This window comes from Phalacrocorax aristotelis, chromosome 22 (genome assembly GCF_949628215.1).
Source record: "Phalacrocorax aristotelis chromosome 22, bGulAri2.1, whole genome shotgun sequence".
NCBI lineage: Eukaryota > Metazoa > Chordata > Aves > Suliformes > Phalacrocoracidae > Phalacrocorax > Phalacrocorax aristotelis.
This window is the reverse complement of record NC_134297.1, coordinates 5170575-6242883: the sequence shown is the minus strand read 5'-3', so window position 1 is coordinate 6242883 and position 1072309 is coordinate 5170575. Positions and strand designations below refer to the sequence as shown.

General features: G+C 52.3%; 5 protein-coding genes and 2 long non-coding RNA genes across 22 annotated transcripts; 2 read left to right on the top strand and 5 right to left on the bottom strand.

The window, feature by feature from the left end:
* Positions 1-8611: 8611 nt before the first annotated feature.
* Positions 8612-21063, top strand: ADAMTS15 (ADAM metallopeptidase with thrombospondin type 1 motif 15). The gene is made up of 8 exons (XM_075116208.1): positions 8612-9718; positions 14221-14353; positions 15033-15200; positions 15665-15948; positions 16274-16451; positions 16572-16753; positions 17332-17507; positions 17937-21063. Exons 1-8 carry the CDS (start codon positions 8804-8806, stop codon positions 18715-18717), a joined length of 2817 nt encoding a protein of 938 aa, XP_074972309.1. The 5' UTR covers positions 8612-8803; the 3' UTR covers positions 18718-21063.
* Positions 21064-39230: 18167 nt separating this feature from the next.
* On the bottom strand, positions 39231-130378 carry LOC142067637 (uncharacterized). The gene is made up of 6 exons (XR_012664115.1): positions 130315-130378; positions 129666-129765; positions 65159-65344; positions 59739-59829; positions 44262-47192; positions 39231-43909 (listed from the first exon to the last, which is right to left on the bottom strand). It is a non-coding gene; the product is annotated as an uncharacterized LOC142067637 (long non-coding RNA).
* A 13877-nt stretch (positions 130379-144255) lies between these two features.
* Positions 144256-171964, bottom strand: SNX19 (sorting nexin 19). 5 transcript variants are annotated; one of them, XR_012664114.1, is made up of 12 exons: positions 169952-171964; positions 169374-169512; positions 168549-168649; positions 168264-168383; positions 167830-167960; positions 166536-166632; positions 166066-166252; positions 163665-163794; positions 156803-156941; positions 150625-150809; positions 148944-149031; positions 144256-148266 (listed from the first exon to the last, which is right to left on the bottom strand). XR_012664114.1 is itself a non-coding variant. In XM_075116486.1 (12 exons), exons 2-12 carry the CDS (start codon positions 171485-171487, stop codon positions 148131-148133), a joined length of 2850 nt encoding a protein of 949 aa, XP_074972587.1. In that variant the 5' UTR covers positions 171488-171701; positions 171888-171964; the 3' UTR covers positions 144256-148130. The 5 variants fall into 5 exon arrangements, 4 of the variants coding, with proteins under 4 accessions (XP_074972587.1, XP_074972588.1, XP_074972586.1 ...); XM_075116486.1 differs by lacking the exon at positions 156803-156941 and having other exon boundaries at positions 169952-171701; positions 171888-171964; XM_075116487.1 differs by lacking the exon at positions 156803-156941 and having other exon boundaries at positions 169952-170667; positions 171888-171951.
* Positions 171965-277893: 105929 nt separating this feature from the next.
* On the top strand, positions 277894-631716 carry LOC142067489 (protein CEPU-1). Of its 5 annotated transcripts, none has more exons than XM_075116134.1 (9): positions 277894-278486; positions 489241-489325; positions 579221-579453; positions 601518-601643; positions 622285-622419; positions 623123-623243; positions 625090-625241; positions 629172-629204; positions 630842-631716. In XM_075116134.1, the coding sequence occupies exons 1-9, from the start codon at positions 278411-278413 to the stop codon at positions 630940-630942; spliced, it is 1062 nt and encodes a 353-aa protein (XP_074972235.1). In that variant the 5' UTR covers positions 277894-278410; the 3' UTR covers positions 630943-631716. The 5 variants fall into 5 exon arrangements, with proteins under 5 accessions (XP_074972235.1, XP_074972238.1, XP_074972239.1 ...); XM_075116137.1 differs by lacking the exon at positions 277894-278486 and adding an exon at positions 429088-429168; XM_075116138.1 differs by lacking the exon at positions 277894-278486 and adding an exon at positions 488943-489023.
* A 6611-nt stretch (positions 631717-638327) lies between these two features.
* Positions 638328-944279, bottom strand: OPCML (opioid binding protein/cell adhesion molecule like). Of its 7 annotated transcripts, XM_075116141.1 has the most exons (9): positions 944178-944279; positions 943715-943905; positions 748915-748999; positions 666299-666531; positions 652590-652715; positions 652206-652340; positions 652008-652128; positions 651442-651593; positions 638328-639004 (listed from the first exon to the last, which is right to left on the bottom strand). In XM_075116141.1, the coding sequence occupies exons 2-9, from the start codon at positions 943773-943775 to the stop codon at positions 638904-638906; spliced, it is 1014 nt and encodes a 337-aa protein (XP_074972242.1). In that variant the 5' UTR covers positions 943776-943905; positions 944178-944279; the 3' UTR covers positions 638328-638903. The 7 variants fall into 7 exon arrangements, with proteins under 7 accessions (XP_074972242.1, XP_074972241.1, XP_074972245.1 ...); XM_075116140.1 differs by lacking the exon at positions 944178-944279 and having other exon boundaries at positions 943715-944017; XM_075116144.1 differs by lacking the exons at positions 943715-943905; positions 944178-944279 and adding an exon at positions 796455-796523.
* A 73289-nt stretch (positions 944280-1017568) lies between these two features.
* LOC142067456 (uncharacterized) lies at positions 1017569-1018587 on the bottom strand. The gene is made up of 3 exons (XR_012664056.1): positions 1018132-1018587; positions 1017932-1018009; positions 1017569-1017665 (listed from the first exon to the last, which is right to left on the bottom strand). It is a non-coding gene; the product is annotated as an uncharacterized LOC142067456 (long non-coding RNA).
* An 11906-nt stretch (positions 1018588-1030493) lies between these two features.
* Positions 1030494-1070365, bottom strand: IGSF9B (immunoglobulin superfamily member 9B). 2 transcript variants are annotated; one of them, XM_075116315.1, is made up of 21 exons: positions 1070266-1070365; positions 1062192-1062389; positions 1060951-1061097; positions 1059225-1059376; positions 1057963-1058080; positions 1057010-1057151; positions 1056739-1056884; positions 1054145-1054287; positions 1053133-1053273; positions 1051701-1051817; positions 1049965-1050057; positions 1049713-1049863; positions 1049265-1049388; positions 1046287-1046462; positions 1045422-1045648; positions 1045176-1045260; positions 1043618-1043779; positions 1042815-1042860; positions 1039934-1041559; positions 1031220-1031341; positions 1030494-1030814 (listed from the first exon to the last, which is right to left on the bottom strand). In XM_075116315.1, the coding sequence occupies exons 1-21, from the start codon at positions 1070327-1070329 to the stop codon at positions 1030591-1030593; spliced, it is 4404 nt and encodes a 1467-aa protein (XP_074972416.1). In that variant the 5' UTR covers positions 1070330-1070365; the 3' UTR covers positions 1030494-1030590. The 2 variants fall into 2 exon arrangements, with proteins under 2 accessions (XP_074972416.1, XP_074972415.1); XM_075116314.1 differs by having other exon boundaries at positions 1049277-1049388; positions 1070266-1070332.
* Between the last annotated feature and the right edge of the window lie 1944 nt (positions 1070366-1072309).

Here is a 1072309-nt window from a genome sequence, read left to right as displayed (position 1 = left end):
CAGGGAAAGCTCCAGCAGTGACACATACAAGGAGGTTTCCGTGCCCTGAACAAACAGCTGGGTCCACATGGGGTTTTCTCCAGCTGGAATAAGGCAACGGGGCTAAATCAGACTTGAGGAAAATACCTATGAGAATAAAACAACGCAGGCAGCTCCTTCTGTCGCTTTTGGTTTGAGTTTTTTTGGGGTGCGGGTGTGTGTGTGCTGTGCTATTCCATTTAAAACCCAGATCCCCCCCTTTCAGATCGAGTTATTCTCCCCAGCCAAATTCCCTTGCAGTGATTGAAACACTGACAGGAATATAAAAGTCTCAGGCTGTAAAACCAGGTAGTGACTGTCACACGGTCAGCAGTGGCAAACATCAGGGGATGGACAGAAACATGCTGTCCCTGGCTGGGAACCCGCTCAGCACCAGGGAACAACCAGCTGTAATGGAGAAAGGGAAATTACTCCTTATATATTACTCCTTCTTTCCTCTTAAGCCCTCCTTCCCCATTAGTTCATGAGATTCCTGGCCTCTGGAGCACCCTTTTTGTGGCACTGAGATATCCCAGGATATCCTTGACGCAGCCTGGGGGTGGTGGGTGCTATCCTGCTCCATACCCTGATTTTCTAAACCTTTTACGGGGAGTAGGACACGCTCAGGACCGGGCTTGTACTCCTTTAACCTTGTTGTGGATGCAAGCCCAAGGACCAGCTCCTCTACACTGTGGTTTGGGGTTGGTTTTTTTTGTCCCTTAGCCTAATCCTAAAAAGATCTGAAAGGGTAAAGCAGCGTTTGGCATCTTGGGATTCCTGGGAAACCAGAATCCAGCCATGGCTGAGCAATGGGGGGCAGGGTAAAAGGCTGCTCTCCCTTTACTTGAGGATGTATTTACATCTGCCTCTCTATTATTATCTCCATTTAAAAGCCACATCCTTACCTATATAGTAAACACACAGCCCTGGCTCTAAATAGCAGCATTGCCCTGGGGCCAAGGCTCTGATTACTTTGTCTTTTTAAAGTGTGGTTTTCAGGACCGTAGGAGGGGAGGAAATAATAATTAAAAAAAAAAAAAAAAAAAAAGCAGCCCCAGGCATGGTGTAGTTCGGGCTGGGCCATCTCTCCGGGGCTGCGTATCAAATGGGCTCCCTCGACACCCAGCGCCTTGGCTGCTCTCCTGCGGCAGCCGGCTCCGGCCGCAGCCCCCTCCTCTCCTGGCAGGGAGCTGAGCCTGCAGCTGGAGCAGCTGCTTCGGAGCGGCCAGGGTGGGTTTTTCCTCCCTCCGCAGCTTCGTTGTGCCGGGGAGAAAACATAGTTTGCGTTTTAAAATCAGAAGGAAAGCACAGAGGCGGGACCAGAAGCGAAAAGTGAGCCCTGACTCTGCCTCCTCCAACCCCAAACCCCGCCGAAGGTGCCTGCGCAGGTGTGAATCTCACTGGGTTTTGCAGCACAGGAGGGTGGGCAGGGAGAGGTGGTGCTCTGCACTGAACTAGGACAGGTAAGGCTGCAGGCGACACAGGGCACGTCTCTCCAACAGGATGCAATTTATTCCCGGCTTTCCGCTCTTAGAGCTGCATCTTTGATCTCGGAGGACATGCTTGCGTCTTAGCTTGAAGGCACCACTGGTTTTCATTAGCGGCTCGCTCTGCAAACAGTAGCTGGAATTTCTTGTAGCCTATACGAGCCTTGCCGGGCTCGTTACAAAGCAGCTCGAAGGCACACCGGGAGACAGCAAAACCCCACCTGGCTGCCCCGCTGCGTCTCCTCCCAGCAGAGGATGAGACACCCAAGACTTTTTGGGGTTCCTGCTTCTTAACCCCTTGCAGGACACGCTGCCACCAAACCTTGCCTTCCACTTGGGGCTGGGGCTTTCATTTCTATGGGGCTGTCTGAGCATGTGAAAGCCATTAACTCCGTAGTCACTGTGATTTAAAGACCCTTTTGATCAAACAGCTTGCAAACGTCTGCCCCGCTCCCCTCTGCATGTCCCCAGCTCTGCAAAGCCAGGGAGCGGGCAGTTCCCTCCCACATCCTTCCCGGAGGGCAAAGCCCTGCACTCCTGCCGCCTGGCACCCATCTCCTGGGGGAATTTTGGCTGCCAGGATGAAGCCCCCATTGCATTTGCTGGTCCTGCTCTGTGGCAGTGAGATCACCCCACTCCACAAGTCTCTGGGATGCTTCGCTGTGCCCTCCTTGCTCTGCAGAAGGGTTTGCATCCAAATTTACAGCACTAGGCTGGTGTTTTAAGTATTCCCCAGTTTGCTTTGCCATCAGCCCAGGGAAAACATTTGGGAGAATTATATGAGCTATTAACAAAGCAGCTCCCATCTCAAAAAATATTACCGCTAGATGTCAGTGCCGCCCCATGCTGCATGGTGGGAAAAATCCTAAATCCATCTCTGCACATTTGTTGCCACGGAGCAGATCGTGCAGCAGCAAGAGGAGAGTGAAGCGGTCCTGCAGACAGCACAAAACCCACCCTATGTCAAAAGAAGCAATGCCATTAGTTTTCCTTTTGAAGTAAGCAGGTGGGAAGAAATTTTGCCTGGAAAAGCAGCTGGGCTTTAAATCACGGCCCCGGCCTTGTGTCCTGCCAAGTTATCTTCAGTGAAACCATCTAAGCTGTAAAGGTTGGCAAATAAGATTCAGGGAGATGGTTCCTTGCCTTGGGTTTGCATGAGAAGGGGAGATTTGGGCTTGATTTGGAGCGAGTGAGAACTGGCAAGTGACTTAAGCAACAAAATATGCCACCCTGGTATAAATCTGTAATCACTGCATTGAACCCCCCCTGCATGACCACAGCCACGAGAGGGCCCCCCTGCCTTACATGTGATGATTATTTAGAGTTTGGTACCTCAAAACCCTCAGTGCACCATAAAAAGCTGGTTTTGCCTTCCCCTTAGTGCAATATTTGACCCTCCCTGGTGCAGCAGCCTGACCCTGGAGACCGTGCACCAATGGTGCAGGGGATTCGGCAGCTGTGAGAGTCATGCTGGGGAAGCTGTAATTCCTACTGGGTCCCTTAAACACAGGGAAATCAGATTTTTAGGATTTAGGAAAGGGCAGGGACAGCCAGGCTGGGTCTTGGTTTATCTGCTGCTGATGCTGCCTCCAAAAGCTCTTGGTGCCGTAGGGGCACCGTAAGCTGGGTACATCGAGAGCAAAGGGGCACGGCTGTGATTTGGTTTGATCTGTTTCGATTTGAAAGGATTCTACCTCTGATTTCTAAACCATCTTAAGGCACCTCCGTATTTATTCTCTATTTTTAATTGCATTTTGATTTGTAATGCAATCCATTGCATTCAATTAAATTTCCTACCTTGATTTGCAGAGCAAGAAAGTGTCACCAGAGGGCAACCTTGCTTCAGGGTGGTTTTGGATCTCCAGCTGCGCGCAGGTGTGGCTGTAAGGGAAGCAGCTTTATGGCTTTCCAAAATCAAGGGCTAAATCCTATTTCCAGCACCGTAGCCTCCTCCCAGGCTTTGCGCTCCCTAGAGAGCTGCTTCTCTGCTCCCTGGCTGGGGTTTGAGGCTTGCAAGGTGTCCTGAGGCCAGCACAGTAGTGAGAAGATCCTCCAAGAACCACCTAGATCTTCCCCAAGCCTCTTGCAAAGCTGTGTTCGACCTGGGGTGAAAAACCTCTAAATTTGACAGAGACCTCTGAGCCTGCCCTAGGGCTCCCTTTCCTATGAACCAGACGACAAATAGCACTAAATGAATATGACAAGCTATAATGAATATACTCTTCTCTGGAGAAAAAAAAAACACCCCACATCTGAATCCCCCCTCTTCCACCCTCACATGGTTTATAGGCTGACGAAAATGAATGAGCTTCATAGTGGTTTGCCTGAGTGACGAGTATCCTCGGCAGCTGGCTTGTGAATCTCCATCACCCCAGGTTTATTCCAGGTGTGCATAATTTTGACAACCTTTCGGGCTTACCTAGACCAGCAGCTTCACCCTTTTGCAAGCTTGGTATCTTTATGCATCTTTGGTTTATGTGCTTCTAGGACGAGTATTGCATAAAGCTAATTAATCAAGGACAGACCCTGTCTCAGGCAGGTGGGTACAGTATAGAGCTGTGTAGTCCTGGGCCATAAATCTTCAGGCTGAAGATGTGTGTATGAACGATAAAAAAACCATGGGTTTTGGGGATATGTAGGACTATCGTCTAGCTTCTCTAAATTTCCACTTACTGTTTTAATACTCCCTGGAAAAGCCTGTGTCTATCTTCCTTTAAACATGAGAGAGCCTTAAATAGCAAAGGAGGTGAAGAGAGGGGGGACTTTTGGATGCCTTCAGCGACCCCAGGATCTGCAATACGGGCTGGAAATCAGGCAGAACCAAGCTTTATGATTTTTTCAGCATAAAGCATAAGCCCTGCCAGATGCCAGAGGTGACATTATGTGTCGCTACCACGTGAGAAGGCAGCAGAGATGCTCCTGCTCCAGGAGCAAAGAGAACAAGGCACAGGGATCCTTCCCATGTCACGTGTGCATGGGGGGAGCAAGGTCATTTGATTTTCACTGTGTTGCACATAGGCATGTGCTTGAAGACATTTAAAGCACAGATCCTTTTCTCTCGCGGGGCAGGTGAAGTGCTGCTGCAATCCCCTTTGTGTAGGATAACTGCAAGGGCTGCATGGGAGACCCAAGGCAGAGCATCCTGCCCATCTCCAGTTGCTATCATCCAAGACAGAATAAATCTAATTAAATTCAACATCTTCCTGGACCATGGATGGGGCAGGTTTTAGGTTACAAAAACATCCACATACTCAGGTTTCTCTGGTGCCTCTCCTTTAGTGACCCTATCTAGACCTAGCCAGGTCTTTTTCTCCAAGCCTCTCTTTCCTGGAAAGCCGCCTAACAACTTGCTTTGACTCATCTTCGGACCCTGGAGAGGATCCTCATTCCTGTCCCTGTGGTGGGGAGTTGGGAGAGCACAGCCTGAACTTTTGGGTGAGAGCCCAGGCCTCTGATCTGCCAACCTTTCAGCAGAAGACAAGTGAACCGCTTGCAACGCCAGCTTTTCCCTGCCTACAACCTTTCCACTCTATCTTTGGCCTGGAGATCTCTGATGGACTATTTAAAACTATTTCTTTTGCAATCTGGAACATCAAGGACATACATGAGGGTTGTTTTTGGTTTGTTTTTTTTTTAGATTTTATTTTATTTCTAACTTCACACCCTTGGCACCACAATGATGATGATGGCTGATGAAAAAACAGAAAGCAAATAACTTCTTGTCACTTCCCGAAGGTGCTTGAGATGGAGCAGGAGGAAGATGGAGGAAGTAGGGTCTATACTGGAGGCCAGATCACACTGCTATCTCAAGATCAGACCTGGGTGAGATGGGTTTTACTTTAAAGTGGATTCTAGGCAAAAAATCAAAGTAGGAGCCAACTCTGCCTTGTATACCTTAATGTACCTTACTATCCATAGCTGTTTGGTGAGGTCCAATGGCATCTTCCATCTCCATTCCCTACTTACCACATGTTCTCCTTCAGGTCACCTACACCCAGCCAATTTCCGTTAAATCCAGGCAAACTACAGGGCACGAAGAGCTGCCAGATTCAGCCCCGAACACCTGGAAATACACGCAGAGTGAGACCAAGGTGTTATCTTGGGTCAGCTCCTTCCTGCAGCTATAAAGGGCTGTGCAGTGCAAGCAACTGCTGGGAGGTCCCCAAAGAAAGGACCTGCCTGCTCTCGCCTGGCCCTGGCCCTCCCGTGTCGTGGCTGATGGCTGTAATCTGCCCCTTCGTGTTGGCAGGAGACATAACAGAGATATTGCCCTCTGCCCACCCCGGTTCGAGAGGGACGTGCCGTGGAGATAGAAGTGCCCCAAGCAGACACCATAGGTCTGCTCAAGGTCTTTGTCTGGGTCCTCTCTAGTGATGGAGACTGGGAAAATCATGTCAATTCCTTGAGCTAGAGGAAAAATGAAATAAAAATATGCCTCCCTTCTTGTCTGGAGTGCTCTGAGACATGGCAGCAGCCCCTGGAGCTGCCTGTAAAGGGTGAGCCCTAAGGGCAATATATGCTCTGTACACTCAGCATCTTTCCTACTCACCGTGGGCAGAAAAACGAAGGCAGCAGATGATTTGGCTTGCAAACAAAGCTCTGTCTTTGGGTAGGTGATTCCACCCTGTTCAGAGAGAGGACGGGGGAGGCCATGAGAGGGCAGCCAGCTGACCCATCCCTTCATGTGAACCCCAAAAATGCTGGCACACCGTTAACATCAGGGGACAGGGAGAGTCCAGCTAAAATCCAGTGTCTTACAGGATGGAGCAGGTCTCAGCTTAGGCAGAACTAAAACACTTGCATTTTCTGCCTGCCTTTCCCCATCAGAAGGCAATCAGATGTCCTCCAGGCTGGAGGAAAGTCAGTTTGACTTATCCTTTGCTGCTGGAGAAGGTCTACCAGACTGAGGGGCTGGAGATCCCAGGCAGCAATGACGAGCCCTGGCTCGATGACCACTGGGCTGGGGTACCTGGAGCCAAGGGTGCACGTAGGGACCTTTCTGCTCCCTTTTCCATCTGCTCCTCACTGGTATCTCTGCAGGGCAGAGGCCCCCAGAGCTCTTTGCATCTCAGCGTATGGGCCAGTCTGTGGGGTCTTCTGCTGTGTCTTTCCCTGGTGCCAAAGACAGCCTGAGATGGCGCAAGTGCTGCTGCCCGCCTGCCGTGTGTGAAGGGAATGAGAATTTACTGTCTTTAAACATGAAGCCACAAAGAGCAAACAGGCGGCGGTGGGGACGGGAGGAAGCACAACAACCTCCCCATCCCACTCACGAACCTGGCACGGCTTCAAAAATAAGCTTCACTGCCAAAATGTCCCCAGGAGCCATGGGCTCAGCCCAGAGCTGGATGCTGCTGCTCTGAGGTGGTACCTCTGGGGCCACGTGCCACCCTGGATGCTGCCATGGTCTCTGGGATAAACCTGTCCTGTTGAATGGAGCGGTGCTGTGGGAAGAAGTTGCCTCCTGGCACCTCGAGATGCTCAAGGTTGTGCCCTTTTCCCCTTGCACCTCCAGTCCCTGTGCTGCCTGTTTTCTCTTTGTGGTCCTATCGACATCCCTGGACACATTGTACTTTGGCCAGCAGACAAAATCTCTGATTCACTGAGCCCAGCACAGACAGATGATTATTCTGGGTCACAAGTTCAGCTGCAAGGCACACGACCGAGCAAACCACAGCATGGGGAAGCGCTGGCACCGATACGAGCCAGGCTGCAGGCTGTGGGCTCTGCGTCTTAAGCAACAGCCTTGGCTTATATTTCATATATGCACAAATTCTTAAGCTGTGCTTGCAGCCTTTGTTGAGGCTTGAAATCACATCAAAATCAGCCTGTCTATGAGAAGGATTTAATTTTATCATTAAACCAACCCAGAGTGCTGGAAAGGAGTGTGGGCTGTGGGGACAGCAATGACTTGGGTGCCCGATGGTAGCTTGTGAGTGTTATAGCAACGTCCATCTTTCCTCTGGACACAAAACCAGCTTGTGGGGAAACAGAGCTGCTGCAGGGGAAGACGACCCACTGGGCACCTCCCTGTGTGTCGGCGTGCTTATTGCTGTCAATAACTGTATTCCTCAGCCACAGACGGTTACTGGGGACTCTTCATCGCCTCCTTTTAGCTGTCCTGCTCTGAAAACATCCCACCCATGATGAAATCTTTCTACCTTCCAATAGCACCAGCATCGTCCCCAGTCCCAAACACTGTTTGGTGGGCACGGGGAGATTCCTGTGTGCTCCATATAGTCTGTCCCGGGGTCTCAGAGGAGAGGACATGATGGGTGTTAACACTTACCGAGGGCTCCCTTTGGTGGCCATGGGGACACAAGGAGGCTGAGCTCTTTTTGGGAAGTGGAAATCACCCCTGCGACCCTTGGCTGGAGCCACAGAGCAGGGCTGGGATAGGGTAGCGAGGGATGAAGGATAACACCGGGATACCCCTGGTCTGGGGGCACGCAGGGGGGCATTTCACTGGGGTGGCAGGTCTGAAGGTGCCCCTTCGCTGTATGGAGGGGGACAGCCCGGCTCTCGGTGTCTGACTCACTTGGGCTGTGAAAATCGCATTAATACCTTCCTGAAGAAATCTGAGCGCCAAACGCTCAGCTGTCAAATAGCAAGTCCCCCACTTTGCTGACCTGTCCCAAATACCAGCATGTGGCAGAGGAGCTTTCATCCTCACTGCACACCCCGTCCCCAATCAGACACCCCCTCCCCCGGGGGAGGGGGGCACAGGGTTTCAGCCTTCCCCTTGAGTCAAAGGGGAAAGGGCGCAGAACCGCAGGGCGGCGGGAGGGCCCCCGGCAGACGGGAGCATCCCGGGGGGGCTGCAGGATCCCCCTCTCCGCTGCAGGAACACAAGTGAAGAGGGTCATCCCCCCCCTTCTCCATCGCGCCCCCGCTCCCTCCCCGCCCGGCCCCGCCCCGGGGAGGCGGCAGCCCCGGGCGGAGCGCGGCTCTCCCGGCCCCGCCGCCCCGCCGGCCCCGCTCCGCTCCGCCGCTCCCGCCCTCCCGTCCCGGAGTGGCTGCGGCGGGGCCAAGCCGCGCCCCGCTTTCCTCCCCCCCACCCCCCACCCCCAAATCCCCATCCCGCCGTATATAAACCCGATGCGCCCCGCAAGGCAGGTAGCGGCGGGGCAGGCGGCTCGCACGGCCGCTCCGCTCCCCTCCAGCCTCCGCCGAGTTTTGGGAAGAGGAGGAGGAGGAGGGAGGGAGGAAGGGGGGGGGCCGGGTCCTGCTTTCTTCTCCCCTCCCCCCCCCTTCCCGCCTCCCCCGAACCCCGATGCCGCCTGCCTGAGCCCCCCGGGAGGATGCTGCCGCTGCTGCCGCTGCTGCTGCTGGGCGCCCCGGGGCTGAGCCTGCCCTCGGGGGGTCCCCCGGCGGACACCCAGGTTGTCACCCCCCTCCGCCTGGACCCCGACATCAACGGGCGGCCTTACTTCAGGCGGGGTCCCGCCGAGCCCCCCCGGGGAGGGCAAGCGGTGGTTTTCCAGCTCTCGGCTTTCGGGGAGGATTTCTACCTCCATCTCACCCCCGACGCCCACTTCATCGCGCCCGCCTTCGCCACCCACTACCTGGGGGTCGCACCCGGTGCCCCCCTCCCCGGTCTCCGCCATTGCTTTTATTCGGGGGATGTCAACGCCGACCGGGAGTCTTTCGCTGCCCTCAGCCTTTGCGGGGGGCTCCGGGGGGCTTTCGGCTACCGTGGAGCCGAGTACATCATCAGCCCGTTGGCGGAGGGGGCGGCCGGCGGAGCCCACCGCCTCCAGCGCCGCAGCCCCGGCCGCCCCGTCGGGGCCGGAGCATCCCGCTGCGCCGTAGGGTCCGGGCTCACCCCTGGGGTGCTGCAGGCGCTGGACAAGTACCGGGGGCGCGTGGGGGGGAAAGGGAGTCGGGCCAAGCGCTTCGCCTCGGTTCCCCGTTACGTGGAGACCTTGGTGGTGGCTGACGAGTCGATGGTGAAGTTCCACGGGGATGACCTCCAGCACTACCTGCTCACCCTGATGGCCACGGCTGCCCGCCTCTACAAGCACCCCAGCATCCGTAACCCCATCCAGATCTCCGTGGTCAAGTTCCTCCTCATCGGGCAGGATGACAAGGGGCCCAAGGTCACCGGCAACGCCGCCCTCACCCTCCGCAACTTCTGCGCCTGGCAGAAGAAGTGGAACAAAGTCAGCGACAAGCACCCCGAGTATTGGGACACTGCCATCCTCTTCACCAAGCAGGTGGGTGCAGGGGGGATGACCCAGAGGGGCTGTCCCCAGTTTCTAGGAGCCCTGCACAGTGCTGAGGCCTCCTGCCGCCTGCACCCCACCTCTGGTGCACGCTGGAGGAGGCTGCACTTGTGGCCGATCCCCCTTTCCCAAGGGACCCTCCACCCTCAGACGCTGGGGCGGGGGGGAGCAGAGGTGTGGAGCAAGCCTGCTTGAGCCAGCCCTTGCTGTCCTCTGGGCAAGTTTTGGCCAGCAGCCCAGAGAAAGCCCTGCCAGGGGCTGAGCGAGGCCAGGGGGTGTGCAAAGGCAGGTTGTCACCACGGGCAGAAACCCGCCGCTCCATGCCCTGCCTGCTGGCAGGAGCCTCGGCAGACAGTGCCCGGCAGCTCTGGCACACAGTGGCACCACCCTGAAACGCGGGGTCCAAGCCCAGAAGAGGAGGAGTGTGGCCCTGCTTCTCCCTCCAAAGCTGGGAAAAGCTCACAGTGCCACCTGCCAAGGGAAAAAAACGTCTCCCTGCTTCCTCTGACTCACAGCCCTCCTGAGAACCTGGACCTCTCCTCCGTGAGCTGGCTGCTCCGCGTGGACCCAGTTCAGGGCTGGGAGAAAAGCACCGGAGATGCAGCCAGCGCTTGCAGCCCCCGGCGGGGAGGCCAGAGTCTCCCCCACCGCTGCCGTGAGCTGGCCGCATCTCTGCAGTGGGAGAGGGGCTTTGCCGAGCTGCCTTTTGCTCACCTTTGGCTATGTGGGGTGCGGGGTGAGCTCTCCATCCTCCCACCCTGATAAACTAGGTGAGACCGAAGCTGCTCCCAGAGCCTCCCCCAAAATGCTTCTCCTCTTCCCTGTGGTCCTGTCTGAGCGTTGACATCGGTGCAGTGCCTGGCTGTGGGGTGTTACAGCCTGCACCCCCAAATTGCTAATGGGAGGAGAGGACAAGCCCAGCTTCAAGGGGACTGTCGCGTTCTACCAACTTGTGCTGTCTCCTTCCCCCATCCCTGCCCAGATGACTTTAGATGAGGGACAGGTTGGGAACTCCCCTCAACAGCAGGGAGACCATTCCCAAAACATCTTTCCAGGTCAAGCTCTCGTGGGTAGGAAGGATATAGCGTCCAGCTCCATTCAGCCATCCCTCGCCTCGGGTCAGTGTGGGCTAACAATGGCCTGGAGCAGGAACGATGCTGTGCAGGACGTGCGAGACCTCGTCCCGCCCGTTCTCCCCGTCCCCCCAACCCTGGGCAGGGGCCGTGTCCTCCGGCCAACTGTAAATCCTGCCGGAGCACAGGCAGGGTTGAGCCCCAGCCTGCTGGAGCAGCTCCTGCCTGCACGGGGCGGCTGCAAAGAGGAGGAAGCCTGCTGACACCCCTGCGGGGACGAGCCAGCTCCATCTCTGGTGGAAACCTGGTGAGGTAACCGGAGCCACACATGGGATGGATTCGGTCCCGGCGATTCGAAAGCTGCGGATCACGGCCGGGCTGCATTTTTTTCACATTGCTAAACCATCCATTCCTGAAATCCCAAAGCAAGCTCGGTGCAAAGGCACACGACCGAGGAGACATCTGCCTTCCTTGAGTGCATCCATCTGTGGTCCCCTGACACCCCGGAGCTTATCTCCCTGCCAAAAAACTGTTACATAAGCCCCCGACTTAAATTTCATCTCAAGCCCAGTTGATAGGCAGTTTCCAGTTGTGTCAACGAGTTGCTGATAAATGGGGCTGTCCTCTCCCACTCGGCTTTGCTCCCTCCCAACGTTGGTCGTGCTGGATTGTGGATTTGCCTTTGGGGAGCTCGGCCCCACTCAGACGGTGGGTGCAGATCTGTCGGCAACGACAGCCACGGGACCTTCACCTTCTTACCTGAGCCGGTGCTTGCTGGAGGCTCCTGCAGAGCATCCAGCCTTCAACCACATTCCTGCCTCTTGGAAAGATGTCGCACACCATGGCAAAGCTTCCCACCCATCCCGAACCTTCACGTCCCACCAGCAAAGGTTTGCGGAACATCTTTGGCCTGCTGTAAAACCGAAGGGACGTCGCACCGAGGAATGTCTGGCTGTAGCCTAGCGTGCAGCAGATGCTGCGGGGAATTTGGAAACCCACGGTCTGTAGCTCAAAGCTCAGATTTTTGCAGTTGCTTTGGACACACGTGGGAAGCCTCCATGGTAGGGAGAGTGCTTATGACCCGGTCTCTGAGTAGGCAAATTAATGTAATAGCCACAAGGATCCCACCCAACTGACCTGCAGAACATCTTGAGAAGTTTGCAAGGGGACGAAGAAGAGCTGTAGAAGTGCCCGCAGATGAAGGACAGGCTGGCAGGAGAGCCCTGCTGGTGCATCAAGCAGGTTGCTTGCAGCCCCTCGGCGTGGTGCGAGGGGTACCGGCCATCCACCCTGTATTTGGGCTTGCAATGGTGATGGTGAGGGCACCAGGGATCCTGCCTGTATTTGGGCTGGCAGTGGGAGATATTGGTGATGGTGAGCACACCGTACAAAGGCAGAGCTGACCCTTTGCATGATGCTTTTCCACCTTAAATCTCTTGCACTTCTCTCTCCTCCTCTCTGTAGCTCCATCCTTGCACCACTGCTTGCATTGCCTTCCCTCCTAAGCAGGCTGGACCCCCGGCAAAGCTGGAGGAGGTGTTTTGGAGGGGTCAGGACCCCTCATTAGAGCCCAGGGATGCTGCCCAGCTTCTCAAAGCAGCCTGCCGCTAGGAGGCTGTGGCTGGTGGGGTTAGGGAAAACGCTGTTACGAGCTGCTCCTTCATGTATCCCCGCAGCCGGCAGGCGAGGTTCAGAGGAAGAAGTGGGTCAGTGTGTCAGTGCAGGTGTTGGGCAGGGAGCCAAAAGCTCGCCGCGCCAGCAAGGAAATGGCAACTCTTCAAAGAGCGGCGAGTGGGGAGCCGCCAACGGCCGCCTCTTCCCCGTGATGCTGTGTCATCCCCCCTGCACCCACCTTCACCCCCAAACCCCCAGTGCTGGGACTGCCGCAGGGAGAGCATGGGCAGGGGCGCTAGGGCAAGCTGCATCCCTGGGTTAGCTCAGCATGGTGATGGCACTGGCTCTTGGTGGCGTTTTTTGGGACAGGGGACCCTGTGCTGGGTCTTGCCAGCCCCATTTAGTCACCTTGCGATTGCCGGCAGCGGTCCTGCCACCGGGGATGTGGGATTGCAACCCGCTTGTCCCTGCCACACCAATGCAAGGTGGGATCAGGGATGCGGCAGAGTCCCAGCCAACAAGGAACACTGTTGCAGAGCAGAGAGCTGAACACGGTTATATGATGGGGTTTTCCACCAGCTGTGATAGCCGGCCCAGACCTAGACGTTTCTCTGCCTCACCTCTCCAAAGGTTGCAGTCTTGTCTGTGTCTCCAGACTTCATAGCCACAGGTCTCCTGTTAAAGCCATCTCAGCCCTGGCCGGGACTCTCTGAAGTTGTCGGGACTGTTATTTACCCATGGCTGAACCTGCCTGCGCGGGAATGCCTTCAGCTTGGAAACCTCGCTGGAAATGTTGGCAGAGCTGCTCTTACGAGACTTCGAGCAACCCAGGCGCTTTGGCTGGGCGAGCACTGAGCATGAATCATGCTTATTTATAGCATGGGAGCGCCCAGCGAGTCCCTTACGTTTTCTTTTCATGTGGAAAGCTGCTCCCTGCCCTCTGCATGGCCTCCCCTGCAGCTCCCAGCCCAGCTGGGATGGCACCGAGCGATGGGGACGATGCTCCAGCCCCCCCAAGCCACTGAGAGACCCCAGCAGGGGAAGGGGGCATCTGAGGACAAGGCTATTGCTAGGCTGCAGCAGCAGTGCCTCTTCAAACAGGGGCTTTTTACTGGCACAAGTGCCTTTGGATCCGAAGAAGGGCAGATCCACCTACGACGGGACCCTTCCCACCCTCTGTCCCAGCTGCATTTCCATGGGGTCAGGCAGTCCTTGTGGTCAGGGTGCAAGGCTGGGCTGCTTCCTCCTTCAAGCTGGGCTTGGTTGCTCCTCGAGGGATGGCTGTAAAGTGTCTTGGAGAGACAGGAGCACTTCCCTTAACCTCGGGAACCTCGGGACCTGGTCCAGGGGCTTCTTGTTCTTAGGAAGAAGTTGAGAAATGAGGTTGAGAAAGAGCTCAGCTGTGAGCCCAAAGCCAGGTGCCTTCGCATCCACCCACCTGGGCCCTGTCCTTGAGCTCATGCTAAAGGATGGAGCCAGGCTGACTCCTCTGTGCCAAAACCCGCTCCACCCTGGCCAGAGGGGCTGTTTGGGTGGGAAAGGCTGTCACTGAAGGCATGGGAGGATGCTACACACAAAAGCTATCCCCAGTGCCAGGGTTAAATGCAAACATATCATTGCAGCCTGGTCTGGGTCAGGGTGAGGTTTCCTGCCTCCATAGCCCGGTGCGGCCCTCATCCCTTTGGGCAGCCTCCGCTCAGCAGCCTGGGATCAGCTCCCCGTGGGGTACCAGAGGTGGGGTGGGGATGGGGAACCGTGATGCCTGTGCTGGCCCTGGGACTAACCGTTTGCCTCCGTGCCTCGCAGGACCTGTGCGGTGCCACCACCTGCGACACGCTGGGGATGGCGGACGTGGGCACCATGTGCGACCCCAAGCGCAGCTGCTCCGTCATCGAGGACGATGGTCTGCCCTCAGCTTTCACCACCGCCCACGAGCTGGGTAAGGCTCCCTGCTCTCCCCAACCTCTTGGGAGGAATGCCAGGAGCTGGCGAGGTTCAGAATAATCCTAGTTTCAGCCTCTGGAAGATCACACAATAACCGGTATCCTGTGATGGGGAAACCCCACCTAGGGGCATAAGACCCCTCCTCGAGCCGGGTGGGAGAGAGCTGCTGAGAAAGCCAAAGGCTTTGCTGTTGTGGTTGCTACCTCAGCTGGGTTTCCAGGATTCAGGAGACCTGAAATAACAGGCGAAGGGCACACCTACCTCCAGAGACACTTGTGGTGCTTGGCAGGAGGAGGAGGAGGGAGGGGGGGGGTGAGCACTGAACCTCCTTCTCTTTGCAACTCCTTTTATCCTGCCTTTCCACTGATGGCCATGCATGAAGCAGCTGGGACAGCGTGCTGGAAAGCGCGCTGGTTCGGGGATGCCACCGGCAGGGTGGCCTGTGTGTGCCGGTCCTGCAAGCTCCTGGTGTCTGTGTGCTGTTTGAGCCAGGGCGTATGTGAGCATCGTCCTTCCCCAGGTGTCTCCTGGGCTGTACACAGCCTTTGCAATGCTTGCAAGGGTCTGCCCTACTCCGTGCCTCAGTTTCCCCCATTGCAAGAAGCTGTGGGGGCCCTAATCTGCACGCCAAGCAGGGTTATTCATGCTGCCCCCTTATTCCCTGCCTTACCCAGGCCACGTCTTCAACATGCCCCATGACAACGTGAAGGCCTGCGAGGAGGTCTTTGGTCAGCTGAAGACCAACCACATGATGTCCCCCACCCTCATCCAGATCGACCGTGCCAACCCCTGGTCAGCCTGCAGCGCTGCCATCATCACTGACTTCCTCGACAGCGGCCACGGTGAGCCCTCTGCACCCCTCGCCCTCTTACCTGTGTCCCTGCCCCATGGGAGCAGGATCCGTCCCTGGGGCTGGTTCCTGGGAGAGGCTGATGGGCTGTAGAGCAACTCTTCTCCCTCCTCTGCAAAGAAAGTTAGAAGGAAACAGGGAGTTGGGCAGTGTTTCTGCATCAGCTGGGCTTCCTCAGTGCTGGGGTGTCCCCAGCAGCGATGCCTGGCCTGAGGCTGCCAGCACGGCTCTACCCACTGTCACCAAGAGATGCAGTCACTTGGGTGTGGGATGCAGCTGACCTTGAGGGCATCCCTGGCGTAGCACCTGGTCCCGCTGGCAGTGTGCGGCTGGGATAGTTTCGGCCAAATCACCGGCAGCCATCCCTCACCTCCCCACGGTGATGCTCTCCCTCCCCGCACTGGTCCATACAACCCCCCGAGGACCCAGTAGACCCCTCCATCCCCGCTTCCGCAGGAGATTGCTTGCTGGACCAGCCTGCCAAACCCATCCCGCTGCCCGAAGACCTGCCGGGGACGAGCTACAGCCTGAACCAGCAGTGCGAGCTGGCCTTCGGCGTGGGCTCCAAGCCCTGCCCGTACATGCAGTACTGCGCCAAGCTCTGGTGCACGGGCAAGGCGCGCGGGCAGATCGTCTGCCAGACCCGTCACTTCCCCTGGGCGGACGGCACCGGCTGCGGCGAGGGGCGCTTCTGCTTGAAGGGCGCCTGCGTTGAGAGGCATAACATCAGTAAGTACAGGGTGAGTACCTGCGCCGTGAGCCCCAAAAACATCCCGCGGGGTCACCCTGAATTTTTTTATGGGTGCTGGCTAAGCAATCCCCCCCTCCTGGTGCTGAGAACCTGGAGGTGGACACTGATGGGAAAGGAGATTTAGGTCCCTTGGGTATTGCATATTTCCCAAGGAGGGATGCTGCTGCTCCGCTCTGTCCAGCCCCGGGCAGGTTTTGGGGCAGCCAGCAGAAGTTTTGCTTGCGAAGGGATGGCTCTGAGTCTGGAGACCCCCTACTCGGGGTGTAACCGGCGGTGAAGGGGATGCAGCACCTCACCCTGCCCCATCCCCACAGGTGGACGGTGGTTGGGCGAAGTGGGCGCCCTACGGGCAGTGCTCGCGGACGTGCGGTGGTGGGGTGCAGCTGGCCAAGCGGGAATGCACCAACCCGGTGCCTGCCAACGGCGGCTCCTACTGCGAGGGCGTCCGTGTCAAGTACCGCTCCTGCAACCTGGACCCCTGCCCTGCTGCAGGTAAGGGGCTGGAGCTCAGCTTGCTCATGGATGTGTGCATTGACCTCTAACAACCCTGTAAAACCGGCGCTAGAGGTCCAGGCTGGTCCCCAATCTCATGCACATCCCATTTTTTTCCAGTGCCTGGGAAGAGCTTCCGCGAGGAGCAGTGTGAGGCTTTCAACGGCTACAGCCACAGCACCAACCGCCTCACCGCCTCTGTCTCCTGGGTCCCCAAATACTCTGGCGTCTCGCCCCGGGACAAATGCAAGCTCATCTGCCGGGCTAACGGCACTGGCTACTTCTACGTGCTGGCACCCAAGGTTGGTGAGGGACCTCCAGGGTCAGCATCTGGGCTGTAGTGTGCCTAAAAATGAATGAATTTTACTGGCCTGGTGGGCAGTGGGTGTTAGATGATGTTATGGAGGAGGGGAATCCATCAGGCTGGTATCAATCAGCATTGATGTGTCCGCCTATTTATTTCAGGGATGGAATTGGTCTGTGGGAGGGTCTTACTCTGGCTTTGCAGAGGTGCCATTGGGATACACCCATAGTCCTGAAATAGGGGGTGATAATTATGGTGATGGAGAGGCGATGTGCATGCCAGACAGGGCTGATGTGGGACCGAGTGGGGTGGTGTTAGCTGTCTCCCCAGTGCAGACTGTTCCCTTTGCATTGATGTAGCAGAAAAGGGATGTAGTCCCATCTCTCTCTTCTCCGAGTCCCTAAAAATCCCCACTGAAAAGCAGAGGATGAGCAGAGGGTGACATGGTGCATGCTAGCATCTCCTTAGGACCTGTTGGAAGGATTCGGGTAGCCCCAGGTCAGATGGCTGCAGCTGGGGGTGTTTGCGCGGTGGCACAGGGAAATGCAGCAGCTTGTTCTTCTCACCCTTATGCAGGTTGTGGATGGCACCCCTTGCTCCCCAGACTCCACCTCGGTCTGTGTCCAGGGCAAATGCATCAAAGCGGGCTGTGACGGGAAGCTGGGCTCCAAGAAGAAGTTCGACAAATGCAGTGTGTGTGGAGGAGACAACAAGAGCTGCAAGAAGGTCTCGGGCTTGTTCACCAAACCCATGTAAGTATTAGGTGACCACATGCGCTTCCACCTCTCCCAGCTCTGCTTCCTGGGGTGGATGCAGGGAGGTGGTGGAGATGGTGATGGGGGCTAAGTCCCCCCTGAGCAAATGCTCCTGGTGCCAGTGTACATCCCTGCGTGGAGACCTGGGCTGGCTCTGAACGAAAAGCAAGACACATTTAACATGTTATTGGCTTTTGCTGGTGGAGTTTTCCATACTCTTGAGCGGAGGAGCTCATATCTGGGTGACCTCAGCCTAGACAAAACTCAGCACAGGGAGGAGAGTCAAAGTCATCTTGACAAGAAGAAGGAGATAACCGTGGGGGTGGGAAGGTCTCAGAGCTGTAGATGCAGAGCTTCGGGCTGAGGCCACGTCGTAGCGGGATGTCCCCTGCCTGATGGCCTGCCCTGCCTGCTCTTTTCTTCCAGGCACGGCTACAACTTCGTGGTGGTCATCCCCGCGGGCGCCTCCAACATCGACATCAGGCAGCGGGGCTACAAAGGGCTGATCAGCGACGACAACTACTTGGCGCTGAAGAACGGGCAGGGCAAGTACCTGCTGAACGGCCACTTCATCGTCTCGGCCGTGGAGAGGGACCTGATGGTGAAGGGCAGCGTCCTGCGGTACAGTGGCACCGGTACCGCTGTCGAGAGCCTCCAAGCCTTCAAGCCCATCCAGGAACCCCTGACTTTGGAGGTGCTCTCCGTGGGGAAGATGACCCCTCCTCGGGTACGCTATTCCTTCTACCTCCCCAAGGAGAGCAAGGAGGACAAGTCCTCCTACAAGAAGGAGGGCAAGACCCCACCGGACCTCAACAACAGCGTCCTCAGCCTGTCCAACCGCTTGGACGGTGGGAGACCGACCTACAAGCGTCCCTCCTACAAGTGGGCGGCGGGTGGCTGGGAGGCTTGCTCCGTCACCTGCGGCGATGGGTTGCAGAAGCGTTCGGTGGCTTGTCGCGACTCCTACGGCCAACCGGCCGCCGAGTGCGACGCGGCACAGCGGCCGGCCGATGTCCGGTTGTGCGGGGAGCCCTGCCCGGTGTGGGAAGCTGGACCTTGGTCTCCCTGTTCCAAGAGCTGCGGTCGGGGTTTCAAGAGACGGGCGCTGAAGTGCTTGGTCCCAACCGGGCGCCTGCTGCCCCGGGAGAGTTGCAATTTTCGGAGGAAGCCGCAGGAGCTGGATTTTTGCACCTTGAGGCCGTGCTGAGCACGTCAAGGGGTGTCTGCGAGGAAGGGCATGGTGTTCCTCTGGCTGGAGGCAGCTGAGCAGCAGCCAGGGCTTGGGAGAGGGGGAGATGTCCATAGCACATAACAAATGGGGAAAAAAAAGAAAAAAAACAGGGGTAAAAAAGGAACCTGGGTGTGGGTCAGAGCACCCACACCCCACACACCTGGGAGAGAGGGATTTTACCAACCAGGTCGCTCGGAGACAGAGCGGGAATGAACATCTACCTCGAAACCACCAAATGACGCGGAAACCCACCGGAGGAGGCTGGGATGGAATGAGGGGCATCGCTGCCCGGGATGGATCTGAGGACAGGCAGGGGGATGCCCCTAAATTGCACAGTCGAAGCCTCCCCTGTCTTCCCAGGGCCAAGCCTACCTCCCCCCTCCCTGGACTCCCCCAACACTTGTGCTAAACGGGACCAAAAGGATTTACCAGTGCAACGACGGCAAATTAATACTGTCCAACCACCGGTGGGACGAGGTGTTGGGTCTGATGCCTCCAGGGCTCACCGGTGATGACTTTGCAGCCCGGGTGGTCCAGAGAGCCCCAGCAGCATCGCCAGACCAGGCTGGAAGGCGGTGGCTTCATTTTCATTTTCTCCTCATGTTTATGACCTGACCAGTGTAGATTTTATGGTGCTTAACTCTGTATTTTTTTAACCTCCTTCTTCCCCTGCCAATGGATGTAAACCTTGCGTAGCGGGGACGGCGTTATTCCCAGTGGGCTCTCTCACCTGGCTGAGGTTTTCCTATGGTGCTTTGGGATGGGGTTGTGCTGTTATCCAGTACGTAGCTGGATCCTCCTTTACACCCCGGTCCAGGGCAGGTTGTAAACCGCCCGCCTGAAGTTTTTCAGGGCTAAAAGGGATCACTATGGACCCGAGATTTGAGCTGTCTTTCCAAAAAAGCAACAAGCAACTGTACTGTAGTACCATGGCACGGTGCCATATGGGGTCAGACGCAGCCCTGCGAGTCGCCGGTACTTGACTCCGCTCTGGAAACGGTGCTCGCTGCTTAATGGGACCAGTACGCCGTGCCCTGATGTCCCACCACCCTCTACCCTCCAACCTTTGGGCCAGGTTGGGTTATTTTTCCTTTGCATTAAGCCCCCCAGAGATATCCTGAGCTGAACTCTAGCAGAGCTGGAACGACATTCCCAGCATCACTTTTGAGCTGCGGGAGTGGAAGATAAATTCAGGTCTTGGGTTTTCCTGGGGGAAAAGGGGCTCAGTGGGGTTCAGGTGTGTGGGGAAAGAAGGGGGATTGAGCCTTTTGCTGCTGCAGAGCATCTACAACCAGCTTCCCCCTCCCAGGGTTTTGTACGAGGGTTTATTCGGTACCTCTGACAGTTATGTAGCATCATGACCGTTGTGGTCAGAGGCTGTCTTACCTCACACACCTCCCCCTTCCCAACAACCCTTTAACACATCATTTAGACCTTTTGCTCAGATCCTACCATCAGGGACCATTTCACTTTTCGCTTTTCCACTGATGAAGGTGCCTCTTAATCGATGAGCTGTGACTGCGAGCAAGCCAGGGTCTCTCGCTCAAGCTATGCAGCTATTGGGATCAGCAGAAGGGGACTATAGGGATGATTCACAGGTTATGGGTAGGCAGGAGATGCTTCTCAGCAGCTAGAAGCTCGGAGCCTACCTTGCTTGCTCGGTCCCATGCAGGTATAGCGCGGAAACTCCTTGTGCCTTTTGGTCTGCTCTGAAAAGGGACAAGGCAAGAAAGATCACAAGAAAGAGGACAGCGGTAGCACAAGGGTTTCCTCGCTAGACCTTTCCAGCAGCTTAGCAAACTCCTCGTGACAATGTTTGTGGACCCATCCTCCCTGGATTTATGTAATGCCTTTTTGAACACAATAATATTTTGGGTCTCCACGCTGCTCGATGGATGGAGCCAGGAGCAGATGTTGTGGTTGCTCTGCACAGCAGGGGATGGGATTTAATGTTCTAGGAAATCCCTTCCAGGTCTCCATTCCCATGAACGTATCATCTATTTTCAGAGGATTTTCCAGCGTAGCCGAGCCCGCCGTGCTTTCTTCTGGGGACAGAGCTCCAAGGAGCTGCCCTTTCGTGTCTTGCCATCCAACAGATGGTTTCCAAGCCACCCAAAAATCGTCATCCTCATTCACAGCGGGGGAGGGGGGAAGGATGGGGCGGGAGGGATTTCTTGTGTGCGGTTCTTTTGCCAAGTGTGCAGCAAAAGGACAGAGATGCCGATCGTACTGGCTGCTTTGTGTATACCATGTATACTAAACATCGATCTCTGCTGTTTGTGCGTCAATAGCAAACCTGAAATAAAACCGTATTTAAAGTTACACCTGGTTCCCCGGGGGGAACGCGCTTGTGCCCATGTCATTTAGTTGGTGGCTGCAGAGCATTTCTTGTCTTGCTGCAATCCCGGCCTCTTTGAACCCTCAAGTCATTAACTGAGGAAAAACAAACCTTTGAAAGCCTAACAGGTTTAATCTGACTTGCTTCTGCTACAGGATTTGTTATTGTCATAAAAAAAAACCCCTAAAGCCCCAGCCTGATGGAGCCGAGTGGTGGATTATTCCATGCAAGTCCCAGGGCTCACCGGCACCGGGAAGTTAAATGCATGAGGTTGGTTTGCTTTAGCTTGAAAAGGGGATTATCTTTTGTCAGCATAACAACAATATAGGGTTAAACAGATTCATGTAAACTGGAACAAGCACTCTCACATCCTGGAACAACCGTGTCTGCACATACCATTGTCCGGGACCATCCCTTCCCGACGCGTTATTCCGGAGTCATCCGCTCCGTATGCGGACAAAGCCTCCGTCTCAGCCCCTTTTCACATCACCTTCGAATAGCCCCGGAAAAGCGAGGTTAGCTCTCCAGCCGAGCCGAGCCGGCGCAGCTGCGGGCTTGCTGGGTGCCCAGAAAACTGCGCGCGTTCCTCCTGCCGATTCCCAGCACGCCCTCCCTGAGTCAGAGCCCTCTTTCCTGGTTACACCGGGAGGTAAAGCCCTGCCTTTTAATGGGACACATCTGCTCAGGGATGCCTGATGTCACCCCCTCCAGCTCCCAACAGATTCCCTTGTATTTTATTTCCCCCCAGCAAATGCAATTTTTTCCCTTGCTATGTTGTAATCATTTGGCAAGCTTAATGTGTTTTACCAGGGGGCAAGCCGGCTTTGCTTTTCATTACCATAAAGAAACAAACACGACAGACCTGACCGAGCACCTTCCCCCTTGCCGGCTTCTACAGGGAAATAAAGGATTGATGCCTCTTCCCACAAGAAAGTTCAGTTTCAGCCCAAATATATCCCACACTGCAACGGCTCCAGCTGCACACAGCTTTATTAGGAACGGAGAGGGAGTTTTCCACCCGGTGCAACACCCCATGCCGCAGCTCTCCCCTTGAGTTCAGGAGCAGAAACCCAAGTTAAAGCCAACACCCTGCTCCTCCAGCACCAGGTGGCAGCCACACTTTTAACCAGGTGCCCTTAAAAATCATCCAGAGAGACAAAAAAAACCCACACAAGCCCTAAGTATTTACCCGGTAAGGAAGGAAGAAACCCAGCGCCGATGCCAGCAACACCCACGCAAAGGGAAGGCTGGTGTTCAGCCACGTCATGGTCTGTTTGCTCAGGATGCTTTGCTACGGGAAAGCCGGCGGTGGCTTAATGGGGCCGAGCCAAGCACCGACACCTGGCACAGGGTGGGTGGCACAGGTGATATCCCACATCGGTATCAAGCCTGAAGCTGCAGGAATAAGCTCCCGGTGAAAGAGAAATGATGCAGAGCATCATATGCTGTGTCCAAGGGGAAGGGGAAGCTTTTCCCAGCGTCACGAGATGCTGCCACCGACAAGTCTCAGGCTTCTTATTTTTCTGGCACTGAAAAATCTTGTGTTTTGCTTCCCTTCTTTGTGAATTTGTCTTCTTTGGATTCTCTGATATCTAATAAAAGGCTGAGCCAGCTGCTTTTCCCTTCAGAGGACACTGATGCGTCTTCACCTGCATCCTCCAGCTCTCCTAAATGTGAAGGAAACCCGTAGCTTCAAAACCTCATCTTTGCTGTGGTTAAAACAGGGTTAAAAGAGTCAGGAGATTGAAAGTGGCAGGCTGATGGGCATGAGACTCATTCCCTCAGGCCCAGGAGTGTGCCCAGGAGTCCCCTGCAAGCTCCCACCAAATGTTTCGACCAGCGAAGGGCAAAGCTGCAGGCTCTGTGGAGTTGCATCCTGGCAGAGACACAGGGAGTATTTCTGAAATGACCCTCTGGTAGCATTTTATTTTCTTGTTCCCTGGCTTTGGCACACGGAGAGCACTGTGGGATTTGTGTAAAAAAAAATACTTTAAAAAAAAAAATCCCTACCAAAAAAGAAAAGACCTACCAAGTCCTCTGCTAGAACAAGCACACTTAGTTCCCTCGGGTATTTTAGCCTCTCATCCGCTTTCCTTGCCCTTTTCTTGTGCACTGCTTTTGGTCACCTTTGGAGAAAAATGCTGGGTTAGACAAACCTCTGCTCCCACCCAACACACCTTTTCTTATATCTTAAGCAGTAAAAATGGCACGAAAACTGAATCTACCCCCGTGGCGTAGTAGTACGAGGCATGGCTGGTGTTCATGATGGGACATTGAGATCTCCAGCCTCTTAAGCTCTTGTGGCAACATGTATAGCAAGCGCTAAACTCTGAACGCTTTAATGTGCAAGAGGATTTGCTGAGAACAGAGGTCCTGCGGTGCTCCAGCCAAACCACCGCCTGCTTCTCTCCAAACCCATCCCTGGCTGAGCCCGAGGATTGAGGATGGCTTGGGCAGTGCGCACCAAATGCCTTTATGAAACTAAAACCTGATCCTGCATCTGGGACCGCCTGCAAATCTGCTTGTTTTCATTTGTCCTAAGCTGAAACCTGAGAAGCTTGCAAAAAAAAAGCCCCAAAAAATTAAAAAAGAGGGTCACCTGTAGTGTAATGTCAGGCAGAGAAAGCATCAAGGGTGAGGGCAGTGCTCGTGCCTCAGCTGCCTTTCTGGTCCAGGGTGGTTCCACGTGGCTGACCCTGAGGTTGGGATGCTGCCTTGCTATTATTATTGCTATTATTATTATTATTATTATTATTATTATTGGGTTTTGCCAGGAGACAAAAGCAAAACCAGACATAGATTGAACAAATGGACCTAATTGATAACACATGTCCTGCAGAAAACCTCTCCCCAGGGAGGGGAAATAAACTGCGAAGGGCCGAGCGGGGCTCCGCCGTGCCCCACGCCGCACGGGGAAAAGGGGGGCGTTCGCACGAGGTCGGGGTTGTAAAATGAACTGCTGATGTGGAGCGGGGATGAGAGACCCCGGCGCCTCTCCCCGCTTTTCTCCATCACCTCTCCCGGCGCCGACGGCTGCGATAGCTGCCGCAGGGCCGATCGCAGAGGACAGACTGTGCTGGCCACAGCCATCCCTCCCCGAATCTGGCAGGAAAAAACCTGCTCTCCGAGCAGAGGAGGCTTTTTTCCCACTCGGGCGGCTCTGAGGATGTGTCATTGATCCTAACCCCGGGTCAGGCGCTCGCAGAAAGCCCAGGCAGCTTTTCCGCAGCCAGGCGATGGAGATGAGCTCCATCCAGCACCTCGGTGCTGCAGGAGCAGCCGGGGAGGGACGCCAACCCCCCGGCGATGCCGACCCTTGCTGGCTACTTGCAGCAGACTAAACTTCCCCCATCGTCCTCCCCAGCCAGCAAACTGACACGTTCCCACAAGCATTTCTGCTGGATTGGGTTTTTTTAAAATATTTTTTTCTAATTATACGACACGGTCAGTGCCAAATTTGTCCGGCCAACTCTAATCTGGCAAGAAAACCTCACGGATTTATGGCAAGCAAACTCCCACCTCCCTATTGACTGGTGGCAGGAGCGGGGTTTTATCTTTCTGGAGGTCTCTATCACATACTTTCGCTCCTATAAATGCATATCCTTGAAGACACGATGGCAGGAGGAGAGAGACAGCGTTTGTCAGCCGAGGATCGCCTCAGCCTCTCCGAGGGAATGAGCTGAGTAAATCAGGCAGCTGTTAAAGATTATAATCCTTAACTAGGTAAAGCCCTTGGAAATTGCAGCCATGGGGTGAGCGGTGAGAGCTTTCCAGCCGACTCCTGGGGAAGGTGCTGCGTTTGGATTTAGCTTAATTAATATCAAGTTCAGCCAAGCAAACCTGGGAGGTGGATGGTCTCCCAAATGGTTATTTAATGTGCCTTGATTATTTATTTTTTAAAGCATTTCTTCCCCACCCCCCTCTTTATAAATGAATTTAGCGCTGGTGAGAGGTGTTGGATTGACAGCTCTGGAAATATAAGCCCTCAAGGAAAAATGTTTTGGAGTTGTGGAAGGAACAACACTGTATGTAATCCAGGCGTAAGGGTAATTATTTGCAGCAACAGCTGCTTTTTGCTCTAAAATCAAAAATAGAGGCCGCGGGGATTCAACAGAGCGTCTGAGACACTTTCAGGTGGCCAAAGCATCGGGCACGGCCAGAGCTGGCTAAGCAATACACTCTGTCCCTGAGCCACCGAAGCACTCAGGGACACGTTTTGGTGCTTAATTGCTATTCATGCTTAAATACTGCACATTTTTCTTAGCCCTTAAGCATGTTCTTAATTTTGAGCAGGCACTTCAGCGCCTCCCCGCCCGGTCCAGCCCGTAAGCAAAGCAACTTCACACACATGCTGGAAGTTTACACCGAGGCTGAATCAAAGCCTTTGGGGTGCACAGAGCTGAGAAAATATCCTAAATAGATCCCACTTCACAGAACAGGGTGTTTTTTTTTTCTTGCTAATATACTGCTTCGGCCTTTTCAGCAACTTTATATCGTCTGGAATATTTTCAAAAAGTGCAGTGTCCAGGCTCCGGACAGGAGGAACTCATGTTCCCGAAATCATGGCCTCTATAGGGACCACATCATCACAACCGAGACAATTAAGGCTCTCTGTGCTCTCGATGACATATGTTGTCCAGAAGCAGCCCCATGTGCTATAGAAACACAGGCATGAGAGGTAGGGGAAGGACATCTGGATGAGGGATGGAGGGAAAGGTGCGGTGAGATGATGAGTAAAGAGTAGACTGAGTCTACTTAAGCCTGGTCTGTCCGGGCATCTTAAAAAATCCCAGAGAGTCTGAGGAAAAACCCAATATCCCCATGCTGGATGTTAAGTGAAATTACGGAGACGAAAGGCCACGTCTTCATCCGCCTTTACATACCTCCAGTATTTAGGGGGAGGTGAGCTCTGGGTTTTGGGGGTCTTAGTCGGGGTCGTGCAGGATGGCGGCGGCAAAGTATGGCCTTGATCCTGGTTTTCCCAAGTTGCCCATTAACCCCCTGGCTTCAGCACTTACTTTGGAGGTGAGGATATATTAAGCAGAAAAAACAAACACGGAGGAAAACGGGCACTGAAAGACAGGGAGAACCTGGGCTGTATTTTTTTTTATCCCAAAGGCAGGAGAAAAAGGAGCGAGCGAGGAGAGAAAAGGAAACAAGGAGAAAGAAGAAAAACAAGGGAAACCTCAAGAGGGAGATGCTAATGCAAAGCAGCTGTTTTCCCACCTGAATCCTGGGGTTTTTTGGCTTCTCTGCATCCCCGGAGCGTCGCAGAGCAGCCCGAGACCCTCCGTGAGTCTGTGCCTGCTGCGCTACGCCGTGCCGGGGGGGGCAGGTAAAACACGCTGCCGAAAGGTGTCGGGGCAGGAAAGGGAAATCACTTGTATGTTGCTCGCAGTGTGTTGTTCTTTTTTTCTTTTGGGGGGAGGTGGGGGGGGGGTGTGTATAAAACCATTTGAATTGTGTGTCTTTTTGAAAAGGAAATCTTTGGCTTGTTCCCTTTTAAACTTTATTTTTCTGCTTTTGAGAACGAGAAAGGGAAGCAACAAGGGACAACATGTGTCCTCCTTCCAGCCTGTAGGACCATCTCCTCAAGAGAAAGGATCCGAGATCTTGAAGAAAACGTGAAGCACATAATTTTAAAGCATTTAAGCTACTCTTTATTTTTAAAAAAAGTCCATCTCCAGCATAAATGATTCTACAAAATTCCTTTCCTTTCCTTTCCTTTCCTTTCCTTTCCTTTCCTTTCCTTTCCTTTCCTTTCCTTTCCTTTCCTTTCCTTTCCTTTCCTTTCCTTTCCTTTCCTTTCCTTTCCTTTCCTTTCCTTTTCCTTTCCTTTCCTTTCCTTTCCTTTCCTTTCCTTTCCTTTCCTTTCCTTCCTTTCCTTTCCCTTCTTCCCTTCCCTTCCCATCCTTCCATCCTTCCCTCCCTTTCCCATCCCTTCCCTTCCCTTTCCCATCCCTTCCCTTTCCCATCCCTCCCCTTCCCTTTCCCATCCCTTCCCTTTCCCATCCCTTCCCTTCCCTTCCCTTCCCTTCCCTTCCCTTCCCTTCCCATCCCTTCCTTCTCCCTTCCCTTCCCTTCCCTTCCCTTCCCTTCCCTTCCCTTCCCTTCCCTTCCCTTCCCTTCCCTTCCCTTCCCTTCCCTTCCCTTCCCTTTCCCATCCCTTCCCTTTCCCATCCCTTCCCTTCCCTTCCCATCCCTTCCCTTCCCATCCCTTCCAATCCCATCCCTTCCCTTCCCATCCCTTCCCTTCCCATCCCTTCCCTTCCCTTCCCTTCCCATCCCTTCCCTTCCCTTCCCTTCCCATCCCTTCCCATCCCTTCCCTTCCCATCCCTTCCCATCCCTTCCCTTCCCTTCCCTTCCCTTCCCTTCCCTTCCCTTCCCTTCCCTTCCCTTCCCTTCCCTTCCCTTCCCTTCCCTTCCCTTCCCTTCCCTTCCCTTCCCTTCCCTTCCCTTCCCTTCCCTTCCCTTCCCTTCCCTTCCCTTCCCTTCCCATCCCTTCCCATCCCTTCCCTTCCCATCCCTTCCCTTCCCATCCCTTCCCTTCCCATCCCTTCCCATCCCTTCCCTTCCCATCCCTTCCCTTCCCATCCCTTCCCATCCCTTCCCTTCCCTTTCCCATCCCTTCCCTTTCGCATCCCTTCCCTTTCCCATCCATTTTTCTCTTCCTTTCCGTCCCTTTTTCTCTTCCTTCCATCCTTCCTCCCATCTCCAATGCAGATGCAATTAAAAAGGCTTTAGGGATTTTATTTCCTGACGCAGCCGACGCGTTGCTGGAAGGAGGTTTTTCCCGGCCGTGGCCGATGTTTCCTATTTGGCCCTGAAAAATAAAAGCCTGCTGTAACCAGCGCGTCGCAGGCGTGTGCGGGCGGGTCAATGTTTTTGTTTCCTTTTAATAAAGAAAAAAAAAAAAAAAGGACACAACCTCAGCTCTGTTGCAAAGCCAACGAGCTGGTGCAAAGCGACGGGCATCCAACTGTTTTCCTCCGAGCCGCCCCAGGGGACCGTGCAGGGGCTCCTCGGCCCCGCGGCGATGCTGAGCATCCCACGCAGCCAGGCGCTCGGCCCCGGCACGTGCCACGCGAGAGCTCCTTGCCTCCACGCCCAGGCCTGGAAATTATTCACCAAACCCAGCTGGGATTCGCTCCAAAAACACCATGGGGGGGGATATATTTTGCAGAGGGAGGGGTGAGCTTATGTGGGAAAAATATAACCCTGCCCTTCGCTTTGCCCTGGGTACCAGACCGCACGGCTTTTCTCTGGCTGCTGCCAGGGATTCCTCTTGCGTTTTATTTCTGCATTGTTTCTGCTGGTGGGAAGCCAAAAGCACCAGGGAACCTGTTTCTGATTCATCCTCTTTCTCCTCCCCACTGCTGGGAGCTCTCAGCCCCCTCCGCGGTGCGGAGACGCGGCTCCAGCAAGGGTTAACTCTTCCATCCGCCTTTTCACATTTTTCCTTTTTAATATTGCCTCTGAAGAAACAAACAGAGGCGAATCCCACCCTCTCCCTGGAGCCTCTTTCTTGGCTGGTTCCAGAGAACATGCAAATAATAATTATTTGTCCTATATTTTCTTTTTCGGTGCCTCATTTCAGCAGCCTCGAGGACTGAGTAAACGAAATGACAAAACAAACAAGGAAAGCCATAAACCCAAATAAATAACTGATAAAACTGGTGGGGGAAGGAGATAAAAAAAACAAACCCCGACAACATTCCCTTTGTGGTGCAAAGCGTAGGGGCTGAAAATATCGATAAACAACACGGTGGGACAGAGAGACGGGGGCTGCGGGGCTCTGCTGATGGATGCGTGCTGCGGGGTGGGAGAGATGCAAGTGCAGGCATCTAGGAAAAGGCCCTAAATCCTCCTTATTCTGGGTAGCGAGGCCAAATCTCTGGGGATAAATCCTTTACGGAGCAGTGGTGAGATGCTTCGGTGCCTATGTTTGCTTGTATTAAGGTGAAAGTCCCTTGGGGACCTTCTGGCTCCGCTCCCCACATGCTGCTCTTTCCTTTCCTCCATGCTTTCGTGCACCTTTAGTCTTCTCCAGGTGGCTTTTTCATCCTTCAGATTGGTTCGCCTACATACACACCTTCTCTCCTCCCGTGGCTGTGGGGTTTTGTGCCAAACGACCTCTGAAGCTAGAAGCAATCTTGAGCTCTTGCTCAAATCTGGGCTGCAGAGGCTCAACCCAGCCTCAAGCCGTGGCTGCCCCTGCGGGAGGGACTCCAAACCCACTGGGGCTGTGGTAGGGCTCCGGTTTGGACCGCGAGCCAAGGCCGAGGAGGGGATATGTAGGGCGTTTTGCACTGGACAAATGGGTACTTGCAAGAAATCACATTGCTTTGCTGGATCAGAGTCCAGCTGGCTGCAGGGGATACATAAAACTCCTCGCGTTACCCGTTCACTCCTTTACCCTGCTGCTCGGCCTCTTTTCCCGGGACCAACTTCAACGTCTGTGGGTGTCTCCTGAAAAAGATCGATCCCACTGTACAAAAAAAAAAATCCCCAAACAACCCACTTTATTTTTCCCAAATGGAAAAAAAAAATCAAGTTGCTGGGTACACCCCAAGATGCTCAAAATATTGTGAAAAACAATGCAAAGGACGTGGCGAAATGAGGAAACAGGAGGAGCAGCGCCGTCGGCAGGTGTGGAGATCCTCCTTTCTCCACTTTCTGTTAGATTTTCTTTGCTAAAGCAACGCTGGCAGCTGCCCATAGGCCACATCTGGTCACCCCCGTCACGAGTTTGGGCTACCTGAGCTCACGTCTGGCTGCAGCCAATATTTCCGAGGCATTTTCACATCTCACCGAAGAGCGATCCCGTATTTTTCTTTCCCGGAGCAGTGGATTTGTGCGCCTTTCCCCCTAATCTCTCATCTCCGAACTCCTTGGAGCCGATAATGAAAAACTTCCTGCTGCGTTGGGACCGCTGCTTTTCTAGATTAAGAAATGCTCCTCAAGGAAGCCGACAACCATAACAAACCCATTTGCTAAGATAACATTATTTCAGGATCGTGGCTGATTTCCTACACGCGCTGCAGCTCGGCTCCTAAGGATACTAAATGGCCCCGACCAACAAACCCTCCTAAACCCCCGGAGCACACCCTGCAAAGGTGACATCCACCCTGGCACATCCCCTAGATGATCTGAGTCGCGGGCTGGGGCCACAGAGCAGGTGTCAGGCACGTGTGAGGGGTTTCGGGGATGCTCCAGCCCCCACCGCTGCCTCCTGCGTCCCACCACCCGCTGCAACAAGGGTCTCGCCCACCGAAAAGGGCCAGCTCCGGCAGCCACATCACCTTTCCCTCCTTGCCCGCCGTGGAAGGAAACCTTTTACTTTACCCTCTTGGCACGTCCCCGCCTGCTAAACATTAACATCTGCTGAGTATAAACCGGTTAGCTGGGAGTGTTTGTACAGCCTTTGCAATCTGCGCTTCCATGTTTACTCACATTGGGCTTGTTTAAAGCCGTTTTGACAGGAAAATGAATGCGTGCGGTTTTGTTATGACTCAGGGCAATCTGACATCTCCCCCCTGCAAGCCCGACATCACCTCGTATCGGGGACACAGACCCGATCTGCAGCCTGCTGCCACGCAAGGAAGGCTTTCGGCAGCGCTTAGATCGGTGGGGTAAATAAAACAGGGAGTGGCGCGAGGAAAATGGATGGAGCGGGCAGGTGATATACGTATTTTGTTGTGAAGAGGGGAGAGGCACGTTGTTCCTGGTTGATGTCACCACTATTTATATCCGTTGGTGATGAGACCTCTCCTGTCTCGGGGTTGGGAAAGTGGACAAGAGGGGAAACGATGCTCAAAGGCGCAGCTCCTGGGGCTGGGTTGCAAAAGGCGCTCAGTATCCCTTTCCCTTTGGAAAACAAAGTCCACAGATCCTCATGGGTGACACTGTTCCCCTATAAAGGTGAAAGGGAGGGTGTGGGACAGAAACAGGAGGGAAAGAAATATTAATGGAGACCCTCTAGACAGGCAACCGCAAGCTGGGATGCTCCTGAGCTTTCAGCAACTGCTTAGAGATTAGGGAAGCTCAAAACATGTGCCTTATCCTAAACTGTGCAAATCACATCCCAACGAATCCTATAAATGCCCGGTGGAGGAAGAGAGCAGCGGTCTGATCGCACCTGATGGCAACAGGATGGTTTCCCAGCAGGAAGATTTTTGGGACAGAAGGACGGTGGGAAGAGTCACCACCACGAGCAGTTGGATGGGTTGGCCTTGGACATGCAGCGCTGCAGGGGGAAGGGAGGATCCCCAGGGAGGAGGGAAACAGGAGCCTCAAAGTAGGGAGAAATTCCTCCTTGTTTGCTGCTTTCTTCAGAAATCCAAATACCGCAAATAGCCTGAGAAGGAGGCTGCTCAGCAGATGGGATTTGTGTCCTTTTGGGAAGCTTTCTATCTCTGCTGCCGGGAATCCATCATGGGAATCTGGTCTCGGGAGGCAGCAAAGCTGCAAACCCAGGAGGCTTGGGTAGCTTGGGAAATTCGGAGTTATGCCTTGCCCTGAACCTTGGACGGGAGCCCAGCTCTGATCTCACTCCATTTAAGCCGTGCCACTAAGCCCCTTCCCCAGCCTCCGCCTCTAGACCTTGCCCTGGTAAAGCCCAGCTCTGCAAGGCCACCCTGAGTCCCAGAGGCTGGAGCCAGACAGATTAAACAGCCCCAGCCAGCCAGAGAAAACCACTTTCTGTCCCAAAGCGTGTCCTCAGCCCATTGCTTCTTCAAAGGACTCTTGCATCCAAGCCAGAGTCATATCTGGGCTCATCAAAGACTTTCCCAGTGTCCCTTCCTGGCACTGCCGGCTTCCTCCAGCCTGTTCTGGATGTCCCCTTTCCTGGGGACATCTTGCACTCCTCAGCGCAACCCCAGCCCCGCCGCTCACTGCGCAACCTGGGCCGAACGCCGGGACCTGGCAACTGGGAGGCGTTTCCCGCTGGACTGCTCCGAACGATCCTTGTGGGCAACTCATTCATCTCCTTTGTGGTCCCTTGCACAATTTGTGTCAAACCAGGGCACTGGCCTCCAGCAAAACACAGAGAAATGCTGTGGCTGCTCCGATTTCCCTAAATGTCGACATTTTGGCTAGCGGGGGCAAAAAAAAAAAAAAAAGAGGGTGAATTTTCCCCCAATTTTAGGAAAAATTGGTGAAGACTGCAGGGATTCTGCGATCAGAGCTGGGATGGGACGCTGGAGAGATGTACTTTGGTGTTAGCTTGGGCAGCGACAGCAGGAAAGCTCATGGAGGGGGCTGAGGCTGCATCAAAGGAGATCTCCACTCCTTTGATGGAGTGAAACGTTTGAAATTCCATAGATTTCGAACTATGGAATTTATAAATCTTTCTTTTTTTCCCCCTTCGCTGTCTAAACTGAAAGACAGCACCTCATCAGCACATGATCCAGGCACTGAGACGTCCAAGAAGCAGCAAAACATCCTTGTACACAGCATCTCCTGCCCAGTATCTGTCAAAGGCTTGGGGGAATCAACAACAGGGATGAGAGTTTTCCAAGCTCTGTGACATTTTGGGGACAGCTGCAACACACCGAGCTCTGGCCAGCTCCTTCTTTTGGGTTTATTTTGAAGAAAATCCCAGTTTAGCACCTGCTTTGCAGAGCTTTGCCTCCTCCCGGCTCCCGGCAAAGGAGGGAAGCAGGGGTTGTGTTGGGCATTTGTTGGGTCCCAAACCCACACCACGGGGTCCAGCCAGAGGTGCTAAAATAAGGGTGCAATTTCGGGTTGTGCTTTAAGCATCTCTGATGGAGAGGACCACGGGTTGCCCTTACAGCGGTGCCTCCACAGAGCATTGCTTTCCAACCCTGGGTGTTTAATGGCTGGTGTTTATGAGAGCTTAAAATATTTACTTGGGGAAGAAGGGGCAGGGAGAGGGGACATTGCTTGAAGATTTTATAGGCCCTGTTTTGGAAAGAGGCTTATATGAAAATGACGTGGTATTAAGGATCAAAATAAGAGTGCAACCAAACAAGAACCCAGTGCCAAGCAGGACGAAGCCTCTGCACGGCCCCAAGGATGGGGCTGGATGATGGAGGCCCCGATGGGAGCCAGCCCCTTGGAGCCCTTGCCCACGTTTCACGGCCAGGAGGGTTTATGTTTGAGCTCTCCTCAGCATTTTACAAGGCCTGATCCCTACCCCACACATTCGCTTTTACCGCCTGCTGACAGCCCCTCCTGGGAGGAGGGAGGTTTGGGGGCGATGCCGATGCCGGCGGCTCTTCAGGGAAAAGGGCTCAGATGAAACCCAACCAGGAATGCTGGCAAAGAGCGGGAGGAATTTCGGCACGGGACAGCAGCAGCCTGGACGCCAGCCGGGCTCTCGCTCCCGACTTGCATGTTAGAAATATGAAGTGCTAATTCCCTTCTCCCCGGGGGCCTGGGCCAGCATGAGCCGGCCGGGGTTATCGGCACGGGCAGGGCACCCTACAGAAAAGGCCATGCAAGGGGGTACCAGCACCGTTCAGACCGAAGGCATGGCCAGTTCAGCCCTTTTGCTTTATTTTTAAAGGGCATTTTGTTTCCAGCGAGAAAAGGGACTAAATCAATGACGTTCATCGCACTGAGAAAGGAACGCCTGTACCGCGCCACCATAAGACCCTTTTTGTGCGGCCGATCATCAGGCCTCCAACGACATTGTATTGGTGGTACGGTGCTCCCACACAGACAGTCCGTGCATTGTGCGAGGCATTTCCAAGGGCGGACCAGGGCCCGGCGACGCTGCAGAGCGTCAGCACAGCCTCTCCGCTGGCACAAGCGCCTCGGGCGATCAATGGGATATTGTCTGCTAAGAGCGCCGGGCGGCATATAGCAGCTTGGAGTGGCGGCAGAGAGGTCAAGAACATAAAGATGACCCAAGAGTCTTCCACTTGTGCTTTTTAACACTACGCATCTTGCTTCAGTTCCAGCACGCCTTGCATTTAGGAGGTGCTAAGCACCAATATTCAATAGCAAAGCCTGACAAGACCTAACGAAGGAGCTCGGCGTACAGGTGGCATCTAGCACCGGGATGGCTCTGTCTCTAGGGTGACAACGGGCAGCCAGAGCTCGCGCTGCTGCTCCATCGGGGAGGGATGAGCGTGGTGGAAGAAACAACGTGGTGCTCAAGGGCTCTGGGAGTGCTGCCAACCCCTTTGCTTCGGACCACGGCTTGTAGCCGGTTTGCAGGAAGGCACACGGCTGGGGACAACTCTGCGCTGCCGTTCAGAGCCCAAATATAGGTCTGATCCCAATTTTGCTGCTTTGCCTTTGTTTCTGTCACGAGCTGAAACCAAACCTGGGACTAAGAGAGGCGCAGAGAGGTTAGAAACCTGGAGCTGTATTCGGGTTTGCACGTGAGCGGACATAAGGAGAGGAGCAAGAGCAAGGCCCTGGCACGGGGTATGGCAGTGTGCGGGGGTGACAGCCTCCCCGGTTATTTAGGAGCCTCGTGCCAGAAGGTTTTGGGGTAATCAGTGACAGCAGCTGCATTTGTTGAATCTTCCGGTGTTCTGCAAGCCAGGAGCGTGGTAAAGTCAGCGTAAACCTCCTGTGGGTTTTAATGGGGCTGGGGCTGGAAAGCTTCCGCAATCTAAATGCCCACACACCCCGCGGACATCTGGACACGGACCTGGTCCCCTCCCCGGCTGAGATCACATACTCTGGGAGGAACAAGCCTCAGATACCCTGGTGGCAGCTGAGGAGTGGGCTCGTTCAGCAAAACCTGCCCCGGTCGCAGGGTGCGATGGCACCAGAGCATCTGTCATTGCGGGCGCGACTACGGGGAGCTGGCACGTCCCATTGCACCTGGTCGTGTGCAGGGCGATGGCACCACCAGAAGTATGGCTTGATGCTTTGCTTGGCCTCCGAAAGAAGAAAGCCGGGGTTGCTGAGGTTGGTGAGATCCCCAGATCCCCCACTGCTGGGCTCAGGGAGAGTCTGATTAAAGGATGGGTTTTTCAGTAGAAAATCACAAGAAGGAGGAGGCAATGTCGGTACGGAGCGGCTCTGCTCTCAAATTCCTGCTTCATCCACATGGTATGATTTTCCCTGCTTGAATTCCTCACGTCTATTCAGACCACATCTGACTTCTATCCCCAGCACGTCTGGATGACTGGTTAGCGAAAACAAAAGTTGGGGGGAATGGAGATAAGGTTTCTGTTGCTGGAAATCTGTTCATCCCCTCGATTCTGGGGATAAACCTGCAGCACATAAGAAATTCCCTATGAAAAATCACAGGTTTCCCCAGGACTCCCAGGAAAACTCTGCTTTCCTGCCTATCTCACGACGCACCGATGCTTTGCAGGCAAAATCTCCCTCCGTGCCCAGCACGGATGATTTTTTTGTGTGTGTGTGTGTGTGTCTCGGCCCCACCAAACGGCCGTGAAACCCCGCCATAAACAATGAGTCAGCTAATCCAAACCACACGGCAGTAAAACGCTGGAGGTCAACCCAGTGCACGGTCCCGATCTTGAAAAGCAGAATTGCATCTCGAGCAAAACCAACAATAATCAGACATCGGTGGAGAAACACCCTCCTGCTTGCGTGGCAGCAGAGCCCAGGCCCCGGGAGCGAGTGGGACAGCGGCCGGTGTCACCGAGGATGGGTGCCAGGCCTGGAGGCACCCACCTGGGGGACGGTCCCCGGGGAGGTGTTGGCTTCCCCCATCCCCTGGACTGCCTTGCTTTGCAGATGCTTCCCACTACGCGGTCTCTGGGTCAACTTCTCCCTTGCCTTGCTGCTCCATCCCTCTTCCTTTGGGGGTCATTTCCATCCCCATTTTGCTGGGCCCCCCTTTCTTTTCTTTTCCCCTTCCCCACTGTTCTCTCTTCGAAAGGCCTGGCTCGGACATGCTTGCACGGAGGAAAAAAACCAACCTCCAGCCAGCTGCCAGCTCTGCCTTTGGCCTATTGCTCTGGTTTCATGTTTGACTCTAATTCCATAATTTATACAGCGGAGAGCTCTGGGCCAAACCGAACGTCTCAGGAACCTGCCAGAAACCTCAGCTTTTCCTAAGCCCTATAAACAGTTTCCTGCCTCCATCCCTGCACCTGCTGCCCACGCCGCGCTGCCGGCCGGGGATGCTGCTCCAGCCGGGGCGGGGGGGGACGGACGGGAAGCCCCCGGGGTGTCCCAGGCCGCCCTATCTCACCGCCTTCCCCAGCTGCTTGGCAGGTATCGCTGCAAACACTTCGCTTGCATCGAAACTGGCTGCTCCCCGCACCGATGGGAAATGAGCTAATGACGCGGCTCCCCCGGGACAACGCCGTTTTTCCTGGCAGGCCGGGCACCGGCCCTGTCCAAAAAGTGCATTCCTGCTGTAGGTTGTTTGCACAATTTATTTATCACGTGGCGTTTCACGGGCTGGAGCATCCCTTGAGGGCTGAGTGCCCACATGGCCGGTACCTGCTCCCTGTGCCCGGACCCCAGAGGATTTCTGGGTCTAAAGGAGGAGGGTTTGTTCTCACCAGCCCCTTCCCACAGCACCTGAGAGCGGTGAAATGCTCACTGGGGGCTGGAGCAGTGAAGAGATGCAATGTCACTGGTGGCTCCTGCGTGACCTCGGGGCAAGCCGGGAGGAGGTGTGCAAGGAGGAGGCGAGAGGGGAGCGGGGACAGGGGCAGGCGTGCAGGTGCCCCAGGCAAAGGGACGGCCAGGGAAGCGCCAGCCTGTAAGCCAGGGAAAGAGCAGGAAGGAGAACGCTCACCTCCCGCCTCCGAGGCTCACCCTCGTTGTGTTTCATACTTTTCCATTTGCACATGAGAAAAACCAAAGCAACCGCTGCAGCGGTTTCGCGATGGAGGTGGAACATCCAAGGGAGATAAAACGAATGATAAGAATAGCTTTTATCTTTCCAGGGCACCGAGAGCTTCTTTTGAACCTGAATTGCAGTATCTTTTTTCATGTTATTTTCCCCGCTGTATGTTTTCTGAACAAACAAAACCCCGGGGATGCAAACAAGCAGCAGGACCAGGGGCCGAGGCGCTCGTGTCCGACCGCAATAAAAAGGTGCTTTCATTAATGCCGCGATGGGTTTGTAATTAACTTAGCACGCTGCAACAAAGCGTGCCTCACCTCACTCTACTCGCGGTACTTCTGGGGCAAGAAATGCTTTTTTGATCCTCTTTCTGGACAGCCTTTTGCTGGGGATGGACCACTTTGTCCCAGCGAGGATGCTGCAAATTATTGAGCACCATCTGCTGGCACCTTATTTATTCACTCACTATTTACATGTGTGTGACACCGGATCTCCTTTTCCTAATTGACCCAGCTCTGCTTTGCTGAACAGCCAAGCAACCCCTCTCCGTCTGGCCTTGCTCGTCACCGTGCATCCCTGCACTGGGGCATCGCGGAGGCTTTTTGTGGGTGTCGTACAAGGACGGTATCTAAAATATACGTAAAAGTTGGGGTAAGAAAAACTGATGGGCAGCATGTGCTGGGTAAAATGTTGCTCGGCAGAGGACTAAGGCAAAATCTCCCACCGAGGGCAGGACTTCACCCATAAACCTGATCGTATTGGTGAGATCAGAGCCTAAATTCATTAAGTTGGTGGTGTCCCTTCCCGAGCGCGAGATTAAAACCAGGAGATTTTGCAGGTCTTTATTGGCAGGATTCAGGACTCCAGTTGAAAGGGACATAAAGCCGTTTCCTCCTGTATAAATCACCTGAATATTTTAGCTCGCTCCGAGGCCTAAAACAATGATTTCAGCCTCAAGTTTGCTGCTTGGTAATTCCTCCTGGCAGCTGGCTCCATCAATCTCCAGCACAGGCACGTAACTCAAGCCTCTGACAAGTGCTGATTTACGGCTTCGGCTAGTAAATCAGCAGAAAATCATCGTAGTGCTCGCTAATATTTTTCCAAGCGGAGCCTTCTCACAAGCAAGGCAAAAGGTCCTGGGACCCAGCGCGGCAGCCCTCGCGCTCATTTTGGGAGACAAACTCCAGGCTGTTCTCACCCGTGTCCTAGGTCCGACAGGCAAGGCTCCCGCTGCCCCGGTGTCGCTGCAAAGGGGGCGTCCGAAACAAAGCCCTGCGACGTGGGGGGCAGAGATGCTGGGAAATGAATGCAAGAGTGTTTTCTGCTGCGGAGGCCGTCTGTGCATGCGTTAAGTTGGCGCTGCACCGCTCTGGGAGTGCAGAGTGGGTGGACGCAATATTATTTTAGGGATTTAAGCACGGGGTCGATGGTAGTGGCGGTCCCGAGGGCTCCCTTAAAGGCCAGGAGAGTGTCCTCCGGAGCGTGCATAAATCCGTGCGAGATCCAGCTCCTATTGCAGAGGAAGCAGAGGGTAACGATGCCCTTTAGGTGAATTAACTGAGTGTGTAACGTTATACGGGATGACGCTGGAGCAGTTTAAATGAGCCAGGGCCTGCGTTTCCCAGCATGTACGTCTCTCCTGTGCGCTGTTCTGCTGGCAGTGCGGGAACGTGAAATTTTCCTGCCTTCAAAGCCCCTCTTGCAGTCTGGGCTGCGTGATCCAAGCCAAAGTGCAGCCCTAATCCATCATCCAAAAAAATGGGATGTTTGTATATTTGTGTAAAATGACAGATTGGAGAGACCCAGAGCTGGAAACCAGATGCTTTCCCAAGAAATTAAAAGGGCTAAGGATTTAGAAATGCGGGAACACAGAAAGAGCCTGTGAAGAAAACACCATAGTGGCTACTGTCTTTAAAAATACTAATCCTTGGCTTTCCGTGGGGCCGCTGGGCTGGAAATGGCAGCATCTCCACTAGCATCACAGGCCGACTTTTATGGAGGAGACAAGGGAGATGAGATGACATGACCAAGGTCACACAGTAAGTCAGTGCCGCAGCGGAGAGCCGCAGCCAGTCATCCCTCTGGACCAGGGGATGTTCTATTTCACTTCCTGACCATTTCACCATAAACAAGTCCTTAACGAGGCCAGTTCTGCCGGCAAGTTCAAAGAAACTGCAGAATTCAACAGCCGCCACCATTTAGAGCTCACTTACTTTCAAAACTAATAGCCGTCGGTTAGGGGAGACGTCTGATGAACAAGTTTGTTTCTGTGAACAGCCTCTTCATTGCACAGTCCCACCGGTTCCTCCCCGTCGAAAGCAAAAGGAAAGGGCAGAAGGGCTGAAGCTCATCCTGAAGCCCTACCAAGCTATGAAAGCACGTGGTGATTTAGTTCCTGGCTTGGATTGCATTTTTTCTTTTTTTTTTTTTTAATTTAATAGTTTGGGTTTGGTCATAAGCAGGAAAAGCTGAGCTCATTACAGCTGAAAATCCCCCGTGAGAGCCAGAGCCGTGAGATCTGATGTCAGGCTCGGGCTGTGCAGGTGGAAAGGAAACCTCCCATGTGAGCCCAAACAGGGTTGCTGTCGTCTTCCAGCATCTCATGGGCACAAGCCAAAGTCCTTCGAACCCTCTATTGAAAGCTACCCGAGGTGGATTCAGATCCACCCAGGCACTGCTGCAGGGCCTTAACAGACCTCAGACAGCCCCTGGGAGGAGAGGTGTCTCCCCACCGCTGCCCCACCTGCATGGGGCGTGTTAGGAAAAAGCATTTCCATCACTGATTCAGCAAGGGACGCGGCTCCGGCCATCGCTGGGGACGCGTTCGCGGTGGGGTGGCGGCTGAGAGCCGGGGCAGGGTGTTAACAGTTTGACGAAGCTGCTAAAAACGTGCACGGGAGGCTGGCACACAGGCTGAGGCTATAAAAACAAAGATCGGTCCCCAGGTGCTATCCAGGAACGGGGGAAATTGCTTTTTTCAAGGTGTTTTGGAAGAGCTGGGAAGCTTCTCAGCCATCAAGATGGGACCAGCTGCCAGCTCCCGGGTCCTGCCGGTCCACGGGCGCTGGAAAACCAGTAGGATTTGTTGCGCTGGATTGTGCCGTGCATGTAAGAAGGGGTTTCTGCGCTGACGTGCCCGGCGGCGAAGCATTCCCTCTACAGCACAGGCTCTGGCTGTTGTTCCCGAAAGCCCATGCAAAGAATCCTGTTTCATTTTATGCGCTGCGATTAGCCACGTGTACGGCGGGGTTGACCACCGGTATGCGTGGCAATGCCAGAAGTAAATGAAACTCCTCCCTGGGGAAAAGGGTCAGTTGCTTTTGGCTGCAAAATTTGCGAAATTTTCATTATTTTTTTCCAAAATGCCTCCTTGGAAAATGCCTCTGCATTTTGATTCAAAGAAAAATAAGCCCATGCTTTTGATTGTGCAAGGGGAAAAAAAAAAAATCATTTGTATTTTTGAAAGCTGGATAATTTTAGCCAAAGATGGAGAACAGCATTTGAATAGGATCCATGGCCATTGGAAAGCCTTAAGAGAGTTTTGAAGAGTCTGCTGACAAGGGTGTATTAGCCTGTTGACACCTTTCAGATGCAATGAGTTGAGCTCACAGCTACAATACAAATAAGCAGTACCGAGGATGACAGGCAAGCCCTTGCAGCAATAGGTGCTGCGAAAGCTCGGATCCAGATGACCATCCCTGCACCAAACTGCTCGCGTGCTGGGATCGGGGTGCTTCTGCCTTATCCTGAGCTTGTCAACCGCCGAAATAAAGGTTGGAATAAAGCGATGGTGGGGGAAAAGAGCATAAAAGGTAAAAGGGCAGAGAGAAACACTGTTTTTTACAATTTAATTTCCTTCTTTGAATGGGAGCTGCTTTAATAATATGCACAAGGAGTGAATAATACTTTAAAATATTCCCAGAGAATGAATAATATGTAATAATATTCACAGAGCATTTATTTGACTAATATTCCCCCCCGTGCTTTTGGACCGAGATCTAACAGCCCTGGATCTTAAAGGGGAGATCGGAGTTTGACTTCCTTGGGTCTGGATCAGGCCCCGAACACCTAACGAACCCGTGCTCAAGCGAGCATCACCAAAGGGTCAACCAATATACCTCCAGTAACGGTCGGGTCGCTTTTCCCCTGCTGAGCCACAAATAAATTACCCGCCAATAAATGGAACCAGAAGTGGCTCGGCCAGATGTTCCACCGGGACCCCAGGGAGTCGTGGTGCGGAAAGGGTAAAATGGGGGGCAGGGGTGGGGAAGGGGGGAAAAAAAAGCCAATAAAAAATAAAATATTAACATCCCAAGCTCGTTTGCCGCCCGGTGCCTGCATCGCACTCCCCTCCCCGGCCGCAGCAGCTGTGCCCGTGTTACGGAGCAAGGTGCAATGCCCCAGCTGGGGGGACGTGCCAAAAGAAGGATATGGGAAAAGACTGTTTTCAAACACAGATGGATTAAAGCCTTTATTCCTTTCTAAATTACATTTTAAGGCTACTCCGGAGGTGTCGGCAGGACGTGTACAGGTTTGGTTCGGGTGAGTGTCCCCAGGGCATCCTCCTAACCCCGTCCAGAGTGACTCGGGTGGCCCTGGTGGGTCTCTGCCCTCCCCAGCCCACCCTTCCCCGTCCTCCTGTTGTTTGCAAACCACTTTTGGCAGCCATCGCAGCACCCAGTCCTTGGGCCCTGCGTCACCCCTAACTCCTCCAGGTCCGCTCCGTCCTGATTTCGGTGCTGTGGGCGTCAGCAAAGCAGCTCCCCTTCCCGGCGGTCGGACGCCCCCGGGGTTTGTCCCGTGGGTACCTGCTCAGCTCCAGCCTCCCGTGGGAGAAACACACAGGTTTAATGTCTCTGCACATCCTGCAAGGCTCTTCCGAAACACGCAACCGCCTCTTGGAGCATTTTGTGTCCTTAACGGAGCTTCTTGAGTCAAAGAGTCGCTGTGAATTAACCACGAATTAAAAAGCTTCGTTACTTTGACAGCATAAATCAGGGCTAAACGCGTGCAACGCGTACCTGGAGCCCCCTTTGCCCTGCTGGGGGTAGCACCCTGCAAGCCCAGACCCAGACGGTGACCCCTCGGTGCAAGGTGCCAGCCTGCAACTAACAAGAAACCCGTAGATGTGTCTTGCGTGGGACGCGCAGACCGAGGCGCTGAGCAGCGTGGGTGGGAAGGGGTCTCAGCGCATCCGCAGCCTGACACTGCTGGGGTGTTTCGGTGGGCGGTTTGCCTGAGAAGAGGCGATTGATGGGCTCTTTGGGTACCTCGGTCGGCGTCTACACATGGGTGGGAGAGCCGGCAGAGGGACCCTGCCCTGAGCTGCAAACCTCGGCGTGTGTCTCGGTGGGCAACGGGTCCAAACGCTCTGTAACCCACCAGAAAGTGGAGATTTACAAATAAAGCAGAAGGACCTTTTATTTTGTTTTGTTTTTCCAGCTGCAAAGAGAAAGAGAAGGGAACGTTCCCACAGAGGAAACACCGTATTTACTTTTTTTTAACCTTTTTTTTTTTTCTTTTTCTTTTTTATTGTGGTTGAGCTGAACTGTACCAAGTCACTTCAGCTCTCTCGAATGCAGGATTTTCTCACTTTCCGGTACAGTGCAGTTACCATGGAGAGGGCTGAGACGAGCCAAATGCAAAACATTGGAAACTACACCCAAACTCACCGCAGCCATATCAAACAGTTAATTAGAAAGACCGTCCATGTGTTTCCCATTCCCTGGAATGGTTTGAATCAATTGCCCTGTGATTTATCACCTGTTTTCTGTGCGAACGGTTCAGCTCTGCTCTCGTGCATGTGTTGGAAAGGGGATTTGTGCTGTACAGTGAAGGAGGGAAGGGAGATATTAAGGACTTCTAAAAAAAACCCCAACCCAATCATCAAATAACCAATTCTGCCCCTTCCCCCAGTATAAATCTCCCACTGGAATGATACGCTTTGGATCTTGATGGGATTTCTAGCCCTTGGCAAGAAGGAAAAAGGAGAGACAGCTTTTGCCTTGCTTTGATTTTGGAGAGTGGAAGATCATAGCGTGCCTGGCCATTCCCGGGGCTGTGTTATACTGTGCCCAGATGGAAATTCAGACCAGCGTGTGTCCCCGGGCCGGTTTCCTTTCCCACTGCACATGCAGTTGGGCGGCTGGGTGGGAAGTGGGGAGGGGACGGCTGCAGGGGAGGGGGAAGAAGAAGAAATCCAAACTTCCCACAAGATCTCCTCTCGACGTGCGAGGCTCTCCACCCACTAAGCGGTAACACCTCGTTGCACAGCGCATCGGTGGCAGAGGCGCTTCGGTGACACGGCTTGTGGCTGGAAAGTCATTTGGAGGTGGTCCTGCGCTGCCAGGTGAGGAGCGGAGTCCGTCCGTCTGTCCAGAGACATGGCTCTTCTCCAGCCTGCCCACGGCGAGGCGATGTCTGCGAATCCTCCTTCCCTGGGTGCCACCTCCTTTTGATGAATGCATTGGGGTGACCCCTCCGCTGCCCAGGCGTCCCATCGCCGCCACGGAAAGCGGGTGGCTGGCCAAGCGGGGTAACAGCGACAGGTTGATGGGAAAGCACCCGGAGAGATTCATTGCTGAGCCTGCTGCGTCCTCCCCGCGTGAGCTGGGGCTGCAGCCCCGCTGTACCTCTGTCCCCCATCGCAAGCCGCGGGGGGGAAAAAACCACCCCTCGGCCTCGCCTAGCGTGCAAGTGCTTCGAAGATGGGTTGGTTCCTCCCACGGGGACAGCCCTAGCATCCAAAAGCAGCAAAAGATGTCTTGGAGGAGATTCCTCTGTGTTTCAGCCCTTTCCAAAGCAAGCTGACGTGGTTTTCTCTCTGCCATCTCCTTCGTGTCCCAAGCTGCCAAGTGGCACCTCTGCGGGTGGGTTCGCGAGCCGCAATCACCCGAGATGAACGCGGCGCTATCAGAGTCAGCCATTCCCCTGCATCCGTGCTCCGGTGAAGTCTTCTGGCCGCGATGTGTAGGGCTGATTGGAAATCCTGCACGTTTATCTAACCCATCCCCCAAAGCAGCTGTTGGCCTGAAAGGTGGCTGCTCCTCTCGCGATCCACATTCCACCTTTCCTGCCAAGACCGGGGGAGAGAGAATAAAAGTTGCTTTCCTATCATTAGCAGATGATTGAAAAACCTTGCAGCTCCCCCAGCCAAGTGTGAGAGATACCAGTCCCTTTAAGAGAGACCCAGAAGGGTTTGGCTGGGGGGCTTGGGGGTGAGGGACACACCTAAGAGGGCTGGAAACGGAGGTTTGTGGAGGATCCCACAGCGGAGAAGACGACAGAGAAAATCTCTATTCAAGGGGAAACTGAGGCAGCGACAAGAAGTGGAGGAGAAGCGTGCCAAAACTGTCATTTACCCACACTCTACTCCCACAGTGAACATATAATGCACGGACTGGTTTAGCTTGAACTAAATCTACCTCTTTGTCGCTCTGATGGCAGCCAGTCTCGCTTCTGCCCTGATCCTGGCCACATAAGTGCTGGAAAATCCCTCTCTGGCTCATGGGGGTATTTGCCCCATCTCTTCCGGTCATGCAGAGGTCTGGAGAAGGTCTCCTTCTTCAAAAGAAAAGGTCACGTCTGTGCCTCAGTTTCCCCTCTCACCGCAAAGGACATAGGCGGTGGCAGGGGACGCACGGTGCTGCCTGGGGGAGGCGTGAAGCAGTAACCCCCCCGCCGTGAAATGGCTGAAAGACCTGGTGGGACAGTTGGTTCTAGCTGGCGAGTTGCTCTTTGTATTGCCTGGGACCCTGCAATCTGCGAGGAAGGAAACTGGCCTCGAGCAGCAGGAAAAAAAGAGAAATTCCCCAGGGATTTCCAAAGGTTTCCCCACCCTGGGAAAAAATGGAAATAGTGTATGTGGGTCCTGAGATTGCTGTGACCCCTGGCACTACCCTAAACCCATGAGACCCCAGCCCCGGCATGGCAGCTGTGCATCAGGGTCGAGATCCTGCAGGCAGCAGGGATGCTTTTGGTACAATCCTGCCAGATTTTGTGAATGTGCGTTGAGCTGAAGATACTTCTTGTTACCCCCCTCCCAGCTTTGCTGGAGCTGCTCCCTGGGAAGTGCTGTGCTGAGTTTCGTCTCAGCCCTGCAGCGGTGATCCTGCAAAACAGCAAAGAAACCACCGACGCCTCATTTCGGGGCTGTGGGATGCTCTCCCCAGCCTCAGGCTGTCAGCAAGAGCGAGCTCCGCTCACCGCTTCGGGCCCCTACGACGAAAATGGACCTGGTTTTTATGGCTGCGGATGGGCAGAGCTGCTCGTGGGAAGTTTCCCAGCAAAGCTGAGCAAAGAGCAGGCGGTTTTGTTGGGGAAAAGGAGGAGAGGGGCTCTGCTGAAGGCCCTGAAACCTCCCAGCAGGAGGGAAGAAAATGGCAGAGAGATTTGCAAGGCAAGAGGGAATGAGGCTTGCAAAGAGGAATGACCTCTGCAAAGTGCCCCGAGGAGAAGCGGCTTGGAAAGGAGGATCACAGCTACAGATGTGTGAGTGATGGATCCAAGATAATTCAGCTGGGACCCAGCTCAAATGGGCGGCTTTTCATCAGCGCATACGCTCCCTTCCACGACAGCTCCTCTTCAAACGCTCTGCTCCTATCTTTGTTTTCCAAATCCAGGCTCAAGTCACTGTTTGGTCGTTTTCCTTTCAAAAACGTGGCCGTGAAGTGTGTCGGCATTTAGGGTTTTTCCCAATGTGTGTGGGGGGGATGAAGCTGTGCATCAGGTTGCATTAAATTTTGTCGGTCTTACCTGTTTGGGTGAGCAGGTCTTTTAGGACTGTGACAGCGCTGCACGAAGCACAGAGAAATCAGAGCTGCCCAAACTAGAAGCCTATACACGTCCCAGGGGCTCGCAGGGCTGGCGACAGGGTGTTTGTCACCCTTGCAACCTGCCAGGAGTAAGGAATATGGAGGAGCAGAGCCAGAATTTGCTTTGCAGGCATACGTATGCCTTATACAAAGGCAAAAAAAACCCCACCCCAATCTGCTTAAAAACATTAGGAGTTAAACCTGCTTGATCTGCAGGTCCCAGCGTGCCGCTGTGGCACGTGAAGGCTCTGCACAGGTGGGAGCGATGGTAGCGGGTGTTGGTGGCCAAAACGCCTGCGCTGTGAGATCCTGGACTCGAGCCTCGTGATCTCAGGCTGCAAAATAGCTTCGCTTAAGGGTAATCGTCCAGGTAAGCGCAGGGCACGCTACATCCTTGCTCCGGGCAAATGGCAGGAGGCAAGTTTCTCTGTTCGGAGTCTAGGTTACACTGCCTGTTCATTTATCAGGGAGACGCTGTGGTTTTTGCATTTTATTATATTTAATGGGGTATTATTTTTTTCTTACTGGCTGTTTGTTTGAGAAATTTCTCCCAGGGGAGCTTCTTTTGATCGCTCGGTTGCCAGACAGAATGACATCAGACAGACGCTCAGAGGAATGATAAAAAGGCAGAGCCTTATTTCTTAATAACACACTCTGGCAATACACAGAGCGAAGTTAAACACACTGGAGAGCACCAGGCCCTGATGCTGCTTGGGGTACGGGGCAGGGGTGAGAGGAAGAAGGCTGCTCTCCCCCAGTTTCTGCACCAACACCCCCACATTAGCCAGGGATGCTGCCAGGGTGTCCTATTCTTCATCAAAGCAAAGGAGAAGGGGCAGCAGAGGGTGCTAAGTCATGTAGGTTCTAACATCTTGCCCTGTCCTAATTATCCCTTATCGTTTCACAGGGAAGCTGTGCAAGTCCCCTCTACCCTGGTTTAACTTTCCATTTAATCCTTACACCCCATTGTAGCGCTGTTACTGATTTCTCCAGCGGCCACAGGCACCGACCCCACCAAAACGGTACCGCTTTAAGAAGCTCCGAGCCCTTATTTGCAAAGAGGAAATCCCATGCCTTGAGCATCTCTCAGCCTCATCCCTTACCCCCGTCCTGGCTGACGGAGGTTTAGCCAAGGATGTCCTCCTCAGAGGAGCGCTTGGCAGCTTGCTTGCCTTGCAGGAGCTCACTCCAGTTACAGGTGGGTGGGTTTCTGCTGTGCCCTCCTCCTCGAAATCCACTTGCCCCCACTGTGAGCATTGCATCTTTCCTCCCCAACCCGTAATTATCTTGATGTTCCTCTCCCTAGCAAAGCAAAGGCTTGCTTGTGTTTCCAGATCAGTTCAGGCCGGAGTACGAGTACGTATTGAAGCATAACACGTGAGGTGTTGCTTACCTGTTCGTAATCATCTTTTTTCCCTGGAGCCAAGACGTACCTTCAAGAGGAACGGGTCTCTGCACGGCGTGGGGTGTTTTGCAGCTCCTGAGTCCAGGATTTCACAGCATTTCTACCAATTCCTACTGCTCTCTTCCTCATAGCAGCATCTAAAAGCAAAGAGTTTAAAGAGACGGTCAGATACTCCCTTTTGGAGACGGGCAGAAGACCAGAAAATAAGTGATCTAAAGTTCACGGTTGCCTCAATACCCAATTACAGACATTGCAGAAATCTGACAGTTCCCAGTCAGAGCCCCTACAAAATTTGAAACTAAACTGAAAGCCATCTAAAGCTGTAGTTACATCTGGCTTTCAGTTTCTTCTCACTGCCTTCTCTTTTCAAGTTGCTCATAAATTCTTTGGATAAAATTCCTTTTGGGCTAAAGTCTTCTACATTTGGACGTTCCTCAAAAGTACATTAAAAAAAAAATAGTAGAAAAACTGAGGAAAGGGGTCTGGTAAATCACATATTTTGCATACAAAAATCCTGTCCTCCCCCTGCTTTTCCCAAATCCTTCTGCCCCTCGCTCTGGTCAGCCAGACCACACCAGTGTGCAAACTGGAATAACACGACCAGTGAGCCGTGTGAGGCCAATGGATGTGGCGGGAGCGGGTGGAAGAGGGCTCGGATCTCCTTCCCGGCCCTTCCTCCCGGCGCTTTTGCACAGAAACAGGCCAGATTATTTTCTTTACAGCTCCTCTCCCACGGTTGTTCCCTGCTCTGCGCCACCACGGGATGCAGTGCATAGAGGCAGGGAGATATGGGCTTTGCAGGCTGAGTAAGGAGGGGACAGAGTCTATAACAATTTTGAGACAGCATCAGCTAGAAGAAACCTTACCCCGAACTCCCATAATCATATACAGTCCCCAATGTACATGTATTCCCCAACTAATACCCTGCGCCCTGACAGAGGTGGCATGTGAGAACGCTAAAACCTACGCATTCAGGGTGAATTTGTGCTCTCCCCGCTGTAAGAGGGAGGCTGAGATGGTTTCAGAACACGAGCCTTGTGCAAGATCCATCTGACAGCCTGGATATACCGGAGAGCTTCCCTTCCTCTCTGTTTCCTTGCTGTATGCTTATAACCATGCTTCATGGGGGACTGCTGAAGAGTAACCAGTAAATCAGGCTGTAAAAGAATGTTTTCCCTCTCCTCTATTTTTTTTTTTTAATGTACTGAATTATTCAGGAGCGGTAGGAAAATGCAGCGCAGCCAGCAGGAAGATCAAAGCAGGGATTGCCTGGGGTGGGAGCGCTCCCTTCACCCAGGAGCCGAGAACTTGCCCCGGGAACAGAGGGCCGGTTGTCAGCCCAACACAGGACATCATTTTCCATTCACCCTCCGTGACCATTGTCCGGACCACAGTGGCCATCCCCGGCCTCGGGCAAGACGGTGGTACCACGCTCGGGTGGGTGTCCTGCCCCGGGGAGGATGGCCCTGCAGACAAGAGATGCAGTGTGGTCGCTCCTGGGTCGGGGAGGAAGAGGATGCCTGTGTTAATTCAGACATACAGAGCGGAGTTTGTACGAGTCGTGTATTTTCTGTTTTTATTTGTGTTGGTGCTTTCCTCCACGCTCAATTCCCACTCTTCTGGTCGAGCCTGCAGAACATGGACGCAGCAGTTTAACATGTAACACACAAATACAGAATCTGAATAACTAAATCCAACAAAACCTAGTCCTTATAGATTTATCGGATCAAATTTGTCTTCCTGTTACTTCAAGGGCACCCGTAGGATTCGAGACCAGTGATATGAACCAGGATTTCTCCACCTGAGGGCAAGTTTGGGAAGAGCCTTGATGTAATTTAGACAGCTTTGCCTCACTTAGATGACTTTGCCTCGTCTGCAGATGCCTTAAAAAACCTTGAAAATTGTGGGTTTGCCTCCCAGCTTTGGAGAGAGGGCAGGAAATGCTTTACCCCCTCGAGGATGCTCTCAGAGTAGGGATCCTGTATCCACACCCAGAACTGCCCTGAAAAATTAATTAAGGTCCTTAATACAGCACTTGTCTTCCTTGCCCCCTTCCAAGCCCTTCGACTCAGAGGTGAACACAGCTTTACCGCCGCCCACGAGCACACAGAGATGGCTTGGCCCTGTGGTGTTAATAAATCTGGATCTGGGGAAAACAAAAAAACCTAAGGGGGGGAAAAATCCTCCAACCAGACCCCAGTCCCAATGCCTGGTATCGCATCCCCTGCTGTTAAAAACTGTCTGGCTCCAGCTGAGATGGACGCTGGGCTGCAGGCAACTGGCCTCATGCGAAACAGATGAACTTGAGAGGTCTTGGAAGAGCTGGCAGGGCTGGAGGCGTCCCTGGAAGAAGCACTGTGGGGTGGGGAAGGGCAGCGAGAGGGTGGGACGGCAAAGGCTTCTTCCAGGAAAGAGCCAGCTGAGATTATTCCACACAGCTCATCGTAATTTCCAATGAAAAGGGGCTTGGGAAGGCTGTGGTGAGAGACGGGCTTTCCTGGAAAGAGGGGGAGTCTGGGTGGCTGTAATCTAGACGACACGTGCACATCCCCTCTTTGCCCGTGTGAACCCCCTCTGCTTTCTCCCCCCGCTGCTTCCAAAAAGGTGGAAAGTTTCCACCCCTGCCTGCTCCAGTGCCTGTGGGCTTACGCTGCCCTCCAGCTCGACACCCCATGGGAACGGAGTCACTGGCCAAACTACCACCAGCTGGAAGAAACAGGCGCCCAGGTGCTGTGGGACAGCCCCCCGAAAGCAGACCTCGCACCCCCCACCCTGAAAGAGCCGGGCGAGCAAACACATACTCCCCAAAACCGCGGTTCCTGGGTCCGGCATTGCCCAGAAACATTGCCCAAGGGTTAGGCTATTAATAAAATGCAGCAATAATGCTTAACACGTGGACTGTGCCTTTTGCTGTCCAACTGCCTTTCCCGCATTAACCACCTAATTAACTGATAGGGGAAGGAAGTGGGGAACAGCTTTTCCAGTCGGAGCCACAACGCGAGATGAAGGACGCAGGATATATTCACCCAAATCTAAATTCGGCCCTTTTTCCTCTTGCCAAAACAAGCAAACAAACAAATATCTGAAAGCTTGGTGTAGCTTTTTATGGGACTATAAGCGATGGGGACAATGCTAATTTTATAACCCATCTGCAAGATCGCTTTGCTGGCAGCCTGCAGGGATGGGGATGGGAGCATCGGCTCCGACGGAGGACCCCTCGCTGATCCACATACACGGCTGCCCTTGCCCTGGGGACGACGCGGGTGACGGGACACAGAACAATGGCCTGGGACGGAGCTGAAAGGTTTTGATAGCCACTTACATCGGGAATCAGCAACGCTCTTTCCCCTGGTGGCATAGATTAAAGGAGGACTAAAGTTCAAGGAAAATGTGAGCCAGCATTGTACAATGCTGGCAAAAGGTCCCCTTTCGTGGAGAACGCTTTGAAAGCTTTGAGGATGTGGGCAAGAAGAAATGCGACCCCTTTTCTTTTTTAGCTTTTTTTCCCTACTGCTGTGCCACTCCGGAAAGTCCAGGTGGATCTGCTGACCCTCCTGACGGCAGCCCCGCGATTTGTTGGTGCGAAGGGACGAGGCGAGGCGATGGGTTTTCTTTCTCTGGCAGCCCTGGCTGGCACACGACCTGCCCCGGGGACACGCAGCTCAGGAGAAACCAAGGCAAGAGGCTGTTCCCCACACATCCCACGCTTGAGATGCTGGTATAGGTTTGGGTTCCTTGGGTTTAGATAGAAAAAAGGGGCTTGTTTTCAGAGCAATATAGCACTCAACCAGAAAGAGGGGTCCAGATCTCTTTGCAAATGGCCCTACATATCTACCTGCACCTCTGGGACCTAACCACCCATGGGTGCTTGGCCCTGTATCCCTGTCCTGGACTCGTTCCACCTAGCCTTCCCCCAGAGACCGTGAATATCTATTTTCTGAACCAAATCCATCTCAAACCCACCCTGCTGTTGCTAAGGGGGGGGTTTGGGTTTCAGCTGCCAGACAGATCACTGCCTACGCGTCCTGTGAGCTACTGGTGCCTTACAGACCCTCGTAGCGGGATGGAAGGCCCATGGTCCCCCTCCGTGAACCTCCCGGTTTGTGCTGGGTCACTCGATCCTGCGAAAGGGTTCGCAGCCCCGAGAGGGCAGCATGTCCTAGGTGGTTTAGGGGAGGATGGACCCGGAGCCCAGGCTAACCTCCCAGTGTCCACTGCAAGGAAACCTTGCAGAAACGAGACTTTCTCATAGGTTTTTTACAATTTCTTGCACACAGACCTCCATCCTGCCCGGCCGTCAGATCTCTGCAAGACCCCAAAACCATCCCACACCGACACACGCGCAGGCACGAGGTGCCACGGGTGAGCCCTCAGGTCTCAGCTCTTCCCCTCTCCCCGCTGCTGGAGTCTGCACAGCGCGCAAGCTGGGAGCCGCTGCCTCCGTGTGAGACGTGGAGCAGCCCCAGCCCGGCACCACGGCTGGACGGAGCCGGGGATGCTCACGCCTGGGCATTGCATGCGATCCACGCCGCAGTGCCGAAGCACCCTGCCTCGTTTCCTTGTGGCGGCCCGGACCCGAAGCACGTCCAGTGATTGCAGCAAGGCTCCCCACCCCATGGAAAAATCACCCCTGGCAGGGTAGGCAAGAAGAAAGTAATGTGCCCAGCGTAGCTAGAATTAAGAAATTCCCTTCTCTCCCCACAGAGGCACAAGCCTCTGACATGCAAGACCGCTCGCTTGCGCCTACAGTTTCGCCACGGCTGGATGAAATCTAGGAGATAGGGTAGGAAAGCAGAGGCCTGGCTTTGATGTGCAACCACCGCCTGTCTCCTCTCTGTTATTCCTCCTCCCTTGTGCCAAGCCGCTATAATAGATGCTTCCTCTCTGCCCCCACGATTCGGGGGTCCCTGGGCAGATGAATTCATCACTCAGATAACTATCCACAGGCACGAAGCGGGGAAGGCCAAGGTAAACATGCATCCATCCATCAGCAGACGCATGATGAAGCTCTCCCCCTCTTTGAAGGATTCACCCCGGGAGTTCAATCGCGAAGTGATGGCTGTAGCGAGGCGAGGTGGGAGGGAAGCCAGCGCTCACCAAGCCGGATCAGCCCTGCAAATCCCACGGAGTCACAGAGGATGCTGCCAGCATCCCTGCCAACATGATTCACTGGGGAGGAGCACGGCCCACCTCTGAGGTGGTCCCAGCCTTTATCAGCCAAGCTGATCTTCTGCAAAAGTCACCGAGGGGAAGGTGTTGGTGCTGCACGGGCTGGTAGTTTTGAAAGAAGGCAGCAAGGACAGCACAGATGCCATCAGCTCGTAGTCAGTGACCTTTCGGAACTGTAGGAAAAACAAAAATGGCATCCTTGCGGTTTAAAAAAATCCCCCAAAAGGCAAAAAAAAAGGAAAAGGAAAGCAAGACAAATTCCCATGAAGACAGCAAAGCCCTGAGCACGCCTTCACCGTGTCTTCCCATCTTGCCTTCCCACGGAGGCACGGATGGACCCTGGCTGATCTCCAAACCCCAGCTGGGCGAGCAGCAAAAACTTTCCAACGCAACAAACTGGCTGATCCGTGTGACACAGGGAGCCGCCTCCTGAGCAGAGGGGCACCGAGCAGGACGCTCCCTCCCTCCCCCAGCCCCATCGCAAAGGAGCCGGACTTTGTGGCGTGCTGGGCCAAGGGAGATAAAAGAGGTGCCATCACCATCCGGCACCGAGGGGCTTCTCTGGGGGATGCTGGGACTGAAGGGATGGGGTTTTTTTTGGCTAAGCTGGGAGGATGAGTCAGGCTCGGGGTTCACAGCCAGCCCAGAGGCAGATCGGGGTGGAAGGGGCTGGGCTGCCCGGTACCAGGCATTAGCAGAGGGAGAATGGGGCTGGTAACCACAACCCCACGCATGTGGCTCATGGCTCCCGACCGACCCTCCCGGCTGCTCTCATCAGGACTACTCTTAATCTTGATAAATCCATTTTTCCATAGGTTGTTAGCACATGACATGCCTCAAGGAGGACTCCTCTACCTCCCACCTCATACCAGTAAAGCTGCCTGGGTGCAAATCCCCCAGAGGGCTTCTCTACCTAGAGCTGTGTTGGTCCCTCTTGTGATAAGGGTGGCCTAAGCTGTGCGATACATTGGTCTTTGGAGGGTCAATCCTACAGGAACACAACTTTGAGACCTCTGTCTCTATGGGATGTGGTGGGAGCTGGTCTGGGCTCAGCAGATACATCCGCAGAGCAGCAAGGCCACGGGAGCAGTTGGCCAATGTCAACAGTGATACTGGGAGAGGAGCTCAGGCACTGGTTGGGAGAACAAGGATCAGACCATGACGGATCTGAAAATGTACCGTGTTTGCCTGGAGCTGTCAAGGCAAAGAAATTTATGTGCTGAGAGAGTGGTGGCAAAACAGAATAAGCAAAACAACAAGAGGGTGTCGCAGGTTCTCTCCAGGCTTTGGTCCACCCTTCAGTCCCACCCTTGGGTGGACTCGGGTCTTTTTGGATGGAGGACGCTGCAAGAGTAGAAATTTGGAGTGAAGTCAGGATCAAAGCCTTAAGAAGTTGTTTGCACTGGTCCTGTGTAAGAAATAGGTGCACAGTACATCATCTTCCTGTCACTGCTGTCCATTTTCCCCTTACCCTTTGCACATAACTTAGAGCTCTGCCCTGCGATTCTGTGGAGTTGGCTCCGATAATAAACCTAATTTATATCTGGTGGGAGCCCTGACTCTTCCCTCCCACCAACTCTGTGAGATACAAGTGCTCTGCCTGTAAATGCTGATATAAGGGAAACGCGTTGCTTGCAGCGATCGCTCGATGCTGTTCCCATTGGCATGTGATATATCATGATTAACAGTCTCTCCTTCGTGATATTACTGGCCCCAACTCGTGATCTTGGGAAGAATTCAAAGTCTGGTTTATCAGCAAAAAAATAAGCTAGTTAAACTTAAAACAGCAAGACTCAGCTCAGGCTAGAGGATGATTTATTAAGAATTATGGACTTTGGAGACGGCGAGAGGGAAAGGAAGCCACAAACCCCACATACAGCCTGTAAAAGTTCCAGTTTATAATCTAACGCGAGTGACTGTACAGCTCAGGCTGAGAAATCATCTGGGATTCATCACAAGGTAGAGACAAGCAGCTGCAGCGAGTTCACGGACAGGAGCGTCGCTCCCGTGGGCACGACGCAGAACCCGGCTCCTCCTTTTGAGCCGCTCCTGTGCCCTCCCTGGGTACCCCACCTGCTGCACTTCCCAGGCTCGGGGTACCGAGGGGGACATGGCGAAGCTCTGGGGTGCTTGGCCCATTTGGGCACAGCCTGGCTCTAACGGGACTTCACAGCATCCGCTGTTTCAGTTACGAGTAGCTGCAGCTCCCCATTTGGGCAGCACCCAGTTGTTCCCTGCTAAGTGGGCAGCAGTATTTCCTTTTGGCGTCTATTAATTTGTTAAAAGCAGGCATCTCCATTATGAATATGTATGTGAATATAAAGTCTCACCTAAAACCAGGCAAATGACCTGCAACAACACTTTACACTAAACCCAGGTTTTTTCACAGCAGCAAAACAAAGCGTTGGAAATAAAGTGGAAAGAAGGTATCACAAACAAGGGGTCATTTTCGCAAAGTCTTTTGATTTGGAGGAAACCGGCTTTTTCCACTACAAAGCCGTTACATCCCAAACCTTTGGCTCGCACTTACAGAAAGCACTGCAGGCATTATTAATGACCACTAAAATCTCAGGACCAAAGCATCCACGCTGACGCCTCCCTTTCTGCAGAAGGATTACATTCATTCATAAACCAGAAAAAAAACCAACCACATGCCAATGTGATACCATCGGCTGGTCTGAAAATCATTCAGGAAACAAAGTAGCGAGGCTGGATTTCTTAGCGTCAGCCGTATCATTCTCATTAAGGCCTTAAATTTTAATGCAGACCCTGGAAACAGGCAAAAACCTGAGGTTCCCTCAAGGGCAAGATCACAGCTCAGCTTTCAGAGGGGTCCCGATGAGAAGGAGACAGGTAAAATGTATTAACCAAACCAGAAACTATTATGGGAGCATTGATCAGGGGAAACCTTTCCTTCCCCGCTGAGTGCCCAAAAGGTGTTTTGCTGTAAAGGGGGTTACAGGAAAACGTGAGCAGTTGTGTGGGGATGGGAATGTGCTGTTAAAGGCAGGGCTTTAATTCCCACCAGGGCCAAAGCCTGGGAGAACAGCTGAGCACTGCTGCTGGCATTTAATATCCAACATCTGCGTCCTTACTGCTTTGCCACACAAGAACCGAAGCCGTGGGATGGAGACAGATGCGGGTGGTAGCGGGTCCCATTGAGAAACCTCCCGTGTGTTGCTCCTGGAGGAGGCAGCTGCTCTTTGCAAGGGCTTCGGGGACTTGTTTTACCATTTTTTGGCAGCCAATTGCCAATCTGGGTGGAGGTTACCTTTACCAGTGCTTCCTCCCAAAGCTGTGAAAGCAGATATTGCTCGGCTTACTGGAGACATCCTACCTCTGGGATACCTCAAACCTGAAGTCAGCAGGGATGGGAAGCACCTGCCCGTCTGGAAAAGGGGGGGGCTGTCCCCCAGGAAGCAAAATCCTTCCTACCCACCAGATCTGCTGCCTTTCGAGCTGTGAATGTTGGCAGAGACACAGTTTGCTATCTCCTTCCCAGGAGAGCGGCGACAGCCCGGACCCTTGGCTTCCTCACGTTTGATCTGGAGCTGGCACCGGGGGAACCAGACGGGGTAGGCAGATAAGAGGGTTGAGTGCTGTGCTCGGGAGCAGTCATCTCCGGCCAGGAAGGCAGAGCGTCACGGACGAGCGGGAAGGGTTCGGGGACATTAAGGGCATAGGATAAACTCTCTCCTCCTCCCTGTGCCTTAGGGAACGGTGAGGGCATCCCGTCTCTGCCTCAATTTCTCCATCTCTGAAACAGGGATGGAGGAAAACCTTTTGCTTCTGAGGTTTTATCCCCAAAACAACAACCTGTCAGGAGACGCAGATAACCCAGACGCAGCGCCCTTGGTGTGCAGGGATGGCAGAAACCCGGGGGAAGAGCCCTCTGCTCCCCGGCTTGGTCCCCTGCTTGCTGGGACCCCGTGCAATGCCCCTTTCCTGTGATGGGGACCCCGTGATGAGCTGGTGAGGGCAAGGCAAGGTTTGCTCTCTGCAGCAGAGACGGCAAAGCCTCTCTGGGAAGCTCATTCCTCTCCGGCCCCCTAACCCGCTCCCTTAGCACGAGCCTGTGTTTGTGCATTCTTGTTTTATAGAGACAGAAAAGCCAACAAATATAAACTGAGCAAGCAGGGAAGCAAAACGAGCTGCTCTCAGGCCTCGCTGCCTGTAAAGATGGAGTTGCAAAAGGCAGGGTTAGCCCTGGGCGAGGAACCGGTGCCTGCGCAGCCCCTGCAGCATGAGGGTCTGCAAACCAGGGCTACCGTGCCGAGCTCGTGACACGCCAGACCCTGCGCACAGAGCATTTCTACACCCAGGAAAAGAGTTTACGTGTCCCTGTTTGGGGCTGGTTGGGTGCTCGGGGTCAGTACTGTGCCCACCCTCCATCCCAGCCGTCATCTGCAGCAGCAGAGCTTTTGCTGGGAGGACAGCCTGAACTGCAGACACAGGCAAACCAAGCAAGAGTCAGGGCTTTGAAGTGTTGCTCGCTGCAGCAGCTGCAAAGGGAGCAGAATGACAGCAAGCCTGTGTTTCCCCTCCGTCCCTCCTGTCTCTGAATGAGCCTGGGCAGGACGTTGGAGGACACTGTTTCCTCCAGCCTTTTAATTTCTACAGCCAGGAATCAGCGGAGTCATGGGGCACCATGAACACCGTTGCTCCCTTGAAGTCGCAGCCAGGCTGGCAGAGCACAGAGGGGTCAAAGCGCCGCCCTCACTCGTTCTCTGCTGGGGTAACTCTAGTTATTTCCATCCAGCATTTATGCCATGCTGGCTGGGGGCTGCGCGTTTTGAACCCTGAGCACTAGGATGGTGTCTCCCAGACCTGCCCCCGCCCCGCCCCAAACTAGCAGGGACCGAGCTGGGAGGCTGAGGCACTTTCCCCCTTTGTGTCCCCGGCGTCTTCCCCGATTCAGCTGTCACCTGAATTTTCACCTCCAGCCCCAAACGCTTCTGAGACGGTCCGGTCCCCGCAAGCAATGGTGCGAGTCGGCCCCCGGCCGGCCGCCAGCCCGACCGACCGCTTCATTTCCAAGTTATCCCCATCGACCCCCACGGTTTATGTAACTTCACTTCATGTGAAGTGGATTTACTTCCTTCTCCCCGGAGGATGAGATAAACAGTAAGGAGGCAGCTGCCGAGCGGCACGCAGCGAAACCGAGCCCAAACCCAAGGGACCTCGCGCTGCACCCCAGGACCTTCTTTGGACATTTAGACCAGCCCTGGGTTTTATTCCAAGTCCTCGTCTACCCCAAGGAAATATGCTTGCATCACTCTGACCCAGCCAGCACTCCGGTATAGACAGGTAAATAAATGACCAAAGCTAAGTAAACCTGCTGAACAAGAGTTCAGCAAGTGCAGACCGAAAAACAGACTCCTTTTTTTGCCTCCTCCTGTTTTAAAACTGGTCAGAGGACGTTGGCAAACTCTCTCCCCACGGCCAAAGAGCTGCACAACGTTTCTCTGGGACTTTCCTAAGAGGAAGCAGAGAACAGGCTTTGCTCCCTGTCACCACGCACTTTAACTCAAGTGGTTTGCACGAGAAATCACTTACACCTAAGAGAAACATTCAAACACCAGCCTGATGGTCCTGAGCCGCAACCCCGTCTGAGGACATTAGTCCCCCACCCTTGGAAAGACCCAGATCTGAACGAAATCAGCACTGCAATGAGAAATGGAAAACCATGGCATATTGATTCCTGCTGATGCCACATGATTTTGCTCTTCTTGTTCTTATCAGGCCAGAAAACCCAAGCTGAGTCTTGATAAAATTCTAGATAAATAAAAACCAGCTCCCCTGGGTTTAAACCTTATGACTCAGTGGCTTATGGCTCCCTCCTTAGAGCTGAGCCTCTTACATCCCAAAACAGCGATTTGGGATCCCTCCTCACCCCTTCAATATTAATTTTTGCTTTTTTTTGGTGGCTATTCATCTCACATTCATAAAACACCCACCGCCGGGGCTCACACAGGATTTGCAGTTGGGGGGGGCGGGATTCGGGTCAGCTGAATCCACTCAGAAAGAAAAGAAAAAAAAAAAAGCCTGCCCCAGCCCCAAAATCTCTTCTTTCTCCTGCATTTCCAAGTAGAGGCTGGTGGGAAGCATGAGGCCTCAGCACCGCCGACCCCCGGGGCTCAACGGTGGGAGGAGAGGGCAGAGGCATCGGTCCCCGCGTCCCGCACGGAGCTGACATCAGTTCCTCTCGGTTTTATTGACGCGGTCCCAGCTCTGGCCTGATTTTTTAATTGCCTCGTAATTCCTGCAGCACTTAGAGTTTTTATAAGCCTCCTGCTTTCCCCAAGGTCAAGAACGAGTGCCCCCAGCTCCCCCGTTTTCTTAATCACCTAATGGCGAGTGAGCAGTAAAAGAGGAACGCGGATGCCATTTCCTTGCACCGACGGGGTACGCGTGCTGTGCGGGGCGCTGCGGTTTAAAGGAGGAAAAATTACTCATAATTTAAGTAGCTTTGTGGCCTTTCTTGCCCCTCCCATCTCTTGGAGCCAAGAGGTACCCAGAAAGGTGGAGGTGATGTTGGAAAATGACAGATATCTGGGATATCTGTTGGAAATGAGAGATATTCACGCCCAAGGCTCCCATTTTGGGGAGGTTTTTGAACAATTTTTGCCAGGCGCTTTGGAAATGTCTTAGAGGAGCTGGTAGCAATAAGAGGTGAGTTTAAACCTGTGCAGTTCACCAGGAGGAGTGGGCCTGGTGGACTGCCCGTGGGTGGTAGGAAGCAAGTGGGGTTTGGCTTGCTTTATGGCAATTAGGAACAGATCGAAGCTATATGAGACCCTCTTAAGAAGGGTGTAAGGCCTGGTTTGAGTCCCAGCCAGGCGGGGTTTTCTGGGGAAGGTTTCCCATTAAAACAGCCACCATGCAACAAAACGGAGCACGGCTGAGCACAGCCAGCGCTGACGGAAGACAATCCCATCTCACAGTAGTGATGTTCACATCGCACACGAAGAAGCAAAAGTCTGTGTTCTGTTATCTGGGCAAGACAGAGAGAAGGTATTTTCCCCCCCAAGCAACGAGGAGGATCCCCTGGGAGGGCCCAGAGCCACCCCCTGCTCAGGGCAGAGAAATTCCTCTGCAGCAGATACCCAGCAGGCAGCAGCCCCAGGGAACGCGTTTGTGAACGGGAGATATAATATAACATACGTTACTGGGTCACTCGGCCCTGTTTAGGTTGGCTGGGCGATGCGGAGTTAGCACACGTGCCAGGATCGCCCAGCTCGCAGCACGACCACGCTCCGCAGCGCTGGGAAAACTGGCATCCTCCCTGCAGAGCACTGCGCTGGGGGAAGCCGCAGGTTTCTCTGCCGTGAGCTATTTCAGCGACTGGTTTTGCAATGCAGCTCCTTAAAGGTGACGCGTGCCGTGCTGCACCCCCCAGCTGAGGCTTTACAGAACAGGTGCCACAGGCAGGACGGCGGCTGGTTTTCAGAGGCACATCGAGACGGGCCAAAAGCGGCAGCATTTGCAGAGATCTCTACGTCAGAGGTTATTACCTGGTGTTTGCTCAGCAGGGCGTAGATGTCTCTGCAGGACACTGTCCATCAGCAGCTCAGCGACGGGAGAGTCAGCAGCCAACACCAGAGCCTGCACAGAGACAGACGCTGATTAATTTGATATGAAGCCAACGCAGCAAACTGCTACAAATGGGTCTAACAGGCAAAGCCCGTGCTGGTTGCGGCATTTCACTCCAGCACCATGTCACCTCCTCCTGCTTTGGGCTCCTGTTCTTCCGTCGTTGGGGCAAGTGCAACCACGCCTGCAGACGCCCTCCCTGTATCAGCGGCAAGCGGTGGTCCCTGGAGACCACCAGGGTGTCTCCAGGGGTGCCCAGGGGTGCCTGCACCAGCCCAGCTCCATCACCTGGATGGCAGCTGGAGGGAGGACGAGCAACACAACGTCTCCTATAAATACCGACTAAAGAAAGGCAGGTCCTTCTGAGCTGCCAGTCTAACCAGTTAGCCAGACTGGGATAATGGCTGGCCATGTGAATCCTCTGCTGGGACACTGGAGCTGCTGGCAACAGCTGATTGTGTTTGTTCAGATGAGAACAATTTTCCCTCGCTTGTGCTTTTGACAGACCCAACCTGGAGGCCCCCGAGCCCGCCTGCCAACAACAACAAGAGGGCGGGATGGGGACCATATCTATTTCCAGTTGAGCTGTCAGCTGGCCTTGGGGGCTGTTGGGTTCACTGGGCTGCCGACCGAACCAGCAGCCTCAGCCTCGAAAGGGCAGTGTGAAATCACACAGCCTCCAGCATGCTGCTGGACCCCCACCCTAATAAACCACCTTAGAGCGGCGTCACCCCATCGCCGCGGTACCCGAGGCCACGGGGATGGACGGCGGGGGCTCAGCCAGGGACAGCATTTGCCATGGGGGAAGAGATGTCAGGGAAATTGCACATGCACAAATACACACAGGCAGGGGGTAATTTGGAGGTCTGGGCCTATTCGGAGGGGCCAAGTCCACTCTTCCCGTGAGAAAGTCAGACGGGAGCTTCCAATGAGCCCAGTTAAGTTCAGAAATACCTCTTTATCCCTAAGCAAGACCTCTGGTAACACTGGAAAGGGACACGGCTTCTCCTGACCCCTGCTTTCCCCGCGTACCAGGATGAACAGAAATAGCACGGGAGACAGGGACTGAAGCAGAGAGGTCCCAAACGGCCGCCCCCGTGCCCCGGGACAGGAGGCAGGGAGCCGCTTTCCTGCACCCGACTGTCCCCGTCCCTTTCCAGGCTTCCCGGGAGCGCGTTGTGCCGAGAGCACTGCAGGCCGCCCGCGTGCGTCATCGCGGCGCTGCACCCCGAGAGCTGCTCTTACGGACACCCCGCTACACCCTTCCCAAACCAAAGGCATGGACAGATGGGGTTGCTCGTAAAACTCAGCCCGCACGCACCCTGAGCCCCTCCAGAGCCCGAAGGACTAAGTAGAGGAGGCAGCCACATCAGACCCCGCGCTCACAGGCTATATGGTTTCGGGGTAACACCAACTTCTCGCTGTTGTCCTATAACCCTACACCCAGGCAGCCCTATTGCAGTGCGGATCAACTCAAAGGTATCTAGTGTTGCTTGATTTCACGTGCTGGGGCTGAATAATTTCATTAGCATCTTAAGTGCCAACGAAGAAAACCCATTTCTAGCTCCGAGACTCACTGAGAAGCTCAGACGTATCCAAGAGTGAACAGAGAAGGAACAGGAGGAACAAAAATGAAATTAAAAAGGAAGTCCTTCATGGTTTTTTAGCGAGTCCCTGGTGCTGGACAGGCAATTCATGATTTGTGGGTGCCTAGAGATGGAGAAGTGGAGACCATCTGAAAAGGGAGTGAATAAATAAGACTTTGTATGAGGTCTAGAGAGATAACTTGGAGGGAAAGAGAGCTAGACAGTGTTTTTCCAGCTGAATAGAGTTTTGCCAGACAGCATTTTGCAGTCATGTTTCAATTTGATGAAAACACCTCTTCAGGATTATGAAAGCATTGCCTTTCAGGAGGGTTAGTGCCTTGTGCTGTGCCCTCGTTCCTCTCTCATATTCAGTCTTATTTGTTAGGACAAAAGGAAACATTTCTTGTTGTGAATATTTCTTTTTAGCTGAAATTCCAAACTTCTAAATTTAAAGGCGAACCTGACAGTGAGAAATTTTTGACTTTCTGACAGGATGGGAATTCCTTATTTCTTTAAGACCTTCTGCTGGCGGGCAGTCCTCAGGGGAGACCGAAGGATTGTGGTGCACCAGCTCTGGGACTCTCCTGCCTCAGTTTCCCCACGCACAAAGAAAGGATGAGGCTAGGCGTTGGGAAGGGGCGAACTCATCTTTGGCACACGCATCGCATCAGGGCTGCCGATCCCCTCCGGTTCCCTTCCAGATGGCCACGGAGATCCAGCCGGAGCCTCAAGCTGCTCGCTCCTGGCTGTGCAAATACCGAGGGGAGAGGGTCAGCGGAGGGCTTCCCCTTGGCTCTTGCAGACAGGCTCTTCCTTCTCACCAGACGTCTTGGCTGACGGCTCGCTGCTTCGCTGGCGGGAGGAGCGCCAGCTTTGTCTCCTGGCACATGCCGGCGGCGGTGATGGAGGGCGAGACGCGCGGCGATCGAAGGGAAGCCGGGTCGAGCCGGCAGCTCAGCCTCCCCTAAGTGCATCTCCAGCACGCGGCCGCCCGGACCGCGCCGCTGCCTCTGCCGACAGCTTTATTGCTGCTGCGGGCTGAAAGAGGTCCGTGGGGTGACCTGGCCCTGCACCATCCCTGCTCGACAGCTGCTTGGACAGGGAGAAGAGTTTCAAAGAGATGGGGGAAAAGTCTCCCAGAAAGCAGCTATGGAAATTGGGCCACCCTCAGGGAAGCTTCTGCTTGGTCTTCCTGCAGCGCAGAGGATGGCTGGCAGGAAAACCTCCCCAGATGAGGTTTTTCTAACAGGAAAGAAGAATAAAAAAAACCCCAGAGGTTTGCCAATGCCGCCCATCAGCTGCTTTCACCCCTTCCTGCACATTGCCTCCTAGCCCTGACCCAGGTCCTCCCACAGACAGTCTCACCCTCTCCCCCACAGCACTAGCCCAACCCAGTCTTGGATGGCCCCAGCCAACTTGGGGGGCCATTAAACGCCCCCAGCCTGGAGCTACTGGCACAGCTCCGCTTCACTCCGCTCCCCCCTTCCCCCGGACCTTGTTCCTTCTGGGATTTTAGCAATGCAAAATAGATATTTCATTTTTTAGAGGTAAAGATAGCGTTTCGTGGAGGAAAAGGTCTGCATTGATGGACCTTGACTCAAGTCAAGCCAACCTTGACTGGCCTTAGTCAAAGCCTGGATTTCCCCCACCCACCCTTTTCTTTCCGCATTGCCCATAGCAACTCTTGGGCATCCTCGCTTGCTCCTGCAACCGCCTGCACCCTCCTCAGGCTCCTGGTAGCCATCACACTTTGTGCCGTGAGCACCGTGGAGCATTTCAGATGGATCTTGGAGAAGATGCCAAGCCGTGCGGGGAAACATCTCACAGAAAGGGAGAGCCAGGGCTGCAGTGGAAACAGCCGTGTTGGATGGGATCACGGGGAGACGGGAAGGGGGTGGCAGGTCTCTCCAGCCATCCAAGCATCCCACCCACACACCGACATCTGCCGCCGTGGGGAGGTCAGACACGGAAATAGCACCTGGTGATGAAAATATTTGGCCGTGCCAGCAGCCCAGGTAGCTGGTGGGTGCGACGAGCGCCGAGGCTGGGAAAGTTTATAAGGTGGGCTGCGGAAAACTGGCCGGCGGCTCTGCAGACAAAGCCTGCCTCCTTCCAAAACAAACAGCGCCTGCTCCAAGCACCAGCACGTGGGGCTGCGGGGCTCCCGGCCACCTCCGAGGCATGGCAGGGGTGCGAGGGAGACACTGCAAAGGGAGCTGGAAATAACTCCGTCCCTTAACTCTCGCTGCTCTGGCCGCTTCTGGTTTTTCAGCACCGCTGGAGAAGGGTCCAGCGGGATGTTTCACTTGCCCCCTCAGCAACAAGCCACCAGCCCAGAGCACCCACGCCCCTTCCCCCCATAGAAACGTGCATAGAACTAGTTTTAGGAAAACGCATTTAAAACTCCACGTCCGACAGCAGTCGTGCTCAAGCGCTGAGCCCAGGACCCCTCTGCAGACCCCGAGGACATCTCCCCGTCCGCCGCCTGCGGTCCCCGAGCCCTGACCCCGTCTCCCCACCCTCCCTCTGTGCGCAATTCACTCGTGGTGCCCGACGCAGCCCGGTCCTGATAAATGCCAGCACCCAGACGTGACCTAGGTGTGGAGGGTGGTGGGCGATGGCCGAGGGCCAGCCGTGCTGCTATGAGATCGCCCACTGTTTTCTGCAAAGAATAGCCCCTTGTCCTGCCCCGACGGCTCCCCCTCGGCCAAGGGGGACGGGGGTAGTGGGGCAGCATGGTGTTGGGGACAAAAAGCATTAATTTGGAGACCCAGAGACAAAAGAGCTGCCAAAGGGGGTCAGACAGGGCTGTCCCAGCCCTTGGCCTGTACCCAGCAGTACCGGAGCGATGGCTTCACGCCAGGGTGCTGGCACCCTAAAAGGCAAAGGGCTGCTGCCCCTTCCCCGTGAAGCTTTGGTTATTCAGCACCGAGGGACACGGCGCGCGAGAGGCACGCTGGGGGACAGTGCCGAGGGGGTGACGGGGGAGCGAGGGGGTTCTCACACACATCTGCCTTTCGTTGGCTCGGCACGGAGCGGTTTGTACGGGAGCGAGTCCTCCTGCTGCATGGCAGCATCTCACGCTAAGCAGGGGAGGCACCAGGCAGGCATTTGCTTCAAGCTGTGGCGAGGGTTTATTTTTCCAGCTAAGATAATTTAATTCAGTGGAAATTTTTCCCCTTCTCAACCTGCTTTCTCCTGTAACCAGCCCATCCTCGGGAATAGCTGGTCAGCTGGATGGAAACCAAGCTGGATGGCATGTCAAGTCAGAAGGCACATGAAAAGCCAGCCCAGGTTATGTCATTTATTTTCCAACTGAGCGGAGCTGGGGGGGTGCCTGTTTTCTTCTCACCACCAGAAACGTAAGGCCCCAAATGACATTGCTAATGGAATTTACTATTCCTGATGTCAGGGCAGACGCTCGGGAGGGGGTATGCGCTGCGCTATGAGCTACGCTGCGCATGCAGTAGCACATATGCATGTGTTTGGTGCGCTTCTGCAAAGCTCCCGGTCTGCAGGGAAACACTGCTTCTGCTGCCGCACTGCACGCACGCACCGGAATAAGATATAATAGGTTTATTTCAGCAGAGCTCACCCCGATACCGAAGTTGTAAGCGGTGACATAGCTTTATCCATGTTGTTTTTCTGCTCGCACAACCTGAACAGATAGCAACGGCAAAGGTGGTGCGAGATGCGTTGAGCAATGCTAAAAATAAACAGGTAGCAAGTCCCCGGCTGGAGCGAAAGCCACTCACCTGCTAGGGTCTCAGCAAACCCCTCTCCCGGTGAAGGTCCTCCTACAGCAAGTGCAAGCACCAGCCGGGGTCCTCGTGGGACGTGGAAGGGCCGGGCACCTGAGCTGAGCGCAAACGGAACAAAACTGAGCTGAACAAAATCTTACGGTTTTGTTAATATCTCCTGAGCAGCAGAAGTTAATGAGCCTGTAGGAAAAAAAAAAAACCCAGCTTGCAATTCTTTACAACAAGGCTGCCAGCTATACATTATATTTAATAGGACAGTTATTGTATGTTAAATACTGGCATGATTAAAAACATATTTATAAAGGATTAACAGCTCTGTAATGGCTACATGTCTGTTCCGAGGCTGTTAAATCTCCCAGAATATGTTTCTAATCATCTATACAATAACCATCTTAATAAATCAGAATTAGAGGCATATTCGGGTGAGCCTGGATTCCAGACTGCACCTGGTGGGGTTTTGTAGAGGGGAAGGGAGTGGGGAAAACAACCAACAGGCGTAAGAGGTTTGTAGAAAAAACCACAACTGCTGTTTGCGGAAACCCAGCGGTGCGTGAACACGGCGAGCATTTGGTGGGGACGCGCCGACTGTATCTGCAAGTGCCACCCCCCTGGATCACTGCTGACCACAGGTTCGCGGGACCAAGGGAAGGGGAGGCATCCCGCCCGCGAGCTCGACCACGCTGCCTCGCTGCTGCATTTCCCACCTGCTAAAAAACCAAGCGCTGCCAAGAGAGAAACCCTTCCGCAGCCCCCCCAGGGCAGGAGAAACCCTTTGGGCTCCCAGGACGGAAGCACCCAGGACAGACTACTGCTGCGGCTGCTCCCAAACTTTTTCTTGCACCTCTGTCCGGTGCGTTTCTCGCCCTGCATCGCAAGCTCCGGCTCCAGCCGCGCTCCTGGGGATGGATCTGGGGCAGCGGTGCCCCGCTGCTAGCAAAACGCCCAGGCGCAGCGAAGGCATTTAGCAAAAATAAACGCCGAGGCAGAGTTTGAAATGTTTATTTTCCAACTCCAGGCCATTCATCCAGTGACACCGCTCTGTTCCAGTGAGTCTCCCTCTGTTTATATCAGATGATTAATGAGACACAGATTGTCTTTAGCCCTGATGGATGTTGCAGTCACCAGGGGTAAGTATGACTTTGGGCCTGATCTCCCCCTTTCTCCTGCCACCTCCGGCGGCAGCCACCACGCCACCCTGACAGGCCTGCAGAACAGATTTTCTGCCCTTTTCATGCAATCAAACCCAAGATTTTATTACTTTCTTTTTTATGGCCTTTCCATCTACCCTCTGTAAGCAGCCCTCTTTTAGCTGGAACCGCTGGTGACACGGGAACGGGGTCTGAGCTGCAGTTAGCTCGGAGAAAGCGAAGGGACAGATCAAACAACAAGTAAAGAAGGGAGCCAGAGAGGTAAGCAGAAGGCAACTTGGGTTTAGCCTGCCCAAAGCACTCTACTGAATTAGGGGAGGGAGATCCGCCAGGACGCATACGGCGACGCTCAGGCGTGCCGCAACCACCGGCCACTATAACCAGTTGTAACAAACCAGCCTAAAACCAGCGTGGAGCCATTTCCAGAGGACACAGGGCTGTCCCTGCTCCAGAAAATGCTACTTAGACCTTCAGCATCACCCACGTACTTTTTCCTTTTCCCTTTCCTTTTTACTGGGCTACTGACCTGCTCAACCCACACCTTTCCTATGTGGCACCCATCACTGCACCGCCCATCTTCCTACAGAAGGAAGATCTCAGCTTTTCCCCCTTCAAGAAACTACTGTAAAACACTCCCAACAGTTTATTTCTAACAGGCTGACACGGCGCATGGAGAGGGACGGGTGAGCCAGGGCTGAAACCAGAGGCGCGGGGTCTAAACCAGAGGTTTGGTGGTTAATTAGCCCCGTAATTCTCATGGTGCATAGAGAGGGGGAAGCCGTAAGAAAGCTCAGAACGTAAATTAATGAGCCCAATTAATAACAATAACAGCAAAGAAATCTTTGCGATGGCTAAATGGAGCTGGATTGAAACCAGCTTGAATGTATCATCGCAACAATGCCTTTGCATCCCCCCAAAGCATGGCTCAGGGCAGGAGCGGTTGACACATTTCTCCAGCACTCAAAGCTCAAATTGAAAAGCTGCCATTAACATTAAAAGGAAAAAATAGCTTTTTAAAAACTCCATACGTTTATATTTCCCCCCCCCCCCCCCCTTCCTTCCCTTCTTTCTGATTCACCCTTCTGATATTTTGCTTGGACTCCAGTCCTAATGCATTCGTCCTTCTTAGCACATTTTTGGGCTGCTTCCACCATTGTTCTTGGAAACTTTTTTTTTTAAAGGACATATATTTAGATATACAACCTGGTCTCCCACGTTAAAAAAATCCTACCTCAGGCTGGAAAGGGAAGCGCATACAGAAACAGGGAATCGGCCGCCGGCCAAGGCGGCTGCCCAAGGTGGTGCGTGTGGCAGAAGGGATGCGCTACGGGGCCGTGCAAGCGCGTGCGAGGCGTGCATGCGTTGGGGGGGGGTGTGTGTAGTTGTGCGCACGCGTGCGTGCAAGGGGTGCGCGGTAGCAGGGCCACGAGCTGGTGGTTACCTGGCTGTGGGTGACGGGGACCTCTCGGTGGCAGCAGAGGTGGTGGCATCGCCGGTGGGATGTTTGGCTGTGTGGGGCACTCAGGGCCTCCGTGTCCAGCACGGAAACGTGCCCCAAAAGCTTCACCTGCACAAAGGGAGGGCTGGTGGCTGTCCTCATGTCCTCATAGCCCCTGTCGGGGCTGGGAGCGGGGCTTCAACAGAGCACCATGGCTTCTAATCATCCTTCTGCCCCTCGCTCCAGCCCCCAGCCCGGGTCAGGGGGATGTGAGCATTTCCTTAAATCATGCAACACACTCAAATATATTTGCAGCAAGGTTTTGGGGAATGGCTAGAGGTTGCACCGGCCGCAGTCACCCCACACCGGTCCCCGGCTGGAGGGGGCTCCGATCATCCAGTTTGCTACAGATAATCACACTTTGCCAATGGTGCGGGTGGGTTTGGACAGGCTGGTTTTAATAACCCACGAGCGCTCAGCCCGCACCCAAACATCTCATTTTGAAAAGGCAGGTTGGAGTCCAAGAAGCACTCGCAGGCTTTTCATAAACACACTTTAATAATCTTCATCAAGAATTTTAATACAGAGCGAGCTGCCTGCCAGGAAATGCATTTACACTGTCAGCTGCCGAGAGAAATAGCACTGCACCGCTGCTCAATACCAGAAACACCCTCTTTCCCCCCCTCCGAGCTTTTGCTCTCTTCCCTTTGCAGTGCTTAGGATATCGGAGGGGCTAAAAACCCTAGTGGGGAGCCAGGCAGCTCCCTGTGGCATCCCTTGAATCGGGGTGCAGCCCCCTCGCCTTGCCGCACCGCACGCCCACCGTCATCCTACTCCCATCTCTTGCTGAGCCGGGCCCTTGGCTGGCCTCATGCTTCACCTCTTTTTTTTTTTTTTTCATTTTTATTTTTGGGGGGTTTAAAGGCTGCAGCCAGCACCTTTCCTCCTCTCCTGTTAACCTGCCAAAGGTGCCACCGCGGGCTCTGCGTGGGGCGATGGCTAGAGAAAGGCTGGCATTCGGACTATGGGAATAACAGCGGAGTTTGCTAGCTATGGATACAGTTACAAAAGCTTTTATTTCACAGCAAAGATTAATGGGATCAGAAAACATTTCCTTGCTGGCTGCAGTATTAAACAATTACAGGGATTAGTCGAGGGCTTTACCATCCTCCGGCGCATCAGGTTTTGGTTTCTGCCAGAGGCAAAATACCCGATTTGATGTACTCCGAACCCAGAGGGCTGCTTATGGTGGGAATCGTATTTTACAGCCTTTTTCCCAACAGCTGAAAACACTCCGGCTGTAACCACCCTCCATATGCTGCTCCGAGACACATGCACACCCAGCTAAGCCAGCTCTCCCCACGTAGGGATGGATGTCCCCCCTCCCTGTCCCTACGCAACTGCCACCTGCATGGAAGGGCTCTGAGGCTGGAGGGGAGACCGGAGGAGGTTGGAAAAAATGCCCCAGGGTGGCTTCAGCATCAGCAACTCCTTCCACACGCTTCTTATCAAATCTTGTATTTCTGGCGGGGAGGATTTTTGAACACCAATTCCTGGCACGTCGGGCAGTTTGTCTATTTGTAAGTCTGTTCCCAAGCGACTGACAAAAAGAAAGAACAAAAAAAACCACCCAAATCCAGTGAAATAAAATGATGAGATTAGAAATACACGTACCAGATGGCCTCTCTGAACCTCATTTAGCAGAGGTGGGGAATGCCAGCTTTCCAACAGGAATGGCACCGTCACCTCCGCCGCTTTCCCTGTCCTTGTGAAGTTCTTACCTTATTTATTTGCTTGAGATCAGAGAAGCTGGGGGAAGCCGCCCGGCAGAAATACCAGCCTTTTGCCAAGCGTTTTGAAGTTTCAGCACAAATTGCCTTTTACGGGCAGGGGTGCGGGGCGAAGAGGTAGAGAGAAGGTCATTTGGTCTTGAGGAAACCCCCCAAAATGCTTCGGAGAGCTGGAGGGGCCTTTTCATCTCGCAGGCAGCTGGCTGGGGAGGGGGGGGAAGGTACCGGATGGGTCTGGGGAAGCTGCGTTGGGAAGGATGGGTGGGAGGAAAGAGCCTGCATGGTTACTGCATGCCCAGGCTCCAGCTCTGTTAGTGCCAGGGCAATATAGGCTGTAAGATATCTTAATAATAAACAGACCTTAAAACCAGTACGAACATAAAAGACGCTACCCCCAAAAACCTCTCCAGAGCAGACGGAAATCTCCCACGGACTTACTGAGTGGCAGGATGTGCCTCAGCTCATAGATACTTGTTATTCTCATTAAACGCCCTTCTTCAGCTCTTTAAGGCACCCACAAAAGTCGCTTCCACCTGCCCCAGGGCTCGCTCCTTTCCCGTGCCCGAGGGATGACACAGCTTTGGGGCAGTGTCCCTCTATCTCCATCTGCTCCCAGGCTGCTGAGAGCAAACTCAAGGCCACGGCACAGAGGCAGCAAGATCCTGCAGTAGCTCACGCTTGCAGGGAATGATAACCCCAGGCCTGGGAGGAAGAGAAATTTATAATAACCTTCATCATTGCCACAGGATTCTCTGGGCAATCGCTTGCAACCAGGAGCTTCCTTGGCTACGGGCACAGCATTTGTCCAGGCACACCCTTGAGGTGGCTTCTCCCTGCACCAGAAGCATCCTTTTAAAAAAAAAAAATCGAGCCCCGGAGCAATATATGAGCCAAAATCATGCACTGAGTGGCCATGGAGGAAATCCAGGTATCCTGGTGCCTCCCATTAAGCTTGGAGCAGCGGGCTGCACTGCCGCGGAGCCGCTGCTCCCCGGGGGCTCAGCTTTCCACCAGCCGGTAGAGTGAGATGTTGTACCTTGTTTATGTTTCTATGGTATTACCCTGCCTGCTGGCTCCCATCCGACAGCCCCCACCGGCTAAATCTCTGCGAGGTTAATTTCTAACATGAAAAACGGCCTCCCAAGAGCAAGTGCGGTTGATTTAAAATAATAAAAATGAAAATCTCAGATTTGATGACTAATCCCGGGAGACTAGCTTAAATTAGTGCTAACCAATCGGCCGCAAAAGACCAGAGGAAAATTCCTGCTGGACTTCTCTCCTCAGTCCACTCCCTGGCTTCATTTTCCATCCCCAGATCCTTCCAGCCTGCAAACATATACAGCGTTGCCTCGGCAACTCAGAGACGAGAGATATGTACATTTAAAAATGAGACAATCTCTTTCCTCGGCGATCGCCTGGAAGGTGGAAAATGTAAACCTATTCTAGTCTTAAAGCAACGTCAGCTTCCACCAGACACACTCACACCCCAGCCTGCCCCTGAACATGCCACCTCCAGCTCCCACGTGAACATAAATAACCAGCCTCTCGCAGGCATCCGTCCCGAGACGTTCCTGCTGTCTCATCCCAAGGGAGGATGCTCAGGACACGCAGAGTCGCCAAGACACACACATTGCCCAAAGGGGTTTTCTCTCTTGCACGCACAAACTGGCTTACTCCTCCATCTTCCAGGAGCCCGGGTTTATTTGTGAACCCTAGTTTAGAAGTAAGTGTGCTTTCAGTCTAGCCTGGACCAGATGGACTCTACTCCGCGGAGCTTTTACCGACACCATCCATCGGTGTCCCACCTGCGCTACGCTTGGTCTTTGAAAAGGTCCCGCATCTCAGGGCCTGCATGAAAAATAAACACGAAGTACACCAGGAGCTTAAAGCACAGTATCTATGCTGTATCCCCAGCCATCCCATTCTCGTCTTCAAATCCTGCCTCGAGTCCCTGCTGCTCTGCGCAGGGTCACCCTTTGCAGCCCACGGTCCCCTCGGAAGGGCAGCACGGCCAGCCGGGATGAGCCTGTCCCGCAGTAACGCAGGAGTGCAGGGACATGCGTATATCTCCCCTGTAGGCTGCCGCAGCCACCACCACCAGCCCCTGGAGCCCCTCTTTGGTGCAGCACCCGCTCTCTCACCGCTTATTCCCCCTTAGCCTTGCGCAGAATGGATCCCGATACTGGAATTTTCATCTGCGTTATCAGCATTTTTTCCTCTCCAACCCCATACCCTAAGGGACCTGCCCGACCTGCAAGCAATTAAAAACACTGGGTCTCGTGAACTCCCTGCGATGTCTTGGCTGCAAAAGGACACGATGAAAAGACCAATTCCCCACCCACTCCACCTCGGCACCAGTCTCCGCTTCCCTACGAGCTTTGTTGTGAACTGTGGCTCTCGGAGCGCTCCTTACTCAGACGTTTCCCAACTGGAGCCAATCGCTTCATCGGTCCCCTCAACCGGCAGGATTCCTGCCGCACGGGCCTGATTGATTAAAGCCTGAACAACTTATTGCAAATAACAGGAGGGCTGCAAACCACTGACAATAGCTGGGTGAAGAGGGCCGCTTGTGCATGCCATGGATACAACTGCCTTCCCTCCAGGCGTTTATGGCATCCTTCCCCGAGTCTACCCAACCAGGGCTGGGTCCCTGCAGCACTATTTCTTCCCTGCCCAGCCACACAGCGCTTTGACTGGTCTAATTCAGCGACAGCAGTGTTTTGGGAAAGCCTGGGCAGACACTGCCCGCTAGCTGGTGATGCCCCGGTCGCAAAATAGTTGAGGAGTTTGTACCCAGGAGACATCCTTCTGCGGGGGTAGGAGGAGGATGGGAAACACCTTTCTCCTACTGCAGGTGAGAAGTTGGATGGACTGGCCAGGGACATAAGATTCAGCGGCTGCTGTCATGATGGAGCAATAAAGATAAAACCCCCTCCGCTATCCTACTACAGCTGAGCACGAGTCAAGCTGGAGGCTCTTGGGGAGCCGTTCCTTTGGCTTGGCCGCTAAGTCCTACGCCTGCAGCGCTATGAAAAGCTTAAAATAAAGTTGTGGTTCTTTCAAAAACTGTGCAGGCTTTGCCACAGGTCTCGGCGGAGCCAAGAAATCGCCCCTTGCTTCCAGTCCCACCACCACCTTTTCCAATAAAGCTCTTCTTCTGACACTTATCCCATCAAACAAAGGATGCGCCTGTTAAAACCCACCCCGCCATGGCAGGGGCACAACCAGGTCCACTCCCCGGCTGCTCTGTCACTGCACCCCCGGATATTAAATAACCTCATCTCACGTCGAAATTGTCATTTGCAAAACTGGGACGGCAGCGTTACCTCCCGCCGCTGAGACATCGGGAAGCTTCCTTCGGGGGGTGACTTTGAAATGCAAAACTGGGCTAGCGGCACGTCATTACTCATAAAGACAAGGCGAAATACGCTTTGCCAAAGTGTGAAAAATATTTATATCCAAATACAAAGCGTCTCTCAAATTTGCAATTCCCTGCACGCTCCGGAACCTGAGTCTTATTTGTGGAAACGGCTACGAAGGTAAGCGGATTTCTTCCATGAAGATGTGCCAGTGCGGGGGTGCAGAGAAGACGAAGTGAAAAAGAAAAGGAAAGAAACAGAAAGGGTGAGATGATGTGATTTGATCTGCTTTTTAAAGCAATGACAGTTTCACTGAAAAGCCTCACAAACTGTAATGTGTAGGGTGGAGCAGGATTAAGATCATAAATAACTCCCAGAGAAGAAAAATGATGCCCTTTCACATGCTGGTAGCGTGTTATCTTTAAAGCCAAAAAAAAGATAAAATAACTGTCTTCAAATATCACCACCTCTCATCCAGAAGGATTGTTTTTAACTTGTTTTACAGGGATTACTTTTTCTACAGCTGCAGCCCGGCCACCTCTGGGCTGGAATGCAGCAGTGGCTTTGCCATGCAGGACCGTGCTGCAGGAGGGGATGGGAGATTTATCCCATCGAAACGAGGAGCTGGCCTTGCAGGGGTTATGGATAACAACTTATCTGGAAGGGTAATTAAACATAGTGTCGAAACGCTGGCTGTGAGGCCAGCCTCTAATTAGCAGAGATGAGGGTGAGGCTTGACCCAGGGGCAGAGCATCTTCTGTGTTAGAAACCAAGCCGGGGCATGACTGGAGTAGGGATGCCGGACAGGGCACATGCTGGATCCTCCGAGCCCTGCTAGTCTTTTCCCCCCCTCTGTATTTTTTGATAACTAAGCCTCCTGGGTTTCCGCCACAAGACCTGTTCCACCTCTGAACAAGCCTTTTCCCTTTAAAGATAAAGGCTTGAGATCCAAACCATCCACCCTACCCCAAAAGCGAGGCTTTCGCTGCCCCCAAAGGGGATGAATGCCAGACTCCCAGCGGAATTAGCCACCTCGCTAAAGCGGTAGCTATCTTCTCACCAGTAGCACTGATGAAGGGCAGAGGTACTGTTCAGACCTATTGATCGATGGTTGGGAATGCAGACCCAGCACGGAGTTACAATGCAGGTGGAATTTGAGGTAGTCGGGATGCATTTCCTTAAATTGGAATTTAGGCAGGAGTCCAAAACTAACACCTCCCGCCTCCCCTCTTGCAAATAGTGCTGAGGGCTCTTTAACGACCACGAGTGGTCTAGGCCCGGGTTAATGTCTTATCCATAAGTTATTCAGTATTTCCTTTTAAAGACAAAATAGTTGGAATACCTCTCTTTCTCTCTTCAAATTGCAGTTGTGGCGGCTACAAAAAAAACCCCCGAAGCCTCTGCACTATTTCCATATGCGGCACCGAAGCTGGGAAGTGGCCGTTTCATGGGACTCCCACCTCTTGAATTTTTATGGGAACTCCAGCGTTATCACGTTTACAGCGGCGCTAATACCCGCAGAGATAAAAGCAGCCTCCTTGTTAGCATCAGAGCTTGGCGGGGCTGGGAAAAGAGGCTCCCCGGGACTGCTGGTCACGTCTCTGTGTATCCCGGGTAGGTTTTCAGAGTACACGCATCTCCTGGTCCTTCCACCGAGGTGACATCAGGGTGGGGGGATGACATCCAGGGCAGCTCCCCAGGGAGCGTGAGCTGCACCCGCTGCCCCAAACCACAGCCTGAGTGCTGGCCTCGAGGCAGCTGCGGTGATTGGATTTTGCACCGAAACAGCGTCCCATATATCGTCAGTGACCTGACTATATCCTGGCCCTGAACTCCCTGAAAACTGGGAAGGACTAACTGCAGGTCTGGATGCATCCAACATCTCCAGCCTGCTCAGGAAATTATATTTTCTTCCCATGGCAAAGCTTGATTAACATTCCCCCCCCCCCTTCTTCCTTCAAGTTTTTCAGACCTTTATTGAAAAAATGAACACAGAAAAGCTTAAAAACATTTGTTTTCTGGCACCAGAGCTCCTCTTGGGATGCTAATTCCCACGTAATGGATCTCAGTGCTGGGGAGATACCGCTTTAGACACAGACAAATCGAACAGGCAGACTGAGCAATGCCCTTCGCAGCGCAGAGCAGACGGGGTTTGGCCGGGATGATTACAAAGGGAATCTTTGCTAAGGCTTGAGGATACAGCCTAAAATCGTGGCTCTTTTTGGCCCCCAAAGGGTAACATCTTTCCCAAGTGCCAAAGAGCCTTTAATCCTAACAGGATTTAGGGCTCAGTTTCTTAAGCAATTTGGAAATGCATCCCAGAAATGATTCTCACATATCAACTGCAAGGCTTTGTGCGTGACCTGGCATGGATTTAGGAAACACCACCGACCATCTCCTCCTCCTCTCTTGCAAGAATTATTTCACATGGATGCTTGCAGGTAACAGGGATTGGGTCTTTGCTTCGATGGTCCCAGTGCTACGGGGGCCCCCCTCTTTGATATGAGCTGCTAACGGCTACTGTAATGTTACAGCCGCTACCGAGGAGCTGGAAAGGCCATTGACAGGAGAAGCTTTCCATCCATCCAGAGCGCAGATATCAACTACATTTTTGGAATAGCTCAAGCAACCGGCACTCCAGAGATATGCTGTTAGGGGGGGAAACAAATGACACGGGGTTTAACGTCCTGCGCCGCACTCAAGGCTATAAAACCTATATATATCCATACATGTGCATACACATATATATACATAGACATAAAACAAAGGAGAATCCATCCTTCTGGAAAAAGTGCTCACTAAGCCCAGTTCCCCTCTAAGCACTTGGTAAAAACATCAGGCACAAGGTTTGGCAAATTATAGCAAATAAGACTTCCCACAAATTCCTGACAGTGGCTTTTTTTCCCCCCTCTACAAAAGAGACCCATTTTCTGGTCCTTCTAACCTCATTGTTGTGAAGAGGGGAAAAAAAAATAACAGGCAGAGAGAAAAATGGGTACTCTGAAATGCCAGTCTCCATGATTTGCAGGGAGAACCTCTGCCTAATCCCTGCCTGCGCTGCCAGACACAGCTGAGCGCGCAAGCGGCACACGGCGAAGGTCCTTTGGCACCGGCTTGGAGCTCAGCTTCGCTGGAACAGGACAAACGTTTAAGGCACTGCGGAAATCAACCCCTGGTAAGGTAATAGGGATGTTTTAAAGCCGGTGGTTTCTCTACGGGTGTGCTGCGAGGGGGTTTGCAGGCTGCTAGGTGCTATGAGTGCACACATTAAGCAACCATTCCTGTACCAAGGAGCACAAACGTAAACCTCAGCCTTCCTCATTCACAGATGGGGAGCTAAAACACGAGGGAGATGCTTGCATCACTCCCTGGAGGAACCCCCCGTGCTAAATGCCAGGCTTTATGTTTTTGCTGCACTCAGCATTGGCCATAAACCCTCCCAGTTACAGCTTCAGGTGCAGTTGGAGCGACTCAGAAAGTACAGCCGCATGCTGTGCTTTAAACCTCTGCTTGGGTTATTTACAAGTCACAGCATCCCTCTGACAAATGGTGGGGGGCACCAAGGGCTCAGAGGAAAAAAAACTGTCTGAAAGCACAGTATTTTCATGAATTTTCATGAAAGACGAACAAACATTCACGTTGATGCGCATTTCTTTCTCGCCTGCCCTGCACATGTTTCCAATCTGCAGCAATACATGCGGATGGCACGTGGCAGCCTGGATGGGTCTCCTCCATCTCCCCCTCCTACGTGGCATTCCCGCAGGGATTTCCCACCCCAGGCTGGGCCGGGCAATTTGGCAGCGCTAGGACATACTGGTGTCACCTCACTTGTCCCTCCCCACCTCGCCCTGGTCTTGCCACGTTTTCCCGGGGTGGGGGAAAGGCTGCCAGCGGTGCGATGCAAACCTGCCGGGGCTTGGCACGAAGCAAACACGCTCCCCCACTTCTGCGACGCCTTCTGCGTGGGGACCAGCAAGGCTTTCGTGCACGCTACTGCTTCGGCTTGTTGGAGGATTATTGCAGATAACATGGGGAAAAAAGCCTCAAGCCTGAGGGAGGGAAAGGACTCGCCCCAGGAGACGCGAGGCAGAGCTCTTTACAAAAGCCACATCCAATCCACAAAACCCCATTTCTTCCCCCAACCTCACCTTTTCTCAGGTTTTACTGCTGATCACTGTTACCGTGCTAGGACCTCGTCTTCTACAACACCCTCAAAGAGAATTTTTCCAAGGCAAAAAGAAACGAAACTACGCTCGAGTCACAGCCAAAACCTTTACCAACATGAGCCCCACCATTTCAGCCAGCAAATGCACCCAGGACGAGGGACGCCGAACAACTCTTCCAAGGCATTCACACCAAAAAAACGCACAAGGCAGCATTTTTCCCCTCCCTATTTTCACGTTTCTTGACAGGAATGGCAGCAGCTGCCGTGAAGGGAAAGGCCTGGGCTAGAGCTCTTTGATATGCTGGTAAGCTCTCCTAAATGCCCATTTGCGTTTGGATCGAGGATCTGGGTCACTTCATGCTCTGTCAAGAAATATATTTTGGTTTTGTGAAAAATGTCAGTGAAAGAAAAAACATTTCCTTTGATATTTCTCTTTAAAAGGTTTCAGGCTTCCTTTGAAAAGAATATGCCAGAACCTTGCAAGAGGGGAAATATCCAGTTTGGACATTTCCAACAGAAAACTTTTATGTGAAAACAGTATTTTTTTCCCCCCTAGGATCCCTCTCATCTTGTCTTCCCCCTCCCTCGGCTCGAACAGCAAATTGTTTCCATCCCCCGATTAACATGTACTCAGTCCAGATTAATTCCCTCATTCCTGCCAGGTGGAGCTTTAGTTTCGCTGCAGAAGCCAGTGGATCTAGAGGAAGATCCCACAGTTCACTGAAGACATTTCACTGCTCTAATCCAGCGCCGAGCATTTATTGGCGCCAAAGGTACCTGTTGCTACACCAAGTCACCTCCCTCTATTCTAGTCTAGTAAAGAGACAGATAATTATAAACCGATGATGGCACATCCTAGGATAGGCTCAGGCTCCCTGCTTCAGCGATACAACCTGCTTCTGAGCAAGGGTTACCGTGGGGCTGGCGGGGATGCTGATTTTAGATAATCTGGCAGGGAGGTGCTAATTCACAACAGTCTAAATTCAGCCAAAACGAAGCAGTTGCTCAAGTGAGGAGGTTGGGTGGGAAATACCTGGCCCAGCTCTCCCCCTTGCCTGACCCCAGTCAAGGATCTGAACACTGGGATGATTTTGCCTTGCACATTCGAGGCAGATAACTTGACCTGCAGGCTGCTCTGTGCAGGATCTCTCTCCCGCTGGCTGTTCGAGCTTTCCCACTTTGCACAAATAATGATGTATTCTTGGGGCTCTGTTGTCCTACGGAGCCCACGTTCAAGTCCCAGCTTTACTATCGTACTGCCTTCAAGAGCTTAATCTATAAAGGCGGGTCTGGAGAGGTGTAGAAGTTCCTGTGGTTCACAGATATGGTCCAGGTTTAAGCTTGCGTCGCTTTACTTCTGGCCCAGGGACTCCCCCGCCCCCTCCCTGGACGCCTCGCAGCCGCGCAGCCACGTGAGGCTCCAAATCCTGCACCCTCCGTGGCATGTACTGAGGTTTCTGCAGCCACCTTGGCTTTAGACCCCTGAGGGTTTAAAGGAAACAGGAACAGGGCAGGGAGCTCTTTCCGAAGGGCCTCTCCCATTTTCCGCCCTGCAACACGAAGCCGTGAGTCTCCTGCTTTTTTTTCTTGCTTGCACTCGTTGCCTCCTTCCCCAATGCCCTTCTCCTACCTAAAGGTCACAGTCCTGCCTTATCTTAACATTTACAATTAAAAATAGTTGCTGTTATTGCTATATAACAACGATACACTGGTGTACAATAGCTTTTATAACCATTGCTATGCCTCAGCAGAGCTCGGATAGACTTAAGGAGGGTCTGGCCCAGGCTGCTCCAGCAGCCGAGTGTAGGGACAGAGATAAAGCAGCGGGTGAGACGAGGGGACAGTGGCCATGGGCTGCTCCTTGGCCGTGTCACCCCTGCTTCCCCACGGGGGAACGAGGAGCCCTCCCCTGCAAAGGGCTTCGGGCTCCCAGATGAATGGCACTATTGAGGAGCCCGTTACTAAACATATTGCCGGCTCCAAATCACTGCACAAATGGTTTTTTTTTGAACGCTCCAGTCACCAGTAAAAGTTTCCCCTGTTTTCATCTTCCCAGCAGCTCCCAGCCACAGCAGAACGCTTTTCTGCTGCCAGCTTCTCCAGGAAAACAGGAAAGGCCAGAAAAATCACCCCAGAAAGAGGTACCGTGCTGCTCACAGCCACCCTCCGCCGGCACGGGGGTTTGCTGCCCCCATCGGCCACCCTGCGGGCACATCGCTGATGTTCGGAGACTGAAAAGGAGGAAGAAAGGCAGGCTGGACTTGTCATCTTGGGTACACCTGCATGCCGTTTCTGCCTGAAACATTTTCAGAGATCCGCAAATAGCGCAACAGACCGCGAGTTCACGCTGGTTTTGTAAATTGTTCCGAAAGGAAACAATTTTGAGAGAACAAAAATAGCCCCTTTGACTCTTTCAGATGACCTAGGGACAGGTTTGGTTTCTCTCACGCCTATGATTTTCTGATTCAAGCCGATTGCCACTTCTAAATTTTCACCTTTTAAATTTAGCTGAAAGAAGCAGAATGGAAACGGGGGAAAAAGAATTCCCTACAGACCAAAGCGAGTCTTGATTCGATAAGAAACCCTTCAGATTTTTTTTACTAGCTGAGAAAAATCAACAGAATTATTTGGACTGAGCCACAAGCACTTTCTTAATTATTAAGCTTTTAGGAACTGCCTGTAAACCACATAAACCATTATTCACACAGGTCAGGCTTTGTACGCCTGACCCGGGAAACCTCGCAGAGGGCAGAATTTAAGACTTCCTGAAAATTAAGTCAAGCCCCCGTTTTCAGAGGGGTCCTCACAGTCACCGGGCACTTGGGAAAAAGCTTTAAACTCAGCCTAAAAAGCTGCAGATGCCACGAGGGGGTTTGGTCTGGGATTCACTTGCACGAGAGCTTGATGGTTAACAAGATGACAGCATTAGCTCGAGTTTATAAGGCAGTGTTTAAGCTGTTTTCACGTAACGCTTGCACGTGTGGGAAGAGCAGATGGGCTGGGGACAGAGGTTTGGTCATCCTTGCTAGGCGTGATTTGGATGCAGGCGAGGCCATCGCTCGCCCTTCGCGTCCAAGCCCGGGGTGTGGGAACTGGCAGTGGCGGAGGTCGAGAGGGGAAATTTGGGTGGACCCCACGCTGAAAAAGGTGGACGGGCAGCCTCCGCAGGGCTGACATCACCCCCACTTACGTGGGTTGGGGATGATTTAAAGCAGGCGTGGGGCTGGGTGGGCCTGGGTGCTAATTCGGTGGGCTGCTGCCTAGAGGAAGCCCGCCCGAAATTACGCCCTGGGGGGTTTGGGGCTGAAATATCATCGCAGCAGCCTCCAAAACAGCCCCAGAGCAAGCAGCGAGCCCGGGAGGTAAATAAAGCAAGGGGGTACTTATTGCAGCCACTGATCTCAGGGTCTTCCCCAAAATAGTTGGGAAATATCCAGTGCTCCACTTACTTAAAGGTAGCGCCTGTAACCAGGAGGTATTTTTTATTTTATTTTATTTTTTAACCATTACTGCCCTCAAAGTGGGTTTGTCTGACCAGAAAAGAAGCCAAAACATATAGGTGTGAGCAAGCTGGCTTCCCCCGGAGAAATAAGAGGGCAAACACAGACCTCAAGCCTATAATTTGAGGAGAGCTTTTTTGCTCAACGTAACAGGCTTGTGGCCTCGGTGGTTAAAAGAGGAGAAGGAAAAAAAAATAACAAAGCAGAAGAAACTTGCAGTTTGGGTCAAAAGTAACTGACTTTTTGGAGAGCTTTCAGAAAAAAAGCCAAATATAAATGAAACAACTGCTTTGGGTCAACTTAATATTTTTTTTTCTGATTTAAAACAGTATTCTCTTTCACTTTGATTCATTCTTTTAATTTGGCAGCTTCTTCTTTTGGTTCAGTAGAACATTTTATTCTCTTAGTTTGGTCAATTTTTGAAATTCCCCCATATAGAAAGAAGGGTCAAAAGGGTGTATTTTGAAAAATGTTGAAGCAAAACATTTCTACATCAAAAAAATGACCCCTTTCTGGCCTAAAGGTACTTGCCAAATTAGAGTGGTATTTATGAGTAATTTCTCCACATTTTTTAGTGAATTTACTATTTGTCAAGAAAAAGTTAACCTTACTCTAATGAGAGCACATATACATTGGGTTCACATAAACATACTTGGTGAGGAAGAAAAGGTATGGGAAAGATCTTCCACTTACTTTGCATTTGTTTCAGCATCTGGCCCTGCACAAATTAGGTGTAAAATAGAGGCGCACAGATAAAACAGAGACACAGACACCCCTCCCCGCCTCCCTTCCTATGTGTTTTTCTCCAGCAAGACCCACCTAGAAACATTTTCACTCCAAAGTCTCAGCTTCTGATGACGGAAAAAATAATGGTGAAAACAACAACGGGGTCTAACTGTCAGTATTAGAAATCTAAGCATCTCCAGCTTCGAGATTTAATAAACCCCAAGTTCGCACGCTTGTCACCTCCAAATAACTCCGCGCAGCTGCGGAGGATGAGACCAGCCCGTGCTCCCTTGCACGGGAGACCTGCAGACCCACGCTCCGGGGTGTAAAAGGGACCTTTCCGCTCCATTCCCATTCCCAAGTGCAAAGCACTTCTGGGGAGGCTCTGCTAGCGTTCACGGCCCAGGAATAGCCCACACCTCTTCAAACGAGCCCAAAGCCGCAGGGGATGCACGAGGCAAAGCCTCCAGCTCCCCAGGCTAGGATTTGCCCCTGGGATTTACAGGCACCTGTCTGAACAGTCCAGAAACAGACCCCAATGTTGGGGCAATCTGACATCCAGCGAAGGTGTTAAATGTAATTACAGGCTCTGATAACGCCCCGCTGTCCTGGAGTCCCCAAGCTCTGCTTTGCTCCGTGTTTCTTCTCCCGAGCTTCCTCCCTTCAGGCTGAACTACAAAAAATCCCTGCTAAGACAGCTTGAAAAATGTCCAATAAATCATTTTTCCAAGAGAAGACTGTGCTTTCATTTCAATGGAAAAAGCTGGCAGAAAGCATCCGATGTCCTTGAAAGTGTTTGACTTCTTTTATTGGAAAATAAAAAGACCCAAACCTGAGAACTGAGAAATTCAATTTTGAACAGAGAACGATCAAGCTTTGGTCACCGATACCTCATTTCTTTTCCAACAAAAGTCAACATTTTCCTTCCCCCCCCATCACAAATGAACGTTGTTCCTGGGCAGGGAACACATGGACCTTACCGTTGCATTTGGGTGTCTAAGTAAGATTGGAGACACACAAAACTATGGTTTTCAATGGCCTGGACAAGGGTCTGAAAGCAATGCATGAGCACGGCCACGTTTAAAGACCACCGGAGCCCATTCCAAGGCCAGTTTGTCTCCACAGAGACACAATCTGCCCCAGAAGAACATTTTGGTGGTTGTGTTATTTGCAGGTGGTGAGGAGAGGGACCACCATGGCCGTGTAGGCTGACATCAACATCTACCCCCAAGAGAGGCAGCTCTTTGAAGCTTTATTGGGTTTATTCCACATCTTCTGCCTGCAGATCAGACCCAAAACAGAGCAGTTCCTCGCGAAGGAGGAAGGGCAAGACCTCTGTGCGTACAGAGATGCTGTGGGTACAAACAGACCCCGCGCTGCTCTCCAACTCCCTTGCTTTCACATTGACTAGTCCGTCATATAATATAAACACATAGCCTTTCCCCAGATCCTCCTTCCTAGCACTCTGTTGTTATGGGACGGGAGGCTATCTGCACTAAGATTGATTAAACCCCCCACATTTGCAGGGTTAATGGCATAAAAAGCTTTAGATTCAGCTCTTCTGAAAGCAAATTTCCGTCTCCCCCACGCCCTGAAGCTCTCTCAGCTCAACCAGCCCTTCAGTCTCCCCTGAATAATTCATGTCGTTTCCCAAGGTTGTTGTTTTTCTTCTTTCTGTGAAGGCAGCCTATGAATACACCTGCTTGTTCTTGATTTTGTTAATGAATAATCCTGAATTATCCATGAAATGCTAAATGGCACCATGACCTCATCAGGCATTAACCATGCATGAGACAAGCTTAGCAACGAGGCAAAACACAGCAGCCCAGGCTGGAGACCACTTCAGACAAAAATGGACTTTCTGAGTATTTAGGAAGGCAGGAAATAAAAATATATTTCCTGGCGATAAGGGCATCAGCACCAGGAGAGATAAAAGAGGCTTGGATGGGGCTGAGGCTGCGCATGTAGCGCTTGGGGATTCCACTCCCACCCTGACGAGCTTCATCAGACTTGGTTAAATCCCATTTTTCTCTTCCATTCTTTTTTTTTTTTTCCCCTTCTCCTTCCTCCTGCTTGTCCCATCTTCCCCATTTCTGGGCTGTCCGCTGCAGCAGAAGCATCTGCAGGATGAGAGTAACACTTTCAGTCGATGCTTCTTCGAGAGCATCGCGGGCAGAACAGTCTCCATGCAGGGACATTTTCCACTTCATTTAGAGTCAAGCAGCAGAAAAATTCTGATTACTGGTTTGGGTATTGAGGAAAAAAAACAATTAAACACTTACAAACCTTTCTTCTCCCTTTCCTTCCCCTGTTCCTAGTCTCAATTTCCCATGTTTTCACTGCAGGTCTCTCCCAGCTCCTTTGTGCACAGGCTCCCTGATGGGCTGAGGTTTCAATGCTCAACAGGGCGTATGGGGGGTTTCAGATCTGGCTGCAAGGAGCACCCAGCAAACAAACGCTCGGACGTGGCAAACCCTGCCATTTATTCCCAATATAGACAGGATAGAAACATCTAACCTGCTCAGGTCTTTTCTTCTCACTGAACCCCCGACCCAAAGGACAAAGAGCACAAGAGAAAGGAGGAGTGGGGTGGCAATGCCCGGCATCTTTGCATGAGCGAAGGGACAGCCGTGCTGGGGAAGGAGGGCTGAGGCAGGGACCTGCAGGTGCAGGACCATAGTATTTCACCAGTAAGGAACCCATCGGCTCCTTAGCCCACCTGGCATCCCCCCAGAGGCGTGTAAGTGTTTGCAAACGGGGAAACTGAGACACATGGTCACGGAGCAAGTCAGTACCAGAGCCAGGATCAGGATTTAGGAGGTCCTGGCACCCACAGCGGGGCTCAGCCCACCCAGCCTCCGGCAGCAGGCTTGGATTTCCTCTGCCAAAGCTCCGGGGTCTGAAAGGACCACCCCACCTCCTGTGGGGCACTAGTCTGCCCCAGCCCTCCATCCAAGGAGGTCCAACAATGTGCAACATAACCCACGGCAGCCCTGGGTGATACCAGGTGATAGACCACAGCATAGAGATGGTGCTGGGGAAACTGAGGCACTGAGGGAGACAGAGACTTGCCCAAGACCAGAAGCAAACCCTGCGGCCGGCTCGGGTGCTTCAACCGCAATAATCTGAGACTTCTTTTAATCACAAAACCATTTCTCCTCTCTGGCCCGGGAGCCTGGTGTGCTTCATTCCCATCCTGATCAAAGCCAGCATGAGCTGTAAAATAAGGATGGTTTAAACTTATCTAATCATCAGCTTTTCAGTCCCTAGACACACTGGAGCCAAAGGTTTGAGTCCCACCAGGATTCCCAACGTTGTTTTGCTTTAGGAGGTTCCCTTCCAATGAGAGCTTTAAACTCCAGCTCTGCAGCGGGGAGACGTTTCCTAAGAGGGGACAGGTAAGTAATTGCAGCCCAGACCCGAATTGTCTCTTTTTCTGTACTCTTTGGAGGTCTATGATCTCCGTCCTCTGCTCAACAGACGTCCTTACGCTCCAGGTCCAGGTTCTGCAAAGCTCTTCAGCATGTTTACAAGGGAAGAGGCTGCTCATTTCATATTCAAACAGGCCCCAATCCTGATATCCCGTGCCCTGCGTGCTGACCCAATGGCTTGCACAGTACCTCTTGATCGTGAGGAAATGGAGTGATTAATGCTAAGCAAAACACTTTTGCAAGCTGTCATGAGAAAGACATTGTGTTGAGGAAAAGGGCTTAGCGAGTAACTTACCAACCTTACTCGAGTTAACCTCACTCTACCAGTAAACCCTCGAACACAACCTGCTCTTTCCGGGCCGGGCATTAAGTCTGGTTTACAGCTGTGCTAGCAAAGCCCAAGCAAAATGCAGAAAGCTGGAGCAGCTCTTCCTGCTTTAAGCATGGCCCTAAAGACACAAGCGTGCATGTGGGTGCACAACAAGACACGCTCACAAACCAGTTAACCCCCCCCTTTGCATTATTTTGATGCTGGGCTTACGGAGATACCTAGAGACAGACTCTGGGAGTGTTTTCACGCTCCAGGACTTTGTCAAACAGCATCTGTGCTCAGAGCTGCTGACACACAAGCCAGCCCTGCCCTGGCATCCTTTGGACGAGCAGGGTGGCAGCAGCAACTCGTTGCACAGACCTAATCATGTCCAAGCACCAAAGTTCAGCAAAATGGGATGAGAAAGTGGCTGTAAACCCCCCTTTTTCTTACCTTCTGCCTCTTCACTGTAGAGAGAAAGTCTTTTATTGCGTTTGTACATCAGCCTGCCCAGGGGGCTTTGGTCTCTTTGAAGTCTCCGGCTGATACTTCAGAGCCTCACTAAACTCTCGTTGATCAAGAATACAGTCAGAAGGGGGCAAAAAACTCCCACCCATCAGGATATTTTTTCCTCCAAAATATTTATTTTGTTATCCCCTTGCTTTTCTGGATGGCTCAGAAGAGCAGGAGCGAGATCAGAGTCTAATGCCATGTCTATTTAGCCAAACTGTTCTGCTTGCTATTTAGGGCTGCCATCTCACATTTTCTGCTGGAGCCAAATATTTATCACATCTGGAGTAACTACCTTGTGAAATACAGAGGTGGGAGGTTTGTTTTGCTTGTGGAAAAGGCTTTGAAGCGAAGTGCCTGCTTTGAAAGCCGAAGTCTAAAAGCCCACCAGAGGTAAGCGGTGGCGGTGGTTACAGCAGGATCTAAAAACATCCGCATTTTAGCTGGCGCTGAGGAAGCAAACACACAGACCCAGCACGTCTTAGACTACAGCAGCAAAGCTTAGCCCAGTTTCAAGCAAGGCAACTCATGCAAATGAACTCCACCTCGCTATAACACTACTAATACCCTCAAAGTCCAGCCCAAAAGAGCAATACAAATAGCTTCAGCCAAAAATCATGTTTTCTTTTCCTTTGTTTTCAAGCCCTCCCCAAAAAGAAAGTCACAGCTGATTTTTTTTTCCATTGAACACCGAGATATTCTGCAAAAAACATCTCATATTTTCCAGCCAATTCAGAGCAACACTTGGTGCTAAAATGTACACAACCCATTTCACTGTAAAGTGGAATATTCAGGGAGCCAACTCTGCTGCAAAAAATCCTTATTGCTGGATCCTCTTCACCCCTGGCAAGGAGCTGATGAATTCGGGGAGGAATCTGGTTCATTTTGTCCAGTATAAGACAGAGACGTCAGAAGGCACAGACACAGCAACTTCACAGCCCAGTTCTCAGCTGACAGCATCATTTCACTGATTTCAAAGCGTCCTCAGAGCTAGCAGAGAAATCACAGTCAGACCTGTGCTCGTACACGCCTGCGGGCGACACGCCGGGCTGACTTAGCTCAATGCATTTCCTCCGAATTACGTTCTTAAGTACAATCTTCTGTATTTAAAACACTGGAGACGCGGTCATCCGCTTCGAGTGGAAGTGGAGAGAACTGGGAATGATGTTAATTCTCAAAAGTAAATTGGAAAAAAAGAAAAAAAAATAGCTGGAGAGTCGATGAAGGACCAAGACACAGGCCGGCCAGCCCGGATAGCAAGGGAAGCTGGAAGAGGGCAGCAAGGGCTGGCCGGGGACGCAGCTGGGACTGGGAGGATTACAAGGCTGTGGGAGAGGAGCAGAGGGAGTTCAAGGGGTCCAGGTCAGAGGGACATGTTAAGTGGATTTAAGGGAACAGAGTTGATGCAAGTCCCATGCTTTGGGCTTGGAGGGAGGTCTGATTCATACCAACGCCGAGTCATTTTTCCAGGTCAGCCTAAGGTCTTTGAGAGCAGGCTGACCAGCAATCCTGTCGTGCCTTTTACCGACGGCCCTTTGGTGCAGGGACACCGGGCACAATCCAGAAGCAGGCGAGGTCTGAGCTTACCTGCACTGGACCATCTCCAAAGTCAGCTCCATCAACGCAAACAGAGCCTTGGAGATGCAACCGCAACACTGCGCCGCCAGGGAGGCGCAACCCGCTGCATTTATGGGCTGGATATTCCCGGGAAGGACTGGAGCTGACCGTTACAGGCTTGAAAGCCAGTTTGCAAGAGCAAGCTGTGCCAGGAAGACAGCACAAAATGGAAACTAACCCATCTAAGAAAGCAAACTGCAGAGCTCAGCGGTCACCGGGCGGCCAGGAGGATGTAGGGGTGGTAAAACAGTGGTGGGATAGGCTACGGTAATAGCTTTCCAATGGCTTGGGATTTTGTTGTAGGTTGTCCTGAGATTTTTCCAGCCAAACCCCTGCGCTTAATGTACTTCGGATATTTGTGCCCAGGTGTTATTGTTATTTTACCATGGTTTTATCATCATCTAATAAAGAGTGGGATTCCTTTTTGGCATCCTTCGCTCCTGCCTGCTCGCCTGAGTCCCAAAGCGACGCGGGGTCCCTGGCTCGCTTTCCATGCTCACTACTTGCTAAATGCAAGGACGACTGAGAGGTACCCAAGGCCAGACTCACACCCCGATCCCGCAGAGACACACACAGCAATCTGCATGCGAGCCACCCCCGTGATTTTGGTAGGCAGGGGTTAAGCAGCAGCAGCAAAGCCTTTATCTGACTATTCAAGGAGTTGCGGCCCCCACAATGAATTAAAGCTGCGTGGAAAAGGCCGGCTGTGTGCAATGCCCACCCATGGAGATACGACTGCAAGGTCGGGACCTAACATCGCATTGGGACAGGCTGCAACTGCTAGAGGCAGAGGCGGGAGAGAAGGAGCCTCCCTCCTTTGGATGCTGCACGGGGAATATGGGGGAAGAGGCTCTCTTGCACTCAGTGGGCAGGATAGCAGGGCTAAAGCAGCCTCTCCCTCCTCCCAAATTATTATTGCAAGCAAGCCTTAAACAACATCGCAGCAACCTCAGCCGGTTTTCCTTCTTACCCTGCACCAACTATCCTCACCATGAAACAGGGGCTGTCTCCACTGCATCCCTCCCGCAAAGGATGCTCAAGCGCCCCTGGAATAACTCCACTCAGATGCAGGAAGATCCCAGGGCAGGGTCAGGCCTTCAGGGACTGCATCTTTTTCCCCACAACAGCTTGCAAATACTTGCTTGCAAGAAGTCTTAAAAGAAAAAAAAAAAAGCAGCTGAATTCCAGTATATTCCATTACACCATATAGTCTCAGATTAAGGTTCCCAAGCATGCCTTTAATTTAAGCTTAATAAAGCTGTTATTGTCCAGTCATTAATGACTGCTTATTAAAAACATATTTATTACATATGGTGCTGAGAGATCTCACGGAGAAAGCCCGCGGCAACGATCCCTACCTCCACCCCGTAGCATTTAATGAGAGATACATGTGTACGGGGCTGTTAATTCACAGCAAGCATGTTTCTAATAAGCACTCGTGTCTCAGCTGAGGTAGCGGGCACACATACCTGTACGTGCACCGACACAAGAGGCAAATGAAAGGCAGATTTAGAAACTGTTTTGACAGCGTTAGCGGTTGCTTTGGGACAGGATGAAGACACGTTACAGTGTGACTCCCAGGAAAAGTCAGGTTTTGCCCTGTGTTAATAATGGTTTAAAACATTTCAGTACAGGCGATGGTTGGGGCAGTATCCGGGGAGGGTCCAAACCCCACTGCGCCCACCCTGCTTCCCTAATTAAAGACTGGGACTACAGGCCTGAAAATGAACTTGATCCTAAGAGGCTGACAGACTCGGTGAGACCCAAAGATAGCATCAATATCAGGGAAAACATCCCGTGCAAACACCAGGTCTTTTGCTTTGCAGAGACCAAGGGTAAGAAATCACCTAATATTAATGCGAGGCAAGCTGGCATTGCTGAATTTTATGGATAGGATTTGCAGAAAACAAAAGCCTTCTGCAACCCAGAAATTGAATTTTCAATTCCACATCTATAAAAACACAGAGATTCCTGATTTGTGTACCACACTCCCAATTATTCAAATATCAAGATCCTTAGCCACACCGCAGATAAGAAAAGTACACGAAGACGAAGAGGGAGGTGGGGTTACAAGGAATCTGCCGGGAATGGCATCCTGCCTTGACACCCACCTCCCTGCTCTGGGTGCCCGTAACACCACGCAAACGCCATGTCCCAAACGGGACGGCTCCAGACCAGGAGAACTGCTCGGGATGGGGATTTACTGTGAATCTTACGGGTGCTCTGTGCCCAACGCACTGCAGAACGCCTCGGGATCCACCAACCAGGCTAGCCACCAGCTTACGAGGAGGACATTCATCCCTTTTGGGGACTATTTACCCCACCAAATAACGATGTTTTGGATACATGAGGCATCGACTCCCATCTGCACCACTTTGCCCACCTCCCCAGAGCCACCCAGCCCTCTTGCCCGGGTTTATTTGCTCAGCTCAATGAGCCTTGCTGTGTCTGTCAGTGGGTTTTGGTTTTGTTTTGGGTTTCTTTTTCTTTTTTGGTTTTTTTTTTTTTTTTTTTTTTTGAGGTCTGACTTTTGGAGCATTCAGAAACACTCCCCCCTGCCCCCCTTCCCCTTTCTGTTTTCCCTCGAAGCAGCTTCGCCAGAGGTTGGGGGTAGGAGGGGAAACGCTGCCAGAAAAGCTCCTAACAACCCTCTTTGGAGACAGGGTTTATACACTCAGCTGTCCCTTGTAAACTAAGCCCTCTGTGAGATTTTTTCCCAAACCTTTCAATTCCCCCTCCTTGCCCTCACCCCTCCTGCTTTGCTCACGCTGCAACTATGCAGAAAAAAATACTTTGGTACAAGAATGTCCCTTTGTGCTGCAGGAGAGAGGGGGCAAGAGGAAAAATAAAACAATGCAGGCTGCAAAAAGGCAGGGAGGGAACATCTATATTGCCTTGGCTGTCCTTTCCTGGAGGGCTCTAGAGGGCTTTTCTGGAAAAAAAAAGGTCCCAATTCCAGACCCAGGTCCCCAGACGACAGCACAGCCAAAAACCTGTTGCTCACCACCATGGCAACATCATCACCACCACCACCTCCTTTAAGCGGAAGTGACAGCACAGAGGGTTTCTGCTGGGATCGTTTTCCTGCAGTGTGTGCACTGGGGGGTTCAAGTAATGCCTCAGTATGGACAAAGTTGGGGTCTACAGAAGGAGCAGACCTTGGTGGGCACTAATGATGCTGAGAGGGGGCAGGAAAGGGGAGCCCTGGGCAGATATTGCTTTTCCCTGGAAGCAGGGATGCTTCATTGGTGTTAATTGGGTGGAATCTCACTAGTTTTAGCTGCAGAGGGGACATGGCCCGCTTGCATCCCTCGCCAAGGCTTTCTGCGTGCACGGGTAGGAAAGAATACAGCCACCATCCCCACCGGACCTGATGTGGCCCAAACCCTGTGGAAAAGGGAAACACTAAGCCCTTTCTGGCTTGAAGCACGATTAAAAAAAAAAGAAAAGCAGAATTTGCTCTGTTGTGGCCAAAGCGGATGTGTCAGCACAGCAAGTCTCCAGGGCGAAGGATTTCTGGCTCCAGCTGGGACTCATGGCGCAGAAAAGAGGGTCCTGGAAACATGTGTCCCTGCTGACCAGATGTGCGTTCTCTGGACACCCGGGAGAAGAAACTCCAGCTCATTCGAGCGAGCCGGGGAGCTGCTGACCTCTCCCTGCCTGGCCAACCCCAGGTGGGAGGAAGCGCAGGGGATGGCAGCAGGTGCCCCGCGGCAGCGAGGCCGTGCCAGCTGGCAGCACCAGGCATTACCCAGAGCATCCTTAGCACAGCCCGCATCCCCTCTCCCCACGATGAGCTCAGGAACAGCTCAGGGCCAGGCGATGCTGTCCCAGGAGCCGTCACGCCATGAGAAGGCATCGCCGCTATCAAAGCAGGTGTGAGACTCCACGCTGGGGTCCTGCTGTCCTCCTGGCCGCTCGCTGACATTGGGGTGATGGATGAGCGCCGTTACTCCAGCTACGCTGCCTCTCCAGCATGGCCTGGGCCCCGAGCCCAAGAGTTTCGCTCCCTGAGTTAATGGAAATATTATACACATGGAGCTGGCCCCTTCCCAAAGACACTCCTGCCTTGCAGAGGGAGCCACTCCTCACGGCCCTCTGCTCTGCAGATGGATGCATTGGAGGGGACGGAGTGAAGCAGCAGCCAAGAGCCATTCGACAGGCAGCGGGACATGGCGAAGAGCACTTGGTCCGTCCTCCTCAGCGCAGGCTGTGTCTGTAAGGTAGGGGCAGGGAAACAACCTGCCATCTCCTGCATCCCAGGAAGGCTCTTTCCAAAATGGTTGGGCAAGGAGGACGCCAGGGCTTACCCGTCACTTCAGGCAGGAGGTGCAAAAGCAGCGGCACTCATCTCTTCCCAGGTTGTCCTGCACTGAGGTGCCAACCAAGAGAGAGAAAAACCCCCTAACATTCCATGAGTCCAAGCTTTACGTGGTACAACGAGCCAAAACTCAAGCCAGAAGAGGTCAGAAGGAAATCTCTGCCATCAGAGCGTCCCTGACCGCTCCACCATGCCTGTGTCTGGTTTTAAACCACATGAAATGCACGGGCCTTCCGTCCCAGCTACGGAGTCCAAACCCAAGGAGGGTCTTGTTTTTATTAAGATGTTTTACATCTTTTATAACCTCTGCCAGCTGGACGGTTGCAGGTCTCAGGGCAATTATATGCATCATCTAAACATCATCTAAAAATGAAAGGACTTAATTTAATTAGGTTATTTAAATGACACGTTTGATGGAAAAAGCCAAGCAGACTTAACAGGGTATTTAATGCTCACGATAGCTTGCATGCATACAGAACATTATCTGAACGCCTTGGAAATTAACGGCAAGATTTCTGTTGATTTCAGAGGCTGCGGACCAGATGTCAGCAAAGAAATGATCAGAGAGATGATACAGGGAGCTGCCACCTGGAAAGCGTGGGCACCGCTGCCGCGCGGGAGGTTGCCAACGGGGAATTTTCACTTTGGTCAGGAGTCTGCGGTTTTTCTCCCCTACAGAAATAGTACCACTCTGAGTTTCACCAAATTGTTGTTGGTTTTTTTCCCTCCTGCTTTTTTCACCCCCCCAATTTCCTCTATGTGGAAAAGAAATTGGAAAGAGACTTTAAAATGGGAAAATTCCTTCCCTTCAGCAAAACCAAACCTAAAAGCACATCTGTTGTTGAAAAATAAGAAATCTGGTATTTTGTACCAAAACAAACAGAGGTCTAGTTCCAATTCTTTCAACTCCTACCTCCCAAATCTGAAAAGCCTAAACCAAAGTGCATATTTTAGGCTAATTTTAGAAGTGTGACAGAAAATACTTCCAATTTCATTAGCCTCTAAAAAATGCGCTCTGCAGGTGCCAAGGGCAGAAGACGCACAGGGCATCTGCCGATGGGAAGGTACGATCTCAGGCATCACACTGACAAGCACAGCGTTGCACGGACAAGCTGCATTTAACCTTTTCAGATGGTATTATATCCATCCTGCTGGAATACAGCTAGCCAAGCCAGCTTCTCTTGCTGCGTACGCAGGCGTAATCTGTGCTGAGATTTAAAAGCCAATTCCTATATGCCAGGCTCAATATTATCCCTCTGAAACACAGAGCAGCAACTGCAACAGAGAAACAAAGAGAAGACAGAATTGTTCTAAATGGCATCTTGAGAACCAGATAGGAAAGACACATCTGTAACACCTAAAAGGGAAGTTATTGGAAAATTTTCAGGTTTCATGAGCTGCGTAAAGTGTTTTAAAACATCTTTTTACTTTTTCCTAGCGGATGCTGCTTCTAACCGTTCCCAGTTTCTCATGGAGAATAAGAAACTAAGCTTTCATCTTTTTTTTTTCCTAGTCGCAACCCAAAGTTATTACCATCAATAACACAGCACCTAGAAGTCCTAGTGCTGGACCAAGACGCCTTCTGCTGCCTGGTGGGAAGGAACCGGCATCCCTCCGCGATGCCCCTCTCCTGCAGCCCCTTTGCCCAGGGCAGCGAGTTTTACATGGTGAGCAGCTCCTTTGCCTTTCCCTCAGCCCCTTCCAGCCCAGGAGGGCAGCCAAAAATGTCAGTGAGTCACCAGCAGTGGAAAGACTTGTGCCGCTAAGCGCAGCTCCTGGCCCTGGCCCTTACAAGTGACACAACCATTTCGGCACTTGGCCCTCGCTCTCTCTTTAATCTATAGCTCTATGGACGCCGTCGCTTTGCTCCAGAGGTCTCTGTAATGCCGCATACGCACACATTCCTTGGTCCCCTTCTCTCCCCACTGCAGCAGGACAAAATAGGCTGTGGGGCTGAAGGAAGAAAAACAGAGGTGCCTCTTGAAGCTGCAGGAGCTGGTCTTAAATCCCGACACTTTCTGTGACACGAAAAGCCTTGGGGGGGGAGGTGGGGGGGGATAAACCGAGCTAGGGAAAGTAGTAAAAGCCTCCCACTTGTCAGGAGGGTAGCAGGGAGCGTAGTGCCAGCCCTGGCAATTTCCTGGCCGTGGGCAGCCTACAGCTGTGGGACTGCCCTTTAAAATAGGTACGGAAGGCAGCGTGCTGGAGGCAGCCAAGAGCAAATGAAATGGGAAATCTTACACACTCATCGTCAGTAGGTAATCTGGGCAGACAGGGAGGGCTGCGGGCAGGGGAGGGAAAGGGCACAGGCACGGCAGCAGTGCTGGAGCTGCGACTCGTGGGGTGCAAACGCCCCCAGGAGGAGCTGTGGGTAGCGGGGTACCTTCGGCGCCTGATGGCTGCCGCGGGATTTGGACTGGAAGCACAGCTTAACGCTAATGGCAATGACATTACGACTCCTGGCACGCCACGTGCTCCCTGTACGACGTTTAGGCCCAGATGCTTACCCGTGCATCTTCTTATAAAAGATAATTTTCATTACCTTTCAGCACGCAGACCTGGTCTGACACGCTACCCCACCTCACACTGCCTACTTTCCTGTGGTTTATTCCCTAACTCCACTTGTGCTGGCTTTAACCTCCAGTACTGGCTCTTCCTAGTCCATCTGTGAAAGCTCAGCATAATCTGTAAGGCCTGTGCGTTTACATGCAGCAGAGGTTTAAGCAAGGAGAAAGTGTTTCCAGCAGACTCGGGAGAGTTCAACACACCATTTCAAACCCAGCAGAATCCCAGGGAAACCTGTCCGTGGCACTTCGGGAGGTCTGTGAGGAGGAAAACAGCCCTGGAAAAAAATAGGAGTCTGAGAAATTTACTGAGCTTGGCTTGGGACATGGTTGTGCATCAGAGCCGGGTGAATGAAGATCTCAGGAAAAGGTTGGTTTGGCTGAAGCCAAAACAAACTTTTTCCAAAAACGAATAAAGAAACCAAAAACCAGATCCACAAATAGCCTCAGTCCCTTCCCTGCTGTTTCCAAAACTGCACTTTTGGTGAATTAACTTTTTGGACCTCCTACAATGAAACAGCCACTGCCGAACACGGACGGAGGAACCAAGAGCACATTCAAATAAACACTCTCCTTGTGTATATTTGAATCTTTCATCATGTACTAAGTTTCTGTGTAGGGCTTTTATTTGTATTTGTAAACTTTGAGATAAAGGTACTTGGAGAGTTTACTTCTTTCTGATATCGCACATCCAATTAACCAGGGAGCACAAATCCCATACAGACCTGTTTACCTTTTCCCCCCATGTTTCTTACTTCAACATCCTCCTGCCCAAAACCACCACCACCAAAGCAAACGAAGGGAATGGAACACAACCGACCTCGTTAGCACGATGCCTGTCTGCAAAAAGCTCAAGGATTCAAACTACAAAGTCAGCCAGAAGACCCCAGAAATGATTGCAGGATTGGCAGCAGCAAGAGATTAATCATGTTTAATGATACTTTACTTCCCCCCCCTTGAATTAATTTAGGTCGTCACAAGCCATTTGATTTCAAAACGGGTGAAGAAAACTGGCAGCAAGATCCACTACAAATGGGACTGCTGGGTTCAGTGTAAGCCCACGGTCATCGAATGCTACACCCATTTCCTCACATGCTGCAGAACATGCCGGCAGCCTGGCGGGGCATGGTTTTGGGACACAAGAAATCCCAAGCAATCACCAAATAGAGATGAGAGAAGGCAAAATATAGCCATCTAGCTTTGCACTGTGAAATGCAGGCTCAGAAAAAGACAGTCTGGAGATGCACATCAGCGTCTCCAAATTTTTCAGCCCAGCTTCCCCTGAAACGCAGACATGACCAAAAGCATCCCAAGAATTGTATCCAGTTATAATTTTACCTGTCAGCAGCGAAATAGGGCACTTGCTTTTTTTTTTTTTTTTTTCCATCCTGACAAACACTTACTGCAGAGAACAAAGTCTGAAAGCCGGTGCCCAAAACGCAGGATACGTGCAGACCTATTTCAAGCGCTTCTCACCAGGGAGAAGTGATTTCCACCACTTACACCTCACCCAGGCTCCTACCAGATGGGTTTTTAGGGGAAACCGAGGGGCTGCAGGCAACGCACAGCCTCCCTGACCAAAGGGGATGCCGAAGCCCCTCCTGTGATCGACTCCTCCTCTGTTTAATAACGGAACAAGAAAAAAAGAACACAGGGAAAAATAATAACCACGTTCCTTAAAAAAAAAACTCCTCAAAGAGTTTCCTTGTGAATTATACGCACAGAAAATCATTTGTGTGGGCTCTTATTTTATCAAAACCATCCCACTTCCTATGTCAATAAAGGGCCATTACCGGTTACATGATATTTCTGGCTCGTAACTTGATGTCTTGCCCATATTTCTTTGCACTGGAATCAAAAATGTCTTGTCTGTGAAGTGCAGGTCAAGTAATCTGGGTTTTACAGTTGTTGGCAGCTCAGAGATTGGGTTTTTTTCCCTCCCCTCTTCACAATTGCTTGCTTTCTTAAACTAGTCAACATCTCTGCCCTTGGTTATCTCTTCTCTCCGGTAAAGCGGACACCCCTGGTGAAAACCCTGATATTACACACCATGCATCCAGGACAAGCCTCCCTTGATTGCGGCAGGAGCCGTGGGCATGGAAACCCACCCAGCCCTAATCACTTGCAGGTATTTTGGGTGACTGTCAGCAAGGAATACAACCAGGGATGCAGCAGGTTCCAAACACCTCGTACGAGGCTGAATCTAGGGGCTGATCCTGCTCCAAGAGACCACTTCCTTCCCCTTGAACACACAAACCAAGAGTAATTTCCCCCAAACTGGTGGCGTTACACTAGTGTACGACCAACTGAGGAGGGGAAGGGATGCCCCGCTGCATCCCTGGCCCCAGGATTAGTTTTCTGACCACTTCAAGCTTTATGATAGCTTCAGATCCTGCGATAGCGGAGCTTTGCTGGCTCGCAGCAACAAACGGGGCTTTGTCAGGTTTTATTAATTGCACTGTAACTACCTCCGCGTTGATGTTTCTCTGTCTAGTGATTTCTTGGTCTCTGGGAGCTGCTGATATTGTGTCTCTCCTCTCGGGCTATTTGATATCATGATATATCTGATTCTCCTCAGAGCCTTTCTCTGCTTGCCCTGCTGATTGCGGTCCCTCCCATTGCCTTTGTAATTCTTTACCTCTGTGCACCAGCAGCGTAGAGGCTTCCTCCGACTTTCAACCAAAGCCAAAATTGTCCTTGTCCAGCTGGGTCTGCCATTAGTTTTATTTTAGTTTCACATCCGTCTCCCTCCGGCAGACGGGGATGAGGCAGATGCTTTGCTGTGGGGCTCCAGCCAGGCTCCACACCCCCCTCCTTAGCTTAGGAAGCACCATAAGCAGGACCAGGTTATAAATTTCTCCAGATTGTTTTGAATCTGGAAGGGGGGGGGGGGGGGGGGGGGGAGCACAGAATACCTGGGATACTAGCTTTGCTGCCTCAGTTTACACTTTAAGGGAGAAATAAGGGCCCTTGTGTTTATTTCACAGCTCTCCAGAGGCTCTTCCAGTGCTACATTAAGTGAAAACAGATGAGCTGAATACACTAACCTCTTTGGGACACTGTCTCCAAACCTCTTGGAAGTCAACATCCTTGAAGGAGCATCCGATTCCCTGCAAGGTGAGGTTATTCCTAATGAATCTCTCCAGGGGAGCAAGAAAAAGGGGGTAGAATTTTTTGCACATGCAACTGAAAATCCTGGAGATGGCTTTTGGCTGGGCCGTGCTAATAAATAAGGACTAATTTTTGAGAGCATAACTCATGCTGGTGGGAGATAAGAAAGGAATGCAAGTTCCCTCCGAGACCAGCCTAGGAGAGAGTTATCCTCTGAGATCAGAGGAGAAATCATCGAGTCAACAGCAGAGGCCAGTCACCAATAATAAATCCAGCCCTGGCAGAGCAGACCCCGAATCGGCGGAGCGAGGCACCGTCCCACCCAGCAGGCAGCAGGAAAGCAGGAGGCATGCCAAACTCTTGTCCCAGAGCAAGAGTTTGGTGTTTGCAACACAAACTCCATTTAAACAGCAGGCCGTTTATCTCGGTTATGAAACAAACGCATTCCTCCAAGGTGAGGCAAGGGCTCCGTGGATGGGAAACGGTGCTAGTCCTTCCAGTAGTGGTTTCAGGGGCACTCCTGTTTGGGGAACTCTCAGGGAGTCGGGCCCAAGTGGTTTAGAGCTGGAGAGTCTCCTAAGAAGTCTTACGGTTGCAGAGAAGTGCTGGCCAAGTGAGCCTCATGGTTACCCTGCTCTCGCATGACTTCTCTGCCTGCATCTTGTTTATCTCCTTTACCAAGTGATGGGGGTTCAACCAGCATTTTGAGGAAGCGCACCACTACTTAGAGACCCTTATACTTCCCCTGAAGCACTAGTCCTTTGCTCTCTTAGTTAAGCTTTTGCATTGATTCAGATTATTGTCCACCTTGGATCCTGGAGATGTCGGGTAACCTTTATCCCACCATCTCCAGACCTGCCTACACCACGCTACTGATGTACAGTCCCCATCCCTGATCACTCAGAAACCCTGGACAATGTGAATTAACCTTCTTGCCCTTTCCTTCAGGCACTGGCTGCCTAAATCTTCCCCTCTAACTTTCACCAGAGGAAGGTTTTCCCCGCTGCTTGCCTTAGATGATACTGCAGTTCTGGCCTGCATGGCTAGTTTGTCCCACCCTATTCACTAATGACAAGGTGATTCTCAAGTACGTGGCTCAAGTATGTCCTGGCTCATATCCATGTGCCCAGTATTCATCCTGCAATGGAGAAGTTAATTTTTAGTTGGGAATCCTGACTGAAATTCTGTAATCTGAACAGCCTTGGGAAGTTCTTAGTGCCTGCCCTGACCCTTCCAAACCCAAATCTGGGTTTTAAAGGAATTTAGGTCTCCTAATCCCAGGTACACACTCAAAAACCTGCCAAATATGAAACCGCATCCAATCCATGGGTGCAACAAAAGCCATTCTGCAAGGATGTTTCCCACTGCCCGTGCTTTTCCACAGCACCCCCGTTCCCGGTGTCCAGCAATTGCATATGCATCTCTCTCTCCTCATCGGTTGCGACATTTTTTTGGCAGCCAAGCCTTCGCCGCGGTGGGAGAAGTGGGCTGACAAAACTCCTAGGGCAGCCTGGTCCCTTCCTGCTGATTCAGGACACTCGCTGGTTTCACTCTTGCTGCTCTGTGCCTCGTAATGTCACTGCAGCCAGGTGACATCATGGTCAGGGATTATGAAATACCCTTCCCTGCTGGCCAGGCGGGGCACGACAGCAAAGAAACACACATTACGTGGATAGAAATAAATGACAACTACACTGCACAGCAGCAATCCTGCTCCTGGCACCGCTATAAATCCCACCAGCTACAGCAGAGCATCCTCACTCAACTGACACGTACAGCCAGCCTCTGAGCACACCACTTTGGTACGGTATTGTAGAAAACAGCTCGTTCTTGCCTCTCACCTTTGCTATCAAGTGCAGTGTGGGCAGCAATGCAGCGGCTTGTTAATGCTGGAGGGGCCAGCGGCTTGTCTTGTTGGATGCCTCTTTCTTGCTCTGCATGTTAGATGCTTGTCTCAGCTGCTTCTAGGATCCTGCCCAACATCTGATAAGGGCTTGTTGAAACAGGACACTAAGGAATAGTCATCTGAATCCTCCCGGATTGTATTAGCTTAATGGTATCAAACTCCTGCGCAGGGTTACGTTCAAATCTTCATCTGCTCTGGGAAGCCTGGGGTCTACGCAGGCCTCCCACATGCTCCAACTGTCTCACTTGGATTAACACCTTCGGTTAACTCAGAAAAACCTTTCTGAAAAGTTTTGGCACAGGCAAAGATCTTTGCTTCCTTTGCACCGCGTCAGAGAGAGCAGGACACGCGAGGAGAGCGTTAACTGGGCATTACACCTCGTGCCCGGTGAGGCTCCCTCCCCAGCCGGATCCTCTCTGACGGGAGCGGGACCGAACGGCGGCAAAGCCAGAGAGTCAAGAAATCCCGACTTAAAATTGGATACCTGCCTACGAGGGAAGACAGCAGAAAGACAGTGCTGCTCCAGAGGGCTCACAGGTGTGCAGGGAGGAGACGACTGGGGGCTGAGTTTTCCTCCTGCTCCCCTACCGTGGCTGTACTGGGAGCGGGGGAAAGGGACACCACGGAATCCTGAAAAGGGGAGCAGAAAAACCCAGTGCTTCCCCTCGGATCAGCCTGTGATGCTGGAGCGCTCGCTGCACCTGCTCTGTATTTATAGCTCGCTCTAGTGGGAAAAAGTCAAGCAATGGGACTGTGGAGAAAGTGGGGTGGGAAAGTTTGATCTCAGCTATCTGACGCTGCATTTTTCTGCAAGCATATTAAATAAAATCTTCTCTATTAAACCAAAGCCACATTGTTGAAATCCTAAGGGGCTAATCCTGTTTCCTATCTAATCCCACATCTCCCCAGTGCATCTTCTAACAGGCTGTCAGAGATGGGCTCTAAGTAAACGGAAGAACACGAAGAAAATTCACAGCAATCCTTTAACCCACGTGTCTTAAGAAACATGAAAGGAAAGCTTCCTTGGAAGTGAGATATCTGGGGCTTTGCTGGAGCTTTTTACATACCAGAAGACATGTTGCTGTAAGACAGTTACCCAGTGTATCGTCAAATTGGCAGAGAGGGGCAATTCGGCCACAGCAGGCGCTGTGAAATCTGGTTCTGGAATAGGGACGCATTTATTAACGAAGGTCACGGCACCTATGAAGCTAACAAACTGAGTTCCAGCATCAGCTTGCCCATTTACTGGTGGCCATACCCCCTGCTCAGCACACAGTAACTGCGATCGGCTCAGTAACACACTTGCAGGAACGGCAACTTCTTTCAGTAGAGACCGATTTCAGAGCAATGGGCTCTTCTTGGGACCTCAGATGCCAGCAGGGACTCTGTGGACAGATCTTGCAAGCCATCGGTCAGCGCATCCCCACTGATCAGAAAAGTCACCTGCATCTTTTACTGTGGGCGCCGTGGCTCTCACTCTTAGAGTAAGAGGAATAACCTCATGCAAGAAAGGGAGGAATTCTTGGGACACACATCACTTAAAGCACACCTTGGGCTCGATGAACTGTCTTCCGAGTTTCAAATCCACCTTGTTAACTCCAGTGGGACCGTGCCAACACAAGTGAGGACCCAACTCGGCCCGTTACCTGGACTCCAGTGCCTCCAATGTCACTTTTTCCAAAGCCCCTTTTCCCCTTTCACCACCCTGCCGTAAAAAAAGACCTGCAAACACCCAACATAAAAAACCTGCTGGGAACACAGTGGGATTTGTAGCAGCAAACACTAGCCAAGGTGACAGAGACATCACCAAAAAGCTATGCAAAGAGCTTTATTTTTAAACCTTTGCCTTGGCTACCTATTAACTCCTTTTCTCCTGGGACGAGGCGCAGAGATTCCTCTAAGTTTGCAAAAAGCAACAGTCCCGATTCCTGCCTTTTAACCTTTACGATTTGTTTTCATCTCCAGGAGGGAGAACTGCACCCCCTGGACTCCATTTCAAGGCCCGGCTGTGTTAGTTTTGGACGGGTCCTGAGCCGTTTCATACTTTGCACTGGCACGGACTTGTTATACCAGCTGCTTAATAACAACACACCTGTATGCAAGCTGGGTCTGGGGGCTGCAAAGTAACCAAGCAGCGGTCTTAATTATTGCAGGGTGACACAGTGATGTCGGCATGACCTCATGGTTTACTTTAGCCGGATGATCTGATGCGATGAAGAGCACATGTTTTCTCAGCTGTCCGCGGCCCCTCCAGGAGACCGGACCGACCTGTGGGCTAAACCTCTGGTCTGGAGGTAGACACCTGTATGTAGGAGATGGAGCCTTCCACCCATCCTTAATGAAGTTGCATCTCTTCCCTGTTGATGTCTAATCAATTTTCCTCTTGGAAAGAATTACTGAGAGTGGTTTTGGGTTTGGTTTGGCTTTCAAAACTGATGAAAAGACCTTAATTCTCTCTTTTGGAAATCTGTGCCTTACAACGGCTGCCTACAACAGACCAGGAAGCTACAAACCCAATGGCATCCACATAAAGGCTGGGAAAACATCTCTGCGGCAAGCTGAAGGCTTGAGCAGGAAAATATGAGACACATTTACGTAATAATTATAACTCTCACTCGCACAGAACCTTTCAGCAGGGGATTAAAAAGCACTTTGCGAACATTATCAACCACAACTCTTCTATGAGGTAGGTATGATTCCTCCTTTCTCTATAGGAGAGGCCAAGGCAGAGAGAGGTGTTTTTCCAGCCCATATTTTCAGGAGGCAGCCTGCACACTCGGAGGCCTCGGTGCTCGGATGCTAAAAATGAAGCTGCAGGAGGCCTGAATCCCTGCTGGATTCAGGGCCTGCATTTCAGAGGTGACAGCTTGAGTTGTGGTGATCAAGCACCTCAAGAATCAGCTCTGAAATGTTTTGGGAAAGGCAACTGAGGGGCTCATGCACTGAAGAGTAGCGGTCAGTTCTGCAAATAAGACTATAAAAGAAACTTTTAAATTAGGACTAAAGTGCAGGAGTTGTAATTACCAAAGCTTGGGTATAAGTGCATTATTTCATCATTATTATTGTGCTACTAGAAGAAAATTAGCATTTTTTTTCAGTCATCGTGCTTTAGGGAACAGCCAGATACATTGTGGAACACAGTCTACCCCAGCTTCATGTTTTGATTAATAGATTTTTGCTCTTTCCCCAAAAGCTAACCACTGAAGTAGAAGATACCAAGCCACAATGGACACAGAAAAACCTGGACTGAACCCATTTAAAATGCTCTGGAAGATCATCTCCTTCCTCTTCCCTTGCAAACAAGACTTCGACAGGACAACATGGAAACCAGGAGCTGCCAACAGGAGGGGAAGGAGCCACGGGAGCTCTCCCAGGCCATCTCCTAGAGCCACGGCCGTCTCACGGCACCGGCGTTCTGAAAAGGTCCGATCCAGGCCCTGGAGGAGTGTTTATTTACAGACCGCTCTTGGAAACCTTGAAAGGCCATGGGAAATCTGACATTAAGGCATATTATGGCCAAGAGGAAAGGCGGCCCAGAGCTTGCTGCGAGGGTTAATTCACTAGCCCTGCTCTTAAGACAAAGATGTACAGGCCTCAATTATGCTACTCGCGTTTTAAGAGGGTTGTAAAACATATATTGCATTGGCAAGATAGTCAAAAGCACCCCTGGGACTTGTGCTCTGAAGTTCTTAAAGAGGCTTTACTTGATTTGATTTTTATTTTTTAGTTGGGTTTGGTGGGGTTTTTTTACTTATCTAATATATCTGCATTATGGCGAGGTATGCGCATAAGCTCTGGGAGGTTAAAGAGCGTCTATCTGTAAGTACTCTACCTATATAAATAGATCACTCTAGACCAGAGGGATCATTTTCAAAATACCTGAGTATCTGTCACCTATCCCCACTGTCTGCCAGCACAGCGTAAGCTCCCAAGGCCCTAAAGCTGTGCCGAAATGAAGCTGGGGGCTCCCAACTCACCAGGTGCTTTTGAAAGCTTTGCTCTCAACTATGCTGGCCTCGGAGCTTTTCCCCAATTTCAGCACAACTGCTCCTCAGGCATGCAAAGTAGCCTTAAAATGTGGCTGTATTCAGAAAAGTAACTGTATAAAAATGACACCTCATTACCACAAACATCTGCCCCGCATGTTTCTGGTGAGTCATATTCGCTCCGTTTACAGAGCAGAAACACAAACACATGTTTTTACTCCTCTGACCAACACGGTGCCAGTGCAACTCGGGAAAAGGAAAAGCCCGTGAGGGTCTCCGCTGCCTCGCGTTGTCATCACAAAACGGCCGGCTCCGCAGTCCACATGGTAACGAAACAACAGCCTCCTTCCCCACACAACACCCTTCGCAAAATGCTCTTCTTTCTCTTACAAGGAGGGAAACAGAGGCACTGGGGTCCGAAAGGGTTTTCTCAAGATCAAGAGCAGACTGATGAAAGAGCTTTTCGTAACATTGAAGTGCCAACGTCGGCAGCAACAGGGGTTGCAAAACTTCAGGTACTCTTGCTATGATCATCCCCTTCGTAAATTCGCAACCTCAAGGTATCACTGCTCTAGGCTTAATTGCGTGTTACTGCATTAGGCTAAGCGTGAATAATACGCTGATGAGTGTTGGGAGCTGCTATTAGTGCCGTCTACTGAGCGGGGAAACCGAGGCACAAAGCCATGATGAGCAGCTGCCCACTGATTTAAGACAAGTTCAGAGCTCAATATAAAGAAGTATTGAGTAACGGTAAAATTCAAAGTGAAACTTACACACAGGCGCTTCTGCTTGAGCAGATGTGACCTTTTTGATTTAGATAAAACAGAAATACGATGAGTCTCACAATCCAAACTGCCTGACAAAACCCTGCTTTCCTGCACTGCGATGTGATTGAACAGGCTCTGACACTTCCCCAACTTGGGGAATGAATGATAATTGGTATCAGAAACCAAACTGAGTTCCCCATCTGCAGCCCAGCAACTTCCAAAGGACTCTGGATAAGACATAGCAGCATAACCCAGAGCTTTTTGTAACAAAATGCTTTCTCCAGCCTTAATCTACACCATGGAGAGACCGAGGAGAGCAGGCTCAGCAGCACGCATTGCCTTCGTGGAAGCTGGGAGATCTGTAAGGGAATGGACACTCAAGTTATGATTAATCCAGGCTGTTTCTAAACCTCTGTGCAACACAAAACTGAGGGCTGGGCCCAGACCTGCAGCAATTTAGGTATTACAGGTTGGACCCCACCTTGCAGCTGTGCCTCAGCAGTTGCTTGCTGATAGCATTCACGCTGCAGGGTTGCAGTAAAGCAGATGAGATATCCCCTGCTCGAATTTAACTGAGTAATATGAGATCATCCATCACTAAAATGCATCCAAAGTGTCTGCTTCAATCCTCAGATGGTTTTATCTTACAGCGCCAGGAGCCACAGCATCCTGGAAAAAGCTTTGAAGAATAAGCTTTGTTTCAACAAAATATTTGGGACCTGCAAAACAAGGCCCATACAGCAACAAGCACATCCTCAAATGCTCTGCTAAAAACAAGCCTTAAGTCACTTTCTAGAGCACCAGCACTACAGCATTTTGTCAGAGTTTAACATATCAGGTCAGCTAGTAGTTGTCTTTTAGAGGCAACACACCCCTGGTCCCCTCCAAACACTGTGCAAAGGCTCCAGTGCAGTTCCTGCCTCCCAGTTGCAACCAGAGGCAGCATCAGCAAAAGGCAAGAGAGCTGGGACGGGGCAGTTTTTCAGGCTGAAAAGGACTGCAGCTGAAACTCAGAGGTTCTTCAGACCTGTACTTCATCACATGTTCCTCGTTTTGAGCCTTCCTAATTACGTACCCCCCTCCTCCACTTGCCATGGAGGGTGGTCACACAACCTCCGGGCTTTGATGGTATCCAGAGCCCATCCAAGATCATGCTTTGGCATCTACATACAGTCTACTCCAGCCAAAAATGGCATGCAGGGCACAAGCTCTGATTAGGAAAAGCTGTTGCACAATGAAATGCAGTTACAGGACAACTGGTGGATTCTGCCAGGAGGAGTTTGTTTGGGGTTTTTTCAAAACAAAACTAAACCAGAAAAATGTGTGATTTTTATTGTTGGTGAAAGGTGCTGGATTTGCCCTCACACAGGAAGGACAGGATTGTGAAATGAGCTGGGGAGAACAGATTTCCCTATCTGATGAAGTTTTGCTGTACCCTGAATTTCTTCACATCCACATCACAGGAGCAAGAACTCAGAATTACTTTTTTTTTTTTTTTTTAAGGATTTTACATTAGCTTTGATAAAGTTATCAGCTTCTGACTGTAAATCAGAACATCCAACTTAAGAACTGTCAAAATTGAAGTGTTCATATTTCTCCCCATAGATTTTTTCAGTAGAAAAACCACATTTCCTACAGGAATTTTCAGGGGCTGAGAAACATTTAACTAAAATCCCTCAACAAGAGGCTAGTAACCAGCATGGTAAGCAAGCCTCAGTTGGGGCTGGATCCTAATTTTACATCTGCAGGAGTACTGTTGATGAAGACCCTCACCCTTGGCTGATACTGTCTTCCCAACTCTAATGGGGTAACGGCTGTGGTATTATCCCATAAACTGCTAAATAAGCCATTGGGGTTTCAAACACCCACCACCCTACTAGTAAAAGGGCATCAGCTAACAAGTCATTTTTGGGAAACGGGAAGACGGAAGCAAACTTTTGCACTGATAGTGGTGGTAAAGGTGACGACTGAGAGGGAGGTGGGGTAAAGACAACCTCTGAACACAACTCCTTTAGCTAAAGCCTCGCTGATTTCAACCTGAGAGTCTGCAACAGCAGCTTCAGCCGACAGCTCTAACAACTCACGGTACATGCGTTTTAACTTGCTCTTCCATTACAGCGGCAAAAGAGCACGTAAGCAAATCCTGACCTACGGGAAAGAAAAAAGCCCATTCTGCTGGCTTTCAGCATGAATTCTGCAAGTCAGGGAAGCATCCCAGCTGCAGGGTCTCTGCAGTCCCTTCTCCAACACCCATCGTGTTGGTCAACCCGTGAGCAAGGATCTATGGTTTCAAAGCAAACACACAAAGCTGGGGTTGCTTTACACCAGTGGAGATTGTTCTCTCTGACATTTATCTTGGCCAGTGAAGAACTCGCACTCTTGATTAGTTTTGTTTAGGGGAGCAGCAGTGAATTCCAGGCCACAGTGCTCTGATGCGTGGATGGAAACCATCACTGCTGAGTATGCAAGCGCTGCTAGGGAGTTGTCTTCAGAAAAGTCCCTGGAGCTGCTGAACCCTTCCCAGGGCACAGCCGGTTGCACCAACGCTTTATCATTGCCCGACAAAAGCTGTGCCGCAAAGAACAGGGCTGGGAAAGAGTTTAGGCGGTGCCAGGATGCAATCGTTCCAAAGAACTCAGAAACCACAAAATAACTTCCCCAGTCATGTACAAAAACAATCATTTTGGAAGAACCTCCTGTGAGTACATATACTCATTTACACTCTGTTGTTATTATTATACATGTTATCCTCCATTGGTGATGAAATCCATATGTCTGCTTTTCCCCTTCGTTCTTTCTACATTACTATCTGAGGCTTTGATTTATTTCCTGGCTTTCTAAATTGATTATTCAGAGCCATATAGGAGGGAAAACGTGATACTAGAGACGCAGAGACAAAGTCATAAGCAAAAACAAAGGGCAAAAGAAAAAAAATGACCACAGTGCCAAGTATCACACATCTGTAGTGTCTCTCGACAGAGGTGGGGGAAAACATCGAGCTGTTCTCTGAAATGAAACAGACAGGGATTTATTGCAAAAACTACGGTAAACTAAACTTATTGGGCAAGGGTTAAGAAACTAAGGACCCAATCTTATAAACACTGAAGCACATACTTAACTTGATTTCAACATCAAAGACTACTCACGTGAGTAAAGTTATTGAGCATGTGTTTGCAGGGCATGAGGGGTTAGCGTTACAGTCATAAAAGTCTGAAAAGGCTGGGATAGAGAGCGCAAATAAGCAAGGATTAAAAATAACCAAAATAGAGAAAGCTGGCAAGGAAATCTTGGCAGCTAAAATAATAATAGTAAAAACCCCACATAAATTAAAACTGTTAACATTATATATGCAAGGGATCCTCAATCCGTTTGTTTGCCAGACTGAGCAATGAGATGGTCTTGCTGTTGGGACCTTTGTTCTTTATCATCCCTCTTGTTGCACGTCTAATATTGGAGCCTTGTATATGAGAAAACAGCTTTATTTGCTTAAATCTTCTCACCCAAATAAGACAGCCTGCAGAGCAGGATCAGCACTGACGGTTGAATCTTCCCAGCAGGACCTTCTCTTCCTCAGTGTATTGCTTCTGCCGTAACAGTGCCTGATGCCAGTACGTAAATGGAGCACGATGTCGTGTAAAGCTAAATGACTCACGTACACAGCAAAAGCCAAGCTGCCCACCAGTCCCATTGCCTTTGCATCACCGGTAGAGCTCCTGCAGCTTCCCGTCATAGATGAGGACCGTACACCAGCCCATCCCCAGCATCCTCAGCCTCAGGGTACACAATCACTGCAGTAAGAGCAGTACAGAGCAGTTCTAACCAAGCAAGACTTAAGTGTTCCTGCAGATACCACAACGCAGCCACCATGGGCCACCTTACCCTCTGAGGGGCCAGTTGTCATCTTCTAGAAAACCTCAAAGAAATAATACGTTGCAGAAAGTTTACTACGGTTCAAAAAATGCACTTTCAAATGGTGGACTCCTGCCTACTTCCAAACGGCTCTCGCCAGCAGGGAGGAAAAGGCTCACTCATGACTGCCCTTGTCCAACTTCTGCCAGCTCAGAACAGGAGTAACGCTTTGAAAGGTCAAGCTCGAGCTGGAAAAAGTTAGAGACAGCAAGAAAGCGAGGAAAAACCCACTTACCCACAACTTGCAAGTTTCCTGTGGGAAAATTAGAAATTTTTTTTTTTGTGGAAGGCTGTCAAAAAAGGGATTTTTCCCATAACTAACTTACTTTCAGGGGAAATGCTGGAGTTGCAGCCAGCTCTATTCTAAAGCTCTTAGGTTTCCAGTATTAGGCTTGGAATATAATAAAAATAAGCTTCTTTGGAAGAGCACTGGTATTTCTAACTCCTAATAGAGCTGATGTTCGGACCAGCATGAACAGCGATTAGTAGCTTTTAGAAAACTGCATGGGAGATACAGCAGCAGCACAGATTAAACATGACAGTAGGAGCTTTGGAGTACAGTTCAGCTCCCATTCCCTTCTCCAGGCTATTTCCTTCGCCATATTTCTCAGAGACAAATTATTAATTATTCTCGGAGAGATGAGAAAGCTTTTGTGGGTGTCTGTCTCTGCTGTTCGACGTCCACTTAAAGCATGATCTACCAAGTTTTGGCTGAGGAGCTTCATCACTTTGCTTCTTCAGCCACCTCCACACCACTCCCCCTGCTCAGCTGGAAGCAACCACCCCAAACTAGTCAGCAGGCAGGTGTCCAAAGCAGCAACCCAACACACAGGTCCCCTCTTAAGGGAAACGGTGGGAGCCGCTCACTGTTCTGGCTGCCGGCAGCAACCGCTCTCCTTAAATCAGCCCCCCACCTGCCTTGTTTAAACCTCCCCCGAAGTTTAAACCTCCCCTTGTTTCTTTACCCTGTTTCAGATTGGTGTAAGGTCCCACCAAGCCCACGTTGGGCTGGGAGAGCTCTGCTGCTGCCCCTTTGGAAGCAGATGTGCACAAGAGGCAGCCTCTCCTGGTTATCACACATCAGCGGGTGCTGTTCCTGGGCCCAGCTTCTCCACCTACTCATTCTTAACAAGGCAGCAAGTCCCATTTTAAGTATTTAAGGGAGTTAAGGGATGAAGTGCTCACAGCTCAGATACTAGAGGACAGTCCTTTCCATTGCTCCCACTAAAAATGAGCATCACACTAACAGAGCGGGGGTTGACTAGAGACCCCCATTTCCTGTATTTAAAACAAAGCCACATCACTGTGCTAGGAATTTAATTGAGAAACTTGTTTAGAGGTTTGTTCCCACATTTATTCACTGGAAAAAGGTAATGAAAATAAGTGGAAGAAAGCAAAGCTGGCCACAAAGAAGAAACGACCATCCCATAACACCGCGCTCCAGTAAAACCCAAGGCACGTTTGCTACAGCAGTCCATCCCAGGCAGCATCTAGGGACTAGATCAGCAGAAACTACAGGCAACAAGGAATGCGATGCATTTTTATCCCCAACTTCTTCCAGCAACCATTAACTTCCTTCCTCGACTCTTGAACTGTCTGGGTTTTCAGCGTTTGGTACCATATCCCATACTCAGAGTTGGCAAGAAGATTAAAGAAGTCTGTAGCTCTTGTCTTCACAAAGCATTGCAAAGGGATCATGTCATGGCTAATCCCTCCCCCACCACCTATCACTTATTATTACAAGAAAACTAAATCGCCTTGGAACAAGGAAAGTCCTTTTTTTTCATCTTAAGATTGTCTCCGCTTACAATCTACAGCGTAACGTTAAACCTGTCTCTCTCCAGTAACGCTAACCCCGCCGGGCATCTGATCTCACCAGCGCAGAACCATCCCACCAGAGCCGCGGAAGCGCCGGCAGACAGAAATACAGGATCCAGACTTCGGCTCCATGGGACAGGGAGACTACCTCGAGCTCTGATAAGACACAGCAGAAGGAAGAAAGAGCCTTAGGGATTTCCAAGAGCCCGTGAAGCCTTACAGCTGGATGAGAGAGCACAAACGCAAGGCTCTTAGAGCTGAAGAGATATTGCAAAAGAATACATCTCTTCCCTTGGAGATACCATCTGGGCCAATAAACAGTAACCTGAGAGGGGCCGTGGTTAGTGAACTATGCTAAAGAACACCCTTGTACTGTCACCGAGACCTAGACCCACCCTTCTCCAATCATTTTCCCAGAAGTCTAACCTTTTTCCAGGCATTGCTTTATTTTTTGCAGAAAAGTTTGCTTGCCATTGCCCTGCAGATGGTTTGTTGCAATACACTTTTGTACCCGCTCCAACGAGGGCATCCTCTCGGCTCCTTGATTAGTCACGGCCATTTGCAGACGCCCTGAATGAAACCCTGCAGGATCCCTTCGCTTCTTTAACCACGACAGGTATAAAGCAGTTGGTACTAGCCGCGTTGAAGTGAACTAACACTTACCAAGGGGAGACCCACGACTAGATTCAATGTAGGGGTAAACAGAGAGAACCTATTTGCCCCCGTTGCAATGCAGAGGCGTGAGCAGATGCCAGGGACCCCAGCTTCCAGCCCTGTGGTCTGTCCAGCCTGGGAATACCAGTAAATTTTGCCTGCTCCATGGCTTTGTGCCACATATAAAAGTGATCGTGCTTCAGGGGCTGTGCTCTCTTCCCATAGACAAGCTGCCTCTGCACATTCCCAAACAAAGCATTACACTATGTGAAAAGAAGGCACAAGCCCTGCAAAGCCCATCCCGCTGGCTAAGACAGGAAATATCTCCCATCATCTCAGCTAATCCTCCACCAATACAATGAGAAATGATGTCCAACAGCCGCCAAAAGATTATTAAGTGAAGAACAAAAATACTGCACCGCCCATTGCAACAGAGCCAAAGGCAATAAAAGGGGAAATACAAACGGCAGCCAATGGCTGGAAGGAGGAGGGGGCAAGGAGAGGCAGCAAACAGCAGGCGATGCCTTCAGCGAAGCCCCAGTGTTGGAGTACAGGTGGTTCAAGGACATAACAGCTTAACCCCGGCTCCCCAGGAGGCCGTATCATCCTTTTCGCTGCACCAATGCATCCTTTTTGCTGGAAAACAGGCTTACAGTCCTGACAACTTGACAAATACACAGGAGAGGGCAAGAGGACCAAAAGCCAATGCACTGTCACTAAAATGGAGCAGGCTTGAGCACGCTAAGGTGCTGGGTTCAAACCGGGTAGCCAGAAAGGTCTCCCTGGCTATGAAAGCCCAGGTAACACCACATTTCACAGCAACACGCCAGCTTGACGTTACCTTTTGTGTATGCTTGAAAGCTTCTCCCCTTAGGTATGGCTAAAATGAAAGGACACATAGGCCATGGCTTGAGTTTACGGTATATCCCGAGACCTGCCTCCAGCTAACACAGAGCTTCTAGCAACAGGAGGCATCACTAGCAGTGTCCTACCAGCGCATCCTATCACAGAAACACTATTTTCCCCCCATTTCTCAGCATACTTGATTAATAGATCGGGTTCAGCTGCAAAGATGCGACCAGAACGGCCACTTGCAAATGCTTTGCGAACCACTTCAGCAAGCTGACGCTGCTTACCTATTTCAGCACCAGGATATCAAGAGCTCTGGGTTACCCGGGATAATCGCACGTAGCCCCGCATTAGCATGCCAGCTACTCTTAGGAGCAGGGCGTTTGGATGCTCAGGACAACATTCTTGCAGTACCTCCTACTGCTCGTCTCCCGGTGCTCGGGAAGGTCTGAAATTAAACAAGGCATTTGGATGGACAGCACTGAGGGAAACTTGGCGTCTGCTTCAATACCAGCCTCCAAAAAGCATTTCCTAGCTTGAATAACTTGTTTTTAAAGGCAGTATTCCTTGAGATTGTTTTGTTTTGTTTTCTAACAAGTACATTTAAGGCAAATAGATTTAACTCTTGCAGAAGCAGCACAGAGAAGCCCCGTCCTTTGCTCCCTCTTGGAGAAAGTCTTCCACTTTTAGTGTTTGTACACACACAGTCCCATCATACTGCTGCCACGGGAAATCTTACTTGGGGGAGTTTATCGGGAAAAAAAATTATCCCACCACAAAGGTTTAGACTTTAGATTGATTTTTTTCTTTCCACATGACAAGGAGAATAAAACCCTCTACTTCCACCCTCAAATTCACTTTCTCAGTTAAAAGCAGTGTTTTGAAGCTTTGCGTTCTATCTCGCTAGAGAACACCCATGGTGGCAAGTCCACCCCTTCCGTTGGGATCTTCCGTTTGACCTTCTCCACACACCAAACTGTTGCTCCCACCCTAGCCAGCAAACCCTACCCACCGCCGACCGCCACGCCATCCCCACAGCCAAGGAGACTCGTTAGCCAACAGCGCCGAGTGAAGCCAGGCAATGCGGTGCTTTAGCCTCTATCACCTGCGTAGCTCTTAGTGGCAGGGAATATTTAAAAAAATGAATTTTCTCCAGCCTACAGCTCGCAGACACCCCAGATAGCCTTGCACACCTGATGTTTCATCGGCTCTTCAATATCTCTGCTGGTTTTACACTTCTCTTGCTTTAGCCAGCAATTCTTCCACTGCCACAGAGCAGGCCTCAGACTGGGACTGCGCGCTGTGCTCTGCAGCGGTCCGCAGCGACAGAGCGGCGCTGCTTGCCAATCCCCAACAGCTGAAGCCAGACTTAGTCCCCTGTATAGACAAAGGCGGGGGAAACAAACATAATTGGTTTTAATTTGTTGTTTGCTTGCATTTTTGATAACACAGAGATCTTGGCACCCTGCAGAGCACAGCCTCTCCTTGGTGAGCTTTTCCTTGCTGTCTCTCGTTTCCATGCAGGGATATTAAGTGATCCCCTCACTCCAGGGAAACATTTCTTTTGTGTGCTTTGGAGCATGCTGACTCATTTCCTGCTTCACAACGCCACCGACCATTCACTTTCCTCCAAAACATTTGGGATCACCTATAGATAAGTTTGGGCTCAGATGCAGGGCAAGATAGTGTGGAGAAGTTAAGATCAGTGGAGTCTGCATAAACCACGCACTCCTGCCCTTAGTAGAGCCTAAATCTCAGCTCCCCAGGCGATTTTCACCCGCCCAGATTTGGGGGCAACCACGCATACTGCATTCAGTTCTGCAGTCAGATGCTCGCAGAAGCGTTTGGGGAGACCCAGGGACCAAATGTCCTTGAGCATGATAATTGCCTGGCTCTCATTTTCAGCAAGGCTGAGCTCCCAACGATTCTGGTCAGAGCTGCACATTACTGAAAATTGGGCAGTTTCGTTACAGTTCAGCAAAACACAGGAAGATGCGATAAAGTCTGTGACTGGGCCCCCTCAGTGGCATCACAATTATGCTAATAACGGTAATAAAAAGAGGATGTTCCCTCCCAGAGAGGGAGGAGACAGCCAGACAAGACTGGAGCAAAGGTTTATCATTATCACTAGTTTCTGTGACTCAGAGGGGCTTAGCCAGAAGTCGCACACAGACTGCAACAGTGCTGGGAAGGAGTTCAGCATCCCAATTCCCACACCCATATCTCCCACGTGCCATGCTTCAGCAGCCCTTCTCCCTACACCCTCCCCACCAGCGAGAACATCCAGGTTTGGAGACTAAAGCTACCTTTTAGAGGGGAGAGTCCTGCTGCTACTCAAGTTATTAAAAATTCCTCCATTTTCATAAATACCTGAGACGCTTGATATCAAAGCCTGGTTATGACAACTCCCAGGTCAAACACCTTAATTTCTGCACATACGACACTGCCAGTTGTTCTATGAGACAAAGTTAAAATCCTACGGGAACACTAAAGTAATTACAACAAAACTGAAACACCCAACACCTTCCAGGAAATCTTAAAGGTGTTTCCCTTAAACATACTCAACAAATCCTTTGCAACAGAGTGACCTATTGCAGTGTTTGGGTATTATTATTCCTATTATATTGCCAAACTTTCCACATGAGTAATACTGAGTAGGTGGCACAGAGGGAATGCACATATTTGCTTCTCATCAGGCTTGAGATCTGCCACAGGCTCCGAACTGGCAGAGTGAGGTAGGCAAACCCAATTCCTGCCTCCGCCGGGCCACTGGAAATCATCCGCCCTCCAACAACGTGCTAGCCCTGATGCTTTGGGTGCTACTGGGTAGCTTCGTTGCTTGGGACTGGTCCGAGTTCAAACCCCACAGAACCGTATCCTCACCTAAGCGCTGCTGTTACTGTTCAACAGAATCATTTTCTCCTGGTGGTCTTAAAAAGAGGGTGGTTTCCAGGGGAGGTTGCTCCCTATTAAACTGTCAGAGTTGTTCCAGGCCTTGCAGCAGTGAAATCAAGTTTGCTATGTGGGGATGGCTTTTATTCAAAAGCCTGATGACTAGACAGACTCCTCATGCAGAAGCTTCAGCGGTTCAAAGCTCCCAGGGGAGTCAGTGGAGAGAGACAAGGTGCTGCCAGGCAGCACACACCGCTGTTATTCTCCATCGCTCCCTGCAGGAGGTTGTAAGTCTACGGAGAGCCTAAGATGCACATATTGCTGACTTTGACACCTAAGTGCATAGGTACACGCGGCACACAAAGACAATCCCCCCATCACCCAGCCTACGCTGGCAACTCCTACAGGTGACAGCTGACAGCATGCTAATGGGGAGTTTGAAGGCTTGCAAGAGCCCTATTCATACATCCCAGCACGATACTTGTCTTTTTTTATTTGCAATACAAAACCACACACGGTCCAGGCCTAGGTCAACGCCAAACCCTCCCAGGCAGAGCTGTTAGCTGGCCAGTCTTTCTTCCTCCGCTACTTATGCACCTGGTGATTTATGTGCAAGCCTCATCCATGACAAATTATATCCAGGGCTTGTTCCCCACCCAGAAGGGAGGGTGTTTCTCTCCACTGCGACAGTCACCCCGAATGCTAATCTCATCCTCCGGCAGGCTCGCAGCACCTCCCTGACTGGCAGCACTGACACACGTATTCCCTCTTCTATCATCCAGAACCTCAGGGATTATGAAACACTTTGGGTTTGAGTGGGGTTTTTTTCAGGCCTGGCAAAATCTCACTTAATAAAGCTTGCTGTTTTGGCAGCGAACCATTAACAACTGTTCTGTGTCTGGTTTTCTCCTGCTTGCATCTACCTTTTAGCAGCAGCCTCCAGTCTGTGTTTCCCAAGCTAGAGAAAGGTCCGTAACACAGTGCCAACGACCTTCAAGTCAAAGGTATACAAGTTTACTCTTCCCTATCCTCGTATCTGGTTACCCATTAGGAAAGACAAATTACCTGTAGAGAATAAACCCCCAGTAACAGGCATTATTCCTTGGCATTTACTTGTTTTATTCTATGTCACAGCAAGCACTTATGCAAGTAAATATCAGGCAAATTGCTACAACAATTCAAACATTCGATTTCAGAAGAGTTTCTGGAGTCATCACAAGTAACACAGGTCACAGGGGTAGAGTTTCTTTGCACTGGTACTGCCACACGTTTATCTGCAGGATGCTCACAGGGCAGATTTATGTGAATTGGGCTCTATTGACGTTGAACTTGCTCAAAATGTCTAACTCTGGATCTATTAAATGGGCTAAACCCTGGGGCAGCAGGTATTCAATTAACGTGGAATCAGAAGAGACAAGAAAAGCATGCATAGAAGCTCTGGGCATTTTGTTTCCAAACCCAAGCAGCTCACCTGTTGCACTAGAAGACTCCCAGTCTCTGCGTATGCCTGCAGAGAGAAAAACATCATTAGAGGAACCTGGAAGGCACCTCTGCTTATTATCGAGCAGTTATTGAGCTCCCGTTCTGGGCACAATTGCTTTTCACCTACAAAGATTGTCAGAAAAATATTTCCCACGTAGGATACGGTACTTCATTTCAAGAGATTCAGACCATGGCTGTGACAAAGCATAAGAAGTAGCACCAGAAGTGATCCAGCAGATGTTTCTCTGATATTTTTCCAGAGTGATGCTTGTCTTTAAGCAACCACCTATCACGCTTACAGAGCGGTCACTCTGCCCACCCGTTTGGCCAGACAGTATCAGACACCAGTTAATATCCTACTTCCTATTTCATGCAGGAATCACTGAGTTTTCCATAACTAGAGACCTAAACACCCACATCATACCGTTTTGCCCACTTGCTCCCACTCCCTGTCTGTGGCCAATGATTTTTCTACATTCCACTTCTGTAAGTCTTCCCAGCACATTGCAATAACAGCTAGGTCAAGCTCATACTCAGACATGCAATGACAGTTCCTCCAGTGGTTAGCCAAGCTCTTCATGTCCATGTGGTAGCAACTAAAGGAGGACTTCCATTCCGCAACTGTTTTGCTGTTGCTTCCCTGGCATACTGCTAAATCACTGTTCCTTTCTCCTCACCCTTTTATTTCCATGTTAGCAGAGTCTCCACGAGACTTCCCAGAGTACCCTCGGGGTTAGGCTGGTCGTCTCTTTGCCTACCCCTTTTACACGTGTGGACGCTTTCTTCTCTCGCACCAGCAAGGCACACAGATCTCACCGCAGCGCCATCCCAGCTAGCCTTTCTATACCTCCTGCCTCCACCCGATCGTCTTGCTGTGATCCGAGAGCCCGTTCTCCTGGAGCCATACGCACCCCACCACCCATCCGAGCATCTCACAGAGGTTTCCTGAGCCTGGAGGTGAACGCACCTTCTGTCTTCCCACTGTGCCATATTCTTCACTGCAGAAAAGCTTCCTTGCCCCCCTGCCCTGTGCTACCTACAGTGCCTCACCTCACAACACTGGGATTCATTCCCCACCTGGAAACAGGGACAATTTCTGGATCGTTCTCTTTGGGATAAACACCTCAAGTAACTCTAAAGGAACAACACCCCCCCCCCCCCCCCCAACAACAACAGTATTGGCTCAATGCAATAAATACAACCGCAATTAGCCAAGCAGAAAGGGTATATCCACAGCTCCAAGGTATTGTAACCATATGAGCAGCCATTCTATATTTGAGAGAAAGCCACGGGATTTATTTGTATCATGCGATGATGAAATAGCTTCTAATCCAACAGTAACTAAGAAGGATGTTCAGCCACAGCTAGTAAATGAGGTATTTTGAAGTCAGCAAGCCCAGAGAACTTGTATTCGAGATTTAAAAGGGACCTGGCCAAGGAGCGCTTTGGATCATTAATGTTGACTTTTAATAAGGCTTTGGAACACTGAGGGCTGAAAGCAAGCTTGTGTTGTGCCAGAGGTTTAACAGGATAGAAACAGGATGACCCACATAATTATCCACCTGTGACCCTGACTCCTATCCCAGGTGAAATAATGGAACAGCTGTAAAAGAACTTCATTAATAAAGCATTAAAGGAGGGTAACAGCAAATGCCAACAGCCTGGCTTTATAGGAAGCAGATTTGTCACTAAGTTGAGAAATTTTTTTGGAGTTGAATATGTTCCTTAAGTTTGCAGGCTGGATGTAAAAAGAGTACAAAGTTTATACAGTTTAAAGCCAACTGAGGCCTTACAAAAACCTCAGCCTTCCTATCCCTGTATAGAAGGACTACCAAAACAGTTACAGAAACCCTGATGCAAGCCAGGAAATTGTGGGCTAAGATGGGCAAGCGATCCTTGAGTCACCGCGTGCTGCAGAAAGGCACAACTGCATGAGCAAAGGGAAAGGAGCAGCCATCACAGGAATTTCCCTGCTCTGGAGCGCAGATCATCATCACTCCCTGCTCTGGATTTCCTTGGCTCAACGCTTCCACCACTGAGAAGCCCATTGGCTTCTAATTAGTTTTGTCTTCAGTGCAACATCGACATGACGTTCATAAAAGCTTCATTTATTTGAAACCAAATCCATGAACTGAAGCGCAAGCGTGAATACCAGAGATGCTTCCAGGTATACACCAAAAGATGTGCCTCTGACGCTCAGAAATGGCAGCGAGAGCAGAACCATATCCTACTGGTAAGGGACTAATAAATTCATTACACATCGTGAAGGCTTTGGGTCCTTGCCCAAGGGTAAGAGGAGAAATGTGGGGAGGAAAAAGTAAAGTTGCTGTTCGTGTCATCTTCCGGCATGAAGCAATGGGTGATGAACAGCCAAACTGCCTAACGCTTTTGGGTCCGAAATGACACAAAGGATGCGCTTCATCTCCAGCAACATCTCTGCCCTGCCTGAGGCTTAACAGCAGCCCTCCTCCCTCGCCCCTTACTGGGAGGTCAGCTATGGTCTGACCTTTATGAAAAGGCCTGTTTTCCAACCCATGAGCCAAAAACTCTTCAGCCACAACCCTGTCATCTTCCCCTTGATTTATGCCGGTGTGGGAGCCCCCGCCAGCTCCAGGTGGAGCAGTGGCAAGTGAGGGAGAAGAGTCATTCTTTACTCTCAAATCATTAGCACACAGCTACGCACATCAGATATCACTCCCGCTCTGCCAAACAGCTGGGCTACCCTGGGCATCTCAGGGACAGACAGAGGGTCTGTGAACAATTTCAAAATCCCCCTGATGGTCATTGCTGAGCCTACATGACTTCATCCCAGTTACCGTTATGTTTTTGAGAGTCCAGAATAACATTAAATTTCCATATCTTGTGGTTTTTGGAGGGTGTGAATAAATTCTCTTGCTGTGAGTTATTTAGGTACCGGTAAACCCAACCCCGCAGTGATGAAGCCATTGAGCAACACAGAAGGCCCGTGACGGAGATGTGGCAGGCAACAACTCACCAGCATGACACATCTTGAGGTCCCAAGTGTCAAGTCAGAACCACCAAGAAGAATTGCAGATACTTTTTACGGTCATGATAGGTCTAACTCAGAGAAGTTACCTAAACTCAGAACTTGTGAAACATGAATTTACCTTCCTTTCCTACATTTGGTTTCATACATTATACACAGGCCTGAACAGAAAATGCCAAGAGACAACAGACTTGTGCCCTTTCAGACCACCAGGAATCAAGCAAGCTCCCCAGATCCTTCAGAAAAATAGCTTGTTGGCATATCAACCAGAAAAGCTATGCCCTATGATCTCCCACCACCGCGCTGTCTCTTCTTAAAGATGTATCTCAGCAGGGGCTTTGAAACGAAGTGCCGTTTGGTCCGATGGTCGCTGGAAGTTAGGCGCAGCTCAGACGGACTTACAGCTAGTATCCCACAGCCTTATTTGCCTGATGTTGCCTGCTTGAACTACAGAGCAGCTACAAGCTACTACTACCTGTTAGGCCCTGTCAATCAGAGGACAACAAAACATCCTCCGGAGAGCCAAAAGTCAAAGCTGGTTTTGGTCTCACGTTTGATCCCACTCATCCCCGTGCTTGGGACTCCAGTTGCACATATTTTCACCAACTGATCCTTGTGAATTCTCAGGGTTGGAAGGAGTAGGGAGGGTACAATGAATGGTGTATCCCAAAGTCCGAATGCTTCCTGAAGGCCAACTCGTACCCATGGTGGTTAGGGCTGTTTCCTCCCTCACCTCTGAGCTTCCCTTCCTTCCTCCAAGGACATCTTGGTTTGGGGTTTTTTTTAGCTCCTCAGCTGAGCTAAAGCCCACAAAAACACATGAAAAGCCACCATTTTACTCAATGGATTTTTCAACTCCAGCTCAAGAGGAACAAGCCTCCTACATGAGCAAGTGCAGAAAGAACAGGAGGATAAGGAGAAACCTCATTTAAGACTATACAAGGGGAAATTGCAAAAAATTACCTAAACCTTTAGGAACATATTTATATTTTGATTTCATGTAATATTACTTCCTGGTTTCCAGCACATATTCCCTGGGCGTCCCCTATCAAATATCAGGCAGTATTAAATCACTGATCCCTGATCCCCGTAGCTCTCAGAAAAACATCTGTACTAATTTGTTGGTTTTCCTTAACATGAGGGCCAGATGAACTCCTCCAGGGCTCAGCCAAGTGAGATCGCTGACAGATGCAGAATAGAAGTGCAAAGATTTTTCCTTTATTAAAAATAAGGTTCCACACTCCAAGCCCTGAGCTTGTCGCTTGCCAGAGTGATGAAATGACACGCGGCAACCTTGATCCAACACTGTTGTGGATACAAAAACAGGGTTCTTACCTAATGCTACTCCACGAGCAAATGATTTCTGACAGCACATCCAAATTGGCATGGGCCGACAAGGTGAGGGGTCTGGCAACTGGATACAGACCTTTTTTACTAGGGGTCTCTGAAGTGTCTCAAAGGCATATAGTTATTTAAGTTCACTGACCTGTGAAGGCAACAAATTTGGCACCCTGCTCACCACTTGCAGGACCCCGACTCCATTTCTGACAAACTCTGCTGCAGCAGTTCAACACGAAGCCGCCTTCCTAACAGCGGAGGTAAGGCAGCTTCGTCCTTGCTGTTCACGACCAGGCACCTCAGTCCAAGTCACCAACGGCTGCTGCTGGAATAAACCGCAAAACCCCAGAGGGATGAGCTACCACCATCTTTGGTGGGCGATCCGTGACACCTTCCAACTCCTTTCCACGCACATCCAGCAAGTCAAACTCATGCTAAAGGTGTACCAGGGAGTTTGCAGAAGCAAGCAGGAGCTAAGAGGGGCAAGCTGCAGCTTGCTCCTATCACCTTAGCCACGATGTTTTGCACCAACAACCTCATACGCCCCAGCAAGGGGTTCACACAGGCTTTTATTGATGATCATGCAGTTGTTCACCTCAGCTACTTCAATTTTCAGCCACCACAATAAGCAGACCTAGCCATACTCCTATTATGCAGATGAAGCTGTGGTCCTCTTCTGCTTTTGCCCTGGCTTGGGGAAGGCACTGTACTCCAAAAACAGCTAATTGCAACTCAGCTGAACAGCTTTCCCTTGAATCGAGGAGTAATTTTCATGGAAAAGCTCCCTTCCAAGTTCAGAAGAGCCCCGAGAGAAGGTGCTGCAGGCACACAACAGTACGAGACCTCGGTTTTCTCCCAGTCTGGTGGGCTTTGTGATTTGGATGCCTCTTTTGCAGAAGAGCTTGTACACTTCGTACAGGATGCTGAAGGGATATCGGAGGCTGGCCTTGCATGAAATATCTTAATCTAAGTGCTTAATCTAAGTGCTAGCTGGCTGCCAGGGAAAGACTTACTTGCACGTATAACCTCACGCATGTGTTGAGCCCCAAAAGACTCACCACAGAACTTGTCAGCACCACGTATCTCTGCACAGGAATGACTCACAGCCCTTTGCCAATGCTGGTGGTTCACTGTGGGCATTCCCCCCTCAGGAAATTCTTCTTGGCCACGACCCAGTCCAAATGCAAGAAAACCCCACAAAAACAGATCCTTCCACCAGAAGCCTGAGGAGGCATCCCAGCCAGGGGCATTGGTCAGCCCATTGACAGGCTGTATCTGCTTTCAATAAACTTTTATAGCCTGTCAATTCGCTGAATCCTACGCAGTAAAACTTGTGTCATTAAAAAAGTCTTGCAGTGCCAGTGTCTCTTTTTTTCCCCTCTTTTTAATTTGAGGACAGCTGGGAGGGATTGACTCAAGGGCCAAGTTCATAAGATTTTTTTTTTTTTGCGGGGGGGGGGGGAAGAAATCACTTCAAATTACAACGGGAATTTTCAGAGCCTCCTTCTGGGGAGAGCAGCCATTTTCAAAAGTGACTTCATTTCCAGAGCTGGCTTACCTCCCAGCATTTGAACAAGCAAGGAAAGAAAAGTTCAGAAAGGAGATAGGTTTCAAGTTTGGCTTGATTGGTTTCAAGTTTAACAGTCTTAAACCGGCCTTTAAAGTTACAGGCAAATTCTAGGGTGGTTCAGCTTATGAGGCTGCCAGTCCTGAACTCCAGCTCACTGGCCAGAAGAGAAGATCCAGCACAGCACTGCTTTCAGTGGACATCTTAACGCATAAATCTGGTGCCAACAAGGAACCCAAAAGCCCTCACCTGGCAGATCCGTAGATCTAACCCTGCAAGGCTTTTGCGTGGATTTTACAAGGGGCCAAGGTCTGAAGCCCGTGGTTTGCATCCTTCCCCTGGGATGCACCGTTGTGACCATCGTTAAGGGCCATATTCAGCCAGCTTAAATCCTTTTCAAGTCTCTGCACCTAGTGAAATGGGGAGCAAGGGACATTTAAGAGCAATTCAGACTCCAGTAAAGCACCAACTGGAGACACGGGGACCAAGGAGACTGTAGGGCAGTTAACAGTCTCTTTATTCCCTACCTTTAAGATGCAGATAACATTGTTTTCTTAACGAGCATGTTAGGAAGATAAATATGCTGCCAGTGGTTAACAGGCTCCATAGCTCTCAGGATATGCAGCCCAATTCCCAGTCCCACTGATGGCTGTTTAGGGTAGTTTTCACCCCAGCTGATGGTTGTTTGCAATGCCTGCTTATCAGGCAGAGTTTTCCTTGGGAGGAGCAGGGCTTTGATAAAGCTCCGGCAAAAACCTATGAGTAAGCAAGAGGAATTTTCCCTGCTCTGCATTGTTTGGACTGTCAGTCACCCCTCGCTTTGCTAGGAGTAATACATGAGCCTACGAGCAAGCTGTAAATACCATGTCCCAGCATGTGTCTAAGGGAGGGGGATTCACACATGGAGGGTGCAAACAGCTGGAGCTATAGACAGCTGTTCTCCACCACAGCACATTGACTGATGGGGTCTCTCGCCGAGATGTCAGCTTTTGCTAGTGTTTTAGGAAAGATAAGTCGCTAATGACCGCTGTTTAAATGATTCTTGGCAGGAAGAAAAACACAGAGGTCCTTTATGAAGAGTTGCTCTTTATCTGTCAGAACAGCAGCGCCAGTTAATTCTTTTTTTTTTTTGTTTCCACGCTATGTCTTGTCTCTAGGGTGGGTTGGGGGATGCACGTGGGGAAGAACTGCTTTCCAAGTCTTCTAGACTAGATATTAATGTCTAAGACATGATGGACTGCCTGCTAGAGTCCCATGGCTGTATCTCCTAATATCACCTCCTCAATTAAGTGCTTTTGTTTCTGGTGAAAGGTAGGGGATTGACAGCAATCAGTCGGAGCAGCCACGGGAGAGGCAAGGAAAGCTGCTCTGGTCTGCCCTGACACAGAGGGACCAGCTCAGACTGACAACACTGCCTGGCGATCCATCCATCCATCCATCCATGAAGGGTCATTTATACTGACGGGTGGCCTCTGGTCAGGCTGGTTTCCCACAGGACCCCAAGCAGCAGCTCTCTGGGGAGTTCTGCTAGCAGCCTCGGTGGCCAGGAAGCACGTTAAATAACATAATCCATGCCTATTCTCCAGGTGGCGTCACAAGAAAAAGCAAATACAAGCAGCCACACCGCAGTGACAGAAAGCTTCCTCCAAACTGGCACGCCTTCAGAAGCCACTCAGTCTTGCTTTCCTCTTTTCCCTGCATGTCCCGTACCGCTTTGGCCTTCAGCCTCCACAGCGCACAAGCTTTTTGCATGGCAGCAAACCTAAGTTGCACGCTTCCTGATCCAAAATAAGTACACAGAAGTTACGTTTGCCGGATCTCATCCTAAGGAGCAGGGGAGGTTCCTGCGAGGCCAGTGGCAAAGTTGCAGCGAAGGGGCACTGGGTGACTGTGCCGGGGAGAGCAGGTTCTGGGGAATGTGGGTCTAATCCCCTCCTGTGTGACCTCAGAAAGGTCACGCTTCTCCTCCTCAGCTGCACAGAGATGGATAGCCAGACTGCCCTACCAAGTGGTGAGAATTAACTAGTGCCTGTAAAGCACGTTGAGAGACTCGGATGACAGGTACTATATAACTGCAAACTCTATTATATCATTCCACCATCCCCTTTGCCAAAAACCTGCCTTTGCGGAAAAGATCCAGACACCAAATACATTATTAAGTGAGGATGTCTGACAGTAGTTCAGCTACGTAGAGATGTTAAATAGTAATAATAATGAAACAATACTCAGCATTTGAGGATGCTGTACATCTTCAAAGCACTCCACCAAAACATTAACTGATTATACCCAAAATAAATTGCTCGCAGCTGTTAGAGATCCATGAGGTATTCAGAAGAAAAGGAGTGAACATCATTCATCCTGGATCATACGGGAGACGCATGTGCTACAGCGTAATCAAGAGCTCAAAGGAAATAACTTGCAGGGAGTTCAGCTTTTAGTGCTCTTCTGCTATACACCTCAAAGCACGGTTTATTGTTAGAAAAAGCACAGAGGCCGGAGCTACCTCCTCTCAACCGCAGAAGAAAGTTGTGATAGAGCCAAAGCCTTATTCAAAGTTCAATGTCATACCATTAAAACTCCTATTTCAACTTAATCTTAGCAGAAATAGCTGCATGCCAGACAGCTTAAGGCATCTATGATGTTTATAGCCGCAACCAGGAGAACATAGATCTGGCCCTCTTGTAGTAAACACTGCTAGCTCATCCAACAACGCCTTTGCACTCATCCGTCTTGTCTTGAAGCGCGGACCTCACTACTGCAATTCCACGTTATGCTGAAGAATTAAGGCTACCTCCCCACAGTCAGTTCACATCCGTGGCTTATAAAAGCATCACATCCCACTCCCCTGCCCACCTCTCCCACCCCCAAAGCAAGCAGCTGGGAAAAAACAACGTCAGGCGCACACCGAAGAGCTTGTTGCCGTAACCGCCTGGTAGTGCTCAGAACACCAGGGCACTCGCATCTAAATAAACCCAGGAGGAGTATTATTTCCACATACAATTATTGGCTGGCTTTCCAACACTTGAGCTAGTTCCTGGCCCGTTCCCTGCCAGAGCACAGCATCTGCCTGGGCAGATGCCTGGAAAGACACGAGCGGGGACCTGGCATCTGCAATAACCATTAAGGTATAAAAGGTTGTTTGTTCACAGAGCTGCAGACTTGCTCATTTACAGCACACGGCTGAACGCTGCCATGGCCCAGCGTTTGCCACTGACCCGCTTTGTGGTTTGCCTACATTCTCTCCCGGTCCCAAAGGGCAGAGCTCAGAAGAAAACAAGCCCTGAGAATCCCAAAAACAGCCACCAATTTAACACCACTTTACCACAGCATTAAGCTTGGCCTCTTTAGTCTACCCCTTCCAAAAGGGAGGCAGCCCGCTCAGTGCGGCACGAACACCTGATCTCTCATCATCTCACAGCAGGAGCGCAGCACATCGGGGCAGATGTGCCGCAGCACAGCAGTAGAGACAGGGTGGAGGGTGCCCCAGGCCCGGGCTGGAGTGGGCACAGAGCATCATCCTTGATAAAACCCGCGGCAACCAGCACAAATCAAAACTGAGAGGCCCAGCAGAACTTCATTTCAAGGGGTGAGGCTAGCAAAGGACAGAAGAGCAGTGTCACCATGGAAAGAGCAGGGAAGATGCGGGACTGGATAAACACACACCTGCCAACACCGCACAGGTCCAAGCCAGCAGCTTTCCAGATGCCAGTGGCTAAGAGGAAGGCAGAGCCGCCAACTTTGCGTCTGCACAGGACTGCAGCATGCTGCAAGGAGCTTGTATCAGAAATCAGGGAAGTCAAGGCTTGTAGGAAAGAGGAACAGCAGAGCAATAGTGAAGACACATTGACACAGGCTGCACCTAGAGGAAAGAAAAGCAGCCCCTCGTTTTCATGAGTATTAAAGCTCACAGCCTGCACAGTCTCACAGGAGCTTTGGTTTCAGCCTTCTCTGCCATTTGCACGCTGCATACTGGAGATCATCCTGCCACACATCATCAACATCTCCCAAGAATCCCGAGGCAACTTCGTTTAAAATCCAACCTCCAGTACCCTCCAGGAAAGCCGACATGCCCTTGGTAACAGAGACAGCAACCTATTTAAAGATGAGCTATTAAAAAGCAGTAGCCTGTGGTACTTTGCCAGACTCTTGGCTCTTGAGGAGAACACCATAACGCATTTCTCTGGTTTGCCCCCAGTTCGCAACACACTGACCCAGAAGCGGCAGTCCGGCAGTTTCTGCAGACTAGGGGGTTTTGTTTTACAAACCCTATTTTAGTGGGGTGTCACTATGTCTATTGAGTGCTTTAGGCTCTACAAGACAGGAATCATGCCCTCACACTGTGCTACAACTTAACTGGGTATATACAGATTATTTTAAGGAAACTGAACACACACCCCGCATACCACATCAGCTTGAGATATACGAGGGCACGAGCATGAAATAGGGGCTAAAAAGCTCCTCCTGCCTTGCAAATGGTAGAAAATATCCTCATAACATCACGCAGTACATCAACTCGAAATATTAGGCACGGTCTGATACCAAGGGACAGTGCTGCGCTGGCCAGAGGGATGCTGCGAGAGGCGCTGCGCATCTCGGTCAAAAGAAATATCTTTAGAGGCAGTTCTGTCATTTAGGATCTGTAGCATAAAACATAAGGCAGGCTGCCAGCAAGGTTGCATTGCTGAAGTCTAAAAGCACAGCTTCAAACAGATCTCTGTGCGGGGCATCAGAGTGGAAAGAGCCGAGACCTGCTGCAAACCAGCACCGGAGTACGTTGGGCAGAGCTACGTGCCGGCTCCCAGGGCAGGTGTGAGCCGTGCCCAGAGCCAAGCGCAGCAGCCATGGGTCGGACACAGGCTGGGCTCGAGGCGTTTCTTGTGACCGTCCCACACCAAGTGCTGCAGGAGGGTCTGTGAACCCACACGGTCAAGGGAGGGGAAATGTGGATGGGCAAAGCACACACAGCACCTGCTCGGGCTGTGCTTGGATCCAGTCAACACTGTCAGCCTCTCACTTAAAAAAACCACACCACAAATACATTTCTCCCATCCAAGACTCTCTCCTTCCCCCTCTGAGCTCATTCATGGCTCAGGCTCCGGGACAGCTGCCGGGTTGCCAAGTCCCCCCAGCTCACTGAAGCACAGAGCAACACGATCAGGATGATAGCTGGGCCAGCTGTTAGAAATCACTGCAGGACTCAAAACAACTACAGAAAAGAGCAAGCAGGGGAAAAAAATAAACCAGCAGAAAGCCCCTTACTCCTTTTCCTCTGCCTGAACATTGTGGTCTCATTGTTACCACCATCCTTAAATCGCCAAGTAAGCCCTGGCCAAAATGACAGCTCATCAAGAATATTTTAAAAATACCCTGGGTGGGGACTGGGGAGCCCAGGGAAACAGGGACCAAGGCAGTGGATTTTTTCACACCTAGGTGATGGTTTTGAATGCAGCTCAGGTCAATAGAAGTGACCTTGATCCTGACGGGGACCAGCGCCAGTGGACTCCAGTGTGAAGTCGCCCCCCTCCAGGCATCAGCAGAGCCCCACTGCAGTTCCCAGTACTGGGGGAAGGTGAGCTGCGTGCCTGCAGGACCTGCTGGTACAGGAGGGCTCCTCTACATTTCTACAGAGGCTCCACTTGTACGGAGTTGCCCAACTCAGCAACCTGCAAGCTTAACTCAAAGCCAGAAGCGCTCTCAACAAAAAAAAAAAGCCCCTTCTAATAACAGTGAGTTACTGTCTCCCGCAACAAAATCCAAACTCATTTGGAAACACAATTTTGTTTAAATTAGAGCACATTAAAGCAGGCAACAATGCCCTTGTCTATGTTTATGGGAAGCATGTTGTCTTGCACAGTGGGCTACCAAATGTCCTCAACTGACACTAAACATCAGCAAAGGGACATTGAGAGGATGGAGAAGAGCAGGATGGCTGCTCCCTGAACACGTCGGGACGAGGAACAACACAAGCTCAGCAAGGAAGATGGGATTTTGAGATGCAAACATCCACAGGACCCCCACTGACAGCAGCTGGGCTGCAGCTGTCCTGCTCTCCCCGAGACAAGAAGGCAGGGGCAGCTGATTAAAGGCATCCGTGCCCAAGCACCCAGTCCTGCCTGAAATACCCCTCACAAAGGGCAGGCAGAGGCCTGTGCCTGCATGTCGGGGCAGGATGGGGCTCGGATGCTGTAAACCCTGGTGATGGTGGCAGAGGACCGCATGGGAAGCCAAGGAAGAGCAGCAGCGCTTAGGCAGTTAAAAACATAATATTTTCCCAGCATATCACCTTACTGCTTCTCCACAGCCTTTTAGGCAGGTCTTCCCAGCCCCTCTGTTTTTGACAGGCAGGATGGGGCCTTGCAGCTGATTTCAATTTTAAGCCATCACCCAGGGATAATGTTATTGTTCCACTTTCCCTCTGCTCTCTGGCTGGCAGGGGCTGTCTCAGTGGCAGCGCTAGGCCACTCTCCCTCTACATCCCACTGCTTGCACAGGACCCAAGCCAAGACACAGAAGCCTGGCAGTTTCCCCTCAAGATTTGAGGTGCCTCTCCACCTCTGGGGTGGAAAGGGGGCCAGGCTAACGTGCTGCTCCATCTGCATGACCACTGCCAGCCCCACAGGTGACCAGCTATATCATGATCATCAGGACTCTTAAGACATGTCTCCACACCTCCTTCATGCTGTGCTAGCTCCAGAGAAATAGCAGAGCCCCACTCTGTCAGCTCTATTTAGCTTTGCTGCAGACACATCTGATGAAGCAAAGCCAGAGGTTATGCTCCCCATTACAAAGCTGGAAATAAGGTTGCAAGAAAAAAACCCCAGAGCGGACACAGTTCTAGGCTGTGCCTGTCATCAAGATGCCTCCTGAGCTGTTTCCACCATCATCTCCCTAATGCACAGCTGTGTTTCAGTGCCAAGTGTTTCTCCAGAACTGAACCCTCCCCACCTTTACTCCCCTCTTCAGGGCAGCATATTCACCCCGGTGTGTGGCCATCCAAAACACCCTGCCCCTCCTGGCTAGAAGTTAAGCAGAGTATTTCATGGGGGAGAGGAAGGGGACTGCACCCCCGTTGTTCAAGAGGCTCTTGGCTTTTCAAAAGGAGCAATCATTGCACATGCACTTCAGCAAACCCATGGGCTCCCACGTCCTCTCAGCACATTAAGAAACAGCTGACTAGTTAGTTATTAGAGACTCTGGTCCAGATGAACTCCTCCCTTCCTGTCCTCTGCCTTCCAGAAAGCTGGTCTCTCCCTTTGGAGAAGTCTCTCACCTACAGCAAAGGCTCCAGCTAGGGAGCCCAAGGCTTTGTCGTCTTTGGTGAGAACAGGAGCCACTACAACCTCTCTCCTGCGATTGCTTTTCTTCACCAAGCCTCCTGCAGATGCATCCTGACAGCTTACTACCCTCCTTTCAGCCCCAGCTCCCTGCACCGCTTCTTCCCATACCACAAGCTCACCCCCACTGCCTCCAGGTGCATGATACAAGCATGTTTCTGCCTAAACACTACTCCTGGGCAACTGGCTTCTTTCTCTTCCATTCCTTTATCCTCCGAGGCTTTGCTGCATGCACAGAAGACAGGACAGATGTACAGGCTGCTGCAGCCCAGGGTGCCCTGTGGGACAGTAATTGCAGGATGAGGTAAGGCAGAAGGAAGTGGGTGCTCTAGGCTGAAGGGAAGGACAGCTGTGGCTGTTCCCAGGATCTGGAGCAAGTCAATTGATAAATACCAGAGCTGGACCTGAAGGAAAGCTGGGCATTCACAGCCAAGAAAGCCTAACTGCTTTGGAAGAAGCCCTGGCCTTTGTTGCACAATCTCTAGGCAAGGCACTCACTGTACTTGCAGAGCAAGAGGCAAACTAGGGATAAGCATACGCACACCCCCTCACTCAGTCTTGCACGGCCCAAAATACAGCTCAGCACAGGCCTCCAGCTTCCCACCTACCAAAACACACGGCCTCCAAAAGCCAGCGCTGCAGCTTATCCTGTGCAGCTGCCCCCGGAGAACCTGGTGTAATAAGCAGCAAGATTTCAGCCTCCTTCGGTGCACAGAAAGTGAGAGGCACGCACCATCCGGCACAGCCAATGCCTGTCACTCTCGGTGCCTGATGGCCTTTGAAACCTCAGGAGAGAGTCAACAGCAAGAAAGACCTCGAGCATTCTTTCTAAAACACCATTAAATATACAACCAACTGCTAGGTCAACAAAAAACTACAAGCCCTTTAATCTGAAGCTGCACAACATTCAGCAACAGCTTCTCTAGACGCTCGCAGCTGACAACTCATTCAAAGAAAACTCCATACGGTTTCCACTATCCCATAAGTTCATCCAAATCCTACCTTATCACACAAGCTGCGACTCAGATCCAGCCAGGACTTTCTGTGCTGCACCAAGCTGCCACGTGGTAGCTCAGGATGCTCTGACTGTTACAGAAAGGACCTGGAAACAGAGAAAAAAGAAAGGGGTAAGTCTTCAGAAAAATCAGGATATAACACACTCACATCCTCTTCACTAATCTTCAAGTCTTTAATTTCCTAGGTCCCTGCAAACTTCTTACCACAAAGAAGACATCAACCATGCCAAGATAGCCGCCTCTCCCAATCCTTCTCTGAAAAACTCAGGCTCAGCTGAGCCTGATTTATATAAACTCCTTGCCCTCCCGCCCCTGTGAGGACAGGTTAATGGGAGTCATGGGGGTGACCCCCTTCTCTTATGTAGGTGGGAGGATTTACTTTGTTAGCCCTCTTCTTCTTTCTTGTTCCCAAAACAGCCACAGATGGCCCAGGGAACTGCCTTTTAGATGCACTTTAAAGCTTCTGTGGCTGACTGATACTGGAAGGCTTAGGAAGCCCTGTATTTTTCCAATTTATCTAAAAAGCTTCACAGGGCTTAGAGAAAACACAGGGCATTACTGTGCAAGAGATCTTATCTGAGTCACAGCCATGCACCTGGAAGCAGGCACCTAAACCACCTGCACAACACACATACATTAGGCTTCCCTTCCTGTATGTGCCAACGCATCCACAAAATCACGTATTCATTTCATTTCAACCAAAAAGCACTGATGTGCACTTCCAGCTGCAGCCGCGGGACATAAACACAGCCTGCGTGTATACACACACGCATATGTATGCGCGCACACACACACAATACACGTGCACACCCTTGTGTGCAAATTATCTGTCTTCCGTTTGTATTTGGCTTGGCTGCACAGCCTGCTCTCCGTGGGCTCGGCCAGTAGATATCCAGGCTAAGATAAACACCAGACAGCTGCTGGGAGCCAGAGATATTTTGGTGATTAACAGCTGTGTGGGGCTATACAACAGAGACCCCCGCGATCCCTCCAGAACAGGCTGTTTCATTTCAGATTTCTGTTTGTCAGGCGAAAGCTGGAAGCGCTCAGAGGAGATTCTCTGCAAAAGGCGCAGGTGGGAAACCTGGCGTGGAGAAGCCGTTGCCCAAAATCCCATCCTTTCCCCGGCACGCCGGCCGTGGCAGCCTGCGTTGGCTTTGCCCGGCGCCTCTTGTGCGGCACTTGCAGCCACAACTGCAAAAACATGGTTGCGTACGGCAAGGTTTCTTGAATCCATGACGAAATAGCAAAACGCTTACAGGGAAGCCTCCCCTCATGGGATTTACAGTTTAACATAACCGAATACTTCAGAAGATGGTCCTGCAAGTGTTTCACTTTGGGCCTTTTGCAAATGGGCTCTTCTCTGCTTAGTGCAGGCAGCCAGCGACAGCCTTGTAGGAAAGGAGAAGCTGGGAAAAGGAGACAGACCTGGGCTTTGGAATAAGAACGGGGCTGACACATGAAGACAACAAATATTATTACCCCTTCATACCAAGAGGGAAAGGGATGCATAGCGACTATAGCTGATAATTTCCAAAGAGCACAAGGAAATTCCCAGTCCGACTTTCCCCGTTGGAAAGGGGAGCTGCAGCCGCAGCGGGAATGCCGGGTGGAACTCCATCCCGAGCAGCAGCGGGGTCTCGGACGGCTCACACGCAACTGCGGAGCTAAAGACGTTTTGACGGAGAAAAGGGGCGAAAAGTGGGAAGTTGCTCACAATGCGACTATAAAAACAAAGCCTAGGGATTAGTTAATAATGTGTGGTCTGAGAAAACAAACACATCTCCCCGTAAAGACCTTAGTTCAAATAAACTGGTGCTCTTGTCATTAAAACCCACCATCTGCATCTGTTTTCCACTGGGTCTAGTGTGAATTTTAAAGGGCCACTGCGTGGAGGAACAGTCCCCCAACGTCGTCCTTTGGGGCACTTCAAAATCCAGATGTGGCCGAAGGACACCGTGACTGGGACTCATCCTGCATAGCATTTGTAGTGAAACTAAATGTATATAGCTGGAAGTCCTAAAGCTTTTATGCTGGAAGCCTAAGTTGGAGCTGCTGAGTTACAGCAAAGGCTTCTTGTCTTCAAAACGATGAAGCCTGCAGACCCTAAAAAGCCAGCAAAGGTGGGCGTGTGGGAAGACTGCTGGTTGTGCCCAAGGTGACGCATGCCCCCTGGAGCTCTCCTCGTCCCCCTTTCCCGCTCTGCTCCCAGCTCCCTCCCTGCAGTGCAATAGGTAAAGCCCCAGACCTGAGAAAGTGGGTCTAGTACTGAAGTCCCCTGAGCTCGGTGGGGGAGTTGAGACCTCCCTGCCTCCGCTCAGGTCGCACTTTCATGCCTGATTGCAGCTCATCAAGGCCCAAAGTCTAATAATGAAACAACCGAGGCCGAGAGCTCCCTCTGACAGCTTAACTGATGGTTGTAATTAGGGACTAGCCCACACAGCTTTTCATTAGCACAGCACAAGACTTCTTATGGCTGTTGTGGAGAGACTGTGCTTCACGCCCAGCAAAAAGGCATCAAGGCCCCCAACCTTCCTGGAAAAGGGGAGCAGAAAGGCTTGGTGCGAAGAAGGAGCTCTCTGTGCTCCTACGGACTCGTAAATGGCCATCAGCGCCCATTTTCAGTGCCGAGCGAAGTTTCATTTACATGGAGTTTGCATTCTGGATACAGCCAAGCACATTTTTATTTCACCGCGCGTGGCACATTCATCATTTTTTAAACTTCTGCGGCACCCCGATTATTCCCCAGACGTCGGTGACTGCAGGCAGTCTCTTGACTTCCCTCCAGACAATCTACATATCTCTGGAGGAGCCTGACCATCTCTTTCCTCAGCCCATGGGTCACTGCTTTTGGCTCTCATGCACTCACCGGCCTTCTCTGAGTACTGGCTCAGATCTCCCGCTGCACCTGTGGTGATGCCGGGTAGCTGGGGTGTCTACATCGCTTTCTCTGTTTTGCTTCCAGAAAAATTAGAAAATATTTTCGTACGCAGCAAAAGACTAACCATACTAAGAAATACCCTCATTTTCTAGATGAGAAGTAGAACAGAGTCCTCTGGGGTCCCTACTTTCTTCCTCCCTTCTGGCTTTCCAAGCAGAACCTGCTGCTCTCTCCTGCACTGCAAACCAGATTTTGGTTTTTGTCAGTTTGATTCTGCAGCTTCAAGTTTTCTTACTCCTGGGCAATGTCTGCTCTTCTCAGAGCTGTTTTATAGAAGGACTTGTGATTGTAAATGGCAAAGTGAAGGAAAAGGAAGTAAACTGGCTATTGTGCCAGAATCACTCCTGGCACTCCTCCCATTTCTATGTTCTCTTACACTATAAAGCTGGAATAAATCAGAAGTGAGCAGTACACCGGTAAACTGGTGAAAGGGGAGCAGGAGCAGCACTCCAGTCTCTTGCACTGGTGTAAAAAGGTGTAGTCCCATGCAGGCAACAGTTATCCTGAATTACAAGTGGTGGGGAACGAGAATAGACTTAGAGTGTTTATTAGCAGCCATAACCTTAATCAAATAACACTCAAGGATATGTAAAGAAATCTGTTCCACTGCAGCCTCCCAAGCCAAATAAAGGAGTAAATAGGACTTCTATCAAAAATCTCTTTTAAAACTCATGCACGTTGGGTTCTAAAAAATATATCCCAGTTTCCTGGGGAACAGCCAAAGCTCCAGAGGAGCCGCCCTAGATCAAACCGGTGGCCTATCGCACCAAGCTTTCAGCCTCCTGCTGTAACCAGCCCCAGCGCACTGGAGAAAGGTGACGCCCCAGGACGAACCTGGCCGCTTGGGCAACGGTGTCCATGGAGGGAAGAGGATGCTCTCCCCAAAGCATCGGCCCTTTGTGTCTCATGGGGTCTTTGCGTGACCTTTGCCCCCCCAGAGCATCTCCTGGCTCAGAGATCTCGATCTACCCATTTCACTTTGCATAGAAGGAGCCTCATTCACTCCTTCTCCTCCATCTATGGGACTGCTTTAGTCAACATTTACATATTATGTAGAATTACATGGGAAAAAAAAGAAAAAACAGCAGAGAAACAGACTCTGTGTAATAGAGGTGCACGTAAATAATCACTGGCCTAATCCCCTTTGACAACGAGAGATATCCAACCAGAAAATGTTCACGTCTGTAACTCAACCTGAAATTTAAGCACAAGGAAGTGGTGTCAAAAGGGGACTTGGGTTCCCATAAAAGCCTCTCTACTTCCAGACCCTGGGCCCCCTAGCCAAAAAACCAGAGCAAACTTCCAGACATAACATCTGAGAAGTGCAGGCCTCACAAAGGGACTTGCTAACCTCTGCCAGAGAGACAACCACCAGGAAAACAAGCAGAGTGAAGCAAGCCTTCAAGCCCAGATGAAGTACCTGCCACCGAAGAGAGGCACGCTTTCTGTCAGAGACCTAGCAGCCTGTGGTACATTATCCCACGAGGGCTGGTGAAAGCCCTCTCAGGGGAGTCATTCAAAACCAGATTGGACAAAGCCCTGGAGAAGATTCGTGGCTGGAGTCTGTTCTCCACTCTCGTGCAACTCTGAAGTTTGATGCATGTCAGAAAAATCTAGCTCGGTGTAGGAAGAGGAGCCCCTGGGCAACAAGAAGTGGATTAAATAACCTAATTGTGGTTTCAGGTCTCTTGCTTGATCGCTTCTACCTCACTAAGGACACACAACATGTGAGGTCCACCAGCATCGCGTGGGCAGGACTGAAAATCTTCCTGAAAGCAGCACGCATCAGCTGGGGAGCGGCGGGCACCTCCAAGGGAGCGGGTACTCATTTTTGTGTGAGGATGCTTGTGGTTAATTCCTCCTTTGCAGTCAATGAGGATGTTAAAGAAGAGAAGCAAGAAGAGCCAAATTCTGGGCTACTTTTACGAGCAGAGGGCCAGGTCAGGACCTGGCTTCTGTTTTTTTTCATGAAGGAAGGGAACCCCTAAGATGTCATCGTCTTTTCCAAGGCAAGCAGCTCGTCTGCTATATTCCCTGCCTTAAGTAACTGTGCCTTGCCTGCCCACACCTCAGCAGCTCCTCATGGACTGCCAGAGCACCACGCTGCCAGAAACCCAGATCATATTCTTCCAGCCACAAAGCGCCCAGGCAGGCACCTGCCAAGGGTGGGTGAGAGTCCACCCCCACCACAACGTCCCGTGGTCCATTAGAAAGAGTCCTCACGGGGCAAGAGCCTCCCCTGATATTGCTCTAGGGGAATCTGTCTCCAAATCACACACAAATCTTTCCTCCAGCCTGGTTAAGCCACCGGACTAGGGACTGGCTGGGGATTGTGACCACTGTAACTCAACAATCAGGTCTCCCTGAGAGCAGGTAACTTGTTCATCTCAGTTTCTCCCATCATCTCGAACTGCATGGTCCCCCTGTAGCGCAAGACCCCTACCACAGGCGGGGGAACCACTGGAGCTTCAGCTTGTGCTCTCTTTGACTCCATGCCCCTAACAGGTCCTGCCTGTGCTGCCTCCGGTCCGTAACGCTTTCACACTGCACCCTCTGCCTGCACAGAAAGCAGCAACACCCTGATGAAGGAGAAATATTAAGGGGAAAGCATTGGGAAAACAGGCAGCTGGCTGCAGAGAGCAAAGCTGCTCAGTTGCAGGACTTCACAGTTTTCCCTCTTGCCGTGAGTGGTGCTGGCTGCATTTCATCTTTCTTTACCCAGAGCCTCCAGACACAAGACTCCACTGGTATTAAATTCCCACTGCGTGCGACAGTATCCCTCCCCTGATACACTGGGGAGTTTCTCTTCGCTGGTTGGGAATTTTCCGATGAGATGGTTTCTCATCGGAAAATGCCGATACACTGAAATCAAAGCCCTTTGTGGGAACGTACCAGTTTCAGGGAATCTTTCATGGGAAAATATTCTTCGAACCCAGGGTGGAGCTTTCTGCCTGAGAAGCGTGAGCAAGGGCGCTCCGCATCCAGCATCCCCATCACCTGGCAAAGCCGGCGTCCCCCTGGGATGGCGACACCAACACCCCTCTCTATTTTCTTCTCCCCACCCCTAGGGCCTCTCACCGTGAGGTTTGTGTTTCTGCAGAGCACGGTCATGAGACTTATATTACTTCTTATAAATGCTGTAACCCCCAGGGACACAGACCCTCCAGCCCTGTGGGCAGGACATTATCTCAGGCTACAGGGAAGGGCAAATCTGGATGCGAAGCCACGCTCGCCGGCATGTGTCTCTTCTAGATCACTTGCCTGCCAGCTTTGCCTGAGAAAAAACAAGCAGAGCCTTGGTTTCACCCTGAAGGAGGGCTGGAAATGGGCTCAAACTTGGGAGAAGTTCCCACCCAGGAGCTGGGCCGTGTCCTGCACAGAGCTCCATCTTGCACTGCAGCGTGGTGGGATTCACCAGTGTCCCCCTGCCCACGGTGGCTTTCCCATGTCCCTCGCAGGCTCTGCGATGGCTGAGACAACAGCACCATCTTGTGCCTCAGCCTGGCCTGGGGAAAAAATTTGAGGGACAGCCCCGAAGCTCCCTCTCGCGGCTCCTGCAACGAGCAGGTCGCCCCAGCCAGGAGCAGATGTTTCTCTGCCATTCCCTTGATGCGCACGGTTGAGAGTAGGTGCGAGTGCAAACCAGACCTTGCGGCTTCCCTGCTTCCCAAACCACTGCATTTCAGAGACACCGCTTCTGAGCATGGCAGGACACGGCAGGTTCGTGCCCCGTTTGCCCCCAGACCATCCGCAGCCGCTGGGATCCATGCGAGGACATCGCGCAGGCAAAGGTTTATCTTCTGGGCAGGCAAGTCTGGATTTGATAGCTCAGGCCTGCTGCTGCAGAACATGGCGCATGATTTCAGGAGCCAACAGGTTTCACTGAATTTGTTCCCCAAAAAAAACAACTGAAGGGCTGCGGTCCTCCAAGAGATGTTCAAAGCCAAGGGAGGTGGCTCCATCCGTGACCTGCAGCTGCAGCGCTGGGGCCCGTAAGCGCCAACCTTACAGGCAGTATAACTTGCGCTGCCAACTCCTTTGGCAGTTCAGGGTTGTTTCAGGAGGATGCTCACTGCAAACATGCTGTCGTGACGTTGACTGCGGCTGCAAGGCTTTCAACGCTTGTGGTTTCAAAGCTGGCACTTTCAACCAATTCGGCACAGAGCTGGGGGGGATTTGCTCATATAAAGCTGTCCCTAGTCCTTCCCAAGTGGTTTCTTCCCCTACTGCAACCGCTTTCTAATTTCACATTGTGATGAAATCGGGCCCTTCTGAAGTTCTCCCCCAGAATGGTCGAGGGGGCTGACAGATTGCAAAACCTCTTAGAGCCGTCTTATCTGCCAGTGCTTGTGCTGCACTCCAGGCTAAATACAGCTGCTGCCAAGCAGAAAAGATGAACTTTTTCTTAAGGACAACATGATCTACAGACCAAGCATAAGGAGCTTTTTAAAGGGTATTAGTAGCTTCAGATGTAGCTTTAGCTCCATCTTTGCCACCCAAGAAAGGCAATGACAAGGCAGTAAGTCCTGTTGCCTCATGCTAATCTTATATCTGGATGTTTCAGGGTGCCTGATCCACATTCCTCTCTCTCACCTGCATAATTTTCCACTCAAGCCACAATAAAGACGTGCAGCTTTCGGCCCCGTTCCCCTCGCTCCCTCCACGCAACCCCACTGTGTCATTCCTAACCACTGTGTGGCACAACCACCCTCAGCCCTTCTGCGTCCTCTGCCTCCCATGAGCACGGGGCCCTTGCCTACGCTGCTCTCCAACTTGATGGACATCCTTCGGCGAGGCTGCCCGCCAGGATCTCACCACGCTCGACTAGCGCGAGCTTAGCATTGCGAGTTAAGCCTGTCTTCCCGCGTCCCTCGTCACGCACGCCGACCTTTCCAGGGAATATCGCGCCTGACGGCGTGCCAGCCTTGTTGTTCACTATCGATGAGATAATGTCTCTTAAATCTGGATCCCTGACACGAGGGCGTTCAACCCCCTTTTGCCTGCGGCTGCATTCCAATTTCAGGACAGAAATGATCAGGAGAAATATGAGAGGTTAGTGACATTCTTGGCTTGGAAATCGTCAGCCTGTCGTGGAAAGGAATGTGATCAAAAAGAGACATCGCTGGTGTTTATTTTCAAGCCCTTGATGTGTGATGCACTTTAATACACGCTGTTCCAATGCAGCTCTTGGGCTTCAGGTGAACCTTGCCGAAGGGGGTGGAGCAGGTTATTTTTGTTGGTGGAGCATATTGGGTCAAGAACAGCCCTTAAAAAGGATCGCAGCGCATCGTGCCTATTTATACCCTGGACGTTGTTTTCCTTGAGACAGGAGAGCCAAGGGATGGACAGGCCCAGCATCCCGCTTTTCCATGCAGGTGGCGGCAGGAACGTTGCCAAATGCCATTTTGGGTTCCCGCCTCGAGGGATAGGGGGGTTTTCAGACAGTCCATAGAGGCTGCTTTGGGATAAAGCTCTCGAAACGTGCAAGGATATGTTTGTGCTGAAGTGTGTTGAAAATGACAGCCATAAGCGAGTTTGTTAGAATTCGCTTGCATGGACAAAAGCGAAAGCTTGATGGGGTGTACAGAGCCCAGAGCAGACTTGCTTCAATAAAAGCACATGCCTTTTGAGAAGGCAATGAAGTACAGTGCTGGGAAGGCTCTTTACCAGTCAGTCACGCTGGGCAAGCTCCTGTAGCTTCGTCTTCATGGCTTTGTCACAAAAGGAGCAACAAGAAGCAATCTCCATCCTCTCAGAGTTGTTATTCACTTGTTTCAACAACCCTTTTTCTAGAGGAGCAACTTCCTCTCTCAAGGCCACGTCCCAAGTGGCACAAGAGGTAGTCTGGGTAAGACATAAAGCATGCTGTTTGTGTGCTGGTGCTTGCAGCACGTGCATGCTGGAGACCAGGGAGGAATCCAGGAATTTTTATTGGCCTAATCAGACAAAAATGTTGACGAGATCCCTACCGGCGCAGGAGCACGCTCCCATCGCACAAATTAATTCCTCCAGCGGCCCTGACTGTACGGGCAGCAGATAGCATCAGAGCATCTGTCGAGAAGAGCAGATTACGGAGCGCTAATGCTTTAAAAGGCCTCAGTTCCCCCAGCGGCAGCAAAGATGAGCAAACTAGAGAATATGTTGCGGACAGACCATCCGACAGCGTTTTTGCAGTAAACAAGTCACAAGCGCTATCAGCCGTCGGATGGAGGGCGCTAGCTGTCGGCCAGCTGCGTCGCGAGCAGGGCGCCCTGCACCCCGTGCCAGCCAGACACAGAAAGGATGAGCCGCCAACCTGACAACCTGATCTTAAGTAATACAAGCTCAGCTCACGTGGCTCGCTCTCGTCATCCTAGATTGCGATAGCTCCCGAGGCACCCAGAAACGGCAGCGGTTCTCCAGGGGACACGGCTCGCAGCTGCCCTTATGGTGCTGGGCCCGTCACCGCCTTGCAGCTATCAAGTGAGGCTATTAAATATCAAGTACTTCCCACGAAGCTGACATTTCTAATCCCCGCGCTACCTTCCCTTTTCACACACTGGTGGCTGGGGCCTTTCCCTGCTGCGAGGGGCTTCTCCCCCCCCCCCTCATTTCTCCAGCCTTATTGCTCCCTCCCACTCGCAGCTGAGAATTAAAAGACATAATAAAGAGCCCTTGAACCGGAGGGGGAGCGTCTGGGGGGGGGGGGGGGGGAAGGAAAAAAAGCAGGTCCCTTGTTTGAGCCCGGGATTCATCTGCCTCTCCCCGCGGAGATAAAGAGGCCCTTTCACCCCAGCAACCAGAAGGTTGAAGCTGGATATGTGCTTACCAGCGTGGCCGTGGCTGGGAGCTGCCAGCCTGGGGTCTGACGGCAGTGACATTTCTCCCTCAGATTAGACGGCACGGTGCAAAAACGTATTAGAGTTGCTGGGGAGACTGCCCCTTCATAAGGCTGCGCGCCTGGGAGCGAGCGGCTGTAGCTATGAAACCGGGCCACGGCGTGGCTTCAGCCCCTTTCTGCAGATTAAGGTTAATAAGAGCCTCCCCAGCCCGCCGTGCCCACCGCGCTATCCCAGCGGAGAGCAGACCGGACGGAGGTGGGAGCCCAGCGCCTCTAATATCCCCACCGGCGAGCGCGCTGTGCCCCCGCTTTTGTTCTCTGCTTCTGCCCAGTGATTTTCATTACAAATATCCTCTTATCATGCGCGCATGGGGGGGAGAGAAGGGGGAGACCGGGCCCACACAAAGAGAAAGAAAAGGCTGCTTGCTGGAAAACCAGTAATTACAGGGCTCGGGCTTTCCTTGCGGAGGATTCATACGGATTCGACATGGCAGTGTTTCACACGTACGGCCCCTCCGGGGGTGAGCTCCTGTTTTGATTTCATTATCAGCAAGCTGGGCTGCCAGGGGAACTTTTGCCCCGAAACGCGTTCCCAAAAGGGGACAGTTGCACTTCTTTTATTAGTTGCTTTGAAAGCAATTTCGCTGCTGCCCCCAGAAGCCCCCGCCTTCGCTCAAGCGTGCGATGGGAGAGCACAAATGCCATGAGTTGGTTTGTCATCTCAGCGCTGCTGCAGCCAGTAAGTATGGGAAATTCTGGAAGCGGCCACCACCTATTTAGCTAAATCTGGAGGCGTTGAATCAACTCTTCAAACACCTCCTAAGCCCACGCATGACTTGTGAAGGACGTGCTCTCAAGGTGCTTATAAAGAGATGTAAATTCTGTGTTTGTCCTTTTACAAGGGAGGTAAAACAGCCCATGTATAAATGGATCCAAGTAAAGCCTTACAGGACGGAAACTTGACCTTTCGTACTCATTTGCCGTAGGTATTGCGTGGTTTTCGTCAGTTCAGGCTCAATGGGTTAGCATAGCACCCAGAGCTTTGCAGCGCTGGGACGTCTGCGCAGCTCCGGCTCAGGTTATCAGCCCTATTGTACAGCTGGGTGAAGCGATGGCTCAGAACAACCAGGCCAAGATCACGCTGGAGGCCCAGGAGAAGAGGAGACCAACCTGCCTCCTCCCTGCTCAGAGAGCGCGTTCGCAACAGACACCTCTCCTGTTCGCTAACGCATCCTTGTGTATCGTATGCGAGCCCGGGAGGGGCCCTGTTCGGGGTAATTTTGCACCATTTTTCTGGGGAACGTATCTTGGGGCCAGTTTTTCACCTGCCCTGGTGCTTCGCCAAAAACTCTGGGACTTTTGTAGAATGCCTTGCAGCGGCCGGACTGATGCCGAGCGCCAGAAAAGGCTGTAGAAAAGATGTTTCTGCCATTAGCGCACGCACTTTTAGGCAAGGTACCCCGATCCTTTGTGTTTTTATGATGTGTACAAGACAAGGACCAGCACATCGACCCACTCTGCGATCTCAGAGGTGAGGTACAATCATTTGACGACAAATGCTAAGACATCCCCTGTCGTGGACAGAGCCCTCTAGTACCACAAGTCACTCCATTCCCAAAAGGCTCACAAACTCATCTACCCGCGCGCTTCTATGCTCCCGGATCCATTATTCCTGGGCTGAATGCAAAGCGCGGAGTTGGACTGTAGCTTAGGTTTCAGGTAACCCCAATTTGCTACTAAAAAGGAGTCCCGGGTTTGTGTGCTCCTCGTAAAGGCGGGACCGTTTGCAAAACTCAGACCCGAGCCCTGCATTTGGTTTCCAAACGCGCTGAATTTTGCTCTGGTTCTGTCTCTTAAATTCCCGTCATCTTTTCATTCTTTCCTTATTTACTTGTTAATTTCCATGGGTCTTAATTTCCTGCACCCCGAGCCCCACTGAGACCAGCCTCTGCCTACATGGGATTGCACGCTACAGCCCTTCCCTCTTCAGGGAAAGGTCAGGAACGGAGGTTTAGTGTGCTGAGAAGAAAGGCAGCAGCAGACAGACAGAGAGCACTCATAAAGATCTGGCTGTGAGCCTCTCTGAGAAAATATCAGGTTGGGGAGGCTATAATAGCTTTAATCTGCAGTACAAGGGGATTAAAAGACTCGTTCTCACAGGACAAAAAAGAAAGGAGCGGAGCGGAAGGAGCAGAACAAGGGGAGAATGAAGGCTGCAAGGGGAGGAAGGGAGAAAGTTAAAGAGCTCAACTATAAAGAGCATCGGGATTTAAAGAGCTCTGTCTCCTAGCGTAATAAATGTGAAGTGGCCTGCATGGAAAAGGGGCTTTAGCCAATGGCTTTGCTTTTGCTTTTTCACACTAAGCACACACACTTCAGCCTTCTTCAATCAAGGCGACTTGTTATGTTTGGCTTTGTTGATTTTCAGGGGCAAAGGAGTAGGAGGGGGAAACAGAAGGTTAATGAGGCTCTGCCAGATGCGACACTCGAGAGAAGCGGTGGGCATTATATTTTTTAAACAGTGGTTTATGGCCTTTGATCTTCACCCCTGCTGTCCCTCCCCCAGCACGTCCCTCAAACCCCCCTTGTCCTCGAGGGCCGTGGAAGAGCGAAGGGGCCTGGGAACAGGAAGGAAGCATGCCAAATTGCGGGACGCTTTCCTCAAGTAGTGCTTGAGCAACCTTTTCAGCCGCTCAGCGAGGCCAGGAGATGAAGAGAGCATAATTGAAAGGGTAAGGGAAGAAGAAGGCGACTTAAAATACGTTTCAAAGGGGAAAAAACATCCCAATGCATCAATTGCAGGAGATGTAAGGGCCAGCGAGCCACCAACACAGTCAAGTGAGCTGCGCTCCAAAAGGGAAACCAGGTGCTCAAAGCCAGCTTTTAGCATTGCCCACGTACGGCAGGAAGAAGGGTTTCTTAGGGCTGGCTGCTAAACTCACATCAAGGCGGGACTGCTCCGCTAGATTAGCAGGGAGGATTGGCCATATTTACATTAGGACACTGGCAATATTCTCCTCAAAGACAAGGGGACTCTTCCCTACCTGGAAGTAAGGACATACTTTAGTCTTCAAAAATCTTTGAAGCAACGGCAATACAGAAGGTAAGCCAACCACACCGGAGTCCCGAGTTTCCTCCCATTTATACACTCGCCAGCCTAAGGCACCCTGAGAAGCAAGACGTGGGTTTCGAGCAGTCCGCTGCATTAAACAGGACTGCAACATTTGCTCTGATCTTTTATGTCATCCACCTTCCCACCTCAGCAGGCTTACAGAAGTCAGGAGAGGTGCTCCAGGACAACACCAGGCACAGTCAAACGTCTAAGGCAAGTTCTCTCAACTATTTTAGCAGCTCAGCAAAGTGCTGGGGGCTGGAGAGTGCTCTGTGCACAAGTACTCAGAGAGGGGGGGGAAAAAAAAAATAATAAAAAGACTTTGTAACATAATAAGCAAGTTCCAGACAGGAATTAGAGCATAGCATATCCAGTGGAGACAGGGGGCTGGAGTGGCATTAAGGAAGGTAGGAAGAATATAATTACCTGAGCTGGACTGTGGCCAGGATAATGGTATTAATTTATCTGAAGAAAGCCAGAAGTGCCACAAGCTGGATTTTACATTTAAATCCAGAAGATGGCAAATCACAGCACCCCGATTCTATTCTTCTAGCGTTCGGCTGGACGGAAGGGTCTCCTGATACGTTTTCACCCCTAAGGCCTACCGCCTGTGGCCGCGATGAGAAAACTCACCCTCAGCTCCCTTTGGGAAGCCCGACGCCATCCCGGCACGCAGCCCTGTAGCTACCGATGCTCTGCTACAAGGCACACGTCACCGAGGCAATGCCTGCGCATCGCAGGACAGAGAAAACATTATCCCACTCCCCATAACTCGACCGCAGGCAACAAAGCCACACTCAGCCACCAATACAGTCACAAACTCTCTCGAGCGTAGCCCCTGCTTCGATCTGGTGTTAATTATCCACTGCTCTGCAGAGATAAATGCTTAATCCTCTGGTTGTTGACACTGGAAATGGACCAGCCTACCCTGGGGTGGATATTATGCAGGGGAGCTTGGCTTCAGCTAAGATCCCCACATCATGTGCTGTACAAACGTTCGCTGGCTTGTAGGTAATGGATTTCATAGGGTGTATGGGATCTTTCCGTAGCAGAGCTAATCCAGAATAACACATGACTCAAGCATTCATTGTATCAGGTTTTTCTTCCTCCTCTACTTTTTTTTCTTTGATGTAATATTTCAAATTTCATGTGGAATTTCTCATTTTCAGACATTCTCTATATCCTTATAGCTTACCAGCTCTCCTCCTCCAGGACCGATATCAAGCTGAACTTCCTAAGCAGCAGTGCCCAAGGGATGTGAAGATGAGATGGGTCTGCACAACCCCTGCTTCTCTGGGTGTCTTTCCTCCAGGAGAAAGGCCCAAGATCTCCACACTGCTTCTCTGGTTTCATGCTCCCTGGAAAGCCCAAATCAAGAAGTTCGCTTGTCAGGGAGGAAGAAACAATGCTGATGCCACCAGAGATGGGAAAACTGATCTCATTTCTGACCAAGCTGCTAAGGGCTTTGGTCTTTCCCCTGTCTGAGCAGTCCCACTAATGCCACCGTGCGCCAGGAGGGGCAGCCAGTGTCCCAGATCCATTGCCACCAGCCCTGCTACCCCTGCCAGGCATTTCGGGGCACTTGGGGAGATGCCTGCTCCCACCTGGGCTTTCTTGCCTCTCCCCTACTTGCTCTTCCCTCCCAAGGGCTGTCTTACAGGCAGTTTCTTGGCAAAGGCAAATTTTAAACTCAAACACAGAAACAAGTTTGAAACAGAGTATTATTGTACACAGAGTCAGAACGTAAGTCACAAGGTACTTGGGAGCACCCACTTGCTCCCCGTTTAACCACAAAATATGTTTTCAAGACAGCGCTCTTCTATACAGACTTGAAAGGCTGCACCCACAGATAGCCAGTACAGGGGTCTGAGCGTGGGGAGTCGGTACACGGGGGCAGCACTCCTTTATCCTGAAAACATGATCTAAAAAGAAGCTCTGGCTCGACACAAAAACTACTGTTTAGCTTACGGTGCTGCTTTGAAGCTCTGTACCACTGTGCTCCGTGTCGTACATGCACACAAGCAGCCCCTGCTTCCAGTGAGCTTGCACTCTAACTAGCCAGTGCTGGGGGAAACCGAGGCGGGGGAACGAAGTGCTTCCCTCAGTGCCAGACAGTCAGCAAGCGGTGGGCTGGGAGCAGATCACTGCGTCCAGTAGGACCTCGAGAGCTGAGCACCCGCCTGAAGCACGTGCTGCTCTGCACCTAATACGATGACAGAAGCATGCAACTTTTCCTTGAGATCAAATCTGGCTGCTCTCACCACCCTCCCTTTAGTAAGAGAGGGATGATGCCTCCTATACAAATCCCTGCAAAAAAAGGGAGGTTGCTGGGAGTATTACACACACAGGGCAAGTTAAAGGGTTTTTTGCTGGCCTTGTTTGTTTTATTAAAGAGTTTTTGGACTAAGACTGGAAATACTATCAGCCCACTTGAATGCAGAAGTTTGCCTTTGACACCATCGCGCTCATTTTAATCTGAAAATTACAGTGAGGCAAAAAACTGGCATTAGAAAAAAGCTGAACTTCTACTGGATTTTGTGTTCCTTAACAAGATACAGAGAGGAGCTTCTTGTTCCTACGCTGCTCCTGGGCAGCTTCACCCAGTGAGAATGGACTAAGACTCATGAAGGAGAGAATGGGAGTTTAAAGCCTAGCCAGTAAGTGCATGAGAAAGGGCTCTAGCAACCCTGGTTTCTGTTTTCCTCACTCTAAGAAAGTAAAGGGGGTTCTGGAGATTAAAACAAAGATTTTGCAATCCAGACGCCTGCGATCTGTTCCCGACTCTGCCACTGGCTTAAGAGCACACGCAAGTAAACCTACTTCACCCCTCTGCCCCAGCTCCTCTGGTGTACCCAGAGAGGAGATGTTGCTACTTTGCCACGCAAGTCTCCAAAGTGCAGGCTTCGAGGCCCCTCCGTGAAAGGTGCAGAGGCTGCACAGACCAAGCAGTTGTCTGGTACAACCACGAGTCATTGTCGCACCACCCCAGCGAAGCCCCGGCTCCCAGGCTACGCTCCTCAGAGCCCGCCAGCGGAAACGGCAAAGCATTCCCATCAGGCCAAACGAATATTGAGTCATTCACATAATGCCAGAGGTCAGGGTTAAAGGCAGGGATGCTAGGGCTTCCCGGCAAAGGAGTAAGCTTGTCCTTCCAACTCCACATCCAGTGTCTGTAACAGCTGTGCCAGACCTTTGCCCTCATGTGGAGCTGGCAGCGCGCAGTTTGCAGTCCACCTCTGAATGATCCTTTTCAGCAAACAGTCTCTTAATGTTATCCCTAATCAAGGACAGATTACAGTCCTGGAGCTCCAAACACATAAAATCAATGAGGAAGCAATAGCACGCAAACACACCTAGAGCATATGGGAAGCCACCAGGCACAACAGGGCTATGATACATCATCCCTGGCTGATGGCTCCTTCTCCCGCTCCCCAAGACAGCTGATGCACTAAATGGAAGTAGTAGAGAGGGGAAAAGAAGGGGAAAAAGGAACCTGGCAGTGAAGGAGAGGGTGAAGTGGCTGCTCCAGGCTGAATTTGGCTTGAGGCATATGAGAGTCCTGCTTCCCAACCTGCTGCTTCGCCACTTGGGATTATCCCATATGGGACACTCTCCGATGCTTTGCCTAATCTACTCTTAAGCTGTTTAGTGTAGATGCTCCCTTCTTTTCCAAGGAGGTGGCAAGTCTACCATCTCAAAAGTGCCATTAATGAGAAATGGCCCTGATAAACCATGCAGAACTGCTTTGCTTCGTTACGTTGGATTCTGCCTCGTCTTGGGATGTCCTTGGAGCTCCCTAAAAATATACTTGCTGGCAGCAAGCTAATCCTTCCCCGTACTTTCACACAACACCCCCACCAGAAACACAAAGCAGCACACACACCCCTTCTCCCCCCGAAACAGCACTGTTTGTCCATTATTAAGCAGCTGCCTCTGGAAAGAGCAGAATATGCTTCCAGTTGTACACATGTTGGAGCTACGTGACCTTTTATCCAAACACGCCACAGAGTCTCCAGCTCCAAGAAACAGCATGCTGTATGAAATGCACCATTTGGTACTGTAACGTGGAAACTAGCTGTGATCCTGCTGCTCCCCTCTTGCGAGGTCTCCTCTCCTAAGCGCTTCAATCTGTAGAGAACACCAGGAGCAGCATTCCCTCAATCAGCAAAGTCTAGCACTGGTCAGTTCATATTTTTTTCCAGGAAATACACCAAAACGGGTCACCAAACTGGACTGTTGGTGCATATTCTCCGTGTCCATATTCTCCATGTCCATCTGCCCTGTCACAAAACTGACAGCTGGACAACTTAAGCTTGCAAAACCACTGAAGTCTTGGATGACCCGGAAAAGCAGCTGCCAATTCGACATGCCATTCTGTGCTGGGCGGCACTGGACATCGTGAGCTGACAAGCTTTCTGGAGCCCTCTGCACACAGCTGTTGCAATAGCAGGCACAGTAAACCAAAACATGGTGACAGTGCAATCAACACCAGAGCTAAGGTGGTGCTCTCAAGCCCATCGCTGCACTCTAACCTCCTGGCTGCCCACGACATGCGTCCGGTATTTGTCCCAGGCTCAGAGGTGCTCCCTCCTCTCCCAGAGCTTACTGTGACAAGCACTTTTGTGTGGGAGCTGATTTACATGCTGTGTGTCACATATTGGTCAGCTCCTTTTCTCCTGGGCCTCCCAAGTGACAGCCTCTGGGACTGAACCGTGACTCAGCAGGCAAAATACAAGGTAATCCTGAAGTCCAGCTAAGCTGCCATTCCCCTTTAGCCTGGGGATAGTTCTCTTTTCCAGGACCACAGCCTACCCTACTTGCATCCTGCTGTTCAGGCAGCAAAAGATGCCAGAACAAGACCACATCAGAGCAGTGGCGGCAGGAGGCAGCTTATCTTTGTCCCTAAGGCAGAACAGCAGCTTTGATTTCTGCACTGCTTTCGACCTCCCAGTTATTTGGGCTGTGGGGATGGGTCCCTGACGCTGACTGCAGGGCTATCACCACATCTCCACGCTCCATTCGCTCCCTGTGTTCCTTCTGGTAAAACAGATGGTGCAGCGTAGGCACAGGGCAGGCTGCTTAGAGAGCAGGGACAGCCTTTGGCCATCCCTTCACCCATCCTGGAGAAATATCTATCAATGAGATACCCTCACATCAAGTCTCTGCACGCCAGTGTCAGGTGGAGCCTGAGGCCACAAAAGCAAATCTTGCATGCTGGCTGCCTTCAGATGTTAGAGGTGTTCAGAAACACTGGGGCAAGACAACGGGGCTTGTGGGCAGCCTGCACATCCTTCTCAGGTTGTCCAGCTCAGCAGACGTCAGGCATCTTCATTCCAGGCTCTCCATCAGGTCAGCAATGGAACAGACTCTACACGGCAGAAAAGCATCTTCAGCTCCTTACACTGGGTTTAATCCATCACCCAGCCAAAACAGAGAAGCCTGGAAGCAGCCTCATTTAGCACCGGCTGGAAAAATTCATTACAAGAAGCTCCCAGACATGTTCAGTAAATACTGAAAATCAAATCAACCCATGCCTGTGGCTGCTTCTCTCCTCCACTGCTGGCTACACCAGCCCCAGTTAATGTGCTGAAATGCCTGTCTTGTCCAGGCTGCTAGAGGCAGACGGCGCGACAGCTGCGGTCTCCAGCTCATCAGTGGAGCCCTTCAGAACCAAGAACTCCAGCAGAATATCCAAGAGGCAGAAAACCAGGTGCCTGAAATGGAGAGAAGACAAAGCTTAGGCTGGTCAGGAGCACAGTGGAGCTGGGAGATCAGCTCCAGATACGCAGAAGCCAAAGCTCACACAAGGAAGAAGTATTCTGACTGCCATCAGGGAAAGGCAAGAGATCTTGTACTCTAGAAGAAATGTTTGAAGAGATGGTTCAGGGTTTTTTGCATCCCCGAAACCAGCGGGTGTTTGAAGCTGCCGAGCAGCCGAGAAAACACAAACGCATCTCCTGGAGTGAGGTGGCACAAGCGTTTCCCTGCAGTTATATCACAAAAACATCGCTTGCCAAATGCGCGGCGATGGGTATACAGAAAAACACTATCTACATATACATGCAGCTCCCTAAGTTCTTCTAAAAACAACAAACTAAATGAGGATTTGGTCTTATTTCCTCTGACAGTCCCCTGACATCCACAAACTAGGCAGGCCCAACAACATAATTAACAAGACTGACTCAATAATCTCCAGCCAGACCGAGGTCCGAGACATGCACCTTCATAATAAGCGAGCCAGATGCCCTTTGATGGGATAAGTCTAGGAAAATTGGCCAGATACATTCTGTGCTAAGAAGCCGGCAGCGTGAATCTCACGGCGAAGCCCTGAGCTTAGCTTACAGGCCCCACTGCAAAGGCTATCAGGGTAAAAAGACTATAACCCACGTACCTGTTTATCACAGGCTGGCCCAGGGACTCCAGTACCAGTTTCCAGCTCATCCGACATTTACTGGTTCCAAGGATTTCTTGGATCACATCTGTCAACGTCAGAGACAAAGCTTTATGAACTGCACGTTTCCAGGGTCAGTCTTCTGCTGGTGGGTACTAAACCGAAGTCTGAGCCCGAGGCATCCCATGCCCAACGTTACCATGAAAGAGAACAGCCAGGGACAGGACCGAATGCCAGGAAAGCGCTGCAGCCTGGAAGGGCATATACTGGCAGCGCTTTTTCATCCCCAAAGGATATGTGCTGGTTTTGGCTGGGATGGAGTGCATTTCTTCACAGTAGCCAGCATGGGGCTGTGGTTTGGATTTGTGCTGGACAGAGCGTTGATAACCCAGGGATGTTTTGTTACTGCTGAGCAGTGCCTATGCAGAGCCAAGGCCTTTTCTGCTTCTCACCCCACCAGCGAGCGGGCTGGGGGCACAAGAAGCTGAGGGGGGGCCACAAGAAGCTGAGGGGGGGCCACAAGAAGCTGAGGGGGGGCCACAAGAAGCTGAGGGGGGGCCACAAGAAGCTGAGGGGGGGCCACAAGAAGCTGAGGGGGGGCCACAAGAAGCTGAGGGGGGGCCACAAGAAGCTGAGGGGGGGCCACAAGAAGCTGAGGGGGGGCCACAAGAAGCTGAGAGGGGGGCACAAGAAGCTGAGAGGGGGGCACAAGAAGCTGAGAGGGGGGCACAGCTGACCCCAACTGACCCAGGGGATGTCCCACACCATATGGCATCACGCTCAACATATAAAGCTGGGGGAAGGAAGGAAGGAAGGAAGGGGGGGGCATTCAGAATGATGCCGTTTGTCTTCCCAAGTCACCATTACAGGTGATGGAGCCCGGCTTTCCTGCTTCCTGCCTGCCGATGGGAAGCAGTGAATGAATTCCTTGGTTTGTTTTGCCTGCATGCACAGCTTTTGCTTCACCTGTTAAACTGTCTTTACCTCAACCCATGAGTTTTCTCACTTTTACCCTCCCAATTCTCTCCCCATCCCACCCAGGGGGAGCGAGCGGGTGGCTGCGTGGGGCTGAGTTGCCGGCTGGGTTAAACCATGACAGGATAGTAAGGGCCCCTTACTCTGCAGCGAGGAGTTAAAAGTTCAGACTGCACTCACATGGATTAGGCAACAGCTGCTTTAATGTCAAAGGTCCCCATGTCAAACTTCAAGAGAGGGAAATCCAGTGCAGCTGGGCTCATGAGTTCAGTCCAGTGGAAAAGCCACTCTTTAGAGCGAGAAGCCCAAAGGCTTTGCCTTATGACTCTTCTCAGCAACGGTACCCTTTGGCAGCAGGCAGGAGCACAGCGCAGCACTGGCTTTCCTGGGCACCACCAGCACCAAGCACAGAGTACGTGGCCAGTCTGCATCTGAGAATCACCAAGACACGCGCCCTTTCTCTCTGAGCCACGCCACTTCCTGAATGCTTATACAAACTATCTAGAACTGGGAAACTGTGGTTTTTGCTTGCAGGAAGCCATTCAAACCTCAAAGGTCATGAATGTTTCCCAGTGCCTTGGCACGAACAGGCTCCATCTCTGTGTTTAACTGCATTTCCAGAGTTGCCAATGAACTGGAGGGTTCCCCAGCCTCCCCCAATTCTCCTTTCTCAAGGGCAGCTGACACATCTCTGGGGCACACTTACTAGGCAATATCTCCATCAGGCTCTGCAGGGCCTGCTCTGCTGCTGCTTTCTTCTGTTCCTCTGTCCTGGCTGGTTTAGGCACTGCTGGTAAAACTCCTCCAGGCCAGATGGACTCCTGCAGCAACTGGAGGTACTGGACCCAACGCTGGGTGCAGGTCAGGTTAACGACCTGGACTTCCAGCCACCTGTGGGTACAGGGAAAGAGAGAAAGGTCAGGAAGAGTCAGGCTTGGTACCAACTCAGGGGCTTTCTGCCGATCAGAGGCCCTGAAGGGGAAGACCAGCTTGCTGGGTAAGTTAACATACAGTCAACATACAGTTTCCAAGTCTATATCTTAAACATTTTCACAAGTATTAATTAGCTGAGTTTCCCCTTGCACCAGGAATAGGTATATGTTCCCCATCTTATAAACAGAAGCACATATGCAAAGTCACAGGGGAAGAGCTCTTCATGGCTTTTATCGCCCTGCTGCCTGCAGAAATCAAATGAGTAACTGGTCCCTGAAGGGAGCACAGCTAAGGGATATGACTGGCCTTAACCTCCTAAGTTATGTCCATGCCCAAGCAGACACAGAGCTGGACGAACCATCAAAACTGGGGTTTTAACTCTAACACAACCCCCATGACTGACTGGGAAGGACATGAGCAACCAGTGCTCCTCTCATCAGCCCCTCTGCTACCAAGAGTGTCCAGGGTGTCTCGCCTGGAGACCAAAACACATGCTCCCAGGATGGCAAGGCACAAATATCCTGCTGCTTTGTGCTCCTCTCAGCCCCCCTGCTTCCCTCCTGTCCAGCCCTGCTGCTCCGTCCACTGGTGGCAAGTAATGAAATTATCACCGCTCCCATCCAAAACCCCACGCTGCACATCTATTAAAAGGTGAGTTAGGTAGCTGCCAGCAAAACTGCCGGTCGGCCCTCCCGCTGGGCCAAGACCCTGCCCTTTATACGGTAACAACCTGCAAATCCCGAGGCCGCGGGAATGCCGCTCCACATAAGGGCTCGGAGGCGTTTGCAGCACGGGGAGATACATCCACACCACCCAAGTGCTGGCCAGGGAAAGCTCCTAAATCAATCATGCGGACCCTCTTTCCCAGACATGAAATCACTTCCCCGTGTAATAGCAAAAGCCACAGCCGTCAGTCAAAACTTGCCACTGCCTAAAAACTTTCCCCCCCCAGGATAAGGAGAGGCCAGCGGATGGATCCCCAGTGCCACAGAGGCCAACAGGAGGGACCCCATCAATTTAGCAAGACTGGGACTCGGTGGCGCGGCACCGACGGCGATGGCCTGCTGCCGCCGTCCCCACCAGCGGGAGGCTCCGGAGGAAAGAGGGGAGCGTCGGCACGGGGTTGGGGTAAGGGGAAGGCTTTGGATTTTGCCAGTACTTCAAGAGTCCCAGAGGAGAGGAGTCCACAAGCAGGGCCAGGAGACCCGTTCCTCTTGGCAGCTGGCGTTCGTGCTTGCAATTCCGTCACCACTACGCCCCGACAGCTCATAGTACATCCAAGAGCATGGGCCCTGCCAAGGCAAACTTTATTTAACCTGCGCTCTGCCAGACTGTCTGCATTCTTCTCAGGCGAGGCATTCGGGCCAAGGGCGTCTTTCCCCACACAACTGGGACAACACAAGCACAGAGTCACGAATAGCAACACCTAAAGGTAACCAGCAGCAAAGGAACGGCAGGTAGCCATCGTCGGGGCCAGGGCTGCAACACGATGCTCCCTTCTTCAGCACGAAATGAGGTGCCTAGCTGCAGCTCTTTAATGATGACACCTAGGAAATGCCAGCTGCAGAAGCAAAGACCATTAAGAAACCTGAAAACGAGCCTTGGTGCAGCAGTAAGGCCTGTCAATGTCTCAGGGCAAGGACTTACTGGAGCATACACAATGCTCCTGGTGATCCCAGTAACAGCACTGGAAATGGGGAGACACGGCCTTTACGCTCGGCCTCGCCAGGGACCCCCAGTACTGATGTTGCTACAGGATAGTGCCAGAGATCCAAAGCACCTGCCGTAGAGGACAAAATGTCACAGCACAGTCTCGCCTGGGAAAAGGCCTTGTTTGAAATACAATTGCTTAAAAGGGTTTTTATCTCCAGCCATCAGTAGAGTTTAACACCCTGGATCATGTTAAACCCTCCAGCCATCCCCAACCAAATTAAAGTGTTGAACTGTGGCTCCTCTAGGGGCAAAAGCTTTCATTAACATGGTTTTTCATTAACATGTTTTCTTATACAACCTTCTTTCCTAATTGAGAAAACATTTGACAAGCAACAGAAGTTCAGAGGCTTGGAGACAGAGCTGCAAACAGTACAACCCTGCATCTAGGGAGGTCGGATTGAATGTTGACTTGAAATTCGTCTCAGCAAAAGTCACTCACCATTCTTTAAAAGGTTGCAGAAAGCAAAGAACAAGCTTTCTTTTTCTTCGGAATGCTCCTAAAATAGCAAAAACAATCAAGCAAATAGCGGGCAGAGTGAAAGCTGAACTTACAGAGGATGGCACACGTTTCCAGACAGCTCAAGGGCGGACTGAGAACTGACGAATGCTGGAAGCCCCCGTACAAACAACCTACCATTTCTAGCTCATTTATTTCCAGAAAGCCACCAGAACTAGGCAACAAGGCCTAGAAGCAACACCTATAAATCTGATCACATGTGCATGCATCGCGATTATGCAAGCGCTTGCAGGTCTTAGTTCCCACAGTTACAAAACACTGTTGATGGATTTTTTTTTTTTTTTTTTTACTTAGTCTGGCAGCTCTCTGCCTTCCACTTTGGGAAGCAAAGGGCAGGATCTGAGGACGGCTCCGTGTGTTTTGCTCCACCTGCGCTGATGCCTGCTACAGCTCCATGCAAGCTCCTGAGAAAAGCATACAAAAAAAAAAAAAAAAGAAGAAACTAGGCAGGAAAGGGGACACGAAAGAAGGAGAAACCAAAGCTGGGCGCAAATGGAAGGAAGACTAAAGCCACTGTGCTCTGGGTTCCCTTTTGCCAGTCTGTCAGTGTGGGAACCCATCCCAAAAGCACTGGGAAGGGCAGAACTCTCAAGACTGGCCCATCTGGCTTAGCATCCTCCCCATGAGCGTGGCTGGTGCTCTCAGATGCTCCAAAAGACAATATCAGAAAGAGAATAACCTGCCATGAAGAGTTTTCCTCCCTGCTCTCGCTTGCGCAGCCCACAGAGGGGCACGCATGAGCAACAGGTACGAAACGGCGAGGAGCAAAGTAACTCCTCAGCTCTCATGACTGTAGTTGCGACTCAGGGAGGGTCACACCAAGCTTCATTGACAAATGCTACCTGAGCAAAACCCATATTTCTATGGCAAATTGACCTTCCCATCGGGCAGGTTTGCTGCACCAGGATCGGGACTAACAGCCTGCACTTCTCACACAGAAACTGCAAATATGTGCTGGTCCAAAGTGGACCTTCGCCGGCAGATCACGGAGGATTTTTTGTACTATTAAAGAACTAAGCGTGCCACATCGAAAGCACACACACTCCTTCTCCCAGGTAGGAATAAATCCAGCAAGAAACACAAATAGACCTATCTCCTCTTTTTTTGGATGGCTGATGAGTTACTATTTCCGTTCTGCTATTTCATGAAGAAGTAGCCTTAATAAGAAAGAAAGAAAAACAAACCCATCACTGAACCATCTCCTTACACTTCAGCTGAGACCAGAAATAGATAGAAAGTGACCTCCTGGGCTCAGACGTTCAAATGCTTTGATAATGCCCAGTGCAAAGAGAGACTGCAAAGGCTACGAAGTCCTGGACGTTAGTCTGGAGGTGCATAACTTGCCCATGCCGTAAGGGTCCTCTGATTGAAATAGCTGCTGATGGAGGAATGAAATCGCTGCTAAAAAAGAGCTGATTTAATGCCGTGGCTTAAGCTGGAACTCCAAAGTCAGCTGAAGGAGCCCATTAGGACAGGAACGGCAGAAATGCCGTGGGAATGAGAAACAAGGTCTGGAGGGTACATACCTTGGCCCTCCTCTGGCACCCAGAAGCGACAAGGGCTGCTAAGATGGAGGAGCCTACGGTAAAGACAGGCTGAGAAGTCAGGAACAGGTAAAACACAGTTTTTTGTTTGTAAACCTAAGCCTGGGTTTACCTGGCTGCTGCGAGCTGGATGCACTCACTTAAGGGGACTACCCAGACGGTTCACCTGCAGAGAGAGCGAGCTCAGCTCAGCAAGTAAAGGCTGGAAGGGTTGAATTTGCTCAGTCTGGAAAATAAAGGTGGACCAGGAATGGGCAAAAATATACGGTACTCTCCAAATTTACAGACAGCTGCTAGAACGTGGTAAACCTCTCCTTCTCTCATCCATCAAGGTTAGGATAAGAACTGCTAAGTTCACTTGAGCTGAGGAATGGTTGAGTTAAATATGCTGATTATCATTAAAATCTGAAGCAACAGCAATTGTGATTCCCCCAAAATTGGGGATTTTAAGGATTTAGACACACACAGCCTGGAGACCATGTTAGGAAGAAGACAAAGACAAGAAAGCCTCTACTAGTCTGCTTTAGCTTTATAAACACAAATAGCTCTATAAATATACATGAGCTGTACATAACAGTAGCAAGTCCAGCTCAACATCTACTGCCTTCCACCCCAGAACAAGGCCTCCGTTTCCCCGAGGTCAGTTAACACGGCATGGCTAACCAGAAGCTCAAAAAAGGCCCGTGAGACCAAGGTAGTGAAAAGGATTTAAAGGAAAAAGCAACATCTGGAAACGCACAAGGCATTCGAGCATCTGACTTAGGAAATCAAGAAAGGCTGGTACTTAAATCACCAGACCATCCCTCCCTTCGCAGTACTTGTCCCCCAAATTCCTCCCCAAACTGTGCCTCAAACCACAAGAATATCCTTAACTCGAGGGCTCAGAAAGAGCAACATTTCAATGCTTTGACTATAAAACATTTCTGAGCAAAGCTTGTAAAACCAAAGAAACAGCTGCAGCAGGCGCAGTTAGAAGAATGGAAAAACACAAATGGAGAGCTTTCGCCCCCGGGCTCGGCTTTTAGCACCTGCTACTTGAGCCCACGTCCACCTTCTCCGCACAGCGCCAGCAGAAACACGTGCAGCCGACTGCTGGCACGCTTGGCTCAAACACCTTCAGAGCAAACCCACACTTGTCCAGGCCATCGGTAAACCCTTCCCAGAGGAAGGAAACAGGAAAGAAAAGGGAAAGAAAAAGCCCTCCATAAATCAAAGAATATGAAGCATCCTGAGTCCTTTTAAACTTCTGGCCAAAGACACACACGTAAAAAGTAAACTACCCTTCTCGCCTTACTGGAAGTGTTCCTCTCCTGCCGCCCTATAAAACATTTAGAGTTGTATATGCGATGAACAATACGTCCTGTACCCCTGTCTGAGCACAGGGTAATGAAGTGTTTGACCAGCAGTGGCCCCGTGGCCAAGTGCCTTCCCCTCAGAGCATCTTGCCAGCCTCACACCTCCCAAGCACAGCTCCACTGAGGGCAGCTGCACCAAAGGACGAAACAAACCAAGCCGCACGGAGTTCATGCCGGTAGCGTTTGCGTCCAACGTGTCCTGATCAGACTCACCCGTGCCAGTGTAGGGCAGTGGGGTTTTTCTACCTGCTTGAGCCAGGCAGTGAGAGGTGGAGGTGGCAGAAGCCCTGCGAGAAGCGGGTAGGCAGGACATTTTACCGTGGGGCAGAGAGAAGGAAAAACAGATCATCCCCTACTGCCTATAGGCACAAAACCACACCTTGGTGCTCGGATTTGGGGCACTGCTCTGTGCTGCTCCTTCCAAAACACACCTGCTGCAAAAAGAAACCGTGTAAACACAAAAGGCTCCAGCTCTAAAGTCTTCTCCATCCCCCCGGTGAATTAATCAAGCTGTGGTTTTTGCTTTTCTCAAGTTATATCTCCCTGCGATGCCATGGGGTTCAGAAAAGGGGGAGAAAGCTACGTGATTAAAAGCAAGCATCCCAAAACCCCCTTGATTTTTAACAAAGCATCTCAGCTTTTCGATAACATCTTCATCAAGTATTTATTGAGCCAATTAAGCTCTCAGTGGTGCCCCAGGGAGAGGCCAGGCTGTCTCAGCCAGGTCCTGCTCAGAGCAGATTGCTTCATTAGCCCACTTCAGAATCAAAATACATAAAAACACCATTAACCCTTCACAAGCCAAGGAAAACCAAAACCAACCAGGAGATGTTATTTCCTCTCAATCCTTTTCTTCTTTGCCTCTTCTATTTGAAACAGGAAGTTGTTGGAGGGGTTTTTTTGTTGGTTTTTCTTTTGGCTTTTTTTAAATCTGGGAGAAAAGTTGGCCCGTATCTAATTGCTGAAATGGAGTCAAAAGAAAAGAGAGATGCAGTTAAAATAATGTTGCAATTGTTATCAAAGCACAGAGCGCTTGCTTCATTCTAGCGGCTGTTTTTGGAAGAACGCTGCTTCTAGAAGAGGAAAAAAATTTTGTTTGGGACAGAGATTCAAAGCCGGATCCAAAATTTCCAGGTGCTTGGAGACAACTGAATCGAGGCCCATTTCCAAGTTGATTTTTATTTACTTTACATACACACACACAAAGACACACACAGCCCCGAAGATCGCTTTTGCTGACATACCACAGGCCTGCAAGTTCTACCGCTCCTTGCGGCTACAATACAAATAGCCAAATCCAGAGACGAGGAGGAAGGTGCCGTAAGGTTGGTCCCCCTATACGCAAACTCTGTTGCTGGCTTTTTGGCTGGGCTGCGGCACTTGCACCACCACGGGAGAGACAGGACCTTTGCTGCCACGTACCCGGGCCTGCCAGCACAGCCCCTCGATGTGCAGTTGCAAAGCTCCTTAACTAAACGTGCCCAAATCAACTCCCCCAAGTAACAAGCCGGAACAGCGAATGGATTTAGTTGCTCCAGCTGCACTGATGTTGCAGTTTTGGCAGCTCGCTTCTGCCAGCAAACCCAGAGGTGCTGCCCAAACCCAGCGTGGTAAGCTACCTGCCAGCTATGAAGCCAAAGGAAAGTGGGAGCAACCACGCTGGGATCAGCTTTAGCATGAACCTTCCTGGCTTCTCCTGGTGCCTGAAGAGCACAAGCCAACCCTCGGCTTTAATGTCTTTTTCAGAGATAACGCAGGGAGGGGAATGGGGAGCCTCGGCAGCGACCGCCTGCCCGCATGAGGCCACATCCCACCCTGGGATACCCCCTACGCTGGGTGACACACATACAGCCCAGCTTTGCGCCAACCCTTGGTGCAACCCAGCACCGAGACGGGGTCTGTCTCACCGCCTCGGCTGCTGGACACAGCTCCTGCAGAGCTCCAGGCGGTCAGGGCTGGGCAGAATTGCTTGCCCACAGGCAGTGCATTCCCAGCACGCCCAGGGCCGCAGGTGCTTGGCCGCCTGAGCGGGACAGGGACGTTTAAGAGGGTCAGGCAACACTACATGCCGGTGGCACTTTCAAGTCAAGAGGATCAAGGAGGCTGCCAAGGGTCTTAGTTTTTGCCAGTTCTGTTGGCACAGAGATCAAGGAAGAAAGAAGAGAAAGAAAACAGAAAATAAACCACCCAGCAAGCAATTCCCTGAAGCTATGAGCTCCTTGACTCACACCAGCAGTTGCACAAGTGCCCGTGACACCTGGCCTGACATCGACAGGCTCCGGCACAGAGCCCTGAAGCCAAGATGCCAACCCCAGGCAGCCCGGGGTTGCGCACAGGGGTAACCCCCAGTATCAGCCCACCCGAACCCACCTTGTGCAATGGTCAGGCGCCATGCGGCATCCCTGCCGAAGGAGGGATGGGGATGAGCCACAAGAGCAAGCTACAGCACCTTTTGACCATCAGAGGTGTCCGGACTGCTGAAGGGACCTCAGGCTTGGCTGGACAGACCCTTTGTTGCTCCATTAAATTGACAACCTGGGGCCTTTGTCAATCACAGGCCGTGGATATTAGTCCAAGAAGTTTTCCACATGGTGGGTCTGGAAGCTGGGCGAGCCCCCAGTGTGAGGGCTAATGAAACCAGCCATACTGCTGAACCGTTACCCCTCAACACACGCAGTGAAATAAGGATGGGGAGGACACGAAACCTGATGGCATGGAGAACTGAGAACGGACAGAGAAGGGGCCATGGCAATGCAACAGTTGCCCTGGAGACCAGAGGCCCCATTGCTGATGGTGGTTTTTCCCTCTGCAGGGAGCAACGGCCATAGCAGCCAGCTCTGAGGCTGCTTCAGGGGCCAGGGAGACGTATCCTGCTTCCCTCAGCCTTGCACCTCCGGTCAAAGGGGCACCGAATGTGCAGGACAGCGTTGGAAAGGACAAATTCTCGGGTAACCCACAGCCCTGCAGGCTCCACCTGCATGCACAGGATGCAGCACTGTTCATGTCAACCGCGTCCTCCCTGTACCCACCTCAGAGCATGGCATCGGCTTCCTTCACATGCTGTTGCCATAGCTTGCCCAGATCATTTCCAAAGGCTGCCTGCGTCGAGGTGTTTGCTTTTTAGACCGGGATCTAGCCGAACTGTTTATCCAAACCTGAACGGACTGAACCCTCTGTCAAAATCTAGGCTGCAACAAGAATTCAGATGCTCCAGACCTACTGCCAATAGGATGAACACTATTGTGCCTCTGTGGCCTTGCCCAGCTCTTGACCCCCAGCAAGGCTTGGCGAGATCTAGCACCCCAAATCAAAGACAACCCCTTGCTGCTGCAGGCTTCCCAGGACCGCTCAGCCCCATTTTAGTGTACGTGTTCAAAACCTGCCCAAGTGCCCCTTCTCTCCTCTGCTCCGACCCCAGGCCTCAGCTTCCCTCACCACAGCACCCAAGAGCCTGGCTCCCTGCAAGACCACAGCCCAAGACTCAGCTCAGGGACGTATCTGAGCTCAGGCAGACTTTCCTTTCCCATGCAAGTTCAGCAGTGGCTGAAACCTTGTGAGAACCAGCTCAAGAGAGAACACCCTACAAGGAAAACAAGCCAAAGCTAGCCAGACTCACAAGCTCTTCTAGTTCTAGTTCTCTTGGCAAGAAACCACTCTCATAAAAGCCTGACGGTCACCTGTAATCAGTCTCAAAGCATCCCTGGCTCTTCACCTACGTCTCACACAAACTGGAACGTCACCTCCCCAAATCCACCCGCTTTGCTGAGGAATGATGGGACAGGGGCCGAAGCCTGGAGGAGCACCACAGTGACCCAAAGAGAACACCAAGCCAAGCGGTGCTGAGCTCCTGAGGAAGGCAGGGATGCTTTGCATTTATTTTAACTCGTGCTTGGTGGAACACGACACCATCAAAGCTGCCTGCGTAGGTCCACACACTCCCTTATATACACACAGGCGCTTCCGAGCCCCGACATGGGCTCTGCGCCCCAGCCCCACTCAGGTTACAGGGTGCAGACAGCTGGGGCGTGCCGAGACACCTTCCCTCCGCTCGGCGGTTTGCATTGCCACAATTTTCTGTTGTGATGCATGGGAAGGAGCTAGGAAAAGCACACGGACCTGGATCCACATCTGAAATCCTCCCAGGTCCATCCCTGGGACCCTGGCAACTCTGCTGGGACTCACTCCAGAAGGGGAAGCAGATGGGGATGGGAGAACCTCAGCAGCCGCCGCCAAAGGGCACAGCGAGCTCATACCATCGGCTGTCACCGCGGCTCCGTGGCTGCCCCCGGCTTGTCGCAGTGCTGGCAGACCACTGACCTAGTGACCATCACACCACTGGGGACAGACTGAGGGCAGGGCGTGGGGTCACAGCCATGGCGCGGTTCGTGTATTTTTAACGCGGCTTTGACTCACAAGGCTCTAAAAAGCACACGGATTCTCCAAATGCTTTTTAGCTCTTCCACCAAACACCCCCAGAGCCCAGAATAGCCCCATCTACTCCCCTTAGCAAACAGGTCCCTGTTGCAGCCTCCTCAGGAAAAAGAAGGGATCTGTGTTTCCAGTCCATGGGAGGGAAGCGAGCACCAGACAGAGGAGGGATGCGGAGCCGGAGCGGGGCAGCGGGTTTGTTTACAGGCACGGACCCAGCACATGGAGAGGCTGCTGGAAGCAATCCTCGGCCCTGGGGTCGTCTTTACTCGCAGTTAGCCTCCCGGCCCCTCCACCCGCCTCTCCTTTCGGCTCCAAAAAAGGATCACTCCCTGTTACATAATGGGATGAGCGCTGCACGGATGCAGGCTTGCACACGCGACCTCCCTTTTACTTAACAATACCTTTTTCGGTCATACAGCCTTCCTCTCCCCGGCTGCCATTAAACTGACAGTCGGGGAGACTGATAGCGCCTGGCTCCAGCTATTTCAGCTACAGAGAAGAGAGGAAAGAAGAGTGTGGTGGGATGCCCTGTGCAGAGAATGGCAAACAGAGAAAGGTAGGGAGGTCCCATAATCGGCAACAGCGCAGTCACCAGCGGTCACTTGATGTCACGTGGGGGATGCTGTGGGCACTGCAAGTCCAAGGCAGAAAGTCCCCAAAGAAGAAGGGGACTGGCTCTCCAGAGAAGCTGGACCTCATTCTTGGTGTTTTTTCTGTTGATTCTTCTGCTCTGGGACGAGGCACACTCGGTGCAGAGCAGTAGTGATGCCCATGAAAGCAGCTGTGAGAAGGCTGCAGGAGCAACACGCTCCTCACCAAACAGAAGCTGGCAGAGGAGTATCCATCCAGCAGCAACCCCCTTCCTAACACGCAAAACACTGCTAGGAGACCTCCCTTCCACCACCTAACCCAGCCACTGACGGGAACAGAGGAGGACTTCATCTCATGGAGAGATGATTCCTACTCATACTTTGTGACCAGCAACAGTTAGAGGCAGGATGCGTGCCCATCTGCTGCCCCATGTTTGTCCGCCTGTCCTCAGAGGTGGGAACAACGATGCCTTGAATAGCACATGCTCCCAGAACAGCTTCTGGTATTTTCTCCACCTGTAAAGGGTACCCAGGCACAGTGCCAGCCTGAATGCCAGTGCCAGGGCTGTGCCAGGTCTGGCTGAGCAGTGATCAAGTTGCAAATACTTAAATGGAGGAGAAATGCCACCAAATTCATGCTGTGCCCCTGGATAGGCAGCAGGTCTGAGCTAGAGACTTCTCGATCTGCTCAGGACAGCAGTGGCCACGTGGGCCAGCTGCGAGTACAACATGTCTCGGCCACCCTCTGCGTGGCTCAGGGACAGGGTGTGATGGCAAGCCAGCACGGAGCTCCCCCCATTCCCAACTCTCCTCCGCTGTGGAGGTAACTACATGCCTCATCTCGAGGGTCCGTCTTGGGCTTTATCTGAACTCTGCTCTTATACCAGATCACAGCTTTCACAACAAGGCAGACACCGACGGCTCTCAGGGCGGTTCCTGCGCCTGCTGCACTATCCTGCTGAGCCCCAGCCCTCCACAAGGGCTCCCAGGATCACTAAAAGCCTGCCACCCTTGACTGGAGATAGGAGAACCTCCACCCTAACACTCCTCCGTCGCAGGAGACTGAAGCGCTGTCCCAAGCACAGCCCTCTGTGTTGGGGTGGCGACTACGGCAGCAGAAGCAGGGGAGGAAAGAGTTCCCCACAGCAATCCATGAGCAGCACCATCCTCCTGGCAATGGGCCAGTTAGCGCTGTGCAACTCCCTTCTCCTGTCACCTTCGCACCAGACGTGCGGATTCCTGACTGTCCCAGAACAGAGCCAGCATCAGGATGTGGATTTCAGCACAGGCACGTACAGCCCCAGGGCCACAGGGTTAGCTCAAAAGGTTGTATTTGCACCCTGTCCTGATCACAACACCAAGGAATCATGGGACTTCCTGACACGACCTCCAGCCGAAGGTTTGCCTGCAGCACACGTGGGTTCACCCAGATCCGTTGAAGCGGAGCAGCTACAAGCACATTCACCCTCACGCTGCTCCGCTAGCACAACTTGCGCAGCTCCTCCACCTTCCAGAGCCAGGCACGTGCTGTGTGTATGACAGCTTCTCTAGTGGAAAATACCAATGCCACGTGTTGGTGCTGCAGGCTCCCCGGGTGACTGGGACACAGCTTATTAGGATGTGATGACATGCATATTCAAGCCCTCATGCTTCTGTGCTAACACAGAAGGACTGGGTTCCAGCTCATTCCCCAAGAGACCAGAGCCCATTTGGGAGAAATGGGAACAACACCCACCTCCTCCCACCCAAGGAAACAGACTTGGGAGTGATGGCCAGCAGCCCCAGACCTCAAAGTGCTCCAGCAACCTCTGCTGAGGGCAGCTTAAATTACCAGCTCAGTTCTGATGTGCTGCCCTGCACATTCTGACACTGGCTTTGAATGCCTGAGAGAGATGAAAGGGCGCAGGAGCGGGAAAAACACTGCTCTGAAGCTCCCCCTAGCCAAAGTCCTTCCAGGAAGCCTTTCCTTTCACTCTAAAGGATCACATCCTCAGCTAGTGATAGTCACCGACCTACACAAGAAAACAGAAATGCTTTCTTTTTGTGCCTTCCCATACAGAGGCATTGGCCTCAGAAAATCTTGGCAGGTACATACCAGCTGGAAAGGAATTCTTTCCCTAATATATCTGTGGGTCTCTGCCCAAGGCACAGGCACTACTGGCCCACCGCAGGTCAGAGAGGGGTGTATCAGTGAGAGCAAAGCTCCTGGGAGGCCGCATTCCAAGCTGTTACTTGTCAAGCTGCTGTTCCCTGTGCCTGTTTATTCTCCTTTTGTAGAAAGAGCAAGCTGAGCCCCTGGACAGCGAGAGACCAGGAGGCCAGCAGAGGCCAGTCTCTCCCTGGAGAGCCATCGAGCTGTGCACTCCTGCCTTTTTAAGAGGAAAGAAGCTTCCCATTCCCAGGGCTGAATCCCTTCTTTCCCCTGTTGTTAAAGGACAGGAGGCTGCCTGCTAGAATTATTTGCTGCTCACGGGGAAAACAGCTCCCGGTGCAAATGTCCGAGACCTTTACTCTACAGCCATGTGATGTCTTCCTCACAGCACCTTGTTGTCTGACACGACTGAAAGCATTTATCTGCATTCAGGCGAGAGCTCCGTTTTAGACTGTAACTCCAAAGGCAATGCCACCTCACAGAGCTGTGCAGTAGGTCACCGAAGCCTTACCTTTGAATGAGGGTCCCGAAGAGCAGGTGGAAGACCTTCTGGATGTTCTCCGTGCACAGCCAGCTCCAGTGATCCACCAGCAGCAGACGAAGCACGTCCAGGGCCAGGTCAGCCAAAGCTGTCTCAGAGTCTGCCAGGAGGAAGAGGAAGGTCAGATGAAGAAGCCAATTTGGCATGTAAGGAAACCTCGTGGAAAGCATAATCTGAAACTCTTTTCCCCAACAGCTCTCTTCTCCCCAGCCTAGCACCTTGTGCCACGCGCAGGTGACCTGCTGCGGCACAGCCTGGGGAGGCTGCCCTCCCAGGCTCCTGCCCTGATCACTCATTTCCACTTTCATCAAAGCAGCCCCAACCTCCCTACCAAGGGGCACAGCAGACCACAACATGGCTGCTCCAAGTGCTCGCTTCCTTCTCAGTTAAGCTAGGAGATTCTCGAACCCTGTTCATGCATGGGGATAGCAGTGCGTCCAAAACAGGTGAGAAAGGAGGCAGTGACTGTGTCCAGGAGAAAGGTACATTGCTGAGGACTATTTTCCTAGTCTTCACCAACACTTTCCCCTCTTCCAAACTGCGGTTTTCCAGGCACAAGGCTCCGGTTGGTGTCTGCAGGCTGCCATCGTGTGGCAGGTCCAAGCCTCAGCAGGAAGAGGGATGAACCACATCTGGATAAACCAGATACGTCAGTTCAGGCAGAAACCTGCACACATGCCCACATATCCCTGGTGACACAGACCTGGGACAGCAAAACCTCTCTCTGATCCTCAGGAGGATGTAAAAGCCTGCAGCATAAACACATTCTACTTGCTAGAGAATTACTTTTATGCTGCTTGGCCCCAAAGCGTTATAGGGGTTATGCAGAACAAGCTTATTAATGCACCACAAACCTGCCCGAGACAACCACGCCAGGGCCAGCGCCCCAACCTGAGGCTACTGCGTCGGCTCTGCCAGCAGAGTGAGCTCCTGTACAGCAGCTTCCCCTGCTCTGCTATTTCCTGATCTTTCAAACACTGTCTGCCCTCAGAGAGCCAACGAGACTGTTCAAACACAATTTACTCCTGGAGATAAAGAGGAGAGGGATTCTGGACCCCAGCATGTCTCCCTCCCTCCTCTTCCTCTCCCTGCTGCATAGGAGCTGGACTAATTAACTCCAGGCCGTTTCACTTGGAAAAGACAGGGCGTGCGAGCACGTTTGCCACCTCTTGCTCTGGGCCATGCACAAGTCACTCCTCGCTTGCTTTGCCCTTTGAGACTTGGCTTCCCTGTGCAAAGACTGGAGCAGGTTGTTTAGCTTCACCATAACCTCACACAAAGAGCACTGTCAGCAAGCCCTGTTTATTCCTGTAGCATCCAAGTCCCCTTCCGCCGAGAGCTGCTGGCCAACCTCTTCCGAGAAGTCACCAGCGAGCAGATATGGACACTGGTTTCCTTTTCGGCCAGCTGCTCCCCAGACATTCATTCCCCTTACCCTGCCAGACCAGCCTGCCCTGTCTCGGCTCTGAAGCATCACAGACCTGCCGGCATGTGACATCATTTATGTTAAATTTCCTTAAGAGTTCAGCTAACTTGGCCTGCCTGTATCTCCCGTGCTCTGCGCAAAGCACTGGCCTCCAAGTCCCCAGCAGCCCCAAAACAACCGTGGGCATGTGTTCAAAGATTCTAGGCAAAGCTGGTAGCACAGGCTAGGTTTCAGAATACCAGACCCATCCTGTCACAAGCACGCGCTTTTAGGCAGAGCTTGCCAAACTTTAACCACTGGAGTGAAATTTTTGGAAAGTTCCTGCTGATACGGTTCAACTATTCCAAGAAAAAGACGAGAGAACATATTTTCGCTTGTGTTCAGGATAATCTTGTAACCGGCCTGAGAGGCCGTAGCACCCCTGCGCTTCAGAGGAGGGATCTATAATCAAAAAGGGAACATCACTCCTTGAACTAGGATTACTTATTTGCTATTCCCACCGAATCTATCCAAACTTAACTGAAGCTCAAAAGGTCCTCAGGTTAGCCTTGTATAGCCATATCAAGGCTAACTTGAGACTACCAAGAAACTCTAATTCGGCCAATTTTCAGTTTCTAAGAGCTTGATTTAACAATGGTGGCAGTTTAAACAGTGTGTCCTTAAGAAACTTCTTTGTGCAGTAACTGTGTTGAGTGGACTAAGGTGAAGATCTGCAGCGACACAGCTGAGCCAAGACCCAATTTGCTTCCAATAGCAATAAAGAGTAGAGAAATCACCTAACAGGACTGGAAAAGAACCTCAGTTTGCCTTCCCTTTAATTGAAGTGCAACAGGCAGGAGATCAGGTCCTCATACTGAGGATCTTGCAAGCCACGCCTGCAGATGTCGGAGCTGTGGCAGTGCCAAGGGAGATACAGTGAAGCATTGACAGAGGGGCAGAGCTCACCAGAGTCTGTGTCCGGATGTGCCCCCTGCTCCAATGCGCCCAGCCCGACCGTATACTCCCGCACCGAGCTTTCCTTAGCTTCCCTGCCTCCCTCGCCTTCAGGAGCTTTGGTGGGGACTGCCTCCAGCAGCTTCTCCTGCTTCTGGATGAAGGACTCCATAGAAGCCAGCGACAGGGTGCCAGAGACCTGTGAAAGCACAGGTGTATTAGTACCGCAGCGGTGAGCTGCATGCAGCCGGAGTGGAACAGATATACAAGATCTCCACTACCCAGACAGCCTCCCACCACTTGGTTTACACCTTGCTGTAGCCAACAGCACAGCTTGGGCTGCTTACTGCCTTTCTGCAAAGGCATGCGGAAACAAGGCTGCAGCAGCCACAACCCCCCTGCACCTGGATTATTCCAAGCCAGCACCCAAACAGGGCAATGATTAGGATCACGAAAGGATTGCAAGAGGGATCTGAACTTACAGCGCTGCCCTCCCTGATAGAGTACACGATCCTGTCATGTGCTTCACTCACACTCAGCACTGGAGCAATTTTACTGGATGAGAACCTCAGCCTGGGCCTGGAGAGGAGAGACACAGCACAGTCAGGGCTTTTTCTCCGCAAGCTGTGGGTGATGAGTTTCCCCAGCCTCAGCCAAGAACCCGACTAACTATCTTTCTCCAGTGTCACATCCAAGCTAAGAAGCCTGATTAGACCTAAAGCAGTTCAAAAAAGCATCTGCCCTCAGGATAACTGAGACGTGGCAGTAAAACGATGCAACAAAAGCATTAAAGCGCTTTTCCTCAACGACGCATGGGCCTAGCCAAGGCTTTCCAACATCCATCGCATACATACACCTTCTTCAGCAGGCACGTTACACATAAGCTTACATGCAGATGTAGGTGTTTCTGCTCAGCGAGGCGTGAGCGTTGCAGCATACACAGGAAAGCGTAAAGAAAAGCCTCTGAGATGAAACATACTCAGCAGGATTGTGAAATCCAATAATAAACACGCACACACAGAAAGGAGGATATGAAAGGGTGCTTGGAATTGTGGGACGAATTGTAAAATAGCCTGTTTATCATTAAGGAATGTCCTTTTCAGCCAAGACGCTTCAAAACTTGTACTTTTTTGGTTTGTCTTTTTGTCCAAAGCAGCTTTTTCTAGCAAAACATCACTTTTCTGGAAAAAAAAAAAGCCATACTCGTGCAGAAATCTTCTCTTTTTCTGTAAGGGAAGAATCACTGATGAGCACAATTGGGCTCCTCACTGCCAGCAACACCAAATAAACACTTGGTGTGCAACGTACGCACGATGACCTTAAGCACTACTCCTAAATAAATATGCAAGTGTTCGCTGGGCAAGATGGCGTGTTGCTGTGTGAAACACATGGGAGAGGCAGGAGTGAACCTTCAGGGAGACCACTTATAGCTGTGTTTTGCAGTGACTCACCACATGCCTAGGTCACGCGCACGTTTCAGGGTAAAAAGCGATTCTCCAGGAGCATCGACACCTTTGCTGGCAAATGCCACCCTTCCCAGCTCCCTCAGGAGGAAACCCACCTTCTGTGAAAACCTGAGCATTCTTATTCCTTTATCCCGACAGGAACTCAAACACCCTTGCTTGGTACGTGAAAGAGAAAACAATTCAGCTACAACAAAACAGCAACGTATAATCCACAGCAGGTGAAGCACCAACTCAGCCTTTCCCCACAATGGAGTCAGTTTATGTACGAAATTCATGCGTAAAGCACGGGGGAAGCTGAAGGAGCCCTTACTTGTTAGCCTTTTTCCCGTCTGTCTGAGATTTCCCATCCACTTCAGACTCGCTAAGATCCTCCGTGGGGCTCTGGGGCTCTGACCTGGGGAATGCCGTCTTCAAGGTGTCCACAATGGCATTGACAACGATCTGCAAAAGTCAGCAGCTCCGTGCAGGATTATTAAATATATTCCTACTCCTTGAATATGAATTAAGAGTTTTCAGACTAGCGCTCTCTCTGTTTTCCATTATGACCCCCAGGCTCTTTGAGACGGGCTCTGACTCTTCCTAGCTTTATGGCTTTCTGGGCAAGCTGAGACCAGCGACACAGACAGCGTTTGAGTTTTCTGGCTACTGCTACAGCAGCCAGCCGTATACGTAGACACTGAAGCCCAAGAGGCGTGTCTACATGCAGCCAAAAGCGATTCAGATACCAGTTTCCCACTTGTCTACCTTGTCTATCCTGGAGACAACAAAGGGCTTCTTGACGAACGCGATCCTGGCATCAGTGTTCAGGGCGAGGAACTCCTGCACCTCCTCACTGTTTGCAATCTCAGGGACTGCACACAATTGCTGCAAGGAAAGATGCAGCTTTAGGGGGGTTTTTGGTGTCAATTTCCCAGCTTGAACATGTGAAGCACAGGTGGAAGAGATTTGACATGCGCCACCATCTGTCAGTACAGAGCTGACCTTAGCACTGCTTTCTCGCTCACAGGGGCGCACAAGCAAGCACCTCACCTTCAAGAAAGATTCTAGCAGACTTTTTCTGGCTTCCACTTTATCGCTGTCCATGTTCCCAAATGGGAGATCAGGGAACAGTTTCTTTGGGCCTTTGATATCTACAAAGGAAACAAACCCATTAGCAAGCTTGAGAAAACTGGGACAGTTGTTTTAAAATCTTAATGCTCTCATGCTTTAGACCACCACTGCACACTTCCCAGCATCAGCCCAAGAAAATACGCCCTTCAAAGCAAGGTGGCTGAATCAGACCTTAAATCCATACAGAACTTGTGTTGTGCTGATACCGCGTCACCCGTGCCTTTAATGTTAAAGAAGCAAGAATACCGGTTTAGAACAAGGACTTTAGATCACACAAAAGCCCCAAAATTCTCAACAAAGCAGCTTTCCAGTCAAAACCCCAGATCTGTCAAAACCAAAGGATTACATGCTAAATTCAATGAAGTTTTATACATCAGTAGCATTAGAAGAAACGTTGTTTTCTTTTTTTAAAAAAGCTTACTTTCAACACATATTACTCTCCTTTCTTAGATGCAAACAAGGCGCTTGCAGACACCAGTGTTTCTATTTGTTGCCAAAATGCAAAACTACACAAGCAAGTGTTGTGAGCTGAACGGCAACAAGGATGTTTTGAAACACTGGAATTGTTGCTGAAAGAAATAAATTTCTCCTCCAGCCAGCTCTGCACAGAACACGGACATGGGCATCACAAACAGCCCAGCATCCAGAGCTGCATAGGCAGGACAGGATACCCTTAGAGCAGAGGAGCACAGACTGGGGTGAGAGGGAGAAGTATTTTCTCAGGAAGCTAATGCAGGCACTGACTTTTCAGGAACTTGCGGAGCTCCGGTTTCTCCTCCAGTCTGGTCTGGAGGTTGAGGAACTCCCGGTAACGGCGGTTCACGGTGTGGTAAGCCATTTGCTGAAGGCTGCCCGCGCTCTCACTCTCCAGGGCCGTCTCATACTGAGGAGCAAGGCAACAGTTAATAATCCTTACAGACCCCAAAACAATCTCCCTGTGCTGTGACCCCTCTTGGCCCCGCAGTTGCCAGACCCCACAGAGGTCCCATGCAGCAGTTCCTCAGACTGACCCTTCCTGAGAAACAGGGGCTGCACAGCACACAACTCCCTCAAGATGAAGGTGAAAACAGGATACAAAAGACTCAACCAGCCCCACATGATCCTTGGACAAGAGTGGGAACCCCAAGAGTGGGAACCCCTATCCCACACCAGAATGTCTACAGGGAAAACACTGTGCCAGATATTCCCCTGCTCCCAGACGAAAGTTATTGCCAAACGACACGTGGCACAAATCCCCATCTCCCAACACCAGCCTGTGCTCCCACAGCAGGGCAGGGATCTTGGAAAAGGGGTGACTGTCGGGAGAAAAGGGGTGACTTTACCTTGACGGTGTACAGGGTGTAGGGGTGGAAGCCAGTCCCGCTGTGCTCTCGGGCAGTGATGGTCCCAGTTATCCGCAGGTTCTGGATGACGACCGGCCCGTCGGGGCTGCTGAGGGGCTCAAAGCTGAAGGTGCTGATGGAAGCCGTTGGGGAGGATGAGAGCAAGGGCAGAGTCTGCCCTGGGTCTGGGGAGCTTTGTGATGGGCCCTCTGCTGCCCCCAGATCTTTCCCCAAGCTAGAGGGCCTCTGCGAAGAGGACTTTTTGAGCACAGCCAGGCTTTCCTCTTCCTTCTCAACTGCGGGGTCAATTTGGATGTCAGGGCAGGAGCTCAGTACAAAAGCAGAGGTGGGAAGGAGGCTGGCATCCAAGCTGGTGGCGATGCCCTCCTCCAGGTCACCCATACCATCCTCAGAAACAGCCGGTCCCTCCAGCACAGTGGAGGTGTCCTGGAGGGGTTCATCAAGGAACTCCCCTGCAGGTGATGGTGCCAGCAGGTCCATGTCCTGGCCTGCATCAGTTGCAGGGGACTCCAGCTCCAAACCCTCACAGGGGAAGAGGGAGCCCAGGGCTCGTGGGTGGAGGAAGGGCTCCTCTGTGTGACACAGCCTGCTTGTCCGGTCCTCTCCGTCCTCACCAGCAGCCCCCGCCTCTCGCCTGGGCACCTCTGCGGCCCTTGGGGAGGGGGACGGCCCAGCAGCGGCAGCGTCCGTCTGCACTGTGAAGGGCAAAGAATCAGGCACTGGGGGTGCAGGGGGCGGCTCCTCACCCCGTAGCTTCTTGGAGAAAGCCCCGATGAGCAGCAGGTTGATCCAGTCAGGATCAGCCACCTTCCTGATGGCTGGCAGGAGCACGTTGCAGGTGACTAGCTCCACCACCACAAAGCGTCCCGTCCGCGTCTCCAGGTGGGGTGGGGGCACCAGTGCCCGCAGCAGCTTCTCCACAGCAGCCCGGGTATAGCCCACCTCAGCTGCTGGGCTGGAAAGGGCAGGGTGCGGCTCCATCAGCCGGCTGTACTCCCGCCACAGGGTCTGGCCACCCTCCAGATCGCCCTTCAGGGCCTCACGGGCCCGCAGGTAGCTCTGCAAGTGGTGGCCGCAGAGGAGAAGGAGGCGGTGGGCCAGGGCTTGCCGGTCCACTTGCCCCATCCGCTGCCTCAGCTCGGTAGCCAAGCCCATCATGGCCTTCTCCACCTCAGCCTCAAAGGCTGGCTCACTGCTGATGGTGCGGTACCAGGAGGCAACAAAGTCCCGCACCACTTTGCGGATGGTGCTGGCGATCTCCCTCTCCAGCCGCCCCTCAGCTGCCGGGCAGTGGGGCAGGGGCTGCAGGGAGCTGACAAAACGCTCCAGCCGGAGCCGCCGGCCAGGGGGACTGAGGGCCCGGGGGCCCAGCCAGCTGCCCAGCACCGCCAGCACCCCGCACAGCAGCCCCAGTGCCCGCAGGTCGAGCAGCAGCTGCAGGGCCAGCAGCCAGCCCAGCGCGGCCACCAGCACCACCAGCGCCCGACGGAACCCTGATGGCCCCTGGGCTGGCATGGCGGGGCTGGGGGAGCCGCCCTGGGGCTCTGCTGGCTGCTGCCTTGGTGGCTGGACAGCGGGGTTTGTCGAGGCTCAACCCGCTGGGGTCCTCACTGGGCACTGGGGCTCATCAGGGCTCAACCGAATAGGCTCCTTCACCGGGCACCGGGGCTCGTCGTTCCTCAGCTCAGCAGCGTCCTTAACAGGCACCAGGGCTCAACCCGCCGGGCTCCTTCACCAGGCACCGGGGCTCGTCAGGGCCCAACCGAGCGGGTGCCTCACCGGGCACCGGAGCCCAACCGCCCTGTCCCCTCCCCGGGGTCTCCCCACAGTCCCCGGAGCTCACGCTGCTGCGGGGCACAGGGCCGCGCCCAGCCGGTACGGACACCCGGAGGTCCCCCCGCCCCGCCACACTCACCGCCCGGGGCCGACAACCACCGCCGCGGCGGGGCCTCGGGGGCACCGGCCGCCATTTCCGCCGCCGCTTCCGGTACCTCCCCCGTTGGGGAAGCGCCCCCCACCCCGCGCTTAGCGCCCCCTGGCGGGCGGGAGGGCCGGCGCCGCGAGAGCGCGCGGCAGTACCGTTAAGATTTAAAGATTCCAGAAAGTTTCCAGAAAGGTCCCCATCCCCCCCCGTGTTTTTTTTTTCCCCATGCTTTGGAAAAAAGCGTGCAGCCCCGCGGTGGCCTTGTCCTGTAGGTGTTAACAGCGACTAGAGTTTATAGCAATTCTATATATTTTATTATCATTTTCTGAAAAAAAAAAAGCATCAAAATTACTTTGCGCGTGTGAAAAAAAGAGGGAAAGTTAGCATTTCTCCACGATTTCAAATAAAAAGGTGGTGTAAACAGGCAGCTCCGGTGTATTCGAGGTGCTGAGAGCCCTGGAAAACACCTGGCCTACGTTACCTCATGGAGCACTGCCAGCAAAAAAAACCCAAAACAAAGAGACTAAAAACAAGGAAGAAAAGTGCACTGGGGTCAAATAGGGATGGGAGGATCACCCCCAGCCTGCAGACAGGAATTAATCGGGAGCAAAGTGTGGTGATGGTGCCCACCTGTGGTGGGGCTGTGGGTACCAAAGGGGCTGGGGTGGGAACCTTTTGTTGTGGGTGGGTTCCTGCTTGCAATGTGGGGCTTGGTGGTGTGCTGGGAGGAGTTGGGGCTGAAACGTGTTTGCTGTTGTGGAAAAAATACACCTGAATTTCTGCCTGTTGCAGCTGAGGAGGTGCAGAGTGCCTGGGGTCCCTGGTTTCCACATATGAGGGGCTCCCCAAAGACACCCGTGGAGCTGCTGGGGACAGCCCCCACGAGAGGAGACACGGGACGGTGGCAGGAATGAGCCCGCTCTGCAAAAAGGTCAGGATAATTTTAAAAATCCTCTTGAAGTCATGTCAGGAGGGGGGTGTGGGCAGGAGCCTTGGAAGGGTCCCCACTTTGTCATTGGGGACCTCGCTGGATGCATCCAGATTCTGGAGATTGAAGGTTGTGGGAAGGTATTGCTGCAAGGTTTGTCCCCAGTGGTGATATTTGTGTTGTGTGGTTAAATAACAGAAGGGATATTTGGGGCTGATAAACTCCCTGGATGCAACATACAAAACGTGTCGGGGTTTTTCTGTTTCTCCTTCGTGTGTGGTTGTGGCTCTTGGGCTCATGTGAAAAGCAGAAAAAAAACCCAAACCCCAAAATGAGGAGGCAGGGGATGCCTCTGTGTGTGGGAGCTGGTGTTGGGTGGGATTTGGGTGCTGTAGATGGCCAGGATGAGGAGCGTGGGGTGAAATTTCTTCTCCCGGGTGAATAATTTTGCAGTATTATTGAAATTGCCCAAAATATGCCAGTTCTGAGAATGTCTTTTAGCTGTGTGTGGGTGCTGCAGGAAGATTGGGCAGCAAGGAAAACTCGATTTAATTAAAATCCTTTAAAAAACCTATCCCTTTGGAAAAGACTCTTAAAGGGGATATTTGCAGCCTGAATCCCCTGGGAAGCAGGGGCGAGGTGCTGGTCTCGGGACTGGCTCGGTGAATCCCTGCCGTTGTTGCCCATCCAGGGGTATTTCTGGGGGCTGGAGCTGCTCGTGTGCAGGGTTGTGCTGTGCTCCTCGTCGCCTGGGTGCTCCCATCCCGGCTTTGGTGTGTTATGGCGTAAATACATACATTAGACAAGCAGCAGTACCCGGTACCGTATGTTAGATGGGTATGGATCAGTGAAGCAGGTCTGATATTTTTGCAAGTGAGCAACATGCAGGTCTTGCAAACTGTTGCTGCCTCCTAGGCATGCTCCAAAATACACGTGTGCAAGGCAGAGCTTGAGCTGTTGGCGTTAACAAAGCTGAAGAGCAGAGCCTGGCTTCTCCTGCTCCAGCGTTAGACCTCCAAGAGGTTCACAGCCTCCTCCTTCGCTGGAGCACACCACGCTTGCCGCAGGGCAGTTAAAGCCTCGTGCCTCGGTCTCCCCCTTGCCTCCATCTGCTCTGGTTCCTCTTCTCTCTTCAAGAGAGGTTTTGGGGAGAGGAGTTTCTGCAAGTTGTGGCGTGGGCTGGGCAGCCTGCCCTTACGTTAGGGTACCGGAGCTGGAGGATGCCAAGCTGTCAGAGTGATGCCAAAGCATTTTAATCATGATACCGGTGGTGACAAATGTCCCTGTTCCCCCACTGGCTTTTTTGTTGCGGGTGGGAGTGGGGTGGTCGGGTCCTCTGGCAGGTGCTAACTCTCAGTGCTATATAACTGTGTGGCGTAAAGGACCCGTGGGGAGCTGTTACTCCCGAGTTGGGCTAGGAAGCATGGCCAATTAGGAGATTAATGGGTACGAACCAGGACTCTGACAGCTTCTTATTAATGGATAAATGCAGAACAGAGCGCACGGCGCAGAGAGCCTTGCTGATCTCCACGAGGTAAGATGCTGTGTACAAACCAGCTCCCACCTGCCCTCGAGGATGAGGGTCCTCCCAAAATGGCTATATTTGGGATAAAATCACCTGCCTGATATCCTTTGCCTTTCTCAAGCACCAGGCTTCATTTGGATCACAGATTTCCCTTTTTGCAAGCATGGGGGTGGCACAGGGAGAATTTCTGGGGTCCTTAAATATATACGTCCATCTTAGTTAAATAGTGCTTTGCTTAACAGGCCGCTCTTGGGAAGGGAGGTGTCTCTGCAGAGATGCTTTTATGAAAGTTACAGCCACCTGGAAGCTTTAATGGGAGTGGATGTAACTGATGCAGGGAAAAATGAACTGGCTTGAGTGTGCTGTCTCCTAGAGCTCCTCCCAGGACAGTAAAACTCCCTCCTTCATCGTGGCTTCGATGGTGTGGCCTCCTGCTACTGAGGAGCGATAGCTGCTGCTGGCTGGGATCAGGAAAAATATCTCCAATTCTCTGTTTTGACAATGCTTTCCTGTGTGGGAAATGACTTAAGGTGCCATTCCTCTTCTTGCAGTTTGGATGCAGAAGAGGTGATGGCATGGCAAGGTGCTCTCAGAGCAAGTAGCTTCATCCCCAGGCTGATTTCCACTCCCTTTCCCTCCCCAAAAAAAAGGCAGGAACAGCTTGCTTGGATGGATGGGGAAGGGTGGTCACGTAAACCCCTTCCTTGGTCATTCCCCATAGCAAAACTGGGGCTGTTGCCTGTGTTGCTGTGCTGTTTGGAGGGCGAGTATCTTATGAGCAGCGCTTCAGTGGCCAGAGCTGCCTAAGTAACTGCGAATAAATGGACTTGTTCATGAAAGTAGGGTCTTGGAGGTCAAGTATGGAAGATTTAGACACCCAGCTCTTCTTCTGTGGACTTGGAAAAGGGGAGTGTGAAGCTGTTGGGATGACTTTTTGTGAGTCTAGCTTTGACATAAGCTGCAAAGCATCCCCAGCACAGCCCTGGAAGCCTGGTTATAAGGTCCTTTAGATGCCTACACTGAATACTGGTGTTTGGCAAGCTTCCCCTAGCTGCATCCCTCCTTGCCTAGGTATTGGAGCAGACTGGTTTCTTACATTTGACTTTGTGGGTGTTTTTTCTTCGTGTTCCCTGCTGCTTTGGGAAGCAGGGTTATTAATATGGAGACACTCTGTACAATGTCTGGAACAAAAAGACCATGGTGGGACCCTAGTTGCTATAGAAATGTAGTAATTTGGAAGGTCCTTTGCCTCCTACGTGAGCCTTGAAGTGAACAAAGCAGCGTGGTGTTGCTTTTCTGCAATGCTCCGCTGGGTTTGAGCTTGGCTTTGCGCTTGCTGTCCTATGATGTTGATTTTGAAGGGGCTCTTGGGCACTGGAAGCTATTCCTCATGCAAATATCCTGAAGCTGGGAGCCTTTCTGCTAGGGATGTTAGCGCTGATATACCTAGTTGGTTTAGCAGTGCAGGTCTGTCTGCCAGGGATTGCAAGGCAATAAAAGAGCTGTTGTCATGCTGAGATGCTCAGGAGTTGGCCAGCCCTTCCCGGTGCCAGTTCTGGACTGCGCAACCTGAAGATGTCCATAAGCATCACTCGTACCTCCTGGAGGGTCAGTGCTGGTAGATTAATTCCCTATGGGAAATGCATTGGAGCAAGAGGGGAAGAGTCTCTTTGTAGCCAGTCCCGACCCTGGAGGGATCTTGAGGTGTGACCAAGTTGTCTGGGTTTGAGATGAATCCTGCACTGGAGAGGTGGGAAGGGGCAGGATGAGCGGTCCTGACACTGTCCAGGTATATGATTCCTCCTTAGAGGATCTCTGGTGCCCCATGGTTTGACAATCGTGAATCACCATTGCATCCAAGCATGTCTGCTGGACCGTGGCTTGGACACCTTGCAGATGTGAGCCACGCAGGGGTCAGATAATACCACATTATCATATCATATATCCCTGCTTAAACCCTCCACCCTCCCGCCCTGCTGGGAGGAAACATCTTGGCTGAATCCTCCACTTTGGTTGATTAACATACTCGTAGCTCATAAATCTAAGAAACTGGATTTGGGGAAGAACTTTCCTGCCTCCAGTAAAACTTGCCTTTAAATTATTTAACAAGCTTCTTAAGCAACTCAGCCATTTTGCATGGAATTTGTCAAGGCTCCATCAGCTATATGCAGTGCAATGTGACAGCCATACTTTTATTATGTGCAGCGTATTAATCTTGGAATAGTGCTATTTGTTTTCCTCTCTTGCTTTTATGGTGCTTAAAAGCATGTATCTTCTCCTGAAAATCAATAACTAAAGCTATGAATAATAAAAAACACTGCAGTGAATGGCTCATAGAGATCCTATGGATGTAAGTTGCAGCAGTAATGACTCTGTTTGCTATCCATTAAGTATGTGAACTCAGAAGAATTATGCAGATTATAATAGCTGTATCAACATAAGTATGTTTTGCTGATAGACTTTCCTGATTGGATCCACGGGATATAAGCCTGCTAATCCCCTGTGCAGAGTACCTGATTATATTAGAGTGCTCTGCAGATAGAAAGTTATGAAACAATTAAAAAAAAAAAGAGTTGGCCGGTGCGTGGGGTTTCTCAAAAGCACTCGGGCTGCAGCTGTATTTGGGTTTTTCTTGAGGCAGACGTGCATTTTCTTGGCATCTTTGGAAGCCAAGAGCCCGGCTCCAAGCCCTGGTGAAAATGCAGGCGTGGATGCTTTATGTACAATAAGTGAAATTTGCCCCGCGCTGAGCCGTAAATGTCAGCGCAGCTTTGCGTTGCAGCCACTCAGCCTGAGGCTCGAGCAGCGAATTGGTGCTGGGAGGGGACCTCAGCCGGCGCACGTGTGGTGTAGCCTTGGTAATTGCTCATCTAAGTGGCCAACTGCCGTCACGCATGCTGCCGGCGTGTGTAGCTGCTAATTGCACGTGGATGTTAAATGCGTGCCTATGGACCTCTTTTGCTCACCTCCTCTCCCACAGCCTTCCAATTTGTTAGCTGAAGCTAATGATGGAGCTGCAGGGGGGGGGGGGGGGGGGGGGGGGGAAACCCAACCTAAAACACCCCCCTGTAATTAAAAAAAATCAGCTTGCCGTGCACTCGACACGAGGTTGAATGTCGTGCAATTTTGCATGTAAAATTTTGCATGTAAGATCTGCTTATTAATATCACCTTGCTAATATAGCGTGTCACCTCAGTAGGTGACGGTATGCTCTCAGTAGATGACTATGCTCTACAAAGTCTTCTCCACTCTTCTTTTACAATTCTTCAGCTTTCTTAAAGTTGGGGAAACTGAGGCTGTGCCACGGGGAAGCGATACATCTTGCTTGCATGGCTCATCCTTCCGAACTGTGCTGCTTCCCTGATGCTATACAGTGACCTAAATCAACCAAACCATTCCTGTGGTACACGGGATGCACAGCCATGTGTAACGTGTCGAAATCCCACATCCATGTGTCTAAATCTCCTTGGTCCTCTAACTTCTTGTGCTGCTGTGGGCTATTTGGTCGCAAGCCTCTGGCGCCTGACACCTTGGCTCCCCTCTCCCTTTTGCATCGATGTTTGGAGAGTCTCTGGCAGTTGCTGAAATGAGTGTAAAGGAGGTCGCTGTGTATTAGGACTCAGCAGAAAAAAGATCCCCCCCAGTCAGTAGAGATGCATACAAAATTTGAAACGTGATCTTTTTTTTTTTCTTGAGGAAAGATGAAAGCACATTTCCACCAGAATATCTTCCAGCATCTCTGCTCCATGCTGAGTGATTGCCTGTGAGGTAGGCGAGAGCAGCATCTCTGCGGAGCTTTGGGTATCGCAGCAGGAACTCGTTTGCTCTGTGACCTGAGTGAGTCTGGGGCAGCGTTTGCAGCAGAGCTCGCTTGGCTGTTGGGAGAAATCAGGCCTGGGATGGACGGTTTCAGTTGTCCCTCGGTGTGGGTGAGGCTGGCAGCCAGCAGAAGTAGTAACGGGAGTGACATTTTTGACCTTGCTTCTGTCTCCTGGCCGCCACTGGGCTTGAACTTTTTCCTGAAGTATGGCCAAAAAGGATGTTTAGGGCTGGCTGGTGCCTCAGGATCCACAGGACAAACATTTACAGCTTGAATCCCACCTGGGATGTGAATGCACTTAACTGTAGTCTCCAGGCTGTTGGGGGAACTATAAAGAAGGGTGCTGCATCTATATGAAAGCATCAGCCGTAGGGTTGGCCTCAACTCCCCAGTAGAGAGAAGAGCGGTGGTACGGTTTGGGTTAGCATGGGGAATTTATTATCCATGCTGGTTATTCTGTGGTTGGGGAACCCGTGCTGCTTTATGCCGCACAGACCGGGAAGCCGTCGCCTTGTGGAGCAGCAGCCTACCCTACACCGGCTAGCATCTCATTAGCAAATAAAATTGTTATTTTCGGGATAATGCTGGGAGTTAATGTGATGTGCGCATCACGAAACCCCAAACGTGCCGCATGCAGAATCGGGTGAGTTGCAGTGGTGAATGTCATGCAAAACTCGGAGGCACTAATTGAAGGTGGTTTCAACAGAATATTCAATTAATGCTCTCTGCGTCGCAGACAGTCTGGAAAAGGCGCTGTTTTCTCCCGAGGATCTCTGTTACTGTGCAACAAACAGATGAAAATGAACCGTTTTACGGCCTTCTAATTGAAAGTCGATGCACTGGTTTTATTAAAATTTTCATGGTGGGGGGAACTGGATGCCTCAAGGGCCCAGTAATGGGATGAATAAGCTCCCTCTTCTCTGCTGCTTCGCATCCAGCCTCAGGCAGAAGCGTCTGAAAATAAATGCCTGAGATATCCCTTGTGGGATCTGTGGCCTCGGCATCTCTTCTTGTGCTCACAGAGCCATTTTATCTGTGTCCACTGCACCTTTGGCGCACCCTCGAGAGGAGCGAGGATCCCTGGGAAAAAACTGCTTTTATGGAACAAAGTAGGGGACAGCTGCGTGAGGAGAGTGGAAATGATTTTTCCCATCCCTCTCTGTGGGCAGAAAGCTATGTTTCTTCTGACTTTGAGGCTTTTGCCCTTTTTCTTGGTGCCATCTTTCCAGGCACCAGGGAGCTGAAGCTTCTTAGGAGGAGGATGGAGAGGAGGAGGTTCTCTCCTCTGCCCTGTCACCTATCCAAGGCAGGCTGTGCCTTAGGGTGGGGAATTAAATAATTAAATGAACTTTTCTCCCTCTAGTCTGGCCTCCTGTCAGCCTGCAGCAAACCCTGCTTCTCTGCATTTTCCAGCCTGTGTTTGGCTGCCTGCGTATCTGCATCTCTTCCCGGCCTGCCCGTGGAGTCATGGCAGCTCTTGAAAGCGTAGCTGGGAACGATTTGTTTCCTCCCTCCATCATTTTACCAGCTCCTCTGTTGCCTGATGTATCAATTCCCTAAGGTTATTGGTGTGAATTTGCTATATATATTAAGGAAAACGCCCAGACCAGTGTGGTGGTTGCTTCTGGCGCTGTCTGGGTGCTATGAGGCAGCAGAAGGACGATGGTCTCCGTGCAACTTCCAAAAAAAACCAAAAACAATCTGTGTGTTTACTGGCTGATGCCTGGAAGCCGTTAGCTGAGGCCTTCCCTGCCGTTGCATATGGGTACTAATTTATGCTCTTGCATACAGTGATGATTTAGCTATTTTAAAGCATTATTTACGATGAGTTCCTATACCCATTTTGCCATGGTGATAGTCTTGTGATAATGGGAATTTACAGTTCTTTCCGACAAGAGACCGTAAACCAACCGGCTGGATATTTTTTTTTGTATTCCTACAGGCCTAATTTGTAACATAAAGCACTTAATAATTGTTATTAATGAACCTGCTGCGGTCGGTCTATAGACCCAGCTGGAAATCACATCTGCTATCAGATTTGCAGCAAACTCTTGCGAGTTGAGGGAGGCGCGAGCGGCCGACGTGGCCAGGAGGAGATGCTTCAGCTGGCCAAAAGAAGCGCCCGCCGGATCAAGGGGAGCCGTGCTCAGACAGCACGGTTTTGGGGAGAAACATCGAAATCTTAAAATCTGAATGGCTGCTGGGTGAGGTAGGAGCATCACAATAAAGAGGAGAAAAAAGGAACTGCAGGTTTCTTAGGGACAGGGTATTTGGGACAATTAAATGCTTGTTGATAAACGATTGCCAGGGACTTTAGTAAACATCCTCAGGGATCTTCATACCCATTCCTCACTTGAACGGAAAACAGCCAGGATACTTTACAGCCACCTAGTGATTTCTGACTGGTTCCAGTTTTGGTTATCCAACCTGGGATGGAAAGATGAAGAATGCTTCTCATTTTTCCCCACCTCTCCCACCGGGTCATGTGTGACCTTGAGAAAGGCGTTCGATCTCCAAGTGCCTCGGTTCCTGGCTGAAATAAGGTGATGTTGTAGTCCTCTGGGTTGCAGCCAAAATGGTGTAAAGATACAGGCAGCGCAAGCTTTGTTGGCAATGTCTTTTATTAAACCTTGCAAATCTGGCTCCCAGTAGTCCTTCCTGTTTATTTCGATTTTGGAATACTCACTGACTTGGGATAACGGGCTTGGATCTGGGTGGAGGCATCTCCATTACCGGCATAGAAACAACAAATTAGAATTTTTTTTTTTTTTTTGGAAGGCGTACAGCTGCTTTCAAGCAATGATGTCAGTAATTAGATGACTTCAGAGGGTTTAATCATCCAAGCATCCCCCAGCTAAGCCCTCATCTCCTGATTCACAGCCCTGTGCCTTGTCCACGGTGGTTGAAATGAGGTAATGCTTTGAAGTATCACGAGCGGATCTTTGCAAGGAGGATATTTTGCATAATTGGTTTCTGACAAGGCCTAAAATACTATTTAGAGTTACATGGCTGAGTGTTAATTTATGCCTGTACTCCTAAGCGTAACTTTGTTACATGAAAGTGTTATTTACAACGCGAGCTCAGATCTATTGTGTGTTGGTGATAGTGCCGTGATAATGGAGATATATAGCTCGTTGTGGCAAGAAGCTATAAAAGAAATGGGTAGATGTTTCTCTGCAGTTATGGACTTAATTTTTTAATGTGAGATATGGTAGTGATTGTAAGTGATGTGATCTGATAGTCGGTAGGAAGCACGATGGCAGGGAGCTTTTTCTTTTAATTTTTTTCTAATTTTTTTTTTTTTGAGAAATAACTTTATTCTGGAAGATGCTTTTTAGCTCATGCTGGGTCTGATTGCTTCTACCAGCATTTTAAGTGACTTGAAATGAAAATAGTGGGTACTGACTTGTTGCTTCTCTTTGTTTCTCTTAAATATAATTCTCACATTTAATTAAAGCCTAAATCATATAAAAATTAATTCTATATATTTATGATGACAAAATTTAGCGTAGAAGTAAAAAACCCCTGTGTTTAGCTGTAGTCATTTTGGTGCTTCTTGACTGTTTAAAGCATTTCCACTTGGTGCAAAGGGTGACTCTAGCCTCATCCAAGGCATGCATTTTGAAATACATAGCTATTTTTATGCCCTTCCACCAGCGAAATTCTGTCTTCAGCTGTGAGTTTCGGTTACGGTGGCTTTGTTTTGAATGGGAGCAAAACGCTGTGTTTCCAAACTCCTTCAAAACATTACAGGCAAGAATTTATCTTGTTTTTGCATTAGCTTATTTACGTCTTACTTGACAAAGCGCAATGGGAAACAATTGAGGGAAAAGAAGTCTGAGGTTAAAGTTGTTTCAAAACAAAGAATGAAAATACCAGATTTTGAGGAGTATCAAAGCAGGATGATTCAAAGTTGTCGGACGTTATTTTTTTCCACCTCTTCTGTGAAATGAAATTTCTGCAGTAAAAGACCTGACTCTGCGGAGTGTTTCACTTCCAACAAATCTCATTTCTCTGACAGAAAGCTGTTCCATCCCAGCTTTTTCCAGTCAGACCTGCAAGTTACCCTTTTCTGGGCCAGATTTATTCCTTTGCTCAACATGTTTCCTTGTAATCGAGACGGCCCCAAAGCTCTGGGAAAGGAATCAAAACAGCTTCGGGTACTTCAAAGGGTGGAAGTCGCTCTAGCGCGTTGTGTTAGATATCCTGCGACAGCTAATCCAGCGTGTGATGTGACCCCTTTCCAGGTGTCCCTGCCTTCCTCAACGACCTTAAAAAGAGCCCTGGTAGACTGAACTCAACTTCTGCTTAAATCACCTGCCTATGATACTTTCCCTGTGAAAATGCAGGGGACTGGGGAATATGAAAGACACACGAGACAGATGAAATGAGAAACAAGGGGAAAGCAAGCAACATGCATGGGCAGGCAAGGTGTTAGCAAGATGGAAAGAGTAAAGGCTTTACTGCAAACAGTAAAAGCCAATATGAAGCTATCACGCTGGACATAAAGCTAACAATTTACCGACTGCCCTCTGGCAGTAAATCACGGTTGAGCTCAATCTGAATATAAGGAGTGCTGCTGTGTGGACTGCCTAGGCAGCTCGGGATGGGGGAGAGAAGATGTTTGCATGAGCAAGAAGGTCCATGTGCCCTTAGAGGAGAGTGTACGGGCCAAATGGGTGCAAAACTGAGGCTCATCTCGACTGGGTCTGTAAAAGGCAAATCATTGGCTTCATGGGACAGCCTGGGGAAGGCAGTGAGACTGCTTGCTCTTGGCTTCCCCACAGGCTTTTCTGCTTATTCATAATTTCCCGGGAGCTACTTGTGGGAGTAAAACTACATCTGTGCTTTAGTTATTGAGGATTAGAGTAATGCCCCTGAGAAATGGAAGAAACCTATTGTTTAGCCTTGAAATATCATCCCAAAGTGATGCAGAGGATGCTTGTTAATATTCTCTCTGAAGGCTGTTCATGATGAGTCTTCACTTTTCACATTGCGTTTAAAAATTTCTTTAAACTGCTATCATTTAAAATCTTCTTAGCAATTATGGTTGTTTTTTAAAAAAAAAAAACCCTTAAAGAAAATCCCCAAGGTCAAAGCAGTCTCATCTTTATATGGTTTGCAATAAATTACTTCAAGTCTATTCATAGGATAGGGAAGACCTTTTTATGTAGAAAGGATCATTATAGAGTTGCCAGGTCGTTAATTACATTGGGTTCTTCCACTTGCTATGTGAGTCATTTCCATGAAGCAGCTAAGATCATGGTGAGAGATAATGCAGTAAAAATTACATTAAAATGCTTCAAATGTCCTTTCGCTCATATCTGTACATCAGTCAGAACGACAACTGATTCAAAAAGGGCACTGCCAATTTAAATCAATAAACTTTTACTGGTGTGGCTGTGGCCCGTATAGATATTTCGAGTCAAGGCAGGGGGCTGGTAACATGCTCGTTGTTGATGCTCAGAAATATTAAACTTTAATAGACTCTCCAGTCCCATTCTGGCTGCCTGTCGTGTTGGTGCAAATCCAGAGTCTCTCCGTCGCAGTCAGTGGAGGGGTGCAGGTGCGAGAGCAGAATCTGGCCCTCTGTGCCTTATTTACCACTCCAACCACCTGCTTTAGGAGATAAAGCAGCTGCTATCTTTCTAGCTTTAAATGTGACATTCAGCCAGTTAGATGCCTGGTCCCCTCATCACTTTAGATGCTTGTTGATTTTTCTTAAATGTCAGAAGAGCTTTTAAACTTCATTTGAATTCGGCTGCCAAGCTTTGGTGGCAGTGCTGTCACCTCCCGCACGGCTCTCCCACGAGGGCTGTCTGCCGTGCGCGGGAGTCCTGTTGGCACACGGTTGTCTATTAAAACGTTGAGGTGGGGGGAAATTAGCCCTCGCCTTTACCTGCAGGGAGAAATTTTTGCTGCGATTTACCTTCCCTTAACATTATCCCTTTTTGTAGGCACTGGCACATGGCTGGGGATGGGCTGTTCTCACCCCCTTTTCCTTCCATCCTGTGGTGGCCAGAGAGGGCACCAGTAGATAAGTGCAGCTCAGATTCTTTATAGTACTTGTTCTTAAAATGGTTGCCAAAATAAATATATTGCAAGGGAAACCTCAGCACATGTTGTCTACATTTTTCTCCTCGAGCTCTGTCGGACTAATTTAGTGGTGGGGAACCGCCTTTGCTCTCAAGTTGAGGCATGCTGCTTCTCCGGGTCCATCTGCTCACCTTGGAGGTGATGGCTTCAGGAGGAAGAGGAGGCTTCACCTTCCAATCTTCCTTTCCAGAAGGATCCCTCGTGATGTGTATGGGGGGGAAAGAGTCAAAGGAAAGCTCTTTGAAGCTCTCGGCTCTGTCTCTGTCCGCTCTCTCTTCAGGTTAGTCTCCTCCTGAGAACCTGCACAGGCTCTCAGGAGGAGACTATTTAATTCTGGTTGGTATAAGAAATACATACCAGCTTGCCCAGGCAGATCCAAAAAGCAATGTCGGTCCATGGAGCTGCAATGAATCCATTCTGAATTTGGCTCCCATGGGAAGGGTTGCATTAGGTGGCTTCACTTGAACCCAGGCAGGTCTCCTTCTGCCTCCACCAGCCCTGAACAAGGTGTGTTGTGGCTGGGAAGGCAATCCATCCCAAGCCATGCTCTCCCAAGGTCTCTAAGCCCCAGTGGATTGCTGAACCCTCATTAGTGGGTCTATGAACCTAGAGGAGACCTTTCCTCTGCATGGAAAGGACCATTATCATCGTGAACGTGGCTATCTAGAAGAATTGACACTTTTTACTGAGGTCTTCAAAGCATTGGGCTGATCAGTAGCCGCTCTAAATCAGCGTTTCTTTTTAGGCTTAAAGGTTTCTATCAGCTGGAGATCATATCAAAGCTGGAAAATGGTGGTTTTTCTAGGGCTGTGAAGACAGACACGTGGGCTGTGAGCCAGGGGAGGAGGAAGCAGCGCGGTGTATGGCCGCAGCGTACCGGGCACGACTCTTGTGCAGGTCGAGCAGCGTTTGCAGCAGCACCCAAGTGCCTGACCTGAGCTCTGCTCACCACTCTTGAAAGGGGCAGGGTGGCCATGGGGCAGGCACAAATGCGCTGTGTCTAATCACAAGCTCAAAGCCTCCGCTATCAAACCTTCAGCTCTTCACAGTCTAATTACAACTTGCCTGGTGCATTGGTTACGATGAGCAATGAAGATATAATCGCTGCTGTTATTTGTCCTTCCCGGCTCCAGCTGTTAAAACAATTCCTCCTTCATAGCCCAGCCAATTTCATGGCTTTAATGTGTCCCCACCACTCCCAGCCCGCTCCCAAATCCCGTGCGTGAGGAGCAATGCACCAGAATCTCCATGAAAGCAGCCTATTTCCTGCATGAAGCCCGTGAAATTGGGGAAGATAATATTTTCAGAGCTGCTGGTACCCTGATTGCATGTTTGTTTGAAATGACAGTTTATGTTGTCTCTCTCTTTCATTAGGGAGGTTCAGCGATCGCGATGTTATTAACTAACAACAGCACTCACTGCATATAAACATGATTCCGCAGAGACACTCCAAGGAGCACTTGAAGGCAGAGGGGAGGGAGATGGAGAAGGAAGAGAGATGTGATGTTTCTTGCCTCTTCTTTTTTTTTTTTTTTTTTTTCTTCCCCCCTTCCAGAGGAGGGAAGGTTTGGAAGAGATTTTTAACTAGATTAGAAGCTCAGAAGAGTTTCATTTTGTACAGAATCCCCTGATGGCGAATTAGAAGCATAGCGCCGACTCTCCAGTGTGAGATGTCTGGCAGCTCCTGTGGCCCTGGACTCTGCCAGGGCTCGAGGACTTCCAGCATGTCGGGAAGTTGCTTTTTGCATGGACTGATGTGCTAAAGATGGGTCTGAAAAAAGCCCTTATGTCTCCAAATGCTTGCTGCTGGCAGGGCGCAGGCTCTATTAGCCACTTATGCCCTGAGGGTGGGGAGATGAGGGTCCTTCTGTTCCCCCAGCAGATCCTTTCCAGTCCAAATCATCCTACAAAGGGGGATTAGCTGCACCTGGTGAGATCCAGTGCACCTCATTGCAGCTGTATGTACCTTCCAGTGTCCATAGCATCTCCTGAAGCAGGCCTTGCTTCCCCCAGATAACCCCCCCCACAGCTCCACCTCTGCACCAGGCGAATGCTGCCACTTAATGGATTATGACTCCATCCCAGGCAGTCGCTAGCCGAAGCCTCATCGCCAGCCCTGTGAAATCCCCTGTGACAGGGCTGCGTTGTGTGGCATCTGCGAGGAAAGCCGGGGCTGCAGGCTTGTCTTCTCTTGATGCAATTTAGAGATGGGAATCAGTCTGGTCTAATGAAAGTATTGCCTGGGGAGGAGGGACCTTTTAGATTTTATAGGTTAAGGACATTCTTGGATGCTGAGTTGCTGGAGTTCTCATGCACACAGGCTTCTGCATCTACAATACCCCACTCAAAGCACCAGCTAAATCTAGAAGCTGTAGCTTTCCAGGGGTGCCTCAAAAGCTCCCTGTCCCCCAAGTCTTGCTGTGCAACCTAGGGGCAATTGGCCTGTGAGAAGAGTGTCTTCCCTGGGCTCTGCTGGCACCATGGGCTCCATGATAAAAGAAATAATCACGTCTGGGGATTGAAGGCTGTTAAGATGAAACGAAGGAGTTGTGCTATGGCAATTGCCTTGGGAAATACCTGAGAGGCAGCAGAGTCGTAGGAGCTGTGTCTGTTACAACCTTTGCTGCAGTTGCTAAGAAAATAGAGGAGACTGTTATACTGTCAGGACTGGGGCTTGCTGGGGGGTTTTGCCCTTGTATCTCTTCTGTCCGTGTGATGGAGGAATGCGATGAATCGGTTTGGCGTGTGCATCAGCACCCAACCTGCATCGCGGATGTGCTGCTGATTTCCCATGCTGCTGGTGCTGCCTCTTATTAAACATAAATAGCTGTGAAATGGACTGTGGGGAGGAGGGGGGGTTATCTATCTCGAGGTATGGAGCTTGCTTTAAATGGAGCCAGCAAAGTTGCTTATAGCCAAGACTGCCCATTATAAGATCCCGTTTGCAGCAAGTTAACTCTCTGCCAAGCGATTATTGTTCAGGCTAAAAATTTCCATGCTGTAAGTCTGCCTCGGGCTATATGAAATTGTGGGAGAGGTGGTGGGTTTTGTCTGGTTTTTTTTTTTCTTTTAGAAAAAGGTAACTTCACAACGGAGCTGAAGAGATCCAGTCTCTCCATGAGATGGAGGCAGAGACTTGGAGTTCGTCAGGGGGATGTGAAGGTTGTGCAGAAGCTGAGATTCAGTGGTGGGTAAGAGCCAGGGAGAGGAGCAATGGGTCCAGTGAGAGATAACTGTCTATTTTCATTACTACTGACTCTCAAACAGGAGGCTCTACTCTGGGTCTAATAGCTGCTGTCTTGTTCATTCCCGTATGGGCTGGTTGGTTAATGTGGTTCTCCTGGCTAGATAGAGAAAATGTTCACGAGAGATTGTTAAAGGAGCTTGATTAAAGGTATAGCAATTTAGGAAATAGCAGAAGGCTTCTCATTCAGCCTTAATTTGGCCATTTGCATGGGTTTGTTCACTGTGATTGTTTTGAATGATGTAATTGGGTGTTATTTTCTCTATGGGAGCGCTTTATCTGTTGCAAGGAAGTGCTAGCTACAGCACAAACATCCCTCCCTGGGTTCTGGTTTGTCTCCGTCCTGCCTGCAGGAATAACTGTCGACAAGAAAAAGACAGGACTGGCTGGAGACATCCTTGGATGCTGGTTTCCAGCAACCTGCAGGTTAGGGACTTCCTGAGCTAGATGTGAGATTCAACTTCCTCTTCCAAAACCCTTTTATCCCTGAATTTGATCTCTTACTGACCTTGCCCGCACCTCTGCCTTTCACAGCACCCTGTTGCAAGAAGTTTGACGATCTAATTGTGCACATGCACAGACACAGCACTTGCTTTAGTTTTGCACTGAAGCCTGCAAAAATCAGTGTCTGAACTTGAGACCTGCTCATCCCCCGTGACGCTATTGGAGAGAAGCAGCAGCCTGCATCCTTCCCCCTCTCCCCCGGGAGGGATGCTGGGCTGCGGTGGTACCCGAGGCCCCCTCCCACAGGCGAGGCGGTGGGCTGGTGCTGCCGCAGTGGAGCTGGGTGGTGTGAATGCGTCCCTGCATGTGCCAGCTGATTAGAAAGCAGAAGAATGGCAAGAGAAAATGAAAATGGGAAGGAGCTTGACAGCCCATGGAGAGGTATTTCAGCTGCAACACAAAACATTTGGTGGTAATTATAGAATAACCTTCATTTAAATGCAAATAAGCCTGTAATTAAGATAAGGGCTCTGTCATTTGCCAGTATTCCTCCTTCCCTCCCTTGCCAGCCATGGGTTTTGAGATGTTCCCCATCTCACTGTGGCACTGCCTGTTTGTCCGAGGGCTCCTATGGCAAGGGATGCTGAGATAAGCAATAAAGGAAACAACTTCTGCTGTACTTTGAGCCCATCCCAGCCAAGCAGAGGAGTCTGAGATGGGACCGCTTGTCCTACTTGGACCCTGTGGCTGAAAGCCTCACTCCAAATGCTTCTCAACTCTCCAACGCTTGAAAGCTGGATTTGGGCTGTGTGTGGGTATTGCTGAGGTGCAGATCATCTCCACAGGCCATGCTGGAGTCGGCGCTGGGGTTGTGATCCTCAGCAAAGGCTGCGGGAGCAGAGTTACTCTGCCATGTCCTGCTGTGCCGGGGGAGAGCTTGGGGGAAGAGCTTGGAGCCTGATTCAAGCCAAGGCCAGGGCGATCCACAGTTCCCATTGCAAGTGAGGTGCAAGCAGCATCGTGGAGAGCTTTGCTTGTAGCTAGGACTTTCAAGAGACTGGCCTTCACTGGGAGAAAAAGATGTTACCCTTGGCCTCATCCAAGACACTAAGAACCAGGGAAAGACAAGTTGGTAGGGTGAGTGGGAGTGAATGTGTACATCACACAGAGCTGGTGGACAGGGTGTAATAATGTCAGAACACCGTTTTGGTACTCTATCCTGGAAGCATCAGTGTCCCAGCGCTGAAAAATCACAGATGATGACTTGTAGTGCTGGGCAAAAATGGTGAGGCTCCATCCTGCCATTGAGTGCTGGGAGTGCTTTCCCAGGCAGCAGCTGGGCGTGCACTGGGTCTCCTTGCTGGGGATGGAAACTGGAGCGCTGGAAACAGCCGTTGCTGGAAAGGTTAGCCAGCAACCTTTGCTTAAACTGTCTCAATCTGTATGAAATGTTATCTCTCTGCCTGACTAAAGATATGTGAGCCGAGGGAGCGGAGATGCTCCCAGATTGTATTTATCTAGCCCTTTGAAAGGGCGTTTGAGGAATTAACTCAGCAGCTTAGGAGAACTTTAATGTTTCGATAAGTGGCTGGTGCCGCGTCTCCGCCTGCCGCAGCGTGACACCTGCGATGGGACGCCTCCGAAGCAGATGTGGCCTGGTAAAGAGGAGACAAACGCCTCATCCCAGTTGTGCAAAAGCTGCCGAACTCCCCAGTAGCACTGGTGCCCCTTCCTTCCTGGGCTCTTCCCTTCCCATCCCGCTGGGAGCAGGCACTGCTCAGCGCTGGGAGCAGGCGATGCTCTGGCTGTATCGGCTTCCCCCAACCCATCTACGTTGCAGATTCCCATGAAAATGATCCCTGGTATGTTCGCTCCCTTTTTCTTATCCTGCCTTCTCCAGGGCCTCCTGCAGGTGTTGGGGGAGGAGGAAAGGCAGGCTTGACCCCATTGTGGTGGAAGTGGAGGCAACTCCAGTCTGCTTTAGGAACAGGGTCTGGGGTGCTTTCTTGGGATGATGGTGGGCTTTGGGAGCTTAGACCTTGCAGCATCAAGGTCCTGTTCAGAGGCTTCTGGGGGTGGAGACAGAAAGGCAACTAGAAGCAGTTGGAATAGGCGGTGGTGTAGATGATTTCTTCTAGACTTCTTCAGTAATGTATTTACAGGGGGAGAGGAGAAGACCTTGTCATGTCTAAGATGAAATGGTAAAGAAGCCATGTTCCTCTTAAGTACTGCCAGTGGGATTTGCGCCTGAGGCAGCTGAGCGATGGGGGGTGGGAGAGGCTGGAGAGGGTCAGAAACTTCCAGCTTGCTGGCCTGGATGATTGCTGTGCTCCCAGCAAGCTCCAACCAGTCTCCATCCGGAGAGAGAGCGTGGGGGAGTGTAAAGGTACAATTAAAGAGCAAGACAGATCAGCAGGCCCTCGGGCTGCTTAGGAAACAGTCCAAAGGAGGGGAAAAAGGAAAGAGCAATTTACTGGTGAAAGAGTTCTTGAATATACAAAGAATATGTCAATATAACTCTGCTTTTAATATTTGATACTGGCCTATGAATAATTCACAAAAATGTGCAGCCAACATGGTGACCTCTGAAGCGATGTTGTGTGCGCCAGGGGAGCAGAGAGTGCGCGGATTTGGGATAAATGCTTTATAATGGTAAAGGGGACAAAGAAGCCCCGGGGGAATCCGTGGAGGAAGAGTCCCAGTGCTATCATAAGTTGGCAGACAGTGCCCATGCGGGCACCCGTGCCTGAGCACCCACCGGCGAGGGAAGTGGGGGCTGGGTGGGTGGTGGTGACACCTCACCTTGGCCCAAGCTGCCTGGCTTGCCAGAAATTCAGCGCTTGGGGCTCTTCTAGGGCACCCAAAGTTGTGCATTGCTGTTGCATCCCCAAAGGTGTGAGAAGCTGAAGCAGCTCAGCACTTTGGTCCCCTGTAGGTGCAAAGGAAGGGACAGGACTATAGCTAGAAGCCGGACTTGTTGCTTGGCGAGGCCAAGCTCCTCAGCTGAGATGCCTGTGCTTGGGATCCTCCCAGAGACAGAAAGGACCCTCCATCAGTTTTTCTGTAAGGTGGAGCTAATGCTCCTTCCCTCTCTTTATGCTGGCAGATAGATCCGCTCACGAACGCTGGCGAGGAGCCTTTAGCATGGTGTTGGACATGGCAGGGGAACCCTGCTCCCCCGGGGAGGCGCTGCCAGCAATGCTGGGGGGGAGGTTCCCATCATTAGCTGTCTGATTGCACTCCCAGGCTGAGTGGAGGTCTCAGTGTTGGGCTCCTGATGCTTTATTGATTACTGCCAGTTGTAACACTTCATTTTCTCCATTTCCTCCAAATCCAAGGAGCTGATGGATTTATTCTTCCTCCTGTCCCCTCTGAAATCACTTTGAAGGTTTATTTGTGATTTCCTATGCATTAAGTCTCTATTGAAGTTGAAAAAAAGGGTCGTGAAAGGCCTCGACCCAGTGCTTGCCTGCAGAGGGGATGCAGGTAGGCTCTGCCCGCACTGCCGGGGGTCTGCAGCCACCTCCCCTGGGGTGGGCAGGGGGGATATTTGGCTCTGTACGGTTTGCAGCAGGAAGGCTGTGGGTTCGTGCTCCCTGTTAGTGCATGAGGGCTGCAATCCCATCCCCATGTCCCTCACCCATGCCAAACTAGCAAAGGAAGCCGCCGTCCCCCATGCTGTGCAGCACAGCAGAGGGCAGCAAGCCCCTGCTAAGCCAGCCCGTCCTGGTCCCCCCGCCTTTGCATTGCCCCTATTGCTACAATAGTTCATGTGCTACAAACAGGCCCAATTACAGTATTGATCTTCTACACGCTGGGAGCTGATGGTAGGTCCCTCCCCAGCTGGCTTGGTAAACAGAACTCTCCATCAGCAGGCACTTCATGAATGTCACAGAGCAACTTTCTCATCATCCCCCCGCGGCCGCAGCAGGCAGAGTGCTGTAAGGAAAAGGCAAACCATCCTGCAAGGAGCAGGAAGGAGTTGTGTGACTCCTTCCTCAGCCGCTGTGTGTGTTTCGTGGTCCTAAAACTGGATTTGTTTACTAGAAAAATGCACGTGGGGGCCTGCAAGCAGCAGGGGGACGATGATGTCCCATTTATGGTATGGGTTGATGACTTGCAATGGTACTTTATGGGGCTTCCCATTTTCCATGGGTTACTTAAATGCTAAGAAAAGTGAGTGGTGCCCACCAGAGAAACCCTTCTTGGAGAGGTGGGAGAGCTGGTCCTTGCTCTGGTTCAGGAGGAAATGTGCTCAGGTTTTCCTGTAATGCAGTCAGCCTGTGGCTGGGGGTGTGAAAAGGGGATGTGGCCCATGGCCCAAGTCGGGGGATCCAGCTTTTTTTTTGTCTTGCATCATGTACCCCAAAACGAAATTATTTCCTCTGTCCTAAAGGGTTTGATCACCATGAAACTCTTGTTTTGGTGAGGAGGGGGAGGAACACTGAAAGTTGGTTTGGTTTGCTCTATCCCAGTCTTTATTGCTTTCAGGACTGAGCCAAAATAATCCGTGACCTGCAAAGCCCTGGTGGCAGGGCAGGCCCTTGAGGGTGGGCAAACAGAATATCCCTCCTGGAGCGCTTGACCTTGAGTAGACATGACTAGGCAAGTGTGATATGTAGTGATGGGCCATGGGTGGATGAGACCTGCATTTTTTTTTTCCTGGCTGGTAATGCAGTGTACTGCATGGAAGGCCTTTTATATATATATATATATATATATATATGGGGCATATTAAAATGCCAAGGCCCTAACTGGAAAGCCCCTTGTGCACTTGGGAGCTGGACCACAGCTCAGGAGGGTGCTGTTCTCTCTGCAAGCCCAGGGCGAGTGACTTTTCTCATTTTACCTGCTCACCCTGTGCTGCTGATACGGGGTGGGGGTGGGGCGGAAATGAGTGCAATGTTTGCCTTGGAGCAGTTTCCTTGTACAGGTAGTCCTGTGGGAAAACTGCCTCCCTGCTCTGTCCCCTTGCAAGGGACACCGTGCTGAGCGAGTGGCGGTTTCGGAGGCAGTGGCTGAGCGCCGGTGGAGCTGATCGCATAGCACTGGCTAGGCATAGCCAACAAAAGCCACGTCCATTAAGAAATGAAGTAGAGGGTATTGTTTTCACTGACTCCAGGTAGAAATACTGTGGAAGGGCATGGGGACATCCTCCTCTCATCGGGGTGAGATGCTTGAAGAATCGAGAGGAGGATGCCCCTGGGTCCACGTGCTGCTGGAAGCAACCTCGCGTTCCTGAGCTGTTAATACCCGATAACCGAGTGTTTGCGCACAAGGCGGTAAGGACAAACGGACAGGAAAGCCCTTGGTTTTGGCTTCTGGGTGTGCTCTTACATCAGCTGAACTAAGTGGTCCCCAGGCGGGCCATGCAGTCCTGCTTGAACACGGCATCCCCATCTGGAATGGGTTGAGTTGACCTTAGCTTGACTCCTGGTATGCGTCTCATTTAAGTTATTACTAAGCAACTGTGGGAAAACTGTCACAGTAGGTGTGAGATGAAGTGGGTGACATTGTGTATTCACATCTACTTGATAATGAGGTCCCGCTCAAGCTCCTTTGGGGTAGGAGCGTGCCGGCAGTCTTAAAGCATATCGTTTCCTGCCTACCAAGGGGTGCAGAAGACTCTGCTCTGGCTTTGCAGGCTGCTTGAGTAATGACAATAAAAGCAAAGGCAAGCCAACAGGACAGCTCTCTTTTCTTTTTCTGGGGGGAAGGGATTCACCAGGAAGCAAGCAAGAAGGATTTAAGACCCCATTTGTATTCGTCCAGTGTTGCAATTTGCAGCCAAATCCTGAGAGTTGGATGCCGAGAGAGAAATCCATAGTTGCCATAACAACCAACAAACTATAATTAGTCAAAGACTTGAGGAGAGGGGTCCAAAGAACAAATGGAAAAAGGAGCCGCTCTTCGAGGGATGCTGATAGAGATCAGAAAGGCTGGTCACAAGCGTGTTACGGGAGAACTAATCTCTCCAGAAGCCGTTCAGTCTTTAGACCCCCAGTGGAGTTGTTTGAAGCTATATAAACTCTTGGATTTTCTGATTTTTTCACTTCTAGAGGACAGAAGGATTAGAAACACCCCATGCGTTGAGGCTGTCGCTTTTGAGGCGTGATTGGGTTGCACTGGCGGAGCCGTGTAGGCTGATAAAGGGGTTGCAGAGTTTTCTCTTGACCTGGAGAGGTGCAGTGTAAGATGTGAGGAAGAGCAGAGCTTGAGGAACCGGGCCGAGCTGCAGAAAGGACTCCCTTAGCTTGGCAGACAGATGAAGAGTGAAGGTTTGATGCTGCCGAGTAACCAAAACGCATGTTCTTCCACTGCGAGACAGACAAAACTCGCTGTAGCACAAGCAGCAAAGCTCCGTGTTATTTCAAGCAGTTGGTTGAATGCATGCTAGAATAGTTGAAATGGAGCGTGTGTGGGAAGAGGAGGAAGGCACAGCCCACCTTCTGCCCGCTGAACCTGCAGCCGTGCATGCAGCAAAGTGCATCCCACCCTCTTGCACAGGGCTGTTTGCCAGAGGGACGTGGCTGTAGCCCCTTTCTCTTTGCTTCCCATGGGCGCCGTAAGAGGCGGCTGGCCTGCCTGGGGAGGCTGGAGGTCCTGGGGTCATTGGTGCTCGTGTTTGGTGTTCCCTGCTCTGAGTCTCTGCTCGGTCCTCCTCGGTGTGATCAGGGCGATGGGGATCCTGTTCTCGCTGGCTCCTTCAGTGGCACGAGACTCCTGCTGAAATTGGGTTCAGTATCCTAGTTTAACTGGGGTCTGGCAGGGCTGGTGGGCTCCCTTTGCGCTGCTCTGCTCTCCTACCGCAGGTTCCTGGAGCCTAAAAACTGCACTTTTTTTTTTCTCTCCCCTAAGAACCTCTGCTCCTCTCCAGTTATGCTCATTTGGGACCTCGCTGCTGTTAAGATTGAAAATTGTTACCGAAGTTACACGAAGCAGTAGCAGAAACAGCTTTTAACAGCGGGAAACAATCCTGTGGCAATTTAGGTCAGGATTGGCAGAAAACTCCTTTCATGGACCCTGGGACAGAAATCCCCAGTTGTTTTGGTTTTTTTTTTTTCCTTTTGGTTTTATTTGCAGCCTGGCCTGGTACGAGCTGTTCCGCGATTTGGTGTCCCAGTTCCGCAAAGGGAGCGCCGGCAGTCAAACCACGTGGAGTGTGGGGAAAAGAGAATTAGTTCAATCGCGACCCCGGGCAGCGCTGCCCCAGCTCCCTGCCCTCTTACCCCTTTGCATGCTCGTTTCTGAGGAGGCTGTTCTCATGTACGCAGGGGCAAGAGCAAGGCAGGCAGCATCCACGTGGAAAAAGTCATGCTAGCATGAAAAACTACCCATGGAACCCCTCACAGACAATATAGAACAAAAAAAATATATTATAATATGTCTGGAATACAATAGAAGCAAAATCTCCTGGCAGCAAACATTCATGCACTTGACTGCCAAGAAAAAAGGACCTTACAGAAGATGAGACATGAAAGGGATCCCTGCACAAAAACTAAAAGTCGGAACACAATAGTATATATTTCAGGCATATGAAAAGGAAGTGCGACAGCAATACTAAGGAGACAAGATACTCCAACAGAACCGGGAGCCAAGGAGAGAAGAAACTCAATCAGCAGTGACACAGGAGGCTTGGAGAAGGCAGCTCTTTGAATGGATCGGAGTCCTTTAAAAAAAAAAAAAAAAAAAAAAGAGAGCAATCCTGCTTTTACTTTAATTTTTTTTTCCCTGGGAATTAATCTTTCTCCATTTTTCTTGGCTTGTACAGCAACAAGGGAGCACATGAATAATACATTGCCAAGACCACAAAGATAGCAGGTGCTGTATGCACGGGAACTCACAGCATCGATAAAAACATTACGTTGTACAAGAATTATGCTGCTGGCTTTTGGCGGCGGCAAGGGGTGTGCAGGGGAAACTGGAGGTCGTCTGCTGGGTGGGCTCCTCGGGGGAGACCGGAGTATGTAGAGGAGTGGAGCAAGATGGGGTTGGGTCCAGAGCGGCGCAGCAGCTCATGCTTGCTTCTAAGCTGGGTGGGTGCCTATCAAAAATAGGCTGCTTTCTGTCAAACAAGATTTTCAGCGACTCCTATTGCGGTCCTAAGGATTTCGCATCTGTGCGGGGCTTGCTGTGATGCCAGCAGGAGCCTTCCCAATGCAAAAGGTGCTGGCGTTGCTCATGTGGGTGCTGGGGTACTGCCGACAGTGCTGCGAGGGAGGGATGCTCGGAGAGAAATCCCCAAGCTGCTTCCTCGCTGTCATCCTGGCGACAAGGAGGGAATTCCCCGCTGGGTGTCTTGCACATCTCTCCTCTGTCAAACCCTAGCAAGACTTCCCACCTCGCCTTAGAACAATTTTATTTTTGGTGTGCGTATATTTTCAAAAGGGACTATTTTCATCCCTCTAGAGTGACTTGAGCTGGTGCTTCAAGGGGAAGAACCTATCGCTGAGCTAAAACTGCAGGAGTTGTCAGTGCCTTGACTCTCCTGGTCAAGCAAGTTGGTGCCAAAGCAGTACAAGAGCTGATTATTTTTTTTTTTTAAATTAAATATTCAGATACAGTTGAAGGGCTGAAGCCTGGAGTTTTTCTGTCCTTGAAAGGTACGAGAGCCCAGAGGCAGAGACTGGGGCTTTCCAACAGTTTGATGGCTCTATGTGAAGCAAAATTCCTTTTTAATAGGTTGTTCTCTCTACCCGAGATCAGAGAGCTTGCCTTTCCCCTCACTCATCCCCAGCAAGGCCCTGCTGACTGCACTTCAAGCACATACATTATTTTTAATGATGTCCTGTAACAAGAAGCCTCCTGCCATCATCCCGTTTAGATCTGGATCCTATAAAGCATGGCTCAGAAAATCTGAAGTGCTGAAACACCTTAGGAAGGGACAAAAACCTCTACCAGGCATTACCATGCTGTGGCAGCGCCGGTGCCACAGCCCTGATGCCACAGCCAAAGGCTGGGAGTGGGCATCGATTCAACTACCTGTGATTTCCCCAATCAAGCATAATTTTGGAGCCCAGAGGGCAGCAAGGGAGATTTTTTTGGTCTGACCCAGCATGGCTCTGTTGATGCTACTTGCCCTAAAGCAGGCGTTTGGCTGAAAACTCCCGGCCTTCAGAAACAAAATACTTGGTTCAGAGTAGCCTTTTATTATTATTTTTCATTTGTTTTGCAAGGAGTGAGTCTTCAGAAAGAGAACCCTGGTGCTTATTTTAGTTGAATTTACCCCGCAGTGCAGGAGAGGGACAGGTAAGGATGAAAGGATCCCCTTCCCAGGCCAGAAATTCTCAATAGCTAGAGCTAAATTCAGCTTCTCTCCAGCGATGGGCTGGCCGGGGCTATAATCTTACACAGCTCGCGCTGAGGATGAGTCTGCAGAAATGTGAGAGACTGGCAAAGGCAGGCACAGCTTCTAGGAGCATCCCGTCCCCGGGGACGTGCGGGGAAGGTCCCCGTCTGCCAGCTGGTAGCGGGCTCTTCCCACGCTGGAGGGGAGCCGGGAGGACGAGGGGCTCGAGGAGGATGGCACCTTGTTCATTTGCCTGGCTGTTACTTTGTTTACCTGTCCTAATGCTTTTTTATGGGGCTGCCATAAAAAACACTCATTAGACAGTGTTGATTTTCATTAATGTTGATTCACCAAAAGCTTAATCAATCTTCTGTGACCAACGACCCGGTTCCCGAGGGAGAACAAAGCTGTTGAACAAATTAGCCTTACAGATTGGAGGCAGAGCTTGCAGATGCGACAGCCTGGGTACCAAAGCGGGCGGTGTGTGGATTCATGTAACATGCCCAGGAACAATGGCACTCAGCTGCCTTTTTCCTTTTTTTTCCTTTTTTCCTTTTTTTTTTTTTTTTAACAATTTACAGTTTGACTGAAGCGTGCTGGCAAGGCAGCTCAGCCCTTCTCTTGTTTCGCCTTCCCTGTTACGAGCCCTGTCGTTTGCAGGCGCGGGGAGACGGAACAAGGAGAGTTGTTAATGGACTCAGCCGAAACGCAGCCGCTCTCCCTTTGCTACCAGGCTCCGCTGCAAAGTCCTGGCGCGGCCGCCAAGCCCCTCATCTCTTGGTGCCGTGGTGCTTTGCCCTTAATGATGAGTGCAGTGCTTTTCCACCTCCTGGGGGGCTGAGAGGGTATAACCGCATCAACTGGAGAGGGGTTGGTTTTGCAGCGATAGGTTGTTAAAAACAGCCGGCATCAAAGTGTACTCTTCATCTCTGCTAGACCAAACTGCTTGTGGCGTGCTCGCTGGGAGAGGAGCGTAGATGCTTCAAGTGTTTTCCATGCCGGGAGGGGATATCCTCATGCTGTACCCAGGGAGGGGATGAGATGCTGCTAAACACATCTAGGAGGACTGATCCGGACCCCATGCTCTGGGGCGGGGGTCTGCAGCATCCCTCCAGGCAGAAAGCGATGGCACTCAGTCACGGGGAGCTGGGGAGGATGCGCTGTCCCACTCCCCCTCTCTGACACCAAACCGGTGGGGCTCGGAGGCTCTGCAACTCGTTCCTCGTGCTCCTCGGGGGGTTGCAGACCCACCGACTCATTTCACACCAGCTGCTGCCCGGCCATCAGGTTAGTAATGACTTTCCTTCTCCCTCCCGGGCTGGATTTGAATGGCTGGTCCAGAGGTGAAAGGCCCCCGTTCCCATTACCGATCCAATTTCCTGGACTTTTACCGGGTAGATAGGAATTGCCGGAGCGGAACAGCCTGATGGGCCATCGAGCCCAGTGTCTCCTCTCTGACAGCAGCTTGTGTTTGGTGTGTAATTAAAAGCCTTTGTACTATTTGACTTGTAATTTAATATCACACTGCCACATACGTGTCTCATTCAAGAAAAAATAGGCCCTGACATGTGCAAAGATGAAGACGAGCTCCCTTTCTCACATCCTGCATCCGCGGGGCCGGCTCTGCGTCCATGCTGCGCATCACTCGCTGTGCACGGGCAGGGACTCGGCGCCCTGAGCGTGTTACGTGTGAGATTCGGCACGCTAGCGGGGATGTTTCCCTTTGGCACAGGGGAAAAATCTGGGGAGAGCGGACTTTGCAGGGAGCAGTGCTGTGGCTGGTGCTGGGGGAGTTGCTCTGTGATTTATTGGGTTCTGCTGCAAACACTGAGATTAAAGGAAGTGCCTTAAATGGTCCTTAAAAGCTGGCTTTGGTAGAAGAGATGAGCCCGTATGATTACACCCTGCCTGCCTCGGCACGGGCTCGCTTGAGCCCCTCTCGGCTGACATTGCTGCCTGACTTTGCGCTGGAGCAGATAAGGAGAGTGCACGGCCCTATCCATCAGCTCTGCTGCGAGGGCAGGACGGGGAGCGGGCGGCAGTACCGCATCAAGCCACGCTCAGAGGGTTTGCTGCCACATGCGTGCCGACTCCCTTAGCTAACAGAGGAGTTGGGTTGCTCTGCCGTGCAGCGATAGCCTCCTGGGAGACAGCAATCCCTGCGCTGTGGGTAACGCGATGCTGCTCCATATGTATGTGCTCGGTGTGGTGCTTTTCCTGTAGCTTGCCCTCGTTCTGCTGACGGGCTGGTGGCCACCCGCGCCGGAGTGGCTGTCAGTGGTGGGAACTGCACATCCAAAAATGGGTACGGGGCCAAGAAGGTGCTGCTTGGGTCAGAATGAGACAAGGTGGGTGCAGAGGACTGGATGCAGAAGCCTCTGAAAGAAAGCTTTACAGGTCTCACATCACTCTGCTGTTGATCAGAGCAGGGAGAACCTCTGAAACTCAATTTTAGTGGGACTGAGTTGACGCTGAAAACCTTGCGCTGGCCATTTTGCAAGGATAAAGCTCACCTCAGCGGGAGTTGCTCGGTGAGGGTTTGCATCGGCACCAGGGCTGGCCAAGCCTGTCTCCATAGGAAGGGGTCTACTTAAGACTGATTAATTTGCCCACCTGAGTGCTGTTCCATCTAACTGACTGAACCTACAAGAAAACAAACCCAGGCTGATCAATAGAGAAATAATTTTGCAAATTGTGGGCATAAATCATTCCCGATTGGCGTGTGCTCACGTTTGTTAATGAATAAACCAAACTGCATCAATTCTCTATATTAAAATACAATTGTTTCATCTATTATTACTTTAGACAGGTGGTGTGAGGAGGGGGACAGTGGCTGCTCACCTACAGCATGTTTCTGTGCTGAGATATCATCAGGGAAGCGCTGGTTCTGCTGTGTGCATCACACAACTGGCTGCACCGTGCCTGCGGTCCGTGTGTGTCCTGGGGAGCAACTTCTTTTGGGAAGCCCTATGCCCAGCCACCCAAGTGTTGTCAGGTATTAATTAGCCTTGTTACTGTGGTGTTTCTATCTGCAAGGAGGAGATAAAGGAGCCGGGTGCCTGCGCTGGTGTTTTGCGTCACCCATCGCTCACGCTGCAGTTGCTCAGCCCCTGGGATGGGAGCCCCGTGGGCTTTTCCAGCCCGGATATCGGGTGCTGGGTACTTCAGGTGGCTGGTCCCGCTGCTCGCTTCCCTCCAGGAGATCTCCCTTCGTGGTCTGTGTGTTTTGTTGCTGTCAGAGCTGGAACAGGCCAGCCAGGCAATTGACGCCTTGCTCTGTCCTTGGGCCTTTCCCATCATCAAACAGTGGTGATTTTCTCCCTGTAAAGTGCTTTCAGGTCTGGAAGGGCTCTGATCTGCATCTGGGCATCCAAACCACTGACCTGCTTGGAGGTGAAAAGCAATTTTCTATTCCCTCAACGATAGGAAAAGGATCAGGGCTGCTTTGTGTCCTGATTTACAGCCTTTCTGGCCAGGAGGAGAGTTGCTCTGGGTCATTTGCCTCTTGCTATATGTGATAACTGCCTTTGAGAGCTGTGCGGGCGCCCTAAGTGTCTGTTTAGGGAGCCCCATCTTTTTATTGATTTTGTTTTGAGTAGTACAAATGAACAAATAACAGTGCAACAATAAAAATGGGGGGATAAATAATCTGCTATTTGGCACACTCAGCTGAACGGGGCTGAGCGAAACGCAATGCAGATGCGTGTGCCCAGAGAAGGTCAAGTTTTTAAATCTAAACTGGAGCTAAGTAAAATATTGGCTAACTAACTGGATTCCAAAGCTCATAAAATGTTGATAGTGCTGAATGTCGGCTGGAATATATCGCCTCATCTTTTAGACAGGGAGCCGGTGCTTTCCTTGATCTTCCCTCCCTGGGGAAATTCTCCTCGGGAGCAGAAGGGAGCCTGTCAAGTGGCTTGTTTTCCTTCGTGTTGGCTGGGCAGAGCTGGAAAGGTCACTTGGGTTAAGAGCAGCAGCGAAAGCTAAGCTACAAGCAGTGCTTGCAGTCGCTGTGCTTTGATTTCTTAAGCTGAGCCGTGGGCTGAGGTGGTTGCGGATGATGCCTGGGAGAAGCGCTCTGGGCTCAGACCCTGGCTGAGCATTTCCCCGCTGGTGTTGAGCGTAAGGAGAGGGGGTTTGGGTGCAGGCAGTGGGAAGGTGTGTGCATGTCTCCTTGGGTGGTCCCTGGTGTCCTTCTGCAATGCGGGAGAGCACCCTTGGAGTTCATGTCTTAGACTTTTGTCTGGCATAGACTTACCATGAGGATGGATGTTGTTCCAGATGAGATCTTCTGCTAGGTCACCTGATGACTTAATAAATCTGAGGGTTCAGGCCAAGGAAGAAACCACTTGTGCTCCCCCTTTTCCACCCGAGCAGTGCCCACCAGCCTCTGGGGAAGGGCAGGTTGGTACCCAGGGGACCCGCCGCTCACTTGGCTGCTGAAGCAGTGTTGGATGCACAGGCTTCAAACTGCAGAGCCTGCAAAGCTTCTGGCTGAGAGGCCTGTACCAAGCTGCTCCTGCAGTACAGAAAATAATAGTGCCTACCACAAAGAGGTGTTGGGGAGACAAGTCAGTTAATGTTCGTGCAATGCTTTGAAACGGGGAGGCTTTTGAAGTCGGCATTCAGTTCTTTTGCTTTTCTTTCTTCTTTGTTCCCTTCAATGCTCTGTAAGGAGTGTGGCTCAGTGGTGTGCTGGTATCAAGGTTTGATGGCCTCCTGCTCCCTGGGAGAATTACGTTCTCCCTCGATGGCTTCACTTCAAGGCAGTGTGTTCAATTGGTATTCTCTGTATGGCATTTGCTCTTGCACATAGTGCATTTTTATTCAAATAACTGTATTGATTGTTGAAAATGTAATGGAGAAAATAAATGAAAACAAATAAACACAGAAGATTTGTACTAAACTTTTTCAAGGTCTGGTTCTGAAAGTCAAGGAACCGTCTGTGTCCTCTGTAGCAGGAGTGACTGGCGATGCAGCTGGTATCTCCTTTATTAGACTTTAGTTGCAGGATGCCTATGGCAGCAAAGGGGTATAAATATGTGAATGGTTGGGGCAGGCACCTGCTTGTAAACACCAATCGCAACTGTATGTGGTCTACCCCAGCAATGAAGATGTCCTGGCACATACACCTAGCAAATGGGGTATTGCACCAGCTCAGGTCACGGGAGAGGAGATGGACTGCTGCATCTCCGTGCCAGGGAGCTTTGGATGGTCTGCTTGGCTTGGTTTGGCCAGGCTTTTACCTTGCAATAGCCTTGAAAGGTCTAGGCTTGCGTGTTGGGTCATGGCCCATCTTCTGTCATTTATTGACTTACAGGCTGGCACAACAGCTCTGCTTTTGTATTTGGTGCCAGGAGTATCATCAATAGATTGAAGCATCATACCCATCTCATACCAGTTGAAGATGATGACTCCAGCATTGAGCAGAAGTACAGCTTTAAAAATCACTCTTTCCTCCCTAGAACAGACATTTCACTGATATTTCTTGCTCCTTTGAGAGTTTTGTGGTGGGGAGAGACTCACATTTTGTGTTAGAAATATTTCCAGGCCTTGTGGTTGATTTGAAGGCAAAAGGCATCGTCTGCAACAGTTGGAAGGACTAATTTTAAACTTTTTTTTTTTTAAAACTAGCCCATTGTTAGGGGGGTGTTTAAAGGTGAGTTGCTTCAGCAATACTATATTTTTGCACCCAAAGGGTAGGACTTCCTTCCTTCTTGTTGTGGTTTAACCCCAGCCAGCAACTAAGCCCCATCGAGCTGCTCGCTCACTCATGCTCTGGTGGGATGGGGAAGAGAATTGGAAGAGTAGAAGTGAGAAAACTCATGGGTTGAGATAGAGACAGTTTAATAGGTAAAGGAAAAGCCACGCACACAAGCAAAGCAAGCCAAGGAATTCATTCACTCCTTCCCTAGCCAAAACCAGCACATTCTCCACTCCCTAATGCCTGCATTTACATCACGTTCAGGGGTCACGCTATCCAATACATCCTTGTTACCTACCACCACCTGTTCCATCCTTTGATACAATACACGGATATCATTCCCCTAGTCTATAGACCACCCCTGTGAAATGACTGTAAAATGTCCACTCAGTTCATTCAGTCCATGACTTTGGGCTCTGCCTGCTACGGTGGTCGCTCAGGGCAGGAGAGGTGGAGTCGTGTGGAGTTTCTGGGCACTGAAGCCAGCTCAGGCCGCGTCACTGCTGCGCTTGCACTGCTTCTTGTAAGGCTTGTCCGCCAGTGGTTCAGGTGGTTTCAGCTACAGTAATTCCCATAATATGCAACTCAAATCCTGGGTTACAACAGTTTAAATGTATCTCCATTACAATCTCCACCCCTGGTCCCTTTGGACCAGACCGTTGGGTTCAACGTTGGAATGAACTCCTCCCCTTGCCCCTGCTCCAGCTTGGGCTTACCCACAGACTGCAGTCCTTTAAGGTTGTACCTGTTCCAGGTAGAGCCTTACCTATGAGCCACAGTCTCTCCAGGGCCGTTACCTGCTGCAGCATAGACTTACCCACAGCCACAGTCACTTCGAGGTGTACCTTCTCTAATGTGGACTTATCCTTGGGTCACAGCTCCCTCAGAGGTACACCTGATGTGGCACAGACATAACCACAGCCGCTTCGAGATGTACCTGCTCTGGCATGGCCTTATCCACAGCTTGCTTTGGGGTGTCCTGCTCCCACATGGACTCATCCGCAGGTCACAGTCCCTTTGACTCGAGTTCACACTGGAGTTCCAGCCTGCCCGGTGCAGCAGCACAGAAGCAGCAGCGATGCCCTGGCCATCTGCCAGCCCCGGCGCTTGGCCGTTGCTGTTATCAGAGTGTTCCCAGGCCCGGCACAGTCAGATGATCGGCAGCACAGCAAACAGCGAAAGCAAAAAGCAGCCACTAATGAGCACTAGACTCTAATATACAGTAAGGCAAGCAAACCCCATGGCATGAGCAGGAGCCAGCCCATTAATAGTGCTGTTGAGCTAACAGCTATAAATTCGATCTAGCACATTCCCATCAAATATGTTGTTATCTCGAACCCTCTGTGCCCCACGTTGGGTGCCGAAAAGGACTGTCGTGGTTTAACCCCAGCCGGCAACTCAGCCCCACAGAGCTGCTCACTCATTCCTGCCCCGGTGGGATGGGGGAAGGAATCAGAAGGGTAAAAGTGAGAAAACTTGGGGGTTGAGATAAAGACAGCTTAGTAGGTAAAGCAAAAGCCATAAGGAATTAATCACTCCTTCCCACGGGCAGGCAGGGGCTCAGCCATCTCCAGGAAAGCTGGCCTCCATCACCTGTAATGGTGACTTGGGAAGGCAAACGCCATCACTCTAAATGTCCGTCCCTTCCTTCCTTCCTTCCTTCCCCAGCTTTATATACTGAGCATGATGCCATATGGTGTGGGACATCCCCTGGGTCAGTTGGGGTCACTGTACCGACTGTGCCCCCTCCCAACCCACTCGCTGGTGGGGTGAGAAGCAGAAAAGGCCTTGGCTCTGCGTAGGCACTGCTCAGCAGTAACAAAACATCCCTGGGTTATCAACACTGTTTTTAGCACAAATCCCATCCGCAGCCCCACACTAGCTACTATAGAGAAAATTAATTCTATCCCAGCTGAGACCAGCACACCTGTTTATATTGGACTGAACATTTTTAGGTTAAAAAAAGCAACCAAAGAAACAAAAGTGTAGTATCTACCTGAAAGCACCAGCTGGGTTCAGGGATGCCCTTTCCCAGCTTTTGGTGCAGAAAGGCTGCCGGGGTGCAGCGTTGGGTCAGCACAGCCAGCGAGGAGCAAATGCTCCAAAATCACACTCCAACCCTTCCTCTAACCTGTTCCTATCCATGGGGGACCATTCTCTTCCCCCATCAGATGGTCTTCAGATGGTCTAGGTGGGCTTTTTACCAGGGTCTTGTGCATGGCTTCTGCAAGGGTTTGCATGGCAGCATGCGAATGATGGAGTGTGCTGGGGGAGCCGGCTGGTTCCAGCCTGACAAGATAATGAACTGCCAATAAAGCTTGGGAGAAAGGGAAATCCATGATAAATCCACCTCTCATGCGCTGTGGAGGAGATGGATAAACTCCCTCTCTCCTCCTGACAGTGGGATTTTTCTCTCTCGTGCCCGCTGCAAGAGGCACGGCGAGGATGCTGCTCCCGCCGCTGCCCCTCGCTGCCCTCCTCCGGCGCGGACAGACAGACGGACAGACACGCTGGGGTATGTGCATCATCACACTGTGTTGCATCGTGTTCTCCTGGAGGGCTGTGCGTGGTTAGGGACAACAGAGCCGTCCCCCGGCAGTGCCGTGTCCCTTCGTAGGGCTGTGTCTCCCTTCGGCGTTGCTAAGGGACCGTCAAACCCTTGTGCTCGATGGGGGACAAGTCATTATGAGGCTTTTGGGCTCCTGTTCCCCTCCTTTGGAGTGTGTGTGCGTGGTCCTTCCCCCTCTCCCCTCACTGCGCAGTGGCTGAAGCTGCTTCCCCAGCTGGATCCCATCAGGTCTAAATGAAATCCCTGCTCCCAAATCCAGATCCTGCTGTTCCCGTTTCTTCTACTGCTCTCTTCGTGGAGATGTGATGTAGTCTTAAATTTTCTCTGAAATCAGTGAAATGCATGTGCTGGTGAGATAAACTGGGGTCAGTTGGAACGTTTGGAGGTGGAGAGCTGGGCGATTTTGGGTGCGGGTCGCTCACTGCATGGGCTGTGCTGGCAGTGCATTAGCAGAGAAGCAGGGCAGGACATGAGGTGCATCAGAAAAGCAATTTAGCGCGTGGGCCACAGACTGGAATAACGAGGGCGGTGGCAGGTCAGCGTTGGGGTGCGTCGCTGGAGCTGAGCAGCCCCCAGAATAGTGCCATTAGGGGTGTCCTGAAAGCGTGACGGAGCCGTGCCGCCTGCCCGGGCGGGGGTCAGGCCAGCTCTCAGCTTTTCCTGGCGTCGCCCAGCGGCTCAGAAGAGGTTGGCCTTTTATTTTCATTGTACTCATTCTCCCAACTCTTTTTTCCATGTCTGATTAATAAATCATGAAGTTTGCCCAAGACTGCCTCCGTCCCCACCCAAATACAAACATTCCCCATCACTGCCACCTTGCAACTAGCAAAGCTGCTCCCTCTGACAATCAATTACCCTCCGGAGATGAAATTATTGTTTAATAGCTTTTGGAACAGGCTCCTGCTCTGACATTCTTCACAATCAATAATGCATCAGCAGGGACAAAAGAAATTACCTGCCTCCTGCTAAGTGAAAGAGTCCATTTGTATTCTGCACGGCCCCTTCACGCCCACTGAGCCGGCAGCCACGGGTGGATCGCGCCGACGGCACGGAGGGCGGCCGCCTCCCGGCTGAGCTCCAGCAAAGTTTGCTAAAACTTCATCGTCGGCGCTCTTATTAGCAGGGCTGGGTGTGAGAGCCAGGATTAGGTGATGGGGGATGCCTAGGGATGGGGTGCAGGTGAGGGTATGGTTTGGGACAGGCTTTCCGTAAGATAAGTTTTAGATTTAGGTTGTGCCTTGCTGAAAATACAGCTGGGGTGGAAAGCCTCGCTGCTGGACTGATGAGGGCATCCATGGTGTGGAGTTAATGCATCGGGGCAGGGTGAGGGGTGGGTGCTGGGAGGGCAGGGCTCTGGAGGCACTGGGAGGGCTGGAGGGAGAGAGAGGACCGTGGCGGGGGAACCGAGGAGGTGGTAGGTATCCCCGAGCAGCGGTATTAATCCTGGCCAAGGTTGCCTTGCAGGCATCCTCTCCCTGTGGGGATCGCTGCTCACCATGGTGGTAGTTTGGTCCTTAACTCCAATACAGCAGGAAGCTGCTTTGGTCTTTGCTCAAAGCTAAGAGGGCAAAGCGTCCTCCGAGGGTTAGCTCTGATCTATCTAACTCATCTCCTGAGATGTGGTATGATATCAGTGTGTCCCTGCAAAGGGATCGGCGTGATCGATGCATCTGCAATGTGAGCAGTGTGTCTCTTAATGTGTCTGCAACACGGTGTGTCTGCAGCCGGGCCTCCGGGTTATTCAAGGTCCTCGGTGGGGGGGACCGCGGGGTCCAGCGTGTGTTGCCGCAGCATTAGGGAGCCGTGCTGCATCCCAGCAATCCCAAACCAGTTGTTACAGCAAGCTGGGTGTCTGCAGAGAAAGTTTTGCTTTCTCTGCATATAAATCTTCAGATAAAAAGCAGAAATACTCAATAGACAGAGGATGGTCCTGGTGCTGCTTCCCTTAACGTGACTTTCAAGGTACCAGGTCTCCAGCAGCATCAGTCTCCCAGCGTATGCCCTGGCCTGTGCCCCCAAGGATCTCACAGTGATTAGGTAGCATTATTTCATTTTAAGTGGCTGTCCCAATTAGGGATGAAGTGGCCAGCCTCATCAGCTCAGCGCCTTGAACACCGCTTGCGTTAGAGCCACTTGATTGCTATTGTTTGTTTTCCCCCCTCAGCTGCTGCTTTACCCTAAGCATAACCGTGGGAGCCAGGATCGAGTGTGCCGGGCAGGCTGCCAAGGGTCCCGCTGCCCGCGGTGCTCTGAGCGAGGTGAGTCCCTGCTATGGGATTCTGGAGCGGGGAAAAAGCCCCCAGTTCCCCCACTGTTTCTTCTATTGCTTGAAAAAGAACATCTTTTATAGGGAGCCTGTTTCCACAAAGAGTTTGAGGATTTGGCAGCCTCTAGGGCTTCCCAGGACACAATCTGGCTCCCACTGGGAGACGGTGTATGATCAAAAGCACTTAAATTCTCAATTTCCCCTGCCAGGCACTGGTGTTGGCTCATAGTGGGGCTCTTTGCTGCTGGTTTCAGCACACGGGCACCTTTTCTTGCGTATATTGTATAAGGTATAAGCCCTGAAGAGATCCGGGATCCCTCTTGGGGCCGGCACTCTTTAATCTCTTTGTAAATGACTCGGATGCAGGACTGGAAGGAATACTAATTAAGTTTGCTGATGACACAAAATTGGGAGGAGCTGGTGACACTCCCGAGGGCAGCGAGACCCTGCAGGGGGATCTGGGCAGGCCGCAGAGCTGGGCAGTCACCAACCATACGGAGTTTAACAAGGGCAAGCACTGGGTTTTGCCCCTGGGGTGCGGCCGCCCTGGCTGTACAGACAGACGGGGGCACAAGGGGCTGGGGAGCACCTCTGCAGGGACCTGGGGGCTCTGGCCGATGGCAAGTTGAACAGGAGCCCCCAGCGTGCCCTGGCAGCCCAGAGGGCCAGCCGTGCCCTGGGGGGGCATCGAGCCCTGCATCGCAGCCAGGCGAGGGAGGGGATTGTCCCGCTCTGCCCCGCGCTGGGGCGGCCTCACCCCGAGTGCTGTGGGCAGCGTTGGGCGCCGCAGGACATGGAGGGTATAAAGCTACTGGAGAGTGTCCCGAGGGGGCCGCGGAGCTGGGGAAGGGTTTAGAGGGGAAATCGTACGAGGAGCGGCTGGAGTCCCTGGGTTTGTTCAGCTGGAGCAGAGGAGGCTGAGGGCAGCCCTCATGGCGCTCTGCAGCTCCCTCCCGAGGGGAGGAGGAGGGGCAGGGCTGGTCTCTGCTCTCTGGTGCCCAACGCCAGGGCCCGAGGGAATGGCAGGGAGATGTGCCAGGGGAGGGTGAGGCTGGGCATTAGGAGAAGGTCCTTCCCCCAGAGGGTGGTGGGGCCCTGGCACAGGCTCCCCAGGGAGGCATCACGGCACCAGCCCCGCGATATTCCAGAAGCACTTGGCCAAGGCCCTCAGAGACACGGTGTGAATTTGGGGTGTCCTGTGCAGGGACGGGAGCTGGGCTCGATGGTCCCTGTGGGTCCCTCCCAGCTCAGGGCATTCTGTGATTCTAAGAGCATCTTGTGCAACATCAGTGCTGCATGGTCCTGAGTAACACCACGCTTCTGCACGGGGAGGATTGCGCAGCAAACTGGGGTTTTTTGGGGGACCCTGAATGGGCTCCTTGCTGGAGGTGGGTTGAGCAAAGGGGTTCGCCTCCCCATTCAGCTCCAAATGCGTTGCTTCGAGGGGTATCTCGTGGTTTTGGGGCTTGCTGGCGATCAGTCGTTGCTCTGTGATTCCTGGGTGGCAGCAGGGGGATGTCGAGCGAGGAGTGAGCAAACACCAAGGCTGGAAAAGGGGACAGAAGGTAACGAGAGAGGCAAACGGCGTTCACACTGGCACCGTGTTTAGCTGTAATCTAACATGACTTTCCCCTCTGTTGGCAAAGGGGCGCACATGATGTTAACATTCATTATCATGTCATATTCGATTGACTGCCAGAACGCATTACGCTTTCTCCCGTAACGCGTTGAACGCTGACAAAACCCATTCGCTCTCTCCGCAAAGGTCTGCGCCTCTGAATCGTCGCAGCGTGCCGGGAAGGTGGAAGGCCATCGATACAAACGTAATGAGTGTCGTTCCTGGGCGGAGGGCTCCCCCCCGCCGCCACTTGCGGCGGGAGTTCCCGCTCGGTTGGGATGCAGCTGTGCGAGACGGCTCCTTTGCAAAAATAAATGCATAAAAATAATAATAAAAATAATGAAAAGATAGGGTGCTGCAGGAGAGAGAACGCTCTGGGTGTGTGCGTGCGTGAGTGTGCTACCGGACTATGATTAGCGTGGAGCAAGGCGGGAGGGTGATGCGGCAGTTTGACTCCTGAGGCTCGGGAATGGGGGATGTCGACTGCTGCCCTGCTGTGAAATCCTGCCTGCAATCCGGGAGGAGACCCTGCGTTTCGGAGCAAGCTCCACTCAGGGTTTAGCCCCTGGGTTATCACCTCTGTGCCCCAAGGGGGGAGCAGGCGCTTGCAAAGGGAAGCAAAACCCCGTTTGCTCCCTGTGCAATAGCCGCTAGGGAGCAAAACTCCTTTTCTTCCCCTGGGTCAAATTTAAACCCGGCAAAGGGGAGCACACCCCTGGAGTTTGCTGCGCAAATGTTATCACCAGGTGCCTTATGCGGATATACACATATATGCTTCCACAGCATGCGAGTACCTAGCGGCGACTCCTGCACCTTGCCTGCCTATACTTCTCCCTCCGGTTGTTCCTTCCACCCGTGGCACCTACGGGCTCGGGTTTGGTCTCCAGATGGTCCGTGCAGCAGATATGCAGAAAGCCAAAAACCTCCAGAATCCCCTCTGGTGTTCCCCCCAGTGCAGCCCGATAAAATAACCACCTTTGCCCTGTTTTCTCCCAGGCTGAGGTTTCTACAACTCTACAAACTTTGTCCAAACTCGCTATTGATTGACTCGGTGATTAAGCTGTTGAATCAGCGCTGCCATATTTGTAGTGTCTAACTGTCATTTTTCTCCCAAGATCTTAAATGGATTTTTAACTGTCAGCTATATCCTGCATATTTGCTCCTAATAATCAATATTGATTTTCTCGTAATACCATCCATCTAGATGCCATGCCTTATTTGCTGTAAGATTAGAATCTCGATGAGCTTATAAAATAAAGCACATATTTTCCTCATGCGTCTGCACATGTGCATATGCAGAAATACCATGTTAAGATAATTACCTTGCTCTGCTGGTAAAAAAATTGAGTCATGCCCTGCAGTTGCCAAAAAATTATCCATCTCTGGGCACTTTGCTCTTGCTTTAAGGTGACTTGTCATTAACATGGGGGGAGAGAGACCTTGGCCTGGGGATGCTGCTGCCCGTAGGCAGGGAGCTGGTCAGGGATGCAAGTCCTGGCTGCTGTCGTTGTGGTCTTCTTGTGTGTGTGATCCCGTCCGGGGAAGATGTTGGCTGTTAGACTGCAAGTCCAGGCTTTTAAAATAAGGATTTTCTTCTGTGAAGGGACTAGTTGGCATAATGATCGTCTCTGATATTGAAGCCTGCTGGAAGTTAGTGTTTCTAAGTGGTTTTTTGGGTATTTTTTTTTCCTGCAGCGGGCACTGGTGTGGTGTTAGAAGCCATGAAACTGGGTTTACTGGTTGTGCTTAATCCCCCGGTGCCTTGGGGCAGGCCAAGAATGAAACTCTTCTGCTAAGCAATGAATACAAGACAGTAACGCTATCCCAAATATGTGGGTACTATGTTCTGCATGGCATTACCTGCCTAAGCAATACATGACGTTCTTATGTTGGGTGGGGTTTTTGGGGTGGGTTTTTTGAGGCTTATCAGTGATTTCAGTCAGAGTATGGTAGGATTTGACTGGAGATAAGGTCCCGTTTCCCAAGCAGAAAAATATTTTCTATAAGGAGATGCAACAGAGATAATGTTAAAACAAAAGGTGATCGAACATGACTAAAAATGTGCCTAGGTAAATACAGGGTTTTACCCAAACTGGTGGAAGAAAAAAGTCGATTTTTCCCATTTTTGACAGAGGACTGCCAGATAAGATGCTTCAAATCGGCTTATTGAATTATAAAACACCGACATTTCGAAGCAGAACGCTTGGCTTTGAAGTGAAATGCTGAGATTTTTCATTCTGACATTTCCCAATTTATATTTTTGGTAACTTTCTGCACACCTGGTAAAAGTGAGATTGGGGGAAAAAGAAAATGCAAGGCATTAAAAAAAACCTCCTGAATCACTGAACGGGTAAAAATGCCGTTCTCTAGATAATTCACATTAAAACCAAGCTGTTTGGTTTCTGCTTCATCTCTCCATCACTGTTCATAATTGTGTCTCAAAGTACCTACAGGCCTAATCTTTTTTTACCAAGTGTGGCAAAGATCACGTTGACTTTTGCATCTCTGATCCATCGGAGGGACTTTAACAAACATGAAGATTTTTCTCTTCTTTTCACTCAAAACTTCCTGATTATTAAAATTAACTCCCCGGGCGGGGAGGGAAGGGGGAAATCTCTTTTGCTTTGTGATGGTTTCATATTCTCTTTTTTGGTGGTATAAAAATATTGTCTCCTTTTGGGTTTGCTGCGAGGGGGATTTCTGAGAGAAAACTTGATTAATACTCTCTATTCCACACAATTCGGTTCGGAGTTAAGCAGGATAATAAAGTTGTTGCTCTTGCCAGAAATAGCTGTTGCAGTAGAGACAGAATTGAATTGCTTTGGTTCATGTTGGATTTTTCTAGTTTCCTGACGTTCATCTGGGATGGAGGGAGCAGAGCACAAAATGGGGTCACCACAGAGCCTGGGAAGTATTTGAGGGAGGAAAACAGATTGGAGATCTCTCTGATTCCTTCAAGCAGTCCATTTGTGTGTGCTGGTTTCAAAAGCTCTTCCGGCAGAGGATGTGCAGCTGTTTCCCATAGGGCACGTTTGGACTCAGTCTTTCCCTGATGCTCGCTCCTCATCACCCCCTCTATGGGCTCTTGGCCATGGGATGGGATTTGTCTCCCCCATTTTTGCTACAGCGGTGCTTTCTGCAGCAACCCAAAGAGGGGAATGGGCATGGAGAGAAGGCTCAGGGTTGTAATATGCACCAAAATGTACCTTAAAAAAAAAAAAGAGAAGAATAGCTAAAGCTAAGGAGAGAAGGAAAATTCAACATCAAAAGAAATGAAAATGCAGTGACAGACAAAGTGAAGTTCTGCTTCTCAAGCGTCTTTTGTGGTGCGCTCTGCACATCCCACTTGGATTTTCTCTTGGTTTTGGGGGCTGGAGGAAGGGGGAGAAAGCTGCAGCTGAGCAAAGCTGTGCCAAGGATGCTTCGTATGGTAATAACCCCTCCTGAGAGTCCCTGAGCGCCGTGCACATGAAAGCCCTGCCCCTGGCACTGCTGATTATACAGCTTCTAATTGTCTCCCATGTCTGCTCACAACATAAATACTGGAGAAGAGAGAAACCTAGATGCTGTTTGCTGCGCTGGCCAAGCCAGCCAAGCTCCTAAAACAACCCCCATAGCATTTGGGAAGGAAGAGTCGGGTACGAGCGAGGCACGGGTCCTTCCCACGTGGGGGTGGGTGCGTGGGCTGAGCACAGCTCTGGGCTATCGGCGGTGATGCTGAAGATCTCCCTGGCTCGGTGCCTGCGGGGAGAGGGACGCGTGTTTGGGTTAGTTTTGGGTAAAGCTTCAGCTTAGCCACATGTGCTCAATAAAGCTTTTAGTTCAATACCTCCTTAATGCTAAGCCTCAGTGTATTAACTCAAGACTTCCCTGCAATCGGGGCATAAACATACACAAGCTCTTACCGCAAAGGAAATATTGGATATTTCCTCAATATAAGATAAAAGTGGGAGATATCTTCTCTTCTTCTGCCTATTGTCACACAGTCAAAGTGCCCATTTCTCCGACCTTTTTTGGTCCCAGGAGGACCAGCATCGTCCCGGGGGTGATGAGGAGGGGGGATATCCCTGTTGCTGCGTTGCCCTCCCTTGCTCTCAGGGTCCGTTTGCAAAAGCCTAGCCAGACGCTCAGCTCCGCATGACAAATATTTCAGGCGAGTGTTGTTCTCGCGTCCTGTGCGTTTGCAAAGGAGCAATTCATCAGAGCGATTTTTATCCTCATTAAGGCAAATTAAGCCCACAAAGCTGGCAACAGAAGGGGAGAGAGGAAAAAAAAAAAAAAAGGTAAAAAAAATTGGTGTTCATGAAATATTTATTAAAAACAGTCATTGTAATAAATATTTGAAACCTGGTTATTAATGTTAAATCATATCATTGACAAGTGCGTGTTTCACATCGTCTGTTCTGCTAATTGGGTGCAGGGGTCGGCAGACCCATCGCACCGCGGGGTCAGCCGGCGCTGGGCGCCTGGTGCCGATGGCGATGCTTTGCTTTCAGAGGGTGAGGGCGAAGCCTAAAAGGCAGTAGATGATAGAAATAAGTGGAAGGAGAGCGAGCCCAAGGGCTTGCTGCAAGTGGTGTGGCTCCTCCGCACCCGTTTCCCCCGCGCGCGCCCCGATCGTAACCCAAACGCCTCCGCCTGAGAGCTGATGATTATTTTCCAATACGGTGTGAGAACCTTGGTTCACCAACGGGGCGAGATAATTATCGCGAGGAGGCGTAAAATAAGGGCTTGTGCTATAAACCGCCCGTCTCTACGCGATGCAAAACAAGAAAATAAATCTCCAAACTGGGATAATAACACAGGCAGTAAAATCAATATTGATTATTAGAAGAGGGGGCAGGAGGCAGTAAAACTCGCTGTGGGGAAAAGGTAAGATTATTGTGGATAGCCGCTGTTGAATTGATGAACTGCGTGGGGGGACGAGGGCTTTTCCTGGGGGACGCGCCTGCGGTTTGGCTCTTTATTGGGACCTTTGTCTTGATGCGCGAGTCTGTAAAGGATGATGGGGTAGAGGAAGGGGCTGTGTTTGACCTGGGAGGCTCACAGTGGGTCTGGGATGACTCCTCCTGTACCGTGGGATGTGCCAGCCCTCAGATGGGGCTGGCAGCAGCCAGGTGAGACTTTTCAGAGGGAGCCCTGCAGAGGGGAAGCCCAAACGTTTGGCTATTTTGCATCTTTTTCCCCAAGCTGTCGATGTCTGGGAAAAAATAATTTAAAAAAACACATAAAAGTGTCAATTATTAACAGAAGCAGTCTTTGGTTCAGCTGACCTTTTGTTTGAAACATCCTTTATATTTATTAGAAAACTGAAAAGCAATAAAAGCTTGAAATGGAAGCGAAACGCTTCGTTAAATCACAAACCTGATTCCCATCTTTCTCCCCTTTCTTGCAATAGCTGCTGGAGTTCGAGGTGCCTCGTAGTTGGCGCTCATGGATGTGAATGCGCTGCCTCGAACGGGTAGGGTAGAGGCATGGACATCCTTTGCTTTTCTTGCATACCTACCCCTGCCTTACTGTAGGGCCTTTGGCAAGAAATGCCTCTCTCTGCCTCAGTTTCCCTGCCTTGGAGGTGGTTATTTAATGCATAATTATTCAGGGATTGGTGGTAATTACTTAATGCAGAGACTAGTGGGACCATAAAGCATGCCAAGCAGCCGGACAGGCACCCAGGAGCCGCAGGTGCGGAGCTCCTGGCTCCACATCAGCCTGATCCTGCTCATCCTTTGCAGATACCGGGTTGGGGAAGGAGGATCCTGCTGCCGTTTTGGCTCAGCTCAGCCTCCTCCCAGCGCAGGTGGACCCGCGGTGGCTCTGCTCCATCCAGTCCCCTTTGCAAAACACATTTTATTCATGCCAGCCCTCCAATCTGAGTGGTAGCAGTTATTTTTTTAAAAATATTTGAAGCGAGCAAATAAATAAATGGTAATTTAGTCATGGACCCAACCCAGCCTCCCATAAAAGCTGATGTAGACCAGATTTACAGCACCGTGCTGAGATGCTTTTATGTGAAACAGAGCTTCAGAGGGGAAGCCATCTATCAGGCAAGGAGCTGGAGTGAATGAGATTTAAAAGGCAGCTTCCTTTTGTTCCCTAATAGGTTGGACACTTCGGTGTGAAAGTGGGGGAGGCGGGAAGGGGAAAATCAGGAGGTGTTAGGAGTGACATTTATAACGGCAACACTGCGCACCTATTTTGATAATAGGCTTTAAACATTTAAGAAGGTGAATCCTCTTATTTCCTGTGTTTATTTTCTCCATTGCTGTAAATTTATCAGTCAGGGTCGACTCTGCTGCAAGCTGTGAGGAACCTGATGCCAAATGAAAGACCCTGGATCCTCGTTAGTGCAGGGCACCTGTAATTTCCCAGGTTGCAAATCTCCTGTGTTAATTTGAGTTTCCTTTTTTAAACTTAGCGATCACTGCCGAGTGGCCATGGGCAGCTTTCCTCCTCTCCCGCACCTCTGCTCTCCTCTGGGTACTTGGCTGGGGCTAGGAGGCGAGATCCCTTGGCTCAGTGCATCTGGCACCAGCACCTTGCAGGACTGATGCTCTCATCATCTCTATATCTGGAGGCAGGGGCTGGCCGGTGGCCACCTCCTCACCTCTTGGGTAGCCAACCTTGGGCTGAAATCCCTGTGCTGGTGAGCCGAGGCTGGGCTAGACATCCCCCCAACCTCCAAATTTACCAGTAAAGCCCCTTCTCCTGCCTTTTAGCTGGGAATCAGGGAGCTATAGTGTCATTTTCCTCAAAACTAATTTTCCCCTGGGAAAACCAGGCCGTTGCCCTGCCTCATTTTTGGGCTGAGGTTGGGGCAACACTCGTCCCCCCGTTCCTGAAGCCGCTGCTGCTCCCTTCCACACGTGCAAAGGTGATTTGCAATGTCATTTGCACTTGCTACAGGCTTTTTCCTCTGGAGGAGTACAGGCCAGTAATTCCAGTCTGCCAAAGAGAGGGGGAAAAAAAAAATCATTAGCTTTAATCTTTGTGAAGGGAAGAGCAGGTGAGGGAACAAAGAAATGGGGAAAGCAGAAAAAGAAAAGGGTGGACGAGAGGGTGTGGAAGGAAGGTTGGTGCGTGGAGAGATCAGATGGGAGAGACGGCTTTCAAGGGCATAGACTTGAGGAAGAGGACAAAGGGCTGAAGGCAGGGGCTGACGGTGTGCGGGGAGGCAGAGCACCAAGCGGGAGCCCCCCGGGACCTCTCGTTTTGGGGGATCCCAGTGCCACCCACATGGGCGCCACCTCCCCACCGGGTCCAACCCTGGCTCTTGCTGCCCTGTCTGCGCGCACAGGTCCGTCCTTTGCTGCGGCACGTCCCCTCCTGGGTGGCACAGCATCCCCCCCTCTCCTCGCCCCTGGGCAGCCCTTGGTCCATGCTTCCGCTGGCTCCTTCCCAGCGCCAACAGGATCCAAACGCAGCGGTCACGAGCATCGCTGGTGACTCAGACAGACCTGTTATAAAGCTGTCCGTAGGCTGTAATTCTCTAAAAAGCCTGGGCTCAAGCTGGGGCTATTTATCTCTCATCCCCTGGTAGAGCCAGAGGTTGGGGAGGGAAAAAAAGGAGCGGGCGTTGCGGGAAGCTGGGGTCCTACAGAAATTGGAGGCTGCGGCTGTGGCTGATGGGATTTTGTGCTTTTCCCAGCAGCGATACGCCGCGAACAGAGCATCTTGCTTTGCTGTCAGCCCTTGGGATGGTCCGAGCAGAGCTGGGTCCCTCTGGTCCCTCCCTCCACAGACCTGGTGTTCAAGCGAAAACAAAGCCTGCTTAAACATGAGCATCGTTCCCGTGTGCCCCTCCCCAGGGAAGGGACGGGAAAACCAACCTTTCTATCGGCTGTCACGTAACATCTAAGGCACGGCCGGAAGGCGCTCGGGTGCTTCTGCGATAAGCATGTTACAAGGGACTCTATTAAGGGGAAGGCGTACAAGATCAGCTGGGAAAATAAGTTGTCCCTACAATGCAATATCCAGGTGATTCAGATTGACACAAATCAGCCCCCCTGAATGAGAAAACAGTTTCTAAAAAAGACAAAAGGCTTTTTGGTTTAGATTCGAAATGACTCCGCAGCGCAGGTGGCTGGTTTCTCCATGCTGGCTAACAGGTAAGAAGAGAAAACAAGAAGGTGGTGGAAATGCAATGTTTCGGGGTGATCAGAGGCTATTCCCCGCTGCCCTTCGGTTTCCCCTTTCTCTCCACTTCGCCATAGGCCAGAAAATATTGTTTTTGCAGGAGGACTGGAAGGGTTGTCTGGTTCGGGACATCTCTGCCCTGAGACCAGGGTCTCTGACGGGGAAGCAATTCCCCATTCAGCCCAGAGGAGCGACGTCTGGAGCAAGCGCTGGCTGAACGTTTATAGGATATGATTTCAACTATTATTATAACTATCCTGTATTGCATCGTCTAATAAAGACATCAATTTAAACCTCTTACAAGTGGCAATTACCTAATAAAATGCAGTAAGGATCTTCCAACTTGGCAGTAAAATTAGCATTACTGGGTTTTAATTAATAGCCCAAGCTTGAATGGCTCTTCTATGTCCGACGCAAGAGGAATGGCTGCATGATCGTGCATGCAGACAGGACAAGATTAGGAAAAAGAAGGTGATTAGCCCCGGAAGGGATCCGTGCCCAAGAGACAGATGGGTGCTGGAGGCGTTGAGCGGCGGAGGGGACGTGTGGGGTCCAGTTTGCGGTACTGGAGCGAGCGGTGGGAGTGCTGTGCTCTCTCTGTGGGTCATTTGCTCCTGATGCCGCTTCACCGCGGATCAAGCAGCAACGCCGTTGGCATCGCAGCCCTGTCACACGAGAAATCCATGCGAGAGCCCAAAAGCTCCTTGCAACTGAGCCAGCGGCTTAGGGCTCTTTGCAAAACACTTGTTTGAAGAGCCTCAGGGCTTTACCATCACCCCTTCTCCCCCGCCAAGGCTGACATTGTGCTCTTCCACTTATTTTCCCCAGATTTGCCCACTATCGCGCAGCTCTCATCCGGGCTGGATGCCAGCAGGGTCCCTTCCCTGCCGGAGCAGAGCTCAGCCGCAGCGGCGACGCTGCCTCCGGGGAGCTGGGTGAGATCTCCCGTGCCGTCACAGCGGCACGCACAGACAATATTTGATCCAGTGTAAAACGGGCTGCTACAAAGTCAACCTGTCAAAACCCACTGAACAAATTTGAAATGGCAGGGTGACTTTATACCTCGCCGGCGCTTTGTATCGTGTAACTGCAGGATTTTTGATGTGGTACAAGAAGCCCTAGAGCTAGGCTGACTTGCGCTGTTAAACCCCGGTCCTCCCTGTCCTTTTTCCTCGCTCCCCATCCCGTTTTCCCCTGCAAATTAGTAGCTCGTGGCTAGCCGGCAAGCTGCCTGGTGGAAGCAAATGGCAGGGGGGACGCTGCGCTGATGGAAGGAAGGACCCCCAGTGCGTTTCTCAGGAGGGTGGCTCCATCAGATGGAGAAATCGCAACGCTCTGGCAAGATTGCTTTTCTGGGGTGGGAGGAGAGAGAGCGCGCAATCTGCCTGCAAATGTGCATGTTAGAGAAGGGAAAATCAAACTGCTGTGTTTAGCAAAGCCAATTTCCTTTCGGACCGGGAGGCGGCAGGGCGAGGGAATCGGTAGCTCGGATTGGTGCTTTCTGAGCTAATTGTATTGACAAAATAATGAAAGTATTTGTATGCACTTGCTCTTGTTGTATATAAATAATAGCAAATAGAAATCCACACTTTTTTTTTTTTTTTGGGGTATTGCTATTCTCAGGCAATTTGGAGCTGGGAAATGCTGGGAATTCACTGTGCTGGCGGGTCAGCAGGAGACTTCATCTCCCACCGTACTCCTGCCCTCGCTGCCCAGGGACGAGCAGGGGGCCGGAGGGATGGGGTTTAGTCCCACCTGTGCCACCGACACGCCTCGTGGCCCCGCAAAACTCCCACGCCATCTGTTGTCTCCCCCGATGCCCCTTAATTTAAAGGGTGGCTTTTGATTAAGGAGCACGAGCTGGGTGGATGCATTGGCTCTGAGGCAGAGCCCTGGCGCGGCGGCGAGCGGCTTCCCAAGCCCTCGGGATCTGTGCAAGCGCAGGGCTGGTTTCTAGCAGAGCTGAACGAAATGCCATCCCGAAACACATGGTTCCCATACCCACAGCAGCTGCGCGCCTTCCCTCTGTCAGAAAACCTGGCCGCTTCTGCTGAGTGTGTACTCCACTGTGATTGGGGTTTTTTTTTGGGGGGTGGTGTATTTTTTCTCTCTTTTTTCTTTTTTTTCAGCAAATCTGCTCCTTTAGCCCATTTCTAGTGCAGCGTGGGAATCCCTTCCCTTCGGCTTCCCCTGTTTTGTAGGGTGGTTCATAACACGCTTGTGTGGGAGCGTGATGATGGAGAGCGGTGCTGCGTGAAGAGTAATTGCTCATTGTGCTTGCTGATCCCAGATCTGGGATCGAGCTGCCAATATTCAGGCAGTTTGGAGGCGGGGATGGATCCTGCATCTATTTGTGGTCGGTTCGGGGCTGCTCATTGCTTGCAATGTGGTAACATATGGAGCTGCAGGTGTAGCTCTGTGGGGCAGAGCCTGGCATCTTCTGCTCGTTCAGGGTTGCGGAGCCCAGACCTGAGACTTCTGGGTGCTGTTGCAGGATGAGACAAGGGATCTGCTCCAGGAAAGCCTTGCAGCCGCTTGAACGAGGGGGTTACTGCGAGTGTCTCTGCTTTGCTGATAGAGGGATGGAGAAGAGGAGCCAAATGACCTGTGCTACTGCTTTCCAGACACCTTTTCAGTCTTTTTTGCAAGTCCTTGGCTCCTTCATCCTCTGCCAGTGCTATGCAGGAGGGAGCCCTGCTGCTGCGAACAGCCCTTTCAGTATTTCCAGCCACCCTCACTGCCCAGCTTATCCAGGGCAGCGCTGGCAGAGGAGGGACCGATAACTTTGGAGACAGTAAAGAGAAGCCAGGAGCCCTTCATAAAGTGTCACTGATGTGGAAATACAGGATCAAATGAGTAGCAATTCGTGTGTCACCGCATGACAGAACAAAACCCTCTACCGAGGAATTAAAGCCATAAATATCCTACAGGGCCTCTTCCTGCTAACATGTTCCTGACATCTGGAGTGGCAGCCCACTGGAACCTATCTGCTGTCAAAGAGCTGTTGCAATTAAGTCATGAATGCAGAGGGGAGAAGGGGGAAAACAATTTTTTAAATGACTTGGCAGGTGATGGAAAACCAAAATACCCTTTTCCATTAACTCGAGCAAATTTACCTTAAAAGGAACTGGGTTAGAGACTAAGTAAGTTAATTGCTGGAGTCATTCAGTCAGTTTTCGGTCTCCTTGGGGCCAGCGCGGGAGCGATGGAGGGTCTATGGTTGGGTTCCCACCTAGGTCTATGCTGCTGCAATATTTAACACTTTCTCAGGCTTCTGTGCTCCACCGTGGCTTGATGGGCACACAGCGGTGTGGAAATGCAGCCGTGGCCAGCCATGGGGAGGGAGGTGAGGGTTTTAGTGAGGGTCTGCTGGGGTTTGCTGTGCCAGGCAGGAGCTCTTGGGGTTCTGGTTGTGGGCGGTACTGCCTGCTGCTCCCATCGTGTGGCAAAGGATGGGGAGGGACTAAGGAGATCTGCTGGGTCTGTATGATGTTGGCTGGGACTAGAGAGGAAAAGGGTATCGGGGTGGTGACCTGTGGTGCAATTAGCTTGAGTCGTGCCCTTAGGAAGCTGGAGGAGCATGTCCCTGCATCCCGGGCTCTCCAGGAGCCTGGTGGGTGCAAACAGCCAAGGCCCAGGGATCCCCCTCTGGGTGAGCATTGCCCCCGGTCCTGGCTCCAGGGGTGAGCTGAGGCTTGCAGATGAGAAGGGCCACATGGGGGTCACCATGCTGTAATACCTGCCCCAAAATTGCCGTTCTCCTCAAAGTCAGCAGGGTTTTTTCTCTGCCAGCCTAAGGAGGTGCTATGCAGTCCCTTGCAGATGGTCCCAGCCTGCTGTCCCTCCTGCACTGCAGCGTTTCAGATGCCTCAACCTGGCATTGGCCACAGCATCCATACAAACCTTTACCGCCCTGCAGAGCATCACGAATGCGGTCCCGTGCAAGCGGGGCGTGCGAGGCTGCCCGGCCTGTCTGTCTGTCCTGGCCATTGGCAAACGCTGCAGCAATGGTGCCTGCAAAGCCTCATTTGAATTCTGTGTGGCTGCTCGGTGCCATCCTGCTCGGCCGCCTTTCGGTGCTCTTCGCAGAGGTGGGACTGCGCTCGATGCAATTTGCATTTCTGGAGTTTACAGGAGGTGTCACGAGGCAGATATACTGGCAAGCTGTGTCTCGCAGAGAATTTATTTTGTCGAGGTTTTGCTCCCTCCTTTCCAATCTGGCCGGCTTGATTTCGATTAAAGCATCTAGCTGCTCCGCTAGATTATAAGACACCAAACCCAAAGGCAGGCTTTGTGTTGGGCTCATTTTTTCCTCTTCCCTGCCCTGCCGTTTGGCTCATCTCCAAAGGCCCAGCCGTTCTGAGACTGCCCTGTATGTGTCTTCGCTGGAAATTTTTCTCACTGGCCATCTAAAAATCACGAAGCAGAATTGATCCCGTATGCCTCAGGTGACCAGGCTGAGCTCAGAAATAATGAATCACAGTTAATCAGAGGCCGAGAAGTTCAAAAGTGCTTCTGCCGTGACTCGTTCTCTTCATCTTATTTAAGGTACCCGTGAATGGACCCAGCTTTCAGAAGGGAAGTGCCCGGCCCTGCCTGAAGATCGGTCCTTTTCAGATACTGAAGAGGCTGTTTGAAAGTTGCTGGTCACTTTTGGCTGCAGTTTGCTAAACGTTCAATTATTCCTGGTCTTGATCAAACTGTTCTCCTTAATTTTTTGCCCCCCATAATTTGCATGAACAGGGAGAAATAGGACGTAAGCTGAATAACCTGCGGCAAGCGGTTGCAGCCGCTCTCCTGTTCCCTCCCTTTTGCTTTAAAAGCGATGATATTTTCTCCCCAGCTCTGTCTGATTCAGCACGTGCTCTCAAGGGCTGTTTTGGGAGGGTTGGGGTTTCTTGTATCTGAAATCAGCACAAGGGCTGGGGCTCCACGTGGAGAGGAGTGTCGATTTTGCTGTCCTCCGGTGGTTGGGTCCGTCTTGCAAAGGCAGGGGAGAAGCCTGTCCTTTCTCCTCGAGGGAACTCCTTCCCTGCTGCCCTGCAGGCAGCGGCAGAGGGCTGATGCACTTTGGGCATTTCCATATGCTTTAAAGACGGGAAAATTGCAGCCTTAAAGAAGTTTCTTGGTGATTTTGTAGGAGGAAAGGGACTGGAACAGCCCTGACTGAGTCCTGCCATGCACGCACATGGCACGGGAGGGCTGAGCGAGGAGCAGGGGTGGGAGAAGAGGAGCGGCGCGCTTTCTTGCGGGCTCTAACGAGCAAGGCAATTGCAGGCTCGCTGCAGCGGTTTCAAGGGTAATGCCTCCATTACACAGCATCCAAGCTGTTCCTCGCCGCGTGCACCTGACCGCGGGTCCATCTCTAAGCTCAAAACACCCACCAAAACCAGGCAAGACTTTGCCTCCTCTTCACACCGCACCTTGCAGAGCCTGTGCTGGAGCATCAGCCAGGTTGCCCGGGCTACTTGGCCACCCTCTTCTATTATTCTGGGTAAATAATGTTTAATTTCTCACTGAGAGTGAACGGCTGCTGAGTCCATGTGGTAATTTCAGGCCAGCTTGCAGTGTCGGGGAGTTTAACTCTCCAATTTGGCCTGCAGCGACGCTGGGTAAATTGCTCACAGCAACTAGTTTATTCACCCCCAAACATGGTTTTGTGCTGACCCAAGCGGTCTACTCAGCACATGTTTTCAGCCAGGAAAAAAGAAATTAAAAAAAGAGGCAAATTGTTTCCAAATGGTGCGTGTTTTCTATACAGCCAGCTACACAGACCTGGGGTTTTTTTTGGTTTTTTTTTTTTAGGGGATGGTGAAAGAAAAAAGCCATCTGAAAGCAGCGTATTGCAGTTGGTTCAACAGTTCCAGTTATGTTTTCAGCCCTAGAAACACACGTACATATTTTTAACTGACCCATTATGTTGGTGGCTTGTTCTTTTGGGTTTTATCAGGAGGCCAAACGTTCTGTATTTCTTCCCTGTGTGGGAAAACTGAGGGGAAAGCGCTAAAAGAGGAACTACCTTATTTTGCACGTGCTATCGGAGAACCCTTTAGATTGATTTTAGATTTAGACCTGCATGATGCAGGGTCCCTAGGCATCCTGATGTTTTCTTTCAGTATGAAGAACAACTGCCTTTTAAGGAGTAGCGTAACCCTTTCCTTCAGCCCCAAAGATGGAGGGCCCTCCCTGCTCCAGCTGTTTTCCAGCTGTTTTCTGGACAAGACCCCCCCCTTCACTCTCTCAAGGTCACTGCAGAAATGGCATTGAATGCTTTTCTTCCCCAGGAGCCAGCTTTGGATGGCTGTTTTGCTACGTAAAGCTGAAGGACATCTCTGTTCCCCCCCTCTAAGCCCTCCTGGCTTGTATCACTCACCCGTTAGGCTACTCGGGAGATTGGGAACTGGCAGCTCCCTAACGAGAAAGGACCTGGAAATGCAGAGCATGGGGACTGCGGTGTCTTGGCAGAGTTGTCTGGGCATGTTTATTGCACAGAGTCTGATTATTTATAGACAGCTCTGCAAGTCTTTCGCTACGTCTTACTAAGCAGACCTGATGTTTCCTCTGAGAAGGGCTGCTCAGACGAGAGCTGGAGCCGGCCACACGCCGCTGCCCAGGGCACCTCCTGCAAAATCCCACCTCTGGGCACGTGCTTTTAGTGCTGGGGTGGCACCGCTCTGCCAGGGGCAGTCGGCACGTCTGGTCACCCCCTAAAACATCTAAGGGCCACAGCAGCCGGCACTGGTGGCCTTTCCCATGCCGAGGCGTCAAAAATGCATGCCAAAGGCTGCGACCCCAGCTCCTAGACATTGCTCTCCATCCTGGGGCCACGCTTCGGCTTTAACCACTGCTCCGTGAATTTATCTATGGCAGTCTGAGCCTGGGGGGCTGCCTGAGAAGTGCTTGCATCTGCTCCCCTGAGTCTGGGTGTCTTAGAGCAAACGGGCTCCCCAGAGAGAGGTGGCTGCAGAGATGAGGCACTTTGGAATGGGTGAAACACTGCGGCAACAGTTATGATTTAAAAAGAAGAACGTTGTTGATGGTTTTGCCTTATTTAATGCTGACATCCTGAGGTCAAACTGTTCCTCTCCAAGGAAAGCACAGCAACATTAGTCAAACACAGAAACCTCTAGCTTTGTCGTTTTGCTGCATGATTTATAAGCCACAGGGGTAAAAAGAAGTTTTTCTCTGAAAATACTAGGGAATATTTTGATCCTTTAGTTTCCTTGTTGTGTTCCCTTGCTCATTTTACCTTCAGTTTTATGACATCAAAGCGCTGGAGTTCAGCTCTCCTGGTACCCGTTTGCAGGATTCGGTGTCCTACCGCAGCTGGCCGCTGGCTCTTGCCAACCGTACAGCAGTAATACATCACATAGGCACCATCCCACGTCCCTCTAGGTTTCTTTAAATGAGTACCTCCTGTTCAAAATAGACGGTAAAATACTAGTAATGTATACAACGTGTTGCGTCATCTGCCACAGGAGCAAGAAAGCCATCTTCAAGCCACTTGGCAAAGACTGGCATGAGCTTTGTCGGTGCTCAGCTGAAATCCAGGTCTCTGCATCCTGGTCCCAGCATGGGGACAGAGGATTACTTTTCCAGCCCTGAGCCCCTCCGTGTTGTTAGGGAAATGTCAGGTTTCCCTCCCCTTGCCTGTGACCACAAAAAGGGTGTTTAAGGGACTGGGCGGTTATTGCCGCTCTTGACTGGTCCTTGCATTTCGGCTCGGAGACCAAATGGCACCGTGTGAACTGCTGATCAGGTCAAAAAGTAAAACTCCCTTTTAGTAAAGATTTCAAAGTGATGGAGGGCTTTGTTTCATTTTGCATTTGCAGCTCTAATGTATTCTTCCCCCTACACTCCCACCCACTCCTCACACTCAACCCCAGACTTTCTACTCACTTGGCTATCAGTGTCACTTATGAAACATGTCTTTCCTTGAAAATCCAGCTTTTCATCAATTAAACATTTTTGACAGCTTTTCTGAAACAAATCCTCTTTAAAAAAAAAATTCAAAAAACCCCTCTTCACTTTCATACTAAGTTTTGGTGGTTTTACCTTAAAAGACTCCAGCAGCCCTACTGGGAAGGGGGCCGGGTGATGCCAGCTTGGACAGCAGGATTTTGGGGCAGCTTTGGGCTGCTCCCATGGGTGCTGTGGGGCACAGGCCCCTGCCTGTACCTTGTCACCGTTGCTGTTAATCGAGTGCCACTTAGTGCTTGTGCAAATCACTGGCAGGGCTGGGATGGAGGCGTGTGTGCTGGGGGTTTCTTTTGTGCAGGGCATTGCTGGTATGTCCTCAGGTCCCCCGCCGGCTCATTTGCAGGATGTTTTATTTCTCCTGCTCTTGCCTCTCCTTCCTTCCTCCCCTAAAAACCCACCCATCCTTCCCACATAGCCAAACCTCTCCCCATCCCCTGCTGCGAGCCTGGGTCGGCGCATCCCTGTCACTCCTCCTGTGCTGGTCTGGCTGGTTGGGGTCTGGCTTTCTCCCAGTCCAGCCCAGCTTGCTGCTGGCCGCTTTTTGCAGTGACTTCGAAGCACAGACAGATAAAATGTGACTGCATCGTTTGTAACGAGAGGCACGCTTCTGGATCCACGCTCCCACAGCGTGAACCTCGTGCAGCACGGGCTGCAGGCTGCGCAAGGTGTTCCCTGCCTTGGCTCTGATCAGGTGGTGAGCTGCTTTTTCTTGGAAGAGCAGGTAAATCTCTCGCTTAATCACCTTTATCCTCTTCTGCTGCCTGAGTTGAGTCCTTCAGTGTGACAGAAGAGTCTGTGATCTGAAATCAGTCTCTCTCTCGCGCATCCCCTCTGGTGGTTCTTCTCCTTGCTTGTATTTACAGCATCCCGCATTTGGCGAGCAGGGGCTGAGCGCCGCAACCCAAACACGCCAAGCGCCTTATAAACCGTAACTACAGCAATCGCGTCCTCTTGGTGTAAAGCAGAAAAACTAGCAATAGATTTGCAAATCTAACCTCTGCGGCCAACTTTGCCCAGACCTTGCCCTTTTGCCTCAGAATAGGTCCCATATGTTTTATCTTCTATAAATGCGGTTTAAGACAGCCTGTGCCCTTTCCATCTGCTGAAAATACTTCTCTCTTTCATACACCCTTCTCTTCCCAACTGAATCGGATTTAATTTTCTTGCCTAGTGGCACTTTGAGGCCCCTAATGAACAGAAGGTCCCATCCCTTAATGCCAGTCATACAAAATTGGTTTTGTGGGCATACAAATGCTTAAATGATGAGACTGAACTGGCAGGACATGATGGCTTTGCGATGACTTGCAGACTCCTTTAATTAAGGTGAACATGTTTAGCTGGAAAAAAGCACAGTCCATGAAAGTATGCTAAGCATGTTGATTTAATTGGCAATTACTGAATTTAAAGTAAGCATTCAAGTGTAGCCAAACCCCTTGTAAGACAAAGTCTTAGCCCAAAGTCCTCCAAGGCAAGCACCAAGAAAATGAGGCAGTGAGAGATTAAATGCCTTGCCCAAGGTTGTGTGGAAGGAGGTGCCACAGCTGGGAACTAAGCTGGTTTTTGCTGGAGCAGGCAGTCCTGTGGGTGGCTGTCCTCTGCAGCATCACTCGCGTCCGGGGAGCTTTGTCCTCTCTCCCCATCGAACCATGCTGCTCCAGCAGCGTCGTAGAGCCCGAGGAGGCTTTTTTTAACATACATTTCTCTTGTAAGTTGGCTTTAATTACTTGGTGTTATTCCCTTTCCCCTTTCGGGTGGTGTTGGGAACGGCATCGAGCAGCTGGCGTGAGGCTTGCGGTCAGGCTGAATCTGTCTGTTGTGCTACTGGCCCAAAACGGTCTCATGCCGTCTTTCCCCTCCGAATGCATCGGTGTTTCGACTCTGGGGCCGTGTCTGCGACAGCCACAAACCAGCATACCAAATCCCGGCCCCTTTAACCTTAGAGGAGCTTTGCTTTTTTCATTAGCAGCGGGTGCAGAATTATAATTATGCTCATTAGGGGTGTTTACGCTCCCCACTATTTTCGAACAACCTTCTGCATTAAACATCCCTTACAAAGCGGGCGCTGCGGGCGGGGAGAGCTGACAGTCGCTTCCATTCCCTATAACACAGTAACCTGCCTCCTCCCCGCAGCGCCGGGAGCCCGGGCGCGGATGCGATGCCGTGGCACCGAGCACGTTCGGAGGGACAACGTGTAAGGAGAGAGGCTGCACGCAGCCAAGCCGGGACAGCGAGCACCAGCCAAGGACCGACAGAGCTCAGGGGCGCTGGCCAGAAAGTGGCGTTTGTGCTTTTTATTCAAATAGGGACATTTCTGCTATAAAAATGACTTATTTGTGAGTTTTCTTGAGGTTTTCCCACAAGCTCGCTCCAAGCTGCCCTTTGGGGAGGGAACGTTTCAGTAGGAAGTTTTCAGGGAACCCCAGAGCTGTTACGCTGAACACTTTATTTGCTGCAAAGGATTATTTAAATCATGCTTTTGTAGCAGGGAAACGTGCACCTTGCAGCCAAGCATCCGAGACACCCAGTGCATCCTTGAGCTTTGCATAGGAGGAAAACTCCTGTGCATCCCTGGGCTTTGCATAGGAGGAAAACTCCCTCCTGTAACAGGTGCCCTTTACTTTGAACAGCAGCGATGGTTTCTGGGACTGCCTTAACGCTTGCTAAAGTAAATATAAAGCCTTGCCAACATGCCCAGGCACGGATCAGCCCCTGCGCGGCTGCTCCTCTGCACGCCACCGCCGACAGCACCCATTATGGTTCTGCATTTCTGACCTTCCCAGCTGAACTTCACTCGAGGAAACGCGGAGAAATCAATTAAATCCAGCACCGTTTAGATTTGTTTTCCTGCGCCTCCGAACAGCAATAAGCCGCGGCGCAGCTGGGGGAAGCTTTTTGCATTTTGAAGCGTTGCATCCTGTATCTGGACAGAGTGGGAGCTGCGGATAGTAGCAAGCCGCGAACATAGGCCAGGCTTGCGCAGGGACAGCGATGATAGAAAAGGCTTCTCCAACGTAACTACTTCTGCAGTTAGCTATTTGGGACCTAAAGGAGCAGGGGGTTCTGTGCAAAGTGCTGACCTATAGAGGCGATGGTGCCACGCGTGTGAAAACCGGCTGGAAGCCAGGCAGGCATGCAAGGAGGGGCAGGGGGCTTTGGGCAGAGGTGGAGGGGCTTCCAGCCCGGCGAGGAGGCGTGCCAGGGAACGGGGCCAGAAATACAGGGAACGGGGCCAAGGCAGGGTTATTACAATTCCTTGGGGGATTGATTTGCCAGCTACTAAAGCAAAAGAAAGCAGCACCCTGAAATGGAGACTAGCTATTTTGCAGCAATTAGCTGTCACTGCCGGCTGCTGCTTTTGGAGGGGAGCCAAGGGCAAGCCGAGGGGCAGGGGAGGTGAGTGGCTGCGTTGGTTTGGGGTGGGCTGCTTGCACCCCTCGGTGGGGGTGTCCATCGGGCCCTTGCACCGTGAGGGCTGGATGCGTGCGTCGTTTGGAGAGTTTAGAGGTTGTTGCTGTCCTCCAGAGTGCCTCGTGGCCAGGAGCTGCTGTAGGATGCTGCAAGACGTGATTTTAGGTCCTTGTGGGCCACTTATGGGGGTCCCCAGATTAATAAATCAGAGTCTGCTTGGTGAGGCTGTGGGCATCACGGTGCGGGAAGGGATGCTGGAGGGCTGTCTGCAAGGGTTCAGCCCCCTCCGAAGCCCCTACAAACAGGGCTTCCAGCAAGCAAGGAGTTAAATGGACACATGTATTGCTGTGAACACCTGTACCAACTGCCTGGTGTTAGCTATATATGTGCCACTTAAGTTTTTACACAACGACTGTGCATATGGCACATGCAGGAAGGCGTATGTGCTTTGCAAATACCTGCCGGGATGCCGGCGCTGTGCTGCGGGAGAGGGAAGCGCGGGACGAGTCCGTTGATGGGGGTGGGAGGATGATGGCAGGAGTCTCTTCTTTTTACAGAAAGTGAAAAACCAATCCTTGACCTTTAAAGGAGTTTATGAATTCCTGGCTTAGGGATCGATGGGCATTGATTTTTGTGTGTCTGCGTGGGCTCGCTGTGTACACTATCAGGTGATGAAAGCTGAGTTTTGCTGAGTCTGGAGCAGGCGGAAGCAGGTGCTGTCTCTGCCAAGTTGCCAGGAGTGAAAACATTATTTTTTCCTCTTTTCTCCCTGCCTTTTTCTCTGTGGCAGCCGTCTGTCAGGGGGTCAAGGTCACCTGGGGGTGCTGTGTTTGGTATTTCAGTGACATTACACCTCCTGCCTCCTCCACGGAGGCTCTCCACCACACTGCAGAGCATCCAGCAATTGCTGCTTCCACCCTCTGTGTCCCACAGACCTGCCTGGCGATGCTGCCGTCTATCTCGCCTCATTATTTAAAGGCTTTGCAAGAGGGGGAAGCTGCCGGCTTTTGTCCCGGGGTGCAGCACCACTGTCTGTCCTCCCAGATCATTCAGGACGGGGCCATGCCTGCTTGCTCGTGGGGGTGATTTTTGGCAGCGTGCAGGCACGGCTGCGTTGTGGTGGTGGAGGAGAGGACAGAAAGCTGATCCTGGGCACGCATCGACATTGCAGAGACGTGGTGGCAGTCGGGGTCATCACATTTGCGTTAACCCTTGGATGACGTGCCCAAGGCCAGGCTAGCGGAGGAGGTGGGAGCCCAAATTCTGGTGATGGCTGCCTGGGTAGCAGCAATCAAAGATTTCCCATTTCTGCCCCAATAAAACAGCAGTTTTCTCCATGACTGCAGACTGAAGTTAGCTTAATGAATTAAAACTCCGTGTGGCTTGACCTCGGAGGTGTGACGTTCCTCCTTGTGAATGAGGATTTAAGGGAGGAGATACGCCGGGAACCCGTTTCCCAACCTGCTCCCACGAGACGTGTGAGCAGAAGCAAGGCCCTCCGGTGCACATTTCTATATATATTTGGTGTATATTCATGTCCGCCCACCGATCTCCCGAGATGAAGCCGTGTGAGCTGACAGCTGCAGAGGAGCCGAGAGGTGCTGGGGGTGGGATGGGAACAGAAGGCTCTGAAGCCTGCTCAGCTGCTACGGGCTGGGGAGGGGAGCAAGGAAACAGAAAGGCTGACATGTTTCAACTCACAAGTGTTGAAGAAGGCATGGCACGAAATATCAGTACCCAACAGCACAGGCCTGAGTTGAGTCTCTGGCATAGCATAAGGATAATTGCTGTTTTCTGCAGCAAGCCCCAGTTCTTACTGGGACTGTGCTGGGGCTTGGCACAGACGGGTTTCAAGAGCTATTTTTCCATCCCATAAAGTGTGGGAAAATAAGGTGACGAGGCTTGCTCTTGTAATGGGGAAACTGAGGCACAGAGAGAGAAGTAACCCAGGGAGTCTGCAGCAGATCCAGGAAACAAAATCAGGCCCATCTCAAGGCGTTTTTCAGAAGATCCATCTTTTTCCCTGGCATCGCCTCCCTCGGCATAGTTTCCACATCTTTGATCTGCAGTGAAACTTGGTAGGAAGCATATTTGCCTTTGCCGTCGTAAAATCTACCTTTATTAACTGGTAGCGTAACGGGGTGCCAGAAACGTCCTGAAACATTTCAGCTTTTCTTGGTTTTAGCCATCTTTGATACCTATGGTGGATCCATAGTGAAATGCAGAGGCTCCCCAGCCTCGTCCCTGACCATTTTCCTTTACCGTGGCGTGTACGACAAGAAGATGATGCTTTCCTGTCCTCTGGTGGTTTTCTCACCGCATCTGCAGATCCTGGCTAAAGCACGCTCCACGACTCGGTCTTGGCAGTGTCGTGCCAGATCTTCTCTTGCAAAAAACCCGACTCCCCTGAACCCTAGAGCTGCCAGACCCGATGTGGTAGGAAAGGGGTGGAAGGAGCAAGTGGACTGGGAGATGGGAGGTGGGTCCTGCTGCCACCGGGGGTTTTATTCCCCGCCTCAGGACCCTGCTGGTCTGGGCAGGATCTGACGATCCGCAGGGTGGGAGCTGCGAGGGAAAACAACCCGCCTGGTCGGCGCTGATTCTGACGCCACTTTCATTTAATCCGACAATTCCTCCAGCCTCTCCTACTGTCTTTTCTAATGTATTCTTATTTGTTTGATCTCCTACAAACTTCCCCTCTCTGATCTCCTGATGAAATAATAAATCTGGGGCCCTTGAAGACACTTCGCGGCAGGAGAGTCTAAATGAAAACCCTTTTAAGCATTTAGAGTTTTTTAATGTGACAATCCCCTCCTGCAAGGGTACCGTATATACTGGATTGCTCCTGGCTGCTCCCTGTGAAATACAGGGTCATAAAACCTTGCTATTTCCAAGGCTGGATCAGTGTCCCTGTCTGTGGAAACACAAGGATGTGGAATATCCTCCTGCCACATGGCTTAACAGCTGATGAGCAATGCAGAGGATGCTGGTACTTACCTTTGGAAAGATGTGCATCTGTATCGGGGGTGAGATAGGTATGAGGCAGACTCACTGTACGCACAGCATGATGGGGAGGAAAGAGGAGTTTGAGAGAAGATATTGCTTATTTTTGTTCCTTAAACTGCTTTAAAAGATTAAAAAAAAACCCAACAGCATGGGTAGGAATGGTTGTTGTGATACCTGACTGGTGAATTAAAGGAATAGGGGTAATTACGGGCAGCTCTACTCGCTATAAATAGCGATAACAACCTTTGTACAAGCTGTGGTCTGATCTGTTTGCAATCCTCGTGACTCCAGTTATAAGGCAGGAATTAATTAAAACCAACAGCCTGGGAACCGCAGGCAAGTTGGATCCAGGTCCTGAGTTTTACTGGGAGCTCCTTAATGGCACAAAAGCTCTCGGAGTACCCACAGATGACACCAAAGTCTGCTTTTATTTGACTTGAGACATTAGAAAGTGCCCAAGTATAAACTGGTCGGCTGCTGCGAGAACGCCGAGCGCTCGGTGTCCTGCCGCAGAGCTTCCTCCTGCCTGCGGTGTGACGGAGAGCACCTCTGCCCTGGATTGAAATGGAGTTTAAATGATGCTGTTAAAGAGACGGCTCTGTGCTGCTCTGCCGAGGCTGCCGGAGCAGTGATCATTAGAGCCTGCCAAGCAGTGACCCCGGCTCGAGCGTTTTCCAGCACTCGGGCACGGATGCTCTGCAAAGCCTCTCCTGAGCCCCCTGCGCTGAGCCTGCAGCGATTTGTGAGGTCTATGCAACTTCCCTGCAAAACCTGAGCTTTTCCTTCCAGCTGTTCCTAGAGGCACAACCTGCGAATGGCTGTCTTTTGGCTTAATATTAATATTTCAGGAGCGTCGTGCTGTGCTGCCCTTGCGGTTTTCTCCTTATACCACCTCTGAGAAGCAAAGCAGCCATCCCCCTTGCTATTGCAAAGGTAAATGCTGCATTGTGTCTTGCACGGTCAGGCACTGCTGCTGAAATCAGAGGGCTCTGGAAGACGCAGTGCCATCGTGTGGCTTTTCTCCTGGCCCTTGCTTCCAAGGCAGGGGTAGAGGCTTGGCATCCCCACGCAGCTCCTCAGAGCTGGCCCCGGGATGTATTCCCCATCTCTTATTTCTTTACAGTGTGTAATGATATTTTGTCTGTTTAGTTGTTTCGGCTGCTGCTGCTCCTCATTGCATTGGATCCCTCAGTCTGCCCTGTCTGATTACATCAGTGTCCGGGAGCCCCCTAATCACGTTTGCTGGCATTTAGGTTTCGCTGAGGAGGAGGGCAGGTCTGGGGGAAGCCAGCAGCAAAAAAGCATCTAGTGCAGGGAAACGACGCAGCCCTGATGCGGGTTGTGTGTTTTTGCAGGGCAGAACCACATTTAGGGAATCTCTGGAGCATGAAGCTGCATGCCGTGGCAGCCCACGGCAGGTCCTGGGTCTGTGGTGCTCTGGTACTGTGGGATTTTGAGCTGCTGGGCACCCGGATGCTAGTGGTAGACTTTCAGAGCACATCTTAGCTCTGAAATGGTGAGTTTGCTCTGCACCGAGCTAGTGCTGTTGGGTATCAGCCCCCCCAGGTGTGCACCCAGAAGCCATACCCCAAAATGTCTTCAGCCCTACGGGCAATGCCCTGCAGAATGATCATGTGCTGTAAAGGCAGCCACAAAGCCCTCCGAGCTGTAGGGAGACGTCCTGCTGCCCTCTCTGCGGTAAAGGGAGGGGAGTAGCTCCATCAGCTTTGGTGACGTGGTCATACAGGTAGAAACACCACCAGGTGGCTTTGGGAAAACTGTCGTGTGCCAGCTCTAGACTGTGAGCCATGCAGGACTCACGGTAACCTCTGCAAGGCCCTGCAAGGAGCCGTCCTCTTGCCTGGAAGGTGGTACAGCCCAAAGGTGCATAAAAATTGCAAATCCTTCATTTCTAGCCAAGGGGATGTACCTTTCCCTCCTCCCGCCTTGGGGTGGAGACGATAATTCCCTTTCTGGTGTGCTAATGGACGTCACTAAGTGCTTTGCAAAAGCATGCATGGCTGCAGAAGCGCCAAGCGCTGTCATTATTCACGTCCCAGTGGCATCGCGAAACTTCGGTCAAGAGCAAGAGCAATACTTCGTGTCGGGTTTTGCACGCGGGCTGGCTGCAGCGCTGCATAGAGAAAAAGGGGGAGGCAACGGAGATGGAGAAAATGCCTTTCCCAAGGTCACTGAAGGAGACAACAGTCCAGGTATTTTATTTCCAGGACCGATAGCCTTTCCTTGTGCTTCTTTTTATCATCGTAGTTCTCCTTTTTTTTCCCCTTTTCCAACGTTGGCACCTGCTGTTTCGATCCCATCCGTCGCGAGTGTTCGGGCAGTCAAACACCCGGATTGGCTAAACATCCTTAAGTGATTTTAAAATGAGGGGAAGAACAGGAGCTAGGAGGAAAATAATGAAGTTGGTGGCTCTGAATCTTAAGCAGTCGCTTTGGTCGGGGCTGCGTGGTGCACACAGAGGAACTCACCCCTTTGCGAAGCCTGCCAGCCAATTGGCGGTTCCCTCAAGCCAAGCTGCTTTATAATTAAGTGATAATTGTTTTTGCTGGGGAGCACACAAGAAAGATAAACAGCTTGAAGAATCAATAAGCATCAAGGTCATAGGCTGAGTTATTTACTGAATCATCTGCAATTTATCTGTACAGAAGAAAACAGTGACTATTTCACAGAGGGTTTAGAAGTACTGGCGTGAGCATCGTTACTTCAAAGCAAAACATTGCCATTTTGGTGGCTTCGCTGGGAAAACCTTCTGGATTAACCAAGGAGGATTTTGGGGCGAACTGCCAAGGTGCTATAGAGTTATCCACGCACATGCATCCACACGTCCACTTGCTCTCTTACGTTGGTTTAACCAAATCGATGTGAAGCCCTGTCTGGACACTTACTTCTCATTATCTTAAATTTGTCCTTAATTGACGTAGGCCAGACCGTGGTGAGCTGGGTTTCAGCTGAGCTGCGAGCAGCCCCTCGCATCCGCGGATGTGAATTGCTTTGGAGCTGAACTCTTGCCCGGCGGAGGCCGGCGTGCAGGGCTGGGCAATCGATGAGCACAGCAGAGGGGCGGAGGGAGCAGGAGGACCTGCGGAGATCGACAGCGACGGGTGCTTTTCTGCTAGCGACGGCTGAAAGCGGCCTCCCCGTGCGAGGGCTGTGTGGTGGTCCCTCAGCCCTCGGCTTGGTCTGGTTGCAAATGGGTGGTTATATGCATGCTACCCTAAACGGAGAGACGGCTCCTGCAGGGTAATTAATGCATCGATGCCTGCAGGTGACAGGTTTGTTGTCTCCTCCTTTGTGGTATTTCATGCAGGCTTTGCCGGAGACCCTCCATGTGTTCTCCAATCCCTGAAATAATAACTACGGAGCGCTTTCCACTGGGGGACCTCAAGTCTTTTTAGTATCCCTCTTTTACTTATAAGCCAGTAGAGGGGACCCAACGGGGGATTTAACTTGCTCAGAGTTATCTACTGAGCCAGCAGCAGAGCGGAGACCCCAGCTCCCAGCCCAGCACATTATCCACCGGGAAGCACCATCCCCTTGCACTGTGGTCTAAAGGGGATGTTCAATTTATACAGCCTCAAGTGAAGTGCAGGAAAGACTTTTCCCTGGGTAGCGACATGCATTATCCTTATTCCCTTACATGAGATCCAAATAATAGTGAGCCGCAGGACTGCTAAAGGATTAAACAGCCCAGATATAGGACCCATATTTCCAGCACTCTGGTGCCTTGAGTACTCCGGGTGGTAGAACATCTCTATTGAAAACATTTCCCCTTTGCCGAGGTTTGGGAGGAAGGCGTTGCATGCCGCTTCGCCTACGGCAGCACCACGCTGCCGGCTGGCCCCAAAATAGATTAATGAGATCAAAATCAATCTGGCAGCTCGCTTGCTGGCGCGGGAGGGCTTTTGCCAGCGCCGTGGCTGAGAGCAGCTCTCCTGCCATGGTAATCTCTTCATGCTGGATTCCACCTCCCCGCGTCGCCCTGTATTGATTAAGTAATGTCACTGCTAGGCTTGTTCTAGATAAAGTACCTTTGTGGATGGCAAAGGGCCGGGTGGATACAGGTCCTCCTGGCTGTCGCGGTGGCAGGGAGGTTTGTGACAGGGGGTTTCTGGAAAAGCCTGAGCCCGATCTGCTCCTCTCTGATCTCTGAGCTTCGGTCTGCTGTGGGGCCTCGCTCCGTGGCTTCCCCACTCTCCTCCGCACGGGCTCCCTGCATTGCCCTCAGAGACGCTGCTCTGGCTTTTAGCATCCCTAATTTCTTACCAGCTTTCCTAGCTCTTCCCCCTGTTCTCCGTAAGAGCATCTCTCCCCCTTTTTCAGTCTCCTGCTTTGTAATACCCTGACGGTCTCCATCGTTTTGCTCCCCCTCCGACCTGCAGCGCCATTAGTCTCCCTTACGTGGCTGCCAAAGCATCCTCCTGTTTCTCCATCCTGATTTTCTGTGAGCAAAAGCACTGGAGCAGGTACTCGGAGCCTGCTGTGCTCGTTTCCCTGTGGCGTTGGAGCTGAATTTAAACGAAGGCTGGAGAAGGCCGGCTCAGTGAGCTACCGGGTCCCCAGTGCTTGGGGATGGAAGTGGCAGGAGCTGGCACATTAGCAGGGATTACACAGCCCGTGCCTGTGTCCAGTCCTCTGCATCCAGCCTGGCCAGCAGAGCAGATTTATGGCATCAATTTTTTATGTCTCTACTAGCTGCCTTGTGTAGTAGCATTTCAGACAAGGTCCATGGTCCCCTTGGACTTATTTATCCCATAGTCTGCCCGGTCTCTGTTTCGAGATGCTTCCCATGCCATGGAGTTCACGGGTTCAAGTAACCATCAGAATGATATTACGTGGCTATCTCTGATGGGAAAAAGTAGGGCCGCTTGACCCAGAGGTCCCTTCCAGTCCCCTGTACAACTCTCTTTTGTTCATCTCTTTTCTCTAACGTAGACCCGGCGAGCCACGCCACGACCCCCTTTCCTGCGCATCTGCGCTTCGTGCCACCAGATGCTTTCTAAGTACCGTGCCTGTTATCTTGGGTTCCTTTATCTAATGAATTTATCATATCAAGGAAGCAATTCACACACCTCCTTCACTCGCAGCAAAGGCTGAAGAGCATTACCCATCATGCTAGCGTCCGAAATTACAACTTGGCATAGATCAATCCCGGCTTTTGAAATCCATTTAAATGGATGTAGCGATCTCCAGCAAGTGAGACTCGAGAGAAGAGATGCTGTGTTAATCTGTAATGAAACAAGAACTAACCCTGAAGGGGAAGACAGGCCAGGGTGAATGGGGCTCTTGTTGGAATGAGCATTTCCCGCGATGTTCTCATTCTCTTTCCATTTTTGCTATATACCCTCTATTTTTCTCTATCCTTTCTTTCTATGCATCGCCTTTTTCCTTTGGAGATGCTCTATATAATGATCCCATCACTTGAGTTTTCCTGAACAGAAACAAGCTCTTTCTTTTATTTCGTTTGCTCACGACCCTAAGAAATTTTAAATGGAGATGGTGTTAGTGAAAAGCAAGCTGTAAGCGTGAAGATGACAACCTTATATTATATTTATAAAGTCTGCCTTTAGATGAGCTTGGATATACTTCCTGTACTTATGGAAAGAAACTTTTGAAATTACTCTCCCGCATTACGATTAATTTAATTTCTTAAAGTTGAAGTGTTTGAAAAGTCAAAACGTGCTTCCATTCGCTGTGTCTCTGTGTCATAAACTTCTCTGCTTTACAACACAAATTAAGTTGTTTTGAAGCTGGAGACTGAAATTTTCAGAAAATGCCTAGAGCACTTTGATTAGAGCTGGTTGAAAAAATTTTCTAATGAATCGGTTTTCAAAATGATTCACCAAAATCAAATCATTTCATGGGGCCATCATCATTTTCTCATTTAAAATTCCATCAAAATGTTTTATTTCAATGAAGCCAAATCCCTTTGGTTCAACTGATCATTCCACGTGTAGCCTATGTCGCTGTTTGTAGTAGGAAATGGTATTACAAGAGGAAAACGAAGCCTTTGAGATTGTTGTGATATTGCTGAGGTCAACTTCTTTTTTTTTTAAAAATTGTTTTGGGGAGGCAGGAAACTTGCTTTTTCTCATTAATGAAGAAAACAATGCAGGAAGGAATTTCCCAAGGACAGAAATGTGGTGGCTGCTCCAGCTGTGGGCCGGGTGCCTATTTCTGTTGAGATCTCTCCTAGCACTGGCCCCATCCACCCAATGCTTTCCCATCTCTCCCGTATCGGAGGAGCTCAGCTGTCGCCACAACTCATAAATCAAAATTTGGTCTGCAGTGTAGCCGGGTCGAGATTGCTTTGAAGATTAATTCCTTTGAAAGATTAGGGGTGAGAGCAGGATTAGGACCTTTCTCACCCCTTGAAATGGCAGCAGAGATGTGAAATGTCTCGAGGTCTGAAGGAAATGGCAGGGCTGGATGGTTGTGGACGTGGTTGTGGTTGTGTCTGGGGAGGGCTCCCCTGGCGTGGTGGGGCAGCGGGTCTCCAGCGAGCCGAGGTTATGTTGAGTGGTGGGTTGCCATAAGCCACGCGTGCATACCCAGCATCCTGGTCTCCATCTGCTCTTGAGGAACATGCTTCCGTTGGAAATTTGGGAATTACATCCTGGAGGCTGTGCTCCCCCAGATCCTGTCCCAGTATTGATCCATACGTTTCTCAGGGCAGTCGCACGTGTCCCTACAGTGCTTTCCCATGTCTCTGTTGCACTTTGGTTGAAGCCCATGAACGTGGTGCCACCGGTTTTGCACCACAGTCTCTCCGTTTGCAACAGCAATCGCTAATTCTCTTTAAATGTAGAATATTCTGGGGTATAGTGTGCATGATAGGACTCCAACCGAGGTCAAACCTTCCTGTGCTGGTTGTTGAAAAAATGAAGGAATCATCCACGCCTTGATGAGTTTCTTGTCTAGTAGGTGATCAAAGCACGGAGGAAGGTGCGGGAGGTATTGCAACCCTATAATGTATGCTGCAAAACAGTGCTGGGCTGACTCACAGAGAAGCCACCATCCGAATAAAAGACTTCCCCAGCCTCTTCAGAGCTCAGCCTCGCTGCTAAGCTCCCGCTGTGTGCAAACCCAGCTCTCGTACATCCCTCATGCCCGTGCCCTTGGCGTTTGCTAGTTTCCCCCATTTTTTTTGCATGATACAGGGGCAGCAGAGTGGAGGTGAGAGCCCCATCCCTGAGGGCCTCTCCCAGTACTGCTTCCAGTGGACCTTGACACCCCTGTGCTGCAAAATCCCACGAGCATGCTGGGCTGGCTGGCCAGGAAGCTTTTCAATTTCCCGGTGCTGGCAGTTGCAGCGCAGGGTTGGGATTTAGGGCTTGGCCCAGCCATTTCTCCTGCCTGCTTGCCAATTAATCCCCTGCCGAGTAAATACATTCCCTACGCTTTATCATCGTGCAAAGAGTCTTAAAGACAAACAGAAAAGCAAGAAGGAAACAAAACAAGCCACCCGCCAATAAATTAAATGCACCAAGGAAAACACAGAAAAGACCAAGCAAACCCCAAGCAGCCCCTTCCTCCAAGTTAATTAATTGGAGCCCTGTTTGAGGACAAGCACCCTCTTAAATCCCCCATTGCTGAATGCAATTTTCTCAGTACAATCACTCAGCGTCCCTGACGGACAGGAGCCCAATCACTTCTCGACAGAAGGCAAGTGGTGCTGCAGCGCTGGAGTGAAAATAATAGATTTTTAACACTCTACTGCAAGGCTTGTAAATACCCAACGAGAAACAATCCCCCTACCAGCCACCTCTCTGTCCCTCTGAGGAGGCCGCCACTGACGGGAGGTGTTGCTGGGCTTCAGCTGGTGTTTCCTACAACCGGGAGGCAAGGCGGTGGTTCTCCTCCCGCCGGTGTTTGCGGCGGGTGCGGGCACCCACAGATGGCTGGGCAGCGGGATGCGTTGTGCTATTTCACGCCGAGGCAAAGACCATGCTGCTGCCCCCTGCCCGTCCCTGGGGTGGGAGGGCAACCTCTTGGGGTGCGCACCATGCCGAAAGGCTGGGAAGGAGAAAAGCTGGATGGGAGTTGTGTACGTCCAAGCAAACGGCCGGAGTAAAACCCCGGGATGCATTTCGTATAGCTCCGAGCGGCTTTTAGCTGTTAAATTGCCGCCTGCGTCCTTGACTATGAACCAGCCCCGAAGATTTTGGTGGCTCTATAGGCAGTACTGGCCAGCCGGCGTGGGTCGCCCAGGTCAGCGCTATTAAAGGCCTAATTCTCAGGCACGAGGCTAAAGACTTAACTACGTTTATAATATCAGTGAGAACCCATGTCAAATCCATTGTTGCATGATGTGACCAAATCCATTACTGCTCACATGGAAATCAATTACTGCACATTAGGGAACATTTAACACTTGAGCCTTTTCCGCCGTGTTGTTTGCACGGTGTAGCTGGAGGAATCGTTATCTGCCACTCTGGAAATGGATTTTCTTTTTTTTTTTTTAAAAAATATCTGTAACAAATGTGCACAGGTACGAAACAAAACACACGCAAAAGCGCTTGGCTAATGGCGAGGGGCTGCAGCAAAGCCCGTGGAGGATGGGGGTGACGGGTGGTGCACGAGCCGCAATTACTGCTGCCAGCGCTTACCCCAAATGAGCGGGAATAAATGTTTTCCTCTGCCATGTTCACACATACTCCTCTGTCTGATGTTTCTGTCTCTCAGAGCCACCTCTCCCACACAGGCAGCAGCCATCCACGTGTTCATCGGCCCACTCTTCGGCATTTCTTTTCTCTTTTCTGTGTATTTAACCAAAAAACCCCTGACAAACAGACAACCCTGCACGTTCATGCTGGTGTTGCAGGGGATTGAGTAGGAAAACCATGTGTTGGGACATATTTTGGTGGCAGTAGGTGGGGGAGAGCCTGTGTTTGGTGGTGCTTGGGGAGCTTTGGCTTCCCCTTCCTCCTTAAAGCACTCGCGTCCTGATGTTTGCAAGGGCTGAGAAGGGATCTGAGGACAGGGATAGACAAAAGCAACGCGTAACAGCGGGGAAGGAGAATCCCCCTCCTGCGTAACGGGATCGGACAGAGCTCTCTCCCACCCTGGAGCATCCCTTCCCATGTCAGGGGTGGGGGGGTGGGGGGGCCCCTGAAGCATCTCTCCCGCTGCAGCAGCCCTGTGCACCCCGTCCTTGCACTCTCTCCCAAACGCTCAGCCCCACGTCAGCTTTTCCCTTTCTACGCCTGCTTGCGCATCCCACCTTTCCCCCGGCGCTAATGTGCTCGCTTAGCAGGCGCTCGCCACCTTTCTTCTCCCGCGCACACCCTCGCACACGCACGGAGATGAAGGAAATGGATGAAGGTTAATTTTTTTGGTCCTTCTCATAATGACTCATCCATAACAATTTCTATTGGTTATATTTCCTTGTGTGACAGAAACAATTTACTGCATTCCTGCAAAGCCTATTTTCTCTGCATGATCTGCTTGTGTGGAGGTTTGGGGAAGTAATTTACAGATTTTTGCCTCAAAATAGCTTACAAAGACAAAAGAGGCCTGTTGACACCTAGGTGCGCTCCTCGTGAGCTAGGGAAACGGGATAAAACAGCTTAAAAATAAAAACACTTTATTATAGTCACTCAAAGTCAAATTCAACATCACACACCGTGATCAAAAGTTCCTTTTGCCGGTAGGGACTTGGGGAGGCTCAGGGCTTCTCCGAGGATCGCTTTCAATTTGGGCTTGGGTTGTAGGAGGATCCTTGGTGACATAAATCAGCAGGACCTGATTTATGGGGTTTGGGATGCTCCTTATGGATCGGGCCCTATATATTCTGCTATAGGGGAATGTCAGCCACAGGGCTGCCGTGGGTCGTGAGAGCACAGCGATCCGCAGCCTCCGTCGGGTACGATTTCTGTGTGTCTCGCTGTAGGATTGGGGCCAGAAGCCTGGGAAGAAGCAGGGGGTCGTGAAACAACATATTTTGGCAGAACCCAGCTTTTTTTCCGTGTCAGGGCCCACCGGCCCTGCCGTAACCCACCTGCCTCGCCAGGCTGCTGCCTGCGCTTGCAGATCTCTCCCTGCTCCGTGACCCATAAGCTCTAAGATAATGACTATTCAGGGTAATTTGCTCTGGCAAATGCTTCTGCTAATGTGCTCGATGCTCTGGGATGGATAGCTCTGTTATTTCTTGGGTGTCCACTACTCCAGGACCTAATCCCCCCTCCCTGCTTGTTTCTGCTGCCCCACGAGCTCAACATCTCCTGTGCCTAGCAGGGCATGGGAATCACCTGTGGCTGATTCAAATGGAAGCAGTGGGGGGGAATTTCATGTTTGCTTCTCCATCTGCTCGTGCACTTGGCCTTGAATTTAGTTAGTGGGCACGGTGGCAGAAAGGTGAGCGCTGCCATCCGCTGTGAAAGCGGGCAGGGTTTTGCCTTCTCCTGCAGTCCCTCATGTAGATAACAACCCCCCAGGCTGGGAGCAAAGGCCACTGTCACGCCAGAAGCTGCACAGGGCTGGAGGCAGGTCGATGTGCCGGGTGCTGGGCGCCTCGGCCAGGCTTGGGGGGGATAAATTAGGGAGGGTGAGAGGAGGGGGACAAGTTTCTGTGCCACAGAGCTGGGATGCGCTGACATTCACGGCTGGAGTCCAAAGGATGCGGTGCATTTGGAACCTGGGAGCTGGAGCAAGAGCTTTTGGTGTGAGCCTGTGCTGGTTTAGCTCGAGATAGGGATCACAGAAAGAATCACCTGGCCTAAACTTTGCACCTTGCACCCACACTGGATCTAATCTGGGTGCTGCAACTGGTCTGTCAGTGATACCTTCCTCCTAATTGTTTGGGATTTACTGGGAACTATTAGTGGCCTTTTTGCTGTCCCTTATCTCCACGCTCTGTTTTTGGGGAAAGAAAATGCTAGTTTTGTGACTTATTTGGTGCTGGGAAACCTAAACCAGCCATTTTTCTTAACATGTGCTGCTTTAACACACGATGCTCTTAGGAGAATCGCAAGCTAGTTGCAGGTGTCAAGGTCAGGACAAGCATTGACCCTGTCTCTACGTGCCACTTAAAATGATCCACCACGCTTCAGCCTAACCTAGGGGTGCGTTTTGGAGGCAGAAGGATAAAGGGGCTGTGTGTCAGCAAGGCGGTAGGGGCTGGCACAGCCCCTCTCTGTCCCACTGCATCCCACAGGGCTCCCCATCAAATACCGTGCCTGGAGGTGGATGAAAACCAACGTTTGGCTTTTGCTTGGACCCCCCATGTTTTTGCGTAAGGTGTTGGTGTTGTGCCCCCAAAAATGGATGAAGAGAAACGGTAGAGCTGTGATGCTCGAGGGAAGCGCTTGTGCTGCTGGCACTGCTCTCCCTGTGCCCTGGAGAGCCTGAGCCAGGGACCTGTGCACGGTACCTGCCTCCTTCCAGCATCCAAGTGCCCCTTGGTGTCCCCTCGCAGCGCAGCAGCGTGATGCTGGGCTGTGGGAGGGGGTCAGGGGAGTCACCGATCCGGGCGTGGGGAAAGGCAGGCGCTTGTGTGTGGGAGCGGGTCAGCCGGTAACACCGGCGGCAGCAAACACTGGCTCTTTATCCGCCTCCTGCCCTGCAAAACATAAGCCCTCTTGTTGCTGCTCATCGCACTCGCAGCAGCGCCCGGGGAGCGGGCTCGAGTGCTGCTGCAGGCTCGGACCAAAGGCTATCGTTAACCGAGCCGTCAACGGGCCCTTTGTGCAGGGAGCAAAGGCAGAAGGCTGCGACATGAAGCCCTCTGCGTGCTTTGGGTGACCAAATACGACGTGGCTTTGTCACATCAGTCCCCACTGCGGAGCAGGGTCTGGAGGGACTTGGTTGTACCGAGTGCCTGCAGCCCTGGTTGTGTTTGGTGCTGAGCAAAACTAGGAAGAGAGAGAAGCAGCATCCTCACTCTCCATCTCTCCCCAACATCACGTTTCACCTCCTTTTGCTTCCTTGCCTGCGCGTGGTCCTGGGAGCTGCCTTGGGAAGGCTTGGGGCTGCTTTCGCAGCACCTGTGGATGTTGTTCTCCCTGCCTGAGGGCTGCAGAGCTGGGTTTGACCATCTCCAGGAACCTCCTGGAGTTGAGAAAAGGTGGTGCTTCTCCCTCTGAGAGCAATGGAGGAGAGCGCATCAAGGTTTTAACGCCTCCTTGGTGAAAGGCATGCTGAGGGACAAACGCCGGTCCCCGTGAGGGGCGAGAGGAGGGGGGAGGCGGCTGCTGCAGACAGGCAGTAGGGCAGCTTCATGCTTTGCTGTGGCTGTGCTGGTGAGCCCGATTACAGCCCCGCTCTGCTCATGCACCTCTGGCCATCGCGTGTCCTCATCGGCTCTGGCTGCTGCGTCTCTCGTCGGTGCCCCAAGAGCACCGGTGAGCGTGTGACGGTCTGTACCAGCACGTGCAAATAAGCTCCATCCCTTTGAAGGCAGGGAGCTGTTGGCAGTAGGTACCACCAAGCGAGCACAAGCGGTGGCAGCGGTTGCCGCCGGACCCGGGTTGAGGTCTGAAAGCAAGCCTGGTTTGGACTCAAGGATAACGTCCAGTGGGCTGGTTGCTGTGCTACTTTCTCATTTTCTGAGGGAAACTTATTTGAGGTGCTGCACGTTGGCCCAGCCCAATTAAATCCATTGCAGGCAATTAGGGAGCATAATTGGCTGATTGGATTTGGGAGGCATAAGGCCACAAGTCACCTTTCTGCTGGTGTGTTCTGCATCCGATGGGCCTGAGGGCGGGGCTCCTGGAGTAAATCTACTGAGCTGGGGTCCGTTCCTAAATCCAAAAGAACTGTCTGATGCAACCCTCCTCCCCTAGAAAAGTGATAAATTCTGAAAAGTCATTATCAGAGCTATTTGGACCCAACTTTCCTCGTGCAGTATCAGGGGGTGATTGATCATAATTTTGCCCATTTTGAGTTTTTAGACCATCCTTCCAGCACAGATGCAAAATTCTCACCTGAAACTTTAGCAATCAAAAACTCCGCCTTTTGAAAACATAAAGCGAGTTCCCTGGACGCTGAACACGTTTGCTGTAAATGCGGTTCAAGCACATTTCTATTCAGGGCCCTTTTAAAAAAAAATCACACATAAATCTGGAGGCTCTCTCCTTCCTCGAGCCATCCTGACCCACTGGGAATATTCGCTTTGGTCCCAAATGACACCAGACTTAGAGCAGGTATAAACTTCACCTCTGCGCTCTTGTGCTCGTTCCCTTGAAGCGTTCAGGGAAGGATTTAAGGGACGCACACACCTTTTGCAGGTTTGCTGGCAAAAGGCTGATTTTCTCCCCAATTTAGGCAGCTTTGATGATGTTCAAGGGTCTGCGTTTAATCTCCTTTTTTTTTTTTTTTATTCCTATGCCTGTTGCAACAGGGCAGAACCCTGAACTGGCGGCATGCAGAGCAGGTAGCAGGGATCTTGCATAACCGAGCCCCAAAAGAGCAGCCTCGGCCGGCGAGGCTTCTTTCTGTGCTAATTTGAAATGAGGTGAGCGATGGCAAATTGAGTTTCAAGGGCAGCAGAGACAACTTGTCAATTTAGCCTCGGCTCCTCTCTGTCGGTGCAATCCTTAGGAGCTGGATCTGAAGCTTGTTTACGGCAGTGGATATAATAGCTGCAATCCCCCAGGTAGATTAAGCAATTTCTTCATTTAGGACTCTCAAAACTCTATGACATTTTGAGGGATTTTTCTTGACCTTGTGAAGGGCAAGTGTCGCCTTTCCCCTGCCGCCCTCGTGACTTTTTCTAACGACTCCAGGTGGAAAAACAGAGCTTGTCAGGATGGGAATTGCCACGGGATTGGGTTTGTTGGGGAGGTGTGGGTCTGAGCCGTGCTGGAGCGCAGGGAAGGCTTCCCATCTCTTTTGTTGGGTTTTAGTGAGCATAGTCCCAGCTGGGGATGCTGCTCTTTGCTGAGGGGTGGGTCAGCAAGACCTGCCCTCTCTGTGTGCCTCAGTTTCCCTGTCTTAAACCACCCTTTGTTTAAAAAAAAACAAATAAAACCACTTAGAGATTTACTGGCGACATGCGTTGGGCAAAAGGAAGGAAAGATTATTTGCTCCCACTGTAGCATCCGAAATCAAACAGCTGCTTTGTGAATATAAGCGTAGCCCCAGTCTTAGCAGTGAAGCACTTAAAGCATCAGATAACGAAGCACTGCGGGAGACATTGAGGCAGCGGCAGTGTCGGGGAGAAGAGGCGTCAGCCAGCTGCGAAGGCCGTTCCTCCGATGCAATTTCAGGAAGCCCCAACCTGTCGCTTCAGTCTAAAGCCCGAGTTTGTGCTTGTTGAGCAAAAGGGCTCTCCTGACCCCCTCGGTGCTAAAGCCTGGTCCGCAGAGGGGATAAGCAGCTAAACCTGGAAGCAGCCGCTCACGTACTAATTTCTTGCAAGGTCTACGTGCTATCGAGGGCTGGAGCCTGGTTGCAATGTGAGCTGTAGATGGTGTCGTCTTAGCTCCTCCCGGGCGAGGAGGCAGCTGAGAGCTGCTGTGGGGTTTTGCGGGGGGACTTGCAGGGGGCCCAATGGAGCAGAGACCTGCAGAAATCTCAGCAGCGCTTGAGCGGGCAACACATTCGCTTCCTGCAGGGTTCAGTGGGGAATAGGCGCCTCTGGCTTGTGCCATGTGAGAGAATCCCACCAGGCAACCGATCTGCATCTTTAGGTACCTAAACGCCTTTGCAAATTTGTCTCTCGGTAGCTGCCAGATGGGATTAGAGCAATAGCACATCCAGCCCAGGACCCTGACCGCAGCTGCAGGCACCCCTGCATGCCCAGGGAAAGGGGGAAGGAGCGTTTGCCCTGGAGCAGGCAGAGGAGGTCAGGGTAAGGGGTGAATTGCCATGGGCGGTGGCATCACTGGGGAAAATGGGCAATGAGGAGTCTCTGCTTGGATGCTGAAACTCCTCGAGCAGAAAAAAAGCAAATGGAACTTTTAAAATTTTAAGGAAAAAAAGCCCAGTAGCAACCTGAAAGCTTTCAAGGCAGGGGAGCGGTTGGTGACATCCCTGCTTACCTCCCCGCTCCGCTTGCAGCTGATACGCTGTCTGATTAAGTCTCACTAGCACGAATGTTCACAGCTGCATGTAGGACATGGAAAGAGCCTAATGACTGCTCGAGCTGGCGTAATTCCTAAGTAGGTATGGCATGTGGTTGCTCTGTAAAGGATTTTGGGACTGACAGTCTGTGAAAAGTGATAGAGGAGAGAAATGCCAGAGCGGGGAATTAAACACATGCACAGATTAAATGAACTCAGTACTGACAAAGCAGGACTGCTCTGGTATTGCCTGAGCCTGGCTTGGGCTCACACGGCTGGGGGAGCAGCGGGTGTTTTGGGGCGCTTGCATGGAAAGCGGGCGAGGACGGTGTGTGGGTGGGAGGGGATGTGCAGAGTGAGCCCTGGGTCCACCCGATCCTCATCTTTTGGTGATGCTTCCTGGGGTTTCTTGCATGCTCTGGACATTTCCACGTGGGGCACGGACCCGTCGGCTGCCTGCTGCAGACGCCAAGCAGCAGCTTGCCTCCTAACAGCTTTCTGTGCCTTCTGAGCCAATATTTAGGGTAGAAAGTTGCAGGATCCATCCCCCCAGCCTTTGGCCTGGGGCTGTCTCGCCATACAAATGCTTGCTTGGGGGAACTGTGTCTTGTAAACCTGCTTCCCTGCCCATCTTAGCCTCTCCTGCTGTCCTACCAGCCCTCCCTCCTCTCCACACACGCAACCTCTCCCCAGGTTTTCATTACGATAATTAGGGAATTAAAATAATTTTCAATATTTTTAAACCAAATGATGAACTCGCGGGCTGCTTTTGCTACTGCCATATTGCTAAGTGTCTTAATAGGCCTATTTCCTATTTAAATATACTTTGTATGTCATTGCTCAGATGGTCAATGTGCAACAGCCACAATAACCATTCCTGGTTATGCAGTGAGAGTAAGTGACCAGTTTGTGGAAGCCTAATAAAAGAAATTATCAGCATTTTGGAACAGAAATAAATACCTGGCAGGGACTGTGTAGCTTAGGAGGACAGTAAGTGGATGCGGTGATATTTTAGCATCAGGACACCGATTGAAATGCAAATGAAAGCGGGGTCCTCCAGGCCCTGCCTGCCCTTGGGGGGACTGGCTGGGTCATTTGTTCCTTGTCCCCCCGTTGGCAACGCAGGTGCACGGGGAAATGAGCAGCAAACAGGACATCAGCAGGGAAAAGCTTGCGTGCTCTGAAGATGGGATCTTAAGTTCCTATTTTGGGGCAGGATGCTGCTCCGGGCTCTTGGGCTTGATCCCCAACCTTGGAAAAACCTCTCACCGGCTTCAACGTGCTCCTAAAGCTTGCTGAAAAGCAGGAGGTTGGTTTGCTCTGTGACTCCTGGGTGCTCCAAAGGGCGAGCAGGAGCCCAGCCTGGCTCTTAACCCGCATGAAAGGGGCGTGGGTAGGTTTGCTCTCAGCTGGAGCAGGCTTTCTTCCATCCCTCCCTTTAAGGCTGTCAGGGCTATGATGAAGCAAATGAAATCAGTAGTTGGGGGTGTGTGTGTGTGTGTGTGCAAAAAAAAAGCCAGACCCCAAAAGAAGTCAAAGGTATCACAATAAAGCGTAAAGTGTTAGAATAAATATTATTAGAACATCTTCGGCAGCAATAAAAAGATTAATTTGCTATTGCAGGAAAGAAAAAAAAAACAACAATGTGTTTATGCTAAAAATTGCTGCCAAGAATTGCTTTTCATCTGGTGCATTCTATTTTATTGCTTTTTTGCCTTTTCGCCCTCCCTTTCTTCCCCCATCTCTCCAAGATATCTGTACTGCTGTAGGTGATCGTGAAGGTCTGATCTATTGGTAGGATATCCCTCAAACATCTCACACGCATCTCCCCAGGGCCCTGTGACTCGGGATTTTACTTTATTTTCCTCTTTATTTCTGTTTTTTTTTGCCATTTTTTTTTTCCACCCTGAAGAAACTGATTTGCCACCGGCTGCTCTAAGAGGGTTATGCATACTAGACTGGCAACATCTGATGTATGGCCACATTTGGAGCCACAGACTACACCAGCCTTAATAACATTCTTCTTTACAAAGTGCTTACTGTTAAATATTTATGAGGCGATACAAGAGCAACCACTGCCATCGTCCACGAGCGCACGAGCATCCCTCCTCCCTGCGGTTTAATGGGCCTGTGTTTTGGAAGGCAGGTGGGCAGCCTCCTCTTTATTATTCCTTCATAGCTCTGGGCTCGCCGAGCCTCGACCTGCCCTCGCTAATCGCATTTTCAGTGGCTGACTATTGGGCATTATAGATTTACTCGGGGCAAGGGACTGTGTGCGGAGTCGGAGGGCTGTGGTTTTTAAGTCCTCTTAACTGTTCCAGCCTGGCGTGGGTCCAGGGGATGTGACTTTTGTTGATGTGCAGAGGATGGAGGCTCGTGGCGAGCACTTGGCTGTGGAGCGGGAAGAGTTGAACTGAGACGAGGTCCTGTTACGAGATGCTTTTTTAAAAATATATTCTCAATTTAAGGTCAAACTCTTCCTCTTATCTCAGCCCCCACCAACCCCTGGGAAGTCTCCAAGGCTTTTTACGCTTCCAGTTTGGCTCTTGTCCCACCCATAAGTCTTTTAGCAGCTCCGAGTGCCAGTTAGGTGCTGCCAAAGAGTGGCTGAAGGGACAGAGGTGGCTTTTTTCTGCCCGTGGGGAGGATAAAAGCACCGCTGCCGCTGGCTAATGTTGCCATTCCTTTGGTTTGGGAGGGTTTATTTTGACAGTCGCGGATCCTGGCTCTGCTCTCCGCGGTGGGAATGTATCACTGCCGGCAATTCTAGCGTTACTTACACACGGCATCATTAAAGCATGTATTGTATCCCAAGGGGAGATGGTCTAAGCTCAACATTTCCAATTGTTTTAAAGTTATCTGATTTTATCGGAGCGATAACGATCTACAAATTGCGCTAGTCATCTCCGAAAGCGGGCTTTCCTGTAACGTCCTCTTTGCGTTGGCTGCTGGGGAATTGCTTTAATAAGCATAACTAGCTCTTATTAGCATTTCCACCCGTGGGTTTGGAGCTTTGTTGATGGAGGAGGTGGCTTCACCCATCGCCTTGCAGAGAGGGAAAGGGAGGCGCAGCCGGTGAAGCCCGCTGTCCGGGACGCTGCCGGAGTACCAGGCTGCCTCGAGGCGCGTTGGCACTTCTGCCGGAGGTGCCAGCCAAGCTCCCGAAAACCCTCACGAGCGTGTGAAAATGCACAGAGCGGCTTTAACTCCTTCAAACGTTGCCTGTTTAATTTTTAACCTCGGGAAGGGGGTTTTGGTTCGGCGCCAGGCTGACTTTCCAGTTGGCGCTCCCTTATTTTTTTTATTATCTGAACACTGAAACGTGAAACTACACGTTTGTAGCCTCCAATTCAGCCTAAAGCGATAACGCCGCGCGACTGAAAGGCTCTTTACTCCGGTAACTTCGGTTTGACAATGGGGAAAGAGCTCTATACCTGGTCACGGTGGCAGAGCAGTGTTTCTGTACAGCCCAGCACTGCAAGCCAAGGCGCCTTTAATAAAGAAATGAGATTACGGCAAGGAGGCTTTTAGGGTAGACAGATCGGGGTGATTCTCTAGCTTGCTGCTTGCTACCTATTAATTCAGGCAATGGGCTGGATCATAACAATTTACGGGGAATGCTGGATGCGGGGTGTCGCTGCCACCCCCTTATCTCTCCCTCATGGCAAGCAGAAGTGGTCCCTTGGGATTGCCCGTGCTCAGACGAGACGCAAAATGCAGTCAGGGCCGTGCAGTCCCCGCTCCTGGGCTATTTAATGTGAAATTGTGCCTTTAATCTTCCCAGAGGAAGTTTTTAACCCTTATAAGGGAGCATAAGGCAACTGCTGTCAAAGGCCAACGAACAAGGGCCATGCCTTTATGTACTCTCATGATTTTTATGATTACCTGAGGACGTTTGGGGCATGGAAGACTTAGCACGTATATATTTATTTATTTCCTTGGTGTATCTGTATGGATGGTGCATACACGGCATGTGTGTGTGGCAACTCGGTGCCACGGGGTTGACTGCGCTAGAAACCTCCTTTGCCTCCCAACGCTTATATTACCGTGGCAGGGGCACAGCGAGTGACAACCGGGGGACGTCTGGGTGGGTGCAGATGGGAGAAGGGACGAAGGACCAAGGCCTGAGATTGAACAATTTGACAGGACACTGGTGCTGGAAATGTCACCTGGGTTGACAGTCGCTGCTGTAGGCTTGAAACTATCCCAACCATTAGATTGCTTGTTGCTGCCGGGTGAGCCCCCAGGACGTGTGTGTTGAGCTGTAAGTGGGACACATAATATTACTAATAATTTCACAGACAGCTCTGTTCATTTCTGAAGTGAGAGGAGACACTTGTGCTATTCCGCCTGGCTCTCTTTATGGTATAATCTGCCATTGAGATTCAAGGCACAGCTTCGCTAATTAAAATGATGAATGCCGGAGGAAGGCTTTGGGTTTGGGTCTGGATATTTTTTCTGGTTTTTTTTTTTCCCTTCTTCGGGTAGGTCTAGCTGGTATCTGCACACACAGAGACTGCTTCAGGCAGAGGATATTCGCTCGCTGGATGAGTACCCAATATAGATAGAAACGCTTCCGTACCCACACACGAATACTGGATGAAAGATACCCGAGCCCCGCTGAAAGCTCACGCACGCCTGGGTTTTGTGTCGGTGCACGCAGCCGTTGTGGCATCTTGCGCTGTGCTTTTTGGAGCCAGCTCTGTGCAACGCGAGAGCTGCCGTCCCGCAGCAGCGATCTCGCCTGCCTGTAAGGAAGGTGCTGAGCTGAGCTTTGACGGGGCCGGGTGGCTTTGTGGGTTGAGCATCCTTCCCAAGGCGAGATGCTGCTCTCCTGGGGACACCAGCCTCGGGATGTGGCGGGGTTTAGGGCCGCTGCTGAGCTGGGGTAGCTGTAGGGCTGCTGGCACGATGCGCTGGAGCTCCTGCGGAGAGGAGGACACCCCTCCGCTGCTGTCCTGCTCTCCCCTGAGTGTTTTAAAGAGCTGCCGTCCCGCTCCCTGCTGGAAGCCATGACGTTTTGGGTTTTGTAAGTGAAGCTAGAGCTATAACTTGCCTCGTCCCTGCCCCGGGGGCAGAAAACAAGGAGCATGGGAAGCAACCACTTACCTTCCCAAAGCGCTGCGGGGGGCTTTGCTTTCAGTTGCCCACCAACACTTTTCTACTTTAAATGCCCTGTGTTTTAATTATTAAAAAGACAGGCTAAATTAAGATATCTGACGGGCTCTCTTCTCCTGTAATTAAAGCCTTTTTTTTGGAGTACAGCCTTGAGTACAGTCATGGAGGCACTCGAGAGCAGTGTTTCCATGCGGTGGGAAGATTGGGAGCAGATGTGTACTCCGGCGGGTTGCGAGCGAAGGGAGGGAATGAGCAGCAGCGCATCAGGATGGTTTGTGGGGGGGATTGAAATGTCTGTGTCATGTGCTGCCACCAGAGCAGAGCTTTAAATAGGAGCACTCTGTAAGGAGCTTGCATAACCCATGTGCTAACATTAGCTGCTGCACAGGGCAGGGAGGCTACGTGGGGAAAAGGGGCTCATCTAGAGAAAGCAGGATTATTTTTCTTGGTGGGTTTCAGGTTTTGCCCCTTCTTCTTTCCCCTGTTACATCCTTGTTGCTCTCCCCATGTTTCTAAACAAGAGGATGGGTATGATGGTCAGGTTGGACATGCCCCCGAGGGTTATGCCTACAAAGGATGGCAGGAGGCTGCCACATCCCTGTGGTGCTGGAGGGCTTGCCAAGACAGCCCCGTGTGTGCACAGCCAAGGGGCTGCCCCGGGCGTTCACTGTTGTTTCTCCTCCTGACAAAGCGACTCTTGTCCAAGCGCTGGCTCTCAGCTGGAGCATCCCATAGCCCATGTCAGAGGCATCCCAGGGCTGTGCAACTCTCCCCCCCAGCCCCAAGGAATGGACAGAGCTGCCTCCGGCTCCCTGGCCAGTTTTGCCTGCCCTGGGAGAGGTTTGCATTCAGCTCCTCCCTTCTCCAGAACGGCAAGGGCTGGAAGGGTTTGCTGATTTAAGAGTAAAGCAGAAAGAAAATCATACCTGGGCTAGAGGGAAAAGATCACACTTGGGATCGCTCTATCAGTGCCTGCTTACCAGCGCGTCCTCTGAGTGTGCAAGGAACAGCCTTGGGAAAGGGGTGACATGCATTGCCCCAGGGTCCCAGCCCCTTCTCTGGGCCCAGGGAGCAGAGGGCGTGAGCATATTGCCCTGCGGAAGCTGGCTTTCCAGCTCAGGAGCTCCTCCCTTGCATCGTCTGAATTGCATCTGAGCGGGCAGCAGCCCTGCATGTGCTTTTCTGCTCAGCCCCTCTTCAATTCTGTAAAACCCTGGAAATGGTGAACTTGGATCCTCCATGTGCTGTCACCTAGGTGTCCCCTTGGGATGCAGCTGAGCAGGGGGAGGTCTCATCCCTACGCACTTGGGAACGTGCAAGCAGATAGTTTCCATCTTAGGTCTAATTTCCATCAGTCTTCTGCTGGCGATTTTTGCAGCTAGCTCTTCTGCCTGTGATCCAAACAGCAGTGCTTGTGGGGGCATGGAAAGGCATGAAAATCTTCAGGCAGATGCTCTAACTTGAACTGCTCTTTAATTCGGATGATTTAAATGGAAATTATGAGAGCTTACTGCGGGATGAGTCCAGCCGCTCCGCAGCAGTTGAGCGCTGTGCATTTTATGATTTGAGCTTTTGCAGGACTGGATTAGTTTGTTTTCATTTCTCCTCTTGCCTGCTGATCATCCAACTGTCTCAGTGCTTGGGTGAGATGCAAAGATGCTTAGAAATACCAATAATAATTAAAAATAACAGGCAGTGGAACCAAAGCTGCAGCCTGCAGTTTGGCTAGCGGCCATTGGAAGCAGCTCAGTCCTGAGGCACAGAGATAGGACCTGCGTGAAAACCTCGTGTCCTGGAGGCTCTGGGTGAGTGCGGTGGGGTTTCGATGGACAGCAGCCCCCAACCCTTTCTCTAACTCTCCCTGGAGCGTGTGTTTTAAGACGTGTAAGACACATTTCCTATCTACATGGAGTCACTCGGCTCCCACGTCCCACCCTCTGAATCCACCTGGCTTTCTGCCCACAAGATTATGTTATATAAAACACCCCTAAATGCAGTGTCTGGGAAAGTGCCTTTATGTTTTAATTTCCAAATAGGCAGGCAAAATTGAGTGCTCTGATTGGCATCTGCAATCAGAGCCCCATTCAACGGGAGCTGTGAAGGGAGCTGATTGCAGCGAGCGCTGCTCTGACCTTCTGGGGCCTCTGCTGCTGCCTCTGCTTCATTAACAGGATAAATATTTTTCCAGAAACAACATTTCTGAGCTGCCAGGAGTCATGACAGGGATGGGGACTATTCTACGGCATGGTCTGCGTCGAGGCAGCTCTCGCGCACTCTACGGCTTAAGATTTGGGGGATAAATAGGTATTTTTCGCAGGCTGGTGCTGCTGCCTGGGACATGGCTGGGGACACCTGGGCTCCGTTCCCGCAGTGCCACCGAGTGGCACAGTGTGATCCTCCCTCCTTCCACGCTTGCCTTTCCTCAGCAGCTTTCCTCCCTCCTTTTATACCAAACTCGTGAGTGATGCAGAACAAGGACCCTATTTTGGGATGTTTTGTCTAATGGAGCCTCGATATGGTCCCAGCGCCTTGGGATGATGTCCAGGCACTTATAGCGGCGATGATGGTAACGGGACGGTAAAGAGCAGCTGGAGATCTGTGTCCCGGGAGCACCTCAGGGACTTGGGCATGGCTGATAACCCCCAACCCTGTGCTGTGACGGTGCTGCAGTGCCTACGAGTTGGTACAGCATCAAATGCCACAGAGCGCCAGAGCCTGGTACTCTGATAACAGCATCTGCGGCATCAGCTGAGCCCCACCAGTGAGTTACAGCCTGGTCTCTGCTCCAGGGGCCTCTTAGCATCCTGCAGCCGGTAATAGATGTTTTTAATTCTCAGGGAATTATTGAACAAACATCAGGGAAATATGTTTTACAGTCCAGAGTTGGCTCTGAGCATCGTTAACATTGTTATTGGAGACGAGGCGGATGATTTAAGCAGGGACCTCTGACAAAGATGTACACCTGTCCATGAATAAAAGGCTGCAATTTAATACCCACGCTGTTAATTAAGAAGAGGATGAGGGTCAAGTGTAGTGCCCATTTCAAAGGTCTCCCAAGGAGGGCAGGCAAGGTCACAGCACCGATGCCTCCTTCGCTGTTCCTTGGCATGCTGAGCGGGCATCGGCTGCGAGAACGGGGGTCTCGTAAGGGCTCGCAAGTGTCGGGCACCTCATGTCTGCTGTGGTCTGATGCCACGTAATCTCAGCACAGAGCCAGGCGGTGCGGCGATGGAAATGAGCAGATGCTGCCAGCTTAAAGAGCGGGAGCGCATCCGCCTCCTATCAGAGCAGAGCAAACTGCCCTTCTGGCCAGGCGCTGACAGCCGTCAGCATCCGCGGCTCCGGCTGGAGCGGGGAAAGGCTGGCGCGTCCCTTCATCGCACGCCAGTGCCTTGGCGGCGACAGCTTCCCCCCGACCTGCCAGCCTGCCCCAGCACTGGGGTTTTGGGGTTTCATCGGTTCGTTTTGCTTTGAGCAAAAGACACCCCGTCGCCCCGCAGCGGTGAGCTGGTGAGCCCCTGCACCAGAGATGGCTCAAGGCACCTCACCAGTGCTTCTGTAAATGTATTTAGCTTTGCACAAGTGAGGGGCAAACGCAGCCAGCTGTGACTCGGGCACCCACGTCCCTTTGCAGAGATCCTAAACCCGAGCGGTTGCATCCACTTCGGAAACGCAGCGCTGCCTGCAAGCGCTCAGGCCAGCGCGTACCCTGGCCGTTAAGAAGAAACTACTCGCTTTAAGGGTGTCATTGCATGGTTGCATGTCATTGCTTCTTGCTCTGGAGCTGGTCGGGGCTTTGCTAGGCACGAGTGCAACGAGATGATTACATCTCCCACGCGATGGATCCCCGCTGGCCGTGGCTGCTGTTGCAGATGCAGCAGCACCAGAAATGTTGTGTTCGTATCAGTTGGGTGTGTTCGGTATAAATTGTCGTAACCCACGTGCCAGGGCCCTCCGCAGCAAGTGCTCCAACAGCCAAATGATGCCAGAGCAATGTCCCTGTGAGCTGAATTCAGAGAGAACGGTGAAGCAGGGAATTGCATCTTCACACTGCCGTGGGCTGAGATGGTAAAGGGAGAACTTGTGCAACAGACTCAGGGCCGTGGCTGGGGAAGAAGCTCCGTTTCGCCTCCCTGCACGTCCTCCCTTGGTCTGCCGAGGTTCCTCCTGGTGTGTTAGGGCTTTCAAAGACTCATCTGGGCTGCTTGAACGCACCTCCCTCGGTCACAGCGGGCACACACCAAGGTAGGGTATGTCCTGGTCATCCCCAGACTTTCCCGGTTAACATCTTTGTTAGTGACTGAAAAGGTTGATTAAAAAGCCAGTGCTAAAAACACGATAATCCTAGGAGGGCTTCAGAAGCTGAAATCTTGAATTTTGGCTGTCTGTGAGCTCTAGAAATGCTGGTAAACACTGATTGTGCTTCATTTGGATGCAGAGATGAGCCTATGGGAGATTCTGGAGAAGCAGAGCTTGTTTGCATGCATGTTTAAGTGCACAGGCGTAGTGGTACACATGTCGGCGTACAGTTTGGTTCACTTCACTTGCATCCTGCGTAGGCAGCCATGCAAGGAAATTACTTCTGCATCGGTTGTGTTCCTCTATTACAATAAAGCACCAGCAGCTGGTGAGCTCCTACCGCTCCTCGTCTGCCTCCCCTCGGACCAAACATCATCTATTCTCCAGCCTAACTTCTCTCTCCTCCACCCACACATCTCAGATTGGTTTTGGTCTCCTACCCTACAGCTCTCCTACTGCCCCTGGTTCCCAGGAGAGGAGGGTGATGCAAATGCACGGTGGTGAGATGCTGGGTTTTGATTAGGAGAAGGGCTCTGTCCTGCTGCCTGCAGCATCTATGTTTCCTTCTCGTGCGAATGACTCGGGTGCCCATCTTGCATGCAGCCGCGTAGCTTGGAAAGTCTCTGGCAAGCTCTTTGCAGCTGGATTTCTGGGGAAGCGGCTCCCGTGGGGCTCTGCACGAGTCTGTGATACTTTTGAGCGGCTTCAACCAAATTGCGCCCAAAGGTAGAGGGTTTGGTGTATGCAGCTTGGAGGAGAGGGGAGAAACCACCCAGTGAAAGCCGTGTGGGAGGAGAGGCAGCGTCCTGAGCTCATCCTTTACTAGAGCCTTGGAGGGTCCCCAGATGAGTGTATTGTTATGAATTCCCCGATGGTGGGGAAAAACTTTGATCAGAGCTTGCACCTCATTAGACATCAGAGAATTGAGCCGTGAGACACCGATCCATAGGCAGCCAGGCTTCATTAGTTTTACTGCTCATGGGACCGCCTGTTTAAGGAACACGTAGATGCTACAAAATTGACTTTTGTTTTTAATTATTTTTATGAGGGCTTTGCCGTCGTGTCCCCCCCCCCCTTATTTTGCCCAGAGGGCTCTAGCGAGATCTTTACAGCAGGCTTTGGGCGGCTGAAATCGGTATGTTTTGCTTCATCAAAGCAAGCCAAAAGTTTTTAGTTGAATATTAATGTGGGTATCCATCTGCCTGTGTCCAAGGGACCGTATTTTGGATGATGGGTCCCATGCGCCAGGTTCCCAGCTCGAGCTCCTGATCCCGTGCCACATGTCCCTCTTTCCCCTGATGCTGCATTGCAAGAGCTGAATCCCGACCTGTGCCGAGCTGCTGTTTCGATTCAGCCCAAAAAGCCCAAGTCAAACACCGCAGTTCAAGAACGCCAGGCAGCAGAAATGTCAAAAAGAAACATTTCGACATTTCCCAACCGAACCTTTTCAGAACTCGCTGAAAATAAATAGATGGAAAAGGCAGAGGGACTTGTCAGCGCTGTTTTGGGGGCAAGCAAACAGATCTCAGAGCAGCAGAAGTCCCCGCGGGGTGGAAATCCGCGCTGGCATTAGCTCTTAAGGCAGAACCGGCTGCAGTTCGGGGCCGGGTTTGGGGAGTTTTGCATGACGGGGTTGCATGAGCTGAGCTGCCTGGTTTCTGTGCTCAGCGCTGCCCTGCCCGTGGCTTCAGGGGAGCCTCTGCCTGAGCATCCCTTTCTGCAGAGCGAGGCTAAGGACAGCCCTGAGCGCAGAAGGCGCGTCCGTGAGCGTAATTCCTGTAAAACACCTCAGTTGAAAGATGTGGAGGAAGATAAATGGGACTCTGAAAAGCCCGATTTGCGCCATTCTCCTTCTCAGCTGTGCTCTGAGAAGAGAAGCGGCAAAACACAGAAGCCCCACGTGCTACAGATGGACCCCACAGCTGAGGGGAAGGAATTACTCACTCGCGGAGCGCGTTCCAGTCAAGATCACAGCTCAGTGAGAAAATAGAAGCAGACAAGGTAGTCCTGCTATTGCCTCCAACCTACTCGATACAGAAATGGAGAAGAAAAGCTGAGTGCAGAGCAGATGAGAGAGACATTTGCCTCCTTGTGTGCAGGCTGACAAGAACCGGGGATGGACGAATTCATCGCAGGTTCTCTGATGAGTGGAGGGGGGAATAGGAAGCCATCCAAGCTGATTAGTGAGAGGTCTCTCAAAGAGACAGGCTGGCTGGATTTAATTCCCTAGTCAGCATTCCCAGTACATTGATCTCCTCCTAAGTAGGAGGGAGGGGGAGCAGAGAAGAGGGGTGGTGGGGAGGGGGGAGAGGAGAGAAAAATAGGTTAGGAGGTGGTGAGAGAATGAAGGCAGAGGGAGAAAAATGAGGAGTGGAGGAAATGAGGAGGGAAACGGCAGGGATGCAGGGGTGGCAGGGATGCAGAACCAGCCTTGGTTATGTTCCAGCCGTGCCATCAGCCATCGCCAGAGCTGCCACGTGTGACGGAGGCGTTACTGGTGAACGATGAGGCAATCCAGCTTGGCTCTCCTCAGCTCGGTCCTCCTCGCCCATGGTGGGGATGGAGCAGCCCTCTGTCACGCTGCCAGCCGTGGCTGGGGAAGGGCAGGGGTTGCAGGAGCAGTTGGACACACTCCTGAACTGTCTGGGTGGGGAAGGAGGATGATCACTTGCTTACAGATGTCATCCAGAGCATGGAGCAAATGCAGGTAGCTTTATCATCCGATACCTTCTGCAACACTGGGGCCGGAGATGAGAGAGATTAAGTCTTTGCAAGACAGGATCCCCCACTTGCAACAAGCATGAAGCTTTAATTTCTAGCCCCAGCTGGTTGTGAGATATTGGGCATTAAAAGCACATTATTCTGATTACTGTCTTACTTCTTTTTCCACTTTTATTCCTCACTTGGATTCCAGCTTGATTTTAGTGTGTACTCCCTCAAGATCCACCAGTGCCAGAAGTCAGTGCCATATACCATTCGAAAGCTCAGCCTCCCAGCTTTCAGATGGTATAATTAAAGCATTAATCTCTTACTCCAGCAGTCTGTAAGACAGCAGCTGCTAAAAAAACACGGGAGGACTGCTAGAAAAAGGTGCTTTGCTTCCAGGATAACTGCAACGACTTTTAGGGTCAGCAAACATCCTCTCGTGCTGGGGAGGGTCCAGGGGCAAGAACAGTACTGGCCTTTGAAACTAGAGGCTGCTGTTGAGTCTCAAATCTGCTCCTCTCTAAACAGTTGCAACCTGCCATAGGGCAAAACACATTTGAATCTCTTCATGCTTTGCTGAGCTTGGATTGGGCTGGTGGCTTCTTGCATCCAAACCTGCTTCGCTGTAGTTGAAAGACCTTTGGGAAATGCCGCCTTGAGCGTGGCGTTGCTGGGAGAGACGGTGCCGTGCGAGTCAAGGATCCGTAGCGATGCTGTTGGATGCAGTGTCAAAATTTGTTGGGCTTTTTCTTGATGTGGGAACATTGATTATTTTTAATTTTTTTAATCATCTTTATGGGAGCCCCGTTCATTGTTTTTTTTTTTTTTTTTTTCTAAGATGCTGTTGCAAGTAGCTGGACTTAATCTCTGTGAGGAATACTAATCTCCGGCAATATTGAGCCCTAGGAGAGAGAGGGCTTTGATACCCCGTGTGGGAGCTCTGCAGTAAGGGACGGCTCCCGGCTGTTTGGCTGCAGCAGGACTAAAAAGGAGGTACTGGAGCGTGACTTTCTGGAGATTACTGCTCACCTGTGAGGCCGGGGATGTTTGTTGCCACTTGACAGGAAGGTGACAGTGAGTGTTTAAACACCGAGAATTGGCTTCAGAAGTTCCCCAGCCCCACAAGAGCCCCAAGGGAACCTGAATCCCTTTTCTCTCCTGTTCCTTTGGCATCCAGCTGCACGGGGCAAAAACCTGCAAGGTACAAGGGGAGGTCTGAGATCTTGACTCACCTCTGCAAAGGTCCAGTTTTGGGCTTGTGTAGATGTGGAAAGCTGAGCAACTTGTGGAGAAACGATACCCCGGAGCTTGTGGAGACGCCCTGTTCGCTTGCGGGCTGGGGTGGCACCGTGCCCCAGGTAGCAGGACCTGTGGCTGCCCACAGCAGTCCTTGGAGAGGAGAGAAGCCTGTGTTCATCTCAAAACACAAGCGATGAGCTCTGTTAGCGGGACAACAGACTCCTGCCAAGGTGCTGTGGCCTCTGAACCCAAGCAGGGTTTCTCTTCACCAGGGTGTGAGCTGCCAACGATTTTCGTAGCTTGATTAACGCTCTTCAGACCGATTTCCATTGGCTGCTGCAGAGGAGCAGGAGAAGATGGATGTTTTCCATTACTTGATGTAATGACTGTGAGGCAGCCTAATGAAACCTTTACAACCAAAGTTTACAGAGAGCCTGCAAACAGTGATCAATAGCCAAGCCGGAGCTCCAGTGCATAGATTAGTGGGGGCCATGCTGCAGGAGACCAGCGGGGAGAGACGGCAGATGGAGTCGGGAGCACTGGAGCAGGGAAAGGAGGGAAGGAGGAATGATGTCTTGGGTGTGAGACGGGATTTGTAGGGAGGGGAGGTGGGAGTCGGTGGGTTTTGCTGCTCCCACAACACATGTCTACTTTGTTCAGCTCTCCAGTGCAACGCCCCTGGCTTTTCCGTTCCCTCTGGGGAAAAATCATTGCACCTCCAGGCTCTGAATTGCCTACAGATCTCTCGTGCTACCTTCCTTTGGCTGCAGTACCCTCAAGGAAGAAGGAAGGAGCACAAAATCTGTGGGAACTGGTAAAAATTTCTCCCAGAAGAAATGAGTCTGGGTCTGCACTGAAAAAAAAAATAAAAGGAAAATAAACCTCTCAGCCACATCCAGGAGCCACTTTAAGCTCCTTGCTGTCCACGAAACCCAGGGGGACCGTGGGCAAAAGCAAGACCTGACCCAGGCTGTTCCGTGGCTTGGATGAGCCGTTGCATCAGTCTCCTCTATGTACTGGCTTAGCAAATGCTGCTGGGTGAAAAATTAGTGCAGCACAGGCAGTTCTAATTGACTCGCCTGTCGGTAGATGGAAAACAACCCTGGGAAAGCGACCTCAGTGTACACTTAGGGCCACCTCTGCATACATGGCTGCAACACGACGCTGGAAACTTGCTCTACGAACCTGGACTTCATTACACTGAGAGCAGGGAAGTGTGTTCCCAGCTGAAGAGAGGTTAGTCTGTAATTTTCAGCTGAGTGAACAGGTCGGGCAGGGTGTCAGCAAGACAGCATCTGTGTTAAGCAGGAGATGTCCTAGCTTTTGCTTGTTACAGAAGACAACTCCTTCAGGCTCCGATCTTCTCCCTCGCAGCTGGTGGCTCCCACCTGCGGGAGCCGTGGTGTTGGGAGGGAGGGACGTGGTGCCGTCAGCATCGCCAGGCGCAGGCAGTAATGGGATCCACCTGCTAGCACACAATGCTGGAGGGATAAAAAATGCTCCATTGTGCCTCTGGAATAGCTGCAATTAACAAAAACTGAACAGCCAAGGGCTGGATTCATCTCACGGAGGCTGTGGGAGACAGCTTGAAATGTACCCACGAGCACTGATCGGGGTCTCAAGCCTAATTAGCCCTCAGGAGGCACCCCGTTAGGATGCAAGACTGACGCGGTGTGAGCTCCAGGCAGGTCTTTCCCGCACAGGAGCACGGTGAGCCGCTGCGAGGAAGGGCTGAACGCCGCCCTCGAGATGCTGTCAACATGCAGCTATAGCAAAAAGGGCACGTGGGCAGTATCAGAGCCTCTGCTGTGCTGGGCAAAGCCATTGCTGTGCTACCTGCTGCTGAAATGCTGCAAAAAGCCATCCCCAGCCCTGAAGATGGGCTCGGGCTGTCTAGACTAGATCACTAAGCTGTCTTGAATGTGATTATCTGCAATTTTGCTGGCAGACTGTAAGCAGAGGGGCTCACGTCCACACCCCAGGACATGACTGCTCTGAGCTCGGGATGGAGGAGATGCCTCCAGACCACGCATGCTTTCATCCCTCTCGATTAACAGCAGCCAAGTCTGTGAGTCCAGATGTGGCACAACTGTATCCAGGCAGGTCTCTGTGCTCCTGGGAAACGGTGCTGATGTCAGGCAGGGCCCCTGGGGTTGTACCGAGGAACGCTGCGGGTTATATATATTTCATAGGGACAGAGCAGTAGATTATGGCTCTGGACCTGTGTTTTATTCATGACTCAGCCATTTCCCCATCTATAAAATGAAGATAATGATACATTCTTCCTTTAGAAAGAGCTTGTCGTCTCCAAGTGTGCTAAAAACTCTGGCAACAATGCACGTTAATTGAACATTTTCACTTTCTCGAGTTCCAAGAGAAAGTTTCCAGGGAGGATAATTCTTATTTTATCTGTATTTAATACTGTGAGGTGCACGGCAGAGTAAAGACGGTTGCATCTAGGACAGGAGGAGAAGGGAAGAGGAGAAAGGATCATTTGGGTCCACTCTGTTGTGGCATTGGGGCTCAATGTGCTGAGCAAGCACTTGTAAATCAAGCCAGCAAAAATTAAAGGCCACGGTAGCAGGTTGGATTAATCTGTTCTGACTTCCACATCTAAAAGTTAGATGTCAACGTTGGGGCTGGTCGCCTCGGGCTCCCTCCTAGTCGGTGGAGAGAAACAGGCATCTCCAGAGGCCATTTATCTCCTCCCAGACAGGCTGGCTGGATGAATTGCCCTCTGGAGGTGCTGGTCTGTCTCCATTGACAAAGGGAGCTCTGGGTATATCTTATTTATTTATATTAAAAATAGGGGGGGGGGGGGCAGATGAAGGTGAATCCTGCCTCTTGGGACTGAAAGGAGGCAGATCCGCAGCTGTACAGGGTCTTTGGGTGCTCTCAGTATTTGGTGCGAGGCTATACCTAAAGCAAGGGGATAACCAGCATTGTAGGCATTGCCCCGTCCCGTGCCTTTTGCATCCCGAGAAGTGTTTCCCCACTGATTCTCCCGACCGAGGGTGGAGTTTCTTTTGACATTACATTCAGCTTACACTTCATGGCTCGGCATAAAAGCTGGACAGACGCCCTGCAAGCGTTTGCTGCGTAGCTGCACCTCACACATACAGGCACAGGACCCTCGAACTACTAGTCGTCAGGAACATCAGCGAGCAAATAACACAGGTTCAACTAGCAAAGATTTGCATGTAGACACTAGAGCGATGGGCAACATTATAAAGCCATAAAATGGAGGAAATGGAAATACCAGGCTCCTAACTACCAAACCCCCAAGCTCTGTGAGTTTTGTCTTCCTAAAAGCTATTCCAGGGATGTCAGAAACAAACTATGTACTTCCACAGTCTCTTGTGTCCTCCTTCTGTATTTCAAATGAATAATAGAGAAAGGAATAATTTTATTTAAAGAGAATGAGTTGAACGGAATTTGCTTTAAAAAAAAAAAATGCACACAAAAAAAGCACCGCGGCACTCGTCCCGCTATTATAAAAGAAAACTTCCCTTTTTCATTTATTATTGAAGTAAATTAGGTTGATTGTCAGAAACTTGCGCGTCGGGTGAAAACGTTGCCATTGTGAGTGGTGGTGAGATGAATGCTTTTAATTTACCCCTTCGGTACGTTCAGCAGGCGGCCGTGAGCGGCTCCAGCTCTCGGCTCCCCTGCCTCCACCCGGCAAGGCGATTGCCAAGTTTCCTAGGGGATTTTCCATGGTGGGATCTTGTCTCTTCACAGGGGCATCTTGTCCCCCTGCCCTAGGGCTGGGTAGGGAAAAAGAGGACAAAGAGACATGTTGGTTTCTTCCCTCCTCCCGCTGACAGCGTGCCATAGCAGCCAAGTGCTCGGCTGGTTTTTTCGGAGCCAGAAAGCTGCCTGAAAGCTGCTCAGAACAGGCAGGAGTCAGGTGCCGCTTCCAGATTGCCTTGGCCTGCGGTTTCCTCCGTCGGAGCCGCTGCCCGTGGGGGAGCAAGGCTGCATCCCCGGGCAAAGGATGAATCGGCAGCCGGAGGGGGAGGCAGGTGGGCTGGGTTTTGGGAGGCTTGCTGGGGCTTTGCTGGGTACCACGGGTGTGTAACGGCGCTGTATCAGAGAGACAAAAGTATTCCGGTGCCGCCGGGGGCAGCCTGTGACTTCGTTGGAAGTCAAGCTGCGGATAAACACTTTTCAGCTTGGGACAAGGCACGACAGATCTGTTGGTAGCCCTCCAAAAGCACCGTTTCTGATCTTGCTTGGATCAGAGGGATGCTGCTGACTTCAGGCCCGCATCCAGCTCTTCCATGGGCAAACGCAGCCCCCTCCTAGCTTGCGATGGAGAAGGCATCACTCCTGTCTCCCTCCGCTGCTTCCAGGTGCCAGGAACAAGTCAAGAGAGTGTTCGCCTCGTGGAAATCAGAGCGGTGGGATGCCATTAAATGCGCTGCAGGAGTGCGCGGGCTGTGAGCGGAGCTTCTGGTGGGGACAGTGCAAGCACTAGTGTGCCTGAGGCAGGGAAGGGTGTTCATCAGCCAGGGTTAATGGGGCTGATAGAGAGGGAAGACGCTGCCGTTGAGATTTCAGCCCCAGCGCACGGTGAAGGAGCCATTGAATTTCACGTTATTGCTTGTTCACTGCTCGCGCTGTGCAGGCCAGCCAGGCAAGGGCTAAATCTCTGCATTTCCACTCGCTGCACACCTTGAGTGCGTGCACATCCACGTCTGGGTCAGTGGCAGTGGAGGCTGAGATAGGTGGAAAATTCCTGGGGGAAGCCCAGCTCAGGAGAAGACATGGGTTGAACCGTGCGCTTTGCTGCTAAATACTGGTGGTGCTGGGAAATCCTCCGCTGGAAGAGCAAATGAACCCAGAACAAATGAAGGGTAACATCTTGAAGCGGAAAGGGAGAGAAGGAGGGTTGCAACCAGGTCTGTGCTAGAAGTGGTTGCTGATATAAATCAGCAGTGAAGGGAAATCTTAAAAGGAGGGTGATGCTGTGTTTGTATGTGTTAGCTTAACTCGCAGGTGAGGACCACGCGCCGTTCCTGTGTGTTTGTGCTTAATTTGAGTGTTGGAAGCTCCCCTCTCCCACTACTGTGACCATGCAACGTGGCCTGGGTGCCATCCTCCACCCCGTAGTTGTGCCTTTAGGCTGTGCAGGAGCCCCGGGTGTTTTTTGGGTGGTGCACAGAGCAGTAACCACGAGGTGAGCTACATAAAGCTCCGGTGACTTCTGGTAATCACGGAGCATGAGAGCTCAGGGCAAGAGCAAATGAAGGGCATCATCTTGGAGAGGAAAAGCAGAAAGAAGGAGCCACAGCAGACCTTGGCACTCAAACTGTTTGCCGTTATAATATTGCTGGCTGGAAGCATGATTTCTCCCTCTGCCAGTAGGTCTATGTACACAAAACTTTCACCGTGGTTGCAATTACACCGCTCTAAAGTGTTTTTCTGTCATTACTTGTTCTGCCCAAGGAGCAGGACAACCTGTCCCGGTAACCTGTCCACACCGTATAGCACAGGGAGACTTGTACACAAACAGTATTTGGGTGCCTGACAAAGCCAGGGCAGCTGCTTGGGTCCATTTATTTCTTGTTTGGATTTGCAAAATCGGAGCCAGAAGCGACTTCCTGAGAATAACCTCCCCAGCCACCTTTTTTTGGTTTATTCTCACCAAAAATCGACTGCAAATGGGCAGGAGGAGAAGGCAAAGGGGGAGAAGGTTTGGTCGAACCTTTCCCACATTTCATCGTGTTTTGGCTGAGCTTGAATTTCAGGCAACGAGCGGGCAGGAGGTTGTGACAGCAGAAACATAGTGAGCAGCTTCAATGACAAACTTTGGGTTTTGATTTCAGGGTTGGCCGCGCAGGATTGTGCTTCCCAAGATCAATTGAGGATCAGCTGCAGCAGCGCAATGAATTTAGGGCCAGAAGGGACTTTTAGATCACATAAACAGGCCCCGGAAAGTCATTAGATACCTTTTTTTCTGAGCCTAGGATTTCGTGTTTGTCGAACATAAATCTTCCAAAAAGGTGTTCAGGGTTGATTTAAGGATCTCGGGAGATGCTGAATCCAGGACTGCTATTGGTAGTGGATTTTAAAGGTTAATCACCCTTGCTGCTAAACATTTGTGCTGTATTTAATTTGTCTGTCTTTAACTTTTGGTTGTTGGCTATTGCTCTGTCTTTCCCTGCTAGGGGAAATCGCCTGGCATTTTCTCCTTTGATCAAACCGGGCCTTCCCCTTCTCCCCTCCCCCAGACTAAAGAATTTCTCAATGTCCTTCAGCTCAGCTGTTTTTTATCACCCAGTTTGTCCTCATAGCCCTTCCACTTTTCCCCAACTTCCTTTTTTTAGTTATTTTTTTTAGTCTGAATATTAGAAGAAAAAAAATATCAGAAGGGCCCTGCAAAACTGAGGGGTGATTTTAAAAGCCAGCAGGATTCAGGGGATGGGAGAGGGTAAGGTCTGTGTCGTGCTCCTCCACAGCAGAAATAGTGCTGCTAAGCTCAGGGGGAGCCTGGCTACTGCTGTGCTTGGGCCAGAAACAGGGGGAAAAGCTTTGTGTTTTAAAAAAATGTAATAGATTTTAAATTGCACTTCCTTTAATGAATGAGTCACCCAATTACCACAGCCTGAACACCTGTGCCTGAGATTTGAAGTCTCCAGAGAGACTTTCACTTTTAACAATATTTATTATGATGAGTGTTATCGCATTAGATGGAAACGGCAGAGGAGGGGGGCTGCGGTCACGGGCAGCACCGGGGCAGCGGTGGGTTTTCTTCCCCGCAGATGCTCCAACGCCACAGCGGTGTCACACGTGGCATGGATTTCCAAGTGTGCATCGCCCGGTGATGTCCCCAAAGCACTTTGTCCCTTTCCACCCTGCTAAACCCTTGCCCTTACCTTGCTCTTAAAGGGAGAACAGGAGCATGCTTTGCCCAAAACTCTGCATGTTGTGGGTAGGCTGATTCCCCAGGTGGCTCAGGACCATCCAGGTGAGGAAAATTTGCCTTGAGCCGCCACCTGGAGACACCAAGGTATCTTTTTTTTTTTTTAAATAATCTTTTTTTTTTTTTTTTGGCTTAACAAGTGGGAAAAACCTCAAGGAGCAACAGCCATGCAGCTACATCTGGTTTAATGCCTGCAAAGTTGTGCAGTCACCAGGGAAAGGGGCTGAAGAAACCCGTATCTGCAGCAGAAACACAGAGAAAGCAGGGGCTTGTCTGCTCAGCCGTTGGAGCTGCTGCTCCCTCATGGCTGAAAAAGCCTGTGGAGTTTATCAATAACCACAAACCACCTGAGCCTGATGCGGCTCGTTGTGCTGTGAGCTGCAATGCCTGTGATGCTGCTGAGGGATTGGGCTTTGCCTTGCCCCTGGGACTGATTAATTGCCTCGCAGGTGGAAGGTGTTTGGGGGCCACCTCCTCCTTGGACAAAAGGCAGGCAGGCAGGCAGGCAGGAAGGTAGGTGGTTTGGGCAGACACACAGCTCTTTGAGAGGAGTGGGTGCTGTCTGGGAGGAGAAATAACTTCATTTTTGGTGTCCTGGGCTGTGCTCAGGAGCTTTGCCAGCAGGTGAGTTTGGCCTCTCCTTCCTATCTGTTGTGTGGAGACCTGGTTCTTGCAAAATGGGAGTGGGCTTTTAGGCATTAACCCCTCTCCTCGTGGCAGCTTGCTTTTTGAAGGTTCAGCCAGACCTGGTGGAGTTGGTAGCATGCACTTTGCACTGGTTATCATCCATCTGCTCTCCCCCTTCAGGTCAAGGCATAGCTCAAGAGATGCTTTTGGCCGTGCTCATGTGTGTGGACAGGCTGCTAGCCCGGGAGGTAACAGGCTCTCCGGCTTGAGCTATTGGGTGTGCGGCCAGGGGTCTAGGGTGAAGTGAGAAAGGATGGGGAAGGTGAATGTGCAAGAGGCAAATGCTCTTTGCTCCCCATGCCCTGCTAATTTTGAAGCATGTCCAAGGCTGTGCTTTCTCCTGGGGCACCCCTGCAGAGCACAGAGGCTACCCGTGTTCTCTGTCTACGTGCCACTGCAGAGAACCTTCCCTGGAGCAAATTAATGTTGCATCCTTTAAGGGAGCAGGGAAGGGGCTGTGCCGTGCTGTGCCACCCTCTCCTCACCCACCGTGAGCAGTGAGAGAAGGCAAAGACAGGTCACAGCTGGAAAAACTGGCTGTGTCTTAGATGTACAACTTCTGGGGGTGTTGGTGGGGAAGACGTGGCTTTGCAGCAGCCGGTGCAAGGAAGCCGGGTGCCGGTCAGGGTTAGAAAACCCACACCACGGAGGTGCGGGGGCCGAGACGGCTCAATTTTGACATCTCTTGCAAACCAGCGGATGATTTGAGAAAAGGATTGCATAGCATCTTGCCCGGTAATTTCACATCCCTCCCACTCCAGCTTCGACCGGGTCAGGGCCAAAAGCCCGCTGCGTGGGGACGGGCGAGCTGTGGCGGAGCACAGCCCCGGCAGTGGGCTGCAGCCGTGCCGGCTGTATGGAGACAGAGGTATAATTATCCCAGCTCCTGTCGCTCTTCGTGCTCTGCCAACACTTCTGCAGGCCAGAGGGCTGAACTGATGTATTTATGCACCTTCCCCTGCCTGTGTTTAAACAGCACCTTGGAAAATGCAGTAAAGAAGCCGCAACTCTTTTCAGTGTCCTCTAGGGGTTTTAATTTATTTTTATTGTGTTGGATGCTTGTTTCATTGTGGTTTTTTTAGTTGGTTGGGTGTTTTTTTTTCCCCCCCAGTGCTGGAAGTTGGCTTTACTGCAGAGCAGAGGTGCTGCAGAGAGGCTACTGAATTGCAGAGTGTTAATAGGTATGATAAGCCAAGTTAGCACGGAGGGATGTGGTAGAGCTGTCAATAAGCCATGGGGTTACTTTAGCTTCATGTTTAATAGAGAGTCTGTATTTTTCCTCATAGTTTTATGGGTTTGGGCCCCTGTTTTCACCGGGGCAGAGCCTGAATTCCCTGCTCTGTTAATTTGTACAGGCAGGCGCTTCTCTTGCATCCTTGTGTACAGATCCTGATGCTGGCTGAGGATGCTCCGTGCTTGAGGGCAGTGTTGCCCCCCTCCCAGAAAAAAACAACCCAGAAATTGCTGTGGAGTTTGTTTTCCAGCTCAGGATTGGACTGTGCAACGGGGAAGGCTTCTGTGCGTCTCCTTAGGCCATTTTGTTATGCTGATTAAAAAAAATGGCTAGAAACTGTTTCATTTGCTCCCCCAGTAACTAAACTAGCAAGAAACAGTTGAATTCTCTGCACCTTCTGTGAATGAGCATCCTCTTCTTGTTGCAGGCAGGGCCAGCCTGGCTTGCAGACACGTCGACTCTCCTGGCCATGCCGGACTGCTGCAGCACCTCGAGGAGGAGACACCTCCAAGGTACCCTAGACTGTTGATTATGTGTTTTTTTTTTTTTTCCCCTGATTACAAGATGATGCATGTCTGAAGGGTGTAAATCTGTTTTTTAAAGCATTGAAGGTGCTTTATGCTGCGTCTGTGATGTGTGAAGTTGCCCGCATGGTGAGTTTTTGGGAGCATGGTTTCACCTGACTGGCGTTCAGTAACCCTGCTTAATCCAGAACTGGAAGCTTTTGAAAGTGATTTTGCAAGCCTGGAGATGTTTCAAGCTTATGAGGCTTTTGACCCGTCTCATTTATGCTCGCCTCTTGCATTGCTAAGGGAGAAGCTTAGAAATGTGAATTATGTGAAATACGGTGTGAAATCTTTTGAGATATCTAAGTCGTGTGCATATACACATTGGCGCTTCCATCTCCTTAAGACTTCATCTCTCCTTCCTCAGTCGATCCATGTCTGGTTACATTATGCCACAGCAGCTGGGGGTAGAGTGGGTGGGAGCAGGTGAAGGACGTGGATTTATGCTCCCCATCTCCCCTCCCCAGCAGCATCCTTCCCCTCTTTCTGCTTTCCTTTCCTCGCTCCCCAGGACCCAAACGCAACGTCCTCATTCGCAATCCTGACTCAGACATGGGGATGGTGGGAACAACCTCCAGCAGCCTGGGGGCTGGGTATTTCTGAGGCTTATGTGTTTTTTTGATCTTTTTTCTTTCTGTCCTATTTTGTAAAGCTGAGAGCCGTGCTAGAAAACATCTATTAGGCTGAGAAATTAATACTTCTTCCTAAATATAAGTTTCCAGAATCTACCTGGTTTTCATACAAGGGTTGTATGCTTTTCCTAGTACTTTTCCTAGCAGATGTTTTGCTGTTGTAAAGCTTAGACTTGTTGGTTGTGCTCTGGACCTCTCCTTTGCTGCACAGCCATATTGTATGTCCTTTGGTCTTGCTGAAGAAAGAAGAAAGTTAAGCGGAGGCCTGGGGGTGCGGGTGGGCTGTGCATCGTCTTTCCCAGGATATTCATGAAAAAACCCAGAACTTCAAAGCTTTTGCAAGTTGCAGCTGATAAAGGGTGGCCCTCTAGGTGCTGGCTCTCCAAGTGCCATCCCACCTCGGCGTCTGTAATCCCAGCGGCTGCTCCAGTCCAGCGCCAGCATCCCGCAGCACCGCTGCAGTGCCCGCGGTGCGGCGGTGAGATCTGAGGGCAGGGGCCATCTTTCTTCCTCCCATGGCATCAAAGCTGTGTGAGAGCCCCTTCCTGAGGCTGCTGCAGTTGAAAGGGAAGGAGGAAGGAAAAGGTAAGGAAAGAGGGAATGAGCAAGGTGGTTTGAACAACCTTAATGATCCCAGGCTTTCCCAATTGTGCAGTGATGCGGTGTATTTGCCACCAGATTTCATCCCAAACACCCTAAACTGAACATAAAGCGCTGTTTAATAAACAGCAGTCGGCATTTCATTTCCCTGAATGTTCTGGAAGCAACTGCTAATTATTCCAGTGATTCCACTGTAATTACTCGGAACCCACTATTCACAGATTCCTCCATTGACTTCTATATCTGTACGCGCGCACGCTGAAATATGTATATATTTTGGTGTCCTATTGAAAATTCAATAGGATCCAATTTCAGTTGCTGTTGCCTTCCCCCCGTGCCTCCCCTCTCCAATTTGCTGATGCTACAGCTGCACGATGGAGAAGAAAGGATGCAGCGTCTAGCACGGACGTAAACAGCGACGTCCAACTGAAATGGGGAGAGAAAAATTACTTCCTTGTACTCTGCGCTCTTGACAAGAGCTGGTTCTTTCTTTTCTTTTTTATTTTTCCTCCCTTCCCTTCTTTTTCTACCACGTTCGATTTTCTGACTCTGCCGGGCAGGTTACAGAACTAATCTTGAACATGCTTTGAGCCTACTGTATAACACCACAAGCCTTTAAAGATTGGGGTGGGAGAAGGAAGAGGAGCATGCAGGGAATGCAATTAGTTTGGGGCAGCGGGATGAGTGGGAGAAGCTAAAATTGCAAATGCTGGCTATTTGGGGAAAATGAATCTCATTCCTCCCAGGGCTGGCTTACCTGGGTGTTTTGGGTAGCTGGAGAGTGGGAGACGTGAATTAGATGGGGGGGGTGGAATCCCTAGACAGTCTGCAGGGTCTCAAAAGGCACTTTTGTCACAAAAAGTGTGTTGTAACATGCACATTTATTTTACCCTGTGCCTTTGCTTGGAGTACAAAAGCTCTCATGTTCCAGGCATGCCAAGGATTGACCAGTAATCAGAGGCTGGGCTGGATTCAGAAGTGTTGCATCGGCTCTTGAAAGTAAAATAGGTGCTGGGTGTGTTTGAACGCTGCAGTAAAGGCTTCACCTCTGCTGTGCTGAGGATGGCCCTTCCAGAATTGAGAATGTTTGTCAATAAATAGTATCTGGTGGCTTTCCGTGTGTTCCCAGGTCCTGGCGAGTTTGCTCAAGGATCTCACCTGCGATGTCAAGGTGGCTGCAGGCTTCTTGATTGCCCTCAAGGCAAACTGGTGTGCTGGGTCACTGCTGAGCCCTGGCCATCTGGCTGTGACTGCTAGCTTCAGAGGGGCCGGAGCTGTGCAAGTGTTTTCACCCCCAAAATCAGTATCCTGTTGTCAGTTTTGAAAAGGTGGGTAGAAATGTAAAAATCAGAGAGCTCTGGGAGCAGGTATTTTAAAACCAGTGTGTCTTGCAACATCATCTAGGACTCAGCTGGCTGAGTCTTTGTCTTTGCTCTCCAAGTCCCGGAGAAGGTGGTAGAGAGCCTGATGAGGGGAAAAAAATGAAGAGAAACATAGGGATGTGCCAGGGCTGTGTCACCCTCAAGCCCAGAAGCATGCACAAGGTAGTAAACATCCTCTATCTCCTCGAGCCATCTGTTTGCAGAGTCTTTGCCCATGCAACAGTGCCACTTCCCTGGGTGTACTTGTTGCCTTCTTGTAATCCATAGGTAAATAGACAGCTAATCAACTGGAAAGCAGGGAGCGGCGGCAGTGAGCTGCGATAAGAGTCCAGTTGGGACGGGGACAAACAGCAGCATGTACTCTGGCGGGTGGGATGCTGGAAGATGTCCCTGCAAAATACTTGGAATAAGGGGGAATCTGATTTGTTCGGGGGGAAAGGAATAAATTAAGGGGATAGTGGCCGTTGAGCACCTCCAGGGACTCTTAGCACCTTGTCTGGTCAAACCCTGTTTTGCTCCTGGGTCGCAACGTGCTTGAAATTGGGAGAGTATTATTCTCCAGGTAATGCAGATAACGGGTCCGTGTGCTCTGAGCGAGGGCATGGTTTGCAAGCACGGCGCTGTGTGCAGGGACGCCGGTCACTGCTCCCTCCGAGTTTGCAGCTTTGAGGAGGAGTTCAAGGAATTTGGGGCTCACAGAGTGCCTCATACTTGGGCAGGCGTTTTGCCTGGCTGAGCCAGCTCCTTCTCCACTTACCCTTTCTTTGTGCTTCTTCCGCTGTGAAGATCACGTTGCCCCTCGGTGTGTAATTTGCCATCAGTTCAATTTTGATGGGAAGCAAGGTGCGCTCAGCACTGGAGCTGCTCGTTGCTGGGATTTTTTTATCTCTGAAGGGTTCCTTGCCACGTGCCGCACTGGGGCTGCTGTTTTGGAGAGGCCGGTGTGCGTCAGGCATTGCAGAGCAGAGCTAAAAGCTGGCCCAGCAAGAGGCACCTGTTTTTGGGAGGGCGTCATGGGGCATTCGGAGCTGGGGTGGTGCCCCAGCGCCCTTTAGTACATGGCATTACCGTGTTTAATGTACTCGGCGCTAATCTTTCTCTAAACAGAAGCGATCTTGCTGAGTTCAGCACTGAAGGAGCAATAACCAATGAAGGAGATGAGATTAAGAAAACTCACAAGAATTAAATGTGCTAGAAAGGGCTGGGGAAGTGCCAGGGGCACTGCAGTAAATGACCTCCCTGGGAATCGAGGACAAATAAAATCCATGCCCAGCCTCTCTCCTCCCAGGCGCCCTATGCCGATGCCTAAGCCCTCCCCTCCCTGGTGTGACCATAGATGTTGCTTTCAGGGTTATTTTTTGCACTGGAGTACAACAAATCCTCTGTGCTATGGGGCCGAGACGAGGATCCGTGTCGCTGCATTCAGAAAAACTAACCTCTCGAGCTCAAGGAGAGCTGCTTCAGTTGGCAGTAGCATTAGGTGCTTTATTCTGTCTGGAACAGCCTTGAGAGGGCAAACAAAACCTCTGTGCTGTGGCTCTTGTTTCCAGAGGCTCTCTGCAGGCAGGGCTGCCGGTGAGCGTGGCTTTTTTTCCTGCGAGCCAGAGACGGAGCCCAAAATTTGCCCAAATGTCATCAGACTGGGATGAAAATGGGGGTGCAGCAACCCAGGTGAATCAGCCGTCCCGGTCTGAGCTCTGCCGGGCTCGGTGGGGATGTAGGAAAGTCTTCTGCTCAACTTGCTGTTTGTGGGGCTTTCACGTGAAATGAGCGGAGGAGGTGGGAGTGGTAGGGTTTGGTTCCCCCCCCCCCCCCCCCCCCCCCCGCCTGAAAGTGTTGGGGGTGGGAAATGTCTTGGTGGTGGGCTGGGTGGAGGTCTTCCCACCCCCCCACCCCCCCCGTGGGTTTGCTCGCCACCAGCGTGGTACCCGCGGCCACTCGGCAGCGTGAGGATGTCCTTCACGGAGCCTGGGCACCTCAAAACGTGTCGAGAGCAGCCGCTGCCTCGAATCCCTACCCCTAGTGCCGCATAGGCTCGGAGGCTGTGAGGATGACTTTGCAGTGATATATTTACTACAATTACCATCTCTCTTCCCAGAGGAGGAAAAAATAGATGAATATGTTTTGAAGGTGTCATGGAGTGAAAGCAAGAGAGGAGCTTGAGCCTGAACTTATGAATAACTTATAGGCTTCCTCTCTTCTTGAAGTCACTCCATTTGGGCTTATCTTTCTCACCCGTAGGAGGTGTAATTAAAGGAGCAAAGCCAGGCGTCCGTGCGCACAGCGGCTGCCTGTGGGCACTCGTCTGTCTGGCTCCGTGTGTCCCATGCACGCAAGGGCACGGCAGTGCCAAAACGCCCTTGTATGCAGACGTGAGCTGGGGTACGCGTTGAGCTGTGGTTTACAAGTTCCCCCCTCGGTTCCGATCCCTCGTGAAGGGAAGGGGTATTTTGCACGTATCTCTGATATTTTTAGGATAGCTGGTGGAAGCGTTCCCTCAACTCTCCTCTTGCACTGGTGAAACCAGAAGCAGAAGTCACCTAGGAAGGGCAAACACTGCAAGAGGAAGCAGGCAAATCCTGCAACCCTTACTTAAGATTTGGGAGGTTTTTGTTCAGGTCTTGACATGGCTGGAAACTCCCTCCGTGACCTCATGCGTTGAGTTAGCCTTTCCGAGCCTTATATTTCTAGCCATAAAATGGGGAGTAATTTCCTTTTGTCTCAACACCCTTTTCTGCTTTCTCTATTTTGACTTTAAGAGCTCAAGGGAGGGATTGGTGGCTTTTTTTTTTTTTACCCGGTGTACATACAGAGTCTAACATAATGGAACCGGGATCTTATCAAAGGCTTGTGAATGCTATTGTAATGCATATAGTAATTATAGGTACGTATATGTAAGGATGATGAAAAAAAATCCAATGAAACATGGCATTTCCCTCTGGAAAAATGTTAGCGGAATAAAACCACGCCTGGGAGTATGTCAGTTCCAGCAAAAAATGTCTATTAAAAATTATGCAGTGCTGTTCAGCAAGGTCACAACGCTCCTTTTAGAGCCAGTTAGAGGTTTCCTTTCAAAGCAGCATGTCACCTTTTTTTTTCTCCCCCTGCAGACTTTTAGCTAAGGTGTTGTATTTTGGCCTTCTGTTCGGATCTGGGCGGCGGGGGGGGGGGAATCTCATCTAAAATTTTGCAGAAATTTCTGCCAAAAGGGGCCTTCCGCGGCTCGGTACACGTGGAGGCATGGTTTCCCTGTTCGACACCATATATATGTGTGATTTGCAATGAATAACTTCTTCCCCCCGTCCCCCTATCTCGGGAGTGCAGCCCCGCTATCTGTATGTTCACATCAGCCCGGCACATAGATATGTATGAGTGTAATGGATATTAGGTATTTATTGCAAGGCATTCTGTTGAACATCACCTGCTGTTCAACATGAAAAGTTGATGTTCCACAAAGCCACAAGCCAAAGGCTCCTTAAGAGCTGTTCTGGTGCATCGGGTAAATATACGTGCTCGGAACAAGTGCTGTGTGAATTAATAATGCATAGAGCAAATCTGTAAGAAGAGCAGCTACTGCATAGGGCCTTATAAACTGCTCTCTCTGCTTAGGCAAATAGACAGGGAAGTTGTGTTGGTTTTTTTTTTTAAGCGTAACGGGGAGGTAATAAACCAAACTAACCTAAATAACTGCTTCCAGCTGCTGGAGGTACGGTACCTGCCTCGGCAGCCGGAGTCAAATCTAGAAGCGTTGTGAAAGGTGATAAAAATTGCGATGTAGCAGCTTGCGTTATCACGGGTAACTTGTGTTGGTGGAGAAGTGGAGGGGATGGGATGACGTGATGGCGCTAGGAACCCTTATCCCTTACCCCAATCCGTTACCAAGCATCTCCCATCCAAAATGTATCAGCTGGAGGTCGCCGGGGCAGGGGCGGATGTGTGCGTTGCTCCGACCTGGAGGAACAACTCAAGCCCTAACATCACTGGGTGGGTAGGACCATGTATTCAATACCTCAGAGCCTGTATTTGTTTCCTGAGAAACATCCCGCTGACCGAGTGGGAGCAGGGACTCCCTATGCAGCCCGGGACTGGATCATTAGCAGTACCATTGCTGTTAGCTCTCCCCATCCTAACGCGCTGGGAGGTCGTGCGGACACTAGTAGGCTGTAGGCTGCCCTGGTGGTACCATAAACCTGGCAGTGGAGAGCTCTGGATCAGTCGGACCTCCTCGAAGTGTTCGGTTTGAACCAAGCCTTGGGGGAGGAAGAGGAAGGAGAGCTGAAACCTCCCTGCATCAGGCCGCAGCTTTATACCAGCTGGTGTTTTGGCAAGACCCCCGTGAATATTACCGGATGATGGGTTTTTTGGGGGAAACCCGAGGATGGTGAGATGCACCTCCCTGGTTAGGGACAGCGTCACCCTTTGGCTGGCCAGTGGAGGGACGTGCAGGCACCTGAGGGGGCTGTTGGGGACATCCAACCAGAGCTGCCGATCCCTCCCCAGCTGCCAACTTTTGACGTGTGGATCGTTACTGCCAGACCTGTCGATGGGACTTTGGGAGAGGGACTGGTGCCTGTGGTTTGTCGCCATCCTTCAGCAGAACGGCTGGCCCAGATCTGACTCGGAGAGTCTCTCTGGGCGGCAGTGATAGAGAGGAGAGAGAGAACCACAGCTGGTTTTTTTTTCCAAGAGTTTGCAGCCAAATCTTCTGAATTGCGAAGTGAACAGCTCAGATTTTGGAACCCTCTGAGGAGGAATAAATACAAAAAGCCAAGATATCCTTTTTTTTTTGTTTCATCATTTTTCTGCCTATAATGTTGTTTTAAGGGGCTGTGAGTCACCTCGAGCAACAAAATGAGACATCCTGTACCCCTGATGAAAATAATGAATATTTAACAATATATTATTTATTGGGGTTGTGTAAAATAGTGGCCTGGGTTCAGTACCTCTAATATTCTCCATATTGGACAAGGGCTTAATAAAATTGAGGTCTTGAGGACCTTGTGTGGGCATGTCGGTGTCATGCTCTTGCCATTGGGTTGTGGTATGGACAGATGGGGTGGGTTTAGGTATCTGGAGTTGGAGGAAGGTCTATCTTGTTTCCATTGTTGTGAAATAAGCACCAGAAACTGGCGCGTGGAGCAGAGTTTAAGTAATGGGAGCACATTTGAACCTAAGCAGGGTGCAAGCGGCCTGGGTGCTGCTCAGAGGGGTAGGTGGTCTTGGTGTGAGGCATCTGGTGAGTGTGGTTACAGCACAAAAAAGCTTTGGTCTGGAATAAAAGTAGATTCATGCTACAAATTGAAGAGTTATTACCTAAAAAATTTGCCTTTGGAGCAATTTTCTATATGGGAATTAGCATTATAGGAGGAATCGGCTTGTTCAGCCAGTGCTGGGGTGGACACCAGCCCCCTGAAAGCTGAGGCAGGTGCTGTGGGTGCTCCTCTCTGGGCTGGGTGGGGGTGGGTGGGGGGAGGTTCTCCCTCCCATCATCACGCAGGTGGTGAAACTGAGTCACGGCACCTCTGAAGTCACCCAAGGGGCGTGTGGGTGTGTGTCAGCCCGGGGTGGGGGGGTGTCACCCAAGGGGGCTGGGGGGGGGCGTCACCCCCCGTTCCCCGGCGGGGAGGGGCAGTGGCGGGCTGGGGGCGGCGGGGGAAGGGGGGGTGCGGATGCCGGTGCGGGGGGGCCCCCGCAGCCAATGAGTGCGGCGCGGGGGAGGGCTGCCTGCGCGGCCGGCGGCGTGTTGCAGCCGGGCGGCGTGTGCGGGCCGGAGCGGCGGGGACAGCAGCGCCTGTCCCTCGCACCTTGCCACCCCTTCCGACCCCCCCTTCCCCCCCCCCTTTTTTTTTTCCTTTTAATTTTTGTGGGTTTTTTCCCTCCCCCACCCTGCGGTGCATTATTATTATTTTTTCCCTTCCTTCCCTCCCCCCCCCCCCTTCCCCAACCCTTTCCTGCGCTTTGCTCCGGGAAAACGCTGGATTTTAAACCTCTCCCCGCCAGGCAGTGAGCGGGGAAGGAGGGGGAGGGAGGAAAAAAAAAAAAAAAACCCAAACCACGCAACCCGCGGTGAAACATGGCCCAGGCGAAAATGCACCACCCCGTCTCTTGGGTGATCTTCGCCGGGATGGCCGCTCTCCTCCTCTCCCAAGGTAGGGCCGGGCGGGGATGCTGCGGGGGATGCGGGTGGGGAAAGGGGGGCGGCCCCACGGCAGCACCCTCCGGGGGGGGGGGGGGGGGGAGAAGATGGGGAGCCCCCAGAGCGGGGGCAGAGCTGGGAGAGGGTCCCCAGCCCGCTGCTAAGTTGGGGGGGGGTGGGGTGAAGATGCGGGTATGGCACGGCGGTATATCCCAATTGGCGCTGCATCCCCGGGCTTTGGGGGAACTTATCCCATGGCGCAGCAACCCCCCCCCCCCGCTGATTTTATTTGGGGGGGGGGGATCCGGTGCAGAGGGACTCTGTCGTCTCAACTAAGTTCCCGCAGGAGCAATATATCCAACAGGCTGGGGGCGGGGAGGGGGGTGTTGGAGAGCCCCCCCCCCCCGTTTGCATTGCCGGACCCGCCTGCAAGGTCGTCCCAAAAACTCGGTGCAGCCCCCGGGGTCCTGCTCGCCCCCCGCCGGGCTGGGGAGTTGGGAAGTCCTTGTCCAGCCTGTCCCGGGCAAGCACGGCTTCCTCCCCCTCATCCCCAAAAGGGGATGGTGCTTTGGCGAGGGCGGGGGTTGTGGAAAAGCGGTGGGGAGAGCAGAAAGCGAGGGAAGAAAAGGTAGGGGGGGAGGAGGAGGCAGGAGCCAGCCCCATCTGGCCGGGAGCACCGAGCCTGTCAGCTCGCGTTAGGCTCCTCGCAGCCATCTGGAGGGGCTGTGGGAGCGGGGGTACCGCCGTGGGAGGGGAGGAGGGGGCCGCATCCTGCACCCCGGGGCTCCTCCTGCGCCGGAGCGCCCGCCGAGCCGGGGCTGCGGGGGGAGAAGCGCCGGGGGGCTGCATTGCACCGAGCCCGCCACCATCGCGGGTGGTACCCGGGGCTGTGGCGGCGAGGGCTGGATGGATGCACCCCCCTCCCGCAGCCCCCTTCCACCTCTGTGCTGCCCCCGGTGCCCACCCAGGGATGGGGTTTGGGTACCTGCGTGTCTAAATCAGCCTTGCCTGGGGTGTCTCCCCCTCACCCCCCCTGCCTTCAACCGAGGTGCTCTGCAGCAGGGCTCCAGTGGGGCGTGGGGCAGGGGGCTGCCCGAGCCGGGGGAGATGGCCAGCCGCCATCTCCGCTCAAACTTCTTTCTCCTGGGCAAGCTGGGCCCGCTCTTGCAGAGAGCCACCCCTGCTGTATCGACCGGCGCCGGCTGCTTAGCATGCACATCACACGCCAAGGCATTTCTCCTCTTCGCCTTCCTCCCTCCCTCTCCCTCCTCAAGCTCGCTCCTTCTCCCTGGGTTGCTGCTTCCCGCTCGCGCTGCGCGGGATGCTGGCGTCCCTGCAGCCCTGGCTCCCGAGGGGGCTTCCTGGGGGTGGGAGCCCTGGCCCCCTCTGCCAGGAGCCCAGGTGGGGCGCTGGGGGGCAAAGCTGCCCTTCCCCGCCTCGTTTCTCCTGTCCAGAATTTGTGGGTTTTTTAATTTTTGTATTTAATGCTTGCTTTTTGCTCGTGGCTTGGCTTCCCTGCAGTCTTACTCCCTGCCTCTGGTCATCTCTCATGCTTTTCCCTGCTCCCAGCAAAGCTTACAGATCAGAAAGTAGTTGTGCTTTTCCCCCCCTCCCCCTTTATTTATTTATTTTTATTCTCCTTGGCAGCAGAGTGGTGGGGAAGAACGTGCTGCCTCCCCCGAGTCCCCTCTTTGCAAGGAGTCTGATGTGGGTGCCAAAGTCCCTGAGTCACTGCTGGGGCAGGGGGAAGCAGGGAGCTGCGCTGTGCCGTGGTCCGGGGGGACCCAGGGCAGAGCCGGGGGGTCCTGGGCAAAGTATCGCACAGGGCAGCGTTCGGCAGCAAAAAGTTTGGGCCTTTTTTGGGCTGGGAGACATTGGGTGCGCAGGGTTGTTGGAGGGAAGGAGTCCCCTGGGGAGGTTTTCTTGCATAACCGTGTTTGAAAGAGTTGTTAAAAACAAAATCCAGCAAAAATCATTTTGCTTTTCAGTAAAATCTTTCTAAGAGGGTTTTGAGAAATCGGGGGTCATTCAGCCCCAGGGGTAACGTATAGGTATGCATCCATTGCCACATATCAGCAATATGGTGCTGCTGCTTCATGAACTCTAATAGTCAAAGTGTTTTCTTTAATTTCTAACTTCTCTCTCACTTGGTACACAAAAGTGGAGCTGGCTTCTGTTTGAAAATGCAAAAATTATTGTCATGCAGGAAAACTGTGTTTTGCACAAATCTACTACAAATAGCTCAAGAGATCTGTGCTGCCCTCTGCAGCAGTTTATCAATACTCCAGGTCATTTACCTATTTACAGCCAAACAAACAATAAGAAAAGTGGTTTGTGAGTATGCTTGAGAGTAAAGTGGAGCGTGAAGTGGGATAATTCCGAAGTGCTTGACCATCTGCCTTTGTGCAAACACCCATAGATCCTCCAAGTTTTGCAGATTCGCTGTTGGTTTTGGGGAAACGTACCCCCAAAAAGGGGGGGTTCTTGAGTGTCGTGTCCTTTAGGAAGGAGCCCTCTGAGCCTTGAAACGCCCTGCCTGGCTTTGTGCACGGCGCTGCCGCCGTTCCCAAGGGAGCTGCTGACTGCTGGGTGTTGGTGCTCGAGGGCAAGGTCGGGGCGCTTGCTTGGATGCTGCATCTCCATGGGAATGAGATGCAGGCACCCATCGCATCGGCACGTGGGAAGGGCAGGGCCGGCCAGAGGCTGGGGAAAGGAGCTGGGAAGAGGGAGGCTACGGAGGGCTGGGACAGCCCTGGGTGTTGGGAAACGAGTGGCTGTTTGGCAGCACAGCTCCCGTTGTGGCCGCTCTATCTCTTCTGTAGGATTTTTAAATAGCGACGACAAATATCTACAGCGTGATTAAGGACCCAGCAGCAGCGTTTTCCCTCTTTCCATGTTTCAAAGTAGAGGGGTGGTCTTGTGTGTGCCCGGTGTCCCTGGCTCGCACCCACCGGGATTTCTTGAGGAAGAGGAGGGCTTGCGCAGAAAACCCACCCCAGCACGTGGGAGTGGAAGAGAGAAGAAAACTCTTCGCTCAACCATGTGTAAAAGGATTAACCAGGCTAAAAGGTCATAGAAGATTTAGCTGGGCCTTTAGCATCAGTAAGCCAAGAATTATGGGAATTTGATTTATAAATTAGCATAAAGACCTTATTCTAATAAGCATACAAGCTGAAATAGGTATGTAAAATAATAGCATATGTCAACATCGTACGCGGAGTGTTCCTCATCCGAAAGAATTCCTCGCTCCGTCGATGTGGCTGGGTTGCAGATAACTCCCAAACCGAAGCACGGGCTCCGCTCGCGTGCGATGGAAAGGCTGGATCTGGCCCGGAGAGGCGTCTATGGGGGGAGCGGCCGGCTGCCTCCCCTCGGGAAGGGCAGGATTCGGGAGCGTGGGTCGGAGCCGCGCATCCCGGGAGGACTTTTTCTCAGCGGAGGTGGGAGGGGAGACCTTGTGCGAGAGGGTAATTGCGCTAATGAATGTGTATAAGAAAAATTACGTGTATCGACATCTCTCTGTGAATACCCGGATTTATTGTTCCCCGGGGGAAATATTAGATGTGGCTTTGTGGTGGTTAATAGTTACTGTGCAGGTCAATAAAATGTGATATTCACCCCAACAGCAGAAAATAGCTATTTAATAGGTAATAACAGTAATAATCAATACCTACATGATTAGATAACCCAGTTATATGTAGTACATAAAAGGAGGGGAATGCGCTCTGGTTCCTCAATGGCCTGATTTGGAGCATTGCTGAACATCTGTCATTCTTGTTGATTTTTAGCCGCAGCTGTAAGCAGGTATCCAGCACCTCTGGAAATCAGGCCACCGCATGGGATTAATTGAGACATTTTTAAGACCTGGGGAAAATAAACAGGAACACAGGCAGACCTTTGCCATTGGAAGGATGCTTTTGAAAGCAGGCTGCGTTGCGTGAAAACGTGGGATGGCACCTAAAATGCTGGGTTGGCGCTTGGGACCTCGGTTTGGTCGGTGGCTTTGCCGTGGACGCTCTGCGGAGCGTTGCACGTGGGGTTTTGCATGCGCTGGGGTACCGCTGCTGCCCTGGGAGCATCCCTCCGCTGCTGTGGTCGTGCAGCGGTGGGCTGGCAGGATATAGCGGGGAGTAAACTTGTGGTTGCTCTACACGCTGCGTGTATGGAGAGATCTCTATCAAAAAGGTTGTCATTTGTAATGACATGCCTTATGGCGTGCCGCGATGGGGAACGCGTGCTGGGGTTGGCTCATGCTGGAGCTAAAACAGCTTTACGAGCCCCGGTTGTGGTACGGAGGTGTGCGAGGTCCCGTGCACGCTGCCACGTGTTTCGGGACGTGTAGCTGCTTGCTGTTCTTAAAATGCAGGCGGGAAGAAGGCGGCTGCGCTTATCTACAGTGGGGATACACAAGGAGGCAGTGAAGGCTGCACGGCCGAGGAGGTATGGGACTGGTCGTTTGTCCCCACGTTTAGGATGGGACTCGTGAACTGGTCAAGAGGAGATGAATATGAGCTTGATAAAGCAGAGAAGATCAGGTGGTAGCTGTGAGCTTGGGGAAAAACCTCCCCTGGTAAAACTAAACTTCTGAAGCATCATAGGGCCCTATGTTTACAAGACTTGGTGGTGCTGGATGCTCTGGAGTCTGCAACCAGTTTTGGGACAACCTAGTGCTTAGGAGAAACTGCTGCTTCTTTACCCACGTAGACATTTTGACTGTCGTAGTAACCCTGGCTTATGCTTTTTTGGTCTTCCTCATGTGCCAACCCTGCCTTGCAATTGAGACAAGTGCATTCCATATTGCAAGTGTCTGCTTCAAGAATTACTCTTGCTGCTTTTGTGTAAAAATATCCATGTTTGTGATCCTCCCCCATTTTATTTTTTTCCCCTATGGGGAAAAATTGATCAGTTGACAGATGTAGGTCAAGTTGGCAAGCCGGGCTTGCTATTTTCTGTGATAAAACTGGGGTGGAGGTGGAGGGGGAGAGCTCACCAGCCTGCTTCCCAGGCAACCTGCAGTCGGACGGCGAAGGTGGGCTCCAGCCTTCCTCTGCAGCCTGCGAAGCACCGTGTGGGGAGTGTCTTGCTGGCCATGGGAATCCGGGGGAAAAAAAAACCTCTTTTGAATCTGTCTTTCCTTCCCAAATGTCAACAGTGGCAGGAAAGAGACAAATTTTCTTTGCTTGTTCCCCAGTCGAAGGGACGAGTTACTAGAGGAGAGCTTTAGAGAGGGTAAATATTATTTTTTTCCTTTTTTCCAGTGTTACTCATAGCAGTCCTTTGATGTGCAGTAGCAAAACTCCCACTAGACTCGGTGGGACCCAAACACAATCAGTCTCAGATGTTCATGGCAAAGGCTTGGAGCTTTGACTTGGACTTGGAGTTGAGCCCTTGTTTTCAAATAGGGGCCAAAATGAGCAAAGTGCCAGATTTTGGGATTCTGTAGTAGAAGTCCAAGCCTTGCTGCCATCTCCCATCTTCAGCCAGTGTCCTGCACCTCCACACGTGGGTCTTTCTATGCCTTTAGCAGCTTTTTTGGGGGGGAGACCAACTTGCAAAGGATGAGCTCTTTGTCACTGCATCTCCTGGGGGACCCTGATCCCACCTGGGGCACCCTAATCCTGGGGGGGCCTCCAGCCCTTTGCTGGGTGCTGGTGCACCCTCTGGGCATTGCCCACACCATGCTCCCAGTACGTTTGGACCTGTGGCTGCTAGCCCAGAGGAGTTGGCCACCTCCCTCCTCCTTCCAGAAGCACGCACCTTGCTCTGAGTTAATAATAAATCAGAGGTGCTGCCTTCACCGTGCTCTGTTATCTCCCGCCAAGAAGGATATCATGGATTTTTGATGCGTTTACAGTTAATATGTCCAATACTGAAAGCTGTTGTAAATTAATTGACCCCTTGACCCCCTTGTCCCATTGACTGTTCCCACTAAAGACAGTGTTCGGTTCTTGGCATCCTCCCCCCTCTGCTTTCCCTTCCTCCAGCTCTTCCACCTCACACATGCTTTGCTTACTAATCAGGGGGAGCCGAAAAAGGTCTTCTGAGCAGGGCTTCATGCAGCCGAGGAGCCGCGGCACCGAAATGCTTTGTAGGAGCCGTGTGGGGAAGCCAGGATCCCGGCGACCCAACGTGCATAAATTATGGGTGGTTGGAGCATTTCCTTTAAAGCACTGGGGAGGCGGTGATGGAAGCTGGCACGGCATCGTCCGCCTTCCCACGGGGACGGGGGCAGAGCGATGCAGCTGCTGCCAGGCTAAAGAGTCACAGTGCAGCACTGAGGACCTTCTGGAGGCGGGTGGACCTCCATCAGCGGGGTGCAAAGGTGCTCAGCACCTTGCATGAGGGCACCTCTATATATCTAGGGAGCTACGGCTCGTGCCAAGTGCTTACTTTTGGAGCTGTGGTGGGTCTGGCTTGCAGGGAGGATGGGAGCGGGTGCTCGGCAGGGGTTTGGGGGAAAGGAGCAGGAAAAGATGCTGGGAACCTGGAGGTCCTGGACTGGGACGTGGGTCCTGAGTTTGCATCCTTTCCTCATCCTGCAGCGATTTGGCCTCATTGCACGGTCCTTCCCTTTCCTCGCTTGGCCACGCGCTCCATAAGGATACCAGCCATCTTTCCCCTCTTGTGTCTGGTCTAGCTGGATTTGCCTTAAAACGTTTTTTTTCCCCCCCCGCTATGTAATTGTACATCACTGAGCATAGGGAAACCCTGATTTACCTTGGAAAGGAGCTTGCGCGGCTGGTTTGTGTCCTCCCGTGACTCACGATGGGAGACAGCAGCTGCTAAGAAGTAGAAAATGCCACAGGAAACTGTGTAATGTTAGAAACGCAGCAGAGCGGGGTGTTTTTATTTACTCCAAAGAGGAATAAAATAGAGCAATCGCAAATTCCCAGTGAAAGTAAATTCTGGGGAAAATAGGGATTGATCTTGAAGTATTTTTGTTCTGATTCGGAGCTTGCGGAAGCTTTATATGTACAAAGTAGTGAAGCAATTTCAAACAAAAGAGATCCGAAGGCTGTGTTCTGGCGGTATCAAAAGAGCCTGGAGTCTCGAGCCTTGTTACTTTTGCGTTTTTTTAATTGTTATTTCTTCAAAACAGATCCTCTGCTAATGTTTTGATTTTGCCAGAAACGGCATTCTTGATTTAAAGAACGGGTTTGAAAGCCAAATCTGACCCGCCGCGTTGGAGGCGTGACAAGCACTTGAAGCGGAGCAAGGTTCATTAATACTGTAATATTATCTCGCCGTTTTAAGTGGGTGTTTCCCCCCCCTCCCCCCCTTTTGTAAGAGTTATCTGGTGAAAAGCACTAACTTCCTGGGTTGGTTTGGCTGTTTTCTAGCTTTGTTCCTTTTCTGCAGGACAGATGGTATTTATAGATCCGAGGGGGCCTGCATTGGACTTTCTTTTTTTTTTTTTCTCAAAGTCAATCCCCAAAGCCCGCGCCGGGGTTTTGATAGCGGGCCAAGGCACGGGAGAGTGGCAGGGCTGGCTGGCAAGAGGTGAATTTGGATTTAGCATGAGTGACATCTCTCTTAATGACGAAGCCCTTTCTGGAACGAGGCTGGCGGGGAGCGGGATCCATTAGAGGCCGGGGTAGCGGCAAAGCCAAAGCCGCCTTGTCGTTGAAGACAACATTTAAAAATTTGTATTATTTATTGTTTACTTTTTGTGCCCGTCAACACTTCCCATTGTACATTTTGGGCTTCAAAACCTCACATCACATTAGAGCCAGCTCCAAAGCCCCCAAATAATGCATAAACTATGATTATTCCTTCTGATCCGGTTGTGTTTATGTAAATGGCTGGAAAAGCGGTTTTCAGCTTATTTCAGAAGCTTAAGGGATTCATACCAAGCCTATTATTGAAAAATCAGAAAGTGAAAAGCAACTTCTGAGACAAGGAATTAGCAACTCAATGGCAGCGTGCGTACGGCTGGCTGTACGGGATCCGGCGGCATCACAGCCCGGAATTCCCCCGGGATTGTAAAACTCAACGCGTGGCAACAGGTTGTCGGGCTTTGCAGGGAGAGGGGACTTGAAGGAGGTTTGCACTTGATCCAGAGGGGCCAGCGTGTGGGGTGGGAGGCTGGAGAGGGAGCTGGGGTGCAAAACCGCTGGTGGGGGTCAGGTTTTTTGGCTGATGGTGTGCGAGGAGCATCGCTGGCGGCAAAAGCCACCAGCCGCTTGGCTGGTCACCCTGGCTCTGTGTCCCTGGGGCGCACGGGTGCACGCCGGGAAGGGGCTGGGGGTCCCCTCTGTGTCCCCAGCGTGGCTCTTCCTGCCGTGTGCAAGCCTTTTCCCTCTGTCCCAGGAGAGATGGGAACAGATTGAAATCCTCTTTGGGGCGCTGGCCCCTTCCAGCCGGCCCTGCAGCATCTCATCCCTCTTCTCCTGCCGCTTTTTTTTCCCTGGTTCAGTCCCTTTCCCCCTTCCTTATGTTAATTTCCCACCTGAGCACCAAGTACTTTATAAATAGCAAATCTGAAATGAATTTCCTAGCAGCAATCATTATCTCCCTCGACAGCCATTAAACATTCACACAAGCAGAGCAAAATGACAAAGGGGATTGATTTTTACAGTATGTCGGGGGGAGGTAGGAGAAAGGAAATATGTTGACAGGGCTTTTCCCCCCCTTCTACTCTCCCTTCCATTCCAGATCCTCTATCTTGAGGAATTCAAAATCACCCAGTGACTCCTTTTTGAGATCAAGTTGGAAGGGGGTGGGAGAAGCAAAGTTGGAAATAAATTAAAAAGGGGGAAAAAAAAACCCAATCCCTATTCCCTGCTTCAGCCTCTACGAGCTTCTCTCTGATCTGTCGGCTGCATGCGACTGGTAAACATGAAGTTAGTTACGCGGCCCCGGCTCTTGAGATGAATATGTCAGAGTTAATGCCTCCGAAGATGGAGGGGTAGGGTGGGGGGGCCCAATCTCCGCAGCCTTCTCAGCAGAATAAATGTGTTGATGCAATAGTTGGGAGCTGGCGAGCTGCTGCCGTACGAGGCACTGTAGCTGAAAATTTAACTTTGATTTCAATTTTCATATTTGTCAGCAATAATTAGATTCAAGAAATGTTTTTGCCGCTGTTCTAAAATACTAATAAGTAGGAGCCTTTGTAGTATGGCTAATGGAGTCTTTTTTTTCCTAGTGGGCTAGAAAAATTCCATTAAAGGGAAAAGTCATACTATATTACCATGCTTCAACATGCATTGACTTTGCTGCCACAGGAATATCTGTGCTGGGAGACAGCGGTCCTCGCTTGGAGATGCGGGGACGGTGCCTGGGAATGGGGCTGGTGTCCCACGGTCGTGATCTGATGGGGCTTCCAGGGGAGGGGCTGCTGGAGGGGCTCCCCCTGCCCCACGCCTGGCTGGGGGCGGCTGGAGGCTTTCAAAGCGTTCGTGAGATGATACTGCAGCGGTAGCCTGGCTCTCGTCCAGCCTGCTCGCTTTAGCAGTTATTTTTGGTATTGGAAGTTCCCGTGGGGTTTAAAGCCTTTAGGTCAATTAGGGGTCTCCCCTCGCTGGCTCTGCCAAAGGCAGAAGGCCCCTTCTCCCCCCTCCCCGCCCTGCTGCCTGGATTTCCCTGATGGCATGCGCCAGGTTTTATCCCAGAGCAGCGCCGGAAAGGAAAGCGATATTAAATTTGCTGGCGATATGCACAGCAAATGGGGGAAGCTCTAAGTTGTGTCATTCTCAAGTTACTTCAGCCTATTAAGCAAACAAAAGCACTCGTGGAGTGAGAAATGGAAATGGCCAATGCGGCCCGATTAATCCTGGATGTACAATTCCATTAATAAGCCAGCTTTTAATAGGTGGCTCTTTCCAGGAGCTGCTGGGCCTAAGAATTGATGTATTCACTGTAATTGTATTGCAACTAATAGGATATGAAGAAAATTGTATGGAGAACCTGTTCCTTCGCCACCGTTTTCCAATCGGTTGAAATAATGCTTCCCCTGGAAGAGCCCAGTAAGGTAATGATACTTAAATCTAAATAGAAACAGGAATATTTTTAATTTTAGTGGAGGTGATTGTGGCTTCTGCTTTTCCTTCGCCACAGAGCAGGCAGAAGCTGAAACAGCAGTTTGCTGATGTGCTGGAGAAAATAGGGATCCCAACCCCAATGGAAACGCTTTGCGGCTGGATACTGGGGCTGCTGTCCCAGGCTAGGCAATGGGATGCCGCGGCAGAGAGCTACACTGGGTCTCTTGAGAGCAAAGGGGGGATGTTTCTGGGTGCTGAGGCAGGGGGCTGCCCCTCCGGCGTCTCACCCGGAGCGTTTTGTTCTCTTCATTGGCAGCGAGAGGGGCCTTCACCCTCCGCAGTCGATGCGATTCACTGGGAGAGCTCATTAATGAGCCTGAGGTTCTCACTCCATTCATCCTCTGTGTTTATTCAGAACCACGATCCCAGGGCTCTGACAGTTTGCTGATACTCTCTTTGCAATGAACTCCTGTTTTCATACCCCTGCGAAAACTCGCCTCCTGCCTTGTGGAGCAAACGTACCTTTGTGGCTGCGGCTCGGGGTCCCCGAGGTATTCAGAAAGGGATCTGGGCTTTTATCGGCGAGCGTCTCCCCCAGGGCGCTCGCACGAGCAGCGCGGCGATGCCGTTGGTACGGCGCTGCAAATCCCAGGCAGGCTGGGCGGATCAGCGCGTCCGAGGTAACGCACAGCGCTGCCCCGGGATGCAGATCTGCGTAACATCGACGCAGTTGCGGAATAATTCAATCATACAGTTAACGTTTCCTTCCTTTTAATGTGCAAGAGCTGACTGATTCAAAAATCCAGGCCCCTGATTATTGCAGCCATTGCTTTGCTAATGGGCTGGGGGATTTGGAGAAGTTTGCAGCTACTGTTCATCACCGAAGGCCGCTGGTTCGGGGTTGTTTGTTTTTTACTCCTCCTCCCTATTTGTATGCATGCTCTGACCCTTCTTTGGTAGCAGGCTGGAGAGTAAATATAAAGGGGAGGGGGGGAAAAAAAAAAAAGAGGGGAAAAAGGAAAAGCCAAGGCACAGTTCAGCTCAAATCCCTGAGGGAACAGATGTGATCGCCTTACAGAAATGGCTCCAATAAGGCCAGAAAGGAATATTGCTTTTATAGCTTTTGGGATATAAAACATTTGGAAAATGCGGTTGACTGGCAGGGCCTAATTTATCATTTACCCATTCCTCTCCCTCCCTCCATCCTCGCATCCACCCAAACACAGAAGCGTGCTCGGACGGACTTGCTTCCACTTTCTTGCTTTCTGCCTCTGTCCCGCACGTAGCGCGTGCAAAGCCGCGCTTCCTTGCACGCCGAGCTGTGTGCGCGCACACGCCGGCACGTGTTCCCCTGCGCTCCTGCCTCCTTGTCCCTCCACCTGTGTCATGGATTTATCATCATTCTGCTAAGCACTCGAAATCCTGTGGCTATTTATAATTAATGCTCAGAAACCTGCCAATCCATTTAATGACACTAGGAGGTCACGGCCTCCCTTATAGCTTCCCATTAATCATCATTAGAACAGTTCTGGGTTTTTTACATTCTTTTTAAATGTTAATTCACCTTTATAATGCTCCTTTCAGCTTTGACTGTAAAGGGAGACTCTGTAGTGACTCCAGACTGTCTTGCAAGTGTGTGCGGGTGAAAGGCGCAGTGGGACAATTGCACTTGATAAAGTCTCTTGGATGTCTCCCGCTGGAATGAATTACACTCACAGACTCTGCGAGATGGGATTTCTTCACTGCCCTCTGCTGCCTGCTCCTCGCAGTGATGCTGGCACGGCTCCCTCCCTCCTGGCTCCGTCTCTCGGGTACCACCGAGCCCCTCGTGATCACTCCCTACCCGCAGAGACCCATGCGCTGCTGGCAGCCGTGCAGCAAGCAGTTCCCGGAGGGGAATAAGCTCATCGATGCTGGTGCAGAGCTTGAAAGGGCCACATGTGCTCTGCCAGGTTGCGCTTGGGCACGTCTTTGCTGGGTAAACTTGCTTTGACATAAGGCGGGCTCATGCGTAGCTTGGTTTTATGGGGTTATGGTTGTTACATCCCCTCGGCTCCTTGGTCTGGGCGGAGCGTCAAACTCGCCCCTCGTGAGGGGTAACAAAAATCCCAGTTCCCAGAGAGCAGGGCTGCTCGCAGCCGTGGGTCCTCGTCCTCCTCTTTCCTGCCACCGCCCTGGAAGCAGGAAACCCCCAGTCCTTCCCCTGCATCCCAAAGCACCTGCTGTCATCGTCACAGCCCCACATCCTCCGGGAGCCGATGCGACGGCACAGCAGAGGGGGCTTAGCAGAGACGTCAGGCAGCAGCTTGGAGGAAGGAAAGCTCTGGGTGCAATCTGGTAGCTTTTGGCAAGCAACAGCTTTTCTTAAATAGCCCTCTCCTGGCTTGCTGTCAGAAGTAATCGTCCCCTGTCTGAAGTCAATCTGTGCTCGTCATTAATGGAACGGGTCCGAAGCGGTGCGTGCCCGATCCGGGTTCTGGGTTTGATCCTTTCGGGGGGGTCCCCGGCGTGGTTGTGCGTGGCTTCGCGGTGGAGGCTTGCTGCAGCGCGTGGGGTCCCGTGAGCTGCTTCTCTGACAGAGCTCCTGGAGAGTTTTCACAGCCCTGGGTAATAAACCTGCAAAGCATCCCACGGTGCTTGCTTCACGATTGCTCAGCAAGATGGGGCGAGGCAGCCCCGACATCCGGCCCCTTCGGTGGGAGGCAGCGCACGTAGGCTTGGGGTGGGCGAAGGTTCGTGCTGGCCCCTCTTCTCAGGTGAAACAGGATTGCTCCTTTGGGGAGTTCTGGTCTTGGTGAGAGCCGAGCCCAGCCCCGTTTCTCTGAGTAAATACGCCAGCAGCATTTGGCTTAATGAACTGTGGCTTTTAATAAATGGCTCTTATCTCGCTGAAGTGCTGCTAAATTGTCAGGATTTAAAATTAGCCTAATAGATTTGCGGGCGATGTTTTATTCACTGGTTAGTTGGAAAGAGACAGAGAGAGGGGGGGAGATGGCTCCGCCCAATTCTCCCTGAATTATACAAGAGTTATTTATTTGTTTGGGCCGAAGGGGAAATGTTCTGGATTAATGTGCGATGCCTCAGCACCTGACTTAATGAGAATTTAGAGACCTATCCCAAACTGATAGTCTCCAATTAATCACTTGGTGGCCCCTCTGCTTCGCTGTCTCCGGAATATATTTTTTCAAAGTGGTAGTTGGGTTGTGGTACCCGCTGCTGCGTGCCTCGAGAGGGGGGATGAGGATGGAGTGCTGTGGTGGCTTATGGGACCACTTCTTGCAGCTTTGCCCCGTGTCGACGTTGAAGTAGAGCCCGTCCATCTCTATACCGCATGCGTACCTGCGCACCTCGTATTCTTGCACGCAAAGTTGAGCTGGTCCTTGCTCGGCTTCTGATATGTCCAGTGAACTTGCACGAGCCACTTGGTGCCTTTACGCCTCTTGGCAGCGCAGAGCCGGTTACGACCCTGTCGGCAGTTTGGAGACGTATGGAGAGTCAAGACAGGACGGTGTTTTATAATAGAGTAATATGAGTTCTGGTCGGGATGAAAGATGCCAGGGAAATGTCAATCACTATCATTATCCTAACAAACTGCTCTACCTGCAGAGAGGATAATAATAATATTTAGCAATTATATAGCACCTAACAAGCTCAAACAGCAGCTAATTAAATCTCCCAAGACTTCCTTTGGGTGGGTGTTTTCCCAAGAGCACGGACTGGCTTCTGCCCAGAGCGTTCTGTGCGAAGTTAAATGCGATTCCCCGCCATTTCACGGGTAAGGAAAGGTAGCGATCCTGCCGAAAACCCTCAGTAAGGGCGAGCCTGGGCTCGGGAGCAGGCTTGCAGCGGGCAGTCTTGGCACTGCATTGTGCCTTTGGCTCCGTTTGCAAGAGCGCTGTGGGGCCTTAACCAAACGACCCAGATGGCCAAAGGTGGTTGGATGCCGAATGCCTTGATGAGCTCGTTGCTTGTCCTTTCTGAAGTCAGGGAGAGTTTGGGTGCTGGGCACCTGAATGAGGACCCCACCAGCATCCCTCGGAGAAGCAGAGGTGGTGGTACAGGTGGTTTGCGGTGCTGGATGGTCAGCAGTGCGTTTTCTCCCTTGTCCTTCTGGCTTTCTGGGCTGTTCCCCTGAGGTTCATCATTCCCCTGCCCAACCTGCATCCCTCTTGTCTGAGCTGCACCCTGAGAAAGCTTTCTAGAAGGTGATATTTCTCAACCAACATCCCAGGTTTGGCCTGAGCATCCAAGATCACAGCAACTGAATGTAAGACGTTCAACTTTTCCCCATTTGTGGTGTTCTCACCTTGCCCTTTCTGGAAAGCAGCAGGTGAAACGATATGGGGCTGCGCGGATCCAGCCGGGATCCTCGACCTGCGCCCAGCGGTGCTGCTGCTCCAGCCCGGTGAGTCAGCGGTCTCCCTGTGACTTTGTGAAGGTCAGCGTTTGTGTCTGAAGTGGGGCTGGTCGTAGCAATGCATGATGCACAGTGTCAGCCATAAAGGAAATATTGTATATAAAAGATAAGTTTTCTCCTTTCTTGTGGCAGAGGAACAAGGCGCCGAGTTCATTTAGCATTCATAAAGTCTTGCTTTGGAAACGCCTTTAAGTACTGCTGAGGGAGACTTGAAGGAGCGTGTTTGAGAGTCAAATGCACATCTCCTTGGGCTCTCCTTTCATCTGCTTTAAAAAACACAATCTTTTTTTTTAATCTTTTCTTCCCCCTCTGTAAAAATACTAATCTTCTCCAACAGCAGCAGACACCCAGGGTGCAGGCGCTCAGCAATTAGTTCAGTGAACAGAATAAGCGAGGAGCAGAGGGAAGGGGAGACTCAGCCAAGTACCGGGAGGCCGGCGAAATGCAGCCTGCTAATTAGGAGGCAGCACAGCACTGCACAGGGGGACGGCGCTGGGGTAATTCAGGTGCTAAGTCACGATGCGTGTCGTCTGCCCGGGTGGCAACGTGCTCGCCGGGATGCTGGGTTGACCTTCGGCAGAGAGGCGCGCCTAGCAGGGAATTTGGGTCTTGGTCTGGATCCGAAACCGAGTGGTGGAAGAGCCCAGGGAGGCTGAGGTGAGGATGAAGCGTGCGATCTGGCTAGATTTACAACCTAGCAAGCGTATTCCCAACTCCAAGCTGTCCACGAGCTTCTGTTGGGAGAAACACATGGAGCTTTTGGCCTGAGTCCTCTCTGGACTCTGAGCCAACGTGGGGAGAGGAGTGGCCATCCTCCAGAGGCAGGGCTTTCCCCGCAGAGAGTCATCGTGTTGGCTTTCATGTTGGCGTGGAAATTCAATGGGTGGTTCCTGTTATCGTGGGAGGAGCTGAGACAGAAGGATCAAGCGTGGAGAGGAAAGAAAGCAACAAGTGGTGTCGTCATCCAACCTTCTTCAGATTGTGAAGAGCCAGCTTCATGAGAAGTGTTGGAAGGGCAGAAGTTCCGCTCAGCCCCTTCTTTTGGCTGCAACTTTTCTCGTCCTTGAGACCTCTCTCCTCTGCCCTTTGCTTGAGGGAAGGGAATTTATTGCAATGAAATATGTTGTCTTGTGGCTTTTTATGAAAACAGCACATGTCGCTGCCCCTATTTCCTGGAGCCAAAGGATGTGGCTGGATTTCAAAAAGGAAAGGACTAGATGATTTCATTATTGCTAACAACTGTTCTCACCAAGATAAGGGCAGTCTAATCACATTCCCTGTGCAGAAGTACCAAGGGAACCAAAAGGGAACATTTCCATATGATTTTCTGCATTGTCTTCTGTGTTTTGGTCGTCTTTGGTACTGTAGAGTGCCAGAAGCAGGCTGTGAGGCTAAATGGGCTTGGGGGGGGGGCATCAAGGCAGCCCTACATGGGGGACTGTTATGGTTATCAGGGCCCTGGTGTCCCAGACTGGAGATGCTCTGCCAGCAGCAGCCGTCATCCAATTTGATGCATGGATTTATTTCCATTGACCGCCTGCGGTCAGGGCTTGAGCTCCACTGTCCTAAACTCCTTGAGCAGAGTCTGAGCCAAAGACGGAGGCTCAGCCCTGAGCAGGGGGGTGGTCTTTCAACCTTGTTTTTGATTTGTACATCCCCCAGAAGAAAAGTGCCACCCCTGCATAGAAAAAAAAAATAAAATCAGAGCTTGCTGCCGCTAGGTTTGCTTTTCTTAATTACGGGTTGCAGACTCCCTCTGCAGATACCCCTGAGAACCGATCCATAGCTGAAAACTACCTCCACAGCGACCACGTTCCATCTTGTAGTGCCACGAGGTGATGCTGGCCGTAGCGCAACCCAGGTAGAGCTGGTTCGGCTCATAACTGCCTGCCCAAGAGAAGGTGAGGCCTGGGGGAGAGTAAAGCCAAGGGGTGGATGGGGCACGTTTTGGCTGTGCCCTCTAACGTGCTCTTCTTCTGCCTGCGTGGAGCTGAGCTGCCACGTGTCCCTGCTGAAAAGCTTCGTGTCTCTAGGCTTTGATTTGCCTTGTAGCAAGAGAGAACATTATTGTCTTGTCCTTTAATGATCTGAGGACGGAATATTTTTCACACCAACTTATTTATCTTGGTAGCCCCGATTCTGTTCTTGTGCTGCGGGCTGGTGGATGGTGTAAAAATCAGTGCAAGTGAGGGGATGAAGTAACTCGGTCTTCCTCGTCACCCTCTCCCTGTTCGCGTGCCCTTGGTGCTTAGGAGCTCCATAAAGGCACTAATTGCTCGGTCCCGTTAGCACAGTCGGTGAGGAGCCGTCATTGGGCGAGCAAAGTGGGGTGCTCTCTCGTGGAGCAGAGGGTCACCGATTCGGGTCCCAGCAGCGACCACCCAAAGAGGAAAAGATGACTTATAATTACATTTGTAATTGAAAGTGATTAATGGTAGCAAAAGAACTTCGAGCTATTTCTTGTAATTAAATACTAATTTTAATTCCTTTGCAGTGCCGAGCACCATATTTGCTTTACTGGTGATATTTATGGCTGTGCCTTAACACAGTTTAATATCTTAAAAATACATACTGAGTGATTAACGTTTTTTGTAACTGGGTAAACAAGTAAATATCAATTAATTTGTTTACTTTGTGTCTGCAATTAGTGATGATTATTTCATATTTTTGAGGCTCTCTATTCTGGAGGATTTGTGGCTTTGAGTGGAAGCAGGGGAACCCTTGATTGCTTCCAAGCCAGGGGAGTTGTGGTCTCTGCTCCAGGCTGCCCTAGCTGCAGGGAAAAAAAAAAGCTAGGAGAAGGTGGCTGTGATCACACCTGCGCTGGTTGAGGCTCAGAGGACACCATGGCCAGGTTTTGAGCCTGCTGGCAGTGAAGCCTCTTAGGAGGGCTTGGTGCAAGAAGGGAGTTGTCTGTGCATGGCAGACGCTCGCTGGCTGTTGCTTGGTCTTGAACCGAAGTATCATGAAATCAGCTGCTTTTGCCAGGTTTTTGCTGTCTGTAAGTGACACCTTTCAAACTCAGCTGCTGCTTGCGGTGCTGCGTGCCAAGGGATGCTCAGGGCTTCCCTCCCTCCCTCTCTCTTCGGTCCAGCTGCCAACCTCATCTCCTCCCCACCGCTCCTTGGAGAAGGCGCTTCCCCTGCCGATGCATGCCGTAGCCTTGGCTGGACCTTTGGGGATATATTTGCAGAATTTAATATTTCATCCTTAAATAAATACAATGATAACATTGGTTTTGAAATTTGACGTGGCAAACAGGGCACGCCACCGCTGATTGGCGTGGTTTGGGGTTTGACCGTGGACAGGGAGCTGACGGGTGCCCTTTTGCGTGGCTGTACCTGGGTGCAAGCGTCGGGGGCCACAGAAGCGGGCAGGATTCCCACCCTGGGAAGCGTGGGGTATGGCAGAGACCTGCCAGTGCCTGGGGAGAGCCGCAGTGATCTGCTCTAACTGAAAATATCATTGAAGCTGGGTTTGGCATGGGTGATGAACAGCTGTATGGCTTTCTTTCAAGCACTATAGGATGAGTGTTATATGCCTAGATGTGCTCATGTCCTTCCTGCACCTTGATAAAGTTGTTTTCGGATGAACCAGGCTGGGAATCTGTTTTCCGAAAACTTGGTCCTGCTCACATAGCAACACACTGGGCCAGAAAGCACTTGATGGAAATCATGTCTCTTCCTCACCAGTTCCTTGATTCCTTGCTAATGCTTTTCATTCCCTCTTGCTGCTTGAGAGAGCTGATCGTCTGATTAAATTAAGACAGACACAAAAGCAGCTGGCCTGCCAAAGCCTAGGATTTTATTAAAAATAATATTGTTTACAGAGTTCTCTCCTTTTATGGCGCATATAAAACAGTGTGTTCCACCCGAGCAGCCGGCAGGCTCGCTGCAATTTACCCGGGAAGAGGGAAGAGATGGAAAGACATTAAACCTTGTCTTGATGGGGAGTAGGGAGGGCATAGAGGAAAGTGAGGTTGGGGATAAGAGATGGAGCGTAGCTGAGACAGCAAATGGGAGGGAAGGAAACGCAAGGAAAAAAAGGAAGGATGGTTCCCTTTTCCCTACCTCCCCTTGTCCCCTTGCATACCTGTGCTGAAATGAAGCATTCCAAAAGGAAGAGAGATCATGGAAAACAAGAGACAAACTAGGCCAGAGAGCTTCAGCTGGGGACCCAACCTCCACCTGAGCGAGGAGGAGAGCTGCTTGCCCTCCTTGCAATATTCAGGGGCCCTTCCTGGGCTATCTGTGCAGGTGGAAAGGCTCCTCTCCTCTGTTCTTGGGTCGTTTGAGGTCTTGCAGATGGTTTTGCGAGCCCTTGGGCAGTGGGGCAAGTCAGTGCTGGAAGATGCTGGAAGCACTGGCTCCGGTGCACCCAAGCACTCCAACCTACCAAGACCTCACCAAAGAGTCCTCGTGGTTTGTAAATAAAATTTATTTGTAATTTATTTCCACTTCAGGGGTCTGCTGGGGGCAAAGGGAAGGGAACGGCGTACAGCGGTGGGTCACGGCACGTAAAGTGAGGGGAGATGAAGAGGTTTTTCCAAGGTCACAGGAGGAGCTTGACATAGTATCTGAACTTGCACCAGGGCCCCCACCTCCAGCCCACCCTTGTGCTGGCTAAAATGGGTTTCGTGGCTTGCTTTGGGAGGCTCGGAGGAGCCTTGCTAATGCCCCGCCACAGGAGTGCCCTGTCTCTGCTTTGCTTTTCCCTCTTCCTTCTGTGTCGTCTTCTGTTTGTTTGTTTGATTTGGTTCCAAATAATTAATTGTAAAAACCCATGGCTAATGGTTTGAAAGAAGGATGGATGGGTACTTTAATTAACTTGTGAAAGGATTATACACTTACGTTTTCAGTCTCCCTGACCCCAGCCGAAGTAACAAGGCTTGAACATCCCCGCGTTTGGGGGGAGCCAAGCGCCGCCTGAACATGAAAGCGGGCTGGGGAGGGGGGATCAGCTGGAGATCCCCCGGCGAAGCCCCTCAGGCTGAACTGGGAAAACGCAACTGGGATCCTGACTGTAGTTCCTGTGCTCAGCACAGCGAGCACCTTCTCACGGCTGTTCACATGCTGGTTTTGACACCTTAAGGGGTTTGGTGCAGGTGAGGGAGGTGTCCCATGAGTTGTACAGAGACTTTAGCGATTGAATAGACTCGAGACATAATTTGGGCTAATACGCGTGAAATTTGGACTGAACATGAGCCGTCTGCCCCTTCTTTATAAGGTGGTTATCATACAAGCTTACAAGGTCTAGAGAGAAGAGTTGCCATCTTACTTTCTACCCTAAACCAGGCAAAATTCAGTCTTTGAGCTGGGTTGGAAATAAGCTCAGCCCACCATTCTTGGGGAGCTGAAACTGCCACCGCTCCCCGGTGCAGGAGGATTTCTGCAAAGCCAGGAGGCGAAGGGGTTGCTAGACAGAAGAGGGGTCTTGGCGGAGGTGGCCCCGGGTCGCTCCTTGCTAGCCTGTAGGCACGCTGAAGCTTGATGGGCGTCAAAGCCTGTATCGATTCCTCAGTCTGAATCACTGAGTAAGACCCTAAGAAGATCTTTGAAGAAAAGCACTGACCTCCCACCGTCCTCCCAGCCCTTCCACGCACCGTCCCTCCCAGCGCACCCCCAAAGCTAACTCCTCCCGATGACCTCTCTGCTTTTTAGGACAGGGCTAAGAGGCGAAAGGTCTCTCCTGCATGGACATTTTCATGAGCAAATAAAATTGAGAGCTGATTCCAGCACAATTGGTGAGGGAGCAGGACTTTTGCAGCTCCTCTGCTGCATGGTTTGGGTAGCTGGGACCAGGCTGTGTCAAATAACTTTGAGTGAGTCAAAAGCACTTTGAATATCTATGAGAGGGAGGGGGCCTCTGAGTCACCGGGCAATTTCCCATCCATCCCAGTGCAAAACACTCCAGGTGGGAGCTTCAGCATTGCTGCTTAAAACAAGGCTGATTGGGCTGTTTCTGTCATGGAAAATGCATGAGAAAAAATGAATTTCCATGCTGTATTTTGGATCAAAAGCCATTTTTACTCTAAACAAGGCCTTTTTGGCCTTCTTTCAGTAATGGTATCTGCCCCTGGAATCCTCCACACTTATCAGTCCCCCAGCAAGCTGCTCTGTTTGATTGTTAATCTGCCTTATTATGTTTTTAAATGCACTTTAATATTTTAGTTTTAGTGACTCTTTTTTTTTTTTTTTTTTTAAGGCCAAGTTCTAGCTTCTGAAGTGCGTACCTCTCTTTTACTTCAATGGCAGCCTTTCACGTTTATCCGGAGGCATAACATGGTCCTTACACTATTTGAAACTAGATGCACTGATTAGAGCATCTCTCAGCCACTGCCGCCGTTCTGCACCTCAAAGGACGGCTCAGAGAAGAGGCTGGAAGTTGGAGCTGGGAGTATTTATGCGCTCAGCATGTCATTTCTTGGGACTTCACGCCTGTTGTAGCTCTCTTCAAGTGACCTGGAAATAGATGTCTGCTTGTAGGTCATGGAATGTCTCAGTGGTGGTGTTGATGTGTTTGGTAGGAGGTCTGTGATGCGTGTGGGTCACGCCGGTGTGGATATGTGTGATTAAGCCAGAGAGGAGAGATGAACACACAGGGTCAGTTGGAGTTCTTGCTTTTGTCCTGTCTTTTGGGTTGTTTTTTTTATACTTTTTTTTAAGCAAGAATGGTGAAATACTGAGCAAGTCACTAAAAATTGTTGCACCTGATATTCTAGGTTGAGTGTGCTTCTGGCCTCAGGTATTTAATGTTTTCAGTTCTCGCTGAAGCCAGCAGCAACCTCAGATCTGCTGTGCGTGCTCGGAGGTGCTCAGCACCCATTGTAATAGGGTGCAAGCCTTGCAGAGTGCTGTCTGACAGGCAGAAATGTGTGCCTGGAGCGCTGTCTGAAGCCTGGTTAGGCTGCTGCTCTGATTGTAATTGCTCCTTGGAGAAACCTCCCTTTGCTTAACAAGAGTTAAGTATTGAGTTAAGCATTTTGTTAAGGGAACGCATTCGGTTGTTTTGCGGTGGGTTTTTTTAGTTATTATTCCTCCCACCTCAGTGTGGTCTTGGGAAAATCGTACGTGCCGTAGGGAGGAGGCACGATGGAGGGGACAGATGTTGCAGATCTGGGTTTGAGCTGATGGCGATGCTACCTGGAGGCGCAGGATCCGCGCGGGGCTTGGCAGAGGAGCAATCACAAGTTCTAGCAATGACACACTTTGCTTTTCGAAACACCTTTTCTTCTCTAAATGCTTTCTCACAGGGGGCGAAACTTTAATATGTCAGCACTTCAGACAGGGAAACTGAGCTCTGCAGAGGAAGGAGGATGCGTTTCACGGAGCTGGTTGGCTTCGGGAGGCACCAGTCCCATCCACCTTGGGCGATGGGGCTTGTCTGGGAGGTAGGGCTGTGCCCAGAGGTCTGACCTGGGGTCTGCTCGCCTTGGGGCAAACGGTGGGATCTAAGTTAGCTTGGAAACAGGTGCTGACCCACCACAATAACCTTTCAGCCTTCAGATCTTTGCAAAACAGATAAAAGTCCATCTTTACTTTGAGGCGCAGGCTTAAAATGAGGGTGATAAAAACACTGTGGTGCTCGGGGATATGGAAATATGTTGGATATCTCTATTGAATTCAAGCCAGCAGCCACCCTGCTCTTAATGACCAGCCCTTGCAGTCTCTCCAGGTAGGAGTAATATTTGTCTGAATTGGTTTAGCTTCTTCAGTTCCTATAGTTGGACAGAAAACCTGGTCTGATTGAATTGCCTCGGGAAATTTTCAGTGCTTCTGTCAGTCTGCGCCTGAGACTTAGCTGTCATTTTTGGCTGAGCGTTTTCAGTCCTGCCCTTGTCAGAACCCTTGAGTGGTGTGAGAGAGGGGACAAACGAGCAATGGGATGGTCACCCGTGATGTGCTGAGGCGGGTGGGATGCCTCCCTAGTCAAAGCCAACATTATTACATGGACAGTGGTAGCACCGTGTCCAAATACCCTGTAAAGGGGGACAAGGGCTGGGGGCGAGTAGGGAGGAGAGACTATGATAACTTTATCCAGCGAAGCGGGTTGTCCCTGGAAATAGAACATGAATAAGTAATCTAGATAAATAATGGAGCTGTCTGAACTGTAGCAATAAAGAATAAAAGTGCTGAGTGTGGCTTGCTGTGATTTGTGGGGTCACTCTGTCTGGATGGTGGAGCCCTTGGTCCCACTGGTGAGCAGGTGCTTGCAGACGGATCTCATTGATGTTGCAGAGATTGCCAGTACGGCGGTCACTGGCCAGCGGGTGGAAATGGTTTCGTGGTCCAGTCCGTTGTTACGCTGCCGCAATATGTTTGTGAAACCTGAAAGCTTGCTGCGTCTTAGTCTGCTGCTGAATGACCTCTGTAGGATTACAAAACCATAGGGGTAGGTGGGATCCCAGCTGACGTCACCCTGGAGCGGAGCTGGGCGCATGTGGGACATCCTTCATGGGCAGCTGAGCTGCTCTTTGGTGATGGAGGTACTTCCTGGAGACCCTCTGCAAGGGTTTCGTGAGCATGAATGGAAGTCATTCCAAGTACCCAACCAAAATCTTCTCTGCAGCAAATTAGGCTGTTTTCTTCTTCTGCCTCTTTGAAGGGATGTGGCAAATAATTATTCACCACTTCCTTCATGTGATATTTATGTATGGGAAGAGTGTTGTCACGTCTTACTCAATCTTTTATTTTAGTGACAAAGCAAACCCCAGCGCCTTTCATCTTTCTCTAGAGTTGTCTGCATCTCTCACCAATTTCATTGCTATTCCATGGACTCAGCCCCCCCCATCCACGACTCGGACGTGCAATCAATTGCGTCGCACCGGTTAAAGATGTGCATCTTGCACTGTGGCAAACGCAGCTTTGATTGATCTGAAAAGGAAGGGAACCTCCACCTGCGGGTTCGGCGGAGGAAGACGCCGCCGGTTAGCGCAGGTCAGCGGGTGGGTGCGAAGGGGCCAGCCGCCGCGACTTAACCTTTGGCTTTCTGAAAGCGTGACATCCACATGGGGATGAAGTACTGCAGCTGAGGCCTTGAATTAAACCAAGTAGAGCAAAACAATTCTCCTTTGTCCTTCTTAAAACGCTCATGTTATCATAAGGTTTGCCATCTTTTGTAGCCTGGTCGATTCCTTTGTAGCTTGTGGTCTGCTGTAACACCCTGGTCCTCTTCTGCACATGGTTTCCTAGCCGGTCTTCCTCGTTTTTATCCCTGCATTTGATTTTTTTTCCTCCCGAAGTGTATCGCATCGTGCTTGTCCATACAGGATTTCCTATTGCTCGTTCCGGAGGTGATTTGAGATTCTGGTCCTACCCTCGCAGCCCTCCCAGCCCCTCTCCTCCTAGCTTGGCGTCATCTGCAAATTTTAATAAGCATGCTCCTGGATCCATAATGCAAGCTGTTAAATGCAAATGTTGGAGAGAGCGGGGCTCGGGACAGGCCCCAGAGGAATCCCACTGTAGGTTGCCCTCTTAGCTTGGTCGTAAATAATAGATAAGAGCTCTTTGAGAGTGCTTTGTCAACAGGCTGTTATCCTTCCTCCCCTCTGCCCCCAGCCTCAGCGATTACACCAGACCGTGTTTCCTCAACTTTCCTCGGCAGGTGCCATGTGGGACTGGCATCAGAAGCCTTATTAAAGTCAAGGCATATCATGTCTACAGCTTTCCTCTTATCCACCAAGCCTAGTTATCCTGTCAAGGTGGAAATTAGGTTGGTTTGACATGATCTGTTCTTGACAAACTCATGTTGGTGGTGGTTGTGTGTTTTTTTTCCCTCACTTTATTAAATTCCCGGGACTTACAAGCTGTGATAGTTTCATCGTTTGTTTTAGTAGCTTCCTGGTGATTGAAGATGAGCTGATTGCCTACAGCTCCCGGCTTTTTTTTCTTAAAGATATGAAGATTTCTTGCCCTTTCTGCTGGCCTCCACAGGCTCCCAAAAAGCAGCGCTGGTGGCTCAGGGATGATTCTGCCTGATTTTTAAGCGCACTCAGGAGAGTTTCCTCAGTCTCAGCCAGCTTATTTTTTGTTAACCCTCTTCTTTCCCTCCCTGCTCTGGCGTGAATGCCCAGGTCCCTGTTACCGTGTATTTTGGAGCTCTCTGCTTACCATATACCTTCCTTTATACAGATACAATCACACAGGGCAGTGAGGTCTCTGCTGCGTGCTTTTCTCTCCTGCTTGGTAACGGACCTAACCTTCCTTTTCTTCTTCCTTTGAACACATCCAAGAGCGTTTTGGTTCTCCTCTCGCGTCCCTTGCTAATTGAAACTTGTTTGGCACGTTAGTGCTGCTGACTTTATCCCTGTATGCTATTGCAATTCTGTTATACCCATCCCTAGTTATGAGCCCTTGTTTCCATATTTTTTTTTTCCTGTGGTTCCTTCTTTATTTCGAGGTCATTGAATGGCTCCTGATTCAGCCATAGCAGCCTCTTACTATGCTTCCTATCTTCCCTTTGCATGGGGATAGCCTGCTATTGTGCATGTAATATAGTCTCTTTCAGTAACTGCCAGCTTTCCCCTTCTTTGTACCTTAGATTATTTTCCCAGGAGACTCCATCTACCAGCTTCCTGAATTTACTGAAGTCTGGCTTTTGAAGTCTGTTATCCTTATTCTGCGGCTTTCTTTCTATCGGGTTGTGAACTCTATCATTTCATCAGCACTCTCACCCAAATTACCTTCCCCCTTAGAGCCTGCAGTCCGTCTTTACTAGGCATACCCCAGTCTCAGGCTTTTCCCTGCACCTTCCCAAACACCGAGTTCCCTTGAACTTAACAGGGGCTCGATGGACCGTGTCCTGCCACGTTGTGCTTGTGCTTTAAAGTACCATGCGTCCTTCTGTCTGTCCCTCGGTCCTTGCTTTGGTAAGGGCTGGCCAGGGATGGAGCACCCATGCCCTTGGCTCTCATCCGCTCCGTGCTCTCCCTGCCTCACGCTCGCACGTGGCCGTTTTGGGTTGGGAGCTCTCCTGGTTGTGTCCTGCTCCAGCTGAGAACGTCGGGCACTTTGCAGCCACCACCTCAGCTGCTTGTCCAAACCACGTGGCGCCCGTCTGCATGTGTCCAGCACCCTGAGGGAAGGACTGGCTTACTTCTCTGCTGCTGGTTGTGCTGGCAGAGCCTGCTGCATCAATGCCCCATGCTGTGAGGCTCTGGTGGCCGTGGCAGACCCCGCAGGGCTGTGATGGAGCACCGGGCATGCTTCTTGTCACCGAGCCGGTGACTGTCATAGAGGCTGAAAAGGCAAAAATAGCTTAGACTTGACTCTGAATTTTAAGGCAGCAGACTTGGGTGAAGCGAATCCCATCCTCCATAACAAAGATATGTGGGGCCAGTTTGGCAAAGACCTTTAAATGTCAATAAAGCAATTCCGCAGAGCCCACAAATCTTGGTGGGGAGCTGACGGGGACTGCAGTGCGGGGCAAACTGTCTGACTCCGGAGTAACGGCTCTGTCTCGGAGCAGCCTCTGGCAGAGATGAGACCCGTGAAGTAGACGTGGTTGCAAGCCAAGGGGTTGTAGCAGGGTGCACCGATGGGTGCTAGAGCAGATCTGTCTGCTTGAGTGGTTTCTGCGGAGATAGTGGGAGGGATCCCCCTTTTCCATGGGCTTGGGGTAGCTTTTTTTAAAAGCAGGCAACGCCAAGCTGTGGCAGCTCAAGTACGGCTCGTACAGAGCTTGGATGCACGCATGGTTGTGGTGCAGAGTGGCCTGACGGTGTCAAAAGACACCCAGCAAACTCTGGGGTTGCAACAACACACCCAGTCTGAAGTAGCTCAGGAAAACAGTCCTATTAACTTCAAGTCTAGGGTGAGAATAAGGGCAGGATTTGCCCCTCCAGCAGTGCCCGAGAAACCTCAACTGCTTATGCTTTGCTTGTGCAAAATGCTGGCACCACCCACGGCAGACTTAAACCCTGTGGAGACCCCTGGCTGGCTCGTGTGTCAGGTTGGTGTTAAACATGGAGATTTCAGGGCTGAGCCTCCCCCCAGCTGCTCTCTGTCCGGGTGGAGCACAGGAGCCTAATGCCCGGTTAGCCACGCACGGTGGGTGCAATTTGGCACCTCCTCGGAGGTCGCAGCGGGGGCTGTGCGTGCCGCAGCGGCGTCCCAGCATGCCGACACGACACGGTGGCAGGGATGCACGCGGGCTCGTTGACAGACACCTTCCCAAAGCAGGCTGTTGTGTCCTCAGCCCGCCCTCGGGGATGTGTCACGGGCGCCCAGCCGCTGACAGCTGGATGTGCTGCTGCAGAGGAGGCACAAATGCACAGGCTTGGAGCTATGCTGCAGTAGAAAATATATCCCCTGTGCGCACAAAAGATGAGGCAGACATGCCACGGGGTGGTTTGGCCGTTCCTGGATCCTGCAAAGCCAGCCAGGACCTCTCCCCCCTGTGCACGGGGTCAGAGAGATGCAGTCCTTCTCAGTAGCCCATGAGGCTATTAAATTTAATGTGTTGATGTCCAGAAATTATCATATTTGGGAAACACTCATTAATCTCTGTCTGCCTCCCTGGCTTTTACTGTCTTCCCTTCTTATGAGCCCCCCCTATGCTGCGACTCTTGCTCCCGGTTCATGTCATCGTCTTTCCACCCAAGTTTTGTCTCCCACCCCTTTTCCCCTCCCGCTCTGCTCCCGCTGCACCTCTGCACCCGGTGAAGCTCTTTGCAAAGTCTGCGTCCCAGAGCCCATCGACTGCAAACTGAGGGGTAGGGGTAGAACTTCTGAAATACATCTGGATTTTATTGATGGTTGTTTTTATTGCTTTGTAAGGCTGCAAGAGCAGAAGGTTGATAGCTTGTTAATTCTGGCTGCGGGCAGGTGACAGGCAGAGGGCTGGCGAGCACCTCTCTGCACCTCAGCCTGATGCCCAGCATTGACCGCTGTTTTTGGCATGGGGATGCTCTTCCACACCACCGGCTGTGCGCCACTGATGGCACCTTGTCCCCAGCATATACCACAGGGAATGGTCCCTCCTTGGCGCTGCTGCTCGGCTGCTAACCCTGCAGCCCTCCGCCGTAGCTCCAACCCAGCGTGCGTGCCCTACTGCAAATACACAGCGTCTCCTCGCCTCCCCTGTATCCAGGCCCGCCCTGAATGAGCCTGGATTTATTCCTATCCCATCACATATACAGTGAATTTTCCCTGCTCCAACGGGGCAGCGTGGGGAAGGGGAGAAGGCTTACTCTTGCGTGGCTGGGGCTCCTGCCAGCTTGCAACCGCACTGGGCTCATCCCTTCCCTGGAAGTTTCCCAGCTGCTAAACACGCTGATTTGTGGAAGTTGATCAAAATAGGCTTCTTAACTTAACGAGTAAACTAATTTGTCAGGCGGGTGCTGTTCTGTTTCCCTCCGCAGTGCAGGTCCTCTCTGCCAGCGCTGCACATCTTGACACGGCGGTTACTGTACGGTTGGGAATAGCTGGGCCCCATCACCAGGGCTGTCATTTGGCACCAAGGCTCTTTCTACACAAAGACTTTTGTTTAATAAAGCATAAGACTGAACAGTTTGCTCTCACTTGTAGGTTCTGAAATATGCATTTAATTTAGGCTTAATGGGGAAATTATTGTATATAAAATGAAATGCCTGCGATGACTCTCCAGGACGGAGCTTCTGTGGGATGAGAGCCATTGGGACAAGTGAAGCTGGAAGATGTTGGGGATGAGGGATGCTGAGGGCTAGACCTGGAGTGATGAGGATGGACCTGCAGGGCAGGAGGGAAGGATGCCTGCGGTGACCGGGATGGCCGTGCCATCCCATTCCTAGGATGGGAATGGCTGCAGGAAAGGAGAGCAGAGAGCTGTCTAGAGGAATGACTTGAATCTTCCGAGCACTTTTAGGTATAGGCAAGTTTCCTTGTGTAAATGAGCCTCACCAGCATCAGTAGAGCTATTGCACGGGCACCGGCCTCCCTGGTGCGTGCGGTCTGCGGGCTGCAGAGGAGGAGGTCTGGGCCCAGCTGCATCGGAGAAGCTCTGACGGCGCTTGTCGGGCGTGCAGAGCTGCGGCAGGGAGTCAGCGCAGGGCTCTGGTGCAGAAGGTAAATGCCTATTTTCAGGAATGCATGGGAGGAATAGCAGGCAAAGAATTTGGAGATCTTTAGCCGAAGGTGGGCGTTAATAGCCAGGCGTTTTGTTCCCCACGTACCTCGACTTGGAGCACACCATAGCTGTGGAAAGGCACAAAAGATCTCAGCGGCTCCTTGTGATTCTAAGCAGGACTGGATTATTTCAGGTATTTAGGTATTTATTTTGATAATTTGGCAAATACAGCAGCATGCCTGGGGCTGCAATGGTCTGTAAGGAAAGAGCCTGGCTAGCTGAGGAATAGCTTTCGATGAAAGGGCCTAAAGATGCAAGCTCCATCCATCCCCTCCAGTTACGTGGTTGGAGCAGTGGGGACGAGTTCAAAGCCACTGCACAAATAAACTCTAATAGCTTTCCTCTTGCATTTATGTTATTAGGGGGTTCGTTTGACTGGCATTATGATGATAAATGAAAAACGCTTTGCACCATTACGTCGGGCGCTAATGCGTAGTGGGAAGAATTTCTACTCGTTTAAAAAAAAAAAAAAAGAAAAAGGCAGTGGGGAATGCAATGGGTTCGTGCAGCGGCTCTGAGCTATTTGCATGCAGCACGAACCTTGCACGCGTGCCCCGTCGCCCCTCTGCTCTTGCTGCGTTGGGGCAGGGGGAACTGTAAGGAGGGCCATTGCATGGAAGTAATCCTCTGAAGGGTCGCTATTGCTTTGTAATGAATAAATAAACATATCCACAGCGCGGGGCTCAGCGTTGCTCCTGGCTGGTAGGTTGCACTCCCTTTTGCACTGCATCCCGCCTCATCCCTGCAGGGTTTGGGATGCCGCCTCCATCCCCAGGTAAGGAAGCAGGAGCAATAGTTTTAGGGTGAGGCATGTGCTGGGCCCCCAAAAGCTCGTGTCGGAGTCTGCAGCCACCCTTGGAAGCCAGAGGAGGAGTTTGACAGTCCAAAGGCTTTCCTTCGGTTTTAAAGCCATGGAGCAAATTGAGTTCAGAGGGTCACTGTTACTCCCAGCTGCCGCGACAGAAATCCCTAATGCACCGTATGCCAGCTTTCTCCAAAGCCTCGGCTGCTTTTTTATGAGGCACTGTCACTCTATTATCTGTCTCTGAGTTGGTCTTTAGCTCTTTAACCTCATGAGAAGGGAGGGAAAAGGAACCTTGGGAAGAGGGGGTGGGGTGGGGAAGAGAGAGAAAACAGGACGCTCTCCAGAGCAGCTTTTCATTCTTGGCCACGGAGCCATAATTGGGTGCTTGGTGAGAGCCTCCCTTGAAAGGGGCAGCTTTGAAAGGGTCCCGGGGCGGGAGGGAGAAGGGGTTCGCCATGTCCTTTGGCAGGGGAGGCGGGTGCAAGGGGTTGGAGCTGATCAGAGGCACCGGCATCAAACAGGGACCCGCCGCCCTCGGTGACGGTGTGCTGCCACCCCTTTTGGTCCCCTCCCCGGTGTGGCCTTGGAGGCAGGTGGGGGAGGGATGAGGGTGGGGATGCTGGTGGCAGGTAAGGCTCGGAGGAGATGAGCCCCAGCCTGCAGCGGAGGAGGAGGAGGGCTCAACACTGGGCTGAGGGCTGTGCCACATGGTAGGTGCTGGCCAGGACGCATCACCCATGGGTGCTCGGGTGCTGCCGCTGTCGTTAGGGGTTGTGGGTCCCTAGTGCAAGCTGGCAGGAGCTGCAGCTGGGGAAGAAAGGATGGAGCAGAGAGGTGATGGTCCTGGAGCAGAGAGGTGGGTTCCTCGGTGTTCCTGCCCAACAGTTCGGGGCTGTAGCAAGAGGGGTGGTGGGATGCCATCATCGCCCCGCTGCTCTGAGCTGCCACTGCTGCTTTGCAGAGGGAAACTGAGGCAGGGAGCTTAGGTGCCAAACCCTAGTTTGCAACCATAAGCTAAACGGGAAGAAGAGGGGGAGCAGTGGAGGGGCTACGAATTCACCCGCCTTCCCACTCCTAGCAGTGTTTTGCTGCTCCTGTCCAGCTGCTTGGCAGGCCCTGTGCACTGTGGCACAAGGCAGGGCTTTTGCTCGGCGCTCTCTCCTGCATGCTAAACACGCTGCCTCCCTGCAGGATCCTGCAGCCTTCTGCACTGCTCTGCTGCAGAGGGGGTGGGGAGATGGCTTTCGTCTTCTAGCACAGCAGCAGGCGGATGGCAGGGAGGGGGAAAGCAGCCAGACAGAGCCCTCCTCCCTCAGACACACGTTCCTGTGGGTCCGTTCTCCCCCAGAATGATCCCAGCTTGCGCGCAGCGAGCGCCCGACCCGAGCTGCTCTGTGCCGGTGTGCCGCCGCTGCACGTTAACAGCAGCTGCTTTCCCTCTTGCACACTTGCTCTACAGGGATGTTCAACCCCGAGCATCATGTTGCTGCCCACCCCACAGGTTTCTGGCTGCCTTTCCGCTCCCTGGCGTGTCTGCAGGTGGCGATGTCCTGGACTGGGGTTTGCAGACGCCAGTTCTTTGCTTGACCTACAGCACCAGTTGCCAGTGCTGCAGGATAAGGTGGTGCTGGCGTTGCATCCTGACCAGGGTGCTGAGGCCACCCATGGCATCTAACCACGGGTGCGTGGGGTCTTCTCTGCACACACAAGTTGCAGTTGGTCCTGCATCACTCAGAGAGTTTCCAAGAGAAGTTTGGAAGGAAACAAAGCAGCTCCTACATTTCTCAGGGACCACATTTTTATTCATTGAGTGAGGTCCTCTATTGAGCTTGTTGGGAATCCATTGGGTTTGGTCTCATCTCTGGGAGCACAATCCCCTTTTTTTCTTCCATTCATGGTCATATCAATTTTTTTTCAAAATCCGAAAGCAGGCTCTTGGACTGGGTCTCATTCCTCCGCCGCCTCCTCCAAACCAACTCGGAGATGGCTTTCAGCCAGGGCCGGGAGCTGCTCGCTGTGAGCCAGGGACGGCTCGGTCTGTGTGTGCTCTGGGGCTGAGCTCTGGGGCTGAGCTCTGGGGCTGTGGTGGCCTCTGCTCTGCAGAGGTTCGCGTCGGCTGAACGGTGGGGGAAATGAGCTGCTGAAAGGATGCGTGGCTGGGGGAGGAAAGGGGATGAAGGCTTTTGTCTTGCAAGAAGCCTTCAGGAGAGCAAGCCTTGGCAGGCGTGGGAGAGTTGGGAAGGAGGGGAGCGATGGGGTGGTGTGTTTGGGAGGAGATAAAGGCTCTTGGCTGATTTACAGGGTGGAAAGGAATGGGCAGCTGCATGGGGGAATAGCCAGGGCAAGGTGCCTGGGAGAGGTCTGTAAGTCTGGAGGCCTGCAAGGACCCTTGAGCAGTGGGACACGCTGGTGTCCGCGCAGGATTGGATCTCTGCATCCCCAGATAAACTCCCGCACCTATTGCCTCTGGTTACCGGTAAAGGTGATGTTGCACAGGGCTCTGCAGGGCACGGGCACACAGAGAGGCTTGTGGTCTTCAAAAGCATGTCCCTGGTATTTCCATAATGCTCCATATTTTTAAGCCAGAAATTGCACTTTCTCCTCCTTTCTAATAATTCCTTCTCTTCAGAGCTGAAATGAAGCACTGAGAGAGGTAGAGGACACCAAAAATGGAATTTAAAAATAATAAAAAAGTTTTTATTCATGCCTAACAAAGAAACCACTATGGCAATGTGTCTCTTGTTTGGGGGAAAAAAAGACATTTTTGAATGGGGTGAGGGTAGAGAAGGAAAGAGAGATCACATAAAAATTTCCACCGGCTCCAGTAATGAGATTAAGGGAGCTGCCAGATGAAACCATCTGCCTAATCTTTTACCCAGAGCCACTCTGTTCCCAGCTTCCATCCAAGGATGGGACCAAAGCCACCTTCTGCCATGGACTGGCCTGACAGAAGATGCTTTGGTGCCCGTGTCCCCGCAGCCAGGGAAGGACCACTCTCCGGACCGAGCTCTTTGCTGCCAGGCGCAGCGACGAGCGCCTGAGGAGGAGGGGGAAAGAAAAAGGAGAAGGAAAAAAAAGAAGAAGAAAAAAAAAGGCACTCATAAAAAAGACAGTTTGACATTTTCTTGACTGTTTTGAAATTTTCCTAGCACAACAAGCTGTTTATCCGCCACTCCAGCTCTTATTGAATTAAAGTGTGGAGGGGGTGTTAGGAAGAAATCAATTCGTGCTCCATATGCTGCTCTGCCGAGCAACGTGGCTCTCTGCACACTATGGAATATGTAGGGAAGGGTGGGGGAAGGAGAGATAAATCCATCAGCTAACAAGATAAGTGCCTTGTTCCTCCATCTGTTACTGCTGTGTCCTTATCTGGGATTGCGGTGTGGCAGCAGCGATACATCTTGTGTCAGGTATTATATTCCAAATTCATATGAATGAATTTTCCTGCTCGCAACAGTCCACGATCCACCCGCAAGCCCTGCTGTGGGCGCAGGGTTTGCTGCGGAGCGGCTGTGTCCTGCAGGCTTGTCCTCACCCGGCTCCTCTTTTGCTGTTGTAATTTGTGACTTGAAAGGGATCAAGTAGGCACAGCACTGGCTCGGCGAGGGGATGGCACAGCTGGGAGGAGGACCTGGACGCTATCCAGCCTTGGGATGCCGACAGTGCGGACATGTGCTTTACAGACAGGAAAATCAGCCTGGGAATTAAATGCGTGTTTAGAGGTGGCAGGAGGAACAAGAACTTCTCAGGTCTTTGCTTTTCTGCTAAGCCTCTTTGGCTGGAGTATCGCAATTAGCTGCAGCAGCTCTGGGGCGTGGAGGCTGCGGTCCAGCCCGCGTTAGGGTGGGTGGCAGGGAGAGAGGCAGAGCCAAAGCGCAGTTCATATTGTCCTTAGAAAGGGGATTTTCAGAGGCATCAACTTCCCCTCCTGACGGATGAGCCAGATTTCTGCGTTGGACCAGCTAGCCAAGTTTTGGGAGCAGAAGCTGGATGAGATGAATCCCTGCCCTGCTGAGCAACCTTGGGGAGCTCATTTAGCTGTACATGCCTGAACTCCTAATGCCCAGCTGCAAACCGACTTCAAACGCATCTGGCTGCGAAAGCGCCCAATTTCTAGATGGTGCCTGTGTTTAAAATCAATTTAGCTCTGGACTGGCCTCAAGACCTGTACTGGATTCGGTGGCTCGATATGCAATGAGCCAGGCTCTTCAGAGCTGGGAGCTGCCCTCAAAGTCTAGTCTTAAGGCTAATCCAAAGCTGTCCTCGCCAGATCGCTGGCATACTCATAATTGACTGTACAAACAAAAGCTACCGAGGAATTTTATGGGTGGTCTTCAAAACTCTGGTCTCTGTGTAACCAGATCCCTGCCTGAAGTCTTGGTTGTTACAACTACCTAGTCAGCTCGGTGTCTGCAAAGCTTTCTGCAGCTTGGAGGTATAAATCAAAGTCTGGCCGGGATGCAAGGAGGCTTGTAAAATCCACAGCGTCCTTGTGGAGCGATGCAGCGGGGTGAACGGCAATATCGGCGTTTGCTGCTGTGTTGTTTCGAACGCACTCGTGTCTGCTGTCGTGCCAGCTTTTCCTGGAGAGGACACTGTAGAGATACCGAAAGTTTAGACAGGGAATAGGAATGCATCTAAGTCATCCCTAACCGGCCATACTCGACAGAGTCTCTCTTGACCTGCAACCCCTTGGGTTGCGCTGGAGGACCTGCCGCTGCCGAGCAGATGAATTAAGTCTGTACGGGCTCGCAGGCGGCTTCGCAGAGGGTTTTCCTTCTGCCTCTCGGCTCTGGAAACATGAATTTCCTGGCTGGGCTTATTGCACAGCGAGGCTAGAGGCAGGGGAGGCTGGAGGTGGGGGAAGCCAGAGCGAGGCTGGTGAAGGTAAGAGCCAAATCCGAACCATTGCTGGGACCAAGACTGTTTGGAGCTGGCTGATTCATTTTGGGCCTGCTGTTAGTCTAGGCTTGTATTTGCTAGCGGAAGGCACAGGCTGTGGCACCGTTCCCAAAGCCAAGAATTTAGAAACCTGTTTTTAGAAGTAAAGTCTAATTTGGAGTTAAAGCACAGAAATTGCTAATAGGCTTCTGGAACTAAACTGTGGCTGGGTCCTTATTTTCCGCTTCTCGTAGTGTGTGAGTCTCCTTTGAGTAACAAAGGAGTAACTTAGGGCTGGGCGAGAGACGGTAAGAGGATTCAGTCCATCACCAGAACCTTCGGAAAGAGAGATGCTGCCATTAAGTACCTGGCTCCTAAGTGTCCCTTTTGCCTGGGACTGGGGTTTAGGAAGAATTCGGCCCCCCTGAGTACATGGCAGATGTTCAAATGTGTGTAGTTTGGGGGCTGCTTGTTGGGGTGAGCCAGCAGGTGATGAAGTTGTGTTTCTGCTGCTTAGGATATCAGTCCCAGGGTGCAGAGGGATGTGGGAGTTGGAGCAGCAATAAAAGCAGGAGCTGTGTCTCTTTTTCTAGTGGCCTGTCCCTCACCTTTCGTGCCCACACGCCTCGGCTGCAGAATAAAAGGAATAAAATCGGGGGCACTTATCTTTGCTGGCGTGAGCATCAGGGTAAAGAGCAAATTTCACGTGTGGAGTAGTAAAAAGTTTCAGGGAAGGGTAGGGAGCAGGACCAGGAGCTCAGCTCGCCCTGGGTTTCATCAGAGCGCGGGAGGCACGGTTTGATCTTGAAACATCCTTTCTGAACCCGCGCTCGAGCTGAAAAGGGAGAGAGGTGCCCGCGCGAGAAGCGGGAGCGCGTCATCTCTGCCCTGCCTGCAGGAATCGGCGCTGGGACAAAACCCAGCCTCAAAAGCGAGGGCTGTGAAAACCAGGTGTGCCGAAGCCAGAAAGGATCTTTTTTTCTCATTGCCCACCTTCTTGTTCTCGAATAAAGATGCTATTTTTATTTCCCTTCTGTTTAGCCCCGATGGGCTTAACCCATCTCTGCGGAGGCACAGAAATCCCAGCTCTAATTTCAATTAAGAGCGCTCCTTTTGATTGCAGCCCAGGCTGGGGTTTGGGATCTATTCCTAATCCCTATATTAGCACTGATTCATCTCTTCCATGAGTATTATCATCAGCGGCCCTTAGGGAAGGGAGGGGAGGGATCTTTCGGGAGGATAAATACCATTTGTTTGTGTTTGTATCAGCTTCCACGCCGCATCCTGATTACATCCCGCATTTTGACACAACAATTATTATTAATTTCCCGGCGCCTGCGTTTGGATTCTCGCCGACACAAAGGGAAGATGACGGATAATGTCAGGCTCGGTAATTGGGTGGGGGAGGGATGGAGAAGAGGGGTGGGGGGGGGCAGATGGGATATTATTAGATTGCAATTCTCGTTGCGGAGCGGGGAAGGTATTTCTCAGCAGATGTTGGCACCGGCTCTTTATCCGCACGTTAACGCCGGTGGAGCAATTGTCTGGGATGCGCTCGGCTCCCTCACCCCTGCCCCTCTCTGCCCCCTTCCACGTGGAAATCCCTTCAGCTCTTTATTGCGGGAATTGGCTTTTCCGGAGGGCCCCGACGCTTGCCTTCTGCTCAGGCGCCGCTGTCTTTGCAATTAACTTTGCAAAGGTGAGCCCCGGCCGGTGAAGAAGGCAGCCACGGTGCTGCAGGAGGGCTTTTCTCTGCAAGTAAGGGTTTTGGAGAAGCCCTGGTGGGTTTGAGTCCCTTCAGTGTTGGAGCGTAAAGAGTTGGTGCCCGTTGCAGAGGAGCAGGAGCTCCTGTGACTTGCCGAGCGCCGCTGCAGGCAGAGCCAAGACGGGAACCTGCCAGTCCTGCCTTGTTTCAGAGACGTGGTCCTTGACCTAACGCATCGGATGCTTGGCTGGGGCAAAGGCGGCAGCTAATGCGCGGCAAGGTTGATGGAGAGACATCGCTGGTGAAGAAAGCAGAGCAGGACATGTGCCCTGGTGCTCCTCTGTCCTTGCTGCTGGGGATTTTTGATAACTGCCAGCTTTTTCCCTTTAACCGGTCATCATAGGAGAATTGCAGCAAGGCTGGGGCATCGACCACAGCCCAGGTGCTTTAAAATCTAGGAAAATACCCAGGAAATCCCGTGTTTAACAGCCAGCGTGCAGAGGCCCCCTTCTTCTCCCGGATCTTGCATCTCTCTTGCATCACTGGCTGCGTTGTACCTGGTGGCACGCGAAGCAGCGCGCTGGAAGGGAAGGTCTCCTGCCCTTCCCACGTCTCAGCGTCGTCTCGCCCCTCCTGCAGTGTTTGTGCTTGTGAAGTGCTGGGTGGTTCTTCCCCCGCTCTCCCCAGGAGGAAGGAGGTTCGAGTTCAAGCTGGGAAAATAATAAATAAATCAAAGGAACTAACTGTGATTCAGTGAACATCGATTTCTGAGGTTGCTTGTGAATCACGGAGAGATGCTTGCGATGGAGGAGAGGAGGAAGAGGTAGGCCTTTGAACCTTTGGGAAAGCCTTCCTCCTCTTCAGTATAAATCTGTGCAGGGTGGGTGATTTGCTGGAATATCTCCTCCTCAGCACAGATACCAAAGGTGGTGATGGATTTGCTCTGGTGGCTCATGCACAGGGATGGCAGGGGGCCCACAGCTTTGGGGGCCTTTAGCAATGAGATCCCCTGGCTCTGGCTGGAGCATGGCAGGGATCTGGGGGGTGAGAGGAAACGCTGCTGCTGCCTGACCCTTGCTGGGGTTGAAAAGTGCCTTCGCCGCCACACTTAGAGCAGCAGCACAAGGTCAAGCTGCATCTGTGCCCGAGAGGACCAAGCGCATTGACCTTGTAACTTGTAAAATCATTCAGAAGAGGTGTGGGGGTGGCTTTTGTTCTCAGCGTCTGAGCTTTGGCTGTGCCTGGCATCCACTGCACAAGCTGTCCCCCTGTGCTAGCCCCTCGCCTAGACCCTGGTGTCAGCATCTTGCGGCGATGGGGCAGGAGTAATGCTCTTTCTTTTAGATTTGTGGTTCTTTTGCTAGCCATGCCCTCCTTGGACATAGCCGAATCCTTTTCCTTGTGCTCGCTCCCTTTGCGTAGGGTCCTGCCCACCCCAAGCCCTTTCCCTTCAGCATGTCCCAGAGCTGAGCCCCGGCCCCCCTTCGTCTCTCCTACAGGGCTGGCAGCCGCAGAGGTTTTCCTTATAGGGCAGGATGACAGGATCATGGTGTACCTCCAAGTCGATCAGGATTTCTCATGCTGATGAGCTGGGCCTTCTCGGTCATCCTGCAAAACGTTTAACCCCCGAGGCACCGCTGCCAGGTTTCACGCAGAGGGGCGTCTGGTGCATCGCAGTGATGTCAAGGCAGTGCGATGCCAAGAGCTGCGTTGCTTGGAGGTTGCACCTGACCGCTGGAGGGGTTACATGCATACATCTATATGCTGAGCTGTTGTGCTTTGAGCAGTAGCTCACGCATAGGGCTCCTGATCTTGGTGGGGCCAGAGCTGGAATTGCAAGGGAAGATCCTGGTCCTGGCTCCAAGTTGGAGTCCTGCCCATGGGTAGAAGCAGAGGGTGCTTTTGAAAGCTTTTTATTGAAATAGAGCTGCTTTCCCACTGCTCTGGCCGATGCACAAAGCTGGGCCTGCCGTAGCAGCCGGCTTTGTCTCCACCAGCGATGCAGAAGGTGCTTTGCAATGAGCTGAGCAGCTGGGCTTGGCTTGTAGAAGCAGGGCAAAGCTGTGTTGGGGAAAGAGAGCCTGGTCTGCAGAGCCTGGAAAAATAATTGGGAGATTTGTTTGGGTTTTGCCCCTTCCGGTAGCTTGCGAGGGAGAGCGAGCTGGGCTGTGAGGGGCTGGAAGCCTCTCCTGGGTGTAGTTGTGAAGCATTTACTTATGGGTTGGAATGGGCATGACTTGACACTGCTAGAAGAAGTGATGGGTTTGATGCTTTGCTTTGAAATTGGGCCAAATAACAATCTCTGGAACTAGCTGTTGAAATTAAAGACCATGTATGCATCATGATATTTAGTCTTTTTGGAAGCAAGACAAGCTGGAAGGGCAAGAAAGGCTAAGTTAGGCAGGGGTGGTGCAGCGCGGTCCCACGCCAGCCTGACTGCGCGCTAGGGCCTGGGGGATGAGGAGCATCTTGGTCCCTGCTGCAGACCAGCCGTGTGATCCTGGCCAAGCCCCTGCTCCTTGTTTTCCCTCTCAAACTTTGATCTTTTCTCTTCAGCCTTTAAGCTCTTCCAGCCGTGGATTTGTATGTTCAATATCCAGCACCACTCCTGCGGTGCTGCTGGGGGTTAGCATAATGGCAATTGCAAGGCAGGGAATTATCAGAGACGTTATCAGCACAGTCAAACCCAAACTTTGCAGCTTTTCCCATTCGCCCCTGAAGCAGGATCGACTTTCTGTGTGGTGTGACCTGTAGGTGCTGGGGCCAGGCCGTCGGGTCATCTCATCTAATAGCAAATCTTTTGTCCTTAGAACAATAAATCGAATGTTTCATTCCCCCTCTTGCATCTTTTTATGTCCATTTGCACATTGAAATCTCTTCAGCTGACTCCTGCCAGTCTTTACAAAGAGCTTTTGCTGCTTCAGATGTTTCAAAGATTGAAGGGTAGCCCATCAACTGGAGAGCTTTCCTTGTAAGCAGCTCCGGCTCTGCGGAAGGCGGTGGGAGGGAGGTGAATGTATTTGGAAGAAATGGGAAAGGGAGGCAGAAAGAGAAGGGGTTTTGTACCCTGTTCTCCTGGGGGAAGCATTTTTATCTCTAAATCTGTGTAATTGATGCCCAGATACTCTGATGATGAGTGCCTTAGAAATGCATCTGCAATAATAATCTAATATCGTTTGTTAGAGCTCGGAGGAAATCTAATAATACTGATGCTTTGCCTAATAGAGCTCCTTTCATCCCAGGATAAAGTGCAAGGAGTTTGAGACAGAAAAGACCAATTTTAGGTCGTGCAGTTCATCTCCCTTCCAACGCAAAGTCTCGAGGTATTTTACAGACATTAAATAATTAAAGAGCAGTTATGGTCAGAGAGGCAACTAGGTGAAGAAAGCAGCAGCTGCTGAGCGCACAGCCCAGCTCCCCGGGTGAGCTGCCAGCGCCGGTCGCTGCGAGGAGGGGAGCCAGGAGCTCGCCGGGGTTGCACGCTCCGATGCCGCTCCCGCAGCGAGGTGTGAGCCAGGAGCACTGGGTTTTGCTGGGACCTTGTTGGTCGTGTGCTGGTCCAGACTTTGAGCCGTGCTGGGGGTGGAGGTGGTGCCCGACTCAGGCGATCCTGCCCAGCCGGGTGCCGCTGCTGCCACGCGGGTTAATGACGATGACTGTTCTGCGACATCATCCCTGCTAGATGGGGATTTATCAGTGGTCTTAGGATTGTCCTCTGGGGCAGAGGGGCAGCTTGATGCGTATAGGAGCCTTTTTGCTGACTGTCCACGTGAGCGATGGAGGATGGCGATGGCTGACGGAGCTTGCCTGAGCTGGAAGCCAAGGTGTCGCTCCTGCAGGAGCAGCTCCAAAGAGGAGCGGCAACCCGAGTTTCCAGTTCACCGGCAGCTCCTGGTGGTAATTGTAGCAGAAGAATCTCCTTCGGTTTCTGACAGTTGTAATCACTTTGTGTCAGTTGGTTATTTTTTGCAAGAAAGTGTGTAAAGGCCTGGGTTTATGTCTGCAAGTGCTGCTTTTTGGCTTTGCTCCGCGCGGGAGCGGGACCAGCCCCGGATTTGGGTCCCTCCATCGCCAATCCCCTGCTCTTCCCCGCCTTGGTTGCTCACCGCTGAGAAGCAATGCCATGGAGGGCCTCACTCCCTCTTTGTGCAATAATTCCCCTAATTGCCCGTGGCCCGGGCAGGATCTGGTCCACGGGGCTCCCCCTGCCCCTGGGGCTCAGCGGGGAGAGCAGCTCCTGCTGCAGCCAGGGGAGGCAGAGGCAGCGGGGGCTCCCGCGGGGCTGCGGCCGCTGTCAGTTTTAGCACGTTGTACCTCCACATTCCCCAGGACAAGGGCGGTAGGAGGGTGGGATTTGGGGATTTGCAGAATTAATGGCATCTGCAGTGAGGTACCTGGCTCCTGCGGCTCATGCGGAGTGGAGCTGGCAGTGAGGGGGAATCACCTGTGACCGTTCCTCGGATCTGCCCTCCTGTAAATAATCGTAAATGAAAACATCAAGCCCAAAGCTCCTAATGCCGGGCTAAAGGAGAGGGGGTAAGCGGAGGGAAATGTGTTTGTGCGGGAGGGCGAGAGATGGAGGGAGTGATGGAGGAAGGCGGTTGGTCCGTGATGGAGATGTAAACCCTGGGCAGGGAGGGCTGGAGCCGACCTCCTCCACAGGTGATGGGCTGGGGGGAGATCCCAGGAAGATGTTTATGATCGAGCGTGGGACTCTGCGGGGACGGGAAGGTGTGCGCCGCGGGGTGGCTGGGCGGTACATCCACCTCGGGATGGGGTCCCTGGGACCAGGGTCCCAGCTTCAGGCCAGCTCCCGCTCCCAGGAGTCAGCCTTGGAGAGGGGGTTTTCGTAGTTAAACACCCAGAGTTTAACCCGCAGAGAAACACACAGCGTGGAGGGATGGCTGCTCCTCTTCCCCCAGCCAAGGCTCTGCCACCTCCTCTGAAAAGTCAGTCTCCTGGTCCTTTGCCTCTCTGCTGAGAGTGCTAATTAGAGGGCCAATTAGTGTTCAAGGTCAATTTGATTTGCACACTCACTCCACTAGGAATTGGAGGGAGCCCGTCTCCTCATTTTGCACAGCAGACGCTGCGGTGACGGGGGGTCACCACCGAGCCAGGCTGAATCGGAGCGGGGGAGCGGGAGGTGAGACGGCTGCTCCCTCTCCGTCGCCACCCCGGCAGCCTGGCGATGCGCCGCGCACATCTGGGCTGCTGCTGCGCACATCTGTGCGGCACTCACGTGGCTGACGGGAAGCGGCAGGTATCGGCGTGCTGCGAGGAGCGGACCTCTGCCACCGTGCATCAGCGTTTGCTAATGGAGCGGAGCTCAGAAGCACTCAAATAGCAGGGAAAATAAAAGATTTGGGAAGCTCAGAGAGGTGATAGCGAAATGAAAGAGGAGCGGAGAAACGAAGGGTTTGGAATTGTTTAATTTATACCTGAACCCCAGAGGCTGCGGTTGTGCTGGAGAGGATAGCAGTAGGGTGAGGAGCAGGTGTCAAACAGCCTGCGCACGCAGCCCTCAGTTCCTCATGCCGAATCCTGCTCCAGCCCCATCAGCAACCCGGACAGGAGCGCTTTGTCTTGGCTGGGAGCTGTGATGGCACTTGAGGATGCAGTGTCCCCTCCAGGAGTTCCTGCGGGCAGGGATAAGCCTGGCAGCCCCTGTGCAGCACGGCTGGGTGTTGCACCATCCCAGCTGACCTGCAAATTTGGCTTTTTTGGGTATGGGACAGGTAGCAGCACTCGCTTTCCATGACTGCCCCAAGTGCAAGGGCACAGCAAAGGCACAAGAAAACACATTCTTGTGGTTCTCCCCCAGACTCGAGTTTTCTGTCTGGGTTTGGCAGTGGATAAGGTGCGTAGGCTGCCCTGCGGTACTGATGTCAGTGCACAGAAACTGGGGGTTGCCCCTCTGCACAGCCAGCATGCTGACAGTCCCCCCCACCCCTGCCATCAGGATTTCTGGGCACGAAACAAGGAGCAGACGGAGCAGGAACCTGCACGGCAGCTGTTGCCTGCACCCAGCCACGAGCACCCTGCCCACCCAGCTGCCCCATCCCCACACACACACACACACCCTCCCCAAAACCTCATGGGTGCAGAAACACCCATACGGCATGCGGGAAGGTCCGGGTATGTGCCCCATCAGATGCAGGCACGTCCGCAGTCTCCTCGGCCCGCGCCTGCCTTCCCCACAGCCAAAGCTGGCCGTGTGAAACCTGTGCTGGGGGCATCCGCTTGATACCAGCTCCAGTCCAAAGCCGATGAGAAATGCACAGACTGGCAGTGCCGGACTGCATACTAATGGTGCGAGAGCTCGCAGGGAGCAGGGAAGAGAAAGGGAAGGAGCCAGACTGCAGCTCCTGGCTACCCGCGATTGATTTATTACCAGGTTTGCTGATGAATGTGTGAGAAACGCTATTGGTGATAAAGCAGAAAGCCCATAATTAAAGTAACAGCTTTCAGTTTTTAAGCACTGCTTGTGTGTTTTCTTCTCCCTGACAAATTTTGTGTCTCTGTGCTGCTCGGCAGCATCACCCCCACCCACCATCCCGCACCGAAGCTGCCTTTCGGCTCCAGGCTGGAGGTGCTGGCAATTGGCGAGGGGCAGGTTATGGCATGATTTGGTCAGCGACTGGTTTGGAGAAGGAATATGGGATTTTGGAGACGTGGGCTTTGCCATGTCATGTACACCTGCGCTGTGCATTGGGGAAATTCCCCCCGCTGCCCTTGGCAGAGCGCTGCAGAGGGACTAGGCAGGATTTGGGGGGATACAGGGCACTGGTGCTCTTACCCCACACGGGCATCGGGATTTTACTTTAAATCACTGCTGCACGCTGGCAGAAAGTGCTCAGCGCCTTCATTATAAGTAGTTGTCTGTATTTTATGGGCTGCCATGGTTTACTCCTGCCCAGACCAGGAGTTTGCTCCTTTCTCCTGTCGGTGCATGCGTGTGTCGTGGCATGTGCAGGTCCGGCAAAGCCCAGCGGGCTCGGCGGCGTGAGCGCTCCTCATCTGCTCCAGCGCCGAGTCGCTGTGGCTGGCTCAGAGCATCGTTCCCAGCACTAACCCACTCGAGCCCCTCTCCGGGGCTGCCGCCGTGTGGGAGAAGGGGACCCGCCGCTTTGCAGGGCGTGGATCTGGTGCTCCACGGCAAAATATCTGGTGCCTGCGGGTGGTAAATTGAGCAGAGAGGCACCCCAGGCCCTGCGAGTGAGGGGCTGTGATGGATGGGCCGGCAGATAGAAGGATACGTGCGGTGAGGGATGGGGGGGTGGAAGGGGAGAGGAGGTGAGCGCTCTGCTGATGACAGATGGACAGACGGGGAGGTGTGTGTGTAGATATATTTGTGTATATATATGAAGGTAGGTAGGAAAAGGGTCTCTCTGATGAGAGATAGATTGGGAAAGATGGATGGATGGGATATTTATAGTGATGGCTAGGTAGATAGAGCTGGATATGTGTTGATGAATAGGTGGATGATGGATAGAGGGCAAGGATTTTGAGAGCTGGTGAGCTAAAGGGTATATACGGTGCTAGATAGATTAGATAGAAGGATATATGTGATGATAGGGAGATAGCATAAGCAGCAGCCTCCGAGTCCCCAGCAATGCTGCTGCTTTTAGCTACTCTGAGCTGCGGTGTAATCTCATTTTGCCCTGGTAAATTCCTTATCAAGGCAGCTTTTTTAAATGAAATCCCCTTAAAAGAAATGAAAAAAAGAATGAACAGATCACAACCGGCAGCACTCCCCGGCTCCTCCGCCGACAGCCGCTGACCGGGGCTGGCTGTTTCCATGATTACAGATTAACGGATGCTCTGCAGCAGCCCCAAGTTTTTCCCAGCATCTGTGGCGGGGTCTGCCCGGGTGCCGGCGGGGAGATGCCGTCCCTTGGCTGCCTCCTCCGTCCCCGGTTCGGGGAAGCCTTTCTGTCCTCGGGCAACCTCGCCGTGTCCCCACGGTGTCGTAGGCACATAAGGCATCGAAGCGTGTGACTCCGGCGCTGGCTCGTGGGGGATGTGGGTGTCTCTCCGGGCTCAGCTCCGGCGCTCGCATGTTTTGGCAAGCCCTGGTGCGATTCCGGGCATTCGCCAAGAGGAGGGCTGGGAGACGAATGTTGGCTCCTTTCCCTCTCCCTGCCTCCTCCTGCAAACATCTGAGGAGCCCCGGGGACAGATTGTGCACGGAGGAGACCGAACTTCCAGCCTGCAGGATTAGGGCTGCGCGCCGGTGGTTTTTCCTTATCCCTGAGCAGGCAGACAGACTCGGCAGACGTGCGAAAGTCTGTCGTTCCTCTGTGCCGATAGCAATTAAGATGTGCTAATGGGTTCAGACGAGCCCCTAAAAAATGTGGATGTTTCGCTGAGCCTTCTGGAAGCTTTCGCTCATCTGCAAACATTTCTGCTGGTGGGAGACGAAAGCTTTCCGCGGCAAGTCCTAGCACAAACACGCCTTCTGCGGTGGCATGCGGAGTGACCCTCTTCATCTCACGCGTGGTATGGAAGGTCGGGGAGCCCTTGAGATGTTTTCTCAGCATCCCCAAAGAGGTTTGACCTCAGCCTGCTTTTGAAAGCTGCGGGATGCTATTTTACCCGTCACTCTGTGCTTGGTTTTCTGCTGGGCAAGGACACGGGGGAGAGACAGGAGTACTGGACCTAGCGCAAGCTTTGCCTCTGCTTTACTGCAGTGAAGTGATTCCCATGGCAGCTGGGCACTATTTTTAAAGGGTTTGGTGGAAAATACAGCCCAGACCTGGCTGGCTTTGCTGTCTCAGGTTGCTGATGACAAGGAAGGTAATTAGGCACTCTCTGGCTCTTAGCGTCACCCAAGAGCTGGCTGGAGGGGTGGTTTCATCTGGTGATGCTCAGCACAGCAGCTGGGGAGTCCTGGCAGATAGCGCAGGACCTGGAGCCACGGGCGTTGCAGGGAAAGGCTGTAGTTGATGTTTCCTGGCTGGTGGTCACTGATGCTGGATGCAGGGTCTGTGGATCCACTGTTTTCATTGGAACTGAAAATACTTCCCGATATTTTTTTACTATTTTATGTGAGCAGTGTGGTTGTGCTCCTGGACGGGGAGCTGGCAAAGCACCTCTGCTGCAAGCGAGTCGTATCCCACCTCCCTGGTGAATACCCTGCTCAAAAAGAAAAAATAAAAAAAGCTGTTACGCTGTTGCTTGGTTTATTTTATGTGGTGGAGGGGTGCGGGAAACGCTGAGCAGAACTAAAGTGCCCACGCTGGGATTTCCTCTGCTATTCCTCCATACAAACAGCCTTGCAAACTAAACCTGCTCGGCCAGATGCATGTGGATCGGAGCGTGAAGGCTTTGCGTAGCGCCGGCTGCAACCCTCGGCCAGAGTCTTGCATTTTATTTCGGTGGAGGGGCTCAACCCTCCAGCACCCACAGCCGCGCGCTGGGGAGAGGAAGGAGAAACGACAAGTCTGTTACTGGTGGGGAGCTGGGGTGCGGTGGTGTAGCAGGGGTGTAGCATCACCTGCAGCGCCTTGCTGGGCTGTTACGTGGTTCTGGATGCTCCGTGGAGGGGTTTTGAGCTGGCACAGAGGTTTCTGCCCAAGGACTTGCTGGTAGCCAGGTAAATGAGTCACGACTTGCTGTGCCTTCACGCGTCACCAGTGGAAATAAAAGGATGCAGGGGAATGAGGTTGGCTCCAGCGGAGGGTGCATGGTGCTCCCAGGACCCCCATCCTGCACAGACTGTGCCTGGGGGTGCTAGCCCGAATCCAGCCCCTCACCCAGCAGGGTGGGTGAAGCCTCTGCCTTAATCCACACACTGTAATGATGCTCAAATAGGCAATGCCAAGAAAGTGGGATGGGGTGGGAATGTAGATCCAGAGGGCCCAGAGCCTTTCTTTGATGCTCCGTCGATTGGAAACGTCAGGGGACGCTTCAAGAGCTCGAGGGGAGGCAAATATCAGGTGGAAACAGAGACAGGATTGCTTAGGAGGGGAAACTTTCCATGCCAGTGGTCAGGTGGTGTGATGTCCTTTGTACTAAGTTTTCAGCCCCTGATGGTAAACACTTAGCTAACCTTATTATTATTTTTATACGCTTATAGTTTGCTTCAGTGATCTGAAACAAAAGCTGTGGTTTTCCGCTACGCTTAATGGGAACTATTTGAATTTCTTTGAATTTTTTTTTTTTTTCCCCTTCCGCTTTGCAAAACGCCCGTGCTCCTTACGGAGACGCGGGCTGTGCTCCAGGCATCCCTCTCCACGGAGTGCTGCCTGCCCGCCGCCTGCCCGCCGTGGCGCGTCCCCTTCCAGCCAGCTCCTCGCAGCCTTTTGATTGATTGATCGGCGTGGCAGTCTAATAAGCGATAACAGCACATATGACAAACTAAACAACCGTCTAATGAATTGATTGACATCCGAAGGATTTGACTTGATGCACAACCCCAGTCACAGATAAGGTTAATGAGGGAGAAATTAAAATGTAGCTCAATGGGTAATGAATACAGCATGTGCCTTGTTGTAACACATGCCAGATCCATCACTCTGAATCAAGCGATGGTAGCAATTTCTAAATTATTTATTGCGCCCCCTCATCCTCCTGTCTCAAGGGAAGAGGGACTCGGACCGGCTTTTGTATTTTTTTTGTATGTATATAACTGTATCCATCTATCTGTGCATTGTGAGGATCCATAGCCAAAGAAAATTGCTTTGAGTTTTGCAATTTTCATGTTGGTTTTTTTTGTAAACTCAATAGCAAAAAATACAACAATCCAGAACCTGTCATGCCATTTGAATCATAATAGCTACAAATTCACTCCCCTGAATAAATGGAGAGGCTTATTTATCAAATATATACAAGATGTCTGTCTGGTTGTTAACACACAGAGGTATGAGTAGGCAGAGGAAATCGAGAAAGTTTACATATTCACTGCTATCTCCAGGGACCTTTCCTTTCCTCCTACTTATTCCCTCTCCCCTCCCCCAGTTGCATCTCCAACTTGCTTTGACTTGCTCAGGTTTTCTTTATTTCTTTCCCCCCTTTAAATACGTCTGGCTGGCAAAACTTGGGCTGTCGGAAGTGATCAAGAGATGAAGTTGCCAAGGAAGGGGAGAGAGATCTGCGTGGAGCTTCCATCTCCCCATGCAGGCTAGCCAGGAGGAGCGCCAGGGACTGTCAGTCTGCCGGAGACGTTGCTTATCACGCGCATTTGTTTCCACTTTAGGAAAGGGGAAGCAAGATTCGCTAGAAGTGGGTCTATACTGGTTTTCAAAGGTCATCCTCAGGGCCAGATGCAGATGGAGAAAGAAGCAGCCAACGAGCATCACACGGGCTCCCTATATTATTATTTATTCCTGAGCTGGGGTATGTGGAGCCAGGACTAGGTGAGGTGTTGCACCAAAAGGCGGTGAGGAGTCGACAGGGACTGGGCAAACACTCATTTAGGTTTGTGCCTTCTTGTGAAGCTGCTGTCGGTGAGAGGGTGTTTGCCGCCCACGTCGGTGGCGTTGGACGCTGCACGCCCGGGAAATTATCCCTGACGTGCCTTGATCCGGGCGAGCTGTGAAGTCCTTGGCACCGAGCCGAGCTCTTCCCACGAGCCCGGCGAAGCCTGCCCTGTTCCGGGAGGGTAAAGCCACTTCTCCTCCTGCTTTGTGCCCCGTCAGCAGCTAATGAGTTCATTTTCGACCTCAGCATCCTTTCCCTGATCGGGAGGCAGGGACAGAAAGGACCCAGGTAGCATGACTTCATCACAGATGGAGCGAGACTGGGCAGCTAGAGGGGAGGGGGGGAGGAATTCATCTCTTTGCTTATTAAGTGCAGCTGGCTCTGAAGCCATTCAGAGGAAATGGCTGTGGATCCCCCCCCGTGCCATTCTTCAAAAATAGAGCCATTCTCCTCCAAGCACTCTTCCAGGATTCATTTGAAACCCCCCATTGTACTTCGGCGGCTATTGGGTTTGGAACGCAGGAGTTGGCGGCTATTAAGAGGTCTGCTCCTGCCACAGGTGTCCTTTGGAGACAGTGCTTCTCTATTACGGTGCAGCAGGTAGATGCCACCACCCGGCATCGGGGAGGCCGGGAGAAGCAATCTTAGCAAGGCGCCGGTGTTTCAATTAACTGGCAAGACAGCCAACATTTCAGCACCTGTACATCTCTCTCCCTAGCAGCCGGGATGTATTGTATTATAAATAACAATAAGCAGGCCCAGTCAAAGGCTGTAATTGAATCTCTTCATTTTGCTGACTCGGGCGAAAAAGCCCCTTTGAGTGAATTACAACGCACGTGTATATAATTTGGGCGATGCGTAAAGGTAACACGCTCGGTGTAATTGAAGTACGCATCCCTCCCAGTCGGTGTCACTGCCCTCGGGGCACCCAGGAGCTGCTTTGATGGTCTTACCGTGGGGCGCATCGCTCCAAAGCTTTCCCTTCCCCTGAAGGGCGGGCACCGGCGACTGAGCTTTTGAGACCTGTTGAAGAGGAAAGGCAAATTCCCTCCTCTTCTTGCGGCGTGGCACTCAGACCCCAGCTCCTTTCCCTCCTGTCCCTGGTGGCCTTGCCTCCCTTGCGATGGGAGGTGAGATGGCCCCCCGCCTGGGCCAGCGGTGGGAGCAGCAAAAGCTGCAAAGCCGCAGGATTGCTCCTTGCAAAGGGGTCAGGAGCAGCGTCCTGCAGCTGCATCTCACCTGTACAGGTGTCTCAAGGTGTCTCAAGTGCATCACCCTGGTACGGGTGTATCTGTAGTTGTCCCTTGGGTACAAATGTCCGCAGATGGTGTTCATCAACCTGCCTCACAGGCTTTTACTGGGCTTGGGGACGAGGATTGTCCCTGGTAGTGCTCATCCCCTGCGCCCGGCAGGGAGGGACCCCAGCTGGGGTGCAGGAACACCCCCCTGCCGTGCTCGCCCGATGGCAAGAGGCTGAACCCTTGCTTTGACGGCGTGGAGGCATCGCACGGAGCAGTCCGGTGAGTGGGGATTCGCAGCTCCTCCATCCTCTTCCAGCTTTTCCTTGTAGCGGTACTGCAGCCTCCTTCCCGTGTTGCACAGCAGTTCCCCAGTCCCCAAAATCCTCATTTTTGTCATCACGGAGACCCCCTGCCTGCTCGTGAGCTCCTGGGAGGTGCCCATCATGTGCACCCCAGCTGTGAGCCCAGTGTTAAGAAAGTTTTATGGATTTAGGGGAATACTAGATTCCTTTTGTGGCTGAAATCGAGTTGCGCAGATGAAGTCGCCGTACAGGAATGAGCAGTTCCGTCATCCTTCTCTTTGAGTAGTAGCCAAGGATGCCTTTTGGCTAACGGAGAGAGCCAAAAGTTGATGCCTTCCAGACTTTCAGTTCTCTTCCATCTCTTGAGCCTGGCTGCAACACTGATGCTCAGCGTGCACCCTCCTCCTCTTTCCCCTCCGGTCCAATCCAGGCATCTCCTGAAGGCCGGCACATTTTTCAGCCCAAATTTTGCGCTGACAGAATACATTATATCTGCATCGAGGCGGAATATCTAGTGAAGAGGAGCTGGTGGGGGGAGCACAGTGAAATGAGGTTTTGCTCCGCCGCAAGAGCACGGGGTTAAATTGGCAGCTGCAGCCGGTCGCTCTTGGTCCCCGCTTGCTCCCTCTGTGCTGTTTCAGGTTTTCTTGGAGGTTCATGTTGAGAACATGCTCCACCTTTTTTTCTTTTTTGTCTCTAGAATCCACTTTGTATGCCACTTGCTTATTTATTTATTTATTTATTTATTTATTTATTATCTTAAATATCCATTATTTAGAAACTGCTGGAGCCTGGAAACCAATTTCCGTGCTTATTTCAAAGAGTTTGTGGTGTTTAGGTGCTTATGTACAGGCTATTACATGAACTGACCATGGGGAAACAGAGCCTAGCAGGGCTGGGTGCCCCATGGGGAGGGGTGGCAGACCCCCAGCGGGCAGGCGTGGGGAGAAATCTGGGATAACTCTCGCTCGATGGACATCTGTACCTCGGGCTGACTGGAGGATGAAAATTAGCGTGGCTTTTAGCACAGGGTCCTGTGCCGGGGGAGGGGTGGGAGCTCAGATCCCTCCACCCCCCAAAATGGGTTTGTGGTGGGAAGCGATGCCTCTGGGCATCCTCACTCCTGGGGTGCTGGGCTCCTTCCCGGGTGGGGGTGTGGATCCAGCAAGTGTCCTTTGCTGTTCTTGGCTTTGCAGGGCTCAGCGTGTAAAGCAGCAGATCCCTGAGGATGCCTTAAGCTACTCAAGGGATTAGGCAGGGTTATGAGCAATCCCAGGACGTAGGAGCTGTCAAGGCAGCTTGCAGCCAACCTCCTCCTCTCCTCTGGCCAAGTAAAGGAGTGGAGGGGCATTTTCATCTTGGTTTTGTCATTCGTGGGTTGAGGAAGCCCCAGGTGCCGGAGGATTCCCTCTTCCCAACAAACTGTGCTGATCACATTTAGGGTCAGGGAGCTGGTGGGAGGGAAATCCAGGATTGAGGGATTGAGTTCATCCCTCTTGTAAGCCAGTCAAAGTCAGCGGAGTCACGGCAAGAGCAGGGCTGGCCTGGTGCATTCGCGGCCCGAGAGCAATCCCTAAATGCTATTGACTTAGCGTAACCCTCTGCTGAGCTGGCTGGCAGTCGTGCCGAGCTCCTGCGTGGGTGTCCGAGTCGCAAGGATCCCTCAGCACACCCCAGCGCAGGCGAGGGACCCCTGGGCCACTTGGGTGCCCTGGTTTGGAGGTGAGGGAGCACCGCAGAAGTCACCATCGCGAGGGTGTGCGGACAAAGGGAAGAGCTGTCCCAGCAGGGCGTGATCCTTTTACCCTGTGTTAAGCCGTGAGTCTTTCATCCTGAGACATCAAAAGGGCTGAAAAAGATCAGGCAGTGGCATTATCTCTGCTTTTTGCAAACAGGGAAACCGAGGTAGCAGAGCAGAGACGGGGTGAAACAGTCCCTGCCCGCCCTGGGTGCTCCAACCCCTTTCAAAACCTCCCAGGGTGCCAGCGTATACAGCCCTGGGGTTTGCAAAGTGTTTTATCTGCGGGGCACCTCTCCCAGTGCCCTTTATTAAAACCACAATGTAATTATTGAACTCCTGAGCAAATCTGGGGAGCGCTGTAGGGCATTGCAGCAATTCCTCCTCGGCGCCCATGCTGGCACTCCTCCCCGGGAGACGCCAGCTGAGTGTCCCTGACCTAAATTTGATGAGTACCTTGACATGAGCGTGTTGGGCCAGCTTGGTTTTGCGTGGCGTGTGCTGTAGCCCAAACCTGGAGGCTTTACAAGCAGCCGCACAGCAAATCCATCCATGTCGGAGCTCCTGGAGCCACAGCGGTCAGCCCCTTTTACAGGCAGCAAAACTGAGGCCTAGTAAAGGCCCTCTCCAAGCGGCTACCATCCTCATCCTCGCAAAACAAAGTTAAGGCTAAAATCTGAGCCATGCTATCGATGGGCGCCGCTGGTGGGAGGCAGGCGGCAGCGGTGTTGGAATTTTCTCCGCGTCGCTGCGAGTTAATTCATTCCAGTAAATCATCCAAAATAATTTGTGGCGAATATCAATTTTCTGTGTGAACTTCTCGCTGGCTGCACAGAAGTATCTTCTGCCGACACGGCTCCCTAATTCTGCTGATCTGAGACAACAAAGCAGCTGGGGAATAAACAGGAGGCAAGCTGGAGTCCCCAGGGCTGCCGGCACGAGGGAGGTGCCAGGGCTGAAACGCGCTCGCGGGTAAAACCCAGCGAACGCAAGCGATGATTAAAGGCTAATTTGCTGTCTGTGTAGTGTTAAGTGCCCCCTTTTCCTAACGAGCAGAAGGCACTGCCAGCCACATTCTCCTTTGCTGCCTCTCTTTTTTATTTACCTTTTCAATTATTTTAGTGCTTTTCCAGCCTTCGATAATGAGTGCATCTCCTGAGCTGGGACTGCTGAGCCCAACTCTGAGCCGGGCTGGTGGCAGAGGATACGTCTTCTGTGCTAGGAAAGACTTTTACGGGCAGCAAATGTCTCCAAAAAATGCCCAGCCTGCTCCACCTGTCTTGCGATGGATTTCAGCCCGCAAGCGCCAGTGCTGGCTGTCGCTGGGCCGACCTTTCTCCCCACCAGCTGGTAGAGCAGAGCTGTCCCGGAGCCAACGGCAAGGCTGTACGGGAGCTGTGTCACCCCGGGATGGCGGCTGCAGGGTGAGGGAAGACTACCCGTTAGCATCTGAACCACCATCTGTCCCCCCCAAAAAAAATTTTGGGGAAGAGTTTTGGGTTGGTTTGGTTGTTTTTAAGGATGGTATTTCATGGTCTGTCCTTCAGAGGTGTAACACGAGTGGCGTGGGATCCTGGGCGTGCACGCACAGGGTGATCCTGGGTGCGGGATGCTCTGATGGAGCCACCCAAGAGGCACATGTGCTGCTGCTGCACCCTAATCCCACCTTTTTGGAAGCACAGTTGTTTCTGCAGCTTCCCCGTGCCCTCCTGTCGCCTAGAGCACAGGTGTGAGCTGAGGATGGGTCCAGGGATGAGGAATCGAGGGGACACCAAGCACCCCGTAACGCCGCGTTGCTGACCTGCCACAGCGATGCATTGCTGATGATCAGCAGGGCGTCGTGGCAGCCGGTGTCGCCAGCACTGGGGCACAGAGGTTTGCCTGAGCACGGCAGCGCTTTCAGGGCTGTGATGGATTAGTCGCTGGCTACACCGTGGCTGTGTTCGCACCGGGGATTGGAAAACCCATTTTGGTGTTTTGGCTTTTGTTCCTACTGAGATGGGAGCAGGTTTGGGGAGAGTTGGGATGAAGGGAACCCCTTTTCCCACCTGTTGTCACGGAGAGGATTTGCCAGGTGGGAGCTTACCAAAAGGAGCTGTAAAGGAGAGAAAGGCGGAGTAATTTCCCCACTAGCAAGGTCTGATGCAACTTATCTCCATATTGCAAATGTTTTTAGCGTCACTTCTCAGTGGGTCTCTCGCCCTGGTTTATCTGCTGAGGGTACGAGCGCCTTCCCCTCCTCACCTGCAGGAGCCAGTGGTGTTGCGGTTTGCATCCCAGGGGGAAGGAAAATTGCTCCTTGCTGATGCTCCCTGTGGATCAGGCAGCTCGAGCACCCTCTCCCACCCCAACCAGGCGAGGCAGCTTGCATTACCGGCGTGCACTGATGACGGGCGCCCGCCAGAAGCGCAGCCCTCCGGGGAGCTCGGCCCAAAATAGATCTGGGGCACCCATTTGCAACCGGTGCTAGGATTGCGCATGGGCTCCCGGTGGGGGAAGCGGCCCTGATTAGGAGAACTATTTATAAAGAGCCTGGATGCAGGAGAGGAAGAGGTGATAATTAGCTGGTGGCGGCGGCTGTGCTGCAAGCTGGGGCTCGGGATGGGTACCTGCACAAACAGGCAGATCGGTGCTCCCGGGGCAAACGTGGCCAGGATGGGGGAAGGAATAACTCCTTTCTCCTTCGCCTCTCTCCAAGAGGCCCCGCTGATTAATGTGATTTTATTATTGCAGTTTTATTTTCATAGTTGCATTATCCACTCCTTGTTCCTGGCGGTGGGAGCACTAAGGGCGTCGAGGGCTGGTTGGAAATCGTGTCTGTTCGTGTGGCAAAGGGGATTCATCAGCAATGGTTTGGGTGATGTTTTCCACCAAGAAGAGTTTGTTTGTTTGTTTGCTTATTTGCTTTTCAGATGGCTGTGAGACAGAATGAATTTTTCATGCAGAAAATCTTCAAGTGTGTTATTGTTTGAAAAATTGGCTTTAAGTACATGTGTGTATACGTGCATATAGGAAAAAAGTGGCGCTCTTCAGTCATCTCCACTTATTTATTTATTTCTTTGATGTATTGTGCAGATTTATTTAATTGATGGCAGCACCTAGAGTGTGTTAGGCACTTCATAAGCTCTCCCAAAGGCTGGGCTTTGGGTTTGCTTCAGCGGCACGCAGCCTAAGGACAGACAGACGTGGCGGTAGAGGTCAGCCGAAGGGGAAAAGCCGTAGACGATTTATGTACGAGCTAAATCTCTTCCCACTGAGCTGCCGAGAGCCGATACCTGCAGCCTCTGGGGGGCTGGATTAGCTCCCTGTCACCTCCCCAGAGTGGATTTGGTTTTTATATATATGTGTGTTTGTGTGGGGGGGTGTATTTCTCTTTCATTTGGCTGGGATAAAAATTGCTGAGTCAAAGATTCATTTTCTTAGTGAGCCCCTTGGAAGGCAGATAAAGGGGACGATGGTGCTAGGAAGGGCTATAAATAATGCATAGAGCACAGGAGCAGCCCGAGCAGCCCTCTGCTTACGAATAAAAGATTTCTCAATAACATATTACCCTGTTTACTATCCCCAATACTGTCACTTCTTTGCTCACCTGAGGCTAACACCTATTGCTCATCGAAATAAATAAATAAACAAGCCTAATAAAGCCTCTAGTTATCACTAGTCCTGCCTGATCCTACCGTTGCAGCCCTTGTAATGCTCTGCTTGGCATAGTATCCTGGGTTTAACGCTTCTGAAAGTCACCGTGCTCAAGGTGATGTGAGGACAGGGGGGAAAATGTGCCTGGTTATCCTTCTGCCTGTCTTTCTGCCTGTCCCCCAAGGCTTTAAATGCTACCTTCCCACCCTTTCCCTTCGTCTTTGGGATAAGTCCACCTAAATACAAAATAGGCCTGCCTGTGTGCGTGGCTGTACCAAGCTGGAACGCCAAATCCAAGGCAGCTGAGGATGCGGAGGGGGTTCAGATGTAGCTGAAGTTGGGTCTTCAGCCACAAGGGTTGTGATGCACAGAAATGTATCATAGGATCTGCTCCTGCTCCATATCATTGATCAAATTGCGTTCAACCACTCGTTTCAAGGTCCAACCCTTCGTGCCCTGAGCCACTCTGATGTTGAAGATGACTTGGAAAGGCTCGCTGGTGGGGAGGGTGAAAGCCCAAGGCTTCCCGGTGGCTCAGCAGCCCGCCTGAAGCACAGTTCAGTCTTGGCTGCTCTGCACGAAGCACTCGCCTGCTCGGGGTTGTAACTGGCTCCGGCAACGCCGTGGAGCAATGAGGACTTGTGTGGGCTCAGTCCCGAGCTCTCAGTGATGCTCTGCGGAGGTTTGAGTGAGCCCCGACATAAAGGGAACGGGGGTGTTATCAAGCTGGCAAGGGCTCGTGGGGGCTTTTTCATGGAGTCCCAAGCCACGGGGGGCTTCAAAGGCCCTTTGAGCTGCCCGTTCATACAAGCCTCAGCCCTCAAAGCGAAATGCCGAACAAAACTGTTGCATTTCATCTAATTCCCATCAAGACTCGATGTTGAGCCATAAATAGGTCCCAGGCTGGTGCAGGGGATCCAGGTGAATAAATAGAGCTGCTGTCCCACCTGTCTCCTGGTGTACGGACAGGACACCGTGAGCAAAACCGAAAAGCAGCAAATGTCAAACAGATGAAAGAAAAATCTTTCTTCTCCCTTTTTTTTTTTTCTTTTTTTTGGGCCTTCTTGCAAAATACAGTCGCTTCTGAAGTTTCTCACCTTTTTTTCCTTGGTCTTTGGCCTCAGATTCATTGTCACGAGCCACCTTTGAAACCAAAAGTAAAGCTGTGCGAGGGCGGGCGGGAAGGACACATTTCATGGCCAACCTGGACAACCTTGGAGCGTTCGGAGGAGCTCTGAATCATCCCGCTTCAGGGCACTGGGCAACCTCTCATTAGGGAGGGTCAGGAAGGGAGGTTGGCTTGGGAAGGGTAGCCCATGAGTGCCATCTTCAGGATTGTCGTTACCTTTTTTTCCAAAGTTATAACGAGCAGGTTGGGTGCTGTTACTGCAGTTGGCTGCTGATTTGAGCATGCTAAAAATCCGGAGTGGCTGTTTACCCCAGTCTTCCTCCCCAGCTCTTGCTGAGGCCGTGCATGCTGTGGGTAATACCTCTTTGGTGACGTTTCTTTGGGTATCATTGCGCTGCACTGCACTTAATTGCCTGATTCAACATTTTCAAGGGTATTTGGAGGAAATGTGGATGGTTCGTTGACTGGTATTTGAAGGAAGCGGAGAATTTAATTAAAAAACATGAGGGAAAATTAGTAGTAAAGGAGACTGATTGCAAGGCTTGACAGAGGGAGGATTTCGGTACGGCAGCCCAGCCGGCGCAGGCAGGGGGACTGGGAAGTGCTGGCTCCCTGCTCCATCCCAGTCCTCTGCCCTTGGGGAAAATAATAATAACAAGGGGAAATGGGGTGGGGGGGTGGGGAAAATAGCTGGTTTTTATTGTTGCTTGTGATTTTTACATATATTTTGCAGATTGCACAGCCTGCTTTTTTGGTTTGTGTGGTTTCTTTTTTCTTTTTTTTTTTTTTTTTTCCCCTCCCTGTCTGCTCTGTTTAATGCAAACGGCACCTTCTCACTGATTGCAATCACACGCTGATTGAGAGAGGCTTGCTCTGCCTGGGCTGGGGAGGGAAGGAGGGAGCTTTAACCCTTTCTCTTGCCTCCTCTTGTCCCTTCTTGCTAGCTCGCTTCTTCCTCGCTTTCTACCCTTGCTCTGTGACTCGAACGCCCACTCCCAAAAGGCTTTCTGCTTATATATGCACAAGGCGGTCCACAGCTCTAATAGTGAATTTATTTTAATAAGCGAAGGCTTTGAAATAGATACAAACCTGCCCGCTTCAGGGCACGGGCCCAGCTCTAGCTAATGTGATTAGGAAGAAACTTTTCTTGCAGAGAAATCATTGCCTATCTGCCTGCTGCAGACCGGTGCCCCGGGAGGCAGGGAGCAGCGGTCACCGCGGGAGGCGGATGACTCTGCTCGGCGGATCATTGTCTGTTCTGTCCCGGTTCTTGTATCCTCCTCATCAGCTCAGCGTCGCGGCTCCTTCCTATGGTGCATTAAACAACACCCGGCCCATACGGCCCCCTTGCTCTTACCCGCTCCTTGCGGGCAGATTGATGGACGCCGTGGGAAGCCGCCTTGCAACTAATGCACACGCTTTGTGGCGTGCCTGTGTGGACCGGCACGGCTCTGTGCTCCCGGGGGACCGGGGCTGGATCCAAGAACCGGGGTTACGTATATAAAGAGCATTTTGGAGAGCGGTTGCTTTGGAAGTGGCTTTGCACAACCGCTGCTGGAGCCGTCCATGCTTTTTGCAAACTCCCATCCTGTGAAAACTTGTAAAGGCTCTTAAACCTCCGTAATCCTTAACGCAGCGGACACAAACGTTTTTCACGGTGGAGACGCGCAGGCTGTGGGCACGGCATGGGAGTTTGATGAGTACAATCGCTGCTTGCTTGGGTTTATGCCTGTCAGCTGTGATCTTGGATCTAGATCCCACGTGTTGCCTTGGGGCTTGCGTTGCAGCATGCCGAGATCTGGCAGGCACCCGGTGCAATGAATCTCCTCAAAAAAATAACACTCCACCAGGGAACTGGGATGCGGTGATTGCCCCCGTTTTGTTACAGAATGCCTGTGGTTTGGGTGGGGGAGCTCGAAGCTGCAAGGACACGCTGCATGGGGCTCCTGACTGCGCTTCTCAAGGGTTAATGGCTTCATGACGAGCAACGTCGCCTGGTTTTTGTGCGTCATGCTAAAATATGAGCAAAGGTGGTCCTGATCCCTTCTTGCAGGTGTCTGGGACTGCGATGCCGCTCAGCGAGGCCAGGCACGCGCATCCCGAAATTCAGCTGTGCCGGTTCCGCCCCCTTCTCTTGCTCTGCGATAAAGGCGCCGTAAGAGATAGGGAGTCGAGCGCTTCACAGGCGCAGCGATGCCTGCACCGAGGTCGGGAGCAAATATGGTCCACGGGCTGATAAGTTACCTGTGAAGGCAATGACTTCGGGGATTGGATTGCGTTGCCCAACTCGGTTATGTCTAGATAACACCATGGTTTAAGACATCGATCATTTCAAAGGAACCTGCAGAGGGATTTTAATGCCTCGCAAATTGCTTTTCCTTCTATTCAATTTACATTCACGATTGCACAGAGCATGTTTAGGAGCTTTCCAAACCACCACAAACAATGACAAATCTCCCCTGAAATGTTCTCCTGTTGCAGTAAATTTGACCTGACAAAAGAGAGGGAGAAACTTCAGCCTCCTTCTGCACCGTAAGGGCCTCTTAACCCTGCAGCAAGCTGAGGCTTGGCCTCGCCAGCTCTGTACCTGCTGCCCTCCCTAGTGAGCGCAGGGGAATGTTTTGCTGCGATGCTACAGCATCCTAGGGCTGTGTTGGGATGCGCTGCCAGGACGCATGAGACACGCATGAGAAAAGTCACTGATCCTGAAATCACATCCCTGTAGAAAGCCTTATTAATGGAGCTGCAGCCTCTCAAATTAAAGGGCTGCTGGCTTGGATCCATAGAGAGGGGCTCTTCTACAGGTAGTAGCGAGTCTTTAAGCAGGTTTTTCCAGGGATGCTGGCTGCGGCATGGGGTACGAGAGGTGCCTCTGGATTGACATGCGTTTCTCGCTGTTAGGCGGGCTCAATAGCACTGCCAGCCCCGTCGCTGCCTCTCCAGTCCTGCCCGGCCCACTGCCTGAATGGGATTCTCGCTAATTGAAATGTAATCAATACGGCGGTGATTGGTTTGCTCGCGAGAGAGGATCCCTTGCTGCTGCCGGAGGGACGGGCTGCGCTGCGATCTGGGGAAACACACAAGTCTGTGGCCTCACCTGGGCATCTTTGCCATGCTATTTTGGGATTCCCAAGCTGTCCCAGCACGGCTGGGTCTGATCCTCGTGGTTTAGGAGATAGAATGTGCTTTAAACCTTTGATCCTTATGCACCCAGTGACCTCTTTGCTCCCATACCTATAGGTTTGGTGTAGGTGTCTTTCCTGTGGCTCCCGGTGGGATCGGTGGTGGGGAGAGGGCTGGAAGAGGAGTGCAAATGCCAGGAGGAGGGAAGGACATTTTTGCCAGGGAGCCTCCGGGGCTCGCTTCACCCCGGCGTGGCTTTTTCCCATGCTGCCCCAGCCATCAAGTAGTGGCCAGGCAAACATGTCTCTCACCTGTGTTATTATAGCATTGAAGATGTTAATTTTGGCTGGCTGTCTTCCTGCCCTGCCTCTGCGTATTCGTGAGCACGTATTGTCCTCCCGCTGCCGTGGACAGCCAGGAGGAGCTGCCGTCAAGGCCCACAGCGGGTATGCTCTTACCTGCTGGTTACCGGGGGCTTTGATAGCCCGTGCAGAGATGCAATGGGTTTGCTCCACAACTCTCTTTGGGTTTTTCCAGGAGCATCTGTTGCCCCAAAGGAGGCCTGTGAGCCCCCATGGCTCCTGCTTGCTCAGGGGCACCTGGGTGACCCCACAAAGCACCCCTAAGCTTCTGCAATGAGTTTCCCAAATGGAAATCTGAAGATCGCAAAGAGGCCAGCTGAGCTCCTTGTTCGTCATGGCCAAGACACCCGAGTGAAGCATCTCGCTGCGTGAATGTCCTCTGATTTGCTATCTGACGCCTGCCAGAGCATCGCTTGCTCTGATAGAGCCGGAGATTTCAACTGGAAAATGTCAACTAGCCTTGGACGGATTAAGCCCAGGAGTTTTGGCATTGTTCCTGGCACCTTTTTATCTCGTTCCTCCATGAAGCTACGATCCCAGGAATGACCATGCTCGAGGGGAAAGAAGCAATCAAATGTGGCAAGGACTAAAGCTCCTAGAACAGAACAAAACCTATTTGCCAAGGCCCCAAGTGAGGACAGGCTTCCCCAGTCCTTTCATTTCGCTGTGCTTCTGTTTGGGGATGGTGTGCTTGGCTCTCGCTCTGATTTTCCTGTGCTTTGGGGGTCTGAGATAAAGCCTTTTGGTATTACTCATCTGTCCCGGGAGCCTGGGAAGGGTTCTGAGGCTCTGGTGGTGTTTCTGCTTTCCAGCTAGAGGTAGACGCGGTGCTGCAGGCTCTCTACGTGGGGCTTTTAAGCTGGTATCTAACATTGCTGCATGCATCTCTGTCCCAGCTCTGCACCTCATTCCTGCTTTTTATAGCCATGCAATAGCTGAGCACAAAGCTAGTCTGTCCCGTGGGCCCTCTTGCCCTAAGATGGCTCCAGAAGGCTGCAGCCCCATTACCGTTCTTGATTTAATCCTGGCTTTTGCGTTACAGTCTGAAAATCCTCGTGGCTATTAGGGCACATCACATTAGGGGTTTGGAGACGCATGTTCAAGCCTTGCTCTGGGCTCATGCTGAAGCACTCCCACGGCTGTCACAACCACGGAGGCGTGCTGGGATGCTCGGGCAGCGGGAGAGGACTTGCTGCATTGCTCGCCTCTGCGCTATCAGCCGCCGAAGCCGGTGAGCGGCAGGGCTTTGGCTGAGGAGCGAGATGGCGTAGGTTGGGGTAGCTGGGAGAGTTGCTGCTGTCAGCTGTATGTGTGCTGAGCCGTGGGGCAGAGCTGGCTGGGATGCTCTTGAAGGAGCTGCTGAACTGCCAGGAGTCACAAAGCAACATGGGAAAGGAAACATCAGCGAGCACCGGGTTGTGGTCGGATGCTGGGCTTCAATTCGCGATGGTTGGGAAGCTGCTGCGCGAGCAGCTCGGCTGCATCCCAGAGCACTGGGATGGCTGGGGTGGAGGTACAAGGGCAGGAGCCCATCTCCAGCAGTGCAATGTGTCACGCTCAATCTGACTGACCTCTGAAGCTCATCTTTCCCAGATGGTTGGGATACCCAGAGAAAATAAAGTGGTTTCATGCCGGCATCTTCCCCCAAGCGCTGTGGCTAGACTGGGAGGTAAATTTGAGGCTCCTTAGTCTGGAGGAACTTGACCCATGAGCATGGGAGCAGCAGGGCCCTCTCCTGGCTGGGCAGGCTGCTGCCTCCAGCACCTGTGTGTGAATGTGTGGTCGTCCTGTGCAGGGCCAGGGGTTGGACTTGATGATCCTTGGGGGTCCCTTCCAACTCAGGACATTCTATGACATTTTCTTCACATCTTTGATCTGCTCTTAATGCTTTTAGGGGCTCAACCCCTTTCCCTTGTGTAGCCCTAAAAGCCACAGAGGAATTCTGATTTTTTTTTTCAAGTCTCTGCTGCCTTGTCCATCTGAACCCAAGTTGACGCTATGAAAAATACCATGATTATATTTCCTTCCTCTGCCTTGCCCCTTCAGAGCCAGCCCTCTCGTTGAATTAGTGGACACACCACGGCTGATCATTTGTCTTTTATGTTTCTCGAGCACCGCTGGTATATCTGCTGGGGTGAAGCTGCAGCGTCCTCTCTGCAAAGGGCTCGAGGGGGTCCCCGAGGCGTCACCCAGCTGGTGGTGGCAGTGACACGGCGTCGCTGTGCCGGCTGGCAGGGAGAGCAAGCACTGGGCGCTCTCCATCCCTCTCTCTCTCCTCTCCTCTCCTGCCTGGAGCTTGCCAGTTTGCATTGCATAGGAGGAAATGGGAAAGTCATAAATCAATCTCGAGTGTTTCTCTTCTCTTTAGGGGAAAAATAATAACCCCAAACAAAACAAGCTTGCAGTCGGGAGAAAGGAATTCCTAATGACAAACTTACTTCAGCTAGGACACCAGGGGCTTCAGCAATATGAGATTAAACCTGCTGTGCTGAGACTCTATTACTCCATATATTACTGTGTGCTGCTGGACTGATGGTTCTCGCAGGCGGAAATATAACCCTTTGAAATGTCAAGGCACATAATAAAGAGACCTAGCAGGGGAGGCTGGATGGCTCCGGGGATTGATAAAGCCTTTACAGTGCTGGCTGTGCTGCGAGGAGGGGTGGGTGCCTGGTGGAGCTCCCACGCTTTGCTGGCCCTTTTGTTAGGTGGCTCAAAGGGAGAGGTGGCATGGGAGAAATTCTCCTGCAACAACCCTGTCTGGCCAAGTTTGCTTTGAAAATAAAGCAGGGACCTCAAAATGAAAGCTTGGATGAATAGTCGACTCCTTCTGCAGTCCTCAGCTGTAAGCGTTTGTCCCTGGGGTGGCTGTCACAGACAGTATGGGGAGGAAAGCTCTTAATACCTCCCGCATCCTCTTTGTGTTGCAAATCTCTCATGGATGGACCGTTTCCCTGGGAGCCCGACTGGGTCTCCTGAGTTTGTATAAGACCTTGCTGTAAATCTCTTGAGAAGGGTCTTGCTAATGCCTGGTGCATACAGCCATTTCAAGATGAAGGTAGGAGCGAATGGGATCATCATCGAGGACCCCTTAGCAAATCCCTAAGGATTAGGAAAAGCATTTGTTCATCGGCTGGTGGATCTGTAATGCCTATTTTTGGGAATGGGCATGAGGAGCAGGAGCTGCTGGAGGAGCCGATGCTGGTGGCTCTGTGCCTGCTGTTCCTATGAGTCCCGCTTGCCTCAGCCATGCAGCACAGAGCTCCCTGATCCCCCCAAAAATGCTGGTCGGCAGCTGTAAACCATGAACCTTCCCATCTCTCCATGGCTGCTGTGGGCTCGTTAAGGTGAGAAGAGGGGGAATAAATCTCATGGAACTCATGAACTATTTACAGCTGTGCTGAGCAAGCAGTCTGCAATTATTTATTTATTCTCCCAGCCAGGCTGCACTTGTGAGCCCAGGGAGTGGGGAAGGTTGCCAGGGCTGCCCACATCCAGCCCCACACTGTCTTCTCGGTCCTGGGGAGACACGGGGCTCCTTGTGGGCAGGCAAGTCCCCCGGAGACCCTGGAGCACGTATGTCCTGGGAGCATCTCCCGTTTTGTGTCTTGGGAAGGAAGTAAACCCCAACCTTTCCTTGTGCTGAGCGTAAGTTCAGCCCTGCTGCAGCTGGGCACCCTTGTGCCCAAGGCCACAAAAAGGAGGAAAAACATATTGCAGAAGCGGACGGCATTTTGCACGGCAAGGAGATGTGTTGGAGGAGCCTGTTGCATGTGAAACATATCTGCAGCTGGTTTGGGGTGTCAGGGAGTGTGCTGGTGTGAGCACACACAAGCAGTTCTGCTCAGGCACATGGGTAAGGGCTGGAAGACAAATTACTTTGGTTTACATGAAAGTTGCTTCCCCTCTTTGGACTCTACTTCCCTGTCTGTAAAATGGGCTTTCGGCTCAGGGGAGCGTGCGGTAAGCGAAGGTGATGAAGGCTTGTCACGTGCCCTCTGCCTAAGCTCCTACTTCCTCGTGCAGATGATGAAGACATGCAGTGTCTCTAGGGAACGGAGTAATTTTGTTAGCTTGAAACTCAAAGCCTGTCCTTGAGGCGCTGAAAGTTTAATGTTCAACCCCTGCTCTGATCCTTTCGGGAGGAATTGCCCATTGGTGCTGCTCCGTCCTCTTACTTTTATTAAATAGCCTTTTTTCCCTGCAGCATCCCCAGACAATCAATAGATATTTGAGTGATCATTACAATAATTATTCAGCTGCTTGTGTTTTGTGAAAATCAGTCTCTAAAATGGTCAGGAGGTGAGACAGGCTCCGTTAGGTCATACCCGCAGCACCCTGCGTTGCACGTGGATGTGTACGAGAGGCAGCACCAGCCCCTTTCTCCTTCCTGCCACGTCTCTGTGGTGCTGCACCAGCCGTGAATCTTCCCCCCCCCCCCCGCCCCCCCCCAGTATTTGGGCTGAAGGAGGGGAATGGTGCAAAGAAGAAGAAATGGCCGCTTTCCTCTCCCCTGGAAGCGCTGGTGCCTGCTTACGGGCACTCCTGTTGCTTCAAAGGTTTTTTTTCCGTCGTGGGGCTTATGGGCCAAGGACATTTCTCGCCTGCAGCTTTATATCTGTCAGTTTGATCAGCAAATGGGGGAGAGGGCCATAAAACTGTGGAGGCTGAGTCCTAGCCCCTTTAATCCCGCCAGGAGGGCTGGCGTTATTTCTCCGCCGGGAGTGCTAATAGGATTCTAATACGCTGGCAAATGGGATTTTTTACAACTGCCATCCTGCAGTTACTGAGACGGTGCGTCACCAGGACAGCCCTATAAATTCTCCTGGAGATGGAGGGGGCTGGTGGCCTGGGAGGGGGAACGGTGCCCACCACCACCCACGGCATCCCTCGCTGAGGATGCTTCTGTGGGGTCTGCCGGCTCCCCCATCGCCGCTTTCTGCGCCCTGGGGGCATCGCCGCAGCTTGGCTGGGCGCAGTGTTGCCGGGCAATATGTGCTGGTGGTTGGGCTGATGGCGCAGGGGTGGTTTGGCTGTTTCTAGTAGTCTTGTAGGGTTGGTATCTGGCACTGCGGGCTTCCTGTCCTTGCTCCCTCCTTGCGCACGTGTGCCAGGACTAACCATCTCTGTGACTGCTTTCAGCAAGCAAAGCAATGAGTTGGGTGCCCAGTGGCCTTGAAGGGATTAATAAGCCCTAATAAATGTGGGGAGGCGCTGGCAGGACCCATTTGTTCCTCCCCTCCATCGCCAGCCCCTGGGTGGGTCTCCTCTGTCCCCGGGGCTCTGCATCGCTGCCATCAGCCTTGGCTAGGGCGGCTGGGGAGGTCGCATCCAGCTCCGGTGCTGGGGCCCGCGGCAGTGGGACCGTTAAGTCTGTGGCATCACAGGATGGGGGTTTCTCAGCAGTGCCAGCACCGTGCGTGGTTGCTGCAGGGTGGCCGTGCACAGAGCACCCGCCCCGGACTGGGAAACCCCTGGGTATAGCAGGGCTCATCTTCAGGGCCCTATTCCCTCCCTTGCTTTCATGCATATGGAAATGATGATGAAGTTGTAGGACTCATTGTGTAGGAGGGTGATGCATTTATGGCCTTGCCATACATCCTTCAGCTAGCTCAGGGACAGCAGAATGGGCAGTACCCATGGGTGCAAACGAATCCGACTCCATTTGAGCATCACTTGGGCACCATGGGGCACGCATGGAACTGCACTTCATCCCCTCCTCAGCGGGCAGCACCCGACTCGAGTGCCAAAGCCATAAATATTGTATTACTGTATCCAATCTCAGCTCCGGATTGATTTTTCTCCAGCCCTGATTGAGGAAAGCCAGGAAGATCGGATTATTTTCCAGGGCAATCACAGGTTGATGGGTCCTTGCAGCTGCTTCCACACTTTTTGACATCAGTAAATAAGCAGCTCCCCACACTCTTCTCTGAGTAGCACCTATTTCCTCGGGATGTCCGCTGGGGTTTTGTCGTACTTAGCTGCAAATTGGTACAGGAGACTGGCCCGACCCTTCTTGTTTTACAGCAGTATAGGCATGTATGCTTTATCTTATCTATTATCACCTCTGCCCAGTAGCTAACAAGGTCCCATCTACCTCTCTTGCAAGTCCTATTAGTCATCACATTTTCACAGCTGCCCAAAAGTCCCAACCTGACGTCAGGCATCCCCGTGCTAGGTGCACAAGCAGATTGCACGGGGCAGACCTGCCCCACAGATAATAAAGCAGCTATCTTTATTCCCATTTTGCAGACAGCTGAGCCAAGGGGAAATGTATGGCCTAAGTTAATAAAAGCTTGCGGAAGAATCCCCCATGATTTATCCAAGGTTATAAAGAAAGTCTGAGCTTTGAAAAGCGATCTCAAGAGCACTGAACAGAAATTTGCCTATCTGTAAACAGCTCGCTCCAGGTTTCCAAATCACTGCTTCAGGAATGCAACCAAAGCAGCAGAGTTTCTTCCCCAGTTACAAAAAATATTTTGAATAGAAAAGTTCTGCATGTGAGTCGGCACCAGAGAACAAGATCGTGTTGTGCAATAAATAGGTGAAGGCAGGAAAATGTCACATTTTATGGAGGCATAATTTGTGACGAGAGAATATCTTCTCCTAGACTAACTGATACGTTTGGGCAAAAATAAGACAACAGCAAGCCAGCTTTTGCACAGAGTAGCAGCTGCAAGAGGAGGCAGAGAGGGAGGAGGCGGGTGTCCCTGGTAGGGACATCGCAGGTACCTCTGCAGCAAGGACATGGGAACAACACGGGGAAGGGCTCCTGAGCTGCCACCAGCTACGGCAGAGAGTTAATGCAAAATGGGTACCATCTGCTGCCCTTCAGCATTTGCTTCCCGTGCTGTTCGGTCCTGCCCGCGCACATCTGTGCGAGGAAGGGGTGTCGAGAGGGCTGCTGGGGGGGCAGCAACCCTTGTGCTTACCAGGCGGCGTTTTAGCTCAGGCTGCTCCAAATTCTGCAAATTCCAAGCTTTTCTCAGCTCAGACCAGTGGCTGCAGCTTCCCGTGCTCCTGAAGCGCTGGAGCTGGTCTCGAACCGATGCGAAGTCTCACAGGCTGTGATGGGGACGGGTGAGATGTCCTTTCCTGGACCAAGGTGCTCTGCAAAGCTGCTTCCTGGGCTGCATCTCCCCCTTCTCCCTTCTTCCCAGTGAAGCCAGTGGAGATATGTTCCTTGGACAAACGATTCCTATTCTGCCACCCTTCTTTTTAGTCTTCAGAGTGAGACTTTCTAAGAAATCATCTGGTATCGTGGCTCTTGGCTTCCTGACTCTCATCAGCTAAACACCACCCTTTCCCAAGATGCTAAATTAAAGCAAAAAGAAAATCAACACCTGAGCTACGCCGGCAGCTCGGTGTAAACAACCCGGCACCTGCTGCATTAATAGCACGGAGGAGAAGCGATGCCGGGGGCTTCAAACGCTGCCGAGCTGTCGGTTGGAGAGCTTCGGCTGCCGGGCGTTCACGCAGACTCCCCGGCTGGCCGGGTTTTGCAAAGCGGCGGTGCTCCTCACGCACCCCTCGCCGCTTCTCGCACCGTGCTGACGTGGGTGCAAGGCGATGGGATGCTCAGGTTGAATTTTGGGCCCGTGGGGGTAATCCTGGCTGAACCCGTTGCAAGGTTTAAACGATGTGTGTCTGTGTTTTGGTAGGTCCTACCCTCCGTGTGCTTTCAGGGGGTGTATCCCACTCGGTGCCCACGCAATGGGCACAAGTCACTCTGTCTTCATGTGCTTTGTTTTCTCTCTCAGTGAAGAAGAAATACCAATATGAAGGTATTATCCTCTTTTCCGTATCCAGCGTCCTTTCCTAGCAGCCATCTGCTCCTGTGTCTCTGAACATCACCCAGCGTAGCAGGGTCCCGCCTGGGGGGAGAGCTGTGGTTTCTGCCTTCGTAGAAATTAAATAGTTATATCAATACCACAGAAACTGTTCTGTTTGCTGAATTAGTCTTTCTTCTTTTGCATATGACCGAGTGGAAGGTCTCCTTATGACAGGTCTAGAGAGCGGAGTTTTCTGTCTCGTGGTGAAGATAATACCTCCCTGTTGGGAAGTCCCCACGTTCAGCTTGTGCGTGAAGAATTTCCACGTTTCTCCCTCCAACCCCCAGATTATCTCCATCCCCCTGCCCAAATCTGCCAGGGCGATGCGTCTGCATATGCTCTGCGTTTGCACGCTACAGCAGTGTGCTTGCAGCCTCATTTTCCCCCAAGGACTGTGCCTCAAGGGGCAGGCAGGGATCAGGGTTGCGGAGTCCAGCTGCTGCAGGCTCTCCCCGGGGCTTAGCTTTATTTCTCTCATCCCTCTTTTCCCTCGAGCTTTGGGGGGGAAGCGTTGTTTCCCCTCGCAGGGCCAGCGGCGTCGCAGCGATGCCATGCGGCGCAAGGACCGACGCCTGTTTCATCGCCGGTCTCTGGGGGAACTGACCACAAGAGAAGCAGGGAAGGGGTAAAGAGTGTGAGAGGCAGCAGCACGGAGAAGGGAGGTGGGTTTTTTCCCTGCCTTGCCCCCCGAGCTGGCTGTGGCCAAATCCTTTGGCTCACCGAGGAGTCGGGGGATAGAAGATCTGGGCTTTGGCAAGGAAGAAACTCATCTTCCAGTGCAGCAATGCGCAGGGGGTGGGTCCTGGAAGGGCTTTTCCACCTCCTGAAGCATCTGGCGCTGGCCGCTGCTGGCAACGTATCCCAGAGCGATGGGATTTCAGCGGAGGCATCCATTTCTGCAGCTAGGGAGCAAATAATAGCAACAAACAGCTCAGCGATGGGGGCAAGCAAGACAGAAGAAACGTGAATACTTGGCTTGGAGAGGACTGTTTCATTCCTGTCCGTGCCAAAATAGCATCCTCCTTTCTAGGACCCTCCTTTCCCATCAAGAATGAAAATTAGGTTGTAGAGATGATCTTTGGGTTTTCTTTGTTAGAGGGGTTTGTATGGCAGGAGGAGAAGCAAGGAGGAGAGTGAAAACATGGAACCGTCTATGCTCTCCTTGAACCTTAACATATTTTTTTCATTAAATAATGTTATATTAAATAATTTCTATTGGTTTTTTTCTAATAATTTTTTTAAATGCATGCTGGATAGTTGAGCTTGGAAGAGCCTGAAGCTCCGTACCCCGTACCGAGGATACGGTGGGTATGAAAGCCGCGCGTGGCCAAGCCTCGTTAGGAGCTGAAAACCATCTACTTGACAGGAAATGGAGAATAAGACAAATAGATCAATTTTCATTGCAGCAAAAGCTGAACAGTAGAGGGCCTCAAATTTCCTCTGGGGTCTAATGTTGTTTAACTTATTTCTTAATGGCCTGAAACACGGGGTGACCGGGGCTGTGGCCTTTGACTACAAGAGAAATATAAAGTTGCCCTAATAATGGAGCACTTGGAGTTACAAAAAGGAATTGGATAAATCAGATTGCGGTTTTTTGTGTGGCAACAGCCGTGCCCTCCTGGAGAGGTAAATATCGGTATTAAATAAGGGGAAGGGAAAAACAGGGCAAATTCGCTGTATATGGAGAATTTATTCCAGGGAGAGAAATACTGGGTGAGCGATGCTCTACCCATGGGATTTCACGGTGAGCCGCGCGTCCCCGGGGCTTGCAGAAGAGCAGCTCCGAACCGCGGAGCTGGCAAAAGATGGGCAAGTTTCTGGGCTCAGCAGAGATGTGAGGAAATTAAAAGGCTGAGGAGATGGGTTCTGTGTGCAATTTTACGGCGAGGAAAAGCTCTCGGTTAGTCACTGGCAGGAAATAGCGAATATCTGCCTGCTAACAAATGGTGCTGATGTCCTTAGTCACGCTGGGTGGAAGTGACCCGATGCAAAATAGTTATAGATTTCTTGTGCTGCTGGACATATGGCTAGACTGGTATGTAAGCGCTGCTTTTGCAGCTTGTGGTCCGCAGCTGTAAATGGAAAGAAATGCTGACACAAAGATGTTTCTGGAGATTCCCCACCATTTCTGAGAAAATAAAAATTTAAAAAACCCCACCAAACCTACTTTTGCAATGCAATAGTTTAAAAAAAGAACCCTAAAGTGAATTTAAATACTTAATAAGAATAAATATTTTGACTTAAAGGTGACTTTTTTCTCCCCACAACCATTTCACGAAGCCAGCAGAGGCTCAGCCGGACCCGCTGGGACATTTCTTGGTGCACAGCCCCGCCTCACCCTGCCCAAGGCTTGTCCAAACCTGATGCTCCCGTGGTTCACGTCCCATCCACTGTCCCGCGGGCTGGCGTGAGCCCTTGGCGCATCGCACGCACGCTGGCCCTTAGGGGAAGCAGCAGCATCACCAAACCTTGCAAACCACCTGTGTTGCAGACGCTGTTGCTGCCTGAAGTTCTTGCTCTGTGGATTCGCTCTGTGGAAAGGAGCTGTAGGGCACCGTGATTTATGTTCCCTGCAGCAAGCGTTTGGTCCCGCGTCCTCCTAGATTTGGGTGATTTGGGACATTTCACCTGTCATTTAAACTTCTGAAGTTGTTGCACTTGGGCAGAGCAAACTTCAATGAATGGTGAGAGGGGAAAAAAAAATTAAATCTAGTACGTTTGTGTTTTTCTTTCCCTGTCAACAGCTTGTTGAATATTCTCCCTCATCAGGAAGTGGGAATAAAGTTCACGGCGTCGGGAGCATAATCGAGCAAATGGCCTTTGCGCCATTTGCTCGATTATGCTCCCGATGCCGTGAACTTTTACCAAGTGCCTCTGTTCTGCTTGGGCATTTAATCACCCACAAAAGCCATTTATTGCCTCGTATACTCCTCTTCTATGAACATTAGCCCTTAAATACCTGGCATAATTAAAGGTGAAGCTGCAGCGCTGTGCTCCGTCTCCTGCCCATGGAAGGGTAACAGATGAGGTGGGAGTTCTGGCGGAGTTCAAGGTGAGAGCCGTAAAGCCCATTTTCTGCATGTGTCAGGGACATTATTTTAGGAATGTCTAATTCTGCTGGCGAAAATTGAGGCTGGCTCAAATAATAATTCACGCTTAATGAACTTAGAGTTATAGCCCCAGCTCTGCGATTCCCTCTGTGCCTGGCGCGGTCGATTGGCCTTGTCAGATGTTTAAAGGATGGTGAAGAAATGACAAAAAGGATTTGATGGAATTAGGCGGAATTCCCCCCCAAACCTATTTCTTTGTGTTTAGATCCCTGTCTGGGAAGAGAGAGAGAAATTCGCCGCAGATTTGGCTGTAATCCAGTCAGCTCCTTGATCGGGACTTTTCAGGGCTTTAACCTTGTGCATTCTTCTTGCAGCTCAGCTCTTCAAAAGGCTCGTGCCCTTTCTTTATGTGAGGGGGAAAAAACATAAAGTATTGATGAAGGGTTAACACCCGGCGCTGTGTGTAGGTAGCAAATTTAAATACTTGTCTGTCACATTCCTTGACACATCCTCAGCTGCCCAACAATCAGACGTTCAAAGGCTTGATCATTAATGCAGTTATCCTTGTAACACCCCTTTGATAGTAAATTAATGGGCTGTGGTATGTAGAACATCAGCCTATTGCTAGTGCTGGGTCTATACACTAGCAAGATGTATCCCAGGGAAATATTCACCCTCTGATGGGTTTGAGGAATGGAGGCAATTGACCTAAAGCCATGCCTCGATTTATTGCCAGGAGGGAGCTACGTGTGAGTCTACCCCAAACTCAAACTCTCTGTCCCAGCTGCTGGTTAAATACCGACTAGGTGACCGTCTTGCTTCATGCGCGAGGGATCGAGGCATCATCTGCTGATGGGTAGAGGTGCGTGTCTGTACGAGTTGTCCCATGACGGGTGAAACCTTGGTGCTAAGGTAGCTGAAGATCTCCCCAGCGAGGTGCTGGACCAGCTAGTGGGGTGTTTCATGTGAATTAAAGGAAATATGTTTTTTTCGGTGGTGGCGGTACATTAGCTGAACCGCTGGCTGTTTGCTCGGCGCTTGTTCCTGCCCCCCGAAAGCCCTCCCGTGGAGGTAGTGACCTGCTGAGGAGAAACGGCTGCAGCGCTGGGCTGCCGGTGCTGCTGGGGAAGGCAGGTAGACCCGCCGCAGATTGCACGTCGGGCTTGGCCAGCAGTGCGGGCAAGGGTGACCTGGGTGCATCTGGCGGCCGGGTGCCGCGGCCCCGGCGTCACCGGAGGCTCTTCCCAAGGTTGCAGCAGACCTTGGGTGAAGGAGGGGTTTGCATCGGGCTGGGGCGAGTGGGGATCATCAAGACCCCAATAGTCACACCTCTGTCATCCGCCCCTCTGCTTCCCGAGCACACCTCCCGCTGAGCCCCCCAGCGCTTCCTAGAAGGGGGGATTTTTCTCACTGTAGAAAACACTAGGCATCTGTATAAACAATTGTAATAAGCCGCTGTTGTAGTAATTGTGTTTGTAGAGCGAAGCAAAAAGGCTCAGTTTACCCCTCTGCTGTCTGGAAATGATTCCTCCAGGTTATGTGCAAAGCATTTTTTCAGTGTACTGATTTCATTCAGGGGAAAAAAAAAAAAGCTACTATTACAATGACATATTCTTCCCCAATGGTAACTTTATCCCCGCTTCTGGCTCAGTGCAGAATCATAATTCATTTTGTCACAAGGATAGCAAATAAATAATAAGAATAAATTGAGCAGATTATCTCATCTTTAAGCTATGCCCAGCATTCATCAAATCCATGCCAAGAAGCAAGACTTATCTGCAGTCGAATTGATCCTACAAGAACACCTACCTTAAGCTCCATTAGTGTACCTCGGAGCCGCTCACCCATCTCCCCGGTCCTCGGCTGCTTAAAATGACGAGTCATTAAAGTGACACACATTCCCAAAGTGTCTTTCTTATAAAAGGTCTAGTGAAAACGTATGTGTTGCTATTTCTCGCCATTGATTTTTACTGAAAGGACCAAAACGTACAAAAGCTAAATTCGACTCGGTAGAAGTTTTGCTACTCACGCTGCAGATGCGAAAACATCCATTTCTTCTCTCACTTCAATGGAGTTTTAATAACAGATGCTGCAGGGAATTTCCACAGGAGTAAGGTCTCATTACTCTTAGAGGAGATGCTACTGTACATTTACTGGTGTACTGCAAAGTGTTATTAATAATTAACGTGGAACTACGCCGAATAAACCTACTGCAGTCCTACTAATTGGTAAACAGACATGTATTTCACTTGGAGTATATGAAAAGTATTGCCACTTTCAGTGGGATGATTCACTTGTATAAATTTAAGCTTATAAATAATGGTTTAAAGGGTTGAGGCTTGCTTTTATTTATTTCACAGCGCTCGAAGAACGGTAGGTGCATCATATGAATAAAGGTGAGATTAGTTGCCCTAGAAAATATTGACTCTGAAGCCTCACCTAAACTAAAACTGGAACTGAAGGAACTAACTTTGTTAGCGAGTAACAATTATTTCACTGGAAGCCTGTGTGTTCAATTGAAATAATGATCACCGATCCTACTCTAAGCCCCCTTCCAAGTTATTGCAAAGTAGCACACGTTGAATGCAAAATCAGGTTGTTAATTTGCAGGCGTGCTCTCGAGGTGCGTGTAACGAAAGTCTTGCCGACAGCACAAGACTTGTCTCCCTGTATGGTTTAATATGAATTTAACCTGATATATTTAAGCTGGAAAACATGCAAGGGCGAATGGCTCCACTTCAGCTTGACTTGATTGGGAACACATTTAAGATTAAACTGGAACAAACCCTTTTTAAACTGAAATAGATTCGCACTCACAAGAGTGTTTGCCCCCATTTAGGTGTGTTGGTTTAATAACTGGCTTTTGCTAAAAGGCACAGGCTCCTGCTTAGCTCCACACCCCCTATTATTCCCTCCGGATGGATGCCAGGAGCATTTTCTGCCTCAGGTTTGAGTTACCCTTGTGCAAAGGGAGCACAAGCTGGACACAAAACCATTACCCGGTCGGGGGAGAAACGCGCTGGCGTGGGTTTCGTGCAGCAGGAACAACGAGCCGAGGTGAAAGCTAACGCGGCAGCGGCGCCAAAGTGGGAAATGTTAAGAGGGGTGGACTTGCAAAATACTCGGGTTTGCAGCAGGTACGGCAAAAAGTTACGCTGCGAGTCAAAAAGGCAAGCTGCCAGCATGGTGGCACGCAACATTTCAAGACTATATATAAATATCTGACCTATTTCTTATGGATAGCACAATAAGGACTCGATCAAAACCCCATTGAATTCTGCAGGAGCCTTTCCATTGACTTCAATGGCTTTTGGATTGGCCCCTATAAATGGCTCTTGAGGAGAAGATAGTGGTGCATTTGCCTGACTATTTTTATAATGTGTTTGATCACTCACTTGGTGATTTTTTAAACTTTAGCCGTTCGCAATGGGGAGCTAGTGCAAATTACAATGTTCGATGTCCAAAGAAACGTCTCTTGAAATTGAACTGAGACTCATAAAACAGATAAATGTGTTGGCATCCCATGGCCGCTGAAATGAAAGGAGAGCATTAACACTCATTAAAAGGGACAAGTCAGTGCCACGCTTCCAGTGACCCTGTCACAGGAACACGAGGGGTTTGTCATTTTATTTTTCTGTTCTTCCAGCTTTCGGACTGGCGTGGGGCTTGTGGGATCAGTGGGCCAGCTTGTCCCCTGTCCTCTTTCTGAAAAATGGGAGCCTGGGGAAGGTGCGAGAAGCTTCTCGGGTTGCGGCTGCAGAGTAACATCCCACTTGGAGAAGTTTCTTTCTGGCCCTGAAGCACAAGGGCTTGTTTTATTCTGCTGTGGAGCTATGCAAGTTCTCGTTGCTTATAGAAGTCCTCAATCCTTTTGCTTCCATTTTAAGCTCTTCTTTTTAACGATACCCGGTGACAGGGAGGTTAATTATGCCTTGCAGAAAAAGGGGTCTCATTTCCTATCTTTGCATGGTGTTGCCTGTTGAATTTCATGGAGGGGTTCTTCTCTTTCTCCTCTCTGACAACTGGGAAGTACTAAGCAGCAGGTTTGGTGGAAGGCTTTTCCATCACCAGTTACAGTGAAATCAAGGGATCTGGTAAGGTTGCTTCCCCTGGAGCTTTTGCAGGGTGTCACCAATGGGTATAATTTTCACAGGCTGGAATATTGTATTCTAGCTGTGTCTTTTTGTCTTATAGAATCATCATAGAATGGGTTGGGTTGGAAGGGACCTTAAAGCTCATCGAGTTCCAACCCCCAGCCATAGGCAGGGACACCTTCCACTAGACCAGGTTGCTCAAAGCCCCATCCAGCCTGGCCTTGAGCACTTCCAGGGATGGGGCATCCACAGCTACTCTGGGGAGCCTGTTCCAGTGTCTCACCACCCTCGTACTAAAGGATTTCTTCTTTATATCTAATCTAAATCTACCCTCTTTAGTTTTAAAGCCATTACCCTTTGGCCTATCGCTACGGGCCCTTGTAAAAAGTCCCTCTCCAGCTTCCTTGTAGGCCCCCTTCAGGTCCTGGAAGGCTGCCATAAGGTCTCCCTGGAGCCTTCTCTTCTCCAGGCTGGGATGAACAACCCCAACTCTCTCAGCCTGTCTTCATAGGAGAGATGTTCCAGCCCTCTGATGATCTTCATGGCCCTCCTCTGGATCTTCTCCGACAGGTCCGTGTTGGGGGCCCCAGAGCTGAATGCCGGTGTGGTCTCATGAGAGGGGCAGAATCCCCTCCCTCGACCTGCTGGCCACGCTGCTTTTGATGCAGCCCAGGACAGGGTTGGCTTTCTGGGCTGCAGGTGCACTTTGCTGGGTCGTATTGAGCTCCTCGTCAACCAACACCCCCAAATTGCCCTCCTCCGGGATGCTCTCAATCCGTTCTCCACCCAGCCTGTATTTGTGCTTCGGATCACCCCGACCCACCCAAGACCTTGCACTGGGCCGTGTTGAACCTCATGAGGTTCGTGTGGGCCCATATAATAAAAAACATTGGAATCAAAGTGAGAGCATTCAGCGAGGTCAGGAGGCTGTTCCTGGGAATATTCTGTGATGTGAAGGAAGTCCATAGTTTCAGAGTTTTGCCCCAGATTTCAAAGTCTTAGTATTTCTTATAAAAGGGAATTTACGTGTTTTGCCTTTTTTTCCAGGGAGTAAAGTCTAGCTTTACCCTATTGTATCATGCTCATCTAGACAGTAATATTCAATCTTTGTCAAACCTAGAAATTTTCGACTGAAGGCACAAAGCATTTGAGAAATATTATGTGCATAGATTGCTTTATATGATAATAATGGAGTTTGTTGGGTTTTTTTTTCTTTTTTAAAAGCCTTTTGTGGATGTCTTGGAAGCAGTCAGTGGATTAGGTATAGAAAACCGGCTTGAGGGTTACTCATCACGTCTCAGCCAAATTGCTGGGTTTTTCAAGGACGCCCGCTTAGTCTGTCATCCTTGCTTTTTTTCAGAGGGATACAGCATTGGCTTTTGGTCTCAGCATTTGGCAGTTGGTTTCAAGGAAGAGACGATGAGTTTCAGTTGGAATAAGGTGGCTGAGGCTCCTGCCCCACCTGCGACTGGAGGTCACCTTCTCAATGTCCCCACCCGTCCCAGGGCTTGTCATTTAAATCTTTGCTTCCCGCTTCGATCCTGCCAACGATAATCCCCCTTCAGTATGCGGAAGGGGCGAGTCTGGGACAGCCGTCTCCCCCGTGCCTGCTGTGGTGAAAACGACCAAGGAATTTATTTAATTTCTCCTCCATGTCCTTACGCTCTAATTGCTCCCCAGCAGACCAGCTTCGTTGGAAAGCTTCCTGCTGTCGACATTCAGGGGTTCAGCTGGTTTGTGGAGGTTGTGGGTCGGATGGGAAAATCCCAGGGTGCTCTCTCTGGCCTGACCTTGCTCGCCACCCAGCAGGGAGACCCTCCTGGACGTGGGAGTGGTGCCTGTCCTGACCCCCTTTCCCTTGCAAATATGCTATTTTTCCTGGGCCACGGTGTATTTTTCTGCTATTTACTGAGCCTTAAAGCCTCAATTTTCTCAGCAAATCCAACCTTTCTGTAGCTTAAGACAAACAGGGGAAACTTCTCCATCAGACCTATGTGAGTTTATGTCTGTATTTGTCTTCTAAAAATCACTGGTGGATCCAAAAAGCAGTGCCTGACCCAACAAGCAGGTCTGGCTGAACCCTGCCCCCCACCCCCCCGCCCCATTTTTAGGCTGCTTTAGGTAAAGATATTCAAATGATGCTTCTAGATCTTGTGAAAGGCCGGGATTATTTTGACCACGAGGAATTTCAGTGACTGTGCTTATGTATTTTATGCAGCGGTTGGTTGCCCGGATGCTCTTTGGAGAGAGCTTCTCCTTTCCAGGATTTGATATTGCTGCATTTTGCCACTCGATGCTGGAATGGGCTGTTAGAATGGACTGACCAGAGACTTGGGGTGTTTCTTTTTGGTTTTTAATTAAAATTAAGTAATTAAGACTAACATACTTAACTCAGTTTGGTGGGTGAATAGCGATTTGTCAAAGAGCTGATCCATGCAGCTGAACAGGGAATTAAACTGGTTTTATACTCTTTTTAAACTAGGTGGGGGAATTATGTCCTATGCTTAACTTTTAACTCTCTCTGACCTGCTGAAGTGCAGGATCTCATGTTTCTGCGTGATGCATGATGTTGGTGCCATCCTGGAGGGCGATAAAGTGCTGCTGAGCCTGGTGCTTGCGTGTCCTCAGGAAACGTCCCCGTCTGTCCCCCGGTCCCTCCTGCGCAGGGTCCCAGGGTCTGGTCTGGTGCAGATCCTCCTCCGTTAGCCACAGCAGGAATTTCTCACTCATTGAAACGCGCTATTTTTTTCGCCTGAAGGAGAACTGAAAATTAAGCAAACTGATCTGTTTAAACCTTTATAAATACGTGTTTTATATCTGCTTAATGTGAGCTGGAATTTATGAGCCGTTAAGTGATGCTAGATCGTTTTTATAAGAATAGAGAAGTCTGGTGGGAAAACTTCCTCCTGGGACATAATCTCATATTATTATTTTTTTTAAGAGAGAGAGAGATTTAATATGTTATAGTTGACGTTTTCAGTGACACTGGAATATTTCCTACGCGGGAGCTTTCACAAGTGCTTTATAAATCTTTAAGGGTTTAAGTTAGTAAAATCTTTATGGCGACGGTAAGGATTAAGCCTCCTCTGCACATGAGGAAACTGAGGCACAGACACAGAGACCGGCAGAGCCAGAGATGAGGCCCATGAGTCCTGCTCTTGGTTTATGGTAGTCCAGCCACTTAACGGCTTTCCCCTAAATGACAAGACAACGCTGTGCTTTGCATTTCCCCCCTTTTTTTTTTCTATTTGCCTTTAGTGTGGTTTTGCAGGCATTGGTGCAAGCAGAGCACATGCTGCATCTTCCTGGCAGCCCCCCGGGTCCCTGTCCTCTGCCCCACTTTCCTCCCACTAGGTTTTTCCTTTTTGTTTGTTTTCATTTTTCCCTTGCCCCCCTTTTTCCGTTCTTGCCCCCCTTTTTCCGTTCTTGCCCCCCTTTTTCCGTTCTTGCCCCCCTTTTTCCTTTTCTCTCCTTTTCCATTTTTCCCCCATTTTCCTTTTCCCGCCCCTTTCCTTCTCCCACTCTTTCCCCCCTTTTTCCTTTTTCCCCCCCTTTTTCCTTTTCCCCCCCCTTTTTCCTTTTTCCCCCCCTTTTTCCTTTTCCCCCCCTTTTCCCTTTTCCCCCCCTTTTCCCTTTTTTCCCCCATTATCCTTTTTTTCCCCCATTATCCTTTTTTTCCCCCATTATCCTTTTTTTCCCCATTATCTTTTTTCCCCGCTTTTTCCTTTTTTTCTTTTTTTCCTCCTTGCTGCTTTGCCATGTCTGAAAGAAGCCATTGATCTCTCCGCTCCCGCCTCCCGCTCCCTTTGCTGCTGGGATTCAGGGCTCAGATGCTCTCGGAGCCTCTCGGCGCTGGCGGCGCGGCACTGACCCTTCGCCTCGGAGCCCTGTGGTGGAGCACTGCTGCTGCAAGGGCAGAGACTCGCCAGTCGCAGGGCTCGGTGGGGCACAGGCCAGCCCAGGGAGCGACTCAGCTGTTGTATGTGACGTAGAGATTTTAGCCTTGGCAACTTTGGGGGTGGCACTGCTGCTTTGGGGAATGAAGAGCTTTCTGCTTCCTGCAGCTGCTGCTGAAATGAGATTTTTTTCTCTCTCTCTCTTTTATGTGAAAAACATCAGTGAAATCCCTCTGTTGCCCTTGCAGTTTGCCTCTAACATTTTGAGTGTTTCTGAAAGAGCCCCAAACATTTTTGATATGAAACTTCAATATTTTTCCTTCTTTCCTAAACCTGCATTTTGAGGAGAATACAGATTGACGGGTGGGGGATGGATGGACGGACAGGGGAGATGCCACAGTTTTCATCTCATCGGGTAGCTTCTTCTTATCAAAAGAACTAACTGGGTGCTGAGTTATTTTTCCAGCTCCAGCCCCATTTTCTCCCCTTCCCAGGAATGCCTCGGAGGTCATTAGCCGGCTGAGGCTGGGAGGTAAATCCCAGAGCAGGGGTTGCATTTTCACTGAGCAGATGCAGGTCGGAGGCTCCCTGGCACCGCCGACAAAGCGTGCACCGTACCAGCGGTGTCCCTGTCCCCGTCTCCAGCTGTATTTATCATTCAGATCCTGTTCTGGGTTCATATTTGGTCCCTGGCCTGCAGCTGGCGCAGGGCATTGAGGCTTGCATCCCAGCTTCCTCCTGCCTGCAGCTAATTAGGTTCAGCAGGGCCTCATTAGGATCTGCTCCAGACCAGGGTTTTCACCCTTTCCCCGGGGGAGGCTCGGATGGAGGAGTCGGGATGTGGCCCGTGAGGGTTGAGTGTTGCAGTTGGGAGGTCTCGCTGCCTCCTGCCCCCCATTTTAGGGGTGCTGGGGGATGGCAGCAGCCCGGCAGGATGCTCATGCCAGCACCTATCGGGGGTGGAACTGAGAATTACTAATAACCCCATGGCGGAGCCGGGCTATCTCGGACTATCGTCAACCGATTGTCGCGTTGCTTATGAATAATTAAAAAAAAAAGAAAAAGGAGGGAGGCAGAGAGAGCTGAAGAAATAATCTTTTTACATTTTAATCTGAGCAGTTTTCAAGCGGTTTGATAAGGCGGGTTGTAGAAATGTCAGCTTCTCCTTATCTCTAATTGACTTAAAGTAGAAGCAGGCTTTAATCCTTGCATGCAGAGGAGCTTCTGATGGGGAGATGAGGGCAATTGATTTCTGCCTTTTTAATTAACAGTCTGGCTGCTTTTAAAAACAATAGGGAAGAGAGAAGGGAAGGGGCAAAGCACGTGGTGACGTTTGGAGCTGGCTGCGTGGGCTGGGTGATGGGCAGGTGCTTGGTGGGATCTTGGGGAAGCTCGAGGTGCTGCCCAGTTCTCAGACGCAGGTCGGACTGGCCCCAGTTCAAAAGGGGAATTGCTTCCCGTGTCTCTGGGCAAAGGAGGTGGGGACTGGGGCTCTGGGGATTCCCACAGCGCCATTGCATGAAGCAGACGGTGAAGGTTAGGGTTATCGGTCCGGCTGTGCCATGCTTCCCTGAGCCGGGGGATTGGGCGTGCTGGCTCATCTCGGGCTGCGGGAATCGATGGAGGGTGCCAGGCTGTCCTGGGGCATGTCCTGCACCCACCGCACTGGGGCGAACCCAGAGGTGGATGGCGAGGGGGCTGTGGTCCCCGCCGTCCTCTCCTGCCTTCATGCGAAGAAACTCCCTGAGCACGAAACCCACGTCCTGGAGCTACTGCGATGAGCAGGACCCTGTTTTCGGTAGGGATGGGGCAAAATCAGCCCCTTGGATGCCTGCCCTTTGCAAGCTTTCCTCTTGCCTCCTGGCCTTGCTCTAGCTCTACTCGCCTCCAGCCCACAGTCAGACGAGCGCATGCACACACGCGTGGGACGCATTGTGGTGTCAGGATAGACAGACAGCGCTTTCCGCACGGGCAGCCGTGCTGGGTCCCTGACATCACCCAAGTGAGCTCCAGGGAGTCGTCAACCTCCTGCAAACCCCAGAGTTTGCTTGACCCCACTGGGCGGGATGTCAGCGGCACGAAGGGATGCGAGTTTTCTGCTGATGTGGCTCTTCCAGCCGATTTCTGGGTGGGCAAGCAGCACAGATGTGCCAACGATAATGGCTTTCGCAGTGGTGGGAGCTCGCTGCTGTGACTGTTATGGCTCCATTTGCTGTCCTGCTGCAATACACTTACACTTGTCCGCTTAAGTGTCAGCCACGCAGCAGAGAGGGTTGTTTATGCAGCACTTAGTAACATCTACGGGGTAATGGGCTGTGCAGAAGACCCTGGGATAATTGGTAAAATGTCTGGAAGTGGATTAGCTGTGTGTCTGGGTGGCAGATATTTGGAAATATATGCGTACGTTCAATCTTTAAATACATATTAGGCTAAACTCCTGTTTCTCCCAGGGATTGCGGAGGTGAGGTTAATGTGTGAATGAAAAGGGTTAAAATCTCCTATCTCTGGGCGAAGCTAGGAGAGGCAGTGCTGGGTACCACGAGGGGCTGCGTGCCGCTGGTGAGTCCCTGCGTGGTGGGATGATGGGGTGGGGGTGGACCAGCCTCTTCTGGGATGACCCCCCCCCCATATCACTGTGGCTAAAGAGCTGCCGAGACGGGGTGGTTGTGGCTTGAAAGAGAGCGGGGAGATGCGGGAGACAGCCACGGGAGCATCCCGGGAACAGGCAGCTCCGCGCTGCCTGCAGCTTGTTTGCACTTTGCTCAGGCTCTCGGTGGACGAGGTCAGGCCGTTATCTGTCTGCAGTGCCCCAGCTCCCCTGGGCTTTTTCCTGCCCTTTTGCATTTGTCAAGCTTCTTTTTTTTTTTTTTTTTTTATACATTATTTTCTTCCAAGCAGCCAGCTCTCTGCTGGCAGGAGATAGAGAAATAAGTAAACTTGCCTGCCCAGGGACGCGAGCCACTCCGTACCGTGCCGAGCAGGAGGTGGTCGCTTCCAGATGTGGGTTTTCAGGCCAACGCGAGCACCGCAGCTCTGCACAGACGCCGGGGGCGCACAGCCCCGTCTGCCTGTGGGCCCCAGCCCGCCAAACCCTCCCACCACTCATTATATTCCAGGCGCTTTCAATGAATTGTTTAACGAGCTTCCTGCGAGGCCGAGCAGACGAGAGAAGCGCGGAGCTTCGAGAGGAGGTGGAGAAACGGGGGAATGCTTTTGATTTGCAAAGAGCAGTCCTGAGCAGGAGGGGAGTCGGAGCTGGAGCATCCTTCCTGACGGTGTGGCATGGAAACAGGGCTTAAAACCAGAGACTGGCCCTGTCCTCACTGGGGTTTTTAGCCCAGGGCGCAGCATTGCAGGACCCACGTTGTAGCACTGTGCAAAGGCGTTGCAAACCCCAAAGGGGTTGGCAGCTAGTCCTGGCAATGTGTTTTCCCTGTGGTTTATAGGTATCAGTTTTTCCACTTTTAAAGCTACCTAATAATTCATAATTTCTTAATACCGTGTGCTGTCTCTCTCCTTCTGACAAATCCATTTGTTACGGGTTATATCTGCTGCTGAACCGTGATGAGGAGGAAAAGGAAGAACACTGTTTTCTCTCCGCTTTTCACATTCCCTTTCATATCCTAAGGGTTATCAAGTCAGCCACCAAAATGCCACAACCTACTGTGACGGGTATTTAAAGGAAAAAAAAAAAAAAAAAAGAAAAACAACCCAGCAACAAAGTAATTCAGTAGCAGAAACTCTAAAACACATCTGAAATGATGAAGCGAGGTGCAAGTCCTTCTTCCCCGTGTACAGATGTAATAGAAAAACATTATCCTTGTGTGAGCCGCTAATATGTCCTGATGGAAGGAGCCTGCAATTCAATTTATATCGTGCGGTTCCAAATAAATATGAAAATGCTGCCAAATCTGCCCAGATAAATCTTTGCCAACTCCAGCGTAGTCTGCAAGGAAAAATGAATAGGGAAACAAGCATAAGGGCAAAGGTGTAGACACCCAGGGTACAACAGCCGGACGGGTTGGAGGCTTCACTCCAAATTTCCAAAGAGATTTGCCAGACCGCAAGGTTTCCTTAGGAGTTAGTGGAGTTTAGACTCGGAATTGTATGGAAAAATGGGAATTAGACCTCTAAAACCACCTAGGTCCTTTGGGAAGTGTTGTCCTCGCGGTGCTGTAGGTAGGCACGCAGTTCCCATGCCCAAAGCCCGGCGCGGGTGCAAACAGATACAGCTCCGGCAGCTTCATCGATTTCACGTCATGATCCGGCCGGAGGGGCTTTTTCTTCAGCCAGCCTGAGATTTTTGCAGCTTTGTGGTTCAGTATAATTAACCTCTGGGAGGAATTAAAGGGGTCTTGAGGGAGAAAAGTGAGATCTGAAGTTTAAATAACAATTTAGTTTCAGTGCAATTAAAAATAAGCTGCTTTGTGATTACCGGGGTGGCTGCTTACATGGAGAGGTGGGGAGGGTGGTTTGGGGCGCATTTACCCGGTGTAAACGGGAGCTCTGAGGAGGAGATAAAGGTAGTGGTGGGCAAGGAGAGGGCAGGAGGCTGAGTAAGGACTAAATCTGATCCTTGAGCTGCAAGGAATAAATCCGGGTTGCACGAAAAAGTAGTTTCACATAGAACTCAGCGATGCAGGTGCTTGCTTCTTCCGAGGATCTCGAGAGCGTCATTGTCACCCTTTGTATGCAGATTTGGACAGATCCAGGCTCCAAGTCCTTACAATAAAAAAGCCTAAGCCAGAACTCACTCTAGAAAATCAAATATTGTGCATGTTGGGTGCCAAGACCCTCTTGAAACCGAGTGGTATCCATGGCCATTTGTGAATCCCATGCGATTCCTTTAATTGCTTTATTTTCACTCCTCTGATTGCATCTCACAATACAGAATTTGAAGGCAGGAGAAACCGAAGCTAACAGAAATAGTTTTGTGCAAATGAAACGCTCCAGTTGCCCGGCAGCGAAACGTTCGGAGAAAACTTCAAATCGCTTCGGGTCTGATTTTTGAAATGCAGCCAAACTTTTTACAAATTTGAAGAAAATTAAGGTTTTTATGCCATCTTCAGATGGGGTGAGGCTTTGCTGTTAGACACACACTAAGGAACAGCCCTGAAATAGCTTTTTGGGGGTTTTGGCCATCTCCACGCTGGCGGGAAGGAACAACAGAGATCTTGGGGAAATGATAAAGCAAGAAATATGAGTGGTCCAAGGGAATGTCATTTTAACCAGGGTTTAGCTGGCCCGTGGAAAATATTGGTAGCAGTTGAAGGGGAGAATTGAATGAAGCTTCAAACCTACAAGCTAGCGACGGGGTGGGTTTGTGGAGGTGCGGATGCTCCGCCACATCCCCCCGTGCACCCACCTGCCACCTCTCTCCCCCCCGCATCCCCGCCGGTGATGGACCGGCAATAACATGAATTAATCAAAGCCCAGTGAAGGAATAAACCTGCTCGTTTCCTTACGAAGCCGTGCTGTACTTTGTTGGCGTGAGACACTGGAGTCCCTGTTTTTGTTGGTTTCACGGGTTTCCATATTTATTACTTGTTTTGTGCTGCGGGGGGGAAGAACGTTTTGCAATTGGAAATTTCAGCGGAGGATGCGAGGGTTTGGAGATGCCTGGGCTACTCCTGGCATCTTTAGGGTGGCGGCAGCGTTTGTTGCTGGGTAATTAAATACAGTCTGTTAAGGTGATGTTTTGGGTTTGCTTTATTTATTTTTTTCTTTGTGGTTGTGTGTTTAGCTCCTTGCTTGCGCATAAAACCCTGAAGCACAAATGCAGCCTCTGCTTTGTTTTGGGGGGATGCGCGCGCAGGAATAGAGTGGTTTGGGAATGTTTAGGTTCCTTGCATTTGAAGGGTACGCAACCATGAGTGGACAAGGTGTTTTGGAGAAGAGGAGAAGCAAAAGTGAGCCTAGACTTTCTTAGCTAAACTCCCAAGGGTTCTCGTAAATATGACTACGTGCCTTTAGCCCTGCGAGCTCTGTGCAGGTCTGCGGCACACACCCTGCCGCCGCTGCTTTGGTTCCTGCGTTGACGGTGACCTTTGCATGAAATAAATATGCTGGATTTATGGGAAGCTTGAAAATTTTAGTTTTAGACCAGAAGGCAAGTAGAGAATGAGGCAGGAGAGATCTCCAGGCCAGACCCTCTCTAAAAGTATATGAAAACTGGAAATCTGATTTTTTTTTTTTCCCCAAGGGGTAATTTTGTGCATTAAATAATGCTCCACTGGGGGGAGGTGGCACCTCTGGGTAACTTTTGTGGTCCCTTTAAGCTTCTCCTCTAAAATTATCAGCAAGGACTGATACAGGCCAGAAATGACAATTATATTTTATTTTGGAAGATATTGAGACTTGCTATAATTTCCCTGCAATTTCCCTCTCTTTTTTCACTGCAAGACATAAATAAACGAAGAACAGAGAACAAACCAACCCCCCGGAACTGCTTCAGGTGGAAATTACAAAGGATTTTTTTAATGCCTTTCTCTTCTAAATTTTCTTTCTTTTTTTTTCTTAAGGAGAATTTGATCCAAAGAGTCTCCAGAGAAGTAGTTATTTTGTACAGAAACTCAGTTTGCATTTCCAAAATGCACTCAGAAGAAATGTTACCAGATTCTACCAGCTATTGCTGATTTTTATTTCCTATGGGAATGAGCATCTTATTTGTCTTTTAATTTCTCCGAGCTCACTTAGCGGTTAGTTTCGGACCCAGGCTTATTGCCGTGATCATTTCCGCAGCAGTTTGCACCCGTTTCTACACGGTATAGTCGGTGTCTGCCCTCGCAGGCAGCTTGGGCAATCGTGGTAGTCCCGTTCCTCGAACAGAGCTTTGCAGCTGAAGCTGAGACCGAGTCTTCTGGGCGCTGCAGTTGCCCAAATAATAAATATTGTTAGCAGAAATCAAAAGTACTGGGTAATTGGTCAGTGACATACTTTGCATTTGGAACCCTTGTGCCTCTGCGATAGACTTGTTCTTTTCCTTTATTGACCCTTGATTAAATTTTTGTAACAATTACAGACCAATAATAGGCAGCTATTGATTTCCATGGAGGTGAGTATCATGATTTACCGACGGGAGAGTGGAAGCTATTGACTCCGACGAGAATAATAGCTGGTATTGAGCAGAGGGGTTGCTCATCGAGGCACGCTTGTTTCCATGCCTGCTTTAATGTCTCTCCAGCCTCAGGATTGACAGATCATAGAAATATGGAGCCTTGGTGTGTCTGTCTGCCCGGTGCCGGCGATTTCCGTCTGGTGGGTTATCAAATGCGCGTTGAGACTGGAAATCTAATGTATATCTACATTAGAACCACTTTTGTGGGAATTGAACCTTTTCTTGGCAAAATCCCACTTTGGTGAGTTCCCAAATTGTCACAGAAGTTGGGACCTGCCAAAAATCCCTGCAGTGGTTCCTTTTGGTGTTTTTCAAGTCAGCTCTTGCGTTGAATTCAGCTCTTCTGTTCAGGAAGTGGTTTGTGCTTTTCTTCAAGATCTTTCACTTTCTGTTGCATTTGGGAAGAAAAAGTGCTTGTGCGCTCGCTTTTCATCTCAAAAACTCTCATAAGATCCCACTCTTGTGCTTATCACCTTTTCAAATTGAGGCAGCGCGTGTCATCCTGGCCACTTGAAATTAAAAGGTACTTTGAAATAGTGCCTTTAACGGCATCGTAAGGATAATAGGCAACTTGAAATCGGCTGCTTCATCTCTGAAATGACAAGAACCTGCTGCTTGAACCGCTGATCTGTATCTGCAGATGATGCTATCTCCTCCATCACCCGAGTGGATGTGCCAATAGGTGGCAATCTCTCCACACACACGGATGGGGCGGGTGGCACCTCTCCTCGCACATACATCATCCCCGGTTTGCCAGGCGTTGTGCAATGGGAGCAGGCGCTACTGTGGGGATTGGGTGTGCGCTGACGTGCTGGGTCTCACATGGAGGGAAAGAGGAGGGAAAAAAGGGATTTCACCCTGGTTTATGATGCTGCTTTAGGACTCCTTGTAAAGTTTGGTGGCTTTGCTGGGAGGGTGGGATGGAGGAGGAGGGCAAACCAACCTCCCTGTCCCTTTAAGAGCCTACGTTGGCGTGATGGGATCCTTGCTCTTGCGACTGCATAAATCACGGGCAGCCAGTTCAAGTCAATTCATATTTTTGCAGTTCGTTAGCAGCTCGGGAGGAAATTGCATTTATTATAATTGCCTCTAATTGCACCAGATTAGTGATTACAATTATTGATGGTGGCTGATTATTCATTAGGCTTCAAATCAATTCCCCTGCTTCATCATTACCCAAAACAGTAACTCTGATGAAGAGAGAGAGGGGTCTGGAGGAGTCCACGTCCACGCTCCTGCCGGGGAGCCCGCCTGCCTCCAGAAGTCATGTGAAATCAGCACTCGAAGCTGATTAGTGCCTTAAACACGATGGGAGAGTTCGTTAGCCAGGGCTTGGGATGCCTTTGGTGGCCGGGAGCTGAATTAAGTTAGATCTTCTCTGCACGGCTGGTGCTCCTCCTGTCTCGGGTGGCTTCCTTAGCGGGGCTGGCTCTCTTTTGCACCGTGATTGAGGTTCCTGGAAGAGTTGCAGTAAGTCATGCAGGATCTTGAAGTGATTTGAGGTCCCGATACCACCCTCCGAGGCAGGAGGGCAGTTGGAAGAAGTGAGGCGAGGGGAGCGGCTCCCCCAAAGCAGCCCCCAGTTTCCCGTGGCGGCAGCCTTGAGCACGCAGCCCCAGGTGCAGGCAGCCAGCCACCTGCGCCGCCTCCGAGAGATGCCTAATTGTCATGAAAGCTGCCTGACTCGCATAATAACCGGCGCTTCGGGTCGAACGCGTCCCCGAGCAGCCCCGCGCCAGCCTGTTTGGATATTCAGCTAAGATGCTGCGTGATGCAGAAGTCCGGGCTTTGGAAGCGCGTTGCAATCCTCGCTGTGCGGCCCGTTTCTCACCGCCCTCTCTTCAAGCGGGCGCCCAGGCTGCAGATGGGGCAGCTGCTTATCTTGGCGGGGCTGCACTGCCTCCCTACCCGGATAGGCATGGCTCTGAGAAGCCAAAGCTAGTCAGGCTGAGGCCCAGGAGCTTGTTCTAGGTTGGCAGCTGTGCCGTTGCTTTGGCTGGTATGGGCGGTGTTGGCTCTGGCTGGAGGTGCTGCTGCTCACGGGTCTGACCCATCGGACTGTGCTCTTCCTCCATCTGCAGCTGGAGGTTGCTTCAAAACCCCAAGCTGTCCCAGTGGCGATTGGTTCCTCTGTAAATCTTAATTATATATTGCGCTGACTGGTGGGTGCTAATATTGGATATGATATTGCAGAGCTTGAACAGGTTCTCAGAAGCGATGGGTGGGTCAGGAGCCCTCCATGTGCTGGGGTCAGCTGCCAACCATCCCTCCTGCTGCCCCGTAAAGCCAAGATCCTTGTTATCTTCCTGACGGGGGGACCAAGGGACGACCTCAGTCCCTGAAGCAACACCAGTCGTTGGCCTCCCTCCAGCGATGGAGCCCCTTTGCAGGAGTCAAGGGGACTGCGTGCAAAAATTACGCCCATCAGGCAGGATTAGGATCTGTAGTTGAGCAGGACATGCAGGTCCCAGGTGTCTTATTAAAGGCCAGTTATTATCTACGTTTTTCCCCCATTGACCCTAGTTCTGCTGCTGTGCTCAAACATTGCTAGGAAAAAAGAATCATTAAAAAAAAAAGGGGGGGGGGGGAGCAGGGGTGGAAAAGAGAGGTTGGTTCTGTTCATTAATCTCACCCGTTCCTGTCGTCGGGAGGAGCGAGGCCTGAAGGCTCAATTAGCCTTGGTGGCTGCAGCTCGGTGACACATGACAGCTTCCATCGCTTTCTTCCCGGAGACTTTCCCTCCCCACGTCTGTCTCCAGCTGTTGATCCCCCACAGGCGGCCCTGTCGAGGCTTTGCAGGGGGAGGCGAGGCGGGAGGCACTGGTGCGATACGGGCATTGCCTCCTGCACCCGGACGGGTGAGGATGGGGCCATGGTTGGAGGTGACGGGCAGGAGCTGGCTCTGCTGGGCGAGATGGGGTCAACGGTGCCTGTTCTCTTCAAAGGCAGGACTTGGGGCCGCTGCAAGGTCCATAGGGATTTTTTTTTTTTTCAGATCTGTTTTTTTTTTTATCTGAAAGTGGAAGGATCAGGACTTGTGGGTCCCCATCCTGCCCTTGCAATGCGAGTCCTTGATGCGGGTGGGTTGGAGCCTGGCGTCGTGCTGTCAGCGTCTGTCTGGTGTGTCTGTCACCCACCAAGGCAGGGAAGGTTTTACGTAGGTGATGGATCAGGGAGGTGGGGTGGACATCTCGCCTCTCACTGCCAGTGTCCCACTTGGAGAGATGTAAATCTGGGTCCTCTGGACCTCCTGCAGTGCTAGCGATCGTGTTTGTCCTGGGGGCGATAAGTTCAGATTGCAGTGCTAATGCAGCTAATATCTCCTGCTGGGGCTGAGGTAGAGCTTGCTATGTTTTGTGCGTGTCCTAGCAGCATTGCTAAAATACTCGAGCATGCCAGAAACGATATGAACAGGCACCAGCGCCCCACCATCTCTCCTGACACCCACTTGCAGCAGGTGGGTGAGCAGCAGGAGAGGGCTGGATGCGCACTACGAGCTCGTCGTGGCTTGTGACTGCTTCCCCAAATGCCCGCTGACTCCCACCTCCTCGGTTGTCCTCCTCACCTCTCCTGGGCTCAGCAGGACTGAGCAGCGTCTAGTCATTTCGGAAGTTTCTACCTCTTGCATTGCATCTAACGTGGCTGGCCTGTTTGTGCCTCTCTCTGGTTTTCCTCCTAATTTGCCTGAGAATATGCTCAGGAGTGATTTGTTTTGGTGATTGCTCCCAGAAAAGAGTTATTCTTTCATCCTGCTATTTCAGATAGCTATGAGCGTCTCAAGCCCTCAATTATTTTGCAGTTTACATTCAGCAGGTATCGCCACAGCAAAATTCAGACGCTCGGATTCCTCTCCCAGGGTCTGTAAGTGTCCGGCCTGTGCAGTGCCCTTACACAGCACTTTGCAATCGGCTGTAGGATTTTGGTAATGCCGTGGAGAGATCTCCTCTTCCACCGAGGTGGAAACAACTCAAAACCATGGACCTAAAGCAGTTTTCCAGGTCAGAAAGGTGTTGCTAAAGGGAAAAGACACTTCAGTATTTTCAAATCTCCTGATTTTTGGGGGCTAGACTCCTGCTGAAGGTTTGGGATCAACAATACCGTGAGCATCTTCCACAGGTTTGCACGGAATTACTTGCCATTAATACGGATTTACAGGAAGCGAGTTTTGAGCATGTCCCTGGAAACTTTAACTTGCAAAAGTAAAGAAGAAATTAGGTACCAGTAGGGAACAAAAATGGCATCATCAGAGCCTTTCTAGTAGAGCGACACAGCTTGAACTTGACTAATGAGCCCAAGAGTTTAAAAATAGATATATATAGAGAGATATATATATCACCTTTGTAACTTTGAAGTATTGGCAGTTGGATATCTTTGGTTTTTGGCTGGTCTGCAAACACACAATTTGGCGTGATGTCTGATGTTCACTATTTACTCCATGTTTTCTCCATCTTCCTGCTTATAGCCTTGTTGCTAGAAGCTCCTCTCCCTCTTGTGATACTGTCCAGTGCTCAGAAGTGGTGCCCAGTTCCTCCCAGGGGTACCTGTGACCTTGGTGATGGGAGAGGGATCGCCCCCTCCCCGTAACGCTGTGTCAGCACTCTTGAGGAAGTTGAATAAGGAGATCCACAGGCTTTTGGGGAACTGGGATTCTCATTTTGGGGTAGAAAGATCTTTACCTGCAAATAAAAGAAATTAGAAAGTGAGCTAACAAGCTGAAATTGTTATATCCGAGAAGTGTGCTGGAGAATTAGCCTGCTTATGGGCAGTGTCCGTGCCAGACGCGAACCCTAAGAGAGGAATGCAATCCCTGCCTCCTTCCCCTCTTGCCAAAATGCTCCAAGGGACTTTTCAGGCGATTTACAGCTGACTTAGGAGATCAGTCTCTCTCAGCAGATGGGAGGGAACTCATCTTGGGGTTTTGAAGCAAACACAGTTAAATCTTCTTTTCCCAGCTGGGCTGCTTGTCTTTGGAATGGCAGGAGGGCTCGTGGCTGGGAGCTCTTCCCCACTTCTGCCACGGGGCCCATGGAGTCACCTTTGCCACAGGTCTCCAAACTGTGCGTGGCTTCACTGGGGGAGACGGGTTTTGTAGGGACCACATATGGAAAGGGGGCTCCTGCAGCCCCATTGCCACATGCGTTATTGCCACTGTTTTTCGGGCAAAAACACAAAATGCAGTGACTTCTCTGGGCGTGCACAGCAGAGCCCAGAGGGGAACCTGCTCATGGGAGTCCAAGCCTGATGGGCTTACTGCTAAGCCATTGCTTCTCTGTCGTTTTTGGACCACTTTCCCTCCCATTTCCTTGATGGTTCAGAGTAAAGTTACTTGGAATTGTCATGGAAACGAGCTCTGATGCAGGGCAGGGTTGTAGCATGCAACACAGAGCCACCTGACCCTTGCCTGCCTCTGATTTCCCCCTGTTTGCCCTGATATTCTGAGTCCGAAACCGCCCCAGTGCTGCCGTCGTGCTCTCGTGATCTGGCTTTCTGAGGAAGGATGCTCAGCACAGGGTGAAAAGCGGTGGGTCGCTTGTAACTGCTGCGGGAGGGCCTGGCTTTCTGGTGGCCTTCCTGTGGGCTGAATTCACAGTAGGTGGTTCCCCCACCCCAAATTCCCTCTGTCTCAGGCACAAGAGAAATTTCTGAATAAGTGGAAGTTGTCAGAAAAAATACCCTGTGTCAGAAATGGGGAAGTATCCATATCAAATTGTATCTGAGGCAGAAATGCTCCGTTTTGACTAATGCTGCAGGGGGAAAATCGAAGTGAAACGCTTGGAGTTTATTGAAGAGATGAGAATTGTCAGTTTTGCCTTTTTTTTCTTTTATTTTTGATGCCATCACTCGGGTTTTGGGAAGCACTTCTATTTAATAGCATGAGCATTTTCTGTACATGTGTATGTATTCAGTTTGGGGTTGTGTTTTATGGTTTGGGGCAGTGAAGGGGGTCCTGAGGCTGCTTTTGTCTGGCAAAGGCAAGGTTTCCAGTGAGCTGCTTTCTGGCTATGCTGGGAGATGGTTATTGCAGGAGTGCTGGCTTTGTGCAGGGTAAAAAGGCAGGATCTGCGGATATTTATTCCCAGCTCTGCCACCGGGACAGCCAGACCCCATGGGTGTCAAGGAAGGTGCTCCGTACCTCTGTTTCCCCTTTCAACATCTCTTCTCCTTAGCATTAACACCACCTGAGCCATGCAGCACGCTCCTGGGGCACAGCCCAAGAGGGAGGGAGCAGTTTGGAGGATGGAAGGGTTCAGAAATAACTTTTGCTTGGTGCCCAAATCCCCGATACGACCGAAAGCACTTCGGAAAGGTCCCAGATGCTCATAGGGAAGCGGGCTGCTCAGCCAAGCGGGACGGAGAGGCGGATGATACAGCGATGCGGTGCTGGAGAACGACAGCCTTGTCATGCTGACTTATGATGGATGAGGAAAAAACCTATTTCTCATCGGCGGTGGGAAGATGTGAAGTGTAAAGAAGGGTGCGCCAGGAGTCTCTGGGCGATTCATCTTGTGTCGGGCATGCTCCTGGAATCGGCAGAGTTGAGAGAGAGTGTGCGCCAGCAAAGCCAAAAGGCACAAAAGGGAAAAAAAGAGGAGGGGCTGGAGAGGAAATTCATTATGTGAAGGATAATCTCACCGGGAAATATCAAAATGTCAGCAGCATCCCAGATAGGGATAGAGGAGAAAAATTAACTGGGGGCATTTGTCAGCTGTTAAACCAGGCGTGGATTTGGAGCAGAGAGGCTGGATGCCGAGGCGACGGCTGCCGGAGCGGTGCGGGACGGGAGGCCTTACGGAGCGGGGCAGAAGGGGACCCTACCCCCCCAGAGCGGGGGATGTCGCCCTCGGGGCTGGCCTCTGCCGGAGCGGGCGGCCTTGCGGGGCGGTATCTGCTCGCTGCCCTCGCTCTGCCGTGTGCCGTGCAGCTCTGAGCTTGGCTTTTTCATACAGGGAAATAAAAATTACCACTCTCCTACTCCCCCAAGAGCTACTTTTCACCCCTCGGGAATGACTGTGAGTCTCAAGATTTTTTTTTAATTGCAAAAGACGGTGCCTCTCTGCTCCTAGAGCAAGGGCCGGTGACCTCCTGGCTTGGCCACTGGTTCTGGCCCCATTAAAGCGGCGTGGAGCCCCGTTAGCCACAGCGGAGAGCTGAGGGGACGAGCGGGCTGCCAGATGTGTGCCATTATTTGTACAGCTGGAAATGGCCTGACTGCAGCCTGTGTGAGAGCCTCATTTCACCCTTGGCCCTGAGAGTACCACTTTCCAGCAAAGGAGCTGAGCTCCCATCTGGACTGCAATAGCTGTTCGAAAGAAAGTTGAGACCGAGCACCGCCAGAAGACGAAAACCTTGATTTTCTTCCTGGCCAGGATACCTGGGGGGGGTTTAGTGTTTTATCTCATCCTAAAGAGATGTTGCATGCTGTGTGGTAGGAGCGCAGCACCGAGCTGCCCTCAGCATCCCTGCGGGAGCTGGGGAAGGGTCTGCACTCAGGGATGCTCCCCATGCCTTGTTTTCCATTTGGCAAATCTAAAAGGCGGTTTTGCTTTGAGAAATCTCCTGGGTCAGGTGGCAGCAGTAAATAGCCGAGGCATTTAGAAATGATTGAGCCATTATTTCAAAGTGTCACCAAGCCTGCTGCCCCAGCAGCGCGTCTGGCAGCACTTTCTGCTCAGTATGCACATAGCACAGAGAGAAAGTTTAATAGCTGGAGTCCCAGGGCACAGTATTTGGTATAACAGTTGGGGCTTGACACCAGATAAAAATCCCCTATTAAAGAAATCAGGTTAATTTACTGTGTGAAATGAACCAACTTAAACTGCTCCCAAATAGACAATATATTGTACTTTTTCAGTGGGAGCGAAAAATTGTTGGAAGCCTCCGTAGCAGCCTGTTGGTCTCCTCCCCGTGCCGCTCCCGGGCTGTGACGGCGGCTCCCTGCCTTCATGTGCCTCTCTGCCGGGCCACGGGGTGAAGCCCTTCCTCGGCAGGGGCTGGGCGATGTGGAAACCCTACGGACGGGAGCACTCGGCGCCTCGGAGCTGCTCTCTAACGGGCTCTGCAGCACCCGGCGAGCTGCTAGGGCTGACCCGGGAGCTTTTAGAGAGGAGTCCGCGTGTGCCTGAACCCAAATCCATGCTGATGTCCAGGAAGAGGTTGCAAAACTCTATATTATTGTTCTTATTTTTTGTGGTGGTCAGGAGCATGCAAAGCTCAGGGCCCTGGGAGGAGACCCCTGCGCTGGGCCGCATGCAGACTGTGCGGGGACCCAGCATGAAGCAAGGCAGAGGTGGGGAAAGCTCTGGGTGCAAGACGTCAGCTGCTCTGCTGTAAAGTGCCTGGGTACCACGTAGGGCCCCAGTCAGCTCTGAAAAATGGGCTTGCAATGCTGATGGGGCTTGCAGCAGGCTGCCTGCTGGTGGGCAGCTCCCTGGGGGAGTGCCGGGCATAGCTCTGAGAAAGCTGGAGGAGCAGGGCTGCTTGCTGTGACCACTGAGGGACCCCTGGGATCGCAGCTCTACTGCCCTTCGAGGGGGGGGCTGCATCCTGGGGACCCGTGGTGCAAGCCCTTTGGTTTGGGACTTGCAGGAGTGGGTGGGGGATGAGGCACAGCCCGCTCTGCATCGGGGTGTCTGGCTCCGCGCCTCGTTTTCTCCATCTTCCCACCCTGCAAGGATGCTGTTTCCACCTGCGTTGACTGAAACCTCTTCTCCAGCTTGGGGCTGGAAGAGCCTGCCTGTATTTGTGTCCTTTGGCAGAGATAAGCCCCAAATGACTTCTCATATCGATCCTCACCATAAGCAACGCAGGGAACCAGAGGTGTAAGTGCCACTCTTTTTCTCCGCTGCTCTGTTAAGTGAGATTTCTCTTGCTGAATCCTGAAAGGAAAAGACAGTCTCCTCCGCAACCGGAGACCCCCTTCTCCTTCCCGCCCCAGGAAACCGTGATACAACTTGAAACCGATTAATAATACACAAAGGGATGATGTGGTTGGGCAAAGTGCGGCGGTTTCCTCGGCTAGCTTGTGTTATGCTTTTATTAAGCTGCGATCTAAAGCAAAGGAGAGGGAGTGATTTTATAGCCTGCAGCGTCTTGTTTGCAGTTTATTTTCCAAAGATGCTCGGTAGAATATCAATTGCCTGCGATGAGAAATCCCGGCAGGTGCTGCCTTGAACAGAGGAGGCTGCACAAGTCGGCGCAGTCCCTCCTGGCATTGATGTGCTGGTGCAGGCAGGACTCGAGCTGCTGCTCGGTGCCACGCTCCGACCTGGTGTAACGTGGGCTGCCACGGGATGGAGATGGACCTTGGGGCTGGGGAGAGGCCTTCGGGGTGGGCAGAGGGCTGGAAGGGCAGGGGATGCAGGCAAAGACCCCCTGCCTGTGCTGTTCCCGTGCCTGCAGACCCCTAAATCCAGAGGTTTTAGTGGAAGCACAGATGTTCAGCCCTGCATGTCCAGGTTTCAATGGCATCACTCATTAGTCCTTGTAGGGAGCGATGCAGCGGCTGGGGTTTGGACAGGGGACAAGGAAACAGCCCGTGTGTCAGATGGCAGAGAAGGGCAAAAGGAAAGGAAAACCAAAAAGGGAGTCGGAGAAGCGCGGTGACTTGCCCAAAGTCACGCCGCAGCGCGTGGGGAGGCAGCCAGGTGCCTGGCTGCTCTCTCAGCCCAGTGACCTGCCTGCTAGATTGTGCTACTCGAAGTAAAAGCATCTTTACCCTCCCTCATGGGCATGTATCGAGGACAGCTCACGGTTATTGGCGTGTTTCCTAGCCGCTGTGGGGAAAGCAGCTGAATTCCTGAATACAAGGCAGGAAAAAAAGGGGTAAAAAGAAGCTAGGCAGGGGTTTTGCTTTAAGAAAATAATAGTCTCTGGTTCTTTGCCATGCTCTGAACCCTCCACGATCCCTTTGAGCCCCCTTAAATGCCAGATGATGGAGGGTGCAGACAGACTCCTGCCATCAAGCTGAAGCTCTCCGAGAGCCACAAAGCCCAATCAGCAGGAGAGGAACAATTGAGGCGCTGGCGGTCTCGGAGCTCTTCTGCTGATGAAGAGCGGGGTCCGGACAAATTTGGAATAAGAAATCAGCCACTGAGGAGGAACACCTAGTGACCTAGCTGGGGAAAGGAGGCAAAAAGTTCTTATCTATTACTTCTATGTCTTCTCAGAGCATCTTTAATCATATCCCGCATCATCTTCATCAGAGGGAGGGTGGTAATCAAGGCAGCTGGCTGGGGATCATGCTGTTTCTATACGCTGCCAAGGCTGTTCTTTCTGGGGTAGTCATGAGAATAGCTCTGGAGCATGGGGAATGCTTTTGGGATGTGTTTGGCCTTTTTTTTTTTTTTTTTTGTAGCCACTTAGGAGTTGGCTGATATTGTGCTAAGGACAGGCATTGAGACGCTTTTGCACGGGGAGCTAACGAAAGACAAATGCAAGGTAGTCTCTTATTTATTTTTTTTTCTCCTGCCTTCTTTCTTTATAGTGGTAAAATGATAGAATTTCATGCAGTCAATTGAGGCTATTGAGTTGTTTTGCCACTAAAGTGCTGGAGCATTGACTGTATAGATTCACAGTGTCCCCTCGGAATAACATCCCTTTTAACAATGTGCCATCAAGGGAGAGCTGTGCAGGCTTTAAAAGGTTTTCCAGGGTAGTATTTCTCTCTTTCTCTCGCTCTCTCTCTCCACTCAATGCACTGAAATAAGACCTGAAGCAAGTTTCAAGTGAAGCGGGAGGCCCTGAGCCGTGGCCAGGAGGGAATCGGTTGTGGCTGTGCCCTGCTTTATGTCAAGACACCAAGTCCCAGCTTTGCTCAGGGTTGGGGCCAGCTGGAATGCTTGTCTCTTCCTTGCTGGGTCCATCAGACCAACTCGCTTGGCTCCTCCAGGACTCCTGGGGGGATAGCTGATGCTTGGTAGTTACAGTAAAAGTAAGGGATAAATGGAAAGCAAACACAAGGTTTGGAGGGAAAGGACACCAGTGAAGAAACCATGTTTTCTCTGAGTTCCTGTGATTTCCCCCTCTCTGGGAGTGCTTGCCCTCGCTTTCTTTTAGCTCTTGTCTGCAGCTCCTCTAGGAGAAACCTTGCTTGAATTGAGCAGCAAAGGGATGTGCCAGGTCCGTGATTCATGGGCTGAAATCCCACCATGGTCCTTATCTGGCTGTGGTTCAGTGGCGGCGTTGGTCTTTGTTCTCCGTAGGCAATTAAAATGAGATTTCCTCCAAAAGAGAAGAGTAGCTTTGCTGCGCATCGCTTCGTGTAGTCCTCGTGACTCTCACCGCTCTTGGACATGCGTGGAGGGCTTCAGGTGGGGCTGGCCTCGCTGCGCAGACCCCTGTGGGGTTCAGTGCCTTGGGGGATAAGTAGTCCCTCTGTGTGAGATGACCTGCAGCCCAAAAAGGGCTCAGGAGGTGCCATCCAGGGTGAGCATCAGCCTCCTGGGTACCTGCTGGGCTCCCGGCCTTATTCAGTGGGGCAGATACCCTGGGGAAGCACGGTGCCCGTGGCCCCACGCGTGTTATTGGAGCATCTCCCCGCTGCGCCGCGCCTCCTACCAGCCCATCTGTAATGCAGATCTCTCCGTGTGTCCTTGCCGCATTAGCCCTGCTGCTGATCAGGCTGTGGCTGTGATATTTATGAAACCCAGCTTTCCAAATTTCGGCTTGTTTTAACCTTCAGTCCTCGGTTTCCTGGCTCTTCGGTGTGTGCTCTTTTAATAACTGTAACCCATCTGATAATGTTGTTATAAATTAATGATCTGTTTACAACCTTAACTCTGTTTTAATGAAGACTTTTTTTTGTTGAGGAAAATAAAAGCTGCTGTAATTATACCTCGTAACTGCAGGGTTTTATAGCCGGTGAACTCATCCAACAAGCAATTTCGATTAGTTTATCCAGGCAAATATTCTGGTGTTGATTTCATATATATAAAAAACACACAGCTACTTCCGTGAGCAGCAGAAATAATTATTCCTGGATCCCTGTGCGTCTGTGTCTCGAGAGCAAACTCGTGCTAGATTTTCTGATGTCTAAGAAAAGTTGAATTCACAGTCCTGCCTTTCTCTCGGTAAGAGCATTAATAGTATCTTCCATCTGACTAGCTTCCTATTTTCTCCAAACTTGTATCTTGGAGATAAATGTGTCCTTTTATCAGATTTTATTGAAATGGGTTATAAGGTTTAGAAATCACTAGAGATGGAGAAAGGAAACAGCCGGGCAGGCACTGCCGGCGTGCAAGCCTCATTTCCTCAGGAAACCAGGCTGAAAATACTTTGGGTGCCATTAAAAAGTTGGAGCTGCTGGTGAGTGTCTTTTAAGGGTAAAGCTTCCGAGATACTTGGAAGCTGTTTTCCAAGTGCTTAGTTCAGTCTGCGTATTCCAGAGCGCTCAGCCTGGACAGTTGGACAACTTCCACAATTTCCAAGGAACGCAACAGCCAACTTCTTGAGCACCCTGGAAAATTGAACTATTTCTTTTGGTACCTACATAGAGCCAGATCCACAAGATCCTTCTGAAGATTTTGGCCATCACAGACGCTGGTACCTTCATTTCATTTTGCCAGGGGCTTCCCGTTGTCCTGAGGTTCACCAGCGAGCCTTTGCTTTCCACTAGCTGAGGTTGAATCCAATTGCCAGAACATGTATGGCAAGGCAAAAGGTGGAGAGGAAAGGCAGCGGGTTGGGATTTGGGAGACCCCAATTTTGCGTGGCCCTCAGTGCAGTGCTTTTGGCAGAGGTGCAGAGGTGACTGCAGTTGGGTGTGTTCGCTTGGGAGCATCTGTTGCTGCATGTCCAGAAATGGCTATGGGATTGGGAAAACCAGGTTAGTCTTCCATGCGGATGCTGCTATGGAAGGGTGCGCAAGGATGGCGATCCCACCATCTGAGGAGGCTTCCAGGAAGGACATGGACCTGTTGGAGCAGGTCCAGAGGAGGCTACAAAAATGATCCGAGGGCTGGAGCACCTCTGCTATGAAGAAAGGCTGAGAGAGTTGGGGTTGTTCAGCCTAGAGAAGAGAAAGCTGCGGGGAGACCTTATTGCAGCCTTCTAGTACTTAAAGGGGGACTATAGGAAAGATGGAGACAACCTCTGTAGCAAGGCCTGTTGTGACAGGACAAGGGGTGATGGTTTTAAACTAAAGGAAGGTAGACTTAGACTGGATATTAGGAAAAAATTTTTACTATGAGGGTGGTGAAATGCTGGAACAGTTCCCCAGAGAGGTTGTGGAGGCCTCATCCCTGGAAACATTCAAGGTGAGGCAGGACGGGGCTCTGAGCAACCTGATCTGGTTGAAGACGTCCCTGCTCACTGCAGCAGGGGTGGACTAGATGGCCTCTAATGGTGCCTTCCAACCCAAACCATGCTATGATTCTTTCCCCCATCCCTGAGGCACACCTTCCGCTATCTGCCTGGAAATCCTCCCCTAAGCAACCGCTCCTTTCTCCCAGCCCTGCTGTGGATGGATGCGGGGAGGCTGTGAGCTTCCCGGCTGTCCTGGGCACCTCTGCTGCTCGCCGATGCCATTGACACTGGGGATTGCACTCGCCCTGGTCTACAGCGCTCCCATCCTGCCTCAGCCCTGCTTCCCTGTTGCTTCACCCCCCGTGCCACCGTTGGCCATGGACCTTGCTTTCTCCCTGCCCTGGCTGGAGCTGCTCGTCTTCTCAGTTTTCTGCTCACATTAGATTTGTGAGTTTAAAAATAACCAGCGCTGGGCATGAAATATGAATTCTGCCTAATGAGGACATCGGGGAATCGGTGCCACTGCGCCCATAGTCGCTCCATTTCACACCTGGCATAAAATATGCAAGTTTTCTGCCTCAGCAGCGGGTTTTGCAGTCCTGGTGGTGGCGCCTACCTGGTGATTCTTTGTGCACCTCCCTCCTCGTCTGCAGGGTGTAGAAAGAGATGAGTTTGTTGGAGTTTTTGCTTGTTTTAGTTGGGTGGTTTTGGGCGGTAGGACCCTGGCTCTGCCTTGTGGGTTCTCAGTGTTACCATGATATCAGTAACAGTAGTAGGAGAATAGAATAGAATAGAATAGAATAGAATAGAATAGAATAGAATAGAATAGAATAGAATAGAATAGAATAGAATGAGAATTTTGCTTTCCTAGAGGCTGTCTGGAGAGGACCCTGGTGCGGGGATGTGCTCTCGCGGCTGGCACGCTGGCCTCAGCTCATCGACCTGCCTCCTTGCCCTGCCATCAATTCCTCCAATTCCAGCCCTCTGTTGCAACAAAAAGTTGGTCAAAAGCATTTCTCGCCCCTGAAGATCCATTACTGCCCCGTCACTGTCCTTTTTTCATGGTTGCTTTTGGCTTTTTTTGGGGGTTTTGTTGGATTTTTGTGGGGGAGTTTTGTTTGGTTGGTGGTTTTTTTTGTTTTGTGGTTTGTTGGTTGGTTTTTGTTTTTTTTTTTTCCTATTTCTGGGTCCAGTGGGGCTGTTTTCCCGCACTGATTACAAGCAGTTATCAGAGAACTATTTTGCCAAGTGTCAGCCTGCAGCCACCTGAGGCTTCAGGGCTGAGAGTTATCAGTATTTGAACAGGTATGAAATAGGATCCTGGCCACAACTGGCGCAGCATCCTTCCTTGTGTCCTTGCGATGGGCAGGAGAGATAATCTAATTAAAGATACTGAGCATGGATGGAGGAATTGGGGTTCGGATCTGAATTTGGGCAGCCCTTGGTGGCTCACTCCGTGAATTCGATTTCTCCGGGTGTGGGATAAGGTCCCCAGATGCTCAACCAGGACCATGCGTCGTGGTACCAAAGCTGCTTTTAGATCTATCATCGTGTTTTTAAATTCTTTCTCCCTTTTTCTAAGTGCAGAGCTTCAGGCAGTGTTTTCCTACCATTTTATTTTACTTTTTTTTTTTTAATTAATTCCCACACGGTGTTGGTATCTGAACCTTGGGGATGGGAGCGGGAACGTCATGGGAAATCTGTGCCTTAATTTTCTATGTCTTCATTTTATTTTTTTTTTCTTCCTATCTCCACCAAGAATCTGCATAAACCGCTCCTCCACGTATCATTTATTCATACGTATTTTAGCAAGAGAGGCTCTGCCTTGCGATGGAGATATCATTTGCAAAATAATAAGGTCCCTGTTGCTGCAAAAATAGCACCCCCACTCTTCCCCCAAGAGGTCATTCCCTCTAAATTATAAATCTTTTTAACCATTACCTGTGGGTATACATGAGCACAGCACTTAGATTAATTCCAGGTCTTCTTCCTTGTCGCCTCCTTTGCTTTTTTGGTTTTTTTTTTTAAACTTACACATAAACCATTCAGCTCTCTTGAATGTCAGATCTGTATTCCTAATTGGTTTGCATCAAAGGATCTCTTTGCCTTCAGCTGCTGAGGTCCCTGCATTGTGAAGGGACGTAAGTCATAGATATCATCAGATAATTAAGCCGGTATTAGGTGTCGGGAAGTGGTGCTTCCCTTTCTGATCCCCTCCTGTGCCATACGCGGCATCGCAAACACCCGGCAAAGCCCCAGCACACGCTTGTCCCCTCGACTGGGGAGGGAGGGGGTGGAGGCATCGGTGCTACCAAGGAGGTGAAAAAGGGCATTATTTTGCTTTATGGGGTCTTTCCTGCAGCAGGTCACCTTGCACACACAGGGGGAGAGCGGGGCACTGGTGTTTTGGTGTGCAAAAGGCTTTGTTTTGGCCATCCTAACCAGCAGGACACGGTGCAGACCCTCACAGAAGGCACCCATGGGAACCTGGGATGCAAAGCTGGCTTTACATCCCTCCTCCCAAAGGCAAGACCACAGACCCAGCCCTGAGCCCTAATTTGGATCAGCCCTGCCGGAGACAAGGGAGCCCTGCTGGCTTACGCCGGCAGTGAATCCCTCCCTATGCTTACGGCGCGTCGGGGAAGGATGCTTTTATGGGACATCTCCCTGGAGCCCACCCAATTGGCCTCCTCCCGCTCCCTAAACTTTGGACTTTGTTCCCTGCATTTGCCTCGAAAACCACCTGAGGCTAAGCCAGCTGTATCCCAGAAGCTGCTCCCGTGGCCGCTCTTATGGAGGGGAAATTATTAATAACCCAAGGTGTAATTATATATGTCTTAAGCCTCGCTCGGTCTCCGCCGACATCTTTCAAGAGGAGGGAGGAGGGGTTTCAGGGAGACACCTTGCTGTTTAATAAATAAAAGAAGAGGTTCATAAATTGTCTGGCAAGCACATTCCTCACATAGAAATGTTACGGAATAACACAGGATGAATAATAGAAAAGGTTATTGAAAAATTCATAATTTCCAAGCGCCAGTGAAGGCCAGGCTTCCATGCCGTTTATTTGCCAGTAGAAAAGTGATTAAAATATATATTATTGTCCCGTCTATAGGAAAATCTATTATTAAGTGGATACTAGTACGACATTTGAAAAATCCATTTCATTCCATTTAGTGGTGGGAGGTGGGAGCGGAAGGGGGGGGTCTTTCTCCTGCTTTCATGGAGGAAGGTTTTACAGGCGTTTTAGTCAGGCCTTTGGAAAAACAGCAAAAAAATAAAAAGGGGGAGGATTTAATTATGGCCCCTTGCCTCTCAGCAGTGCCATTTGTTCTGCATTTTCATGCCTTTTGCATTAAAAATGCAATGAAATTCCTTCACCTTTATTTATTACTTTAATTGCCGAGAAGGGGAACCGAGGACGGACGGCGGCTTTGCTCTGGGTGGGGGGGGACGGCAGATTTTCTCCGTGGGCCACTTGGGTGATGGGTGCGTTTCTGCCAAGGTTTTTGGTGCTTTTCAGAGGTTCTCATTATCTCACTGGACATCAGGTCAACCTCGGAGGCCTGCACGCAGATGGGGCTTTCCTGCCTGCAGGTTGTGCAGGTGGGGCCGGTGACATTCAGGTCATCACACTGCTCATCCCTCTTGTTTTTAGGTGCTTTGCAATAGCTTTATAAACAATGAGTCTGTGCACAGGTAGTGCTTGCAGACCTGTCCTGAGCATTGGCTTGGGAAGCTGGAGGATTTGGGGTTTTGGGGGGGATGCTGGGTTTGTTTCTTGGGCTTGATCCCTCTCCTAACCCATCCAGGCAACCCAGCTGTGCAAAGCTGGGTGGGAAATCACACCAAGAAGCTTTCTTGACAAAATGCCAGGATTTTGATCAAAATGCCACAATGGTTGGGACTGAAAATAGCTCCGAGTTATCCTCGGTCTTGTCCTCTTGAACAAGTTGGTGAGTGTCTCCCCCCCAAGCGAGCCGCACCCCTGCTGCGTGTTGAGGGCGGGCGTTTTGGGGATGGGAGCCTGGGATGCAGGGGTCTCTGGGCAGACACCCAGGGGAAACCGGTGTGTAAACTTGTGTTGCACCCACGGGATCCGGTTCCCACAGAACTCCATAGAAAAAACACCTTTCCGTAGATGAAAGATACATCATCCAGCAGATCTGTTTGGGATATTTGGGCTTTTTCTCCAAAAGCTGACCTAGGAGATGGGCCTTTGGGCAGGGAAGTTGTGCCATGCATAGCCAGAAGCCCCTACCCCCCAGGGAATACATTTTATATGCTGCCTGTTTACACTGCATTTATCTGCGGATTTAAAGGGAAGAGCCAGACCCTCTGCTCTGTTAATGTCAGTGGGGTTTCATCATTCCACATCAGCCTGGATCCATCCCCCAGAAGAGAGGTGGATGCTTTTCTTCCCCCCTTCCATGCCTTAGATCTTGAGCAGTGTCTATATTTGCCACGTTAATGACTCGGAGCCTATCTCCAGCTCCTCTTTAGTTTTATTCATAGATCCCATCTGGGACTGTCGGAAATAGAAAGGCAAAACCTGCAAAGGAGCCATGTGGCAGGAGGGGACACGAGGCAAATAGTTGCTTCTAAAAGAAAATAACGGTTGGGATTGACTTAAACTATTCATCAATCTGGAAGGATTTGCGACGTATCTTCAATTAAAATAATTTAAAAGCCAGAGCCCTCTTTTTTTTTTTTTTTTGTGGTTTTTAATGAAACGTTTTGATTTTGAGGGAATGTCCAAAATTTAGCAAGGCCTCGTGCAGCTCCAAAAAGCAGCTGACGTCGTTCATCTCTGGAGGTACCTCCATCCGTCCTTCCCTTGCGTGGCAATCCTCAGACCCTGCCTCTCAAATTAGATACCTGAAAGTACATAAAACCCAGCTCTCCCGCCTGCGTCACAGCAGCGGCGCGCCTGAAATGTAGCGGTGTTCATTGTGTAGAGCTCTTTAAATCTGCATGGAAAATCGGGTTGGGAGGACAGGAATATAAAGATCTCACTGCAAAGGAGAACTTAATGTACCCAGAAGCCCTTGATAGACTGCCTGATACCCGGCAGTCGCAGCCGGATGGGCAGCCTTTTCCTCTCCTGCCTAGAAAATATGTCTCTGAGCAGGAGAGGAGACTGTGCTCAGGAAAAATGGCAATATTTGGCAGCAGGGGGCTGCAGCTCAGTGTTCACCCTGGAATTGTGAAGGATGGAGGGGGATTAGGTGGGGAAGGAGCGCGGGTAGGCGTCCAGGCAGAGGGACGACAGCGCGCCTGTAGTGTGTGCGGGGCTCCGTGGTCAGCATGGCAAATTGCTGGCCACAACTTTTGCGATCAGCTATCTCTCCTTTTTTATTTATTTGTCTTTTCTCCCCTGCTCTTGCAATCTGGAGCTAAGCTAGCCTCTTTCTCTAGCTCTCCCTCCCCAGCCCCAGTACCCATCTTGGACGATCTAAATTAAAATCTGTTATCATTTCCCGGATAATCCCCTTTGATGCCCTGAATACAGCAGAATCTGTCCTGCTTCAACCTTGCATGTAAGTGCTGATAGCTTTTGAACAGCTAAATGGCTTTGTATATCTCATACAAATGTCTGTCTCATCCAGGAGCTGGCAAGCACGGTGCGGTCGGCTGGGGAAGCTTTATGAGTTACAAGTGGAATTACTTCGGAGAGATGCTAAGGAGGCCAAACCTTTCAGTACACGTTCCCTTGGCATCTTCTGTCTGGCAGGGACGGGGCTTGCATTGTCTTAGCCTCTCGGAGCAGCTAATTGGCATCGCGGTGCTGATGCAATTGAGGCTTTGCTGTGTGCAGCTCGCTGTGCTGGCGCAAATCTACTGCTCTTTGCTTGCCTGGGCCACAGGTTTGTCCCAAACTGAGCCCCTGAGGAGCTTTGCGTTCAGGAGAGCTCATGCACAGACTTTGTTCGTGGACTTTGTGCAGAGCCGAGGCTGAAATGAGTGTTTGTGCATCTCTGCCAGCCTCTGTTCAGCCCAGCTCCTGGTGCAGTTGATGTACCCGGCTCAGGTACCAGTGCTTGTTCTCCCAGTAGAGCTGATGCTTGTGTTCTGGAGTCGCATCCCCAGCGTGTTTGGCTCTGGTGGAACCATATGTCCCTTTCCACGCTGGCCTTTCTCATCTGGAATGGGGTTGTGGCAGCTCTCCAGACCCTCACTCCTCTGCAGGCCTTCCCTGGGGAGCTGGTTTGTGCTCGGTTGAGCTGAGAGATGTCCTTAGCATTAAACCTGCCCATCTCACCACCGCCTCTCAGGCTGCCTTCCTCACAGAGGAGGTAGGAGGAGATGGAGCCTTGCAGAGGGGAGCTTTCCCCGACGGGAGTGCATTGCAAATCGGCAGAACAGGGCAGGCGTTGGGAGGTAGCAGGCTGCCGGTGCCCCCAGCACATCCCAGGCCAGCAAGCGTGCCTGTCACCTGCTGCAAAATGTAGAGTGTAGCACAAAAACTAATTGCCTGCCTAAAATACAAGCCTCTCCATCTGGGAGAGCAGTCTGAGGAGCAGCCAAGAATCGCTGTAGCTGGTGACGTCTTCGGGCCCCTTCTGAGAACCTGGTGAGATCTACCGGCATCTGGGGAAAGCAGGGGGAGAAAAATCCGTGAGAAGCTGGAAATAGTTTAGTAATGGCCCAGTGACTTGAGCTGATGTGGCAGGGTACAGCTGCGACTGAGAAGCATCTTTACAGCTCTTAGCCCCAGGTGACGGGATATGAAAATGCAGCCCCCTGCTTGAGGAGCTGTGCTTAGCAGAAAGGCCAGAGGAGAGAAGCTGAAGGGGGAAGGAGCCAAAGGGAAAGAGAGGCAGGGTTTTATTTTTAAAAGAAAAAAAACCCGAACCCAACCATTTTGGTTGAAATCTCTTCTCTCTCCACCTTGCCACCCCCAGCCCCCTCAGCTGCCCCCCAGCACACTTGTGCTCCAGACCCTGCCCCAGCCCTGCTGCCCTTCTCTGGACACGCTCCAGCCCCTCAAGGGCCTTCTTGTCCCGAGGGGCCCGATCCTGAGCCCAGCATTCGAGGTGGGGCCTCCCCAGGGCCGAGCACAGGGGCCCCATCCCTGCCCGGCTCCTGCTGGCCACCCCAGTGCTGACACAAGCCCGGGGGCTGGTGGCCTCCTTGGCCACCCGGGCACTGCTGGCTCATGCCCAGCCGGCTGTCAGCCAGCACCCCCAGGGCCTTCTCCACCGGGCACTTCCCAGCCCCTCTGCCCCAGGCCTGGGGCGTTGCCTGGGGTTGGTGCGACCCAAGGGCAGGACCCGGCCCTTGGCCTTGTTAAACCTCACACAACTGGCCTTGGCCCATCGATCCAGCCTGTCCAGGTCCCCCTGCAGAGCCTTCCTGCCCTCGAGCACATCAACATGTAGCAAATGGGTCTGCATCTCTTGGTTAAATTATGGGAGCATCGGTGGTGGGCGCTGGGCCGGGCAGGGGGCTGCCGGGGGGTGCGAGTTTGCTGCAGTGTGGATGGGAGCGGGTAAGGGGGGGCTGTGTTTCCGCAGGTCGATAGGCTTGTGATTCGCTCGGCAGGGAGAGGACAGGAGCACACCGACGCAGCCAGCACCAGCTGCATTCATTTCTCAAAGCTGCCTGCTGCGCAGGAACTCATCTGCCAAACCGGCCGGAGAGCCTGCAAAGAGCAGCTAAGTGGACTTAACCTTCCACCTCTGCTTGTGCTTCCTCAGCAAAAAAAAGAAAAAACCAAACAAACTGATCTTGCTGAGCAGGAGCTTTATCTGAACTAAGGGCTAGGGGAAAGCAGGCAGCTGGGCTGCGGTATGCTTTTGGCTCGGACCAGGCAGCCCTGGCTCCTCCAAGCACCCAGTGTCCCCCTGGAAAGGGGGATTAATGTTTTATTGCTCCTTCTTTCTCTCCAAAGGCTCTGAAATCTCCCAGCTGTGCCAGAGGGAGCTTCCCCTGAGAGGGGAAACCCAGAAGCTGGATGCAAGAGAGGTGTCACGACTGGTGGGGTGCTTCCAAGGTTGGGGCAGGAGCTGACCTTGCCGTGTCAGACCGGAGCTATTCCCTGGGCTTGGCTGGATCACGGCACAGGTCTGCCACATGATCTGGCTCTGGATGGCACCGCTCTGCCTCCCTTCTGGGGGATGATGATTTTCCCCTTTGGGCAGATGCTCGTGGCTGGGGACAGCAGCTGGTGCGTGAGTGTCTGCGGGAAGAGCGGGGCTGGATGCAGCCCGTCCTGTAGCATCCCTCTGCAGAGGTGGGTTGGGATGGCAGAGCCACGGGCACGGTGCGCGCATTGCCCCGCTGCCGAGAGGCAGATGCGCGTGTCCTTGTGGCTGGTGACTCGGGTCCATCGGTGGCTTCTGCCAGTGATGCTGCAGGTGCCCGTGGGCAAGGTCAGTGCTTCCCAGGGCTCTGCCTCGGCTCCTCCCCACTGCAGGGCTGGGATCTTGCTGGCGAACACGGTGGTGGGTATTTTCAGGCTTAGGGATCAAAGCTGGTCACTGTTGTGATGGTTGGGGGGTGTGAGGGAGAGCAATTCCTTGCCTGGGGTGTGAGGATGCTGGGGACAGAGATTGAAGCTTGAGCCCCAAAACAGGCAGCATCCTGATGCCGCTGCGTTTCAGGGGCTGATGCCAATGGGTTGGGTCGGATACTGGTGTGCTGAGCTGCTTCCATCCTCTGCGTCCTCTGGTGTGGCCTTTCCGCTGATGGAGCAGATTTGCTCCCCGCTCTCTCCCCTGCCCCTTTCCCCATATTGAATCCAGAAGAAAAGAAAAAGCACTCACACCCCCCTTAATGAACTCAGCATTAATCGCTTGTGTCAAATCCTTGTGCTAACAAGCTAACGAAATCAAACAGGCCTCCCCAGGGAGAGCCAGGAAGTCAACACAGATCCATTAAAATGGTAATTTTGTATTTTTCACCAAGGCATTTGTCACCTCTTGCCCTTGTGCACTCGTTAGTGCCTTGGCCTTTACATTATAGGGTTTGTTTTTTTTCAAAAAAAAGCAAACCAAAACAAAAAAAACCCACCCCCAAAACCCAAACCACAAAGCCAGCCTTCTTCAGCCTTTTTCCCCTTCTTCTTCCTCATTCTGGGAGAAGCTGAGCTGTGCGCAGGGGAGTGTGTCTGCCTATAGACCATTATTTTGGCTTTAGTAATGGAAAGCGCCTGTTGCTTCAGAGCCAACCGCTTTTCTCCTGGGGGATTGGGAAACTGATCCCACCCCCTCCAAAAAAAAAAAGTAACTTATGAGCATTTTGCTTGAATCCAAGTGGTAATTTAAGGTCACCCATTTTTCGTGGGCTTGTAATAGTTTCTTGCTTGTGAGGTTTCTGCGGACCGCTGGGAAATCATAGAAATATTTGCAAATCCCAGGGGATTTTGCAAATGTTGTCTGTGGTGTGCTGAATGCAGGAGGTAGGGGCTGGCTGCTGTTTGCTGCTCCCGTTATACAAAGTTAGTTAGCCGGGAAGCGTGCTGAAGGAGCAAGCTTTTATTAGGCAGCCAGAGAAGGTGGACAAACCCAGTGTTCCTTCACCAGGGCTCAATCAGATCTGGCTTTTCAGCACAAAAGCTGCTTTTTCCAACTGCCTCAGCTGCTCTAATAAAAGATATCACTTCTCCCCTGCAAACCTCGCTGCTTCATCACGGCTGTGGTGGGAAGGCTGTTAAAATTGCCATGCATGCAGCAGAAACAAGGACTTATTGAAATGCAGCATCTCGAGAGCAGCCCAGGAGAGGAGGCGCTGCCCTGACAGGCAGGAGCCAAAGCGATGCCGCTCGGGCTTTGCATGGGTTAGGGAAGGCCAGTTTGCTGCCCAAGTGCTTCGGTTTCCCCATCAGTAAAACAAGAACAAGGAAATATCCTTCCTGGTGAGATCTGCATATGGAAAATGCCACAGGAGGGCCTGCAGATTGCTGTTGTGTCGGAGATGCTGAAAACCAATGTGGTTTTAAATCAAAATAGCCCTTGCTCGCTGTGAAATAGTCATGAGCACAAGGTAGGGCGTGGGTTTGGTACGGGGGTCTCCTTCACCTTTTCCAGTATGGGTAGCTGCTCAGTTAAGTGACGGGTTCCCTGTGACTAAAGTCGCTCAGTGCCCGGCCTCTGCTGAAGTGGGGAGGGTTTTGTGGTGAACCTGCAGCTCTCTGAGGCGGGGGCTCTCTCATCTCTCAGCTGCGAGCACAATTAAATACACCTTAACGACGTGTCAGGCGGTGTGGGGATGTGAGCACGATGGCAGCATTTCCCTGTGGAGCCTGCCATGTAAAATACAATGAATAATCATGCCTGTCCTCCTCTCCCCACACGGAAATATTCCAATAAATAAATAAAATAAATGACATTTTTCCATTTCATTAAATTTTTCCTCCTTTTTTTTTTTTTCTTCCCTTTCTATCTTTCATCAAAGCTCTCCCTCTGGTGAGCAATTTCCAGGCAGCGTGGCACGTAGTGGCTCAGAGGAGAGGATCTGCCATAGTTGATGCGTTTCTCATCTTCTTGTCGTCCCATTTTCCGGGACGAGGGGGACTGGTGGTTCTCCTCCCCGGACTGGTTTTGCTTGCCGTGATCCAGCCGCCCACCACGCTCTCCTGGAGCTGCTGCCACTTGCACCCACGAGCTTCTGCCTGGCTGATGGGGGAGGAAGCCCCGTGTGGTTAGGAGGGGCTTGATTTTACTTATTTAATGTTAAAATGGGGCCTGGGAGTGGGTTTCAGTGCGGGGATGGCTGTAAAAGTGCAGGAGCCAAGGAGGGTTATGTGTGCGTGCACCGTGGCAATGCCATGGGCATTCTGCAGGGCTGTGGAATCAGGATTAATGGCTCCAGCATCCTTCAAGCAAACTGTATCTCAGAGCGCTTTCTAGAGTTAAATGACACAAGACGGTGGGTAATATATGGTGTAAATCGCAAGAAAACAGCAGCACAAAGCTATGGCAGGGGGAATAAATTAAAGCCTTCCGTCACAAAGCCAATAACGGGGAAAGGGGGAGTGGAGAGGTGGAAACAAGGGAGAGGGATATTTATTTTCAGATGAGGTATGAAAGCAGTGGAGAATCAATGACTAGAACATATAGCATCTCATGCGTATCACCAATATATACACAACCCTTGCTGCCAGCCCCGGCCAGATGCTCGGGGGGGAGCTGAGGGTGCCCGGTTTCATCAGCCAATGTTAAAAGTGATGCAGCGTGTGCCTGGCTCATGGCACCAGGCTCCTGTGCTGAGGTTTCTCCCCTTTTGGGCTTTTTTTTGGGGGTGTTTTTTTAATTTCTTCTTTTCAGAGGTGCTGACAGCTTTTGAAATACCCCTCCTTAAAGTGTCTCAAGCTGGGTCCATCTTCCTTCCTCTTAGTTGGCCCTTCAAGGCCAGTCGTGTCTGGTCTCACCCAGCAGATGCTGTGAACCTCATGTAGAAAACTGGATTTAGCCTCACACCTTCCCCAAACCTCCCGGAGGAGGAAAGTATCATGCGTCAGGCTGGTAATGGGATACTAAAGGTGAATTTTTACAACATAACTGAGGTAGCAGCATGGTTGTAGTGAATCTGTAGAGCCTAAATCACTTGGGAAAGCAAGGCATGAGCGCCCCACCCCCTGCAATGCCAGGATGTCGGCAGTTTTAATTTATATGATTTATTCAAGGTGGTATAGTGGAGCGGGATGAGTTCCTCGTGAAGAAGCAGCATCTTTTCCAAGCCTGCTTTTATCAAGGAGGGGATGGGGGGGGGGGGGCAGCAAGGGGAGGAAGATCCCTCGCGCACCTTGTTCGACAAGTTTGCAAACCAGGGAGCAGGTTTGCAGGCGTCCTCACGTCCCTGGCTGTGCCGGGGAAATCTGTCTGCTGCTCCCCGGCTCCCCGCTCGCTCCTTCTGATAAGGTAATGAGATGCAAGTCTTTGGTGTGTTTGACAAGCTGCTGTCCTACAGCGCGAGAGCCGAGAGTGCTCAGAGGCTGGGAGAGGAGATTAATTAATGCTAAAAGACACAGTTTGATGTGGCAATGAAATTTCGATTATAATAATCTCTAATTATCTTGTAGCACAAGTGCCTCGGCTCTCCCAGGTGTCTTCCCCAGTTTGAAATTGTTATTTGTCAGCATCGGAGAGAGGAGCCGGTGCAGGGGGTGCACGTGTGGTCCCTTGGGATGAGGAGCCCGTCTTCTGCCAGGGCTGTCCCTTAGCAGGGACGTCTGTCTGCCTCCGTGGACCCCGTCAGTACGCACTGTCCCAAATCAGGCTAAAATGGGGGAGTTTGGGTCTTTAACGCGCTTTCCATAGGGTGTAATTTTCGGAGCGTAGGGAGCCAATCTGAGGTCTGTGCAGCTGTTTTGTGGCACTTCCACTTTGCCTTTCCAAAGCGTGTCATTCAAACACCTGGTGCCTCATGTTTTTTATTTTTTTTTCTGAAGGATTTTTCTCAAAATCAAGTCCGCTCCCAGGGAAAAGGTTGGTCTTGACAAAATGACCCTTTGCCCAGGAATGCCATTTCCTTCAGCAGGCTTCTAGGTGCTTTACTGCCTATCCTCCAGGCTCAGCGAGCTTTAAAGTCCTCCTCTTCCTATCCCATCAGCCTGAGCCTTTCTACCCTAATGTCTTCACCGTGAAACTGTGACCTGTCTCCTCCCAGAGGGACCGTGTGGCCTTTCGCAGAGGGCCCCGTGAGCGGGGCTGGACGGTCGTGCTCCATGCGCTGAATAGCAGATGGACGTGTTAGCATCTCTAGGAGCAGGAATAATTGGCTGCTGCACTCGGTGAGGGTTGTAAGGAGGTCTGTGCTGTTCCAAATAATATTTATCTATTTAAAATGGTCTCAGGAGAGGAAGCATCCTGTTTTTGAAGTCGCTGCCCCTGTGGTGTGCTCGCCATACAGAGTCTCAATTTACCCGGTGCTTCTTGGGGTTGCGGAGGCAGGAGGCATCCTTTAGCCACCATCCTCCTCCAGCCCTGCAAAGCCTGGCTGGGTTGCCCTCCTCCCCAGGGGCTGCAGCAGGATGGGGGAAGGCAGGGTGCGTCACCGAGCCCGGGGTGGGGAAGGGGTGCAGCGTGTTTCTGGCCATCATGACCTGTTGCACATTGTTGGTCAAAGCATCTTTGCACTTGCTAAGACGCAGAAGCATGGGGGGAAAGCGGCCAGCTGCAAGTGAAGCAGCTTTCCCGAAGCCCTCCCCACGCCTTCACCCTTATGGGTGATGGAAAGTCACCCTCCGGTCCCTCACTGCCCTCTGATGCGTCTCTGCTGTGAGGGGGCAGCTCCAAGCCTCCCAAAGCTGCAAACTTCAAGCTTGCTGCATCCCACCCTTGCACTTCTGCATCTACAGAGAGAGGGGAAGGGAAAACAACATAAACCACACACACAAAAAAAAAAAAATCCCTGCGTGCGTTGTTGTGAGTCGCAGATCTGTTTGTAAATGAGCTTGGGGGCTCGCCGGGTAAAAAAGGGGATGCTTTGTAAATCCTATTTCACTTCACCAATGAGCTGAGAAACTCTTGGATAATGGGTTATGAGTTGTAGATCTGTTTGACTGCATTGTTGCAAAATGGGAATTGTTTTGCAACATAGATTCTTAATCACTGAGGCATCTATGATTGAATGCGTCGAAAATTGGTTGAAATTGAAAGTTAACTATACTGCAGACGGCTTATTCTTGTGTATAATTGAAAATAAATTCTAATAACTCTTCTTGAAAAGGGCTGCCAGGAGGAAAATTCCAACCTTGTCCTGTCCTCAGCCCCCACCTCCAAACCCACAAACCCTCTCCCCTCCCATCTGATCCTTCTCTTCTCCATCCCGTGCAGCTGGGAAATAAAATCCAATCTCTGCATGTCACTCCCTGCATCAATAGCTGTAAAATATATAACTTGCAAATAGTTCCTGTCGTAGTGCCCGGGGATGGGAGCGGTAGAAGGAACTGGAGGAGGTGGTTGGTTGTGCAACATGTGATTGCACCGTGGGGTAAGGTGCAAGAATAAAATGTCAGCAAAGGGAGCGTCAAACCTTCTTGCAGCCTCTTGCATGGGCAGCTGCAAATTTGCAGGAGCTGAGGGCATGGCCACTCATAGCCTAAAAGCATTTCCTTTGGTGTGTGACCAAGCACGGAGGTGCCTGGCCATTCCCAAGGCATCTGCTCTGGGCGCAAATGAATTACTCCTCGGTTTGCCCATGGAGGTGATGAAGAGATCAGGGTCTTGCTGGCCAAATATTTCTGTTCTTCTCTGGAGCGTTCTGCAGCGTTCACGGGATGGTTAATGGCGGAGAGGAGGTCAGCTGCAACTCCTACATGCTCTCTTGTAATTCAAGATCCAAGGGATGTCCTATGGAATTTAAAATTAACAGAATTAAGCCTGATGCAGGGGAATTTTATATCCTTAATAAAATTTAAGCATGAATGCAATTGCCCTGAGAGACCTGCTGCCCCAGGTTATTATGGAGGCTGAGAGTTTAGCAGACCTCAGGAAGAATTGACTGCTCTGGAGAATAACGTCATCTGGCGTGGTACGGTGCGGGGGAGAAATCTCTAACAACGTGGTTCCGACAGTACTCAAGGGATAGCAACGGCTGACTCGGGTCTCAGTGCACTATACGGTCTTCTGGAACGTCTTTCTACATTGACTAGACCTCTGCTACCCCCATGCCAGGTGACTCCTCCATCCTCGTCCCACCTGTGTGCCTGCTGTCCCTGAGGACTGCAACGTAACCGTTGCCTTGCCGTTTCCCCTCCAGCCACCTCCACGGCTGGGCTCCTCGTGCTCTGGGAGTTTTGGGGTTTGAGAGAAGATGATGTACACAAAAGGTCCTGCCTCACCATTTTATGCAGATCACAGAGGTGAGAATCAAATGGTACCTTGCTTTTTGCAAGCTTGCGGCAGTCTGCTGGGGGATTAGTGTTCGTGGGACGAGAGGTCAGCGTTGCTTGACAAAGAGAAGGGACTTCTTTTTTTCTTGCAGGGCTCTGCACTGCGCTCGAGCTATTTTTATTCCTTTTTCCACCCTCGTGATGGGATGAGGCAGTCAACACGGTGCTTTCATGGCCTCGTTTCAGAGAGGGCTTTGCAGAAGTTGAAGAGATGAGTTATTATTAAGTCCTCGTCGTGCTAAAGCTGCTTTGAAGCCACACCTGGACCCGCTCGCGCTCTAAGCCTGGACCACCAAAGAAGAGAGGGCATGGCAGTACCCAGGGATGGGGAACAAAAAAAGAAAAGCTTTTTTTGTGTGTGTTGACTCTCCTTTGGTTGCTTGGGGAAAGCAGGTTGGGCTCTCTTCTGTGCTGCCCAGAAAACTTTGGGCAATGCTACCTCCTTCTGGAAGAGTACCATGACTTTTATAGGGGATAATACCTGTTTAAAGTTGGGTTAACTATGGAGTCCTTCATCATTACTTAAAGTTATCATCAAAATTTGGCATTTGACATCTTTTGGGAAAGCGCCAGCAGTGAAATAAAGCAAGCAGTAGACCGAAACTCAGCCTGAGCTTAGCGACATTTTTGCTTGTATCAGAAAAGTTGCACAAAATCAAGTAAATTGATTTTAAATCAATTTATTTAAAATGGTCCAAACTGCTAATACAGACAGAACTAGTTTAACCTTTGCTTAAATTGATTTGGTTTGCAACAGTAAATTACCGAGTGAGACTGAACTGATTTAATGGAGGGTTAAGCCTGTTTAAGTGTGTCCATTTTGGGGGTTTTCATTGGCTCGGAGAGCGAGGATGGCCCAGTCATTGGGAGCTCGTGGGGGACTCGGGAAACCTGATTTTTCTTTCTTGCTCTGCCACAGATGTTGGCAAGTGTCCCTCTCTGGGCCTCGGTTTCCTACATGTGATGGGGGATTATAAAGTTTTCCTGTTTTGTAGGAGCGTTGTTGCCTTGGGACCTTGGTGGTGAGAAGTGGACACCTGAGGGGTTGTCGGTCCTGAAAGAAATGGCTACTTCTTTACTAAATCAAGTTAAAAACAATTATAAAGTAGCTGCAAACACTTGTAATTTGAGTTGGCCAGGCTGAGCCAGGGCCATATTTTGGTTTGCAGGGTGGAAAAATGTACATTTTTCTAACACGAGCTCTAAAACCCACCCTGACTCACTGCCAGCATCCCTCCTCTGCCCATCCAACCCTGTATTTAAGGACGTGTTTGAGCATCTCCTCCAGGATGGGGGAGGGCTGCGTGCTCCGCAGTCGTGCACCTTTTGTTCTGTAATTTGTCTTTTGGTGCTCTTCAAAGAGATGGAGGGATGAGCTGGGGCTGCACCAGCTTAAGCTGGCTCCTCCAAGGCTCGCCACTACTGAGACCTGGCGGAGAGTTTAATGTTAAGGTGGTTTTCCCGTATGCCGGAGCAGCTCAGACCTTGGTCTTTGGGAGCGGAGGAGCCTCCGTCCACCTGAACAAGTGTTTTTCAGTGGATAGTAAATTCGCCATGTTGCTTGTCTGGGAGTGATGTGATTTGAATTAATCAAAATGCTCAACTGCAGGAGGAAAAAAAAAAAATAGGGTCTAGATTGATGGAAGAAATGGAGTGGTGATAACTGTGTTTTAATCCAGTAGCTGAGGGCTTAGAGCGGCCGCCTGGGAATCAATCCTCCGCTTTGCCTGGGGAATTTGGGCCCGCAGCTCGCCGGGAAGCACTGAAGGACATTGGCAGATGGGAGGTGCTGGGCTGCCCTCCTGCTTGGAGCTCTCTGCTTTGTATACCAATAGGTATTTATTAATTAGGAATCCGAGTGGCTCCCTCGTTCAGAGGTTAGGCTACTCGCTAGGGAAGCTCTGGTCCCTATTCTCATTAAGGTTTAATTATACAAAGTAAAATATCATCAAGAGGAGGGAGCGAGTCCCCCTGAATGCTATATGAGGGGTGGCTGGCCATATGTCGGCAAGCGGGAGATGGACACGTCTTGGGGTCCCTATGGATGGGGGAAGCTGAATGGCTCCATCTGGGGCAGAGGGTCTTGGGCAAAGGGGGGGGCCTTTTGACTTCTCCCCTTTGAAGAGCTGCGGTGTGAATTTGGGGTATCCAGCCTGCAGCAGCGGTGGGTGTAGGAGAGCGCTAATGCCACGGAGGTCGGTCGGCGCCCGAGCAAATCCAGGTATTGCCGTGGAATGAATGGCAGAGGATCCGAGGCTGCTGTTAACTTAAATACCCATCTGTGTGCATCCTGGAAGCCTATAAATTTCAAGGGATAATTAGTAGCTGCCATACAGAAAGCAATGGGGTGCTAACCACTTTCACTCGAGTTTTGGAGCATCTTCTGCCTAGGCAGTGGAGCCGTGGGGAGGAAGGACAGCGTTGCCCCTCCTCAGACCCACCGGAGGGTCCGACACCAGCTCAGCCACTTGCACAGGGGGCTCGTCCCTGGGTGGGGGGGATTTAGGGCATGGGAGGACTTGGGGTGTGGCGTGTACATGGATGGCTTCATTTTGAATTGGAGAAACGGTGCTTGGTCAGTGAAAGCGTCTCACCTCCCTGTCCGAGGTCACCCCAAGCTCTTGCTGCCTACAACCCTTGCCTCTGCCGCATCTCCAGGTCCTTTACCGTGGCAGGCACCTTGATCCTGGCTTTTACAGTGTGAAACTGAGGCAAGGAGCTAGACAGTTGTTTTACTACCAAGATAAAGACATCTTTCTTAATTTCTTGCTGCTCCAGGCACCGGACTGCAGCTTTTTGTTCCTGGTGTTCCTGGGTGGCTGCGGACAGGGCAGAGTCAGACGGACATCGTGGGCTCGGCCTCGCCGCGAGGAAGGGAGGCTTTAATGAGTTCATGTTTTGGAAGCGCTCTCGACTCTTCAGGTGAAAGTTGCTCTCCAGGAGAAGTGCAAAGAGCGCTGATTTGCATTCTTATTGCTGGCAATATCCATAGGGAGAGAATGTCAGAACAGCTGTTATGTCAAATTACCTTCCTCCAGTAACAGGGGATTTTATCTGTCATCTCGTGGAGGGCAGAGGCATTTGCACCCCTTGGGGGAAGCCTGGTTGTGCATATTTTTTGTATCTACTGCTTTGCGAAATGACTTAGCCTAGCCCGGCGCGGTGCAGGAGAGGCCCTGGGCGAGCAGCTGAGCGAGATGGGCAGCAGGTTGAGGGATGGAGTGGAGCAAAGGGGACGGGGCGAGGGCTGGGGGGCAGCCCAGGACGATGCCCAGGTCCTTGACCAGCCTGGGCTGTCGTAGCAGCTCAGTCTGTCCTGTGTCATGAAACGTTTATTACAGGCTTTCGATATAATTTCTTAATTAACTCAAGCGATGGCTTTATTTCTTGCAACTCATTTCCAAAGGCTTAATTTTATTTCTACACAAAATTAATATTTTATTTTTTTTCTGCTCAGAAGTAGTACCCGTGACCATGCAAGGGGGAAGAGGAGGAAGCTGAGCCAGCATGGCTCCTCGCACCAAAATGTTTTTGCTGCTGTCTGTGTTTTCCTAAGCAGCCATCAAGTTCTAGTGACCATTCGCAGGGAGGAAAAAATAAAAATAAAACCAAGCCTGGATCAAGATCATTAAAAGGCTCCATCTGGACTGAATTAAGGATGGGCGATGGCAGCAGGACTTGGCCCTGCGTGGTCTCTGTTGTGCCCATTGCAGCCAGGGGACAGCCAGCCAGACTATTTTTATATTTAGGCAAGATCTGGGGGCTCACAAGAGCCTCCAGATGTCCTTTGTGCCTCTTGGCTGTTTGGGCAGTAAAAACTTGCAGTGGCGGCGGGGTGCTGAGCACGGGTTCGGTGCATCTGGACTCTCTGTGCCTGCGTGTGCAGGGCTGGCTTTGGGGCAGGGATTGCCCTTTGGTTTCATGCTCCTGCAACGCAAGGGCTGCGATCCAGGGCAGGGCTGCTGAATAGCAAAATGAGGTGCTGATGGTCTCACCCCCCACCTTATCCTGCCGCGAGCCCCCCATGCAGCCCTGCCCTCCCCTGCTGCTAACGGGGCACACAGAGCTCAGGCTGGTTTCATGCGTGGGGACCCATCATAAAGCTCCAGCCTGGGAGCGGAGGTTCAGTCCCAACAGCGATGAGTGGTGCCTCATTTTCCCCTTCCTTGAAGTCGTGCTGATGCTTTTTCTTAGGTGCTTTGAAACATATCAGGGCCTTTAGGAGAGCAAGGTACTTCTGCTGGAGTCCACGTGAAAGGCTCCAGGCTCTTGAGCCTCTTGCTCGGACAGCAGCTTGGAGCAGCTCTAAGCCAAGTCGCATCTGATGGGGAATCTCTCCCTTCCCCTGCCGCTAATCCCATGTGCGCAGTCCAGCCCTAAGCTGCTCAGTGGCATTAGGTTTCTAAATAAGCTTCAGATGGGATGGGGCACCCCTGGGGGAGGGCCACAAATAGAGCTGGGTGTCCCCAGACGGGTGAGCCAGAGAGCCCCGAAATAGCCACAGCCCGGGTCAGATGGGTTCGATGTCCACGGCTTCCATTTCAAACACTTTGGGATTAAATCACCTCCCCTAAATCCCAGCCTGTGGCCAAGCCTGGGAGCTGGGACTGAGTCCTGCAAGGGCTGGGACATCCAGGCTCTGCTCGACATTGCCTGCGTCCCTGCTGGCGGTACCCCAGGGATGTGACTGTGCCCTGCGCCCCTGGGTCAGGTGGTGTTAAATGTTCTGTGTTATTAATTGTAGTGCCTGGATCAGACTTGCAAGCTTTGATGCATAATTCCTTTGCTGTGCTATTGTTCCCGTGCTCCGAACATAAAGAGTCTAGGGCGAGTTAAGCGCTGGAAGTGAGGCAGAGGGACACTGGGAGTTATTAAATCTCTGTAGTCTTTCACAGGCTCCATAATTCATAATCCTGAAATGCACAGGCTGATAATTGCCCTAATCACTGGAGAAACATGGCCAAAATGTACTGAAATAAGCCATAAAACTCATTACAAGATAACAAGATTCTATCTATTCTCGAAGGTCGCGTTAAAGCTCGGCAGGTCAGGGAGTTAATCACCTCCTCCAGCAGAAGCAAGGCCGATAAGCGGCGGCGTGGGGCGCGTGCCCGCAGCCTGCCTCTGCCCGGGTCTCGCCTGCCCCTCGCCCCGTGGCACCCGCCCTGGGGTGGAGAGGGACGCAGAAGGGATGGGGTGCAGGTGGTCTGGGCAAGCTGGCGTGTGGTTGCTGACGTTTGGCTCAGCAGGGAAGAAGTATTTGCCCTCGGGAGACCAGAGACAGGGCTGGGGGGGCTGAGTTTTCCCTTCTTGTCCAGAGAAGCAGCAGCCTTTCCAGAGCGGTGATGCTTCCCTCACCGTCTGCTGCAGCCCAGCGCTCCTGTAGGACACGTGTCCCATTTTCTGCTACTTTCCACGAGCAACCGAGCCTTGGTAAAACACAGTTTCAGGGAGGGATCCCTCCGCAAAATTTTTTGGCAGGGTGTGATGCCGTGCGCCCTGTTTTCCAGGGGGTGGATAGTTCAGTTGCTTTCTTCTCCTCCGTTGCTCCTGGTGCGTATCGGCTTTGCTCCAACCCAGGTCCGTGCTGCGTTATTTGTGTCCTGGCTGCTGAAATGTTGCCTGGGGGGGACCCACTTCAGCTCCTATTTGGGTAATGGTCCCCACAGGGGGATCTCTTTGAGCCAGGTGACGGACTCTGCGCTTATGCCCCTCGGAAGCAGCTGCAGGTGCTCCCTGAGCCAGGGGATGGCCGTGGGCTGGCACCACCGGCAGCCGCATCCCCGCTGGATTTGTAGTGATGGATACCAGGCGCACAGCTAATCCATAATCCTCGGTAAATGCTGCTGATGAGTCAGTGCTCATTTAACATGAAATAGCCCTCCTGTGAAATCCATCTCCTCGGATTTAGCAGAGCTGCTTGTTGACTAAATATTAATTGGTTATTAAAAGTATCGGTGAGGGGGAAGAAATTATAAGTTTCCCCAGAGCTGTGGCTCATTCTGCCTCCCCTGCGCCTGCCCTTTCGTGCCCTCTGTACACAGGGACCCTTGCTTCTTCTGTGCCTGAGCCCTCCTTGCTCAGATTTGTTATCCTCCTTTTATTTACCTCTCTTAGCCTTGAAGAAATTGCAGGGAAGGGAACCGAGGTCCCCTCGTACTGATACTAGCAACACCTCCGCGCATCCCTCCTTCTCTGACCTAATCCTCCTTCCTTTTTCCTTCTTTTTTTCATGAACTTTTAAAGAACAATTTGTTTTTCCCTCTCCCCTGCCTCAGGGGAGATAAATGCAACAAGAATAAGGGTTGGTGCATGGGATACTGGGGAGCAAGAGGGGCTGGGTGGTGGGATAGGAAAGTGTCTTCTGATGTCTTCCAGATCACACCAAATCCTGCTGTGGATGGGGCTGCTGGAGGGAGCTGTGGGTCTGATGGGAAGCTGTGAGCGTGGGGACTATGGGAGCTGTGCCTCCCCCTCCATTGTGCTATAGCTGCAGGATAGAGGCTTTCAAGCCTCGAAGGGGCTGAGGACCAAAGCATCTCCTCTCCTGATGCTTGGGCGGCGGGGGGGTGAAGTGAAGAAGACCCTGGGGTTGTTTACAGATGTTAGGAAAGAAGGTTGTTGCTTGAAGATTAGCAATAATACTCCCTAAGGGACGTAGCGTCCCTCCACGTTGCTGCTTGGGGAGGATCCATTTGTTTTGCTGTGGCTGGAATTGAGCATTTTGAGCAGAGATTTGGGAGAAATATGTGCACCCAATGCAAACTTCGGTTGCTTATCGGGAGGGTGGTCAGTGGCAACCTGGCTCTGCGCTTGGTGCCAGCCTGAGCGGACCCACCACAGCATTCGCGGTGATTTGCAGTGATTTTCTTGTGGACAAGCTGTCGGGTGGGATTTTAAACAGGAAAATCATGTCAGTTGGAAAAACACATCCCTTTTTTTCAGTAAGAAATGAATAAAAGGAATGCTTTTTGTGTGCTTGCACGGACCTGTGCCCTGCTGGGTGACAGGAGCAACAGTTTAAAGCTGTCATACATTTTTCTGTCCACTAATCCTCCCTCCTGTTCCATGAGAGATGGCGGAGAGCCCCATGGGTCCTGCAAATGAAGGTCCCCACAGGTGCAGAACGTGTTGCTTTGCCCAGTGTGAAAAATCAATAAATATGCTTGCTGCAAAAAAAACCACAATACACAGGAAAACTTGCTACAGAGCGGCGAGGAGGGAGAGCAAGAGCTCCTCTCAAAGGAATTACTTGTTTGAGAGGGAAACCCTAGAAAACCAATAATAAAGCCAAGCACTTTGCTGGGGAAGTAGAATAGCATCAGACTGGGGATGCTGTGGGCACCCTGCGGGAGGACACGTGCCTGGTGAAAAGGTTTCGCCTCTCGCTCTGGGTTTTCCAGAAGCGTTTTTCTCATGTTTCCACTCAAGCTTTGCAGCCCTGAGTGGAGCCGCTCAATGAAAAGGGGTTGGTCAATGAGAAGGGGCTGCGGTCCCTCTCTGCATTCCTGGAGCATCCCTGCAGCCGGGCTGTGGGGATGCTGGGCACCTTCCCTGGCTTCGGCGGGACTCTGTCCCCATCTAGCGATGGCTGCGCCGTGGCTGGCACTGCCGCAGCCTCAGCTAGCCCAAGAGGGCTCCGTGCTTTTTTTGCTTGATTGCTCCCACGCGATGGGAAGAAGCTAAACTTGACCCCTGCCTGCTCGGGGCTGCCTTCACCTCCCTGCCCGGCAGCACCGAGCGCTCGCCAGGCAGCACGGGGGAGGAGAGTTCATCCCACCGCAGGAACTTCTGCTGTTAACGCTAAAATTGGGAGAAACCCCATGAGTTGAAGGGGATGAGGAGCAGCCAGGCTGTCACCACTCCTGGTTTTATGGTGGTGTTTGAAAAAGCAACTGGTAATTCATTAGAGCGGGCTTTGTTTGCCCTGCTCCGGGCTGAGGCAGCAGAGCAATTAGGGCATCCTCTAAGCAGGTATCGACCACGGGTCTTTGCAGGAAAGAGGAGGAGAGGGGTTTATATCTCACGTACCCACTAAAGCGAGGTGCGGGACCAGCAGGCAGGGTTGGGGTGTCAGGCGTTTGTGCGTCTGGCGAGGGGGGGAGGAGGGAGGTGAGGACGGAGCTCCGGCAGCCGACCGTGGCCTTGCGACCGCAGGTGACGGAGCGCTCGTGCTCCAGCCTCCCGTTACGAATGGGGGGGACCACCGGACCATCTCAGTCTGGCGGTTTGCAATAAAACCCCACCGCCCATCGCAAGCACAGTGAATTAAGCCAGTCTCAAGGATTTCTTTTGTGCACGTGTTACTCTCTGTAGCAGCCATTGACTCTGCCCAGGAGCGGGCAGGTACCAGGGTCGGTGTATTTGCAAACAGCAGACAGGAGGCCGGGGTGGGCTTTTGCAGCAGGACGTACTCTCCTCCTGCCAGAGCATCCTGCGTGCCCCATCTGTCATGCTGCTGCTTCGGCATGCGCCCTGCCTGCGTGCAGGCAATCACTGTCACCGCTGTCAGCGCCGGCAGCCCGCGCCCCTGCCTGCTGAACGGCGGGGCAGGCAGGCAGCAGCAGGCTCGGAGAGGCATATGGATGGGTGCAGGCGGTTCTACATCTGTTCCTCCCATCAGCTCCCTGCAGGAGTCTGCGCTGCCACGTTAGCGCGATGCTCAGCCTGAACGAATAACCCCCACATCGTCAGCAGGTCTTAAATATACCCCCAGACTTCCCATTCAGGCAGCACACGTGGCTGCAGATGCTTTGCAAAGGGATGAGGTGGGATGAGGCCAAATTTCTCCCCCCTTCTGGTTAGAACAAGTGAGACTGTACATCGCATTTGTACACGTTTGAGGTTTTCAATACGTAGCTCGTATACCAGCAATAAGTGCGCTGTAAAAGTGGGCAGGTGGATGGATGGAGATGGTAAAACTTCTCTTTAATAATAAAAATATCTTTTTGTACTAAGCTTTCCTTAGCATTAGGGCCTGTTAGGCTGCAGGCAGCACTGTAAAAGATGAGGTAGGATCCTTTTGCTTGAATTGTTCAGGAAAGAGCTGGTAAAAGCCCCGCGTGGGTCAGTCCTGAGCTGCAGGAGGAGCGGGAAGGCTTCTCAGATTCCCCTTGTTCTTGGATTTCCCATCCCTTAAATGGGAACAATCGGTTGGGAAGCGCCGCGGCATGCAAAGGCGGAGGCCATCGAAGCGCTCAGCTTCGGTGCATTGAGACAAACTCCTCCGCGTCACCTCCCCACCACCATTTCTCCCCCTTTATTTGTTATTTTGCTTTTCCCCAGCTCTTTCCTTAGAGGGGAAGCAGCTATGTGCACACGTGCGTGTGTGCACGCGTGTGCCTGCGTGTGGCAGGGGGAGGTGGGCATCGGCGCAGCGAGGAGCGAAGAAAGCCATAATGGATAGAAAACTGGACTCAAGGAAACATTTTGAAAGTAGATAGTCCTTTAAAAGGGGGGAAAAAAGAGGAAGGGAAGTGGGAGGAAAATGTCTTTCAATTTTTGCCATTTCAAAGCTTTAGGCTGACCTGATTTCAAAGAATGCGTATGGAATACTTTCCCTTTTTCTTCTCTTTTTTTCCCCCTAATAGGTAAGTGACATTTGATTCTACTCATCCCTATGGCAAAGTTGGATTTTTGGGTTTTTTTTTTAAAGCGGGGGGGATAAGACGTGCAGGAAAGGAGCCGTACGGGCACAGCGGCCGGTGGCGCCGGGAGAGAGGGATCAGAAAGCTGCGCAGGTAGGTGGCTCCGAGCGGGGACCGCCACCGACCCGGGGAAGGGGCACAGCCCTCGGGGGACACGCAGCCACCGTGGCTGTCACAAAATCCTCCGTTGTGTCCAGTTCTGAGAAAAATCATTGGGAAGAGCTTCAGGAGGGGCCTTCCCGGCAGCCCTTGGGAAGCAGAGGGAGATGCTGGTGGGCAGGAAAAGCACGTGCCTTGGGGTCAGGAGCGTGGGCACGGGGCTCGCCCCACATTTCTGGGTGGTGCCGTGGTTTTTTGATGGGCTGGATGTGTTGATGGTCAAGTGTATGGATGTGGCGGCTCGCTGATGCTTTCGCAGCCTGCTGCTTGTTCATCCCTTTTATTAACCATGTTGGGTGTAGCAACGCTTTTGGTGCGCTGGAGTAGGGGAAAAACATGAGATACACAGAAATTACTCCAATTAGCCCATAGAAATACTATCTTAGCTCCTGGACTAAGTACTGCAATGAAACTAGGCATCTCCTTGCCTTTCTGCCCATCCCCCTCAGCCCCAAAAGCTCCTAGGGCAGGGCTGATGGGGCAAACCTCGCGCTCGCGTTACTGGGCTGCAGGCAACGTGGGAACCGCACCACGTGAATATCTGGGATGGTTTAGTGGGAGTTGGGTTTGCTGATGGTTTGCGGTAGGAATGAGGTAATTTCTTGGGGGCCTTTCCAGACTGATTTTCTGCGAGCATGCTGACTTCTGAAAATCTGGCCTTGCAAGGCAAACCTAAATTACAGCAGTAAATGCCCTGGGCACTGTCCAGGAATGGGTGGGAAAGAATTATTGTTTCCTGCCTTGCTTTGCTCTGCGGCAAGTTATCTTTATAACCAAGTATATATGAGCAGGACAGGGTATTGCTGAGCGGGTATGCGGCTGCAGGGCTTATCTGGAAGTCTAGCAAGAAAAAAAAGTAGCTGTAAACAACAGTGAAAAATCCTACCTAAGCCAACAGCAGCACGTTCTTTCTCTCCCGGCATCCCCGTGGAGCCCAGACGAGTGTGGAACAGCGTGTTGTAACCCTTGTTGTCAGCTCTTTCTTTATTTTTCATCTCTCTTTCCACTTCTCATCAACCAAGTTGACCGCCACGTCGCGATCCCTCTTGCTTGCGCTCATGCCAATGCTCCAAGCAATCGGCTGTGCGGCTGGGTTATTCCAAAGCCCGGCTCCAGCTGAGCTGCTGGTAGGGGAAAGGCAGGGAAGTCTGCATTTTTGGACTTGAAATTGAAGGCAGGGCTGAGAAAAGAGGCTGATAGAGAATAAATATGGGCTGTGGAGACCTCAGGTCTATACTGAAGTTGTTTTGCTGTCCGTGCGATCCCACCCCCGGACTGCACAGCTCCCTGGGGCTCTCCAGGATAACTGATCTTCATTAGCAGCTTGCTGTGGGGGGAATATTTTTTAAAGCATAACCTCATTTGCCAGCTGCTTATTTTCTTTACCAGAAGGAAGTCTTGAACCCTTCTCCAAGAGCGTAGCATTTTGCTGCTCTAGTGTGGGGGTGTTAGGAGGAGCAGGGATGGAGGCGTGGGGAGACCTTGGAGGAGACAAGGTGTGTGCAGTGGGGGTGAAGCATGTTCCTGCAAACAGATAATTAATTTGTATTAGAAGCACAAATTGAACCTTTATGTTTTGGGCTCGGAGGAAGAAAGGTCTGAAAAAAGTCAGTGTTTCGATCTTCCATTTTGAACTTCGGTGTTCTTTTTCCCCCCACCCAAATTTGCTGAATAAAAGGGAAAATAGAAAGTAAATGGCTTAAAACCCACTTTGCTCCAAGAAAATAATTTTCCCTTTGCTTTGATGTTTTGTTTCAGGGAGGGGGAGGGAGCTGATGTGTAGGCACGATGTTTTCTTTATCGGGCGACACTTGAGATCTCATCCCTGCGGTACCCGGCCTGCGGCGCTGGCCTGGGGGACCTGAGATAGATGTGAAACACCCCCGAGGGGAGCCAAACTGAGAGGCAAAACACAAAGTGTGTTTGAGGCAAATATTTGGACAATCTCAAGGCTTTGTTTAAACGAAGCGTCAACTGTTAATAGCTGATCCCACAGGGAAAAGCGGATCCTCCTGCCGTGCGCAGATTAGAGCGGGAGAACGTTGCCGATGGGGGGACAGCAAAGGCAAAGCGGTCCCAAGCTCTTGAGTTTCTGCTCAGATCCCACTTGGAAAAGCCACAAATCGAGCAATTTCTTCCCCAAAAACATGAGCTCGTGCATCCCCTCGCTGTGGTTTGGCGTTGGGAATATAACACGTGCCCTGCGGTGCTGGGGCAGGGACTGCGAGGGATGGGTTTGGGGCGGTGCTGGAGGGAGGATTTCTTGTATGGTTTAACAAGTGAGCTTAATGAGATCGTGGGAATATAGGGGCTGGGAGACTGGTGCAGCGCTGAGGCTCTTCCCTCGCCCCTCCAGCCCCGTTATCAGACTTCAGAGGAATTAGGAAGCAGCACTATATAGATTTTAATAATTTTTCCTTTGATCTTGCTTGTCCTTATGCCTCTCCCGTTCACACCCGTTTCTGATCTCTCTTGTAAAGTGTTTACATCCCACAATTATTGTAATTACCTGTAGGAAACCCAGGAATATGCTGCCAAAGCTGGGTAAATCAACGGGCTTTTAACCGTTCCCGTGCTGAGCTGACAGCAGATGCCTGAGCACACTCCCCGTTGCGTTGCCCTGCTGATCGTGGCTTTGCTGTATTAAATGTGTTAAATACTGCAGGTGTTAAACTCATTCCTCAGGTTTTAGCACACGTGAGGGGGGACTAAAATAGCTTTTTCTCCTTCTTTTCCCCTAATTTTTCCCCTAATTCCCCCTGCCTGTTCCTGTACCTCTACCTTATGCCCCCAAAGCAAAGGCTGAAAGCAGTTCCTCCTCGGCCGGCTGCTTGGGGCTGTATAAACATAAGAGAAAAGCCCGTGCCGTGCTTTGGAGACTGCAGCTGGTAAGAAAAGGGTCTTGATCAAGAGCCAAGGAGAAAAAAAATGGACTTGCTGCTTTTAATACCTTCCCGCTCCACACATTAGTGCCACCGAGTGTTCGCAGGTTTTTGCTGGTCGATGGGGGCAGCTCGGCTGTGGTGGGACCGCGCGGGGTCCAGGTGCTGCCTATCGATCCCATCCGTTCCCGCCAGCAACTCTTATCCTTTCTCATTTGGGATCAATTTCCCCTCTTCCTTGGCCATCCCTTGATTTATTTCTTTGCTGCTCCGGGCCAGCTCCTTGTGGCTTTTTGGGGATTCCCGGCTGGAAATGCCACCGTGAGCACGACAGTGAGTGACAGCAGCGATGCAGAAATGGCTAATCGTGAAATACGGAGCTGTAACTCCATCACACCGAGGTGGTAAATCCCCAATAGCGAAGTGTATTATAGGTGTTGGAGGAAAGGGGCTGGGCTGAGCAGGACCTGGCGGAGGTCTGCTTTGCTCCAGCTCCAGCGAAGTTAGGGGTAGCCGGTTCCCTGCCTCCCTTAAGCGCACCCAATGTGAGAAATTCAACTGCAGCCCGCTGCAGAGAGCCTTGTGCTCACAAGCCAACATTGCCCAGGCCATAAAAACGCTTTAAGGCTAAAGCCCAAGCAGATGAGCCATCCCTGTATGTGTCTGCCGCTGGAGAGACACGATGGGCTCAGCGACGCACGATGCCTTCTCCCCCCCGGGCGAGAGGGAAAGCACGGGGGAAGCACGGAGCACCGCAACAGGTCGTGTTTCCTCCCTCCCCTTTTAATCCCTGATTTCGGACTAACACCGACCCAGAAAGGGAGAGAAGAGGAATTAAATTAACGAACACAATTTCTCCCTGTCATTGAACTCTGACTAATGAGTCTATTTCTGGGTAATAAGAAGGAGCAGGAAGTGACAAGGCACTGTAATGAATTAGTGGCCCAGAACCTCGTTAGTCAGAATAATCTTTCCATGAAATATAAACGATGCAAACATTAATTATGAAGCCGCTGCGGAAATGCATTTTGTTATTTGGCATCTCAAGACATCTCTCCAAGTTATTACTGGAGTGAGGTGCTTTAGGGAGGGCCAAAATAAAAAAAATAAAGAGATATTATAGAAAGAAGAGGTGATAATATGTTGGTCTCCAAGCAGGATCACTGTTGCGAGGTGACGCATAAGCCGAGCAGCAGGGTGATTTCCAGGGGACATCACAGATTTCCAGGGGTGTCCCTCCCTGCTTGCATTAATCATCTGTCTTGCCGTGGTGCCTGCGGGTGCCTGCCAGCCCGGAGCCCCATGCCAGGCGCTGTGCAAACCCGTGGGCATGAGGGAAGGCCAACTCAAAGACACGCGCCCTAGGAGGGTTTAAAAAAATAATAGTAATAAAAAAATAGTTGGGTGTAGGATCCGGATTATTCATCTATGCTGCTCGGCAAACGGGGGTTGCAGAGTTTTGGCTGCAAGGGTTTTAGCGAGCTCGTTCTGTCCGTAGCTTGGTCATTAATGCTTTCTGAAAAGGATGGCTTAAAACTGGGGCAGGTACATCCCTGTGAGCCACAATCATGCCTCAGATTGCTCTGGAGGTAATGGCACAGCAGCAGGCTGGATTTTAAGGCGGGGCGGGGGGAAGAAGCAAGAACATCTTAAAAAAAAATTATATAGATATATGTATATGTACGTCTATGTATCTCATGAGGGAATAAGGAGAATCATTCCACCCCCACTCTCCATTCCAGCTACTGGCTGCTCCCACCTCCACTGTATTAGCGCGGCTTGTCCTAATTTCCTTCTTTGTTGTTTTTATTCCCGACGTATTCCAGCTCTGCTTGCAAATTTCAAAGAGGCAGCGCCCGGTGTTTGGTCGCGGCGGCGGCTCTGCCTTCCAGGTGCAATTACTTTGCAACACAACTTTATTTTGTGCAGTGTCTTTCACACCGAGCAGCTGGGGAAAACGCGTTGTGGGGTCTTGCAGGGTTGGGGGAAAGGCAAGGGAGGGGTGGAAGGAGATGTTCTGCGCTGTCAGTATCTGCATCACGTTTTTATTCGGCAGCCCAAGCAATGTCACCTTGTCGTCCCCCCCCGGTGCTGATGCCAGGGTGGGTGGGATGGATCTGGCGGACATGAGGTTCTTCTGGGACTCTGCTTCCCTCCGATGCTCTCCCTCTGATGTCTTAAGGTCCCTTGGAGGACCTTAAGGCTGTGTCACTTGTGACCAGATTTAGTACTGATGCCCTGGGCGGGTTTTATCCAAGAAGCAGAACAAGTCACATACTCGCACAGATGCTTTTGTAAATCCTGCTGTGCTCTTCCAAGATTATGTAAGTGTTATTTTACAAACCCTTCTCGTCGCCTCCCTGGATCAGAGATCGCTGTCTGTTAATGGGAAGTAGCAGTGGTACGTTGCCTTTGCAGAGGGTTGCGAGGATACAGGCATCTGTAATTACAAGGTGCTCAGAAAGAGCCGTAATGTGGCCAGCTACGTATTGTGGCAATGCAAAGACTTCATAATAATATCTGTGCTGCTTCTAAAAGCCTGTCTCCAAACGCATTCGTACCGCTCCAGCTGCATTGCTCTGAGATGGGTCTAGTTAACGCAGTACAAGTCTAATAGCCTCTGTGTAGCTGTGCTGCCAAGAGGGTGTTTCTGGGTCTGGGTGAGAGTCAGTCACGCCAATTTAAGATGTCTTTATGCTGCTCCCCATCGCTGGGGCCCGTGTCCAACCTACTTAACTCCTGGGGCTGGGTACAGGGTGGGGATGGAGAGGTGGAAGCCCTCGCTGGCCGTCCTGGTTAGCCTGGCCCTGCCTGAGCCAGGCGTTTGCCTGCAGCAAACCTAAAAGCAAGAGCATTAGTGCACCTGTCTTTCCCTGGAAGCATAAGCAAACGCGCTCAACTTTGGATTGCGAAAGGTTAAGAGCAGTCAGTTATTGCAGCTCTGCCTCGTCCACAGAGCCCGTGTCCGAGCCCTTAAATCTTTTCTGAATCTCAGCCTGGAATCCATTTTCTTCAAGGTATTGTAGTGCTAGGCTTCCACTGATGGCAGAGGGTGGCAGTTGCCTAAAAGCTCTGAAAAATCTTTGGTGGGGTCCTTCTCCTGCCCATAAGGATGTAAAAGGAAAGCAATGAGGGGCAGGAGGTGTGGGGATGCCGTGGCATCAGCCCCAGTGCTGAGCTGGGACCTGCTGGGTACCCATATGGGGACAGATATTTGTTCCCCTGGTAGCTGGGAGAGATGCTATCTGTGCCTGCTAACGCTTGCTTCATGTTTCTGCCCTGCCCTGGCACCTCCTTGCCCCCAGGAGGCTAAGGGAAGGGGGTGGAAAGGATCAATGAGTGATCATGGCTCATAGTAAGCCCTCAATCACAGCGTGAAATTACTTTAGGCTCCCAGTAATCATCACCATCCTCATCGGTATTGTCTCAAGGAGGGGAGAGAGACAAGAAATAACCCCGACCTTGCCTTTTTCAAATGTTGTTATTGTTTTCCATCAATTGCTAGCCGGTTGTGCCGGTACTTGAGTTAAAGGAAGAGAGAAACAAACTGGAAATAAGCTGAGAAATCGTGCTAAAACACTTCTAGCCAGAGCTAAAGAACTCTGGTGCCTGGATAATTAAGGAGCCCAGCAAGCCCCCTACACATCAGGTTATTGTGTTTCTGCCTCAGGTGCTCTTCTGCATTTTCAAAGTGCACAGGAATGGATCAAACGGGATTTACTCCTTTCTGCAAGGGCTGGCTGACAAGCCAGGATTACGCTCTGTGAAAGCATCTGATGAGGAATGAAATGAGACATTGCAAAAAGCGGTCTTTAGAAAATACAGCGAAGCAGGTGCGAGGGAAGGGAAGGGAAGCAGCAAATGGGGATGTCATCCCGGCTTCCCAGCCGGGTGGCTCCTTGGGTGGCACGGGGACGGGAACGGGAACGGTGACCCATGCTCCCACCACCCAGGGCTGGCTGGGATGTTGTATCAAGGAACATTGAGGTTTTGGTTGTGCTTGATTTTCAGAGGGGGCTTGAACCTGAATTTCCCAGAAGGGGTCCTAACCTGCTGGGTGGGCTGGTGTCTTCTCTCCTAATATTCCTGCCATCACTTTCTGCCTCTTTGAGAGCTTCTCCAAAGCCCTTTGAGTCCAATAAAGCAATCTTGTATTTTGGTGGGTTGAGGACACATACGATAGAAAAAGGGGAGCCCTTAACTCTAACAAGCCATGCTGAACCCCAGCGGGGATGCCACAGCTGGAAGGGGCGTTTCTGTAAGGAGCATCGTTATGGCCCAAAAATCCTGTCCTCTTCTAATGAAGAGCATAACCACGGCACCCTGGGGAAGCTTGCATCCCATTTCCCCTCCTGCTGCCTACCAAAGGGTAACAATTTAATGTCTGGATAGGGCTGGAGATGAGTTCCTTGCCTTGGTGGGACTCAGCCTAGGGGCGAGACCTGGAAGGGGGGCTGCAGCCCTCCCAGCTGGGCTTTCGGTGACGGTGCAGGCTCTTGAAGCACTCGTGTGCTGCCACTTGTCTTTTGCAAGCGGTTGTTGCTCTGGAAGCTTGACATCCCCATCAGGGGATTGTGTTTAACCCCCTTCTCGTCTCCTTTTTATCCCCCACCCCAGTTTCTGGCCCCCCTTCCCGGCGTGGCGATAGATGGCTGACGTGCCACGAGGCAGAGCCGAGTACATGTGCGGGGAGCACAGCCTCCGGGAGATAATTGACTTCGGAAGTGCTTTGTATGAGATCTGGGAAGAAAACAAGTGAAAATATGTTATTTTACAACCTTGATACTCCTGACCTCATTGGAAATAAATATACACATAACAGCCTGGAGAAATCAGATGCTGCATTTAATGGAGAGGCAGGGATGGGAGCGTGGGGCTGTGGTGGCCTCGCACGGCTCTGCCGGGTACTACAAGGCTCCGCTACCAAGAGAGATGCCTGGGAGGATGTGCGGGGTGCTGTGTTATCCGAAGGCAGAAGGGGAGCAAGCCCCCTTTTCCCCATCTTCCGCCCCAGCTGCAGCCTGGGGCTCTGGTGCGATGCTCTTGGTCCTGGTGCGGAGGTGGATGTGCTCCGCTGTGCTCTGTGTTAGGAGGGAGCTCGGACCTGGGTGGGCTGCAGGACCTGAAGCAAAGCCCCCTCATACTCCATGGTCCAGCTGCAGTTGCATCCCCAGAATACGAAGTTTTGGCATTGACACCCTGGTGCACCCAAATCCCCTGGCCCAGGGGGGTGTTAAGGGTTCGGGGGGGGGGGGGTGATGCTGTGCTCCCCACCAAGACCACAGCCTGCCAGGGGGACCAGGGCACCTTGGCTGCCCCTGCCTTCCCGGGGTCCCTCTCTGCCATCTGTGCCAGCGTCGTTAAAGGTGTGAATTAGTGCTTGTCGTGCGGTGCTACTTAAAGGTAATGAAGTTTACTTGGCTGAGTAAATTACCAGCTCTCTTTAAATGGCCCTTTTTTCCCTTCATTGCTATGCAGATGTATGCTAATGCGATGGTCTCCAAACACAACTTTGATGACCTTCTAATTTTTATTTATTTATTTACTTGACGAAGCAGTTTCGGCTGGCAGTGTAATTTAATTATCGTCCCCATTTCAGAGCTGGCCTGGCAGGCAGGGGAGAGGAGCCGGGGCTGCTGCGAGGCTCTGGTGAAGGAGATGGGGGGCTTCTTGGGGGGGGGGGGGTGGTGGTTTGGCAGGTCTGACCACCCAGGGGTGTGTTTGGGGAGCAACTCTGCACCGGTGGGGTTTATTGCATTCAGTGGCGCAGATCTTGGCGTCTCTGGGGTTGTGCAAAAGGAGGGTGCCAAAAAAAAGCTTAATATAGGGAAATCTTTGCATCTAGGCTGAACAGGGGCACTGCAGGGAGCATCTCCTGCAGGCAGAGACAGCCTGTGCTGCGCTGCGCTGCCTGCCGTCCCCTGGCCGAGCAGCTGCTCTGAATTCATTATCTCAGTGTGCGGAGCAGCTCCGGGGACAGGCCAGCCCCAGGGACAGGGACTGCGAATGAAGCAGTATCGCCTCCTCCTGCAAAGTGTCTGCCTTGCTGTAATGAATCGCAGCCCAGGAGGAGCACCTCCGACATCTCCGGTGATATATCTGGAATTTCTCTCCTGCAAGGGAACGTGTGGCACAGCAGTAATCAGGAGCTGTCTTGGGAAAACTGGGGCTTGGACGTGCAGGCAGCGACCGAGTGCCTGTCGATAGGTTTGAGAGGGGGCAGCTTCCCAAATCCCCCTCTCCTGCTGGACATCCCCTCCTTTTACCCCATCAGTCCTTTACTTTCACGCTGCTTTGCCACATCCCGTTCCCCAAACCCCTGCAACCTTCTCCCGGCCGCAGAGCATCCCTCCTCCTTCCCTCCATCCCCGTGCCTGCACTGTATCGGTGGCAGGCAGCATGCCGCCGGTGCCCCGGGGCGCCCAGGCACGCCAGCTCCAGCTGCTGCTGTTTAGGTATAAGTGTTTACATTTGTTTATCGCAAAGACGCCCCTGAGATTTCCCCGCTCATCCGCAAGCAGGGCCGGAGTGCTTAGCGAGGAAAGCCATGAAAGGCATTCGTCAGCAAAAACACCCCCAAGAACCAGCCCCCGCCTGCGTCCTCTGCTTGTAGGTACATGGAGTGGGGCTGGGTGCCTGGGCTGGGGCTGTGGGAGATGCTGGGACCCCCCAGCCAGGGCCGGGGGGGACCTGGCACCTGTCCGCACTTTTTAGGTGCTCTTGGAGCGGGACCAGGCACCGCCAGCCATCCTCCCTTCCCTTGGCTCTGTGGTTTGCTTGAGGTGCTCATCTTGCAACTACCACTCCCTGAGCCTGGTGTAAGGAGAATAGCAATAATAATAATATTAATAACGAGAATAATGCACTGGCTGCGGGACTGCAGCCTCTCCTGCCCATTTGTTCTGCCTGGTTAGAGGCTAATGTGAAACCCAGGGGAGGGCACTGCGGCCAAAAGGAGCCTCCCACCACCGTCCTCTGCCCTCGCAGATCCAAAGCGAGCCCAGGCAGGGAGCCGAGCAGCTCTGCGCACGCAGGTGTATATCACAGGTTGCCGACGTGTCGCTCTTGGCCAGGGAAGAGCCTCAAAGCCCGCGAGAAGTGGGGAGTGTTGCTTCTGACCCTCGCGTGGGTGCAAAGTGTGATGTCCATGGGGTACAGAGCCACGGGGCTGAGTCTGGAGGGGTCTGTCGATGTCCGTGTGGATGTACTGAAGTTCTCCAGCTCTGAAGAGGATGAGCTACCCAAGCCCCTCTTACTACATGCTGTTCAAGGCCTCCATTCTCTGCCCAGTAAATGTAAGCAGCCCCGTGCCAGGCGGGCAGAGAGCACTGGAGGGGAGGCTGCACGCTTCTCCCCAGCCTCTCATCTCCCTGTTTTGTCCTCGGCCAGGAACTGAGCAGCACAAAGCCATTTTGGTGAGTGCCTGGTCCCCCTCCAGCCCTGGGCTGGGCCAGAGCCGGGATGCTGCCAGCAGGGAGGGAGTTCAAACTTTTATTGGCGTATTCATGTCCTCCGATTGACTGATAAACTGGCTCCTCATTATGTTTTTGTGTTCTACTCGTCTTTTTAATTAGCCTAAGGGCCTGATTAGCAGCAGCAGCAATGACTCTGTGATCAGCCTTGCCTGGCATCCAACCTGCATAATGTCACACAGGCTCCACGCAGAGGAGTTACCTGCGAACGGGGCAGAGCCACTGCGGAAAGCTGCCCTCCTCCTCGCCGGACCCCTCTCCCCGAGGGTGGAGGCATGGGGATGGTCCTGGAGGTGGATGGGGAGCGGCGGTGTTGGCTTTGTGGGGTGATGCTGCACAAAAAGAGGATGCAAGTGTCGAAATGCTGCCCAGGGCTTCTGGATCCTCTGCTTTGCTCTTCTCCGAGTTCATATGGGATAGCTGTTTCATGCCTCAGTTTCCCTGCCCTTGTATCGAGTCCCTTCCCCTCCTCCTGCCCTCAGATAGGTGGAGGCTCAGGGTCCCTCAGGGCACTGAAAGGCTGCAAGCTGTCCCCGTCCTGGGGAATGGGGACCTCGACTTCTGCACCCGGCTTAGCTGGAGGAAGCCAAAGCCTCCGGCGCCATGTAGCAGCCAGGCAAGGCACTGCTCCGGCAGCCAGCTGGTGCCCCCTTGCTCTGCCTGTGCCATCAGGCAGCCAATTAGCAAGAAATTAATATTGTGATTAGCAAATATTATGATTTTCTATCTGAATCTGTAATAAGCTGATTATTCACTCGTGAGCAGCAGCCGCTGCCAGTAGATGCCGCTGCCTTTCCCCCGCGGTGCCGGTACAGGGCAGCGTCCCGGGCCAGGGGCCTCATCCTGCCCAGGATGCGGGGAAGCCACCCCGTGGCTCGCCGGACTCCAGGAGAGCGGCGGAGAGCAGGGTGCAGCCATCCGCTCCATCCCCAGCAAGGGCCGTGCCTGGAGGGAAGCAGGCAAGCTGCAGGAGCGTGCAAGGGCTGCGGCTTGTCAGCAGATGGCAATGCCCTCCTGCAGCACCGCAAAGCAGCCCGGTGGCACTTTGGGGACCCCAGGGTCTGCTGGAGACCACCTTCTCCAGGTAGCCCTGCCCTGCCCGGGCGCTGCCGGCAACTCGTGAAGCAGCTGAGCATCCCGCAGTGCTTCGCCGTAGGGAGAAACGGGCTCAGCGCGGCGGGCTGAGCTCCGATGCGTTGTTTTCTGCCTTATGTGGTTTCTGCTGCAGCTCTGGGGCTGTGCTTTCCTGCTCAACTTGGAGCATTTGCTGTGCTCCTCCCCAGAGGGGGTTGCAGGAAAGGCTCGCTGTGCTTTCCGTATCGATTTAAATGCTCTATCGTTTTTGAGTTAGCAAATGTCCGGGCTGATGTGAGGCGTGCTGGTGGATATCAAAATCTGCTTTTCCCTTGCACAGTCTGTTGGGGAGGGGTATATATTGCAGGCCTCATGGAAAGCATCATGCTTTCAGGCATGATCCTTCAAGAAGCCATCGGCAAACTTTCCTGCCGTAAGATTTCCAGCATACCGATGATGTATGAAAATAGATAATTTTCTCTGCGTTGTTCAAGCGAGTTTTCCTCCGTCCATACTGCTCTTTTTTGGTTGGGGAAACCGAGGCACTCACAGTAGTTCCTCAAAGCCAAGGAGAAGAGGGCAGCACCGTGGGCACGGGGAAAGCAGCAGCAGAAAGCAAGATTTCAGGTACTAAAACCAGTGTGTCCTCCCCGTACCTTTCCTTTGCCCATCTGGGACTGCTCAGTTCTGTTCTCTGCATCCACATGCAAAAATTACTCCTTAAAAATGGCTCAAACGTGAGCATTTATGACCATCTCCAGGGCTTCAGGTGCACAGGGATTGGGTCTGAACCGCCTCAGGGTCTGGTTTCCATCCCGGGCAGTTCTGTACATGTGAAATAATCTGTATTTTTGCTCGTCTCTCGGTGGAAGAGGATGCGGGATCGCTTTTCAGTGGAGAGCTGAGCACTAGATGGCGAAAACGAGCCGTGGAAAAGCCCGTGGTCCTCACCCTGGCATCCTCCCGGCTCTCACCCTATCTCTCTCCTGAAGACTTGGGGGGGGAAAAAAGAGATAAGTTTGGAGAACGCGATTTTTCTGAGCGTGGCTGCGGCGTGGAGCTGCAACTCTTCCCTGACCTTGAGCGTCCTCAGTCCGGGACGCGATGCCTGTGCAGGCGGTTCTGCTCTTCTCCTCGTTCCTTTGCTCTGCGATACCCCCGGATCGGTGGCTTGCAGCAAAGCCCCACTGTCCCCGCTTGCATAGGTCACAGCAGGTGGGTGCAGGCATGGCACGATGCAGGGCTCTGAGGCCGGACAGAACTCATTGCTGGAGTGGGAGCTGGGAGCAACGAGTACCTGGTTTGAGAAGGCGTGGCGGGAATTTTTCTCCAGTGGTCAGAAGATTTAGTGCTCAAACTATGCAAGAGAGATGGAAGGGTTAGAGGGGGGAAGCCAGAGGAGAAGGTCCTGCAGCAGGCTGGGCACGGAGCTGGGCACAGCCTTGTCCTGGGCTCCTGTAACGCTCCATGGGGGAAATCACTGCGCCTCTCATGGGGATCATCCCCTCCCTGACTGTCCCGGGGTGTCTACACCGTGTCTCCAGGCTGGACCTTCGGAGGTTTCCCATTTATGGGTGTGGGTCACTCCTGCCAGCACCACATCGCCTCCGCCCCATGCAGACACGCTGAGCGTCCTTGTACACACAGCAAGGCAGCATCATCTCCTCTCCTCCTTCCTCTTCCTCTCCCATCCAGCACTTGTGTCGCAGGGTTTTGGGGCTCCTGAGCCCAGGCAGGCCCGTCGCTGCCTCCAGGGCTCTCCCCTCCGTGTCGGGGAGCGGCTGGCTGCCTGTGCTGGGCAGAGCCCTTCCCGGCTCTGCACGCCGTGGGCAGAGCGGGCTCCCGCTGGTCAGCCATTTGTTTGCTTTCCTGCCATCAGGCTATGCCGAGCCGAAATTACTTCTCATCCGAGCAGCTTCGCCACACGTGTGTTTACGACCTGTGCCTAAGGCGTGTTCCCTCCCGTCGAGAGTTGGCCGGGGCTCTTGCAGCTGCTTTTCCTCCCGATGCCAAGTCTGTAAGGAGTTTGCTGCATGCTAAACCACGACAATCCATCCCAGCAGGGAGCAGAGGCAGAAGCGCTGGCTCAGGGAGGGCCTTATGGCCGTCTGTTTGTCTGTCGGCACACGTAGCCGTCCTTCTCCGCAGTCTCTTCCTAGTGCCGATAGCCCTGATGCTCCCATTTGCCCTGGGACCGTGGAAGGAAAGGGGTGAAGTCATTGCTTGCCGCGGAGCCAAGAGGCATTGGTGGCTTTTTGGATGGGAGCTCAGGGGAGCCGACATCTTCTCTAGAGCAAGACGTGGGATGGCTGCATGAGTTTTAGGGGGAAAGAAACGAGAGTGGGTGCAGTGAGGGGTCCTGCGGTACATGAAATTGGGATAGGAGAGGTGCTGTGGTGCTGCAGAGGAAATGCGGCCTCTCTTTGAAGCATTCTCTTATCCAGCGAATTTATTTTCTGCTGTAGATTTGCCACAATCTGGAATTTAGAATTGAGAATTTCAACTGTCTCTCTCCCTGTCTTTTTTTTTTTTTTAATGAAAATTTTCTTCTCTGGTGGTTTCAGTGAAAATCTGCAAAATAAGGATCTAAACCACCCTGAAAGCTCAGCAGTTTGTAAATGCATTAAACCCCCCTCCCGCAGCATAACGGGGCAGGTGACTGTGGGGTTGGCGACACTGCAGGAGCGACACGGAGCAGCCAGGCGAACAAAAGCCAACCCGATGGGGACGTGGGTTCTCGTATCCAGGCTGAGTTAGAGACACCAGCTCTGTAATCACTGGCAAAAAGGAGATTAAGAAGGGGCTTCGTTGAGGGCTTACACGTTTCTGAAGGGAATTGAGTGGATTGATGCCACAAGGCTCTTTGAGCTAGTGTCAGATTAGAGGAACAAGTGGGCATCAATTTAAGCAAGACGCTGCAAAGCAGGACACTAAAGGAATTTGGGTGAATATACATATATTTAAAATATTTTCCTATGTGCTGTGATTAGTTCATCTAAGTCATTGACTACCCAAGGCAGCAGTCGGAGTAATCACTGCAAATGACTTTAAAATGAAGCCAAGCTGGTAATTTGGGATAACAAATGTCATGTCAGGAAAGCGGTCACTTGGCTCGGTGGTGCTGGAGCTTTGCAAAGGTTGTCGGGACCCTGTGTTCACCCAGTGTGCAGGGAGGAAGGGTAGGAGATAACGGCGGGCTGTTTCGTGGCTGTGGGGAGCTGACGATGCGGAGGATGTTGGGCCATGCTAACAGTGTGCTACCCAGCTCTGCGTGGCTGCTGCCTCGGGGTTAATGCTCTCTGAGTGCTCTTTTTGGGTCGGTTTATGGGTTCTAAGGAACCTTTACTTAGAGAGGAAGCAGTAGACTGTGCAGAGAGCCAAGGAGTAGCTGAGGAAGTCAACCGAAAAAACAAGATGATTTAGCTTGCCATCGGTATGCTTCAGAGTTAACATCTGTCGGTGTGAATGCGTGATAAGACATCCAGCTTGTCTGCAGTGCTTAGGACCAAATCTCTGCTGTCTGTACGATAATTCAGAGCAAGTGCAGACCTTTCCTGAAGGGAGGGACCATTTTTGCATGTTTGTGAAGTGCACAGCAGGGCCCTGATTTCAGCTGTTATCTCTGGGGCTCACTGGAACAATAACAGTGTCTGAAAGCGTGGAATTTTGTCATGACTATTTTTACAGAGTCTTTTCTAGTTGCGTTTGAATTTCTTCTTTTTTTTTTTTTTTTTTATATTGAAGTTGTTCTGCGAATAAATTTAACGCAGACAAAAACCACAGCCAGCCCCCTGGAAAGTGTCACCTTCACAGTGACGCCGACCGTGGCACTGACAAAATCGCCTGTCGGGGTGACGCGCTGGCAGATGGCAACCTCCGCTGGGACGGAGCAAACGAGCAACTAGAAATCCTGCAAAGAAACAGCCAAAATAACCCCCAATCCACCCAGTAATGAGTGTGAGGGCTGTGTCTGCTGGGAGAAATGGGTAAGGAACCGCTGCCGTAGGAGGGTCCGGGTGTAACGGGCTGCCTTGCACCCTCCCAGCCGACATTTCCCAAGTCTCCGCTAAGCCCAACCACCTTCCAGCCAAAGACAAAGCTGGAAGTAGCCTGGGAGTGTTTTTTCTTCCTTTTCTTCCCCTTCTTTTTCTTCTTCCCGCCCCCCCAAGGCTCTTGCCTGCCTGTGACTCCAGCAGACATCTGTCTAATGAATGTGAAGGCATTTATACTGGCCAAAGTGAAATGTATGAGGCTGATCGCCTTCATCTTATTACCGCTAATGGGAGCCCGCGCAGATAAATCCTCATGGATCCTGATGGAAACTTACCTTTAAATATCTGCTGTTCAGTGTGAAATATGGTAATGCTGAGTCCAGGGGAAGGGGGAGACACGCTATTGCCTGCTGCAAACCACAGGGCTTAATTTGCTCCTGTGGGGATTTTAAGAACGTTCCTGGTAAGCTGCGGTCGCAGACGAGGAGACGGCAGCTCCAGGCTTGGTTTTTGGGAGATGAGGGTTCAACGGCTGCCTTTGTGGGTGATCAGGGCTTGGGCATCCCTTGGCTTGACCCTGCAGCCACGTGGGGCTGGTGTCCCAGGGCTGGGTCACAGGCGCTTCAGCCCCCGCTGTGCTGATCTGAGTGGGACAGCGGGGCAGGTGAAGCCACCATCTCACCCTCCCGATGTCTCTGATCCCTCCTTGACACTGGGCACAGACGGCAGCAAGACCATGCCCTCTGTGGATGGCAAAGGGGGAAGCCCTGTCCCAGGGCTGTCAGAGCTACATCCCTCTTGGTATTCCCCCCCCAATAAGCCCTGAAATCACTGCCTAATTAAATCGCAAATGGCTAATAAGCACATGCCTAGGACTAAGGTTTAATAAGGCAGTAATAGGTACTGTGTATTTTACATGTGTACCCAGCCTTAGGTGGTAAACCTCAACCCAGGTGCTCTTTAAATAATCAATAGTTATTTATTAAACATGGTGCAGCTCTCCAGCTAAATTTAAATTAAAGGCCTAGCTGAGAGATGAGCTTGGATTTAAAGTATTAAAGCGTTAGCGGTCTAGCACAGCATGCACTGGAATCCTAAAACTGCTTATCTTAACGCGCCCGCGTTCCTGCACGCCTTCCCGCACCGTGCCCAGCTGCCTGCTCAGGCAGCCCAGAGGCGTCACAGGGCTGGGACGCCCATCCCCGTGGCCTCCCGGCTCCCCAGGGGCAGCTCGGTGTCTCGGTCTCTGGGGCGCCCAGCAGCTGCCGGGGCAATAGCAGGGAATAGAGGGAAGCAAAACACTGCCATTTATTTCGAGCAAGCTCCCTGTTTGCTCTGTAAATACCATCGAAGGTTAATGTTTTTAAAAGTTTTGGGCTGGCTTCTTTCCCTCTGGCATGTGAAAACCCGAATCAGAGCTCTCCTGGTGCTGCTGCTTCACACCAGAGTCCTTGCCTCCTCAGTGCGGGGCTTGCTCGCACGACCTGGGGTGTGTAAGCCATGTGCAAAAGCCCTCTTATCTCTTTGGGCTTTGTCAAATGGGCAATGCCCAACGACCTGCAGGAGCAATGGGGCAAAATACCCCAATTAGGGCAGCAAATTGCACCCCTGGGGTGGGTAACACATACTCAGGGCATGCAACGTTGGTATAAACGCAGCTCTCAGCATCACCTTCCCGTACCTTGTCTTCACTTTCCAGCCTTTGAGACGTTCGCTTATTTTTATATTTCTTTCTGAAGGGGGATGGTCTGTCTTGCTGGCACTTGAACCAGATGCTTTCTGATACCTGGGGACTTGCAAACCTCTCCCCGTGGAGCAGCTCTCCTCTGGGTTTTGTGTTCACTGCTTAGGTGGCCGGCAGAGCTGGTTCCCAGCAAGTTGTCTGCGCCTAGAAGCAGCCCGCTGTGTGTCAGTAACTTTGCTGCAGTTGGTTCAGCATTCCTTGAGGAAAAAAAAAGAGGAGGAAAAAGGAAAAAAAAAAAGGTGCCTTAACTGCTGCTGTTTATCCCTCTTATTTTCTGTTCATTTTATGCAGCTTCAAACACAGCCGACACTCACCCGGGTCCATTAATGGAAAATAAAGGTCAGGGCTGGAGGCACCGAGCGCTGCCGTCCCTGGCTCCCGCGCGGTGTGCGGCGTGCATGCGAGGGCCGCAATCTTTTCAATTTTCTTTCTGATCTGGTGGAAGCAATCGGAAGCTGAATTGGCCCCGAGTGCCAGCAGCAGCAGCGCTCGCTCCGTGAGAGCACCCGGCGCGGCAGCTCCCAGCCGAGGGACGGCGACGGGACCGGGCCGGATGGCTCCTTGTCACCCCTCGGTCCAGGCTGGATGTTTAGCTGTGTTTTCTCCTGGGATGAACAGAGCGGGTAAATTTAAGAGCCAGTCGCAGCTCATGGCTCTGTTTCAGGGATCTGGGATGATGTTGTCCCAAAACCTCACTTGTCAGGCACTGGCACGGGCTGCCCAGAGAGGTGGGGGAGTCACCATCCCTGGGGGTATTTAAAAGACACGTAGACGTGGCACTTCAGGGCACGGTTTAGGAGACACGGTGGTGTTGGGTTGGCAGTTGGACTTGATGATCCTAGAGGTCTTTTCCAACCTTAATGATTCTATGATTGTCCCAAAGTAGTGCTATTAACCTTCTCCTTAAGGGAGATTTACTGGTGTTAAGGGCTAAACCAAGCTGAAGGTTATCTGCTGATGTGCTGGTGGTTTAAAGGTAGGTCCCTTCGCTTCCCCGAAGCATGCCAGGAGCTGCGGTCGGCTGAAATATGGCCGGTGAGCGGCGTGAGTTGCCGTACCGCACAGGTGTAGGGTCTGGGACTGAGGCTCCTGGGCTCCGTCCCCTCCATCTCGGTGGGAAGCATGGCTGACAAAGAGGCGCTCTGCTTTTGTCAGGGTGATCCATAGGGCTCGTTGCCCTGGTCGGGTGTTCTCCACGGAGTCTCAGGCAATGAGGCCCTCTCATCCTCCAGGAGATACCCATAGCGATGAGTTGTTATGCAAGGATGGGCTCTCGTCCCTTCGCACTTTGCTGGTGGTTTGGTGAACGGATCCCACCTTTTCACACAAAATTAGGGAACCCTCTATGTACCATTTGGGCTTTGCCCAGCCTGCATTGTTTCTTTTACTGCCTTATTCTTCTTTCTTTTTCCTCCTGACATTTGCTCCTAGGCGCGTTGCAGAGCAGCTGCAGAAATGGCTCTGCTCTTGCACCGGGTGGCCTCGGGGCTGCGTTCGGGGCCTGGGGCTCCAGCAGCCCCCCAGCGGCGCTCCTACGCCTTCCTCTGCCTCTCACACCTCACGTAGCTCTTTGCTTTATTGCCTTTGACGTGTAAACCGGACCAAAGAGCCAACCCCAGATAAAAAAGTCAATAGCAACAGGTTAACAGGAGCTGGATGACAGCAGGCTGTAGCAAACCTGGGTGGGCAGCAGACCCTTATAGAGCTGGGGGTTTTCCCCACCAGCCTGTCACTTACCCAAGGCAGCCAAAAAGCTGGGGTTTTTTCTTATCTTGCCTTTGTTTGTGGCTTTTTCTCCTGGTTTTAGCAATTTGTGAAGACAGCTCTTGCCTCTCTCTCATGCATAGCCACCATGTGCCGTCTCTATCAGGCAGCAGCTTGTGCCAAGCACCCTTCCCCAGCATGGCAGCACGGCTCTGACCGGCACTCCCCTGACTTCCCAGCTCTCTCAGTCACTCTGTGATGTCTCTACGTGACAAGCTCCTCCTTGCCACTGCCCTCAGGCTCTGCCTTACAGCTGTGAGAGAGGCTTGGGGGAAAGGGGAGCTGCTTTTTGAGGTCGGATACAAACTCCATCACGCTTTATTCCTTCCAAGGCATCCACCCGTCAAGGCTTCCCTGTGGTCAGGTTGCTTCTGCTTTCTTGCATCTCCCTGTCTCCTTATCTCCCAGCTGCTCCTTGCACGAGCTGTGATGACCACCCCTGCTTGGAGACCCAGCTCCAAGGAGCATCTCTGGGACCTCCCCGTGGGTGGTGAGCCCCAGGGCGGTGGGCAACGCGCTTTAGGACCAGCACATCCTCCTGTTTGTGTTTCAAAGCACTGGTGGAGTGAGACTGGGATTTTTGCCAGAGTCTTGCTAGAGGGAAAGTTTTCTCTGGCTCGGTTCACATGATGAAGGAATTTTTTTTTTCCCCCCTCTGCTTTATTCTGATACCTTTTTAACAGGATCAGCTAACTAAGCAGATAGAGTATACCAGTTCACAAGCCCCTAGAGGTGAAAAGCCACAGCAGATTAAAGTATTTTTTGTGATTTCCAGAGCAGCTGTATTTTATATACTGACCCTGTTTTGCTGATCCTATTAAGAGGTATCGTGAAACACAGCACCTCATGGCTATACGTGTTTGGCTTTCTGTAAGCAGGGTTTTTTTCAGTCGTGTTTCATTTTGGGGGATCTCGTGCCTTGCCTCAGTTCCTGACTAACCTGACCCCCAGGCATAAGGTCTCTCCTTGGGCTGGAAGGGGATTTCCATTAACCCAGGACCAAATTCCCATAAGGTCCTTTGAGAAACCTCATCCCCCACATCTTGAAGGTCACCCTCTGCTCTTCTGGAGTGGCTGATGGTCTGTTTGGAGAGAGGGAGCAGTGACAGTGCAGGGGCCAGGCTGGGAATTTCTTATTTCTATTAATCCCTGTATGGGATGCAGATGCTGTGGGCGAGGCTGGGGGACGTGTTCTCCTCCCTTTACCAACTCTCCCATTTCTGGGAGGGGGGGGGTTGTAGCTTCATTACACCCTACCAGTGGCCCCCCAGGTGCATTACTGCTCCTCCCAGCACATCTCCATTCCTCTTCTGTTTCCATTGCAGCCCTTGGTCCAGGGACTGTGCAGAGATTTTGGGAGTCAACATGACCCGGCGATGAGAGTCATGGACTTCCCTCCTCCCCACCCCCTCCTTCTTGCAGTGCTGAAAAACCCAACTACTGATCTGAATATTTAAAACCAGCCCTCCTGCGAAACCCTGGACCCAAGCACCCCTGAGCTACCTGTCAGATCCAAAGGAGCCTGTCCAGGGACCCCCTCTCATGCTAATGAATAAGGACAGTAATTAATGATCATCATTATTTGTGTTGAGGTCTATGAGCGCTGTCACCGCTGACTGCGCTGGCAATTACAAAGGCTGCTCCCGCATTACACTGGCCAGTGGGAGAGGAGGAGGAGGAGTGACCGCGATGCTCGGGGCTGGCCAACCCAAAAGTACCCCTCGGCATCACCCTGCCAGGCACAAGAGTGACTGGCAGCAGGTCCCCGTGGTGCTCCAGCCACCTCACCATCCTCCTCCTCCTCCTCCTCCTCCTCCTCCTCCTGGTATCAATCAGCCCAGCAGAGCCTGCTTCCCCAGATGGGTCTCACTTTCTGTTCCATCTCATTTGACACTTCATCAGCTGTAGACGGCAGAGACACATGTCAGCTCCTGAGATCCATCCCCTACCTGCCAAAAGGCTTGTGCTCCTTGGCAAGAAATGTGATTAGTCTGGTTCACGGCAGAGATTTCTCTCGGCGTTATCGTGGGGGAGGCAATCGCAGCCCCCATCCAGTTTTCTTCCCCTTCCCCAGCCCAGCAAAGGTTTGTCTGTTATTCTGGCCCAATGTAGAGGTCACACAGAGCTCTCCGTGCTCACTAAGCTGATTTGTGCGTGCGCATTGGGACGCTGGTGCCGTTCCTATACAAAGAGGCTGTGCCTCTGGTGCAGGATGCAGATGTGAAGGGCTGCACTCGTTATTCGCTGGGTTAAGCGCAAGCTGCTACTCGCTGTGCGAAAATACCAGCAGCATACCTAAGCTTGTGGTCGAAAGAGAGGGAAACCCCTTTTCTTCCTATGTGAAAGCACCCTGAGCATGGAGATCTCTCCTGGAAGCTTTGAAGCCCACTCGGTGCAGAGGGAGAGGCTGGGCAGCAGACGGCTGCCGGCAGATGCAGCCGTACCACGCCAGCAGCCTCGTACCTTCCCATTTCATCCTTCCAAATTCTCTAGCAGCCAGGGAGATGCTGAGCCACCCCGCAGACTCCCCCAGAGATCCTTCTGCTCATCCCTCTCCATAGCCGGTCCCCACCCACATGTCCCTGCTGCTGTCTCGGTGGCACCGCTGATGGGGAGGTCCCTCTGTATTTCTCTGCATTTCGGAGGCTTTCTGCATGCGTGTCGGTGTCCCATAAAGAGTAACAACGGGCATTATGTTTTGAGGCCGTTTGAAGAGAGAATGTAAAACCTGATAGGTGAAAATATGCTTCTCCATGTGAGTTCCTTCGGAAATTAAACACAGCCTGGCTTTCAGCGGTGCCTGCGTGGGTTTGCCGACTCCCCTTTCCATGGGGCCGGTGCTCCTGGGGGCTCGACTCTCCCCCATGGAGCTGGGGTGCAATTCCTGAACCCTATGGCAACCTGCTCAAACCAGGGGGAAGACATTGTCTCTGGAGTCGTTGGCAGGTGGAGAAGCTAAAGGAAGTGAGGATTTAAGAGCCTCGATTCCTCCCATTGCGCACTGGGGCTGTGACTTGTGATAATGCCCCTAGGCACCGACTGTAATGCACGTAATAAATTAAAACCAAAAATGTGATTACTTTGTTGCTTGGAAGACAAATGCATGTGCCTGGGGAGTAACAAAGCATGTTTGATTTGTTGTTGTTTTTACTATGTTTACTATTATTATAACTTATTCCAAATTATTCCAGCTTGAAACAGAGAGGAGGCCGTAGCTTGCAAACCTCCTTCTCGGAGTGGGTTTGGGGAAGGAGGCAAATCCTATAAAGCCGAATGATGTGGCACGGAAAGGTCTTGATTGGCTGGATGCCGGTGGGGGAATTGGGAAGGTCTTGGATAATGGAGGGAGTTGAATGGAGCTGGTACACATCAGCTGGGTTATTTACATTAGCACGGCGCTGGGGACTGGCGCGGAGAGCAAAGGCGCGATAGGGGCGAGTGGTTCGTAATCAAAATAGGTCAGGCAGAGCCATCACCCCCCTTTCTGGGATGCAGAAAGCTGAGGTGGAGCCTTGCTGGATGCCTGCTCACCCTGGGTAAGCTTCAGCTCGGAGATGAGTCCTTGACTTTGGGTCCGGCTTCCTGCTCCATCCCTCGCACCACGCAGCATCGCCCGTGGGGCAACGCTCTCCCGAGACCCTACAAGGCTCCCATGGGAACGGCTAAAGGAGGATCTGCTCTTATTTTTCTTCCCTGTAGGAGCAGAAATTTCCAATGAAAGCCCCATCTCCCATCATTCCTGACTAGGGAAAAAAAGAAATGGAGCTTCTAATACCCATCTCCACAGGAGTCTCTAATGCTAAAGAGCTTAGAGGGAGCACTCATGACTTTGAGAAGAGTAAAAGCCTCCCTTGTCCCCTAAGCGGTGTCCGGCTCAGTGAGCCAATACGCTCTGATAACATGGCAGATGGGTATTTCTAGCATTTGTTTTGATGATGAAAGTGTACATTGTGCTCAAAGATGCCCCCAGGACACATTGTTCTCTGGATAAAGTGATGAAAATTAAAACTAAGTTTCCTAGGTCAAAGGGACACTCGTTAAACCGTTCAGGCCTAAGAGGGAAAAGAAGGGGGGGAAAAAAGCCCAGCTAACAAAACCCAATCCTTTCCTTAAAGGAAAGTGCCTCTGGGGGAGCCGTGCGGGATGCGGGAGCTGTTTGTTGTTTGCCTGCGCTGGTTTTGGACGATGATCTCGGTGCATCAGGTACCGTGCACATGGTCCCCTGTTAGGGAGCAGGGCTGGGGCTGGGATGCTGGAGGGGCAGAAAACTCTGGGGTAGCTCTTGTTTTAGGGTTGCGTCCAGTGCCCTCGTGCCAGCCAGGAAAATGCAAAGCGTGGGGTTTAATCTAGGGGAGAACACGTCAGGACGCAGTTCGCTGCAGCAACAGGCAGTGGGAAGCTGGGGATGTGCCGGTCAGTAGGGCTAATGGTGGGAGAAGGACTGCAGGAATGGGACCACAGACTGTCCCACTGTAAGGCTATGTAAGGCTACTGATGCGTGCTGCTCTCTGCTTTGAAAAAAAAAACAAACAACCAACCAAAAAAGGGGCAGCTGAAGGAAAATGCAGATTTCACATAGGTTTGGGTCCAAGCAGGGACTACGCGTGCTCCTTGCGCGGCTGCTGGGCTTTTGTCGTCTGCTTTCTAACCCCCTCACTGTTCAAGAGCAAGCCCTGAACCTCTAAAGGACCGCGTTTCCCTTGGTGAAAGGGAAAACTCCACGTCGCAGAGAGGGAAATGCCAATCAGTGGGAGCGAGGAGCAGCGTGTGGCCTCTGCGAACTGCAGGAAAAGCAACACAGCTATTCAGAGCAGCTCGGGCGGCTCAGGGAAGGAGTTTAGGTTTAGTGGTTAGATGGGAAAAGTGGTCTTGGATTCTTCTATAACCACATTATTGAGACAGCAGGGGCTAATTGTTTCCCTTCTTTGTTGCCCCAGTTTCTCCAGTTATTCAAAATGGGACTGATTTTTACCTGCTGCCTAATGGAAGCGTGAGCGAAGCTCGGTTTGTTCTTGCCAAGTGCTTGGGCACCCCTGGAAAAGCGATGCCACGGAAAGGCAGAGTACTTTTTGGACTCAGTAGCAGAGTATTAGACACATCAGCTATTGTATTTTGGCTCTACACAGTTGTTACCCCATTTACGAATATGCAAACCCAGCCAGGCCACCCACCAAATAATCATGCCTCGTTATTCACAATGTTTAAGAGATCAGTTAAGAAGAACTGAGTGTTGGAAGCGACCTCTCTCCCCTCCCTCTCTCCCAGAAACAACTCCAAACCGACAGTCCCCGTGCTTATTTTTCCATGTGTCTATTTTTATGCGATATAAGCCGTGCTGTGTATCTCTGACTGCTTTTCCCCTTGTTTGTTATTTGATTTGCCCTCCAGAGATCAGCAAAGAGCGTCAAATGTCATTTTAGCTCTACCCTCCAGATCAAGGGAGAAGATTAATAGATGAGGGCTTTTATTGTGTGGGTATGTGTGCGTGCGCGTGGGGGTGTGGAGCTCTCTCTTCTTAGAAGTTTTCTGCCTGGAATCGGATTTGGGACTCTCTGCCCCAGAGTCGAGCACCACACTCCTCTCTCCCTGCAAAAACCCATCAGAGATATTAATCCACTCGGTGGCATGACGTGCCCTGGGGCCGCGGGGTTTTTTCGTCCTTTCCTCCATCCTCCACCAACCCCCATTTATTTTCTGTCATTAAACGGTCTCCTTTTGATCCGGCGATTAATTTCCAGACGAACCCAGAAAGTACAGAAGCCTGCACGGGCGCGCGCATCCACGAGCAGGAGGCGGTTTGGTGGCGCCAGCTGTAATTACGCTGCGGATCGAGCAGGCTTCTGCTACATCCCTGAACCACAGCGGGCACCAAACGCAACAGGTGTTTGTAGGATTAAGCTGGTCTACGGGAAAAAAAAATATATGAATGATGAATGCGTGTGTGTGTGTGTGTATATATACTTTTTTTTTCTCTTCCCCCACCCCCTTTCTTTGCAAAATTTTTCCTCCGGGGAGCGGCAGGGCTTTTGTTTAGGAGCAGCATACCTTTCCCCGTGAGGCATGTTTTCAGCGCACGGAGCTTGCTCCCACCCGCTGCCAGAGCAAAGCCCGTTTTCCTGACGCCCCAGCTGATAGGGAGTCCCGCTGTAATCCCAACTTTCTGTTTTGCTTTGAAGGAAGGCTCTATTCAGGGTGGTTAAGCACAAAAGCTCGAAAAGGCAGATGCTGAGGGCTTAAAAACCAGGAGCAAAGAGAACAAAAAAATAGGAAAAAGGCTGCAAGTGCATCTTTTTTTAATCCCCTTGTATTTTAAGGGCTGTGTTCACCTAATGAGAGATGCCTGGGGGCAGGGCAGCCCTTCAGACAAGCAGCGAGACATGCGTGATGGGAAGAGGTGAGAGCTGGAGTTCATTAATGCATCTCCTTAACGGCAGGTCCTGCCTCGGTTTCCCTTTTTCTGCTGTTACCTGCGGCGTGGGGGCGAGCGCCGGGGAAGGGTGTGGGGACCGTGCACGGCCTTGGGCGATGCTGGGGGCGCAAAGAGGCGTCAGGATGGGGGATGCAACCCGAATGCAGGCGTTTTTTAAAAAAAAAACACCCATCCTTTCCACTTGACTTTAAAGTGGATTTATTTGTAATTCACTCTCCATGTACGTACTATTAAGGATTTGGGCTCTCGGAGGTTTTTCTTGTTTAAGATGTATTACTTTTTTTTTTTAAAAGGGAGCACGTGAGGGGAAAAAGCAGCGAAGTTCACCTTTAAGGATTTATTATCGTTCCTCTAGAGCAGGTATTTACTGGGGGTATTTCTCTGAGGAAATGACTGTCGATTATAAAAAATAAAATAAAATAATAAAAAAACCCCACCCTCTCTCCTGAAGCCAGTAACCTTGCAGAGTGATGGATTGTCTTGCTGAAAGTGGAGTTAGGGAGAAATAGAGAAGGAGAGGAAGAAATGTAGATACCGTAGTATACTCCAGGGGGTCGGGAAAGGGATATGAATTATTAAGTAAAATTAATAATTGAAATAATTAACAGCTGCAAGAGATTTTTGTCCATCCTCCACATAATAGGGTAGCAATGTTTAGTATCAAGCTGTAGTAACCACTAGTAATTTGATGTTAATTAATTCGTTGGCTCAGCATTCCAAGCATTTATGGGTGTTTTCTTTCCTTATAAATATATTAATAAGTCTAAATAATTCTACAAAGTAATTTCGAAAATAAAAAAAAAGAAAGTCCTAGCAAATGGCAAGTCATTTATTTTTGATCAGTAATTAAAATGGCTTTTTCTCCCCATGAATGTACATCAGAGGAAAATGGCTTTGTTCTGAGGAGCTTCTAAATTTTATTCTTCTTCCTCTGATACGAATCGATAACGTTTGCTGTTTGGGGCCAGGCCGCTGCGCTGTCGGCGTCGTGATTTTTTTTTTCATTGCAGGCTTTTTTGGAGTTTATTGCTGGGTCTCCTAAAGACCAGAGGTTTTCCCTCCCCTGGCCCCACAGCTCTGACCCCCGTGGGTAATGTAGGAGGGGCTGAAGCAAAGGCTCCAAAAGACGTAGCTTAGTGATGGTGGCTTGTACTTGGGGCAGATAAATTTGGAGGTGCCGGATAGGTGGGTGATGGCTGTGGTTAGGAGGAGCTGAGCCCCGCTGGAAGCCCTGCGGGGACGTCCATCCCCCTCCCTGCGATACAGAGGCAGATAAATGGGGGCGCGACGGGGTTTATTGCAAACCCGAGCGCTCTGCAACGGGGTTGGAGGTGCAGGATGCAAATGGTTGTGGGGGTTGTGGGAGGGTGCAGCACTGCTCTGCTGACCTGCACCTCCCTCTCTTGTGGGGGTAGAACCCCAAATGTCCCTGTTTTGAACGGCGACAGTGTCAGACCCTTGTCCCCAGGCTCTGGTGTCCCTTGCTCACGTGCATCTTGCGCTATTTGGTGTGGTGGCGTTGCTCTTTGCTGATGGCTCAGGAAAGGGATGGTCTGGATGAAGTCCTCTTGGGTTGTTGAAGCTCTGCAACTTCTCAGGGAGCCCTCACCGCCGGTAAGAGCGGCGCCAGCAATGCTGAGCCCATGGCCCAGGTAATGGCAAGCACTGTGGCTGGTTATCTCCCCGGGTGAGGCTGTGCTAGGTCAGATGCAGGTTTTAAGGACCTTCCCACGGGACCAAACACTGCCGTACCTCGCTGAGCGGAGAGGAAAATTGGGGTGCATAGGGGAAGGTGGGGTACAGGGGGAGGCTGGTAACAGGAGGTGAAGGAAGACCAGTGATACAGGGAATTTTTTTGCTGGGCTGGACTCAGAAGCATCATCACCCTTCTGGGTTTGTATGGGGCTATGGACTAAAAAAGGCATTTCCTACACGACAACAGAGAAGGGGTTTTCTATGGGCTGACGGCACCAAATCCAGTCCCAGGCCATGCTGCTGGATGCAAATTCCCTTTCAAAGCTGAGGCAGTAGAGGCTGTGCCCTCTGAGCCGTGCTTTGCTTTCCACCTGGGGAAACTGAGGCCACACCAACATATGGGAGAAAAGGCTCAGGGCTCCAGACAGTGTTATTTCAGCTCTGGATTGGGGTCTGGGAGCCCGGTGGGTTGGGATGCTCAGCGTTTGGGATGCTTGGAGTGGGGCTGTGTGCTGGCTACGGGGTCTGTTAGATGAGAAATGGCATCGCTGCCCTTACCTGCAGGCGGCAGCGGCGGTGCCTCCCTTTGCCAAAGCTCAGCAGAAATAGCGGAGCAGGGAAGGGACTAATTCCCATCCTCATCAGCAGATGGGGGTGAGAGGTATTTCTGGCCCAGCTGGTGGGAGAGGAGGTTGCAGGGCGTTATGGATATCCAGGCCGGTTTTGTGCTGGGTAGCAGGGGCAATTTAGGTGCTGAGCTGGAGGGATGGAGGAGAGCGCTTCAGGAGGTGGAGCAAAAGGTGGGAAATACTACTTCTTTCCCCCCATCCTCGCTTCTCACAAGCGCTGTGGGAGCTGCGAGGCGCCTGGCAGCAGGGACCGACTGCTCCTGCCCCAGGGAGCGAAGGAGCCTTGAAAGTTTGAAGGTAAACTGATGGGGCTCAGCTATAGCAGCAGACTTCTGCGTGTTTCTCCCACTCGGGGGTTTGCCCTATATTTAATTTTTTTTCCTGACTGCTTTAGTGACTCTGTAAACGTTGCAGAGTTTTTGTGTATTTTTTTTTCCCCTTCCTGCTAGATGAAGTGGGTTTAGTTTTTATTGAATCAGTTTCCTCCGAGGATAGAGGTTGCGAGTGGATAAAACCTCTTTCAATCCCATAAAAATGCCGTCAGGGGATTCACTTAAATTTATTTAATCCTGTGCACTTTATCGTGGTCACTTCATCATGGCAGGTAAGTGGATGCTAATGGATCCCTTCTTTTCATGGCCTGCAGCCTCCTGGAATTAGATCCCCCAGCTGCAAATCTCTCGTTTGTGGTTGGCATTTTATCTTCTTTCTTTTATTTGATTAGTTGGGGGGGGGGAGAGCGAAGAGGCAGGGCGCTCATTTCAGGGTATTAAGGCCAGGAGAGCTTGTTGCTCTAATCTAGTCTGACCTTCTGGGTAGCACCAGCCAAAATTTCACCCGGAGGAGATGCTCTGCGAATGTCAGGACATGAAATCCTCCCTCCACCCTTCCCATCCGAGCCCAGTGAGCTGGGATCGCTCGGTCCAGGGTTGCATTGCCAAAGAATAAGGGAAGCTTGTGCTCTCCTTTGCCTCGGCGATGAGTCAGAGTTGATGTGAATATGCCTCTTCTGATGGCCTGATTCACTATCCTCCAACCTGACAAGCCCTTTTCATTGAAACGTTCAACTTCATTGTCACTAAACCATTTTCTTTTATAAAGTCGAAGTGTTTGGATGCTTTCAGGTGAAGGTTGTTGAATTGCCTGCTCCATTAATGCTTTTAAAACCGGGAGATTTTTCCTTTTGCTGTCACAATTCGGCTTTTTTTTTTTTTTTTTTTTTTTTTTTTTGTGACCTGCTTCGGTATTTAGTTTTGGCTGCTAAATCCGAAGCACTTGTCCTGTCTGACCTCTGAACTTCAGCCTGTGTTTGTCTGCTCGGGCCCAAGGCTGTGGGATGCTGCCCCCGTCACTGTGTGGTCCTGGCCCCCCTCGAAGCTCCAGCACCTTGGCTTAGAGAGGCAGAGCCGTGTGGGCTGTCCCTCGTGATGCTCTCGAATCCTTTCCCACAGCAAAAATATATCTGTCCAGGTTTAGCATCATGCCAGCGATGACATGTGGAGCTCGGATGGAAATTCAGACCAACTTAGGCTTCGGTGAACCAAAGAGCTTCAGGCTTTGTGCATTGGGGTATCACCGTGTTGTCCCCAAGGTCAGCAGGAGGGACTTCTGCCCTTTGCAAATCTGTCCCAGAGCACCGAAAGGCAACCTCAGGTAGTAGCTGAATGTGTTGCAAGGTCTTATCTCTAGCAAAACCTTAGCTGGGGGCTATAACGGAGAGTTTCCTGAGAGCAAATTAGCCTTTCACAGTACCAAGCATCAAAATTGGGTCCTAACTCCAGAATACTCTGCAAAGGAAAAAGCAAAGCCTGACGTGGGGAAAATTAATCTGGCAAGACGCTAGTCATCAGTAACATGGGAGGAGCGGTGTGTGCTGATCCCCGAAGGGATTTATTGCCTCTTGGAAGGGATCCCCCGCACGCCAGAGCATCCCTTGGCACGCACTCTCCTCCCCGTGCCTCCCCGGGCAGGGGAAGGCTGGTGTCAGAGTGTTAATGAAAAAACTAAATAACTCTTGAAATGCAAAGCCATCGGTTGAAAAAACAGAGGCTGATTTTGAATTATTAAGGAGCCCTATCGCTGCTTGCTGCCGAGAGAGGGGAAGGGAGGGGATATTGGTGCTTGGGAAGTCCAATTATTTCTGAACTGCAGACAGTCTTATTAACTTGGGCAGAAAATTAATTAGTCTAATTAGAAAACCTCATTGGAATTTGGTGAGGAGTTACTGGGGGAGATGATAGTGGTGGTGGGGAGTTGGGGAGTGACAACAGCCGTGCGAGGGAGAGGACAGAGGGAAACGCGAGCGACAGCGGAGCTGGTCAGATTAATGGGAGCACAGGAAGCCTGGGAAGAGGTGGGAGAGAAGCAGGAGGATTTGGGTTTTTCAGTCGTAATGGTCTAAATTTGGCTATTATTTTTTTAAACGTGAATGTTCCTATACGTGCACATTCATATATATATTATATATATACACATATGCTATATAGATATTTTATATATAGAATATAATGCAGAGGAGATTTATCGGAAGGTTTCTGTGGGTGGCTGTATTTATTTCTGATACGCCAGTCCGTCAGCACGGGGTTTTGTTAGAAAGTGCTGGGTGGGTGGTTTTTTTTTATCTTCACGGATTTATGAAGTCCTTAAAACATCTGTTCCGTCCTGATTCCGCAGTCCTTTAGCGGCTCGGGGAGAGAGAGAGATGTTCCTCGGCGGAGCTGTCTCGCTGCGTGCGGTTTGGATAGAGACACGTTTGCTGAGTGTTGATAGCAGTGATGGAGGAAGGGAGCCGGATCCCTCCTCGGAAGGGATGGGGTGAAGAAAATTCGTCCTGGTGGTCCAGGCTTGATGCCGGTGATGGGACGAGAGATGCTGCAGCATGGGAGGGGACGATCGGGATTTGGGGTTATTGGGCTTTTTGAAGGAGAGCTGTAGGAATTCAGTAAGAAATCAGCTTTTTACTCCTTTCCTCCTGTGAGCTGTTGGTTACAAAAACGAGCATGCTTTCACCGTGCACCACGTAGGCGGGAGATAAACACTTGATTCATGACCTTTTTGACTCAAGAGTATTAAAGCCAGAGATGGGCAAAGGCCCTGATCTAGGAGGCAGTCTCCCCAGGCCATCGCAAAACCCAGCAGCTAACCTTCTAGTATTGAAACAGCTCCAAAAAAAGTACGATAAAACACAGATTTGGATGAACCCGAGCGCTACGGCGTTTGGGATCTCAATCTGATCTTTAGGCCGCTGCTTTCCCAAGCTGAACCCACGCGCAGGCGTAACATCCATCCTACCGATAGCAGGGGCTATGCCTGTATTTGCAGCTCAACTGCCTGCAAGTCTACCCCTCCGCGGGACCGCACCGCGTCCCCCCAGCCACAGCCCCCGGCCGAAAGCTGCCGCCCGTAGGTGACATTGCGGGCTTTCGCGGCGGCTGAGCCAACTCTCCAGCCTCGCAGGCTGCACGGCCCCCGGGTTTTCCCCAGTGCCTTTGCTCTGATGGCTTTTCTGCCTGTTACTGAAATAACCTGTCAAGCTGAAGCTAATAATGAGCCATAAGTCAGATTCTCTCTGGTAGGTTGCCCTGGGTGTCTATCACAATCTTTAGGGGTGACCCAATTATGGTAATTGGCCAATCTTGCTACTGGTGTTTTGAAAAGAATTGTCGAACAAAGGAGGAGAACTAAAAGCTCCCTGGAAATTCGCAGAAAACCCAAATATAGCGTTTTCGGGGCCCCTTTTGGCATGAGGTGCCTTTCATATTAACGTCTTCAGTCTGCCCTGCTCCGATCCCTGTCGAGAACAGCGAAATAAAACCCCAAATGCAGCGGATCGCGCGGGTGATGCTCCATCCGAGCGGAGCATCAGTTACCCCGTCCCCGGGATAGCTAGTGACCCAGAGATACAGCTGTTTGCCCAGCTCCATGCCCAAGACTACACGTTTAGAGCAATAGTTTCACTCCCACTCGGTCATAAGACCCTGATTTTGCAAGAATATCTCAGATTATTCAAGGGCGGACCCAAGGGGGAAGGGAGGAGGAGTGATTTCTTTTCTGCCCGGCTGTGTACGACATGTACCTCCAGTTAGTCAGAGCGAGATAAAGGGAATAAAGACAATTTTAGCCCCATCCTTGCTCCTTTCCATCCCCCACCGCCCACCTTCTCTTTCCCTACACACTGGCCTTGTGTAGTGCACCGGTATTATTTCTGCATCAGAATAATAATAATAATACCGAGAGAACATACTGTTATGACTGCTGTGACCTCCTGCCCAGCATGCTCTGCTGAAACGCTGCTGGAATTGCAACTTGGCAGCGATCTTCTTAGTGAAGGATCGCTTCTGGCTAATCTATAATTTACAAAACACACTCAGATTCATTTTTATGGGGTGTTTTGATACGATGCTATTTAAAAATCGGAAAGAAACGACGCACCTTTTGAAAGGTTGCTCCCGATTCCTCTTGCTCTTTTTTTGCGGGGGGCGGGAGGGATGTTATTTTTCTTGCTGTTACCATCTGAGCAGAGAAAGGGAAGCTCTTACTACCGCAGCTTTCTGGCCTATTCCCTGTAGTGCCGGGGCCAGAGCCTTGTGTTGCACCTACACCTTCAGCACCCAACCTAGCTGTGCTCACTGCGACCTCTGTGTGCTCCTGTCGGCTTCCCCCCTCCCCTTGGCTTGTGATACATATTTAGAAGCAGGAAAACGATGCGTTTATTTCACCCTCTGCTTTTGCTCAGGAAGGCCGGGCAGGGAGGGAGAGGAGGGCCCCTGTGGCACCCCCCCAGGTGATGCTTGGACTTTCCGCTGGTACCTGCTGCAGCCTCTTAGGACTGGAGTGATGAAATGTCCTCGCTGAGCAGGGCATAGAAAGCTCCTGATATACCAAATATGAGTTTCTGCTGGCGGTAGGGTGGCTCGGCACGGAGGGGAGAGCCTTTTTGGGCGGACCAAGTCTTGCTTCTCAGGTGGCAGTGCTTCTCCCAAGTGTTTTACTGCCTGCAGGCTCCTCTACTCTTCCGTATGCTGTTTTATGGTGCCCCTTTCTGACTAATGCAAATCCCATCCGGCATATATTAGCAGGAAGGGCATCATTAGCAGGAAGAGCAGCGCTGTAAGAAACCAACCATGAATCTTCTCGGGCTCACAGGGCTCTGCGAATAGCACAGGAGGGATTAAATATGTTCGTCTTTATAGTCCAAAGGGAAGGGAAGAGGTTTCTCATCAGACCCCGGCTGCAGCGTGTCCGTGGTATGATGATGTAGCTATAATTAACCTCCTCCCCGATGGAGACTGAGCTGCTTTTCAATCACCCATGAGTTGCCCAGCACGGGAAGGCAGTGTCTTGAGCAGGAAAAGCTTCATATCTGCTGATAAATAGAGGCCATGATCTTCAGCAACCAGGTACTTGAATGCAGGGAGCGTCGGCAGACCTTGTGCTCATTTATATCAGCGCGCAGGCTGAAGTAGGTAGTGTTTTATGCCTGCCTTCATCCATGCAAATGGGGAACGCCAGCCCGCTGGCAAGGAGATCTGTGCTCTTTGAGAGATCTATGGGAAATAGCTTAACTTTTCTGACATTTCCATGCAGTCCCAAAGAGCTTTAGCTGTTATTTTATTAAAACCTCGAGGATAGAGTTGGACAAACCACTTTCTGCCACCCCTCCCCCCCAAAAAAAAAGATACTTGTTAATGCAGCTGGGTGGGGGATCTCCCATCAGGTGGGTTGCAGGGAGATGCATGATGGGGAGGCAAGGATTCACACATAGAGCAGATTGATGAGCCCTCAGTCACCTACAGTGGGATAGATGGATGCAGCAGGGGGGTTGATGCTAAAAAACAGGCTGAGGTGCCCCAAACCTCTTGAGGAAGGTGGATTGCGGAGCGAGAAGGTGGTCTGGAAGGCAAGACGGAGCGACGTGCCGGCTGGTAGGGGCTGGCAGGACGGGACGTTGGGCTCCACGTCCTTGGGGATGCCGTGATCCCAATTACCGGGTTAAGAGGCATCAAGCTCAGCGCGATGTCTGAGGAGGAGTAAACCAGGCTCTGGGGAGGAGCACGTGAGTGAGGAGTGTTAAACAGAACAAAACTGATAATGAATGCTGCTGTTATAGCACCTGTCACAACTGCTCAGGAGTTTAATACTGTGCAATTTCAGAAGAGAGAAACATCTTTCCGTGATGATTTCTTTTTTTTTTTTTTTTTATAAGAGGAAAAATATTCCTCAGTCTCAATGCTTATCTTCCATTTTAGCCTTTTTTTTTTTTTTTAACCCTTTTATAAAGGTGAGGGAACTGAGCCAGCCTATTGCACAGGCAGGTCGGGAGCGAGGGCTGGTGTGGGTTACTGCAGCGTCGCTCCATCTCCTACCCCACACGCCTCAGTAAGGAACTGTGCAATCTTATTTTAAGAAGCCCACATAGCCACAACTTGCTGCACAGTTAATATTTAGGTCAGCAGAATCTAATTCCTTTTAAAATCATAATATTATCATGGTAATTGCAAATGTTTTCATTAGGCGCTTGCACTTGGGAGCCTGGCACATGTCTGCAAAGGGTTTTTGTTTCTCGCTCGGGTGTCCTGGCTGCTAAGCAATAGCAAGAAATACTTTGTCCCCCTTTACTCTCCACCTTCAAAACCCGACTGTTCTTCCCTGGGGCAACCAGCTACGCATCATCCTCCAGACACTCCTACAGCCCCGTGCGATGACCAGGGATTGCAAAGGACCTTGGTAAATGCCACCACAGCGCTCAGTCCCAGTGCAATATGGATTATTTTCCTTTTCTTTTGCGCTCCCTGTCTTCAAACAGGCCTTGCACCAAAGGCTGAGTGAGCACCTGGGGAGCTGGGGATTTGCAGCCATACCCCGCGAGCATCCGAGCACGGGCAAGGAGAGACGGGAGAGGTGTTGCCAGGCTGTCATTTTACTGTCGCATTTCTGCCGCGCTGTAAATTCACCGGCAGAGCGAATTAGCTTTCCTTAAGTGAGTTATTGTGTCTCAAAGTCAGGGCTCTGCTTCCCGAGAATAAAACAAAACTCTCTGGAGATCCGGTCTTAATACCACCTGCCTGGAAGTCCTGATAGGGGACTTAATGCCGAAATGAATATTCATCCTTTGCGGTGGGAATTCTGATCCCGCTCCCCATCTCATGGGGGATTACAGCCCTCTCCCGGCGGGGTGGCGTGGAGAAAGCTTGCTTTGAGATGGGGAGCAGAGGAGGGGCTGTCTGTCCCCAAATATCCGTGTCCCAGGGCTGTAATGCTGCAAGCTGTAGTCCTGATTTTCAGGCCAGATGCTGACTTGAGTTGGGACAGGGCAGAAAAAGCGAGGCCACCTTCCCCCTGCGCTGGCTTCTTTCAAGTCTAAAGACCCCGGACTGGAAGATAATGCCATGCTGCTGCTCGCAGTCATCCGTCTGTCCGTCTGCAATGCCTGCATGAGCATCTCAGGCGCGTTGCACGGTCGCACCAGAAGTGACCAGCCGCAAATGCCCGTGCTGTGCAGGAATTGACCCTGCAGCTGGGACTACTAGTGAGAAAACCGCAGGAACCAGATCCCAGATCACAGAGCTCCTCGCAGCTCAGTTGTCCCTAGCCGGGGCTGAAGAAAGCTCTGCCAATCCCTGCCGCAGCCCGCAAGAGATAGCTGGACTTCGTTATGCCTTGTTTAAATAACATTTTTGTTTCTACAGTGGCTAATCTCTCCAATTCCCCTAATGTGTTGCTGCTCGGCGATATCCACCAGGGATAATTGGGACGGTGCCGGGACGCAGGGCATCTCCCACCCCCTCGCCAGCGCTGGAGGATTTTGAGTGCAATTTTGTCTCACTCATCAAACGGCAGCTTTCCTCGCCAAAATCACAACCTGTGCAAACTCTGCCCTAATCAAATCTATCAAGCCCCAATTTAGAAGCCTAGCTGCTGTCTGTTTATCAGGGAAATGGACTCGAAATTGGCCCCTTTAATGGAAACCCGGCTCTCGCACAAGTGTTTGAATTAATGGCAGTGCCTGCTGCGAGCCGGCAAGTTGGGCATTTGATTCCAGTTACAGGAAATTGCCATAATTTCTGCTCCATGCTCATCTCAAGTGACACTAAGCATCTATCTTTTTTTATTTTTCCTTATTTATGTATTTTGGGAGAGGAGGATGGCATTGTACGTGGGCGCTTTTCCCCACCTGAAGCAGCTGAGGGGTTGTCTTGTTATCATGGCAACCCTTGCTTAGCAGCAGACCTTTTGTACACTGAAAAAGGGAGAGAGAAAGGAGGTCTGGAGGAAGAAAAGGATGGTTTGGAGGAAGAAAAGGATGCAAATAAGATTGTAAAGGCTGCTTTCAGCAATGGGACCGTTGATGCGTGGCTGTTGGGTACTGCCTGCAGCTGCTGTGCTTCTCTGGTATAACCAAGCTAGGAGAACGGAGGGGTAGCCCAGGAGATGTCCATTTGCTGGGGCTGGACCTCCGAGGAGGTCCTCGGGGTGCCATCCCTACAGAGCATCCCTCTTCCTGGTTCCTCAGAGCCATCCTGCCAAGCAGCGAGGGTGCCTGCTCCTGGCAGAGCTCCTCGCCCCACAGCCGGCAGGCATCTCCTTGGGTGACCTCCTGGAGAAGCAGCGCTCGCATGCGCATCTTTGCTGAGGGAGAACGGCTTCTTAATTTAGACGCCTGAATATAAAAGTATGTAAATATCCCACCCTGTGCTTCAGATGCTGCGGGTCTGAACTGTTTGCTTTAGCTGTGCCTGAAGGTCATGCCCATCCCCCTGGATGCTCAATTGGGTTTGGTGCTCTTTTTGTTCCTCCCCTTCTCCTTTCCTCTGGCAAAGGTTACTTGGGGAGAATGAGCAGCCGGGGGCTCGGGGCTCTGTTCCCAGCTGTAAAACAGGGAAAATATTGAAACCAAGGGAGGGATGCGAAGATGAATGCGCAGATTTCGCGAAGCATTTAACACTGTCATGAGAAACACCAGAGAAAGGCTGAGGAGGAGGTGAATAATTTTGTCTTCGGAGCGGGTTTGAACAGTGTAAAATAAATAAGGCCTGGAGCCACCCGAGCAATGAGGACCCGTGCCGAAGCCTGCGCTGGGATGGGGATGTGCCAAGAGCTGTAATTCACGCCTGCCCCGATGTTCGAGCACTCGACTCATTGACCCTCGCGCTGGTCGCTCAGCGTGTCCTGGGGTTTCTCTGCAATGCAAAGCAGAGGGATGAGATGAACTCTCTGGGCACGGGATGCGTCTTTGGGTGTTCAATGACTGCGATGCCAGAAGATGGAGGGGGATCCCGCATCTCCCGGCACAGGGGGAGCACTGCTGCTGGCTTTTTCCTTTTCGCCCTTGGGTGCCTCTCTCTGTAGCAGGCTCTATCTGTAAGACCCAAACAAGAGAAGTGAGCTTCCTTCTCCACCCCTTTAGAATTATTTATCTAGCTGTTGCTTTGCCTGGGTTCAGCATGGCGTAGGATGACTTACATCTGCTCAAGTTAGGATCCTTTTATTTTTAACCAGACCTGGCCCTAAGTCATGCAGTACTCCTTGGCAGAGCCGTAAATTTTCAGAGGCAGCCTGGCAGCCAGCAAGCAGGGCGCGGACACCGGGAGGAACGAGTTTTTGGGTGTATGGAGGGGATGAAGAGCTGTTGGCATCCGCTTCCACGGAGGCAAGGGGCTGTGGGGAGGGATGTGGGCAATCGTGACGGTGGCCCAAGGCCCCAAAGCACTTGCTTGGGCTGTTTGTGTAGGAAAATTGGATGAGGTGGTTCTCTTTTCTCCCTGAAGGAATATTGTTTTAAGAAATGTTGGCAGGATGGCAGTATAGGACAGCAAATAAAATGCGGAGGAGTATAGCCTACAGGTGTGTGTTGTGAAATCTGTAAATAAGGCTTAAAAAAGAAAGAAAAAAAACATGATATGCAGCTGCAGAGTTCCCAAATTGGCTAAGGCGGTGCATACATCGGTGTTAGCTGCGTGCCAGTGCTGCCAGGTCCCAGCAGCTCAGGCCTGCCTTCCCCAGGCAGAGGTGGTGTAGGAAGGAGGGAAGAGGGACCTGCTCCTGTTTTCTCCAGGGAAAACCAGGGAAAAAACCACCACTGTGGGTTTGGTGGTGCCTTAATAGAGTTGGCACCTGTGGGGGAAGAGATGGTTTGTGGGTTTGGGGCATCTGCTTTGTTTTTCTGCTGGTGTGTAAGTACTGGTGAGCCCTTTTGGGGCACGCAGGTAACCCTTTTTCTGGAATAATGTGCCTCTCCTTTGTCCCGGGGGATCTGCCAGCAAGTCTGCACATGGGGTCGCCCTTGTGTGGGTGCGTGCATCTGTAAGGGTGTCTTCCATCACTGTTTTGTACCACTAAACCCCACGTTTAAGCAGCAATGGACGCTGGGGCCGAACGCTGCTGTGCACATGGGAGGAGAAACCCAAGGGTATCGTTAATGCCTCGGCATCCATCGCCAGCCAGCAGCCTGATTCGGGCCGTGCTCTCTAGGCCGAAGGTTGCAGCTATCTCTTTCTGCCCCCTCTTTGCCAGCCAGCACCGTCCTATGATCCCGACTGACCTTCTTAAAAGGGATCAAGTGGGTAAAATGAAGAGATGAAGAGTAGAGGGAGGAGCCGGGGAGGGGGAGGAGGAGGAATGAAATTAGGAGCAGATATTAATAACCATGTTAAATATTTATCTGACCTCCTTTCACATGATCCTTTTTAATGGTGACCCAAAAAGCTGATGCGCTAATATTCGCTCTGACTCTCCTTTCTGCCTCTCTGTCAGAGGCTTTGGGTTTGAGCAGGGGAAAAATCTTCCTTCTCACCTGCCCTGGGAGGAGATGCTGGGCTATGGGAGAGTCCCGAAGGAGCCTCAATTAAAAAGGGACACTGCTGATGAAGGGGATTGTGATGGGAGTAAATGTCCTTTGGGGAAAGACAAATAAAATTCAGAAATATGAAGCGATGGATCGAAGGGGTGGGACAAAAGTGAAAATATCTCGTGGGAATTGTAGCGGATTTGTCTGGCAGTCACCAGCACCGCTGCACATCTCCCGGCCCGTTTCTGGCACGGATCGGCTTCAAAGGTGGGACCCTGAGCCGAACCACACGAGCTCCTGAGTCTTCTGTGGGCCTGGGGCTTCTCCATCTGTCCAGGCAATGCTGCTGGGGTTTTTTTTGCACTCCAAACCCTTTTCTGCAGTGAAGAGTTCCTCCGGTCTCTTCTGTCCCACGTAAAAAGACAAAACCAATAAAGTTTATTTGGAAAGACAGCCTCTAATTAGACATTTGCTGGAGACACAGGTGCTAACCATGTAGTTCTGCTTTAGTATTGCCCATTCCCATCCGACTGAAGGATTTGTGGTTTTTGCTTAATTTTGATTTTTTTTTGCTTTGTTTAAGCAGACCTGTTCTGAATGGCTCCCGGCATTTTGAGCTATCGCTGTGGGTGACGTTGCTACCTTTACTGGGCTGAGACCTCAGGGGCCGAGAAGCATTACCAGCTCAGTGAATTACGGGCGATGTACAAGTCATTAGTGAAGGCCTGTGAATTTCTGACCAGTTTTCCTTCCCTGTTCCTGAAAACATTTTGTGTTTGAGGGCAGAAATGTGTGCCGTGGTCTGACCCGTAGCTGAAGATGAGAGTGGGAAAGTGCACAAGAGCGGCGGGGTTTCGGCGGTGGCTGCGGTTAAGTTCTCCGAGGCAGGTCTGAGCTGGGGTGCAGGGGAAGACCAGCAACAACTTAGTGTAATTTTAATGCAGGGAGCTCCTTCATGTCTTTCTGATCACATATTTGCTGCTGTTCCATTCATCCCGTCGGTTTCCTTCTCCTGAATTGCAGGAGCATCGACTGTGCATCCAAACTGGTCCGTGCTTTCCATCAAATTGCCTTTTGTTGCTGAAGTGCCTGCTGTGCTTTTTCTCTTGTTTTGGTGGCTCCGAGCCCATAAGAAGCCCTTGAGAACCCACGTGAAATATCCTCTCATATTATAATATTTACCTCTTTAAAGGAAACTGAATTCATTAGAAGCGGGACCAAATACAGTGGGATCTTGCTAATCTCACCAACATCAGCCCCCTGGGACGACACCCTTTCAGTTGGCTTGACTAGATCCTCTGATATGTGATTTGTATTTTCAATTTAAGCATCAGTGAAGTCGTAGCATTGCCTCAGTTTCCCCTTTGCAGGGAGCTGGCGGCACTTACCCAGCTCTGTAAAGTGCATCGGAGATCTAAACCTGGTGACTCCCTTGCTCCGACAGCCTGAAGGTTGGGGAAACAACAAGCGTTCTAATAGCACGGCGCTTTTTGGGGGGTTAAATTAATGGAATTAGGGACAAAAGGTGACATTGGAGCCCAGTATGAGAGCACAGTGTGGCACAGGACTGTATTTTTCCAGCAGGATGGCGCTTTCCAGGCCCTGCTACAGGAGTGTGACTTTTACAATTAATTGCATTTATTTTTTCGGGGAAAACACCCCATGTTTTTTGCGCCTCTGAGCTTGTCCTGGATGGAGAGTGCTGCTGAGAATCTTTTGCGAAGTCCCTATCACCACCGCCGCCAGCAAAACAGAAATGCGTTTAATCTTACTAAATGTAATCTTGTTGTAGAACAGGAAATTCTCCGCTGGTCAGAGAGGATATTAAGATGCCTGCTCTGAAAAGTGTTTGAAATTATCATCATTAATCTGGAAATGATTATTGCTTAGTTCAAGCTGAGTAACGTGAAAAATAAAGTTAACCTGAAGTGTATATGGTGAAAAGTAAATTGGATTTTTAAAAAGCCCTCGTTGTCCTAATGGAAGATAAGATTAATAGCACGGCTTAGGAATTTAGAAAAAGTGCGGATTTCCAAAATTTAAAAGCAACTGGCGTTTAAGATGTTCGGAAACCGCCCAGTCGGGGAGGTTTCTGTCTGGTGCTCACCCAGCGGCTGCTCTGTGAGAAATCTGATCTCTGTAAATTATACGAAGAGCACCCCAAATCACTCCTCACCCAGAAAATAACTGGTCACCCAGATAAAATGCTTCGTGGGTTTTCTTAGTGCGGGTAATACGTGTGTTCTCCAGCTCCATTAAACGTAGTGATGTTTTAACCCAGGGCGACCAGGGGAAGGCACTGTTGCAAGGTGTTGAGTGCAATTACCCTCGGGCCCTTTTGCAACCACTGGGCTCGTTGCAGTGAGGAAACATCAACGTTAACAGTCTCTTCTCTTTTGCGTCTCCGGTTCAGCACGATGCGAGGCTGAACGGGATGCGTTGCAGCTGGCAGGCAGGCTCAGGCAAGGGCGGGGGGCGGGTGCAGGTGTGTGAACTGGGCTGCAGGCGCTTGATTTCATCTAAATTAGTGTAAGAGGGGACCTGAGCCTCTCTGATGAGGAAAGCCAAGTCGTCCAGGTCTGACCTCCAATAGAGGTGTGTTAACGCAGAGTAGTTGGGAATCCCTATCTGTGGACCCGGGGATTCCTCCACAATCTCTCTCTGAAGGTTTCTGGCATTAATATAGCCTTTTCGCCATCATCTTTGACCGGGTTTGGGTTATGGATGTGTCCTCGTGTCTGAGCTGGAGCCACGCTCTTGTCCTCGCAGTGGGAGCCGCAGTTGTTGACTTGTGTTTCGGAGCTGAGCCAGCGCCTGGCAGATGGAGAAAGGCACATGATGAAAAGGAAGGCTTGGGGGTGAAGTTTTTTTCCTTCTGTTTTGAGCAGAGAGATTTGAGATAATCTCTGATATTCCCCTCTTGCTGTCAGTCCTGTCTCAAGTTTGTTGCTGTGAACTCTTCCTGGTCTATTTTTTTTTTCTTGCTTTCTCTCTGATTTGGATCTGAGAGCGATGTCTCCTCCTGACACCCACTGATCTCTGATAGCACCGCACTAATAAATCCTGAGTTTCTTTTGCCTCCTTGATCCCCACTGAGGCTCCCATCTTGCATGGGCCTGATACCCAGGCCCATGGGGCTGGCAAACTCTTGTCCCCACGCAAGCCCCAGAGCCCGTGCTTGCACTGATAGAAGGTTAACGCCGATGGGGTTTCACAACTTTTTGATTTATTGTCTTTCGGCATTCATCACTCTTTTCTTTAAATTAAAACTCCCTCCAGATGGGGTCTCTGACACAGATTTATTGATCTGCAATAAAACCTCCCTCATAACCTGTACAGCTGCCCATTCATCTTTCAGTGAAGGAGGGATCGTTTCTCTGTGGATGTCCCAAGAACGAAAGCGAGCTGCTAACTTTTTCCCTCTTCTGCCTGTCTTCTTTCCCTCACGATTTCCATGCCTCATCTCAGGTGGTTTGCAAGGCACTCGCTGGGAACGACATCATCTCTGAGCTGGCCCTCGTGCACCTTCTATCTTCAGGTGCCCAGAAGGAGACGTGGTGGCAAAAAGGCCAGCGGGAAAGGTCCCAAGTGATGGGAAAGCCGTAGGAGTCTATTTTAGATACTGCAAGTCCTAATGAGGCTTCTATCCCCGAATGTCGTGGGGGTGTGCAGAGGGAGGGCATAGTGGCAATAAGTTATGGCTTCTCTGGTGCAAAAACCAGCTATAATTAGATGCTTAAAGAAATTCTAGCAAGATAAGTTGGCTGGAAGCTGTAACGATCATCTTGTTTGTGACTTCTCGCTTTCACTTATGGGCTTTTTTTGTTTCCACAAATGGTTCAATTTCCTAACCTCAGATGGAGGAACCCATCTGATAACGTTGTCTTTGTTGGTGATGTGATTTTGCTCAAGTTTGGTTTTTTTAGCGATGCGATCGCACCTTCCAAAATGCTTTCAATCTTGGGCTGGAGTTACTAGCAAAATCAGTTGTTCTGAGAAGCGCCTTTTTCCAATGACAGAAGAACGAGCGTGTGTGCGTGATACAAAATATGATGTGGAAATATTGAGTTTCTGCAGTTTCAGGCAGATTGATGGAAAATGAATCACCAGAACAGATTCTGATGTCTAGACTTGCCCGGTTAAACTCTTCTTCCTGAGTTCCCCACCGCAGGAAGATGAAAATGAAGTGGAAGGCCAAAAGGTAGCCTGAAGCTAACCTCTCTAACTTGCATTTGTGTTGTGAAGCCTGGTCCCTGGCTTGATAGACCCGGTACCTAACGTTGTCAGGAATCACGCAGTGTCACTCGCTCTTCGGGAAGCAAATGGGATTAGGGAAGGATCAGTCGTTCCGACAATTGAGACGGGCTTTTTTTAGGCGCCTCAAAGCACAATGCTGCATGAAGCAGGATTATGGTATGCCTGACCGAAGTCACCTGATGCACTGAATGTACATAAAGATGCCTCCATGTGCACATCTGTCAGATGTTGGCTCAGCACATGAAGGATGACTTTGTGTTGACCCACGTACATCCATCCAGGTCACAGTCATTCCCAAGAATGTCTCTTCTGATGCTGTACCTAAACGCCAGAGATGGCCAAAGCTGCGCCAGCGGCTTCTTTGAAGGACGTGGGGGCAGGTGGAGCTGCGGGAGAAATGTACCTGCTGGCAGAAAGGTGAATGAATGGATGAGGTGGCCCAGAAATGGTGGAGACCCGAGAGCTGGACTGGGGGAGCGAGCAGTGTCCATGGGTAACTCGGGATGAGTGCCAGCCTGGGTGGGGGCGATGAGGGGAGGATGGGCGAGCGTTGAGTCAGAAGGGAAGGCATCATCATTTATCACCATAATCAGGAAGCCAGGCTGAGAAGGTTTTAATCACTGTGCACAGAGCTGGAATGCAGAGCAAGTTTATGGTTTACAGTGAGCGGACTGACACAGCTGATTGATGTCAAATATGTCATGATGTATATTGTAAAGCCAGGAGATTTAATGGCGTAACTCCATGGTAGTCTTGGAAGTGAGGCGCTGCAGAGCAGGGAGTGATGGATGGGCTCATTTACATGTAAAATTGCCGATGGCATTGACAGCGCTGGTATGCAGAGGGAAGATAAGAGGGAGACAGTGAGATTCAGTCTGACCCTGGTATTGAAATATTAAAATACAGCTGTAGGATCATCTGGACTTTGCAAACTGAATATATGTCTGTGTGTATTTGAGCATATATATACACTTGTGCTTATGGTTATAATTATGTGCACAGTATGCCTTTGCAAAGCAGACAGCTCCATGTAGTATTATCAACTCTTGGCTCGGGCAGAAATAGTTTGTGCTACTCCTACATCCTTGGGGAGATGAACTCCCGGCGAATCCAGTTATTGCTCAGCTTCGGAGGAGCCTTGGTGCTGATGCTTCTGGGGGTAGCATTGCAGAGCAGAGGCAGCCGGGTTCATGCTGGCAACTGGGCTCAGAGGAGCTTGCTCCAGGAAAGCAGAGGCTGGTAGCCCGGGGCTCAGCATGTCCCATGGCACGAGGCTGGGTTTCCAGCTCCACTGCACCATTAACCCAGATTTCAGCGCACTCCTGTCGTCGCCGCTACGTGTCAGGAGCAGGACTGGTGTAGAAGTTGCCCTTGTGGCTCAGGATCTCCCTTCTAATTTTGGTTCACTCAGGGGGAGGATGGGGGGAAAAAAAAGAAAAGAAACAGGAAAAATTTGGCTGCTGAGGTGATACAAACTGAACGTGGCAGAGCAGAGAGCCTAGCCTAAATAAACTGTCGAAGGAGGTTTTGTTTTCATTATGCCTGCTGCAAGCCCTTAAAATTCCTGGTTGTGCTTTGTAAAGTGATGCTCAACTTCCTTCTCCAGGATAACGTCGCTAAGGTTTGGTGAGCGGCTTGTAGGGAGCCTGGGGAAGGTCATTAGGAGAAGCAAGCCTTTTGCTTCTGGGTGCAACTGCACCGCCGCTGGAAAGCCTGGAAGGGGTGCAGGAGTCCAAGAGGTTGAAGGTCCATGTTTAGGATGGTTTTATAAGGATTTAACTCGCCTGCAAACCTCTCCAGCTAAAAACCTATCTGCTGTTCCCCAGCTCAGGCAGCATACCTTTCTCTGGTGCAAATGACTCCATTGAAGCTGATGGCTTGGGCTTGGGCTAAGTCACCCCGGTTATCTCTTGCAGAAACTTTGAGGGCTGAGAAGCAAGGGAAGAGGAAAATCTCTCTCTGCAGCAGCTTAGGCTGGCTCGGGGCAGGATCTGGGAGCAGCTTGGCGAGGGGACGGGTGGGAAAGAGGAGGTTATAAAAGGCCCTTGCTCCATAATGAGGGTTACTTACATGGCATTTACCTTCATCCACTTGGTCCCTGTCACCTTTGATCCCATCCCTCATCTCAGCCTACTTGACAGTCAGCAGAAGGGCCTAAATTGGGATGTTTTTCAGAGGCAGGTTGACTAAGCACCAGCTGAGCTGACCTTGATATAAACTCTTAAGAGGCTTTGCAGGGGATTAAGTGACTGTATTTTAATCTTGCCTTTTTTCGTGGGGATGTGTCGTGGGTCCCAGCACGCTGTCTGGGGCTGCAGGTTCGCTCTCCCTCCCTGTCCCTGGCCGCTGGTGCTCCCGGGACAGATGGACTGAGTATTTCCAGGAATTAACTTGAATTGCTCTTTCCTTAAATGAAAAGCCTAATATTAAAACCATCCTTGCAAAGGACTTTTATTTTTTTTTTAATTTATGAGCTTCTCTGTCATCTTTGGAGACAATGTATAAATTATAGAATAGCCATATATCTGAGCCAGAGTTGGAGGCAAAGGGTGCTCTGTTAGGGAGAGCGGTCGTGGGGGTGAGGGGAAAAGGATTTAGGCTTTTTTTGACTTTCTGAGCTCATTTTGTTTCTCATCCCAAATCCTTGGAAGACGGTGTGAGTCCCATTTTTCCATTAACTCTCACAGGCTCTGGAGGAGAGAGCCCTTTTCTGAGCAGAAATAGGGATTGCAATACCACATCAGCGTAGCGTCCTATCTCCAAAAGCTGCCAGTGGCAGATGCTCAGGAAAAAAGTAATAGAGAGTTACACTGGAGTAATAAATTTTATCTGGGAAGCTGTGATGGGGGCTGTGCAAACAATTATGCCAAACCAGTCCTTGCCCAGATGGGTTCCTGAGATAAAATAGAGGGTCACCAGTATTTGAAATGTCGTCGCCTGTGGGAGAAGTGAAAGGGTCATCTCTGTCCCTGTATAGCCCCAAGTGTTAAGAAATGACAGAGAATAAAGAGGTGTTGATGCTGGTTTGTTATTTTCTTGCAATTCCCCTGCGTGGCTCCTTGAATCTGTCTCCAGGGCAAGAGCATTGGTGAAATCGCTGGAAGCGCCTCATACAACATCCGTCCTGAAAAATGGAGATTTTTGTGGACTTAGGCTCTGCAGGGTGGGGTCCGTCAAGCATGGTTGCTTGCAGGAGCTCTGTAGCCATCCCCTCACTCTCTCCTGTACCTTCCTCCAGGTTTCATGTGGTACAAAATGCACCTGGGGCTGCCCTAACCCTTATGGATGCTCTGGGATTGCAGCTGTAATTTGCTCCTTTTTAGAGGGTCTGGTTGTGTCAAAGCCACTTCAGGTCTAGCTGCCCCACGTGGGAAACGTGCATTTGTAGCACCAGCTGCCTGAGGCTTGGGCCACCGGAGCACGCAGCCATGTCCCGGCGAGCCACGCGTCCCCTCCTGCAGCCTGCACCCCAGCTTGTGGCAGGCAGAGATCTTCCCAGCTGGCTCAGCTATTCTGCAGTTGGTCTCCTGGTGCCCACCAGAAAGGGTTGTGCTTCTCCACCGTGTCCTTGGCTCGTGCCACGTTAGCTGCCAGACCATCCTTTTTAAGAAAAAGAGACTGATGGGGTTTAAATTGTGTTTTGGTGCAAGACAGTAAGCCTGCCTCGATTTAGCCCGAGCGAGAGCTGGAGTTTGAAGTTTTTCAGTGAATCAAACAAGAGATCAGAGATGTTTAGGGGGGACCTGGCGCAGCCTGCTGATGGCAGTGTGTTTGGCCGGGTACCAGCCCAGCATCTCCAGTCCTGCAGAGCGGGGCAGGGAGGATGCCAGGGGGCTGGTCCCTGCCGTGGGGAGCAGCGCCCATCCTGAGAGCGTGCTCAGCCCTCGCTGGGGTTTGCTCCAGCCTCGTGATGTTGCATTTCGGCATGTTGCATTCAAGATGTCATGATTTAACCATCCTTCAGGTGCTGCTGCCCTTTGGCAGCTTCTGGCGACAGGGAAGGGTGACTTTCTCGAGTGTGCAGGGACCCCCCACCGCCTCTCCCCTAGGAAATGCCTCCTCTGGGGACCCGATCCCCCCCAGCTTCATCTCAGCTCCCCCTTCTGCCCTCCGGCACGTCCCGGTGGCAGCCAGCTGCCCCGCCATCCCTTACCCACGAAGTTGAGGCCACTATTTTTTTTGTTTATTTTAATTATCATCTTTCTCACTGGCTCAGCGCTCCCGCAAGGGAGACGGCGTCCGCGTTAATGGGATTATGCGTGCTGTTTGCTGATGTGTACATGTTTGCAACTTCCTCTCCCTTTGAATTTCACCCAGATAATTGATTTCTGTCTCTTCCTTGGCACTTGCTTTTGCGGCGCGGGGTGTTATTAGTCCCCTTTTGTTTCATTGCTGGGCGACGAAGCCTTTACAAGGCAGCCCGAGCAAAAACAATTGTTGAATCTCTTGCTTTCTTTAGGAACTAACAGGGGATTGCAGGTGGCTTGAAGCCCTCCGAGAGGCGTACTAGCATCAGCGATGGCTTGGGAGCAAAGTGGCTCCTTCCTACCGCAAGAGGTTGGGTGGATTATCCAGGTCTCCGTTGCTGGTCATCCACCTAAGTTGACTCTGGCTGTCTCTTGTCCATCTGTCTGTCCCAAGATGCTGGGAGTTGAGGGACAAAAATCCTTCCCTGTTTTGCACGTGGGGAGCTGGTGGTGGGCTAAGATTTGTGGCGCTGGCGTGGACTCCCCTTCTGCCATGGTTGGTCAGGAGGTCATCATGGAAGGTGGTTCGTTGTCCTTAAGCTGGGACACCAGGCTTTCCAGGAGAGTTTCAAAGGAGCACTTAGGCAGAACTAACAAATAAAGGGAAAATTAAAGCATTTTGTAATGTTTTAAAATAGAATCGGGTGTTTTTTTAAGGAAAAAGTTATTTTCTGGCTCAAAATGAATAATTGAAGCATAGCTGAATTTTTCATTGAGTTAATAAGTAAAAATGGTTGGAACGTAAAGATCGCGTTGACTTTGGCCCATTTTTTACTTGAGTTTAAATAATTTGAGAACTTTGGTTTCTGAATTTTTAGGGTTTCTTCCCCCCTCCTTCCCTTCACTGGAAAGGGCAAAATTTTTATAGAGCAGGAACAGTTATTTTCTGCCCAGCTTTTTTCAGACTGCAGAGATTTCCAGAAGAACATCCTGTCTAATGTCACACAAGCACTCTGAGCATGGAGACGAAATTTAAGTTGTTGAGCTAAAGAGTAGCTCAACTCCGTGGAAAATAAATACAAATGAGTCTTAACTACCTAAATTCCCCCTTGCTCCATTGTCTGGGCAGAAGTAGGATGTGCTCCCTGAAAACACAGGGAACTGGCTCCTCTCTCTGCCCTTCTGGCTCTTGGCTTTGTTTTTCTTCTATTTGCTTAATTTCTCATTTTCTCTTCCTATTGTCTTTTCTCTTTTCCCTACTTTTCGTTTATTTTCTCTTCTCTCACTGCCTATTTTCTGTTTGATTTCTGTTTTTTTCTTCCCTCCTTCACTAGCCTAGAATGTGGCTAGCATGAATGAGTGATTTCTAGAAGGAATAAAATTGTTTAAGGAGGGGGAAAAAAAGCAACAACATTTTCTGTGCATCGCTGTGTAAAATGTACAATAATAAAGCAGAACCACACTAAATGAATTATGGTAAAAAACCCAAATTACCAACATGTCAAATACTATTAGCACTCAGATTTGTAGAAAGAATGTGTGCACAGAGGGAGCTTTTCTTATTTTTTCTTTTCCTTCCCCCGCCTCCTCTGTAAAGCAAATGCCAACCACTCGTAACAGCTGGTTTTGGTGCCTTGAATGAATAACTGATAAAAAAGAAGAAAAGCAAGACACATTCCCCAGAACCATTTTTCATGATGTCAGGGTATCAAGGTAATGTGTTACTCGCAGGAACTTCAGATGTGTTCCTATATGTGAGTGAAAGTCTCATTTCCTTTGACGGGATTAATGATCGCTTGTTCCACTGGAGAAGGGAGATGGAAGACAATCAAAACCAAGAGGGCCAAGAAAGAGAAATTCTGTCAAGGAATTGATTTGCTGGCATGGAATAGCAAATCATGGAAGGACAGCTTTAATAAGAGGACTTCCTAAAGGACCGGGTGTCTTTGAGCATCCTCGAGGACTGTACTTATAGCTGGTGCAGTTCGCAATTGGTTGGGTGGCCCCGACTATCATTGGAAGAGACCGCCGTGGCTGCTCTTGTGCAATAGCCCAAACAGCTGAGCTGGAGCACCTCAGGGGGGATATTTTCCTCATCCAAAGCGTTTTTTATTTTATTAATGAAAACTGCTCATGCGATTATTATGGATATTTTTACTTGTGTGGTTGAGTTTGGAAGGATGAGTTCAGCCAAGAGATGAAAACGTTCTGAGTTCGACCAACAAAACCACATGTCCACGTTCTCAGTGTTTGCTCCTGGGTGAGTTCTCTGAAGAGCAAAAGAACGGAGCGTGACTCCGTCTCTCTTTTGTTGAAGCTGCTCCATTTTGTATGAATAAATATTTGTTGGGCCAGCAGAGATTTCATAGCCCATCAGCTAGGGCACTCAGCCGGGATGGAGGAGATGTGTGTTCAGGTCCCTGTTCCAATGTGGTTTTAATTATTTATCTGCAGCAGAATGGCTCAGGGAAGAGACTGAGAGAAAGAGTCAGAGGCCAAGTCTGTAGCCTGATAGCTGAGAGATTTACTTGCCAAGAGAGGCTGTAGTTTTTTGTTACTGCAGATAACTGCCTTTTTTAGGGTTCAAGTGGGTTTTCTGCTCTAGGTCTGAGCCGAAAGGCTGTACCGGATTTTAGAGATGGCTCCTGATAAATGGGGCTGGTTCGGGGACGATGACAGCGGGGTGTTTGTATTTCTCTACATGGGAATTTTCCAAGGTCTAGGAAAGGTGGTGGTTCTTTGACGTGTCCAGTGTTTTCCGGGGTGGGATGACTCTTTCCCTTCACGTGTTATCTGTTGGACCTCTGTGCTCCCTTGCTCCTCAGACGCCTTCTACCAGTTTCCCTCCTCAAAGAACAACTTTCACAACCCATATTAGGTCTGTCCAGGCAAACATACACCCAGCTTCCCAACCAACACTGCAGAAGAGGGCATGATTAGTGCAGGGATACTGGAACATTTCTTTGAAGAGCTTTCCTCCTAGTTTAGCTGCTAGAGCTGCCACAAAGCTCGTCTGAGGTAGCTGCCAAGTTGTGTGTGTCCTGGACCAAAGGTCTGCGAAGAGTTCACTTTATTCTAGATATAGGCATTTAGCTTAAAGTGAGTTAATTAGCAGCTGAATTAAAATGAAAGGAGAAGTTCTAGTCTAACGGACCCATGACTTGCAGAGGTTTCTTCCGTCCGTGCTTTCCCAGAAGGGCTAGGACTTTGGAGATGTCGCGTAGCTTGTGACGAAGACACACTCTGAAGCCTGCACGTGTCCAGCAGTCAGACTCTCATCCTCTGCTATTAAATGAGAAGAGAAAGTCACCCTCTCTGACCTTCCACTGGGCAGATCGTACACCGAAGGAAAGCTGAAGCTCCTTGACAGAAAGGCCGTGAAGCAAATTAAACGATACTTTGAGACTAATTCTTTACCGATTTGCAAAGGTATGCTCCCCCCACTCCAAAATATCTAGGATACTTTTAACTAATTACCCAAATCAAAACAATTGCCTCAACTAGAAAATGTTTTAGCAAACACATTAGTTAGGCATCTTCTTATTAGGCAGTGGTTAATAAGAAATAATGCATTAATTGTGCAGTTAGTAATGGTAAGTTCCAGCCTTCCCAAACCTTTGCGTGGATTCAGTACGTGAATGAAAGCAGCTTCACGGTGTAGGCTTCATCTAAATTTGGAGGGAGTTTAGGCTCAACTTCAGGTTGAAACATACCCTGGCTTAGAGTGGGGGGACTAGATCAGGTGATCTCCAGAGGGCTCTTTTGACCTAAAAGGTGCCCCTGTGGGAGACGTTCCTTGTGTCCTCGTCATGTTGCTTGGGATTTTTTCTTCACAGTCAGTGGAAGGAGGTCTCTTAGCAGCTGTGAGAAGTTGATCTTTCTTATTACCATGCTTTGGTTTCCTCTCTTTAAGTGCTGGACTGCTGAGGAGTGCCAGAATGAAAGCATTGAGATGGTCGATGGGAGCGAGAGAGGCATCCTAGCCAAGGCATGGGTACCACTTCCCAGTGATGATGTCCTTGATGGCTGAGGAGCCCCAGAGGTGATGGTGACTTTATCCAGCGACCTTTGTCTTGTTGTAGCAGCCCACCTCAATGTATGAACGCGTGCTCCTGCCAGGGTGCTTACAATGGAGGAAGCTTGAGGAAGGCCACGTGTATAGGGCTGCATTTTATATTAAACAAAAATAAATTCCCTCTAACGTGAGTTTTTCAGACAGGTTGTCCTAATATATTAACTTCTGTCTGTGTTTTGAATAGTCAATTTCACGGTGAAATGAGTTCTTAATAATATATTTACCACCTGGGAGAAATCTCCCAGCCATCTGGAAAGGAGTGGGGATTTAGTGCCTCCAAATGGAGATTGGTTTTTTATTTATTTATTTCGCCCATGTTTCCTCTCCTCCCAGAGGATGCTTTGGGTCTGAGCTGACCATTGCAGCAGGTTTTTGGGTCTTTTGCCCCATCTCTTTCTGGCGTGGAGGTGTCAAGAAGCATGTGGAGGTTCTCCGCAGCTTCCCAGGCTGGAGACCGGTGTTAAGGCAGCGTGGGGACGTGTCCCCATCACCAACCCCAGGCTAGGATGGCTTCTGTCCTGGGCACTGAGGGGCTGGTTTGGAAGAAGAGGAGTTTTGCTCGTAGGTGCTGGCAAAGCCTTACTCTTTAAATGGAGATGTCAGTGATGCATGGCCTGAATCCAGGCTGGTTTGTGTAATACATCTTTTGAACTCTAGTAAAACGGAAGCCAGATGCAAACCAAGCTATCCCTTGATTACATGGGGAAAATGGTAAATTCATCATCACTTGAAGTCTTTTAAGCAAGACTGATTGTCCCTCTAAAACCTATACGTTGCATCAGCAAGAAGTTATCGGGTTTGATAGTGTTTGCCTGAGTGCAGGGGAATAATCCTCCTGTTTGCTACAGGGCTTACAGAGTGAAATTGTGTGGTGTGGCATCTTCAGGCTGTCAGATTTGATTGTCTCTTCTGGCCTTTGACATTGTGGATTGATGGAAACTCATCATGGCCTTTTTCTTGTGTCCTTACGTAGCTTCCCTGTGTGCTAAAACCTCATCTTTTATATCGCTGGAGTATGAAATTCCCCCATGCCTCAGTATTCACGCAAGTCCCTGCAGGAGAAGAGGAATCTGGTGGCTCCAGAGCTTGAAAAGCATTAAATTTCTTTGCAAAAGTGATAGCATTTAGCATATCCTGATCCTCTGCTTTAATACTCTGCACAGGTCACTCGTGTGACACTAAATGAAGCTCTCTGCTGTGGAGTTTTGCACAACCCACGTGCGGCGCTATCAGAATTTCCCTGGATGCGTTTGCACGTGTCATTGCAGGGGGGGAAGCTCAGCAGCCCTGCTGTCCGAATGATCTCTTTGCTGTCTAAGTAATCTGCGCTGTGGAAATGCACGTCATCTGGTGAATTTTGGCTGCCAAAATCTTCTCGTTGGGAATGGTGGGAAAGCCCAGAATATAAGGCTCTAAAGTGGTGGGGGCAGCAGGGTTAGCACTCGCCCGTCTCTCCGTAGTACCTGCTCACGTAGCCTCTAATGCCGTTGCATATGCAAGCGAATGTGGTGTACGAGGCCCTTCCCGACGATGTCGTAAATCTCCTTTGCGTTTTTCCTGGGATAAATGAGTACAAGCAGGAAAACAGGTCTCAACCTGCCATTTTCTGCTGCTCGACTCACCCCTTTGCAGGCTGTAAAAGGTGGGGGGGGAAGGGTCAAAGGTCTCCTTTGACTGAGGTTGAAAGCAATAAGGTTTTGTTTATCCGTCCTATTTATCCCATCCATTTCAGCTGTACGTGGCAGGGGATGCCTCTAGCAATGCACCCCTTTGAACTCTACAGTCTCTAATTTGGTGCAGACGGCCGGCTGGTCCTGAAATATGTATGGGGCAGGAAAGAAGGGAGCCCTTTTAGGAGCTACATTTTACAACAGGTTGCACCAAACCCCTGGATTTAGCTCTCCTTGAACTTGTAGTTGGCAATAATTGAAGACCAGATTTTGCAGCTGCTGTTCTGACATGATATTGCTGCCGGGTGTTATGAAAACCACTAGAGCTAGAAACCAGCGCTATATACTCTTCTTGGAGTTTTAGCTCTCAAACATATGAAGCATCAATCTCTAGCTAGCGGCTCATGAGCTATCAGCTCCTACAATCAAGTGGAAAAGAGTATTTCAAAAGTGCTTAGTTACTGGAACAGTACAAATGCTTTCTGGACCAATAAACGCTTCCATGTATCGGTCCCGGACCATGATTAGGAAGATAAAAAGCTGGTCCCTGAGAAGGTATGCTGCCTGGCTGCTCCTATTGCAGAAACGTCAAAATAAACAGGAGGATGAGGAAGGGCGCAGGACCTCCGGGATCAGTTAGGTCGTCCTATGGGGCTGCTTCCAGGTGTGTTGGGGCACGGTGATTTTATTTTTATTCTCCCTAGTGGCAAATAAGTAATTTTTCTCTTTTGACCTTATAATGTGAAATCGTTGTTCTTGAATCTGTGAATAGGCTGATTCCATAGCCCTCATCATAAGGGTTTATTTTCAAGGCTTAGGATATCTCAGACTGCACCTGAAATTTTTGGAGACATGGAGGAGCTTTGCAGAGGGGCTTGGGGGGGGGGGGGGGCGGTGGGTCAGACATACTCTCGGGTGTAGCTAGAGAGCATAGAAAGTTTATTACTCCCTAGCTGATGTTGCCAGCACCATAGCTGGACTACCTTGATTGACCAAATGAGCGTGACCCGTGTGCTTGTGTGCAAAGACAGTGTCGGTGTGGCTTGAGCTGTAGCCCAGCTCTATCTGCCCAGCTTCTAGAAAGCCACCATGCGGTCCTACGTTGAGGAAGCATTGCTGCAAGCATTGCTTTTATGCACTTAAGCACCTCTCGTACGCTTTGTTTGTGGTATTGCCATTGAAACTACCAGTTACACCAAGCCGCTGCTGTGATTTTACCTATTATAATGAGAACTGTGGGCTTGAACCCACCAGGGTGGTGCTGTGGGGGGGGTGGGTATTGTTGCTGTCTGTTTAAACGAGAGCTGGCTACCAGGTCTGCTTTTGAACATTGTATTTTGTATGTACGGTAAAGACCACATTTTATTGCATTGCTGGCTATTTGGCGGCTGTGCTATTTTCTTGCATAACTGTGGTGTTCAAGGACAAATACACTCGTAGGCTTTTGCTTTTAAAAAAGTTTGGCAGCTGCAGCTTGGGCAAAGAGAGCCTTTGCTTGCTGGCAGGTGAGCGATGGTGTAGGGCTGGATTCGGTGGAAGGAGCAAGAGAAACTCCTCCGGGGACTCGTTTCCTACCAACGGTTTGGGATCCACTGCCTCAACCTTGCCCCTGAAACGACCCCCCAGTCGCAGGCACCGTCGGGGTTGAATTTCCACGTGTGACGTCACTGTGCATTAGCTTGATTTATCTTGAAATGATGTAAAAGGTCGGGATGTTTTAAATTGAAACCATCTCCATTCACAGTCCATTTTCCATCAGCCGTTTTACTGGTGATGTGACATGATATCAATAACAATGAGGTTTCTTGCTGCCTGCTATAGTTGTTTATGGAAAGGAGTTTCAGAAAACATATTATTATAGAGAATAATGGATGGGCTGTAGGGAGACAAGGAAATAATTGCATTGAGGGGGCTTGAAAACATCATAAAGCCAAGAATGGAGTTTGGTTGGGCTCTCATGTCACAAGGTCCCTAGGACTAAACTAATTCTCCATAAATCTGTGCAGCCCATTCAGGCTTACGGGTTTTCTTCTATTCTATTCTCTTGTCTGCTAGATTTTCCCCCCCTCAACTCTTTTCTTTGGAAGAAATACCACAGAGGAGATTGAAGCGAATAAAACCCACCCAATCCACAATTATGGTGATTAATTATCCATTTGCATTTTGTTAGCACCTCTGGATTCTCTGTCAGGGGGCTGAGAATCACCCAAGCACAGAATAGAAAAAGACGCGTCCTTTTTCCAAGAGTCCCAAGCTTTGTTTAAAAAGAAGAATAAATAAATCTTAAAAAATAAAAACAACTAACAAATTAAAAAAGAAAGAAAAGAAGCTGCTACAGAGTTGACATCCAGATCAGAAATGTTGCCGGCATCTCTGGCTGCTAAAACCACCTGCCTTTTGCTCTGGTTTGAATTTTTGCCACTGTTGGGAAGAGCCAAAGCTTTTAAAGCAGTTCATTTATAAGCAGAGCCAGTTTGAAGTAGGTTGTAAAAAATAAGCCTCTTCCTCTCAGGTGCTGGGGTGGGAGGGTGATGAGAGGGCAGGATGAAAGCCTCGGTGTGCCTCTTCCAGGGGATGGTGAGATCCAACCACGCGTGAAGTTGGAGGGAGTTGGGTCCTTCCCCGGCCGCTCCTGCCTGCCGAAGCTGCCTGCGGGGGGAACCGCCGGCTCAGCAGGTGCCCGGAGAAACGCAGGGGAGGGCAAACATCTTCCTAAAGTTGAATATTTCCCCTCCAGTCGTCTTCTCGTTGGAAATTTCAAATTGATATATCACAAAAGACCCATTGACTGCCTGTTTCACAGAGAAATTTTCCCTCTATTTTCCAGTCAATCATTCCACCCCAGCCCTGTAATTTTTATTTGCATTACATCAGCGCGGGGGGAAATTCAGAAAAATCAGGACTTTGACCAGTTCTTTCAGAGGTTGGATGAAAGGGCCTTTTCTGCCTCGGCGCGGGGGGGGGGGGGGGGGGGGGGGGGGCAGGTTGTTTGTTCAGATTTCCAGGGTCTGGGGATAAAAAAAAACAACCCAGCCTGGAAGCATGGCATTATAATTGTCATAGGATTAAATCAGTGGGAGCTGGTTACAATTCCATGGGCTTCCTGGGTTCCGGGTCAAAGTCAGGAGGGATGGGACAATTTACATTCGCCCGTCGTGCTGGTTGCGTCATGTTTCAGCCCCATTTTGTCTGGCGTTTGTGGGGTTTGGCACAATAAGGGCTCGTGCTGGTTACGCTCCGTGAGAGCTGCTGAAGCCTGTGATGGCTTTCCAGGGGGGTCTGCGCACCTACACTGCTCCGAAAGATTCCCTCCGGTGGGAATCGCTCCGCGCGGTCGTCTAACCTCATTGGTGCTCTGCGCTAATGCTGGGTGAATAATGGCTTTTTAAATTATTTTTCACAGCTTCCTTGGTGGCCAGAGCGAAGAAATAACATTGGCTTGGGGTCACCTCGGAGAAAAGTAGGGAGGTTTCTTTTTATTAATGACATAAAACCAGTGTTTCTGTCAAATCATAATGAAACAGTTTATGCAAACCTGAAAATAAACCCATACGCTTCACTTACATAGCCTTTTTTTAACCTTTATATAAATGTCAATTTTTTGGAATGACAATGACATTTCAAGTGAGAGATTGAAATGTAACACACAAGAAACATCACCGTGAGATGTTTTGACTTCTCTTCAGCTCCCTCCTCTCCCCATTCTATTTATTTTCTGTGAAAACCGTTCGCTAAACCTGACTTGAATCCACAGATAGTTTCGGTTCCTGAGAATGACATTTTCTAGCAAACACGCTATCGGTCGAAAACAACAACAACAACAAAAAAATCCTGCCGGCCTTGCTCAGCCGCTGGCGCCAGCCCCAGCCCCACGGGCTTCGGCAGGTCTTATTGCTTAGAAGCAGCTGGGCTGGGAAAATCCAGCCTGAGCGACACGAGGGTCTTTTGACCCCTCCCTGGCACGCAGACTTTTTGCTTCTCCCTTTTTGCAGCCCACAAATTTCACGTTTCTGACCAAATACTGAGCTTCGGTGGCTCTCTGCAGGGTTGGAGGAGAGCGTTTCAGGGCTTGGTCACCATCCTAGCTGATGCAACGCATTGACCGGGCTTTTCTGCAATCGAAAGCCAGATCCAAAGCCAGAAAGCGGAGTGTATTTATCGCGTCTCGGTGGCACCGAAGAAAAGCTATGCGTTAGCGTCGTTAGTGCCGGTCTCCCCGTGGATTAACGGAGATGAGGGTCAGCCAAGTGGCATCCGCAGCCTTACGCGAGATGAGTCGGTAGCAGGACCAAGATGCAGGCTCTGACTCAGGAGAGCGATGAAGTGCAAACCTTGAGTACTTCATCAGTCAGGCTATCGCTTAACTGCTGGCTTACACATCAGTCTGTGCCCACGTGCCTTCCTGAGTCACTGTCTAGGAAGGGAAAAACGCTGCTCCTCAACGTCTCCATCCCAAGTGTCCTCCTTCACCCCCTGCTTTTTTCCTGCCGTGGACCGTGTTGTGAAATAAAAGCTTTACTTTGCTTTCAGTCATTGGAAGGAGGGGATAAACCAAGTCTTTGCAGCGCTGGTTTTCTTCTGTTTCGCCCCAAGCACTGCACAGTTTTTCTGCCGACCTGGGGAACTGGCTGCTGCGGGAGGTTTGGGGGAGCAAGGATGCCCCCGTCCGCCGCTGCCGTGCGGGTTGGTAACGCAGGGCAGGGTGAAACCACGCCGCTCGCTGTGTCCGGTGCGAGCACTCAACCTTATTTACAGCAGGAGAAAATTAACGGCAGTCAGCTTTCGAAGGCAGATTATTTCATTATCATTGTAATTGGTACTTATAATTAGTTGTTACTCTGGTGTGTGATGTGCCCTGAGCGCTGTGGCTGCAAAGTGCAGGAGCAAAAAGGAAAGTTTATTTTTTTTTTTCTTTTATTAATTATGATTGCTGTTTATTTTGCTGGATATTTACGCACTTGCTATTTCAATCAAATAACCTCAGCGTGTTTTGCTTTGCAGTAGGCAGATGGTAGGGCTTTGCCTGGCGTGGCTCCGGCTCTGCCTCCTGCCCTTCGGTCAGTCATGCCTCTCTTCACCCACAAGCAAATTAGGAACACCTCTGCCTGCTTTGCTCCATGCTCAGGCCAGGCATTGTGGGAAAACTTGCTGCTGGTGTTATTGAATGGCTGCAAAGCCTTGGGTGGGGATTCGGGGATGCACCACCGCTTTCCCCCGTGGGAGCAGGTGAGGGGGGACCCCGGCACCGCCATAAGCCCAGGCATCTTGCTAGAGGACAGAAGCCTCTTGTCAAAGCCAAATCATCCTGGAAAGCCCCCAGATATTTGCAGGCTGCCTGCTCCGAGTCAGGCAAAGGGCCTTCTTTGTGGTGCGTCAGCCTTTCCACTGCTGAAACAATAAATGGCCTTATCCTCGTTAGCTGACGCAACCTAACAAAGCGCCATTGATTTTGGTAGGTGCTTCATCAGTGACGGGGATGCGAGGGATGGGGTTTATGACCCCACCGGCTTTTCCAGGCATCCGCATACTTGCGGTTGGGTTTTAATGAGCGCTTTGGGCCGCGAAGTGGGTCAGCGCTTTTATCTGCTCTGGCTTGGCCCCCTCCCACCGCTCCCTCCTGCAGCAGAGACCCGAGGAACTCGCCACATGGTGGCACGAGCTGCTGCATCCCCGGGGCTGGTCCTGGCTGCGGATGGAGGGAGGGGCGGCCGCGGCGGAGGGGGTCCTGCTGGGACGCGGGGCTGTAACCTGCTGATGCGGCTCCCCACGGATCCGTGAGCTTTGTGCAAATGGCAGTCGTGATGCGCTTTGAAGCTTGAAACCTTGAGCACTTCAAACAGGCAGAGGACAGGCAGATGATGTATGGGAAATTAACATCTAACAGGGCTAAAAATTGTTCTCAATGTCGCCCTAACTCCCCTGCCCAGCTGAGCTCTATTTACTTTCATCCCATCCAGAGCATTTAGCACAAAGAGACCCCTTACACCCTTAATTTTCTAAAACACAAAGCCTTCCATTTCACTGCATCCAGCTGAAACGTTCCCCTTTTCTCTCTCATTTTTCTGGCTCTCTTTTGAAACCCTCCTCTCCCTCGCCGCAGCCTCTCAGGGGAGGAACAGAAACCAGCAAAGTTTGGAAAGGAGAGCAGGTCGGTAACCCTTTTTTGGCCGGTTTGGTGCAGGGAGGGCGGCAAGAGGCATCCTGCGCCCCTGCTTTGTGCATCAGCCTTGGTGTGAGCAAAGACCTGCCGACACAACAGGCACGTTTAGCACCGGTCAGTGCACAGCGGAGGATTTGTAACTGGAAATCGGGATGCTTGAAATCTCATTTATGTCACAGTAGGGGGAAAGCAAGCGAGAGCTGCCTCTCTGCCACGGCATAGAGCACAGCATCCCGGCGGAGCTCTCCATAAGGTGAGGGAGGATGGTTTCAACATCAGGGCACCGGCCTGAGCCCAGGGGTAGCTGGGTTCAGCCCTGCCCTGTCCCAGGCTCTCAGCAGCACGTTGCTCGTCCACCTCTGCGGTTTACACCCTGTCTCCTCATCGGTGGCGAGGGGATGAGTTCGGGGAGGATTGCTGCACGCCGGGTGGGAACGGTGTGGGCTGGAGCGAGGCCGGCACTTCATACCCCACCCTTGCGTGGACAGGGAGTGCCTGGGATTATCAGGGCTGGGTGGAAAATAAAATACCCACCAGAAAACAAGCGATGTTTCAAAATACCGCCAAGCAGATTTTCCCAGGCTGATTTGCTGACCCTTGTTTCTGGGCTGGTTCAAAAACCACCAAAGGAAAAATACTGACAGGCTGGAGCTGGGTGTTTCGGGATGGTGTCCTGGGGGCACCCCTGTGCCGAGCCGTGACCAGGGCTGTGATAATTGTGTTGCCTCCGGTGGGGCTGAGAGCCGGCTGCCTGGGTTGGCTTCGAGAGGTGGCTGCAAAGCAGGCTGGTGCTGGGAGGCAGAGCCCGTGCCGGGGCATCAGGCCCCCATACTACGGCGTGATCCTTGCGAGAGCTGCATCCCATCGAGCACCTTCTCCGTACACACACGTAACGCTCCCGGGGTTGGCGTGCTGGGGTTGCAAAACAGGGAAGGGTGGGATCGTCTGTGCCGTGCAGGCTTCCTGGCGTCCAGCTTTGCCCCGGGGCCTTTGATTGCCGCAATTTTATTAATGTAGATCTAAGAGAGCTTGCAGAGGTGTGTGGGTGCACAGCACGCACGTGCCGTTCCCTCCTCCCGGTGCCGCAGAGCCCGGCTGCTGCTGCAAACGGGGCTTGGGCTGGGGGCGCTGACCCTTACAGGGGACCTCTTCTCCGCTAGAAGCACCCAGAGGATGGAAAAGAGTCACTGGTGCAAGGGCTGGGGGTTTTCTAAACACCTCCTGGGTATATGCGTGGGGCGATTGGAGTGCTTGGAACCTCCGCGTGCCATATGGGGTAGCACCGCAGTACGTTTGGGTCCCACGCGTGCTCTGAGAGCACCAGACCAGAGTTGCAGGGGAGTTCAGGACATGGCTTTGTAGCATGGTGCCTACCTGTGGTGCTCTTCCTCTGCACTGGAGTGAAATTTAGTGGTTTTCACCTTTTGCTGCTTCTCAGCAGGCCCTGGAGAGCCCCTGCTAGCGATGCTGGAGGTCTGATGTCCTCTTGGACGTGAGCTGGGATGTGTCACTGACCTGCCTCCCCCAGCCTCCACAGGGACAGCTTATATCTGACCCAAAAGGGGGTCTGTAAGCAGGTGCAGATGGCGGGCTCGTGTCCCTGGCCGTGGCATCCACGGCAAGGCAGCACCGAGCCCGACATCTGTCAGTCGTTGCAGATCCATATTTCCCTATGAGACAGCAGGAACCAGCGGCTCGCGAGCCGTTCCCACAAAGCTGGGATGTCTTCCATTGCCGGAGGGCCTGATCCTCAGCTGGTGTAAGCTGGCACATGTCACCGAGCAAATGGGCCAGCTGCTCGGTCGGTGGATGTTGATGCCCATCCCCGAGAAGCCAAGCCCGCTGCACCGCTCTGCAGCTGAGGGCCAGTTTGAACTGCTCTCCTCTCTCTCCCTCCTACTCTTTTCCTCACTTCTCCCTTTTAATTCTCTCCCCGTCTGTTCATCCCTCTCCCCTTCTGTTCATCCTTCTCCATTCTCAAGCCATCCTTCTTTTTCTCCGTGAAGAAAGCTAAAGGGAGGAAGGGGGAGGAAAGGAGAAAAGCGGTTCGACTCAGTAGGTTTTTCCAATAACCTTCCCTAAAGTCTCACCAGGTTATATTATGCTCTAATAGACTTTAAGCCAATCTGCCTAATGCCACTGCAAAGGTCAATTAAATTCACCCTAAAAAATTTACTCCTGGCTCATTATACATTTGGAAAATGAATTAGAAGCACAAGCTGCCCCAGAGGTTTCTGATATTTTGCTAATGAACATGTCTCCTAATGGAACAAAAAGAAAACCACCACCAGAAAAAAAAAAAACCACACCCAAACCAACAACTTTAAAGGACTGTTTTGCTGCTCTGTTGGAGAGGGTAGTGTAGAGCTGAGCATCTCCTGATCTAGAAGAGGAGGATGGGAGGGTGATGCCATGTCTCAGTGAGGTCGTTTACACCCGGCAGAGGAATTTGTTAAGTCTGACTCTCGACCAAGCATTTGGGCAAGATCTTGGACCTTGCGTCCATGCCCGGCCCTGTTTGCAGGGTGCTGTGGGTGGCTTGGCTTCACGTTCCCAACAAGGCAGCATCGACATTGACTACTCGCTCTGGGACTTCCCGGGCCGGTCGCGACCGCGCGGCACAGGCTCGGCATGCTTGCGGCCCACCCGTGGAGTAATTGCGCCGCGCCTGTAGGGACTGGCAGGCAGCACGCCAGCAGAAAAGGAGGCAAAATTAATCAAGGGAATGATTAATTGCAAATTGTGACCCAGGTTGCTGTAAGTGACAAGTTTTGAGGGAATTTCAGGCTGAAGATGCTCAACATGAAATGCCTTTAAGGAGCCCGAGAGGTTTTTTGTTTCGGGTTTTTCTTGAGAGAGTGGTTGAGAGGCCTCTTTAAATCCCTGTACCTTTGAGCTCTCAGAGTCACTTAGTGCTCATCAGATTTTCATCCTCTTCTCTAACGTGCAGATCCAGCCAGGTGCAGGACAGAAATAAATGCAAACGTGCTCGCTAGTCCTTTGAGCACCCAGCTGTGGTGACATGAGAAACTGCTACCAATAATGCCCAGGAATGTGTTGATTTTGAATCAATGTCAATATTGCCTAGGTTTGTGTTACTGGGTTTTTGATTTTGGACTGGGTTTTGGATTTTGGACCGGTTTTTGGATTTTGGACTGGGTTTTGAATTTGAAATTGGATTTCCTGTCCTGGAAATGGAGTTCTGTGGTGGGGAGATGGAGGGGGGTCAGCTGGTTCCGTTCGCAGTGCGCCTCTCCAAAAGGTTTGCTAGATGAGACTATAAACCGGGGAGAACCAACAAAGGTGCCTGGAAACGAAAAGAGGTGAATCACGGCCAATAAAAGCACAAGTGTGATTTTGTCAAAATGGTCACATTCCCATGGGAAGTTTGAATTTTGACAAAACAGCATTTCTGACCAAACATCCCACATCCCTCCCACCTGCGCAGGGGTTAAATGACCCGGGATGGTTCGCCGATCGTCTCTTAGGGCTGAACGTGTGCCTTCCACCGGTGTCAAGATGCCATTACTGATAAATACTTGGGCTGGGTTTCAACACACCAGGCTTAGTCGTTTAAATTGTAGGTGTCAGGTCTAACCTGGTCACCTGTGCTCCTCCCAGGGAGGACAGTTCATCCCCTCCTGAAGCAGCTGGCTAAAGGATGTGGGATACCTGGACCCGGTCTCCCTCCTCTTGGCTAGATGGGAAGCCTAGTCTAAATACCGTAATCCGAAACAGGTTGCAACTCCAGTCTGAGCTGCTGCCTTTTTCCAAGAAGCTGCCGGGAGTTTTCTTGCAGATATTTTTTTGGCAAGGGGAAAAGCTTCAGGGAGACTAAGAGACTGGGCATAACTCCCTTCAGTTTGTCTTTAATTACAGCTAGGGAAGAGGTGGTAATTACAACACACCCTTCCCTTGCAAAGATTCTCAGGTGAAATCAGTGCTCGGAAATATGCATACTAATCAGGAGAGCGTTTTTTGCCAGGGTTGCTGTTGTGTTGGTTGGGATTGAGCAGAGCGAGGCTGCCCAGATGGCAAACAGGATCGTGTCTGGCAGAGGCGGCTTTGCAGAGCGGCTAGGACAGGGAAAGCTGTTCTCTCCCTCTTGCTACGGGTATTAGGCGGGAGCTGGGGACAGCGGTATGGTGCTTGCAATGTCAATTATTAGCGTGTTTAGTAAATTACCTAGTAAATTGGCCCTTAAAATTTCCAACTGCGTGTCCTCTCTTGCACTCCAAGCCTGCAGCTGAGTTGTTTACACTCTTTCAGCAGGGAAGATGGATCAGCTCTGTCTCAGCTTCTGGATGTCTTGCAGAGAGGAGCCTGAGCTGATCCTGCATGCCGCCGCCGGGCTGGGAGGTGGAGGGAGGGTCGTGCCCACAAGCTCAGGGGCCCTCACCCTGCCCCAGGATAAAGCCGAAACAGCCGTGACGGGGAAGGGCGGACCCCAGGAGCCCGTGTGTCCTTGCCATACGCACGTGTCTGCAGGTTCCCAGCAGGTTCGCTGCTGCTTGCGTGTGCGAGCACATCTCCCGCGGTTCGCCTGATTGCCTTCCCTCTGTGGGCTTTTTCTTGGCAAGGGCTGTGCCTGGTGCGGCGAAGAACCGCTGGCACGGGGTGGGTGCGCTTGTCCTCCTTTTCTCACAACAGCAGGATGGGGGAGTGACTGGTAAAACAGAAAGGCAGGTATCCACGCGACGGGGAGGGAAAAGGATGCTCTGCCCATTGCCTGAGATGGGCGAGCCAGCGCTGGAGAGACTTGGCCATGGTCTGCTCCAAAAGCCAACTTGAGGAACTTACCTTCCTCAGTATCTTTACCTGTGGCTAATTAAATAGCTGAGTGTCAGTGTGAATGAGCCTTAGGGACGCTTCCCAGCAAGGATAATGCTTCTGATGGGGCTTTGTCCCTTGCTAGACCCATTTCAAAGCTCTGGGGGAGCACGATGAGGGTGATAACAGGTCTGCTCAGCAGAAAAGCTGGTCCCAGGGGCTTTTGGGCTAAAGCCACTCAGGGTCTGCCCTTGAGACTTCCTCTTTGGGGTCAGAAGGGCATTGAAATGAAGGTTTGGTGAGGACAGATCCTAGTCCAGACACCCTTCCTCCCCCTTCTCCCCTGTTCTGCTAGCTGGGATGTGCATGGTCTGTTTTCCATCACAAGGCCTATTTTTCCTTCTGTGCATTTCCAACTCTCCTTTTGCCTTTTCATGTGTACTGTAAAGGTCAGCCTATATCTTGAACATGCTTTAAATTTGCACAGAGAGCAGGGGGCAGGAGGAGAGGGGAGGGTAGTGCTGCAGCAGCTCCAGTCCTTGCAGAGGAAGGTTTGCTGCTTTTTTTTGCTGCTTCTATGAATGGATAGGATACAGGACCATGCTAAGGCCCCCAGACCCACCTGGAACCTGAGTAAACAGCCTTTTCTTAGCAGAAATCCCCCAAAGCACTGAGTGATTGCATTGTGACCCCACTGGCTGTCGCCAGTCGCTGTCCCTCCACCAGCTTCAGCTTATTGGGGCTGCATCAGCCTCGTCCTTCCTCTCTCCCCAGGGAGGATGCTCACCTCCGCCAGCCCGCTGCTGTCAGCTGAACCGCGTGCCCTCTCCTCCTCCGAGCCCCACCGCGCCGGGCAGCACGCACCCGACCCGCTCCCCCTTCCCGCTGCCCACCCGCCGCATCCTGCATCCCTTGCACTTTTCCCGGGAGCGCGGGGGGATGCCTCGGCGCAGGTTGGCAGGCGCAGCGCCGTGCCCCCTCTTGTCTCCGCGTCAGGCCCTTACCTTGCCTGTCAGCCGCTACCTCCTCTCGCCAGGACCTAATGCCGCTTCATTTCTGTTTTAATTTTGCTGCGGTTTCGCGACAGCCACAGCTAGGTCAGGAGTTACAGAAAGGTTATTAGTGAGTGATGGGTATCGACATCCTTAACAGTGCCCTGACCCCATCAGTCTCGCTCTGTTCTTCTTTTTCCTCACACTTGCCCTGTTTGGTTTTTTGTAATTGGCCTGTTTCATGCATAAAGCTTGCTTCATCAGATTTTTTTACCCGAAGCTGCAGCTGACAAAGTAGGGAGGGAAGTGCTGGTTTGCCCTGCCTGAGTATAGGCATTAAGGGTTGTTTTCATCTTCGGATTATTTTGCTATCCCAGAAACCTTGTGTGCTACTTTTTCTCCCTTTGTTTCCCTGATCTGCCAGTACAGCTTTGTAAATGCCCACCTGGATTGTCTTGCCTGCATCCGGGACTGCCGTAGCACTGGAGGCTCTCACAACCAACCAGCTCCCCTCACCCAGGGGCCAGTCTGCACGCTGGAGGCTCAGCATCAGGAATAAACTCATCCTTGCTCCCAACCCCCAGCCCGGCTCTTTGCCGGGTGGGTGCCCTCTGCAAAACGCCGCTCCGCGAGGCGGGGAGCGTGCCCAGCGACGTGCGCTGGGCTGTGAAGTCCCAGCGCGACAGTTCAGGTGCGGCCTGTGATGCGCGGGAGGAGTTCGGGAGGGCAAAGCAGCATTTCTGCACAGTAATTTAAAAAAAAAAAAAATATCCTTACTTAATAGGCGTTGATGCTATTTCCTAGTGCTTTCCCGCGGTCGAGGCACGCTGCAGAGCCCAGCTCAGTGGGGTCCCCTCCACGGTGCACTTCGTAAGCCCCAGCCACTTCAGTGCCAGGGCCACGGTGACTAGCTGCTCCCGATGGGCAGATAAATACGGGCCAGCAGCTCCCAGACCTGGCAGCCTATCATTGCTTCATCTGGAAGGATATAAACATTCACACAGGCTATTTGGAAATACGGCAAAGCTCATTTTAAGCGTGTCTTATCTCCCCATTGAGAAGCTCCTGTGGCTTAGCAAGGGTGGGTTTGCCTCCCTCCTGCAGCTTGCCTGCGTCTCTGCTCCCCCTCGCAGCGCTCCCCTTCCCTCGATCCCGTGATAAGCTGGCGTGACGTTATCAGATGCTTCAGCAGTAAAACTCTCTGCACGCAAACTTTTTTTGCTTTATTGTTGCATCCATAAAACTGGCTGGGAAAACTGCTGAAGCAGTAACCCTGCTCGGTTTTAAAGGCAGCTGCAAATCAGCCCCACTCTCTGGTGCAGTACTGAGCCGTTTTTATGAGCCCTAATTAAACAGGATCTGCCCTGTGGTCTACCTTCCACCCAGCCTATCTGAGAGATGGGATTTAACTGCTGGGGTAATGGTTCTGCATCCGTGGGCTTTGGTTTCCCTGCAAATAAACTGCAGTAGGATAGTGAACGGATTAAGGTGAATGGAAACAGCCCGTGCAAAGCTATATGCCACATGTGTTTCTGCAAGGGTCGTAGCTGAAAAATGCAGGTTGGGGACCAAGTCAAGCAATTCTAGGGTTGGAGAAGGAACATCGAATGCTCTTTTATGACTCTCAAAAATGGCAAGGCTCGCTTATTTTGGAATGAGCACCTCTAGGACATGGCAGGGCTATCGAGGCTCTTGGGTACTGCTGCCTGCAAAATATCAAGGCTGTCTATCTGCTTGTTTGCCCACGGAAAACTTCTCAGGGTTTGCTTCTCCTGACATTTCTTCGTGGTGGCAGGAGGTACAGCTTGGTCCCTCTGCATGTCCCTCCGCCCTGGGATGATGAGGGAAGGGGAAATACCAGCTACAAGAGAAGCATCGCCATCCTGCCGGGGCGGCGAGGGGAAGCGCTGGTGACTGACACTGCACAATTTATTTGAACCCTTGAGTCTTTCCAAGAAAGCAATTTCTTTGATATTTCTCTTGGCATTTGAAGGAGGGGGAAAGGTAGTATTTCCCACATATGTTCACTGTTTTCGTCCTTCCCTTCCCCGAAGCGACGCTGATTTCTCGCTCTGCAGAAGTAACCCCTAAACAGGGTGTGGAGAGGAGAAGCGGTGCCTGGGAGGGTGCAAGTGTCTGGTGCGCCTGAGGAAGGCAGCGTGGGGACCCCGTCATCGTGTTTGCCTGGGCAGGAACATCTGTAGCGGTATCCGTAAGGACACCGGGGAGTTTCATGGCACGGCAAGCTGCCTGGCAAGAGGCTCCTTCCAGGCAACTCTGTGCACCCAAAGCTGGGCTCCCACAGACGTGACATCCACAAGCAACAGTGAAATATCAGCAGCATCATGGCTGAGCTTAAATCTTTACTGAGTCTCCATTTTTCTTTCTTTAAACGCTTACAGAATAAATGGAATTTATAATCAGAAACCATAAAATCTCTGATTTATGGTTCATCTTGATGACAATATTTAATAACTCGTGTATATTTTATTACATCTTTTTAATGCCCTGTTGTGGAATTTTACTTAGGCATTTCGCCCTCTATATCAACCTGTCGCAGCACAGATGGGCTGACTTTTTTGCTTTGGGCTGACGACGGAGCCAAACGTGCTCCGGGCTGTGCCTTCCCAGGGCTGCTGTCAGTCTGTCCAAGCGGTCTCCAAAAGCGGGGCTGGAAGTCCAGCCGTGGTCCGGCTTCTTCCAAGAGCTGCTTCCCAGATTGCAGATCCAATGTGTTTCCTTGCCCAGGCAGCTCTTTTCCAACATCCCTAGCCAAGTTATGGTGCAAATGGGGAGAGAAATTCAGCTGGAGGGCCTCTCTTCCCTCCTCAAGGACTTTTTGCTTGGAAATGCGTATCTATTTAGGTTATCGCTCAAGTGCATTCTCCTCTGGAGAGCACTCCCTGCCTTTCTGGGACCATTAGTGCAAATTAGCTGATGCATCTGATCAGCCCCCAGCCTGCTGCACCCAGGGTACCAATCGTCTTCTCGGCACTTGCGCGGGGAGGGGAAGCTCAGAGCGCCGTAGCTGTGTTCTGGCTTTGTCGAAAAGCAGCAGCTCCCTCCCTCCCAGCTGGCTTTTATAGGCGGCTGCTTCCCAGCCCTGTGCTGCTGGATGCGGAGAAAGGAGAGGGGGCTGGAGGGGATGGGCGGCACCTCAGGGTGGATGTGTCTTGACAGTCTGGACGTGAGAGTGGGTTGCGTGTTGCTTTGGGCACCGGCAGCGTGTTTTGCACACACAGCCCGTGCCGGCGTGGGGACAGGTCACATCGCTCTTGATCTGCTCTGGGCTGGCTCTAGAGGGGACCACAGGCTCGGGGCCACATCGTTGAGCCTGGCAAGTGAGCTGGGAGCAACGGGTAACATCCATATTCTTCCCGCAGAGCGTGGTCCAGCGGTTTGGTTTTCTTGCTTCCCCAAGAAGGATGATGCCACAGCAGGCAGCCGGCTGCCCAAGCAAGCCGGGGTGAGGGGCTGGGGCTGGAGCTGTGAGCACACCGGGTCCAGAGCTGGCAGGCACCCCTAGGAACTTGTTCAGCACGTCTGTGAGACGCTGGCCGTGCTGACAGTTGCTGCCCATCCATGCGGCGCTCCCCCCCGCTCCCCTCGCCTTGCTGCTCTTGGCAGGAGCCAGGCCGGCAGAGCAGCCAGGTGGAGAGGAGGAAACGGGGCGAGACGGCTCGCTGGCGTGCCCGGCCGTGCACAGGCAGGGCTGCCCGCACGCAGCCCCCGCATGCTGCAGGGGCGGCCGGCAAAGCCTCCCCCAGGCTCCCCACAGCCATCTGCACTGCTGGGCAGCGGCCAAGGGTCCCGAGCTGGCTGGGGGGGTCTGCGGGGACCAGGGCGACCTGGGGACAGCAGGAGAGGCTGCAGGCATGAGCGTGATGGGAAGAGGGGAGAGGGTGGAAAGCAGCATGTCATCAGGCTCATCATATTTGGGTGCAGCAGGGTCCAGCTCTTTTTTGGGTGCGATGGGACTGGGGTTTCAGGTGCTTTTTGGGGGTTTCATGTTGGGGCTGCAGGCAAGGACAGGGGCTGTCCTCCTTGAACGCTATCCTCCTTTCTGGAGCAAACAATTTTAAGACAAGCTAACGCCGGGTGAGGGTAATTTCTTTCCAAGTCCCCAAAAAATCAATGACCTGAGAGAAGCTGGCCATTAACCAAGCGACGCCGGCGGGGCCGGACTGAATTGCACCTGCAGGCTTTCTCTCCCGATTGCAACGGCGATGGGCTCGGTAGGGCCGTGCCCATTTATTAAGTGAAGGAGCGCTTGCAGAGCGATGCCACTGCTGAGGGTGTTGTTCCCTGCCCAGGACAGGTGACCCAGTGCTGCCTCTTGAGCCAGGAGCGCTGCAACTGCTTGGCTCTTGCACAGAGAGGGCAGAAACACCGACTACCTGATTTACATGCACTTCTGTGCATCCACTGCTCTGCTGGACAAGCAGGCGCTGATGATTTCTTTTTCCACCAGAAAATTTCAGCCTCCTTCACAATGTTTTGACAGTCTTTCGGTGTGGTTTTTTGGGTGGGTTTTTTTTTTTGTTTTTTTTTTTTGTGGGGCTCAAACAGTTTTGCAGGGAACTCGGAGGGTTAGATGAAATGTTTGTGCTGGGAAATCAGCCATCTTCAAAAGGGCTCCTGTTCCCTTGCAAAACATTTGCAGAGTTTTCATCTGTGCATTTTGGCTCCTCTGATACGAGGCAGGAATCGTCCTGGGAATTGTCTTCCCATTGGTTATTCTGCTGTCTCTGCTCCTGCCTTGCCTCTGCTAGGAAATAGAAAAAGGCAGAAATGAGAATAACTCCAACCAACCACCACCAGGAAAACATTGTCTGCGCTGCGGGTCTCGTTGGGCTTGGTTGGTTCTGGTCTAAACAAGGTCATCGATCCCAAACAAAAACCTGCCTGATGTTAGTTGAATGGCTGAGGTCTCAGATTACAGGGGCTTGGAGGAATTTTTGCCATTCCTGACTGCAAAGCAATTTCCCTAAATTTCCCTTCCTGGCTGCATATAATTTTAAAAAATGTATGTATTTATTTAAGACCATGACCAAAGAGGACCAAAACCTCTGTCGCTGCCTGGGGGAGCAGGATAATTCCTGCACAGATATGGGGGGGTGGGGGGAAATCACTGGCAGAATACAACTCCTTCTGTGGTAGTCAATAGCGAAGCCGGGGAGGTGGCTTCCCCAGGCATGCACATCGTAAGGCTGTGCTGCCGGGCTCTGATGCTGAATTATAGTCTAGCAAAGCAGAAGCCTCCTGAGGAGGTGGGAAGTGATCACAGCCTATAAATACCTTCCAGCCGATGTTCAAAATGAAGAAAGGGAATTATTCATGGTCTCCAAAGGTGGTAGGACAAGAAGCAGTGGCCTGGAGCTAAGGAAGGGAAAGTTTTTCTGCCTGGCCATTAAGAGAGTGCCCTGCAGTCGAGCAAGCGGGCAGCCGGGAGAGTCCCCGGGGAGGGAGCGCAGGCGCCGGCCGGCAGCATGGGAGATGAGATGTTAATGGGGATGATGAAGGGAAGGATCTTTAGAGAATGCGAGAGGTCAACCCATTGACCCAAGCCAGTTCTCTCCTGGCCCTATAGTCTATACAGTGCCATGATGAATTCCACTTACCCTACTTTACTGCGGGCACTTTATAGCTTGACTTAATGGCTAGGAAATCTCTTCACTTGACTGCTCCCCTCAAGACAAGAAGGCTGTCTGTGATCCTCGGGTTTAAGCAACAATTCACTGTCTGCGGAGGGATGATGCCTTTCTATTAGCTTCCTTCTCAGAGCACGGACTCTTGAGGTCCTGGCTCTTCTTTGCCACCGATTTTTCCCTTTCTGGCCTCGCTCCAGCCCTCCTGCCTTGCGGATTTGCACAAAAGAGGGTGCCGTGCCCCCTTTTGATATCGGCCAGGAGAGCAGGAATCAGCCACCAAATGTGCAGAGGATGTTGCTGGCAGCAGATGCTCGCAATGCTACCAGCCCTCCTGTTTTTACTGCAGGTCTCGTAGGTCTCATCAGACTTGATGCTTTTCTTAATGTTACTGGCATCGTGCGATTGCGCAGGAATCTAGGCTTTCGTTTAGCAGCAGGTTTGAGATGCTAGGGTTGCAGAAAAAAGCACGGAAATATGACTGGAACGTGGAGGTTAATAAAACCGGCCCATCTTAATTATGGCCGTTTTTATTTTAGATGTCAAAATGAAGGTTGGGGGGGGTGTCTAACTTGGAGCGGTGGAGGTATGGAGAAGCTCCGAGGATGGGTGTTTAAGGGGTTTGTTTGGTGCTGTGCGGGCTTGGGTTGTGGTGATGGAGGGAGAATCCTGTACTGGAGGGCTGGAAAGGAGCTGGGGAGGTGCGAAGCATGGGGAGCTTCTACTCGCTCTTCCCTGGAGGGGAGCTGGCCGTGCTGGTTGCTTTTATTTAAGAAAATCAGTGATAAGCAAGGGAAGGATAGCATTTGAAGCGGTGCCGAGGCTGGATGGCTGTGTCCCCAGGCTGGGACGAGCAGCGTGTCCAGGAGCGATGCCCCAGGGCGGGGACGCGTGGGTGCTGGCAGCATCCTTCCAGCTTGCCTCAAGGCTGCGCTCCCCAAGGAGCCTCCACCTTCCCGGGGACTGAGGAGTGTATAAATGCCAAAGGAATGTGTGTCCCTTTTCAGAGGCTGTTATAGTAAATTGTTAGCAGGCGAAGGCACCGCAGAGGAACTGTCGCCATCGGCAGCTTTTTGTTAATCTGATCTGAAGGGTCCCCTTGTGAATGCATCTGGAGCGGTCCCTGCTCTCCCTGCGAATGCAAATTGCAGCGTGCAAGCTCCTGGTGCTTTTGTCGGGTTAGAGGTAGACAAGGGAGGCCGATGCATGAGAGGTTTTCGTGTCTCCACCCAGGCAGGGTGCTTCCCCGCTTTCACGTTTGCATCTTGTTGCTTTACCCCTCTTCGCTGATTCTCAGATGCACGTCAGGGCACGGCAAGTGAGGATGGGCAAAGCCACCTTTGAAACTCTGCCTGCGGATCTTCCACTGAAGCACATTCCCCCCCCCCCCCGCCGAAAGTGCCTTTATTCCAAAACTCACATGGTTTCTTGGAACAATATCCATTTTTCCAGATAAATTGATTTTCTGTTGGGAAAAACCTGAATCTAGGTGGTGGCTGGCTGCCTGTAAGGAGCTCAGCGGTTTGGCTGTCTGATGGCTAAGCCACGAGGAGTTGTCCTTGCTGGCCAGGGAGACCTGCTGGGAAGCAGGGCAGCCCCCCCAAGCCCACCTGGAAGGCAACTTGCCACGTTGTCTCCCATCTAAAGGGAGTTTGTGAAACCCAAGTGACTTCCAGGAGCTGGGAGCTAGCTGAAACGCCCTTCTTGCAGTAGCTGAAATGGGACTTCCACAGTGGGGGAAAAAAATCCGTTCCATGGAAATTTTACTTTTTGGGAATTTCTGCTGGGATGGGGAAGTTAGGGGATAATTTTTTTTCATTTTAAAAATATATATATTTGACTTTCAGTGGATTTCCATTTTCTAGTCAGCTCTGTGTGAGATGCCGTTTCTGCAGGCAGCGTACGACTTTTTTCCCCCACAGGAAACTTTGTAATATCAATTTAATTTTGACTCTCACAACTGCATCTATTCTGTGGGGAACCTGCTCTACGGCCTCGCCGAGAAAGTGTTTCCTCTTAGCTGCGAGTTCATTTTCCAGTTTAAAAACATCATTCAGTTCATTCCTAATGAAAGATATAATCAACTTTCAGGCTTCATGGCTTAGCTGAACCCTTAATGGAGATGGGGAAGTCATTGCTGCAGTAGCTCAGCCCTCATTTCCCACGGCAGGTGGGAACCTCGCAAAGGATGGGTTTTACTGGGTGAAACTGCACTCAGAGGGACTAGAGCCGGTCCACGTGGATGCAACTCCAGGAGGACGTGGTCTTGCATCCTGCAGGGATTTGCCCTCCTCTGTAATTGGGGTGATGCTGTGCTCCACAAATTCTGCATAGCTTCTGCAGAAGTAGATGATAAAGAATTTGGCCCAGCTAGACTTAAAACAAAGAAAAAGGAGGGGGGGGGGAAAAACCAAACCTAAAAAAAAACCCAGCAAAAGCACAGTTTGTGTCCCATCTGATTGTATTTTCATGCCCACACGTCTGCTCTGCATAAATGTTTTTGGAGCACTGGGGGAATAGTCTCTTGTTGCAATGACATGCTGTGCAACAGAAAGGGTTTGGTTTATTCGGAGACCTTGCTGAATTACACCACGGAGACCGTACCGCACGTCCCCTCCTGTGCCTGCATCTTCGCCTCCGCCGCCTCGTGAGGAAATGGAAATACGAATGCAAATAGCACCAGGCAAATAAGATCTGGTGGAGATACGGAGCAGAAGGAGACCTGTAAGTCACATCAGGTCTGTCTGCCCGGCTGGGACTGGGCTGCGTTGAGTAACCCGAGTTAGTTTTAAATAAGCTTGTGCAGCACCGGAGGCCCAAACGGGACCGGATGGAGCCAGGTGGAAGTTAATAAGATGAATATTTACCCTTGTGGTGGAGGAGCCCGGTGCTGGTCTGGGTGTAGGCAAACCCTGGAAATGTGCAGGCTGAGCTCGATGGGCAAAAATCCTGTTGACTTGAAAGGCGGAAAGGCATGGCAGCATCCAGAAAACTCTGGTGGTTTCTGGAAAGGTGGCTCACGGTTGGCATGTTGAGGGGCTGCTGCTCCTGAGCTGCCTGAGCCTGTCCCCTCTTTGGGGTGGCCTCGTGAGCTAGCAGATGGCTTGTCCCTCCGTCGCTGTGTCAGAGGAGAGCGGACCATTGCCACCACGCAAGGGTGCTGCTAGAAAAAATGCCCTAAGGATGACAGCGTGCTCAGACATGACACGGGGCAGGGGAAGGGGCTGCAGGGGCGAAATCATCCCTGTAGCTGGGGCTGGGGCTTGCTCTCTGTGATGGGCTCTTAGGTTTCCCTTCCACTCATTCACTGGAGAATGAAGAACCAAACTTTCAGAAATGGAGAAATAAACAAAAGCTCCAAGTCCTCCTCCCCCAAAACCAGATGAGCCAACAGAAAATTTTAATTTAAATGTTTGGGTACAAATTACCTGACAATCCAAGCAGAGAGGCATTTTGAACCAGCACTCAAGCTTTTTGTTCAGAAAATATTGAAGCATCTCGACCTGACAGTTTCAGAACTCACCCATAAAGCTTCTGAAGTGAAAAATTAATCCCAAGTAACCTCTTTTTCTGCTTCTCAAAAGCAGATTGGCTTTTGATGAATGCTTATACCTCCTCGATAGATCCCAGTCAACCAAGCCCAGCTGTTCCCCCTTGCCTGGCCTGAATCCCTGAAGCATCGGAGGGTCAGCGTGCCCGTGGGGCTGGTCTGGATGTTAGCGGTGTGTCTGGACACCTGTAGATTTCCATTCCAACCTCCTCTCCTTCTGCTGCCCGTGTCAATCCGTGTCCGTCCTTCCTTCTTGCAACATACAGGTGTCTTTTTTTCTGCTGCCTTTTATCCCTCTGAATCTACTTTATGGGATTAGGCATGAAATGGAGGGTTGTAGCACATAATAGCGGGGCTGTAATTACCTTACGAATACAGTGTAATTACACCGTGGTAAGGCTGTTGAATAACCTCATCACCACCCACGAGTCCCTGTAACTGGAATTTCTCTATGTTTCAGCTATAAAGTTACCTACATCTCCACAATTGTGGCTTTGGCTTCCTGGTCACTGTGGCTGTGTGTTTTTTGCATTCAGTGGCACCACCGATACTGCATTTACACTAATTAATTTGCAGCCCCGGCGCTAGCCTTGGCGTCGTATGAGTGTGGTGAAAATTGCAGGTGTGGAAGGCGTAGCTGCTGTGTAATCGTCCCGCGATTGCTGGGTAATTGCACGCCTTGTGCTGTTAGCGTGTAACCGCGTTAAAGTTTTTGGTGGGACCTCCTCTGGGTCTCTTGGCGTGGGTTCGGTTGGGCAGACGGAGCCGAGCCGCAGCAGATCCCTCCAGCCAGGCGCAGACCTCCTTCGATCAAATGCTGTGAAACAGCAGTTTGCCCAATCCATCCTGCTCGTGGCTTCAAGCCCATCAGCCCAGCCTGGACGTGGTTTAGTGGCACCACTCAGGAAACTTCGTGTGCGGCTCGATGAGCAACCTGAAGCTAATTGTTGACCCCCTCGTGCACCTCCGTCCCCCCACTCCGTTAAGGCAAGCCTAGCCATTTCCCTGCCTTTTGGAGCTGGTTGAGATACACAGATGACGAGCGCTGTAACATAATGGATTTTTATTATTATTAAGCTCCCAGTGACTCTTTCCCTGTCAGTGTTAATAGGGCTAATGAAATGTCCCCACCGCTCACGGGAGTTGGGAGGACAATTTGGTCCGGTTCTCTGTAGCATTTGGAAGAGGCGAAATGCTGGTTGTTGTTATTTATTACAGATCTGGTTTACTTAGTGCTGTGTTTATTGAGTCTGTCTCCCACTCGCAAATGCCGAATACAGTTCCCAGCGCTGCTCCCGGTGCCAGGGATCCTTCCTGCCGCTGCTGAGCTGCCTGTGAGTTGCCAGCTGGACTTGTTGTGGACTCCAGCTCAGGACAGTGGGCCAGGTTCCTCCCTGGTGTAACATCATTGACTTTAATTAAGCTACGCCAGGGAGAAATTTGGCCCGCTTCGTTTGCTAGCTGTGCACTGATGCCAGTCAAAAGGCACGGCGGGTGCCAGCAAGGGCTTTGACAACCCAATTTCAGCGTAGGACAAAAGTCCCTGAATCTTTGTTTGGTTTGGGGCACCAGTGTCTGCTGATGGGGAGAGAAGGGGAAATCAAACGACGTGCTCATTGCAGGGCTTCACATCTCATGGTATTCCAGGTTTTGTCTCCCTGTCCTCTTCTCTCACTACCTGAGGTATACAGGGAAAAAACGGGCAGTGTATCCTTAAATAATATGAGGACTGTCTCGAAGCTGAAGAGCTGCTGCTCTCAGGCCCTCTGGACCAGACCCAATTTGCTCATTACATCCTTGCAATTGGCGTCAGAGACGTGAGCTTAGAAGCAAAGCCTTGTTTCCTGGTGGCAAAGTTTACCCGGCGACAGGCACCAGCCTCACCACCGCATCCCCGCGCAGGGCAATTTCGGGAGAGCTCCATCTCTCCTTAACACATCCCTCGCAGGGTGCTGAGTGCTGCAGCCCCGGCATCGCCCGGCTTGGTGACAGTCGCTCCCGCAACACCACCTCGGCCACCGCCCGCCGGGCAGGCGCTGGACCCCTCCATCATCCGGGCTGCGCTTCCCCATCGCCGCCCGATCGCTGCCCGGAGGCGGCCGCTTCCCGGGGAGATAATCCAGTTCCCCCGTTCAAAGCGGAGTTAAAGTTTCTGTGCTGCCAGATCTGGGGCCGAGTTTTAAGAGCGTCTGTATTTTCTCTTGTACCGTCTGAAGCGAGGCACATCCAAGGCTCGCAGCCCTTGGCTTTCATCCGACTCACCGCAGGCATTTGTGAACTGGTCTCCTCTGAATCGGCTCTCCCATTTTAATATTTCCTGGGGTGTTTTAGAGAGTGGCTTTTGCTCTTTAAATGCAGGGGCATTTTTAGAAATATGTATATAATTAAGTCTAAATGCAACAAAGTTGTGGCTTTTAGAGCATGCCCCTCTCAGCCTGCTGAGAAGGGCAGCGTGTGATGGGATGAGATGGTGCTGTTGGGTGCAGAGGGGTATATCTGAGGCTCAGACGCAGGGAGGTTTGCATCTTCCACCACCTCCTCTGCAGAGCTCAAAGAGCTGCCACCCTGCTTGCTTCCCTGCTGGCATTGGGGCCTCCTTCCCAAAGGCTGCGAGGTCCTTCTGTACCCGTGTCTGCACATCCTGGGTTATCTGAGGGCACGGGGCGCAGAGAGCAGCAGGTTTGATGAGAGCAGGGATGCGCAGGGAAAAGCTGTGGTGCAAACAGTTGGAAGCTGATAACTTGCAGTCATGGTTTTGCCAGGAGGAAAAGAAAAAAAAAAACACAAAACAACCCAAAAAACCCTGTAAATTCACTTTGTTTTGATATTCAAATACTCCTTTCCGTGTGGTGTGTGTGCTAATGTGTACCATGGTGTTATGGCATTATCAGAACAAAATATTCAGATGATTCCTAACAGAATTTGTGTTTCACAAGCTGCTTGGAAACAGAAGCGTAGCATTTGGAGCCTGTTTCTTCTAGGGGGTAATAGCTGGCCCTGAGCTGATCTGCAGGGCTGGATTTTGGTGCGTGGGATCCAGGTGACTTCTCCCAGCAGGCAGGGACAGGGCTCCAGAAATCCCTGCGAGAAAGGGGCACAGTGCAAATGCCCGTCCCCAGCACGGAATGAGCTCCCTAAATAAATGTCAGGAGGAGCCCCCAGCCTCTCCTGCCCTTGGTCCCTCTTCCACACGTGCTGACCGCTGTGGCAAAGATGCAGCGGGACGTGCAAGGCTGTTTTGAAATGGCAGCTGTGATTCTGCTCTGCTAAAGGCAGAACAGAACCCGTGTCAGCATCCCAGCCCATCTTTCCCCTCCGCTCTCCTACCGGCACCATTGGCTCCACGCCTGGATTCCTCGGCTGAGAACTGGGTCGAGGCTCTTAGGCCTACATTCCCACCAAAGTGAGCAGCAAATCAATGCAGGCCTAATAAAAGATGATTGGAAATTGCTAATAGGAGTGTGGGAGGGCAGCCCTGCTTCCCGGAGCCAGGATGAGTATGGATTTTCTCGCACTAGGGACTGTAAACACTTCTGAATTCCCTGGGGAGTGCCGGATGCTCATCTTCTCCCTTTGTCATGTTGTTCTCCTGCATCCTTCAAAAAAGGAACCTGGTAATGGTAATTAGCTAGATTTATTAGCCTGGTGGCAGCAGGGAGGGCTCAGCCTGCTGGCAGGGGTGTGAAAGTGTGAGCTGGGGCAGGGTGTGTGGTGGGGGTAAGGAGCCTCTTGGTGAAAGCACGCAAGATCATCCCTGCTTCTGCCCTGGCCAGAGTTTGGTCCCCATCCCACAGTACATGTGGAGGGGCAGGGGGATAAATTAGGTCAGGGAGTGGGGGCACAGACTGGAAAGGCTCTCGCTGCCTTGGTGCTGGGCTTCAATTTTGGCTCCTGATAGCTGCTCGTGCAAGGCTTGTGTTATTTATGGGCTCACATCTCCCCCCTCCTCTCCCTCGGGCAGCGTCATGCCAGCAGCCACGGTCCCAGCGCCCCGCAGCCTCCCGATCACTAACAGATCACCACCGATAAACACGCTCCTCTGCTCTGTATTCGGTAGCTGAACCCCATCCTGCCCTGCATGTTGGTGGTGCTGGGGAATGATGTATGAAATCCAGGTCGGTTTGATTCATACGAGTTGTGTTCACCTTGCAGAACAGGCTGTCACAAAAAATAATAAACCTCCTTGTTTTAATGCCCGGAGAGGCTGTTGGACGGGTGGCAGGATGGGTTTAGATCCTCTTCCAAGGAAAGAGTCACTTCTGAGAAAGACTGATTGCGAGCCACGGGATGGCTGCACAAACGGTAAATAATAATTAGAGCCGTGTCTGGAGGCTGCGGTGGGGAGCAAGGTCCCGTCATGCTACGCACAGCACTGATGCTCTGAAAGGGACGATCCCTGACCCACGGTCCGTCAGGTCTAAATGGATGTTGCAAAGAGCAGGGGGTTGCCAGCGAGCGGTGAAGCGACATGTCCCTCGTCACCCAGGAGGAAAGGTGGCAGGGTCCTAGCTGCTGCGGCTTGCCAGCTAGTTCGTGCAAGGATGCTGACCAGGACGGCTGCAGTTTATCATCGCTTACGTTCAAGGGAGCTTTGCCAGGAGATGCAAAACCCTGCTGGGCAACTGCTCACCCCTTGACGTATATAGTCCGTCACTTGGTCCCTTGGAATTTTTATCATGGTGTAGCATAGCCCTTCCTTGGCTCGCACCAGCTTTCAGGAGGTGTTTTCTTTGGAGTAAACGCACCAGCCCGGGATGTCCAGTGATTAGTTTCTCTCTGTAGCCTCATATCCCTCCTCTTTGGGCAGCAGCTTGCGTCACGATGCCCATCTCTGCTTGGCATCAGACCTGCCTGGTGCCCTCAGCCTGACCCGGGCTCGGCCTCTTGCTCCTTCCCCCTTGGGACAGGATGCCCGAAGCCCCATCCTCCCCCGCGCCCTGCAGCTGCCCGTGCATGCACATGGCACCGAGGCAAAAAGTATTAATGGGGGGAAAAGTTAACCACATTTACTGAACTGCGAGAAAGGTTGGTTTTATATCCCTTTATTGGAATATAAAGACAGCTTTTATAACCTTTTAAAGGGGCATAAAAGCAGCTTGGAGACTAGAAAGCTCGCTCTCGTTGAAGGCAGGCAAAAAGAGAGGGGGAAGGGAGGAGAGCAAACATCTGCTACGTCCTGAGGTTGGAAACAACTGGGGTGGTGGTGGATGGGGCCGCTGGGACCCCAGGTCCGAGCTGGTTGTGGTGTTGCCCTCCTCGGGGAGGTTTGGAGCCCTCGCTGCCGTTAGCCGTGCCAGCTCTGTGCTTTGACTGTTCCTCCTCTCAGCGACCGCAAAGCCAGTTCTTCTGACCTCTCCTGGGAGGGGTGGGCGTCGTACTTAATGAGCTAACCTCTTTTATTTCATTTTTCTCCCCAGTCCTCTGTGAATACGTACTGCGATGGCTTCGTTCCTCCTGGAACGAGGGAGGAGGGAGTCTGTAGAGGTCTCGCTTTGAGGCTGGAGGGAAAGGTTTGCTCTGCAGACTGCTCCAGCCTCACCCATGAACACCCGACCTCTCCCGTGGGCCTGCGGGAGTCCAAGGTGGACCAGCTCACAAACTTGGTGGCCCCGGGCAATGTCGATTAATTTGGGAGGCGTTCGCAGAGCGACGGGAAGGTGCAGTTCCAGCTGGCTTGAGCACAGCTCGCAGCAGCAAGGAGCGGGAGGACCTGGGCAGCTGGCGTGTGACATCCCGAGGTCTGGGGCTGGCACGCTCAGGACCAGTGCTTGCTCTTGTCCCCCACCCCCCAGCATTCTGGGGCAAGTGCAGGGATGTGTTGCAAACCCCCTCCTCCATGGCAGGGGATTCGCTGCCTCCTTGCTCATCCCAACCAGGGGGTCCGTCTGCTGGTTGGGATGCGGTTGAAAGCAGCATCTTCAAAGCCAGGAGGAAGCTCCTTCCACCTCTTCCTGGGCTCCTGGACAGTGGTCCGAAAGTGTTTGGTGTTCTAGGCGGTTACAGCCCAGCCACCTCGTGCTAGCACGCTCCTCCCGAGACGGAGACGGGCTTTCTCCATCCGGTGAGGGAGATGTGCCTTTTTCCTTCCCTTGTTCACGCAGTGGTTGGTCTGATGCGACATTAAAAGAGGAGAGTGACCTTTACATGGGTCTCCAGCTCAGGGGAGGGCAGAGCTGAGCCCCCATCTGCAGCAAAGCACATTTTGAATATGGATAGGTTGTGAGTCTCGGTTATCCCCATGCCATCTCCCAAATAATAAGCTTCCAGAGATAATGCTGTAGGGCCGTAAAGAGGATGGGAATGGGAGCAGCTGCTTCTAATTTTGCTTCATGGGGAGGGAGGTGATGCTGAGAGCACCCCGCATTCTCTGCACATATTTTTCATCATTATAGGCAGAAATGCCAGAGTGGTGACAGATATTAATGCAGTTCACGCCGGGAGAAAATCTTCTTTCCATCAGACTCAATGTGCAGCAAGAGGGCAGTGCCATTTGCAACCCTAGGGAGGATATGTTTGAAAGGTGATGTGTTTTTTACTCAGGAAGTTTTATTCCAAGACAAAGTTCAGTTTGGAGAAAGGGCACCTGAAACCGTCCTGCTGGGGGCTGCGGGATCACTCCCCACCCACAGCCCGGACCTGAGCAAAGGTGCGTTTGCAGCAGTGCCCGGAATTAATTTGGATTTCGGTGTAACTCAAATTACCCTCTGCTGGCTCTGCAGTGGCTGCATGTCACCACAGGGATGTCATTGTCCTGGGTGTCGGTTTTTGTGACCTGGGGTCCCAGCCTGCCCCCAGCCCCGACCCGCGGTGATGCTGTGAGGTTTGCAGACTTACTCTGCAGAGGGCTGCACTTCCTCGCGCCCCTCAGCCTCCTTTTATTTGCTTATCCCACTAAATATTCATCAGTAACATTTAAGACAAAGGAAAGAGATAATTACAAGGGGAGAGTTTTTTTGCAGTATTAAAGGTTAACAGAATTCTTGGCATTTGTGCCTTGTCGATCTCCATGTAATTATGCTCATTTCCCAGAATTCAGAGGCGACTGTGCCTGTTAACGCTCAAAGATGGTACCCCGGGAATTAAATTTATGAGATCATTTCTCAAAATCTTCAGATTCAAACCAAGCATCTTGCTTAATGGCATGACTATTATTAATATTATTCTTGGATGCATAGCGCCGCGAGGGTCGGAGGACCGGTGACAAAACTCAAATTGATACAGGCAGACAGCAGCGTGCCCGGCTTTTGTTCCTGAGGAGCGCTCGAGTAATTTGGCAGCCTCGGTGCCTTGGGAAATGAGACTGAAGGTTGGCAGAAGACGGGCCCTGCAGAGGTGCAGGTGTTCAGGTTTGAGGTACATCTGAAGGAGCCCCTTCTTGGCTGTGGCTGGTCGGGAGTCGGAAAGCAAAGCTTGCATCTCACCAGCCTGTTTTTGAAGGCGTGTGATCCACGTCCAAAGCCAGCTGCGGGCAAGAGGCAAATCAATGTGTCCGGGAGAGTCTGATTTTCAAAGATAGCGAACACCTGGCAGTGGGCTGGGGTTTCACTGAGAGCCACTGAGCATGCTCGGTGGTTTCAAAAGAGGGATTTCAGGGGCTCTGCTCTGATTATCTGCTTTTGGTTGAACTTCATGGTCTTAATCAAGGTATCTATGCCCCTCCTGATACCTGCCCCACCTGCTTTGCACGGACCGAGCAGCTTTCTGGTAGGAAAGGGCTTAGCTGGTGAAAAAGAGATGAAGGAGGGGTGGATGTGGTGATGGGCCAGCGTCAGCCAGGGACATGCTTCCCCCGGGGTTTAGGGTGCGTGTGCCGATGTCCAGATGGGCTGGGGAAGGTTTGGCTTGGTATGTCTTGTTTAGGACCATCTTTGCTCCCCGGGAGAGGCCACAGCAGCTCTTAGAGCTGCTCTTCCAAAGCGTTATCCAACGCAGAGCTCATGAATGCCCCCAGACTGTGGGCAGAAGTTCGGGGGAGAGAAACTCATGTGTTTGCATTTAAGGGAGCCATGCTGGAGCTCCCAGATATCTGCGGTGGGACCCGAGGCACGGCTGGCTCTGCTCTTCAGCCTATTCAGGTTTTTTTTTTTTGCTCTTCCCATGCGCACTTATTCCTCTTAAAAGGCAGAGTGGATTGAGTTGTGGAGCACTGGGTTAATGTCATACGCTTATAAAATGCTATTAGATGGCTAATGGCATGGTTTTATCCCATGTCGTCAGCTGTGTCTGGCACCTGATTCATCCCAATCCAACTCTGCTGTGGAGGCAGAGCACGCGTATAGGATGCCTTTTGGGGCGTTAATATAGCAACATGACAACAATGCAACTAGAAACAGATTTATATAAAACCAATATTGATTTGTACCAAGAATCAATCCCTCCTCATAACTTCCACTGTGCCAGCGTGGCTCAGTATCTCCTCGACACTTTTTTTTAACTCCCTGTATAGATGTTTAATATTAAGGCTGCACGTATGGAGGTGTCACTTCATAAATACTCATGTTGTGTTGGCTGGGCTGTTGAAAAAGGTTGAAACTCTGAGAACTGGGGGAGAAAGGAGTAATCCCGAGGGAAAGGCCAGGCCTTGGGGACCGCTATGCATCCCTTCCTTCCCGAGCTCGTGTCCAAGCTGCGGCACCGCCTGGCCCATCCGTAATGTACATCAGAGCATCCTCAGGGATGCTGTCATATAGCTCTGCGTATGTAAGGGATGGCAGTGCTATGGGGTATTTTGGCAGCTAGTGATGGGGTCTTCCTCCTGGCCGTGCCACCTTCCTCTTCCTCAGGAGGCACTTCTGGGCTACCTCTTGAGGCGTTGTAGGGAGGTGAATCCTTTGCTGGCTTTGGCTTTGAACCGTGAAATCAGGGCAGGCTTTTGCAGCCTTTCACGGGGTGGCTGGTCCTGCAGCACAGCGAGCGCCAGGCGGTGCCGCTCAGCCAGGGGTGCCCTGGAAGGAGTTAACTCGTGCTTGAAAAAAATCCCCAGCCTCTGAGAACCGAGCGACAAACCCAAGCCCGGCAGTTTTTTAAAGGGCAAACAAAATGTTCCTTTTTACGGCGAGGCGCCTGGTGCAAAGTGCAGGCAGGGCAGGCAGCAGGGCGGCGGATATCGGCGTGGCTTTAGGGGAAGGCTCCCAAAAGCACACTTTATTCGAATTTAATAGGACGGTTACTGTAAGTTTGTATAAATGCCAGTTAAATATTAACGGCATCTTTAGCGGGGATTAATGGGGTCTCCTGCGTTGTTTTTAAAGACCGTGAAGAAGGTGCTGGTAGTCACTGCCTGCCTTCAGTGCAAGGGACGGAGGGCCGAGTGCCCGTGACGATGCTCTTTGCATTCAGAAAACTGGCCTAGAAACGTCCCCAGTCGGGCAATTTTTCCAGCTCGGCGCAGGAATGCCTTTGGGGCGAGAAGGGCTCGAAATGGCTCCAGCCAAGTAAGGCTCTCGATCATTGTTTCTTAATTGGGGCCACCGTTAACGAGGGGATAAATGAGTCAGCGTGGTGAGCTGAGCCAGAGCCCACGTCCTTTGTGTCTGTCGTGAATGGTTGTAGGCATTGAGGGCTCAGAGTTATTCAGGAAAAGCTCCTCCGGACTCGTGTGTCATTCACCTGACTGACGCCAAGAAAATTAAGCACTTCTTTGCAACTCTGGGCTTATTGGAGAATAATGTGGTATGTGATAGCACGAATGGGGTTATGAAATCATGTTTTCATTTTGAAGGAACGAGAATGGCTCGAGCATAAATTATGCTTCTGATCATATTTGGCAATTTCAGATTAAAAATAAATTTCCACTTTGGGGTTATAGATTGCCATCTATCAGCTTCCTGAAAAGGAAAAAAGGAATTAAAAGAAAAATCTGGCCGTACAAATTGCCTTGCTATGACCTACTTATTGAAAGTGATTTTTTTTTTTTTTCTCCCCAGGAATGGAGTCTTTCGGTGTGAGGAGATGTAGTATTGTATGTATATAAGTTTGCAGGCAGGTATATAGGCACGGGTTGTATGGGAGGATCTATCGGCCGTCCCTGCAAGCAGCTACATGCAAAACAGATGCTGGAATTCTGCTAGATATGTCTGAGAAAGCCAAAAAAAAAAAAAAAAAGCAGCAATCGTATTGTTTTACTTGATAGAGGAACCTTAACTGCAATTTTGCATCTGGTTATCAGCCTTCGGGACTGCTTGAATCTGCAGATTAGACGCTTAGGCTTGCTTTTGCGTAAAAAGCCTGAGATTGGGGCGGCGTTTGCTGGAAGGCTCCCGGGCCTCGCAGAAGGAGCCAGAAGGTCCCTCGCAGCCAGCTGTGGGAAATGCTGGCCCAGGCCAAACACTGCGGTTCTTCCCTGGGGGCATTTCTGGGGACCGATTTGCTTAAAATCTTAAAATGAAAGCCCCAGCTGGCTGGCAGGAAGGCCCACGTGAGCCAAGGACAGAAAGAAGATAACGGGAGTCGCTGTGAACTGGCATTGCCACCTTCTCGCAATTGCCACCAATCTCTTTCTAGAAAATTGAGTAAATATCTGCTGAAAATGGTTTTGCTTGGCTGACAAACTGCCGGGCTTGCGGTCGCTGCCCTCTGCTCTGCCTGCAAGACTCCCTCTCCCTGGCTATCGCCTCTCTGATTGCTCCAACAGAGATGCTCTTCTGCAAAGCAAACCCACAGGCTCTTGCTCCTTCTAACCCCTTCCCCGTCCCTGGTTTGGGCATCCTCCCTGCCAGCTGCCATCTCCCCAGGGGAAATCCTTCCCCCGCCTCCATCCGTGCCGCTGCTCCTCTTGCCACCGCAGTGCCGAGCGATGCCAGCCCTCGCTTCCCTGCCCGCGCTGCTCGTGCTACCCTGTTTGTGGTCTCTGCCAGGAGAGGGGGGCCTTTAGCCTTGCTGGAAAGAAGGAGGTTGAGGAAATAGATACGGAGATAAATATACACCTAGAGTGTGCCTGTGCTTTGCTCGTTGTGTTTGTCTCCTGCCTGTTGCTTGCAAGGGAGAAAAAAAACAAACCCGACTTTTATCTAAGTAGGAAGAAAGGGAAGAAGCTGAAAGCAAGAGGCTGTGTTTCGCACTCGGATAGGTGCTGCTTTGCAAGTGGCTTAGCCCATGTACGGCAGACTCTTCTTCTGCTGTGGTCAAAAACCAATGAAGGAAAAAAGACTCTCTCATCCCCAGAGGAAGCTACAAAGCTCTCTTTCTCTTGCTGCTGAACCTTCACAGCTGGACTCAGTTGCTGGCTCCTCTGCTGCTGGAGCAACTGAATTATTTAAAGGAATCTTGATTTCGTTTTCTCTTTGCTGTTTTCGTGCGTTGTGTTTATTGTCTATAGATATTTTTATAGTCTGAAGCAATTACAGCTGTCAGAAAAGAGACGAGCTGTGACAGGCTGATTTATATGGACATTGTATGTATGCAAGAGAGGCAGAGCTGGAGACGGGGAGATAGCCCAGGGATTCTGCTGGGCTTTAGTATGCAGGAGCCGGCGATATTGGATTTAAATTCCTTGGGATTTTCAACCAGTGCTGATGATCTCTTAACAGTGGGCCAAATTCAGCCCTCACAAGGGCTGAAGCTGCTCAGCAGCTCACGTTCTGCCCCAGCCTCGCACACTTTCAGCATAGGCAGGTGCTTTCTCTTGTGATTTAAGATGCTCCTGGCAATCTGGGCTGTGTTAAAAGGTTAACTGGCTGTGGTTATTGGAATCCCTTTGGTTTTGCTGACTCAGGAGATGGTCTCTGCCCATCCAAAGGAGCAGCCTCACAAAGAGAGCGGGCTCTTGCATGATGAGCCTGGCGATGGCTTGTAGGTCCTGCACGCAAGGGTGTCCCCCAGCAGCGAATAGGTAGCACGGCGGGGTCCCCATCCTGCCAGGGGTGCTTGGATGCTGCAGCAATGAGCAAAAGCAGTGTCTCTTTTTTGTCTTCGCTGACTTGTGCACACCCAGTGCAATGCCACAACCCTGTACGGGGAGTTCCAGGCTACCGCCCATGGTCTCGCTTTTTGCAGTTGGCTTTCAGAGACCCCTCCCATGTAATCTGTGGGCCCAAAGAGGGTCTGCTAAAGGCAGGCGTTTACCCCTCCCCTTCCAGACCGACCAGGAGAGGAGTGAACTGCGGAGATTAAACTCCTCCTGCCAAGAGCCGGGGAAAGCTGCTGTCTCCTCTGGGGAAAAGTAGGGCTCGAGGCAGCATGTCACACCAGTGCTAAATTCAAGGAGCAGAGCCTTCAGAAGAGGGAGAAGTAGAGTGACTTGCAAAGCAATCCCCTTCTCATATGACCTATCAGCACGCACAATAATAATAAAGCTTTATTTGATTGAGTGTTTCCTCTGCCCGGCACAGCTCATAATGTTTGGGAGATTAAATAGCACAGTTAGTGAATTAAGCAGTAGTTTACAGGGGATTCGGAGACTCCAGGGATTAGTAACGGGCTATGGATCCTTTCACATCTAGGTCACCAGTTGGAATCCAGCGCAGGTTGGCAGCGATTTCAGGGAAGAAGAAAAAAAATTGGTGCCGTGTAATAGCTGCAGAGCACACGGTGGGGAATGGAGGGAGGGAGGACTTTGGATAAGGTCCCGTGTCGCGGAGAAGTCACTGGGGACGGCGGGTGGAGGAGGCCTGGTTTCCCCTAATGCTGGGCTGCCGTGGCTCTGGGGGGGGGCTTCCAGGGGCGCAGCGCCCCGAAAGCTGTGGCTTGGCTGCTCGCTCAGCGTTTGCTCGGTGGCTCCAGGACTTCGTGCTCTGAGGATGGCTCCCTGGCACCTTTTACCAGCATGAAACTGTGCCTGGAAATATTAATGTGTTTAGCCGCTAGCGGAGGAAAGGAGGAATTACTAGGCATAAGCAAATGTGATATTTGTTAAATTATGAGCTGATAAAAAAGTACGCGGGGACCGTGCTCACGTCTGGGGTGGAATTTGCCACTTAAGCTCATGCTGTGCGTCTGCGAGGCTCAGAGGACCAGGAGGGCACACTCCTGCCTCTCCTCGTCACCACCTGCCTTCTTGGGGGGGGGGGGGATGGGAATTGTCCCGTGCCTCAGTTTCCCCTCCTGCGTAGTGGCTTTGCCACTGGGGAAGGGGATGGTGCAGAGGTAGAGGAGGGCAAATGTTAGAGGTAGTCCGGTGCTGGCTGCTGGGTGCAGGTAAGCATGCCGGGGAAGCGAGGGGAAAGAGGGGGGGTCCTGACATACCGTCCCCCGAGGAGCGCGGTGCAGCAGGGGTTAAAGGCTGGCGTGTGAAGTGTGCGCCGCCGTTCCGCTCCCCACTGGTGGGTGTGCGGTGGGTGTTGCGGGGTGCTCCGGTGCGTGCGGGTGTGCGGGAGCCAAAGTGCCGGTCAGTGATGGAGCCGCTGCCATGACAACCCCGGGAAGTCATCCTGCGCGCCGCCCAGGGATGCTGCCGGCCAGCCGCGCCGGCGGGGCTGGGATGCTGCTGCCGCCGCCTCGCCCGCTTCCCCGCGCCCTGTTCTCCCTCCGCTGAGGGCAGCTGGGGGCTCCGGCACCCCGCGATCCTGACATCCCCGCGTTCTGCATCCCGCCGCCCTGACATCCCTCCCACCCGACATCCCGCCATCCTGCATCCCGCCTGGACCAGCCTGCCTTCGGGACCCGGCAGCAGGGCTGGAGGAGAGGAACTGCCGGGCATCTCGGACGCCTTTGCCCGCTGTGCCTTTTTGCATCTGGACCCGTTTGCTAGCTTGCTCCGGGGGTGGTTTTTTGTTTTTTCCTGGTTTTTGGACTGCCCTCGCTCCGCGCTGCGGAGGGGAGCTGCCAACTCGGGACAAGTGTGCGGGGCGGGAGCGGGGCGCAGCCGGGCGGCTCCCCCGGTGCCTCCTCGCCCAAGTGAGCCTCGGACTGCTTCCCGGGAAGAGCCGGCTCGCCCAGCGTCCAGCACCTTTGCCACTTCTCCTCCTCCTCTTCCTCCTCCCCCCCGGCCCTCCCGTCCTCCTCCCTCACCCAAGGATACTGGGGACTCCCTCCGGATGCCGCTCGGCAGGCTCAGTGCTCGCAGGCTGCCTTGCCGGGGGCTCTCCTGATCTCCGTGGAGCTCCGCATCGCTCGCCCCGGTGGTTTTGCTCCCCCCCGTCCCCCCACACACGCACCCCCTCCCTCCTCCCCCCCCCTCCCCAGTCCCCCTTTTCGCTCCCGGTGGCCTTGTCGGGTGTGTTTTTTGCCTGTTGGAAAAGTCCCTGCTGCCCAGGATGGGGGTCGGTGGGTGCTTAGCCCTGCCCTGGAGGTGCCTAGTCGTCCTCTGTCTCAGGCTGCTCTTCCTTGTGCCCGCAGGAGTGCCCGTGCGCAGCGGAGATGCCACCTTCCCCAAAGCTATGGACAACGTGACTGTGCGGCAAGGGGAGAGCGCCACGCTCAGGTAGGAGCAGCTGGATTTCTGCCTTGGGGGGCACGGGGGGGTCCCGCTGCGTGGGGAGGGCAGCCGGTGCCTTTGGGGACGTGACTCAGTTTCCCCAAGGGGGCTGCATCATGTCGACCGGTGGTGCAGGACGGGCGCCGGGCAGCAAGCGAGAGGGAGATGTGGGTGCCAGGGGACCGGGCTTTGGCTCAGCCCCCCTAGTCACCGCTGGGAAAGTTACTGGGGGATGTAAAAAGGGGAGTGCAATTCCCTCTTGGCCCCCTGCCCTGCACCGGTGTGAGGCACGGGCACGGCTCCTGCTGTCGGTAGTCATGGCTCAGGCAATTTGGCTGCGTTTGGTGGGGGTAAACATCGCTCTGCTCCTGGGGTGCGGTGCCGGGGGTGCCTTCGTGCCTGTCAGACCAGCCTGGGGAAAGGGGGAGCTGTCGACCGCCCAGTGGTGTTTTGTGCCTCTTCCCCATGCCCAGATCTGCTGGGATGAGGGGGGTGCAGGATGGGGGCTGGCTCCGGGTGGTGGATGTTGCCCTCCTTAAAAATCCCCTTGCTGGGAAGGCAGGGGGTTGGTGCTACCTGCCAGCGTTAACTCTTTGGGGTGGGGGGAAATGTGGAGCTGGGCGTTGCACCGGGGTCCTGTCACCTGCAGCAGCAATCTGGGGGGTGCAGGGGCTGCCAAGAAAACCATAATTTTGCTCGGCATAACTTCTGGGACATCTTATGCATCCCTGTCCTCGCGGCAGATGGGTGCAGTCATCCCAGAAGAGATCCTGGTGAGGACGTTTGATAGGGACATTAAAAATAAAAAGCCAGGTTTTAATTGCAGCGCTGGGAAGCCGCGCTTGCAACTCCGGTGTGCTGGGGAGTGACTTTCCTCCGCCGGCGCGTTGCATAGGTGACTCGAACATCTGCGGGGCCAGCTGGGTGTGTGCGGTGAAAGCCGCACTCCTGCTTTACGCCAGCGAGTGGAGCAGGGCCAAGCCAGGGCAAAAAATAAAAAAACATACCTAAGGAGGAATTTCAGCCAGGTCTTTTCTCCAAGCACTGGGAAGACTTAAACTATGGCTTGGTTTGGCCCCCTGGAAACGTGAATCCCCTCCCCGTGTCTTTCCTGCAACTCAGCTGTTTGCAGCCGAGCATCTTTCCCCCCGCCTCCCCAGCCCTTGCACGTTCCCAGGAGGAAGGGAGGGAGCTGTGTTGTGGCGGTCCCTCTGGATTTGTCTTGCGTCATGGCACGACTGGGCAAAGAGGCTTGAAAATAGGTGGCCGGGGGTGGAGGATGGGGTGTCTTGCTTAAGAATTTGCCCCACTGAGCTGGGCTGAAAAGAAAAAGTAGAGCTTTTCCTCTCCTGAATTGCTGGGCTCTCCCAAGCACCAAAAATCCTACAGATCTTCCCCGGTGGGGGAGGGTGGGTATCAAACAGGGAGGGGTTTGGGTTACTGGAGGTCTGGGCAGCAAAATACACAGGAGAGTGGCAGCAGCAGGGTGGTACGGGCACGGGTGCTGTGCAAACTTACTGGAAGGAGGTAAATTGCTCCAGCTGTAGTGGGGGCCTGCAAAAGGTTTCTGGCACAGGGTTTGCAGCACAGACCATGCCGGTGGTGTGCCCCAGCACCGGCTGCTCACCCCGTGTCGTGGAGAACAAAGGGACGCTGGGGTGAGTCAGCAGGAGGGATGCTTTTCTTCTGTCCGTGAGGCCTGGTGGGAAGAGGGACAGATCCTGCCCTTGGGAGGTGGCCCTGGAGAGGGAGGGCAGCGGCCTGTCATTGCCCCAGAGCTGCCGTACGCATCCCAGTGCAGCTGGGGAGCCTGTCTGGTGGCAAGGGGTGTCCGTGTCCCTGTACAGGCAGCTGGCCCATACTAGCGTGCCCCAGGAGACGGGCACATGGGCTTTGTGGTATGCAAACTGTGGCGATGATATTCCTGCTGTGCCAGTGATATTCCTGCTGTCCCGCCCCTGGAGTGGGCATTGCTCTTGGAATTAATGGCTCGCTGCTGCTGCTGCCAGCCCAGTGCGCTGGTTTGGTAGCCAGAGAGGTGGAGGACTGTGTTTTGCACTGGCATTTTGGGGCATTTTCTTTCTGGTTTGAGGTGGGAGCGGTTAGTCCGGCAGGCAGCGGTACACTGCTGCATCCCGCAGTAGGTCCCGGTCCCTGCAGCCATGCTGCACTGTGGCAGGAGCCGAGAGGAGAGCACGTGAAAAACCACACATTTCCAGAGAAGGAAATCAAGGAAGCGTGAATCTTCCTGCCTGCTCCCCTCCTAGCCCCAGCCCGGCTCCTGGCATAGCCATCGATCTGTTGTGGAGGAGTTAACTTGTTCAGAATAGCAATGCCGCTCAGAAAGGCTTCGGCGGACCCCGCCGCTGCTCCCGGCCACCTCCTGCCCAGCACACAGGCAGCAGCCCTGCCCTCTCCCCGGCCCTGCCAGGGTGGCAGTCAGGGAAGGGTACACGGGAAGGGAAAGTATAGGGTCCCCTCTTTTCCTATGCGTTTCCATGTGGGATGAGAGGACGGTGAGTCGCAGCCAAGGATTTGGAAGGATGGAGATGTTTCTAGAGGTCTCTTCTTTTTCACTGCTGACAAAAGGGAGAGCAAGCTAAGAACTTAGCAGCAGAAGTTGCTGCTTCTCTGAAGTGCTCGGGAAGTCCTGTCCCCCCGAGGGAGAGGGCTTGGCTGTTGGAAATAGGTTATTTTATCTGGGGTGGCGGGGCGCCGAGAACCCCAAGCTGCTGTCGAGCAGCGGCGCCCTGCCAAGGAGGCTCTTTTCAGCTCCATCCCCGCCACCCCTCTGAGCAGAGCTAATTCAGCACTGGAGAAAGACGCTGGATTGACGGCCGCGAGGAGACTCCCCCATTGTAAAGGGCGCAGGCTTTGCTCCGTGCAAACCCAGCTACCGTAAATCTACTGTTAGGAGTCAGTTTAGGATCAGAGTCGCCAGAGATGCTCAGATATTTCTTTCTGTCTCGTGACGTCTGTTGGAGGGCTACAGTCACGTGTCTTGCTTTGGTAACAGCACTTTAGATCACTGTATTAAATTTAAATCTAGGGTTAGACCATGGGATAGAGCTACCGTCTGGGATAGGAGGGGCAGATTTTACTCCTGGAGGCAGCAAAACCTGCAGGAATAGGAAAAGGGTTTGTGGGCGTTGGGTCCAACAGCTTGGTGTTTTTATTGGTGCACGCTTTAGTCCCTGAGCTGGGGCTGCTCCTGCTCTTGGGGTTGTACCAAGGGCTCGCGTGTGTGACAAGCTGGGTCGGAGCTGTCTTTCTTGCTGGCTCTTGCAAGTCCACATCGTGAGGATGAGGCTGGTCTGCATCCCCTCCCACCACGTGCGGACAGCATCTGCCCTCACCAGCAGCGAGTGCTTCGTGCTGGAGAAGACCTGTGCTGAACTTTCATCCAGCATTTGAACCACATCCAGGCGTTGCTGAGACCTTTGGAGCCGTTCTCTCGGCCCCAAAACAAATGGCTTGATTATAATTTCACTTTAATTGGCATCAGTCAGCGCTTTCCACGGCGAGGCTCTGACGATCCCATCAGCATGCCCAGGCACTCGCGTGGTATCCCCCCGAATTCGCCGGTGCCCCAGGCAGATGGCGTGCAGATCTGGCTGTAGGACGAGGGCCACTTCTCTGTACGTTTCCTCTGGTTTTCTTGGCAGGGTGATGCAATTCTGTTCGTTGTTCCCCCTTTCATTCTAACACTAAAATTCAGATCTGAGTTTAATATGAGTCAAATCTTTGTTTTTAACCCTGATATTTCCTGTGGTTTTCACTTGGGCTTTGAAAAGGGCCATGCTCTTTGCCGCTAAGCTCTACCATGGTTTACCTAAGCCTGTTTTGCAAATTTATTTTGCCCCTGTTGTGCTCTTGAAATAATTTTGGAGAAATAATAATTTGGCTGCGAAACAAAACAAAATTAAGCGTGTTTGTTTGACAGATGCAAACAGAAAGTGCTTGTTTGCTAAGCAGCAAAGAATCTTTCTCAGAAATGGTTTTGCTGCAAATCTTTGCTGCCTCTTTATCCACGGGAATTTGCCTTTTCATGTTGTTATGGTGTAATATGAAAAATAGGGCCGGTCGCTGATGGATAGCAGCGTGGTGTGTTCCGGCATGCTGCGTTCCCTTGGGTCCTGGGGGATGCTGTGCGTCTCCCCGCTATTCCGTGGCAGGGCTGCTTCTGCCGGGACTTGAGCGATGGCTATTCTCAGCTGAGGTTTTTGGGCAGCTGCCTTTGTGGTTTGCCCTCGATGAGTGCAGAAAGCCTGCCACGGGGCAGGGGAACCCACTCCGGGCTCTCTGTCCCTGACAAAGTGGCGCTCGCCATCACCGTAGCCTTGGGGCTGAGCGATGCGGGGCTCGCAGGGCACTCTCGGCACCCGGCTGGGCTCCTGGTGTGAATAAAGAAAGCAAGACAGGGCAGAAGCTGTTCATGAAAGGGTCCAGCCGTGATTGCTAAGGCTTGTTTGGAAGCTGCACAGCTCTGTGTCTGTTTTGCTCGAGGCTCCCCACTCCCACCACACCCTTCACGGGTGGTAGGAGCCGCGATAACCCCAGCGAGGGGCATGGCTTCTCCAGCCCTTTCCCACATGCTGTCAACCCCACGGACGCCCTGAGTCATGCGCTGCTCATCGCAGACGTCCCATCTCCTGCCCTGCTTGCCCAACACACCCCATCCTTGCACAACTGCCAAGCTCCTTATTACCGAATTGGCACGCATCTCCCTCCCCAGGGCTCAGGCCTGTGGCAAGCTGCTCCCGTGAAATACTCACCCCGTTCTGACGGCCTCCGAGCTCAGTACCTGGTATTTTTTGTCCTGCTACAATTATTTATTTCAGAGCCTCAGCCAGCAGAGAGCGAAGCTCCTGTTTTTTTCCCTGTCCACTTCCCAAGCCCAGACCAGGGGGACATAGCCTGGAGTCCAAGGTGTAATTCCTTTGCTGTCGTTGGTTACTGAGCGCATGGGCTTGGTTGGGACCAGCCCCAGCAGTCCCGCAGGCCTGGGGTGAGGATGGAGACTCATACACTAACAACCAAGGTTTATCCTCCTGACTCCAGCACGCTCCCCTTCTCCTTCAAACCTCTCTCCTTTTTGTTCCTGAGGGTTAGGGCATAAATGCAGGGCTGTGGTGACCCCTCTTGTATTAAGGTGAAGGAAGGGGAGAGCATGTTTTTCTGTACCTGTGCCCTTACTCAGGAAATCAGTGGAAATATGAGCAGTTCTGAGGATTAGGACTTGAGTTTCTGTTCCCGTCGGTGGCACTTCACTCCTGCCCCTCTCCTCCTCCCATGACTGCTGGGTCTTCCTTTCTGGCCAGGATTTCGTTTCCATGTTCCTGGAGATCCTCCATCAGAGGGGCTGCAGAAGCCCCGAGCGGTGCCCACGTGCGATGCTCGCGGCTGTTTGTAGCTTGCGAGTCGATTGCTTTGCTTGCGATGGCATGTTTTTGAAAGAGGAGTTTATTGCTAAAGTGACATGTCAGCAAATCTTCGCCACCTCTCTCCCATCTCGGAGATGGAATCAGCTTAAAGTGGGGAAAAAAATTGTCATATGCATGGATTTTTTTTTTTCCCTGAGTGCAATTTCCATCTGAGATGAGACAAGCTCCTGATTGCTGTGCCAGAGGAGGGTTTCCCTTTATAGCTCTCCCAGTAGGGCTGCTGCCTTTAGTTCACTGGAGCTGTCTGGGCTGGGGTCTCCTAGGGGATAAGCGTGCCTTTCTGGAGTTGTCATCTCCATCATAGGGTTAAGCATCTCCGATCTACCAGCTCTGGAAGGATTTAAGTCCAACAGACTTGTATCCTGCTCCTCTGGGATGGGAAGGGCTGATGAGGAGGAAGAAAGATGAGGAAGAAGGGAGGTCAGAGCAGCCTTGCATGTGACTGCTGGTCAGTGAAGAGTTGCTGGGGTGGCTAAGCTGGGGTTATGAAATGGAGGTTCAGTTCTTAGCCCTGCTATCGGCTCCTTATGTGATGTTAGGTGCCCTCCTAGGTCCTATAAATGTGTATATTCGTGTGCGGCAATTGCAACGCTTCCTTTCTCTAGCTCCGTGAGTCATCTGCTTGCGTTGCAGTCTTTTTGCAGCAGGATGTATCCCTCTGTAAGGAAAACGCAAAGAGTGTCCTACTGGAGGGCACCACGGATGTCCACTAGCGTCCTGCCCTTGCTTGGAGTTTAAAGGGGCTACCGTGAGCATTTTCCACTTGGAGGTGCCAGGGAATTGTCATGGCAGGGGTATATGGTGTAGGGTTGTGGTACTGCAGGGCTGCTTGGTGGCTGGATGACCATTAGGTAGGAGCTGAAGCAAAATCAGGGGTTGGGGCCAGCGAAAGCAGTGCCATCCCCAACTGTGGGACTACCCATAGCCCCAAACTCTGCTGAGAAGATGCTCTCATCATGACTGTGAGCTAATCTAAGCCTCGACGCTTGTGGGTGACAGTCCAAGAGGTGACAACCGGCCTCACGTCTCGCTTCCTCATCTCTTGGCCACCCTGATGTGCCGTCCCTGTGCTGCCTCACTCCACCTTGGCCCAGTCCTTTGCAGCAACGAGCACGCCGCTTCTTGGCACTGCATATTGTGAACTGGCAGCTCCATGCGTGTGTTAGCAAGAGGTGGGCTGGGGATGTGGGTCTTCTCCAGCTTGCCTAAATCATTGTCTGTTCTGTTGGCTTCACTGGAGTTACTCCAACTTACGCTGTTGGAAAAATGCTCCTCTTTGTCTAGCAGAGTTGTTCTTTCCTCCTCCCAGACCTACCCAAACCTGCCAGTCTGTGCTCAGACACCCTTATTTTCCTTTAGGAGAAAAAGGGAAAATCAGGAAGGAACTAATCTACAACCGTATCAGTGGGAGAACGGGCTAATAGAAATTGTAATGAGACTACAGAGCCAAACAAACAAGCAAATGGGAAAATGCAATTCCACCAATGCAATAGAGAGATTTATGCCGACAAAGGGGCTGATCCAGTGCTCATTAATGTCACCACAAGTCGTTATCCTAACTGTAATGGACTGTGGATCAGGTTGGAAGATGGCGTTTTAGTCTTGCTACAATATGCAAACTGTTAACGGGTTGTGCGTGGAATAGCAATGCAGAAGAAGCCCTCTCCTACCAGAAAGAGTTTGCTCGTCGTTGCATGCGGCGCCCTTGCAAAGCAAATGGGAAATACCTTCTGCTCTCCTTAGGTTTAATTTTCGGAGGTGCAAGGCTGTGAAGGAGTCAAGTCTGAGACTCGGGCTTAGCCGTCTGGATGCTGCAGCATCTGCTGAAATGCCAAACGTGTCTTAATCATTAGTATATTAAAAAATCTTGCTTTAAATAAGGATTCTTCAGCTGGCGGTGAGTGGTGTTGGCTCTCACCACCAGCAGTCATGCTGGGAAGCAGTCATTAGCTTATACGCAAAGTGAAGAGGCAGAAGAGCAGATGGGTGGGTACGGAAAGGCTGAAGGCAAACTTGGCTTTGCAGCTGGATTCTCCCCTGGAAAAGCCAGTGTCAGTGAGATGGAGACAAGGTCTGGAGAGCTGAGCCTGGTCTGAAGGTGGGGACACCTTTGGGGAGAGTGCTGAATAGGAAAGGACACCAAGGGTCAAACAGGAGATGTGCGAGTCCAGCTCTGCATGTCAATGAGGACAGAGTAAATAAGGAATAAAACCACCTTCCAACATGAGCAGCTGGTGAAATATCACAGGTTGTTTTTTTTTTTTTTCCCAGAGATCGGAGATTTTGACCGGCTCTGCGCCTGCAACCATAAATGGCTCTGACACCTGCGTCTGTTTTATCAGACACATGCAGAGCCCCGGACACGATCCAAACATTCATTACTTTGGATTTTTGAGTCTGATTTGGGTTTTTTTTCCTTTTTTTTTTTTTTTTTTTTTTTTATCTTCCCTCCATGGTAGAATCATTATTTTCCCAGCTTCACATCCTCTGCCCGGCAAAACCACTGTGTTTTTCAGACTTACGGTTCTTACACATCTCTAATAAGAAGCATGATAGAAAGCTGTCAAGAAAACCAAATTCTCAAAGGTATGAAAGAAGAGCAGGGCAGCTCCAGGTTCAGAGCTGCTTCCGAATCTCAGGGTGGTTTGGACCTGCAGATAGGCCAAGCACTAATATCTGAGGGTATATTTGGGTTCTTACCCTTAAGTCCTCCAAATTCAGTGAATTATAGCTGTAGGGTTTATTCCAGGATAATCTTTATTATCTTACATCCCTGTTCTTCTCTTATAGTCCAGTGGAAAGCTTTTGAGGAGTTCAAAGGAAGAGTGACCTAGGTGAAAACTTGAGTATTTTGCAAGTCTCTAAAGGTTTGGTGCTTTTCTTGCAATGCAGTTCAGCGGGAGCTAGGCGAGCACCTGCTTCTCATACTTTCATTCAAAAATTTCAGGCTTGTACTATCCGTTACATAAGAAACTAATATTTTTTATTATTTCTGAAACAGGCCTTTTTACTAAACGATCTGTTTCTTTCTTGCGTACCTTGACTGGAAAATATTTACCTCAGAATTTCCTTATGGGAAAAGGGCAGGTTTGGGTTTGGTTGGAAAAATAGTATTTCTTTCTTTTAATCTGAGTTTATGAGTTCATTGAAGCATCTTGTCAAATTTTACAGGAAACGCTCTGATTAAGCTAAAGCGAGATTTTGGGTTTAAAAGCGTCTTATAGGAAATAGCGTGATTTTGATTTCACTCAGTCTCAGAAGGGAGGGATTTCTGGATGCACAGAGTCTCCCTTTAGCTGAAAAAAAAGATCTTTCCATGCTCGTCTCTGAACCGCTTTACATTTTGGAGTCAATTTTTCCGTCATACTTCATCCCTCCTATTTCATCCTTCTAGTTGGAGGAGCTGTTCTGCTTTGAATCGAACAAAGTTGATGTTGAATATATGTTTTCCGAGGCCGCATTTCAGGCTGGCCAACGCATGTCATGACCCTGTTTGCTCAGCAAACTTGCACAGTGTGAGAGTCAGGGCAAAACGCGGCAGCGCTGGGAGGGAGCGGTTTGGAGGTGCTCTGATGGTGTGTGTGTTAAGTGATGTGATTTAGTCCTCTACAAACACGAGGATCAGGAGGTATCCATTAGCCTTGACTTGTGTACTCGTGAAACTAAAGGAAGCTTCTTCCCTCTCTAGGTGCTTATACCCTGTGGCAGGGTAGGACACGGTCAGAAGGAAGGTCAAAATCCTGTCTTGGGTTGTTATTGCTTAGTCATGGAGGTGGTTGGTTGAGGGAGATGCCTTCACTGGTGCATGTCAGCTGGGTCTCCTAAATTTTTCTGGTTGTCCTTGGCTCGCGGAGGACAGCAGCTGCAATTTCCTTGCTGGTTTCAAGCCAGCAGCTTGCAGACATTGTTTAGAGAGACATGTGGCCCTTCACCTCAGATACCTCTGTGTGTCTGAAACCAGCACGCCAGACGTTTTTGGCCATTCAGAGGTCCACTTGGTGTGACCTCCATCCATTCAAGTGGCACTGCCCTAAGTTGTCTCAACAGACGGCCAAGGCCTGAAGAGAACACAGGGTGATAAATACCCTCTTGGTCCTTCTAGAAAAGACTGAAGGCTTGATGGCAGTGCATTGGGTAGGAGAAACTTCACCCACCCTGCTGGGGCCGACCCTCCAGGGCTGGTGGGTGTTGCAGCACGAGCCGCTTGCAGGGGCAGTGGGAAGGGAAGGTGCAGAGCGATGTCCTGAGCACGAGGGGTTTGCAGCCCGCGGTGGAGAGGGAGGCTGAAACCCCGCAGGGTGCAGAGAGGCACCGCGGGGCTGCCGAATTAGTGCGATGGGGAGATGTCAGCTCTTCCTCTCAGCTTCCCTTTGCAGTGCCAACTGTCAGTAATTTAACTAACGTTTTGTAAATAAATGTGGCATTCGGACAGCTGTCACTGCGCCTGTTATAAACACTCCTTTTGTCACTAAAAGCTGGCAGTACCGCTCCGTTTCCCCTGCAAATGCAGCTACCACTGCCAGTTAGCTCCTGAAGCCAGGGCTGTCAAAGAATCGCATGCCGGCCGGTGGCTGGGAGACTGTGGCTTCGCGCAGGGAGCCCAGCGAGGCATTGCCAGGGCCTGGTGCGAAGGCAGCTTTTGCAGCTCGAAAATAAATAAATGGCCTGATCATTGAGCAAGAAAACCGATTTGAATGTGGCCGTAGCGCTGGTAGGTTCCCAGTGAGGATGCCGGGCGCTCCAGCTGCAATGCCGGTGGTGGCACCGGTTCCTCTGCCATCTCGTCCCAGCGCGGTGGGAAGCACAGGTAGGATGAGATGGGGAGTCCAGCCAGACCTGGGCTTTGATGCTCCAAGGGAGCACTTTGGCACTGGCACCGCAAATGCTTTTCGCTTTGGAGCATGGGCTTCTCACGCATCAGGCTTCGGTTTTGGTAAATTCGGTCTCTCTGGGACTGGGTTGGATTTGAGTGGAGAGATCTGTCCTTTGAGCTCAGTTTTGCTCAGCGTGCTTGTCCTATTAGGAGCATATTCAAACCCTTCAGGCAGTCTGGATGCTTCTCTCCTCCTAACAAACCTAACTGGAGAGGGGATGCTGTTGTCTTTCTCCTGGCTGGGAAGCCTCAGTCCTGTGCTGCTTTTGCTCCTTTCATCTTTCAGGGACGCTTGCAGCTCCAGACAACCCTCCCTTGGCCCACAGCGCTCCTCTCCCAGCATCGGGTCGTATAACTTTCAGCAGTCAGCACCTATAGTCTTGCCGTGCTGCACTGATGTGTGATGCAGGCAGTATAGACATCAGCACATGACATCTCTCTCTCTAAGCTGCTGTAAAATTAGCCTCATCTCAAGTGGCAGAAAATGATCATATCCTCGCTTGAGGGCGATGAAGAATATTCCTGAGTCACTGCTAGCGATGAAACAGGCAGAAAATCCAGAGTGATACACAACTGCCCACTCAGTTTTAATCGCCGAGACCATTTGCTGCTGCAGAGCCTTAAGACGCAGCTTCCTCCTCCTCTCCCTCCCTTTCATCCATCACTCCCCTTAGTGATCCCAGCAGGGGCAGAGCAATTTCCCGTCCCACTGGCGAGGCTGCAGGCTATGAGCATCTCGTGCTTCTTCACCGTTCCCCTGGGAGGAGAGGAGAGGAGGTCAAAACCTCCTTTTCTTAAAGCAAGCAGAGGAAAAAGATGGAGCCTGCCCTCCTCAGTTCTCCTCTTTCAAGGCTGCGATCCTGCAGCCTGGGAAAAACTCTCCTCCAAGCTCGCCCTCATCTCTACACATTTTCCCTGCTGCCTCCAAAGTAGCGGCTGTGTCCACAAGGACATTTCCTTCCACGTTTCTCCCCCGTCAGCTTTAGTTCAAAGCTATCTCCCCGGATTTCTATGTCTTGGATAAAGCCACCCTCTTCCCTACAACTGTCAGCTCTGTGCTTGGGAAACCTCTTGCCAAATTTGCTGGTGACTAAGGCCAAAGAAACCCTTCAAACACCGACGATCAGAAGCAAAGAGCTGTAACGCTTCCCTTCCTTACATATGCTCCCAGGCAGCATGTTAGTGCTAAGGACTCCTCGAGGGGGCTTCCTGCAAGCCCTGCCCTGCCAGCGTCCCCCCCAAATTCAGATGGAAGCCCCCCATGCTCCGGGTGCAGGTTGAAGGGTTTGTAAAACTCCGGCAAGATTCACACCAGTCCTTCAGCTTGGGAATCGCTTCCTTCCTCTGGTCGTCCACGTGGCTCAATCATCGCCGACGTGGTTCAACATCATTTTGGGGGAAAACCATAACAGTCTTCCAGTTTGTGCAGGCGCTTGAATAAATGCAGGCGTTTGGATGAACGGTCTCTTTCCTCCAGTCACAGCTTGTCAGTATTTATCCCTTAACCTGATTTTTAGATGTTCTCTATCCTGCAGATTTGCTGGGATATGCTATTCACACAAAACTCTCCTGGTGTCAGACTTCTGCTAGGATAGCTTAATAGCTCCTACCAGCCTGCGAGGGGAATAAGCAGGACTGGCAACAGTACAGATGCGCAGGCAGAAATGTGTCAAAGCAGGGGTTTTGCCAGCGTCAAAAATATTGCAGGAGCTCACTCTCCCACGATGGAGATTGCTGTACCAGGGAAAGTTTTCTGCACCGGTTGGCCAAATCTGGGCAAGTTTCCGTGAATCCCGCTCTCCTCTCTGTAATCCCCAGCAGCTTTGCATGCCGTGCATTTATTTGTCAGCACAAGCAGGTGTAGAGCTGCAGGACATGGGCTGAGCATCTCGCTTTGGTGGTTATTCCAGCGTACAGCCGCTTTATTCTCACGTCAGGCAGCACGATCAGCACTCCTCCTCAGCTTAATTTCCTTTTTGCTCATCTCTTCCCCAAAAAGTGGAGTCTGGATGGCGCCTTTTGGGTTAGGTTCAGCAGGAGCCAAGTATCAAAATGAATAGATGGGTGGTAATTTGGGGGTTTTGCGTGTTATAACCAACCACCCCCGAGCACGCTTGCATTCTGCACACGCCAGCCGTCATCACACACAGAGACCGAATTTGTGTGTATGTGTGTATATTTATATACCCTGTGAACGGCTAATGAACGAAGACAGATATAGTACACAGGGAGAGTAATTCGTGCTGATACCTGTCGAGAGAGGCAGGATTCAGGGATAAAGCCAGTGGGGGCCCGCGCAGATATGGCAGCCGTGCCCGGGGAAAGCGGTACCTTGGCAAAGCAGCGGCGGGGGCTGCTTTGAGAAGAGGTGGGGGGACAAGCCCATGAGTAAATGCTCTAATCTTTTCTCTGGGTGGTGCCAACTGCTGCTTGTTTCTCCTGCTGTGAGTCTGAAACGGCCCCGCTAACCTCTGGCAAAAACAGGAGGATAACAAGGGAGGGAAGGCTGACTTTGCTGCAATTATTTATTTATTTTTTTTTCCCTGGCTTGGGAAGGAAGAAATAAAGTTGGATTTCAAGTGGGGTTGTTGCAGTAATGGAGGGAAATGAGAAATGCTCTTCAGCTGCCTTCTCCTTCCTCGTGTCCCCATAAATAACCCTTCTCGCTCAGAGACAGCTCGGCTCTTACTTAGAGGAGAGAGCTGGGTTTTGGCTGTAATTTTTTTGCCGCAGCTCAGGGGCCCCTTTCCCATCCCTGCCTGCAGTGCAGCTCGTCGGAGCCGGCTCCCCCCCAGGGCTGCTCTCCGAGAAAACGGCTCCTCTTCTGCCGTGGGCTCTGGTTTGCGGGGACCCCCTGCGGCGGGCAGGGCTGCTCTCTGGCGGCTGTTCCTCGTGGGCACGGACATCGTTGCTGGCACCTTCCCCTCTCTACCGCCGTGTTGCTGATGCCAAGGAGGTCCCAAGCAACGGTGCTACCTTGGTGTCACTCCTGGCTTCCCTAAGTCCCGGCTTCCTTCAGTCAAATGCCAACGACGAGTGAAGTGTGAGCCTTTGCGGGGATGGACAGCAGCAACCCCAGGTGCCTGCTCCTTGGGAAACAGCCAAAAACTGCTTAAAATGCCAGGATATTCCATGATCCTTCCATGTCCACCCTCTTTTAAGAAAACTATGTCCAGCCATGCGATAGCTTGGCTCCAGCAGTGAAGTGTTGTGCTGTGGGCGAGGCAGAGCTTGCAAACTGCGTCTGGGGGCCGAGGGACAAAAACTGTCGCTGGAGGGATGTTTCTTGATATCTATGGGATGCTCCTCTAAGGATTTTTGGCCGGGTTTTGCGTGCATTTTAGCCACCCTCTCTCTAGCTCACTTGCCTAGAAGTCGTTCGGAGCTTCTTTGTGAGCTCGTGGAAGTAGGTATGGGCAACCTCCCTTCCTCTCTGCGGCCCTTTCCCCCTTCACCGTTTCTGCTAACTTTGTGAATCAGCTGGCTGATTTCAGTCAGGTTTTACAGAGGGCTGGTTGTTAACATTTCTACAACTTCCATGAAGATAGGCAGGTAGAGGTTGAGAGACCTCGTTAGTCCTCTGAAATAACGACAGAATTAATTCAATTCTTGTATGAGACACACGAGAATCCACATGGGTATTGGCTGTATGCAAAACTCGAGGGAAGAGGGAGCTCCCGCCTGAGCTCGCATCATTTAAGACTAAAACGTGTAGGAAACCACGCATCCTCCATGGTATATGTATATACTCATTAAAGGCAGCAAGGGGTCCAGGTGGGGAGGGGTTGAGCGTTCCAGATTGCATGTAAGGAAAACCGTGACGATGATGGTGCTTTGATGGAGACCGCCTGCCAGTCCTGGCGTCAAGGAGAAGAGACAAAAGCTCAGGGTTTCGTTCATAATGCAGCTAATATCAAATGAGGGATGCTGCACTTTGCTTGCCTGAGTCGGAAGACTGCAACAGCTGGTCGCTGTGGCATTGCTGAAACCGGCTGGCTCACCCTTCCCTTCAGTTAAAAGAAAAATAAAGGCAAAAAAAAAAAAAGCACTACAGCAATGACAAAAAAAAAAAAAAAAAAAGCCAGTAACTCGTTTTCCAGAAGTTCCTAATGCTGCAACAGGCAAAGCACTGGAGATAAAAGAAATAAAAAAGCAGGGGAAAGAGGAGAAAATGCATTTATGAGCTCTCAAACTAACAGCATGCAACTCTCATATTATTTTTCCTCCTTAGCCTTTGAAACAGAACAACGGCCCGGAGCCTTCTCGGCAGATGGACAATGTGCGTGCCTTAACCACTTAACAGCCATTAGCCTAATTTCACGTACTGGAGCCAAATTAAATAATAAGTAAGAGGCTATGAAAAGCTGGTTTGGAGGCTGCGTTACTGCCTTTCACTTGATAACCTTCTCATAAACAGATGCTTTCTCTCTACCCTATTAACCTTGTCTGAGAGCAGGGAGGGGGGCTTTGGTGAAGCAAATAAGCCAGACCTTGGTGGGGAGGGGGGGAGGCGAGCCAGAGGGGCCAGATGTGGGGGTCCTCCGTATTTCGGAGGCTCCTCTTGTTTTTCTCCCTTGATGCCCCGGCTGTGGAGGAGTCGCTGAGCAAGAGCCCGTTCTGCGGTTGCGTCCAGGTCATTTTAACGTGCCAAATGATTCATCTTGATCAGCGAGCCCATCTGTACCTGCTGGGCGAGGCTGCGCCACCCGGAGCTGATTTTGTGGACAAATCTGTTTTACTTGGAGGAAAGGGGAGATGGTGCTGATAGACACGAAAGGGGCGGTGGCCCCGTGGCTCGATGCCTAATCCCTCCCCGTTTTTGGCTCAGGCAGGGCATGGGGGGCTGCGGTGTCCTCCATCCTGGGTGTACCACTAGCTCGCCCTTTCAGATGAAGTCATTTTGCTGCTCTTTGCCTCTTTCCCCCCTGCGTTGGAATAGGAACAATAGTACTTGGCTAAGCTTTGGGAATTTGTGAGTATTAATGAGTTTGCAAAATGCATTTGACATTCCTTTGGTGATGGGAGGGTGAGGCGTTTGCAGGTATGTGCAGGTGGTGCGTATTTTTTATGTGTTGTTTTTTTTTTCTGCTAAAGATTTGGAGGTGGCTGCCTTTTTTCAGCGCCAACCTCCCCACCACTAACTAATGCTCTGTGCTTTGCATCTCGACTTTGGGCCTTTTTAAGTTTTCAGGGGATTATAGATGACCGTGGAGCTATTTTTAGTGAAAGGTTTTATTTATTAAAAAGCCATCTTCCTTCATTAAAAAGATACATTGATGGGAAATAGATGAGCAGCTCTATTAACGGCGTGTAGCGTGCCATGCAAGCCTTATGCCGCCAAGATGATGTGCTGCATGCCCTCCGTTGATGCAAGGAATGTCTTTTTGTGGAGCCACCCCAAATTTGGTGCATGAAGCATCCCCTCGCCCCAGCTGCAGGGTCTAAGGCCCTGGGATAGATGTGAGAAGGTTTGCTCTGGGTGCAAGATTTCCAGCAGCTCCTTGGTGCCAGCAGCGATTTGACTTTCCTTCCTTGTTGGTTTTCCTCCTCCTCCTAAGTTGTCACGCAGGCTCTGCTTTCGTATGCAAAACCCGTCCTCTGACTGGCACGGAAGCTGGTAAAGCCGGGTTTCTTACAAGTTTGCTTCATTTTGGTCCAAGTAGGAGTAAATGACTTGCCGCCTGTGGCGGGGACGTTTGGAAAGGCTTTGTGCTGTGTGGATTCTCTGAGGTTCAGATGAGGATGAATCTCATTTTTATGTGGCCTTTCTGTCCGTGGGGCACTCGCAGAGTCCCTCTTCTGTACCTGGCTGCCTATCTGTACTAGACTTGCAGGTACTTAATGTCTTTGAGCCATCTGTTCCTCTGTCAAATTTAGTTTAAATTGGCCAAAGGCTTCACAAATTATTGGAGAAGATTGCTAGACAGAGGCACACAGGCAAAGAGCACGATTCCATAAGCACATTCCAGTAGGAGTCAAAGATAAAAATATATCGGGGTATGTTATTTGGAGACAAGGCAGCTGGGAAGATGGGATCCACATCCAACCTTTCCCCAGTACCAGAGATATTAGGCTTGGCTCTGGTTTTTGGTACTGTAGAAAGCTCCCCCGTGGAGATGGACTTTGCTTTGGGTAGGGTGAGCTGCCTTATTTTTTCTGTCTTGTACCGAGTGGCTTTCTGTCCAAAACGGCCCCCGTTCCCCCTCTCCTGTTCCGAGGCGCTGACCCTTACGCCGAGACGCTGCAGCTGTACTTTCAGGCAGCTGTTTGTTGAAGAACTCCTCCTACAAGTGAGGGATGTGGGTGTTTGCTTGGTGGTGGCTTGTAGCATCGCTGGCGCTGCACGGGCAAGCACGCCGCTTGGCCAGTTAGTCGTGAGCTTCTCTTGCTGGAGGGAAGGAAATGGGAGGGTTGTATGCGGGTAAGAAGGTCAAGCGAGCAGGAGTCCCAGGTCGCCGTCTCCCCCAGGCGAGCCTGAATGGGCTGAGCTTTCTGCTCGATGTGCTGGGATGTGCCTCCCGCAGACTTTCTCAAGAGCCTGTCTCTGGTTTTGATGCTCTCAGTGCAGTATTTCTTAGGCTGATGTAGCTTTGGGAGCACTGGCACTTTCTTCCGTGAGCTCTCCTCCGGGTGTTGGCTGGATGCGGTCCTCCTGAGTGCAAAATCCTGAGCGGGCGCCAGGCGGGATTGCCCATGTAAAATGGCTAGGGGGATCTTGCTGGGGACCACGGGGGAGCAAGAACCCTGCGGAGAGGCTTCGGGCTCTTGGGATGGATGGAGTAAGCAGCTCCTCCTGCGTGTGCTGCGCATTCCCACTGTGAGCACCGGCTAACCCGAAGCCCGCATGGCATCGGCAGGCGTTGGCCAGCGGAGCTCGATGTGCTCCTGTCACTCACTGCTTCACCTGCGAGTATGTTTTAAAATAAGGATGTTCCCAGACAGATAGGTCTTAGCTTTGGGCGTCCAGAAATTAGGTGTCTGATTTAAGCAGGTCTTGGGAAGAGAGGGGGGAGCAGCCCATCTCCCAGAGTCCTGTCTCTTGTCATTGGACACAGGGGGACACAGACTACCAGCGCCGTCTGAGGTGGGATGAAACGCATCTTTTAGAAGAGAGGAAAAGCAAAGAAACCTGCAAAACCCCCCTCAAAGACTGGGTTGCTCTCGATCCATTAACATTTCTGTAGGAGCCTAGTAAAGCACGAGCAATCTGGGTTACTTGCTCCTGTAACTGCAGGTGTCCGAGATGATGGATGTCTGCATCTGAGCATGTTGTCTAGTCCCCCTTTGTAGTAGTTGGAGAGCAATGGGTGATTTTAGGGTGCAATTCATCCCAGTCTAAAGCAGATGTCTAAAATAGGTCAGACAGATTGTGTCCTAGCATTGCCTTTTTCTCTCCATTTGCTATAAAATGGGGTCCAAATGGCTAGCTTGCATGTCAAGGTGATAAATCCCAACCCAAGCGTTTAGAAGAAGCCATAGGATCAAAATAGGAAATATCTAACATTGATCAGGGCGTGGTTTTAGAGCCAGGAGAGGGTGTTAAACTGCAGAAATGCACCTGATACTTCACCAAGCAGAAATTGGGGAAGAAACAGGGTTTTTTGGTGATTTTTGGGGGGGATCCTGAGTCCATTTGCATCTAATTCCTCTAAATTCTGGGCGACTTAGCTAAGCAATTCTGCATGCGGCTTGTCATTAGGTACCTCACCCAGCAACCTGCAAGTTCATTAGTATTCTTTTTAGTGCTAACGAAATGTCCGAGCTGCATCTTTTCTGCATGAGAGGCTAAAACGCCTTAGCAGTTAAGGGAAAAATCAGACTCCAGCACTATGGAGACCACCTAGAGCGGGCCCCTTCTGCCAGCGAAGCGCTGCTTGTGTCAGCGTGGCAACAAAAAAAAAAACAAATAAAGAAACCCAAAAGTGGTTGGAAGAGAATTTTATCTTTATAATTGCATCTGCAACGGGGCCTCTGCCAACGTGGCAGTTTGAGCTGAGGATCTTCCCACCCCAGCACAGCCGTCGCTGCAGAAATCCATAGGCATAAACATCTGCAGGTAAAGAGACAGTGTTGAGGGTTAGGCGAGGGCTGCTCCGCTTTCTCCTGCCCCTGTAGGAACCTATAGGGCTGCTCGGCTCTGCTTTGTGTGTCGGGTAACCGGGGTGCGAACTCCTTTTCTGGCTGGGGTGGTGGGTGCCAAAAGGTGAGGCAGCACGAGGGCCGTGGCTGTGCCCTGCCTGCCTAAGAGACTCTTATTGATTTTTATTTTCTTCAATGGAAACAGAACTGACATCCATTAACCAGCCTCCCGGCCCCTCCAGAGCAAGGGATGGAGGCAGCAAAGGCTTTATTGCTAATTTTTTCTCTTAGGCTTGTGCGTTTCTCTCCCACTGCTCTTTGCTAATGCTCAGCAGCTCCGTCTGCAGCCCGGGAGGTGTAGAGGGCTTTGAGAGGGGAGCAGAAGAAAGGTGAGGTGGAAATGAAGCTCCCCTAATCTGACTTATCCCCAGTGTGTATCTGTGTTTTTGGGAGGCCCCCTACTTATTTAACCGGCTTAGACGTCCACAGATAGCTCTGTGAAATAGCCGTGGGGAAGATGGATGGGAGAAGCTGTCTCTTCTGGCTTTATTCGGCGGCTATGATGCTTTCACTGCTGCTCTGCAAAGCTCTCCCTTAGGGATGGAGCATGGCCAGACTGTGAATAGTGGGGTACGGAGTGAGCTCTTGGGGGTGCTAGCAGGCGCTGGGAAACGGGGCGCTGCCCTGCTAAAGGCCTCCAGACAAAAGGGTTTCTTTCCTCTCTGTCCTGGTTTTGTTTGAGGGAGGGGCTGCCAGGGCTGGAGGTGAGAGATGAGGGGGCCTGAGGCTCGGGGGGGGCAGCAAGGGGCAGGATCTCACTGCAGAGGTGCCCAAGGTGCTGGTGGCTTCTCACCAGCTTTGTCTTCATCCTTCCCGTCCACCGCCTGACTGCCCACCACCCCCGGGAATTATCCCAAATTTCTGTGCAGTTCTTCAAGGAAAAAAAAAAACAACCTTTTTCCTTTCTCAGGATCTGTGGCAGGTAGAAGAGAGCAAAACCCATTTATGGTTGAAAATGGACTTTTTAAATTAAAGTTTTGCAAAATAAATAATATATATTTAACGCTGTATATCTATATATGACGTAGATTTATGAAGCTTATGTATATTTTATATATACACATTTGATGTTAGTGATTTAATGTCTTCTCAATTCTCAGCAGAATATTTTGCTCGGTGTTTTGTTTATTTACTTTTTTTCCCCCCTTACTTTTGGTGCTGTTGTTTCTCTTCACTAGCTGTCACTGTGCAGCTCTTCAATAACTGTGCTTTGTATTCAGTTGCAGAGTTTTCTTTGGGGGGTTGGTTTTTAATATACTGTTTATGAAGAAGCCTGGTTTTTGGGAACGATCTACGTTTGCAGCAGAACGTTTCTGCAGCGAAAGGGAAGGTCTCAGAAAAACAAAGGCACGTACAAACAAGAGGGGGAAAAAAAACAATTATTGGGCCTTTTTGGACAGTGAATACTGCAGAAATGCCTTTGACATTTTCCCAGACTTATTAGGCAGGTCCCGAGCTGACTCTGGTAACCACTTTCCAAATGCATCTGCCTGGACTGGACCTCAGCTGCTGATTTAATGGCAAACCTCTTGTTGCTAGCACCATTCCCTGCTGGAAAAGCAGCCTCTGTTCGGGTTTTTAATGAAGGAGTTGTTAATGCTGTGGTGGGTGTAAAGGTTCCTGCCTTTATTAGGGAAGGACAGGAGCTCCCTCATTCCCTCACCCATCCCCACGTGCTTGAAAGATGCTCGCAGTCCCCATGCACGCCGTGCATCGGCCCCACTCCCGTTCTGGATGCTGGCACAAGCTAATTAACTTGATCAAAGCATCTCTCCTGTAGATCAGGATCCTTGTCAGGATGCCGTGTCCTTGGCTTTCTGGGTGGTGGGTTTTGTTGTTCATCTCGCCCTCGCAGCTGCTTCATCAACTTGGTGGGACACGCTGTTGTAGCCAGCACAGGGCTGATGGGAGCACTGGGATCGTATGAAAAATTCAGATTCGGGAAGTGGAAGCACTGGGAGCTGTGGGCTTCACGCTTGATTGCTTTCCTGATTGGTAGTATAAAAAAAAAAATGCATTAGAGAAAGAATGTTGGATTTAAAGAGTGCCTGGATGCTGACACCATCTCTGTTTGTTTTCCTTCCTTTGGCAGAAACCTTGTAAAATTTTTATGAAGCATTAATGGATCAGAGATTTTTTTTTTTTCAAGCAAATTTTACGAGGTGAAGGTAGCCCCTCCAAGTCCAGCCTGGTTTAACACTCCTGAGAAACGTAGCTTTGGGGTAGTCCCTTGAGCCATGGGAAGGGAGGGCAGGGCTCATTCCCATCGCTGTGTGGGCAGTGGCATTGTGGTGGTTGGCCCTGGGAGGGCAGGAAACCGCTGGGAAGGGTGGGCAGGAGGTGCAGGATGTGTTGAAGAAGTGGAGGGATGCAAATGTGGATATTGAGCTCAGTGTCGTAAACTAGCCCTGAACCTGAGAACACTTGTGATTCGCCTCCTGATTCGCGGTGAAGAATGTGTCAAGGTTAGCGAGGGTCAGGAGGAGGAAGAGTGAAACGGGGCATCCCAACCATCCTCGCCTGGCTCTCCCCGAGCACGCTGGCAATGCGCTCGCAGGCAATAACTGGGTCAGAAGTGATGGATAAGAGGTTTCTTTCTTTTCTTTTTCATTTTGTTTAAATCTTCTCGGTTGAATGCTGTCATCCTCCTTTGAAGGAGGAAGTCCACTCTGGCATCGGAGTGAAAACTCAGAGGTTGTGGTTTCTCTGTCCAGCTCTGCCAGGGATTTCCAGGCAGGGCTGGTGGCAGAGAGCTTATTTTACAACAGTGCTTCAAGCAGCATCCCTTCAAGAGTTAGCTGGGTAAGGGGAGCAAACAAGCCCTGGCAGCAGCCCTGCAGAAAAGCATGGAAAACATCCAGCTCCGAGGAGCTTAATGGGAAGTTATTAGCCTGAATATCCTCCTTATTGTGGAGGCTGGGCTGCCTTATCATCCTGACAGCCCTGAGTAATTGATGTCCCTTCAGAAGAAAGCCGAGCTGAGGTTTTGTGATTGGGTTGGGAGCCTTTGCTCTACTCGACCTTTCCCTTGAGGAGCAGCTGGGCACCGTAACGCCATCGGTGCAGCTCCGGGAGCTGGGCACGGAGCAGCGGCCGGGAGCGAGGAGACGTGGGCAGGGAGGGGTAGCAGAGGATGGACAGAGGGCAACTGAGGACACCGATGGCTCGTGGGGGCATTCAGAGCTGGGGTCGCCATTTGGTCCTGCATCGAAGCCTGTGCTCAAGTCCTGTGGCAGAGGCAGGGGGGAGCGTTTTGGCATCGCTAGTGATTGCTCAGGCTGGGGGGGCAGCCCACGGGGCTTGCTTACTTTGCTAAATCAATACTCCGATGGAGCTCGCCGCCTCGGGAAATTTAGAGCCTGGCCAAGGATGAGTTGACTACGAGTTAAAGAACATCTGCGGTTACCACAGGTAATGGGATGTAAACCTGCCGCTATGAGCAACGTGGTGCCGAGAACATCTGTAGAGGGCTGGCGGGGGGCTGCTTCAGCGGATTCTTAGGAATTTTTTTCAAAGAAAGTTTCATAGGCTTCTACAGAAATGGTCAAGATTTGAGTCTGCGTTCTGGTAAGGCTTTCACGGGCATAGCGCTTACTTTGGTGGCAGGAATGAAAAATAAGTCAAATGCCTCAGATATTAACTCTTTCTGTGCTGGTCCCCGTATGGCTTCTCGTTAGACTACCCTGTCTCGTATTTTTTCCTGAACTTTCTTGAAATATGCAGTAGCAATCAAGGCAATTAACTGTAATTGCAGAGAGACTACCTTGCGAAGGCGGGACGTAGAAAGAGGCAGGTAATTACAATGAGTTATAAATGGATGGTTATTTACATCAGGAGTGATGCACAGGGATTTAGTTATCGGAAGTGTGAACTGGTGGTTGCAGCAAAGGACAGTTGTCTGGGGTCATTCCTCCAAGACCCTTGCGTGCCTAGGCACCTCTCTGGTGCTCAGCTTCTGCCTCTGTAACACGGGCAATACGTATTCACCATCTCGGGATCATTAGCAAGCTGTTAGGGTCTGTAAGAGTGCTCCGCTAACTTCAAATAAAATGCAAAAGATTATTTAATTAGGCACATATCTGAAGAGACACGGACTTTTTAAGGCAAGCTGTTAAATCTGATTTCCGACTTGAGCGATGCCTTGCCGGCATCCTGCTGGCTGTCGGCGGTAGTCTGCTGCTGCGCGGCTCAGGGTGGGCTGACGGCGAGGAGCTGCGCTCTCCTGACCGAGCAGCACCCCAAGTTGACCCGTGCTGCTGATCTGACCGGTGGCTTTCTCCTGGTTGCAGTGTCCTTGACCCCTCGTAACTGTAGAGGAGTTCCCTTCCTCATATGTGGGAAGAAAATATGCCTTTTAGGTCGTCTTTCCTCATGGGGAATTCATGGGGCAGAAAGATGTGAACTACCAATCCACTGCTACGTCTGCTCTAGGCAGGGTAATGCATGTTATAAGGGCCAGCCACGTGTGCTGTGCTTTTCTCGGGTTGACAGAAACCTCAAGTTACCCTGCTGCCACTTCTCTCTGGAGGAGCACTTTGTAGACATCATGCTCTACTCTGAAATGATTTTTTTTAAACTAGATTTGAAAACGCTGTTATGAATAAAGGAGGACGCCTTTCCCGTAGTAGCGACAGGCGTCCTGAGAGAGCAGCCATTAAGGCAAGCAGCTTGGAGGAGCGGTGTCGTTGGTCTCATTTCAGGAGACAAGGTACTTTGGTGGCAGGACATCTTGTGAGTTGTGTAGATTTCCTGGCCCTGGTCTCCCCAGAGAGGCTTAAAACTTTTAGTGCCCTCTTGCTTGTACTTAGCAACGAAGAGATTTCAATTATTTAAAGATACAGGAAGACATGAAAGCCATTAGGAAGGGACCTGGTGCCCCCCGGAGATGTTGCAGTCTTCTCCATGCTTCCCCTGGACAGCTCGCAGGGCTGTCTGCAGTCACCAGTGCTGATGCAGGGGAGAGGAGGCGTGTGGGATGAAGCAAAGACGATAACTACCTTAGCCTAAAGTTGGAGCTGGTTTTCAAGTGGCCCCAAAGTTCTGTCATGGAATTGGTTGGCTGGGTGCAATGAGGGGCAGCTTGCAGCTTGGCGTGGACCCCAAAAAAGGGAGACTAGCAAAGCCCACGCAAAGCAGGGTGATCCCAAAGGAGGAGACCAGGCAGAGGGTCGGTAGCCAGCCCTGCTGCTCCAGCTGTAGGTTATGTGCAGAGAGTCAAGACATTGGATCCCTTGCGTTCGTCGTTCCTCCACTAGACATAGGACTTGATTCCCGAGGACAATCAGTTCAGCGCCTTCAGGGATGCGATACGCAGCGAGGGTCGTCTTTTCAGCAGCTTCTTGAAGGAGGATTGAGCCTGTGCGATACGCACACGCGCACCAGAAGGAGATAGTCTCAGCTGAACGCGTTTCTCGTGCTTCATTGACACGTCATCCTAGTAAGAGCCTGAATTTATGTGACGCCTGTTCAACTGCAGAGGAATCTCAGACCTTGTGCGAAGCAAGGCATTAGATACTGTCAGGTTTGTATAGGCAAATACGGAGCTGCGATGTGCTCGGAAATGATTCATACTCTGTCTTACATGTTGAAATCCCTTTTAACAAGACAGACAGCAGGTCAGGACGACGTTAGCCTTCCCTGGTGCTTCTGCAGGTCTTGTGGAGTTTGTTTCTGTTCCTGTAGCTCCTAGCTATGATCAGAAGGGACTATAGCCTAGGCTTGGCACACCTTCCCCTCTGCTGCCTGGTGACTCGCATTGGGGAAACAAGACCTAAACCTAGCACCTTCTCGGTCACCAGGTCCTGCTGTCAAAAAAGAGCTTCGTTGCCTGTGACACAGCTCCATCTGGGACACACCATTCTGCATTTTCCTGTGATTAAGGCTAATGAGGGAGATTTCAACTACACGGCTTCTTTTTATTCTTATTTTATTTTATTTTTTTTTATATAAGGGGGGGCTGGCTTAAAGGGAGGTCTTCTAGGAAGCTGTTTCATACCCAGAGGGGAATTTCTGATCGGAGAGAGATCCCGCTGGTTTATGATGAGATTAACCTCACCTACTTCAGCACTATAAAACCTAGTCATGTAATCAGCCTCTGCAGGGATTGTAGAGGAGCAAGCAGCTCATCTTTGGAAAGGTATCTGTGATAGTTTAGAGATGCCCTCTTTGGACAGTAAAGAAAAAGTAGGCTGCTAGCTTGGGTGCTAAGGGCTCCTAGGGCTAGGCAAGGTGAAGTCCTTCCCAGCCCCTCTGTGTAGCATGGATTTAAGGGGGATCTGAGCACAAGGAAATGCTAGCTCAGACGGCTGGGGGAGTTTCGGGCAGGCTGCCTTCCAGCCGGACCGCAGGAAAGCCTGGCTGCTGCGGCAGAGCTTGCTGTATCTTGTGTCGAAGCTGTAATTAGCTCAATCACAAAGCTGGCGTCTGTGATTTAAAACTCTACATTAATACGTGTTCTCCACGGAGCACGTCAGGTTTGTTCTTCTCGTGAGCATGGCGGCAGGTCACACTGCTGCAATAAGCTCCGTTGTTTAGACAAGAGTAAACCCAAAGTTTTTGATGGCTTACCACGTTCCAGAGAGTTGTTTTTGTATTTCTGCTGGCAAAGGAGGCAGTTTTAGTGTCTTCCAGATTTTGCCATTGTTCATTTCTAAATTATTCCTTCGTGTCTTTCTGTTGGCTGTCGTAAATTGCCATGTAGTTGGCATCAGGTTGTTAAATACTGGGGCTTTCACCCCAGAAGTGGCTGTGTTTCGCTGATGGAGAAAGGAAGCCACTTGTTTATTAGCTTGTGTTGTTGGATCCGTCGTGATGGAAGGTGATGCACAAAGAGCAAATGGGTTTAATTACAATTGTAACTGTAATTAAGGTATCGTTGTCAGGATGGTACAGAGCAGGGATCTCCCCGGCTGGGCTGAGGACAGGTGAAGCGGGTACGGTGGGTGACCAGCAGGTCTTCTCCAATCGCAGAGTCTCCTCTTCACGCAGAGCGAGTGCATTTGATTTATTACAACTGTGACTGAAAATAGTACTGGAGCAGTAGGAGAATTAAGAACATGCGTGGCATGTATATGATACAGAATAACTAATCTTTCCTGACATTTACTGTCAGTCATGGGTAAGGAGAAGATAACTAACTCTGCCTCTCATGTTCTGTGGTCTACAGTCTTCAGTCATGAAGATAAATGTCAGGCATCAGCTGTCCTTTAGTACAGCTGTATTCCAGCAGGCAGCAACGCTTCAACAAATCTTATGCTGGAAGGAGAATCTTCGTGGAGCCTGGATAACATGTCCAAAATCCTGTGGACTTTGTGTGAAAAGGTTTTGGTTCCAAAAGAGAGGAACCCAAAGCGTCCCCTGCACCAGGAGCTGCCGCGGTGGCCTTGGTGGCCGCGGTGCTGTTCCCATGAGCCAGATGGAGTTTGGAGGAAGCCCTTGTGCTGCTCTGATTTCCGTGAAGTGTTTATGTCCTACATAGATCAGCCTTTGTAGTCAGTTGGACGTGGGATCTTCCTTCTTGTGGCGGCCGGGAATGCAAGTTCCACATGCTTTTTTACTGAAGGAGTATTAATGCCCTTTTAGGCCATCTGAGATCATTTCCCCATTCATACCAGAGCTCTTAAGTTATCTGGGGGAAAGAGAAAGCATGGAAAAAAAATTGACAGAAATGGCTTTTGATTTTTGAGTGTGTCATTTGAAATGAGGGGGGGCAAACACACAGTCCATGTCGTTTTACATTGAACTGCTTAATTCGGAGTTATTCTGGAAGGAGCATTAGGTGGAGGAGGTTCAGGTTCAGCCACCATGGTGGGAAAAATATTTTGGGGCTAGTCTGAAGGGATTTGTTTTTCTTCTATAGGGGGTGGAGGAAGCATCTACCCAACTGTATCCTCCATGCAAAAAGAGCCAGAGGAAGGACACTGAGGACCAGAGGGGACAGAAACAGGCATGTGGCCCCACTTAATGGCACAGGGAAGGAGCACGGCTGCTTTGCACGCCTGGGCATTTTGGAGAACTGCTTATTGACATTTACAAACACTGTTTCCCTCATAGAGGTGCCTACAAGGGCAGAGTTAGCATTACTGTTATTAATAATAAATAACAGTAGTACGGTAAAATGTGTACTTATGTATCCTGTGTCGTTCAGTGCATCTCCCCGTACTTCACAGAGGAAAAATTCTAAGCACATATGAGAAGACTAAATATGAGACAGGGAGGCAGGGACTCGTAGGGAGATGAGATGAAGATCAGGAGGTTGATCTTTTTCCTCTTCTTGTCCTTTTTCTTCTTGGCTTATCTATTATAATTATATCGTTCTCAGTTAACCGGTATCCGGGAACTATTTAGGGCTCACTGAGGGTTGGTCAATTCTGCATGCAGAATAAGTCCAGGGTGGGTGAAAAAGTGGAAGAAAAGGTCATGTAACATTCCTGTCATACCAAATCTGCTGGCGAGGGGGGAGAGAGCGGGGCTCGCATTGCGAGCTACAAATAGAGCTGTTAGCGTGCCATCAGATAGCTGCTGGACATCGATAGCGGTTTATCAATGGGATAAAGATAAATGTGAAGATAAGAGAGTCAGTTTTGCCTTCAAATCCACTTGCAGTTACCAAAAGGGTTTGTATTCATGTTGATTTCTTCATTCTGCTCCTGTGGTAAATGCCAAGTCTTGAAATCTTATTTATGGTGAAGCTAATGAAAAAATGTCCAACAGAGCCAGCGCTTCACCCAAAGGATATGAAGATCTTCTTTGCTGTCTTAATTAAGTGAGGTAACAGGGAGACTTTTGACGCCACCCGACAGTGTTTGCGTGGCTAATTCCCTCCAGCATTGAATTAAAAATTAGGCGCATTTAATAAGCGGGGTTAGGTGCCCCCGAGTTACGCTTTCAGCAAGATGCACTTAAGCTCAGTCTTTCTGCCTGTTTTTGAAAGTCTGACTCATATTTCCCAGCACTTCTCGGCAGCTGTGAGGGCATGAAACTTTCTTAGATGGGAGATAAGATTCTTGCTGTTATCACATGATTCAGGGAGCTGGCGCTTTAAGGGAAAGGGTGCTAAAAATATCCAGAATTGGTGACAAGATAGTAGCAATTTTGGCTTTTTGTACCATGAAGGGCTGGTTGCCAACTCTACAGAATGAAGTCGAGGGCTTCATTCTGCAGCATGGCTCTGAAATGTCATTACCCCCATGACAATTTGGGGGTTAAAAAAAGAAGGGGGAAATGATAAGGAGGAGAAAAGATGGAATGAAAGTGAGAGGAAATAATGAGAAGAACGGGAAAGGGTAAATATTGCAAATTATTTAAAAAAGGGGGCAAAGGAAGCAGGGCTTGAACTAGTGCTGCATGGGCTAGAGTGGTGTTGGAGGAAGGCAAAAGGAGAGAGACAGAGCGAGAAGCACAATGACTTTAATTTGTAGGCAGACACTGTTAAGAGAGAGATTGGGGGAAGAAAAACAAGGTGATTTGGGTTTTCTTATTCATTACTCACCATAAAAGGCCCAGACTGTGTTGCCAGTGGCTTTAAAATCCAGGACCCCATTAAACTGTCCTTGATAGTAACTCAGCACTTGGAAACAGAGTTAAAGAAGGAGCAAATATGTGCAGGCAGGAGGGACGGGGGATGGGGGAGCAGCTGAATTGAGGGGAGACTCAGGGCAAAGACCTCGCCTTTCTTCTGGCAACGCTTTTGGGGGATCAAACGACTCAGGCTGCGTGTTTGCCTGGAGAAGCCTGATGGGGCTGGCAGCGTCCCGGTACCCCCTTGCGAGGGAATCGCCCCGGCTGCTGCTCCCCAGCAAAGGGTGCTGCCCCCTATTCCCAGGCATTAAATCGGGATTTATGCCTGCTGCTCACAAACCAGCTGCAACTCCGGGGAGGCTGTGCTGAATGCGAGATGAGATGGGAGAGATCAGCAGATAAATGTGATGGATAAAACCAGCAGCAAAAGGTTCTTTGGATTAAGTCCCGTTATGATAAATAGCAGGCATGTAACTGTCTCGTTGGAGGTTCACACCAGGGTAAGGAGAGGCACTGGCTGTGCTGGGCGGCCGCTTTGCAGCGAGGCAAGGTCAGAGCTGGGCAGTCCCCAGGTGGGACTGGGAGAGCACTGGGGGAAAATGGCTAATTTCCCACCCTTTTGCCTCCAGCATCACCGATGCTGGCCCTGGCCCTCATACAGGTCCCCCCAGGGAGTCTCCTTCCCCATGCGCCACTTCAAGCGCCTCACTGCCAAACTGCAAGCCCTGCCCCGCGTCCAGCTCGGGGGAGAGTTGTAATTAAAAGAGCTGTTCCCTGAGACCCAACGACTTATTGATTTTTTGTGTGTGTCTGTGCGGGTGTGCGCTTCTTTCTCCTCAGGGGAAATAGAAGAAACCATTCATTTCTGAGTGAGACTAGGACGTGCCATGCCACATCCTTTGCTCCCTTTGACACGCGCGGAGTGGTGCAGCAGGGCGAGGAAATAGCTCTCTCGGGAGATGCTCACCGTGTAGCCGAGGGTGATCTCAACCCTCCAAGGATTTCCCTTCCCTGCTGGAGTTTTGGTTCAGAAAGGCAGTGGTCGAAATAGAGAGATGCCTACTCGACACCTAGGATCTCCGGGCAGGGAGCCATGGGTTTGGGGAGCCTCTGTAGCCCTAACAGAGATGTTGCTTGGTTGGGAAAGGGGGAGAAGGAGACAGGGATGTTCTCTCCCTGTTTGAGCATCCCTCCTCTAAGCCAACCTGGAAAAAATGGAGAGGCACGGGGAGCTGCCGCGGTTTGCTGCGGTTCATGAAGTGGGTAATCAGCCCTTTTTATGAAGTCCCGACTCCAACCTCTTTGAATTTCACCCCATGTTCTCCCTGTTGCAGAATAGAAACGGCTGATAAAGGTCTTATCTGGTTGCTGTGCTTGAGGGAATTGGCGCTGCTGGAGGAGCGTGGCTCTGACCAAAGCCTCACTGGGGATGCAGCGTGCTGAGCACGGCAGGGGGATGGAGGCCAGAGCAGGGGCAGAGCGCGAGGGGACAGCCGGAGAGGCGTTGCTGAAGTAGCCAGGAGGGTTAGTGCAAAGAAATGCTTTTCGGGGCAAGCTGCTTTCCCTATGGAGTTTGGGAATTGCCTCCTGTAGATGCACGCCTTTGCCTTTCCCAGAAGGTTGTGGTGAGTTTGCAGATTGCTCCTCTCTTTGCTCTAAAAGGAAGGTGACAAAATGCAAGATTAACCCGAAGAAATACGTGGTTCTGTCATTGCTTTCACTTCCTAATGGAAATACAGAGGATCCTGCGTAGTAACTAATCAGTCAGCGGAGGAGTAAGATGGTTAATGTGGCAAAAATACTCATCTCAGTGACTTGTCTGGGAGGGACTAGACAGCTTCACGCTTAGTTATCGATATGAGAAGTGGAAAGAGATACTGGCAGCTTTGCCATTTCTGCGATGAGGAGAACATCAGTGTGGGTGGATTTGGGCATTTGGATCCCTGACAAAAACGCTGTCGCAGAATAAAGAGATCCTCGGGACCTCTCCCTCCTTATAATTGTAAGGAGGACGAAAAGAAATGCTCCAGTCCACAAGGTCTCACCCTAAATCAGAAATTTCTGAAGGGGCTGAAAGGAGAGGAAGGAATCTCATTAGGCGCCGTTTGGAAGCTTAATTTCAGGCAAGCGTGCCAAAGCGCTGGTTGCCCCTCGGATAGGAAGCGTTAGCAAGCTCCGACGGCAGCTTTCCGTGTCCAGAGCCGAACACCCTCCGCGAATATCTTTAAGTATTATTTGAGGATTTGGCCTCTGGAACTGGGCAAGCTCGTAAATCCAGATATTGTTGTACTTGGCAAGAGCATCACGCTCCTTGCGGAGAGGAAGGCTTTGTCCTTTGCTAAAGCTTGAACAAACTTCCATTAAGAATTAAGCAGAGTCCTCTGCATTTCAGCAGTCCCTCGCAGCAATCTCGGATGGTTTCATTTGCGTTTGCCCTGCTTAGCTCATGGACATCTGCAGAGCATCCATTTTCCTAGAAAGCTTTGCGTCCATCTGCTCTATCGACTTTGGTAATGGAGTTAAGACCCCCTTGCTTCCTGAGCCAGGGCACAAAGATTATCCCTCTAATATAATTCAAGGAAACCCCTCAGCTCCCAGCTGGCTCAGGCAGTTGCTGGGTGATAGAATTAGCTCCAGAAACAAAAAACTGGTCAATCTGCTGGAGATATAGGGCCTGCCGTTGGAGACGAATCTGGAACAGCACTTTACACAGCTCGGCCAAAGTTTTTCTCATTTTCTCTTGATTTTGAGGCTGAATGAGCTTTTTTCACTGTGGATACTGGGGTTTTGCAGAGAGGTCTGGGGAGGTGAAGTGTCTTTTTTCCAGTTCATGGAGTCGGTCGTCCAACTGGATCGACGCAGAGGTGATCTCTGTGCCTCGCTTCAGGCATAAAACCTTCTCTGCTTTTCCATCACCTGTCTTGTGGTTTCAGGCGTTGTGGGGATGGGGCTCGGGAAAACCCCGGGTATTTGAGCGTTGAGCGGCGAGGGGGGTGCAAATGGACGGCATCCCCTTTCCAAAGCCTCTCCTGCAGCTCCAAGCAATGCTGGCTGAAAGCTTCCCATCGTGTCTTTGGCATAGAAAATTTTCCATGGAGACTTTATTTTTTCTCTTTAAGGGCAAATTTTGCTTTGTAAGAAATGGCCTCAAAAAAAAAAAAAACAACAAAAACCAAAACAAAACCAAAAAGGAAATACAAAACCATGGAGACAAAAGAAAAAGATATTGATTTTTAGTTTGGATCCTTCCAGAGAGGAGACTATGCAATCATGCAGTCCCTGTCTGTCTGCCATACCCGCTCCTTCCCTTCTGTAGTTTTTGAGCCCTTTGGCCAATTTCTACCCACTTTCACAGAAGGAAAGAGGTCTCAGAGATATTAAATTTCTTCTAAATTTCATTAAAATAGGTGGCTGGGTAGAAGGGACTGGCTATTACAGCAGCCCCATGAGACTGGGGCTCCGGCATATGCAGAGCCTTTGTTAGACATCAAACGGTACCTGAGGAGAAAGACTTTCTGTATAAGCAATTTCAGGAAAAAAACACCCTCTTTGACCGGCTCTTGCACCTTAGCAGCCGCCGGGGAACCTGGCTGTAGGGCCCTTGAAGGCCGTGTTACATTTGTTCCACTGACTGTGGATGGCTTGTTCATTCAGAAATGAACTTGTAAGTCCTCGAAATAGGTCACGAGCGGGATGGAAGAAGCGTACGGGCCTTGTTCGGTCGTCTCGGCACCAGAATAAATTTCAGCCGTGGAGATGCGGCCGATTTCTCCCCTCCCCAGCACGCTCTGCTTTCTTGCTTGACTAAAACTGCTGAGTTCCAAATCGGGAATTGGTTCCGAGCAGAGCCCCGCACGCCCGGCGGGGAGAAGGATGCGGAGGGGTGGGAGGACACAGCCGGGAAGGCCAACCAAAAGCTCTGTATTATTAAGATTTTTAGATATACAGTTTTGATAAAAGCTTGCAAGTAGCAAATTTGCTATCAAGCCTAATGTAGCATGGCAGATTTTGTCTGAGCTAGCAAAGGATCACATTTGCAGCTCCTCTGAGGCGGGGAAGTAGGCTCAATAGGCTATTTTCCACATCCTTGCTCTGTTCCTAAAAAAAGGGAGAGGGGAGAAGGAAGGGAAAATAAAGACAATTCCTCTTTTTTCACTTTACCCTGATTTTGCATGTGTTGGCTATAGATGTTAATAGCCAATAACCTGCATGCTAAATGCAGGCTTTGCCATGGGATTTGTTTTCTTGCTGGGTATGCAAAGTTGCTTAGGAACACTTACAGACGGATTGCAGCATTTTGGCAAGTGTGGCGTGTTACCGATCTGTTGGCATTTTCATTTCAACCCTTGTTTAGCGGAATTAATACCTCTGCGTCTTTCTGCACCGTGCTGAAGCTGCAAGGCTGCTGAGGCCGTGACGGAAGGCAGAAATAGTGTGTTCTGAAATATCCGTCAGAAGTTGGTTTTGTTCTTTGTTAGCGATATTAATCAGGAACTGGATAAATCAGCTTGGATTAAAAAGTATTTATTCATAAAACCAAAGTTTTTGGAGAGAGACGGTTGGCTCAGCGGTCGCACTAGTCCCACTGTCACCCAGGGGAGAAGCTGAGATAGGTATTGTCACTGGAGCCCCATGAAACTATTCCTACCGGATTACGGAGTCACCCAGTTTCAGCTCAGCGAGTTTGGGCGGGTTGTTCGCACACTGGCCATGGCTTTCCCGAACCTGTTTTGTATTCAGCCGGTCTCGCTGGCCAGTCATTTTTGGTTCGCAGTTCACTGCGAAATGCTGTAAAGCCACCGCCTGGGCACCAGCTCAGGCTGTACGCTGCTGGGTGTGTGACCCAGGCAGGGATGGGTCTCCTCACTTACCTTCTCAGAGCAATGAAACAGATATTTAGATGTGGCAGGTAGGAAGCCTGGAAGTTTTCCTGTGCAGGTATACTAGCATTTTTCTCATGCATGAAGCTACCCTTCTTATTTTGGGAGGCTGTGGCATATTTTCTTGCTCAGGAGAGCATGGGGAGATGGCTTATTTTTTGATGGGATCAGGCATGTGTTTTGTTAATGCCTTCTGCGATGTGCTACCGGTTTTATTTGCACCATTTGCTGCAATTCTGTGGCTTAGTGACCCAATGTGCTTCTGCCCTGGCTCACAGCGCCAAACCCAAGCATCCTGCGACCTCTGGCTGTGTCCCTGGATCTTGTCTTATCCTTTTTGCTCTTCGTTCCTTTCCCCCATTTCTGTTTGGCATTTTGTACCTTGTACAGTTTATTAATGCTCCTTTGTCACTGCCTGCCTGATGGGTTTTCTTTCTGCTTTCCTGCAGCATCCCTAATCTTACAGTCTTGGCTTCATTTAAGAGGCGGGGGGGGGAACAAAACCCTGCTGCTTCTGCTAAATCGAGTGGTGTTTGTGTTGGGAAATAAGTGTGAGATGCCATCAAACTCACTTATTCTGGAGATTGGCTAGGTTCACATCCCGGCTGCTTGCAAATCGCATTTTGTGGAGCCAGGGAGCTCATCGCTCGGCAGCGCGTCTCCGGTGGCCCGTGCCCTGTCCATGGCAGAAGGGCAGCTGCTTATTTTTCCCAACCTTTTAGGCAAACCGTGGGTTTTGCGCGTTCAAGGGAGATGATAAACCTCTGCGGTGCTGCCCCTCATCCCACGCCCTCCTCGGCAGCACCCCAGCACCCGCCGCGGCGGAGCTGAGCAGGGGTGACGTTCCCCTGGGCTTCCCTGCATTGTACCAACAGGTCTTGTAAATGTACAGGACCATTTAGGCTTTTAAGACATCTGAGGCCACTTTTCATCGCAGGCTAGGCTGCTGCACAGTTTTACAGGGTCATAAAAGCCCTGACAGGAGTCATAAAAGCCTCCAATTGCACTGCACAAACCCGTGGAGTATATTTTAAGGGCCCCTGAGTTTTCATTTTGCTGCTTTTATGGGAACTCATAAAAGCCTCGATGAGCACAGCCCCTGATTGGCTCCTCAGCACGGAGGTAGTTAAAATTACAGCCACCGACAAATTGTTCCAGTCTAAATAAATCAGGGCTTTGCATGTAGTATGAGAGGAGCCCCGCTCCCCCTCGCTAGCCAGGCTGCGTGCAGGCAGGGACACGCGTGCGCTCCTCGTGCATTTATCCGCCGTGCCCGTGCGGGACCGGTGCAAACTCCCCTCCATCCCCGTGACCTGCGTGCTCTGCCGTCCTTACGGGCACGTCTCGGTTGTCCTGCTGCGCGACATGATGCATCTTGCAGAGCTTTCTGCTGGGCTGTAGGTACCGCTGCCTACGCGCTCGCTTTCCTTGGGCATGGTTTTCTGCTGCATCACTCATCTTACCTTACGCACGCAGGCGCTTAGCCCGTCCGTGCTCCCACCAAAGGCACACGCAGGTACCCAGTCAGCCCCGCGCTCCGCTGCCCGGTAGCCCTTTGGCATCCCTCCCGTCCCCCGTGCCCCAGGCTGAAACCCCGGTGGTGTTACGGGGCTGTCTCTGCTTTCTCTGCACAAACAGATGCTAGACTGGCTGTCACCGAGGCGGGGACAGCCCCCGGTGCACGGCAGCGGTTGCAATGAGAGCCGCTGGGGTTTGGCAGGGTTTTTTTGGCTAAATTGTATTTCCATTGAGCAATGTCAGTTTGTCAAAAGGGAAATATTTCACAGAAATAGCTTGTTGTGGCTTTCTTTTTTTTTTTTTTTTTTTAACGTTACCTAGCTAGACGGAAATAAATAAGAGTGGTTGAAATTCAAATGTGATGTTTGGAAACTACAGAATCAGACTTCTTGGTGTGGTGCGACCTGAAAATGGGAGCGCTCGGGGTGGGTCCTGCCTGCCCTCGCTGCCTGGGGCAGGGAAATGTTTCTCGGTGCTGGGAGTCTCGTCTGCCCAGCTGCCGCGATGAAGCAGTTGTGAGCGAGGGGGACGTGGTGAAGGTCAGTGCAGCAGGAGGAGGGAGGCGAAGCACGTGTGCCTGGAGCCATGGAGTGGTTGCAGCAGCGAGGCGAGGGTCTGGATTTGCAATGGAAACTTCCTCGGCTGTTGTCCTCTTCTCTGCACCGTGCAAGGTGATGATGGTTGAGGCCGGGTCTTGGCTGCTGGGTGTGCACAGTGCTGCTCACCCCGAGCCCTTCCCTGCCTCTCATTTCTACAGGCAATGGCTTCTCAGCAGCCAGAGTTTTCAGTTGGGATGTTTCTAGCCTTCCCCATAGCTGATCCTCACCAGAAGGGCAAAAACCCAACACCAGTGCCTCCCTATTGCTACAACCACCCCTTTTCCCCTGGCCAGGTGCCCAGGGCATCGCCCACCGTGCCAGCCCCTTGCTTGGCATGGTCTCCAGGAGCCGTGGTGCCTCCCAGGGGCCATACAAGCAAAGCCAGGCCCAAGGGGCCAGGCTCAGGTCCCGTGTCCCCATGGAGAGGGACCAGCAATACCTCAGCTGTGTGACCTTCCAGCCTGGAGTCTGTTTGTCACAGCTTGGGAAAGAAAGGAAGCGATCAGAAAGGTTCTCTTTGCTCTGCAAAGATAAATGTATCTTATTTCTGTCTTGCTGTAGCTTTATATAGTAATTATATCAACTACAGCTGATCAAAGCATTTGTTAAAGAGAAAACTATCTCTCCTTTGCTTTTGTTACTGTTTGCAGCCAATTTGACAGGCTTTATATCTCCGACTACATTTTCTTTTATTTTCCACGCTTGATTTCTCTTTTTCTCTTCCTTCCCCCTTGTTGGCACCTGGCACATAGATGTATCTCCCCCCTCCCCCCCCCCTCCTTCCCCCTCTCTCCATCTGGCTTAATAAAAATGTTTTTTAAGCCATCCCAGGGACTCGGGAGCGAATAACAGCAGTGGTGCGAGTGATCAGTCTACCTGTGCCTCCTGCTCCGGCCGAGCAGGGCGGTGCAAGCGGGGCAGGACAGCGAGCGGAGCAGCTCCCCTCCCTCCTCTCCTCCCCTGGTTTCCAATTTTCCGCTGTCCTTGTTTCTTCAGGTGTTTGTAAGGGTTTAACCTGTTGCCTCCGAGCGCTTTTGGTGAGACCGGCACAAATGGGCTGCCCTTTTGCGCGAGCCACATCCCACAAATCCCATAAAGCACATCTTTGCTGCTGCTTTAATACAATTATTTTTTTAGGGTTCCTTTTTTTCCCTGTTGGCTTTCAGTCTTTCTTTAATCTCATTTAAAAACCTCTCGCTCCTCCAATGTCTGTGCTTCTTTCTTTCTGTCTCTCCGTTATTGGCTTTATGGCCAAATGCTTTAATTTATTTGCCATACAATCTCTCTTTACCACCGTTCTGGGGATACAAATTCTTTGAAAGACGTTGCAATAATATCAATGCCTGGCACATCTGTTTGTCAGCGCGCAACTTTTCCAGCTCGGCCGCTCAGGGACGGGTGGGGGAAGGTACCTTCCTCTGCTTGAGCATCTGGGGAGATGGACTGTAATCCCTGACCTAAAACTTAGCCGGGATCTGGGGCTCCTAAGACGAAATGTACCGAACAGTCCCTCCTTCCCCCAATATTAGCACCGCGGTATTTGTACCAGCCAAACCGAATTGCACCCTGATGCCGGTTAGTAATTACTTCGCTCCCTGCACAGGAAAAGGTGGGTACCAACCCCTGGGGGAAGAGTTCTGGACTCGTGTTTCTGGTCCAAACTGGGGAACTTGGGTCCAAACTGTTAGGGATGGCTGTGAATCTCTGTGTCGTGGTGGTGATTTGGCTCTAGCCCTGTTGACGAGGGCGCTGCACTGGTAGGTGCAGCTCCATCGATAGCGGTGGAAAGCCATTGCTTTGCATGAAGAATGCACCAACCACGGGGACAGCAGCTATCGTTGTACCCATTGCTCAGCTGGGAACAGAGCTGCAGAGGGGCAAAACATCACGGCTGGGCTGCACAGGGTCTGCAGCAGACTCCAAGCTGATTTATTTCTGGTGATGCCTTTTAGCAGAGAGAAACCAGCTGCCTTGGGCTAGGCTGGGGGTTAGACACCAGCTTGCCTTGGGCTAGGCTGGGTGTAGCGCTGTTAAAATCACCTCCGCGGTTCTGCCAGCCGGCAATTGCCTCCCCCGTGGTGTTTTTAGCTTTGCTTATCAACGCACTTCATAACTTCTAATGTACATTGATTGCTGTCTATTTTTCCTTTTATTTTTGCATTATGCTTGATTGCTGCTTTAGCAATAAGAATAGGGCTTTTAGCCAAAATTGTCTTTTTTGGATTGTGGAGTCCTGACTTTTTGGCTCTCTAAATAAGTTTTGTGTTACGAGCCCACATTTCTCTGTTGACATTTTTCCTTCCAGCCAATTTCTCCCATAATTTTCCTCAGCGTTGGAAATGAGTCCTTTTGAAGCACTGAGTATATGTATTACTGATCAGGGCAAGCCTTTATTATCCGTTGTGAATGTAATCAGGTCCTCATCACTAGTTTCTTGATAATCACTGAGCACCAGTTCAGTCATTAGTTTCATCTTTATCCATCATGTCTTCTTTCCACGTTATTTGCTAAATAGGTTGGACGTGATTGCGACACTCAGCATCTGAGCTTGTAACTCTTTGCTTTCTTAATGTGTTTACATTGTCAGTGTAATGCTGTCCCCGGCACTCAGGTCTGTGGTATGTTACTATGAAGGATGCTCAGCCAAGTACAGTTTGCCTGCATGGAGGAGATGAATACTCCTTTGTTAGACGATCACCATTGACGGTCTTTAGACCCTGATGTTTCAATACTGCCTGCCTGTGAGCTCTAATTTATTATCTCCCCAAATCAAGCTTCTCAGGACTGAGCTGTTTATCTTTCCCCTCATTTGCAGCACGGTGCTCGTGTAGAAATTCATCCAGGCTTGTAGGTTCACTTGATGGTCCGTGCCTGCTTGGACCAGCACTGCTCGTGTCAGTAGCAATCCTTATGTATCCAATGGGTCTAAGAGCTCTAGAAGCAGGAAGCTCAACGGATTATAGCAAAGGCTTTGACGAGCCAGTCATTCCCATCACTCGGTAATGCCAATAATATCACCTTTCTTCTTGTCAAAGGGATTTTCCAGTCCCTGCTGCCTCTTAGGAACTCCTGTGGCACAAACGGATGGAGAAGCAGCAGGTAAAGGGCTCCTTTGGGCGGTATTTGCCAAGAAGGGCTGCGTTCGCTCACCGAGCAGCCTTTGGGTTTGTGCCCTGCTTGCATTTTTTTAAGCCTTCCCCTTGCATCGGAAGCAGAACGCCGCTCCGGGGTGCTCAGATCTGTGATATTTTATTAGGAAAGTTGCTGCCCGGCGGTGAGCTGCATCATGCCCGCAGGGTTGCAAGGCAGCTGTTGGGAACCTTGGGGTCGCGGCTCACTCCTGTCACCCGGGGCAGGCAGGGACAGCCCCAGCCCTGACACATCGTGGGGTGTCGTCTGGTGGTCTGTGTGCGCCTCTCATCCCCATTAGCGGGGATACGGGGAAGCTTGTTTAGCGGGGTATCCTCAACAAATTAACACACCCTATTGATTGCTGGGGCTTAGTGTTGCCATGCTCTTAACTTCTGGTACCCCAACCAGCTTTCTTACCCCTACTCTTGGACCCCTGTCTTCAGGTACTTCATTGCGCCAATTAGAGAGACTTTCAGTGTCTTTCGAGCAGAGTTTTCAGAGCTCCTCTGAATTCTGCCAGGAGAAAGATAAGGCTACAGGCATTAAAAAAACCCAGCCTTCCAGTTGCTGCTGATCCTCGCACCGCTCTAAAATGAGCCAAGGGATGACAGGGGCCTCGGGGCAGAAGGCATGGTGACTTGCAGGATTGAGCCGAGTTCTGGCGACACCTCTGCCGCCCTCCTCCTCCCCCGGCGATGTGCTGCTGCTAACTTTCTTTACCTGACAAGCCTCCTTGCTCCCTTCTGGCCACTTCTGTCTCACGCCGTGACTCGGTCTCGGGGGCTTAGACACCTAGTATAAGGAATGTGACTACCCTCAATTGCATCAGATTGATAAAAATTAAACAAATGCAAAAAAGGCCACAGACCGGTTTTCCCCGGTGATGGGGGTTTGGAACAGACTTCCCCAGAAGCTGGTTATCTGATATCTCTTGCTGTGTCCTGCCCAGCTGGTGGTGGCTGCCCACGGGCAGAGGCAGGCCCACGCGGTGGTAATCACCCTGCTTTGGGGGGGTGGCCAGTTTTGTGTCTCCCCATTCTGCTTGGTGCATCGCATTTTGGTCTCAGGGGGAGGTAGCTGAGGGTGTCGTCGCTGTACAGGTGATGACAGCACACGAGATGAAGCACCAGCTCTGGTGCTGGCTGCTTTTCTGCACTGGGCTGCTGATGGAGACCACGAAGGGATGCGCTGTGAATTTTGGGAAATGTTGTTCCGTTGCCACTGGACCAACTCTGCGCTCAGGACAAAATTGACTTGACCGCAATGTGGAGCTGTAAGCTTGGGTTGTTGGGAGTAAGGAGGTCCTCTGAGCCCCGTCAGGGATCAGTAGAGAGCATCTCCACGAGGAGCTCGTCCCAACCTATGTCACACATTCGAGAGAATGAGCAGGACGCGTGATACGGGAGGACCTTAGATGCTGCCATTGATATAAACAATGTGCTGCTAGAAATCCCGGCTGGAAAGCCAAATCCCACCTTTTAGGAAGCATTGCTGCTGGGTGGTGCTTGCAGCATAGGTAAAAAGCCCAATTCCCTGCCTGCTAAAGCAGCAGTTAGGCGTGTTGTCAGTCAATCCAAAAGCAAGCAACAAATCTCCAGCTGGATTTTAAAATTCTTGATCGTGTCCTCCTCTCTTTTAATGCGTGTCTCATTCGGCGGTCATCTCTCCTCATTCTCGCTCGTAGTTTCAACTTTCCTTTCTCCAGAGGTGTCAGCCCCTCTGGATAATGTGCCCTGACAGCTTCTTTTACCAGAGCTTTCAGCATCGGTGTGCAGGGCTCTGTGGAAATGGAAAAAAAATCCACCTTGTAAGTGCTTTTATAGTCTGAAAACAAACTGCATCGAACAACCAGCCCTAGCACCTCCTGCCATCCCCAAAGCTGAGCAAAACCTCGAGAAGCTGAAAAAAACATACGGTGCCTGAGCTTTGGGATTTTTCTTCTCTTTTCCCTCCTTCTCTTTTCCCCCACAGTTGTGAAAAATGAAGGGTGCGGGAGATATTTTACCGAGAGAAAATTGGGTAGTCTCTTGGGGAAGTGGTGAGAAGCAGGGAGGTGCGATAGCATCTGCTTTGTCTCATTTCTCAACCACCCCAAGTCCCTCAGCCCTCCCGGGGCAGAAAAATGGGCTGGAGAGCCGGGAGACCCTCATGCTCCCTGCACGGGCACGGATCCTGTGCTGGGATGAGGCACCTGTGTTAAAAGCACACTGAGATGCCTGGTGTGCATCTCAGCTTTGCCAAATCCCCATCATTTCTACAAAGAATAAAGACACGCTTTCGAAAATCCCCAGGTTTTCTGCTGCTCTCTTTTCTTTCCCCCCCCTCCTTCTTCCTCCCGCTTTCTCTCCCCCATCTCCCTCCGCATCCAGCGCTCCTTGCTGCCATCCACCTCTTTGCTGTACGCACGCAGAGAGGGTCCTTGGTGTTGTCTGCACCCCTTTTGGTTTTTAATTTTGGTTTTAATTAAGCGTGATTGAAGGCAACATAACGATTTGTAAGGGGCAGCGTCCCGCGGTGGGATGCTGGGGCAGGGATGCAGAGCTGGGTCGTGCCCGTGCCGCCGGGGAAGGAGCTGGGTATGTTCCATTTCTTTTTATGCTTTATAATTTCATCTATTGTTTTAGGATAATATAATTTACTTTGGTTTTAATACAAGGGCTGCATAAGCTATCATCTATAATATTTTGTGGACCCTGACATAAATTTCCATTACGGCGCTTTTAAAAATTCTCTTTATTGCCCTGAACATTCCCGGCACTCTGAAAATTTGGGGCGTTTTCCCCCCTGCTTTGTGAATTCACTAGATTTATGCCTGCCAGGAGTCTTTTTGGAGGGTGGTGCTTGGAGGCAGAGAGCACCTTTTTTATCTCAGCTGTACAGTGGAGCTCATGTCCCTCGTAGGGGCTCCCTGGCCACCTCAGCGTGAGTAAGCAGAGTCCTGCTGGGACTACGCAGCCATGAAAAACACCAGGATTCAAAGCTGGAAAAGCTTTTATGAAATATGTGTGTCTGTGTCTCCTTACCCTGCCCCAAAAATCAAAATATTTCCCACAAGTACTCTTCTTTTATCAGAACAGGGCTTTCCTAGAAGGGACCTTTTTATTCTGCTCAGTGTTCGTGCAGTGTCTAGCCTCGCAAGATCCCATTCTCCATGTGTTCATAGGCATCCTTCTAATAACCATGATTAATAATGAATGACGACCATTAAATCACTTTAAATATCTATGAGCAGCGTGATGGAGACCCCTTGCTTCCCGGCAGTGGTAATGCCATCCAGGTGCGGCTAAGCACATTGCTCTCTTGTGCCATGGCCACAGAAGGGGGGACCCTGTAGAGGACTGGAGTAATTTTTCTGGTTGTTGCTTTATTTAACAGTAATGCCTGGAAATATGGGGTGTGAATCAGGAGAGAGATTCCCGCTTCGGCTCTAAGGGTCGGGGGCGCATTAGGTTATCGCGGTGCCGCCAGAGATTTTGTGAGGCAGCAGCTGCTCTGCCTTTGCAGGCTTCAGCTGGGCAAAGCTCGCTTTATGGCAGCTTTATGCCTGGAGAGCGGGTTTCCTGGGGTCAGAAATAATCCAGATTATAGGGACATGCTGTGCCTGTGTAAGGTGGCGAACCACCATCCAGGAAAGCCTCTGTGCCCATGAGCTTTGTATTTGATTAGGGGCTGTGCTGTATCAGGGCTAGAATACATCCCTTGCCATAGACCCCATCTCCCGCTCTGATGATGGACCATCTCTCTATGGCAGGATCCAAGTGATGCTTTAGCCCCGTCCGGCTGAGCCTGTATCACCTCTGTCTCTGCTCCAACAAAGTTGGGCCATGCTTTCAGGCTTTACCCCATAACTCTGCCCATACCGATGGCAACAGGAGGAAGGACAGCCGTCAGCAGAGCTGTTAGGACCGCTCAAAGGTTAGAGCAACCACGCGGGACATGTGTCCCGTTTCTTCTCCCCCGGGCTGGTGAGGCTGCCACCCCCATGAGGCGGGACGAGGTGCCTCCCAACCCTCACCAAGCTGCACCCGTCGTAAAACGAAACAAACGCTCCCTTATTGTACCCATGCCAACCCTGCGTTAGCCAAGCACAAACAAGAAAGGAACGTGTTCTTCTCGGCCGCCGGGAAGCCAGCACCGCTCACTCACGTGGCTGAAGACAGCGGCCGGGATTTTCCACTGCCCTGCACCTTGTCTTTCTCACTCCTGTCATCACGCTCGTTTGGTCTTAGCATCCCACTGAAGTTCAAAGGAGGCTTTCGAAGACGAGGCACAAATGGTGCCCAGATGCTTAACTCGCGGTGGCTTTCAGAGGTGTCTCCGTGTCAGGCGTGCCCGGGGGAACAGCAGAATGACTGCATGAGGCAGGAGATGGTAATAATAAGAAGCTGTTGTTTCTAGATGCTCAGTGGAGTAGAATGAAACGAAAAGCCTGTCCCGCTGTGATGAATTCCCCTGGTCATCATTTCTGACCACAAGCGGTAGCTGAAGTGGGGCAGAAGGAGGAACGCTGAAGCATACCTAGGTAATGGTGAGCGAAGGGCAGGAGTATAGGAGAGGAGGGGAGAAATTATTTAAGATACAATCATTAAAGCAATGGGAGGGGGGAGCAAATTTTTTGCTTTTTGCTTCACTTGCAATATTGGAAATTGGAAAAAATTCATTTTGGATCAAGCTGGAATGAAACCTTAATAACTGACGATTGAAGGAAAAGAAGGGCATTGGTGCTAGGTTGCCTGTTCCTCATTCGGTGAGAACTGAGAAGAGCTTTGCTCAAGCATTTTCATAGCGCAACAGGCCGGAAGGCCGAGAGAGCAGCCAAGTCCTTTGAGATCGTGCCTGGAGCACTCTGTTCCTAGCAATGCTCTCAGCCTGGAAAGCCAGGGGGAAGAGCACCTCCTCTTGCCTCTCCCCAGGTTTTGGGCAGCACCCTGAGGCAGAGGAGGCTCCTGGGATGTGCCTTGGCAGGGAGAGCATCGCTGGCGTCCCTGCTCCATTGGGGGTGGGCTCCCCTTCTTCGTGCTGCGTAGCCGGGCTTCTGCATCTGGCTTTTTCCTTCCTTCTCCCCTGCCACCGCGGCAGAATTCCTAGTGACAACTGTTCCTCTTTTCTGGACTGCTCTTTTAAGGGATGAAGCTGCTACAGTCTCCTGAAAAGCACGTGATGCTTCTTCCCGTGCCCTGGCAAAGGCGATACTGCAGGCTCTGGACAAGTGCTTTTATAGTCTTTTAACATTTCCAGAGCCACTCTTGGAGGGCCGTTAAGACCTTCGGCTGGTGATAATTGGATTTGTAAGACAGTGCAACATGTGATAAAGTGCTCTTGTTGGACAGGATCCCAGTTTTCTTCTATCATTCCTATTAACGTGATAAATGTCGCTGTCTCAGCTGATAGGGCCGTGTTGGATAATAAGATTGGTATCAGCTTTGATTTCTCCAGCTCAGTTCTGCATCAGGGCTTAGCAAGAGCAGGTGGAGAGAGACCCGGTAGAGGTGCCCATTGGTAGGGCAGGGGATATAAGCCTTCACTTCGTGCCATCTCCTAGCTGGCAGGGCAGAAGATGAGGAGATGGGTCCAAGGCAGTTGCCGCAAGCCTTCAAGCCGCTCAGCATGGAGCAGATAAGGAAGGTGGCCTTGGAGGAGCTGGAGCAGAGGTTTGGATGCGTCAGGCAATGAAACATCTCCTAATTAAAGCTGATGGCAAACAAATGCAGGAGTCTGAGTACAGCTGGAAAGCACAAGTCCAATTTGGAACTGAGCAGCTGTGAAATTGGGCCCATCGACCACAGCTGGGGCTGGAGGAGTAGAAGTGGGGAGTATGGCTGGATGAGGGGAGAAATCAGGGCTGGGAGGAAGTCGTTATGGCTCTAGGTATTATTATTTCTCCCGATATGTCTTGACTTCCTATAGTCTGTAGGAGGTCCTACGTATTCTGCTCCTTGGGAGTTATATAGGCGAACTGGGTCCTGGGCTATGGATGAGTAGATGGAGAGGTGGCACTTTGGTAGCCCAAAGTTCTCCATCTTCTCTGCAACGGTGGTGGTGTAGCCAAAACGGGCAACAGCTTTCCTGACACGTAGGCTGTGCTCCAAGGCATTGCGCTGAGGCAGGAAAAGGGGGACAGGGCGGGGTTTTTTTCCATGTCAAACCTCCAATTTGTCTGAGAAGTAATGGTTACTCTTGTTCTTTGTGTGAATATATGAGAGATTTCCTTTCAAATCAAATAGTCTTCTAGCTGGAGATGTTTTTTCCCTTGTCCTTCTCCTTGTGTCTCTCCCCTTCATTCCTCTGAAGATGTGTTGTGCTTTACTGTGGCTATTCCTTGGGGACGGGATGTGTGTACTGGGGAGGATGCTTAATAATGCTGCAGTAGCAATCCGTGCTGTGGTTGAGCAGTAAATAGTTATGACATTCTGCTCATGGTTTTTTGTAGAACCCATGCTTTTTCTTGCTAAACGAATGCCAAAATGAGCCTCCTTCCTCTACAAGGATGGTTTGAAGAGGCAGCTGGAAGCATCAGCCTTTGAAATTAGGTGGCAAACTGAGCCATTGTCCATTTCTGCTTAATATTTTGTGCAAAATGAGCGCAGCGGGAGGAGAGTGCAGTGAGGGTGCTGTGCCCAGCCTCCTGCCTGCCCCTTGCAGAGCCCTTAGCCCTGCTGCAAGCCACATATGGGGACAGAGAGCTGCTCAAGGTCCTTAAAACGTTTTTGGGGCTTGGCACGGAGTCAGCCAGTGGACAGAGGCGCCGTCGTTAAACACCCTCCGTGTATAAAGTCAGCTGCATGGACTTTGTTAGCATGCGAGCAGAAATCCTGGTGGAAGCACAGGGAGACTACTGCAGCGATCATCCCCAGCATTATTATCCTCAGGTACCCTGACTTAGAGACCAGCTGTTTGCTGCACTCAAAGGGAAAGAGGAGCACACACTGTTCAAACAACCAGGCAAAGTACCCTGGGCCTGCTGAGTCCCAGTTTTGTAAATGTTATTTCCAATCTTCATTGACTTCCCGGCGTGTCCTTTCCACTAGCTCTGATTGCCTGCCTCTCCCGCTTTGGGAAGCTGGGGTTTTGTCCTCATCGCTGATTGCTCTGATCTACGCAAAAAAGGGGAGGCCAGCAGGCAGCAACAAAGAAAAATCAAAATTAAGAGTAGTAATAATAATAATAATAATAATAAAAAAAAAAAAAAAGTCCCAAGCCCTAAATGATCTGCTCTGTTTGTACCGTCCACAGCTTGGAAGTGATGCACTTGAGCACTCCAACCGAAGCTGAGCGGGCTTCAGAGAGCAAAAACTGCAGCAAACTGCCCCGGTTCTGGGGTTTTGGAGGCAAAACTGTGGCTTGCGGTTTGCTTTAGTACTAGGAGAAACCTGGTGAGCCTTGTAAAAGCCATAAGAGCTGCTAGGGAGAACTGAGATGTTTGGGGTTTGACAGCATCAGCATGTCCTGACGTGCGTTGTGGCAGGAGATAAAAAGACAGCGAGGAGGAAGCTTTGCCCCTTCCTCCTTTTCTTGTTGAAGGTGCATCCCTTAGATATACATCTGCTCACGGGCGGGTTTCAGCGGTCCCACGTTAGCGGTCCTGCGCCGTCACGACAGGGCAACCAGAAGGGTTGGGAGTTGGGTTGTGCGTTGGGTTTTGCTTGGTTGTGTTTGGACCTGGCTGCGAGCGGGCAGGGCAGGGCAGGCGGCATCAGCATCAGCCCCAGGGAGTGCCTCGTGCTGCCGCCGAGCAGAACCGACCCCGGGTCTCTTATCGCCGCGGGGCCTTATCTCCACCGTGTGTGCTCCGCTCATTCCTCACTGTCAGCCGTGGCAGTTTTTGCTTGGGGAATGAGTGTCAAGTATACCCCAGAAATGTGCTCTGCAAGGACGAGAGATCCCAGAGCTGAATCAAAAAGCAGCTGCTTCCTTATTACACCTGGCCTTGTACCCAGCGAGTCCATCATCATGTTGTCGGGGACTCTGACACTTCGTGTAGCACAGAAATCCTGCCGGGTATAATCAGTGTTAGACGAGCAAAGGGATCCTGCCCTGCTTTCCCGAAGAGACGGTATCGCGGGGTAACGATTTCCAGCTGCTAGATAAAGGCCCGGCAGAGGAGAGATGCTTCGGGGCTGCGAAGCCCCTCTGCCACTCGCCGGATCTTTGCAGGTGTTGCTCCCACCCATCAGTATTTGCACCCACTTCCACTCGCCCGCTGCATCAACTCGCTGTGTTTTGCAAGGCTGCAAACGCCCAGCGTCCCTGCGGGGGTCTGCGTCTCAGGGCGTGCGTGTACCCGGCTTTGTGGCCTGGCCGCGTAAGCGCCAACCCTCTATTTCAAGTGTTCTGAGGTCTAGTGTGGTTTGTTGCAGCCCCAGAGCAAAGGAGCGCTCCTTCATGTAGCACTTTATGTGCCACAGTGCATTTTTTAAAATAATAATAATTATTATTATTATTAAACGTAGGTTTTTTAATCTTGAGAGAACGGATATTTATAATTTGCCACCTGGGGCTTGGTAATTAATATTTGTGTAGAGCTCTCAGCGATGTCTTGGATGTGAAATGTATTACATAAATAAAGACCATCTTGCAAGCAGCAGGGGAAGAGGGCAATTTTTTTTAAAATAAAAGGTTTCTGCGATGTTCGTAGGAATAGGTGAAGCTGTGAAGTGCCTTAAAGTCCCCGGCACCCAAAGGGGCCGTGGGGAAAAGCTGTCTGGGATGCTGCGTGCATAGGTCAGAGGCTCCCATCGCTCCGGGCCGGCAGACTTTTCAATCTGGAGGCTGTTCACCGCACATGAAATGAATTTGTGTTCTTACACCGGTTCCTAGCAGACCATAAAATATGATGCACTCACGGGGTCTTTGGCTGCTTGTACGGAAAGACCGGTGATTAAATGGGCCGTAGAGATTGAGCTGCGGTGGAGGTGCTGCAGCGAGGGTGCCGTCGCCACCGGGATGCCGGCGTGGCTAATGGGTGCCTTTTCCCCATCCTTCGCCCCTTCGAGCTGCGGAGGGGCCGCAACCCGCCCTGCAAATCCATAAGGGGAGATGGGGTGCTGCGGAGGAGCACCCTTCCGACACCATCCCTGCACCTTTGGGGTCGTCTGGGAGGTCAGGGCCGTGAACCCCGCTGTCCCTACCAAATTTCCACGCTTTTTAGGTCAAATCGTCCGGGTGGCACCAGGAATGAGCATGCGTGGGAAAGGCCGGCCGGCCCTTGCGAGGTCACCAGCACCAGGTAGCTTGGGGGGGCATTAGAGGTCCTGGATGCCTAGAGGTGGCTAAAATACTTTTCAGCAAAAAAATGTGCTTATTCAGAGTTTGACTTTAAAAGAAACACACCAAAAATAACGAAAAAAATGTGAGAAATAGTTGCACACCCCACCCCAATACCCTGCATGTCTTTGCACACAGGAGCTGCTCATGGAGGGGTTAAAAACTTCCATCCTGTAGATCCCATTACAGGTTTTCATGAGAATATTCACTTCCATGGAAAAGGGAGGTCTGGGTCTGCTGGAAGTATTACTGACCTAAGCTCAGGCCAGCAATTTTGGGTTGGAAAAGGGAAAAAATGATCTAGAAAAACTTGTTTCGTTCTCCAGAAAAGCATCTGGATTTTTGTTTCAATGACCCTTTTTTGCTTAAAAAAAAAAAAAAAATAATGTAGCAAACTGTTGTTATTAAGGTTAAACAAACACGCTACCTAAAAAGTGAGAACCTGACAATGAAACAAAACCTTTATTTTCTGGTTGAACAAAATATTTAATTTGACCCAAACAATTTTTCACCTGATTTTTCACTTCTGTCATAAAATCAATTTCCTGCATAGCTCTGTTCTCCCACGCTGCCGGCGTGATGGGGTTGGGGAATCCTTTTCGCCTTTCCTTTCTTTGTGTTATTTTTTTCCTCTCCCTCCCTTTTTTCTCCTTTTCTGTTGGGTTTTTTGGGGGGTTTATGTTTGCTTGTTTTGGGGGTTTGGGTTTTTTTTTTTCCCTCTTCCACCTTTTTTTTTCTTCACCCTTTTTTCTTTTATTCTCCCTTTCCTACTTTTCCTCTTTGTCTGGATTTTTCCCCCTTCTTTTCCTTTCTTCTTTTCCTGTCCTCCTCTCTTTGAACCTCTTTGAACCACACTAATTATAACGTAGCTCTTATGTAACTAATATGTGCAGGTAATATTGTGATTATATATAGAGAGCCATATGGTCCTGTGCAGTCACTTTCAGTGTTGTTAAACTGCTGAAGCGGATAAACTCCATGTCCGTGCACAAAGTAATTGCACAAAACTAATTTGTGTTTGCAAACAGAACTGAAATTAAGTATGTAAATAAGCGGAGCTGCAGACTAAATATTATAGTAGGGAAGGAGGGGGGTTGGGAGGAGAAAGTGGAAACAACTTCATAACTGCAAAGTACAATCAGTGCATGAGATGGAAATGGTAAGTGTTTATAATGTGCAGAGAGCTAATGCTGTGAACAACTGTTAGAGGGTTTCAGGCTATAAATCCTGCGTGTCTCTGCTTCCCTAGCCCTGCCTCCAGCTGCAGCACCAGCTCCGTCATTCAGGGGGGAATATATATATGTTATAATTTAATGGTTTTGCTGGGAAATAGACATAGTTTAACCCCGCGTCATTCGTTTAGAGACTCTATTTTACTTAAAAACTTTTAAAAAGGAACATTTTATAGCCTAGGGTGAGCAGCGTGAATAATGGATGCAGGCACATGCTTCTGCCACACATAAATTGGGTTTGAGCGTGCTACGTTTGGGGTCAGGCAGCAACTCTCTCCCACCCAACAGGCAGAGCCCCCCATGCCTGTGGGGCTACGAGCTGTACACCCCACCCCACCGCGACCTTGGGAAGAGGCTGCTTTTTACGCCGGGGGCTGCCGCTTGGGTATGAGCCGCTGTGTCCAGCGGTAGCCAGGTAGCGTGGGCTCCGCAAGGACGTGTCTCACGGGGATGCAGGTGGCTTTTTTGCAGTGCTGTCAGCGGGGAGATTCGTGCACGGGGCTGCGTTCGTTGCCTGCGCACCTCCCAGCAAGCGGAGTATTTGCAGCAGGCGGGCGCTTTGCACCCACCCGAAATGCATCGGCGTGCCTGAGCGGGTCCCAAGCCATCCTTTGTGCCGTGGCCCCGAAGCCAGCAGAAGCGATGCCGGCTGCTGCAGAGAAGCTCTGCTGGGTCCCTCAGCCTCCCAGCCAGCAATGGGAAGGTTCCCTCTACTGGCAAACGCCAGGCTCTGGCCCCTGAAAAGCACTCGGTAATTATACTGAGCCGCTGGAAAGCCAGAGAAAGGGTTTAATTGCAGAAGCGCTTGGGAAAATGTCACTGAGCGTACACACACGTGATATCCTGTATTTACCAGGAGAAAAGGTGCTAGCAATCCTGGCTGCTATTTATAACCCTGATAAAGACTTGTTTTGGGACTGGAGGAAGAGCTCAGCTTCTCCCTACAAGTTTTTGCCTCTTCTACAATTAGCGCCGCGTTTGGCTCCCTGAGATGGGTGCTTGCAGGTGACTGTGAAATGGGTTGAAATCTGCCGGCAGAGGCATGCTGCGCGAGTGCAGTGTCATTATTACCGCTATCATCATTAATGGTGATGTCCTTGTCGTGAAATTGGTGGATTTCAGCTCTGTTAGAAACCGGAGAGCATAAAAAAAAGCTACCAAGAAAATAAAGCGGAATCGCTGTTTACCAGATGGATAAGGGGCAGAATTGCTTGAGGGATATTATGACTCCTTGTTTTCAAGATGGTGCAAAAGCACAAGGTAAAATAGATACATTAATTGATAAATAAATAAATACTTCTCGAAAACAGATGGGTCCCCTTGAGCCCAAAGCCATCTCTCTTTGTTTCTTTTCCAAGCTCGTACTTGAGAACAGCGTACGAGTTGTGCACAACACGCACACACGCTCTCCTCTGCCGCAGTGTCTTGTCGGTGCACGGTTTGAACCGGGTGGTTTTGCCCACGGGTAATACATCTGAACCGGCTACAAGTTGCCAAATTTCTCTTTGTCGTATGGGGAAGATACCCCTGCAGCAGCCTGCCTGCCTGCCTGCTTCTGCTTGGGTTTCCTTGCCCTGCAGCGAAACTCTGCTGGTCTCTGCAAACAGGGTGCGATTCTGCAGCTTGGGGGGGAACCGCGGTGCCGTTCCCCAAAGCTCTGCTGTGTGTAATGGGCTTTCGCAGACCTTCTGCGGCGCGATCTGTTAGTGGGAACAGCCCGTTTGATGTTTCGTTTCTAGGATGTATGGCTCGCCGCTCTGGGTCATCTCTCAAGCTCCTGTCTCCCTTGCAGTGAATCAGCAGGGAGGGCTGGGACGGCGGCCAGGGCACCTGCAGGAGCTTTTCTGAGCTCTCCGGGCGGGGGCACTGGCCCTTTCCCAGCAGCGGATATGGGGGTTTCACCTAACCCTGCGCACGCTTTGGCTCGGGAAGGTTTATCTTTCAGCAGGCGTGAGGTTAGGTGGCTCTCTGGTGTGGTAGCTCTGGGAGAAACCAGAGGAGGGTCTGGTCCTGTTGAAGCTTGCCGAGCATCCTCAGGTTTCGCTGCTAAACGGGAGCTCTTGTGCAAAAGCCACAAAGGCAGAGCTCGTGCCCGACTTTTGGTGTCGCTCTGAATTGCTGCACGTCGCCCAGGCTGAAGTTTGGCTTTGGCTTGGCTGAATTCAGGGAACTCGTTGCAGGTTTGCTGCTGTAAGACGGGGATCAGACTTCTCGTCTTGACCTAAGCTGAACCCCATCCTGCAGTAGGCAAGGCTTTGGGTTCGGTAAATGGGAAGGTAAAATTTCCAGAGCTGCTGTGAGGCTGATTTCTACCCTTAGCCGTGATCATTTTGTTCTGTTGTTGTGCAAATGTTTTAAAAATAACTAGGGAGAAAAAAAAAAATGCAAGTGCAGGGGGAAAGCACTGATAAACACAGCCTGAAGTGCTGTTACAGGCAGACTTTAGAGCCTGAAATCACCTCAAATGTATTCTGAATTACCTTGAGCATATTTAGACAGATCTATTTTTCATTGCAGGACATTAATGTACTGACTTGGAGGATTTTTTTTCCTCTGCACAAACATTTCTGTCGCATGCTGTGAGGAAGGAGTAATAACCCTTCTTAGCACCAGGACAAGAAGAAAGACATTGCGAGGGAATGGCTGGGGAGATAGTTGGGGGCATGGCTGCGAGTCTGGACTCCGGGGGGTTATATTTTGCTGTGCAAACCAAGGCAAGCTGGAGCTTCGGAGCTGACCTGGGCTCTGGAGCCTTCTCCGGTGAGGCTGAGAGTCGATTTTCTTACCTGTCTTGTACAGTTTGCGAGGCTGTCATGCTCCGTGCAATATTTGTATCCCTAAAGGTTTGTGAATTCCTGCGATCTCCTTTCCGCAGGTTAGGATTCGCAGCGCAGATTGTATGTATTAATATTAATAGTGACAAATGAGCTTTTTCTCCCAGGCTCTGTGCTATTAGGGCACCCTCCTCTGCCAGGCAGGGGCTCTATGCAGATCTCAAGATGAATTAAATAGGAGCTTGAGCATCATGTCTCCCAAATCCTGGTTTTGCAGCTGAATGAGCAGGCTGAGGTTGCAGCCCCTCCAGCTCATGCTGTGTCCGGCAGTGGGAGGACATGGGAATGGAGATGCTCTGCAGGGTTGGATGGAGGAAGAGAAGGTTGCTGGGAAAAAAAACAGTGCAGCTGGTGTCCCGGGGATGGGTGGGAAGGTCTGTCTGAACAGCAGGTGAGGGGCAAGAGGAGCAGCGTGGCAGATGTTGAGGGGCTGGCCCGGGCAGGTTTTAGGAGAGGAGGAAGCAAAGGCACGCGGGCGAGACGGGCTTCTCCATCGAGCAGCTCCTCCCTGTGCAGCCTCCTGCCAGGCTGGCTCTGCCGTGCCGGGAGGAGCTTTGCAGGGAGGTGGAAAGGAGGAAGACTTCTCCCGCTTCGTTTGGTAGCTGCAGCTCCCGGGCTTTGCTGGAGCCACTCGAGGGAGGGGATGGAGCCAAAGACTTCTGTCTTCTGGCGTTTCCAGAAGTAGCCTTGAAGGAGACAAGCCTGAAGGGGTATCTCCATCCTCCTCTATGACTGGCTCGCTGCCTGCCTGGAGTAACTGTAAACCTTCCCTGTGTCTTTATGATTAATGACTGAGGCAAAGAAACACCACAGCTGCTGCTCAGCTCCCGTGGTCAGCAGCCTCCCACCCATGCTGTGTCCGACCCCGGGGAGAGCAGCCTTTCCTCAGACACGGGGCCTGGGGTTATCCTTGGACAATATCCTTGGAAACCCAGCAGCCTATCTCGAGGCAAATACCCCTCTGGATAGCTGGGAGTTAGATGTTGCCCTTTCCAGCAAGGACTTAGGTGTGAAATCAGAGCAGCTCCTGCAGATGCCCTCTGGGCAAAGGCTGTAGCTGGGGGCGAATGCCATGGGAAATGGCTTGGCGCATCCGTGCTGCCTCCAGCACCAGGCAGGTGTCCAAGCAGATGACTTTACAGCAGCGAAGGGCTGGTAACTGAATGAAACGGGGCAGAAAAAATGTGAAATCTCTCCTACTTTTTCCTCTTCCTCTGTTGCTGCTCCCCCTCCTGTTCCCGAGGTCATACTGCATTTCCCTACTCCCTCGCCTGTGGCATGGCTGTGTCCTGTAGTCCTTCATGTAAATGCTTGGTTTCTGTTTGTGGAGAGGTAAGAGGTACAGTATCGATGATAAAAGTGTGGGATTTTCCCCTCATCTAGATACTTTCCAAATTAGGAAGGAAGATGGAGACGTAGAGCAATAGGTTTTGGAGACATAGAGCAATAGGTTTTGGAGATGTAGAGCAAAAGGTTTTGGAGATGTAGAGCAAAAGGTTTTGGAGATGTAGAGCAATAGGTTTAGTCTTCTGCTAAAAAACCTCCTAAATGTAGAGTCTTCCTGCAAGTATAATTTAAAGAGCGAATGGCAAGTAGAAGATTTTCCCATCTTTTAATCAGTGGCTTTGCTCACTGGCCAAAAGTCAGGCTGCTGGTTGGTTCCAGCCCCAAACGAGATTTGTCAGCCTCGCATTGCCCTTAGCTCCAGCGCTGCCATGCATGAATGTCCGAGGGAGCTCTGTCCGACCCTCATCCCCCTGTGGAGCCACATCCACTGCAGGGCTAACGGGGTACTCTGAGCGCGATAACGGTTAGCTGAAGAGGCTGTTGGGTGGGGATCCACCTCCCTGGCTTTGGGACCCCTGATCTGAAACAGGCCTGCAAATAAGTTTGTGGATGAAGTCAAAAACGAAACAAAACAAAAAAAATAATAGATTTCTCTCTTTTTTTTTTTTTTTAAAGTCAATAAAGCCTTGGTTGTCAGAGAGGAATGTGCCCTTAATCTGGTGACCTTGGTGCAGTTATCAGTGCTGTCGGAGATCTTTATTGCTTCCATCACACTTGCCGGGGATGAAGTTTTACTTGTGTTGGTGGCGTGACTGCTCACGACGTGACTCGTCTGGGTGCCTGGGGGGGGGGGGGGAACGAGTCGCCGAGAAGGTCTTTGGGAGCAAGGCAGTGGTTTTGCAGCTATTTCAGACACTCTAGTGCTGCAGCAGCATCCTTGCTGCATCCTCCAGCCCCTTGGTCCCCCGTGCAACCCCTGGGGATGGCTCTGTGCCTCACAGACCCTCTTCTCTTCACCCACGGTGGCATGGGACAAATGAGGTCAACTGGACCAGAAGGGTTTGTGGACCAGTCCGTCCCTTGAGCATTGAGTGGTCCAGTTTGCCTGAGGCAGAAGGATGGAGAACTTGAAGTCGTAGGATAGAAGGAGAGCGATAGTTGAAGGAGTTTGTCTTGACCGTGCATTTTCCCCAGCCCCCCTGGTTTCCCATGTGGGAACTGGCCTCTAGTTGTTCCTGCCTAAAGAAGGCAACGATTTGCAAAGTAAAAGGCAAATAAAGCGGCAGTGTCAGGAAGACAAAAGGGAACATTAAAAACCCACCAGCTCCTCCAGAAGGAAGCAGTGTGGTCTAAAGAAGGACCCTTGAAAAATATAAGGCATGAGTCCGAAGGAAGGAAAAAGGGAGCATGCCAAATTCCCCTCTAATCCCCTCGACAACAGCCAGATATAATGGGTTGCCAGACTTTCCCCAGAGCTTGTTTTGCTTTGGTCCGGAGATTTTTGCAAACTCTGGCATGATGGGAATTTTAATCAGGGCTAGGGCCTTATTCATGGTGGTGTTTATAAATCTGAGTGGAGGAGAAGGTCCAGATTTTGCCCTTAAAAAAAAAAAACAACCAGACAACAAAACAAAACACACAACCAAAAAAACAACAACAACAAAAAAAAGCACACCGGAAAAAAAAAAAGTGCTGCTCCAGAGGGGAAGCTTACAAGCTGTTCCCATCCTCATTCTGTCCTGGCTGATGGAAAATCACCAGCACTTGCCTCATGTAAATGGCACTTTATCCACTGGAAATGTGAATGCTGTCACCAGGGCCCAGGTCTGTCAAGCTTATCAGCTGAGCTAGTGAGACGGAGAGATGCACCCAGTCCTGTTCACGCCAGGAGAGTGATAGATAATAACATTTTGAGGGGAGGAAAGGCAGTGAGGCTGATGGACGGGAATTAAGGTGCCCTGTGGAAGTCCATCGCTTATTCACTCCTAGTTTCATATTCAGGGGAAATGGCGTTTGCTTTCCGGTTAGTTTTCTTTCTTCCTTTCATGCTTTTTAAAAGTCAACCCAGCAGAATTAATTCTCTTCTCCCCTCGCTCCCATCTCTGCATGTGTCACTCCTCATTTGCCTGTAATAGGGTCTGGCAGATTTACATTTGGGGCTTTGGGTGCTGAGAAAAAGAGGGATATTTCCGTAGACAAAGCAAGTAGCGGCGTGGGAGCAGGGGATGCCCAAGGAGGCATCTGCAATGGGAGGCATGAATCCTCCTCCAGAGGTGCTGCTCGGGTGGAGGTGTTCGTGCTTGAAGATATGAGGGATTGTCACTCTGGCCGTACCATGCTGGAAGCCAGAAATCTGGTGATGGTGTTACTGCTGAGGGCTTTGAAGGCAACAGCACGGAGGTGGGCTGGAAAGAAGCTCTGGGGGGCTTAAGGAGGTGTTTTCCCAGCCCTAAAAAAGGGTGTATGGGAGGAAAGGGAGCCTGGAGGTGGGTCATTGCAAAAGAGGGCAGCTGGGCAATGAAGCCCAGAGAGAGAGAGGTGCGAAAGTTGCTTTTGTGGGAACTAATCGTTACCTTAGCGTTAACGCACGGATAAAACGGTTTCCAGTCTGCTGGGGAAAAGACCACCAGGAGGAAGAACGGAACCACACGGCTCTGTTCCCGTGCAGGGAGAGCTGTGGGATCTCTCCTTAACTAGCGCTGTGCCCCAGCCCTCTGAGGGATTATTAATGCAGATCAGAGCTGTTTTCCATATGTATGATCCTGAAATATCTTCTTCCAGAGTGAACCTTAAGCACGAGCGCTATAATGTAATGAGTTAAACTGCTTGTTCGCAGTTCCACTAAAAGCAAATGGACTGGGAATTTGTTTTAAAAACTGGACAGAGCTTTATCGGCCAATTAATCAGGATGTATAATGGATAAATTAAAGGGCAGAGTCAAGCGAGGCTGCCAAATAAAAACCAATAAAGTGCAATCTACAAATGGACATGACATTATGGGATGCCGCACAACAGAAGCAGAGAGGGGAAAACGGCGCACGGCCTCAGGCCTGATGTGCGTGTCAGGCTCCCCAGGTCCCCTTGGCTTCCCAGCCCAAATCTTGGAGGGCAGCCCTCCTTGTGCGGGTACTTGCCCTTCAAGGCGTGAGAAGTGTTGCTGCTTGAAGGGTATCACCAATTCCCCGTGTAGACTGGAAGCTGAACGAGCCACCGGCTGGGTGTGAGGCTGCTGGAGGTTTGGGAGCCTTTGCAGAAATCCAGGTTAATTTTGTGGGCCCAGGGGGGGAATTTTGCTGTGCCCACGGGACCAGCTTTTTGCGTTTTTTATTCCTGACAGTGCTGGAAATAGCAACACTTGGGGTCCCTGGACATTACAAAACTACTCCACTGCTTTTATGGGCAGAGCCGGTTCTTCCAAGGAGCTTAGGCAGGGGGCTAAAAGGAAGAGCTGGCAATCGTAGAAATGAGTTGGAAGAGCTAATTTCCTCCCAAGCTGTGCAAACTCTCCACAGTTGATCAGACACTCGAGCGACGCGCGGAGCTGCGTGCGGCTCCCTCGGCAGCGCAGACCCCCTCCGGCTGCGCCCGGCCCCGGGGAGGTGTTGGGAGCAGCAGCTGGTAGATTTATGATCCTCCTCCTCCCTACATGCCTCCACGGATGGGGAGTTTTTTCCCCAACAAATAAACCCAAGCAGTAAATTGACTTTGCAGGTAGGGTTGGGGGCTCGGCTGTGGGACGGGGGGTGCTTTCCTTCCAGGCTGAGCTCCCCGGCTGTGCTCACGCTGCACAGCCAAGTTGCATCTGTCCCCTAGGTTTAAAAAAAAAAAAACCTACTTTGCTTGTTAGCTGCCGTGCAGTACTTCTCAAGAGCATAAAAATCATCCTACTTCCTTGGGCTTTGCATCAAGCTAGTCATAAAATCGGGCTGCCAGCGCGGGCTGGGAGCTCTCCCCTCCAGGTGAGCGCGGCTCCGCTGTGCTTCCTGGGAAAGCGAGGCTGCATCTGCTTCTCGTGCAGCGGGTATCGTCTCACAGCACAAGCCGGGGCCACTTCCAGGTCACTTGGCACATCACAAGTGTTTGATGCATCCTCTGAAGGGACAACAAAGGTGTGAACCTGTGAGGAAGCAAAAACACAAATAACAAGAAATAGATTTTTAGTTGATTTTTTTTGTATTTTTTAAATTTTTGTTTTTAAGTGCAAGTGTAAAAAAAAACATCAAAGCGCTTCTTTTGGACCCTCACAAGCAGGGTAACAGCAGCATCAAGGCACTGCGGGCAAGGAGGGAAAAATATTTAAATGGTTTGAAGCAATATTTAGTTTACTGAGAGACAGATCTGATGGAGAGGAAAGCACTGGCCATACCTTTTCTTTGGGAGCTTTGGATGCCAGACTGATCCCGCCGTGCATCTTCTGCGGCATTGCTCCCTGCAGAGAAACTTCCATAAGGAAGTCTTCTAGTTGAGAGACGAGGCCAAATCCTGACGAACATATTGTTTGTGAGCAAACACCAACAGCTAGCTTCTCAGCTGCTGCGAACGGCAAAGCCATGTGGTGACTTCCACCGAGCTATAGCAACTCCTCGCTTGTCTTTATACGCATCAGCTATTAACACGCTGCTCCTGACGATGCCGGTGCGGGTCGAGCCGGTGCTGTATCTGTGGGGTGCCGATGGAGCCGAGGGTCAGACCGGCAAAGACTTTCCCTAGTCCCCTAAGGCTCATATCTTGTTTGGAAAATCCCCTTGGGTGCCTGTCTGCTCCTCCAGGGCCTTAAATACTTGTGCCAACCCCCCTGTCTCTGTCTTGCCCCCCAAACCACAGGGAATCTAAGCTAAGCAGGGATTTCAGAGTGCATTCGGAGGATCCAGACTTCCCACCCCAGGCACAGATAAATGCTCCTCGTTTCCCTCGTAGGGCGTCAGGGGCTGAGCGTGATCTCAGGAGAGATCTCAGGAGAGGAGGATGAGCCACAGTCTCTCTGCGCCCCAGCACCAGCCGTCCCCATCGTCCCTTTTGCTACTGCAAGCAGCGAGGTTGTGGTGTCGTGGTTTTGGGGGCAGGTGGCAGCGTGAGGGGGGAGCTGGGCTGCCTTTGGGATTGCGGCGGCGTGGCAGTAAGGGGAGCTGCTGGCATCCCCGTCTTGCAAAAGCACGTGGCGCTGGTCCTCTGCCTGCACACAGGCAGAGCGGCAGCACTTTCTGCTCTCCTTTCCTGCCACGGGCTGCAAAGAGGTTCCTAAGGGGTCCTTAAAAGCATCTCCTGCTTTTCCTGGAGGTGCTCCGAGAGCAGGGCAAGCTGTGGGCTACATCCTGATGGATGCGGAGCACCCGCACCTCCCTGAGCATCAACCCCCACCGACAGCCTCAGTGCTGAGCTTGCCTGAATAGGGGCTCTCAGGATTAGTCTCCCCGACTGGCTCCGCTTCCAGAGGCTCAGAATCAAAGAGGATTTGCCCAGCGATAGAGCAAATCTTAAACAGCACATTTGTTTACTTGCAAATCACGACCGTTTCTGTGTGCCCAGGCCAAGCTTTGCATCACGTTTGCAGGCAGCAGAGGCCAAGGGAACTTGCTCAGCAAGCATCCAACCCTGTTGGGTACAAATATCCTCCTCATTAAGCACAGGGAGAAGCAAAGTGCAGAAAAGCGTTGGGTGCTGTTGCATCTTCCACCGTTCCCGGCAGAAGATGCTCTTTGCAAGAGATGCCGTTTGCAAGAGATGCTCATTGCCCGTCTGCATCCATCTGCTGCGGAAGGAATAGCTCCTCGTCTGCTCTAGAGGAGCTTTCCTCCATGCCGTCTCTTGCTGGAGCCTCTGCTGCAGGGTGGGCGAGCCGACGGCTGCAGCGGCAGGGAGAGCAGCGTGGGAGAGGGTTGGAGCCTAGCAAATCTGGGCATGTTTTCTTCTTTTGGACAAATAGCTTATTCTCTGAAAATTCAGTTGTGGGTCGGCCAGCGCCATCTGTGAAGCCCTGCCAAATCTGGTGAAGAGTTTCAGCCAAGACAGAAAGAAAGAAAAGGAAAAATTAAAAAGCCTGGATAACGTCCATTTTCAAAACCACTTTTCAAAACAAACATTTCACGTCTTTCTTTCCAAATTACGTTTTCTGTAGACATTTGCCTGTTTAATAATATATCTTTTTAAGGGGATTGGAGAAGATGACCTCACGTACTTAAGTTATTTGACTTGTTGCTTCTGTGTGAGAAATATTTTTGCTCCCTGGTCACAAAGCTACGGGAAAAGCAGATCCAGTCTGCTCAGGGACCTGTTTGGTGCTCGCACGGTGGCTAATGCAACCTGGCTCTGTCCATGGCAGCGTCGACACGCTGCCACCGAGTCCGTGTCGGTGGGAGGGCTTAAGGACTGGCTTCTCTGGAGAAGGGAGACGGCCTCTGAGTGCAAACGGCCCGATGTCTGCTCAGGGTCTTCAGCTGAAAATTGAAATTGGGAGCTGTGGGTTGCAAAAGTGACTGGGTTTGATATTTGAAAAGGAGCTGGCTTCAGTGGAAGAGCTGAGCTTGTGTTTCCACTTGTCCCTTCAATACCGCCTCTTCCCTGGTATCTCCTCTTCCTCAACAGTCTTGGTTTCCCATCGGCGTTTCAGCAAGAGCCGTGAGCCCCAGTGCAGTGTTGCTAATCCTTTCTCACCGTTGGAGTTTAACAGGGACAAGAGGATAGCTGGGAGTGGTTGCCAACATCTGGGGCCACGTTCTCGTGACTGTAAATGGGCAGAATCAGGTAATAATTTAAGCTGGATGAGCCTTCTTGGACATGATCTGGTTGAACCCGCTGCTGATGTGGAAGTCAGGTCCATAGCGCCGGCGTTAGTTTGCCTCGTGCTTTTAAAACTGCTCTACCTGCGAACCAGAGGGCGTTCCAGTAAAATGTGCCTCCAGGCCAGTGAATACAAGGAGGCCTTGGAGCCGTCAGCCTGCTAGAGCCGTTTATTGGGCTAAATATGCCATTGATTTGTTTGGGCTGCATTCTGACTGTGTGGGCTTTGTAAGTCAATACAGCTCCAGTCCTACTCTCTACACTCGGTAATTGCTTGGTAGTGGATTATATTTAGAAAGAGCAATGCTCTGTGTGTGTGTGTACGTGAACACCAGGCGATGGGAGGGCCATCACCAGGAGGAGAGCAGGGCGAGGGCTCGATGAGGTGTGGCACAGGTTGGAGAGCAGAGGGAGAAGGGTACCGCACTTCCAAGTTGCTTGAGGAAGGTGAGGGAGAGACGTAGTTGTGTCCGCTTTGCTCCTGCCAGTCATGTCTGTGAGTCTGTGCTCTCTGGATATTACAAGATACACCAGCTGCAAATCTGCCCCACCTTGGTTGTGCCCTTGGAGGGCACCATCTATCCCTCTGATAGTCTTCGGCACTGGCAGGAGAGCAGCGGTGCCTGGTAGAGGAGACCCTGCCTGGGAACGAAGAGCTCCGGGCTCTGTCTCCACTTGCCTTCCCTTCCCTCTGTGGTGCAGTGCAGGGCGTGATGGGGTTTAGTCCCCAGCTTGGGTGTTGTCCCGCTCCCCAGTGCAAATCCACTCCCAGCATCGTGCTTAGCAGCGCTGTAGCTGATGCAATATATGACTGTACACTTACAAGTGACGATGCTCACCCCCCCAGTAAAATGTTATTGGGGACAAAGGGGTTAAACAGCAGCCTGCTGGAGCCAAGGGCATGGTCAAGTGGGGTTTGTTTTTCTTTTCCCTTTTCTCTTAAGAAAACGTCTCTGAAAGCAGGCAATTGTATATAGTCAATTTTTTCCCTATAGGAATGTGGAGTTTTCATCAGGCACCTGCGAGTCCTCCTGGCCAGCACAATGCAGAGCTCCCCAACCCTGTTCAAATAATTCTTCACGTAACTTCACTGAACAACAGGCACACAGGCAGGTTATTACTTGCATCCCCTATGTTTTTCATAGCTAATCATGAGAGTAACCTTGGTGCCCCTGATTGCAGGCGAGGTCTGCATTGATTTCACAGGGAGCCTCTCCTGCACCTTAATCCCGAGCCTGCGTGCTCCCAGCCGGCCCCCCGCAAAGCCAAGCCATCTTCCCACCAGCAAACACGCCGCACGCGTGTTTCGACACAGCGCAGCGGAGCCCTCGGTGCCAATCAAGGTGCATTCATGGGGCCGTTGCGCGGCGGTGTGGGGTCTCCTTGCTCTCTCCGGCAACGTGCAGTTAGTATATATTTAGAATAACAGATTCCTGCCTCACAGGAGGGGTGTATTCGAGGCCATTTCTGCCGCTGGCGGGAAGGAGGGGTTTCCATGGGTGCTTTTTGGGGGCAAAGGGACAGCTGAGCAGGCAGGTTATTCCTTTTGTGCTCGTCGCCCGCTGTGTTCAAGTGGATTTGCAAGTCCAGCTGCTGATCTGGGAGCTTTACCTCTGCCCTCAACATGCAGGGGCTTGTAAGAGCAGGAGGTGATCTTTGCATTTTAAATGCCTTCCCCGCTCCGTTCACGCTATGTGGAGAGCTTCGCGATGGAGCTTGGGCAGACGAGGCTCTTGTCCCGCTCAGACGCCGATTTACAGAGCTCTGCGTCTGCATTTATTTTTTTTTTTTTTAAATACTGGTACTTATTAGCTGCCTTCCATCTAGTGTCACTGTCACTTCCACGTCCGCCGCCGATTGCTGAGGAATAAATACAATTAAAAAATGAAATGAATCAGCATCTCCGTAGGATGGAGAGAAAGAAAAAGCAGAGCGTGTGCTGCCTCTCCCCCCCTTGCTGGGCCTGCTGCATCCCTTTGCCATCTGAATCTATTCCCCCAGCAGCTTTTATTCTATCTTTGCTGGTGCCGGAGCACAAATAAAGTATGTAACAAGAGTCTTTCAGGACCATTAGAAACACAGAGGGAAGTAGTCAATGTTAGCCAAAGGAAGCCAGCAAAGGATGAAACCGTCAGGGTTGAGGAAAAGCCATTTCCAGGCAGGGAGGAGGTGCTAATTAAATTAAATTTGAGATTTCTGCCACTCATTCCTGAGCAAATCTGAAAAGAAGGTAATAAAAATAATTTTTAAAAAAAACCAAATCAAACAACAAAACGAAACCAATCCCCCAAAGCAGGTGGGGAGGGGGGGATGCTGACTGCCTGGTTTGCTGCAGTTATCCGCCCGGCGCCTCTACCCCAGTGCGTGCGTTTCTGCATCTGCCGGAGCCCTTTGGAGATGCCTTCCCTTTGATGCTGTGATTGATTCCCCTGAGGGACAGGCGAGCGCTACCTGGGGAAGCAATTTATGATTATTTTTAGCTTTTCAAGCACCGAGGGGGATTCCACAGGCAGGGCTCGAGCCCTGCCTGCTTTAACCCCTTGCAGCCCACCCCGTCCCCGGTGTGGCGCATTTGGTGGGAGGATGTCAAAAATGAGGAAAACGGCATAGTTTTTATGAAGTTAGGGATTCTTATAGCTAATTCTTCTCGTGCTGAGCAGCTGTGAACCGTGAGGAATCGCAGTGTATTTGCAGGCAGCGGTGCTGCCCTGAGAGAGGGCTCAGAGGCACCGATGCAAAGCAGGTAGGGGGTGGAATGGAGGAGATATGATCTTGCAGAGGGCAGATTGTTTAGAAAAGCCAGGAGTTGAGGTTGGAAGTGGTGCTTGCGTTGATGGCAGTATCCAGAAAAAAAAAAAAAAAAGAATTTTGAGTTCAGCTCGCAAACAAAACGTTTCAAAATGTCACTGGATTTAAGATCTGGGAAAATATTCTGACTGGATTTCACTCTTTTGCCTCGACAAAATCAAAGTAGTCTTCTTGTTTGCTTTTGAGCTTTCAGATTTACAGCTGATATAAAGCAAATGTAAAGGAAAGGTTGCAGCGAAAGACTGTTTTAAACACAAGAGTTTTGAATTAAAGACCAGAACAAAAAGGCGGGTGAATTGGCGTGTTCATGGAAATACATTGGTGCTTCTCCATTTGCAAAACCAGGATTGAACAAAAATAGCGCTTTCTGCAGAGCATCTCGTCCATCCCTAATAATGAGGTGGGCAGAGAGGGAGCCAGAGCTCCTGGGTGCTTTTCCAAACTCTGGGAAAAGCTTGGGCTTGGGCCAGAGCTTTTGGATGGGCTTTTGGGGCTCTCGGCAGCCAGCGGACATGATTCCCCATCGCCTGGTGTGATGGAGGAGCGCCACGGGTGAACGGACGAGGCTGGCAGGGGAGATGCCCGGCTCCCGCCCCCCCCGCGCTGCTTTGCTGCCCCCTCCCAAAGCAACCCCACCGCTCCGTCTCGCCTCGGGATGGATTTTTCCCATCCTCCGGGGTTGGCCTTTGTCATGGCGAGCTCACTTACGGTGTGAGCAAAGGCACTCTAATTGGCGGGGAATCGGTCCTGAAATGTCACGGAAAGATTTATCTCGCAGCTCAGGCTCTCCAGGTACTAATTGTGCTATAGGCCCTTGGATAATGGCTTCTGGAAAAAATAATCCCAGGCTCTCCTGCGCTCTCTCCCCTCCCTCCCCTCCCTTCTTTTCCCCTTTTTATTCTCCAAACCCTTGGTGGATCCTGGGAGGCTTCGGGAGGGGTGAGTTCTAGCGATGTCTGCTGCCCGCCCTGAAGGGAGAGGTAATTCTTTCCACAGCAAAAAGTGGGAGCGGGTTTAGTGGGCGTGGGGAATAATAGAAGAAGTCATTGCGGATGTGACTTAGGGATGGGATGCAGCTTTTCAGTGTTGCCGGCACAGGGAAACTTCTGGATGGATTAGAAGCGTGGCTGTGTGGCTGCTGGGGGACAGCCTAGCAAGCGCCCTGCCATGGGTCACGGAGCTTTGCAGCCCTGGCAAGGGAAGAAACCACAAATTTCCTCCCCCCGAGAAAGAAAAAAGCTAATTCAGCCCCCCCCGAGTCGCAGTAGGTCGCGGGAACAAGCCACCCCTGCTGGTTTTGAGCTACCCAGTCCCACCTAGCCAGCCGCGTTTCCATAGTCCTGAGCAAGGTAGCCCTGATGGAGGTCGCTGTATGTAATCAATGATATGTTTTTGTCAAACAGGACAAGTTTTTTTTTTTCCTTCCCCAACTGAAACAACAATATTGATCTTCCTGGTCAGTTACATAAAGACCATCTGCATTAATCTGATTTAATGGGGATTTAGCTGGCACGGGAGTGAACCTGTTACTGTTCTAATCTCATTTCAGCAACACACTGCTGCTTTTTTTAATACTGTTTTCCTTTCCCCCATCTCTGCTGTCCCAGTCTATTTGGATCAGGCTTTTCCTGGCCTTTACTTGATTTTGCTGCTTTTCCATGTTTTTTTTTTTTTTCTGGGGGTGTGCTCGCTGGCGGCTCAGCCATCCCAACCACCCGCAGGGCTCCCAGCAGCCCCCAAACCCGCTGCTTTTAGGTTTGCATCCCAAAATTTGCACCATGTCCACTTATTTCTCCCTTATTTGCACATGGTCTGGTGGCATCCCTGGGTGCTCCTGCACAAAGAGGAGAAGCCTGCAACTGCTGTGGGCATGTAAGCCCTGCGGTGCCGACCTCTCCTGCCCCCAGCCCTTTCCCAGAAGCTGCTGGACCACATGTTGAGGTCTCAATATTCAGCCCCTGCTGCTGTACCCCCAGAGGCGAGGGTGGACTGGCAGAGCCAGGGCTTGCACTGGGACTGCACCACCAGATTGCCTGATTATCGGTGCTGCAGCAAAGCCGGGAGGCCTGATGGGTTTTCTCACCTCCAGATGGTGAATACTGTGAAAAGTACATGAGTGTCAGGGGAGGGAAGATCAAACACCATATTTTTGGCGCTTCTGCTGGAGGCTGGGGAGTTGCTAGGACCGAGCAGCAAGAGGCAAATTAAAACCTTGCATTAATTCCATTAACTATGATCATCATCTCACCAGGGATGAATTTAACCATTCACCATTAGTAGTATTATAGACAAAAAGTTGCATCAAAGGTGCCCATGCAACATTAACTTGACTCCATCGTGGAGGTGCGTTGTGATCCTGCCTGCGTGTGCGCCTTCCCTCTCGAGCCTTCCCCGTGTTGCTTTGACTGCGTGGTGGACCCGCAGGCCCTCCACCCCTTCTCCTGCTGCCTCCCCGGGCGGGTGAGCGAGGGAGATGTTAAAAGGCAACGTAAGGCACCAGTTTAATTTGCCAAGCGACTGGCTCTGCCGTCGCGCGGAGCCAGCTGTGCCATTAGTGCCTGCACAGCTGGACTGCTGTGCTCGTGGCAGGCAGGGCTGCTCTCCTTGATCTTGCTGTTGAACCAAGTGCAAATACATCATAAACACACAGTTCCCATTTGTAGCTCAACTTTCTGTTTCAAAGTTGGCGGCGGGTGGGAACTTCGGGGGGGGTTCGGTCTTTGCCCAGCTCAGTTTTTGTGCTAGGGGAGGCTGGTATGTTCTGTACAAGCTGATACCAGCTCTCTGCTGTCTGCTCTTAGCTCTTCCTTCAGTCCTTCTCCTCTGGAGGGGTGGGCAGGACTGCTGGTTATTTCAAAATTCATCTGTAAGGTAGAGGCAGGCTTTTCCCACCTTGCAAAGACACCGAGGAGCTGGCCCAGAGGGTGCATCCACCCCATGGCTGCAGCGGTCCCCAGGCCTGCGCTGGGAACCCCATAATGTGAGACCTCCTCCAAGCCAGGAGGCACCATGCAGCTGTGGTTTCTGACCCCTACTAGAGCTGGTCCGTGCTCAAAACATCGTACAAGACTATGCCTGGTGCTTCCCTGCTCTCCAGCACTTGCCTGATCTCCCATGGCAGGTCTTTGGGCGAAGGAGATTCCCCTGCCTAGCCAGGAGCTGGTAGATTTGCGACCATCTTCTCTTTCTTGGGTTCAGTTTTATTTTAATCCTTGGTTTCCCTATTTCCCTGGAAACATCGCAGAGGAGGGAGAGCTGGGTGACCAGGGCGGCTGTGGGAGCATTTCGTGCTGCTCCTTGGGGATGTCGGGGGTGGGGGTGGGGTGTCCACAGCACCAGTTCTGGGGCTGGGACACCTGAGCAAGAGGTTATCTGCAACTTTTAGCAATTAGGGAACCTCTGGAATGACAGCTTCAGCTGATGGGTAGAAGAGGGGAGAGAGAGATGCAAAATCAGCTGGATAAGTTCCAGTGAAGGAGAAAAAGCTCAGAAGGAGCTTCCTCCTGGTTCTAGTGCAGGGAAGCTGGGTTTCTTCTGTTGAACCAGCAGAAATTGCTGCCTTTTTTTCCCCTCTGTCCATCTACAATGTCCCCCTTGTCCATCCCCCTTGCCCACGTGCTCTCTGTGTGTCACGGGGGCTTGTTTCGGGTACCCGTTTCTCGCTGTGGCCAGCTGCAGGGGGCTGGTGGAGCAGGATTCTGGTCCATCCTATCCCAGGTTGGATGTAAATCTTCCTCGGATCCACCTGGGGTCTCTTCTGTCCCCTCTGGGGTATCTCAGAGCCATCACCACTTGCTGCACAGCCTATGCTAAGTCCAGCCTGGCTCCATCAGCTGGGTCCTCACTGCCCGGGTGGGCTTGTCATCATTGCAAGGTCAGAAGCCTTGGGGCCATGCTGGGACACGTCCGTCACTGGCCACGTCCCCTTCTTTGGCTTTGCATCCATCCTTTGTGCCCTGTATCCGCAGACATCTGCGGCTCAGGGTTTGCAGGCAAAAGCGATAACCTGGACAAGCCCAGGGCTCTGAGGTGGCACAGGCAGCAGGAGAGGAGGGCGATGGGGCTGGAAGCACAAAGATCAGCAGCTTTTTTTCCTCCGTGCCCCATGGCTTTGAGGTCAGAGGGAGCTTGTCGCTGCTGAGTGAGGCAGCTCTCTGCAGCAGGGCGCATAACTTGTCGGGGAGCACCGGCAACTTACAAGGTTGCAGCGGGTAATTTTTCCTTCTCTTTTGCATGGATTACACTTGTTCTCTGCTTGGCCTTTTCAGCAGGGAGAGCAGTTTGGATACACATTACCTACACAGCAAACTGTGCTCTAATTGGCCCAAAATTGGTCCCAAAATGTCATGGAAAGATTTATTTCCCAGTGCAGCCTCTCCAGGTACTAATTTTTCTATGGGCCGCCAGATAATGGCTCCAGTGCACAATAGCTCAGAGTCCCTAATCAGGATACAGAGCTGTAATTGGGTTGAAGGGATTTAAAATCATTAAAGCCACATTCAAGGGGGAATAAAAAAGGAACCCCCACCTTTCTTTTCTCCCCTCACCCCCCAAGACAGAGTGACTGTGTTTAATGAGCAGCTCCTGGCATATCACTTACGATATTCTAGTAATTGTGTCAGCAGCAGAGCAGCCCAAGGGGAGGTTACTGAGGATCCAGAAGTGTGAAAGTCTCAGATCCTAGCATTTTGGTGATTTTTCTGGTCTGGCACCCAGCCCTGCGTTGCAATGCGCCCGGTTCTGTCTCTCTCGGTACTGCTGGATCGGAGCGTCCTCCAGCCTTGGCAGCAGCTATCCTTGGGTAGAGCAAGGTCAAGGTTGTTACCCCCATTTTACGGATGGTTCTGGGTCCACACTGGTGTTTTGGTGTCGAGAAATTGGTGAGAACTGGTAAAAAATGGTGGTTCTGCAGTGGGTGACAGTTAACAGGTAGGAAGCTGAGCAAAGGTCTCCTACACTGAGCAGAGCAAAATTGTTTGTTTTTGCTTTGATTTGCTTTGATTTTTCCCTGCTTCGTGCTTTTACTTGTTGCATTTCTTTCCTTTCACATCAGGCCATTTCTCCCGTGTTTTGATACCTTTTGAATTCCAGACCTGGCCCTCCCAAGCCCTTGCAAACCCACCAGCTCGGTGTCACCCAGCCCTTGCAAAACGTGCGTCGTCTCTGATAGTTGGTGAAAACGGGGATGGCTGCTGGCGCCAGGCAAGCCCTGGCAGAGCCCGGCTTGACGTGTCCCGCTTTGACAGCGCGCTGCCGAGAGCTGCCTTCGCTCGCGGCCGAGATGGTGTCAGAGCATACACGCAAAAACGAGAAGTTTTGTGTGGGTCAAATGAAACATTTTGCATGACCCTGCAGGATTTTACTTTTTTTAGTGTGGCTTTTTTAATCCCTGGGATTCTTTTTTTCCTGGTGACTCAGAGCAAGGGGGCCGGCACGGCTCAGCTTTTGTCTTTTAAGCGTCACAGCCGCGGCGCCGATGAGTTAACGCAGTTATCTGGCGTACTACAACTTCAGGTATTAATTTCCCCTAAGCCGCGCGGTACACTGCTGCACCCTCGACTCCTCTGGAAGGATCATGGGGAAGGTGACGTCAAGAGACTCACCGACGGTGGGGAAAATATGATGTCCAGGTTTAATCGGCAATGATTGTTTTGTCTTCTGTACAAAAGCAGCAAATCCCCAGAAGCTGGTCAGGAGCACAGCTGTTTATGGCGAACAGAAGCTGCTGCTTATCTCCTTGTAGCAACCTGTCTCCAGGAGATCACGGCTTAATTAACTCGCGTGTTATCGAGAGTGAAATTGTACAGACATTGTTAAAAAAAAAAATTAAAAAAAAAAGAAATAAGAAGAGATAAAGTAGGAAAGCAGGAGGTGACCTGGGAGCCAAGTGGAGTGAACTCTATAGAGAGCCAAGGCACGTGGCTGCTGGAGGCGGCGGGTGAATTTGCATGTGATGGATGAGCCGTGCTGCCCGGGCAGGGGGAGCGATTCCCCGGGCCCAGGCGTGGTGGAGAGCAGCGCTGGGCTTGCCCCAAAACACCTGCGAGGGTTTCAACCGGACGGGGTTTGCAGCTGAGCTCTGCTCGTCGGTGAAGGGGCCGCAGTGCCCGGTTGGGAGTTGGAGCCTCCCGGGCAACCTGCACATCAGCACGGGGGCTCTCACACCTCGTCCAGGCTCTTTGAAGGGCAGGCAGGCTGTGCTGCTAGTGCTGCCCTCTCTCCCCCGTTGATTTGGAGAAGGGCAACACCCCTCAGCCTCAGGTTTCATAGAATAGATCAGTTATTTTCTGTCTGACCGCTGTTTGTAGACCGAGCGGCCACTTGGAATCGGTGGGAGGGGGGAGCCGAGTCCTTTCTGAAGACGCTCTGCACTGGGCAAAGCTGAGCTCGTAGAACCAAAGCTTCTTTAAAAAGCCGGGTCAGACAGCCTCATCGCTGGCTTCAGCAAGCTTTCTATCAGTCCCCGGCGTGGGGGCGGCTGGCCGTGCTTTCTCCCCGGCGGTTCGCCCCAGGACTGGCCTTGCAGCGGGCAGGGCGGGCGGGACTGGGGCTTGGCCCCGAGCCTGGCCCCAGGGCCGCCCGCCCGCAGCAGGCGGTGCCCGTGCAACGGGGGCAGCAGCACCCCCCGGGCGAGGGCTGGGCAGCGAAGCCCGCGCCTCCCCGCTGCCGCAAGGCACGGCCGCGGCCTGTGGATCTTCCCACGGATGTAATGAAAGGTATTGCTGAAGGAAATTGCCCAGTAGCGTTTCGGTGAGGGATGCGGAGTCACTTAGAGCGCGTGCAGAGGGGAATTTGACAGCCTTTCCTATTCATCGCTCAAAGTGCTCCGCAGATCAAAGCCAGAGAGACAATAATACATTTTGAACTAAGAACATTAATTTGTATCCAGAGCATTTTAATAAATAATTTTTTAAAAATCCAGTTCAGCCCTGTCATCTAAAGCCAATTCCATTTAATATCCAGCCCTTCGACTGACAGATTTTTAACACCGTAATTAGCATGTATGGCTCTTAAAAGCCTTTGCCGGTATCTCAGGCCTTCTCTGCATTACAGCATCTTCTCTCCCCTCCTCCTGGCCCCCTTTTACAATGTTGTTATTCCATTTGTAGTTGTTTATTGTGCCCGCTGAGACAGATTAAAGACAGGAAGGAGCCTGAGAGTTGTTCTTAGGGGCTCCTGTGCGGTACGGAGTAAGCACGGCGCAGCTCACGGATTCAAAACCCGGAGCCTTGCTTTTAAAACCATGTACGTGAAGAGTGGAGGTGGTTTCTGAAGAGTTTCACTGTTGCTTTGTTGGATCTTTTTTGTTTGATTTGGAGTTCTTTTTGGTGGGGTTTGTGTTGGGGTGTTTTTTTGGAAGGGGAAGGAAGAGGGAGGAGTGCAAAGGCTTTTTCCTTAATGAAAGCCGAGGTTCTTGTATAACCACATACAACTGAAAGCTGGAGTTTAAAAGGAAAATAAGAGAGGTTATGAAATACTTGGTCATATTGTAAGGTTTGGCAGCACCGAGAAGTATCCTCGTGTGCTATTGCATAGAACAAAGCTCCGCGTGCTCCATCCGAGGATGAAAGCGGGTCCAGCAGAAGGCAAACACAGCACAGTCCCCTTATTTCCTCTTCCCAGTCTTTAAGTGGGATGTAAATTGTATATACTGCAGGCGTGCTTAGATCTGAGTCTCCTTCCTCCAGCAGAAATTGCCGGTGAGCGGCAGAGACGTTTGCCAGTTCCCATTTGTGTGCGTGATCTGATACACAGAAGGAGCGTGATTTTGTTTTCCTAAGGCACCGGAGTGTGAGCGAGGGGGAACCAGACCTTGTCCAGAGAAACGGAGAAGCCAAATGCTTTCTTCTAGTGATTTTGTTCCACTTCACTGTTGGCTAAGGATTGGTCCAAAGCAAAATCCCAGCTCTGAACAAAAGCCTGAAAGCCCAACCCGCTTCCAGACTGCGGTTGCTGCTTATCTCAGCTGCGATAGGAATCAAACCTGGAAACCTGCATCTCTCCTCTGTTGCGGGACTGACCTTTGGAGTGTAATTGCCCTGTCCTGCAGAGGTGTAAGCCTCAGGGGCATTCGCCCATCTCTCAAATCTGCGAGCATTTCTCTGCTGGAAGACTAACACTTAATGCTTTGCAGCAAGCACCGTATAGCTAACAATCTTGCCAGGTGCCTGGGAGCTAGGCGGGCGTTATCCTTTGCCTTTTGCCACAGGGTGAAAATCAAAGCGAGGAGAGCCCAGTGCCTGGCTTTCAGGCAAAGCAACGCCATGCCCTGCTTTGCCATTCGAGGCTTGCTCGTGCAGACCCACGTTACGCGAGTAGCTGGTGGGGATGGCGTTGAAGGCAGCATACGTGCGCCTGCACCGATTTGGGGTGCTCACCTGCACCCTGCAGGCATGCCCTACGAAGCGCTCCCCTCCTGGCAGCAAGCACATGGTGGGTCAGGGTGATCAGGCTCCCAAAACCCGTGGTAGACACCCAGCCCCTCCAGCAGCTACAGGTGCTCACGACGTAGCTTCTCGCCGCTCCTAAGCACAGCGGAGCCAGTTTGGACTGCAAAGACCCAGTGTTCCGCTGGGCTCTGGGCTGCCCGTAGCTTACACAACGCAAATTTGCAGAAGACCGGAGCAAAGCGCTTGCTCCGACTCGTTATTCCTACCGTGGCACCTCAGCAGCAGATGCTTTGCGGGGGGACGCTGCCCCGTCGCCCAGCCGCGGTGCGGGGCCACCCGCCCCGGCGTGCCGCAGCAGCCCTGCCAGCTGACGGCTTTGACAGGATGATGGGCTTTGGCACCTTCCCTTCACCAGCTTGGAGCTGGCCCACGGCGTGCCTGCCGGGTCTGCAGGGGCTTGTAATAAAGTTTAGGGCTTGCGCCTGGCTTATTGTTGGCACTCGCCACTTCTTCTCGCTGCTCCGGCGGTATTTCTTGTCCCTGGCTCGTGGCTGGCTCGCAGCTGCAGCGTGCTAACCTTCACCCTGATGGGAGTAATTATTCTGCGAGCCCCCGAAGTTGGTGTAGAGTTCAAGCCGTGCTGCAATTTGCTTGCAGAGCGAGGCTAAAATCCTTCCCTCCTCTCTGCTTTTCACGTTACACATTGCGTTTAGTCGCTGGGTTTGGTGCCTGCTTTGCAGGAGGCAGCTGCGGTTCCTTGTAGTCTTTTGTTTTCAGTTCGCCTTTTTGGAGATAAATACTAACATCCACTGAGGAGCGACGGGCGAACTCTTCTTTGTAAAGCCTCGCTTTCCTTGCTTTCTGGAGCCCCTGCAAAATGTCAAGCGCTCTTTTCCTGCGTCCTAAGTGCAACCACTTACCCAGGTTCCTGGTATTTTGGGAGTAAATCCATTTACTAGTGAGTAGGCTGAGAAGGAGACTGGATGCCTGTTTCTCACTGTTTGCTCTGCGCCAGTCTGGAGCCCTTGGAAAACTGGACTCTCAGACCTACAAGGAGTTATCTGCAATTGCAGATTGCAAAAATGGGCGCTTTTTGATGCGGTAACCCACCAACCGGCTATGAAAGTTGAGCAGGACGAGGAAAGTTCAGGCTGTTCCGTAATGTGAACAAGGCAATGGCATTTACATTGGAGATATCCGGGACTCAGGATCTGGGATTAGTGTCAGCTCTCATGTGGCAAGCTAAATTAGGAATGCAGAGGCTGTCTCTGTTTATGATACGGGGTTGTTAGGTGCTTCAGGTACTGTCATTCTTATTTAAGGATATATTTAAGGATTAACAGTAAGAAGTCCAGCATTAGCAGGAGAGAAATGAATGTTAGTGAGCTTAGGCTTGGAGGGCTTATTTTTGATCATCATCATGTGAGCTGCTTTAGGAGAGATGAGCTCCAAGATGGGGAGGGAGATTCTTGTATTTTTGCAGGAAAAGAAAACCTTTTGCAAGTTTAAATAGAGATCAGAACTTAGCAACAATGACGGCTGCATGGGTAAAGCCGCGTAACTCCCCGAAGCTGGTGTCTTTGCCGGGCTGAGGATCTGGTTCACAGCATCCAGCCTATTTTTAGGCTCTCTTTAATTTTTTTTTCCTCTCTTGCAGAATATGCACCATCAAACAATGTCCACAGATTTCTTTGTTCTTTGAAATCATTCACTGCTTTTAATTGGCAACCTTTCTCTTTTGCCTTGATCACAGTTGACTGCAAGTAGGTTACATTTGCGATGCGTGCTGGCTTCGAGAAGTTATCTCTTGACGCTGCTCTTTTTGACTGGGTGCGGGCACAAAGATTTTCTTGCTGCAAAATATTTTCTTACATGTAAACTCCCCGTTTCACTTTCCCTGGCTTTGATATCTGCTGCCCACAAGCACTGGCACCGGTGAAAAGCTGTTGAAGATTCACAGCTCTCCTCATCTCGGGATTAGAAAGGCTCCTCTTAAAACAGAAATGGGCACAAAGTGTGTTTCTTTTGTGTGATGAGTTTAGTCGGTTCTGATGGCTGAGGAGCAGAAAGAGGGGGGGTCTCACCGTGCTTTCACCTCTGTTTTAAGGAGTAGTTTAAAATGTGCATCCCGGGCTCCTCCCTTTGATGTCTCCACAATTCTTGTCTGTTTGGACTTTATTTTTAAATTATTAATTGTAAATATGATAATTGTAAGGTCCAGCCTGTCCTTTGGGGTGAGTCTGGGGATGCTGGGGGGTGCCCTCCTACCCTCTGTGTCTGAGCCCCTTGCAGAACCCGTGCTGGCTGCTGCGGCGGGGACCGTGCAGCTCTGCTCCAGCACTCCTCGGGTGCAAGAGAAGGGGGTGGCTGGGCTGAAGGCGGGGACAGAAGCCAAAAGGGTGCAGACCTTTGTGTTAAGAGCCGGTGCTGGAGAGGACAGCCTGCCGGGTGGTTGCGCCTGCTGCTTGACCAAGCTGGACGACTGGTGAGTCTCCATTACTTATGTGCTCCCTGAAGCTGAGACAATTGCTGTTATCCCAGATAATATTGCGTGACCTACATTTTTACTTGAAAGCCTCCAGCAGATAATTACTTTGAATTTCGATTTACAAACAAACACATTCATATTCTAGTTTTTAAAATAGGGGATGAAAGCAAGCCCTTCAACAGATTAAATCCCCACCTCTCCCTGCCAGTCTCTGCTTTCGCCCTGTTCCTCTGACTTCTGGAGCAGGCAGGGGAGAAGGAGTGGATTTCCTGGGCTGGGTGAAGGAGGAGGGTTTGGATGTAATGAGGCTGTTGGGTGTTTTCCTGGAAAACTGCAGGAGTCTCAGTGCTTGGGAGATTTGGGCCATCTGGATAAATAGGGTCAAGCTCCACGTTGGCAGTGATGAGGCCAGGGCAGCTTGGCCTCGCCGGAGGAGCTGGGGAGAGGAGCAGATCGGTGCATAAAAACACCTAGCAGAAGGCATGCCCCTTCCCTTCCTTGGCTCTCCCGGCACGGTCGGCGTTGCCGCTGCTTCTCCTCCTCCTCCTCACCGTCCATCTGCCTGCCCATCCGCTTGGCGCGGATGCATCCGAAGGCGCGGGAGGCAGCGTTGGCCGTGGGTCAACGCATGGGACTTGGCATGCGCGTGCGGGAAGGGGGTCGTTAGTCATGAAAAGGGTCGGGTGTTAATTAGGAGTCATGGGGAAAAGAGGACCGTGGCTTGCTGACACGTCGGCTCTCCCGGAGAGGAGGAGAGACGAAGCTGGGCTGCATCCCGCTCTGGGCTCCGGGAGATGGATGCATGTTCCTGGTGGAGAGCTCAGACCCCGTCTGCACTGGTGGGTGCACACGATGCAGCGGGTGGCAGCTTTCCCCGTAAGGTCTGCGGTGGTTGTGGCACTGGAAACACCTCATCATCTGCCTTTCTCCACGCACCTCGGGGCTTTCTGTTGCTGGAGGTGGAAAACGCAGAAAGCTGTCATGGTCATAATGCTTATACAAAATCCCGGCACCCTCATTCAGTCATTTGTTGTCCGAGCTTTCCCCTGTATTTTGACTTGGCCTCCAGGCTCTTTTATTTCACAGCGTGAAACCGTGTGTGCAGGTCTGAAGGTGGGTTTTTTTGTAGGTGTATTTTTTTGCTTTTAAGAGAAAGAGTGAACGGTAAAACTGCCAGGGCTGCATCTCTGGGAGATGCATCCTTTGCCTGAACCAGGTGGTCCCTTCCTACCCATCCCTCTTGCTCTTGCATTCAGCAGCGTTAGCTCGGTGCGGTCGTGGGTTGGATCTTTGGAGTGTGTTTTTATAGGCAGATCTCGCAACACAAGTGGCTGCGCCTGGGACTGGATCCAAAACTGATGGGAAAAAAAAGAAAAAAAAAAAAAGCCTGCCCTTCTGCCTTATGCAACGCCCCCCAACACACCTAGCTGTACAGTACGGCTCCGCGTGGGTAATTTTCATTCCACTCCAAGCTGATGTGTGTACGCCTCGAAGCAAGACAATTGCTACCCTTTGTCATTTCCTTTATGGCAAAAAAAAAAAAAAAATATCCAGTCAAACTTCATCGGGATGAGACCAATAGAGTTCTGTGGAAATTAGTGTGAAATCCTCTAAAAAGGGTAAACAAAGAGATGTCCCCAGTGGGATCCCACGGGCGAGTTCCGCCGTGCCGTGGGAAGGTTTTCATTCTCCGGTTGCTTTGGTAGCACTTGCCCATAAGGTGTTATCCTAAGCGATGCCACTTCAGGTGCTATTTTTATTCGGGAAAATGTCAAATCCTTTCTCGGAACTTAGTTACTTGTTGTCTTGGTAATTTCTTGCAGAAACAAGATCTATAAAAATCCCCTATTTCCTTGGCACTAGGCTTTTCTCATCTATTTTGGATGTAAATATTTTTTAGAATCAGAAAAAAAATACATGGGAGCCACTTTAATAGGACACGAGCCGTGTAATTTCTCCCCCAGAATGGCTTTTGTAGGGTTTCTTGAGGCACGGATGTAAGCGGGGAAGTAGCTGTGTGCACTTATATTTATGATACTGGCCTAGTGCCCTTTGAATAGGAGCCCTTGTATGCCAAGATCATATCAGACCCTGTTCTTCCTTCATGCACTCTTTCCTAATCTGAAACCCAGCTCTCTGGGAGCTGGAAATCCCGGAGTTTGGGGATATATTCATTTTGCATTGAGGGTGGTGGCGGGGGGGGATCTACAGACATATGCTTTTTTTTTTTTTGTCTCCTTGAAATTTCTGGCAAAGTTGACGTTTTCAACAGCAAATAATCGCTTCAGGAATAAATCATTTCCAAAGTCGAGCTGTTGTGAGTTGTTTGCAAATGAAAAAAAGGGAAAAAAAAATAATCATATGGTGCCTCTGATAACACTGAGATAATCCACTCCTGCTTCTGCGCTGGGGGGAGGTTGGGGTTGCTTCGTGCAATACCTCAGCCAGCTCCAGAGAGGAGATTTCTGCTCCTGCCTGGCGGGTTCCTGCCGAGGGTGGCCGGCTCTGCCCTGTCCTAGCGGGGTTGGAAGCCCCAGGCCATCGTGGTGGCCGCTTTGGTGGTGGTGATGGAGGAGGAAGAGCAGGGCCCCGCTCTCGCCGTGATCGGTGTTGAGACCTGGGTCCCCGCAAGGCGCAAGTGGAGCAGGTGCTTTGAGGAAGACAGGGGCTGGTTTTGGGGTGCTCATGCCATCATTCAGGCTACTGGGCTCTAATGCATTTTAAATGGGATGCAAGGGAAAAGCAAGGCGGGAGCTGCATGGCCCTTCTTGGGAGGGAGGGAGATGATGAGCGGTGTCTCTCCAATCACAACAAGATCCCCAGAGTCCAAAAGGAGCAAGGCTTGGGTACAAATGCTGGAGCTGCCCTAATAAAACATTTACTGGGGTTTGGAGACCTATTCGCTCCAACACAGCACATACATATTAAATGATCAAAGTTTCCATGCCTTCGGAGGAGCCGACTGCTAATCTAATGCAACCCTTGGGCTTTGCTCACCACTAACTCTGCATGAAAGCAAACGGCAGCTCTGTTTTCCTATTTCAAAGATTTCTGAGCTAAGCTGGGTGGGTCACAGTTCAGGAAGCAATAGGATCCGGCCTCTTAAAGGCTTTGGCAAGGAGGGGCTTGGGGAGGTGGGTTGGGAGTTGAGGATGGATTGGTCTCTTGGTCTCCATCTCTCAAGTCCTGTCCACCTCTCACTGGGCTGCAGGCTATCTCAGCGCTGCTATGGTCTCTCCCCTTCATCCTTCCATCCCTTCATCCTCCTCTTACTCTTGCTCCTCCCCTCCCTAAATCACTCTGTGCTGCATCCCGTTGCCTGACCCGCAAAGGGCTCCGCTGGCTTTTCACATCCCAGCTTGAGTCGCAAAGCGCTGCCAGTGGATTAAAAACAAAGCAAAGGGGAAAAAACCATAAACCAATCCCACCCTCTTTGGATTTATAAACTAAGCACACTTGAGCTGGAAGGTGCCGAGGAGAAAACACAAAGCCCCTGGGGTGCTGTTTTTCAAAGCAATGCAACCCTTTATTTGACTGCCTAGACTTGTTTTAGCTATGCAGGGAAGTGAGCAGGTAAAAAGCCTGCTGGGGCTGCTCTTGCAGAGGTGCTGGGCTCCCTCAGGCAGCTGCTGGTGCTGAGCCGGCTCAGCACCTCTGCAAACCACCAGCTTATCCCATCGCCTGCTGCTTTTGCAGAGCAAATACTTCACCTACTGATTCTCAGTGCTCCAGTGGTTTGGGACTGATGGGTTTGGCTTTCCACTTGGTTACAACCTCTTTTCTGCTTCTCGAGCATCTCCCATGTCTTTCATGTAATTCTTTAACTAGTTTCCATTTACTGACGGTCCCTTTCTTTCAAGGTACTTGAATCTGTTTGATCATCAGCAAATTTCTCTTTCTGTTCCTCTGATAAAAAATTAAATCTGGGCACTTTTTGAAGGCTTCCTCCTCACCTCCCTTTCTCTTTCTCCTTCCATGCTCGGTGGGGAGTCAGCCGCTTTCTAGGAAAATACAATAAATAAAAATTAGAGTTCAAAGGGTGACATCTCCTCATAAAAAGACGAAGAGGGTGAGGAGAAGGAAAAGAAACCCCACCATATATTCTTACAGATGTGACATCAAACCGGAAAACTACAAAGGAGGTGTTTTTCAAAGCGTCGCACAAGGACTGAGTTGGTTCAGTGGGAAACGGGCAACCAGAGTCTCTCCCGGTGCTTTGAAAGCGTGGCCCCGAGCCACCGCAACCCTCTTGTTTTAGCTGGAGTGCGGGTGCTTCTCCACCTGCCAAACACATCCTGCAGTCAGCTGTGGGGAGCAGAGGATGCTGCGGTCCCGGCCTCGCCGCGGCGGGCTGGGTCACTCGTGAAAGGTGGGTGACGGGAATGGACTCGGGAGATGAGGGTGAGACGGTGGAAGAGGTCGGGGCTGTGGGAGCCCGCTCGGTGATGGCTGTTCACCTCTGTCCTTGCCTCACCTTGGCACCTCCATCCAGCACAGAGGCATCTCTCTCCTTGCTCGCTGCAGAGGAGCTTTTGGGAAGCAAGCGTGCTGGGAGACAGAGTAGGAAAAAGCCATGGAGAGGCTGTTAGGAAGGGATGCTGCCCAGGGCAGGACAGCAGAGCCGGGGGATGTCAGCCCCTCCCGCGTCTCAGTGATGATCCCCGTCATTCGGGGTGTGGGGATGGACAGCATGAGCCGCCAGCCCTGCCGAAAGCTGCCCACGGCTGGGGCTGCGTCGGGGCAGGGCTCAGGCACGGGGTGACCTCGGGTTTCCCACCCAGCCTGGAAGCGCGTTGGGGAAAACACCCGTGTGTTCGTCCTCGTGATGCCGCGGAGCTGCCGGAGCAGCAGTGTGGTCTGTGGGTCTGCTCTCGCAGCTGAGCAGCATCTGGGAAGTCCTGCGGGTGGCAGATGTGTTAGCAGCACGCTGATTCCTCCTCTGAATCCTGATTATCTGATTCCTCGCCGTACCCCGTGGGGCCCCACAACTTATTTCACCCCGTCCAAACCCACCGGCGCCTTGGCTCCCCTTTTGCAGCTGCAGCCTCCCAGCACAGGGAGGGTTGTGGGTCAGTACCTGGGCACAGCTGAGGCTGAGATATCATGTTGGTGGGGAGGTGGACACCTCACCCACCGCCCTGGCACCTGTCAAACAAGCTACGGTGGGGCTTGGAGTAGCCATGGTGTCCCCCAGGGGTCTCATCCAGCCCAGCGTCTGTGCATAAAGGGTCCAGCGTGTCGGCGGTAGTGCTGTAGCTTCGGGTTGACGCTTGGTCTTTCAGCTGGCTTCCTAGAGGCAAAGGCTGTCGGGCTCAAGCAGCAGCAGTTGTATCGCATTCATTGAAATAAAGGGAGTTCCCAAATGTGTGTGAAACCCCTTGGCTGGCCCAGTACAAAGGGAGCAGCATCACGGTGAGCAAGTCATGTCCAAAGCGAGCTCACCTCCAGGCTTGCGTGTGTCCAGGGTCTGCAGGGCGTCTCTGCTGCGGGGCAGAACACCCGTGGGTGCAGAGGCCAGCCCCACGCTATCCAAGCCTGGATTTCACATCAATGTTTTCAGGGGAACTCATATCAGTTAGGCAAAAAATGACCAGCGCTAAGTCTCAGAGCTCTTAGCATGCAAAGGCTTTCCCCCAGCTCTGGGCAGGTCACTGCGGGGCTGCAGAAGGCTTTAGGAGGTTGAAAAATGTTCCAGACGATAGTTTCTCCTCTATCACTTCATCAGCTTCTGCACCTTTTCTGAGTTATCCTCAGCGCAAACTCCTTCCCAAAGATTTTCTCCAACAGAACTACCTCACCAGCCTCATCCCGTCGCTTCCATTGGTGCTCCTGGAGCATCCTACTTTCTGATGTGGGACACGAGTGCCTGGGGACCCCCTGCCGCAGCCCATGGCTGTGACGTCCGAGTGCTTCCAGCAGTGGCACGGACACCTGCCCGATGCAGCTGATTTCTTTTGGGGAGGGAGAACTGCAATTAATATCTTCTCGTCTGTATTGCTTTTTGTTGGAAGCCTTTTGCTTCTGAGATGCTCATCCAAATACCTGTTGTCTAACATGTCTCTGGTGGTAGGCCAGCACTTGGTGGGAGCTTCCTTGCTTTGCAGCTGATGGAGCTCGGGCTTGCACGATGGAGCTTCATGCTGAAGTCTGGGGGCTGGTTGTCTCCCTGTGAATCGGTCCCATGCTCCTGCTCCGTCTGCCTCTGCGTCACCTTGGATTAATTACAGTACAATGCAATATACATTTATATGGTGTCTGCACAAGTGTCTCAGGGCCCTTTGCTATCTGAAAAATCTAATTAAGGTGCAGCCTCCAACATGAATGCTTATCACTGAACTGTGTTCAGCGAGACAGAGGCGGCATGCCTCCACGGCTCAACCAGGAGCTGAATCCACACTCTTGTCGCGTTATTAATTACTCAAAGCTTGGTGTCCGAGACGCCGATCGATACCGTGGGCCTGGCTTGATAGTGAGCGTGAGGGAGCAGAAGATAACCATCAGCTAGAAACCTGGCGGAGGCTGTTCTCGGCCTGGGAGGAGGAGTAGTCGCTTTGCAGAGACACGTGCAGTAGCAGCACATGTTTACCAGCAACTTTGACACTGGAAGGTTACTTACTTGATGCAGAAAGATGTTGGCGATATCGAATTTTGGCCTGGGGAAGGTCCTGCCTTGGGGACCAGGCTGGTGATGAGCACAGCATCGTTCTGCAAGGTTTGCTGCAAAACTTATTTGGCCTTTTTAGTTGGTCTCACGAGCGGCACCAGCTGTTGGGAATGTTGGGAAGGGAGGGAGGGAGCGCCACAACTGCAACGAAAGCGTAAATAACCGGGGGAAAAGGGAAAGGAAACGTGAAGTGGCCCTTTAAATATGAGCCTCCAGAGCCCGGAGCCCAACTAGTGTTCCCTCAAGTATTCAAATGAGATTGCAGCATCAGATTGGTATGCATTAGGCTGGTCTCAATGAAAATTAACATGTAATTGCTTCAAATGAAGTAAGTGAGGAGGTAATCTGTTCTTAAATTGGATTCGCAGGATTTTGTGGTACCATAATGCAGCTGTGAAATGAAATATATTTTAAGGATGATGTCCTCAAGGGGAGAGGGGAGAAAAGGGGGGGGTCTGTACTGGGAAGGGTCCTTCCCGTCCCTTCCTCTCTCATTTTCACTCTCATTAGTGCCATTTTATAAACGGGGAGAGGGTATTGGTGCCAGTGGCGTGGCTGGGGAAGGTCCCATTGCTTTTTGGCTCCATCACATTTCCTTCCTTGTCATCCCTCTTGTCCTTCCCTTTTCCCTCCCCTGGTTCTCCGCTTTCCTTGCTGCCCCAGTGACCCTCCGGCACCTTCTCTCAGGGACAGGTCCCCATCCCATCGTGACGGGAGGTCACGAGATGGGGCGCTTGAACTTTGTTCATGTGGCAGATAACCCTCTGGTTATGTGATGGGGACGATCTGGCTACGTGGTGGGTTTTGAGTGCCTGGAAGAAGCCGCATAGGTTCTTGCTAGGGGGCCGGTTTCTATGAGGAGATAGATGTCAGAGCAAGAGGCACGGGTTACCTTCTTGTCTCAGTCTCTTGTGACCTTGGATGGGGAAAGCCCTCTCCCTGCCACTCTGGGACCCCGAGGGGTGCTGCAGAGATTTGGGATTCATCCCCAAATACTTGGGATGCCCTGCTCCTCCCATGCAGTCTTGTATTGCCTGGACCAGCCCCTCTCTTGTAATTTTAGGGGTTTGCACGTCGTCCTCTTTCTGTCCATCTCTGCCCATCTGCCAGCAGAAGCAATATGCGTTTGGGTGTTGTGATGAAGTTGCAGTTAAGAGCACAAGGAAGAACTGGTGTAGGAAGGTGATATGATATCCTGCAATTCTTCTCAGACTCCAGAAATACAGATAGTGCGTAGCAGAATAAGATTGCTACAGGTAGAGCTGTTGGTCAGCCGTGGCCAGTACCAGTGCAAGCTCCCCGCCATCTCCCCACCACAGCCCTGCGTTGCAGTGTCCTGGGCTACTGGGGAGCTCCGCCAGTGCTTTGAAAACCTGATGCCGGACCTTGTGCTCTCCCTGGGTTGATTTCCCTGTGTCGTCCCCATCAGTGCCCTTCAGCCCTCTGTTTGCAGCACTTTTTGCTCCCTGCTCCTCCTGTCCTGCTGCCTCTTGACCCACAGCATCCTTTAGTGTCCAGCTCCTGCTCCCTCCTCGCTCCTCTCCGCAGTGCTGGCAGAAAGCGCTCGCCCCTCGCTGTTCCTATTTTGTGCCTCAACTTCTAAGGAAAAACCACTTTAGTGATAATTTCCCACTTGTAATAAGTTAAGTGCATCGCTTCCTTTCGAATACATTTTCAGTGCAGTTAAGCTCAGCAGTCCCTTGCCTGTGTGCTTAGTTAAACGCGCTCCTTTGCAGACCGTTGGGGTGGATGGCATCGCTTTATTCCTGGGCCATTAGTGTCAATTGCGCAAAGCAGACCCAGGATTTATTCGGGGGCACAGCTCATAATTGAGCAAGTTCAGTGCCGGGGATCGGCGCTAACTGCCGGGAGTGCAGCCTGGAGGAACTTCCCCGCTGGACTGGAGGAGGCGAGCGGGAGCTGCCAGGGGCGGTCTGAGAAGGATGGGGAGTTGGGGTGTCTAGAGTGGCTCACCCTGGGGCTTGCAGGTGGTAAAGGAGCATTTTTCTAGAGAAAAGTGTATAGCAAGGAGAGATCCCTCCCAGTTTTTGGAGGCAGAGAGAGAGGAGGCTTCTTCTCCACACCTCCTCAGATGAGGACGCTTTATTTTACGGGGTTTAATCTGCTCTGTAACACTTGAGGGGAGAGGATGAGATCATTATGGAGTTATTTTCTTCTTGTGGCGTTTCCCACGCCTCCTTTTGAAGCCTCTCAAGACGGCGTGCAGGCAGCTGCCAGAGCCTGGACCTGGTCTGGGGTGGTGCTCTCCCTGCAGAAGGGAGGACCCTTTCGTAGGCAACCCTGGAAGACCACCAGGCAAGGGGTGACTCGCGCCCAGGGCCGTTTGCCGGCTGGCATCCAGGAGCCCTTCAAACAATTACTTGGGCTGAGAGAATGTGAAAAGGGGGAAGATCAGGAGGAACAAAACATCCCTCGAGCTCAGCGCAGGATCCCGGCGCTGCAGGAGCTCCCCAGTGGGGTGACATTTCATTAGTAAACTGGCCGTGTCGCTGCGCAGCTGCCTACAGGCGGTTTGGTGCTGGCGTCGCCCCCGCTCCCTGGTACCATTAGCACTTTTGGAGGGCACCCAAGCAGATGGGCCAGGAACACGCTCCGGTGCCGCTCCGCGGGTTCTGCTGCAGGGGTGGGAGCCCAGGTTAAGGAGACGTTTCCTCGACGCATGGTCTCGGAGCGGCTGCCCTCATTGATGTTTTGTGGCACGCTCCGAGATGCTGAGATGGAAGATGCTATAGATGTGCAGAGCCCTGTTGTTAGCAGAGACAATAGGAGGATAAATAGAAAGGCTGGATGAGCTGAGCACGGGAGCAGGGGACTTGGAAAGGTGCTAGTGCACTGCTGCATTGCAGAGAGATAAAGACTTTTCCAGACGAGCCATCCCTGCCTGCTGCATCGCAACCTGCCTGCTTTGCACCAGACCTCAGGGCCGGCGCAGGGGTCTCCCGAGGCCGGCGGGGTGTTGGGTGCATGCAGAGGTGCTGGTGTGACTCGTCGCTGCTCCGTGCCCTGCCTGGTGCTCGCTCAGCAGGCTGCAAAGTGGGAGCTCCGGCTCTTTTTGCAGCCCTTCCTTCCTCCCCAGTCTGGTTTCCTCCTGTTTCCTTGGCATTTGCCAATAAGCTCGTCTAAGGCAGCATACTGGGAGTTGTTTGCAGCTCTGCAAATCCTGGGCAACGAACCAAGGCGGATCTTTTCGAGCCCTGTATATTATTATTAATGTAATTAGTGTGAATCATTTGCATGTATAAACTTTCAATTGAGGAGATCAGGTACTTTACAAACATGCGTTAACTCGCTCTCCCTGGCAAGGACGTGCCAAATATCTTTAAAGCTTTGCAGGGGGCAGAAATGAAGGGCAGGGACTTGCAAGGAACTTGCTGCAGGTTGAAGCATGAGCTGGTGGGAAAGGCAGGACCTCCCGGTCCAGAGCCCTGACTCCCTCTGCAACCAGCGAGATGAAACTCTGTCTGGGTAGGGAAGGGAAGGGGAAGCACAAAGGGTTTTTATTTTCCACTTCTGAGTGCTGCTTTTGACCAGCTCAGCGTGATTTTGAAGAGGCACTGGGGCAGCAGCTGATCTGAGGGCACCTCCTCACCCTGCAGCCTTTGGAGATGCTCCGGCTGCTGCAGGGAGGGGACTGGAGGTAGGCGCCAGCCCCAGCGGGGTCCCCCCTTTCCTGCCGGACCCTGCTGCCGAGTTAATCATTCGGTCAGCTCCTGCCTGGCGGGCAGCAGGCTCCCCGTGCAGGGAAGTGGTTTCTCAGCCCTGACAGCCATGCTGTGCTGTGAACAAGTCCTCGGGCTACGTCTTCGGTGGTGTCACATCAGGGTGAGCTCAAGGGATGCCCTCCAGCTGATCTTGCAGTTGAGGGCGAGGGTGGTTGGGGTGGTCCTGGGGCGCAGGTGAGGATGGATGTGCCAAGAATCCCGCCGCTGTGCCAATCACACAGGCATGCAGACCCCAGTGGGGATGAGCCTTGAGCCCCTGTTAGAGCCGCCTGGATGAGCAGTTGGGGCTTCCCACAGGCCACGACCAAACCTATGGACCATTTTAATCCCATAGTCCATCTGCCACCGTGAACGTCCCCTGCTTAGCCCTCCACCGAGCCTGTTACCTGCGTGGGTTTGCACGTCAAGCCTAGTCATCCAAGCTCGATGGACGGAGCTGGGTGTGCCTACCGCTGCCCCGTTTGCAGAGGGGTCAGCGGGACGGGATTATTGCTGGAGGTGCACGTGCCATTTGCCACGTGTGGCGCTGAGCACACCTGCTCTCGGTGGGCACGCAGTGCGTGCATGCAACACCCACAAATAAATGCAGTATGTCTGCGCCAGCCTTGTCTGTCGGGCTGGTGCGTGGCGTGTAGGGTAGCGTTGCACGTCGGTGCCTCTGTGAGCATACGGCGCTGCAGCCAGTGTGTGTAAGCATACGCAGTCTATATGCGCACGGAAACTGAGCAGATGCTGTAAATCCTGCTGAAGAAGGTCTGGATTGGTAGAAATTGCTAGTGCGTGACTTAACACAATACAGCGGAGTAAGGAGAGGGAAACCAGTCTGAGTTGTGGCAATGGGGGTTTTGGATTAATATTTATTAGTAAAAAGGCTTCCAGGCCACCTTTTCCATGATAACCACACCCTGGGTTGTCCGTGGTGTGTGTATCTTAGCCTACAGGACCGCGGGCAGCACGTGTCCCAAGGAGACACGGCACAATCTTTCGCTCAGAAATTGATGGCCAAACTTCTATTGCCACTGGAGCATAAACATTGCAGAAAAGTCTATGAGAGCGGTGGGACCGTGCCTGAATGGGATTGAGTTGTTCGCAGCCCGGCCTTTAATTAATCCTAATAAATAACAATAAAATGTGATAATCACAGAAATAAATCTGAAATGTGAAGCTCCTGCCTCTGGCGGCCGTCTAGTTTAGTTGATCATTTATAGCGCAGCTGATGGTGCAGAGGCTGGAAGATGCTGCCTGGGACGTGAGGTGTTGGGGACAAGGGCCTGGAGCAGCTTGTCTCCTCGCCCAGCTTCAGTGGGAGGCTTTTGCACCCAGTTCTAAACTAAACCCCAGGCTAGTTCCTGCAAACTGGTTTCTAGCTTGGTCTAGCCCATAGCAGAGACAAAACGCTGCTGGTGTGGAAGGGATTGCTTCAAAATCCAGAGGTGTCTGGGAGTTGCTGGGTTATACTGGGAAGAAAAAGACATCTAGGGATGGTTGATGGTGGGTCAGTGCTGTGGCACGACAAGTGTGAAACTCCATCAGGTGGCCTGGATTTGCAAAGGGGGTTTCTCTAGGGTGGGCATACAGTGAAAATTAGGTGGTGGTGGAAGGAAAAGCGAGGCGAGGGGGGTGTTGAGTGCAGGGGGGCGGGTCAGCTTGGTCACAGCCCCAAGATGGGCCACCAAATTTGCTGGAGTGAGCCAGGCTTAGCCCTAGCCCTGCCTCCCTGCGATGGAGCTTGTACCCTGATAATTGCAACGAAAGCGGCAATCAGGTTGGTAATTTTCGCTGTGCTCTTTTCAGTTCTAATTAACATTATTCATTTCTTGTGTGTCCTGCTGGGTTGAGACAATCTGTGCTCTCCAGCCCAGCCCTCTGGAACACCAGCGATCTGCATAAGAGGCAACAAAAAAGTGTTGTGTGCCAATTACTACACTTCAGTAATTAAAAACCTCCTTCCCCCCACTGCCGGGCCACCTCCTCTCCCGTCATTTTCTGTGTGCAAACTCGCGAAAGCAAAGAGAGAAATTCAGGAGGGCATGTCATTGCTGGCGTGTGCCATCTGTGTCTGCACCGAACATGCAAGGAGGTACCGGGGGCTGTATGCAGCACAGGCGGGATCAGTGGTCAGGGCGTTCAGCTTTGGCACCCTGTTGCTTATCTATTCTTGGTACCGGATTGTGGGGGCTGCAGTTTGGTCGTGGGCTCTTTGGTGGCAGGTCTGTGTCTGCAAAGCAGCCTGCTCCCCTCTGGCAAGGGCTGTTTTGTCCCCACTGAGGGCTTGTTGGCATTTTCAGCCCTGACCATCTTTGTGCTTGTGTAACCTAAGGTGGCAGAAACCTGATGGCGATGCTCTCCCCTGTCCAATTTCCATCTCCAGCTGCTGTCCTTGCAGCCGGGCGGGCAGTTGGCTGCCCCCTTGCACCCCTTGTGTGGGGTGTGGAGGGTGCAGGCACGAGGACTTGGGCTGTACGAGCTCAGCCCCTCAGGCTGCGGGAATGCCAGCTGGTCTGGGGGAGAGCAGCCAGTCCCAATGGACCAGCTTGCTTGCAGAGGGTGAATAGCAGAGTCAAGGACCTTCGGTTGCAGAGATGCTGACGGGTCTGGAAAGGGCAGCACCAGCCTGCGCCTGTATCCCCTTTACATCCACCCGTGCATCATTGCCCAGGGAGCATGGGACAAGGGCATGAATGAGCAGGCTGCGGCGAGTGGGGAAGATGCATGCCCGCAGCTCTCGCCTTTGGTTGGTGCACACAGCTATCTTAAAATGGCCAAACTCCGTCGCTCGTGGTCATTTTGAGGTGTCCTCAGTGGCAGCAGGGATCAAAGGGTCTGATGCGGTGTGAGGAGCTACATCTCTCTGCAAACCCTCACTACCAAGCCCCAGGATGATGCAGCAGCGGTGTGTTAGCAGCGTTTCCACTTCTCAGAGAAGAAACCCTGGGGCTTGGGACTCTGGTTTGAAAGGAGAGAGGGAGCAGTATCATCTCCTCCTTGTGCTGACGAGACAGCAGGTTTTTCATCTTCCTGAAGGAGAAGGCCTTGCCTTCCAAGCAGGAATGTAACAAGGATTAAGGATCTTGAAAGAGAAAATTACCTCATTTGTGCTTAATTATTTTTACATCTTCTTTTTGGAGGCAAGCGCTGTTTTCCGGCACCCCGGGGACCTCTCTCTCCCCTCCCTCCCTGGCACATCATGGGGCGAGAGGGAGGGTGAGAGCCTACAGCAAGGTGGAGGAAGCATCTCTGGGCTTTGCAGCTTGCCAGGAGTGGAAAGGGGGGAGGCTGCCGGCTCGGCGGTGGCTTTGCTCTCCACCTGTGCTTGGAGGCCGGCTTCCTGGCCAAAGCCAAAGGCTTTCCGCTCGGCTGCCTGCATGCGGGAGAGGAGGGCTTCCCATCCCTGCGCCGGGCTTGCAGAGAGAGGAGCTGCTGGAGGAGGGAAGGGGGAGCAGATGGAGGGGCTGGGACAGCATTGGGTGGCTGCGGCGAGCCCCAGCCGCGGGGACCCCGACCGGTGGTTGTGCGAGGAGGAGCGGGGTTGGCACGGTGGTTGGAAGGAGCTCGGGTAGGAGCGCAACCCGCCGTCCCCTAAATAGCATGCTATATCCAGAGGTCAAAGTGTGTCTTTCCCGGGAGCTGTTTCTGTGCTCTATTTTATATATATTGGCTTGCGAGCTTTAAGAGGTAGGGAAGAAAATAAAATAACAACTTTAAGCTTGCCGATCCTAGGGACAGAAAAGCATGTCTAGGTGATAAGAAGAGATTGTGACCAGGTGCTGTGAAGGGCAAAAGCACTTATTTCACTGTTGTCTCATGCGTTACCTGAGCCCCGTTGCTGTTCAAAAGCACTTAAATGCCCATATGATAGAGGGAATGCTTGGATTACACACTGTCTGGCTCCATTATTATCCAGGGATCTCCAAGCTGACGCATTTCACAAAAAAAAAAAACCAAAACCCACCACTGGCATGGAGGAGGAGAGAGGAAATATATAGTTTTAGTTCGGCCTGTGTACAGGTCCTCAGGGATAATCTCTGCAGAAGGGACCGGTCTGAGAAATTCTGGCTTCTCTTTGCCCAGTCCTTCGCCTTGATCCGGCTTTGGCAGTGAGGGTGGGCACCCTCTGCTTGTGCGGAGGGGCTGCTTGCTGCAGCTGCAGGAGCCCGTTGTGCGGCGCTGCGATGGGCAGGCCAGAGCCGAGCATCAAACATCCACCTGCGTTTTATTCAAACCCCGTAGGTCTAAGCTACCAGCATAGTTGTGGTCCAGAGTACAATATACTAAAACCATCCTCTGGGAAGAAATCTCAAGTTTTTGTTCAACTTGAGCAACTGAACTCTCAGGTTTTGCTCAAGTTGTAATGCAGCTGAGAGCAAGAGCTGAGTTCTTGGTGTTCAGCCCAGGCTGAATCTATTGCTTTTTTTATGTAGATAATAAAAGTCTGCTCACATTTAATTTATTATTATCGTAATATCATTATGGAACAGCAGTAAAATTGTTTAATTTATTGGATGTTTTTCACACCAGAGAGGGAGGATGGTGCAGTTGCTTGGGTACTTGCCTAGCAAATCAGCAGGGGACTCCAGGGCTGCGGACTCCCCATCTCACCTTGGGCACATCACCTCGTGGGGATCTGTCATCCCTAGCCTCCAAATATGTGTTGAGGCTGAAAGGATTGTTTAGGCTTCTCCTGTAATCACCGGGGCCAAACAGATACCTCCAAAAAAAGGCTAGATTAGATGAGACAGCTTGTCCCCAGGTGGGTACCGGTGTCTTTGCTGGCATCAGTAGCAGGCACGGGAAGGGAAGCAGCCCACCAGCGAGGAGACAGACGGGCAGATGCATGGAGAACGACTGTAGATGGCCACGTGAATCTCAGCGAGGACTCGAGCTCTCTTGCAGGTTGCTTTCATTATCTCTGCTTACTCGGTGACTCTGCCCAAGTGGGCTCACCCTGAGAAACAATCCCTAAAGCAGCAGGATAAGTCCCTGACGGACCACATTCCACAGATATATTCAGCCTTGCTATTAACTCCCCTGCTACCATGCTCTGGCATATACAGCCCATTAAGCCCCTTGCATTCATTGAGGTTACCCCGTGCGAGACCTCCCAGAGGCTGCCGCGCTCTTTTTCGGTGCCTCCAAAGTTAATTTGCTTCCCAGCCACCGCACAAGTAATGAAGTAGATTGCGGAGAATATAAACAGTGGATCTTAGGCTGAGTGGTTTTATGCAGGGACATTATCCTCCGTCGCTGGCATCTAGCAAAGCGCAGCTCCGTAATCCCAAACTTGCTCAGAGAGAAGCAGGGTTTTAGCTGGCTTGGGAGGCTGCAGGTTTCTGCTGCCTAGGGAAGGGCTTGGACAGCAGGCAGCCTCCAGGCCCTTTGCTCATCTGGAGACGATTCATTGACATGGAGGATTCGAACCTTGCTTGGGAATGTGGGGATGGAGGGTTACAGGGCTGGTGGAGACCTTTGGAGAGGAGCAAGACTGGCCCCTGTTATGTGGGCAGCTAAATGATCTCCTTCAGGAGCAAGGTCTTGTCTAGGTTTGCGCCGTGTTGTCTTCTGGGCGGGGGCAGGGGTTCAGCTTCCTAATGAGGCTGGAAATAGAAGATTTCTGCCTCCAAAACATTACTTGATAGGTGAAATGCTTGGCTGGCGTAAGTGAGGGAGATGCAGCGATGCAGATGATGGGTAGGGAAGGAAGAGCTGACAGAAGGGACAAATGGTAGGAAACTCAAGGTTTCTCTTTAGAGGTGTGTCAGAGCTGGCTTTCTCCTGAGATAAATTTTCCTCGCTCCTCTGTGAAGCAGCGTGAGCTGCTTTCCCAGCTCCGCTTTGCATTTCTTCGCCTGGCTGCAGGGACATGAAGGTCTGTGGAGAGAATGACAAGTGATGCGTTTGGGCAGGAGGTAGCAAGCTGCATCCCCCCCAGAAAATTGTGGTTTGGACTCAGGATGGAGGTTTTGGCTCATCTCTGGTTGTCTCCAAGCTTGCAAAGATGCAAATGGGAATGGAGGGGAAAAAGGTCCTTTGGTGGCTGGTGCCGGGTGGCTCTGACCTCTCTGCGTCTGAAATCGTTGTGAAGCTCTTAGGTCAATGTCTGGAGCCACCAGTTTAGATGGATATCGGTGCCCTGAGTGCCACAGGTAAAGTGCTGACATTGCCCTCTTTGGACACAGAAAGCACTTGGTTTCTGAAACTGCTGCTGGCAGCAAAGCTAAAAATAGTGCCAGGAGGACCAGGAGGGGCTGGGGAAGGGAGGGCAGAGTGCCCAAGAGAAGCACCGATGGGTCACCTCTCTGCCTCTCCGCAGGTGCTCCGTGGATAACCGAGTCACCCGAGTGGCCTGGCTGAACCGCAGCAGCATCCTCTATGCCGGCAATGACAAGTGGTGCTTGGACCCTCGGGTGGTGCTCTTGGCCAACACCAAAACCCAGTACAGCATCCAGATCCAAGATGTGAACGTGTATGATGAGGGCCCCTACACCTGCTCCGTGCAGACAGACAATCACCCCAAGACATCGCGTGTCCATCTCATCGTGCAAGGTAAGAGGAAGGGAATTTGTAGAGCGGTTGGGCTTGGCGCTTTGATTTCTGTTCCTCCCTTTTGCCCTGGTGTCTTCTCCTCCCATTGCTCCTACGCTGAGCATGTAAGACAACTTGGTAGAGGCTGATCGACAGGCTTGGGGAGTCCCAGTGAAGCTGGGCAGTGCGTTTATCCAACTTCCCTGGAGTAGCCATGGGGCTCTGATACAGGCAGCTCTGCCTCCCGAAGCAGTCACTGGCAAACCCGTGTTGCTGTTTGTTGTGGTGGTTGTATTTTGATGGGTTTTTTTTGTTTTGTTTTCCATGCTGGAGGCAATGCTTGAAGTAAAACTTGTGTTGGGGGAAAAAGAGAGCTGGCAGATTTGTGTACTTTGCGGGGGTGTGTGTATGCCTAGCAACAATATGTGTTTGTGTGTTGAAACTCTGTACTTCTGTGAGGAGGAGGAGGAGGAGGAGGAAGGCCGGCGTGGCGTGGTGGAGCGCTTGCGGTGGCCAAGCAAGCGCTCGCCGACGCACGAGCGCGCCCCGCCGAGGCTGCACGCTCCTCCGCGGGGTGCACGCGTGCGCTCGTCAGCCGGCGTGCAAGCACACGCGGGCTCTCGAGAGGGGACGTACAAGCGTGGCCGCCCGCGACGGTCAAGCAGGTGGACGTTCACGCAAGTCCCTGCTGTGGGACTTGGTGGGGACGTGTGCTGGGCAAGGGGAGCCTGCGTGGTGGGACGTGAGGGGCCCGCTGCGCTCTTAGGGAGGCAGCCTTGGGGAATATTAATGGAAAATTTCTAATCCCCTGCTAGCAACCTTTTTTCCTTCTTCTTCTGTGATTTGGCGAGGAGCCCTTTTAGCATGACACACCAGCTTGAGTATTGGAATCTCGTCTCGGGCTAATTTTCGAATGCTGATGGGTGTATTGATTTGGAAACAAGCTGGGTTAAAAAGGCATTGGTCTTGTACACAGAGTCGGGTTGAGCTAATCCGTCGTCGATATGCCAGGCCTGAGCGTTATTGACAGCCTAATGAATAGAAGGGGGGAAAAAAACCCAAACCCAGGGCCTTTATTTTCCCCCCTCCCTCTCTTTCCGTTTTCTCTTTCCTCTTCAAGCAATCAAGCAAGCTAAACAGAGCTGGACTTTCTCCATCTCCATTAACCGTGGAGAGAAAGCGGATGCATTGCCAGCCCAGGTCCTTGCTGTTTATCTTGCAATCTGTTAATACCTGCCTGAGTTTCTTAAGCCAAAGTCGATCACCCGCAAGTTCTGAAGTCGCTATCAGGCGCTGGGGTGTTGCAGGACAATTTCTATCAGCTCTCTTCTGATTCCTGTTTCCTGACCTAAATTTCCCATATCACCAGACATCCAGGTCCATCCCTTCTGTGTCTTGCTATATCATTAGGAAGAGATGTTTGGGTACTGAAGGAATAGGTCATATCTTAACTCTTTGCAGCAGTACAGTTAAGTCCTGGAGGATTCAGTGATGGGCTCAGTCCTATAACGTGCTGAACACCCTCACCACTGCCAGCAGAAATACCCGCTCTCGGGAGCAGAGCCCCTCATTTCAAGAGCTATTGCTTGGCTCACCCAGCCCTTTCTCGGGTGGAAGGTGGCAAGAGCATAATGTGCAGCAGCACGCTGGAGCAGGACATGAAGTGAATATCATGTCCAATTAAAGCAAAGCCTGCCTTAATGACCCTGATTAAAATTTGGCTGGGGTGCCAGGATTAACTCTCCTGCCTTGGAAAATGGGCCCAATAAATACACAAGCTGGTATAATCCTGTCCTAAACGACATTCAGCTTGTGGGAAAGCAGTGCTTACCGCTCCCTCCCAGGAGAACAGGGTGTCCGAGCACCCGATTTCAGGCACGTGCCAAGCACGTGGCTGTGGGACCTCTGACCCCTTCCTGCAGCCTGACAGGAAAGGAGAAGTGGTGAGAGGAGGTGGGAAATGGGGTCTCCCCTTTTACACAGGGTTAGTCCAGGTGCAGCCAGAAACAGGAAGATGTGCAGGTTGCTCTAAGCAGTTCCTGACTTTCCCCTTGCTGCTTCAGGAAAGGGCCTGGCGGCACAGCTCTGGAGGCAGGAGCACTCCAGCCTCTCAGGATGCAATTAAATTATGCCCCGGGCCAGGCTGCACTCTCCAAAGGGACTGGCTGTGGGGGGCAAGCAGCTCTGCGATGTCAGCAGCCTGCTGCTCCCCCAGGCAGGCGTGATGGGTGGGTATCGGCCAGGGTCCAAGCACCCTCAGGCCACGCAAGGCATCCCTCCCTCTCCCTGAGTTTAGGGGATATCGCTGGGAAATGGCCATGGATGGAGTGAGGGAGGAAGCTGGGGCATCCCTGGTGTCTGCCAAGAGCTGCTGGAGGAAGTGGTGCTGTGGGGGGAAAGAGCAAAAAACAGAAGAGGGACAGGGGTGGGAGAAGGAGCCTCCTTTAAGGTATTCGGGTGGGGGATGGTTCCCCAAGGCAGCGGGAGAGAATCAACTAGAAACCACCAGGAGCCAAGGATGTCCACGCTGCAGCAAGGGAAGTGCTGCACATTTATTTCTAGGTTGACTGTATTGGTGGCTGAGATCCCAAAATAGGTGGGTAGAAGGCACCTCAAGATCTAATTTAGCCCGTCCCCCTGCAATGAGGCAGAGACTGGCAAACACGTGTGAATGCTATTCTTGAAAATCTTTAACAAAGCAGGTTCTTCAGTCTCCCCAGACGATCTATTCTACTGCTTCGCTACCTTTATAATTAGAAAATGTATAGCTAATATCTAACTTAAACCTTCTTTGTTGGAAACGAAGTGGAGTTTTTCTCAGCCTATCCCCAGTGGATGTGGGGAACAATTGATCAGTGTCCTCTTTGTAACAACCTTTAGCTTTTGGGAAGGTTGTTATCGTGTTGCCCCTCAGCCACCTTCTTTCTGAAATGATGCAAGGCCCCTTTCTCCCACCTTTCCTTGTCGGTCAGGCTTTCAGAAACACTTGTCAGTCTTGAAATCCTGCTACAAAAGGCAAAAGGTGACTGCTGCCGATCCAGGAATAGCAGGTTGGTGCGTCTCTCCTTCCCGCTGCCGGCGAGCCCCTGCGCTCATGTGGGACAAATGAGCCCAGGAACGAGACAACAGACCCTTGGCATTGAATGCTTCAAAGTTCCGACCTGCTCTTTCGGGGACTGCTTTAAATGGGGTCAGGCTGAGCGTTGGCGATGCCAAGATGACGTGAGCCAACAGCATAGCTGCAAAGGGTACAAGGAGGTTCTTTGCACCCGGGTCTCCCCAGGAAAGAAGATCCCAGACTACAGCTGGACCTAAAATGAACAGCTCAGGGAGCGCCCGTGACATCTGCCGTGTCTGGAAGGTGGTCCCTGCCTGTCCCGCTCGCTCAGCCCTCATTTCTTCTTAGGAAGAGTTGCCATAAGACCAGACGAAGCACGGGGAAGCAGCACTGCCCATGTTTGCAGGAGTTTGCTTTGGACCCTTGGGCAGAGAGAGGCATTTCTGGGTGAAAATCCCAAAGAGGCAGAAGCCAGGGAAGCCCCGTTTGCAGTAGGCAAGCTCTGAACTTGGAGGGAGGCAGAAACCCAGAGCGAGAAAGAGAACTTGGGCCCCATTGACCTCTGAGGAGTGATGCTTTCCCTTCCTCTCCTCTCCTGTATCCCACTCTGGTTTCCCTAGCAAGTCCCGCTTCTTGCCCCCGCAGCAGCATCTCAGGCGCAGCCTCCCCCTTCTCCCTGCTCCCGTAGGACACTTCAGCTGTTTAAGCTGTTCTCCGGGTTTCTGGGTTTAAAAGAGAGCAGGGAGGGAGGAGGAAGAGGAGGATGGCGTCTGGAAAGCTCTTATTTGTATTGATAATAAGCCGTCTCCAATGCGCGTCTGCAAAACACTCCCACTCCCTTGTAAGATGCATTAAGGAAAGTTGGCCTTATCTCAGCGCGGGAAATGGACTTGGGGAAGGAGGCGCGGGGCCTGCCGGAGTTTAATCTCACTTAGGCACACAAATTTGCATGATAGAAAATGGTGGAATTTTAGTGCTTAGAAAGAAAGAAAGAAAGAAGGAAGAAAAAAAAAAAATAAAGGCAGGCAACTAGGGGATATTAGGCTTTCTCGCTTCTTTATCAGTTTCCCTGGCCCTATCTGGCTCTTTCTGTTGTCAGTGGAGCAACTAATCACCCCTCCCCTTTTGTTTGGTGTAAATGAGTTTTCCCACTCCTTCCAGGGCCTGGGTTAATCTGCAAATCCCTGCCTTTGTTTGGGAGTTAATTACCTGCTCGCTGGAGTCGGGGGGCTGCCCCGGTGGCGGGGGGCACACGTGGCGTGCCGGTGGCACCTTCGCCCCGCGCCAGGGCCGCCCCGGGAGCACCGCTGCCAAGGTGTGTGCCGGTGAGATAAAGCTGCCGGTGGGGCTGTGGCGCCCGAGCCGGCTTTGTTTCAAGAGCCGAACTCTGCCCAATTAATTTTCCTTTGATGCCATAAGCTCCTTTCGCTCGTGGGAGAATAAGGATGACTTTTGGAGGCCGCTTTGCTGCCTTGCGCCGGGGCGCACGGGGGACGCCTGCCCCGCCGAGCGGAGGGGCTGAGGTGCACGTGGCAGCGTAGGCTGGGAGGAAGGATCAGTCCCTGCAGTCATCATCACTGTTGTCCAAAGGCCTCAAGAGGGTTTGCAGGGACAACAGAGTCGATGGAAATGCGTTGCTTGCGCCTGGTTATTTTTTTTGCTGGAGATGCTCAGAGCCTTCCTGACCACCCTCTGGCCAGGAGCTTTGGCACTGCTGGCGGAGCCGGGGACTCCAGCCGGGTGCCCGTGGGGCTGAGCCTGTGCCTTGCACCACCAAAGCCACCAGTGCTGGGGGTGAGGAGGGACAGAGGGATTTGCCCAGGGCTGTCTGGTAACTCAGTGACAGTGATGGTGTGCAGATGTTGGTTTTTTATGTAGCCGTGGGCTGGAGTTACATGCTGGATAGGATGCTGCCCAACAGAAGCCACAGGAGCTGCTTCTGGCATTGTTTTTTTCTGGTGTGCCCATGCCTTTCCCCTCTGAGAGCAGCTGTTCCTTCTACAAGCAAAAGCAGGTTTAGATAATGCCTTCTAAAAGGCATGTAGAGAGCTAGGAGAGCCTCCCCAAAGTGGTGGAGGGGGGGAAACTGGCGGCATGGAATCGAAATCCTCCCTCGCTTCGCCTGTGCGGCTCCTTTGACTGATGCATTCCTTCCCTGTCACTCTTTTGTTGCTAATCACCGTCCGCCCATCAAAGCATCTTTTCCTTTTGTATCAGGGCTGTGGTTGAGGATTGAAGGTCTCCCACACGCTCTCTCATGCTGTCCTAGTTGTTGGCTTTGTATCTGCGTTTTGCTCTGCTCCCTGGGAGGATCCCCTCCTCTCTGCTGCCCCCGCATCCATTGCTGCCCCCGCATCTCTCCATCTCCCTCCCAAAGCTAGCAGCCCTCGCTTCTCAGCAGGGACCCATCGGCCCAGTGGGTGGATTTATCGTGCCCACCCGTGCTCCCTCGCGGCGTGGCCGTGGCTGGCCAGGCTCCCTCCGGCCTCCCCCAAGTCACTTGACCTCTTTGCAAATCAATTTAACATCTGTGAGGCAGAGATAATAATTGTCACCTACTTCACAGGGGGGTTGATGAGGATTAATTCATTAATGTCGACAGAGGTCTTTGAAGATGGAATGCGCTATCTGAGAGCTAAACGTTATTATTAATTAGCAATTATATCGTGGGGTGGGGGGGGGGGGGAAAGCAGAGGCTCCAGAGCCCGCACTGGAAGCACTTGCTCCGGGCTCACACGCCTGCCCTTGCTGCAGCTTTGGGCTGCCCCAGTTACGTGCCCGCGCCGCTGCTGGAGGGAGCCAGGCGTGCCGCATCCCGCCAGGGACGTGTCCCACTCGTGCTGCAGCACGTCCTCCTTCCCGGAGCGTGTGGGTGAGCCCCGCTGGTGCAGGGGGAGTAAAGGGTGGAAGGGACGGGGAGGTGAACACCGCTTGACTGTGTTTATTGCTGTCCTCGTTACGAAGAGAGCAAGTCGGTAGCGGAGAAGTAGCGGTGAAGGGAAGGCATCCTCCATGCTTGCCTGGCACCCCAGCAGTGCTGGCGGGCCAGGCACCGCCAGACCCATGGGAGGATGTGTCCTGTTCCCAAGGAGAAATAATTGGCAGGAGAATGGAGCCGAGGGGAAGGAAGAACTTGTGATTCATAGGACGCGCAGACCGTTTCCATTTCCGTCATGTTTTTCTTTTCGCGTAGATCAGGGCTGTGGGTAATTTCTCTGTTTTTCTCCCCCATTGAACTGCTAACGCTGTAATCCGGTGTGGTGTGGGGCTCCCCCAAGCAGTGCTGGCACAAACCCTTTGCGGTCCCCACCGGCTGCACCGTGCCCTGGTGCTGGGACCACACATCGATGCCCGCTGGGGCTATTTCCACCTCCGACACCCCCGTGGCTCTGCTATTTCCATCCTCCCGAGCCGCAGCTGTGTGCATTTTTGTGGCCGCAAGGCAAGCTCGGTGTAACTCTCTTCGCTACTCCCTCGGAGATGCGCAGAGCTGCGGAGGTTGCCCTCCGATCACCCCTCTTCTAGAAAACAAGAGCCTACTCCTCTTTGAGCCTTTCTGAGCGTGCGAGCTCCCGGCAGCCCCGCTGACCTGTCCTCTCTAAAGGCTTTCAGGGAGAGGTCGCCCGCCTCACCCGGAGCCATTCAGCAGCGACTCCGCTAATCCCTTCTGTGGAGCGGGTGAAACCCGGAGGCCAGCGGCACGCCTCGCCGACAGCTTTCCAAGCGGGGCTGGAGAAGGAATAGAGTTGTCTGCAGGTCTTCTGCTCGCCCACCGCACGGCTGGTCCCTCGCCTTCCCCAAGGACCCGCCAGCCGAAGGGGTGGCGCGGCAGCACCCACGCCTCCGGGGCTGCACGTCGGGCATCTCCCCGCCGCTGCGGGCGTTTCCAAAGTACCGTCGTTCGGGGTGATAAAGCCGGTGGTGGTTTAATGAGGTCACTGCAGTTTAATGTTACTGCAGTAATCTCTTTTGTTTTACTACATTAAAATATTTGTGGTGGAACGGTTGGACCACTGTAATGTGATATCGCTACCTTAATGTTATTGTTGCCACGGTAACGCTAATGGCGGCTCAATAACATTATTGCAATTTAATCTTACGACAATAAAATTAAGGGTAGAACAGTGAGACCTCAACAATGTAATGTTACTACAGTAACAGCATTGTTATCGTAATCGTGGGAGCAGAGTCAACTCGTTGTAGTGTAACATTGGTACCAGCGCTTTATTGTTACTATAGTAACACAGAGCATCTGCCGAAAGCCGCGGCAGGGGATGAATGGGAGGAGACGTCGCTGGCGTGCCGGTACTACAGCTACCCCGGCTTGTCAGCACAGGAAGGTCACGCCAGTATAAAGCCACCTTATTTGCCTAATTCTACAATTGTGGTGTTTTTGTCGGGGCCTTTCTTCTCCCTCCGTTGCCGGAGATCTTTGGAGCGGGTCTGTTGTTTTAGTGGCAGTAACTCTGCAGGGAAGGATTTAAAGCACTGCCTCCATCTAGTTCCAGATCCTTCTGCCCGGCGTTTTATAGCATGTGGCTGTTATGGAGCAATAACGTTTTATATTTATATGTCATCTTTCATCGTGAAGGATCCCAGCACAAGCTACAAATTATTGCCGTGCTGCAGGGCCAGGCAAGGCAACCCGGTGCGCGCTGCGTGCGAGAGGAGGGGGTTTCATCCAAGGGCACCGGAGCTTGCTTTGCTGCCCCGGTGAGAGCAGAGCACCGATACCTGTGCAAGGGAGAGTCTCCTTTGTTTAGAGGACTTGTCCACAGTCCCCAAACTTGTGAGGCGGGGCAGGGGGTCTTTGTGCATCCCAAGCCGCTCACCCCAGGCAGCACCCGCCATCACCTGGGTGGGCACGGGGAAAACTCTCCCCCCTTCCCAGGTGCCAGCGCAGCTTGTGTCAGGGTCAGACAGGGTTAGCGCAGGCGGTGGGGTAGGGAGACAGGGAGGACTGCTGCTGTGAAAGACATTTATTATTGCAATGCTGGTCGTCGCACGGCTCGCTCCGCGGCTCAGCATCGGGCATCGGCGGTTTTTGCGGCTGCCGACATGGGAGAGGTGGGGTCGAGTTTGGCTCAAACAAGCGGTGTCCTGCCTGGGGCTGCGGGGTTGAACGTCTGGAGCCCAGGCTTGCCCGTTCAGCCTGGTTTCATGGGGCGCACCCCAAATCTGGCACATGCTGGGAGGCAACTCGTACGCGTTGGTAAAGCGCGGCTGCTGCGGTAGCTGTTGACTTGCACGAGGCGCAGGTGACATCTCTGTGCCACACACAGGCTCGCTGCAGTTTTCTCCAGCCTCCAGGGGAGGGAGTCAGAGCTGCCGATCTGTCCCCAGCATCTCGGCCGCATCCCTGCCGCATCCCTCCTCATTCCCAGGGATGCACGCTCACCGCGCCTGCCAGCCGGGTTTGATGCCCTGGATGCTCTCTTGCACCCCTGAACCACCTATGCCACCTCCTCTCCTGCTTGGAGACTGGATTTATCCTCTGCTTTGAGCCCCTGCTCTCCCTCCTGGCTTGTCAGGAGATCTTCATCCCTTGACAGCTCTTCTCCGTGCATTTGAAACCTGAATTTGGGCGCGCTGCTGCCTGCCTGCCCGCGTTCTGCAAGCCCAGCCTCCAGCCCTAGCACAAATCTGGGCCTGTTCAGCGAGGCAGCTGCTCGGCTCCTCTTGTGCATCAGCATTTGATCTCTCTCCATGGGTATTTGGACTCTGACCACTGCAGTAATTCCTTGTTTGTCCTTTAATAAAAGACCCGTGAGCCCCCTTGACACCTGAGCTGGAATTGGTGGGACCTGGGGCCTCCTGTGTGCCAGCTCTTCGTGGCAATCTGGTACTGCATCCATCCTGCCAAACCAGCTCCTCTGGGAGTTATGTGTTTGGAAACACGAGTAGCGGCTCATCTCCCATTCAGTGTTTTTCTCCATCATTTGCTTTATTAAATATTGATTTTCTGTTGCATTATTAAACCTTAAGTCCTGAGCATAAATTCAGAGTTGATACTTTAATCTGGCTCTTCTTTTTGGCCTTTAGAGCTGATTTTTCTGGCCAGTCCCCCCAGAGGCAAATCCAGAAGCGAAAACCTGTTGCAGAGGCTCTCGGAGTCAGAGGGCAGGAGCAGAGGGCTCTGCCCAAGGGAGTTTGGTCTTTTTGGTGGAGCCTTTGCCATCGAAGGTGGCGTGCATGGGGATCCTGGCTTGCAGTCCTGCACAGACCACGGGTGAAAGGAGCTTGGGGAGGCATCAGCCAAGCTTTCCAGGGAAGTTTGTACGTTATTGGCAGGGGGAAGGATATAGCCCGCTTTTTTTTTGATAGTATGGAGAAATTGCAATCTGAGAGGGGAATATAGTCTGGAGCCACTGCATGGGCAGAGTGGCTCCACGTGCCCTGCTCTGTTTGCTCCCTAGGGTTTTTGCTGCCTTGCTCTGCCAAAATTGCCATGCTTAGGAGCAGTGCTCTCTGCCGGGGAAGGGAGCCGCAGATGGTGATATCTTGTCCTAAATGCATCCCTTAAAACGCAGCTCCTGGGCGATGCTGTACAAAGCTGTGTTTTTCTAGCGTGCAAATCCCCAGTGAAACCAGAAGCTGGCCTCGGCCAAAACTCCAGGCAAAGCCAGAGAGATGCGGGAGGTGGGACTGCCGCCAGCGCCAAGCTCCAGAAAGCCACCGGCCAGGCGGAGGCGGTGCAGGTGGCCACCGGCACGTCCCCGATAGCCAACGTGGGTCGCGTTGACCCGCACCGGCTGGACCCCGCTCGCTTCCCTTTCCCTATCAGAGAGCTGCATGCAGCCAGCCGCTGCCAAAGCCTCGCGCTGCCAGCAACCAGGTGTCTGAACATGTTTCCAGGGCCAAGATAGCTCCGCGGCCAAAAGGGAGGAGGGGAGAGCAGTGTGGCAGCGCTGGCAGGTTCAGGAGGATAAAAAAAGGATGGGGGGGGGGGGGGGAAGAAAAGGAGGGGGAGCCTTGCAAATGGGTTTTGGACACCCATCCAAACGGGGCATGCTGGGCAGCATGACACCCGCGCCTGGCAGCCAGTGCTGAGCAGTGATTTAAAACCAGGCTCCCAGCGGCAGGGAAAGAGGCAGAGGGGGAAGCAGATGTGAACACAATGCTGGAGATAAAGGAGAAGCCAAGGGAACAGCTGCCGAAGAGCCGGCCTGGCCCTTCTGCCTCTCGCAGCAGGCACCGAGTGCTAGAAAACCTCCAGCAAATATCCACGAGCTTAAGAATGGGCTGGAGGGGGTCACTGAGCCTGTGGGAGAACGGAGGGGAGGACCAGGGAGAAAACATGGTGTTTTCTGCTCTGGTTTTGCTTTGGTCTTGAAGGAGAGGTTGAAGCTTGTAAAAGGGGAGTTGAACACAAACGTTGGGAGAGTTGTGATCTCTTTTTACCCTTTTCCTGTCTGTTCTGGTGCTACAATGGGGGAGAAAGAGATTTGGAAAAGGAGAAGGGGGAGGAAAAGTGGGAAGTGGAGAACAAAAAGGCAAGGACCTTCGGACAAGACGTGGAAATATGGTCTTGAAATATTTCTGGTTTGGGTTTTCTGGGTCTGGCCTGTTGTCTGCTTGAGAAGCTGGTGGTGTGGGATAGCAGTGAGTCCCCTCTGCCCCATCCCTCAGAAACGAGGTGGCTTGCTTCATTAGTGCAGGGAGGGATCCCTGGAAGAACCCTGCAACGTAGCCCCACCGGGTGCAGGCAAGAGGACAGGGAGGTCTCGTTGCTCTAGGTGGACCCACGTACTCATTTTTCAAGCCCGGGCTGCTGGTCCCACCACGCCAGCAGTAGAGATGCCCAGAGGGTTCAGCTCTGGGCTCCTCGCTCTTGGTAGCATCTAGTGTAAGACTGGGATGAGGCAGTGGAGGCGACAGACCCCGTCCTGGCTTGCTGTCCTACGTGAGATGAGATGAACAGGTCTCAATCCACCCCCACCACTGCCAAAGCCTCCCCATCACCGAGCCCTCGCAGCAAACGGGCTCCCCACTTTATACCCAGGGCTGTCCTTGCCCGGACCCGCTTCGAGACGAGGGGTCAACAGAGATGTCTCTTCATGGTTTGCCCTCCTTGTAATCCCTCCTCCTCCCAGCCAGTCCGAGAGCTTCAGCCTTTGATCCTCCTCCTCTTTTGCAAACACTTCTCTCCACTCATGGAATTAAATCTCTCTCGCAGTGTTTTCCTTCCCTAGCTTTTCGTTTTGGCCGAGTCTGTCTGAAATATTATTTTTTTTTTTCGCTCCTTCAGCAGCAGGGCTATATAATTGATGGCCTCGCCAAGCTTTCCGAGCTGAACATTAAACCCTTCCTGCCTTGGCTCTGACCAGAGTTCATTACTTTCTGAAAAGCTTCGTTGTCTGTTTGTGCTCAGATGATTGTTGTTGTGGAGGGGAGGATGTTGTCAGCAGAGAGAGGGGAGGAGGGGCTGGATTTGGCCAGGACTGCTTTGTAATCAAATCCTGCTCTCTTTCTTTTTAGCAAATTTTCGAGTAGAAAAGGCCTCTTTTAGCAAAATTGAAATACCGGCACCCTCCCGAAGGCAGGAGTACAAAACTCAGGCCCCTAATTAACATGCAGCGAAAGGTTGTCTCGCTCCTGGGGGCTGTAGGAAAGCGCTGCTTTGCAAATTGCCTGCGAGAGCGATGCTCAGCCCCAGGCAGATGGGAGCAGGGGGCTGCTCCGATTGCCACAGGCTTAATACCTGGGGTTCTTGGCGAACCTGTCGTGGTCCTCCCTCCCAGGCTTTTGCATCCCGGGAGCTGCCCTGGGAAGGGCGGGCCCCTTGCAGTGCTGGCAGAGTCCCTCCGGCACCGTGATCTCCTTATTCTGGTGCTGGGGGTCACCGGGCGCGTAGGTTTTTGCAGGATGCTAATTGTTTTCTGCATCTTTCGGCTTTGGCTGGCAAGACGAAGCAGAAGTGCTGTCTCTGGTTTGCCCTATGCCGATGCTTCTTCTGGCTCCCCGTCTACCTCCGTGGTTTTTCAGCACTTAAAACACAGCAAGGCTGAGGTGATTACAAGGATTGGAGATGCAGTGACACTTCCCTGCCAACAAGTAATTGATTTATTAAAGACATTACAATACATTCATGGTGTAGCGTAAGAGTTTCCTTTGAACTCGCTTGAAAATCCAAAGGGATTGTGCCTGTTTGCAAGTACCGCAGGCAGAATAAATCTGAGCTCCCCCATCGCCTCCCCCCTCCGCGCCACTGCAATTTCATTTCCCTTTGACTGGTGCGAGTAAATATCACAGCTCGACAACTCCAGTCCAGTGACTGGTGTGATCCAATTTAATAGCATTTAAAAATTCAAAGTGATTGTTAGCCAAATGGAAATGTAAGATTTCATACCCAGCCTGCCTTGGGGAGGAAAGGAAGAATGAGGGAGGGTGCAGGGGATGTAGACAAATGGACTAGATAAAAAATAATGGAAAGTAACTTAATTAAAGAGGCTCGAGCCAAGTTAAGAACAGTAATGATATTGAATCGAGAATCACAGGTTTTAAAAATGAAAGGGAAAGAAAGGAAAGGAAACTGTGGATAAAGAGCCTCCAAAATGATTAAATGGGAGGAGAAGGAGGCATAGGAAGGAAGGGGTAAAAGTGGTCCTTCCATGAAAAGCAGGAGCACATGGGGAATAGATGGTGCCGTTGATGAGGCTGGGCATTAGAAAGACAAATAGGGAAATTAAAAGATGCTCTGGGGGGAAATAACTCCCTGTGGCTTTTCCTGCGTTCTCACAGGCACCAGGGTGGCCAAGAAGGCTCGAGGGCTTCCTTTAGGAGGAACGGGAAGTGTAGGAGCAGTCCTAACGGAAAAGGAGAACAGCCCCCGCGTACTCCAGGCACACCGATATCCCTGCCTTGCGGTAGCATCGCTCCCTCCTTTCCCCTTGCTTTTAACTCTGTCAAACATCGCCTATTTGGGTTGAAATTTGGTAATGAAATTTTAATTGCCCCTCTGCGTACACGGATACCCTGCTGTGCTCTCTACCGCCTGGTGACTAATTTTTAACCGCAGTGCTCTCATCTCGTGCGGCCCATTGGAAATACCTGCGGGGAAGGCATTGTCCTCGGGGAGCGTGAGCTGGGGAGGGGAACTGAGGCAGCAGAGACCAACCCTGCCTCTACCCTTGCTGACTTTGAAAGCTAAACCTTGCGGTGCTAAGACTGCTCTTTTAAGGACGTTTTAAAGTGTGGGAAGGATGGTGTGCATCATCACACGGTCTCTGGCTTGTTGATGTTTGCTCTCCTGCTTGCTTCTGGCAGTTTTGGCCAAGCCTTGGGTTGATCCCCTGGGCTTGAGGCAGTTGGCGTGTTGGGTCAGGGTGGGTGCTACCAAGGTGCCTCGTCGACCCTTGGGTGCGCAGTAGGGTGCAGGACCAGAGGTACTCCACGGGAGGAGCGAGGAAGGTTGAGGGAGCTCCTGGAGCCCAGGGAGGAGATCCTGCAAGAGCAGGGCTGTGTAAAGAAATTACTAAGGGGACGAAGGAGTGGACCAGGGCAGCTTTGGGAAGGTAGATCTGCCTCTGCCGGAGTGATGGATGGCTTCACAAGTGTTAGGTGAAGAGATGTGTCCCCATGGGGACAGGAGGGGCGGCAGCATCTGGAGGCATAAATCGCCTCACCTGCTGTTAATTTTGAACTGCTGGGCCTTGCTGACCTCCCGCTTCATAAGCAGATGAACAAAGGTTCTGGTCACAAGGAGCAGCCTCCAGACCACCTAATCAGAGAATAATAGGGCTGTGCTCCCTGCCTGACCCATTAATTTTTCACCAGAGCAAAGGTGATCACAGGAAGAAGCCCAAGCAGAAGTAAAGGCTCTGACTGGAGCATGAGGAGGCACCTGCAAGAGCTGGAGCCCGGTAGTGCAGAAAGCTTGGGAAGGACAGGAAGAAAGGGGCGGTTTGGGGACAAACGGTGATGGCAACAGCACCTGTGTTGTTAGAGATTGTTTGCATCCAGCCCTGCTCCCTGCACCAATGAGGGCAACTCTCTGCGCATCCATCTCTTGCTCCCCATTGAACCCCTCCCCTAAGCTGGATGCCGGCGTGGTGCCTAAAGGTAGTTTGCAAGGAGTGGTGCCTGGGAGGGCTGAGGATGCAGCCTGCATCCATCTGCTGTCTCTTTTTTCACGTGTTCGTCGAGAATCCCACGGGGCAAAGGCTGATTTTTTGTGTCTTGTCGGTACAGCCCCTAGTGCAGTGCGGTCTGAGGGTGTCAAAGATGTCATAGGGGAGCTTGGGAGGAGAGGAGGGATGTAAATAGACGAATAGAAGTGAAAAGGACATAGACCCAGAAGATACAAATAGGTTTCACTCCCAATTTAATCAAAACTTGGGGCTTTCACTCGGTTCCACATTAACGCCACGAATCTCGATGGTTTTTGAAGTAAAACCTTCAGGCGGCCGGCGCAGTATTTTGGGGAGCGCCGCTCATCCTCCTGCAAGGGCGGGCAAGCTGCCACGCTCTCCCTGGGCACGGGCTGCGCGGCTCCTCGAATTAGATTAGTGTCAGTGTGGAAAGTGTAATCATAAACACTTACTTTGCGCTCGAGTCGGGGGAGAGGGAGCACGAGTGCGAGAGCGCGGAGATAAGAACAAATATGCAAGAGCATAGTGTGTTTTTAATGGAAGGGAGATTTATTTCTCTCTGTGTCTTTTTAAGCCTCTAGATAGATCATAAAAAAGCCCAACCCAACCCACACACAACCTGTCTGCCTGAAATAGCCGAAATGTAATTTAAAGAGCATCATTTTAACTAATACTTCACTTCAGAGACACCTGCCCTGTATTCATTGGAGATGCAGGCTGCATTAGAGCATCTGATTTATCTTTGGAAAGGATGTTTGAGCTCCTTTGTTCCTGCTGGGTCCCTTTTGACAAGCAAAGTGGCGCAGGGCCAGTTCGGCGTGCTCTGCCCTCTGCGTGATGCTCCCTTCTTGTGGATGGAGGGCTGGGGGGGCACAGGGAGAGCCCCCCAACTGTCTGGCAGCAGGACCTGCACAGTCGGTGCGGGACATGGCCCTTTGCCCTCTGGCTGGTTTTGGGGAAAGGAGCTGAGGTCTCAGGCCGAGTTTAGCAGGGCCGCGTGCACTGATGAGGAATATTGTGTAAACTTGCTCCTCGTTGGTACAGGAGACTCCAGGTTGACTGGGAAGTTCCATTTGCAGGAACATCCACTCGGGATGCATGCCCTAAACTAGATCTGTGCATCTTGGCTTATGTGAGCCCTAGCTACACAAAGGACGTGCCTAGTAGGGCTGTCCCTACGCAGAAATCTCCCCATCTACAGTTCCTGTGACCATAGGCTCTGGGTATCTTATAATCTCTTACGCTGTTGTCTTCATAATAAGCATGCGAGGAAGAGAAATACTTGTCATTGTGTTGGTAGAGAGATGAGACCCAAAGAGGCAAAGCGTTTTGCCGTTTTGGACTCCTCTGGAGCAGGGAGTGGTGCAAGCATCAAGCCGTCCTTCTCTGAAGCTTATTGACCCGCAGCAAGGAGGCTTCTCTAACGTTTAAAAAAAAAAAAAGGAAATTCCACAAATCATTATTTTCTCCTGGAATGTGACCCGGTGGAAGAGAGAATCTGGTGTTGTCCTGCATCCCTGAGGAGATGGGAGTGCAGGGAACGGTCCCAGACAGCCTGGAGATCCGGGGCAGCTTGCTTCTGCTGGGAGACAGCTATTGAGGACGAGGGAGTGTGTGGACGAGCAGGAGGAAAGACAGGGAGAAGAGAGCTATTGTCAAATCCCTAGCTCGCCCTTTCTGATCTGAAGTTCACTTGTAATATTTTTCTCGACTCGGGTTGCTAATGCGTTTTGTTCTCCAGAGTGCGCGTGGCCCGACTTCCCGCGCAGCCTTTAATTAGTTTCTGGATGATGACATCTCCGCTGAGAATCATCTCGTCGTGTCCCTCCGATCTCAGGGGGAGATAAAGGAATCTAATAAAGACATTCAGCATTTCTAGGTGATGGGTTTGACAAGCTTTGTATTAACAAGAAGTCGCCTTCAAACTTTCTCGGGTGCCCTCGGCACGCTGGGGCTCATCCCCATGCAGGGGCGTTTCCCAGGGGGTCTGACGGAGCTTCCACCGGCGCCTGGTGGGATGAGAGGGGCAGAGCTGGGGACCCTGCATCCCCGAGCAGGGTGAGATGGAGTCGCTGTCAGTTTGATGGTCACCGTGGAGGTAGCTGTGAGAGAGGCTGTCGTGCTTTGAGGGGAGGTGTCAATAATGCTGGAAAGATGATGCAGGTGTCTTAAGGTTTTGAGATCCTTCAATTTTCTGCCTTTTATGAGGCGTTGCTTGACTTGCAGGGGGCAATCCCAGGTGGCTTGGGGTGCAAAACTGGAAACGAGATCCTTGCTCCACGTGGCGTGCATGGAGCTGAAAATGAGGTCTGTCTAGACAGGGAGCGGAACGTCGAACGGTCCTTGCTCCCTCTGCATTTCTTCATGGTTAGCAATGCAAAAACTATTCTGATGTCTTTATGGGGTTCTTTGGGTTTTTGGGTGTTGTGGGTTTCAGATGTAGATCCTTTCAGAGCCTTGAAAGCAGGGGAGCAGATCTAGCCAGGCAGCACCCTGGCCCCTTAGGGTAGCGGCAGCCTGGATCCAGGTTCGTGAGCTGGACCCATCCAGAAGTCAGGAAATGTCCTTGTTCTGGAGACCCGAGTTTCCTTTCGTGCCATGTTTATTCTGGCACATGCCTTGTTGACTGTGGTAGGAGTATCGCTGATTTATACTGTTGTAAGTGGAATCAGATTGGGCTCCCTTTTGGCACTTAGCTATAAAGTTTGTCTGCAGAAACCCTGCTGCTTATGCGGTGAATTATACCCGCGTTCACAAATACTTTACTAATGAATGATTGGAAACGTCTTGTTTTCCCCCTCCTCCTCTGACTTATTACGATGCCGTGCCATATAACCTGCTGCAGAGACGGGCGTAAAAAACTCTGTGTCCTCCAAGCTCGGGAGAGCGTTGCTGCAACAGGAGCCGTTATCTACTTGGGAAATCATTTAGACACTTCTCGGTGCCGTATGACACATCTCATTACGCCTTGCCTTAAAATGAGCAATTGCCATTAGTTATTTATTAATTGCATATTAAGGTCGTTACGTATGTCCTCTTCATTTTCAGGCTGCTTTCTTCACGTCTTTGGCCGCTGCCAGGTTTGCGCAGAGAGAGAGCTCGGCCCCTTGGCAAAGCCGAGCCGAACCCGGCACGCCAGCGGGTGGTAATTGTGCAAACCCAGGGCAGAGGCAGCCCCAGGGGGCAGGATCGGCTCCTGTAATTGTAAGGATTTTGTACGCAAGCCTACGCGGCCGAGCAGCGTAGCTGGAACGGGCTCTGAGGCTGTGTTTGTCCGTCCTCGCACACCGTGGACTTCAATACGGCTCCCGAGCTGTGTTGATATGACGGAAGGATGAAGCCCTCTCTGCTTTTCTCTTAATTATGGTTGTGTTAGAGTGGCACAAACTGATTTAAAAGTCCATTACAATGCACCTGTAATTGGAGGCGCAGGTATCTCGGTTTGCTCTCTGCCTTAACAAGCAGAAAGGGTTTGAACACAGAAGAGGGAGAAGGCATGATGGAGGTGCCTGGCACTGTGGCAGCCGGAGCACCGCACGTTTTCCCAGCCCAGCAGCTGCTGCCAGAGAAGTGGGAACCGCTCTGGGTGCAACCTGGAGGAGCTGTATGGGGGGCCCGATACTGGGGTCCCTCCTGGCACCCAGTCCCAGCTGGCCTTGGTGGACCCCTCCATGGTCAGCATGGGAGTGTGGGCTCCACTTTACTCGTAGCATCGCCGCGAGCAGGGCTGGGGCACCCAGCGCTCTCGCTCGCCGAACCCCAGAGGCAGGACCCGTGGTAGCAGCGCTCTGTAAAACACGGGGGGAAGTCTGTGGGTGACAGCGGCAAGAAGCTGTTATTAAAAGCAGGAGCAGCAGCAGCCTGATGTTCGGGAAGCTGCCAGCGCACATCACAGATCGCCTGCAGAACGCAGGTCTGAATCTCCCTCTTTTTCTTTCTTCGAGATGCTTTTGTATTTGTTCTTTGTTGTTCCCTTTGATCTGGAGCAGATGTTGCTCATGCAGAAAGATGGAGGTTTGCATGTTTTATGAGGGGAAAGCAAGGCGCTGCTAGGCTTACCGGGAGAGCCCGCTCACTCGCAGGCTGCTGCTGGGGGCTGCCGGTCCCGCGCAGCGCAGGGCGCTTTGCTGGGGCAAGCACCCGCTCTGCCCAGCTCCCCCACGAGAAGGGGTTTTCAGGTCTGGAAGGGTGACACGTGTATTTCTGCACTACTTGCTTGGCTCCCAAAACTGGGTAGAAAGGAGGTGGTGATGGCAAAAGTACGGAATTACTCCTTGAAGGCACCCACCTTGGTGAGGCTCGTCTGAGGTCCCCTTCCCTGTCTCTGGTGGAGACGTTGCTCCAGATCCACGCTCCCCTAATACTCAGGGATCCCCCTGCCTCTTGCCTGATGTGTGGCTGAAATTTGGGGTGCCTGGGAAGCCCAGTTGTGCCAAGGGCCGCGGCAGGGACACGGTGTTGGGGAGAGGAAAGCAGCTGCGTGGCCATTGCATGCAGGCAAGGCGAATGGGGAGGTAGCGGTGATAGGAGATGGCAGGGCCAAGGGGTACATACATGGGATGCGTGAGCTTTTGCACCTGCGTTGGCTCTGGGAAGGGTGTTTGGAGGCAAAAGCATAGCAGGGATATAGTCAGTGCCAGTGGCAGGAGGGTGTCTGTGCGCCAGTGAATATATCTGTGTAGGCAAGCGCATATGCTTGGATCCATAAAGACATATATCACCTGACTGAACATCCTTGAACGTGTAACACACCATATGGTTTGGTTAAATATTTAAGCAACTGCTTTCTGTCCCCGGGACTCTGTGTGCGCGAGGGGGCACCAAGTCCGGGCAAACTGGGGGCATGGCCTGGTCACCTGCGGAGGGCTGCAGCAGCTGAGAGCAGCCCAGAGACCTTTCCCATCATCATGGCAAGGATAGGGGGAGAAAAGAAGTAGTCGGATCGATAAAACACCAGCCCGTCTCTGGGGAAATCTGCGCTGTGTAACTGGAGCAGCTTGGCCAACACTGCCATGTTTAATCACTTCTGAGCAAGAGAGATGCTGAACACAAAAGGACTGCCCACAAGGAGAGGGTTCCCGCCTGGGAAGCCTGCATTTATTTAGCTTTATTTATTTATTCATTCCCATAGGGGCGCGGCTCCATCTGTGTCCCATGTTCAACATAAGAAATTTCTCCTCTGCCCCATTGCTGCAGCAATGCCAACTGACGGTGAAAGCGTTTCAGTGCAGAGGGAATGCGAGCACTGGTGACCATTAAATAATATTAAATATATACTTGTGATCATTTATTAAGTTTTCCCTCCCTAGTGTGGTAAAAGCCTAACAACATACCTGCTCAGTCTCCAGAAAGGCATTTTAAATAGTTCGTGTGGTTAATTATTCAAACGTTTAATTAGCATACAATAACTGTCGTGTTAAATCCTACCACTGCACATTTAATTTAAGGGTTAGCTAACGACTTTGCTGACGTTGTTGTCGCTCTGGTTTACTTCCCAGCCATCCCTGCCTCATCTCGTCCCAGATGGGCTGCAGTAAATTGTCTCTCCCCGAGCGTGTCCCAAGCTCACTGGGGGCACGGTGGGCTTTTTCCCCGGCGCACGAGCGGCTCGAGCTGCTTTTACACTTGTCAGAGAGAGCTGCAAAGTGTCCCATTGCCCGGCAACACGATCACCTCTCCTCCTCTGCCTGGTCTGAGCAAAATTTAAATCCCCTGCTGTATTGCTGAGGAGGAGGATGTAATGCCCGTGGTTTTGGAAATCCAAGTTTAATTTGTTTTAATTACGTTTCAGAATCTGGTCAGTGGATTTGATTACAGATTCTTGTTTCTCGCCTGGGCGGGTGCAAATCCACGTGCGCGGTACCAGAATCACAGTGCAAAGCCTGACTTGATGGTTTTTTAAGTCTCGGTGAGCTCTGCAAAACAAGCTGAATTGGGTTGATGTGGATTCAGGAGTTAAGTACATCAGAAAGCTTTCTTTGTGATTTAGCGAGCATCGCATTGAAGATGATAGATATTGCTCTAGTTTTGTCAGGACTTACATCTGGAAGCTATTGCTTCTTCCCGGGTGATGGCGGGCAATTCACTGCACCTCCGCTTGTCTCTTTCCACCTCTCTGAAACGGCAACGATAATACCTCCTTGGCCTATTTTTGCTGGCCAGACCGTAAGCTCAGTCTTTTTAAAGCGCACATGGGTTTCCTGGCTGGTAGTCCCAGCCGCGCCAGAAACACGGCGGGGCAATTGTAGCGCCGCTGTAATGAATTGCATCTCCTCAATGGACTACCTGGCTACTGGCAGAGCATCTCCCAGCTCCGTGCGGGCGGGTGGTCCCAGGAGGCATGTGCCGTCCCCTTATGCTGGGCTTAATGACACTGATGCATATTAATATTTCTTTTGGGTGGCATCTTCATGCCCTCCACTGTCCTGCCTCAGAGCCCCCACTGTTCTGGGAGCGTCTGATCCATAGTTGTCCTCCGGTGCATGATTAGCAGATTAGCTGTCGTGCCCAGAGCAGCAAAAAAATGAACTCCCAGAAGCCCTTCAAAACAGAGAATAATTCATTACCCACCTTGATTTCCACTTAAAATGTACTTTAACTACACTTCCAACTACAAACCCTAAATCACCCTCATGTTCACAAAAAATCCATCATTTTTTATTTTATTGCACGGCACTGGCATGACATAATCCCTTCCAGAGCGTCTTGGAGTGCTTTACAGATCAATAAATTACTTACCTGCACAGCAGAGGCAATGCGTGCAAGGCCATTGCAGTCATTCCAGCTCGGCGCAGCCCCGGCTCGGTGGGGAGAGGCGGGGCAGGGGTGTTCGGGAGTGGGGTCCAAACCAGGGATAGGGGTGTTGCAGTGGTCTGGGCTGCAGCTTCAAGCGGGTCGATGAATGGGGCTCGCCCAGGGAGGGTGGAAGGAGCAGGATGCTTTGCAAGTGATTTGTGACTCTCCTGCAAAGCACCGCAGTGGGGTGCCAATCCGCTGCTAGGCTCCGGAGAATGGCCTGAAAAAAAATAAACCGAGGAAGGTGATGGTCTTTATTATGTTCTGCAAGTGCAGGCTGATAACAGCAGCCGATCGTTTTTCACATACAGCCCTGCCGTAGAGCTTGTAGAAACCCCAGCCCTCCCTGGCTGCCGCATCGCGTCCTCCGCTCGTGCAGCAGCAGGGGCCGAGTGCTCCCTGCTTGCTCCTCATCCCTTCCCCTTCTCAGCCCCCCTTCTCATCACCCCCCCAACCCTCTGTGTGCCCTCTCTTTGGGTCTGGGCCCCGTGTATCTGACCTGCTCCCGAGTGTTCGTGACGGCCACGATGCAGCCGCATGGTTTTCATCCCGATCGAATTTCCCTTCCTTTGCACAGTGGTAAACCTTAGAGGCTCCTTGGAAGACTTCTTGTCTTAATGCCCAGCTCCTCTTGGTGCTTTTCTGGTTGCAAGGGTGTGACAGAGAGCCTGCACAGCTGCAGAAAGACCTGCAAGCCATGTGCATGCTTTGGGCGCTCTTGTTGCACCAGGAGCGACTGCTGCCTTTGGGGGAGTTCGAAGGGGGTGGGCGGTGTTTTCTCGGTAAGGTGCAGCTCTGCTGGGAAGGGTTTGTCATGGCTGGGAGGACAGGATGAGTACTGCAAGTGGGGTGGGGAAGAAGTACCATCTCACACACCATGGAGGTGTTGAGGAGAAGCTGTCCTGAGCCTCCCTAAAATGACTGAATCCCCTCTAGCTACACTTTCTTCCTGCTTCAACCCTGTCTTCCCTGCCTGCCCTTTCCCCTGTGTGTTCCTGTCAAGTCAGATGAGACTGATGGGCTACTGCATAGCATGTCGAGGTGGCGGGAGGAAGGCAACTCAGCCTCCTTCACCCGCATTTTGAGATTTGAGTCGGAGCAGAACCGATTGCGTTTTCATTTCCCTCTTTATGTCATTGCAGTGTCTCCGAAAATCACCGAGATCTCTTCTGACATCTCCATCAACGAGGGCGGCAATGTCAGCCTCACCTGCATAGCCACGGGCAGGCCAGACCCAACAATCACCTGGAGACACATCTCGCCCAAAGGTAAGACCCAAATGGTACCAGAAATATTCTGGGAAGGGCGCAGCTCCATTTGGAGGTGGCTGGGGAGCTCTCGTTGCCTGGTTCGCGTGGTACTTCAGTTGGAAAGAGGCGGTGACATGCACGGAAAGGACGTGATTTCAGGTAGGAGTTGGTGACTCTGGTGGAGGAACATCCATCTTGGCAGTCTGGGAGAGGAGCTTATGGTTTTGCTCGTGTGGAGGACTGGAAGTCGGTACCAGGTTGAGCTTGTCGTGCTTAGGGATTGAATGGGTTCGTCCGGCCCTATTTTGAAAAGTTTTCAGGGAATTCTCACACGTTGCTTCAAAGGAAGACTGTAAATAGTGCAAATGAGCAGGAAAACACACAGAGCATTAATTGGTGGCCTTGTTAATCGGTAAGCAAAACCTGAGCAGAACTGTGTGGGTGTGACTGCTGGGAAGCAAATTCCCATACGTGCCCATTTGGGAGCATATGATTTCAAAACCATTCCCAGCTGCTTTTTGGCATTTGCTTTGCATTTTACTGCCCTGTTATTCCCAGGTGGCTGCGAGTTTCTCACCGGTGAGCTGCGGGGTGAGATCTGGGGGCTTTGGGTGGGATGAGCCACCTGGCCAAGAGGCAGTTCCTGGCTCTGATCCTCTGATCCCATCTAAGCGCTTCGGTCTGACCTCAGTCATTTTTCCCCTGAGGTTTGACCAACGTGGGCTGCTGTCTGGGTCACCTGCCTCAAGTTCTCCACAGGGATGGCCCAGCCAGGCTGTCCAGCAGCCGAAGGAAAGAACACGGCGGCGGCAGTGATGGATGGCGCCGCGTCTGCTCTCTCTGTTCAGCTGCCTGACGATGGCTGCGGTGTCTCGGTGCAGCTCCATTGATTTTTTGCTATTTGTCTGCGCTGTAGCAAACTGCTGGGCCAGATCCATCACCCTCCATAGCCCAGACAGAGAGCGAGCTGAGTCGGCAGCATCTCAGCCCCTTCCCTTGACAGGAGCCTCTGTAAAAACCGTTCTCCCCAAGGTGCACATGTTGACTTACCCACCTCAGGTGGTCGTGCCTCTGAGAGGGTGGCCTTTGGTCAGGGTCTGTGCATGGATGAGTGGCGAAACGCAGGGCCCAGATCCATGTGCTCCTTGCCGGCCCCGAGGGCCTATCCATGGCATCGAAGTAGCTGTCACTGTATCTGTCACCATCAGGCAGCATTTATGGTTGAGGCAGTCCATGTGCTCCCACCTTGAAGCCTTTTTTTCTTTCTCCTCTCCCCCTTGTCTACCCTGACAATGTCTTTTTGTCTCGCTTGAGCTCCTCGCTGCCTGTTTTTCACACGCAACTTGTTTTCCCCGCAGCCCCGCTCTCCTTCCTGCATCCCCTCCTGCTCCCCCAGGACGCTCCTCTCCCACTCCCGTGCCCCTCGCTGTCTTCTCCCGCACGCCATCCATCCTCTCCTAACCAGGCTCCCGGCTTATGATGACTCTGTCTTTCGCAAGGGCTATTTTCAGTGTTTGCTGCCATCCAGCAGGTTTCTTTCCCCAGGGAATCTTTACCTGCGCTTGAACCAGATGTTTCCATTTTACTTAGGACTTAGCTGCTATGGAAACTGAGGATGCACCAGGAGAGGAAGAGTGAGCTAATCAGAAATTACCTGTGGCGCTGTGTAATTTGCAGCAGCAGCTCTTACCTGATTTTGGCCATGATTAGGCATTCTGCTTTCAAAACTCAAAGGGAACAAATGATCACAGAGATTTACTTGAGTCTGGCCTCCTGCTGATGGAGGGTGCTGAGTCCAGAGGTGGCCCGAGACAACTTCTACCCATCTCCATAGGCAGCTCCTCTGTTTCTCTCTCTGGGTCTGCCAAGCCACCAAGGGGGAACCTCTACTTCTCCATTTTGCATTCAGCACACATAGGAGAGACGAGGATTGGAAGCGTGGGCACTGGAATAAGAGCCAGGGCAGGTGCACAGAGGTGCCACAGCAGATGCCGAGATGGTAACCCTTTCCCTAGTAGGATAAACTCTAATTTGGAGAGCCAGGAGCAAGCGGGGACACAAAGCTAGCTGCCAGCCCCCCTCTCAGGTGTAGGTTTGCCTCGCTGCTCATCCCCGGGGAAGTCTCGAGCGAGCCGCCTCCTGTTCCTTCTCACCATCTTTCTCCGTCTCGCTTGGAGTGGTGGAGGAAAGGGACCAGGGAGAATTAGTTAAGGGAAAGCTGGTGCATAATTTAAGGGTTTACAGAGCGGATGGGTAAGCGGCTCTCACCGATGTCGCTGGGGAGAGGCTTTGATAGCGCTGTCTGTGCCAGGCACGGGCAGGCCGGTAGCTGAAGGAGCCGGTCCCCATGCTTACGCCGGCGAGTGCTCCTCTGTGCAAAGGCACTTCACGGGCTTTATTATTTTCTTGGCAGCTGTAAGCCTACTATGCAGCTCTTGGTGGGAAATGGAGCAAATAAGAGTGTTTGCTCACCGGGGGAGCGTGCGGTCGGGTCCTTCAGAGGATTTACACCAAAAGCAGCCCAGCTTCCCGGTCACTGATCTCACTCGAGACCCTCTTCCAGGCACTCCCAGCTCGCTGGACCGCTCAGCTCTTTTCTCTCCCATGCATCGCTCTGGTCCGGTGCGATACGTGTTTAGCGGCTTGGTCTGGTAAGCTCTGCTGAATTTTCGTGTCTGCAGTTGTTGCCATGTTATGGGAGCCGTTAAGCCTGTTTTTGAGGCACTGTTTGGTTTGGGGGCTGGAAGAGCTCCCTGCAGCTGGGAGCATTTTCCCTGTATAACTCAAGAGCTGAGTGACCCTGAGCAAAAGAGTTTTCCGCTAGTGAATCGCATGAGTTCTGGTCCTGTCGGTGCCTTCATCACCGCTCAGAGCCTTGTGCAGTGGCTGGCCCTACCTGCGCCCATCCTCATCCTCCTGCCATGAGCAAAAGCAGGATGCTGGCTCTGGAGAAAGGACTCGCGAACCCATTACCAGTCCAGCCAATATGTGTTACAGCCTATCTTCTGTCTCTGCCTCACCCCTCTCTGTCCTTTTTTATTTCTTCTCCCAGTAATGCTGTACTAACCCACAGGAACTCCTAATAATGCAGCTGAACAGGTTGAGGTGGAAAAAGAAGGGGAGCTGGTTTAGTAACACCTTCTCCTGCCTCGGCGGAGGGGGCTTAACGGCACTGGGGCTCTGCCCTGGGCTGGGGCTTCAAACTGCAGCTCACCAAAACCATACTGGGAAGCCAAGATCTGGCATGCGAATGGCTCCATCCCCCCTTGGCACCTCGGTACTGCCAAGACCATTAGGATGGCAGTCAAGAGAGACATCCTCAGCAGAGTGAAGGGAGGGAGGAGGGCAAAGAGGGAAAGAAGGATGTAGATAACTGTGGTCAGGATATAACATCCAGCATGAAGGCAGAGCACCTTTCCAGACGATATGTAGGTTGTGCAGGGGACTTGGACGCTGGCGGCTGAAAGGCGGCGTTGTGTGTGCCCATGCACATTCGTGTTTGCACCCATGGGTGCCGAGCATGTTTGTTTCGAAGCCTTTGGTTGTATTATGGTCCTCAGCCTTGCGGAGCCGATGCCATCTGTAAACTGCGGCGAGGCCTTCTAGGTAACAGTCTGGTTTTGGCCACTCAGGTGTTTCCATAGTTACTGGGCTCTTTATTTATTTTTTGGGGGTAACTGATGTTGTCATGGCGATTGCCATGTTGTCAGGTTGCTTTTCATCTCTCAGCAGACGCAGGCTGCACGTTCTTGGCTAGGAAAAAGCGCGGCGCCCCGAGCTGCCGGGCACAGGGCAACGCCAAAGCGCGCGGAGCGAGCGGCACCGTGTTGAGCTAACCGGGGGATATTTATCCATGCTGCAGACACGAGACTCGTCGTGCCTCCCTTAAGCCTGGGAAATGCGCTGAGGAATTGCAGTGAGGGTTCTCCCAGGAGGAATGAGGGCTCGGCAGCCTCTGTCCAGGAGAAGCAGGCATGGCTTAGTAGCAATGATAACGAGAGCTCTGTGGTTAGACAGCAAGCAGGGTTATTCTGCCGTGACAGGGCCAGGGACACGAGGAAAGGGTGTGAAAACTAGGTGTGTGCATGCAGATACCTTTGCCTGGCCAACACCGGTCTGCCATGCACGGGCGTCCTGAGCCAGAGGCTGCATCCAAGTCGTCATCCTTAACGACCCTTGATGGACTTTTCTGCCATGGTTTTGTCTAATTGCTTTTTGATTATTGCTGTAGTATGATGGATTCTGGTGTAAGGCTTAAGACAGAGGCTGCCAGGGTAGGAAAACATTACGCTTTGGCTTGATGGTGTATTTACTCTTAAGAGGTCTGATCGAGAGGTCTTTATAGTGGGAATCCCTCATTAATCTCAGGATTAGGCTCGGCACTGAAAGCTAGATCCCATGTGGAGCCAGAGTCCTGAGCTGAGTCTGAGCTGTGATTTGTGGGGTAGGTGCTGCCTGGGTGCTTCGCAACGCAGAGGCACGAGTCAGGGGAGATGCTCGGAGGGTCCCGATGTTGCCGCGGCCCAGCTATCCTCACCAATCAGTCCGTTTAACCTCTGTGGCCCTCCACGTCCTCCCTGGAAAAGGTACAACAGCAGTCCCTTGTCTCCCAGGACCGATGAGAGGATAAATACATTCAAGACGTGAGGCACTCAGACGCAGTAGTAATCACAGCTCGGATATGCACTTAAGATAGATGAGACACAGTGGCCTAATGTGGCAGAGGTCTCATGAGATCATCTGTCTATACATCAGCAGCAAACCAGCGAAGGGACTCTGGGAGAAGTCCGGTATATTTGGATATATTGATTCTCTCTGACTCTTGGGGGGGCTTAAAACAAGAGGACAAGCAACTGCAAAAAAAAAAAAAAAAAATCCAGCTTGAAGAGTTACTTGTCCCTGGGAAGGGAACACGTCCTCCCCTCTCGGAAGTTTGTCCATTAAGCACATCATCTGCTCGCCTTCATCTTTCCAGGATCCTTTCTGGACAGGAGGCAGGGGATATTTGTGGGTTGGACGTGAGATCTGGAGCCTGGCTGGGAGGCATCAAGAAAAGGGGGATCCACTTGGGTGGGAAAATCTCCGCCTGCTTCTGTGCTGCCTTGTCCCTCACAGTGATCAGCTCAGCATCCCGCAACGTTGCTCCCTTTAACCCTGCCTCAAGCCACCTAATTAACTTTAGGCCAGAAAGTTGTGCTCTCTGATGGTCCTTTTAGCAGGGAAATCTCCCTTGGAGTGAGCAGATGGTTTGTGTAAGGCTGTTTCTGTGTTCATCCCAGGTCTCGTGTTTCTGCACTGTCTCTTGTCTCCTGTTGAGGGTTCAGGTGGTTTTGGAGGAGGCCAAGCACCCGCCTCACCTCTTTTCTTGGTGTTCAGGCAGCAGGGAGATTTGTCCGCATTGCCTCGAGCAGAACACAAACAAAAAACCAACCAAAGCTTGTAGTGCCTTGCAGAAACGCTGTCTTTGAGCCCATCTTGAGGAAGAAGGACTGGGGGAGATGACGCGTGAGCCAACACAAGTGGTGTCTCGAAGGAGGGACGCGAGTCCTCCTACCGTGGCTGTATGATGGAGCGCAGAGCCAGCCCTGAGCTGCAGCGTTGGGTTGGTCACTGTGCCATATGTGACGTCCCACCTCACCTCATTGCACGCATCCCCCCGGTCTCATGGTGGCCAAGTATCTCCCGGAGGCTCATCCGACTCATTCGGTGGCCGAACACCTCGTCCTCCTTCCAGGAGGCAGTTGCAGGCCTGGGCTCCAGCTAAATTAACTGAAGCATTTCAACCGGCTCCAATCCTGTCGGCAGCTCAACCGTCCCCTTGTTTACTGTTGAAATAATTACTGCTTTGCCATAATATTAGCTCTGAGCCGTGACTCCATTACCATTATCGCCGGAATATTACCCATTTATTATCTCCCAGCAACCCTGGAAGATGAACACTAGGCTTCAGAGACCAATTGTTTTACAACAGACAGGATCTTGGTGTGCATTGTTTAATGAGGTAAACTACATTATAGCCGGCATTAATTTGGCTGCGGTGCACTCCACTAAATCATTGTTAACCTGTAAATCTGCCACCAGTTTTGATATGCGCTTAATCAGAGCACGCCGGACAGATCGGCCGGGAAAAGGGTCACCAGTGGCCTGGCTCCATTTGCATCGCGTGGGGTGCAAATAAATCGGTTGCAGCGCTCTTGGAGAAGGAAGGCACTGAGATGGACGCTAGTTTTGTGCATGGTTGTGGTGAAGGAGGAGCTGGCGGCTGGCATTGCCAGGGGTCGCTTGCAAAGCTTGGGGACGTGCGCTGCGACCAGCAACGGGATCCCGCCAGGAGCAGGGTGAATATTTAGCCCCTTGAGCGCCAGCAGCTTCCCCATCGGCTCCCATGGGAGCAGGATCTGGCCCAGCAGGAGCCAGCATCCAGCAGCATCGCATCATGGGCTCTAGGGTTTGCTTTCCTCGAGGAGTGACTTAAACGCAGTTAGCGTGCCAAGTGCTAAGCGCTTGGTTGTGGGTAGCTTCTTTTAGCATTTCCCTTCCGCTGACGTGCCCTGCTTCCTCCTGCTTTTTTCGAAGCAATGGGAGATTATGTACTTGTACATGTATATATATAAAGTAATATTTTTGATTCCCCACATGGTGGAAATGAACTCTCTGAGCTGATTTGTTTGCATATTTGGCATAGCTGCCTTTAAAATATGCATCTCGGTACGAAAATAACAAGACCCCTACCAGCTACAAATGAGATAATGTCTTTCCCTTAAGAAAAGGAGGGGAGGGGAAAAAAAACCCGCTCTCCTTCAGCACATTCCCTAAACATAGCTTTGCAATGTCACGCTTTCCCTCCTCGCCAGAGGCAGAGTGTGCTCAACCCCTTATCTCAGCCCGGGGAAGCAGGTGGGCCCGTCGTTCTCGTGCAGCAGCGGTGCTGCCGGTTGCTGCCCTACTGGGGGGCAAAAGCAGGCAGCTCTGCCTGCACCCCCATGTTTCATCCTTCTTCTCGTCCCGACGGTTGCTGGCTACCTTTTCTGCAAGGGCGAGAGCCGCCGCGGTGTTACAGATGTTCCCGAAGGGTGCTGCTGCCGTGCCTGGCGTGAGGGAGTTGGCACCCCGTACAAAGCGGTGTTAATAAGGAAATCAGAGATTTATTTTTCTGGCTCCCGAGCCGACATTTGCATGACAATCTCATCAGCCCTGCATGCGCGAAGCGGCGGCAGGACCAGTTTAGGGCAGCCGGGGAAGTTTCTATGCGCTCCCGTGGCCTGTGATAACACCCTCGCCACCCCCCGCCCGAGCATCCCACCCTCGGCTTTGTGCGGAGATGGCGGTTTTCACACCGCCGGCAGCATCATCCCATGCCGGTGGCTTTTCTCCATCCCCAGCAGTCCCTCGGCTGAGAACAGGTTATGTTAGTTATTTCTTTGGCGTGGTGGGATGAGGCAGACAAAACCCAACACGCCGCCGGCTTGCTGGATTTTCTGTCTCTTCTTCAGCGCTGAGCACGGCTCCCTCCTTCCCCAGTAAATGCGTGGCTTTGTGTCAGCGGCTCGCTCCCTGCCTGGGACTCGCCTTTCATTCAGCTGGCGTGGGGAAGAGCAAGGGACGGGAGTGTCTGAGATTTGAGAGATCTCCACACAAATTAAAACCTTTTATCAGCCCCTAATAGCTGTGCAAACTAATTATATTTGGGCCAAACTTTGCCGGAGACTCCCCCGAGGTATTATTATAAAAATCTGAGCTGTGGAAATGCGTCCCCATTCTGTCAACACCGGGTCGCTTCAGCTATAGAAAACTCAGCTCCGGCTCATTTTAGCTCCCGTGATGTGCTTTGCATAAGCTGCCGCAGTTGTTTTCGGGGAGGAGAGAGCCCGGCTGGGCTGCCTCACACATGGCCCAGGTCTGCCGAGCCAAGGGCAGGGCTGGGTGCGGGGGGAATAGCACCAAAATATTTATTTGCCCGAGCCCTGCTTAGCCCAGCTCGGTCTGCACTGCTGTCCCGCAGCCATCGGCACGGCCTCGGGGCTGCGGATGTGCGAGTGGGGTGCCTCCATCCCTGGAGGGATGGGGTGACGTGACAAGGGCCGGGAAGGACACCCGGAGAGGTGGTGGAGATGCTCAAGCCCCAGCAGGCAGGAGATGGGAATGAGCAGAGGGAGGAAGCTCAGTTCTGCCACGAGGCTGATCATGGATGGTTTTCCTGTTGCTGGGGGGATTCTGATGGCGTTGGAGCTGATTTCCCTCAAAATTTGTGCCTTTCCTTTTCCCTGGTGTCGCCCTTTGCTCCCTTCCTTCCCTTGTAACATCGGCTCCGCTCACCAGCCTTGCACGGGGCAGGGCACTGAGGCCAAAGACATCTCCCGCGTTCGCCTGCCCGCACCGTCCATCGGCGGAGGCAGCACAAGGACACGCTTCTAGCCAAACTCCTGCCCTTGCCATGGTTGCCCTGGTGGGAAGGAGGTTTTTGCCCCCTGCTGCCGTTCCCCTGCTGCCCTTGCACTCTTCCTCGGCGCAGATTGCCGGCTAATGGGGTGGAGCTAGCATGAGCGCTCTCTATTAATGGAGCAGAATATAAACAGAATAAAGCCTTCATTTCCCGGGCTGTGATTTCATTATTAATATACTTTACAGTTCACAGGTTGTTCATTTGCTTCCGTGTTTTCTCAGCTGGTGTAATCTGTGGCGCAGAGTGAGAAGAGTCATAAAATTTCCATTTCCAGTTGAATGTGCGTCCAATTCGCCGTGAAATGTTTCTCTCTGTCGTGAATATTAAGTGCCCAAGGAGTCAGTAGCCGCAGGATTAGGCAGGGCAGGTTGCCAGCCCCTCTCCGCATCCCGGGGGGTGCAGAGAGACGTGGCTGAAGAGGAGGAAAGGTGGCAAGGCGAGGTTTAGGGAGCAAGAGGAGGACTGTGTGGCAGAGGGGGAAAGGGGGAGAAGAGAGAAACTATGCAAAATTTGCTGGAGGGAAAGGGAGTAAAGTTGGAGAGTGGCAAAGAAACTGGCAGCAAGGAGGGATGTGGTGGGCAAAGGATGCTCCGACGGAGCAGACCTGCGCTCCACCTCCTCGTTTCCCTGTCCCATGGCTTTGATTCTTGGCAGGGAAGATGCTGCACCAGTGTCTTCTCCAGCTTGTAAATCAGTTGTTGGTCTCTGCGCTTGGCTAGTGCCGCGGGCTTCGGGGCTGTGCCCTTCCCTTAGCCTAAACGTGGGTAGAAAGAGAGTTTCCTTGCCTCTGGTGAGGCTGAGAAACGCTGCTGCGCTTGTACAGCTCGGGGTAACGTGGCCAGCAGGAAAAGCGGGGAGATTTGTTGTGTGTTTAGTGTATTCTTCAATGGTTTGTAGCAAATGGAGCGGTTGCTCTGGGGCAGGTGGTGCTGCCACGAGGCTGGGCAGGCAGACTGCACCAGGGCTGGTGGTGCCACGGAGAGGTGCCCACAGCTGCAGTGCCGCTGGCGGCAGGCACATCTGGCGGCACAGCTGGCACCTTGCTGCAGCTGGAGGCGGTGACGGATGTGCGCCCTGGTTAGCCCTCCCCTGCCCACCACCCTGTGTTTGCAATAGCGGTGCCTGATGTGGTGTCACTGCTGGGGGAAGAGGACAAAAAGCCAAATCCCAGTGGCGTGCCCGGGCCGTGGGGATAACTCGGGCACTTCCCGGAGCTGATGGCACTGTTTCTTTCTGACTCTTTGCTGAAATGACTTCTGCCACTGCATTCCTCGCTGCAGGGGAAGAAAATGCCTCTTCCTTTCCCATCTTCTCTCGGTCAAGTCAAGATAATAATAGTCTTTTTCTGATCCCCTGAACTTTCCCATCTGCTTGGTAAAACAATGGCAATTCTTTTTCCTTCTGGTCTCTCTCCTTCTGTCTTCCTCTCTTTTATTTTTATCCTCCTACAGTATAATTTAAAGCCAGAGCAATGCCGTAGCCCATGGGTTTTCCCCCTTCCTGTCATACGCTGCTGTTATTTAAAATGGCTTTTCCCTTGCAGAGCAATGCCTCTTGCTACGCTCCCAGCACCTGTAGCAGGGCCAATACCTTCACAGGAGGCCTGGAGAGGGGATAATGGGCTTGAGAGATGGGACCCAGCCCAGTCTCCAGTCTCCCTGTTCCCAGTCCCTCCCAGTGCCCAGAGACCAGCATCACCCATCCCTGCAATTCCTGGCACGGCCCATGGCTCCCCATCTCCACGGCATCCTCGCCAGCCCCCCGTGCTCCCCAGCCAAGCCGAGCCCATCCGTCTCGCCGCCCGTGCATTTCCCCCAGCTTCTCTCAGTAAGCTGCAATATTGCGAATGATCCTCCAGAAATGGAGACATCAGTGCCATAAAACACGAGGGACAGAGCAAGGCCACTGGGCTGGAAAATAGCGTGTCTGAAAAAATAAAGACGGACTAAAGATGATGGAGGGGAGGCAGCGAGCTTCACCCTGCCGTGATTCGGACGGCTCCGGGGGTTGAAGACAGTTTGGGGAGTCCCAGGGGAAGAGGAGGGAAAGAAAATATACTCAGTTTGCAGAAATGCATGTCTGGGCTTGCCAGGAGCTCTGTGCAGGGGTACGCGGGAGAAGGGAAAGTTTCCCACATCCCCATAACTTCTTGCCAGCACTGGGGATGGATTTAGCCGGGACTTGATGCTTATTTTTTTCACTCTAATGCCATTATACCACTCGCTTCCCATCCTAGGGATATTTTCTTAATGCGGCTGAAATACAGCTTAACTGAGGTTACAGCCATTTAACGCCTTGGATTGCAATTGCTTCTTAAGAGCTTGTCCTACGGAGAAAGCCTTTGGGTTTAAATCTGCAGCCAGAAGGACCCTGCGGTCCTGGCCGCCAGCGGCTGTTTTTCAGACAAATCCGGAGGAAAGCAGGGCTCCTCGAGTTTGGCTGGGGACGGGGATGCTTTTGCCTGCAGAGCAATGCCGGTTGCATGCAGGAGCACGTGGCTGGGAGGGGATGTGGTGGATCTCACCACCAGTATCCCCGCTGGGTATTTTTTTTGGGGTGCTTTGAGAGAGTCCTGCAAATAGCGGGCAGGACCACCTCACCTCATTTCTTGGTGTTATCTCTCCTCGCCAAGCCTTTTGCACCACAGCTTCTCCTAGAGACAGCGAGAAAGCTGCCAGAAATGGGATGGACTCCAGGAAAGCCGAGTTGCAACAGGATTTAATCGAGGAGCAGCACTCCCGTAAACAGGATGCGTGTGTTTGAGCGATTTTCTCTGGCAGCATCTGTCACCCTCCAACATCTTGGTATCATTGCAGCAAATTATTTAAACACTACCCACTGTACCCCATCTGTCAGGCAGCCCCTCCACGCGTATGGGGCCCTTACCTTGCCGCCTCTCCAAAGGAACTCACCGGCAAAGGCTGAGAGCCAAACAACAGGACAAATTAAATCAAAAGCACAGCTTCGGCACCCAGGGGGAAAATGCACATCAGCTTTGACTTATTGCATGGCGCACGCTTGCAAGAGAGAAGCAACGGCTTTTGTCACTGCAAGGGGCCGTGAAAAATGAATTAGGGCCGCTGCTGGGAGAGGGCACGCAGGAGAATCTTCCATTCTGGCGATGCTGTCCTCTCTCACCTTGCAACCGGGGAAGAAATCGCGGGGAGGAAGAAAGAGTAAGGAAAGAAAGGAGAGGGCACTTCTTGTTGGGTGGCTCGTTGGGGTCTGGCTCTATGATGTGCGGGAGGGAGCATGGGAGGAAGAGCGGCTCGGGTGCCCTGAGAGCAGCATCGGTGCTCAAGTGGGAGTACGGAGCTGCCAGGAGATGCTGTCTCATCAGTGATTCTCTGGAGAGGGCTTGGCTCCGTGGGAGCCTCGATATTTGGTTCTCATGTGCCTTTTGCATGCCTTTTGCATGCCTTCCTGCAAGGAGGCAGAAAAGCTGCGTGGGAAGCGTCTCGGTGCCGGTCGCAGCCTCTCCTGAACGCTTCCTCCGGTGCCACCATGAGGGCCACCACCTCGCCCTCTGAGCAGGTGGACCCCAGGGGCCGAGGAGGATGATGGTTGACTCCGTGCTTGTGAATAATGCATGCCTATCGTTAAGCAGCCCTCTAATGAGCTACAGCACCCATCTTTGCTACAGGTCTGACACCACTTAGGTGCTTTGCGAACTGCAACTGTTGCTAATTTGCTCTAAAAGGGTGGCCCTTGCTGCCTGGATCTTTTTTCCTGGGGCTCGGTGGCCTCTCCCAGCACCCCAGGAGGAGGCAGGGGCTGGGGAGGCCAAGGATGGTTGCTGCCAGTTTGCCGAGCCCTGAGCTGCCTCCAAGCTAGCCTGACTCTCCCATGTGCCGCAACAAAAGGGCTCATTCTTCATTCGACTCGTTTGTTCCTGAGTTAGAGCCCTGTTCAAGGGTGGTTGGTCCCCGAGTTGTGTTGTTTTGTTTCTTTAAATATTAATTTCCATAAACTACTTCTTGCAAACAAAAGGTTTAATGCTTCTCTTTTATTCCCGGTAACAAATAAGTTGTCTGAGGCGCGCAAACATCCCAGCAGCAGCGAGCCGTGCGCGTGCAGCAGCTGCCTGACGGCGACAAACTGCGTTTAAGTACAAATCGCGGTGCGCAGGGGATGGGGGAGAAGCATCCCCGAGGGATCACGGGCACCGTGGCAACGTCCTCCCAGAGATGCTTGCCCGGAGAGGGAGGGCAGCGAGCCCGGCCGGCACCGGGAAGCCCCTGTGTAGCCCGGGATTCCAATCTTTTGCATGGAGGCGTTCCTGACATATCTTTTTGAGATGGAAGATTTGGGAGCCGAAGGCCGGGAAGCACAATAGAAGATAGACTGCTTGTACCTCATTGTCTGGAGAATAGATGGGCTGCAGGCTCCTGGAGAATAGGAGCTGCCACTCAGGCGGCTTTAATAGAACGGGCGGCAGATAGATTTCAATAAAAGAAATGAGTATAAATATTGTTAGCGGAGAAGAGAGGAAAAGTGAAAAAGATCTTGTTCGACGAGTCACAGTGGGAAACTTTCAAGGACTTATAAGCTAAAAACTCTGCACAATGGTGCTATAATGGGTGGCTTGACAGACTCGGCTGCGCTGCGCAGCACCGGGGAGGCGAGCGGACCGGGCCGGCACCCCCGGCGTGCTGCGGCACGGCTTTGCAGGAGGTCCGGCCCGGGACGCAGGGTACGGTGGCAAGGTGGCCGTGCCGGGGGAGCCCACTCACATTTTGGCTCCCCGTGCCTTGCTTTGGGTGTCCGTGGTGTGGATGGCGAATATAGGCTGCCGGCTGTGCATGTAGGCTGTGCATATAGGCTGAGCGACCAGGAGCAGGAGATGTGGTGGCATCTGGAGGGTCTCTGCAAGTTGTATGTCCCAGTGATTAGTGAGACGTGTTGCATGTACCCACTTAAATATTTGAGTAGTTGTAGGACATGTGACCCCAAGCGTGGTCTTGGAGCTGACTGTACAATCACTGAACTAATGCAGCCACAAAGGTGGGCCCTGTCTCAGATCTAGCTCTGTGTAGCACAAGAAGTCAAAGAAAATGTCTTCCCTGGCAGCAGAGAGTGGAGGTTTGGCAGCAGGATGCAGAGCTGCAGCCTTCTTGATGGCTCCCGGTTGGTGGTTGCATTCAGAGGGCACCTGTGGAAATCCCTGTGTCCTGTCCCTGTGCTCGCGGGCAGCCAGAGATGGAGCTTTCAGAAACATTCACCTCTGCTCATATCAGCCCAAAATCACGCCCAGGAGGCTCCTTTATTGCGTCTCAAGGAGAAACGCGAGGCACTATTGGCTCCCCGTTGTGCCCAAAATAGTTGCGAGGAGAAGAGAAGCCGCGGTGCTGCATGGCCGTGCACGAGGAGAGGCTCCCGCAGCCCAGGGGAGGAGGGGACGCTGATACCAGTGCAGGAGAAGGACTTTATGGCAAGCATGGACGTGTCTCTCAGCTTGCACCTGCCCGCGGTGCGTTGGGAGCCCCCGGCGCAGCGGTCAGCACCGGCCACCCCTCTCCCTCGCAGCCTGAGCCACCGCACACAAGGGCACGGAGAAAAAATGGCTGTGAGTTCTGCGAAATCCAGATTAATGAAGGGTACGAGCAAGTGAAATGATGTTTCCCCTCTCTTTGGTGACACCAGGAAAAATTGGTGATGGTCGCTGCCCCTGGGGTGTGAGGGTGGGGAGGGACCCCAGGTCGCGGCAGCGATGGGGAGCTACTGCAAAGTCCTGAGTGCCGCGCAAAAGCCAGGCAGCCAGAGCACCATCCCCTGGGGCTTCACACAACATCAGGCCACGGAAACGTGCTAATTAACATGGAAAAATGTGTAAGAGGAGAGATTTCTGTCCTTGTTGTTGGGGAAACTTCAAAATAGGAGAGACTTGGCCCCGTGTAAGCACGATGCAGTCTTTGTGTGCCTGTTTCTGGGGGTACGGTCCTTCTGAAGGCTTGTGAAGAATGAAGATACGGGGTTCATCCCCCATATCTGCCGTACGCTGGTCGTGTAGGTGTGCTTCCTAAAGGCATCGCTCCTCTAAGAGGGGTCGCAGGTGGAAACGGCTGGAGCTTGTGATACAGGGATATAATATTTGCGAGAGGAGGAGAGGAGCGTGCCATGCTTGCCTGGGTCGATAGGGTAATCTTAAAAAAATCATTTTTTTAATGATTGAGCTGGATGATTTCCAGCAGGTTAATTACCCCCAATCTTTCTCTGCTGGAGCGTGGCAGCGTTAAGCTGGCACGGGGGAGTTGGAAAGAGGGGGTGCACAGAGGGAAAGCTGCCCTAACCGGTGTCATTTGCCTGATCAAAAGAAAAAAGGAAAGGGAATTTTTGAACTGCCTGAACTTCGTTCTGTATGGGTTAATTAAGCAGTCAGGAGTGGGTAATACTGATTAATAAGAGGTGAAGCAGGTGCTTCCCCCACCTTCGGCCAGGGTGTGCGCTGGAGGCAGCCTTAGCTCTTCTTTACCCACACCAGCAAGGCTGTTCTGCCTGCTTTGGGAGCCCGCATTCGGGGTGATTCCTTCCCCCACCGCCTTCCCCGCACACCGGGAGCTGAGCTGCCCATGCGATGCTACTAAATCACCCGCCCTGCACTTTTCCACCCGCTGCCACAGCAGAGGAGAGGTAAAGTGGGTCTCAGGCGCCAACAATTCGCTCTTATTACCTTTGTGTGTTTTATTTATTTACTATAAACTGTTATAGGGCGGTCATCACTACCGCGCTGGAGTGACGCTTGAAATATATGACTCCCGGCCTCAGCGCGTCACTTGGAGTCTGTGCGATGTTAATTTTTATTGCCAGAAGTAGCCATAAATTGATAGTTCACAATCGCTGTAGGGACTGTAATTAACTAGTTACTATTTCACCTCCAAAAGGAGCAATGTTTCACGCTCTTACTTTTACTTATCTGGAATCAGCTGCTGTCAACATCCGCTGAGGCCCCTATAAAGATTTATAGACCTTGGAGGTAAATATTGACTAATGGGCAGCTTGGCTTAATGTTCACCTTGAAGGACAATAAATTGTGCTATTGATTGAAGTGAGATGTCAATATCTGCATTGTTGTAAACATTTTAATAAAATTATCTCCATAAAATATTCTCCTTCTCCGGCCGATCCTGGCTAGTAGGATCGGTGCCCGGCAAACGCAGCGGCACGCCGTAGCAGGCAGGGTAATGCCCCGGGACCGGCACTGGGGCTTTGGGCACCCAGAGATCAAACCCATCACGGGATGGCTGCTGAGGTTGTGCCTTTGAGCTTTAGAGGTGGAAATCTCACAGCCCCGGATGGCTCGCCTTGATCCGAGGTGCTGGGGTTGGCATGGGCACGTGGCAGCGGGGAAGGTATGCCGTTGTTGCTGGGCGCCGCATGCCGTGCGGTGGGCGTGATGTGGCTCGGGGCAGGGAGCGCTCCGTTAGGGTTGCGGTCCTCAGGAGCAAGCACAGTGCACGGAAGCAATGCCGGTAGCCGTGCCGCTCGCCTCGCTCGGCACACCACGGGTCGCTGGCAGGACACAGCAGCACAGAGCTGCGCCGCAGTCCCAGCTCAGCAAAGATTTTTTTAGTGGCATCGCGGGCAGCGTTCAGCCTAAGCGATGTGTCCTAGAGACCTGAACATGGCTGCAGTGGCAAGCCAGGGGACAGTGGCACGTAATTAATTTGGGAACATGTGTTCGCTTTCCAGTGAGTTATTACCTTGTCAGAGGCTCAATGGAAGCAAACGGGTAGGAGGAGGCAGAAGGGGGATGAGTCGGACTGGGAAAACAAGGAGAGGTGAGGGAAGGAGAAAGGCAGGGAGGAAGGAGTAGGGATGCACGAGGCATCTGCCTGCACCTCACCGCATCCATGCTGGGCAGGACCCCAAGCGCAGCTTTGCCGTGTGTTGGGTCTGCCAGGGTGCTCCGTGCCAGACCAGGATCTCACCCCCCCGGCTCTCCCCACCGCCGTGACGGCCAAGCTCCCCGGCGCCCCGGCTTCGCAACGCACGGCACCGACCGCTGCCTTGTTGGTGGCAATCTGTCTCGTGTACCCACAGTACTTATCTCGCTTATCTGCGCCATGCAAGAGACGTCGTTTGGTTACCTGTACCTCTGTATTTTGGGCTGCTCACTGCCATCTCTGGCCGGAGGCTCCCAGATGCCACACCGAACGCTGCCGAGCTCCCCGGCTCTGCTCGTGATGTGGGTTATTCGTTATGCGTCGAGTCTCTCTTGGCTATTTTGCAGCTCTGGGCTGAGTTTTCCCCCTTGCTCCTTTGTGCTTGTGCTTCTTCTTCGCTGAGGTTTTTTTTTATGGAGATCTGCAGAGTTGCAGACCACGTCCTAAATAGTGCATGGTGGTCTGTGCACAGGCTCCCGCTCGCGGAGCAGGTGGATACAAGCTCTGGTTTTCCATCTCCCTGGCTCGCACTGGGTTAGTTCATCATCCTCGGCCGATGAGCAAGGATTACGCTTTTGCCTAGTCTGTGGCTGTTCCATTTCTGGCCTGTATTATAGTATTAGTATTAATAATAATAACGATGGGTGCTGGCTGTGCTGGTTTTCTAGCTCCTGAGGAGATGAGAGCTCTCCCATTAATTCCTGCAATCTTTCAGCTCCTAATTGTGCTCAAGCAGAGACAGCCTTTAAAAGTTCCCACCATCAATTTAGGCAGAGCAGGGCTGGTACACCTCGGGGAGCTCCTGGAGCCGCGGGCCCCTGGGCCAGCCCTGCCTCGAGCATCCCCGAGCTCCGGGTGCTTTCGGAGGCAGGAACCACAGCAGTTGGGTGCCCATTGCATTGCTCTAGCTCCAGTCTTGGGCGAGCGGTGGGAGCAATCCCAAAGGGCCTGATATGTGCAAGACTGGTTGGATAAATAACCCCATCCAAAACCTCGTCCTAAGCCCAGGGAGCTAAGTGTCACTTAAAGCAGCGTCTGTGTCCCCATGCAGCCTGGTGAGTAGATAAATGTCCCTTCTGCACCCCACCGGCCCTGAGGGGACCCCAGCAGCCGTGGTGACATGGGCACCCTGCTACTTTCTATAAAGCCAGGTCTGCACTTACAGATTGTGTTTGCCTAACCCCAGCCCTGCTCCTCCTGTCCTGTAGATTTGTTTTTCCATTCCTGGCAGTCACTCATGAATGAGATTTGTCCAACTATCAACAACACTTCCCATTATAAATAGGCAAAAATGCAGAGGCCAGGGAGCTGAGCTCTTTGGCAATTACTCTCCGTCCGTGCCTTCGCCCCTTGGCCGACACGGGTGCCGGCGCGATCTGGCAGCGCAGGCAGCAGCAAAGCGGCTTTACGGACCCGTTTTTCCTTCAAAGCCCCTTGTGCAGGAGGGGATGGGGGACGCGGCGGGTGTCCCGGTCGCCTGGTGTCACCCGTTTCGCCAGCCTTTGGGGCAGGGATCCCTCATGTCACCTTATTCCTTGAGGTGTAGTAGCTGGCACTACTGAGGCAGGATCTGGCCAGGGCCTCAAGCAGGGACAGTCTTCCATCATCGTTACCCAAGGATGAGTAGTACCAGATCGTGCTCAGGGCAAAAGCAGGTGTCAGCTCTGGTGCAGAGCATCCCGTTTCGGTCCAGGGCGCGCTCTGCGTGTCAGGGTCAATGGGCTGTAGCCGAAATGCAGTGGATGCCAACGTGAAGCATGCCAGACCCTGAAACCCTGAACTCTTCACGCTCTGCCTCTCCGTCGGCCGATTACCACGCACGTACCTCAGACTTCACTGCTACGCCGGCACAGAGGAAGCCTTCATCTCTCAATTTCCTGAGCTTTTGCAGGTGGAAAGCTGACCCTCGCAGTTACTTTAATGAAGTCTTTTGCTGGGTAATGAAATGCACTCGAGCTGCTTTGCTCCCAGATCAAACCAGGGACGCACGCTACAGCTCGGCTACGGCGAGAGCTAATTCTTGCCGTGTGCGAGCCGGCTCCGGCGCGCTCGGGGAAGAGCCTTTGGTTAGTTAGGAAGCGGAGTGTTATCTGAGCCTTTGCACAAACCGGAGTCAGATTTGCGTGCGGAGCATCTGAAGGACACCGGCTGTGTCGTTATTTTATCAGCAGGCAGCGCTGTACTACAGAGAAGCTGATTCTAGGTCAGCCATGAAAGAAATATTCCCCCCCCCCGCCTTTTTTTGCGGCCCGTAGTGCTGCAGGCCCACTGGATGTAACGCTGCAATTTGTGTGTCTCTGAAGGATATTGATTTTGGGGTAACACCTTCATATCTTGCCCTTCAGTTGTGCTAAGTACTGATGAGCTCAGCGGTTTTGACTGTGAGCTGCTCGGGTGGGAATTTGGGCGCGGGTGGATATCAGCAATTCATCACGGCGGGCTGCACGGGAAAACTCGCTTCAAGCCTTTCCGAAGCTCGCAGGGCAGTGCGGGGCCGCTTTTCCTATTGGGTCAGCCCGGGGTGGTGGGATGGATGCGTGCGTGCACACAGGGACCCCGGTTCAGCTGCCGGGCGTGCGAGCGAGCAGCGGATGTGCAAAGTCCCGGGGTCACCGTGCGGAGGCGGCTGCCACGAGGTCTGGTGCAGGGGTGAGAGCCAAGGTGTGATTTCATTACGGCTGAGCCTATTTGTGCTAGTTTGAGCTGACAATAGCGGCACCTGGGATTGCAGCAGCAGGTTCCCAGCGGGTACCCAGGGTGCTCGCCGCTGTCGAGCTGTGCGGGGGCGTTACAGAAATTGCATCGGTGCCGGCTCCGGGCCCCGCATCCAAACCCCCACGTAGCTGTGCTTTCACACCGGCCGCCTCGGTAAGCGGTGGCGTGTGACCACGCTCACTATTTATGTACCGCGGGAAGAGATGCTCTAAAAGTATCAGCCGGTGGGATGCAGGCGGGGTGTGCCCCGAGGGGAGCCTCCCGTGTGTATACTTCCCATGCATTTGTTAGGAGCAAGATGCATGCGGTTGACCGGTCAAGCGTTGCAAGCCATGGCCCGTCGGGTCGCGCTACCGCAGGCACCGCGGTAGCTGGATGGGAAGCGAGGGCGAGCGTGGGATCGCCCGGCTCCGCTGGCCGAGCTCGCTGCATCCCCCGGGGACCGGGGACCTGCGCTTGGCCTCTCTGCCATTGGCACTCACTCCCAGAAACAGCTGTCCAGAGCTAATTTATTTCCTAATGCTGCAGCAATGTTAATTTATAAATTACACTGGTAATTCGAGCTATTATTAATTTCAGATGGTGTAGGGCAAGCCTAATTAAAATATGACACCAATTGCCACACATATGTACCAAGGACTACCGTTTAAAATTTATAGGAATATTAAGTGTGACACTGGTCTCGGAGATGCTTCGCGCAGTAATTACAGCGTCTCAGCTGCGGGAGATCCGATGGGGAGATGTAAACAAAAGGAAGGGAGCAGTTGTCCCCGTTCAGGGGCTGTCGAAAACCCGCTTGTGCCGTTCGTTTGGGGGCGAGCGATGTTTTTCCGGGACGTTTAGTGGATGTGTCCTAATTGCTGAGTTTCTTTATTTACCTCTGCATTTGTTGTAACGCCGTGATCTCCATCAACGCGGAGACTATCGCGGCCCAACACCTGCGCCTCGCCAGCCGAGCGCCGCGGGTTTCCAGGAGCGCTTCAAAGCGAAGCGGGCTCTTGGAAGGAAGCGGGGGGCCATAAGACGCCAGACAAAAGGAACGGCTGCCGATCGCATCTGCCTGGCTTTGAGCGAAACCAGGAGCTGCGGTGCGGCCCGGGCGGGGGAGAGGAGGGCGAGCGCGGCCCCCACCCCCATGGATACCGCAGAAATGAGCCTGGAGCGGCACAGGGACAAAGCGATTCAGCTGAAGGGAGGTGTTGGCACCACAATTAACGGGGATAAACTGGCTGTGAATTAATTGAAACTGAAAAATTGGAGAGGGGTGTCTACGTAGAGCTGGGGGAGCCTGGGGGTAACCCAGGAGGAGGGTGTGGTGGGATGCGCCGATGCCAAAGAGAGACGATTTCAGGTTATTCCAGCAGCGTGCGGGTTTGGGGAGGACCGCTTTGCCCATCCTGCGCGTGCTGGGAACATTGTCTCCAGTACTTGCAAACACGTTTCTGGCAGGGGTTTTCTCGGGGTGGCGAGGTACAGGCACCTGGGCATGCCAGGAGCCGGGACTTGTGGGGTGGGTGTCCTCAGGCAGCGTGACACGGTCGCAGATGGTGACCGGCCGGTGGGGACAGGTTTGCCATGCCTCCCCATCGCTCACAGCCCTCTCCCTTTGCCCCTGCAGCCGTGGGCTTCATCAGCGAGGATGAGTACCTGGAGATCACGGGCATCACGCGGGAGCAGTCGGGCGAGTACGAGTGCAGCGCCTCCAACGACGTGGCAGCGCCCGTCGTCCAGCGAGTCAAAGTCACCGTCAACTGTGAGTAGCCTGGGGGCTGTCGGGGAGCGGGGTCGCAGTGGGTCACCCTGCAGCCCTATGAGGGGATGGGAATTTGGCGGTGGGAAGCGAGGCAAACCCATCCTGTGGGCCCCAGAGCTGAGACAGGCAGCGGCAGTTTTCTGAGCAGGTGGTGTTTTGCCCTTTTTTCCCCACTTCTTCTTGAGCTCCGTTTTTTTCTACCACCTCCCCCTCAGCTGTCTCCATCAACCTGGGTTTTCCGCCCATGGTGAGATGCTGTGCTGATAACCTCCGGGGAGAGGAGAGAAGTGAGCAGTAAATAGGAATTTTTTTTTTCCCTTCAGCAAAAAATGCAAGAGAGAAAGAAAGAAATAGAGCGAGGAAGAAAGCAGCACCATTTGTGCTCAAAGGCAGAGGTGAAGACCCTCCTAAACACCTCTCTGGCCACCCCTGAAGCTGCATGGGGTTGGCACAGGGTTGCACATGGTTCCTGAGAGTTGTGGGGCTCCGGTCCTTGGAGAAGCCCATGCTAGCCTGCAGTGTGGGGTCCCCCATCTGCCCAAAACCCCCTGGACAGATGTGGCAGGACTTAGGCACGGGCTCAGAGATGGTTTAGACTCCTTTCTAAATGCGGGGAAAGAAAAGGAAGCTTGAGGAGCAAGAGGAGAGGGCAGGAGGCCCGCGGCTGCCGGGCACTGAACCCAGGCTCCCATCCTCCCCGCAGACCCGCCGTACATCTCGGACGCGAAGAGCACCGGGGTGCCGGTGGGGCAGAAGGGCATCCTGCTGTGCGAAGCCTCCGCCGTCCCCTCTGCTGACTTCCAGTGGTACAAAGATGACAAGCGGTAAGAGCCCGGGCGGGGGGCAAAACCGGGAGGGCACGCACCGACCCCGTGCAAGCTGTGCCCAGTGGCGGCAGCTTCGGCGTTCGCTAGCCGGGCCCGTCTCGGCGATGGGGCCGTGGTAACCGGTGGAATCCGTGATAACCCTTGGCTCAACCTGGGTTTGGATGTGGAGGCAGCAGCAGCTCGTGCTTGTCGGGGGCTAATCCTGGCATCTCAGCAGGCGGCCGGTGTCCACGGCACCCGCCGCTCACAGCAGGAGCTGCCGCCGCTCGGTATCTATTAAAAGCAGGCCAGGGCTTTATATTTAACTCAGCGCTGTCTGCGCAGTGGAAAATAGATAAGGGGCATTTGAGGGGAGTGATTTTTACAGGAGCCTCTGTCAGACAGGTTTTGGCCTCCATCGGGGTAGGCAGCGCGGGCCGGCTTGCTGCTGCCTGTTTCTCCGGTTTACGGTCTCATGGTAAATCCCCGACTGGGTGAAGCATAATGGCCAAGAGCGATATTGGCAGTGCAAATCCAAGTACTTAGGAGCGGATGAAATCCCTGTCATCTTTTTAAATGCTTTGGCCAGAAGGCAGCATCAGCCTCTTGCTCTTGGAAAAGCAGAAGAAATGTGGTGTCGGTCGAGAAACAGGTTTTACTACACCGCAGAGATGGCCTGTGCAGAACTGGGGTGAAAGTCACCCTTTTAGGTCAACCGGCAGCTCAAGTTGTCCTGCCAAAGCAGCAGCACATGGCTATGGGTAGGGGTGAGGGGAGGAGCAGTGCAGCCGGGGGGGGTAGGGTCCCACTCCAGAGCAAACGTCTCTCTCTGACCCCAGGCAAAGCTTTTTTAACCCATTTTTGCATTGCTTCTCCCTGGGAAGCCCAGAGGGGCCACGGTGCATCCAAACACAGGACGAGCCACAAAGGAAACTAATAAGGAGGCATGTTTTGGCCAAAAAAGATGCTGCAGGAGCTACAGGGGAGGCTGGGGCCACCTGCCTAGGCTGTTTTGGGAGGAAAGGAGCAGGCAGAGTGTATAAAGCGGCGGATGTTTGCGTGGCAGATGAAAGGCTTCGCTCAGAAGTAGGTCAGATCACGAGGGCCCGGGAAGCAGCGGCAGGAGCGTGCTCAGCCCGCCCGGATCGGCAGTCGGGGCCCGTCAGGGGTGATAAGGGGTGATAATGGGGAGCCGGCACCTCCCGGGTGGAATTAGCAAGTAAAAGAGCAGCAGGAGTGAAGCGGGAGGGGGCACCGGTTCAGGGATGTCAAGGCACTTGGTTAAGGCTTCACTGTTTGTGATGGCTGAGAAGTGCTCCCCGCTACGCGGCGCAGAGCCCACCACGGTGCAGGCATTTGGGTCCACCAAAGGGGTCTGCAGGGCCGCGTCTGCTGCCTGAGCATGCTGCCAGCCCGCTCAGGGGCATGCGGGGAGCTGCCGGGGGTCAGGGAAGGGGAAGGTGAGAGAAGGCATCCCACAGAGATGGGAAGAGGGAAGCCAGGCTCTTCTGCTGCGAGGGAAGGAGCCTTTCCCAAATACCTCCCTGGGCGTGTGGGCATCCCTCCCTTTGCATGGCCCCAAAGCCATCCCCTTCAGCAGTGACTCTGCATCTGCGAGGATGCCTGTAGACATCATGGGGACGGTGTGGGCTGGCAGCTGAGGGACGAGACCCAGCAGAGCAGCGTCCGTCTCCTATATCTCTCCCAATACCTTCCCTTCTCCCTCTCCATGCCTGATCTTTCCCTTAAGCTTCACATCCCTGCTCTCAGGCAGGACCAGGGGAATAGCGGGTCATGGAAAATGGTGGGTACTTCTCCTCCCGATGCCATCCCCATGACACTTCTCCTTCTGCCTTTCTCCCAGGCTGGCTGAAGGACAGAAAGGACTGAAGGTGGAGAACAAAGCCTTCTTCTCCAGACTGACTTTCTTCAATGTCTCCGAGCAGGACTACGGCAACTACACCTGCGTAGCCTCCAACCAGCTAGGAAACACCAACGCCAGCATGATCCTCTACGGTGAGTAGCGCTGAGGGGCCACGGCTTAACAGTGAGACCACCAATGTGGGAAGGGTCTCACTTGTCTTTTGGGGGAGATGTGCATTCGCTGCTAATCCTTTCTGCCCCAGCACGTGGGTTGGGGATTGTGGTGAGCCCAGGGAACGTGCGAAAGCCTCCAAACCTAACTCCTGACTTGAGTGCCATGTCTGGCACTGCCAAGAGGCGTTTGGCACCATGTTTGGGGTCTGCCGTTGATGCAAAGTTAGGACTCGGCTGTGGGTTTCTACCTACTCGCTCTGAGGAATACCTAAGAGTCTTTGTTTCAGGGCACCCTCCTGTGTTGATTGGTGGGAGGAGAGATGGTGCTCAGGGTCATCGTGGCAAACCTGCGGGACCACGCCGCAGGCTGCCGTGCAGTGCACCCTATGCCCACCCAAGAATAAATGGCCCCCGTGGCTCTACCACCTTCCAGGTCATGTTTTCTGCTCCTGCCAAGCAAATATATTCTTACTGATGGTGGCAGAGAGCGGCGGGAAGGTGCAGAAGGCGGGGAGAGGGAGCAGTTTTGTACCCTCATCCTGGGGGCTGTTTTCTCTGTGTGCCAGAGCTGTGATGAGAGGGATGCATCCATCTGACACCGCTCGTGGCCGGGAAGGGCTGTAATTGCTTGGTGTGTTTGTTAAGCCTCTTCAGGCAGTGGCAGAGCCACAGCAGGGGGCTGCACTCCCCAGATCCCTCTCACGGCCACCGAGAGCCGGAGATGGGCAGCAGACCTCATCCCCGGCCACTGCCGTGGGAATATTTCCCTGCCAGGGTGGGCGCCCCTCACTGCTGAACCATATGGGAGAAGAGGGACGTGGGGACCTCCATCCTCTCCCAACATCACCCCAACATTGTCTTCCTCCTTGCCACCCTCCCTCTGACAGTCCCACCCCGTGGCAAGCGCTGACTGTGGGTGACGTGAAAACTGGCCCGGGGTAAGCGAACCGCGGAGCGGCGCGGAGGTTGGCAGTAATCACCGCTAAGAGAGTTTGATGGAAAGCGCTGGTTTCCTACAGCCTCAAGCTATCCTGGTATTGCAAACCCTTTCCTAGTGTGCACAAAGGGTTTAGTTAAACCCACAGAAACCATGCAGGAGACCCCTGCTTCTGTAGGAGAGACAGGGCTGGAGCGCAGCAGGGTCCCGGTGGGGCCAAACGTGGGGGCTTGGCCAGCTTGTAGGCGTGCGATGGTTGCAAGAAGTGGAAGGAAAAACCCAATAAAAGGAAGAAAGCGTTGCAGGGTAGGAGGAAGGGTGTCCCTGGAAAGCCGGTCTCCTTGCCGCTGTCCTCCTGTGTATCTTTGCAGAAGGCAATGCCCATCTCGTCTCTTCCTTCCATCATCGTGTACGTGCATGGGAAGCTTTTCTGGTTCAGCATGAGCGGGTGCGGTGACTGGTTTGGGGGGGCTCAGTAGGTGTTTTTGTGGTGTTTGTCACCCTTTTGCAGTGGCCATGCAGTGTGTTGTGTCGCTCCCCCCACACCAAAGCAGCGCACCCTTTTTTTCCTCCTGGCTAGATTTGTTCTCCCTGGAAGGGGGACAATGTGTTGGCAACCAGCTGTCATCATTCCAGGCATCTCCGGTGCTGGTGTCTTTGCAAACTCGTAAATAATCCGTCGCCATGTAATTTTTCTCTTCCACTGTTTTCTCCCTGAGCACACAAGCTCAAGCAGCGTGTGCCGGGCGACTTGCAAGGCTCTGTGCCGCAAAGCACTGTCTTTCCTTTGCCTTGTCTTTTCCTCACCTCTTGTTATTGTATGTCTGGAGGGGAGTGGAGAGGGAGACGAGCCTTCCTCGTCCCCAGGCCCCTCGGTGGGGTGGCTCAGGGCTAGGAGGCTGGGTGATTAACATTGCGGAGCACACTGGGATAGCGGGCAGTCTTGAAGTATGTGTCAGGTTGTTTAGCGTGTCGTTGCAGCACGGTTGAGACCTTGGGAAACAATGTCTGCTTCTCACTATCCTTGGGCAGGGGCTGGATGTGGTTCAGGGGAGCCCCAGGCCAGGGAAGCGGTTTCTCTGGGGAGAGCGGAGGATGCCGGGGGTGCCATTGCAGGAAGGGCTCGTCCTCACCTGCTGTCAGTATCAGCAGTTGCATCGGGTTCCCCTGAGCTGCGGCAGAGGAGTTATCCCATCTCGGATGTAGAGCTAACCTTGGATGTTAATGAGCCTAACAACCATTTGTTCCCCAAAAAAGTCCGTGCTGTAAGTGATGAACATAAGCGCCTTTACCTGCCCATCTTGGCTCTCTTCCCCACCAGGCTTCCTGGTAATCGGTATCCCCAATAACCTGGTAATCAGTATCCCAAACAACCCCATTTTTCAGGGAGACAGACACCTTTGTGTCCGTCAGAGGCAGCCCTGGCCCAGGCCTGTCCTTAGGGTGGCTGTACCAAACGCCCGGTGTAGCCTGGGTTTACGTGTACGCGCTCAGCCTCGATGCTGTAGGCTCCCTATGGGTTTATGGGGTTGAAATCTTCAGTAGCATAGGACCTCGCTCTGGCATCCGCAGATGCAGCCTGGATAAAAAGCCCCCCCAGATTAAAGACAACTCCCTGCTGACAGCTTTGAGAGCTGTCAGGTAGTTGGTTTCTAACCCATGAGCGATGTTTTGCATGACTCATGCCGTATAGCAGCGTCGGGCAGGACACAGTGAAGCACGCTGCTGAAGTCTAAGCCTATTTCATGATCCCCCTCAGCTTTGTCGGCCTGACTGTGACTCCCACCAGGGAATGAAATCGGAGTCCTTTGACCAGCTGTAATTTCCATAAAGCCACATTGATTAAATGATCCTTTCAGTCTTTATTAATTGAGTCCCCTGGAGGGGAAATGGTTCCCCACGGCCCCCCCAATCCACAGCAGACTCGAGGGGACCGTGATGCACAGGGGTCCCCCATCTCCTGGCGCAGGGGTCCCCGGCACCATCGGGAACAGCCCCCCTGTTATTAGCAGCAGCACGGGTGGCCCTGCGCGCTGCTATCGAGCGTCATCGGGCCGAGCGCCCTGGTCCCTAAGCAACCGGATCTTCGGTCCAGTGATTAATGTGCCTTTATTTATCATAATGAAAGATGAGAGGGAAGTGGCATGCGATGGCTGCGCAACCTCCTGCACGAGAAACATCTCACTCGTGCGGTTTTGGGGGGCCAATTTTGTGCGTACCCCCTTTTCCTGCGGCTGAGTGAGTGTTTTGGGGCTCCCCTCCCCAGATGGAGGTTTAATCCCTGCGGGTACCATGACATGAGCCTTTCTGGGGCTGTGTGACAGAGGCTAATGTAGCGTACATCTTTTAATCCTTTTTTTAATCTAATTTTTCAAGGAGGTCAACTCCTGCTTTATTTAACATGTAGCACTTGTTATTATAGGCCTGCTGCCTCATTCAGCGGCTCATTTGGTGCTGTCTGTGATGTGATGGAGTGCTCGGTGAAACCACATCATTTTGTGGAGTTCGGTGGGGGGGGAAAAAAGCTCTCTGCCTCTCCCTCATCGCGCGGTCCATGTCGCTTCCCAGAGGCTGGTGTCAGGCCATAAATCCATTTGGGATGTCGCAGGGTTACTGAGAGGGATGGGCCCCGAATCCATACTGGAGTAGAACAGGGGAGAGCCAAACCCCCAGAATCCCCCAAATGGGAGCCCTTGAGCTCTGCTTTTTGCTTGGGGGTGCGACTTCAGACTTTGCCAGGCCCCTGCCCCAGGTTTGGGGTCCCGCAGGTGGCTCGTCTCAGCTCATGTAGTACTCTTCCCGGACAGGGCGAGTGTGGCCCCAGAGGACCAGGGCACGATTCGGGCAGCACTTGCTACCCCATCTGCTTGTTTTTCCCGTCCCCAGGTCAAGGGCAGGCTGAGCGAAATGGCTCGAGCCTATGCTTTCCATTGCCCTTTTGCCTTAACTTTCGCTTGTTCTTTAATTTTTAGAAGAGACAACTACCGCTCTGACACCCTGGAAAGGTCAGTAATTTGGGGCCCCTGCAATGCCAGCGCTCCCCCTGCTCCATGTCCCCGTGGGCCCCTCCAGCTCCTGCCCCACATTGTCCCAGGGGGAGCCGTGGCACCCGCTGCCTCGACCTCCCGCCCCGCCACCCCACCACTCCCACTGGTATAGCAATGAAATAGGGCTTTCTTGCTGTTGTCTAGCTGCCCTCCCATGCTGCCTCCTCCCCGCCAGCCTACTGTGCCCGTCCGGTGGTGGTCTGTGCCCTCTGCATGCCTTGTCCCCTCGCCGCGCTCCCCCGCTCCCGCGCTCCCTCCCCATCGCCGCTGCGCTCTCCTGTCGCCGGGGCGAAAGCAGGGATGTCTCTGTCATCCGCTTTCCCCATTTTGATGTGTAAATGAGCCTTGTGGCAGGTCCTTCCTCCTCTGGGATGCTCCTAGTGCCTTTTTTCCGGGATGAGGTAGGGGTGGCGAGGCGTCCAGTCCTCTTCTTGGCGTTATTTGTGGCCGGCACCCTCCTATGCAATCTTACCCAGCCAGCTGGCTTGGTGTCATCTTGATTCTGGGGCTCCACAGCCAGGTGGCTTCATTTGTGATGCACTGAGTGGCCAGCCCTCGGGATGACTCGTAGATGTCGGGAGGGCTATGGAGGTAGCTGTTGCATCTCCAGATCTGCCCTTGCGCATGGCTTCCCAGACAATGCCAAGATTTGGGGCTAAGTGGGAAGCGTTGCGAGGTGTCTGTGAGTGTGTCGGAAGAGTGCTACTGGCGGGAGACCAAATGGTTAGTGGTTCTCAGTGCCCCCGTCGGGCTTTGAAGCAAGGGGATGAGTCCTGGGGTTTCAAAAGCACAGGTTGATCAGACCTTGTGAGCAGCCCCGCTCCAGGAGCGCACCAGCCTGGATGCCTTCCTGACATCTTTTCCCAGCCTAGTGTTCCCCTGGGTCAACTGTTTGGGGTGTTTTGGTGAAAGCCACTGGGTCAGACATTCTCCACATCCTATCCCATGGTGAGCTATGAGCTCCTCACCCCCTGTGATCCCCAAAGGCGTGGATGGTCTTGGATCTTCTTGACCACCTTCCTCAACCCATCTTGTTCTTCTTGAGAAGGTCCGGGCCCCTGGGCAGAGCCTGTTGTCAGTGGTGAGGCCCACACCAGCTCTGGGGAGGTGCAAAACACCGAGTCCTGAGTATAGTGCTGGTGGTGGTGTCTCTGTGGGGCGGGCAGGTGGTGATTGTGCCCCCCAAGGAAGACCATGGGGTGGTCACCCCCGTGCCTGGCCGAGTGTGGGCAGTGGTGGGCAAAAGCTATCATCTCCCCTACAAGTGTGGCTGGGAACTTGGACGGATTTTGGAGGAGGGGTTGGAGGAGGTCAGTTGGCGGCAACGAGCAGGGGATGGTCTTGGGATGGGGACTCGGGGCTGAAGCGGGACCACGGCGGGGTGTGTCCCAAAGATGGGGTTGGCTGGTGCCGTGTTGTCAAGGATGGCGTGGGTGGATTGGGGTGGCCCGGGGAGCTCTTGCACGGGGCAATGCCACCATGCGCAATAGCACCGGGGGCCCAGACGGTGTGGGTTTGTTGGGTTTGTTTGCTTGCTTGATGGGTTTTGTTGGCGTCGTGGCTAACCAAGCCGGCGTTCCTCTCCCTTGCCGCAGGCCCCGGCGCAGTGCACGACGGCAACAACGGCGCGTGGCGGCGAGGCGCCTGCGCGTGGCTGCTGGCCCTCCCGCTCGCCCAGCTCGTCCGCCAGTTTTGACCCAAGAGCCGGCCCGCGGAGCAGCGGTGGCGACGACCACGGCCAGCGAGCGCAAGCAGAAAGGAGAGGAAGAAAAAGAAGAAGTGTTCACCGTTTCCGAAAATAATCATAAGAATTGAGAGAGTATCCGGCCAGGCCACCTGGGGGAGGGGGATTGAGGAAAAACACGCAAAAAACCGCAACGGAAATTTGGAAAGGAGAGAGAGGAAAAAAAAAATAATAATCCAAGGCTTCCTGCTGAAGATGCAACGCGACTGAGTCTTATTCTTTTCCCCCTATTTTATTTTTCTTTTTGCCCCCCACCCCTTTTTCCCCCCCGGTTTCGCCGTTCTCTGCCGCGGGCCAGTGCGGAGGATGGGCGGGGCCGTCGGGGCGTGGCGCTCCCCCCACCCCCGTCCCCTTCGCCACCCCCGCCCGCCCGCCCCCTCCCACGGGGACCCCTCTGTCCGGAGTTGTTCTTTGCCGAGATTTCCCCGTCTTCTCATGGACCGTGCCGCCATTTGTGTTCCAGAATATATATATATATATCCACGTATACACATATATATATATATATATAGATCTTCAACGGTTACCACGCCACCACGAACGGAAAGGGAGGAAGGAGACCGGCGTCGAGCCACGCGTTCATCGTACCACCCGCGGACATCGTGAATGATAAGAGATTCTGAGTCATGGTTAATTTTATTAATTATATTTTCTGATACGAGCCTAGAACTCTTAGTTCCTAAAAAACAGAAATGCAAAAAAGAGGGGAGAAAAAAAAAAAAAGAATGAGAAAGAAACAAATCCAGAAAGGAGAGGGGGAGCAAGCGGAGAGAAGAGATTGGTTTGCCGAGTGCTGCGCACCCGAGGAAGCGACCAGCCAAGGAGGTTTGCGAGCTCGGCGAGTCAGCATGGAGGAGGAGGAGGAGGAGTCCCGCGCCAAACCCCCCCCCCGAAACCGGCCCAAAAAGCGGTCGTCCGAACAGTTCCTGCCGAGGGCACGGGCGCCGCTTGCCGCGCATCTAGGCGGAGGGAGACGCTGAATCTTTTTATGGGATATATATATACAGTATATATAAATATACATATATATATATAATTGTTTTTTTTTGTTAGCGTTCTAGCCACGGTTCCCAGCAGGGTCCTTCCGCTGCCATTACTGCATGCTGTATATGGAGTTAGGTGTGTATCGGTCCTCAACGAGACGAGCGTCTCGGTCCACGCGTCCCCGAATCCCCTCACCTTTCCGTCCTCGTGTCGCCGGCGTGCCGGGGACGAAGGGCCGCGGGGGGCCGGAGCCCCTCTCCGTCGCCTTTCACCGCGCGGCCCCGGCCCCTTTGCGGCGGAGTAAAGCGAACCGAGGGACAGAGGGAGCTCTATATAGCTGAGTTTTCTATTTTTTTATATATATATATGTATGTATATGTGTGTGTGTGCGCGTGCGTGTGTGTGTGTATATATATATAAAAAAAAAGGAAAAGAAGGCGAAGCGATCGGCGGGGGCGGCCGAGCCGTCGGCCGAGGCGCGGGACCAGTCGACTCGCGGTACGTTTCGGCGGGGAGTCTCCCCCGCGGTCGGTTTTCCTCCTTCGGTTTCCTTTCCTTCCCCGTGGCCGACGGCGGGCGGGGGGCGTGCGGGGGGCCCGGGCGCGGGCGGGCGGGCGGCGAGGGGGCTCTCTCTGCCTATCCATTAAAACGATTGTTCCATGTGGCCGCTCCGTCTGGTTGTGGTGCTCATTGCTGCGGGGGGCCGGGGCCGCCCTGCGCCCTCCCCCGCCCCCGCGCTGGTGGGGACAGGGAGGGACGAAGGGAGGGATGCCGGGAGAGGGATGCCGGGTGGGAGCACCGAATCATTGCCACGGGCCGGGAGAGCGTCGGAGAGACAGTGCCCAGAACTCGCCGGCGAGCCCCGCGGGATGCTGTCGCAAGGTAAGGCTTTGGTGAGTAGACGGGGAGGGCGTGGGGCGCAGCTCTGCCCTATTCCCACCACGCAGGATCCCGCTCAGGACCCCAAAAGGCTTCCGTGTAGCCCTTTGCCCCGGCGGTGCGACGTTGCGGGGGATGCTCATGGAGCGGCCGAAGCCAGTCCCGCGGGAAGGAGAGACGGAGCGATGCGAGGTGGGTGTAGGAAACCGGGTGCCCCCGTGCAAAGCTGAGTACGGGTGAAGCACGGCGGGACGGAGCCACGTGTCTGGGTGCAGGTGTAACCTGACGGCCCACACGGGGCCAGGGGTGCGTCGGGGCTTGTCTGGGCTGGTGTTTTGGGGTTTTTGGCTGATTTGCAGAAGGTTCCTCGGTGTGTTTGGTCCTCGGCCTCAACTGTAGCCGCCAGGCCACGGGCTTCCTCAAGGTGTCTGGCATGTTTTTGTAGGATTAGAAGTTGGTTGGTAGCGATGGCAGAATTGTTTTTTGGGGGATTTTGTGTTTGGTTGGGTTTTTTTCTTTCTTTTTTTCTTCGCCCTATGATGAGTTTGTGCAGCTCAAGAAATGGGCATGTAAACCGGGGAGAGAGCAAAAGGGATGGCGAGGTGTTGCTTTGTGGTGTGACGTGTGGCAGCTGAGGGATACCGCTGCCGGGAAAGGGAAGGCCGTGCCCTTACGGCTTCACGGCACATCCCAAGTGAGGGACGGGGGACAGGACGGCCGGGCGCAAGCAGCTTTCTGCATCGCAGGGTCAGGATGGCACAGGAGGAGGTGGCTGGCCAGCCCAGCCCCGTGGGGGTATGCTGAGCTGGCACTCCCGGCCCCCGTGGTTTATAGGAGAGTGTGTTGTGGCCACCTTTGTCCTTGGCAGCAGAAATCCCTCTCCCAGGGGAAAAAAATGGTGTGGGGTCTTAGGACTCCCAGGCAGGGATGGTCATGGTAGAGGAAGCTTGGCAGGAGCACCCGGATGCTCGGTGACGTGGGGAAGGGTGTGACCCGGCACCCAAGGGTGGGTATGGAGGTACTGGGGTTCACTCTCTCACCCTTTAATGTCAAATTTTGTGGTGCTCTAGGTGAGGTCGCAAAGGGTGTCAGGTGGCAGGGTTTGAGGGACAGAGAGCAAGTTAAAGAGGGAGAGGCTGGTTGATGGATGCATTTATGTATGTATTTATTGACACGTGTCCTGTTGGGAGGGCGAAGGATGGCTGTCATGGACGTAACAACTGTGGTCCTTGTTCTTAGACACAGGCTGGGTGCTGCCAAGGGCCATGGAGGAAACCCCTCCTCGACCCGGGAAGGGGCCGTGTCCGCCTCCCCCAGCGCTCGGCAATCATATAAAAGGGGGTGATGTAGGTGAGGTGTTGGGCCATGCTGTGAGCTGGGGCATTCAGGCGTCTGTAGGGGTTTCTCACTTTCATTAGTGAGAATGCTAATGCCAGGGACTGCGTGCAAGAGGTGAGCGTTCCTTCATGGCACCTGTAGTTATATTGTACCAGTCCTGGCTCCCCTGTGCATTTTATTTTGAAAGTGGCTCAAAACAGAGGGTTTCCCACAATGGGTGCCCACACTCGCCTTGCTGCAGGGAATATCGGGGAAAGCTTCTTGTCTGGGGCCCCAGCACTGATGCAAAAGGGAGCGTGGAGGTTAGGATGTAGCTCATCCCATGCTCGAGGTTGGGAGGCTTTCTGCCAGCCCAGAGAGCCGCAGGGTGCCGGGGCAGCATGGGGCAGGTGGGCAGCTCTCCCCTCCCAGACCCACCCCAGGGAGGCTGGTGGGTTTTTGGGAAGTGCTTACCTTTCTGCCAGGGTCACCTGAGGGGGACAGCAGAGACGTTCCTGATGTCTGGAGCTGCAGTAGTTTGTAGCGGTCCCAGGATGGAGCCGTTTGCTTGGCCGCCTGCTGCGCACAAGCACCCGCCGTCAGCAGGAAAGCAGTTTGCTGCAGAATTTGGGGATAAACTCTCAGGACCAGGCTTTTCATCTGTGTGTCAGGGAAGGCAGAGAGAGGCCTGCTCCCTCCGACGGGATTGCACCCCCTGATGCATCTGGCATCGTCCTGCAGCCCCTAGTCCCCCCACTCCCCCTGTGGTTGCCCCAGGTGCCCCCAGAGGCGTTCCCATCCTGCAACATACAGCTGAGGGGCATCAGCCTTGGGATCTCCTTAGGGAAATGGGCTCTTATCCTGAGCGTGACTCGGTGGCCACGCAAGCTCTGTTGGTGGCACAGCAGCGAGGGGACCAGGCACCCGGAGACGCTCAGGCAACGGCCGTCCTCTGGCTCACACCCGAGCTGGCTGGCGAGACGTGGGTCTCGGCGCTTGGCAGCAGCCGGCCCCACATTAGCGGCGCTTGTTGAATGGTTTTTGGTTTTTTTTTTTCCAGTTGATGGGGTAGAAAAGTGCGGCATCCCCAGGGGGGCACGGGGTACAGCGTAACCCCTCAGCCCGGCGGTTTTAAGGCGAGATGGTAGCTGGCCCGGGAAGATGCTGAGGATCGCGGCTGCGTCTCCTCCTGGTCTTCACCATCTTTGTCCTTTGAGGAAGACATTTTGTCCATGTCACATGCCGTGAGATCGTGATAGAAGCAAACCACCCTTAGGAGTGTGTCGCCTGCAGATGCGTCCCTTGCCACGGCGGGGGGGGGGGTAGGTTTAGTTGTCAGAGCGTTGTTACAAGACGACAGAGAAGATGCTGGGAGCAGCTTGGTCACTGGAAGGAGGCCCCCAGTCATGCCGCTTCTGCTGAATGTAGGTGAGCGATGAAAGCAAAGCCGGTCCTTACCCTGCAGGGGGTCATCAACAGGTACGTGCTCATCGGCGGCCAAGGGATGGAGGCAGGCGGGACCTGGGACCCATCGGCGGAGCCGCAAGGCTGGTTCCAGGGGAGGCGGGAGATGGGGCAAGGGACGGCCCGACCAGCAGCGGGCCCCCAGTTGGGGAGCTTGAAGTGTCGCTGTCTCAGGGAGATCAAAAGATGCTCCAGCTAAGTGTTGGGTGAGGCTACAGGAGCGCTGGAGGTCGCGGGCGCTCAGGAGCCCACCCGGCTCAGCGCAGTGCGCACCATGTCCCTCCCCGGGGCACACGGGGGTCCGCGAAGCAAAGCCCTGAAGGTACAAAGTTCGTCAAACTTTATTGATACACTGCACAATCACAACCATCTCTTATTCTTGCCGAATTAGAAAAGGTTACAACTACAATGTAACATGCACAAATCTCAGGTAGTATAGCCACCCTTGGAATACAACGATCGACGGAAACTCAAGACTGGACGTCGCGGCCGTCGGCAGGAGACACCTGGGAGCCGTGCTCCCCCTGCCCCGGGCGCCTGGCTGCCCCCCGAGCGTCCGAACGCGGAGAGCAGCGGTCGCGAAGGGGTCCGCCGCCCAGCCGAGCCGCAGCGGGGCCGGCCTCGACAGCCAACACGGTCCTCACAATGGCACGTTACACGGCACGAGAAAGTCGAGCGCCGTCCTGGCGGAGAAGGACAGGGGAGCCGACCCAGCCCAGGGAGGAGAAGAATGGAGGGGCATGGGGAGGGGGGGATGGCCCCGGCTCTGCCAGCCTCGGTGCACGTCGCGGCGTCTCACTGCTCTTGCCTCCACCCTCTGATACGCCACAGCCTCTGGCCCCGCGTGTCTGGGGCTAGTTCAGATTTTCTGCCATCAGGAGAGAGAAATGTGGCGCTGGGAGGCGGTGGGGACGGGCCACCGCGGGGAGGCGCGGACAGGGAAAGGCGCCGGGGTATCTCCCGCACCTCAGTGGTACTTTTGGAGCGGGGAAGGATGTGCCAGCTGAAGATGGTGGTGTCCCCGCTCTGCGATGGGCCGTGGGCTAGGACTGGGATTGCCACCGGCGGAGCAGCAGAGCAGCACCGCAGGGACCGCGGGACGCGGACTTGCCCGGTCAGTGCCGTGCCGTGCCAGATCCCTGCCCATCAGGTAAGCCAGCGTGTTGGGCCAGCGCCGGAGCAGCCCCCCCCCCCCCCCCCCGCCTCGGGCCAGTGGGTTTTGCCAATCATCATCAGCCATGGTACATGTTGAACATCCAGTAAGATTTTTTTTTTTGTAGCTGTTGCTTTTGTTTGTTGCAACAGCCTTGTTGCAGGGCCCTTGTTGCAGGTCCTGGGCAGCCCATGAGAGCAGGGACAAGGCGGGGGTCACGCTGCATGGGCGATGGGGCAGCAGCACGACGCAGCCTGGATGTCAGGGTTTTCTTTTTTTAATATCATCTTGCGTGCTGAGGTGCATCAGCCTGGCTTCCTCGCAGCCACAGAAAGCAGGATGGCGGGTAAGGAGGGTTCAGCAGCAGCAGAGGGTGCGTGGGAAAGTTGGCGTGTGCAGGGCCATTGCTTTTAAGCCACCTTGGTTGTGGAGGGAGAAGGCAGAGGCAAGGCACGGGGAGGCATTGGGTCAGGACAGGAGGATGCTTTGTGTGCTTGCTCAGCGGGTCGCTGTAGAGTTGTGTCCCTGCCAGAGGCGTCTGGTGCCGCATGTGACTTTTCAGGCGCAGAATGGGCGCGTCCATCCCCAGAAAGCAGCCCCAAGGCATTCCTGGTTGGCTACAAGGCTCGGGGCTTCTGCCACACACCCAGAGAAGGGGGGGCCACAGCACAGGGCACTGTGGGGTGCGTGGGCTCCTACGCATGGCAGCCAGATGGCTGCTGTCATGGGCACCAGGGAAGAGGGTGGAGGCAGAGGTTCCCAGGATGGCTGGAGGAAGCAGAGAGTCTGGATGCAGCCAGTTTGTTGCTGATGGCATGTCGCAGCAAGGCGGAGCGGCAAGCAGTGAGGGACATAGGCGCTGTCCTTATCCCTGCCGTGCCAGCGCAATGAAGCCATGGAGCCTGAGCCACCTCTGCAGGGTCAAACACATCAGCGCCTCCTCGGTCAGGGGTTTGCAGCGTGTGTTGCAGCTGTGGGGGGGGGGGGAGGTGAGGGGTGTCCACGGTTCTTCCGTCCCTCAGGGAGGCAGAGACACTCAGCGGGCTGGTATGGGGCGGCCACGCTGGGAGATGAGCCGCGGAACAGCTGCTGTGCCAACCTCGAGGCTGGGCATACATGGTCCCATCCCCTCTGGGCACCTGCAGATGGGCGGGAGCGTCGGAGCTGTAGGAAAAGGGCTTTGTCACCTGGTGTTTTGCTGTGCTGTTTAGTGCCTCCGCCCAGTGCCGGTGGTGCTGTGCTTTTGAGGCGCAGGTTGGAAAACAAGCCCAGAGGAACCTCCCCGACACGTGCTGGCAGTGCATCAGGGTGAGCCTGGTGGGGCAGGTCCTGCCATCAGCGGGGAAGCAGCGGAGCGGGCAGGGTCCGGAGCAAGGACGGGTGCTGTCCTGGTGCGCTGGGGCAGTTGGAAGGCTCTAGTCCCTGCGAGGGCCAGCGGCGGTCCCCCAAGGCTCATTTTCCTGGGAGAGCAGCCTCGCGTCCTCAGGAAGGTGAGGAGGTTTGGGAGGAGCGGGGCAGTTTATGGTGTTAGCAGGAGATGTTTGACCCTTGAAGGATAACTGGTTGCATCGGGTGACCCCCTTGGAAAAGGCTTCAGGGAGTGGGCAGGGCCCAGGAGCAGAGGCAAGGCCAGGCGGTGGGGGCCAGTGCCATCAGGGCTTTGGTGGCAACAACTGACATTCAGGACCGAGAGGGCTGAAGGCAGAGCCGGGGGCTTCAACGGTGGGGTCTTTTTGGGCATAGGTGGCTTAGCAAGATGACGAGACGGACATCCCCGGTGACGGCTCTGGGTGGCGCCCACCCCGGTGGCTCCACACCCCCCCTGCGTCGGGGACGAGGTGGCTGCGGGGAGCCCCGTCCGTGCCGGACCGCGTCCCCGGGGTGATGGTGGCGGGTGACAGTCTGGTGGCACGTGGTGGGATCTGTACAGCGTAACCAGCGGCGAGAACGATCCCGGCACGCGGGAGATGCGGCCATCCTCGGACGCTCGGCGCCGCCGCCCGTCCTCCAGCGCATCGCCCGTCCAACGGCGAGGAGTCCCCGGGCGGCGTGGCAGGCTGAGCCCGCGGCGGGGGAGAGGCGCGGCGGGGGCCTCCCGGGACCCTCCGCTCCCTTATCAAAAGTCGAGGAGGAGGCGAACGAGGAGGGCGGCCCAGAGGCAGAGGCTGGCGGCCACCCGGGATGCCGCGTTGCCACCGTCGTGCACCGCTCCGGGCCCTGTGCAGGAGAGAAGGGCAAGACAAGGGACAGCGTTAGGGCTAGCAGCAAGTGTCAGCAGCCGTTTTGTTGCATGAAGGTCAATGCCCTCCTCATCATCCCTGTGCAGCCCCATCCCGCCCCGCTGTGCTGGGCAGCCAGGTGCTGCGGTCCCCTCCCAGGCAGGCACGCTGCTTTTGCCTATTGCTTGATGAGCATGGCCAGTGTGGGGTCCAGGTGGTCTCGAGGAGGTAGGCAAGGAGCTCAAGGGACAGTTAGGGGTGATATGGTCCTTGTTTGAGGAGGACGATGCCCTGGGCAGGTGCCAGTCCAGCCCCACCACACTTGGAGGGCACAGTCCTTGGGGGATGCTGTGCAGCAGCAGGTCAGGGAGGGATCAGGCCCCACAGGTAGGAGCAGCCATGCCCCGCATCCCTGCTGGGAAATGAGGGTCCCTGAGCCAGCAGGAGCTGAGCAGGGCTCCACGTGAGGACACAGTTTTGTCCGCATTCTGGGGACAGGCACGTCCTTAGCAGGGGCACGAGGGAGATGCTGGTGAGGCAGGGAGGGGTGTGGAGGGCGGGTGAGGCGGGGATGCCAGGGAGCGTGCAGAAGGAGGCCAGAGGGAATGTGGCATCTCGCTTTTTTTTGGGTGGGACTAGCCCTTCTGCCCATGGCGTACAGGAGTCACGGGGGAGGTAGCGATGGCTGAGGAGGGCCATGAGGCTGAGTGGGTAGTTTAAGGGGTTCAGCATGCTGGGGATACATCGGGGCAAGGAGCATGCCCTGGGAGAACCCCAGTGCCTTGTGCCTTCAGGGTGTTTTTTTTTTTTTACTTCTGGGCAGCAGACTTAGTTGCCTAGATGACATGCTTGCATGCAGTTTGCCACAGGTCTGCCCATGGCACAGGACGGGGAGGGCTGGCACGGGACTGAGCCTCTCCAAGACCTGCTGGCTGCCGCTGGGGCGAGGAGGTGGCACCACCGCGGGCATCCATGTGTCAAATGGGGGTGTAGTCACCCTATGCTGTGCATCCAGCCAGGTCAGAGCCTGGGGGGGGGGAGGGTTTGGAGGTGCCGACTGGGAGAGCGGCTATCTGGAGAAGGCCCCCACGGGGCTTCCCCATCTTGGGGGCCGTGGGGCTTTGGGGTGCCAGGAAGGGCACAGCCAGCGCTATCGCAGTGGGCTGATGAGGGGCTTGTTCCTGCTAGGTGTATAGGACAGCCAGGGGAGCGGTGGCGAAGCTGAGCAGCCGGATGCCCTTACCCGGGGCAGAGCGGCGAGGACGAGCGGTGAGGGAGGCTGCCGGGATGCCCGTCGTGCAGAGGAAGCCTGCGTTTTGGCCAGCACGTCTAGGCCCGCGGACGAGACACGAGCGACAGCGACATGCCACTGGGAGAGGCTGGGTGTGCATGCAGGTGGTGGGTCGGGGCGCGGGACACAAGTGCAACTTCACAGTCAGCAAGATGCAAATGGCCACGGGAGAGCTGCTGGGGACGGAGGGGGTCGGCGACCTCGGTACTTGGCAGCTGGCAATAAAGGCATGATGCAGGAGACAGCAGCATCTGGGTGCGTGGAGCTTCAGGTACGTGGGGATGTTTTAGGGCTGTGGGGTGTGGGGGGGGATGGTCCCTGGCAGGCAGGCCAGGTGAGGAAGAGGAGGAGGAGAAAGAGGATATGGGCAGGCGGCCATCAGGTTATGCATGTGGAGGGGAGGGTTGTTGCATCTTGTTGGCTGAGGGCTTTTTTTTTGTAGGGATTTGGGTTGCTGAGCACATGAGGGTGACGGTCAGGATCAGAGCAGCCAGCCAGGCACAGCGAGGGAAGCGGGGACGGCTGCCCAGCAGTCTGCTGAGGGGCAGGCAGGGGGCCCAGAGGAGACCTATGCCTGTGGAGCGGGTAGGAGGAGACGACAAGGGCTGGAGGGTTAGGGACAGAGTGGGGCTGTGGCGCTGGGCGGGGACCGGGGCGTCTGGCAGCTCCCCAGCCATGCTGTGAGCCTAAGACGCCCAGCAAGGAAGCTTGGTAGACAGATGCTGAGAGGGAGGCAGAGAGAGCGTGGTTTTTCTGGCCAGGTAGATTAGTAGCTGGTCTAAAGAAATGAATAGCCAGCCGTAGAGGGAGACAGTGTTATGGCCTTAGAAGGCTGGGAGGGCTGGAGGGATGAGGTCCAGCAAAGAGCAACTAAGAGGCAAGAAGACACTGGGATGGCAGTTGTTCCATAGGCACTTAGGAGAAATGTCTGGATCGGTAGCCCTTGGCCTTATGGGAGATTTCAACTTCCCAGATGTCAGCTGGGACTACCCTACCGCTGTGATCAGCAGGCCTTGGAAAGTCTTGAAGTTTGTAGGCGAGAACTTCTCGTCACAAGTACTCAGGGAGCCAACTAGGGAAGACGCCCTCCTAGGCTGTCTCTTTGTACTAGATAGAGAAGGGCTCGTGGGACACATGATGGCGGGTGAGCGTCTTGTCCATGGGTGTCATGAAATGAGAGGGTTTAAAATGTTCGGCATCATGAGGAAAAAAAAATGGGCAGTGGCGTTTGCCCCCTCCATGGACTTCAGGAAAGCAAACTTTAAGCTATTCAGGGAGCTGTTGTTTAGCAGAATGTGCTTTCGAGTGGCCAAGGACTTTGTGTTGATCTAGTTAGGAGGAGGAGGCTGAGGGGCAACCTAACAGCACTCTGCTGCTTCCAGAGGAGGGGAAGCAGAGAGGGGAGGTGTTGAGCTCTTCTCCATGGGATCCAGGGACGGGATGCACGGGAATGGCTCGAGGATGCGTGGGGGAAGGTTTAGACTGAACATGAGGAAGCATTTCTTTAGTGAGAGGATGATCAAACCCCAGAACAGGCTTCCTAGAGAGGGGGGTTGATGATACCCTGTGACTGTCACTATTTAAGAGGCATTAGGCCAACGCCCTTAATAACATGCTTTAACTTGGTCAGACACGGCAGTGGTCGGGCAGTTGGACCAGCTGATCTTTGTAGGGCCCTTCCAATGGAAATAGTCTATTCTGGTGTATTCTACCTGGGGAGAGGGAGAAGCCCAGGTGTGCCAAGGCACGCAGCCGGGCTCTTGGGCACCACATTAGGCAGGTGGGAAGAGATGGGTAGGTAGGGTAGGGGATGGGTAGGTAGATGGTTGGGTGGTGGAATGGGCAGAGAGTGAGCGGGGCAGGACAGTCGGCAGAGAGAAGGCAAGGGCAGGAGCACATCCCCAAGGGAGATGGGTGGCTAGGCAGCAGGGATTTCTTCCAACGATGCTGGGTGGCCGGCAGGCCGGCTCAGAAGCTGGGTAGGTAGACAGCTGGGTGGGGTGCTGTGAGGAGGTAGCCGGAGAGGTGGCTTGCCTGACTAACGGATAGCCAGGCAGGGCTAGCATCCCTCAGGCAGCGAGGAGGAGGGACGGCTCGGTCGGTGGGGGTCCGTCCAGAGACCCAGCCATCGCGGCAGGTGGGCAGGGACATAGCCACCCATTGGGACAGGCACAGGTTGGTGGGTAGGCAGAACAAGAGGCTGGGCTGTGGCCGCAGGCGGGCAAGGAGCACACGTGTGAGGGCTGGAGGGTGTGCCGGGGAGGCAGCAGGATAGGCAGAGGGAAGCCTAGGAGGGTGGGTACCACAGGCTGAGCGAGGGACGGAGACCTCGGAGAGGTGGGAAGACCGTCAGCATGGTGCAGAGAGGCGGGTAGGATGGGACCCCTGCGGCATCACAAGGTAGATCGGCAGGCAGGTGGGTTGGTAGAGGAGCAGAGCAAGAAGCAGCAAGGCGGGCAGCCAGGGAGACGGGAGGTCAGGCAGGCACAGATCAAGCATGAGATGAGGTCTTTTGCTGTCTCCCTGCCTGCCTCTGCATCTCATTCTGTCCCCAGTTTTCCCTCTTGATCCCTGTTTGTCTCTCTTAGCATCCCAGTTGTTCCCATTCCATGTCGCCCCGTCTCTGTGCCCCCCTCTATGTCTGTCTGTCTCCCTCTGCATCCATGTCTCCTTGCGTCTGCCTGTGCCACTCACTGTCTGTCCCTCTCCTTCCATCCCTGTGCATTTCTGCCATCTTCTGTGTCCTCTTCTCTTCCCCTGCCTGTGTTTTACAGTGTCTTCCCCTGTCCTCACTTCTGTCTTCCTGTCCGTCTTTCCATCCAGCTCGACCCCTCTCCCTCCTGGGTGTCTCTCGGCCTTTACGCCTCTGTTTCCCTCCTGGCATGGTTCTCTGCCTGTCTCTGTTTGCCTTATTCCCTCCATCCCCATCTCTCTCTGTCCGTGGGGACCCCTCTTGCCCTGTCTCCCCTCATTGGCGTTGGTCTCCCTCGACAACCCTCCATCTCCCCCAGCACCCATATGTCCAGGTCAGTCTCCTGATGCCACCCCATCCCCATGTCATCCCAGGGCCTTGGCGTCCCTCTGTCCACAGCCGCCCCCCCCCATGATCCTTTCCCTCCATGTCTGCCTCAGCCTCTCCTCCTGCCTCCACCTCTCCCTCTGGGTCTTGGACTTTCTGTCCTTCAGGGTATCTCATTCAGTCTGCCTTGGTGCTGGGGTCCCTTTGTCAGTCTTGGCCCTCCACCTGCCCCCCCGCTCCGTGTCCCTGTTTGTCCCTCGTCCCCTTTCTCAGTGTCCAGGTCCATCCTCATCTGTGCCTCTGCCTCCCCCCCCATTTCTCTCAGTGCCTGCCTGCCCGTTCCTCTGTTGGTCCCCTCCTTACTTTTTTTTTGCATCTCCCTTATTTTTGCTGCCTCTCTGTAGGTGTGTCTTTGTGTCTCCCTGTCTCATAGTTTCTGCCTGTATTTGTCCCTGAGTCCCTCTTTCTCTCTTGTGGGGGGGGTCTCATGGTCCATCTCCACCTTGGTCTGCACCCCTCTCTCCATTCCCACGCCTCTGCACCACCACCCCCCGCTCTTTCTCTGGCCCCATCACTCTTTCCGTGTCTCTCCCTCCTCATGGTCTTCCTTTCCCCATATCCCTTTCTCTCCTCCCCCCCATTACCGTTGTTGTGTGTCCCTCGTTCCCCCGTCTCTGCCTCAGTCCCTTTCTGTTGCCCTCTGTGCATGCCTCCCCTCTGCCTTTGTCTCTCTCCGTCTCTGGCGATGGCTGGTTTATGCGCTCTCCGTGCGCCGCTGTCTAGGCAGCCAGCCTGCACGTGCTCACCATGTCTCTCCCTCTTTGTCCTGGTCCCTCGTTGTCCCTCCCCTCATCCCTCTCCCCACATCTCCCTCTCCCCCCCCCATTTGCCTCCACTTCGCCTCCTGCTCCCTGACTCTCTGTTCACCTCCCTATTTTTTCCCTCTGCTGGTGTGCATCACTGTCCATCTCCCCCCACCTCCCGTGTCTCTGTCCCTCTCTCTGTCACGCACGTTGCCTCCCTATCTCCCACTGCCTCCCTGTCCATCCCATCTCTTCTTATCTCTCTGCATCTCTCCCTCTGTCTCTCTCTATGGCATTTGTCCATGTGCACCCCCCCTTGCCTCCCTCCAGATCTCTGTCTCAGTGCATCTTCATCCCCCCGTCTCTCTGAGTCCTTATCTCTGTCCGTTTCTGTCCCTGTCTGCATCTGTCTGTCCCCAGGTGTCTCTGACGGTCTCGCTCTGCCAGTCCCCATCTCTATCCCTCCTTGTCTTGGCCTCCTTCTCTGTTCCACCACCACCTGCCCCTGCACCTCTGCTCTCCCTCTCTGTCATCTGCATCTCCCCTTCCTTGGTCATTCCCCCACCTAGTTCCCTGTCCTCCTGTGCCCCTGTGTTGCGTCTCCCTCCGTGTCTGTCTCTTGTTGTCTGTCTGTCCACCCCTGAGTCCCTCCTGTCGCCTCTCTGGTTTTGGCCTCCTGGTATCTCCTCCTCTTTGATGTCACCTTCTCCCCCTCTCTCTGAGTGTCTCTGGGGCTTTTGACCTGTCTCTAGCTCTGCCCAGGTGTCTCAGTGGCTCAGCGTGTTTCCCTTTGGTGCCGCCTCCCTCTTTTGGAGCCCTGTCTCTCTGATTCTGGTCACTTTGGGGTCTCCATCTGGGCCGCCCTCCATGTGTTTCCCTCTTTCTTGGCCTTTCCCTGCCCCTCGTTATTGGTATCCTATGCCTGTGTCCTGCACTCTCCTTCCCTTTATCTGTGTCCCCCTCTCTGTTCCGACCCCCAGATGAGTCTCCTTCCTTTTCTTTTAGTTCCTTTCTACTTAATTTGCTTTTATTTCCTTTATTTTGCATCCCTCCCTCGGTCTTCTACCCTCTCTGTCTGTGGATGCTGGTCTCCCCCCTTTCTGTCTCTTTCCCTGCATCCCTCTGCCCCCATGTCCCTGCTTCTCCTCCTGCCCCTCGGTGTCCCCCCATCTCCTTCCCCAGCCCTCCCCTCGGTGCTCTCCCTTGCTGTGTCCACTGCTGCATCTCTTTCTGGCGGTCGTCTCAGTCTCCCTGCATCTTCCCTGCTCGCCGTCTGTCCACGCTGTACGTCTCCCCTCTCTCGCTCTGCCTCTCGGCTGCGTCCTTCGGGGTGCGCGCCCCTTGTGCCGTGTCTCACTCCCGCGGCTGTCAATGCTGGTTTTACTGCCCACCCCACTCTCCATCCCTCCCTGTGTGCCACCCCAGACCCAGGTCTCCCCTCCAGCCTTCCCCACCCTCCCTCCCTGCTGTGTGCGCCTCTCCCTAGCTGTGCCTGTGGGTCTCCCTCTTTCCTTGCCCCTTTCTATCTGCTGTGTGAGGCCTCGACTCCTTCACCTCCTCTCCCCCTCGCCGTCTCTCTCTGTCTCCCTCTCCCCTGCCACCTGTCCTCCTTTCTCCGTCTCTTGCGCAGCTCCCTCTGCCTCACAGTCTCCCTTTCCTCTCTCTAAGCGTGCCTGCCTTGCTCTGCGTGACTCCCTGCAGCTCCCTTTCTGTCTCTCTCTGCCTCCCACCACCTCCCCATGCACATTTTTTTTCCTTTTCTCTGGCTGCATCACTCCTTATAGCTCTCTGTCTGTCCCTCTCTGCAGCCTGTCACTCTGTCGGTCGTGTCCACACGTCCAGGTCTCCATCCCCATCTCTCGGAGTCCTGTTCCATCACCCCCTTTTCTTGGCAGCTCCGACGTTTGTCTGGAGGGCTCTCTTTCATTGTAGTTGCCACGGTCTGGGTTTCTCAATCGCTCCCTGTCCTGGTCCCTCCACCCGCATCTCGTCCTCTCTCGGTCTCCATCTTGGTGCCCCCCCTCTTTTCACATCTGTGCCTCTCTCCCCCTTCACCTCTCCCTCTTTTGGCAGGTCTCTGTCTATCTCTCTGTCCCCGTATCTCTTTCTGTCTCTCTGCGCCCATGCCTCTCTGGGCCTCTCCCTGCATCTTTCTCCCCGTCTCTCTGTGGTGTGGTCACTCCATCTCCCTCTTCCTCCACCTCTGTCTGTGTCTTGCTGTCTCTCCCCCTCTCTTATCCCTCTGCCTCTCTGGGTCTTCCTCCCTCTCTGTGCCTGGCCCCCTCTGCTCATCCACCCGCCCCGTCTCTCCCTCCCTCCCGCTCCCTCTCTGGTTCTCTCTGTGCCACCCGTTCCGTCTCTCCGCCCCTGTGACTGCATCTCTCTCTGCATCGCTCCCTCTGTCACGCTCTCTGCAGGTGGCTCTGCTCCTCTGGAGCTTGCTCTAACTTCGGCACGGCTTCTGGCTGAGGGCCCCCGCTCCTTGCCCTGCAAAATGCTCTCTGTGTTCGCTCCATCCCCGGTTGCTGGTTACTGGTGGGTTGCAGCCACCCAGCTCCCTCACCAGCCCTGACAGGCACCTCTGCTGGGGGGGGGGGTGGGGGTTGCCCTCCTGACAGAGGTTGAGGACACCTCAGGGCAAAGGAGCACCCCGACACCAAGAAACAAGCCCAAGGTGGACACAGACTGCAACCACAGGATCAGAAGAAAGATCAGACCGACAACGACAAAGAGGGGACAAGAGCAGAGGAACAGAGTGCCAGGAGGAGACGTAGATGAGCAGGGTGGACAACAGTGAGAGCAGACGTGACAGAGATGACATTGCAGACAATGGAGATGGCCGACACGAGACGGGCAGAGCGAGGGAGAAGTCCATGGCTAGAGCGGGGCGTGGGAAAAAAAGGCAAGGCATGAAATGCCTGGACAAGGAAGATGCTGACAAACGCAGGCAGACACCAACCAAGACAGATGCCTTCCGACCAGACCCTGCCACAGGAACGACCGCCAAGGGGTGCCAAGACAGCAGTGCCAAGTCATTGCTGGAAACAGCGCCGCAAACCGCTCCGCCGGCAAACGACACGGACCCACCGTGGGACCCTGATGGCTGTGCAGCCCCACGCAGCTAAACACCTGCAGATGCCTGCTAGCGCACGTATGAGCACACCCGCAGATCTCAACCCGTTCAGATAGGGCGAGGCAAACACCCACGCATCACAAACTGCTGAAGACTGGCACAGCCACACCGAGAGAAGCCGCTAGGGCCTCCCCGCACCTACCACAGCACCCAGAGACGGCCGCCTGAAGCAAAACCTCCAGAGATGGACAGGCGCCAATGCACGCACACACGCCGGGACCAACCTGCACGCTCGCACAACAGGAACAGGCTGAGATGCAGCGAGACGACCGCAGGGAGACAGACAGACAACACACACAACACAAGACAGCCAGGAGACTCGCAGGGAGCACGCGAGATGCAAGCGCGGGTGCTCCGTGCCACCACGGACCCAGAGGGTACACACGCGCACCTACAGAGACACCCAGAGACCGACAAAGCAAGCAAGACCAAGAAAGAGCCCCATCACCACGCCGAAGCCATGCACAGACACACCACGGGACAGACACACTGCTGGAAAGAGGCGGTGCCTGACGTGCTGGGAGAAGTGGACGTGCGTAGCGCGAGAGGTGCTATGGCAGGGGTTGAGACCCATAACTGCTGACCCACGGCAATACACTGACAGACAAACAGAAGCAGGGATGACCGGCTACCCTGCTGAAGACGCATAGCCCTACATGGACACCATCCCAAGACACCATCTGCAACCAGGACAAGGACCAGGAGACAGAGGGAGAGAGGAAAGACAACTACTGCAGGAGGCAGAGTGAGCCATGGAAGCTGACGGGGAGAGGGGGACGCCCTGAGACTCCACGCCGTAGCCATGCTCTCCCGCACAGAGCGCAGACACATGCAGGTCGCGGCCATGCTGCACGCCAATGCCCTGACACAAGCAGTCCAAAGAACCCGTGCCGACCCCAAGACAGCCACATCAACACACCCTGGTGGAGACACGCCGATGGGCACCTACAACACCCCCATGGCCACCGATGCCACGGCATGGGCTGGGAGAGACGATGCCAAGGGCTCGCCAGCTGAGGGCTCTGCAACCTGTGCGGCCACTCGTTTCCAGGATGCGCCGAGCCCTCCCCGTGGGCCGCGTGGGATCCTGCCCTTCCCTGCACGAATCAAAGACGGGCTCCCTCACGCTGAGCAAAGACAGACAGCCCCCACAATGTAGGTCAGCCCCTGCATGCTGACACGCTACTGTGTGTTTACTGAAATAAAGGCAGTTGTTTTCCTGACATAAGTTATTTATCGTTCTCCAGCGCAGCTCCTGCAATTATACCCTCCCAGTTAGTGACAACACAGGGTCCTCGCGCGGTGCCCGTGCCCTCTCTGTCCCAACATGGGGCAACGTGAGCAGGGAATGGGGGGCTTTGTATTCAACACCCCCCACCTACAAGGCCACAGCACACACCAGACCAGGACTAAAGAAAACCCAGGCCAGACAGATTACACCGGACCAGACCACAATGGATAGACCTGCCTAGGGTCCGAGACCTTCCATGGATGATTGAGAGGGAAGCCGGCCTAACTTCCACTGGCTCCCTCTGTACCCCGGGATGAATCCTGTCTGGACCCATGGCATAACAGGCATTCCACCTGTACAACCAGTCCCTTAAGAGCTCGGGGTCCGTGACAGGAAAGGCGGCCCTCCAACAGGTCTATCGTTACTAGTAGGGTTATTACAGACACAAAAACCAAACCGTGCCCTGCCTTTTCTTTTTCTTTGTCCCTATTTGTCGGGTGACCAACGTGTACCACTCCTCTGTTTCCTTCGCCCTCCTCTTGCTTTTCCCATATTTCAACAAGCCTTTCTTGCTCATGGTCTCAATGCTGACTTCCCCTCTCAACCAGCTTTGGGCTTCTGCTGTTTCTCTTCTGTCTAAGCGAACCGCAGCTCCATAGTATCCCTGCAAACCCTGACCTCTCCACCAGAGCCGCTACCGGTTCTTTTTCCACCCCAATGCAGAGACACGTTCCCCACTCGGCCAAGCTGCCCTTCCGCTGGTCTGACGTTTCACCCGACGGGATGGCCCGCTCCTGCGCCATCAAAGGCTGCTCCTTAAAACCGAACCGGTGCTCGTGGACCCCCCCCGAGCCCTCAAACACACATTCCCGGGGCCGCTATTTGCCACCTCCTGGGGCAGCTGACACTTTGCCCTCTCAACACCCACATATTTGCATTTATTCTCAATATGCCCCCCCCAAGCTTTCTGACCCTTCCGTTTCATGACCGCCGCCATCACCGAGCTGGCCGCCTATGCTCGCATCATCTCCCGCGAGCCCTTCATGCACCTTTGACTTCCCCGGTAAGCCTTCCTCACGCAACCCTGCTTCCCAGGGAAGGGCTCGATGCCTGCCCAGGACAGTGCTGAAGGCATGCCTCCCTCGGCTTGGCTGGTGGGCACAGCGATCCTTCATCCATTCCGCTGTCTTTCTCCTCTCCACCCTCTCAATTCTCTTCCCCACCCCACTGATGAGGACACAGGAGGGAGGGAAGGCACGAGAGACCAAGCAGCGGCGTGGGGCTTTGCTGCCTGACAAGGTTACACCCCGACACCATGCAGCTATGTGCCATGGGACACCCATGCCTCCTGGCCCCCTCCTCTCCAACCCACGTACACCCCTGACACTCCAGACAGCCCCCACCAAGAGCTGACTGCTCCTCCCGGCTCTCTCACACCACGCAGAGGACCAGAGAGCTCCTCCAGACATAGATCACCTTCTCCGACCCCCTCTGCTCAGGTCGAGCCTCTCCCATGCTACGCCACCAGCCCCTTCTCCCGTCCCCACTCCATGTCACCGCAGGACAATGCCTCGACCTCCCACCACGATTCTCCCACCATTCCACCCAAGCCCTCCTCTACAGCTACCCCACACCCCCCTGCCCTCAAACATGCATGCATACCCTCCTCTTTCTTCACAAGGAGTAACACCGGGCTCTCTTGGGCACTGCCCCTACTGGGAAAAGCCACCAACCCAATGACAAGTGACAGTCCATTCTCCCGACTGCTCCATACCCCATCTAGCACACACCCCCCAAAACAGCTACAATGACCCACAACCCCCCCACACAAGCCTCCTCCCCCTTGCCAAGCCCCTGCGATGCACCCGTGCCAAAACAAGGTGCCCAAAGTGCCAGGCTTGCCAAAGCCCCGCAGCTAAAGCCAAAGCTGGGCACCACACCCCAGGTCACCAAGCACTCTCCACGGCACGACACGGCCCGTGAGACTGCACGTCTGGGAAGGCCAAGGGGCATGCCTCGGCATCACAACGCCCTCGAGAGGTGCCCACCAGTCCCCAGACAGCTGCGGGGACAGGGGTAGCCCCATCTCATCCAAGATGTGCACCTCCCCACCACCATTGCACGACACTTTGCCCCCGCTGTCCGCCCTGATGCTGCCAAAGTCCCTGCCAGCATGGATGCTCTGCTCGCTCTCCACACCTCCTCGAGCCTGCCACCCACCAGCTCCATCCTCTCCCTCGTGCTGGAGCGGAGGGCTGGCTCCTGCCGGCCACCCTTGGCCCGCGACAGACCCTTGGCTGGCCAGATTGCCACACGGACACACCACAGGAACATGCCACAGCTAAACATCACCTTCCTCAACGACAGCTGTTGAGTCCACCATTCCTCAAACCCCTTCCCGCCCTCACTGCCCGGCTCACCCAGGCACCACGGGCACCCAACACGAACTGCCCTGCCACAGCCCTCAGCGCCGCCCAGCCCGCCACTGCCAATACAACACGACAACCGCCGGTAGTCCTGCCACTACACCACCCAGGAGAAAAACCCAGCCCGTGCATGCGAAGCGTGCGCTCACCTCTCCTGGGCCCCCTCCTCGGCCCTGCGCTCCAGCGATGCTGCGGCTCGGCCAGGAGCCTCTTCCCCAGCCGTGCCTCCGCAAAGACGTACGGCTGCCTGCCTCTGCTGCGCGCCCCTAAACACCCATGAGCCCGCAAGCGCCATGCCCGCCACCCACTGCCACCCAGCTGTGCGTGTCTGCTCGGGCCGATGCAGATCTCATCATCTGATGCATCCTCTCTGCGGGACCTCACTGCTCGGGGCTCGCGCCGTTCGGCACCTCGGCAGGCTGGCAACATTAAATACAGCCAGCTCCGCTCTGTCGCTGGCCACCTTGCCGCCTCCTCCTCTTCTTCCTCCTCCTCCTCTCTATACCTTGCTGCAAAAAAACAGGGCACCTACCGTACAGGATGATGCTGGCGTTGGTGTTGCCCAGCTTGTTTGTGGCCACGCACGTGTAGTTGCCGTAGTCCTTCTCCGAGACGTTGAAGAAGGTCAGCGTTGACAGGCGGCCCTTGCTCTCGATCCGCACGCCCTCCAGCCCATTCGCTAACCTGTGGTGAAACACGTTGGTGCTCTGCGACATATCCTGGCCCCTTCCCCAGCGTCCCTTCCCTTCCCAGCAGCCAAGATCAATATACACCCATACCAGACTCCCAGTGTCCCATCGAGACGAGCCCTTTGCCCCACCATGCTGCCCAAAAGCATGCCATGCTCGCCACCCATGGGATAAGCCCCGCCTGACCCGCATGGCCCGCATTCACCCCCCGTGAGCCACTGGGAGAAACAACCCCAAGACCCCCTTGATCCCTCAGACCCACCAAAATGAGCCGATCTCAGCCTTCCTCTGCACAAGGTCCTCAGCCACCGCCAACCCCCTCTACCTCCTCACCCTCCAGCCCCAAGGCTGGTGTGATTGCCCCCCCACCACCACATCCCAGTCTCCCCCCGCTCCCACAGCCCCTTACCTGGTGTCCTCCTTGAACCACTGGAACTCTGCCACGGGCACGGCCGAAGCCTCGCACTGCAGGATGCCCTTCTGGCCCACCGAGGCGCCCGTGTTCTTGGCGTTCGAGATGTACGGCGGGTCTGCGGAGACGCCGTGCCACGTCACGCTGGGCCGTGCGCACCCGCCCCGCCACAATTCCCCCATCCCTTGCACTCACAGTTGACGGTGACTTTGACTTTCCGCACGTCCGGGACGGCCACGTCGTTGACAGCGCTGCACTCGTACTCCCCGGACTGCTCCCGCGTGATGCCCGTGATCTCCAGGTACTCGTCCTCGCTCACAAAGCCCTGCCCTGGGAGACATCCCAAATGCGTGGCACCATCACCCTTCACCCAGGAAACCTGGAACAGCCCTTACCAAGCATCCTCACCCGCATTCCAGGATGCACCAAAGGGCCAGCACCTCCACAACAGACACTAGCAAACCATGGACCGCTTTTGTGCCACCCTGGCCACCTACAACTGTCCATCCCACGTGGGCTGGGTGAGACCCTTCCTCGGACCCGTGTGGCCCATCCACCAAGCCCCAAGCGAGGTCTCACCTTTCCCGGAGAGGTGTCGCCACGTGACGGTGGGCTCCGGTCTCCCGAAGGCCAGGCACATGAGGGTCACGCTGCTGCCCTCGTTCACGGTGATGTCCGACGAGATGTTGACGATCTGGGGGGGAACTGCAAGACACAAGAATCATAGAATCATTAAGGCTGGAAAAGACCTCTAGCATCATCAAGTAGTCCAACCATCAACCCAAGGCTACCATGCCTCCATGTACCACGTCTACGTGTTTTTTTATCCCCAGGGACGGTGACTCCCCCACCTCTCTGGGCAGCCTGTTCCAATGTCTGACCACTCTTGCAGTGAAGAGATTTTTCCTAATACCCAACGTAAACCTCCCCTGACACAGCTTGAGGCCGTTTCCTCTCGTTTTATCACTACTAACTTGGGAGAAGAAGAGAAGAGAAAAGAGCAGAGGCACCATCAATACATCAGCTCACCAGGCTTCATCAGCACGGGAAGCCCCAGCACTGGACATCAGCATTCGCCCCATTGCCCTGTTCAGTCGCTGACCCTGCATCTCCAAACCGGCATCTCGGACTGGAGCCGAGTATGGCGCCGGGGTCCACTCACCAGTCCTCTGCACCGGGCGGGGGCTGGAAACGCCAGCCTCCCCCCTCCGCCGCAGCCAAGACCCCGATAACCGGCTCTCATTACAGCCCGCGACAAGGCTCATATTTTAGCATATTTATTAAAGCTGTTTAAATTACTGAGCGTCTGCTCCATTCAATACCGGCCACAGTGATTTATATTACTCTATCCCCAGATACTCCATCTAATATGTAAGTTGGCAATCTCCGCACCCATAAATATCCCCGGCCCTGGCAAAAAGCAATTAAAACCCACTCACCGACACTGCTTCCTGGTGCTCTGGGCCGCCCGATGCGTCCCCCGAAGGGGTCCGCACCTCGGGGAGTGAATGAGACCATACAAAATGACCCTCCCAAAACTAACCACTGCTCCTACAATGCAAGAAAGGATGCCCCACGCCCCCTCCCTGAGCGCACGACGTGCTGAGAGCCCCAGCTCACACGGCCTTGCATGCCCAACCCTCACACCACGGGCTCTCCCATGGCGCTGGGATGCCGGGATGATCGCCTGAAAGCCACTGTGGCCGACACCAGCACCACCTGCAAGGGGACGTGAGGGCTGCCCGGCTCTCCTCTTGCCCCCAGGGACCGTCCCTGCCCTGCTGGGGCTGCCACATCATTGTCCGAACTGACCAGGGTGGGTAAGGACAGAGGGACACCTGGTGGGGCACTGGAGGGGATGCGACAACAACCCCTGAGGAGCCCAGTCTAAGCTGCCCAGGCCCAGAGCCTCTCCAGGGTTAGAAAAACCAACACCGCAAGCAAGCCTTTTGCTCCCAGGCAGCCTCCCGGGTGCCAGGAGAGGACAGGCTTTCCCACGCCCGCTCTCCCCACCGCCTCCTTCCCCGGCACGGAAGAGGCGGCACGGCAGGACGAGCGCGGCAAAGACGCAGCGCCGTCTCCATGGCCCGATGGGCCCCGCAAGGTACTAAATTTCCCAGCAACTTGACACATTAATATAGAAGTACAGTCTGTCACAGCAGAGGGAGATTGTCTGAGTCCTTCAGGGGAAAGCGGCAATCCGAAAATGAAAAGCGTGTGCTGGAATACGTAGTTAAAGCTCGGAGAGAAGCTGGCTGGCTCCGACAGCGTGGCCTCGATGAGCTCTGCTGCGGGAAGGCTGCTGACGGCCCCTTCTCACTCAGACAAGATGACCTTATCCCCTATTACCAGCAGCCTTGCACCTCTCCCTTCCACTAAAACCACCTCCACCAGGTACCAGGAAAATCTAAATCCAACAGCAGCGCCCCCAACATGCCTTCCCACACCTGGGCATCTGCTGCCCGCTCACGAGACTCCCCAGGAGCAGGTTTGGTCCGAGATGTCACCATTAGGAGATGCTGAGACTGTGGGAGGCCTCCCCCAGCTCCGGATGGTGGCGGGGACACGGGGCAACGACCGCGGGAGATGTCTGTCTCTCCCTCGATTGCTCTTACCTACATAAGCCATGGAGTGGGATGAGAGGGACAGAACACGGTGCAGAGTGCCCGCAAAAGCACGGCCATCGCGCTATCCCTGCTGCCGCTCACCCTGCCCGCACCCCTCCCGGTGCTCCTCCGCGCTGAACCCCTGCTCGACGCTTCACACTACCTGAGGGCTATGTGAGGCGAGATTACAGGGGGAAGAAACCCCGAACACTGTGCAGACATTACCTGCCCCTCACAACTCCCGGTACAGACTGATGCTTGCAGGCGAGCACGCTGCCAGAGGAAGGTGGGCACCTCCAGGGCAGCTAATGCCAACTCCAAACACACGCTCGGAGCTCCTCTCCCTCCCTGCGATGCCTCGCTGGGGAGAGGGTGACAAAAGGGGCGCTGAGCAGAGCTGGGACTGCTCTGTTGACCCCAGGTGCCTGACTTTGCTCCGGTCCGGACCGGTGCCCCGGCTGCCGGGGGCTTCCCGCCCTCCCTGAGCCGGCACTGCAGCGTTCGGCTCTGCACCCCAGCAAAGAGCTACAACTAAATAAAAAGAGAACAACGTACGTCCAAGGAGGCGGAGGCGATCTGCATCCCCCGGCAGATATTTTATCTGCTGCGCAGGAGGCAATATTATCTCCGCACACCTTTCCTTGCACTGCACCTGCTCTGATCTTGTATTTCTTGCATCACCTTCCCCATCCCACCTCCTGCGTGCAGCCCTGCTGAGGTCAGACCGTGGGCACCTTGATAGGCCAGACTGGTCACAGATGGACAGATGGACTAGACAGCACCCCAGGTATAGATCTACGTGGTGCCAGTGCAAGGATGCTCACAGAGCCTTGCTCTGTCAAGGCTGTCCCTCAGGATGATCACCGTCTGACTGTCCTCCAGCAACACACCCCTAAGAAAGGCCACGCTCTCCCAACCTGACAAGGGGGTCACGCATGCAAGGGGCAAGCCGGAGCCTGCCGGAACATCCTCGCCCTCCCCAGCTCATGGCCAGCATCCCTTTCCCATCCCCTGAGTCCCAGACCACAAGTACAAGGTGACATGCAGAAACCACTGCTCTGGACACAGATGCAGACCTGTCTCGCACAGAAATACTTTCACTCCTGTGCAAAAAATACCACTACCAATAACCACTACAGCCCCAGTGCTCCCGTTCAGCAAACACCGAGCCACACAATTACACACGTCAACCCTAAAGCCCTTCCCTTAGCAAAGGATGCCGACGCAGCAGGCAGACATGCTGGCAGGTCTGGCAGGGGAGAACGGCACCTCCAGAACATCCCAGCATGGCCCCGAAGCCACAGGGGCCAGGGAAGCGTCGCCGTGCCATCACCCTAATCCTATCAGAAACACCCCCTCGAGGCAGCAGGGACGTGTGGCGGAGGGACGCCGTGGGGAGCGATCGTTGCCTACGAGGTTACCAGGACTCGGAGAAGGACATCTAACGACCTTGATTACATTTCTATAGATCCCACCAGCCAGGCTGCCGAGGACGGCGTCTCAAGGGCGCGTCGGCTTTGCCTTGGGGGAACTTAATCCCGTGGTGGGAGCGGGTGGGAGCTGGGCCCGCACGGGGATGTGGCCAGGACCGGGGCATCAGCCGGCAGGATGAGTCTGCGACAAACACGAACATGCAGATAAAGCCAACCTGCAGCCATGAGGCGGGTACGGCCAAGGCACGTGCATGGCTGCCCTGACAAGCGTGTCCCACCAGATCTGCCGTGTCTCAAGAGGGGACAGCTTGGGATCGCTGTCCAAATGTTCTATCGCCCTCCCGTAGAGCCCTCCCGGTCCCCAAAGCGCCAGGTCAGATAGCGCTGCTAATACTTCGTGGCCCACCAGCATGACTACAGATGCTGTTCCTAGTCGTTTATCTGTCAACGTCACCCTTTCCCTGGATTGCCTTTGTTTCTTTACATTTACCTCCCCTGCCCTACATCCTCTACACAGCAAGTATCCAGGAGTTAACGACAGCCTCTCTTACTACACCCAGAAGACAAGAAACGAACGCCGGGTGAACATACTAACCGACGGAGAATTGGCGAGAACGGGATGTCACTCGGCCGGGAAGACGGAGCGACGGTGCCTGCTCTGCCCTTCGCTGTGTTAACGCTTCCTCATGCACATAATATATTTCATGACAGCTTGCTCCTGCGAGCAGCTCCCCTTAGCCCTCACGCACGTCACTACACGCCTGATCGTACAAGAGCTAAGGAAAAAGGGTGAGACGCTCCTTGATTGCTCGAGAGCAATGACGGGGAGAGGCCCCCCCCCCCCCCCCCAAATTAAGCAGCTCTCGGCAGCCGTTGGGACAGGACGTGGATTCCCAGGAGGCTGATGGGGTTGCACCGTGGATGGATGCAGCCACTGATCCCTGTGGGGGTCCCCCCCGGCCCCCCGACTGCTCGCTGGATGGTGGGGCAAGATGCTCACCTTCTGGAGCTCTGGGGGGAAAAGCAACGCAGCGGCACACGGTCCCTGTCCCCCCTTGTTCTTAGTCCTGCCCTCCTTGTAGAAAACTACAACTACAAGTGAATTGAACACAGAATAAATCCCAAGGAAGCGAGGAGCGGCATGTCGTGCGGTCTCGCTGGAGCGGCGAGCAGCCCACGGAGGATTTCATCGACTGTGTGTAATATTAATCACAGGTAAGTTAATGTATAATGTTTGGTAGGCCAAAAAATACATTTGCACTGTAATTTCTTGTTTGTTCGGAAAGCTGGCGAGAGAAATTGAATGTGAAAGCGATGCCGCTAAATTCAATAACAATAAGCCTGTGATTTATCTCCTTCCTTTATCGCTCGAGACCCGAATCGCCTGATTCACGCTCTCCATCGGGCCCGGGCGTGTGCTGGTTTCTGCCACCGTTCCCAGGGACCCTGAGACACCATGCCTGCCCTCCATCCCCAACCGGGGGCTGCAAATAGCCCGTTGGGGTTGGCCGCGGCATCACACCGCGGTGACACTGCTGTGTCCTGGCATGCTACGTGCCATACTAAGGATGTGCCTCGCAAGCACGGCCAAGCAATCCTTAGGACTCTCCCAAGCACCACCGGCCCTGGCACCGGCTTCACCCGCGCTGCTGCTCCGTGGCCGGCAGGTCTGGGGACGAAAGAGACTGGAGAGCTCAGATCTTGCAAGTCGCTACCAGACACCCAAGCGTGAGGAGGGCTGGACGCTGCCTTGCCTGCGGAGGTGCGGGTCCTGCGCCGGCGGGGACGCCTCTTCCCTGCTAAACCATGCGGGAAGAGACAGCGCATCGGTAACGGCTGCGTGATCACTGACTACACGTGACGCTGACACACGCGACCGCGTGCAGGCTGACTCATCCCCCGGCCGCTCCTTAGTGCCGATCCCTACCGGAGGCGCTCGCCGTCGCGGCCCCGGACTATTTTTAGCTGCCAGATCATTACTGCTGCATGCCTCGGAGCGAGCGGAGAGCCTGTGCAAGTGCCACGGCTGACACAGGCGGCTAATGTCCCTCCTCCACGTCGTTAGCTCCTAATCCATTAAAAGAGACCTCTTCCCACACCTTTGATAAAGTGAGTTGATAGATGGATACCTACAGGCTCTTCAGCGCTCCTGCCCTGGAACCTCGCCACCCCTTGTCAGACACCTCCTGTTTTGAGGAGATGCAGCGTTCACGCTGCTCCTTTGCGTCTCCAGCTGTAGCACGGGCTCGTGCCCTCCGACGGGTGATGCTGTCACCGCTGGGGATGGGGTCGGATGCCTGCCGGCGCTCACGGCGCCTCCCTCCCCAGCACCGCCGGCTGCCTATAGCCCCACGCGCCTCCAGCTCTGTATGATCCTCCTCGCCACAGGCGGGATGGAGCTGTCGGAGGTGTCACCGCACAAGGACTCATTAGCGTATGGGAAGTCAGCACAAAGAAGGCAAATATGCCGAAAGCTCACATTTTGCCTGTGCTTTCCACCTTCTTCGCAGATGAGAAGCGCGGCGGGGCAGCGCCAGCGGCCTCCGCCCGGTCCCAGCATGCGTGCTGAAGGCACCACAATACAAGATCTTCCATAGAACAGCTCATTTTTGGGGCAGATGCCCTTAAAGAAGACATGCAGGCATGCACCCACGAGCCAGCTTCCAGCTGGGGAGAACCCGCTGGCAGAAATGGATGTGTTTCCCTGCCTCCAACTCTTTGGATTTAGGGCGCAAGGGCAGCTGCAGTAACCCTGTGCAAACACACCTCGACGTCCCCTCTCGCCTGCGAGGGAAGCGATGGGGCACAAGGAGGCAACAGCAGGACTTTTAACAAAGGGTTCCTCCTCGCCTGCGAAGATTATCGTCTCTGATCGACCCCATTCTGATGACAGCCCAATCCGAGAGGCTCGTCAGAGTTGATTTTATCGAGATAATGGATTAAGAACATCCGACAGCTACAGTCAACAGAATGATGTTTGTCAAATTTCCCAGCCAAGCGAGCGGCGTGCCACGCCACGGCCTCACGTGCTCTACAGGTGCTTTGTTTCGGGGGAAATCTTCCCTTTTCCTTCTCTGGGTCTCCCTTTTCACAGTCATCCCCCGGTATAACCCCCTTTATTGTGATTCTTTTACAGGAAAGGAGCATAACACACATATTTCAAACGCATCCTCTCTGCCATGGAGGCAAGATTTTCCGGCCCCGCTGATATTCCCCCAGGGATGGCATCTCTCCCCCTGCCTGCCTTTCTGCACACCATTTGAGTGCAGCTGAAGAGGGAGAAAAGAAAAAATAACCCACCCAAACTGACCTCCCTGCAGTTGCCTTTGGAGCCGTCACACAGGACCGCATAGTTCATCCTCCTGCCGCAGAACCGGACTGTGATGCCGTGAGGCCCGTTGGCATTAAAAGCAAAGGGATCGACAAGCCGGCATGGACCCTTCTGTCCCAGTGAAGGCAAAATCCGGCCGTGCCAGGGACCGACTGCTAACGAGACATCACACAAATGAGACGGGGACATTGAGCATCCCGTGCTAGGCGGCATCTCCCGACCGCTTGCCGCGCACCCTTTTTCTCCAGGTTTGCGCCTTGAGACAGGGAAAGAAATAAAACCAAAACTCAGAGTGTTATGCCTACTGTGTAACCACCTGTCAGTAAATTTATGAACAATTAGGAAGTAAGAGTGCTTCCCAGGGAGCTATTTGTGCACTAAAACGTTCTTTCTCTTCAGAAATATAATGGGGAAACAACTTCTCCAGTTCTCCCCCCTCTTCCCTATTTTTGGTTTTTGCAGTAATTAATCAGCTGCCGCTGCACTTTTGTTCCATCAGCTCCCAGTCCCCGCGGCATGTCCCGATGCCTCCGACGGCCCTGCTCCCGCTGGCTCCTTTTCGCTGATTTTAAGAAGCCTCGAGAACGGGAGCCCGAGGTTGCTCTCTGGGTGCTCCTCGTCCCATCCCTCCTCCGTAATCACATCCGGATTTCAGGTTAGCACTTCATGCCAGCCACTTTAAGGACAGTAGCTGTTCCCACCTTGGCAGTGCATGCTGTTTTCCTCCTGCCAGTCGAGCTTTTCCTCTTTCCAGACCTCCCCCCTCTCCACGCCCTCGCTCCTTCATTACTTTTTCATTTTTCCCCTTCACTGCCTCTCACTTTTTTGATGCTTGGTGCTTTTCTGTGTGCACACGTTTCCTTCTCTCTTCCTTTTGTTCTACAAGTCTCTGGGCTTTTGTTCTTGCCTTTTTGTTTTGTTTTGTTTTGTTTTTCGTTCGTGCTTCGGTTGCTTCTTTCTTCGATCATTGCTATTCCTTCCAGATGCTCTCTGGGCATGCCTCATCTTTGAATTCGCCGCCACATCGCTGCCGGTCGCTGCTGCATCTCTCCCACTGGGCTCTCTTCACTCTCTTGCCCATCCTCTGTTTCTTTGGGGAGGCAGGAAGGGCTAGGTGGGGATCTGGTTATTCCTTCTGAGCCTTCTCCCCTGCCAGGACACCAGCCTACATTGCTTTTCACGGGCGCTCCTTTCCCTCCATGGGAACACAACCCTCTATGCCAGACAAGACTCGGTGGACGTCAACGATGACCCTGGTCCGGTCACCTCCCGCTGCCACGACAGCTGCCACATTCCCAGATGGCCCTGCTTGGTGCCAGCTGCACCATCCCTGACCAGCACCACAACTTACACACCCTCAAGCATCCTGTCGTTACCCTTAACAGGCTCACGATAGAAAAACAGGGGGGCATACTAATGAAAATCCATCAAGACCCCTGGGCGAGCCTCCGGCGCAGTCCTGGATAGCAGAATAGCACGGCACCTTGACGGACGATGCCCCCCTGCTCGCACGCCCACGAGACACCGTCAGCTCCAGGGCAGAAGCAAGCTCTGCTCCTGGTCCTGCAAACACATGCCAGGGCTGAATGCTGCATCCCAACCTGCTTCTGCCGCGGAAGAAAACAAAGCATTTCCTCGCGAGCAATGACACCTGGCAGAGCATCGCCAGGCCAGGGTCTCCCCTCCTGTTTGCAGGCACCACGAACGCACTTGTTCCCCGGCTACCTGATGGGGAGTCCTGCGTGAGACCTGCGGGCATGGAGAGCAGGCGCACCGAGCAGGAGCGCTGATGCAAAGCCCTGGCGGAGGGACGCTTACAAATCGCTCAAGGTTTTGACCGCCCAACGAGGCTTTCGCTTCCCGAAGCAGTGGCTTTCAAAGGCCCCCTGCCTCAGAATGAAAAAAAACCCCCGTGCTCCTCCCCAGCATCTCCCCCCGACCCTTCCTAGCAGAGCATGTGCTAATTGATTTTCCCTCTGTGCTTGCCTGCAGTTGCTTTTTGTCCCTCTTGCACCATTCAGCTAAATAAACTGCTCTGCCTGGGTTGGGCCCCTTTCCTTCCCTGCCTGCTCACATACCCCCAGAGAAGGAAGTGTGAAACATTTCTTTAAACACCATGGACATGATGTGTTTTGGGCTCTCGCTCCTGCTGGGAAGGTGTCTTTCCAGCCAAAGTGATTTTTTTTTTTTTCCCATTTCCTCTGAACAGCCCTTTGATTTCCTTTTTATTTCCCTGCACTCCATCCCCGTCACTTCGAGCCTGACCTCTGGGAGAGTTTTGTGCTTCAATTAACTGTTCCGCTCGTCCCCGCTGGTACGATTACCCCGGTGTGGTGTGCGTAAACCCGAGCCGAGCCTCCGAGCAGAGTCATCGGCAAAACACTTGATTAGACCCAGAGGTGTGGCAAAGGGGAAGACGTGCTTGGATACAGCACCCATCCAAACACCACCGGCCCCTTTGCCACCCGACCTCACGAGCAGCTTCAATGCCAAGAGGCAAGAAACACATGCGAGGGTGTCTCCTCCACCCGCGGCCGTGCCACCCTGGCTGGAGATCTCAGCCACCGCCCGGTAATATTTGTGCACTTGTTCCAAAAATGCCAAGAAATTAGCTTGGGCAGGTACGGAGGACCCGTACTGAGCCCTCAGCCTTTCAAGGCCTTGGTGCGAGGAGCTGCATTCCTCCTGGGACACCCTCCCGGGTCACCCTCCCGCCGCTGCCGGCAGGACGGAGGGCAGCCAAACCCCAGGCACCGTACCATAACGAGTGGCCCGTACAGGACGGGCAGGTGATGGACACTTTGCTTTGGACACCACGTGTTACTTGGCAAGACAGAGGTGTGCCCCTCTGCCATTCCTGCAAGCCCTTAATTCAAGGTGTACGTCAAATCTTGCCAGTCCAGCACGCTACATGAAGCAACAGACATTTTACATCACATTTACTGTGCACCATCTCTTTTCCTTACTATCATCTTGCTTCTTAAGTAGACAAAAATAGCCCAAACCACCCGGTAAGGGAGAAGTATCCCAAGCGCAGGTGAATCTCCCAGGCAGGGAGGCGAGCCTGCTCTGGAGGTCGCAGCCTGCATCCCTGCTTCTCGCCCTTTCCCCTCTGCAGGCTGAGCTGCATCGGCTCCTGTGCACCTCATACACGCCCCTTACACCAAACTCTCCACCATCTAACTACTAAGCACTTAATATATATGCACTTTCTACCGTTAGAACCTATTATCAGGTCTTTCCTATGACCACCAAAGAAGGCTGAGCCGCTCCCCTCGCCTCACCATGCAGCCTCCTGGTAAGGTTTTAATAAGTATCGCAGTCTCCGCTCCTGCCTGGATCTCAAAGATAGCATGATAAAAGCAAGCTTAACCGCGGCCGTTGTGAAATCTGTGGTGCCGGCAGGAGCCTGGAGCACGGTCTGCGTCGGGGAAGCTCAGCGGAGCACGGGGCAGGGGAGGGTTGCCCTTTCAGATACTCCAAGAGCCAGTTGTTATCGGGAAGAAGGGAAAAATAAAGACTCAATTTGCTGAAGAGTACGCCTGCGTGAGTGCCGCTTTGAGAGGCGGCAGATGAGACAAGGGACACAGGATTGGCTCCAAGAGAGCATCCTTATGTGCATTTAGAAAACCAACTGCACGACCACAAGCTCACTACCGCAAACAAGGGCCACGGTCCTTTGAAACCCGCCCTGGCTCCTGGGGTGAGGAAAGCAGCATGATGCGGAGACGGGAAAATGGATTGCACCGACCAGAAACTAACAGTAACAGTGCCGACAGCTGGGAGAGGTTTTAATGAAAAATCTATGGCGAGTGGGATTAAGGCAGTACAGAGGAGGGTTCTCTAAATAAATCAGGAACAGAGGACATCTGAAGAATACCAAAGCCCACTATTAGGGAGCGATGGCCAGTATCGACGTTCGCTGCTGAGATCTCCAGACGGGCACGCGGATCCCAAAGCGACGCCGCGCTGCGCCTCTTCGGCACCTACGCCCTCTCCACAGCCGCTGCTACGAGGACACCAGGCTTGCTCTTTCCCAGGGCACCGACTGCGAAAGCCACGGCCTCGACCAAAACACTGACCCCGAGCGCTGCTTTTCAGACTGAAATAAACCCTGTGTACTGAAACGGCCCGCGCCAAGGAGGCACGGCCGAGCCCTGGCTACAATCTACCACGTTCCTTGCGCTGAAACCATTTTGCGGCACGATGTGGTGAGGTCTCCCGGCTCATCCCTGCAGGCTTGCACCTCCCGGGAGCCGAGGTGGGCTTTGCAGGGAGTCGTACCCAGAGGCAGGAGGGCTGACCCCAGGTCCAGCCCCACGACATCCTCTGCTCAAGCTGTTTATGGCAAGAGGAGGTTGAGGCGACTCGTTTTCTTCTTATACGAGATTAAATGCCAGTTCTCTCTACATTTGCAATGCTCCCCACGAGATGCCAGCATGCCACGAGCACCGCGCATGTCCCTGAAAGCAGCCGTCCCATTGTCACGAGGTAGCCCTGAAAAAATGCGAAAATAGAGACAAAAAAAACCCCTCTGGCTTCCTTCCATCTACGCTCTTATAAACCCTTGTTAACGGCTGTTGCAATGAACCAATCCAAGAGACATATTAATAACGACATTAAGAGACACATTTACTGTTGACTGCGACTCCCTGGCAGATTTATCACCGGGTTGCTAGGAGGGAAAGCCAGGCCCTGCAGTAGCACAATTAAAACCCAATTGAATACGGGGACAAAGAATCAATACTCTATCTGGCCAACTTTTAGTTTTGCAAAATACAAATATAAATTAATTGACCTGAACACGGTTGCTAACTGGCCATTACTGCCTGCTCGCTGGCCAGCTGGCACGGGCGAGGCGTGACGCCAGGACGTGCGTAGCCATCCCCTGTGGTGCTCCCGCTCGTGCCGTTGGGGTGGCTGCCTCCTTGGCGAAGGAGGACCCCGAATCTTGTTTTTAAGCCAATATCTAAGGCCAGGAAAGAACAGAAACAGGGTTTCATTCCTTCCCTGCAAAGCTTGTGCTCCGCTTGCAGCCAGGACCGAATGCATCCTTGGAAATCTGCTCCCTTCCTCCCAGCACAGAACAAAGGGTGTTACTCACCCTTGTAGAAAACTGGCTCTTCCCTGGCATGCAAGCATGGAGGCTAAGCTGGCGGGCATCAGCACCTGGTCCTAGCCACAGGAAAGAACGTTTTAGTCACCGGCTGCGCTGGAGGTGAAATGAGAGCAGAGCAAGGAAGGATTTGCTTTTCTGGACACCACCATCAACAGGACAGCAAGGTGGCATCTACAGCTGGATTTTCTCGGCACAACAACTTAGGCAAACTGCGTGGCTTGAGCTTAGCAGATTAACAGAGAAAGACAGAAACTTCTGAGCGTGGTCTACTTGAGCTCAGCCTGTGCAACCATATATCCCCAGCTCCTCTCAGGCTTCCTTGCAGCTGCAGAGATGCAACGCAGCTGACAACCACAATCATTGCTGCGGCGGGAGCAATTCAACACGGCTTGCTCACACCAGAGGACAACTTTTCCCAGCACATTTAGGAACACCTCGCCACCGGACCATCACTCTGGCTGCAACCTATCCCTTGCCTTCGCCCTCCCAAGCCCGGCAAGCGCCTGCATCACAGGCCCGCTCCCAAGCAGGGGTGGGTGCTGAGCTCCGCCACCCGTTTGCTTGATTTCATTAGGTGCAAAGCACTCAGATACTTCACCGGTGTTGACTGGATGGATTAGCATGATTAGAGAGCAGACAGGATAAACAGATTAAACTTCGCAGATGGACAGTTCGCACACCACTCAAAAAGGGGGAGAGGCCCTGCAAAAGAGGATGGAGGGGATGCTCCCAGCCATCCTCTGCTCCCCAATTCCCGAGGCGGGCGGTGCCCAGTGCTCCCCACAGGCTCCCGTCGAGACCTGGCAGGAAAACCACTTGGATAGGTGGCCGCAATCAAACCCTGCCTCCTCCGAATGAGAAGGATACATAAACACGTACGTATCTGCGCTGGGGGCTTCTCGGAGACATGTTGAGGCTGAGAAATTTTTCAGATTTGCTCATTGCAAAATCAATACCCATCAGCTGTTTGAAATTAAAGGAAAGATTAGGTCCTGGTTTTATACATGCTTTATTGTATTCCGAGAGCTTTCTACTCAGCTGGATAAATCTTCTTTAAGAGGATTAGGAAACTTTCATTATCTTTATCTAACCTGAACTAACACTAACTCTGAAAAATTAATCTAGAGACCGGACAAAAGCCAGTAGCCGGTGCAAAGCCACAAGGATTCGGAGGTGGCATCCACTGGAGAGCTACGGGCACCTCTGATCTGCCAGAGCCTGGATCGCCCCATCAGAGCATCCTCAGGATCGCTGCTTTGCAACCCATCAGCACCTGCTACGCCGACACGCTCGCCTACGAAGCCCTGTGCCAACAGCCCTTCGCAGCTCCACAGCGACTTCAACAAGCTCATGTGCTCTGCCCTCACTCCCAAAACCAGGGAGCCTCGTGCTGTTGGAGCCCACTCCTCCACAGCGCTTTGCTTTCGGCTCTCCCAAAGCATCTTCAGATGCGTGCCCGAGCACGACGCAGTGCTCCGCGACCAGCAGGAATGGATTAAATTCACAGCAGTGACAGGCAAGTGGGGGGAAGGAGGAGGAGGCCAGTCCCTATTTCAGTTCCCTGGTGCCCTCTGTTCCACGTGATGACCCTACAACCCAGCAAGGCTGAGATGACACAAGTCCATCTCCTCCGCGTCATGGTAGGCAGTTGTCAACACCCCAAGTAGCTCAACCCTCAGAGCAACAGATGTTGGTCTGATCCCTACATCTCCATTGCCAAAAGGGCCTCCAAACTCTCACAAACCCAAACACCTTTCCATATCAAACGGTCGGTTTGGCAACAGCACGTTAAGACCTACCTTGGACGATGAGATGGACGCGCGAAGTCTTGGGGTGATTGTCTGTCTGCACGGAGCAGGTGTAGGGGCCCTCATCGTAGACATCCACGTTTTGTATCTTGATGCTGTACTGGGTCTTGGTGTTGGAGAGGATGACCACGCGGTTGTCTATAGACCACTTGTCATTGCCGGCGTACAGGATGGTGCTGCGGTTCAACCACGCTACCCGTGTGACCCTGTCATCCACGGTACACCTGCGAAGGGAGGGACAGAGGGTCAAAAATGTGGGGGCACAACGTACGGCAAGTATCCCGGCCCTCAAAAGGGGATGGGAGCTGCGGCGCTGGCACGGAGAGGGTGTTTGCCACGCCTGGGCTACCCTGCTGCCATGTCCCGCGTTCCCCATCACCTGAGATTTCACAGAAACAGCAGTTTCGCCAGAAAAAAACCTTCCTTTTTCTTTCATACAGAGCTGGGGAGCTGCAGACAAAAATCCCATTACGCTTGACCTCCGCAAGCCACGCAGACTTTCCGCGCCCCACCGCACGCCCATCTCTGCCGTGCCCCCCCTCACCGCACATGGAGAATTTTGGATGAAGCTGTAAAATTTGCTGACAGTTTGGTTTGTCGGCGCAGCCCTCGAGCCATCCCCGGGGCGATATACACACCCGCTGCCGGGGAATAGGGGCCGTGGCACACTCATGGGGAGAGGGGGAGAAACAGCCTGAGATGGTGAAGCCAGCACGCCGGGAAGAGAAGGGAACATTTGGATAAGCAGCTGTAAATCCTACAAGTGCCTTGAAAACACAACACGGTCGTTTCCATTATTTATTTCCTGCCTGGTTCCCACCCTCCCCGCTCCAGGATGCGCCAGGGCTCGGCAGCTCCGGTCCACGGCGCTGACTTACACTTGGCAAAGAACTGGGGGGTGGGGGAGGGAATTAAAATGTTCCCAGCCAACACGGCTTTTTCATTCCGTTTGATAGATTTCTCTCGATCTATTTACTTGTGGCCTCCTCTGCCGCGGCGCCCACAGCAAAACCGCCAAACATTTGGCTAAATTAAGAGCCTGGCATTTCTCGGGAGCTTCGCCTTTCCCACCCGAGGACCGCGGTAGGGGAGCTTTCTCTCGGCGGGAAAGCAAACCTAGGTGCAAGCTTGTGCCGGCGGCGGCAGCGCTGCCGCAGCTTTGTACAGCCGAGATTTTCGGCAACAGGCACCTACAGTCAATCAAGAAACTCGTGCAAGTCCCTCTCCACGTGCCTGTAAATTCAGAGGCGGGCTGGCAGGCTGTCCCTGTCCTCGCCCCTGCCGCGGCAGCTCTCCTGCAGAGGCTTTGGAGGTGTTATATGCCTCCCTTGCTGGGACTGCAGAGCGTCACCTCGATCGAGATTATTAATCGGGCAGAGGGAAGGGGCGATACTTGGCATGTTTGAGGGTCCCCCCGGGCGCTCGGTTCGGAGGAACGAGCCATATATCCTCCCGCAAACAAGTAATTTTCCCCTTGCAGGAGCTGTACGTCTCCGCCAGCCACATCGCGTACGGACGCTGGGAAAGACAGATGGCCCTCCACGCCCGCCGCGGCACTGCCGGCACGCCGGGAGCCTGCCCAGGCATCGGACGTGCCCTGGTGCCTGCAGCAGCACCGGCTCCGCGCCGCCAGACCGCGGCGGCCTCGTGCCGGCGGACGGCATCGCCCTTGTCGGGAAGCCTTCGTTCAAATTAACTGGGGGAGAGCTACGCACAGCCGAGTTAAGTTCAGCCCTGGGGGATTCCAGTCTAGTGGACTATTACTGCTGTCTCACTTCTTTATAATGAATAATAAAGAGATACTTACACATGGCTTCTGTAAATTATTCATCGCGTGCACTGAAAAATCAGGGCAGCAATATGTAAAACAGACAACTTGCATGTCTGCGCTCATATAAATATCCACACTACAGCCCTGTAAGGTACTCTTGGGTCCCCTCATTAGGGGTGAAGCACAAGGACTAGGGTTTGAAGTGACAGGGACGAGGAGCTCGTGCCCTCACCGGGCACGTTTGACCACCGCTGCCTGGCCTCGGCTGGCGCATACCGGCTGCGCTTCCCGGAGAGATCTGGGGCTGGTCCGGGACCCCTGAGGACTGGGGTCACCTGTTCTGTGTTTACAGCTCACATTTATGGCTCAGAGCCGCACCTGCACAAGAGCACAGGGATGCCCATAACATTGGCGGACGTGCTTATGTGAGGAAAAGCAAGGACAGCATCGCCCTCCCCTGCCCGTAGCGCCTGGTGACCGGTACCACCCTCAGAGCAAATGGGCAGGAGCAACTTGGAGAACCCTTCTTCTGGCAAATTCATGCCAAGAGCAAGGAGGCAAAGGCTCCTTCTCCCCATTCCTCGAGCTCACTCTTCAGTTGATGCCACTCGACAGCTAATTTGGGGCCAAGTCCCTCCAGCTCTGCTTGATTAGCATCGTGCTCCTCTCCGCTGGAGCCCGGGCTGTCTCTTGCAGCTGCAGGCAGGGAGGGACCAGCCAAACCTCCCCCTTTCAAAGAGCCAGCCCTCCTGCACCCTAGCAATATGTCAGAGCAGCCTCCAGCAGAAAAGCCACCGTCCATCAGCTGCCACGGAGAGCACAGCATTTCCAGAGGCACTTTCTCTCCCGACCTCACCTTCCCACTGTGAGTTTTCCCACACCCGGGGTATCGGTGCTTCAGAGGCAAATACTGACCGACACCCCGACGTGAGGAGCGCCCCGGCAGCTCCTTTACCTGGCTTGGAAACAGATCTCCATTAGCTGCTAAGCTGCCTGCGCTCCCTCATCTACTGAGCCGTCTTTGCTTTACCTATTTCCAATTGACCAGGATTATGATAATGTCTCCAGTAAGCAAACAGGTAAAGAGACTTCTGCAAAGTGTTTAGATAAAGCAGACAAGCTCTGACAAAGCCGCATAATAAAACGGGCCAGGAGGTTTTTCCCTTGAAGGGATCTAATTAAGAACAAAGACAAACCCCCATTAACAGTCTCCTGAAGGCGCCGTATCCATCTCCAGAAGAAACCCTGCCTTAGGAGTCTGGAAGGGACAAAAGAAAATAAAGCACCTGTCAGACGGGAGGAAAATAAACCCATCCTGGCTCCGTGGTTCACCTGGAGAAAACCTGTCATTGAGGCAGGGGGAATATCTTGGGACCAATATTGTCAGCCCAAACGCAAGCCTAAGACACCCGCCTCGTCCCGGCTCCCCCAGGCAGCCCTTCTTGGTGCAACGTGACCCGTCCATCTGCTCCTCCATCTCCGCATCCCACTTAGACCGTCGCTGCCTTGGAGCAGAGGCTTTTCACCACCTGCAGCCCTTCAGCCACCTCCCACCATGACCGCTCTCCACCAGAGCAGCTTGCTGGGGAGCCTCGGGTGCTGAGCTTCGTCCGAGCTCCGGCCCCCCCAGCGCTCACACCGATACACGTGGCTTCTTGGGCAATGAACCTGAACGCGGCAGCGCGAGAAGATGCATGAGGGAGGGAGCTGGGGGCAGCGGCGCTGCGCTACTTCCCCTCTAATTGCCCCTATTCCTCATCCTTAAATGTTAATTTTGAAGTTTGCCGAGGAATTATTTCACTTAGCGTCAACAATACAGATAACTCCGCCGACGCACTCTTTGTGTTCAGTGCCACAAACTGACCATCTCCCTCCTCCCAGACCTATTAGGAGAGACCCCCACGTCGCTCCCGCAGCAGGCTCCTGCCCGGCCCCATCAATGACACTGGCAGTGCTTCTCCTGCGTGTGGGATGTGACATAACACCCGCCGCCTTCCTCCCGCACCTTTCCCCGTCCCCATCATGGACCCTTCCTGCGCTGCTGGCTTGGCCGAGCACGAGGGGGAAGCCTGGGGCTGCACATGCAGTGTGAGTCTGGGTCTGCCCTCAACTCCTGCCCCGTGGTGAGGGAAATGGCACGTCCAAGGTCTCAGCACACAAGTTTTCTGACACTAGTTTGGAGGGATAAATGGCTCACAAAGAGTTGGAAGACTAAAGCAAGTCTTACAAACCACTCTCCGTGAGTGCCAAGTGTCCCAAGGGATGGGATGCTTGGGACCCCAAAATGTTGATGTGCACCCCAAGAAGTCCAGGTGACCAGTTCACACCCGCAGAGCTGGGACTGCCGGTCCCTGACCAAGCCCAGAGGCTAGGAGGAGATGCTTGTCTTTGGATCAGCCCAAACCCCTCCCATTCCCATATGCAAACCAGCAATGCTCTACTTTGAAGTACTTCTACGGCCCTTCAACACCAAACTGCTTTTCTCTCCTGCAGGCAACGTGTCTCGTCAAAATGACAAATGGAGGTGCCAAGACCAGTCGCAAACTGGCTGCCTGACCCAGTTTTCGGCAGCTAAAATAGCTCACCCTGATCGGGAGCAAAGCCCCTCGACAGCAACAGGGTGGTGCTTCACCCTGGGAAGTTGCCAACCACAAGTACCTGTCACTGGGGAAGAGCAAACACCCCGGCACCCTTCCCTTTGAGAAGAAATTGTTAATCACATTTGCTGAGGACTCCTAATGGGATTTCTTTGCTTCCAGCTCTCGCCCGGCTACAGAGTTAACGGGCTCCGAACGCCTTTTATTCCGAGCGGCTGGAGCAAAGGCAGAGGAGATTTATTTGTAATCATCGGAAATAAACACACTTCCTCAGAAGTAAACACAAAAGAACAGAACCTGGCTGGGCTCCCGCTTCGTTAAAGATGCAAATTAGAAGCAGGCCATCAAAATGCGGCGGCTCCTCTAATCCTCTCCCAACAATGTAAACCATCAAATTAGCCACGGGTACAATGGCATCTGCGGCGTGTGACGGCGGGTCTCGCACAATAGCTCCCCGAGGGCAGGACTGCGCCGCCTGGGTTTCCGTCACTGTCATCCCTGGTATTTATTCTTGGTGCGGAGGGCGGGAGGCACTTTGTCTTCATTCCTGATCCCTTCTGCTGGCACCCTGTCTCCTCTCTGAGGTATCACTTCTCCCACCTCTCCCATCCATCCTGGGGCCTGGACGCGGGGTGAGCGGCCCGACAGCATCCCCACACCACTCCAGCACCCCGAGGATGGAGGGGACCCGGGATGCGCCCTTTGGCATCGCCCAGCACGACCACCTCCCACCCAGCCCTCGCCACCTGTGCGGCAAGTCGCGACCCGTCGCCGCACCCGTGTCCCCCGTGGGAAAACAAAGAGCGTGGGACACGCGGGGAGCTCGGCCAGACTCAACCGTTCCCCTTTTCCCTGAAAGCTCCCTCCCCCTGCACCATAAGCCAGTCACCCCAAATGCCTCCCGCAAAGCCGCACACCACCGGCTCTCACTCTCTGCAAGCTTCATTGCCGGGCCCACCGCTACCGTGCTGCTAGGATTCCCCAAGCGTTCCCAGTGCTGTTCAGCCAAGCTCCAGCAAACCCTTCCCCATGAACCGCCCCCTCCCCAGGGCCCTCTGAGGGCTACGGGACCCTCCTGCCCTCCCCAGGGACTCGGGGCTCATCGGGGAGGGTTTCTCCCCACTGGTTCCCCTGCGGTGGAAGTTTGCCCGCCTGCTACCGAGCACCAGAATAGAAGCTGCTCCCCGTGAAAAATCAAAGCCCAAATTGATACATTAGAGGTTGCTAAATATAAAATATCCATCTGCAAAGATAATAAGCCTGTGAGGGCAGGGGCTGTCGAGTTGCTCCATTTCAGATAGTTTAATGGTGTTTTGGTCCATGACTGCAGCTCCCAGACATTAGAATAATAACAAGATGATGAGGAGGGCGGGAGCTGCCTGCACGAGGCATCAGAAGTCAAGACTTAGCGCTCGCCGTGCAGACCCTGAGGGGGGCCGAGCCGCACAAAGCACCACCGGCTGGTTTGCACCCAGCGTCCGCAGGGCTTTGCGTGGCCGCTGCGACGACCCAGGGGATGCAAAGTTTGAGCCCAACGCCGGGCTGGTGCCAAGCTCGAGCTGACGCTGACTTGGGGAGGGGGTCTACACCCAAAAGGGCTTGCCCTTTGCCTGCGGGGTGCAGGAAACCTTGGACCCAGGTACCACCCTGGGCAGCACAGCACGGTGCTAACACCAACGCAGGCAGAGCTGCGCTGCAGATGGCTTAGAAACAGGCCCTGGTTTGCACAAGGAAGGGATGAGCAGCGAGGTGAGCGGCTGCACGGTACCCCCGCTGCTGCTAAGGGACCACATCTTCTTCCCAGAGCCGTTCACAGGATTTTCTGAACTAATGCTCCACATCGAGCAAATCCAGAGACCGCAGTCGGCTCTGTTAGAGCGAGCTCGGCTTTCCCTTTCGTTCCTACAGCCCTTCTTTCACTCCTCATTGCTTTTACTTCCAGCTTGCAGGGACTCACACCGCCCTGACAACATCATCAGCAAGGGGAAGGATGGCGTGACGGGGTCGGGTGCTCAGGCACACTCTGCTCCCAGCTCCCGCTTGATTTTCCCACCACGAGTCCCTTGTTTCTGACACGACAACACATCCCTATCCTGATGACTCAGGATCTGCTCAGAACCCCTCTGCACCCCCCCGGGAAGGTCAACACTGCCTTCAGCGAGCTCTGGATCCGGGCTCTACCTGAGCCCTTTCCTGCAGGGAGCCATCATGCCCCTGCCCTACACAAAGCTGGCTGCTCTCCCTGCCCCGTGCAAGTCACAGCCATTTCCATTCGCTCTGAAATGCAACAGAAATAACAGCAACGCTCTCTGCCCTCAGGACAGCGCCAGGTTTGCCAACAGCCCCCAGTTCCCCACGCAGCTGCGGTCCGGCCGTGTCCAGGCATCGGGATGCACCCCCAGTGCAGCAGGGAAGGTCAGAAGGCATCTGCCTAAGCCCCGATGGCCAACAGCCGTTATTAGCTTAAGAGAAATCTTCATAAGGAAATATGAGGAGGCAGCAAAAGGAATAAAGCAGGAGGCCTTTGAATAGAGCAAATCAATGGGGATGTTTATAGAGCAGGTGGTACTTAAATGTTACCATCAGAGTCAGTCGATGCTGGCGGCCACACCTGATCTCCCGAACAGATGAAAATGAAGGCACCGAGCAGGGGCAGCCAGTCCAGGGAGACCGCGGGCACGGGAAGAAGTGCAGCCCAAAACAGTACCTGACACAGCCGGGCACCAATTTCCAACTTGCTGGTGGCCACTGGGCCATCCTGCGGTCTGAAGAAGGCTGGGACATTTTTCCAGCTCCTGCCCAAAGAGACGACCAACACCCACCAGCATTTACCATCAAGGCATCGCTACTCATCCTCGGAAACATCGGCAGAAAGCTGACTTCTCACCAGGAAAGCCAAATTCCCCTCTACCCTACACTGGGGCTGTGCCCTATGTCCCAGCAGGGAAGAAAAGACCCACGAGAGACCCCCACCAACACCACCGCCAGATGTGAGGGTGCTGATTAAGGGACACGATCTGGCAAACACCCCTGCTTGCGGCACGCCGGCATCAGCAGAGCCCTGTGCCTCAATCAACGCCCGTGTATGAATTCAATCACTGCTAATCTAACACAATGCAGCACCTGCGCCCCGGCTGATTTCTAATGTTCTTCAATCAAAAGGAGGAGAAGAAACACGGAGTTTATTGCCGGCGGTGCTAGCAGACCCGAACAGTCGAGAACCTGGAGTCTTCTACACCTGCGGTGGGGTTCTGGGGTTGGGTTTTTCCCTTGCTATTGCTTTTTTCTTTTTTTTTAATCCACCTTCCCAGGCAGGGAGAGACAGGAATAACTGTTCTGCTGACACAGTTAGCCACGTAGTTAAGTACCGGTAATTAACGCGTGGCAATACAAGGCTCTGACCGCTATGATTCAGCCATCCTGATGGGACTGGCAACTGTCTCCGTCTTGGCCAGGCAAGGGGGCTGCTTTCAACCTGGGAGAGAGCAGCCACAGCTCCGGTAGCATCCCGCAGTCGCAAAAGAAGAATGAATGTTGGCAGCCTGATTAAAACACGGGCCAAGGCGCCTCTGTGACAGAAGCACCTTCTACACAACCAGAGCAAACCGATTGTACGCCTGGCTTGCAAGGAGGGAAAGTTGGTCTGAAGCAGCCCCAGCGCCGGACAGGGGGGTAACACAGCAAGGGGGGTGGCAGAGGGGCGTTGGGTGACAACCCTGAAACGGGTCCCTGGGGGAAACGACGGCACGTAGGGCACTTTGCATGGCAGCCCGGCCAGGTCTCCATTGCACATGGACCTCTCGGTCGGTCGGTCTGACCGCAGCACCCTCCCCGAGAGGAGTCAGGGGAGAAACAAACCTCTTCTCCCAACCCCCTGTTAATTACGACCAAAAATAAATTTGTCATGAGACGCCCGCTTCTATCTCTGCGGCTCTTAAGGGTAATGGAGAGGTTTCAGTCTTTGGAGGATAAGTCTCAGGCTCTTGGCTGCTTGCCCGGGAGGATTATTTTACATCAGGTTGAGTTCTGTAGTAATTATCTTCAAAACAGCTGGACTGCTGGATAAACTCGCTGTATCTTAATGCACAATACAAGAGCAAATACGGAGAATTAAACTGCAATTTCAGACGGGCCTGACAGATAGGTGGGAAAAAAAACCACTCGCCGGTGCTTCAGAGGCTGAGGCTCAGGGCTCCTCGCACGTCACGGGTGGGGAGGCATTTTCTCATATGAAATCAATTCAAACTTCCCCGGAGACAGAGCAGAGGGGGAAAGGAGATTCCAGATGAAGATGTTTCACCCGCAGGCTCTCAGTGGAGGAAAAATAAGCACCATTTTCCTGACCCTCACAGCTGAAAAATGAAGCTGTGTTTGATTCTGGCTTGGTGTTTCGCACGGCCCCAAGCCTTTGATAAAAGCCCAAACTTTCTAGGCACTCAGCTCCACGCTGCGCCCTTCGCTGCGGTGCCGGCGGGCAGCCGTGCAGGGAAGGGCGAGGGGAAAATCAGCTCCCTCCACCCGCACCCCTCACGCCTGGACGTCGCTTCCAGCGCCTCGCGTATCCCATCCCAGCAGGACGGAGGGGCCGACAGACAGGCAAACCGGATAACTGGCCCAGAGACAACCACCCTCACCCCAGTCACTGGGGGGAACTAAAAAGGAAAAAATTAGCTTTCTTCAGGATGGAGCGGCCACAAGATTTAGCATGTGAAATCCCCGCAGGCAGGACTAAAAACCTCTAAAAAAAGGGAAATTCTGCCAATAGAGGGTGAAGCCATATTTCATGGCGAACGCCTTGAAGCGCTCCTGCCAAACGCGCGATCTGCAAATGACCTGGGTAAGCCATCAGCCCGAGAATATAATTGCCAATTTGCAGAAATTTCACCAGCAATTAGGCAAAATAAAATAACCCACCAGAGGAAATCCTCTGCTCGCCGCTCCTGCGCCTCCGCTGACCTCTTTGCCTTCCTCCTGCCGTTTCAGCGCTGGGATGAGGGCGGGATGCTTCATGCAGCGGGCACTAAGGAGCCAGACGACAGCCCCACGGCACCGTCAGATGAAGAAGTCATCACCAGCGCAAGGTGACAACAGCCACCCCTGTGCAGGAGTCAGCTGAAGACCCCTCCTTCTCCCACCAGAACCCCCTCTCCGAGCATCATCGAGGGCCGGGTCCGCGCAAAACCGGCCGGCGCCGGGTGCCTGAACCCTGGAACCCCGCAGGGCATCCACGCGGCCGAATGGCTTCATGCAATTAGGGGGTTTATTTGTTTGAGTTGTACGTGAATATACCAAATTACATTATCAGATCATAGTCCTGCTTCTGATTTATTCCTTCTTTGTTCTTCAAGTCTTCGTACATCTAAGCAATTAACCTCTCAAAGAGCTGGAGAACACATAATTATCCTCATTTGTCTAAACGTCACCAAGATGGCTGCCTTTCAATTAACCTTCTGGGAATGGAGGGAAGTTGGAGTGATACAGTGATCATTTCCAACTTCAGCGTAGGCTTTTTTTTTTTCCCCTTAAAGTAATTTAATTGAAATATTCAGATGATAAAATATAGCCAGATAACTGTTACTGCAGGTAACGGGATCAAGAGGGGGCTTGCAATCGAAAACGAAGTCAAATGAGGTACAGTAATATTATATCAATACGTGGCACTTCCATCTAAAAATATCAAAGCACTTTGTGCTTATTAATGAAGGGATCTTTTCGCACTCCCCTGCCGGGGCTGCGGGCTAAGACCTACATCACTCTTACATGTCACTGCTGCCGATGGGGAAACTGAGGCAGGGGACGAGCTCTGGTGCCTGGGAGGGCAGAGCTGGTCCCTGCGTGGCTGGGACTGCAACCGGCTTCTCCGAGAGACGATGCTCATGAAGCAGAGAGGAGGTGCTTCTCCTGCCCCGAGAGAAGGTGGCTCCATACCAAAGTTCGCACGGGAGATGCAGTCACGGCCAAGCTGCTTTTGCTTTTGTTTATTTTAATAATAGCCCCCGTTTTGCTAAGATAGCATCTGCCACGCCGAGCGAGAGAGGGATTAGTTTCCACCCATTGCCTTGCTAATAAGTATGCATCGCTTCCACCAGAAAGTGCCAGGTCAAACTTTGCACCCGCATTAAATAAGACACCAATGTCGTCTGGCGCACACAAATATTATTTATACACACCCCCACGCACAAATATATACAGAAAATAAACAAGCAAACTCCGAAGTTCATCGCGTCTCCTCCTTGACAAGCGTGGCTTCTCGACTGCTTGCAGCGCCACGGCTCGGCTCCCAGCGTGAAATCGAGACCTCCAAAAAGCAATTTCGGCTCCGGCAGCTCGCCGAGCCCCGCCGTCTGCCTCCCACCCCGGCGGAGCGGAGGTGGCCGCGGCAGGGCAAGCGCTCGCCCTCCCTGCGAACTCGGCGGGTTGGGAGAGGCCAAGACGGAGCTCCTCCACGACGGGAAGCCAAGGGACCGAGAGATGGGGATGCACAGCACCCGCTCCCCGCGTCCTTCCCTCCCAGCCTCACGCGCAGACTGGCATCGATACATCAGCGCCGAGCGGCCGCTCTGCTGACCCGTGCGGACGAGCAGGGAGGAAAGGACGTGGGAAAGGGAGAGGGTCCCTTTTAGGGACTCCATAAAACCATGTCTCTCCCAGAGCATTCATCTGGAGAGATGAAGTGAGGATAACACAATAGCCACTGAGTTTATTCTCGGCACAGGCTGACGGCGACATAATTAAAATGCAAGCCAGAGTCAAGGTACCTATCGATAAATCTTTGCTTTTGGCTCTTAGGCTTGACAGGAAGCCTATACCTGGCGCGAGGAGTTCAGACCGAGGGGGAGGCACGGATAAAGGCTCTGCTTTATGGACGGCCATTTTAATGTTTCGTTTGAGTAATGGGCCTTGCAAATTAGCACCCCGGCGGCCTGAAATACATATTTTTCCAAGGACATACAGGCTCCCGATCCGACAGGTGATGTGGGCAAACAGTCCCCGAGGGGAGCTGCGATCTCGGTGCTTCGCGGCTGTAGTCATATTTTATCGCAGCCGGGATGACGAAGAAGAAAGCAGAGAGCTCGGGGGGGAGATCCAAAGGCTGGGGGAGGAAATGGAGCAGAAAACGACTCTGTGCGAGACCAGCGAGGGGTTGATGAGCAGCGGCAGCGGTGGCAGGGAGCGGCCAGGCAGCCTCTGGAGGGCACGACGCTGCACCGGCACGGCACTTCTCAGCCCTTGCCCCGCCTGGGAGCCCGTTGGCCACCCGAGCAGCACCCGTGCAGACACACCAGGGCACGTCTGCTGCACGCACCTCTCCTCACACGATCAAAACTATGGATTTCTGGCTCTTGCCAGAGCTTGTCTGAGCATCTGGTGCTGGCCTGAATATTCGGAGAGGCCGGAGGCGCCTCCGACGCTGCAATTTCACTGGGGAGAAGGGGGGGTGCCTCAGTTGCGTGGAAAGCAAACCTGCAGCCAGGGGCTGCCCGATGGGGGTCCGGCTCCTCCGGCACAAATGTGGCAGGAAAGATCCCCAACATCCCTGCATTAATTCATAGAGGACTGTCAAGAGAACACTGGAGAAATATGTGAGGCTGAACACGAGGGGGAGCTCGGGCCAGAACGTGTAGAGGAGCAGGGAGCAGAAAGTGGAGCCTACCTTCTCATCCCTTCTCCCCGTCCCTCCCTTTTTGCCTTCATCTGTCTCCCTCTTCTCCTACCTTGCTCTCTTCCTTCCCCTCCACCCTCCCCACACTGCCATGCACGTAATTCACCTGGCCATCACCTTCCCGCACCAGCACGGGCCGTGCTGCATCTCCATAAAACCGTACAGAGGGAAAAGGTGCTCGAGCACCAGGAGGATACATTCGAGCTGCCCCCAAACGCACATCACTCTGCACAGCATCTTCCCCACCTTGCGCTGATGCCGCTGCACGGAGCTGCATGCCTGGCCAGGCACGGATTCATGGCAGGGCTGAGCACATGCTTGCAAATTGCTCTGAACCTCTAATGATGAGCTGGACACCTGTAATTCTCCTCCTCATTGACCCCACAGCCTCCTGCAAGAGGCACGAGGCGACATCTCCCCCCCCCAGCACACATCCCTTTGCCCTGCCCCTCCTTACCAGCAGAGCAGTTAAGACATGGAGACGAGCACAGTCTCTGCAGAGCCAAAACGCAGCAGGTTCAGGGCACAAGACCCTGCCAGGCCCCCAGGAACCCGCTGCCACCTCCCCATCCCTGAGCTGCCACCTTAGGGACGTTATCTGGATTTCACTGTAAGAGACGGGTGGGCAGCATCAAAATCAGGCTCAGAGCCCAGGGCTGGAGTTTGCGTCCTCGTTGCCAGCTCTCATGGCCATTAGCTCAGGTCCAAAGTGTCTGAACAGGGTTTGGAAGCAGGCTGAGCTGGTGGGACCTCATCAAGACCCAAGCTCTGCCAAAGTCCCCTGCACAGCATCAATGCCACATCGGGGGACCAGGAGACCGACTCCTGCTCTTGGTGGGGCACGAACTAGAGCCCTGAACGACCCCATGCCCACAGCACGACCTGCTGCATCTCCTGGATGACTTCACCGCGCCCTGCCAAGATTCAGCCATCCAGGATGCGATGCGGAGAGACAGCTATGAACCTGCCTGCAGAGGCAGGAGTTTCGGAGCGGCACATCTAGCACTCCCAAGGCGCTCTGGAGGCACGGCACAAAGCCCACATACCAGCCACCGGCCCGTGGTTTTCCAGCCGGCGAGACGCTTCGGGGCAGAGGGGAAGGAGCAGCCTTAGGGAGGCACCACACGTGCTTCTCTATCCGCACCAAGATGCTGCTGTTTTATACACCAGCATCTCCCTCCAGGCCCAAGAGGTTCGACCGCAGCTCGCTGAGGCGAGTGCAATGATTTCCACCTTTCTCTGGAAGCGCGGGGCTGAGCCTTCGGCAACCTCAGCCACCCAGGGGCATTCCATTTCATTTATAGCCACCCAAAAGCTACAAAGGGTGGCCAGAGCCACCCCAGGCAGTTAATCCACGGTCCTGTCGCCACTCGAAGGACCTGAGTAAGGGAAGCTGAGAGCTGTTCTGGGAAATTCCTGCGGCTTTTTTACCCGTAATGCTGAAAAAGGGGGATGGTGATGCCAACTATTTCTGCCACCCGCCTGCGCACGCCCATCCACACCTACGGAGCGGGGAGACGGAGGACTGGGCCAAGGCGCACAGAAATCATTTTCTCCTGGCAAAGCTGCCGACTCAAGGAGAAACATAAAACCCTCGATGAAGGGCTTGTCTAGTTTATTATAACATCGGCTTTAATTTATGCGCCTGCCTTTTATGATTGTTCTCTATCACTGTTCCTGGAGCTTATTTATAGAGGGCCATTAGCACAGAGAGCAAGCCCTGATGAGTGAGCATTTGCAGGGGACTGGGGATATAAACCAAGATGAGGAGGCGGCGAGCTCTCGCATGGGGCTGCGGCGAGTCCTCTCGCCGAAAGCCGAGGATAATCTGATCTCGGAGTGCGATACGATTTTATTTCACGTGGCTCTCTTCGGGCAGGCTGCAGCCTCCTTCACATGCACTTTGCTAAATTCCCTAGCCCCAGACAAACTCAGTGCTACACCATCGCAGCTTGAACGGGGGGGAGGTAGACCTTCAGATCTGACCACCCATAGCAAGCACAAAGAGGGTAGGGACACGGAGAAAAGCCCCTTGATGGTGCAAAAGGAGAGCTGACGCTCATCCCCGCTTGCACCCCCGCCCCAGCATCGCAGCCCTGTGCCCGTCTCATCCTTTTCCACCTAAAGCAAAACACGTTGGGGGCTGCGCAGACATCCCGTGACACGCAGGGGACGGGGGGAAAACTTCACGCCACAAAATTATTCCCATTTACGAACCTCGCTCTCCGAACTCCAGTGCAACCTGGACAGGCGATCCTATGCCGGTAATTAAAACCGCACCCACCAAAAATGACAGGTTAATTACAGGTGCGGGCAGGGTCCAGCCCACCCCCGAAACACATTGACGTGCCTCAGAAAATGCATTGGTTAAAACCACAGCTAAGCAGGTAGGTGGGTCTGTTGGCAGACAGAGGCGATGTAAAATGAATTCGTACGATCAAAGCCTTCCCATACAGTTCGCAGGTAATTTGTGACGAGAACAAAAGCTTTAAATTCATCCACTAAATTATTCACTACAAATCGTCCTCTCGGCTCCTGCGCTTGTGTCCTTCAAGCCGTTCTAGGTGGTGATTACGTCCCCTCGGCGCACGGGGAGGCCTCGGGGAAGCGGACGTGGGAAAGACGGAGCCGCCGATCCGACACCGGCGGTTTGATTTACAGGGAGAACTGGGGAGAGGAGACAGCCACCCTGAGGAAAAAAGAAACTTCAAGCTCTAACCATCCCATCAAGGGGGTTTCTGGGCTCTTTATGGGGGTGGGTTTTTTTCTTTCTTTCTTTTTCTGCAACAAGCTCCCACTGCAGGCAGAATAGATGTTGCTAAATTATTTTGGAATATGCTGACAATGCCCTGCTTGGCCAGCTGAAGCCTCATAAATCATTCCTCTTCCCCCTACCCCCTTTCCCGTTCTTGATCTCTCTTTCAAGCGGGATAACGCCAGCTCGCCGGGGAGCCCAGCGCCCTGGCACTGTGAGGCACGTGTCTGTCGGGCACCGCCGAGACACGCTGCCGGAGCCAGACCCGCTGCCGAGGGGACGAGACCGCGCGACTGGGAGAGACAAATGGCCCCAGGAAGGAGCCGCTCAGGCTGCTGATGAGGTTGCTACCTCCCAGAGACCAGTTTCTGAGCGCACCTCGGTGCAAAGCAGCCCTACGGCGGCCCGTAGCTGAGCGGTGCCAAGGAGCCGCCTCACCGGCATTGGAGCCGGGTGTCGCTCCAGTTCACCACCCCGTACCGATTTGCCAGCAGGCAGCTCAGCGCTTGTTGCTCTGCTGCCCTTCCTCCCGAGTCCCTCCGTATGGGTATAGCGCATGAATTAATGTTCATCAGGGGCTTCTGGAAGAGCCAGGCTCACATCAGGCATGGGACAACCTATTTTTTCCAGCTCTACAGTCAGCTGGAGCACAACTGGTTACCCTCCCTCTACTATCAACAGGCTTTGGCTGCAGAAACCAACTCCATACCCAACTCGGATGGGATGGGAGATGCGGTTGCATCCAGGTGCCGGATGCTCAAACAACACTCCTGATGGAGCTGCTGATGAGGACCAAGTTCCCCTCTTCTCGGGCTCCCTCCAAAGCAGGGGGAGATGCTTGTGAACGACCTGGCAGGGCAGAGCATGCCAGCAGTGGCCCAGAGCAGAGGGAGAGCAGGCTGGAGAGAGGAAAGACCTGCACGGAGGAGACACGGAGCTCAATTGGCATTTGTGCCATACCTGGATGGGCTGAGTGGCCTGGGGCTGTCAGCCTGGCTCCTTGCACCGCGACTAAAATCACACTTTTCTCTAAAAACCCCAAAGCCATATTCGAAGGCAGAGACACCAGTCAGGACTGATGGGGAGAAGAGCACTTTGGACCACGAACCACAGCGCGGCAGAGGCGCAGTCATTTTCTAATACCTGAAGTGACATTTCGCGAGTCCCTCACACTCAGCTGTGACACCAACAATGTCATAATAGGGATATGAGCGCTGCGCATCTCTGCGTTGGGCCGGTACCCATCACTCAGCTGTGATGGATAGGCGGCAGGCTTGGGAAGCCGCTGACAAGAAGGATCAGCGAGCAGCTCTATTTGTGGCTCTGGGCAAAGACTAAACCCATTCCCTCCCTGGCTCGCAACAGCTCGCAGAAGGCAGGTTGCTGTCTTCCACGGCTTGGCTGTGAGCTGGCCTGGGAGGTCTCAGCCGGGCATCTCAGACGGGGTGGCAGGATCAGGGCAGAGTCCCCTGAGGTCACTCTGGAGAGCCCCAGGCGTGAGGGAGCCCCGTCATCCATCAGTGCTAGGGGGTGATGGATGCGCACGGGGCTGCAGGACAGGGCTCGGGGTACCAGGGGCAGAGCTGGGGTCCCCCAGCAGCACACCATCACTCCTCTCCCCCTTCACGCCCACCAACACAAGCGCGATTTTGCTTGTTTTTTTTAATCAATACCCTTCTGTCCTCCCCAGGAAAACAGTAAAAAACCAAAAAGCAATAAAAGCCTCACCAGCCACCCTTGCCTCTCCAGAGTCTGAGCTTTATGACACTGTAGCTATTTATCGCTCGCTGTGTTTTGCAAATACCAGATGCGACGCTCATCCTGAACAGCCTAGTTTAAGTCCCCTTGGTTATTCCGTCGATGAAGCTGCTATTTTAGACAAGGCAGATGCGAAAGAAAAACAAAACCTAAAGGGGAAGGGGGGGGAAAAAGCCCGCCAAGCACCACAACAGTGACAAAAATCCATAGCGAGGCATTCATCTTTGGTTTTTAACCTGGAGGAAGGTGAAAAAGCAAAATAGGACTGCAAGCGCCCATGGACCATGGGTCCCAGCAGCCCTGCGGGGCTGGACAGGAGCTGCTGATGGGCAGGGAGCTGCCGGGAGCTCTGCCAATGCTGCCACCGGCACCGGGCACAGGGCTGGGGATGACCCAGCGGGCAAGGGTCGTCTGCACATCACCACCTCTCCCACGCCAGCCTCTTTGCTGGGAGAAGCGGCTGGCGACGTGCACGCACGTCCCCCTCCGGCGCTTCTCCGCCGCATGTTGGCACAGCGCATTTGGGCCGCCCAGCTGCAATTCCGATGTCTTCCATTGGGATCTCTGCCGGCATCAAACTGCCTTCGTAGCAGACCACCCGTACCAGTGGGGCCCAACATACCCAATATTTCATCCCCAGTGTCCCGGAAGGGCTAAGGAACATGCGGACGCGCTCCATAAACCCACCATTAGAGATCCCCTGATGGAGATGGATTATAATTTGCAAATGATTAAAACACAATTAACAGCAGTAGGGAGGTACTCGAAGCTCTGCAAAGGAGCCGTGCAAATGAGGAGTTACCAGGACCTTCGGTGTCCTAAGCACCTGTCAATTCTTGGTTGAAACAAGTGCATTAGCCTTGTCCAATATCCATCTAACCTTTCCACTCTCCCTTGCTCTGTTTCCCTGGCAACCATTTAAAAGTGCTGGAAAAAGGCACAGCTGCTTTCAGAAAAAAGAAAAGGAAGGGGGGGAAAAAAAAGGCAATATGGTCTTTTAAGGCGCGTGTGTGCTCATTCGCTCTTTTCCCCCCTTCTCTCGGTCTCTCCTTTAGGTGCCTGCGTTTTCTCTGCCCCGCTCGGCTCCGGTTCCAAGCGCTCGGCACGAGCTGCCGCACTTGGAGGGCAACGAGCAAGGTGGGGATGGCCGTGCCACCCTGCTTTCCCCAGGCACAGCTGCATGCACCACGAGCCACTGCAGAAAACCACTCGGGACTACAGAGGAGAGCAAACCCAGGAGCTGGCTTGAGCATAGGATGCTGCTGAAAGGGGAAATGCTGCCGCAAAACATCCCATTCCTACAGCACTTGAGCCGGGGGAGCTCAGTGTGCCCCGTGCTCCCTGCCTGGCACGTCGCGGCAGAGAGCCGTGCACGACCTGCACAGCTCTCCGGAGCCGTACAAGCACAAAACTTGGTATTTCATGGCTCTCCCTGTCACTCTTTGAGCAAAACAGCAGTTAACAAAGGTCAAAACTTGAGGCTGTCACTAAACCCTCTGCTGCCGCCTGCTAAAGAGGGTTATTTTGTCCCCCCGCTCCCGCCTGCCTGGACATCATCTCCTAGCACATCCGCACCAACGAGAGTGGCATTTGTCCTGACACCTTTGGGAGCTGAGCTCCAAAGGGTAGAAGGAAAATGGTAACAAGAGCAGCCGTCATAAGAGCCGGAGAGGGGGAGGACAGGTCCCGAAGCCTGTCACCGCCGCGCTCTCCCATCTCTGCAAGCAAATGCCAGAGCAGGGCTGGAAATGCATCCTCTTCCCCGGGGGTGACCCAGCACCTGGAGCAGCCTGCTTCGGGTGAGGAGGACGGGGTCGAAGAGGGAAAGATGAGTTTTCCGGGTGTTTCAGGAGCCATCACAAAGGATGGAGCTGGAGAAGCAGCCAGAGAAAGAGCGGCAGAGGCAGGACGGGAGCACCCATCACCCCCTGATGAACCCTTCGGTGCTTCACGGTACGCTGCCTTGGTGAGGAAGGTGAAGCGTCAAAGCTGTTCGGTCCTGGAAAGTGCCGGAGATCTCCTTAGTGGGGAAGGAACCTCATGGTGCCGCGCTTGCGGGACTGAGCACAAACCTTCCTCTTCATCGGCGAGGCCCCGGGGGAGCGCAGCCCCAGGGGACGGCTCCACAGGCAATCAAGCCTCATCAGCTCCGCTGCTCGCCAAACGGCTCCGTCTACACACCGATCTGCTGCTCCGCGTACCGGCCCGGCTACCGACAGGCACAGGAATTGCTAATAACCCCGCATCCCCTCCGCTTCGCAGCGTGTCCCTGCCCAGCACCACACGCGCGTGGGGCCACCCCGATCACCTGCAGATACGACCTCAGGCAGCACCAAAAGCAGTGGCAGGGGCTGAGGACCACCTGGGGGGCGAGGAGCAGAAATGGGTTGCAGCGGCGCGGAGAAGAGCTGGCTTGAGTTAATTAATTGTGCGGTTTGAAGCGCACCACTGCCACTTTGCTCTCGGTGTCTTAAATGGGGTGTAGGGGGAAAAAACAATCCATTAAACAACACACACCGGGGGGAAAAAAAAAAAACAAAACAAAGGAAAAAACCACCCTAATCTAATGTTCCACAAACACCGGGCACCCAAACAGCAGATCTTTGTCAGGAACCTTAGTTCCAAGAACCACTTACAGGCTTTCATCAACACATTATAATATTAATCAAGGCTCATAATGCAGAGTGATTTGCATGCCAACAAATATATTTACACTGTAAATTGTTTGTTGAGAAGCCTCAGAGAAATATGCAATTCACTGCTATTGAACTTGGGTAGCGAGGAAAAAAAAAACTAAAAGTACAAACTCCCTGTAGAGTTGGTTCCTTCTGGTTTTGGCAACACAACTCATTAGCATGCAGTCTCATTTCTGCGCGGGCTTTTGCTCGCAGCCATTTAGCTGGATCACAGCAGTCGGAGATAGAAGGGCTTATTAAGGCCCTCGTAGCTAAATCCAGGCCACTGTCTCCTCAACGGAGGAGATGCAGCCTCTGGTAAACCTGTCCAGCACTAGCCAATGAGCTAAAGTATGATGACTGTCGCCCACGGGGGGACTCTGTTCAACCCTTGGAGCAACGCTGGGCTGTTTATGCAGCCCCAGGGTTTCTACTTCCCCGGCACGACGCGGGGCTGCTGGGATGAATCAAAGCTGAGCGACCCCGGAGAAGTCCCGCTCCCACGGCGGGGAGGATGGCCACGGCACAGGGAGGCGATGGGCAGAGCTCCCAAGGCACGCAGCCCCCGGCTGAAGTCAGCTGAAAAGCCTGGGGATGGGCGGTATCACAAGGACCGTGGCAGCACGTGGGAGGTGACTGCATGCTCCTGGGTCCTCCTGCATCTCCCTGCCAACAGAGAAGGCCACTCGGAGAGGCAAGTTGGTTCAGACCCCAGGATTTGGGGGTTTGACCCACACCGACAAGCCCTCACCAGGGCACTGCGTGGAGAGGCCAAGACAGGCATCTCTTGCCAGCACAGTTTAACCACACAATCTGTATCTCCAGCTGCTGAGGGAGAGGGCAAGATGGGAGGCAACGCGACCGGGAAGCAGCAAGAGAATTCAGACACAGGGTTTTCACCCCTCTTGCATGGTTCGCACGCTCACACCGCGTTACTCATCCCAAGGGATCTTCCCCTCCTTTCTCTCCGGCTGCTTTGCCCCCTCCTGTCCCTGTTCTTCCCACCGCAGCATGCAGGACCTGCCCGATCTGCGAGCCGGGTGTAAACGAGCGTCTGCCGCGCTCCCCGTCCAGCCTCCCCCCTCGCCACCTGCCTGGGGCTCTGGGGCTGGAAAGGATGATTAGCAAAGGTGTTAGAGGAGAATTAAATGGAGTATTCTGTGGTGCCTCTCTAAGCTGCTGAAGAGCCGATTAGCAGGAGGCATTGATCTCCTGGTTCAGAGATCTTCTAAAGAGTGAGGTGGAAAAATAATGGGAGGGAGGAGGGGGAAAGCTAATTAACACTTCCAGGGTAACAAGCTCTCCATGTGGAGCTGATATTAATAGACTTGATAGAAGGTGCCCTGGTCAGCAGAGTAAGTGGTGTTTGTTCACCCAGTGGGTGTTCTTGTGCGGCGAGGGGGGAGCTGAGCGGGAAGGAGCTGGGGGACAGGACCAGCACGGAGGGAGGGGAGGTGACAGCTAGCAGCAAGGCACCCCATCTCAGGTGACCACCATCCCCACCGGGTTAGGACCAGACCTTAGCATCGCGCCGCAGGCTGTTCTTGCACAGATGCCTCTGGCCACGGCTGCTACCTTTGCTCCAGATTTGTAAGATCGAAACACACAGAGAAGCAGGAAGCTGAAGACACGTCCCCTGCTTCTCAGCTAGTTATCCTGCCCCCCAGCTAGCGGCTAGTTCGGGATGACACTAATGTTATGTTAGCTCACGCACGGAGCGCTCCTTACAAACCCGCCGTGCGGCCAGGGCTTCACCCCCGTGAAGAACAGGGAAATGATCTGGAAGCACAGGAAGGATTTCGGCGGAGCAGTGAAAATCACAGGAATAAACTTTCAGGGTCCATCAGGTAGTTTGATCTGTTTACATTTAATACTCCATTTCTCTGTGCGTGCAAAGTGCAAGCCCCTAATCCCTGCTCAGTAATTACCAACATTAGAGGAACAGAGCACAGGCTTAACCATTCACGCTAGCTAATGCATACACAACCATTTCCCCAACCCTCTCCGCACCACAACGTTAAGGACAGGCAGATGCCTTCAAGCTCTCTGCTCGTGATGATTGCCCTACAAAAACCTCAGGGAAGGAGAAAGAGGTTGGTTGGGGGGCGAAGGGCCATTTTCTTTGATAAAATCATAAAGAGCATCCTACAGAGGAAGAATCTCCGAGACATAAATGTCAGGTTTATGAACAATTGAGCTGCTCTATGCTTGCCCAAAATTGCTCTTTAAGGTCAGCGCTGTAAGTGTTCCCTTGGGTAAATGGACTGCGGGACGCGTGCCGAGCGGGGAACGGCGCTCGCCAGTCACCAAAGCGGGACCGCGACACAGCGCTGCGGTGAGGAGCCGCGGCCCGGAGGCGTGGCTGCCCACACGATCCCAAACATGCACAGGTGCCGCCTTTTGGGGAAAAGCCTTGGGAACAGAGAGAGCATCGCTGCCTCCAGCCCGCCGCTGCACAGCCCTGCGCTGGCGCTCGAGGAAAGCAACAACTCCGCTCTCAGATGTTCAGATTTATCTGTGCAGCCACAGCACTCGGGCTGCTCGTGCCAAGACACTTCACTTAGGTCTCAAAGTGCACGGGACGCACACATACCCTTCCCCCAACCGAGGGCTGGGGTCCCTCGTTGCCCTGAGAGGGCACCCTCTGTGGAAATGAGTCTTATTTCGGCAGCTGACGGACAGAAGACCGGGAGCCCACGGGGGAGCCAAGGGAGAGCCCCAGACTCTTTGGAGAAAACAATGGGCTGGGCGTGCTCCAGGGGCACATAAATCTTGAGGAAAGACCAGCCAGATTCGGCTTATCCAGCTTAACAAATGGGCTGGTTACGGGCAGAGGGGCCAGAGGCAGCGGAGGGGTGAGCCATCAATAATGCCAAGAAGCCGCTTCAGTCTGATTTGAGAATGAGAAATCCTGGCAGAAGCCATAAATCCTCCAGCGCGCCCTCGGGTGCAAGCAAGGCTCCCGCTCGACACCCAACTTCACGACAACACACGCAGGGTCACCCGGCTTGCCCTGAACCAGGCATGGTGACAGGAGGACTGAGCCCGTAGCCACAGACCCCGGGATGCCTCTGCTCCTCCTGCCTGCCCTCCAGGGAGGATATGTCATGAGGGGACCCAGAGGGTGCTGGAAAGCAGCTCAGGGCATAAATCAGAGCATGAAGGAGACGCGGAACTGATCTTGCAAAGGTTACAGCAAAGAGCCTTGATAAAAAGCAGGAAGGATGAGCGCTAATGCAAGTGGTTTTATATTCCTCCAGGTTGTTACGACAGGGCCTTGATGGGCCATATGGTCTTGTCTTGACCCTTAAATCATCTTATGCCCTTCTAACAGCAGTGATCGCTGTTGCTGGCTTCCATTCCTTGTTATTCTTGGCACTGGGAGACCGGGATTGCGAGGCAGCTCAACCCCATAATGAGATGCATCAGATGGAGACCATATGGAAGGAGCATCCAACTTTAACCTTGAGGGCTACTTGGAAAAGGACCTTCAGCCAGCAAAAGCTGCCTTCCTGCCGACAAACAGCCCTCTCTTGAATGCTCCCTGCAACATACCGGGGTCTTGGGAGCCGTCAGCCTCCGAAGAGCTCAGCACTAAGCCTCCCGTGCTTGAGATCTACAGGACGGGTTGTCCATCTGCTCTCTGCCGAGCCACCGTGTCCTCACGTGGTGGGAAAGTGGCTGAGCGGGGCCAGAAAAGCAACCGCAGGCACTCGGGGGAAGCGGGGCAGCAGACAGCCAGGCAGGTCGCAGCCAGAATAAATCAATTATCCAACGTTTCTCATCCAGAAAGGCAGGAGGGAACTTGGAGGAAGAGCCAGTTCTGATCGGGGAGCTGCAGGGGATGGCTGTCCGCTGGCATTTTGGACCTTTTTTGCTGTTCCCCTCACCTCTTGATCCCAATTTCCATTCACTAATAGCCAATCCTTTGCATTTCCATATTCCCATCTATTTAAGGGCTCTCTGCGCATCTGACAGATATTGCTGACTAATCTTGCCCGGCCAACCCGAAGGAGAGAAACTTTGCCGTTAGTGGAAAACTCATTTTCCAAATGACTCCGAGGCTTCTGCCTTTGTTTCCAACCCAATTAGGAAAGAAACCCATAAAAATGGGAAAAAAAAAAATCTTCACACCACAAGTTTCTGAGACGAGAACCTGCTCTGGGTGGATCAAAATATTTCCCATCAGTGTGGTCTTGCTTCTGGGGGTAAAAAAGCAGAAGGGATTTGTGCCACCAGCTTTAGGACCCCAATTTCACGGAGCAAAGCCCCGAAGCACCTCTAAGTCTGCACTGAAAGCCTAGGAAAATCTGTTACTTCAACCATTTGCTTAAGTGCTTTTCTCAATTGTGCCTTTGTTCTTTCCATTTTTTAATTAAGACCGAAAGGCCAAGGCTGTAAAAAGAGACATTGGGAAGAGGGAAACTTCATCTGAATGGAAATTGAGAAGCCAAATCCTCGGAAAGCATTTCAAAAGCCCACCTTAAACGATTTTCTTTGTTGTCCAGTGGGTTAAACACCTCATTGGAGCTGGGATATCTGTCTTGAAATGCCTCTGCAGATCTCCCCAAAGGCCATTCCCGATAGCACGGCTGTGCACAGGCATTTATTTTAGCAAAGAGCTTGTACCCGGGCTGAACAGGAGTGGGACGCAAGAGGAGGGCGCAAGGGAGAGCCGTACACGCTGCCGACGCCTTCGCTGCCTCTCAAAAAGCCAGGGTTTCGCTGACAAAGAAATCCTAACCAGCCTAAGTACATCTCCGCAGCCTGACCCCAGACGCTGCTTGAAATTATTCGAGAAGGATCAGGCAAATCGTTTCATATAAAACACCCTCCTGAGACACACCGAGAACAAAGATTCATTAAAAAAAAATAAAAAAGAGCAGCACTTAGGCACAGAGAGGCCGTGATGGAAATAGCAACCCGAAAGGGCTCCGGGAGGGCGAGCTTTTCTTCCCGCCGAGGATGACCGGAGGGCACAGCGCGAGCTGTGCAAGCTGCGCAGTCAGCTCTGCCGATGGCAAATGCCACCGTCTCCAGGTGGAAGGATTTATTCCCAGCCACAGACCTCTGCTGTCCAGCCAGGCTGGCTAGCATGAATCATCCGTACACCTGATCTTAATTTAACGTCCGTCTGTCCATCACGCCGAAGCAGATGCCAATGGATGCCGAGGCCCCAGGGCGGGCTCGGGCTCGCCATCCACACAGCATCCCTAGGAGAAACCCAGCAGGCTCAGAGAAGGTCCCGAAAGACAACACTTCCCAGATCCTTCTCAAAAAAAATGTAAAACTACAAACTCTTCACTTCCCTGGATGGGGTTGGAGAGCGAACAAGATGAGGGTGGTGTCAGATGACTTTGCTCCCACCCCTGGACTCACAGAATTATAACTTCCTATTGTGCCCTTTATAAATCTATCAGGCGCTGTGCCAGATCACCCAAGTTGGCTTCTCAGGGAAGGAAAAGCCTCTCCCTGTACAGCCAGCCAGCTCATAATTGTCCACTCAAGAAGATTTAAGCTTTTCTTTGAAGCGCCTAATGCTGGTCAAGACCTCAAAACATGGACACATGGGGGAGAAGCTATTTTGGCGAGAAGGGCTGATATCGCTTGCCAGGAGAAGGGCAAACTGGGGGTAGAGGACACGAGACAGAGAGAAAAGCCGCAGCTTCAGAAAAAATCCCTAATTCCTGACCCAGATTCTCCACTGCACGGTCACTTCTTGATGCTCTCCAGGCCAAAACCGGGTCGAGAACAGTTGCAAAGCTCCTCACACCCGCTCTCTGGCCCCAGGAAGCCTCCCGGGGCAGCGCAAAGAGGCTAGGGCTTTGCAGCCTTTGCTGCCTGTGTTTCCCTCCCCGCTGCCAGCATCCCCATCCCCACAAGCCCCACGCGGGATGAAGGTGCCTTCGACGAACGCGGGATGCAGTGCTGGTAACACCGAGCCACACAGGGAGCGTGCGAGCCACCCCGCTGTGTTATTAATACATGAACTTTGCCACCGCCCTCCCACGCTGCCTGCTGATTTTTATTCCATATTGCATAATTAATCTGTCAACATTCTGTGACGAGGTATAAATATTAATAATACGATCACACAGTTGGCTGTTCCTTTTAAAATTCAAACTCTGCAAAGATAAATCGTGCACTTAATCTTAGCAAGCTTTGAAGAGTGTATTAAAGAGGAAGAAAAAAAAATAATAATAATAAAAAAAAGAGGATACATTCAATTTTGCAACAGGATTGCCTCTTTTACCTGGATGTGCCCTCCCTTTATCTCTGCCTCTCCCCTTTGCGCTCTCCCTCGCAGAGGCGAGTGTGATAGTAGCACTTGCTCCGAGGTTTGGCTGCGCGGACGTTGCGGGAGCGACAGCGGGGAGAGGCGGTGGGGGAAATGCAACCGGTGTGCAAGGTCTCCCTCCCCAGCCAAAGCGAGGACCAAAGCATGGGGCTCTGCGGTGGGACACCAGCTGCTCCCAGGGCAGACGCTCCTTTGCTGGGTAAGTCCTCCCAAGAGCCCTGCACAGATTCAGCTAGGGAAAAAACCTAGAAAGGGCTTTAAAAATCCCACCAAGCAATGTCCGAAGGGTAAAGAATAGGGGGAAGAGCTTTGCAGCTGCTTTCAATGCCACCCCAAAGACCAGAGCTGGACGTTAAGGCTGCTGTGACCAGGTGAGCCTATAGGACTGGGAAGCTCGAAGCACCACCAACTTCACAAACACCTTTAAAAACACAACTTCAGATGCCCCGATGCAGCTCGACCCTTTGGAAAGTGTCAGTCTTGAAACACACGAGATGTCCAAGGCAGCACGCACAGATTTCGAGCGCTTTGCCACGCGTGCATCCTCACAGACCCTTCCCTAGACGGAAGGATGCTGAGCCTCCTGCCTGAAGGAAGCCTGTGGTGCAGTTTTGCAGCGGACTTCTCCGAGATGGCGCTCGGGATGAGCACCTACCAGTGCCTCTGTGGCTCCCAGCTCGGACTGGTAAGCTCTGTATGCAGAAAGCTCCCCATAGCCCTTGCAGCAGCAATTTTCCTGTTTGTTCTGGGCTGCAAGACCTCAGTAACTCTTGCTCCCCGCCAAGGCCTGCCACCCCACGACTTCTGCTCAGTGCTACTTTCCACAAATCATTCATCTCCAGTTGAGAGGTTGCCTGTTCCTGAGCTTTTTCTGCTCCCCAAAACAAAAAACTGCCCTCTGCCCGTAATTTACTTAACACCTTGTGAGACATGGCGGGTCCTTTCTTCTCCGTGCCCATTTTGTCCCAGCTCAGGCGCTCTGTCTAACCCCGGTTTTGTTTCTAAAAGAGGAGGACAAAGAGGAAAAATCATAGCACCCACCCGCCTCTGCGATACCAATAAGGCAAAGCGATGGCAAACTCTTCCCTCTACACTCCAGTCACTTTGTTTTACAGAGTACTGAAATGAAAGGGATACTTTAGATTAAAAGATTTGTTTAATGGTCTGATTAATTCATTCCAAACAGACAGAGACTGTTCTGAGGATCTCTGTTAGCTCTTAACCTTTCCAGCTTGGGTTTTTTTTGTGTATAAGCGAGGATGTGTTTTAATTTAATATTCAGTGCCTGCTGCGCTCTCTCTGGGTTGGATCACATGGCTTTTCTTCTTCACATGGAGAGGGGACCAAATGCTTCTTAAAATAAACGGAGAGAAGCTGGTAAACAAGGAGGGCGAAAGCGGGAGGGCTCACCTGATGGTCCGCACGCGCCACGGGCAATTACCCCATTCACCCTGGTTCAGTTCACAAAATTAATTACCACTGAACGCTGCTGGTCCATATTATTTATGAGCTAATGAGCAGGAGAAGCTGCAACTCCAAAGGCAAGCGCACCAGGCAGCCAGAGGCAAGTTTCCAGCCCCCGGGGAGGGAGAGGACCCCAACCCCCTGATCCCAACAAGATGCCTCGCAGAGCCAGGAACGGGGCTGGGACTTTGAGCGCAGAGGTTTCGGGGAGGAGAGCTCACCTGCAGGGATGGCGGGACGTGAGAAGAAGCTGTGATATTGCTCCTAGGTTTTTGGAGAGCTGGATCAAAGAGCAAGGGGTCTGGTCAGTGCCCCATGCCTGGTCTTCATGGGCTCTGTATAGCAGCTACACCTGCACGCTGCAGGACAGAAGGTCCTCAGGCCACCGTGGTGCCCGGGCGCCCTTGGATGCACACAGGGCAGCACGGCCAGGATGCTACCATTCATAAAAGCAACAGGGTCCTGCTGCCCTCAGCTGCACCAACGCCCCTGGTGCTTTCTACTCCTCCAAAGAGACCTGAGGGATGACCAAGGTCAGGAGTGGGCACACACCACGACAAGACGGATGGTTCCCAGGATCAGCACGCAGGGTAGATGGCTGTAGTGGCTGTCACTGTCATGCGGAAATTCAGGGAGGCCTATCATGTCATACCTGTCTCCTGCAGGCTTTGAGCCGTTTCCCTTTCCCTCTCTTCTCTCAAGCTACGAAGACAGATCCCTCCTCCAGCTAAAACACAAGGCCACTTTGTCAGGAGGAGAAGGCACAGTGACAAACAGGCGCATTAGCATGGCGGGCAAGCGTGAAGTGCTCGCTCCGAGCCCTGGATCAGACGAGCACAACGTCTTGCCTTCGCCGCCGCTGCCGCTCCCGCCCCCGGCCGGCCCACCACCCTGCAGCCCTGGGCTCGGGTAGGGTACCCACAGCGCAGCATCGCCCCAGGGGAAAGCAAGGTGGGCAGAGCGACGGGGGGACGATCCCCAGGCACTGCTCACGCAGCAGGCTGGGAGGAGAGAGAGAGGCATTTAATTTCTGCCTGATGTGCTATCACTTACGCAAGATCACAGCTTCTGCTCTTGCTTTCACTCTTCCCCCTCCTCTAGGACTGCGGGGAAATATCACCACTCACTTCAAGTGAGGCAGAAAGTTCAGCCGTGGCATCTGCTAAGAGTACTCCACGTCTAGTGCTCATCTCTTATGCGAGCCTCTACCGCAGGCTGCTCCGTGCCCCGCCACCTCCCCAGCCGGGGAGGCGGCACGAAGGCACCGTAACGCATTCGCGCCCCGGGGACGGCAAGCGAAGGGTAATTAGAGGCTCCGTTAAGGCAAAGGGGGCTGATTTCGGGTTGCATGGACAACCTTCGACCAGACAGGTCGGGACTGCTCAGCTTGGCAACGCCAGCCCTCTTTCAGCCCAGGCATTTGCTCAGAGCTCCCCTGAACGCGGTGTTATTTCCATGTCCAGCCTACCACGCGTGCCACAATTAATTCTGTTTAATTGGTCTATCTTTGCCTGTTTCACGGACAGTCCACCAGTCCAGATGCTACGTTATGCTCCCCATACCAATTCTGACATCCACAAATGAAACAAAAGCCAAAATAGCAGCTGCCCAGCCAGAAAACCATTTTAACTTTATTCATCTGTTTATTATTTTTCACCCCATACGCTCAAATTGGTTTTTTTTCCATTTTGCTGGTTAACAAGCTGGGGGAGGGGGAAATCATATTCTAGAGTTTTTGCTCCTATACGCCTTTTCCTCTTTTTTTAGCACAGAACAGATGTTTCACACGTCAGTGTCTCTCTTGACAAAGGCGGCCTTTTTCTGTTGGGGAAAAGACGCTCCGAAGGAAATTTTCCTCCGAGCTCTAGTCCCAGATTTCTTCAGCTTTCCTGGGGCTCTTCCTGTGCCTCCAGCTAGAGCACAAGAGAGAGCGTGTCCTCCGGGCTATCCCAGCACACCAGTCTGTCTCGAGCAGTCACCCAGCCTTGCACATTACCTTCAGGGCGGTTTCTATAAAAATGGCACAATAATGGAAATTGCCATTAACGGGAGTAAAAAACCTTCATTAACTTCAACTGTAACTGTAGTATAAGGTAAAAGGAGTCCACGATTAAAGACACAATGCAGTGTCAGACCTATAGGAGGATATAACCCCACTGAAACCCTATGGAAAAATCCGCATTTAGACTCACTGAAGGCACAAAACCCAAGTGCCAGCTAGCGACTGCAGCCGCTAGCTGGCCATCACAGCCTTGACACGGGCCAAGGAGAAAGGAGGTCCCTTCAGCTATCGCTTCGAAGAGCCATCACAGTCAAAACGGTACAAGCCCCGGCCTCGGAGCCAGGACATCTGGCTATTTTTTGGTTTGCCGTAGCTACGGCGCTTGTTTTCTCCCCGTGCCTCAATTGACTCGTATGAAAAATGAGGATGATAATAGCCAGCTAACGGTGGCAGCCTTTGAAATATTACCTCTGCTAAAACAGGTGAGCTGTCTCAGCTTACAGAAGAGACCCTGCTAGCATTGCCAGAGACTGATTTTTTTTTTTTTCTGGCCTTAACAATAAATCACCAGCTCATCTCTGCTCTGTGATAGTCAGGGAATCAGGGTAGTGGTCAACTAGCTGTGCTTTGGCAAATCCCCCCGCAAGCCTTAATTGCCGAGTAGTGCAGCATGGGAGAGGGTGGAGAGGACCGGGGCTCACTCTGCCTCTTCCTCCAGCTTCCCTAGGTGAGGAAGACGTTATGCTTGAAAAGAAAAGCAAATAAACCTCTCGCTACAGAAGACCACCAAAGGAGCACACCTCAGGCGTATGAGGGGGCTTCAAAACTGTGGGGTCTGTTCTTGCTCAAGCCAGCGGCACAGACTGATCTGGCAAGTATGAGAGTACGGCTAAGATGACGTGTTCGGCCAAGAGTCCCAAGCACAAAACTCCAGGACCATTTTCGAATGGAGCAATCCCTGCCTCGCTCCGTGCCCGAAACCCAGCGCATCAGATCCGCACCTCCTCCAGAGCTGCCCGCGATCAATGCTGGCACCAACCCCTTCCGCAGGACGAGATAATGTGCATTATTTGCTAAAATAAGTTTGACATTAATTAGCAGGAATCTCGCTGGCAAAGACTCACACTGTGCAGCAGATGTGATGCGGGCTCACAGCTCCTTCCCTCCCCGCCGGGTGGATGGGGGGAAGAGCTGGAGTCGCCGAGTTTGTGTAACGCATCCAGGAAGACTGCGTCAAGAGGGACTGTCACCACCAGTGCCAAGCCAAGACGTCCTCCCAGCAGCAGGCTGGATGCGTTTTAAGAGAGACAGGCTGGGAAAGAGGCAGATGCCACCCCTGACAGACAAGGCAAAGGCAGGGGATGGCTGGCAGCGGGGGTCTCCGCTCCCCCTGGGAAATGGTGGCCTGGGACATGGTTATTTGCCTTCGTCCCGAAAGTGGGTAGTGAGTGATCAAAGCACTCATCTGAAAGTGCTTGTTCTCTCCAGAACATCAGCTTCAGGTCCAAGCCAGGCAGCTCAATCCCTCATCCTCTGTGCTCGATAAACTCTGGTCCATAAAATTTATTGCATGCTTCTAGATGACAACTGCAGGAAAAAAAAAACCCCAATGCTGGAGTCGCATCTCGTGTAGACAGCCTTTACAGATGGCATTGCCACGGCTGATTTACATGAGACAAGAGGCAGGCCAAACCTGAACGCCGTGAAAAATCCCATACCTGGGCATGAAGAAACACCTTCCTCTCCGCGGCCCCATCTTGGTTGCACGCCTGTTTGTGACAAGGGCCCTACTCCACAGGTCAGCTGCAGAATCCTGGGGAAAGCTACAGCACATCCAGGGACTTCAGAGAACAGGAGCTTGCTTGCAGCCACCGGCACCAGGCTGTACGTTACTACATAACCCACATCCATCCATCCGTACGTGTGAATCGTACGTAACGGACACAGGGCAGCTGGAGGACAGCGATGGCAGGAAACCTCTCTCCGAGCCCAGGAACGCTGCTGCAGGACCTGCTGCTACATTTCCTATATTGGCCATGAAAGGCAGTGCAGTCCTCCTGCGTTACACACCGAGCAAAGCCAAGAGGATGGTCAGCCCCGGGGAAAGCGTATGGTCCCTCCGCGTCCAGGGAAGGGGAGGTAAGGGAGATGCTGCTGACGGTATGAGACAGAATAAAACCGAGCATCTACCAACCCTGAGAAAAGGGCAAGGGCTCGAGACGACTGGGATGTCTGCAGCGTGGGACGAGGCTCGGACAGGTCTAGAGTGCCTGGGGGAACAGGGAGCAAAACAGTGAGGGCTGCAGAAGGTCAGCACTGAAGGATGCAGGACCGATGTACTGTGAGACGCAGTCCCTTCCCTCTCATCTGCACCAAACTCACCGTGACCACAGAAGCGAGGGCTGTGCGAGCCAAGCAACGTCTCTGCCACGCTCCGTCCTCTCCTGAAAGCTTATTAACTCACAACAGGGGAGAAACACTGCAACATCAAAGTTCAAAGCAGATAAGATAAAGATAAGAGATTCACGCAGGTACCTACGTGAGGTGAGCTGACCACAAAGCGGTCTCCGGCAGGCTGCGTGGGAGTCAGGGTGGCGGTGGCCTCCCGAATCCATCCTCACCCTTTCCTTCTCCATGGCGGAGGGGCTCAGGGGCTGGGAGAGGGGGGAGGCAGAAGGAGGAGGGAGAAAATAAGGAAAAAACCCAGAACAGGCCACACGATGGTGAATGGAGTGGAGAGATTTCTGAAGGAGCCACGTTTGTCACATTAAAGTGAGTGAAAGGCAGGCGCGGGCGCTTCCCTGCCTGTCAAGTGCGTTTGTCTCCGGTCCCGGGAATTTTCATTATTCATTATTCGCCCAGCGTGGACAGCAACAGGAGCGCAAGGCTCTGTCTAATCCCCACCTGATAATGTATTTCTGATAAGCATGACGGAGCTGACGCTACCGACCGGATTCACATTTCCAGCGGATAAAGTGCCATTTACACGAGGCAGGCGCCGTGAATTCAGATCGGGGAGATAAGGAGAGGTGCAGGCCGATGGGTCCCAAGGGCACGAGGGAAGAGCAGTGACGTGGGTCTGGGGACAGAGGCGACATCCGTGCCGCTGCCTTGCCATCCACTGGCAAGGATGCACGTATGTAATTAATATTACACGTGACCCAACTGAGGACAAATCAGCGGCAAAGACACGGGAAGAGTCTTGTGTTGATCCTTGGCTCATCCAGCCTGGGTCTCCCCTTTATGGGAGTTTAGAACAGCAGAGGCCGAAAAAAACCATCCCTGAGACACAATTCAGAGCTCCAGAAGCGCATTGCGCTTGGAGAGGGATCTAATTCAGCAGCTGCCTAAGGTCCATGTCCACTAGCAATTATCATGCCTCGGATCAACCTCATTGACTCCAATACTACCACGGTACAAAGCTACAGCAATGGGCCATTAATATTTATCAGGCTTCATATGAGGAAAAATGGCTTGTATGATATGTTCTGTGTAATTTATGTCATGTATTTTAACAGTGGGTCATGGCAGAAGCCAGATAACAATAACCTTGTCAACTAGCAGGATTTATAGCCCGGTTAAGATACATATAAAGGTACCCATATTATTGCAAGCTGTAAGTATTTCAAGTGTGAAAACTCTAAAGAAAAGGTATAGGTACCAGAGGGCTAAAACCACGGCTATGAGAGCGAGCGAGCGAGAGCACGCGCATGCATTTAGGCCAGGTATACATATGGAAAAAGTTCTTGATGCAACCATCTCACGGGAGGAAAAAGGAGATGATCCATTGTTTTCAACATTTCAAACTAGACTGGATGGAGGACTAAATATTACGTATGGTAGAGAGGAGCTTACACGCTAGCAAGGGGATAGAATAAAATACAGCCCCGCTATGAAAAGCGGCAATGGGAAGATGACACCGCCTTTCCATCCTAGTCCATGAGGCAGTTCCTTATACATATTTGGAGCCGGATCTGCTGATTTTGGGTGACACAGACAAGCTTGTAATGCTTTCTGCTCCTGTCAGCCCCGCAGAGCCGAAGCAGCCAGGAAAGAGGGAGCCAGAGCTTCCTCTGACTGCCGCATGATGAACGGCGTTATTGCCATCCGGAGCACCGGCTCTGCAATCCCACGAGAGACAAGGAGCCTGCGTGGGCATGGATGAGGACAGTATTTCAGCTGGAAGAGCCCAGCTGGACTGTTAGACCCCAGCCTGAGCTAGTATAAAATCTCTTTTTTACTCATCAAGAGCCGAAACGCAAACCCGCTAAGGATCCAGGAAGATGGCGTGTGAATATCGGCCTCAGCCAGCCTGGCAGATGGGGAACACGCCTGAAGAGCCCAAGATTCAGCTGCTGACAACGTCGGTCATTACAAGAGCACACACCAGCACATCGGGTCTCAGCCTGAAGCCAAGAGATGTACACGGATTTACCCGTGCTGAGGCTCTAGCCTTTCTGCGCCTATCACCTAACGACCTTTTCGGATCTGGGATCTCCGTGCAAATACCAAGGACCAGCTCCTCCAGCAGAAGGGGAGCTAAGACTAGCCGGTCCCAGAAGACAGGAGCATCCCTGCAGTCTCGCGGAGCTCACGGCAGCTGGAGGGCAGTGGGAGAAGCACATAACATAACTCCCTCCACGCAGTGATCAAAACTTTGCAACAGCAGCTCTTTAACAGCTTCCCTCGCTAACAAGCTGCTCTTGTTTTCATGTTTTGGAATGGCTTAATCCTGTATATGATAACATCCCCAACAAGCGAGTGCATTAAACTGTGACAGCTTTTCACTGACCTAAGCAATTGCATTGTGCAAACGCCATTAGCGTCTCTCTCTTCTTCATCTAATCCCCCCATCCCCTCCCTCTGCCTTTTCCCCGGCCAGTAAGAGCTATGCTCAATACCTCTATTAAATTACCCTTAGAAATACGCTCCTCAAAGAAAATCAATGCACATGTGTTTTAACACTTGTCACAAATAGATCAACTGGGCAATCAAACATATATTATCCCACCCGAGGTTTAAATAAATAAACGGGCCACGTGTTGATGGCGTGCTCCCACGGCTACTGCACCTCCCGGGCTGCTGCCGTGCCCAGCGCTGCTCTCCGCTCCATCTAAATCTGCTCCAACAGCGATGTTGCATGTACAACGCTGCTATGAAAAAGGCACAAGGGGGAAGGGTCAAGCCCCAGTGCCCCAACGCTCACCGCCCCCGGTTTTGCGGCGATGCTAACGTACACCCTGCGAGGGTCGGGAGCGTGCAATGGCCTGGCACCGGCACAGGCAGCGCTCCCTGGTTGCGGCATCAGGCTGTTGCACAGCCTCACTTGGCTTGTTTTGCAAACCTTTCCCCCTCCCCCGTTCGCTTCCTGACGCTCTTACTTACTGCTCCGGGTGCCAGTGGGACGACTCTCCCCGGGAGCACGTCTTGGCATCTGTATATAAAGGGCCATCACTGATGGTTTGTATGGGGAACATGCACACAGGTCTAAAGTGCCTGATAAATACGTCGTGAGCCTTGAAATCTGTTCCTACTCTGAAGACGTTTGCTGTGACTATTTTTACTTCGGCATCATTTTCTCTCTTCCCCCCCCCTCCTCTTTTTTCCTTGGTCAAATCAGGACAGAGAGGGATTTCTTGCCGACTAATTAAAGCCCCACACGTTAATGAACTCCCAACACTTTACTGCCTCAGAGTGTCTGCAGCCCCACAGGAAATTAATAAGAGCTTTAATCACAAAGAGACTTGAAAGGTCAGTGCCTGCTATGGGTCTCCAAACACAGAAGGCAACAGAATCATATCATATTTTAAAAACATCCTGCTGAGAAGCCATGGGGCTGAGGACAGAGACAAAATAACAAGCAGAGAATGAGAGGTGCGGCTGCCGTCACGGGGCGAGGGACAAGCAGGACAGGGGAGGCTGTAATCACACGCTCTGCCTTTGTCTTCTATTTAATCTGCCCTACCTTTTTTATTTCTTTCTCCCCCCCCCCCCGTGCAAGGCCAGATTACACGTGATCAATCTGCTTGAGAGTAACCCTTTACCAACCTACCTGACGGCTCATCTCGTGACCTTCCTCTCCATCTCCTTGCTAAACAAGCTCTCCCCAGTTTTCCCTTCCCGCCTATTTGCGTGCATCTTTCTAAAGCTCCTTTCAAGATATTAGGAGGTACGTAGATAAATTGATATTGTAAGTAGATGCTCCAGATGGACCAATTACTGAATTAATCCATAATACCTACCTGGCTACAGCAGCTAGTTATTTACAGCAGTCACCAAAGCACATGCATAATCTTTTCATTCCTCAGCACAGTATCAAAGCGCAGCACTGCAAGCACCAGCTCTGCGATGTATTTTTAGCCCAGCCTGGGTGAAACTCCAGCGCTTGGAGATGCTCCTTGAGCTGAAGCCCAAGTAGAGGCACAAACTCGCTTGCAGCGAGTGCTTCTGGGACCAGACAGCACGGCCCCACTTAGCAAATGGACTTGGGTGACGCTTCCACATGCCTATTCCTGGTACAACCCTCAGCCCATCAAGGGTTTTACTATCCATTCCAACAAGAGCGCCTAGGGAAGCTATCTGTAGGTCCAGACCTGGTCTGGATGTAGAAAGTTGTCCACAGTGCAGAAGACTGATGTTCAACAGCACGAGTCAGGAAAGCCTCAACCTTCCCAACGTGGCCAGCCAAACGAAGCTGAAGCCCCTTGGCTGTTCACCTGAGGACCCTCAAAGGAAACATGCACGAGAAGAACGTTACTGTGGTGAGCTTTGCATCTGCACGCAGCTCCTCCTCGCCTTTCCAAACCCCTCTCAGAGGCTCCAGCAGCTCTTCCCTCTCCTCCCGCTCTCCCCAATTTTTCTGACCTCTGAACCTCCAATGATGCAACTTCCTACGTGATTGATTGTAAAATCTCCAGCTACTCTAATCACAGATCAATGGCCTGCTCCGTGGAGAGAAAAACATCCTCAGTGGTGTTTATCATCCCTGCAAACTTCTGCCGTCCTCCTCTTGCTCCTCTACCTCTTTAACCCCTTGCTGCCTGCAGTCTCCAGTTGCTCTCGCATCGGGCGCTCCTCGGGACGGGCTGAGGGAAGCAATTCCCCCAGGACACACAAACGACTACTCCCAGCACCCTCACCAGAACATTTTTCTCCATAAACCTCTGGTCCTCCCTTGACCAGAAGCCTTTTTGCCCCTTGTCTTCCCCGACCTCCACAAGCTGGTTACAATCCCAACACCAAGAAGGAATGAGGCCAGAAATGAGTTCAGGCAGAAACCAAACTTCCCTGCAAGCTGTAAGGAGGGCCAGAAGAGCAGGATATTTGGCCACCCAAAGCGAGCGTCCAGACTTAAGTGCTGAGTCCAGCTTAGCCATGGACCAAAACGAGCTCCTGCAAGGCTCATACCCAAAAGCGAGGGATCAGACTTAAGACATCAGCGGCTCCAGCCCAACCTCTAGAGCACGTTCAGAGCGCTTTACGCCCCAGAGGCCTTTCCATCTTTAGGTTTACAAGCTAAATCCCGAGCGGGAAGGAGCCCCCAGCACTACTACCAAGGCTGAAACAAAGACTTGGCAATGCATAGCCCAGGAGAAAACCCAGCGTTGCTGCAATGGCATCAGATACACACTTCACACGCCCTCCCGCTTGCAGGCACACAGCAAGCGCCTCTTCCCTCGAGTTCAAAGACTCTTCCCTTTGGGCAGGTTATAATTGAACACCGCGACGTTACCCACACCAGCCTCTCTCGGAGATGCGGCGCCGGACGAGACCCATCATCGCTCCCTTTTCTCTCCGGCAATTCCTCAGCCTCATTTTGACTCGCGGTTCCTTATCCCCTCTTGGGATTTGGCCCCATCTACAGAGATAATTGGAAACACACCCTCCATGTCTTCCTCCTGTCAGAAGCCAGCTGTCTGATGCTTTAAAGGCAATCTCTCTGTTTTCCTCCCCCCGTTCCCCATGAAAGCCTCTGCTGAGATCCTGGCGAGACGAGTCCCAAATAACTCATCCTCTGCAGGCCAGCCTCAGCTCCCCCTTTAATTCCTAGCCAGATTTCAGTGCTTTAGAAAGCGGTGCGAGAAATCACCATCAAAGCAATAATACGATTACAGTCCCTCAACAGCCATAGCTTAGGATGCAATAACTGCACCCGTCGCTCACCTCTGGCTTTGGCCTCGCCACAGTCCATCCTCCTCCATGCGACCCCCAGCCCCACACCACCTGCTGTCCCCCCAATCCCCGCTCTTGCTATCTTTCTGGTTATATTATATTACGTGCCAGCTGCACCAGGAGAGGGAAGGAGCACCCAAACACATGGGAGACGCAGACAGCAAACTTTCCCGGCGAGAGCTGGTCCACCCGCAGTGAGCATCCCTCCCTCCCTGTGACAACGGATGTCTTCCCTTTGCCGCCAGCAGCACCGACGTTGGCCTCCTGAAGAACTGGGTTATATATATATACACACACACAGAGATACATATATATATCTAAAAAGAAGAACGACCCGCTTAATGAGCTCTGATACCCTCCTTGTAAAGAGTGGGAAATTATCTGCGAGTCTAGGAATATCTTCATTAAAAATGCATTTAGCTGTGGAGCGCTCCGAAAGAGAGACCTGTAATACATGAAAGATTAGCCCCAGATTGCTGATTGGGCTCTTTCACATCGTTATGGTAATTAGGCTCGCACAGCCTGTTGTGCTGACTCCGACACTTTGCCGGGCTTGCCTTTGTCTGGGATTTAAGGTGGATTTTCCCCCTGCTCCTCACCCCTTCTCCCTCCCCACCAATTCCTCCCTCTCGGCTCCGCGGTCCCCGGCCGAGGAGCGGGCGCTACCTCGGCTTATCAACATGCAAAGTGCCACGATCTGATTTTCACCCGCACACCCCGGCTGCCTTTGCCAACCCCGGCACTGCCTCGCACGGAGGAGAAAGAAGAAATTAATGGTAATTACGAGGTGTGAGTGGGTATTATAGCTCTCGATCTGATTGCCACTGAAACCAAATAAAAATGCAACTTAATCAGCCGATTATTAAAGCAGGGAATAAACAAACAGCGATGCGCTGCCCCGCTCCCCTGCCTGCAGACTGGGGGGAGCCCGGCCAGGTCATGATGCCTCCGGCAGACAAACCTTGCTCCGTTCTGGTTGGGTTTGGGGGGTTTTTTTTGCCCCCCTCGATGTCACTTGAAAGGGGAATCCTGCTCAGCCCGCCAGCCTGCAAAGATGGAGTGGGAAAGGTGTGATTCAGGTGAGGTGTGAGAGGAAAGGAGAATGCTCAGAAGGTTTCCAGGGAGGACCTTGGCTAATGATTGCAGTTTTCAACAAGTCTCATGGCTCACCCCTCGTTGTGAAGCACTGCTTTAGCTTTCCTGAGCTGCTGAACCCCCTCCGCAGAGCACACGGCTGCAGACCTCATCTGAACCGCAGCAGAAACGCTAGGGGAAGGCATGCAGCTGCCTGTGAGCCACTTGTTTAACCTCGACGAAGGAAAAGGGCTGTTTCGTGGCACGCAACCCGCGAGGCAGTGAAGCCGGCAGCGTGCCATATCGCTGCTCGGGCGTCGCTGCATCTTACTCCCCTGAGCCAGAGCGAACAGCAAGATAGCTGTTCCCTACGGTCTTAACTCAGGATCCGCACCCCAGAAGGTCCCTCAATGCTTCCCAGCTCCTCAGACTCAACCAAGACCTTTATTAAAACAGATCCAAATCAGGACAGCAGCACCTCCTGGGTAGCAGAGGTTTCCAAAACCTCTACTTGCCACCAGCTGCTGAAGCACCTCTGGGGCAGAGAGGGATTTTAGATGCAGCGGCCAAATGCAGCCAACCTAGAAAGCAGGGAGCGCATCCAACTAAAAGCCCATCCCATCCCACAACACAAATAACGAGGCGCTGCCTTCCTCCCTCCTAAAACAGGTCCGGGCTTCTCCGCTGCCGCCATCCTGGATGATAACGCTTCTCTGATGACCCCGAGCTGGTGCCAGCCCGTATCGTCGCTCACTAATCTCAGCCACGAAGCCCTCTAGCCCCGCTGCTCACCCTCTTATCTCTCGCTCCCCTATCTGCCCACCTCAGATTTCAGCTGGCGTTTGCCTAATCCGACTCCGAGCCCAGGGGATCTCGGCAGAGCCACTGGCCTTGTATTAACCTTATGGCACTGAGGCAGGTTTGGAGACTTTCCAGATGTGATCTGAGCCTCTGACTCAGAATAATAATAGACAGGAACGATCATAAATTAATCTTCTCATCCATCTCTCCCTTCCTCATACATGTATTGATGTGTTTCTATAGCCGCTCCGCATCCTCCCTCCACTCTATTCATCCATCTATCCCCTGGCATGTCCTTTAATTACATAGCCATTAGGTTTCCTCTTTCCTGGCACCACATTTTATCCCCTCTCTGATTGTGGTGGGGAATACGCTTTAACCCTGCAACAGATCATGGAGGAAGAGTTTAGGGAAGCGTCCACGCACAGCAGGGTGCCGAGCTCCACGCTCCCCAGGGAGGTCTCAAGAAATCGCTTCTTGGAGGCAAAAAAGCTTCTGATTAAGTGGAGGGGCTGTTGTGGCAGCTGTAAGCTGGACACCTACCCTAGGGGTCCCTAGGTTGTCCATCTGCTTCAAACCAGCCCCGGGCATGGGAGAAAGCCAAGCCACGGCTACCGTGAGGACTGCAGCTTTGGGAACCCACCCTGTCCCGCCTTCATCCCCTGCCCCTTTTCTGCAAAAAAAATCTGAAATCTTTCTGCAAAGCCCCCATGTTCTCCAAGGCCTTGCAAAATAAGGCACATCGAGCAAGGAAGATGCAATGGAGATTGTTGCTTATACTAGGCAGCAGGGGCTTGCAGAGAGGGGCCGGGGCTGCCCAGAGCTGCACTATCCCTGCACGGTTTTGGGAAACCATGGTAGGTGCTGACACGGCGTCTGCCTTCAGAGCAGATAAAACTTTTTTTCAGATCTCAGCCTCCGGAGCCAGTGTTTGTGTCCAAAAAGCACAGCAGAGGCTCTCTGCGAACACCACCACTGCCACAAATAAACCCAAGCACCAGCAGGATGACAGCTGTAATGAACCAGTGCATACGTCCCACTTGGAGGTTTCGGAGAGGCTGTTCAGCTGCTGATGACTGATGACATTTGGATTTCAGCGAGACAGTTTTCACAGGAAATCTGCAGAGCAGCAGGTTTGAAGACACCCCCTCCGCTTCCCCTAGTAATTGCTTAATAAGCATCGTATCGCAGCAGCCTCGTTTGCTGCGCGCGCGCCTAGCGGTGAGGGACAACACCATGCCGGGGAGCCCGTGTTTGCAGACTCATGAAAGGACCTCGTGAAACTGCCTGTCCCAGTCTCCGCCGTCGAGCTGTACCCACCCCATCCCCACCACATATTTGCCTACGTTGCTCTTAAAAGCCCCCAGCAGCGAAACGCACCGATGTCTCTTGCTAACCTCGCCCAGCGCTTTCCAGTGCTTGCTACCGGAGAGATTGCTATTCCCAAATATCTAACCTTGATCTTCCCTACTGCAAATTAATCCGATTCCTTCCTGTTCTGTCTCGCAGTGGACATGGAGAGCAATCGATCGGTGTCGTTTCTGTAACAACTTCTGACATATTGGAAAAACTGCGATCGCATCTCCCTGCTCTGCCTTTGGGCCCTGCAGACGGCACTCGGAGGTTTGCCGGGAGCTCTGCTCGGCCCCGCACAAAATTCCCAGCCCTGCTCAGCAGGGAGAGGAGCTGGTCTGCAGATCTGCTCCACCCCTCTCCTATTTCTCTGAGAGTTAAATCAGGGGGCTGAAGTCCCCGAGGCTGAAGGACACAGGGTGGGGAAGGACGTGGGAACGAATATCCAACAGACCAGTGGTCATTTCTAGCTCGGGCAATAAAAAGACTTCAAAAAGCAGCATCCAAGCCTTGTTCCTTGGATGCATGCATAGATGTGCTCCTTCCACCCTTTCATTTCTCCCACCAAATGCCCCACGAGTGAGTGCCCCAGTCCCGGGCTGCTGCCCCCTCCCGGGAGGGTCTGTGCCCGAGCCGGCTCCTCGGGCTGCGTGCCATCCCAGTATCCGTGCCACTGCAGCGATGGGGATGTCAAAACAAGAGCGAGCGGCTCCGTCAGGAGCGCTGCTATTTATACCCCGCGGGACCGGTGAGCACCAGCAGCGAGGGAGAGCACAATGGCGAGCGGCAGGAACTTGATTACCGAGGGGTATTTTTAGAGTGTGCGGGAGGTGCACGTGAATCCTCCACCCCCTTCTCTTCCTTCCCCAAACCCTGATGGCAGCGCTGGCTAAGGACACGCCGATGCTGCCCTGTGCCTCGTGCCTGCAGCCGGCGTTAGACCCCTGCCTGACAACTCACTTGTGCTCCCAACAGCAAATGGGTAAATCGCTGCAATTACACTCAAAAAGCCACGTCCCCGTCCTTCCTCCCACCCCTCTGCGCACATGCCCACATCCTGCAAAACAAAGTAATGGGTGGCAATTGAAATGCTTACACAGTTAATGGTACCTCCCTCTCGACTGGCAGAGCTGGAGCCAACGTACCGCACCGGCGGGTGCTGCTCCTTTAGCTGGCAGCGGGAGCCACAGCTGGGTGCGTGCGTGGGAACCCAGCTAGAAACCATCTCAGCAAAGGGGAGGCATCAGCTTTTATAAACCCACAGGTGACAGGCCGGCCTTCCATCGCGGCTTAATCACAAGCAGACAGGAGCTGCTATTTGCAGGCACATTAACACAGCTGTGTCAACTTCTAGGTGAATCAGCTTTGCTTCATCAGACACATCAACAGACTCAGCACTGCCATCTCCTCTCCTGCTCAGATTTATTTTAATTGCACGCTGCAAATAGCATTTTCTCTCATTTTCCTACCCACATCCATCTGGAAATATCTCTCAGATCTTCTACTCTTGTGTTCCTGACTTTTTTAGCACTCCCCTCTCCTCTTTCCCACCTCGCCCTGTTCCAGATCCGGGCTCAGTTTTGCAGAAGGGACGAGTGAGTCAGAAACGAGAAGAGTCTGGGTCACAGCAGCCACGTTTTCGAAGACCAGAGGATCTAAAAGCCAGGCCCTTTCTGACCGAGACCTCAAAAATTGTCTCTCCAAAGGCACAAGCGTCCAAGCCTCACCCTTCCCATCGCCTGCGCTGGACCCAAAGGATGGGTGCCAGCACCCGTGGAGTTTCAGAGCCTACCTTGTTCCCCCCTAAACATATCAGCTCCACATTAAAGACGCTGGAAACCCAGTAGCTTATATCTGTATGGAAAGATGCTAGCTCAGCATCTCTGAAAACCAGGCTGTCTTCCAGGACATAAAGTGGGTACAGGCACGGAGGAGCTATGGAGGGAACAACTCCACAGCTACCCAGGTATAACCAGCCAGGTCAAAACCTTCCCAAAGGGGTTCGTGTACCTCGGCCACCCTAGGAAAGATGTCTGACAGCACTCGGCCCCCCTTGAATCCACCAGCTCTTCCAACCTCCCCTTGGACGCGCAAGAGCCATTTCAGACTTGTCCTTGGACACCTCTTACACGCGGCAAATTAATACTGGCAATCAATCATTAATCAGAGCTCTCCTCCAGCTACCAGGGAAGGGGGCTGAAGCAGGCCAGGCTCTGCTCCCATTTATGTCAGACAAATGCAAGCCCGTGGAGCGACTCCAGATCTACACGGCGCAACAGACAGCAAAAACAGGGCTCGGCACTCAATCACGCGGCACCCGAAGCCAAGCACAGCAGTCAGCAGCCCAGCATCTGGGCTATATTTGACTGGCTCCAGCAAGAACGCTATTAGCAAAGAGAAAAGGGAAGAAAAAGTGCACCAGTGGTTAGTCACCCACCCGTCCTCGCTAAGAGAATGTAATCGTTAGATACGGCTTTTCCCATTATAGTTCGTTAATGACTCGCCATTGTCCTCCCGAACATGTGAGGAGGGAAGCATGGAGGACAGAATCTCTCTGGCTGATTGCAGAGGTGTCCTGGACTCGCCACACAAAACCCTCAGTCGTAATTAAAAGCTGCTTTTTCCCATTTCGTACAAAGGCAGGTTGGCAATTAAATCCCTTCTGTCAAGAACTGCCTTTTCCCTTACATATATACACATATAGACGTAGGTAGATTTTAAATGCAATTATTTGCAAAATAAGAAACAGCCTCACTCTGCAGGCATTTAAAAAGGACTCCCATCATTCCAGAGTGTGTAAATATTCTTTTAATGTCCTTAATGCAGCCATCCAGCCTCATCCAACTGCTGCAGGGCTATTTCTTCCGTGCTTAGAGCCACGGCTGGACTGACACCCATGCCCACCCTGAATTACGGGAGCTGTAATCCACGCGCCCAACCGAGGCTACTAACCCGCTTATTTTAATTATCCGTGACACCAGCTATAGATATGTACTGTGAAACTCACGATCTTGTGATTTCTAGCAGCTCTCTTCAGGGACCACGCAACACATTACTGCCACAGACAACAGACCTGCTCATAAACTGCTCTGCCTGCATGTGCTGAGAGGAGAGCCTTGGCTTTTATGGGCGATGCCACCTCCCAACTATTTGTAGCTACTGTAAAAACCATGCGGCAGCCGCCTGGAAATGGGCAGAAGAACAATTTGGGGCAGATTTGAGAGCCAACATCTCTGATCGCTTAGAGGGCTGCAGCCTGCTGGGGAGCGCAGGAGGAATCGCCAGCAAGGCTCTGCTCCGGCCGCGGAGCAGGCGATGCGCACATCGGACGCTCAGCTCATCCCACCCTTGCGCATCTCCGGCACGTCGGCGGGGTTTTGCCCATTCGACCCTGCCACGAAGAGCTCCGGCAGCACCAACACGCTGTGTAACCCCCATGCCTTAGCGCGCCTCGGTCCCTGCAGACTCCTAGAAGCAGCCTGCCATGGCTGCCTTTAATAACTTTGCAATCAGGTTTAAATTGCCACTGCAAAAGGTTTATAAAAGTTTGTGTTGCCTGCTAATTAAATCCATACAAATGCCGGCTCGGCATTAATTTACTGTAAAAATTAGCGTGAGGCTACAGTGGGTTATTTGCAAGAAACTTGCCCACGCTGATCTACCAGCGAGGAGCAGCTGACCTTGGGAATTATCTCCCCAAACCCTCCCTGCCACAGATCAGACGCAGCTATTCTTCGAGGCACCACATGCAAATATTGTTGCTTTTCAATTATTTGGTGACTGATCCGACGGCTCGGAGACAGCGGCTAATTAAAATCTAATTGAAATAAAATAATTTCCAATTCTGCCGCCTTTCATCGCCTCTCGGAGCAAAGGTTCCTTGTCTCGCGGACTGGCTGTCCTCGGACCCGTGTGTCCCTTGGCTCTGCAAATAGCCCACGTGCCATCCTGCTCTCTGCCGGGGTGTTTGCAACGGGGCCGCTGCGGATGCGGGCCGGGATACCTCCCCACGGCGTGAAGGTGGGAAGGTGATGGGGCGACAAGGGAGGTCTCGAGGAGGGGAAATAAATATGAAGCAAAATGAGGAAGGTAAAGCGGATGGGAAGGAGAGGTATGGAGAAGGGGAGGGAGAGAAGAGAAGAGGGGACACATCCTGGGCAGAAGAGGGAAGCCAGCCCCAGCCCTGCCCATCTCCCTACGGACATCGGCGAGGCTCCTCTTCTCCCGGAGCACGCACCCAGCCTGCTCCAGCTCGGAAGCACGCGGACCAAGCAACAGCTGAGCGCGGAGGGCAAATACGCCCTTGGGTCCACTCTGGAGGCTCAGCCACACTGGTTGTGCTTGATCTGCTTCCGTGGGAAGGTATCACGGTACCAGCAGGAATTAGCACGACGGCAACGCTGGCACAGCTTAATCCTACAAGGCTGAGCCAAGGGACCCCCTCCGGCCACACAGTGGGGTGGGCAAGGAGCAAGTGGCTGCACAAACTGCCTCTGTCTCACCCTGAAAAGTGAGGGGGGAAAAGAAATCATCTGCATAATTCAAGCAGAGGTGGCAGAAATGGCTTCCCGATATAGCTGCGTCTCAGCCACCAAATATAGAACTGGACACACTGTATAAAACCCAATTACTGCTGTGAAAACCTCTCTCAGACATACACACTTGAGACTGTATTAACTCCAGCAACACAGTATATCTTGTCAGGCCAATACAGTTCTTGACACTGAAACTGGAGGGAGGGAGAGCGTCTATGGGTACATGGGGACCAGGGATAGAGAGCCACGGGAAGCAAAGGATACAAGAGAAGCAGCTGATTTTAACAAGCCAGTTTAATTTGCCTGACACATTTGCCCTAATATTTTTCTCTTTTTTTGTCCCCTCAATGACTTTACAGCTCAGCAGAAGTAATCATAATAATAAAAAGAGAAGCCAACAGGGTTATAAATAAAATGAGACACAAAGAACGAAAGAAGCGCACACGGTGTTTAGAGGCAGCTAAGCCACCACGCCGAGGTCTTTGAAGAGAAGTCCTCCTGCGCACCCTCTCGGTTGTCCTGCATTTATCCCTTTGAGGTCAGATCGGATGCTCTATCTCGAGCCGGTCGCTCAGCACCAGGCCACACGCAAGCAGAAGCACGAGAGCATCCCATGGCGATGCCCGAAAGCATGGGGATGGGGAGGCGCTGTGGCCAACCCCCCCTTTTTGGGGTGCAGAGGTGATGGAGAGGCACAGGGGGGATCAGGGGGGCTGTTGCAACCCTTTGTTCAAGTGGAAGGAAAGCTGCCAGCGTGCCTTCCCCTCCCAGTCCCTTGTGTCCCCACATTTGCTGCATCCTCCCCATCCTCGGGCAGCATGTCTGGGGCACAGCTCCCCCGGAGACGCCCGCTGCAAGTCCCTCTCCCTGGCAGTACTGCTTGCAGCTGGCTCCCACCTGAAGGGCTCAGCTAACAAAGTCAGCTGCTCCTCGAGTTTCACTTGAGCGAAGTGTTCTTCATTATTAATCCTCACACGAGGTTGCAGAGGATCACATTGATCAAATGATATCTGCATTAGCAGGAACATAGCAGAGCTGTCACTACATTACGCAGCTCTTTCTCCCTCTCAATATTCACGGTAGCTTAAGGGCTAAACAAACTTGGTTGGAGGAAGGAAGGGAGAGTGGAAACCTTTTGCCTCCACCACGCGATTAACAGCGGGCTGTCGGAAACGGCAGCGATGTTTGGCAGCTCGAGGCTGGGGAAGCCGTGTGGGGTTGGGATACCTGCGAGGCAGAAGCACCAGCTCAGAGCCAGCCCTAGCCAGGAAGATGCTGCCCAGCATCGACGACACACCCGCTCGTGCTGGACATGAGTCCAACAGCAGCAACTTGCTCCAATTCCTAAGACCAGAGACAGCTCCTAGAAAACAAATTTCCTTCTCCAAGCTCAGGCGAGACCCCGATGGTCGGGGGAAGATGCTAGGGTTGGGGATGAGGACTACGGATACCACCACTGCTGTGCTTCTGCAAGGGATGCACAGCACCGGGGGGAAAAGGTGTTGGGAGACTCAAACTGCTAAATATATAGGGAAAAAAATTCTCAGCTTTGGACTCATTCATCCCCGCACGGTCTTTTTCCCGGCACCCATCGGAGGCCCATTAACGTGCCACAACCTAGGGGCGGACGGAGGGAAGGTCCCCTCGCGCTGCCGAGGTGGCCTGGCCCTCGGGACAGAGATCTGCACGGGTTCCTCCTTGTGCAAACCGGTCCATGACCGAGTGGGGAGCAAGGGGCAGGGAGCGGGGACGGCGGCACCCGGCTGCACGCCTTGCACAAAAATGCCTATAGCAAGTTAATTAAAAAAACAAAGAAAAAACATGGGGGTGGGGGGGGCGGAACGTAAGGATTTGCACCGGGACACGATGAGGTCCAGCTCTCCACATCGGAGCATTGGCAAAATCCTCCCCATCCCCTCGTGCTCTTGGGGGAAGATGATGGTTCTTCATATTAATGGTAAGTGTCAGCGTATCAATTTCAGACTCTCCGAGAGTTGAGATGAAACACGTGCCAAGGTCAGGGCTGGAAGGCTTAAGTGTATCTATTGTCATCCGCATAATAGCATACGGATTCATTTCTATCATTTTTATCTCTCTTCTTTTTTAATAATCCTATAGCGAGGATATAATTCTCTATTAATACATTATAGAAGAAGCTTAATAGAAAAAAGCGGGGTGCTGCCTTTTTTTTTCCCTGACTTACAAGCGGCGCATACAGAAAGCCGGGGTTTGAGGTTGTCTGTTCTCTATTTTTTTAACTGAAGAAATGTTTTCGATAGTTGACTTGCTGCTTCTTTTTTCACACTACCTCAGACAAAACAGGAATATAGAGCTCTGTCTCCTGGAGAGGCTCATTAGAGGTCCCCCAAAATTGGAGGTTTACTGAGCCTTTATTTCACAGTGCAGAGTTTAACAAGGACATCTCTCTTACAAGATTGTCTCCAAAAAAAAAATCATTAAAAAAGGAGGTGACAACAAAATCCACCCCCAAAAGTGGGTTTTCAAACAATCACCTATCCCTCATCCTCCTAAGAAATCATGTCTCAAACAACATAATCCTAACAAGTTCTCCAGATGTCCTCCGAGCCTTCCAGAAAATAGAAGACAGACATATCTTGAATTTTTAATGTGAAAAACGGTCGGAAAAGTAAGAAAGCAAACAAACAGGAAAAAAACCCCAAACAAAAATGAAGCTTTTTCGTCCTCCTATATATGTAAATCTCATCTCCCATAGATTCCAGCGTCTGGTTTTTCCTACTCTTAAATCTCAGCGTAGCTACTCTAAGGGAAACTACAGCAAACAACTCTGGAGCCGGTGTTACAAGGTCTGCTTCGGGAGGGAACGAGCTTGCTTCCCCATCCATGCCATACCCACCAGCACACAAAGAAACGCTTGCGCACACAGTTCTTGGGAGGGTGAGCCTGGGCTTTGCCTGGACAAGCCAATCGCTGTCTGCGAAACCCCTGAGGTGCCACGGTCAATGCTGGCTTCCTGGTGTCAACTCAACTGGTTGACTGGAGTCAAAAAGGAGCCTCCAACCATCACCTTGCCAAAGAAGATTGGTTTAATGGCATCCTGAGATGCAAGTGTAGCAACGTGGAAAAGAAAGCAAGGGGTGCAACTGCTGGACAGCTGAAGAGCACTGACCAAGACTGGCAACGCTGTTTGCTCCTCCCAGCATGGCTAAGGAACAACCTACACACATGGCATGGTGCTGGCTGGACCTGTTGTTTCTCATTAGGAGCCCGGCTTCCCTCCAGTCACTGCCATCAAGCAGGCTGTCACCTGCCAGTCACATTGCATGCAGCCCTGAAACATCACATTGTTTTAACCGGCTGCTGGCAGCTAGAAATGCCTCCTGAAGCAGATGAGGTGGGACACAGCCATGAGGGACCAAGACAGAGATGGTAGTGTCCTTGCACTGATGCCAAGCCTGACATGGGGGAGTGCTGTCCCCCATCACCATGCCGCAAGGCACTTATATACTTGTACGGAGGCAGCAGGGACATCCACCTCCCCTCCACGAAGACCCCCTCTCCCAAGGTCTTCTCCTACGACTTATAGCTACTCCAGTGGAAAAGCCTTGCACTATATTCCCACCAACATAGCCTTTACTCCAGACCCATCTCCTCTTGTTTAAAATATGATGATAAGGGTAAACGGCTTCCAACTCACTGACATCCAAAGCCCAGAGCAAGGAGATAAACGTTAACACTTCCAGAAAGCTGTAGCAATAGAGAAATTACGGCCAGCTCCTCTGCGGCTCCAAAGACCTGGCTGAACTCATTCTGGGGCCTCTTGCTATTCCCAGCAGAGCACCACGCAAGAGCTGGATGAAGCCCAGAGGTCCACGCTCTCACTTCATTTACTAAGAAGCCAAAGATATCCAGAAACTCAGTATTTTCAGCATAGTTAAAAAAAAAAAAAAAGAAAGAAAAGCCACCCTTCTATTCATAGCACGGCTCAAGAGGATACAAGTTGTAATGCTGAGTGAAAGCATCCTTGGACGACAGCCCCTGGATCCCTGCTGTGCACAGCAGGGCTGAGGCTCAGGGAAGCCACTGCAGAGAAACAGGATTCAACCTCTGCCCAAACCACACACTGAATCCAAATGCCAAAACATCCCAGGGTTCACAAGCAGTGGTATGGTGAACACAGGCTCATCTAAAATGCTTTTAATCTTTGCTCCCAAAAGAACAGCCTCCTCCCGTGGGATTTCTATGGGAAAAGAAAGAGCTGCAGGTACGCAAGGGGGGAAAGAGAAGAGAAGGATAAAAAAAAAAACAACCCCAAAGTATTTTCCCATCCTCAGAAGTAAAAGTTTTTGGCAAAAGCCTGCCCCACCAAAACTTGCTGCCCCCGAGCTGTTGCTTCGCCGTGGCCGGGCAGGGCGGTACATGCTCACCAGCTCCCTCGGGAGGGACGTTGATCTCACTGTCGCATTAAAGCCGTACCAGCGCTCACCGTGTTGAATTAGTGCCGGTAGATTTCTCTGACTAGAACATGTTAGAAATCACAGTTGGGTTACAAGAATCAATTAGGGCCAGATGGGGGTGCGGAGAAGTTAAACAATTTGCCTTATTGTAAGATTTGGCGCTACGGCAAAGGGTTCTTTACATTTTCATTTAGATTTAAAAATCACTCAAGTGCACCCTCTGTATAATTCAATCGAGGAACGGAAGGGAAACTACCAAGCGGGTAAGAGATATATTGTTCTTCTCCAGAAGATAGAAGTGTTAAAAAAAAAAAAAACAACAGAGAGGATTAGAGCACAGATCCTCAGCAGGGGGAAATCTGCATAGGGGCACCGAATCCGATGCGGCACCATCAGTTTACAGCAGCAGCATGGGAATCCAGAGAAGGTAAGAGCATGTCCTCTCCCATCAACCCTGGCTCCGTTTGGCCATCGGTGGGAATTCAAGCCAGACATTTTGCAGGACAGGGTTTATGGGGACCGATATTGAGCCACCACCCTGTCCCCAGCCAGCACGGGAAGCCAGTCACCTTCCCATTGATGGGACAAGGACCCACGCACGCTGACTCCCAGCAGAGCCTGGAACTGGTAATGAAACCTAGCCAAGGTTAGTCAGGGGAAAAAAAATACTCGCTAATATGCAGCACACCTCCACTGCCGCAATAAAGACGAGATTGAATTGCAGAACGTGGCTGCGGGTCTTGTTTCTATACGTTTCAATGTTGTGCTCCAACAGGTCGGAATATTGTTAGCAATTCCGTCTGCAGAGGAGACATTGCTGAGCTGGGTAAAACATGTGGCAAATTTCTTTCTGCGCTCATCTTGAATCAGGTGAAGGCATTTGATGATATAGGCTCGGGGGTTATTTGCATTATGGGATTCCCAACACTCCTGAAATGGTTAGGAGCGTTATGTAAATCACCCAGAGGGAAAGCTTTCGACAAACGTCTCAGCTGATGGAACAACTTTAATCTCAAACCTGGCTACTTTTCCAATTACCTTGTACGTCTTTTGCCACCAACTGCTTCGTAAGGGAAATCCAGCCTTTACGGGGGATCCCTGAGTCGTTACGTTAGAAGAAGGAAAAGGGCAAAGATCCCCTTCAGTTCTCCATCTGCGTGCGTGGGCTGATGTGACGCGCCTTCTTCAGACAAGAGGAAAGGTTAAACAGAGCCCCTGTCGGAGAGGAAAGCTGGCAGGCTTAGAGCCAAGACCTGCAAAGGAATCTGAGAGCCAGGGACCCAAAGCCCACTGAAAGTCAAAGGACGATGAACATCTAAGCCCAGAAGACTGTTCTGAACAGTCTAAATGGAAATAAGCCCAGGCACTTTCACGCCTAGGCTTGCCCGCTCTAAGAGCACCAAATGCAGAGGGAGAAGCAGCTGGGATCCATCCCGCTTCTCTCCCCTTCCCCCTAGACATGATGTGAAGGCAATACAAGGCTGCAAGGGATCAGCAGAAGAAACAGCAGCACTGGAGGGCAGGAAAAGGAGGAAAGGGGGGAAGAGAAAGGAAGCTCCGTGCCTCAGACTGCCCCTCTTTTTCAGAACCCGGCTTGAATTTGCAACTACCCAGCATCAATCAAGACCGTTACATTTGCCTTTCCTCGCCTCATCCCTGCATCGCATGAGGCTGGGGCTGTGAAGCACGACAACTTCTCCAAGAGAAGTCCCTTTCCTGGTCATGGGTGACTCTTCCTGGGAAGCAGTGGGTCATTTAAACATGCAATCTCGGAACAAATGACGCTGTTTAAAGGAAGAGGAACAACACTAGAGACTCCTCTCCAGCTGGTTTTTAGAAGCAACTTCATTTCTGTTGCGTGTTGACCGTTGCCGAGCTGCTCCTGAGCTTGCTGCACTGGAACGTCCATGTCTCCCTTCAGATACACCTTGATTAATTTTGCTTCATTTATTATTTAAGCCTAGTATCTTCATGTAAAATATTGAAGACCTGACTCATCCGTTATTATTAAGCCCTACCATGCACCCTAGGAGGCTCTGCGATCTCCGTAGCCTTTGATCCGCTAGAAGAGAACAAACTCATCTCAATCCCTCTGCAAATATGAGGGATTGCTGAAGGGATGGTGTCAGCATCATGCTCCCTCTTACCTCGGCTGCCATACCGCCTCGCCATGGAAAACACTCTTAAAGGCTAATTCACTTTCCAACATCTACACGGCTCATTTGCTGCTCTCCCCTCTCCCCCTTCGTTTCTCCGCAGCTGGCATCGAAGTCGGTCGGCTCCCCGTAATCCCCGCTCACAGATATAAATGGAGTGAGCCGGGAGCTGCGACTACGGCCAATTAGCCACCGGCTGACGGCGGCTCCGCCGGCAAGGCCACGTGGAAATCCCGCTCGCCCATGGGGGCTGAGCCAAAAGACAACGCAGGGAAGGCAACAGAGACAGCGTCTCTCATTTGAGATGCTTTCAAAGTGGTGATGGGCCATTGTATGGGTTTTTTTCCCCTACCGGAGTCCCAGTTGGCTCCCATCATTTTCAGCCCAATCTTGCGTTTCGTTTACATTGCTGACTCATTTCAGAGGCAGAGGTACAAACAGCCTTTTTAAGCCTAGCCTTGGGAAGCTGGAGATGGGAGGAATGCAGCTTCACGCCAATCCCATTCCCAGCTTGTTTTCGGGATGCAGAGGGACCACAGTGGTCACTCCTATCTCTAAGGAAGGCATCTCCTAGCTTCCCTTCCCGGGCACTGGTGCTTGCCAGCTTAAAAGCCGGGCAATCAAACCATGCCTGGCAGTGGCTAAGCTTCGGAGGAATTTACATCTGAATTTCACAGCTTGGGTCCAACTCTGTAGCTGGCTGAATGGAAACAGAAAATGTAGTGAACGCTTCCCTCCTTTGAGTGTGGATCTACACCCCAAGATGAAAGTCCGTGGCTAAAATTCATGCCTTCTTCAAAGGCATGAGCACAACTCAAAGGCAATAAACCCAGGAAGGGGAAAAGAATGAAAATATTTCCATGGCAAAAGACAAGGCCGTGCATTCCTATGGCTCTCAGTACTTTGAAACATGATGGAGCACACAGTCAACTACAGGTCACCACAGAAGTCAAGTTCATGTCTTGAAATCAATCCCAGCTGACGGAAAGGGAAATTCGAAGCGATAACACACCACTACTTGTGGCCACACTTACGCAAAACCCCAGCCGAGCACCTTGCATTGGATGCTCAGGGTAGCGCTGAGCTCAGCTATCTACAGCCCCTTCCAAGTCAGGTACCTCGTGCAGGTTCACGTTCAAAGCTCCCACCATAGCCGACAAAGAGCAATGGCCAACCCCAGTCATAGAATGGTTTGGGTTGGAAGGGACCTTTAAATGAGCACCCTTGCTTTAGACAACTTTTTAGGGTGCAATGAATCACCCTCTTGAGAGATCCAATGACCGCCAAGACCTTCAACATCTCCCACTAGATTTTCAGTTGACAAATAAAAGCCGACCTTGTCTCCCCGTGGTTTGGGGAGGAGAGTCGCCGCCGCCGGAGCCCAGCCCCGCTGACAAGCTCACACCAAATCCGACACGGAGCAAATTACACATCTGTAAATATCAAAGGCAAGTTGTTTTGCAAGAAGTTCAGCACCCTGGGTTTGCCTTTTCTTTTTTCTCCCCCTCCCCTCTTTTTAAGCTTTGTCAATACCAACTGTGCTTTTCTTCCTGGAAACTGTATAATGATGAGAGAAACTGTTTATTTTTCTCTTTAAAGGGATGAAGTATTTTTCACCGATATTTTACATGTCTGTAAAAACGATTTACGGGATTGAGTGGACAGGTCACACGATGCCCTTTGCCTGCTCGAGGGAAGGGGGGAAAAAAGGTCACTCCAGGGTGAGATTTCAAGAGCTTCTTTGCTTCTCAAAGGCTTTTGTGTGAAATACCATTCCCCTGCCTTTTTGGCAGGGGAAAAGAGAATGGGACTTTAAGCACTTGTAAGCATGGGCTCATCTCAAGAAAAAACATGGTGCAAGACAAATATAATTGCGTTCGTTAAGGGACTAAAGCAGGCAGACAGAAGGAAGGCAGTGGATGCGGTTTGCTTTGGTGTCAGCTAATCCTCTGCGTCGGAGGCTGTGTGCAGGCACGGCAGCCCCGGCAAGGAGAGCAGGGGGCAGTAACAAACACACCCGTCGTGCCTCTAAGATGCTGCTACAACTACAAACCAATGGAGGTAATAAGACAGAAGCACTCCCAATAAAAGGCAGGTCAGATCTCACAACAAGTAACTAGCGCAGTGGTTTTTTCCACTCTGTGATAGAAAGGCAGCCAAGTTCTAGAGGGCATCCAAAGGAAGCAACAAGCATCGTGATGGGGGAAAGGATGGAAGGTATCACATGAGGGTCTACAGCTGATCCTGCGACCGAGGAGCACCTACGTGCCCCTCTCTTCCTCCACCACCTTTGCTTCACCTCCTGTCTACTCCAAAAGAAACCACCGCATCTGATCGGCCACGTAAGCCAGAGATGGCTGGAAGGAATAGATTTCCTCCCTTCTTTATCTCTCCTTTTTCTTTCTTGGATTTATGACAGAGAGCTGAAAACCCAAAGCCTCTATTCCTGGAAGAGCGGCGCTGGCTGGGAAGCCCTGCGGCTGGCAAATGCACGAGGCAATTAACCCCCGTGCCTGCAGAAAGGGAAGGAGGAGGACTGCCTGCAAACTGCACGGCGAAGGGAAGCAGAGCCCGGGTCCCCCGCATCCCCCTCCCGCTGCCGTGGGGCACAGCCAGCCGGGGGACCGGGGACATTACCTCCCCGGGAGACAACACCGGGGGCCGTAGGAGCTGCCATACGAGCTGGGGCCTGGATCCTCCAAAGTATTTAGGCAGTCAAATATCTTGCAGGTCCTGAGCCCCTTGGAGCCTTCTCATGCCTGAATCCACGGTCCCGTACCACGATGCGAACCAAAGCCCCACAGCACCTAGCAAGATCAGCCGCTAATTAAACCATTCCCTCGACAGCTTGCAAGTTAGTTATGGCTCATTATCCTCACTTAACCGACTGGAGAAACTGAGGAAGGAGAGAGATTAAAGGATTTGCTAAATCTCCGGCAGCAGTCAGTGGCAGAGGCAAACCCAGAGCTCATAAACATTATAAATCCTCCACCTCGGGGCTCCCAACCCCACACATCCCTCCACTTGCTGTTTTTACTACTCGCTATTGCTTATTTTGCATGCAAAAAGCAAAGCCTGGCGAGCACCTTGCTGGAGAGCTCACGTCTGGAGGGCAGGTATAAAAAGGAGAGGATGTTGAAAACCAAAAGACCATAAAGCCTGCCTCTCCAAACACACAGCCACAGGAGAGGTTACCCAGCCCAAGCTACTGCACTTGACCGCGATGCTGAAAACGAAGCCGGTGCCCTTTTAGTGCCCCCCACGACTGCCAGCAGGATCTTGGAGGAGCTAAAAACAGCCCAATTTTCTCCAAGTGAGCCAATAAATCAGCCGCAGGAAGGGCTGGTGAAGCGGAGGGCCCCGGGGAGAGGCTGCAAAGCTCGGCGAGGGAGAGGGAGAGGATGCTGAGAGGGAAGGAGGAGGGCTTGGGAGAGAGAAGCAGCGACAAATTTAACAGGAATAAAGGAGACAGGAGAGCGGAGGAAGGAAAGGGAGCTTTAGAAAAGAGGAAGAGATTGACAGAGTGAAACAAAGATGGAGGAGAGGCAGAGGGGAGAAAGAGGGAGACAAGAATAAAGGAGAACAGCAGAAGAAGGAGGGAACGGGGAGAGAGAGGAGGTGGTGGTGAGCTGGGGAAAATTAAAACTGCGACAGCAATTTAGCAGCAGAGTTTTATCTTCGAGTTTAATGGGGAAAGCCAACCCCCTGCTTAAGGAAGGTGGACTTCTCTCTCTCCTTCTCTCTGCAGCACGGCCACTGAGGAAGGAAATAGCAGAATCGGGCCCACCCCCTCCTACCAGCAGCATTACCATTCATTAAAGATGGGATATTGCCTGCTCTCCCCTCCCTGTTCCTCTGCTGCACTGGATTATATCCTCATTACCCCCTCAACGACAGTTTGCCAGTCATCGTGTGGTGGTTATTATTATTCTTGAAGACAAACTCCAGCAGTTCCCACTCCCTCGACAGAAAATCCCTGCCTCCCATATCCTGCCCCACCATGGGGAAGGCTCTTTTTTTCCAAGGGGGGGGGAAGACCATTTCAAGTGCAGCTCTTTTTTTTTGTTTTTAACGTCTGTTTCCTTGGGTTCTGTTCCTTATTTCACTGCAGATGGGCTTGGTTTAGAAACAAACAGGATTTGCTGTGATGCCAGTAACTTCCACCTCCCAAGGAAAAACAAAAACCCAGCAGAGCAGGTGGGAAGCCGGGACGCGGGGCTGTACGGCCCTTGTTCTGCAAGAGCAGCTCCGCGCCTCCATCCACCCCATCCCTCCACACATCATGTCCTGAGGTCTGCAAATTGGGCAGCCAGGAAAGCAAAGCAGGCAAGCGGAAAGAATGCATTAGACCTTAGGTCTGAAACTCCCTTTAACCTGCATGTTTTTATCTGGGAAGAGAAACCATGCCTCCGCATGGAGAGCACATCTGCCAAAAAACAAGGGGGTCCTGTAAAACCCAGTTTATGGACCCCAAAGCCCAAGGAGATGCCGTGAAAGGGATGGAAGGGAACGTTCATTTCCAGCTCTTCTGGGATCCCTGGTGACACCTCCGGTGCTCGCACCAAGATGTGATGCCGGGGAAGAGGAGCGCTGTGCCAGCAGGCACGGCTGCCCACGGACGCATGGCTTTGGGGCTCGCGGAGGCATGCCGACCCACAGAACCCTAGCAGACAGGTTTCTGGGGGGTTTTCAGCCCTGGATGTGGCAGTACACAGCTACGAGCTCTGCCCATGCTGAAACCAAGAGGGTATTTATGGGTGCACCGGCGCCCTCAGGATCACAGACAGCCCAACTGCAAGGGAGCTCACCTGGACAGAGATACGGAGCCAGGGAAAGACACACTAGCACCAAGAAAACCCACCCAAACGGGATCAATATCTCCCGATAAAGGCTTCCTTCCTAGAAGCCTTAAACCCCACAGCCCTCCCTAAGGCAACATCTCGCCACAGACACGAAGCAGCGATTTGAGGGCAGATGTAGCATCTTTCACCACTTGACCTCCCCAGTATCTCGGCAAAGCAAAAAGATCCCTCCGGAGATGGAAAATTGGGGGCATCCAGCTTGTCTCCATAACAGTATCGGGCAAGGCTGGTGCTGGAAGCGCCATTCCTCAGAGCTTCACCTTGCAAATAAATAGCTCTGAATTGCAGCCAGAAGCAACGGGATCTTTCAAAGACATTATCTGGAAGCAGTCAGTAGAATGCACCTAAAGTCTCATTAATCATCCCGCCGCTTACAGTATTTCTTAATGGCTTTTATGGTTTATCCTTTGAACGCCAACAAAGAGTGCGATTTCTCCTGGCTTATTCTATTAAACAGAAATCAATATCTAATACAAATGTGCCGACGGTGGGATATTTGGAAAGGCCGAGGAGGCACCTGTCGGGCCTTTTCTCCTCTCCTCTTTGATGTGGGCAGCACGAGGTGCAGGCTCTCTGAGGGGCAGGGATCTGCTAATCGTGGCTCCTCACTTTGCAAAGCCAGTCCTAATCAGGAGAGAGGCTGTGGGCTGCGGTGCCCCTGTGGGGGGGGCTCTGGGCTTGCACAGACTCTCTGAAATCACGTACGGTGACATCTCTTCACCGGTGCTCAAAGCCAAGGAGGCAAGTGCGGCAAGTGTGCGGGAGAGAGAAAATAATAAAGAGGGGCAGGAGTGGGGTAGGGCAATTTTCGTCTCTCTATAAGGACTCTTGTGGATTTGAGCAATGGTTGCAAGGCAGCTGAACCAACACTAAGCACAGGTATAAATAAGCTTCTAGGAGCTCAGAAGGCAAAGCTTGTTATTAATTTTTGGAGCTTGAGAGGCAGGCAGGTAGAGGAGGCTTCAGGTCTTCCTCTCCCTCTTGGTCCCTTGGAAATGGGACTAGACGGTGGAAAGGAGAGGGGCAAGAGGGGATTTGCTTTACTGAATTAGCTGGGAAATGAATGCAGCTTTAGGACAGGAATGATCCTTTATCAGCGATGCTTTTCAGCCCAGCTCGTGCCTAACTGGGGCCCCAACTCACCATCCCAAAGGTACCACCACAGGAGCCAGGAGAGGCCGAGCAGCCACGCAGCTGAATCAGCTTTGGGGTTTAGCCTGCATTACACAGGGCCGGCTCCTACACTTGCAGGAAACAGGACCCGAAACGGCTACAAAGAACAGCATTAACCACCTCAGAAACCAATTCCAAGATCCTAATGGAAAATGAAATTTGTATTTGTTAAAAGCCACTTAAAAGGTTTGGAGCCTTCGTTTTATACATCGCTTGGAAACATGCTGCTAAGTAATTTGCAATTTACCAGGTCTAAACAGTTAAGAAAATCCTTCCTGAAAACACCAGAGGCAAATCACATCACTCCAGAAATGAGCTCCTTCATCCAGAGTCTTCAAGGGTACCAACCGGCTCACGGCGCCAGAGGAGAGACAAGGCTCAGCCCATCCCACCACCACTTTAATACACACCCAATACCCCAGAGCACGTGGGAATAACAGAGAGGGGGGTGGGTGTAGGTCTCTTTGGAGCCACTGCCCTCTGAAGCCGACGCCCCACACCTCTACATCCTTGCACATCCCAAGCCTGACCCATCCGTGCGCCGCCGCGATCAGGAGCAAGCAGGCTCAGAGCCCAGAAGCATTGCAGAGGCACCGAAGTCCCCTCACCCCACTCGCTGCCTTCCCAAGGGTCCACCGACACCCAGCTCCAAATGCTCCCCTACTCGAATGATGCCGGCAAAACGATCCAGGGGAGATCAGAGCCGGAGAGGGCAAAAGATGGGGCAACGGCCAGCCCCGGCACCACACACTTCCATTAGCCCCCCACGTCAGTACTGGCGGCACCCTTCTGCAGCACCCGACGGTATTATTTAGCACGGCCGATTGCGCTCGCTTCCTTCTTCCCCTTCAGAAATTTTCTCTTTGGGGACGAGGAAAAAAAAAACACAACAGAAAAGGAACCGAACAGTTACGGATGCTCGAGGCACTTAGCTACACTTAGCAACCCTGAGCCTGCCAGAAACATCCTCACACAAGTGACGCTTCCAGAATTAACTCCCAGCTCTCGGCACGCTTGAAAAGAAAAAGAAAAAAGGAGAGAAGCACGCTAAGCCCCTTAAATGGCAACACTTGGTTGTGCTTCAGCACTGGTTCACACTCGGCTGCTGTTATCCGAGAGGAGACGGCAACCAAACACCGAATGCAGACCGGCTGGGGCACGGCTTCCGACCTGCCGTGCATCACCTTCGCAAGCTGCTGCCGAAAGCGTTTTGGTGTCTGGGGAGCACATCCTGGCCCAGGCTCGAGGCTGTAGCTGCTGGCCGGCCTTGCGTCTAGGTCCTGGAGCCTAACCCACGGGGAAATCACACAGCAGTACAAAGTTGCACGCAAAAAAGCATCAGGAGAAGAAACAGGGGGTGGAAGCATGCGTGGGAACATCCCTGGCTGTGGCGCGGGCGAGTAAAGCCCTCCTGGCATCAACCGCCCCGGCGCGGACCAGAATAAGGGGTGCTTGCAGGGGGCTGCGGCAGCGCAGACGGCCTCAGTGCGTGCATCCCTGGCTCAGGCTGGGCAGGGGGCTGCCCTGCGCTAGCTCCCGGGAGAGGAGCCAGGAATCGCCTGCTCATCTGCCTCCGAACAAATAAAGGGAGGCGATGAAAAGAAAATGTCATTTCTCTGGCAATGCAACAAAAGGTCATTACTTCCCCCACCCTGCCGCCCCCCCTTCCCAGGGAAGGGCATCTCCGGTTTAAATAATGAAAGCTGTCGGGATTGTTCTTGCACCTATCTGGATCTTTTTATTTATTTCTTTGGCTCCCGCTCCGCCAGCCCATACATCACCACAAGCCTATCTGCGGCATCAGAGTCCTTCCAGAGACACTCCTGCTCCCGCCACCCCAACTCCGAGGCAGATCCCGCAGCCAAAGCAAACATCTCTCCTCTGAACTGAAATGTATTTTAATAATTTAAAGCTTTACGGGTCCTTTTTGGTTGCGTGGTAAATTATTCACAAATTTCACAATGACAACGCCACCACCGCCCACCTGCGCGCACGCGGAGCAGGTGCACCTACACAAAGAGAGACGCTCTTTACAACTTCTGAGATGCTAAATCATGTCAACGAGAAGGGATGAAAGACGGAGGGAGGACGCCAGCCTCAAAAAATCACATCCTCCGCTGTTTCTCTCAAATAGATAAACGCTCCGGGAGAGTTTCACGGGGCATACGATGATAGGAGACATTTTTGTGGTACACAGGTGTGAAAAAGGGAGACAGGAGGGAGAATAAAACCTGAGAACGCTTCACTCGGGCAGCAGCAGCGAAGGCAGGTGCCTTTTTATCCCCAGCTGCACGGAGCTGAGAGGAGCAGAAGGGAATTGCCGAGCAGCTGAGGCGGCTCAGATCCCAACCAGGATCTCACCCTATAATGTGAGAAAGCCTCCAGCAGCGAGTCAGCTCTGTTCCTCCACCAGACAGGTATTACACTTGCACCAACTCATCACTTGGTTTTCAAAACTTGGGTGTGCGATGCCTGGCTTCTGCTGCCAGCCTAAGATGGGGCTGACTGTACGCAGCTAGATTCACCCGCGCCAGACAAAGATGTTTTGGGTTGGGTTGGGGTTTCTTTTCCAGGCAAACTGAAAGCAGGAGACTGTCAGAGCACCTACGACATATGTTCGTTTGCTGTCAGAAACATGGAGAAAAAGACCATCTCCTAAAGAAGTCTGATAAACTGAGGGCAAAACCAGCCCCCCCGAGCCCAGCCTTAACAAAACCGGAGCAGAGAGCGCAATCCTCAATGACATGAAAATTACAGGGATTATTATTATTATTATTATTAACTCCCAGATGAGGAGTTACAACTTTGTGGCTTATCTGGGAATCACCTATGTACGCATACGCACGCACAGTTCATATTCGTAGGAACTGCCCCCAGCTCTCGTGGCCCCCTGTTTTCATATCACACGGTGCGCCCTTAATTTCCCCGCATCAAAGACCTGCTCAAAAGCCAGCAGCACCCATTGCAATTTTGAACCCCTCAAGCTCCGAGGCTGCTCTGAACGGCGCATGCTGAAAAGGTGGTTCATAAACAAAATCGAAAGAATTCTAATCCGCTGATAAACACAGGTGGGTTTTTTGTTGCCTTTGCTTGATGCCGGTGAGGATTTATTGACAGCTTGCCAAAGGAGCTCTTACACACCTTCTCCAGCATTTAATTCCTTCTGAGCTCATGACGTTTCATCCCATGGAGCCTGGCTACAGGAGGACCTCTCCAGTGCCCTGCTAACAGCGAGCCTGGGGGCTTATTTTGCCCATCAGATCCCACTGGAGATCCTTGGGATGCCCTGGGAAGGGGAATGGCGATGACAGCTCAACACCGGGGCCCCGTGGGGCTTTGCAGACACCCCTGAGGGTAATGCTGCTGCTCAGCGTTGCCCCCCTCTCCATGCTCACAGGGCACTGCTCTCCAGCTTTGCCAGGAGGACAGCAGGGGAGAGACGATGCTCGTGGATGAGGTAACAACAACCGGGATTTATCACCCAACACACTGGGAAGAAAAGCCAGGCCGAACTCAGCTGAGCACAGAGGTTTTGCCTCCGCCTGGGCTTGCAAGGGACACGACCTTTCTGAAAACTCTGGTTATTTATTTTGATAACCCTTTTGTTGGGATAAACGCTTTGCTCTCACCACAGCCCCAAGGTCATCGGAGTTAATGAGGAGGGGAGAAAGGCCAAGCGAATGGGATTTGTCCTTTGCGACGGAATGCATTAGTGGCGGAGAGGTGAAATGAGGGGGCTGGACTCCATCTCCTCTGCTTTTTACTTGAAAAAAGCCAACAACAGCAACACACAGCTGCAAAACAAGTCTCTCTCTACGCCTTCCTTACTCTTTTTCTCTGATTCCCATTACTCTCCTGGCTGCTCTCCTTCGCTCTTCCCTAACTAACATCATCACCTCCATACTCCAACTCTTTATTCACCACCCACAACCCGATGGAAAGAGGAGAGTAGGCTCGTGCCCACACGCTGGATCCTCACGTGAAACACCCCCAAGGTAGCACCGTCCTTCCTTGCCCAAGGACCCCACACCATTTTACAGACCCTAAAATCGAGCTCACAACTGCCCTTCGAGCAGAGCAAAGGGGTGGGGGTGGGGGGGGAAGCCACCTACACCTCCCTGCTCAGATACAGCCATTTTGGTGCAGAGATCTGCAAGAAGAATATTAAGCTTGGTCTGAATGCAGCAGCCTCGCTCAAGATTTATGAAGGATGAAGGAAGGAAGATTCTGAGGCAAAGCATCATCTCAAAAATAACTGCCGAGTCCTAGCGGGTATAAAAGATCTGTCCATAAACCAGTTTGCCATCACCAGTCAATAAAAACACAAGCAGCGGGAGGAGGCAGCGATAGCCGCTGTCCCTTGCCCTGCACCTTGCGGCCGCACACACAGGCGTGGAAAGCAAGCGCGTTTTCTGCCTTGCTCTGAATAGCCACCCCCCGCCCCAAAGTCTCCAGGTGAGCACAGTTACACCCATTTCGATGCACGGAGCAGAGGTCCAGGAGCAGGCTGAGGCCCAGGACCAGGGCGTTTAGGGGAGAAGGATGGAGTCACACCCACAAAATCCAGCTCGCGTGTGGGGTCAGCGCCAAACCAGTGTGCTGGTACCTACCAGGTGTCCAGGAGGACCCTGTTTTTCCTCTGCCATCTAACGCTAACGCTTCGGCCGCCTTCTGAGACACGGAGGAGAGGAGGACCTGATGCCACTCGACCCCCTGGGACCCTCCCAGCCACAGGTGGCAGACAGGCAGAACTGCCCAAGGCATGGGAAGAGCATCTTTGATGAGGTGCACCAAGCTGAAGGCAGTTGGGAAGCAGATCAGTACGTTGCTGTGATAAAGCCTGTCTTTAAAGGAGGTTGGTGGCTTTTCTTTCTTTTCTGCTTTTTTTTGGGGTTGTTTTTTTTTTAAGCCTGCCCCATACAAAGAAAAAATACCTCGGTTGTTAAAAGATGAAGGAAACTTCTCTCTCCACCTTTCCTATCACAGGCAGCCCAGACACTCCTAGAAACTTCTACCTGCCAGCCCCGGGAAACCTTCACATTTGATTTCCCCGTACCGTACGCTCAAAGAGGGGGCATCCCTGGGAGAGCGGGGAGGCGACGCCAGTTCAGCCGCCAAGGGCTGACAGCAGCAGAGCGCGAAGCGCCAAAGCTGGAAAGGATCTGTCAGAGTTATCCAGGCTCTCATCCAGCTGGGGCAGGCCTGTTTCTTTGCTGTATTCTCCAGTGCTCTATCAAGTCAAGTTTTAAATAGCTCAGATGATGGAGTGGACTGTGTAGGCTTCAAGATCTCTCCAGCAGGAGGATTCCTTCCCCTGCAAAATCATTTATTCCCTAGTGGTACATCTCATCTCAGCTTTTGCCCCACTTCAGCCTCTCCTCACCTTCCAACCTGATGGACAAATGGACCTGTCTTCCTGGGGCACCCTTCAGCAAACACCTTTACCCATCGAAGCACGGGGACCACCCCAGGCACTACCAAGCCAGCCCGAGGCAGGAGACCCAGGGAGGCAGGAGCAGCAGCGACGTGGGGAGACGAAACCCTTCCCCCCCAAAACCCAGCCATAAAGTAAATTATTTGGGTACCTTCTCTGCTATAACCCGCCAACGAAGGGGAACACACCGAGATATTAGTCGGGTTGATTTACAGCCAGCAAGAAATGCACCTGACCAAGCACACCGGCCAGGCGCTTGCTTACCTGTTCTCTCTGGTTTTGGTTTGATTTTTCCCCCTCCCTTAACCTTCTGCCTGAAAAAAGCCTTGTCACCCCTTCTCGTTACTAATCATTCATATCAACCTCGCAGAAAGCACTCTGGGGCCACTTGACTGTTAACAGGGCACTAAATGCAAGGCGGAGGAGGCTGTATTAATATCTAATAAGAGTGATAGATGATGTGAACCGCTCAGGCACTCCAACTCAGGTACTCATGTCAGGTACTGGAGCTAATTTAAAATAATAATAATAACAACAATAATAACAACAGCAGCAGCAGCTGCCTTCATTTTCCAAGTCAATTGATTCCTCAGCAGGAATGCCATCTTGACAGATTTATTTTGATCGAATTGTCTAATTGAATACAGTTCTTGTTTCCCTTCACTTTGTGACCTTTCACGCCTGGGAAATAAATGCAATTTGGAGAATTATTCCTCAGCAGCAAACTCAGCTCCTCCAGGGCTGGGGTGGCTGCTTTGTCTCCCCAACTTGCCAACAAAACACTGTCAAAAGAGGCACCCGGTCCTGGGTGCCGTGCCAGTATTTCTTTTCCACTTCCATGATAAAAAAAAAAAAGAGGTTAAATAAAGGGAAAAAAAAATATGGGCGGTTTGCAAGAAGCACAACCAAAAGTACTTGCTGTTGGGCAGATTTTACTGTCTGCCTGTTCGGGTCCTCAGCGTTTGCTGCTCTGGGGCTTATTCCAGTTTAATGGAAGAAGTTTTCCTCCTAGTTCTGTGATGCTACTGGAATAAGATGTACCATCTCCTTCCCTTCATCCAGCAGAGGCACAGGCTTCAACCATCACCAGCCCTTCATTCAGCTTCACCTCCTCCCCAGGCCCTGCCGAGCACATCCCAGGCTCTTGCCTGGGATGCTCTGGTGTGCCAGACACGAGGCGACGCTTCCCATAAATTTCACAGGAATGAGTCTCAAAGATTAAAAATAACTAAGCCGTGTCCCTCGCAGACAAATGCGCTGTCTGCGCGCCAAGAGAGGTCCTGGTGCGAAGAGTTGCAGCTGAATCTTTTATAATAATATCAATCAATATTAAAAATGTATGCCCTGCTCAATTTTTAAAGCGTCTTAAATTAATCTTTAAACACAACTATTTTGCTTAAACCAAAGGCTTTTGGTAGCCTGAGAATGGTATTTCCATCTGTTCCCCCGGGTTTGTGCCAGGTATCTAGAAGAGGTCTAATAAGTAAGTAAATAATATACATCCAGCACAATTCCCTAGAACCACAAAAGGGGGGGGGGAAGCAAAATCTACTAAGTTCATTATTGACTTAGCAGCAAAAACGTCTTCATCTGTACAGTATTATAGGCCTTATCAACAATATTAAAATAGCTAAATCTGCTGGGTTTAGGCTGGATAACGAATACGGCTGCTACCCCTGGAGACTAGGGCAGTGCAGAAGAGAGGGATGGGGGTGAAGGGAAGCTACGGGGCCGTAGCAAAGTTGGACTGAACCCATCCGATCCTCTCCAACACATGCCCATGCCTAAAGCAACACGGCAAAATTTGGACGATACCCCCACCCACCATGGGCTGCCCCATGGCTGGCAGCACCATGAGAGCCACTCAGCCAAGCAGCGAGCTTCCCGGTGACAGTGTCTCTAATATATTCAGGGGAACGTGGCATTTCTGACGGCAAGACTTCTGCCTCACTTGCCGTTTAATGTTAAGAGGCTTGTACAGTCAGCAGCGTTTAAAGAGTAATGACTGTTTTCATGGTAAATGCTCTGTTAAATAACCCAGGATTATTGTGTTGTGTTATTGCATATATAAAATGGCATTTCAAAAAATAATAATTGTTTTAGAGCTAATTGATGTTTTTAACCAGCTCCGTGCATGGAATTTTTATTTGGTGGAGGGACAGTCTGCTGTCAGGAAGACAGCAATAAGGGCAGGGAGGCTTCGACCCGGCAAATTCACTTGCAGGGTCTGCCTGGTTTTCGTCAGGTTCACGTGCTACTTCTGGCCAAGCAACGGAGAAAGTTCAAGCCATCTGCTCTAAAATGCAAAAGGGAGGGAGCCAGGGCCAGGGCAAAACCCCACTGCAGCCGCTGGCATGCATCCCTGCACCCCACGCCATGCACCCAGCCACTCCTGCCCAGCACCAGGAGCATCCCTTGGCCACGCACGGTCAACAAGACACCGGCAGCGCTCCCACCTCCGCCCTTAGCATCTTGCTCTGCAAATTTCCTCCTCTCAACCCCCCCGGTTCTGGTCAGTTATCCAGGTGGTGGCACTTCAGAGCCACCAAAAACTCCCCGGAGATGACACGTCCCCCTCCCCTGTCCCCAAGCTTTATTTCTGCAGACAGCAAAGGAGAACCGCCCTAGTGCCAGCAGCGGAGGGCTGATGAATCACCGGTGAGCAATCCTGCCGCGGGAGTTTAACCGCGATCCTTCCAGAAGGGATTTGGACGGTTCAGCTCCTTCCCCGCACCCACCTCCCACAAAGCCACACTCCTCGCCACGTCCCCGGGGACACAGGCGCGAGGCCAGACACAGCCACCACCGCATCCACCATCATCTCTGGGAGCCTCCTGCTCGTCACACAGTTATTTTGGCATCTACCAGCATCCCAGCGCAGCGCTCCCCTGCCGAGCTCTGCACCGAGGGAGCTCAAGCACAAAAACTTAGCAACTGCAAGGCTGCAGAGAGCCCAAACTCCCTGTTTACACTCCTTGCGGTCTGTGGGCATTTCAGTCTGCAATCAAAGAGTAGAGAAGTACTCCTGGCTTTCAAACCTGGAGCCTTTGAGCTCCTCTGACAGCAGCAGCCTCGCTGACCCTTGTCTGGGGGCTTGCAGGGCACTCAAGCAGTCAGAAGCACTGGCGGAGTCCTGAAGCTTTACAGAAGCAGTGACTTTTGGGATGTGAAGTTAATCACACAGGTGAGAGTCTCAGAGTTGCCGGAAGGGAAAGCGGCGCCATCAGAGGCCGCAGTTAAAAGTCTCAACCATCTCCTAAGATCTCCGTGTCCAGACACGAGCCCGGTGCCGGCGCGCTCAGATCACAGGGCGAGAGCGGGGGGCTGTTACGCAGCTCCCAGAGGGGACCCGCTGGGTTGCTGGGTCTCGTCCCTCACAGTCAGGCAGCCGATTAACCCAAAAGGGTCCGCAGCATCTCTCCTCCACGTACCAGCACACCACAAACCTCACAACAGCTTATAACAAACCGGAGACCTGTAGTGCAGAGGCCAAAAGCCACCAGCTCCAAATCATCACAAGAAAGGAGAGGAGATGAAAGTTATCGCCGTGCCCTGGACCCTCGCAGCAGCAGGGAATGGGTAAAAGGCAAACGTTTAAGTGAAGCTTGCAACGAGGTTTGTGGATGGGCAGGGAGGGAAACTCCTCCAGCACGGGAAGGACGGCACAAAAATAATTGGAGTATGAAACCTAAGGGAAGACTGCCGGACCAGGAGAGTTCGAGACCACAAGCCTGCTGGTTTGAAGTCGCTTCTCACCTTAGAAGTCATTGCCACGCCTGTCTCTGCCAAGAGAACTGCCTCATGCCGTCACTCGGGGGGACCCCGTGGTCTTTCCCAGACCCGGCAGCTTCAGGCTGGCCAAACTCACCCATCGCTGCCCTGCAATGAGAGCTGCCACCTTCTGCTGCAGCCTTTGCCATCCCCCAGAGACAAGTTTGACCTGATACTCTAGGAGACTGCACCCCGCTTGAGGATTCACGGAGAGGTGACAAGAGCAGCCTCCTTTCTTAGCATCGCCCCGTGCACCGCACGCATCCCGTGATGCTACAGCAGCTGCACAGCCCACGAGATGCTGGCTAAATCCAGCTCTGAGCGCTCGAACAGTGTGAGCAACATCGCCGGCTGCACACACAGACTCCATAAAACAAGATACAGAGGTAACATACCGAGGTCAAAACCTTCTCACCCCCATTTTCTCCCAACCCCATCCTCTCCAAAAGCCAGAGCAATCTGCCCCCTGCTCCTCTCAAGGACAGGGCAACTCTCCAGTTCTCTCTTTTCCTCTTCAAAGGGAGCTTTTTCCAGGTCCTGAGGCTCTGTCTCAACCCTCTTCCTTCCTTGGAGGCATCTGGACCCCAGGAGGACACTGCCCTAATGGGCTACATCTCATTACTGCAACCGCAATGTCAAACCCTGTCTCTATCCCTTCAGCATCTGTCTCCACGGTATCCAAGTGCCTCAGATGACAAGAAAAGTCCCTTTGTGTGTTTTCCCAACCCTTGGCTGTACAAGTACCATTTAATCAAGCTCAGTAATGAAGCCAGGAATGAGCCCGAACAGGCTGCTCTGCCACAGGCAGGATCAGCGCAGCCTTTGAATGAGAGATGGGGGCTGATCCTGCTACCCGCAGGTGACAAAGGGGACAGGAGCAGCAACGGGGCCAGGCACCTCTGCGATGCTCCGAAAGGTCCGAGCAGCCTCAAAGCTCCAAAGAGCCCACCATGGGTGCACTTCAGCTGTAACATGTGTGGTAAATCCCAAAGCTGTCCCCTACACATTAACGCCATGGAGTATTTATTCCTCCTAGGTTCGCAGGCTCTAGTTTGACCCTCAGTAAAAGCAGTACGCTCCACCTCAGGACCCCAAGAACATATTTAGGGCATAAAGTCTGCACTTTTGAGCGTGCCCCTGCCCAGCACCGCAAGCCCAAGCGCTGCTGCCTGCTCCCGAGCTCGCTTCTGAATGCAACGCCTGCTCTCCAGGCTTGGGTTTATCCCTCTCTCCTGGACCTTCCTCGCACGGATGCTTTACCATGTGTCTTAATTAGCACCTTCCCTCCAGCCTGCCCAGTTTCTCTTGCTTACAGCATTTTTAAAATGACTCCCACATTTTGTAAACCACACCATCAGGAGATGCATCTCCCTCACGTGCCATCCCTGCCAGGGGTCCTGCCCCCCAGGCATCCCTCGGATGCTTCACGGGGAGCCGCACACCCGCCAGCACAGAGCGATGGAAGGCGTTCGGGACACACAGCTTTCCTAAAACCCCTTCTTCTGGTCAGAGCTCTCTCCATGTCTGCTGTCGTACCACCAGCTCCCACCCACAGCATTAAACCAGTCGTGGCTTTTCCTTCTCCCTTCAAACCTGCAAGACCTGGAAACGCGACTATATGAAGATCTCACCTTGCCAAGAGCTAACATGCACGTGTACAGCTGTAGGAGCACCGTTAAAAGTTTGCAACCACAATCTGAGATCATCTTAGAAAAAAAAAAAAACCACAAAGCAAATAAAAGGCACCTTGAATCCAAAAACGTAAGTAAATTCATCAAAAGACGTGACCTTCGCTCGCCACCTCATGGTCTGGGGCTCGAGCCTCCTCTTTCGAGTGGTGAACCTTCACTATTACTAGTAGGGAATTACTATTTCCCACTAACTGAGAGGAAGGAGAAACACGGTTGCGGCCAAGCCGCTGCTTGCAGCCCGTGCTGCGCTGGTGCAAATGACTGCAAATAACCTTTATTTCTCGGAAAAGCACGCTCAGGAGCCTGCTGCAGAGACCCAAGACATAAAAACCACTGTAAGCTATTCTGGGCAGGGACTACCTCTCTGCTATACGCTTGCACAGTGCCTGTCGCAGCCTCTAGGCCCTACTACAGTATAAATAATACTAATTCCTCACTCAGCAATACAATGAAACACTTGCTTGGTACTAAAAATTGTTTAAAATTCATACCTACATTGGGAAATTATTCAGTAAACTGTAATTACTTATCAAAAGCAATGATGATATTTTTAAGGAGAGGGAGTGCCCATAAATACAGAGCCATAAATAAACTGCTACTCAGTAGCACAAATTAATTTGTATTTAATTGCTAGAAATTGCTATCAATTACTAAACATTCCTTGCAGAATAGGCAAATTCTTTTAAGAACAATTTCAATTGCTAATTGGAAGTCTCCTTTTTTCTTCCCCCACCTTCTTTCTCATCCCAGCTCCTGCCAAGTGCAGGAGACATCCATCCCAGTGGGAAGGGCTCTGCACTTTGCAGGTCCTGGGCTTCTGGGGGGCACAGGAAGACCCATGAGGAACCCAAAAGCTGCTCAGGCTTCAAGATGTTTCACCACCTTTGGTAAAACCCTGAGAGTAGCAGGAAAACTGGTGGCGAGACACCTCCCCTGACAGAGCAAGGAAGGTGATTCCTTGCAAAGGACTGAAAGGAGGGAGCTTGGAGCTGGAAGTTACATATCCATGGTGCACCCAGGGAGAGAAACACCTCCCAGGGACCATCCCCCTCCCCTGTACGTGGGGCAGAACTGCTCAGCTACAGCAGAGCCGTGCCAGGCCCTTCGGGGAGCCTCCCTGCGCTGCATTGCCCCTCTCCGGAGCGCTGACCCTGCCCTCCGTCCGAGGCAGGGGAGGCTGCAGCGATGCTCTCGCGTATGCCGTGCAGCACGCCTGGCTGCCGCCTCCCCCGGCCTCCACGCCGAACAGCCCCGCTATCGCTTCTGATTCATTTTCTGGTGTTTTCTGCTTTGCTGTCGGCATAACATCCTATCAGCACAGTTAATTACATCCACGCTGAGTGTGAAGGACAGGCCGATTCTCGCAAAGAGCCGCAGGCCGTGCAATCCATCCCGCCGCTCTCGCAAAACAGCTTCCACGTTTGCTGACAAACTGCAGCAAGGCGCTTCCCAGGGCCCCGAGGGAGCTCTTCCGCGCACCGCCGGCCTTGGGGGCTGCTCTCACCCCCACATTCCCCCGATCTCCACCCAGCATCCCTGATGCAAGGTTACGCTGATGGCCGTGAACATCTCCCCAGTCCTCATTGCCCAAACAGAGACTCCCCAGAAAGTTAGCTGGCGGCACAAAATGCGGGAGGAACGTTTGCACACGGTGGCTGGGCAGACCTCTGCTTGCACAGAAAGCACCCTGCTCCCCACCAAAGCCCCATCCTCCGAGGTGGAGGCACAAGTCTATCTGTGGGTGAGAGGGGCTCGGAAGCAGGGGAGGGTGCTGGGAAGAGTTTGCTTGTGTCTACAGCTTGAGTAAAGAGGGACCCAGGGTCTCTGGGACTGTCAATCTGACATCGAGGCATCACTCCATCACCGGTCCCCCCAGGACCGGGCTGACAGTCACAGGGAGGCATGTGCCAGCCATGACAAGCAAAGCAAATGACACGCACATCTCCTGCTTACAATAACAGCCCTTCCGTGTCTAATCCATCATATTTGATGCAGATCTCTTACCCTGAAGTGTTGTCAATGAGGATTTAATTTAGTGCTAATTAGACAAATATTGCATGTTAAACACCCATTGATTATTAAGAGACAGTAAGCGCAGTTTAGCTCTGCAGTGTGCATGGACACGCTGTATTATATCTGGGATGAGGCTGGTAAATGTCGTGCTGTTTCTAATCATCAGCTGGTAATTAACGTCCAATAACTTGTATCTTGGTTTATCATTATAGATTTAGGAAGGCAGTAATAGTACTGTATGCTAATTAAATATCAATTGATTATTTAAGGCATATAAAGATTTTGCAGCTAGGTAATAGATATACACAGTTGTTAAACTTTAATAACCATCACATAGCATTCTCTTGTACTATTAAGTTAGAGTTTAATGAAAAAGAGCGTTGCTCCTCAAGATAACTTTTGGATGGGATTTTCAAAAGTGCTCGGCGACAGGCAAGCCCCTACCCACGGATCAGCGTCCTCTGACTATGGGGAACAGGAACAAGAACAAGAGACAGGAAATTTGGAGCCCCCGCTTTTTAACTGAGGCAATCCAAGTCCAAAGGTAAGTGAGATGCCCAAGGCCGTAGCGAGAGGCAGTGGCAGAGCCCAAGGTGTTCCTAAACTTCCCCTCTGACATTTTGCATCTCAGCTTCCCCCTCACTCCACGCAAACCCCCGAGAAACAGGGACAAATTACCAATTCCCTGTCAGAAAAAAAACCTTTCAGACCCAAGCCCGGCACCTGCTGGCATCCCACCAGCCTGCAGGGCAGCCTCATCCAAAAACCTGATCAGAAGAGACACGCACAAGAAGCTGAAGTCTGGAGCGATCTCCCTCTAAATAATAACCGGAAAGGAATCAATAGATGTCAAGTGGCATTGCAGAAACCCACCAAGCCCTGCCGCCCCCGCTCACTCCCCATAGCTGCCTCTCACCCCCAGGGCGTCCACGTGCTCCTCAGATGGGGTCCGACCCCGTGCCCAGCACCAGTGATCTGGGAGGGTTGGGAGGACCAGACTCCTTCCCACGTGGGAGGAAAAGAAAGATGAGAGACAGAAACCCTGCATCTGAAAGGGAAAAGATAAATGGCTTCTGAAGGGAAATAACCTGCTGGACTCAGTGGGTTTGGCAGCACCCCGCTAAGTGCAGCATCAGTCTTGAAAACCAGCTGCAAGCTCAGCAATCGCAGGACAAAGCACGGGTTTCAGACAGCGAGGACGAGCAGATGTCAGAGCTCCTTCCTGGAGGGAGCCCGTGCCCAGGACCGCGCTGTCTCAGCCACCCTCGATGGCTCCTGGCAAGGGGCGGTGGGCTGGGAGAGGGCTGGTGACAGGATTCAGCTGGGAGCCAGCATCGTGGACCCAGCCTTGGGGCATCACCAAGATGCAGCGTAATCCCTGCTCCGGGTCCAAATGAAAGCGGCCACGGTGGAAATGCACCCACACCCTCACAGCTCAGGCACAGAGCAAGGTGCGGCCAACGGGGAGAAAGCCGGCACCTTTTAGTAGAGGGAGCTGCTTCCCGCAGACAGGCTGGCCCCATCACTGATTTACCAGGCAATAAAAGCAAAATCAGGGAAAACACTCCAAGTGCACCTCTGAGAGTCTGCAGCCTCAGTTACAGAGTCTGGGCAGGCCCCAGCTGCCTCTTAAAACCTTCTCTTGTGCATAATGGGTCTGCACGTTGGCCGGGGAAGGGGTCGGTGTGCTCTGCCGAGGGCTGGCTGGCTCTGCGGCGGGTGCCAGAGCATGAAATCCTCTGCAAGAAGGGGCGGAGGAGTACGGCTGCTCAGGACCACGGTACAAAAAGGCGGCAGAAGGCAGCAGGACAAGGCCAGCCGCCATCCTGCAGCGGTCTGGCAATCCCCAATGTCTGGAAGGAAAGCCAACCCCAAACCTTACAGACCAGCAAATATGCTCCAGACCGTCTCGCATGGGGCGCCATCAGATGGAGTACATAACGAGGCATCAGCGACTGCACATTGCTACTTCAAAAGCATTCAAAGTCCTCGGTGGCATCCCAAAACGCCGGCCCAGCAGCACAACTTTGATACAGACACGCTTGCACACCAGGAATCCTGCGCAAGGAAATTTAGGACATAAAGACGGTCCCCAAGCCCTTCATGCAAATCCAGCAGGACATCATCAACCAGCTGCAGCCTGAAACTGCTGTAAGGGTAGCTCTTCCTACCAGTCAGGTAAAGAGCCCATACTGGGCTGGGTCTCGGAAGCAGGGAAGCACCTTTCAGCAGCCAGCCCGTTTCCTCACAGCCTGCGCCGGACGGTGGTTCCCACCTTAGGTTTCCCATCAGCTCGCGGGGCAGTAGCTACAGCCTTGCCTGGGTCACCACCGGAGGCACCTCCTGCTTGCCCCCTACCCACGAGACTTGTCACACTGTCATACAGGGAATATTAGATGAGCCTGACAATTTCTCCTTGACAAATCTCCAGTGGCTCTGGCACAGCTTCTTGTCCTTCCCTAGCTGATCACAGAAATTTTCCTTGATGTCTGCTCCAGAGCTTTCTCAGGATGGAAGGCAAGCAATCCCTAGAACCGTTTCTCCTCCCTTTTCCACAGCAGACACTGAATTTGCCCTTCCCCGTGGTCTGGAGCATCCCCTGCCCTCTCGGATGAGCAGCAGCATCCTGACATAGCTCCAGCCAGTTCCCTGCAGAGCCAAGTGGGAACAGCATCGGCCCAGGCAATTTATATGGGAACCCCAGCAAGAGAGTAGAGCAGACCAGAGGAGGAGCAGAGAGCGAGAGAAACCCCTCTTAAATAGTTTTACAGCGGAGTTTACCGGTGCTACGGCAGACAACAAAGAGAAACGTCAAGAGCAATGAGACAAGGCAGGGGAGGCATCGCAGCAGATAAAGGATTCTTCAGGTATGAGACAAAACCAGCTTTGGAAACCTCGCAGAAGTGAGTTTAAAGTCTCCAGAGGATATCAATTGAGAGTCTGTCACTTGGTGTCAGGATAACTTTCTGGACAGCTCTTGGAGCTTGTTAAGCTCTCGCTTGGGGTGCATTTGAGCTCTGGTGGCAGTGCTGTCTGCTAGCACGAGCAAGGAAATGGGAGATGAAAAAGACCTGCCAAGTCCATGCAGCTTCTCCGTTATCCCTCCAACGTCCCCTGCCATGACCTGCAACACGCCCAGCGGCGATGGGCTCCAGCAGCTCCCCTCGTGTTGCTCAAAGACATGCTCCCTCGGGGAGGGGATGTCTCTAAGCAGGGGCAACACCCCGAAACTGGGCTCCTCCTGCCCCGAAACAGGGGCTGTCACGTCCAGGAGTTTGTGGGCACAGGATGGGAAACGCAGGATGGGATGCAATGGCCTGTGTAATGCAGGTGGTCAAAGCAGACGGTCGTAACGCTGTCTCGGCATTGCAATCTATGGCTCTGGGAAGAAACTAGCCGCTTCCCCCACAGCAATCATTTCATCAAAAGCCCTGCAAGACTCCCGCTGTTCCCGCTAGCCCTGGATCCCTAACTTTAATTAAGTCCAAACAGCTTTCTCGCAAGAACAAGGGAGGAGAGGGTGACTCAGACAGCGATGGGACCAGCCAGTGTAATTATCATACAGTTAAGAATATTAATTAAAACCAGCCCTCCCCCCGTTTAAAAAGAAAAAAAAAAAAAGCCAAACTAATCAATTCCACTTAAAGGAATATATGGGGATAAGGACCAAGAGCAGGGAGGGTGACAGAGAGAGAGGTGGGATGCAACGTGAATGCTAACAGCTTCCCACCGTAGCTGCTGCCGCAGTAAGCCCCAGGCCTGGCTGCTTCCAACAGTTACTTCGAGTCTCCTTGGAAATGGGCTCAATCTTTTCTTCTACCTGCTGCTGCATCAGAGCAACTCCTGTAATCGCACAAAGGACTTTAAATCTCTGCTTTAACTGCCTTGATTGAATTAAATGCAACAACACGGTAAAGCAGCCTCTTCATTTAAGGCATAAGCATGGAGTCTTTCTCCTCTGCTAACGGCACTCTCCCTCTTTCTGAAATGATGAGTTGCTCATGGGTTATGCTCTTTAAGAAAGAAAAAAAAAAGTCATCTGATAAAGTGGGTTATAAAACCAGTGGTGGTAATAAACGGAGAGCAAGGAGCCTGATGCAAAGCCAGCAGAGAAGGCAGAAACCGCTGTAGGGATGCAATATCTGAACCGTGATTAATACATGGCCACGGGTGCCGGTGGAAGAGGCACAGCGCAGGGTGCCGCTCGCTGCGCTGAACCCGCGACGCAGGGGACACCGAGAGCAGCGCTGCGCCCCAGAGGGGGCCTCACCCGGGCGGCAGAGGGGAGGGTATCCATGAAGGATGATGAGCGGCTGGCTCCACGTGTCAAAGCCGAGGGAGGAGAGGTGCCTGGTAGCACGACACCCTCTCGACTGCGGTCACCATGCGGGACAGAGCGGGGGCTGCGACCGAGGAGCAGAAGGGGACGAAGCCAAGCACCGACGTGACGCGATGGCTACAGCCTTGCAGTGACTGATTATCCTCCAACAAATCTACTCTCCCCTGACCGGGAGCTGCAGGGAAAAGGCATCTCGTGTGCCTGGGGAAAGGGGAGGCTTGGGGAAAACTCAGCATGCAGACACACTGCAGAAAAGGGCTCAGAGTGGAGGAAAAAATTATGAGGGGAGATGTTCTCTGCCAGAGCATGACTCTGGTGCCCCCAACTCCTACCCACAGCCGTAACTGCCCGAAATACGCTGGGCCACGTCACTCCAAGCCAGACCTGCAAGGACCAACACAACCACAGACTCATCACGAAGGGTGAAGAGCTCAGCTCCCATCTCTCCTTTGAAAAACACCCCACGCTCACCCTCCTTTCTTGGGACTTCCTTGCCTCTCTGCAAAATAGGGATAACAGCAGCATGCTCCCGTGGCTCTTACAAGCCGCAACACAGAGCGGGATGTGTCACCAGAAGGTGCCCTGGGAGCAAAAACCATTTCTTTTTATCAGCCTCCATTATCATCACATTAATGTCACCTCCACTCACAGGATGAATGCTCAGGTGGCCCAGGAAGCTCTCCTGGCTCGTTCGTGCCCCTCCACGGGAGCAGGGCGGCCTGCCAGCAAACGCCCACAAGAATTACGGCCGGGTTCCTGGGTGCAGACGTGGCTATCGGTTCCTTTTTATGAGCCTTCATTGTTATTACCACCTATTTCTTTTTACATTTCTGCCAAAATACAAAACATTAATCTGCCTCACTCCCTGCAGGCAAAACATGGGTAATTGGATTTATATGGGTTAGAAATTTGTTAGATTTTTTTATATATATATATACATACACACAGACACACACACATGCAGAGAAAATATAAACAAATAAGAGGTGGGGGGACGCCTGGGGTGTTGCCCAGGAGTTGGATACCAGCAAGCTGGCTCAGGCCAAAGCCCGCCGCATCTCAGCTCCCCACAACTGGCACATCCCCATGGTCCGGCCGGCTGCGCTGACTGCTGGGCTCTGATTTACGAACTCATCCGCAGAGCTCAACTTCATGCCATGGGGGTTAGCAGTTGTGGCTTTTTCTTTGCTTCATCCTTTCAACCGCTCTATTTTCCCATTTACTCATTCCCTTCTTGCTCCTGCTACTTTTTCTTTTTCCCCTCCTGACTTTTCTGTCTCTTCTTCCCCTTTCTCCCTCCTGCCTTCCCATTCCTCTCCAGCTCCAGCCAGGAGGTGACACCGCACACAAGTCTTGGTACACCAAGAGAAGAAGCAGCAAGACGCTTTGTGCGACAGCTCCACGGCTTTCCCACCTGAACCCCGCCTGCACTGAAGATGGCACAAAGCACCTTATCGGAGTCAGCCCAACTTCCTGATCTGATCCTACTCCACAACAGTTGTTCTTCTCGTTATCCTCCCCCTCTGTGGAGAAGCAGGCTTTGAGATCCATTTGTATCCTGAGGAACAAGTCCATCAAGTGAGTATAGTCATGGAAACAACTCATTTTAAGCAAATCGTGGGAAATATTCATAGGAAAACAGAAATACAATATGTGAGTATTTTGCACTAAAGATCCGACCTTGAAGGGTTCTGTCTGTCAGGGAAGACAAGACCCACGCATCAAATCAAACCTGCAGTGAACAACCCATTACAGGCTAAGAATTGTTGGCAGGGCCTGTGGGGGAATTGTTTTTCTTATTTAAAGAAAAAAAAGAAGAAGAAGAAGAAGAAAAGAAGAACATCCTAACCCTCAAAGGCTGCTCACAAGGACGGAAGAAGAAGTGATAGTCACCAAATCAGATATTCCTTATGAACTGTCTGCTGGGCTGCAGTATCTAAAGATTATCACTTAAAACAATATGTCCAGCTGTTGTAAAAAGCATCCGCAGTTTAGGGCTGAGAAACACAAGGAGGAGGCAAACTGTGAGAGCAGTCAAAGGAACAGAGGAACTCTTTGGAAACTGGGAATGTGAAAGACAGTCATTGTGCCCCGGTTTCATTTTGCAGCATTAACACCTAATCCTTTCCTAGAAACAAAGACTCAAGCTCCTGGAGCAGCACGCATGATCCAGGGGAAGGACAGCTATTACCGCTTGCAATCCCGGGGAGTTTATTATGCTTGCAAAAAGATCTCGTGTACCCTACAGCGAAAGGATTACTAGCAGTTCAGTCTCATCTCCTGGAGCTGAATATCACCACTTGTAACTATTTCTGGCTAGTAGAGCTCAAAAACGTAACGTGGGGGGTTGGCTTTTTGCTAGGCAGAGGGACCTTCCCAGGGCTTGCATCCTGGCCCTTGGAGAGGTGACGGCGAGTGACTCCTCCTCCCGCTGCAGAGCCTGACCAGCTCGCTACGCTCTCAAAAACCGGCTTTTCTGAAGCAAAACCCCAGTGCCCTGGTTACGATCTCCGTGTCAGCAGGGCTTTAGCTCTCTGGTGCTCGAGTCCGGTCCTACGCTCACAGCAAAGCCTCTCTTGCCTTTATGGCACTGGCTCGGCGGGAGAGGCGTTGGTACAAGCAGCGGCCAAAGCCTCGCCAGCTGAGGGTGAACTCCCCAAAGCCAGCCCCAAATCTCCCCCTCGCCCCGTCCCGTGCAGGGGACAATCAGCCTCTCCCCATGCAACCCAACCCAGGCACCCCACGCAAACCAGCAAGCCCTACCCTGACCCGAGAGGGAGACTGAGATTCATCCCGCAGCAAGGACGCCAGGACTTGAAACTCCCTCCAGCCTCTCTTCCCCTGATGGGGACCGGTGCGGCGGGGCGGGCTGCGAGGCTGCTCCAGCCCCACCACGGCGGGAAGGGGGCACGACCAGGGAGATTGGGCACCAGCCACAGCATCTGCACCTCGGCAGCGGCGTTTGCCTTCGTGCAGCCGGCTGGGGCGGAGGGAGCCCTCCTGCAACCCCCCGACCTTTCTCCAACCACCCTTCCAACGGCTGCGATATTACAGTGAAATTAGCGGGCACTGTAATTATAACTATCAGGAGCAGATAAGACAAGTTAAATACCAGCTACCTAGGGAGAAATTATTATGCCAGCCAGGAGGATCCAAATGCCAGAATCCGTGGCTGTAATTTCACTGAGTCGCCAATTACAGCTCTGCCACGCAGCGAGCTCTACCTTGGAAACGGCAGGTATATATTTAGCTGCTTCAGAAAACTTTTTGGGTAGGAGGGGGAGGGAGGGGGCAGCGATGGAGCAAGTCCTCGCTAATCCGCTCTTCGCTAATCCCCACGCTTTTAGCATTTGCACACAAAGCGCGGCAACTCTCTTCCCACTTCTCAGCAAGGATTCAACAGCGGAGACGTGGCTGCATTAACGCTTCTCTTCTCTGCCGGTTGCACGTTGGCGGGTCAGTGTCACAACCTCCATTAACAAATAGGTAAACTGAGGGCCAGTGGTTTGACCGAGAAAGAGGCAAAAAATATATCTGATTTCCTGACTTCCCAGACCTATGCCCAGAGATTGCGGCCCTGCCATCCGCTCCTGCTGGTTGTATTTTACTGAGGCCTCATTGAGTGCTGTGAAATAGACTGTGGTAGATTATTATACCAAGGAAAAAAAAAAAAAAAAAAAAAGAGCAGCATTGTCAGAAATAATTAAAACTATAATGGCAAAAATAAATGGAAGAACGGCAGCTCGTGATGTTTTATTCTGTTTTTTTATTTTTAATTAGAATTGTTCTCATATTCGCTAATTGACAAAATACAGCCAGTCACAGAGCCTTGGATGCAAATGAGCAAAGCTACCCTGGTCTTTTCGTCTCCCTCACGGACAAGCAACGAGGGAGGCCACAGGCTCACCAGAAACCAACAGAAAGCTGGAGGGGGGTGTGACTTGAAAATCTACCTTTAAATACGGGGAGAAGGCGTCTGTGCGTTACTTAGAGAAAAACCTAGATATACGTGCCGAACACTTCTTGTACAAGCCGGCACCACCTGCGAACAGTCATTTCTTCTAACCGTTGCTGACAAACAACTGCTGTTGGCTCCATTTTACAGACAGGGAAACTGAGGCAGAAAGCAACAGAGGGGCCTCCTCGAGTCCTGGTGTCCCTGCGGCGACCGCCAAGGAGAAAACCCGGCGCACCCCGCCTCCCAGCTGCTCCCTCCAACCACTGAAACACACTCTCTTTGTCTTAAAAAAACAAAAGCCAATATTTCTTAAATACAGACAAAACTATAAAGCCTTAAAATTCTGAGCAGCTGCTGTTTTATGTCTTTATGGACTGTACTGATGCCTGTTATAAAAGGTCGGTTTGCTGGCGGCACAAGCAATATGATCGCGTTGACTATACATCCCCATTTTAACACCGCTTGAATATTTGCCACAGCAGCGGCGTTACCGGCAGTTCATCTGCTGCCTTTGCGCTCCCTCTGCGATGGTGAAGATGCTTCCACCGCTGCGGCGCAGCGGGGGTACAACACAACGCAAGGCTTCTAGCCGGGGTCAGCCCACTGGGATTGCTAACCGTGCTGGGGACCTGCCAGCGATGCCCCCACGGCAACCTAGGGGATGGATGCCCGTGCCCCGCGGCTCGCAGGGCACGCATCCAAGAAGCATCGTGCGTAGAAAGCTGAGAGTCGGTGGCACTCTTCCCAAAAGCAAAGACTTAATCCATGTTTCCGCACCAAATCCCAGCTGGGAAATTAAAAAGTGACCTTCTTCAACCTCCCTGTCCGTTACTAGTGCGCTCCTTGTTCTGTTTCGCGTCCCAAACCGGTGCGTAACACGGGCTACTGCTGCCATCTAAACACCTGCACCGCTCCATGGCAGAAGGTTCTGTATTTGAGTCAGGCAAGAGGCAGTTTTATTTCCTTCAATAGTACACAGAGAATTTGCAAACTGCCTTGAGGTCCCGGGGGACAAAAGGTGCATGACTATTACAGGAATTGTTTGTTCTTACAATAAAAAGCAGTGAATTATCAACAATCTCTGCTTAAAACAGGGGAATCACTTGCTGCTGATCTAAGATGACCTAGAAGTTGCCTGTAGATGGAGCTTGGTTTCTGCAAGGATTACGCTGAGCCTCCCTTGGAAAAAGGGCGGAGAGATGGAAATGGAAGTACCCAAAATCCAATACAGGAAAACCTCAACCAGCCTGAAAAGGCTCCGGGTTTCCTCTGCTGCTAGCATGCGGTTCTGGTCTCTCACGTCTCCTTTCTGCAAGGCAATGTGTGGTTAAAGAGCTGATCTTGGAAAGCGAAGGGCTTCCATCAGCCCTGCCGAAGCCAGGGAGACTCAAAGGCTCAGCCCAACTCATGACCAGACAGCAGCCCTGTACAAAGTAGGGTGGGAGAGGACCTGGCACCTCCAGACCCAGCAGGACTGCAGCTAGTTCTGCAAACGCAATGACCTGGAATTACAGTCTCAGATTCTCAAGGCCCAATTCTTCAGCTGTCTGTGGTTTGAGCCCCAAGAGAAGCGCCGTTCTGCAGGGAGGACAGCGGAGGACACCACATCTGCTCCTACTATGGATGCACAGATTATTTGCCAGGAGAGAAACCAATCAAGGACCCCACGCTAGACATCTACCACACGGAAAGACTGCCCGGGGCAGTTTCCCCTTCCTGGCTCTCTGTAGGGTATTGCAGCCCGCAGATAAATACCAGCCACATCCTCGAGATGCTCCACGGTCGGGCTGCGGAGTGCAATGCCTTGCCCACCTCCAGACCCCAAGGGAAGACAGAAAGGAGAAGGGAGGGGGTGAGAGCATGGAAAAGATGCACTGGAGAGCCTAGGCAAGAGAAGATGCCAAGGGGGGAAATGGGTTGAAAAGTAGTGCTTTTGGGGCAGGGGCTTCTTCTAAGCGCCAGCACCCGGAGCCCCACCGAGGGATGCAGAGTTTCTTACATGAGGGCTAAAATACACCCACCACTCCAGGGCTGGCTGCTTCACAAACATCCCCTCTCACAAACACCACAGAAAAGAGGCCAGAAGCTTAAAAAAAAAAAAAAAAGAGGAGATCCAAGTCAGCCCTCTGCTGGCAGCAGGCTCGGCGGGTGCCGGAGCTGCGGGGGCTCCCCAGGGAAGGGGCTCAGCCCCCCGCACAGCTCGCCCACAGCCATCCTGCTCTGACCTCCACGAGCGTTGCCCTGGAGAGCCCCAAAACCCCACGCTTCACTGAGGAGACAAATTCAGAAAGCGAGGAAAAGAGCACAAAGGCCAAAGCCATCTCTCTGGGGGACTGTCTTCTTTAAACTGCCTTGCTCGCTCCAGCTCAGGTTAATCATCGCTGTAGTTCAGTTCTGAAGAGCACAAGGAAACGTGCCCTCTGTCCTCCTGCTGTGCCACGGCCCCCAGTTATGTGGGGCGATGACAAGTGTATCCCACCCTGTCCCTGGCTGGGACCGAGGAATAGGGATGCTCCCGGCACAGGCAGCATCCTAAAGTCCGGCAGGCTCCGTGCCAGGAGGCAGGCAGACCAGCGACCAACGCCTCTCTCAGCAGCACCCGCCTCGAGCCGGAGCCCGTTTCCAACCACCACGTTATGCACCGAACATTTCCCCTCTACAAAGACCATGCCAGGCACAAAAATCCTGCCTGCCCCCCCCCCATGCAAGCAGAGCACCCTCTGCTCAAACCGACACAAGCTCCTCATCCCTGTGGCGGCTCAGCTGCTAACAGAAAGCATGACACGCTCGGCTTGCTTATGCCAACCCTTATGCCTGGCTTTGGGAAGAGCAGCTGCTCTCTGCTGCAGCCCTCTTACTCCAGGTCGGAGTGAGGGAGCAGCCAGCCTCGCACGGGGGCACGCACTGCTCGCTATTGCGGAGAAAGCGGCAGACTAACTCCTCCAGACTCACGTCCCACCATGCCCATGCTTCCTCAAGTCCCAGGGTTGCTTCTCCAGCTGGATTAACCAGCTCGGGTCCTCCCTGGGCTGCCTGAAGCACGCGCGGCACGACCCGAAGCCCCAGACGCGAGAGCTGACTCCCCACCGCCCTCTGAACAAGTCTGGGCTGCTATCTGCTCATCTGGCCACGCTGCTGCGACGTCTATCGAGAGCTGCTATCCTACACGGGTAATGCACCATGTACACCTGTAACTCGTTCAGGGAATGGAAAGGGATGCTCTGCTGTAGCGCGCAGCACAGAAGTGGCCCATCTGCATATAAGCTGCCTGCATTTCTCCTACAGCAAACAGCGTAAGGTAAAGCATCCATCAGAATTCATAAGACGCACCCCTGGAGTAAAAGATTGATTTGATATTAACAGATTCGTGCAGAGACTATAAAGTGATCAAGGCGAAACACTGACACCTCGGAGGCATCGCAGCCCTGGAAACCCACTGGCAATGCAGGCTGGCATCGGCGCAGGCAGTGCGGACCCCCCCCCTCCCCTCCCACACAGGCACACGCACGGAGACAACTTTGGGAGCGCCAGGCAGCGCTAACTCACTGTCTGCCACCTAAAGCCCCTTTGTCAGCTCCTCATCTGGCACCCGCAGCCCCCCGCCAGCCCCGATGGGAGGTTGCCAGCCCCGCGCTGCAGCCCGCTCCCCGCCGCACCGCACCGGCACGTCGGTCCCCCCCAAACCGCTCCACCGGGGCGTCCCCCGCCACGATGGGGACGAGCCGCTGGGACAACATGCAAAGTCTCCAGCTGGTTCCAGGACCCTCCGGCAGCCCTGCTCGGCGCACAGCATCCCCCGAGAGCCGCAGCCCGGACCCCCCCGTGCCCCCCAAGGCAGAAATCCAGCTGCTCCTACCTGAGCGTGGCGCTCTCCCCTTGCCGCACAGTCACGTTGTCCATAGCTTTGGGGAAGGTGGCATCTCCGCTGCGCACGGGCACTCCTGCGGGCACAAGGAAGAGCAGCCTGAGACAGAGGACGACTAGGCACCTCCAGGGCAGGGCTAAGCACCCACCGACCCCCATCCTGGGCAGCAGGGACTTTTCCAACAGGCAAAAAACACACCCGACAAGGCCACCGGGAGCGAAAAGGGGGACTGGGGAGGGGGGGGGAGGAGGGAGGGGGTGCGTGTGTGGGGGGACGGGGGGGAGCAAAACCACCGGGGCGAGCGATGCGGAGCTCCACGGAGATCAGGAGAGCCCCCGGCAAGGCAGCCTGCGAGCACTGAGCCTGCCGAGCGGCATCCGGAGGGAGTCCCCAGTATCCTTGGGTGAGGGAGGAGGACGGGAGGGCCGGGGGGGAGGAGGAAGAGGAGGAGAGAAGGTGCAGAGCAAGAGATGAAGGTCACAGATGTGTGTCTGCTCAAGACGCTACTTTAAGATTCAGTTGGGCACGCGCTGCGGAGATCTGGCATCAAAAGTTTATAACCCAAGGAGGAAATGTAAGTGTCTCTGGCAGGAAAGGGAGGGCAGCCATAAAAATGGGCTGGGGAGAGCAAAATGGGCTTGGAGTCGGGCTGTTTGCCGGCTGTTGCTCTTTCGTTTAAATAATAGAGGTAAAAGGAAAACGAAGACAAAAAAAAAAAAAACACCCAGAAGCTCCCCAAAATGCCGATTCTGTCGCAAGATCGAAACTTCCCCGCGGAGCTGCAGGCGATGTCCCCACCGGCCGGACGCGAGGCAGAGCCAGCGATGCTCCTCGGCTCTGCAAAGTGGTTCTCCAGAGCACTCCCCACACCCCACCCCAACCCCGCCGGGGGTTCGGGGCGGGAGGCTGCTCTCCCAGCTCCGGCTTAGCCAAAAAGCGGGGAGAACAGGGCGCGGGGAAGCGGGCGAGGCGGCGGCAGCAGCATCCCAGCCCCGCCGGCGCGGCTGGCCGGCAGCATCCCTGGGCGGCGCGCAGGATGACTTCCCGGGGTTGTCATGGCAGCGGCTCCATCACTGACCGGCACTTTGGCTCCCGCACACACCGAGCACCCCGCAACACCCCTCGGTGGGGTGCGCAACGGCGGCGCACACTTCACACGCCAGCCTTTAACCCCTGCCGCACCGCGCTCCCGGCGCGCAGAGGGACCGAGGCTCCCACTAACCAAGGAGACCCCACACACGCACCTTTAACCATTCCACCCCCGGCTGCGGAGGGGACTTTTCTCTTGCAACACACACTGTGCAGCCTCCCGCTCGCCACGCAGCCCCCGAAGAGCAGCAGGGTGCTGGCTCCCTTGCCCGCCCCAACCCCTTTTGCTGCATCTTTCTCTGCATCCACCTGTTGATGCTCTGCGTGCAGGGCTGGGACCGCTTTCTCCCCTGCGCCTGGGCAGCAGGGAGCAGAGGGGGGCTGGGAGCCTGCCTGCAAGGCAGGGCAGTGAGAACCGGCATCCTGCCGCCATGCGTTTGCCCCGCGGGATTGTGTAAGGCTGGAAGGGAGCTCCAGGGGATCGCCCTGCCCTGTCCCTGCTGTCCCCACTCCCTGACACAGAAATCACTGCAGTAGGAAGCCTGAGGGCTTCCCACCCCACCGCCTACAACAGGGCAGTGCCTGAGATCAGCAACAAATCTCCTCCTTTGGAGACACCCAGAGACCACCATTTACCTCTTCAAAGAGTAGCTGAAGGCACCAAGACCTCGGTGACCATGCAGACACATCTGTGTCTGTGCCTACAAAAGAAAACCAACCTCACGCTGCCATGTCCCCGCAGCATGTTAAACAGCTCCTCATGTCCAAGCCAACGCAGGCTGGACGTCGGCTGGGTGCCTTCCTCCAAAGGGCATCCACCTCTTCTACTGAATATATCACGGGGAACCTGCCCCGTCCAGGGGCCAGGGCTGGAGTGTAATGACCAGTGAGAGAGTTTTAGCTATTCTGGGACACCGACCTCATCCAGAGACCCAAACACAGCTGCTAAAACTGACAAAGAGGTTTTGCAAGAGTTTTTCAGTGATCCCAAGCCCAACTGGCAGCACAGCATGTCCGTCGAATATGGCAGTGGGACGCAGCGACCCGAAGCACACCGCTAGCCACGGGCTAGCACTGCAGAGATACGTGCTGGCTCCCGGTACCAGCTATGGCTGCAGGCACCAGAGGGATGCTCACTGCAGCTTGGATAAATAGGACAGCCTAAGAGCCGAGGGAAGCACTGAGAAAAGCAGTTTCCATCAGAAAGCTCTTCAGCTGCTGAAAAGTTGGCTTAACCCCGAACATGCAGGTTGGCTGCTTCAATGCCAGGCACCCTTCGGGAGGGAAGGACGGAGAGGAAGGACACCCCATCTCCTTCCCGGTCTGCTCCCGCCCTGACACAGAGGAACCATGCCTGCTGGCAGGGAGGGAGCAGCAGCAGAAAGGAGTCAGCACAAGCCCGCTGCAGCTCCCCACCAGCGAGGCAGCCCAGCCCCAGGCGCTGCTGAGCCTTGTCCAGCAGCAGGATGAGCTCCAGGTGGGAGGACGCTGCAGGGACCAGAAGCTCTGCTGGGTAGGATGATGTTTACCCCTTGGGATAAGAAGCTGTAGACATAGAGTGCGCGTAGCAGAAAGCCTGCCAGAGCTGGTGAAATTCAGGAAAGGGGAGACTTAAAGGGGGAAAAAAAGCCTGTCTGCCTCAGAAAGACCCTCTGAGGCGGCTGGAGAGATGCGGCTACATGAACAGATGTAAAAGCAGGGCAAAAATGGATAGACAGATAGCTAAACTGGCTGCTACAGACCTCTGGGCACAGGTAAGCATATACGGGGCATAGGGGAGGGGAAAGAGGGGGCTGGAAAGGGAATGTTAAACTTATTTATGTAACAGAAACCTGCCTAAATGGATACACACCCAATAGCCTGGAACAGCCATGCAGGGGACCGCAGGCAGTATGTCTCAATCACGCTCACCTTGGAGGCTACTTTGGGCATCTGACAGTGGGTGCAGGCAGCCAGAGCAGCCTCTCCTGCACCGGTCTTCTGGTCCACCCCATCGCAAGTATCTCCCAGTGCCACCACTCTGGGTTAACGTGACCTCCCGAGTGAGAGCACTGGCATCAAATGAAGGGAGCAAGCTGGGACAAGGGGGAGAAAAGGGCAAGGGAAAAAGGATTTAAAATCCAGAAGGCCACAAAATCCAGATGCAAACACAAAGCCAGCAGACACGAAAGCAGAGTCACTTTTGTACCAAGACAGTTTGCAGACCTGAGGTTGCACGGCATAGTGATGCGGGTGGCTCCAGTTCAGGTCCATGTCTAAAAATATCGCCTAGCCGAGAGGGACTCAAAGGCTGGCACAGGCCCTGGGGGCACCAGGCATATGGCAGTGGCGGATCCTGCTCCTCACAGTGATGGTAACAAGCCCTGACCTTCTCTCATCATCCCTGAGGCTCAGAAGGGAACTGAGACTGCAAGGACGAGTGCCTCCACCTCCCCGTCGATTGTCAATCTCAGCTTTTATTAGCGGTGCAGTTTGGCCTCCATCTCCTTTGGAGACTTCTCCCTGGTCGCCCTAATCAGGAGCTTGCAAATGTCAAGAGTACAGGCCTGGAGTAATTAGTGAGGGACCAGAGCCCGGGGGCCACGGAGCGGCTCGGCGGCAGTGCTGCCCTGGCACCGCGCTGGGAGCAGCCTGCAGCGCCGGGACCTACGGCCAGTCGCCCTGGATTTTATTCTCCAGCCTCACCGCTGCTCCTGGATTTTTTTTCCCCCCCCTTCTCCACACAGCTCGGGGCATGCTGAGATGCTCCCTGTGCAGCAGGGAGCGAGTTCAGCTCCCCTGAGATCAGCTGCAGCGAGGGATGGGGGGACTCCAATGACACCGGGGCCCCATGCACTTGGCCAGCAAGCATCACCTCCCCTCTCACAAGCACCCTGTGGGACACTTCCTCTTCCAAAAGAGCTCCAAAGAGTGTTTCTAACACCTTTTAAACAAGACACGGATATTCACAGCCTGTGGCCTTCCCACAAGCACCCTCCCTGCGTAGGGGAACGCCATGAGGCACGGACACAGATGCATCAGCGAGGTGTCCCTCACCCCAGGACAGCAACTTCTCCCACGGTGGGCACAACGAACCACCACATTCCTGTCAGAGGGGAAAGCACAGCCCTCAGCAGGCAAAGAAAACTAAATCTTAAGGCAAAGATAATGGGAAATAGCCTTTTCCTTTTTTTTTTTTCTTCTCCTGAGGTGAACTTCGGTGTCTCTAAGCTATTCAGCTTTGTTCACAACTAAAGGGGTTAATGCTGCACCCAGGAAAGCAAAAACCCAGCAGAGCTGTAGGGGAGAGCAGTCCTTGGAGGACCTGGGCTTGTTTAATCAAAGAGCTAATCCTTGCTCCCAGGGATTCGCCCTCCAGCACTGGTGGCAAGTTCTCCAGATCTCCTCCTGGAAACCCCAGACAGGCTTTTTTCAAAGACGCCGGCTCCTCTCCAGCCCCCAGCTTGCAGACAGCTGCTCGGCGCTTCCGAAAACAGGGCTTTTTTAAGGCATCTCTCTCCCGGGAGACGTGAAATTTCTAATCCTGAGCATCTTGGCCACACTCTCTGGCCAAGATGTATGTAACACCTCCATGGCAAATAGAGAGCGCTGTGACTTGTTGGTATCCTGCTACGTACAGATGGCGTCTGGGCTCGGGGCTATAAGATTTTTAACTAATATCTTTCTGCACTATTATCCCCTCCTCCCTTTTCTCCCACCTCCTCTTTCTCTCCCTCCTTCTCTCCATCTGTCCCTACCCCTTCTCTTCTCCACCTTTTCTCTTGCACACTTGCAGCTGCTAATTTTTAGCCAGCATATTTGGCAATCCATCCCGACACCTCTCCCTCCACACCCCACCGCCCTGCTTCTTGCTTTTCCCGTTTGCTGCCGAATATTCTCATTTCTTTACCCGAAAGCAAGAGCACGCACAGAGCGCACTGGGCACGGGCCGGGGGAGCACACGCACCCCGTGCAAAGCAGCGCAGCAGGGAGAATCACATCTCACAGTCCCGGGAAAAAGCGGAGCAGCCACTGGTGTGTGGAAGGTGGGGGACAGCAAAGCATCACCCCCTCCTTCCCAGGATGAAAGCCTTAGGAAAGCCGTTCACAGCTGCACTGACCGCTGCCCCTGTCAGCCCCGCCTCTCTCCGGCACAATTTATTTACCCCACTTAATTTTTCCAGTTGTTTTATCTTGTTTTATCTTCACACTAAATCAGGCTCTCTCTGCAAACTGAACTTTTATTTTCCGTGCTGTTACATTTAATGTATTTTATCGCATGAATTTAGCACAAAAAAAAAAAAAAAAACAACTGCTGAGGTAATTGTGAAAAAAAGCAGCCTATTCTTCAAATTGATTGCGGTGCTTGAGCTTGCCTGGGCAGAAAATGCAAACTCGAGACTCACGGCCCTCGCTAACACCTGACTGCTGGACTGGTTTAGCAGTCGTTGCCCAGGTAGCCCCTCCGACACCGTCCTCGTGCCCTAAACGCAAGCACAAATCCTCCCCGCTTCCATAAAATCCTTCCAAGAACACACAAACCCAGCCTGGGGTCATGGCAACAGCGCGGCGAGGCAGGTCATGGTTCAGGAGGACCCGAAACACCCGCTCAGCTGCACAGCGATGGCTGTGGATTTTAACAGGATTACTTTACACTTAATGCTCAGCATGCAGCTACAATCCCCGGCTGAACCGGAGACATATGGCACGCTTAAACCCCGTGTAAACCTGAAAACTGAAATTCAAAAAGGAGACAGCTCTGAAGACACCCACCTTGCAGAGTTAAAAACAGCCTCCCTCGTTACACCAAATGTTAAAGGAAAAAAAAAAACCCAACTCTGAAAACACCCTGTGCGCTGCTCGGGCAAAGCTCGAAGGGGCTGGGACACCCCGGTACAGCAGAACCACGCGGAGCCGTCACAACATCACCTGAAAGGCTTGAAAGGTGAGGATTTCATTCTCCAGCATTATTTCTGACAACGACCCAGGGGTTTTTTAAATTATTCCTTTTTCCTAAGGAAAGCAAAATGTTACGGTTTTCTTTGCTGTGCCAAGACGTTTGTTTGTTTCCATTCCTGTTGGCATTTGGTGCGTTTGGGCAAGTTTTCAACTCCCATGCGGTCTTTCCCCTAAAACCCGACTCTCGAGGGAAAGGGTGGGGGGGACGATTACAGGCATGCGACCTTTTGCTTCGTTGCCAAAACATTTCCATATCAAAACACACCAAAGTTCAGCCTGCTTCACCGAGGGCATTTTTTTAACAAAAATAGAAAAAATAAATTGCCAGCTGATTGCCAAACAGCACAACCAAACCCCCACTGCACCGCATAGTCCCTGCCGGCATCTGCCAAAGAGATGCTTCCAGGAGCCCGTTCCCAAATTTCCCACAAGCCTGGGAAGCAGAGGGAAAAATCAGACTGGGGCCAAAAGGAGGGGATTGGAGCATTAGAGAAGAGAAAGAAAGTGCAGGGTGGAGGAGTACCTTCAGCTGGCCTTCCTCAGGGTGGCTGGAGCCCTGGTCCAAGGAGGGGTGTCCGCAGTGACCCCACTCCAGGCAAGGCAGGGGGGACCGGAGGGGAGCTACAGCCTGTGCTGACCCACAGGGACAAGCGAGGAGGGCTCAAAGGCTACACACCTGCAAGCACACCCCATTAAGGCAAATTTATCTGGGGGCGGGGAGAGGACACAGGTAGTCCTTGCCTTCCCCTTAATCACAGGGTGCAGGCAGATGATTTGCAGCACATGGGAGGCTCCAGCCTCACAGCACCTGTGGGAAGGGGGAGGGAGGCAGCCCGTCGCCACCTCTGCATGGCTTTGCCCGTGCACAGGATGAGGTCAAACCCCCTTTGGATAGTGAGCAGCAATTAAAAGCCTACCTGCATCAATACCACCTCAAAGGACAAGGGTTTTCCATAGCGGGGTTGCTCAGGGGGACCTGAATATGTTACGGGTACCTGTGCATGCGTTAGGGGCGCGCTGCGGGTCGAGGGCTGCTGGGGGCAGCCACCGTGCATGGGGGCAGGGCTGTAGGGGAGGCTGCTGGGGACAGAGCCCACGCCTCCCCCCAGACCAGGGCAGGCAGGTTTGAGGTTGCAAAACTCCCCATCTTGCTCTGAACCCTGATCTGCAGGGGAGAGGGGAAAAGGTGCTCCATCCACCCGTGGCCCGAAGACATATTTAGAGGGAAAGGAGGTTACAAACAGCTGCTGTAACCAGGGCAGCAGCACTGCACGCTCCCACAGGCTCTCATCCATTCAGAGCATGGCCAAGCACGGGGCAACACGACGGCTCCGCCTCCCCCCACTGCCACCTCGAAGGACACCCCATAGCCCCACAGCAAGCGCAGGGGATGGGAGCCTATTAGGGCGTTGCCGGTGATGAGCGGGTGCTGATGGAGCCACGGCATAGCATGCTGCATGTACCCCACCTTCCCAGCCCCAGAGATTGGGGGGTGCCCCAAAACACCTACGTAGCTTTTCTGCAGAGGGAGGGGCACAGCTATTTTGCCTGGCTGCACACACCCACCGTGTCCAAGGAAGCAGGACCGTAAGTCTATCACATGTGCTCGCCTTGAAAAAGCCATGGGCCATACATGCACTTGGGTCCCCACCACGATGATCGTCTCGGGTTCACCCCAAACCCAACAAATGAGCCTGACTCAGCGCCGGGAGGCGGAGGTCTGAGTTTGGCAAAAGCCACAGCAAATATTCAAGTGCCACAAGCTGAACCTGAAGCACAGATGAAGAGGGAAGAGAGGGAGCAACCAGGAGGCGGCCATGCCCAGGATGGTGGTCTCCAACCGAGGACACTGGTCACCCTGGGGTCCAAGGGGGCAGGAGCACGGACAGGCCTGAAGGCATCTCTGAGATGGAGGAGTTAAAGATGTGCAGATGGGAATGAGCTCTGACAGCGGGGGAGCCAGGCTGGGTTTGACATGGTTTCTCCATCATTAGTACCATGCTCACGTACCATCTAATGACTTCTCACTGGGATAAGGTGTGGAGGCACAACCACGTTCCCAAATTAGTCCAGGAGCAGGAGAAACGCCAGAAAAGAGGATCATGACCACAAATGGCTCGGCATTGCTAAGCCTGGACACGTAATGTGCATTTGAGTCTCAGCAGCCATTACAGACTAGGAATGGAAAGCAGGACCTAGGATTTACTCCTGTGCCTACCAGGGTCTCACCCTGACCACGGGCAAGGCAGGGAGAATCTCGGAGCCCCTCAGCTTCCTCCTCCTGCGAAGCGGAGCAGGAACATTTCTTCCCTCTCCTGGGAACATTACAAGGCTCATTTCATAGACGCTTGCAAAGTGTTTTGCAAGCTCTTAACTGAATGAATAAAAGAACAAATAAATAGATAGCACATAGCTCTGTTTATCCTATTTCTAAATATGAAGCCATCACATAGCCTCTGGGCTTATTTACAAAATACAGAGACGTAGAAATGATCAGAGCACAGTTGTGCCACCTACGCTGGATGCTGGAAGAGGGAAACACCACGCTCTTGGCTGTCCTGGGAGGCTCAGAAATGGGGCTCCCAGTGCACATTCAGAAGGTGAAAGACAGGAAAATCATTTCTGGCCACTCTCCCCAGTATGCACGGATATTTTTCACACCTGGATGACACGAGAGCCGCCCACCTTGGGGCCGGCTGGGCCCGTGCTCGGAGGCAGGAGGACCAGTCGTGCCCCAGCACTGGGCTGAGCAGCAAACCCATCCCATGCAATGCCGGCGCGACTGGCTGCAAGCGCCGGTGTCCTGCTCAGCCCCGCTCTGACGCAGGGCAGCAGGGTTTGCCAGCCCAGACCAAACCTCAGACCTGCCTCAGGATCAGCAGAGTGGCCAAGACAGCAAGATTTAAAGGTAAAGAGAGAGGGAGGGAAGGAGAGAGAGAAAAATATGCCTGGCTAATTACGTAGAGATGAGTGGGAGCTTGAAAACCTGTATTCCCCTGCAAGCAATGGCTTGTGCCCTGCAGCACAAGCGCTGAAGCACTGCACTTCGTGCTCCACCTGCCCACCACGCACCCCTCATCCCCTCCAACCTGCTCTTCTCCTTCCAGGCAAGATGGTCCCCAACAGCCCCGTGGCTCTCACCATGGAGCAACACACCCCTCGCCCCACGTGCCATCACGCCAGGCGAGCCCAGGAGCCTACCTCTGCCTCGACACACTCATTTTTGCACCTACAGCTGCACCCACTCTCCCAAGGCAACCACGCCAACGCACACGAGTCCTAGAGCACCTCGCTGACGGGGCAGCCGGCTCTCAGGCTCCCGGCTCCTGCCTGTCGGAAGAGGCAGAGGCAGGAGGGCTGGGAGCAGAGGGGAGCCAAGCGGGGTCTCTGCAGAACTGGGGGAGGAAGACGCCCCTGTTCCCCCTCCTTGCCCCCGCACGCTCGTCACTGTGGTGCTGCTGGGCAGGTCTGGCAGCCGTGTTAAGCAGGTGAAGGTCTAAACGTTTACCCTCAGCCTGTCTGAACTATCCGAGCTTCACGGGCTGCAGGTCCCAGGAGAACTAAAAATTCTCAGCGTTTTCAGTCTTTCCTCTCTGCGGCCAGCGCGGATGATGTTTTTTCACCTTTGAAATCCTCGCTTCTGGGGCTGAAGCGAGGTTAGAAAACAGGTGAGGGAAGGATCTCGGTTTCTGCGAGCTTTGGAAGGCTTCCCTGGGAGTTTGATTTGAGCTGTGGGTAAGTGCCAGCGCAGGTCCCACGCTATCTGAACCAGCGGATCTGCTCCGTGTGTGCCTCGCTGCTGATTTCTTCCCAGTGGTACTGGGCACGAGATAAATACGCAAGTTGCAAAGCTGGGGTGGGGATGTGAACATCTCCATCTTCCTAGGTCAGTTTTAATTCATCTTTTAGGGTCAGCCTGATCTGAGCCACTCACTTCTGACTCCAACCCAATTCTCTTCAAAGCCCGTGTCTGCCTGGATTCTGGGGTTAAAATCTAGGTTTACGGCAAACAAAACTAAGCATGCTTTATGAGCAAAAGTAACCTTGGGGGAGGGTTTGACTGCAGTTTCAAAGACTGAGCGAGGTTTCTGTACACAGCACTGACTCAGTTCTGCTCACTGTCAGCAATCCCTGCTATATCCAGGTTGCTGACAACCTGACAATCTCCGGTACCGCAGTAAGGAAACAACCTGCAAGCTGAAAAGCCAGTTATCCTATTTTGCAGAGAGAATAATGAGGGTGGAAAAGACAAAGGCACCCAAATACCTTTGAGGAAATAAGAGACCTGCTCAAGGCCACCCTGGAAGCTCAGGGTCCTGCCAGGGTGCACCATTCCCCATGGACGCACGGCCTTTGGAGCATCCCAGGGTGCCACCGGGAGCTGGATCCTCCACCCACAAATAGCCCTGAGGCTCTTTCCACCACATTCGGAGCAAAGCTCTTTTTACCCCACCAATTCAACCAAGGACACATCGCTGCAAAATCACGACCGTTCCCAAAACAGCGGGCACCAGTTCCCAAACCGTCTCCCCAGGCTCGACGTGGTCGGTGCAAGACACCGTGGTCACCCTGCCCGGGGCTATTCACCCCCAGGTAAGAGCGTCAGACAGCGCGATGAGCTCCATCGCTCGCTCGCCCAGCCTGCGTCTCCTCACGTGCGTTGTTATTAAAGCCGGCATTTGTCATGTTAAGCAGCTGTTCTAACATAAAGCAAAACTGTCAAGAAAAATATGAGCATTGCAGATGGGTGGCATTTTCTTCCTAACTGCTTTATTTTTATTTATTTGTGGTTTTTTCCCCTCCCATCTCCTTCACCCTTTAAAACCACCCCTGCTATTGCGGCTGGCTCTGCAAGCCACCATCCTGATAAGCAGCCGCTTGCTCACTTCTTGTGGACCTCGCAGGCTCTCCTATTCATTGTTGTTTCTCTGTCGCTACAAATTGGCACTTCTAAAGAGATTTCCAGGCCAAGTATTAACCCCCTCTGGAGCCCAGCCACATAAACACGCACGTTATTTGTCAAACGAGAGGAAGGCAGTCAAGTTGTAGGGAAATTTAAGTGACTTGTCTGAAACGGCACCAAGGAGCGAAGGCGGAGGAGCAGAGACAGCCGTCCCTAACTGCCACAGGACCTTCTCTCTGCCTTCCAGCCCCCGACTGCGGCCGAAACCCTGAAATCCTCCATCTGCCCGATAAATCAGCAAACACAGGCTCCCTTTCAGAGCTAGAAATGGGACCCAGGAGTCCTGACATCACACGGCCATATTTAAGCACAAAAACTGGTTTCCTGCCGTTGCAAATTCCAGTCCAAACTCCTTTTAGAAAAAGGTTTATAGAGGTTTTATTTATTGTCAACTCCTGGATGATAAAATGAGGCCACTACAAGTCCTATTTATTTCCCACCCCTGCAGAAACCGGAGGGGCTGAGATGTGAAACAAATGAAGGGCTCCAGGACTGACCCTGGGCTCGTGCTGGTTTGCAGACCGCTGGGTGATTATTTTATAATAGCTGATAGCATCTGTGATTTAATGCAGCTGTTAGAAATTAGCAAGGACTCCATCGAAAGCATCCCAGTCACTCACGATAACAGGCTAATAAATCATTCCCCCAGTGCTCCATGGCATTTATGGTTCTATTTTAGAGATGCAAAGCATAGATCCGGCTGCTCTCCTGGATTTATTTTTATTTATACTTTTAATAATGCAATTAAATAAATAAATTTAGGATGTTGTGTCTCTGTTGCCAAAAACGGCACCAATGAGATCTTCCCCTGCATGACTTCCCTTCGTTATTTTCTCCCCACTAGCCAATTAAACGGAAAACAAATGGCTCCAAGGCTCCTCCAAGATATTGTTTCCTACGCATGGGGTGAAGACCTCACGCCACTGAGATCGAGGGGAGGCAGGAAGGGAGAGGGGGGAGAGAGGGAAAAGCTGGGGTGGCTTTCACTCTCCTCGCCATCCCAATTTCCTCCCATCTCACCGCAGTCCTGAGTATCTCGATGCTATATTTCTTGGAGGCAGTATGCGAACGCGCCCAGTCTTCCATCGGCCACCAAACCCAGCTTTATTATTTTCACTTGGGGCATTCCCTACACTCCTGAAAAGAGTAGAAAAGCAGCAGCTTCCCCCGTATCTACCCGTTGTGGCTGCAACCTGGGCGCTTAAACCCCCCCCCTTGAAACGGGATGCCAGATGCCAGAGGAGGAGGAGGGTCTCATGAGGCCGGCCGGCCGGGCACGTCTTCCTCCACTGAGCCACATCACAGTGTGGCACACCCTGCCCTGTCTGTGTCCCTCCAAATAAAACCAAGGGAATTACATTTGCTGCCTGGGATGACGTGCCTGGCCCAGACATCCTGCTTCGGAGAGAATGGCCAAGGGAGGTCGAGCACCACCGCGGAGAGGGAGCTAATCATGCAGAGACGGACGTGAGCTCCAAAACCTTCCTCCTCCCTTGTTTGTGCCTTGCAGCACGAGAGAAGCACCACACTTTGCAGTGTCCCAGGAGGCTCCGCGAACCTCACAAGAGATGCATCGAGGAGCAACGCACCCCCCCACTCTGTGCACCGTCACTCCGGTGAGCCCAGGAACCTGCCTCTGCCTTGACACGAGGATTTTTGCACCTACACACGTGCCCGCTCTCCTGAGGCAACCCACCAACGCACGTGAGCCTTCAAAACATCTTGCCGATGGGACAGCTCTCAGCTCCTGCCTGCAGTGCCTGCTGGAAGAGGCAGGAGGGCTGGGAGCAGCGGGGAGCCGAACGGGGTCTTTGCAGAATTGAGGAGGAAAACGCCTCCGTTCCCCACCCTTGCACGCCTTTGCACCTCTCCTGCTTTCTCCCCCGAAATGAGCTCCCCGCACCCAGCAGGTCCTGGAACACCAGGCGCCACAGATGGAGAGCTTCAGGGCCACAGCTGATTTCAAAGGGCTTCTCTGCAAGGTTTCACCAGGCTCGCTTTGCACGCCGCCGGGGAGAGGCCAGGTGCACCCCGCTCGGCCGCTTCAAAGCAAGAAAGACAAAGACCGGGGAGCAGAACTGGGGCTGGAGCTGTCCTGATTTACTCCCAGGAGAGCTTCGCACCGGGTTATGTTTGAGCTTTTGCGAACTTCCCGTTTTTTGTTTTGTTTTGTTTAAATCTCATCCTGCAATCTCTCACACGGCCGGTTTGCATTCTCGCAGGCAGCCTGACAAACACAGACGTCCCTGGCTGCCTTTCAAGGTCAGCTTCACTTGCAGACCTGACCCATCCCGAGCTGGGTGTGCAGCCCACCTGCACCCTGCATCGAGGCAGGGAGCAAGCACCCCGGTGCCTCGCCTCAACGCTACCAACCTCCCCGCTCTCCCGCATTGCAACCCGCCAAAATAAAATCAATTATTTAAAAAAAAGACTATTGCTTTTCCTTCATCTAAGAATATTTTCAATTAGTAAGGAGAAGGAACCAATTTATTTCTCAGCCATGCACTAAACTCTGGTGTTAGTGAGTTTAGAGTAAGCCAACACCCAATAAAGCCTGTACAGACTTCACTGGAGCTGAATCAGATCTCTGCTGGGTCCATTTAAAATGCTCTAAGCATTTTCATCATATCCATACTTTTAAGTAGAGTTACAGTCACAAAAATTACTCTGCATACCCGACCCCAGAGATTTCATATTTCTTCTCCTGCGGTGACAGCTCCTGACCAGATCTGCTTAATTTACAAGCTGGGAGATAGGGTTGCTTCCCCTCCACACACCTAAAACTGCCAGCCCTGCAAATTCCTCTGGAATGGAAACACTCGCCTCCCCTCGCCAGCTCTGCCGCCTCAGCGCAGAATGTACGGCCCTGGGCACGGCTCCCGAGCCACGAGCGGTGGGAGAGGGAAACCCATCTGCCTCCCGATGCCGGAGGCGAAGCGCTGGGTGCTCTCGCCGCCCGCATGCGACACAGAAGCGGGGAGGTCGCGCGGATGCCCCGCAAATAAGATGGAGATTACCCGTAAAGCACCAGTTGAAAGCCACCATGTCTAGTCGTGGAGGTTTTTTTAATTATAGAAACTGATTTTTTGCAATTACCGTTTCATATAATGGAATCTATCATTAAAGCAATGGGTTCAACTTCTCTGATCTTTTCCCATTTAAATAAAGACGGGTAGAGAAAGCTCTGGGAATTGGCACCACCCACCAGCCCGGCATCTCTAACTCAGACTGCGAATGCAATCAGGTCAGCCAGGACAGAGCTGTTACCGGCATATTCACAGCTCCCTGCGGAGTGAAAACAAACAGAGCTGCTCCCTGGTGCCCCAAGCAGGGAGATGCTGGGTGTGCTGAGAAGGGAAGGGCACAGAGCACACAGCTTGGGACCTCAGGGCACCTTGTCTTTGCTCCCCCAGGAAGGCTTTTAGGTGCACACATCTCCCACGGGTGGAGAAGGAGTTGCAAGTCCAATACCCCATCCAGAGCCTTTCCTGCCATTCCCAGTGTTGCCAGCAGCCTGCTGCCACCCTCCACCGTGCTCAGAGCAAAGCACAGTCCCCAGCCCGACACTGAACCTCTCCAGATGTCCCTCCCAGCCAACACAGACGTGCTTAGGCGACAGCAAAACCCCATCAGTGCCTTCTTAAAAGAACCAAGTCCAGCCAGGTATTCCCATGGGTACATCCAGGTCTAATCCTGCATCCTAGCTCCAAGACAAAGTCCCATTGCCTTCCGCCAAAGCCACTTGGTACCAATTATTCCCTTCCTTACCCCAAATTCTCCTTTTAGCATGCAAGAAACTGGAAAAGCCTTGATCTCAAAAGAAAACAGAGGGCTTCAGTAAGCACTTTTAGCGATACTTTAATAATAAGAATTCTAATTAAATTTTTCCATGTTTAAATACATTTGTCATGTATTTTCATTAATAACATTCTGTGCTGTCTTTAATTTGATAATCTCCTCACCCTCTGGAACCAACCTCCTCCAAATACGCCGGCATTACTGGCACGCCAGCCACACAGAGAGCTGAACAACTCTCCCAAGGCCACAGTGCACATCGGTGGCAGGGGTCCACAGTCCCCTGCTGCGATCGGTACGAGACAGAGCGGGAAATGCTACTGAGAGGGCAACCTAGAAATGGGCCTTCTTAGCAGGCCCAGGAGCCCACGTTACGCCGAGCCTCCGGCAAGTGGGGGAGTGGGAACATTTTCTTTTTTGCCGGGACAGCTACAGTCAAAGCAGGTGAAGAAGCAGGAGGAGAGCGGGCATGAGAGGCAGTTCTCGGAAAACAACCTCTTTTCAAGGCTGTTGGCACATTGAAGACAAGCCGCTCAACTTTCCAATGTCTTAAGGATCTACTGAGCCTCAGCTCTTCTTGCTAACGGGCAAGACAAAAGCGGGAAACAAGAAATGACCCAAGATATGCCTCAATCTGTTCTGACTTCTGTGATACTGTCTTTAGAGAGGGCAAAAAACCTGGCTCTGAAGACTAATTCAAGCTACTGGTTGATCGCTGCCTGGAGCTGACTGGTATTTAGTAGCTGGGCAGAGCTCTTCTGCAGTTTTGTATTTATTTTATTAATATTATTATTATTATTTTTAACCGTGGAATCATTTTATTAATATTAATAAACCCGCAGAAAGTGCTAATTTCCTCCATCATTCTCCTAATTACCTCTATTGAATTGTGAGGATCATCTGCATGAATAATGACTCCCCATGCATTTGCTTCGCTGTTCCGTCTCTGTTCAGCAAAGAAATCGGCAAGAGCTGGATCCTGCACCCGCAGATGGGAGGGGAGGATCTTTGAAACCACCACCAGATGCCTTCTGCGTTGGCAGCAGCAACCAACGGACTCTCCTCCAGCCTCCAAAGCCTGGCAGGGGTCACCAGATTCATTTTGCGTGAATGCAAGGGATGGGACAGGTCTAAGGGGAAGGCGACTGCTCTCACGCTATTTCTCAGTGCACGAAGCCCCTCTCTGCTCCTCTGGAGCTTCAACGCCCTCACAAGCGCTTTCAAACAAAGACTGCCTGTTGCACGGTGTCCAGAGCTCCCGGCCACCCCAGAGACAACGGCAGCTTTCCTACAGGTTTTGGCCGAGGCAGAATCGCACCCTGGATTTTGGTCCCAAGTGCAAGCCGCTAAGCAGCATCAGCAAGGGATACCTCCCTTCGCCACACACTGACTGGGACCAGCAGCTCCTAGGTCAGGTGGAGGAGGTTATGCCACAGCGACAGCTACTCCCAAAGCAGGGTGTGCAAAGCAGTCTTCCCAGAAAAGATCAAGAACAGACAGGTCTTTTATTTATTTCTTTTTGTTGTTGTTGCTGATGACAAGGTGTTTTTCCTTCCAAAGTCATCTATAAGGTCCTGACACCTCAGGCAGCATGGGAATGCTCTGGAAACACCCCAATCGGTGGCGTTTAGCATAAAAACCTAGGAAGACTCATCCGTGTCACCTCCATGGCTCCTTCACGGGAGTCCCTGCTGCGCTGGTTCTGCAAGGTGAGCCAGGAGGAGAAGGGACACCAGCACATCTCTACAGCGTGTGACTCCGGCACGGCCTGGCACTAACAGCTGCGCGGCACCCTCTTGCTTGCTAGGGGACTGTAAGTCTTTAAAAGATGTATGATGTTCTTGGATGGGATCCATTCCCCTGCAGCTCCCACACGCCAACAGGCTTGCACAAACGCAGAGGTGTGCCAGCACGCGGCAGCCTGACGCTGAAATCTCTGTGATGGACGCTCTGCAGGACCTAGCAACCTCTGCTCCCAGTGCCGACCGCTGCAGGACGTCTTGCTAGGGAGAAAATCTGAAGCATGAAGGAGACCTCCATAAACATCGCTGCTCTTATCATGGAAAAGCAGCTCCGACCAGCTGCTTGCTCAGGCAGAGGGAAAAGATGGGACATTTCTCACTCCGCCACCCCATTTCACTTGCGAATACTCAACTTAGGGGACACCCAGACTTGCTGCCCTTCAACCACCTCCCTAAGCGGCAAGGTGGCCACAGGCTGCCTCTCTGCCTCCTCTGGCAAGGGGATAGGACACACACCAGTGTTTTCCTTCATTGTCAGCGGCGTGGCGGGGAGAGAGAGGGAGGGTAGGTTAGCAAGGCTCTCACTTCACAGGAGAGGCTGCCTGGATCATATTTGTATTCATTTTCATGAACTCCCCATAAAAGTCACTAATAGAACACAATCTGCTAATTAAATTTCACTCAGGAAAGCATTTTCACCTTAGATTAGCAGTGTCCTTGCACATTTTTTGCTACTAATGTACTAATAACATCTTATTTATCTTATAAATGAATTCTGTTAGACTTATCATTAAATCTGAGATATTAACACGCTCAAATGAACCCAATGTGAAAGGAGGGGAATAATTCCAAGGGGATGGAAACCACGAGTCCATTTCCCTTCTTTTTTACTGCCAGGAAAGAAAGGCAGCAGGCTGACAGCTCAGGGGAGCAATGTCCTGCCTTTAACTGCTGCAGAGGTGCAAGCGAGGGCAAGGAGCCCTCAAAGGCCCCCAGGTCTCGCTGCCAGGGACGTGCTACCCAAGCAAAGGGCATGCACAGCTCCTGCAACCCCAGGTCTGCTTCGTGGGGAGGTCTATATTGAGTGGTTTCATGCCACAGAGCACAGAGGACTGAGACGCCTCTTGCCCCACCCTTGCTCATCCCATCGGGTTCGTACCTACAGACCTGCACTAGAACTCAGGGGTCCCGGTTTCCCAAGGACTTGCGCTCCCCCCCAAGAGATGCCCCATGCGGGCGTGCAAATCGGCTGGAGAGGCCAGCTGCCGCACCTGCTTCCCCGAACGGGGCCTGGATTTAAAATATTTGTCCAAGGGAGGGAGGAGGTGGGGGAGAGGCGTTCTTGATCATGAATCTTGGCAGGATGCAGCTGCTGTCTGTGCTTCCCCGCAACTGGCTAGAAGATGGATAATGGAGAGGAGGCCAGGCTGCAACATTTAAATCCAGATCCGCTTTCGCACGCTGCTGAAAATCCTCCCCACCTAGAGCTTTGTTTTCTGACTGCACATCCTCAAACCTTCCTTGCACCCCAGCTCCACAGGAGATGCATCACCATCCTCCTGAACATCACATAAGGGCCTGATGCCAGCCACCGACAACTCAGCACGCACCGAGCTGTGCCTCAAAGAAGGGAATATGTTGTTGTATCCGGCTTTTCATTCTGCTGAGGCTTTTTGTCCCAAATCAGGGTTTAGTCTTTACACAGACTGGATCAAATCCCTCCCTGGCTGAGCAAAACAAGAGCAATGACTATTTCCTCCTCGGTACCTTCGCACATAGCCCTACGGTGCTTAATAGCCAACTTCGCAGAAGAAAACAACATCCAACCACCTCTATTCTGACAGTGGCATTTTCTCCCCCTCTCTGAAGATCCAGTACTTTCCCACTTGTAATTGGATGAGGCAACATTGACATCCAGTGGCCGATTAGATTAATCGCAGCAGAGCCAGAGTATTCTCTCTGGGGACGGAGCAAGGGCTGGCAGTGCAGTCTGAGCTGCAACGGGCACAAACGCCAGCATCCCACCGCTGTCCCTCCTCTGCCACCACCACAAACCAGGGGAAACTGCATTTCAGGGCTTCGCTATTCCCAAATCCTCCTCCATGCTGGAAGACACTATAGCCCCACCAGCATAAATCAGCATCTCCAACTGGAGATGCAGTATTTTACACCAGTTGGCTCCCTTATTTTGTGTCTGGGTCTTTTGGGAAGCCCAAGTGCTTCACAGGGTGCAAGCCAGCATGCACAGGCTGCCAGTGAGCTGCCGGGCTGTATTTTACCCATAGACACAGGCCTTGAGTCTGTTATAAACCCTACAGGCACCAGCCATGGCTACTTTTCCATCGCTCCCTACCTGCTTGCATGTTTCTTGCAGGACACCCGCTGCCCCAGCAACAGCACTGCTCCCCGGCCAGGACAGCCCCTAGGTGCCTTTGCACCCTGGATTTTTCCCAGTGCTTCACCAGCACCCGGTATGACACTTCAGAGAGATGGGGACACGTTGCCTTACCAAACACGGGTCCGTTCTGCAAGGGACCAGCCTCTCCTCGGGCATTTATGCCATTGCTTACTCCCGCATGCAGCCAAAACCTCCCAGTTCAGCATCTGCCCGTCCGTTTGCAGCTCACACCTTCTGCCCATCACCCGATCCCACCAGCTCTCGGTTGCCTTTTAGCCGTGCAGCACCGTGGCACGGGGCCAGTTTTGGGTAACTTCACTTCTTTTCATGCCCAAAATGCCTTCCAGATGCAAGCTACAACTGGACACCTGTGAGGTCCAGGTGAGTTTCTGTATTCCCCGCTTACAGACAACAAAACTGAGGCACCAGGAGAGGAGGAAGACCGAGGCGGAAGGGGGACGGCTGTAAATCCATGCCGTCAGAGCCTGCATTCAGACCATTTTTGCCAACTACAGAACAATTTGCATGCCTACAGGGGCAGTTAGATGCTCTTCCCTCCCCAGACAGCTGTAAAAAACCGTGGCTTCCCCTCCTCAAATCTGCTTTAAAGGTTCTCTAGTTTCTGCGGGATTTTAATTTTATTTTAAAAAATACTAAGGCAGATTACATGCTATGCAATTAAATATTGATTGGGAATTCTCCCCCAGTATGTTTCCCCTCCATCTCTCTGCCTCCACCGGGAGATGTCAAGTTCTGTTTCCTAAGCTGTCCCCATCCAGTGATTACGTTCATTAGGACACCAGCCTTGTGGTTAAAAGTACTTTCTTTGCTGCTGTACATTTAATTAGACAACTCTTTCCTAGAAATTATTTATAGCCAAGCTTGGGAGCTATTGTTAGTCCGAATGTAAATAAGATTCAAAAGGGAAATCCCAGGGCACCCCTGTGGCTGGTGAGCCGCTCGCTTCAATCCATTAGCACTGGTCCCAGCGCCCCTGCTTAGCACAGGCTTCCAGGGGCTTTATGGCTGCAACTTGTGCTATTTAACAAAATAATAAAGCAAGCCAGGCTAGGCACGGGTTTCCAACTCAACCTTTGATGCACAGGAGCATTTTCCCTCCCATCAGTGCAGGGAGCTGGGAAACCCCCCAGCTTGCAGAAAGAAGGGGACGTGGCTGGAGGAGGGTGGCAGGCAGCCTTTGCGTGTCGGCGGGAAAAATATCAACTTTAACAAAAGCAATATACATCTTTGCAAAGCCATCTGAGAACACCTGAGCAGCGTTTCGTGTTGGTTTAACGAGGCTGGCTTTGGAAACGGGTCTAGGAAGGACACAGAGTGAGCCCGGTGGTCTCGAAGCCCTTTGCACTGAGTCCGTGACGAGCTACAGCACCGTAGCTTCCGAGGGAAAAGCACGCACGTCGGCCTGATCCTCACCGAAGCGACCAGACCAGCTCATAAACACAACCACCGCCTCCAGGTGAGATGTTCGTCCAAGCCCCAGTCCTCTTCCTGAGTCGCTTTTGCAAGCAGCATGGTTGAACGACCAAATATCTCTGTTTTCAACCCAAATTAAGCCCTGGGCTGGAGAGACGCACTCTTCCTCTGCCCCACAAGACATTTGCTGGGAGCGTTTGCTAACCACCGCATCCAACATGGAGCGACAGGGCAGTCAAGTCTGGATGCTTCCCCCTCCTGCCAGCCCCGCGCTGGCAAACCAACCGCGCCTCGTTTGACGGATGATTCACAGGGTTAATCTTGCATTTTCACACCTTTGGTTGTCCTCCTGGCATCCGAGGGAGGGGAAAAACGCACTCAAGTGGCATTATTTAGCAGAACAGCACTCAGCGGCTCAGAAATAGCTGTTCCACGCAGGGAGCAGCAGCGAGGCCATGCGCGTGAAGCGGCCGATAATGCAAGAAAAATGGTAAATCTCTAAAATCTACAAATAGTGAGGAACAACGGGCTGGAGGTGGCCGCACCGGGAGCGCCCGCCGGCACTGCGCAAGCCGGCAGCATCCGCGTGGCTCTGCTGGGACCGGGAGAAAATGCAAAATTAAACGCCAAAAGCTCGGCTGCCAGTTTTGATTTCGGCTGCCACCGTGCCCGGCTCCCCGGCGCCGCGAAGCCGCCTGCGCGAGGTGTCCCAGCCCTGACGGTGCCGGTGCCAGCAAGCCTGCCATCACCGCTGCCAAGCCCAGGCAGAAGCCATCACCGTTCTGGAGGGTAATACCATGGGGAGCTCTATTATTTTAAACATATAATTGATTCTAATTCATCACTTATCGCACGGTGACAGATTTTTATATAGTTTATTATCTCAGTCGCAGCACGGGGGCCCGGTGGGGCTGGCTCCTATTGTTCAGCATTTCCTGCTCCTGCCTCATCTCTAGCTGCTCCCGTTATCTGTCTGATTAAGTTAGGGATTCTGGTATCTCAGGGTCCCCAGGTAACTGTCAGCGCTCATATCCTCCCCTTGCAGGATTAAAGCAGCCTTGATGCACCTCTCCTCCTTGACCCGCCTGTCACACGCGGTCTCTGTGTTTAGCCGGTGATTTGGGGACCGCAGCGATAGCCATCGCTCCCCCCTGCTCCCAGGTGCTCGCCAGCAACTCCGGGGAAGGCCCCGAGGACCGGGGTACCGCAGCACCAACCCCTTTGGACCCCACAGGATGCCAACGTGAGCCCTGCCGCCTCCCTCCCTCCCCCCGCAGCAGCATCCTTCCCCTCCCAGCACCTCCGCCGTGGGATGGGACCGTGGAAAAGCGGCAAAAAAAGTGACGGTACCCAAAATCGCCCTGTTTAGCACAGGGATGTGCAAACAACCCATCGCTTTCCCACCCGAAAACAACTCAGCCCAGATCGGCAGGGGCCGGGTGCTGCCTGGAGAGCCCAACTCCTCCTCCCTAGCAGTATGGGATCGTAGCTAAAATGGGTCGATTTGGAGAATTTCCATTTCACAAGGTGCTTTCAACTTCTCCACGCTTTGTTTTTGATCAGTTTTGGAACAATAACAACAACAAAAAAAAAAATAGAAGAGAGCCCGCACACTTTTCTCCAACGAGCTCCGCGACTCCAAAAATGCCAGAAACTAGAATTTTCTTTCGACACTTTAAAGGGTCACTTTGCAATTTCAGTATTTCATTTCAGCATTTTAGATTATTCAGAATTATTTCTACAACATTTCACGATGCTAAATGCAACGCTGAGCATCACGCAGCACAGCTACAAGGATGTCATTATGTGACATAACATAATGATTGAAACGTTTTACAATTTGATCCTATTTTAAAATCATTAAGGGATGCTGCTTCTTCGTTCTGATTGAAACATCTTGGTTTTGGTTTTTTTTTTCCCTAGATCAAAGCGTGTCGTGTTCAAAATGTAAGGAAACAGTTTGACATTGTTCAAAAATGGCGTCAAAACCAGTTTTTACAACACAAACAGCAGAGACTTTCATCTCGGTGTCAAACTGCTTCATTACAACAACAAACACGAGGCACTTTTATCTGAAAACTAGGATGTTTTAGTTGACTTTAAGTAGCAGCTGCCCTTAATTATTTTAAAAACAAAAGGAAACGTTGCAAATATTAATCTGCCGCGGCGCAGGTGACGTCTCATAGAAATGTATGAATAATAAAAACAAACAGCCAAACACAGCCAAATTCAAACAAAACTTTAAAACGGCAAAATTCTTTGTGATTTTTCCGCCAAGGAGACGGGTGCAAGGGAGGTCTATGCTGCCACACCGCGCAGCGGGGACGCTGGCATGACGCCTGCGCGCTGCAAGCCCTCTGTCAGCCATCGCCAGTCCAGCAAGTAATTGCAGACCAGGTTTGGCATAAAAACCAACAGCCCTGACCCGAACAGCCAGTTTTTCCCTGGCAAACACGCCCGGCAGGCTCGCGAAGGGCTTTTTGCTGGGGGGGGAAACGAAAAGCTCGCTTCTGGCTTGGACTTGATGTCCTGGGCTGTGGCGTCCCCACGTCCCCTCGCTGCGTCGAACAGGAGGCGAGGGATGCTCTGTACAGCTCAGGGGTGGCTAACATCACCCAGATAGACCTTGACAGGCTTCTATTTGATAAGAACTACTGGCAAAGTCTCATTTAAGCCCAGCTTGGCAAGCTGCGGTTAGGACGACTCTGCTCTCTGGACTAGGCACCCTACCCCTCTCCTATTTTGAGGGCCAAAGAGCCACAAGAGGTATTTTCTCTTGCCTGGCTTTCTGTCCAGAAGGAACATCGGCTCTGTAGGTTTGGGACCATCACGTGTTTTTGCACACAGAACACAGCGCCAAGGCAGCTCAATTCATAGAATCAAGGAATGCCCTGAGCTGGAAGGGACCCGCAGGGATCATCAGGTCCAACTCCCGTCCCTGCACAGGACACCCCAAATTAACACCGTGTCTCCGAGGGCCTTGGCCAAGTGCTTCTTGAATATTGCCAGGCTGGTGCCGTGACTTGGTGACGTGGACATGAATTGGTCGACCCCTTGAAACTGTAGGAAGCAAACAAATGGCAACAAAAACAAACTTTTATATGACTTAGGCTAAACAAAATTATTTCTTCCAAACACACACGCTTGCAGGCTGCATCAGGCAGCATCGATTCAGATGGGATCAGAGAGTCCCAGAGGGGACCACTCCGAAACAGAGCGAGTTAAAAGCGCTGCCCGACCAGATTAATTCCCATTAGCAGCACCAGCTTGGGGGAACATGACTTTTTTTCCTTCCTTTGGGTGCCTGCTCGCAGCAGCGGGTCCCAGCACAGCGGTGGCAGGCGACCAGTGGCACGCTCAGGCTCGCAGCGCTGGCCCAGCACGATGCTGGCGTTCCCCCGAGCCCTGCATCCATGCCACATCCCTGGAAACCAAAACCCTCCGCTCCTGGAAGCGTAGAAGAGGCCCTTGAGGTGCTGTTCCCCACGCGGCTGAATATTTCTGAGCTGGACTGGGGCCGGGCTCCCAATTGCAAAAAGGAGAGCACTCGTTTCCCCGCCAGCTATTGCCTTTGCTGCTGACATTTTGCTCGGTGCCTGATGAGCTTCCTCCCCCACTTCCCCTAGGAATGACACCGCTGTTATCTCCGCTGCATCTAAAGCACACACAGACTCAGTTTAGGGACAGTTAATTTCCAATTCTTTCCAGATGGGTTGGAATAATATCCCCAGGTGGTAAATACATTATTAAGAAGGCAGTTTGGTGTGAAATTGGCTATTAAAATATAGATAAAGTTTAATATATTGAGCTCCTTGTCAGAAAAATCACTTTAGAGGGAGCTTATTATTTGTTTGATATTAAAAGAGTCACAGCTCCGCTCCAAGTGACAAATGGGGAGGGGGAGGAAATGCCACCAGTAATGAACAAAAGCTTTTTAACATTTAAATTTAGGTTTCCGCTCAACGCCCCATGCTGTTCTGGGCACGCACGCCCAGCAGATCTATCGGCCGCTCCTCAGGTGCCAGCGGCCGGGGGTGCCGGCATCCCGCGCCCATCCCAAACCCTGGCCGTGCCGCCGCTGGAGCAACAGGCTTCTCCTTCCCCTTTGGGGGAAGTTCAACGCAAGCCGCCTCCGCGCTCTGCTCCGCGTCGCCTTACTCTCCGGGGCATTTAGGAGCACAAATCATAAAGGAATAACTCAGAGGAAAAAGCAACTTCACAGCCTCCCCAGCGGTACGCAAACCCCACGCGGGATGCTCTGACTGCACGCTGAGGGCAAGCCTCCCCTCTCGCCCGAGCTCTGTCCCATTGCTACGGCTCAGAAAGCGAAAAAGTTTTACAGCAAGTCCAGACTAAAGCTTTGGGATCCGCTTCCCGCGCGACCGGCACGTCCGGAGCAGCAGCACCCCTGCCCGGGTGGGATCCACAAAGGATAATGGTACAGGATGGCACCGGTGCGATTCGGCGCTAACCGGAAGGCAAGAGACAAGCTGCGCCTTCCCGCTGCTCCGGGAAGGCTCGAGTTAGTTCTCCTATTACTAAGACTTCATTAGTTTTACAAACTATACTACAGAACATTTACTAGCAGGCTATGAAGAATCATAAATAATTAAAATTAAATTACACTTGTCAAGGAAATGAACGAACCGCTTCTCCGCGATGCATTATCCTCCCGCACTTACTTATTTTTAAATCGCTTGCTTATGAACTTCGCAGGTTTTTATAGATGGGGTTAGAACAATATGCTCGTTGGACAAAAAACAAAATACCACCGACCTGATTTTTACCCCACTTAGCCACAAAGCAGAAGAAAGCACAATTTACATCAATGGTGCTGCGGTGCCATGCACCCACATTTGAGATCAGCAGTGGTGTTAAAAGCACTATTAATCAGCATTATTATTATCTGGCAATTAGCAAACTTCAATAATTGGCACTTATTAGATCTTCCACTTGATGAGAATTTACTGTCAGAAGCCTTTGAGGGGAGGCACAATAACAGTGGAAAACATCTTAACTAATTAATTAAGCCTCACAACAGCCCCAGAAACCTTATGAAAATTAAAAAAAAGGAGGGGAGAAAAGGAATTTTGTTACTGTCAGAGCTCGTGTTAAGGCTCCTTACCCCTGAATTAAGAGATTGCTCTGGGCTAGCAGATGGCACCTTCGCACCAGCGCCCTGTGCAGAAACTGGGCTCCTCACCTACATCCTTCCGCCTTTGACTTGTACCTATTTATTCCTTTTTTCGTTCTCCTGCCTCCCAGCACCTCCTAAAAGTCCCTTCCACAAGTTAACACCCCTCCGGGGTGCAAGCCTCTCTCCGGGACCAAGGGAACCGGGGTCTGCATGCCCTTTTATCTCCCATTTCTGTTCGCTCTTCAGATTCTAATGGTTTTGATGTTTTATTAACAGTCCTGGTCTGTTCGAGGGAGTTGGAGACCTCCTGTCATTTGGGATTGACAGCAGAAGAGCGGGCAGGGAGGAGAAGGAACGAGCAGAGCCTCAGGTAGGGCTCTGCAAGCCCAGCTCCGCTGCTGAGCTTCCACCGATGCCTCAGTTTACCCCTTTGCCACGGAAATCACCCAGCTTTCAAGCTTCATTAATACCTGTAATGGGATTCGAAGTTTCTGGGAAGAAAGGTAGGAGAGGAGTGCATGGTATTAATTAGTTAATCAATAGTTAATTCCTTCAATATTTGAAAAACAAAACAATCCCTGAAAACCACCACAGTTCACCCGGGAAGGTTTACACGCACAGATTTACGTTCCCAGGGTTGCACATACTGGTCCTGGCACTTCATTGCACCAGAAGCTGCTTTTATTTGGGGGCTTTTTTTGCCTTTCCCCTATAACACAAGAAAACGGCCCAGCAAAGCATGCGAGCAGCTCCTTAAGTAACCCTACTCCTCATCCTAGCATTGGAGAAGATAGCAAACGTGCAGCAGGCAGCATACTGTGGATATGCAAGGGGAGGCCCAGCCACACCGCGTGCTGTCCCTTGGAGAAAGGCGGAGTACAAGCAATAGCAGGTAAATCTATTTATCTTGCACACTGCAGCGAGGATGGCAGGGAGACCCCAGGGACCATCAAAACCCCTCAAAGACAGCCACAGCCTGGCACCAGAGCTAGGACAAGCTGGTGGCAATGCCATACTGGGGTTCGCCACCTTTCTCCATCCAAAGGATGCTAGAAGAGAGGAGACCCCAGCTGGCCAGCACATCCCCTGACCACCACAAGCCTTCGGTAGCAGAAGAGCCAAGTCTCATCTGCAGTCTCCTCCACACCACGCTGATTAGCCAAGCACCAGCCCCGAGCTGCAGCTGCTCCTCCAAAGAAAACTCCCACCCCTCCGTGCCATCTCCTCCTCGTTCCTCTCCCCTGGCAGCCAGACGCAAGCAATTATCCGCCGAGCCTGGCTCCCCGGCCCTCCCGCTCTGCCCGGCGCCTCCGCCCCCGGCTCCCCGCGCCGGAGAAGTTTGCAGCGAGTGCGGCGAGTGCCTCCGCTAGTGGAGGAGGAGGATCAAGGTTGCTGATGCTCCTTTCAAAGGAGACCTGGAGAGGTTTGGAGGAGAGGCGGGGCTGCCTGCAGGTTTCCCCAGAACATCTTATTAGAGTCACTTTCACACATCAGTTGAAAGCTGGCTGACAATGTCCTTTCTTTAACAAAGCAAATATTGTATAAATTAATAGCCCTTCAGGGAAAGACAGATGCAAGCGCTTCCCATCGGAGCCCCAACGGCCAACTTTCCGCAACCTGCTCTTGCAGCCTACCAAGAGCAAACTGCTGGCAGGCTGGGGAGGTGACGCAAGGAGAAACCCTCCACCTTTGGCACGACACGCAAGCAGAGATCCCTGGAGGCCAGATGCACCCCAACACCTCCACGGAGGAGGCTGCAGAAAGCAAAGCAAGCATTGAATCCTGATTGCTCGCCACCGCCGCATTCCTGAGGCAAGCCCAAGGATCTCTCATATATTGCCATCAATATTTCAGCGCACACGTTTGTAATTTATGAAGGTAAAATGATGCTTCTGCGAAAGCCGTCACATATGCGGCTCTCCTGCTTGCAAATCTGAGGGATGCTCCCAGTTGCAGCAAGTCGCAGGTGCAGAAGGCCTGCGGAGAGGAGATAGGCTGCGGTCTTTGTTCAAAAAGGCCACGAGGCACCTCGATTTGAAAGGGATGAGAAGCACTACCAACCTGGCTGCCTCTGCCTGCCACTCATTCTGGTGGGTACGGCCCCCGGCGCGCAGCGGCGAGGATGCTGGGCTGGGACGTCCCACGGGCGAGCTGCTAAGCACAACCAGAGGTAGCTTGGTTTCTAACCTTCCAGTCCGATTTGTGTTAAGATGGAGCTTAAAATCCTCATTAAGAGGGCTCAAGCTTGGCTCTGTGGGGTTTTGGTGATGGGGTCGTTGACCATGAAGTGCCTTGGCTTTGCTGCACCAGCCCGGGAACCTGTGAACAGCCCAGCCCGCCTGTTTCCTCCTGGACCTCTAAGAAACACATCCCCTGCTGTCCCCCGCTCCTTATCAGAGAGAGAAGATGCTGGCAACCGCTTTCTTCTTTGTCCAAACCACCGCGGAAAGGCCTGAGAGCAGAAGGAGCTCCGTACAGCCCAACCAGCCACTTTTTAACTGCAACAGCCTCCCAGAGGTGCAGCCCTTGTGGGCTTCGCACCGTGCTCCTAGAAATATTCACGGAGCTGGCGCTTGTTTCTCTCCCTTCCCTTTGCTGTCTATTCCCTTTTATCATTTCTAAAAACCCTGAACTCCCTCCTCAATCCATCCCTGCAAAGCAGCTCCCTCTGTGAGTACCCTCACCAGAGCCCCGCAGTTGATTTAACCTCTGTTATCTCTGTGATTAGCCCCACCATGGAGCAGATAGTTGGCTCTTATCAGCCCATTAAAGAGCCAAAGAATGCTGTTACCAGTTTTTTATCTGCAAAACGCACACAAAGCCCTGCTGATTATTCTATTAATTTGTTAATGAACCTGTCTTGCCAGACAGACTCTCATCCCTTTACAAAGTAGGGGTAGGGAATTTTAATCTTCCTAGGGGTTCAGACCCTGGGCTCACAAGGTTTTTCAGCTCCAGAGTTCTGTAGAATCTAAAACAAAAAGTTCACCCCCATTATCAGCTGCCAAACGCATCTCCAAGTGTTCCAGAAACCGCTCCTGCGTGGTGCTGCTGCTGCTAAACATGGACAGGGAGCAGCCCTGAAAGCAAGCACCTAGGCATGCCTTGCTGCACGAATCCCCTCCACAAGTAGCACCAGGCCCACAGCTCTGCAGCCATCCGCTGCGTTACCGAGTTGAAAAATCAGTGGGTGGTTTGAGAAGTTGGTGGGTACCAGCCCCTTGAGCCCTATGGGCCAGGCTTCAAGGAGTGCCAAGCACCCAGACTAACTCCAAACCTTAAATTACCCAGTCAAGAGTGCCAGAGAGAGCCCACGCTGCCAGCACCACGGGTGTTGGATCCACCTCCGGCTGGGGATACTCCTACGGGTTCTGCTTCTAATGAAAGACAGAGCTGGCACCCAAGAGCACAAAGGGAGTGAAGTCAAAGCAGCGGCCTTGAACCTGACAAGGCAGGTCTCTCTCCCTGCCAAGGTTGGCTCTAAATCTTCCGATTGACTCAGAAGTAATGAGATATTAAAAATAATGAATTTGAGGTTGTGTTCATTGACCCTCTGAGCCGCTGAGATTTGCAAGTGCACGCTCTCTTGCTATGCGGGAGACTTACCGGGGTACCTTAATGCTTCCCAGTCTTTAATATATTTACTTTTGCAACACCCCTGTGCAGAAGCGATGTTATTATGACCACGGAGGGGTGCCGAGAGCCTAGGATGACACAGAAAGACAGCAGCAAAATGAGCAATTCAGCCCAAATCTTCTAAATCCAGGGCTGGTGCTCCAACCACCAGCCTACTCATCCTCTCCCTCCCCTAACATTCACTCAAGGCTTCTAACTGGGGAAGGGATGAAGAAAAGACCAATATAACCAGAAAAGCATGGTGGACCTCTCAGGACCGGGCTCTGCTGTGTTCCTGTCTTGCAGAATACATTTGGCTCCTTGGCCCACCTCTCTTCCCCTCATCCTGGAAAAAAAAAAAAACCCAGCTGGTTTTCAGTTATTTTTAGGCAAGGATAGCTGGATGCTTAAGTACTTCTAAAGCTGCCAATTGCACAACAAATTAAATGCATAACCCTGGAGCACTCAGAGGATGAATACATTACGGACAAAAGAAACATGTAATCACACCCACACACAGCTTTGTTTACTTTGCATTCATACATGCCTCTGTTGTCACCTCCATCCCTGACTCCTAATGATAAAAGACAAAAGGCAGAAAATTCCTGCTCAAACCCCCAAAGTCTCCATCTGATATGCACAAATGCAATTTGTCTCAAAGCCTCCCGAGGCCCCCGATGGCAGGGAGATGCATACAGAAAGAGCTGCAGGTAGGACCCAGCTCACCGAAGGGGAAGTGCTGCCGAGTCTGGAGCAGGAGCTGAGCCCAAGCATCGCTCCGTCGCATCGCAGCCCTGTCCAAAAATTTGAGACCAGGCTTCCTTGACACTCAGGCATTCACATGTCTGGAAGCAAACGACGTCCCATGGACATTCAAGAGCTGCCACTGTTCCTACAGGAACCCTTCCTATTTATCATGCCAAGCAATGCGAGGTATTTGTATTCACACTTCTGGGTTTCAGCCATACTCTCCAAATCAGCCGTCCTGAACCAAGGTTTGATCTGAAAACCAGGATTGATGCAACACGAGAGTTTCAAAGCCACGTGGCCTTCATTAGATCAACCACTAAAAGCCTCCTCATCATTCATCCTTGTCTCCTCTGAGAAGAGTAACCTCATTTATTTTTGATGCCTCACCCCAAGTTTCCCCTGATACATCCCCAATTCCAAGGCAGACTCAAAGTTTCTTTTAACCAAAGCATTTAAAACCAAAGCAACCACAGCACCTGGCAGGGCATGAACCAGCTGGCCTGCAGGTCCACTCCATCTGTTGCTGGCAACACTTTCCAGGTCAAAGCACGTTTTCATTGCACAGAGCAGAGACGACTCGTGCTGTAAGGAGGCCAGAGGATCTCTACATTAAAGATCATGAGCATGAAAGCACAGGGGCCATGGCTGAAAGGAAAGGGTGACTTGTGGGGGACAGGCAGGCCTGCGAAGAGGCAAAAATAGCCATTTTGAACCCAAGCACACACTCGCACAGATTCTCAGAACAGCCTTGGAAAATCTGCCTAGGGGGTAATACTGCGGGAAGACCAAGCTCCACACAGCCCAATGTCAGGACATTTATTCTTGAATCTCTCAGACTCTCACACCCTAAACAAGGTATTCTGAACCCTTCCCTAAGGCAAAGGCCACAGTAAGTCCCCGCTTGCCACATGCTCTTGGTTCAATTCTGGAGACTGATTTAACAGGAGACACACCAGGATCACAGAATCGTAGAATTGTTGGGGTTGGAAGGGACCTTTAAAAGTCATCTAGTCCAACCCCTGCTGGATGCTGCTGATGGTCAGCTGTAACCACCCTGAGCAAGGCAGTCCCGCGAGCATCTTACCCATTAGATCCAGCGCTGACCTCTCCGAGCCCGCCACACTGCTGGAAAAACAGGCACCCTTCGAATGACAGCTTTTTACTACCACTGAGTCCATTTATAGCACGGCTTGCCAGACATTTTGTCATTTATTTTTTTTTCCACCACTACAAGGTAACGCTCCTAGCATGAAGACAAACCCACCGGTGCATAGTTTGTCAGCTCGATGGCTTCCTACAGCACTGAGCACAACTTGGCGTCAGCTCCTGACTACGGTCCTAAGCACAACGACAGCAATAAATATCAGTAACAGCACGCGAAATGGAGCCGAGCCGGAACATGCTGGGGGGGAAAAAAGTCTGGAAAGGAGTTATTCTGCCTTCTGCAGCCTGGCAGAGGGAAGCAAACCTCCAGCCCCCAAGCCTCGCGTTATGGGGTAGCCTGCTCTTCCCCAGAGCATCCCAGCGTATCCAGGCTTCCTCACCCCAAAGGACTTCTTACATCCCAGGATCCTCCCAGTAGGCACCGTCGCCTTCTTCCCTGCCTACACCTTTCTGTCTAACCAGTGCTTGGTATTTGAGTCTAAAGGTTAATTAAGTGTGGCTGCAAGAATGAAAGGCCACAATCAATTACTGCGCCTGCGTGTCCATTTGAGTCAATTTTTAATCATGGTGATTTGGTATTTTGGAAGGCATGGGGTAAGCAGAAGGGCGAAATTCTCTTTCTTCCTCTCTTTTTGAAAGATATTTATTCGAGCTGGATAATTCCCCTGTCTCCAGGCAGACAGCATGCCTTGCCCTGGCACCCGCCACCTTCTCTCACCTTCCCTTTGTTTCTGTGCAGCGCTCCAGAAGAAGGAAGCTGGCAGAGATGGGGGAACGCAACAAAAACTGGCTTCGATACATTCCCACCGCAGCTTTCCAGACCTGCTGTCTGTCCCGAGTCCCCCGGCTTTTACCCGACCCGAGGCTGGAGGGACTGGGAATGGACCCTGCACACTCAGGTGGAGCAGCACATATGCATGTGTCCCCAGACCCTCATCCAGCATCTCTTTCAATCCCTGCCCAAAACTGGTTGGCTGTAAGATATATACCTTGGAATCCCCCAAAAGGCATGGGGCTGCCCACCCACCGCCTCACCCAGATAAAAGCCCTCCCAGCGCTCTCCAGACAGCATCCCCGGCGTACCCCCCCTCACACGTACACCGTATGCGCGCAAGCCCTCCGAACATGACCCATCCACATCCCCCCTCAGACACTCATTGCAACCACACCATCTCTCATCCCTTAACGTACACCCGCCACCCCGAAGGCAACACGCTCACCCACCCCCCAACAAGCTCCCTTTGCCTGTTGTAATAATTAACTATTTAAAATTCAACCAGTGCTAATCGCAGCGGTCCGGGCTGTGTTCTCATTACCCAGGATCAATTCCTGTTTAATATTCACCTCCAGGGGCGGATGTGGCTGGAATGAGTTGCTGATTTCTCTTTCGCTACGCCAAAGCTAATGAGTGGCTCCTGCTATTGTAGTACAGTCACTCTCCTGTAATCAGTCAAAATAACAAGCAACAGCACCTTCCAGGGATGCAGAGTCTCCTACATAAATATACATAGACAGTCAGCCACGCCAATGGACTTCACATCTCAATGAGCTATGGCCAAGGCGCAGCCCCAGCTGTGGGAGAGGGGACAAGCCCACAGCCCGGGAATCTGCTCTCATCCTTATGGGGCATCACGGCCATTTATAAGGGCTCGTCCACATCTGCAAGGTCCTCTGGATTCAGGGCGTGGACAGCTATCCCTGCATTCACGCACACACACCCAGCACAAAGATGCTGCTTGACCCTTGCCAGTTTCAGCAGATGCATTAGCCCACCGTAAGAACGATCTGCAAAGTCATTCCCGAATAGCTCCACATGTGATGTGCAGCACATGCCACGCGGTTACTCACAGCCCCGGGAGTCAATCTTCAAACCTCTCTCCATGGAAGAAGACAAAGCTCTCGCAAAATAGTAACAGGGAAAAACCACCCTGCCTACTCCCTCCGAGGCATTTGCTAACAGATCTTGCATGGGATGTGATGAATTTCCATCTCCCTCCTCTCCCACCCCAGCAAAAAATGGAGATGTTTGCTACTCCCGTGGCTTTTGTAAGCACTGGGGGAAAGCTAAAACCCACTCCTCTGGGGAAAGCAGCCTAACGCGCCGAGCTGGCGGGGCCATCATCAGATAACAGCACGAGCAGGGTAACTGGCCTCACGCGTGGGGGCGGGCACCTGAATCAGCACGCAAAAAAGTCCTCCTAGGGCTGGCCCTCATTGAAGGGATGAATTGGTGAGACAGAGAGCATGGAGGAAGAGAGCGGGTCTTCTTAGCAAGGCTTTAAACACGTCACCCGCGCATCGGCCGGCTCCTCCATGTGGAGATGCCTGTGGTGCATCGTCCAGGGACGCGTGGGGAGAAGCGAGTGTCATTTCTCATCAGCCCTCATGTGGACAGGTCACAGGACAGCAGGAAAACGGGAGCTGGCAGGAATCTTCATCAAATGACCAGACGAGCTTATTTTTGTTCCTTAGCAGCAATTAAGGGCAGAAAATTAAACTAGCATCTTCACAGCAGGCAGTTGTCACCTCAGTGGGTGGCAGCACGCTCCTCGCTCAGCTGCAGCGCGGTGGTTAATGGCAAGGATGAGGCCAGGTGACACTCGTCCCCCGCCAGCACCGTGGGGACGGGACTGACCTTGCCCTTGGGGAAACCTCCAAAGGGAGGTGGAGAAACACCCGCTAGGCTCTGCCCAGCTTTAGCGACGGCACTATTGATGGAGCAAAGGGAAATCGTCTACCTGGTGCGCGTCCATCACCTCCCAACAGCTCACGGGGGAGGAGAAAAACCACAGATGCCTCAAGGCAGTTTGCCCGCCGAAAATCAATAACTAGTATTAAAAAATGGATCCAGTTCCCATTGGAACAGACTGCTCAGGGCTCTGCCATAATTCTGCAGAACAGTCAATATTTACTGTAAGTGTCTCAAATAAAGATTGAGCTTCGATTTAGTAAGATCGTTATTGTGCGTTAATAATATGCCAATTGATTATTAAACATATTTTCTGAGGGTATGAAAAATAGGCTAGGAGATGAAAGGCCATCTGACGCAGGAACATGATGTTAACTAGGGAACCTAATTGCGCAGAGCTGCATTAGCCAAATTATCTTTCTGTCGTTAGGAAACATTTTATAAAGGCATTAAAATGCTACAGATAGAGGAACGATACATGAACGTTCAAAGGAGTCGGGCAAGAGGACAAATTGCATCCTGACGATGCATTGCCCGCGTCTGCTTCTCCCTCTGCACGCCGGCGCCTCCGGAGGACCCACCGCTTCAAGCCCGTGCTAATGGCTCTCCCTGCCTCAAAAGCTAAAGGCGAAAGGCTGGGAGCAGATCAAAAAGCAGCGAACCCTTACGGATGGCCTCAATGCCACCTGCTCCGGGCCCCTGGATCCCACGGTGCGTTTCTGCTGTCAGAGCACCCGCGAGAGCGTCGCGGGGTTCAAAGTGACGCTTGGCTGGAGTGCTGAACAAGGCTTTTTGCCGTCTGAGGATTTTCACAATGTGTCCACAAATGTCGCTTCAAGTAACACTTGTGGCTCAGCAGTCAATTCTCACTTTGAAAATACAGGGAAACGTCAATTTGTGCGTGCTTTCCTCCTAGTCTAAATCGTACTCCTCTTGCTGAAAAAACAGCATAACCGACGGATTTTTTTTCTTATCTTTTTTCAACAAGTTCTTGATGAAATGTAAATGATTTTCAACTTTGATCTTTATGCTTCCTGGCTCTTTCTGAATATATTTCTTCCTTAACAATTTGACTTGAGCTTTCTCCCGAAATAAGGCTCTGTCCTCCCATCTGCATCACGCAAATTACTGAGCAGTCCAGTGCAATAGCTCAGAACAGGCCACTCTCTTCCCTAGCAATAGAAATTATTTCCATTTGGAGTAATATATCCCCCTGCTCCTGCTCAATGGATTGCTGCTCACCAGGCATTCAAATTTTGTTCATCGTATGCCGCAGGGCAATTTTGAATGCACCAAAGCCCAGGCTGCTCAGCCACGGGATGCTGATCAGATTTGTGTGAGAAACAAGGGCTGCCCGAGCAAAAGGAGGACTGGGATCTACGGTCTCCCACCCTCCCTGAGGCCTGCGGAGGTTTAGGTGGAAGGACTTCGTTCGGAGCTACCCAACACGCGTGGTACAAACTGGCAGCACTGGGAACCTGCAGAGCTGGGCTTTGCACTTCTCTGCACGTACACAACTTTGGCTCCACACTGAGTAAACTCATTATGTTTGGGCTACTGGGCACATTTTACATACAGCTGATAAAAAAAACCACAAAGCCGCTACAGACTATTTAAAAAAAAAATTAAGAAAAGGAGGAATTAAAATGGAATTCAGACCCAAAGCACATGATGGAGCGCTGGGTTTCATGCCTGCGTGCCCCATACCATGCCTGATCACAGCACATCCCCCGCCTCGGCAGCAAGGCTGGCGCTCTCCACGTCTGGGTTTGATCCTGGCCTCTGGGCGGCGAAGGCTGGATAATTCATGTGCTCTCAGAGGCAGCAAGAGGAGAAAGGTATAAGTTGCCTACAGGCTTCCCACCCCTCCCCTCCTGAGATGCCTCTGCCTGGGGCCGGTGCAAGACTTTCTACTTTCTGCTCTAAAAATGGGCTTTTCTGTGTCTGTTGTACGGGGCATCTCGCAGGGACCCTGCCGCCGGTCCACCCCGGCTCACCAAGCCCCGCCGGAGCAGGGTGCGGTGGCACGGCTGATAAAGCCACCTCCGCAGCCCCCAGTGCTCTCCCAGCAGTTGTCTGCCTATCTATTTATCTAAATCTGTGAATCCTGGAAATCCTTGGTGCTCTGTCAGTACCTTTCATCGGAGAATTTCACAGCATTTGCCAGACATGAAGCGAACAAGCCCCCCGGCTCCCCTTGGTGGGGGGTAAGCAAGACTAAGATTAATCCCAGTTCAGGAAACTAAGGCCTGAGAGGTGAAAAGAAGGGGGCGGGGGGGGAAGCAATGCAAGAAATCACAGTGGGTCCCCAGTGCCTTTGATTTGCCTTCCTTTTGTTCAGCTATCATGCTCAGACCCTGAAACACAGCCACAAGTCCCAGCACTGCCCTGATCACCTCCCAGTTGAACAGAGACCTCAACCCTAACTCTGCTCCCCCGAGACCAGGCTCCTCGCCAGCATTTTCCCATCCAGGGAGGCTTGGGAGAGATACAGCCATGATGAGCTCTCCAGAGATGCATGAACCTGTTCGCAGAATATGACTTTTTTTGCGGTGTTTGATGGAGAGGGAAAGTTCCCCTTGGAAGAGACGGCTCTGCGGCAGCCACCGCCACTGCCGGAGGGAAGGTGACGGATAGGGTGGCAGATAGCTCTCCGTTTACCTCTCCCGCCTGCCTGCCTGCTGCTGGAATGAAGATAATCTATGAGCAGTAGCGTGCATCAGCACCGCTTTCTTCCCTGTATAAATCAGGAGGGTGAAGCCGTATTGAAGGCAGCGGTCCCCGAGCCTTCCTCCTGCCTGCCCGCAGCATTATCCATCTGGTGCTGAAGGTCGAAGAAGCCTCCGAGGACAGGATAATCACTACAGAGAAGAGGGTTGCGCTCCATCACTTGCAGGGTGGAGACAACACAAGCCATGCAAAGGGTGCAGATACCCTTCCTTCCCACCCCTGCTTCTACCCGGGCTGAGCTTGGCCGTTAGCCATCCCGGTGGGACTGGGCATCAAGAGATTCTTGGCAGTGTTACTTGCAAGGGTTGGGTGGGCTTGTCAGCTCGCCTGCTCTCTACTGTGCCCCTGTCTTGATGTGCAGCCCTTGACCAGGAAGAGCAGAAGTGGTTTCATGCATCCTTTCAAGAGAAAGGAGCCTCCAGGAGCAAGGCTACTCATCAGCAAGTACAGGCAGCTGCCCATCTGAGAAACAATTCTACTTCCCAGGCAAGAGGAGGTGAGGAATAAGGCATGAGTAGGAACACTTCCAAGGCCCTAAGGAAGAGCTTCAGCAGCATGAAGATTGCTACTGATGTCTGTCTAGGACCACTGTCTCCACACCCATGGAGGGACCCTCGGAGCTGGGCAGAGGGGATAAAACCCAACCCAAGCGGACTGAGGACATCCTGTGATGCTGGTCTCGGAGACTGATTTATCAGCCCTGTTGACACAGATGATAACCTCATCCCTCTTTCTGACACGGCCGTGATGGAAGAGGAGGTCAGAGGGTGTTTAACAGGCCCTGAGGTGCAACCGACTGCCGAGGTGGGGGAGAAGAGCCCGGCAGCCCATCGGACAGCCTCCTCCCGACTCCCCACCCCGAGGCGAGCCTGGCCCTCATCCACTGTAAAGCTCCTTCCCACGTCCCTCCTAGAAACTTGGCAACGCCTTAATTTATCTGCTGCACAACTCAATTAAAGTCAGTGCCAGAAACAAGCTGATCGAATCATCAGATCCACCCCGGATCCTTCTCTCCTCACTCCAGCACAGCCGCTGCCCAAAGCACCCGGCTCCTTCGCCAGCCCGGCGCTCAGGGTTTCCTTTGATTCATGTTTTTCCTAGACAAGAGCCACTTATTCCTTCCTTGCTTCCCTCTGCACCACTTTGCAAGCCACGGTGCAGAGCTGCTCCTGCACACCTGGCAGAGGAGTGCACGCAAAAGCAGCCCCGTCCCCCCATCTTGGAAATCAGATCTTTCTTCCAGCTGGTAAAGGAGTGCTTGTTTTAGCACAGTGGGTTTGCAGCCCCACCAGGAGAAGGCGGCCAGAGGAAATCCAGGCTTGGTACTTCTGGCATTTGTCTCTGCCAGTCAAAAGCCATAATTGGTCCCCGCTTTAGGGAAGAAAAAGAAATAACCTACCTCCAAAAACACCTCTCCAATCAATAAGCATTTGTCCTTTGCATCTGTGGCACGGTGGCTTTGGGCTCCCTGGGGCTGCTGCCAGCTTATTTTTCTTCTTTCTCTGGCCCATCGCTTAAGCTAGGTGCTGAGCTTCACCTCTGGACCCTCTCTCTCCCCCAAGCCGATCAATAACTAACCCTCTGCTAACGACCTTTCCATCCCTCCGGAGGAGCAGATCCGTCACAGAGCAGGGATGAGCCAGGAGCTTGCTCATCCCTTCTTGGACAGTGACTAATTGCTGCCATTAGATGCAGAATTACAGACAAAGAATGAAGGCAGGGAAACGACTGACCCTATGTTTAATGCAACCGATGTCCAAGTGTCCACTGCTGCTGCAATGCCAGGAGAATCTTAATGCAGCAGGGAGGAGAAAGTCCTCTCCTGGCCATCACGGGGCCAGCCAGGCTTCCCAACTGCATGCCTGAGCCGGGTGAGTTATTCCTCACTGGAGAGAAAGATGTTGCTGGTAGCAGCGAAGTTTTCCCCTCGCAAAACGACCTCTCTCACTCGGACTGAATATCTAAGACTAGTTAAAAATCTCCTGCAGAGCAACAGTGTGTGTTCCTCTCCTCCTCAGATCCATTTTGAACATCTCCAGCACAGTTCGGAGCATGAACGATACCTTCCCCCTGTAGCTGAACCGCTCGCTTAATCACCAAGAGGCACATTGCAAAGAATGAGGAGAAATGCATGAAATCACCATTCTGCATTAAAAAAAAATAAGTAAATACCCACAACAGTTTCAGCCAGCCCCCTTCCGCATCGCGGCCGCTCTCCAGGTGTCCCTGAGCCCCAACGCATCCCCAGCCTGGCCCTCACACCGGCGCTGGTGTCGGACACCCTCCCCGATGGGGCTGCTGGAGCTCGTGACACACCAAGGGCAAACGGGCAGGTGTTTTTGACTTGTAAATGGAGAAAGCTGGCTCGGAAAGTCACTGGAAGAGAATAAACAAGCAAATCCCACCAGTGTGGAAAGCAGGGGGAGCTTTTTGTTGCTGCTGTCGTCATCACTGTTGTTTTCCTCCCCGAAAACCCCAGGTCAGACTACCCCTTTTTGTAAAGCACCTCTCTGATATGGAAAATTTCAGCAGCTTCCCGTGCACAGCCGAAGCAACATATTCCCATCTCAGCTTTGCCTGCCTGTCTTTACGCATCTGATTGAGCCTGAAGATCTGCACTTCTGCCAGTTGCAGCTTTGCTTTGGACTCCAAGTCAAGTTTCTATATGCAGGTCTCTGTCGCGGGGGGGATTTTGAAGCCCTGAACTGTCAGGCACAGAGTGAAACAGTCATCACAATTATTCTGAGCTGGATCAAGCCCAGCCGAAAAGCAGCAGACACCTCTCCACCCGCTCCTCTTGGTTTTAGACCACGAGTTTACTGAAGAATCAGTGCAAATTGTATAGCTGAGCATCAGGATCCTACTTAGCTCAAAGGAGCTTGGTAACATACTGACGGCAGCGTCCCTGCCTTGCCTTTCTATATACCTTGGTCGTCGCAGGCAGCAGGAGCGGAGGTGGGCAGACGGATGCCTCACACGACCCCTCGCTCCAGCAACATCCCTCTGGGTTTGTCAGGCTCAGGCCCCCACGGGACCGTGACCCCCAAAGCAGCCACCACTGCGTCCTGACACCGGCTACACCCCGGGGCTGGCAGGCACAGGGCAGTTCGGCTCCGTGACAGAGCCAGAAGAGGAGCTACCTTTGGGATTTGCAGTCAGCACCGGATGGCTATCATGTCTTTGTTAGGATAAGAAATGACTGGTCATTGGAGTCAAAGCAATTAAGAAGAGCGATTACCATAACACGCCACATCCTTCTTCCCTGTCTGCTGTCTTGCTTAATTTCCTGACTCCACGCCTCTCCGAGGAAAGCTCGCACGGAGCTTCTCACACAGCGCTTTTAACCCCGCTGGGTTTTTTGCCCCATCTCATCAGGAGGGGCTGGCTCCGCAGCCGCCAGCCTGCACTCCCCTCCCTGCCTCCCACGCTCCTCCGGCGGCAGCACTTTAACCGCGCCACGGGATGATTTACTGAATTAAAAAGAAAAAAGAAAGTCCCTAGCATTGAATCTTTCCTCCAGGTGCGGTAAATATTCATCGGTGCATCACCTCCTCCACGGCCAGCCCCACCACCACACACGGTGGCATCACTCCTGCCTAGAGCCCTGTTCTAATAAGGCAGAAGCAAGGATGTGAAGTGCTATATTTTTGGGTTTTGGGTTTTTTTTTTTCCAAAGACATCAAGTGTCCCTTGTGGGAGAGGAATGCAGGACACATTTGCTAAATATACACACCCGTACCTTTCTCCGTAGCAGCGTCATTGGCCGCAGACAGAGACGAGAGATACAATTGCCCAGACAAATAGAGATGAGACAGACGGACATACCAAGAGCAGGAGAAAAATGTGGATTTAAAGCATAATTCATCTAGAAAGACTTCCAAGTGCCTTGTGAATAGAGCAAAACTTTGCAGAATCATGCTCTGAAGTGCACCCACTCCATGCTCACATTTATCAGCGTGCCCAGCAGAATACTAAACCTGACTAAAAAGCCAAGCTAAAATTATCTCGGGGCGAGGGAAGCAAAGCACCAGACCTCCTTGCAGTCACTCGCCATGCACCAGCAGCTAAACAGCCACGAAGAGCAGGACCTGCATCCACCACGACCCTTCACCCCGTCCGCACTGGGAGCGGGATGAGCATCGCCGTCCTGCATCCTTCGTGATGGACCATCCGGCTCAGGAGCTGTCTTCCCAGAGACAGCGCAAATCTGCCCGGCAAACCCAGCTCCTGGGGACTTCTTTCCCCTTGTTCCACCTGTAGTCACTGCTCCACAGGTAGAAACCAGCGATTTCATCTCAAAGGCCGTGTTTGGGTGTCATTTTGGCACCTGTCACAAGACAGAGTGGCATAGGTGCCATGGAAGCGTGCCCATGAATAGCCCTGGGCTCTGCCCAGGATCTCCTTCTACCAGGAGCTAATCCTGGTGGTGACGGCTCTGAAGATATACGAGCAGGTGAAGGATGCTGAAGCAAAACAGTTGCTATCTATCCCGGGAAGCCCGAGCTGCTTCTCTCCCAACCACCCTATTGCTATTCACCATCGGATCGCAAAGAGCGAGGTTTATTCTCTGCTTGATTGGCACACACTTAATTAATGTTAATGGAGCACTCACATCACGATCAAGGAGAGACTCTGAACCCCAAAGTATACTAAATCTAAAGAATTACAGCAGAATTCATGGCCTAATTACAGTGTATTGTTGAAATACCACTTAAATATAGTGATTATTAAAAGCATATTATTGATTGGGGTTTAACTGCTATGTAAATAAATCTAGTTGAGGAAAACTGAGCTACAAATTCATTACCCAGCCGTAAATCCTCAATAAATATTTTTTCACGAATCGGTTGTTGTTTATTATACAATAAATGTCTTATTAAGTCAAAATTAATTGCATATTTGGGGAAACTTCATCGAAGGCTCCCTCCCTCCGCCACCACACGGGCGCTTTGCCAGGCGTCCTTTTAATATCCCCCTTCCCGGCTACCTGTGCCCCCCGGGACCGGCGGGGAGCAGGTGCCGCGCATGCCTCGTGCCAAAGCAAACCCAACCGGCACAGCATCAGAAAAGATGCAGTCCTGCCACCGCCGCCTGGGGCTCGGCTGCCTGCGATCCTTGGCAATTAGCAAAACGCATCAGCTGCCTCCTCCTCCCCCAGCCCGAGCACCCCGGTTCTCATGGGGGGACCCCCCTCTTTTTTCCCCGCAATGTGTCAAGAGCGCTCGTGAAGTGGATGGCCCTCACAAAACAAAGCCCACTGGGTCTTTGGGAACCAGAAGACCTCCCCCAGCAGAGATGGTCAAATAAAGTAAACACTTTAAGCCAGAAACAATGAAATTTTAATGAATTTCCCATTTTTTTTCCACAACTACAAGCACTGAGGCTCCATAGCTGGGTGATTTTCATAGGTCCCAGCAGCTAAGAAAGAAAGAATATGAATTCCTCTTTGGGCATGAACTATCATGATGAATAATAAATAAAATAAAAAGCAGCAATATTTTGCATCTACTTTCATCTGTAGAGCTCAAAATGATTTACAACAAAAAGTAAGTGTTAGAGGTGTTAGGAAAGCAGAATTTCCTTCCTCTGGGAAATCTCAGTAGTTCAACATTTGTTTTCATCTTGAGATAGGGTGAGAAGTTGAAAGGTTTTTCTGGAATCATCAGTTCCACAACACTGAAATTCAGAAACGGGGGCTTTTTTCCTTTGTTTCATCAGACCGGTGCGTTGTACCAAACCGCATTTGCAATGTTTTGATGTGCCAATTTCAAACAAAATATCTTAGTTTGGATTTTCCCCAGGAAAGCAGAAAAAAAAAACCAAGTGGCACATAATAGATGCTCCTGTTTCCAGCCCCTTCCTACCATCGTAAATGCAAATCTCAGTGCAGCCCAGATTGCTTTTGGAAAATACTTTTGTCCACAAAATCCACCCAGCTCCAGGATCCCTCAAGTCCATTTTACAGACGAGGAAACCGGACGGTCACAGAGGCAGGACCAAACTCCTGCGGAGAAGGAGGTTAAAAATAATTGTTCCCATCCTCTTCAGGCCTCTCTGTCACGGAAGGCAAGAGGAAGAATTGCTGCCTGTGCTGCGTTTTGTCCTGAACAACAAAGGCAGATGGAGAATTGAGTTGGGTTTATGCACAACAACGCCAGGACAGGAAAGGCTGAATCCATCTACTGGAGAAAAACTAATGCTCTCATTAGAAAACTTAATTATTTACATCAGCCTCCAGTTATTTTCCCTGAAATACATTTCATTCCTCACTTCAGAGCAATTGCTCTTTGCAAACCTACGGCGCGCTCGGCGCACGCTCCCCGTCTCCGCAGCCTCGCAGGTGACCGGCGGCCTCGCCAGCGACTCTGTGGCATGAATTTCCTCTCTATGATCCCTCCTATCCCAGGGGAATCGATATCCCCTCGTCCCTAACGCTCGATGCCTCAAACAAACCACACGCCTCCCTTTCCGCCTCCTGGAGGTGTTCGCAAAAGGTGGGTGCGGCGCAGAAGGAAACGAGACGGCGACAGGACAGGATCATATATATTTTCCTTGACGTACTATTTATCGGAAACACATCAGTAGCTATTCCCAAGCTCCTGATGGAGAATTGATCGCTAAGTCATAAAACTAAATTGTGATGCTCGTAAGAAGAATAAACATGGGAGCCGGTGGAGGGAGACCACAGCGGGGGGCACGCACAGAGGGTGATGAGCTGCAGGACCGGCTGACTCGGTATCTGCTGACGGCCTCCAGGGATCTGGGAGTCAACGGGATCAATTGGATCAATGCTGAGCTTTCCCCAAGATCCCAGAAATCCCTAAATAACCAAGCCCTTTCTTGACACCATCAAAATGGAAAGGGCCAAGAGGTCTACCAAAGGTGCCCGTAGCATGAAGGCAGGAGGGCCCTGTCCAGGTGCACCCATCACCCTCCCCGGCAGCAGCAACACACGCAGCTGAAAACATGAAAGCCAAGGAGGAAACCGCTTTTTGCCTCCACTTTCCTGGCTGCCCGAAGGGTTGTGCACGTTTTGCCCTATCCTCCGCGAGATGCGCGGCCCAATTACACAGCAATCAATTTTGGGAGCACTGAGGAGATAATGGAGTGATAAGAAACAGCCACTGTGGATTTGTCAATAGCAAATCATGTCAAACCAACTTAATTTCCTTTTTTGACGGTGTAATTGGTCTCATGGATTGGCACGGGAGGAGCAGCAGATGCGATATACCTTGACTTCATTAAAGTGCCTGACACCATCCCGCATGACATCCTTAGGAGTGAAATTGGGAAGAAAGCTTGGGGTGGAAATGTCATCACCTGAACCAATGTAGGGAATGGCTGCTGAGCATTTCCCCATCGCCGGGGAGGGCATCTCAAATGGCTTCCCCTTTCTGTCTGCCCTGGGCCAGAGCCTATTCGTGTTATATTTCAGCAGTGATGGGGACAATAAAGCAGAAAGTGTCTGAGGTCTTGCGGAGAGGAGCCTGGACTGGGAGGAGACAGGGTCGCTCCAGCAGCGAGGCTCAAAATTCAAAATATTTGTGAAAAATTAGACAAACAGCCCCCCCCGCCCCCCCCAAAAAATCAACGAGATGAAATTCAATAAAGACAACTGCAAAGTAATACACTGAGGATGAAGAAATCAAGCGCCAGATAGACAGCGGTACTGCAGCGCAGGGCGTGCAAATAGACGGTCAATCACCAGGTAAATACAAGCTGACCATCGCAGGGCTGCAAGGAGCTGGGGGGCAAGAGAAGCAGGGAGGGCCCAGTTTGGGATGCCAGTTCCCAAGGAAGACCATAGGGCTAGCAGGAATGAGTTACCTTGGGAGAACATGGATTATTCTTTAATTTATTCTAAAAACCTCCAAGAAAAGGTATTCTTGACCCTGTATTAGTGAGATGGTGGCCAATCTCTTGATCATCAGAAAAATCCAAGAGGCGTGTTCTCTGCTGCCTTACAGCATGTCAGAAACCACGAGAAAGCTGCGTTCTCCCTTTAACAAGGTCTCTATAAATCCATCACGGCAGCTGGTTAGGAAACACCCGCATGTTTAAAAGCTGCTTTTATTGCTAAATGCCACCAAAGCATTGCTACAAGATAGCAACAGGTGGAGAAAGGGTCTGACTAAGGGTTAGACAAAGTTTGGGCTGTTATTTTCAAAGTCAGCTATGAGACAGATGTCCTGTTCTTATTAAAATTAATGGAAACTGGGCGTCCCAATCTCCCAGGTGACTTTGGCAATCTCATCCTCGCTTCCCATTTGCTGCCCAGAGCCTACACCACCACCTCCCTCCTCCCACCCCAGAGCCACTGAGAGGAACAGGGTTACGAAAAACAACATTTGCACTGGAATAAATTAATATTCTCTTTTTTTTCCCTTAAATCTCATACTCATCTCCCTCCCTCCTGTTCCCTCTGTAATTTACATCCATACAACTAATTGCACAACAGGAAACAAAGACGGGGAGGAGAGATGAGAGCTCAGATCCCGTGCAATAGGGAGCACTCCCAGGACGGATGGGGCACCCTCTCCTGCCCCAGCGGCCCTCCCATGCACAGCAGCCACCTGCAGAGCTAATAACTCTGCTAAGGGCATTCATCCTCTGCCTGCAAAGCAAATCGCACTTGCCGGTCCTGACAGCTCCAGCCCCGGGGAATCGCATCAACTGCAAGCCCAGGAAATGTGCACAGATTACAGCCAATGTTATTCAGGAGCAAGTTAGATCCCCACCATCCAGAGCAGCTAATATGCTGGTAAAAAATGGACTGGGCAGGAGGAATTTCTGACACAGCTCTTCATAACCAGGAGGAAAGTGAACTGAGAAGAGGAGCGGTAAACAAAATGATACGCTTCTGCTGCGCCACATGCCCAGAGGCACTAAAATATTCTCCACCTTGGTTAAGCTGGATGCTATGAGACTCCCGGTCCAGCTGTGCTGCCATGGATGCTCAGGGCTTCACATACAGCTGTGGGGCAATGCCAGGCATCCCGCACAGCCAGGCTGCCCCATGTCACCTAAGCTGAGTGGCTGCGTGGACTGGAGGAAATATTCAGGCAAGCCCTCTAGGACCCTCTGCCTAAAGATACCTGCCAGCTGGTACGGCCCATCTAGCCGTTAAAAGCCACGCTGCGCACCCACTGCTAAGAAAACTGTGTTAAATGCACCTAGAAGGACTGCAGACCTTCCCATCTGGGGCAGAAGAGGCAGGTCGCTTTGGGGCATGCGTCTGAAAGCACTGCCCGCCCCGTCCCTGTCGCACCAGGTCTGCTGGGGGACGCCGAGTGAGCACTCTTGCACGCCTTTCTTCTCCCCAGCCCTCCCCTTCCCACGGTGCAATATTAAGCTACCTGGAGACTGGCAAATGTAGCCCGTTGGTGATCTGCTCAAGCCCAGGCTCAGCAAAGAGGCGTGAAGCTCCCAGCAGAGCTGAGAGCAGGAGTAAACCTCTCCCATGCATTAATCATAGCTATGCTGGGTGCCGGCTTGGTTTTGAAAGCAGCAGGACAGAGAGAAGGGACTGATGGACTGAAAATCAGCTCTCCACTTCACCAGAGATTTCTTCCTTCTGCAGTTCCTCTGCATCCTCTCATCTCCTAACACATCTCTCCTGACCCAGGGTCAAGACACCCCTAGCCGATGGCAGCCCCTAAGAAACAGAAAAGCTGCCAAAAGCCGATGATTTCCTCCCCTTCCCTTCCCAACCGTCCCGAGATTGCAGCGAGAGGGAGAGAATGAATCACCCAGCGGGGACAGCAGCGCCCAGGTACGGCGAGGGGGAGGCGGCGGGGAGCGAGCCTGCGTGTCACCCGCAGAAGAAACATCCTTGTGGGACTAAATTGCATTCAATATAATAAACTATCATCTTGAAACGAGTGCTCCAATTGAGTTTTGATGTAAACACTAATATTTTCTCCACTCCGCTATTCTCTTCCAGGGAGATCTCATGTATATTTCACTATGTGTCCTACCTACTATTGCTCTCATACATCAAAGGGTTCGAGGACAAGGAGCCTGATTTTGAAAACATTATTCTTTTAAAGATTTATTCGCTCGTCTTGACCACCTCTTCTGCTGAAAGGGAGAAGCTCTCCATAAATTACTTTAGTGTCCTGTGTAAAACACGCACGTTTACGCCGTCCTCAGCTTTGTAAACTTAGCAAGAAGTGAGACCCTCTGGCCCTTCTCCTTCCTGGTTCACACTCTTCTGAGACCCTGCCCTGCCCTCTCCATGCCAGACTACTCCAGTCACCATCCCGGTGCCATCCCATCATGATCCCAAACAGCAAGAAGCTGAGGGACAGATATCCTAAGTGACTTGCCCAAGGCCATATGGGGAACATGTGGCAGAGGAGGGGTCTCCAGACACCTTGATGTCCCACCTTGCGCTTCTGCCCAGCTAAAACCAGTCCTGGGGCTCAGCCTAACACAAGCGGGGCACAAACACCTCTAAACCCCGCTCAGAGCTCTCCGCGACAGCAGTGTGCGTCGGAGTCCATACGCCTGCCCTGAAAAGTGTCAGCTCTAACCAGTCCAGACAGACATATGTCAGGAGAGATGAAGTATTCCTATCCTCGTTTTGTAGCCGGAGAGCCTGACTTGCACAGGGTCACAACGGACAGCTGCAAGAAACATTAAAAACTTTCAGAAGGAGGAATAATACACGGCTCTTTAAGGAACAGCACATGCAAAATTAACCGCCTATTCCCTCTGCCCCCTTCCGTGGCAGATGATGGGAGGCACTAGAAGGAAGCTACGTTTATTTAAAATTAAATAAAAGAAGCTACTTTTTGGCATGCAAGAGCCAATGCACCTGGGGGACTCCTTGCTTCGGGGCACTGCCAACAAAACAGGAGTAACGAAGTTAAGAAAGCAATTAAGAAACTGCTGCTGACACTCGTTGGGAGGCCGGCTCTTGAGCAAAGCCACCGCGGACGCACTTCTGAGAGCAGATCTCACCCCTGCTTCTGCCACCCCATGACCTTGGGAAACCACTTGTCTCCAAGCTGGCCCAGCCTGCAGCATCTAAGCAACCCTGCTCCTCGGAGCCTGGACGTGCCCCTTCAGCCTCAGCTTCTGACCTGAAAATGGGAGGAAACACCCGCTGCCTTGTCCACCCTGGCTCCGTGGCTTGGAGAACAGCTGGTGCAAGGGGAGGAGGATGTCCCCGGGGTGTCCAGACCCCGCAGCAATCGGGGAGCTGAGAGCTACAGTCTCAACATCCAACGGAGCAGCTCCTTCTCTTTACAGCACCCCTGGGGTCAAGTTTAACACTGCCCTGGACGCAGGATAGGCACTGCCAGCCTTTCACCGCGTACGGGATGGGGGAAAACTACAGCAGCACTATAGAGGGTGCTGGGGACCACGTAGACCTGTGGAAATGAGCGACGATGCAGCTGCTTCCCCGTCTGCCGTGGAGTTTTGTCAGCACCGTGTGGAAGAGCTGCAGCATTGCACGCTGCTCCCGGCTCCTCACCACGCAGCCCACCCGCACACATCCCCACACTCCCGGCTCTGGCGTCTTGCTGTGAAACTCCCTTTGGCCCCCGCTCAGTGAAAAGCAACGCTTGGCACCCCCACCACAGGCTCGCCAGCATGCACGGTGCCAGGATGCACAAGGTGTGCAAGGATGCACATAGTGCACGAGGATGCACGAGGCGTACAAGGGTGCACAGAGCGCACGAGGACGCACGAGGTGTACAAGGGTGCACATAGTGCACGAGGATGCACATAGTGCACAAGGGTACACAGAGCGCACGAGGATGCACATAGTGCACGAGGATGCAGAAGGTGTGCAAGGGTGCCCATAGTGCACAAGGATGCACAGAGCTCACGAGGATGCACGTGATGTACGAGGGTGCACAAGGACGCACATAGAGCACGAGGATGCACAAGGATGCACATAGTGCACGAGGATGCAGGTGTGCGAGGATACACATAGCGCACGAGGATGCACAAGGTGTAAAAGGATGCACAAGGTGCACGAGGATGCACAAGGATGCACAAGGTGTACAAGGGTGCACATGGAGCACGAGGATGCAGAAGGTGTGCAAGGGTGCACATAGTGCACAAGGATGCACAAGGTGTACGAGGGTGCACACAGTGCATGAGGATGCACATAGTGCACGAGGATGCACAAGGGTGCAGAGTGCACGAGGATGCGGAAGGTGCACGAGGATGCGGAAGGTGCACGAGGATGCACAAGGATGTACATAGTGCACAAGGGGATGCACAAGGTATATGAGGGTGCACATAGTGCACCAGGGGATGCACAAGGTATATGAGGGTGCACATAGTGCACGAGGATGCAGAAGGTGTGTGAGGATGCACAAGGTCTGCAAGGATGCACAAGGCGTACGAGGGTGCACATAGTGCACGAGGATGCACAAGGATGCACAGCTGCCTGCAAGGTGCAGGCATGAAGCCGGGGGACGTCAGAGGGGCTGCACAGGGGCCACGCAAGCAAAGCAGGGGCTGCGAATAACGCCCTGCCCTCAAGGCCACTCTCTGTCTTAAATTACCCACCACAGGCTGCACAGAGTGTTCTGCCTCTGCACCCCTTGCTCCGCAGTGACTCGAGGATATCTGGAGGCTGGAAGAAGGCTGAATCTTGACATTTTCAGTCTGGCCTTGGAGAAAATTGCAGAACACTGACTTGGAGCAAACACCGGGTATCCAGCAACCATCCCTCTGTGGGCCTGGTCCGCAGCTGCAGGGAATTTCCTAGTCCCTTTCAAAAGTCTCTCCCTCTCTCCTCAGCCCAGGTGCTTTCTCGCAGCGCAGAAACCAGAATGCGAAGTAAAAATGTTCAAAGGCTTCAAAAAACCCTCTGACTCGGGCAGGCCTGGAGGCACTCTTGCTTCCATCCCCACTCACACTCGCTCCAGGTCTCCCCCCAGAGCAGCCACCCCGGTCCCTCGTGCTGTTTTAACAGGGGTGCGCACTCCGACCCCAGACCGGAGCAAACCCACGGGAGGAAACGTACCATCCACCGCACGACCTACGCACAGTGTGTGTGCAGCTGCTCCCTCCCCAAATGATCACCCCAAGAGCCAGAAGCAGCGAGTATTGCCCCAAAAGCCAATTTTCAAGGCATCGGCACGAAGGCATGTACATATTGAGGCAAAGGATTTGGAGAACCATGAATATTCCCAAGATTTGGAGCCGTCTCTTCTGCAGCAAGGGAAAAACAAAATGAAAACACACCTCAGAGTAAGCAGAAAGCTGGGACTAGCCAAACCCAAGCCCACACCAGGCGTAAATCCACTGGGGCGTAACTGTCCATCACCATCCCTTCGGCTCAGCAAGAGGAGAGCAACACCCTGAAACGATCCCTGCTCCTCTGGCAGGGTTTTCCTAGGGAAAACTATGAAAGCTGCAAAGCCAGAAAACCAAAACCCACAAAAATCTGAAGTAATACAAATTGGTTTTTTACCTTTTGGCGCTGTTCCCCCATTGCTCCAAATGAAAGCCGAACACCAGCAAGGAGCAGTGCCTCTCCTTTCACCCCAAACAGAGCGAGGGTGGCAGGTATTTACCACTGGTTGCCTGCAGTGCAACGCGGGGATGGGTTTGCTTTTCGTTCCCTGTCAGATGGCCTCAAATCAGGATTTCCTGATCACCAGTTCACAGTTCCAGAAAGAAACCTGCGCTTACGTTTTTGCTACACCGGACACTGAGAAACAGAAGGGTATTTCTGGCTCAGCAGAGGCCCAACGGTAGCTGAAATATCAAGAACATCTGACTTGCATGATTTTCCATTGATTAAGATGACAAAGTTGGGCCAAAATCTTAGAGAGACAGATTACAGAGCGCTGATGCCATCTAATCTAAGCCTCAGTTCACTAGCTTTAGGCCTAAATCCTAGCTTAGTCTGGAAATGATCCGTGCTTCCTTGGTTATCTCTACCAACTCAGGGAATAAGCAGTCATGTAAAACCACATGCTGAAAGATGCTAAGGAATTAATGAATAATAATAATAATAAAACACCATAGGCCCTCCCAACTTCGGAGCTGTTCCTTGGGAAAAGAAAGGCGGTGGAGGGGAGATGCTGGGTCTGGTGGATGATGCTGGTGTCCCTCCCCAGGACCACCCAACCCCTGCTGCTGGCAGAGCCCCCCTCACCAAACACTACCCAGCCTTTGCCTCCAGCAAGGCACAGCTGCAAAAAATAGGCAATAAATCCAGCTGCCGGCATGGAGGGGATCGAAGCCATAAACTCCTTGGAACAAAAGTCACAGAACTCTCTTTCCCAGGACCTCCGCGAGAGCCGGGGCAGGAGAAGGCTGGCGGGATGCAAAGCATCCCACCGCCCTCCGAGCGCCGCGGGAGCGTGCGGCGGCCCACGCCGGCCAGGTAACACCGCACCGCGAGCCCCCCTGCACCGCCGCAGTGCCGGAGGGAGCTGTTTAGCTGAGGGTCTCACCCCTGTATCAACAATAAATATATCTGCAATAAATATGCAAAGTTGTAACTGATTTGCATTGACATTTGGACTGGGGGAGGGAGCTGAGGGGAGAGAGAAATAAAGTCCATTATAGCGCAGAGTAATTTAGGATATTACCACCGGCATCTGAATTACAAATCTACCTCTCATTACTGGTATGTTAACCGGGAAAGGCAGCTTCTCAACAACATGCAAGGCAGAGTTTATTAGCATGAATTTGCATAATAATTAGCTCTGCAGCAAGCAAAGGCTGTTGTGCCTTTCAAAAAGCCAACTTTCAATGTCAATATCCAGCCCCGGTTTGGCTCCCGCCCTCGGGCCCTCCGGCAGCGAAAGCCGCCACAGGCGCTCGGCATCCGGCTGCCATCTCCCTGGTGCTGCTGCCTGCATCGGGGACCCACGGGGCTCCTGCCTCGTCCCGAGAGCAGGTCTGGGGCGCTGGGAGACGCCGGAGAGCTCCTGGGACGTGTCTTAGGCAAGCTAACTTCACCGTACAGACAGTTTCTGTGCCGCCCGCGCAGCTTCTGCGTTGCACGGCGAGTTTCCTTCCCCGGTGCGTTAGCAGAGTCGGTGGCTGACGGCTCCAAAGGGCCCCCAGAGCCCCGCTCAGAGCAGCCCCACGCCATTCAGGGCTGCTCCGTGTCCCCCCTCCCCGCAACGCTAAATCTGCCGCAAACTCACCGCTCCCCCTCCTGCACCCCCTCCTGCCAACTAAGCCTTTAGACAACACGATTCGCGTAACACGACGTAGAGACAGGAATTTTTTATCAAACAATGCCACGATGAAGAAAAGAATGTGGTAATATAGGGAATTATATTTATTCTCCATCTACCCAAGCCCCCACAACTATGACGCTGGACTGTATGGATCGATACTGTCCAGCCTAGCAGTTTCCAGGTGGGGTTGTGCCAATAACAGACTCTTCACTAGCCAAAATGGAAAAATAAAGGCAAACCCATGAGGTTATTTTAGTCTTTTTGCTGAAACTACAAGTTTCATCTTCTAGGGCTCTATCTGTAAATCCATATATATTTTTTTTTGCAGGTGCATTTCAAATGCAAATATCTCAATTTGAACAAGACAAACAAAACGCACTTACTTGCTGCTTGGAAGGAGGCTCTATTTTGTTTCTCCAAATGTTTTCTTTGATTTTTTTTTTTCACAGCTTTTTCAGCAAAGAGTCTTGCCTGGGAAAACTCACCGCCTCCAACCCTGTGTGCTGCGGGCAGCTTCCCTTACCTTGAAGGCTCTAAAACTTCTGTTTCAAGAACTTTTCAGGGCACCCCAAACACATCCCTGCATTCGAGGAGATGCTTAATAGGATTTCTGCCCCGGGAGGTGGTGCAGGGAGTCACAAATCTGTTTGCAAGGCAGCTGCCGATGACAGCAAAGCCGTCTGCGCCCAGGCAGCTGGTGACAACTGGCATGTGCCTTGTGCCACAGCAAGAGCTGCTCGAGAGGAACCGGAGCCTCTCAGTGTCAAGTGTTAATTGCTACGTGCAGAGCTACCCCAGCCCGCTGCTTCCTTGCACAGGAGGGTGGGAGGCTCCTGCCTAACCCCTCGGGCTCCCAGAGACGGGGCACAGGGTTCCCAACAGAAACCCACCTGAGCTCGCACTCATGGTGCCCAGGGCTGCTTTACAAAGGATAGAGCTGCTGTTGTTGCTGTTTTAAATACAACGTGCCTCGATTTCCCCTAACAGAGTATTTATTCCCAGGCAGGGACCGAGCTGATCGTTTCCAGACAGCAGCATCTCAGTGTCAGCTGGAACTCAGCTGTTTCCAACACAGGAAAAACGAAACGCATCACCCAGCTAAGTCTCAGACCTGCCATCTCCAGGCCTTCGGCTGCAAGTCCCGCTCTTCGCAGCCTCTCCCCACCACGACGCATGCGACTCCTGGCCAGCAAGAACTACTACACGCTGGCTTTTCCTTTCAGCGTCTCACAGCACTAGAAATACTCTTTTAACCCACCACCTCCGAGTGTCGTGGTCTCCAGGAGCAGCAGCCTTCTAGAGGATAAAACTTAATCAAGGGGTGCAGTAACTCCTTGTTTTTTAGTGCTGTAAACTCTGGGTCCTACATACCCCCCAAAACCATACCTCAAAAGGAACAGCCTCTTAATTATATTACTTGCAGTTATTATTGCAGACAAGTGTTAAATAAGCTGGTATAAAGGAGTCTGAGCAACAGCAAACAAACCTCAGCACCTCTGCATGTCCTGAACCAGACCGACCCCTACTTCCCCAGGGAGTAAGGTGCCCTTTTGAACCCATCAACATCATCTCAGTTAGGCGGCTTCAGAAGTCCCTGCCCTTGAAACACGGGGGGGGGTATAGGGGGTGGGTGGGGAGGAGGAGAATGTGGTCCAGATCCTGAGAGGGCAGAATAAGGCAGCTGGGAAAGAGACTGCTAGCATTTCCCTGGGCATCCCGGGAGGTGGGAAGCGTGCAGGTGCCAGCTGTGCCGGCTCCAGACCGACGCGAGATGGTGCTGCTTCCCCAGGCACGGGGAGGGATGCCGCCGGGCCGGGATGCCGATAGGCAGGGATGCCGATAGGCAGGGATGCAGCCGGGCCGGGATGCCGATAGGCAGGGATGCTGCCGGGCCGGGATGCCGATAGGCAGGGATGCCGATAGGCAGGGATGCCGCCGGGCCGGGATGCCGATAGGCAGGGATGCCGATAGGCAGGGATGCTGCCGGGCCGGGATGCTGCCGGGCCGGGATGCCGATAGGCAGGGATGCCGATAGGCAGGGATGCCGCAAGACCACGCTCCTTGCTGCCCCTCATACTCTTGCACTGCACAAAGCAAGGGGCACATGTGGGAAAGGGAGAGGGCTGGGAAGGGGTGGCACAGCCAAAGAGCTGGCAGGGACCGGTACAAATGCAGCTCCTCGTTTCAGCTCATTTAAAGTCTGTTCATAGAAATAGAGAGAGATTGTTAAATAACTCTATTCCAAAGCACTCTCCACCTCAATTAAGAAATTTGTAGTTGAAGACGGATATCTTAAGTTCAGGGAAAAAATGTCTGCTTAAAAATTGAACAAGTGAAAAGATATCATAAACCAGCTAAACACTATTTTTTGTCCAAGTCAGACATTTGTTCCCAATTTGGACTTTTAATGAAAAGTTGGAGAAGCTTTTCCTAATTTTTGATGAAATTCTATTACAAAAGACATTTCCATGCACTTCCCATGCATGTTTTTCCTTTTGGAGCTGAGGATCCTGCAGAGCTCGTCAGCAATCTGGCGCCCGTGTGTGCCACCCCATGATAACAAACCCAGGCAGGGACATGGGGGGGGGGGGCAAAGGGGGGAATAAGCATTTAGAAGATGATTCTGCAGTGAATTTAAAAGGAGTTATCAGCTGCTGCTGGGTAAATCAGCTTGGCGAAGATAAGAACCAGAACAAATATTTATTCCAAATTTACACTGACCCAAACCTGAGCGCTTGAGGGTTGAATAATTTCGGTGAACTGTGTATTTTTGTCAAGTCATTTCCTGGGCTTCTTGCATGGGTTGAAAGAGATTTAGCTGGGAAGGATAAATCCTGGCTGCTCGTATACTGTTGTCAGAAGGATGGGATGGAAACACAGATAGAAACACTGATAGATGGCAATAAAAATGATCTTTATAGTGTTTCAGCCTGTGCTGTTTCACGATGGCAAAACCAGACCAAGATTTCTCCAAGTGATTTTGAACGCTGCTTTGTTCAAAGGGCTCATCCGGCAAAAAAAGGGTCCCAAATTTTCAGAAAGCTCTTCACGACTGCTCGTATGCAGGACCCCGCTCAGAGAAGGACCCAAATCCCCACCCCTTATCCGAAGTCTCAGCTCAGCAACTCAATATCAGGTCACCCAGGAAATCTGGCTGAGCTTTTTACCAGACGGGCTAATTTGGAGATGCTTAAAGACATTCCTCAGACCCCTCCTGGCTTGCCTGCCCTGCCTAAAGAGAGAACCAGACTTGTCGCCTGCACATCTGGCTAAGCAGGGCCCACATCTGCACCTGCAGGCTGTGCTATTCAGCCCCAGGCGTTGGCCGGCAGCAGGTGGCAACCGCCAAGGTTTGAGGCTGCGTCTGAAGGAGAGCACCTTCCCCCCATCGCCACGCCAATCATCGCTCCCCAGGACAGGCAACCGGTGCAGGCAGGGCCCTCTTCTGCCTGCAGGGATCCAGCTGCTGATGCAGTCCTTGCCATCGCAGACACCGATTTGCAAGCTGTACCTGACACAAGGCACAGAAACACCCAGCTCTCGGATCCTGCCCCGCTACCGTTGCTCTTTTCCCTTCGCAGTCCACGTGGGAGCCCCTTTTTTCAGGGGGAAAGTTTACCTGTTCTATCTACCGCTCCGTCCTCGCAGGAATAAAAGCACAGGCGCGGCACGACAGGAACAAGCAGAAGCCAAGTATATATAAACAGTGGAGAGCACGACGTAAAGGTTATTTGTGCCTGCAGGCTGCTTTGGGATCCTGCGGAATACAGAGGTCTCGGGCTGACTCACAATAGACAGAAAGTTCCTGCAACGCTAAAAGACTGCAGCTTTTTAAAGTCCCTCAGCAGTGCAGGCGTTCAAGGTGCTACCAAAAACAAGCGCAAGGAGGTAGGGCTAGCGGTGCCATGTTATTCAGCAGCTCCCATCCCTTCCTTGTGCCGGACAACAGCCCGATCGCAACCTCTACTCAAGCAAACATCCCCCCCACCCCCCACTTTGCTGAGATTTCTTGTCGCAGTAAACACGGGGCAAAAGCGGGTGAAGACACAAAAATTGGCATCGACGTGATGTTTTGCGCTTACAAATTCTTTATAAGCACTAGTTCAAAGAACATCCTAAGAGTTACGCACATTTTATGGCTAGGGAAAATGGAGCCGCGGAAGTTAGGCGACTCATTCAAAGCCGCAGAGGGCGCAGATAGGAGAGCCAGGACTAGAGCTGAGGAAGCAGCAGAGGTGTCCTCCTCCCACCCCGTGGATAACAGCAGGAAACTTGCCGGTCCTATAAGCACAAAGCAAAAATAACACAGAAACAGGCAAACCTCGCAGGAACAAAGTACAGTTGTGCGGGGTCCGGTTTGTGGGACAGGAGAACAAGGGGGAAACACGGGCTTGGGATCCGCGAGGAGCCTGTTCAACTCGGCGCCAACACCATCTCCTCCGGGTGACCTTGGGCAAGTCACCTTCATCCCTCTGCAACCGGCCGACGGACGGATGGGGAGAAACATGTCCCCTTCAATAATTTTCATCAGTCTCACCTCTCGTACAGGCAGGAACTGCCTCTTACCGCCTGCTCGTGGACAACCCAGATTAATGAGGCAACCCTGGAAGGTACCAGAATACGCTACAACAAAGAGCAAAAAAGCACCGCAATTTCTTTACGTTTTCAATCCACCTTTAGATTTCGGGGAGGAACTAACAACGTTCCCTTAATACCAGAAGGTCTTGTTAAAGGGAAGGCAACTGAGAGAGAGGCGATGAGTTACAATTGGACTCACAAAGCTGGCACAAAGCAGCAGCGGGAGCGTGCGTTTGCATGTATATAAATACATCTCTCTGTGTGTGTATACACGCACACGGACTTTGGATGAGCGGGGAGGGGGTGGGGCACATAAACTTGGGGAGAGATAAAAATCAAATAAAACCCCACAAAAATTAACAAGGGGAGAAAGCCTTTTACTCAAACAAAGAAAGTAATTTTGCAGCCACCGATTTCCCCACCCACCTCTCTTTTTTTAATTTTATTTTTTTTTTAAAGTCACCATTGTGCGGAACCGTGTTCCTTTTCAAGATTTCAGATGTTGTTGTGTTCAAACGAATCCCATTTTGTCACAATCAATGACTCTCCCCGCTCTTTATTACCTCCAGCCCTTCGGAGCAGGCAGCGCCGCTGGCAGCCCTCCAAGCCCCAGGCAGGCAAGGCAGCAGAGCCCGCGCCCCTCCAAAACGCACCACGGAGGGAAGCTGGAGAATGTCACCTACACCTGGGTAATTTTTAATTTTCTTTCTTTTCCCTATACTGTTAAATTACCTCCAGCTTATTTGTCTGGCTAGAGGTTAATGAAACACTAATGATGTTAATGAGCCTTTCATGCTGCAAGTTTTTTCAAGAAAGAGATATAATAGCTGTTTTCCTTCCCTTTTAATCTTTTTCATCACTCGGGAGTTGCAGGGCCAAAGCAATTAGCGACTCAGGCGGCTCCGTCTCCCCTCCCGGTCACAACCCAGTGGGGCAAAGAGAAGAAACCTATCAAACCCCCTTCACGTGTCCACAGGTGAGGAGCTCGTGGGCTGATGCAACACGCTGCTTTAGCCAGAAGGCAAAATGCTATTTGGGGGAAAAACAGGGGGAATTAACAATCTGGAGCTGTCGGGAATGGTGAAGTGTCACCATTAGCAGTGTGCTGTTTGTTAGAGAAGGTGACAAGATAGGTGAACTTCGAAAGGCATGGGGAGGCTTGGGGAGGGCTCCAGCAGCCAGAGGGTTGCTGGACACCTTCCCCCACAAAACTGCTCAGCAGAGAAACCCACCCCATTTCGGTTTTCATCCTGGTGAGCTCTGATTTCAGGTGCGTGACATCCCTCTGGGCCACAGCCAGCTAAAAATCAGCCTTTTCCTCCTAGCTCATTTTGTTTAAATACAGAAAGGGGGGGGGGGGGGGGGGGGGAGGGGAGTGGCAGGGGGATGAGACACAGCAAGAGAAAAACTAAAAGATTCAGAGAAATGGCTGCTCAGGAAACCGCTCTACAACCCGCTCGTCTCCACCCTGCTGCCTCAGATACCAGGAAGGATTTCTTTATCGCTCTTTAATCCCCTCAACACAACCACACGGTAAAGAAACCCACTGTTCTCAGCCCATTTTACAGATGGCTGGTCCCGCACTGAGCAAGGAGGACACGAGCCGGGGGTCCCCCTCGGCGGGGCCGAGCCCCCCGCTGCCACCGCACTCCTCGGCGTGCCGGGAGGTGATGCTGCCTCCGCTTTTCTTGATGGATGCATCAGTGCCAAAGGGCACGCAACTAAATTACCAGCTGGCACTTACAAGGAGCGAGGGCTCTGGCTTGTGCTTCCATTAGAGGGTATCTATCTGCATTTAAAGCTGTGGCGCTCTGATAAGGAGAAGGGAGGAAGCTAGAGAGACCTCAAAAAATTGCCTGGACGAACTCCGAGATAAGACTTTTCAGACAGACAAAAAAGCCTGTCCTGATTTATAGAGCTTCGTCCGTCCTTGACAGTACCTCTGGAGCTCCTGATCTCGGCTGTAAAAAAGAAAGTTCCATCAGAAATGTATGTTCTGCCCCCAAACTATTTATCCAGACAACCTGTCAACCTACCACAGCCAGATCCTCTCTTGACATGGACAAGGCAGCAACACAATCGGCCGCCTTTTATTTTTACCCTCTCCTCTCCCCTGTTCTTACTAATCACGGATGCTTTGTCCGCTCAATAATAAAGATCCTGGCTGCCTCAGTTTCCATTTTTTTGTTATCGTGCCTTTCAGCCGGCGTGTTTATTTATGGCTGCTACAAAGCGCTTTCACAGAAAGATGCCATTAGGCTGGAACGATGGTCCCTTGACATTGAGATCAGAATCTGCACAGACGCCACGCAACAACTCATCTTTATGTTTGCCTACTTGTCTTAATTCCTTTTCTTTTATTATTATTATTGTTATTATTATTATTATTTCCACTGCAAAGGCTGCCAGGGAGGGAGAGGCAAAGGGGTACTTGCAGCACAAAGACATGAAGCAGCTCCGACCGAGGCCACAGATGGTATGGGCTGGCTTGGCTAATCCTGCCCTCTTTCAGGGCAGCTGTTGGCACGCACGCTCTTAACAAGCCCATTAAGAAAATAGGACCCCAGCCTGACAAGGGCACGGTAATGGATTTATTCCCGCTCACGAGGTGGAGACGGCTCTACTGAATACCACAGCAGGAGCTTCTGCAGCGGAGGTGGAAACCTGGGGAAAGACTGACTTTCCGGGGGGCAAGGTGCACAGCGGCGCCCGCTTGCCCCCCGTCGAGCCTGGGAAGGGCGCTGCCGGGGAGCAGTGCACTGTAGCTGCGGGTTAAGACCTCAAATCCAGCAAAACCCACACAGACGTTGTGCTCAGCCTGCACTGATGGGTTCACCGGGTCTCTCTGCTCACAAAGCCTGACTTGTCACCGAAAAAGAGTAGCCGCCACTCATTGCGATATCGTAACAGCCACACGACGGTGGCTTTAACATGCTCTCCGGAGCCCCTACGACCCCAGCAAGCCCTGCTCCTTCTCCCTTCCCCTTGAAACTCCTCGCAGACCTCACGCGCGACCACAGGACACGGCACAGCTCTCCGAAGGCATGCGAACACCCATGAGGTCTTCTCAATCTGCTTAGCAGATAAGAAGGGGGGAAAAACCCAACCCTGCTGCATAGGAGCCCGCTGGCCCCTCCTCTTCCCAGCCCTCATCCACGCTGGAAGGGGGGCCCTGGGACACAGGACACGCTCCCTTTCCAGCGCCACCCCGCAAACGACGGCATGCCCTGCCCGCCACGCTCACGCGAGATGCTGGGGCAGACAAAGGGAGGTTTTTGTATGATCTGGTATCTCTTTCAGCTGTTAGCCAAGGCGCGTCCTTCCCGGGCATCGGCTCTCTAATTAGTTCTATTGGTTTCAACAGTTCGGCGGGCTCGGTGAATGTAATATTTAACACCCTAGAGGGAAGCCTTTCACGCCGATGCCTCTTTCATCATCTCTGCCCATCTGGTGCTCACTTTAAGCTCACAGAGCACCACCTGCTTGGAAAACAATGAACTCGTGTGGTTCCCCGGCTCCTCCAGACCGGCCGGACCCCCTGGGAAAGGCATGTGGGAGCAAGGCACCCCACGGCAGCAAGCCTTGACGTGCGTGTCGTGTTCGTTCAAAAATACAATTATTATTGCGTGTTTATACCGCTGCCCATCAAGGATGCCAACTGAAAGGGAGCAACGCAATTTTTCCCTCTCTGACTTGCTCCAGAAGGGCTCATGAAATGCACACCATGACCGCAGGGACGGGGAACCAGGCGAGCAGATGCACTTGTGCTCCCTCCTTTCTCAACGGCTACAGCCTCACCATCACCATCCTTCTCAGATTAATCAGGGATGAAGGATGGATAGCTGGGTAAGGGCAGTTAGCAGAGCAAGGCATGAAAGCATCAGTGGTGCAACTCCACGAGAGCAACAGGTAGCGGGTGTCGCCCGCGTGTTACGGTGACGCCCAGGAGCAGGGTGTCGGGACACCCGCTGCAGCGAGCGATGCGATGTGGCCACGGACATCTGCACCGTTACAGCCTCCCTAACGGGTCTGAGCCGAAATGGGAATTGAGCCCATAAAAACCATTTGCTTTCTGCAGCCACAGCACCACGGCTGACGTTCGGAGACATCACTGCGTCTGGAAATGATTAGATTCCTTCCAGTGACTGACACCTGCTAATAACCTGGAAGATGGGTAGAGGATACTCACATTGTCATCTCCAGCTATCTACAACTTCATTTTCCATCATCTTTGTCACTCAAGGACAACAGCAAAGGATATTATTGCTACTGGTATTGTTATTGTTATTATTTAAGTCATACAGCCACAAATCTGCAGGTATCTGGGCTGGTCTGGGCGGACGCATTACACCGGTAGATCCTCCTTCAGATCGGAGGGAAATTTATTGCGAGGATTATGTATAATGTATTTTTCTATTAAATTAAAATAAGCTTCCCTTTACAAAGTTCAGCATGTTAACCGGCAGCTGGAAGGACGGTGATTTTAACCTCACGCTTGGCCACAGAGTCAGCCGCACGGGGAAGATAGATGGATGGATGCTCGCTCTCAGGGAGATACAATAATCTCCTCTGTTCGCAATGCTGAGCTGTATTTCTGGGCCTCCTGCCTCTCCACATAAAGCCTATTAGCCACTCATCAGTGCTAAAAAAAAAAATAATAAATAAATACGCCAGTGCACAACAGTGCCAAGGGCAGGGAAGTTAAAGGACATTATAACTCTTTAATTACATCAGTCTTGGAAAGAAGAGAGCTTTCATTCCCTCCTTCTTCCCTCCAGGGAACACTTGGTATCTACCTTGGCCAGAACCCCCTCAGGAAAGTTGTCACAACATATGTCTTTCCTGTGATTCGTGCCAGGGGTGGGTTTAGTCCTGTATTAAATATTCCCCACCCACTATTTACCGTGCTTGCATACACACACAGATACACACAAACATGCCTTTCATCTCCTGCCTTGAAAGGAGGCGGGGGGGTGGGAAAAAACCTTAGTTAAGCTTTCAAGATAAGAGAGTCACGTGCAAGTCACCGGCTTTAGCCTGCAGGGAGGATTTTCTTCTGAGAGTGCCTTAAGGAGGGTTGCAACATGTGATTGCAAAGAAATAACCCCCCCGAAGGGCTGAGCCCCGTGCCCCCGGGGACAGCCACCGAGATCGACACTGGTTAAATACGAGCAGTCACTGCACCACGCGCAGCCCACCGTGTACCGCCCTGAGATGCCGGGGATGCAGAGAGCGTCAAAGAGCGTCCCGAGAGCTCAGCCGTTTTTCAAATAAGCATGTTCTAAAATATATTTCTCCCTGACAAAAACATCCTTTGTAGAAATGAAAATGGTTGTCAAAAACCCATCGCCCACCTCCTGAAAGATCCCATTATACTTCTGTATTGAACTTCCTTTTTATCAAGAAAGTTATTGAAATAGTGATGGAAACAGCCAATAGAGCTTTCGATTAAAAATGCATCACAGCGTTTTGTGATTTAAAAGCAAACAAACACGAAAAGCAAAAGCAAACAAACACGAAAAGCAACATGCAGTGTTAATGCGCACGTGAGCGGGGTTTGATTTCTATTTGCTGTTTGTTGTCAAACATTTTCGACTATCAATTAATTATGAAAACTGGGCCAGGAAGCCGGAGCCCAATCCGCACGTCCCAGTGCCAATCGGGGGAGGCTCAAGCGAGTGCCACCACTCCCACAAGGACACACAACTCGGCTTGCGGAGCGTGGCCACCGCTGGCAACCACGGTTTCCCCGCCGAGCAGCAGGCTGCGGGACGGTTGCCGCAGGGTCTGGTTTGGCTGCCTGGAAGAGCAGTCAGCGATCGTCCTTTCACCCCTTTGAACCAACGCCACAGACCCATGAGGCTGCTGCCCTTCGACAGCTCCGTGGTCACCTTGGAGGCAAGACCATTGCTCTGTGTTGTCAGAGCCACATCACGACGCCCGAGACACCTTTTGCAGCGGTCTCTGGCGCTGAAGGACACACCACTGGAGATGGGGCAGCTCCCACTAGGGTTCTGCAAAGGGAGAGGATGGGGAGGTCCCTGGGTCAGCCCCACATCCTTCGCTTCTGCTGAATTCTCCAAAGCCCTTGCAAGCACCAACATTTGCTCCAAAATAAAGAAAGGAAAAAAAAAAAAAAAAAGAAAGAAGAAGAAACCGTCCGAGCCGAGGCGGGTGAATAAGGAGATATGACAGTCAGGAGGCAATGGCCCAAGGGACCCATTAACAAGATTCCTCCCACACAACCTCCAGGAGCCCAGACCATCAATAAAACCCGCTCTCCTCCCCAGCCAGCCTTGCGTGGCTCTGAACTTTCCGGCTACAGGCTGCAGATTGGTTTCTTCCGTCATCACCATAAAAACAGATGAATTGTCCACGGCTGAGGGACCTGTGATAAGACAGGACCCTTTAGGCAAGAAGGCACGCTTCATAAAACCAGCGCTGCCTTTCGGCAAGGGCCGGCCTTGTGCGGCCGGGGTGGGCGCCTGGTCCCATTCCCTGCAGCAAACTCTCCCCTATGCTTTTCATACCGAAAAAAGAGGGGCTGATGATCACCTGCCCTCTTGAAACCCAGCAGCTTAACGTGGCTACCTACTGACACAGCACATCCCAGGGTGACGCCTGCATCGCATGCTGCCTCCACCCCTCCCTTGCCAGGGTGAGCAAGGAGCCTCCTCACCCCAAATCTCTTGGGAGCAGCTACGGACCCTGCCCTGCTCTTTGCTGCAGGAGCCTAAAGCCATTTCACCTCTGGTTCTTCCACTTTAGCTGCATGCAGCTAGTCCTGCGTGGGCTGGGAAGGGTGCACGAGCCACCCCGGTCACGGGTAACGCATCTCCTGCCTGTGAGCTCCGGTCCCAGGAGGTGCAACAAAGCATCGCCCTGCTCGCACCCACACAGCGACGGTGGGGCACCCCTGCCAAACTGGGGCTGGTGCCAGTGACACCCCAACCGGGACATTTCTCTCTTCCCACAACTCTGGAACAAATAGGGGACCCCAGTAGCATTGCTGGAAACCACAATCCTAGGCAGGATAGCCCCGAAGAAAGTCTTTGAAAACCAGCAAGAACAGAGCAGATAGAGCCCGGGCTTTGCAACGAAAGCATTTCTTCCTGGTTTGTTTTGCTTTGCATTCTCATTGCCAGGTTCATTATCAGGGCCCTTATTCCTGCACATGCTTCCCATTTTTCTCCCTCCTATCTCGCTGCGTCCAACGCAGCAGCCTGTATTAGTTTATGTTAACAAGCTGTGGCAGCAGTAATCCTGGCCTCTCCAGCTCCACTGCCTGTTTTGCTGACCAGGCACACTGTCTCTGCTACCCGAGAGCTCCCACCTCGGCATGGTTCTTGGTCCCCTAAGCCTTCCTCCACCTCAAACCCAAGCATCCCTGCAGGAATTACACTGGAATATACCCCCGTGCCAAACGCCGTGACCGCACCGCCGCTGGTCGGTGAGGGAGCGCAAGTTGCAAAAACATGTTGTCTGCCCCTGCAGAGTGCCACACGAACGGCAAAGCTTGTTTTCCCCCCAAAATAGAGACTTTTCTTCTCTGCCAGCGTGCTGCAGAAACAAGCATCACCCCATGGCCCCTGCGTGACGGGGGCTCTCCGTGTGCCGTGCAGCACCTGCTCCCGCTGCCGGCAGGGCAGGAGGACTCGCTGCCCTCTCCTTCCCACCCCACCCCTGCAATCTGACAGCCTGCATTTGTCTTTTCAGCTTTGGCTTCCTCCTTGGCCCAGGCTGACAGCAAGCAGCGCTTGGAAAAAGAAGAGGAGGAAGGGGGTAAAAAAAAATAAAAATCAAAGGCAGGCACAAGGCAACTGCTGTGGCGGAGGGGGCGAGGAACAGAGAGAGATTTCAATCACTGCTCCGCTCCAAGGGCATGGCAGCACGACTGAACTGCCCAGTGTGTCCGGGAGGGAAAAGGAAGGTGAAAGGCAGGGGAGCTTGGCCACCGCCCCGAAAGCCGGGTGCCTGGGCTCAGCCCTCCTGCCAAGGCACCACCTCTTGCCGATGGCACAAGTTCGCTCTTCATCACATCAAAGCCCGTCTTCCCACGCAAGCTCAGCTAGCAGGGGCTGGATGCTGGACCCTCTTTACCTTCCCTCGCTTCCCAAGCATGAGCAAAATCAGACCGCCCGAGGCAATAACATAAACCTCCGTGCTACCACTCCAGCCCAGCGCCGCACAAAGCCTCGTGCCACGGCACCAAGACACCATTCGGAGCCCTGCTGTGCTAATGGCGGGTCTGGTTTTAGTGCAAGTGTTTAACGAGCGGCGCGTGTGCTGCTGATTAACAGCGTGGCTCTCCAAAGCCAAAGAAGAAAAGAAATTCAGTGTAAGATTGCAAACAATTACTCCTTTTAGATAATCACTGTTTTACAGTCCAGACGCATGCATAAATATTGCATAATGCTGGGGCTCAGCACATAATTGTCAGATATTATTCAAACCAAGTCACTACTTTATTGGCAAGAGCTGTGAGCTTGTCACATCTCAGGGTCAGCGACTGGACTGTCAGGGAAAGCTCAGGTAACGCAAGCAGCGGATCAGCCGTTCCCTGCGCTGCTCAGCCCCGACCTTTGCAAAGCGATCTCGCGTTCGCAAGCAAGAAGAGGCACGAGCCTGCGCGGAGCAGCGTTTGCGTGTGCATGCAGGGCCGGGGAAGCGAGGCAGCGCGCAGCCGGCTCTCTGGGGCAGTATTTGCGGCCGAAGCCCTCGCGGTGCAGTCGTGAGGCCGTTTGCAGGGGCACAGAGACGCACAAGAGCTGCCAGAGCCTGCTCGCCCGCAGACGGACGCCTGCGCATCACGAGGAAGATGCTCCTGGAAGAGGGCTGTGCTCAAGGTGCCTGGGGGCTGAGCTCCAGCCGCACGCCACTTTGGACAGGTCTCCTTCCCTTTCTCAGCCGGAGCTGTTTTGTTTGCAAACCATCTGCTCGGCGCCCCGCTGCGCCGGCAGCGGCGAGGGGGCCCAGATGGACGGATTCCTTGATAATTCTTTAAAACGAAGCGCCCGAGCACAACAGCACCATATGCCGAAGGGCCGGCCAGCTCGGAGAGCTGTCGCACGACCCTCCTTCCTTGGCTGTGCCGTGCAGGCAGCGTGCCACGCAGGCAACGTGCTGCCCGGACCCCGGCGTGCTCCCTCACCTGCCGGGAGCTTGCAAGCAGTTCCAGGGGCCGCTTTGTCTCTGCCGAAGGCCAAGCGGCCAGAAGGAGATTCAGGCTCCTGGGCGGCCTCCAGCTAGCACACCGTGCACACCAGGTCCCCATCTCCTTGAGCTTCCCAAGACAGAATATGGGGTAAGAAGAGGCAGGTGGAGAAGATGAAGCTGCTGCCTTTGCAGAGTTACTTTTTGGCCCCGGTGCACACCTAATCTAAATGCAGACACCTGTACAATTACTCTGCACGACAACCAGGGCTGGACTTGGCTCAGAGCATCTCACAGACAAGCTCAGTGGCACAGGAGAAAGCCAGCTGCTGATGGGCAATAAACCCCTGCCTGGAAGCGCAGCTTCCTCCCGCCACGAAAGCTCGGCTTCACCTCCAAAGGCTCACACGTCCCAGTTCACGTCTCTGGCACTCTGAGAGACTTTCACATTAGAAGGAAAAGGCAGCCTGCGATTCCTGCACCGTGACGGGAACTGGGGTTTAAGGATAAAAAAAAAAAACACCTTGCAAAACCCAGGCCACAATCAGATGAATTTTGATACAAGCTGCAGTGAAGGATGGCTCTGTGGGATTTCAGATAAATAGAGGCACAAAGGCTGGTGAGATTGGACTGACACCTTTCACACTATGCTTTCCTGCCCCTATGCCTTGAATATCAAATCCTCCCCAGCACCAGCAGCCCTGAACCCCAAGCTCCGGAGATCTGGGTGGAAGGGACTGATTCCCAGAGGGAGATAATAGGAGCTCCTCAAAGCCTCTGCTGTTTATAAAGTGGGGGTGCAGGAGCAAGGGAAACCCCTTACCGAGCAATTTGCGTTACCGAGGATCCCTGCCGTGGTCCCACACTGCGGTCCCAGCACAGGACACTGCTCTCACCCAGCTCGTGAGCAGGCAGGAGTTGCTGTAACAAATAATGGGGCTTCAGTAACCTGACGGCCCAGCTTCTGAGCTGCCAGCATCACCCCTGGACACTTATCTCAATAAAGATCTGCAGTGAGCGTCAGTAAGGAAAGAGATTACATCGGCTTCGAGAGAGAGAGTGTGAAAAAAGGAGTTGGAGCGAAGAAAAAATGCTTTAGAGCATGAACGGCCACCAGGTACCTGCATGCAGCTCGGCAGGGTCTGCAGGAACATGCTGCTTCCCCGGAGGCCCAGGGGATTGCCCGAGCTGGAGGACAGCACAGGATGAGCAAGAGATTTGGTGGGGTTCAGGGCATCCTCCGTCTGCCTTTAGCCCTCTGCCTGGCTGGCCCGAAGGGGCCAGAGATGGAGCTCGGGGTGATGGAGGAGGACCTCCCATGCCAAAGCCTCCTAAGCTCCTCAAGACATCAGACTCACATCTCATCTGGCGTGCGGTAGACGAGTGCTTTTGTTAACACAAATCACACCTGCTGCCTCCAGTAAAGCCTGAACCAGGGCCCACAGCTGAAGGAAAGTAACTGTGAATGTTGCTAACTTTATCATCTGACAAGACACACGTGAAAAGATTCTCTTTTGCTAATGAAACGCCGGAGCGGCGCTGAGCTGAGGCGGGACAAAGCGCCCGGCCAGCTGGTAATGAAGAACAATAAATAGCCCACAAAATCAGCCCCGAGTTCCTTTCAGCAGTCCTTGATCAAGCAGCGCCCAGCAGATAATGAAAACCTTGCTCTATTGTATCCATGCAAATCACACGTGCCGCTTGAAAGCACGTGCATTAATAACTTATCTGTTGGGCCAATAAGAAAAAAAAATATCACGTTATCTTGCCCCCCTCACCATTAGAGCAGCTCTGAAGTGCATTCATTCACCTCCTGCGATGCTTGCGGCTCCTGGCTCTGCTCCCAAGTACTGCATTTGCCACCATACCTGATGGCTGCTCTCCCGGACAGATGGACGCCGGACCCATCCCAGAGGCAAGCGGCGAGTGAAAGGGCACAGGACCAGGTCTGAAGCCTTTAGGGATAACTACCACGCTGCTGCCTTGGGGGAGTTCTGAGTATCAAGAAACCCAGGGTACACCCTGAAAGCAGAGGGGTCCGGCAGCCCTCCTGCCGCCTGTGTTTCTTTAAGGCCAGCTAGTGAAGGGTACCGTTATCCAGCCGGAATTGCACGGGGGAGCTCAGGTAAGCAGACTGTAATTACCCGAGCTGGCACGCCGCCGCATCCGGCAGATGTAGAAATGCACCTTGGGAGGAGGAAAAGGAGGGAGAGAAGAGCAGAAGAGGAGCGATGGCTACGCAGGGCGCTCTGCTGCTCCCTGCCCACACGCCCCGGGGGGATGCGGGGAGCACGAAGGAGCTGCTGACTGTGCGGCACTGCCCTCCTCCTCCTCCTCGCAGCTGGTGGGCAGGAGCAAAATCCCTTAGGAAATGCAGGGAGAGAGTTTCAAAAGCGCACCGAGAGCAGGTAGGAGCCGCGGTCTGGTTGCCCGGCATCCTTGGGCAGAGATGGCCAACAGCTCAGGCGCTTGGAGGAGGAAACAGGGAAATTCACGCTCATGCTAAAGCCACAGCTTTGCAGTCAGGCACATCGTGCCTGGCTTTTGGTAAGCAACCAGAAAGAAGGATTTGTATGGCTGACCTGGAGCCAAGCAGCAGTAATCTCCTCCCAGCCCAACTAACTCCCATGTCAGCCCCACTCCTCCAGAAACAGCTTATAAGAAATTTGCCCAAGCAAACGCCCGCAAGCACGCGTCCTTGATTTGTTCTGCTCTGGCCTGTCTCTCGCTGGCACCCACACCTCCAAATCCTGAAGAGATGAACCTCTCCATCCCGCCATGCCCAAGGTGAGAGACCTGCAAACCTGCGCCCGCACAGCGTCGCTTGAGCGCGGCAAGGGCGTGAGAGCAGCACTGCCTCCCGTCCTGCCCCGGCCAGCACCCCGACCTCGAGCGGCGAGGCACGACTTCTCCCTTTCTCTTTTTGCTTTGTTTGATAATTTGACTTTTCTCTGCTCTGCCTTGTAATCAGAGTGGCAATGAATTACAGCAAGGGTGGTTCCGCTCATTTCAGATGTCAGAGCCTGCAGCAATTGCGGCACCCACTTAAATTTATGTCAACGGGAAGAAGCCTTTGTATGGAAGAGAGCTCACCCTGCCAGTGCTGAGCCTGGGAGAGCCTTCGCTCATCATCTGTGGGGTCTTGCTCCTGCCTTCCCACCAGGCTTACGGGCAGCACGCTGCTGAGCAAAGCTGCCCTTCAACGGGGAACATGTTCCCCAGCTCGGTCCTGCTCCGGGAGCCCATCCAAAAAGCACAGCAGCCCTGGCCACCCTGTCCTGCCTGCCTGCAGAGGCTCTCCACACCCTGCATGCCTTAAACCAAAAAAGCAGATGATGCTTCTGCATCCAGACTCCTGAAATCTTCCAGAGCAACTTCAGCACCCACTTTCCCCACCCTCTCCTCTCACAGAGACAGCCTCAGCTCAGCATTTCAAGACACATGAACATTCGCCTCTGCAGCGATGTGCCAGGAGAGGGAAGGAAGCTGGCAGGAGAGCAGAAGTCTTCCCAACTGTGGGAAATTTTGCTCTCCAGGTGGGAGCTTTGCCCATCTGCAGCAGCAACGGGTATGGCAGGGACCAGGCATGGGAGCACAGCATCCCACAGGGGGGACTTCTGCGCCGGTGCTTTGCCACAGCTGCTGCTCCGAGCCCAAGGGCACCCAGCTGCTGGAAGCGCTCCGACGGAGCTGCCAGCAGCTCGTTATCCTGCAGCAGCAGGGCCCAGGCTGGGAAAAAGGGTTCTGAAGCAAGATGGTCCAAGAGTTTCCCAGGAGGTCGCCTCCCCCCTGGCACCCCTCCCTCTTCAAGCAGAGCGATGCTGGAGGGAACCGGGTGCAGGAAAAGGATGAAAAGCCTTATTAGCATCCCGGCCACGCAAAAGGTTTTGCAAGTGCCAATCTCTGAGTGGCAACACCCCCAATGCCAGCTCTGCCCGGGAGCCACCAGAGGCTTCGCAATGTCACACTGTGCGCTGTCACCCGGCCAGAGGCTCCTCGTACAACAGCAAAACACCCGTTTCCTCCCCGGTGAGGACAGGTCCAAGGGGACCCGCGGGGCAGCTGGACCCTTCCGCGGCACCGGAGCCTGGTTGGCCCCTGTGTTTCCCAGGGGTGGGCCCGGAGGGGTGGGTGGCTGCACACGGGTGGGAGCCCCGCAGGCAGCAGCAGGACAGGGCTCACCTGCACCCTGGCACCCTGGCACGGTGGCAGAGGTGATCCCTTGCAGGTCCCCTTGCCTCCTCCTGTACGTGGGAAGGATGCAACCATCTAACTCCAGCTGCAAGGGTGGGTGGAGGAGGATGGGGAGAAGCAGCAGAAGCCTCACGGGTCAGGCAGAGTTTTCAGCCACCCGAGTGTCACATCTGCTATCGTAGTGCCTCCCCTTTCCCTGGCCTCTCCAGAGAGCTCCCTTCCACACTGCAAACGGGAAGCTATTTCTGAGGAGCAGTGTAGGTTAGAAAAAAAAGGAGAAAAAAAGAAAAAGCCAAAACCCACAACACCAAAAACAAACATTGCAGAAGACAGAACACATCAAATATTAAAGGAATCAAACTCCTCCTGTCAGCAAGGAGGACACAGAAACTGTTCCCAGATGTGGCAGGGCTGTCACCTTCTCTTATCAACTCGGCTTCAAACAGCTTGTCAGAGGGATGTTCGCGCTTTCGGGGTCCCTAACCCCAGCGCCTCTCCCACCCTCCACTCCCTTGGAGGGCCGGATCCTTCACTGGTGTAAGTCAGCCTGGAGCTGCTGCAGGGAGAGCTCTCCTGACTGCTCACGCAGGCTCACGGCAGATTTCACAGGCAGCAGCGAGTGCTGGTCACTAAAGAGGAACGGGGGTGACAAATTCCCGGAGGGGGCAATTCCCAAAACGTTTCAGCTCACAGGGAGGGCACAGCATCCCTCAGGGGAGGGCAGAGCATCCTTCACGCCCCAGGCACCCGTTCCGGTGTGCACCGGAGGAGACCTCCTGGAGGGAGATGCTCTCACCCACAGGGTGCACCCAAGCGACTGCAACCCACGGCGGGGCAGGGACACCGAGGGACAGCGGACACAAGCCATTTTGCTCACGACCTCCACCTCCTGCACTGCCCTTCCCATTGCCGGAGGAGCGGGGATAGACCGGGTGTAACCCACGGTGAAAACACGGGCAACTGGGATTCGGAAATAGGGAAGGAAAGGCGTTTGGCTTAAAAAGCCCCTTCTTGTGGTAGTACCCCACGGGCGAAAGGTACGTGGGTATTTTGCTCACTCTAGGGGCAGGGTTGTCCTCCGAGGAGCAGGATTTAGACTCCTACTGGGGAAGCAGGAGATGCCACAGCTGGATCACGCTTGAAAAGCAGCCCCTTCCTCCATGTATCCATCCCAGGCAGCTCCCACCTCTCCAGCCCGTGCGGCTCCAGGCACAGCAGCAGGTCAGAGGCTGGATCCTGCCTGCCACCACCCCGGCACAGGCACACATGCAGAGCAAGAGAGCAGCCCCGGGCTCTCCATCCCCTCCCACGCCGTCCCTGGCACCTTGCGCCACAGCTGCAATGTCCTTGATAAGAGGCGGCACACCCCAGCCATAAAGCAGCCCTTGTTCTGCAAGCGGGGAGGAAAATGAGCTGTCTGGGACTGGTCCCAGTAGTTGGACCATTTCTCCAAGCACCTCATCTCACCTTCCCAGGGCAAATATTAAACATCCCGGTCCCAGCTGCCTGGAAACAGGCGCTGTCACGTAGGGCACTCTTCTATCTGGACGTAAAACAGCCATGCAATGCCCCGTAGGCACGCTGCCCTTGGCTCCCAGCGATGCTAACTCTGCATCTCAGGGCCATCTCCAACCACGCATAATTACATTCACAGTCCAGATTCAGCACTTCGGTATTTTGCATTGCTACCTGAGATTCGACCTCCGAACCTGGACTTTCCAAGCGCATGAACTTCATCTTTACTCGCAGTTGACGCCAGGAATATTAAAAAAAAACCAAAACAAATAAAACCAACAGCAGGCTTTGTGAGGTGGCGGCGTGCCAGGTTCATCTGTCTCCAAACTTACTCAAAGTTTTGTGAAATCCCTCCCTGCCTCTCCCTGCAGCACACAATCTGCCTCCCCGTCCTCCCAGACGCCCCCCATAGACCTCTCTGACCTTCCCCCCTCCACAACCATCGCCCCCACAGCACAAAGCTGCCCGAGGGTGCAAAACAAAGAGCTGTTGGATTGAACCATCCTCGGCAGGGCACTGTCTGTGCCTCGCCTTGCCCCACGGCCTCCGCCTGTGCCGCCACCATCCATTGCGGCAGCAAGTTGCTAATGGCCCGGCGCAGAGATGGTATTGGCTTTCCCATCAAAAAGCAGCTTTGCAGCCATTTCCCCACGTCTCTGCTGAGCGGCGGCGGGTCCCACTTAGCAGCGACGTGAGCAGATGCTGCGGGAACCACGGCCTGGGAGCTCCTTCCAGCGCTTGTTTAGGCACATTAAATATTCAATAACCCCCAGAATAAACACACACAAGATCTCACGGCCCTCTGAGGCTCCCCGGCAACACGGGTTCAAGCAGGGATCTCATCAGCTCAGGGATGCAGCGCCAGGATGGGGTGAGAGGTGCTGACAAGGACAAGGAGAACCAGCTTTTCCCTGCCCCAGTGTTGGCAATACCCCAAACCCCAAGCCATGGGCTTTGTCAAGTGTCCAACGAACAATTTGCAAAGCGTCCAACACCCCCGTGCCCAACGCAGTGCTTCAAAACAGCTCTTCTGAGGGCAACCCCAACCCCGAGCAGCTGAGCACGAGGGGGTGCCCACCGGCAGAGCCAGCCCCGGGACCTCCCTCCCACCCTCTACATCCCCTATTTTAACTTCTTCCACAGCACAGAGCGATCTCCTCTCTAATCAAAGGAGTGCCAACGTGGTAATGCTAGTAAATTGTAATTAATTTTTCCCCTAATTGATGCGTGGGAATATCCAGGACCCTCATTCTCCTGCCTTCAATTCCTTTATAAATATATGATTTGACAGGTTAATTTGAAAGTAAAAGTTCGGTTCTTTACAGCAATCCAAGCAGAAGCCCCAGAACACAGCCTGCTGTCTCGCTACGTGAGGCATAATGAAAAGGGTTGAAGTTAGGTTACAGTCGTCATCATCATCATCTTTTTAATTTCACTAATTTAATTTCAGTGTCCCCCCCCCTTCTCAGAAGATAATAAAAGCTTCATTTCACAGTCCAGGAAATTTGGCAGCGAAAGGTGATAGACAGCCAAGGGACGACGGGAAAGACATATAAGAAGGGCGCGCTTCCTTCAAAGTTAAAACACGGTGCTCAGCAGCCCGGAGAAGGGCAGAGGAGGGCACGCAGGACACGGCGGCATTAAGAAACATCTTTCCCAAGGTGACAAAGTGAAATCAGGCAACGGTAATGACGGTGCTTGGTGCCAGAGGGTGCAAAAGCACCCTGCACCGGCAGGTAAACACGCCGACAGCTCGCTTCATCGCGATCTGCTGCAGAAGCACCGGGTCACCTTCCAGGAGCTTTAATGAGCTTGTGGGTGCCGTCTTGCCGACACTAGGCTCTTTTGGGTTGAAACCCATCGAGTCTGAGACTATTTTCACTACCGGCCACAGCACCAAGGGAGTGCTCGGCCCTGCTGCCCCCCAGCGCTGCCCCTCACAGAGCCCCAGGGTCCTTGCACACAAATACAAGCTGCTCCCGAGGTCAGCAGGGAAAACATCTCAAACGCAATCACACGAAAGATCTCAAAATCTTTCTTGGCTTGCTCCTAATTAGAAAACAAGCATCAAAACCAACCCTTTTAGTAAGAATAAACGACCCGTTTTGATATATTTAACCTTTCTAATGAGAATTTGCATGGAAAGATCCCCTTCCCCGCTTCTTGCATGAGCATCAGCGCTGTTTCCCCTTTGACAGCCCGCTCCCCGCAATCTCCTCGGGGCTCCAGCCTGCAGCTTCAGGTCTGGCATCGAGCCAGTCTCCAAGCGCCGTCCCCATCCCCTGCACCCCTCAGCACCAGAGGAGAGAGGCTCCTCGCCTGGCCGTTCCCACGAGGGTTACGATAAAAGCTCAAGGAGCTGGGGGAAGAATGGACTAAAGTCGCCCCAGACATTCACCAGGGGAATTGCAAAGGATAGAGAGATAAATAAATGTGAGTCTTCGATGAGGATGACTGGCAGAGAGTCGAACTTCAATGCCAGCTGCCGGGGATATTTACTGGAAGCAGATCTGGACTAAGCTGAGCATATGGGAATACTGTTCCTCCAGAATCAACACCAGTGCTGTCTCTCGCCAAGCTGCGTTTTAGGACTTAGGGGACTTTTTGGTGGAAATCTGCAGGAAAATGTGATGGGGAACGTGAAAAATATGCTTAGATTTATGTCCCCATCCGGCCAAAACGATGTTCAAGCAGCACATTTTGCAAAATCCCTGCTCCCATTTGCTGTTTTCTAACCGTGTCTCTCCCTCCCGGTCACAAACTGCCCTTTTCATCCATGTAGCCAATTGCAGTGGCAAAACACCAACAAAATCAACCAACAACAAAAGCAGGCAAAGAGGCCTTTCTTGTCCCTTTTGGAATAATTCAGAGATTTGGTGGAGTTCCAGGAAACGAGACAAAAATATCAATTTTCAGTTCCAAGGGCAGCTGATCTGATCCCTGTCCATGCCTACACCCAAAAAAATACTTGTATTTTTTGGTGCTGATCGCCTGAATTCAGGGTGGGGGAACTGCTCAGTCCTGCTGCATCAGTGAGGAGAGGGGAAGTTTTCCGAGCCCTGGAGAGATGCAGCAGGGACCTGGTTTTCCTATCACATGCATCTTCCTCTCCCTCCTGCCATCTCTCATAAAGGGGAAAGATGTCAACTGACAATTTCTCAGCAAGAAAAAAAAAGAAAAAGAGAAGAAGAAGAGGGTCTGTATCTACTTTAGGTTATATTTTTATTGCCAGCCGTTTCTGTAACATTTGCTCTGATTACCGGATTAATCACCAGATTGCAGAGCCCATTAAATAAAATCAAGTCGGACAGTTGAGGTGTTCCAAGAGCGACGTCTCTCGGTGCATATCCCAGCCTGCTTCTCCCTTGTCCTTTCTCTCTCTGTCACTCAGCTCAAGAGAAAGACCTCTCCCCAACCAGGACAGAAAGGGAATCACAGCATTTCCCTCTCTCCTGGGGACCTGGACCATTGGGAAACACCAGCGCTGCTGTACCCCGGCCCCCGAGCATCACCCCAGCCCCTGTCCAAGCTCTCTTTCCCAACCCCGCACATCATCAATTAGGGTGACGGACAGCACAAACAGGGGAAGATACGTTTCACAAGCCTTGGCTCAGGTCTCTGTAAATGAGTGCTGTAGATCTCCCCTTCTCCTAATGCCACCTGTCAAAGCCTCCACTCTTCCCAGGAAGAGGATCCTGCATCAAAGCACAGTTAAATGGGGTGTAAATGCCTCTTTCATGCACAGAAAATGGGCTGGTTGGCAGTAATAGGGGGAACTGTAAATGCTGTCAGTGGCTACATTTTGTTTATTGATTTACACCATGTAATGGGATGACTCGATTTGAATCATATACGCAGGTGTCATGTCCCATTCATCGCCATCGGATTTAATAAGAGAAACATTGCGCCGCTGAGCTCGGCTGTGTGGTGGGGCACAGAAACTCCCGAGGGCCCACGTGGATCCTGAACCCCTCGGGTTTGTGAGCTCACCAGCAAAGCCGGAGTTAGGAGGTTGGCAGCCTGGGGCTGGAGCCAGCCATCCCATACGTATAGCCCTTGTGATGCTTGCTACGGCACGGGGGGCAGGTTTTGTGCTTGCTTTAATTCTAGGCTGTGTAATTTCTTGCTAGGCATGCACAGATTAACTCACCTGCGACCATGAAACACCTTCCAAAATCAGCCATCTCTGCTGGTACAACCCAAGCTTGCCGGCCGCACGGCCCCTCCAGCCCTCCACATTTGCACAGCCTCCCCGAAGACCCGGAGGCCCCAGCACCAAGGGAGGATGGAAAGGATGAAGCTCCCCCATGCCTGACCTCTACCTGCACCATCCAAATCCCAGGCTGAGTTTGTCCTAACACAGAAAACCCAAGGGATTTCTTGTTTCTGCATCGCCTGTCTCTCAAACGACACAGAGGAATTAAATCCCATTGCTTAATTTCTGCAGCATCTGCCAGGCTTCCCCCCCCAACCCCCAAAAATAAGGAATCCAATCAAGAACCTCTGAGCGTATCACCCCAGTGGTTACGACGCCAATTAGGAGAGAGTCAACCATTCAAATGGCCAAGCAAAACAAGGCAAATGACAAGTAATTCAAACCCTGCTGGGCACTCTCCGACCGAAGGCAGGCTGCCGCGTTGCAGCGAGCTGCGGCAGTCGCTAATTAGTAACCGCTCAGAAGCCTGCAAATAGCCTTAAAATCACACTCCGGGTAGAGCGGTGCAAGATATACAGCAACGGGGCGTTAGGTTTATCCCCGCTCCCATCGCCTAAGGGTTCTGGAGCCACCTTCATTCCCCAGATGGGGACACACAGAGGCAGGGCAAGCTGATGTGTCCCATGCAAACGTGTGGCGGGGGCAAGAACAGCACATCCCGTGTCCTCGGACTGCAGACATCCCTTCCCGCTCCCAGACCTTCAAAGCAACCCAGAGATGCCTCTGTGGAAGGAGCAGAGTCACTCCTGAGTACGGCAGTGACACGACTCGGCACCCCAACCCTGAGCCCCCTTTCCTTTCACCGCTCCCTTCCTCGCCAAGCGAGGAGAGGCAGGCCAGGACAGCATCGTCTCCGTTTTTTCAGGTCACGCTTCCCCTTGAAACACCATCACTCGGAGCAATGAAGCTGTCACTTTTTGTATTTTTAGTTTTTCAAACCTTATATTTCATTCCACCGCCAGCTGCTGAAAAGGACGAGCAAAAGGCCAGAGCAGGGAGCAAAAAATCAATACACTGCAGGAAGACAGAAGATCTGTTTCTATTCTTCATCCCTGACGCCGGGTACCCAGGGAACATCGCTGCAAACAAGGCTATGGGCTACTGCCCTCCTGCTGAAGCTGAGACCTCTTGGTTCCCCACCCCAGCCACTGCACAGGGGGACACTCACTGCCAGGGAAGAGGCTGGCTCCTTGGCAAATGCTTTTCCGACATGGAATTAAAGAAGATGAACAAGTCCTACATGGACAGCAGGCAAACAAGGCAGCCTTCAGGTAGGTAGCACCTTACTCATTTCTCTCCAAAACCCTCTCCTCACATGCTCCATGGACACTCTACATTTATCCTCAGGTTCCTCCTCTAACTCATCCCACACAAAATACGCGTTTCTATTTTGCATGCCACCCACAGCCCCTCCCTTCCCTGCTCATCAGTAATCGCACCCCAACTTTCTGCTCTCCGCTTGTCCAAAGAGCTCAATTTTCACCTAATCCCTTTATCTTCTCTTGCTCCCTTCCGCATGGGGAGTGAGGTCCCCATAAATATCTCCAAAGCCGCCTCGGCATCACGCTCCTTCAAGCTGCCCTGGCTCCTCTGCGAACGCAAGGAATGAGAAGGCGCTTGTGCTCAGCGCACTTCACGCTCTGACGACCCGCTGCCTTGTACTGCGTGCAGACGTACTGGACGCGTCCAGACAAATCATGCTCCCCTCTACAAGCACGATAAGGGAGCCAGTAGCTACAGGAGCTCTCGGGTTGAAATAGAAATGAAGGAATTGGGATCCCGGAGAGCAGAAACATCTGTCAGAAGAGAAACCAGAGCCTCCCACAAACCAGCCCAACCTGAAGGGGTTGGAAAGACCTTTCTGCAGCAGCCTGGGGGAAGCCGGTCACAGGAAGGCGCTAGCAGGGGCTTTCCTGGTGGCACTGAGGGGGCAGAGGATGAACAAGATGCAGGACTAAAGGCCCTCTCCTGTTCTAGGCATCGCTCTTTCAAGAGCTATGCAATGCATCTAAAATGCCTAGAAATTGAGCTTATACAGCACTTGAAGAGGTGAAGTCCTGAGGAACAACGTGTTGTGATGGCTAGTATTAGCCCAGCTGGTAACGCCATCCATCCGTCCGTCCATCCGTCCATCTACCCACTCACTCTTCCCATAGGGGCCCCTTCTCAGCAGTAGCCTCTGTATAAATCAGGGGGCGAGGAATAAGCATGGAGCATAAGAACTGCAGAAGCAGCAGCGCTGCAGTCATAAATCAGGATCTAATTCAATCTTGTGAGATGCCTCGTTTGATTAATTTATGTCAGCATTTTCCGTTCCATCAGCGGCTGCTGTCCCTCCCTGCGTCGCCTCTGCCTCCCGCTCTCCTCCGCAGCCCCACGCCGGACAAGCCGGCAGGCTCCAGGCGGGAGGGCTGACCAAGAAGGGATGCAGCCGGGCTCTGCTGTCTGCCCTGCCGGAGCAGGTATCCGTGGGACCAAGCCTGAGTTCACGTCCTTGGCCGAAGCCTTCAGACCATGGACACGGTGGCTGCATCCATGTGCCACCCCAGACCAGTGGATGGCAGGGCCACCAAATTCCTCGGGAGATGGACCTGTTTGATAGAAGAAACTTTTTCTAATCCCTTCACAAGATGGCAGAGACTGCCTCTCTGATCTTGGCCTTTTCCCATGTATCGCTCTCACTGGTAGCATCCAGCACCACTACACGAAGAAAATCTGTCCTTTAAAATGCGGGTTTTTTTTTTTGTTGTTTTTCACAGCTGGAAAACTGAACATCTGTTGCAACCATAAAATAAAGATGGACCTCATTGAAAACCCACATACTGCATCTGAGCCTGAGTTTCCTGAGGGAAGGAAATTACTGAACTAAATGAACGTGGAGCAGGGATTAAAAAAAATAAAACCCATGCTAGATGTCCCTGCTGAATCTCCCGATAACGAGATTCTGATCAAGAGCTGCATATATTAACTGATATCTCAAGACAAGAGGGTATAGGATTAACATCCACACTGACCCCAGCAGCCTCGGACAGCCCAGCCTCGCCTGGAAAGCGCACGTCCTGAGAGCACGTTACACATCCCGAATTCCTCTCTGCACCACTCATTTATTTAGTAAGGAGGTAAGAGACAGTGAGATTGGTACTTGGGCCATCTGTCTGAGATCTCCCTCCTCCCTTCCTGCACAAAATTAGCGAGAGCCTGCAAGAAGCAACAGCACATGTCTAATCCAGCCCTGCAGATTGCTGGAGCCATCTTTTGGGCTTGGCTTACGGAGGGGTAAACTCTGTAACGAGGGTTTAAAGAAAAAATCAGCAGGTCAGAGGTGCAGACAGCCCAGCCACCGAGGCAGGGGCACTGCATCCTTCTGAGCAAGCGGTGGATGCCGCTCTTGCTCTCGGAGAGCACTGCCCTCTGCCAAAGCCCGGGGCCAAGAGTTAACACAGGCACTCAGATAGCTTAACCCGGTACGGCTTGCTTAGCATCAAAGGGAGCTCAGATAAAGCTGCCCCTGAGATGCAATGCCTTGTTTCCCAGCAGCCAAAACTTGGCAAAGATCAGTGCCAGGCCCCGGGACTCAGGCTTAGCGCTCCCCCAAAGGCTGGCAGGGCTTTGCCGGGGCACTGAAAGATCAAGCTGCCCTGACACCGCAGCGGCAGAAAGCAGAGTGTTAAAAACACGCCTGCTGAACCCGAGGAGCTCTGGGCATCTCCGTCCAAGCACCAGAAGGCTGCAAACAGTGGGGGCTGCAGGTTGACATGCTGCCCAAGCAGCTTCTTGCTGGCACTTTGCAGCTCGTGCGATGGAGAAGGTGGCAAGATGGCTTGGTGGCCCGGGGACAGCTGTGCCTGCTGGGTCTTTGTGTTTAGGAAAAAGAAAGTGGTTTCACCCACGTGCTCCATCCCTCAACAGAGCAACGGACAGGCCCAGCTAGGGATGCTGTGTCAGGCTGCCACGCTCTGCTGTCAGCCTGAGAGCCAAACCACGCTCACGGCCCTTCACTAAAGAGGCACCGGTGTGATGGAGCTGTTCTTACATCTCTCCTCCTCCGCTCCCAGAGAGCCAATGCTGCGCGATGCCCAGCTAAACACTGGCTCTATATTCAACTACCAGCCTGAGGATAAGGCTGTCTGAGCATGTAGCTAACAAAGATGCAGCTGTACTGCCCCATCTGCTTTCCTCAGCCCTTACCCCGCTCCAGAAGATGTGGGTTATAAGGAGAGAAGCAATTCTAGGGGGAAAGCACCACCCTTCTCTTTTCACCTCCCAGCTCAAGGCAAACCGACGCCTCGGTTTTGCTGGTCTGGTCCCACGCCCTCCTGCATCAACCTCTTCGCTCTTTGCATCTGCTCCTGCCAGCTTTAGCCTTCTCCTGCCGGCACATCGCCCTGGGACTCGGCTCCCACCGGCACCCCGCGGTGAGCCGGCCCCATCGCCCTCTGCCAGGCAGCGGAGAAGGCTCCCCGCCGGCTCCTCTTCAGATGAAACTCCACTCAACCAATTTGTATTCGTAGCAGCGGCAACTTACAAGGCTTGGAGTGATTTCAGAACATCTTCACTGGCAATTTCCTCAAAGGTCGGTCTTCAAACGGCGACAAACCTGCCTTGATCTTCTCCGCTGAGCAGTGGGAGACAGGCCGAGCCTGTCCTCTTAATTGGTGTTACTCTCCCATTATTTCCAGGCTGGTAGAAATCCTGCAGACTCCCTTTCTGGCTGGTGGGCAGAATGGGATTTCCTTGGGACTTAGCAGAAAGCAGTACTCTGAGTCAGTGATATCTCAGTACATACCTCCCCAGGGAAGGAACCTGCAGCCAAAGGCTTACAGGCAGTGTCATTTCACGCCTGCCTTGAACTGCAGCAGAGATGCTCTCTGCCGCTCCGCAGCAAGCCAAGGGATGCAGCATCTTCATCAGCCTCCACTGTACAGATTGGGAATGCCACCCAATATTCAAGACGGAAGCGGGACTATCGCACCCATACGGGGTCAGGGCGTGCTCTCAGACGACGGTAATTTCTCAGAAACTCAGCTGGCTTTCATATATATTATTCAAATGTCAGCCTCAGCTAAAAGCCGTTCCAGTTGCCAAGGCGGGTAACTCCGGGCATGCTGCAGATCACAGCTGGAATGTCCCCATCGCTTCCCAGGCTTGCACACGACAACATCAGCGCCTAACAGCTACCATCAATAACTGTGAACGTGCCTCGGCGCGACCGGTCCCCGAGTGCTGGCACTGCTTCTTCCAGAGGCGAGGAAAACTGCTATAGGACCCTATCGGTAAGCTGGCTGCAGTAGCCAGGAGCCCAAAGCATGGGTCTGCTTGCCTCCCAGTCCAGCCCACTGGAAAGGAAAAGCCTCCAAGTTTGAGCAAAATCATGGGCAATCTGTTACCAAACCATCAGTGTTAAGCTAGAGTTATGTCTGCACAGGCAGCACGGACAAAATGGAAGCAGGTTTCCAAAGGTTGCACTATTTATACCGAAAGCTCAGCCAAGTTTGAGACAGACCTCTTCATTTTAAATCAACATAATATTTATGATAGATCACAAAAGATTATGGGCCAGAACCTCGGCCAGTGTAAATCAGCGCAACTCTATGCACTAGCACTTGACCTAGCTGAGGACCCAGTTCTGGCTGTCAGCTTTTAAAAGTCTCTTTTTCTTCAGCAATGGTTTATGCTACAGAGCTTTTGCTAGCCAAGTCCAGGCAAGAAAAACCCAGATACGGGGAGAGACAGAGCCCTGTGCACACGGTCAAGGCTGTAGGACAGTCTCTGTGAGGAGGAGGAGGAGTATTTGAGAGGTCCTGGCCTGGAACGGTCTGGGAACACATGAACCAGCAAAAAAAGAAGGTAAATTTTAAGAGTAGCTGGTGCAATGGATCAAGAAATTTTCCCCTTGTGAACTCTGCCATCCCCATAGAGTTCAACGACGGGGGAGTGGGAGTGCAACTCCACTTGACTCTCCGTTTCTGGTGGAGCCTGAGCACAAAAGCATTCCATTTAAAGCAGCCTTGATTTCATAACTGCGTGTCAAGTGTGCACAGATACTGCCTAGAGCCAATCGGAGAACACAGCACCTGAGATTTTTTTTTGTTCTAGAGATGCCCAGTGCAGGAGGATTCGACAGCCCTCTGCCCGTTCCCCAGCCACCCCGTCCGCCCTAAGCTGCCTCCCGCTAGATTTAGGAGGCTACCTCCAAGACAGAGTTTGCGTATCTTGGCCTCAACAATCTCTAGAGTTGTTTATGCTGTTCCTGTGTCTCCTGTTGCCTTCGTGCCCTTGAGACAGGGAATTTATGAGGTCCACCCAATCATCCTCGCGTAACCCTAAGTACTGCTAATCTTCACGTAGTGAAGAGCAATTAAGAGCAGGACGCTTCGCTTCCGCAGGCCTGTAACTGTGCGTTAGCCAACAGCTCACTACGAAAAGACAACGTGATGGGTATCAACAACATATTACTTATTAAACACCTTATACGGCTTTAAGGGTTCTGTTTACTGAAGAGTGTTAATCTTAATGAAAACAATATTTGAGGCAGACTGGCAGAATAATTCTCTAGCCTTTTATCCCAGGATCGCAGAATACAGAAAGAGTAATTGATCCTCACAGCATCTCTGTGGGTATTACACCTTTTTAAAAGGGTAAACAGAGGCATAGAGAGGTTAAGTGGTTTGTACAAAGTGCATTTGCTTCTCTGAAAGCCTTGGTAGCACAGTCCCCGAGCCCTCAGGAAACGCACGGAAGCGTGTCTCTAACAAGAGAGGTCTGTGGCTTTTTATCACACTTGTCTCCAGCAAGCCTGGTTTGAGCTCTGCGACGACGGAGGAGCAGAAATAGCGCTTCACAGAAATTAGAGATGGACGGGACCCATAAGGAAGGTCATTGTTACGTTAGAAGAGATAAAAACGCATCGGGGGTCTAAACCCTTATGCTTTATCCTTCCCAGGCAAATGAACATATTAGGCTTTGTGCACCTCTCTCTGAGGTATCTGGTACCGGGAGCCATCGGGTACACCCAACCGGACCAGTATCCTTGATGCTCAGGGGTGCCAGAGCACCTAAGGAACTCAGGTACCCCAGGGCACCAGCACCACCCCTGCTGCCTGGACCAAGGACCATGGGCGTAGGCAGTGCTGATGGGGAAGGGAGGGAGAAGGGCCGGAGCTCCCTTAGCCCAGAAAAATCATTTTGCTCTCCTTTACAGACAGCCCTTTCAGCCCTGCCAGGGCAGGAGAGGGTGTAAAAGAGGAGGCGCAACAGAGTATGGGAAACACCGCCCTGTGGCATGTTCTCCAAGTAATTTTCCAGCACTAAGACTTTACAGGCTGCCTCTAGAGTGGGAGAGATGTCAAGGTTCATAATATTTTCCTATTCTTCAAGAGAAATACTTTTTACCATCCTGGAGCCTTCATTATCGCTACTTGGGTCCACCTCATAAAATTCATAAATCTTTCCCAAAATATCCCCCAGCCAGAAAAGCATAGGTTAGTCTAAATTCTAAAGCCATGCACAGACCCTTAATGACAAGCTCCTGATAACAAAGGCTCTCAGGTGTCAATCTATCAATCCGTGGACCGCTGAAAAACACCTTAAGTAAAGGCGAGGAGACACACAGAGACAGAGCTGAATCACCAATTTCATTACGATAATCACGGTCCAGGCGCATTCGCATTTGCTTAAGATTATTTGATTTCCCCCAGCACTAAAAGGCCTTTTATTACACACCAACAGCACCACAATTACAGCCCTGGATGGGAAGGAAAGCCATCTAAATTAATACTGCTCGTGACTTCATCTCACCGTGTCAGCGGGGACCCTCGGGGAGCCCCTTCGCACCCAGCGGGCAGGTCTGACGTGCCTGCACCACGTCACTAAGATGACAAGATGACACCTACATACCTACGCCTATATCTCTATATACCAGTCTACACGCATACGTACATACATCCATGCATGTGTATATATGTACATATGTACACAGCTCTTTGGCAGTGGTTTAATTTCACCCAGGTATTCTCCTGGCCTCGGAAGGATTTATTCTTTTTGATCACACCGTAGTGCCTTAGCAGGCGCTCACACATCTGCAGAGCAAACCTGCATATTTAAAAGCCCTTTATCTGCTTTAGTGGAACTCTTGTCCCCCCAGGCCACAAGTACAACCAGGCAAAACAAGAAAAAGACCCCAAACCCGGCATTTAAAATGGGTGTATGGAGCGGAGGTCTGGCGAATCTGGATGTTTCCAATATCAATATCTCGGGAGACGGAGACTGAAACAAATTGTTCTTACCCCAGAGTAATTTCACAAGATTTTATCCACACACTTTCTACCACCGAAAATGATTTTCTGCCATGCCTGCAGGTATCACCAGAGCACTGTCTCAGCTACTGCAAGTCTTGCAACTTAAGAGGGGAACTGTGGACAGTGAAGTCACGTCCATCTGGATTTAGCAACCACAGTCTGGGAAATGCATCCTCCTGCACCCACAGAGCTGACAACCTGGCAGCATCACCTATTAGCCTGATGCCGAGCAGGCTGCCATCTAACCCGCTGCAGCTCGGGGGTCTATCGGCTAGGAGAGAGGAGGGGAAAGTAGAGACAGCAGCGTGGGGATTGATGCACAGCAGGTGCAAACGAAAGCAAGCAGCAGAGTATTTACATGTGCACAGCCTTGTTAACAGCCTTGCAGCCTGCGCCGATCTGCCCCGGCTCCTGAGGATATATACCTCCGTCAACACAGGCTCAGCCAGCCTCGCTGGGAAATGAATTCCCATCCCTTCGCTAATGCAGCAGGAAGTCTCAATAAGTGCTTTCCACGTGCTTCGGACTTGTTTATGCGCAATTCCTGTACTAGCTGTACTGGCTCAGCAAGAAACACCACAGCCCAATCCAATGGATATAGTTATTCTGCCATAAAGGCGCTGCGTCAGGGGTAGCTTGTTTGCACATGCATAGAGAAACACGCCAGGCAGCCCTGCCCGCCTGCGGGCAGCAGCGAGGGCTATCCATCATTAGGAAGTCCAGGAATGAGCCTGGACAGGCTCCAGTGGGAAAAGAGCAGGTACGCGTCGCCTAGGTTTGCAACCCCAGGGGATGCCCGAAAGACGGCGCAGTCCCAGCGAGGACCCCCTCTTTTTCTCAGCCCTCGCTGCAACGCAAAGCTCCCAGCAGCTTGCCGGTGCGATGCGGGCACCTGCAGCCCCCTCCCTGCCCGCACAGCACCCCCAGCACAAAGGCTGCCTCTGCCCCCTTCCCTCCGCGCACGCTCCCCTGTCACTCAGCCTGCCGCGGAGAGGCAGGCAGCGGCATCCCTCCCGCTGGATGTATTTTGCTGAGGAACTTGTAGGGCTTGTCTGGCTAATGAAAAGCTGCTTTGGATCCCCCTTTGGGCTTTTCAGGAAGGATTAGCAAGGTTTCTCCAAAGCAGACACGGCAAGACAGTGTGTTTCTCTAAATACATCAGGGACTTCTCCGGCGCTCGGCTTTGGCAGGGGCTAAGCGCGGCTGTCTCGCAAGTTGTCTCCTTGCTTGGGTATACAAATAGGAAGGTGCTGTCAGGCATCGATACGGTGCTGCTGGGCCTTTCCCTCTCTAGGGTGCCTGCACAAATCCAGCCCAGGCTAATAGCAAGTGAAAGCTGTTACCTGCTGACAGCTCTGCCGAGGTCTAGCCATGCACACTCAAACCAAGGTGGGCTGCGGAGAAGCTTCCCTGCAGAAGACGCTGACCCTCGCACGGCTGACACCCAGGCTGGCAGCCCCCGCAGGGAGGTCAGCAGAGCCCAGATAATCCACTGCACTCCACAGAGCCACCATCTCATCCACCTACACGTTGCCATGCTGCAGGACTCGGGAAGGGTCACCCCAGCTAACGGCTAGGGAGCAGAAACGCTGGCTTTACTTGCCATCTTCTCGACCTGCTACCCATCATCCACGGTCTTTTGCTCAAACCCTGCCACAAAATGAGGTGACTTGCCCATGGTCAAGCAGCAAAGCCCTGGCAGAGCTGGGGCCAAGGCTGACCTCCAGCTCTGTGAGCTCCTTGAGACAGCAGGTCTTCAGGGGGCCGCTGCAACGTCCTAAAACTGGTGCTGGTCCCACTGATCCTCTTGGCCCCAGACAGGCTTGCAGCTGGCTTGTATTTCCCATATGGAGACACTGGGGCAAGCGATTAGCTGTCTCAACGACCCTTACATGAAGCTGCTGTTGGCAGGGGTAATTGAATGTTGTCCCAGTAAAACAAGGGGAACAAGATGTGATATCTCAAAATAGGCTACACACAGGCCATTCATCCTTCCCTCTGGGGACCCAGCTTTGTTTGAGCAAGATTATGAACTCCCCTTCAGTAGAGCTTCATCACTTGCACATATTTCCCATTGGCCATGGGCAGGCAGGATCAATAAAGATATAATCCGAGAGACAGCTGCAAATACAAAAGTTCCTAATGAATTCCCGACCAGCCAGCCAGCCCAACCACGCATCCTGTCAGCTGGGAATTTGTGCAAAACCATCACTCCGACACACTTAAAATTTCCCTGTGGAGGGCAGGGCCAGAAGCAAGGTAGTGTTGGATGGCTCCCAGTCCATCTCGGAGTCCGGCGGTATCCCCGGAGCAATTACTCCACCAGACATCACCACCTCTGACCGAGGGAGAGGCAGGAGGCAGAGGAAAGTATATTTAAAGAAAGGACTATGGAAACGACATGGAAGGGTGGCCCTGGGGACCCGGCAGGAAAGGAAAGCTGGTGTGTGTACAATAAGGATGAGGCGGTAGCCCAGATCATTTCCTCCGGCAAAGCTAACTCACAGGCTGTACCTCTGGTACCACCCTGGCTTTCCATTTCTTCCTTTCCTTTTCCTAACTCCTCCTTCTAAATGCAATTTAGTTTCTCTAAAAGTACATATTGTCCCATCATCTAAACAGTTTTACTAGTCAGATGTAGCAAGAAAAAAATACACGCGGATTTATGCGTTCTTAAATTGTACTGGACAAACCAATATCTCTACTGTAGATAAAAGTTGCACTGAAGGGGACAGCTAGAGTTTTATTTCACAATCGCATCCTCTGTTAAGCCACAATCTTCCATAGCTGCTAATAAGTTAAAAGCCAGTCAGCCCCAATTCACTGTTATTCTGGCAAAACACATTTACTAGTGGTTTTCCAGGTTTTTGTAAAACCTTTTGGAAAACACATAACAAAACTTGCTAAGCCATCCGAGGGATCTCGGGTATTAAATCCCCCTTCAAACAAAGCACACGCCCACACTCCTGGGTAGGTCAGTAAATCCCAGTTAAACTGTCCTGACTTTGTATTAAGCCCATCGCTCCCCCAGAGTACCCAGTGTATCTACTACCACTATTTAGCTGAAAAACTCCTCCAAACGATAGAGATCTGTCATTTTCAAAAGCTAAAGCAACAAGATGCTTATCCCAGCTTCCCAGAAGTCATTTTTGCGCACATGGAGAAGCACAGACGCTTCCTTCTATGAAAAGCCCTAAACAGTCACGTCCCTCACCTACGCGCACGACAGCCAAAGAGGGGAAACTCTTCCCTGATGGGACAGTGTTGCTACTTCTGATCAAAGAAACCTGCTTAATGGGCTGCCAAATAGCAGCTTTAGTCAACAAAGGGGTCCGCTCGGTGGCAGACTGATATACAGTATATATGCATAAATATAGAGGGAGACACAGTGCAATTACAGGGGTCTGCCAGGAGCAAGAGTAAGTACAGGGGAATTTGAGCAAAACCCTGCAGATAAGGGTCCAAGGATCTTTAATTTTACTTACCGTGAGCACAAGAAAGCATCTCCCGACAGCATTAGTTCAAGGCGGGGCAGATAAAAACGCAAGCTGTCTCGCATTTTCCCATGTAACACAGAGGTTAAGTAGGATGTGTATGGCCTCCAGCCCGCCAGCAAACCCACGGGGCTGGGGCTGTGGGCAATTGACGGGGTTTGCAGCTCTTTGCTTGCCAGGCCCTTCCTAACCCGCCAGCAAAGCCTGGAGTCAAGTCTCAGAGAGTAAATACTCCGCTCAGTAGAGGTAATTTGAATGCCCGAGCTACTCGGATCATACAGCAGGCTTTGCTACCAGTCCTGCTTCCCCAAAAGTTTACAAATGATGTTACTGATGGCAATGGATCACCGGAATCAATAAGTGCTCTGCTGCAGTTTGTATTGAGCTAATAAAAACACTCAGCACAAGGCGCCGGCCCTGCTTGCAAACACTTTGCTCTAATTGACTTCAGCAGCTCCTTGGTTAAATGGTGCCAGGATTAGAAGAGCAGGAGCTCACGTTAGCAGAGGCGCTGAGGTCCTGAGGCTGGTATGCCAGCTTCAGACCAAAGGGCCAGGGAGAAGATCAATTCTAAAATAGCACAAATTATCTGCCGTTTCCTAGTACCACCCCCTCCAGGCTCCCTGCAAACTTCATTAACGTTTATTTGCCAAGGTAGGTGAAGGATTTCCCAGCTCTGGCCAGTGGGCATCACTCCTCCCTGCAGTAAGGACACAGAGCTGTTCAGAGACCTGCCACAGGCCTTTTATACGTACGTGGTGGGAAGGATTCAAGTGGCAGGACAGGACGCTTTGAAATCAAACACCTTCTCTTCTATTATAGGTGTTGCTGTGATTTTTTTGAATGGCCACAGTGTGCCTGCAGTGAGAGCTCGTGTACCTAGCAGTACTCAATTTAGCTGTATGAATAGGATTAATTACCGAGCGATTAAATGACTTGCTCAAAGTCAAAACGAATCAGTGGCAGTGCCAGAAAAATAGCCCAGCAGTCCTGGCTCCCGGTCCTTCACACCTGACATCAGATCACACCACTCCGGTCGCCTGCTTGGTTGATATTTATTGACTTAATTGCATACGACCATCAGTCTCCCTGCCCTGGGTCACAAGACTCGAGCAAAGCGAAGCACTGAGCATCCAAAGCAAAACGAGGCTCACCCGGTTGAAAAGGCTGCTTTGTCATTTGCTCCTCTCCAAAGTTAGCTGTCAAGAGCATCTGGGCATTTGGCTGGATCGCTCCCTGATATATGAGAAGCATGTTGAACATGTGCTGCCTGCAGTTGGTACAAGGTTCTTTGTCAACCCAAGCATTGCCTAAGTGCCCATAATAGGGAACAGGTTGCCCAACAGTTCCTCCTCCCTGATATTGATTATGGGGATATAATACTCCACAGAGCAGCAGCAGCTGTCTTTCACCGGCTGGATATTGCGCATAATAAAGCACTGCAAGTTCCTTCTCTCGTGCAGTTATTACTCGGTGCACCACAACAACTCCTGTAAGCAAGCTGTGTTGGCTCAGACTTGCCGCAGGCGTCTCTCACTTAAAACAAACACACAGCCGGGCTCAGTTATGAGCCGCAGGGACTCAGAGGGTGATAGCCCATCAAGTCCGGTGTCCTGGATAATCCCCAGGGATTTGGAGGAACAATCGGGAAGCTGTATAAAAGCATCTGTATGTCCAAAAAGGCAAGGGGAACGGGCAAGATCCCTCACTCATCCTCATCATACTTATGGTAACAACATATACAACCAACTCTGCGGTCACCGGCATCACAGCAATCGAATCGACTCCCCTGTCACGTGAGACCGGCACCCCATCCACTCCCCTCCGGTTTTGAAACCTGTGAAACTCTTAATGCCCACGAACACGCACGCTTCGATTTGACTTAGGCAAGCTCTTGGTTTTAGTCTTACGAACAGGGACCGCTGCACGTGCGCAGCACAGAGCAAAAAACAAGCGGAGGGTTTCAGCGTGGTTCTTCCCTGCTTTATTCCAGTACGCTCCTTCTCCTTACAAAGCACGCTACATGTATTACAGCAACAGCTGGAACGAGAGGCTTTTGTGCAAAGTTCAATATACACACACAGAGGAACAAAATCTTTTACCAAACCTGCCTGCAATCAGAGAAGAGTAGTGAGCAAAATGACGCACTGCTGGGGAAGAGAGCAGCAGACTGTAAAACGATTTGCTGAAGGTCACGCAGTCAGGGCTGCAACAGAGCAGGGATGAGTCCTGCATCCCAGGTCAATTCCTTAGCCACACCACTTTCTAGCTCCCATATACATTTTGTTTTAGAGCTTTTTGTGTTCCTTCCCGCAGGCTGCAGGGCAGGTCCTCCCAAACCTCCCTCCCCGCAGGGGATGGCTCTGCCTGCACAGCACCAGCCTGAGGCTGACACCTTCAAGCAAATGAAACCAGGAGAGTATGAACAGAAACGCTTGGGCACTTTTAACCATCTCTGCTGCTCCAATTTTTTATTGTGAAAACTATTTGTTAATAAACACGACCTGCCTCAGGAAGCCAACGAGTCAACGTGTGCTGCCACGAGCTGGCGTATCCCACGGGAAGACCCTGTGTCCCTACATCTCTAGCTACGCTGACTTAACCCTTCCTAACTGCCCTTATGCCCGTGTTTGCCCCTGGATGAAACCAGCTCTGAGCCACGGCTCATTTTTCCAGGCTGTCACTCACTGCGTTGCTCATTACAGGGAAATGAACTCCGCTCCCAAGCGTCCGGGGGACAGAGAGTAATTGGGTTCTGTGCAGCCTTTTCACTTAATTTACTCAAGTTGTATTTATTTCTCACAGAATTAGGTTTTAGCGGCTGATGGACAAGACATCAGAAAAAGACAGAGGCAAATGGATGGGATAATAAACTTGGATAGAGAAAAATGATGTCTCTCTGTCTATCCTTTTTTCTTTTCCTGTCATCACCGCTCTTGCATCCTTTTACTAAGGAACATGCAGGGCTGCCGCTAAAAAGCTCTACTTCATCACCATGTGGCTTTGTGGAAGGTAACCTTATTATCTAAGTTCATCCCAATATGGAAAAAAGGATATTCAGTGTGGGTTAAAACATGCCAGCAGAACAATCTGCTGAATTTAATGAAATCAAAACATTTGCAAGAACCTATTGATTGTGTTGACATTTTCAGTGAAGAATTATCAAAATGTTATTTTTGATAAGGTTGAAGTACTTCATTTCAACATATTATAATTATATCTGATATCCTTATGGAGAAAAATTCTGAATATAACATAAAAGTCAGAAGAAACTGCCTCAACTTGCCAAAAATGAACCGTGCTAACTAACATCAGGGCTTCAGAAGAGTTTCTCATGCTGACACTCGGGGCAAAGCAAGACCCCAAACCCGAGAAGCCCATCCCCTGCCACCTGCTTTTAAAACCTTTTCCAGAAGCACAGTCCAGCTCCAGAAAGGAGGGGAATGTCATGGGCTAATTAATCCCCATTATCTCTGCCCCCGCAGGCAGGGACCAGCTTTGACAGGCTCAACATCAGCATCCTGCATCTCCGATGGCCACAACACCCCGTTGTGCGTGATCCTGCGACGTCAAATCCCTTCTCTGAGTTCTTACGGGATCTGAAGAGCGGCCACCAGCAAACCTGGTGCCGCCACCTCCTTGGTTTGCTCGGAGAAAGGCCGCGGGATGGCACCGAGGGCAAAAAGCAGAGGAAGAGCACACACGGCTTCTCCTCACCCCGTGGCACCATAAATTATGCAGCTGTCTTCATCCATTATTCAGCATAATTTATTTTGAACATTTAGATCAGCAGTTTGTGTGAGGACAAAAAAAAATAGAAGTGGAGGGGAAAGGGGGGGGAAAAAAAGGAATTAAGTGAAGGAGAGAGGGAAGTGCTGGAATGGACGGTCTGGTCATTAATCACAGACGGGCAGCGAGATGACAGGATGAGAAGGAGCAGCTGGAAAGCCACTTAAATAATAACAGGAGCTCAAATTCTCCTGGCATTGAGGAACAGAGGGTGAATGAAAAGCCCTATGCATATGCTGTTTTAAGGCTATTAACAGCTTTAGCCCCTCTTCCTCCCAAAGCCCAGAGCCCCTTGCACACTCAACAGAGAGCAGGGCTGCAAAAGCAGGGTTGATCAGCAAACAGCTTCCCCTCGCTTGCAACGCCTCCAGCACCCACCTCCTGCAAACACCCGGGTAAATAAAGCCTGCAGATGGCCACGGGGTGCGTCCATCCAAAGGATGCTTTCCCCAAAAAATTAAGGGCAGCCCTACCGGGGTGGGGGAGGACACCCACACACGCCTGCCACCCCGAGCTCGCCAGCCAGCCCAGCTTTCTGAATTACAAATGCTTTCTAATACATAAGTTTCAATGTATATTAGCATATTACTCCACAACTAATAAATTGAAGGAAATAGCGGCTTGCCCAGCAGACATACCCCAAGCTTGAGACTGGTGAATTCAATGAATAAATTGCTTACATGAATTTTTTGCTCAAATGGAACATGGACAGCACCGCTCGAGAGCGGCTGCACCAAGGCCGCAGCATTATCAGCAGCTCCGATGTACCCTGGGGCAAGAGGGAAAATCATGATCAAGATAAGCTAGGCCAAGTTATTGCCCCGAAATACCACTTACTGCAAAGAGGAGGTGCCCTTGGTTTGCAGAAGCCTTCCTCTGCCAAGGAACTGGCAGGTTCCCTTGCAGGCACCTTCGTCTGCATCTCAAGGGGCTTCTCGGGCATTAATTCCCTGTCCTTTGGTGAGCAAGGAGTTACCATACCCTGGTGCTGCAAGATCCTCGTGCAGCAGCAAGTCATGGACTCGGGTTAGGGGTGTTTGAAAAAATCACAGGGGGTTGCAGGAGCATATACAGAGAAAATGCAAGCTATTCTCTGAAAGAAATCAATAAAAGTTTTGTTCTGTGCCTTTCAAATCTGCAGGGGACCATCGGATCCAGCTAGGAAGAGCAAGTTTTGTTTGCAGCTGAAAGAAAATTGTTTCTATTGTCAAATTATCATGCCACCTGAGGTGCTCGCTAAAAACCAGAAATACCCACAAATTCCTTTCCCATCACCACACGTGTTGGAAACACACTGAAAAAGCAGATGATTCGCACGGTAACCGCTCGCATCCCAAGTCGGCACAGCGGGACCGCGTCCCAGCCAAACACAGCGGCAGCAGGACCGCCACTAAGCTCGGTGTGAGCCCGGCCAGCTCCGGGAAAGCCACCAGTGTGTTGAGCAGAAGGCAATTTAGTCCACACACGCCCCTCCGCTCCCATTTTTCTGGGCCGTAGCCCTGGAAAGGCAACGTGCGGGATGTGGAAGGGATTGGCACGCTCCAAGAGCCTTGCCCGAGCAAGCAAACACCGAAACGGGAAGGGGGAAGCTCCAAGTTTCGATAACTCCGCAGCTGCTCTGCTGTCAGGGTTGGCACCGCCAGCATTGCCGGAGCACAAGAGCAACGACCCGAGCAGCGAGCCTGCCCGCGCTAGGGCTGTAGCTCCTCTCCTGATGGCAGCGGTTTACCTGGCTTTGCAAAAGCTGATGGAGAGGGGAGGGCAGGAGGAAGGAAGGTGGGGAGTGCGGTAGCCGGACCGCTTCATGCACCCCACCAGGGTGGGGCCATCGATGGGACCCGGGTGGACGCGTTAATATCTTGGGGCGACTCATTACAGCGCCTGCCTGGGAAGGGCCCTCGCCTTCTGGTTGAGCCATTTTTCAAGTTGTCACCGTTGCTTTTACAAAGAGTTACCAATGTCTCCTTCTCTCTGAGTAACCCCGGAGGAGAAGATGCTGATGGTGTTTCACTGGACCAGAACATTAGAGCTAGAAACCGTTTACCTTCAGGGGAGACACAGCACAGAGCCCCACTACCACTCAGGATTTAAATACTGCACTCAAAATCTCTATCATTCCTCTCACCCTGATGCTCTGTCGGGTTCATCAGTGCTCGGTTTGCAATGAGACATGCTTCATCCCCACACCTCACCTACTCTTATTCCTCCTCACTCCTTGGGAAACTCAATACAACCTAAGCTGACTTTCAAAGCTTTAATGGGACCAGATGGCTCCATAAAATATAAATGCAGTGATAAAAATACCAACATACCTCCCAGCGATGAACTTTGGATCTACCCTGGCTAGGAAAGATTCAACTGAGCTGCGTTGAACCGGCAAGCTTGCCGCCTTCCTCCTGCAGATGGGCCCATAAACTCTCTCTGTGCCTTTCATCTGCCTCAAGAGCAATGCCAGAGGTCTCTCCACTTCTTTATGGTCCTCCAGTCCCTTCTGAAGGTCTGGTCTGCTAACCAGCTAATGTGCCGTCCGGTTCCTCCTCAAAGAGGTGTTATAAAGAGCGGGAAGCTATACCAGGTTTCTCATAAATGGCACATTACCAAATGGTTTCATTTGCTGCAGTAGAAAATTTTGGGCAACACAGAATAGACTAGATCCTTTCATGTCACTTAAAGATACCAGGAAACTTTCATAGATTGAAAACTAAATTAAGACTAAAATTACCGCACAATTTCACTTGGTAATTTTTGCTGGCATGGAAATGATCGCTCCTTGCTTTGGTAGTGAACAGATAATTCCAGACTTCAAAGGCTTGTTTCAGCATTAAGTAAACTTGTTAAATTAGTGGTTTGAAAGTTGTAATAAACTACCTAGATGAACATGACATGGCAAACAGCACGGCTTTTGAAAAATAAAGTCACACCTCTCTAATCTATTAGAGCTCTTTGAGGAAGGCAACAATGCGTTCAGGAAAAGCAGGTATAATGTATTGGATCTTCAGAAATGTCTTAATTAATAATAACCAATACTCCTGAAGAAGCAGCAGGCTACAAGGACGCAAACCACCTTCCTGCAGATGCCTGCTAAAGGGATGTCATTTGAACACGGAATTTGGAGCATCAGGTACGCAAACGAGACAGCAGCTGGAGAAGAGAAGGAGCTTGTCAAAAGCCATACAAAGCAGGGGGGTGGAAGAGTAAAAAATGAATGCCAGACCTCCCGAGTCACGCTCTCCCACCCCTGCATCAGGCAGATCCCAAGCACGACACCGACACTGCAAGGAGGACACAAGACAGCACGCCCGTTGGCTGGATCCAACCCAGCCCCCTGTCCCAGAGCTCCTGCAGGGTTTGCACCGCCTGCGCTACGCCTTCACCCTTGCACCTCCAAGAAGCCGGAGCTCTCCTTACCCACCCCGGGTAAACCCACGCTGTGCATGACACCTCCTACCACGGCAAAAACACCCCCCGAGGCCGCCGGGCAGCCGCATGGGGGCAACAACAAGGGCGGCGAACGGACAGAGAGATGGGAAGGAAAGACAGGAATAACGGAAAAGATGAGGAGTTGATGGCAGATTAAATCAGCCAAGCTGGGGTGAAGTTTTAAATGGCATGGGGAAAAAAGGTGTCAAGTTTGAAGCATTTATGATACAAATGCTATTCATTTTAGTCAGGAGGAGAGGACTGTGGGAAATTCAACATTATCTAACGCAGGCAATTAAGAAAACAATGACAGCTGAAATTTAATACAGACAAGTACAAGGTAATGCCTATCAAAAGCAACATTTCCAACAACTCATACACACTGATGGATTCTAACTTAATCGTAACCGTTCAGGGAAAGAAAAAAAAAAACCTACACATCACTCTGGACAACTTAACAAAAATATCTGATCAACAGAGAGCAGTGGGCAAGAAAGCAAGACTCAGTGAGAAAGGGAGAGGGAACAATAACTGAAAACATTGTGATGCCATCATCATGGAAGAAAACAACATTCTCACCTTCCAGCATCATCTTCAGCACCGGCTAGACAGCTGTATATACAAGGGATAGGAAGAAAAGGCAAAAAAGTCTGATCCTAAACACATTTCCATACCAGATCAAAAAATTGGGGGTGTATCATTCAAGAGGAGGATTAGAAAGGAGAAAAAGAGATGGCAGAACAAAAAAAACCCAAGGCTAAGTGGTGCCTTTTATTCATCCTCCTGTAATGAAAAGTACATATTCACTGACACTGACAGCCAACAAATTTGGAAGCAATAGACAACAGCTCAGCAGAAATGCCCAAGCCGCTCCGGGAGCCCTTGCCACGAGCCACCAGCGATGCACAGAGATTATCAGGTTTTGCAGTAGCATGAGACGCGAGCACAAATATTGAAGCCCCAAGACCCGCTTGTAGGATAAAAACCTATTAGGATCCGAATGTAGGCCAAAGCAAAACCCCTGGGAGTCTTTCCCATCTGTGGTTTTGGGCAGCCTGGTGTTTATTTAACAACAGCTCCTTGTAGAGGTCCGAGGCCAATTACCAATGGCCCGGAGTTAGGAAAGAAAATGTTCCCTTCGTCGTCCCTTGGGAGGCCTTTTTCCCTTAGCTCACAAGGAAGCCAAGCATCAGAGGCGTTCCCGCAACCACTGCCGCCGGAGGCAAACCAAGTGATGCTGACGACGACGCAAGTGCTTTGCATGGCGGATTTACTTGGGAAGGGCGTAAATCGGAGCAAACGACACGGCCTTTTGCAGGGAAGCAGGCTCCTCGTGGAGTGCGGGAGAGGAACGGCCGGCGGTGGCAATAGCAAGGCTCAGCAGCATGAGGCACTATTGATTCAGCTTTGACAGACAGCAAAGGAAAAAAAAAAAGGTGCCGCTGGCCTGATCTGACCTGGGGGGAGACATGACACAGCTTAAAAGGGACTGGGTTATTCAGTGCCATTTATAGGACGGCTGCACGGGCAGATTAATAAGGTCAGCATCTCGGCTGTGGAGTCCAAAGAGCTGGCGGGAGGATGAGCAGAACCCACGGGGAGAGGGCGTTACAGGGACCCTCCCTTCCATCCCTCTAACACACCAGACCGGGGGAAAAAAACGCTTTCCTTTTCCAGTAGGGCACTTTATTAATTCCTAAAGTGTTGACAACCTCAGTCAGGAGGCAGGGAGAAGGGGAGGCAGCTCGGCGCGTGTTTACGGGGACCTGCGATCCACAGCCACGGTCTGCCACTGTTCATAACCAGGGGTGGATGTGAAGGGCAATCTGAGCACATTTGCAAACAGATTTAATAATAAGGGGCTGTCTGCCTCGATGTGTCAAGCTATCTGCAAGTGCTGCAAAAGAATATCATCAAGTGTGACATAATGCAAAGCAGGATAAGGTCATTTGCTTTGCTTTCCTCTGTTTTAAAGCATCAGAAAAAGTCTTTTCAAAATACAGCTTTCACAGAAACATGACCGGCTGCCTGAGGAACGGCTCGAGATCCAGCGTTTGATATTCAAAATTAATCCCAGGAGGACGAGGAGCAATACGTTCCCTTTCCCTTCATCCATTTCCAGGCAGGAGATATGTCTCCTGCATTAACTCAGCTCTCCCTCTCCTCCCTTATCCCCCGACCAGGTTTTCTTCACAGGCTCAGAGTTCGTCTCTCTCTCTTTTTTTTTTTCCTCCTGAACCATTGATCTAAATGAGGGGTCTGATCCCACGCTCCTCATTCAACAGGGATTTTCAGCTGAGTGATACCTTCACGAGGGAAATCTTAGATTTTTATCATCTCCGCAAAGCCAAACACCACAAGTTTGCAGCGAAAACCACTCAAGGTGAAATTAAGATAACTAGGGATTCCTGCAGCTTTCACCTTCGGGAAGAAACAGAAACAAACCCGAGAAGGGCTTGTTGTTAATGACAACTCCAAAAAGTCATTTAACTCAGATTTATTTAGGATTTAAATTGGGATCACTGCAACACAGGCAAGCAAAAACCTTGCGTGCGGGGAATGTTTCCAAACACAATGTCTTGGCTTTGCTTTTTGCACTGCGGCGACTTTCCAAGCTGCTCTTTCCCCGCAAAGCGCGCTGCTTCTCTCCTCCCAGGCACTGTCCACCATCCCCCAGTGCTGTCCCCGCAGATGCCCCATAACGTGCCTCCCTCCGACACTCTCCAGTCCTAAACCACCACTTGGGAGCCCAAAATAGAGTTGCTGAGCGTGGCTGGATGCTCTTAGCACAGCTGGATGCTCCTAGTGCATCCCAGTGCCCCACCACAGGAATACACAAGCACATGCCACAGCGAGGCCCCAGGGAAGAGCTGCATTTAGGGAGGGAAGTTAACTTTGCAAACTACAAATGCTCCTTATGAAATGAGGCGTAAGAAATGGAGCCCTGGCGACGACATCTCAAGACGTGTAAACATCTGGTAACGGTTATCGCTAGGGACACCCAGTAACTCACCCAGCGTTGACGGCAGCAGAGATGCTCAGGGAAGTGTCGAGGATGCATAGCTAAGAGGCAAGGCTGTCCACCACTTGCAGAACTGGGCATGGGAAGTCACGGCACACAAATCCGAGCTTTCTCACCACCACAGCATGGTGGCGGGGAAGTCCTGCTGAGGACACGTCGGGGTCTCTTGCAGCTGTATGTGAGGCGCGGTGCAGGAGCACAGATGCACGGCAGCATCAGAGCCATCAAGGGAAAGGGCAGACTGGGCCCAGATGAAGACTCATCAAGTTTCTCGTTGTTATCTAACCCTTTGCTAACTCCTAACGTTATCAATAACTGCTGTGCAAAGCTGAACTGAAAAGAAAGCAGAAAAAAAATACCCCCAAGCAAGTTGATATTCCAGGAGAAAAACCTTCCTCCTCCCAAGACAGCAGCACTGCCGCTGAGCTCTCAGTTGAAATCTGCCTTTGGTGACTGACTTTAAAAGCTTCCAGCTGAAGAAAGGCCTCAAGCCACCAGCACAGCCCTTGGCCCAGCAGCATCCAGAAGGATGTCTGCACCCCCTTGGTCAGGCTGCAGAACACCATCACAGCTCTTGGGTTTCAGCCCACAGGGCCAGCAAGCTCACAAGCAGCACCTGGACGGGCCGGATCCTGACCCAAAAACAGCAAAACCCTGAGGAGGCTTTGGGAAGCAAATGACATCTAGTGTGGCTCCTGCCCCCGGTCAGCGCAACCCAAGGGTTCGTAGCAGCTGGCGCCACGGCCACCAAACCAAACAGCTGAACTCGCTGAGGCAGAAGGACACAGACCCATGTCCAGGCTGAAGAATGGTTTAAGTGAGACGGGAAGGTTTGCTGTGCACATGGCCCAATGGCTCAGGGTAACTAGGAACGGACAGCCAGGGTCATTCACCGTTCAGCATCCACCGGCTCCCCCCCCAGATTCAGTGCTCGTCGTGAAGGTGAGTCACCCTGCAAGACAACACGGGGGCAAGGTGTACCCACGTGCTGTCCGTGGCCACCCGAGCTCGCTGTTCACACCCAAAGCAAAGGCCCCTGACCTCCCCTCCTTCGTCTCCTTGCACGGCACTGGAAAATAAGCGCAGTCCCTCCCGCACGCCGAATCCACCCCACGCCTGTGCTTCCCAAAGGTCCTCCAACATTACAGCTGTCCCAGCTGGTGTCTGGGCTCTGTTTAGCTCTGCCGAGGAGACCTATCCTTCTTAACAAGCATGTTAACATAACATACAAAACCCTCCAGCTCTCAAATTTCTCAGGAGCCCCAGAGGAGTACAGGAAATTCTTCTTAATTACAACGTGCGTGTTAAATAAGGACACCAGAAAGCAGCTTTTTAAAATACCTGGAAAAGGTGGTGAAGACATCACCACTGCTCCTGTTTGGGTTTAAAGGGTGGCCACCACATCTAAGGGCTGCATAAACCCCAGGGTTTCAAAGGGGCTGGTGTTACAGCAAGGCCACCAAGACTCCCATCCGAGGGGGCTTCAAACGCAGCGGGAAACTTGAAGCTGTGGCTGACGAGAGATGCGCGATGCTGCAGGAGAAGCAGCGCCCGACACGAAGTTGAATCTAAATAATTACAAGCAAGTTACTATTTCTTTAACCACAGACCGAGCCCTTGAAAAACTAGTTGCACAGCCACTGAAGCCCTTGGCTCGTTTGTCACCCGGTGGGTAATCACTCGCCGTCACAGGAGTTTAACCCTGCCGCAGGAGACGGTGGCTCTGTCACTCCCGGCAGCAACAGGGCGCCAAGCGGGATGGCCGTGCGGGGATGTGTCTGTGCAGATCCACACCTAATTCCTGCAAAAGTGGCTTTTTCTGGAAAACACGGGTGTGTGCACGTCCCTGTGTCCACATCCCTACCTTACACCTGTCCGGCTGGTGGGATGCTCACTGTGACCCGGACAGGTCCAGCCCTGCTCCTCCCCGGAGCGCTGCCACTTAGAATTTGCTAAGTCCAGTTAATGAATTCCCTCCGATGCCTATTCACAGCACATTTGTGCTCCCCCTCTGCCAGCGCTCTTGCCAGTCAGTTGGCTGTTGGGAACTTGCCTCAAATCTGGGGGATTGTGCCAAGAAAGCCCATTTCGGCTTCATGGTCACGAACGCTCACGCCAGGAGCGCAGCTTAACGTTGCATTCACCACAGAGGGAGAAATCACAGCCTGCCTGGGTCTCTGTCTGTGGCAGGAGAACAAGAATATGACACATCATCCATTTTTTATCAGGTCATTTTATGGCTACAAAAGTCTCTGCTCCCAAGCAACTACCTACAAACAAGCTACAGATCAAGTCTCACTAGCAAAAATTACCCAGCTGCAGCAACCAGCTCTGAAGAAACCACGGTCCATCCACCAGTGGAAGAAAAATAAGCAGGGAAGGTGAATTATTTGTCCAGACAACCACCCAGCCCTTCTCATGTTCTCCACCACTGATACCCATGTACAGCTAACACGCAAGCAAACAAGGGTAATTCAGATATCTGCTCTGTCGACATTAAATATGCTTGTTCCTGAGACACTTCTTTTCATCCCCAGGATGTCTCAACATCTGAGCGTGGTAATTCCCTAGTGATTAACTTCTTTATTTATTTAAAAAGAGTAGAGAGGTTTTCACAAGCGCGACTGTCACTCGGCATCTCTCACCGACAGCAAGACGGGGATGATGCACGACAAACGCTCCGCGCCAACGGTGGGTGTCTCCTCCGAAGGGAGGTATCCCCTGACTGGGGCACTGTCTGGGGGTGTCTTGCAACCACTGACTGCAGAAACAGCTCCCAGCTAAATGACACTCTGTCGGGGCTCTTCCCCTCCCTCCCAACACACACCAAAAAGATGCAAGAGTATTACAGTGTGCTGGACACAGCCCGTGTGCATGCAGGAAGGATGGGACACAAGCCGCTGGCGGTGATACGCAGCGAACCCACAGAGCATCCGCCGGAGACAACACCCCACCGACTCCCTGGGAAAGCACCCGCTGGCAGCCGGCGTGAGAGGCAGCTCAGCACAGAAGAGAAAAACCTTTAAACGCTGATAGAAATGCCACAGAGGCAACGGTAAGGCTTTGCAGCTGGTTTCCCCGCCTTCCCAGAGGGCAGCCAGGGCTTCTCCTAGAGAGAAAGAGGCGAAATGAGAAATGCTGCTGCTTAAAATGAATAAAATATGTCACTCCTGATCTTGTAGCTATTAAATCACTGGCTATACAATTACTTAATTATGTAGCAGCAAAAGTGGGGGGGAGAGGGGGGGAAGATGGTATTTTTCCTCCTGAAAACTTCAATTTGCTACCTCAAGAAAATAATTACTCGATTCAAACATTAAATAATTGAGACATTCATTAGTAGTCCTATTGTATGATTAGCACAAGGAAGGTACCATTTAAAGACTGAGAAATTGATTCACCAGGGAAAACGAAAGCCAGGCTTAATGGGCTAAATGAGAGCACGGCTTCGAGGGCTGGCCGGAGCAGCGGAGGACAGGGGCAGGTCGCCACCATGCCTGGCTGGCTGCAGCCACCAGGACTTTCCCCCACGGTGGCCCACGGGAGCACGGCTGAGGCTGGCAGTGCCTCCGACCCGAAGCATCCCCGGAGCTCCCGGCACTGGATTCAGACAGGGTGCTGCATCCCAGGGGTGGAGCAGGTGTTTGCAGCCCGATGCAAAGCCCCACCAGCTTCTGCCTCTGAGTAGGTACACACGGTCTTCTGGTCTGCACGTCAATACTCCCGTGGCGTGACCAGAGCCAGGATTTGTGTGCTGACTTGCAATGCACAAACACACAGGACCCCTTCCCGTGGGTGCTACCTCTGCGTAACACAGCCCAGGTTGCACAGGTCTCTCCAGAAAGCCCTGACCTCCCCTCAGACACATCCCTTAGCATCTTCAACCACCCCCACAGAGAAAAAAAGGCTGCTGGTTCCAGCAACCCCGACCTGAGCTACACCTCAACATGAACCTTGTGCAAACTCACTGCTGCTGCAATAAGCAGATGCCAAGTAATCTGACGCAGGAGATGGGAAGCAGGAACCCTTTATCCCTCTAGATGCACTCGAGCGATTTACAGTGTCTGCAAAAAACCACAAAACCCCTGTTGCAAACGTGCTCCTGCTCAGCATGAGGTGGGGAGAAAGCCAGGCAGGGTGGGCAGGGGACAGCAGCTCTCATAAAAGAGAGAGGGCAAGGGCAGCACCGAAGAGAAAGCAATTACAAGCAATTATTGGCAGAGCCTGCCATGTGGAAACACTCTCATTGTTTAAAATTTGACCCACTGCGAATATCTTTCTTAAAATGGTTCTTGCCTTATCCTCGCGGATCTAAATAGCATTCTCCACACTTGGCTGCTCTAAGGAAGCCAGAGCAGCTCGCAGCAGCAGCCGGTGAACGCTGGGGGTTTTTGGTTGGTCGCTATTTCCCTCCCGACCCACCTCACGGGGTCGCAAGGATAACCGGAGGCACATCACTGCCTGAAATCCAGGCAAAACACTCCTGCTCCATGCCACCCACTCCCTTAGCGGGGCCACGTTCGCACCAGGCAGCACGGCGTGCCTCCCGGCAGCACTTTCGGGGAAAAGGCCACGGTCAGGACCGGCATCCCTCGGCACTTCCCACGGAGGAGACACGTGGGAGGGGGAGAGCGCAGAGCAAGCTGAGCGGCTGCAAAAGCCCCTGACTGTATGACAGTCAGCTGCAATCCTTCAGCCCTGTTTATTCCCCTTTAACAAGCACAGAAACCGGAGAGCTTGAAGTCCTAAACAAATTATTTATCCCCAATTTAAGTCTGGAGTTGAAAACCACAAAGAGACAGCTTTGAACTGAGCGTTTTTATAACTTAGATCATGAGATTGCTACTGTTATGAGCTGACACCTTGCAAATACATTCTTTTTCTTGGAAAATGCCATTACATATACAAAACCAGGATTTCCCGGTGAGGGAGAGCCTTGTCTTCCTCTCACTTTGAGGAATTCAAAAACCCATCTTTCACCAAAGATTCGGGTTCCTCCCAAGAGCGTATAAGGCAGCTCAGAGACTCCTCAGGTGGAGCGCGAGCTCCTGTGGCTGCCTTAGCAACCCTCCCCAAAGCTGCCTCAATATCATCTCCGAGCAGTGCCACCGGCACGAGAGGGGCGAGATAGCGCAGTACGGCGCCGCGTCGAACCGAAATGGCTGAGGAACAAAAGTGGCCGTGTTAATCTCGTCTCCGTTAAAATATAATAATGGATCAAAGTTTGCCAAATAGAAAAGAACAAAATCAGCAGAGAATTACTTTAATTATTACCTTCAAGCTTTCAAGCTTGCAAAAAAAAAGAAAAAAAAAGGGTATTAAAACCAAGAGCACACACGAAAGAAAAACTATAAAGGAAGTACTTGACAGTGCCCCTTTAATTAAACTGCTCTGAAGATCATTAGCAATGGACCTTTGGAATTTAAAGCCAATTACAGTCTAAACACAAAAGTTACTTGCTCGCCAAGAAGCTTACGCAACCTCTTTCAGAAATGGGCTTGGTACGCAGGAAAGAGCTTTTCCTCTGCGAAGCACTTTCATGCAAGCTGGGCAACTCAGCAGAGAGACATGCAAAGAAAAGGAGCGAGAGGATTCCCCCCCCTTTGGGCTGCAACGTCAGGAGCAACTCCTAGCTCCAGAACAAGCTTCCCATCACAGCGTTTCCAAATGCGGCTCTCCACTGCTCACCAGCCCAGAAAGGTAGAGGAAATCATTCCCTTTGCAACTGCAACGAAAGCTGGCGAGCTCTGGCATCTCCGGGGATGCAGCTCTACCGACGGTAAGACCTGGGATAGTGCAAAACAGCGGGACATGCCCTGGCTCCCGCGCATCCCTCCAACAAGCAGAAGGATGTAGTTACGAACAGGATAACAGAGGAAAAACAGCAGCCCTGCTCCCTGGGGCCAAGGGCAGCCTGCCTGCCTGCTTTTTGCCTTTGAAGGATCCTTCCGTTTCCACAAGGCTTAGATCAGGCCCTGATTACAGTGCAGCAAGACTCTGCAGTTTCTCTTCTGGACAAAAGAATATGACTGCGATGACAGGAGACGGCGGCTGTTCGCATGGAAACAGTTCTCCCCGAGCCGTGCTGGCACAACGGGGCAAATCCTGCCGCGCTGGTGTTTCTGCTCTGCCATGGGGTTTGGAGGGAAAGAGCGAACAGACGGCACGTGGAACGATTCACCCCCAAAAGTCACAGACCACAGAAGGGCCAAAACCATCCCTGGGATAATCCGTGATGTGCACGGGGCCCGTGGCAGCTCTGAAAATGAGAGAGAGGATCCCAACCTCACGTATTAGGGGGTAGGGAGGGGAGCAGGAGGCAAAGACTTTGTTCTTTGGTGCCCAAGGCTTCCTGTCATTAAAGTAAAACAATAATTAAGGATCAACAATCACTCTTCTATTCTCTCACACCTTTCATCTTTATGGAAAAATCCTACAGACATGTTACAGACCGCGTGACTGCCTGACTTTCAAAGCAAAACGGGGAAACGTCTCCCTGTCACAGCATTTGGTGGGACAGCGACAACGAACCCAACAGAAATATTCATTGCCATATGTTCCAGGAACGATTTCCACAGACGTTCATTAGAATCATCGCCACGAAACTCTACAGGACTTTTCTGCAAGGGAAGCAGCAGTTGCTAATTAAACTGCAGACGTCACCCGGAGCGAGGATGGTGAGGCTCGATATCTCCAGTTGAAAGACCGAGAAAGGGGAGAGTGATGGAGCGTGCTGCAATACCCAGCTCTGCCCCTAGCTGTAACCCCAGCTCTTCCCTCCCTTTTGAGAAACAGGATTTCTAAGGGACAATAATGATTTCTACGAGCTCCGCACATTTACAGCTTTTGGTAAACAAACCAGAGCATGGAGAAGCTCTCTTGCACAGCTTCTGCTCATGTAAAGTTACTCAAATAAAACTCAAAGAGGGAAAAAAAAAAAAAGAAGCAAAGCATCAACCCTATAATTAGAATAAAAGTACCCAGAAGTTGGAGAAGCCAAGGCTGGCACCTTCCCTCATGATATTTAATATTAACATTTCCATTGGATTTGTTTATTACCTGAATGTCTCGAGGGGCTTGTGTATGGCAGAGTTGAGGAGCTTTGCTCCTCTCCGTCACCTGGTCTGTGCTTCGCCTCAGCTCTGGTGTCCAGCAGACGAGGCTGCTGCTGGCCAGGAGCTGCTCCGGGGAAGCGACAGGAAAGCAGAGGCAGCCAGCAGCGGGCAACCCCAGGTCTGAAGGCTTGAAAAAACTTCTCCAGACAACCTGAGTGGGAAATCAAGCCCAAAATTGGGAGGCAGCTGGACCTAGGGATGCACGAGAGCCTTTGGAGCTGGAAGAACCAACTCACGATGGAAAACAGAATTGTTATTCTGGAGTTGCGGGCTTAATACAAACTCTCAGAGCCTGAAACAGCAACTCAGAAGGGAATTAGAAGTGGGCTGATGGCTTTTCCAGGCAATTTCTTCCATCCTTAGCCAGACTCCCAGAGGGGTAGCGCAAATGAGAAACACAGCAAGAGGAGGAGGATGGAGCCAACATCACTGCTTAGACATGATGACTGAGTCTGTCATCTTGCAGCTTCCAGGCTCCCTCCAGGGTCCACCACACGCCTCTTCTACCTACTTTGAAGCACACTTTGCTCTTCTCAGTCCTAGAAAGGAGCACAACCCCCAGACGGGAGAACCGTTGGGCTTCATTTCCACATTGCTCCTGACTTGCTGCAGAATTTCGGGCTCTGCCTTGCTTTCCCCATGAATAAAAGAGCTACAGGAAACCTCAGCAAATTGTTCTGAGACCCTCAGGAGGAAAGAACGTCACAAATGCCGCTTTTAATAATTTAATCCTTGCAGTCCCGCGGTTATCCCACTCAGGGGTCTCCCCACGGAGCCAGCCGAACACGTGTGCAAGAGGACTGCAGAATACAGTCATTTTGAGAAGATGGATAGACAGGCAAAAAGACAGGTCTTGACAGCAAGCAGAACATTTCAAAGACTCTCAGCTGTTCAGTAGTCATCCATCATCCGCTGCAAACACCAGCAAGCCAGGGCTGTATAATCACAAGAAAGTTTTCAACATCTGTGTTCACCTACACAGAGCCCTAAATCGCATCTCTTGGGCTGGGGCCCCAAATCTGCCTCATTGCCACGGTAACGTCCCAGGGACATCACCTTGAATTTCGTATGCCGAGAGTGAAACGACGTTATTCTCTAATACACATACCTGTACCTATTATGCATTTCAGGTGCACTTCTCCAAGTGTTCATCGCCAGGTACCAAGGATTGCACACAAAATAAGGTAAGTGCTGGAACGAACGTGCCAAGCTTTGTTAATGGGGAAACTGAGGCAGGCTAAGAGCAAAGTGACCTGCCCAGTGTCCTGACACTGAAACCCCTGTCTTATATCCACACTCTGGCCACCTAGTCAGTAGATCACACTGCTTTTTTTTCCCCTCTGACCCCAGCCAAGAAAGTAATTTGGTTTTTTTTTTTAAACCCAGGCTGAGCAGATGCCCTTTTTGGGAGACCCCACTGGTGGCTGTGATTAAGTGCTTTTCCCTCCCGGCACTGCAGGCAGCGCAGAGCAAAGCCTTGCGATGCTGATGAGCAAACAAAAACCTGGGTTTTGTTCTCTCCCTCCACCTAACGAAGCACAGGATCACTCAAGGATGTTCGTTGGTTTTAATCAATACGGAGAGAAAATGGTCATGTCTGTTCCCTTCCAAGAGAGGAAAACGTCCCCTTTCTGCTAAGTCAAAGTAGGGAGCTGGAGAGTGAACTCCTCAAGGGAAGAACCATGTTTCCAAATTCCTAACTCCAAAATAAAGGGGAAAGTAATGAAAAATACTCTTTTTTTTTTTTTTCCCCTTTCTTTTTATCTGCAGTGCAGCAGCACTTAGCACTTACAGTCTCCTAACCTGCAATTTCCCAAGTAACACCCAAGAGAAACCACTAGTGGGGTTGTCCTAACCCCAGCCCTGATGGGACCTGTGTGCCCTGGGGTCCAGAGAGCCTCTGCTCGGGGCAGCTCATCACCCGTATGGACAAGGGGACATAAAGTGACTTTGGCAGGGGTGAGCTGGGGATCCCTTCCCTTCCTACCTTTACAAACACCATCCAAAGGCAGCTTCTTGCCTAAAGCTCTCCAAAAAGATCAAGGGTGTGGGGAAGGAAAGCTTGGGGAAGGCGGGCAGCCAGAAACGCCCTGGGGTAACCCCCAGCACGGGCATGCCCGGAGGGTGAGCATGCCTGGGGGACAAGCCCTGGGGGACAAGGCTGTGCTGGGGGAAGCAGCAGTCCCTGCACAAGGCACCCCTCCTGGGGAGGGAGTGAGGCGTGAAGCCACAGGCAAAACCACCCCAGCGGCTCCTGCCAAGCCTTGGCCTCTTTCTGCAACCAAACAAGCCCTCACCTCCCAGCAGAGCTTTCAGTGGGACGAACCGAAGCCCCCCAGGTCACCCGCAGCCCTGCCGCCCACGCTACCTGCATGCACAGAGCTGTTTCTGCACCTTCGCTGCAGCACCCATGCAAACCCTCCGGCCCCGCTCCGTGAAAAGAGAGGGATGCAACTTTGGCTTTAAGGAATGAACAGGAAGGGAACAGAAGGGCCTGGCAGGCAGGCAAGGGTTTGGGATTTGCAATCTGGATAATCCATCTGAAATTCAGAAAGCAACTAGGAGAACGGAAGGAGGAAGGGGGGAAAAAAAAAGTGATGAATAAAATAAAGAGGAGCACAAATCTGCCTGCAGCCGTTCCTAGAAGCAGTTTTACCTCCAGCACTCCAACAGATCTGGGAGCTTCCCTAGTAACTAGTAATAGGTTCCTGGGAGCCAGGGGATAGTTAGGTTATTTGGGTACTCATACCCAAACACACAGCCTACCCGCAGGCAGCGGGAGGGGGTCAGGCCAAGGATTTTAATCCTGCTTTGGTGCTCCCTTTCAGGGCAGGCGTCTGCAGAGCCATGCTCCAGGGGACTGACCAACCCCACTAACCTGTGACACCCCCCCCCACCCAGCTCCTGCACACCCCAAAAAACCCTGCGTTCAATCCCAGCCCTCCCTTACTGGCCAAGGAGGGAGAGCGCAGAGGCAGGGGAAGGGAATGGGAATGCAAGGAGACGCAGCAAGAGACCAGCTAACAGATCCCTGCGTCTCATTTAAAGAGGATGAATCTGCAGCACAGGCATGGCATGAAAATAGAGAAAAAGCACATCAGCACAAGAAATCTCTAACAGATGGGACTGCAAGCCTACAAGAAAAGACAGGGATGGAAGCTGGTAAATGCATGTACAGCAAAACCTTGGCTTTTGCTCTTCTTCCCAGCACAAGAAACTCAGAACAAATATTAGATGCACTGATTTTCTGAACACCTTTCCCAGGAGTTAGACACAGTGGAGGCTGGAGGAATTCAGAGCAATTTCCCACACGCGTGCTACTGTCAAGGCTCCAAACAGCGCACTTAAAATGGACACCCCAGCTGGAATTTACTGTCTGCAGAGACAGCACAATTACCTGTCTTTGTCTTCCTCCTCTGCTGCAGAGAGGAGGAGGAAGGAGAAGGCAAAGCAGCCAGTTCCCCAGGGTGCCCGAGTGCCTCCGAGGTGGGATCTCCTCGAGATGCTGAAGACGAAGCTGGGGCAAAGGCTGCTTTAGCTGACACCGTTCAGCTTGAAAACAGGGGCCACCCGAGCCATCGGGATACCTGAGCCCAACAGCGCTGGAAGCTTTCCATCAATCCAAAACCCATAATTTTTTAGGGGCATTATTAAATTCACAAAAGCCATGGCCTCCCTGTGTACCGTATGCACACAGATGCTCCGGCTGCGCCCCAGCTTCAGGATAAAAAGCCTAGCACTGTTGCGCAGCTCAAGAGGAGGTTGGCAGAGGGCTTTAAGACTTAGAGACATACTTAAGCACAAGTTGGTCTCTCTTCCCCCCTCCCGTTAGCACAGCGGCACGGCAGACCCCTCTGTCTGGGTGTATTCAAACTGGGGCAGAAGCTGCTAAGCTGCATTCCTCCAAAACCAGGGCTCAGAGCAGCACTTGGTACCCACCCCAGCAGGTACAACCCATCCAACACAAGCCAAAGGATGGGCTCTGCGCTCCACGGGGGGCCGCTGCCATCAGAAGAGAAGATGCCTTGAACCAGGCGACAGCAATAACTCGGCCGAGGCTTAAAAGCAAGTCTGGTGGCCGAGCCGAGGCTGGAAAGGCAGAGTTTCTCCTCCCAGCCCACCAAGCCAGCAAGGCACGACATGCTCCCTTTGTACTTTTAAAGGAGGAGGTGATAGCAGAGCGGAGACTTGAGAGGGGAAAGCTCTGCAGTGCAATACGGCTTTTAAAACGCGATAATTAAGTGAGCATCTTTTGATGATGCCTGCGAGGGGTGCTTCCCAATACACCAAGGTTAGGTAGCTATTAGAAGTGGTTTTGTTTTCCCTGCGAGATGGGCCTGTTAAGCTGTTGGCATCTCTTCTACGGAAAAGATAACTGATCTCCTCAGATCACAGTATATTCAAGTTCACAATTAATTTAGATAACTCCAGACAAGCCAGGTTATTAGAAAAAAAAAAAAATATTAAGAGAAATCTGGAGATTAAGACTTGTAAATCTGCAGGCATTAGGGAGAATTGAATTCTTTCTTATATGGATGTAAAATCAAGTCTTTTTTATATGATTCAATTATAGATTGATGGGAAGGCTCAGAAACGCGGATTAATGATCTTTTCTTAAAGGAAAAATTATATAAGAAAAAATAAAGAGAGAGTCATATAACAGAAAGAATTACTACTCCCCAAACCATGATTAAGGTTTAGTAGGTTGTGTTCAGAACAGCGTAAAAGGGAATTTGTGGATTCCCAACCACATTAAGCGGGTGTAAAAGGAGGTAAAGTAAGCAGCATGGTGCAGTAAATTATCGGCCCTGCTGCATGGCAAAGGTGGGGGAAACACACCTGCAGGTGCACGGGACCTGCAACGAGCCAGGTCAGAGGAGCCGGTGATTTCACATTGGGAAGGAAGACATGCTTTAAGGGACCCTGGAGCCCTCCGAACCATCTAGGAGAGTTTTACAGACATGGGGTGACTGCAATGATGGCGACGGAGCTGGACTCCCACAATTTATGCCAGCCAGGGAGGCGGACATCAGCTCTTCCTAGCAAAGGGAAAACTGTTCAGACAGGGTCTGAATGGTAGGGGCACAGTACAAAATAGTCCTGACATTAATACGCCACGGCATCTTGCTCAGCCCAGCCGCTTTCATACTTTATCCCAGCATAACTATTTGAAAATAGATGCAATGCTCTTCCTACCCAAAACGCCACTCCAGCCCCCGTACCCAGAGCTTTTCTTGCACTCCTGATACTTCAGTCCCCAGCCTTTAAAAAGAAAAGGATAACGCCACAGGGTTAACACAAAAATAAGCATCTTCAAAAGCCGCAAGGCGCTCAGGCACTATGGTAATAGGGGGCATCCGAGTACCTTAGATAATGTAGCTCCAAGTGAATATTTCTCTAATGCGAAGTCCAAGCCCTACTCAGCGTGAATTAGCAGCCAAGCACATTGTTAGCGAAGCTATTGTTTATCGCTTTGTCCGAAAAGAAAGCACTATCTAGGTCACTCATTACAGGGGAGAGCTGTGTATAAGAATGCAGCCTGGGTGCCATCCGTGCTATGGAAATGAAGGCAATAAATGCGAGAAGAATAGCGGCGAAGGAGGTGAGACGCGCTGGCGAGCAGCTCTGGGAGGATTGCATTGAAGGGGGAAGGCGGCGTAGCCCGAGCTCCTGCACCGCGACACTGAAATCTAATTCACACCTCTTCGCTGACTGCCTTTCGGTTCACAAGCACGGGGGGGAAAAAAAGCAGAGGGGACACCAGGGCTTGTTTTTAAAGCTTGCCTCCGAAGGTGAAAAAAAAAATCATCCTCAGCCGGGAAATGGGAATTTGCAATAAAATAAATAAATGTATAGTTAAATAAATCAGAGGCCCGTGGCCGATTCCCACGTTCGGCATGGGGCCGGGGCTCTGCGCAAAACAATTGAAGGAAAATGGATTCCAGCAGGAGAAAGAACAACTTCCCTCACTTCGGAAAGACATCTTTCTGATGAGACAAAACCTTTCCTTCACTCGGTACGGAGCAGAGTTAAAGGCCAAGGCAGTATTTAAGCTCGCAATTAATTTCCAGTCATTTCGGAAGGCTGTGATCAGTTAACATTTCGACGGCAGCGGTTTCACACAACACGTGCCTCGAGCACCAGGCGGGGACAGAGGTGCTACCAGGGCATGCAGGAACACGGAGTTACGCCCTGACCTCTGCAAAGGTGGAGGAAGAGAGCTACGAAACCCAGGTCACTGGGGCTGGGAGGAACTTCAGCAGGGTTTTCTACTGAGTTCTGGAGATTTGGAGGTTTTTTTCCCTTCCTATTTGCCATTGCTATGGGCAAATCTGTTGTCTTTAATCGCAGGGAGCTTGCTCTAGCACTTTGCTCCCCAAACGCCCATGCAGCCTACTGCTCTCCACCCCTACTTCCATTAATTGATTTATATGGATCCTCTTGTCAAAGAAGACTGAGAAATCCAAACCCTGAAGACAGTCACAAATTTTAGAAGCCAAAGATTTCGTGAAATGGTAACGGCCAGTGGGAGTCAAGAAACGTTATTGCTTCGCCTCGTGGTTTGAAAATTAAGGGTCTTGGGTTGAATCAAAGTTTCTCTCTCCTTCTAATAAGATGACAGCCCAGACCATTTGACTGACTGCTGAGACACCAACTCCTCGCTGGCTATTACTCAAGTGCTTGGAATTTAATCTCAAATGGCTGTTATTGGATTTTCGCTTGGACTAGCTGGCTGACGGGCACAATAAGAGAAGCCAGGCCCTATGCACCCATGCAGCCCCCCAGCTTCTGGAGTTTGAAAACATGCTGCTATGCAATAGTTTTGGAGGAGCTTTTGCTCCGGCACCTTCTAGGAGGGAACAAGCATGGCTCAGGAGGAAAGAAAAACGCTGGTTATAATTTGTTCAAGACAGGGCTGCTTCTCCGTGCACTGCTTCCTCCACACAGAGGTATTAATTGTAAGCAACAGCAAGGAACTGTGCAAGAAGTGATCCCTCCAGATGTGTTTAAGCTCATGGCGAGGCAAGGCAGTTCTCCAATGTACACACGTATCTCGGAAGGGTAAATGTTTCCCAGCTTCTACTGGCATCTTCATGTCATTTACACAGCGCCGTCAATCACTGCTCTCCCAAGAAGGGGAGCAGTGTAAACTCATGTTTAATGCCAGATTTACACACATTTCTATTCGCCAGTAAATGAGACCCTTACATATGTTGTGTCAATTGATTTTTATAGTCTTCGCTTTGTGCACGTTTGCACAGGGGAAGTGCAAAGGAATGCAGGCATTTAAAACTGGACCTGGCTCCTGGCCTCTATGCATCACCCCATCAAGAGGCTCATCCTGACCTTTACCTTGTGGCATTAAATTTCTCCCGGCCATGGACCTTCTCAACTTTATCAGCTGATCCCATCTCTGCTATGCAAACCTTTCTCCCTGACCCGTTCCCCGCTGCAGAGGGGGATATATCTGTGTCCTGCTCTTCACGTACAGACCGAAACCCAGAATCTGCCCTAAACTTCTCCTATGGGGTTTAAGGCCTCGCTCAGGCTCAGGCACACCTTAGGCCACGTCAGGATAACACTCGGACCTGCACCACCCCTTAGCACAGGGCTAGTTGCACTTCGCTGAGGGCAGGTGCATGCTGGCCAGCACAACCACGGTGCAGGATGCTGCCCGCCCCTGCAACGGCGCCAACGCAGCCAGCATTCAGCTGACAAATTGATTTGCCATCCTTTTAAGAAAGTCCTTCTCGTTGTGCCTTGCCAACATAAAGTAACCTTCCTCACTGAAATTATCCTTTGTAAATACCCCGCAAGGAGTTAGCAATTCCCTTCTCCAAGATGACTCATCCTCCTACACCACGGACCATCAGAAGAGCAATCACGCTGGTGTGTCAGTCGCTGCAGAGACGGTGCTCCTCTCTCCGAAACAGCCCCTGAGAGTGGTTATGGGCATAGCTCTACCTGCTCCCCGCAGCAGCATCTACGCACCATGCCCGTGGCCACGCTGCTCCTGTCCTCGCCTTTGAGCAAGCTGCCTCGTGAGGCTGCCTCTTTGCTCGGCGCAAGGCTCAAGCGGTGCCCCGAGATGCCACCCGCACGCAGCAGATGATCTGCAGGAAGCGTTTCGCTAATGCTCCTATGACCTGGGTGCTTTGCATTCATCAAAATGCACAGCAGCACCTTCCAAAGCTGGAGAAAAGGAAGATGATCCTTTCAGGGGTGGCTTTTCACGCTCCCCCCGCCGCCAAGCAGAGCCTTCTCTCTGTAATTAACGGCTCCAGCCCGCGTGTTGGCGGAGCTCCACCACCAGCGAGGCAGAGGCAACAACCTCCAAGAGCAAAGCCCTGGATTTCAGCAGAGCCAATGCTCCACACCACCCAGGCCACACCATAAAAAGCCAGACTGCGGATGCAAGAGGCAGCAGAGCCATTCAAACCGGCCACGGGCAGTTTAACAGAAACAGAGCTTCAATCCAACATTAATTTGCAGCATCCTGGGCTGAGCGCTTCAGATAAGCAGCGCCGGAGCCAGAGAGACGACAAAGAAAAGCTTGCGTCCGTGGCACATCCGTGCGTCCACACGACACCCTGCCTGTGGTCTGCTGTTCGACTGTTGACGACCTGGATAACACAATAGCAGCACGCCAAGGTATCTTCGCAGGCAGACCCCTTTTCCAAATCCCCAGGGAATTTTTTTTTTCCCCTTTCCGCAGGGCTTAAAGCCTCATCCTGCTTCAGTTATTCTGAAAGGGAATTTAGTGCCTCGCCATAAATTACACGAGCATTGGACATATGCATCATTTATGCACAAATCACTGTTCCCTAGAACAAAGCGAGTATCAGCCTCCTGACAAAACACTTTTTAGTAGGATTGGCAAATGAATAAAACCTCCCAATGAATACCGACACGCTGATGAAAAAGTCCTACTGATTTTAATAGAAAATGATCATTTTCCTATAGGGTTTTTTTTTTTGAACCATCTTGTTGAATTTAATGGAGATTTTCTATTCTGGTCCACAATTATGCAAGAGTTAAAATACCTCCAGAGACAAGGAGATTATCTATTACATTCTATAGGATTGCAGAGTAATTTCCATAGAATCCTGTTATGTTTCTAGAGAGCCTGACAAATTTAATCCCTATTGAACTTTACAGGGACTTTTCCATAAGGGGCAAATACGCGCTGACATCTGTTAGCTGCAAAATCAGTAACGCTCAGAAAATAGAGGCCTCACACACCGTTGCTGTACTCAAAATGGTCGAAAGATGTCTTGAACAAGCAGCTTAATGGGGAAAATGCATTAAATTGGTGTCACATGGCTGCATTAGTACGGCTGTGTTGCAACATTTCTTTTATACACAATGTCATTTATACAACCAACACTTTACAAATTGCATTTGCTACCAGTGTGCCCTTGATCTCCTCATCCCATGCTGGGACTTTTCTGTATCAGCATAGAAAAAGCGAGAGCAATCTAAATTGAGGGAAAAAATGCCACTTTAAAGCGTGGAGTTGGTGATGTATCTGTGCACATTCCTCTGCCCTAATGTTACTAATAAATGCATCGACTCCAAATCTCTCTCTCATTGAACTCTAGTGCAGAGCTGGAAGAAGGGCCGCACTTCTCTTTCATGTGCAGTACTAAAGAAAGAAAAGCATTCAGCTGAGCTATCTGGAGACTGAAGTCTTTTAAATTTAACCATCAGGTAGTTTTAACAAGGACAAAACAAGCAGGGACAGCCTAAGGTTTCCTACACCAACACACCAATTTGTCCTAGACTGGTTCGGGGAACAAATTAAAAGACACGAGAGCCCCCATGGGTCCTTTCTCACCTTTCCTCGTGCAAACTGGTGTCAAACACGATGTACACTTGCAATCTGCCTGCATCAGTATCACCCACTCGCCCCTTAGAGCCAGTTATGCCTCAAGAGCCCAAGACTCGCCTCAGGAGGTCCTAATTTTGGATGCATCACCTCTGCAGAGTTGCTCTGGTTCTTGCCTAGCCATTCCCACACCCCCCAAATACCTTTTTGGAAGTTGTGGGAGCTTTAAGCTCACCCTGGATAAAACAGAGCTTGAGTGCCCCTAAGCCAGGCTGAACCCCCTGCTTTGTGACGATGTACCTAAAGAAATACCAGCCCCGGCAGCGATTGCAGTAAGCCCTTGCAATAACGTCGTAGCAATAGTGACAGTGTAGTAATAGCCAAATTAACCTTCAAATTATACAGCGGACACGGACAAACATCCTAAAACAATATAAGAGGCCTCTTCGGGAGGGAGGGCACCAGCAATATGGACCTAACACCCCTGGCAAGAGTGCGGCAGCAGTGGAGCTGAGGGGACCAAGCCAAAACTGGGCACCCAGAGCCGCGGTGTTTGAGGACGCTGCAGACATACCCATGGCAACAAGAAGAACAAGCACCTCCATATGTCTCCCCAACTGCATTTCCTTTCCAAAGAAAAGGACAACGTGGTAACTGAGCACAGCAGTAAAAAATACGGCTTTAGTATTTTATCATTTGCCAAATGCTAGCAGGGTGTGGACAGTGGGTGCAGGGAAGGCTGTGGATTGGTTTTGCTTTTTTCCTTCTTCTGAGCTATCTGCAGAGGAATAAAGTCCTTGGTGATGACAGGACAACTTTTTTTTTTGTTTTGCTTGTTAATGCCCAGAGACCCCTCCAAAGTGAGTGCAGACCATGAAGGAGACGCAAGGCATTTCTGGTATGGCAAAAATCAATATATATGTCTGTCTGGGTACATCTCACGCCCATGCCTCTTCGCACACGCACTTTAATCAACCCGTGTTTCTGGAAACCAAACCCAGCTTCAACAAATACAGACTCATAAAGGTGTCTGATGTCCTTTTTAAGACCACATTACAGAGCATGCCACTACACACGAAGAGAAAGCCTCACCGACTCTTCAGTCCTAAGCATTGTAAGATCGAAAACTGGGAGAAATGAGGGAGGCTCGTATTTCTAATATCCAAAAGGAAGCAATACGATACAGCCTTTGATCCAAGCAGGCAGCTGTGGGTTTTCACACACACAGAGCTCATGGGGAGAAGAAAGAACACAGCTATGGAGAATGAAGAACAAGCCAAGCAGATACCAGACCTTGGCACTTAAAACAGAGACTCAAAGGCAAGTCTCTAAAGCAGCATTTAGGAGTAAAACAACAGGGTGGGATCTTCAAAAGGGCTCCACTTGGGTCTGAGCCAGCTCCCATCAACCCCACGGGCAAAACCCCCACTGACACCGTGGTCAGAGACAGGTCATCGAGAAGCCCTTCCGTAGATACCATCAGGTGGCACAGCCCATAAACCCAAATCTGCACACAAACACTACCTGCATCAACCTTGGCCAGCTAAAATGCTTTCAAGCTGGATGATAGGTACACCCATGGGCCAGAGAGAGGATTTGTCCAGAGATGGACTCTAGAAAAGGCTGGGAACTACATCCTTACAGTCAGGATGGACCAAGCCTTCTTGCACACCTTGTCACCAAGTGGTCACATCTCTTAAAGAAGAGGGTGGAGATAATCTATGTGGCAACCGCTTTCCAAGCAAAGCATGGAAGAAACGCTCACGTCTCTGAAAGGTGGGGAATAACTCCTGGGACATGAGCCATCCAAGGTTAATGGAAATAGATGGTTACACAAAAGGACACGCTTATTCCCTACTAACCCGCCACAAAGCCAAGCTTAGCCCACTGACCTCCTTCCAGCCTACCGATCTCCTTCCAGCCGTGCATAAAATTAGGCAGCTATTCCTAAAATTTCATGGTATAAAATAAAGGCGATAAAAATAATCACTACTATTATAACGGCCTAGCCAGGCGCTAGGTGGGTAGCCCAGTACCTAGTGCAGCTCGGGAAAGGCAGAAGCAAATGGTAAGAGGGATGGGTGCCCGCTAACTCCTGCACCGGAGTTCATGACAGCCAGACTGTTGTCCACCCTTCACTTCTCATGTCCTCACACCACAAAACATGGTCGTGGTGGCTGGCATGTCACCAGGGACAGTCATCCTCTCTCGTGAGCTGACGCGCCACCAGCAGCACGGCAGGATGGCACAACGACACAGAGAGATCCAGCTCGTCAGGGCTAGCAGCGTTTTAACGAGGGCCTCATGCTGGGTAAGATCCCGATGCCTCATGAATGGGAGTCCCACGGCACACTCCCAGCAACCCCGCATCTATTCTATAAGAAACTCCTTGCAATATTTCATTCAGCACAAAATCAAGTATGGAGGCTTTGCAGCACAGGGCAAGGGACATCTTGTCCCTAGCGCCGCACTTCAAATACCCACCGCCCAGTGCCATTTCATCCCAAGGCTTAGGAAGGTCCACACAAGACCGAAGGTGCCATCAGCAGAATCTGGCGTTATTAATAATATCGTGACACTGATGCGACAGGCTCTAGGTAGCCTAAGAAAAAGCTTTCCAAAGTGATGGCTTCCCCAGAGAGCCCGCGGAGAGGGCTGAGAGCAGGCTTGCTCCTCCGGTGACCACGGCAGCCCTCTAGCCCAACGTCGAGCTGGCTACTCCGTTATCCACTGCTGGGGCAAAACATCACCGTAAGGGAAAGTTCAGCAGGAGAAAGCTTTGCTTTGCTTTAAATTCCTCCCTCCCCCATGGCGCGCCATGGGTCTGCCCGGGGCCATGGTGGTTTGGAGGCACGGCATCACCGGGGCGGTGATTTGCAGTCTGCTCAGATGCAGCTGTAGATCACTTGAGAGAATGAACCTACAGTTTTATAAACTATTTATTAGCCCTGTCCTGTAGCGCTACATCAATATGGCCATCGGTGAAGCAAGGCAGGAGCTATAAAAATACCATCTATCCAAAATAAGCTTCATAAAATCAAACAGAGGCCAGTACCGCCTAGGATGGGATTGTGGTATGACATATAAAGGGCCTCTCAATCTTTGAGATAGACCATTAAAATCCTCAAGCCCTTTTGGTTCACAGAAGTCTAAAACAAAAGGGGAGAAATAATGACACCTTTTCTGGCGGAGCAGGAGAAGGCAGCACGGTAGTTGTGCAGTATCATTTGTTTCCACAGAAGTCAGATTACTCCTTTCTCCCAGCAAAACAACAACCAGGTCCAAATAAAAGAAAAATAAATAAATAAAATAAAAGCTTCTATTCCTCTACCTTCCTCACCCACAAGCTGCTTTTCCACAGGCAAAAAGTTTCTCCTCCCTCTGCCAGCAGTGATGTATTCTGCTTTGCACAGGAGAGGCGATGCAGAGGGTGGCGGGGGGGGGGAGAGGCACGGCTGAAGCACACCGATATCCCGGCCGGCGCGCCCCTCCAGTTCCCCGAGGCAGCGGGGCAAGGCAGAAGGCAGGTCAATACACTGTCGGAGACAATGATTAACATTTCCAGCCAGTGCTCCCTCAAACTGCCTCTAAAACACGTCTTAATAAACTGCATTGCAAATAGCCTTGTATTTCTACCTCGCTGCATCTGCCAGGGCGAGATAATACACCGACCTGAGAAAAAATGACATGCCGCCGAGCGCTATACGACACGGCGAAACCTTGCTCAGCGTGTCGCTCCCGGCCCCGGGCAGCTCACACCGCCGGCCAGCAGCAGCCGGGACGCGGGCATCTCGCCCAGGCTGTCCGGGGCTCTGTACGAAACCCAGGGTGCGCTTCGAGCAAAGAAAATACCGGCTTGCGTGGGGTTTGGGGCTAAAAGGGCTTGAGGGAGAAAACCACTCTGAACTGCTATTGACTGTGAAAATCACTGTACAATGGAAATATTTGAAAGCTACACACGTGATAGTTGCTTTTGCAGAGGCAGGCATCGTCTTTAAAAGGTCAGAAGGGGGTGAGAGCGAGTTTAAGCATCATTTTCCTACAAACACAGCGCTGAAGCTTTGCAAAACTTCACTCGGTGCCTCCCGCGGGGAACCCCCCCAGCCCAGCACAATCGCACCCACCCCACCTTTGGCGTGGACAAATCCCGAGTTTATATGATGGCGACAGGCTCCGTGACAGTTCGCAGCATTGCTGAAAGACCTGGCCGGATCAAGCACAGCGCGTCTCAGCATCACCTTTCTGGGGGGTTTTGAACCTCCGCTTTCCCGCATCGCGATGCTCAACCCCGCGCAGAAGACGGACAGCGCTGCCAATCCAAATCGCAACTCAGCTCCTCAAAGCAGTGAGCTGTAAATGCAGCTCGCGCGCCTTCACGCCTGTCCCCTGCAGTATCCGCCCTCTTCAGTAACATCAGAAGAGAGAAAACAGCTTGGGTTGGACATGGGGCGGGGAAAAAGAAATAAAAGATTTGGGTTTACCTGCAGAGGAACCTCCAGTTGGGCAAGGATATTTTACATCCCCCACTCTGGACCTTCAAGTACTTCAACATTAAGCAAATGCCACTTACCTATGAGGGGAAAAGAGAAACAAAAAGAAAAGTTAAAGTTCACCAAGTACTATAACACTATGCATTTTAAAAGCAACGGAATCTGTAATTCACTTTTAGACCAGAGGAAACAAAAAGGGAAAAACTCAAGTTTTAAATACACTTTGGTAAAGGTCAGCTTGAGTGGCACCTGGTTACAGAAGCCATCCTGCAGGTTGTTGTTTACTTATTTATTTCTCACAGTCTCATTTAGCTGCTTTTTCCACCCCGCTATCCAGGCCTGCAGAAAAGGAAGATGCAATTTCAGAGGCAAGAGCCACCTCTTCCCATTGCAGAACTGAAATCAACACAGAGGGCTGCTTCCTGTTCTTTCTTACATAGTTTTTTTTCTTAACAGCAATATGGTACATCCTAGGCCGAGGTATAGCATGCTTTCCGTCTCTGCAGTCCCAAAGAGGTGGTTCCATCAAGTTATTTCCAACACCAGCGCCCTGGTGCTCACTCCCTGCTCGACCTGCCCCACCGCCTGCGGAGAAGCACCTGCACCCACAGCCACGAGCAGGATCCGTGTTTCCCAAGCTTTATCTGCAGCAATTCCGGCCAAGACCACAGCCACGGGACAAACACAACAAGCTTTTCATCTTATGCTTTCAGAAGGACCAGCTTGACCTTCTCTAGGACAAAGAGTCATTCCACCCTTGCCAATCCCCATCAAAAATTCTGCATCATAGATACTAAGGTATTATAAATATTAGAATAGAATATAGATATATTAAAAATAGATATTAAGGTATCCCTCCTAGCTAGGTGGGAAGCCCCTCCATTTCTTTCCCAAGCACCTGGGAACATGGAAAACTGAGCGAGAGGGCGGCTGTACCCATCCGGCCGTTGCTCCATAGGCTGTTGTAGGAATTGAGGATGACATGACGGGGCATGTCTCGCTAATGCACAACTGTGTGTACTCTAAATTACTTAAAGGGTGCCTGGGGCTACAGACAGATGCTGCTAAAACATACAATTGAATAAATAAATGGAAGGTAGCAGAGAGGGGAGAGGAGGGATGCAATGGAAGAGCGACTGGCGGAGTTGTGTGCCAAGGTGTTAAAAAAACTCCCACAGAGCTGCCTAAACCTCTTCTGAGACTCCACTGCTACGTGTTTCAGATGCTGAGAAGATTGAACTAATAAAAAAGAAATGAGAGAACTGTCACTGCAGATTACTTGGTATTTATTCCAAAATCTGCTCATTATAGAAATTTGCAAGACAAATGGGTTTTTAGCAGGAAATGGCAGCTTTTCCTTAAGTGCATAACAAGGAGCAGAACTGGTCGGGAGCTGAATCTTTCTCTCCCTTTTTAGCTACTCCAGCGCCAAGTCTTACCAACCACCGGAGAAATACTTGCGAGGCTGAAAACCCCCCCTTTTTTTTTTTTTTTTTAACATTCTCCACCAGCCTCTTCATAATCCTATAAGAAACTATGATTAAGAAATATTTGAAGCAAGAAAAGCTCATTTGGCCTAGAGAGTTTCTAGGCGGCGAGATCTTCTCTTGCTCCTCAACAGCATGCAAACGGTATTGCTAACTCTCCGGATCCTTCCTTCCTCGCAGGGAAAGCCCTTCACGAAGAAGAGTATTTGTGGTCAGGTTTTAATCCCCCTGCCTTGATAAATGTTTAATTCCTGGGCCTGCCTTCGCATCCGAATATAGACTGGAGGTGGTTTGCATTCTGCCGTATCCGAGTGCTTCTAATGACATTTTGGCTTCTTTCCCAGTTAATTCCAAGTGCCCGAAACCCAAGCATCTCCCCTCTCCCCCTCCCCATCATGGATACACACACGGATATTTGACTGATAATATACAAAGCCATAATATGCGGTTTTAAAAGAAGTCTCTGCAGCAAAGACTCAAGAAGGAAGAAGAAGAAGGGGGAAAATATGCCTTGAAATATTACAGAGTAGGAGCTGTCAAGTTGAAAAAGCTTCTACAAGGTTTTCAATGCCATAACTGTGTTATTTAGCTGGGGATGAGAATTTTCAGACACACATCAACGGAAAAAAGGGGTTTCGGGAGGGAAAAAAAAAAAAGAGAGAGAGAGGCGGCCTGTCTTATTTGCAGCTCTCCTTTGTTGGAAAGCAATTACAGCCTTACTCAATTTATGACCCAGAATGCACCCTAATCTACTTGTAAATGCGTCTTATTCACCACACAGCACTTTCAGATACAGCCAGGGTAAATAAACGGGAGATTGTTCCTACCTACGTTGCGGCACAACTGTTAATTGTAACGCCCCATGAAACTTAATTATGCAAAGCAGAGTGGCGACACTGCAGCCATTAATGAGATGTTTGATTCAAGAATAATTTGTTGTTTGGAGCCTCGGACTTGTTTTGCCTGTCCATTCCCCTGTGCCGCACTAATTCAGAATTCGTGCTTATTTTAACAGGGTGGCAGTGGGGCACAAAATGGCTCGGCTGAGGGAGGAGGCGACGGGAGAGCTCCCGCTTGGGATCGCACTTTGCAAGCGTGCAGCGAGGTCCCACCGTATGGGTTTCTTGCACTGCAACAGTCCTGAGATCAGCCTGCCTTCCCCAGCAGAGCAGGGGCAAGTCAACGATGGGACATGCAGCGTTCAACCAGGTAAAACGCTGGGGATGCTACTGAGCGCTTTTAGACACAGGAGAGTCTAGGAAAAGGAGGACTTGGCTGTTTCCAGACCCCAGAAATCCTATAGCCATGACGGGATGCACGCAGGCATGGATCCCATCCGCTCTCTGCGCGTACAAACACCCATGCTTTGCTTCTGGCTCCTTTGCGATGACTGAATCTGAGCTGTCATGTTGCCTGCCTGTAAGTAGCATTCTAGAAACCACAAATTAAAGAACAGAAGAGGATGAAGAGAGAAAGAAAAAGATGATGACTTGGTACAAGAACTTGTAGCACACCCCCTGATACGGCACGAGATAGACAGAGGTACGCGCTGTTGGGTGGAGACCTTCCCTGCTGCTCTGAGACTTTCTCCCTAAACGGGGAAAGGAGATTGGTAGTCAGACCAGAGTCTATTATTTAAGCCTCTGGTTATTGATAGAAACACACTATCTTTTTAAATTTACAAGCAAGAAATTCAATTTCACCCATTTACAACAGCATGAGATGTTTGCTCATATCTGCCGTGGAGATACCACATCCTTTCTCCTCTCCGCTCTCTCCCAACCTCTGGCCGCAGAAATCATCTCCCTCCAAGACCATGTTTCAGCTTTCCACTCGTTCTTCTTTCCGGTGACACCCACTCCTTCTAACTCAGCCTGAGCACTGACCACTTCTCCAGCTGCCTCCATTAATACCTGTGATCAGGCAGCTCTGGAGACAACGGCCACCCCCAGACTGTGAATCAACAGGATTTCTTCCCCTGTATGCATGCTGGTTTTAGCAGGGATCGAGCTAATTTTCTTCACAGTAGCTAGTATGTGGCTGTGGTTTGGGTTTGTGCTGGAAACAGTGATGATAACAGAGATTTTTTAGAGATGTTCAGAGTGATGGCATTTGCCTTCCCAAGTCACCATTACACATGATGGAGCCCGTCTTCCCTGGGGATGACTGAGCCCCTGCCTGCCCGTGGGAAGCAGTGAATGAATTCCTTGTTTTGCTTTGAGTGCGTGGCTTTTGCTTCAGCTATTAAACTGTCTTTATCTCAACTCATGAGTTTTCTCATTTTTACCCTTCTGATTGTCCCTCCCATCCCCTTGTGGGGAGGCTGAGCAAGCAGCTGTGTGTGGCTTAGCTGCTGGCCGGGGTTAAGCCATGACAGCATGGCAAAAGGAGGGAGAAGGGGTACTTTATCTCTGATATATCTGCAGTTGATAGGAAAAAACATCACTGGTCTACTGTGACTGTCTAGTTTTTTTCTTAAATGCAACTCTTAAAATAGCAAGTCATGAAGAGGGTCCTAGACATATTCAAGGCCCTTGGGAACGAGCCCATCATGACTACACGTTTGCAGAGTGCGATATTGATGGCAACCAAGATAGAGAGTAACTCACAATCCGGCACACCGAATCCCGCCGACGCCTCTAATAAGATCTGGACAGATGACAAGGCACTCAACTGTGCCCCGGCAAGGTCATTACAGAGCATTAATAAAGGAGTCTTATTATGAACATATCATTCAGCAATATTGCATTTCCCACCTTCGCTGTTAAGAGACGATGAAAGCAGTAGTCCCTCACATCCCAGACCTGCAGGGTTTGGGTTTTGCTGCTGCAGCCAGCCAGGCTAAATACGGCCTGGGGAATCAAGCCGCCCCATGCAAAACTCCAGAGTCAAACCAGTCTTCCTAAGAAACACTAATCTTTCTTAAGTCCAGGTATGTGCATCAAACCAACTTCTAACAGTCTCCTTTGCCTTGCCTTGTCTGGCCCCTTTACAGCCCAAGCTAGCTTTTCCCCTGAAAACACTGCTCCCACCAAAGCAGCAGCCAGTCCTGCTCGCCTCTGCCACAGCATCCAGCAACTCTGCTCCCTCTCTTTTCATCTTACACAGAGCAGAAGGTTTGATCCTCCATCCATCACCTTTTTCCCAACGTATTTTGGAGCCTGACCAGTGAGAACCGGCTCCACTAGAAATTCACACCTGGCTCTGCTAAAACCCTGAGCGAATTCATGCCAATCCCACTGAATGTTTTTTTGGCTTCTAGAAAAATATAAACCATGCCTGGAGAAGGGCATGATATTTTTTCAAAACATTTTGGTTTGGGTTTTTTTCTTTTTTCTACTGTCTGATATTTCATTTCGGGTGTTACTTTGATTTTATAGAAAAAATCAAAACCAATCTGACCCCAATTGTTCAGAAGTGCCATGAAAAAAATATATCTGATATTCACAGAGCTCTGGTCCTGTTGCCCTAATTCTCACCTTCTCTTATTCTGTAATTTCCTTCTTTGTAACATGGTGACTAGAGCCGTGTACAGTGTCTCAGACGTGCACTCAGCAAAGGCTGAGATATTATTGTTGATTTATACGGGCTGGATCTGCTTAGGGAGCGGTGATTTACTTTGCTGTGTTTTCACAATGCTGCTATCTCTTTGGAGACAGATATCGCCCTCATCTTCCCCATATCCAAGCGCCTGGTGCTAAGCACTCGGTCACAGATTGCTAAAACACTTCCACATCTTCCCTCTTCTCTCAAGCTTTGTTTCAAGGAAGGTCATTACCACGTTTTTGCTCCCTAATGCTTTAACAGCCCAATTACGAGACACAGCAGCACTTCAGTAGGTGCTGGCCAGAGCATGCCCTTATCCCTGGAAAGCAATTCTCCCTCAGACTTAAATATGGACCCAATTTTATACCCCACTTGTCTCCACGATGGAACAGGTCAGGAATTTTTCTTCCCAGCCTTATCTCGTATTGCAACTCTGTCTTTTGTTGGTCCCCCTCTCTTGATGCTGCGAAACAAGCAGACCTTGCACGCAGAGGTCTACGGGCCTCCAAAGATATTTTTCTCCTACGTAAGCAGACAAGGCCAAGCCTCAGGCGAACCCATAGTGAGCAACCCCGCACCCAAAGTCCAGCTAAGAGACCATGCCAGGAGGGACCATGCTACTCCCTGGGTTGTTTTTGCAAGGACAGCTTGCTTGGAGAGCTCTGCCTGCAAAAGGCTCCTTGGAGACAGAAAGAGGAATGGGAACGACAGATACAGCAGAACCTGACCATAAATACCTACTAAAGGGACCGGTTATAGCTTTGCCTTCTGCAGCGTTTTTATACATACATATATCAGTAAACACTTCAATAGACTGAGTTTTCTGTCCAACACCTTTTGCTCACTATTTTGCAGGCGCAGATATATCAGGGTAACATCAGGCTTTTAAAAATGCCCAGCAAAAGTCGCTTGTTGGTCACAAGCTGGTTTCCAGCAGTTGGAGAACGACAGAGCAGGTTCCGCGTGCCACTTTGCCCCCGTGACAAAAGCCATCTCCACCCAGCTCCCATCCACCGTAACACACAAGCACTTCTCAGACTAACATTTCTGCAGCAATTCTCCAAAACAGGGGAATCGAGACACTTTCCACGCCGGAGCCATGGACCAGGTCCCCTGCGGAGCAAGTCTCCCACGCCCCGCTCGGATGCAGGATTTGGAGGATCACCGCTTTGGTTTGCATCTCCCTTTTCGTCCTCCCTCTGCCTCTGTTTCCCCTGCTGCAGGAAATCTCGAACACCAGCTCCCTAACAGAGATACTGAGAATCTTAACAACTGAGCAGCGTTTTAAGAGCCTTTGAATGAGCGATGTTATGTCGGTACAATGGTTCACGCCAAACAATAACGTGTTCTCGCTCTCGGTGCCAGCTCCCGCGATGACTGTTCTCAGCACAACTGTCAACTCGACTCCCATTGAAGGATCTTTATTATTAGCGATGAGCTGAGAAGGAGGGTGAATGCAGCTTGATTTTGCAGCTCCAGCAGTTAGGGAAAAGAATAAATCTTGTAAACCTGTAATCAATGTTGAAACCACGGAGTAAGAATAAATGTGGGATCCCACCAGGTGAAATCCTGCTTTAAAGTCCCTGTTTTCCCTTGCTGCTCCCTACGTTTCTCCTGCGAGAGGCGCACAGGATAGACACCAGCTCCGCTCCGCTCCTCTCCTCTCCCACAGCCCTTACTCTATAATTTGTACCATTTATATCCCCAAACAACTTCCTACACACTTTGTAAACTCTAATATGCTCTTAAGGAGTTTTACGCAGTTGCTCTCTGATGCTCATAAGTATAAAATCTTTCAGTGACGGTCGCAAAAGGCAAGATCAAATGACAGGTTGATTTAGTGCAGCTCTTACTAACAGCTTGCAGAAATTAGAAGTAAATAGAAGGTCAAACAGCTCACAAGCAATCTGACATTGGCAAATGTGGCTTAGTTAGGCTCCTCCAGTAATAAAGAACAACCGCGCCTTTCCTTCACCTGACTGCTCAGCAGAAGTAGAAAGGTCATTACCAGCTAAAGCTAGTCCAAGAATAACACTCTAAACCTTTATTATTTTTAACAAGACATGGTATTTTAAGTAGTGCCTGTGCAATAAACTGGCAGCATGCTACAGTGACTGGAAATGGCTCAAAATAATAAAAAAACCCCCACAACTGAAATTGGAAACACAATATGTAACCATCCATGGTTCTTAAAGCTGTGTCAGTTAAGCAAAAACTATGCCTGGGCATAAGTGAGCATGAAATTCAATATAAACATCCCTGCTCATACCAGTCACCAGTAGTAGAGAAACAGAAAAAATAGATATAAAATGCTGAAGTGAAATATACAATGAGCTTTGTATAAATAACCAATAAAGAAACAAGAAGATTTAAAAAAACAAACAAACAAACAAACAAACAAACAAGCTGTCTTCATGATATATAGAATTGGTGGGAATGAACCCATTCTGCAATTGTCTGACTTCAGATACTTTGGGGATGTTGATTACGCCTTAATTCTCTTTCATCAAAAATAGAAGTAATTAGAGACAAAATAATTCCAGTAAATGTCAACTGCCTAAGACTCAGGAAAATCAAAAGAGGCGAAGTCATACAAACGTTTTGAAGTGAATAATTAATGAATTATGTGCTCCAAACAATTTTTTTTTTAAAAGTATCCCTAATGTAAACTAACCAGATGCCCTGGATGAAGAGGGTGAGAAATTGCCTTGACAGGCCACTAATTCCCTGGCTGCAGATCCCTTCTGTGAAGTGGGGATTAGCAAAATAAATAAATAAACAAACAAATGAAAGTAAATGCAAGAGGCACAACGCGGCTCAAAAAGCCAGAGAAGGCCGTGGCGATTACTTCAAACGAGTGCAACCATAAATGTATTTCTGAAACGGTTCCTATTTGAACAACGGTTCAAATATTTCAGATGGGAAAACCATGTCCCTGGATTTTAAGACCCCCACTAGCACTGCAAAGCGCCCAGCCCTCCCAAGCTCCTCGTTTAGAGCTGCGGTTTCCATTCAGTGTTCCCAAAACAGTGACGGTGTCACTAAGCCCAGGTCAGCTCCCAAGTTCTCTGCACCTCGGTTTCCCATCTGCCTGACGGGAATAACAACACCGACCCATTTCACCGAGACGTGAGTGCAGCAGAAACACTGAGATGCGACATTACGCCCACCCACGCTCCCCCACGCCAGCTCCGTTATTCAGCAGAGACACAGACAGACCAGCAGCCAGGCCAGAGGAAACCTCCTCTCCTGCTGGATGAAGGGTGGGCAACAGCACCTGGCGAACCTCAGTTCTGCTCCCGATTCTGTTTTACAAGTGTTGGGGCATCAGCAGCCGCTGCCTTCGCTTTCCCCCACGCTGGGAAAACTCCCCAAGCCCGTGCCATCCCACCAAGAAACGTTGCTGGACACCGTATGTGGGCTCTTCTCCAAGTTCTCTCCTCTGCTGGAACCCAAAAGTCCTGCGCACAAGGTGGAAGGTGCAGGGGATCACATCCCCAAGGTGCAAAAGACTCCCACAGCAACCACGTTGCGTGCAGATGCTAAAAACCCCGAGCAAGATTACAAAAATGGCTGTGAAATGATGATGTTCCTCACCTGGAAGCTGAGTTCAAGCCCAATGTGGGCTTTGCCAGCCGCCACCTTCTCTGCTGCCCTCCTCTACCTCCATGAAGCGGGAAGGAGAGGGGCTGACCCGCAACTCACCACACTTTCCCTAAGCTGCGAGCAACTCATCATCATGCCAACCTGGTAGTTTCCCAAATGCATCCCAACCAGCCACGCCACAGGTAATCAGAGCCCACAGTCATCAGTGATTGAGGAGGGTTGGCAGCGAGCCGCAGCGCGGGCTCTGGACCTGCCCTGGGAAATTACGGGACCACGTGGGTCACACCAGCTCATCTCCAGATGAATGGCGTCGTCAAAGGTTGGACTGACAACATAGAAGAAATTTTAGCTAGAGACTGGGCCACGCAGGCCAGCTGGGTAGGAGATAAAGAAAATCAGAAGTGTCCATGCAAGGTCTAGACATTCACAAGCCATCTAGATAATTTTACACCAGTTTTTCTCTGCCTTCCTCCCGTTGCAAACCCCAAATAAGGTTAAACCAAGGGGTTCGAACGCTTGAAGACCTTCCACGACGCAGAATAAAACCAGTGAGGGTCACCCCTATGCCGACCTCCAGCTAGGGTGGAGGGAGAGGGCCACCGAAGAGCCAGAGGCAACCAGAGAAGGGCAGAAATAACTCCCTGGCTAAGTGAAGGATGCAGCCCCATGCCACTTTTGTCATCTTTCTCCATTCAGCACTGGCAGACGAGCTCCTTGGTCGCAGCAGAAGACCGGGGCCGCGGAGAGTAATTCTGAGCCGTCTCTGCCAGCAACCCATATTTGTTGCTCCCTTGAGTGGCTGCCTCAGACAGGCTTGGCTGTATTTTAGACCTGACATTACGCAGCAGGCAGCGAAAACTGGATTCTCATTAACTTTGCCAAGATGGGAGCAGCTCCTGAAACCGTTCTAGCATTCGGTGTGTGTCATTTAGCAAGACACAGGGCTGTGATGTGTCCCTCTCACTGTTTGGCTTTTCGCTTTGCCTCTGGTTTTATTTTTACGCGGTGACATTTGGAAGAGAAAGCCGTTGAATGCGGCGGTATTGGACACTCAATTCATTCCTGCTCTCTTGCTGTCACTTAGCAGAAAACATTCAGAAATTTAATATTTGATCTCGCTCCATCCTCCTCCTTCCCTTTGATCACCTCCTTTCTGCGCCTCCATCACTCTTCGGACAAAGATGCTGAATAAATAGGAGAGAGAGGCTGAGGAGGGAGCTCTGCACCGGATCCAAGACAAAGGCACAAATCTGATTTACAATTACTTGCTACCCGTGATTTTGGCAGAGATGTTGAGAGGTTTGTGCACTTCATGTTATCTCAGGCCAAACTTCCCGGAGAGGGACTCTCGGCTGGTTAACAGGGAGTTAAACAAGGCGTAATAGAGGCAAATAGTTAACAGTTATCGGATTGCCGAATACTTGGCCAGTGAGTCAGGGCTCGGCTTATAACCGTGGCGTGTAACCACCAGTGGCATCATCTACTGATGATTTATACCAATCTACTACTAATATCTGCAATATGTTTCTAACATCTGCTAACCACTTATTAACTCTATACAGACTCCTGAAGAGCTATTAATAAATGTAACTTTAATATGAAGGATGACCCCATTGCTAACATCAGAACAGGAGGAGAGATCTCATTCGGTCAACTTTTCTAGCTGGGCTTCTTCTCTCTGCCAGAAATCTCATGAGAGCATCAGGCAGGATGGGAGCAGTGCGCTCAAGGTCAGAGAGTCCCTAACCAGCCCTGTCCTTGGGACGGACCGCAAAGCGCCTGCCCCAAACTTCAAGGCAGTAATGTGCATTAGGCTGCACATTCCTCTTACCTCCTCCGTGGCCACTACACAGCTGATATTCAACTTCCAACCATAAAAAAATTAAAAGTTCATAACGAGATCAAGTGCAGTGACCTCATTCTGCATGCGGCAGCTTTACAGTAGGTATTCTTCTCTCTCTGTATGAGAGGTGAAAAGCGTGTATTTAGGGAAGGCACCACAGCGAGAGCCATGGGGAAGGACGGCACAGGAGTCAGATTTCTTTCACCCAAAGGGAGTCATCCTCCTTCCCCACACCCTGCTCACCTGCACGCCCTGCTGCCTTCTCCTTGGCTTTGCTGCTAGCACCCTGGCCGTTCGCAGATCACTGTCACAATGCCCTAACACCTTGCATCATGATGTGCTAGCAACACGCGTCACAACGCGCTAGCATTGCAGGTGGCTCCCCTTGCATGCTTGCAGAAGGACGCTCCCCCCATTATATAGACAGGGGAAACTGAGGCAGGCCGGTTCGCAGCGGCCAGGTTTCCACCGCCTTTGGTAGCTGCGCTCTGTTCCCAGCACAGCTCTCAAGGTCAGACCGTGTGCGTCAGCAGCATTCACACATCCTGCAGGGACGGAGCCAGATCGCAAGCCAACGCCCAACTCCTCCACCCTCTGCAGCTCCACCAGCTTCAGAGTCACACGCAATCTGCCAGCCAACTGATTTGGATTCAAGCAGAAGTTCGAGTCCCAAACTAACACAACTGTGCCCCAGCGTCGCATCCAGAGGGGACCCTATGCCAGCTTACCAAGAGAGGACACCCCACTTGCCCATCGTTACTCCTTCCAAAATAAATAGCTTTATTGTCACGCAGTTGTTTAATTGGCCCAAAACGAGCTACTCTTATGGAAAAACCCAGCCTGCGCCGTGGCCTGTGCCACCGTCCCGCGCTCCACGAAAAGGCTGCGGGTCTGTCGCCGTTTCAAGAGTCACTTTTTGCATCCCAGCCATTCAACAGGACTCTGCCAACCTCTACCACCTGTTCTGCTTTCCCAGCTTTGGCCTCCGCTGCTACGGCCCTCGGTAGTCAAAAAACGCCCTGGCATCGCATGGATCCTTCCAGTGAGCAACGGGGTTTACAGCCTCCGCCGCGGCACCATCAGGCACGGCTGGCTGCAATGTTAATGCATCGCCATACCGCCACGTGGAGTAATGGACATTGCAGCACAAAATTAACGGTGCATCTGCTCCTCGCTGCAGACGCCGGAGAGAGTGGGCTGTAATTTCGTCTCCGATCCCCCAAATAATGTTGTTGTCGTGCTGTAATCTTGGCAATCAATGTAACAGCTGAACAGATCGTTTCGGCTGAAATATTTGCTAAACACACTAAGACCTTGAAACCACACCTCAGCGTGTGCGTATTGTGTATGGAATTACATACTGAACTAAATAAGGACTAGAGGGGGGGAGAGATTTGCCAGCCAATTAAAACACAAAAACAAGAAGGGGAAAAAAAAAAACAAAAAAAAAAACAAAAAACCCTGCCGTGTTTATCTCCAGCACCTTTCACCAGCAACATCTTACTGCCTCTAAACCAGAAAAAACAAAGCTTTAAGCACGGTTTTGAGCATACCGCCATCCAGGGCATATCAACCAAAATGTGCATGCAAGGCTTCCAGAAGTGGAATTTAATAGTCACAGAAATCAATTGGCCAAACCAGCTGTACACATATTAACCTCCTGACGTCCCTCTGACTGAGTGCTGCCTTTACTCATCTCGCTATAAATAGGCTAAGCCACAAGATGTTTTTATTTGGGGAATTTAGCGAGAGTTGCTTCTTTATTTCTCTTTTCAACCTGCTTGAAATGCCAGCTTGGGAAAAAAAAGCAGCAGATCTAGTGAAGACAAAGCCTCAGGAGGCCAGGTTATACTCGGCCACGCTACCGACCAGCTGCATGCCCTTCTGCAAGTCATGGCATGCTAGTACTTCCCTTCTTCCCCTCCAAGAGTTGCGTTTATTTGAACTAAGCTTTCCAAAAGAAAGGCTGCGTCTGCCTATGCACGCATACAACAGCTACGCTGCAGGACCCTGACTTTGGCTGGGGTCTCTAGGCGTTAACATAACAGCGTACAAGGTTCCATCACACTGACTGGTTCAAAATCACACTGAATTTCACAACCGGTCAACACCACCATCATTGCAATGGCCAAGCATACCACTGAAATAACACAAGGTCTTTGGTGAGAAGAGAGAAATTTGGTCCTTTTTGTTCAAACTCTTGTGCTTCCAAGGTTTTGATTTCTTCGAACGCTACAAAGCTTTTGTAAAAATTAGTGCAGGCATCTGATATAGATCAAATTTGACAGGCCCACGGTAAGTTACACTTCTGATCGCAACATCCATCACAGCACTGAGCTATTTATCAACAATTGATCAAAACAAAGAGAGAGAACAAAACCTTTCATTTCAGTAATTGATACCTCAGGACTTACAAGACCAAGCCCACCACCACCATCCCCACCTCCTAAAGACTGCAGGTTGCTCAGCTGACCCCAAGACATTACCTGAAGCACCTTGCTAGATGTGGATCTTCAGGAGACCTGACACCAAAGAAAGAGTAAAACCATCTCATGGACCTGCTCAAGAAATGACCCTTCCTCCCCCCGCCCAGCCATAACCCTGCAATGCTCTCATGCAAAACCCTTGATCACCTTAATATAACAGGTAAAATGGTGAAGTTGGAAGATCAGAGATGTTGCTGATGGAAGTGGGGTCTGGGACTCTGGATAAGAGGGGTCATCCTGCTGCTCTGCCCCAGCCTCCCGGCAAGGCCTTGGGCACTCCTTGGTCTCAGCTCACCCACAGGGTCTGGATCTCCTTCAGGGGTGCTTTGGAGAAAGCACATTTGCAAGCCTGGGGAGCCAAGATATGACAGCAAAAGGGGCAAAATCCTTTCAGTGAGACCCAAGCAGCCTTTTAATCCTCCCAGCCCTGCCAGATCACAGCTGCTGAATCACAGCGCTCTTGACTTGAACTCAAAAGAGAGAGTTTGGGGTCACTGGGCACCTCCGCAGTGACCTGTCAGGCTCAATTCCTTGGCTGTAACATCCCATCCATTTCTAAACATCTCATTCAATGGGGTTTCAACCATCTGCACTGCACAGGGACTAGTATCTTGCCCAGGCTCCAGATTTGGCTTGCATAAAACTGGCAGTATCCAACGAGCGAAGCCAAGAGGACAACGGCTTGAAGCCAGGAGAGCCACACGGCACAAACACCACCTCCACCGGTGCAGTTATCCCGGCGCCCGCGAGACCATGAGCTTTCCTCCTGACGGGAGATGAGGGAACCACTTTGCACGTCTTCATCACGCTGCAGACTCTAATCCGGCAGCAAGAGCCAACCTGGCTCGCCTGGATCCCTCATGAAGATGCAAGCCTGCCAACCTGCTGAGAAGCGAGCGGCTGCCAGCACTCCCAGCCTTGGCAGCTCTCCCAAGGTGGAAAAGCAATGGGCTTTCCCTGGAGGCACGAGGCAGACAAAGGAAGAATCGCGCTTCCTACAAGACACACATGGCCCTTGCCAGGGGACACGTGTCCCCAGCAATTCCCCGTCTCAGCGCACGACTCCAGGGGAGCCAGTTCGCGACCTCGTTGCAGCCACATGGAAGCTGCATGTGCCGAACATGGAAAGAAAAAAAGCACTGTTTGCCTTTTAAAAAAAAAATTAATTTAGTAATTTTCCGCACATTTGCTAATTACTCATCAGCTTTTCTAATGAAGGTGCTGTGCTGGGCACTGGGAGAGCAGGGGAGTTTCTGCTAAAATCAAACATTGAGTAAGTGCTGTGTTTACCAAGGGATAGGCAGCTTCAAAGCTTTCCCTTCCACTTAGATTTTAAGCACTTCTACAAAAGAGCATTGATTTTGGGTTAAATTGGCTGATTTTATTCATAGCTGGTTCATATGGTGTATTCAAAAGACAAATTGTACGAGACTGCAAGCTATGGATCAGCTCTGATAATTCAGAGTCCTCTTTCCTCTTTTTTTCTTTTTTTTTTTTTTTTGTTCTAAATATTTTCCATGCTTATAATTTGCTATTATTTGGCCCCTGCCTGGACAGAAGAGGCATTTTCACAGTATGGGAGCTTCTCTTTGAAGGGAGGGTATTATATTTTAATGCCAATTACAACAGAAGAGCTCTTGAATAGGAAATAGCCTATTTGGGGAGGGGATGTGTGTTTTGTTCATACACATTATATTTATGCAGATAGTTTATTGACTCCAATTTAGTTTAAATATATAATAAACATGTGTATCAAGCACTAAACACTTGTGACAAAGATCAGCTCTAATCCCTCAGGTGCACTGCTGTAGCTGTTAAGAGAAGTGCTATACGCATTCTCTTTAAATATATAACATGCCAGGAACGTTTAAGGCTATGGGCACGTTAGGCACAAGGCAGCAAGCCCGGGAGAGCCAGCGATGCTGCGGGGGGTGCCTTTGGATGTGGAGGAGGGAGGGTCAGCTTCTGCCACCCCAGCGCAAGTCACTCTAAAGGTCCCACAATATGCTGCCAGGCTGATGTCAGCATATCCCCTGCCCTGCCAGAGCCGGCCAGCTGCAAACAGCTGGATGCAAACCGAAGCACGGGCACGACGCCTTACCCCAACCAAACCGCGGTGCGAGGCTGCCCGACCACCGGGGCTCGGTTTCCTCACACGGGAAAAGGGGGATGCTAGAAGCCACCGGTGAGAGGAATTCAAGGGGAAATTGTTCACGAAATATATCCGAGGATATAAGAGATAAGCTGCTAAATTAACGTCCGCGTCATTGCTTATAACCCCATTAACATTCGTTATGTGGCACGTTTCCTCGCAGCAGCAATGTACACCTGAAATGGCAGCATCCCTCCATCCCCATGTCATGAAAGGCTGCAAGACCCATTTTTTCTAACTAGGAGGAAAAGAAACCTAAACTGTCAAACTTTTCTCTAAAAAACCAAAGGTTTGGTGACCCCAAAACATTTCCTGCATTGAACCCACTGGATTGTTTTGAGGAAGAGGAAGAAATTAACAACTTCAAAGATGCTGAAGCACAAAAACGTGCAGAGCATTTGGTTCAAAGGCCCATCACAGAGTTTCCTTCTGTTTTATTTAAACCCTTTGGGAATATATTTAAATAGATGAAATCAAAACAAAACTGTGGGGTTTGCAGGGGGGAGGGCTGTGCTTCCCCCACCCCTTTTTTTTTTAAAAGGAATTTTGCCATCCAGCAAATGAGTAGAAAAATGCACTATTCACCGAGCTCTGCTCAATGTGCAGAATAATAATGATAATAAATAAATAAAAGGAGAAAGAGGGTATGAATCCGAACGCATAATGAGAGCCTGGTGGTGATGAACTGAGGGGGATGCAGGACAAACCACCACTGAGAACTGGTGTAGGCAACAGGCCCCGGCGCTGCGCCAGCACGCGCGCTCCCCGACGGGTGCTGAGGAATTGGGAACAGCTCCCGCAGCGGCGGGCGATCCAGATTAGCATTTCCAATGAACCTATTCATGTCACACACCCCCCGAACGCAGAGGCTTGAAAAGAGGACGAAAAGGGCACAGACTGCAGAGCTCGAGGTCAGGGATGCTGCTCCTTTAGCTGAGTTTCATACTGATCTGATATTACAGAAGGAGATAGCTTGAAAAAAAAAGGAAAAAGCATCCCAAATCTCTCAGCACCCCAAGTATAATTAGATTCTCAGCAGCCAACCACTACAACTAGCTACCTTACACAAGGGCTGCAACACTTGAGCAGGAGACAGGATTTGGACTGACCTAGGAGCATGTACACTTTCTTTTTCCCGTGAAGTCAAACTCTCGAGCATCTTCTTTTCCCCAAATCCCACAACCACTTTTCGAACCATCTCGGCACCTGCTGCCACAGTTTGCAGACAGAGAAAGCGCAGATGCCAGGCACGTCTCAAAAGCAGGCTCTTCTGTTATCATTTCAGGGCATCCGATGCCACTAATTGATACACGGTAATACTCTCATTTACTCAGCAGCAAGCTGAAGCGTTGATAATTGATGGATTGGTTTGCCTTTGATGATCTGCAAAATTAAAAGCCCCAACCCTGCAAGATACTGAGTACCCCACATGAGAGCCTGCAATCTCTCAGGTCCCCGCTGCAGTTGAGCAGAAGGAAAAGGCTCTCAGGACCAGCAGGATCGGACCTTAATTCAACAGCCCCCATGACTGTGTGTAACTGCGTCTATTAATATGGGTTTAATTGTGGGTTTATATTTTATTATTGTCAGATGAAATGAAATTAGGAGGAAGGAGTTGCTGGTCCTCCGGGGAGCATCTACGCTTCCAGCCCCAGAGGGCTTTAACTTCTGGGAGAGGGCAAATAGGCACCAACAATTTCAGCAAGACATCTCTCTCTGCTCCTTTTTGATTAAAAGGTTTGCTGCAAAAAAAAAACAAACCAACAACACACCCCACAAAGCCAAGGGGGCTGCAGGCACTGCACTGTACTCTGCCAGACTTTGCAAGGTCTTCCTCTCCTACCCCGTTTCACTATGCTTTTCTGAGAGAAGATGCTTCATTCCAGCCCAGCCTTCCCAGGACACGGCTTGGAGAACATCGAGGGAAGCGCACACAAAGCTGTCTCGCAAGCCAGTTGCCGCGTATTTTTCTCCCAGCACATTCAGCAAGCTGAACAGTTAGTTGTTGAGAAGGGGAGAATATCTGGCCACGCTAACGTTAATTAAGATAGGATTTCTCTTGCGATTTTTACAGATTTCTGACCCAGCGTTGCCCACATGTCAGCAACATCAGATTCACGAGGTCAAGGAGACGTATGCTTGAAGGATGACAGTTGTATGGCTCCTCTCAGAGTTGCACTGTCAGTCAATCCATACTTTCTCTCAATATATTATTGCTCCTTCAGAAATGACTCCCCCATTTGCAAGCGATGATTAGCACTCTAATCTTGGCATAATTACTCCTGCCTCTCAATTCACACAAAAAAAGGAAAGAGAGGGGAAGAGCGATGAGGAGTCAATATCCCACCGTCACGCCACCGCTTCAGAGCCAGCTGCCTTAGAGACAAGTCACGACGGCAGTCCTGTCCAACCCCTTGTGAACGATGTCACGAGGAACTGAAGAGGACGCTGCCATCTGCATATATCCACCTCATTACTGTCTCACCAGCTCAAGTCACCGTGGCTTACCGTGTTTTAAGGCGCAGCAAGGTCATTGCTACCAAAGTTCTCCTATTCACGTCCCAGCATTTGTTCTAGCTTATTTCTATCTAGATTCTCATATTATTGCCATTAAATTATGATAATTTAAGCATCCTGCATTCTGGGCAAAGCAGACAGAGATGGCCAGTCAGGATGCCTGCCAGAAACATGGGCTGGCTGCACCTTCTGAGTATCTCTTCATTATCTCTTTCTAATGGGGAAAGGTCTGAGCTCAGGTGAGTGCTCCCTGCTCTCTCCTATTTGATTCAATTCTACGGCTCATGAAATATGCCTCCACTTCCTTTGAAGGACAAATAAAATGAAACAGACTCTTGGAAGGAGACAAACGACGGGGGATACTGGTGAAGACATAATTCAAGAGACTTTGGGAAAGTCAGATGGTGATTTTGAAAGGTACACAAGGAATTCATCTAGGAATGGAATGAACAGGAAATAAGTCGATTAATTCACTGAAGCACCGTGTGACTGGAAGTCTGCTGCAAGGACTGCCCAGGGCAGGCTGAAGGGCACTATGGAGCAGAGGGACCCCACTTTTTCAAGGAAGGGCTGAAAGGTGGATTTGCCATGCATACAGTGGGGATGTGGAACCGGAACGGCACTGAGGTGATGGGCACAAGCCACCAGGATCCACCCCTTCTTCTCCTTTTGGTGAGCCTCCGTTTTGGGTCTGAAGGGAGATGCCTTGGGTGGTCGTAGCTGCTGGCACCACATCCACTTGCCTAACAGCAACTACAAAGGACTATGACATGTCTTCAACGCCCTCCAGGTAGCTGATGCAGGAAAAAAGGGATCTCTATGGGGTAGGAAAAAACGGCTGGAAGCTTAGCAGCATGGGTGCTGCAAGGCTGACGGGAGAAGTCAAAATAAATTTGGCAGAGAGGTAGGTGGACAGGTCAAGAGTCTTGAGGGCAGCTGCTGTGAGCAACCATCCCCCATGGAAAAGTCCTCCACGTGCATTAAGTGAAGACCATCGCTGGGGGGAGGAAAAAGCAATACCTGGGGTCAACATTGGCCAATGCTTGTCCCTAGAGACCCCCGGACTCTCCCTCAGGCCAGAAGTGAGCCACCTCCAGCAGCACAGAGCAGCAGACCTTGCCAAACATTTTAGTGGAGACCACTTTAACTACCCTTTGTTTATTCTTCAAGGTTATCCACGGCCCCAGCAGGGACCGCAGAGGACATCTATCTAAAGCACCGACTGAAGCCGGAGGTAGTTAAATACGAGAGGCCTCCCATTGTCAGCGTTGTAACTCTGTTTTGGCAGCAAGCTCCAGCAGAGCAGAAGAGGGAAGATTTGATTTTAATCACACAGATTTCAGGTTTTATTTTGCTCATTAAAATTTCTGATAAGGATTTAGTCTGACATTATGCAGTATTTTGGAAGAGGATGTGTGACGGTGGGGGGGATGGAGAGGACTGCATTTCCTCGTGATGAGAAGATCTTTCTGTCTCCCCATGACAGACACAAGGATATGAGCAGGTGGTATTTCAAAGGGAAAGGATTTGGAGGGAAGAGGGGAGCAGGAGGGAATCATCCACACCAAATCAAGGATCTAAGCCTTGGATTATGGAGGGAAAAGAGGTCTAAAGTCTGAGATTGTGTACCCCATTTCAGAGCCACCTCCTAGAAGTCACAGATCAGATATTCTCCTAATGCAGTTTTAGGCCTCATCAGAAGGAAGCGAGCATCTCACCTGGCAGAACAGAACCAGAGACTTCCAGAGCCTCCCAACCACACCACATCCCTTAAGAAATTGCTCCAGAAATGGGCTGGCACTCACAGCTGTCTCCTGGCAAGGGGAAAAATGACAGAGCATGGGAAATGAAATCACCATGATTTCGATCCCTTCTGGAGCATCCTTAGATACTTCGGTGAAGAGGAAGGGTGAGAGCTTGGACAGGGGAGGGAGCAATTCACCATTGCCCAAGAGTCCTTTGTTAGCTTGTTGATTAGAAACCAGCAAATGCAGGCAATTTGCCTCCTATTTCTTCAGCTAGCTTTACACAAATACTACTCTAACACCTACTAAGTGTTATTCATCAAGAACAAGAAGCCTGCATGAACCCAACATCACCTGAGCAAGAGAATAAATTAACAAACGGTGAGCTTCACCTGGGCTAGCTATTGCCAAGCATTCGAATTTGTACCCATAAACACAGAAGCATTTTGAAACAAGATGGATTTCTTTGTCCCTAGGGGATGTGGTGTTGTTCTTTTTAAAAGAACAACCCAGTTCTGCAGTGTGAATTGCACAGATGATGAGATGAGCTTTTAACTGCGGTTGCCTGCGTGCTCTCAGTCTGTGTACCCACCATCTAGAAGCCAGGCCAGAGATCTGGGGAAGGAACAGAAAGCTGTGAAACAGATTGAAACAAAAATCTATGAAATACCCAGTAATTCCCACCCAACCAAGAGCAGCCAGAACAACAGTTACTCAACCAAACATTTCAAGCATATCTGAAGGGCTTGTGCCAGCAAAGGATCACAAAGGTTCCTGGTGCATTTACCCCAGCACCCAGAGCAATAAAATACCGCTGCGAAAGGCTTTGGCACTGCCAGGCACCCCACGGAGGCATCATTCTGCAGCCAGTCCCCCCTTGGACCTCCCCTCAATAGCGACTGTGCCACAGTCGTGTGCAAGGCATGTGCAATTACTGTGCTCAGAAGACAAAGAAAATAATGCAAGGGAAATAATTCGTGTATTTTTAACTTCTTTTAATAGAAATCAGTAGCTGGGAGTGAGCATGCATCCTGAGTGCAGTCAGCTCTCAGGGGCCCAGAAATTCATCCTGGGTGCCAGCATGGGAACCGCTTCATTTACTGCGCTCACTAAAATGCACAGCTGCCCAGTACTGGATCTGGCCTTCCCACCGTGTGCCGTGCTGCTGGCGGCGAGTCCCCACACCCCACCTCAGCGGCTGCCGTAACACCCCGGGCAGCAGAAAGGGCCTGGTGCTCCTCATTCATCAGGGCCCCACCCATCAGGTGGCCCCTGGGGTGCTTCAAGCCCCCCCAGTAACCATTAAGGGAATCGGTTCCAAGTGAAAAATCAATGACAAGGCTTGGGCTGAGACCCAACTTGCCCCAGCAGGCATGGCACACCGTGGGGGGACACAGACACGGGGCGGGAAGCAACCTACGTCGCACGCATGGATCCTGCTCAGGACCCACATCGTGAGCAGGACCCTGGAGCCACCGCAGAGTCACCTCCACCAGCAGCGAGGGCATCTCCTCTCAGGTGTTACAACTCATTTATTAGATCTTTCCTCTCTTTTCTCCCCCACCTTCCACTGTCTTTATTATCTTTTTTTTTTTTTCCTTTTTCAACCAAAGGGAAAAGAAAGAAAAGGAAATATCTCCACCACAATAGCGTGTCAGGCTCCTATCATTTTCAAACCCTCCTCTCCCCTCCCTTTCAACTCTCCTTACTTAGTAGAGCATTTTCCTTCATTAAAATTAAGCCTCATTTCAGGCTCATCTTCTTTTCTCTCTCTCCTTTTTTCCAAATTGAATGGAACGTGATCTCCATCAACCTGGCCTCCCCTCCCTCTCCTCTCGCTTTCATAACCAAACCTTCCTCACCATGAAAAAAATTACCCTATCAGCCATCCTCCCCGTCCTCTCCTCTCGCTACTCCTCTGCAGGCAAATCAGCCCCACTGAAGGCGACTGCACGATTCTCCCCTTCCCACTCCCCCCACACCTACCACTTTCAGCTCATTCACTTTAATTGGGAGGTATTTTCTCCCACATAATGGAATGAGACCTTCTCCCCTCCTTATTTTCTCGCCACCGTTTCTACCTGCCTTAATACGCCTGCTTTCTCTCCTGGAAAATAGCAGGAGTGGATCTGGGGGGACCCCTTCCATTAACCCGTACCCTGCAAGAGTCGCTAAGAGGCTCGGCCCGCGTGAGCCTTGGCATCCCCTTGCAGGAGAAGCGACCAGACGGTGTTAACGGGGCTTGCTGCTCCCCTCCGCGTTCCCAAAAACACGTGGCACGACTGGATGGTTAACAACTACTTGCAACTGCCTTCAAAGACATCTCGGAGAGGGTGCCTGACACTGTCTGCACGTCCAGCCTGGCCAGACAGACAGACTGCCCCTCTGCTCCGCGGCGGAGGCTCAGCGGGGACTTGCCGATTTCTCCTGCCTTTGCTCTTCTTCCCTCCCTCTTCCCAACACCACTTTCTCTTCCTTGCTCAAGCTTTTCCTCTACCAAAAAACGTATTTAACATTCTCTGATGCTCAAGGCCAGCCGGCTCATTAGCTCTGCTACACCTGGATCAGGATCTGGAGACAAATTGCTGCTTCATTATAGGAGCTGAGGCTCTAATCCTTTTTTTTTTTTTTTCAGGCTGTTTAACTTGTAAGGACAACAGATGGATACAGGGCTGCATAATGCAGACTCCTTAAGATCCATCACACAGGCTTGGAAGTGCAAAAACACAAGGCTGAGGAATGTGAAACTAGAACAGATCTTACAGTGGTCACCTTAAATTAGGCACAAGAAGAAAATGCGCCGAGACTAGAACCGGACCAAAACTGCCAACTTGTTTTGCTGAAGATTAGAAGAAAACCAAACTTTTTTCCTCCACATCCCACAAAGTCATTTAAGTTTTTTGCTTCTCTCTCCTGAGTGAAAAAGAACAAGCAAAAAGTCCTGCAAAAAATTAGCTAAGAAATGAACACTATTCTACTTTATTTTAGTTACGAAGGGACGGTGTGCAAAAGTCACAGCCTGAAAAACATCAGGTTTTGCTTTCTGATTTTTCACAAAGACAACTGAAAACCCTGAACTATGCAAAAACTTCTGGCAAATATGTTCATTTTGGACACAAAAAGACTTTCTGGTGGGAGGGGAAAAAAAATTCAAGATCTGTTCTAGCTTAGACAACATCCAGCACAATCTTCCCTGCAACATCTCAGACAAGAGCTGAACTCAGCTGCAGAGATCTCATGCGGTGGCGGAGGCTCTCTGCTCCCTGTGCCCCCCAGATGTGCAGAGCAGCACATCTGCTGACCCTGCCAAGCCAGCTGCTTGCTTTCACCTGTGAAGAGCCCCAGAGACCTGGAGGTGACTGTCCAGGATCCACCTTCGATCCACCAAAAGCGCACGCAGATACCTATAGGGTGAGTACGGTACCTATAGGGAGCCCTGCCCCCCGCCCATGCCTAACGCTGGCAAAACCCGGCACCCCCAGCCTCCGCTAAGCCAGACCACAGCAGCCAGCGCAGGACACGCTGCAAACACCCTCTCCTTACAAGACTGGGGAAAGGTGGAGGCGTTTTCACTCCTCCATCAGTTTAACTTCTACCTACCAGCAGCAGAAGGTGACTGCTGACGACCTGGGAGCGCTCATTTTCCCCCACTGAATGCAATTGTTTAGATGACAAGCCTGTGAATGCTGCAATTTCTCAGGTCTTCAAGCACTTAATTCATCTCGGAGGTGATACTGAAATGGCGAGGCTGGCATTTACCCTGGTACTACCAGCTTCTCCTGAAGGAGCCTTTGCTCCAGCCAAGCCCTGGGGCTCCCCAAGCAAATCAGTGCCCGGCTGGCAAGTGCCCTGCCTCGGGGCGATGCCCTCCCCTTGCTGGAGCACATACTGGGGACGTTCGCACCCTCGGGGGACGGCTCCTGGGATACCAGCAAGCCTTGGAAACCACGCTGCTCACACAGGGACAGGCAACCGTCCTTCCCAAGGCCAGGAATGCCCCCCGGACCACCCCACCTTTGCAGAGGGAACCTTGGACGCCCTCCCCAACACGCTGCGGCTTTAGGGATTTGCCCGGACAATGGCGGGACAGCAGCTCCTACCCAGGGGCAGGCAGATGAATAGGCACAAGGCTCGCTATTTAACACACACAATAAAGCACCCCGGCTGCCAGCATGTACGTTCACTCGGCATTTGTTCACGTTTCCCGCTTTTTGGACTCTCTCCTGGTCCCTCTCACAGCTTGGAGGCAATAACTTGCCTTCTTATCTGACCCAGAAGGACAGCCAGCTGTCAGCACACAAACACGGCCTTTGTTTATCCTTAAATGAAAGCTCAGTTAATTAAAACCAGAAATCACTTTCTCTTATCTGCAGCCTCTGGCCTATGTGTGGCGGGCAGGAGGCTCCCCGGCCACGCTCACCCCCCCGGGCTGCACACAACAGCCCCGACACATGCTGTCCCGATAACCCTGCCGGCGCCTGTTGCATCCTTCCTCTGGGACGTGTTCCTGGGAGGTGGGAATTTGCAGGGCAGCCAAGAGCATCTCCGCACTCCCGGGCAGGTTAACGCTGCTCAGCGCTTTCCCATTCCCTGCAGAGCCTTCGGCTCATGTGCAATGAGTTTAATGGTCTCAGGGCTCTGGGTTTGCAACCCAGGGGTGATAAAGCAGACACCAGGAGACCACGTTGCCACAAATGCCACCTCACAGCCTGCCACAGCATTTTGCTCAGCCCCAGGCAAAGGTGTCACCCTCTTCTTGACAGCAGCCTGCCCCTCGCAGCCGCCGGAGCTGGCAGCAAACAGGCAAGAGCCCCCGTCACCGAGGCAGGGGGGCTGCTGCCCGCGTCCAGCCCCCACCGCTGCCACGGCGTGCTGGAAGCCCTCGCCGGCAGCAATCACGGTTATGCAAGGCAACAGCTTGATAGAGTGCCGGTTCTGCATGCTGAAAATTGAAAGTGATCGACTTCCACCTTGCGCATAAGGCAGAGAAAATCACATTGAACTCATTGAGAGGCTTCAACAGCAGAAAGATTGATCAACTTGATGAGAAGTGACTCTCTCTCTCTGCCGTCCTCCTTCCCCCCCGCCCTCCTCTCCTGTTGATACCAGTTTCGGCACAAACAAGGCAGCCAAGGGCCGGGAAAGGAGCCCGCTTTCTGCTAGCCGGGGAGCACGGGGGATGCGGGGCTGGGATGCTGCTGGTACCCAATCCCCTGCCTGGAATGGCCCTTCTCCCAGTCCACAGGAAGCCTCTTCCAGAGCCCACCCAGGAGTCTTGGCAAAGCCTCTCTGATGGGCAGGGCACTGGTTTGGCCAACACATAGCTCTTGCCTTAGCGGCACAAATAACTCAGCAATGCGGGCTCCAAATGGGTCACCAGGGGACAGCGGCGCATCCCACCCTGTGCATAGACGGTACCAAACCAGCCATGCCTTAAACCAGTAGGGTTATTCCCACCCCTAACACAGAGCTACCCTCATGCCATCACACAGCAGCCCTGCCAATCTCACCGCAATGATCCAGTAAAAGCAGCAGCAAAGCGTATTATCCATCCCAGGGCCAAGTCTCTGCCAGACAGGGAGGGTGCAACAGTTCAAGCTGTACTGAACTGCAAAGCACATTCAGTTACTGACACTAATGTACCTGGATATCGCACAAAAATGGAGCTAGTGGCTGCATCTCACTCTGAGGAGATGAGGAGGATGCCCAGGGTAGGGGGACCGGCATCGCCTGCCCCCACCTCCCTCTGGCCGGCTGCCCACACGCAGGCTGCTCCCTCCTTCCCCTTTCGCCTCACCTGGCACTCGTCACTTTGCCATTTACGTGTGTCACACCAAAAATATTTTTCATTAAGTGGAAATTGAATTTCGTTAATTAAAGCAAAAGAAATCAATTAACCTTATCAGCAAAGAGGAGCCATTTGAAACGGAATAAGGAAAAGGCTTCTCCCCCCTCTCACCCCGAGCCTTCCCTCGACGCTCAGAGCTGTGCACGGGCAGCACACCGCAGGCTGCAAACAGCACGATGAGGGACTGCGTGGAAGGTGGGGAACCGCTGACGACAGGAATCAGCGAGGAAAGGGATTTCAAAGCAATTAACACCCCCAAGATTTACCATCACGTTGACAAGCTCTCAGAGTAGCCATCACTCAAACGTAAGGATTCAATTAAATTTTTTTTTTTCTCCTCTCCCCCCAACTCCCCCGGTGGCTTTGCACTGAGCAGCAGAATGAATCTGGTGAGGACGGAAGATTTAAAATCAAACAGAGCAGGGTTATTTTCAAGGAGATAAAAGCATAGTTTCAGTGTCCCCCCCAACCACCAACGTTTGTTTTTTCTTCCTTTGCTGTACGCCTCATTGGCACAGCTCAGAAATGCAGCCGCTTTATAACTACCCCTGGATATTTGTATGTGCTTATTTTCTTCTACATCTTGCAGAACCTTAATCCCAGACTCAAGTCTCGTAGGGAAAGGCCTGTTAGTCTGTGATGCTTAGTCCATGCTAACTGATGGCATGGCCCCAGCAAAGGAACTGGCATTGACTCGGCCAGAAGACCCGTCCCTAGCAGAGGTGGCGGTGGCGATGTGAGACCGGGGATCCCGGGGCACCCCGGCTCGGGCACACTTTTAACCCGATCAGGCCCATTAGTCAACATATTGCATGGGTTTTATCCAGCCACGTGGGACAGGCTTTATTTCCAGCTCCAACTCGCTCCCAGAGTGAGTTGAGTCTGTGGGAGCCTGTGCTTTACAACACAACCCTCTGCAAAGGGCTAGGTGGGAATGAGGGAAGCTTATGACTTGCTTCCCATGGGCAAGCGTGCTCCAGAGGAGAGCGGATATTCAGGCTGCTGGTGGAAATCCGGTCTGAGCATGGGTTTCTCTTCCAACCCAGGCAGAAGAACTCAGCTCCTCACTGCTTCAGGTTGTCTCTTGGGGTGAATGTTTCCACCCATAGCTGTTCCGGCCAATCTTCTCTACCTCTAAAAGCCTAATCTTGAAAGAGTCCTTTAATATCTCAGTCTCTCTATGCAATAAAAACATCACAATAATAATAGCTCCTGCTGAGCACCCTTAATCTGTAGAGATCCAGGCACTTTAGAAAGGAGCAAAGCAATTATATTGAGGGGACAGAGGAGAAAAGAACAGGGACACAGGAAAATATAGGGATTTGCAGAAGGAAATCAGCAACCCAGGCAGCACACAGCCCCAGTCTCTCAAACCTCCTTCCAAAGTGGAGTTTGCAGCCTGGAAAGCAAAGGTATGGCACCCGAAAAGCAGCCAGGCTGCAGAGGTGGGTGAGTCAGAGCAGTCCCCGAAGGGGGCAGATGCTGAGAGCAGGGAAAGGGAAGCAGGTGAAATCCTCCCTGATTTCTCCTGCGGCCCTGAAGACAGTGCTCTCCTCTTTCAGGCAGGAAAAAAGAAACCAAGGTGAGCCCCCACAACTTCACAGCCCCCGGTGAGCACGGAGTCGGCCCTCGCCACCACCTCCCAGAGCCTCTGATCTTCCCCAAACCCAGCCTCCTCCAGGCACCATCCCTCGCACACACCCCAAACCGCTGCCATCCAGGGGAGGCCCCCCAGGGATACCCAGCTCAGAGAAACCTTTCAATTATTCTTCATGTCCCCCCTCCCAAAGTGCCAGCTGGCTGCAGAGACCCTCAGGTATCTGGGGAGTGGGTTAGAAAGACCAACCATTGAGGCAAGGGGCCAGAAAACCTCCGCACTGTCCCGAAATTCCTTACTGCAGGCTCTTCACCCTACTCCCTGCCCTGCTCTGAGCTGCCCCTATTGAATACCCAGCAGCCATCTCCCTCCTGTATGCAAATAACGAACTAATCACATGCAGCTGGGTAAATTAGCACTACCCCAGGGAGCACACACTCAAGGAGGTCAACCATTGAAGAGTAAGCACCCACTTTCTCCCAGATGGTGGACAAACACCCTCTTGTGCTCTCTGTCAGTCAGGGAAAGACCATACCCATTCCTGGCAGTTATCAATTTTGGCAGCAAACTCTACAACACCTCTGCCTAATGAATCAGGTGGCTCCATGCAAACCCTGAGCCCAAGGATTAAAGGAGGAGATGGAGATCTTCCCCAGGTGATTCAGTTTTTTTCCACGAACTAGGATGCTCACATCTAGCAGAGATGATGTTCCTCCTGGGACCAGGAGGACCAGCAGACCAGGAAAGCCCAAGAGTTCGCAGTGAGGCTTTCCTGTAGGCATCTCATCAGTACGAGGAATGCTGCTTTGGGTTCAGGGCCAAAACAACACGTGTTTTCAGCAGCACAGACAAAAGTAGGGAAGAAAAAGATGCAAATGTCTCCGGAACGTGCCCAGCAGCTTTTTGTGCGACCACATTAGAATACAATACAAATGTGACTAAAAAAGACTCAACAGAATAAACACTGCACTTATAATAGGCCTCAGAGAGAGAAAGAGATTTAATGGCAACATATTAAATATAAATCAACACAAAAGGTAACTGGGAAGGGAAGAGATATACCAACTCAGGGATTATAGCACAAAGCTGTAATATTTACTCACGAGATTAAGGCACTTACAGGAAATGAAATATTGTCCTTTTGTAATAATTCAATCCCTCACCTTTATCCAGGAGGATTGGACATATCAAGTTATTTTAGAGATGCAGGCATAAATTCACACCTATTATTAGTGGAGGGATATGGATCTGGCATCTGCATCTCTCACGGCTGCTCTACAAGAACTCAGTGCTTTCCAGGAGAAACTCATCCTGGAGCAACCAAACACTTCAGAGCTGCAAGCAGCCCCTGCCTACACGTCCATACTGACACCCAGCAGCACCAGAGCTGCGGTGACCAGAGATTTTGGACTGCTTGGACAAACCAGAAGATGATTGCTGAGCACTTTAGGGGGGATCTTTCCTCCCCACAGCTCCTAACCATCCAACGCGTCCTGGGGTCTACGGACCTGCTGGCCCACCAGCTGCTTTCCTGGGCAGTTGGGTCTGGAGGATGCTAAGAGCTAAGACTAAGACTGCTCCCATGTCCTTGTGGGGTAGGTGAACACCATCACCTCAATTCCCAGTGCCTCAGTTTCCACATCTACAGCCTGGGCACTTTTCCCTGCTGCATAAGAAGCTTTGGGGCTAATTAGCCGAAAAACGCTTGAGGAATGCGATATCATCACCACATATATGTTACCTCCCAGTTTACTGTGGTTTTTTTTTCAGGCAAAAATAGATTTTAACAACTCAATTTGATTTCCAGGTGCCAGGCAGAGCCGGCAGGCAATAAAAAAGGCAATCTTCTGATTTCTCAACTGCAAACCTTTTCCTAAACTAGATACCTCAGCTACTTGTACGGCCCCAATCAGCAAAGCATCTTTAGCACCTCACAATCTTTAATAGACTTGTCCTCCGCAAACCCCTTGTGAGGCAGGAAAGTGCTATTATCTCCTTTATACAGGCAGGGAACAACGGCTAGAAATAGTCTGCCCATGGCGTTGTCTCGTTGCATTGGAGACCTGCCCACAAAAATTTTAAATTAAGCAGGACACTGCCAGGCAACTAGCCTGAGCTGCCGCGGCCAGGCTGAACTGCTCCTCGCCTGGCTTTTGCAGCCTGCGGAGGACTTGGTGCTGCCAAACCTAAGCACTTCCTGATGGCTGAAAGAGCTAGTTTAAAGTTAAAAGAAAAAAAAAACACAACACAAACAAAACCCAAAACAAACAAAGAAAACAACTGCACAAACAAGAAAAATCCCCACCAAAAAAAAAAAAAGGAAAAAAAAAAAAAGAAGAAAAAAAAGAAAAAAAGGGGGAGGGGAAGAAAAAGGTTGCCTAAAGTCAGACAAGAAGCCTTTACCATCATTTAGCCAGAAACCAGGGAGGCAGGAAAGACAAACCTCCCCGCAGTGTTGTCTCCTAGATGTGCTGGAGAGCCTGGTCAGCACAGCACAGCTCACGTCTTGGAGAAACGTCCCTTTTCCTGCATTATTTCTTTTAATAGCCAGCTGCTGGTAGAGAGAAGTGCTGCTGCTGCATGCTCAGGGGAGCGAGCCCAGCCCGGGTAACGGGAGCGTTAGGAGAGCTGCTGGTATAGCAACACCGCGTGCACTAAAATCAGCCTCCAGTTAAAAGCTCCCAGGTTAATTCTGGCTAACGATCAACACGCCACCGCAACAGCCTCTTCAGATGCCATGGCCCTGGGTGTCCCCCCGGCGCGGCTAACCCAGAGCATCGCACAGCACTGAAGTGGTTAATGCCATTTCGAGTGCACGGGGAAGCTGATAGGCACAGTCCCACTCTGCTCTTTATTTAATAATAATTATCTGGATAGTAAACGCGACCCTGCTGTTTTGCTCACTTAAATTTTTCTGTTTCCCCAGCTATGGCAGTGTCACTTCTCCCGAGGCAGCCTCCCCCACTTGGCAGAGTTAAATTGCATTCTGATTCTATTAAATGGTACTAAATGTCTTCGAAATCAAAGAGCAAATATAATTTAAGTGCCATTTGGGTCTTCCCACAGGTTCTCAGCTGTTCACTCAGCAACCAACCTGTAGAAAGCTGCCTGGTGACAGGGGTATAGTTTAAAAGGAAGCACACAGCCAGTATATACAATACAATTCCCTTCCACAACACATCCTTTATGCAAACTCACAATGCACCGTGGTTACAGCTTAAAACAATACGACTGCTATAATAAGAAGAGAGGAGGAGGAGGAGGGGAGAGCTAAGACAAGCACTGCAGCCAGGGCAGGAGGGCTGGGAACAGCGGCGTGCATCGTGGCATTGGGATGGGGTGCGTGCCCGTGCCAGGGAAAGGGAGGCTGAGGAAAAGCAGAAATCCCTGCAAATCTCACCTGGATGCCGGTCTCGGCACCAAACACAGCCCAAAGATGCTGCACACACCAAAGCCCCAGGAGCCCGCAGACCAAAGTGCATAAAAACACCACCTGTCATGGCAGGACTCGGGGTGGAAAGCTTTCGGCAGGGATGGGATGCATGCGGCCCTTCTGGGGAGAGCCCAAAGGAGATCCCGGGGGGAACCCAGGGGAAGCAGCGGTTGGCAGGCAGGGAAGAAAGAGGAGAGAAATGACTTCTCTGGCAAGGAAGAAACTGTAAGCAGAAAGTTAAACTGATAGAGAAACCTTAAGGTGTCGGTAATGTCTTGCAATTTCAAGGCCTTTTTTTAAGGGCAGGGGGTCAGCAGAAGCAAAAAGCACTTAATTAAGGTTTTCAGAAACACCAATTGACTTGAGGTACTTTCCTACTCCCAGCAACTAACAACCAGGCATGCTTAAAGGCAAAGCGCAGGGCAGAGAGGGGCGGGCTCCTTTAACGGCCACTGGGTACCAACACGGGAAAGATCTCACCCAAGCTCTTGGCACGGTGAATCAACTCTGCTGGCTCCAGCCGAGCCAGAGCTCACCTGAAAATGAGCAAAGCTGCAGCCAGCGTGCCTCTGCGAAGCAAGGAGGCAGCCTGCCAGCCGACAAAGTTGCTCCTTAGCTCCCGCTGAGGAGAGAAACAGTCCCGGGTGCAGAGCTGGCAACGGCACAGAGGGCAGGGCTGAGCCCCAGCCGTCGCATCCCCCCAGCCAGAGGGGAGGGAAGAAATATGCCTGTCTCCAGTCTAGTGAACAACAAAATAACAGCCCCTCCGTGCTGGATTCTGGCAAGTGGTTTCCCTCTCTCCCCGTTTCCCCACTGCTGCCGTCTTATTGGTGGACCCTGCTGGCTCCATCAAGGCCCACCCTCTGCCTCCACCACCCCACCCGACACCCAGGGCACGATCACAAACGTAAGGGTGCTAAAAAGGTGGATGCATAACACGGAGCACGATTCGAGCATCAGCAAAGAAGGTTCGGAGTTGTCCAGACCAGCGGCAGAGGTGCAGGAGGACCCGCTCTTCAGCTCCCTCAGCTTGAAGCCACAAATAGTTCAGGCCTTTGCTCTCCCTTGAGCTGGTGGAAGTGACTAATTGTATTTTGAGAGAGAAGAAAATCATCACTCGAATCATCTGCACCAACTCCAATAATAGCTGATCTTCCTGCAATGATCTGCCACGCAGCACTAAAGCAGCCGCCTAAGCCTCATTAGGCAGCAAGTGGTGTGCAAAGACGCTGTAAGGTCAGAGTCCAAGGTTGTGCCCTGCCAGGCCACAGCTCCCTCCTCGAGCCACATAAGCATCCCCTAAAACCACCCCGAGCTGCCAGCGAACGGTGCCTATTTGCAGCTAGACAAGCGCTTACGCAGAGAAGGCATTAGACAAACATCTCGGCAGCTCAAATGCCATTCGGTGCATACGGGAGCAGGCAGATAACAGCTCTCCAAAAAATACTCCTTGCTGCTGAAGAGGTAGCTCCAATGTGCAGCTTTGGAGGCTAGAAATGAAGATTTTTGCGGTGGCTCTAAGGACATGGCATCAGCTGACAGACTCTCCCCCCATGAGCTTGCTGCTCCAGGGTTTGGGGAGAGCCACGGAGGGAGCAGCACAATTTCGGCGGGGTGCAGCCGATAGGGCTGCCTCTCCCTGCAAGCCCCAGCAAAACAACCAGCGCTCGGCCAGCATCGCCAGCACCTCGAGGACAGCAGATCCTGATCCTTGATGGTTTTTCCAAGCATTTAACCCCACACTTGGAGACACTCAGGTGCTGCTGGCCAGCTTGAGAAGCAGGCAGGGGTGTGCTAAGGAAACTACGGGGTCAGCAGGGATGGATGCACTGCTGCTCCGTCGTGGGAGAGCAGCCCCAAGTGCCAGGGATGCTGCTTTGGCCTGGGACACTGCTCTGAGTAACAGCATGGGAAACAACCCTTAGATATTAGACTACTAAAAGGCACCCAAGGTGTTTAGCAGGTGTCACCATCCTCCCCCGCTTCCCCACCACGCAGCCCAGCCGCAGGAGGAACCGCAGACCCGTTTTTAAGCCTGCGTCGCTCCCCTGTAGCAAGAGCAGCCGAGGGTTTTTAAACATGCAACACCACCTGGCCAGACCGGGCTGTGCTACAGAGCCGCTCAGATCAAAAGATCTTCAGCTCAGAAGATTAAAAGGCTCCGGGGATGGGTAATAGGATGCAGAGCTTTTCACCTCTAGGTGGCTGGCCCGATTTCTAAGTCGGGAACAGGCAAAAACCCCGATGCTGCCGCAGCGGAGGAAGCAGCCGGCTTCGCTCCAGCTCCTGGCGCTCAGCTGTTCCCTTCTGGGGGAGGAACAACAAAACTCCAGCTAGGCTGGCACCGCTTCATCACATTAACCAACCTCAGGGACTCAGGGTGGGCCGAGGCCACGGGTCCCACCCCACTGCATAGCCGCCGAGGAGAGGGTATTTGCAGAACAGGGGACATTTTGGAGGGAAAGGCTGGCCCGAAGCCCACGCCTGGGGCAAAAAGGGATGTCCTCTGCGTGGCGCAGGAGGACTTGCCTATCGAGGGATGCTCCAACCCTCTCCGTGCAGCCAGGAGGTCTCCGCACGGCACGCACGCCTCTGGGAAAGAGCGTGGCACGCTGAATTCACGCCTCGGCTCCCTCCCCGATGATCCGCGAGCCCAAAATTCTTGGCTGGGCTGGCAATCTGGCACTTTCTGCCGGTGCCGACTGCACGTTTGGGGAACGGCGTTAAAAATATCTTGCATGCCCGCACCCTCACCGTCAAGACTCCCACGGGCACGCTTTCATCTGTGCCCCCTTTGCTCTGCCTGCTGCGGGGAGGGGTGCCGCAATGCAGGCAGTCGCTGTGCCGCCTTCCCATCTGATTTGCAAGGAGAGGTGGGCAACAGATGGAAAGAGCGCTTCATCTCTTTCTCCATTTTTAACCCCGCTGCACGCGGCTGGGAAGCCGTTGTTGGGGGAAGAAGGCGGCACTTTCAAGAAACCCACCTTCAAACCATCGTTGCAGCGCTCACAGATATCTTTAACTCGCAGAACAGAGGGGAGGAGCAGCAGGACTGTATCTGCAGACTGGATCCAACAGTGCAGACGAGAGAGGACTTTTAATTCTCTCATCATCTTGCGGACGACCCGTCTGTTGTCATGAGTATGATATCATAGTTACTATTCCCTGTACCAAATGTTTCTGTCTTACTGAGGTTAAGCCATCATCTCCATTCCCTGGAGTACACCAAGGATGGGGCAATTCCTCGGGAGCTGATTAAAGCCAGCTTCAAAGTTTACAGGTAGGAGCCCAAAGAGAGCTCTCAGCTGGTCCCTCCATTCAGATTTCGCTCAAATAGGAAGAAGATTCCCTTCCAAAGCTCCACCAAGGGTAATCTCATCCAGCTTTTGCTTTCTAAACGTTAGGTGTCCAGCTGAGCAAATCCTCCACGTTTTCTCTCAACAGAAAGATGCAAAAAGCGAGCAGTGACTCTTGGGTCACCCATGCCTCTCCAGTGACTACGGAGGAACCTAGGCAGCTACCATGGACTGGACTTTTAGGGGGCTAAATCCAGGTGCCATGAAGCTAACCCTAAGTCCTTAGAGAAACCATGTTTGCAAAGGGGTCCTCCAAACAATGCCTTTATAACCGATATGATTACACCTGCCTGAATTTGCAAGCAGTGATTTACGAGGTGGGGGGGGGGGAAACAGTTTGACTGGGCTAAAGCCTGCTGAGCTGCAGCAGATGGCTTGCTGCAAGAGTGGTGAAGGAGGAGAGAGATCTCTACGCAGTTACGAAAGGTTGCCTCCTCTTCTTAGTCTGCTCCTTCCCCACCTCCTTCCCCACACTCCTCCTCTCCGAGACAGAGAGAAATATGCGGGAAATATGCCGGTGAAATCCCACACAAGGCGCTACTTGACTGACTTCTCTAAGTTACTTCACTCCCATCCAATTTATCCTAACTTTGCAAGCGAACCATGGCCCGCTGAGAGCAAACTTGGCCGGCTTGTCAGCGTTCGAATCACGTAAGACTTGCCCTGCTGCACCTCAGCAAGGGCTCACCGAGTTCTTCGAGGAGACCTCACGCAGCTCGGCAGCGCAAGGTGAAACCGAGTGGCTACAAAGCAGCATGGATCAAACCCAACAGAAATATTTGTACCAAGCCCCGTGAAGTGAAACCGCCAAGCTTCTCACGGCTTTAATTATGACTGGCAACCTTCCACCGTATTAATAAAACCCGTGTTTCTATGGCACCTTTCATCCCACAGGTCCCTGAAGTCAAAGCCCTTCGCAGATGTGGTGGGAGCGCATGCTGAGGGCGCCGGGATGCAGCCGCCCGCGGAGCACGACCCTCCGGCCTCCGAGGCGGCGAGCGATGCCAGCCGGCTCCGTCCCGCTCCTGCATTGCAGGGGCACACGGCGGGACCGGCTCCGCTATCGCCGGGCTGACACACGCCGCTTCAGGCGTGTTTTACCAGGCCCAAGGCAGAAGGTAACGGCTGAAATCGGAAGATGAGCGGCATTATTCTCCAGATCTGATCTCCTGACTTGGGTCTTTCTAGTGACTCGTTTCACGTGCGGTTTATTTTCCCATTTAAATATATACTGCTTTTCAGTTTGGTTTTTTTTAACATCCCTGAGCTTTCTCCCTTTGGAGGAGAAACCTGCCCCCCTTGCCCCGGTTTGTTCTCCACGCTGCCCTGCCTGCTAACGGGAGGCGATATATATGGAGGGCAACATCCTTGGCGTTCGAATACCCACACATCTGCCTTCTTCCCTGCTGCACTGAAGCTCTTCCCAGTTGCAACAAGCTGCGAAAGGGGACCGTGAAAAGATACAAGGAAGCCATCCCCTCAACGCACCCATCCATGCCTTTTCTCAAGGTCACCTGCAGTCATTTGACACATTTTCTCCAGTTGACTCACTGGCAGCCAAAGCTTCGTTTAAGCGACAGCGCAGCCTTTCCAGGAAGGAAACAATTTCCTTGATGGCGAAGGAACAGAATTATCCATTTGGAAAAACGACGCCTCGTCAAGCTTGACACATACAACAAAGGCAGCCGTCCTCCGAGACTGACGGAGGCACAGCAGGCGAGACGAGCGGAATCCCACAAAACATCATTTGGAGGTATAAAATATTCACCATAAATTGCAATGCCGCTCGGGACCCGGAATTCAAAGAGCGGAGAAGAAAGCGGAGCCTCGGCAATGGCGCTTAGCTCCTGAGCTCAACTTTCTCCCAAAGCCCCGAGGAGGGATGGGAGGCCGGACACAACGCTCCAGCAGTGATCATCTGCCTCCCATCCGGTGCTTTTAATCAGCATCTCCCCCAGTATTTCACCACGAATATTAATGTCTTTAGCCCCGTTTTACTAGGCAGAGAAATAAAAGATGTTCTACAGAACAGCTGCCTCTCAGGCATCTGAGCCCAAATCTCTAGCCGTTAGGCAACACTTCCAAGAGATAAAGCATTAGATGAGGAGGCAGAAGACTTCCACAAAGTCCCAAAGGAAAGAAGCAAGGAAACATCCTCTTATAGGTGGGGAAATTGCTGTGTATTGAACTCGAAGCTGCTTTAACGGGGAGATCAGACCAGTGCTTGGCACCAGGGGTGGAGCCAGCTACCTGCACCCCCCGAGCTGAAGGTCAGACCGGCTATTCCGCAGCACGGGTTGAGCGACCAACCACCCAGTTACCAGGGAGTTACGTTTCCAGTCTGTATTTGCCCAGCACCCTGCACGAGTGACGGGGAGGGACTTCATCCACCGCTCAGCACACAAACTCCTCATCTGCTTCCCGACTTCTTTTTTTCCTTTCTTTTTATTTCTTCCTTTGTCTCTTACCAGATGCCCAAATTTCCCGCAGAAGGTGAACGCTTCCCATGGAAATTTCACTTTTGACGAGAACCCAACTTTCTGTCAAAAAAACTCTTCCCCTGTAAAATTTTCCACCAACTCTAATAAGTAACACTAACACTTGGATCTGAACCGCCCCTGGCTTGGTTTTATTGTTTGCAAACCCTGCTGGAGGCTTTGCCCACCTGCAGTCATTATTTCATTGCTTTGTTCCTGGCTGTCAAACTTCATCTCTTTTTTTTAACCTTAACACCATATGTTTCCTAATGAAAAACGTCTCCATATTCACACCTGAAATTAGAGTCTTGTGTGAGTGCTCTTTCACAGAGCCCTCACGGAATTTCACTCCAAGGCTCAAGGAAAAAGAAAAGGCGAGAGAGGGGCCTTAAAGAAGAGAGAAGACCCTTTTCTTCTCATCTGCCTACGACTGTTCAGCAGAAGCTGCCCTTTGCCAGAGGTCCAGGGTTAGCTTTATGGAAAATGCAAATTTCAAAAAGGGGAGAAGAAAAGGGCTTGGGTATCGCTCACCGCAGCCGCGAGAGCCGCCTGGGCTTTTCCCCTCCGAGAGCGGGGCGAGAAAGGTCAGCAAGGCTGCCTTTTCTAAGCTGAGGAACTCTTTAGCTGTAAAAAGGTGCCCAAGAGCCTCTTCATCTCGCCTCTTTTTGGAGATGACCTTGCTGTCTGAGAAGATTCCCCTACAATATTTCATATACCGACTGCCCTTGTCTTTCTGAAAAGCAGTTATCATCACGCAGCCTTAGCAGAACCCCGTGCCCAGGTAAGCCTCTTTCAACGCGGATGATGCCCGCGCAGGCAGCTCTCCCTGGGCCTCCTTGGTGGTGGGTACCACGCGCGAGGCACCTCTGCAAAAAGCCCCTCCGAGGGACACCCAGGTACAGACAGGGCAACGCCACGGCTCGCTGCCAACGACCCCGCTCGGCAGCATGCGATGTCCTCAACGCCGCTGAGGGTTCGCGCTAAGGATGGGGATTTCCAGGAAATTCAGAAGTTTCCAAGCAAGTCCGACAAGCTTTTACAGGAGAACTTGGAAAAGCGGACAGCATATTGCTTGCAATCAGAGCTTAAAGAACATGCAGGCGCGGGCATGAGAATAAAATGGACGTTTCTCGTTTCTTTTATTTGTTGTGCAGACAGCCGAGCGGGACATGGCACCAAGCGCAGGCTGGGGAGCGGGCCTGCGGACGCCTCCGCATCCCTGCTCGGCACACGTGGCGAGGAAGGAGCCCGTCGCGGTGTCGGAAACACGCTCTCCATCAGCCTGGGCTCGGCTGCGAGTCACCTCCTCGGCCCCTGCTCCTGCCAGCGACGCTTCAGAGGCCAGGCTGATGGGGCTGTCAGCAAGGCTTTCTCTTTACTCCGAGCAACAACTTAATGAGCCAGTGCACTGCGTGTTTAATTAAACCGTGCTTTGCATACTTGTCATTCTTGAGTCTTGGGAAACCGAGCCGAGCTGGAAGAGAGACACCTGCGGGCACCCAGGGCTCCAGCGATCCCCCGCGGCACAGGGTGCACCCAGCCCTGGCACCCCAATCATTCGCAGCACCTCACCCTGGCCCCAAAAATACTTTGCAAAGGACATGGGGGGCCAGAGCCTGCCCTGTCCTATGCCAACAGCGGGGCCAGCTACTGCACCTACCCCACAACATTCCCTGCCAGGAACAGGTAATCCCAGGGCTTGACAGAAAACGCCAGCAGGGCAATCAGGATTGCATCCTCCCATTTCCTCAAAACCAGCGGGCAGTAATGAGAAAGAGAAAGAGGTGCCGAGAAGGAAGGAAAACAGCTTGACAGCAGCGCTCCTGGATGTAAAACAGAAAAGCGAGTTGCTGCAGAGGAATTTCTGGAGGTATTTAAGTCCTGGATGAGGTCCTGCAAGACACATTTCTGTTTTGACAAGGAGGATGTGCAAGGTGGGAAACTATTATGTTTTTATCACACTGATTTCAAAGCCTCAAGCGGAGGTCAGCGAGCGGCGCCCGGTGCGATTCCCGCAGCCCCCGCGGGGCGCAGGCACCCTTCACTTCCCACCGCCACGTTTCCACCAACAGCCCACGAAGGCTTCTCACAAAAACTGCTGCTACGACGTCAAGGATAGAGAAAGAACAGGTTGGAAATGCATTTTGTTTACGTGTGGGCAGCAAGTCTAGGGAAAAAATTTAAGACGTTAGGAGATGTTTTGAGCCCCCTTTCCCCTCCTCCATCCACTTAAAAGCAATCAGGCATTTTCCTTCCCAGCTTATCTTCTGACAAGAAGTCAGACTGCTTTTTTTGCCTCCCCCTCAACACCTAGAAACTTGAAAGCTGGGGGGAGACCCAAGTAAAGGAGCAGGGCACCCTCAGTTTGGGTGCAGAGCTCTCCAGCCCTGCTGAGGCTGCACCAGCCTGAGCTGCTGTCCTGTCACACTGGAAGAAAGGACGGAGCCAGAAAAAAAAAAGAAAAGAAAAAATAAAAGAAGGACTGAAAATTGGATCCATTTATTTTACTTCAACCTTCACCAATAGCTGCTGGTTATTTACCATTATCTCTCCTTGCAGTGCTGGTGTTGAGCCGGGCTACCCTCCGCAGGCTGCTAACAGCCTATGATTACCAAGTAGCGCAGCACTCGCTGCAAAACTAGGCAGCGGCCAGCCCGAGAGAGATCCTCCGTGCCAGAGACAGACAAACAGCCTCCCGCGAGGGGGAAGGGGGAGCGGAGGGGAACAAGAGAGCCATGCAATGTGCTGAGATCACGCTGGCGCACAGAGGGATGAATTCTCCCTCCCAGAGACCCCAGTCAAGCCGCCGCAGCCTGGCAAGGATAACCCGAGCACCCGCTGCTCCCACCTTGCGCCCGCTGCTATAAATTTGGAGACACCAAGCGTAAGTATCACCCCCTCGGAAGGGCTTTTGCCAAGGCGGAGCTGCTTCTCTGCTGCACACCACAGGGACGAGGACATGTAGTTCACATAAAGGGTATTGCTGCATATGTCAACTAGCTCATATGTTTTATTTGCCTTAGATAGTATTTGTTTGGCCAGGGCAGGAGAGGACACACACAGCATCTTCTGTTTTATGAGAATATATTGCCTCTTGAGAAGAGTTTTAACTAGCTTGTACCATCAGCCGTGGATGAAGGAGCACTGGAAACGACCCGCTGCACCGCATTTCACAATTAATCTACGATTTCCTAGTTAGCTTTCAACAGCAGGGCAACGCACTTCACTATTAACCCCAAGTTCCCAGAGGCAGGCACGATGTTTCCAAACCCATTCCCATGAATACACCCCTCCTGCCGAGAAGTGGAAAGAAAAGAGAGAAAGCTTGGATGGGTCCCCCTACAGAAATGTGCCCATCACTTCCACCTGTCTATGCCAAAGGCAGGCGATGCTGTTCAGCACAAATAAATTAGACTGGGAGTAACGCGTGCCCCCAAAGCTGCAAGCTCAGGCGCTGCGAAAGCAAATCCAACCGGATGAGTTAAGGGGGAGCAAAGACAAGGGGCTGCTATTCAGGTCCGCCTTGGCTTGGTCTTGATTTTCAAGCAATCCCTGGCCTCTGCCTCCAAATTAGCATAACACTCCTAAAGCCAGGCTCTTCCCCGGTGAGGAGCCAGCTGGGGATGTCCTATATCTTAAACCAGATGCAAAACGTACCTGCTGCGCCCCTTCACCGCTGCAAACCCTCGCTCGAGCCCCATTTGCTGCAGCCTCGGAGGGCACGCTGGCTGCTCCAGCAGCAACCTATCATCCTCCCGCCTGTCTTGGGCAGGTCAGTGCTCTGTCACCCTTCCTACCCATCCCACAAAGCAGAGGGCTCTGGAGGGAGCTGCGGGTGTCTTCCTAGATTTATGGCCTCTTTATTTATTTCTATTGATTTTTAAAAACTCTTTTTAAAGGGAAAAAAAAATACTCAGTGACTCCTGATCCCTGGAGGCCTGGCAGTGATTAGTACTTAATGTATCCGCTATTGCTCCGTGCACCTGGGGACACCCAAGCACCGCGCAGACATCCAAGCTGGAGCGAACCCCCCGCCCCAGCAAGCTCCGGCTTTCTGAAGGTGAGCATCCAGTGCGGGACCACACCGTGCCCATCCCCACGGATGCCAGGGCACCGCAGCCAGTGGGTCCTGCACAAGCTCCTGACTTTCCCTGTAGCTCCTGAAAGCCCCTCAGAAACCCTCTTCCTTAAGCTTAAAGCTTACCAGTTACGGCAGCCCTGCTGGGGTTCAGAGTAAGTTGTTGCAATGATTAATTACCCTCTCTTCAAAAACTGGATGCCATTTCTATTGTAAATGAGTCCAGCTTCACCTTTCAACACTGGATCCTGATACACTCTTTGCTTCTAGATTAAAGGCTTGTCTATTTTCAGCAACTTCTGCCCGCTGAGAAACATGTAGACCACAACCAAATCACCTCTTAACCTCCCTTTGACAAACTAACCAGGCAGAGACGCTTCCCTCGCACTCCAAAGCGAGACTTACATGCCTCAATTTACCCACACGTTTTGTTTTCAACTTTCTGTGGGTTTTTTTTTTCCCTCCCATCCTCCTTTGAAAAATGCTCTCCGGAGCTGCACGCAGCCTCTCTGTAAAGGTCTTGCTCATAAACGTAACACCACCTCCAAACACTCGCTATTCTTCACGTGCTCCCAGAGACACTTCTTGCCCAAAGGAGTTCCTATTTATAATGAAAGAGCGACACAGGCTGAAAGAAAATAAGGATTATTATTCCTGTTGTCTAGATGAAGGAACTGAAGCACAGAGATGAAGTGATTTGCCTAAGGTCACGCGGAGTTTGAGGAGCTGCCTGTGCCTTTCCATGCCAATAGTTATTTAGCAATAAGAGTATCAATAGATGGCAATTAAGAACACGGTTCAGCTCCTAGATCTTGCTGCTCTGATGATACTCCAGGCAGCTTTCTAGCCTTCACTGCACTGACAGCAGGATTTCACTGCATGGGTATACAGGCTCCCCGGGATGGGAGGCTGCTCATGGGGCCTCCCATTGCAGAGAAGAAAGAAAAGACCCTGGCTCAAGCACCCAGACCAAGGGCAAAGCCAGATTTCCCACCGGCCCCAGAGCCAGCTGTCCCAACAGCCCTGTCATCTGGAAACACTCAGGCTGAGGTCCAACAGCCGCCTGAATCCTCGCTCTGAAAGGGTTCGCTGCAAATCCTTGCCTGTGCCCTGTCTGACAGCACACCGAAGGCAGGGTACCTTTGCGCACCAAAAGCCTTTGAAAAGAACGTTGTGATTCTTCCTGCGCTCTTCAAAATGGAAACAGGCCTGTTTCCCTCCCTGGGTTTGCAAAGCCGGTTACGTGACTTTGGCTGGGAAGTCCTCTGCAATCCTCCCTGACCACCCTGCCTCCAACAGAGACGCCTGTGTTTTTATGTGCCATCTTCCCGGTGACTCAGGGAAGATTGAAAAGGGTTGGCTTTTTTTTTTTTTTTTTTTAATTCCTACCCAACATCTAGCTCCCCCCCGCAAAGCTTCCAGTGGCCAAACATGATGGAGCAGCGTGACAGCCAGCGGAGATGGCAGCCTCCTCCAGCTGGGTGCTGAATTAGCAGTACTACATTCAGCTCCTGGCAGGATGCTTCCGATAGCCTCGGAGATTAACGCAGCCTTCGTAAGCGATTTTTTTTCATGCTGCCAAGTACCCATGGCCAATATGGTTCTCCTCACTTCTTTTGACACAGTCCCACTTCATTCTCCTAAGGCAGCCAGAGGAGATGAAGAGAGATCCCGAGAAGCGGCATCGCTTGGCTTACTCCTCTCTGGCAAGCTGACATGAAGAGATCCCACTTACTAAACAGTTAAAAAGAAAATGGTCCAGCATATCACATCAAAATTACACTTTGATTAACTTTGGATTGTTTTTCTCTCCCCCTTTTGTCTTTTTTTTTTTCTTTTCCTATTTTCTCTCCTGGCATCAAGAACCAAATTGAGATGCAGGTGAATTCATTTTCATAAACTACCAGTTCCCATCAAATTGATCTAATCCATCTCTCTACAAAATCCCTTAAGCAGAAGATCTTGCTCCCACTCTGCCTTCCACAGCTGTGTAAGCCTCGCAGAGCTAGCAGAAATACCAAGCGTGGGTGGCACTGCAAGTTCCCAGCTCTCTCTAGATGTGAATATCACTGAGCTTACACGTCCTCGCCGTTCCATCTAAAACATATGGCTTTAATGTATCACCAGTCACTTCCCATCAAGATCAAAGTTTAAATATATCCGCGGACTAGGACAGGAACAGCAGGTGCTGCTCGTGGGTCTGGACCGAGGGACCTGGCTCAGCAGCATGAGGGGGCTGAGCTGGGATGGAGAGGAGATGCTCCACGGCTGGAGCACAGCTGCAGGAAGAAGCCAGAGATGGACAGAGGAACTGGTGGTTGGGAAGGGGGTTGAGCCAACTGCTGCCCCAGTAACAAGCACCCCTCGGTCCCCATCCCTCCACAGATATCCCCCAGAGATGCCTACGTCCGACTGGGAGCACAAGTAGCACAGCGAGCTGATGCAGGCAACAACCCACAGCTCTGCACCCGAGCTAAACACTCACAGACCACACCGTTAAGCAGGGCAGAAAGTCAGCCAGCCCTGCCTCGAATTTCACGCTGGCTTTTCCACAACCCTTAGTTTGCACCAGTCCTACCTCCACCACCAAAGGACTCAGCCTGCCAGGCAAGGTGTTTGGCAGTGAGCAGGATTAGGGCTGGGGAGGGAGGTGAGCTGAGGAGGGAGAAGGAGTCATGTCGGTTATTAAAGCATCACCCAAATTTATTTATCAGGACCACACACAAAAGTATGGGCTGCAGATTGAATGCATTTCATGGCAAGTGTTTCTCAAAGCCACTGGGAGCTGGAGGGCTCATCAGAGAATCTTAATTGGTTTCCTCTTTAAAAAAAACCCAAATGCATAAATTAAAGCAAAATAATAAGCTTAACACAGCAAGACAACACTGCAAAGCAACTTTCTGCAAATCTCCTCCCCCAGGACGGGGCCGGCAGGAGCGGGGGAAGCCACAGCAGGCAGGGAGCTCCCCCTCCCCGGGGCTGGGGCAAGCAGGGCTAAGAGGGACCCAGAGGAAGGCAGGAGCCTGACTACAAGGAGGACACACAGAGGGATATAGAACTGGGTCTGCTACAACCTCCGTGTTGCTGGCGTTGATGGCTCGCTCCTCCCAGACTGGCCTCCTTACGCTCATCTTTCATCTCCCCCTTCTCCTTTTATTATCTCCTCTGCAGCAGAGGCACACGCTTGCTCTTGGTAACTTGGTTTCTCTCCACCTTGTAGACGGCTCTGCCCTTTCATCGTGGCCTCCAGAGGCTCGAGCAAATGTCAGAGTCTTGCCCGTGGCTCCCTTGGACCAGGCAATGCCAGCAAGGCAAAAATCAAAGCAAGGCGATGATGCTCGGCCTGCAGTTCTGATGCCCATCTCAAGCCGCAGCCTGACATCTCCCAGGCTGCCGCAGGGCCCAGCCAGCCCTCGGTGGGTGATGAACCTCGGTGGGATCAACCAGATCGAAGGTGGGCGATGGACCTCTCACACTTGGCATTCAACTGACAGCCAAAACTACAACTCCAAGTCCAGTTTCCCTACTTCAAACGAAGCTTCCCCTGCTCCCCGACATACTTAAGTTTCATCCTGACAATATTACCAAGGTCTCCGGTGAATTAAATCTTCTTTATAAGAGCTCAGTGACACTATTTCCTAAGTTACATGGCAAGAATCTGATGGGTGAAATGAGAATAGGAGCCAGTCCTGGTCTCTGCCAATGTAGCGAGATTTAATAAAGAAAAGACAAACCAAAACAGACTTTGCTTCTTTCACTCTCGCTTTTTCCCTCCCAAAACTAGATTATTTATATTTTAATTAAAGTGAGCTCAATGTAACTCTAAGTGAGTTTGGCCACGGAGCGCTGTCTCCGCTCGGGCTGGAAGATAAACAAGCTGAAATACTCTCTGTGTGGCCCTTCTCCGAGAAACACAAGGATCATGCTCGCAATTCATCTTAAACCACCGCAAGATGATGCCCATTAGAGGGGAGAGAATGGGTGTTAATGAGATGAAGCGTGAGAATGGGGGGAAAATGAATAAAAGCAACAGCACGAATAGCACATGAGAGGCAAATGAAATAATTACTCTGCTCACCATTGTTACAACAACACAATAAATTTAATGTAATTCCTAAAGGCCAACCAGTTTTCTTTCTTACTTGCTGCTTCTTTCTTTCTCCCCCTTGTTTTTTTAAGTTCCTTTTTACAGTTTCAGAATTATGCTTTAATTAGCATAACATTTAAATTAGTGAATGGAATCTTAATTAGCTGAGGAAATAGACTTTTGTTGGAGTGGTTGCTAAAACAAATAAATCCTCTTCCTCTTTCAAGAGCCATTTGCTTATGGCACATTTAATAGCCTAGTGTACCATAAACAATTTGAGACAAGGATAAGTAATTAAATTAGAAAACATGCCGGCAGAAGTACCCCAGTCTGGCCTTCTCGGAGCTACAAGAGAATAATGCAAACCTTCCTTCATCAGGAGGAAGTGTCCACCCCAGGTCTGTTCATTTATTGTTTGCAGAACTCCAGGTGCCCAACGTTTCAGTTTCAATATCGGCGCCCCAGCGGTGGTTGATCCCTGACCCAACGCGCTCAAGCCTGAAGGAGGGCTCTCGCAGGATCCCAAGGAAAGGGTGGCAGAAAGTTCAACCAAAAAGAAGAATCCAGAAACTGCGCTTTGTCCTGTAGGAGTCCCTTGCTGGAGAGGAAGCCCACAGTGACGCAGGTCTGGGTGCAGTGGGGAAGGGTGGGACAGGAGCCACAGGTTGCAATGGCAAGGCAAATCCCTACCAGAAACTTTTTCAGCTGCTGCGTTTGAGGGACAACAGCTAAGACACAAGAGACCCAGGTCAGGGACCACCTTATCCACAGAATCATAGAATGATTTGGGTTGGAAGGGACCTTTAGAGGCTACCTAGTCCAACCCCGCTGCAGTGAGCAGGGACATCTTTGACTAGATCAGGTTGCTCAGAGCCCTGTCCAGCCTTACCTTGAATTTATCTAGAGATGGGGCATCTACCACCAATCTGGGAAACCTGTTTGATATCAGTTTGATCTAGCTCTGTTCCTAGCCTGGTCCCTCTCTCCTGGGTAGGAAACATCTCCCCAGGCTTTAGCCGCCTACAAGCCAGGCATCTAGCCTCAGCACTGCTGAAGAGGGACCAGCATTCATCTCACCCATCCTGAAAACTTATTTCATGACAAGAAAAATGCCCTCCCCTCCTCCTGTGCCAAGCAAGTCTCAAGGCAGGTAGCTCAGGCTACGACATCCGTATTTTGCCTTCCTCACTACAAAACGCAATACACTTTTCCTGCCCCTAAAAAGGTAGGCTCCTTTTGTTGATATTTAGATGCAAGGCTTGCGGATGAAACAGGCAAGACAGACGGCACCATGCAACACCCCCACACGAACTCCCAGCAGAAGTTCTGGGCACCCTTCGGAGGACACGCTTCAAGGTCCTCAGCAGAAGAGGCAAGGCGCACAGCGTGAGTCAGTCTGCACCGGGTGCTTCATAAGCGACATAATCCAAGGATGCGACAAAAATAATAGTCTTTAATCTCCTGCGTTCCCAGCTTTTAAAGATGAGCAGCGACATTCACAGTCAACGGAGGTGGGAAATAGCAAGACCTAGGGGAGGACATTCTCCTATGTCTTCCTCTGCCTTGCAGAGGCCTGGAAGACCATTGCACCCAAAGCATCTTGCGGCTAACAAGCAAAGCCCTGGGTAGCCCTGCACATGGGATTGCCTCTCCCCAGCATCCTTCTCCTACACCCTCTCCAACACAACCCCGGCAGCCAAAGACAGAGCGTTTCCAGCAGCAGGGCCTCTCTATCCCGCTCCGGCCAGGCAACTGCAGAGAGCAATAAAAGTTTAATGGCTCCCAGCGGGTCGATTCAGAAAGAATGAAAACGCTATAAATCCAGCATAGTGCTTATGTGGAGCTTAAAAACAAACTGCTCCAATCACACTTAGCGAAGTCGTCCAGTCTTCACAGAAGAGGGGGATGAAAAGGAAAGATTTAACCTTAGCCATGCCTTGGGCAGCATTCAGGTTGGGCAGAAAAAAAAAAATAGCATTTGGGCTCACTGGGAAGATTTTCTTGGCTTCGCCTCTACTTAGGGTGATGTAAACCCATGTACACGCATCCCTCACACAAGGGCTCACACTCAAAGGCATCACCAGGACTCACCAAGCAGGCAGAGAAATTCACTAGGGATCAGGCAAAACACACCTCCTTGCTTTCCAGGCAAATTAGCCACGCTGAGAAGCCCCTATTAAAAGATTTACTACATGAAAGTTTCCCCATGCAAACCTATGCCATTGCCACTGCCTCATTTCTCCTCTAGGTGCGTTATAATCGCCAAGGATTTTCAGTAACAGCTTCTTTCAAGGAAGATGTTCTGTTACAGGTCTAACTCATTCCCGGACGCCACTCTCTCTCCATCTTATCTCTCTTTCTTCCCTGCTTCACTACACAGCTGCGGACTATGGTGCCAGCTTCTCGGGAGGATGGGAAAAGCAAAACTCCTTGTATAATTACCATCTCCCATAGCAAAAAATGCCTTCAGAGCCATGCCTCTCCAAATGAGGCAGAGGTGCACCACAGACCTATCCATCTCGTGTCCACTTGCTCTTTTGTGCTAATAAAGCAAGGGACGCAGATGGCTTCAAATAACAATTAGCCTCTGCTCTCCGGTGGGGAAAAAAGGTCGTTCCTGAGAGAGGAGCCAAACCCCACCTTTTTCCACCCACATTCTCCTCCTCCAGCAGCAGTGGCAGTGCTGGCCTCTGGGTTCACAAGGTTTTTTTCACTCCTTATCAAGCTGCTTTGTCCTCAGCAGAGAGAGCCAACAGGTGGCAAGGGGAGGCCAACAGGAGCAGCATTTCACAAGTACACCGACACACACCTTCACCTGATGTCAGTGGCAGGGTGACTGCAGAGCCTCCAGGTCGCGTGGAAAACCCACGCCCTGGGCTACACAACCCGCTACCCATCCCGAGCCGACCGAATCTTCCGCCACGAATAAATTATCCGGGGAATTCAGACTCTTCCCCATTTGAAAACTGGTCATAACCTAATCTTTGCTTTCCCTTTCGTATGCATCCATCATCAGCACCCACAGCAGAGTGCAGCCAAGCCATCCCACACTGCCAGCTCCCATGAAATATTTGCTCTACCTGCAGTGAAGGGTTGCCGAGATAAGTCAGGTGATCTTTGCTTCTAATCTCTGAGCGTTTGTCTTAAATATGAAGAGGGTGTTTTGATACTGCTGGGCTAAGGACATCCAGCCTAAGAGCAGGCTACCCTCCAGCATCTCCCATCCACAGCTTCTCTTTGGGGACGCGAGCACCCACAAACCAATAATGCTTCGTTTTTAACAGAAAACCCTCTTTAATGTTTTTACCCACCACTCTAAAGCCCAGAAAGCTCCTGAGATACCACACATGGCCACAACATTACAACACGTGAACACCCCTGTGCCAGAGAGCAACGTTCTTGCCCCAGAGATTAATCGTTCATATAGCAGTGACTCTAATTACCAAAATTGTGTCTACATTGCAGTCACAGAAGCTGAGCAGGCTTAAAATAAGCTATGCTCTCATCCCAGATAACACTTTTCATAGATACATATACACACACCAGAAAAAAAACCCCAAAACCAAAGCAGCAACAACAAAAAAACCCAATCAAAAACCAACCAAACAACCAGAAAAAGATACTCCCTTCTGGTAAAATACCAAGTGGTAGCCAAATGACATACAGCAACCTCTAAACATTTCTCTTTAGGACAGTCCCAGGCTTCCCCTGCTTTGCTGGGCAGGGCAGGGGATGCTCAGGACACAAGACAGGATGCAGAAAGAAGCTAGGATGCTGCAGCAGAGCAAAATACGCTGGAGCTGGAGGGACAGGGTCTCTGATGGAGACCAAGGCAAAACCCTACCCAACGCCTTCATTCCTTTCACAACAAACCAACTCGGTTTTGGGTTTTTTTTTTTTAATTAGGTTTCAGCCCCCTGGAACCCAGACAACCAAAAAAGGCCCAGCTTCATCCTCTAAGCCATTACTTCAGCAATATTTATAGCTTTCCAAGAACAAACAAACCTATCACGCCAAAGCCTTCACGTTAATGGCACAGCCTCGGGATAGATGACTTTGGGGAAATCACTGCGGCAAGCGCTGAATGATGATGGATGGCGGAGGACAGGGGGGAAAAGGAAAGAAAAACCAGCAGTCTGCAGAAACAGGGGGACAATTTGCCAACTTGAGCAGAGTCACACCTCCTTGCTCCAGTGACAAATTTGCTCCATTAAGCCTATAAACCATACTTTGCCATCACCGCGCTGCAAAGTACAGGCTTGCACTCAGTAATGGGCCTCTCAAGGCAAATGTATGCCCAAAACAAACACTTTCCAAAATGCCTAATAACTTCTTTTCTTCCACCACATGTAAAAAGCACCCAGCTGCAGTCAAACCTGAACTCAGACCTCTGTGTTTCTTCTCCCTGCTGCAAACCTCCATTAAAAAAAGCCCCATCTCCCTCTGCCACGTCCCTGGGCTGCACCGACGCTTCTGGGCTTCCCAGCACACAGCGCAGCCCTTTAATGCTCAGCACTGAGTGTTTTCTTTACTACACTGCATTTATTTAATGAAAAGCAAAGGGCTAGCAGAGCTGATGGGAGTCAGGGCTCCTCTCGGACCACGGGTCTCCAGACAAGCGCCTTTTCCCCATGCACCTAATTTCCCCCTGCTGAACCCCGAGGGTGCCAACACCGCTGTGCCTCGCAGGCGAGCGGCGAGGATTAACCCGCCTTGAGATCCACTGATGGGAAGATGCTGCCGGTAGGTGAAAACGCGATTCCCTCGGACACAAACTCTGACGTCCTAATCTTAATCCTTGGCCACAACGGGAGCATTGCCTTGGGATCTCACCCCGTGTTATTAAAGCACTCCAGATGGTTTTGATGGAGAGGAGACATTCATTGCCGTACCCCAGACCCCGAGCTGACATCTCAGCGGCTGCGGGAACATCACAGAGAAAATCAGTTCCCCATCAGAGTGTTTGTGCAGCAAGGGGGAACTCGTGAACTGAAGCAGAAAATCCTCCAAGACTGCTCTAGACTAATAATTGCCCAAACACTGGGTGGTAGCAAAAAAAACCCCACCAACCCACAAAGCAATGCCTGGCTTTGAAACCCTCCCTTCTCCGAGCCACGGGACGCGGTGTCCAGCAACAAATTAAATGCCAACAGAGCCGTCTCGCTCAGCCCAGGCACCCTGCGGGCAAGCGAGATGAGCTTGCTCCAGCCCTCCAGTGCTTGCTCCTCTCCAGCCCCCCCGTGCATCCATCCGCACTGCCTCTCCCCCGTCCCTACCACCCTTTCCTTCGCCTCCCTTCCTCCAGGCTTTGAATTCCCCCCCTTTCCACGGGCTCTGCCTCCCTCTCCTCCCCTTGCAGCGGCTGCACAGAGGGACAGAGCCCGCGTATGCTTTGTGGTTATTTACAGGCACTTCTCCCTCTCTCTGCCGCTCGCTATCAGCGCGCCGGAGGGGGCAAGGCCACCCAGAGCCTGCCTCGGACTAGAAAGCCAAGCAGGTTGCTCGTGTCACCCAGGTGCCTTCGCACGGGTCAGAGGCAGGAGGGCTGGGCGAGAGAAGCAAGCCTCGCAGCCTCCGAGGAGGCATTACAGGATGCTCCCTACCCCAAGCTGAGGCGGGATGCCGGGAAGCGTCCCGCTTCCCAACGCGCAGCCCAATTCGGAATGGAAGGAAGGGCTGCCACCCCCCATCCACGCCCTGCGCAGACCTGGGAAGAGAGGTGTCACCGCGGCGGCCCTGGTGACATCGCATCACGAGCGAGCAGAGAGCCTGGCCGTGAGCAAGGGGAAAGCGGCCAGCGGAGACCAGATGAAGGGGAAAGCCAGGCACCGGCACAGGGGAGCGGGCAGGCTGCCCTCGAGGCGGGGAGCGGGTGGTCACAGCAGCCTAACCTTCAATCACCGCAAGGCAGCAGTGCTTGGCTGCGAGCAAAATAAAAGAGATCACTGCGGCCTTTTAAAGAGCAATATAATCTCGTGTTATTACCATACAGAGCGGCACACGGAGAGGCTCGGCACAGCAGGAGAGTTATGAGGAGTTTGGCTGCTCCGGAAAGCACAGGCCGGTGCTTTTTGAACCGTGCTGGCAGAGCATCCCTCCATGGTATTGCTGCCCAGCGCCCGTGCCCTCGCCCACCACCCGCCCCTCACCAGGCACGGGCAGCCCCTGCAAGCCAGCGAAGGGTTTTCCATAGATGAAGCTAATGAGGCAGATCATCTGCTGATGTTCCTTGGCAAAACACTGCAGAGCTTTCGCTGATTTACACCACCAGAGAGCCCTACCCTAGACATTAATTATCATTCTGGGTTTTGGGCATGCTTGATGACTTTGGTTTTCCCTCCTCCATGCGCTGGATGGTTTCCCCCTCCACATCAGCGAGGCTGGAGCTGGTCCATCCTGCCAGCTCCTGCCAGCACAGATGATGGCACAAACTCCACAAAGGGAGAAAAATAATAACCGGGACTGAATGACTTGGCAGAGCGGTGCCAGAGCCACATTCTGTCTCTCTCCTTCACATGGGAGATGAATAAGGACTTTTGGGGGATCGCTAGAGTGTGGAACAAATAGATGCTTTGCTAGCTAAGGAACTCTGCCTGGAGGGCTGCAGATGGAGGGGGGCGGCAAGAACATCACTTGAAAAGGCAAGTAAAAGTTAGAAGGCATTATTTGGTTAAATGAAGCTCATCTCCAGCCAAGAGCTCCTGTCTGAGCCAAGCTCTCCCAAGGTTTCCACCTGCTGTGAAACCTTCTGAGCCACTTGGTTTTTGCCATACCAAAGGCCACCAGAAATAATGCTTAACCGGTGATGCTTTCCCAACTACAATAACACAAGTCACAGCGCTTCTGGAAAATTGTTGTCCTTGTTCCCATGAGACGCCTTCCCCTTTGAGAAGACCTGGGGCTTGCAGGACTCCATGCTCAAGCGTACACCTCTCAACACTACAGCCCTCATGGGCAAGGCACCGTCCCACCATCTGGCAGTCGGGTATCCAGCACCAAGGAGGCCAAACCCTCATTTTTGGGGTCCTCTAGCTTCCAGTGCAGCCCAAATGAAGACTAATGACGACGGTCCCACCCCTCCACAGCATACAAGAGCATCTTCTCCTTGAAGGGCAATGATATGAAGATGCAGACAAGAGAGGGCAACACCACTTAAACCTCGGCTTCCTCTGCAAGTCAAGCCCACGTCTGACCCGGTGGCGAGAGGACAGCTCAGCTGATGATAAGGAAAATAGCAGACCAGGCAAATTTAGTCAGACTGGATTATGGGAGACCAGTGGTCCCCAGGTTCTCCACAGAGAAGAAGTATAGTCAGGAGTCTGCGGTGAGCTGTTCCAATGAGAGGCAATAATTGAATTTGTTTTCATTTAATTTGAAGGGCCTTTAATTAAAAGCCAAGCCTGTGTGTGCAGAGAGATAAAGCTGAGCACGTGGAGACCGGGGGTAATTTGGGTGCTGAATGCAATAATTAATTGTAAACGTGGAGGTCAGGAGACAGGCTCTATCTCCCTGCAATCAGCGCGCCATGCTGGCCAGCCGAACGGAATGGGCTCGCAAGCGCCGGAAACGCTTAAGTGATTTTTGAAGCCTTAATAGCAATTATAGAGCAGCGTAGAGGTTAATTTGCAGAGTTCATTAATCAGAGAAATAAACACGTCAGCGATCGCCACGGAGAGGGGAAGCGGAGGAGCCTGCCTCTGAGATGGAGAAGGCCAGCCCCGGCACCGATGCTAACTGGGGAACCGGTGACAGCAATTTGCATCTTCAACTCAGGGCGAACCCTGGCTTTTCACACCGAACCACTATCTGTTAAACCCTCAGCCACTCACCCTGGGGCTCCTGCTAGCCAGAGCTAAATATTCCCCAGCTCCACGAGGTGTTAACTGGATAGCAAAACCACATCGCTCTCCAGCTGGTAACTCCGGTCCTCTCAGTCCTCCTACTCCCCTGCAATCTCAGCTTCTCATGGATTATTATTGTTATTATTGAGAAGCTGAGAAGATTCTCAGCTTCTCAATAATACTGGCCACCAGCCCTGAAGTTACAACTGTCACCCTCAAACTGAGAACTCACCCCACAGCCGGTAACACAGGCATCCTGAAGCCCAACCCCCCCAGGAGCATCACCTCCCCAGAGCTTGAAACAAAGAGATAATACAGCACCTTCAATGACGAGATATGCGAGGAAACAGAGTGCCTATTAAGGTGCAACACTTAGAAATAAAGAAAATGGCTTGAATCCTATTAGGTATTAATGAAGTTAACCGACATGAGGCTTCCTGGCCATGCATCGTGAGAAAGAGTGGTGCTTCGTGGTGGAAATACCTCGGGAGCGAGGTGAGCATAGCCCCGGCCTGCAGCAGAACCGAAAGGGGCAGAGGGATATGGTTGCTGCTTCACGTGGCTTGGACCGCAAGGAGCCAAAGGGGGCTGGCATCACCCAGTGCCGAGCAGCAAGAGCGAGCGGGGACCAGGAAAGCTTCAGCAGGAGCCTGTTATAAAAGGAGAGCGCTTTCAAGATGAGGCTGGAGTCCTCCAACAGCTCTCCGCGTTCATCAGGCTCTCCTGACTCATCCTTCCCTTTCAGCCTGAGGAGAGGTGATAGAATGGGGTGAGGCTTCAGGGAGGTGCAGCGATGCTCCACGCCGCCGGCCCCGCTCCCCGGGGAGGTCTCTGGAGGAGCTGGGTGGCCCCTTCCCAGGCTGGCGGCTCCTCCTGTACCTGCTGCTGGGGGACCGGTGGGAAGGGAGCTGCAGAGGATGCGCATACATGGAAAGGCGTTTAAGGGAGCGGAGCACTAATAGCTTTTTCTCAGGCTGGTAATTGCTCCCTGGAGAAAGGCTGTACATTGCACTGGGTTTTTTCCCTCCTTCCTTCCCCACAGTCTATTTCAGGAACTGGTTTCTGATGCTTTTTTTAAAGCCATGGTTGTACAAGACCTGTGCTTTCAAGGCAATGGGCAAAAAGAGTCCAAACCCAGCACAGGCAGGTGTTGTCTCGCCAATCTTCTCTTTGGCCTAGTACAATTAACAGTAGCCAATCAGCCCAGCCATTGCCTTGGCTCTTCTGCCACTTCAGGCACTGTTATCCCTGCGACCTCCACGTGGGAAATGAGTTTTACAAACCTCAACACGCTTCAGGGATTTGTTTTTACAGCACCACCTGTGTTCTTCAAAATATTGAAGAGTACCTATGACACTAAGCAAGGAGAAGTGCCAAGCTCAGCACCTGGGACGCAATAATCCCCCCCACTGGTACAGGCGAGGAAGGGATCAGCTGAGCAGGAGAGCTGCTGAGAAGGACCTGGGGGTTGCAGTGCACCTCAGGTAGAAGATGAGGAGCCACCGCTATGAAAAAGGCAAACGAAGCACCAGCCTACGACAGCAGGAGCACGGGCAGCAAATCCAAGGAAGCCACCATTCCCCTCTGACTGGCACCAGAGAGGAATCAATAACCAGCACACACACGTGTCACTGTGGCCGCGGTCGTCTCCTGCCCTTCCTGCACGCTCTTAACAGGAGTCCTATAACATTACCGATGGGTAGCTTAAAGCATCTCCTCTGCGTCAATGTCCGCCTCCCCTCCGCCTTCACTAACTCCAAGTCCGGGGACTTGGCCAGGATCAGCGTTAACTTTTCCGCCTGCTAGAACTGTGCTTAATTAAACATTTTAATTAAAATCCACAAGAGTGATTGCCCCTGTCATGCTCTGAAGGGAAGGCTAATAAAGTCCCTTTTATGCAGTCCAATGAACGGCCCAAGGACATGCTGCGGGGCAGCAGTTTTGGGTGGCAGCCGGAGAAAGTGTCTGCAAGGAACCAGGTCCTTACCTGCACCCGAGCAGCAAAAGCCAGAGAAGAGCCAGAGCCTGGCACGGATGCAAAACCCAGACACTTGGAAGCTTGGCATGGAGACAAGAGGATGCAAACCACCCAGCAAGGTGGCAACGCTCGCTGGGGCTCATTTCAAAGGATTTAGACCTCGGGCCTTTGAAAACACCTTCAAGAAAGTGCTTTCACACCACAAGCAACCTCAGTTAGCGTCAGGGCTGGTGGTACACATCAAGCCCACCTTGCACCAGCTCCATCCAGCCCCTCTTTTCCTCTACACCTCTCTCCCCACGGCCTCCTCCTGCTCCCCATCCAAGCGCCGGAGGGTCTGGGGTGGCTCCGAGGATGCTCTTTGCGCTCACCCTGATTGCAAGCGAAGTGTTTGAGCAGGATTTCAAAAGTTTTCTCCCTCGGTGCCCGTCAAGAACAAACAAAGTATTTGTTGTTGGTGGAGTAAAAAATTCATCAAAATAAAATAAAATCAAATCAGGAGCAGAAATGTACACATCTACATTTGAGTAAGTGGGGAAGAGAACACACTCAGAAACTTTTTGATCAGAGCAGAAGAGTCTCAAATCCTGGCAGAGAAAATGTATTCATAATTTATTAAAAAAATAATTTATAATTTATTTTAAAATTCACCAGACTTTCTTTTTTTGCCTCCCTTCTGACAAACAAGATTTTCTGTAATTCCCAAGAAGGACAACCAGCAGAACAATATATCTGAAGGCTCCTCTCTGCTTTCGGAGGTTGGGGACATGAAAAGATGCAGCATTGGTGCCAGAGACAACCCCGCTGTGTCCCTGCTGCCCTAAACCCCCCCGCAGATCCTTCTGCATCCCAGAGACCCCCTCCCTTCCACAGGGGCTTTACAGACCCGAAGTGGGACCCCCCCCCCCCCGGTATGCCGGCGGGCAGGAGCATCGCAGCCGCCTCCCCGGGTGCCGGTGGGTACCACCGCCTCGCTGCGCCCACCCAGCACTGAACCCTGGCTCCGACAGGTGAAAAAAAGGAGCCAGGGCAGAAAGCTGTGGCTCTGAACCCTCCTGCTGTACTCTTTATCCAGGAAGATTATGAGGTTTACTGCTGCTTCTCCATTATCCTAAATAAAGCAGCCTTTCAAAATTGCTTCAGACATATTAGATCATGTACTTTTTACACTTCCAGAGACACTGGTTATAATATCTTTTTAACAACACTAGGCAGAATCTATTTTCTTCTTCCACTGAGCTGAAAAATACTGTTTTCTCAAGGAAGAAGAAAAAGGAGGAGGGAAAAAAAGCTATTGATTTTGTTTAGGGTCAGAATAAAATATCATTGGAGTGGGTGTTGAAATCCTCAGCCACGAATTATTTCCAAAGTGACAGTTTGGGCTGTGAAGATTTTTCTTGTGAAATAAAACAAAGTAAATGAAACATTGTCGTCGTCTTCTATAGGTATACATTTGAGGCTTCCACCAGCTCCAGCTGGTTCCTGCTGGGTATATTTAGCATTTCAATCTATTCCCTTCCCACTCCCAACCCTGCTGGAGTCGATGCGCAGCCAGGACTAAACCCCGCTGCCCACCCAGAGTCACGCCACACCACGAGGCAGAGGGAAATGCTGCTGGTGGGATCCGGAGGCCCAAGCCTCAAAACCACGAGTACCAACACAAGTTGCCCCCCCTCCAATGCCCAAGGGATGCTGTCGGCTCTCCGTACGACCCTGCCCCTCTGCTGTGCAGAGGAGAGGATGGTACCTGGCACGCCGCGACGCAGCATTCCTGCGGCCAGGACAGGCTCCTCTCAGGCTGCTTTTGAAGGCGTAACACCACCAGGGACCCCCAACCCCGCAGCTCTCAGCTAGGTTTCACTTCTCCAAAGAAACAGAAAATTAACTCCCATTTATATGCACAGTCCACTTCCCTCTAATCCATCCACCTATCTCTGCTCTTCTGCTGTACAAGAGATGAGTATTGGCTTTAAATACAATAATTTTTTATAAATAAAGAACAGGCACACTTTTGAAAGGGAAACCAGATGTCTGCCTCCCTCCTCTGTGCTCTCCGCTCCTCAGCGATGGAAACACGCCGCTAGAATGAGGAGAGCCACGGGTCCCTGCCTTCCTCTCTCAATTTTATTTTATTTATTTAGATTTATGCAAATGCCAAAAAAGGTCACCTACCCATATGCTCTCAATGCCCTTGATGTAACTTTAAAATGCATCACGAAGATGTCCTGTGCACCGCAGTATAACCCAGTATCGCACACCACCAGGAAGGCAGGTAACAGGAAAGCCAAAAATCTTCCCCTACTGCCAACAGATACGCTCCATCCCCTGGCAAGCACCCGCACACACCCGCACATTTTAGCTTCCATCAGCTCTTTCCCTTCCCCATCACCTTCTGTTCAGGGAAGCCGCAGCCTTTTTCCCCCGCACATCTGCTACTCGGCTCAGCATCTGCCCCCCAGCAGTCACTCCGCGACCCCCCCTCTGCGGCTTTGGGCAAAGCACCATCCGGGAGCCGCTCGTGCCGCAGGCTGCCGTGCCGTGCCGCAGCCGGAGGGACCATCCAAACCCTGCCATCGCGTCAGGCCCCTGGCTCTTCTCCGTGCTTCTGAGCGTGGGGGGCTTAGGAATCTCTTGGTTTCGCAGAGCCAGCATAAGGTAGAAATAACAGAAGCGCTGCAAAAGCATGAAAAAATTCAGCTCAAAGTCTGACTTCACGGCACCGCCAAACTGGTCTCATGGTTCTACCATGTCCAAAGCAGGCCAAGGTATCCCCAAGCACACGGAGGCTGTTGTGACACCAGGGGATGGTCTGGACCACGCTCCTGCTCAGGACACTGCACCCACCCACACGACCACAGCCACCAGCCAGCCCAAAAGCCCAGCAACATTTTAGGTAGGAAAGACCTGCCTATGATTCAAGGTGCTGCAAGGATGTGTACTTTTAACTCCTGAACCACCTGGAGCTCAACCTTCAACCAGGAGCAGAGCTCCCAGCTGCCAGCACCTGCCTTCAGGATGCCACAGGAATTCTCCACAGCAACTCTTCACGGTTCCCGGCCACCGCTCCCCTGGGAACATGCGCAAAGAGTGAACTAATGAGTCTATTAGACTTAATTAAGCTAATGTGAAATTATTTACTTAATCTGGGAAGATCTTATGATGGCGAGAAATCCCCATGGAAAAAAAGCATACAGCTGCCTCACGCGGTCTAGTGAAAAGCTCGCGAGCAACCGGTTGCTGAGATGCTCGACTGCACGGCAGCAGGGGCTCAGCTGAGCCCCTCCTGCAACCGGCTTTGGACCACATCACCAGCTCAAGGCACCTGGCTGCTGCTCCAACGCGTGCCGACATCACCAGGAAAACCAGCCAGGAAGCCCCGGCTGTGTTTCACCTTCACTTTCCAGATGCACAGCTGTGCACATCTGTCCCCGGCCAGCAAATCCATCCAAGTCTGGCACCCGGGTGGGAAAAGTTTTCAGAAGTGGTTGGCCCCTCTCCCTCCCACGGGCAGAGAGCATCCCTCATCCCCCAGCACCGCTCCCAGGCTGCGCCTCGTGGCAGCGGGCAAGAGCTCCAAGCAAAGGCTGCAGAGAGGAAAGGGGATTTTGCGTCGCACATTTTGCTCGCTTATTTTTTTCCTCCTTAATGCAAAAGCTTAACGCTTACTTTGAATTCTTAATACGACTGAGTTCTTTTTGCCACTTATTTTGTTTTGTCATGCACTACATACAATTACACATCTCTAATCCGCAAATCCTCCCCCCGACACCAGGACACGTGCCAAGCCTTTACTTTCCACAGCCACCGCATTATAGGCCTTTCGAGACGAGCTCACATCACGGAGTGGTGGGATGCCCTTGCGACACCCACAGCCGCAATGCTCTGGTCCAGGAACAGCCAGCCGGAGCGGCTCAGCTGGAAGCCCCCATCCCCGAGGACCGGCACCCTCGATGGCGACCCCCCATGTCTTGCCCTGCGCTGAGGAGGGGTCTCCAGCCCCGGCATCCCAGCCGGGAGCCCTCGCTGGGACTAAGACCTGGAGAAGGAGCCTCCCTCCATCCCAGCTGCAAGGAGCTCAGCTCAGCATCTCTCAGACAGAAATCACATTTCACAAATCTCCCACAATGAATCAACTCACCAGTCAGATATTAGCTCAGCAAAAACTGGCAGCAAATGATCTAATTAATAATCAGCACTATCAGTAGTTCCTGCTTTTCTCAGGCAGCCAAGTAGGCGAGAGCTTCTCTGCAAATGGGAGGCACGGCTCCCTGGGAACAAGATGTAATTATTGCCACAAGGTCAGACAGTGACAGCGATGGGCGCCCTGCTCACGGTCACCATTTCGGGCCACCTGCAAGGGGACACCGAAGGTTTGGTGTCCGGGAGGCGGCGGCTCCCCGGGGACAGCAGAGCTGGCTCAGACCTTGGTTTCCCATCCACGAGTGTTACCACCACCATGCAGGGAAAGCGGAGCTAAAGGCTACCCCATCGCTTGCCACCTCGTGCCTGCGAGCACCAACCCCTCATCCAAGCCCTGGAGGGTGGTACCAAGGTCCTTCTTGCACCCCAGCACTGCATGGCTGCTGCCCCATGGCAGAGGGGTCAGCAGGAGCGTTTCGTACAGAGGTACAACCAGCCAGGGAGGGTGCGAGCAAGGGCAAGAGCTGCCCTCAATGCACAAGGCTTCACCATCGCCTCGGAACCTCTCCCAGCCCCACTCAGGAAACTAAGGAGGAAATAAGAGAGACATCAATTTCCAGAGCTCAGCGCCAAAATCCGGCCTTCGCCTTTGAAAGCGTAATTTATTCAAGCTGCTTTATTATTGCAGAGCCCAGCATAGACGGGGGATTATGGAGGGGTCACAGCTGGAGCAATAACAATAATAATAAAAAATAGTTAAGTTGGGAGGGTATCTCGTGCAGGTTCATCATGCATCAGGGAGACGCCTTTTTTCGAGCCGAGGTGTTTTAAAGCAAACGAAGAAGAGCATCCCGCCACCAACTTAACACAGAAGTGGCATCAAATGAACCTTTGGGGGAGCAACGGGGATGGGAGCTTCACACCCCCTCTGTTTGTGAACCCAATTAGGCATATGTTGAGGAAAGGGTGTATGTATATTAGGTTTTAATTAAGCAGTGTTAATTATAATCTATGAGATGTGCTTACTGCTTATCTGATAATTATGAGAAAGCCAATTTGGCTGCTGGCTTGTGACTAATTAAGTGGAATTAGTAATGATAATTATAGATTTAATTTTTGTTTGCCTTTATTGGCAATGGGGGGAAACCGGCTTCGAGGGCTCGGTGGGGTGGGCCAGGAAAGGGTAGGAAAAACCATGGGAAAAGGTCACCGCGCCAGGGATTTGGCCCAAAGGACGAGGACCTGCCCAGGATTTCCCAGCAAGAGCGGATTTTCTGTGGAAAAAAAACAATCTGGAGTTAAAAAAGAAAGTTCTGTGGCAACTGCTTGATGCAAACAAACTTCTGCTGAAAGGCAGCAGTTTCGTGGAGCGGTTGGGCTGTGTTTTCGCACGGGCTGCTGCGGTCTCGAAAAAAAACTTGAAAATCTGGGCAATTAGGGGAGTTTGGCTTTTCCAGCCCACAGAGAGAAATTCCCCAGGGATGTCCTCCCTTCCTCCCACACCTGCCACCACCCCGACTCCTGCTCACAGCCTGCCAGGAAGGAAAACGCGATTTTTGAACGCATCTGACTTATTTTTCCCAGCGTAACTGATAGGCTATAAAAATCAAATACTGCAGAAAGCTGCCCAAGCCCTGGGAACGGGACATGTATATTTTCCCGCATGCCCACAGGTTGCTAGTGCTGCCTGGCTGCAAGCCTCCTTGAAATACACGTCTTCCTCCCGCATTTAGTATGCACCGTGGTCACAGGCTGCCAAAGCGGCCCAAAACAATATAGGATGGCAAAGCTTTTCTAAAAGGCAAAGAATAAAAACACAAGGAAAGGGGGGAGAAAACTAAATATATTGCAGCTGGATTTTTAAAAGGCCCAGATAAACTCGCAGCTGCACGACACCACGTGGAGCTATGCAAGCTAAGCTAATGATAATTAAATCTCCTGCTGCAGGGGTGAACAGCAATTTCGCGCTAGGCCTGATGCCCGGGATGAGAGCTACCCTGGGAAAAGCCGCAGCGGCGGTGCGGGGCCGGAGGGTCGGACCACGGAGCCGCTCCGTTCGCTTCCCAGGCGGAGCACCGGGGATGCTCTGCCCAGCTCCTTCCTGCAAACCGCATTTCTAATCTCCAACGCCGAGCTAAATAATACATGACAATCTCGGGTATAAATTACAGGCGGCAGCAGAGGGGAGACAATGCAGGCTGAATGCATTAAGGTAGCAGCTCTGCTGCAGCCTGACTCATTTGCAAGACCCCGTTGCATAGGGGGGGTCCCCGCCGAGGCACCCCCAGGTCACGGCGGGGCAAGCTCTGCGAGGACGGCTCGGTGCAGGGCTCAGCTCCAGGGAAAGGCGCCTGACCTGACTGCAAAGTTGCTTTTCGCATCCAAAGCCAGGGTGTACCTGGGAAGCAGCCTCGGGGAAGCGACTGCGGGGCCAAAGCTTTGCGCACCGGCCGAGTCCCCCTCGCTGACCAAAATAGATGCTTCACCCACCTACTGCACAGCTAAATTTGGTCGCCAGCCCCCCAGATCAAGGAACACAGCCCAAGGCCGTCAGCCAGATCTCTTGTGTCACCCCAGCAAACCTTCACCGCGGCAGGCAGGGACGCAGCCCTGCCAGGAGCCTGCCCTCACACCTCCCGAGGAAGATGATGGTACGGAGGTGATACTGCTTTCTGCCTGGCTGCTGGAGCAAGCAGACGTGAGACAAAACCCGAGTCCTGGCCACTTGTGAGCATTAAAGATTATTTCCCAGACAGGCTAGCGCGCCGAGGTCTGCAGCGGCTGGTTAGTAGGAGCAGCACAAGACATGAAATGACAGCAAACTCATGATTTCCTTTTTTTTTTCCCCCTCCTCTTTTTCATCTCAGCACCGACTCAAAAATAGGCCTATTTATAAAGGGAAAAGTCCCCCATGGGGCACACATTTTCAGACAAAACAGAAAAAAAAAGCCAGGATCAGCCTGAACTGACCCAAACACAGACTCGGATGGACAAGATGTGTCTTCATTCCCAACGATGCTCAAGGTTTGTGCGGCCACGCGCCCCCCTTACAAAATCCCTCCGTGGTTTCCATCTGGAGCTATGATCCAGCAGCGCATCAGGATCCGTCGTAACAGAGCATCACGTTGAAGTGTATTTGCTGAATAATTCATTCAGGCTCCTGTACTTAATTTCTCCACGATACATGTAATACCTTCGCTCCCTGTCCCACAGAGCTGTGGGGTTCCTTGGGAGGAGAGTGCAAACGGCTTCAGTTCTGACCTCATGCTCAGCTCTGCAAGGAAATCATTTGTCTGGATTTCCCTATGGGTGCCAAGGTAAGAGAGGTCAGCGGCTGGCCCTAGAGAGGGAAGTAATAGTTTAGAGATGACCCAGCTCCACGCCGGGAGTGTTTGGAGGCTGAGATCTCTTGTTGAACAACCCGTGGCTGGCAAAGGATGAATTGCCGGGTGCTACCTACCCCTCTGAAATGAGGAGAAATGGGGTTTTAAGAGAATAATGCTTCATAATACTAGGCATGCTGCTGGATAAGAAAAAGGCAAGGCAGAAGCCAGGAGCTGTTAAAAGCTACAGCTTGTAATTTCATTGCACCTTCTCTACTCACTAAATGACTTTCAGTCAGAGCATCTCTTCCATCCAACCCAAAAAGGACCTGAAGGGCGAGCTGATTGCATTGATCGTGCATACATTTTCCCGGCAGGGAAAGTGGCCCAGTCCCTCGCTGCTTCCGTCCAAAGTACTCCACTTACTTATTACGGGAATATCGCCAGAGACTCCAGGGCCAGGGAGCGGGACGCTACAGGGAATTCATTGCGCTCTCAGTGCTAGGAACATTAAGAGAGGATGCAGAGCAGGGGGGTATGGCAGCGGCTCGGCTCAGCCTTTTCCCCATCACAGCCCCTGGCAGCCTATCACTCCTGCTATGAGTTTTGACAGCCCCGTGGGATCTTTCTCACAGGGCTGTTGTTAACCCTTATGTATGGGCTTGCCTGCAGGGAAGGCAGCGCAGATCTGCTGAGACAAACTGCCTTCGCACAGCTCCTGCCTGCCCCCCAGCTGACGCTCAGCCGTGCCACCAGCTCCCTTACACCGCTTACCCCTTACACAGGCATCCTTCTCTTCCTCCCCAAGCAAGAAACTCCCTCTCCATCCCACCTAGATCCCTACACCCCGCTGTGACACTGCTCAGGCATCCAGCCCCTGAGCCAAACCATCACCTTTGCTGCTCCCAGGTCCCCGCCACTGCGGAGCCCCCCTGGTGTAGCCATCCCTAAAACCCTGCCTCTCCTTCCCGAGGGGTCAGGGAAGAGCATAAACCACTGTGGGAAGCACTGCCAGGCTTGGTATGAAACAGCAGCTCGTCCCAGTAAGGCCAGCACTGCCACAGGGACATGCTGGCCGGACAGCACCACTGCCATCGCCTAGCCTAAACCAGCCACAGCACAGGGCTAGCTGCAGAAACGACGGGCCTGAGCCCAAACTCGGCTTCAAACCCCAAAAGGGGGAGCAAAAGGCTGAGCGCAAGGTCTGTGCCCAGATGGCATGCTCTTCGCCTTCAGCCACCCAGCCGTCCCCCTGCCCCCGGGACGGCACACGTGTCCCGCAGGCGGGGAGGGAAGGGGACATCCCGAAGCAGCACCAGCCCCCTGCTCCGCTGCCGCCTCCGGAGGCAGCAATGACAGGCAGGAGACGGGGCGGGTTGGCAGCCTCACAGCAGCGCTGCCCGTGCCGGCGGAGACCGAGGCCGGGATACCTGGCTTTGCTAATTGACCCCCGAGGAAATCACCTGCTGACACAGCCGCGCGCTCCTTTAAGCGAGCCGCTTCCACCTCTCCCCGCAAGAGGCTGAGCCGTGCCTTGCCGTAGTGTCTTCGAAGGAGAAGGCTATCAGCTCAAAACAGCTGAGACCTTTAGCTCAAATCCATTAATCCTCTTTATTAAACCCGGGTCACCTCTGAGTCCTGGCAAATTAACCAGCATCTCCCCACTGCAAGTACATCAAGAGGAAACGCGCTGTACAGTGCCTGTAATTTTCATGGACCAGGGCTCTGGGGTCAGAGGGCTTCCCGGGCTCCATTCTCTGCCTTTGTCAATTTAAAAGGGAACATCGGCTTGCTCTTGTATAAATTACAAGAGAAGCAGAGCGGGGGCCCGGGGCGGCCGTAGGGTGCTCTGCCGGCTGCAGCCATGCCCGTGGCTCCTCTCCTGGCCGAGGGTGGGAGCAGGGGACAGCCAGGCCACAAGCACCGAGTCCCCTGGGGGAAAAAACTGGGGTTGGGGAACATCCTCCAAGAACACCCTCCGAACAGCTGGGCAGCCAGGGTACTGCGCTTGGCACCCTCCAAGGCTACCTTGGCCACGTGCCTTTTCGCTGCTTCTAATAAATGGCACATCCCCGGTGCCAGCCCAGCTGGGGAGCGAGAGAAAGAGAGACTGGAAGGGCTTAGCTCCAGCTCAGAAGTGGGTGGAAAATTGTTCCCTTGTTGCCTGAAATTTCACCATTTGAAACGTCTCCCCCTTTCTGCGCTATCCTGTTGGAGCCACTCTACTCTGAATACTCACCAAGCCAGCACCAAAGCGAGAGCGGCTCTATTTCTGAAGAGTCAAGGACACTTAGCTGGGCTGGGGAAGACCTAGGGCCAAATCCCTTATAAACACTAATTATACACCCAGTAGAAGGGCTCCAAAAGAGAAAGCCAGCCCAGCCTGGCCTGGGGAAGAGAGGCTCTGTAGGCTGAGGGATAAGGGCAGAGCAGGGGCTAGAGGTCACAGCATTCCCTTCCCAGGATGGGTCTTTTCCTGCTCCTAGAAACAGCATCCTCAAGACAAGCGAACTTTCCAGAGCCAAGCAAAGAGTGCTCACACATTCTCTGAGTGAAGAAATAGGCATTTTTCAGGGTGGTGGTGGGGAAACGCGCGAAAATTTCCAGGCGGCTCTGTAAAAGCTAAAAGCATCACATCTATTCCCTTAAGACAACTCCATACCATGGCACTTCCCAGCACACTCTCCAGCCATAGCTCTACCACAGGGCTATAAATCCATCAGCTTTGGCTGAAGTTGCTCTGGTTTTACACGAGCTTAAGCCAGCAGAGACTGAGCCTGGGGAACCATGATCCAAACACCAGGATGATCACCCTTAACTCAGTCTGAGAGCACTGGGGGTTTTCCACCCGGGTTTGAGTTACAGGTAGGATTACTGCACAGTATCTTAAATCTCCTAGTCCTCGGCTTGTATCACAGCTTTAGTTTTTTTATTAAAAATATCATTTCTTGCTGTATTTAATCATCGTAAGGTCATTTCAGTGACAGTTGTCAGCATCCTAGCCAAGGAACCAGAGGAGCAGAGCCCCGTCCTGCTGACCAGATAAAAGGAGGAGATGCTGGGTTTCATTTCCTTGTTTGCAATTGAGAGGTGCCCACCTCGGTGTGCAGATTAAGGTGTGGGTGGGCCGATGTCAGCCCCCTGCGGGCTGAGATGGGAAGCTGCCGCTCGCTCTGCTCATCAGGAGCCCCGAGGAGAGAAATTGCATAGTTCTCCCCGCGGCCCTTTGCCCACCTCGAACCAATTTCTACTCCTTTTAATTCAATTCAGCTCCTCCTGACCTTGGCTGGCTGGAGTTGCAGAGTTTCTCTCAACAGATAGCACCAATTACAGAGGTGTGAAAATGGAAGGCTTTCAATTCGGAGAACAAACCCAAGAAACTGGGACTTTACTGAACTGAGAAACAGGGGGTGGGAAAGGGGGAGCAGGCAGGGGCACAGGCTCAGAAATATTGCCTGAGCTCACCCTAGAAACCAAATGCTTTGGCTGTTCCCTCTGCGGGAGAAGGTGAAGGCTTCTCCTGGGCAGCGGGGCTGCCCCAGGGTCCAGGACGGTGAACACTGCGAGGGGCGCACGTAGAGATGCACAGAGCCAATGGCACCTAGGGGTGCAAAACCCATCCACTGCACCCCTGGCATCACGCCTCACTTTGTTAGCAGCTGCAAGCCGGCGCTTTCACGTGCATTCCTCAACGGGCTGATTTCACACCCCCGAAATCAGATCTGACACAAACTGAGTTTGCTTCCCCTTGGTGGACCCGGGCTGGATTGAATCTGCAGCATCTGCAGCCCGATCCATACCGTTAGGCACAGTGGCACCTCCATCCACAACACTTTTTTAGCATAACACTGCTTTCTGTCCTCCCACGAAGCTATTGCCAGCCAAGGACTGCTGGGCCAAGCCTCCGGAAAGCCGCTCTCCAAGCGCCAGCGTGAGCTCGGTTAGATCTGGGTAGGAGGGCTCTGGCAGGATCGCTTAGCTGACTGCCTCGGCAGAGAGATCAACACGCAGGCAGTCTTTATAAAAACTGTCTTCCTACTGCACAGTGTTACCTGTGATGATCAGAGAGTCCCCAGACAAAAGCAGGGGATGTTCAGTTCACGGGAAGGAGGCAGAGACAAGCACCTCCCTGGGCTGAGCTGACTGAAGGCTCTTTGCCCAACATGCCCCAGAAAAATTAAAAATAAAGCAAGAAGTTCTGGATGCCTGGGATAGAAAACATCGAGCGGCAAAAGGGGTTAATCTCACAAGAAGCAGCACCACCAAGTATGGTCTCCCAACAGCTCTGGATACTTCCACCTATTTCATGGGCTGGAAGGATGCAGAAGAGCCTCCCCAAGACCTGAAAACTCCCCTTTTCCAGCCCTGTCACTTCATCTCCATCAGCTCAGTGCCCACGTACCAACCAAGCCCAGAGCATCCCTTCGATCCAGATGCGACCCTTCCTCGATGAGGACAACCTCACGCCACAAAGCTTCGCCTTCCAGACCGATGCCCAACGAGCTAACAGGTCCTCCCCAGCTGGCTTTTGGGCAACCGCCGGGCCGGCTAGCACATCCAAGCAGGCTCAGCATCCCCTTTTGGAGGCATCCTCCCAAGCCTCGGAGCTGGGGCGGCCACCAGAATGAAGTAGCGGCTCATTTGGGCCTCTCTCTCAAGAATTGCCGTGACTCGGCAGGGCTCTCAACAGCCCGGAGACGTGTGGTTTTAAAGCCAGTGTACAACACCTCCCGTATCTCCAGCCAAGCTGCGACCGCGGCTCCCCGCAACGCCAGCCCATAAATCCTCCAACCCGGTAAACAGTCGAATTACAGCTCCCCGCCATTGCTTAGCTGCTTTTGACACTAATTGCTCTGCGGAGTGTGTGCAACTGGCAACACCTTATTAAAAGTGAAATATATTATACTGTCCACTTATTGCTACTTTATAAAGATAAAGTATCCCGCGGATACGGAAAGGCTGGCAAAGGTATCTGCTCTCGGCCTCGGAGCGGCCGGCAGATGCTGCAGCGCACAAAGCAGGCGCGGGGCAGGCATTGCCGGGACAAATGCGTGCTCCCCGTTAAACTGCAAAGAGCTTTTCCATTTAGAGCCCAAAGACTGACTGAAGAGCATGCCTGAGAATTTATTCTTTGCTCACCTCCCTGTTTCACCTCGGAGATCATCGCTCTCAGACCTTGGGGGAAGGCAGGCAGAGGCGAGACGTGAAAGGGTGGGGGGATCAAGCACGTGCTGCCTTCCCACCAACTTTGAGAGGAGCAGAGGGCGTCCCTCGACTCGCAAAGCCAGACTAAGTGTCTTGCTAATTGTGAATACCTCCAGACATTGCCGCCTTAAGTGTGGTTCAGCCAGTGACACTAATCGGGGCATCAGTGGCTGCGACGGTCACGTACATGCAAGCCCAGAGCCCCACGATGCTCCTGCTCCACAGCAGCACAGCACGGGGATTTTAGGACCCAATGTATTGATCTCACAGTCTTTCTCCTGTTATTCTCAAATGAAAAAACCGAAATCCACTGTTTCACAAGGAAAAAACATGCAGAAACCTCCACTTTGGATTTGGAGCTACAGCAAGGACACGTCTTTTAACACATGTCTGCACATGCCTCAGGCAAGTCATTTTCCCTCTTTATTCCTTGGCTTCCCTGTCTGCAAAACCAGGCACAATGAAATTTCTCCTCTTCGTGGAGTGTTTTAAGATCTACTGGAAACAACCACTACGCGAGAGTAAGACCTGATACCACCGCGCTTCAGTAATAAATGTTTCGATCCAGTCCCTCAGGCCTCTTCTCACCAGGTAATTTTGGGAGAATTTTTGTTTTTGTTTTGAGTTGATAGGCTATTTGTGGTTGGGAACACGACAGGCAGCAGAAGACAGGAGGAAGGCAGGCGCAGGGGATGCCATCAAAGGCACTTCAGCAGCCTGCGGTGCTCACAAAGAGATGGTGTGCGGGAGGACATGGAAAACCACCCGCATGGGGGGAAAAAAACAGCTCCTGGGGACAGATTTTCAGCAAAATGGAGATATTCCTCATGCACATCACAAAAGTCATTACATCTACCTCCCTCCTGTACTGTGGAGAGTACACATGCTATCATTTACCACTTATTGGTCATTTCCCATGGGGCAGAGACAACAGACCCATCTCCCATCAGCTCCGAGGACTGAGGGGCACAGAAACACAGTCTGCATCGCGCTTTGATTCCTGGAGGAGATGGCACGTCCTAAGCAACAAATCTGAAACATCCAGACTCTTTGGTTCAACAAGTTCAAATCCAAGCAGGATCAATACCTTCTCACTCCTGAGGTATCAGCAGGTAATTGAGTAGCATGCAGTGATGAGCAACCTAGTTTGCTCAGAAGCTGCAAACTTTAATCTTCATCCACTCCTGGTACTTAGAATGGAGAGGAGGAACAGATCAAAGGAAAGCAGACCAAATTCTGCTGCCTTTGGACCCAGATTGCAGAAAAAAGGACTCATTCTTAAGCAAAATGCCTTGGGCTTCTAAGGTTCAACGACTTGAGAGGACTCAAGTACAACACAACGCAGAGAAGTTGCCATCTCGCCAGCACAGCCACCTGCAAGCCTAGCACTACCTCCCTTGGGTTTTAGGCTGCTCCTGACACCCCAGCGTTGCGCCAGAGCCCCCTCCGATTTCACACCGCAGCATTTGATCACCTCGACCTCTGCAAACGCCTACGTCCACTTTCAGCTCACGGACCCCCTACCCCAGCCCCCGCCCCGCTGTCCCATTTCCAACCCTGTAGCATTTCAGCAAAGGGGTTCGCGAGCACCCCCACCGCTTCGTCCCGTGGCCCCAGCCCTGCCGCCGGCTCCAGTGAGAGCGAGGAGATGCTGGTCCACGCTTTGCACCTGGCTATAGCAAGTTGCCACCCCAGCCACGGAAAGGAGAGATGGCAAGGTAGACGGATGGACAGAGAGAGAGAGAAAAGCACCACGGGCAGCAGAATGACCTATTTGACAGATTTCCCTGCCGATCAAAGCTAACTTTGCTTAGAGGTTTTGACATCTGATTAATTATGTTGCGCTGGCTCGCCTCAAAAGGTTGCGTTTCCGGCAGCCCTCGCTTTTCATCCTTGCAGCGTTTGGCGGCCGAGCCCGCACCCCTGGTGCCAGCAGAGGAGGGGACGGCGGCTTTGCCAAATGTCCTGGCCCGTCCCTGGGAGGCAGGAGATAAGGAGGGCGAGGGACGGCCGGGGACAGAGCCCCTTTGTCTGCGGTGCCTTTTGTCGCGGGCAGATAGGAGGCGGCTGCCTCGTGCTGACATTTCGGTGACCAAATTAAAATGCGCCGCCATAGAGACTAAATGTCATTAGCCTCATTAGAAGTGATCGTATTAAAATAAACAACAACAAAAAAAATTAAAGTGGAAATTAGCCAACGCTGTTAAATAAAATAAACTGGCAGATCCAGCAGGGACTGCGCAGCTGATCCCAACGGCGACTGTCTGGACCGCTGAGCTGGGAAGGGGCACGGTGGGAGCAGCTAAGGTCTCCACGGGCTCTGCTGGCACCCAGGAACGTGCCAAGACAGGTCCAGCCGTGATGTGGCCCCAGATGCAGCTGCCTGTTTGGGATAAGTCTGTGGGGTCTTTTGGGCTTCATTTCCCGACAGTTTCAGGACACTCTGCACAGGCTGGCTTTAAGGACCCCGATGCCCGTGTCCCCTGGGGCTGGCGCTGCAGGCAGCACCCTGCCACGGCCGCCGCCAGCAGCTGCACCACGAAGGATGCTCTAACAGGGACAGGGCTTTTTTTAGCAGCATCCAGGTTTCTCTCGGATGCTTCCCATTCGATCACCGGGCAACACCAACCGCGTTTCGCTTATGCGCTGTGACAGGACTGCCACACAAGGTGGAAGGCTTGGTGAAAGAAGTGGTGGTTTGTCCTTGCTAAGAGAGGAATTTTTCCTCCAACCCCTCTTGCTATGCAAACGCCATTTCCTTTGGGGCGGGAGAAGTCATCAGAAGGCCCTTGCAAGATCCTGCTTATGACAGAGCAGATTTGAAAGCCCAGAGATCTCCTTCCCCCTCCTTCCCTTCTGTCAAAAATTATAATCATCATTTTCCAGCTTGCTGAACAATCAAAGTGTGGCCTATATTTGCTGGAGCTCCTTCCACACGCTGTATGCATAGCAACAAGTCCAGGAAACAAAAGCCAGAAGTAAACAGTTGGGCAAGAGGAGGCGACGGGCTGGCACGTGGACAGCAGAGGAACGCTGCTTGGAGAGCACGTCGTGGGGCTCAGGCAGCCTGGTCCACCCCAGTCTCACCAGTTTGGGGCAGCTCTGAGGGGCCGAAGCCCCACGTGAAGACCTCTTCTTCCATGCTCTGCAAGGAGCATGGGGAAGGAATGTGCCCGGGCAATTTGGTTAGTGGAAAGGGTAATGTTCCTGCTCTACCAGAAGGAAGCCCAAGCCCTCCTGCTGCAGGCTCAGCTGGTCGTCTTGAGGCTGAGGCACCGTGAGGAACTCACCAAAGGGTGAGCCACGAGGGACAAAGCTGCATCAAGCACAGGTAAACCCAGCTTGTTCCCTGAGAAGTCTGCATCCTCTACATAAAACCCCACCAGTGCATCAGCCCTGGCCAACACAAAGGACACCCGCCGTGATTTTGCTGTCCAGTCTGAGGCGACGAGGTCCTGTCCCAGCATCCCATCCTGAAGCATGGAGCTGGCAGGAAGGTTTACCAGGCTACCCCTTCCCCACGGTCTGCAGCCCGCTTCAGTCTTCAGAGCTGTCAATCCAGCACTTTTCGCTAGCGCTGAATTCACAGAAAAGTAAATCCAAAAATAACACTTCTTTTTCCCCCTTCCTTGCCTCATCTCACACGTGTTCAGCGCACACATGACTCTGCCGCACAGGCAACAGGTCCAGCTTCCCCAAAAGGGCTCCTCCCAAGGAGGCTGCTCTCAACACCGATGGGTCTCTGCAGCTAGCTGAGCCTTGGTGCCCAAGGCTGACGTGTCCATCTGGGAAGCTCAGCCCATGGAGACAGATCCAGGACATGAGACCCACGAGAATCACCAAGTCCCCTTTCCAGAAAGCCCCTGAAGCCACAATCTCTGCTTTCTGTGACCGTGCAACCACTCCCTGCTTCAGATGACCCTGAAGAGACATCTCTGCAAAACACTCTTCCCTGGCCCTGCCAGCAGAAGCCCACCACCTCCACGCAACTCAAACCAATGCCCCAAACCACTGCCCTCTGAGCCTAAGCTGGGACTAGAGGGAGAGCCCACCAGCTCCAAGGTCCTGCTCAGCTGGACCCCACAGTACCTGGGCTGACGCTACCATCGGTTCACAAGGGCGATGCATCCCATGCCATTCCTACCTCTCTAGACCTAGCAAGTCACCTCGCTTGGTCACCCTTCAAGGGTGATAACGCAGTCCTAGAGCTTCTGAGAAGCAGGCAGGAAAGTGTTTCTTTCCTCTGAGCATGAAATGAAGAGGAGTTCCCTGGAAAAACCCACCCACTGAGCAGCAAGTGTCAAAGCCACCTCTGTATGTGCTGTTGCCGCATTGGTAATTTTAAGTACCATGCCTTCATTAGGGAAAAGGAGAGATGACTGGGAGGCAAGGCGATTTGCAGCAGAGCTGCAAAAACTATTTTTAAGTTTAAACAAAAAGGAGAAGTGTGACAGCTGAGATCATTCGCCACCCTGCACAAGCCAGCAGCCCAGAGCATCTCATCGGATGCTCAGGCCAGAAGGTAAGAAGGGATGGGGACCGGTGTGCGGCTTTGCCTAACTGGGGATGGGAAAAGGATACGACTGCAAAGCCCAGGCTGGCCACAGGGTCACAAAGGATGCTACATAAAAAACTCCACAAGTTTTCCCCTTTTCCTGCCTGGCTGCAGCAATGGAACCTTCCCAGGCACCCGCTTCCCCCGCGAACACGGCGGGGTTCGTCGCAGCGCCCCGGCAGCCTCCTTCCCCGCTCCTCACCCAGCGACTTTAGTTTCTAACCAAGCAGAGCACAAACTTCAAATTGCATATTCAAGTGTAAAAAACGAACACAGCTGTTTATGCAGCTTGAAATTCGCCATAACCAAATATTCAAGCCTTTGGGGAAGATTTTCAAAGCCACTGGTTAAGGTACCCAGCTCCCATCAGTGCCTTTGAAACATCTCTCCTTTTTCAGTTTTCACAGGGATTCGCACCAGCAAAAGCTCCTCCACACGGCCATCTGCAACTAGGGAACGCACAAAGGAGACGCTGTCAAAGAGAAGCTGCTGGAAAACGCGAAGCAAGGTTCACCACTTTGGAAAGCAGCCACCGGAGCCACCGGCCCCGAAACCCACAGCCCCCAGAGCAAATTGTTCTGGAAACCTGTGTCGCAGGGATTTGCACGGAGCAAAAGCTGCGTGTGCCCGTTCCCCCGTCACACTCCCTCCCCACGTCCTTTGGAGAGGAGAGCAAGCACTGCTCCTGCTCCCCCCTAGCAGAAAGAAAACATCCTCCAAAAGACCAACACCACCTTCCTCCCTGTCCCAGGAGACGGAGGAATCAACCTCCAACAGGGAAACCACAGCCCAAGCCTCAGGCAGAGGAAGACCAGGCAGTGTTTTTGGGCTGATGCCTGCCAGTGCACGCTCCCCATCCTGCTGGGACGTCTTTCTTCCCCAGCATCTCCAACTGATGGAGGATTGATGGCTGCAGTGCCTTATCCGCTACAATCCCCAGCCTTTGGGAGAGCACAGAAAATCCCTTTAAGTCCCTCTCACTCATATTGAAATGACAGTAAAGCAGAACTAATGTGCTCCAGGTACTTATTCTTGGGCGTAGTGGCAGGGATCAGCAGCCCTCCACTAGTCTGGCATCCCCCACTGGTGTGATGGCCACATCACAGGCGGTGGTGGCAGCGGGCAAAGCACGCTCCCATGGCAGGGGCTCCGTACTAGGAAGGGATGGAAAGGTGTTTTTAACTCCTGCAATGTCTGTTTCTTAACATTAGACTGGATTTACAACCACTACCAAAGCCATGCTGCCCAAGCGAGGATGAGAGAGGGGAGGTAAGGGGTTGCACAGCCAGACCCTGGGGGGATGCAGAAAGCAGGTCCTGGTTGCAGGGGGTCATGGCAGAGCACTGGGGGGGACTCTCCAGGCTCTGCAAGCTTTATCTTGACCCCAGTGCCCAGGAGCATTGAAAAACAGGATCATCCATCTCACCCTGCACTGCCAGACTTCTGACCTCTGAAAGGAGCTGCTGCCATGACAAGTCATCTCACCAAGCCAGCAAAAGCAGCAATATAAGTGTCTGAGGAAGCTGATGTACATTGATTTTTGCCACCTGTAGAGCCATGATGTCATGCTGTAACTGCAGATTAGCCAAATATACTCCCTCCCTCCTGCCCCAAATTATTCTCCAGTGCATCACAGCCCACCCCGGTACATCTCAAAACAGCAGCACCCAAAATGCCCAGGAGTTCAAAGCATTTGCCAACGGCTTGACAATTAAATTACGCACTCCACCTCCCCATCCTGCAGTGCTGGGCTCATTAAAAATCCTCGGCATCCTCCCCATCGGAAGGAGCCCACCTCAGAGAGCAACCGATGGCCAGGAACCTGCCTCCCCCAAGGCACCAGATGACAACAGCATTAAGCCATCGAAATTATTTTGGATGGAAACTTGTCTTACAAAGAAATGAAAAGCTGCAGAGTAAGACGCTATCTATGACCAGAGGGGTCAGGGTTTCATTATTGCATTAACCTTTTGTGTCTTTAGATTCCACAAGAGTAAATTGGTAACGAGACAACATGAGCCCCAATGGGAAAAACGCATCTTTCTTAACAAAAGTAATGGGGGGGTTGGGGGGGGGGGGGTGGGGGAGAGGGGAGAACAGAGGAAGGAGTGAGAGAAAGAGGAAAAAACTGACAAATAAGCTATTACAGCTAATAACAACTTTGCGATGCTATTTTCTGCAGGAGCCTTCAAGTTGTGATGTTTCCCTTCACTCTAATTACACCTTCTAAAAGCAGGTTCCCTTCTCGTTTTAACCACCCCGTGCGAAACTCCCGCAGGATTCAGATAAAAATGGAGAGGGGAAGAGTTTGCACTTCACAAACAGCCTCTGCATATCCCAGGGGAGCGTCACCTGCATAAAACACGTGGGATTACGCTTGCAAATAATAAACAGCCAAAAAAAAAAAATCCACTCTGGGAAGGTGCAGGCTCCAAGGGTTGGTAAGGACCATTCGACCTCCTTCTGCACCAGGTGCCATCCAGGGAGGCTTTGCCAACATGACTTGCGTTACAGCCCACAGCTGTGAAACCACGACTGAAATCAGTGCTGCGGCCAGGCTGGGCAGAGAGGGAAAACATCCAGCCTCTGCAAACCATGCAAAAATAAAAACAGGAGGAGATGTTCAAATCCTGTGCTTTGAGGCAGAAAGTGGTTGGTGTGGAGGCAGGAAGGCAAAGCACCAAGCAGCCGGCCCAGCACACTGGAATATTTCCCTTCCTCTAATCCAGGCAGCAGCTTTCAGCTTGATGGATTAACGGCTGAGCCCAGCTGGGAAAAGTCCTGGGCTGGTTTGGCTCGGGGGACATTCAGAGCCAAAGCAGATACTGCTGCTTAACAGAAATAAGAAGGGAAAGCTACAACCGCATAAGTGTGGATCAAGAAACCTCTCCCAGGCTACCGGGGGACTTAAGTGCACAGGCCTTTTCCTTCCCTGGCACATACAGATGTCAGAGCTAGCTCAGGCCTTGGGCCGAACAGCCACATCCCAAGGAACTGCAGCAGAGCACCAGCACCCCACAGATGCTCCGTGCCAGGTCTCTGCCAGCTCCTGCAGCTTAAGGACACCTTGATGACAGCCCATCAAGTGCCACATGTCCTCCCATTTGACCTGCACGGCTGCCTTGCATCCGCTTCTTTGCAATTTTGACCCAGAGGAAGCTCATCTAGCAAGAGGGTGAAAGAGCCGACTCTCTGCTCGGCACAGCGTTGGCGAGGAGAGCTGCCCCCACGCCAGGCGCACCTGCCTTATCTCGCTCAAGACAATATTTTCAATTGAAAAAGCCCTTGCATTTGGCAAAGGCGGGCAGCTCAGGCAGCCACGGCATCCTTCCCACGCTCGCGTGCTCCACGATAGGTGCACCATTTTGGTGTAAGGCACTGCGGAAGGGCTGGAGGCACTGCCACCGGAGGTCCTTCATCGGTGCTCCCCAGCCAGCCAACGCGCGCCCCGGGGGACAGCGCGGGCCCCGAGGGCTAATGCACATCACCCCTCCCAATAAACCCACGGAGCACCAGTGGGACCCAGCCCCGTTCCAGGGGCTCCTGTACCTGCTGACCGCTCGGGCTGCAGCGTGGCACCGCTCTGCCACGGGACCCCGGGATGCGGAAGGGCCCGCAGAATGAGCCTCTACGAGCAAGTTTTAGCCTGAGTCCCCTCGTATTCATCACAGCTGTGGGAAGAGCTGTTTTCCAGCTGTGACACAGCTAACCTCTCCCCCGCCAGCCTCATCCTCTTCCCACACACGCCAGCCCTGCACAGCCAAGCGCTGTAACTAAACCATGGAAAGCTGCTGAAATTAGAGCCGTGCCTCTTCCCTGCCCTCCCAAGCCCAACATAATTCTCGCTGACAGTCATGAAAAACACATGTTGGGTTAAGGTCGGATCAGAGACTCAACACCCAGTCCCCATCTGCTTGCACAGGGACCCTAATTTTTTCAGCTGCTAAAAGGGCGCATCATTGTCCAAAAAATGCCGGTGACTTCCACCCCACCCACCCCCCCCCGCAGCTCTGCTGTCCGCCCCCATCGCTCCCTCCCCGCAGATGCAGCGCAGGGCTGTGCTCGCTGCCCCACCACGACCCACCCGCCGAGCATCAGCACTGAGCCAGCACTGGATCCAAACCCAGCATCTCCCCCCTCATCTTCCCCTGGAGAGCCACAGGGACGAGGCCAACCCGCATTTTGGGAGCCACCTGCTCGGCTCGTGCAGGTTGCGGCACCCTCGCCGCAGCCTGACATGGTCCCCCTGGGGTGCACGGATTGTGGGGCTCGTTTTCACTTTGCAAAAGGGAGCGAGGCACCTGAGTTTGCCTGGCAGGAATCAGGGAAGCAGGGATGGGGGGGAGCACAGGGAATAGCACGACAGCTCGGGAGAGAGGGAGGGCACAGGAGGTGCCCAACTTTGAAGGGCAAAAAGCTCCGTGACCCCATCTTTTACAGCCAGAGGTTGCCCGAGGGGACAGACTCTGCCCAGCCGGGGGGCTGCCGTGCAGTCCTGGCCACCTCCGCCGCAGGTGCCAGCACCGCTGGGTGCCCACCCGGGGGGGGCCAACCCTGCCGCGGGCGACAGGCACGGCCGTTTGAACCTTGCTGGCTGGTAGCACTCGGCGATTCCCTGCTGCAGAGCAACTCGCCGCCTGCCTGCATGTGTGCGTTCGTGCGCAATGTGCATGAAGTCCGGGTCCCCCGCGCGCACACCGCTTGGCTTTCCCACCACGCGAGCCGATGCCATCCCATCCCCTGGAGAAAAAGCTTTTTGCACTACCTGGGATGAAGAGCAGGGCAGTTGTGGCCGTGAAGACGATCCAGCAGGCAGGATGGTACATCTTGGAGCTGCGGTAGACTAGCGGCTGATTTGCTTGCTGCTTGCTGCTGCCGCCGCTGCTTTCGTCTGCGTTGAATTCTGAGCAGGTTTAAATCCAATGTTTGCAGAGGGAGGGAGACTGAGTTAGTGAGCTAGAGAGAGAGAGAGACGGGAGCCGGCAGTCAGTGTCTCTGATTTTCCCTTGCACACGCACGCACACACGCACACACACAACTAGCAGAAGGAGCACCAGGCTCAGTGCGTGCACCGGGGAAAGCAGACCTCCTACCAGGCACCCATTGGTTCGAGATGCTGACTGACACAAGCACACTCGCTCTTCTGCGGGTCTCACCCTGCAACCAGGGAGTTAAATGCGGGCACCGACCCCCCGAGCATCCCTCCCAGCACCAGCTGGCAGCGGTACCCAGGATGGAGGGAGCAGCCCGGCGCAGGGACAGGCACCATCCACTGACTCCTCGTGCACCAGCCACCTGCAAACGGGCTCGGAAATTTTTTGCCCCCAGGCTGGAGCTGGCCAGTGGGGCAGCCCCGGGCTTCAGCCCCTTGGCTCGCCCCTGCTTCTTCGCAGGCTCTGCTCCCCTCCGGGGGAAGCCACCGGCAGCTCTGCCTACTGCCAAGAGAGGCAAACCGGCGAGCAATACAAGCTTTTTAGCATGAGTGGGTGTTTTTCGCACAAAATCTCTGAGACCGAGAAGCAATCTTCTCTGCATCCCAACCAGAGCTGTATTTTTTCCCTCAGCGGGCTCGCAGAGCCCCAAAAGGATGCTGAGCCCAGGGTACATGCTCCCGCAGGCCCCCTACCCAATACCATCCCGTTCCCACCGAGGCCAAGGAGCGTTTCTTCAGGCTCTCTAACGCAATCCTCTCTTCCCAGGTGCCACAGTTTCCCCCTGATCCCTGCTTTTGCCCAGACCCCCCTTAGCACATTCCCACAACCCTGCCAAGCCCCAGAGATCCCCAGCACGGGGCATCAGACCCGGCTCTCCACCTCTCTGCCGGCTGCCCCTGCCACGTGCCCCCTCCCATGGATCAAAGCATTTGCCAGCTAGGGCTTGAGTGTGCTGCATTGCCAAACAAAAAGGTTGCAAAGATAAGTTTCCCAAAGAAATAGCACTTATATTTGACATGTTCTAAACAAAAAAATGTTTCTTAGTTTACAGTCATTGCAGCTTCGTTAAAAATAAATTGTAAGCATTTTTCAATGCTTACAGACAAACTAGAATGTTTAGTTTTGCTCAAAACAACCTCTTTCCTCACTAACTCAGGGCTAAAGGTCTCTTTTTGTGTTCCAAGTCAGCCAAAGCGCACTTTTAGGCCAATACTTTGGAATTCCAGCTATCAACCCGCCATGGCCTTTTGCCACCAGTGGTCACAAACTCCTCCACCCCCCCAACCCCTGTCCCAGGGCTTCACCCTGCTCCTCGCCTTAGTCTCTGTGCTCATCTGCCTGGGCATCCTGTCACCACCCCGGCCCCACAGGGCACATCAGTTCCCTGGACTCTTCTCCCTTGAGACTCCTTTCGGCATTAAACTCATCACCTCAGGGAGTTCCTGGAAAACAGATGCTCCGCATCGGCTGCGCACGACTGCTGCAAGGACGATGCACCCACAAACACCCGGCTGCAAACATCAATTCTCCCAAGCTGCTACAGAGCCAGGGCTGGAGCCCTCCAGCTCCTCTCTGCCACCAAACACCTCGCATCCAAACCCAGACACAAAACCCCAATTATTTCCTCCCCTGCTGTCTTTCTTCCCCAGGTTTCTCACACCCACTTGTTGCAGCTCGGCACAGACTAATCACAGAGATGACAACCGCGTCCCCCTCCATGCACGCACCTCTTATCTCGCATTATTTTTGTACAAAGCCATGCCAGGAGGAGCAGGAACAATGCTTTCGGTGTGCAAAGCCACGTCCATCATGCTCTCGAAGGGGTACCCTCACCCAGCAAGGGATGGGAGCCGTGCACGCATAGCCAGGACAAACTTTCTCTGGCTTTTAGCCATTAATCTCTATTCATTTTCTACTCTGCATGAAGAAACCACAAGTTTTTAAAAGCTTTTAACTCAAGGATATTCCCACATTATCTGCTGAAGGCATCCCATCTCCAGGAGCATGCCAAAGGAAACGCGCCCAGGGACTTCTTCCTTTTAATAAGAGTAAAGTTACGTTGTTCGCAATAACCGTGACCTCTGAAAGAGCTAAATCATCGCCCTGAGTTAAAAACTACGAGCCTAGTGTCTCACTCAGCCCCAGATGAGGATGGTGGTATTTCTGTCCTGAATTTCCCTTTAATTGACACCCAAACAGCCAACGTCAAGCAAATTTATCCCTTGCTTCACCAGCGCTTTGGGAAACCGGCAAGGAGGCATTTGGGATTTCCCAGGGCCACGAGGCGCGTGCCTGCATCCTACACGGACAGCCCAGGACAGGGACATCTGTCCCCGGAGGAGACTGCGCTGCTCCAGGGCTCAGCCGAGTCCTCCGACTCGAGTCGACTTGGGCTCTGAGCCCACACAAGGCAAAAAGAAATTATTGTTATCCTGGAGGAACTAAAGGAAATGGACAAAGAAATAATTTCTAATTAACAGAAATGTTTGATGGGCTCAGAACAAACATGTTGCTCCGCTTTCAAAACCTGCGCTGGAAAGCTATATTTGGGCAAATTTCAAAACAACATATTCTTATTTTTTTTCCTCCCACCATATTTCTCCCATATGGTTTTTTTTTTTTCACCTGGCAATGACTATTACCCAAATCCAGCACACACTTACCCGGTCTCCTTCCATCTATTTTGGCCAATTAGGCTGGCGCCCAAATTGCCGAGCGCAGCTCTGAGTATGACCTCGGCCCAGACCTTCAGCGCTTCGACGCCTTTGCTTTCCCATCTGCAAAATGGGAACAAGTGCGCTTCGGTCAGGCAAACTAATCTGTCACATCTCACAAGCTCTGCAGGACTGAACAGGGCACTGGCCTGTTTCATTTGTTTGATTTTCAAGACACACACCAAAAAAAATTATAAATATGTATTTAGCTTTTCTGGGATATTTGGGGTTGGTTGTTTTTTTGATATCAAGCAGAGAATCTAAAATGCATATTTAAATTTGACAGGCAGCACCCGATCTGTGAGGAGACATTCTGGTCCACTGGGCACATTTAAACATGATTTTTGTGCGTATTTGGGTTTTTATTTTCCTCCGAAGCTGTCTCCATGCATATTCACATCTGGGACCAGTCTAGTCTCTGGGGTAATTAACCCTTAAGTTTTCAATGAGGCAGAGATTCCCTGGCCCTCTCCTTGCACGGCCAGGGAAGGGGGAGCTGAGCACCCCGAAAGCAGGGGCACAGGGTGCGAGGCCGCAGAGCCCGGCAGCTCAGCAGCAGGCAGCCGTGCCAGGGCTGCAGGTAACGCAGCGGCATTGGGACCTTTCGCCATCCCACCTCCCAGCCCCAGGACTGTGGCATGACCTCCCACGCTGCGTGACCGGCCATCGCTTCAAAGCCTTTCCCTGCAAACCAGGGAGGAAGGGCGAGGAGGAGCGGCTCAGCAGCCCAGCTCCCTCCACGGATGCTCCACCACGACACCCGGCCGCGCACCCCCAGGACCCAGGCATCAAAGCAGGCTCCACCAGGCTGATCCCAGCCCCTGAACGTGACCCAGGGCCTTCGACGAAGCAAGCCGAAGCCGAGTCCTGCACGACCGCAGGACCACACGCCGCAGAGCACTGTCTCTCTCTGCTGACCACCAGGTCCACCGGGACCATCGCCCTCGCCGCTGCCGCCTGCCCGCTCTCCTTCCCAACCCCAGCCAAACGCAGCGTTTGCACCCGCTTCCACAAATCACCCTTCCCAGCCCAGGCCAAGGTAATCTCCAGCCCCTCCAAGCCTCTCTGCCGGGCTGCCAAGACCCCCAGTGCCCCCTTACTGGGTTTCTGCTCTCCTCAGGGGGCTGAGCTGCTGGGGGAGCAAAGCAGGAGCGCTGGGGTGGGGAGCCAGGGATGCAAAAGTCTCTGGGGAAATAGCATCCAAAAACCTGCGTGCCTGGGGGCTTTCCATTGCCCACCCGCCGCAGGCAGGGGCCCGGCGGGAGCCTTCACCTCCGCCTCCCTCCCTCCTCCGCCTCCCTTCCTCCTTCCTGTCCCCTGCTGCCCCCCCTCCTCTCCCTCTGTGTGTTTGTGTCTCCGCCTGAATGAAAGGCTACCCTTTTCTCCTTGACATCTTGTTAGAATGTGAATACAACATCTATTGATTTGCATTTCATGCAAGGAAAGAAAAAAAAGTAGCTTTTTTTTAAAAAAAAAAAAGCCTCTGAACTCAGGGCTACTACAGGACTAAACAGAAGATGCAGGCAAAGACAGCCTGAGCTGCCTGCCCCCAGCACCCCCCCAGCATGGCTCAGACCTGTTATTGAAGCCTCAGCCACCCCAGGCTCCCCGCACAGACCCTGGGGAGCACAGGGACCTGCCCCATCACCTCGCAGACCACAGGAACTCCATTCATCCCCGGGGACGGGTCCTCGTCAGGCAGATGGATCACGCTCCCCAAATGCTTCTGCATCCCTACAGCCATTGCCAAGGGCAAACACAGCGAGATGCCCGGGGCGGCTCTGTGGGGAAGGCAAACCCAGAGCAATCAGGCTGGGCAAGGTGACTAAATTAGCAGCACAAGCAAAGGGAGAAGCAGGCTGGTGCTCGGGAGGCGATGCAGCAACCAGCACTGCTCACTTCTTGAAGCAGCTGCTCCCGAGGTTTGCAGTAACCTGCAGGCAAACTCCTTTCACACAGGTGCCCAGCCACAGAGACAGAGACACCAACTCTCCTGCAGGCCCTGCCTGGGGGAGAGCATCCCGGTCCTCAAAACCAGGGCAAGCAAACCCAGCAAGCGGGGATGCCCTGGGGAGAGAAACCCCGAGCCACGGCGCAGGAGAGGGGTCCTGGCACGTGTGGATGAAGGCGAGCAGCTCTCCAGCTCCCTACTGCAGTGGGGTGCTGGGAGGATTAATTAGTGTTTGTAAAGCACTTTGAAGATAAAGGCGGCTGCGGGAGAGCTCATAACTGGGAGCGAGATGGAGATGGGGACTGGGGAACCCAGTTACGGCAGGGTTTCTTATCTGGCGCGCAAGCTGCAGCCCTGGCTGGGCGAACACCGGGCGGGTTCAGATGAAAGGTAGAATGGGAAAATTTCCACAGCGTGAAAAAAAGAAAAATCAAGCGTGTGCTGCTTGGGAAAAATGAGCGAGAGAGAGATGAAAAGATGGGATCTAAGTCTCTAAAAGCTGGAGAGATCTGCTATTGATTCTGGCTTGAGAAGAAGGGGCCTGAACAAGAGCTGGTGTGTTGTTAAGTGCACTTATCTCCTCTTGCTAGATGGCAGAACAGGGCCAGATGGACAGGGTACTAATTCCCGTCAAGACTCATTACCAGCCGCGTGCTGGATGAGGTACCTCCAAAGACGTGCTACGAGCAGCAGCAAATGTGGCAGCACCCTGAGGCCAAGAACCCTACAACATCCCCAGGCAACATTTTCCAATGCTGGACCACCCTTACCATAAAAAAAAAAACCCCAAGAATTTCTCGTATTGTAGAATCATAGAATCATTAAGGTTGGAAAAGACCCTTAAGATCATCGAATACAACCGCTAACCTGTCACTGCCTATTTGTGATTCCATTTGTGCCCATTGCCTCTTGCCCTCTCTGGACACCCCTGAGAAGAGTGTGGCCCCTGTGCCTGTGTGTTCCCATCCACCCTGCCGAAACACCCAGCCTCCAGAGCACCCTATCTCCTGGGAGAAATCCTGGTGGGAAAGAAGATGGTGGAAAAAGCCAGCGATGGAGTTTGCTCCCCTCCTCAGCTGTCAGGAGGATGGGCCTGCTCCAGAGAGTGATGAAACGCAAGATACCCTCACACAAATCTTTGATCATAGTAATTATCCGTTGTCATCGTGTACAAAACATTATCTCCAGGCAGACATCAAGCTCCTTCCGTACCACCCCCTCCTCTCCGTGCACCCACCACTGCGGGCTCCCCCATCAGCTCTGAACGCACACTCACCAGCACCGGGGCAGGATTCCCTTCTCCCATCGACAGGTCAAGAAAGGAGACTTTTGTCTCCCTAGCTTTGATCAAAATGACTGAATGTCAGGGAAGGGGGGGGAGAAAAGAAAACAGGGCAGAAACAATACATCCTGATCCGTAAGCAGGAGACGGTTCAAGGATAAATCAGGCATCGCTTACTGGCTGTGTGCTTCTGGGGGTTGGGGTTTCTCTTTTTTTTTTTTTTTGTTTAAAGAAAGAGAGAGAAAGAAAACATTTTTTTAAGCTTTGCTCCCTTTCATTTTTCTCTGAGTTCAGTGGCTTTCCTCGTCAAGCCTCTGTAGCTCAGGTAAGAACAGAGGGCTCCAGATTAAAGAGAAACACAGCAGCAAGCAGAAAGCCGTCGAGATAACAGAGAGGACAAAGTTGGAAAAGACAAAGAAGGGAAGTCTGCTTTCTGCGATATTTCCACTTTTGGCTTTTACGTAGATTAGTCTAGAAATGGGGACCAAGCTGCATGTTTCAGGCTCCAGTCCCAACTCTCTAGGCCTGGATGTGGGGATAGAGGACAACGAACTGCATCAGGAGCCCTCATCTCAGCAGCAGGGCTCAGCGTGTCCAGGGCCCTCACAGACACCTAATATACCCTAGATTTTTATAGATATCTAGGTGGGTGGACAGACAGACAGCAAGCTAGACTGACAGCTCTAAATACCTCTCTGCACAAGCGTGGGTAGCAACCAAGCATAATGCCTCCTTCCAGAGCACCTCACGTGCCGGTGAAAAACCCAGCCATGCAGCTCGCCCCAGCCCTCACTCCTCTACCACGAGCCGCAGTTTTGGGAGGAGGACTTGGTTTTATCACTCCCGATCCCAACACGGGTCCACCAGCTGCTGCCCCCAGCATCACCCACCCAGGCAAGGCTCCTGCAGCCATCATGAGGCGCAGAGCTCTCTCTCCTCGCTAGGCTGTGAGGTGTCCAACCCCAACGCTTCTCCTCGGGACCACAACCAACCTGCAAACTGGGAGGGGATTTGCCCGGAGCCAGCCCCCCCACTGCAAAGCCAGGCACCCTGCAGACTGAGGGCTCGGCAGGGTCCACGTCTCCTTTGCAAACAACTCCAGCAGTGACATACTCCCGGGGTCCCCGTCGGGCTCTGTTAGGAAACCTTCCCTGCTGTCTTGTTTATAGATCTATTCTTAGCTCAACTTTGAGTCATTGCAGAAACAGCAAGGAGCCTTTCATCCCATGACCCTGAAGCACCTTAAAGAATATGAGCTGAGCCTCACGGAGAGGAAATATTGTCCTCTCTGTTAGACAGAGGGGTCACAACCAACATATGAGGCCAGGAAGACAGGCAGCGGGCCAGCGAGCGGAACAGGGAACAGCAAACACGCAGGAGAGGCTTTAGATGTGTACAAGGCGAAAGGCAGCCCACAGGCAGCACGGGTGAGAGAAGAGCACGAGGGGCATTGGAAATTGGCTGAATGAGGGGGCTCAAAGGGCTGAGAGCAGCGGCACAAAGTCCAGCTGGAGACCCGTCACTTCTGCTGTGGCCCGGGAATGAGGGAGGTGGTCCTTCCTCTCAACTGCAAACCTCCTCAGGGACCATTCCGGTGGTCGGTCTACTCCAGGTAGAACCCAGGAACCCACTGTCTTCTGCTTAAGGCACTGGGAGGTGGGAAATATGTGAGCAAGACCCAATTTTCAAGCAGGAACAGCAGAGGGGAGGCTGAGCAGTCCCTAAATCTGTGCAAGTAGCCCCATGCTTGGGATGCTTCAAGGGCAAGGGACCTCCTGGAGGATGTGATGAAGCCACCAAATCACTGTGTTCTCACTCTGCTCCTGGGTGAAAAACAGTGTTTCCTGTGGGCTTCTGAGTTTTTTTTCTTAGGGGGGGGGTTGTAGGGTTTTTTGGGGTTTGGGTTTTGGTTTTTGTTTTGTTTTTTTTTTTTTCCCAGTCATGCTGAAATGGTGATTGCCCAGCTGCAGGGGCAGTCCTGCCCCAGGGGCATGATGAGGACACCTCCATTAAAGAGAGGAGATGCTCATCGCCGCATCGCACCCCTAACTCGAGGAGGGAGAGCAGGTGCCGGGAGAGGGGGCACTGCACCCTCGCGCAGCACAGAAAGTATTTTCCATATGCTGCCTGATCAGTTATACGTTTCTTAAAATGCTATTGCACAGATATTTCAGAGGCATCATGTAGTACCATCTGTTATGTTATATATTGCACCGAGCCCGGCCAATTTTGAGATACTGTAATTTTATCTCCTCCATTTCATATGCGGCACAGGCATTTTGCAATGCGAGTTGACGGGGAATGGGAATTTGCAGAGGGATGGAGTGCAAGTAAATCAAAAGGCAAGGCCCAAAAATGAGCGGCAACGGCAGCTCCCACCCAGCCCAGACACCAGGGATGAGTTTTGGGGCTGCACCTGGACATTTTGGTCAACCACCTCGCAGCAATGCCTGCACCGCCCGTGACAGAGCGCGCCTCTCGGTCTCTCCCGCTGCATCCCTGCCTCCGGCAGCAACGCCGCAGGGTGGAGAGACGCCTCCGGCATCTCACAGATGTCCTTTTCCCTGCCTCCCCCAGCTTTTCCAGGCAGCACCATGGTCCCCTCATTCCCCATTGCACCGATGAGCCACGCTGCGGCACGTCTCACTGTGCAAACTCAACGTCCTCCAGCAAGGGATGCTGCGAGGAGGGCGGCTCCATGCCGGCGTTATCCCCTCCATTACTAGATTTTTCCAGGGAGCAGCGGCAGCAAGAGGAGCTGTCAGTGGAGCTAATTATTCTGCACATCAGCCCCATTTGAGAGCCCACCAGCAAAAACCATCTCTGCCTTGTGGGGTGAGCAGCGATGGGCCCCGACAAGCATCATTAAGGTGAAACTCTCCGCCCGAGTTATCCACGTGGATAATTCTGTGCTGTAAGAACACGGGAAAGACCAGAGGCCAAAAAAAACCTTGAGGTTATTGCAAAAAAATAAATTAAGTACATGGGAGGAACAGAGGGGAAGAAAGCCCTGTCCCCTAAGATAAAAAGTTGCAAACTTTTGATTTTTAAAGTGAATGCTCCCAACTCATGGGTCAGATACCGACACCACTTTTCTCAACTCTTTCACAAGTGCCAGAGAAGTTTGGTGCTGCTCTGCTCAATTTATTCCGATTTCATTAGGAAAAGAGACATTAAAAACGCCGAAACCTTCAGATTTCCTGTGTTTTGCTGGCTCCCTCCTCTGGCACTTGGAAATATTTTTATTTTGTAATGGGTTTGGCCATGAAGTAAATGGAAATACATCCGGCGTCCTCCTTGGACCTGCTCTGCAAGACAAGCAAGTCTTGCTCTGACTCCTCCTAATGTCAGAGACTTTGTTTTATTACCCGTGCTACAACAATTAAAAGGAAAAGGAGAATTCACCAGAAATACTACCCTTGCTACTGTCTAATATTAAAGGAAGTGGTCGAATAGACTTTAAGAAAAGCAACGGCAAGCAGAATTAGCAGCGTCTGAGCACATCCACGGTGCAGCTCTTACAACAACTGAAGAGGAAGATGTGAGGACCCCACAGCCTCAGGTATTTCCTACCCAGAAGGAGTTCTCCCTGACCACCATGAATAAGGCAATGCCTTACGTCTGGAAGCCCCAGGGCTCATTTTTCCCACAGGCAGAGGCACCCGCCCCGGGCCATGGCAAGCGCAGGAGGCTGCGCTGCCGTTCCCCCACCCCTCCTGCGCAGCCCGTGGCCACACAGCAAAGAGGACTTTGCAGTGGGGTTGGATTTTGTGGCTTTTTCTGTTTTTCAATAAAGATATGACCATCTCCTATGGAGGTCTGGCACCATCTTCACAAAGGTTTTGGTGCCAGGCAGAGATTTCTGCTTTCAGTTGCCTTTTTCCCCCCCCCCCTCCTTTATTCATTAATAAGGATTTATATCTCAGGTTTGTGTGCATTTAATATTCTTCCCAGCACTTCAGTTTCGCGTTTGAAAAGGACACTTCAAGGGCTTTTTAAACATTATTTCGTTATTGTTCACAAAACACTTCTGACGGAAAACAGCATTTCCATTCTGTTTTAAAACTTGTAAACAACCTTTCCCCTTTATAAAGAAATAAAGTATGTTTATCCATCTACCAAATACTAGCAAGCTGAGAGCTACAGGGAGCCTGTTAACTCTGGGAGCTTGGGGTGGTAGGTGTTCAAAAATAATAAATAGTAATGCTTGCTTCTCCATCTTTCCTCTAAAGTTTCAAGGACTCTTGACACTGCCGCCCAACTCAAGCATGCAAAACAGCCAGCCAGCTTGTCAAGCCTGACGTTTTTCTTTGCAGTCAGAGAAGCCAAAAGACTTGGGACCTGGCTCGCTTCACCCCCCAGCTTTCCCGCTTACACCACAAAAAGCTGCTTGGGTCAACCAGCACCAGCTGGCAGGACTGGGAGGGATCGTATCTCCATGCATTTCCATGCAACGCCAGAGGAAAGATCCATGCTTTGCAAAAGAGAGCTGGAAAATCCGAGCCACGGTTGAGGCACCCATATAAAAGAAGGGGTTTTTTTAATTAAAAATAAGCTTAGTTTAAGGAGATGCATCCCTCTTGCATGTTCATGCAGCACGCTGCACCCAAATAACCTAACTGAGAGCTCTCTGCTATGGGGCACAAAATCTAAGCAGATCCCATAATGACAGCAGGAGCAACCTCTGGCCCCTGAAGGAACCGGGGGTCTCATAGCAAGCACGTTATCTTCCGGCCATGGTCCTCTCCCTGCCCCAGAGGAAAAGCTGAGCCAGCCCTCCGGGGTGGGGGTGGATAAGGAAAAGGAGACGTTCAAAGCCAAAGGAGGGAAGCGGTGACCAGCTGCCACTCCAAGGCAGTGCAAAATCACTAGACCCCCTCAAGTGCTGCTCCCTCCTTCCCCAGGCACACAGCACTTCGCATCTGGAGGGTTCCTCCTGCACGTCTGTCATTGCCCACGCTCATAGAATCATAGAATGGGTTGGGTTGGAAGGGACCTTAAAGCTCATCGAGTTCCAACCCCCAGCCATGGGCAGGGGCACCTTCCACTAGACCAGGTTGCTCAAAGCCCTGTCCAGCCTGGCCTTGAGCACTTCCAGGGATGGGGCATCCACAGCTGCTCTGGGGAGCCTGTTCCAGTGTCTCACCACCCACATAGAGAAGTTCTCCCTTATATCTAATCTAAATCTACCCTCTTTCAGTTCAAAGCCATTATGCTTTGTCCTATCACTACATGCCCTTGTAAAAAGTCCCTCTCCAGCTTTCTTTTAGGCCCCCTTCAGGTACTGCAAGGCTGCTACAAAGCCTCCCCAGATCCTTCTCCAGGCTGAACAACGCCAAGTCTCTCTGCTTCAGCCCTCTGGTCACCTTCGCGACCCTCCTCTGGACCCTCCAACAGGTCCACATCCTTTGTATGTTGGGGCCCCAGAGCAGCTGGGAATACCCAGCCAGCTACAAGCTACATAAATATTGACAGGGTATATTATTAAACAAATAGATCTACTCAAGCATTCAATATTGACAACTTGGAGAAGGGTAAACAACAAAGCCTGGGGGACAGGGGTTTCATCCAAATTGGATAAGCACGTATGCAACCGATGCACTGGATATGGCCCTTTGCTCATGTCCTAAGCACCAGCTGGGAGACAAGAAAGGAAAGGAAAACCCTGGAGAGCCAAGGAAGCAAAATCCCTGCATGGGAACAATGCCTTGACAAAACATTTGTTTTTCTGGTTCTGTTCCCTTCTGGTCAAGTAACTTGAAAATTCAGTACTGTGCATGGAGAACTGGGGCAAGGGAGGAGCTGAAAGGCAATGTATTCCTCTGGGGACGATCAGTCACAGAAGAAAAGCTGCCAAATCACCATTGTGCTGCCCAAGTGTGTTAATGGGTGGGATTAGAGAAGTCCTTCTGGGGATCAGAGAAAAACTCTCCCCCAGGAGCACGCTGCCTTCAACTCCCAAAGTCCCAGAGGACCCCTTTTGCAGCAGCTCCCACAAATATTTTCTTTGGGGGGGGTCACAATCCCCTGAGTCTCATTAAGGAACTTGAAAGAAAACAAGACTTAATTTGAGGGAACTGCACTTCATCCGTTTTCAAGTCAAAATTACTCACAGATGCCAACATCGCGTTATTTGGATGCAAGCCTTGGGCCTCAATTTCTAACCACCCCCTCCCCAAAAGGTATTCACTGGTGCATCACCACCACCCCTGCGCTGTAATTAAACTGGAAATTATCATTCAGGTTTCAGCTCTCACGCGGGCAATAGCATTCATCTCTCTGATATCAACCCATAAAAAAATAATAACTACAACCGGAGCTGGCTGGAGAAAATCAGCTTTACAAGTCATCTGGTTTGGATCACAAGAGATCAAAACCAAGAGTGGCAGTAGCCTTGCAGCTCATGGCCCCCGGTAATAGGAACTCGCCTATTTCATGAACTCAGAAAGCAATCCAAAGGAGAATCATTCTTTATAATTGTTTTTCAACTTCTCCTCCAGCTGGAGGAATAATGACTGCACAATTCTCCTAACAACATGATCATAATCTATCAGTTCTATGAACTATAGAATGAACCCAAAGAGATAATTGGTGCAGGCACTGAATGATAAACATGTCAAGATTATGATTTCTTTGCTTAAAAATGAAACGAAGATATGATTGGAAAGGCCATGCTTGGAGAGTATGAGCAATATTCCCATGCTCCATCATCTAAATTAGTTTATAATTTGCATACACTTGTATTCTTAGGCATTGTTCGAAGGTAGGGGAGCTGTAAAACATTAAGATCCAAATATCATCAGACTTTGTCCTTCAACAGCACCTTCCCAGTCAAGATCCCGACGTGCGTCAGAAGGTCCCATTAGCCCGACAAGCAGATGCGGAGGGAAGCGTGGAGGTGCAGCTCTGCCAGGGAGTCTCAGGAGGGTTTATTACCTCCTTTCCACGGGGGTTTACAACCCCAGAGATTTGCTTTGAGTGCAAGGTTTGTACACGTGCCAGTGGCAAGCTCAGCAGCAGTGAATTTTAGTGTTGTACCTTCCCGTCTGCCATTTCCCGATGCTCCCAAAAGGATGACAAACCCAGGCTGACATTTGGCTCAAAAGAACACCTAAACCACAGCAAAATTCACCTAACTTCCAGTTTTGTTACAAGTGCTATTTTCACAGCCCTTTGAGCTTAGCAGACCACAGTGCTTCATTGGGCTAAGCGTGAGACGAAAATACCAACCAACCCAAACCGTATTCACATGCTAAAGCGGTCTCTGCCTCCGCTTCTTCAGCTGCACCCTCCTTCATTTTTCAGCAGCAATACAAATGAAAAAGGGATGGGGGAAAAAAAAAAGGTAGAAGTAACCCACCACTCAAAAGCTGCTGCAACAACTCGGTGTGTTTTTTCTCCCAGTACCTGGGGAGGGGATATTTGGGAAAAGCCAGGGGCTCCAGGTCTGATGCACACCCTCATCCTGTGCAAAGATGCCCCAGCTCCCATGAAAGCCCCCATCTCCCCCTGCACACAGCACCCTTTGCACCCCACAGGAACTCCCTGGGGAGCACCACGTGGAAACGGAGACCGCTGAACCATGAAAGAGCAAATACAGGTCCCTCTGCCTGTGACTGTTCCTGTCACTGCTCAGAAACCCCCCGGGCCTCGCTGGAAGCGCGGGGGGCAGGAGAAGCAGCCGGCCTCGCCGCTTGCTCCATATGGCACCCATTAGCCTGTTGCTCAGATGGGACCGACAGCGTGTGGCGAAAGCCAGCTGCCGGCGAGCCGTACTTGGAGGCAACGCTTCACCCAGGCAGCTCTTGGTACGGGCAGGGCAAAGAGGATGAGGAGGAAGGAGAAAGGGCCAAGGTCCTGCATCCCCCGCCAGCCCCAAAAGCACAGGTGGGCTTTGCTGCAGCCCCTCCAACGGGTCCTCCCAAGAGCTTTGCAAACCGCTGCGCAGGGAGCGGAGTCTTGCCCAAAACCCTGGGTGCAGCAGCGTGCACAGAGACAAGGGATGGGGTCGCCGGGATGGGAACTGCAGAAAGGGACATTTCTGCTCTCCACGTGGACCCTGCAGGAGGTAGAAGCAAAGGAGGGAAACCAGTAAAGGAAGCCAGAAGGATAAAAGCACCAATTTCATCCTTTCTCTGCTAAAACAGAAAGTCCCTTAAAGCAAGTCTACTGAATTAAAGAGGAAACCCTAGAGAGCCTCCATGTTCATGAACAAATTCAATTTGCCATCTCATTTTGAGCTTCTAAAAGCCAAAGTTCTCTAAATAACAGGCAAAGACTCGCAGCCTGCCTCCAGCCCTTGGACAGGGCATCAGGCTCCTCGGGATGCTCGAGCAAGCCAGGTACTCACCCCATCACAGTGCCCCAGTCCTGGTGACCAGACCCTGTGTCGCAGGAGTCGCTCGCCAAACCCACAGCCGGGACAGGAAGGGCATTTGCATTAATTTTTCCTGTGGCATTATTTTTTATCGCTTGTATTTACCCCCTCCTTGCTTTGTGCTGCTTAATCCAGCATCGCAGCAACACAGCCACTCCGGGGCAGGCCGGCGGCTGCACAGGCACCGCTCCCTCGCCCACTGCCTGCCAACAAAACAAGCCCACCGTTTGAATAAAAGCAAATTAAAATCCAGTTCGAATGGAGACCCCGAACAGCAGCCCACGGCTGAAGCTACCCGCACCTTTGCTTTCTGTATGAGATACAATCTGCCACCAGCACTTCTATGTGACCCTGCGGGCACGGACGATTTGGCCCGGCTCCTGCTTGCAGAAGCCCGGGGCTCTGCAGGCCGAGGGCGGTGGGACCTGCACGGGTTTCTAATGCAGCCGCGGCACAGGGAAAAGGAGCTCCGCCGCATCTTGGGCACCGGAGCCATGGGATGCTTGCTGAGGCTCATCCTGCATCGCGCCTGCCCTCACTGCTCGTTCAGTTCACGCTGGGAGCGGGCGAGAAGCAAACCCAGACCAACACGCGTCTGGTTTTGCAGATCCCACCAAGCCGAGCCCCCGTAAGCGCCGAGGTTTCCAGCTCACGCAGCAGACACTGAGCAGAAGGGACAACCCTTGGGCAGCCGAGGCCAAGCCGACCTGATTGCATCCCTCCCTCCCTCCCCGAAACATCGTCACTCAAGCCTCAGGAGCGGTATTAGAGGCTCCGTGATTTTTACTGTGTTTTAATGTGCGCTGCGTCCCTCGCACGCTGGGAACGCAGACAGCACAGCCCTGCCTCAGTGCTTGGGAGCCAGCGCTGAAGCACACTAGAAACTCGAGCCAATTGAATTATGTGCTGCAAGTCATTTGTTCAAGAAACACCAACATTCTTGTCAAACTATTCGCTATTCCTTTTTTTTTTTTTATTCCCTTTTTTAAAAATTTCTGTCTCTGTAGATCATTGGATAACATTCAGGAAACGATCGGGATGATTTTCTTTTCTTTCCCCATCATCGCCATCAAATGAAGTTATTTGTGAATACATCTGCTGGAAACCGAACCAAACCAAACATGACAAGTCTATTTTCACCGTTGGCGAGGCGAAGTTGCAGGCGCCGAGGTATGCACAGCCCCACGCGTCATGCCTGCGTGCCACGCCAGCAAGGCATCTGCAAGAAGCGTGGGGAGAGGGGTGGCCGCAGGGTGACTGCAAGAGGAGCCGGGGTGGATTTTTACACTGGGGGAAGGTTGCATGGCAGTACTCTAACGACAGAAGGTTAAGCCTTCCCACTGCAGGGAAAGCCATAATACGCAGGGAAAAGGTGGCCGCGTTGATAACATATAGGGGGTTTTGGAGTTGCATTATCCCAGTGCAACCTATTACTAGCAATTACTATTAGCAGCAAAGTAATATTCTAGTAGTTAACAATTTGACTAATAAGCCTCTGTGGCAAAGGCAAAAGCTAAGACAAAAGGCGCTGTGTGAACCAGCAATTTGTCCTGACAATAAACCCCTGAATCAGAGGTAACCGCGTAGCGTTGCTGTGGGAAGCATCTCCTTCCAGGGGGCCACAGGAGCTCCTGCAGTCTACCTGCTTCTTGGCAGCAACCATTTATATCTGCGCCGCAAACCTCCAGAGGTTACAGAAGATGAAATCCTTCATTAAGCACATCCCAGAGCCCAGGTACAGCCTCTACCACCTTCTCCCAGCCAAGCTGCACGGGTCCTTCCCTCTCCCCACCACGGCTGGAGGTCCTTGCTGGAGAGCTGGTCCAAGAGCCAGCAGAGAGGCTCCTGGACTTTAAACTTCAGAGCCAAAGCCTGAGGTTTTACAGGGCGGGGAGACACATAGCCAGCAGCAAGGTACACCGCCCGGGATGGGGACTGGGAGCCAAACGCTCCGACTCGTGCAGCCGCCATGCTCATCGTGGCCCTTTCTGGATTTAAAATTTGATGCTTATGAAATCTCTTCCCAAGAGGACGCCTGGAATAAATTGTCATCTGATAATAGCTACCAGGTGGCGAGGGAAGAAGAAAGCAGACATGCACAGAATGTTTTGACTTCAAACTCATGTGGATTGTCAGAGAGGGAGTGTATTTTGTATCCCTTCCTCATCCCTGCCTCCCCCTCACCATTTTCACCCCTTCATGGATTTTTTTAATTTATTTTTTTTTCCTCCTTTTTTCAAGTGGAAGGCAAACTCCCTGGGGCAGGGGCTGAGAGCCAGAGGCAGAGCCCAGAGCAAATCCCTACCGCTTTTCAAAGGGCCAGGGGTGGGCAAGCTGGGGTCACCGTGCCAGCTCCCCATCTACTCTCTAATTAAGCAAGCAGATGAAGAAAGCCTCCACAGACACCCTTGCTCCTCTCGCCTTCTCCCATCGTCCCTACCCCCTGGCTTACCCATCTGCCCCTTCTCGCTCCAGTCCTCACTCCCCATCATACCTGTAACCTTTCCCATTAACACCTGCCCAGGCAGGGAAAACCCTTCCTGAGCTCAAAGCATCTGATTTTAATCAATTTGCCACAGAGCCTGCCTCAGCCTCAGGCGAGGAGCAGGCACAAAACTCCCTCCCTGTCCAGGATGACATTTCCAGGGCAGGGTAGCAAAGAGCATCCCTCTCACGAGCTTCAGAGGATGGTAAAAGGCAACCCCATACTTCCCTGCTTGCATTTGGGGAACGCACATCCCTTTCTTTCTATTCCAGGAACTTTACGCTTGCTCTCTTGAAGCTTGTGAACACACACAGATTACATCTTGTTCTTAGCAGGAAGAGATATTGGCTTGGAAAATATAAAAACTGCCACTGAGCCCACAGCACCTCTTCTCACAAAACAAAGACAGGGGTTGAATCAAAGAAGAGATATTTTACTACACAGATGAGCCAAGGAAATTAGCTTCTGTAACGAAGAGGTCAGCACGGAGAGCAAGAAGAAACTTTTAAATAGCATTTTGAAACTTTAGAGCCGTTTGCTGCAATGCACGTGGCCTGGGAGGGACAGCGGCCGCAGCGGGGGCTGGCAGGAGAGCAGAGCTGCTCGGCCACCCTGTGTGAGAGGGGACGCACAGCTGAAGGTACCGAGAAGTAACAGCCAGGGGAGCATCAGCCAGTCACCTGCACAAGTGGCCAGATCTGCTCAGGTCCAGAAACCATGCGGGCACGTCCAGCGTGCACCAACATCTCTGGCGGGTGCTGCTGGACTGGGTCAGGATGACTTTTTTAGGAGCCCAAAGGAGGGTGTTGCATCCTTACCTGCACTCCCCGGCTGCTCCCGCTGCCCCGGGTAGATCCAAAAGCCAGCCTTGCCTCTGCCACTCTGCCTCAACAGTTCGATTCCTGCTCCAGACATGACTCAAGGAAAAAGAAAGTGGCCACAGGCAAGCACTAATGATGACTGCCAATATAATGACACACATAATACAGTCAGCTCCATTGCAAATGTAATTGCAATCATAATGCAATCAATACCGATGGAAACACCATATTTATACAGGGCCTTTCATCACTCACATGTAATGCAGTCAGTGCCAGTGCAAATATGCCAGCATCTGAAATAAAATATTTGCCATACATCTCATGTACATGCAGACCAAACACTGCATTCGGGAGAACCCTGCGATGCTGAAGGCTTTGGGAGGTTTCTGGGTGCCTTATGAACTCATTAAAGAAACAAAAAAATCCCAAGTCTGGTTATGCTTTGGAAAATGAAAAACCCAACATTCACATTCAATTCTCCTTCGCTTAAGTCACAGTTTCCACATTGTTCTCCCTGTCAGTTCTCCGCCCCGGCATATTGCTGTGGTCAGGCAGTCGTTAACCTCCTGACGGGGAGAAAACAGGGAAAAATCTCCCGTCTGCCGGTCGGGGCAGCCTCCAAATTCTCCACCCAAGCGCTGCACCAGAGCCATGTAGTCCTGCTCCTTCCAGCAACGCCAACGGGACCGAGCCGCACCGTTAGCTGCCAACACCCCTGTCGATGCCGGTGTGGCTGGTCCCATTAAGGTGTGCCCGTGTGGGGGTTCAGCGGCCCCTGGACAAGGCGCTGAAGGACTTTGCCCTTACATTTAGGATAACACAGCGCTCCTGAGGCTCGTATAGCCCGGCAGAGCTGGGAGAGCGGGGGAAGCCTTCCTGCCCTCGCTCGCCATCCCATCTGCCCTCTGAATCTGATCCAGACAGTCCATCACGGGTCTTGACACATTTAATGTCTCAGTAAAGAAAAACACGATGTGTTGATGCTCCTGTAAAGCTCTGACAACTGACAGCCTAATGGCTCCTTATTTTTTCCCAGCTGCAGTTTAGAAAATGAAATAAATTTAGCTCCTTAAGCAGGCTGGCTGCTCCACAAGTAACGTGTTTGCTGCGCTCCCAGGCACTGGTGCTGAGCTGCGGGACCGGGGAGAAAGGGTGGCCGACGGAAAGGACAGCACGAGGCGCGGAAGCGGACCGAAGAGTTGTTTGCTACACATTTACCCATCCAAACCCACCCGGTGTGCCCCTTGGTCCCCTCCCCCTTTGTCGGACCCAAGAGTCAGGACCCAAAACTCCAGCTGTGGTTGATGCTGCTGTCTTACCCTGGACGGGGTGGATGGGGCAACAGGACCGCTCCGGTGACATCCACAGCAGGGAGGACCTGGTGCTCCTCGGCACGTCAGACCTCTCCGCTGGGCAGTAAAAGCCGGGAGACACAGGCAAAGCTTAGAAGTCCCCTTCTGCTGGTGGCTGCAGTGCATTAAGCAGCGCTGCTGTAATTAGGCTAAAGCACTGTGCGGCCACCGGGCTGAGAAAGCATGATTGAAAGCCTTTCACGGGGAAACGGCCAGGTCCTTGTGGAGCACACACCAGCCATTACTCACCAGCGGCTCGCCCAGACGAGTTAGTGAGCCTCGAGCCAGCAGACTGGAAACTTCTTCTCCAAAATATTTCTAAGGCCATGAGTGATGAAGGTCGGACAGGGCTGGAGATGAAGCTCTCATCTCACCATGAAGCCTCTGGAGAGCAGGAGGGGAGGCTCGGGAGTGGGGATAGCACATGGGGTCCAGCACCCGCTTCTCGGGCCGCCTGTGCCAATGGAGGAACCTCCCCATTTCCCGGCGCCTGGGATGCAACCCCACACCTGATGAGGAGGAGGAGGGACGGGGGCGGCGGGAGCCTGCTGCCTCTCTCCCCCCACCTGTGACAGCCACGGTGGGACACGATATTGTGTCCAAACCATCAAAGAGCTGGCAACCCCAGGCAGGGAGCTGCATCCCTCTAAATGATGCCAGACACTGAAGATAACAGACCCTCCCTGATCATAATAATGTGGCACTTTCAGATTTAGCTAAAAACCTTCTCTCTTTCTTCTTGCCCCACTAATGAACTCCTCTTAGGCAATTTTCCCCTCTGCCCATGAAGACATGCCACCCACTACCACTGCTCCTGCTGGGTGGTGGTAGCAGGTGCTGCTAGATCCCATCAGCTTGTATCAGTGAGCAAAAAGCACCAGTGAATACCCTGTGGCTTGCAGGGTCACCACCAACCCCCACCCGCCTGGAGGCTCAGGAGGCTCTTAAAATCACAGCTCCCCACTGGAGGGGAAAGCTGAGCAAAGGGACAGGACGGTGGCGAAGCCAACAAAGACGGATGGGAGGGTATGGTGACAGAAGTACCCACTGGCACTGTCAGCTCCGGGCTCACCAGCTCATAAACAAACTCATCTACACCAGCCTGGGCACAAACAGCCCCTCCGATAAATGCAGAGGACAGCTTCGCCCCAGCAAACGTAGCCCCTGCATCAGCACCGGCAAGCAGACCGTCTCCCACCACCACCCGAGCCCCGCTGCATCCCCGGATGCCCAGCCCAGCCCAGCCGGAGCGCGGGGCGGGGGCTGCAGCCCCGTCACACACCCACAGAATCCTCGCGGCAAGAGGGAAAGCTCGCACGAAGCCGCTCCGAGCAGCTTCCCCGTGCTCGCACCCCAGCTGGAGCCCGGGGGGCCCAGCCCACCCGCATCCCCCCTGCACGCAGCCCTCCCCGGCACAGCGTGGCACACAGATTGTTCCTTTCAGCACTCTTCTCGTCCCAAATTCCCTGCTCTCCCCCCCTCCCTTGCTGCCAGAGGCTATTTTTCTCCTGATCCAGGCCAGCTTCAAAACCAGGGCTACTGCAGCATCTCTTTGCAGGTGGCATCTCTCCAGAGATGCATTCCCACCGAGTAAATACCCATCCCTAGGATGACCCCGCTTCTTTTTTGAAGCATTCAGGAGGCAGAAAAAGGAGAAGGGAAACATTGTGCAGGCCACTCTAAGACAAAAGACACTGAGATTTTCCAAGAGCATGTCGAAGGCAGGAAGGAAGAAGGAGCGCTAACTGCAGGAGGACTGGTGACGGCCAAAGGGATGGGAAGCAGCAGAGGAGAAATGAGGGGAGCTCCAATGCATCAGGAGCATCGGGGCAAGGAGACAAGCAACCTCATTTCCCTGACTCTGCTACAGATGAGTTCATCTCAGCTTGAGAATGTTGTTTCATTTCACTGCACCACCTCTCTCCCCCCAGAACACCTGCTGCTTCAAGAAAGGCACATTCAGGAAAGCAAGAGGGAATGGTGAGAAGGCAGAGAAGAGCAAAGCAGCAAACTGATGCTCGATAGTTGCCAGGAGCCAGCGAAGGGGCCGGTCTCCCTCAGAGCATGGCAAGACACATGGAGCGATGAAGCCGCCAAGAAGTTGTAATCAGGACTAATAGTTTGAGGTTCTTAATATTCCTGCAATCCAATAAATCAATGGCGCTAAATACAAGTGCGGGAAGGTGAGCACCAGATTGACAGGACAAATTAGGCTCAGCTGCGGCAAGAAATTTCTCAAACAGTTCGTTCCGTCTGAGCTCACAGCGAGCTCATAAACAAGGCATATGGCGAGGGCGCTGCGAGAGACATCCCTGGGGCGAGCCACGCTTCCTCGCCGGGCACCCCTCCTGGCATCCCGGCTGCTGGCCCAGTCCCAGGGTCCTTGCTGTGCTCTGGGAAGTGAGATCAGCCCCACCATCACCACCCCTTGGCACTCCAGGTGTTGCACAAACATTAACTAGCTGCTCACCTTGCTGCTCCCGGGGCACCGGGAGGATTTGCTTGGTGCTTCCCCTGTTGCTTTACAGGTGCGTATAAACCACCATTCAAGTGCCGGGAATTTTTATTAGAGTCAAGGGCTGGGATTTACACTAGGATTAGTACCCTAAAACAGAGCTGCTGCTACCCAGAGTGAAGACAGTCACTCCTCCTCTGACCTTATTGAATATCCCCAGAAAGACTATTGTATTCTGGGGGAAAATGGGGATGCATAACCTTCACAACAGGAGAAAAGGAATAAGGCAGTCTAGCTCTATCAAATCCTTTAGAAGGTACCTTGCAATTACAGGAGATCTAGACCAGACCTTAAACAAGTGCTACATCTATAACCTCAGTCAAGTTATAAATCATGCCTATGGACTAAATGACCCAAACATGTTCAGCATCCGCTTTCTGGGTTCGGGACCCAAGACGCCATACAGACACCGCCGATCAAATTTATCTTATTCCATGCTCAAGTCAAACTTAATGCAGCCCAGAAATGTGTTAGCAGCAGGAAAAATTGGGCGCATGGCTACGTATCCATGCGCTCGTCCCTGTGCTAGGCAGTGGGTCATCTGCAGAGAAGCTGGCACACTCAGCCCAGACATCTCCGTCTTCCGTTCTATCCTTCAGGAAATGAGATGACCAGACTAAATATACCAGTCTCTGTATGCCTTGTCATATGGAACTTTTCCAGGTCCTTAAATCTTTCTTGTCTCCATATGACAAGGGATTGGAAGGGCTGAGATTATTTGTCTTAAAAAGGAGACAAATAGGAAGCCTTATGATAAATGTATATGAATTAATGAATGAGAGAGACAAAGTACATCTGGTATTTCTATCCTCCCTGCCTTGCAACACAAGAAGTCCCCTTTGATTCTGCTGAAATAGTGACAAATTCCAAACTGATGAAAAGAAACGGTTTCCCCAACCAGCCTATGAAATCTGTTGAAGCTAAGAGCTCGGAAGGTCTCAGAGACATTTATATCAATAACATGGCTATCCAGAGTTAATGGTTAATGCTAATGAAAAGGAGATAATGAGTTTAAGCCCCTCTCTGATGACTGCATTGGGTTGAATGTAAGTCATGGCATTTAGCCAGCAATTCCAACCTGAAAAAGCTCTAATTCAGATGTTATTTGCAAGTTAGGCTTGGCATGGATTTACTGGGAGAGGTGGGGCTCTCCCCAACTCTTCTAAACCTGCCTGTGATTCGGGGCCCATCTCACAGCCCTAGCCTAGGCTGAGCTCTGCTGTAGGCACCTTCCCTATGAATTCCTGCAGATCTTCCTAGGAAATGTTTGCGCTTCTCCTCCTCATGTCCCTCCCAAGAAAAAGAGTGCAGGGAGGTCTGGAAAGCTTGTTTTACCGTTTAACAGCTATTAGTCCACACTAGGGTTGCACTCTGAAGCTCTCTAGTTCTTATTATTCCCTGTTAAAACTCATTTATATTCCTTACCCCTGAGTTACCAGTACAGGAGGGTGCCACTGCTCTGTTTTTCCTGGGAATCATTCCTTTGTCTTTGGTCTCTCACTATTATGATAGTTATTGATATCAAAAGCAGTGCCCAGAAACTTCACATGAGAGGCAAACCTCGATTAAGTACATATTTTAAGAGATGCTCCCTGCCCTAGAAAGCACAGTCTAAGCAGACTGCACAGATACAAGAGGAAAAGCAAGATTTGAAACCATCCCCAAGGTCACAGAAGGAGTCTGCAGCACAACCAAGGAAAAAAACAGTGCCCGTCCGTCAGCCCCGCCTGAAAGTCAACCCTCCTCCTATTTTCACGCCACCCACAGCTGAAAATGTAGTGTGCTCTTTCTGCATGTGCTGTGATGGCAACCAAGCCTGGCCCATGACGTCTTCCTTCTTAAAACTCAGGGTCTGGACATGCATTTTGCAAGGACCTCATCCTCCTCCATTTACTTCCCACCACGTTCTTCATGCCTGGCAAGGACCTCTGCATGTGACAGCATCTCCGTCTGACCAAGACATTAAGGCCATAATATTAAGGCCAGATCTCCAGTGGGTCCTGATTATAGGTTGGGGATGTCAATAGACCAAGTTAACAGAGGGACAGACTCCTCCCACGGGTAGCTCACAGCACCGAAGGCAGGAGCCTCCCTTTCTCCGCTGACACAACTTGGGACTTTTTTAGATAACTAAACTCAGATGGTGTGAAAAACCTCCAGCACCTCTAAGCTCTAAATCACAATCCAAGAACTACTTGAGCAGAATGGCATTTCCCTACACAAATATGTTGCAAAACACTCTGCACATCTGTCCTGGACATCAACAGTGGCAATGATGACCGTAAAAGGTTCGAACATAGCAGAATGTTCTTTACTCAGGAGCGTAACCTGCTCGTTACTAAGTGCTATATAATGCCAAGCTCCTGCTGTAAAAGGCTCTTCAGAAATGACAACATAAAGAATAATGGTCTCCAAAGCAGGACTCGGGTGAAACTTGACAGTTAAAGCCAGGAGAATTTTATATCAAAATCCTGCAAGTTTCACAGGAACATAACACAAAGCCATAAATCACATTGGCTTTGCTTACAAGGTTGGTGGAACTCAGGAAATATAAAACCCCAAAACTTTTGATGAACATCCCAAGTCCTGAGCTTGTTATACGGTTCTGCGCAACTGTTTTTCAAACACTGTTTACCAACACAACCTCAAATAATTCACTGGCTTCTCCTGAGTACAAGGTAAATATTACTCAAAATAATAAAGATACAACCACAGACGGTGCAACATTTTGGTGGCACAAAGAGGATATGTCTCGTGATGCCAAAGGAATGAGTCCTCTGACTGTTGTAGCAGTCCAATATCGCGGTGTCTGAGCTCGGGGGAGACAACTCCCACACTCGGCCCCTGTGCCCCAAAGCAGGGACAGAACCATTCCTCACAACCGCCTTATGGGCTCCAGCATGGAAACGATGAGCAAAGTGCCCAAATACTAAATAAAGACCATTAAAAAAACTACACAAAAAAGGAACAGGGTTACTGGAAGCACTCAGAGACGACTATTGTCCAACAAACCACCAGCACTTTCCACCATGTTCTCCAGTTGAAGTCTCCTACCTGGCCCTGAAGAACACAACACTGCATGGCCCAACAGTCTAGTCCAACCCTTGCTAGACGTTTTATGGGAACGTGTATATTAGCAAACAAAATCTAACGCAAAAATAAAGTTGGAGAGGAGTTTTAGTGGTTTCATTTAGGCTGTGTTGCTTCCACTCACCATGGGTTATCGATCTCTCCGGAGAAGAGTCAGCAGCTATAGCTGACATGCCGTCCCTCAGCCAGGGGTAATATATGACCCTGTTGGGAACCACAGTTAACTGATGAACCCATCTGGCAGGGGAGCTGGAGAAGTGATTGATTCACTCTCCATCCTGGTACTTAGACTTTTCACCCTCAACAGGCCACGAAGCCTCGTTCATCATCTTCATCAATCAAATGGGTAAATATCATTAAACCTGCAGGCCACAGGCAGCATCATTTATATTTTTTTGGCCCTTTTTTTTTTTTGTTTGTTTCAAAAGTTCGCCACCTCCTCTCCCCACATCCCTTACTGAAAAACAGTGCTTCCACCTGTCAGGGATTCAGGGAGGTAAAATGGAGAAGCTGAACCCTGATAAGATGGGACGGTGCCAGGCTTTGGGTTCCTCATCTCTCCCAGGTCACTGGGGATGCTCAGAGGAACAGAGTATTCCCAAATACTCCAGAGACGCCAGGCTCCATACAGCATCGGGGCTGGCTGTTTTGGTTCAGCTCATGATACCTGCACGCTACTGAACACATCAAGGGAGTTTTGCTCCCAGGTTGACCCAGGGCACAGCATTTAAACACACCAAAGCACCACCACGCAGGATTCGGCACAAATCAGGGCAATACCTCAGAATTCAGTGGAGCAATAAGGACCTACCTACGCTGTTCATATGGCCAATAACTTCCCAAGGACAACACTCCGCTGTACAGGAATTTCCAGTTTATCACAACTGTTTACTTAAGCACTGACTCATCCCTTAATGTGCTTTTTCAAAGTCTATTTTTTTCAAAGCACATAGCCTGTTTAACAGCACACATCGACTCTGCCAACCAAAGTATATGTAGAAAAGGGACACAAAGCCCGTTAAAAAGCACAGGCAGGTTTGAGGCCATCCTGCAGCAAGCTGCCATTTCATCCTGGCAGGCTCCCTCCCGTCCCAGAGCCGTGCAAGCCCATCCTCTGCTTAGCCGAGCACTCTGACAAGAGCGCAGTCAAGGATGGATGGATGGACGGACAACTGCCGACAAGTTTGCCGCCTTCTCTCCCAGCAAGACAGTCCATCAGAAAAGATAAAAAGAAAAAAAAAAAAAAAAAAAAAGAAAAACGCAGTAGAAAACACAAGACAAAATCATCTGACTCAGGGAAATTTAAGGTGAGTTCAGAAAAGCCTGGAGTGAACATCCCCCTCTAACACAACCGAAAGAGCCACGTGAAGGAACAGACGCAGCAGCCAGCCCGTAAATTAAATCACCGAAGAAAGGTTGGAAGAGCCAAATGAAATCTCCCCACCTGCCATTACTTCCGAGGCAGAGAAAGGGCCAGGCATGCCGAAGGAGGGCCAGCGCCGCAGCGATGGATAGGCAGACGAATCATTTCATTAGCCTTAATTGCCATTTCAATACCGTACCCATGTCTCCACATAAGCCTTCATTTTGTGCAAAGTTGTCAGTTCATGTCCTGAATGGGCCAGGCTTGTTATCAGCAAGCCGTTTACAGCCCCTGGGCTGTGCATTAATTAAAAAGGCTTTGTGCTGAGGCTCATTCATTAGCACACTGCTCCTTTAATCACTGCCTCTTCAGCCACCAGGACAATCTATAAATCTCCTCAAATATGAAATAATGAAGTGGAATGGTTCAATTTATTACAATGTAATAAGTCAGGATAATGGGGGGGTGGACAGGGTGGCACCGGAGCTGTCTCCTTGCCCAGTCTTCCCATCTCATTACTGACAGCGACCATGAACGAGAGGAGAGAAGGGATGTAGGCGAGGACAGTGAATGCACGGGACAGGGATCTTCCCATCTCCTGCCCTCCCACCCACCCAAAGCCCCGCTTGCCATGGGTGATAGAGGATGATGCTGAAAGCCAGACACGGTTTTTTGGCCTCGAGAGGAGAAGTAAGTTTTGCCCTGAAGAGGATCCGAAGATTTTGCTCCTTGATGTGGGAGCAGCTACCAGCTTCCACTCAGTAGTGTGGTGAAAGTCCTCCCACTTTGCATCTCCATTTTCCCATCTGCATCCCCATTTCCCCACTTCTCCTTTTTTAGGCCTTTTTCCATCATTCCTGGAAAGGTCCAGGTTGAGATGCATAGGCAAGCAGCAAGGAGCAGATGCTCCAGGGGACATCAACAAGCTACAAAATCCACATATTAACTCAGCACAAAGCTTCTGTTTCTCCTCTCATGGCTCATCTCCCAGCAGCTGGGCTCTCAAGTCAAGCTGCCAAATAAAGTATGACTGTACATATCGGGTTAATTAACAAAGGGAGAAGGGCAAAAACTAGCCTGGCTTTGGATTTCCTAAATGCATGCACCAAGGTCACCTAACTAGCGAGGGGAGGCCAAACATGAATTCTTCTCTTCGTGAAAATTCGGGACTGAAGATGCTGAGGGAAGAAACATAACTTCCAGCTATTTTAGAAAAGCAGCCACGGCTTCCAAAGAAAGTGCAAAACGAAAACTGCCCATACAAAAGTTAACAAAAGCTAATCGTGCTCTTGCATAAAAGGGAAGCATTTAGAGAAAAGCAAGATTTGTAAAGAACATTGTGGTGTCTTTTGAAAAATTACTTTTTTTTCCTGTCAAAAGATACCTAATAAGAAGTACCCAGTCCACGCTATAACAGCTCTACAATTTGCTACTTTATTTTCAATGCTCTCCCTATTCAGTCTTAGAAAGTCTTGAATTCTTATGCACTAACAGTTGTATAATTAATGTGCCTATTAATATAATTAATACTGTATGTTGATTTATCCAAGTCAAAATTTATTCACAGGAAAGTCAGTTATGAAAAATTGGCTCTAAGAAAAAAAATTAAATCATCAAAATATCCCATTTCAACATTTTGTTTAAAATTGAAATCTGTCTTAAAGTCTTTCTTCACTCCCAAACCTAGATTAGCATCATTCCGGGTTTTTTCAGACGGAGTATGTGAGCAGATGCAAGCTATAAACTTGCACCTTTTAACTGACCCAGCCTAACTTTGGCGGGAGGGGGTGCCCTGGCCCATGAAAACACTCAAGGTTTTGATGCTTTGTTCCCATTCATTATCAGAAGTGCCTTCAAAATGGTGTTACAGGACGGGAAAATTATTTCTTCCCCTGCATTAGAAAGGACCGATTGTACACCCTGTTCAAACCCACGGATCTTTAATGCTAGCAATCTGCTAAGTGCTAATTTGTCAACATGATACCTTTCATCTCCAAGGTTCCCAAAACACTTCATTTGCTCGAGAGTCACTTGTCCCACCACAATAAGATTTCTGATCATCCATACAGTGCCTCAGGCAGGAGGTTTGGGTTCCTCTTCCCCTCCAAGAAGGGCTCCTCCAGACGATGGGTGACCAATTACTACTCAAGTCAACAAATTAAACCTGTCCCTGGCTACTGCATGAGTTTCAAGGTGCTTTTTAGAGGGAACAGCACGCCAGGGTCTTTACCATCAGAAAACGCTATTATAAGGATCTTCAAAAAAGCTCATTACTACAAAGCTATGAGTATTCAATCCCATTAATAAAACACATCAGTATGTAATTATAATATTAGGCACTTAAATTGCAGTTTTCATCTGCAGCTCTCAAAGTGTTTTACCATAGTAAATTAAGTCCCCCCTAATTTGGGCTGGTCAGAGTTTTCCATTTGAAGCTTTTTCCCCAAGGAGAATTTGATTTTGTGATCGAAAAGTAAACTGCAAAAAGCATCTGTTCTTCCTCACAATGTTCATTTCCTTCTGCAGAGGGGTATGCAGGGGGGAAAGCTCACCCAAAATCTATTAAAATGCTGTGGGGATGAAGAGTCAAAATGCTGCCAAGAGAGGAATTGCCGTGAATCTATAAACTTTTTGGTGGCAGCAAAATTGTTTCTACTGCAACTAGGAGGCGTTTGCACATCCCCCCTCCCCGCACCGTACGGCTCGCACCATAACAGTGGCGATAAGCAAGACAAAAATGCCTCATTAGGAAAACAAACCCACTCCAAGACCCGTTCTCTGTCTCCAAAGGACTCCCCAAACCTTCCTTCCACAAGCTTTTGCGGGGGGAGGTGTGTCAAGTTGGCACCTCCTTCCTAAGACCTGCACCCTGGTTTTGGACCAACGCGGATAAAGGCACGCTTATTGCAAGCTGAGAGCATCACTGGGGCACGGCTGGCCCTGAGTAGATGGAGGATGACAGCCGCTCCTCTGGAGTCACGCCTTGGCCCACGCTGGAACAAATACGTTTCCAGCAGGCAACAAAGCTGAGTAAATCAGAGATGACAATAAAAGTATCGAGGAAATTCTCCATCTGGGAGACAGAGCGCACCCGGCACACAAGGTTCAGCTTTAATTTGTGAGGAGACCTGCGCGCTCGAGAGGTTATCGCATGAATACCAGCGTAAATGATATCACCATGGGCACCAAACAGGCAGCTCGCTCGCAAACCTATTAACTGGCAAACACCAATCTTCGGTAATTCCAGCTATTAAAAACAACTTAAAGAGAAATCAGATCTCGTTCCGCAGAGAGCGCGGGGGTCTCAATACTATTTTTAAAGTTTTCCCGCATTCATTTGCGTTAACAGCCTATGACTTTTGTATGTTCAGCTGCTGTGCTGCTTCCAGGTTTATTAAATTTACAACCAGAGTGACAAGATGGTTTGTTACTTTTCCCAAAGATCCCCCAGAAGAAAGGCAAAGTGTCTCGGGCATCACTCCAAGCTAGGAAACCGCTGGGGTCCAGAAGACCCGTTCCCCAAGACCTTACAACAAACCAGAGAGATGCTGCTCCATGCACATATTTATTCATATTTCAAGATATTTATTCTATATGTGGTACCCCTGCAAACACAAGCATCTTTACACACTCGCGTCTCTCCAGGCTCATTGACAAAAGCGAATGGATTAAATAATTAAACGCAATATGCCAGTGCAGTGGGGAAGGATTAACCTACCCACCAGTAAGGGATAAATACCACAGCAGCATCCACCTTCAGACACTAGCAAGTATTGTTGGCACTTGCATCCTCATTCCTCCCGCTGCCCAAACCCCTCTTATTCACCAACTATTTATTCCCATGGCTCCCCTCTGAAGAAGGGGCTTGGTTTTGACGTCTCAGAGGTGCAGGCTGGAAAGATTGCTGAAAACACAATGGAAAATATGTATATTTTCCCCTACTGGTGACTGAAAGCTCTTTTTCCCCCTGAAACTGCTTTTCAATCAGCTCTCACTAAAATTAAACCCTTTTCGTTGCATCTGGGGAGCATTTAGGGCCCGTCCTCACCCGTGTTGGATGGCCAGCCAGCTCACGGGATGATGGCATCTCCAGGTTTCACTTGGAGCTTCTGTGTTACATGTGAAGGGAGATTCTCCCTCGTCGCAGGTAAGAGGATTAAATGGCGTTCATCACAGACTGGCGCAGACGCTCCCTGTGACGGCTGCGTGAAACCCCATTAAATCCATCCCGTTTTTTACGAGGCATGAGAAAGGAGAAGAAAGGACATGCCAGGCACAAACTACCAACACCTATTGTGCATCGTGATGGGCGAAGAGGCTAGGCTACGGGGAGGTTTTTCTTTTGGCACTTATTGTCTTCTAAACTCTGCAATCTATACAATATCTATGTTTGTAATCACTTGAAAATTTTCAATTAAATGTAAAAAACCAGAAACAAGTAAATCTATTGTCTCTTTTGACTGTTTTATTGATTAAAATGGATGCCTGAGCTGCGGCCACTGAACCATGAAAAGCAATCTGTCTTGGATGGGTAAGAGATCGTTAGGAAATCATTGCACTGAGGCAAGAATAACTGTGCGTGTACACGCACACGTGCACACACGCGTGGTGTATGGGCACGGATACCTACATGCTACCAGGGAATAGGCCACCTGCAATGCAAAAATAAATTTGTTTATATGTATTTTAATATCAAGTTTGGAGCAATCTGAGGTGCTAGCCTGTCACAAGACCTCTTCTCATTTTCTAAGTTTCATCATTTCTCTCGGCAGTAAAACTTTGTTGTTCCAGTTGCTGTGGAGTTTAAAAGAAAAAAAAAAAAACCAAAACATGAGGTGGGAGAAGAAAAACCTCAAGGTCTGTCATTTGTTACAAGCTCCACGAGCAAGGAAACCACTTGCTGGGTCATCGGGAGATTTTCAAGGTGGTGACAAGGAGATTCTCCAGCTGATGTCTCACCTTTCCCTTTTGTCCCTGTCCTTTCAGGGGGAAATGGAGGACATTAACGAGTACTAGACATCACCAGGAAGACTTAGCTTTGCAAAGCCTGGCTGGTTTGGGCGTAAGTTAACCTCCAGCAAGGCAAAGGAGGGAAGAAACTTCCCACATGAAGCTTTCGCCATGAGCGCTCACTTAAGGATTCCTGGACTGCAGAGGAGATATCTAATATTGGCTCTTAACAGCTACAGGAACAGATGGAGAACACTTTGGTCTGCGCTGACAATACTCCTCTTCTTAAGCAAGACTATCCTGGTATCACCTCTATTTTATCTGAGCACCTCAAGTTGAAGCTTAAATTAACAAAACATCGGGGTTTTTTGCTGTAACCCATCACCATCCCACACGCTAAAAGCCCTGGGGAGTTCAGCTCTGAATTCTCAGCTTTTGCAAGAAGATGATCTTATCTGCAAGAAGATGATCTTATCTGCAAGAAGATGATCTTATCTGCAAGAAGATGATCTTATCTGCAAGAAGATGATCTTATCTGCAAGAAGATGATCTTATCTGCAAGAAGATGATCTTATCTGCAAGAAGATGATCTTATCTGCAAGAAGATGATCTTTTCTGCTGAAGCCAGCCTCTGGCCTGCTCATCTCTAGGTATCCTGGATCCACACATCCAGCCAAGGGAAGAGCCCTAGACAGAGGTCAGGTTTGGCAAGCCCTGCTGCAAAGTGCTAATAACCGGGATGCTCGCCCTCCCAAACAGGAACAGATTGAAACTACTTTCAAAAATCCACTTTCTAGCAGATTTTTGTAGGCTGGGACCGTGGCCCAGCAGAGAAGCATCCTCATCTTAGCAGTGGAAAGACCATCAGCAGCTGCCCCGCCAGCCGGCATCTCCAGGAGAGACGGGGATGCGGGCAGGAGCGTTCGGCATTGACTGAGCAAGACTGGAAGGCTGGGAGTATTCGTCAGAGCAGCATTACTAATGAATTTAGCGCTAAAACAAGCTGTCATTTAGGAATGAGGGGATACCCACCTCCCCACACACTCGTCCGTGGTGTTTCTTAACAGGGAAGAAGGAGGCACAACAGCAGATTCAGCCTGACTCATGCAGTCTGCACTTTTATCGGGTGCTTCCCGCCCTTAAAAGTGCAAACACTACATGCCAATGAGAAGGGGTGTTTGGGAAAGGCTGCTCCCCACCATTTCTATTCTATTTATTTGGGTGTGGTGCAAACTGTGAGCCCATGACTACATCTCACGCTCCAGGCAGCTGCTGCCAGGGGGTCAGGACAGGGATGCTCACACAGATGCTGCGCAGCAGCCAGGTGATTTAGAAAGAGCCTCCCAATAATAAAAATTTTATTATCGCTTTGATTTTTAAAAACTACCCAAACAAACATACATTTTGGAAGAGAATAAAGTTTCAAGTCCCTGAACTGGCTGGGACGAGAAAGGCATTGCCAGGCTTGACAGGGCAGATTAGTCCTGCCATCACCACGTCCACCTTCGCCATGCAGTATCACCTAAAACCAGCAGCAAACGCAAGCAAACTGGAGGTGATCTACAGAGCCCCAGACACTTCTATAGGGTTGAGGACCATGCAAACATGTACCCAAGAGGAGGCACTGAAAGGGTTAGCATCTCTCAGATCTTTTAATATATTTTCCCTAATTAAGCTGTTCAATTCGCCAGCTTAAATAGCTGCCAATAGTTGCTACAAATTGATTTATCTTTTGATGAAGGTAAAATTTGCTGGAAAAAATGAGAGGCAAGCAATGTATGGGTTTGGGGGGGATTAAATTACTTTGTCTTGTGTTAAGATTCAAACACATTCTGGAGGCAGGATGAGTCTTTTACAAGTAAATTGTTTTTAGACTATACATTCATTTCTATGTAAACAGAAGCATACTAATTTACACATATACCTACAATACCTGCTAGATAACAGAAGTGTATCGTTAAAAGCCAGATGAGATCCCGAGCTCTCTGTGGGCACACACACACACAAATAAAAAGCAATCATCCTGCAACCCACCCGGGGTGGGGGAAGGCTTCTGGAAACACAGGCAATCCATCCATAATAGATATGGCCTAAAGCAGTCTCTACTTGAAGGGTCACGAACAACTCACACGGTGGAGGTCAAGTCTTGAAAACTGCATTTCAATTCCCAAACCATCACCGCCTGCGAGCTGCGGTCCCCTTGTATGGCACAAGCTTAGAGTTTACCACCACCACTTCATTATTTTGTAGGGCTTTTTACTCATCAGTAAGAAATAAAAGGTGAAAAGGGATAAATATCGAGAGTAAATCACAGCTCGCCTGACCAGACCAGGAAATAGCAGCAGCCAGCCCAGGATAATTTGCTTGATCTCAAATGAGAAGTTTCCCCGGTGGGATTGGACATTATAACCCTGCTAAGTAAGAGAGGCGAGACAGGGAGTTGGCCTCTGCAGCTCCAATATCGCAACGCACGGGGCTACGAGCACCGATGTCCCCGCAAATACAGGTCCTTCTCCTTTTCCCAGCAAAAGCCGGGCTCGTCTCACTTCTACAGCAGAAGTGAAATTTGTCCGTGCGCTTGCTTGCTCAGAAACAGCTTCTTCACTTCAGATCATCCCCGGCATCGGCTTCTCCAGAGAGGGAGGTAAAGAGAGTTCAGAGCGAGGGATGTGGCAATAGCCATGGGGTGTTTGCATTTATTAGCTGTGATTCTCTGCATCCACTATATCAGCTATTTTGGACATACGCATTTTCTACACAAGCACATGCCAGACATCTGAAAGTGGATAATTTGCCCAGACAGGCAGTAAATACGTCCCATCTCATGCTTCCTCCTAGAATAATGTGCTATCCTGTGTCACCTGCCATGTAAATCACCACCTTGCAATTTATCCTAAGCTACATTTCAACCTGTTCTGGACCAACCAGAAAAAGAAAACAGCCGAAGGTCCAGCAACCCCTTCTGCCGCAGCTGAACATGGATGCTTCTTCCCTGGCCAATAGTTGGAATTTATGGCACAGAAGACATCTACTGAATTTATGGCTTCCCAGCTGAATTTCCAACTCTTAGATTTAGAGGAGTCCTAGATTTTCTTCGAGATACACAAAAGGCATTCACATAAGTTTTTGTGCAACATCAGAAGCTCATTCCTTCAGTCTGCTTCTCTCTCACCATATGAGCCTCCAACAGCCACCCAGCACGGGGCTACCACAACTCAACAAGTTAGAGGTGGACCAGAAAAACCTCATGAATCGCATGAGAAATTATATGCCTGCAATTCCACCCCCCCGGCATTATTTTTTTATTTAGATCTTCTCACAAAACCGGAGTCAAGTAGAAAATTTGGGCTGACAGTACTGCCTGGGCTGCAGCCTTCCAAAGGAACAAGAGAAAAACAACATTTTCCTCCCAAAACGTGAGCCCACAAGTAAACGGAAAAACCCCCATGGGAACTTTCCACCAGGAAAACAAGATCTTTTCCCAACCCTCCTTTTGAAAAAAATTTTGTTGCCAACAGAAATTCCTCAGCCCAGCTGGGCTTGTCGAAAAGGTCGGGTTTAAGCAGATATTTAGGCATCTTGCAGCCTGAGCTGGCCTGGGGGAGCATGGTCCTGGGAGGACCCCTCTAATCTGTGTCCTCTCGGGCTGCAGAGAGAAAAAGCCTCCTGTGCATCTCTGTCTTCTCAATTTTGTGTTCAAAACACTTGAGAATCTCTTTTGTTCCTTGACTGTCTCCCTTAAGCCTTTCCTCAGTCATTATTCAATATTTGGTTTTGTGACTACATTATTTAACTTGGCGGAGCGTTTTGGGACGCAGCTTGCATAAAAGGCTCTATTTTTAAGAATCGGAGGGGATTGTTGTGCAAGCAGGGAGGAGACAGCGCTGACAACAAAGAGGAGACCAAAGCTTCACCCATCAAAAAAAACTCTCCGGGGAAAGTAGGCTGGCAGTCACAAAATCGTCATTCAGGGGAATAAATCACCAAAGCAAACTCCAATGTCAGTAATTTTGCAACGCAGAAAATTGATTCGTACTTTACAATCAAGGAGCGCCTTCCTCGATAATGTATGCTCGGCATTTTAACATAATTATTTGCGCAACTGTTTTAACATTTGCAGCCTTCTCCGGCTGTCAACCTGGAAGTAGCAAAAAAAAATAAAATTTTAAAATACTCTTCTTCAGAGACAGGATTAAAGGGGGAAAAAAAAAAAAAAAATCAATCTCTGAGCAACCTCCTTTGTATTTTGTTGTGACAAGCCTGAATTTAAACAGCATGTGAAGTCAAAACAACAGGAGAAATATCAATACACATTAATTTAATCAAGAAACACAATTCTGCCACGCCAGGCCAAATTCGGCTTTATTTCCACCATGCTTTCCGCGGGAGCTGCTAACACCCCGCTGCCTGCCCAACCCACCCGCGGTGGCCAAGGGTCTTCTCAAAGCCTCCGAGCCCCCTCTCCATTTGCATGCCTTCCCACGCGCAAATCAAAATTCCTGGCGAGGCAGCACCCCGCTATCGCATCCCCATCTCTCCTCCCAAGAAAGGGTCCTTTTGCTGGCAAACACACCCCGGCTGGCCGTCCCGCTGCGTCCTTATTGTCTACCAGGGAGCTTTGAAAGGACAGGCAGATAAAAGGGTAAACATGTTAACAAAAAACTATCTCCACCGCACTTGACTTCGTCGAATTCTGCGCGCCCAGCGCGACACTTTGAAACAAGGATCTCATTAAGAAAGGGAGAGTTGAAAGGATGAGCCCCGGCATACCAAATGCAGAAATCAGATGTACTTGACCTTTCAAATGAATGTACATTTTCTGACTGACTGTTCGTGTCAGAGTAATTCAAACAGGCACCTGATAATCCTCTTAAAAGACTAAAATTTGGATACTGGATTGAGCACAATGAGCGTGATCTGCAGGTGGTCTTGTCTCTTCGCTCGGTCCTGCCCTTGCCCCCAATTTCCTGAGGCACCTTGAAGTCGTCTTCCCTCCCTGGGTGCTTTCATGTCCCCCTGCACGCACAGAAGACGTTTCAAGTCCAGGATTCATTAACAAGGTAGCGTCTTCTGTGCTGGCACGGCTGGAAACCAAAATCTGACGCTCCTTAACACAAGTTGGGTAATAAAACACTTTGGATGGAAAATATGTGCCCCAATAGCAAGGTACAAGAGTGAGACCCCCTCCAGCTTCATGCAGACAGGCTCCAGCCGTTTTGACCCCATGCACAAGTCAAAGGACTGTGAACCCCACTTGGGTCCTGCGTCTTGTATATCAACATACAGCACGCACGCAGGCTTGCTGAGGAAGAGAAACCCTACCATTAAGCTATAAGGACCCCCAGAGAGCCCAGTGGCTCCACAGGGAGACATTCACATGGTGACTGGCTGCAAATGCAGAGGTTCACCAAGCTCAGAGGGTACCAATTACTGGCCAAAGACTGTGGTAAACAAACACAGAGAGCAACAGGATTTTTCCATGGACAGTGTTGCTGGAAAGGTCACCGCAACAAGATCAATTCCCTGGGTGTCTGCCTGGACCACCCCCCCTTTACAGACTGCGGACATCTCAGAGACCCTGGTGAGATCTAGCTGCTTGCCTTGCTCTACAGTTCAGTTTCCACCAACAACTTCTGGGCTTTGTTTACCACGTGCATAAAAGAGAGGCACAGACACTGCCAAGCCTTTGAGATCGCACGCCCTGGGGAGTCCACATCCCTACAAACACTGGAGGAAAACAGGGTTTGGTGTTAATGGCCTGCATCTCTGAACAACCACACAGAGGGACCATGCAGCGACTAATAATGAGTTTCTTTTGAGGAACACCAAAAATCAACAGCTTAGCATTTCTAGTGGAGCCCAGCGGCGTTTGCTGGCCAGTAAGGAAGCTGGAAATACACCAGCCTCCTCCTGATGTTGCAGTAACGTCAGCCCCGGCCACGCAGGTGCATCCGCACGCACGCTGCTGTCTCCTGCTCGACCACATGGGGCTCGCAGCCATTGCCATGCAGGACAGGTACCGCATGGCTTTGCATCCTCTGGCGAGGCCTCCCCTTCCTCCTCCCTCTGAGCTCCCCGGCATGTAATATTAATTGGCTAATATTTGTTTAGATCGTTCCTGACACTTCGCCTTTCGATTCGCGCTGCAGCACATCAGGAGCTCTGGCGTGGATTGCTGGAGGAGCATTGCCTTTGCTGGGGGGATGGAGGACATGGTGGCCAGCCAGGGAGGAGGACGACTGCTCCCCAGTCAGCCCCCAAACCCCCAGGAGAGTCTGCAAATAAATCCCACGGACAAGTCAAATGCAAGGGGATGAGGCAGCTCGTTTCACAAGGCGATGGGCTCAAGCACGCTGCCTGTGCTGCGACTGCTCGGGGGAGATTCGTCACCCTGTCCCAGCCCTCCTGAGCTCCAGGTAATGGAGCTCATTTTGTGGATTCCCATACAAAGCCCCAAGGAACCACAAGTTCCTATTCAGAGCCAGCACCAGGGTCCGTCCCCCAGCAAGCTGAGCCCTCCTGTTTCCAAGCACCCATCACCGCAGCATCTGGGCTCTGTCCCTGAAAGGATTTCTGTTTACCCGGTGGCCTCTGAAGGCCACCCAAGAGCAGCATGGGGCTCTGCAGACCTTGTAGCCCCGTGAGCAGGTCAAGACACAGCAGGCGTCACCAGCAGAAGCGAGCACCTCCTCTCCAGCAGGGACTCGTCCCTCTGCCCCCCTGGACAAGGCTCTCGTGCTCACCTCCGAGCCCCACACCGTCCCCAGGCCAGGCAGCCCCATCCGGGTGCGGACCCACAGCGGCACATGCTGGCAGCCGTGTCCCCGCTGCCTGCTGACGCACAGGCATGTTTTTCTCACTCGGCCTCCCTTCTCTCAACACCTCCTAACAGCTCATGAATTTTATAAACTAAACTCATTGTAACCAAACCATGAAATTGCAAATTTAACTCTGTCAACAAACAAAGCCTTGGCGGGGAGCTGGCGATGCCTGAGGCAGGGCTGCTGTGCTGCCTGGCCACCCAGCAAGGGGGGGGCTCCTCCGAGGGATACTGTGCCCTGCTCCGTCCCCCATGGCCATGGGGCAATGACACAGACCGGGTTGCGAAGGGTGCTGGAGCATCACAACCCGTGCAGCATCGCAGCCCGTGCAACATCACAACCTACACCCAGAGCTCTCGGCAGTGCCAGCCATTCCCATCATCCCTCCCCTTCGTGGCCATCCTCACCACGGACCCGAGAGGCAGCGCAAAGCCTCAGCAGCCCCAAAACGCCCAGGGTGAAGCCCTCCCTGCCCAGCTGCAAGGGCTCTGCCGCAGCTCCCACGCCTAGCCAAGCCTGGCTCCTGCCTGCCCCTCGGCTGGCAGCACTGCACACTGTGTCCATGTCCAGCGAGGCTGGGAGAGCCCTCGTTAAGTTAATGGAGTGCTAATTCACTGGCAGATCGAGGGGAGGGACTGGAGGCGCTGCTTCATTTGCTCAGTGGAAGTGGGCCATTAAAAGGAAGGGTGGGGGGTTTGGGGATGGGGTGGGCTGCCAGGCTGCTTGAGGGATGGAGAGAGGTCTCCCTGGGGACAGCTGGGGCTACGCAAACCGTTTTTAACGGCGTGAAGCAGCCTTTGGCACAGAGAGGGTGGGAACAAACTGCATTGTTGGAACAAACTGCCTCGTTGCTGCCTCCACCCAGGAGGATGGCTGAACACCACCAAAAGCAACCTTCTCCCCGTTGCCCTCACCATCTTCAGGGTTCGGCTGTTGCAGCCCTCCCAGAACAGCCACCCAAGCCAACCCTCTGGGTTGTCACAACGCCGAACGCCCAAAAGCGCCTGCACCAGGTCGGACAAGTGCAGCGATACCCGCTAACGCGTGGCATGTCCGCACCGGGCTCCTGCCAACATACAAATGCCACCTCCCTCCAAATAAGCATGTTGCCAGAGTGTTTCTATGGCAACAAGCATCTCCAACATAGCCAGCACCGAGGCTCCGGCACCGCTCTGATGACACAGGAGGCCATGGTCCCGCTGGCTCTCCTTGCTCTGCAGCTCCAGGCAAGGCTCCCAGGGCAGAGCTCAGCCGTCAAGGGGCTTCCAAACCAACTTACCGCTCCTCACCCAGGGTGGTCACAGCATTGTCACAACCCGCATGGGTATCCCTCGGTCTCCAGACAAGGGCACGTGTGGGAAGGACACAGAATCCCTGCCGGGGATGCCACCCATCCCGCAGCACCGAGCCGCCAGCTTGCAGCTGGCACCTGCAGCCCTGCAAGCTCCCACCCTCAAGAGCAGCCGCAGGGCCAGGGTCATCAGTCACAGAGCCATGCTATAGGCAGTCTTAAATCCCAGGCCTACCTTCCCATCGATCTCCTCAGCTCCGTGAAATTAAGAAAAACGCAAGACAAACACAAGCAAACGTACCCGAGCAGGCTGCCTATGAGGCAACTGAATAGGAACAATTCCCCCGAGCAAGGCTCGGGGAGCTGGCAGGCAGTGCCTAGCTGAAAAAAAAAAACCAAGCCCCAATTCCAAGCACAACACCAATCTTAGCTTAAACATCGCCCTTGGACCCCCAAGGCGGGGGGCCCGCAGCCCCCGGCACTGCCGGCGTCCGCAGCCCTTCTGCTGCTACATTGGAGGCTGCAGCAGGCAGGAGAGGGGATGGGGCTAGCAAAGACCTACACCAGTACTACACAGAGTAAATTTGCCCTGAATGGTGGCAAGAAATGACACAGAAGGCTTGAAAGGTCTCTCTCCCCCACAAAAAAAACACTCCCCAGAGCAGGCCTGTGCTTTAAGCATGAAATGTGGCCGGACAACTCAACACAACATTATTAGTGTCTATTTTCGACAAGTGTCTCTATTCCACCCATCCTTCTTTCTCTCTCCCCTGCTTTTTAACTGTCACTTTAAAGTCTTTCCTGTCCAACCGTGCACTGTGAAAGAACCTCTTTTTTTTAAAAAAAAAAAAAAAAAGAGGGAAAGAAAAAAAAGGTATTTAAAATCTTTAAATCCAGTTCTCCGGTCTCTGACCCCCTGAAGACTCCTGCGCAGCAAATAAGGTGCTTAGCTGCCCTCCTTAAAAAGATTTAATCTACCATATTTCCAGAGCTTGCATGATTAAACCCTACCTCTAATTCTGTTTTCAGAGCCACAGCTGAATCTCTGCTTAAAGGAAAGCGGCACGGGCGCCTTGCCTCCCGACTCCCTTATGTGCAGGGGAGCGGAGCAAGGTCCACAAGGGTGTGGGGGAGGTAGCAAGGCAGCTCCGAGCATCCCTGGCTCCTTGTGCTTCCTGACCAGAGATGGAAATACCCCTTGTAATGTAGCCTTCAAGCACGATTGAGCCTCCTTATGAGCAGCTCTGAAGGAAGAATGAGGGGAGGTAGTGAGGCACGCAGGGCATCTGCTGACGGGCTTAGAAGTTCACACCCGTGGCAGCGGGGAGAGAGCCAGCCTCAGACTAGCAAGGAGAGGAAACCCAAACATCATCTGGGAGAGACAAGGCAGGACAGAGCCAGCACCGGCCTGAAAACCTGGTATGAGAGCACCCGAGCAAGAGGCTTGGGGGTCACACCACGTATCTCCAAGATGAGATGCTCCCCATTCCAGCAGAGGACTCGACGCAAGTAGGGGGCATGCTGGAAGGGAGAAGTTACTTCTGGACCCCGGTGAATTCGTTACACGCTGATCACTTATTTACCCACAGCAACACATTGTCAACCATCTATACCAGGCAGCGTCCTACAGGAGAGAGCGACAACCGCCCTGCCCTCAGGGTCCTCATCCCACGTCAGGAGGGGACGGAGGGTTAGCAATGGGACTGCGAAATAAACACCTCACTGCTGCAAATAAAACTGGCTTCAGACAAACAGGGGCGATGTCCCTGCGTTTCTCTGGTTTATGGTATGCACAGAGTTCGTTCAGCGTCTGCGCTAATAAGGTGATGTGTTTATTGAAAGTCTGGGAGAAATCGACTTTCCAGTGAGACACAGCGCAGCGACCTTCACCCGCTAATAATCTGGAGGGAGCTCAAGGCCGGCTCTCCAACACACCCAGCAAGCAGCAAACATGTCCCAGCGTGAGATGGAGACAAATCTCCGAGGAGCGAGGCACCGCAACAGCCAAGGACAAGGTAATCAAGGTAAAGAATGCTGTGGCTCTCACCAGCATCAGGAGATTTGGGACTGGGATTGACGAGAAAACATCCCCTGACACTTCTATTGGTGAATTTTTGCTGAAATTCCACAGGCAAACTCTACCACCGCAAGTTTCAAACCTTCCCCATCCCCTTGTTCGACAGAGACTTTTATGCTGCCAAAACCTATTTATTTCTTGCAAATCTCTATGAGCTACTGCTCGCGAATAGAAATGCTTCTATCAAAAACTGTTCGCGAAAATTTTAAAACAAGTATTTTCAGGGGGAGGCAAGTTGCCTTCTGTGAGAAAACCACATATAATGCCCCTTTGGAGTATTTTTGCTTCAAAAAAAAAAAAAAAAAAAAAGAACCCCAAAAGAAAACGTATTTTAGGAATGTCAGCCTATGAGATGGGAATAAAATGCTTAACACCAACATTTCTGAGCTTGGTTTCAAATGATGGCAGACATCCCCCTCGGACCAGCTGCCCCTCCCGGGGGACCGGGCCTGCGGGGGGACCCCCACAACCCACCCCACGGCGGGGGGCTGCACCAGGGCTGCAGAGCGCTCACTGCCCAGCCAAAAAATGCCGTGGGAAGGAGCGAGCGTGCCCGGGAGCACGCAAAGCCAGCCGCCGAGGCGCACCGGGTCATTTATCTTGATTTCTCTTAGCAACACCGGCGAAGGCTAGAAAACATCGGCTTCGTTTTCTGGTTTAGAATTTAGTGCGAGGCAAAAGCGAGGAGCACCGTGAGGGCGGTGAGAGGGGCTGCAGCAGCCCAGCGCTTCCCCAGGACCACCCTGCACCCCAAACCCACCGGGAAGGGGACCCCCCGCACCGCCTCCCCCAGGACATCGCCGCTATGAGTTTCCCAAACCAGGCGACAACACAAAGGGGTTTCAGGCTGAATCTCAGCCCAGGCAGCGCCTGCTCCCTGCAAGCTGCGGCGTTTGCACCAGCGTCTGAGGGCTGCTGTGCATGTATCGGCTTTGGATGGCTAATTACTGCCATCTCCTCTTGGGGTTAAAACGCAACCCCTGAATTAAAGGCAAGCCCGTTGTCCTTTTTGAAAGCCTTAATGTACATGTCACTTCACTTTGGAAATGGCTGCATCTGTTATATTTGGATTGCTCTGGAAAAAAAACCCCAAACAAACCCAACAACTCCCTAATGCCAATCAATCTCCTCACCCCGGTAAACATTTCCATGCAGAAGAGAAAAAGCATCTCCGGTCCCTACCACCAGAGATGCAAAGGGCAATGATATGGCTGGATAAATGAACAGGTAGATGTACTTTCATTAAAGTCACCACATTTAAATTACTCACAGATGAGATTGAAGACATGAGGTTAAAAACTTAATTGACTAAATCAACTGAGACGCCGAGGGCTGATTATATCATTTAAAATAAATGTAATATTGGCCATCAAACTGCACAATATATTATTACATATCAAAAGCCATTATTCAAGAAGCACAAACAATATCCTCCCAAAGCCCCCGTGGATTTAAGAGCATCGCCCTCCCCTGTTTTCTTTGATTGTTTTTCTTCTTCCACAGCCCAGGCTGGAAAAGAAAAGCAGGCTCTGTCCTGCAACTGCCCTAAATCTCACATCGGAATAAAACTCCCCCTGGCTGCTCTCTCATCACAGACCGTACCCACCCTGGGCAGTCACCAGGTTTTAAGGCTAAAAGGAGGCCAGGCGCAGCCACCCTGCCTGACCTCATGTGCAATTTGGGCTGTACCCTCCCGTTTCTGCATCACGCCACTAACAGTGCACGTCACCCAGGTTTTTCCCAGGAAAATCTTAACACCAGTACTCGGAATGGCAGAAAGCCCTCTCCTCTCACCATAAATCATCCCTTTCAAAACCCTTTGGGCTATCCAGGCTCTCTCCACTTCCAGTTTCACGCTTGGGCTTTGTTTCTGCAAGCCACCAGCAGCCCCAGCGCTGGAGCTGGCGGCTGCCACCAGCCTCGTGCCCATGCCAAGGGACGGGAGCTCAGTCCCCGCTTCGGCATCTCGGGGAGGAGACACCCTAGACACGTGGTGTCTCTACTTGCTAAAGCTCATCCCCACCATCCACCCAGAGGTATAAACATTACTTTCTGCCTTACCCCATCACGCTCTGAATGAGTATTAGCCAAAAGCCTGAAAACCCTTCAGAGGACAAGCCCGTTCCATGGAAATCCAGTTCAGCTTGCAAATGATTTCCTCACCCTGACTGGGAGCTCATTTCAGCCTGGGAGTTATCAACTATGGATGGCTCCAGTGGCCCCCAAACCCAGGCGGCAGTGCCACAAGGAGCAGCTTGCTCCGCACCTGCAAACCTTGCCCCCATCATCTCCTTCTGCTCCCCAACGATGGGCAGGAGCAAGGACCAAACCCCAGCCAACAGCAGCATCACCAAACCCCACACAAATGCAGGCAGGGGAAGGTGGGGGCGTAATCCCACAAGCCTCAATATAACATTAAAAACATGCAAATCATCCCCTAGGCTCTCAATTACACCAATTACATTACAGTTATAAGCAGTGCCATCAAGGGTTTCTCAAAACCCACTGTTCTTAAAGGATCTGTCAGGGAGAGGCTCCTCTACCGCAGGAAGAGCACATTAGTATGCGTGCACCATGCACATGGAGGAGCATGCCGGCTCCCGGTGCACGCAGCCCGGCTGGGAAGCAGCCTGGCAAAAAGCAGGGCTCTCCCGGCTGCTCACTTTGCCGGGGCTGGCAGGCAGCGACGCCGTCCCTCACCGCCCTTCCCGCATCCCTCTGCTTACGGAGGAGCCAGGCGTGCAATTCAATTCGCTGTTCCCATAGGTCCCAGGCAGATGGGTTGCATCAACTGGGCTTTTGCCCAGCGTCCGGCATCCCAGGGGATTGCTCGTGCAACCGGGTGCCTGCAACAGCTCACCCAGCTGCCAGGACGAGCTTCTCCCAGGGACCTGCAGCGCGGAGGGAGGACGACATGGAGCAGGGGGATGTGTCAGAGCAGGAAAGCTCCTCACCACGTGTGCTCCCCAAAAGCACTGTGCAATCTGTGTTAATCAAAGCGAGGACAAGGTGCCCCCTCTCCCGGACCCCCTGGCAGCCCGGGTATCAGGGGTGAGGGCCCTGATGTGGTGCTGGGAGCTCTGGCGCAGCTGCAGCCCCACGCAGCCAGCAGAACATCCGACCAGCTTTTAGGACATGAAGCACGTTGCCCACCCCACGGAGCATGCCCCGCAGGGGAGCTGCATTACAAAGCCATTTACTGAAAATAAAAAGCCAAAATATCCAACCAAATGCACCGTAATTGCAGGGTTTTCAGGCGCGAGGCTCTCTGACTCCACATACAAGTGCTGTGATAAACTAAGCTTCAGGAGCCCTAGCCAAAACCAGTCCTATGCGCTGCTTGGAACACCTCCCAAACACATTTAAATCCTACCTGCTCCTCTCCTCTCCTTCAGGAGGAGGGAGGCTGGTGGCAATAGGCAGCAGGAGGGAAGCCAGCCCAGCTGGGATGCTGCACATCTGGCTGCTGTCAAGCTCAGCCCACCGGGATCGCTCCTTTCCCCACGCTTGTGGGGTAGAAGGGGCAGGAGGGCATCCTGCAGCATGCGAGCAAGGGTGCTGCCTCCCTGCCTGCTTCCCCCCACCTCACGGCAGGTTTTAAGCTGCTGGGTGCTTACGAAGAGGAGCCAGGCACGGGCAGGAGAGGCGTTAAGATTCCCAGCACGGCCCAGGAGAAGCCATCCCGAGCATCCCGCTGCAGAGCAAGCTAATCCTGCCAGGTTAATTCTCTTCCTCAGTTCATTCCAGTTTATTAAAGCCAGCAGGCACCCTGCAGAGGATTCATTACCTCTGTCACTTGAAGGCAAGGCTGAGCCTTAATGAGCCAAGAAACAGGGGAGCGATGCTCCCACCACCCCCCACCCAGACAGCCGGGTCCTTCCTGGCACGGGGAAACCCACAGCCCCATTCTCACGGGCAGTGCTATAATAAACAAGAGGAACATGCAGGACTTCTGCAAGGTCCCAAGCTTCATCCAGACGTAATCTGGCTCCTGTTTCCTCATATATGCCTGCTCTCCCCAGCTCTCACCCCAGCCCAGCGCACACCATACCCTGGCCTCGGAGTTTGCTTTGCTTTTATTTGCTGGGAATTACTGGCAGAGGGCAAAAGGAGATGAATTTTCAGCTAGGTGAGTGAGCACATTACCAGCCAGAGAGATGGCAGCTGCTGCAGTACATCTTCATCCCTTTAAATAGTTCCCTGCCTTCCCCCCACAGAGCCAGGCTGGCCGTGTAAAAGAGATCTCTCCTAATTAATCTACTCCTCTCCATCGCCGGTGAAACAGAGCCCGAGCTGGCAGATAAAATATTGCAGGAGCTAACAGAGGATAGCAGGCTTGGGTTAGCGAGGCAGAAAGCAAGTGGTGGACTTCAGCTGAAGGGGCACAATTATTTTACCACCATGCTATGCCTCTATTCCCAGACCTGTCTGGCATCTTCCAGCACCAGCCTGCCTTTTTCATCTGGGTTTTATCCCCCCCTCCCCGTTTTTCAGTCCAATCCCTTTCTTCTCACCGGGTGGCTATTTAATTTGTTGTATTCCATGCTTTCCCTTTCATGAGCAAAAAAAAACTTGCATCTGGCCTTTCTTTTTCTCTCTCTCTCACTTCATTTCTAAAAATTCTGCTTTTTATGGGAAAAAGAAAAAAAAAAAAGAGATTGGGAGGGAGAATGCTGAAGGAGCCTGGAGATGAAAGCAGCTTTTACGTATAGTCACGAGAGTAAGGATGCAAAGAAGAGCAGAGAGAGCACCTGATGCCACTGGCACCATGATTTTGGCCATACAGGGGTGAGACGAGTCAGGCAGCAGCTTCCAGGGCTGTAGCAGAGCAAAAACATGCCCGAAGGCACAGCGCAGTCCAAAAAAGCTGGGAGAAAACCACACTGGGGATGCTTGGGAGTCCCTCGCCTCCTGCATGGGGCTGGGCTGCTGTTCCCGCCTTACCCTACCGCACACTGCCGTCTTCCCCATTGCTTTCCCCGGGTCATCATCTCCAAAGGCAGCTCTGTTCCACCTCCCCAGACTGTCCCTGTGAAGCCCGCTTTGCTCTCAGGAGCAGCATTTTGAGCCCCCCACACCTTCACCACGGAGCAGCTCAGCAAACTCTGCCCCCCCCCACCACCTCACCTATTTAAGCCCACGCAGGACTGCTCAAGGAGGAATATTATCTGCAAGAAACAGGATGTCTAAAAAATCATCTTTGCTGGTGATCAGAGAAATTGAGACAACTAACAGGGCACAGGAGGGGTGCAATCCCTCATTTAAACCTGAGCGAGGAATCTGGCTGCCAGATCAGGGCTCCGCTGATGAGCGTATTTAAAAACCTGTCACAAGGTTTGCAACGCACAGAGGGCCAAATTCACCCCAGGGTGAGACTCCTGGCTCCTCAGGGGGGTCACGCCACGTTTGGCTGTAGCAGAGGAGGGGGCACAGAGAATATTACCAGAGCTTGCCTCAGATGCAAGGCAAAAAACCCAGCCGTACATGACCTGACGCACCCACAGCACAGGCAGCTGTCCTCACCGCCGCGGCTGGCAGGGCTGGCCGGCTTTCCCGGCCTCCAAAAGGTTCAAGACGCCATCAGGAAACACAAGGAGATGACAACTGGCTGTCAGCACCACCTGCACCTGGGAGGACCCGGAGGCTGCATGCCTGCCAGGATGCCCAAGGCAAACCTGCTCACTATCGAATGCTATTTTATCCTTGCTGGCTGCCCTTCATCGCCGCTCCCTTTTACCCTCTCTCCTCCCCCATCAGGCTTTAAAGAGCATCCTGCAGCTCCAGTGATAGTTCTCAATTACTGCAGGGGCAGGAGATGTTTGCTTTTAGTAAGTCTTCCTGAAGAGCCGAGCAGCCATGTTTAAAGAGGGATGGATATCACAGTTCTGCCAGGCTGGGACCACTCAGAGGCAGCAGCATCGGCTCCCACCGCCGCGCCGGGGCCCGTGCACAGCTCCTCTGCTCCTGCACATCTCCTGGATCGCTTGGCCCCCTTTCCCTGCTATCTCCCTTTGCCTTCTAGCCTGGGGCTCCCTCTGCCTGTCACCACGCCGTGCATGCTGTCCTCTGCCCCCAGGGCCTCTCCAAACAGCATCGGGCTCTATTTGCTGCTGGCGAGAGCCACGTTGCAGCCGCTCACCATTCATGCCGTGGCAAGAGGATGGACCTTCTGCGAAGCTGAGGTCTCTCCCTGCCTGCCCATCGGCGCTGGCTGGGGAGGGAGCGGGACAAGGCGAGCTCTGGTGCACAAGCTGCACGGGGAAATTCAGCGCTGCCAATGATGACCAGGGGCCAGACCGTACCTCCAGGCATCACCGGTACCTCCCCCTGGATCTATCCAGGCTCCTTCGCATGATGGAAGAAAAAGCAGCAGTTTCCCTCTGGGGATGGCGTCACTAGTGGAGGAGTGGGGAGAGGATGCCAAATCCCTGTTGTGACCAATAAGCCCAACTAAGTGTTTCCTCTTGTCCTACCACCGCCGCTCATCCCCGAGGCACAGCTGCCCTGGAGAACAGCCCGTCCCAGGCAGCTGGTGATTACAGCTCGCTCGCTGCCCTCGAGGGAGAGCAGCTGCTTCTGCTCCCACCCGCAGTTCCCAAATCCATCACCAGTACCCAGAGCACAGTGACAGGCACGTTGTAAGAAGACCGGGAGAAGGTTTCCCCATAGCTTGTGCCCAGCCAACCTCATGTACCTCCTCCTGCCTTCTCCTTTCCCGCATTGAGTGTCTGCGGCCACTGCGAGCCTCCCCTGCAAGCCCCAGCAAGGCAGTGGGCACACATCTCTTACTCCAAAGGCTCCCATCACTACAGCAATTTGTTGCCAGCTCAAGTTTTAAAAATACTGATGGCTGCATTATACACACCATATGAGAAAAAAAAAAAAAATCAGTAGTAACTATCTGGGTTTAAGTACAAGCTAATTGCAGCCACCAAGAGCTTCCAGCAGGAGCACGGGCCCTGTGCAGATGACACATGCTGACATGCCAGCACTGCCAAGTGCAGGGGAATGACAGCATCCACGTTACCATGGCCCTGGAGGTTTTACAGGCTTTCCCACAGCAATGGTGCAAATAATGCCCAAAACCTTTCTGAGCTCAGATTTGCCTTCCTGCTAAGCATGGAGTTTGTATTGCCAAGCTGGGATATGCTCTTTAACAGCTTCTCTTCCCAGGGAGACCATGCACGTTCCAGCAATAGGGGCCAGCTGGGCTTAAAGTTGCAAAGGCAAGAGCACTGCAGGAGTCCTGCCAGACCCAAGAAAAAAGGGAGGAACTGAGAAAAAACTCATCACTGCCCTATAAAGGGCTGCTATAACCTTGGCTAGGAAAGCCTACACAGGATGACAGACCCTCTACGTGCTAGGGGTGGGATGGCAGCAGCATTGCCAGTGAGCTTTGGCTCCAGATTTAACGTTCACGTGGGGCAGAGCAGGATGCAACTGTACAGCTGCGTGGCACAAAAGTGCCAAAAGTCTTTCACAAAGCTTTGGCAATGCTAGGGGAGCCCTGCCGCCCCACAACACCGCCCTGAACCCCCCCTCATCTCTAGACCAAGGCAGGAGCCTTACGCCAAGCCACGGGAAAGGCATGTTTCACCTTCATACAGATACTGTGCTTCCCAGACATGCAGCTCAGCTGCACCTGGATCCTTCTGCCTCCACCTCCACGCCCGCAGAGGAGCAAACCCTTTGCCCAAGCCTCAAGCTGCTCTCTCCAGCAGCAACCGATGAGCTCCGCTGAGCTGCATCGGCCCCTCATGCCTCGACCCCGAGCAGGCAGATGGGTGGAGAGAGCCCAAGAGCTGGGCGAAGCCAGGGACATTCACCTGCCCAGCCCGTGCGTGCGGCAGGAGCAGCCATCTGCTCCCCATCGGAGCCGGGCAGGAGCCAGCCCTGCCATCTGCAGCCCTCTTTAGCGACGCTCGGCTCTGCAGAGCCAGCCCTGCCTGCCTGCTTCCCAGCCCGAAAGGATGCTCCGCGTTGCGGGCAGAGCAGCCCAGGCAGCAAATCGAGGATGCTGCCGTGCCCCTCACCCGGTCCCCCACCAGCACGGGGCTGGGCAGGGGAAGCATTGGCAGGGATGGCACTGAAGACACTGTTTGCCTAGTGCCATCATTTCCCCATGCCCAGAAGGCTGTAGCGTTATCTCCGCTGCTGCCATGCCGGCAGCTGCCCCTGCTCTGCATGCCGGCCCTCAGAGTCGGAGCATCCCCAGTGGGGATGATACCGATACCCAGCCCAGCTCCCTGTCACACCTCAGCAAGATAAAAATGGGACGGGAATCTGAAACTGCCTATCAGCCGGATCTGAAGTCCTCTGAAAGGGAGAGCATGATAAATTCACCCAGAGAATCACAGGCACAGAGTGCAGGGTGATGCCTTACCCTTCGCCGTACATACAGATTTATTAAACATTTAAAATTGCTACATAGATCTAAAGGGCCAGGTTAGTTATTTTTGCAAGGGCTGATCAATCACACGTGTACCCGAAGGATGCCAGGCCTTTAACTACTCATCTGATTATGCCTGCTGTACCTGCGCTGCTCCAGCCCCGGTGCTTAATATTTTATCTATACGGCTCCTAGGCAAAGCCGGAGTGGAGCCTGATCTGGCAAAGCAGAGACCTGCCTTTGGCTTTTTACCAGCTCCTACTCAAGGGCAGAGGTGGAAGGAAAGAAATAATTTTTCTTCTGCCCCCTGCCCCTCCTTTCAAAGCAGCAGATTTATTTACTTTCAGTCATCGCCACCCTAAAAATACAGAGTTTTCGATCACCAACAGCAAAGCTGCCATGGTGTTTCAGCTGCCCGGGGAAGGGACGGCCAGGAGCTGCCTCCAGCGAGGGGCTGGCCCTGCAACTGGCGTGTGTGCTCAGCAGCGGGCACCTGCTTCTCCTTCAAACCATGTTTTAACAGCAGAATCGAGGCTTTTGGTGGCAAAGTGGGGAAAGTGTTGGAAAGGCAGGGTTTTTTAGTCTATAAACTGCAAGGAAAATCTCACGCCGCCTCCCCAAGCTGGCTCCAGCCATGTGTTTAATCTCACCCCCGTCTTAACCCACCCACAAATGCCGCAAAGGCAGGACGATGACACAGCTACGGGCTGGGGGGGTGAGTCTGCGACAGGGCTCGGGGCCGTCCCCGCACTCCAGCATCCTCCAGGGCACATAAAAGAGCTGAGGATGCAGCAGCGAACGCCAGGGCTTCTCCAGCCCCAACACACTGGGGACCGCTGCTGCAGGGGGGCTGATTTGTCCCCTGGGAGGATGAAGATGCTCAGAATAGATGGGCTCACCCTGCATCCACCCTGGATTTTGCAGAAGACACGTAACCAGCTACTCTGCTAAGCAAAACCAAAGCACCTGCAGGAGCCAGCACCACTAAACACACAAATCCCCGCCTGTTGCATCTTTTGGCATGCTCAAACCGGACCCAACCTCCTGGACCTGGTCCCCATCACTATCCCAATGGACCCGGGCAGAGGATGAGCGTTGAGGACGAGCGTGTGCCGCGCGGCTGGGAAAGCACCGGTGCTCCCCACGGAGCGCTCCGCGCAGGACAGAGCAGCTTTTCATCTAAAGGCCGTATTATTCCAGCACGTCTCTTTTGTGCACCGGGGCTAATTGAATGGTGATGGCGGTACTAAGCAGCCCTCGTGATCCAAGACCGGAGTCAGCTGAATCTCTAAAATCGTGTAATTTTTTGCATGACTGAGTGTGCAGATGTAATAAAAAAAAAAAAAGAAAGAAAGAAAGAAAGAAAAGAAAAGAAGGGGGGGAAATAAGACCCTTAAATAAATCTGCGATTGACAGCAATGAATGGTTGGAGTCAGCTGAGTTACAAAGTGGCCGGCAGGGAATTGTCTCCCTCTGACCATGCAGGGGACAAGCAGCATCCCCCGATCAAAGCTGGGGCCCCCTCAGAGCCGAGGTTTTCTGTTGGACCCTCTTTGCCAAGGAGCAATTGGCTTATTAGCAGACCCACAGCTCATTAGGGAAATGGAAGACATGGCAATTACCCCTCCAACCATGCTACGCCAAGCGTGGATGTGGTCTGGCCGGGCGGGAAAGTGATGGGAAAGCGACTGGGGGAGAAGAAAGCTGAACCCAGGCGGCTGAGATCTTCCTCCACGCATGCCACAGGAAAAACCCTCCGGAGCTCTGACAGACCAAGACGCCTCTTCTGAGAGCCAGAGGAGTATGCGCAAGCCCTGCTCCCTCCCTCCTTTGCCATTTAACTCTTCTCCGTGCAGCTCCTTTCCAGGGCTCCCAGTACGGTCACGGCCACCACACTCATCCCCGCAGTGCCCCGGGACACATCCCTTTGCCCCTCTGCATCTCAGGTGCTGCACGCGCCAAGCAGAGGGGACAGTTCACCCAAGCTAGGGGAAGGACGGCTTCTGGCATCCAGTGCTCTATTTCTGCACCTGAACAAGTAACACGGGCAGAAATTCGCCCCCGCAGCTCAGGTCACCCAGCCAAAACCCGACACTTAAACCCGCTGCTGAGCCTTTATACAACTGCGGGCGCAAAGCAAGCACGCAGGCATCGCAAGGGCACATCTAGGTAAGATTAATAAAGCCTGCGTAGGATTGACAAGGAAGAGGGTGAAGGGGAATAGCTGGCTATTATTACTATTCCAGGCACACCAGGTGCCCACATCGCCCGCATCGGGAGGAACAAAAAGAGTTTTCAGAAGAATCACAGTCAGTTAGCTAAAGATTTATGAATTTTATTCTTAGTGCGCTTTAATTGCACCTATAAATTAAAAATGAACTAATTCTGTACTGTGTAAAGTGACTGCATTCACCTAAAAATATTGCACTTCAACTTTTAATTCCCCTTCAATTGCTCACACGCACCAAGGTAGCGCCGCGCTGCGTGGCAACCTCGGATCAGGTGCTCTGGAAATTGCCGTCGCGATTTCATTCCACCTCGGCTGAGCACATACATTTTCTAAAAGTTACTGCTGTGCCGTACAGAGCGACATTAATTGAGTGTTAACGAGCTGTCTGATCAGCTTCCCACTGTCCTTATTACTGGACGTCAGAGTCTCTGCAATGTCCCAGTTAAACAGAATCAAAGAATACTTAATACAGGGTAAACTGGTTCCCAGCCACTTGAACTGATTAACCAGCTGTTCCCTTTATTTGGGTCCCCGTTAAACGACGCTGCGCAGTCTATATTGCCCAAGCAGCTCCTATATTCTGGGAAGGAGCAGGGTTTAAATGGAGATTTCTAGGAGAGGCTGAGGCAAGCGGTTCAACTCAGGACAGCAGACTCAGTACCTTGCATTTCATCCCAAAACAGGATGGCGCAGAGGGATGGAACTGGGGTTTTTTTAGGTATAATTCAAACCGGGCACCAAGAGTCACTAGTCATTTTGCAGTCCTGTTTTATTTAGGTGGCTCCAGCAATAAAGATAGAAAGAGAGGAAATAACTTGGTTCACTGAAGAAGAAATCCTCCCATCGTAATACCAACATCTTAATACCTCTCATCTTAACACCAACAGAAATAAAGGCCCTGCAAAAACCCATTGGCACTATAAGAACAGTTCAAAACACAAGGAAGGACCAGAAAAAACCTCCCTGCGTATCTACTCAGGGCTGGCAGGCTGCTTTGGCAAAAAAACAAAGTGCTTTCTGGTTTTGCATTCACCTTAGCTTGGATGGAAAGTACAAGTGCAAGAGACTCCCCGAGGAAAAGCACCCCGGGACCTGGCTGCGCGCTTCCTCTCCCAGATATGGAAATACCCGGGGATGTACGATGTCTCCTAGCTTAGGTAGTGCTCCTTATCCTTCCTCCTCCCAGGTGGATTCATAGCCAGAAATTGCGCTGAGCAGCTCTGGGCCTGATGGTGACTCATCCTGGGGTTGCGGGGGGGGCCGGGGAAGGAAACAGCTTCACGTAGCACCCGTCTTCCCATTGCATGATTCCCTTTGATACAAGCTCTCGCCCCGCCACCCCGAAAGGCTGGGAGCATCCCTCCCACCAGGAACACGCACAGCCCCGAGGGAGGCTGCAGAGCGGAGGCACTCGCAGCGTCCCACGACATCCTCCTTAACGCCAAGCCTGGGCTAGTCCAGCACAGCCGTCCCGCATCCCGCGCGAAAGCCAGGGGATGGGGACAGAGCAGGGAGTCCCCGCGGGAGTTTTCCAGCCGCAGGAGGGAAGATGCTACAGCTGTCTGCAGGCTCGGCGGTGACACCAGTTGAGATAAAAGAGAATTTAAGGTGCAGAGGAGAACTAAGCAGATCCTTGTAGATTGGAGCCGAACAAGATAAGGGAGCAATGATGAATATAGATGCATTACGCTAGGACAATTCAAAGCACATGCAATTTTGGCGGATGGGGAAAAGCGATAGTGCAACGTACTTACAGTCCCCGAGCGACTCGCGAAGCCCGCGGCCAAGGTTTGCCCGTGTCAGCCTCAGCCAGGCTCGGGCAGCCACGCTCGAGGGGGCAAAGAAAACAGACTTTCAGAAATCATCAGCATCTAACCTCAAGAGAGAAAGCCTACGCTTTACCAGCGAGGGCATTCCTCAAAGCTCAGGCAATAACATTTTTACTCGCTGCTTATTTTACAAGACATCAGTGGAGCACACCGCAATTATCAAAGCCTTCAGCTCCCCCCGCACCTAAATGGAACAGTCAAAGAAAATAGTCTAATTTGACAATTTCAGCCGGTTGAAATGATATGTGGAAGAGACATGGAAGAAGGAAGGCATATTATTCACTATTTGATAAATTATCCCCATTATATGGAAGGCAAATCCGAGCCTGGGAGATGCGCAGGGCTGCTGGGGACAGCAGGCGTGTTCTCGGCAGCCACCGAAGGGCATCACCGCTGCGCCGGGTGGAGAAACCCTCCTTCCCCGCTCAGCCCTCGCCCACAAAGCCGCAAGACAAAACCCAAGGAGAAGAGGGCAAATGGGTCCGAAACTCGTCACCCCTCCCTGCCCCCTCCGGGTACTCCGCTGCTCCTGGGAGCGGCCTCATCTCGACCACACTTTTCCCTGTTTTCCTCCTGTTTCCCCACTTGCCCGCCAATTCTCATCCTGGTGTGTTGTAACAGCCCCACGCAAGCACCAGTCCAGGTACGGATGCTCGGCTCCTCCCAGCCCCAAACGATGCTGCAGAATGACAGGGGATGGCACGCACACCCCGAGGGGACACCCGTGCCACCTTCCCCCTCCCCAGAAGGGGTCCAGGAGCCACGTGAACGCCGACACCCCCTCCTTGCGGTCCTGCACCCCAACCTGCCATTCCCATCGCTCCCGATCCACGCAAATATATTCATGAATTCCTTCAGAAAGTTCTCCCTGTGCTCGAGCGGGTGCTGCTTGTAATTGCTGGCGGCCAAAATCTGTTCTGTTTTTTCTGGCTGAGGTACCAGGCAATCATCAGCTGTAATTATTTCGAGTCTTGTTACAGATGGATCTCCGAGCTTTCAGTCTTAAACAGAATTCATTATTCAAATGCCAGCTCCAGCCTTCTGCGACGGGGTGGGCACGAGCGCTGCCGGCCCCCCGCAGCCGTCGCCAGCAACAAATGGTTGCGGGGAAGGCGAGGACGGCGGTGGGATCTGCTTGTCAAAGCCGCCCCGCTGCAGTTCCCCACCGTTCCCAGCCGGCACGCGTTCTGGCTCGGCTTCGTCACCGGGGGGGAACGTGGGAGCCAGAGAGGAGCGGGGCTGCGAGGAGCCAGGCACCTGGGTCCTGTTGCTGGCTGGGGTCAGCATCATCTGCGCCAGGTCCAGCAAACCTCCAGGCACCAGCTCTGCCCATTGCCAGGCTCACTTTGGATACAGGACAGCACGAGAGAGGAGCCCCGGGGGCTCAGGAGTGACTCAAAGCACCGGGACACAGCGTTACTGGACCAAATGGTACAAGCACAATTGAAAAGGAAGTCAATCTGAGCTTTTTCTTAGCCAAACCATTCATTTCAGCATTGTTTTCATTAAAAAAAAACAACAAAAAAAACACAAACCCAGTTTTGCTTACTGTACAATGACTTTCTGCTTTCAAAACAGACATCATTTATTATTTTAAAATGTAATGTAATAGAACACTTTTGAAATTTCAGAAGTCGAACATCCAGAGATCCTAAAAATATGCCAGGCGGAAAACATTCCCCTACTGAGGGGAAGCGCTTGCGAGGACCACGGCGGGCTCGGGGCAGGCAGGGCCACGGGCACGGTACCGGCGACATCCAAGCACGAGCTACTTGGGGACCTGGCCACAAAAGCCCCATAGTGACACTCCAGGAACCACAATGTCATGCCGAGCCGGGCTGTATTTCGGCACAGCACACAGACCATCCCCCCGGGAATCAGGGTCCTCCCGACGCCGAGCGTTCAGGGGATGCAACGCATCACTGGGCACCCAAAAACCATGGCCCATCTTTTCCAGTTTGCTGATTGAGGCCACCCAATTCACCCCAGGTATCTAATTTTTGGCTGCCTGTATTAACACCATGGAAAACCCACCACGCTCATGAGACTAAATGGCTCCTCTCAGCGAGGGTTTGTAGCTCCTGCGAGCACTGCAGCCCCCCGGCACGGCTCCCTCTCCTCCCTCAGAGCTGGCAGCATCCATGCTCCCCTCCCTCCCCAGCATCCTTCCCTTAAACACATACGGTGCATTTGTCACCTTGCAGACAAGCAAACGCATACCTCCTGGCCTTTGCCTATGCTGTTTGCACATTTGCTCTCTAAAAATATCCCTGAAATATTAACTAAAAAAAAATCACTGCAAGTGTTTTAAACGTTTTTGGGTTCAGATCCTGAGCGTGCACATAGCAAAGGAGGGCTCTGCGTAAGGCGCTGCTGTGGAAGTTGCCTGTGACTTGCAATTCCCAGCTCCTCCGCCGGGTCCCTGGGGCATTACAGCAAAGCTCTCCTTCTCCAGCCCCAAAAGAGGCGCTTCCCTGCTTTTTAGGGTGCGATATGGATAAATCCCCACATCCCCTGGCTACGGCGGCGAGCAGCGCAGAGCCCTCTCTCAGGATTGCGCCCAGCCGGCACAGGAGCAGAAATCCACCTGGAAACGTATGGGCCTGCAAACATCCCATGGCACGCGTTTCTCTGTGCACAGGAGCGAACCGAGCCACGCCGGCAGCAGGACGGGGCCGTGGGTTTGCTTGCAGGCATCCGCGCTGCACCGGGCGGCGGAAGAAACTGCTTAGCAAAACTTCTGCAAGAACGAGCAAAGCTTTGCAGGGGAGAAGAACAAATCCTGACGCACGGGACGTGCAAGGAAAAGCCGAGGACCTGCTGCCCCCCTGCCCCAGCGATCCCGCACCCCTGATGCACAGGGGGAAGGCATGAAGCCAAGGAGCAGCAGCAGCACCCACCGTGGCTGCACAGCACCCGTCCCGCTGCACACCTTGCCCTCCTCTGGTTTGTAATTCCCTCCTACAGAGCCGGGCCATCCCTCTCCTCCCTCCGTGGCCGTATGGATATTGGATTTATGACAACATCAAGATTTGCAGGGAAAGCATCTAATTTCCTTTCGAATTTTCAATTTTTGTGTCGGAAAAGTAAAAAGGGGTTGTTTCCTGGCTGCCTTCCAGGCCAGAGCAGGGGCAGTTTCCAATTTAAAAAGTCAGTATTTTCTGCAGGAAAATTCAATTTTTTTTTTTCTTTCTTTCTTTCCAAAAAAAATTGGGTTTTGTCAAAGTTTTCCACAGGGAGGGGGAGAGGGACACTCGCAGCAGGCAGCAAAGTGTTGCTAATCCTATGCACATACAAAATGGAAACGCCGCTTCCTGGTGGGATTCTGGTATTTTGTTTTTATAAAAATTTTAATCTCTGTATCCCTCCTGCTACTGTTTGTATTTTTTGTGTGTCTATTTGAAAAGCAAACAATATTGCCTGCTCCTGCGGCGCTCCGGGTTTGGTTTTGCTTTACACTTATTTATTTTGCTCAGCAGTTTAAATTATTAGTCCCTGACCCTGCAAATATCTTATTGCACGTGGATCTTTGTGCACACAAGCAAGACGTGCCGCAGATTTGTTTGCAGGTGCAAGCAGAGCCCTCGACCCCGGTGTAGCTAAATGCATTTTAACCCGAAAGGAACGGACCCCACTGATAGCCCTCACCCCCTGCGCGAAGGCCAGTTTCAGCTTTATCTGCAGCAGGCCCGAAGGTATCAGCTCCCCTTGAGTTTGGTGGTCAGGCTGGAAATGGGACGGCGGAGGGTCAGAGGCGGCTTCAGCACCTCTGGGCGAAGCTGGGGGCTGTTTCTGTGTCCCGGGAGCCCAGGGAAGGAAGGATGGGGGATGCTGGCACCAGGGAAAAGAAGGGAGAATCCCCTCATGCTCCATCCCCCCTTGCACCCTATGAGCCGTTGCTGGCTTCAGGGACCAGACACAGAGGGGGAAAAAAAGTCTAATTTTCTTTCTTGAAGTGAAAACCTAAATAAAACAAGTCATTTCAGGAGTGCCAGAGCTAACAAACCCTGCTCTCCTCCAGATTTATTCCTGGTGGTCGAACAGCTCTAGTGCCTCAGGTACTCGGGGAGCAGAGCCCATGGGGCGATTTGGGGGAGCAGCTTCCCCCCGGGGGGGGTCACTGCCTGCGCTTTTGGGATGCCCCACACCTGGTAAAATTGGCATCAGTTCACAAGCAATACACAGCGGCAAGCTAAACCTAGGTTCAAAAACCACACCACTTCTCCTTCAATCCCTTTTTCTTTCTCCTTTTTAACCTTCCCCGCAGAAGCAGACAGACCCGCTCCTCCCCACCCCCCAAAACCCAGTGTGACACCCCCATCACACAGCCCTGCCCCGCCAGGGGCAGCTCCAGGGCAGCTGCCAGGCCCTGCTCGCTGCAGGACATCGAATCGTAGCATGTCCTGAGTCGGAAGGGACCCACAAGGACCCTCAAGTCCAACTCCTGACACGCGGCATGCCTTGCTCACACACTTTCCACCCAGACCACCTGCACCGGGACCCCCTACCCAGGAACCCAGCCCCCTCCCTGCACCCTACAAACACCTCAGTATCAGCCAAACCAGCCAAAAATGGGGAGAAACCCCCTTCCCGGGCAGTAAATGGCAAATCCAGCCACACTTACCCCCCGGAGCAATGAGGTTTCACATTCAGTGCACCCAAAACTGAGGGTAAGGGCAGCCCCCTGCTCCCCCGCAGGCAGCCCGGCCTCAGAAGCACCACACACACGTAGCCCTGCTCCCTCCTTCACGTGCACTTTGGGGGTACGCAGGCAACGAGGAGACCCTCTCTCCCGCAAGACGCAGCTGTGCTGCCTGCAGCCTCCATCCCCGGCTTCCCACACAGCTGCCCCAAACCAAAGGGCCCAGCCCTCCCGCATTACAGCAGTCAGCAGCTTCAGGGCCAGAACAGGGGGGGCACGGAGCCCACCAAACCAAATCCTGCTTACACCAAACTCAGAAAGACTTGTTTTTTCACTCTAGAAATTTGCTATTAACTTGTTATTCCTGCAGCCCCCAGGCTGAGACGCATGGGGAGCTCCCCAGGGGATCGGGCAATGCACCGGCACGCTCAGGGACATCCAGTGACATTACTCACAAGCACTACGCTTGCAGCGTATGCGGGGGGTGATCTTGGGGAACACTTCTTGGAACCCTGATTCCTAGCTAGCTCACTGTGGCACGAGGCACACACAGGGTGAGTGAAAGATATTTTCACTGGAGCCTTGCAGATGCTCTTAGGCACCTCACAGCAGTTTGGGGGGTGATTTGCACAACATGGCTCCTTCCCAGAGAGAGAAAAACACCAAAAATCCCCTTTACCAAAACAGCACAGTCGAGAGAAGGCTCTTGCACACAGCAACAATTGCATTTACCTATTAAATATCCCCCCCCTTTTATTGCAGCTAAGAAATTAAACCCAAAAAGAAAGAAAAACAGTACTCACCCCCAACCTTCTCTGCATGCTCAGGCTCTTCCACTCTGTAGTGCAAACCCCCCTGGGAGCTCAGCTCCCACAGGCTGCTGGGAGCCCCCAGCCCACCTGCAGCACCCACCCAGGTGTAGAGGGCTGAAGGAAACAACCCCAAACTCCCCGCAGCTGGGCAGCCCTAGGTGGAGCCCCTGTCCCTCTTGCTAGCAAGTAAAAAAAATGAATTGTGGTAAAAAAGTATGGAAATATCACCCCAAAACCCCTGTGAGGGATGAAAATGCAAAGAGCTTATCATGTGTTTGTTAGTGAGAGGCTTAGTTTTTTCACAAGCAAAGTGATAGGGCTGGGGAGGGGGGACACAGGTCTTGCACTTGTCCCGGCAACTGGGCTGCCCCTGCTGCTTGCAAGAAAAATAATTGCATCCCAGTGAAAAGCATGGGGGTGTCACCCCAAAGGAACCCCAAGAGCTGAAAATGCAAAGAGCTTATCCCTGAGTTTATCATCGATTTATTTTTAGTGAGAAGCTTGTTTTTTCACAAGAAAATAGGGCTAAAACACTTTTTCCTGCAGCAATTCCCCGCCAGGCAGCCGACAAAGGGTGCGAGCCCACCGTCCTGGCCAAACGTGGGGGTTTGGGGTGCTGGGGGGATCCCACAGCCACAGGCTCAGCTATTTTAAAGCTGCTGTAAAATCACAACAAGAGGAGCACAGGGAAATGGGGCGACCCCTGCAACCGAGCCTTTTGGGAGGGAGAGGGGCTGGGGAGCAAAATTCACACCCCCGCCCCCCCTGTATACAGTGGGTGCTGGGGCTGGGGGGTGCACACCCCACTGGGTCAGAGCCGGCCCCGAGGGGTGCTGCGGGCCCTGGGGAGCACACGCAGGGCCCCCACGCAGCCACCCTGCTTAAAAGCTCGCCCAAAACCACACCAGCAGGGATGATTTTTTTATATTTTTTTTTGCCAGTTTGCAACACAGCCTTTGTGTGTCTCAGAAAAACAAAAGCCCCGAAGAAACGCAATTAAAATATTATAATTATTGGTGGTGGAGTATTTGCTTTTATCGGCTCCTATTTAAAAAGATGCAAATAAAGGTGATTTTAGCATTCCAGTCAGCCTGGCTCCCTCCTACAGGGATGGAAATATTTGGTTTAGTCAACTTTGTTGTGTTGATTTTCTAGTTCCCCTCTTATTTTTCCTTTTTTTTATTATTATGAATATACTCAGACTCCTTCCCTGACAGCCGAGCCCCCATCCTTTGTTGCATCTTCTCCCCATGCTCGCCCCCAGCAGTGCCCCGCACCATGGGGGGACCCCCATCCTGGGGAGGGGGTGCACCGAGGTGAACCCCCCAGCCTCGCCTTGCCCGAAACAGCCGGGCTGGAGGGAAAGCAGGACCCAGCTGGGGGGTGCAGGGCTCAAACTGGGACCTGTGCCGGGCTGGGGGAGACTGCTGGACCTGGGGGGGGGGGGGGGGGGGGGGGGTTGCAGCTGAAGCAAGGCAAGGGCTCTGCTGGGGCAACTGTAAGCCGAGAGCACCCTCCTCTGGCTAAAACACGGCCCTGCTGCCCCGGGAGAGCGGGGAGGGGGCCCCACAGCCCCGGCCCCCAGCCCCGAGCCCCCCCGGGGCCCAGCACCCCACACCCCACGCGGGACCGGACACCCCGGTGCAGGGTGCAGGGTGCAGGGTGCAGGGCACGGTGCTGGGCTCGCTCCCGCCGCGCGTCCCCCCGCTTCTTTGCTTTCAATCAGTGTTAGAGGGGATGAAGCAGGTGATGGAGAGCCCACCGAGAGCCCACGTCCCCGCGTGTCACCCCAGCTCCCCAGCAGTCCGGTGTTCGCTGCACAGCGGTCACTGGGCCAGGTCCCCGCACCGTGGAGCGCATCTCCCCCCCGCCAGCGGGGGGTCCCCTGGGGACAGGGCAGGCGGCACAGGACGGGGGGACAGGGGGGTAACCAGGGAGGTCCAGCCAAAACCAGCGGCGATGCTGCTTGTAGCACGGTGCTGGGCGTCCGGTTGTGCTGTGCCACGGCAAGATGTGATTAATCCAGATTATTTTGGCTGCGAGAGGGCAGGGAGCAATGCCACGCCGCTGTACGCCCTGGCTGGGGAGGGGATGGGTGCTTGGGGCTGGTGGGTGCTGGGGCGGGTCGGTGCTCTTATTGCCACATCTTTCAAAACCCAAATCGCTGTGGTTTGTGGAAGGACTGTTGTGGTATGGGCCATGTAGGCTCAAAGCGGGGCAACATATGTGCTCTTTCTCACTGTTAGGGCTTGCTGTAGAGCCAAAACTTCTGCTGCAAATCAGGGCAATTGCCCTAGCATTTTTCTGAGCTCTCCTCTTCCTGCACCTCCTAACCCGGGTTGGACGAGTCACCCCCAGGCTTGCAGGAATGCAGACCCACCCTGCCCACCTCCCTTCCTCACCCAGCACTACCAGAAGGGTCCTGGGAGATCCCAAACTGGGCACTCACAACCCCTCGCTGGCACCCCCTATGTAAATGAAGTGGATTTCTGCAAGATTCTGGTGTTTGGAGCTCAAAAAGAAGAGAGAAAAATTAAACCCAGCGTCAGCAAAGAGAAAGGCCTTTGTCCTTTATTACGCTCACAAAGCAGCTTCATCCCATGTCAGCCACCCCTCACAATACAGAACATAGCTACTGAGGCTAATTAACTCTCTAATTAAAGATTAGAGCACTGCTGCTGTTGTTTTTTCCCCACAGGGACAGTCTTAAATCCAATCTTGGTAAGTAAGTACTATACAAAGCTGTAGCGGTGGCTCTGGCCACTGGATTCGGGTTTGGAAAGGGCATTGCAAGGTACAGGGAACGGGCAGAGCTGGGCAGGACACGCTGCTTCTGACTTATTTCAGGAAAGCAGAGGGCTAAAGGCAGGGAAAAGAATTGTGTGGGTGGCAGGGGTCGACGGGGGTATGCCCTGGCTGCATCATTCCCACCCTCGAGCTCTGGGTGCTGGTGCTGAGGCAGGACAGCTGGGTGAGGAGGGGGGCAGGGGGATGCGATTAGGAATAATGTGTGAAATCAGCCCTTTTCCTCCTCCTCCTCTCTCCAAGACCAAAAAAATGTGGGGAAAAAAAAAAGCATTTCATGAAGTTTCAGACAGTCAGGGGGAGTGGTGTGGCTAAAACCCCGCAGAAAAGCAAGGCGGGGCAAAAGGAGAAGCGCAGCCTGGCTGCTGGGGGTCCCAGCAGCCCCCTCCCATGCCCCCAGTGCTCTCCCAGCCCCTTCCTCCTTGCTCTCACTCCCTGCCTCACCTCAGGGCAGTGCTGAGTAAGGATCTTGTCCCACGTTATTAAGTTTACCTTGACCATAAAACCCACAAGATTATAAAAATGCAAAACTGGCCATTTGCTCTTCACCTCCTTCATCCTTCATTCTGCACTTCTGCTCAGATTCCAGAACAGCTGATTCATTTTCCCTGTTTCTAACCCATTTTGCTGCTGGGCTCTCATGCCAGAGGAGCTCACCCAGGAGGGGGATCTTTGCAGGAACAGCTAGCCTTGACCCCCAAGTTGGGGGAGCCCACACAAACCCCACGTTTCTCCTAAAACTAGCACCTTATTGGGGCAGAAATACTGGGTTGAGAATGTTTTCCCAGGAGAAGCAGCCCGGCTCAAGGCCCTAGCAGCCGTCCTAAGCCTCAGAGCAACAGGCTGATATAAATGAATCATATCAAGTCTTTCTTCTTTTTATTTCTCTGTTGTTTGCTCTTGTTGTGGAGAAATCTGTATTTTAACCCTAATTGTCTCCCGGTGGTAATGATTAAGGCATGGCTGGGTGATTTGCATTACAAATGCCACAGGGCTTTTGGTCCAGCCCTGATGCATCGCAGGCTCGGTGTCCAAAGCCCATCAACACGCGCTTGTTTTTGCCATGGTTTGTGAACGCCTCACTGGAGAGGCAAGCTGCTCACTCCTCCAAGTGCTCTCCAGTTCACATTCCCCAGTAGAGAGGGGCAAGGCAGTTTTATTTCTCCCTTGGGGTAAGGGAATCAGCCTGGAGCTGCTTTCCTATCTCCTCCTCTCATTGATGCAGCACAACAGCCTGGTGTGGGAAAAGGTGGTGGCTCAGACCACCCTCACTTGGCTTTGGACATAGTTTCAAGTATTTTCACAAGCTGGAATTATCTGTGGTAATTCAGAGGCTAAATTTCTACTTGGGGAACAATTACAGCTAACCCAGGGCAAGGTGGTGTGCTTTTAGATCTGAGGAGGTGCTCTGCCAGACACACTCACCAAGCCGAGCCTGTCTTACACATTGCCTTCCCCTGAGAGCTGCGAGCGCATCACCCCAGCGGCGCCCTGTATCTGCAGTCACCGCATGAAGGGGCAAGAAGATGTGCTGCAGGCAACGGCCCCAGGGGTTTAATGCTACCTCTCCTAACACATGAGGGATGGCTTTTACTGTGCAGATCTTCCCACCAGCTCTAAACTGAGCAGGAGGGTTGTTTTCTATACCAGGCTTAAGCTGGGACTATTCGTCTTCGGGCTTCCCTCCCACGGAAAGAGGGCATTTGCAGGCACAGGGCTGGGGTTATGCGCCCTGCGTGGGGAGGTTGGGATGCTCCCCATGAGGTTTCTCGCCAATCCCCCAACCCATCATTCACCCCTCGTGTACGGGAAGCCCAGATACCCAGGAGGGGTGTGGGAGCAGCAATGCCAGCGGCTAAAAGGCCTCCTAGTACCAGCTGCAAGAAGTCACCAGCTCTCACCTCCAGCTTCCCAGGGGTCTATAAGCCCAGCGGTGCCTGCATGCAGGTCTCAGCCTACATACACACAGCTGTGGTTAGTACAACCTCCACAGGAGGGGAAAACCCAAAATAGATTCTTTGCTTGGGGAATTTAAAAGTTATATTTGGAATTAAACACAATAGAACTAGATAATTACATAGCCAAAATACCTATATATAAAATATTTTATATGAAATCTGCATATTAAAAGAATTCCCATGAGAAATCACACAAAGCAGCAAAAAATTTGAGTGGAAACAAGTTTGTAAATAATGAATATGTATTAGAAAAAATGAAATATATTCACTTAGAAAGTAGAGGAGTTGCTAGGCTGGTAAATATCAGTCTATAAAGAGCAAATTGCAGTAGAGCCTTAGTTTATTTAGTCTTATGTGAGGTTTTGTGCAGGCTCAGTCCAACCCACTCAGCAGCTCCATAAATGGCATTTTCCATTATTGTTTTGCAGATTAAAAAACACAGGCTGCTAGTTGAGGAAGGACATTAACCTTCTTCTTTTATTACTTTTTATAAAATGACATAACTGGTTTCATTATACTTTCAAACCTCAATGAAATGAGCAGTTTTACTGGGATTTACGCATTCCCCTGCAGCATGTGAAATTTAGCAGTGTTGTTATGGGTTATGAGACCCAGCACCAATGAAAAAAAAAAAAAAAAAAGAAGAGTCAAAGCAAGTGTAGCTCACATCTTTATTCATATTTTTCAAATAAAACCCCACAAAAACAGCCACATGAGAAAGGTTGGAAAACCAGCACGCACATACAAGAAAACATGTCTTGTGAGTTGGAATAGATTAAAGAAGGTGATGCAAATCCTGCTAGAAATCACCATTTGGAAGAGCAAAGAAAAACAAAATTGATGTCTCTTGACATTAAAAGCTGAAAACACGTCCCCACCTCAGATTAATTTTGGATCCCTTGCTTCCCCAGCAGGCAGGGCTGTTTCAAGCCCGCACCCCCAAGTCACGCTGCATCCCCAGCAGCGTTGCCCACTGCAGCCCCACGGCTGCCCTGACACCCCCCTCCCACAGCCACCCACAGGGCGGCTGAACCCAGCTTTTCCCAAAACCACCTAGTCCCACCCCATTCCCAGGAAGAAATATCCCCAGCACACACCTCAAGCAAGCCTTAAGGTTTGCTAAGAAGAAGGAAAAACAAATACATACGCATGTTTTAAATTACATGAGTTTTAGGCTATTTTATCATGCAGAGCAGGAACCAGCAGGGCAGCAGCATCCCCAGCACGGGACACACCACATCCCTCCTGCCTCCCAAGCTCTGCCTAGCAAACAAACACTTCCCAAAAGCTCTTTCCTTACCAGATATGAGCCAAAGCACCACAGCAGTAAAAACAGAACCCCCCCCCCCACAGAGCCATACCTAAGGGCATTGCTCTGAGTGTGCCTAATAAAGGCAAGGAGGAATTTCCCTCCCTGTTCCCCATCGAAGCTGATTAGTGTAAACCACTAACGAGCCTCTGCCAGCAGCTGGATTGGGTCTCTGCCTTTCGCTGCAATGGCAACGTCGCTGATTCAGGCCCCCCCAAATCCTAGTTGGGGAGAGGACAGTGAAGAAGTAGAGTCTCACCCCAAAACCTGGAGGAGAACAGCAGGGTGTAGGGTGTGGGGAGATCTGCCCCTCTCCTTTGGTGCACGGCACCTCCCACACTGCAAAGTTTGCCCAAGCCCTAATCTCACTCTATCTTACCCCAAAAGAGAGAGCCTTTGGGGCCACAGAGAATAAAGGGGGGTGGTCTGGGGCATCACCGCAGCACTGGGCTCGCAGTTCGAGGTTTCATAAGGGGGCAGAGAAGCGGTGTTTATTTCCATGGGAGGTGAACACACACGAGTGCCACCAGCCATAAGTGACCCCGGTGCAGCCTCTGGTCTCGGGTCCAAGCATTTGGACGGGCCGCCAGCCCCACAGGGAGCACGGTGGGAGCGTGGGCGCATCCCGCCAGGCCGCCCCGGCTGCCGGGATGGCTCCGTGCCTGCCAGGGGGATGGATGTGGGGCTGCGAGCTGGTGCCGAAAGCTTTCCTGACTCCAGGGCTCCGAAACAGTCTGGTGCTCGGCTTAATCAAAGCAAAGAGGTCTAAGCATCCAGAGCCCTGAAACAGGGAGGGGCAGAGGGCTTAATGGGGCTTTATTGATTGCATTTGAAATAAAATATTACAGTTAGCATGGAAACGAACTTCAGCCGGTTCCTCTTGCTGCCGGTAGCGCTGTGCAGAAGTGACAGCTCTGCCTACAAGCAGCCACGCATACATAGGCACATCTGGAAATCGAGCATCACTGGAGAAAGCAGGAGGCCGAGCCAAGCCCGTCTCGCGCTGCAGCAGTAAGAAACAGCCCGTCCTTGCTACCTGTGCAAAACGGGCGCTGCTGCCCGGGCTCCACGTGTTGCCGTTGGTGAACGTAAGGGCAGATCTGATATCCATAAATCAACATATTACTCATTTTCAAGCATTGCAGTCTGACAGCTGTTACATGAGCACATTGTTAGGAACTGTCAGGCAGTGATACATAGTGCCTTTTACAACATATGTTGACTTTTATCTAATGTTGTTCCATAATTAGCCCCAGGGAGCAGGAATCTGGGCAGCCGGCTGGCTGTGTGATCTCTGCTAACCTTTACTGCCAGGGGAGATGGGCAGAGCCGGGAGGGCTGCGAGCCGGGGACGGTTCAACAGACGCAGGAGGAGGCAGGCAGAGCGTGGATGTGAGTGGTACCCACAACCTTCCACCCAGGGGTGGAGTGGGTCCCGTTCCCTTCCCAGGTCCCTGAGAATTTTGAAGCCATCATAAGAGGTAAAATAAAGCCCCAAGGGGCTTGAGAACTTGCCCTCTGGATGGAGCCCTGAATTTTGAGCTTAAAATGGGGTCGTGGCGCTGGGGGTCTGGGCTGAGGAGGGGACCCGGGGTACTTCTCCCATGCGTGGAGGGAGGGGGAAGGCACGGGCAGGGGACGATTTACTGATGGGTATAGTAGGTAAATGAAGGAGCAGATGGTGGAGTTAATGAATGGAAAGGGTAGATGGATGGACAAAGAGACAACGGAGAAAACGCGATAACGGATGGCTGCACATCCACCCGCATGAGGACGAACGTTCTGATGTCTCCTCACGCCTGCCTCTGGTTTAGGAGCCAGCAATTCCACCCATGGAGGAGCAGCTCTCATGGCAAGCTACCAGGAAAGCAGGGAGCAGGACCCCCTCCAGCCAAGCAGAGGAGGGCTCTGGTTCCTCTGTGGCAGCAAAGCCGTGCCCAGCATCTCCCCTTGGTCCGAAAACGGCGCGATGAGCCTGCCTGAGGCAGGCAAAGCAGGGTAGATGCCAGCTCCCCAAACTGGCTGCAGATCCCTCTCTTGCATCCTGGGGATGTGACACTCTCACACACATGAAGACCCAGCAGCCTGCAGCCACCATCCCGCTCATCCCTCTGCGGTCCAGGACACCCTTCAGGAGCATCCTTTCTGTCACCAAAAATTATTACTCCCTCTCTTTGAAATATTCTCAGGCTCTTGCTCCACCAAAACAAGCGTCAGGGTGCTCAGAAAATGTTGGTCTCTACAAAGCCGCGCTCAGTTTGTGGTTTCATCCCTCAAGTGGAGAAACCCAAAGGGACCGCTTGGCTGGGGCGGGGGACGCACACAGTCCGATTGCAGCAGCCTCCCAGCTGCCTGGGCTGTTTTCCCTTCCTCACTCCAGCTGCCCGAGCTTGAAAAACGGGAGAGGAAAATAAATCAATAAGACATGAAGATAAATATGCTTTTCAGTACTTGCATGTTGCAGCCGATTCCTCTGGACATGCCGTGGTGGCTGCATAATTCATAAAGTCGCCGGCGATATGCAAATGGTGCAGGTCCCACCAGGCTGGCCCAGGCGGGCCCCGCTCCCTCCTCGCCGGGAGGGATGCAGGAGGCAGCAAACGTGGCTGTGCCGAAAGGGCGAGCGGCACCGAGCCGCCCTCGTGCGCGGTGCTGCGCTGCAGAGACGGCGCCTGGGCAATGGGCTGGTTTGCAGGTTCGGCTCCCGTGGCTGCGATCCATCGCTTCCTGCTGAGCTGCAAATCACATCGTTTTGGGGGTCTAAAAGGAGAAAATATTCCCTCCCCCTGTTTACGTTGAGCCAGCCCCTGCTCCGGTGCCCGGTGTCACCCCGCGAGGCCGTGGGGGTTTGGGTCTGGCTCACAAGGGGCTCCACACCCTGACACGCTGGTGGGGCACATCCAGCACGATGCTTGTCCCCACGCAGGCTGCCCTGGCTGCAGAAATCCTCCTGTTGGGGCCTGAAGCACTCACAGACCACAGGACCCCACCAGAATGCAACCCAGGAGCAGCCCAAGGTCTGCAAGAGGCTGCAGACATGGCTCAGCCCACAAATGCCCATGGAAATTGCTCTCTGGGGAGTGAAAGCTTGTCAGCCCCACGGGCGAGCACAGACCTCTCCTGCTCAGCCACCACCCATCTCCAAATCTTCAAGGCAACGCTTTACCTCCGCCCCACAAAAGCCATTTCCGTTGATGTCTCAGAATAAACCCCAGCCAGAATTTGGGAAGCTCTTATGAAGCAACTGATAAAAAAAGCTATGCACGTGTCTCATGCTCGCAGTCCACCAGCCAACTCGCCCGTAGCACAGCACCAAGCAGAGGGGGCAGAGGTGAGCTGCATGGCCCCCAGCCCTTCTCGCTGCGGGGTTACTGCTATTTTTCTGGAGAAATATATTTTTCCCAATTTTTTATGCTGTCCCCCCTCACTCCGGATGAATGGAGGCTTCAGGGATGATCCAGCAAAAGATCTCTACAGGTATTGCGTGCTCATGAAACCAGGGGGATTTGTGCCACCGCATCAGGGACAAGACGACATCCCCCATTAGACATCACGCCCGTCCCAGGGAGGCCATGTCCTCCCCCCAGCCACCGCTGATGGGTTTGATCTGAGGGTCTGGGTTTTTAAAAAGGAGGATTTGCGAGGCATTTCCTTCCCATCTTTCAGGCAAACACAACAGTGAAGGAAAGCGCTGGGCTAAGACCTTGATGCAGCAGAAGGTCAAGAAAACATACACGCTTTTATGAGAGATTGGGGCAAACTTAGTTGCATCTTAAGCTACTAAAGGCTTATAAAAGCCTCAAAGAATAGACTGTGCCCCTCAGAAAAACCTCCCGGGGCTTCACTGAGAAAAGTCAATTTAAAGCTAGAGTGCAGCCTGCTTCAGTAGAGAGCCATGCTCTGCAAACAGCAAGCCTGGCCTGCCCAGAGAGGAGTGTCTGAGGGGGGAAAAGGGGGTCTGGGTCTCCCGCGCAGGGTAGCACCGAGCCGTGGGCCAGCAGCTCTGCTCGCCCAGGAGCAGATGCCATCCTCTGTTATGTCCGGGAGCAATGGGTATTAATATAAAATGACACCAACTTCTCAGATGGAAAAAGTACTATATTAGTCATCTTAGCATCATCAGGGACTTGTTTCAGGCAGCACATGGGAGCCAAGGAGCTGTCCCGGGGGTCGGCAGTGGCCTTGCTGGGGATGGTACCCTCTCTGCTCAGCCCCGGGCTGTTCCCAGCTGAGATTTTTCCCCCTCCCAGGGGCTGCTGACAGTCTTCCGTCGCCCCTGCCTTCCCTGATTTGCTGCTGTGTCCATTCCTCCTTCATCCTGACAGCAGTGCTTACCAGGAGTGGCTGCTTTTCCCAGATAAATAGCTTAATTAGCTTTCTATTGACTCAGGCAAACACACCCCTCAGGCAGCGGCTGGGAGAGGAGAGGCAATAAAACCCCAGGGAGCAGATCCTGCACCCCAGCAGCACAACAGGCTGCGCAGCGGGAAGGGCTACAAGCTGCCAGACTGGGGAGGTTAAACAGGTCTTTGCCCCATCTTGCTCTCTAGAATCTGCCGAGAAGGGCAGATACAGCCCCAGAAGGGGTTTCTGGTCCTCATGTGAGCATCCCTGTGAGCATCCCTCGAGCAAATTCCGTCCTGAATTCCCTGGGAGAAACACACAGAGGGTCAGACCATGGCAGGAGGACAAATGCAGGGTGGGGGAAATAAAATAATAGTAACAATAACAATAATTTTTAAAAAATCAAGCATCTGCTGGACAGCAAGGCTGGAAATTGAAGCGCAAACACCAAATATGTCTGCAAGACGCAGGGAATATTTTTAATTTTGGAAATTGGCAAAAGATTTGAGATAGCTGGAGAACAATCAGCGCTTCCCTTCATGCCTGGAGGAACCAACAAACTTTGCATAAACAATTTTTCTTCCCTCTGATCTAGAAAGGCTGCCACCGAGCAGCCAGAGAGGCCAGCGCTGGTCCCCAGTGCCCTGCCCAGCTGCTGACTTGGAGAAAGCCAAACCCAGAAGGACCCCTCGAGAAATGACATTAATGGCCCAAGAGCAGCGGGAAGGGAGTAATGCAATGAAAGAGGGTTCGGCAGCATCTGCCCCGAGCTCAGCTTCTGATTTCTGGTCCTGGAACCCTGGGGTGCTTCCTAATCAACAGCCCTCAGTGTGGCCACCCTGAACCCCATGGGCAAACACATTTCCCCGCCAGTTAAACACCATCCACATGAAATGGGGGCCGGGGCGGGGGGGCGATTAAAAATAACAACTTCCCACAGGCAAGCCCCCGCGGACTGCGCTGCCCCAAGATGTGCACCGGCCCTGGACAGCACCGGCATATTAATGTGATGGAGGATGCTGTCCGCCTCGGCCGGGCACCAGCTCCAGCATAGGAAAGAGATACCAGGAGCTCAATTTGTGTTTGCCTGAGCCAAGGAGAAAATCTAATTAAACATGGCGTCGGGCTTGGAGGAGCTGGGGATGGGGCTGGAATATAAAGCGTGGCTGCTTCCCGCAGATCAGAGGGCAATATTAATAAACCCACGGAGGGGGACTGGCGGATCAGCTGGTAATATTGATAAATGTAAAGCAAAGACAAAGCAGCTGGGGAATATTGGATGGTAATGCTGATAAAAATGCAACGGGGACCGCCTCGACAGCAGGCTGCAGACAGCCCTGCTGTCCTGCACCGCAGCCACCTGCCTGCTTCCCCGGCAGTGGGTGGCATGGGGCGTCCCAAAGAGCCCCGCAGCTTGGCATGGAGTGAATTTCAGCCTGACAGGCTGCTACCCCCATTGCTGTGCCCCCAGACCTGCAGTCCCAGAGCAGCAGCGGCTGCTCTGCACGTCCCAGAGGCAGGTCGCAGTGGAGAGGAGCCATCGAGGCACAGGGCAGGGGCAGCACCTGGCACCTCCTGGGCAATGCGCCGGAGGTGCACAGGGGATGGGGACCAGGGACTGCAGTGGCCAGGGGCTGCATAGGAGACCAAACTGGGGCAAGCTGGGGGCACACAACACCGGAGATGCTCACTGCTTGCTCCATCAGCTGCAGGGATGCAGTGCTGGAGCTGAAGGTGGAGCGGAGGACAGGAGCGGTATGGAGGGGAACGGCACAGCCTCCACAGCTCTTTGCCTTCCCCAGTTACCTGCAGTCCTTCACCTGATCTCAAGCGTGAAAGATGAAAGTCTGTTTTCTCCCACCCTCGGTGAAGGAGAGGCTCCTGCATCATGGTGGGGCCAGAGGGAGATGGAAGAGGGAAAGCAGCCCATGACTCTTGCAGCAGGAGCGACGATCCTAGCTGATATCTTGCACAACCCCTCTTAGAGCAAGGGAGCTGGCAGCAAAGGGACAGCTAGCACCTGATGCAGAAATCCAGCATAAAACTGCCTCTCGAGGCTGCAAGGGACCTCCCTCACCCGCTACCCAGCCCTGCACCGTGCTGTCCTGGGCACTACACAACTGCCATTTCCCAGCGACGACAAGCAAGGCACAGGGAGACAGTCCCAGCCCCGATACAGCCTGCCAAGCCCCGGCTGCCCTGCTAGCTCAGACAAGGAAAGCTGGGGGGGGGAAGCAGGGCAGGGCCCCTCGGAGCGTGCCTGGGGGCTCCCCAGCACTCAGCCCTGCCTATTTGCACAGCTCCCAGGGAAGGGATGTTGGCCACAAGTGACCTTGAGCACCCCTGAAGCCAGGGGACCGAGCTCCCACGGCCATGCGGCCACCACTCCCCCCCTCCAATGCTGCACTGCTTCGAGCTACTCCTCCCCAGCAGCATATCTGAGCCAGGGGATCAGAAAGAGCCACTGAGTGCATTTTAAATAAAAGATTGCATCTTTCAGAGCTATTGGAGTGATGATTTAAACATGAAGTCAAAGCCAGTAATGGTGTTGTCAGAGCCATAGCGGTAACTCCAATCAATAATTCACTGACAGGCAGTAACTGTGCCTCCAGCCAGACCTACCCACAGCGGGCACGGTGCTTCCCACCGGGTGGGAGGTACATCCCCTCGTCTTGCTGCGGCCTCCTTTCTCCCTGCTAGCACAGCTGTGGCCCCCACCAGACTGGGAAAGAGCCAGGGGCCAGACCCAGAGCTCCAAAGGGGGAGGATGCTGCCTGGCTCTAGGGAACGGGAGGTGAAATAAATTTATTGCCTGAGGATGGTCGAAACGCTGGAAACGCCTTGGCTTGTTGGTGATTGCAGCCCAAGTCTTCCTCTCAGCTCCCGTGCCCTTGGAGAGAGCCCAAAACACCCCCAGAAAGGTTCAGCCCTCCCTGCCGGGCTTAAAAGCCCTGCCGAGGGACACCTGTGTGACCCCAGCCCCACCAGCACAGCTGAGCACGCCCATGCTGGGGGTGCTGGGGGCTCACGGTGCTGTGCACACCAGCACACTTCTCCCCCACCCCAGTGAGCATCCCTCATCCCCATGACACCCTCCAGCCCGTGACCCGCACACCCCTTGATGAGCTCCTGCAGCATCATTTAGCTACACAAATGCCTTGGTCACAGCCCACCAACCTTGTATTTGCCCACTCATTTCCCTCTAATGCAGCATGAATCAGTTCCCCCATAACACAGGATCCAGCGGCGGGGGGGATGGCCCCCTCACCTCACCCCTCCTCCTTCCCGCAGGGTTTCATCGAGCAAGGAGCAAAGCTGGGTTGGAGCACCTTAATGACTCCCGAGCAGCCCTGGGCTGGGCAGGCTGGGGAGGGGCAGCAGCCGGGCTCTGCCCACCCCTGCTGGGGTGCAGGGTGCCCCAGCACCCATGGCAGGAGGGTCCCTGGCCCCTGCACCGGTGGAGCAGAGATGTGCAGGGTAGGCGTAAGAATACCCGGGGCAAGCTGGGTAAGGGAAGGGGCTGCCCTCGACACCCAGTTTTGGGGAGCAGTGCATGGAGAAACGGGGCAGGATGTGCAAGTGGCCTTCGTCTGCCTCCTGTTCACGGATGGGGGATGCCCCAGAGCTGGTACCTCCGCCCCGAGCTGCATCCCCAACACGCTGAGGGGTGCGAGGGCGGCGCACCTTCCCGCAGAGCAGCCCCTAAAAGCCATCATTGCAGAGAGGCTAAGGGGGGACTCCATGGGGATCCCAGCCCTGGGGGCGCAGCAGGGATGGCTCAAGGGAAAGGGGGCGGACAGACAGATGGACAGAAGCAGCCCCTCTATTCCAGTCCCGCGGGGGAGATACCCAGAGAGCAGCGATGCTGGAGGTGGTCGAGGAGGCCTCTTCTCCCTTCCTCCCTGCCTCCGCCAGCGCCGGGAGCTGCCGAGGCGGCACTGCCACCTCGTGGCACGGCCACCGGCAAAGCTGGGGACGGTGCGGCACCGCACACCGCACACCGCACACCCCCGGACGAGGCACATGCTCTGACGGTGTACACAGACTTTATTAGAAGCAGAGCCGCCGCTGGAAAAATCAGCACTGAGAATGTGGCAAAAAACCTTCAAAGGCAGCCAGTAAAAGGGAGCGGAGAGTGGGTCAGCCTGGATAAGAGCGGGGTAGATAAAGGGAAGCTGTGGCAGCAGGTGGGGTGGGATCCCTGGCCTCAAAGGAGACAGCAAGGGACCCAGCTTGCTGCTCAGCCTCGCCCTGTGGATGGGGCTGGGTGTCTCTTACCTCCTAGTCCTCGCTCGACAGCAGGACTCGGGCTTCAGTGTCCATCTCAGTGTCCGGCTCGGTGTCCGGCTTGGCTTGGAGTGCCAGCTGGGACATGCTGGAGCAAGCCAAGGTTGGGGCGGGGGTGGGAACCCCTGCCCTGGGCAGAGGGGAAAGGGCTTTCTGCCAGGGTCGACCAGCCCTGTGTCCTTGCAGGGGATGGGGGTTTGAAGCCCGTGGGGTTTAATTCCCAGGAGCAGGGTGAATGGCAGCCTGGGCTGCAGCCTGCCAAGGGCTGACAAGCCAGAGCACAAGGGGTGTTTAGGCAAGGGGAGCCCTGGGGAGTGTGGCAGCCGCCCAAAGGCTGTACCGGGGGAAACTCACTGTTTTTCTATTTGCTCCAGCTCTTCCCGTGCCGCCTTGCCCCCTGACACGCTCAGCACAGAGCAGACCTGGGTTTGGCTGCAAGAACCGCACCGGTGCCCTCAGGCACTGCCGCCGCCACCACGGAGCTCCCGAGCCCGGCACGATGGCACGTCCCACCCCATCCCAGGCTGGTCCCGATGGGTGCCATGGGGCCTTACCTCCGCCTCAAGGGCTGGGTCATGGTCCTGTCCTCCAGGAAGGAGTGGCTGAGTGACCGTCCCAGTGGGTGTGCAACGAAAGCCACGTCATCCTGCCAAAAGCAGAGGGAGACGAGGTGTTCAGGGCCTTGGCAGGAGGAGCCACGGGGTGGACAGACGCTGTTCAGGGCACGGGCACGAGGTGGCTGAAGCTGGGTCCCTCCATGGGTGCAAATGGGAAGGTTTCTCATCCGAGGGTGTGTTTAATCCCCAAGGGGCCCCCACAGCACCTCCCAGCTGCACCTTGCCGCGCTGCCAGACACTGCCGTGGGGCACGGCCACGCTCAGCCCACGGATCCCAACCTGTGGGTGCGGCCCGCTCGCCGCCAGGCACGCCGGGGGAGCCGAGGCGGACTCGGCCCGCTGCGCCTCCGTGCCAGCCAGCGTCCAGCTGAAGAACGCGGAGGTCCTGTCTTCGACCTGCAGAGGCAGCAAATCCACCGTCAACCGCAGTGGGAGGACCATGCGTTGCATCCCGACCCCCAACCCTGCTTTGCCATCAAATCCTGGGAAAACCTCCCTGGATTTAAACCCCTGGCCCCCCTGGTTTAACATCGGCGTTTACACCCCTCAGCCTCACCTCCTGCAGCCACCGCTCCATCAGCGAGACCACTCCCACCTCTGCCGCAGGGATACCCTGGAAGAGAGGCAGTCGCTGAGCTCCTCGCCCCGGCCAGCAAACCTGCCGCAAAGCCCCCAGTGCCGCCAGCAAAGCCCCTTCCCCACCCCTTACCACGGCACCAGCGGAGGGGAAGGGCGCACCGATGCCTTTCTGTGCCATGATGTATGCCAGCCACGTGGAAATGATCATCCTGGGCGCCGGCCGGCGGTACCACCGATGCCCCAAGCCCGGTGCATTATTGGGTCAGAGCCGGAACCGGTGTCGCATCACCCACGTTCCAGCACCGGGTTCCAAGAGCAACAGGGCCAAGGGAGCTAGAGGAAGCAAATCCCGATTCAGGGCACCCACAGGTGCCAAGACCTTGGTCCTGGCTACGGGACAGGGGGATGCGGGGTGCAGCTTGCACAGGCTCTTTCATAAGCCCTCCTAGAAGCGTGGCTGAACGGGACGGCAAAGGGCAAGAGAAGTTGCTGAAGGCTGGAGAGAACCCAGCAAGAAGCCCCGCATGGCTGCATACATCATGGAGACCCGGCCGGAGAACATACCTTGGGGCACCCCGAGGGACGGGGGGGTCCCCCTTACATCCCATTGCACTGCATGGGATGCTCAGGGCAAAGAAAAGCCCAGCATCTTCCCACCTCCCAAGGCAGAAGCATCCTCTCTGCAAACATCCCCGGAGCACCCCACCACCCCCCAACCTAAATCAATGACACCGACAAGTCTGTCTTTTTTTTTTAGCAAATGTTTATTTATATCAAAATACAAAACATTTCTGAAGCAGGGTAATGTTACATGAGGAGCAAGTTAATCGATTCCAAAACCCATCATTCTCCTACAGCATGGCTAGTTGTACGTAACATTGCAACACTGCCAGAATTTCTTATAGTGGGTACATTAACATAAAAAAACCAACCAAAAGTCAATCTATGAACATGCAATGTTACCGGCGATAAATTGTTAAGTACTCAGCAGGCCTTAAAATCCCAACAGGCAGAGACCGAGGGACCAGCTACTCCCAGTAAGGCAGGGCTTCAAACTCTCATTTCTTCCCATTTTTGTTGGCTTATTAGCATTTAACTCGTTTACTGACAACAGTCCAAGAGCCAAAGGGACCCAACTGTCTTGTAAGAGTGGGATTATTGCTTAGAGCTATCAAAGCAGACCCAGCTCCCAGCCGTCCCCAGGGAGGATGGGGAAGGGCAGGGACAGGGCTTGCAGGGCGAGAGCCAGGAGAGGGCTGCCTTGGCCAAGCGCTGCGTAGGTCGGGCTGAGCTGGAAGATGTAAAACCCCCCTGGCTGAGGGGGTTCAGCAGGTCATTATCCCCTTAGAGGCGAGCTCCGAGTTGGCCCAGCCTCTGCCTGCAGTGGGGGGGCCGGGAGGAGCGGGCAGCGCTCCCGGCGAGGTCTCGATTACCTGCCGAGGGCAGGCTAGCACCCAGTCGAAAGGAGAGTTTGGGGTGAGGGACCCCCACTTGTGCCCCTCGTCGCGCACCTGGGGAGCGATGCTGAAATTTGGCCTCCTCTCCCCAGGGTCCCGGGCCGGCTCCGGGCAGGAGCCCGGCCGCTCCCGGGGATGCCAACGCCGAGCGCGCTGCCACCGGTCCCTCCTGCTGGCATTTTACCGGCCTTCGGAGCACCGAGGCCGAGAGCAACAATACAGATACAGAGAGATTATATAGAGCGCGGAATAAGTTTCGTATAAGGCTTTGGTACAGCACCATCATGTCAGATTTATTTGTAAATCGTTTACAGAAAAAAAAAAGCTTACTGAAAAAATAGTGGTTTGTTTCTCTTTTTTTTTTTTTTCTTTTTATTTTATTATTTTGAGGAACATACCTGAAGTTCAAAAATTAACCCTCTAGTTGCCGTCTGGGCTCCCATCAAATGCTATTTTTGCTGTGTGCAATTTAGAAACGAAGTGACTCGAACCCAACTCCCACTAACCTGTTACACAGCCCGCCCGGCTCGCAGCAGCCACCCACGCCGCCTGGCCAGGCAGCGGCCAACGCTCTGCAGTGCACAAGTCAGTAAAATCAACACCACAGAGATTCGGCAGCTACTCACTTTTTAGTAAAAATTAAAAAAAAAAATAAATAAAAACAAGAAAGAGAAAAAAAGTCACAATGACAAACATTATGGAACCAGCGGTACTAAAGTTTCCTTTATTATTATTGTTATTAAAAAAAGTCAGTTCCACTGGTTACCACTGAAACAGCACCAAAGAGCACCCTAACGTGTGTTATACATCGTAATACTCGACATTCAAGAAATGGAAACGAGGTTGAATGGTCTAGTCTTTATATCCGTAGGCAAGAAATCCTTCTTAAAAAGAGGAAAAAGTTGTCCCACGCAACCAGAGACCTGTTGGGTCCGGAAGAAAATCCTGCCTTAGGGGAAAACACTACGGAGTTAAGAGGGAATTAAATGAAGAGCTACCTGTGGAGGTCTATGAAGGTTCAGAGACTACAAACCTATCAAAAGGAATTTAAAAAGTCTGGGCTCCCCGAAAGAGCCAGGGATGCTCCCCTTGGGGATCCAGGGATGCTACCCCGGGAGCTGGTGTGCAGGTGTGATCTCCGCATGCCCAAAGGATGGCTCGAGAAACCTACGGCGACGTAGGCGTTTCCAGGAGGATTTCTATAGGGGTTTCCCACAAGGGAAACGCGAAGGGACCACAGCCCGCACAGGCATACGGAAGGTCCTGCATCCACCCAGGGCCACGGAAGCATCCTTTGCCTGCTCTCTGCTGGCCCCACGGGGAAAAAAGGGAACAAAAAACAATAGAGAAGTTTGGCCTTAAAGTGCGTGTGGGAGGGCAGGGAGTGGGTGCCGGCATCTCCCACGGAGCCGAAACCTCCCCGAGTGGAGACAGGCTCTTCCCACCGCTCCCGAGAGCCAAGCAGGAACAGCCTGGGAGGGGGCAGGAAGCAAATACCCCCCGAAAAGCAAGCTCCCGCCGGCTGCGCGTGGCTGCGGCGATGGAGGAAGCGGGGTTGCGTGTACCAAAAAAAAAATAAACAAACCCAAGGGAAGCAGGACGATGGTGTTGGCGTGGCCACCCCTTCATCCCCTGCGCCCGGGGAGGAGCGGCTCTTTATGTGTCTGTTTGGCATCCAGAGGGTTAACGGTACTGTGGAAAGTGTGCTTTGTAAACATTTTTTTTTTCTCCTGTTTTTTTTCTGTAAGTGATTCCAGGGGAGATGGGGAAAGGAGAAAGCTGCCCGCCCCCCCAGCCCACCCCCAGCAGTACCCCAAAGACCCACCGGCTGGGTGGGGGGCAAAGCAGCCCCCCAGCCCAGACACCAACCGGTGAGAAATCTCATCCCTTCTCTTTCTCCTCACATACTTTTTTTTTAAACATATAAAATACTCAGTTATGTATTTACCGCTAATAAATGCAAGTTAGTCCCATCAAACATGCTTTGCTTCGATATCAAGAATTGGTGCTGAACAACTCTTGGCTTGATATTAGAAACATCCCCCCCCAACCCACCCACCCGCCCCTGACGAAGAAGACAGAAATATCACGGAAAATACAGGTGACACCTACGGAGGACATGGTGCCGCTGCGAGGGGGCCAGCTCCCGGGCATTACATTCGTGCCTCAGCCGGTCGGGGACGCAGTGTGACAACCTGCCCGGCCCCGGAGGGATGGGAGCGCCCGGGGTCTGCACCACCGTCCCCTGCCTCGCTGCAGGCACACCTGAGCCTAAAAACCAGCATCCAGGTCCCCCAAGGGCCACAGGACCCAGCCCAAGGGAGCCAGCAGCCCCTGCAGCACACCACTGCCCAAAGGCGATCCCCAGAACCTGCCCCAAGGAAGGCAGAGGGGATGGCTTGCCGCTCCCAGGCATCACCCAGCCCCGAAACTGGCTCTTCTCCCCCTCGCCGCCTGCGTGTATGCGGGGAAAGGGAGCAGCGGGGCACGGCGGGTCCGTATTGCTTTGCAGGAAACACCCCGAGCATCCCCAGCACCTTCCCCACTGTGCCTGCTGCCCACCGAGCCGGGGCTCGATGCCGTTTCACCCACCGGGACGGGGAGAGCCCCGAATCCCACCCCAGTGCCCAGCCGGGTACGCGGGGCAGCCTCCACAACACCAGTAAAACCCTGATGGTGGGAGATCTTTCGTTTGTTGTAGAGGTATTGATGTGCCTACGGAGAGGGTGCCCTGCGCCGGCCGGGTGCGGGGGCCCGGGGAGACCCCACCACGGCCACGCAGGCGGCTCTGCGGCGCTCCGCAAACCGTACGAGGGTTTCATAAACCCTCAGGATTTATGAAGGTGGCGAGGACGGGTGGCCGACAGCACCTGGCGAGGTAGCGGCGTGGGGAGCTTGTCCCCGCAGTGTCCCCCCATTCTGTGCCACCACCACCGGCTTGCAACCGGCCTCATCCTTCCTGCTGAAAATAGCACCCTTGGAGCTGAAATTCCTCTTGTTTCTCTGAAAAAACCCAAGCAAGACACAGCCCTCGGTGGAAATACCACCGCCTCGCTGCAGCGCCGGGCAAGCTTGCAGCAAATGGGGCGCCTGGGCTCATCCCCTCTCCTCGGGCTTTTTCCCTTTTCAATTTTTTTTCCCTAGTGAAACAGCAACGCAACAGCAAACAGCAGCAATGCCGAGCCGGCGGCAGGACAGCAGCCGGAGCCGGCGGATCCCCCTCGGATCCCCGCGAGCCCCCCAAGCCTTGCCCAGCCTTCCTCTCTCCCTCGCCACCATATTGCTCAAACAGCACTAGGCATGGATACAAAAATAAAACAGCTATGTGACTTAGAGATATATAATTTTTTTATATATATATTTGTATATATATTTTTGTCTATTTATAGGTGGATGGAGAAGCAGCGAAGCCGAAGCACAATATAATGTAAAAATACTCGCTCTGCTCCCGCTGTTCAGACTCTCCCCACCTCTGACAGCCTCTCTCATGCTGCACAGAAGTTTGACACCTATCACTATGGAATTATTTTAAATATTTATTCTCCCCCCCCCTTCTAAAATAGAAAGTAAATATATATTTGTTTAATTTTATATACAATGCAGTTTCAATACACCAATATCGTTTCTTTAGATAGAGATACTGGGGCTCATTTTTTTTTAATTTATTTTTAATGTAAGCGCTGGGGGGGAGCGGGTGGAAATCAGAGGAGCTTTCAGACCACAGGACTGCCTCGTCCCAGGAAGATGGGCACCCCCCTCTGCAGCCCTCTTGGTCCCCTCTAACCTCAGGAGAGCAAGAATTAAAAGCCCCCCTGGGAGAGAAATTGTCATTCCGATGGTAAAGCAAAAATCTGGGCAAACTCTCCTCCCTGGGGGATGCCAGCCCCTCCATACCCCGTGTCCCGCCCCACTGCAACCAGTATAAAACCCCTTAGCTACCATTACAGAGCATGCTTTTGATGCCCGAGCCCCCTCAGCCTGGACCAGCCCATCTGCCCCCCCCCCCCCTTGCCCACCCCCTCCCTAGACACGGTCCTTCATCCATCCATGCACGTATCAAAAGACAGCCAGAGCCCTGGGGATGCTCGTCGGCACACGTCCTGAGGTCACCCAGCATCACTGGGCAAGACGCCTATTGCCACACAATGACGAGGGACGGACAGCTCAGACGGCGCAAACCCGCCGGGCCAAAACACATATAAATAGGGAAAAATGAGGAAACATGGCACCCGGAGAGGGGAACAGGCTCCCACCTCCAGCTCCCTCCCAGAAACCAGCACCTCCGCACCGCTCCTCACTACACAGGGATGCACAGATTGAGGGAAATTACGCTCAGCGCTAAGTTTTGTCTTGTGCTGGCACAGGAATTGCCAAGCCAGAGGTGCCATCGCTGCTTCCTCGGCCTCCAGTACTTGGCTCACATGCTTCCCCAACATATTTCAGTCATCTCTAATAGGAACGAATTGCACTTCCCAGCCTCTCCTCTGCAAACACAGGCAGAGAGGAGCAAAGATATTTAGCAAAAGAAAAAAAAAAAAAACAAAAAACAACTAAGCTGAAGGGGGGAAGTGGGAGAAAACATCCTGTTTTCTTTAAGGGTTACCTCGTGCCCAGGCAGCACGGGGATGGGCTCCCGGAGAGCAGCAGGCATCCAGCCTGAATTTGGCCACCCCTATGTCGTGAGTCACGTACACTTTGCCGGTACGGGCTCCGGCATCACTGCTGAACGAATCCCCGCTATGCTTCAGACCCTAAAAGTCCTGCTAATGAGGTTTAAATAAGAAAAAAAAGACACTGTGAAGAACATCTTGTCCTGCTGAGGAGCCGCTGCTGGGACCGGCTGGCACGGCCGGCGCCGCGTTCCTCAGCCCAAGGGACAAATTTAGCCGTGTCTCTCTCATCCCTTCTGACTCATGCTTTTCTGGGAAGAACAGACGCAAAGCAAAAACGCTTTCACAGGAGTAACCGGAGAGCAGCATCTAGAGGGACTTCAGAGAAGGTTTTCTGCGTGGTGATGCTTTTTCTTTAAGCGATTGCACCAGGGATGAGGCAACGTGACGTCTGTTTCCCATGTCATGCCCCACGTGTGATGGGCACGCAGAGGAAAGGACCTGTCACTCCCGCTTCTCAGTATCCTGGGCCCAGCGGTGAGTCACGTACAAAGAAAAAAAAATGGGGGGGGGTGGGGGGGGGTGGGAAATAATAATTTTAAAAAGTGATGCAGTTGTGTGGAGCAGGGATGCAGTGCAGGTCACACCTGCCGTGGGGCAGCTGTGCCTATCCGTTCCCAAATCCCCCCCAGGCTCTGGCTGCCCCCAGCCCCCGCCCAGCTTTGCCCATCCCAAACCCCCCCTCCACCGCAGCTCTAAACACTCTCCCCTAGAGACAAATACCCCTGACATGCAAATCTACTGGACTTCTGCATACCTATCTACCTTTGTCCTACGCTTCTTTATGTATTTATATCTCATATATACATTGCATTTCACCCCAGTTCTTTGAAAAGATTTCCTTCCTTCCACAAAAAGCATCGACTCTGCCAGCCCGGGGCTGCAGCGAGCCCACGCAGGACATGTGGAAATCCCTGAAGGCAGCCGGCAGCTAGTCCAGCCTCGTGGAAAAATACCCCCAGCCAAGAACTACGGCTGAAACCAAACCAAAACTCAGAGACCTCCCAAATCTACATCACTGAAGCAGGAGGAGAAACCAAAACACCAGGCGAATTTTGTCCTAATGCAAACTGCAATATATGAGCAGCAACGTCTAAAATGCACATTATCGTGCTCGGATGCCACAAGACATGACTAAGCCCTGCCAAGACTCTGCCTGGGCTGCTGAGCCCAAACCCTGAGCCCTCAACACCCCTGGAGGTAGGTACAGCAGAGCTGTTATTCCCTTTATATTGATATATCCAAACACTATCACCTCCAGCCTTCCCCCAAAGCAGGTGGCACCGAACCAGATGACAAGGAGACAAACACCAGATCAACAACCTGGAACCCACTAACGACCAAAACCAGCCTCCAGGTCTCGAGTGGCCGACGCACGGCAGCAGCAGTGAGCATCCTACCCTCGGAAAACCATCGCCTGCTCGCACAGACACTCCCCACAGCACTGGGAGCTCACGGGGACCACCCTGCTCAGGGGGCACCCACTCTGCTTGGGGGGCACCTACACACGCACCCGGCGAGGCTGTAAACCATGCCGGTGCCTCCCGCCAAGGGCTTCAGCCCAGGTTCATGCTACAGGTCTGTGGCAGAGCTGGGAAGTCCCTGGGACCCTCCAGCTCCCCCCATCCCACAAACCCGTCGCTCCAAGTGCCCGTGGATGCAGTTAGTGGCAGGCACAGAAACAGGGCCCCACAAGCTCTACGCGCTCTCTCTCCCCGCTTAACGCTAACTTGCATTTTCCTTCACATCAACATTGCGAAATCAAAACATCAGCAGGTTTGCGCAAAGTCACCTTAAAAACATGCATCCGATTGCTCAGCGGCTCCCGCTGGAAAAGCCTTTTCCCTGCCCCACCGCCTGCCTGCGGCCAGATGGCTGGGGTTTGATGGAGAGGGTGCGAGGGACGGCACCCCACGAGCACCCCGTCTTTCCGAGGGATCTCGGCGACGCCCCCGTACCTACCTCTCCGCATTACCTCCCCCGGCCTTGGGGCGGCTGAATCCTGCAACCCCCGCGGTGGCATGGAGACGGCGCTGGAGCGTCCCCACCACGGCCACCGCGGAGGCACCAGCAAGGACCACCCAAAGCTGGGCTGGTGCCCACCGTACTGACGCCTCGGCGGAGCCCAGGGACAAATATTCTTGTGATTCAGAGGCATTTTTGAACCGTGGCCCAGGGTTTTCTAAGGAACCTAATGAAACACATCACACTTGCACCGTACAAGGAGGAATCGTACGCTTAGTGGTAAAGCAAGAGCCTTCTACCTCAGACAAGCTTACAAAATAAGAGAGTTTGGCCCAGGAAGATAAAAAAAATCAAGATATATTTTGCAGCATGAAAGAAAAAAAAAAAAAATGAAGCAGCAGCAGCTGTGTTTGCAAACCACCAAAGCGAAACGGAGTTCAAACAGGGATGAAATGGCATCGTCTGACACAGCTTCGATGTCCCAGGTCCGCGGGGAGGAGAGAGGAGCGACACCCTGAAGGGCATGGAAACCAGAGGGCTGGGAGAAGCGCGGAGGTTGCCAAAGCAAGAGGCGAGCCCGTCTGCCAAAGCACGGCCCGAGTCTATCGGAAGGTAACTCGGTCTAGCGGGGAAAGGAGTTAAGGATGGTTTTAGGGAAGAGCCGCTTCCACGAGGTGCCCGGGCGGGATTTCCCCCTCCAGCAGCGTGGCAGGTACACGGCTGAAAGAGAGAGGGCTGCAGCTCCAGCCTCTAAAGGTCGAAGACCATGAAAAGCAGGGGGCCCAGCGGCTCAAAACACCTGCAAAAGGAAAACAACTCTCAAAAGACTGACCCCAGCAAGCCGGCGCGCTCCGTCAACCTTCCCTGCACTCCAAGTCCTCTAGAGCTCCTTAAGACAGCACGGGGGCACGGTCCCGAGGTAGCGACCTCAAGAGCCTGAAGACAGCGCCTTGCCCGTACGAACGGGCATCATAAATAGTTTGGAAAGCACTCAAATGAAAAAACAACCTTCTGTTAAGAGAGGTCGAGGCAACGAGAGCGAAAGGAAGAGCGAGTCAGCCGTGGCACGGCCAGCGCGAAGCCTCTGCGCCTCCCCCCAAGCGGGGCATCCCCCGGCCCCCGTCGTCACCTGTCCGTCGGGAGCAGCCCGGCTCGCCTCCGCACGGCGAGCGCCGCTGCCACGCCGCACCGCTGAAGTTACCGGCGAGCTGAAGTTAGCCAGGCAGAGTTTTCCCCGCTGCCGCGCGGGCGAATGGCATTAAATCAATTCAGATCCGAGCGGGTTCTAGGGAAATCCCTAAAACACACTCAAATAAAAGAAATTCGCAGTCATACTGTCAGCAAAGTTGAATTCTCACTCTGATAGTTGAGGGTCTTACGTCAGGTCACTCGTCACGTACTCAATAAAAAGCCCTGGTGCAGGCTGGAAAGAGAGGGGCATTTCTATGAGACCCTCCCTCCTTCCCAAGACAAACCTGCTCACGGTTTGAAGACCACCTACACAAAGTTGTTAAAGCTCGGAAATATCTCATTATCAATTTAGAGGATTCATTGTCGAGGGGTTCAAACCTAGGTCAGGGCTTTGAGATCGGAAAAAGACGCGGTGCTCCGCTTTTCGTGGTTGCAGGTTTCCGAGCGTCCTGCTGGGAGGGGAAGCACAACCTCTAAAACCAGGTATTTCTGGGCAGAGCGATAAACAGGCTCCGACCTAAAAGCTCCCGGGGAGCGCGGCGTGGTCGGAGTGCTGTACCCCGACCGCCAGGCTGAGAGCTCACGTCTTTCTCCCAACATCTAAGCCCCTCAAGGTTCAACCAGCAGCAAGAGCAATAACCAAGGCAAAGCAGAATTAAAGGCGAGATTGAGGAGAATCTCTTGGCAATTCTACCTGGGAATAAACAAAAGTTTTGTATGCAAATGGAGAGCCTGGGGCAAAAAACATGCCTACAGGCTCTTCGATTCTCCTGACGCTTCTTCTACAGCCTAAACCCACTCAAAGCAAGAATATCCACATGAAACACTCGGTATTTTATTCCCAGGCAGGCTGGAGGGTTTAGCACTTTACCGCAGAGGAAGAAGTGTGCAAACCTAGATGCAGCGGTTGATTTTACCACTTCAAAAAAAAAAAGTATCTCTAAATATTTTAAAGGTAGGGATCACTTGGTATTAGCACTCAGCATTTACGTAGCACTTGCAGTCTGTAGGCGACCAAGTGCTTGTCCAAAGTGCTCAGATATGACTTATCCCCATTTTACAGATGGGAGAACTGAGGCACAGAGAGGTTGAGTGACTTGCCCAAGGCCACGCAGTCAGAGAGTGGAGGCAGAGCAGGAAAGCGAGCCCGGCCGTTCTTGGAACGGGCTACACCTTTCCTGCTAAAAAGAAGGCCTATGCAATCCAGAAAGCCACCGGCCACCAAACCTACCCTAAGTATTTTGAAAAGGAAATACATTCTGGTGAAGAGTTAGAACAGCATTACCGAGAAGGGAACAGCGGGTCTCCTCGGATGGGGCAAAGGGAGGGACACCACCCCGATGGGTGTCACAGCCTACGCGGCCGGGCTGGAGCCGGAGGAAGAAGGGAGAAAAAAAAATAAAAACAGTGAAACCAGCAGCAACGCATTTTAAGCTGACGCGAAATGCCGGGCTTAGCTTTGCGCCGTCGCTCCGAGAAGCCATCCGTCTCCATCTGCAGAGCTGGGGATTTTCCAGCCGCTCTCGCCTGGGCTCAGCATCTGCCGACGGAGGCTTTTGGGACCACGCAGCCAAACCCCCTTCGCTCGCACGCCTGCGGCGGCGTCTCCCCGTTTTGCAGTTATGAATAAAGATTACAAATGTTACTGCAGTAAGAAATCACATTACTACACAGCACTGAAGAACATTTGCCAGCGATATACGGAGTGTCAGGAAGAATCAATCAAAACCACCCTCATCAAAGCTGACACGCGCCACACTTTGGGGGAAAACACCCTTGGATGGAAACAGTCCCATACCTGCGTGCTCGCACAGTGCTGAGTACACGTTAACAAGGTTCAAAATGCATTTGCACAGACAAATGGTGATTTCTCGTATCTCAGACCGATTCAAAGGCTTGGGGTCTTTCTGGTTTTCTCTTTCAGAGATAGGTAAGGGAAGATGTCATGGATGGTTTTGTTGCTGTTATCTTCACAGAAAAGGAGGCTGGGAAGGGGGAGGCAGGGAGATTTTCACAATTACGGCTTTCCTGGGATTATTTGGTCGTGTTTTTATCATAATCAGATTCATGGGATTACCAGTTCCCGTCTGGGTTGTTAGTTTCTTGTCAATTAATTACACCCTGTGTCATTTAATTTCTTCTGGCGATTGAGGGCCAGCTGCTCAATTCCACACTTTCTCCCTAAACGCGCGCTGCAGAAGCAGATGTCAAAAGCTCCGTCTATGCCTTTTAAGCCTAGAGATGTTTTCCAAAACCGAGGTGCAACGCCCCCCCTTCCCACCCCACCGAAACCCGTCCGGGGTGGGGGGAGAAGCGGATCCAAGGAGCGCCCAAGCCCCAGACATCATCCCTTTTAACGCCCCCCGCCCGCCCCAGGGTCCCCCCCAGCTCGTCCCCACCACGAGCTGCCGAACCCCCCCGGCAGCGGCAGCGGCGTAGGGGCGTCCCCCCTCTCCCGCTGCCTCCATCCCCCTGCGGCACGATGGCAGCTCCCTCCACCCACTCCTGTTTAACCTTCTCGGGCCGGCGCTAGGCTAAAGCAACGTGGCGTGCCCGCTGGTGTCATCGTGGTCCACGCTGTTGAGAATGGCTGTCTGGTCTTCGGGGAGCTGCCGGTGGCAGAGGTCGTCCTTCAGCGCCGAGAGGCGGGCGAAGGGGTCCTGACGAGGGTGTCTCTTCTTCTTGCGGAGGCAGACAGCTTCGTCAGGCCACAGTACCTGAGAGCTGGGAAGGTGCTGAACCTGGGAGGCAGAGCCGTCTGCGGGGGGAGAGAAGGCAGGTGGGACCAGAGCCGGCGGCTATCGGCAGCGCTGGCAGCAGGCAGAGCGCTTGGCGTGCTGTAAGAGGGAGGTTACGGCAAGCCTGGCCCAAACCTGGCAGCTGGGCGAGGAGGGAGCATCAGGACAAATAAATTAAGACTCAATAATAAAATCCAGAAGAAAATCCTTAAAGACGGGAGGTGCATGGAAGGGAACTCAGTTTGGAGGCAGGGGAGGAGCAGGGGAGGGAGAGCCCATGGGTGGGCAGCCCGAGAAGCCATCCCTTCAGGGGGGCATGGGCTCTGAGACCCCCCAGGCGCTGGAGCGGGCAGGGACCTGCCCAAGCTCTGCCCACGGGGTGACACAGGGGATGCTGTTGGGGACTGCGGGTTCCTCGCACTCACTGGATTGTTTCCTGGATTTCGAGGAGCCCTTGGATGACTTTTTGGGCTTCTTTATCCGCTGGTATTTCAGAGCTTCGAGCCTCTCAGGTGCAGCAGCGTCCCCGGACGGAGATGGACGTTTTCTAGGAAGGAAAAGCAGACAGGTGCCATCAGCGCCTCTCAGCCATGCTCGGGTCTCTGGACGTCCCCGGCGGGGGATCGGTCGACCCCAGCCAGCTCTGCCGTGGAAAAGGAAAAGGTGAGAAACCCAGGGCCGAGGGAGCGGGGCCAGCCAGGCGTGCCGGAGCATGGGGCGAGAGCAAGCGAGGCGCCTGCGAGTACCGCTCCGCGGGGTCCCCGCCGTCCCCCTGCGTCTCCTCCGCCTTGCCGAGCGGTGCCACGAGCCCGGCCGGACCCGCCGGCAACATCCGACGCCGGCGCCGCGAGAGAGCCGCCAGCACCCCAGCTCACCTGCCTGCCATGCCAGCACCGCTAAACAAAAAAGGACGGGGCAGATCCTATGTCCGATAAGGCATTTCTGGGAAGTGGTGGGAAACCCCTTGGGATGGAGAGAGAGGAAAAGACAGGCAGAAGCGGCACACCAGCACCGAGACGGGCACCATGAGCCACCTGGGGTGGACGACACCGGCGCCACAAACAGCAGGGAGGCAGGGCCCTGCCCGGCCCTGCTCCCACAGCCAAAAAAAAAAACCAGGGGCCACACGACAGACAGGGACACGAAGGGCACACGCCGACACAGCGGGAGCGGTACCTCGTTCCCAGGGCCCTGCTGTAAGCGACAACAGAAACACAACAGCACAGGAGTGTCCACTCCTTAACACTGAGAGTTGGGTTTTCTTGCCCTGTAGGACAGGACATTGAGATGGAAACACGGACGAGGTTTTATTGCAAGGGACAAGGAGGGGATTTGCAAAGGTGTGTTTCCCGCAGGAGAGCCAGATGTTGTGATAGTTTTCCAGCTTTAGCCTCTGAGTAACTCTTCTACAGGCACCAGCTCAAGGTTAAGTGGTCTCCCCTTTGCAAAGGGTTGGGACTTTTTTGGTTTTATTTTTCCCCTCTATTTTCTTCACTGGACGTGTTTTCCCTGCCCAAGGAGTGGACAGTATGACTGCTGTAGAGAGCACAGCAGGAGAGGAAAACCTTTTCCTCAGGAAAGCATCAGTCCAGCTCTCATCTATAACACATCACAGCATCCCCCCTTCTTGCTGCTTTCCCATTTCCTTCCCCCTCTCTGTTTTACTTTCATGTCCCTCCAAGTTACACCAACACTTAATGCTGCAGAAGGAAAAAAGTCTGAGTCAAGGCAAGCAGAGGCCACAGATAATGACCTGGGATCAACTTGTGTCATTGCAGAGCAACCTGCACGCAAGGTGCCCAGAGATGAGAGGGGAAGCAATCCACAAAGCGCCTCTCATTGTGATAAAGCCAAGGCTCAAAGGCAGGCTCTGGAGAAAAAAGCCTGGAGATTTAAACCAGCGTGCCTCTTTCAAGCCTGTCCTACCCTTCAAAGGAGGAGATGACACTCTTCTGCTCTCACAACTCAGTCACCGGAGGTCAGCGACCAAACTTTTTCAGAACAGCGCTGAGGGCAACTCCTGCATCTTCAGGCGGCTGTGACTGGGGCAGGGTTCAGCAAACCCCACGAGCAGTCGGCTCTTCACAAGGCAGCAGGACGGGGAGATGGAGGAGCCGCCTCAACCACCTTCAAGGATGCTGCAGCAGCGCCTTCAGACTCCTGCTTTGTCACCAAAACGCCGTGGCCAAACTCATCCACCTCGTTCCTGGTCTGTCAGTAAGGTGCGATCCATCCGGGGTTGCAAAAACGCTGCCGGTGCTGGCGGGAGCAGCAGGGAACGTGCGAGCACGTGGGCTCGAGCACAGAGCCCCAGCGCACCCAGGCTGCGGTACAAGAGCACATCCCCCTGCGGTGTGCACCAAACAGAGATTGGAGCTTCTCATCTCCCTTGGGTTTCAGGTGGAGTCTTTCCAGCACTGAAGACACCCCGCAGGCTTTCCTCTGCGAGTCCCCACACATGCCACCGCTGCAGAGAGCACGGTGTGATAGCAACGCTTTACGTCTGAGATCCCGAGCGGCTGCCCGATACTTCAGCTGGAGTGGCAGAGGCGAAGAGCTCCCAAGGGATTTTTTCCCATGGGGAGCAGAAGGGGTTGTTTCTGAAGATGCGTGTGACTGCAGAACTTCTCGGTTCTGCTAGCAGCACTGAAGAGCACCAAGAAAAGTGCGCTGTGAATTGATGAAGCAGCTGAGGCACAGCAGATGCAACGGAAACCCAAAGACTGGGGTATAGAAAAGTCCCTTTTCATGTTTCCCATCGCAACAGAGACATCAAGGCGTGGATGCTCCTGGAAGAGGCTCTGTTCCAGCTCCCAGCAGAGCAGCACGCCAGCCAAAGATGAAGCACCTCATTAGACAAGCTAGTAGTCCTGCCGGCTGGATGCAAGCGAGAGCCTTCCTTCGTAGGAAAGACGAAGTTTACAAGCCTCTACACTTGCTGTGCTTAAACGCCTTCTTCCCAAGTGCAACCAGCCTCTTGTGCGAGAGGCTGCAGGCAGCGGCTCCGAGCTCTGTTGGGGCACTACCTGCTGCGCTGCACCAACGCTGACAGCGCCAGGCTGCACCCCGTGCACGCACCGGCTCAGAGTAAGACAACGGTGACCCAGAGGGCCAACAGCATGGGACTTCCCTGCAGTAATTCCTGCTTGAATGGTCAATTTTCCATTTTATAGCCATCAACAAGTATTAGCACAATAGTTACATTCATGTAGGTACTTGGCTAGTTGCACCCTTGACTACGCCAGCCCCAGTCCATCTCCCATGGAGCTCACATGCGCCAAGCCCTGAAGGCCGGCAGGCTTGGCAATCCTGTCACCATCCTGCCCGTCAGCATCTGTCTTCCACCGCCTGTTCCCGCTGCCCAGAGAACGTTGCTAAATATTATTAAAGCTCAACTTGTAAAAGGCTTTTCCTCTTTCCATTTTTTTTCCTTCTAAGAAGATGCTACTGTGGCATGTTGACAAAATTAGACAGATTTACGCAAGGGATTATGAGGAAATTGCCTGAAGCTCATTTCCACTAGTTCTCCGTAATTGGACTTGTATTTATACACACAAATATAAACAGCGAGCGCACTGAACCCACGTGTCACCATAAATACCGTCTGACCTCTGGCAAGGAAGAGATACAGTGGAGGACGAAACGATGCTACTCACCAGCCAAATTTTATCTGCTCTACCCACCCTGTATTTCTTCAAAGGACTCCAATTATTTCAAATTAATTTTCATTTTAAGCTCAGCCAAAAGCCTCTTCCTGCCCCCAGAGTTAGCATTTTGGGCAGCTGCCCACGCGCAAGAGAGATCTTGAACACCAACAGGCAAGAGGTTCAGGGAGGCGGGCAAATGTCTTCTAAAGACTTCAGTGTAGAGCCAAGCAAAGGAGCTTCAAGAAGCACATGTGAATTCCTGACGCAAGCCTTCTGTGAGATGCCACCAGCACCCGGCGCAGCAGTCTTCCTCGAGTCTTCAAAGGACAACCCTTCTGAACAAGCAAGGGTCTGAACTGCACAGGCAGAGAGGTACTGGAGAGGCCACAAACATACTGAGGGACCTGAGAGAGCCCCAGGACAGCAGGAGGTAGCTAGGGGAGAGGAGCTATCCAGCCCAACACGTGTCTCAGCTGCTCTTCTTCAAATGTCTTTCCACATATGAAGAGAAGACGTAAGGGCAAAGGCCCACTGAAAGCATCACGAACCTTTTTCCACCCAAAAGGGGGACCCCATGCAAAGGAAAGGGCTGGGAGATTCAAGGGCACAATACACGTATTTCACCTCATGGAGGTCTCACAGCACACATTCCCTGTCTCCTTGAGTCAAGACAGCGACATCCAGGAATAGTTTGGACATGTTAGAGCATCACTTGGACCAGTTAGAGCATCCACTTGGAGCAGAGTCCACCGTGCCTCAGCCACGGTGTCCTTCAACACTTCATCCTGTTCAGATGGAGAGCTCCATTTGCCTACACGGGGCTCCGTTTCAAGGTCAAGTCCTGCGCGATCCCATGAGATGTCCTGCAAGTTGGAATTCCCCTCTGCTCTGAGGCAGTGCTGGCTGCCGCCTCCATCCCGGGATGCCATCGTGCATCGCTTGACATCCTTCAGCGCGAGAGGTGCTAGAGAAACACAGCGGTGACGGCCCCTCGTCCCAGAGCTGCTGCTGCTGCCAAGGCACCGCAATGAGGGAGGAAGGGGCTGGTCACAGCGGGGAGCACACCGGAGAAGGGGGTCCCTTCTACAGGTCTGCAGACACCACAACTCATCTACACAACGGACTTCACCACTTCACCATGCTGACGGGAGAGGAGTGGGGAGGAGAGAGGGCGAGGGAAAAGGGGACGGACCGGAGAGGAAGAGGGGGATACAGTCACGGGGAAAGGGGGGAGAGAGGAAGATAAATGAAAAACAGGAGTGAGAAAATATAGAAGTAAATTAAAGAGACTGAAAAGAAAAAAATAATAATAATTAAGAACGAAAAGAAGAACGCACTCAGACAAGCGGACTCAACTTCTCCAAGCGGGAGGAGGCATGAAACACATGCAGAGGATCAGCACATGGACAGTCTTTAAAGGGGAACCTGTTTTCTTTCAAGCGGGGAGCGAGGGCTGCTCCTCCTCCCGCACGCCTGGCGCCGATGTCCCTTCGTCACTCAACGCTACGCCGCGGCCAAGCCCCCGAGCTCCTGGCGCCGGCAGCGCTGTCCCAGCAAGGGGGGGCCAGGACGGCCGCCCGGGGCAGGCTGCGGTGCCGAGGGGCACAGGGGCTTGGTGCCTTGTCTGTGGTTTTTGGGTTTCCCTCTGCAGGGGGACGACAGCCCCCTCTTCCCCGTTAGGAGATGCATCACAGCATGCTGCATCCAAAGAGAAGATGATGGGAAAACTGCTCGTGCCGACTCAGTAACGGCATTATTTATCCCTGCTCACCAGTAAAAACTATCCAACCTTCACCCAGCGAAAGCCACCATGCTGCAGCCGCCGCTGAGCCTGCAAACAGCCTCTCCCTCTCCTCCTCTCAGCTTTTGTTACTGCAGTACAGAAATATGGCTTGTCTGGTATAAAATCCCTGCGCTCCACATGCACTGACAATTTTATGACCCCAAATCATCAAGAAATTAGTTGGCTGTGCTCTTTACAGGATTCCTCGCTTATTAAAGTGAGATTTATTCTTCTGGCTTCCCCTTTTTGGGGATAATGACTCCAGAGTCGCTCCTGTGACTCCAACCCCCAGTAGCGTCTCAGAGCAGAACGCACGGCTGCTCCTCAGCAAACATTCTGCTGGGCGACGTGACCCTGCTCCTGAAACCCCATCAGCCCACGTACCCAGCACCGGAGACAGGAGCCAGCCAGGATCTGTGCAAGAGCCACACTCAACGCAGACATGAGCCTGGACTCACCTCTGCTGCACTAAAGGCATGTTCACCCGTGTCCCTAACGCTCCCGGGGAGGGGAAGCACCATGGAAAAATAGAGAAAACAGCCATGTCCTCGCCGAGGGCTTCCCCATTTCTTGAGAAGTCTGGCACAGCCCAGGTCTCACCAAGGCTTGGCGCTAGCTGTGCTCCTCACGGGATGCCCTGCTTTGGGACCAGCGGGGGAAAACAGAAGGCGGCGGCCAAGCACTCAGGAGCTTTGGAGGCTACAAGGCTCAAACTGGAAGGGTTTTGCCATGCCAAGAGAACGGCTCCTCCATCCCATACCTGCTCCCATCGCCATGACCTGACACTCCTACCTCCCCTCTCCTGCTTTCCCCACCTCAGGACAACCCTCCACATCCGCTGGAGGCATTTCCCTCTTCCGGAAACATCTACCTGATTTCTCTAGGCATCTAACCTCTCTCTTGTGAGGCTCTTTTCCAGTCCTACAAGGCTCCTTCAGCTGTTAGGAGAGCATCGGCCAGGACCTTGGCTCATCCCACCCAAGGCAGCAAAGCTTAAGTTTTTGTAAGACCTGTCCCAGGGAAGCTTGGGCATGGCCAGGCCCTAGAAATGGTCCCATCTGCAAACCCACCTCTCCCTTCCACAACCAGCCAGACTGACCACCAAATGGGTCAGCAATACCACTCCTTGGGGTCAGGAATGACTATTATCCTGTCTGGCTTCCATGGTTTTAGTGACATTCTCTGCTTTTAAGGTCTGAGAACCATCTCCCAGTGACTCCGTCCCAGTTCCAGGGATGCCCATGGTCATCTAAGAAAACAGGCCCATGAAGGCAGCCCGAGAGTTATTTTCTTGGGAGAGTATTTCAAGTTCTGCTTAGAGCTGTTTAATTACAGCTGGGCCAGAAGTCGTCTTCAAGATGTCTCCAAGGAGTATTTCAGAGAGGGAGGGCTTTTACTATGACTATACTTGTGACTGGAAAGATAAAACACCTCACTGGCAGACTGAAACTATAATTACACTGCTGCCAACCATGCAGTCCATCTTGAAAGACAAACTTCTCCCATTTTCCATGATCAAGATGACTTGGGAAGAAGAGAACAGATCCAGGTGCTGATAGGAACAAAGTTCTGCATGTCCTGGACTACAACTGGAGACTGATTTTTGGACCCCCCCCTCCAAGAGCGCTGCCTGCAGCTGGTTGCAGGCAAGTTTTAACAGGCTCCAGGGGGTGGCCACGAGCTCCTCACGGTTCAGAACGGCTGGGACAACCCCACCTCAACACGCACCTCCCTAACACCGCACAACCCTCGCGCCATGCAAGCCCTGCCAGGGCTGAGGGTGCCACGTGTCACCGAACCCCACCAAGACAGGAAGGGCGGCCATGGGGAGGCGGCAGCTTGGCTCATCCCAAACCCCAACATGAAGACACGGCTGCCGCCACCGGGCTCTCCAGCCCCGCCGCCTCCTTGAAGGCAGGGGAGCAGCAGCATGCTGCTGGGAGGGGAAACCCAAAAGCCACAGAGACTGTGCGTCCAGAGGTGTTTCCTAGTGTTTTCGGATTCCTTATTCCCCTTTAAAGGAAGAGATGGTATTGGAAAAGCCCCTTCCATGTCCCCTCTCATGCCCCGCTCCCGGCCACCCTCCGCAGCGCCCACACCATCCTTTCGGACATGGATCACCCTTACCTATTGAGCTGAGGAGAAGCTTGTCTCGACAACACTGCCCAGATAGCTGAGATTAATCAAAAACAAAGCAGTTATCAACACCCGCAAGGAGCCGAGCTCCGCAACACATCAGCACGTCAACAACTCCAAAGGAAAAGGAGGGAAAGAAACCAAACTGAAACACAAACAAAACGAGGCTGGAGAAGAAAGGGGGAAAGAAACAGAAGAGAAAGGAAAAGAAAAGAAAACAATAATCAACAAAGCAAATGGATACACTGCGTAAAAGCACGGACAACAGTGCTGCTCTAACACGGATCTCTCCTGGAGCTGGGTCTCCTCGGGTGCCCTGGCTAGGAGACGTGGACCTACGTCTACGTGCTTAATTGCATCGATCCGTAGCTGTGTTTTCCAGAGGCACACAAAAGTCATTTCAGGCTCGTTCAGCTCCTCTCCCTCCCCATCCTCTCCCCTGAGCCCTCCTTCCTTCCCGCTGCGCACCCCAGCCGTGCCATGCCGGAGGGGTTTTCTAGGGCCATTACGCTTCCAGGTACCAGAGGGCGGGAGTGAAATGCGGAGGGCGCTGCGGGGTGAAACGCTGCCTCCCCCCTCCCCGAAACACACGCCTCTTCTCCGTACGCCTCCGACCACGCCGGCTCCGCGAGGCGGGGTGCCCCGGCCCCCCGGCTCCTCTCTGCTGCAAGCCGGAGGCGGGGGTGGCTCGACCCCACCAGACAACAAGCCAAAAATGAAGCAAGACGAAAGGATGGGACGAAAGCACGGCTACGGGGTCTAAGGTGCTGTGAAAGACGGAAGGAAAGAGGAGAAATACAGAGAGAAAAAGAGAGATAGAAAGAGAGACGCTTTTTGCCTGGAGCAACCCTGGTACCTGGAAAACCAGCCGCTACTGTCTAGTGCAGCCACATCCCTCTTTAGGGCAGGATCTGAGCGTGCCGGCAGCCTCCCGATCTCCGCTGGTGTTAGTTTATTTTTATTTTTCCTCCTCTCCTGACATGCTGCTGGTGTGGCTAAGTCCTTGAACTCTCCCTGCCCGCGTCCTGGGGCTGCAGCATCCCTTTTGCAGGTGGGGCGGTGACCGTGATAGCTGTTTCTGTCATGCATTAAAGCTCTCTAGACTCCGCGGGAAGGAAGAGGAGGAAGACAGAGGCGCGGCAGTCGCGGCCCTAATGTTCGAAGAAAGCCAAGAGCCAGCAGCTAGAAGAGGAAACAACCGCCAGTGACACCAGGACACTTACCTAGCGAGCCAAGTCTTTGCACACCTGGTAGACGGCCCGTATAGCCCGAGTCACGGCGCTCCCAGGTTCCCAAGGGAGCAGCCGGGGAGGAGGCAAGCGCGCTGCCGGCACCGGGAAGGTCTCCTGCCTAAAACCCAGCTCTCTTGGGCAGCGGCCATGCAACCCGCGGCACCAGCCTCTTCCTAGAAAGCCCGCGGGACGCCGTCTCCAAAAGGGATGCTGCAGCGCGCCCAGAGTGACCCTACGAGTTGGGATGGCGATGGCAGGGAGGGAGTCGGAGGGAGCGGGTGAGGCAGGGTGGGGGAAGCCGGGAGGGGGCCAGGGAGGCACCATGGGGCTCGTGCACTTACCCCGTGGTGGCTACCGTGGTAGATGTCGGCTCCGGTTGGAGAATCTCCTCGCCGGCCCTCCTCGGGGAGGGGATGTCTCCGAAAACATCCATGGTGTCCACAGGCAAGGAGGAGCCCTGGGAGCTGGAGTAGCCGGTGGCCAGGGAGGTGAAGGCGGTGGTAGGTCGGTAGCTAGGGCTGCCTCCCCGGCTGCTCGGCGCAGGGGATCCCGTCGACGGCGTGGACTTGCGGGAGAAGCTGACCGCCGCAGGGGGCTGCAGGGTGATCTCCGACACCTCCGCCTGCTGGATGAGCCCCGGCCGGGGCCGGGCGCGGGCAGTCAGCTCCGGGGAGCTGTTGCGGGAGCTGAGGGGGCTTTGGGTCAGAGGAGAAAGCCTTGAAGGTTGTAGCACCACCTGATGTAAACTGGGCTCAGCCCTCCTGACCTGCCGAGGGCTGGGCCGAGGTCGGGGTTGGGGCTCGTACCACCTGGTGTCCAGGCTGAATGTGCTTGTGCCGCTGGGGCCGACGGGCTCGGACGGTTCGTGGTAAGGCAACACGGGTATGCCCATACCTTGGCTGGTATGTCTTAGCTGCCCTTGACATCCCATGGGTTGCATAGGTTTGTCCTGCCACTTGGTGGTGGTGGGCACAGAGGATTGACCCCTGCCGGGTGACTTGCCGGTCCAGCTCTTTGGTGCCTCCAGGGGCAGGATGCCCGGGTAGGACGCGGGGACCACCTGGAGGGAGGAGGGGGGTGGCCCCCGAGGAAGGCAGCCGGTGGGCTGGGTGCCCTCGGCCGCCTCGCAGGGCTGGAGCTGGTGAGGGAACGGCGCGGGGGCCGGCTCCAGGCTGCCGAAGGGAAACTCAGCCCTGCCCCAGGGCTCGGGGGACCGGCCCCCCGTCGGGGTCTGGGCCAGGGGCAGCGTGCTGTTGGAGGCATTCTCCCCGTTCTCCTCGGGGATGGTGGGGTGTCCGAAGGGCCCCTCGGGGGGCAGTGGCGGGGAGGACATGACCGAGCTCAGCGGGCTGACTTCTGGCATGTAGAAGGGTGGTGGGTCCACCTCCCCGGGGCTGCTGCTGCTGAGGTAACCGTAAAACTGGTGGTGGAAAGCCCGGGGGGCCGGCGGACGGGCCTGGCCGGTGGCCTGCAGGGCGCCGGGACCCTCCAGTGCCCGGTGGAACCGGGGGCTGTATGCTGGTGGCTGAAGGTAGGACTCCTGGCTGGAGGAGAGAGGGGTGAGCTGGGCTTTCAGGGCGGTGACGGAGGCGGGGACGACAGGGTCGTCGTTCTCCTCGTCCGACTGCCTGAACTCGGGGTACATGTCCGTCTCCTCCACGAAGGGGAAGCCCTCAATCCGCCGTGTCTTCAGGGAGGGCTCCATCTCCGCCGGGTCCATGACGAAGCGTCCGTCCGGCCCGCGGCTGATGAGCTCGATGGGGGTGGTGGCCTCGGCTTCGGCCTCCGCCTTGGAGACGCTGTACTTCTTGCTGCTGATGGCTCGCTTGGTCTTCTTGTAAAGAGAGAGCTCTTTCTCCTTGGTGGGGCTCAGCATCCGCTTGGCCTGCGGGCCCTGGTCGTCAGAGGACTCCGAGGGGGGACGGAGCGTGCGGATGCTCTCGGGACTCACCTTGCCGGAAGACAACCTGGACCACAGGGGAGAAAAACCGAGAGGGGACAGTCACCCAGAGGGGAAACGAGGTCGTCTTGCCCAGAACCACTGCCAACCGTATCTGGAAAAACAAAGCACTCCCAGCTCTCAGAAGAGGAACCGCTGGGGGGGCTAACGATGCGGAGCAGAGCTCTGCACACTCAGCATCCTCCCCAGAGCAGGCAGCTCACGCCAACACCTTGGAGCTTTGCAACAAGCCCCACAGCCCCAGCAGGACAAAAGATAAGATCCAGAGCTCACTTCCAACTCCTTCAAAAGTTTCCTACGTGCACCTGAGCTATCCATAACTGGGAAGGCCCCCTGAGAGGAGGGACGTCAGGCAAACGTTCCCTCCTGCAGAACACGGCATCTCGCTTGGAGATGCTGAGGGATCATTCCAAACCAACTTTTCCCCTGCTCTCAACACTCAGATTTAAGGCTGAGCACCTCAAAAGGCAGACCACATCAGAATCGTTCTCTCATCCCTATCCAGAAAGCCTCACACAAACAGGTTTGCAGGGCAAAAGGTAGCAGATCCAACAGAGTCGGTGCAGGCATGGTTATTTCAGTGCAGTGGGTGAACGAAAAAAAAAAAAAGCAAGATTAAGATCCACCAGCACCAGGACATTCTGCAACAGTCCAGGAGCCAAAGCATGAGGCATCCACATCTCAGACTCCTGTGCTCCCCTCGGGAAGCTGCTCCCACTGATTAGCAGCTATCTGCTGCTAGGAGCTGCGGCTGGCGTAGCACCACAATCCACCACCTTTGGGCACATGTGGAAAGAGGCTTCAGCAAGGCACTCTTCATGGGAAAAGAAAAGATACAGGTGTAAGATTCTCTGAATTTCCCAAGAAAAAACAGAGCCAACAGAGTGTGACTGAAAAACTACACCAAGCTTGCACAAAAGACTCCATACGCAGCAGGCTAACCCTTCTCCTAAGGAGCCCCTTCAAGCTGGGTGTGTAACTGAGTTCCACCAGTCAACTCCAGCTTTGGTCAATGTCCACAGATCCAACGGGGTCATCTCTTAGCTTAAAGTTTGCTGCGTTTGCCCCTGCTGCTTTCTGCTCCAAAGCCCGTTTGTCTCTTGTGAACCGCTGCGTTCCCACAAGTTCAGGGACCACCCGAAACAACGCCTCAGAAGCAATCAAACAAGGTCAGACATTTCCATTTGAGCCTTGCAACAACTGTAGGAAGGAGGCACCTTGAAGACCCACAGCCTGGTGCCGCATCTAAGACAGATACTTACGGGGACTCCAAACTCTTCCTGCAGTGGGTTATCGAGAGAGGAGGGTCTGGAAGAGAATAAAAAGGGGAAAGAAGAGAGAACGCTAAGGAGGCGCAACACGACAGAGACAAGACAAACTCAACATCAAGACAACAAAAGACACTCAACAAGAGGCCAAGGTTTCATTGCTCCAGTGCTTTAATGGTTGCTGACAACAAACAGCTCCCGTCACAGGGTCCTGCCCATCCTGCTGCCGCGGTCTCGCAGGCTAGAGGAGAAGGAGCCGATCCCCCTGCCCTCGCCGGCTCCCCAGCCGCCCTTCTCCCTACCGGCTGCTCCTGCACGGCGGCTGCAGTCCCAGCTTTCGGGAAGCAGACTGGCAGGGTCTCCTTTGCAGGGGTCTTCTCTAGCCTAGTGCGGCCATCGGGCACTGCCTGCTCCAGGTTGGGCACAGCTGGGCAGGAAGCAGCTGGAGAGCCCAGCTCCAGGGGGACCTCGAGGAGGTGAGCGGTCCCCCCCATCCTTGGCCCAGAGGACAACCCAGCCCTAAACCCCCGGCTCTAGGAGTTATCACCACACGAGAGCACTCCCTCGGGAATCCCAGGCTAGTTTCTCTGTCGCCTCTTCACCCACCCTGCCTCTCCCGCTCCCGACCACGGGCGCTTTCAGGCACAGCCGAGGGATGAAGTCAGGGCTTCACCTGAGGACGCGCATGGACGGAAGAAGAGACAGACAGGGAAGAAGGTTACCATCACAACACAACCAGGGAGGAGAAATGAGGAGAAGCGGGAGGGAGAAAGGATGCACACCAGGGACGGGCTTACCTTTCTTGCGCTTGAGCTTGCGTTTGCGTTGCTTGTTGACGAAGCAGGCGGCGAGTGTGCTGAAGAGGATGGCAGCAGCCAGGAAGCAGATGGTTGCAACGATGCCAGCCAGCACTGGGCGGGCTAGACCCTCGTCCGTCAGGTCAGGCTGAGGGAATACGTCTGGGGGGGGAAAACACAGCAATTAGGTGTTATGTACACACCCCTGCCTGCTGCCTTCCCTTGGGGACCTACCACAGAGTGAAGGCAACTGGTACCAGGAATGATAATCCCTAAGTAAAGGTCCTATTTCCAACCCAGCCAACCTGGGGAGAGCAGTCAGCACTGCTGCAGGCCAAGGGATTTAGTGACCTTGCACCAGGTAAACCTTTTTGTCTTAGCTGATGGACCCCCAGGGAAAAAGTCTCTACACCACACAAATACACATTTATGGACAAGTGGACACAACTGCACCAAACTTGCAGTTACCTCCTGGCCCAATAACCCGCTGCAGCTCAGGCTGTAGCAACATGAAGTATTTTCCCCTGTGCATCAGTGCAACATACTTCAGCTCTTCAACGAAAACTGGGCTCGAACCCTCGTCACAGCCCTTCACTAACCACAAGCATGTCCGCACCAACAGCGGACCTCAGCTGCGGCCACCTGCAGATGCAAACCCTGCACACACCAGCGCTCCTGCCGTGCACTCACATGCAGGGTCAGCGTGCGTTCGCCTGCCGGGAGCATCGGCTTTAAGCCTGGGAGGGCAGCTGCCTGGGCCAGGGCACACGCACACCCCACGGGCGCTGCCAAACCCCATCAGAAAAACTGCGAGAGGAGCAAGGGCAGGCAAGCAGGCAGCCTCTCCGCACTGCGCCGGCACCACTTGGGGGCAGAGAGAGACCACTGCATTCCTGCACGCAGCAGAGCTGGGTGGCTCCTCGGCTTTTCCAGGAGAGCCATAAAAATCAGGGTTCGCCGCATCCCCATCTCCTCCTATAGCCTTTGCCTTCCCCACCTCAATCAAGTACCCTCACCTGTTCCTTGCTCAAGGAACGTCCTCCGAGTTGGACTGGGGTGCAGGGTACGTGCACGAGCTGCAGCGTGTTGCAGCCTCCTGTTGCAAAGCTTTTTTCCCCTTGGACTCTGCACTGCAGTGCTACGTTTCCCTCCCTACACCTTTCGTTCCCGTTTCCAGGCTGTGCAGTGCCCGGTCGGAGCTTTGTTCTCCAGACACCCCGCAGAGCCGAGATGCGGTGCTGCTCTGCACCAGCGGATGCCTGACAACACTGCGTTCTACGGGAAGGACTAAATGGGGCGGTTTGTCCTTGCCTGCTCGAAGTGCTGCTGGTCCGTTTGCATCCGGAGACAGCACGGGGCCAGCAGCGTGCCCAGGACACTGATCGTAACCATGTGCCCATCAGCCCGGCTCACAGCCTGAGCATCTCAGGCAAAAGCACAAAACCAGCCCTCGCTGTTTGTTGTAAGCGAGCGGTGATGTGTGATCTGAGCTCAGGTACCTGCAGAACCCAGGGATGCTCCCCCACAGCTGCGGGTAGAAGAAGGAGCCACCCCTTACCTGTACTGGACACGCCAGCAACGTTGCTGGGTTCGCTGATGAGATCCTGCATGACCGCCAGGACCCGGAACTCGTACCAGGTGTCCTGAAACACCAAGTACATCCGTCAGGTCCCCCGCCACAGCCTCCAACCTTGCCCAGCTCCTTGAAGACCCCAGCGCAGGGACCGAGCCACCCCAAAAGCTTCCCCAGAGCTGCAGCAGACTGCACAACACCAGAGGTATGGTGCGGGCAGCCCCTGCTTACCTGGGACAAGTCCTTGGCAAAAAACTCGTTCTCAGTCCCCAGGATGCCATCGTCCAAGATCTCCCACCTCTCCGCGACGCGGAACTCCATGATGTAGCGGTCAATGGGGAAGCTGTGGTTAGCGGGAGGAAGCCACGACAAGAGGACGCCTTGCTGTGTCCGGTTGGCTGTTAGGCACCTCGGTGGGGTAACCAACACCAGAGGCTCTGGAGTTGTTACAGGGAATGCTGGAGACAGAGCAGATGGGACACCTTTGAGACGGGAAGCGCAGGGGATGCTCTCCCACGCGCGCCCCGGCGGCGGCTGCCAGACCGCAGTGGCAGCTCCCACCTTCTGGGAGTTCAGGGCACATCTCAGGTGCGTGCTCTCTTATCTCAGAGATACAAAAGTGGCTTTCCAAAAAGCAGGGGACTAATGATGCAGTGACTCCAAGAAAAGGGGCACAGCGTTAGAAAACCTCCTTCTTCCTCCCACCTCTGCCTGAGACAGCCCCAAGGCAGGTACCAGCGTGAGGCCCTTTCTGTTAGCTCTCATTCCGAGCTGCACACAAGCGATTTTGTGCTCTATTAATACCTCCTAACCCCAGCTGAACTTAAGGAAGATCTGAAAGGAGACTGGTACAGTACAGCCTTCCCACAGCGTCTCTCAGGACAAGCTTTCAGGAGCCTCATGCATCCAGAAAAGTCTACAAGCTTCACCCAGGACCCTCCACGAACTATCTTCTACGTGGCTGGAGACTATCGCTGCTCATAACCATCCCCGTCCCCAGCAGACGGGGCACACGGACCAAGGCAAAGGGCCACTTCTCCCCACGGACCTCCTGAATTCTTTCCCCCTCCTCCCCTTGAGCCCACAGAAGACCTACCTAGAGTGTTCACAGTGACCACCTCACTGAAGGAGCTGGTACCCAGCTTGTTTTGAGCCAAAACACTGAACTGGTACGCAGTCTCCGGTTCCAAGGTATCCACCAGTAGCCAACTGGAACCAGCTGGCACAGGGAGAGACAGCCAGTCATGGGGGCCAAACTGGGCTCTCTTCATCCTGCCAAGAGAGAAGGGAGCATCCTCAGGGGAGGTGCCTTTGACAGGGAGGACAAAGAGGCAGCACTAACTTCTCAAGCAAAAATGGAGCTTTCCTGAGCAATGGTTTGGTTTGACAGCAGCGATGCGTATGGACACGGGGCAGCCACTCGCCACCCAAGAGCTGGCCGGGGGACGCCGCACACAAGGACTGCCGGGCATAGGGCACCATCCTGTTGTGCCACACCAGCATCCCCCTGGCTCATACGGGCACTGCCACCAACCTTCCCCTCTGCTATGCACCACCTGCACCCTCTGAGCAGAGTCAGGGACAACGGCAGTGCCAACAGCCCTGCTCTGAGGTTAACTCCATCAGATTCCCATAGGAAAAGTGGAAGTTGGCATATTTTTACTCTGGAGAGTGCTGCAAAGGGGATGGCTGGAGCAGAAGTGCCCTGTTCCCATTTCTACCTTGACAGCTCCCGAGCCAGAGCCAAGTTTCCCCTCAGCTGTAGCCCTGTACATGCGATCCCACAAGAGACATTTAACTAAATCACCATTTTTGCCATATTTGCACAAGTCGGGGGCTGCCAGCACAGCCCAGGGCATGACTCAGGGTTTGGCAGTGCAGCAGCGGCACTTGTGGGGAGCGCAGGACACTGCTGGGGTCCAACCCACAAACCCAGGGCCGAAAAAAGCTCCCAGAACCATCCCAGCGCAATCCCAGCACACGTGAGCGTGCAAGCCACCTCCACAAGCCATAAGCCCACCAGGAAGCACCACAGTGAAAGAGCCCCACATCCCGCAGCAGCATCACCGTACTGCAAGGATACTGCAAGTATGGGTGCTCATGTTAGAGAGATGCTCTAGGGACTCCCAGCCCTTGGCTGCAGGTTTTGTGGTGTCCGCAGAGGATTTGGGAAGGACTATTGCAGGCGGTCTGTTCTGCAGAGGTAAGTGGGTATATCTGTAGCCACTAGCATACAGCCAGGTAAATCCACCGAGTAGGAAGAAAAAGATGGAGCAAAGACAAATAGTGCTGCCCTAGAAGGAGCAAAAGGCGAGGCAGAAGAAGCAGCAGCAAGCTATGGAAACAAGCAAGCTGGCGGAGAGCCATGCATGTGCAGCGTGTCTCCACCAAACGGAGCGGCCGCGGGCAGGAAAGGCTCTGTATCACCACGGCTCCGGCTGGGACTACAGCTCCCAGGATCCCTCGCTGCTGCAGCAGAGGCATGGAGGGCAGCGGAGCGGCCCATCGCCCCAAGCAGGATTCCCTGCGGGATTTAGCCCCACCACCTTCGCACCCCTTCTCCCCAGCGCTGCTGCAGGCAGTCAGGCAACAGCAAGGGGCTGTGGGTGGGGAGCGTGGAGGGTAAATGCAGCACTAATCACTCCTGGGGACAGGAGATGGCCCTTGCCGAGGGAGAGCACATACACAAGCGGGATGCTGTGGTGGCCCTGGCCGCCCCTGGGGAGAGGGGTTTGCATTTCCAGCATCAACAACCGCAGGAGCGGGAGGAGAGCATGAACTCCACAAGAGGCAAAACCATGTTTTGCTTGAGCATCCTGTAGCTGCAGCAGGGAGGAAAACACACGGATGGCGAGCTCTCCGGATGGCACTAGATGCCCCAGCACCATCCCAGATCCCTGGTCCCAGGGAGCAGCACAGCCCCCGGGGTTCAAATCCTGCAGTCAGGACAAGACGGGTCTCTGCCTCCCTATCCCAGGTCCTCACAGCACCCTGTAAATTCCCTAAGGCAAGCTCGGTGCAGGCGCCCTTCCCTGCTGCTGGCTGCTCTCCCCGGTGTTGCGCCAGGAAGAGCCACAAGGAGGCAGGAACCCGGCAGTAGCTGCCACCTCCCTCCAAGGTGAGCCACATCTCCAGAGCACAGAGGTTTATCCACTCCTTCCCAAGGACATTTTCATCAGAGCAAGGTCTGCACTGCCCTGCTCACTCTGCTCCTCCTTTCCATCTCCAGACAGACTGCCCAGCCTCAGGCTGGAGCAGAGCAGAAATCATTACAGGCAGCATCTACCCTATCTCCACTCTATCAGCAGTCTCCATCAGGGAAAATTAAGACAAGGAAGGAAAGAGAGTGAGAATGCTGCCAGCCCCAGAATTGGGAAGGGAAGGTCCCATCCCCTCCACGTCTGCAAGGCTGGCTCTTCAGAAGAGGAAGACAAGAGCAAGTGCAGAGCCCAAAAAAATTTCCCAACCTCGCTGCAGCTACGTTTCACCCTCCCTTGCCCCAGGGGGAAAGCCGCAGGGCCGAGCCCAGCCCCACTGTGGGAAGGCAGGATGCACCCGCTGGCTTTGGGTACCGCAGGCTGGCACAGGAGCGATGGGAGCAGAGCCCCACGAAGCTCAGACCCAGCCAGCACCTCACAGTGGCTGCTTGTGAACTCAGCCGGGATTTAACAACCTCCAGGGAGCTGCGGAGCAAGGAGAGAACATTTCTGCTTAGTCACAGCTCTTCCAGGACGCACTCTATAAAGGTTGCATTTTCCATCCTCTCCCTGGCTGTTAAGCTTCATAAACAGTTTATCTTGAAATTAGATGCCAGCGGCAAAGTTACATGAATGCAAAGCATCTCCCTTACACCAGAAGCAGAACAAAACCTGCTGGGGCAGATGGAGGTACTGGCTAGCATAGATGGGAGAGGAAACACGGGAACGACATGATCCCACCACCACCCATCTTCTCCAAGGGCACCGAGTCGGGCACGTTGCCCTCACCACCCTCCTCCCCCCCCTCAGCTGCTCGAAGCTCGGGTCGGCTAGGAAGGAAAAGAAGCAGAGAGCAAAGCATGCCGGGATGACTCACAGAGGGCCGTACCAAACTGAGAAAGTCTGCTCGTATCCACCGTCGTAGCCGGGCTCCCAGGAGACGTTGGCTGAGGTCATGGCGGCCACAACGTGCACGCTGGTTGGGGCGTGAGGGCTTGTGCCTGCCGAGAGAGAAGGGTTCAAGGGGAGGAAGACCACACGCTGGCCGGCAAAGGCAAGGGGGCTGGAAGGGGTCTGCTCCGTGATTCAAGGGGACTCCTCTTGCAACAAGCAAAAGCCCCCTGGAATTTCTGCCAGAAATAGCAGGAGGACGGCTGTGTCCACAGGTGGCCAAAATAACAGCACAGAAAAAGGTAGTACCACTGGTAAATAAGATTTAAAGGAGACATTGCTTTTCACAGGAAGCATCCCCATCTCCTGCCTTGCCAACGCAGGGACCCACCACCGGCTGTCCCCGAGGACCTGTCCCCCTGCCCTGCCCGTACCTACGACGGTAAGGTGGGTGCTGGCAGTAATGCTTGCGACGACGTTGGTGGCGACGCACTCCCACTCGCCGTGGTCGTCCTTGCCGAGGGAGCGGATCTGCAGGGTGCCGCCGGGCAGCGTGTTGTGCTTGCTCCTGCTGGGCTTCCCTACCTTGGGCAAGGAGCGGGGGGAGCCGGGCAAAGAGAGAAAAAAACACGACTCAGAAGGGGGTTGCAGGGCAGGGAGAGGCGGCAGCGGGGTCACTAAGCTACCTGCGCGGCCCAGGGGACACCGCCGGCCACCGGCAAGGGATCTGGTCTCTCCGGTCGCGGCAAGGCAGCCGGTTCCCCCGTTTTCGAGAGGACCTGGCGGGGCAACGCGAGAGGCATGCGTCAGGGAGGCTGATGCTCAGCACTCACACACAAGCGGAAAACCCCATGACACTCGCACGGACACCAAGCCCTGAGACAGGGCTCAACCTCCAGCATCCAAAGCTGAAGCCGCTGTGAGGAAGGTGCACCGGCCACCCCCGGCAAACACCCGCCCCGGCCAGGGCAAGGCACCGCCTGCCCCAGGAGGTGCCCAAACTGCCCCTCAGCCAGCAGAGAGGCAGGACCCTTCACATCAGAGGTTTGGGCAGCAAGGGCCCCGCAGGGATGCGGGAGGATGGCGTGCGTGGAGGTGCCCGGGAGCTCTCAAGCTGAGAGGAAAGATGGATCTTGTAACAACTCATGTCTACGCCCATCAGCCAGAGTTGTGCAAATCCCACGTTGTCCTGAGTCCTCTTCAGTTGTTCTTCATGCAGGGGTCTCTGCTGATCCACACCGGGACCCACGGTTCGATGCCACGCAGGATGAGCAGAGGAGCAGGCAGGCACATGGGGTTACCAGTGCCAAGCCCAAGTCTTCAGGATTCCTTCAGGAGACTGGTCAGAGCTGGTGGGCTGACGGGGAGCGAGGGAGTTCGCTTCTGCCACAGGGAAACCGAGCCCAGCCCAAGCCAGCCCCGACTGGAGACAGGGGGGATAAGCCCAGAGTCATGACATGAGGAGGACTGCCAGAAGGCACGAGAGGGGTTGAAAAGAAACCTGAATAAGAATGGAGGGAGGGAGGGAGAAAAATAAGATGGAGAAAAAGACTAAATGGCCAACAATTTTTAGGTAGATCACTTGGAACCTGCGCAAGTCACGGTCCTCCTTGTGCTGGCAAAAGGAACTCAAAGAGATCCAGCATCTCACAGCACAAGGACCGAGGAGGGTGCCCACTGGGCAACACAGGGACCCCGCTCACTCTCAGGAGCCCTAAGAAGGGGACAGGAGGCTTGGAGAGAAGATCCTGACAGGGGCACAAAGAGCCCAGGAGGTCCCTGCACGGTGGCTTTCCTACGGGAGCAGCAAAGGTGGGAAGCAAAGGGAAGGCTGGAGGGGGACTGGAAAGCCCAGGCTGTGCCACCACACCAGATCCTACCCTGCTCTACAGAAAGGGGTAAACTGAAACCATTATGTCTAGTACAGCATCAGTAAAACAGCTTCTTCCCAGGGTCTTCGAAGTCACGGGGCAGCAAAGCAGCTGCTGACTGGTCCAGCCCCTCACCGAAATGCAGCCAAGAGAGACTCGGACACGCTTCAGTGGCCCAACCCCTCCCACCACGGGAGGTCCGTGCCTCAAGAACGGCATCACCGGGGCTGCCGCATCCTGCCGGTGACCACCTTGCAGGCAGGCTGAGGGTGTCGCGAGGGCAGCGCCGGCGAGGAAGAGGAGAGGGGCCGGGGTGGGGGCAGCGCTTAGCTTTGCGGACGCTGCCGTGGACAGTTTCATGGGATTAAGGTACTCGGTGGCCACAAGCTGGGCTTCCCCCACCCACCTGTGGGACAGGATGGCAGTGGCTCAGCCCAAAGCGAAGCAGCTGTACCTGCAGTTTGCTCTTACCGGGACAGAGTGTGGCTTCTCTGTCTGCAATATTCACCAAAAGCCAAAGGCACTGCAGATTTGTCTGGCAGGCCGGGTACCTTTCTCCAGGCGATGATGGGAAAAGGGTCTCCGGCAGCAGCGCAAGGAATCAACAGCTCCCTCCCTGCCTCCTGTCTGTATTCCCAGCCTGGTAGCACCGTGAAATAGGGGGGGTCCTGCAGCCAAGGGAAAAGGCAAGGAGCGTCAACCCACGCCAACCCCCGAGGCGCACGAGCAGCTCCCCACAACCAAAACCAGCCCTTTTCCAAAACAAATGAATCACCGGTTTGGGTAAGGTTTGAGACATTGCAAGGAAAGCCGTGGCAGAGAGTGTGTGCTAAGGAAGCTCTATGGTACACCAAATTATACACCCGGAGGGAAGTTTTCTCCAAAGAGCCACTGCACTAGGGCAACTGGTTTAAGTTTTAAGGAGGTAAACAGGAAAAAAAACCCTATCCACATCAGCCATCAACCAGATTTCATTGACTATGCAGCCGTCTTAGCGGATGTGCGTGCGTCTGATACACAAAGCGTTACCACGTGAACCTCAGCGAGGCACCATGAATCACCGCCGCTCACAAGCGCAGGACTTTGTTCAGGGAAGGAAGAGGCAGCAGCTCCCACCCCAGCTGCAATGGGAACCGCACTGGGAGCCCAGCGTGCCTCGGGCTCCGCACGCAGCAAGAGCATGCAGAGCATCTCTAGAGCTCAAATCATCCATTTATTAATATACTCTGTGAACGCAAGCCCAGGTCAGCAGGGCTAAGCATTTTGTTGGCAAAAAGGGCATCGCAGGGACGTGTTTCCTCAAACCACCCTGGTCCGGCGCTGCCAAAGCCTTATTCTCATACAGGGGCTGTGGCCCAGCCTGTGCCAAGACCCGTGCCGCCACTCCCGTGGGGTATTCCCAGCTGCGCCTGGCAGGGTGCACTCGGGGTTTGCCTGTCCTGGTGGGAAGCACACCTCCGACCGCAGCACAGACGCACCTTCGCCCTCGAGCCTCTGCTGTTCCCCTTCCAGGATGCTTGCAAGGGCCCGCGTTTGCCTTTCTCAGCACAAGTAAGAGAAGGCTCAGAGCAAGACACAATAGGGTTTTGCTAAGCCAAGTCATGTAGGTGGAAAAGTGGACAAGTCTGGGGGCACAGAGCCCTTCTTCGGGTCACTTCATAAAGAAGCGCTCAGAAAAACAATGGAAAACCTCAATTTCTGCACAGAATTAACCACCATATAAGCAGCATGGAAAAAACGACCTCCCCTGCAGCGCTGGGCTGAACAGGAAGGCAGAACAAGTGACGTGCACATTGCAAAATCCATATTAAAAAGCCTAAATACAGCATAAGATGCCTCCTACAAAGCTCCTGTGCATTCACACTGCCTGGCCTGGGACTCCAGCGCCCCACACAACCCCAGGAGCCCTTCTCAGCACGGGACCAGCCCATGGGATGACACAACCTGCTGGCTGCAGAGCAAGGATTTTAGCAGGCAAGTTACCTTCAGTACCAGTCGGGCAGGGGGAGACTGGCCCATCGTACCCAGGGCGTTATAAGGCACACAGGTGTAAGTGCCGAGAGCATCTTCGGTTGCCTCCTCTATCCGGATCGACCCGTCTTCCAGCAGGTTCCAGCCAGAATACTGCAGCAGTGAGAAAGAGGGAACTGACTTATCCTACACCCACCACAGCTTATTATTTTCCCTTCAGCCAAGCCCCCCACCTAAGCCCAGGGCAGCAGCCACGTCCCCAGGAGATGCCCAGTTCAATTCCCAGCATCCAAGCCAGCTCCTCGACTGCAGGGAGAGGAAACATGGGCAAGATCAGCCCATCCAAACGCAGCCCTCCCGGGGAGGGTTGCCCTGCTCTGTACGCTCCCAGCGACGCGCAGGATTATCTTGCCGCTGCCCTGCTCCGCACACAGAGCCAGGCTTCTTCCAGTAGCCCAAAAGAGTTACCATCAGGACCTATCACTCCCTAAGTAAAACTCATCCTGGTGGCACCAAGGAGACAACTCCACCCGAGGGGCTGAGGGCACCAAGGGCCAGAAACCCACAGCAGCAACAGGTTTAAACAGAACTAAAACTTCAGATCGTTAATATTTAAGCAAAAAATTTAAAATACTGAGCGTTTTCTTTAAATATTTAATGGCTAATATCCTTGCTCAGACTATCAAACTGTGATTATAGGAAGACAGAGACTTGTTAAAAAGGTCTTTTAACCATCAGCTGCCATGGGAAGAAAAAAAACCAGGGCCATCAGGAGGTGACTTTAGAGGGCCGCCAGCAATAGGTCTGGGAGAATCAGAGAGTGTGTCTGCAGGCGCCCTGGGCTCCACGCAAGAACCCAAATTATCCTGATTCCTTATCAGCTGCCCACGGCTGATAAGGAAAAGCAGCATCATCCCACCCACGGGGCTTCTCCTCTCCTGACAGTGGGCTGGGTGTTCGCAGAGGACGCGGGGGTCCGAACCTCTCCGTGCCCCGACACGTCCCTCCCTGGGGGCTTCGCTACCTTCTCGATTCGCAGGGGACGTCCGTCTTTGTTCCACTTGACCAGAGTGACCGGGGGCTCTGCCTCGACCGGGCAGCGGATGTATCCGTGTATCCCGATGGGAACGTAGATGACGGGGGGCATGTTCACCACGCGGGCGGGATCTGGGAGAGCAGCACCACCACGTTAGCACAGGGAAGGAGCCTGTCTCTCCCCCACCACCTGGCTTCAGGGGATCTACATTGCTTTTATAATGAATTCCAAACCCAAACACCACCTTGGCTCCCACAGGCTTGCTACACGCAAATCCACCGTAATACCTGGCATTTCTGGGAGGCTTTTCTCAGGCCCAGGCTGTTCTTACCTGGGGCTCATTAGAAGCTGCAGTTAAGAAGAAACATGAAACATGCTCGCTCTCACATCCACACCGACTTGCACCCTGCTGAAGCCCAAGCTGCTCCGTCACGGCCAGCCTTGCAGGACACGCACATAGTGCGGCGCACACCCAGCAAGCCACCCGCCTGCCCTGCGGCCCGGTTTTGCACACCAGCCAGGAAGACTATTTCAACTCCCGTGCCTTAAAACACACCAACTGCAGCGACCAAGATGGGAGAAAGGATCCATGGCCGGCTGGGCTGCTGTGAGCCCTTTACCTCCTGTCTGTTTGTACTCGCAGCCCGTGCCTCATTGAGGCTGGGGCGCGTTGAGCATCAGCCACCTCCACCCTTTCCAACAGGATGCAAAAGCTTAAAATACATACCTAACCCCCCCTGCGCTGCACCACCCACGCAGCGAGGCGTCTCGCAATCCTCCAGTCTAGAATGTGTCATTAACAGTGCTTCTAAGAGCTTTTTAATTAAGTGCGAGTGGGTTGGAGAGAATCTAGACTTTCTTTAATAAGAAGCTTTTTTTTAAAAAAGTTACTTTTAATAAGAAGAGCGAGTATTTCTACAATCTCATCTAGACACCGGCAGCGCGAGGTTACGGGAAAATCCTGACGGGGCTTACGCTGAATTAAGGGATGAATGCTTTTTATGGGGTGCAGCAGCCCTGCACTGCTGATGCAAAAACGCAAAGCTGGGGGTAAAGGTAAGGCGTTTAGGATGAAGGGATGGAAGACAACAAAAGCTACCAAGTTTGAGACCTCTGCTCCCTCCCTGCCTAAACACGTAACCCCAACTGCCCCCCGAGGCCGTGCGCCCCCAGCAATGGCACCGTAACCCAGATTGCCAAGCACTGCATATGGAACGGGCTTTACCCCCCCCTCCGCTTGACTCCACCTCTTAGGAAATGTAATCAAGGGCTCTGGCAGCGTGGGAGAGGGTAATGGGATCGAGCCTTTCACTACTAGGTCACTGGCCAGGGGCCAGCCTGGCTCACTAATGACCCAGGGCCGTGTCCTCATCCGACGGCTGCTGCGGTGGGCGGGAGGAACGCCTCCCTCCCGAGGATTCAGCCCTGGTACAGATGAGAAGGTTTGCTCGGGAGGAAAGAGGTTTGCAGCACAAGAAGCCGAGCGCACCTCCTCGCGCCGAAGCCTTGCAGGGCCCTCTGAACAGCAGATTGTCCAAACACTGTTTTTCCTGCTATTAGAGCTATTTTTAACAGCTTTCAGCCTTGACGAGTGGTCCTGGATTAGCAACAGGGCAGATTTAATGGCCTGAGGCCACATGCTTTCCCAAGAGCCGCCCAGCTGGGCACATCCAAGCCCCGAATCACACCTCTGCCTGGGCACAGCACCAGTCACACCGTCCCCCTGGCCCTTCATCCATCCCCACAGGGAAGCGACAGGACCTACAAGCCCTTCTCAGAGCAGCTCCCCGCCAGCACGGGGCTTCCCGCTGACCAGCACCGGGTCCTACAGGCAGCAGCTCTAAGGCAGCCTTCAAAACCCAAGTCGCGAGCCCGCTTTGCTCAAGCCTGTCTTTCATTATAAAATAAAACCGCTGCAGTCTTCTACAGCAGAGCAATATTGCAATTGCGAGCGGCAGCAGTTGAGGCCATTACTGTCAAATGCCACAGGACGCTGGTGGCACACTACCCATTACCGCCCGGGGAGCCCGAGAGAACAAGCGTGGGAAGCAACGCTCCTGCTACAGCCCCTTCTCCTCCGCTTGTTTAGATCAGTTACTGCCTGAAAAAATATGACATGCAGAGCTACCGAGCTCACAGAAAAACCACGCCATGGGAACAAGTCCCCATAATAAATGCCGAAATACACAAGCAGGTGGTTGAGACACAGCCCCGATCCGGTGTTTCCCTGCCCGACACGATGCGGCCGATGAGGGCAGCATGCCGGCAGCAGCGGTGGGAAGATGCCCGCCTAGTCAAAAACCACTTGAATCAAAGGCGGACACCGGTCCCAGCTGAGCAGTGCTACCCAGGGTGCTCAGGCTTTCTGCCTTCTCGCTGCCCACATCCTACAAGCACGTGGGGTGCGCTCAGCCTTTTGCTGAGGATGACTGCATGCGCCTCCAAAGGCTGCTGTCACATCGACCCGACCCGACCCTCTTAGTATCGTACTGGGATGGCAGAGCCTGTGGGGCTGCCCCAGAGCGGGGTGTTATCCATCCCAGCCCCACCCCTCAGGACTGGGCCCCGCTGCCCGCACTCACACTGCACTGTCAGGTAGGCAGAGGCTGATGGCGAGCGGCCCAGGCTGTTGCTGGGGATACAGGTGTATTTTCCAGCATCCTCTGGCTTGACACGGAAAATGATCAGCGTCCCGTCGATCAGGATCCGCACCCTCAACTTCAGGTCGCTATGAGAGAAGAGGGGAGGAGGATCGCAAGGAGACCTGGGGGCAATGCCCACCCCGTCGGTGACCCCAGCACGATTTGGGAGCAGGAGGAGGAAGATATATCACCCCGCTGGATGCAAACTCACTTCTTGAAGTAGACATTCTCCTCCTCCCAGTACCACAGGTAGGTGAGGTTCCCGGGGTACGCCTCGGCCTGGCAGGTGAAGAGCGCATCCTGGGAGATGTTGACCGTGATGTTCTCCGGAGGCGAAACGATGAAGGGAGGTCCTGGAGAAGGGAGAGGAACGTGTCACCCCCACCTGCACAGGTGTCCCCACAAAGGTTGCCCAGGCTCAGCTCCATCACAGCATCGTTGGATGGGAGCTGCTGGAGGGCTCCGGGGCAGAGCTGGCCCCGATCCTGCGGGATCACAGGGCACTGGGGCTCACCTCCAGGAGCATGGTGGCCCTGTTATTCCCAACCCTTTCCCTGATCTCTGCAGCTTTTGGGAGGGGGCCCTGCACCCGTGGCACACAGCTCTGCTTCTCCCAGGGCACACAAGTTCACGCCTCCCCTCATCCTGAGCACATTTCCAGGATTGCATCACCCACAGGAAAAATCCAGGGGGAAAAGAGCAAACTGCGGGAAGCCAGCAGTGAGCGTCCCCAGCTCGCCAACGTGGTGAAAGCAGAGCAGAGGACACCCCGCGCTCCTCTCTCCACCAGTAGCTGTTGACCTAATTAAAGACTTATTAAATAAAACAGGGAGCGGGAGGCCTGCCATGCATCACTGCTATCTGATGAGGCACTTTGTGACAGCCTCAATCTTTTCCCCACTTCCCAAACAAAACCAAGCCGCCACCAGGGCCTGGCTGTTCATCGGCACAGCCACTGCGGTGCCCCAGTTCAGCGGATTCCTCCGTCCTGCAAACAGGATGCGGAGCCACGGGGCAACCGGCACGATGCTGAGCCCGCAAGGCTTCAGGGCAGCACCCCAGCCCTGCAATCCACGGATTTCCATCCACAAAGCATCCTCCCAGCCCCTCCAGGGACGCCAGCAGCTGAGGGCAAGCCAGAGGGGGTCAGGTGGAAGATCTCACCTTGAACAAGCAGGCGCGTGGTGTGCACAGCCTCCCCTTGGATGCTGTACGCCCGGCAGGTGTAGGCACCCCTGTCCTCCCGGCTGATGGAGAGCACCGTAAGGCTCCCGTCGCTCACCTAGGGACAACAAGGGAAGACCCTGGGCTGTGGGCAGGGACCCCTGGGGGGGATGCGCCCTAGCCCTGGCTCAGCGCCCTCCCCGCTTCCCATGGCGGAGAGCTGCTGACGCTTTTAGGGCTGGATAAGAAATGGGTTTCCCCGCTCTGCAAGACGTCGGATATTAATAAACCAACACACGCGTTTCTGCTCAACGCCAAGGGGAAGGGAAAAAAAAAAAAGAAAATAACCCTCGCAATGTATTCATCTCCCGCAGAAGTGACTGGCAGGTGGCAGACTCCAAACCGCTCCTGCCAAGAGCCCCAGCACCACCGGCGTTTCACAAGGAGCAGGATGCCTCGCCGGAGCATGCCCTGCTCCCGAGGGACCAGCTCCACTGCTGGGGTAGGATATGAGGGCGAGACCCCAGCTCGGCCACTGTCCTCCCTGTCGGGTGACCTCGCAGCTGCTCGAGGAGCGGCCGAATTTCCCCCTGGGGACACAGCCGAGGAGGGACAGGCGAGGGACCATCACCCCCGGGGTAGCATCTCTGCCATGCACAGGGAGCCCTGCTCCCAGCCAGGCTCCCCGCCCCTCTCGCCTTATTCTGCCTCATCCTTCTATTTCAATTAGTAACAAATGATTCCTAATTACTCTCATTAGTGCCTGCACTGATTCCAATGCCTGATTTACCAGTTACAGCTCAGGGGGAATCTCTGCCCAGGAGTCTCCAGGATGCAAAAAGGGTCCTGGGAGAGGAGCAAAACCCTCCCCTGCCCAAACTGCCCCACACCCCAGCCCCGCTGCATCCATCCCTGCCTGGGGACACTGCATCCCCAGGCTGCAGCCCCCACCCCATCTCTGGGACCTGGCACAGCAACTGGCCCCCAGGACAAGAGTCTCCAGGGAACAGCAGGGAATGGGGCTGCCCTAAGCGCCGCAGGGTGCGGGGGGGTGTCTGTAGCCTGCACCCAGGGGCAGGCAGCGTTAGAGGCTGCCGCTCAGAGAAGATGGGGGGGGGGAAATGGGCAGCTCGGCAAGAAGTGCTAAGAAAGCACGCCCGGCTCCAGGCACAGGAGAGCTGCCGCCACTGTGGTCCTGTCGATACCGTCCCTGTCAGCGGGGTGCCCAGGAGCCCCCGCAGCAGCCCCTGCCACCCACCTACCTGGTACTTGCCATTGGCACCCAAAAGGTCTCCCTCTCTTAGCCAGGTGACGATGGGCTTGGGGTTCCCGAACGCCATGCAGGTCAAGGTGACGCTGCTGCCTTCCTTCGCCTCTACGTACTGCGGCGGCGTCTCCGTGAAGGTGGGGGGAGCTGCGGGGCACGGGAGACCACTGTGACCCCCGTTTCACCCGTGGCTGCTGTGGGTCTGGGGGGGCACTGGGACAGAGGGGAGGCTGCCACCGACAAACGGGGAACACACCGCACATCCCCGCAGCAGGGCTGGGATCACCCCAAAGGTGAACGGGGCTGCAGGGACAGGGACAGCAGTGGCTGCCACAGGCTGTCCCCGGGGATGCCTGCCAAGGGCACCCCCTCCCCAATGCATGGCACTCCAGCCCTCTCCTCCCCGCCAGCTCCGGGACACGGCCCCCCATTGCACATTAACTTGCTATTGTCAAAACACGGGAAAACACCGCAGTGCAGATCGAAAGGCTCCTTCCTGATTAAAGAGGCTGGCAGGTTTACAGCCCGCCCCTAATTACCAGCAGTTGTTAAAGCCCACTTTTGAGGAAGACAGGTTGGCAATTTAATCTGCTCGGGAAAAAAAGAATTACATTTTGTTTCTGCCCAAATGATTTTTGTTTTCTCCTACGAAAGTTAAGCATTGTTAATGTGCTTGGGGAATGCTACAGCCTTCCCCCTGAAAGCAATTCCTCGGGCCGTGAGGATTATGGTTATTATTTTGTTATTAAGCCCCTGCGTACCCCACGCTGCACAAAACCCAAGAAGTGCCCCATTTTGCAAAGGGAGTCGAGCCTGGGCGGGGACAGGGCACCTGGGGCACCGACGGCCACTTTCAGCCCCTCGGCCGGCAGTTTGCAGAACCCGTACATGTGGTGCAGGTGAAACAGGCACGACCCTCCTCCTCCTCCTCTTGCCTCCCTCGGCCCTTCCTTCCCAAGCCCTCGGAGCTCGTGAGCAGGCAGGAGGAGGGCAGCCTCACCAGAAAGTGCGGCAGCATCTCACCCCCTTTATGCAGGCAGTGGGAAAGGAGGCAGCAGCAAGGCAGGGCACAGGCAGGGGCAGGGCTGGCGTGCTGCACGGCCCCACTTGCAAAGCTCCTGCTCACTAATTGGGCTCAATTAGGTGGCTCTTCTCCATGTGCAGCCCAGCCATCCCCCCGAAAGGTTAAATTAATTGCTCAAGGTCAGGCAAGAAGAGCTGCCGGTGCCCACATCTCCTTTCCAGCCACCCCACTGCAGCAGGAGAGGCACAGTCCTCACGCTGGGCTAAAAATAAAAGACCTCTCCTGATGTGGAGAATGACAATTTGCTAATTAGTTTAATATGCAGCCTTAATAAAATGAAAAAGTAATTTGAGTAAATCTGAATTTCAAGAAAACAAAGATTTGATTTTCTGATCTGTGTGTTAAGAGGAGATTTCGTCCCAGCCCCCTTTCTTGATGTCTCTCCTTTAAACAAGCTCCACATAATTAAACTGCAGAATCCCTAATAAAAGTTTGTCCCTTTTTAAGTCACGCCCTGGCTGGAGCAGTCAGCCTGGATAGCTCCAGGCTCATTCGTCTGCAAGGCGCAGATCCCATCAAGGTCCAGCGTCCATCAGAAATCAAAGGGGAACCCGTCTGGGCACTGCAGGCAGCCCCCCGGCGATGCCGCGGCCCCCCGCCCGCCCTGCCGCTGCTGCTCCCACCGTGCCCGGCTCACCGTTGACCGTGAGATGGACCCAGCTGCCGTTGTGGAAGGTGTCGTACTGCTGGTCCAGCATGAGCACTTTGCACTCGTACCAGCCCTGGTCCTCGGAGCGGACCTGCTCAATGCGCAGGGATGCTTTGTCGTGCAGGCTGGCCCGGCCTGCAGAGAGAGCACAGCCGTCAGCTCGGTGGCCCCCAGCCCTGCGTGATGGCCCCCCAGCACCGGACCAGACCCCCACGAGCGTTGCTACAGGGGACACCCCAGCCTGGTGCAGGCACCGAGCAGCTGCAGCAGCTCTGGGGCCAGGCAGAGCCCCACCATCCCCAGTTTTGAGGCTGGTTGAGCCTCACGGCACGGTGCTGCCGGTTGCAGCCGGCCAGCAACATGCTCGCCCATCTGGCGCGGTGCCTCGAGCGGCGTCTGCCCGCAGCGACGCCGGCCTTCTGCTCCCAGCCGGGGGCTGGCAGCCGAACAGCCGGCACGGAGGCGCGCCCCAAAGCCTTTCCCCAGTCTGGGAGTCTCCCAAAAAGCAGGGTGGCCCTGGGCTGACCCTGTGTGCAGCTCAGGAAACCAGACCAGCAGCAAAGCAGCCTGAACCTCCACGCTGGCACAGCGGCTAATGGGCTCTGGCATTGCTCAAGCATGAGCTGAGTTTGGCAGGGCTCAGCCCAGGCTCAGGTGCTGGCACCCTCCCTGCTGCAGGATTTCCCAGAGGAGCAAATTTGGGCAGAGGAAGCCTTGCAGAGCCTGAAAGCAGGGTAAGACTCAGGGAAGGTGGTCCCCAAGGAATGGCATATTAGAACGGGTCTGCCCCACCACGCCAACCCCGTCAGGGCCAGACCCCAGCTCACAGACCCCACCAGAGGCCACCAGCCACGCGGGGCTGGCAGCACATTGGCAAGTGGCCAACATGGGCTCTGCAGCTCCAACCTGCCACCCCCACGTGGCCACGGCTCCATCCCCGGAATCCCCCCAGCAACTCCCCACAGGCTCACAGCTGCTCTGGGACGCAGCAGCAACCGTCGCCACCGCCACCCGTCACCCTGGGTTTCTCTGCCTCGCTTGCTCCCGTCCCACGCAGCCCAGCTGGCTTCCTAGCTTTGCTGCTTAATTAAAACCAACTGGGTGGAAAGCAAGCAATGAGAGGCAGAGCCCGCGCAGTTTCTGACGGAGGAGCGGATGGAGCAGCCGTACATCCCCGGCCGCGCCGCAGTCAGGACCTGGCACAAGACCCTTGTACCCCCCGAACTCACCGGCATACTCTGGGTCGACATGGGGAGGGTAAAACCCAAACTTGATGAAGATGGGGATGGGGACGCCGAACTTGAACCACTCCACGACATAGGGAGGGGGCTGCCCCGTGAGCGGGTGGATCACGTCGCATCCCAGGATCACGCTCTCGCCAGCGCGAGCGGTCACAAACTCGGGCTCCTCCCTCGAGCCGAGGGCACCTGCAAGGGGGAAAAGGAAGAAACTGTGGCTGATGCCGCCACTGGACCCTGGCATCAGCGTTAGCCGGGGGACTGGGACCCCCGGGAGAGCCACAGCAGAGACGATGCCCGTCCCCAGCCGCCTGGCTCCACCAAGGGCAGCCCCTCGGTCTCACCTGCCCCAAAATCAAGGGGGGTTTCGCCAAGCCCCTCCACCCAGATTTGGGGCCACTCCAAGCCACCACAGGACTCAGGACAGTTGCCATCAGCACCCACTGCTCCAGAATGGCTTCCCACCCTCCGTGCCAGGGAAAGGGTGGTGCCCAGTGACCCTGCGGGGGGTTTTGGGACCCCCTGCTCTCAGCAGCAGGCAGGCACAGAGCGCACCTAGTGCTGCTCCCCACCTAGCATCCCTGTGGCAAGGAAAAGGCTGTTTTTGCAGCCCCACATGTGCCCCAGCACCCTCTGGCCACTGGGACAGCGTGCAGGGACCACCGACCCACAGCTCTGGTGTGCCAGCCCAGGGATTCAGCCTTCCCACAGGAGCCATCCCAGGGTGGGCCAAGCGCCCGGAGCAGCAATGCTCCAGCCAAGCCTGCCTGTCCTTCGGCGTCCCCAAGAGCCCCAGGCCTGAAATCCGGCTGCGACCTGCACATCGAGTCTGGCACCCTGCTCCTCCTGCCCAGCCCCTGGCTGGGGTAATTAAACAGGGCTTTGGTCTCAGCCTCAGACGAAGGCACTGCTCCACCCCAGCTGTGCCTCCCCGCTCAGCTGCAGCCTGGCGTCATCCTGCTCTCGCCATCAGCAGCAAAGCTGCATCCTCAGCACAGCTTTCAGAAAGAGAGAGGGAAAACCCAGGGCTGGGGGGAGCCCCCAAAACTGCCAGCAGCAGGGTTCAGCCCCACATCTCCCTTCCCACCAAGGAAAGCCCCCCCCCCCACCATTTTCCTGGCACACGCAGCCACCGCCTGCTCCAAGGGGGATGCTCGGGGAGGGATGCTTGGGGAAGCACGTTCCCACTCCTCCGCGCTGCTCCTCGGGGCCGCCGGTGATTGGCGGCGAGTGACATCACCGCTTCCCCGCCGCGGGAGCCGAGCATCACCAGCTATTTTTGGCTCCGGCACAAGCGCGTACTGGCGAGAGGCCCGTGCCGTGCCACCCCACGGGCTCACCGGCCGAGTGCCCCCATGGGAAGGGGAGAGGGCAGAGACGGCTCTGCCGGCAGCCCCCGCCACAGCCAAAACCCCCTCCCCACTGCAAGGTGCAACACCGCAGAGGAGCGCAGCCCTATGGCCAACCGGGCATCCCCCATCCCCGCAGCACCGGCAAGCTGGGCGCTGGGGCTAGATGGTGGCTGTTTAACTGGGAGGGCTGGTTGGTGGCAGCAGGGAGGGCAATGCCAGGGTGCAAAGATGTGAGCCATCTGCAAGGAGCAGACGCTGCATTGCACGCCCGCTGCAGGAGTCCTGTACAATCATGTACCTGCCTGGACTCTATCCGGGCTGGTGGAATGCCGTGCACACACGTGTAATATGCACACGCATGCGTGCACCCCACTCCTGTTCCCCACTTTGCACTGCCCTGATGACACACCTCCACCTCTCCGTGCCTGGGTATCACTGCATTGCTGATGAGCTCAGGCATTCACACCCTGTCAGCGGGCACAGTCTCAGCTCTCCCCTGCCGCCCTTGCAAAATGCTGCAAAGACCCATCCTGACCCTGCTGTGCCCATCGGGGGGGGGGGGCTCTGCTGCGGGGCTGGGAACCCCCCTCCCTGCCCACAGCCCCCCTGCACCGCTCACAGACAGCAGCTGTCACGTGCTGCTCAAGAGCATCCAAGGACGTGCACTTCCGCGGTCGCCTTGCCTGAGCAAGCGGGTTGCCAGCACCTCGCCACCTTCAAAGGGACAGTCCTGCTTTCCACCGGCTGCAGAGGATGGAGGGGGCAACACCCCCGCCCCTCCCCAAGCCCCCCGCCTCCCCCAGCCCACCAGCTCCTTGGGTTCCAAGGTGGGATCTTAATTTTCAGCTCAACACCAAATGGAGCCTGGGATGCTGATGCTTGCTCAGCTGGAGAACACCGCCCAAGAGGCCACCCAGACGCCCAGGGGACGGGCACTGGGTGCGCTTGCAGCTGTACGGCGGGATCCCCTGACCGGCTCCCCAGCAAACCGGTGGGTGACGTCCTAGGGAGGGGACAAGCCAGCCGCTCCGCTGGACCCATGCCTGGCCAGGGCCACGCAGGCATGGGAAAATAGGTCAACCCCGGTGTCTGATCGCGAGGCCGGTGGGGAATTGCACGCACGGCTGAGCATCGCCTCCCCACGCGCGCGGCCGACTGGCAGCCACGGCGGCTAACCAGCCCCCGGCTCTCCCCAGCTGCCACCCGCCCCGCCACCGGCCCCCGTGTCCTCCTGTCCCCGCTTCCAGAGACAGCGGGGAAGCAGCAGGGAGATGTTTCACAGGATCCTCCTTGGGTCTCCCCAACTTCCCAACCCACTAACCCTACTCTCCCAGCCCCAGCCAGGTTTTGCTTCCAAGTCCCGGCTGCTGAAGGCACGTGAGCGATGGAGATTACAGCTCTCAATTCAAAGAAGCGTTCCTCACCCCCACATTTGTGGGGAAACGCTTGAAAACAACCCACAGATGCCAGAAGAAACAGAGAGCAAACAGACAGGGTATTTTTAAACCCACTTGCTTTTCCCAGCCAAGTTCAGAGGGGTTTCAAGGCTTATCCTGCAGTTTGGAAATAGGGTCAACACCGCGGAGCTGCAGTGGGGACATGAACCCCAAATCCCCCCTCGGTGTGGGAGCTCACGTGAAGCTGGAGGATGCCTCATAAAGAACAACAAGTAATCAACAGGCTTCGTCATCCAAGAAGATCCAGGAAAAATAAAAGCACGCCGCGTGCCAGGAGGCAAGAATACAAGATGCGGAGGTGGAGTTGAACGGCATCCCAAAGGGAGAGGAGGGAAGGCTGCCGCTGAGTAGAGACGGTGCCACCACGGGGCTCCCCGGGATGATGATGCTGAGGCTGGGAAGACCCTCACCCGGGTCTGAGCATCCAGTTCCTCCCATCCTGAGAGCAGAGACCTAAGGTGACAGGGAACTCTGTGGACCTGCGGGTATCCAGTATCTCAGGTGCACTCACTGAAGCAGGACCCTTCCTGCAGATGCTCCATGAGAAGGAGGCAGCCATGGCAGAGTGAGTTTCCAAATGAAATAGCCCTGCACCTCGGGTCACAGTGGGCCACCAACCCCACGGCCAAGGGATGATGGCCAAGTGCCCGGGAAGGCTGTCCTGAGGAGTGGACACCCATGCCCTGGGGTCAGAGAGGGCATCCCGTCCTGACCCCCACCCCATGCACCTGTCCCCATCCCTGTCCCTCCATGGGGATGGCCGAGGGAGTAGGTGCACGGCCCTGAGCCCGGGGACCACTTCTCCCTGCCGAGCGGAGACAAGATCTGCTCTGACACATCCCACTCACATCGGTGGAGGCGGGATATGGCGGGAATCTCTGAGGACAAGGCCACCGGCGTGGCATATGGAGGCCAGCAGGGAAGGAGAGCAGGCAAGCAGCATCACGAAACAAGCAGGGCAGCAACCGCATCCTGGGGGGTGGGGACGGGGGGGGACAGGGACCACCCACTGCAGGGACCCGGGCTGCCGAGCCAGTGCATGGGATGGGGGGAGAGCCGCCTGCCCCCCACCTCCCTACACCTGCAACAGCTCGGTGGGGGCTGCACACCCCACTGCAAGCTTGGTCCCCCCCTGCCTGCGTGGGGGTACCAGCAGCTCCCCCCCGAAAGCATCCACCTCTCCTCTAGCAGGGGGCAGCCCTGGTGGCCGGGAGCACCGCCCTTGCCCCCTCCCCCAGCTGGAAAGCAGCATCTGGGCTTTCTGCGCGATTCCTGCGTTTTAAACCCGATTTTCCAGATGGATGGAGGGCGGTGCGCAGGTCAAGTGACATGCCTCAAGGTCATGTGGGGCCGGCAGAGGAGCAGGATTAGCTGCGAGGGGTGGCTCAGTGCCCCCATTCATGGTGAGATGGGGACTTCAAGCCCCGTCCCTGGGGACAAGGGGTGTCCTGCGGGACCACCACCACCATCCCCACACAGGCAGGCAGCTGCCCTGGCACCCCCAGGGGAGCATGCATGCCCAAGGTGCTGCCCCACAGCAGCCCCCCACCTGCCACAGTGGGTCCCCACTCCCTGGGGGTGACACAGGTGGGACCATCCCCAGCTGGGTGGCAGCTTAGTGAGCACATGTCGGTGCTCAGAGGGGTGCAGAGATGGATCATGCAAGAAAACTACTTTCCCATGTTCACCCCAGTGTCCCCATTCCCCCCTGGGGGTCCCCAGCATCCCCTCCTAACTGCCACCGGCCCAGAGAAGAGCATCCCCACATGCCGCACAGCAGCTGCCTCAGGGGAGCCACCATCTCCCAGCAACGACCAGCAGCTACCTGCACGCTCTCCACCAGCTCCCTCCCCACACCGCAGGGCTGAGTGAGCAGCTGCTGTGGGAGGCTGGAGCCAAAACAGCTCCCAGGGGAGACGACCTGCACCTGGGTGCTGCGCCCCCCAACCCAAGCCAGCGCACATCCAGACCCACATCACACCAGTACCCACAGACAGGCTGCCCGCGTCGCCCTCCCCATGGAGCAGCGCGTACCACCCTGATGCCACCACAGTCCTCCGACTGGGAACTGGGATGCAGGCAGTGCTCTGAGCTGCCCGCCAGCAGCTCCTGAATCACGCTGTTCCTGGCTCAGGCAGCCCTCCCACCAACACCAGCCTCTCCATCGTGAAGCGGGAGGAAGCGAGTTGTTTTTCCAAAGGCCAGCTGGTCGCTCAGAGCTCCCTGTTCAGGAGATGCCTACTGCAGGGGAAGGGAGAGGGAAGGAGTCCTCCATCGGCATCGCACAGAGCTGGACCCGCTGCTTGCCCATCTCCGGGGTTTCTCTTCCAGCCTGAAGCCGCAACCTCCAAGACGCAGGACTGAAGGTAAATGGGAGCTAACCCTTCCTGCCACAGCTCCAGCGAGGAACTCGCAGGGTCCACTCATCACCGGTGAAGCTGCATCTTCCAAACCAAAAGGCAACCGAGCCAGGAAAGCATCACCACAACAACCCTCCGGCAAGCCAAGTCAACAACCACGATGCGCACATCCCTCCCTGCCCAGCACGCTCCCGTCCAACAGGTCCAGAGGAGCAGAAATCCTCCAGGGAAGGATGGATACGGGAGCTGGGCCAGCCCCCTTGGCCAGTCCCAGTGCCAAACCGTCCCCTTGCCAGCAGAGAGTGGGCCAAAGCCGCATGTGCCAAAGCCCGCGGCTGCCAGTCCAAACCCCTCCATGGCTGAAGAGGCACCAGCCCTCGCGTGCACCAGCTCTGCCAGGAGCAAGTAGAGGACGCAACGCCGGCACCGACACGGCGAGCCGCTCCGATCAGCCAAGGTCAGCGCCGCGAGCGTCACCTGCTGCAGTGTCTGGGGGGACCTCTTTGACGGGAGCCCTCACCTGGGGCTGGCGAAGCCGAATCCTCGCTTCACAAACCGCGCCTGCCGGATCCATAAGCATCCCCGATCACTGCGCGGCACCGCGTCACGCTCGTGGGAGAGGGAGGAAAAGCCCCTCGGCGTCACGGCACTGCCAGAAACACCAGGAGGCCAGATCCCTCCTCTGACACCCACTCCCAGCACGGTCACGTCCTGGCTCTCCTCCCCCACGCCGTAAGAGGGGATAACACACCCTCCTTCCCTCTCTGAGCCGATTAATGCCTGGAAAGCTCTCGGAGAGCCAGGCTAGGCAAGAGGGCTGCCTGGGGCCAGCACCGCTGCATCTCAGCCTGGCTCTGCGAGGAGGAGGCAGCAGCATGCGGAGGAAGGCCACGGCCATGGGAAAAGCCTCGGTGAGGGCACCAGTGCATAGCCAGCCCCAGCCCTGATCCGAAGCCTTGTCCCCCGGTGATGCGGGGTGTCAACCCCCCCCACGAGGGAGGAGACAGTGCTGCGGCCAAGGGGATGCAGTGGCCGAGGCGAGTCCGTGGGCTCCCATCCCCACGGCGGGGGCCACGCCGGCCCGCAGCGCCCCCTCGCCCGCTACGCCCGGTGCCTACCCACGCATTACTCACAGCGCGCTCATTCATCACGTACACACCGCTCCGTACGCGCAGCACCCCCACGCCTGGGGTCCCTGGCACCCACCCACCCAGGCATCGGTTCGGGAGCCTCATCCCAGTTGCTCCAGGGTATTGCGAAGTTCCCAGGCGCTGACCTCGCTGCTCTGCTCCTCTCCCAGGCAGAGAATCCCTCTACAAACCGCTGCTGCAAACCACCTCCTCGCCACGCCGCAGGATGCATTTCAGGCAGGCAGCAGCCGGCCGCGGCTCGGCAGCAAGAGGGGGCCCATCCTGACCCCTCCACCACCTCCAAGGAGCCGGCTGCCAGGCAGGGATGCCAAGGGACCGTGACGAGGCGCAGATGTCACCCCACGCGCTCGAGAGATGATGCGGCGGGGGCTGCGGTGTCCCGGGTGCCCCCTCCCAGCCCACCCGCGCCTGCCGAGGCTGTGTTCCCCCACACCGCGGGGAGGGGAGCGGCGATGGCTGCCAGCCAGGCATCGCTTGCTGCCGGCAGCCACCGCATCCCCACGGGCAGGGCTCGGCGACACCCAGGGCGCAGCTCCCGGGTCCCATCCTGGGTAGGGACCACCGGGGTGCAGCGACCACCCTATGCCCGGTGAAGTACAAGCGGCAGAGGCAGGAGATGGTGCTGCACCAGTGGCAGGCAGCCCCCCTTCCACCTGCAGGGATGGCTGGGGGGGATGCAGGGGTCTGGCAGCTGAACGAAAAGAAGCCAGAGCAGGAAAATCGGGGTTATTCCCCGCTGCTGTCTCCCTCCTGACCTTGGACAACCCTGTGCCTCAGTTTACCCCGGCGCAGCAGCCAGCCTGCAGTGGAGGAGGAAGGAGGGCAGCCTCCCCCGGGCAGCGGGGAGCAAAGTCACCCCCAAACCCGCAGCCAGGAGCACACGGGCACGGTCAGGGTGCTGCAGGGGAAGGCACCGAATCCTTTTGCGTTTCTCCTTGCCCAGCGGGGAAGGGCAAACGCTGCCTGCACCCCTCGGAGCTGCTGCCTGCTGCTTCCCCCAGGCTGGGAGAAGAAATGGGGGAGCGAGAATCGCTTGCCCGCCCGCTGCCTGCGCTCCGGTCCCGGCCGGGGGCCACGCTGCCCGCCTCTCCCCCCCGCACCCAGCCAGGCGTGCCCCTCGCAAGGACGCGCACCCATTGCCTTTTCCCAAAGGGAATTTCCAAGCCCCCGCGCGGAGACCCAAGCAGAGAGGCAGGACCTGCCGCACACCAGCACCAGGGGCCCGGCCGGGCGCTTTGCTACCACCTCCTGCGTCCTAAACTTCCCCGAGTTGCAACCGCTGCCCTCTGGGAGGTCACTGCAAAAACCGCTGAGCGCCTGGGGAAGATGCGCCGGGCGCTCCCAGCGCCCCCCCAGCTGCGGGGAATAAAGAAATAAGCAGCTCCTCGCTGCAGCAGCAGCGGCGACCGGGGACACGGGCAACGCTCAGCCCCCCTGCACAGGCACCGGAGGGGATGCAAACCCCCTCTAGAACCGCAGCGCACCGCACTCCCGGGGCGTGCTTCCCCGCAGCCCCCCTCCCGCTGCAAGCTCCGGGACGTGCTGTCCGCGCCGGTGCAAGCTTCCCAGTGCACGCATCCCAGCCCGGTACACGCTTCCCGGTGCGTGCGTATTCCCCCCTCCCCGCCCCAGCCGGTACACCGAGATGGGGGGGGCATGCAAAGGCGACCCCGCCGCCGCCCCGGAGAGCGCGGCGGATCCCTCCTGGAGCATCCCGGAGGAGGACGGCCCGCGGTCCCACTCACCTTGGACGGGCAACCCGCGGGCGCCGAGCACACTTGCTACCAAAGCGGCCACATACCAAATCATAGTACTACCGGCCCCCGGTGCGCAGCATCTTCCGCCCGCCGGGCGGCCCGGCCGGGGCGGGGCAGGGCTCCCCGGGCCGGGGCGAGGCTCCCCGGGCCGCCGCGGGGCTGGCCGGGCCGGAGGGGCGGCTCAGGGCCAGCCGCCGGCCGCCGCCGTTGCGCCCATGCCCTCGCCCATGCCGCCGCCGCGCTGCACCTGCCCTCCGCCGCACGGCGCGGGGCGCAGCCTAGCCTGCGCCCTTTAGCGGCTCGGTGCCGCCCCCGCCCGCCGCCTATTGGCCGCGCCCCGGCGGAGTGGGCGGTGATTGGCCGGCGGCGCGGCCCGGGCCCGTTTCAAGGTGGGTTGGCGCGTACGGGGTCCCTGCGCCGCAGTATCATGCGCACTGCCGGGAGCGGCGGGCGGTGCGGCGGCACGGCACGGAGCGGAGCGGCTCGGCACGGCACGGGGTCACCTCCCGACCGGCTCTGCCACCCGCCCCGGAGCAGCGTCTCCTCCGGGTCCCCAGATGTGCCCCCTGCACTAGCGCAGCGTCACCTGTCCCCAGATGTGCCCCCTGCACCGACTCAGCATCACTGCCCTGCTCCCAGATGTGCCCCCTGCACCGACTCAGCATCACTGCCCTGCTCCCAGATGTGCCCCCTGCACCGACTCAGCATCACTGCCCTGCTCCCAGATGTGCCCCCTGCACCGACTCAGCATCACTGTCCTGCTCCCAGATGTGCTCCTTGCCCCAGCACAGCATCACCTCCCTGTCCCCAGATGCGTCCCCTGCACCAGCACAGCATCACCTCCCTGTCCCCAGATCACAGAATCATTAAGGTTGGAAATGACCTCTAAAGTCGTCAAGTCCAACCATCAACCCAACACCACCGTTCCTTCTAAACTATGTCCCGATGCGCCTCCCTGCCCTGGCGCAGCGTCACCTCCCTGTCCCTAGCTCTGCCACCTGCTGCCATACACGCCCCTCTGACACCCCAGTGCCACTTTGCACCCACGCGGGGTCACCTCCGCACCATGGGACGAGCCACCTGTCCCCCCCACCAGCCTGACCAACATCAGCCATGCCATCTGTCCCTGCCACTCTGCACCAGCTTGGGGTCACGTCCCTGCCACCTGCTTGGTGCCACTGCAACCTGGTACCCCGCATCAGCTCAGGGTAACGTACCTGCCACCATCTGTGCCCCCAGCAGAGGTTCAGTGTCATCACCCTGCATCAGCTGTGCCACCTGCCCCCTACACCCGCTTGCTGTCACTTCTGCCAGGATCCTGCACCGCTCACAGCCACCTCCTCGCCACCTGCCACAGCTTGGTGTCACATTCACCTGCCGCCCCACACCCAGCGCCAGGGCTCGGTGCCACTGCCACCCCTTGCACCAGCTGTACCACCTCCTCCTGCCACCCTGCACCACCTGTGTCACCCTGCTCCTGCCCTATGCAGCTTGCCCCCATCCCTAAGCCCCTGCACCCTGCAACAGCTCCATGTCACCCTGTGTCCCCTGCCATGTCCCTGGCACAGCTTTATGCCCTGCTGAACTCACCCCTCTGTTTGAAGAGAGAACTGGGATTCATTCCAAAGGAAAATAGGTAGAAAACAGCAAGTCCCCCTGTGCTCTCCCGTTCCAGCCCACCTCTCCTCCCTGCAAAGACCTCTGGTGATGCCAGATGGGCAAACAGCCAGGCTTGCTCCCCGAGGAACATGCCAGCAAGAGAAACAGGCCACTGAACCTTCCTTGAGATGACAGGCAGCCTGGGAGGGGACAGGCTCGCACGGCGAGGGGGACATATTATTTTATCCCCAGCACTTGCCATCTTCCCATTGCCCACACCTTTGGGAGAGTACTTGGGGAGAGGTTTGGGCAGCTGCTGATCTTCCTACCTCTTCTTTCCATGCATGTCCTGGAAAGAGGCAAAAAAAACCCCAACCCTTGTAGAGGATGCAGGCATTTGAGGAGCCTGAGAAGCATCCCACACCCTCTGCCC

Excerpts from the sequence above, each read along its gene's own strand:
- LOC142067489 (XM_075116133.1), top strand. The coding sequence starts at position 489,159 with ATGGGGGTCGGTGGGTGCTTAGCCCTGCCCTGGAGGTGCCTAGTCGTC. Across the intron at positions 489,326-579,220 it reads GGGGAGAGCGCCACGCTCAG|GTGCTCCGTGGATAACCGAG; the intron begins GTAGGAGCAGCT and ends GCCTCTCCGCAG. Across the intron at positions 622,420-623,122 it reads AGTCAAAGTCACCGTCAACT|ACCCGCCGTACATCTCGGAC; the intron begins GTGAGTAGCCTG and ends TCCTCCCCGCAG.
- IGSF9B (XM_075116315.1), bottom strand. The coding sequence starts at position 1,070,329 with ATGATTTGGTATGTGGCCGCTTTGGTAGCAAGTGTGCTCGGCGCCCGC. Across the intron at positions 1,058,081-1,059,224 it reads GTGCCAATGGCAAGTACCAG|GTGAGCGACGGGAGCCTTAC; the intron begins GTAGGTGGGTGG and ends TGTTGTCCCTAG. Across the intron at positions 1,051,818-1,053,132 it reads CTGCCCGACTGGTACTGAAG|GACCCCCCCTATTTCACGGT; the intron begins GTAACTTGCCTG and ends CCTTGGCTGCAG.
- ADAMTS15 (XM_075116208.1), top strand. The coding sequence starts at position 8,804 with ATGCTGCCGCTGCTGCCGCTGCTGCTGCTGGGCGCCCCGGGGCTGAGC. Across the intron at positions 14,354-15,032 it reads CACCACCGCCCACGAGCTGG|GCCACGTCTTCAACATGCCC; the intron begins GTAAGGCTCCCT and ends TGCCTTACCCAG. Across the intron at positions 16,754-17,331 it reads TCTACGTGCTGGCACCCAAG|GTTGTGGATGGCACCCCTTG; the intron begins GTTGGTGAGGGA and ends ACCCTTATGCAG.
- SNX19 (XM_075116485.1), bottom strand. The coding sequence starts at position 171,487 with ATGCCAGCCCAGGGGCCATCAGGGTTCCGTCGGGCGCTGGTGGTGCTG. Across the intron at positions 166,253-166,535 it reads CTATCAGGGAGGGCAGCGCT|GTCTCTGGCACCCTGTCGCT; the intron begins GTAAGTTCAGAT and ends GTGCTTTCACAG. Across the intron at positions 149,032-150,624 it reads CCTGATGGAGATATTGCCTA|ATGTGATCCAAGAAATCCTT; the intron begins GTAAGTGTGCCC and ends TGACGTTGACAG.
- OPCML (XM_075116139.1), bottom strand. The coding sequence starts at position 794,829 with ATGGGAGAGGTTTACTCCTGCTCTCAGCTCTGCTGGGAGCTTCACGCC. Across the intron at positions 666,532-748,914 it reads GGGGAGAGCGCCACGCTCAG|GTGTACCGTGGATGACAGGG; the intron begins GTAGGAGCAGCT and ends CTCCCTTCGCAG. Across the intron at positions 652,129-652,205 it reads AGTCAAAGTCACCGTCAACT|ACCCGCCGTACATCTCGAAC; the intron begins GTGAGTGCAAGG and ends GCGTCTCCGCAG.